This window comes from Bufo gargarizans, chromosome 3 (assembly GCF_014858855.1).
Source record: "Bufo gargarizans isolate SCDJY-AF-19 chromosome 3, ASM1485885v1, whole genome shotgun sequence".
Taxonomy (NCBI): Eukaryota; Metazoa; Chordata; class Amphibia; order Anura; family Bufonidae; genus Bufo; species Bufo gargarizans.
In genome coordinates, this window is record NC_058082.1 from 554,914,933 (window position 1) to 556,068,365 (window position 1,153,433).

At 44.1% G+C, this 1,153,433-nt stretch overlaps 2 protein-coding genes across 3 annotated transcripts; one reads left to right on the forward strand and one right to left on the reverse strand.

Annotated features, from left to right (window-relative positions):
- The first annotated feature begins 88,556 nt into the window (after positions 1–88,556).
- On the forward strand, positions 88,557–144,406 carry GAP43 (growth associated protein 43). The gene is made up of 3 exons (XM_044287402.1): positions 88,557–88,818; positions 119,784–120,318; positions 143,505–144,406. Exons 1-3 carry the CDS (start codon positions 88,789–88,791, stop codon positions 143,591–143,593), a joined length of 654 nt encoding a protein of 217 aa, XP_044143337.1. The 5' UTR covers positions 88,557–88,788; the 3' UTR covers positions 143,594–144,406.
- Positions 144,407–238,156: 93,750 nt separating this feature from the next.
- LOC122930659 (limbic system associated membrane protein) lies at positions 238,157–920,134 on the reverse strand. Of its 2 annotated transcripts, XM_044284185.1 has the most exons (8): positions 919,551–920,134; positions 581,134–581,366; positions 459,639–459,764; positions 291,876–292,010; positions 286,681–286,801; positions 285,945–286,093; positions 247,292–247,324; positions 238,157–238,283 (listed from the first exon to the last, which is right to left on the reverse strand). In XM_044284185.1, the coding sequence occupies exons 1-8, from the start codon at positions 919,703–919,705 to the stop codon at positions 238,186–238,188; spliced, it is 1,050 nt and encodes a 349-aa protein (XP_044140120.1). In that variant the 5' UTR covers positions 919,706–920,134; the 3' UTR covers positions 238,157–238,185. The 2 variants fall into 2 exon arrangements, with proteins under 2 accessions (XP_044140120.1, XP_044140121.1); XM_044284186.1 differs by lacking the exon at positions 247,292–247,324.
- Positions 920,135–1,153,433: the final 233,299 nt, after the last annotated feature.

Genomic DNA, 1,153,433 nt, shown 5'->3' on the forward strand with positions numbered 1-1,153,433 from the left:
CCGTCACGGGTGCCACAGACTGTGAAGAGGTGGAGGCCCTGGACTCCAACTCCATGACCCTGTGCTGGATGTCCGCTACCGAGGCAGCCAGGCTCCCCATAGTGGCATTCAGCTGAGCCAGTGATGACTGAATGGAAGGTCCTGCCAGCTGCTCGCTGGCTGGAACTGGGCTAGACATCAGCAGCCTATAAAGTTCGGCTTTCCTGGCCGAAGCCGGGTGGCTGATGCCCCTCCTATTCAATTCGGCCACCAGTTTAGGAATTGTCCAGCTCCTCAGGGATCCATGCCCAGCCAGCCCGGAAACCACGGACCCGGAGGACGAGGCATCGTCGATGTCTGAGGCCTGGGACATGTTGACCGCGCTGTAATCACTCTACGCCCTGGACCACACCTGAGGACAAAACCTTTGTTACTTGTGCGGACACCAGGCGGGCCTTGGACATCCCGAAGGCCCCTCCCTCCCCCTGGATTATAGCCGGCCTGCCGAACCTAAATTGATACTAACCTGGATATGGATTTTGATGAACAATGGTAACGATACCGTATTGGAGGCCCGTACTACCGACCGAGGTGGAGGCCCTGTTTATGGGGACCGAAGGTACTGAGACCCGAAACGTGCTGCCGTATAAACAAGAAAAAGTAAGAAAAATCAACATGTACTGGAAAGATAACCAGCGTGGGCGTCAGGCCGTAGGTAACAATGGTGGGAACAGAACGGCCAACAACCCAGGATGACATGCCCTCCCTGGGCGTGCAGCTAGGTCAGGCATGCTGTTATGGGTGGACGTGTGCCAAGACTGGCGAACAGACCCCTTGGATGTGTACGACAGGAGACCATGCCGTCGGGGCGGCTGACGCAACATTGTCTGAACGCTTCAGACAGACGTGCAACAAGACGAGTCGACAACACGGATGTGCAGGTACAACCACGTGCCACCGGAGTGGCGGACGCAACATTAGCCTGAACGTTTCAAGCCGACGTGCAACAGGAGACGAAAGACAACCTGGACGTTCCAGGTAGGACCACGTGCCACCGGCGTGGCAGACGAACATTTCCTGAACGTTTCAAGCAGACGTACAACAGAAGACAAGTATGGGAACCTGGACGTTCCAGGTAGGGCCGCCTGTCACCGGAGTGACCAACCTAACCATGCTTGAACGTTTCAAGCGGGCGTACCACGTGAGATGCAAGGCACCCTGGAGGTCCAGACAGGACACTGTGCCATGGAGTGGTGGACGTAACATATGCCTGAACGCTTTCAAGCAGGCGAACCATAATAACCAAGAGAACGACCTGGAGTTACAGGCAGGACTACATGCCACCGGCGTGGCGGACGCATTGATGCCTGAACGCTTCAAGCAGACGAACCACAATTAACAAAGCGACAACCTGGAGTTCCAGGCAGGACTACATGCCACCGGCATGGCGGACGCATTGATGCCTGAACGCTTCAAGCAGACGTACCACAAATAGACAAGTGACGACCTGAACGTTTCAGGCAGAATCATGTGACACCGGGGTGGCCGGCAGGATGGCACCAGAATGCTTCCAGCAGACGAGCAACGAGGGAGAGAAATGAGCGTGGCCACCTGGGCGTGCCAAGGGGGACCCCAAGCCACTGGTGCGGCGGACATGACATGGGACGTGCAAACGTGCCTGCGGCCAAACCCCCGTGACAGATACCATACCCGTGAAAAAATCAGGACGTACCACCTACTGTAAGCAAGGAATCGTTTGAATGGCGAGGAGCGTCAGATAACCGATCAGAAGCAGACACTGCAAGATGATGCATGATGACAATGTAAATGTATTTTTTTATTTTTTTTTTTTAAGAGCCCCCATAACACCGTTTGAGAGCAGAGAGAGTAGGGATCTCCGACAGTATGAAGGAATGCACAAAACCCCACACAGACAGACCGCTGGTAGAATGGACCGTGGACGCCCATACATGATCAGACTGAGAAGGCCTATAATGGATGCCTGTCTGGGTTCCCTGAATGGACTGAATGTATGTCCCGTTGACTATGTCTCCACTGCCCACCCTACCTGGGAACCTATGCAGCTCTATGTGACATGGATACTGGGCGACAGTGTACCAGAGCCCAGACCAGCTATTGCCATGGTATGTGCCCCTGTGTGTGACTAATGCTCGTAGAGTGATGTGCCCGTAAGTGCACTAACGCCACAGGGTGACGCTCCCCTGAACCAGTCACGTGCAGCAAGTGCACGTGCTGGTGTGCCTGCGCCTCAGTCCTGCACCCAGGCCCCCGGCCGAGTCATTTAACATAGAGCGAGCGTGACCAGGGGCGGAGCCACCGAGCGCGCCTAGCAACCGGCACACGCGGCCGCCCCTGGACCACCCGCTTGACCGTGATCTGCCAGCGCCGTCCGGCCTACCCGAAGGTGAGGTGAGTAGTGGAGTGCCGGCCCCAACCCCCCCGTATCGGCGAGGATGTGAGCGGTGAGGACGTGCGCCTGCCTCCGTACCGCCTGCTGGCATCAGATGCACGCAGCTTACCTGACCTGGACGAGGGAAGCCGATCCAACTACTTACCCGGATCAAGGCTTACGGGACCAGACGTGACCGGAAGTAACAGGTACCTGGCTGCACGTCCCGTCCCTCTGCACTCCTCAGCATAAGTAGCCAGGGGGCGGGGCCTATGCCCCTCCCACAAATACAGGCTGCACGGCAGCCTTAACTACTTATATGTTTATGATATATTCTGTTTGGGTATTGCATTTGTGTTCCCTTAGCAAGTATTTTGTAGGTTTTTACTTTAAGACTGCCCTATAATATTCTGTCTGTCTGTCTATCTATCATCAGGACATGTCATGGCTATAATAAGATAATGAAGTTATACAGCAATCATCCAGGAGACTGGCTGCGGAATAATAACGATCTTTGTAATGGTTGTGGTTTTCTAACTGGCCGGGACGTTAGTGACTGTTGTCACCTTAGCTGGAGGCTGTGAAGGTGAGTCTTTTGGGCTTTAGGGAGATGTAAATGAGATGCTCAGTCAGAGCCATCCTTCTGATCATGCGGATAAGACGGTGTAGTTTCTAGTAGGCGAGGCTGGCACGGTGCCCACGTCTAATGGAATGTGGGAATTAGGTCATCTGTAATTCAGTTAAGAGACATTTATGAGCCAAGATCCTACACAAAGGGAAATTTGCTTGAGCATGTTCATGTCTCTGGATGATGGTGTGACTTGGGGTGAGCTCCTCACCAGATGCTTGGGTGGTAAGAATGGACAGTGGACATTGAGAGCCATAATGTAAATTTTTACCATTTTTGTTTTAGATTCTATTTATTTTTGCATATATTAGTTTATGTTCTTTCATTTACTCATATACATTGTGTAGGGAAGTTCCTAGAACAACATGTGTAGCTCCACCACCTGGCTCATCTGTTCATCCTACTACATCACATTTTTTATAAATCTTTGAGGGGTGCAGCTTGTTCAGTTTTTTTACGTTTTTCAGGTTCTTTGACATCGCGATAATGATTTTTTTTAACTCCAGCCCATCATGGCCAACTTTGCTCAAGGTGGTCACAGAATGCTCCACGTGGGTGAAGGCAAGACTGGAAAATGAACAGTGTCTCCCGGGTCACTCTACTTACAGACAAAAATAAAACATTTTCCTGACCCCACAAGGGCTATGGGAAAAGGTCCCTGACCAGACTAGTAATGTGTCTGCCTCTCAATGCCAATAGTCATCAGATAAAGGCCTAGAAGTTTATTTTATTTTTTATTCAGACCAAATTTGCCAACTGTTACTGTAAAGAATCCTTTTTTAGGCCTCCTGCACACGGACGTATTCATTCCATTCCGTGCATTGGGGACCGATTTGCGGTCCCCAATGCACAGGCAGCCTCCGCTTGGCCGCCGGGACGGATCCAGACCCATTCAACTTGAATGGGTTGGCACCCGTCCATTCCGCAAAAAGATAGAGCAAGTTCTTTTGCGGGACGGAAATACAGAACGGAATCCCACAGAAGAATTCCGTAGTGCTTCTGTAGTGTTCTGTTCCGTGCTTCCATTCCGTAACGTTCCGCATCTCCGGATTTGCGGACCCATTCAAGTCAATGGGTCCGCATCCGTGATGTGTGTGGGAAGCCTTATAGAGAAGATTCCTCCAGTAGTAATTAATCTAATGATGCCCCAGAGACCAGGGTGATTGAATGCAGGGATAGAGCAGGCTTAAAGGGGTTGTCTCATCACAGACAATGGGGGCATATCGCTAGGATATGTGCGGAAACAGAGTCCCGCAAGGTGGTGGCTGGAAGACTCTGGTGCGGCTCTCCCCATAGAAGTGAATGGGAGTGCACCGCGTATGACTGGCCACCACTCCCATTCACTTCTATGGGCCCGATGGAAATACCCAGCACTTGGCTATTTTCGGCGGGCCCCATAACGCAGGGCACCCTCCAACACTTTCAAGGTTCCGTTCTCAATATATTTGCGGGACCCACACCTATAAGACAATGGTGGCATATCCTAGCAATATGCCCCCATTATCTGTGATGAGACAACCCCTTTAACCACCTCCGGACCGCCTAACGCAGATCTGCGGTCCGGAGGTGGCAGCTCTGCGCAGAGTCACGCATATATGCGTCATCTCACGAGAGCCGTGATTTCCTGTGAACGCGCGCACACAGGCGCGCGTGCTCACAGGAACGGAAGGTAAGCGAGTGGATCTCCAGCCTGCCAGCGGCGATCGCTCGCTGGCAGGCTGGAGATGTGATTTTTTTAACCCCTAACAGGTATATTAGACGCTGTTTTGTTAACAGCGTCTAATATACCTGCTACCTGGTCCTCTGGTGGTCCCTTTTGTTTGGATCGACCACCAGAGGACACAGGTAGCTGTGTAAAGTAGCACCAAACACCATACTACACCCCCCCTGTCACTTTTTAACCCCTTATGAACCCATGATCACCCCATATAGACTCCCTGATCACCCCCCTGTCATTGATCACCCCCCTGTAAGGCTCCATTCAGACGTCCGTATGATTTTTACGGATCCACGGATACATGGATCGGATCCGCAAAACACATACGGACATCTGAATGGAGCCTTACAGGGGGGTGATCAATGACAGGGGGGTATCACGCATATAGACTTCCTGATCACCCCCTGTCATTGATCACCCCCCTGTAAGGCTCCATTCAGACGTCCGTATGCGTTTTGCGGATCCGATCCATGTATCCGTGGATCCGTAAAAAATCATACGGACGTCTGAATGGAGCCTTACAGGGGGGTGATCAATGACAGGGGGGTGATCAATGACAGGGGGGTGATCACCCATATAGACTCCCTGATCACCCCCCTGTCATTGATCACCCCCCTGTAAGGCTCCATTCAGACATTTTTTTTTGGCCCAAGTTAGCGGAAATTTATTTATTATTTTTTTTCTTACAAAGTCTCATATTCCACTAACTTGTGTCAAAAAATAAAATCTCACATGAACTCACCATACCCCTCACGGAATCCAAATGCGTAAAATTTTTTAGACATTTATATTCCAGACTTCTTCTCACGCTTTAGGGCCCCTAAAATGCCAGGGCAGTATAAATACCCCACATGTGACCCCATTTCGGAAAGAAGACACCCCAAGGTATTCCGTGAGGGGCATATTGAGTCCATGAAAGATTGAAATTTTTGTCCCAAGTTAGCGGAAAGGGAGACTTTGTGAGAAAATACAAAAAAAAACAATTTCCGCTAACTTGTGTAAAAAAAAAAAAATCTCTAGGAACTCGCCATGCCCCTCACGGAATACCTTGGGGTGTCTTCTTTCCAAAATGGGGTCACATGTGGGGTATTTATACTGCCCTGGCATGTTAGGGGCCCGAAAGCGTGAGAAGAAGTCTGGGATCCAAATGTCTAAAAATGCCCTCCTAAAAGGAATTTGGGCCGCTTTGCGCATCTAGGCTGCCAAAAAGTGTCACACATGTGGTATCGCCGTACTCAGGAGAAGTTGGGGAATGTGTTTTGGGGTGTCATTTTACATATACCCATGCTGGGTGAGATAAATATCTTGGTCAAATGCCAACTTTGTATAAAAAAAATGGGAAAAGTTGTCTTTTGCCAAGATATTTCTCTCACCCAGCATGGGTATATGTAAAATGACACCCCAAAACACATTCCCCAACTTCTCCTGAGTACGGCGATACCAGATGTGTGACACTTTATTGCAGCTTAGGTGGGAAAAGGGGCACATATTCCAAAGTGCACCTTTCGGATTTCGCAGGCCATTTTTTACAGATTTTGATTGCAAACTACTTCTCACACATTAGGGCCCCTAAATTGCCAGGGCAGTATAACTACCCCACAAGTGACCCCATTTTGGAAAGAAGACACCCCAAGGTATTTCATGATGGGCATAGTGGGTTCCTAGAATTTTTTATTTTTTGTCGCAAGTTAGTGGAATATGAGACTTTGTAAGAAAAAAAAAAAAAAAAAAAAAATCATAATTTTCCGCTAACTTGTGACAACAAATAAAAAGTTCTATGAACTCACTATGCCCATCAGCGAATACCTTAGGGTGTATACTTTCCGAAATGGGGTAATTTGTGGGGGTTTTCTACTGTCTGGGCATTGTAGAACCTCAGGAAACATGACAGGTGCTCAGAAAGTCGGAGCTGCTTCAAAAAGCGGAAATTCACATTTTTGTACCATAGTTTGTAAATGCTATAACTTTTACCCAAACCATTTTTTTTTACCCAAACATGTTTTTTTTTATCAAAGACATGTAGAACAATAAATTTAGTGAAAAATGTATATATGGATGTCCTATAATGTAATGTGTACTCATCTACTATACAGTCCTATACCGTGTAGCCATCTACTGTCCTGTCCTATACTGTGTACTAAAGTTAAGCAAATATTCGGTTCGATTCCAATTTGCCACATTTAAAAAAAAAATCAATTTGGGCAAAACAAATTTAGCTCCAATTGACCTAAAAATTGGTGTATAACCCCTCGAGCCTCCTAGGACTTTTAGGAAAACTTGTTATATCTTTTCGTTTATTTTTTATGATTTTTTTTCCCTCCCCCTAAGGCCTCTCTCAGATGGGCATTGCGGGAAAATGTGCGGGTGCGTTGCGGGAACACCTTTTCCTGCACGAGTGCAAAACATTGTAATGCGTTTTGCACTTGCATGAGAAAACCGTGCATGTTTGGTACCCAAACGTTTGGGATCAGTGTTCTGTAGATTGTATTAGTTTCCCTTATAACATGGTTATAAAGGAAAATAATAGCATTCTGAATACAGAATGCATAGTAAAATAGCGCTGGAGGGGTTAAAAAAATAAAATAATATTTAACTCACCTTAGTCCACTTGATCGTGTAGCCGGCTTCTCTTCTGTCTTCTTTGCTGAACAGGACATTTTTCACTTTCCTGACTATTTTTGCAAATCTGACATGCCACTTTATGTGGTGATAACTTTGGAATGCTTTAACTCATCCAAGCAATTCTGAGATATTTTTTCTTGACACATTGTTCTTTATGGTAACGGTATATTTGAGATGATCTTTTACCTTTATTTATAGCAAAAAAATGCCTAAATTTACAGAAAAGTTTGACAAATTTGCTATTTTCTAAATTTGAATTTCTCTGCTTTTAAGACAGACAGTGATACCTCATAAAATACTTATTAATTTACATTCCCCTTACGTCTACTTTATTTTGGCATCATTTTGTAAATGTTATTTTATTTTATTAGAATGTTAAAAGGCTTAGAATTTTAGAAGCAATTTTTTAAAATTTTAAGAACATTTCAGAAATCTACTTTTTTAAGGATCAGTTCAGTTATAAAGTCACTTTGTGGGGCGTACATAGCAGAAACCCCCTGTAAATTACCCTATTTTAGACACTACACCCCTCAAGTTATTATAAACTGGTTTTACAAATTTTGCTAAACTTTTTCATGTTTCACAAGAATTGAAGGAAAATGGAGGCAAAATTTTCAAATTTCCCTTTTTTCAGGTTTTACATTTTATTCAATTTTTTCCTGTAAGGCAGCAAGGGTTAACAGCAAAACAAACCTTAATATGTATTACTCTGATTCTGCAGTTTAAATAAACAGATAGATAGATATAAGGATACATAGATAGATAGAGATATGAGATAGATAGAAGGATAGATAGATATGAGATAGATAGATAGATAGAATGATAAATAGATAGATATATACAGGGAGTGCATATTTATTAGGCAAGTTGTATTTTTGAGGATTCATTTTATTATTGAACAACAACCATGTTCTCAATGAACCCAAAAAACTCATTAATATCAAAGCTGAATATTTTTGGAAGTAGTTTTTAGTTTGTTTTAGTTTTAGCTATTTTAGGGGGATATCTGTGTGTGCAGGTGACTATTACTGTGCATAATTATTAGGCAACTTAACAAAAAACAAATATATACCCATTTCAATTATTTATTTTTACCAGTGAAACCAATATAACATCTCAACATTCACAAATATACATTTCTGACATTCAAAAACAAAACAAAAACAAATCAGTGACCAATATAGCCACCTTTCTTTGCAAGGACACTCAGAAGCCGCCATCCATGGATTCTGTCAGTGTTTTGATCTGTTCACCATCAACATTGCGTGCAGCAGCAACCACAGCCTCCCAGACACTGTTCAGAGAGGTGGACTGTTTTCCCTCCTTGTAAATCTCACATTTGATGATGGACCACAGGTTCTCAATGGGGTTCAGATCAGGTGAACAAGGAGGCCATGTCATTAGATTTTCTTCTTTTATACCCTTTCTTGCCAGCCACGCTGTGGAGTACTTGGACGCGTGTGATGGAGCATTGTCCTGCATGAAAATCATGTTTTTCTTGAAGGATGCAGACTTCTTCCTGTACCACTGCTTGAAGAAGGTGTCTTCCAGAAACTGGCAGTAGGACTGGGAGTTGAGCTTGACTCCATCCTCAACCCGAAAAGGCCCCACAAGCTCATCTTTGATGATACCAGCCCAAACCAGTACTCCACCTCCACCTTGCTGGCGTCTGAGTCGGACTGGAGCTCTCTGCCCTTTACCAATCCAGCCACGGGCCCATCCATCTGGCCCATCAAGACTCACTCTCATTTCATCAGTCCATAAAACCTTAGAAAAATCAGTCTTGAGATATTTCTTGGCCCAGTCTTGACGTTTCAGCTTGTGTGTCTTGTTCAGTGGTGGTCGTCTTTCAGCCTTTCTTACCTTGGCCATGTCTCTGAGTATTGCACACCTTGTGCTTTTGGGCACTCCAGTGATGTTGCAGCTCTGAAATATGGCCAAACTGGTGGCAAGTGGCATCTTGGCAGCTGCACGCTTGACTTTTCTCAGTTCATGGGCAGTTATTTTGCGCCTTGGTTTTTCCACACGCTTCTTGCGACCCTGTTGACTATTTTGAATGAAACGCTTGATTGTTCGATGATCGCGCTTCAGAAGCTTTGCAATTTTAAGAGTGCTGCATCCCTCTGCAAGATATCTCACTATTTTTGACTTTTCTGAGCCTGTCTAGTCCTTCTTTTGACCCATTTTGCCAAAGGAAAGGAAGTTGCCTAATAATTATGCACACCTGATATAGGGTGTTGATGTCATTAGACCACACCCCTTCTCATTACAGAGATGCACATCACCTAATATGCTTAATTGGTAGTAGGCTTTCGAGCCTATACAGCTTGGAGTAAGACAACATGCATAAAGAGGATGATGTGGTCAAAATACTCATTTGCCTAATAATTCTGCACTCCCTGTAGATAGGAGATAGATAGATAGATAGATAGATAGAAGATAGATATGAGATTGATAGATAGATAGATAGATAGAAGGATAGATAGATATGAGATATACATAGCTCCACCAGAGTCTCCATACTTCAATCCCGACAGCTTTGAGATCCTACAGAGAGAAGCCGCCCATTTTCAGGCCCTGGGCAATGTTCTCATCTTTGGAGACCTCAATGCAAGAACAGTAAGGGAGAGAGACTACCTAACAACTGACGGAAATATCTATATATTCGGAGCAGACACTGACTGTGACATCTCAGTACACACCGAGAGGAACAGCTATGACAGCACAGTAAACAAAAGTGGCAGAACATTGCTGAACTTATGTCGAAGCCTCGGACTTTATATTCTCAATGGCCGCACCGAGTGAGACTCTCTTGGTAGATATACCTTAAACTCTCATGTAGGCAATAGTGTGGTAGACTATGCCATCACAGATATGGACCCCAAAAATGTTAGTGGCTTCATAGTCACCCCAGAGACACACCTGTCAGACCACAACCAACTGCTCCTATACATAAAATCCACAAGTAAACTACCGGCACAAACATCTCAGCAGACCGGCCTCTTTAACCTACCTCCATCTTTTAAATGGTCCAAGCCCCAAAGTATATGGAGACAATAAACAGCGCAGAGATCCAGGAGATGCTCTATAACTTCCATAGGAAAGTGTATGAGCTGAATCCAGAAGGAGTAAATCTCGCGGTAAGGGACTTTAATAATATACTTTGCACCATGGCAGAAATGTCTGACCTCAAAAGATGCAACAGAAGGCCAAAAAAGCAACAACCCAACCGCTGGTTTGACCGGGAGTGTAAAGATATAAGGAAGGTGCTAAGAACGGCCTCAAATAGGAAACACCAAGATCCGAACAACCCCAGTCTGAGGGAAGCCTACAACAACATACAAAGGCAATACAAAAATACCCTCTGAAAGAAAAAGCAAGGCAACATCTCAACCAAGCTTCTCCAACTAGAAGACACTCTCCAGGACAGCTCCTTCTGGGAACTATGGAAGCAGATGGACAAAACCAGCAAGAACACCAACCTCCACATCCAAAATGGCAACATCTGGCTCCAGTACTTCAAGGATCTTTACAAAGCCATTTCGAGGGAGGACCAAAGCCCAGAACAAAAAGAAATCACGAAAAAGCTGAAGGATATGGAGGAAAAAATCAAAGATTTCCAAAACCCTCTAGACACACCGATCACGCTGCTGGAGATAACAGAGAGGATCTCAATGATAAAGAGTAAAAAAAGCCAGCGGCCCAGATGGGATTCTTCCCGAAATGATCAAATACAGGCCGCATTAGTAAAACTCTACAATGTTGTGCTGAGTGCTGACTACTTCCCCCAGAGCTGGAACCAGGGCATCATCACCCCCATACACAAGGGCGGAGACGGGTATGACCCAGCCAACTATAGAGGGATATGTGTCAGCAGCTACCTGGGAAAACTCCTCAGCAGTATCCTGAATAAGAGGATCCTTAGCAGAAGCCAAGCAGGCTTCATACCAAACCACCGCACCACGGACCACATCTACACCCTGCAGAGCCTCATCAAGAGCCATGTCCACAATACAAAGCATGGAAAGATCTATGCCTGCTTTGTGGACTTTAAGAAGGCCATTGACTCAGTGTGGCATCCGGGCCTATTTCTGAAACTTCTTGAAAGCGGAATAGGAGGAAAAACATGATGTCATCAGAAGCTCCTACACTGAGAACAGATGCAGCGTGAAGGCAAATGGGAGGAGAACGGCTTATTTCCAGCAGAGCCGAGGAGTCAGACAGGGCTGCAGCCTCAGTCCAACTCTGTTTAACATCTACATCAATGAGCTGGCGGCGGCTCTGGAGTCCTCCTCAGCACCTGGTCTCACCCTCCATGACACGGAGGTGAAATTTCTCCTTTATGCAGATGATCTTCTGCTACTATCGCCAACTGAGAAAGGTCTCCATGATAACCTGAAAATCCTGGAGAAGTTCAGTAACACATGGGCACTGCCCATCAATCCAAAGAAAACCAGCATCATGGTGTTCCAGAAAAGAAACCGGAAAGCAGCCGGGCGTCCTCCCTTCCTGCTAAACAACTGTCCAATTTCAGAAACAGACAGCTACACCTACCTGGGCCTAGAAATCAGCCTAATCAGGGAAGTTTTAAGAAAGCCATGGAAACACTGAAAGACAAGGTGAGCATAACCTTCTATGCCATCAGAAGGCGTCTGTATCACCTTAAAGCACCAGTGACCATCTGGCTTAAAATCCTTGACACCATCATCGCCCCAATCCTCCTGTATGGCAGCGAAGTCTGGGGCCCAGACATATACCCAGACTGGGCAAAGGTGGACTCTGGGCCAACAGAACTATTCCACCTAGAACTCTGCAAACACTTTCTCCAGGTCCACAGGGACACCTCAAACAGCGCCTGTCGAGCAGAACTGGGCAGATTCCCCACTCTACTTTGCTGTACAGAAGAGGGCGCTATCATTCAGAGCCCATCTTCATAGCAGCAGTCCCAGCTCCTACCATCACAAAGCCTTGCTACACCAAGAAGCCCCAGAAAAACAAAGCAACAAGTCACCCAAACCCAACCTGCCCAAGCCACCAACCAATATAGCCTGACAAAGGGCGAAATCCAGAGGACGATACACAAGTACAAAGAGGAGTATATTAGCATCTGGAGGAACGACATAAGAGCATCCCAGAAGCTGACAGTATACCAGAGCCTGCAGAGGGAGTACAAACTGGCCTCATATCTGGAGAAACTCCCCAATCCAAAAGACCGACAGATCCTGAGCCGGTACAGAATGAGAGCCCACAGCCTGCTCATCGAATCCGGGCGTCATCGAATAGAGGTACATGCCCAGGAGAGCAGACTGTGCCAGCAGTGCGAGGCCATGGAGGATGAGGCTCATTTCCTGCTGCGGTGCCCCAAATACTCAGCAGTGAGGGAGACTGACTTCAGGAGACTGTCTGATCTCTGCCCAGACTTCACCTCCATGGAGGAGGAAGAGAGACTCTCCATACTGCTGGGGGAAGAGGAGAACACAACGGCCACAGCAGCACAATATATTACTGCCTGCCATGGACTGAGAGGAGCCGGATATACCATGGACTCCTATACCCCCACCCTGGATGTGTCCCCATCCCCCAACCCTACCTAATTATTTCCCACTTGCTTTGGCAATGCTAAAATGTATTTAGTCCTGACAATAAAGCTGATTTGATTTGATTTGATAGATAGATATGAGATAGATAATAGATAGATGATAGATAGAAGGATAGATGGATAACATCCACTGCCTGAGATACAATTAATGGGCTGAAGGTCTCAGGCAGCCTTTGGTTTGGTGAAGGATTCTTCTGGGGTGAAGGCATTTTGACTTTCTTGTATTCTCTCCCATTACAAGCTGTAACTACATTCCTGGACATCCTGAATGATGATGGGTTGTGTAGTCTCTCCAGCCCCTCTCCCAGCACAAACCTGACCTGAAACCAAAAGCCCCTTCCCTTCCGGCCTCAGTGGATGAAGTAGGTAACATTTGTCTCCTGCTCTGCCATTTGGTAGCTGAGATGATACAATTAAAGGGGCAGTAGCAGGACGCCCTGGGTGACCCTTGTCCCAGCATCTGCCATTATTTGGGATGTAATCGAATTCCAGCGGTGTGTAACAATGTATCCATGTAGCGACTGCATGAGACAAGATCAGGACTGCTAATTGCATTCATATATTTATAATACATGAGAGAGAGAATGTCATTAAACATTTCCAGAATGCCGTCTAATTAGCGGTGGCCGCGTGTAATCCCAGATAATCCACAGTATCCAGGAGACCCGTGACCCGAGATGGTAATATCCCTTTAATGACATTCATCCATTGTCCATGTGATTGTTCTAAAGAGCTGATGTATCGCGGTATCCATAAAAAACACAATATGGAAGCTTCTCGATCATAATCCTCAGTCGTGAAGACTTTCCTGGGTTTTATCATTTCCTCACAGAATAATAATAATAACTGCTGCCTCGACCTCTGCGTTCACAACGTGCCAAACACTTATAATAATATTTCAAGATAATTATTAGCTGTTATCCCAGATCCTGCACTTTGTAAAAGGCATCATTATAGTAAAAAAATAAATAAATCAGTAATTATTGTAAAATGTAATTTATCTGTAAGAAATGATAAGAAGTGTAAAGAAGACAATAAAACAAAGAGCTGCATTGTACATAGGAGCAGTATTATAGTAGTTATATTCTTGTACATAGGAGCACTATTATAGTAGTTATATTTTTGTACATAGGAGCAGTATTATAGTAGTTATATCCTTGTACATAGGAGGTAGTATTATAGTAGTTATATTCTTGTACATAGGGCAGTATTATAGTAGTTATATTCTTGTACATAGGAGCAGTATTATAGTAGTTATATTCTTGTATATAGGAGGCAGTATTATAGTAGTTATATTCTTGTACATAGGAGCAGTATTAGAGTAGTTATATTCTGGTACATAGAAGCAGTATTATAGTAGTTATATTCTTGTACATAGGAGGCAGTATTATAGTAGTTATATTCTTGTACATAGGAGCAGTATTATAGTAGTTATATTCTTGTACATAGGAGCAGTATTATAGTAGTTATATTCTTGTACATAGGAGCAGTATTATAGTAGTTATATTCTTGTACATAGGAGCAGTATTATAGCAGTTATATTCCTGTACATAGGAGCAGTATTATAGTAGTTATATTCTTGTACATAGGAGCAGTATTATAGTAGTTATATTCTTGTACATAGGAAGCAGTATTATAGTAGTTATATTCTTGTACATAGGAGCAGTATTATAGTAGTTATATTCTTGTACATAGGAGCAGTATTATAGTAGTTATATTCTTGTACATAGGAGCAGTATTATAGTAGTTATATTCTTGTACATAGGAGGCAGTATTATAGTAGTTATATTCTTGTACATAGGAGCAGTATTATAGTAGTTATATTCTTGTACATAGGAGCAGTATTATAGTAGTTATATTCTTGTACATAGGAGCAGTATTATAGTAGTTATATTCTTGTACATAGGAGCAGTATTATAGTAGTTATATTCTTGTACATAGGAGCAGTATTATAGTAGTTATATTCCTGTACATAGGAGGCAGTATTATAGTAGTTATATTCCTGTACATAGGAGGCAGTATTATAGTAGTTATATTGTTGTACATAGGAGCAGTATTATAGTAGTTATATTCTTGTACATAGGGGCAGTATTATAGTAGTTATATTATTGTACATAGGAGCAGTATTATAGTAGTTATATTCTTGAATATAGGAGGCAGTATTATAGTAGTTATATTCTTGTACATAGGAGGCAGTATTATAGTAGTTATATTCTTGTACATAGGAGCAGCATTATAGTAGTTATATTCTTGTACATAGGAGCAGTATTATAGTAGTTATATTCTTGTACATAGGAGCAGTATTATAGTAGTTATATTCTTGTACATAGGAGGCAGTATTATAGTAGTTATATTCTTGTACATAGGAGCAGCATTATAGTAGTTATATTCTTGTACATAGGAGCAGTATTATACTAGTTATATTCTTGTACATAGGAGTAGTATTATAGTAGTTATATTCTTGTACATAGGAGGCAGTATTATAGTAGTTATATTCTTGTACATAGGAGGCAGTATTATAGTAGTTATATTCTTGTACATAGGAGCAGTATTATAGTAGTTATATTCTTGTACATAGGAGGCAGTATTATAGTAGTTATATTCTTGTACATAGGAGGCAGTATTATAGTAGTTATATTCTTGTACATAGGAGGCAGTATTATAGTAGTTATATTCTTGTACATAGGAGGCAGTATTATAGTAGTTATATTCTTGTACATAGGAGCAGTATTATAGTAGTTATATTCTTGTACATAGGAGGCAGTATTATAGTAGTTATATTCTTGTACATAGGAGGCAGTATTATAGTAGTTATATTCTTGTACATAGGAGGCAGTATTATAGTAGTTATATTCTTGTACATAGGAGCAGTATTATAGTAGTTATATTCTTGTACATAGGAGCAGTATTATAGTAGTTATATTCTTGTACATAGGAGCAGCATTATAGTAGTTATATTCTTGTACATAGGAGCAGTATTATAGTAGTTATATTCTTGTACATAGGAGCAGTATTATAGTAGTTATAATCTTGTACATAGGGGGCAGTATTATAGTAGTTATATTCTTGTCTATAGGAGCAGTATTATAGTAGTTATATTCTTGTACATAGGAGCAGTATTATAGTACTTATATCCTTGTACATAGGAGCAGTATTATAGTAGTTATATTCTTGTACATAGGAGGCAGTATTATAGTAGTTATATTCTTGTACATAGGAGCAGTATTATAGTAGTTATATTCTTGTACATAGGAGGCAGTATTATATTACTTATAATCTATTACATTGTAGCAATTATAATAATAATATTCTTGCATATAGGATGCTATATAGTTTTATACATTACTTTTTATGTGAGTCTTTAGCATATGGGAATATTACCTGGAGAAATCCCAAAATATTGCTGTAGTTTGTTCTTAGACACCTTGGTTAGTGTTTAAGAGAGATATGAAGCCCTTATTCACTTTCACATTTGTTTTAGGGATGGTAATAGTATTATAGTGTGAGGTGACCGCTCTTTCCTGCTCTTCTGCACAGGGAGCCCTTTTAGAGGTTACAGAAAATTGCAGGGTATCAGCGTAGTGAAAACCTGAAGACACCCACTCTCTACTGAGGCATGGGACATGTATTCCACTAAGGGTACAGTCATATATGTTGGATGCGCTGCAGGTTTTCTACCATGCAATTTGTGCTGCAGAATACACTGCGGATTTCACTCTTTAATAAGGGGAAGGTGAATTTCACAGTAAAGATGCAATTTACAAATAGATCTGAATGAGATTTTATCTGTCTTTTTTTAATATGTAATTGCAAATAAAAAAAAAATTGCCATTCATTTATTTCACTTTTGTCTTCATGTACTTTTTCAGTAAAGATTAGATTGGGCATTATATTTCTGCACTAGAAAGAACTGGATGAGCATTGCTCTTGCAATACAATGGTGAAATATTAACCCCTTAGTGACCACACACATTTTGTTCTTCAAAATTTCATTCCAAGAGCTATAACTTTTTAGTTTTTTCATCAATACACCTTCATAAGGCCTTAGTTTTTGCAGGACAAGTTATAGTTTTTAATGCACCATTTTGGGTACATGTAATCATTGAGTAACACCAGCTATCTGTCCTAAACTCCCTTTGTTCACGTCAGTAAAAAGGGCGTATTGGTGGTCACTAAAGGGTTAATAATAGACTATAAACCTTTGAAACAAGAATATCATCAATACGTGATGCGGTATCTGTGTGTGCACTTTATGGGGGCACCCGGGACAGCTTCTTATTGGAAACAACCCCACCCCCCACCCCCGGGGCCCCAGAGCTTTAATTACTTTACTTTGCAAATGTGTTGAAGTTCACTAAAGTCTAATTGTCTCCATTGCATGTCTCGGGGCCTAAAACCCAAACTATACATTAAGTTCTTCTGTGATCCATTAGACGGCCCTCTCATGTGGCTTTTAGCTTTCATTATAAGAATGTAATGTAAATGGTTAGGACTAAAAGCCGGAATATTCTATGTATAGAAGTCCCGCGTTCTCTCCATAATGACATTTCTAGAGGTTTCAGCTTTAGTCTAGGGAAATGCTTTATGGATAATGCTAGATTTTGTATGAAAGCAAGTAAGACCCAAAACTGCTCCGGTTCTGGAGATGTTCTTGTTGGAGAACTTCAGGTGAAAAGAAGTTTGTCAAAAAAAATGAAAATGGAAATTAGAGGAAATCACCAAAATAGTTGAATATAGTAACAGCTACATCTCCTGACATCTCTGAGCACATACATGCTTTGTTCTGCGGTTTATGTGTTTCTTAGGCCTCCGTTTTTTGGGTTCCGTATACGGACTGTATATGGAACCATTCATTTCAATGGATCCAAACAAAAAAATGAAGGTACTCCGTATGCTTTCCGTTTCCGTATTTCTGTTCAAAGATAGAACATGTCCTATTATATTCCGCATAACGGACAAGGATAGTGCTGTTCTATCAGGGGCCAGATGTTCCGTTTCTCAAAAAACAGAATGCACACGGATGGGATCCGTACTTTTTTCTGATCCATTTTTTGCAGACCACAAAATACTGAAAAAGCCATACGGTCGTGTGAAAGAGGCCTTATGGAGAGAGAGAAGTCCGCTGCCAGACTCCTCTGACTGCTCCAGACTCCTCTGACTGCTCCAGACTCCTCTGACTGCTTCAGACTCATCTGACTGCTCCAGACTCCTCTGACTGCTCCAGACTCATCTGACTGCTCCAGACTCCTCTGACTGCTCCAGACTCATCTGACTGCTCCAGACTCCTCTGACTGCTCCAGACTCATCTGACTGCTCCAGACTCCTCTGACTGCTCCAGACTCCTCTGACTGCTCCAGACTCATCTGACTGCTCCAGACAACTCTGACCTTCCACCAGAATCATCTGTCCTCTCCATACCCCAATTTCCTTTCCAGACTGTTCTTTCCACTTCAGAAACCTATGTCATCACCAGACTTTATCAATTCTAGACTCCTCTGCCCCTCCATACTCATCTGTCCTCCTTCAGACACCTCTCTCTGTAGGCTTCTCTATGTGGGGGCTTTAAAGGGGTTGGCTCATCTGAGGCAATTGGGCATATCGCTAGGATATGTCCCCATTGTCTAATAGGTGCAGGTTCCACCACTGGGATCCACACCTATCTCCTAAACAGAGCCCACTGCGCAGCCGTCCTCCATTCATTTATATGGGGCTGCCGAAAATAGTGAAGCACTGGCTTGGCTATTTTTATTGGGCCCATAGAAGTGAATTAGTGCGGTGGACGGTTATGCGCGGTGCGCTCCTATTCACTTCTGTGGGAGAGCGCTTGGTGGTGGCCGGGCCGGAGTCCTCCACCCACCACTTTGCCCGCTCCATTCTCAATATAGGTGCGGGTCCCAGCGGTGTGACCCGCACCTATCAGACAATGGGGGCAGATCCTAGAGATATGTCCCATTATCTGAGATGAGACAAACCCTTTAAGATACATTTTCTATATGAAATATAATATTACAGTGCAATCTCTTTGCCACAACTGGTGTGACATTGACTTGCCAAATGTTAGTTTCTTTCTTTCTTTGTTTCTTTCTTTCTTTTAGCAAAAAAACGTGTGCCTTCCGCAATTTGTGGAACGGAACAGGAGGCCTATTATAGAGATGCCTATTCTTGTCCTCAAAACGGACAAGAATAGAACATGGCTCATAATTTTTTTTCTTAGTTTCTTTTTTTTTTTACTTTCTTTCTTCTAAAAAATGCAAAAAGGCAGCACTCTCCAATTATGAAAAAAAGAAACAGACGTTTTCTCCCCATGTGGATGCAACGTTTCGGCCCAACCATAGAACCTTTTCCAAGCAAATGTGAACATGAACAGACTATATATATACAGTGGAGGAAATAATTATTTGACCCCTCACTGATTTTGTAAGTTTGTACAATGACAAAGAAATGAAAAGTCTCAGAACAGTATCATTTCAATGGTAGGTTTATTGTAACAGTGGCAGATAGCACATCAAAAGGAAAATCGAAAAAATAACTTTAAATAAAAGATAGCAACTGATTTGCATTTCATTGAGTGAAATAAGTATTTGAACCCTCTAACAAAAAAAGACTTAATACTTGGTGGAAAAACCCTTGTTTGCAAGCACAGAGGTCAAACGTTTCTTGTAATTGATGACCAAGTTTGCGCACATTTTAGGAGGAATGTTGGTCCACTCCTCTTTGCAGATCATCTCTAAATCCCTAAGGTTTCGAGGCTGTCTCTGTGCAACTCTGAGCTTGAGCTCCCTCCATAGGTTTTCGATTGGATTAAGGTCCGGAGACTGACTAGGCCACTCCATGACCTTAATGTGCTTCTTCTTGAGCCACTCCTTTGTTGCCTTTGCTGTATGTTTTGGGTCATTGTCGTGCTGGAACACCCATCCACGACCCATTTTCAGTTTCCTGGCAGAGGGAAGGAGGTTGTCGCTCAGGATTTCACGATACATGGCTCCGTCCATTTTCCCGTTTATGCGAATAAGTTGTCCTGTGCCCTTAGCAGAAAAACACCCCCAAAGCAAAATGTTTCCACCCCCATGCTTGACGGTGGGGACGGTGTTTTGGGGGTCATAGGCAGCATTTTTCTTCCTCCAAACACAGCGAGTTGAGTTAATGCCAAAGAGCTCTATTTTGGTCTCATCAGACCACAGCACCTTCTCCCAGTCACTCTCTGAATCATTCAGGTGTTCATTGGCAAACTTCAGACGGGCCTGCACATGTGCCTTCCTGAGCAGGGGGACCTTGCGAGCCCTGCAGGATTTTAATCCATTGCGGTGTAATGTGTTTCCAATGGTTTTCTTGGTGACTGTGGTCCCTGCTAATTTGAGGTCATTAACTAACTCCTCCCGTGTAGTTCTAGGATGCTTTTTCACCTTTCTCAGAACCATTGACACCCCACGAGGTGAGATCTTGCGTGGAGCCCCAGAGCGAGGTCGATTGATGGTCATTTTGTGCTCCTTCCATTTTCGAACAATCGCACCAACAGTTGTCACCTTCTCTCCCAGCTTCTTGCTAATGGTTTTGTAGCCCATTCCAGCCTTGTGCAGGTCTACAATTTTGTCTCTGACATCCTTGGACAGCTCTTTGGTCTTTCCCATGTTGGAGAGTTTGGAGTCTGCTTGATTGATTGATTCTGTGGACAGGTGTCTTTTATACAGGTGACTAGTTAAGACAGGTGTCCTTAATGAGGGTGACTAATTGAGTAGAAGTGTCTAACCACTCTGTGGGAGCCAGAACTCTTAATGGTTGGTAGGGGTTCAAATACTTATTTCACTCAATGAAATGCAAATCAGTTGCTATCTTTTATTTAAAGTTATTTTTTCGATTTTCCTTTTGATGTGCTATCTGCCACTGTTACAATAAACCTACCATTGAAATGATACTGTTCTGAGACTTTTCATTTCTTTGTCATTGGACAAACTTACAAAATCAGTGAGGGGTCAAATAATTATTTCCGCCACTGTATACAAGTTTTTATCTATCTATCTAGACAAAAAACTGAAAAATACTGGCAGAACAGCAATAAATAAGTATACAGGAGTGCCAGCGGCTGTAGGGGTGATCCACCAAATTTTTGTATTCACTATTTTATGTTGATTGCTCTTAACAGTCAATTGCCATGTGGGCATATATTTATAGTTGTAGTCAGCATCGTTATATTGTCATCACTGCTTGAGAAAGGCCCCATTGAGAGGATTGAAACGTTGCTGTCATTTGGTGAATAAACGTACACAATTTTTGGAAGTGCCGTGGAGTTCACTTTTTATCTATCTATCTATTGTATGCACTTATATAGTGCTGACATATTAATCTAATCTACTAATCTATCTACAGACATTAGCATCACGCTGTCCCCAGGAGCTCACAATCTAAGGCAGTGTTTCCCAACCAGTGTGCCTCCAGCTGTTGCAAAACTACAACTCCCAGCATGCCCGGACAGCATTTGGCTGTGCGGGCATGATGGGAGTTGTAGTTTTGTAACAGCTGGAGGCACACTGGTTGGGAAACACTGATCTAAGGTCCCTACCAGGATGTCTTTGGAGCGTGGGAGGAAACCCACACAAGCACGGGGAGAACAAACTCCATGCAGATGTTGTCCTTGGTCGTATTCAAACCTAGGACCCCAGCACTGCAGTACTAACCACTGAGCCACCACTAACCACTGAGCCACCACTTACCACTGAGCCACCACTGAGCCACCACTAACCATTGAGCCACCACTAACCACTGAGCCACCACTAACCACTGAGCCACCACTAACCACTGAGCCACCACTAACCACTGAGCCACCGTGCTGCCTGTATCCATCTATCTATCAATCATATACATCTGTATGACTCTGGACAGGTTTGTGTTTAAATGAATGTCAGACAGGATTGTAGTGAATCCAGAGAGATCATTACGGGACTAGGAGCAGATGGGACAGCGGAGCGGCTCCGGAAATAGCGCCAATCCCATTACTTACCTTCTATCAAGTATCAATTTGTTTCTGTGTAAATATATTCCACTTTGTTCCCTGTAAATGAACATTACAATAATAGACGGTGTGACAGTCGGCGGACTGTGGATGAGATTTACATACATTACCTCTCTCCGCTCATTTACCAGGCAGTGAAGGTCACAGACCACCAAGCACAGCTTTCTGTTCTTTGCCTATAAGACCCTGTCTGATTGCTGGGGAACTGTGCAAATACACTGACGTACTTGCCTTTTACTGACTTTGAAGTATAGCTCCATAGGCAGCCGGAGATGCAGAGCAGTTTAAAGTCTTGGGTGAAATTTGCAGATTTTGGCCCATTTGCCTTCCCTCTGCTGGTTATTGTAGTGTGCCGACTGTTCCTATAGTGATGAGATTTCTGCTCCCTGCTGCTCTCTCCTCCCCTCCCACAGCATACAGTCTCAGGAAGCTACACTGCAGCTGCATCCCCCTCCTCTGTATTTTCTGTATTACTCTAGGTGGATTTTTGGTGGGTCCTATAGGCTGACTACGGGGGAGCAGATGTGATTGACATCCATGTAAAGTCATATGATTCAATAGCGTAAGAAAGAAATTGGGAGCATCTATGTAGCAGACACTCTAGGGGGCACCTGTGGCTGTGACTCTATATTGGGCACCCCTGGCTGGTTGTCTGGGGATCATCTGCAGAGGGCACTCGGGGTGACTCTATGCCAGCCACTAAGGAAAGCATCTCAGGCTGAGGCCCTATATTGGGGCATCAATCACACACCTGAGGGCATTTCGTGGCAGACACTCTATAGACATTTGTGGTAATACTGTATATAGGGACAGCTTTGGCTTGAGGGCACTCTAGGAGACGCTACACACTGAGGGAGGCATCTACGGCAGAGGGACTGTGTTAGGGAATCACTGGCTGGCACTCTAGGGGGCATCTCTGTGGCAGAATCTTTGTGGCCATCTGTGACAATGTATCGGAGAGCTTTGGCTGGCACTCTGGGATCATCTGCAGAAGGCACTTTGGGGGTCATCTCTACAGCAGGTACTAAGAGGAGCAACTGTATTGGGGCACTGCTGGCTGGCACACTTGGGAACATTTGTAGAAATCTATGGCAATACTGTATATAGTGACGGCTGGGGGGATCTCTATGGCAGGCATCTAGGGCAGAGTCATCTATTGTAGCATTTGTGGCTGGCATTTTAGGGGCCATCTCTCAGACAATCTGGGGGCATTTTTGGCTGGCATTCTTGGGATCATTTACAGAAAGTACTTTGGGGGTTATCTCTGTGCCAAGTGGGGGCATTTGAGGGCAATGCCCTATAACAATGCATCTGTGGCTGGCATTTTGGGGGCCATCTTTGTGTCAAACAATCTTTGGGCATAAGTAGCAATGTAGTGGGAGTCTGGGACATCTGTGGCTGGCACTCTGGGGGTCAGCTATGTGTTGGGCACTCTGGGGGCATCTGAGGATAAGGCCCTTTATGGGAGAATCTATGGCTGGCAATCTGGGGGCCATGTTCATGTCAGACAATCAGGGGGCATATGTTGGGATGTATTGGGACATCTTTGGCTGACATTCTGGGGATCATCTGTGGAAAGCACTTTTGGGGGGCTAGGGCTATATGTAGCAATATATTGGGGCATCTTTGGGTGACATTCTGGGGATCATTTGCAGAAGGCTCTCCAGGGGTCATCTCTGTGGTAAGCACTTTGGGGACATCTGAGGGTGAGATCCTATATATGGGAGCATTTGTGGCTGGTATTTTGTGCATCATGTCCATGTCAGACAATCTGGGGGCCTCTGAGAAGATATATTGGGGCATCTTTGGGTGACATTCTCGGGATCATCTGCAGAAGGATCTCTGGGGGAATCTGGGGAGATATATTGGGGCATCTTTGGGTGACATTCTGGGGATCATCTGCAGAAGGATCTCTGGGGGAATCTGTGGAGATATATTGGGGCATCTTTGGGTGACATTCTGGGGATCATCTGCAGAAGGATCTCTGGGGGAATCTGTGGAGATGTATTGAGGCATCTTTGGGTGACATTCTGGGGATCATCTGCAGAAGGATCTCTGGGGAATCTGTGGAGATACGGTATATTGGGGCATCTTTGGGTGACATTCTGGGGATCATCTGCAGAAGGATCTCTGGGGGAATCTGTGGAGATATATTGGGGCATCTTTGGGTGACATTCTGGGCATCATCTGCAAAAGGATCTCTGGGGGAATCTGTGAAGATGTATTGAGGCATCTTTGGGTGACATTCTGGGGATCATCTGCATAAGGATCTCTGGGGGAATCTGTGGAGATATATTGGGGCATCTTTGGGTGACATTCTGGGGATCATCTGCAGAAGACTCTCGGTGGGTCATCTCTGTGGTGGGCACTTTAGGGGCATCTGAGGGTAATATAACCCTATATGGGAGCATTTGTGACTGGTATTTTGTGCGTCATGTCCATGTCAGACAATCTAGGGTCCTCTGTGAAGATGTATTGGGGCATCTTTGGGTGACATTCTGGGGATCATCTGCAGAAGGATCTCTGGGGGAATCTGTGAAGATGTATTGGGGAATATTTGGGTGACATTCTCGGGATCATCTGCAGAAGGATCTCTGGGGGAATCTGTGGCGATGTATTGGGGCATCTTTGGGTGACATTCTGGGGATCATCTGCAGAAGGATCTCTGGGGGAATCTGTGTAGATGTATTGGGGCATCTTTGGGTGACATTCTGGGGATCATCTGCAGAAGGATCTCCAGGGGTCATCTCTGTGGTAGGCACTTTGGGGGCATCTGACAGTAATATAACCCTATATGGGAGCATTTGTGACTGGTATTTTGTGCGTCATGTCCATGTCAGATAATCTGGGGGCATCTGTGAAGATATAGTGGGGCATTTTTGGGTGCAATTCTGGGGATCATCTGCAGAAGGATCTCCGGGGGCATCTTCGTAGCAGGTGCTAATCTGAAGCACGATGAGACATTGTATGGTGCATCTGTGGAATGCATTCTTCCCGCACCACAGGGGCGCCTTTGGTTAGTGCTATGGGTGGCATTGACATATTACATCTACTATACATGGGCGCAACCCCCGCTCATTACTGATCCAGCAGATCTGCACAGCCGGAAATGTACATCTGAATATAAATGAGCTTTAATCCTTTCCAAAGAGTTTGCATTCTTACGTACTGCGCTCGCTGTGACTGATTTATCTCCATCCATTAGGAAAAATGTCAAATCCCTTTTTAAAATATGTCCGGCTGAAGTCAGGCTGCGAGGAATGATTGCGCCTCCTTCGGCTCTCCTGTTCTTCTCGTCACCTTCACGCTCACCTTCTTATATCCGTCTTCAATGCTGAACCCGCCATAGATGGGAGACGTGATGTCAGCAGCTTTATAGATGTCCAATTAAAGTCATGCACAGCGTGCCCTGAACCTGCTGACTGGGGGGACTGTCATATATGGAGCCTGAAAGAGAAAAGAAAATCACCTTGAGAGGTTCTGTTCACTGCACAATATTTAGAAAAGCAGTTTTAGAATAAAATCTGTTCCTGGGACAGCTGGGTGACCAGTATGGCTTCCATAGTGGGCGATCACACTGGCCCAGGTCCTGAATGTTAAGGGTAATGCATGCTATAAAGCTGAGAGCACCGACAGAAGACTAAGAGGCCATATTGTACCGGCAAATTCAGGTTCCATCAGATGACATATTGCAGAGGTATAGGGTATAGGTCAGCATTGCTTATATTGGAGAATAGCTCTATAATATAGCACCTCAATGTTCTGTGACTCCAGAATGATACATTGTAGCTAATGATCATAACACAGAGGATTGTCTAGAGTGGATACAATTGTAACAGACCCTCTGGATGTATACAAGAATGTTGCCATTCCCTGACAGCAAGCAGACATGACAAATTGTTAAAGGGATTATCCAACCGTTTTAATGCCCCCTAAAATCCCTGAGCAGGGGAGGGGGGTAAGTATAACCTGAATGAGGGGCCCGGGCATTTTGGGGGGTAATATCGGGGTTGGATAGCCCCTTTAAGTATTAAACCACAAAGTATTCTAAAAACTGAAAACCAGATAAATACTGTAAATTTTCGGGGTGGAAATCTGCAGCATGACAACCCAGCAATAGTGAGAACGCAGGTGTCAGAGCTGCAGATTTCACCATAAACCGCTCTGCAGAAATAACTTGCTGGAAATAGAAAAAAATAAAAAAAGTGGTAAAAAAAAAATAAACCCGGGAAACGGGCGATGTCTGTAAATCTGGACCTGCTGGTGCCGATCCCACGGTGCGTTTATTTACACAAAGGGTTAACTTGCCCTTTAAGAAATTGTACAACTTTTTATGTGACTCTATTTCTGATGTTTCCTGCATTCTTGCGTGATCACAGGGGCACATATGGCGCCTCGCGCCTCCGTCTCTGCTCTGAGGTGTTATACTCCCGCTCTTATGGCAGGAAGATTTCAGCAGGTGAAAAGTTCTGTGAATCTACAGGGAGCTGCCAAGGTCTTCAGCATCGGCATCAGGGACCGGAGAAGACGCTCACTGCGCGACATGAGCAGATTGTAAAACCGTCCACATGTTAGTAAAAGATGAGGCGTCTGTAACATGTAATATATCACTGATACTGTCTATCTAATATATATTATCTCCACCAGCAGAATAGTGAGTGCAGCTCTGGAGTATAATACAGGATGTAACTCAGGATCAGTACAGGATAAGTAATGTATGTACACAGTGACTGCACCAGCAGAATAGTGAGTGCAGCTCTGGAGTATAATACAGGATGTAACTCAGGATCAGTCCAGGATAAGTAATGTATGTACACAGTGACTGCACCAGCAGAATAGTGAGTGCAGCTCTGGAGTATAATACAGGATGTAACTCAGGATCAGTACAGGATAAGTAATGTATGTACACTGTGCCTCCACCAGCAGAATAGTGAGTGCAGCTCTGGAGTATAATACAGGATGTAACTCAGGATCAGTACAGGATAAGTAATGTATGTACACAGTGACTGCACCAGCAGAATAGTGAGTGCAGCTCTGGAGTATAATACATGATGTAACTCAGGATCAGTACAGGATAAGTAATGTATGTACACAGTGACTGTACCAGCAGAATAGTGAGTGCAGCTCTGGAGTATAATACAGGATGTAACTCAGGATCAGTACAGGATAAGTAATGTATGTACACAGTGACTGCACCAGCAGAATAGTGAGTGCAGCTCTGGAGTATAATACAGGATGTAACTCAGGATCAGTACAGGATAAGTAATGTGTGTACACAGTGACTGCACCAGCAGAATAGTGAGTGCAGCTCTGGAGTATAATATAGGATGTAACTCAGGATCAGTGCAGGATAAGTAATGTATGTACACAGTGACTGCACCAGCAGAATAGTGAGTGCAGCTCTGGAGTATAATACAGGCTGTAACTGAGGATCAGTACAGGATAAGTAATGTATGTACACAGTGACTGCACCAGCAGAATAGTGAGTGCAGCTCTGGAGTATAATACAGGATGTAACTCAGGATCAGTACAGGATGAGTAATGTATGTACACAGTGACTGCACCAGCAGAATAGTGAGTGCAGCTCTGGAGTATAATACAGGATGTAACTCAGGATCAGTACAGGATAAGTAATGTATGTACACAGTGACTGCACTAGCAGAATAGTGAGTGCAGCTCTGGAGTATAATACAGGATGTAACTCAGGATCAGTACAGGATGAGTAATGTATGTACACAGTGACTGCACCAGCAGAATAGTGAGTGCAGCTCTGGAGTATAATACAGGATGTAACTCAGGATCAGTACAGGATGAGTAATGTATGTACACAGTGACTGCACCAGCAGAATAGTGAGTGCAGCTCTGGAGTATAATACAGGATGTAACTCAGGATCAGTACAGGATGAGTAATGTATGTACACAGTACGCTTATATCTATATAAACTGCAAAAAATTTAAGTATCTTTCCATCCTGATGGCCCGGATATCGCCCCTTCTCGCTAGCAGTATGCCGGCAGGGCATAGGTTTCTGCTATAATATAATGGGCCGCAGTGCTTATTTTTCTTCCACCACTTGCTTTCAATTATAGAAGTGACTTTGTAGATTTCGTCTTCTCTATGAGATGTCAGGTCAAATTACTCTAATCCTTGCTCTGCGCACAAATGTGTCAGACTTGATGCTGTAGGACCAGGGGCGGCCATGTTCAGGAAGTGCTGAGAAGATGCCTGGGAGGACAGAATGAGCTTGTGACCTGAATGTAGAAATCTCTCCATATAAATAACATTTATCAATGAAATCATTCGGACCTGCAGCAATTAACGCTTAACTCCCTCCACAAAGTATTAATATTATTTTATGAGCTATACAGTATATTTCGTGTTGTAGTTGTATTTTTCTGACTTGGTACATGATGTAATTTTAGTTTTCTGCAGTCACCACTAGGGGGAGCTCACTGAATATGGATTGATACAACCAAGTATTAAGGGGGCTGCATAATATGCATTCTGCTCCTTCTAATGGCAGTAACCAGTAACATGCATGGTGTATTCCAGGACAATGGAACCTGCATGTGGAGTCACCCCCTAGATCAGTAAGGTCACAGAAATCCAGAGAATAAGCCGGGAAGCTATTGGTGACATATGTCTGCAGAGAGGTTAGGCAAAAAGCAGGAGGCACTTGGTCAGCCAGTAGTGACTGACTAAGACAGCTGAATAAGAGCCCGGAGAGAGGAAAGTAAGTACATAGACAGGAGTGCACCTATCCACCTACTCCCACAGCCCTGCCACTGCCCCCACGTGTCTCTAGATCTTGCCGCCTCCCCTGGCCTCATTGGTGGTGCACCCTGTACATAGAATCGTTTTTTTTTTCCATTTGATCTGGGATTAAGTTAGAATTAAGTCGGGTTTAGTTTATGGTCGGATATTAATATTGGCAGTCTGGAATCTAAATATATATTTTAGGAGTCTGCTCTGGGGGCCTAATACAGTCCTGATCAAAAGTTTAAGACCACTTGAAAAATGGCAAAAAATCCTATTTAGCATGGCTGGATCTTAACAAGGTTCCAAGTAGAGCTTCAACATGCAACAAGAAGAAATGGGAGTGAGACAGAACATTTTTTGAGCATTCAATTTAATGAAAACAACGAATAAACTGAAACAGGCTGTTTTTCAGCTAATCAAAAGTTTAGGACCACACCTCCAAAAAAGACCTAAGCCCCCCAAAACAGAAATCCAACTTCCAAACATGAACTCAGTAATGAGTAGCTCCGCTGTTATTGTTTCGGCATGCTTGATGCAAGCGTTTCCATGAGGTGAGTGAGAACATTTCTCCAAGTGGTGAAGACGGCCGCACGAAGGCCATCTACTGTCTGGAACTGTTGTCCATTTTTGTAAACTTCCCTTGCCATCCACCCCCAAAGGTTCTCATTTGGATTTAGATCAGGGGAACACGCAGGATGGGCCAAAAGAGTGATGTTATTCTCCTGGAAGAAGTCCCTTGTCCTGCGGGCATTGAGTACTGTAGCGTTGTCCTGTTACCACACAGACGAGGGCCCTCAGCCATGAGGAATGCTCTCTGCAACATCTGGACATAGCCAGCGGCCGTTTGACGCCCCTGCACTTCCTGAAGCTCCATTGTTCCACTGAAGGAAAAAGCCCCCCAGACCATTATGGCGCCCCCTCCACTGTGGCGCGTAGAAAACATCTCAGGTGGGATCTGCTGGTCATGCCAGTAACATTGGAAACCATCAGGACCATCAAGGTTACATTTTTTCTCATCACCTTTGAATGTCCCATGTTTGGTGCTCTCTTGCAAAGTCCAAACGAGCAGTTCTGTGGCGTTCAAGGAGACGAGGTCTTTGAAGACGTTTTTTGTTTTTGAAGCCCTTCAGTCTCAGATGGCGTCTGATGGTTATGGGGCTGCAGTCAACACCAGTAAGGGCCTTCATTTGGGTCGAGGATCGTCCAGTGTCTTGACGGACAGCCAATTGGATCCTCCGGTTCAGTGCTAATTAAATTTTTTGGGTCTTGCATTTGACTTTTTTGTTCCATAACCCTCAGGATCATTTAAGAAATTCCAAATGACTGTCTTTCTGCGTCCCACCTCAGCAGCGATGGCGTGCTGTCAGAGACCCTGCTTATGCAGTTCAACAACCCGACCACGTTCAAAAAGAGAGAGTTTTTTTGCCTTTGCCATCACAACGTGTGACTACCTGACAGAAGATGACAATGAATCCACATCTCTGCACAGATTTGGCCTTTTAAAGGCATGTGGTCCTAAACTTTTGATCAGCGGAAAAACTGCCGGTTTTAGTTTGTACCGTTTCAGCAGACAAGGGGTTAAGATCCGTTTAGGCGATATGCCCCTTTCTGAGAGACAGGCACAGCTACTGCAGAACACCAAACTCCCGAACTGGATACAAAATAGCACTCCAAACTGGAACCTCGCGAATAGCTGCTGGCAGACGAACAGGAAAAGCGTACAGTCAGCTTACACTCCTGTCAATCAGTCTCCAACAGCATACAGGGAATCCCCCCAATAACGAGACAAGGCTCCGTCTTGAGGGTCAGCAGTGGTCTGATGTGCTGGCACACCCAGCCTGGTTTTTATTACAGTTTTGCAAATACAGAACAGATACAACACATCCCCACAATGCATCATGGTTTCCTCCTCTCTGCATGGGAGACAACCGAGGGCAATCCAATTATCTCTCAGGACAAAGGGGAGATCGCCAATACACACGTGGAGACAACAGGACAGACATCACCATTTAAACACACAATAGCACACCCCCACAGCAAACACAGACATTTAACATATCCCCAGATAGCTCAAGTCTGAGTGCATATCATTAGGTGAATGGCACTCAGAATACACGAATACAATAATATTAGCTATCTGGGTGCCCTCACATAACATACAATTTAACCAAACGCATAATAACATAAAATACAATTCTACAGACAGATTTAAGCTGTGCGGCCGGTCTGTTTTCTCCTTTAAAGTTACTATGGGCCATAATCCTGAGGCAAAAGGCTTTTAAACAGCCCTCTCCAAAACCCAGTGGCGAGGTTGGTTTCGCCACACATCTCACCCCCCCAGGGAAGACTAACCAGATACCTGACCTCACGCCGGTCGGTACCTGAGTTAGTCTGGCAGCCCACCCACAACCCAATACTGGACCTGTTGAATTTTGGGGCCTGGCTTTGTTCTGTAGGTCCCCAGCTGTTGAGTGTGCATCTGCTACTCCTTGCTTTGTGGTTCTCCAGCTTGGAGCTGTAGGTACTTGGTGGGCAGAGGCCGACTGCGCTCTGCCCAGATGCCAGCTCTTCCGCTGGGGTGAGGGTGGTACAAGCCAGTCCTGTAACAAGGGGGTTGGTGGAGCAGAGGCTAGCGGCTCTCTGCCCTGATGCCAGCTCTTCCGCTGGGAAGGGATCAGTGGGTATTGCAGGCTCATCCCCTGCCCCCAGAACTCGGTTGGGAAGTAGCTGGGAAGGGGAGGGCTCGCTTACCTCCTCCTCCTGGTATCCCTGCTGAGATGGCTGGAGATCTGGTTGTTTGAGGGGGAGACCGACTGTCTCCTCTTTGGCTAAACAGCCCTGTTGCTGGGGGACAGGACCGACTGTCCCTACCCCCTGTGCTGTGAGTGCAGAGACCACTTTCCCATCTGCACAGTTGTGGGGCTTACTGTCTCCCCCTGGTGCATTAAGCTGCCGCTGGGGAATGGAGACTAGGCTCCCAGTTCCCAACAAATCCTGCTGCTGCTGGGGGACAGGACCGACTGTCTCTGCCCCCTGTAACTCCGCCTGCCGCTGGGGAATGGAGACTCGGCTCCCAATTCCCTGTACATCACACGGCCGCTTTGGAATGGAGACTAGGCTCCCAATTCCCAAAAAATCATGCTGCTGCTGGGGGGCAGGAACAACTACCTCTGCCCCCTGTAACTCAGCCTGCCGCGGGGGAGGGAGGCCGCTGCTCTCCCCTCCCTGCCCTTCACACTGCCGCTGGGGAATGGAGACTAGGCTCCCAATTCCCAAAAAATCATGCTGCTGCTGGGGGGCAGGAACAACTACCTCTGCCCCCTGTAACTCAGCCTGCCGCTGGGGAGGGAGGCCGCTGCTCTCCCCTCCCTGCACTTCACACTGCCGCTGGGGAATGGAGACTGGGCTCCCACTGTCCCGCAACTGTAACTTCCGATGGAGGTCCACCCAACGTGGCAGCTGACCGTCACCTTCTGCCCGGTATAGTAGGGTCTTGAACACTAGACTCCTCACAAACTTCACGCATTTCTCAGCTGGATTGGGTCCGAAGAAGTTCAGCCGCAACCACATCATACGGTCAAATTCCTCCACAGAATATCTGTACTCCACTGCTGGTTCCATCCTGGTGCTTTTAGGGTCGCTGTACTGAGACATGCGTTGCCCTTAAGTTGTTAAATCCAAAGAAATGGTGTCTCCTGTAGCTGTCCTTCTGGCTGTAGGAACGATCCCACTGCTGCCACCAATGTAATGGACCGTTTCAGCAGACAAGGGGTTAAGATCCGTTTAGGCAATATGCCCCTTTCTGAGAGACAGGCACAGCTACTGCAGAACACCAACCTCCCGAACTGGATACAAAATAGCACTCCAAACTGGAACCTCGCAAATAGCTGCCGGCAGACGAACAGGAAAAGCGTACAGTCAGCTTACACTCCTGGCAATCAGTCTCCAACAGCATACAGGGAATCCCCCCAATAACGAGACAAGGCTCCGTCTTGAGGGTCAGCAGTGGTCTGATGTGCTGGCACACCCAGCCTGGTTTTTATTACAGTTTTGCAAATACAGAACAGATACAACACATCCCCACACTGCATCATGGTTTCCTCCTCTCTGCCTGGGAGACAACCGAGGGCAATCCAATTATCTCTCAGGACAAAGGGGAGATCACCAATACACACGTGGAGACAACAGGACAGACATCACCATTTAAACACACAATGGCACACCCCCACAGCAAACACAGACATTTAACATATTCCCAGATAGCTCAAGTCTGAGTGCATATCATTAGGTGAATGGCACTCAGAATACACGAATACAATAATATTAGCTATCTGGGTGCCCTCACATAACATACAATTTAACCAAACGCATAATAACATAAAATACAATTCTACAGACAGATTTAAGCTGTGCGGCCGGTCTGTCTTCTCCTTTAAAGTTACTATGGGCCATAATCCTGAGGCAAGAGGCTTTTAAACAGCCCTCTCCAAAACCCAGTGGCGAGGTTGGTTTCGCCACACAGTTTATTTGTTGTTTTCATTAAATTGAATGCTCAAAAAATGTTTTGTCTCACTCCCATTTCTTCTTGTTACATGTTGAAGCTCTACTTGGAACCTTGTTAAGATCCAACAATGTAAAATATGATTTTTTGCCATTTTTCAAGTGGTCTTAAACTTTTTTCAGGACTGTATTAAAGTAAGGGTTTCATCTGGGAGCTGATATCGGGGTCTGGGTCTGAGGACAGATATACATTTAGTCACACTCCCATTCCCCCTTTCCCCTTCCCATGACCATCTGTTCGAGGGTCTCCATACATAAACCCCACAGTCGTAGGTTACATTTCCTGAATATGTTACGGGCCCCCCAAGTATCATGGTGTTTTCTTGTGGCAAAGATTCCACATGTCCCGGGGCCAGCAGCAGCCTATACACCCCGTTATCCTGGTCCTGGGGACCCCTGCAAACAGCTCATTGTGGAGTCATTAAAGTGAACCGCCCCTTTAAGAAGACACATGAGGAGGAGGCCAGTAACAGTTCACGTCCCCATTACAGCTCATTAGATGGATATTATTTTGCAATGATTTGATCATTTTACATATTTTCCCGATATTTGGCTTAACTCGCCTTGCGTTCTCTGTAACGTGTCAGCAGCGGCATCGATCGGCGAGATTTACATCAATATAATGGTCGGATAAGTCAGCCCCCTCCCCTCCCATCTGATTTCAGGATTACATGAATCACTTACATCTCCTTGGGATTAAATCTTCTCTGACCACCCAGTCAGCACCAGAGAGCCTTCCATATAGTCCTATCTGATGACGAGCCGGACCCCATAAGGGTGCGGTCACACAATCCGGTTTCTGCACGCAGGAATTGGGAGCCGAAATCAGCAGTGAATTAAAAAAAGACAAGTCGTCTCCGTCTTTTAGGGTCCGTTCACACGTCCGTATGTGTTTTGCGGATCCGCAAAACACAGACACCGGCAATGTGCGTTCCGCATTTTGCAGACCACACATTGCCGGCACTCTCATAAAAAATGCCTTTTCTTGTCCGCAATTGCGGACACAGATAGGACACGTTCTATTTTGTTGCAGAACAGAAGTGCAGATCCGGAAGTGCGGATGCGGACAGCACATTCCGGCCCCATTGAAAATGAATGGGTCCGCACCTGTTGCGGAACGGATGCGGACCTATTTTGCGGACGTGTGAATGGACCCTTATACTTTCTTTCCATTTATGATCCAATCCTGATTTTAGCTTCCAAAACTGCAGAAACCTGACCGTGTGGCCGTAACACCCCTCAGATACCCGCTATGTGGGGTGCACTGGAGCCCTGGGGGGTCACAAAGGATTGTTACTGGAAATGCGAGAAAAATAAGCCTTAAATGACCCCTGTAACTAAATGGAAGGAAGATTGCAAGCCTTATTACTAGAAGTATTTTAGTACTAGTACCCCATTAGTCATATCTGTCACAGCATGTATTTCCAGCAGGGGATAAAGATAGTCTCTTGAAGGTGCATAGTTCAACTACAACTTTGTGAGACTGCACTAAATCAATACACTCAGCTCCTTAAATACTCTGTGCAGCTCCCCCACCATCACTTGTATCCATTCTCCTCCTCACGTTGTGACACTGCCCAGCACATGCTGCCCTGTCCTTACTAACATCCGTATGTGAAGTGACAGACAATTACATCTCACAAGATCAGCAAATTCCTCTCCTGAAATACTCTGTGCTGCTGGGGGCCCTGCTCCTTCCAGTATGTAACTCTCAGTCTGTGACCTCCACAAGATCAGCACACTCCTCCCCTGAAATACTCTGTGCTGCTGGGACCCTGCTCCTTCCACTATGTAACTCTCAGCCTGTGACCTCCATAGGATCAGCACACTCCTCTCCTGAAATCCTCTGTGCTGCTGTCGAGGACCCTGCTCCTTCCACTATGTAACTCTCAGCCACTGACCTCCACAAGATCAGCACACTCCTCTCCTGAAATCCTCTGTGCTGCTGTCGAGGACCCTGCTCCTTTAACTATGTAACTCTCAGACTGTGACCTCCACAAGATCAGCACACTCCTCTCCTGAAATCCTCTGTGCTGCTGTCGAGGACCCTGCTCCTTTAACTATGTAACTCTCAGACTGTGACCCCCACAAGACCAGCACACTCCTCTCCTGAAATCCTCTGTGCTGCTGGGAGGACCCTGCTCCTTCCACTATGTAACTCTCATCCTGTTATCTCCACAGGATCAGCACACTCCTCTCCCTTGACTTTTCTTTCCTCCATGTCAGTGGGACCTAGGGAGTCTCTGTCTCTGTGGTAGCTCTCCGCTTCCGTACAGGCGCCACTGGTTCCACCTCTCCCTCCAGAGACATCCAACCTGATTCTTTTCCTCCAGTGGGACAAACCTAGGATGCAAGACCTTCTGAACCTTCAGCTTCTAGTTCTGATTACGGGGAAACCACTGACTTTCTTCATTCCTCTTCCTCCCAGTCCCCGAGTTCTGCCCAGTTCCCCAACTCCATGTCCCATGGCCTCTTGAGAATGGCTGCCCAGGAGAAACCTTTAGAGCACGGGTGTCAAACACAAGGCCCACGGGCCGAATCCGGCCCGCCAGACCTCGTCATGTGGCCCGCGTAGCCGCCGCTGGCCGCCAGCCTTCACCTTTTATTATCACTTCCTGCAGGCGGCCCCTGCAGGAAGTGATAATAAATCGCATAAGGAGCGCTGTGTATTACCGGTACTTACAACTACAAGCGCTCGCCGAGAGGAGGCAGGCTGGGAGGATGGGCGCCGGCAGTGTGAGTCATACGTCACGCGCCTGCGCCGCCCACTTTATGAATGAAGCAGGCGGCGTGGGCGCATGACGTATGACTCTCGCTGCCGGCGCCTGTCCTCCCGGCCTGCCTCCTCTCGGCGAGCGCTTGAAGTTGGAAGTACCGGTAATACACAGCGCTCCTTATGCGATTATATACATACGGTAACCATTAACTATTAGAGATACGATTATACAGTGAGCGGGGCCCGTGTAGTAGAAGAGTCACTGCACGAGCCCCGCTGTCATTATAAAAGCAGATGCCGGCCCCTAGCCCGTGTATTGAGGGTCATTCACTACAGGGACACTTATGGAGGGGATCTGTGGATGACACATAGCATAAGATGCTATATATGTGTCATCCACAGATCCCCCCCATAACTGTCATACACAGACCCCCCATAAGAGCCACCCACAGATCCCCCATAAGAGCCACCCACAGATCCCCCATAAGAGCCACCCACAGATCCCCCATAAGTGTCACCCACAGATCCCCCATAAGAGCCACCCACAGATCCCCCATAAGTGTCACCCACAGATCCCCCATAAGTGTCACCCACAGATCCCCCATAAGTGTCTCCCACAGATCCCCCATAAGAGCCACCCACAGATCCCCCATAAGTGTCACCCACAGATCCCCCATAAGTGTCACCCACAGATCCCCCATAAGTGTCACCCACAGATCCCCCATAAGTGTCACCCACAGATCCCCCATAAGTGTCACCCACAGATCCCCCATAAGTGTCACCCACAGATCCCCCATAAGTGTCACCCACAGATCCCCCATAAGTGTCACCCACAGATCCCCCATAAGTCCGATACAACCGACCCTTTGAGGGTGACCAAACTCCTGATGCGGCCCCCGATGAATTTGAGTTTGACACCCCTGCTTTAGAGCCTACTACCAGAGGGAACTTCATCTGCTCTCCATCTGCAAATTTTGGAAATCCTCTAGCAGACTCGGCCTCTTCACCACTCATGAAAAGATCCTCACCAGTGTCCTACTCTTTAATGAATCTAAAGCCCTGCTGCCATTGCCCCATTTACTCTAGGTCTCCATATTTGAGGACACAGGTCCAGGGTTCATGCCACTTTGGCTGGTCAACTGACAGCATTGTCTACCGCCGCCATTCATGAATTGTCCCACCAACTGCCCCAGGCAGGTGGCCTCTGCTCCACAGTTCCTTGAGGGACATCCCAGCCCTTCTTCTGTATCTTCTGCAGTGCCACCTCACTGCCCTCACCTATTGCCACCATATTCAGCTATGCACCCCACAGCCATCTTTGACCTCTACTGTCTTTTTATGACATCCTGCCGGTTACGCCACTTTGTGTATCGTCAGCACACGTTGCAGGTTCCTCAGTCAGACTTCCATACGGGCCACACATGCCATGTATCTACTACGGTGATCCAGATCAGCGGCACGCTCTTCCCCACTTAACTCCTCCCAGCACATTTCTCTTCTGAAACACTCTGTGCTGCTCATTCTTTTATTCTTTTATCATCTAGCATCTTTCTTGCTTGACTGCAAAATGTTATCATACTCTCTGCTTCACCCGTCTTACAGGGATGTAGTACAGACTGGCCATGTGAGAGAGCCTGGAGCTTGACCCATGGGGCCACAACTGACTCAAGATTGGTCATGAGGCGTGGTCGCCCTCCATTATTGTCTATAGGAGATATGTAAACAGCCAAGTGGGTTATGCCTCTATGGAAGCCACAAAGGGGGGGATATACTAGCTGTCCACAAACATTTGGACTCTCTTGACCTGTCTTCACCATGGAAACACATCATCACCCTGATGGGTTCTGTCTGTCCTGTATGTAGCACGTCCTCTTCCCATAGCCAACCAAACCCAAGATGCAGTTCTCTACCAACACTCAGCTAGTTTATGGATTCTCCCACCCAGATAACTACATAGACACTCCCCCATCTCTGCCCCGCCCATGGACATGACATCACAGGAAATAAAGAGTTGCATGGACGCGGTCATGTGACCCAGCCCAGAATGGAAGATGGGAGCGATAAAGGTAAAAGAAACAGATTACAAAATGACAGCGACCGTCATAAAGGATGATTTTAGAGGATTTTGATGCAAACGGTAAAACCCCTTTAAGAAATGGAATTAGGTGGATTGGTTTGCAGGTGTAATGTGATGATGGGATTAGCTCACCGCTCGCTGAGATCTCCGTCACCGCTCTCATTAGTGCAGTGCGCCATAAATATGATTCATTGGACTCACGCAGCCCGCTTTTTGCATACTAAGAGTATGTATACACTTCACAACGATGCCCTGGATTCTTCCCGTCAACTCCCTCCCCCCCACCCCCCTCGTCAGAGTTTTTTTTTTTTTTAAGTGGTGACTCATTTCTCTCAATGACGTCCATGACCCCATATTCGAGGCCGACCCATCATTTTATGTACACCCCCCCCCCCCCATAGCCACGGCCTTCAAAGGGGTTAAACCGTAAACCATCGGCATTCACGGAAACTTGCATTGCACAACTAGGATAGTCTTCATGGGTATCATTAATATTTTTGTGGCATCCATTTGTTTCCATGGCAACCGTTTAATGATGCAAGCGTCACCGGGGTACCATGCCGGCCTGTCTCCGTGGAGACGCTATCATCAGGGCCTTAGAAGCTGCTGGTATTTAGGATGGATGTGCCGGGCAGTAATTCCTGGGATTTACGTTCTATTAGCTTTACTGTTTGCGGTTTGTGGAGGAGGATAACTCTCAACATCTGTCTGATTTATGACGCCTATAAAAAAAAAAAAATCTTCCGTCCGTGGAAGGAATATAATAAGAATGAAGCTTAAATGAGCCCTATGCGGACTGTAAAATTACCGTAAATATTGTAGTACTGGCTCCCGTCAGCTCCTCAGTAGTCAGATGCCCCAGCATGCTTCTCTCGCAGGGGGTAAATGTGATGCACGTCCTATCCACTCCTCCTCTAATTGCTCAAGGAGACCAATGCACACCTCAGATCACACCCTGGATCGGGACATGTCTTCTGCATAAATCTGGGTAGCAAGGCTCATGTCATGTGTATCACAAAAGTCTCCAAGATGTCAGAGCCTTGAAAGCAGGACTAATGGGTGAGGGGCAGTTAGTTAAGAGTATAACATGTAACATTTAAATCGTCTTTTTTTTTTTCTGGAAACAGCGCCACCATTGCCCATAGGATCTGCCTGGTACTGCAGTTCAAGAGGTTGGAATTTAGCTGCCTTAGAAAAGGGTGGCGCTGTTACTGGAAACACAGGAACCCCCCCCCCCCCCATACAAAATTGGGGTGATGCTTACTGAGATGATTTAATAGAGCACTTATCAGCAGGATCAACCCTATTCAATCAGATGTTCTGCCTGGTAGGGTGGATCCTGCTGATTAAAATGATACTGTCTTGCGAAACTCAGTTTGCGTTATTCCCAAGGGCCTCATTTCCTGAGTAGAGCGGTTACAGAGACCGTCTTTAGCTCTGGAGGGTCTGTCCTGTCCTCTGTTACACAGACAACGCACTGGACGCTGTGTAATACTTAATTTCCCCTGTGGTGGCACCACAGAGAAGGTGAACACCTATTGCCAGGTCACATCTGATTATAGGAGGTGACAAAAGGGAGATCTTCAAGCAAATAGGAATTCTCCAGTATCTCATAGTCGTCCTCTCTACAATCCCTTTTTGTTAGACAGGTCCCCGAATGGTCCTAGGATGTCCCCTACTGAGCACAAAACGTGCAGTGACCTGTCACTTTAGCTAAGTCCAGGAGCAGGTCTGCAGTCCAGTCCTGGGCTTTGTCAGTATATGTCATTAAGAGTGGCAGTGACATGGTGATTCTGCAAGTAGTGGCAGACTGCTTCCAGTGTGTGCTCTGCTTTTAATTGCACTGCTGAGTTGCTTGTGGTCCCCTAGAGAAGCGTAACCATTAAGATGTGGCCCACCAGTGAAGTGTAACCATTAAGATGTAGTCCATTAGAGAAGTCTAACCATTAAGATGTGGCCCATTAGAGAAGTGTAACCATTAAGATGTGGTCCCCTAGAGAAGTGTAACCATTAACATATGGTTCACCAGAGAAGTGTAACTATTAAGATGTGGCCCACCAGAGAAGTGTAACCATTAAGATGTGGCCCACCAGTGAAGTGTAACCATTAAGATGTAGTCCATTAGAGAAGTGTAACCATTAAGATGTGGCCCATTAGAGAAGTGTAACCATTAAGATGTGGTCCCCTAGAGAAGTGTAACCATTAACATATGGTTCACCAGAAAAGTGTAACTATTAAGATGTGGCCCACCAGAGAAGTGTAACCATTAAGATGTGGTCCACCAGAGAAGTGTAACCATTAAGATGTAGCCCACCAGAGAAGTGTAACCATTAAGATGTGGTCCACCAGAAACTGTAATCATTAAGATGGGGTTCACCAGAAAAGTGTAACTATTAAGATGTGGCCCACCAGAGAAGTGTAACCATTAAGATGTGGTCCACCAGAGAAGTGTAACCATTAAGATGTTACCCATTAGAAAAGTGTAACCATTAAGATGTGGCCCATAAGAGAAGTGTAACCATTAAGATGTAAAATAAAAATTGCGGCACTCAGATTCTGAAATATTGTGTACAAAACTTTTTATTTTTTCATATTTTTTCAAGCATTAGCAGTGGTTCATCCAAACAGCCCAATTTAGATCCTTGGTGCAAACAGTGTGTTTAAGACCAGACGTTTCGGTCGTAACAGACCTTCATCAGTGGTCACATATTTTATCTGTTCTGGTAGGGTCCGGACATCTGGGCTTGGATGCATGGCCCATATCCCGAATTTGCACTTAGTTGGAATCAAACCTCCATATACCGTATCGCTGCCTGTAAAGAACTCCATCACACGTGGGACGCCACCAGTGATACAACAAAAGCCGGCATCACTTTGTCCACAACTGTGAGTAAAACAGCTCCGGCTTATTCTTAATAACAGGCAACAACATTGTAGCGATAATACATGTGTTACGACTATTAAGTCGCACAGATACAAGTGACTATTCAAAAACTGTATCCAAATATCAAGTTCACCTTCATCTTCACTATTGCGACCTTACCTATTGGGGTATTGATCGGGTTAAATAACCCGTTTGGAAAGACACTTTTGTACCATACAACAAAGTACAGCATTGATACTATTGTATTTAACATTTTTATTAATTTTAGTTTGTGTATTTTAAGTATGTTTATTTAATAGTGTATTTTACTAATAAATATTGTTTATATTAATTATCCGTGTGGAACCGAATAGTGGTGTGCCCTACTATTTTTCTCCTTGTTTTCCAATATTTTTAGAGGATTGGGTGAATCCTCCCTGTAGGAGCACCCATACCATTTTTTAATATACAGGTGAGCCCTCTCTAAATATTTGTATTTTAATTTTGAAACAAACCTAGAATGTGATGATTTGGAGATTTGCACATGTGATTATAGCACCGTTATTATAGTGAACTGTGGTCCCTAGTGGACTACGGGCTCCACTGCCTGAGGTCTGTATAGGGTGTTTTACAATATCTAATAGTTATTTGTGAATCCTCCCATAAGAAATGGAACCTGAGAAACAATGATCCAACAACCCCTCCAAATGAGGGCATCTTCTGCTAGAACTTTGAACCTACCATGTGAAAGCCTGAGCCTCTGGTGGATCCTCTGATGCTCTTGTGGGTCAGTGTGCCCCCCCCCCCCTCCGAAGACAGATTACGTCTCCACCATGTCTTCTCCATGTGTGTCTCTAGTAATTAATCTTCCGAAATAGGTTAATTAACTCTCATGTACAGTGCAGGGATCTACCCTCCTACACCTACCTTCTTCCAGATGGTCTAGCTCGATGGCAAATCTCACTGTATAGTTAACATATGTCTCCAGGATAACCCACACAAGACAATTTCCAAGAATTATTTGCACTTGGATCTACCAGGAACTGGAGAAGCAGAACTTTTTTATCCATAATTTTTTGGTATTACTGGTAATATATAAATCCTACAACTTCCACACCCCTGCACCCATCTTTTTCAACCACCTGAGACGCAATAGACAATGGACAGACGGAGTGGCCTTATGGTGGACGGTGCACTGTGTGGTACCACCTCCCCTTTAGTGTATTGTCATACAGTGCACAAGTAGCTATGCTGTACAGTACCTAATTATCAGCTTCATACACGGTGGTGGCCAAATAACTCTTCTATTCACTTGTCTAAATTGCAAAGCTATACAGTGCCGCCACCATATACTGCAGAAGTAATGTGCTATACAGTGCCTAAGTAGCAGTACTATACAATGTCTAAGTAAATCCCACCATACAATACTCAAATAATACATCCACATAGTAATACCAATAAATAATGCCACCATACAGTGGTCAACAAATACCATCAGTGTGCAAATAATACCACCATACAATGATCAAATAATACCAAACTGCGCAAATTATAATAATACCACTATACAGTGCTAAAAAAAACACCATATACTGCTGAAATAATACCACCATACAATGATCAAATAATACCAAACTGCGCAAATAATAATAATACCACTATACAGTGCTAAAAAAAACACCATATACTGCTGAAATAATACCACCATACAATGCTCAAATAATGCCATTAAAAAAAATGCACAAGTATTTCTACCATTAATCGGTCAAATAATACCACCAAACAATGCTCACATAACACCAATACTCAGTGATCATATAGTACCCCATATAGTGCATCACTAATACTGTACCACCGTATAATGCTCAAATAATTTCACCATACAGTGCAGAAATAACACCACCATACAATGTTCAAATAACACTACCATGTAGTGCTTAGATAATACCAACACACAGTGTGCAAATAATACCATCGTACACTTGACTTATACCACCAATCAGTACACAAAAACACCAACATGCAAAACCTAAATAATACCAGCATACAACTCTCAAATAATAACATCAAACAGTGCACAAGCAATTCCCCCATGCAGTGCTCAATTAATACCAACAAACGATGGTCTAATAATACTAACATACAGTGCTCATATACAGTAGTACCCATATAGTGCTCCAATAATACTGTGCCACCATAAAATACTCAAATAATACCACAAGCAGTGCTCAAATAATACCACAAGCAGTGCTCAGATAATACCACCAGCAGTGCTCAGATAATACCACAAGCAGTGCTCAGATAATACCACCAGCAGTGCTCAGATAATACCACCAGCAGTGCTCAAATCATATCACCACTACTCTTTGAATAACAACAATTTCCAGACTGCACTTTGACTTCCTTGTGTGAGAAAAGGGCACTGGAAATGTTGGTTGCTGACGTTGTTGGTCACAATGGGCAATGAATGCCTTCATATAGTCCTGAAATAATACCACCATACAGATCTTCACATACGAAGAAGAATTTCCAAGTTCATTTGTTGAGAAGAGCACTTCAAATAATTTCCCCATGCAACGACCACATAATATTTTTGCTACTGTCTTCTTCTTGGTAGACAGGCCTTTGGGGCCCTTCAGGCATCAGGGCCCAGGATTAAGAAAATGAGCACTTACTGAAAAAGTGAAATGGAACGGCAGGGGCACATTTGCTGTAACTGCAGTGCAGAAGCAAACATGATGCAGCAGCAGCAGCAGCTGTGGGCGCTTGCAAACATGTAATATTTGTATTATTTGATTGCATTACTGCTTTTTCCATCATGCTTTATAATTTGTAAGCTTGGGTGCAACTGATTCTTTTGGCACCCCTATAGCTATGCATCTGCCTGAGCCTGGCCATAATATACTTAGAGGAGAAGGAAATCAGGGGGCTCAGACATTGGGAGAGTTGGACATCTGGGGGCTCTGACATGGGGAGAGGGATATCAAAGTGCTCTGACATGGGGAGCAGGACATCATGAGGCTCTGACATGAGGAGTGGGATATTTTGGGGGCTCTGACATGGGGAGCAGGACATCATGAGGCTCTGACATGAGGAGTGGGATATTTTGGGGGCTCTGACATGGGAAGCAGAACATCCGGGGGGCTCTGACATGAGGTGCAGGACATCATGAAGGGCTCTGACATGGGGAGCGGGACATCAGGGGGCTCAGACATGAGAAGCAGGACATCTGGAGGCTCTGACATGTGGAGCAGGACATCAGTGGGCTCAGACATGAGAAGCAGGACATCAGGGGGCTCAGACATGAGAAGCAGGACATCAGGGGGCTCAGACATGAGAAGCAGGAGATCTGGAGGCTTTGACATGTGGAGCAGGACATTAGGGGGCTCAGACATGAGAAGCAGGACATCAGGGGGCTCTGACATGAGAAGCAGGACATCAGGGGGCTCTGACATGAGAAGCAGGACATCAGGGGGCTCAGACATGAGAAGCAGGACATCAGGGGGCTCAGACATGAGAAGCAGGACATCAGGGGGCTCTGACATGATCAGAACATAAGGGGGGCTCTGACATGGGGAAAGGGACATCTGGAGGATCTGACATGATCAGGACATCTGGGGGCTCTGACATGATCGGGACATCTGGAGAATCTGACTTGGGGAGCAGGACATCTGGGCACTATGACTTGGGAAGTAAGACATCAGGAGTAGAGTTGAGCGGACACCTGGATGTTCGGGTTCGAGAAGTTCGGCCGAACTTCCCGGAAATGTTCGGGTTCGGAATCCGAACCCGATCCGAACTTCGTCCCGAACCCCATTGAAGTCAATGGGGACCCGAACTTTTCGGTACTAAAAAGGCTGTAAAACAGCCCAGGAAAGGGCTAGAGGGCTGCAAAAGGCAGCAACATGTAGGTAAATCCCATGCAAACAAATGTGGATAGGGAAATGAATAAAAATAAAAATAAAATAAATAAAAATTAACCAATATCAATTCGAGAGAGGTCCCATAGCAGAGAATCTGGCTTCCCGTCACCCACCACTGCAACAGTCCATTGTCAGATATTTAGGCCCAGCACCCAGGCAGAGGAGAGAGGTCCCATAACAGAGAATCTGGCTTCATGTCAGCAGAGAATCAGTCTGCATGTCATAGCAGAGAATCAGGCTTCACGTCACCCACCATTGTAACAGTCCATTGTCATATATTTAGGCCCAGCACCCAGGCAGAGGAGAGAGGTCCCGTAACAGAGAATCTGTCTTCATGTCAGCAGAGAATTAGTCTGCATGTCATAGCAGAGAATCAGGCTTCACGTCACCCAACATTGGAACAGTTCATTGGCATATATTTAGGCCCAGCACCCAGGCAGAGGAGAGAGGTCCTGTAACAGAGAATCTGTCTTCATGTCAGCAGAGAATTAGTCTGCATGTCATAGCAGTGAATCAGGCTTCACGTCACCCAACATTGGAACAGTCCATTGGCATATATTTAGGCCCAGCACCCAGGCAGAGGAGAGAGGTCCCATAACAGAGGATCTGGCTTCATGTCAGCAGAGAATCAGTCTTCATGTCTGTGACGGTAGTAGAAAATATCCCCGTCAAGCATTCCCTTCTTCCCATGAAAGAAAGTCACCCAATATTCCACGAGTAGGAATATCCCTGGAATCGCCGAGTAATCCACACATGAGTCAACTTAATGCTGGAAACACGAGACTAACTTTACTGGCGCACAGAACTCACAATTTATGCAGCATAAAACTCCTCCTCTGGGCCCGGCTAGATAATTGAGTTTTAACAATACACACGGCTCAATTGTCTGCTGGCCAGAACATTTACAACTTTTAACACTTTCAGAATACACACAGCTCAATTGTCTGCTGGCCAGAACATTTACAACTTTTAACACTTTCAGAAAAGTACTTTCCATCCCACATACAAACATAATTTCAGCCTCCCTGTTCGGTACACGAATGCATTCATTCTTGACATTTGGAACCGAACAATATAGACCTTAAAATAGCAGGGAGAGAATTAAACTGAAGCATATAGGCAATTGCATCAAAGTCCTTCACAATGGCCCCCCTTTTTCTCCCTGCTCCGGCAACTCGGTTGGACCTTTCCTGGTCCAGTAGGGTTGACGGGTTCAGAGCTTTTAGTCCGAGGTTAAATCCGTTTGGCGTGACAATCCATCGGCATTCCCGTTTTGCTTGCCTGGGCGATAATGAATCGTAAAGTCATAGGGCTGTAAGGCCAAGCTCCAGCGTAGCAAACGGGCGTTGTCCCCTGAAACCCGGTTAAGCCACACCAAGGGGTTGTGATCGGTGATGAGAGTGAACGCCCGGCCATAAAGGTAAGGTGTGAGCTTTTTGAGTGCCCACACCAAGGCCAAACACTCTTTTTCAATGGTGGCATAGCTGACTTCCCTTGGCAACAGCTTCCGACTCAGGTATGCCACCGGGTGCTCACCTCCATCCTCCCCGATCTGGCTCAGTACTGCCCCCAGTCCAAACATTGAAGCGTCTGTGTGGACAATAAATCTTTTGTTAGGATCTGGGGTAACCAACACCGGAGCATTAACCAGAGCAGTCTTTAGTGCTTGGAAAGCCACCTCGCATTCCGGGGACCACAGGACTTGTCGGGGTAGCTTCTTTTTGGTCAAGTCGGTCAGGGGTTTGGCCAGGGCGCTATAGTCGGGTACAAAGCGTCTGTAATAGCCGGCTGTGCCTAAGAAAGCCATGACTTGTGTCTTGGTGTGGGGAGTGGGCCAATTGGCAACAGCCTCGATCTTAGCCGGCTCCGGCCGTTGCTTACCACATCCTACTCGGTGGCCCAAATATTGTACCTCCGCCATACCCAAGTGACATTTGTCGGGTTTCAGGGTCAGCCCGGCCCCCCTGATCCTATCTAATACTACCCCTATGTGCTCTAGGTGCGCCTCCCAAGTATCGCTATGGATGGCGATGTCATCCAGGTAAGCGCATGCAAAGCTCTGGAGACCCCCAAGTAACTGATCCACCATCCGTTGGAAGGTGGCCGGGGCGTTCTTCATCCCGAACGGCATAACCCGGAATTGGTATAGGCCGAACGGGGTGATGAAGGCCGACTTGGGTATGGCATCTTCTGCTAGGGGAATCTGCCAATATCCCTTGCATAGGTCTATTGTGGTCAGATACTTCCCTGCAGAGATACGGTCAAGCAGCTCGTCCATCCGTGGCATCAGATAGGCGTCCGTAACTGTCTTGTCGTTGAGGCGCCGGTAATCTACACAGAAGCGGGTTGTCCCATCCTTCTTTGGCACTAAGACTACCGGCGAGGCCCAAGGACTTTCTGAGGGCTCAATTACGCCTAGCCGAAGCATCTCATCTATTTCCTTCCGCATCCCTTCCCGGACTGCTTCGGGGATACGGTAAGGGGGCTGTCTCAGGGGTGCCTGTCCTGGAGTCTCTACCTTGTGTATGGCTAGGAGTGTGTATCCAGGCTCCTGAGAGAATGTGGCCTGTTTTGTTTCTAGTAAGCGGACAGCTTGAGCCCGCTCTTGCGGCTCCAGCTGTTCACCTAGCTGGACTTTCTTTATCTGGGTCATCCCGTCGTTACTGCCCAATAGGTCGGGAAGGGGTAGGGTCTCTGTGTCTTCTCCTGCTGGTGCACAGATAGCGGCTACCTCCTCTGCCCGTTCCTGATAGGCCTTGAGCATGTTGATGTGAAAGGTTCGTTTCACATCTTCATCCTCGCAGCTGGCTATCGTGTAGGTCGTGTCGCATATCTGTCCTATAACTTTATAGGGGCCCTGCCAGGCGGCCTGGAGCTTGTCTGTTCGGACCGGTCTTAATACCATGACCTTTTGGCCTATCTGAAAGCTCCGCTGCCTAGCCCGTCGGTCATACCATACCTTCTGGCGCTGCTGGGCCGCCCGGAGGTTCTCTCGCACTGTCTGGGCTAATTCCTCCATGCGGTCCCTCAGCTCCAGGACATAAGGTACAACCGGGGTCCCCTCAATCTCTGTCTGCCCCTCCCAGTGATCCTTGATGAGATCTAAGGGCCCCCTCACCCGCCTCCCATAGAGAAGTTCGAAGGGTGAGAATCCGGTCGATTCCTGCGGCACCTCTCGGTAGGCAAAGAGAAGGTGTGGCAGGAATCGCTCCCAATCCTTGTATGCCCCCGTGAACGACTTCAACATTTGCTTTAGCGTTCCGTTGAAGCGCTCGCACAGGCCGTTAGTCTGGGGATGGTATGGGGAGCTAGTCAGGGATTTAACTCCACAGGTTTTCCATATCTGCTGGGTTACCTCGGCCGTGAATTGGGTACCTTGGTCGGACAGAACCTCCTTGGGAAAGCCTACTCGGGAAAATACTTTAACTAGGGCCTCTGCTACGGTCTCAGCCTGTATGTTAGAGAGAGCTACCGCTTCGGGGTAACGGGTGGCGTAGTCTACTATGGTGAGTATATACCGCTTGCCGGAACGGCTAGGTTGGGCCAGGGGCCCTATAATGTCCACGGCTACCCTTGTGAACGGTTCTTCAATAATGGGCATGGAAACTAGTTTAGCCTTTGGGTGGTCTCCCTTTTTACCTATACGTTGGCATACCTCGCACGTTTGACAATACGCCCTGACGTCGTCAGATACCCCAGGCCAGAAAAAGTTCTGAGTTACCCGATACCCTGTCTTGCGTATTCCCAAATGGCCTGCCAAGGGTACGTCGTGCCCAATCCTCAATAACTCCTGCCGGTATTTCCGGGGAACTACCAGCTGGCGTTTTTGCTTAGGCCCTGGTGCATTACCCCGGGTCTCGGTGAGCCTGTACAAGCGGCCGTTCTCCCAGATAAATTGCTCCTTCTCTAATCCCCCTTGGCCCCTCCTGGCTTTCTCTCGATACTTTCTGAGGGAAGGGTCTCCGGTCACCTCCCGCCCAAAGTCCTCTGGGGTGTCCCAGGGTAGGGGTTCTACAGTCAAGGGTAGGTTGGGTTGGCTTACCTGGGTCTCAGTAGGAAGTGGATGGCTCTCGGCAGCGCGACTTTGTGCTCTGGTGGTTACTGCGTGGGCCTCCTGAGCGGGGGTAGAGGCGAACGCCGAAGTCAGGGGGCCAATGTCGTTGCCCAAGATGACTTCAGAAGGTAAGTCTTTCATGACGCCCACATGAACAATGCCAGCTCCCGCCCCCCAGTCTAGGTGTACCTGTGCAGTAGGGATACGGTATACTGCCCCCCCTGCCACTCTGACAGCAATTGATTTCCCCGGTTTCTCTGATGCCTTAATAAGGTGTCTTTGTACCAACGTGATGGTTGCCCCACTGTCTCTTAATCCCCGGGCGGTTTTTCCATTAACCATGACCAGCTGACAATGGTGTTTCCTGTTGTCCGTAATAACAGATTGTACCATGAGGGCTTCGTAAAGGGTGCCCAGTGGTTCTTCCTGACCCAGTTCCTGGGGATCCCAAGCCGAGTCTACACAATGGGCTGCTGCTGGGGGGCGGTACCCAGGTCGAGACCAATTTGACCTGGTGTTGTTGTCCATGGGGCAATTCTGCTTGTAGTGACCCAGCTGTTTGCACCGGAAGCAGCGTTGTTCATTGCCCTCCTGGCGTGGATAGCGAGGGCTAGATGTCACCGGTCTGTTAGGAGGTTGGTATCTAGCGGCGGGTGGGTATGAGGGCACCGTTGGTCGTGGAGGTTGTACCCGTGGTGTGACCGGGTTCGTCTTGCGAGTATCCGCATATTCATCCGCCAACTTAGCGGCCTCTGGTAGAGTCATGGGCCGGCGATCTCTCACCCAGTCTTTGACATCCGTCTGGATGTGCTCGTAAAATTGTTCCAGGAGCATTAGTTGCAAAATGTCCTCTGCGGTGGTGGCCTGGCTGCTGTTGACCCAGTTAGAGGCCGACAGGGATAACTGGCATGCCCATTCCACGTAAGAGTCTTTCGTGGTTTTGCGTGAGTCCCTGAACTTTTGTCGGTAGGACTCCGGGGTTACTGCATAACGAGCCAGGAGCACTTCTTTAACCCTGGCGTAGCTATGGATCTCCTGCTCTGGCACGGTCCGGAAAGCATCAGAAGCTTTGCCTGACAGTTTGCCTGACAATATTGAGACCCACTCTCCTCTATCTATTCGGTGCAGGTTACATTGTCGCTCAAAATCTGCCAGGTAATTATCAATTTCACTGTCTTTTTCATCAAAAGCTTTAAAAGCGCTAAACGGAATCTTCCTTGTGTCTGCTGTACTGTACTCACTGTTTGGAGAATGTGCGGCTGCTTGTTGGACTGCTGCCAGTTTTAACTGTAGCTCTGCGTCTCTTATTTGTTTAGCCTCCTCCGCTAACAGGTTCATCACTTTCAGCACCACATCCGCCGTTGGGTTCGGACCGAACCATGCTAGCTTCTCTCTCATTGCCTTGTTGGCTGGTGATTCCTCCTCCTGAATCACTGGTGTCCCCATCTCTTGTACTGCTGGCGTTGCTGCAACCAAGTTCTCCTGGTCTAGCTCCATTAATTCTGCTATAATGACCCGCTTGGTTTTGTTGCTAGCAATCCTTCCACGGACTTCCAGTAGTTCTTTCAGTGTATTTCTTTTAAGCAGGGTGTACCAGCCTTCCATTCACTGTTCCCAGTGTCTGCTTGGAATCCTGGTGTAAAGGAAAGTAGAAGGGAAAATCCCGCTGCTGCCAACCAGTTGTGACGGTAGTAGAAAATATCCCCAGTCAAGCATTCCCTTCTTCCCATGAAAGAAAGTCACCCAATATTCCACGAGTAGGAATATCCCTGGAATCGCCGAGTAATCCACACATGAGTCAACTTAATGCTGGAAACACGAGACTAACTTTACTGGCGCACAGAACTCACAATTTATGCAGCATAAAACTCCTCCTCTGGGCCCGGCTAGATAATTGAGTTTTAACAATACACACGGCTCAATTGTCTGCTGGCCAGAACATTTACAACTTTTAACACTTTCAGAATACACACAGCTCAATTGTCTGCTGGCCAGAACATTTACAACTTTTAACACTTTCAGAAAAGTACTTTCCATCCCACATACAAACATAATTTCAGCCTCCCTGTTCGGTACACGAATGCATTCATTCTTGACATTTGGAACCGAACAATATAGACCTTAAAATAGCAGGGAGAGAATTAAACTGAAGCATATAGGCAATTGCATCAAAGTCCTTCACAATGTCATAGCAGAGAATCAGGCTTCACGTCACCCACCACTGCAACAGTCCATTGGCATATATTTAGGCCCCGGCACCCAGGCAGAGGAGAGAGGTCCCGTAACAGAGAATCTGGCTTCATGTCAGCAGAGAATTAGTCTGCATGTCATAGCAGAGAATCAGGCTTCACGTCACCCAACATTGGAACAGTCCATTGGCATATATTTAGGCCCCGGCACCCAGACAGAGGAGAGGTTCATTCAACTTTGGGTAGCCTCGCAATATAATGGTAAAATGAAAATAAAAATAGGATTGAATGAGGAAGTGCCCTGGAGTCCAATAATATATGGTTATGGGGAGGTAGTTAATGTCTAATCTGGACAAGGGACGGACAGATCCTGTGGGATCCATGCCTGGTTCATTTTTATGAACGTCAGCTTGTCCACATTGGCTGTAGACAGGCGGCTGCGTTTGTCTGTAATGACGCCCCCTGCCGTGCTGAATACACGTTCAGACAAAACGCTGGCCGCCGGGCAGGCCAGCACCTCCAAGGCATAAAAGGCTAGCTCTGGCCACGTGGACAATTTAGAGACCCAGTAGTTGAATGGGGCCGAACCATCAGTCAGTATGTGGAGGGGTGTGCACACGTACTGTTCCACCATGTTAGTGAAATGTTGCCTCCTGCTAACACGTTGCGTATCAGGTGGTGGTGCAGTTAGCTGTGGCGTGTTGACAAAAGTTTTCCACATCTCTGCCATGCTAACCCTGCCCTCAGAGGAGCTGGCCGTGACACAGCTGCCTTGGCGACCTCTTGCTCCTCCTCTGCCTTGGCCTTGGGCTTCCACTTGTTCCCCTGTGACATTTGGGAATGCTCTCAGTAGCGCGTCTACCAACGTGCGCTTGTACTCGCGCATCTTCCTATCACGCTCCAGTGCAGGAAGTAAGGTGGGCACATTGTCTTTGTAGTGTGGATCCAGCAGGGTGGCAACCCAGTAGTCCGCACACGTTAAAATGTGGGCAACTCTGCTGTCGTTGCGCAGGCACCGCAGCATGTAGTCGCTCATGTGTGCCAGGCTGCCCAGGGGTAAGGACAAGCTGTCCTCTGTGGGAGGCGTATCGTCATCGTCCTGCCTTTCCCCCCAGCCACGCACCAGTGATGGACCCGAGCTGCGTTGGGTGCCACCCCGCTGTGACCATGCTTCATCCTCATCCTCCTCCACCTCCTCCTCATCCTCGTCCTCCTCGTCCTCCAGTAGTGGGCCCTGGCTGGCCACATTTGTACCTGGCCTCTGCTGTTGCAAAAAACCTCCCTCTGAGTCACTTCAAAGAGACTGGCCTGAAAGTGCTAAAAATGACCCCTCTTCCTCCTCCTCCTCCTCCTCCTGGGCCACCTCACCTTCCATCATCGCCCTAAGTGTTTTCTCAAGGAGACATAGAAGTGGTATTGTAACGCTGATAACGGCGTCATCGCCACTGGCCATGATGGTGGAGTACTCGAAACAGCGCAACAGGGCACACAGGTCTCGCATGGAGGCCCAGTCATTGGTGGTGAAGTGGTGCTGTTCTGTAGTGCGACTGACCCGTGCGTGCTGCAGCTGAAACTCCACTATGGCCTGCTGCTGCTCGCACAGTCTGTCCAGCATGTGCAAGGTGGAGTTCCACCTGGTGGGCACGTTGCATATGAGGCGGTGAGCGGGAAGGCCGAAGTTACGCTGTAGCGCAGACAGGCGAGCAGCAGCAGGATGTGAACGCCGGAAGCGCGAACAGACGGCCCGCACTTTATGCAGCAGCTCTGACATGTCGGGGTAGTTGTGAATGAACTTCTGCACCACCAAATTCAGCACATGCGCCAGGCAAGGGATGTGCATCAAATTGGCTAGTCCCAGAGCTGCAACGAGATTTCGCCCATTATCACACACCACCAGGCCGGGCTTGAGGCTCACCGGCAGCAACCACTCGTCGGTCTGTTGTTCTATACCCCGCCACAACTCCTGTGCGGTGTGGGGCCTGTCCCCCAAACATATGAGTTTCAGAATGGCCTGCTGACGTTTACCCCGGGCTGTGCAGAAGTTTGTGGTGAAGGTGTGTGGCTGACTGGATGAGCAGGTGGAAGAAGAGGAGGAGGAAGCCGAGTAGGAGGAGGAGGCAACAGGAGGCAAAGAATGTTGCCCTGCGATCCTTGGCGGCGGAAGGACGTGCGCCAAACAGCTCTCCGCCTGGGACCCAGCTGCCACTACATTTACCCAGTGTGCAGTTAGGGAGATATAGCGTCCCTGGCCGTGCTTACTGGTCCACGTATCTGTGGTTAGGTGGACCTTGCCACAGATGGCGTTGCGCAGTGCACACTTGATTTTATCGGATACTTGGTTGTGCAGGGAAGGCACAGCTCTCTTGGAGAAGTAGTGGCGGCTGGGAACAACATACTGTGGGACAGCAAGCGACATGAGCTGTTTGAAGCTGTCTGTGTCCACCAGCCTAAATGACAGCATTTCATAGGCCAGTAGTTTAGAAATGCTGGCATTCAGGGCCAGGGATCGAGGGTGGCTAGGTGGGAATTTACGCTTTCTATCAAATGTTTGTGAGATGGAGAGCTGAACGCTGGCGTGTGACATGGTTGAGACGCTTGGTGACGGAGGTGGTGGTGGTGGTGTTGGTGGTACATCCCCTGTTTGCTGGGCGGCAGGTGCCAACGTTCCTCCAGAGGCGGAGGAAGAGGCCGAGGCGGCAGCAGCAGAATAGGCCGAGGCGGCAGCAGCAGAAGAGGTAGCAGGGGGAGCCTGAGTGACTTCCTTGGTTTTAAGGTGTTTACTCCACTGCAGTTCATGCTTTGCATGCAGGTGCCTGGTCATGCAGGTTGTGCTCAGGTTCAGAACGTTAATGCCTCGCTTCAGGCTCTGATGGCACAGCGTGCAAACCACTCGGGTCTTGTCGTCAGCACATTGTTTGAAGAAGTGCCATGCCAGGGAACTCCTTGAAGCTGCCTTTGGGGTGCTCGGTCCCAGATGGCGGCGGTCAGTAGCAGGCGGAGTCTCTTGGCGGCGGGTGTTCTGCTTTTGCCCACTGCTCCCTCTTTTGCTACGCTGTTGGCTCGGTCTCACCACTGCCTCTTCCTCCGAACTGTGAAAGTCAGTGGCACGACCTTCATTCCATGTGGGGTCTAGGACCTCATCGTCCCCTGCATCGTCTTCCACCCAGTCTTGATCCCTGACCTCCTGTTCAGTCTGCACACTGCAGAAAGACGCAGCAGTTGGCACCTGTGTTTCGTCATCATCAGAGACATGCTGAGGTGGTATTCCCATGTCCTCATCATCAGGAAACATAAGTGGTTGTGCGTCAGTGCATTCTATGTCTTTCACCGCTGGGGAAGGGCTAGGTGGATGCCCTTGGGAAACCCTGCCAGCGGAGTCTTCAAACAGCATAAGAGACTGCTGCATAACTTGAGGCTGAGACAGTTTCCCTGGTATGCATGGGGGTGATGTGACAGACTGATGGGGTTGGTTTTCAGGCGCCATCTGTGCGCTTTCTGCAGAAGACTGGGTGGGAGATAATGTGAACGTGCTGGATCCACTGTCGGCCACCCAATTGACTAATGCCTGTACCTGCTCAGGCCTTACCATCCTTAGAACGGCATTGGGCCCCACCATATATCGCTGTAAATTATGGCGGCTACTGGGACCTGAGGTAGTTGGTACACTAGGACGTGTGGCTGTGGCAGAACGGCCACGTCCTCTCCCAGCACCAGAGGGTCCACTAACACCACCACGACCATGTCCACGTCCGCGTCCCTTACTAGATGTTTTCCTCATTGTTATGGTTCACCACAACAACAAAAATATTATTTGGCCCAATGTATTGAATTCAAATTCAGGCCTTTTTTTACAGACACCTAACACTATCTGGCTATCTATTTAGGTACCGTATTACACTAATACAGTCACAGCAGTAACCACCGATTTAGCTGACTATGAATTTGAGGCCTAGTATTTAAGCGCTGGGTGACAGGTATAGGTTTACTGACAGAATTAGACTTGGATATGCACAGTAGCGTGTGTGTGAAGTTATTCAGAATGACCCTATGTGCACCTTGAATCTAATATACCCTTTTAGGGATAAATTTAAAGTAGGCCTGATACAGCAGAAACCACTAAATTAGGAAATTGCTAAATTGGGAATTGTATTTCAACCCAGAACAAAAAATGTGCTTTGACGGACACTAAATAACTTGACCAGCTACAGCAGTAACGACAGATTTAGCAGGATATAAATTTGAGGCCTAGTATTTAGGCGCTGGGTGACAGGTATACGTTTACTGACAGAATTAGACTGGGATATGGCCAAAAACAACCACACTATTGATGGTTAAATGCACTTGGTGTGACAGCTTGACCAACCACACTACTGAGGGTTAAATGCACTTGGTGATGGGCGCAGCTTGCCCCTGATGTAGTATATGGCCAAATAATAAACAGACTATTGCTGGTTAAATGCACTTGGTGTGACAGCTTGACCCTGATGTAGGCTTTAGCCAAAAAACAACCACACCATTGAGGGTTAAATGCACTTGGTGGCAGCTTGTGCTGGCGCACCACAAGACACAAAATGGCCGCTGATCACCCCAGAAAAAAGTGACGGAAAAACGCTCTGGGCAGCCTAAAAACAGTGAGCAATTCAATAGCAGCAGTTCAATCATCCACAGCTGCAGATCGATCACTGGATGGAGTCTTTTGGAGGAGTTAATCTGCCTAATCTCACCCTAACAGTCGCAGCTGCAACCTCTCCTTATGCTGATCAGAGCAGAGTGACGTGCGGCGCTATGTGACTCCAGCTTAAATAGAGGCTGGGTCACATGGTGCTCTGGCCAATCACAGCCATGCCAATAGTAGTCATGGCTGTGACGGCCTCTTGGGACAAGTAGTATGACGCTTGTTGATTGGCTGCTTTGCAGCCTTTCAAAAAGCGCCAAGAAAGCGACGAACACCGAACCCGAACCCGGACTTTTACGAAAATGTTCGGGTTCGGGTCCGTGTCACGGACACCCCAAAATTCGGTACGAACCCGAACTATACAGTTCGGGTTCGCTCATCCCTAATCAGGAGGCTCTGTCATGGGGAGCAGGACATCATGGGGTTCTGACATGCATCATAAGTGAAGACATTTTTTTATCATTTTACCATCTTTATATTGTAACTCCACTTTAGCTGCTCGTCTTCTCATTTCCAGGGCAGCAGTTATCAGGTGAGATGGAAGCGCTTACACCCAGAGTTTTAGAAATGCTTGTGTGGCAGCTTAGCTTGAAGCTAAATTGATGTATTTGTGATCGGGACCTACTCCACTCATTTCTGTGCTCATCTCAAGACTTTCCTGGGATTTTTTGATCCTGTAGATAACACCTGACTGGTAGGATTCCAGCCAATGTGCCAGAGAATTATTCTGGGCAGCGATTACGGCTGAGTCCTTCACTCTCTTGTCATATGTGTCTCCTTCTGTGAGTAAGAAAGCAATTAAAGTACATGGGAATTTCCCAGAACTTTCCTATCTCTGCTCCTATACCCATCAGTAGGACCACAATCAGGATTCCAGATCTTAATGTCGATGTTCCAGCTCAAGAAGAGTTCTCATATCTGCAGTTTTGTAGTCAGAGTCTTCAGACAACTTTATGCTCTAGAAGGCTATAAAATATGCTCCAAAAAAGTCAACAAGACTAAAAACAATCAAAAATGCCCCCTAAATTATAAATTTAGTCTTATAGTGACTCAAAAAAATGAGGATTACCTTGATGATCTCATGACAACAGTGCCTGTCCAGAGTGGGATATATTAGGCAGCTAGGGAAAGGTCAGTTATTGATTTGGAAGTAGGAAACGTAATGATCTAAGTAACTTTGACGAGGGCCAACTTGTGATGGCTAGACAAACTGGGTCTGAGTATCTCCAAAATGACTGTTCTTGTAGGGTGTTCCTGGTATGCAGTGGTTAGCACCTACTAAAGATGGTCCAAGCAAGGTCAACCAGTCAACTGCCAACCACTGCCATAACTTAATGATGCCTGAGGGGAACTAAAGCTAGTTGGCTAGTCCATTCCACAGAGGAACCAATATTAATGCCTGCAGTGGGCTCATGGGCATCAGAACTGGAGCAACAGATGAAGGTGCCTGATCTTGGTTCTTGGTTGTGTCTGGACATTATGTGCAGTGGAGCCATCAACGTCCTGGTGCTAGTTAGTGTAATGGCCCTGTGTGCTGTTGTAACCCAAAGAGGTTCGGGAAGCCAGGAGCTGAAAATAAATCAAGGGGTATAGTCTGGGGTCTAGATTCAGTCTGGTTTGGGGTCTGAATTAATGCTGGTGTCTGGTCAGGGGGTTGAATATATTTTAGGGTCTATATTAATTTTGGTATTTGATGATGAGGTCTGAATACATTTTCGCATCCAGTTTTTGATCTGGATTTATTAGTGGGTCTGGTCTGGGGTCAGAATTTATTTTGCAGTCTTGTCTGATTTTGAAGTTTTGTCGTCACTGTATATTGGACTCCAATGGCAACACAGTGTATCTCTTGGGGCCCATTATATCTGATAAAGATCAACTATCAGACCATCCTGGAAGTAAATTTTTTAAATGCAACTTTAGCATGCCCCCCCCCCCTCCTTCACCGTTCACATGGAGCTGGAAAAAAGCCTGGGTGGACAATCAAAAATTTCTATGGAGTCCATCTATTTCCAGCTTTTCCAGGAGAAGAACCACCTACTCCATTCCCAAACTAATACCTGATCTACGAGACCCAACGTGGTCTTCTTGCAGCCCACTACCTTGCTTAGGTCCTGGACGTTGGTTGTCACAGCCCATCCATCCATTGTTGCACGCCATCGTACAGAGTTATTTCCTGTGCAGGTGGCAACCATATTTGAACATGCCATTGCGATAGTTCTCACACCCCTAACTATTTCCATCCTCCATTAGTTCGGTGGTATCATCAGTTCTGTGTCACATGGAGGAGAATTAATTAACAATTGTTCTAGCAACATTTCACATAATCGGCACAGAATGATTATTATTACGAGAGAATAGCTGTAGAACTCGCCCAAAATAAATGGAGTTGTTACCATGGCAACACATTGTGTCTGCAGTTCATTATTCGTCATCTCATTCATGCCATACTGCAGATGAAGCTCAATGAGGCCATGGCTGATCCCATGATAGAGTGCCCTCAGGCAAATAAAGAGTTAATGTCACATGAAAATCCCTCAATATATACATCCAGAATGAAATGCAGCTACAGAGAGTGCTCTTCTTCTGGAAGATCCAGCATGCCCATACATCACAGAGACAGTCCGTTGATTTCAGTGGACACTGTGCAATACTTCATTCTACCTGTGGTGGTGCTGTAGGGAAACTGAACACTTGCTGCTAAGTAATCCCACTGATTATAGCTGGATGAAAGGGGGTCAAAAAGAAGGGATGACCATCAAAATAAATAAATCATGAAGTGGGAAGACTGCATGAGTCACCCATACAAGTGGATTGAAACAGAGCAAAAATCTTCAAGTTCCATTAGCAAACCCATTTGACTAGGGAATTCTGAGTTAATAAGGGAAAAAGGACCCCACTCAGGATTTTCAGCTATTAGCTGGAGTGGAGAACAGCTACAAAAGACGTCTCTTGCTCTGGAGGACCTGACATGTCCATAGATCATACAGACAGTTCATGGATTTCGATAGAGATTGTGTAATACTTAATTTCCCCTGTGGTGGTGCTGCAGGAAAACAGAGCATCTGCTGCTGAGTAATCCCACTGATCACTGCTGATCAATGGGGATCAATAAGTGCATCTTATAAAGGAAATACTAGTGAGCGCTTCCATAATGGAAGCAAAGCGCTCACTGGTATGCAAGAGGAGGAGGCGGGGGTAAAGCGCTGTGAGCGCTGTACTTACCCCTGCTCCTGCTTACTCTCCTCAGGTCCCGCGCTGCTGTGTCCTGGCTGCCTGCAGCGTCAGGACGTACAGAGTGCACTCTGACCTGACGCTGCAGGAGGTCAGGTGGCTGTGCAGCGCGGGCCCTGAGAAGAGAGACAGGACAGGGAGAGTGGCAGCAGAAGACGTAAGTTTTTTTAAATTATTTTACAGTCTGATCTGAGGTCTGATATAGAGGTCTTATTGGGGCTCTGGAGAGGTTTAATGGGGAGTCTGGAGGTCTTACTGGGGGTCTGAATTGGTCTTACTGGGGGTCTGAATTGGTCTCACAGGGGGTCTGGAGAGGTCTCACTGGGGGGTCTAGAGTGGTCTGACTGGGGGATCTGGAGGTCTAATGGGGGTCTAAAGGTCTGACTAGGGGTCTGGAGGGTCTAATGGGGTCTGGAGGTCTGACTGGGGGTTTGGAGAGGTCTAATTGGGGGTCTGGAGAGGTCTAATGGGGGTTCTGGAGGTCTGACTGGGGGTCTGTGGGTCTGACTGGGGGTCTGGAGAGGTCTAATGGGGTATATACATCTGATTGGGGGTCTGAAGAGGTCTAATGGGGGTCTAGAGGTCTGACTGGGGGTCTGGTGAGGTCTAATGGGGGTAAAGACATCTTATTGGGGGTCTGGAGAGGTCTAATGGGGGGTCTGGACATCTGACTTGGGGTCTAGAAAATCTGAGGTCTGATATTGGGTCGGAGTCTTACATGGAGGTCTAATGGGGGGTCTGATCTGAGGTCTAAAACTGGGTCTGACATAGAGGTCTAAAGGGGGTTTGTTTGGTCTGAGATGGGGGATCTCATTTAGGGGTATTTTTTGTACTGGCACACAATATGAAGGGTGATCTGTGTGGTACCAGTATTTTCAGGGGGACTGTTTCTGCAGGATAACATTGGGGAGCACAGCGGGCACAGTATTGGGGGGGGCAGTATGGGGTGTTGAGAAGGTTAGGAGGATGATGGAAAAGTAGGAAAGTAAGATGTCTGCAGAGACGAGGCGCGGCTGAAAGAAGTCACCATGGCGGTCTGGTCTGAGAGGAGAAGAAGAGGAAAGAGAATATCTACATTAGAGAAGACGTCACTGGATGGAAGAGGTACATATGTGGTGCTGTATTACCCTGTATGTTCTGTAACACTGTATGTAATGTTTTCCAAGTATGTCTTTAAAGGGGTTGTCCGCTTTTTTTTCCGTACGAGCGCTGCCTTCTCTGCTCTGTTTACCTGCTCATCACTGCAAATGCTGCAGCGAGCAGGTGAACAGAGCAGAGAAAGCAGCCCTCATATGAGCGCTGCCCTCTCTTAAAACAACTGATCGGTGGGGGTGCTGGGGGACCCTGCCGGTCTGATATTGATGACCTATCCTAAGGCTAGGTCATCAGTAGTAAAAAGAGGACAATCCCTTTAACAGTAGGACTGAAGGGAAGGGGTTTAGTTGAGAATTTGGCATGGGGGGGGCGTTTAAATTTTTGCCTCGGGCAGCAGAAAAGCGCTGAGTGAAGAAGGAGGGGTCCCAAGCTGAACTCTTGCACCAGGGCCCTTGAGCCTTTAGCTACGCCCCTGGACAACCCCTTTACATCAAAGCCCTTGAGTGATTAAAAATGTATTTTCTAAAAATCCATCTGTTCAGATAGTTAGAGATCAAACTCTGTTAATAGAGGAAATTATCACCCCTCTTCTATCACCCCTCTTCTAGACTTCTTAAAGGGCATCTGTCAGCAGTTCTATACCTATGATGCTGGTTGACCTGTTACATGTGCGCTCGGCAGCTGAGGACATCTGTGTTAGTCCCATGTTCATATGTGCTTGCATTGCTGAAAAAAATTATGTTTTAATATATGCAAATGAGCCTCTAGGAGGCCTCTAAATGCTCAGCTCTCTCTGCAACTGCCGCACACTCTGCACTTTGATTGACCGTGCCAGGCACTAAAAACATTATAACGCCTGGTTCTGTCAATCAAAGTGCAGAGGGCACGGCAGTTGCAGAAAGAGCGGAGCCTCTAGGTGTAACGGTTACACCCCCATTGCTCCAAGATGCTCATTTTTCTCAGCAATGCAGGCACATATGACCATGGGACCAACACAGATGCCTTCAGCTGCCGGTAGCACATATAACAGGTCGGCCAGTGTCATAGGGACAAAACACTGGTGCTAGTGGTAGAAAATCCACGGTAGGTAAATTCAAACTCTGTGCTAGGTCTGCGGGGGTGGAGCATGGCTAAGGATTCAAAGAGCACCAATGGGAGAATTCATGTGTTCTGCTCCGCCCCACAGGATCTGCACTAGGTATAAGTGTTTCCTAAATTAGTGGGGTACTGCTTTTAATATTAAATCATTTCTTAGGATAATAATAATAATTAATACAATAATTACTATTATATCTAAAAATATTTTTATAGCATTATAATTCGTGTTGAATTCGATCCTAAGTTTAGGAAAAATTTGATTCCCGCAAAGTCGAATTTCCTTGTGCTTCGTGGTAACGAGTGAATTTTTCATAAAATGGTGGCTGAAAATAAAAAATATCATATTCACCTCATCCACTTGATAGTGGAGAGGCCGTCCACTCCGTCTTGATTGAAGAAAACCCGCCAAAGGACCTGTGTGGCGTCACTGATGATGTCACCACGTGCGGCGAGCGTGATTATGTGGTGATGTCATCACGCTCGCTGCAGGTCCTTTGGCGGGTTTTCTTCAATCAAGATGGGAGTGGACGGGCTCTCCACGATCAAGTGGATGAGGTGAGTATCATTTTTTTTACCACACTGAGAACCAGAACGTGAGTCTCAGATGCCGTGATCGCACGTATCTGAACGTGATCGCTGGTTTCCTGTTATTGCGCCCGCTCCATACAATGGAAAGCAATTTGTGACAAAGTAATTGTCACGGACAGTGTACAGGAAACAAGGCAAAGCAACATGTATAAATGACTCGCTGGATCCAAAAGCTAAGGAACCAAGGGAGACCCCTGCAGAAGACCTGGCACTTTCCCTGGCTGCTCAGCCTATGCAAAGATCCTAATGGTGGAGGTATGCATATCCTGGAACCTTGACTATAAAGCCCTGAGCACCCTACAATAGTGAGGGGACACGACCACCGGCTCCCTACACAAGATACGGAGGGAGTCAGGGTCATCTGGGATCCAGCAAACAGAAAATAACAGATAAAGGTACAACACTTAGCTTTGTAGCAAACAGGAGAACAAAGTCAGCATGCACACACACTCCAGGAAGAAGTATAAGCCGCCCAGAAAAGCATTTTGGGGAGGAATTTAAAGGGAAGCAATTAGTCCAACACATGACAGCTGAGAGAGGCTAACGAGAGGAGGAGCTGAATACCACAACACAGAAACTCAAGGAGGAGGTTCTGAAAGGCCTCTGTCAGAGCTTCTCAGCTGTCTGGTTGTGACAGTAATTTCTTGCAAAGTTCGGCCAAGCTGTAAAATCGCATTTTTTAAAACTATCCAATACCTATCCTGCCCTATGACAGCTATTCATGTCCTATGAGAAATAAAATAAACTTCTTAAAGTAACACACACAATGTTTAATGTAAAGGGGGTGGATAGGAGTCTCCCTCCCCCCTACGAGTAATAAAAGTTTACTATACTTAAACTGTGGATGCTAATTAGACCCTGAAATACGGAGAACAAGTTCCTGTCATTCTCTACAGATGAGAAAAGGTTAAACCAATTCAAGCCTCACTAACCATTAAAAACACTTTTGCGTCTCTTTCCTCATTGGCAGATCTGTTACCGGCTCCACATTGCACTAAAAAAGCAGCGAAACTCTAATTAAAATCCCTAATTAGAGAAATGCAAGTGTGTGTAGGGGGGGGGGGGGGGGGGGGGTAGAGAGTGGAGATATTTGTGTCTTCGCCAGTTTGGTCCCTTGCCAGGAACCCGGCTGCTGGGCTCCGCTCCCACTGCTGAGCTCACATGGCTGCTAATGCAAAGCAGGCAAAGTCTTATTTTAGAAGGATTTAGTCCCGTGTTGTTCCTGCTTTTATTTAATGATATCTGCAGCCATCGTACGGGCAATAGAAGTGACATGCTCATCGACAAAGCAAGGCGTCGACGGTGCAAAAAAAACGCCAAGAAGGGCAGAATCCGATTTGATATCAAACATTTCAGAGACTTGAAATCAAAGATGAGAAGGGTGAAAACATGAACCCTGCAGGCAAATTACTAAATCATCCTAAAAATATAGAAATCTGCACGTGTAGTAAATGTTGGTGCTAAATGCAGAGCTGCAGAAGCTTTAACTGGACCTTTTCATTGGATTTTGTTACATTAAGTGTCAATTAAAAGTTTTCTGCAACTATGTATTTATAGCGTTACATGTCAAGGTAATGTTTGCTACATCCGTTTTTTTGTGTAATAATGATAATGGCCTTAAAGGGGTTATGCCAAGATTAATGTAAAAGATGAAAATCAGATAGTAAATGGAAATCTCTTTCCAACAAAGCTAGAACCAGCCCAGTACCTCACATGGATCCATTCCACCCATTCATTGCTCCAATTGCTCTCTTAGATGCTCTTCAAGCTGCAAATTGAGCGGGTGTCCTTTCTGTCGCAGCTCTCTCCCTGTCACTCCTCAGAGGGCGTGTCCTGTCTGCTGAAGCTTTGTCCCTATCATAGACACAGCTCAGGAGGTGTGTCCTTCCTGCTGCAGCTCTCTCCCTATCAAAGTTGGGGGAGTGTCCTTTATGATACAGATATCTCCTTATCACAGCTCAGGATGTGTGTCCTTTCTGCTGAAGCTGTCTCCCTATCACAGCTCAGTGGGTATGTCCTTTCAGCTGCAGCTCTCTCCCTATCACAGCTCATGGGGTGTATTCATTCTGCTACAGCTCTCTCCCTATCGCAGCTTAGAGGGTTGTCCTCTCACAGCTCACAGGTTGTGTCTGTAGTGCCCTAGAGCAGAGGTACTTTGGACTCTGTACATTTTGCCCCTATTGCTATTATGCAAAGCCATGGATTACGTACCTTATTGCACATGAAGGGTTAACTTGTACTGTGATTTATACTGTTGTGTGCACTTATTGTCACCACCAGACATCTGAGAAGCTCTGACAGGTGCCTTTCAGAACCTCCTCCTTGAGCTTCCTTGTGTTTTGCTTTCATTTTCTCATCTCGTTAGCCTCTCTCAGCTGTCATGTAGTTGCACTGATTGCATCCCTTTAAATCCCTTCCCAGACTGCTTCACTTTGCGGTTTAAATTCCTTCCTGGAGTGTGTGCATGCTGATCCTACTTCTGACTCTTCTACAGATAAGTTTTGTTCATTCATTTGTGTTTTTCTGTTTGCTGGATCCCAGGTGACCCTGACTCCCTCCGTATCTAGTGTAGGGAGGCGGTGGTCGTGTCCCCTCACTATTATAGGGTGTTCAGGTGTTATACAGTCGAGGTACGATGATATGCGATCATCTACCATTGGGATTTTCGCATAGGCTGAGCAGTCAGGGAGAGAGCCAGGTCTGATGCAGGGCTCTCCCTTTTGTTCCTTAGTTTTGGATCCAGTCAGTCGGATATTCATTTTGTGTCTTCTAGTTTCCTGTACACCTTCCGTGACACTTATACTGTTTCATATTGCTGAACTGCATTTATATGTTTATGGTTATATATCCTGTTCAATTCCACTATTATTACACTATAGCTGCAATGAAATGTGGAAGGGGTTAATGCACAGCCAGTCAACTACTTTCTACTTATGCAAAGTTTTGGAGAGAAAAACAAATACAGGAAGCGTCTGACTATCTGGTTTGTCTGAAGACTTATTTATGTCTGAAAAACCTGCTTAGTCATTCCCATATATTTGCATTGAAACTCTATACAAGCCTATGACAGACTAAAATTGTAACAATGCTTCTGTTTAGGCTGTGCTTCTTCACTCCACCCCTCCCACTAGAAGGTTCTAGTTAAACTAGAAACTATATATAAGAAGAGCAGTCAGATCCTTAGTTGTCTGCAGATAGGGACCAGTGTTTAGTAGGAGAGACTCTTCCAGACTAAGATGCTGAGAACGAGATTCTGAGCCACCGACCCAGGAGACTGCAGAAGCCAGCTTAGTGCACTGCCTCTATTGTTTTGCACTTGAGCTTCTCCAATAAAGATGCACACTGGTTACCTGCAGACCCTGAGTCTCTGGACTTATTTTCCATTAGGGTGCACCATGTCTTACCATCCCTCAATAGTGTCTGGGGGACCCAGTGTAGAGTTGAGACCACCCCAAACCTGACCACTGTATGCCCTTCCTGCTGCAGCTCAAGGGGTGTGTTCTTTGATCCAAGTTTCCCTAGAAATCATCTGATCGTCAGAGGTCCAACTGGGATAACATCAGGGGAAGGTGACCCCTTGAGGACAAATGGAGTATTACTGTCATGCCCGTATGTGGGAGGGAGACACCACACCAGACGAAGAAGGAGAGGGAACAAGGAACAAGGCCTGAAAGCAAGGGAAGAAAGAAGGAAACCTCCTAGTCACAGTCCTGACTGACTATCAGTATGAACAGACCAGAAAGGTAGGTGAGTTTATACGCAGGAGTACCTAGAGTCCTCACTTACACTATAATATCTTGGCGATAGTGACAGGACTGAGACTACGTGTTCCTCCAGAAAGGAAGGACGACCAGGAGTCTCCCTCAGGCCTACAACAAAAGGCAGGGGAAAAACAACACACAGATAAACCAAAACAAAATGCAAAAAGGGAAAGGAAACACTTAACTTTCCAGTAGCTATGGCAGCAACAGGAACTCAGCCGAGAACCAAACACCAGCAGCCCACAGAAGCTATAAACCGCACAGCATTGTGGGAGAAGCAACTATAAATAAGGAAAATTAAATGACCACATAAGCAACACCTGGAGGTTAGAGGTGGGGCCAGTATCAGATACAAGATAGACACCTATCGATCCACGAGGAAACCTGTCAGATCAAGGCACGTGTTGCCAGTCTCACAGATCTTCTGTCACCCACGGTCACAGGGACGTCCGTATGTCTCGGTACATCCGTGACAATTACACAGTCAGGACCAGATTGAGACCTAGAGGGCCTCCACTGCCCACCTTCCCTGCTGATCTTATGGTTATCCTATTCAGCCACAAAAAGGTGGCCAACTGGGGCTCTCACCGGCTTGACTGTCTCCATGACCCATAGAATTCAGTGGAGAGGACCATGTCCATGTGTGTCTTTCCACCTTTTGTATACAGTATGTGGCTGCAATACTCAGGTTAGGTCTGGGTCCCAGAGGTGGCATGGGCACCTGCAGCACCCATACAAATGAATAGAGAACCATGTTGACACGGCCATGCCAAGTCCACCTAAGTGGGTAGTAGTCTTTGCAGTGGCTGATTGAGGTAGGTTCCCTGGTTGGGGGAAAATCCCCTCTATGACATCTATAAGCTCTAGTAGGCAAAATGTACAAGGACCATCCTCATGTCTCCACCTTTTTAACTTGAGTTAAAGGTGTTTTCCCACAAAGGTGTGTGATGGTATCACTTGCTGATCGCTGGGGGTCCAACTGCTGGGACCCCCACCAATCCACTTAAATGACCACTGTTCAGTAGAAAAACAAAATCAGCCTCTGTCCTTTCATTCCTTTGGCTGGTGGGGGTCTCAAAAATCAGACCCCCACTCTCAGTGATGTCATGTCCACCCTCAGTGATGTCATACTTAACCCTTGCACCCGCTCCTCATGTACAGTATGATATCACGTTACTGGCACGGGTGACTCAGATTGTATTAAGTATATGACTGCATTAGGCCATTATAGATGTGAGCGCAGATCTGTAACTCTCCCTCCCCCCCAAAAAAGAAAAATCGACATACAGCAGTGTTTCTTGTCTCTCGTCCATACAGAAGACACCATCCTGCATAATAGATAGAACCCTGCTGGCTTCTTGCCATCCCGAGTGTTGATGACATCACACGCCTTTAGATGAAAATCAATACCTTGTGCTTTCTAAGAAGACTGGATGCCTCACTGTATGGCGATGTGTCATTTCCCCGAAAGATGTCCGCCGTCATCGTATATTGGAGAACAGCTCCGAGGAAAATTATATTACATTACATTATACTGTGTTATATAGTAATGTAAAATCTGATACTATATTATGTTATACTATATTTTGTTATGCAATAATATTGTTACATTATATTATACTTTATTATATTACACTACATTATATTATACTATATCAGTTATGTTATACTGCGCTATTTATATTCTGCAACATTTTATTGTATTAAACTATTTTATGTTACACTGTATAATATTTTATACTACATTATATTCTGCTATATTATTTTATACTATCTCATATTGTGCAACATTTTATTAGGTTATATTATACTATACTACTTTATATTACACTTTATAATATATTATACTACATTGTATTCTACTATATTATGCTATATTATTTTATACTATGGTATTATAATTGACTGTAATATATTATGTAATATTTTATTATACTATATTGTATTATGCTATATTATACTATGTTAATCTGTGTTATATTACATTATATCACACTATATTATACACTGTTTTATATTATAAGGTACTAAATTATATTACACTGGTATGGGATATAATACTATACTACATTGTACGTGCATTGTGCTGATATCCACTTGACTATTAAGACTTCCATAACATCTCTAGATGTGTACTCCAGCTTTTAGACATAGATGACCCGTCCTCAGGATTGTCAAGGCGCCTGCCGATCTGATATGGGTGACCTATCCGGAAAAAAGATCATCAATATTAGAAAGCTAGAATTCCCCCTTTACATGTTCTCGAGTCTTTGTTTCTTCAGCTGTTACAAAACTACAACTCCCAGCATAATCTGATGACTGTATGCCGTTATAAACCCTAGATTGCATACTCAGTGATGGGAGTAGATGAATTCTGGGCATACCTAATTGACAGAAAGCAGAGATACTGAAATTGGTGAGGGATTGAAACATAAATGGGGGGATTTAATAATTTTGGGGGCTCATTGTCTGGGAACACAGATCAGGGCGGTTATGTGAGGCTGGGCCGCCCCTGAGGAGACCACAAAGGATTCGGCCATTCACAATCAGGATCCCGGTACCTTCCAATACATGAGGGTTGTCCTCCCGTCTGGCCAGCCGTATTCTTTCATTATTGTTGTGCTGAACCGTTAAACTACCGGCACAGCGGCCACAGCTTTATGGAGCGTGAAAAGCAGAAGTGGGATAAAACCGTTACTGCAGAGCGGAAATGTGGTTGGATGTAAAGGTAAAGATCCAAGTGGGACAAAAGGTGATGGAGCCAGATGCTCCACACAGAGCCTTCAGGGCCATCTTTAACGCTGGGCAAAAGGGTCAGCTGCCTCTTGAGCCCTGCTGGCCAGTGGTGCATCGTGGGGGGAGGGCGTTGCCCCGGTCGCAAAATTCCAGGGGGCGCTAGCAGGGCCGCACCGCCAATTAGGCAAAGCGAGGCGATGGGAGGCATCTATGGGGGCACTTGTTACTGGCACATGATTGGGGGGCATCTATGGGGGGACTTCTTACTGGCACATTATTGGTGGCACTTTTTACTGGCACATTATTGGGGGCATCTACTGAGGCCACAAATAAGGGGGTATTTTATATAGGTGGCTCTGTATAGGGGTATTTTATACTGGGGCACATTAAGGTGGGTACTATGGGGAAGGGGAGAGAGGAGTACTATGGACTCATCTATGGGGGGACATATTTGCAAAATATGAGGACACTGAGGGCATCTACTGGGGCACTATATATGGGGCATTTTATACTGGTACATTATGGGGGCACTAGGAAGAAGGGGGGAGAGGAGCATCATGGGTCATTTACTGGGGGCACTATATAGCGGTATCTTATAGAGGGACATTATGGGCACTATGGGAGCATTATTACTTCTGGGGCACAGTGGGGACATGTTGGGGGCACTGTAGGAGCACTATTACTACCATGTGTGCTCTAGCAGAGAATTATTACTATTGGTGGGACTTTTTGGAGCACTATTACTGTGGGGGCACCTTGGCACAGTATCAGCTTACCACAATTATTTTTGGGGGACGTTATGTTTACACTATTAGTGTCAGGGGCACTATTTGCTGGGCGCAGTTATTTAAGGGCACTGTGTGCTGATAATTATTGAAGGGCACTATCAGCATGGTACTACTGTTATCAGGGGGTTTATCTGTTTCTGCAGTATAGTATTGGGGAGCACAGCAGGCAGAGTATTGGGGGTGGTAGGATGATTTGTCCAGAAGATGGGAGGATGATGGAAAAGTAGTAAACTAAGATTTTGTTTGTCAAACTGCAGAGACGAGAAATGGCTGAAAAATGGTGTCTGGTCTGAAAGGAGAAGATGAGGAAAGAGAACATCTACATCAAAGAGACGTCACTGGATGTAAGAGGTATGTGCACTGTATTACCCTGGATGTAAGAGGTATGAGGCGCTGTATTACCCTGGATGTAAGAGGTATGAGGCGCTGTATTACCCTGTATGTAAGAGGTATGAGGTGCTGTATTACCCTGTATGTAAGAGGTATGAGGCGCTGTATTACCCTGGATGTAAGAGGTATGAGGCGCTGTATTACCCTGTATGTAAGAGGTATGAGGTGCTGTATTACCCTGTATGTAAGAGGTATGAGGCGCTGTATTACCCTGGATGTAAGAGGTATGAGGCGCTGTATTACCCTGTATGTAAGAGGTATGGGGCGCTGTATTACCCTGGATGTAAGAGGTACGAGGCGCTGTATTACCCTGGATGTAAGAGGTATGTGGTGCTGTATTACCCTGTATGTAAGAGGTATGTGCGCTGTATTACCCTGCATGTAAGAGGTATGAGGCGCTGTATTACCCTGTATGTAAGAGGTATGGGGCGCTGTATTACCCTGGATGTAAGAGGTATGAGGCGCTGTATTACCCTGGATGTAAGAGGTATGTGCGCTGTATTACCCTGGATGTAAGAGGTATGAGGCGCTGTATTACCCTGGATGTAAGAGGTATGTGGCGCTGTATTACCCTGGATGTAAGAGGTATGAGGCGCTGTATTACCCTGGATGTAGGGGTGGATGGAGGGGTTAGTAGAACAGTAATATCTGCACATTGTAAAAAAAAAAGTAATCTGCAAAATACTATATATTTGTGTCAGAAGTTGTGCTTTTCTAATTTTTAGAATAATGATACAGCCATTTTATTTGATACTTTTGTGCTGATTCTTTCTCTCTCTATATTAAGGGACACTATAGTCACCAGAACCACAACAGCTAAACGTAGTAGTTCCGGTGTCTGTAGCGCGTCTCTGCAAGCTTCTTAATGTAAACACTGCCTTTTCAGAAAAAAAGTCAGTATTTACATTACTGCCGAGGAACCTCTAGTGGTCGCTCATCATTATTAAAGTTTACTACTCTACGAGGTGTGTGGATTTTGTGTGTGTTGTGGTGGAGGCCGTGATTGCATGCTGGGGTGTGGGAAGGCAGGATCCAGGGGGCCCAAGTAAATTCTAGCCCAGATCCAATCAATATTAAAGACGGCCCTGAGAGCCATACTATGTAGTGTGCACCACTACATAGTATGTGTGGTGCACATATCTACCTGTCTGTCTAAGTCTATAAGTAGCAGCACACTGCTTTATGCACATAGACACATGCACACACTGGAAACATGAATAAATGTACATTGCATTAATGCTATACTTACTATATGAACATTAGTAGCTCTTTGCACACATTTTTGTCTGGCCCGTCTACCAGTGACAAGATGGCTTCTAACAGATGGGACCCACATTATAAGACTCGTCTCTCCTGGGCTATTGGCTTACAGGGTAATGTAGAAACCAGCTATATGATACTCTGATCAGAAACCTTGGGCTGGGATTGCCCTGTCTAAAAGGGGGTAGCCATTCCCCAAAATGTACAATGCAAAAAACAAAGTTGAATGCCACCTTGTTGCTGGTAGATGGGCCTAACGAAATTTTGATAAAAAATGTGCACAAAGAACTTCTAATTTTCATATAGTAAGCATAGCAGCAATGTAATCTATCTATCTATCTCATATCTATCTATCTATGTCTAAGTGTCGCACTGGACTGCCTAGGTCCCACCAGTAAAATTTATTTTGGGGGACCACCATATGGATACATCCAAATAGTCCCTGTTCACACAGCAGCAGAGAACACCAAAACGTTAGAAGAGGATTGATTATGGGGGTCCCTGCAGCAACTTTGAGAGGGCAGGTCCCTGGGAAAGGAGGACACTGGCTATCCTGCCTCTGTACCTAGAAGTCATCTCAGCCACATGAACGTGTCTATAATAATAAACTGGGGAGTTTCTTAAATATTCCACCCGTTTTTTTTATATGACCTTAGGCTGGTTGAGGTGCTGTACGCTGTCTATGTATATGTAGTGCAGCAAGTCTACTGTGTTATGTGCTACCATGTAGGGGGTGGGAGACTAGGGGCCCACCTTGTTCAGGGGCCCACTGGGGGATTCACTGTACCCGTGTGGGCCAGTTCAAGCCTGTATCTATCTATCCATGTATCTGGTCTGTGTCATGGATGGAATAGCTGCTGTACATTACCTGCAGTCAGGTAGACCGGTCATACACATACGATATTTGTATGTGTTCCTCTCTGGGACATAGAGTAAGCTGCTGGATAATCTCCCAAGAACAATACGATCAGACATGCTGAAACACATCTGCCTAATCCTTATCTCTTCCAACACAGGTCACAGGGCAGAGTCAGAGTTCCTCATACTGTCGGCCAGTTCTGAGGAAATCAGCAGGTTCGCCCCACATACGTGTAGTGTACGTGTCCAGCTTTACACACGCAGAGCCTTTAATCTGTATAGCCTTCAGGAAATGGCAACCTCGGCTGCTGAGGATTATTTATTTTTGGGGGACAATGACTTTTTTATTGTTCTGTGGCAGTAATTATTCCGGTGCCCGACTTCTGCTCCCTCCTCTTTGGTTTCCTCCTCCCTGTTAATCCCTCGATACAATGTGTCTGCCGCTCGATGTGTTTCCAGCCGCCCCCTGTGGAACACATTGATGTCTGCGCAGAGAGACGCCGCTCAATATTCAGGGATGTAATAAACAGTTTCCTACACGAGAATCGCGGTGTGTCCCCGTGTCTACCAGGTGGTATGTGCAGCAGAGAGACGCTGATCTGCGCCCTTTATCTTGTGTTCACCCAGAAAACACATTTCCGTGGATTTATTTGTGCAGCAGAATGACCCTAAGGCGACTCTCACACTAGCGTTTACGTTTTCTGGTATTGAGATCCGTCATAGGGGCCCAATACCGGGGGAAAAAAAACGCTTCAGTTTTGTCCCCATTCATGTCAAGGGGGACAAAACTGAACTGAACGGCTCCAAAATGTATTCCGTTACGTTCTCATACCAGAGAGAAAACCGCAACATGTTGTCTTTTGCTTTCCATCTTGTGGCAGAGAAAACGGATCATGCCGGATCCGTTTTCTCTGCCCCAATAGAAAACAGATTCGACCCCCATTGACTTTCAGTGGAGTTCATGACGGATCCGTCTTGGCAATGTTACAGATAATACAACCAGATCCGTTCATAACGGATGCAGATGGTTGTATTATCAGTAACGGATCCAGTAAAAACGCAAGTGTGAAAGTAGCATAATCTAGAAATACAATTCATTATTTTTGGAGACTGTAGCTTTCCATACACAGATTATCATTTGTAACAGTGGATCAGTGTAGGGAAGATTCCTCAAAAACTTCTTTATGCTACTGATAATTTACCCTTATGATTGGCAGTTACCAATGTGTTGTCCTCTTTGTCATTGGCCATGGTTTAGTTGTTTGACTCCAGTCGTGATGAGCGGCACATGCAATATTTGAACTTGCGATATTTTGCTAATTTTTTGTTGAATATCCACCATAGATTCACGATTGTAAAAATCAGCTCTGTAATATGCACGTATTGCGCGCGCAATTTAATTACCTTTTAGAACAATGACACAAAGCTATATGAGAAAAGCCAGGTATGTGCAAGCCAACAACCTATCTATGAGTTAGGTACAGCCAGCATACCTTACAATGCCAGCCTTCTGCACTAGGAGACATACAAGACCAGCTCTCTATCCAAAAAGAGAAAGCTAGCAACCCTCAAAGTGGCTTGATTTGAGTTGGATGGCTTGGGGGACCTGCGCCCCTAGATCATTATCATTAGGGTGACAAAAATAGATAATAATATTTTTTTTGGGGATGCCAGCTAACTCTTCTCTCACTGCTTAGGAGGGCTGCATAAAAACTTTCAGTTTTCTAATTGTCCTAACATTATATTCAATAATAACCTTTCTATACTGTTTTGTAATGTAGACTCATTTGCATAAACTTGGGCATATGGGAAAGACATGCAAATTAGCAGAATCTGCCTTGTTTTTCAGCTGTAACACTATTTCACAGAGTCCCTCCAACTATAACAGGATACCTCCAACTATCACAGAGCACTTCCAACTTCACAGGACTCCATCAGCTATCACAGATATCTTCCTATTATCACAGGACTCCTCTAACTATACCAGGACTCCTCCAACTATCACAGGACTCCTTCAGCTGTCACAGAGATCTTCCTACTATCACAAGGCTCCTATATCACAGGACTCATCCAACTATCACAGGAATCCTCCAACTATCCCTTGGCTCTTCCAGTTATCACCAATCTCATCGAACTATCAGAGGTCTTCTCCAACTATTCCATGGTCCCTCCAACTTTTGAAGAGCAACTCCAACTATCATATTGTCCCTCCAACTATCACAGCTCCCTAACTATAACAGGGTCCTTTTAACTATTGCAGAACTCCTAGAACGATTATCGCAGGGTTCCTACTCGTATGTGTCCTTATGGCTCCAGAACCAACTGTCGTAACCTCGTCCTCTGTGCCCCATCCTGTTCAGAAAAGCGTGACAGCTCCGCCATTGCCCCGAGGATGCTGGAAGAGTGTATTGACATCAGTCTGTATTTCAGTAATAGGTATACACCAGGGAACTACTCTTGATGTAAGTCCGGAGAAGTGTGTGTAGGTTGACTATAGGTGAACCCGAGCGTTAACAAGCCGCAGTGTAACCTGAGTCATGGCGGGATCTGAGACGTGACCGTCATCTGAAGAGATTTGTTTTCCTTCCGTAATTGTAACGATTGACAGATCAATACCATTGAGCGTCCACAACCTCAGGGCTTCCTACAGGCACCATGTCCGCTCCTCTTAACTATGCCGAGGAACTGCTGCTCATGAACTGGTTTTCTTTTGAGAAGTACAAATCCCCTCTTAACTCCAGCTGCTGAAGCTAAAAGGGGTGCTGTGAGATTAGAACAACATGGCTGCTTCCTTCCAGAGACAGCGCCACTCGTGTCCTATGTCAGTACTGCAGCTCAGCCCCATGCATTCTAATAATGTAGTGCAGACAGACACATCCCATGGATAAAGCACTTTGTTTTGCAATATTTTACTTGGGAAAAAAACTCTTTATTTGAAAACCATCAATAAGTAGGTCACCGCCTGTTGACTGATCTTTTAATTAGTTTATTTAATATACAAACATCCATCTACTTATACAGTTGCATTAAAAAGTATGTGAACCCTTTGGAATTATATGGATTTCTGCACAAATTGGTCATAAAATGTGATCTGATCTTTATCTAAGTCACAACAATAGACAATCACAGTCTGCTTAACCAATAACACACAAAGAGTTAAATGTTACCATGTTTTTATTGAACACACCATGTAAACATTCACAGTGCAGGTGGAAAAAGTATGTGAACCCTTGGATTTAATAACTGGTTGAACCTCCTTTGGCAGCAATAACTTCCACCAAACGTTTCCTGTAGTTGCAGATCAGACGTGCACAACGGTCAGGAGTAATTCTTGACCATTCCTCTTTACAGAACTGTTTCAGTTCAGCGATATTCTTGGGATGTCTGGTGTGAATCACTTTCTTGAGGTCCTGCCACAGCATCTCAATCGGGTTGAGGTCAGGACTCTGACTGGGCCGCTCCAGAAGGCGTATTTTCTTCTGTTTAAGCCATTCTGTTGTTGATTTACTTCTATGCTTTGGGTCGTTGTCCTGTTGCAACACCCATCTTCTGTTGAGCTTCAGCTGGTGGACAGATGGTCTTAAGTTCTCCTGCAAAATGTCTTGATAAACTTGGGAATTCATTTTTCCTTCGATGATAGCAATCCGTCCAGGCCCTGACGCAGCAAAGCAGCCCCAAACCATGATGCCCCCACCACCATACTTCACAAGTGGGATGAGGTTTTGATGTTGCTGTGCTGTGCCTCTTTTTCTCCACACATAGTGTTGTGTGTTTCTTCCAAACAACTCCACTTTGGTTTCATCTGTCCACAGAATATTTTGCCAGTGCTGCTGTGGAACATCCAGGTGCTCTTGTGCAAACTGTAAACGTGCAGCAATGTTTTTTTGGACAGCAGTGGCTTCCTCTGTGGTATCCTCCCATGAAATCCATTCTTGTTTAGTATTTTACGTATCGTAGATTCGCTAACAGGGATGTTAGCATATGCCAGAGACTTTTGTAAGTCTTTAGCTGACACTCTAGGATTCTTCTTCACCTCATTGAGCAGTCTGCGCTGTGCTCTTGTAGTCATCTTTACAGGACGGCCACTCCTAGGGAGAGTAGCAGCAGTGCTGAACTTTCTCCATTTATAGACAATTTGTCTTACCGTGGACTGATGAACAGCAAGGCTTTTGGAGATACTTTTATAACCCTTTCCAGCTTTATGCAAGTCAACAATTCTTAATCGTAGGTCTTCTGAGAGCTCTTCTGTGCGAGGCATCATTCACATCAGGCAATGCTTCTTGTGAAAAGCAAACCCAGAACTGGTGTGTGTTTTTTATAGGGCCGCTGTAAACAACACCTCCAATCTCATCTCATTGATTGGACTCCAGTTGGCTGACACCTCACTCCAATTAGCTCTTGGAGATGTCATTAGTCTAGGGGTTCACATACTTTTCCCACCTGCACTGTGAATGTTTACATGGTGTGTTCAATAGAAATATGGTAACATTTAATTCTTTGTGTGTTATTAGGTTAAGCAGACTGTGTTTGTCTATTGTTGTGACTTAGATGAAGATCAGATCACATTTTATGACCAATTTGTGCAGAAATCCAGATCATTCCAAAGGGTTCACATACTTTTTCTTGCAACTGTATATGCTTTCATGAGATGCCCTGTAGAAAGTTTTTATGAATTAATCACTTTCAGGACACAATTATGCACTCAAAATGCTTAATTCAAAAAATCAGGTCAGTCAGTAGCAACTTGTTGACTGTTTCCAGGAAGCAAGTATTCAAAATGTAGCCAATGTAAATTGAAAGAAGAGCTGCACTTGATAACAAGTCAAGCAACATAGCTATGGCCAAAGAGTGGTCAGTGGCAGAGATTCTTTAGATTGTAAGCTCTTGTGATTTCTTGGGCGTCCATTGTCTTCATTACTCCTAGCTCTTATAAGGAATGGGATTTGTAGGCTCCGTAGTAATACAGTTCACTCTCAACTTTGCCATAAAGCACAATGAATTTTCGTTACTCCCCTGAGCTGAGGATATAAGTTTGGAAGGAATTTTCTTAAAGAGGTACTCCATCTTAAAGGGATATTTCCATGTGGACATTTATGGTACGTCGATAGTATAGAGCAGGCATCCTCAAACTGCGGCCCTCCAGCTGTTGCAAAACTACAACTCCCAGCATGCCCGAACAGCCTACAGGTATCAGCCTAGAGCAGGGCATTGTGGGAGTTGTAGTTCTACAACAGCTAGAGGGCCGCAGTTGGAGGATGCCTGGTATAGACCATTGAAGCCCGATAGGTGCAGGTCCCAATACTGGGATCTGCTTCTATATCAAGAACGAAGAGCAAGATACACATCTCCATTCACTGCCATGGGACTTCCAAAAATAGCTGATCAGGGGTTAAAAAAAATGTCTGTTATTTTATTTTTTTAACTGCACCACCCCTGTGCACAGGTCGTGTGCGGTACTGCAGCTCAGCCTCATAGTTCGCCTTCGTCACTCAGTCCCCAGCGTTATCCCCTGATTTCTTCCTTTGCTGTCTGTCGGGAAGGCAGGCTGTCACTGATGGATGCATCTGTTGCTGCTCTACCAGCGAAAAGGCCTGCGCCATAAAGATAATTCAGAAATAATATTTCTAAGGCGAGCTCCGAATGAGGGGTCACGTCTAATCAATTATCTTCTCGTTAGGCTGAGTCTACTGAGGCTTCGTGCGGAGCTGCCAGGCCGGTACAGTCGCTCTGTCACTACAAGCCGCAGCTGCTCGTCACCTGCACAATGTCCCCACAATGAATGGGCTTGTAATTCCTCCCCCGATGCTTCATAAATTGATATAATGGCAACACGGGGGGACACATGCTCCTCATCAGTATGATTGGTGGCAGCCTTTACAACCCCTTCCTGGCCCTGAGAACCCGTGGCTGTAGTCTCGAATCTCGATGAATACACCCTAAATTAGTAAATGTGGTTCTCATCATGTTACCAATAACTCCCCATTATCCCCAGTATTGGGGGGATTTAACCTTATTAACCATGACATACTGCCTGGTAGGGTTGATCCTGCTGATTAAAATGACACCTGTCTTGTGAAAATCAGTTGTGGCGTTCCCGAGAAAAAAGACTTCTAATGAGGGCTTCAGGGAACTGAGGGGCGGGGCCTGACTCCTCAGTGCACCTTAGCTTTCTATTGCTGGACACGCCCCTCAGTAGACTGAAGCCATTATTGCCATATGGAATAAAAGTCTGTTTTCTCATGAATGCCACATCTGATTTTCACAAGACAGGTATCATTTTAATCAGCAGGATCAAGCCTAACAGATAGTATACTTGGTTTAATGGGATTGATCATGCTGATAGATGCTCTTTAACACAATATGATGTAGATACATATCCTTGGATTGCATGTCCCTATGTGCTCAACAGTTGGCGCCCTGATAAACTTCTAATTCCGTCCCTTTAACCATCATTGGCACCCCACAATGCAAGTGCAATCTGCTGATAGCTTTTCATTAAAGGTCTCCAGGGCTGCTCAAGGCATGTGTCTATTATAGTTCTTATAATGCGATAGTGAAAAAAAAAATGCTTGGACCATGTAATATTTTTCTAATCATAATTTTTTTAAATTTCATTTTTTTCCATACATGATTGTGGTGGCCATGTTTCCTGAGATACTTTACAGCAGTCGCATGGACAATATGCCACAATGGACAGGAGATGTTCAAGAGAATGTTGGGGGCATGCTCTGTGACCTATACAGAGGTGATAGTGCAGGGAGGGGGAGTAGATGAGCTGTGACATCACCTACTGTGAATGTTTGATCCTGTGTTATCTATATAGAGGTGTTGCCTGTCACTGCAATCCTGTCTGTGATGATAATGAGATGACTGATGAGAAATAATCTCTACAGAACAGGAGGTGTCAGCCTATTATGAAGCTTAGTTTAGCAGTGTGCAGGGAGGTAGAGTCAGTAAGATGTGACATAACCAATTGTGAATAGTGGATGCTATGTTATCTATATAGAGGTGCTACCTTTATTGTAATCCTGCCTGGGAGGGTAATAAGATGATGATCGTCACAGAATAGGAAGTGTCAGTTTAGGAGGCTCAGTGGTCATTTTGCAGTGAGGAGGAGGAATTTTAGTTGTGATTGTAATCCTGTCTGAGATGATAACGATATGACTGCTGATAACTAATCGCTACAGAATAGGAGTAGTAAGCCTGTCATTGTAATCCTGCCTGTAGTGATAATGAGATGACTGCTAAGAACTGATCTCTACAGAAACAGAAACTGTCAGCTTTTTCTAAGATTCAGTGTGAAAACGACATTTCAAGATTTTAAAAATATATATAGATAATGACAAAGCCAATTCCAATTTTGGCTACATTGTTTATTCGACACAGTGTTTATTGATAAAGGGGGTCCTTGTGCAGGTTACATTATAAGGTTGCTATGATCAATATATAGGATGTCCTGTCTCCTGGGGGATACTTATAAGTGGCCCTTGAAATATATGCTATTGAATTACATTTTTATGTACATTACATTTTCCTCTTTGGTAGTGCCCCCTCCTGTTTCTCCTGTGGCAGAAATTGTAGTCCACCTTCTCCTGCATTCAGTGGTGGACACACATGCTCAGTGCTAACGTAGTGGTCTCATACTGAGGTGAAGCGGCCCAGACACCTTTCACTCATTTGTCCCTAGCTCTAATTTTGTAGAAATGTATAGCTATATCTCCCTCTAGAGGGTGGAGAAGGAAATTCAGTGGGGGGGCATTGCATACCATAGTGCTATGGGAGTATTGTCTATGCAGGAGAGGAACGGTTTAACAAGAGCTGAGAGCAGCGCACTCCTGGAGATACAGCTTGGGATGAGCTGCTACCTGCCCACAGGAAAGTGAAGAGACCAGAGCTGCAGAGAGTTGAGTAAAGAAGCTAAAAAGGGTAAAAATGACATTGGAGAGCAGGGATTTTTTGCATTGATACTGTTATAATCATGGGGTGCATTAGTCCAGGTATTTTTTCGTGGGGACTGTATGATCTGTTATTCTCTGTAGTATGATCTCATTTTCTCCACTTGACATTAGAGATTACACCAGTGGTGAGATCTTCTCCGGCTCAGAACACAGAGTCACAATTTACTGACGGGAAATGTTAGTAAATTAAAATCATAACAAGTTTCTGAACATTATAACCAGACTCATCCCGACCCCGGCTTTACGAGACACCATTGTATCGGTACAAACTGATGCCGGCCATTAGAACATGTCAGAGCCAATTAAGTGATCACCCCCCTGACCTTCCATCTGCAAGCAAGCCATTATATTGTGTAACTGTACGGTATTCTAATGATCCGCTGCTTGTGCCGCAAACTGCTTGAGGAAGAGAACCCGTAGTTCAGGAGTCCCACAACTCTGTTTCTCCTGTGTCAACAAAAGTATGATTACATCACACAGTCATCATCAAACAGTATTTATCATAAAATGCTCATCATGCAGTAATCACCATATGGATATAATCATACAGCTATTTCCGTATAGTCGTCACACTGTCATCATCATACAGTCATCATCGCACGGCCATTATCATACAGTCATCATTGCATGGCCTCTATCATAGTCACAATACAGCAATCAGTATAATTATCATCATACAGCTGTCAACATAAAATAATCTCATATAGTTATCGTGCTGTTACCACCAGGCATCATCATATGGCCACCATCAGTCATCACCATACAATATTCACTATATGGCCATCATCATACAGCCATCAACGTAAAGTCATCTCCTACAATTATCACACAGTTGCCACCATATGGTCTTCATCATACAGTCAACACTCTATAGTCATCATCACTATACAGCCATCTCCATACAATTATCACAAAGTCACCACAATATGGTCATCATCATACAGTCATCACCATCTAATCATTATCGCGTAATGCTCATCGTCACAGTCTTCATCGTGCTTTCATGATCATACAGTCATCACCAGATCAGGAAAACCTGACAGACTGAAGCTCAGAGAGATTCCTGGAATCCCGTTCTTTCTGGCTCCATACTGTACTGTGAAGAACCTCTGACCCGCGGCCAGGCTGCTCCCTGAAGCCGGTGACTACACTACAGGACAGTCCTACATCCTAGTCATAGTCCCACCACAAAAAGTCTTCCTGCCATCATTATTCCTATGGGTATAAAGTGTTAATGTCTTAATATGGCCGCCGGCCTGTCAATCACGACTGACTACAATGAGAGAGCTGAATCGTTTTCCTTGGAGTCTTGATGTCATCCTGTAATGAGAATGTCATTGAGACTCAAGCAGGGACTAAGGGACTATTTCTACTTTTGCAAATATACTGGAAAAGGAGCAACGTCTTTCCTCATCCATCTTCTGCTGCAGTCACTCAGATAACCTTCATGCACTACAGATTGAGAAATAGCTTAACATATGTAATCTTTATTGAATATGTTCTACTGAACCTGCATTACATTCTATAGTACACTCCAGAGCTGTGCTCACTAGAATGTACATAAATTGCATTACCTATCCTGTACTTATCCTGAGTTACATCCTGTATTATACTCCAGAGCTGCACTCACTATTCTGCTGGTGCAGTCACTGTGTACATACATTACTTATCCTGTACTGATCCTGAGTTACATCCTGTATTATACTCCAGAGCTGCACTCACTATTCTGCTGGTACAGTCACTGTGTACATACATTACTTGTCCTGTACTAATCCTGAGTTACATCCTGTGCTATACTCCACAGCTGCACTCACTATTCTGCTGGTGCAGTCACTGTGTACATACATTACTTATCCTGTACTGATCCAGAGTTACATCCTGTATTTATTATACTCCAGAGCTGCACTCACTATTCTGCTGGTGCAGTCACTGTGTACATACATTACATTACTTATCCTGTACTGATCCTGAGTTACATACTGTATTATACTCCAGAGCTGCACTCACTATTCTGCTGGTGCAGTCACTGTGTACATATATTACTTATCCTGTACTGATCCTGAGTTACATCCTGTATTATACTCCAGAGCTGCACTCACTATTCTGCTGGTGCAGTCACTGTGTACATACATTACTTATCCTGTACTGATCCTGAGTTACATCCTGTATTATACCCCAGAGCTGCACTCACTATTCTGCTGGTGCAGTCACTGTGTACATACATTACTTATCCTGTACTGATCCTGAGTTACATACTGTATTATTCTCCAGAGCTGCACTCACTATTCTGCTGGTGCAGTCACTGTGTACATACATTACTTATCCTGTACTGATCCCGAGTTACATCCTGTATTATACTCCAGAGCTGCACTCACTATTCTGCTGGTGCAGTCACCGTGTACATACATTACATGACTTATCCTTTACTGATCCTGAGTTACATCCTGTATTATACTCCAGAGCTGAACTCACTATTCTGCTGGTGCAGTTACTGTTTACATACCAGGGGCATTGCTAGGTTAAAACATTCGGGTCCTTGGTCCCTAATGTTTTGTCCCAGGCCCCGAATGTACTGCCTGCCAGATAGCTCCAACTGTATTGCCATCCTCAGAACGGCAATACAATTGAATCTAATGCCCTGCAAGAGCTGAAGGACCTGTGATAACCTCACAGGTCATGTGATCAGTTCTAAATGCAGTAGCTGAAAAGGACCTGCGATGATGTCACCATCATGTGATCAGTGCAGGAGAGGAGGGCTCAGCAGTGAAGAGAATTCCTGGGAAGAAGCTTTGGTGATGTCTGCTACATGAGGAGAGGTAAGTGAAGGGAGAGGCAGAGCAATGCTGGGAGTTGTAGTTATTTAACTGGGACTGTATGTTAGGGCTGAAGGGAGGGAAGTTATTTACATGGGACAGTGGGGTGGAGTGATGTTATTTACATGGGACTGAAAGTTGAGGGGGTGATGTTATTTACATGGGAATGCATATTGGAGGTGGCTGGGGCAGGGTGATGTTATTTACATGGGACCATATGTTGGAGGCAGCTGTGGGAGGGAGTGATATTATTTACATGGGACTGAATGTTGAGGGTAATTGTTATTTACATGGGACTGCATGTTGGTGGTGACTGGGGAGGAGGTGATTTTATTTACATGGGACTGTATGTTGAAGGTGTCTGGCAGAGTGATGTTATTTACATGGAATAGAATATTAAGGGGGTGATGGGAATGTATGTTGACGGTGGCTGGGGAGGGGGTGATGTTCTTTACACTGGACTGTATGTTGAAGGAGGCCGGGGAGGAGGTGATGTTATTTACATGGGACTGTATATTGGAGGGGGCTGGAGAGATGGTGTGATGATATTTACATGGGACTCTATAGCGGAGGGAAATAATGTTATTTACATGGGACCGTATGGTGGAGGGGCGGAGGAATTATAATTTCTGAGGACACTAAACTGAGAAATATAAATACTGGAGGCACTTCAGGGCAAGCATTATAACATTAGGGGGCAATATAAATACTAGGGGCATTTTAGGGGCATTATAACAGTAGGGCACAAAATAAATACTTGGGACACTGTAGGGGCATTATAACAATAGGGGACAATATAAATACTATGGGCACTGTAGGGGCATTATAACAGTAGGGGACAATATAAATGCTTGGGACACTGTAGGGGCATTATAACAGTAGGGGACAATATAAATACTAGGGGCACTGTAGGGGCATTATAACATTAGGGGACAATATAAATGCTTGGGACACTGTAGGGGCATTATAACATTAGGGGACAATATAAATGCTTGGGACACTGTAGGGGCATTATAACATTAGGGGACAATATAAATACTAGGAGCACTGTAGGGGCATTATAACATTAGGGGACAATATAAATACTAGGGGCACTGTAGGGGCATTATAACAAATAGGGGACAATATAAATACTAGGGGCACTGTAGGGGCATTATAACAGTGGGGGACAATATAAATGCTTGGGACACTGTAGGGGCATTATAACAGTAGGGGCGATAAAAAAACAAGGGGGCACTTTGGGGTGAGCTTTATAACAGTAGGGGGGATATAAATACTGGGGCACTCCATGGTGAGCATTATAACAGTAGGGGGCAGTAGAAATACTGGGTGCCCTGGGGGACATTATAAATCCAGGAGACATTAGGCGTTCTTATTACTACTGGGGGCTCTATAGGAGGGACTTATAGATCTGCATTATTTCTACTAAGAGCACTATGGGGGCCTTATTACTACTAAGGGGTCTGTAGGGAGCTTTATTACCACTGGGGGAACAATAGGAGGCCTTATTTCTACTAGGGGCTCTGTAAGGACATTATTAATACTGGAGGGCTCTTCTACTACTCTTCTACTAATGGAGGCACGCTTGGGGAGCACTATCACACTATCACTGTTGGGGGCACTGTAGGGGGCAGTATTACTAATGAGGGTATTCTAGAAGGACAGTATTTGGGGGTACAGAAAAGTGAAGAAGCTAAGATGTCTGTGTGTTACACTCTGCAGAGACGAGGCGGCTGAGAGAAGTCCGGACTGAATAGAGAAGATGATAACAGAGAAGATCTACATCTGAGGAGACGTCACCTGGGAGGCTCTAGATGTAAGAGGTATAGCAAGTACAGTAAAATGTCTTCAGTGCTAGTGTTTGCGGGGGGGGGGGGGGGGGGGGGGTATTGGTCTGGGCCCCAGATCTTTTGAGACCCTAGCAATGCCCCTGTTACATACATTACATTACTTATACTGTATTGACCAGGGGTGTAACTAAAGGCTCATGAGGCCTGATACAAGAATTTAGCTTAGGGCTCCATCAGTGCAGCCTTTCTGCAGTTTAAGGTCAAAATTGAAATAGTAACACCCCCCCATGCCTTCCCTCCCGCCCTACTATTAAAGACATACTTGGAAAACATTACATACAGCACTACAAAAAATACAAGGTAATACGGTGCCAAATACCTCTTACATCCAGTGACGTAGACATTCTCGTTCCTCATCTTCATTCAGACCAGACCACCATGATGATTTCTTTCAGCCATCTCTTGTCTCTATAGAGTTATGACAAATAGACATCTTAGTTTCCTACTTTCCCATCATCCTCACACCTTCTCGACACCCCAATACTGAGGCCTATGTGCTCCCCAATACTATACTGCAGAAACAGATAATCCCCCTGAGAATACTAGTACCACACAAATAGTGCCCCCTTTAATATTGGCACACATTGCTCTAAAAAATAACTGTGCCCACCAAACTTCCAGGTTTCACCAGGGTGCGGACACACCTTAGGATCCAAGCTTTGAGTCTACAAGCTATTCCCCCAAAAAGAATTGTGCTAAGCTTATACTGTACCAGGGTAGCCCCTACAGTAGTAGTGCTCCCCAAAGTCCCACCAATGAAAATGATTATTTGCCACAGTGCACTTAATGTTAACAGTGCCCCCATTGTGCCCATACTAGTAATAATGTTCCCCGTAGTCCCCCAGTAGTATAAATTCCCCTTATATTCTGTGCCAGTACAAATCAGTGCCAGTACAATAAAAACCCTTATAATGTGTGCCAGTAAAAAAAAATACCTTACCTTTTAGATCAGACCCCATATCAGATCTTCAGATGAGACTCCATATCAGATCCTCAGATCAGACCCCCATATCAGATCCTCAAATCAAACCGCCATATCAGATCCTTAAATCAGACTCCCATATCAGATCCTCAGACCCCCATATCAGACCTCCGATTAGACCCCCTGTACACCTCCATGTCAGACCTCCATATCAAATCCTCAGATCAGGCCCCTATATCAGATCTCACATCAGACCCACATATTAAACCTCAGATGAGACCTCCATATCCGATCCTCAGACCCCCATATCAGATCCTCGGAACCCCATATCAGACTTGAGATCAAACCCTCTTTAGACCTCCATGTCAGAGCCCCATATCAGATCCTCTGCTCAGACCCCCATATCAGATCTCAGATCAGACCCCCATATCAGATCCTCAGCTCAGACCCCCATATCAGATCTCAGATCAGACCCCCATATCATATCCTCAGATCAAACCCCCATATCATATCCTCGGACCCCCATATATGATCCTCGGAATCCCATATCAGACCACAGATCAAACTCTTTAGACCAGGGGTGCACAACCTGCGGTCCAAGAGCTGCATGCGGCCCTCGATACCATTCTGTGCGGCCCCCAACCATCTGGTAACAGACATGTTATGTCTATGTTTTGTGGCTGCTCACATGTATCTTTCATGTATTCTCCCATTAGATGGGAGTCCTGGAATTGTAACTAGACATTTATGGTATGTACTGTATGTTCAATATGCCATAAGTACAATATTTCAGTTGTTAATACCACTTTAAGTTTTATTTTTGGCCCTTGGAATTTGTTCAGTGTGACAATGTGGCCCAAAACCAGAAAAGGTTGTGCACCCCTGCTTTAGACCTTCATGTCAGACTCCCATATCAAATCTCAGATCAAACCCCCATATTAGACCTCAGATCAAACCTCCATTTCAGATCCTCGGACCCCCATATCAGATCCTCGGAACCCCATATCAGACCGGAGATCAAACCCTCTTTAGACCTCCATGTCAAAACCCCATATCAATTCCTCAGATAAGACCTCAGATCAGACCCCCATATCAGATCTTCAGACCCCCTTATCAGATCCTCAGAACCCCATATAAGACCTCAGATCAGACGCCCATATCACACCTCAGATCAGACCCCTATGTCAGATCTTTAGACCCCCATATCACTTCCTCAGGCCCCCATATCAGACCTCAGATTAGATCCCCATATTAGATCCTCAGACCCCCATATCAGATCCTCAGATCCCCATCAGACTCAAAATAATGTGTACATACATTACTTATCCTGTACTGACCCTGAGTTACATCCTGTATTATGCTCCAGAGCTGCACTCACTATTCTGCTGGTGCAGTCACTGTGTACATACATTACTTATCTTGTACTGATCCTGAGTTACATCCTGTTATATACTCCAGAGCTGCACTCACTATTCTGCAGGTGCAGTCACCGTGTACATACATTACTTATCCTGTACTGATCCTGAGCTACATCCTGTCTTATACTCCAGAGCTGCACTCACTATTCTGCTGGTGCAGTCACTGTGTACATACATTACTTATACTGTACTGATCCTGAGTTACATCCTGTATTATACTCCAGAGCTGCACTCACTATTCTGCTGGTGCAGTCACTGTGTACATACATTACTTATCCTGTACTGATCCTGAGTTACATCCTGTATTATACTCCAGAGCTGCACTCACTATTCTGCTGGTGCAGTCACTGTGTACATACATTACTTATACTGTACTGATCCTGAGTTACATCCTGTATTATACTCCAGAGCTGCACTCACTATTCTGCTGGTGCAGTCACTGTGTACATACATTACTTATCTTGTACTGATCCTGAGTTACATCCTGTTATATACTCCAGAGCTGCACTCACTATTCTGCTGGTGCAGTCACCGTGTACATACATTACTTATCCTGTACTGATCCTGAGTTACATCCTGTTTTATACTCCAGAGCTGCACTCACTATTCTGCTGGTGCAGTCACTGTGTACATACATTACTTATACTGTACTGATCCTGAGTTACATCCTGTATTATACTCCAGAGCTGCACTCACTATTCTGCTGGTGCAGTCACTGTGTACATACATTACTTATACTGTACTGATCCTGAGTTACATCCTGTATTATACTCCAGAGCTGCACTCACTATTCTGTTGGTGCAGTCACTGTGTACATACATTACTTATCCTGTACTGATCCTGAGTTACATCCTGTATTATACTCCAGAGCTGCACTCACTATTCTGCTGGTGCAGTCACTGTGTACATACATTACTTATCCTGTTCTGATCCTGAGTTACATCCTGTATTATACTCCAGAGCTGCACTCACTATTCTGCTGGTGCAGTCACTGTGTACATACATTACTTATCCTGTACTGATCCTGAGTTACATCCTGTATTACACTCCAGAGCTGCACTCGCTATTCTGCTGGTGCAGTCACTGTGTACATACATTACTTATCCTGTACTGATCCTGAGTTACATCCTGTATTATACTCCAGAGCTGCACTCACTATTCTGCTAGTGCAGTCACTGTGTACATACATTACTTATCATTGATGTGCACATTATCTAGACTAGAGATACATTTTACCTTTAGTATCTCTATATTTATCTATTGATGAATTATATGTCTGTCTATCCCCCTATCTATCTATCTATCTATCTATCTATTATCTATCTATCTATCTATCTATCTAAATATCTATCTATCTATCTAAATATCTATCTATCTATTATCTATCTATCTATTATCTATCTATCTATTATCTATCTATCTATCTATCTATTATCTATCTCATATCTATCTATCTATATATCTCATATCTATCTAAATATCTATCTATCTATCTATCTCATATCTATCTATCTATCTATCTATCTATCTATCTATCTATCTTCTACCATCTTTTATCTATCAGTCTCTCCACCTGTGAGTCATACAGTAATATAACCAGTTGATTGTGATGTGGGCAGATAGGACACATGCCCTGCATCCCCTTGGGGTGAGATACAGACATCTCTTGCCTCCTGTGATGTCATACTGGATGATCTCACCACTGGTCCTCATCACCTGAACAATGGATGCTGTGGTCTGGGGTCTGTGCAGAACACACCCTGCTCCTCTCCCCTCTGCCTGGAGATGCATAGTACTGAGGGTGGGGGGCACTAGATGACATAAGCACATAAAGAGATGGAAGGGTGGAGGTACAAAATGCCCCCTCTGCTTCTCCTGCACAGGGAAAGTCGTGGGTAATTGGGTACAGATTGTAGGTGTTTAAATATTCATGACCAGGGATTGGGAGGAGGCGGCTGACAAGGATGAGGAGGGGTGGGAAAAGGAGAGACGGAGGAGGCGAGCAGTCATTGAGAGCCAGTGAACAAGTCTGCTGAAGATACAGGGAGACTGGGCGTGCATGCATGTGATGAGAGCAAGGGAGCAGACCCTCCAGTCTCCGTGAACCCCCCTACTGCTGCATGTGTGAGAGTGTGTGCCTGTCTATGTGTGTGTGAGAGAGGGGGAGACCGAAGAGCGAGAGCAAGAGAGGAAGGAAAGAAGGAGACAGAAAGGAAAGAGGAAAGTAGACCAACAAATTCAACCATGCTGTGCTGTATGAGAAGAACAAAACAGGTAAATCCCTTAATCATTGCATCCAGAGGAGAAGAGTGGGTGGCAGAGGTGGTGGGATAGTCATGGACCCCCAGCCTCATATCACAATAGAAAATTATTGCCTCAGGTGTAGGTAGCACCTTGGCGTGGGCAGCTGGCCATGGTGGGGTCTTCTCTAAGTAGAGCATCCATCCACACCTGGCTGTTCTGTCAATGGGGGCTTTCTTGTCTGTGATACATTGTAACATTTTACATTGTGTCCACTAGCCAGATAGAGGAACGGTTGTGCTGGGGTATTAGAGGCGTGTGGCAGAGGATTAAACCTGTTGTTTTACGATCGGGAACACTGAGGTTGATGCTTAAACAATTAACTGCGGGGATTGATCAAGAAATAAATAGGATTTCAATGGTTTTACCCTCTAAATCCCAATCCTAGCCTCTGGAAGAGCTGGGAGATGTAGAGGACCCCGCCCCTAGCACATTCCGGGAGACTTGTTAACAGCCAGGGTGGGGGACATGTACAGGTGACCATAAATGTCCAAAAAATTCATGGGAAGCATCAAATGTTCTAATGTTGCCTATGATTTAGAATTTAATGTATGCTTGGTTTGATGTGTAACAAGTGTGGTATCTATCTATGTGACTTGGGCTACACCCCTGAAATGAAGCCTTCATTCCATTCCAGGGATTGTAGAGAAGGATGTCAGGATGATATCTCCACTAATGAGGTAGATTGTGGTGATAGATTTTATACCTCGGGGTCACCACTGCTTATACAATGTATCAATGTAAGATATATGCAGATACATAGTATTGATTTTGAGTGACGGGTCTGAAGCCTGAGCTGCACTGCTATATCGCCATGGCTAATTACATGCACATGTGGGATTTAATTCCCCGATTGCTCCACAGGGTTATTTTCAACATTTTCCATGGCTGTCATCCATCCCCGGTGGCTACAGAGGGGTTAAAGGTGTGGCTGACAACGTGTATCACTTGTAGAATAGGGAGTGAAGAAGACCATGATAGGGTGGGGTTAGCGAGCGCTGGGGGGATGTGAGAAGGAGAGGATGAAAATCTGAGCCGGCTTTTATGGTGTACTGCATGTTGGGATGCTCCTGTCATTTAATGAGCTACGCTCTGTAATTACAGGGATGGTGGAGGTGCTCATTGTGTCTACAGCTTTCTATAGGTATCTTAGATAAGACAGATAGGTAATTTGCCAGCTCGTGAGGCATAAGCGCTACAATATACTTATATGTGCGCTTATATATGGGGCTGGAGTCTTCATCTTCTCAGTTTTGGAGCTATCAGTCATAGGATTGAGTAGACCGCCGTCATAGATGATCTTCGCGGCTCTGATCATAATTGCTTCTTGTGATCTCGGAAATTAAAATTCAGCATGCCTCGATATCCCACTGGGAATGAAGGAGACAGTCACTGGCTCCTATGATAGGCACCTGTCCTTGGGTCAATCCCTCTCTAGCCTTCATTGACCATGCAAATGAATTGTCCATAGTCAACGGCCGATTAAAGTCAATATATTCTTCGTAGTCCTCCACCGTGATTGGTCGGTAGAGGATCTCCAAGGTGTAAGGTGGGCTGCAGGCTACTATAGGATGATGCCACACCTATTTCTGCAGCCACAATGGGGTTCTTAGTCTTCTTAGCCATGCTGCATTTGTAGGAGGTGCCGGCACAGTGACACTTTATTTGTTCCATTCGTGTCGTGTCAATCAACATGTTGCAATGTAAAGCTTCTTACGCGGAGCATCATCCCGACTAAGCTTTAAGCCATTTACAAGTGCAAGGTATTATAGTGACCTGAACGATTAAGAGAGATTTACTCTACAAATGGATGGAGGCCAACTAAGCGGCTCGAAGGATGTGGAGGAACCATTGATTGGGTCAAGAACTGAATGGATCGATGGGACATTTCATGCTGGGATGAATGGAATATTCCAAAATTAACATGGAAATGAAGGTTTTAGTTGACCCAGAGCTTCTCCGTGACGACAAATCTTCCGATATCTGGACATAGCTGGACGGAAGGGAAGATGATAGATGGAAGTAGTTAAATGTGGAAAAATCTTCCTACTCATTTGGGATTCAGTGAGAACTTCATTACTGTCTCCATGCTCCAGCTGAATTCTCCATTACTGGCAAAGATGTACAGCAGAGAAGGATTAAAGGCTTCAAGGCATGGCAAGGCACGTGGATGATGCTCTACACAGTGCAATTTGCTGATTGAGGTTTTTGGAGCAGGACGTTCATTTTATTTAAATTTTTTACCTCAGTCACAAACCCTTAACTCAACGTCAGATGAAATGGGACTCTGTCAACTGGTGGTGGTGGCACGTGATGAATGAAGATGCCTTTCAGCTTCTAATATATTCCTACCTCATGTTCCTGTCTGGGTGAGCTGCCAGGAGACCAGAAGATTCAATGTGACAGTGGGATTTCCGGATTATTCTCTTGGATCTTGGATACTTGAAGGTTCTGCAGTCAATCGTGAAATTTTAATGGAAAGGTCAACGATAAGGAGATGATTGACGGAGTTTATGCTCATCATGTGGACCTTAACATTACCACTAGGCGGTCTGCAGAGAACATTGAACATACAGGAAAAGACTGAGATCATGAAATAATTAAGATGCAGGTGCTTATCGATAAAAAGACATGAGGCATAGCAGAGGAGAGGTGCTCATCACCATGATTGCTGGTAGCCTGCTGCCTCATCCTTACTACAAGGCACTAAACAAAAGAACAGTGACAGACTTAACTCTGCTACATCCAAATGTATCACACGTTTAGGAACTTAGGGGAACAATATCAATGCAAGTCAAGAGTGTAGATGATGAGAGAATAGGTCTTTCAGATTCACCTAATTAGCTGATTCTATCCACAGTGGGTATACTGGTGGCAGAGGACTCTTTTTGAGATGCCAAGTTGATTCATCTATTGTGTGTCAAGGGTCAATGATAATAGCATCATGGGTCAAACCACCACCATAGTAGACATTGTGGGTGCTATGGGGCCCACCAGCTGGCAGGGCCACCTATAGTGCTAAAGAGTATTCAGAGTACAGTATGGAGGAGAGAAGCTAAGTGCTAAGACTTTGGAAGTGAGGACAGAGGGTGGAATAAAGACCATAGTCATAATTATCCTTTGTCCTCAACGTAACCACTGCTCATGGTGGCATAGTATGGCATTCCAAGTTTTCTTATAGGTCATCATAGTTGTTATTTTTGCCCCGGGACAGTTCAACTAGAAGAGTTAAGAAATTCAGAGGTATAGCTTGAAGTTCGTGGGCCCCAATGCTAAATCTGTAACAGTGTCCCATCTATTACATGGCCCATAATACTGGTTTCTTCAAATGTGGCAGAGGAACTTTGGATGCTATTAGGTACCAGGACCCTGGTGCAACTGCCACATCTGCAACTCCTACAGCTAGTCCCTGACACAGGTAACAATCACAACCAGGTCCCAAACTTTGGGATCATTGATACATAAAGAACAGTGGCACCATAAGTAGCCAAGACTGTGGTGCGATGACAGCTGCCTACTGTGCCATGCTCATGAAAGAATCTGACCATAGAAATGGAAGCCTAAAGGGGTTGTATCACCATAACAATTTATCACCTATCCACAAAACAGGTGATAAATATACGATAGGCAGTTGTCTAAGTACTTGGACCCCCACCGATCACAAGAATGTGGTCGCCTGAGTTAATGGATCAATGTTTATGCATGTGTTCTGCTGCTCCACTCATCTTGATGGGACTGTCAGAGATAATGGAGAGCTGTACTTGTACTTCTTTACTGTCCCACAGGGTTGAATGGAGTGGCAGGACTCAGGGTGGGGGTCTTAAGCCTTTAGACCTTTACTGATCAGATACCTGGTCACAGGTGGTTAGATGGTGTTTCCACTTGTGGTCAAGAAGCCTCCTTTACCTGTCTGTCTCTCTAGTCAGCTAATGCAGACAAGGTTTTCAGAAAACTTCAACCAAGCATGGATTCCTTGTCATTAGTTCCCATACGCACCAAGCTCATTATCTTCATTGGCCAATGGCCATAACAAAGCTTGGTCGATCCATCAGTGATCAGCCAACTGTATGCCCACTTGGCCTAAATTGGTCATGGCTGGGGTAACTTTTTAGTTGAAAGTCCTATTCTTCCATTTGTTTTGCCATTAGATTTCCATGTCCTAATTTGCACCTCCTTCTGTAGGATGAGATCTCAGCACCCAACCATTGCACAGTCACTTTGGTCATTAGCTGGGATGTGGTTATAGGAATTCAGGGGTAGCCCTGGAGCCTAAAGAAAACCTTTGGACATTCTACCCCATATAATATTGCATGCTTTTCAAAGCCAGTAGATGTTAGATATGCAAATTTACATATATTTTTTCCGGAAACCAAGAGGACCATTGCCTAGCCTACAATAGTCATCACATATATTAATTGGTCTCTATAATAGAAATAATACCCACCCAGAGTTCCACCAAAGGCCTCTCAACTACATAAGATGTTTTTTTTAATCTGCTTTATTCTAATAAAGGGCTTTTGTCCTGAAAGAACTAGTTGCAGATGTGAGGCTGGCTTAGCTAGGTTTCTATTTTTGCTATATAGGGTTGTTTACAAAGCTGAGCAATGACTTGAAGGATATGATGTAGTTGTAATTGATCCTAATAATCTCACCCATATCTCCGTTCCTAGATGTCATATTTAACTCTGCTACATCTGTAGATTATTTGGTAACTTATTTGGTTAAGGCCTCGTTCACATCACCATTTCTCCTTTCCGGTCTCTGGCTCCGTTGAGGAGCAGGAGAACGGAAAGGACGGCTTCTGTATGTTCTGAGCGGACACCGAATGGACCCCATTATAGTCTATGGGGTCTTTAGGCTCTGTTACGCTCAGTTAGGTCTCAGTTATCTGCAGAATCCGTCCTTTCCGTTCTCCTGCTCCTCAACGGAGCCGCAGAACGGAAAGGAGAAACGGTGATGTGAACGAGGCCTTAGAGAAACACCAGTTCACAGACATATTCATACACTAGGTATCAATGACTATTTTTTGGGTTGTTGGTTTCCCAACCGATGACCTTCCTTCTCCTGCTGTCCTAGAGAATTCCTGATGATTTGGCCAGCAGCCGATCCTCTGTTATGGTGGCCATAAATATTAGCAGATCCCATGACTAGATGTCTATGGGATTGATGTGTACTTGAATGGCATTTCACTTGTGAAGGTGTTATCCACGAGAGATGGAGGCTGAGGAGTAGAAGTACTTCTGTCATCATAGAAGATCTGATGGCTCTAAGTAGAAGGAGGTAAGTTAGACTTAAAGGGGTTGAACTGGATTAGAAAAACAGGGCAGCCTTTTTACTACTGCCACACCTGTTCTTGGGTAGTGTATGGTATTGAAGCTTAGCCACCTCAAATGAATAGGGATAGCTGCAGTACCACCAACAACCTGTGAAGAGGTGTGGCACTGTTTCTGGAAGACTGTAGCCATGTCTTTCTAGTGCTGGACACTCCCTTTAAACAAGGTAAGTACATCTCACTTCATTTGGATCTAATTGGATTTTCAGATAGATGGAAAGCAATCACAAAAGGAACACTTGGGGCCCAACCCCCATATCATCAATAACGTCTAATAGGATATGATTCAATTTGATTAGACCCTAGTGGCAATTTATTGTCTCCAAAGGCAGCTCCAAATGTTTTTTTCTTCTCTGAAACTTTGGGGCCCACTATGGTATCAGAGCCTGCCCAGTCCGACACTTCTTAAAGGGGTTGTCCAGATTAGAAAACCCATTGTCATACACCCTAAAAGGAAATACTGGGTTAATAGAGGGGGAGGGGCCCTCTGTTCAAGATCCTCATATCATGGCCATAGTGGTGAGTGGTTAGAGGGTTTGTGGCTCTGGAGGACCTGGCCTGTTCTGTATCACACAGAGAACAAATTGGTACTAATGGACACTGTGTAATACCTTATTTCTCCAGCGGGGGTGCTGCAGGGAAAGTGAACACAAGATTCCTTACAGATCACAGCTGATTGCAGATTGTCCCAGCAGGAGGACACGATATAATCAGCTTATTGTGAAAGGATCCTTCCAACAAGTAAGGATTGTGAAAAGCAGAGAACCCCTTTAACAACAAAAAAAATAACAATAAAAGTCTAATCCTAACTTTCCATCAGATCTCAAAGTTGAATATTTTTGAAAATCCAAGCAAAAAATGTTTTTAAAAGTGTCACAGATTTATGTGTCCACCGGCTAAGAACACCACGTTCCTGTAGAAAGAGGCTGCCTTTGCAATCATTTACCTTGCCCTTTAAATATTTCCTAGTAAGCAAATTGTAGGATCTACAGAAATTCCATCATCAAAATCATCTATTATTTAAGTAAATTTGTCTAAAATGGTTGGATTTTTCAGCAGTGCCACTAACACATCTAACACTGAACATGAGATGTCTGTAGACAGAATGGTTTCGGGGGGGTTTGGTACTGGTTGGCTGCCAAATACTGATGAAGGGCAAGAACCCTGAAACAGGGCTGTCTACAGATAAGTTTCTGGTTTGGCTGATTTGAGCTAATTTGCATGATCATGTGCAACATCCCGGCCCCCAGGGCCAATCGTGTCCCAGGTTTTTTAGGAATGTCGAGTGGTGATGCTGCAGCCTTACAAGTTCTGTGTGTGTCACGGTGCTCCTACCTGGATACCGTTGGCCCCCAGGGTTAGGCTCTGAAGCAATAAAGGGGAGAGTTGTAGGAGGTGGAGAGTAAGTTGAGTCCAGACTTTATAAAGTTCAACAGCTTTTCTTGAATAAACTTGCATTCAGACAACACTTGATCTTTTCTCTTGGTTCGAGCAGGTTTTGGGGTAAACTGGCTGGCAAACTTGGATACCTTGCTCTATCCTTCTCTGCTGTGCTAAACTCAGGCTTCAGTGTGGTAGCTGGACTTTATGACAGTTCTGTTACCTCTGAGTGGGGTGCCTTTGGCTGTTGACCCCCTCGTAATACTCTGTCTGTATCTGTAAGGTGTCAGTGTGCTCTATGAGCTGCTTCCCTTGGGAGACTCCTGCTGCAGAAGGGGGGACCATTCCCCTCACTGCACCATCTTGACTCGTCTGCTTCCAACTCGAGACCCGACTAGACTAAACTACAATTATCCTTTTAACCCCTCCCTTGGTAGGAAACAGTGTCTTCCAGGCACATTACATGAACATAAGAGTTTCATAGCAATAAGAGACAGTAGCAGGGCGAAGGTATAGTAGTGCCTGCTCTGGGGTACTACACATGGTGATTTTTTTTTGTTGCAACTGTGGGTAAGTGGGAAGCCGTAGATGATAATACAGAGAGCAGACACTGGCAGGATCTATCCAAAGGAAAAATCCGCCTGAGCATTGCAACCAATTAGATTCTAGCATCCATTTTTATATCCCTTATACGTTTGGTTAATATAGGCAATTTGCACTAGTGTTACTGTATGTCATGTTTTAATCTCTCCAGTCACATCCAGAGCTGCATTCACAATTCAGCTGTTTGCCACGAATGCCTATAACTCCCGTGATTAAATCCTATAATTCATGATTGGAGTATAAGGCAAGATATAGCATTGCCATATGTATAAGTAAAGCAAAGTATCCTAAAATAAGCCTTTGCAGAGTCCCTTTTTGTTAGAAGGGTCTCCATACTATAAATCGATCACAGGTTGTCCTGATTCTGAGATCCCCAGTGATCAGCTGTGATCAGTAGGAAAACCTAATAGTAAGTGTTCACTTTCCCTACAGCGCCACCACAGGGGAAATGAAGTATTACACAGTGTCCTTTGAAGTCAATGGCATGTCCATGCATTGCATTGATGTCGGTCTCCTCCAAATATGCTTTACAGCTCCTTTTCCAGTTGGCTAATGGATGAGGGTCCTGAGGACCACCCAGTATGAACTCTCTGATAGACATGGGCCTTCCAAACCACCAGTTCCAGTGCTATACTGTATGTACAGAAGGTTGAACCTGTTGAGGGGGCTCTACAGTACATGGTCTTGTGGGGCATTAGATTAATCCATGATGGTTGGTTCATAGAGGAAGCTATGGAAACTGAACCCTACGTGAACCTAGCAGTCACCCTTAGGTCCTTTTGTGTAACATGGAGCTGATCTGACACATGTTCTGTCACTGGAATCTGCTGGGGCTGGGGGTCAGATGTCATCTTACACAGGGAAGGCTTTTAAATCTCCTATTGAGCCGACATCGCTGCTAATTGCAGTTGTTAATTGCTGCGCTTTACAGAATCAATAAATCCAACCCTGTGCTGTGTCACCCACATTCCTATCCTGCACCAGACACTGATGTAGCAGAGCTGAATTGGTTATTTAAATCTTCAGGGTCTTAATTTTTAGGAAGTGGTGACAGAAGTTGCTGAGGTGGCGACCACAGAAGGTCCTGAACACCTTGGGGCCCCATAGTCCACCCAGCCATATAAAAGGATGCCAGTGTAGTGCATGTTGGGGCAGCGTGACAGTCAAAGGTCATAGGGGGTCATTTACTATCATAAATATATTAGGCGTATTTCTGGCGCAATCTGCGACTTTTTCCCGCTCACGCCAGGTCTAAGAAAGTGGACGTGGCATGGACGGGGACGGGCCTAGGCGTAGAAAATAGTCTAAATTTATGCCGGCAAGGGAGAGGTTCTACATTTAGACAGTCAGTGGATACCTCGAAGTTATGTAGAGGCCGGCGCCAGCTAAAGGGGCTTATTAGGACCGGAGTCAATTTGCTCCGTTGCTACTGTGATACTCTGCAGATTTTCTGCCCATGAATCCGGAGGGATGATCTTCAGCATTTATGCTATATGTGGACGTAACCTTAAAGGGGTTATCCAACTCCTATAATGCCCCCCAAAATGCCCAGGCCACTCATACTAGTCATACTTACCCCGCTCCCCGGCACCCGCATAGCTTCTAATGACCACGCGGCCGCTGCTGCATCGCCCCGTCGCCTGGATCAAAACATCCGGAGAGGGGGCTGAGAATTCAGCCAATTGCAGGCCGCGATGGGAACGATCCTCCCTAGTGTCACCATGATGCTAGAGAGGCTCGTTCCCGTTGCGGCCTGCTATTGGCTGCCCCCGTTGCTGGATGTTTTGATCTGTGCGATGGGTAGATGGAGCAGCGGCCATGCGGGCATCAGGAGCGATGTGGGTGCCGGGGAGTGTGGTAAGTATGCCCAGTATGAGGGGCCCGGGCATTTTGGGGGGCATTATAGGAGTTGGATAATCCCTTTAATGGGTGTAAGACTGTATGATGTTAGTGATATGGTGTCTTAGAGCAAGGGTAGCTAATAGAGGGGTCACGGTTCTGGTGTTCCCAAGAAAAAAGGTTTTATACTTTAGGGCCCCGAGGGGGCGGGGTCAGCACTGGAAAGCTAGGGAGTGGATATGCTTAGGCCCCACCCCCTTGGTGCACTGAAGCCTTTACTTGTATTAAGAGTAAAACTTTCTTCTCGGGAACACCACAACCAATTTTCACAAGACTGGTATCATTTTAATCAGCAGGATCAACCTTATGAGGCATCATGCCTGGCTTCATAGGGTTGATCATGCTGGCATATGATCTTTAAGATATGACCACCATTTTGTAGCATTTAAATTTATATGTCAGTGAAACTACCAGTGACAGCTGGATGCTTTGGAAATATCTGTCACCTTTTTTCCATAGAGACGTTCAGTAAATTTCTCTAGGGACTTCTTTAGAGACTGTGGTGGAGATTAAAGGAACATTAGAGCGCAGGACGAGAGCAGCGCGTTTCCTTTTCTCCTTTTTGTCTGTAATGAATAAATATGAGCGTGGGACATCGTCTTTGATGCTTCCTTCCACTCCTGGCATTAACATTTCAGTAGTCAGCAGAAAATCTGGAGCAGGTTTGCATATAACACATAATCCCCAAAAGCTGATGTGAGACGGTTTATCCACAGTCCATGTCAATGCTGAGATCTGGGCCCTGGATCTTGTACATTAAGTCCGATCAGCCTCCGTCAGTCTGGGAGGAAAAGTGTCATGAAGGAGAAATAACTGCAGTCTGGAGCGCCCCCTATAACAGCAGTCTTAATGTGTAGTCTGGTGCGCCCCCTATAACAGCAGTCTGGATGTGTAGTCTGGAGCGCCCCCTATAACAGCAGTGTGGATGTGTAGTCTGGAGCGCCCCCTATAACAGCAGTCTGGATGTGTAGTCTGGAGCGCCCCGTATAATAGCAGTCTGGATGTGTAGTCTGGAGCGCCCCCTATAACAGCAGTCTTAATGTGTAGTCTGGAGCACTCCCTATAATAGCAGTCTGAATGTGTAGTCTGGAGCTCCCCCTATAACAGCAGTCTGGATGTGTAGTCCGGAGCTCCCCTATAACAGCAGTCTCGATGTGTAGTCTGGAGTGCCCCCTATAACAGCAATCTGAATGTGTAGTCTGGAGCTCCCCCTATAACAGCAGTCTGGATGTGTAGTCTGGAGCACCCCCTATAACAGCAGTCTGGATGTGTGGTCTGGAGCGCCCCCTATAACAGCAGTCTGGAGGTGCGGTCTGGAGCGCCCCCTATAACAGCAGTCTGGAGGTGCAGTCTGGAGCTCCCCCTAAAACAGCAGTCTGGAGGTGCAGTCTGGAGCTCCCCCTAAAACAGCAGTCTGGATGTGTAGTCTGGAGCTCCCCCTATAACAGCAGTCTGGATGTGTAGTCTGGAGCACCCCCTATAACAGCAGTCTGGATGTGTGGTCTGGAGCGCCCCCTATAACAGCAGTCTGGAGGTGCGGTCTGGAGCGCCCCCTATAACAGCAGTCTGGAGGTGCAGTCTGGAGCTCCCCCTAAAACAGCAGTCTGGATGTGTAGTCTGGAGCTCCCCCTATAACAGCAGTCTGAATGTGTAGTCTGGAGCTCCCCCTATAAGAGCAGTCTGGATGTGTAGCCTGGAGCTCCCCCTATAACAGCAGTCTGGAGGTGCAGTCTGGAGCCCCCCCTATAACAGCAGTCTGGAGGTGTAGTCTGGAGCTCCCCCTATAACAGCAGTCTGGATGTGTAGTCTGCAGTGCCCCCTATAACAGCAATCTGAATGTGTAGTCTGGAGCACCCCCTATAACAGCAGTCTGGATGTGTAGTCTGGAGCGCCCCCTATAACAGCAGTCTGGATGTGTAGTCTGGAGTGCCCCCTATAACAGCAATCTGAATGTGTAGTCTGGAGCTCCCCCTATAACAGCAGTCTGGATGTGTAGTCTGGAGCACCCCCTATAACAGCAGTCTGGATGTGTGGTCTGGAGCGCCCCCTATAACAGCAGTCTGGAGGTGCGGTCTGGAGCGCCCCCTATAACAGCAGTCTGGAGGTGCAGTCTGGAGCGCCCCCTATAACAGCAGTCTGGATGTGTAGTCTGGAGCACCCCATATAACAGCAGTCTGGATGTGTAGTCTGGAGCGCCCCCTATAACAGCGGCCTGGATGTGTAGTCTGAGCACCCCCTATAACAGCAGTCTGGAATTGTAGTCTGGAGCTCCCCATATAACAGCAGTCTGGATGTGTAGTCTGGAGCGCCCCCTATAACAGCAATCTGAATGTGTAGTCTGGAGCTCCCCCTATAACAGCAGTCTGGAGGTGCAGTCTGGAGCACCCCCTATAACAGCAGTCTGGATGTGTAGTCTGGAGCTCCCCCTATAACAGCAGTCTGGATGTGTAGTCTGGAGTGCCCCCTATAACAGCAATCTGAATGTGTAGTCTGGAGCTCCCCCTATAACAGCAGTCTGGATGTGTAGTCTGGAGCACCCCCTATAACAGCAGTCTGGATGTGTGGTCTGGAGCGCCCCCTATAACAGCAGTCTGGAGGTGCGGTCTGGAGCGCCCCCTATAACAGCAGTCTGGAGGTGCAGTCTGGAGCGCCCCCTATAACAGCAGTCTGGATGTGTATTCTGGAGCACCCCCTATAACAGCAGTCTGGATGTGTAGTCTGGAGCGCCCCCTATAACAGCGGCCTGGATGTGTAGTCTGAGCACCCCCTATAACAGCAGTCTGGAATTGTAGTCTGGAGCTCCCCATATAACAGCAGTCTGGATGTGTAGTCTGGAGCGCCCCCTATAACAGCAGTCTGGAATTGTAGTCTGGAGCACCCCTTATAACAGCAGTCTGGATGTGTGGTCTTGAGCGCCCCCTATAACAGCAGTCTGGAGGTGTAGACTGGAGCGCCCCCTATAACAGCAGTCTGGAGGTGTAGTCTGGAGCGCCCCCTATAACAGTAGTCTGGATGTGTAGTCTGGAGCGCCCCTTATAACAGCAGTCTGGATGTGTAGTCTGGAGCACCCCCTTTAACAGCAGTCTGGAGGTGTAGTCTGGAGCGCCCACTATAACAGCAGTCTGGAGGTGTAGTCTGGAGCGCCCCCTATAACAGCAGTCTGGATGTGTAGTTTGGAGCACCCCTATAACAGCAGTCTGGATGTGTAGTCTGGAGCGCCCCCTATAACAGCAGTCTAGATGTGCATTCTGGAGCACCCCCTGTAACAGCAGTCTGGATGTGTAGTCTGGAGCGCCCCCTATAACAGCAGTCTGGAGCACCCCCTTTAACAGTAGTCTGGAGCGCCCCCTATAACAGCAGTCTGGATGTGTAGTCTGGAGCGCCCCCTATAACAGCAGTCTGGATGTGTAGTCTGGAGCGCCCCCTATAACAGCAGTCTGGATGTGTAGTCTGGAGCGCCCCCTATAACAGCAGTCTGGAATTGTAGTCTGGAGCACCCCCTATAACAGCAGTCTGGATGTGTGGTCTGGAGCGCCCCCTATAACAGCAGTCTGGAGGTGTAGTCTGGAGCGCCCCCTATAACAGCAGTCTGGAGGTGTAGTCTGGAGCGCCCCCTATAACAGCAGTCTGGAGGTGTAGTCTGGAGGGCCCCCTATAACAGCTGTCTGAATGTGTGGTCTGGAGCGCCCCCTATAACAGTAGTCTGGATGTGTAGTCTGGAGCGCCCCCTATAATAGCAGTCTGGAATTGTAGTCTGGAGCACCCCCTATAACAGATGTCTGGATGTGTGGTCTGGAGCGCCCCCTATAACAGCAGTCTGGAGGTGTAGTCTGGAGCGCCCCCTATAACAGTAGTCTGGATGTATAGTCTGGAGCGCCTCCTATAACAGCAGTCTGGATGTGTAGTCTGGAGCGCCCCCTATAACAGTAGTCTGGATGTGTAGTCTGGAGCGCCCCCTATAACAGCAGTCTGGATGTGTAGTCTGGAGCGCCCCCTTTAACAGCAGTCTGGAGGTGTAGTCTGGAGCACCCCCTATAACAGCAGTCTGAATGTGTAGTTTGGAGCACCCCCTATAACAGCAGTCTGGATGTGTAGTCTGGAGCGCCCCCTATAACAGCAGTCTAGATGTGTATTCTGGAGCGCCCCCTATAACAGCAGTCTGGATGTGTAGTCTGGAGCGCCCCCTATAACAGCAGTCTGGAGCACCCCCTTTAACAGTAGTCTGGAGCGCCCCCTATAACAGCAGTCTGGATGTGTGGCCTGGAGCGCCCCCTATAACAGCAGTCTGGGTGTGTAGTCTGGAGCGCCCCCTATAACAGCAGTCTGGATTTGTGGCCTGGAGCGCCCCCTATAACAGCAGTCTGGATGTGTAGTCTGGAGCGCCCCCTATAACAGCAGTCTGGATGTGTAGTCTGGAGCGCCCCCTATAACAGCAGTCTGGATGTGTGGTCTGGAGAGCCCCCTATAACAGCAGTCTGGATGTGTAGTCTGGAGCGCCCCCTATAACAGCAGTCTGGATGTGTGGTCTGGAGAGCCCCCTATAACAGCAGTCTGGATGTGTAGTCTGGAGTGCCCCCTATAACAGCAGTCTGGATGTGTAGTCTGGAGCGCCCCCTATAACAGCAGTCTGGATGTGTAGTCTGGAGCGCCCCCTACCATGAGTATTACAGGATGAATGATAAATTGCATGTGAAATATGCCCCAGAATTAATGCTCCCATGAGTAATGATCTATATTTTCGGGTGTCCATTGTCTGACCTGATTAGCCCTATTATGGCTGATGGCTTTAGAACCTGATGGGTCCTTCTTCTGGATCCTACCCGATGTGGTCTCCCTTTTGTCCATGTGTACCTTTTGAACTTTACATTCAATCCATTAACAGGAAAGAGGACTTCTATCGTTTTGTTTCTGCAGCTCTTATGAAGAAATATGTTGTCATGGTTATTGACTAAAAACAGGCCCCTCAGTCTCATCCTTCAGAACTGTCCACCTCTTCTGGTCTTTCTTGGTCAGAAGGAATGACCACACAGACTACACATATGATCTGTAATGATGGCGACCTATAGGTCTGCATAGGAGCTGTGTACACCAATCAATGCTAGCTACAAAGTTGCCTTATTTTAGATGTCTTGGAGCAACAGAAAGGTTGTTTGCGTAAATGTACACGCCCTTTCATGGCAGCGATCTCCTGTGATCTCTAATGAGCCATCAGTCAGATTCACGTCCGTGTTGTCTAATTTACTAGGATGAAATTCCCGTATTTAAACAAAGCTGCGCCTTCTGCTGCCGCTATGATAGTGCCGATGCTGAATAGCAAGCCCAGGAGAGAGTCCAGCAAATTACCTAGTGCAGTAATCGTCGCCTCCACCCCCCGCCCGTCCCAGGTGACCAGGGACAATAGAGCCATTGATTTCTCCACTTTATCTGCTGATGGCAGCTGGTTAAGAAGTGGAGCTGGATCTATATTCCACTGTCCAGGGAGGACTAAAGAAACCTTAAAAGCAATCTGGGCTCTAAATGAAACGTCTTCCAGCAGGAAAAGAGGGAACAAAAGATAAAAAGGAAAGAAAAATAGAAGCAAGCCATCTGGCTGAATGTCCACCTTGTGTTCAGGGCGGCCAAATCTTAACTCCTTCTCAACCATCTAGTTGGGTCTTTAAACATGGCGTCCACTCGCGAACATAGCAGTGCCATAGCCGGTGGGTTTTAAACTGCAGACACCCAGGGCTAATGCCTGCGCAGGCATTTAACCCCTCAGTTGCCATGGTCAGTTGTGACCATGGCATCTGAGGTGACTTTCCCCAGGAGCTCTGCAGCTCCGCGGTCCTACCAGCTTCCCTGCGCGGAGATCAGGGAAGCCGTTCATGCTCTGTAATAGTCTAGAACTTCCCTTTGGGCGCCTTCACACATGGCGGTTTTGTGGCAGAAAATTCTGCAACTGAAACTCAGTTCCATTCATTTGAATGGGGCGGCAAGTACATTGATTTTCTGCAAGCCCCATTCAGGTGATTGGAACTGATTTTCAATCTGAAGATCGCTTATTTAAGTCCCCTAGTGGGACTTAAAAAAGCTTAAAGAGAATAAAAAAATAATAATAATTAAAATTATTTGTACAGTATTAAAACACAAGAGAAACTAGGCAAATGTGGTATTGTAATCATACTGACCTGGAGAATGAAGGGAACAGGCCGGTTTTACCATATAGTGAAAGGCGTAAAAATGAAAGTCATAAAACTATGGTGGAATTGCAATTTTTTTCCCGGATTCCACCCCATTTGGATTTTTTTCAGAATAAGAAATCCCTTGAGTAGTTTTCTCCTGTCAAGCACGACGCTTGCTCTGGGGTTGCTAGAGTTGCAGAAGCAAAAAAACTCTTCTGTGCATGAACTTCCTGTCACGTGACTTCCAATTTTATAAAAGTCCTTGCTGCCTAGTCGGTCGGCGCTACCATGGCAACCCCAGAGCAAGCGGCATAGTTACTCTAGCCATTAGGAAATGGGGAGAGAAAAGAGAATGAAGTGTATATTAGGAATATCCCTTATAATGGGTCGTCTTTTTGTAGACACCCCCTTTTGTGTAGGAGTCATCTGAGCAACGGAAACTCCCCTCTATGATGACCACACTCCATTCACGTGACATTTCAAGCTGCTCCGCCAATCCACTGGCGAACGTTCACAAAGACCTGCCAGAAATCCACACTTTGGGGGTCATTAGCATAAGCCCTAGCCCTGTTTTCTGGGACATGACAATAGGGGGGTATAATACTACTCTTAGGGCTCATGCACACGACCGTTGTTGTTTTGCGGTCTGTTTTTTACGGATCCGTTATTCCCTGAGTTTCCTCTGATTTAAGTCCTCTCCCGTTCTGTTATTCCAAAAAACATATCAGTTTTTTGCGGATCGGAAACAGAAACTTATTAATCACCAAACACATGAGCACTACGGGCTGGGCATAGCATTTCTACAGTACGGATCCGCAAAATACGTATGTGTTCCGTGTGCGTTTCGTATTTTTTGCTGACAATAATACACATGCACTACTCTTTTGCGGAACACAAATACGGAAACGGAATGCACACAGAGTTTTTGTGGACCCATTGAAGTGAACGGTCCGCAAAAAAACAACGAAAGGAAGCGGAAAGAAAATATGTTCATGTGCATGAGCCCTTATTTGGAAGAAGCCAAGCTTTCCCCACCCAAGGCAAATATTCCCCTTTAAGTACCCTGACCAAGGCACAATGCTTGTGTATTGATCCCCCCCCCCCCCCCCCCTGGAATTTAACACCTGGGGCAGAGACCCCGGAAGCCCCATCCCCTGCCCTCATAGTTCTATGACACAACCCTTAACTGCAGAGCCACCCAATATCTATGGCTGCTCATATGATATGGGCTGTATATTGTATGACCCCGGACGGGCCGATCCACCTACAGATTATTGCCCTGGGATCTGAGCCTGCCAAGTCCGCAGATGTGAGGAGCAGGCAGGGGGAAGGTGATTTACAGCCTGGCTTCCGCTGGGACGCTCGTTCACAACCGAAAATCTTGTATCTAATATCCCACATAAAATGTAACATGAAGAAGAAGCCTGGACGTCCCGGATCACCCCCGTCCAAAGCGACCGGTCTAACGATAGAACCAGAAGGAGATTGTGTCCCCACAGACGTCCCACTCATGAAACCTGCAACAGGGCCAAACAAAACCTGTAGTTAAAGGGCCCGTCCGGCTCTATTTCCCTTCCATGTCATTTCCAGTATTATTGTCAGTTAATGGAAACATTGTTGTTTACATAGTTCAAATTGAGATTGTTACAATGTATCAGTGTGGGACAGAGCTCCCACCCTGGAGTCCATGGCAGGTGAGAGGCTTGTGCTGCTTGCAGAAAATTGTCTAGACCCTGGGGCTCCTTGGAGCCTGGTCAGGGGGTTGACTCCAAAAGCCAGCGGCAAGGGGGGTCCTTTATATGGTAAGGATGAAAAACCGTTTTGGGGCTGCTCAGAGATGCTTGGCGTGGTGGCAGGGAAGCTTCCATGGATTATCTCTTCTGCGCATGCACCCTTAGGAACATGGAAGTCATGAAGCAGGATATCTTTGCAGATTTAGTATGTTAATGTTACCATAGCAACCCCAGAGCAAGCAGAATATTTACATACTGTAAAACTCAATGTCTATCGGATATTTTACAGTATACTGGCTCGTCATAGGCAACAAGAAGTTCTCTGATGGCTGCTTTCTTCTACAAACAGCGCCATCCCTGCACACTGGTTGTGTCTGGTATTGCAGCTCTGCTCCATTAAGCCTCATTCTCACAAGTCAGTGTTCGATCAGTGATTTCCATCAGTGATTTTAAGCCAAAACCAGGTGTGACTCTAAACACAGAACAGGTGCAGATCTTTCCCTTATACCTTATGTCTGCGGAGGCTTCACGCCTGGTTTTGGCTCAGCTGGACTAGGTCAGGAGGGCTTCTTAAACGCAAAGGTTCCCATTTGCTCACAGCAAGCAGAGATCTTCACACACAAAGTATGTTAGAAAGTTGCAGAACTTTTTCATCATACTTTATTTACATAAAACTGGACTGGCCCTTTAAGAAGAAGCATGCATGTTGCAGGTGTTGATTTTTTTGGTTCATTTTCACCCACAGCTGTAACTGTAAATGCACAAAAACGTTTGCCGTTTTGGTGCAGTGTTTAATCCATTAAAAAAAACTATATTTTTAAAAAAAGCTGGAAAAAAGCAATAAGAAGGAAACAAAAGCTTGGTAATGCGTGTAGCACATGGCTAATATTCATACCCGACATTCATACAGCCACTGATTTATGGAGACAACCCGGCGGCAGCGTCTGCACAGTAGCTGACAGGCGACATCTCCAGCACCGGCTGCCAGGTTACGATGAGACAGGAATTCCAGGCTACAGATGGCTCCATGTCACCTAGGATGGGTTCCGCCAGCTTTTATAATTAGCAGTGCCAGGATCTAAAGCCAGGGGAATAACAGGATGAAGGGTGGGTGCCCAGATGGGGGACATGGGGCAAGAGTCGTGCAAGTGACAACTGGCCAGGCTGGCCACAATACAAAATCGACAATGGCCCCCCCCAGTGCATTGTGCCATGTGCCAGCACCGGTGCCGTGGCAGAGCGCCCTTGACCTGTGCTGATCACTACATCCAAGTTGCCATATTACTGTCAGCTGATTTCAATGACAAATGTTCCCATTCACTGACAGCAAACAGCCTGAAAATGTATAGTTTATCGAAAATAGATTTTTTGCACCAGCCTTTATAGTCCCTACACTGCCGGGGGATGCGCCTACATTATGACGAGGTGTACGCCTGGAGTAGACAACTTTAACACCTGGAAAGCGACAAACTATTGGGGGTCATGCAGCGTTTTTTTACACCAAATACTGGCACAGCGATATTAGTAATCGACCCCTAGCGTTTATTAGAAAGTGGAGAAACTTTTCATTCTATGAGGATGAAGCTTTACTTACAGAAGACAGGACGACTCCATGGACCCTCCATGCACCAGAATTAAAGGGGAAATGAATGTTTAAATAATCTTCTTTAGGCAATCTGGTCTGAGGCCTGATTAAATTAGGGGGTCTGATCTGAGGTCTGTATCTCTTTATGAGGTGTATTCTAGGGTCTCTATTAGTTTAGGGGTCTGGTCTGGGGTGTGCATTAGTTTAGTGGGTCTGATCTGGGGTGTGCATTAGTTTAGGGGGTCTGGTCTGGGGTGTGCATTAGTTTAGGGGGTCTGATCTAGGGTCTGTATTAGTTTAGGGGGTCTGGTTTGGGTTTGGATTAGCTCAGCAGTCTGGTCTGGCACCTGATTAATTTAGGGAGACTGGTCTGGGGTCTGTATGAGCTTATGGGGTCTGTTTTGGTGGTCTGAATTTATTTATAGAGTATGGTCTGGGGCCTGTTTCGTTCAGAGGGTCTGGTCTGGATTAGTTTAGGGGGCCTGGTTTGGGATTTGTATCAGTTCAGCAGTCTGGCCTGAAGCCTGATTAGTTTAGGGGTCTGTATTAGTTTAGGGATCTGATCTGGGGGTCTGTATTTATTTATTGTTTTCTGTTCTGGGCCTGATAAGCTTATGGTATCTGGTCTGGAGTCTGTATTAGTTGAGGGGGTCTGGTCTGGAGTCTGTATTAGTTGATGGGGTCTGGTCTGGGGCCTGTATTCGTTTAGGGGGTCTGGTCTTGGGTCTGTTAGTTGAGGTGGTCTGGTCTGGGTTTTTTAATAGTTACAGGGGTCTGGTCTGAAGTCTGTATTAGTTTAGGGGGTCTGATATGGGGTCTGTGTTAGTTTAGGGGGTCTTGCCTGGTGTCTGGTCTGGGGTCCATATTAGTTTAGGAGGTCAGGTTTGTAGTCAGTATTAGTTTAGGGGATCTGGTCTGAGTCTGAATTGATTTAGGAAGTCTGGCTGGGGTCTCTATTAGTTTAGGGTGTCTGGTTTGGGGTCTGTATTAGTTTAGGGGGTTTGGTCTGGGGTCTGTATTTATTTATTGGTTTTGGTCTCAGCCTGATTAGGGGGGCTGGTCCGGGTCCTGATTAGCTTAGGGCTTCTGGTCTGGGGGCTGTATTAGTTGATGGGGTTTTTTTTTTTTATTATTAGCTTAGGGAGTCTGATCTGGGTTCTGTGTTAGTTTAGGGGGGTCTTACCTGGTGTCTGTATCTAGGGGGTCTGGGTTCCATATTAGTTTAGGAGGTCAGGTCTGTAGTCAGAATTAGTTTAGGGGATCTGGTCTGGGGTCTGAATTTATTTAGGAGGTCTTGCTGGGGTCTCTATTAGTTTAGGGGGTCTGGTTTGGGGTCTGTAGTAGTTTAGGAGGTTTGGTCTAGGGTCTGTATTTATTGGTTTTGTTCTCAGCCTGATTAGGGGGTCTGGTCTGGGACCTGATTGGCTTAGGACTTCTGGTCTGGGATCTGTATTAGTTGAGAGGACTTGTTTGAGGTCTGTATCAGTTTAGGGGGTCTGGTCTGGGTCTGTTTTAGTTGAGGAGGTCTGGTCTGCGTTATGTATTAGTTACAGGGGTCAGGTCTCGGGTCGTTATTAGTTTAGAGGTGTCTGATCTGGGGTCTGTGTTAGTTTTGGTGGTTTGGTCTTTGGTTTCGATTACTTTAGGGGGTTTGGTCTGGGGTCCATATTAGTTTAGGAGGTCAGGTCTGTAGTCAGTATTAGTTTAGGGGGTCCGGTCTAGGGTCTGAATTTATTTATGAGGTCTGGCTGGGGTCTCTATTAGTTTAGGGCAGAGTTTCCCAAGTCCGGTCCTCGGGACCCACCTACCGGTCAGGATTTGAGAATATCCCACAGAATGAATACCTGTGGTAAATCCTGATGCATGGACACTAATTATATCACCTGCTCAATACTAAGCAAATCCTGAAAACATGACTGGTAGGTGGGCCCCGAGGACCGGAGTTGAGAAACCCTGGTTTGTGGTCTGTATTAGTTTAGGAGGTCTGGTCTGTGGTTTCTATTAGTTAGGGCAGTGATGGCTAACCTCTGGCACTCCAGCTGTGGTAAAACTACGACTCCCAGCATGCTCCATTCATTTCTATGGAAGTTCTGAGAACAGCCAAGCAAGTGTGCATTTTGGGAGCCAGCACAGGGTTAGGGGGGTCTTGCCAGGGTCCTGTATTAGTTTAGGGGGTTTTGTCTGGGGTCTGGTCATGTGCTGCTTATCGGAATATCCCTGATGTCACTTCTCAAACATTGGTGGCTATGCAGCCATTTTCTTCTCGGCGTCTATTATCTCTGGCTCGTCTATTATTAGCCGCCTGCACTTTCTGCGCCTGATTGCAATTAACACAAAGACTGAGGGCTCGTCACTGTGAATCATTCTCACGCCTCGGTTCGGTTTGGTTTTATTTTTCACTTTCAGACTTAAGAATAATTTCTACAAGAGCTGGGGATACAATGCGCTGGGAGGAGGGAGGAAGCGGCCTCAAGACGCCTCAGGAGCTTGCAGACGCAGAGTATCTGTCGCCTTAGACTCCGCCCATCACGCCGGCCACACCTTAGGCTGGATTCATAAGGCTCAGATATGTGGCACGGGGCACTTTTTCGGAGCTGCCTATAGGCACAAGCCTACTGTGCCTCTAGGTGCAAGTCTGACAACTGCAGAGGTTTTTATTTAACCCTTTCACTGGAGCACTTTCTGCTCTCCCTTGACATGATTGTAAATATCTGTAGTTTTTGTATCACATCATATAATTTTTTTTTGGGGAGAACAGAACTGAATTTTTTTCTGTTTTTACAAAAAAAGAGACCTAATTATGGTCCCCAACCACAGTAGGAGGTGAAACACATATCCTAATGCAGTGTTTCCCAACCAGCGTGCCTCCAGCTGTTGCAAAACTACAACTCCCAGCATGCCTTTAGCTGTCGGGCATGCTGGGAGGTGTAGTTTTGCAACAGCTGGAGGCACGCTGGTTGGGAAACACTGTCCTAATGATCATACAGACCAAAGGCAAGGTCTAATTGCCTGATACTCCGACAGGCAATAATATCATTATTTGGGCTCATTCACATGACCGCGGTTTGGTTCCACATCTGAGCCATTCACTTCAATGGGGCCGCAAAAGATGCTGATAGCACTCCGTGTGCTGTCCGCATCCGTTGCTCCGTTCCGTGGCCCTGCAAAAATTGCAGATCATGTCCTATTCTTGTCCATTTATATAACGGGCGGCATCTGTGTTTTGCGGATCCACAATTTGCGGACTGCAAAACACGGCACGTTTGTGTGAACAAGCCCTTATATAGAGAGACTGCTGCAAAAAAAAAAATCTAATTTTTCTAATCTAAAAATAATTTTGTGTAAAACACTGTAAACAATAAAACCATATAAAATACACATGATTGTGCCATGGAATTGGGCCACAAAGCTACAACTAATCCCATCTTGAACAGTTGGCATGTATATCATGGGTTTCTTTTCATTTGAATGTTTTATATTTTATTTTTTTCAGGAATTATGGTTCGGCTACACTGCGATTTTGGGCGTGACACCCATCGCATGCCCAAATATCACAGTTTAGCAGAGCGATTTACGTCTCTGCCGCAGCTGCAACTCCAGAATTTCAAAAAAATCCAGCATTGCTCACTAAAATTATTCATGTGAAATATTCCCTTTACAATATATATGGTCTACCACTAGGTGGAGCTGTAGTCGGGAGATCTCTGAAGTTATTACTGGAAGTCTCAATGATTTCGTAAATGCCAGTGATCGGGACGATCTCAACATGACGAGCAATATGTAAAGGGGGTGTAAAAGGTTATAAAAAATGGCTGCTTTATACCCGGAAAAAGCATCTCCCCCGTCCACAGGTTGAGTGTGATATTTCAACTCAGGACCTTTAAAGTACATTGGTGCCGAGCTGTACTACTACACCCAACCTGTGGCCTGAAGTGGCCCTCTCTTTGGAAAAATTCTGCACAACCCCATATAACACCTTGCCTGCCATTTTATCAAAGCAATTCCTATTCACTGACAGCAAGTAGAGATAGTAAACCCTCTTTAAATAGACCCATCACGTTACAGCTTCAGAAATCCGATTAACTTGCATAAAACAAATAGATTTCTGTGTTGAAGGAAATGCATCACTATCTTAACGAAAATGAATCAGATCGGCGTCACCATGACAGCAGGTAGGTGCGGCAGAAGCCGGCGATCCACCGCGGTCGGACCATGGGGGGTGCATTGATTACATTGAGCAATGTTGGCTGCTTTTGTTGGGTTTCTCGTCTCCGGCGCAGCAGGTACAATACAATTTCTTCGGCGTCGCAGTCGTGAATGGTCCCATATTGTTACGTGTTTGGCGCTTCCTTTCACTGAGTGTCTTTTGGAGTTTCATTGTCATGATTAAGGGTGAAATATTACAAGACGTCGACATTACATAAGCCAATAAACGTGCAGGTAAGTACTGCCCTCATTGTAATGCTGTAGCCATGTTGGTTACTGGCATTACAGTGATTGGTTGGCCGGAACGCATCATCAGCACCCGATGACCCATGTTCGGCTCATTCGTTGTCAGGGAGAGCTGAGCATAGGAAGGGACAGACAGTGTACGGATTGTTATTGAATATTTTTTGGGGACAAAAACGTTTCAGAGACCCAAAAGTGGCAGGTACCAGGAGATCAGAGAGGCTGGCAACTCGTGAGTTAAATTGACAAGTTTACTGTGGATCTTATTGTGTTTTGGTGAATGCCACACCCGTTGCTTCAGGTGTTGCTTGTTGGTAATTTACCTTTCCCATAAGTAGCTGCTTCTCACTCTTGGAGGTGCAGTTTATAGATTTTCTTCCTGTCTTCTTACTAGCTGGTCGGTTGTACTCTGTGCTGCTTCTGGAGTTGGCAGTTTTCTACTTTCAGATAAGTCTTGTCTTTTCTTATTGTTTGGTGTTTGTTTTATTCCCTGTTGTTTGTATCTGGCCTGAGACAGAGACTTCCATTCGTCCATCTGGGGTGGAATGGGTTGTCTCTGATCCTAACCTCATTCCAGGGCCTTATAGGGATATTAGGGCCTAGGTATACAGCATATGAATATTTTTACCTTCAAGATCTATTCATATTGATAGGTAGTTAGGGCCGGGATTAGGGTTGTTTAGGAGGTGACCTGTTCCTTCCCTAGTTTCCAGGCCCAGTTACTGTTCCCCTTACCTCCTGTGTTCAGTGTGGAGTTTTCCCCCCACACTGATCGTGACAGGTACCTGTCCTGTATAACGTTTCCTAATCACAAATGCCTTTGTAAATTTGTTTGCGCATACACTTCCAAATCCTACGCTACTGTACATGTGACAGACCTTTAAGCATATATCACATTTAAAATGAAGAAGACGAGCAGTAAGGGACATGGCAGTGGCCGTGCTGCTGATGGTGCACGCAGAGGCCGTGGCCCTGGGCGCGGAGAAACTGTGCCTGCTGCCAGAGCACAAGAAAAACAATCATCCGCGATACCTAGCTTCATTTCCCAGTTTGCAGGGCGGCGCAGGACACCACTCTTGAAGTCAGCCCAGTGCGACCAGGTGGTCGGTTGGATTGCAGCAGATGATGCTTCCAGTCGGTTAAGCAGCATCCTGTCTTCCACCAAGTCCAGTGTCAGTAGCCAAGAGTCTGGTCAACAGAATCCTCAGCCTGATCCTCCTTCCTCCCACCATTCCTTAATTTGTCCCTCCCGCCAAGCACGCTTGAAGAGGGACATGAAATCTTGTGCCCTGATTCCCAACCTCTTGAGCATCCACAGTCACAAGAACATGATGGTGGGGAATGCCAATTAGTGTTTAATGAGGTGGATGATGACGATGAGACACAGTTGCTAATAAGTCAACCGCAATTACTGTCTCAAGAGGTTGATGAAGAGGATGAGACACAGTTGTAAATCACTGAGGTTGTGGTTAGGTCAACAAGTTAGGAGGTGAGGAAGTGGAAGAGGAGGTGGTGGACGATGAGGTCACTGACCCAACCTGGGAAGGTGGAAAGCCGAGCGAGGACAGCAGTACAGAGGGGGAGGGATCCTCAGCACCGCAACAGACTGGAAGAGGCAGTGGGGTGGCAAAAGGGAGAAGTGGGCCACACCAAACAGGCCCGCAACTGTTCCACGGAGGATCACCTTGTGGAAATCCTCCTTGCCAAGGGGTAGATGTTCCACAGTATGGCGCTTTTTTGAGGAAAGTGCGGACGACAAAAGAATAGTAGTTTGCAACCTGTGCCATACGAAAATGAGCTGTGGCAGGAACACTAGCAACCTCACCACCACCAGCATGATACCTCACATTGCATCAAAGTACCGTAATAGGTGGACCGAACGCCTGGGGCCACAATGTGTGTCTGTGGGTCACACCACTGCCTCCTCTTCCCCTATGTTACATGTTGGCCAATCCCCTGTCAAAGACGCAGGCCCGGATGCCTCCCGCCTTGCACCTGGACCTTCGCAAGCACCATCAGCGACCATATCCACTTCTGTGTCCCAGCGCAGAGTCGAAATGTCCTTACCCCAGGCCTTTGAAAGCAAGCGAAAATACACAGCCACCCACCCACAGGCCATAGCACTAAATGCGCAGCTTTCCAAATTACTGGCCCTGGAAATGCTACCATTTAGGCTTGTGGACATTAAGGCCTTCCGCAGCCTGATGTTGGCAGCCATCCCGCGTTATGCAATCCCCAGCCGCCACTAGTTTTCAAGGTGTGCCGTGCCGGTCTTACACCAACATGTGTCCCATAACATCACACGTGCCCTGACCAACGCAGTTACTAGGAAGGTCCACTTAACCACGGACACATGGTCAAGTGCATTCAGCCAGGGATGCTACATTTCCCTGCCGGCACACTGGGTGAATGTTGTGGAGGCCGGAAGCAAGTCGTACGCCAAGGATTGTGGGCCCTATGTTGATCAGGGTTTCTGCCAGCACCTACGTTAGTGGCTCCAAACCCCACTTCTCCTCCGCCTCCTCCTCCATTTCCACCTCCGATTTATCCGCGTGCAGCACCAGTCAGTCATCAGTCGTTAGCTGGAAGCAGTGTAGCACTGCAGTGGGGAAGCGGCAGCAGGCCGTGCTTAAGCTGATATGCTTAGGGGACAAACAGCACACCGCCGCAGAGCTGTGACAGGGTATAAGGACCAGACTGAGCTGTGGCTCTCGCCACTCAACCTACAACCAGGCATGGTTGTGTCGGATAATGGCCGTAACTTGGTGGCGGCTTTGGAGCTCTGCAAGCTCACACACATCCCATGCCTAGCACACGTGTTCAACCTTGTGGTTCAGCGGTTTCTAAAAACATACCCCAATTTGCCTGAGCTACTAGTGAAGGTGCGCCGTGTGTGTGCCCATTTCTGCAAGTCATCGACAGCTTCAGACGGTCTGTCAATGCTGCAGCAGCGCTTGAAATTGCCAGCTCACTGGCTGTTGTGCGACATGAGCACGAGCTGGAACTTGACTTTCCACATGTTGGCCAGGCTTTGTGAGCAGCAGAGGGCAGTAGTGGAATACAACATGGTCGTCGCCTTTCCAGTCAGCTTCCGCTATTCACAAGCGAGGAGTGGGCATGGATGTCTGACCTCTGTGAGATTTTAAGAAACTTTGAGGAATCAACACAGATGGTGAGCGGCGATAACACTATTATCAGCATCACCATCCTACTTCTGTGTCTACTCAAACGCTCGCTGCTCACGATTAAGGAGGACGCTTTGCATGTGGAAGAGGTGGAAATGGGGCAAGACATTACACATGGTGATAGCCAGACCACCCTCAGTTCATCTTCTCAGTGCGAATTGGAGGGTGAAGAGGAGGAGGAGAAGCAGGAGACGGGTAGTACCCATGGAAGTTTAATTCCATCTGTTCAGCGTGGGTGGGCAGAAGAGGAGGAAGAGGATAAGGAGATTGAGAATAATCCTGCTAATGAGGACAGCGAAGTCTCGCCTGTTGGTACTCTGGCACACATGGCTGACTTCATGTTAGGCTGCCTTTCCCGCGACCCGCACGTTATACGCATTTTAGACAACACAGATTACTGGGTGTTCAGCCTTCTCGACCCCCACTACAAAGAGAACTTCTCATCTCTCATTCCTCTGGTGGAGAGGACGAGCAAAATGGTGCAATACCAGAAGGTCCTTGTGGAAAAATTGCTCTAAAGATTTGACAACGCTGGCGGCAGAGTCCGCAGTTCCTTTGCCAACCAAGAAGGAGAGACCAGGGGAACACACAGCAGTTCCACCAAAGGCAGGGCAACACTCTCCAAAGCCTGGGACAGTTTTATGACACCCCGCCAGCACCCTCACCCTGATGCGCGTCCGAGTGTCACAAGGGGGGAAAATTTTTGGAAGATTATAAAGGAATACATAGCAGACTGTGTCAGTGTACTCAATGATCCCTCAGTGCCTTACAACTACTGGGTGTCCAAGCTGGACAAGTGGCACGAACAGGCGCTCTACGCCTTGGAGGTGCTGGCCTGCCCTGCCGCCAGCGTTTTGTCTGAGCGGGTATTTAGTGCTGCTGGGGGCATTATAACAGATAAACGTATCCGCCTGTCAACTGAAAATGCTGACAGGTTGACTCTTATAAAAATAAACAAGGCCTGGATTGCCCCTGACTTCTCGACTCCACCAGAGGAAAGCGGCTGAACATAAAGGCTGAATATACTGTATTCCCATGCACCCCTTCCACCACAAACAAGGGTACATGGTTGAATCTTCCTTTTCTCCTCCTCCTCCTCCCCCTTGCATATATGCCCTTCGCATATAATCTTTTACAGGGTCAGCTCAGCTGCTGGCCCTCGTATATAATGTTTTAGAGAACCAGCTCACCTGCAGGCCCTCACCTACAATGTTTTAGAAAGTCAGCTCACCAGCAGGCCCTTGCATATAAATTTGTAGAGGGTCAGCTCACCAGCAGACCCTCGTATATAATGTTTTACAGAGTCAGCTCACCAGCAGGCCTTCACCTACAATGTTTTACAGAGTCAGCTCAACTGAAGGCCTATACAAATAATTTTTTTGAGGGTCAGATCACCAGCAGGCCCTCGCATATAATTTTTTAGAGGCTCAGCTCACCAGCAAGCCCTCACCTACAAATCCAGTCTCACTATCCAACTAAGAACGTCCATACACCACCACCCACAGAATCGATAAAGAGCTATCAATCTGTCAATCATTTCCGTTTCCGGGCCAGGTGAGGTTTCTCGTGTTGAGTTAAATTAAGCCGCAGGCTCCAATCCAGGTGGTGCCCTTACGTCAATTCCTTTAAGTTTCAGCTTTGCAACCATACTCCCCCCGGAACCCAAAGACTTTGGGTTCCCAGAAGCTGCTCGGCGGGTGATGGGAATAACGCCTCCGGGTCACCGGCCATCATCGTTTATGGTTGGAACTACGACTGTATCCGATCGGTATCTGATCGTCTTAGAACCTTCGATGTTTTTGATTAATGAAAACATTGTTCGCAAATGCTTTTGCTTTGGTTCATCTTGCGTCAGTCCAAGAATTTCACCTCTAGCGGCGCAATATGGATGCCCCCGGCCGTCCCTCTTAATCATGGCCCTAGTTCCAAAAACCAACAAAATAGAACCAGAGTTTTATTCTATTATTCCTATTTGAAGTATTCAGGCAACCCAGCCTGCTTTGAACACTGTAAGGCACTCTCCCATCATTTTTTAAATGGTCAGCTCAGCAGCAGGCCCTTGCATATAATTTTTTCGATGGTCAGATCACCTACAGGCTCTCGCATATAATGTTTTAGAGGGTCAGCTCACCTGCAGGCCCTCACCTACAATCTTTTAGAGGGTCAGCTCACCTGCAGGCCCTCACCTAATTATACCTAATAGGTAATTTGCTTGCATGCTGTCTTGCTTGGATGTGGTTGCCGTAGCCGTTTATCAGGCTCCGGAATCGAACACTGATTTCCCCTTACCCGTGGTCACCGTGGTTGGCGCTGAAAATAACATAGAAAGTTGATAGGGCAGACATCCGAATGGATCGTCGCTGTCACGGGGACATGCGATCGGTCCCAGGTTATCTAGAGTCACCAAAGCGGCAGCAGGCCCTCGCCCATAATGTTTTAGATGGGCAGATTAGCAGGCCCTTGCTCCAAATGTTTTTGAGGGTCACCAGCAGGCCATCAATCATAGTTTTTCGAGGGTGTGTATGATGCCCTACTTTATGTGTAACAAAGGGTGTATTGGAGTGCCGGTCCTTGTAATTTTTGGCAGCCGTTTCACTTAGTGCATAGGATTTATGAGTGTAGGAGTCCCACTACCTGAACTATTGTACCACAATGTGAATGAGGCCCTCCTTTATGTGATATACAGGTTGTATCGGAGTGCCTCTTCCTTGTAAATTTTGGCAGCACTTGCACTTTATATACAAGTAAATATACAGGAAAGAATGTTTCTTCTAAAATCGATTTTATCTTCGGTTTTGTGCGTATTATTGTCAGTCTGTAAAAGTGGCGTACTACTAGGACAACATTGTTCCCAGCAGCGACCTGGGAGTCCAAGATGCATCCAGACATCCTCCCCATGCTGTTCCCGAAGCCGTGTTTCCATCTATTTCTGACCTTTTCCTATGAACCAGGCACCCTCCCCTCTGCAATGCAGGGGGTGCCTGGTTTAATGCTCAGGTTCTCCCATTGAATTCCATTGTGCTCAGGTGCTTGGTAGAGAACAGAAGCATCCCGATGTGTTCAGCCCGAGCACCCGAGCACTATGGTGCTTGATCGACACCCAAAAGTAGTCCTTAAAGTTCTCCAAAGGTCTTAAAGTGGTTAAAAAACATGGCTGCTTGCTGCCTACAGTGCCAACGCTACCCACAGGTTGTGCCTGGTATTGCAGATCAGCCCCATTTGCTTTATTGTAGCTGATCAGCAATACCAGACATGGACAGGTGTGGCGCTGTTTCTGGAAGAAAGCAGCCATGTTCCTCCAATCCTGTAGAACTCTATAATTCAGTAATGAGATCCCCCAAACAGAAACATTGTGACAATCCTGCACCATTGTAATCCAACTGCATAAACTGGTACCACTTAGCGGCATATCTTATTAAGTGGCGCCATCTTCACCCTAAAGCCGTCTGCAGCTCCTCTTCCCTTGCCTGCAGGGATTGTAACACATTAACTGAAGACCAAGGGATGGAGCAGTAAGGAGGAGGATGATGAGGAGGAGGGGGAGGAGGGGGATGCAGCTGCAATTACCTTGCCTTAGTCTTTGTGTAAGGCTTACGCTGTGAGAGGGGAGAAGCAGAGTAAAGCTTCTCCGGGAAGTGTTCACTGACTCTGCAGAATTGCTTTTCAAATGAAATAATGAAACTCTTGAAATACTTTTAACCCATATGCAAATGAGCAATTAAGTACACCAGGGGCGGGCACAAGTCACTCAGGCTACAAAGCTTTCTTCGGCCAGCCCCTGCCTCTCCTTCTTGGATGAGGACGACGTGAGATGACTATGCAGGAACATGTGCCAAATTCTGCTTGATCGCCCTCTAGTAGCGTTGGCCATAGTGACATGTCATGTGACCGCAGCAGCCAATCGCTGCCCTCTGTGGACACATTGGGGCAGATTTACTAATAGAGTTGTACTTTGCACTGCCATCATGTGATGTGTCCTCATTATGATGAACACGGCATCAAGAAGAAGTATGAAGTCAACCATACGCCCTCACTTTATAACTAGTAATACCCCTTTAACTGTAATAGAGACCATATTGGTCATCTCCTAATGGCTGGAATCTTGATAGAAGGAGGATCTTGAAGCTTTTGGCTTTACCGGTACTATTTATAATACTGGGGTCTTCTAATGCAGCAGAGGGTCCATTGGCTTCTCCAGGCACCAGTGCCTGGGTGTGACCTCTATCTCCGCGCCCCCTAGAGCTACACCCCTGCTTACTGTATATATTAGGCATCTTTACTAAGCTCGGAATCCCCTCTGTGATATTTTTGCGTCTTTTTCGCCAGTACATGACAAGTATATGAATGGTTTGTAGTCAGTACATCATTACTCCTGTGTCGTTTAGTAAACCGCTCGAGAGCGCTGGGATGTGGCGCTCTGGGAGCTCATGAATGATTCATTCCACTTTGTACAGAATTGTCATTTATTTTAATTTAATAGTTGAAAAAAATCCCTGAGGTTCAAAAATATTAAAATTCTTGAATGATTTTTTTATTTATTTTTTGTGACTTGAGCCTGATATGTTTTCTGTGAGGCAGGCTGATTGAATTCTCCTCTGTCTTCTCTCAAAGGTGGAAAAAAATGAGGAGGGCGACCAAAAAATTGACCAAGATGCAAACAAGCCAGAGGACAAAGCTCATAAAGCAGCGACCAAAATCCAGGCCAGCTTTCGCGGACACATAATCCGGAAAAAACTGAAGGGCGACAAGAAAGGAGATGAGAATAGTGGAGAACCTGTGGAGAACCACAAAGAAGATGCTAAGGAGAACGCCGAAAAGACAGAAAACGAGGCTCCAAAAACAGAGGAACCCACCAGTGATGGACCTTTGTCTGAAGATGATAAGAAGAAGGCAGATGGTTCTTCAGTAGATAAAAAGCAGGAGGCGGGTTCAGAGGAAGAGGCCAAAAACACAGAAAAAAAACCTTCAGAGGAGAAGCAAACAGAGTCTGAAGCTACAGAAAAGTCCTCGGGTCAAGGCGCCAACCAAGCAAAGGATGAGTCCAAACAAGCCGATGTGCCTGCCGCTAGTCCAGAAGCCGCCCCTGCAAAAGAGCAACCCAAACAAGACACAGCAGACAGCAGTCAAGATGAGGACAAGAAAGGAGGTAAGGGACAGTGGTTGCTAGGCAACTAGCACATTATTTGTAACAATTTGCAGTTATTGTATCAAAGGTCACTTATTAGTTCTGTGGATTCACATGAGGCCTTTCAGCCAGTCAGTAAGGCTACATGCAGACGACAGTGAAAAACGGACAGGTGATGGACGTATTTTTAAAGGCCATCACACGTCCGTTTTAAGACCAGTGGTCGTCTACGGGGTTAATAACAGACGTAAAAAAATAGAACATTTTCTATCTTGTCTGTTTTTTACTGACCGACTGCCCCCATATAATTGAATGGCTCAGTTTTTAACGTCTGTTTCTTAGAAAGATATTAGTAAAAAATATGTAAAAAATAAATATATAGATGACATACAGGTTAGACCAATAAAGACAGTAGCAGGGTGAAGGAGTGGTAACACCACTCTGGGGTGTTACATATACAGACAATGTCCCTTGGATATGCAATCCCCTAGTGGGACCCCTATATCTTTGGACTACCGTGAAGTTCTGTTTGCAGCCTGGGGTGTGTGCAGAGCATGGTTCTGTGTGTCCCAGGAGGACTAGAAGTCCCACGAGGCAGCCAACAAGGGGCAAACAGCCCAAGATGCGTCTTTCAGGAAAGGTATGGGGGCAACTACCCTGTGAATGGGAATTCAGGGGTATAGTTGGGTTTCTCCTGCCAAGGTCGGCAGGGAAACCATTGGAGAATTGCTAGTTTAGCAATTCCCTAATATATTTTAAGGCAGCTCCAATAGAGGAGGGGTGGTGAACCCTTTTTCGGATGAAATTTTAAATTTAAAGGGGTTGTGTCACTTCTGCAAATTACATTTATCATGTAGAGAAAGTTAATACAAGGCACTTAATAATGTATTGTGATTGTCCATATTGCTTCCTTTGCTGGCTGGATTCATTTTTCCATCACATTATACACTTCTCGTTTCCATGGTTACAACCACCCTGCAATCCATCAGCGGTGGCCACGCGCTTCCACATTATAGGAAAGAGTGCCGGCCTCTCTGGTGACTGGCATGCATAGGCTGGTGCTTTTTTCTATAGTGTGCACGACCATCGCTCCTGGATTGTACGGTGGTCGTAACCGTGGGAACAAGTAGTCTATTGAAAAACGAATCCAGCCAGCAAAGCAAGCAATATGGAGAATCACAATACATTAGTAAGTGCCTTGTATTACCTGTCTCTACGTCATAAATGCCATTTGCTGAAGTGACACAACCCCTGAAGGACATATTGAAGGATGTAGATATTTATGCAGGAGGAGTTTGTTTTATTGCAGCATTTTCGCTCCGAGCGTTTCCTGCCCCTCGCTGTTCCCGCGCACGCCGTAGACGCAGATCATTTATGGAACTTTCTGTTTCTTCCCGCTATTTATTGTTAATCCACGGAGGTGTGACGCATATTCGCCGCTCCTCCTCTATCTCATGGTGGTTTCTTAAGGGAAGGCTGGCGCCGGCGTAGCGAGTGCTGGGCCCCCCCGCCGGCACGTCTATATCATAGACAATGGAGCGCCTGTAAAATGTATCGAGCTGGGACCATTGTGAGACAGAAGTGATACATTCTTGCTGTCTCCATGCTACGTGGGATTCTTTTTGCGCAGTTTCATTAAGTTATAATTAATAAACCTCAATTGATTATTAATTCGCTGCCCGGGACCGAGAGGTAAATTTTAGTTAATTAAAAACAGTAAATGAAATGCTGCCAAGGAGAGCCGCCCGGTCGGCTGGATTCACACAGGCGGGTTCTGGAGACAGCGCTGGATAAAGGCAAGTCTTATACGTCTCCTACTTCTGGATTTGGCCCAAGAAAACTCCATCAAAACCTGCACGTGGGTTCTCTCCAGTCTTATGGAAATCACCTTTAACCCATTCAGGACCAAGCCAACTTTGGCTACTATGTATTTATTTTTTCAACATTTTTTATTTTTCCGTTGACACAGAGGCTTGTTTTTGAGGACGAGTTGTATTTTGTAATGGCACCATCTCATGCCCCATATAATGTATTGAGGAGCTTCTAAAACAAATATGTGTAAGGGGGATAAAATAAATAAATCTATGTGACAGTAGTTGTATGACAGCTTAGCTCCGGAGCCCCCCCATGCACCCCCATCTGCATTATGGTGTGTACGTACATCAGGTGATGGAAAGGGGCTAAACATTCTCAGACCTGAGACATCATTCAAAGTATCTCAGGTCATTACAGACACAGTGATAGCAATTATGGGCACTTTATATTTTCTATATTTTTGACATAATAAAGTACTTTTTAATGGACTTGTTTTTTGTCATTTTAACTTTTTGTTTACATTTTCAGGCAATATTTTCCCCCTTCCTACTCCTCCCCACTGACAGAATGTCCCCCACTTTTTACCCCTCCTGACAGCAGAATTGTCCCCCGTTCTAACCCTCCACTGACAACAGAATTGTCCCCCCTCTCTACCCCTCCTCACTGACTACAAAATTGTTCCTCGTCCCACCCCACTGACAGTAGCATTGTCCTCTTTACCATAACTCCTCCACTGGCAGCATCATTATTCCTGGCACAAGCATAGCACCCCTTCCTACCAATTCCCCAACTGGCAGCAGCATTGTCCCCTTTATAACCCTTCTCCATTGGAAGCATCATTGCCTTCCTATCCCTCCTTCACTGTCAACAGCATTGTCCCTCTTACTTCTTCCACCACTGACAGTAGAATTGTTTCTATTTTCACCACTCCCCCACTAGCAGCAACATTGTCCTTGGCAGCAGCATTATTCCCCTTCTATCCCTCCCCACTGGCAGCAGCATTGTACACCTTTTTAACAGTCCCCACTGATAGCATAATTGTCACTGACAGCAGCATTGTCCCCTTTATATCCCTCTTCTACTGGCAGCAGCATTGCCCCCTTTCCGTTCACTCTTCTACTGGTAGAAGCATTGTCCTCCTTCTCATCCCTTCCGCACTAGCAGCAGTATTATACCCCAAACCAACCCTTTGCTCACCAGCAGTAATGTCCCTATCAGGACAGACTATTTTATTTTATTTTTTAAGGAGGTTTCTGATAAAATAGGAGTACACCAGCTATTAGTTCCATGGTTGAAGGGACAGTTTGCCTAGCAGCACAAAGTATATTAGATACCTGCAGCTTTGGATTATGAAATTTCCAATAAGTTCCCTGTAGTGTCTTGAGGTTTGCCGAACTCTCTAATTTCATTCCATCCTAGGAAGAAATAAGCTTATAAGCTGAGTTTAGGATGTTGCAGACGTCAGATTCTTATGAGGACGCTCCGTGCAGATCTCTGTGATCCTATGTGTTCTCTCATGTAAAATGAATGCCATTGATTTTTAATAGCTGAAAATAATTTTGGTCTAAACACAGCATTTACAGCCATTCCTCCGAGTCGCTTCACTATTATTGTCAATGGTAAATGTCGTCAGGCTGAGCTGATAATGGAGCAAGGAGCCATTAATCAGTGACAGCATGAGTAATTAGAGTTATTTTTACAGGAGGAACGTTCATGCGCTCTCAGCGGCGCAGTCAATGCTGGCGGGTGTATTGTTTAATATGAACTTTGTACTTTACAGAGGAGAAGAAGCAGAAGGAAGTCAGTGTACATAAAAATCCAGGATAACGATGATGGATTTCACTTTTGTGATTCAGCAGTACCACACACCAGGCCATAGAGGGCACTCCAGAGCTAGATTTTATTACTTTATAACCCACTGTTGAGCCAGGTAATTTGTATTTGGGGGAGGTGCGTTGTGACGACATCCACTACTCCTTCAGCGTTCATGCGACACCTCTTGTCTCAACCAATCATCAAGATTAATTAGCAAAAATAAGTATTTTCAACAAGTGCCTGAATCAGTTATTGCTCCTGCGGGGCTGCTTGCTATAGGCCAATGACCTCCAACTTGTGAAACTACAACTCTCAAAATGCCAGCTGAAAGTAGTAGTTTCACAGCATCTGGTGAGCTGTAGGTTGGAGACCACCAGTGATTTCCAAACTGTGGCTCTCTGGGTGCAGCAAAACTACTACTCCCAGCATGCCCTGACAATCTAATTAGACCCCTAAGGTATATAACGTGTTACTATGGAAGTATAATACACATGACCTGAAGCCAAGGAGATTGGGGGTAAAATGACTGCAGGATCAGACTACACCGGGATTATTTGTAGTCTGTTACTATGGAAATACATATGTCTGCATAGGAGCTGTAGACACAAAACGCTAGGAGATTTATAAATAAGACTATCTTGCAGAATTGCTCCATTTTTCACTTTAGATGCACCAGAGAACTGCCGTGCCCACACATTCTGCAGCAGGAGCTCTTCATATACATCACAAGTTACTAAGTTTCTTAACATATGGTGATTTTATGATGGTGATCCATCATGACTACCTACTAGACTTAAAGGGAACCTGTCACTGGGATTTTGGGTATAGAGCTGAGGACATGGGTTGCTAGATGGCCGCTAGCACATCCTCAATACCCAGTCCCCATAGCTCTGTGTGCTTTTATTGTGTAAAAAAACTGATTTGATACATATGCAAATTAATCTGAGATGAGTCCTGTCCCTGACTCATCTCACACACAGGACTCATCTCAGGTTAGATTGCATATGTATCAAATCTGTTTTTTGACACAATAAAAGCACACAGAGCTATGGGGACTGGGTATTGAGGATGTGCTAGCGGCCATCTAGCAACCCATGTCCTCAGCTCTATACACAAAATCCCGGTGACAGGTTCCCTTTAAAGGAAAACTCTATACCTAGGTCAGGTCCTCAGGTACTCAAGTCCTGCATTAGGCATAACCCAATGCAATAGTTCTGTGCAGAGTGTTCCTTTAAGAGTTGGTAATGTATTCAATGGAAGATAAGCACAGAAGTGATACGATCGCCCGGATAGATTGCTGAGCGCGTTCTCGTGTCCAGTCCATTATCCGCTATCTGCGATGAACACATCCTGGCTATCGACAACATTTCATCAATACTCCGAAGTGCGAGTCGTTAACTCTTCTGCCACTAATCACATCAGGTCGTTATTGGGATGTTAATTACCAGAATGTTCCAGTAAATCATCCACAAAGTCTAGATCACTGTTGACTACTTTGTATATACTCCTACCAAGCATCCAGTATCTAGTAATCACCTGTATGTCAGTGTGAGAGGGAATTTCCAGTTTATATTTATGGTATAATGAAAAGTTTTACAATTTTCTAAAATATTTGGTTTCCTCACAATTTTTAAGATCTCTGTTTGCTGTCAGTGAATAAGAACACTCTTGCTTACATTCAGAGACAGTAATCTGTACCTTGCTAGTCCTGCTGTCAATTGTATCCAGTCTGGACAATGCTCTGTGATATAAACAGCCTAGACTCCAGACTGATACATTGTAGTCAAGAGATCTGCCATTCTGCTCATGTATTTAGCTTTCTCTAGAATGATGCAATTGTATCCACTTTTTAGCTAACAGCAGGACTAGCTGTGTGCAGGTTTACAGCCTCATTCACTGACAACAAACAAATATCTAATTTATTAATAAGAATAGGGTCAAGATTTTGCACTGGTTATCTTCTTAATATACCTGTATTGGCATAGTGACACATGATAAAATTCTGTCTGACTATAGTCACCACTAGATGGAGTTCAACACATACAGATTATACAGCTACCACTAGAGGGAGCTCAGGAGATTGCTACATACAGATATATACAGCCACCACTAGAGGGAGCTCAGAAGATTGCTGCATACAGATATATACAGCCACCACTAGAGGGAGCTCAGGAGATTACTACATACAGATATATACAGCCACCACTAGAGGGAGCTCAGGAGATTACTGCATACAGATATATACAGCCACCACTAGAGGAAGCGCAGGAGATTACTGCATACAGATATATACAGTCACCACTAGAGGGAGCTCAGGAGATTACTACATACAGATATATACAGCCACCACTAGAGGGAGCCCAGGAGATTACTACATACAGATATATACAGCCACCACTAGAGGGAGCTCAGGAGATTACTACATACAGATATATACAGCCACCACTAGAGGGAGCTCAGGAGATTACTACATACAGATATATACAGCCACCACTAGAGGGAGCACAGGAGATTACTACATACAGATATATACAGCCACCACTAGAGGGAGCTCAGGGGATTACTGCATACAGATATATACAGCCACCTCTAGAGGGAGCACAGGAGATTACTACATACAGATATATACAGCCACCACTAGAGGGAGCTCAGGAGATTACTGCATACAGATATATACAGCCACCACTAGAGGGAGCTCAGGAGATTACTACATACAGATATATACAGCCTACCACTAGAGGGAGCTCAGGAGAATACTACATACAGATATATACAGCCACCACTAGAGGGAGCTCAGGAGATTACTGCATACAGATTATACAGTCACCACTAGAGGGAGCTCAGGAGATTACTGCATACAGATATATACAGCCACCACTAGAGGGAGCACAGGAGATTACTACATACAGATATATACAGCCACCACTAGAGGGAGCTCAGGAGATTACTGCATACAGATTATACAGTCACCACTAGAGGGAGCTCAGCAGATTACTGCATACAGATATACACTCACCTAAAGAATTATTAGGAACACCTGTTCTATTTCTCACTAATGCGATTACATAGTCAACCAATCACATGGCAGTTGCTTCAATGCATGTAGGGTTGTGGTCCTGGTCAAGACAATCTCCTGAACTCCAAACTGAATGTCAGAATGGGAAAGAAAGGTGATTTAAGCAATTTTGAGCGTGGCATGGTTGTTGGTGCCAGACGGGCCGGTCTGAGTATTTCACAATCTGCTCAGTTACTGGGATTTTCACGCACAACCATTTCTAGGGTTTACAAAGAATGGTGTGAAAAGGGAAAAATCTCCAGTATGCGGCCGTCCTGTGGGCGAGAATGCCTTGTTGATGCTGGAGGTCGGAGGAGAATGGGCGACTGATTCAAGCTGATAGAAGAGCAACGTTGACTGAAGTAACCACTCGTTACAACCGAGGTCTGCAGCAAAGCATTTGTGAAGCCACAACACGCACAACCTTGAGGCGGATGGGCTACAACAGCAGAAGACCCCACCGGGTACCACTCATCTCCACTACAAGTAGGAAAAAGAGGCTACAATTTGCACGAGCTCACCAAAATTGGACTGTTGAAGACTAGAAAAATGTTGCCTGGTCTGATGAGTCTCGATTTCTGTTGAGACATTCAAATGGTAGAGTCCAAATTTGGCGTAAACAGAATGAGAACATGTATCCATCATGCCTTGTTACCACTGTGGTGGTGGTGGTGTAATGGTGTGGGGGATGTTTTCTGGGCACACTTTAGGCCTCTTAGTGCCAATTGGCCATCGTTTAAATGCCACGGGCTACCTGAGCATTGTTTCTGACCATGTCCATCCCTTCATGACCACCATGTACCCATCCTCTGATGGCTACTTCCAGCAGGATAATGCACCATGTCACAAAGCTCGAATCATTTCAAATTGGTTTCTTGAACATGACAATGAGTTCACTGTACTAAAATGGCCCCACAGTCACCAGATCTTAACCCAATAGAGCATCTTTGGGATATGGTGGAACGGGAGCTTCGTGCCCTGGATGTGAATCCCTCAAATCTCCATCAACTGCAAGATGCTATCCTATCAATATGGGCCAACATTTCTAAAGAATGCTATCAGCACCTTGTTGAATCAATGCCACGCAGAATTAAGGCAGTTCTGAAGGCAAAAGGGGGTCCAACACCGTATTAGTATGGTGTTCCTAATAATTTTTTAGCTGAGTGTATACATATACATCCACCACTAGAGGGAGCTCAGGAGATTACTACACACAGATATATACAGCCACCACTAGAGGGAGCTCAGGAGATTACTACATACATATATATACAGCCACCACTAGAGGGAGCTCAAGAGATTACTGCATACAGATATATACAGCCACCACTAGAGGGAACTCAGGAGATTACTACATATAGATATATACAGCCACCACTAGAGGGAGCTCAGGAGATTACTACATACAGATATGAACAGCCACCACTAGAGGGAGCTCAGGAGATTACTACATACAGATATATACAGCCCCCCACTAGAGGGAGCTCAGGAGATTACTACATACAGATATATACAGCAAGGAGTGCACCACCAATGAGGCCAGGCTATGCGATCGCCTCAGGCAGCACCAAGTAGGGACAAGAGGAAGGCAGCGGAAGGGCCATGGACAATGAGCGCTTTCATTGTGAAAAAAAGGGTTAGGTTAAGAAATTGGCATGGGGGGGCGCTGTTTCAGTTTTCGCCTCAGGCAGAAGAAAGGCTGGGTGCACCCCTGTATACAGCCAACACTAGAGGGAGCTCAGAAGGTTACTGCATATAGATATATACAGCCACCAGTAAAGGGAGCTCAGGCAGGAGATTACTCCATACAGATATATACAACCACCACTAGAGGGAGCTCAGGAGATTACTACATACAGATATATGCAGCCACCACTAGAGGGAGATCAGGAGATTACGGTATATAGATATATACAGCCACCACTAGAGGGCGCTCAGGAGGTTACTACATACAGATATATACAGCCACCACTAGAGGGAGCTCAGGAGATTACTACATACAGATATATACAGCCACCATTAGAGGGAGCTCAGGAGATTACTACATACAGATATATACAATCACCACTAGAGGGAGCTCAGAAGATAACTACATACAGATATATACAGCCACCACTAGAGGGAGCTCAGCAGATTACTACATACAGATATATACAACCACACTAGAGGGAGCTCATGAGATTACTGCATATAGATATATACAGTCATCACTAGAGGAAGCTCAGGAGATTACTGCATACAGATATATACAGCCACCATTAGGGGGAGCTCAGGCGATTACTACATACAGATTATACAGCCACCACTAGAGGGAGCTCAGGAGAATACTACATACAGATATATACAGCCACCACTAGAGGGAGCTCATGAGATTATTGCATACAGATATATACAGCCCCCACTAGAGGGAGCTCAGGAGATTACTGCATACAGATATTTACAGCCACCACTAGAGGGAGCGCAGGAGATTCCTACATACATATATATACAGCCACCACTAGAGGGAGCTCAGGAGATTAATACATACAGATATATACAGCCCCCACTAGAGGGAGCTCAGGATATTACTACATACAGATATATACAGCCACCACTAGAGGGAGCTCAGGAGATTACTACATACAGATATATACAACCACCACTAGAGGGAGCTCAGGAGATTACTACATACAGATATATACAGCCCCCACTAGAGGGAGCTCAGGAGATTACTACATACAGATATATACAGCCACCACTAGAGGGAGCTCAGGAGATTACTACATACAGATATATACAGCCACCACTAGAGGGAGCTCAGGAGATTAATACATACAGATATATACAGCCCCCACTAGAGGGAGCTCAGGATATTACTACATACAGATATATACAGCCACCACTAGAGGGAGCTCAGGAGATTACTACATACATATATATACAACCACCACTAGAGGGCGCTCAGGAGATTACTACATACAGATATATACAGCCACCACTAGAGGGAGCTCAGGAGATTACTACATGCAGATATATACAGCCACCACTAGAGGGAGCTCAGGAGATTATTGCATACAGATATATACATCTAATTCTAGAGGGAGCAACACAGTTTTGTTGGCCTTTCAAACGTTTTACTTTATTTTTTTTGGTCTCATTATGTGAACCACTATTATAATGCACTGCAATATGTTGGCATTGGCGCTCTGCGATCGTCTTATGGGGTGTTAGTGGGGATGACAACACCTCTTTCAAACCCCTTAGATGCCATAGCTGCCTTTTACCTTGGCATCTAGGGGGTTAAAGAGGAATTGTCTCTGATCACCGCTTTTGCAGCAAGATGTCATTATTCTATCTGACAGCCTCTGCTCATGGTGTGGCTACATCTCATGACCCTGCGTAGTCACAGTGGCATAATAATACAGTATGGCAGTCCGCATTCAGGTCCGTCCTCCGTTCATGATGTAATAATAGGTCATTTTTCCCAGAATCAAAAGGATAGGGTGCAAGTAATTGCTGGGGCATCAGCTATCATACTCAGTCCCATAGACTTTGGATTGGCAGGGAGCGTGCTCGACCACTGCTCTATTCAAGTAGAGGACATGGGATTAGTGATTAGGGAAGGGGGATGGGGGGTCCCCAGACATCAGACATGTATCCTGTGGGTAGGGGATTGGCATTTACACAACAGGACTTCATTGTCCTAATGGTTTGTAGCACTCGGCTCAGGAATTAGAATTTCCGATTCTGCTTATACCTGCTCTTTGAATAACACGATACATTAAACCTTTGATTATTAAAAGTTTCCAAGCTGCAGAATTCTGGTTGGGACTGAAATATAGGTCGTGATATAACTTTAGGGGGAAGGACCAGTTTTTATTGTTCCAATTCATCTAAAATAACAAAAGGAAGCAACTTTGTAATTAGTCCTCATTCCAAATATTTTCGAGCAGACCTATTTGTCTCCATGGTAACAGACTACAAACAGACGCTGCATAGTCAGATACTTCTGTTATATTGCCATCCATCTGTCATCTCATTTTTACTTGCTTAGAGAGAGAGAGGAAGGAAAGGAATAAATCAGACTACACAGGATTGAGGTCTGTTACTAGGGCGACGCACTGCTCTGCATAGGAGCTGTATACACTAGGCAGTAGGTTATTTTTTTATTAAGACTATTTGCAAAGTTCTTAAAGAAAAAATAGGGTAATCCAGCACCCATTGAATAAAACGTAACTTTTCATTTAACATGTTAAAACTCCATGGCGTTCCCCGGCTGACATGTTTCGCTCATTGCAAAGATTACATTTTTTTTCATTGTAGATGAATTTGAACAATACAATCACTGGTAGCAAGGCTAGACTTTCCCTTTAAGATAATGTTAAGTCTATACAAGTTGCTTAAAGGGGTTTTCTGGGATTTTAATATTGATATCATAAGTATCAGATTGGCGGAGGTCTGACACCCGGCACGCCCGCCGATCAAGTCCATGTGATATTGATGAGCTAGCCGGAGTAGAGGTCAGCAATAGTAAAATACTGGAAAACTCCTTTAAAAGTGTTCTTCACAATCACTTTTTGAAGGGCCCCCCAACACTGAGCTGATGACAATGTATCTTACTACTGGCATCTCCTGTAATGAGCTGTAATTTGTGGCAGAAGTCACCAGCAGGCTTCCATTTTTACTGCAGCACCCCCACAGGAGAAAAGAAGTATTGCACAATTCTTATTGAAATCAATAATGTATGAATGCGCCAGGTCCTCCAGAATGAGCAATTAACTTTGTAGCGACTTTTGCAAATAGATGAATGTCCTGTACATGAGAACCTTGTCATTGAAAGAACTTTCCGTTTCCTCTGTTGCCTTCAAGACCCCCCCTCCCCCCCCCCGAATCCTGCGTCTTTTCATCCTGTAAAGCTTACGTTTTGCACATCTGATAAAATTGACTGTTTCACAATGCTTGAAACCTTTAATTTACTCTCACTTTGTCAGTGCTGCTGATAAATTGTTGTTACGGGCGGGAAATATTTCTAGACAAACTTGTCAACAGATCCTACCCGGCTGTCAACCAGAAGAATACGGACAACTACAACAGCGAAGAACGGCGAGGAAACAAAGAAGTGATCTGCCCTTAACAGACCGTAAAAAAAACGAACTGTACAGTAGCAAAGATCTCTCTGCCTGCAGCCACCACTGGGGGGAGCTCTATGTAGGCAGATTAATTGTTGCACTCAGCAGAGCTGTGTACATACGTGTGCTGTGGGATCACGCTAATGGTGGAAGAGCGCAGACAGCAGGGATTTACTTATCTCTATGGCACCATTTTGTATCATGTTGGGGAAGTATAGAGCTTTGAGGGCACCATGTGGCATGGTATTGTACTGGCAGCAGGTGAAGACAAGATGTATGTGCTATGCTATGTGGGTAATGATCGCTATTAACTGGGTGCTGGCGGGACACTGTATGCATCCTCTGTCTGGTCACAACCAAACTTCCCAATATGTAGTCACTACCAGAAAACAAGGGGCCTTTTATATACTGTATATCCAATCTGCTTTGTATATACAAGGTTACACTATATATATGGAAAAAAAATATAACTGGCAGCACCATCCAAACCAATGAGACAGGATAGAAAGGGTGCAATGCCTGAGTATGGTAACTGGTGCTTACCCACTAATACGGAATAAAAAATCTCAAGCTTGAGAAAGGCTCATGTATGAGCCGAAACGTCGCTTGTTCCACTGTATGGGTGAATAAACTTATACTTCACTGAAGATTCATCTGGAGTGCAGTCCGATTTTTTATTTCGTATATATATATACAGTACAGACCAAAGGTTTGCACACACCTTCTCATTCAAAGAGTTTTCTTTATTTTCATGACTATGAAAATTGTAGATTCACACTGAAGGCATCAAAACTATGAATTATCACATGTGGAATTATATACATAACAAAAAAGTGTGAAACAACTGAAAATATGTCATATTCTAGGTTCTTCAAAGTAGCCACCTTTTGCTTTGATTACTGCTTTGCACACTCTTGGCATTCTCTTGATGAGCTTCAAGAGGTAGTCACCTGAAATGGTCTTCCAACAGTCTTGAAGGAGTTCCCAGAGATGCTTAGCACTTGTTGGCCCTTATGCCTTCACTCTGCGTTCCAGCTCACCCCAAACCATCTCGATTGGGTTCAGGTCCGGTGACTGTGGAGGCCAGGTCATCTGGCGCAGCACCCCATCACTCTTCTTCATGGTCAAAGCCTGGAGGTGTGTTTGGGGTCATTGTCCTGTTGAAAAATAAATGATGGTTTAACTAAACGCAAACCGGATGGAATAGCATGCCGCTGCAAGATGCTGTGGTAGCCATGCTGGTTCAGTATGTCTTCAATTTTGAATAAATCCCCAACAGCAAAGCACCCCCACACCATCACATCTCCTCCTCCATGCTTCACGGTGGGAACCAGGCATGAAGAGTCCATCCGGTCACCTTTTCTGCGTCGCACAAAGACACGGTGGTTGGAACCAAAGATCTCAAATTTGGACTCATCAGACCAAAGCACAGATTTCCACTGGTCTAATGTCCATTCCTTGTGTTCTTTAGCCCAAACAAGTCTCTTCTGCTTGTTGCCTGTCCTTAGCAGTGGTCTCCTAGCAGATCTTCTACCATGAAGGCCTGATTCACACAGTCTCCTCTTAACAGTTGTTCTAGAGATGTGTCTGCTGCTAGAGCTCTGTGTGGCATTGACCTGGTCTCTAATCTGAGCTGCTGTTAACCTGCGATTTCTGAGGCTGGTGACTCGGATGAACTTATCCTCCGCAGCAGAGGTGACTCCTGGTCTTCCTTTCCTGGGGCGGTCCGCATGTGAGCCAGTTTCTTTGTAGCGCTTGATGGTTTTTGTGACTGCACTTGGGGACACTTTCAAAGTTTTCCCAATTTTTTGGACTGACTGACCTTCATTTCTTAAAGTAATGATGGCCACTCGTTTTTCTTTACTTAGCTGCTTTTTTCTTGCCATAATACAAATTCTAACAGTCTATTCAGTAGGGCTATCAGCTGTGTATCCACCTGACTTCTCCACAACGCAACTGATGGTCCCAACCCCATATATAAGGCACGAAATCCCACTTATTAAACCTGACAGGGCACACCTGTGAAGTGAAGACCATTTCAGGTGACTACCTCTTGAAGCTCATCAAGAGAATGCCAAGAGTGTGCAAAGCAGTAATCAAAGCAAAAGGTGGCTACTTTGAAGAACCTAGAATATGACATATTTTCAGTTGTTTCACACTTTTTTGTTACGTATATAATTCCACATGTGTTAATTCATAGTTTTGATGCCTTCAGTGTGAATCTACAATTTTCATAGTCATGAAAATAAAGAAAACTCTTTGAATGAGAAGGTGTTTCAAAACTTTTGGTCTGTACTGTATATATGTGTCATTTTGCTATCTCCCAGGTGTAGAGAGGTCTTGTGTCTGGCCAAGGTACTGGGTTGTGTACAGGTAAATTTCTCTTAATAGTGCCCCCTCCTGGATTGGGGGAGGGGGTGACATATATAAAGGGCAAAATCCTGGGAACCATTTCCACCAGGGAAAACTGAGTATTTTTTCACGGTCCGCAAAACAGGGTTCCGTTGTTCCGTGATCCGTTTCCGTTTTTGTTTCCGTGTGTCTTCCTTGACACACGGACACGGATCACGGACGCGGATGACAATCTTGTGTGCTTTTTTTTTTTTTTTTGAAGGATCCATTGACTTGAATGGGTCCACGAACCGTTGTCCGTGAAAAAAATAGGACAGTTCCTATTTTTTTGTCACGGACTGGAAACACGGATCATGGACGCGGATGATAAACAGTGCATTTTCCGATTTTTCCACGGACCCATTGAAAGTCAATAGGTCCGCAGAAAATCACGGAAAACGGAACAACGGACACGGAACACAACAACGGTCGTGTGCATGAAGCCTAAGAAAAAGGGGCAAAACACATATCTCATAGGGTCCCATAGCAAAACTTAGCATAGGCCCCCCTTACCCCACCCAGTTTTCCAGTATGAATGCATCAAACACCCTCAGGCAATGTAGAATGCCCCCGATTTCTGATGATTTTACAACTTGGCTCATTAAGGGGAAGAAATTTTAATAAAAAAAAAATTGTGAAAAAAAAGTCGCCCTATGCATCACCCACTTTATTGTCAGAAATAGTAAAACAGATACTTCAGAAATACTTCTGTACACCCTATTTCTGTCGTGACTGTAGGTAGGGACTGTCCTGTCCTCACTGTCCTGTGAGTCCCTGAACTAGAACCCAGCGCACTTTCCCTACCTACATGCAGAGTAAGCCCTAAATGGCAGAACCGCAACTGGGCGACAGTCCCTACACTAGTATAGGTGCAGGACAAACAAGATACACAATACAGAGAACAAAATGCAGAGTACAAAATGGGTCAGAACCAAACGGGCTGCACAGTACCAAAATGTGAGACAAAGGGTGGTCAGAAGACAAGCCATGGTCAGGAACACTGGGAATAAATAGCAATACAGGAACCAGCTAGAGCCAACAAAGACTGTCACCAGTACCTGATTGGTCCAGTGGCCTGGCACTCCAATAGTTGTGCAGCTGGACAGATGGACTCTTTCAGCACACATGCACTGTGGGGAGAAACAGAGCATTGCGCTGTTGCTAAGCCATGCCGAATCTAAGGATCGCGCCGCTGGAGCCTGGAAGGTGCATTCCTTACAATTTCTCACTGTATTTACACCAGACAAATGGCAAAAATACACTGACAAATCTCCTGCTTCCCTTCACACAGTATATAAAAAAAAAATACTACGACTAGGAGGAGCTCAGAGCATAAAAATGTATACAATTACCATTGACTGCAATGGAAGCTGCAATAATCTCTTTGTACTGAGCTCCCTCTTCTGGCAGCTGCCTGAACATGCAGTGTTTTATATGTTGGGAACAGAAGAAGGAGTTCAGTGCCGCCCCCTCCTCCCGGACCCAATAACAGTCATGTGGTCCGCCTCCATGGAAGGTATACCACTGCACACTGCCATGTCACCTGCCACCATCATAGTTTTATCCAGATGTCCATACACTCAGCATTTATGCTCTTTATGAGCCTTTGTATCTCAGGTATTATTAACCGTGTCAGATGACAAACGGTTATCAGGCAGGAAAGCTTTACGGAAAGGCAGTAAACTCAGGACTCTGATGTATCGTCCTTCACTTCTCAGTGATACATTGTATCTGATTATATTCTGCTGCAAGTAACGTCCATGAGAGATGTTGCGCTTGTCAGGATTTGGTGAGGTGTGATGCAAGTCAAGTCTTTTGCAATTAAAGAGCACCAGCCTTCAGGACCAAGCCCCATGAGACCAAGCCTACTATATGTTAGGGTTGTTCCTGCTGATTAAAATGACACCTGTCTTGTGAAAATCGGTTTTGACTTTCCCGAGAAAAAATACTTTTATTCTTTATGAAAACGAGGGCCTCAGTGATAGAGACCAGCCCCTCAGTCTACCTCAGCTTTCCAGTGCTGACCCTGCGGCTGGGTGCTCTGAAGCCCTCACTTGCATAAAGAATAAAAGTCTTTTTTCTTGGGAATTTTTACCAAGCAGGTATCATTTTACTCAGCAGGATCAATCCTACCATGTATAATAGGCTTGATTATTCTGATAGGTGCTGTCTAAGCTGGGGGTCTTAATAACTGGTCTTTGTCTCATACGAGCGGCACCATTCCTCCCTTACCAGTGCTGACCGCCATTCAGTAGACAGAACCAATAATGAGGTTCTAAGAAACATTTGCTGCAGTGGTAGCTGTCAAACTCGTGGCCCTCCAGCTGTTGCAGAACTACAACTCCCATCATGCTTGGACATGCTTAAGCTATCAGGGCATGCTGGGAGTTGTAGTTTTGTAACAGCTGGAGGGCCATGAGTTTGTAATCTGTAATATAGACTGTGGACCACAAGTATTTAATTGCCGATGAGACCCCTTAATAAGGGGATGTAGCATAATTGTTAAAAAGGTGTTTTTACAAGACCCACCCTCATTGAGCAGAAGTCATTTACATACAGTATATCCTGAAGCTGTAAAGAGTCTCTCTCTCTCTGGAGGACCCATCCTGTCCTTGTCACGGATGTAGTAGGGGAGAACACCAAAAGACAACAATAAGAAAGGGGAAAGACATTAGGCCTCACCGCTAGGGAAGGAAAAGGGTCACCACCTATAAAACCCTGCTCCTGACCCTAACTCCTATCCGTATGGGCATATCTCGATGGTAGAGATGCCCATACACAGGAACCTAGAAAACCCTGGTGATCTTCGGATGCCCTAAAGGTAATGATAGGGCAGAGACAACCTGTTCCTTCCCTGGTGAAATAACCAGCGTCTCGCTGAGGCCTAGTAAACAACCGGGGGGAGGGGGGGGACAAAACACAACAAGCAGAACACCTAACTTCTGAGGATGATGGATAAACAGGACTTCAATAAGAACCACACTCCAGCTTTTCCAAAATGAAATGAAGCTATCCAGAGCAAGGATTGAAGGGTAAAAACAGACTAAATAGAGAGAGGTAAAGGTAACATGATCCACACCTGAACAGGAGGTGTGGACATACCAGTAACACACAGACAAAGTGAAACCAATAGAGGCTGTCAGATCACTCATGTGCAGCCAGTCTTTCAGACCTTCTAACAACTGTCACAGGTGTGACAGTCCTGCATTGCACAGACATCCCATTGATGTGAAAGAACATTGTGTAATACTTCATTTCCCCTGTGGGGGTGCTGCAGGGAAATTGAATACTTACTGAACACTTAGTGAGCATCTTCTTGTCAAGGGAACTTTATAACAAGAAGGAATTGTCTACAGTGGAGATCCCCTCTAAAAACTGCAGCTACACAAGAGGTATTACATGCAGCCATATAAATCAGTGGGTGACCGTGTAATACGTGGAGGAGTCGGGTACCAGGCAACAATTCTCGCCACCGCTCCACTTTGGCTAGTATGAGGGGTCCCAAGTGAGGAACTCCACCTACTGAGCCCCTACACTCACCTAAAGACTTATTAGGAACACCATACTAATACGGTGTTGGACCCTCTTTTGCCTTCAGAGCTGCCTTAATTCTACGTGGCATTGATTCCACAAGGTGCTGATAGCATTCTTTAGAAATGTTGGCCCATATTGATAGGATAGCATCTTGCAGTTGATGGAGATTTGAGGGATGCACATCCAGGGCACGAAGCTCCCGTTCCACCACATCCCAAAGATGCTCTATTGGATTGAGATCTGGTGACTGTGGGGCCATTTTAGTACAGTGAACTCATTGTCATGTTCAAGAAACCAATTTGAAATGATTCGAGCTTTGTGACATGGTGCATTATCCTGCTGGAAGTAACCATCAGAGGATCGGTACCTGGTGGTTATGAAGGCATGGACATGGTCAGAAACAATGCTCAGGTAGCCCGTGGCATTTAAACGATGGCCAATTGGCACTAAGGGGCCTAAAGTGTGCCCAGAAAACACCCCCCACACCATTACACCACCACCACCAGCCTGCACAGTGGTAACAAGGCATGATGGATACATGTTCTCATTCTGTTTACGCCAAATTCGGACTCTACCATATGAATGTCTCAACAGAAATCGAGACTCATCAGACCAGGCAACATTTTTCCAGTCTTCAACAGTCCAATTTTGGTGAGCTCGTGCAAATTGTAGCCTCTTTTTCCTATTTGTAGTGGAGATGAGTGGTACCCGGTGGGGTCTTCTGCTGTTGTAGCCCACCTTTCTTTCCCATTCTGACATTCAGTTTGGAGTTCAGGAGATTGTCTTGACCAGGACCACAACCCTACATGCATTGAAGCAACTGCCATGTGATTGGTTGACTAGATAATCGCATTAATGAGAAATAGAACAGGTGTTCCTAATAATTTTTTTAGGTGAGTGTATATGGGCTATGGAAAGTCATCCTACAAATGGCTTCCAATTTACACACCACTGCGGTGCACTTTGTCTAGGCCCTTTAAAAAATTGATGGGGTGTTCCCATCTGATAAAGTAATGGCATAGAGCTGGGATCCACCATCACCATAAGAGCTCATGCACACGAGCGTAGTGGCTCAGTGCCCATATTGTGAACCGTAAAAGGCCGGTCCCCAATATACAGGCACTAGCCGCGTGCACTCCGTGGTGCGGATACGGAAACATTAACTTGGGTCCATGATCATCAAGATATGACTGAAGATAGGACTTCACCTATCTTTTGCGGAGCGGAGGCATGAATTGGAAGCCCACGGCAGCACTACAAAGTGCTTCAGTGGACTTTCAGGTCCATACCGCAATAAGATTCAAGTCAATGGGTCCGCATCCGCACCATGGAGTACACACGGCCATTGCCTGTATATTGGGGATTGGCCATTTACGGTCCGCAATATGGGCGCTGAGTCAGCTCGTGTGCATGAGCCCTAACCTTTGCACCTAGCTTTTTATATAAGGTTTTAGTTTAAACAAAAATACATGAATTAAATAGCAAATACTTATATTTGTAGAAAACAAATTTTATTTTTGCATTTTTATTGCAAAATTAATTTTTTTTTTATTGAAGATTTGCATTTTTGGTGCAGATTTGTATCTTTGTTGTAGATTTGTATTTGTTACAGATTTGGATTTGTTTTGCAAATTTGTATTTTTTGCAGATTTTAATTTTTGTTGCAAATTTGTATCTTTGTTGTAGATTTCTATATTATTGCAGATTTTCATTTTTGTTGTAGATTTATGTTTTATTGCAGATTTGTATTTTTATTGTAGATTTGTATCGCTTTTGAGCTCAGATCCAGCACCCAAATGGCCAAGAAGGAACAGATCTTGTTTTTTTTCCTTCCTGGTGCTCCTAGGAAATTGTTTAATCGGGTCCACCAGCTAAAAGATGGTAGTTTCCACAGCAACCATGCAGCTGTTGTCTAGACACTGCGCTTTGTGGGTCCCTGTTGGCGTCATGCCCTTTATATCCTCAGCCCAGGGTCCTGCACACACACCACACTCTTCTGCGTGTCCCAGGGTGATCGCCTCTGACAAACGAGGGGAATGAGAGTATTTTTAACTTGTCAAGTGGAAAAATAGAGAACAATTAGGTTAGGCACAAATGTCTGTCTAATTGCATTATGTTATCTTACATAAGCTTCACTTCCACTACAGAAAATCTACAGCCACCCCCGCCCGCCGGAGGAAGCCTGGCCTTACTCTGATTACTGTATTGATAAAATATTAATAATATTTTTCTATATAATGTGAATTTCACTGATCAGTGGACCAAGAATGTTTCTAAAATTTGTTGGAAAATTGTAACCTTCTTTGTGGCTCCACCGAGCTGAACTGTGCAAATAAATAATGATAGATACAACTGACAGTTTAAAGGTTTCCTTAGCTTTAGGAGGCACTTTAGAAACCTCTACAAATACCAGGTTTGCTGTGCCCAGCATTACACATCGGTGGGTGCTGACAGGTGGCGCTGTATTCTGGTAACACACTGCCATCTAGTAATACAAGAATGGCCATCGTATTCCTGGGAAGCCACCTACTTCTAGTATCCGAGAAATTCCCTGGGGAAGAGGAAAAGTGTTCAAAAGCGTCTCTAGAAAACTCCACAGAGCAGTAGACTCAATGCGAGCGGACACCCCATTATGACGAGGTCTTTGGCTCTATAGACACTAATACATATGACACCATATATATATATATATATATAGTACAGACCAAAAGTTTGGACACACCTTCTCATTCAAAGAGTTTTCTTTATTTTCATGACTATGAAAATTGTAGATTCATACTGAAGGCATCAAAACTATGAATTAACACATGTGGAATTATATACATAACAAACAAGTGTGAAACAACTGAAAATATGTCATATTCTAGGTTCTTCAAAGTAGCCACCTTTTGCTTTGATTACTGCTTTGCACACTCTTGGCATTCTCTTGATGAGCTTCAAGAGGTAGTCACCTGAAATGGTCTTCACTTCACAGGTGTGCCCTGTCAGGTTTAATAAGTAGGATTTCTTGCCTTATAGATGGGGTTGGGACCATGAGTTGCGTTGTGGAGAAGTCAGGTGGATACACAGCTGATAGTCCTACTGAATAGACTGTTAGAATTTGTATTATGGCAAGAAAAAAACAGTTAAGTAAAGAAAAACGAGTGGCCATCATTACTTTAAGAAATGAAGGTCAGTCAGTCCAAAAAATTGGGAAAACTTTGAAAGTAAGGGCTATTTGACCATGAAGGAGAGTGATGGGGTGCTGCGCCAGATGACCTGGCCTCCACAGTCACCGACCTGAACCCAATCGAGATGGTTTGGGGTGAGCTGGACCGCAGAGTGAAGGCAAAAGGGCCAACAAGTGCTAAGCATCTCTGGGAACTCCTTCAAGACTGTTGGAAGACCATTTCAGGTGACTACCTCTTGAAGCTCATCAAGAGAATGCCAAGAGTGTGCAAAGCAGTAATCAAAGCAAAAGGTGGCTACTTTGAAGAAGGTGTGTCCAAAATTTTGGTCTGTACTGTATATAAAGTTTTTTTCTGATGTGTCTGCGCTCGTACCAGGGGCCAGACCTGTGCAGGAATCTCTGCTTACTCCACACTCCCAAACAGTATTAATTAATTCTACATGACCACACAATGATAAAAATATAATAAAGTGTGCCCCAATGATAATGGTATACCAGGCAGACAGAATGGTATACCTCAGACAGGTTTTATTCTTTGGTCAGAGGTTTATTTTTTGTGTATTCTGTATGTTGCTCTGGATGGCAGTATACATGTATGTTCCGTGTCTATAACATACCTGGCGATCTACTGAAATATCCATATTACCAGAAGGAAAATCCTAATCTGCTCTGCTGATTGCATTCATTTTCCCTGCGTAGTGTTGTCCACATTACAGCAGATTACACGGGATTAATGTAATCCTTTCTCCCAGAGAAGCTGTAATCTTATTTGTGGATTTTCAAGGCGGGAAGGGCGGTTGTTAGGATGCAAGTGCCAATCATTTCCCTGCTTCACACCCTTCAGCTTGGCATTACTTGGGTATGTGAAGGCATGTTATCTGAATCCACTGGAGCCATGGTATTGGTTGCATCTCTACTGTGCTGATACATTGTTTCACGCATGGTCCGAATTAGGTGAGATATGTGCCTCCAGGTCTGTAGGAAGTGTAATTTACACATGGAAATGAGTCAAATGTATGAGTGAACGGATAGGCTACATTCTCAGTGATGTCACCACTCTCTGATAAATAGATAGGCTACATTCCCATATGGAAATGAGTCAAGTGTATGAGTGAATGGATAGGCTTCATTCTCAGTGATGTCATCGCTGATCTCTAGTGAATGGATAGGCTGCACTCTCGTAATGTCAGGGCTGATCTGTAGTGAATAGATAGGCTGCACTCTCGTGATGTGAGCCCTGATCTCTAGTGAATGGATAGGCTGCATTCTCAGTGATCTCACCACTGATCTCTAGTGAATGGATAGGCTGCACTCTCGTGATGTCAGCGCTGATCTCTAGTGAATGGATAGGCTGCACTCTCGTGATGTCAGCGCTGATCTCTAGTGAATGGATAGGCTGCATTCTCAGTGATCTCACCACTGATCTCTAGTGAATGGTTAGGCTGCACTCTCGTGATGTGAGCACTGATCTCTAGTGAATGGATAGACTGCATTCAAAGGAATGTCACTGCTGATCTCTAGTGAATGGATAGGCTGCATTCTCGTGATGTCAGCGCTGATCTCTAGTGAATGGATAGGCTGCATTCTCAGTAATCTCACCACTGATCTCTAGTGAATGGATAGGCTGCACTCTCGTGATGTCAGCGCTGATCTCTAGTGAATGGATAGGCTGCACTCTTGTGATGTCAGCGCTGATCTCTAGTGAATGGATAGGCTGCACTCTCGTGATGTCAGCGCTGATCTCTAAGGAATAGATAGACTGCATTCTAAGGAATGTCACTGCTGATCTCTAGTGAATGGATAGGCTGCATTCTCGTGATATCAGCGCTGATCTCTAGTGAATGGATAGGCTGCATTCTCAGAGATCTCACCACTGATCTCTAGTGAATGGATAGGTGACATTCTCAGTAATCTCACCACTGATCTCTAGTGAATGGATAGGCTGCACTCTCGTGATGTGAGCACTGATCTCTAGTGAATGGATAGGCTGCATTCTCAGAGATCTCACCACTGATCTCTAGTGAATGGATAGGCTGCATTCTTAGTGATGTCACCAGTCTCTGACAGCCTCTCCAATATTCTTACCCTTAACAGTAGGACAGGGGAGAGGAGAAGGGCAATCTGAAAGCAGGGAAAATCATCCACAGGCGGTCGATGCTAATGACCCTGATCCGTGGTGCTGAGTGATTAAATTGTCTGTACACACTGACAAATCTGCTCGGACAGTAATTATTATATATTTTTTTTATGAAATCCAAAATGTTAGGAAAAACATCCCGAGAGTTGACCACTCACAACTTTTCTCTTATTTATTTTCCAGATGACGTAGAAGCAACCAAACCTAGTGAAAGTGCCCAACAAGAAGAGGCTACCAGTGAAGAGCCCAAGGCGGACCAAGAAAATGCCTGAACACATTGAAATCCCCCCTGTTACTCTCCTCTTGGACTCCATCGTTTTACCCTTCCGGCTCCTCCTTGACCTTTCGACTCTCTTCCTCACGTGGGTTCCTCCACCTCACTCCCTCTTCTTCTTTCTCTGTGTGGCAGAACATGTAAAAAAAAAAAAAAAAAAAAAAAAAAAAGCAGGAAAGTTTCAGTCAAACAGTGTGGCTTAAACATTTTAAGTGTCTCTTGGTGTTGTTATGGCAAGTTTTCCAGTATGGTCCAATCCGATTCATTTTGGACAATTCTTTCGCACTGTATCCGAGTTTACTTCCAGCTCCCTCGCTCTTCTCTCTTTCCCTCTGTTACACTGTGTGCAATGTTCCGTTACTCTATGGGTTACAAATCAATCCAGTGAATTTCAAAAAGCGTCTCTTAAGTTTGTCTTTTGTTTTTGAGTTAGTTTTTTTAAATTTTCTTTGTTTTCTCTTTTTTATACATTTATTGATATTATTATTTTATTACATTCTTGTTCCTCTTCAATGTGATGGAATGAACTTCTCAAAACTAATTAGCCCTCCCTACGGTTTGTTTTCCAAAATAAAGCGATGTGCCAATTAGCGTCTATATCCGGCAGTCACCCGTGTATTTTTCTTGTCCAGCTCGCTGTCTTGACTCTGACGCCTCAGGAGATCTGAGATGTCTGCCTATGTTTTCTATCGTATTTCAGATGTTAGTCCTATATGTTGTGAATGAGGAACACAGTCACTCGCAAGGCATTGAGAATGTATGGTCTGGTTTTTGGCAAACACAGAGGTAATAAATAGTTTGATCTCCAGTTTTTGGCCGTGTCCTGTGCAGTATGTTCCAATAAATTTAATGTTAAACTGATACCAAGTTTTTAGCAGAGATGCTTGAATGGATCTAGAAAATTGGTGAATTGGAGTCCTCTACTAGACCAACCAGCCAACCACTTTTGGGATGCATTAGGTGAACCATTATAGGATTAATTTCCTGTCCAATTTGGCAAATTTTTTATTCAGATTAAATCAAAGTTGCTCCAATTGCCCTGGAAATTGCCATATACCACTCTCTAATCTCTTAGGACTCACTTTTTTAAATGAAAATATGTTAATTATTTTTGTTAAATTTTTTTAAATGTTATTTTGCTCTTTTTCCCTCTTTTTTTAGTTCATGAACACAATGAAAGCAATGGTAATCATGTCAAATTGACGCTGACATACATATGGGTAAATGCACATTTGACGGTGTTAATGAACAGTGTGTTTAAAAACACACCGTGCCGGCACATGTGTTAAGCTTTTTCATATTCTAAAGCTTCCAAAAATTGGCCAGATGGTGTTTAAAGACATATGGTGTTATGGAAAAAAAAAACTGTGACTTGTTCAGACCAAGTGTCCAAAAATGATGCCTCAACAGAGGCAAATGCTTTTCCCTGTTTATACACACACATGTTAATGTCAGAAGAAACAGCGGCTTGTTCTGCACAAGTGTCCAAAAATGATGTAATAACGGGGTCAGTATATATGCCCATAAAACGCACACAATTGTTAACTGTCAGACGAAGGAGTGGATCATTCTGGACAAACCTAGAAAAATTCTCCCTCTAATTGTGAGAGACAGCAGTGCAGTGTAGATGTGGAAAGGGTAGGGTAATAGTGGCATGTGGCTGCAATAGTAGTGCCAGCACAGCATGGAACAAACAAGGCAGTAAATGTGGGTGTGGCTGTGAAGGGGTAGTAGTAGTAGTAGCGGCAACTGTGTAGGAGTAATGGTAGTAGCAGTAGTGGATTAGCGGCAGGGAGTAGCAGCTGTGGCAGTAGCGGCTGCATAAGCAGCAGCCATATGGTATGAAACATGATGGTAAGCCGGCAGACAGCGGCATTGGCATGATAGCAGCAGCCATATGGTGCAGAACATGATGGAAGGGAAGCAAACAGAGACAGTGGCATGATTGTGCAATGTCAGCAAGGGCAGACCTTTTTTTGGTTTAAGCTGGAGGTGTGTAAAAATCCTCTCTGTTCTTTGCCTCGTTAATTTGGCAAAAGCACTGTTTTAAACACCAGTGGAGGACAACTTTCTCTGTTTAGGTGTCACAACAATCCCTGCCATACTGAAAACCATCTCTAAAATGACACTGGTGGCTGGGCAAGAGAGAAGAGATAAGGCATACTGGACCAGTTTAGGCCACCGTTCTAGTCTGCCTTACCAGAAGTCCATGGGGTTCGACAACAAGGCATGCGCTAGAGCAGGGGTAGGCAACCTCAGGCACTCCAGCTGTTGTAAAACTACAACTCCCAGCATGCATACTTGCCCTGCTCTTCTCAGAACTCTCACAGAAATGAATGGAGTTGTAGTTTCCCAACAGCTGGAGTGCCAAAGGTTGCCGAACCCTGCGCTAGAGACAGAGTAGAGTCCAGGTAGGACTGAATCTGGGCATTGAGGAGGTAGTTCTCCATCATTGAAAAATGTCTCCATCATGTTGCAGAAACTGAACTTTATCTTCCAGCGAGGCTAAGAGCACACCATCAGTACCCTAAAGGCAGCAAACTCTACTAAATGGTATGGAAGCAACTGCACCGCCAGCAACTTGACAAGGTGGGAGTTAAACCTGGGCATTAGCAGATAAAACACCCATCAAAGTTGTTTCCTGGCCAAACATTTAATTATTGATGTCTGATGACGCAGCGAAGTAGTGTCACGCCGGACGGGATCTCAGACATACAGATAAACCAGCAAACCAGGCTCTAGGCGAGAAGCAGGGGAAGGGTCACCTCCTAGCAAATCCCTGACTTCTCTCCCTGCTCTGCTCAGCCCACATTTAAACCTTGATGGTAGGAATGAAGTGTCCTCGTGCCTGGGCTAAAACACCCTAGATTCCCTGAGATGGTGAAAAAGGGAATAGGAGCAGCCTGCTCGCATAGAACCTAGATGGGAGAGATGACACCAACACAACCAAGATAGCAAACAACAAAAACTGAAACCACACTTATCTTTTCTGAGCTGGAACAGACAACCTTCCTTCCTTGCTTCCAAGGCCAGAATGATTTCTTTAACCCGCTCAGAGCACTGGGATAGAGTGCTATTTAAACTAATGACCCCACCCAGTGCACCTGATGGGAGGCGGATCCAGCATGGCTCCAAAACAAAACACTAAACACGTGCTGCTATTCTGGCTGACCTCCGCACATAGTCAGAGCAGGGCATGACAGTACCCCCCCCCCCCTTCTACAGGTGACCTCCGGACACCCCGGACCAACCTTATCCGGATGGGATCTATGAAAAGCCCTCACCAATCGGCTGGCGTTGACATCCAGCGCCAGAACCCACATCCTCTCCTCAGAGCCGTATCCCCTCCAGTGTACCAGGTACTGAAGGGAACCCCGAAGAATTCTAGAGTCGAGAATCCTGGAGATCTTGAACTCCAAGTTTCCATCGACCAAAACAGGAGGAGGAGGCAATGGCGATGGTTCCACCGGTTTCACGTATTTTTTCAGTAAAGACCTGTGGAACACATCATGGATCTTCCAAGTCTGCGAAAGATCCAGCCGAAACGCTACAGGATTGATCACCGCAGATATTTTGTACAGACCAATAAATCTTGGACTCAGTTTTCAAGATGGCACTCTCAATTTGATATTTTTTGTGGACAATCACACCAGATCACCCACACAGGTTCGGACCAGTCACACGTCTCTTGTCAGCCATTCGCTTATACCTCTCACCCATCTTCTCCAAATTCCCTTGGATCCTCCACCAGATGGAGGATAAGGCAGAAGAAAATCTCTCCTCCTCTGGCATCCCAGAGGAACCAGTCCCAGAAAAGGTACCAAACTGGGGATGAAAACCGTATGCGCAAAAAAATGGCGACTTACCCGTGGACTCCTGCCTACGGTTATTCAACGCAAACTCTGCTAGGGACAAGAATGAGGATAATTCCTCCTGATTCTCAGCCACAAAGCACCTCAAGTAGGTCTCCAGGTTTTGATTAGTACGCTCCGTCTGACCATTCGACTGCGGATGAAAAGCCGAAGAGAATGAAAGTTGAATGCCAAGCTGAGAGCAGAACGCCCTCCAAAACCTGGAGACAAACTGAGTGCCCCTATCAGAGACCACATCCGAAGGAATACCATGCAATTTCACAATATTATCCACAAAAATCTGCGCAAGAGTCTTGGCGTTAGGCAGACTAGTTAATGATATAAAGTGAGCCATTTTACTGAAACGGTCAACTACCACCAAAATCATTGTTCTCCCGGAGGAACTCAGCAGATCCGTAATAAAGTCCATAGACAAGTGCGTCCAAGGACTAGACGGAATAGACAATGGAAGAAGTGAACCAGCCGGTCGAGTATGAGCAACTTTTGACCGAGCACAGGTTTCACAAGCTGTCACGTAATCCTCAATGCTCTTGCGTAACACCGGCCACCAGAACCTCCGGGACACCAGATCACAGGTGGACTTACCACCAGGATGTCCAGCAAGGACAGTATCGTGATGTTCCTTGAACACCTTGTATCGCAGGCCCTCAGGAACAAACAACCTCCCTGGGCAAGAACCAGGAGCTCCCTCCTGGGCTCCCAACACCTCCATCTCCAATTCAGGGTACAGAGTGAAGACCACCACCCCATCCGCTAAATTCGGCGCAGGATCCTCTGAATCACCTCCCCCAGGAAAGCTGCGAGACAAGGCATCTGCCTTGACATTCTTAACCCCTGGGCGAAAGGTAACCACAAAATTGAACCTGGTAAAAAACAGTGACCATCTGGCCTGTCTAGGGTTCAGACGCTTGGCAGATTGCAGGTAAGCCAAATTCTTATGGTCTGTATATACCGTAACGGGGTGAGACGCCCCCTCCAACCAGTGACACCATTCCTCAAAGGCCAACTTGATAGCCAGCAACTCTCTATCTCCAACATCATAATTCCTCTCGGCGACCGAGAGCTTCTTGGAGAAAAAGGCACACGGGACCCACTTGCCAGGGGATGAACCCTGTGACAGCACCGCTCCAACCCCCACTTCTGATGCATCAACCTCCACTACGAATAGCTGAGACACATCCGGCTGCACCAGAATGGGAGCAGACGCAAAACACTCCTTAATAGCCAAAAAGGCCTGCAATGCCTCATCCAACAGAGATGTCGGCGCCCTTCTTAGTCATATCAGTGAGAGGTTTTACTATGGTAGAACAGTTCAAAATAAATTTTCTATAATAATTAGTAAACCCCAAGAACCGCATCAAAGCTATCTGATTCTCTGGTCGGTCCCATTCCAGAACCGCCCGGACCTTTTCGGGGTCCATACGAAAACCAGAATCAGAAAGCAGATTTCCCAAGAACGGAAGCTCTTGCACCGCAAACAAACATTTCTCCAATTTGGCATAAAAATTATAATTTATTCTCCCGAAGGATCGTCAAAACCTGTCTCACATCATCCTGATGGGTCTTCAGGTCAGGAGAGTAAATTAAAATGTCATCCAAGTAAACTACTACGAACCTCCTCACCAAATGATGAAAAATGTCATTGACGAATCGCTGAAATACTGCTGGCGTGTTCGTCAACCCAAAAGGCATAACCAGGTTCTCAAAATGACCCTCATGCGTATTGAAGGCCGTTTTCCACTCATCCCCCTCCTTGATTCTGATCAGATTGTAGGCCCCTCTCAAATCCAACTTGGAGAACACCTTGGCTCCAACAATCTGATCAAAAAGGTCAGAGATCAAAGGCAGGGGATATGGATCCTGGACCGTAATACGGTTTAATTCCCGGAAATCCAAACACGGTCTCAGCGATCCATCCTTTTTTTTTACAAAGAACCAACCTACTGCCACCGGAGACTTCGATGGCCTAATATGACCTTTTGCCAAACTCTCGGCAATATACTTTCGCATGACCTCTCTTTCGGGTTGAGAGAGGTTCTAAAGCCGAGACTTTGGCAACTTAGCCCTTTGAATGAGATTAATTGGACAATCATAGTCACGATAAGGGGGCAATTCCTGAGCCCCACCCTCCGAAAAGACATCCGAAAAATCTGAGAGGTACTGAGGTAAAGCCGTAGTGGACACACCAGAGATAGATGTGCCAAGACAATTATCCGAACAAAACTCACTCCAACCAATGATCTGTCTCGCTTGCCAATATATAATTGGGTTATGTTTAGTCAACCATGGTAACCCCAAAACTATAGGAGCTGGCAAATCCTTCATGACAAAACAAGACATAATCTCAACATGTGAATCACCCACCCTTAAGTGAATACCATGAGCAATGTGAGTGAGACTCCTTTGAGAAAGAGGGGAAGAATCAATTGCAAAAACTCAAATCTCTTTCTCTAGTGCAAGTACTTAGACCCAAATTTTGAAGAAAAAGGAAGTCAATTAAGTTTACCCCAGCACCACAGTCAAGGAATACTTCAACAAAAATTTCTCTTGACTCTAGCGCCACCCTAGCTGGAAGGAGAAAACGGGAATTGCAGGGAGCTTGCATACCTGCCTGCTCTACCACACCATTCACACCACGAAGAGTCAGGAAAGTTTTTTTTTTTCTTTTTCTCTTCCACCTGCAGTTTAACAAAAGGACAAGCCAAAACAAAATGACCACTTTTCCCACAGTAGTAACACAGTTTGTGCAATCTCCTAAAGTTTCTACTGTCAGAACGGCAAGAAACCTGACCCAGCTGCATGGGTTCCTCCACTACCCCAGAGTTACCTGTAACATCACCCGGGGAGGCCGTCGAGACAAAACCACTCACAGAAGGGATCCCTTGCGCGGAGGGAGCCCTACTCCTTTCTCTGATAAGTCTATCTAACCGTACTGCTAAAGACATAGCATTCTCCAAAGAATCTGGGTACTCATGAAAAGCAAGGGCATCTTTCAATCTCTCAGATAAACCCTGACAAAACTGACTACGTAACGTGGGATCATTCCACTTTGATTCGGTCGCCCATCTCCTAAACTCAACACAGTAAGCCTCTGCAGTATGTTCACCCTGAAATAAATTACGTAATCTCGATTCCGCCATGGAGACCCAGTCTGGGTCATCGTAGATCAATCCCAGGACCCTCCACCGATCAGAGTGCCCGAGAACCGGGCGGCAGAGAAAAGGCCCAGGATTGCGCGTCCCCCTTAAGCAGAGAAATGACTATACCTATCCTCTGACTTTCATCACCAGAAGACGATGGACGCAGCCGAAAATATAATTTGCAAGACTCTCTAAAACGGATAAAATCATCTGTATCCCCTGCAAATCGATCAGGAAGAGCAACCTTAGGCTCCACATAAATTTGACCTCCTCCTGATGCCAGAGCATTCTCACACTGTGTGACCGAACCACGTAGCTCCGCAACCTCTAGGGATAGCCCCTGCATGCGGTTAACTAACGTATCAATTGACGCCATCACAAAAACCGCTGAGCAATGACAGTCAACGTATGGCGGGTTATAATGTCACGCCTGACAGGATCTCAGACATACAGATAAACCAGCAAACCAGGCTCTAGGCGAGAAGCAGGGGAAGGATCGCCTCCTAGCAAATCCCTGACTTCTCTCCCTGCTCTGCTCAGCCCACATTCAAACCTTGATGGTAGGAATGATGTGTCCTCGTGCCTAGGCTAAAACACCCTAGATTCCCTGAGATGGTGAAAAGGAGAATAGGAGCAGCCTGCTCGCATAGAACCTGGATGGGAGAGATGACACCAACACAACCAAGATAGCAAACAACAAAAACTGAAACCACACTTATCTTTTCTGAGCTGGAACAGACAACCTTCCTTCCTTGCTTCCAAGGCCAGAATGATTTCTATAACCCGCTCAGAGCACTGGGATAGAGTGCTAATTACACTAATGACCCCACCCAGTGCACCTGATGGGAGGCGGATCCAGCACGGCTCCAAAACAAAACACTAAACACGTGCTGCTATTCTGGCCGACCTCCGCACATAGTCAGAGCAGGGCATGACAAGTAGGAGGAGGAGTCTGAGTGGGACAAGCAGTAAGTGATGATGAAGGGATTACAAGGACACTGTACTGCATGTGGATGCAGCCTGGCTACCACAAAGGAGACTGGTAGAAGGAGGACACTCTTGTTGAACTAGATCTAGATGTTGGCCACTTCTATTTTACCCACAGTAACTGATGCTGCTATGGAACTATGGTGTCCACAGCTTATTTTCAGCCTGCAGATCTTGCACACGGCAATGCTTTCATCTTCTGTTAATGTGGAGGAAAACTGCCTGATGGGATATTCTCGCACACTCTGCACAGACCAAGCAGCAGCCAAGTTTGGATTAGCTCTGGCACTTTTTGGGCGTGCACCAACAGTATCATCGGCATCACCAGTTCCCAAAGCAGATCTGGCCCTAACAGTTGTTTGGGAGGTTTGGGGATTGTACACCGCCTCTGCTCTTTATTGCTGTTGCCACCAACCTCCTACCTTTTTTTCATTACCCCTATTCTGCTCCCAGGTCCTGTCCAACACACAATCATCATCAGAGTCCTCACCCTCTCCAAAACTTTTCTCAGACTGTTATATCTCATGGTGGGCTTCTTGGCCAACCTCCCAATTCCATGTTCTGTATATGCCCTGAGTACTACTGTTGCTGCCACTGTCCTACAGCCACCACCTTGGCTATGGCAGCCACTAGTACCACCACTAAGATAGCAATGCATGGGCTCACTTTCCTTCCCCTGAACCTCCTCCTCATGCCAGTCCTAACGCTGTATGCTCTCACAAAAGTCATCAACAAGGAGACCCTCTCGACTGTGTGGTAGGGCATGGTGGGGTATTGTTACCTCTTAGGAAAAAGGAAGGTGCCCCACTAGCAGGGGCAGTAAAGACAGACAGGATGCCACAAAAAGGCCTCTCTGGGGCTTCAAGGAGGAGAAGCAGGAGGAATGCTGTGCCCCCTGGCTCCAAAGCATGGTGTTAGACTCAGAAGTGACCTCATTATCCTACTGTGACTGACAGGAGGAGCAAGCCATTCAGTCCACAATCTCATCCTTTTTTGTACTCAATAATAATGTTGCACATTTTGGGAGTCAGGGAGAACTGTGGCCTACTACTACCACCACCACCAGTAATGCTACTACTGGATGCATGGCTACACACGTTCTGATTGTGGGTGGATGAGGCCTGTGAAAAGACAAAGGTTTTCAGATTATTAAATGCGCATTCACTAAAACGTTCAGTGATGATGCAGGACAGGTTTTTTTCATTTAGACGCTATGATGCAGTATGCCTTCACTAACACATTTGTGAAATAAAAAATTTCTAATGAATCTAGTTGCCAGAAGATGATAGTAGTCCAATACAGAAAATACACCTCTTGATAGTGACCAGTTCTCACTCCCTCCCCCTTAATATACCCCAAATTCCCTATAATCTTCCTATACTGTCCCTCCCGATTACCTATTCTCTGCCTATAATCTTCCTATACTGTCCCTATCACTAATTGTCTTCCTATAATCTTCTTTTATTGTCCCTCCCTACCACATATTCTCTTCCTATAATCTTCTAACACTGTCCCTGTCACCTATTTTCTCCCATCCAGTTCACAATCTCACTTTTTTTTGCCCTCAATAATAATGTTGCACATTTTGGGAGCCAGGAAGAACTGTGGCCTACTACTACCACTAATGCTACTACTGGATGCATGGCTGGTGCACGCATTCTGATTGTGAGTGGACGAGGCCTGGGTCTTTTGTTTTACATTCTTCCATTTTCCAGACATTTTATTATAAGGTTTATGAAAAGGTTTTCAGATTATTAATCCCTTCAGTACCAAGTCATTTTTCATCTTAAAGACCAAGTGTTACTTTATGTGGTAATAACTTTGTAACTCTTTTACTTATTCAAGCCATTCTGAGACAGTTTTCTTGTGACACATTGTACTTCATGATAGTGGTAAATTTGAGTCAATATAAATCACCTTTATTTAAAAAAACAAAAAAAAAATAATGAAAATGTCCATTATGGATGTGAAATGCGGTGGAATTATTGAACTTTTTTTCACAGAACAATGCACATTCACTTAAACTCGTAAAATATTTTCTCACTATCATATATTCTCTTTCTATACTGTCTTTATCACCTATTTTATCCTTATAACCGTCTTATACTGCCCCTATAACTCATTCTCTCCCTATAACTTTCTTATAATGTCCCTCCCTATCTCCTATTCTCTCCCTATAACTTTCTTATACTGTCCCTCCCTATCTCCTATTCTCTCCCTATCATCTTCTTATACTGTCCCTATCACCTATTCTTTCCATATAATCTTCTTATACTGTCCCTATGAATTATTTTCTCCCTATAACTTTCTTATACTGTCCCTCCCTATCTCCTATTATCTCCCTATAATCTTCTTATACTGTCCCTCCCTATCACCTATCCTCTCCCTATAATCTTCTTGTACTGTCCCAATCACCTATTCTTTCCATATAATCTTCTTATAATGTCCCTATGACTTATTTTCTCTGTATAACTTTCTTATACCGTCCCTCCCTATTTCCTATTCTCTCCCTATAATTTTCTTATACTGTCACTCCCTATTTCCTATTCTCTCCCTATAATTTTCTTATACTGTCACTCCCTATTTCCTATTATCTCCCTATAATCTTCTTATACTGTCCCTATCACCTATCCTCTCCCTATAATCTTCTTTTATACTGTCCCTATGACTTATTTTCTCCCTATAACTTTCTTATACTGTCCCTCCCTATCTCCTATTTTCTCCCTATAACTTTCTTATACCGTCCCTCCCTATCTCCTATTTTCTCCCTATAACTTTCTTATACTGTCCCTATCACTTATTCTTTCCATATAATCTTCTTATACTGTCCCTATGACTTATTTTCTCCCTATAATCTTCTTATACTGTCCCTCCCTATGTCCTATTTTCTCCCTATAACTTTCTTATACCGTCCCTCCCTATCTCCTATTTTCTCCCTATAATTTTTTTATACTGTCCCTCCCTATCTCCTATTTTCTCCCTATAACTTTCTTATACTGTCCCTCCCTATCTCCTATTTTCTCCCTATAACTTTCTTATACCGTCCCTCCCTATCTCCTATTTTCTCCCTATAACTTTCTTATACTGTCCCTATCACTTATTCTTTCCATATAATCTTCTTATACTGTCCCTATGACTTATTTTCTCCCTATAATCTTCTTATACTGTCCCTCCCTATGTCCTATTTTCTCCCTATAACTTTCTTATACCGTCCCTCCCTATCTCCTATTTTCTCCCTATAATTTTTTTATACTCTCCCTCCCTATCTCCTATTTTCTCCCTATAATTTTCTTATACTGTCACTCTCTATTTCCTATTATCTCCCTATAATCTTCTTATACTGTCCCTATCACCTATCCTCTCCCTATAATCTTCTTATACTGTCCCTATCACCTATTATTTCCATATAATCTTCTTATACTGTCCCTATGACTTATTTTCTCCCTATAACTTTCTTATACTGTCCCTCCCTATCTCCTATTTTCTCCCTATAACTTTCTTATACTGTCCCTTACCATCAATTATTCTCTCCTTATAATCTTCCTAAACTGTTCCTCCATATCACTTATTTTCTCCCCATAGTCTTGTTATACTGTCCCTCCCTCTTTATAATCTTCGTATATGGTCCCTATCACCTATTCTCTCCATATAATCTTGTACTGTCCCTAGCTAGGAGTTTCAGTCTCCAGAGGCAGAACCACAGCACAGCTTCCTGCCAGGTCACAAGTACACAGCAGAATGATGTTCTGCCTGGGCACCACCCTGCCCGCTGTCCCCCTGATTGGCTGATGAGGCTGCCAGCCTGTGAGACCATCAGGCCAAGCCCTCCCTCCACTTCCTCCCAGTGTCATCTGAACATCCTTCTTCTCTTGTGGTATTTTCATGACAATTCTCACAGTAAAATGGAGCTGTACACTTTTTATGCAATTTGTCAGAAAAAAATGTATTTGGGGGATACATTTTGGGGAAATTTGTAAAGAATCTGGTTCGATACAAATAAAGATTCACTCATTCTTAGTTTGATAACAAGAAAACAATTAAACATCACCCCCTAACTTTATAATTTATAGGAAGAGACAAAACTGAAGGGAATTAGACTCCCTTAAGATACCATAAATCTCTGTATATAAGACATGGGGCACCACTGCATGCAGCCAGATAAAATGGAGATAGCCATGCCGAACAACCTGCTGCCAAACTACAACTCCTATCTTCTGCTGAGTTTGACTACTACAGGATGGAGTACCTAACACAATAGAGCAGGAATGGGCGACCTCCATCCACTCCAGCTTTTCTGAAACTACAACTCCCACAATTCTCCGTTCCATTCTATGGGAGATGCAAGAGCAGCCAAGTAAGTGTGCCTGCTGCTGGGAGTTGTAGTTTCACAGAGGCTGGGGTGTCGAAGGCTGCTGATGCCTGTAACAGAGGCTGCTGACAAACTTCATCACTTGTCTCTGGCATCTGGCCTCTTTCTACCTGGTTAAGACCTCAGTGATCATTATCTGAAGCTGCTGGGAAGATGTTTAGCACAAATCCCATCAGAATCTGACAACGTGAAGACTTGTGTGATAAAAAAATGTCCAGGTGTCAGCAGGAGTCGAGTAGGTGTGAGGATTCCAGCTGACATTGTCATTTCAAGCTCCGGAAACACAAACTGTTACATTCAGTTCTCTTATTGATACAAATGTGACAAACTTGACCTTGACTTTTTAATGCCCTGATATTGCACACAGGTAATATCATCAGTAACGTCTCACAGATTGTTAATCATCTCTTAGACACTAGAGGTAAGTGATCCCTCCAAAGTCACCTCCAAGTGGGGTCGTCTTCTGGTGGACCTATCATTATGTCAGAGCCCGGGGCCACAGGAGGATCCTCCGTTAGTGTGAACAGTCCAACCCATAATGACAATTAAAAGAAGACAGTGGAGCTATTTTGCATCTTTCCATCTTCTCACGGTGGATGTGTAGAGTAGAAAGTGTGGATTAGTGCCAAGGTCAGTCCTAAATGGTCGCAGCGCTGCCGTTAGTCACACGACTTCCAGCAAAATCCCTAAATGTGTTCATAGAGCAAATAACATTCTCCATCCCTGCAGCCAGCGCTCCGACGTGGAATACTTCACAGCCTGCAATTAATGTGTGTGGACCCGGGCTTAGCATAGAGATCGGGATAATAGTGGCTCTATTCTCAGAGAAGATGTAAATGGATGAACTGTGAAGGGAATACTGGAAATACTGCTCACGTATATATATATATATACATACTCCCCCAGAGAAGCCCTATACACAACCCTGAAAATACAGAGCTGAAAAAAAGAAACTATTCCAAAAATATCTATGACTAATACATTCATCTATATGGCGACAGTAGAAATATTTTTGTTCATGCAGAAGGAGCAGTATTATGGTAGTTCTATTCTTGTACATAGGAGCAGTATTATAGTAGTTATATTGTACATACTGTATGAGCAGTATTATAGTAGTTATATTCTTGTACATAGGAGCAGTATTATAGTAGTTATATTCTTGTACATAGGAGCAGTATTATAGTAGTTATATTCCTGTACATAGGAGCAGTATTATAGTAGTTCTATTCTTGTACATAGGAGCAGTATTATAGTAGTTATATTCTTGTACATAGGAGCAGTATTATAGTAGTTATATTCCTGTACATAGGAGCAGTATTATAGTAGTTATATTCTTGTACATAGGAGCAGTATTATAGTAGTTATATTCTTGTACATAGGAGGCAGTAATATAGCAGTTATATTCTTGTACATAGGAGCAGTATTATGGTAGTTCTATTCTTGTACATAGGAGCAGTATTATAGTAGTTATATTCTTGTACATAGGAGGCAGTATTATAGTAGTTATATTCTTGTACATAGGAGCAGTATTTTAGTAGTTATATTCTTGTACATAGGAGAAGTATTATAGTAGTTATATTCTTGTACATAGGAGCAGTATTATAATAGTTATATTCTTGTACATAGGAGCAGTATTATAGTAGTTATATTCTTGTACATAGGAGGCAGTATTATAGTAGTTATATTCTTTTACATAGGAGGCAGTATTATAGTAGTTATATTCTTGTACATAGGAGCAGTATTATGGTTGTTATATTCTTGTACATAGGAGCAGTATTATAGTAGTTATATTCCTGTACATAGGAGCAGTATTTTAGTAGTTATATTCTTGTACATAGGAGGCAGTATTATAGCAGTTATATTCTTGTACATAGGAGCAGTATTATGGTAGTTATATTCTTGTACATAGGAGCAGTATTATAGTAGTTATATTCTTGTACATAGGAGCAGTATTATAGTAGTTATATTCTTGTACATAGCAGGCAGTATTATAGTAGTTATATTCTTATACACAGGATCAGTATTATAGTAGTTATATTCTTGTACATAGGATGCAGTATTATAGTAGTTATATTCTTGTACATAGGAGCAGTATTATAGTAGTTATATTCTTGTACATAGGAGCAGTATTATAGTAGTTATATTCTTGTACATAGGAGCTGCATTATAGTAGTTATATTCTTGTGCATAGGAACAGTATTATAGTAGTTATATTCCTGTACATAGGAGCAGTATTATAGTAGTTTTATTCTTGTACATAGCAGGCAGTATTATAGTAGTTATATTCTTATACACAGGATCAGTATTATAGTAGTTATATTCTTGTACATAGGATGCAGTATTATAGTAGTTATATTCTTGTACATAGGAGCAGTATTATAGTAGTTATATTCTTATACACAGGATCAGTATTATAGTAGTTATATTCTTGTACACAGGAGATAGTATTATAGTAGGTATTATTTTTGTACATACTGTAGGAGCAGTATTATAGTAGTTATATTCCTGTACATAGGAGCAGTATTTTAGTAGTTATATTCTTGTACATAGGAGCCAGTATTATAGCAGTTATATTCTTGTACATAGGAGCAGTATTATAGTAGTTATATTCTTGTACATAGGAACAGTATTATAGTAGTTATATTCCTGTACATAGGAGCAGTATTATAGTAGTTATATTCTTATACACAGGAGCAGTATTATAGTAGTTATATTCCTGTACATAGGAGTCAGTATTATAGTAGTTATGTTCTTGTACATAGGAGGCAGTATTATAGTAGTTATATTCTTGTACATAGGATGCAGTATTATAGTAGTTATATTCTTGTACACAGGAGGTAGTATTATAGTAGTTATTATTTTTGTACATACTGTAGGAGCAGTATTATAGTAGTTATATTCTTTGAAAATTTTCTTTTTATTGAGAAAATGGCAAAAAAGGCATACTACATCAACATGCAGTGACATATACAAAATGATGATCACTAGCGTACAGCGTACATATCAGACTGTGAACATAGGCTTGACAGAGTTCCATGCGAAGCTAACAGGACAGCAAAGCTACCCATTGTGCAGATACAGACAATATAACCACATCACATAGTGCTAATACAATATGGCAGTTATGAGCCCTTACAATGTACACCCATCTTGTAGCATGCCTAGTGAACATAATATCACAAAGAGTAGAGGAACAGGAGGGAGGAAATCAGGGAGGGTAAGGATTGGGTGAGGGGGGGAAGGAGAAAAGGGAAAAATGAAAACAACAATCTGTCCATGACACTTGTACATATCTAACACAGCAGTTAAGTAAAGTGCAAAATGAAGTTTAATCATATAAGCAGGTACTATGCTACAATGGCTCTGACATGTTCTAGACTACCTGACAATAATGCGTGAGTACCGCACCTCTTAGTGGGCTTCCGAATTATCACTTCTATGAGACCCAGATGCCTCGTCTCTAAATAAGAGCCATGGTGTCCACAGCTTGACATATTTATTGTGGTTCCTGTCCTCCCAACTCGCCAGCTCCTCCATACGGCAGATATGGTCTACTTTATTCAGCCATGCCTCCACAGAGGGGGGTTCCGTACACAGCCATTGCTGCGGGATAAGCAGTCTCGCGGCCTGGAGTAATTGGGTGGTCAAGCACCTTTTAGAGGGAGAGAAAGAGGGAGTTGGGAGCCACAGGAGCACAAGGGTAGGAGGCACGTCTATAGTGACTTTTGTTATCTTCTGAATAGAGGATAAGACCCCCTCCCAATATGGCCGTATTTTAGGGCAGTACCAGAAGATGTGGGATAGAGTCCCTGCATCCTCCAAGCATCGCCAACACTTGTCGTCCTGTCTCATGCCCCTAATAAACATTTGCTTCGGAGTTAAATACCACTGGGTAAGGACTTTATATGTGTGCTCTTGCACTCTGGTGCACCTTGAAAAGCCGTGGGAGTGTGCATGTATTCTCATTATATCAGTTTCATTCAGTTCAATTCCCAGTTCAGTAGCCCAGTGCCTCAGGTATTGCGGCATTCCAGGGGAGCGGGGGTTAACCAAAGCCAGATAACACAGAGAGATCAGCTTACGCGGAAAGGACTCACATGTTAAGATTTTCTCAAACCATGACTGGGTAGGCCTATGTCTGTTACCTTCAATTAGGGGTTTGGAGACCGAGTTAAGCTCGATTAGTTCTAGGAAGTTGCACGATTTAATAAGGTTGTGCAATGGATGATGAGCCGATATGTCACCCACGGTCGCCCCCAAGAAATCCTCAGTTGTGAACTTGCGCAATTTCTGCCATGTCGTAGCTATCTGTTTAGAGTTTGGCCTTATAGCAAAGGGAAGGAGATCAGCTGGCATAGAGGGAGAGGGGTTGTTTAAGAGGTTAAGTTTGCCAGATAACTGTTGAATTACTGAAGCAGTGCCTCTAAGCAGGACCTGTGATCTGAGATTAGAAGAAGTGAGACCCCAGAGGCTCGCCCTCTGGACAGAGGAGAGTTGGGCCATCTCCAAGTCGCCACCCCAAGTGTGGAGTTTAGTAGCGTGCAACTGAATCCATCTTTTCAGATGAATCGCCTGATAATATAAATGTGCGTCTGGTAACCCAAACCCCCCCGTGCTCTTACGTTGTATCAGCCTGCTATGAGCCAATCTGGCTGACTTCCCCCCCCATAGGAACGTTCTAAATAATCTCCTAACCTGGCAGAAGAAAGACATGGGAAGAAAAACGGGCAACATCTGCATTACATAGAGGAGCTTGGGCATAATGAAGGCCTTCAAAAGGTTCTTCCTACCCATCCAAGAAACATATGGGATTTTAAGTGAGTGTAGTTGTTTCTGTATCTCGCTCAAGAGGGGTTGATAGTTTAAGCTAAAAATTTGGTCTAGATCCGCCGGTAACTTAATTCCTAAATAGGAAAGATGAGAATCCTGCCAGATAAACGGGGTTGTGCCCTTCAGAGAGGAAACCACTTTGCTTGGCGCGGAAACGTTCATTGCCTCTGACTTCGTATAGTTAACTTTAAAATTAGAGATCCTCCCATACAATTCAAAAAGGGATAGAAGATGCGGAAAGGCCTCAACAGGGTTGGAGAGCATAACCAGGAGATCATCCGCATAGGCGGCATTTATGTATTCAGCAGAGCTACCTCTGACCTTTAGGCCCTTTATACCAGGGTGTTCCCTTATAGCTTGCAATAATGTCTCCATTACCATGACATACAATGTGGGTGACAGAGGACAACCTTGACGGGTCCCGTTTGTAATCGGAAATGGTTGAGATAGTGTACCATTCACCCTTATACGGGCACTAGGGTCATGGTAGAGAGACATAACAGCATTTTGGAATTGCTCCGGAATGCCGAATTTATGTAAAGTTTTCCGCATATAACACCAGCTCACCCTGTCAAAGGCCTTTTCCGCATCCACACCCAGAAGGACTAACGAGGCCTTTTCCACTTTAGCCAACTGCATTGCTGATAGAACCCTGCACGAGTTCTGGTTTCCCTCTCTTCCAGGCACAAACCCGGCTTGGTCCGGATGAATCAGCTTAGTCAAAAGGGGAGCAAGGCGGGAAGCTAGTAACTTTGCCCATATTTTGACGTCTACATTGAGAAGCGATATCGGCCTATAGCTGCCGCATTGGTTAGGGTCTTTACCAGCCTTTGGCAGGATCGTGACTGTCGCTTCTAGGGACTGCTTATGGAGGGTAGAGCCATTTAAGAGGGAGTCGCACCAAGTGGCTAGGCGTGGGGACAAAACTGAGGAAATTTTTTTATAATACCCCACAGAATACCCATCAGGTCCCGGACATTTCCCCATTGGCATAGAGCTCAAGATTTTTGCTACTTCCTCTAATGAGACTGGGGCAGTGAGTTGTTCCCTATCTTTAGTCTCCAATGTGGGCAAATGGAGATCCCGCAAAAATTTGTCAGCCGTCTCCTCAATATCAGCCTCTGTGTCACCTTCCGAGCATTTGAGACCATAGAGCTTACTATAGAACTTGTGGAATTCTCTAGCAATATCTGAGGTTTTATGTAATAGCTTGCCATCCTTATCTTTAATTCCAGCTATATATGAAGCATCTTTTCTCTGCTTAAGGAGCGCCGCCATAAGCTTCGTCCCCTTGTCCCCATGAGCATAGAAACGAAACTGGGCATACTGGTAGGACTTGGCCTGATGATAGTTAAGGTGATCTTTTAATTTTTTCCTAGTTAGTGCCAGCTCCTGCTGGGCCTCAATAGTTTTGGACTTCTTGTGCAGGGATTCCAGAACCGTAATCCTTTCTAACAGTGTGTTAAATGTTTTTTGTCTTTCTTTCTTTTTCCTACTGCCTAAGGCAATCAGCTCCCCCCTTATGACCGCTTTATGCGTTTCCCAGACAGTGGTGACGGAGACGTCATTCGTGGTGTTCTCTTTAAAAAACTGCTGGACTTTTGCTTCTATATCTCTCACTACCTCCACATCATCAAGCAGGGTTTCATTCAGTCTCCATTGCCGAGAAGGCTGAGGCAGTTCAGAGAACACCACGGAGGTCGTGACAGGAGCGTGGTCCGACACCGTCATAGGATCAATGGTGGAATTACTCACCATTCCAGCGTGAACATCAGTAATGAAGATATAATCTATCCTGGAATAAACCTTGTGTGAAGCTGAAAAGAATGTGTAGTCTAAGTCTGTAGGGTGGGTCAGTCGCCAGGTGTCCAGTAAACGGGCCCCTGCCAAGTGCTTGTTAATCCTACCAATAGCTGCTTGAGTCAATTGAGAGGAGTGATCAGAAGCATCCATTAGTGGGTTTAAGGCCACGTTAAGATCCCCCCCCACCAAACAAATGCCCTCTGCAAAAGTAGTTAATTTAGATAGTGTGGACCTCAACCAAACCCCTTGACCCCGATTAGGGCTATACAGACTCGCCAATGTTACAAGTGTAGTCCCTATCTTACCCTTTATGAACACAAAGCGTCCCTCTGAGTCGATCAAGGATGAAGTAAGGGAGAAGGGAACCCTTTTGGAGATGGCAATCCCCGCGCCCCTGGAAGCTTTGGCATGAGAACTGATGAACCACTGACTAAAGTAGGACTGGGAGAGTTTGGGCACATGACCCAGCTTAAGGTGTAGTTCTTGGAAAAAACAGATATCAGTGCGCCTCTTCTTTAACACTCTGATTACCTGCGAACGTTTCTGAGGGGTATTAAACCCCCGCACATTGAATGAAGTGCAGTTAACTGCGGCCATCATGGTAGTGATATATGCAAGTACTTGCGTATGATGGAGTGTGTGTACATGGACAGTAAAACAGGGGAAACAAACAGATGAACGCCTTGCCTTGAGCAAGTTCCTTTGTACCTTTGAGCCAGAAGGTCGCTAAAAATAGCAACAACAGGGGAACTTCTTCTAGCCCAACATAGTCAAAGGGGAAGATGGAACTCCATGTAGGAGCATAGGAACCACCGGTGACATGGTGGGAGCAGGCTGACATGTTCAGTGTCAGGCAGTACTACTCCTAGTCACAAATCAGGGTTCCCACCCCACAAAGTGTGCCACAAAATTATCACATTTGTGTGGACAAAGCCACTATCTTGACTGCCGGAAAGAATCTGGCTATACATAACCGGGAGTCACAAAATATTATATGCACCCTCTTAGTGCCGACGTGAAGGAATGCACTGCAAACATAACTTCTATGGGAATCACCCATATCAACAATGAGCGAATGCAACCTTTCAACATGTGCCTTACGGCACTGATTGGTCTCATTTAAAATGCGCTCCAACCACATACTAAGCATTAACTGAGGAGCCTGCATTAACAAAGACCCATATACGACCTGTTGAGAATGTTCAGGTAATTCTTTGTTTTGCTCTTGGGCCTTTTCTTGATGGCACCTTTGACCACCTGGAGCTTTCAGGGAGTTCTGGAAGCGGGACGCCAGTGTCCGCCGAGGGCAGCCATGATGGTATGTCCTGTGGCGCGGTGTTAAGCAGCTCCCATGCCGCCGGCAGATCACTGGGGGTACGGATCGTGCACCTCTTGCCATCCCTGGAGAAGGTAAGCCCAAAGGGAAAGAGCCACTTAAAGGGAATCTTGCTGTGGCGAAGGATCTCGGTGACAGGCCGCAGGATTCTTCTTTTATTCAGGGTCGAAGGCGCGAGATCTTGGAAAAGCAGGATCTTGTTGCCATCATATTTTAGATCTCCCTTCTCTCTGGCCGCTTTAAAAATTGCCGCAGTGTCGACATAACGCAAGAGCCCGCAGACTACATCACGAGGGGGTTCTCCCTCCCTGGGTTTGGGTCGCAGAGAGCGGTGGATGCGCTCAATCGTGACTGCAGACGCACCTTCAGGGCCCAGCAGGGATGTGAATATGGCGGACGCCGCTGCAGGAAGGTCTTCATGTGGCACCGCTTCTGGCAATCCTCTGAAGCGAACATTTTTTCGCCTGCTTCTATTTTCCTGATCTTCGATCAGGGCATAGGCATGATCCAGGGAAGACAGGTAAGCAGAGCTGTTGTCTCCTAGCACGCGGGCGTGTTCCAGGATGGCCCCCTGTGTAGTTTCCAGCTTCTCAACTCTATGGCCGATGTGTTTAATGTCCTCCTTTATTTCAGTGAGCTCCTGCATCACCGGCTGTATCACAGACATAAGCGCCTGTTGCAGGAAGCGCTTTGAGATGGGTTCAGCTGCTTCAGCTTGCGATCCCTGAGAGCCCTCAGTAAGAGGGCTGTCCTCTCTCTCAGCTTCCTCCATGCCGTCCTCAGGGTCCGGCGGCGCCATCTTAGGCCGCTCAGCTACCGGAGCAGCAGATCGCTTATTAAAGAATTTCTCCATTTCGGAGGGTCCCCGGTCTTGCTTGAGGGGTTCAGGACGGTCTCCTGGTATATATCTGCCGATTTTCCCCATGTTTCTGCAGTCAGAATGCGAAATAAACCACTTTGTGAGGCTATGAAGAGGAGAGCTCTCTTCACATGCGGCCGGTCAGGACGCCGGTCAAGCTCCGCCTCTATAGTAGTTATATTCTTGTACATAGGAGCAGTATTATAGTAGTTATATTCCTGTACATAGGAGCAGTATTATAGTAGTTATATTCTTGTCCATAGGAGCAGTATTTTAGTAGTTATATTCTTGTCCATAGGAGCAGTATTTTAGTAGTTATATTCTTGTACATAGGAGCAGTATTATAGTAGTTATATTCTTGTCCATAGGAGCAGTATTTTAGTAGTTATATTCTTGTACATAGGATCAGTATTATAGTAGTTATATTCTTGTACATAGGAGGCAGTATTATAGTAGTTATATTCTTGTACATAGGAGCAGTATTATAGTAGTTATATTCTTGTACATAGGAGCAGTATTATAGTAGTTATATTCTTGTACATAGGGGCAGTATTATAGTAGTTATTTTCTTGTACATAGGAGGCAGTATTATAGTAGTTATATTCTTGTACATAGGAACAGTATTATAGTAGTTATATTCTTGTACATAGGAACAGTATTATAGTAGTTATATTCTTGTACATAGGAGCAGTATTATAGTAGTTATATTCCTGTACATAGGAGCAGCATTATAGTAGTTATATTCTTGTACATAGGAGCAGTATTATAGTAGTTATATTCTTGTACATAGGAGCAGTATTATAGTAGTTATATTCTTGTACATAGGAACAGTATTATAGTAGTTATATTCTTGTACATAGGAACAGTATTATAGTAGTTATATTCTTGTACATAGGAGCAGTATTATAGTAGTTATATTCCTGTACATAGGAGCAGCATTATAGTAGTTATATTCTTGTACATAGGAGCAGTATTATAGTAGTTATATTCTTGTACATAGGAGCAGTATTATAGTAGTTATATTCCTGTACATAGGAGCAGTATTATAGTAGTTATATTCTTGTACATAGGAGCAGTATTATAGTAGTTATATTCTTGTACATAGGAACAGTATTATAGTAGTTATATTCTTGTACATAGGAGCAGTATTATAGTAGTTATATTCCTGTACATAGGAGCAGCATTATAGTAGTTATATTCTTGTACATAGGAGCAGTATTATAGTAGTTATATTCTTGTACATAGGAGCAGTATTATAGTAGTTATATTCTTGTACATAGGAGCAGTATTATAGTAGTTATATTCTTGTACATAGGAGAAGTATTATAGTAGTTATATTCTTGTACATAGGAGCAGTATTATAGTAGTTATATTCTTGTACATAGGAGCAGTATTATAGTAGTTATATTCTTGTACATAGGAGGCAGTATTATAGTAGTTATATTCTTGTACATATGAACAGTATTATAGTAGTTATAATCTTGTACATAGGAGCAGTAATATAGTAGTTATATTCTTGTACATAGGAGCAGTATTATAGTATTTATATTCTTGTACATAGGAGCAGTATTATAGTAGTTATATTCTTGTACATAGGAGAAGTATTATAGTAGTTATATTCTTGTACATAGGAGCAGTATTATAGTAGTTATATTCTTGTACATAGGAGCAGTATTATAGTAGTTATATTCTTGTACATAGGAGGCAGTATTATAGTAGTTATATTCTTGTACATAGGAGCAGTATTATAGTAGTTATATTCTTGTACAGAGGAGCAGTATTATAGTAGTTATATTCTTGTACATAGGAGCAGTATTATAGTAGTTATATTCTTGTACATAGGAGCAGTATTATAGTAGTTATTTTCTTGTACATAGGAGCAGTATTATAGTAGTTATATTCTTGTACATAGGAGGCAGTATTATAGTAGTTATATTCTTATACATAGGAGGGCAGTATTATAGTAGTTATAGTCTTATACATAGGAGGGCAGTATTATAGTAGTTATAGTCTTGTACATAGGAGGCAGTATTATAGTAGTTATATTCTTGTATATAGGAGCAGTATTATTGTAGTTATATTCTTGTACATAGGAGCAGTATTATAGTAGTTATATTCTTGTACATAGGAGCAGTATTATAGTAGTTATTTTCTTGTACATAGGAGCAGTATTATAGTAGTTATTTTCTTGTACATAGGAGCAGTATTATAGTAGGTATATTCTTGTACATAGGAGCAGTATTATAGTAGGTATATTCTTGTACATAGGAGCAGTATTATAGTAGTTATATTCTTGTACATAGGAGCAGTATTATAGTAGTTATATTCTTGTACATAGGAGGCAGTATTATAGTAGTTATATTCTTGTACATAGGAGCAGTATTATAGTAGTTATATTCTTGTACATAGGAGCAGTATTATAGTAGTTATATTCTTGTACATCGGAGCAGTATTATAGTAGGTATATTCTTGTACATAGGAGCAGTATTATAGTAGTTTTATTCTTGTACATAGGAGCAGTATTATAGGGCAGAATCATAGTAGGAAGAAGGAACATCTATAGTAGGAATATCTAGCCGTGAAGCAGTGACATTACTGAGTGTGGGCTGCAGTTGTATCCTGGTTCTTTACTGTTTACTGTACAGGTCAGGATGGCACAGACTACTTATATTAACCTGCTGCAGCCATATTCTGCAGCTAAATAGACTCTCCTCCTAATGAACCCAGGAGGATAGGCGTTATAAAGTATTCATCCATGATAACACCAGCTGCATGAAACATTTATCACTGACGTCATCATATTAGAGGGGGAACACAGAAATGTGACGGGGACTGGCCAGGCTGGTATTTCTCTCTCCAGAAAGCTTCATGGGAGTTATCAGAGGACACAGAAGCACATGGGCATCCGGGTGCCACAATCTGCTGCTGGGTGTTGCTTGCCTTTTAACGCCAGGAGCTGTGTTGAAAAGCAAAAATGTAGCAGAGCCTTTTTTTCTACTTCCATATCTGCCAGACCATATGACTGCTGTCTCAACAAATGGCCAAGAACGCCATATGGAGTTTACTCCGAGAGTTGCAGCATAGCTCCGGGGGAGGCGGATTTAAAGAATTTCTTTACTGGCGATGGATGGCTGTGCTTTCTCAGGGACTAGAATCTACAGTATCGAGGCCCCCAGAGGTTCCACAACGCATGTAGCCATGGAAAAAATAAGGAATACGGTGCAGATGTAGCAGACCTGAGTGTGTCAGGCTTAGCAGAGGTCATTTTTAATTTACATATGTAGGTTTATGCATTATTAATCAGCTAAACATGGCATTAGTAGGAAGAGTCAGTGCAGAGGTGGCAGTTGCACCCACTCGGGGGCCCTAAATTCGTAGTATTATAAATAGCACTATTGCATGTTTTAGTTTGGGCTCCAGAAGTCTTGGTGGGCCCACCGGAGGATGCTCTGGTACCCAGGTGGGCCAGTCCGACCCTTTCCAGAAGCTTTAGGTTACTCCTTATTTGGTCTTTCCTTTAGTTTCTTACTAAGTAGTCAACAAATCCTTACTTAGGGTACTTTCACACTAGCATTGTTAGAATCTGGCAAGCCGTGTACAAACAGATAGCTTTTTTTTCCGGATCCGTTAGACGGATCTGGTAAAATACCGGTACCGTATCATCCGAAATAACAAATCCGGTATTGAAATTTTTTCAAAGCTCAAAAGCCTGGCGCATGCGCAGACCGGAAAACCGGATCCGGCATTAATACATCTCTATGGAAATGAATGCCAGATTCGGCAAGTGCGGTGTTGTTCCGGGATTTGGGATTTCGGAATGGAAGAAATCCTGATGCATACCAAACAGATTGCTTTCCATTCAGAATGCATAAGGACAAAACTGATGCGTTTTTTTCCATTTTTCTAGATTTCAATACCGGAAAAGAATAACGCTAGTGTGAAAGTACCCTTAACTGTTAGTTTGAATAGCGTGAACTGTGACGAGAACCACACTCAGAGGACATGTAAGGTATGTCCATACGAGGTGTAAATGCTGCAGATTTTATACAGTGATATTGCATGCAACAAATGCGCAGCGGGCCCGCCGTCGTGTCCAGACCCATAAAGTGCAGAGAATAAGCTGATAATAAGCCATTGTTGATGCTTCGTCTGTGGCACTCTTGTTATGTCCACTTTTCGTCAGGTCCAACACAGAACCAGTTAGGCGAAATTTGGCGAACAATTAGCAATGAACTGTGCCATGGCGAATGGATGGTCTGTTAGGGTGCTGAGCATTGAAACCCGCTCCCCAGAGATCAGCCCAATCTCTGTCCTCTCCTCACGTGTGAATCTCACAGCCATATCTGTCTGTAACAAAGAGAAAATATGTCAGGAATAAAGGTACATCACAGATTAGGATTCCTTATCAAATTCTCTATACGTATGTCACATGCACCTCTTCCAAAATAGCGGCTTCCAAAATGGCCACCATTTTCCATTTATTTAGGTGTCTCCATACTTTTGGACCACTCTTTTGGCGGGGACCACAGCAGTGGTGGCACTGGTGAAGAGTCACTTTACCCCTCCTGCAGCATGTGTCTTTTCATCCTCTATTCTATACTGGGGTCAGTGGTCTGGAATATTTGTTTGGGCCGATGTCTGAGGTCGGAATTATTTAATATCTGCACATTGATGAATAATCATGGGGTCTATTATAGGATTAGGTTTTTGGAGTGTATTGCCTAAAATGATATGGTTCGTGTCTTTAAAACTGAGTTCTTGCTCAATGCTAGGGTCCATTCACACGTCCGCAAAATGGGTCCGCATCCGTTTTTTTCCGCAATTTTGAGGAACGGGTGTGGTGCCGCAAAAAACACGCACAAGAAAAGGCATTTCCATTATAGTGCCGGCCATGTGCTGTCCGCAAAATGCAGAACGCACATGGCCGTTGTCCGTGTTTTGCGGATCCGCAATTTGCGGACCACAAAACACTTGCGGACGTGTGAATGGACCCTGAATGTGATGAGCAAAGTATTGGAAAATTCGATTTGGCTGCTACGACGAATTTTACAAAAAAATTCTCTTTGTGACGAATTACTTCATCAGGAAGTGCATTTCTTTATAAGTATTGGGTGCAATGACAGAGAGCAGACCCCCCCCCCCGTCATTGTACCCCTCATAGCTGATCATGGCATCTGACATTAATATTACAGTGTAAAAATGTAATAAAATCATACTTACCCTCATCCATTTGATCGGGAAGATCCAGTCCGAAATCTCGCGCAGATCGTGATGACGTCATCACGTCGGCTGACACTGGATTTCGCGCTGAATCTTTAATCAAGATGGTGGCGGACGGCTTTTTGGGCTAAAATGGATGAAGTGAGTATGTTTTTTTTTTTTTTATGGCGATTCAGGGGAAATCGATTTGTTACCACGAAATTTGGCTTTGCAGTGAATAAAATGTTGCCTGAAATTCAGATCGAGTTCCACTTTGTCAGGTTCGATTCGCTCAACACTAGTGATGTCCATAATGAAGACAAGTCACCTGACTGCGATGACATCACCTGCATTAGTGAGATCACCATATAGTAGATCACTTGCCTTCTGGTTCTGCGATGCGGTCTCTATCTTCTTTGCACTTGGGATCCACTGGGTTACCCCTATAGAAAAATGAACTCCGACTGCAACAGATATCATGGAACTAATGAAAACCTAAACTGCAATAATATTATCTTCACTTATTGTTAATCCAGAATACCTACCTAACGTCTGCAGGATTTGATTCATCAGTATTCCCTGTAATTCTAACCCAAGGGACCTAAAGGAAAAATTTGCTCCAAAAATGCTCAATTGTGTAGCAACGTAGAGCTTCAGTTAAGACTTGTGCACAGATGGAGCAGATTGTTATCCTGCACTTCGGGCTTCGGAATATTTTATTATTCATTTATTAGAAGAACACACATCCGACAAACGACCCTGCGCTGGGAAGATACAAATTGGACACGATCAGAGCCGAGCTGCCGGATCTGTCAGAGGTTCTTTTCTTTACTCATTTTCCATGTCAAGTCTTTCAGTGTTATATTTTTTTTCTATGTCCGTTCAGCTCCATTACAGCTGCAGATTCTGTCTCTGGGCCAAGACTACAAAGCATCATTGCGGAGGAGCCAGGCATAGAAAGCTTCCAAGTGCTCCCCTCTGGGGGTAAAGGAACACAGGCGTGTCTGTGCATCATTAAAATCTTCTTGTATCCTGCCTCATACAGAGGGGCTGAAATCTAGATTAGTTTTATTGTTTATTTATTTATTTTTTAAGTTTATAAAAAGTAAAAGAGGAAAAGTTACAAACATTCATTTTAGATACAAAAATAAAGATAATGGAAAGGGAATGTGTGAAGTGCAGCATTTCATTTAAATATTGTTTTATAAACATTTTCGATATTTTTGTTCACCTGGTGGGTTGGATCTACTTGGTCTCTTATCCCGGGTAGCAGGTCGTCAGCAGAGCTGTTGCAGCAGAATGGAGACAGATGTAGCAGGGCCGGAGAAATGCTGTAGCAGAATAAGACCTGGTGGAGCGGCAGGTGTAGCTAGGTGGATGCTGCGATGAGGTAAATTTGATGCTGCAGTGTTGCAGAGTTGATACTGTGATGATGCAGAATTGATGCTGAGATGTTGCAGAGTTTAGCTTTCGATGTAGCAAGGTTGAGGCTGCAATGTAACAGAGTTAGAATTTTGGCAGAACTGATGTAGGACTGTTGTAATGGAGCTGGCATAGCGGCAGGACCGACGTAGTGAAGCTGGCACAGTGGCAAGGCTGATGTAGCAGGGGTGGCACAGTGACATAAAGAATAGAAGAAACAAAGGAAAAAAAGTGGTGGGTATCAGCAGCAAACTTCCTGATTAGTCAGGTTGCATCCCGCCACTGTGCTAGATTTAAATTACCCGATGCGATACTACTCTTTTCTGGACCATAACACTAGCAGTCTATCAAATAAAACAATCTCTAATCCAGGAATTGATCCACTGTTGGAATCTTGGATTGATCCAGGAGGTGTCTTGACTTTTATGAAGAATTTATTGAGAACCAAAGGACGAAGAAGAAAAATAAAGTGTCAGGAATCCTGAGAGTAGAAGGCAGCTTCAAATGGAAGGTGGTGATGTTAATTTGCTTAAGCACTTTGGAGAGATCAATGAATCTTGCTTTGTCACCTGGAGAGATGTTGGGAGTGGGACGTCTATGTTTATCAGCATTTTTTTTTTAGCCCTGGTTGTGGCTATTGACAGATTTGCTTGAACCTCAGTCTAGCTGTCTCAGATGTACAAACAAACTTTCTCTATGTCTGGAAGCTGACATTGAAAGGACGCAGATGAGTCTCTCATCCACAGACGGTTTAGAAGGAAGAAGAGAGAGTGTTATGGAGCAAATAGTGCACAGAAGTGGGTCAGATCAATTGTCTTGGTAGGCATTTAAAGAAAACTTGGAGATATTTCTCTATGAATTTTTTCATTCTCTGAGTATGACTGTTGCCTTCTGAGAGATATGTCGAAGAAATGACTAGGGATATTTTCAGCACTTTACACAGAACTCTCTAGAACTTAAAGACACATTGAACTCATTGGTCCAAAACAATGTGGGAAGAAAAACCATAAAAATAAATAAAATATCCAAAACTGCCTAGATAGTGTTGAATCCTTTGGCTGTGGTTAATTCCTTAACAAAGTCCATAGAAGCTCTGACTAGGGTTCTTAACGAATGAGAAGAGGCTGTAGAGGTCCAAGAGGTGCCTGCAAGAAGTCTTGACCAGAAAGGACTGGGTCAACAAGGCAACAAACTTCTTCACATACTATCTCCACATAGGCCTCTCCTCGGCTCATACTCTACGCCCCCAGCAGCGCCATTGTCCCCCCCCCATATCACTAACAGCAAATAACTCCGCCATCCCTTGCCTTCAGTGTCACTGGCAAATCTTGCCACAATCTTCCAGCTGAGGAGGAAACTGTCACTGGGCTCCGCGCATGCCCAGTGACTGTTTCATCCTCTGCTGGAAGAGAAGAAGTGCAGCGAGATTTGTCAGCGGTGCTAAAAGCAAGGGTGGGCAGGGTTCTCTGCTGTTAGTGATATGGGGGGGGACAACGGCGCTGCTGGGGGCATATAGTATGAGCCGAGGAGAGGCGTGCTTGCGCTCAATTGGGGCGTTCCTGGGCGCCTTTAAACAAAAATAACGCCCCTCTGGGCACCTTACTAGCTCTTTTGCATAAGGAATATAGTTTATTTTTTCAAGATAGAAACCAAGCAGCAAGGAAAGAAAAGCACATCTGGAAAGGAAGTAGTAAGTGCTACAAGACAATAGTTTTAGTTTAATGGTGATGATTCTGGTGACAAATTCCCTTTAATGAATACAGAGTGACTTTTGGGACTTTCTGGTAATTTTCCATAGCTGCCATAGAGTTTAAAGATTATGTTTTGGAGGGAAAAGCCAGACTTGTTTACCACCAAACCTAGACAGTCTGACCTTTTAAATGTCTGGTTTTAGCTCTGTTTTTATGTCTGGAAACTTGTTTTTGTCTGGAAAAACTTGTATGTTGTATGTAATTGCCATTGAGTATTACTGAAGTTCTAATGTAAGCTTATGACAGACGGAAGTGGTGACTTTGTAATTGTTTGTGCTGAGTTTCTCCACTCCACCCATCGCACTAGAAGGTTCCAGTCTAGCTAGAAATGGTATAAGGAAAATAGTCAGAGCCCCTAGTGTTCTGCAGTTAGTGACCAGTCCTTGGAGAGGGAGACTCTGCCAGAGTACTGAATGACCAGAAGAAGACACTGAGATGGGGATATTCTGCCACAGACCCTGGATCACCAGCCTTTGACCAGAGTACAAGACTTCTGAAGAGAGAGAGAGAGAGAGAGAGACAGCTAGCTCAGGCCTTTCCTCAGCATCAAACCCTTCTTCTGCTAGGGAGTAGACTGGAGAAGCCAGCCCAATGCTTCGCCTGTATTGTTTAACACCTGAATTCCTCCAGTAAAGAAGCACACTGGTTTACTGCAGACCCTGGCTCTCTGGAATTATTTCACATTAGGATGCACCACACCTTACCATCCCTTCTGGAGAGCAGCAACACATGGTGACACCTCGACAGTGTCCGTGGACCCAGCATAGCATTGACATGAAATTATTTCCCAGTCTCCAAGCATCATCGATCCCCCTTACCTCCCACACCTCCCCTGGTTTACTCTCCACATTTTACCAAGTCACAGAAGATGTATCCAGGCTCCTCTCTTCCTCTTGTCCTACCCATCTAGCATACTTGGTCTATTCTCACCTCATTAAACTATCTCTCCAGTCAACTCTCTATTTGTTCCATTACAATCTGGTCTCGACACTCTACACTGTAGAGAAACTGCCCTCACCAAAGTAACAAATAAACTCCTGACAGCTAAATGCAATGGTGACCACTCTCTACTCATTCTTCTGGACCTCTTTGCAGCATTTGGCACGAAAGACAACCATCTAATACCCTCAAGCTCCAATATATTGGTCTTAAGGACACTGCTCTCTCCTGGTACTCTTCCTATCTCTGTGGACACTCTTTCACTGTGTGATTTACTGGCTCTACTTCTCCTCTTCCTCTTGCTGTTGAAGTTCCTGAGGGATCAGTCCTAGGTTTTCTCCTCTTTTCTCTTTACACAACCCCTACATTTCCTCCTCATCTCTGTCTACCATCCTACCCTTGCTTTACACAGTGCTGCATCACCTTACTTCTACTTCCTCGTCTACCATCTACCCATGCCCTATGCTCTGCAAATGATTAAGACTAATAGTCACCATAATCTGAACATCACACTTCTGTCTTCAAGTTTCTCCGGAGCTGTGTCAGTTCTCTGGAATGCCTTTATTCAAGCAAATTGTTTAATTCACAACATACAGTGTCCTAGGGTGGCCTATCACATCCCCTCATCTAACAGTTTCTCTATTCACTCCCCTTCAACATCAGTCTTCTGCACCTGATCCAACAGTGTCCACCACCCCATCCTCTCAGACGCACCACTGGTGACGGTTCATGTAGCTTTATATCTACTCACCTATTGTGTTAAGATGTTTGGACCATTGTACAAAACAAGTACTTTTCATCTTTTGTGTCAACTCTTTCACCAATGCTCTGGATAGGAAATCAGTATCTGATCGGTGAGGGTCCTCCACCCAGGTCCCCTGCCCATCAGCTGTTTGAGAAGACATAAGGGTTCCTATGAGCACCGCAGTCTTCTCACAGTGCACCATGCATAGGGTTCTACATTGTATATCGGCTGTACTTGGTATTGTGCTCAGCACCATTCAGAGGACAGGTCATCAGTGTAAAAGTTTTGGAAAACACCTTTAACTGTTGATTTGTTGTTGCTATATAATGTATCATTTTGTTTGTAGGTAAACCCTCTGATTGTAAAGCACTGCAGAATATGTTGGTGCTATATAAATAGAGATTATTATTACTATTATCTCCTCTTATTTGCCCCAGACCTCATGGCATTTTTTTCCACTTAAGTCTTGTCTTCGAGTTTGCCACTCTTAGATTACTCACTTTCTATCTTCCTCCCCATCTTTTCAACTCCAAGATCCCATACTGGTGCTCAATCCATGTCATCGTACTGCCATTCCCAGTACTGTGCTCATTGTGCTCTCCAATACCCCTAAATATAATGCTAGTGAAAACATAGTGCCATATAAATACCCCCCCCCAAAAAATAATAATAATAATAATTTATAAATACATACTAGCGCCAAACAAATATAATTTTGCCAAAGAGAGTGTCCTCAACAGGTATAGTGCCCCAGTAGTAATAATTCCACTCTATAGTGGTCCCAGTAAAATGCTCCCCCAAAGTGGCTCCGGTAATAAAAATAATGTCTCTTATAGTGCTCTTAGAAATATTAAATGCCCCCTTAGTGCCTTCAGCAATAAAAGTGTTCTACAGTAGAGATTGCCTTGCAGTTCACCCAGCGGTCGTTTCGCTGCGAACTTTGCGCGTTCACTGAACATGCGAACATATGGCGATATTCGCATGCGCCATATTCTTTTACATTGTGAAGAACTTTGACCCATGACACATCCATCAGGTGGTACAGGACGGCCAATTGAGATTGATTGATGCAGGGGTGCAATACACCTTCTTCCACAAATACTGCTCTTCTATAGGGACTTCGGTCACAGGGTCATTTTGAAAATGACAGGCAGAGGAAGAGGCAGGCCATTCCGCAGGGGTGATAGGAGTCGGGCAGGAGCACCAGGCCGGAGCCTAAGTGGGAAGTTGCAGAAGACTTGGTTGAGTGGCTCACTCAGCCTTCTGCTTCTGCACCCTCCTCATCCTCTCTATCTGCACCCTCTTCACTCTCTGTTGTGTGCACCCCCAAAGACACCACCACTACCACCATACCCTCTCCGATCGTTTCAGAGGAATTATTTTCCCATCCATTCCCAGACCTTACTGATCAGCAGCCATTCTTGGAATCGGATCAGGAAGAGGAGGTATCAACGGCCGCCACCCAGCGGTCTGACGACAGTACCCAGATCAGCCCAAGGAGGGTGGTCTCCGCTGTTGCTGCCTACTACGAGATCTCTAATGTCAGTGGTGGTGAAGGTGACGATGATGACGTGTCGATGGACGTCACGTGGGTGCCCACAAGAGAGGAAGAGGAGGGGAGTTCAGCGGGAGAGAAGGAGCAGCAGATAGGGAGGAGAAGGAGGAGAAGCAGGCAGAACTCGCAGTGCACAGGAGGCAAAAAGCAGACTGCTAATATATCTGGAGCGAGCCATCCACCATGCACGGTCACATCTTGTGCTTCCAGGACGCCGGCACATGGCTCCGCAGTGTAGGCTTTTTTTAACGTGTCTGCTGCTGTCAACGCATAAGTCACGGTAAGCGCAACACTCACCTAGGGATGACCGCCTTAGGAAGGCACCTGGCCTCCCATCACCGAGCCCAGTGGGAGCAACACCATCAGAACCCACAAAGCCACACTCCCGACGCTCCACGTCCTGCCTCTTCTCCTTTTCCTCTCTCCTCCCAGTCATTCTCTACTCCACCTTCCACCGTGCCGTCATCACGTTCATCTGGCAAAAGGCAGGCTTCCTTGCCCCAAATGTTTGAGCGAAAAAGATGATGACACCGGATAACGCTCTTGCCCAACCGCTGACCGCTGGATTTTCAGAACTGCTAGCTCGCCAACTACTGCCATATAAACTGGTGGACTCGGAGGCCTTTAGAAAATTTGTGGCAATTGGCACAATGCAATGGAAGGTCCCTGGAAGGAAATATTTCTCCCAGAAGGGCATCCCAGAGCTATATGGTCATGTTCAGCAGCAAGTGAATGTATCTCTGGCACAAGTGTCGGTGCCAAGATACATCTGACCACAGACACGTGGTCTAGCAAACACGGGCAGGGAAGGTACATACTTTTTACTGCCCACTGGGTGAACCTTCTGAAGACTGTCAAGCATGCAACCCGTGGCTCCCGTGTGGATTTGGTGTTATCGCCACCGATTGCATGCAGGCCTGCCCCTTCTTCTCCTCCTCCTACTCCATCCTCTGTCTTCTCCTCGGCTGACTCCTCCTTTTCCACTGCTACCGCCTCTTCCGCTGCACCCCCCAAGCTCCCCAGAACCTATTCGACGTGCCAGGTGAGACGTTGCCATGCTGTGCTGCGGCTGCTGTGCCTGGAAGCCAAGAGCCACACCGGTCCTGCACTGCTTTCAGCTCTGCGGTCACAGGCCGATCAGTGGCTAACCCCACTCAATTTGACAGTTGGTAAAGTGTTGTGCGACAACAGTGCCAATCTGTTGAGCGCGCTGAAACAGGGCAAAATGACACACATGACGTGAATGGCACATGTCCTAAACTTAGTAGTGCAGCAATTCGTTGCCAAATGCTCCGGGTCCAGGACGTCTTAGGGCAGGCCAGGAAAATCTCTGGCCATTATAAAAGAACTTACATGGCCATGGCTCTCCTTGCTGACGTTCAGCGGCGACACCACTTGCCCGTCAGACGTCTGATTTGTGACTGCCCAACACGCTGGAACTCCACCTTGTATATGCTTGATAGGCTGCTCCAGCAAAAACGTGCAGTTAATGACTACCTGTACGAACTCTGCGGCAGGACAGGTTCTGAGGAGCTTGTTTTTTTTTCACTGCACCAGTAGCTGCTCATGCGCGATGCATGCAGACTTCTGTGGCCATTTGATGAGATCACCAAACTGGTCAGTCACAGCCAGGGCGCCATCAGTGACATCGTACCTTACGCCATCTTTCTGGGGCGTGCATTGTGTTGTGTCATTGATCAAGCCATTAAGGGGCAGGAGCAGGAAGATGAGGAAGTCGCAATGCTGAATGAATTCCCAGGGGGGGCAACTCCATCTGAGACTAGTCAACAACAGGAGTTTGAAGAGGAGTCAGAGGAGAATGGTGCCGGGGCGGAGGAGGAGCAAGAAGAGCATGCTTGAAACTTTTCTGGGATCTATGGTGTTGTCCGTGGATGGGGGAAGGAGAACGAGGCGACATTATCCTGGATGATGAGCAGGAGCCAGGGCGCTCCACTGCTTCCAGTTTAGTGCAAATGGGGGCCTTCATGCTCCAGTGTTTGAAGAGGGACGCCCATATAAAAAGCATAAAGGGCAAGGACCTGTACTGGGTGGAAACGTACTTAGACCCCCGGTACAAACACACAATGGCAGACGTTACCACCATCACATAGGGCTGTCAGAATGCAGCATTTCCAAGCCTTGCTGCGAGAGATGCTGCATTCTGCTTTTGCGGGCACTGGCAGAGGAATTTCCACTCACAGAGAAACAGATGCGGGTACCAATCCTACAGCTCCTGCAAAAAGAGGGCAGTTTGAAGATGTGTTGGTCACTTCGGATATGAGATCATTCTTGCAGCCAACCCATCGACAGCCGCCCTCCAGATCCAGCCTCAGGGAACGCCTAGACCGACAGGTGTCTACATCGGGTTAACGGCCGATGTGGACGCTCTGAGAAGCGATGAACCCCTGGACTACTGGGTGTGCAGGCTTGACCTGTGGTCAGAGATGGCACAATTTGCCATGGAACTCTTGGCTTGCCCCTCGTCCAGTGTCCTGTCCGAAAGGACGTTCAGCGCAGCAGGGGGGATCGTGACCGATAAGCGCACTCGCCTAGCTCACGGCAGTGTGGACTACCTCACATTTCTAAAAATGAATAAGGTATGGATCTTGGAGGAATTCAACACCTGTGACAACCACGTGTAATTGAATTTCCTCATGAGAGCCCACAAATATCCGCCACCACCCAGAACAAATCATGGTCCCTTCTCTTAGGTAAATACAGCGGCATAAAAGGCATTTTATGTCCGTTGAATGCCTCATTGTTGTGGCCTGTAATTGCTGACAGTGACATATATATCCTGTGACCGCCTAATGTCCCTCCAGTCACAGAATCCAAAGTTCTTTGCTGTCAGGTGAACGCCTATTGGCTAATTTTTTGGGCCTGTACTGGAGTGGCAAGTTCTCACAACAAAACTGCACCAATCACTAATACAGTCCTAATCAAAAGTTTAAGACCAAGTAGAGCTTCAACATGCAACAAGAAGAAATAGGAGTGAGACAAAACATTTTTTGAGCATTCAATTTAATGAAAAGAAAGAATAAACTGAAACCGGCTGTTTTTCAGCTGATCAAAAGTTTAGGACCACATGCCTTTAAAAAGCCAAATCTGTGCAAAGATGTGGATTCATTGTCATTTTCTGTCAGGTAGTCACACGTTGTGATGGCAAAGGCAAAAAAACTCTCCCTTTTTGAACATGGTCGGGTTGTTGAACTGCATAAGCAGGGTCTCTCACAGCTGAGGTGGGACGCAGTAAGACAGTCATTTGGAATTTCTTAAATTCTTAAATGATCCTGAGGGTTATGGAACAAAAAAGTCAAGTGGAAGACCCCAAAAATGTCATCAGCACTGAGCCGGAGGATCCATTTGGCTGTCCGTCAAGACACTGGACGATCCTCGACCCAAATTAAGGCCCTTACTGGTGCTGACTGCAGCCCAGTAACCATCAGAAGGCATCTGAGACTGAAGGGCTTCAAAAACAAAAAACGTTTTCAAAGATCTCGTCTCCTTGAACGCCACAGAACTGCTCGTTTGGACTTTGCAAGAGAGAAACATGGGACATTCAAAGGTGGAAGAAAGTTTTATTCTCTGATGAGAAAAAAATGTAACCTTGATGGTCCTGATGGTTTCCAACGTTACTGGCATGACAAGCAGATCCCACCTGAGATGTTTTCTACGCGCCACAGTGGAGGGGGGCGCCATAATGGTCTGGGGGGCTTTTTCCTTCAGTGGAACAATGGAGCTTCAGGAAGTGTAGGGGCGTCAAACATCCGCTGGCGATGTCCAGATGTTGCAGAGAGCAATCCTCATGGCTGAGGGCCCTGGTCTGTGTGGTAACGACTGGGTTTTTGAACAGGACAACGCTACAGTACACAATGCCCGCAGGACAAGGGACTTCTTCCAGGAGAATAACATCACTCTTTTGGCCCATCCTGCGTGTTCCCCTGATCTAAATCCAATTGAGAACCTTTGGGGGTGGATGGCAAGGGAAGTTTACAAAAATAGACAACAGTTCCAGACAGTAGATGGCCTTCGTGCGGCCGTCTTCACCACTTGGAGAAATGTTCCCACTCACCTCATGGAAAAGCTTGCATCAAGCATGCCGAAACAATAACGGTGGAGCTACTCATTACTGAGTTCCTGTTTGGAAGTTGGATTTCTGTCTTGGGGGGTTTAGGTCTTTTTTGGAGGTGTGGTCCTAAACTTTTGATTAGCTGAAAAACAGCCTGTTTCAGTTTATTCGTTGTTTTTAGGGATGTGCGAACTCGAACTGTATAGTTCGGGTTCGTACCGAATTTTGGGGTGTCCGTGACACGGACCCGAACCCGGACATTTTCGTAAAAGTCCGGGTTCGGGTTCGGTGTTCGTCGCTTTCTTGGCGCTTTTGTGACGCTTTCTTGGCGCTTTTTGAAAGGCTGCAAAGCAGCCAATCAACAAGCGTCATACTACTTGCCCCAAGAGGCCGTCACAGCCATGCCTACTATTGGCATGGCTGTGATTGGCCAGAGCACCATGTGACCCAGCCTCTATTTAAGCTGGAGTCACATAGCGCCGCCCGTCACTCTGCTCTGATTAGCGTAGGAAGAGGTTGAGGCTGCGACAGTAGGGCGAGATTAGGCAGATTAACTCCTCCAAAGGACTTGATTATTGATCGATCTGCAGCTGTGGGTCATTGAGCTGCTGATACTCAATTGCTCACTGTTTTTAGGCTGCCCAGACCGTTTGTCAGTCACATTTTTCTGGGGTGATCGGCGGCCATTTTGTGTCTTGTGGTGCGCCAGCACAAGCTGCGACCAAGTGCATTTAACCCTCAATGGTGTGGTTGTTTTTTGGCTAAAGCCTACATCAGGGTGAAGCTGTCACACCAAGTGCATTTAACCAGCAATAGTCTGTTTATTTTTTGGCCATATACTAAATCAGGGGCAAGCTGCGCCCGTCACCAAGTGCATTTAACCCTCAATGGTGTGGTTGTTTTTTGGCTAAAGCCTACATCAGGGTGAAGCTATCACACCAAGTGCATTTAACCAGCAATAGTCTGTTCATTTTTTGGCCATATACTAAATCAGGGGCAAGCTGCGCCCGTCACCAAGTGCATTTAACCAGCAATAGTGTGATTATTTTTTGGCCATATCCCAGTCTAATTCTGTCAGTAAATCCATACCGGTCACCCAGCGCCTAAATACTAGGCCTAAAATTTTTATCCCGCTAAATCTCTCGTTACCGCTGTCCTGTTGTGGCTGGGCAAGTTATTTAGTGTCCGTCAAAGCACATTTTTTGTTCTGGGTTGAAATACAATTCCCAATTTAGCAATTTCATAATTTTGTGGTTCCTGCTATATCAGAGCTATTTGAAATCTATCCCTAAAAGGGTATATAATATTCAAGGTGCACATAGGGTCATTCAGAATAACTTCACACACCCGCTACTGTGCATTTCCAAGTCTAATTCTGTCACTAAACCCATACCGGTCACCCAGCGCCTAAATACTAGGCCTCAAATTTATATCCCGCTGAATTTGAATACAATACATTGGGCCAAATAATATTTTTGTTGTTGTGGTGAACCATAACAATGAGGAAAACATCTAGTAAGGGACGCGGACGTGGACATGGTCGTGGTGGTGTTAGTGGACCCTCTGGTGCTGGGAGAGGACGTGGCCGTTCTGCCACATCCACACGTCCTAGTGTACCAACTACCTCAGGTCCCAGTAGCCGCCAGAATTTACAGCGATATATGGTGGGGCCTAATGCCGTTCTAAGGATGGTAAGGCCTGAGCAGGTACAGGCATTAGTCAATTGGGTGGCCGACAGTGGATCCAGCACGTTCACATTATCTCCCACCCAGTCTTCTGCAGAAAGCGCACAGATGGCGCCTGAAAACCAACCCCATCAGTCTGTCACATCACCCCCATGCATACCAGGGAAACTGTCTCAGCCTCAAGTTATGCAGCAGTCTCTTATGCTGTTTGAAGACTCCGCTGGCAGGGTTTCCCAAGGGCATCCACCCAGCCCTTCCCCAGCGGTGAAAGACATAGAATGCACTGACGCACAACCACTTATGTTTCCTGATGATGAGGACATGGGAATACCACCTCAGCACGTCTCTGATGATGACGAAACACAGGTGCCAACTGCTGCGTCTTTCTGCAGTGTGCAGACTGAACAGGAGGTCAGCGATCAAGACTGGGTGGAAGACGATGCAGGGGACGATGAGGTCCTAGACCCCACATGGAATGAAGGTCGTGCCACTGACTTTCACAGTTCGGAGGAAGAGGCAGTGGTGAGACCGAGCCAACAGTGTAGCAAAAGAGGGAGCAGTGGGCAAAAGCAGAACACCCGCCGCCAAGAGACTCCGCCTGCTACTGACCGCCGCCATCTGGGACCGAGCACCCCAAAGGCAGCTTCAAGGAGTTCCCTGGCATGGCACTTCTTCAAACAATGTGCTGACGACAAGACCCGAGTGGTTTGCACGCTGTGCCATCAGAGCCTGAAGCGAGGCATTATCGTTCTGAACCTGAGCACAACCTGCATGACCAGGCACCTGCATGCAAAGCATGAACTGCAGTGGAGTAAACACCTTAAAACCAAGGAAGTCACTCAGGCTCCCCCTGCTACCTCTTCTGCTGCTGCCGCCTCGGCCTATTCTGCTGCTGCCGCCTCGGCCTCTTCCTCCGCCTCTGGAGGAACGTTGGCACCTGCCGCCCAGCAAACAGGGGATGTACCACCAACACCACCACCACCACCTCCGTCACCAAGCGTCTCAACCATGTCACACGCCAGCGTTCAGCTCTCCATCTCACAAACATTTGATAGAAAGCGTAAATTCCCACCTAGCCACCCTCGATCCCTGGCCCTGAATGCCAGCATTTCTAAACTACTGGCCTATGAAATGCTGTCATTTAGGCTGGTGGACACAGACAGCTTCAAACAGCTCATGTCGCTTGCTGTCCCACAGTATGTTGTTCCCAGCCGCCACTACTTCTCCAAGAGAGCCGTGCCTTCCCTGCACAACCAAGTATCCGATAAAATCAAGTGTGCACTGCGCAACGCAATCTGTAGCAAGGTCCACCTAACCACAGATACGTGGACCAGTAAGCACGGCCAGGGACGCTATATCTCCTTAACTGCACACTGGGTAAATGTAGTGGCAGCTGGGCCCCAGGCGGAGAGCTGTTTGGCGCACGTCCTTCCGCCGCCAAGGATCGCAGGGCAACATTCTTTGCCTCCTGTTGCCACCTCCTCCTTCTCGGCTTCCTCCTCCTCTTCTTCCACCTGCTCATCCAGTCAGCCACACACCTTCACCACCAACTTCAGCACAGCCCGGGGTAAACGTCAGCAGGCCATTCTGAAACTCATATGTTTGGGGGACAGGCCCCACACCGCACAGGAGTTGTGGCGGGGTATAGAACAACAGACCGACGAGTGGTTGCTGCCGGTGAGCCTCAAGCCCGGCCTGGTGGTGTGTGATAATGGGCGAAATCTCGTTGCAGCTCTGGGACTAGCCAATTTGACGCACATCCCTCGCTTGGCGCATGTGCTGAATTTGGTGGTGCAGAAGTTCATACACAACTACCCCGACATGTCAGAGCTGCTGCATAAAGTGCGGGCCGTCTGTTCGCGCTTCCGGCGTTCACATCCTGCCGCTGCTCACCTGTCTGCGCTACAGCATAACTTCGGCCTTCCCGCTCACCGCCTCATATGCGACGTGCCCACCAGGTGGAACTCCACCTTGCACATGCTGGACAGACTGTGCGAGCAGCAGCAGGCCATAGTGGAGTTTCAGCTGCAGCACGCACGGGTCAGTCGCACTACGGAACAGCACCACTTCACCACCAATGACTGGGCCTCCATGCGAGACCTGTGTGCCCTGTTGCGCTGTTTCGAGTACTCCACCAACATGGCCTGTGGCGATGACGCCGTTATCAGCGTTACAATACCACTTCTATGTCTCCTTGAGAAAACACTTAGGGCGATGATGCAAGAGGAGGTGGCCCAGGAGGAGGAGGAGGAGGAGGAAGAGGGGTCATTTTTAGCACTTTCAGGACAGTCTCTTCGAAGTGACTCAGAGGGAGGTTTTTGGCAACAGCAGAGGCCAGGTACAAATGTGGCCAGCCAGGGCCCACTACTGGAGGACGAGGAGGACGAGGATGAGGAGGAGGTGGAGGAGGATGAGGATGAAGCATGGTCACAGCGGGGTGGCACCCAACGCAGCTCGGGTCCATCACTGGTGCGTGGCTGGGGGGAAAGGCAGGACGATGACGATACGCCTCCCACAGAGGACAGCTTGTCCTTACCCCTGGGCAGCCTGGCACACATGAGCGACTACATGCTGCAGTGCCTGCGCAACGACAGCAGAGTTGCCCACATTTTAACCTGTGCGGACTACTGGGTTGCCACCCTGCTGGATCCACGCTACAAAGACAATGTGCCCACCTTACTTCCTGCACTGGAGCGTGATAGGAAGATGCGCGAGTACAAGCGCACGTTGGTAGACGCGCTACTGAGAGCATTCCCAAATGTCACAGGGGAACAAGTGGAAGCCCAAGGCCACGGCAGAGGAGGAGCAAGAGGTCGCCAAGGCAGCTGTGTCAATGCCAGCTCCTTTGAGGGCAGGGTTAGCATGGCAGAGATGTGGAAAACTTTTGTCAACACGCCACAGCTAACTGCACCACCACCTGATACGCAACGTGTTAGCAGGAGGCAACATTTCACTAACATGGTGGAACAGTACGTGTGCACACCCCTCCACGTACTGACTGATGGTTCGGCCCCATTCAACTTCTGGGTCTCTAAATTGTCCACGTGGCCAGAGCTAGCCTTTTATGCCTTGGAGGTGCTGGCCTGCCCGGCGGCCAGCGTTTTGTCTGAACGTGTATTCAGCACGGCAGGGGGCGTCATTACAGACAAACGCAGCCGCCTGTCTACAGCCAATGTGGACAAGCTGACGTTCATAGAAAATGAACCAGGCATGGATCCCACAGGACCTGTCCGTCCCTTGTCCAGATTAGACATTAACTACCTCCCCTTAACCATATATTATTGGACTCCAGGGCACTTCCTCATTCAATCCTATTTTTATTTTCATTTTACCATTATATTGCGAGGCTACCCAAAGTTGAATGAACCTCTCCTCTGTCTGGGTGCCGGGGCCTAAATATATGCCAATGGACTGTTCCAATGTTGGGTGACGTGAAGCCTCATTCTCTGCTATGACATGAAGACTGATTCTCTGCTGACATGAAGCCAGATTGTCTGTTACGGGACCTCTCTCCTCTGCCTGGGTGCTGGGCCTAAATATATGCCAATGGACTCTTACAGTGGTGGCTGACGTGAAGCCTCATTCTCTGCTATGACATGCAGACTAATTCTCTGCTGACATGAAGCCAGATCCTCTGTTACGGGACCTCTCTCCTCTGCCTGGGTGCTGGGCCTAAACTTATGAAAATGGACTGTTATAGTGGTGGGTGACGTGAAGCCTCATTCTCTGCTATGACATGCAGACTAATTCTCTGCTGACATGAAGCCAGATTGTCTGTTACGGGACCTCTCTCCTCTGCCTGGGTGCTGGGCCTAAATTTATGACAATGGACTGTTGCAGTGGTGGCTGACGTGAAGCCTGATTCTCTGCTATGACATGCAGACTGATTCTCTGCTGACATGAAGCCAGATTGTCTGTTACGGGACCTCTCTCCTCTGCCTGTGTGCTGGGCCTAAATATATGCCAATGGACTGTTGCAGTGGTGGCTGACGTGAAGCCTGATTCTCTGCTATGACATGAAGACTGATTCTCTGCTGACATGAAGCCAGATTCTCTGTTACGGGACCTCTCTCCTCTGCCTGTGTGTGTGCTGGGCCTAAATATATGACAATGGACTGTTACAGTGGGGGCTGACGTGAAGCCTGATTCTCTGCTATGACATGAAGCCAGATTCTCTGTTACGGGACCTCTCTCCTCTGCCTGGGTGCTGGGCCTAAATATATGACAATGGACTGTTCCAATGTTGGGTGACGTGAAGCCTCATTCTCTGCTATGATATGAAGACTGATTCTCTGCTGACATGAAGCCAGATTCTCTGTTACGGGACCTCTCTCCTCTGCCTGTGTGCTGGGCCTAAATATATGCCAATGGACTGTTGCAGTGGTGGGTGACGTGAAGCCTGATTCTCTGCTATGACATGCAGACTGATTCTCTGCTGACATGAAGCCAGATTCTCTGTTACGGGACCTCTCTCCTCTGCCTGGGTGCTGGGCCTAAATATATGACAATGGACTGTTCCAATGTTGGGTGACGTGAAGCCTCATTCTCTGCTATGACATGCAGACTAATTCTCTGCTGACATGAAGCCAGATTCTCTGTTACGGGACCTCTCTCCTCTGCCTGGGTTCCGGGGCCTAAATATCTGAGAATGGACTGTTCCAGTGGTGGGTGACGGGAAGCCAGATTCTCTGCTATGGAACCTCTCTCCAATTGATTTTGGTTAATTTTTATTTATTTAATTTTTATTTAAATTCATTTCCCTATCCACATTTGTTTGCAGGGGATTTACCTACATGTTGCTGCCTTTTGCAGCCCTCTAGCCCTTTCCTGGGCTGTTTTACAGCCTTTTTAGTGCCGAAAAGTTCGGGTCCCCATTGACTTCAATTGGGTTCGGGTTCGGGACGAAGTTCGGATCGGGTTCGGATCCCGAACCCGAACATTTTCGGGAAGTTCGGCCGAACTTCTCGAACCCGAACATCCAGGTGTTCGCTCAACTCTAGTTGTTTTCATTAAATTGAATGCTCGAAAAATGTTGTCTCACTTCCATTTCTTCTTGTTGCATGTTGAAGCTCCACTTGGAACCTTTTTAAGATCCAGCCGTGCTAAATAGGATTTTTTGCCATTTTTCAAGTGGTCTTAAACTTTTGATCAGGACTGTATCTAATGAGACCTTATAAAATGTGAAGTTGTGTGTACTGCGAAAAAAAATAATTGCATCATTAGAGATTTTTGCAATGGCGATATTTATTTTAAACACTCGATCTGCATATACAGCGATTGTTATAACATGCATGTAAAATGTTATCAAATACACTGCTTTAATGTCAAATTACCTACAGTGAGAAGTTCTTCCTCAACGCCGCAAGAAATTGTTGCCAACCATCTTTTCTGATCGCATCCAACTTCGGTCTGGTGGAAACCAGTTGCTGTAGTAGGCTGTGCCTATTTTGCGCATGCGCATGTGCGAAACTTACATTGCCGATATTTTGCATTGAAAAAATAATGAATGGAGATCTCAAATTCGAATAATACATCTGGTATGTCAGTGTCCATGTTGTGGGACTATTGGTGCACTTATAGTAATTATTTGGTGGCTGAAAATATGAGCTGAAGGTATTTCAGGTTCATGTGCCATTAAAGTGAATGGGGCCCGCCACAAACTCGCGGTTCGCAAACATTTGACCGCGTTCGCGAACCGCCCTGGCCGATGTTCGTCCATCACTATTCTACAGTGACTCCAGTATTAATAAATACCTATAGCTTTCCCAGTAGTCATAAACCCCCCCATAGTGTCTACGGAAATAATGATGCCCTCTATAATGCCCCCAATTAAAATCAATGCCCCTTATAATGACACCTAGTAATAATAATGACCCCTATAATTGTCCTTCCTACAGAGCCCCCACTAAAAATAATACTCCGTATAGTGTTCAATGTAGTTATATTCCTATACCTAAAAGAAAGTTAAAAAGAAAAGGTCCCTACACTGCCACCAGTGTTAATAATGCACCCTATACTGGCCCCAGTAGAGTCCAATTATTGCCCCTAAAATGGCCTCAGTATTGCCTTGTATTGTGCTCAAAGTACTGCAGTATCTACAGTATCTGTCTTTGCCTCTCTGCAGTAGAGAAAAGTTTCTTCAAAGACATACAAAGAAACAAGCCGCCGCCTCCGACCAGAGAATTAGAAACTTTTTTTTTGTCTCTGGTTAATCCCCTGAGTGCCGCTCGCTGATTCATACAGTATTATTTCCTCCCCCGTGTGCTGGATAAAGCTTCTCTAGGAAAATCACTAAACCCTTCCTCGTATACTCTATTACTAAATACATATTACTATATTGATTATAATAACCAAAATCTACCCAGAAGTCTTGTACATAGGAGCACTATTATAGTAGTTATATTCTTGTACATAGGAGGCAGTATTATAGTAGTTATATTCTTGTAAATAGGAGCAGTATTATAGTAGTTATATTCTTGTACATAGGAGCACTATTATAGTAGTTATATTATTGTACATAGAGCAGTATTATTTTAGTTATATTCTTGTAAATAGGAGCAGTATTATAGTAGTTATATTCTTGTACATAGGAGCAGTATTATAGTAGTTATATTCTTGTACATAGGAGGCAGTATTATAGTAGTTATATTCTTGTACATAGGAGCAGTATTATAGTAGTTATATTCTTGTACATAGGAGCAGTATTATAATGGTTATATTCTTGTATATAGGAGGCAGTATTATAGTAGTTATATTTTTGTACATAGGAGCAGTATTATAGTAGTTATATTCTTGTACATAGGAGCAGTATTATAGTAGTTATATTCTTGTACATAGGAGGCGGTATTATAGTAGTTATATTCTTGTACATAGGAGCAGTATTATAGTAGTTATATTCTTGTACATAGGAGGCAGTATTATAGTAGTTATATTTCTATACATAGGAGCAGTATTATAGTAGTTATATTCTTAACCATATTTCTTTTTATTGAAAAAGAGCAAAAGATCAGGGTCGAGGCCCATACATGACATTTCAGTGGTGATGACAAATCTCCATATGCTCATCTAGCATATACATCATGCATAGGCAATACAATCAATCTTGTCATAGTTAATAAGAAATATCAAATAAAAAATGTAAAAGGGGGAAGAAGGGAAAGGAACAATCAGGAGGGGGGGAAACGAGGAGGGGGGGAAACGAGGAGGGGGGGGGAAACGAGGAAGTGAGATAACTTCTGCTCTATCATGTAAAATTTCTATGAACTTTCCATGGGGACCACAGTTTTAAGAAGCGGGCACGTGAGTTAGTCTCCCAATGCGCAAGCTCCTCGAAACGGTAGATCTGGTCCACCTTGTCAGTCCACATATGGAGAGACGGTGGGGAGTCACTCTTCCACAAAAAGGGAATAAGTAACTTAGCTGCTATAAGCAGCATCGTGGGGAGGTCATGTTTAGAGGGAGACAGAGAGCTGTTAGGGCACCATAAAAGCACCAGTTTAGCATCTATCGATACCTTAGTTTTGCAAATTTGGTTGACCACTGACTCAATTGACTTCCAAAACGGTTGAATCTTGTGACAAAACCACCAAATATGCGACAAAGACCCAATACCTGTACCACATCTCCAACACGATTCAGGGACCTCAGGGTTTAATTTATGCCAGAACTCGGGTGTTTTGTACCATCTACTGAGAAGCTTAAATGAATTCTCTTGAATCCTCACACAGCGACTGAAGACGTGTGAGTGGGACAAGATGGACGCCTTCTCCGGCTCCGTAAGAGACATGGAGAGCTCCCGCTCCCAGGAGACCACATAATGTAGCTCTGGGGGTAATGAAGAAAGTATTTCTTTATACATCTGGGATAACGGTCTAAGGGGAGGTTTAGTAGCCAAGACCTTCTTTTCAAGCCAGGAGGGGGAGCTATGACCTGTAAAAGGCCCAATACACTTTTTAGTGTCACGTTTAAAATCTGCTAAGTGGAAAAAAGGCGCAGTTTTAACCTCAGGGAGGTCCACCACTGAATCCCAGTTCAAACTGCCGTCCGGGAGAAGGACATCCCGCAGAGGAATGTCAGCGAGCTTAGACCAAATCCCGGAGGGGTTTAGTACAGAGGGGTGGATGTGGCTTTGTAACAAGTTAAGTGGCATACTAGAGTTAGGAAAATTAAAAGTGCGAGACTGAACCATTTTGGACCATTCAACCAGCATACCCTTCCAAACCGGAGAGGAGAAGTAGTGATTGGCCGAAAGAGGCCTAATGCCCCACAAAGTAAGTAGTTCTTGGTTCGTGAACAGTACCTTTTCAAGGCGGGAGCAAAGAGAACTAGAGTGACGAGTCATGAAAGCCACACATCTACAGAGCTGTACTGCATTATAATACAATTTCACATCTGGCATCCCAAAACCACCAAACCTTCTGTCCCTCGTGAGAACCGAATAAGCTATACGCGGAGATTTCCCATTCCACAGGAAGCGTGTGAATATTCTCCGTATTTCCGTAAAATATGAGTTTGGCAACCAAATAGGAAGCACTTGCAGCAAATACAAAAATTTGGGAAGAATAAAGGTCTTAATGTAGTTCTTTCTCCCTACCCAGGAAACAAATGGAAGCTTCAAATTTTGTAAATGCGTACGCACAGTTTTTAGAAGCGGTATATAGTTAAGGGAAGCCAGATCCTGTACATTGGCCGATATGTGAGTCCCCAAATACGCAATGTCTCTGGAGGCCCAAGTGAATGGAGTGGCACGCTTGATAGCCTTAATCACCGCTTGTGGGCAGGAGATGTTAAGAGCCTTGGATTTCCCATAATTAATTTTAAAATTGGATATAAATCCAAAGTCCTCAAATATAGTCAGTAATTTGGGTAAAGCCTCCTTAGGATTAGAGATCATGACCAGTAAGTCATCCGCAAATGCTGCAGCAACATGTGTAGAAGCGCCGATCTGAAGACCTTTAATATCTGGATCCCCTCTTATTTTACACAGAAGGGTCTCCATTACTAAGACGAATAGTGCAGGAGAGAGGGGGCAACCCTGCCTCGTCCCGTTAGTGATGCGAAATGGGGGCGACAATGCACCGTTGACTTTGACCCTGGCAGAGGGGGACGAATACATGGCTGCAATGAATTGGTCTGGAAGACCAAACCTCGACAGGGTCCGCGACATATAGTGCCAGCTGACCCTGTCGAAGGCCTTTTCTGCATCGGTGCTAACCAACACCAAAGGCTTAGAGGATCTTTTGGCCCAATTTACAAGATGAAGAAGCCATACCGTATTATCGGACCCCTGTCTGCCATGGACAAAGCCAACTTGATCTTCATGAATGATGTCAGGGAAAACATCCTGAAGCCTTGTAGCCAAAATCTTCGCCCACCACTTCACATCACAGTTAAGCAAAGAGATCGGCCTGTAGTTGCTGCAGCAAGTTGGATCCTTATTCTCCTTATGCAGGACAGTGATGTGCGCCAATAAAGAGTGAGGAGCCAGGGAACCTCCTGAGAGGAGATAATTGCACAAATCCCTGAAGCGGGGGATTAAAACGTCCTTAAAGGACTTATAATATGTGATGGAGAAACCGTCTGGGCCCGGGCTTTTGCCCGAAGGAATGGACGCGAGCACCTTCTGAATCTCAGAATCAGTAATGGGCCTAGTAAGCTGGGACGCCTTGGTTGAGGATATAGAGGGAAGGTCTAGTGTCTGTAAAAACTTATCTGTTGCCTCTGAAAGATCACTAGTAGTGGACCCCTCAGGGGTGGGTAAGTTATATAAGGCTTCATAAAAGGCGCAAAATGCCTTGGCGATATCAGGAGTAGACTTATGTGTCTTGCCTTTGGAGTCCTTAATAGAGGAAACAAAGGAGTCAGAGAACTGCTTCTTGGCAATCGCCGACATCAGTCTGTTTCCTCTATCTCCGTGTGCGTACGCCTTAAAACGGGAGCGCAGGACCAGCTTAGCAGAGGTGACATTTAATAGATTTCTTAAGCGTACTCTAGCCTCAGTAAGATCCTTCAAACAGCGCTTGGCCTGTGACTCCTTGTGAGAGGATTCAAGGCGAGCAATGTCTGCTAGTACGGAATCTAAGGCCTGCGTCCTCTGTTTCTTCACATGAGCTCCTAACGCGATAAGTTCCCCCCTAATTACTACCTTATGGGATTCCCATAATATGGAAGGAGAAGGAGGGGAGTCAGGTGTATCATTAAGTTTGAAAAACTCAGAAATCGACTTCTTGATTTTGCAAGCGTGGGTGGGATCCAAAATCAAGGTGTCGTTGAGACGCCATAAACGTTCTTTTCTGAGTGGTCCAGACAGGGAGAAATTAATAATAACAGGCGCGTGGTCGGATAGCGTGATACTACCAATCCGGGCTCCAGAGACATTGCGTATGTGCGAGTCAGACAAGAACAGGTAATCCAACCTATGGAAGGACGACTTTGCATGTGAATAATATGTATAATCCCTGCCACTGGGATTCAAAGTACGCCACACATCCCTGACCTTCAATTTTCGTAGGGAAGATTTAAGCCTTTTCAAAAGCCTGTAGGACACAGACGGTCTGCCCACGGAGGTATCCACCGCCGGTTCCAGGGCAACATTGAAGTCGCCCCCAAAAACTAACAGTCCCTCAGAAAAGGATGCCAGTAGGTCAAGGGTCTGAACGAGCCATGGTACTTGGCCCCTATTAGGCGCATATAGATTGGCGAATGTAACCGGAGAGTCGCTTAAAACACCCTTTACAAAAATGTACCGTCCCTCAGGGTCCGCCGAGGTAGCGGAGTGCTTGAATGGTAGATTTTTGTGCATAGCCACACTAACTCCTCTACTGGCTGAATCATTCGTGCTATGGAACCACTGAACAAATTTCTTAGGGGGGAGGTTGGGGATTCTACCTGTCCTAAAGTGAGTCTCCTGTAGGAAAGCAACTGAGACTTTATCCCTCAGGAGAAGAGAAATAATTTGAGACCGTTTGCATGGCTCGTTCAGCCCATGAACATTTAGGGAGGCGACTACAATGGACGACATATCAACATACGTTCATGAGAGAAATAGTACCAGATACCCAGGAAAGTATTAAATAGCGCATAGAATATGCGAGCAGAGCAAGGAATATGAGGGAAAGGGGGGGGAAGGTAAAAAGGAATAAAAAAAAAAAAAAACATAACAACCAACATGTGAAACTGGCAATGAGCCAGCGCAGACAGAATATCCATCTGAAAAAGAGTGAGTGCTTCACCCATCACCATCCAAGACAGGGTTGGATTGGCGAGGGGGCAGGTAAAGCACCCTATGGTCTGTAATAAAAAGAGACCAACAACAAAAAACATATCCAGCACCGGTAACGCTCCGGTCATTACCCTGCATGTGGGGATCAAAGTTCTCAGTTCAGAGATAACGTTCAGCATATAATAAAGAGGTATTGCAGTTCCTCATAACATCATATTCCCATCCGCCAATATGGAAGAAAACAGCTCTGGCCCCAAAACCAGAAAAATAGGTCAGGATCTCCCCTGGACACGTGGAAACTGAGGAATGCAGGGCAAAGGATGCAAAACAGATATCCCCATAACCATAGGGGAAAAATGAAACCTCAGGCCCATAAACTTATTCTGAAAGAAAAAAGGTTAGCAGAAATCAGGTGGGGGCCCTGTCCGCCTTGCCACGATTCGGGCGCTCCGGTCGGCCCGACGAGGCCTTCTGCCAGGCCGAGATCCGCGGCGGGACTGGTAAGGGGCCATCTTGGTCGGCCGGCAGCCAGGAGGGGATCTCCACAGGGGGGACATCCAGAGAGTTCCAGACTGAAGCAAGATCGGCAGGGGATCGTATGGTAAGTACTTTACCATTTCTGGATACAGCAAGCCCAAAGGGGTATAGCCACCGAAATGGCGTTGACGATTTCCTCAGGACATCCAGAAGGGGCTTTAGCAGGCGTCGCTTCGCCAGAGTCGATGGCGCCAAATCTTGATACATCTGGAATGGCGTACCTTCCTATTCGAGTGTCTCCATTTCTCTTTGCCTCTTCAAGAGGGCCGCAGTGTCCACGTAGCTCAATAAGCCACAGATGATATCTCGTGGGGGCTCTTGCGGCTTAGGCCTGGGCCGCAGCGCCCGGTGTATCCGCTCCACCACAATACCCTCCGCTCTATCCGGGCCTAGCAGCATGGAGAAAATTTCGCGCGCCATTGTCGGCAGGGCCTCCGCCGCTGTCGATTCAGGTAAACCGCGGAATCGAATATTGCGCCTACGGCTGCGGTTCTCCTGGTCCTCAAGCTTTAAAAAAGCATCATTCAGTAAGGCCCTATGGGCCGCCAGCGCCTCCGAGGCTTTGCCTTCATACGCCATGATGGATTCCTGCGCTGTTTCTAGCGCAACCACCCTCTGGCCTAAGTGCCTTAGGTCATCTTTTATGTCGGATAGGTCTTGCTTGATGGGCGAGAGGGCTGATTCCAGGACCCGTCGGAGAGTCCGCTCTGAAATCGGTGGGTCTCTGGGTCTCCTGTCGGAGATGTCGGATCCGCTGCACGCATCTGAGAGGTCTCCGGCATCGGAGTCATGAGCAGCAGACTCCGCCATATTGGGGCCTTTCTGTGCCACAAGCCGCTGCGTTTTCCGGAGAAACTTCTCCATTTCTGGCTGTTTGGAGTGCCTCGGAGTCGTCTCTGTGCTTCCTCTGACCTTGTCCTTGCCAGGTTTCCCCATAATAAGGCGAAATTATATGCTTAATTAGGGCAAATGAGCCGGGCTGCTGGAGGAGCTCAAGCTCGTGCGGCCATTCAGCAGCGTGGCTAGCAGTAGTTATATTCTTGTACATAGGAGCAGCATTATAGTAGTTATATTATTGTACATAGGAGGCAGTATTATAGTAGTTATATTCCTATACATAGGAGCAGTATTATAGTAGTTATATTCTTGTGCATAGGAGACAGTAAGGATACTTTCACATTAGCGTTTTTCTTTTCCGGCATAGAGTTCCGTCACAGGGGCTCTATACCGGAAAAGAACTGATCAGTTTCATCCCCATGCATTCTGAATGGAGAGTAATCCGTTCAGGATGCATCAGGATGTCTTCACTTCAGTCATTTTGACTGATCAGGCAAAAGATAAAAACGTAGCATGCTACTGTTTTTTCTCTGGCGAAAAAACTGAAGACTTGCCTGAATGCCGGATCCGGCATTTTTCCCCATAGGAATGTATTAGTGCCGGATCCAGCATTCAAAATCGCATGCGCAGACCTTTAAAAAAAGGAAAAAAATAAATACCGGATATGTTTTGCCTGATGACACTAGAAAAACGGATCCGGTATTGCAATGCATTTTTCTGATCATTTAGAAAAAATATGACATGTGTTTGCAACGGAACTGCTTGCCGGAATCAAACAACGCAAGTGTGAAAGTACCCTAGTATAGTAGTTATATTCCAGTACATAGGAGGCAGTATTATAGTAGTTATATTCTTGTACATAGAAGCAGTATTATAGTAGTTATATTCTTGTACATAGGAGGCAGTATTCTAGTAGTTATATTATTGTACATAGGAGGCAGTATTATAGTAGTTATATTATTGTACATAGGAGGGAGTATTATAGTAGTTATATTCTTGTACATAGGAGCAGTATTATAGCAGTTATATTCTTGTACATAGGAGCAGTATTGTAGTAGTTATATTCTTGTACATAGGAGCAGTATTATAGTAGTTATATTCTTGTACATAGGAGCTGTATTATAGTAGTTATATTCTTGTACATAGGAGCAGTATTATAGTAGATATATTCTTGTACATAGGAGCAGTATTATAGTAGTTATATTCTTGTATATATGAGCAGTATTATAGTAGTTATATTCTTGTACATAGGAGTAGTATTATAGTAGTTATATTCTTGTACATAGGAGCAGTATTATAGTAGTTATATTCTTGTACATAGAAGCAGTATTATAGTAGTTATATTCTTGTACATAGGAGCAGTATTATAGTAGTTATATTCTTTTTTTTTTTTTTTTTTAATCCTTTTATTGAAGAATGTGCTGACATTAAATTCTGAAGTAAATAACACATTACAGAAAAGTTACTTTCTTCACATATACAATGCAGGTATGACAATACAATGCTGGTATGACAATATCATCATTGATCTATAGCAATACTTTTATTATGTTCAGTGCTTGACATTCCCATAAGGATTGAGCTAGTAAGAGAAATAAGAAAAATGTCTCAAATCTGTTTCCTAATTGCCGCTTTTTGTAATAGACTTAAGGCGTTTACAAAATTAGAAATTTCTAAATGTTGACCAGAGTGACCAGGTGTTTTTGAAATCTTTATTTCTATCGTTTTCCCATGATGCTAGTTCCTCAAATCTATATATTTGGTCAATCTTGGCTATCCATTGGGTTAAGGAGGGAGTGTCTTCCCTTAGCCAAAATTTAGGAATTAGTAGACGTGCTGCATCCAGGAAATGATTAAATAAAGGGGGAAGTCTTTCCTTAGTATTAGAAGTGTATGTGCCTAACAGGGCCAGGTGTGGCGTTATGGGAATTTTAGAGTGGCATATTCTGTTACTTTCCTCAAATATTTTGACCACCATTCTTTGATTGGAGGGCAAGTCCACCAAATGTGGAAAAAAGAGCCTTTATCTTCACAACACCTCCAGCATATATCACAGTTGTCTGTCCTATATCTTTTGGTCACATCTGGGGTTTTATACCATCTTGTGAGTATTTTGTAAGCGTTTTCCTGTATCCGTATGCATCTTGACGCTTTATGGGGCCTTATTAAAATTTTGGATATTGTTTCTTGAGGGAAGGCGGAGTCTAAATCTTTTTCCCATTGTCTAATGAATGCAGGTTTAGGCATAATGGTAGGGGTAGAAAGTTTTTTATAAATCAATGAGATCAATTTTGGCCGCGCGTTCGAGCTTGTTAATAAGTCTTCCAACCAGTTTAGCGGTCTAGTTAAAGAACTCCATGTAATATTCTTAGATATAAATGAACGTAAGAAAGATAATAAGGGAGGCGAAAATTTACATTCCGGGAAGACTTTAGATAAAAGTTTAGGTTCCTTTAGGGTCCCACTATCATCGAATAGAGATACAATTGGGCACGTTGAATTCTTCACCGACGGTGGGAGGCTGTTGGTAAGCGCTTTGGGAGCGAATGTAAGGATATCCCTAGTTTGAAGCAATGGGGATGGTAGGGGTAAGGCATGTTCCGTGGTTTGGAACCATTCCCAAGCTTTAAGTGTGGATTTAATTATTGGGTTAGGGTTTTTGTTCGCGTATTTAAGCATAACGTTTCCTACCAAAAGGCCCCTAAACATAAGCTCAATTTGCGATTGTTCTAGATTGACCCAAAGCTCCTTTGTTGGTTCTTTAAACCATCCTACCACTCTAGCAAGTAGAACTGCTTTATTATATAGTTCAGGATTGGGCATTCCTATTCCACCATAGGCTTTGGGCTTATTAAGAGTCTGTAGAGCTATCCTGGCTTTTTTTCCGGCCCAGATAAATGATCTGATCATTTAATTCAGCTTGTTATAAAACGTGTTAGGTACCAAGATTGGTAATACCTGTTGGAGATATGTTAATTTGGGAATTATTAGGGAAGTTACCATATTTTTTCTGCCAAACCAGGATAAAATATGTTTGTCAAGGGAGGCCATCTGTTCTTTCAATGAGTTCAGTAATGGGGTGTAGTTTAGATTAAATAATGCACTTGGGTCTGAGCTTATTCTGACACCTAAGTAAGTGATGTGTGGAGTGTCCCAGTTAAAGGGGGATTTGAGCTTTAGTTCCTGGACAAGTGAGTTAGGGAAACCTACATTTAATATATGGGACTTACTCATATTAATTTTGAAGTTTGAAAATAGGCCAAATTGTTCTATTATGCGGTATATATGTGGTAGAGCTGTTTTAGGGTTGGTGACCATAATGAGTAGGTCATCGGCGAAAGCCGCAGTTTTGTGTTCGAACTCACCCAGTCGTACACCATTGATCCCCCTCTCTTTCCTAATAGCCTGCAACAAAGTTTCCATAACTAAGACGAATAGTAGGGGGGAGAGGGGGCATCCTTGCCTCGTCCCATTACTGATTACAAGGGGGCTGGAGATAGAGTTATTCACAATAACAGATGCTGATGCGTTGGAATAAAGGGAGAACACTGCCTTAATGAACGGGTCTGGGATTCCAAAGGTGTTTAGCACCTTCTTCATATAATCCCAATTGACTCTGTCAAATGCCTTCTCAGCATCTGTGCTGAGAAGGATCATTGGACGGTTATTCTTTTTTGCAAAGTATATGCAGTTGAGGACTCTAGATGTGTTTTGTTTACCCTCCCTGCCCCTCACAAAGCCCACCTGATCTTTTTGGATCAATGTAGGAAGCAATCCTGAGAGACGTGTCGCCATCATCTTTGCAAGAATTTTAAGGTCTAAGTTTAGCAGGGAGATTGGGCGATAATTAGCACAGTTTGAGCTGTCTTTTCCCTCTTTAGGGATCAAAGATATATGATCTGTAGTCATGTCTACAGACATTGGGGTACCCAGTAGTGAGATGTTGCAGACATTTAGTAGGTGGGGGCCTAGTATATTTCACAATGATCTATAATATGGGGCTGAGAAACCATCTGGGCCTGGGCATTTGCCCCTAGGGAGTTGTTTAATGGTATCTTCTAGCTCTTTCAGGGTAAAGGTTTTTTTTTAAGTTTAAGGCTTGTTCCTCAGAAAGTGTAGGAAGAGATTGTGTATTTAAGAAAGCAGAAATATTATCAAGTGAAGGAATTCCCACTTGTGTGGTGGGCTCAGATTTTTTCAAGTTATATAATGCGTGGTAGAACTCTCTGAATTTTGTAGCTATAGATGAAGTGGAAAAGGCTATATTTCCATCCGCTGATTTAATTCTATTAATATAGTTATGTGATTGTCTTTTTTTGATACGTTGCATCATGAACTTTGAAGCTCTAGCACCATGAGCATAGTATCTAAATTGGGCTTGTAGATAGTATTTAGCTGAGGCCAAGTTTAATAAAATTTTTAGGGCTTCACGTGCATCAGTTAGATCTTTATAATGGGTCTTTGACAGGGATTGTTTGTGTAGGGATTCTAAGTGTTGAATCTTTGATAGTAAGTTATCTATCTGAGTTTTCCTAGCTTTTTTAATCCTAGCACCCATGGCAATAAAGTGACCTCTCATGTATGCTTTATGAGCATCCCAGAGCACTTGCTGAGAGGATACTGAGCCTCTGTTCAGAAAAAAGAATTCTTCCAATGCTTTTTGAGTAAGTGATAAATGATCACCGGGTGAGACCAGTTGTTTATTTAGTCGCCATCTAAAGTGTCGAGGTTCAGAGGTGGGTAGGTCAAGAGTAAAAAAAACAAGGGCATGGTCTGACAGATGCATCACGCCAATACTAGCCAGGTTGCAAAATTGAAGGTGTTCTTTTGATAAGAATAAATAGTCTATTCTGTAGTAAGATCCATGTACTGGTGAATAGAAGGAGTAGTCCCTGACTTTGGGATTCAAGAGTCTCCAGACATCACAAACGGACCAGCTATGAAGGTATTTCTTGAGATGTCTGCGAGCCTTGTTTGAAATAGCTGATCTTTCAGAGGTAGAGTCTATTTCTGGCTCAAGCGCCATATTGAAATCTCCTCCCAGGATCACTATCCCCTCTTTATGTGACTCTAACCTAGCAAGGGATTCTGTAATCCAAGCAACCTGGCCAGTATTGGGGGCATATAGGTTAACAAAGGTATAAACCTGATTTGCAATGGACCCTTTAAGCATAATATATCTTCCGTCAGTGTCCTGGATATGGTTTATGTAAGTGAAGGGAAGATCTTTCCTTATACCTATGCTTACGCCCTTGGAGGCCGAGGATCCTGCTCCGCAATGATACCAGTTAGAAAATAGAGAGTGTGTAAGATTAGGGTACTTATTGAATTTAAAATGGGTTTCTTGGAGAAAGATGATCGAACATTTTTCCTTTCTCAAATAAGAAAAGATCTGGCTACGTTTAGATGGGGAGTTAAAACCCTTCACATTGAAGGATGCCATGCGAATGCTAGACATACCTCAATGCAAGGGGTAAGGTTAGATAGTATAGTGTTGATGGAAAGCAGAATAAAATATTGTAACGAAGTACCGTAAAGCACTCGGCCTCCCCGGGCAAAGCATCAGGGCGTCCCTTAGGTCCATAATTGAGCTGCAGATCATGACTATATGTCAAAGTACCTGAGAGTATGACATAAATGAGTGAAGAAAGTGAGAACATTAAACCAAACACAACAGAAATAAGAACAAAGTGCTCTTTAGTGAGGTAGAGCATAAAGGCTCTACAATTTAGTTAGGGGGGAAAATCTAAAATTCCTAGACCTATCCCTTTAGGGTCTATCTTATACCAGACATTAATTTGGTCCCGAACCATTGTTAGCTGTTCCCATAACTCCACGACCAAATCTGATATGCGCACTTCTAGAGTTACGCGCATAAGTGGTTTTAGTTATAATAAAGATATGAGAACAAACAGTATAAATCATGTAGCATATTCTTAGCTAAATATTCTGAGGTATGACGGTCCCCCAGACCCGACATCTCCAAAAGATCGCATTCGGAAGTGCGAGTTAGCTTATATTATTTTACAGTCGCATGACTGTGCGGACACGGCTTGAAGATCTCCCGCATAAACATTGCGAACCTAATATATTGCATAGCAGATAAGTAGTCCCTCCCTCTTTGCGAAGGGCCCGGGGTTGAATATTGTATTATTATCAATCACTTCGTTTGCGAAAGGGGAAACAGCCGCAAGTCTTGCGAGTCTTACATTCCACAGAGATCTTATGCGCTAATAATAAAGGAATCGTAATTCCTTCCGCTAATTTAAAAGATATGTATCCTTAGCCAGCTTTCCCCCTCGCAAACAGAAATGTGCCCCGGACCTTGCGATTATGCATTATATCTATTCCGATAGACAGCAGCAGGAAAGGGTGGAAAACCAATCTTAAGTTAGGCTTCTATATATCGGGAAAAAGCATAATTTGTAAGAGATAAAGTCAGATATGAGAAAACATATTTATCTGCCATGTCGATGTTCCAGCTGGTCAATCTTCTGCAAGTGGAAGTCTTCTTGGGGTAGAGATGTTACCTCTCCTTGCTCTTTGCAGCTTCGGGGTACGAGGGATCTCCCAGGGTAATATATTCGGAAGTTCAGGGAGGGCTGTCATCCCTTGAAGTGCGTCCCAATTTTCAATCGGTAGTGGTTGGATATCCAGTTGTTGGTAAATCTTCTCCAGATCTTTGAATGAGGAAACTAATAGGCGACGTCCCTCATGGGAGAAAGAAAGGCCGAACGGAAACAACCATCTATACAAGGTCTTGTGAGCTCGCAGCCAGTCGGTAAGCGGTTTTAGAGCTTTGCGTTTTTTCAGTGTCGATTGCGCTAAGTCCTGAAAGACGGTGATATCATTGCCTTCCCAATTTAGGGACGGATTGTTCCTGGCACTTAAGAGGATAGCTTCCTTAACAGGGAAATGTAGAAACTTGCAGATGATGTCACGAGGAGGTTCATTAGGTTGCGGTTTAGGCCGGAGGGCTCTATGTGCCCTTTCGATGGTAACCTCGTGAGTTGTATCCGGGCCCAGGAGTTGTAGACAAATCTGCATCACCATCTCTGGTATATCGCTTGGGGCAACAGATTCGGGTATTCCTCTGAATCGGAGGTTATTTCTTCGCCCCCTGTTCTCTTGATCTTCTATGGCCGTGTGCAGCATATTTATATGCACCTGAAAATCTGCCATATTTGAAGACATTTCCTTTTGATGAGTAGTAAGCTTCGATTGATTTTCTTCAAGCGATTCTACTCTTGCGCCTATGTGTCGTATGTAGAGTTGAGCGAACACCTGGATGTTCGGGTTCGAGAAGTTCGGCCGAACTTCCCGGAAATGTTCGGGTTCGGGATCCGAACCCGATCCGAACTTCGTCCCGAACCCGAACCCCATTGAAGTCAATGGGGACCCGAACTTTTCGGCACTAAAAAGGCTGTAAAAAAGCCCAGGAAAGAGCTAGAGGGCTGCAAAGGGCAGCAACATGTAGGTAAATCCCCTGCAAACAAATGTGGATAGGGAAATAAATAAAAATAAAAATAAAATAAATAAAAATTAACCAATATCAATTGGAGAGAGGTCCCATAGCAGAGAATCTGGCTTCACGTCACCCACCACTGTAACAGTCCATTGTCAGATATTTAGTCCCAGGCACCCAGGCAGAGGAGAGAGGTCCCTTAACAGAGAATCTGGCTTCATGTCAGCAGAGAATCAGTCTTCATGTCATAGCAGAGAATCTGGCTTCACGTCACCCACCACTGTAACAGTCCATTGTCAGATATTTAGTCCCAGGCACCCAGGCAGAGGAGAGAGGTCCCTTAACAGAGAATCTGGCTTCATGTCAGCAGAGAATCAGTCTTCATGTCATAGCAGAGAATCAGGCTTCACGTCAGCCACCAATGCAACAGTCCATTGTCAGATATTTAGGCCCAGCACCCAGGCAGAGGAGAGAGGTCCCGTAACAGACAATCTGGCTTCATGTCAGCAGAGAATCAGTCTGCATGTCATAGCAGAGAATGAGGCTTCACGTCAGCCACCACTGCAACAGTCCATTGGCATATATTTAGGCCCAGCACCCAGGCAGAGGAGAGAGGTCCAGTAACAGAGAATCTGGCTTCATGTCAGCAGAGAATCAGTCTGCATGTCATAGCAGAGAATCAGGCTTCACGTCAGCCACCACTGCAACAGTCCATTGGCATATATTTGAGCCCAGGCACCCAGGCAGAGGAGAGAGGTCCCGTAACAGAGAATCTGTCTTCATGTCAGCAGAGAATCAGTCTGCATGTCATAGCAGAGAATCAGGCTTCACGTCACCCAACATTGGAACAGTCCATTGGCATATATTTAGGCCCCGGCACCCAGACAGAGGAGAGGTTCATTCAACTTTGGGTAGCCTCGCAATATAATGGTAAAATGAAAATAAAAATAGGATTGAATGAGGAAGTGCCCTGGAGTCCAATAATATATGGTTAAGGGGAGGTAGTTAATGTCTAATCTGCACAAGGGATGGACAGGTCCTGTGGGATCCATGCCTGGTTCATTTTTATGAACGTCAGCTTGTCCACATTGGCTGTAGACAGGCGGCTGCGTTTGTCTGTAATGACGCCTCCTGCCGTGCTGAATACACGTTCAGACAAAACGCTGGCCGCCGGGCAGGCCAGCACCTCCAAGGCATAAAAGGCTAGCTCTGGCCACGTGGACAATTTAGAGACCCAGAAGTTGAATGGGGCCGAACCATCAGTCAGTACGTGGAGGGGTGTGCACACGTACTGTTCCACCATGTTAGTGAAATGTTGCCTCCTGCTAACACGTTGCGTATCAGGTGGTGGTTCAGTTAGCTGTGGCGTGTTGACAAAACTTTTCCACATCTCTGCCATGCTAACCCTGCCCTCAGAGTAGCTGGCCGTGACACAGCTGCCTTGGTGACCTCTTGCTCCTCCTCTGCCTTGGCCTTGGGCTTCCACTTGTTCCCCTGTGACATTTGGGAATGCTCTCAGTAGCGCGTCTACCAACGTGCGCTTGTACTCGCGCATCTTCCTATCACGCTCCAGTGCAGGAAGTAAGGTGGGCACATTGTCTTTGTACCGTGGATCCAGCAGGGTGGCAACCCAGTAGTCCGCACACGTTAAAATGTGGGCAACTCTGCTGTCGTTGCGCAGGCACTGCAGCATGTAGTCGCTCATGTGTGCCAGGCTGCCCAGGGGTAAGGACAAGCTGTCCTCTGTGGGAGGCGTATCGTCATCGTCCTGCCTTTCCCCCCAGCCACGCACCAGTGATGGGCCCGAGCTGCGTTGGGTGCCACCCCGCTGTGACCATGCTTCATCCTCATCCTCCTCCACCTCCTCCTCGTCCTCCTCGTCCTCCTCGTCCTCCAGTAGTGGCCCTGGCTGGCCACATTTGTACCTGGCCTCTTCTGTTGCAAAAAACCTCCCTGGGGAAGGGCTAGGTGGATGCCCTTGGGAAACCCTGCCAGCGGAGTCTTCAAACAGCATAAGAGACTGCTGCATAACTTGAGGCTGAGACAGTTTCCCTGGTATGCATGGGGGTGATGTGACAGACTGATGGGCTTGGTTTTCAGGCGCCATCTGTGCGCTTTCTGCAGAAGACTGGGTGGGAGATAATGTGAACGTGCTGGATCCACTGTCGGCCACCCAAATGACTAATGCCTGTACCTGCTCAGGCCTTACCATCCTTAGAACGGCATTGGGCCCCACCATATATCGCTGTAAATTATGGCGGCTACTGGGACCTGAGGTAGTTGGTACACTAGGACGTGTGGATGTGGCAGAACGGCCACGTCCTCTCCCAGCACCAGAGGGTCCACTAACACCACCACGACCATGTCCACGTCCGCGTCCTTTACTAGATGTTTTCCTCATTGTTATCGTTCACCACAACAACAAAAATATTATTTGGCCCAATGTATTGAATTCAAATTCAGGCCTTTTTTTTACAGACACCTAACACTATCTGGCTATCTATTTAGGTACCGTATTACACTAATACAGGCACAGCAGTAACCACAGATTTAGCTGACTATGAATTTGAGGCCAAGTATTTAGGCGCTGGGTGACAGGTATAGGTTAACTGACAGAATTAGACTGGGATATGCACAGTAGCGTGTGTGTGAAGTTATTGAGAATGACCCTATCAGCACCTTGATTCTGATATACCCTTTTAGGGATGTATTTAAAGTAGGCCTGATACAGCAGAAACCACTAAATTAGGAAATTGCTAAATTGGGAATTGTATTTCAACCCAGAACAAAAACTGTGCTTTGACGGACCCTAAATAACTTGCCCAGCCACAACAGTACAGCAGTAACGACAGATTTAGCAGGATATAAATTTGAGGCCTAGTATTTAGGCGCTGGGTGACAGGTATAAGTTTACTGACAGAATTAGACTTGGAAATGCACAGTAGCGTGTGTGGGAAGTTATTCAGAATGACCCTATGTGCACCTTGAATATTATATACCCTTTTAGGGATAGATTTCAAATAGCTCTGATACAGCAGAAACCACTAAATTAGGAAATTGCTAAATTGGGAATTGGATTTCAACCCAGAACAAAAACTGTGCTTTGACGGACTCTTAATAACTTGCCCAGCCACAACAGTACAGCAGTAACGACAGATTTAGCAGGATATAAATTTGAGGCTTAGTATTTAGGCGCTGGGTGACAGGTATAGGTTTACTGACAGAATTAGACTTGGAAATGCACAGTAGCGTGTGTGTGAAGTTATTCAGAATGACACTATCAGCACCTTGAATATTATATACCCTTTTAGGGATAAATTTAAAGTAGGCCTGATACAGCAGAAACCACTAAATTAGGAAATTGCTAAATTGGGAATTGTATTTCAACCCAGAACAAAAACTGTGCTTTGACGGACACAAAATAACTTGCCCAGCCACAACAGTACAGCAGTAACGACAGATTTAGCAGGATATAAATTTGAGGCCTAGTATTTAGGTGCTGGGTGACAGGTATACGTTTTACGGACAGAATTAGACTGGGATATGCACAGTAGCGTGTGTGTGAAGTTATTCAGAATGACCCTATCAGCACCTTGAATATTATATACCCTTTTAGGGATGTATTTAAAGTAGACCTGATACAGCAGAAACCACTAAATTAGGAAATTGCTAAATTGGGAATTGTATTTCAACCCAGAACAAAAACTGTGCTTGGACGGACACTAAATAACTTGCCCAGCCACAGCAATAACCACAGATGTAGCTGGATATAAATTTGAGGCCTAGTATTTAGGCGCTGGGTGACAGGTATAGGTTTACTGAATTAGACTTGGAAATGCACAGTAGCGTGTGTGTGAAGTTATTCTGAATGACCCTATGTGCACCTTGAATATTATATACCCTTTTAGGGATAGATTTAAAATAGCTCTGATACAGCAGAAACCACTAAATTATGAAATTGCTAAATTGGGAATTGTATATCAACCCTGAACAAAAAATGTGCTTTGACGGACACTAAATAACTTGACCAGCCACAACAGTACAGCAGTAACAACAGATTTAGCTGGATATAAATTTGAGGCCTAGTATTTAGGCGCTGGGTGACAGGTATAGGTTTACTGACAGAATTAGACAGGGATATGGCCAAAAAATAAACAGACTATTGCTGGTTAAATGCACTTGGTGTGACAGCTTCACCCTGATGTAGGATTTAGCCAAAAAACAACCACACCATTGAGGGTTAAATGCACTTGGTGACGGGCGCAGCTTGCCCCTGATGTAGTATATGGCCAAAAAATAAACAGGCTATTGCTGGTTAAATGCACTTGGTGTGACAGCTTCACCCTGATGTAGGATTTAGCCAAAAAACAACCACACCATTGAGGGTTAAATGCACTTGGTGACAGGCGCAGCTTGCCCCTGATGTAGTATATGGCCAAAAAATAACCAGACTATTGTTGGTTAAATGCACTTAGTGTGACAGCTTCACCCTGATGTAGGCTTTAGCCTAAAAACAACCACACCATTGAGGGTTAAATGCACTTGGTCGCAGCTTGTGCTGGCGCACCACAAGACACAAAATGGCCGCCGATCACCCCAGAAAAAAGTGACTGACAAACGGTCTGGGCAGCCTAAAAACAGTGAGCAATTGAGTATCAGCAGCTCAATGATGCACAGCTGCAGATCGATCAATTAATCAAGTCCTTTGGAGGAGTTAATCTGCCTAATCTCGCCCTACTGTCGCAGCCGCAACCTCTCCCTACGCTAATCAGAGCAGAGTGACGGGCGGCGCTACGTGACTCCAGCTTAAATAGAGGCTGGGTCACATGGTGCTCTGGCCAATCACAGCCATGCCAATAGTAGGCATGGCTGTGATGGCCTCTTGGGGCAAGTAGTATGACGCTTGTTGATTGGCTGCTTTGCAGCCTTTCAAAAAGCGCCAAGAAAGCGACGAACACCGAACCCGAACCCGGACTTTTACGAAAATGTCCGGGTTCGGGTCCGTGTCACGGACACCACAAAATTCGGTACGAACCAGAACTATACAGTTCGGGTTCACTCATCCCTAGTGTCTACCACCTGAGAAATATGGGGGGAGGATAAAAACAAGTAGTCCAACCTATGGAAGGATTTTTTAGCGTTTGAATAAACCGTATAATCCCTACCAGAGGGATGCATAGTGCGCCACACATCAATAACCCGCAACTTCTTCAGCGCAGTCTCCAGACATCGCAGAAGTTTGTGGGACAACTCAGACCTCTGGGAGGACGAGTCGAGGCCTGGCTCCATAGTCACATTAAAGTCACCTCCTAATATAAGCATGCCCTCACTAAAAGCCTGTAATTGCTCAAGAGTCCGAACGAGCCAGGGGATCTGACCCCTATTAGGGGCATATATGTTAGCCAAGGTAACAGGCGCGTCAGCGATGTGCCCCTTAACAAATAAGCGACCATCAGTGTCCGCAAAGTGTTTGAAGGGTAGGCGCTTGTGGACGGCCACGCTGACACTCCTGCTAGCCGAGGCAAAAGAGCTATGAAACCATTGTGGGAATGCGAAACTTTTGGGACAATTTCGGGATCTTCCCTGATTTAAAATGAGTTTCTTGGAGGAATACAACGGAGGCCTCATCTTTCAGTAACAAAGAGAGCACCTGAGCATGGCTCGTTCAGACCCTTGGCATTCAGTGAGGCAACTACAACAGAGGCCATAGTGAAGACAGAGGAGGCCTGTCGGCCCAGAGCAAGAGGACATCCAGTCTAGAAAGCAACGGACGGAGTAAGCAGAAGGAGGGTACAAGGAAAGTCAAAATAAAAATAAAAGACATAACAAATGAGACAGTAACACAACCCAAATAACAGAGAATGTCTCCCCATGGACAGGGATCACGTGACCCCACCCAGCATCTGACACAATGGAGATCCTTTTTCATAGCGGCAAACAGCCGGGATCTGTCAGAGGGGGGCTCCTGTGGGGCCACCGGGGGTGGAAAGGAAGGGGGTGAGGGAAAGGACATAATCAGTAACATAACTGACAATAATGCAGACATATAACCCCCGCATAACTAACAGTGCAATCAGTGCTCTAATACACAGCTCGTAACCTGCATCACATGCAGGCAAGGTAGTAAAGCATAGGGTCCGGCCCAAAACCCATGAGAACGGGGCAGTGGGCCAAGACCTAAAATAAGTCCAAAACCAATGGACAAACTATGAAACTTCAGCTCAGACTGAACCAGACAGAGTTCCTACGTCTTGAGACCCAGCAAAGGCACAGAACATTGAACTCAGTGAAGAGTTCCTTGTTTCCCAGATCTGGATGGCGAAACTTGCTGCCACGAATCCACACCCGGAGGGGTAGGCAGGGGGTCCCCTTGATCAGCCGGCATCCACGAGGGAACTGTGATGGGTTCAATCCCAAGAGGGCCCCAAATAGCTTTCAGGTCACCCGGGGTCCGCACCGTATACTGCCTCCCGTTTTTCAAGATGGCCAGACCGAAGGGATAGAGCCATCGGAATGGCGTAGCTGTGGCTTTAAGGGCCTCTAGGAGAGGCTTCACGATGCGCCTCTTGGCTAAGGTGGAGGGGGCCAGGTCCTGGAAGAAAAGGACTGGGGTCTCACCGTACATGATGCGATCGGCCTCCCTTTCCGCCTTGAGCAGTGCAGCAGTGTCCACATAGCTTAGGATGCCGCATACTACATCCCGCGGCGGCTCACCAGGTTTCGGCTTGGGCCTTAAGGCCCTGTGGATGCACTCGATCACAATCGGAGCTCCTCTCTCAGCTCCCAGCAGGGAGGAGAAAATTTTGCATGCGACTGAATGAAGCGCGTCAATCGCAATATTTTCGGGTAGGCCGCAGATGCGAATATTTCGCCGCCGCCTCCTGCTTTGGAGAGTGAGGAGCTCTTTCGCAGTGGTCTGCAATCAGAAACATCAGAAGTGCTTCCTGCCTCAGAGCCTTCCTCTGCTTCAGAGAGCTGCCGCGCCCTCAGGGATGCTTCAGCAGCAGGAGTCCTGGACTATTTCTTAAGGAATTTATCCATCTCCGGTTGCCTGGAACGGGCCCCTGTCGGCTCTGGTGTCTCCAGATCTGGTGACGATCCTTGCCTGGTTTCCCCATTGGCACCGAATAAATAGCTAATAAAAGGGGCTATAATAGCTGCCAGGGAGAGGAGCTCAGTAACACGCAGCCATTCAGCTCCAAGGTCAAGCTCCGCCCCCCCATGGTAGTTATATTCTTGTACATAGGAGCAATATTATAGTAGTTATATTCTTGTATATAGGAGCAGTATTATAGTAGTTATATTCTTGTACATAGGAGCAGTATTATAGTAGTTATATTCTTGTACATAGGAGCAGTATTATAGTAGTTATATTCTTGTACATAGGAGCAGTATTATAGTAGTTATATTCTTGTACATAGGAGGCAGCATTATAGTAGTTATATTCTTGTACATAGGAGGCAGTATTATAGTAGTTATATTCTTGTACATAGGAGGCAGCATTATAGTAGTTATATTCTTATACATAGGAGGCAGTATTATAGTAGTTATATTCGTGTGCATAGGAGGCAGTATAATAGTAGTTATATTCTTGTACATAGGAGCAGTATTATAGTAGGTATATTCTTGTACATAGGAGCAGTATTATAGTAGTTATATTCTTGTACATAGGAGGCAGTATTATAGTAGTTATATTATTGTACATAGGAGCAGTATTATAGTAGTTATATTCTTGTACATAGGAGCAGTATTATAGTAGTTATATTCCTGTACATAGGAGCAGTATTATAGTAGTTATATTCTTGTACATAGGAGCAGTATTATAGTAGTTATATTCCTGTACATAGGAGCAGTATTATAGTAGTTATATTCTTGTACATAGGAGCAGTATTATAGTAGTTATATTCCTGTACATAGGAGCAGTATTATAGCAGTTATATTCTTGTACATAGGAGCAGTATTATAGTAGGTATATTCTTGTACATAGGAGCAGTATTATAGTAGTTATATTCTTGTACATAGGAGGCAGTATTATAGTAGTTATATTATTGTACATAGGAGCAGTATTATAGTAGTTATATTCTTGTACATAGGAGCAGTATTATAGTAGTTATATTCCTGTACATAGGAGCAGTATTATAGTAGTTATATTCTTGTACATAGGAGCAGTATTATAGTAGTTATATTCCTGTACATAGGAGCAGTATTATAGTAGTTATATTCTTGTACATAGGAGCAGTATTATAGTAGTTATATTCCTGTACATAGGAGCAGTATTATAGTAGTTATATTCTTGTACATAGGAGCAGTATTATAGTAGTTATATTCTTGTACATAGAAGACAGTATTATAGTAGTTATATTCCTGTACATAGGAGGCAGTATTATAGCAGTTATATTCTTGTACATAGGAGAAGTATTATAGTAGTTATATTCTTGATCATAGGAACAGTATTTTAGTAGTTATATTCCTGTACATAGGAGCAGTATTATAGTAGTTATATTCCTGTACATAGGAGGCAGTATCATAGTAGTTATATTCCTGTACATAGGAGCAGTATTATAGTAGTTATATTCCTGTACATAGGAGCAGTATTATAGTAGTTATATTCTTGTACATAGGAGCAGTATTATAGTAGTTATATTCCTGTACATAGGAGCAGTATTATAGTAGTTATATTCTTGTACATAGGAGCAGTATTATAGTAGTTATATTCTTGTACATAGAAGACAGTATTATAGTAGTTATATTCCTGTACATAGGAGGCAGTATTATAGCAGTTATATTCTTGTACATAGGAGAAGTATTATAGTAGTTATATTCTTGATCATAGGAACAGTATTTTAGTAGTTATATTCCTGTACATAGGAGCAGTATTATAGTAGTTATATTCCTGTACATAGGAGGCAGTATCATAGTAGTTATATTCTTGTACATAGGAGCAGTATTATAGTAGTTATATTCTTGTACATAGGAGCAGTATTATAGTAGTTATATTCTTGATCATAGGAGGCAGTATTTTAGTACTGATATTTTGGTACATAGGAGCGGTATTATACTAGTTATATTATTGAACATACTAGATAAATGAATAGCAGAATAATTCCTATTGATGCTGATACAATACATTAATATCGTCTTCTTCAGTCAATGTTAGTGCTTTGATGAATATTTATGCTGGTAATGAAATTCTTTGAGTGGAGACTCTTTTAATAATAGACTGTTGGACTGTTCCTTGACCTCAAATTGTTGTAATTTGATTGTCAAAATGTCACTAGTATTTATAGGGAGGCCTGCTGACAAGATTTCTTTATTTCTTCTCTTTGAAGATGTGTCAGGACAACGCAGCAGGTAGTCTGTGGCTTAGCTGAAGTCTTAGCAGACGTTTGCTGGCTCTTTGGATTATCTGCTGTACATTTTTGAAGCTCTGCACGAAAGGTTTAAATAACTATGTAAATGGAAGATTAAACTGTGCCTTGTGGATAGTTGTGATCTAGTTTTGCAGGACTCCAGACAGCTCTGCAGTGGCTGAAAAAGTCCTCCAACTAACACTGTATGTCCCAAGCATTCCAGGGCAGTTTGAACCGGAGGTTAAGCTGTTGTCTTGCAACAGACCCCCTGGCAGATGCACCACTTTCAACTGTTTGTGTTTCCTCAGGACGTGTGAATCTGTGGAATAGTTACCCCAGGGGCTGGTCCTTTACCGTAAAAGCTGGAAATCTGTGAAATAGTAATTTCAGAAGCAGGTTCTTTACTGTAAGAGCTGTGAACCTGTGGAAGTCACCTCAGAGGCTGGTTCTTTACTGTAAGAGCTGTGAACCTGTGGAAGTCACCCCAGGAGCTGGTTATTTACTGTAAGAGCTGTGCACCTGTGGAAATCACATCAGAGGCTGGTTCTTTACTGTAAGAGCTGTGAACCTGTGGAAGTCACCTCAGATGCTGGTTGTTTACTGTAAGACTTGTGAACCTGTGGAAGTCACCTCAGATGCTGGTTCTTTACTGTAAGAGCTGTGAACCTGTGGAATAGTCACCTCAGATGATGGTTGTTTACTGTAAGACTTGTGAACCTGTGGAAGTCACCTCAGAGGCTGGTTATTTACTGTAAGAGCTGTGAACCTGTGGAATAGTCACCTCAGATGATGGTTGTTTACTGTAAGACTTGTGAACCTGTGGAAGTCACCTCAGAGGCTGGTTATTTACTGTAAGAGCTGTGAACCTGTGGAAGTCACCTCAGATGCTGGTTGTTTACTGTAAGAGCTGTGAACCTGTGGAAGTCACCTCAGAGGCTGGTTCTTTACTGTAAGAGCTGTGAACCTGTGGAATAGTCACGTCAGAGGCTGGTTCTTTACTGTAAGAGCTGTGAACCTGTGGAATAGTCACGTCAGAGGCTGGTTCTTTACTGTAAGAGCTGTGAACCTGTGGAATAGTCACGTCAGAGGCTGGTTCTTTACTGTAAGAGCTGTGAACCTGTGGAAGTCACCTCAGGAGCTGGTTGTTTACCAAAAGAGCTGGGAGTCTTTACCATGAGACCTGTGAATCTGTAATCACCTTAGGAGCTGGTTCTTTACAGTAAGAGAGGGGAATCTGTGGAATAGTCCCCTCAGAAGCAGGTTCTTTACTGTAAGAGCTGTGAATCTATGGAGTAGTCGGAATTTATATGTGAACTGGGTATCTTAAAACATAGCTTTTACTAAATCATTTAAAACAGGTATAGCACCACTTGGTGCGAGACAACAATTATACGTACAACTCCACTAGTTTTAAATCACAAAAAGGTGAAATAAATGGGTGGATCTTACCACGTCTTGTGGGAGAATCCACATCCAGTGGAGATAGGTCCTTGTGATGGATTACAGAAGGACACTGGTCACCACGGTGCTTGTGTCTGGCAGCATAGATTGAACTCCTAGTAATCCCTGGTAATAATCTCCCTACCTATGATAGGGCTAGGGGTGATCTTGACACCTGCCTATCAGACACAGAGCACCCACCCCGACAGGGGCGACCCCATACAGAACCTTTCCCTCTGTACGGGCCTGGTACTGCACTTCACCCTGTTTACAAAGCCCTACATGCCATGTTTCATTCTTGTTTGTCAGAAATCATCAGGGGACTTCACAGAATATTCAGGGTTAACTGAAAAGGAAATTACAGAAATACACAAAGTGTTGGTCACCTATAGTCCTGAGTGTCAGATGTTAAATAGCTGAAAACTCAGATTGGTTACTTATTAGAATCGAAGGTGGTTTACCGCCGAATTCTTTAAATGGATAGTAGGTAGGTCGTATCCATGCTGCGTTAAGGGAAGTGTCCCGTATCAGCCTGTGTCTCACCTCTAGTAGTGGTAATTTGGGAGAGCAACTAGTACTAGCAGCTCCCCCTCTATATACCCCAGGACCGGTTGGTTACACCCCCTAATCACCTGCCTCACCTGTCCATGGGGGCGCGAGTGCCTTTCTCTGCCTGTGGAACGCACGCTGCCCGCGTGTGTTCCACCAGACCGGAAGTAGGGATCATGTGGTACGGGCTTACCGGAAGTGAGGTAGGGACCTGCGTCTAATCGTCGTCCGCTGCTTAGGAGAACACTTGGGGGATATAAAAAATGGGAGAGACACGTCTGTCTCACGACATGCTAGAGCTGAACATGGAGGGAGGGTAGAGTGTCTTTCGTTCATGGGCATTGAGAGGATCAAGCTGGGGGTGAGACGGGGGGACTATGATAGGAGGATCCTCCAGTGTGAGGCTAAATGGATTTTTTATCTCAAGACCGTCCACCCCACAGGATTAAATGAGCAACAGAACTATAGTTGCTTTATATAAATAGGGGCAGTGACAGCCATCCTGTTCTATAAGGCCCGCTCTTGAGATCGAACAAGCAGCTGTGGGTTAGCCACAATGAAGCGGCGACTTTTTCATCTATGACGCCCCCTCCCTATAGTGACTTCGATGATATGCCCCCTTGTATGCATTGAATGATAAGCCTCTTTGCATCTTCTTCTGTAATTGCTAACTGACCGGTGTTTCTAAATGTATTTACCTATCCTGTCAAATGAAATCCACTTAAGCGACTCAGCATTTATCTAACAGCTGGCAAGACATCATTTGCAGCACTACAGGTCCTGTGTGCATGTGCCACGGCGTTGCTAAGCAGCGGGCGAGGCTTAGACGCAGGTCCCTACCTCACTTCCGGTAAGCCCGTACCACATGATCCCTACTTCCTGTCTGGTGGAACACACGTGGGCGGCGGCGTGCGTGGGGTCGCCCCTTTCGGGCCGGGTGCTCTGTGTCTGATAGGCAGGTGTAGAGATCAGCCCCTAGCCCTCCTACAGGTAGGGATCCTACTACCAGGGATTACTAGGAGCTCAATCTATGCTGCCAGACACAAGCACCGTGGTCACCAGTGTCCTTCTGTAACCAATCACAAGGACCTATCTCCACTGGACGTGGATTCTCCCACAAGACGTGGTAAGATCCACTCATTTATTTCACCTTTTATGTGATTTATAGCCAGTGGAGTTGTACGTATAATGGTTGTCTCTCACCAAGTGGTGTTATACCTATTTTAAACGATTTAGTAAAAGCTATGTTTTAAGATACCCAGTTCACATATAATTTCTGCTTTAATTTGGGTGTGACCGTATACTGCCATACATACAATATCGTGTGGCGGTATAATCAATATTTTGTCAATGGAGTAGTCACCTCAGGAGCTGGTTCTTTACTGTAAGAGCTGTGAATCTATGGAATAATAACCTTAGGAGCTGGTTTCTTCACTGTAAGAGGTGTATGTGGAATAGTCACCTCAGAAGTTGGTTCTTTCTTGTCTGAACTGTGAATCTGTGGAGCAGTCACCTCGGAAACTGGTTATTAACTGGTTCTTCGCAAAAAGGCAAAACTGTGACTTATGAATATTAACCTCAGGAGCTGTTTCTTTACTATAAGAACTGAGAATCTGTGGAATTATAGTCACCTTAGAAGCTGGTTTTTGACTATAAGAATAGTGAATCTGTGAAAAGTCCCCTCCGGAGCTGATTCTCTACTGTACGAGCTGTGAATCTATGGAGTAATCTCTTCAAGTATCAACCTTAAATTAGCCTTCAAGGTGAGAGTTTTGAGGAGGAGATGACGGGGAGAGGTGATGGATTTTTGAATGTGAAACACTGAAAGGGATGGTCTTGCTCAGAGAAGCACAGCCCAAATGTGCTGTTAAAGCTAATGAATGGCATTAAGGTCAATCCCCTGCCTAAGACCACCTCTAAGAAAAGCAGCTCCACTTTGGACTAACCCAAGTCCATCTATTGATTTGAAGGGTCCAGATGTAAAAGCTTTCCCTTCTGGTAGCAGGTGATAAGGAGGAGGGTTCTGAAGCTGGATCCACAGAAGTTATCTAAGGGTTAGTGGGTGTCCCATACCTTTCATGAAATGGGGACTATGTATATCTCTGTGTGTAGCCCCAACCTCAAAGTGCACCCATTAGGAGACAGATTACCATTAACCATCTGCAAAATGCTAGTAACAGATTCATCTGATGGGTTCATATCACCGAATGTGCATTCGTCTCAACTGGAGTTTACTAGAAACTTGAACATGATCCTGACTGGTTGAGAACCGCTGAGGAACGTGGATCCATCAATAAGGACCTGACATACTTCATTTCTCGTCATTTCAGCAACTATTTATTTTAACCTAATGGTCATTTCACCCTTTCTTTGCCTAGAACTGTAATTTCAAAGCGTATTGGAAATATATTATTGCAGGATATTCTCCTTAGAAATAGCTTGTCCTGTCTGGCTTCTTCTCTAGTGCACTCCAGTCAGTACAGACAGTATAAAAAAGCCAAACTATCGATTAAGAGCCTTAAGGAGATGGGGGTTGGAACATACGTTATTCAGTATACAGTATCCAGTATTAGAAACCAGACATAAAAAGAATAATCCACACTCAGCAACCTTATTATCAAGCTTGGGGTAACTATTCCACAGATTCACAGCTCTTACACCACCTTCAGAGGTCACTATTTTCAAGCTTCAGGGCATCTTTTCTATGAACCGATGCTGAGAACTAAATAGCATAGTCCAAATGCATCCATGTCCATTTCTTGCCTCACAAAAAACTTAATATAGAGCAATTAAAAATCATATGTACCCCAAAATAGTACCAATAAAACTGGCACCTCATCCCCTAGTTTCCAAAATAGCGTCACTTTTTGGGAGTTTCTACTATAAGGGTGCATCACGGGGGCTTTAAATGAGAGATGACATCTAAAACCAGTTTAGCAAAATCTGCCTTCCAAAAACCATACGGCGTTCCTTTTCTTCTGCGCCCTGCCGTGCGCCCTTACATCAGTTTACAACCACATGTGGGGTGTTTCTGTAAACCGCGGAATCAGGGTAATAAATATTGAGTTACTTTACTGTTTACTCTTAACCCTCAATGTGTTAAAGAAAAAAATGGTATAAAATGGAAAATCTGCCAAAAAAGTAAAATTTTGAAATTTCATCTCCATTTTTCTTTAATTCTTGTGGAACACCTAAAGGGTTAACAAAGTTTGTAAAATCAGTTTTGAGTAACTTGAGGGGTGTAGTTTCTACAATGGGGTCATTTATGGGGGGTTTCCACTGTGTAAGCCCCACAAAGTGACTTCAGACCTGAACTGGTTTTGAAAATTTGCTTTAAAATTTTAAGAATTGCTTCTAAACTTCTAAGCCTTCTAACGTCCTAAAAATTTTTTTATGACATTTCCAAAATGATGCCAACATAAAGTAGACATATGGGAAATGTTAAGTAATAAATATTTTATTAGGTATGACTTTCTGTTTTAGAAGTAGAGAAATTGAAATGTTGAAAACTGAGAATTTTTCATATTTTTTTATAAATTTGGGATTTTTTCATAAATAAAGGTGAAATATATTGACTTAAATTTATGACTATCATGAAGTACAATATGTCACGAGAAAACAATCTCAGAATGGCTTGGATAAATAAAAGTGTTCCAAAGCTATTACCACATAAAGTGACGCATGTCAGATTTGTAAATTTTGACCTGGACACTGGGGCATCAATGACCCTTGGTCATGAAAGGGTTAATGGCTAACAATAGTGTCATCTCTGTATTTATTCCAGGTCCTTTTACACTGTGCATTCCTAATATTGCTATGTAACCTATTATGTCCATGTAATGTGCCTGGTTCACTAGCAGGATATGGCAGAGAGATCTTTAGATAGAATGGAACATACCATTACATTCTCCCCCTTTTGGGCAGAAGTGGGTTAGTCCTGCTTCCTACCAAGGGTGGGGCTGCACAAAGTGTTTAGTCCTTCTTAGTTCTAGTCTAGTGTTGGAAGCAGATGAGTCAAGATGTAGCAGTGAGGGGAAGGCCCCCCCCCCCCCCCCTGCGGTTGTAGTTCCTCCAGGGAAGCGGCTCAGAAAGCACCCTGACTCCTTACAGATTAAAAGACATTAGGAGTATTGCGAGGGGGTCAACAGGCACCCTACTCCAGAGTTACCAGAACAGTTAGCAAGTGCAGTAATCAGACTGAAGCCTGAGTTTAGCACAGCAGAGAGATAAAGCAGAATATTCAATTTTGCCTGCCAGATTATCCCCAAAGCCTGCTGGAACCAAGAGAAAGACTGAATATTGTCTGGATGCAAGTTTATTCAAGTAAGGCTGTTGAACTTTCACCAAGTCTTATTCTCCACCTCCTACAACTCACCCTTTATTGCTCCGGAGCCTAACCCTGGGGATCGATGCTATCCAGTTCAGAGCACGGTGACACAAAGAGAAACTATTAAGGCCGCACCACACCACTCGGCATCCCTATAAACCTGGGACATGATCGGCCCTGGGGGGCGGCACTTTGCACTGCCACTATTACTCTTCACTTGGGCTCAGTACTACCTTTGTGTTTGAAGGTAGTTTGCAAGCCACACAAGCTGAGCACCTGTGCACTACAATACCATGTACCACAAACATTAACTTAAAAAAAAAAATCTAAGTAAATATATATTGTGAGGCAGGGACATGCCTCATGGTTGTTAGGGGAGATATATGGCAGGATTTGCTGTGTCTTCCCCCAGAATCGCCAGGTCTGAAGAAAGACCAGGTGCAGAAGTCACCTGTGGATAAAGGAATCCTCAGAGTGAGAGGGGGGGGGACTTGCACACAGAAGGCTGGAGTGGCTCTGTGTGGTCTGAGCCGGGAGGGCTGAGAGACCACTATCCCCCAAGAGACACTGGTGTGGGAGCAGCCTGGAGGCTGCTGGAGGTTGGGCTGGGAAAGCCGCATCTCATCACGGGTGTGAACTGTGGTACGCTTTAGGTGAGTCAGGGAAACCTATGTGTTTAGATAGGGCCCAGACGGGCAAGGTATTTTATTTTGGCTTTGTGTGTTTTTGCTTTATGCCGTGTGCCACAATAAAGCACAGTTTGGCCCCTAAATCCTGGTGTCTGTGAAGAAGTGTGTGTTTGCAACCCCTGGAAAAGAGCTAATCCCCTACATTTGGTGGAGGATGCGGGCACATGTCCGTGCTGAAAAGTAAAAAAAAACAACATGGTTGCTAGGGGCAACAACATCACTTTTTTCCTGTGGTGCAAACAGTGCAGGACTTAAAGGGCCAGTAGCCGAGTAAAAGAGACTGACTTGTGGCATTTTTGGTCAAAATGGCTGCAGCTTGGTATCATCCATGGGAGAAGGACTGTGAGCTAGTGATTGGGGGAATCCCGCTGGGGGTCACTCTAGATGCCCGCCAGCAGGTGTCTCGCGTCAGGCCTGAAGTGCTGGACTTTCTGGAGAGAGGGCCAGAGACAGATGTCACCGTGTCTCTGACCTTTATAGCAGACTATGGCCCTGTGCAATGGGAGCTCTTAAAATGTGAGACCCTGGAAGTGGAGTTTGTACTGGGCAAGGACTTTCCATTGTTTGGGCAGTTGTGGAGCGGAGTTCCTGATAAAAAGCAAAGATGTGCCGTTGCCAAGGGCAACCGTCGGGAAGAAAAGGAGGTGGAGAGCGGTGCGGTTCTCGGGAGTGCATATCTTCCCTGCGACTGTGTCCGGAGTCCTAGAGAGGAGGTGCGGAGGTGCAGTAAAGCTGTTGCTAGGAGCAACCACAACCTTGATGAGTCCGCGGGAGAGAATGTCACTGCTTTACCAGAATGGTTGATTACAAAGGGTAAGACTGTTCCTGTTATTAACTATGTGGCAGAGCCAGTGACAGTGAGCCGGCGGCAGGGGATATCTGCTGGGCCGGTAGGTAATAAGTCACACAGAGAAAAGACTGTGTCTGAACAGGCGGATAAGCCGGCTGTGATCGCTCCCTCGCAGAAACCCGCAGGGGAGAAGGTTTCTGTGTCACCTCAGTTGCCCATGACCAAAGCTAGTTTTGGGATGACAAGGATCCAGGATCCCATGCTAGCCCGGGTGAGAGGTAGCACAATATTGAAACCTGAGACTGGTAAAATAATAAAGGTGCTGGACAGTCGTGCTGAGAAGGACTATCCGCTGATTTTCACTGAGCGTGAGACTGCAATGAGAACAGGGACTTTTGAACTGGATGTTACACATACGCTCATGCATGAGGGAGTGTTGGGGTGTAATTTTCCCTTATGCTGGGAGTGGTGGAGTAATGGAGACCCTTCTGCAGAGAGTGCAAAAACTCCTGCAGAACTTGTACCTGTCCCTTTAAGTGAACGTGTAAGGGAAAGGACCATTGAAAACAGTGAAGTAGTTGAATTAAAAAATGAAAATGTGAGGTCGTGTGAAGTATATGATGATGATGACATGCCTTTTCCCTTTCAGGATGTGATCAGGAGAGAAGCGCCCACAGGTGGTAAAAATGTAAATGATGATGAATCTTTATTTTCTTCATCTGCTATTTTTCATGAAGAACTTTATGACTTGATCAGGAGGTTTGAAGAATTGCATATAAGTAATGTGAACCAGGCACCTGAAAGAGAGCCTGAGCAAGTGCAGGTGGTTCTCACTGAGGGGGAGTCTCCAGTAAGAACCGGGTCTTATGGACCTGATGTTACAAATATGTTCTTATATGATGTGATGTTGGGTTGTGATAACGTTTCGTTGTTATGGGGCAAGGTAGACACTTCTGCAGATAGTGACGAAACTCCTGCAGAACCTGTACTTGCCTGTGTAAATGAAGGTCTAAGGGAGCTGCACATTGACTGCCATAAGGAAAGAATATTGCCTATTGAAAAAAATGATGCAGAAGTGCAGATAAATGTTGTGAGCACTGAGTGGAGCAATCCTACTCTGGTGAATGTGCAAGAAAGGGTAGCAGTCCTAGAGGGAGTATCACAAGTACCAGAGGTGGACATGCAGTCTCCACAGTGTTTTATGGACCATAAAGTAATGTCCCAGGTAGGGATTAACCCGGCAGTGCCCCTAGAGGTCACAGTTAATAATGACACCAGTGACATAGGCGATATATGCGCTGTGACCATTAGCAACTCTGAGAAGGAAGCTCCCAAGTCAAGGTATTGCAAAAATCAGGTGGTCACTAGTAGAGACCAGACGACAGTTATACCTGACGTGACGAGAGCTGAGTGGGGAGATGGCAGCCTAGTGTCAGAGACCCATACCCAGGCAGGGGTAGATGACCTGACGCGTCAGTACAGCTGCAATCCTGAAGATTTTTCTCTCTCCACACGGTCCCTAGATATGATAGAGAAGGGACTAGATGTCTTCACAGAGTCACCGAAGAAGATTGCAGTAGATACAAACAAAGTGCTTAAAGAGACCCTGCGTGGAACCCCCACAGGGTGGCCAAAAGAGAATGGTGATACTCCTACATCGGCTGCAGCAGAGCCAAGTGAAGAGCATCTGGAACAGGAGACACTCTCCTTGGCTCGATCCCTTGAAGAAGCGCTTGAGGAGCGAGATAAATGTGAGAGGCTGAACAGATAACTCAGAGCAGGGATGGAAGGTCTCATGAGCTCAAAGCATGATGTCAGGAAGAACGTCTATGAGTTGAAGAAGTCTAAGCCAGAGCCTGTTAAGAATGGGTCTGGAGATGGTGGCGTCGTGGTGCCGACCGAGGTGGAGAAGATGGAAGATCTTTCTGCTCACCCAACTGATGGTGCTGATGTGAATGCAGAGGCCAAGAGACTCGTGGCAATAAGTAGCCAGGACCTGGTCATGAAAGATGTTCCCTCTGCCGTCAGTGCCTTACAGAAAGCCAGCGGTCTGCTGGAGAAGAAATACCAGGAAACAGACGATTAGCATACAGATGGTGTCTACTACTGTGATATGGCTCTACTAGAGCTTAAGCAATTGGGGAACAATATCCTGAGTGAACCTCTAGAGGCTTTGCCAGAGGGCAACAAGTCTGGTGAAGATCCTGATGTCCCCAGTGCCTCCAACCTTGATGAGAAGGAGGAGGCGTTAAGAAGGCAAGGATATGAGGCCAAGTCCATGAAGGATGAAAAGGATAATAAAGTAAATGGAGACTCCAAAGAAGCTAAGGCAGAGGTCTTAAAATGGGAGAAAACCTTGGATGCCCCAGAGACCAAGGTTAGGGCGAAAAGAGCAACTGCTGAAGTGGGAAAAGCCACTGAAGACGCAGAAGACTCTGAAGTTGGCTCCAAACCTGAAGAAACCGCTACTGAGAATAATGGTAAAGGGGTCCAGATGTGTGGAAAAGGAGCAAGACATAAGAAACCTGCTCTGCTAAAGGAGCCCTGCAAGGCAAAAGAGAAAGGGTTGGGACACGACCATGACTGGGACCAGTTCAGTCAAGAGTTGCCGCAGTCTAAGAAAGGACGTGAGGGGCCCGTGCAGAAGCCAGGAAATATAAAAAGACAGTACCTGCTCATGAGATGGGCAAGAAAATCCCAGAGGCCTTGTCAGCTCTGTAATAAACTCATGAGGGTGACAAACCAAGCGCTGTTGTCCTGGGTCTGGCAGAACAAAGGGAAGGTACGTGTCACCGAGGTTCCTGGCCTCGGTGAAATAAGAACCGGTAATTTTCTGTGTCAGTGGCAGCTAGTGCTCGCTGACACTGGGTTACTTAGTGTGGCTGCTCGCTGACACTGGGTTACTTAGTGTGGCTGTAAAGCCAATCTGGGCCGGTTCTTATTGGGAGAAGCCAAAGAGCAGGGTGGGTGGCTGTTCCCCACGTCCAGGCCAGGTTGATGCCTTCTCACCAGCCTCCCCTAGTTATGCAGGTGTTCACCCTCACGGGCTTGAAAAAAGGGGGGGGGGGGGATATGTGAGGAAGTGACAGGCCTCATGGTTGTTAGGGGAGATATATGGCAGGATTTGCTGTGTCTTCCCCAGAATCACCAGGTCTGAAGAAAGACCAGGTGCAGTAATCACCTGGGGATAAAGGAATCCTCAGAGTGAGAGGGGGTGGGGACTTGCACACAGAAGGCTGGAGTGGCTCTGTGTGGTCTGAGCCGGGAGGGCTGAGAGACCACTATCCCCCAGGAGACACTGGTGTGGGAGCAGCCTGGAGGCTGCTGAAGGTTGGGCTGGGAAAGCCGCATCTCATTACGGGTGTGAACTGTGGTACGCTTTAGGTGAGTCAGGGAAACCTATGTGTTTAGATAGGGCCCTGACGGGCAAGGTATTTTATTTTGGCTTTGTGTGTTTTTGCTTTATGCCGTGTGCCACAATAAAGCACAGTTTGGCCCCTAAATCCTGGTGTCTGTGAAGAAGTGTGTGTTTGCAACCCCTGGAAAAGAGCTAATCCCCTACAATATATATATACTAAAGTTAGCACTTTTTCATATGGTCTCCATAAAAATACCTACCGCTTTTTTTCTATAGAGTCTATGCAAATTCTTCACCTAATGGATGTGCATCTACTTCTGATGTAATAGCACCCTGCGTTAGGCTTCTGTTTGCTTTATCTGCTCTGTCCCTCTCTCTGCTCTCAGAGTTGCCTAGTTTTAGAGAGAGCGACAGAGGAAGTAGTACATAGCAGATCAGAGTGTGGAGACAGAAGAATGCAGCAGGGAGAACAGATCAAGGTGTAGACAAAGAGAAGAAAAGTGGAAGGCAGTCTGCAGAAGGAGGGAGAGATTGCTTAGATTGTGTATAAGGAAGAGCACCCATGGCAGACTCTGCAGGGGAGGAGCTATAGAAAGGAAAATCAGTCTAGGAATGAAGCTGTACTGATACATGAGAGCTAGTTCAGGCAGCAGCATCCTGGACATACAGACCTCACATCCAACATTTATTACCTGGTGGTGCACATCCTCATGAGAAAAGTCTGAAACTAGGAGCAGGTTGTAAACAAGAATGAAGGAATGAAGGCTACAGACTAAAACACAGTGCAACTCTTTTAGCTGAAGGAAACCACTTAACATATATAAAAGCCTTTCTCAGTGAAGTCCAAAGCCTTTAAGTTCACAAAATAATCCAGGCATGACACAATCACTCGTCGATTTTTGTACAGACAGCCACAGTAGTCATTGTTGGGGGTAGAGTAGTGGAAGTTTTTATTATTTTTACATTAAATGATTTTTTATTTTTCTCAGTTAACAAAACACACTGATTAATCTGGTGCCCGGGGTCATTTTCTGAAGCTCTCTTAATTTTTTATTTTTTTTTTCGCTTTTGTATTTTTTTTACAGGTGGATAAAGATACTAAAGAGAAGAAGCAGAGAGAGGTGCAGAATGAGATAACTTATACTTATCACCAAACAGTCAAATACCAGAATCATTCCGAAATGGTACGCTGACCAACAGGAATTTCCTTAGACATTTGTTTTCTAGACGTAACAATATTTTCCATATTTTCTAGACCAGTGCAAAAATGCAAATCCTATCAATGCTGAGCAATTACAACTTTTTCAAATGTGCAACATGCGATCACAGGTGGAAGCAGTGTTATATATTTGCATGAAGAGAACAATAAAAAAAATGACATAAAGAAATTACACAAGACTAACCTTTAATGAATATTTAGCACCATAAATGTGTCAAGCCATTTCTGATAATTCTATTTGATCGGTGGTTATTTATGTAGAATGAGAGCTGCCTTTATCATCCAACTACATGTGAGTACACTTACCAAATTTACCAGCCATGATAATGGCAAAATTATAATACATTTTTCAAAGCTGTGTCCAAAATAAAACTTGAGGCAACAGTTAGCCCTTCCCATTGTATCTCAGTTTACGACCACATGTGGGGTGTTTCTGTAAACCGCGGAATCAGGGTAATAAATATTGAGTTACTTTACTGTTTACTGTTAACCCTCAATGTGTTAAAGAAAAAAATGGTATAAAATGGAAAATCTGCCAAAAAAGTAAAATGTAGAAATTTCATCTCCATTTTCCTTTAATTCTTGTGGAACACCTAAAGGGTTAACAAAGTTTGTAAAATCAGTTTTGAGTAACTTGAGGGGTGTAGTTTCTACAATAGGGTCATTTATGGGGGGGTTTCCACTATGTAAGCCCCACAAAGTGACTTCAGACCTGAACTGGTCCTTAAAAAGTGGGTTTTGGAAATTTGCTTTAAAATTTTAAGAATTGCTTCTAAACTTCTAAGCCTTCTAACGTCCTAAAAAAATGTAATGACATTTCCAAAATAATGCCAACATAAAGTAGACATATGGAAAATGTTAAGTAATAAATATTTAGCCCTTCTCATTGTATCTCATCACTGAATACTGTGTAAGTGTTTTTCAATTTGGTACACAGGGTCACAACTTTTTAGAAATGTTCCCAATAGATAAATTATCCCAGTTGGCACAAAATTTGGCACGTTTGTCAAAAGATTGGAGGAAACAATAGAAACTTGGGGAAACTATTGACCAGATCCTGATTTTATCTTTTGGAATTGAAAATACCATGAGTATAATACTAGTTTTTTTATATAGTTGGCACCATTTTTTTTAAAATAATTATACCACTTTTTGAAAATGTGCCCAATAAAATTTACATGAAAAGTGTCTGTGAATATGAATTTTTCACTACGGTAAGTGACTTCAGCCTCTCGGAGTTTCCTTGTGCCTCCATAAGGAAAGTAAACCTATATTATTTTATTTCTTGGCATCTTTATTGTAATTATCCATTTATTGTAGTATTTTTGATGGCTAATATACTACAGCTTCAGTCATCATTTTTTTTTCTTTGCAAAAACAGATTTAGTTACCATTTCTCACTTGCAATATTTCACTTGGGGAACAAAAACATCCTACGAAGAAGAGACGGTAGAATTTTTTATTTTGGCTAATGTTGTCGGATTTAACTATTTACATTTAATTTTTCCCATCGATAATAACAAAAAAAAAAGCAAAAACACAATTTTTTTTATTGAAAATCCACTAATACCTCATTGGACCTTTGGGGTGATTTGGAGACACCTGACAATATGTTAGTATGTATGAGTGTATATATTGTAGAGATCAGCAAATTTCCTAAAATCGATTTAGGTCAATTTGTCAGAATAAAAAAAAAATTGGATTTGGGTACGAATTGATTCTACCCGCATATAACGTACTTTGAATGTCTTTCTCTTTCATCTCCAGAATCAAATTTTTCCAGAAGAAATTCAGATTCTGATGAGTTTTTAGAAAAATTTGGGTTAAATTTTCTCTTTTCGGGTTAAATTTCTGTATGTTGTGCCTACTATGAAAGGCAACTCTGTTCATCCCTTTTAAGATTGTTCATATGTTTCGTGTTTTTTTGGCCTAACAGACTATCTTTACTTACATTATCCAAAAACGTCATGAACCTTCCCAACCTAGAGGTACGATGGAAAGGATAAAGGGTTGCTTGGGTTTTAAAACGTAGGAAATTCTGAGTTCAAGGGGGGACGAGGTTCAAGACCAGCGCCTGATGGGAATTATAATTTTACCACACTTTTATTATTTATAATACATCTTCATATGGATAAAATTGAGAAAGTAATCCTAAACTACCTCGGGAAGCAATATAGATTCAGAAGCTTCAACATCAAAGTCTGAAGGAGAACGGAGACCAAGCGGCTCATCCTCATATTGCGGCAAACAATTATAAAGTTGTTTCAATAAAAGATAATGTTTCACAACCTCCATGAAATCCAATTACTCCTCTGCAGCCGCAGTTCTGGCTGTTGCCGTCCTACTTGTTATATTACCATTGATTAATTCAATTCATAAAGTGTGATACTCGCAGACTCATTGGAAAAATAAATTACAGCCGGGATGGGTTGGGAACAAATGATTTTCTATTTGCAGCGGACTATTTAGTAAGCAAAATTGGTTATTTTATGTCATGAAGTATTTAGAGCGAAAAATCTGCTGGTTGGTTTATTCCTATTCCAAGGCAATAAATCACTGGCATCAGAATATTATTAACTCTACTGTATATGGGGCACAGAGGTAGCACTGGTGCCTTAAGCAAAATCCCCTGTGCCTCACCAGTATTATAAGAGGCAAATTATAATTGGGGATCCAGGTATCCTCTTAAGTGGCACAGAAATCAGTGGATCTGTTTAATAACCAAGATCCAGGTGCAAATACTACTTCTGTAACTACTATTCCAACCCCGCCCCCCCCCCCCCCAGTTCCCAAATTTAAGGGTGTTGTATGAGCTTGTCCAGTTATGTTATTGCATTTCAGTCCCAAACAATTCTACTGAACAGAGTTGCAAATGGTATATCCAAGAGGTATCACTCTAACATTGCAACATGTATCCAGCGAAACCTTTGACTCTTCTTGCATATAAGACAAAGTTGTGACACTAGGCAAAAACCAGCAGACCCTTTGGGCTGATTGTAACCCATTTAACCTAGTCAGAGTGCAACATTTGTTTTCTCTTATTTACCAGAATACCAGACACGGCTCCAGACGTTTGGCAGTGGTTGTGCCTGTGCAATGTAAGGACAAGCCATTACCAAAATAACAGAGCTGTGTTAACAATGAAGGAGACATGAAACCCACTGAAGCACCACGGCCATCTCAAGTCAGCTAAATGGAAGAGGTTCTGGGAGTCTGACCCCTACTGATCTGATATCGGTAACTTATCTAAGGTCATCAGTTATTCCCAGATCAACCCATTAACTCTAGAAAAGCGACCATTACCAGTCATTTTCTCTCTGTTTTAAAAAAAAAATTCCCCTATAAAAAGCACAACTCTTGCCCATAGTCTGTGTCTAGTATTCAAGTGAATGCAATACCATTCACAGCCTATAGATAAGAGTGGCATTGTTTCTATGGGGGGGGGGGGGGGAAAGCAAAACCTTTTTCTAATCCTAGACAACCATTTTAAATCTACAATATTGAATATAACTCATAAAGCGGTGAGGGGGATAAGTTAATTCTAGGTGCAAACCTTTTATTTATTGTTTATGTCATTAATAGTTTGAATTTTAGTTATTTTGTTCTATATTTTTTAAAATTTAAAAATCTTTTATGACATTATTTACTTATTAGTTTTCTTTCCTAAAGTCATTAAAGTTTTGAGGGAATTTATGAATTTCAGAACGCGAATTTTAATCAACGTGGTATCTTTTTAATACTAATCTGAGGCTTTAATAATAAAAAAGTTATATTTGAAGCCTAATATTTCTTTGAGAATAGAAAGTTTAACCATGTATCATAAGACAATACAAAAATGAAGGTAAAAATTAAGTCATTTATTTGATGTTCAATCGGTGGTTTCTGATTCTCAGTAGGAATGACCATTGTGGCGTTAATTGGCTTGTAAAATGAGGTCAGAGTTGTGGTCTAGATAGACCTTAAAATACTGTAGCTCTGAATCAGACTTTGTCCATATTTCAGCATCTGCTTTAGTCCTGGAGTATAATGTATTGCTTTCCTGTCTCTGCAGGATGCACAGGTCCAGCATTATATATTTTCTTTAATCAATGCTTTATGCACCTTGACCAGATCCGGCTTTAAATTACTGAGAGAGTCTAAGAACCGTGATTAATGTTTGACAATTAATCTTTGAAGGTAACAGATGTTAAAAGTCTGGTTATGCCAATCTAAATGGCAGATGGAACCATCAATAATGGACTTTTAAAGGTCTATGAGAACACTCCTTTTGACTTTTTAGAGTGTGAGTTAACGGTAGGCCAACTATACCTAAATGACCTTTTACCCTGTTTGAGCACTTGAAGCTCCTTTAACATTCTGGGCAAAATTGTTATATAATGCTATTCCTAGTGCAAGGCGGAGCATGACTCGGATAGTCAAAGGTCAACAAAGCATTTCCAGGTCATGCTCCTCCCCCGCAAGCACTTTGCAAGGCATAACACTACATATCAGTTGTGACCCAAGTGCTTCTTTAAAGAGGTTTTCCAGAATTTTTATATGACTTATCCTCAGGAAAGGTCATCAATATCAGAGCGGTGAGGGTCCAACTCCCAGCAGTCTCACCAATCAGCTGTTTGAAGGAGTTGTGGTGCTTTAATTAGTGCTGCAGCATCCTCTTCACCTGTGACACCATGACCATCAGTCGCATGGCCCTTCTGCAGCTGAGTCCTGTTCAAGTGAATGTGATTGAGCTACAATACTAAGCGCATCCACTATATAATGTGCGGCGCTGAGCTTGGTATACAGTGAAGAGGCTGCAGTGCTTGTCAGAGACTCATGACCCCTGAAAACAGCTGAGCAGCAGGGATGCTGAGAGTTGGACCCTGCTGATCTCATATTGATGACTTTTACTGACCATACAAAGCCTTTGGACCCAGTCAGACCGGTGGTGACTGCCTCCTCTGCACCCCCTATAGCTACATCACTGTGATAACACATAAGGGCTAATAAATAATGTAATACAATCTAAATGAAACCAACTGTATCCCTATTCTATAAACTAAGTCAGATATTGGTTGGTTTTAACATCTACATTCGACGGAGTAACATTTAAGGTCATTGAATTGTTAAAGTGTTGTGCAATTGTATCTACAAAATTTCACCTACTCAGTGAAAATTACAGCCTAGGATTGCTCCGATTTTTATAACTTTGGCCCGCCCCCTATAGACCAAAGCTGTTATTATCCATTCGGTTTAGCACTTTGATTATAATGGTCTCAGGAAACAATGCTTCCGATTTTACTGTGCAAGTTTCTATTCTTTATTCTCCTCTGTAATTGTAAATGTATCTTTGATAAAAATGAAATATTCCTCTCTTTTTAAGTCTAACTACTATAACTAGCAAAGAATCCTCGACAAAGAGTCAAAAGACTTTTATGTATAATATTTTTTAAAGCAATTCTAAATCTGAATCTAGCGTTCTCTTGGTTTATTCTGCAACATAAACGAGAACAGATTAGGCTATTGTGTTTGAAAGTAAGATTCTGTGATGTACCGTTTTTTTCTCGCTATAAGACGCACTTTCCCCCCAAAAAAAGTGGGGGGGAAATAGCAGTGCGTCTTATGGGGCGAATGCTGCATTTTTCAGAATTTTCAATGATACGCTGCGATGCCGCGCGGCGGGTGCATCAGCTGAGGGGGAGGAGGGGCTGGGGGCCGGCATCTGCTTTTATAATGACAGCGGGGCCAGTGCAGTGACTGTATTCTACTACACGGGCCCTGCTCACTGTATATAATCTTATCTATATTTGTAGGCATTGTTAATATAAATCAGGGTAATCAGCGCCTGTATACTTACAAGCGCTCGTAGCAGAGAGGAGGGAGGAGGCAGGCCGGGAGGACGGGCGCTGGCAGCATGAGTCACTACGTCGGGCGCCTGCGCCGCCCACTTTATGAATGAAGCAGGCGGTGTGGGCGCATGACGTAGTGACTTATCCCTCCTCTCTGCTACCGAGCGCTTGTAAGTACGGTATACAGGAGCTGATTACCCTGAACTTTTATATATATACTTTTATATATATTTTATATATTAACAATGCCTACAATTATAGATAAGATTATATACAGTGAGCGGGGCCCGTGTAGTAGAATACAGTCACTGCACGGGCCCCGCTGTCATTATAAAACCAGATGCGACCCCCACCCCCTGTATTGGGGGTCATTCACACCGCAGGGACACTATTATGGGGGGATCTGTGGATGACACATAGCATAAGATGCTATATATGTGTCATCCACAGATCCCCCCATAACAGTGTCATCCACAGATCCCCATAACAGTGCCACCCAGAGACCCCAATAAGAGCCATCCATGGATCCCCCATAACAGTGTCACCCACAGATCCCCCATAACAGTGTCACCCACAGATCTCCCATAACAGTGTCATCCACAGATCCCCCATAACAGTGTCACCCACAGATCTCCCATAACAGTGTCACCCACAGATCTCCCATAACAGTGTCACCCACAGATCCCCCATAATACTGTCATCCACAGATCCCCTATTAGTTCAAAACCCACCAAAAGCACACCTTTTGGTTCAAAATATTTTTTTTCTTATTTTCCTCCTAAAAAACCTAGGAGCGGTGCGTCTTATAGGGCAAAAAATACGGTATATGCTGCATAAACATTGGTAGATGTTCCCATGTATGTCAAGATGAACACCTTAAATACAGCCTATGCAGTGCTGTCCTTGCTACCCCCTTCTACCTGCTTGTTAGCAAATTGTTATCTATTCTAAGTAGTATTTTGGGCACAAAATTTTTGATTGAGCTCCTTTTTGACTGCTTAGGGTAGTTTAGAAATAGGGAGCTTTTTGTAGGGTTAGCTTTTGAGCTATAGTTACAAATCAATTGAACTTTTTAACAGTTTCCAGGTCAATATGACACCCACTTGCCCGATAGTCAGGTGGTAGCTAATGGGGGGTGCCGAGTACCTAGTCATTCTAAGGCTCAAAAGTCGAATGGTGGCCATACACATTATATAGAAGTTTTTTTTTTACAGCAGTTGGACAAATAAACATCAGGTGAATGATCTGTTCACAGACACAGCCATACCCACTTCAGTCCATATTGACCATCATGTTGGTCTAACTGCCCATACACGTTCAATGAATCTGGGCAATGGAAGGAAAATTGATAATCCTGGGAATGTTTTTTCAAAGAAAGATTTTTTGTTCATGAATGATCTTTCTTTGAATCAAAGATCTTTCATCAACATTAAACATGGCTGACTTCTTTTGAAACGATACCAGACTGTCATTGGTCAGCTAAAACGATAGTTCATTGTTTAATTTCAATCGAAGAATGTTTGTTTCGGTTGAAATTGTCTATTTTGATCAACTTTAGACTGTGTATGGCTACCTTAAGAAGGGGCTGAAGTCCCTCTGCTCTATATGAGGAGACCAGTACTAGAAATGCTGTATGATACTTGGGGTGCTCTGATTTAAATTGGGGCCCAGGGACTATAAGGTCATCTATGTTAATAGGTAAACTTGGGCAAATCAATTTGCTGAGCATGTGGTTTGCGCGATGAACTACCCAAGTTATTCTGTTGACTGAAAGATTGGATGAACCAGTAGTCAAAAAGAACAAGTAGAGTTTGATGATCTCTTGACCTAACTCATTTATCTGCAAACATTTTCAGGTAGACTTACTCTTTAAGACCCAAGCTTCACATAAATATCTTTCAATCACTTGACCAACAAGAATGTAAAACTGACCAGACCTGACCCATAGGAAACTCGACTAATATGTAAGGTTCAGGACCTTAAGTCAGTACACATTTACTTTTTTGTAGGCATGTTGGCTACTCTGTTCTTAGCTTCTAGCAAAAGTAACCAAACCACAACACCAAAATCTCCAATCATTGCATGTTCCTTCCACCACTTTTTAGGTTTCATCCATAAATCAAAACCCAAAGCTAAAAACGCTGGACATTTCGACATATTATATTCTTCTGAACATCACTTTCTATTTGACTTCAAATAATGTGTTTACCTACAAAAAAGTAGGACCTAAAGGGGTTTCCAGGACCCAGGGGGGCCCTGCAAATCCACCTTAGGGGAACATTTGTAACACAATTACCATTCAGATGTTACGAGGATTGGTTGCTCAGGAACCCGGTTACATAGTGCACCTCTTCTGAAAATCTAGCTTCCATCAGCATCACGTTCTTTACCAAATTCCTAGCCTGGGTAATGGATGGGACAATAACTATTGCTCTCACTGGCGCATGCACAGACATCTGAATTCAGTTCATCTTCGCATGCGACAGGTAGAGCAATGGACTCTGGTCACGGCGCCATATCCCAGGCTGAGAAACCTGATAAACAAAGTGACATGGGCAGAGGCTGGATTTTCAGAAGCATGATGTGACCGGGTTGCCAGGAGGATGATCCAGGCAACTTTGGAATGCTAAGTATTTTACAAATTTTCTCATAGCGTTGTGCACTGTGTAACTAAGGTGGTTTTGTCGGACATAGCCACTGGTGGTGTAGCCATAGGATGAGCATCTATCCTCTGAAGACCAGCACAATGAGGGGCTGTGGCATTCCTATGAGCATGCTGGACCCTTCATTGTTTACACAGACACAGTGGCCTGATTGTGCCTGGTGCCAGGGCTCAGCCTTTTAATCCCATTCAAGTGAATGAGATGAGCTCCAGCAGAAGGCACAGCTGCCCGTATGGTGTCTATGTTCCTATGTAAACAATAGGTGGCCCTTTCAGTAGCATGGAGGTAACGTTATTCTACTTAGGATACATGCAGACGATTGTGCCATGTTTTGCGGTTTGCAAATTGCAGATCCGCAAAACACGGATGCCTCCCATGAGCATTCCGCAATTTGTAGAACGGAACAGGCCGCCTATTATAGAAATGCCTATTCTTGTCTGTAAAATTGACAAGAATAGGACATATTAAATTTTTTATTTGGGTCCATGGAACTGAGCAACGGATGTGGACAGAATACGGGGTGCCGTCCACATCATTTGCAGCCCCTTTCAAGTGAATGGGTCTGCATAGAATCCGCATTTTATGCGGACCAAAACAACGGTCGTGTGTACAAGGCCTTATCTTGACCTTCAAGGATCTAGGATTGATGAGTTAAAGTCCCGGAGAACTCCTTTCAAAAGGTCTAACCAAAATCTGACTGAGAAAACATTCCTGTACAGCTCTTCCTTACTGAAATCCTACTTTGTGAACATTTGGTCCAATATTTATTGGGATGTACAAAAATTTCAAATCTCTCCTCTTGAGGGGCCAGTTTTCAGAAGAATACATTTTCCTATATTTGCATATTTTCTAAAATTTGTAAAACATCCTACATCTTGAACTTGGATGAGTTCACAGAAGGGGATGTTGACTCCAGATGGATGCCCCAAAAATAAATGTTTAAATGATTGGTCTGATTACTGTATGTGTGAGCATGGCCTGCATTTCTCTTTAAAGTTTAATTACCCTCAAGATTTGTCCATTTACAAATAACGATTGTTGATTAAAAGTTGGAAAATTATCACAAATTGCTATTTTGTGTGTTAGAACTGAAACAATTAAATTTATTAAGCAAATTATGATATTTTAAGTCTTCCTTTCCTCCTGAATATTCAGTATTTTATGGTTAGTATGATGTTTTGGATCTTCCTTTTTGGCTTTATGGCTTTTAAGCATATTTTTTGTTTTGTCTGGACCTAAAATGATCAGAAATAAAATAATAAACCCCCTGTCTTTCTTATCATTGTGCAATTTTTGTTTGTAATGTAATACGGGCGTAGTCGGGAGATTATGATGACTGAATGGGTATAATCAATTACATCACTCGTTACTCTTTGATTAAAACAATACAATTTACTGGAGATTATGGCAGCATAAGTATTACTCATCATGAATCAGATTATATAGAAAGAATATTCAGATTACATTATCGGGAATACTAGATAACATGTCTCTCAATGCGTCAATGAGTGATTTCATTCGCAAACAATACAGTTAATGGTATCCGGAGAATGTGCAAAAACAGAATTTTCCCCAAGTAGATCTCTATCTGTTTCACCAATCAAATCACTAGTGAAAGGAAGGGGGAGGGGAGTGTCCTATGGAAACAGTGTATAATTCACAATTGTTCTGTGAGTTGTATGACTAGTAACCATTTGCCATAGAGAGCTAAGGGTATAATGGAATGTATAATTGGGTTGGGTTCAAGGGCCATAATGCAGACACATCTTAGCTTCCATATTACGGTATTGCACCTGCCCATAGAGATTTTGCTAAGCTAAGGGTGACCATTGAGAAAACTTCACCGAACATGCCGAATCGGGTGATGATCTTACATGGGGGCTTCCTGACCCTCCACAGTGGCAGATGTCCAGGCAAAGAAGGCCCAGACATGTTGAATTTCAGAAGATATGCCTCTGCAAGAAAGTGGAATCATGGCAGAGTTGGGAGACATAGTTGACATCCGAATAAGCCTTTGAGTGTCAATTACTAATAGATGACAACCTTAATGGGGTATCCACTAAATGCTTGATCTGTTGGGGTCCAACCATTGAGAGCTCCATCGATTGTCTCATATCTCTCCAGCCATAGAAACATATCAAAGAACAATCTGAATGGAGCGCTGGTTGGGCATGCACTCTGCCACTCCATTCAAAGCCTGTGGAACAGAAACAACCAAATGGGCCATGGTCTAAGAGTGGTGAGGTCCTGTCAGTTGGGCCCATCCTGTGGATAGGTGACAAATTCTTCTGCCTGGAAAGTTTTTCTTTCGGTGTAGAACCAGGGGGGGGGGGGGTGTTGAGGTGTTGAGATCGTAATACAGAAGCTAAGGTGCAGTCGTGTTATGAGCATCTGAAAAACTGTCCCTACAAATATTGGGCATTAGTTGAAATTTTGGATGGAGAATGGTGCAAGACATAAATTTACCAAGAAATGTCTTAGACAAAGCACACAGTCATGGCGTCTACCTTATAAGACTCAACCCCAAGAGGACCATATGTACAATCATTTAAGTAATGCTTCATTATAATGTCACTTCAAAGGCACTACATACTGAATACAGAGCAAAACCATTTCCCATGGTCCTCAAAACTAGTGGATAATAGAGATGACATAAACTTTATTCAATGACAGTTCTACAGCGCAGGAAATATGACGACTCTCGAAAGTAACCCCCTCTACAAATACATTTGTTCGTTCATGCACTGCAAAGAATAACACACGTTTCACAATAGTTACATATATTTAATGTGCATCTAATGTGTGATGTGAACAATTCAGACCTGGCAAGTAGATGCCAAAATGGGAATGGGGGAAGTTCATGGAGGAACAATTGCTGATTCTTATGGACTTGGCCGGCTCAATTCCTCTCTTGCCAAATGTGAAAATACCCACCACTGGGATAAGTTGGACAAATCCATTTGATGGTGAATAGAAGAAAACTTGCAAAGCGTCTCCTACATTGTGGCCAACACACGAGTCAGAAGGGCAAAACTTAGAGCTGTGCTGGAAAGTCAAGGTGGAAACACCAATATAATAGCCATAACTGTAAATTCTGATCCAACTTGTAGCAGATACTGCCAAAAAATGATCTCTGCACCTTAGCTGATAGACGTGACCATGAGTAAAATAGTCCTTTTCAGGTAAAGTTGATATTGTCAATTACAGAATTTTTCTTCGAAGTAGATTTGGGACTATAACTAGCATTTTCCGTGCTCTGACCACTCATCAAGTAGAGCAGTGACTCAACGGGCCACCAGCTATATCCTACCTCCTCAAGTTACTTCTACTATAAGAAGGAGCCACATTGAATGTATCATAAAACTCTAACTCTATTTCCTATAGGAAGTATAGGGCACAGTCAATATAATAGATACTCTCTTAATCTTTATAAGTGTTAAAACTGCTTCAAGAACAAATTGAGCATGGGAGATGATGGCTGTGAAATTAAGACCTAAATCTGGGAACAAACTATTATTACAAGTCAATTTGGGATGTATAGTACTTTGACCATCCAATGAGTAGAGCTTCGACTCCATGAGCCACCAGCTAGGAAGATGTGTCCACCCTTACCCTTACACAAAACTGATTAACAACCTCGATTTCTCACAATACAAATTCAGAGCAATATTGCAGCATATTAGTCAAAACCTCGACAGGCTTTAGTACGCATCACAACCACTGGGTGTTCACATATAGCATAAAAACTCCCAACAGAGTGTCTTGAAATCATGTTTTTCCCCCCCCCCCATGTTAGTCATCTGGGTTACACATCTGAAGATATGTTGATCCAAGAGGCAAGGTAAGGAAGGACACATCTGTACCCCATGTTGTCTAAAACGCCTTACTTTTTCCGATGGTTTGTCTAGGGTTCAATAGGAAATAGGATTTATGATTTATTCGAATAATAAGTTAATTCAACCAACATCTGCCATGAATATTTACCTGATGGACATCAAAAGTTCAGTGTGGATTCATCATTAACCACCACGCTCCATGTAAAGAGCTGACTCAAGGGGCCAATGATTTACCATTAAAAAAAATATATATTTTTTCCATCTTACTATATAAAGACAACATAGTTCAAAAACTCTTCCCTAAGCTTCAGGAATATCATCCATTGATCACTATATGATTGTTCAACTGCTTCCAGGAAGATTTGCCCTCCACCTCTAACTTATATAAGAAGACTCCATCGTACTCTGATAGATATGCGTAAATCACGTCACCACCTCAATACCACACGTCAATGCTACTTACGAGACTACCAGTCTGAGGTATGAAAATGATTTTGTTTTTTAAGAAAAACCCTGTAAAACCAATTTGTTCTCAGCACCCCTTTAATCTGTGTGCCCGAGTCTGCGGCTGAAATAATGCTTGTCTAATGGCCAGGTCATTCCTTTCCCTAAATCTTGTGGTACATGAGTTAAGATGCTAGTTGGAAAAGCCATTGGTGATCTGCAAGGTTCTACGGAGATGGTTGACCGATAAAGCACTCCAGTTGGGTCAAGAGCAATCATTATACAAATTATACCCTATGGCTATTGGTTGGATGCTCTCCTGGTGCCTATAGGCTCCTTACCCTATCATGCAAAAAAAAGTATTTAATAGTGTGGCAACCGGCTCTCTATGAACAAAACCCTGTTTGTTTTTGATATGTGTTAGTGTCCCTACGGCAAGCTTTGCACACACTCACGCACACACACGAGAAGCAGGCAAGAAAAGCAGTCCCTGTAAGATTTGAGCCCAGAAGGGGTTTTAAACCCTTTGCCCCTTTAGTATTTTTTTGTTCAATTCTGGGTGTGCGCTGGTGTGTCTGGTGTACCATCCCGGTTGTCTCTAAAATAGAGAAAAGGAGACGGATTAAACTGTTGAGCATAGAACCCAACATGAGTCAACAGGACAGATATAAGAGTGTTGTGCCTTTTGTGGTGGACCTAGAGGCAAAGGGATTAAACATGGACGCTCAACTTGTGGAGAATGTAGATGTCACGTGGAGGACACCAAGTTCATTGCAGTCAAGTGGTGAAAGACCTCAGAAGGATCAAATTTTACAAAACTAATCTCTCTATCATCATATATATTATCATAGTCATGTGTCCTTAGTAGGGTCAGGCGTTGCCGCCCTAAGTCTCTACGAAAAACCAAGCTCAATGTGATAGCACGTCCTATAGGTAGTGAGGTCATCAAGGTAAAATGCGTGTCCTCCTAGCGTGCCATCTACTGACCACGCAGTCCAGGCGATGCTAGAACCTCTTTGTGGTAGGAGAACCTTGAAAAAGTTTCCTACTTCAAAAAGGCTGAGGGACACCAGAAAATCAGGGTAAATCTTATCGTTAATAAGAGTCCATCGGGAATGAGCGAGAGAGAGAGGCTGGAACACCAGAGATAGACAATTACATGAAAAGAATCTCAAATCGAGAAAAGAAAAAGACAGGAAAAAAATTAAAAACTAAATTTTTACAACATTTCAATGTTCTCAGCGGTAATTGGTTCTTGACACGGATTTCAGTCCCTTCGTCTTGCAGGTTGTTGGTTTTTTGTAGAATTTTCTGGTCTTTGTATTTTTTTTTTTAGATTTTTTCCCCCAATGTATGTTTTTTTCCATTGCTTCTCAGCACACTTTGTGAAAGAAACAGTCCCGTCTCTCTCTCCTCCTCTCCCGTATTACTTTTTTTCTGTATTTTCTTTTTTTTTTCTTGTATATATGTATTTTATTAACATTTGCAAATTAGGCAGAAGAGGGAAATAGCCATTAGCCAGATGGAAGCAGCCAGGCTGGTGGATCCATTGTCTGCTATCACCGTTCCAGGTCCTAGTAGAACATCAGAAAAAAGAGAGAAGGTCATTGGCAATATCTAGATAAAATGTATCAAATATCAACAATGCAAAACTTATTTGAGGCCTAATGGTTTATTCCTTAAAAAAAGCTCAGCTAAAAAGGCTTTCCCAATGTAGGAAGTGATGCCAGATGGCCAACTAGTAGGATCTCCAGTAATCTTAGGAATGAAGCTCTGGTTAAAGAGGTTGTCCCAGAATCACAACTTGTGACCTATCCACAACTGTCTGATCCTTGGCGGTCTGAACGCCGGGCGTCTCACGTCATTTGTTTGACTTGGGTGGAGGTCTTGCATGTGTGCTGCCACTTCGTTTTAAAGTCTATGGGACTGACCGATGTTCGGCCACGTCCATCATTCCCATAGTAGGACACATGACCGATGCTTCATTCAAAGGGGACCCATTAAGACCTTCACCAATCGAACTGTAGATGGGGTTAGCTGTGATTCGGGGCGACCTCTTCAAGTGGGTTTCTTCCCATCTATGAAAATGCAATAGCATTCCACTAGGATATACCCCAATGTTATGAAGAGCGGGGGGTCTAACCTCTGTGATCTGCGGTGATCACGAGCGCAAAGGGGCCAAGATGGAGGTTTACAGGGGCTGTCTAATTTCTTTCACAATGGGCTGATCACAAAGAGTCCTTCTACTGGGAACTCCAGAGATCTGCACCACCTCAAGGGAAATGAAGTATTACACAGTGTCCATTCACATCCAGATTATCTGTGCAATACCGGACAGGACAAACAGAGAGAGAGAGAGAGATGCTGAGAGAGAGAGAGTGCGAGAGAGGGCGATGCTGCAAGAGAGATGCTGAGAGTGCGAGAGATGCCGAGAGAGAGAGATGCTGAGAGAGAGCGATGCTGGCTGAGAGAGAGAGATGCTGAGAGAGAGAGTGCGAGAGAGGGCGATGCTGCAAGAGAGATGCTGAGAGTGCGAGAGATGCCGAGAGAGAGAGATGCTGAGAGTGCGAGAGATGCCGAGAGAGAGAGATGCTGAGAGAGAGAGAGTGCGAGAGAGGGCGATGCTGCAAGAGAGATGCTGAGAGTGCGAGAGATGCCGAGAGAGAGAGATGCTGAGAGTGCGAGAGATGCCGAGAGAGAGAGATGCTGAGAGAGAGAGAGTGCGAGAGAGGGCGATGCTGAAAGAGAGATGCTGAGAGTGCGAGAGATGCTGAGAGAGAGCGATGCTGAGAGCGATGCTGGCTGAGAGAGAGAAATGCTGAGAGTGCGAGAGATGCTGAGAGAGAGCGATGCTGAGAGAGATGCTGAGAGAGAGAGTGCGAGAGAGGGCGATGCTGAAAGAGAGATGCCTAGAGAGAGCGATGCTGAGAGAGAGAGATGCTGAGAGAGAGCGATGCTGAGAGAGAGCGATGCTGAGAGAGAGAGATGCTGAGAGAGAGCAATGCTGAGAGAGAGAGATGCTGAGAGAGAGCGATGTTGGCTGAGAGAGAGAGCGATGCTGAGAGAGAGAGCGTGCGAGAGAGGGCGATGCTGAAAGAGAGATGCTGAGAGTGCGAGAGATGCCGAGAGAGAGAGATGCTGGCTGAGAGAGAGCGATGCTGAGAGAGAGAGATGCTGAGAGAGAGAGAGTGCGAGAGAGGACGATGCTGAGAGAGAGATGCTGAGAGAGAGCAATGCTGAGAGAGAGATGCAGAAAGAGAGATGCCAAGAGAGAGACACATGCAGAGAGAGAGATCTATCATCTTTTCTGCTTGGTGATCTCTCCGCTCAGGTCAATCCTCATTCAGACTGATGATCTGCAGATGTTCTCCAGGGTCCTATGTATCAGCCTCATCCAATCGATGAGACCACTGACTGGAGATGTGATTACACGGATGCTGGATCGGGGGACGGATCTCCACCAGAGACTGTAATACATGTAATACAGCAGATTATAGCGCGGTCAGGACGTGGGGCTGATGTGCCTCTCGGCAGTCCTGTGATCGGCACATGGACAGATCAGTCTCACAAAGTGTCACCAATGGAGAATGAAGCCACAGAGACAATTATTATTGGTCCAGGGTTTGTTGTGAGAAAGAGGAAAACAAAGAGGCGCCTCACAGTGTAAACGCAGTTCAAATAAAATAACAGCAGATGCAACGCGTTTCAGAGGTGGCCTGCCTCCATATACCAGTGCCTCCCTCTTCATATGCCAGTGCCTCCCTCTCCATATACCAGTGCCTCCCTCTTCATATACCAGTGCCTCCCTCTCCATATACCAGTGCCTCCCTCTTCATATACCAGTGCCTCCCTCTCCATATACCAGTGCCTCCCTCTTCATATACCAGTGCCTCCCTCTTCATATACCAGTGCCTCCCTCTTCATATACCAGTGCCTCCCTCTTCAGATGCCAGTGCCTCCCTCTTCATATACCAGTGCCTCCCTCTTCATATACCAGTGCCTCCCTCTTCAGATACCAGTGCCTCCCTCTTCAGATACCAGTGCCTCCCTCTTCATATACCAGTGCCTCCCTCTTCAGATACCAGTGCCTCCCTCTTCATATACCAGTGCCTCCCTCTTCATATACCAGTGCCTCCCTCTTCAGATACCAGTGCCTCCCTCTTCATATACCAGTGCCTCCCTCTTCATATACCAGTGCCTCCCTCTTCATATGCCAGTGCCTCCCTCTTCATATGCCAGTGCCTCCCTCTTCATATGCCAGTGCCTCCCTCTTCATATACCAGTGCCTCCCTCTTCATATACCAGTGCCTCCCTCTTCATATGTCAGTGCCTCCCTCTTCATATGCCAGTGCCTCCCTCTTCATATGCCAGTGCCTCCCTCTTCATATACCAGTGCCTCCCTCTCCATATACCAGTGCCTCCCTCTTCATATACCAGTGCCTCCCTCTTCATATACCAGTGCCTCCCTCTTCATATGCCAGTGCCTCCCTCTTCATATACCAGTGCCTCCCTCTTCATATACCAGTGCCTCCCTCTTTATATGCCAGTGCCTCCCTCTTCATATGCCAGTGCCTCCCTCTTCATATGCCAGTGCCTCCCTCTTCATATGCCAGTGCCTCCATCTTCATATACCAGTGCCTCCCTCTTCATATGCCAGTGCCTCCCTCTTCATATACCAGTGCTTCCCTCTTCATATACCAGTGCCTCCCTCTTCATATGCCAGTGCCTCCCTCTTCATATGCCAGTGCCTCCCTCTTCATATGCCAGTGCCTCCCTCTTCATAAACCAGTGCCTCCCTCTTCATATACCAGTGCCTCCCTCTTCATATACCAGTGCCTCATTCTTCAGACACCAGTGCCTCCCTCTTCATATGCCAGTGCCTCCCTCTTCATATACCAGTGCCTCCCTCTTCATATACCAGTGCCTCTTTCTTCATATACCAGTGCCTCTCTCTTCATATACCAGTGCCTCCCTCTTCAGTTACCAGGGCCTCCCTCTTCCAATACCACTGCCTACTTCTTCATATACCAGTGCCTCCCTCTTCAGTTACCAGTGCCTCCCTCTTCAGTTACCAGGGCCTCCCTCTTCCAATACCACTGCCTACTTCTTCATATACCAGTGCCTCCCTCTTCAGTTACCAGTGCCTCCCTCTTCCAATACCACTGCCTACTTCTTCATATACCAGTGCCTCCCTCTTCAGTTACCAGTGCCTCCCTCTTCCAATACCAGTGTTTACTTCTTCATATACCAGTGCCTCCTTCTTCAGATACCAGTGCCTCCCTCTTCATATACCAGTGCCTCCCTCTTCAGTTACCAGTGCCTCCATCTTCCAATACCAGCGCCTCTTTCTTCACATACCAGGAGGAAGCAGGGCGCCTCTGAAACGTGTCCTGCCTGCTGCTATTTTAGTTATTTGTACTTTAAGGTAATATAAGTTACTTTTCCCATGGTGGACTTCGCCCTTGTGACCCATTTTCACATCTCGGTCTCCACAGGTGGCGGTACAGCAGCTCAGACCCTTTCACTTTAATAGAGCTGCAATACCTCAGCCAACCTCTGCACAGGTGTGGCGCTATCTCTGGGAGAAAGTACTCGTTATGGGGCCCGTTTATGTACTGATAGACGCCACTTTTGAGGCTTATATTAATAGCAGATTTTGCGACAAAATCTGTGACTTTTTCTGACAGGTCTACAAAAGGGGACGTGGTGCGCGCAGGAAAGAGAGCGCGCGCCGGCCGCTCAGTCTCATTCAACGCTTTCTAGAAAATGGCTCAAGTATACAACAGCAAAGGAGCCGACATAGATTGTGGATTGTCGCACGGCCTTGTGTGGTATGTAGTGTGTGTGTCCTATGTGTATGTATGTATGTGTGTGTGTGTCATGTGTCCTATGTGTATGTATGTATGTATGTGTGTGTGTGTCATGTGTCCTATGTGTATGTATGTGTGTGTGTCATGTGTCCTATGTGTATGTATGTGTGTGTGTGTCATGTGTCCTATGTGTATGTATGTGTGTGTGTGTGTGTCATGTGTCCTATGTGTACATGTGTCCGTGTGTCCTATGTGTATGTATGTGTATGTGTGTGTGTGTGTGTCATGTGTCCGTGTGTCCTATGTGTATGTATGTATGTATGTGTGTGTGTGTTATGTGTCACATGTGTCCGTGTGTCCTATGTGTACATGTGTCCGTGTGTCCTATGTGTATGTATGGGTACGTGTTCTATGTGTGGGCTTCATGTGCCCCCATATACAGTCAGTGTGTCCTGACGAGTGTGTGTGAGTCACTTGTCTCATGTAAATGTGTGTGTTTCATGCTTCTAATATGTATGCCATGGTGTGTGTCGTGTGTTCCATGTCTATATATCCTATATATAAGTATGCGTATGTTTTATGTCCTATATTTATGTATGTGTCCGTGTGTCCTATGTGTATGTATGTATGTGTGTGTCATGTGTCCTACGTGTACATGTGTCCGTGTGTCCTATGTGTATGTATGTGTGTGTGTGTGTGTCATGTGTCCTACGTGTACGTGTCCTATGTGTATGTATGTGTGTGTGTGTGTCATGTGTCCTACGTGTACATGTGTCCGCGTGTCCTATGTGTATGTATGGGTATGTGTGTGTCATGTGTCCTACGTGTACATGTGTCCGTGTGTCCTATGTGTATGTATGTGTATGTGTGTGTGTGTCATGTGTCCTACGTGTACGTGTCCTATGTGTATGTATGTGTGTGTGTGTGTCATGTGTCCTACGTGTACGTGTCCGCGTGTCCTATGTGTATGTATGTGTGTGTGTGTGTCATGTGTCCTACGTGTACGTGTCCGCGTGTCCTATGTGTATGTATGTGTGTGTGTGTCATGTGTCCTACGTGTACGTGTCCGCGTGTCCTATGTGTATGTATGTGTGTGTGTGTCATGTGTCCTACGTGTACGTGTCCGCGTGTCCTATGTGTATGTATGTGTGTGTGTGTCATGTGTCCTACGTGTACGTGTCCGCGTGTCCTATGTGTATGTATGTGTGTGTGTCATGTGTCCTACGTGTACGTGTCCGCGTGTCCTATGTGTATGTATGTGTGTGTGTGTCATGTGTCCTACGTGTACGTGTCCGCGTGTCCTATGTGTATGTATGTGTGTGTGTGTCATGTGTCCTACGTGTACGTGTCCGCGTGTCCTATGTGTATGTATGTGTATGTATGTGTGTGTGTGTGTGTCATGTGTCCTACGTGTACACGTGTCCGTGCGTCCTGCTGAGCGCTGTATTGTACGAGTCTCACATATTATGTAACTTTATGTCCTCGCCCGGGGGCGGCTCTGGAGCCTGGACTTAGGGTCCCCCCTCCAATAGGGGTAAGAGCTGCTCCGGACTCCTGCAGTCTCCTATATATATATAATCCCCCCCCCCCTCCCCCTCGTCTCCGGTGCGGCGGTTTCCGGCGCGTCCTCGGATCTTGTCAGCAGGGAGAAGCTCAGAAAACCCGGGGCCCCATCATCCTGACACATGAGAGCGGCTCAGTGTGCGGCGCCCCCCGGGGCCGGAGACGGGCACCACCCAGGGACGGAGCTGCCTCATTGCCTCCCTTTGCTGCTCAAGTCTCTGCATTTCTCATCCCGATTATCCGGCGAGCAGCGACCAGACGCCCGTGACAGAGAACGCACACTCCCTACAATCTCCCCCTCCTCGTTCCTCCGCCGGAGCCCCTGACAGACCGCCATACGCTGCGGAATCAATAGCGGACAGCCCTGCGCTCCACAGAGCATCTGTATGATGTGAGGCATGAGGCACCACATACCTCGCACTCATTACTCCCTGGTAAAGCTACATTATGCAACAGAACATTGCTCGTAAGTTTCTTAGTAACTAATGAGTTTTTGAGGCATGAGGCGCCTCGTGCCTCCATAACTTAATCCAAAGAGGAACACTATGGGGGTAAATATGTGGAAAGATGGGCTTGTATTGGGCCTTGGGCTATTCAGGGGGCTGCAAGACATCTGTGCTTAAGGGGCGCTTCTCAAAATCTGCCCGAAAAATACAAAAACTAAAAATCTGATAAAACAAAAGTGAACCCTGATTGCTGATTTGGAGGCTTAATCAGGTCCTGCTGGAAGTGGCGACTTAATCTCCAGATCATCTCGAGGGTTCGTAGGTTACGGGCGGATTTATACCATTTAATAAGGCTCGGCCCCTCATTATACAGGAGCAGAGTATTCACAGGGATCTGCTGCCACCCGCTGGACAGAGTGTGGAATTACACTGCTGCTGTAACCAGCTCTATAGTCTGCAGCGGGGCATTACTGTATGGTGGGGGGACGTAGAGCACTGGCTCCAGGATAACCCTGCAGTACAGAGGAACCATACACTGCCACGTATGATACAGCAGACACTGCCACGTGCATAAGAACCCCACAGGTTTCATCGCTCCATTATAAGACAACTTGTACCGTAGAATAATACCACACGTCAGTGATTGACGCTTTCTGAACCATTTCTGGACTACAGATCAGATGGAGCTGCATATATGAGATGTATTAACAGGAAGAGCTGGTGATCTCCCATAAAAGCAGCTCATGCCACTCCTGAAACATTCTGTGCTGCTGTGAGGATTCAGCCCCTTCTACCATGTATAGTCTGCGACCTTACAAAAGATCAGCACACTCCTCTCCTGAAATCCTTTGTGCTGCTTGGGGCCCTGCTCCTTCCACTATGTAACTCTCAGTCTGTGACCTCCACAAGATCAGCACACTCCTCTCCTGAAATCCTCTGTGCTGCTGGGAGGACCCTGCTCCTTCCACTATGTGACTCTCAGCCTGTGACCTCCACAAGATCAGCACACTCCTCTCCTAAAATCCTCTGTGCTGCTGGGGGGATCCCGCTCCTTCCACTATGTGACTCTTAGACTGTGATCTCCACAAGATCAGCACACTCCTCTCCTGAAATCCTTTGTGCTGCTGGAGACCCTGCCCCTTCCACTATGTAACTCTCAGTCTGTGACCTTCCACAAGATCAGCACACTCCTCTCCTGAAATCCTCTGTGCTGCTGGGAGGACCCTGCTCCTTTCACTATGTAAGGCTGAGTTCACACGGCGAGTATTCCGCGTGGGTGCAATGCGTGAGGTGAACGCATTGCCCCCGCACTGAAACAGGACCCATTCATTTCTATGGGGCTGTGCACAAGAGCGGTGATTTTCACGCATCACTTGTGCGTTGCGTGAAAATCTCAGCATGCTCTGTTGTGCGTTTTCCACGCAACGCAGGCCCCATAGATGTGAATGGGGCTGCGTGAAAACCGCAAGCATCCGCAAGCAAGTGCGAATGCGGTGCGATTTTCACGCACGGTTGCTAGGAGACGATCGGGATGGAGACCGGATCATTATTATTTTCCCTTATAACATGGTTATAAGGGAAAATAATAGTATTCTGAATACAGAATGCATAGTACAATAGCGCTGGAGGGGTTAAAAAAATAAAATAAAAATTTAACTCACTTTAATCCACTTGATCGCGCAGCCGGCATCTCTTCTGTCTTCATCTTTGCTTTGTGCAGGAAAAGGACCTGTGGTGACGTCACTCCGGTCATCATATGATCTTTTACCATGGTGATGGATCATGTGATGGACCATGTGATGACTGGAGTGATGTCACCACAGGTCCTTTTCCTGCACACAGCAAAGATGAAGACAGAAGAGATGCCGGCTGCGCGATCAAGTGGACTAAGGTGAGTTACATTTTTATTTTTTATTTTTAACCCCTCCAGCGCTATTGTACTATGCATTCTGTATTCAGAATACTATTATTTTCCCTTATAACCATGTTATAAGGGAAAATAATAATGATCCGGTCTCCATCCCGATCGTCTCCTAGCAACCGTGCGTGAAAATCGCACCGCATCCGCACTTGCTTGTGATTTTCACGCAGCCCCATTCACTTCTATGGGGCTTGGATTGCGTGGAAAACGCACAAGTGATGCGTGAAAATCACCGCTCATGTGAACAGCCCCATAGAAATGAATGGGTCCTGATTCAGTGCGGGTGCAGTGCATTCACCTCACGCATCGCACCCACACGGAATACTCGCCCGTGTGAAAGGGGCCTAACTCTCCATGTGACCTCCCATGAGATCAGCACACTCCTCTTCTGAAATCCTCTGTGCTACTGGGAGGACCCTGCTCCTTCCACTATGTCACTCTCCATGTGACCTCCCATAAGATCAGCACACTCCTCTCCTGAAATCCTCTGTGCTACTGGGAGGACCCTGCTCCTTCCACTATGTGACTCTCAGACTGTGACCTCCCATAAGATCAGCACACTCCTCTCCTGAAATCCTCTGTGCTACTGGGAGGACCCTGCTCCTTCCACTATGTCACTCTCCATGTGACCTCCCATAAGATCAGCACACTCCTCTCCTGAAATCCTCTGTGCTTCTGGGGACTTTGTTCCTATGTAACTCTCAGCCTGTCATCTCCCATAGAGACAGACAGTTCTGAATTAACCCCTCGCTCCCCTTGCTAGGATGGTCACTTTGCCTCTTAAAGGCACCAGAAGGACAGGCATAGAGGAGCAGACAGGGGGCGCTCTCATTGTACAATACCTTTCTGCTTGAAGCGGCTGCTGCTGTCTCTTTCTAGAAGGGAAACAGGCATCAGATCGTTATTTTACGTCAGTACTGCAGCGATGGGTTAATGGGTTAGTGATGGTTAGCCGTTACATGAAATGGTTAATTACTAAGCACCCAGATGTGGATGGAGGAGCCGGTCCTGGAGAAGCTTCTCACTATAAATGGTGGGGGGTCTCAGGTTTGTACCTATATTAATGTACAGGGGGTGACAATAGGATGAGGCTCCAACCATCTCCTGGGGGCCCAGGGACCTGGATGATGCAGAGTCCAGCAGGTGGCGCTGCCTTACTGCACCCTATGGCCACCGAGCAACTGGAAGCCATTAAATAACCTCCAAATCTTTCTCCCTCTCTCTGTGTATAGTAACACCCACATATAGCGGTATATAATATGTACGCCACGTGCAGTACATACCGCCACGTGCCACTGCCACAGTCACCGGCTTATCAAAGGGTCGGCTCTGTATAGTGAAAAGTACTAGTCACCATTTTCAAGATCTCTGCTTGCTGCCAGTGAATATGAACATTCTTAGAGTCAAAGCTAATTCTACTGTCAGCCGAGAGACTGTTACAATTGTATCCCTTCCGCGCACTAACATCCCTTCTCCTGGGACATTGTTACAATGTATCAGCCTGGAGCTGGAATACAAGCGTAACAACCCCTCAGCTGGGAGAAATAGAAGGTCTATGAGCCTCTGAATGTAAACAAAAATGTTCCCGTTCACTGACAGCAAGCATCTTTAGAAATGAAAAGACAAAAAGCTGCAGAATCTTGCATTATGGGATGATCACAGATGTAGGGTAATCCCTGCAGTATGCAGCCTGGGTGCCAGTCTTGTGTGCAGATGCTGCCATCTAGTGGCCATTTCTGGGTATTACAGACACCTAAGAAAAACTCAGGTACAGTAGCATATAAAAATGAAGACTGACATCGAATCTAATGCAAGGCTTTCTTTTACCAGGAACAAATACTCAGTTTGCTGCATATGAACTGCGACTGAATACCCCAACGAAAGTGGAGTGGCGTGTTGGCGCCCCACTGGCACTCCTATTTTCTTAAGTTCAGCCATGAACATTAAAAGCGACTGTAAAGTCCTCTGTTTGGATAGTTAAGGCCTCATGCACACCACCGTATGTGTTTTGCAGTCTGCAAAAACGGATTCGCACAAAATAAGGATGACGCTCGTGTGCATTCAGTATTTTGCAGAACGGAACAGCTGGCCCCTAATAGAAGTGTCCTATCCTTGTCTGTAATGCAGACAATAATAGGACATGTTCTATTTTTTGTGGAACGGATACACAAACATACACAAATAAAATGCACACGGAGTAACTTCCGTTTTTTTTTTTTGCAGACCCATTGAAATGAATAGTTCCGCATACGGTCTGCAAAAAAAAAAAAAACCCGGAACAAACACGGGTGTATTGATTTATGCAAAACACATTTAGATAAATGGGAAAATCTCTGAAATGTCTGGAAAAAATCTGCCGCATGTGAATTCGCCCCAAGGTTTTTTCCTGCTACATCATTGAATTCTACAGTAAGTTCCATAGAGCTCTGTGCGCCATGATATCATTACCGCCCCACCCGCCCCTCCCCCAGTATAGATGGTACAGCAAATGGTAAATTATAATGAAAGTCTATTTATCAGCCCCCGGCCGGCACATAGAAGAGACAGACGACAAGAGCGCCGGGAGCCTCAGCTCTGTCTAATGGGGCAGCGATAATGTAATTGGGATCTGTCGGTACTACACATCATTAAATGTCTTCAGGGGACGTGCGGTCGGTGGTCCTCCACCAGACAACGTCTCCTACTGATCCTCGAGATGCTAACGATAAGGGAAAACGTGGTCCCCGTCATCCCCGGGCGGCGGAGGAGCTGGAGCATGATGGTGCGGTGGCTGCAGGGACGAGGACTCCTCATATCTCCACCACGGTGGTCACAGAGCGAGACCGACCTCCGCTGGAAGGATGGTAGTAATCTGTGGCTCCTCCAAGCACTTCTAGTTCCTTGAGGGATTTGAATTTTTGAGACAACTTCCAGTTCCGAGAACTTAAAGGCTATGGACACCTTTGGAGTTAATTTTTTTTTATTATTGAATTGTACTAATTTTGAGCTGAAATAATTTTTTTCAATTGGTTCTTTAAAAAAATATGGAATCCTTTTTTCTGTACAGAGCTGAGATGCTCTACTAGCTACCTGTGGATTTTTTGTCTTTTCCGTCATCTGAGGAGCAGACGGGCTCCTTATCTCTGACATTATCAACACTTATTATAGCTCAGTCCTTATCCTACTGATAAGAATGTGGCCTAAATAAGTGTTCATGAGCTCTCCGTAGTTTAGAGATAAGGGTAGTTAGATGACCAGCACAAAGTGAAAGTACTAGTCACACAGCTAGAAAAACAGTTAGCCCTTTGTGACAGAACAGCTCAATATTTTTAATAAGGGACAATTGAAAATATGATTTTTAGCCAAAAATAAGTTAAATGCAATCATAAAAAATTGATTCCAAAGCCTTTAAATGGGTTTTCCCATTTGGACATTCTAATTGATCGGGGTCTGGTTGCCAGGACCCCCATAATCCCCAGAGTGAAGGGCCTGCGGTGTGAGTTTAGCACTGTGCCTCCTTCACTTGCAAGAGGGGTGAAACAAAGTAAAAGTTTGCATAAAGCACGGGTGCTATGGATTATCATTGACAAGGCTGAACTGTTGCTATACTGTGTGCCAGGGGCGTTGCTAGGTTAAAACATTCAGGGCCTGGGCCCCTGATGTTCTGTCCCAGGGCCTGAATGTCCTGCCTGCCAGCTAGATACAACTGTAAGTCCTCAGGATCACAATACAATTGAATTTAATGCACTGTAAGATCTGAAGGACCTGTGGTGACATCACATGTCATATGACCAGTAAAACAGACAGTGGTTGAGAAGGACCTGCGATAATGTCACCATCATGTCACCAGTGCAGGAGAGGACGGCAGTGAAGAGGAGAAGAAGCTGTGGTGATGTCTGCTACCTGAGGAGAGGTAAGTGAAGGGAGAGGCAGAGCAATGCTGGGAGTTGTGGTTATTTAATTGGGACTGTATGTTAGGGCTGAAGGGAGGGAGGTTATTTACATGGAACTGAAAGTTGGTAGGGTGATGTTATTTACATGGGACTGTATGTTGAAAGCAGCTGGGGAGGGGGTGATGTTCTTTACATGGAACTGTATGTTGGAGGTGGCTGGGGAGCGGGTCATGTGGATTACATGGGACTGTATGTTGGAGGGGACAGGGGGCGGGAGTGATGTTATTTACATTGGACTGTATGTTCGAGGCAGCTGTGGGAGGGAGTGATGTTATTTACATGGGACAGTATGTTGGAGGCGGCTGTGGGAGGGAGTGATGTTATTTATATGGGCCTGTTTGTTGGAGGCTGCTGTGGGAGGGAGTCGTGTTATTTACATGGGACTGTATGTTGGAGGCGGCTGTGGGAGGGAGTGATGTTATTTACATGGGACTGTATGTTGAAGGCGGCTGTGGGAGGGAGTGATGTTATTTACATGGGACTGTATGTTGGAGGTGGCTGTGGGAGGGAGTGATGTTATTTACATGGGACTGTATGTTGGAGGCGGGGCTGTGGGAGAGAGTGATGGTATTTACATGGGACTGTATGTTGGAGGCGGCTATGGGAGGGAGTGACGTTAGTTACATGGGACTGTATGTTGGAGGCGGCTGTGGGAGGGAGTGATGTTATTTACATAGGAATGTATTTTGGAGGGGGCAGGAGAGATAGTGTGATGTTATTTACATAGGACTGTATGGTGGAGAGAGGAATATACTGTAACTACAGGGGGCACTTCAGGGCGAGCATTATAACAGTAGGGGGCATTATAAATCCAGGGGACATTAGGCGTTCTTTCTACTACTGGGGGCTCTATAGGAAGGACTTATAGATATGCTTTATTTCTACTAAGAGCACTATGGGGGTCTTATTACTACTGAGGGGTCTGTAGAGAGCTTTATTACCACTGGGGGAACAATAGGGGGCCTTACTTCTACTGGGGGCTCTGTGAGGGTATTAATAATACTGGAGGGCTCTTCTACTAATGGGGGCATTCTCGGGGAGCATTATCACTGTAGGGGGCAGTATTACTAATGAGGGCATTCTAGAAAGGAATTACTATTGGTGGGACTATGAGGAGCACTATTACTATGGGGGGCACTCATGTTTCTTCAGGATAGTATTTTGGGGTATTGGGGGTAACAGCGAGCAGCAGGATAACACTGTGGGGACTCCAGGTTGGGGGATGATGATAGAAAAGTGAGGAAGCTAAGATGTCTGTGTGTCACACTCTGCAGAGACGAGGCGGCTGAGAGAAGAGTCCGGACTGAACGGAGAAGATGATGAGAGAGAAGGAGGCCCTGGATGTGTCAGGTATGTGCTGCCGTATAGCAAGTACAGTCCAATGCAGTGTGCGGGCCTAGCAGTGCCTCTGCTGTGTGCCTTTACATGCTGTATTATATCTCCCAGCACTTAAAGAGCACTTCTCAGCAGGATCAACCCTATTTAAACAGGTACACTGTCTGGTAGTGTTAATCACACTGATTAAATAATAGCAGTCTTGTATACATTGGTTGTGGCTTTCCCAAGAGAAATAAGAAAGACTTTTATTCTTTATACAAATGCAGCGCACTGTGGGGGTGTGGTCAGCACTGGGAAGCTGTGTGGCTAGGCCCCGCCCCCTCGGTGCACTGAAGCCCTCGTCCCTCATTTGCACAATGAATAATATTATTATTTTTTTCAGGAAAGCTGCAACCGATTGTCAAAAGTCAGGTAACATTGTAAATCAGCAGAGTGTAATAGGGTTGATCCTGCTAATAGGTGCACTTTAAGTGCGCCATGTACTTGCATCAGTGTTGATGCACCATGTTTTATGTGTAATGTGATATGTTATGCGCGGTGTGCAGTCCCAGACAGGGGTTCCTTGGGCCCATCAGAGTAAATTATTTTTGGGATCCAACCACCATATCATGAGTGAAGTCGAATAGGCTTTGATTCAATTAAATAGATGCCAGTGGCAAGTACTTGGCTCCAGAGGCAGCTCCAATAACTTATTTTATGTTGGGCCCACTATAGTATTAGAGCCTGGGCCCACAGAAGGCCTGTGGTACTCTGGTGGTCCAGGATCCTGTGGTATTCTGATGGTCCAGGATCCTGTGGTACTCTGGTGGACCAGGATCCCGTGGTACTCTGGTGGACCAGGATCCCGTGGTACTCTGGTGGACCAGGATCCTGTGGTACTCTGGTGGACCAGGATCCCGTGGTACTCTGGTAGACCAGGATCCCGTGGTACTCTGGTGGACCAGGATCCCGTGGTACTCTGGTGGACCAGGATCCCGTGGTACTATGGTGGACCAGGATCCCGTGGTACTCTGGTGGTCCAGGATCTCGTGGTACTCTGGTGGTCCAGGATCCCGTGGTACTCTGGTGGTCCAGGATCCCGTGGTACTCTGGTGGTCCAGAATCCCGTGGTACCCTGCTGGTCAAGAATCCCGTGGCACTCTGGTGTTCCAGAATCCCGTGGTACTCTGGTGGTCCAGAATACCGTGGTACTCTGGTGGTCCAGAATCCTGTGGTACTCTGGTGGTCCAGAATCCTGTGGTACTCTGGTGGTCCAGAATCCTGTGGTACTCTGGTGGTCCAGAATCCTGTGGTACTCTGGTGGTCCAGAATCCTGTGGTACTCTGGTGGTCCAGAATCGTGTGGTACTCTGGTGGGCCAGGATCCTGTGATAATCCGGTGGGCCAGGATCCTGTAGTTTTCCGGTGGACCAGGATCCTATGGTACTCCGGTGGACCTGGATCCTATGGTACTCCGGTGGACCAGGATCCTGTAGTACTCCGGTGGACCAGGATCCTATGGTACTCTGGTGGCCCTGAATCCTGTGGTACTCCGGTGGACCAGGATCCTATGGTACTCCCAGGCCAGCTCCAGGTTCATGTGGGCTCCTTTGCGGCATTTTTCACATTTCCATGTCCCCCTGTGGCTCCAACAATGACCCCCAGTCCCCACCGGAAAATATAGTGACCCCCAGTGGCCCCCATACAGTATAATGACCCCCCCAGTGGCCCCCTTCCACAGTATTATAACTCGGGCCCCTCACAGTATAATGACCCCCCAGTGGCCCCCCTCACATACCTATCATTGCTGGAGCGCAGGGAGCCGGCGGTCCTTTCATTCCCCTCCCACAGCTCATCTCCCTGCGCTCCTTCTCTCCTCCGCCCAGCGCAGCAGTGATCCACACATAATGACGTCACCGCTGGGCCGGGCCCGGAGGAGAGAAGGCCCGGGCCCCACCCCCCTTTCCTTGGCACTAGGGTTGTCACAATACCCAAATTTTAATTAGATTTCGATACCATAAAAAAGTATTGTGATACTCAATACCAAACACCAAAAAAGCAGCGAGCATTCCGCATTTTATGGAATGTCCGGCCCATAATAGAACAGTCCGATCCTATTTTTTGGGGGGACAACTTCACAAAAAAATTGCGAATTGCGTTTGTTTTTTGTTTTTTTCTGTTACGGCTTTCAACACATAGGAGATATTTTTTTAATAGGCGACCATAAGTAATATGTTTATTTTTTGTAAAATTGGGAAAGGGGGTGATTTATACTTAATATTTTGGTGTTTTCTTAAACTTTTTTTTTTCTTTTTTTTCTTTTGATTTAATAACTATTAGCCCCCCCTTAGGGGTTGTAACCCTTGTCCTATTCACCTGAGGGGTTCGGTGGATCACCCTTCCCTGTCATTGAGGTCGGGTTACGGGTATGTGATATGGTCGGCACCCGCCGCCTACATTTGTATTTAGGGATAAATTATATTCATTGGTGGCGCAGTGCACCTCCCCCCCCAGTATTATATTCATTTGTGGCGCAGTGCGCCTCACCCCCCCCCCCCCCAGTATTATATTCATTGGTGGCAGTGGCGGCCGCATCACAGTGGGGAGGGAGGGACAGCGCTGTGATATGCTGCTCATGTATATACTGTATGATATGCTGTAAATATGGGTGATGGAAGCAATGCAGATACAGTATTATGCTACCACCTACTGGCCAATAGTATAACTGCTGGATAATACAGTAGGTGGAGTTGCACAGGAACTCTGGAACTTAAAGGTGATGTCTGAATAAAATAAATTCCACATAGATGTCTACAGAACCTGTTCTATTAAACGCTTATACAAGTAGAGCCCCCGACAGAGTGGAGAGGGGGTCAGCAGTAAGTGTGTGTTGATGTCACTGATTATTTGGCCCTTCCTCTGATCCGTCACAACAATAACCCCCAAAATTTGGATCCTGTCTGTAGAGCATCCGCCTTCACTCGGTCAGCATTTGGTCAGTAATCCATCAGTATTGCTAAAGCCCCCCAAAAAACAGGAGTGGATCCAAAACAGAGATGACACGTGAATGGAATATTTGAATGTCTTCTGTGTTTTGTACCCACTCCTGCTTTTGGCTACTAAATCACAAGCCAATTCTGATGGGACCATACAGGCCTTACAACCTCTACACAGACAGGATCCGTTGTACGTCTCATTTTTCCTTCCTTCTGACAGATCAGAAGAAGGGTCAAATAAATGATAATGTCAGCCAGGCCAAAAGGCAAGATAGTGGCCCAGTCATGGAGTGGGGAGGGTGGGAACAGCATGAGAAGTCCACTGAGTGGACCAATGACATAGTGTAGAGGTGGCAGCAGCATGAGGAGACCACAGAGTGGCCCAGTGACATAGTGTAGAGGTGGTAGCAGCATGAGGAGACCACAGAGTGGCCCTATGAGATAGTGTAGAGGTGGAAGCAGCATAAGGAGACCACAGAGTAGCAAGTAGTGATGAGCGGCAGGGGCTATATTCGAATTTGCAATATTTCCCGAATATTTTGACATAGTGTGGAGATGGAAGCAGCATGAGAAGTCCACAGAGTGGACCTATGATATAGTGGTGAGGTGGAAGCAGCATGAGGAGACCACAGAGTGGCCCGGTGACATAGTGTAGAGGTGGCAGCAGCATGAGGAGACCACAGAGTGGCCCTATGAGATAGTGTAGAGGTGGAAGCAGCATAAGGAGACCACAGAGTAGCAAGTAGTGATGAGCGGCAGGGGCTATATTCGAATTTGCAATATTTCCCGAATATTTTGTCGAATATTCGTTATATATTCGCAAATTTCAAGAATTCAAGATTATTTTATTGAAAGCAATAGATCGGCAATGTAAAAATTGCATAATGCAAATTCGTAATGCGAAATACAGGTGTGGGTCACTGTTGCTAAATTTTTCAAGCTGCTAGAAGTTTCCTGAGACTGGAGAAAAAAGGGTTTTTACAATAGCTTTATATGCAGATAGAGTCAAGTTCTCCAATATATTCGCGATTGCGCTAATCGTCAGTGATTAGAATATTTTTTCGCATTACGTGCAACTTCACATTTTAGCAGGTCTGACTACAGATTACTGATTGGTGCAGTATTGTTGTGAACTTGACATTGCTTCCTTCTCATTGGCCCACAAGCAAGAAGCAGAGAGGAATCATGTGTTCAGATGGAAAAAAATTCTGAATATTCGATATAACGAATATATAACACTATATTCTAAATATTCACGAATTCTTGAAGTGGTGATATTCGCAATAACAATTCACTATTCGAATATTCGTGCTCAACACTAGTGGCAAGGTGACATAGTCTGGAGATGGCAGCAGCAGCAGCTGCATCAGGAGACCTGAAATTGACCCGGTGACAGAGCAGGGAGGTGGGTGGCAATACCAGTACCGGCTGACCAAGGTGGGTGAAATAAGGAGCTCTTGGCATCAGATGTGTGGCATCAGGTGGTTTGCAGCATCAAAGTAATAGCTGAGGCAGGTACGCAGAAGAAACCGGTCTCTTTTATCAAAGTGTTGGTGTGGCACCATGGATGATCTAGTCTGATGCATCAGGAATTTGTGGGAGGAAATCCTGGCTGATCCATGCCTGATTCATCTTCACAAAGGTCAGTCTCTCCACATTTTGGGTGGACAGGCGAGTTCTCCTTGGGTTAACTATGGCCCCCCGCCGCACTAAACACCCGCTCTGATGCCACACTACTGGCCGGGCAGGATAGCTTTTCCAGGGCAAACTCTGCTAGTTGCGGCCACAAATCCAGTTTGGCTGCCCAGTAGTCCAGTGGATCTCTAATGTTGGGTGGCAGGGTGCTGTTCAACTATGCCACCACCTGCTGGGTTCAGGTCCTGCTCCAGGTCTAGCTGCTGTTGCTGGTGAGTAGTATTATTCACTATGCGGGTGAAGAAAGCTACTCATCAGTGACTGTAGACTCAGGCTGATTCTGATAGAGCTGGAACTGCTCCTGCCATCCCACCCCTCCCCAGCAGCCATGGCAGTGAAACGCGAGTGCAGAGGGCCCCTCCGGTCAGACCTGCAAGAGCATGGATGATGGGGCCGATAGGCAGTGGCCAACTGACTACATAAGATGTCTCTGTAGTAGTTCAGTTTGTCCTCAATCTCGGTGGGCTCTGGATCGGTAGTGAGGGTCCAACAAGGTGGAGATCGAGAAGTCATCCCTCTGCCGAATGGTGACAATTCGGCTGTCACTACGCAAGCAAGTGAGCATGCATCGGGCCATTTGTGCAAGTGACTCGGAGAGGCTCCCTGCCTCCATCTCCACTGAATACTGCCCCGATGTGTCCGGGTCCTCTGCCCCGTCTTCCTCATCGCCCTGTAGCTCCTCTGGCTGCTCCTCCTCTCCTGTCACCTGTGTAGAAAAACCACCCATTTTGCTACACATTGCTTGTGCTCCAATGTCCTCCTCCTCCAGTTCAGCCCCCACAGGGCTCATGTGGTCGTGAGATGTAGGCACCATGTCTCCAGTCCCCTGACCAGCCATTGTTACCACCATCTGTTCCAGGACATGAAGCAGTGAAAGGACATTGTTCATCCCGTAGTCCTGGCGACTGACAATAAAACGTGGCCTCCTCAAAGGTCCGGAGCAAACGGCAGGTGTCACGCATGACATTGAAGTTACACAGAGGAGTACCTCTGTCCGCCTGTATCATCACTAAATCATTTATGGCTTTTCTCTGTTCGTACAGTTGGTCTAACATATGGAGGGTGGAATTCCAACAGGTGGAAACGTCGCATATCAGCCTATGTTGGGGGGTGACGTTCTGCCGCTGCAGCTCAAGGAGGGTGTGCTTTGCGGTGTACGAGGATGTCTTACAGATGGGTGGAAGACTTCAGGAACCGCTGGACAACCAGATGGAACACGTGTGCCATAAATGGCGCATTGCTCAGCCCTCCTTGATGCAGTGCTGACACCATGTTCTTCCCGTTGTCGGTCACCATGGTTCTGATTTTGGGTTGTCGCGGAGAAAGCCAGGATTCTTTTTCTTGATGCATCACATGGAGCAGTTCCTCCCCTGTGTGACTCCATTTGCCAAGGCAAAACAGGTGCAGAACAGTGTGACACCGCCAAGCCCTGTACATGTGGTATGCTGGAGGGGCATTATGAATTGTCTCTGCAGTGGAAGCTGAGGACATGGTGGAGGATGAGGAGGCAGAGGTGGACATTGTCGCAGTACCAACAACGTGACAACGTGGCGGCGGGAGCGGCATCGCCTGGCCAAGTTGCTGTGCAGGAACCACATTCACCCAGTGGGCCGTAAAGGACATGTATTGTCCCTGACCGTAGACACCGACAGGCTGAAGGACTGGCCCACCTTCTGTTCTACATATGTGTCTGCAGGGCTGGTACTGCCTTTTTGGCAAAGAAATTACGGCTTGGGACTCTCCACCTCAGCTCGGCACAAGCCATCAGTTCTCTGAAAGTTGAAGAGCCCACCATTTGGAAAGGGAGGGACTTCAGCACCAGCAACTTGGCCAGGAGCACGTTCAGCTTCTGAGCCGTTGGATGAGTGCACGCATACTGTTGTCTCTTGGCAATCGCTTCGGTGATCGATTGCTGATGGAATGACTGACGAGGAGGAGGAGGAGGAAGAGAATCAGGACCAGCAGATGATGAGAAGGACAGACAGCATCGTTCGGCTGAGGTGGTGGAGCCTTGACTGCCGGGAAACTGGGTGCGTGCCACTGGGTGATGTAGCGGTTGCTGCGGCAGGCTGGACCACCACATCAGAGCCACGGTTCTCCCAGGCCACTGTATGGCCATGCTTCACCTTCTGCCCACAGATGCAACATATGGCCATGTTCATCTACTCTGGCACTTTGAAAAAATATGCCACACCACAGAGTAGATGATTTCCCCCCAACAGTCCGCACAGACTGATTGCTACCGCCGCTGCCTCCGTTAACCCATGCACCACTACTTTCCGGACAGGTAGGCTGCTGCGAAGCAGGTGGTCTACCCCGGGCACGTTTGGCTACCGACTTTCCACTGCTGCCAGCCTGCTGACTCCCAGCCATGCTACCACCTTGCTGGCTCCGCCGCTGCCTCACGGGCAAGCTGCCACCCTCTTCTCTCAATGATGATGAAGCCCCTAATTCACCCGGCTCCCAAGTGCGATCAGCTACATCCCCATCATAGAATACTGTCTGCACGTCACTGATGTTCTCCTCAACCATCTCTGGGTAAGGAGCCTGACCGCTCGCAACACCACCTCCCACGCCACTCTCCTCATCACGCTTGCCCGTTTAGCAGAGGAACGGCGGATGTCTCCTCCACATCTTGGCTGTTCAGTAGCTGCTGACTGTCCTCTAATAGCTCGTCCTCGCTGCATAGTGGAACAGAGCCCACAGCATACAGTACTTCTCTGGCTGAGGGAATAGAAAAGGACAGAGGCAGGTTGAGGACAGGTGAGGGCACAGGGCCTGCTCCTGGGCCATGCCAACTAAGGGGGTGTCTGATGTCACTTGGGAGGAAGTGGATAACCGAATCAAGAACCGCTGGGTTGCTGGTCAAGACACAACCGCTAGATGACACCGGGAGCTCAGGCCTCTCGCTGCAACTCCTGCTGCCACGCCCCCTTACTCTGCTGCCACCTGTGCCTGCGCCAGAAACATTCATGCCTCTGCCACTACTCTGTGCAGGGCCTGGCACTTTTCTGTCTGACATACTTGTAGCTGAACTGCACAAATGAAATGGAAATTAAAACACCCCTTAAAGCAACGAATATATATTTCTTGTATTGTACTGAAATAGGCCACTAAACGATTTCAGAGTAAATAACAGAAAAAGTGAACTGCGAATATTTATCTTTTAAAAAAAGAAAAATTATGGCAATAAACGCTTTTAGCACAAATAACACCAAATGTGAACTGCGTCTATTTTTCTCGTATTGTAGTGAAAAACGACAAGAAACGCTTTTAGCGCAAATAACAGCAAATATGAACTTAGTCTATTTTTCTCTTTTTCTCGAGAAATATGTCAAGAAACGCTTTTAGAGCAAATAACAAAAATGACCTGCGTTAATATTTCTCGTATTGTACTAAAATAGGCCACTAAATGCTTCCCAGCATAGCACTTGCACCCCAATAACTAATTGCTGGACTGACAAAGCTGTATTAGGAGATTATCCCAATAACTGATTGCTGGACTGACAGAGCTGTATTAGGAGATTATCCCAATAACTGAATGCTGGACTGACAGAGCTGTATTGTGAGACTATCCCAATAACTGATTGCTGGACTGACAGAGCTGTATTGTGAGACTATCCCAATAACTGATTGCTGGACTGACAGAGCTGTATTAGGAGATTATCCCAATAACTGAATGCTGGACTGACAGAGCTGTATTGTGAGACTATCCCAATAACTGATTGCTGGACTGACAGAGCTGTATTGTGAGACTATCCCAATAACTGATTGCTGGACTGACAGAGCTGTATTAGGAGACTATCCCAATAACTAATTGCTGGACTGACAGAGCTGTATTAGGAGACTATCCCAATAACTGATTGCTGGACTGACAGAGCTGTATTGTGAGACTATCCTAATAACTGATTGCTAGACTGACAGAGCTGTATTAGGAGACTATCCCAATAACTAATTGCTGGACTGACAGAGCTGTATTAGGAGACTATCCCAATAACTGATTGCTGGACTGACAGAGCTGTATTAGGAGACTATCCCAATAACTAATTGCTGGACTGACAGAGCTGTATTAGGAGACTATCCCAATAACTGATTGCTGGACTGACAGAGCTGTATTGTGAGACTATCCTAATAACTGATTGCTAGACTGACAGAGCTGTATTAGGAGACTATCCCAATAACTAATTGCTGGACTGACAGAGCTGTATTAGGAGATTATCCCCATAACTGATTGCTGGACTGACAGAGCTGTATTAGGAGATTATTCCAATAACTGATTGCTAGACTGACAGAGCTGTATTAGGAGACTATCCCAATAACTAATTGCTGGACTGACAGAGCTGTATTGTGAGACTATCCTAATAACTGATTGCTGGACTGACAGAGCTGTATTAGGAGACTATCCCAATAACTGATTGCTAGACTGACAGAGCTGTATTGTGAGACTATCCCAATAACTAATTGCTGGACTGACAGAACCGTATTATGAGACTATCTGGATCCCCAAGTAATGTTTCCCTGCACTTGTAAATCGCTTTTTTCCACAATGAGGATTTTCCGATGACTCTCCCTAGCATCTTCTCACGTCTCTCCCCAATGCAAAATGATTCCTCTCACTATCCTTTCCCTGCACGAGTAAATTGCTTCTTTCCTTTTTTAAACAGTTTTTCTTTTCACTCTCCCTAGCGCCTGCATACACGTCTGTCCCTGAGCAATGTACGATGATGAATGGCAGACTCTAAGATGGCCGCTGTATTTATAGTGCTGTGACATCACAGGGCTGGCTGCTGATTGGCTGCATGCATGGAATTTTGGGTCATCCCACCTTCCCAGAGTTTCTTGTCCCATGTCCCCACATGTGTAGCTGTCATTTTAGCCGCCATTGTAGCCGGCTAGCCGCCATGTTAGGAAATTTGCATTTGTTCAGAATCAAATTTTTTCCTGAAATTCGGAATGAATTCGACTTCGTCAGCTTCGATTCGCTCATCTCTACTTTTTAGCATTGGAGTCTATGGGGATTACACTGCCATAGCCAGCTCTCCATAGGAACTAATGTGCAGCAGCCTCGTATCACTCAGGAGTACAGAGGCTGCTGCACACTAAATCCAGCTCTCTTTAACCTCCCAAATGTGACCACGGCATCTGAGGGGTTAAATGTATGCAATCAACGTTATCGTCTATTACATACATTCGTTCCAGGTGCCTGCACCCTGCGACTGTGGCGCCCCCTCCACTCGTAAGCAGACGCCATTTTTAAATGCCCGACTGCCAACGTAAATTTCCATGTGGTGGTCGGGAAGGGATCAAAAGGGAAAAACTAAAATCTTGTATTGACAGAAGTCATCAGCCTCTTTACTCAGGACATGTCTTGAAACCCTTTACTCAGGACATAAGTCTTCAGCCCCTTTACTTGGGACATAAGTCTTCAGCCCCTTTACTTTGGACATAAGTTTCCAACCCCTTTACTCAGGACATAAGTCTCCAGCCCCTTTACTTGGGATATAAGTCTTCAGTTCCTTTACACAGGGCATAAGTATTCAGCCCCTTTACACAGGACATACAGTAAGTTTTCAGCCCCCTTACACAGGGCATAAGTATTCACACCTTTTGCCTAGGACTTAGTTGAAGCCCCTCTGGCAGTGATTCCAGCCTCTAGTCTTCTTGGAGATGATGCCACAAGGTTTTCTAACCTGGATTTGGGGATTTTTGGCCAATCTTCTCTGCAGATTCTCTCCAGCTCTGTCAGGCTGGATGGGAGCTGTTGGTGGACAACCATTTTCAGGTCCATCCAGAAATGTTCCATTAGGTTCAGGGCTCTGGCTGGGCCACTCAAGGACATTCACAGAGTTGTCCCTCAGCCTCTCTTGTGGTATCCTGGCCGTGTGCTTAGGGTCATTATCTTGTTGGAAGGTGAACCTTCAACACAGTCTGAGGTCCAGAGCTCTAGATCAGGTTCTCATTAAAAATATCTCTGTACCTTGCTCCATTCAGCTTTTCCCCCACCCTGACCAGTCTCCCTGTCCCCCGAGCTTGATGCTGCCACCACCATGCTTCACTGTAGGGATGGTATTGAGCAGGGCCTGGTTTCCTCCAGACATGACACTTAGAATTGAGGCCAAAATGTTCCATCTTGGTTCCATCAGAGCAGAGAGTCTTGTTTCTCACAGTCCGGTAGTCCTTTATGCAATTTTTTTATAATCTCCAGGCAGCTTTCATGTGTCTTTTACTGAGGAGAGGCTTCTCAGCCGCTCTGCCATAAAGCCCAGAAAGGTGGAGGTTGCAGTGATGGTTGGCCTTCTAGAGCAGTGTTTCCCAACCAGCGTGCCTCCAGCTGTTGCAAAACTACAACTCCCAGCATGCCCGCACAGCAAAAGGCTGTCCAGGCATGCTGGGAGTTGTAGTTTTGCAACAGCTGGAGGCACACTAGTTGGGAAACGCTGTTCTAGAGGTTTCTTCCATCTGTACAAAGGATTTTTGGAGCTCAGCCAGAGTGATCATGGGGTTCTTGTTCACCTCTCTTACCAAGGGCCTTCCCCTGCAATTACTGAGTTTGGTGGGGCGGCCAAACTGGTTGGTCCAAATGTCTTCCAGTGAAGAATTATGGAGCCTTCTGTTTTCTTGGGAACTTTCAGTGCAGCGGACATTTTTTGTCCCCTTGTTATGTTCTAGCGAGGGTCCTACCGACCACTAGAATATCTCAGGCAAAGAAACACAAGGCAAGCAATCAGACAAGGCAAAGACCAACACAAATTCTTTAATTACAGAGAATCTAGATTTCGCAGGAAACTGGATCAGCAGGTAAGGGTAAAATGACAGGTAATACTACTGGAACAAGTGCACTGGTTTGACTTGGGGTCAAACCCAGAGGTCAGAGACTCAGTGATCCCCGTTCTTCACAAAGCCCCTGATGGTGGTGATGAACTTAGCTGAGGGCTCACTGGTCCCACCTCCAGGATGGTCCCTGGGCACTTGGGCACGTACCTGCAGAGACTGACAGTTCAAGCACCAGCAGTCCACACTAACATAAGGACTTGAACCTAGGCACTGGAACTGAAACCCAAACAACTGCACAGGACACAGTATAGACAAGACAAACGGGAACCAGAACACAAGCAGATGCCTGGACCCCATGCGGAGCGGATGTATGGCGGTCACAGGCAGAGCAACCCAAACAGGGAGACAGGCAGATGCCTGGACCCCATGCGGAACGACACATGGCGGTCACAGGCAGAGCTGACCAAACAGGCAGACAAGCAGATGTCTGGACCCCATGCGGAACGACACATGGTGGTCACAGGCAGAGCAGCCCAAACAGGCAGACAAGCAGATGTCTGGACCCCATTAGGAACGACACATGGTGGTCACAGGTAGATCTGCACACATAGACTAGATGTCCTCCCTCCGGAGAACCCAGGAGCCCTCTAACAGAAGGCATAGACTCGGACTAGCAGATGCCTGTTCCCCATGTGGAGTTAGTCCATGGAGCGAACAGACAGCTGCATACAAGACACAGAACCAAAGTGACCTTGATGTCAGACTTGGCGACCACATAGTCAGGGCAGATGGAATATTCCTAGGTCTGGTGCATAGCTGCTGCACCCAGCAAAGTTGGAGACAGACTGACCCCCAAACCCACAGCTCACAGGTATATAAAGGGCAGGATAATAAGGTCATCTGACATCTATCAGACACACCCAGACCAGACCTTAAGCCCACTAGAACCCAGACAACAAGAAGGAGAGCATACACAGGGAGCAGTTCACACACAGACTGCCATTACTACACATGCCCCCTGGCAACCAACCTACACGGAATCCACCGTAGCCAGTACATCAGAGCACAAATGTCAGCAACACGGTTACCCGTGTCGCAGTGAATCACACTGTGACACCCCTTCTCCAGATCTGTGCCTCCACACAATCCTGTCTCTGAGCTCTACAGGCAGTTCTTTGCTCCCAACGACTTGGTTTCTGCTCTGATATGCATTGTCAGCTGTGAGATCTTATATAGACAGGGCTGTGTCTTTCCAAAACTTGTCCAGTCAACTGAATTTATAACAGGTGACTCCAATCAGGGTGTAGAACATCTCAGAGATGATCAAGAGAAATAGTAGGCCCCAGAGGGAAATGTGATGTGTCATAGCAAAGTGGCTGAATATTTTAGTTTTTCCTTTTTAACACCTTTGCAAAAATATCTAAAAAGTTTTCGCTTTCTCATTATGGGAAATGGAGGGCAGAATGATGAGGAAACAGCAACATAACAAAGTTATAAAAAAAAGTGGAAGTGTCTGAAGACTTTCCGAATGCATTGTCGATGTGAAGTATGTAGTGCTTCATTTCTCCTGTGGGGGCGCTGCAGGGGAATGGAACACATGCACCCAGCTTGCCCCAGCTTTTTTTCTCCCTGCCTTCCAAGAACCATAACTTTTTATTTCTTCCATTAACACAGTTATAAGAGGAGATATTGTTTGCGGGGCAAGTTATTTTTAATTTTTTATTGCCACCATTTTGGGAAAATAGAAAAAACTGTTCTATTGGGGCCAGTTCATCTGTGCCGCAAAATACGGAATGCACATAGACATCATGTGTATTTTTTGCAGATCCGTTTTTTGCGGACCGCAAAATACATACGGTCATGTGGAAGAGGCCTAACTATGCACAAATTTACAGCTTAAAAAAAAAAAAAATATCTAAAATGTATAAAAATTTATTTTTTATGCATTGCCATATTCTGACAGCTTTAACATTTATATATTTTCTTTTATGGCTTGTTTGGCGCGTCAGGGCTTATTTTTGTGGAATGATCTGTAGTTTTTATTGGTACCATTTTAGTAAGACTTTTTGAGCATTTTTTGCTCAATTTTTTTTTTTGTTGGGGGGGGGGGGGGGGTTTTGACTAAAAAACAGCAAAGTGGCTGTTTTTATTTTATTTTTTTCCTCCATTACGTTCACTGCTCATGACAAATGTTTTATTAGTTTGGACATTTTCGGAAGTGCTGATATCAATGATGTTTACTTTTTACTGTTTATTTATTTTTATGTGTAAAATTGATAAAGAGGATGATTTGAATTTTTTTATGTTTTTGTGGGTTTTTTATGATTTTTTTTTTAGCCCCTTTTTTAGCCCCTTTTTTAGCCCCCTAGGGAACTTGAACATGCGATCTTCTGATTGCCTGTTCCATAGACTGCAAAAAAATATTATTATAATCTATGGGATACTGACAGCTTCATAACGCCCCAGGCTTCCATAACAGCCGATCGGTGACGTATAATTCCAACACGGGGGCTCTGATCCATAACAGCCGATCGGTAACCACACAGATGCTGTGGTTGCTATTGACAGTGGCATCTGAGGAGTTAAATGACCATGATCAGAGTCATCTCAGATCTTGGTCACTGCTGGCAGATCCAGCATCCGCCACATATGGAGAGCGTCAACCCGCTCCATACAACAGCTTAATGTATATAATGTACAGATATGTTATAAGAATATTTAAAGTGACGCCGTCACTAATTCCTAGCCTCCCATTGTGGTGATGGGCGACACAGGGGCATCTCCTGCAGCAGCTAGAAATGTGTGTCAGTGTCACTTTAAGAACCTGACACTTTGTAATTGATACAGTGGATACAATGTATGTCCTTCCATTCCGCATGTTGATATTTCTATATTCCTGAAGTTTTTTAATCCCACCCCTCCCCCCGCCGCGGTGCTTAGCGCTCGCACTTATGGAAACGGCTGCAATTTACTCCTCATTTGTAAATAAATAAATCTGAATGGAAACAAGCGAGCGGAGGGACGCGGGGAGGCCGAGCGCCAAAGAGTGGCGTTCTCAGCGCTTTTCGTTTTTTTCTTTTTCCGTGATGTTTCTTTAATAGTCGGCTCGCCCCAGTCAGTGTAAAGCTGACGATTACTGTCAGGAGGAAATTGAACGCCGTAATATCTTTCTCCGGCTGCTTTTTTCATGTCACAATTGTGAAGTCTTCAGAAGAGAGGAGACGCACTCGAGACCCTCGGCAGCCATTACGCTAATGATAGAGGTCTGAGGATGGCGGCTGGCATCGGATTAGCTTCCATTACAGCGTAAATGGCATTAGTTTACATTAATGTGAAGATCGAATTCCACTGATAGGACCTCATATCTCTGCATTAGCCCTCCCCCGTCCTCTAATCACCTCCACTTCTACGCGGTTATTGAGTCGGGATGGACTGCACATCCTCCAGATTTCTTAAGTTACAGCAATTTCTGTTATTGCCCCCGTCTATCAGACGCAAGTCTTTTACGGACGCGCGTTGTATCTTGGACGCTGTTTGTCTGCAGGGAATTGATGCCGAAGACAACAAAACAAAGATTTTCACTTTAGATTGCTTTAACACTGAAATCCCATCGGGTGAACACTACAACCCCCACAGTGCACTACAGCAGAGCTTGCTCTATACCCCTGTTAGGCCAGCAGAGGGCGGCGTGTAAGTATGTTATTAAGTAACTATGCCAAAGCATTGCCCTATCGAGGTTTACAGCATTGTGTTTAATGCTCCAGTCACATCCAAAGCTGCATTCAAAAATTCTGCTTGCTTTCACTTGTAATTCAATTACCTGGTAATTGCAGTATAAGACAATGTGTGTGAGCACTATGCCTCCGACAACGTGCACCCAAATAAACCACACCCCCTTGCTTAAGCCCCGCCCCAACCAAAATAGCAGGGCTATGTTCAAACTACCGTTGGAGACTTAGTCAGTGCTATTGAAATGGCACAAACCCCTATACAAAACTGTGTACTGATGTAGCAGGGCTGACTGTGCTAATATCATGCATCATGCTCTAGTCACATCCAAAGCAGCATTGTGCATGCACGATTTTGTAAAGACTTTACATGATCTGCCTGCTGTCCCACTCTGGTTCTGTGTACAGAGATGTAGCAGAACTCAGTGTGTCCGATGTAGCAGAGATCAGGTTGTCCTCTACCGTACAATGGATCCCGCACAGGGTTTTGGTGCCTTTTATGGCAAACCATGATGCACGTGTGAACAGATCCTAAACTCGTTTCTGTAGGACCCTCCATTCCCCAGTGGAAGCTCAGGCCATAGAGACAACAGGGGGTCCAGACTAATGAAGGCACCTATGGCCAGAGATGGTCCATACTGATGGTATGGGGTAATGTAGGGGGACAGATGCATAAACCTGGGTATCTTCTGGGTTGGGCCTTCAATACCGTTTCCTCTAAGGAACCAGCATTGACCCCCACAGTCCACACCTCAGGAGCTCAGGACCATGGACAGTGGTGGTCGCCCTCCATGAGAGGTTTCTTCTCTAATGAGATGAGAATGGTGAGGTGGGTAATTAGATGGTTTGTGAGTCATCCCATGTTAGTAAGATTGTCCACTGGATCTCCTTCTACAGAGAGGATCTACTACAGAGGGGATCTAGTGCAGATAGAATCTACTGCAGAGATAATCTACAGATAGGAACTACTGTAGAGAGGATCTACTGCAGAGGGGATCTACTACATAGAGGATCTACTACATAGGGGATCTACTACAGAGATAATCTACTGTAGAGAGGATCTACTACATCGAGGATCTACTACAGAGATAATTTATTGCAGAGAGGATCTACTAAAGAGAATCTACTGCACAGAGTATCTACTACATAGAAGATCTACTGTAGAGAGGATCTACTACAGACATGATCTACTGCAGAGAAGATCTACTGTAGAGAGGATCTACTACCAATAGTATCTACTGGAAAGAAGGACAAGCCTGGGTCACACTCCGAATCCATGTAGCAAATATCAAGTATTATTCTCCAGTCACATCCAAAACTGCACTTAACCTTCTGCTATCGTCTGGTGCAAGACTTCACATGCCCCATTCTGGTTCTGTGTATACAGATGCAGCAGAGATGAGTGTGTGTAAGATGTAGCAGAGACCAAATTGTCCTCTAGTACAATTCATGGCGATATCAGTTAAATACTGATGACCTTCCTGAGGCTCAGTCACCGATATGACGGTGGTGGGGGTCTGCCGATCTGCTGTTGGAAGTGGCCTGTGACATCGTGTCCATTGGTCATGTAGACTTTCTGCAGCTCAGTCCCGTTCAACTGAATGGGATCAAGCTGCGTTACCGAACGCGACCACTATTCAATGTACGGCGCTGTGCTGGGTATACTATCAACAGCAACCATTCACACAGCAGATCGGGGGCGGGGGTGCTGGGAGTCTGACCCCCACTGACAGATCGGGGGCGGGGGTGCTGGGAGTCGGACCCCACTGATCAGATACTGATGACCTATTAGGATAGGTCATCACTGTTTAACTCCCAGAAAGCTCCTGCAAATTACAAATTCAGCTCTGCTACATCGGTATATATGGGTGTAGGTACCTATTCCTTCTTAGTAAGGTCTGAAAAACACAAAGGCAACTTAAAGCTCCGCGGATTCCGATGCAAAAATTGCAACAGGGCCCCCGCCTAATGTACTGGTGCCTTCCTACATGGCAGTGGTGTATTTCGGCCCCGTTAGTCACTGGGGCCTGGTTTAATCTGTAGAACTGCATTGACTCCCAAAGAGATGCATGAGCAATACCTCTGGGTCATTGAAGTGAATGGAAGCTAGCTGTAAATAACCCTGCTTGCTGTCTGAGCATTCTCTCTGCTTCCTGTACCCTGCCTTAGGGATTCATCTAATGTGACTAATGTCCCCGTCTGATGACCAGGAACAATATTGGCTTTGTCACCAGCCGACTAATTAACCATTGTAATTAATGATCTGACAGCCCCCCCCCCCCCTTTAATTGCAGTGGTTGCAGGTCAGGGCACTTACCCGCTGCACGTCATTAGTCTCTCAGTGACGCTGCTGAATTATTCACGATCTGTTCCTGTTATTCGCACATTTGCTCTGGATGACAGAGAAGCCTGATAAATGACTGCGGCGGCTCCACGTGGGCGCTGGTACTAGCGGCACGGACTACCTTCATGGCTTCTATCTATGTGCGTCCCCCCTACGCTGAGGCTTGGGGGCATCTCATGATTTTAAAATGTATGTCCATCACTGAATGCTATCCCAATAAATCCAGAATTCCCAACTGATTTATTGTATCCTTTATTTCTATCAAGGTAAAGGTTTCCTTTTCCTGATACAGTGCTCCAAATCCCCTGCATGGACACAGATTTACATAAAATTCAGCCACCACTAGAGGGAGCTCACTACATATAGATTATACAGCCACCACTAGAGGGAGATTACTACATACAGATTATACAACCACCACTAGAGGGAGCTCACTACATACAGATTATACAGCCACCACTAGAGGTATAATATACAGATTATACAGTGACCACTAGAGGTATAATATACAGATTATACAGTGACCACTAGAGGGAGCTCACTACATACAGATTATACAGCCACCACTAGAGGGAGCTCACTAGATACAGATTATACAGCCACCACTAGAGGGAGCTCACTACATACAGATTATACATCCACCACTAGAGGGAGCTCACTACATACAGATTATACAGCCACCACAAGAGGGAGCTCACTGTATACAGATTATACAGCCACTTCTAGAGGGAGCTCACTACATACAGATTATACAGCCACCACTAGAGGAATCTCACTACATACAGATTATACAGTCACCACTAGAGGGAGCTCACTACATACAGATTATACAGCCACCACTAGAGGGAGCTCACTACATACAGATTATACAGCCACCACTAGAGGAATCTCACTACATACAGATTATACAGCCAGCACTAGAGGGAGCTCACTACATACAGATTATACAGCCAGCACTAGGGGAGCTCACTACATACAGATTACACAGTCATCACTAGAGGGAGCTCACTGTATACAGATTATACAGTCATCACTAGAGGGAGCTCACTGTATACAGATTATACAGTCATCACTAGGGGGAGCTCTCTACATACAGATTATACATCCAACCCCTAGAGGGAGCTCACTGCATACAGATTATACAGTCATCACTAGAGGGAGCTCACTGTATACAGATTATACAGTCATCACTAGGGGGAGCTCACTACATACAGATTATACAGCCACCACTAGAGGGAGATCACTACATACAGATTATACAGCCACCACTAGAGGGCGCTCACTACATACAGATTATACAGTGACCACTAGAGGGAGCTCACTACATACAGATTATACAGCCACCACTAGAGGGAGCTCACTATATACAGATTATACAGCCACCGCTAGAGGGAGCTCACTACATACATATTATACAGCCACCACTAGAGGGAGCTCACTACATACAGATTATACAGCCACCACTAGAGGGAGCTCACTACATACAGATTTTACAGCCACCACTAGAGGGAGCTCACTACATACAGATTATACAGTCACCACTAGAGGGAGCTCACTACATACAGATTATACAGCCACCACTAGAGGGAGCTCACTACATACAGATTATACATCCACCACTAGAGGGAGCTCACTACATACAGATTATACAGTCACCACTAGAGGGAGCTCACTACATACAGATTATACATCCACCACTAGAGGGAGCTCACTACATACAGATTATACATCCACCACTAGAGGGAGCTCACTACATACAGATTATACAGCCACCACTAGAGGGAGCTCACTACATACAGATTATACATCCACCACTAGAGGGAGCTCACTAGATACAGATTATACAGCCACCAATACAGGGAGCTCACTACATACAGATTATACAGTCACCACTAGAGGGAGTTTACTACATACAGATTATACAGTCACCACTAGAGGGAGCTCACTACATACAGATTATACAGTCACCACTAGAGGGAGCTCACTACATACAGATTATACAGCCACCAATACAGGGAGCTCACTACATACAGATTATACAGTCACCACTAGAGGGACTTTACTACATACAAATTATACACCACCCGCTCTATATGAATCCATATCCAAGGAGCTCCCCCTAGTGGTGATTAGAGGCAGAAATAATACTTTATTCTCTTTCATAAGTACCATATGCAGGAGGTTTGGAGCACTGTATCGGAAAATCCCAAGTCTACCATCTATAGAGATATGAAATGAATCCGCACAACATTTTGTGCCCGTTCCCTGCACGTTGTAGGGGCACTGCGCTGCCTGTCACACTAGAGTTTCTATAATGTAGCAGCTAGTTCTTGCCCTGTCCCTGACACCTATTTTCCCACGCCAGCAGGTGTCAGGTCTCCCGTGCCCTGGAGTGTGACCCAGGCGCTGTCTCCCGTCTGCACACGACATACTGACCTGCGGCACGGATAGGTTTTGTGGGGATGACACGTTCTGGAGAAAAAAAGAAATAATAAAGGCATAAAAAATAAAGACGAGGGGTCGGAATAAAGGAGCCAGCAGACCTCGGCGGCAGGAGACGTTACTTACCACGAGGGGTGGGAGCCGCCAGAGTAACCTTGGCAGGTAATATCCCATAGTTCTGCCCCATGATAACACTTCCTGCTCCTGTGCTCACTCAGCATTGTCATAGGGCCACTGGGCTTCAAAGCAACCAATCAGATCTCTAGTTTACTGTCTGTGCTATAAAAAGGCTGCAGAGACTCCGAAAAGAAGTGTTATCATGGGGACACTGACAAGGTCTTTTCACGGGGAACATGTTACTTTCGTCTAATATTTGTATATTTCTTTTTTACACAAGATCTCTGCTTGCTGTCAGTAAATGGAGACTTTTTTGTTTACATCAAGCTGTGGATTTGTTACAGTGATGTAAATAATCCTCTTGTGGACTGCAGACTGATACATTGTAACAAACGATCAGAACTATTAAGAGATTTGTGCTTCTGATAGGTGGAGGATTGTCTAGACTGATACATTGTAACAGACCTCCAGCTTGGCGAAGACTGTTTTAGATGTGTATGTGATTGTTCCTATTCGCTGAGAGCAAGCAGAGATCTGCAGTTTATCCATAAACTACAGAAGCAGGGTGCAGAACCAAACAAGAAAATCCCTAAAAAGGTCCCTTTAAGGCTACATGCACATGAACGTTGTTTGTTTCCATGTCCGTTCCTTTTTTTGTGCGGATAGGATGCGGACCAATTCATTTCAAAAATGCTTGTGCTGTCCGCATCAGTAAGTCCATTCCGTAGCCCCGCAAAAAATAATATAACATGTCATATTCTTGTCCATTTTAGGCATTGTTACAATGGATCCGCAAAAAAAACGGATGGCATCCGTTTTTTTGGGGCGGATCCGCAGTTTGCGGACCTCAAAAAGCATACGGTAGTGTGCATGTAGCCTAAGAAGGACATCCTCAATGATAACCGAGAGGCGGTCACCGAGCACCGTGACATCACCACCGTCTCGTTATAGCTGCCGCCAACAGGAAGTATAACTCTCACCATTTACCTGCCCCATACAGAATACTTAGCCTCAAAGAGCAGAAACATCCACAAACTGCACAGTGTTTGACTTGGCACAGCAGCAGTCAGTGCTCCAGAGCTGCCAAAGTATAGCGCCAAAGGCGAAGGCTCCATCGTGTCTTTTTGCCCTCCTTTAGCTTTACGCGCAGCCTCTGGACATTGGGAATAACAGCTCTTTAGTTTCTCTGCGTAGCCCCCTATACAGGTCACTGGTTACAGCCCATGGTCTCTATGCCAGGACATGCAGGGAAGGCACAGATTGTGTACAGCCATCTCCGCTGCAGGGACCACACCAGTAATCGGTAGGGCAGGTAGGAAGGGGTTAACTACACTATGGCACAGCTCCGCGCTCGGCGCTCGGCGTCAGTAACCCACAGGATAGAATTACAGCTCCTAATAGTTCAAAGATTTACGAGATTAAAATCCATCTTCAGTGACTGGAGATTATAACATCAGCGCCGTCCATAATAGGCGGCGATATTATAGCCCTGGATATTATAATAATGTACAGCCCAGGTGGCACAGCTCACCCCCCCCCCCACTCCACATAGCAGTATAATGGTATTTGCATTAGACCTAAGAGCTAGCACTCACTATAATCTGCTCTAATACAGTTGCATGGCATTATATGGATTTCATTTTAAAATGTTTTGAGATCAGGGGAACATAAAGCTGCAGTTTGAAAACTGACCACTAGATGTCGATGCAGTCCAACATGAGTTTCAGAAGTATAAACTGGGTAGTGTAGGTGTATGTGTGGTGTGTGGTGTGTGGTGTATGGTGTGTGAGTGCAATGTGTATGTGCGGCGTATGTATGTGTGTACGGTGTGTATGTCTGTGTGTGTGTATTTTTGTGCGGTGTATGGTGTGTGTGTGTGCAGGGTGTATATATATATATATATATATGTGTGTGTATGTGCGGTGTATGTGTGTGCGGTGTGTATGTATGTGTGTATGTGCGGTGTATGTGTGTGCGGTGTATGTGTGTGCAGTGTGTAAGTATGTGTGTATGTGCGGTGTGTATGTATGTGTGTGCAGTGTGTATGTGTATATGCGGTGTACGTGTGTGCGGTTTGTGTGTGCGGTGTATGTGTGTGCAGAGTGTATATGCGGTGTATGTGTGTGTGCAGAGTGTATATGCGGTGTATGTGTGTGCAGAGTGTATATGCGGTGTATGTGTGTGTGCAGAGAGTATATGCGGTGTATGTGTGTGCAGAGAGTATATGCGGTGTATGTGTGTGCAGAGTGTATATGCGGTGTATGTGTGTGCAGAGAGTATATGCGGTGTATGTGTGTGCAGAGAGTATATGCGGTGTATGTGTGTGCAGTGTGTATGTGTGTGTGCGGTGTATGTGTGTGCAGAGAGTATATGCGGTGTATGTGTGTGCAGAGAGTATATGCGGTGTATGTGTGTGCAGTGTGTATGTGTGTGTGCGGTGTATGTGTGTGCAGAGAGTATATGCGGTGTATGTGTGTGCAGTGTGTATGTGTGTGTGCGGTGTATGTGTGTGCAGAGTGTATATGCGGTGTATGTGTGTGCAGTGTGTATGTGTGTGTGCGGTGTATGTGTGTGCAGAGTGTATATGCGGTGTATGTGTGTGCAGAGAGTATATGCGGTGTATGTGTGTGCAGAGAGTATATGCGGTGTATGTGTGTGCAGAGAGTATATGCGGTGTATGTGTGTGCAGAGAGTATATGCAGTGTATGTGTGTGTGCGGTGTATGTGTGTGCAGAGAGTATATGCGGTGTATGTGTGTGCAGAGAGTATATGCGGTGTATGTGTGTGCAGAGTGTATATGCGGTGTATGTGTGTGCAGAGTGTTAGGCGCGTCCCTGTTTTCCCACCCTTCATCTATACACACCGGGGGGCACTTACTTCTATAGCAATATAAGTCTTTCCCGAGTCATAATGATCGGTAAAGGGTTTATCTGCTGTCAGACATTTCCAGTGAAAGCTGCTCCGTGGACCCCCCCCCCCCCCCTATGATGCAGTAGAATGTGCTGTGGAAAGGTTTGCTGGTACATGTAGTGCCACATCCAATTGTAAACGTCTACTGGCAGCGGTGTAGGATGCAGACGTGTAACATGAGGCCAGCTGTGCTTGTATATTTTATATATCATACCATGAAGGCTCTCTGTAAGACAGTGTACGGTAGTACTACCTATGTGGGCACTATATGGCACTGATACAGTCTGTCGGCAGGGTATGGCAGTATGATGTGGGCATTGTGTGGCACTGTCATATGTGTTCTCTGTGGCATGGTATTGTTCTGTAGGCACTGCATTACCAGTCAAGTAGATACTGCACGGTACTGTATGATGCTCTTCCGTTTCCACTGTATGAGAGTATAGTGTGTTCACTATATGGCAGTATTATGTTTTCATTATGTTTTCGCTGTATGACACTATTCTGTTTTCATTGTACATATCCCTCTTCTCTGCACTATATGAGAGTACAACGTGCTCACTATATGGCAGTGTCATGCTTTTACTGTATGGCAGTATTATATTTTCACTGCATGACAGTATTGGAGCTCTTCTGCTTTCACTATATGGGAGCACTATGTGTTCAATATACTGCACTGTCATGCTTTTATTGTATGGCAGTGTTATTATTTTCATACCATGGCAGCATGGCAGTATTATATGTTTTATGTACTGTATGACACTATGATGTTTCCACATGTCTTCGCTGTATACCACGCTTCTCTTCTGTGTTCACTAGCAGGCCAGTATTATGTGGCCACTGATTTATACATTCCTGGCTGCTGTACAGTACTTTTATTTGAGCAGCATTATGGCGGTATTATTCTGCATATGACATTGGGAGTCTCCTTATATGATGTGTTCGGGACCTCCACAGATCAAAGGGGCCCATTATATGATGTATAGGGGCTTGGGGTATTTGAGTCATATATGTTGGGAGTATTGAGATGAGGGGTTCATACCCCCGCCCAATAGTTAGGGCAGGATTCCTCTACACTTGACACATAAGAGGCTTCTAATAGTCGGTGATGATTCCCGGGGCCCGTCCGCCTCTTTAACCTAATGACACCCTGCACTTATTACACGCCGCCGAGCACTCAGCGCATTAAACCAAATTGCACTTTTACTCATCGGACAAGTTTAAAAGCCTCTCAAACATTTAGGGCTTTCCAAAAATCCCATGTCAGGGAACGTCGGTGCAGCCGGCCGCGCCATGCATATTTAATGACCCCGCAGGATACATTATTCATGACCTCAGCAACAACTGTATCTTTAAACCTCCGGAGGACGGGACCCATTGTATTCATCGCAATCGGCGCAACTTATTGTTCTACGGAAATTTCTTTCACCCAATGTATCGACCGAATGTGATTGATTTATAGGGAAAATGGTTTGTATTGTGTAACATAGTATCATCCGGCATCCAGTCATCCAGAAAGTCTGATAATCCGGAACCTGCCTCCAGCAGAGCGAAGCAAGGAGGAAATGCCTCCGAAATAGAGGGTTCCACATGTGGAATATGAAAAGCCAATAATGGAGGAGAAGTCATGGTGAGGGCGTGTTATATCAGTATAGAGGTGTAGGCTTGTGTGTGTATATGTATTATATCACTATAGAGGTATAGGCTGGTGTGTGTGTGTATGTATGTATGATATCACTATAGAGGTATAGGCTGGTGTGTGTGTGTGTATGTATTATATCACTATAGAGGTATAGGCTGGTGTGCATATGTGTATGTATTATATCAGTATAGAGGTATAGGCTGGTGTGTGTATATGTATGTATTATATCACTATAGAGGTATAGGCTGGTGTGTGTGTGTGTGTGTATGTATTATATCACTATAGAGGTATAGGCTGGTGTGTGTGTGTGTATGTATTATATCACTATAGAGGTATAGGCTGGTGTGTGGGTGTGTATGTATAATATCAGTATAGAGGTATAGGCCGGTGTGTGTATATGTATGTATTATATCACTATAGAGGTATAGGCTGGTGTGTGTATATGTATGTATTATATCAGTATGGAGGTATAGGCTGGTGTGTGTATATGTATGTATTATATCAGTATGGAGGTATAGGCTGGTGTGTGTATATGTATGTATTATATCACTATAGAGGTATAGGCTGGTGTGTGTATATGTATGTATTATATCACTATAGAGGTATAGGCTGGTGTGTGGGTGTGTATGTATAATATCAGTATAGAGGTATAGGCTGGTGTGTGTATATGTATGTATTATATCACTATAGAGGTATAGGCTGGTGTGTGTATATGTATGTATTATATCACTATAGAGGTATAGGCTGGTGTGTGTGTGTATGTATAATATCAGTATAGAGGTGTAGGCTTGTGTGTGTGTATATGTATGTATTATATCAGTATAGAGGTATAGGCTGGTGTGTGTATATGTATTATATCACTATAGAGGTATAGGCTGGTGTGTGTGTGTATGTATGAAATCACTATAGAGGTATAGGCTGGTGTGTGTGTGTGTGTGTGTGTGTATGTATTATATCACTATAGAGGTATAGGCTGGTGTGTGTGTGTGTATGTATTATATCACTATAGAGGTATAGGCTGGTGTGTGGGTGTGTATGTATAATATCAGTATAGAGGTATAGGCTGGTGCGTGTATATGTATGTATTATATCACTATAGAGGTATAGGCTGGTGTGTGTATATGTATGTATTATATCAGTATGGAGGTATAGGCTGGTGTGTGTATATGTATGTATTATATCAGTATGGAGGTATAGGCTGGTGTGTGTATATGTATGTATTATATCACTATAGAGGTATAGGCTGGTGTGTGTATATGTATGTATTATATCACTATAGAGGTATAGGCTGGTGTGTGGGTGTGTATGTATAATATCAGTATAGAGGTATAGGCTGGTGTGTGTATATGTATGTATTATATCACTATAGAGGTATAGGCTGGTGTGTGTGTGTGTGTATGTATAATATCAGTATAGAGGTGTAGGCTTGTGTGTGTGTATATGTATGTATTATATCAGTATAGAGGTATAGGCTGGTGTGTGTATGTGTATGTATTATACCAGTATAGAGGTATAGGCTGGTGTGTGTATGTATTATATCAGTATACAGGTATAGGCTGGTGTGTGTATATGTATGTATTATATTACTATAGAGGTATAGGCTGGTGTGTGTATGTATTATATCAGTATAGAGGTGTAGGCTTGTGTGTGTATGTATTATATCAGTATAGAGGTGTAGGCTTGTGTGTGTATATGTATGTATTATATCAGTATAGAGGTATAGGCTGGTGTGTGTGTGTATGTATTATATCACTATAGCGGTATAGGCTGGTGTGTGTGTATATGTATGTATTATATCAGTATAGAGGTATAGGCTGGTGTGTGTATGTATTATATCAGTATAGAGGTGTAGGCTTGTGTGTGTATATGTATGTATTATATCAGTATAGAGGTATAGGCTTGTGTGTGTATATGTATGTATTATATCACTATAGAGGTATAGGCTGGTGTGTGTATATGCATGTATTATATCAGTATAGAAGTATAGGCTTGTGTGTGTATACGTATGTATTATATCACTATAGAGGTATAGGCTGGTGTGTGTATATGCATGTATTATATCAGTATAGAGGTATAGGCTTGTATGTGTATATGTATGTATTATATCACTATAGAGGTATAGGCCGGTGTGTATATGTTGTATACTCACTATAGAGGTATAGGCTGGTGTGTATATGTTGTATACTCACTATAGAGGTATAGGCCGGTGTGTATATGTTGTATACTCACTATAGAGGTATAGGCCGGTGTGTATATGTTGTATACTCACTATAGAGGTATAGGCCGGTGTGTATATGTTGTATACTCACTATAGAGGTATAAGCTGGTGTGTATATGTTGTATACTCACTATAGAGGTATAGGCTGGTGTGTATATGTTTTATACTCACTATAGAGGTATAGGCCGGTGTGTATATGTTGTATACTCACTATAGAGGTATAGGCCGGTGTGTATATGTTGTATACTCACTATAGAGGTATAGGCCGGTGTGTATATGTTTTATACTCACTATAGAGGTATAGGCTGGTGTGTATATGTTGTATACTCACTATAGAGGTATAGGCCGGTGTGTATATGTTGTATACTCACTATAGAGGTATAGGCTGGTGTGTATATGTTGTATACTCACTATAGAGGTATAGGCTGGTGTGTATATGTTGTATACTCCCTATAGAGGTATAGGCTGGTGTGTATATGTTGTATACTCACTATAGAGGTATAGGCTGGTGTGTATATGTTGTATACTCACTATAGAGGTATAGGCTGGTGTGTATATGGTGTATACTCACTATAGAAGTATAGGCCGGTGTGTATATGTTGTATACTCACTATAGAGGTATAGGCTGGTGTGTATATGTTGTATACTCACTATAGAGGTATAGGCCGGTGTGTATATGTTGTACACTCACTATAGAGGTATAGGCTGGTGTGTATATGTTGTATACTCACTATAGAGGTATAGGCTGGTGTGTATATGTTGTATACTCGCTATAGAGGTATAGGCTGGTGTGTATATGTTGTATACTCACTATAGAGGTATAGGCTGGTGTGTATATGTTGTATACTCACTATAGAGGTATAGGCTGGTGTGTATATGTTGTATACTCACTATAGAGGTATAGGCTGGTGTGTATATGTTGTATACTCACTATAGAGGTATAGGCTGGTGTGTATATGTTGTATACTCACTATAGAGGTATAGGCTGGTGTGTATATCCACTTCAGCCCCGCTAGGTGAAACCCCCTTCATGACCAGAGCACTTTTTACACTTCGGCACTACACTCCTTTCACCGTTTATCGCTCGGTCATGCAACTTACCACCCAAATGAATTTTACCTCCTTTTCTTCTCACTAATGGAGCTTTCATTTGGTGGTATTTTATTGCTGCTGACATTTTTACTTTTTTTGTTATTAATCAAAATGTAACGATTTTTTTGCAAAAAAATGAAATTTTTCACTTTCAGCTGTAAAATTTTGCAAAAAAAACGACATCCATATATAAATTTTTCGCCAAATCTATTGTTCTACATGTCTTTGATAAAAAAAAAATGTTTGGGCAAAAAAAAAATGGTTTGGGTAAAAGTTATAGCATTTACAAACTATGGTACAAAAATGTGAATTTCCGCTTTTTGAAACAGCTCTGACTTTCTGAGCACCTGTCATGATTCCTGAGGTTCTACAATGCCCAAACAGTAGAAAACCCCCACAAATGACCCCATTTCGGAAAGTAGACACCCTAAGGTATTCGCTGATGGGCATAGTGAGTTCATAGAACTTTTTATTTTTTGTCACAAGTTAGCGGAAAATGATGATGATTTTATTTTTTTTATTTTTTCTTACAAAGTCTCATATTCCACTAACTTGCGACAAAAAATAAAAAATTCTAGGAACTCGCCATGCCCCTCACAGAATACCTTGGGGTGTCTTATTTCCAAAATGGGGTCACTTGTGGCGTAGTTATACTGCCCTGGCAATTTAGGGGCCCATATGCGTGAGAAGAACTTTGCAATCAAAATGTGTAAAAAATGACCGGTGAAATCCGAAAGGTGCACTTTGGAATATGCGCCCCTTTGCCCACCTTGGCAGCAAAAAAGTGTCACACATCTGGTATCGCCGTACTCAGGAGAAGTTGGGGAATGTGTTTTGGGGTGTCATTTTACATATACCCATGCTGGGTGAGAAAAATATCTTGGTCAAATGCCAACTTTGTATAAAAAAAATGGGAAAAGTTGTCTTTTGCCAAGATATTTCTCTCATCCAGCATGGGTATATGTAAAATGACACCCCAAAACACATTGCCCAACTTCTCCTGAGTACGGCGATACCAGATGTGTCACACTTTTTTGCTGCCAAGGTGGGCAAAGGGGCACATATTCCAAAGTGCACCTTTCGGATTTCGCAGGGCATTTTTTATACATTTTGATTGCAAAGTTCGTCTCACACATTTGGGCCCCTAAATTGCCAGGGCAGTATAACTACCCCACAAGTGACCCCATTTTGGAAAGAAGACACCCCAAGGTATTCCGTGAGGGGCATGGCGAGTTCCTAGAATTTTTTATTTTTTGTCGCAAGTTAGTGGAATATGAGACTTTGTAAGGAAAAAAGAAAAAAAAAGAAAAATCATCATTTTCCGCTAACTTGTGACAAAAAATAAAAAATTCTAGGAACTCGCCGTGCCCCTCACGGAATACCTTGGGGTGTCTTCTTTCCAAAATGGGGTCACTTGTGGCGTAGTTATACTGCCCTGGCAATTTAGGGGCCCAAATGTGTGAGAAGTACCTTGCAATCAAAATGTGTAAAAAATGACCGGTGAAATCCGAAAGGTGCACTTTGGAATATGTGCCCCTTTGCCCACCTTGGCATCAAAAAAGTGTCACACATCTGGTATCGCCGTACTCAGGAGAAGTTGGGGAATGTGTTTTGGGGTGTCATTTTACATATACCCATGCTGGGTGAGAGAAATATCTTGGCAAAAGACAACTTTTCCCATTTTTTTATACAAAGTTGGCATTTGACCAAGATATTTTTCTCACCCAGCATGGGTATATGTAAAATGACACCCCAAAACACATTCCCCAACTTCTCCTGAGTACGGCGATACCAGATGTGTCACACTTTTTTGCTGCCAAGGTGGGCAAAGGGGCACATATTCCAAAGTGCACCTTTCGGATTTCGCAGGCCATTTTTTATACATTTTGATTGCAAAGTTCGTCTCACACATTTGGGCCCCTAAATTGCCAGGGCAGTATAACTGCGCCACAAGTGACCCCATTTTGGAAAGAAGACACCCCAAGGTATTCCGTGAGGGGCATGGCGAGTTCCTAGAATTTTTTATTTTTTGTCGCAAGTTAGTGGAATATGAGACTTTGTAAGGAAAAAAGAAAAAAAAAGAAAAATCATCATTTTCCGCTAACTTGTGACAAAAAATAAAAAATTCTAGGAACTCGCCGTGCCCCTCACGGAATACCTTGGGGTGTCTTCTTTCCAAAATGGGGTCACTTGTGGCGTAGTTATACTGCCCTGGCAATTTAGGGGCCCAAATGTGTGAGAAGTACCTTGCAATCAAAATGTGTAAAAAATGGCCTGCGAAATCCGAAAGGTGCACTTTGGAATATGTGCCCCTTTGCCCACCTAGGCTGCAAAAAAGTGTCACACATGTGGTATCGCCGTACTCAGGAGAAGTTGGGCAATGTGTTTTGGGGGGTCATTTTACATATACCCATGCTGGGTGAGAGAAATATCTTGGCAAAAGACAACTTTTCCCATTTTTTTTATACAAAGTTGGCATTTGACCAAGATATTTATCTCACCCAGCATGGGTATATGTAAAATGACACCCCAAAACACATTGCCCAACTTCTCCTGAGTACGGTGATACCACATGTGTGACACTTTTTTGCAGCCTAGATGCGCAAAGGGGCCCAAATTCCTTTTAGGAGGGCATTTTTAGACATTTGGATCCCAGACTTCTTCTCACGCTTTCGGGCCCCTAAAAAGCCAGGGCAGTATAAATACCCCACATGTGACCCCACTTTGGAAAGAAGACACCCCAAGGTATTCAATGAGGGGCATGGCGAGTTCCTAGAATTTTTTTTTTTTTTTGCATAAGTTAGCGGATATTGATTTTTTTTTGTTTTTTTCTCACAAAGTCTCACTTTCCGCTAACTTAGGACAAAAATTTCAATCTTTCATGGACTCAATATGCCCCTAACGGAATACCTTGGGGTGTCTTCTTTCCGAAATGGGGTCACATGTGGGGTATTTATACTGCCCTGGCTTTTTAGGGGCCCTAAAGCGTGAGAAGAAGTCTGGAATATAAATGTCTAAAAATGTTTACGCATTTGGATTCCGTGAGGGGTATGGCGAGTTCATGGGAGATTTTATTTTTTGACACAAGTTAGTGGAATATGAGACTTTGTAAGAAAAAACAAAAACAAAAACAAACAAAAAATTTCCGCTAACTTGTGCCAAAAAAAATGTCTGAATGGAGCCTTACCAGGGGGGGGGGTGATCAATGACAGGGGGGTGATCACCCATATAGACTCCCTGATCACCCCCCTGTCATTGATCACCCCCCTGTCATTGATCACCCCCCCCCTGGTAAGGCTCCATTCAGACATCCGCATGATTTTTACGGATCCATGGATACATGGATCGGATCCACAAAACACATGCGGACGTCTGAATGGAGCCTTACAGGGGGGTTATCAATGACAGGGGGTGATCAGGGTGATCAGGGTGATCACCCCCCTGTCACTGATCACCCCCCCTGTAAGGCTCCATTCAGACATCCGCATGATTTTTACGGATCCATGGATACATGGATCGGATCCACAAAAAACATGCGGATGTCTGAATAGAGCCTTACAGGGGGGTTATCAATGACAGGGGGTGATCAGGGTGATCAGGGTGATCACCCCCCTGTCACTGATCACCCCCCCTGTAAGGCTCCATTCAGACATCCGCATGATTTTTTACGGATCAATGGATACATGGATCGGATCCACAAAACACATGTGGACGTCTGAATGGAGCCTTACAGGGGGGTTATCAATGACAGGGGGTGATCAGGGTGATCACCCCCCTGTCACTGATCACCCCCCCTGTAAGGCTCCATTCAGACATCCGCATGATTTTTACGGATCCATGGATAGGATCCACAAAACACATGCGGACGTCTGAATGGAGCCTTACAGGGGGGTGATCAATGACAGGGGGGTGATCAGGGAGTGTATATGGGTGATCACCCGCCTGTCATTGATCACCCCCTGTAAGGCTCCATTCAGACGTCCGCATGTGTTTTGCGGATCCGATCCATGTATCCATGGATCCGTAAAAATCATGCGGACGTCTGAATGGAGCCTTACAGGGGGGTGATCAATGACAGGGGGTGATCAGGGAGTGTATATGGGTGATCATCCGCCTGTCATTGATCACCCCCCTGTAAGGCTCCATTCAGACGTCCGCATGATTTTTACGGATCCATGGATACATGGATCGGATCCACAAAACACATGCGGACGTTTGAATGGAGCCTTACAGGGGGGTTATCAATGACAGGGGGGTGATCAGGGAGTATATATGGGTGATCACCCGCCTGTCATTGATCACCCCCTGTAAAGCTCCATTCAGACGTCCGCATGTGTTTTGCGGATCCGATCCATGTATCCATGGATCCGTAAAAATCATGCGGACGTCTGAATGGAGCCTTACAGGGGGTGATCAATGACAGAGGGGTGATCAATGACAGGGGGTGATCAGGGAGTGTATATGGGTGATCACCCGCCTGTCATTGATCACCCCCCTGTAAGGCTCCATTCAGACGTCCGTATGCTTTTTGCGGATCCGATCCATGTATCCGTGGATCCGTAAAAATCATACGGACGTCTGAACGGAGCCTGACAGGGGGGTGATCAATGACCGGGCGGTGATCAATGACAGGGGGGTGATCAGGGAGTTTATATGGGGTGATCATGGGTGATCAGGGGTTTATAAGGGGTTAATAAGTGACGGGGGGGGTGTAGTGTAGTGTGGTGTTTGGTGCGACTGTACTGAGCTACCTGAGTCCTCTGGTGGTCGATCCTAACAAAAGGGACCACCAGAGGACCAGGTAGGAGGTATATTAGACGCTGTTATGAAAACAGCGTCTAATATACCTGTTAGGGGTTAAAAAATTCGGATCTCCAGCCTGCCAGCGAGTGATCGCCGCTGGCAGGCTGGAGATTCACTCGCTTACCTTCCGTTCCTGTGAGCGCGCGCGCCTGTGTGCGCGCGTTCACAGGAAATCCCGGCCCTCGCGAGATGACGCGTATATGCGTCGTCGTGCGCAGGGCTGCCACCTCCAGACCGCACATCTGCGTTAGGCGGTCCGGAGGTGGATATGTTGTATACTCACTATAGAGGTATAGGCTGGTGTGTATATGGTGTATACTCACTATAGAGGTATAGGCTGGTGTGTATATGTTGTATACTCACTATAGAGGTATAGGCTGGTGTGTATATGGTGTATACTCACTATAGAGGTATAGGCTGGTGTGTATATGGTGTATACTCACTATAGAGGTATAGGCCGGTGTGTATATGTTGTATACTCACTATAGAGGTATAGGCCGGTGTGTATATGTTGTATATTCACTATAGAGGTATTGGCCGGTGTGTATATGTTGTATACTCACTATAAAGGTATAGGCTGGTGTGTATATGGTGTATACTCACTATAGAGGTATAGGCCGGTGTGTATATGTTGTATACTCACTATAGAGGTATAGGCCGGTGTGTATATGTTGTATACTCACTATAGAGGTATAGGCCGGTGTGTATATGTTGTATACTCACTATAGAGGTATAGGCCGGTGTGTATATGTTGTATACTCACTATAGAGGTATAGGCTGGTGTGTATATGTTGTATACTCACTATAGAGGTATAGGCTGGTGTGTATATGGTGTATACTCACTATAGAGGTATAGGCCGGTGTGTATATGTTGTATACTCACTATAGAGGTATAGGCCGGTGTGTATATGTTGTATACTCACTATAGAGGTATAGGCTGGTGTGTATATGTTGTATACTCACTATAGAGGTATAGGCCGGTGTGTATATGTTGTATACTCACTATAGAGGTATAGGCCGATGTGTATATGTTGTATACTCACTATAGAGGTATAGGCTGGTGTGTATATGTTGTATACTCACTATAGAGGTATAGGCCGGTGTGTATATGTATATGTTGTATACTTACTATAGAGGTATAGGCCGATGTGTATATGTTGTATACTCACTATAGAGGTATAGGCTGGTGTGTATATGTTGTATACTCACTATAGAGGTATAGGCCGGTGTGTATATGTTGTATACTCACTATAGAGGTATAGGCTGGTGTGTATATGTTGTATACTCACTATAGAGGTATAGGCTGGTGTGTATATGTTGTATACTCACTATAGAGGTATAGGCCGGTGTGTATATGGTGTATACTCACTATAGAGGTATAGGCCGGTGTGTATATGTTGTATACTCACTATAGAGGTATAGGCTGGTGTGTATATGGTGTATACTCACTATAGAGGTATAGGCTGGTGTGTATATGTTGTATACTCACTATAGAGGTATAGGCTGGTGTTGGTGACACCCAGCTTGTTAGCGGCTACGCAGGTGTAGTTTCCATAGTGCTCCTCAGTGACATTTGCAACCATCAGAGTGGATCGGTTCCCCATACTCTTGATCTCCAGACCCTGTGCGCTGTTTATCCTGCAAAAGAGATTACTTAAAGTGACACAGTCCTCGGGTCAGTAAGTAAAGGTCACACATCTTGTCTCCTGTCTACCATGTTCCTTCCTGGAGATAGCATTGATTTCATTTGATAGACTGAAGTCTTCCGCTTCTCTGGAGTACCTACAACACTTTGCCTTGGAATAGTTCAGTTCTATGATGTCAGGGGTTTGTGGCCCGTAGCTGACAGGGTTACAGTGTATCCAGATTATTATATCATGAGGGGAGCTGATATTATAGCATCATCCAACTTGAAGATATGCAGAGCTGTAATATGGATCTGCAGAGGGGATAGGATGGGGGACAAGGCTGAATTTTCATACCAGGCACCATGTGCCTTTAGCTACACCCTTCCTGCACTGAGCAGATGAAAGAGAAGGGGCAAGGAGGGTTGACTGCAGTAAAACTGCCACTTTATATCTCTTTCTGCCTTATTAATCAGATTTTTCAGTGACAATGGTTTGTGCTGTTATTTCACACGTTTTATATTATTCTAATTTGTATACAGTGTAACATTTACACCCTGTATCCTCCGATCCATGAGTGATACAAAACCGAAGCCTTACCTCGTGTCATCCTTATACCACTCAAAGTCCGGCTTGGGCTCAGCTGAGGCCTCACAGCGGAGGTACGCCTGCTTGCCTGTGATGGCCTCGATGCTCTTGGACTCGGTTATCATAGGGGGGTCTAAGGAGAAAACAAACAGTCTGAGCATAAGATAAACAGATGAATACATATAGAGTATTGATATGTATCCTGAGTGACATCCTGTATCATACTTCAGAGCTGCACTCACTATTCTGCTGGTGCAGTCACTGTGTACATACATTACTTATCCTGTACTGATCCTGAATTACATCCTGTATTATACTCCAGAGCTGCACTCACTATTCTGCTGGTGCTGTCACTGTGTACATACATTACTTATCCTGTACTGATCCTGAGTTACATCCTGTATTATACTTCAGAGCTGCACTCACTATTCTGCTGGTGCAGTCACTGTGTACATACATTACTTATCCTGTACTGATCCTGAGTTACATCCTGTATTATACTCCAGAGCTGTACTCACTATTCTGCTGGTGGAGTCACTGTGTACATACATTACTTATCCTGTACTGATCCCGAGTTACATCCTGTATTACACTCCAGAGCTGCACTCACTATTCTGCTGGTGCAGTCACTGTGTACATACATTACTTATCCTGTATTGATCCTGAGTTACATCCTGTATTATACTCCAGAGCTGCACTCACTATTCTGCTGGTGCAGTCACTGTGTACATACATTACTTATCCTGTACTGATCCTGAGTTACATCCTGTATTATACCCCAGAGCTGCACTCACTATTCTGCTGGTGGAGTCACTGTGTACATATAGTGCTTATCCTGTACTGATCCTGAGTTACATCCTGTATTATACTCCAGAGCTGCACTCACTATTCTGCTGGTGCAGTCACTGTGTACATACATTACATATCCTGTACTGATCCTGAGTTACATCCTGTATTATAGTCCAGAGCTGCACTCACTATTCTGCTGGTGGAGTCACTGTGTACATATATTGCCTTACTTATCCTATATTGTTCCTGAGTTACATCTTATATTATACCCTAGAGCTGCACTCACTATTCTGCTGGTGCAGTCACTGTGTACATACATTATATATCCTGTACTGATCCTGAGTTACATCCTGTATTATACTCCAGAGCTGCACTCGCTATTCTGCTGGTGCAGTCACTGTGTACATACATTACTTATCCTGTACTGATCCTGAGTTATATCCTGTATTATACCCCAGAGCTGCACTCACTATTCTGCTGGTGCAGTCACTGTGTACATACATAACTTATCCTGTACTGATCCTGAGTTACATCCTGTATTATACTCCAGAGCTGCACTCACTATTCTGCTGGTGCAGTCACTGTGTACATACATTACTTATCCTGTATTGATCCTGAGTTACATCCTGTATTATACCCCAGAGCTGCACTCACTATTCTGCTGGTGGAGTCACTGTGTACATACATTACTTATCCTGTACTGACCCCGAGTTACATCCTGTATTATACCCCAGAGCTGCACTCACTATTCTTCTAGTGGAGTCACTGTGTACATATATTACCTTACTTATCCTATATTGTTCCTGAGTTACTTCATATATTATACCCTAGAGCTGCACTCACCATTCTGCTAGTGGAGTCACTGTGTACATACTACTTATCCCCTACTGATGCAGAGATACAGCTTGTATTATACTGCAGAGCTGCACTCACTATTCTACTGGTTGTTCTTGGAAACAGACCTTTTGTTTGCAGACCCTTTCCAGAAAGTATAGCTGAGCTCTGTTTGGCAGGCAGACAATTAGTTTTCATTCCTCAGGGTTGTATACAGCATTTGGTGTAACGATGACATTTTCCAGAATGTAAATCAACAGAATGGGCTCTTCAAAGATACTGAACAAGCAGGGAAACTATTGTGGCTGTCACTTCTAAGCCATGGTAAAGCCAATACGTTTTCATTTGAGCTGACATCTCATTATGGTGTATTCCAAGACCATAATTATGTACACGTACTTTAATCTCTAACCTGTGCCTCTCCAGTTGACAGGGCATGCTGGGAGTTGTAGTTGCGCCACAGTTGGAGACTACTGCTGTAATGTATACAGTGTTTTATTTAGGGTTTGAGGACATAAAAAAGCAGAGCTATTTCTGCCTGCTATTAATTTCTGCATCTTCATGTAGACGATGTGCTGAGTCTTTAAATGCTGCAGATAGATATAATCAAATTTATCTTCCCCAGAGAAACGTTGTCGCTGTCTTCTGGAGGCAATTAGGTATCTTGGCTCAGAGATTGTGCTACATAGTAGCTCAGAAAATAGAAACCTTCAGTGACCTCCACAAATAGGAGGCCTGTAGAGCAGCTCTCTGACCTCAGGTGCTGAATTGATTAGTAATGATCTTCCGTTTATTTAGTGTTGTCAAAGAAATATTCCTGATGAGCAGTAGTCGCGGAGCTGAGGACTCGCCTCAAATACCAGCGTCCACTAATAAGGAAGAGGCTCCTTACGGATAATTCTTCATTTAAAGTGTAACTGTGATTCTTTTTTTTATTTTTGTAATATGTAGGGGCAGTGATACTGACCATTTTTGTAATATAGTTTAATTACTGAAAATGAACATTTCCATTAGAAAAATAGCTCTAAAATGACCCATTTTGAGCCTTAGCAACGCTCCTCTGTCTTCTGTTTACACAACACAGTCAGTGTTGAGCAAGTCTACCCTGTTATGTAAACAGAAGACAGAGGAGTGTTGCTAAGGCTCAAAATGGCCCATTTTAGAGCTTTTTTTCTAAATGAAATGTTCGTCTTCAGTAATTAAACTATATTACAAGAATGGTCAGTATCACTGCCCCTATACATTGCAAAGATAAAAAAATGAATGACAGTTACACTTTAAAACTATGCATTTCTATTAGTAGGGTCTCCAGACATTTAGAGTGTCCTGTTCCTGTTCTCATTGTCCTGTCTCTACTTTTTAATGGTCCTGCCTTCATTTCTGGTCTCACCTCTGTTCTCTGTTGGTTCTGACTTTGTTCTCTCCTGGTACTGCCTTTGTTCTTAACTGGCTCTGCCTCGGTTCTTTTAAGGTCCTTCCTAAGTTTTTTCTTCGTCCTGCCTCTGAACTTTACCGGTCCTGTCTCTGTCCTCTCTTGGGCTTGCCTCTGTTCTTTACTGGTCCTGTCTCTGTTCTCTCCTGGTATTACCTCTGTTGTCTTCTGGTCCAGCTGCTGTTCTCTACTGGTCCTGCCTATTTTCTCCTGGTCATGTTTCTGGTCTCTCCTGGCCTTGCCTCTGTTCTCTCCTGGAACTGCTTCTGGTCTCTTCCAGTCCTGCCTCTGTTCCTTCTTCATCCTGCCTCTGACCGCTCTTGGGTCTGCCTTTCTTCTTTCCAGGCCCTGCCTCTGTTCTCTGCACCTCTTTTCCCTCATTCTGCCCCTGTTTTCTCTCTTGTCCCTATTTCTGTTTTCTCCTAGTCCTGCCACTGTTCTATCTTGTTCCTAACTCTGTTCTATCTTGGTCCTGCCTATGTTCTTTCCTCATCCTGAATCTCACGGCGGACGAGCACTCAGACACACAGATAAACCAACAACCAGGCTCTAGGCGAGCAGCAGGGGAAGGGTCACCTCCTAGCTAATCCCTGACCTCTCTCCCTGCACTGCTCAGCCCACATTCAGACCTTGGTGGTAGGAATGATGTGTCCCCGTGCCTGGGCTAAAACACCCTAGATTCCCTGAGATGGTGAAAAGGGGAAATAGGAGCAGCCTGCTCGCACAGAACCTGGATGGGAGAGATGACACAAACACAGCCTAGACAGCAAACAACAAAAACTGAAACCACACTTATCTTTTTCTGAGCTGGAACAGACTACCTTCCTTCCTTGCTTCCAAGGCCAGACTGATTTCTATAACCCGCTCAGAGCACTGGAATTGAGAGCCATTTAAACTAATGACCCGACCCAGTGCACCTGATGGGAGCCGGATCCGGCACGACTCCAAAACAAAACACTAAACATGTGCTGCTATTCTGGCCGACCTCCGCACATAGTCAGAGCAGGGCATGACACTGACTCAGTTATCTCTTGTTCCTACTGTTTTTTTTTCTCTCCTGGCCCTGCCTCTTTTCTGATTTTACCTCTGTTCATTCCTGGTCTCACCTATGTTCTCTCCTGGTCCTGCCTCTCTTCTGATTTTACCTCTGTTCATTCCTGGTCTCAACGATGTTCTCTCTGTTCTGTCCTGGTCCTGCCTCTGTTCTCTCTTCTTCCTATCTCTATTCTCTCTTCTGTCTATGTTCTCTCCTGGTCCTGCCTTTCTTCTGATTCTACCTCTGTTCATTCCTGTTTTTACCTATTTGCTCTCTATACGCCCTGCCTCTGTTCTCTCCTGGTCCTGCCTCTGTTCTCTCCTGGTCCTGCCTCTGTTCTCTCTTGGTCTTGCCTCTGTTCTCTCTAGGTTCTTTCTATGTTGTCTCTGGGTCCTACATGTACCTCTGCTTTTTCTTGGTGCTGGCTTGTCTTGGTCCTACCTCTGTTCTCTCCTGGTCCTGCCTCTTTTCTGATTCTACCTCTGTTCATTCCTGGTTTCACCTATGTTCTCTCCTGGTCCTGCCTCTGCTCTCTCTTGGTTCTGCCTCTTTTCTCTCCTGGTCCCGCCTCTCTTCTGATGCTACCTCTGTTCATTCCTGGTTTCACCTATGTTCTCTCCTGGTCCTGCCTCTGCTCTTTCTTGGTTCTGCCTCTGTTCTCTCCTTGTCCCGCCTCTTTTCTGATGCTACCTCTGTTCATTCCTGGTTTCACCTATGTTCTCTCTAGGCCCTGCCTCTGCTCTCTCTTGGTTCTGCCTCTGTTCTCTTCTGGTCCTGCCTCTCTTCTGATGCTACCTCTGTTCATTCCTGATTTCACCTATATTCTCTCTAGGCCCTGCCTCTGCTCTCTCCTGGTCGAGCCTAACATTTACTACATTGTGTTATATATTCGTAAGAGTTTTGTTTGTTTAGAACACATCCCAGCCACATATTTACCATATCTACACCATAGTTCAATATATAGAAATTGCATCCTCTGTTCGGTCACAATATAATAACATTAACCTACATTAATCTGAGTAAGGTCCCAATAATCCCCAGTGATTGTCTATGAAGTAACTGTTCTGATATTAACTACAAAGCCGCTCTACTCTCCAAATCCTTCACAATACTCACAGTTCACAGTGACCCGGACTTGTTTTACATCAGGTGAAGCTACTTCGTTGGCCGCCTTGCACTCATATTTTCCAGACTGCTCTCTAGTGATGCCTTGGATATCCAGATATTCCTCTTCTCCTTCAAAGTCTCTGGCTGCAACCAAGAAACAAACATCTGGATGTTAGCAATGCATTAGCTTCAATGTGAAGTGTATGATGTTATTCCAAGACACTGAATACATTATACTGAAAAAGAGCAAAAACTTTTGCAACATTTTTCACGTTGGCTGTATTTTTTACACTCTTGGGTCATTAAGAGCATTTCCGGGACTGAACAGGTCCTGCAATTCCACCTTAAAGTGGTTTTCTGAGATTTTTCAACTGAAGACCTATCCTATGATCCCAGCCAGTCAGCTGTTGGTGAAGGCACTCAGTAGCGCCACGGCCTTCTCTCAGCTCAGCAAGCACATTGCCATACATCGGAAGGTGCTTGGTATTGCAACTCAGCCCCATTCACTTCAATGGGGCTGAGCTGCACCCTGGCCACGTGACCAATGAATGTGACATTACATGACAAAGCTGCGAGAAGGATGTAGCAATACTGTGAATGCCAATGCCTTCTCAAACAGCTCATAGCTGGGGGTCCTGGGTGTTGGACCACCACAGATCAGACAGTGGCAGAGTTGCCAACCCAAATTTTTATTTTTTATTTTTACTAATTGGAAAAATATAATGAATTATAAAGATTATAAGTAATAAATGTCTGTAGATCGGATACTAATACTGAACACATCTAAATGCTGAGAATTATAATCAAAGTGACCGGCTCAAGTACCACCAACCTCCCAAAAAATTACGGACACATTTAATTTTTTTCTCCTATTTGTACGGACTGTCCAGAAATTCAACCCTGGACAGTGGTAACCTATGGATAGGTCATTACCAGAAAAATCTCAGAAAACCCTTTTTATTACATATAATTCACCTATAGAATACAGTTTCTAATATATTTACTGTTCCTAAGTTGCGTAGATTGGCCTCTCTGGAACTTCGTCACGTTAAGCACCTTTTCTGATAATTCAACTTCCTCCAATGTCACTTCCTTTACCAGATTTCAGGTCTGGGCTGTGGTTGGGACATTACTTCCCCTGTGGATGGGACCAGAACTATTCCTCTGCCTGGAGCATGCTCAAACTGAATCCACCTCATCATGCTCAAACTGAATCCACCTCATCATGCTCAAACTGAATCCACCTCATCATGCTCAAACTGAATCCACCTCATCATGCTCAAACTGAATCCACCTCATCATGCTCAAACTGAATCCACCTCATCATGCTCAAACTGAATCCACCTCATCATGCTCAAACTGAATCCACCTCATCATGCTCAAACTGAATCCACCTCATCATGCTCAAACTGAATCCACCTCATCATGCTCAAACTGAATCCACCTCATCATGCTCAAACTGAATCCACCTCATCATGCTCAAACTGAATCCACCTCATCATGCTCAAACTGAATCCACCTCATCATGCTCAAACTGAATCCACCTCATCATGCTCAAACTGAATCCACCCTCATCATGCTCAAACTGAATCCACCTCATCATGCTCAAACTGAATCCACCTCATCATGCTCAAACTGAATCCACCTCATCATGCTCAAACTGAATCCACCTCATCATACTCAAACTGAATCCACCTCATCATGATCAAACTGAATCCACCTCATCATGATCAAACTGAATCCACCTCACCATGATCAAACTGAATCCACCTCATCTGCACATGCGCCAGTAGAGGAATAGTTCTGGGACCATTCAAACCCCTTTAATTAGGCAATATGGCTTTGCCATCCACTCCACCAAATGAAAGTTTGTTAGCATATGGACCCTAGGTTGCATTTTTCTGGTGAACCCAAAAATCGTCATGCTAGCCAGTAGCATGAAGCTGGTATGATGATGGCGGCGATCGGTGCAGGGATCGTCGCTGCAGCCTTATTTTCTAGGATTTATTTTATACTTATTTATTACAAGTAATGTGACAAGAAGAACAATGACAAAGTGATCAGACATTCAGAGCGGCGGCTCCGGTACAGTCAGCGGCCTCCATCTTATTTACAATGCGTCTCATCCCACCGCAGGAAACCAGATTATCTGGAAAAATATAATAATCTTTTCTAGTATTTTCGCAGAATAAGGAGAGAAAACTAAAATCTATAATTCCCATTTGTATGCTAATGCGGCGAGACACTTGTCACACCGCAGGCTCGAGAGGGAGCTCTTCCCAAACACACGAGAGTTTTTATCCTCCTTGAGAAGGACTCCTATGTGGAAGTGATAATGAATGAAGAGAAAATATCGCCAAGACAGAAGAATCCAGGAGCGATCACTGCGCACAATCAATACTACAACACTGCCGCCGTCTGTGGGGAAGATCGTCCACGTGCTTCTCTTAAGCATGACTAAAGAAGATTCATACTAACGTATTCTATGACAATAAATGACAAAATAGCCATTTCTCATCTCATTTTAGTACATTAGAAAATGTTACTTGCAGTACCGCACCTTACCACATGGTGTGCTGTTAGGAAATACCATATTTTAGAGACACAATACTCTTGAGCTCCCTCTAGTGGTAAAATTACGTATTTCAGCAATTTTCTGAGAGCAAAGGATCACAAATACAAGAAATAAATGCTAACAAATTTCAGGTATGCCTTATTGGCACCTAGGCCTAAATATAACCACCTACTGCTAGTTCTTGTTGCCGGCATTTATGGATTTCTATGATATATGCAACCTGGTCCAACGGATCCGTTACCTACCCAAGACCAGAGTGCCGACTGCAGCTGTCTGTCGACCGAGCGCCTCCGGCAAACAGGATATCAATAAACTGGACGCATGATCGGGGGTGCAAAGCACAATTGGAAAACAGCCTGATTTGTCTACTCTGCTATTTAGTCCTCATGCGCCCAGACAGGTTGTCAGGCTAAGTGACGGCTTCACAAAATGCTCCATTTTCTATAAGTACCGCCGTAGAAGCAAGACACTGCCGCAGATGGAGGAGATAAATATTATATCCGTTTCCTGATTTTAATTCCTAGCATGAATTTCAGTGTTTTTTCTCTCCTTTTACTTAACCCTTTCCCTGTATTTACACCGAGAACGTCAGCGACATGAATTTAATTTTCCCCATCTTGTCCTTGACATTGCGGTAACAGATTACAAGTGACTGGAGCCAGTCTGGTAGTCACAGCTGAGAGGGTGTCTTACTCCGGACATGTCCATCCATACGTCATATGAACAGCACCGTCATACAGGCTCCATGCACTGCCATACAAGCTCCATGCACTGCCTTACAGACTCCATGCACCATCATACAGGCTCCATGCACTGCCATACAAGCTCCATGCACCGTCATACAGGCTCCATGCACTGCCATACAAGCTCCATGCACCGTCATACAGGCTCCATGCACCGTCATACAGGCTCCATGCACCGTCATACAGGCTCCATGCACTGTCATACTGGCTCCATGCACTGCCATACAAGCTCCATGCACCATCATACATGCTCCATGTACTGTCATACAAGCTCCATGCACCATCATACAGGCTCCATGTCATACAGGCTCCATACACTATCTTACAGGTTCCATGCACTGTCATACAGGCTCCATGTCATACAGGCTCCATACACTATCTTACAGGTTCCATGCACTGTCATACAGGCTCCATACACTGTCATACAGGCTCCATGCACTGTCATACAGGCTCCATGCACTGTCATACAGGCTCCATGCACCGTCCTACAAGCTCCATACACTGTCATACAAGCTCCATGCACCGTCATACAGGCTCCATACACTGTCATACAGGCTCCATACACTGTCATACAGGATCCATACACTGTCATACAGGCTCCATGCACTGCCTTACAGACTCCATGCACCGTCATACAGGCTCCATACACTATCTTACAGGCTCCATACACTATCTTACAGGCTCCATGCACTGTCATACAGGCTCCATACACTGTCATACAGGCTCCATGCACTGTCATACAAGCTCCATGCACCGTCATACAGGATCCATACACTGTCATACAGGCTCCATACACTGTCATACAGGCTCCATGCACTGCCTTACAGACTCCATGCACCGTCATACAGGCTCCATGCACCGTCCTACAAGCTCCATACACTGTCATACAGGCTCCATGCACCGTCATACAGGCCCCATGCACCGTCCTACAAGCTCCATGCACCGTCATACAGGCTCCATGCACTGTCATACAGGCTCTATGCACTACAATACCGACTCCATGCACCATCATACAGGCTCTATGCACCGTCCTACAAGCTCCATACACTGTCATACAAGCTCCATGCACCGTCATACAGGCTCCATACACTGTCAGTCATACAGGCTCCATACACTGTCAGTCATACAGGCTCCATACACTGTCATACAAGCTCCATGCACCGTCATACAGACTCCATACACCGTCCTACAAGCTCCATGCACCGTCATACAGGCTCCATGCACCGTCATACAAGCTCCATGCACCGTCATACAGGCTCCATACACTGTCATACAGGCTCCATACACTGTCATACAGGCTCCATACACTGTCAAATAGGCTCTATACACTGTCTTACAGGCTCCATGTACCGTCATACAGGCTCCATACACCATCATACAGGCTCCATACACTGTCATACAGGCTCCATGCACCATCATACAGGCTCCATGCACCGTCATACAGGCTCCATGCACCGTCATACAGGCTCCATACACCGTCATACAGGCTCCATGCACCATCATACAGGCTCCATGCACCGTCATACAGGCTCCATGCACCGTCATATAGGCTCCATGCACCATCATACAGGCTCCATGTCATACAGGCTCTAGTACTGAACTCATGTGCACATGCCATAAAGTGGAATGGACTTAACCCTTTCAGGCCTGGGCCACTTTCCATTTATTTTATTTGTTTTTTACGCCCAGGCTTCTCGGAGCCATAACTTTTTTTTTACTTTTCCATTCACATAACCTTATGAGGGCTTGTTTTTTGCAGGACAAGTTGTACTTTCTGACGCCATTATTTACAGTTGCATACGATGTACTGGAAAGCTGGAAACAAAAAAAATTAAAATGGGGTGGAATTATAAAAAAAAATCCCAATTCTGCCACAGTTTTATGGGTTTTGTTTTTCCGCTCCCTTCTTTTCTCTGGGTCAGTACGATTACGATAATACCACATTTATATCATTTTTCTTGCATTTTAATACTGAAAACAAATTTGGAAAAACAATGTTTTTCTTTGCATCACCATGCCTCATAACCTTTTTTTGTTTTTTTTTATATCTATAGGCTAATTTTTTGTAGGACGAGCTCCGATAGCATTGAAGTCTATGAGAATTTCACTCTGTACCTTTGTAGCCCGGCCACAGGCAGCGTCTTCAGAGTCTGCCGCACACACCATACCACTCCCATGATCCCAGCTAGGGGGAGCCGTTGCACGCCCACGAGGGCACACTCCCGGGTTTTTTGAGCTCTCAGATACCATGGTCACATTTGACCATGGCATCGGAGGGGTTAAACGTGTCCATGAATACATCACACCTTATGGCTATGGCGCCCGCTGCTATGATAAAATACCCGACTCCCAACATAATTTACACGGGGCAGTCAGAAAGGGGTTAAAGAACATGAACAGCATGGAAATGAATAGAATTCTAGATGGATCATATTTCCCATATAGCCATTGGGTTTTCTCTTTTTTCCTATTTCTGCACTGTGACGGCGCCGCACTACCAGATGGCACCGCGTTACATTAACACAGCGCCTCCTGCTGGGCTTCAGATGACGGGCAACTGTATACGTTGCGATGGAGTTTACATGACGAGCAATCACCTTCAGGCTAATGTATAGCACAGCGGGTATTACCATATTCCAGCGCATTAACCCTTGCTGGTATAGAAGTTGATCAAAAACCAGTCTAATTCACAATTAACGGGAGGTCAATGCTGTGGATGGTGAACTACGAAAACTGAGGGTCAGAGATGTGGCAGATGTTAACTTGACACTTAAATACATTGTTGCGATAAACTTCGAATTGATACTAAAAAGCCATGAAAAGTCAAGGTAACATTTACTGCAACGGAGTATTTCATGGGATTACGCGTCGCGTTAATGTTTACTGCGCCTGCATCCGGCTGTACGTCCGTGTGACGCGAGCTGCTAATGTGTTGCCATCTGCATATTCATAAGCATTCTGGGATGGGGGGACATATACTGATTAATAGCCAGATCCTCCATCCTCCGGCAGAGGATTTCACCTTCACTCTCGTCTTTCTTCCGGCGCTCGTTATAAGGCAATGATTTCCAGCAAAGTGATTAATATGCAGGAAATTAAGTGACGTTTGTTGTTTAATGGCATATCTGCAGGAGGTGAGTGACAGTGAGTGATGGCGCGTGCACACATGTGCAATTTACCTGCCAGTGACTATGGGATGAGCCTTATTACTTCTGTCAGGTCGCACACCACTAATTAAGGAGGCATCATGGGAAAGGGTTATTATGGATTAAAAAGCAGATATCAGCATGTCATATAACATCATCGCAGCAGAGAAGGTCATATGTTCTATAGCACAGAGGGAGAGAAGTCCTTTAAAGCAGCGGTCCCCAACCGCCGGGCCGCGGCCCAGGACCAGGCCCTGGAATATTGTTTGCGATCAGGGCCGTCTCTAACGCGGTACTAATGAAGCGCTTCTATTATGGAATCGCTTCATTAGTGCCGGAGGACTGGGAAGCGGTGAAGGATCTGTACTCACCGCTTCCTGGTCCTCGGCTATCGGCTGTGCACAGCGTGAGGGCGCTCTGTGATGGTGACCAGGAGCAGGAGAGGTAAGTGTTTTGTTTTCTTATTTTATTTGCGCTGGGGGCTGACATAAGGGCTGATGGCTGACCTGGGGGCTGACATGGGGGGCTTATGGCTGACATGGGGGGCTTATGGCTGACATGGGGGGCTGGGGGCTGACATAAGGGGCTGATGGCTGACATAAGGGCTGGGGCTGACATGTGGGCTGATGGCTGACATGGGGGGCTTATGGCTGACATAACGGCTGGGGGCTGACATAAGGGGCTGATGGCTGACATAAGGGGCTGATGGCTGACATAAGGGGCTGATGGCTGACATGGGGGCTGATGGCTGACATAAGGGCTGGGGCTGACATGTGGGCTGATGGCTGACATGGGGGGCTTATGGCTGACATAACGGCTGGGGGCTGACATAAAGGGCTGATGGCTGACATAAGGGGCTGATGGCTGACATAAGGGGCTGATGGCTGACATAAGGGGCTGATGGCTGACATGGGGGCTGATGGCTGACATAAGGGGCTGATGGCTGACATAAGGGGCTGATGGCTGACATAAGGGGCTGATGGCTGACATGGGGGGCTTATGGCTGACATGGGGGGCTTATGGCTGACATGGGGGGCTTATGGCTGACATAGGGGGCTGATGGCTGACATAAGGGGCTGATGGCTGACATGGGGGGCTTATGGCTGACATAGGGGGCTGATGGTTGACATGGGGGGCTTATGGCTGACATGGGGGCTGGGGGCTGACATGGGGGCTGGGGGCTGACATGGGGGCTGATAGATGGCTAAAGGTTGGGGGGCTGATCTGAGGTCTGATCAGTTTATATAGTCGTTATATAGTGGTATATATTTTAATATGCACCTTGTGTTTTGTTATGCGCGTGAATCAGTCAGCGCCGAAAAAGCACCCCATAAGCCTCGCCCACCCTCTAAGCCCCGCCCCAGAACCCCCGCCCGGTCCCTGGGAAAATTGTCTTGCATGAAACTGGTCCTTGGTGCAAAAAAAGTTGGGGACGACTTCTTTAAAGGGGCTTTCCGAATACAATTACCTCTGGAATTCGCTGTCCCCTTCCTGTTTTCGTCATCTGGTGCAGTGATGAGCGGCAGGGGCAATATTTGAATTTGCGATATTTTGTGAATATTTGGGCAAATATTCGTTATCTATTCACGAATTCGAGAACTCATGATCTCCAGTCATTATTTTCTTGATTTGCGAAAATCGACAATAGGAAGATTCGCGATCACCACTACTCCTAAAGTCAAAGATATTGCAGCCTTCTCATTGGCCCACAAGCAAGAAGCAGTGAGGGATCATGGGTACTGATGAAATAAAAATCTAGAATATTCGCGATTACGAAGATATATATTCTATGATCTATATTCTAAATATTCGGGAATTCTTGAAGTGCTAGTATTCGCGATAACAATTTGCAATACAAATATTCGCGCTCAACACTAACTCTGTTGGCTGACCATTGCCGACCCACAAGTGATCACTACAATTGGCACGACACCAGTATGAGCAGTGATTGGCTGCTGCAGTCACATGGTCCTGGACAGTGTCACATTGAGCCATACTTACAATAGGAGGGACCCGGTATCAGAGCACTGTATGGCACTGTTATCAGAGGACTGTATGGCACTGTTATCAGAGGACTGTATGGCACTGTTATCAGAGCACTGTATGGTACTGTAATCAGAGCACTGTATGGCACTGTTATCAGAGCACTGTATGGCACTGTTATCAGAGGACTGTGTGGCACTGTTATCAGAGCACTGTATGGTACTGTTATCAGAGGACTGTGTGGCACTGTTATCAGAGGTCTGTGTGGCACTGTTATCAGAGCACTGTATGGCACTGTAATCAGAGCACTGTATGGCACTGTTATCAGAGCACTGTATGGCACTGTTATCAGAGGACTGTGTGGCACTGTTATCAGAGCACTGTATGGTACTGTTATCAGAGGACTGTGTGGCACTGTTATCAGAGCACTGTATGGTACTGTTATCAGAGCACTGTATGGCACTGTTATCAGAGCACTGTATGGCACTGTTATCAGAGCACTGTGTGGCACTGTTATCAGAGCACTGTATGGCACTGTTATCAGAGCACTGTATGGCACTGTTATCAGAGGACTGTATGGCACTGTTATCAGAGGACTGTATGGCACTGTTATCAGAGGACTGTATGGCACTGTTATCAGAGCACTGTATGGCACTGTTATCAGAGCACTGTATGGCACTGTTATCAGAGGACTGTATGGCACTGTTTTTAGAGCACTGCATGGTACTGTTATCAGAGCAGTGTATGGCACTGTTATCAGAGCACTGTATGGTACTGTTATCAGAGGACTGTATGGCACTGTTATCAGAGCACTGTATGGTACTGTTATCAGAGCAGTGTATGGCACTGTTATCAGAGCACTGTATGGTACTGTTATCAGAGGACTGTATGGCACTGTTATCAGAGCACTGTATGGTACTGTTATCAGAGCACTATATGGTACTGTTATCAGAGCACTGTATGGCACTGTTATCAGAGCACTGTATGGCACTGTTATCAGAGCACTGTATGGCACTGTTATCAGAGCACTGTATGGCACTGTTATCAGAGCACTGTATGGCACTGTTATCAGAGCACTGTATGGCACTGTTATCAGAGCACTGTATGGCACTGTTATCAGAGGACTGTATGGCACTGTTATCAGAGCACTGCATGACACTTATCAGAGCACTGTATGGCACTGTTATCAGAGCACTGTATGGCACTGTTATCAGAGCACTGTATGGCACTGTTATCAGAGCACTGTATGGCACTGTTATCAGAGCACTGTATGGCACTGTTATCAGAGCACTGTATGGCACTGTTATCAGAGCACTGTATGGTACTGTTATCAGAGCACTGTATGGCACTGTTATCAGAGCACTGTATGGCACTGTTATCAGAGCACTGTATGGCACTGTTATCAGAGCACTGTATGGCACTGTTATCAGAGCACTGTATGGCACTGCTATCTGAGCACTGTATGGCACTGTTATCAGAGCACTGTATGGCACTGTTATCAGAGCACTGTATGGCACTGTTATCAGAGCACTGTATGGCACTGTTATCAGAGGACTGTATGGCACTGTTATCAGAGCACTGTATGGCACTGTTATCAGAGCACTGTATGGCACTGTTATCAGAGCACTGTATGGCACTGTTATCAGAGGACTGTATGGTACTGTTATCAGAGCACTGTATGACACTTATCAGAGCACTGTATGGCACTGTTATCAGAGCACTGTATGGCACTGTTATCAGAGCACTGTATGGCACTGTTATCAGAGCACTGTATGGCACTGTTATCTGAGCACTGTATGGTACTGTTATCAGAGCACTGTATGGCACTGTTATCAGAGCACTGTATGGCACTGTTATCAGAGCACTGTATGGCACTGTTATCAGAGCACTGTATGGCACTGTTATCAGAGCACTGTATGCACTGCTATCTGAGCACTGTATGGCACTGTTATCAGAGCACTGTATGGCACTGTTATCAGAGCACTGTATGGCACTGTTATCAGAGCACTGTATGGCACTGTTATCTGAGCACTGTATGGCACTGCTATCAGAGCACTGTATGGCACTGTTATCAGAGCACTGTATGGCACTGTTATCAGAGCACTGTATGGCACTGTTATCAGAGGACTGTGTGGCACTGCTATCAGAGCACTGTATGGCACTGTTATCAGAGGACTGTGTGGCACTGCTATCTGAGCACTGTATGGCACTGTTATCAGAGCACTGTATGGCACTGTTATCAGAGCACTGTATGGCACTGTTATCAGAGCACTGTATGGCACTGTTATCTGAGCACTGTATGGCACTGCTATCAGAGGACTGTGTGGCACTGTTATCAGAGGACTGTATGGCACTGTTATCAAAGCACTGTATGGCACTGTTATCAGAGCACTGTATGGTACTGTTATCAGAGCACTGTATGGCACTGTTATCAGAGCACTGTATGGCACTGTTATCAGAGCACTGTATGGCACTGTTATCTGAGCACTGTATGGCACTGCTATCAGAGGACTGTGTGGCACTGTTATCAGAGGACTGTATGGCACTGTTATCAGAGCACTGTATGGCACTGTTATCAGAGCACTGTATGGTACTGTTATCAGAGCACTGTATGGCACTGTTATCAGAGCACTGTATGGCACTGTTATCAGAGCACTGTATGGCACTGTTATCAGAGCACTGTATGGCACTGTTATCAGAGGACTGTATGGCACTGTTATCAGAGCACTGTATGGCACTGTTATCAGAGGACTGTGTGGCACTGCTATCAGAGGACTGTGTGGCACTGTTATCAGAGGACTGTATGGCACTGTTATCAGAGCACTGTGTGGCACTGTTATCAGAGGACTGTATGGCACTGTTATCAGAGGACTGTGTGGCACTGTTATCAGAGGACTGTGTGGCACTGTTATCAGAGGACTGTATGGCACTGTTATCAGAGGACTGTGTGGCACTGTTATCAGAGGACTGTGTGGCACTGTTATCAGAGGACTGTATGGCACTGCTATCAGAGCGCTGTATGGCACTGTTATCAGAGCACTGTATGGCACTGTTATCAGAGCACTGTATGGCACTGTTATCAGAGCACTGTATGGCACTGTTATCAGAGCACTCTATGGTACTGTTATCAGAGCACTGTATGGCACTGTTATCTGAGCACTGTGTGGTACTGTTATCAGAGCACTGTATGGCACTGTTATCAGAGAACTGTATGGCACTGTTATCAGAGGACTGTATGGCACTGTTATCAGAGGACTGTGTGGCACTGTTATCAGAGCACTGTATGGCACTGTTATCAGAGCACTGTATGGCACTGTTATCAGAGCACTGTGTGGCACTGTTATCAGAGGACTGTATGGTACTGTTATCAGAGGACTGTGTGGCAATGTTATCAGAGCACTGTATGGCACTGTTATCAGAGCACTGTATGGCACTGTTATCAGAGGACTGTATGGCACTGTTATCAGAGCACTGTATGGCACTGTTATCAGAGCACTGTGTGGCACTGTTATCAGAGGACTGTGTGGCACTGTTATCAGAGCACTGTATGGCACTGTTATCAGAGGACTGTATGGCACTGTTATCAGAGGACTGTATGGCACTGTTATCAGAGGACTGTATGGCACTGCTATCTGAGCACTGTATGGCACTGTTATCAGAGCACTGTATGGCACTGTTATCAGAGCACTGTATGGCACTGTTATCAGAGCACTGTATGGCACTGTTATCTGAGCACTGTATGGCACTGTTATCAGAGCACTGTATGGCACTGTTATCAGAGCACTGTGTGGCACTGTTATCAGAGGACTGTGTGGCACTGTTATCAGAGCACTGTATGGCACTGTTATCAGAGGACTGTATGGCACTGTTATCAGAGGACTGTATGGCACTGTTATCAGAGGACTGTATGGCACTGCTATCTGAGCACTGTATGGCACTGTTATCAGAGCACTGTATGGCACTGTTATCAGAGCACTGTATGGCACTGTTATCAGAGCACTGTATGGCACTGTTATCAGAGGACTGTGTGGCACTGCTATCAGAGCACTGTGTAGTAGTGATATTTGGTTACTGTATGGTACTATAATCTGATCACTGTGTTGTGGTATTATCCGGGCATTGTATATTCTTTGAGTTCTGTATATATGATATATATTTACTTATATAGCGCTGACATGTTCCACAGCGCTGTATAACTATTATTGTCTAGTTGTTTATATAAGTGGCAGAGAAGTCACGCGTGGTCTATGGCTCTCCATCAACCGTCATCCGGTCCTGAAAATATAAACCTGATAAACCCGGGTGAAGAGGCCCACAGATCAGTAGACTCCATGGGTCGGTAGACGAGCACGTACTGCCACTTTCCTTCCCTGTGGTGCACAGACCTGTCAGCTTTTATGGCTGGCTACACCTCCATCTTTTATCGCAGTGGTCTACAAACTATCAGCCCTAACAGATCATGCTGGGAGTTGTAGTCTCTGATCATCTGAGGATCCCTGGGTTCGAAACCAAGGTTTTATGTCTTTTTCAGATGTGATATAAAAATAATAAGGACAAAGAAACAATGTAACATTTCACACTTGTGGAGCAATGACAATACATGGACTTGTGTATTGAGCCCTGCTCCAAGCATTCAGCACCCGGGGCAGTACATGAGGCGTCGGTGTCCTCCAGGACTGGAAGATGAGTGATGGGGGAGTAGTCCCTTCGGAGGGGACGTGGGCTCCCAAAACACCAGGTTGATAAAGGTTAGCCTGACGTGGACCAAGTCGTCCTCCTTAGCATCATTTGCACCTTGGTTCTCCTTGCTAATTGTTTCTGGCTGGTGAACAAGGCCTTGACAGCAGAGCATTGTTCAGTTGTCAAGAGGTGGAAGGACGCCAGCCGCTGATGCAGCAAGGAGCAACGTCTTGGTGTCCCACTACATGGCTTCTTCAGCCAAGCACCTTGAACACAGGCAAATCTGTCTTCCATGTCAGAGCCTGCTTCCAGGAATTAGAATAGCGGTGGTTGCGACTCATTTCTTTCTGAGATCCGGGAATGTCCTTTTATTTTAACACCTGCTCCTCTGTATCCATGGGCCCCTGTTTATCTACCTGAGGTCAAACCTGTCCTTTTGCTCTATGTCAGACTGGCACTCTTCGGTATACCCTTTACTGCTGCACAGAATAGTGCTATTGCATACAGGAGCATCCCGTATAGACGTAGAGTGTTGGGCGCGAATATTCGAATAGCGAATATCGGCACTTCGAGAATTCGTGAATATTTAGAATATAGTGATATATATTCATGTTTTTGAATATTCTAGATTTTTTTTATCTGAACTCATGATCCCTCCCTCATGGGCCAATGAGAAGGCTGCAATGTCTTTGTCTGAGCTTAGCAACATCCCTAGCAACCAATAGGAAAGTTGCCTGCCCCCGTACAAGTGTTAGGTAGTGTGATAGGGATTAGTGTTTCTCTGCTGTCCATACATACATGCTACAGACACAGTGCTGTGATGTCACAACAATACTTAGTGCACCAATCAGTAATATCTACTCAGACCTGATAAAATGTAAAGTTTCACGTATTGCGCCAAAATACGCGCATCATTAATTGCCGATTAGCGCATTTGCAAATATATTGGAGCACTCTATCTGCATATAAAGCCATTTTCAATGTTCTGCCGTGCAAACCGGTTTCGCCAGTCTCAGGAAACTTCTAGCAGCTTGGAAAATGTAGCAAAAGTGACCCATGCCTGTATTGTGCGCGCTTTACGCAAATTTATTACATTGCCGATTTTCGCAATCAAGAAAATAATAACGAATTCTCGAATTTGCGAATATATGACGAATATTCTACTAAATATTCGGGAAATATTGCGAATTCGAATATTGCCCCCGCCGCTCATCACTATAAAAGTATACAGCTTTATACAGTGTCATATGTCAGAGGCATCTATTGGAGGTATACATCGGAAGATCCTCCTGAATTCAATGCGAGCGACTTTTTCAAATTTTGTTGAGGGAACGTTCAGGACAAAACTGATAAACTGTGTTATGCCTAGTGCAAAGCCTGAACAGAGGGGCCTTCCTGTGTCATGTACCACGTTCCCCCCATGCTTTAGGTATAACACACCACACGCCATTTATTCGTGGTGGTCATGGACTCCATCATGTGATGCAAGCTCAAGAGTTAACATAAGAAGAGTTTCAACCATCTTAATCCAATTGGTCATCCTACTGAAGCTATACCACTAATTAACCTGAACAGGGGACCAATTATTGGCCAAACAATGGACACTATCCATTGCAACTCTACTTCAGGACTCATCTCCTCCTCTCATGAAAACCGTTCTTCTTTGGCTGCTCCTTCTTTCCATCCAAGCCCAAGAAAGTTGAACCTTGTAGGACACCCTAAATGAGTTATTCACGTTGTTCTAAGGTCAAGGAAGTCAAGCAATCTAAGAGTCCCCTGAGAAATAGAAGAACCTGGATGATATGTGGGAAATTAGTATAACTACCAGGGTAGCAGGCTGAGCATCAGCTCTGGGTCTCTGAGAGTCCATCTCCAATACATTTTGAGGTTTTGTCAATGACCCTTATAGATGATGGAAGGAGAGGACAAAATTGATGGCCTATCACTGGGAAATCAAGGACAAGACACAGAATGCGGAATGGAGACCAAGTTAATCCTCAGTTGTTTATGTTTTGGATTGGCTTTCTATTGAATGTCATGTTGGAGAAGAAGTCCTATTTCAAGTTTTGTTATGGGTAGAGTTGAGCGAACACCTGGATGTTCGGGTTCGAGAAGTTCGGCCGAACATCCCGGAAATGTTCGGGTTCGGGATCCGAACCCGATCCGAACTTCGTCCCGAACCCGAACCCCATTGAAGTCAATGGGGACCCGAACTTTTCGGCACTAAAAAGGCTGTAAAACAGCCCAGGAAAGAGCTAGAGGGCTGCAAAAGGCAGCAACATGTAGGTAAATCCCCTGCAAACAAATGTGGATAGGGAAATGAATTAAAATAAAAATTAAATAAATAAAAATTAACCAAAATCAATTGGAGAGAGGTTCCATAGCAGAGAATCTGGCTTCCCGTCACCCACCACTGGAACAGTCCATTCTCAGATATTTAGGCCCCGGCACCCAGGCAGAGGAGAGAGGTCCCGTAACAGAGAATCTGTCTTCATGTCAGCAGAGAATTAGTCTGCATGTCATAGCAGAGAATGAGGCTTCACGTCAGCCACCACTGCAACAGTCCATTGGCATATATTTAGGCCCAGCACCCAGGCAGAGGAGGGAGGTCCCGTAACAGAGAATCTGTCTTCATGTCAGCAGAGAATTAGTCTGCATGTCATAGCAGAGAATGAGGCTTCACGTCAGCCACCACTGCAACAGTCCATTGGCATATATTTAGGCCCAGCACACACACAGGCAGAGGAGAGAGGTCCCGTAACAGAGAATCTGGCTTCATGTCAGCAGAGAATCAGTCTGCATGTCATAGCAGAGAATGAGGCTTCACGTCAGCCACCACTGCAACAGTCCATTGTCATAAATTTAGGCCCAGCACCCAGGCAGAGGAGAGAGGTCCCGTAACAGAGGATCTGGCTTCATGTCAGCAGAGAATCAGTCTGCATGTCATAGCAGAGAATGAGGCTTCACGTCACCCACCACTGCAACAGTCCATTGGCATATATTTAGGCCTAGCACACAGGCAGAGCAGAGAGGTCCCGTAACAGACAATCTGGCTTCATGACAGCAGAGAATCAGTCTGCATGTCATAGCAGAGAATGAGGCTTCACGTCACCCACCACTGCAACAGTCCATTGGCATATATTTAGGCCTAGCACACAGGCAGAGCAGAGAGGTCCCGTAGCAGACAATCTGGCTTCATGACAGCAGAGAATCAGTCTGCATGTCATAGCAGAGAATGAGGCTTCACGTCACCCACCACTGCAACAGTCCATTGGCATATATTTAGGCCTAGCACACAGGCAGAGCAGAGAGGTCCCGTAACAGACGATCTGGCTTCATGTCAGCGGAGAATCAGTCTGCATGTCATAGCAGAGAATGAGGCTTCACGTCAGCCACCACTGCAACAGTCCATTGGCATATATTTAGGCCTAGCACACAGGCAGAGGAGAGAGGTCCCGTAACAGAGAATCTGGCTTCATGTCAGCAGAGAATCAGTCTGCATGTCATAGCAGAGAATGAGGCTTCACGTCACCCACCACTGCAACAGTCCATTGGCATATATTTAGGCCTAGCACACAGGCAGAGCAGAGAGGTCCCGTAACAGACAATCTGGCTTCATGACAGCAGAGAATCAGTCTGCATGTCATAGCAGAGAATGAGGCTTCACGTCACCCACCACTGCAACAGTCCATTGGCATATATTTAGGCCTAGCACACAGGCAGAGCAGAGAGGTCCCGTAACAGACAATCTGGCTTCATGACAGCAGAGAATCAGTCTGCATGTCATAGCAGAGAATGAGGCTTCACGTCACCCACCACTGCAACAGTCCATTGGCATATATTTAGGCCTAGCACACAGGCAGAGCAGAGAGGTCCCGTAACAGACAATCTGGCTTCATGTCAGCAGAGAATCAGTCTTCATATCATAGCAGAGAATCAGGCTTCACGTCACCCACCACTGCAACAGTCAATTGTCATAAATTTAGGCCCAGCACCCAGGCAGAGGAGAGAGGTCCCGTAACAGACAATCTGGCTTCATGTCAGCAGAGAATTAGTCTGCATGTCATAGCAGAGAATCAGGCTTCATGTCAGCCACCACTGCAACAGTCCATTGGCATATATTTAGGCCTAGCACACAGGCAGAGGAGAGGTTCATTCAACTTTGGGTAGCCTCGCAATATAATGGTAAAATGAAAATAAAAATAGGATTGAATGAGGAAGTGCCCTGGAGTCCAATAATATATGGTTATGGGGAGGTAGTTAATGTCTAATCTGGACAAGGGACGGACAGGTCCTGTGGGATCCATGCCTGGTTCATTTTTATGAACGTCAGCTTGTCCACATTGGCTGTAGACAGGCGGCTGCGTTTGTCTGTAATGACGCCCCCTGCCGTGCTGAATACACGTTCAGACAAAACGCTGGCTGCCGGGCAGGCCAGCACCTCCAAGGCATAAAAGGCTAGCTCTGGCCACGTGGACAATTTAGAGACCCAGAAGTTGAATGGGGCCGAACCATCAGTCAGTACGTGGAGGGGTGTGCACACGTACTGTTCCACCATGTTAGTGAAATGTTGCCTCCTGCTAACACGTTGCGTATCAGGTGGTGGTGCAGTTAGCTGTGGCGTGTTGACAAAAGTTTTCCACATCTCTGCCATGCTAACCCTGCCCTCAGAGGAGCTGGCCGTGACACAGCTGCCTTGGCGACCTCTTGCTCCTCCTCTGCCTTGGCCTTGGGCTTCCACTTGTTCCCCTGTGACATTTGGGAATGCTCTCAGTAGCGCGTCTACCAACGTGCGCTTGTACTCGCGCATCTTCCTATCACGCTCCAGTGCAGGAAGTAAGGTGGGCACATTGTCTTTGTAGCGTGGATCCAGCAGGGTGGCAACCCAGTAGTCCGCACAGGTTAAAATGTGGGCAACTCTGCTGTCGTTGCGCAGGCAATGCAGCATGTAGTCGCTCATGTGTGCCAGGCTGCCCAGGGTTAAGGACAAGCTGTCCTCTGTGGGAGGCGTATCGTCATCGTCCTGCCTTTCCCCCCAGCCACGCACCAGTGATGGACCCGAGCTGCGATGGGTGCCACCCCGCTGTGACCATGCTTCATCCTCATCCTCCTCCACCTCCTCCTCATCCTCGTCCTCCTCGTCCTCCAGTAGTGGGCCCTGGCTGGCCACATTTGTACCTGGCCTCTGCTGTTGCCAAAAACCTCCCTCTGAGTCACTTCGAAGAGACTGGCCTGAAAGTGCTAAAAATGACCCCTCTTCCTCCTCCTCCTCCTCCTCCTGGGCCACCTCCTGTTCCATCATCGCCCTAAGTGTTTTCTCAAGGAGACATAGAAGTGGTATTGTAACGCTGATAACGGTGTCATCGCCACTGGCCATGTTGGTGGAGTACTCGAAACAGCGCAACAGGGCACACAGGTCTCGCATGGAGGCCCAGTCATTGGTGGTGAAGTGGTGCTGTTCTGTAGTGCGACTGACCTGTGCGTGCTGCAGCTGAAACTCCACTATGGCCTGCTGCTGCTCGCACAGTCTGTCCAGCATGTGCAAGGTGGAGTTCCACCTGGTGGGCACGTCGCATATGAGGCGGTGAGCGGGAAGGCCGAAGTTACGCTGTAGCGCAGACAGGCGAGCAGCAGCAGGATGTGAACGCCGGAAGCGCGAACAGACGGCCCGCACTTTATGCAGCAGCTCTGACATGTCGGGGTAGTTGTGAATGAACTTCTGCACCACCAAATTCAGCACATGCGCCAAGCAAGGGATGTGCGTCAAATTGGCTAGTCCCAGAGCTGCAACGAGATTTCGCCCATTATCACACACCACCAGGCCGGGCTTGAGGCTCACCGGCAGCAACCACTCGTCGGTCTGTTGTTCAATACCCCGCCACAACTCCTGTGCGGTGTGGGGCCTGTCCCCCAAACATATGAGTTTCAGAATGGCCTGCTGACGTTTACCCCGGGCTGTGCTGAAGTTGGTGGTGAAGGTGTGTGGCTGACTGGATGAGCAGGTGGAAGAAGAGGAGGAGGAAGCCGAGAAGGAGGAGGTGGCAACAGGAGGCAAAGAATGTTGCCCTGCGATCCTTGGCGGCGGAAGGACGTGCGCCAAACAGCTCTCCGCCTGGGGCCCAGCTGCCACTACATTTACCCAGTGTGCAGTTAGGGAGATATAGCGTCCCTGGCCGTGCTTACTGGTCCACGTATCTGTGGTTAGGTGGACCTTGCCACAGATGGCGTTGCGCAGTGCACACTTGATTTTATCGGATACTTGGTTGTGCAGGGAAGGCACGGCTCTCTTGGAGAAGTAGTGCCGGCTGGGAACAACATACTGTGGGACAGCAAGCGACATGAGCTGTTTGAAGCTGTCTGTGTCCACCAGCCTAAATGACAGCATTTCATAGGCCAGTAGTTTAGAAATGCTGGCATTCAGGGCCAGGGATCGAGGGTGGCTAGGTGGGAATTTACGCTTTCTATCAAATGTTTGTGAGATGGAGAGCTGAACGCTGGCGTGTGACATGGTTGAGACGCTTGGTGACGGAGGTGGTGGTGGTGGTGTTGGTGGTACATCCCCTGTTTGCTGGGCGGCAGGTGCCAACGTTCCTCCAGAGGCGGAGGAAGAGGCCGAGGCGGCAGCAGCAGAATAGGCCGAGGCGGCAGCAGCAGAAGAGGCCGAGGCGGCAGCAGCAGAATAGGCCGAGGCGGCAGCAGCAGAAGAGGTAGCAGGGGGAGCCTGAGTGACTTCCTTGGTTTTAAGGTGTTTACTCCACTGCAGTTCATGCTTTGCATGCAGGTGCCTGGTCATGCAGGTTGTGCTCAGGTTCAGAACGTTAATGCCTCGCTTCAGGCTCTGATGGCACAGCGTGCAAACCACTCGGGTCTTGTCGTCAGCACATTGTTTGAAGAAGTGCCATGCCAGGGAACTCCTTGAAGCTGCCTTTGGGGTGCTCGGTCCCAGATGGCGGCGGTCAGTAGCAGGCGGAGTCTCTTGGCGGCGGGTGTTCTGCTTTTGCCCACTGCTCCCTCTTTTGCTACGCTGTTGGCTCGGTCTCACCACTGCCTCTTCCTCCGAACTGTGAAAGTCAGTGGCACGACCTTCATTCCATGTGGGGTCTAGGACCTCATCGTCCCCTGCATCGTCTTCCACCCAGTCTTGATCCCTGACCTCCTGTTCAGTCTGCACACTGCAGAAAGACGCAGCAGTTGGCACCTGTGTTTCGTCATCATCAGAGACATACTGAGGTGGTATTCCCATGTCCTCATCATCAGGAAACATAAGTGGTTGTGCGTCAGTGCATTCTATGTCTTTCACCGCTGGGGAAGGGCTAGGTGGATGCCCTTGGGAAACCCTGCCAGCGGAGTCTTCAAACAGCATAAGAGACTGCTGCATAACTTGAGGCTGAGACAGTTTCCCTGGTATGCATGGGGGTGATGTGACAGACTGATGGGGTTGGTTTTCAGGCGCCATCTGTGCGCTTTCTGCAGAAGACTGGGTGGGAGATAATGTGAACGTGCTGGATCCACTGTCGGCCACCCAATTGACTAATGCCTGTACCTGCTCAGGCCTTACCATCCTTAGAACGGCATTGGGCCCCACCATATATCGCTGTAAATTCTGGCGGCTACTGGGACCTGAGGTAGTTGGTACACTAGGACGTGTGGATGTGGCAGAACGGCCACGTCCTCTCCCAGCACCAGAGGGTCCACTAACACCACCACGACCATGTCCACGTCCGCGTCCCTTACTAGATGTTTTTCTCATTGTTATGGTTCACCACAACAACAAATATATTATTTGGCCCAATGTATTGTATTCAAATTCAGCGGGATATAAATTTGAGGCCTAGTATTTAGGCGCTGGGTCACCGGTATGGATTTAGTGACAGAATTAGACTTGGAAATGCACAGAAGCGTGTGTGTGAAGTTATTCTGAATGACCCTATGTGCACCTTCAATATTATATACCCTTTTAGGGATAGATTTCAAATAGCTCTGATATAGCAGGAACCACTAAATTATGAAATTGCTAAATTGGGAATTGTATTTCAACCCAGAACAAAAAATGTGCTTTGACGGACACTAAATATCTTGCCCAGCAACAACAGTACAGCGGTGGGTAACGAGAGATTTAGAGGGATTTAAATTTGAGGCCTAGTATTTAGGCGCTGGGTGACAGGTATGGGTTTAGTGACAGAATTAGACTTGGAAATACACAGTAGCGGGTGTGTGTGAAGTTATTCTGAATGACCCAATGTGCACCTTCAATATTATATACCCTTTTTGGGATAGATTTCAAATAGCTCTGATATAGCAGGAACCACTAAATTATGAAATTGCTAAATTGGGAATTGTATTTCAACCCAGAACAAGAAATGTGCTTGAACGGACACTAAATAACTCGCCCAGCTACAGCACTAGGGACAGATTTAGCTGGATATAAATTTGAGGCCTAGTATTTAGGCGCTGGGTGACCGGTATGGATTTAGTGACAGAATTAGACTGGGATATGGCCAAAAAATAAACAGACTATTGCTGGTTAAATGCACTTGGTGTGACAGCTTCACCCTGATGTAGGCTTTAGCCAAAAAACAACCACACCATTGAGGGTTAAATGCACTTGGTGACAGGCGCAGCTTGCCCCTGATTTTGTATATGGCCAAAAAATGAACAGACTATTGCTGGTTAAATGCACTTGGTGTGACAGCTTCACCCTGATGTAGGCTTTAGCCAAAAAACAACCACACCATTGAGGGTTAAATGCACTTGGTGACAGGCGCAGCTTGCCCCTGATTTTGTATATGGCCAAAAAATGAACAGACTATTGCTGGTTAAATGCACTTGGTGTCACAGCTTCACCCTGATGTAGGCTTTAGCCAAAAAACAACCACACCATTGAGGGTTAAATGCACTTGGTGACAGGCGCAGCTTGCCCCTGATTTTGTATATGGCCAAAAAATGAACAGACTATTGCTGGTTAAATGCACTTGGTGTGACAGCTTCACCCTGATGTAGGCTTTAGCCAAAAAACAACCACACCATTGAGGGTTAAATGCACTTGGTCGCAGCTTGTGCTGGCGCACCACAAGACACAAAATGGCCGCCGATCACCCCAGAAAAATGTGACTGACAAACGGTCTGTGCAGCCTAAAAACAGTGAGCAATTGAGGATCAGCAGCTCAATGATCCACAGCTGCAGATCGATCAGTTAATCAAGTCCTTTGGAGGAGTTAATCTGCCTAATCTCGCCCTACTGTCGCAGCCGCAACCTCTCCCTACGCTAATCAGAGCAGAGTGACGGGCGGCGCTATGTGACTCCAGCTTAAATAGAGGCTGGGTCACATGGTGCTCTGGCCAATCACAGCCATGCCAATAGTAGGCATGGCTGTGACGGCCTCTTGGGGCAAGTAGTATGACGCTTGTTGATTGGCTGCTTTGCAGCCTTTCAAAAAGCGCCAAGAAAGCGTCACAAAAGCGCCAAGAAAGCGACGAACACCGAACCCGAACCCGGACTTTTACGAAAATGTCCGGGTTCGGGTCCGTGTCACGGACACCCCAAAATTCGGTACGAACCCGAACTATACAGTTCGAGTTCGCTCATCCCTAGTTATGGGGCCTCATTGTTACTGGTTACATCCCTAGGGAGATGATGGAACACAGAACCAAGGGTGAAAGGAAGAGTCTCAGGAGACATAGTGAAGACTATAGTAATCGCATTCCAAGATATGATATGGCACATTATAGTTGCATGGCAAATCTACTGTATCTGGAGAATTTACCTTCTAAGTTCATGATACCGAATGGATGGACTTCTGTTACCCCCAAAATGCAGGTTACCCCGATGCATGCAACAAGAAGGATGTGGATAAACAGTAATGTATTATACTTCCGTTATAATTTCAGGATCGGGTGGTGGAAGCCTAATGCATTCTGTAAAGTTAGAGCAGCGAAAAATTTCTGACTGCTGGAAAGCCTTGGAAATTTGCAAGCCAGTATTTTCTGGCACAGGTTCAGCGTTCTTTCATGTGCGCTCTTCAAACATTTCTTCTGAGAGAACGGGAAACACAAAAGGTGCCTTCTGACTATTTATTTTCTGCTTAATTATGTATGGAGCTAAGAATTGGGTCTTAAGCACCTAGTTATTAGAATTCATCGCTTCCCCGTGCCAACACAAATGTCTCCCCCGACTTTCACTGCACATTCATGATGCTTGTGTTGAGCAGTTTTTGTCCAAGCCTAAGCAAATAAGCGGTTCGAACGGAAATAGGGTGTTTTTCTAAGACATTTTCCAGTGTATAAAAGGGAGATTTAGGTGGCCATGCCGGCCGGGGTACTGCATGTCATATTGTTTGTATCCAGGGCCCAAAGACAAATAAAATGGGTGCTCTACAGGGAGAGCTACAGATGTGTGCACCCTTTACTTTCTTCGAATTTGGTAAAGGACTCCAAATTCTCACAATACTGTACATACAATTCCATACAATATTGCAACATGCTAGCAAAACCCTTCCGAAGCTGCAATTCACATCACAACCACTGGATGGCCACATATAGACACATATACCATAAACCTCTCCAAACAGAGTATCTTGAAATCATGATCTTCTGTCAAAACTGGTCAACTTATCTGGGGATACGTTGAGCCAAGAGAAAAGGTAAAGAAGGAAACATTTGCGAGGCTTGAGACTCTTGTTCCCAAATAGACATGAAGAGGAGCCCTTGTCCTAGATTGAGCATGCATTCAAAAACAAAAGGTTTTGGCCCTGGTAGCAGCGCTCCTTTCCCCTGTTCTCCTAACATCCCCCTTGGAAGGACTTGAATGCACCATGATGATCTAGCATTAGTGAAATTCAAAGAGTAGTGTGAAGAAGAACATGGTCATATATCTTCATAATAGGTGAGCTGAGACTTCTAAAAAAAAAAAGGGGGGCTGATGTAAGACCCCTGAGGGGAAAAAACACACTGGATATGCTATAGCCCATCATGTCTCCGCATTGACAATATACACCCTACTGAAACAGCTAAATTGTCACTTAAACTAAGTGCATTTTGGACTTTGCTCTTCATCAGCACCACTTGCTTACATGACTACTATCTTAGGCTGGAGGTGGAGCAGGTCTTCTGAAGGACAGGAGGCTTCTCATGGTTTGGAAGGTGTGGACACATTGTAAAAGGCTCCTAGTGGGAGGGACAATTACATTTTGCTTTTGCCCCTCTTCCTCTAGAATCTACACCCCTGTAACTTGGGGCTCGGTCATGAGTTTACTATTGGGAAGCCATCCCCTTCTGTAGGGGGCTGAGTCCATTTCCCATTCCTCTTCATAATAGTTCCAATTATAACCAGTCAGATGGTTACATTTTCTCATTTTCTCTTCTCCCCTGGGCACTGTCCACCAGTCCTATGAGGGTGCTGCACACTGGCACCAGGACCGTAGGGACACCTTCATGCTGGAGCTGACTTATCCTAACCAGGATTCTTGGCTTTCTCACTGGAGGACTTACTGACACCCTACAGATGACTCAAACATAAAAATCAAGCAGATTTTTTTTTCTCCAATGTTCATGGTACATTTCAAACATTTTTCATGTTTATTGCAGACATTTCATTCTCTTCCAATTTAACAGTTTGTGAAAAATAGATAAAGACAAGGAAAAATTGAAAGAAGAGATAAAACTGGGGAGGAACGTCTCAGAATGACAGGGAGGTCATATAAGTGCGCCGCGCGTCTGGCCACAAACTGAAGCTCCGCTCAGAAATGCTTCTCCTGATAAATCATAGAATTAGACCTTTTAGGATTTGGTTGAGAAACTAACAAAATATTTGAGTTAACAACAAATGTGACCCCTTGTAAAGAAATGCAAAGTTTTCCATGTTTTCAGAAGTCCTACAAATACAGAATCCTGACATCTGTCCAACAGAGCTGCATCTACTATACTGCTGGCTATGATTTGGGTCCCACCAGCACTGACCGTAGCACTGCACTATGCAACTGCTTCCAAAGTAAAATGTCAGACGGAAAATGTAACATTCTACTTGGACGCTGACATTAGAGTTGTATCACTTTCTAAATACATCACATCACTTATACTGAGATGCATACTGTACAATTTTCTAGAGCTGCACTCACTATTCTGCTGGTGGAGTCACTGTGTACATATATTACTTATCCTGTACTGATCCTGAGTTACATCCTGTATTATATCCCAGAGCTGCACTCACTATTCTGCTGGTGGAGTCACTGTGTACATACATTACATTACTTATCCTGTACTGATCCTGAGTTACATCCTGTATTATACTCCAGAGCTGCACTCACTATTCTGCTGGTGCAGTCACTATGTACATACATTACTTATCCTGTACTGATCCTGAGATACATCCTGTATTATACTCCAGAGCTGCACTCACTATTCTGCTGGTGCAGTCACTATGTACATACATTACTTATCCTGTACTGATCCTGAGATACATCCTGTATTATACTCCAGAGCTGCACTCACTATTCCGCTGGTGCAGTCACTGTGCACATATATTACTTATCCTGTACTGATCCTGAGTTACATCCTGTATTATACTCCAGAGCTGCACTCACTATTCTGCTGGTGCAGTCACTGTGTACATACATTACTTATCCTGTACTGATCCTGAGTTACATCCTGTATTATACTCCAGATCTGCACTCACTATTCTGCTGGTGCAGTCACTGTGTACATACATTACATTACTTTTCCTGTACTGATCCTGAGTTACCTCCTGTATTATACTCCAGAGCTGCACTCACTATTCTGCTGGTGCAGTCACTGTGTACATACATTTCTTATCCTGTACTGATCATGAGTTACATCCTGTATTATACCCCAGAGCTGCACTCACTATTCTGCTGGTGCAGTCACTGTGTACATACATTACATTACTTATCCTGTACTGATCCTGAGTTACATCCTGTATTATACTCCAGAGCTGCACTCACTATTCTGCTGGTGCAGTCACTGTGTACATACATTACTTATCCTGTGCTGATCCTGAGTTACATCCTGTATTATACTCCAGAGCTGCACTCACTATTCTGCTGGTGCAGTCACTGTGTACATACATTACTTATCCTGTACTGATCCTGAGTTACATCCTGTATTATACTCCAGAGCTGCACTCACTATTCTGCTGGTGCAGTCACTGTGTACATACATTACTTATCCTGTACTGATCCTGAGTTACACCCTGTATTATGCTCCAGAGCTGCACTCACTGTTCTGCTGGTGGAGTCACTGTGTACATACATTGCATTACTTATCCTGTACTGATCCTGAGTTACACCTTGTATTATGCTCCAGAGCTGCATTCGCTGTTCTGCTGGTTTTGATTTGAAATAGTCAGCAAGCTTGTTCTCGGACAAACCTGTAACAATTCCCTTCAGTTGAGCTAATTAAATGGCGGACAGAGGTAATTACAGAAGTGTCCTCCCTCTTCAGCCAAATAGAAAGGTAAAGAAAGACACATCCACAGTTTTCCTTAATCAAATGCCTGATGTAACGAGAGAACTTTCCAGAATACAAATTGTGCATTTTCTGCGCAGTCACTCAACAAGCAAGATGGGAGATTTTAGCTCTGATTTCTGAAGAATTCTAAATGCAGCTCTGGAGTTTAATACGGAAAGTATTTTCCAACTTAATAAACACAGATAGACTTATACAAAACCGGAACTAAGTTAAGAAATGGCATAGGGTGGGGGGTGCCAAGCCGCTTCTGCCCCTGGGGGCTCATAATCTTCTGTGTGAACCCCTGGGAGCCCCGGCTACATCTCTGCAACTGGCTGGTTTGGAGAAAGCAGTATGACAGCACAAATATGAGACGTGTCGGGCTTTGTGGGAAATATGTGTCGAATGTCTAAACCGTCTGATACCGTGCACACAGTAAGAAGAGAGGAGGCGCCCCCCGAGAACGCACAGAGATGCATCCGCCGTGTTCAACTAGTATCTCTCGCTAAAAGCATAACATGCCCGAGGCTCTTTCTTTTAGGACAAGAAACCTGATTAACTCCAGAGCTTCATGCGAGACAAACGGCTGCCGTGGATTCATTAGAGGACGACACATCGTGGCCATATCTCACAGCAAAGGAACATTCCAAACTCAGACTGCCCTCAGTAAAGAAGCAAAAACCAGTCCAGAAGACCTGCCCAAAACAGAAAGCAACCTAATCTACGGGCAGGGCCGGCTCCGGGTACACGTGGGCCCTGGGGCGATAAAGTCTCAGTGGGCCCCTTGTGGCATTTTGCACGGCGCTTACAGCAATGAAACTGCATGTATTATAGATGAAATACCGTACACAGAGCGGATATCTGTCAATCAGTCCTTATGTGCCTGCTTTTATTTTCTACCCAGTGTTTCAGTCCCTCAGGTCTACTCACAGATAGGTGCCCCCTCACAGTAGATATGCCAAGATATGTGCCCTTCACAGTAGTTATGCCCACAGGAAGTGAAAAAAGCAAAACAAATCCTCCTGGCCTCAGTCCCCTGGCTCCTCCCATGATCCGCGCTCCCCATCAGCAGGATACTTTGACACATGGCGCTGCTCTGTAGGCGGAGCAGAGGCCGATTCCCAGCCTGCCCCGCTCCTCCTCCTACACAGATCAGCAGGATACTGTGACACATGGCGCTGCTGTGTAGGAGGAGCAGAGGCCAATCCCCAGCCTGCCCCGCTCCTCCTCCTACACAGATCAGCAGGATACTGTGACACGTGGCGCTGCTCTGTAGGCGGAGCAGAGGCCGATCCCCAGCCTGCCCCGCTCCTCCTCCTACACAGATCAGCAGGATACTGTGACACGTGGCGCTGCTCTGTAGGCGGAGCAGAGGCCGATCCCCAGCCTGCCCCGCTCCTCCTCCTACACAGATCAGCAGGATACTTTGACACATGGCGCTGCTCTGTAGGCGGAGCAGAGGCCGATCCCCAGCCTGCCCCTCTCCTCCTCCTACACAGATCAGCAGGATACTGTGACACGTGGCGCTGCTCTGTAGGCGGAGCAGAGGCCGATCCCCAGCCTGCCCCGCTCCTCCTCCTACACAGATCAGCAGGATACTGTGACACGTGGCGCTGCTCTGTAGGCGGAGCAGAGGCCGATCCCCAGCCTGCCCCGCTCCTCCTCCTACACAGATCAGCAGGATACTGTGACACGTGGCGCTGCTTTGTAGGAGGAGCAGAGGCCGATCCCCAGCCTGCCCCGCTCCTCCTCCTACACAGATCAGCAGGATACTGTGACACGTGGCGCTGCTCTGTAGGCGGAGCAGAGGCCGATCCCCAGCCTGCCCCGCTCCTCCTCCTACACAGATCAGCAGGATACTGTGACACGTGGCGCTGCTCTGTAGGCGGAGCAGAGGCCGATCCCCAGCCTGCCCCGCTCCTCCTCCTACACAGATCAGCAGGATACTGTGACACAAGGCGCTGCTCTGTAGGGGGAGCAGAGGCCGATCCCCAGCCTGCCCCGCTCCTCCTCCTACACAGATCAGCAGGATACTGTGACACATGGCGCTGCTGTGTAGGAGGAGCAGAGTCCGATCCCCAGCCTGCCCCTCTCCTCCTCCTACACAGATCAGCAGGATACTGTGACACGTGGCACTGCTCTGTAGGAGGAGCAGAGGCCAATTCCCAGCCTGCCCCGCTCCTCCTCCTACACAGATCAGCAGGATACTGTGACACGTGGCGCTGCTTTGTAGGAGGAGCAGAGGCCGATCCCCAGCCTGCCCCGCTCCTCCTCCTACACAGATCAGCAGGATACTGTGACACGTGGCGCTGCTCTGTAGGAGGAGCAGAGGCCGATCCCCAGCCTGCCCCGCTCCTCCTCCTACACAGATCAGCAGGATACTGTGACACGTGGCGCTGCTTTGTAGGAGGAGCAGAGGCCGATCCCCAGCCTGCCCCGCTCCTCCTCCTACACAGATCAGCAGGATACTGTGACACAAGGCGCTGCTCTGTAGGGGGAGCAGAGGCCGATCCCCAGCCTGCCCCGCTCCTCCTCCTACACAGATCAGCAGGATACTGTGACACATGGCGCTGCTGTGTAGGAGGAGCAGAGTCCGATCCCCAGCCTGCCCCTCTCCTCCTCCTACACAGATCAGCAGGATACTGTGACACGTGGCACTGCTCTGTAGGAGGAGCAGAGGCCAATTCCCAGCCTGCCACGCTCCTCCTCCTACACAGATCAGCAGGATACTGTGACACATGGCGCTGCTGTGTAGGAGGAGCAGAGTCCGATTCCCAGCCTGCCCCGCTCCTCCTCCTACACAGATCAGCAGGATACTGTGACACGTGGTGCTGCTGTGTAGGAGGAGCAGAGGCCGATCCCCAGCCTGCCCCGCTCCTCCTCCTACACAGATCAGCAGGATACTGTGACACATGGCGCTGCTGTGTAGGAGGAGCAGAGGCCGATCCCCAGCCTGCCCCACTCCTCCTCCTACACAGATCAGCAGGATACTGTGACACATGGCGCTGCTCTGTAGGAGGAGCAGAGGCCGATCCCCAGCCTGCCCTGCTCCTCCTCCTACACAGATCAGCAGGATACTGTAACATGTGGCGCTGCTCTGTAGGAGGAGCAGAGGCCGATTCCAAGCCTGCCCCGCTCCTCCTCTTACACAGATCAGCAGGATACTGTGACACATGGCGCTGCTCTGTAGGAGGAGCAGAGGCTGATTCCCAGTCTGCCCCACTCCTTCTCCTACACAGATCAGCAGGATACTGTGACACGTGGCGCTGCTGTGTAGGAGGAGCAGAGGCCGATCCCCAGCCTGCCCCACTCCTCCTCCTACACAGATCAGCAGGATACTGTGACACATGGCTCTGCTGTGTAGGAAGAGCAGAGGCCGATCCCCAGCCTGCCCCGTTCCTCCTCCTAACAGATCAGCAGGATACTGTGACACGTGACACTGCTCTGTAGGAGGAGCAGAGGCCGATTCCCAGCCTGCCCCGTTCCTCCACCTAACAGATCAGCAGGATACTGTGACACATGGCTCTGCTGTGTAGGAGGAGCAGAGTCCGATTCCCAGCTTGCCCTGCTCCTTCTCCTAAACAGATCAGCAGGATACTGTGACACGTGGCACTGCTCTGTAGGAGGAGTAGAGGCCGATTCCCAGCCTGCCCCTCTCCTCCTCCTACACAGATCAGCAGGATACTGTGACACATGGCTCTGCTGTGTAGGAGGAGCAGAGGCCGATTCCCAGCCTGCCCCGCTCCTCCTCCTACACAGATCAGCAGGATACTGTGACACGTGGCGCTGCTGTGTAGGAAGAGCAGAGGCCGATTCCCAGCCTGCCCCGTTCCTCCTCCTAACAGATCAGCAGGATACTGTGACACGTGACGCTGCTCTGTAGGAGGAGCAGAGGCCGATTCCCAGCCTGCCCCGTTCCTCCACCTAACAGATCAGCAGGATACTGTGACACATGGCTCTGCTGTGTAGGAGGAGCAGAGTCCGATTCCCAGCTTGCCCTGCTCCTTCTCCTAAACAGATCAGCAGGATACTGTGACACGTGGCACTGCTCTGTAGGAGGAGCAGAGGCCGATTCCCAGCCTGCCCCTCTCCTCCTCCTACACAGATCAGCAGGATACTGTGACACATGGCTCTGCTGTGTAGGAGGAGCAGAGGCCGATTCCCAGCCTGCCCCGCTCCTCCTCCTACACAGATCAGCAGGATACTGTGACACATGGCGCTGCTCTGTAGGTGGAGCAGAGGCCGATTCCCAGCCTGCTCCGTTCCTCCTCCTACACAGATCAGCAGGATACTGTGACACATGGCGCTGCTCTGTAGGTGGAGCAGAGGCCGATTCCCAGCCTGCTCCGTTCCTCCTCCTACACAGAACAGCAGGATACTGTGAGACGTGGCGCTGCTCTGTAGGAGGAGCAGAGGCTGATCCCCAGCCTGCCCTGCTCCTCCTCCTACACAGATCAGCAGGATACTGTGACACGTGGCGCTGCTCTGTAGGAGGAGCAGAGGCCGATCCCCAGCCTGCCCCGTTCCTCCTCCTACACAGATCAGCAGGATACTGTGACACGTGACGCTGCTCTGTAGGAGGAGCAGAGGCCGATTCCCAGCCTGCCCCGTTCCTCCTCCTAACAGATCAGCAGGATACTGTGACACATGGCTCTGCTGTGTAGGAGGAGCAGAGTCCGATTCCCAGCTTGCCCCGCTCCTCCTCCTAAACAGATCAGCAGGATACTGTGACACGTGGCACTGCTCTGTAGGTGGAGCAGAGGCCGATCCCCAGCCTGCCCCTCTCCTCCTCCTACACAGATCAGCAGGATACTGTGACACGTGGTGCTGCTCTGTAGGAGGAGCAGAGGCCGATTCCCAGCCTGCCCCGCTCCTCCTCCTACACAGATCAGCAGGATACTGTGACACGTGGTGCTGCTCTGTAGGAGGAGCAGAGGCCGATTCCCAGCTTGCCCCGTTCCTCCTCCTAACAGATCAGCAGGATACTGTGACACATGGCGCTGCTGTGTAGGAGGAGCAGAGGCTGATTTCCAGCCTGCCCCGCTCCTCCTCCTACACAGAACAGCAGGATACTGTGACACATGGCGCTGCTGTGTAGGAGGAGCAGAGGCTGATTCCCAGCCTGCCCCGCTCCTCCTCCTACACAGATCAGCAGGATACTGTGACACGTGGCGCTGCTCTGTAGGAGGAGCAGAGGCCGATTCCCAGCCTGCCCCGCTCCTCCTCCTAAACAGATCAGCAGGATACTTTGACACGTGGCGCTGCTCTGTAGGTGGAGCAGAGGCCGATTCCCAGCCTGCTCCGTTCCTCCTCCTACACAGATCAGCAGGATACTGTGAGACGTGGCGCTGCTCTGTAGGAGGAGCAGAGGCCAATCCCCAGCCTGCCCCGTTCCTCCTCCTACACAGATCAGCAGGATACTGTGAAACAAGGCGCTGCTGTGTAGGAGGAGCAGAGGCCGATTCCCAGCCTGCCCCGCTCCTCCTCCTACACAGATCAGCAGGATACTGTGACACATGGCGCTGCTCTGTAGGGGGAGCAGAGGCCGATCCCCAGCCTGCCCCGCTCCTCCTCCTACACAGATCAGCAGGATACTGTGACACATGGCGCTGCTCTGTAGGAGGAGCAGAGACTGATTCCCAGCCTGCCCCGCTCCTCCTCCTACACAGATCAGCAGGATACTGTGACACATGGCGCTGCTCTGTAGGAGGAGCAGAGGCCGATCCCCAGCCTGCCCCGTTCCTCCTCCTACACAGATCAGCAGGATACTGTGACACTTGGCGCTGCTCTGTAGGAGGAGCAGAGACTGATTCCCAGCCTGCCCCGCTCCTCCTCCTACACAGATCAGCAGGATACTGTGACACATGGCGCTGCTCTGTAGGAGGAGCAGAGGCTGATCCCCAGCCTGCCCCGCTCCTCCTCCTACACAGATCAGCAGGATACTGTGAGACAAGGCGCTGCTGTGTAGGAGGAGCAGAGGCCGATTCCCAGCCTGCCCCGCTCCTCCTCCTACACAGATCAGCAGGATACTGTGACACATGGCGCTGCTCTGTAGGAGAAGCAGAGGCCGATCCCCAGCCTGCCCCGCTCCTCCTCCTACACAGATCAGCAGGATACTGTGACACGTGGTGCTGCTGTGTATGAGGAGCAGAGGCTGATTCCCAGCCTGCCCCGCTCCTCCTCCTACACAGATCAGCAGGAAACTGTGACACATGGCGCTCCGGTGTAGGAGGAGCAGAGGCTGATTCCCAGCCTGCCCCTCTCCTCCTCCTACACAGATCAGCAGGATACTGTGACACATGGCGCTGCTGTGTAGGAGGAGCAGAGGCCGATCCCCAGCCTGCCCTGCTCCTCCTCCTACACAGATGAGCAGGATACTGTGACACATGGTGCTGCTCTGTAGGAGGAGCAGAGGCCGATTCCCAGCCTGCCCCGCTCCTCCTCCTACACAGATCAGCAGGATACTGTGACACATGGCGCTGCTGTGTAGGAGGAGCAGAGGCCGATCCCCAGCATACCCTGCTCCTCCTTCTACACAGATCAGCAGGATACTGTGACACGTGGCGATGCTGTGTAGGAAGAGCAGAGGCTGATTCCCAGCCTGCCCCGCTCCTCCTCCTACACAGATCAGCAGGATACTGTGACACAAGGCACTGCTCTGTAGGAGGAGCAGAGGCCGATTCCCAGCCTGCCCCTCTCCTCCTCCTAACAGATCAGCAGGATACTGTGACACGTGGCGCTGCTCTGTAGGAGGACCAGAGGCCGATCTCCAGCCTGCCCCGCTCCTCCTCCTACACAGATCAGCCGTGTATCCTGGGTATGCCGGGTGCTGATGCCGGCCTTGTCTACAGGTACACCGCTCCTCACCTAATACATAGCAACCTAATCAGAAGGCTGTAGTCATACAAAGGGGCAGTAATATAGTAGTTATGGGTATATTCTTGTACATAGGAGCAGTATTATAGTAGTTATATTCCTGTACATAGGAGCAGTATTATAGTAGTAATATTCCTGTACATAGGAGCAGTATTATAGTAGTTATATTCTTGTACATAGGAGCAGTATTATAGTAGTTATATTCATGTACATAGGAGCAGTATTATAGTAGTAATATTCTTGTATAAGGAGGCAGTATTATAGTAGTTATATTCTTGTACACAGGAGCAGTATTATAGCAGTTATATTCTTGTACATATGAGCAGTATTATAGAAGTTATATTCTTGTACATAGAATGCAGTATTATAGTAGTTATATTCTTGTACATAGGAGCAGTATTATAGTAGTTATATTCTTGTACATAGGAGCAGTATTATAGTAGTTATATTCTTGTACATAGGAGGCAGTATTATAGTAGATATATTCTTGTACGTAGGAGGCAGTATTATAGTAGGTATATTCTTGTACATAGGAGCAGTATTATAGTAGTAATATTCTTGTACGTAGGAGGCAGTTTTATAGTAGTTATATTCTTGTACATAGTAGGCAGTATTATAGTAGATATATTCTTGTACATAGGAGCAGTATTATAGTAGTTATATTCTTGTACATAGGAGCAGTATTATAGTAGTTATATTCTTGTACATAGGAGCAGTATTATAGTAGTTATATTCTTGTACATAGGAGCAGTGTTATAGTAGTTATATTCCTGTACACAGGAGCAGTATTATAGTAGTTATATTCTTGTACATAGGAGCAGTATTATAGTAGTTATATTCTTGTACATAGGGGCAGTATTATAGTAGTTATATTTTTGTACATAGGAGCAGTATTATAGTAGTTATATTCTTGTACATAGGAGCAGTATTATAGTAGTTATATTCTTGTACATAGGAGGCAGTATTATAGTAGTTATATTCTTGTACATAGGAGGCAGTATTATAGTAGTTATATTCTTGTACACAGGAGGCAGTATTATAGTAGTTATATTCCTGTACATAGGAGCAGTATTATAGTAGTTATATTCTTGTACATAGGAGCAGTATTATAGTAGTTATATTCCTGTACACAGGAGCAGTATTATAGTAGTTATATTCTTGTACATAGGAGCAGTATTATAGTAGTTATATTCCTGTACATAGGGGGCAGTATTATAGTAGTTATAGTCTTGCACATACGAGGCAGTATTATAGTAGTTATGTTCTTGTACATGAGTCAATACCACCTTTTGCTGCAATTACAGCTGTGAGTCTTTTGGGGCATGTTTCTACCAGCTTTGCACATGCGAAGGCTGAAATTTGTGCTCATTCTTCTTTGCAGAAGCACTCGTGCTGAGATTGGATGGAGATCGTCTGTGAACAGCAGTTTTCAAGTCTTGCCACAGATTGTCAATGGGATTTAGGTCTGGACTGAGACTGGGCGATTCTAACACATGAATGGACTTTGATTGAAACCCATTGTAGCTCTGACTGAATGTTTAGGGTAGTTGTCCTCCTGGAAGGTGAACCTCCGCCCCGGTCTCAAGTGTTTTGCAGCCTCCACCAGGTTTTCCACCAGGATTGCCCTGTATTTAGCTCCATCCATCTCCCCATCACCTCTGACCAGCTTCCCTGTTCCTGCTGTAGATAAAACTCCCCATGGCATGATGCTGCCACCGCCATGTCTCACGGTGGGGATGCTGTGTTCAGGGTGATGGGCAGTGTCCGTTTTTTGCCACACATAGCATTTTGCATTTAGGCCAAAAAGTTACACTTTGCTCTCATCTGACCAGAGCATCTTCTTCCACATGGCTTGTGGCAAACTGCAACCTGCAAATTGGACTTCTTATGGCTTGCTTTCAAAAGGGCTTTCTTCTTGCCATTCTTCGATAAAGGACGGATTTGTGAAGTACACAAACACGACTACTAGTTGCCCTGTGGACAGATTCTCCCACCTGAGCTGGGGACCTCTGCAGCTCCTCCAGAGCGACCATGGGCTTCTTGGCTGTTTCTCTATTTAGTGCTCTCCTTGCCTGGGCTGTCAGTTTAGGTGGACGGCAATGTCTTGGTAGTTTTGCAATTGTGCCATGTTCCTTCTATTTTCGGATGATGGATTAAACAGTGTCCCCTGAGTTTTTCAGAGCTTGGGATATTTTTTATAACCTAACCCTGCTTTACACTTCTCCACAACTTTATCCCTGACCTGTCTGGTGTGTTCCTTGGTTATTATGATGCTGTTTGATCACTAATGTTCTCTAACAAATTCCTGGGTCCTTCACAGAACAGCTGTAGTTATACTGAGAAGAAATTTCATAGATGTGGGCTCCGTTTAACATTTAGGTGACTTCTGAAGGCAACTGGATTTTTATTTAGGGGTATAAGAGTACAGGGGGCTGAATACAAATGAATGCCACACTATCCAGATTTTTATTTATAAAAATTTTGAAAACCATTTCTCATTTTCTTTTTACTTCACACATACTCTTTACTTTGTGTTCCTCTGTCACATAAGATCCCAGTAAAATACATTTGAGTTTGTGGGTGTAACGGGAAAAAGGGGGTATGAATACTTTTTCACGGCACTGTAAGCGGCAGAATTATAGCAGTTTATTTTTGAACTGTACATAAGGTGCAGTACTAAAATAGGAGGCCGCATTAAAATCACAAATGTATTGCCAGCTCTCCTTGCCATCGGGTGCACAGCTTAGTCCTGTCTGGATTTTAATACGTTCCAATAAAGTCTACATCTGATTTTAGGATATGGAGCTGGACATTCACCTTTCTTTTTACTATGCAGCATTAAAATAGTTCTAGTCTTTTTTTGGGGCAGTATTATTGTTCACCATAGGTGGTGGTATTCTTAATAAAGGATATTTGTGATTCAGAAACGAGTCGAGTGGTCGTAACGTTCCTATAGATTGCTCAGCAGAGGGCGACACTGAGCACATGAGGAATCTTTTTTGAGAGTGAAGAGGACATAAAGGTTTCGCTCCTGCTATTGGGAATGACAGAAAATAAGAAGGTATCCCACTAAAGCCATAGTAACACTGTCCTCACCACACGGCTCAGGGCCCGGTCCATATTGTTCTCATATAACAGAACGGTGACCAGGACAGAGAAGCGCCGCTGGTCTGACATTCACCGTGATTTGGATGACAGCATTTTAATTACCTCATTATATAATAATTCATCTCATAGAGAAGGTCATATGACCATTCCTGACATTCTAGTGTCATGTGTAAAGGACACGTCACAGTCTGCGCCCCGCGAGCTGACGATTTTATATGGGATAATAATTTTTAAGAATAGACACGAAAAATGAACTTAAAGTGATCCCGTCACATTGAAAATGCAGCGTTACGTGCAGGCAGCAAGTTATAGAGCCGGAGGGGACGAGCAGATTGCGAAATCATTTATTGGGGGAAAAAATAGGATAACTAATTTTTTGGTCATTTAAATATTCTGAGCTGAAGAGTCCGGGGGGCGGTCATGGCAGCGACTGACGGCTTCTCGTTCAAGACAAGCCTATAGAGATAGCTGTTAATCACGTAGAGGGCGGGCCACTGGAAAAAGTACCAAAAATACACATTTTACTAAATATTTTTTAGAGTACTATATATAATATGCTGCCCGCAGATTTCACTGCATTAACAATGTGACAAGATAAGTCTAAGCTTTTCCAATAAGGCTTGAAAAGGTGACTGATTATATAGGTAGATAGATAGATAGATATGAGATAGATATGAGATAGAAAGAAAGATAGATAGATAGATAAATATGAGATAGATAGATAGATAGGAGATAGATAGATAGATAGATAGATAGATAGATAGATAGATATGAGATAGATAGATGGATAGATAGATATGAGATAGATAAATAGATAGATAGATAGATAGATAGATAATAGATTTATGATATATAGATAGATAGATAGATAGATAGATATGGGATAGATAGGTAATAGTTTGATGATAGATAGATAGACAGACAGCCTGGCCGTTGAATCCGGGCGGCATCGACAGCACTGGAGGCGGTGGAGGATGAGGCTCATTTCCTGCTGCGGTGCCCCAAATACTCAGCAGTGAGAGAGACTGACTTCAGGAGACTGTCTGATCTCTGCCCAGACTTCACCTCCATGGAGGAGGAAGAGAGACTCTCCATACTGCTGGGGGAAGAGGAGAATACAGCGGCCACAGCAGCACAATATATTACTGCCTGCCACAGACTGAGAGGAGCCTGATACACCATGGACTCCTATACCCTGACCTGGAGTGTGTCCTCACCCCTCCCCCCCCCTGTCATGATACACCATGGACTCCTATACACCGACCCCGGGTGTGTCCCCATTTCTCTACCCCCTATTTCCCACATGCTTTGGCAATACTAATGTATAAATAAGACCTGCCAATAAAGCTTTTTTGATTGATAGATAGATAGATAGATAAATAATAGCTATTATTAGATAGATAGACAGAAAGACTACTCATTGAATCCGGGCGTCACCGACAGAGGTACATGCCCAGGGAGAGCAGACTGTGCCAGCAGTGCGACCAGGAGACCGTGGAGGATGAGGCTCATTTCCTGCTGCGGTGCCCCAAATACTCAGCAGTGAGGGAGACTGACTTCAGGAGACTGTCTGATCTCTGCCCAGACTTCACCTCCATGGAGGAGGAAGAGAGACTCTCCATACTGCTGGGGGAAGAGGAGAACACAGCGGCCACAGCAGCACAATATATTACTGCGTGCCATAGACTGAGAGGAGCCGGATATACCATGGACTCCTATACCCCCACCCTGGACGTGTCCCCATCCCCCAACCCTACCCAATTATTTCCCACTTGCTTTGCGATGCTAATGTGTGTTTAGTCCTGCCAATAACGCTGATTTGAATTTGATAGACAGACAGACTGATAGACGGACGGCCTGTTTATGGTGGCCACCTCATCAGTACACAGACCTTCTCTATAGTGCGGTGGATGTGACCCGCTGACATTTCTTCAGCAGGTGAGAACAGTTTACACGAGGCGAGAACATCGCAGCGGGGAGAAGAGGTTTCGTGGCTGAACACTGACCTCGGACTCTTCCATTCCAAGGCCAGCGCTTAGCAACAGTTATCACGAAGACGTGCCTTCCGTGAGAAATCCTGCGCGGCCCCATTACCGGGTGACCCGAGTTCACGGACAACACGCGTCGGGCTCAACACGCTGTAAGGTTTCCTGCGGCTGCGTGGGCTCAGCCATTATCAGTCAGGGCAGCTCGATGACCCCACAATACATGCAGCCCGGCGTCAGGGTGTAATGGAAGTCAGCGACGGAAGAAAAGCGCATCTGCGGACCTGACTCCGGGCCAGAAAGAGGAGTCGGGCCATGGATCTGCAGAGGAGACTATAGAGCGGCCATTAATTGTCTGCGTGGTGTTTTCTATGGAGCGGTATATCTCGGCTCAGCACATTGCACATGTGGAGAGGTTACAGCGCCATTCATTCCCTCGGCAGATGATTCCACTGCGGTCTGCCAGCGCCTGGCACAGGAAGAAGCCCGGAAGTCTGATCTCTTCAAGGCTTGGACTGAATGAACAGCCCATTTCCATAGCTCGGATTTTCCGCCTTGTATTATGTCCTGCACCCGGCTGGGGGAAGGGGGGACCAACACCTACCCATCGGCGGTGTGCATGGGTCTCTGCAGTGGACATCAAACTACAACTCTCAACATGCAAGGAGTTGTAGTCTCAACAAAGCTGGAGAGTCGCAACTTAAATGAAGTAAAAATGCGAGCTTATCCGAAATGAAATGTAGCAGAGCTGCAATACCAGACACCACCACGGGCAGGGGTGGCGCTGTTTTTGGAAGACAGCAGTAATGTTTTTCTGATTTAGTCTTGCACAATCCCTTTAAAGGAAAAAGTACGATAGCTCTAGACCAAGCATGCTCAACCTGCGGCCCTCCAGCTGTTGCAAAACTACAACTCCCAGCATGCCCGAATAGCCTACAGCAGCTGGAGGGCCGCAGGTTGAGCATGCCTCCTCTAGACTGAGACAAAGAGCCACCTCCCCACCTCCATATTGACTGTTACCAGTGTTGATCTGGTGCTATAGGCAAAGGCAAGTGTAATGGAAAACAGGGGCCACACTGGATTTTTTGTGCAGGGGCCCTCTCCTGCTGGTGTGCACCTTTCATGGGGAAACCTTTACCTGAGACCCTCTCTGCTCTACCCCCTGCGACAGAGCAATGCAATATATATAGAAGGCAGGGAGGAGGGGGATGCAGCTGCAGGACATGTCTTTATCTGCTTCTGTGAGAGGGAGGGGGGAGCAGAAGTGGGAAACATCACAAGGAAGTCCCACTGAGCAGCCGAATATGAAAAAGACCCCAAAAACACAGGCTAGATGCACAATATCACTATGCCCAAAGGCTTATGTAGTCCTATGACAGCTCTGCTGTGCTAAGTGGTTGCTACATAGAACCTGTAGATGGCAGTGGAGAGATCCTGAAATCTGAGTTCTAGCAGAAGTATGAATGCAGCTCTGGATATCATTGGAGGATTAGACATATAGCCACGTAATGTGTGTCTTGGAAAACCCCTTCAAAGTGGAGGAAATAACCGTGGATGCTAGGGTTGGACTGGCCATTGGGGAATTAGGGCAGTGCCCGAGGGCCCATGGCAAAGAGGAGCCCATGGCAAAGAGGAGCCCATTGTTCCTAAATCAGATGCATTAAACGGGAATTCAGATTTTTTTTACATTGGGGGCATATCGATAGGATAGGTGCGGGTCCCACCTTTGTACATGCGCAGCATCTCCATTGGGACCCGGAAATAGAGGAGAGCGCTGCTTGGCTATTTTCGGCGCTCCTATAGAAATGAATAGAGGGCGGACGCACAAGTGCGGTGCGCCAACTGGCACTTTGCGGGCTCCATTCTAAGGATAGGTGCGCGCCCCAGAGGTGGGACCTGCACCTATCAGACATTGGGGGGCATATCCTAGCAATATGACCCCAATGTCCTAGATTGGAATAACCCTTTAAATTCCAAAGACTGCAGAGAACAAGAGCTATATGAGATGAATGCTGCACAGAGGCAATGTCCAGAGTGGTTGGTCAGGGGCCCACAACCATTATTACCCCAGGGGCCAACAACAATCACAGTCCCCTGATGGATACAGAAGGCAGGGAAACTCCTAGAGCCTGGAACTTGCCTTTTGTTTCAGTAGGAAAGGGGTTAACAATACAAAGTATCAGTTTGACTATAAAAACTACAAAGTAACTCAATAAGAAACTGAAAACTAGTTCTTGGTGGGAGATGAACGTCTGGAGATGGAGGTCGTCCTGCGATATACAAGGTGACAATGTGGGAGGCTCCTCGCAGAATTATCAGAGCTGTCTGTCCAATATCTATCTTATATCTATCCATCTATCTATCTATCTATCTATCTATCCATCCATCTATCTCATATCTATCTATCTATCATCAATCTAATATCTATCTATCTATCTATCTATCTATCTATCTCATATCCATCTATCTATCTATAATCTATCTATCTATTTATCTATCTATCTATTATCAATCTAATATCTATCTATCTATCTATTATCTATCTCATATCTATCTATCTATCTATAATCTATTTATCTATTTATCTATCTATCTATTTATCTATCTATCTATTATCTATCTATCTATCTCATATCTATTATCTTTCTATCTATCTTTCTTTCTATCTATTATCTATCTCATATCTATCTATCTATCATCATCTATCTCATATCTATTATCTATCTATCTATCTATCTATCTCATATCTATCTATCTATTATCTATCTCATATCTATCTATCTATCTATAATCTATTTATCTATTTATCTATCTATCTATTTATCTATCTATCTATTATCTATCTATCTATCTCATATCTATTATCTTTCTATCTATCTTTCTTTCTATCTATTATCTATCTCATATCTATCTATCTATCATCATCTATCTCATATCTATTATCTATCTATCTATCTATCTCATATCTATCTATCTATTATCTATCTCATATCTATCTATCTATTATCTATCTATCTATCTATCTATCTATCTCATATCTGTCTATCTATCTATCTATCTATCTATCTATCTATCTATCTATCTTTCTATCTATCTATCTCTCTTTTTCAGCTCTTGGATGATTTCGGATAGATGTGGCCCTCATCTCCTGGATCCGCTATAATCCAGGATTACCTCGCAGACACATCTGAGGGTCTTGCCATCACCTTGAGACGAGTATATAAGTCAGTGTCCCTTCTGCAGCCTCTTCTGGATGCCGTCCAGGTGTAGAGCAGGCGGCTGCGGGGCGGGGGGGAGGTTAGGCTCACACAGGCCTATTACAGGGATAAGTAGCATATTGCTCATTAAACATTAAAAAAACAACAGTTGCCGCTGCTTCTGCCAATATTCGGAGACTGTCAGTTTTCCCGCTCGGCTCCTGTCTGTAGCATGCGATGCTTTATTCATGATGTGAGATGCAGCGCACCGGGCTCCACGCTGCGCCAGAACAGACAGGCCGACTCCTTCTCTTCCTCCTCTCACCAAACATGTTTGTTTTCTCCAGCTAATTAAAGCTGCAAAAACTGCACATTTTTCTGCTCGGCGTCAGACGATGCAGATCTTTGCGGAGGGAAAGCGTCTCGCCGCATTTCAACAAATGCATAAAAAGGTGTTGTTTGACTTGATCTACTCTAGTCACATCTAGAGCTGCATACCACAAGAATTTAGAATACAGCTTCGGATGTAAATGGAGAAAAAGTAGACAAGTAAAACAGAGAAAAAGATACAATGTATTTGCATAATGTATAGATTAACCCATGATGCAGCCGCACTGTGGCCCTGCAGATAAAGAGGCCCTGGGCTTTCAAGGAATAACCACAGGGGCCCCTGCAGTCTGTTACATTATGTGTAGGGGCAGGGCTTATCATGGCCCCATTTACAAATCTCATCCCAGAAACCAGCTTTACCCCCCCCCCCCAACTCATATAAAGTCCCCAGACCGGTCAGTTCCTATATACAGACCACAGGCTAGACCTCTCCGTCTCCGTGTATACAGACCCCAGACCATCCACTTACAGACCTCAGACCATAGCCTCTCTGTATACAGAGACCAGCCCAAACCCCTCTCCCCCCTTGTATAAAGGCCCCAGACCGTCCCATCCACTTACAGCCTTCAGATGATATCCTTCCTGTATACAGACACCAGCCCCGCTATCCTCCCAGACCAGCCCCCTGAATCTATACCTCTCCATGTATACGGACACCAGCCCCGCTATCCTCCCCCTTATATACAGTATCTGAATCTATACCTCTCCATGTATACGGACACCAGCCCCGCTATCCTCCCCCTTATATACAGTATCTGAATCTATACCTCTCCATGTATACGGACACCAGCCCATCCACATACAGACCTCAGACCATAGCCTCTCTGTATACAGAGACCAGCCCAAAGCCCTCTCCCCCCTTGTATAAAGGCCCCAGACCGTCCCATCCTCTTACAGCCTTCAGATGATCTCCTTCCTGTATACAGACACCAGCCCCGCTATCCTCCCAGACCAGCCCCCCTGAATCTATACCTCTCCATGTATACAGACACCAGACTTGACCCCATATACAGGTCCCATCCCATGTCCTTCCTGAAACCAGCACTGCCCCCTCCATATAAAGACCCCAGACCAGTCTACCATATCTCTTTATGCAGACCCCAGCCTACAGCTGGATACAGACTCTAAGCTAGACCTCCACCTGTATACATAGACCCTTATTTACAGACCTCAGAACAGACCATTCCCAAATCCAGGCATCAGCCCAGTACCCCCCCCCCCCTTAAGTATACAGACCCCAGACCAGCCACCCTTTTATATAGAAGCCAGGACAGAACCCCTCTGTATACAAACTCCAGGCTAGACCTTCTCCTGTAGACAGATCCCAAGCTAGACCCCCATTTAAAGACCTCAGACCAGACCTTTCCTGAATCCAGACCCGGTCCAGAACCCCCCTATATACAGACCCCAGACCAGCCCATCCATTTACAGACCCCAATCCCCTATTATACAGGACCCAGACCAGACCATTATATAGACACCCCTTGTATACACATCCCAGACCCCCTCCCCTCTTAACAGACCCCAAAGCAGGCTTGACTTGTTTGACCCCAAACCAAAGACCAGACCATGGAGGGTCAGTAGTAACTTTAGGACTTTCCACAACTTTCGCCGCACATCTTCTGTCCAAGGTACTGGCCAATGTCAAGTCACGTGATTCGAGAGGTGTAAGAAAAATAACAAAATTAAAAAACATATTGTTCCTTTTGTTTTATTTATTTTCTGTTTTACTTATTTGGTTTGTATTTATTTATGGTTTTAGTTTCTTTATTTACTTATTTAGATTATTTTACTATATCAGCAGATCTCCGAAGTGTCGCTCCTTTGAAGGGACAGTCCCAACTTTTGACCCAAGTCCCTCTGCCCTTCTTTTTGATCTGAAGTATTGATCCAGAAAGTGTTTGTCTGGTCCTATCTGTATATTAGAGGCCGCCTTTTATATTATTGTAATATTTGATGCAATTTTGATTTTAGAAATTTCAGATAATTTTTGCGCTATTGTGTAACAGAAAACTGTTGACATGTACAGATATGCAGGAAAAAAGAACCATCGGTGTCAATCTTTGACCGTCCAGAAAGTTGGGAGGTATGTATCAGATGAATCAGGAGAAGCACGTCTGTGTGGATTTCTCCTCGTCTTCCCCTTGATATCCTTTATGGCGATGATTGTCCTTTTGTGATCAATGCTTCTATCTGTCATCGATCTCACTGCTTTCTGTGAGAAGGAAAATCTCACTGTGTCCAAGATCTATTCTACAAATGGTTATTGATTCTTTTACGTAACCGCATCTCGTTACCGCGCTCCCTGCAATATTCAGATAAACTCCGATGAGGAATATTAGACTCCAGGGGCTGCTAAATGGTGTCTGTTATAAACAGTCTTACATCTGAGGTGCAATGTGAATTAAAGGGCCAAAAAACTAAACACTGGTGGAACATAGGGCCGATATCAGACTACTGAACAGTGACTGGTGCAAACACTACATCTCCAGAAAAAACCCGCCAAACCCTATATAGATATTGGGCTTATACAGGCATACTGGATTGGTGCCTACGTCCTGAGAGCTAGATAAAATTCAGCATAATGATGAGTGCAGACCAAAGGAATCAAGTAAAAAGTTTGATCAATATAAAATAAAAAAATGCAACTGGAAAATGTTCCAAGGGGGTCTTTACAACACATCTTAAAAATCCAACAACAGTATTGATAGAAAAGATTGTTGTTTCTCAATCCATGAACTCCATGGAAATGTTGCAAGCAAAATGGCCACATGCAATACCATATATTCCCTGTAGTGGCCGCTGCAGGTTAAAAAAGCAGCCAATAGCAAAATACACCTTTTAAAATCATACACAATGTGCAATATCAATCACTGCCTCCAGAGGGCGAAGTACTTGACTGGATACTAAGAGATGAATGGCGTATTTGCTCAAATTTCCCTATCTTTCCATGTTGTTCTGACACGGTTTCTGTATTCTCAAACAATCCCAAAAACTGCTCCATTAGTTCCCTTTTTTTTCTGCAATTTCAAATGCAGGAAATCTTTGAAAAATTACTTAATAAAAGCTTCCGTTTCCAAATCAATAACAACAAATCGATAAGTTTAATGGAAAGAAAAGCTTGTGAAATATGAAGAAAAAAAAACATTAAAAACTCTAGAGATCCACAGAAGATCAGAACGGCTGCTTAAAAGTGGTGCCAACACCGGATCTTCTGCCGTTTGAGATGATTGAAGGGAGAAGGTCTCCGAATAGGGAAATGTGTTTTCCACAGATACAATTTTTATCAGTCGGCGCTGCGGAGCTGCATGCGGCTGAGATGGAGAACGTGTGCGGTGGCATTGCTTTTATAAATGACTGTGTTTTCCTTTTGCAAGCTGTTTTACATTAATGATTTATTTGGCAGAGGGGCTGCTGGTGGTTGAGAGCGTCTGTCTCCGCAGCTCACAGTGTTTGGGTTGGAGATATGCTTCTCGACTGCAAACATTTAAAAACATTTCTGTTAACACAAAAAATAAAGCAAATGACTGCCAAGAAACCAGAATCATTCAAGGGCAGATTGAAAGATACACCCCAATAAGATTTATCCAAAGAAACAGATCACTTGCTAACATGGGAATCTTATTCAAAAAAATTATTTACTATGACTCATCTTGTCATTTAGATAATCATTAATACTGCCACCAAAGTGCAAGAATATAACTACTATAACACTGCCTCCTATGTACAAGAATATAACTACTATAATACTGCTTCTATGTACAAGAATATAACTACTATAATACTGCTCCTATGTACAAGAATATAACTACTATAACACTGCCTCCTATGTACAAGAATATAACTACTATAATACTGCTCCTATGTACAAGAATATAACTACTATAATACTGCTCCTATGTATGGGGAATATAACTACTATAATACTGCTCCTATGTACAAGATTATAACTACTATAATACTGGTCCTATGTACAAGAATATTACTACTATAATACTGCCTCTGATGTACAAGAATATAACCACTATAATACTGCCTCTGATGTACAAGAATATAACTACTATAATACTGTCTCCTATGTACAAGAATATAACCACTATAATACTGCTCCTATGTACAAGAATATAACTACTATAATACTGCTCCTATGTACAAGAATATAACTACTATAATACTGCTCCTATGTACAAGAATATAACTACTATAATACTGCTCCTATGTACAAGAATATAACTACTATAATACTGCTCCCATGTACAAAAATATAACTACTATAATACTGCCTCCTATGTGCAAGAATATTACTACTATAATACTGCTCCTATGTACAAGAATATAACTACTATAATACTGCTCCTATGTACAAGAATATAACTACTATAATACTGCTCCTATGTTCAAGAATATACTATAATACTGCCTCCTATGTACAAGGATATAACTACTATAATACTGCCTCCTATGTACAAGAATATAACTACTATAATACTGCCCCTATTTACAAGAATATAACTACTATAATACTGCTCCTATGTACAAGAATATAACTACTATAATACTGCTCCTATGTACAAGAATATAACTACTATAATACTGCTTCTATGTACAAGAATATAACTGCTATAATACTGCTCCTATGTACAAGAATATAACTACTATAATACTACCTCCTATGTACAAGAATATAACTACTATAATACTGCTCCTATGTACAAGAATATAACTACTATATTACTGCTCCTATGTACAGGAATATAACTGCTATAATACTGCTCCTATGTGCAAGAATATAACTACTATAATACTGCTTCTATATACAAGAATATAACTACTATAATACTGCTTCTATATACAAGAATATAACTACTATAATACTGCTTCTATATACAAGAATATAACTACTATAATACTGCTCCTATGTACAAGTATATAACTACTATAATACTGCTCCTATGTATAGAATATAACTACTATAATACTGCTCCTATGTACAAGAATATAACTACTATAATACTGCCCCTATGTACAAGAATATAACTACTATAATACTGCTCCTATGTACAAGAATATAACTACTATAATACTGCTCCTATGTACAAGAATATAACTACTATAATACTGCCTCCTATGTACAAGAATATAACTACTATAATACTGCTCCGATGTACAAGAATATAACTACTATAATACTGCCCCTATGTACAAGAATATAACTACTATAATACTGCTCCTATGTACAAGAATATAACTACTATAATACTGATCCTATGTACAAGAATAACTACTATAATACTGCTCCTATGTACAAGAATATAACTACTATAATACTGATCCTATGTACAAGAATATAACTACTATAATACTGCTCCTATGTACAAGAATATAACTACTATAATACTGCTCCTATGTACAAGAATATAACTACTATAATACTGCCTCCTATGTACAAGAATATAGCTACTATAATACTGCTCCTATGTACAAGAATATAACTACTATAATACTGCTCCTATGTACAAGTATATAACTACTATAATACTGCTCCTATGTACAAGAATATAACTACTATAATACTGATCCTATGTACAAGAATATAACTACTTTACACATCAATACAATTGATGGACTTTTCAAGTTTCTCGTATTTATATGTCTTTACTAAGTTTGATTATTTCCTTTTTATCTATTTTTCTAACTTATATGTTGTTTTACAGGAGAACTATTAACATCTTCTCGAACATCACATTCTCTAACGTCCTTCATTGTCCATTGTCTTCCTCCTGAAGAGACTTTGTTTACTCTTATGTCTTCTCTCTCCTAGTTCCATCAGGCTACTTTCACACTAGACTTTTTACTGGATCCGTCAGGGCTCAGCAAAAACGCTTCCGTTACTGATAATACAACCATCTGCCTCCGTTATGAACGGATCCTGTTGTATTATCTTTAACATAGCCAAGACGGATCCGGCATGACCCCCTAATGCAAGTCAAAGGGGACGGATCAGTTTTGCTCCACATCCCAGGACGGAAAGCAAACTACAACATGTTGCGGTTTACTCTCCGGTCTGGGAACGCAACTAAACGGAACGGAATACATTTTGAAGCTCTACGTTCTGTTCTGTTCAGTTTTGTCCCCATTGACAATGAATAGGGATAAAACTGAAGCGTTTTTCCCCAGTATGGAGCCCCTATGACAGAACTCAATACCGGAAAACTTAAACGCTAGTGTGAAAGTTCCCCAAGTCTTAATACGTTCCAGTAGGTAGAAGACGTTCTTCTTGGTGAGCGATAATTTGTTACAATCAGTGGTTTCCTTGTGACTCCTTTGGTCCAGAGCTTCTATGGGTTGAGATACTGGACGGTAGATGTAATTACACATCTGGGGGACAGTAATGGTTTTTGCTTTCACATCAGTTTTATTTTGCAGCCCTGTCAAGGCAGAAGAATACAATTCAATCTCTATCTCATTGATGTGTGGGGGAGGGGAGATCCAAAACGAAACCTGATTAAAATGCTGATAGCCATTTGTTGAAGGTGAAACATCTTCTACAGTGATGAGAAATTACATTTAATCTGCAGATGGAGAGATTAATTTGCTCATAATGTGAGTGAGTGACAGGAGCGGCTTAAGCCGCCGTCTTGTGTTGCCAGATCGCCTTGCGCTGGATCCTATCTCTTCCACGATGATCATGATAATGAGTAAAATTCTTATCAGATCATCGGTCTCATGCTTTGTCGGGAAAAATGGCCCATTTTTTGAATGATCAATGTTTTCACCTGAAGATTTCATAAAAAAAACCTCAAAAATAAAAACACCATTTAAATGTCAGAAACAATAATTTTGTGCCTTGATATTTGGGCAGATTCAAGTGGTTTTAGATTCTTTAAATACAATTACTAAGCCTAAAGTTTTTTTTTTTTTATTCAGTTTTTGAAGTCAAAACTAAGAGGAGTGTATTGAAAAAAGTGAAGTTGTATCTACCCTTAATACTTTCTCTCCTCTTAAGATTCTGGCTTCAAAAAGTGCATATAAAATCCTGAACTTGTGTCAGCACCCTAAGGAATTCGCTCATAGGTGGAGGTGATAATATTATAGATTTTAGAAAAAAATATATAATGAATGTTAATGCTCCCTAAAAAACACTGTAACCCAAAGGAAAAAAACATACTTAGGTGTTGATGAAAGGAGTCAATGTTAGATTATAAATCCCAAATTATTCTTTGGTACAGATTAGATCCACAGCCAGGTTTACTGTTTGTCTCATATTATTTTGAATATGGACGGCCCATGAGGTTCTGGCCACACCCATGAGGACACTGTATACATTGATTGACTGTAGACTGCCCCTGGATTGGGTGGGAGTGTAACTCAATGCAAAATTTCATAAAAAAAATAAAAATAAAATGTAAATGCAAAGGCCCTTTCCAAGTACAAGGGTGTACCTACTATAGAGGCAGAACTGCTTAGGAGCCATTGGTTAGAGGGTGGACCAATACAAGTTGGTGCTATCTTATTTGCTACAAATTAGCAAGGACCTGTGCAGGAACTCCTTTGAAAATACAATATTAGCCATGTGTGTATGTCTGGCTTAGGAAACCTAAAAGTCATGCAAAGGGTAATGGGGGCTGAAACCCCCCACTAATATATTCTCTCTGGAAAACCTAGCAAAACAATAAGGGGCCCATTTTGATCTTTGAGTCCCTTCTCTTCCAAGTACAGATCAAGGGGCTATTATGAAGTAACACAGCAGTTGTAAACCCAGTGTGCAACTGAACAAATTTAGCTTGGGGTTACTCCATAGGATTTTGTCAAAGTGTCCCCTGGTATTAATCCTTTCACTCCAATAAAGGGATCTGGACTTAGTAGAAGGGGTTACTCACCAGGCCACTAACTCTTGAAGCCATCTCCATTTGGAGGCTTCTGACCAGGGTAAGTCACAAGATACCGATGTGTAGCACCAAAGGGACAGGCATAAGCATGGTCAGAGGGCAGACCAAGGTCAGGACAGGCAGAGTACAGTGATTCAGCTATGTATATATATCACATGGTCTTAGACATGAGCTGGAGACCCTCAATCATCAGATAGATTACAAAGTCTTTTTCCTAACTCTACACAAATGCCAACACCCCTGTAGCTTCTCCTTTAGAAGGTTTCCTCAGTCATTTACAAATGTACGTTTTATATTATGTCAACTATTGATCAAATGATTCAACAGGAAGACCGTTTTTACCACAGAACCTCCACTCTTGGTCTAGTGGATGAAACAACTTGACTAATATATAAAGGAAAACCTAATACTTCACAGCCAAGGTTGTTGTCACAGGTAATGGGGAAGGGATAACACCAGATAACACACAGAAGGAATGGACCGGAGTCTAAGCCTCAAAGCTAAAGGAGAGGGATGGTGACCTCCAAGGAATCCCTAGACCTCTCCCTGACTCCTGCCAGTATGAGTAGACCCTGAATGTGGAAATACTCATACACCAAAACCTAAGCCCTGGAGACCCTGGAAGACCCTAGGAGTGGTGTCAGGGAATGAGACTACTGGTTCCTCCCCAAATGAAGGTACCAGCATCTCCCTGAGGCCTAGACAACAACACACACAAGCGAACAACAAAATGAAAAAAAAAATGCACTTAGCTTAAAGAAGAATGGAGGAGTAGAAGATCCAAAGGAACAACACACCAGCTCAACCAACTCCAGCAGGAAATATCAACCGCATGGTGAGCTGTGTGAGTCAGAACTAAATAGAACCTCAGTAATGACCACAAGCTGCACCTGACAAGAGGTGTGGTCATTACAAAACAACAACACTGAAAGGAGAAAACAGAGAGACTGTCAGATACCCTCATGTGCCGCCAGTCTCTCAGATCTTCTCACCTCTGTCATGGGAGGGACCGTGACAGTTCTCTATGCAAGGCTTGTGAAGCCACCACCTGCAAGCCTCATTGACAGGTCTTGCTAGATTTATTCTACCCTCACTCTCCACCATGAGACTTTTTCTTCCACTCGTTCGTAAAAAAACTAAAGATAATTGCCAAAAGTAGCAATATGCAGAAGAATAGACATATCTCCATGAATGTGGATGTATGGATGGACTTCTAATGACAGTATTTCTTTATCTCCCATCTTCATTACTGATTCCGATCTTGTAACCCGTCTTTTTGTTGTTGATTTCATTGTGTAACGGATCCAATATTGATGACAGTTTTACCCTATTGATCAAAGTGTAGAGACGCCAAGAAGAAGGAATGTGAGTCTACTAAAAAAAATGAACCTGTACAGGTGGAGCTATGAAGAAGAATTGTTTTTTACTTTTATCCTGACAGATCGCTATTTGATTTTTGGAGGAAATAATCACAGTTTTCTTATTATGGGGAAATAAACAGCAGCGGCATCGATGGGTGGGGGAGGGGGAGAAATATTGTTTGTAAAATGTCCAATTTCGGCTCAATTATTCATGTGTAATCTTGGAGAGAGGGACACTTTATTAAGAGCGCTCTGACAGTTGCTGCTTTATTCTTCATACTTCTAAAGGCATTAATGTAATCGTTAGTAGTGCTGAACTTCTGTGACAACTCGCTGCTTGGAAAAGGAACTTTTCTTTTTAAAGTCACGGTTCAGAAAACATTGTAAGATTACTAACTTTCCTCCAGTGACTGTGGTTCAGTGCATGTCCCAGAATCCTTCAGTCTTCCAGAATTTTTGACTTATGATTTCCAGAAAGGTTTATACTGTAAATCCTGTGTGTCTGGGCGGAGTCTTAGGACTGGGTAGGGTACTAGGGGCCAATCATTGATGGAGCTGATTGAGGACCTCTCCTTAGTGAATTCACCACCATTAATAGCACTGCCCTGCCGAGAAACTAAAGAGTAATGACATGCAAGGATTGGGTCTTGGGAGTGGGCAGATTCCAGTTCTTGGTTGAGCTGAAGGAGAACCACCTCTTTGTGGATCCCCATTCCTTAACTGTATGTCCTGCACAGACCCTAAAAATTAATTACATGTGAGGTGGGGTCTAAGGAGTGGGTAGGAGCCTATCATTGGTGGAACTTATGGAGGACTTCCTCATTTTGGTATCTTCCCCCCAGAGAATTATTACATGTGAGGAGGCCCAACCCCAATATCATCACTAATGTCAACATTTTAGAATCAACAAAATAGACCCTAGTGATTATCTCCAAAGGAGTCCCAAATGGGTATTTCCCCTGGACCTTTGGAGCACACTATTGCATCAAAACCTGGTACCATCGGAGGATCCTCTCGCACCCTGGATGCCTCTCATTGATGAAGTTCATGGAGGACCTCCTCATTTTATTACCCCCTCCCGTAGAGGGTGGGGTTTTAGAAGTGGCTAAGTGTCGATCATTGGTGGAGCTGATGCAGAACCTTCTCTTTATGGTTCCCCTTATTGTAATTGTACACCTCTGCGCAGAACCTATAGAGAAATAACATACTGTATATAGGAGTATATAGAACAGAAGGGACTCCAGAACGGGAAGATCTTTATGGTTGATGGTTCACACCAAAGTTACACAGGGCTAGTCAAAAAAGTCACTGTGTCCGAAAGCAATTGTGAGAATACTTATGTATGTAAGTACTCTCTTGACTCTCCTCAGAGACATCTACTTCTCAATCATCTTCACCAATGACTGTCATCCAAACATCCTTAAAGCCTCAACTCTACCTTGGGTAATCCTTCATGTAGTCCTTAGTAATACTGATCTTCTTTGACAAGTCTTTACTAGGAAAATGAACTTTTCTCGATTAGTACCCTCACTCCTGTACTTGTCTACATCCCAGAATTCTTTCATTTTGTGGAATTCTTAATGAACCAAATTGAAGTCATTGTGCAAGGGTGGGGCCATTTTTGTTTTGTCCCCCTTAAGTGAACGTTCCTACACAAAATCTATGGGCCAATTACATATGTCGGAGCTCCCACAAATTGAGACTAATAAAGTCACAGCTGCAGCACCCCACACAGCGAACGCCACCTGCCCTCATAGGTGCAAATACAGTGCCAGCTGCATGAAACTCATATAGAGTACCAGCCACATAGGCCCATCAGGTGCAGCTGAACGCCCCCCAAATGTTCCCCGTGCAGAGTGTGGTCACATATGCTCCCCGTGGGCAGCCATATTCTCTAATATACAGTCCAGTAGAGTGTACGGTAGGTAGGCACCTATGGACTGCATGATGAATACTAGCCACCAGTTATTTTATACCGTGGCATCAACTAAGTGGTTAGGACACCAAAGTACCAACGTTCTCCATCAGCCCGCTCAAATGGACCCCATGTTGGTTTTGTGATCCAGTCATTATACAGGATTTTACAATGGAAAATTTGCCTTTTGGCCACCCAGATCATGAATCACAATGCAATGCAACCAGGGGTGTAGCCAAAGGCTCATGGACCCTTGTGCAAGAGTTCGCCTTGACCACCTTTCCCTCAGTGCCTTGTGGCAAGTGGCAGGGGAGCACATAGACTTCCTTCTGGCTGAGGCAAAGATTTAAACGGCGGCCCTCCCCATGCCAAATACTTGACCTAACACCTTGCCTCCAGCCAGAGGTGTAAGTGTCCATTCACACGTCCGTAGAATGGGTCGGCATCCGTTCAGCAAATTGCGGAATGGATGCGGACCCATTCATTCTCTATGGGCCAGGAATGGATGCGGACAGCACACAGTGTGCTGTCCGCATCTGCATTTTCGGAGCGCGCCCCCGATCTTCCGGTCCGCGGCTCCAGAAAAAAATAGAACATGTCCTATTCTTGTCTGGACAAGAATAGGCAGTTCTATCGGCGGTACTGGCCGGGTGAATTGCAGATCCGCAATACACTACGGACGTGTGAATGGACCCTAACTTGCAGATTCCGGACCCCAGTGGGAAATCTATAACCGAGCACTCCCAGCATGCACTTTCTATAATACCGGTGTCTTCGTGTGGCACAAATGTAACATCCCAGAGTTATGTTACTACACTCTTTTACCCCGCTACAACATGTTAAGTGTATGTATATTGTCATCCTGTGTAATCTAACCTTGCATCTTTCATTATATGCATTTTCTAAGCTTGTTATATACATTTGCTGTAGTTTTCCATGTACACCAGCAGGTGGCAGCAATGTGTGACCAGGAACTTAGACAGTTTAGTTTATCTAAACTGGAATAGTACATTCCAGTTTAGCTCCCCCTCTATGAGCAGAAGTGGGCTGTCCCATGTCCTGTCTCATGGGGAGGAGAGGAAGTTATAGTTAGTGTACCAGCCACCCCTGCTTGGGGAAGGTTGTGTTGGTAGGAGCTCCCAGTTCTAGGGATCCCAACTCAGGATCGTGCCTCGGCTGAGGCCAAAGATCTCCATTCCCAGCCTGAGCCTCAGCGGGTTGACAAGCAAGCAGCCACCTCCAGTCCTCCAGGAAGAAGCATTCCCTGTGAGCATAGCTGTGAGTACTTATCCAGAGACCAGGAGAAGCCAAATTCCTCCTCAGCTAGTCAGGCCCACACCAAGCAGAAGACAGACGGAGCAGAAGATAGATTCCTGCCATATTCTCCAGGCATATGATAAGAAGCAGAAGAGATATTGATCCCTGCCATACATTGCCAAATACCTGCTGGGACCCAAAAGACTATTGCTGTAACTCGTATGGATTTATGCCGCATCCAGTAAAGACAAGTTGAATTATATTTGAAGTCTGGATCTCATTCATTGCTACCACCCTCAATTACTCCTACTAACAACACTCAATTTATTGCAAGTGAGCCAGGATCCAGGAGTCCAGCCGTACCCAGGTAGGAGACACCGTTGACACTAGCACTACTGCTACACAGAGACATTATCCCCCTCTGCCATTCCTCACCTGGTACGTGAGTTGCAACACCTTAAAGGGCCCTGAGAATGTACCCTGCGCACGCTGCAACTGGCGTCACAAACAAAAACTCTTACCTATCATTTACACCTGACCCATCAGTGCATATTATTGTGCCAGTGTGCATTAGTCCAATCCGGCTTACTGCACAAGGATCTGCACCCCTTATAGCTACGCCCCTGAATGCAACAGTCTGCAACCTCCATGGGGCATGCGGCCCTGAAATATCTATAAATCAAGAAAGAAATGGAGGCTATAGTGGCAAGTGCTGGGAGGTGAGAAGGTGGCACTGACTCTCCAGCTGGGGTGCACCAGGGGCCAATACTCTCTTCAGCTCACATGGAAAAACCTGTCATTTGTGCTGTTTGTCTAGGTTGATACAAGGGATGAGCGAATCGACTTCGGATGAAACATCTGAAATTGATTCGCATAAAACTTTGCAGGAGCTGCGTACAGTATTAGAATGTATTGGCTCCGATGAGCCGATTTCGCTCAATAACTTCATAAATTAATTTGTACTGTAAAAAGCAATTTCCCGAACTCGGGTTCGGTTCCAAGCAATAACTCATCGGAGCCAATACATTCTAATACTGTACGGAGCTCCTACAGAGTTTTATGCTTTCATCCGAAGTCGATTCGCTCATCTCTAGTTGATACGTATAGATACAAACCTGGGGATTTGTGTGATTGTCGGCGAAACGCTGAGGGAAGGGGAAAGGGTTCCCCTCCTCTGCACCTCCATTCAGAATGGATGTGAACTGAGCAGGACCCCGAGCTGTGTGAACGCCGCTCTCCTGGAAGTGCAGGCCCCGCTCTGTGATATCATATAAATTCATAATGCCTACGTACGAGCCGCATTCTGATTCATGATGAAAGCCCCAGATGCTAAAATGTCGTCCTCCTTTGAGTCGCCATTAATTATTAATGCAACTCTTTTCAAATCCTAAGATAAAGGGAACCGTCTGAACCGCGGCCGCCGTGGCCTTAATTAAGCCTGACTTCTTTCATAAGCCGGCACATGTAGGTTACCATGAACTGGACATGGGGGACAGGAAATCCGGCCGCCCTGAATCCCAAAAAGCTCATCCAAAACGCCATGTTAATGAGACTCCTCTCAAGAGTTAAATAAGCTATTCCAGGCTGCTGTCATGGACGAGGATCACTATCAGTTCTTACATTTTTTAACATGAATGCACGGAATAAATAGGTATTGTTCTGGAATACAATTCTAAACCTAAAGTAAAGACTGACACAGGCAAAGTAGTTACCATTCTAAGACTTCCCTCTATGCTTCTAGTACTCAGAGGCTTGGTGGCTTCCTCCCCGGGGTTAATCATTTGTAATCACTGTACAATAAAAAGTTCTACAACTTTCAAATATATTTTTAGTTTCAGGATCTATGCTTGTTGTCAGTGAATGAGAACATTCTGGCTTACATTTACACAGCTAGCAGTGCTCTCAGCTCAGATAGAAATGTATCAGTCTGGACAATGCTCTGTGATATGAACACATTGCTGCAATGTATCAGTCTGGACAATGCTCTGTGATAGGAACACATTACTACAATGTATCAGGCTGGACAATGCTCCGTGATATGAACACATTGCTGCAATGTATCAGTCTGGACAATGCTCTGTGATATGAACACATTACTACAATGTATCAGGCTGGACAATGCTCTGTGATATGAACACATTGCTACAATGTATCAGTCTGGACAATGCTCTGTGATATGAACACATTGCTACAATGTATCAGTCTGGGCAATGCTCTGTGATATGAACACATTGCTACAATGTACCAGGATGGACAATGCTCTGTGATATGAACACATTGCTACAATGTATCAGGATGGACAATGCTCTGTGATATGAACACATTGCTACAATGTATCAGTCTGGACAATGCTCTGTGATATGAACACATTGCTACAATGTATCAGGATGGACAATGCTCTGTGATATGAACACCTTGCTACAATGTATCAGGCTGGACAATGCTCTGTGATATGAACACATTGCTACAATGTATCAGGATGGACAATGCTCTGTGATATGGACACATTACTACAATGTATCAGGCTGGACAATGCTCTGTGATATGAACACATTGCTACAATGTATCAGGCTGGACAATGCTCTGTGATATGAACACATTGCTACAATGTACCAGGATGGACAATGCTCTGTGATATGAACACATTGCTACAATGTATCAGGATGGACAATGCTCTGTGATATGAACACATTGCTACAATGTATCAGTCTGGACAATGCTCTGTGATATGAACACATTGCTACAATGTATCAGGCTGGACAATGCTCTGTGATATGAACACATTGCTACAATGTATCAGTCTGGACAATGCTCTGTGATATGGACACATTGCTACAATGTATCAGTCTGGGCAATGCTCTGTGATATGAACACATTGCTACAATGTATCAGTCTGGACAATGCTCTGTGATATGAACACATTGCTACAATGTATCAGGCTGGACAATGCTCTGTGATATGGACACATTGCTACAATGTATCAGTCTGGGCAATGCTCTGTGATATGAACACATTACTACAATGTATCAGTCTGGACAATGCTCTGTGATATGGACACATTGCTACAATGTATCAGTCTGGACAATGCTCTGTGATATGGACACATTGCTACAATGTATCAGTCTGGGCAATGCTCTGTGATATGAACACATTGCTACAATGTATCAGTCTGGACAATGCTCTGTGATATGAACACATTACTACAATGTATCAGTCTGGACAATGCTCTGTGATATGAACACATTGCTACAATGTATCAGTCTGGAGTCCAGGTTGTTTGGCTGACATTGGTCTGTGGCTAACCCCAGGGTGGTGAACTCTTGTCCCCCCCAGCAAAAAAATAAAAATAAAAAATAAGCTTAGACCTTTTAGCAGCTTGCGGTAGAAGGCGACGCTGGGGATATTGAAGGACTGATCAGTAGGGGGTAAGTGTTACTGGTGCAGACTATAAGTGGTGCTCTCTCAATCCTCTCTGGCACAGCGCTGTGTCAGGGTTCTTAGTTCCGCTGTGCAGATTGACACCATCGCTTTCTGCTTGTGTCTGCAGCGTCAGCAAGAAGCCGCACAGCAAACAACAATGGGGGCTCTGGTCACTTGTCTATTCGTCCAGCAAAGAAATCATCAACTGAAGATAAAAGGCAGCTCTCCACACTGGGAAGGTGATAAAAAACAGATAATGGCGGTAATGATGAGGATGATGGTGATGAAGATGAAAGGATGATAGTGGGGGTGGTAAGAGTATAAATGATGGTTGGGACATAAACCAGACTGGCGATGATGATGATGATGGATATAATGGTGGTGGCTGTGAGAATGGTAATGAAAATGATGTGATGATTGTGGTGGTAATGATGATGAAGATAATGAAAATAAGGGCAGAGGTGATGGTGGTGATGGTGGTCTCAGGGGGAGTTTTTGGTAGAAATTATGGGATATGGTCAATGATCAGTGAAGACTGGCAGTATAGCCCCAGGGAGGCTGGTGGTAGAAATGAGGAGGCGATGGGTAATGATGAGTAAAGGATAACAGTATAGCCCCAGGGAGGCTGGTGGTAGAAATGAGGAGGCGATGGGTAATGATGAGTAAAGGATAACAGTATAGTCCTAGAGAGGCTGGTGGTAGAAGTGAGAACATGACAATAATTATTGCAGACTGGTACTATAAAACTATGAAGGAGGCTGATAGCAAGGAGTAGGTGATGGACAATGATGAGTGAAGGTTAGCAGTATAGTCCCAGGGAGGCTGGTGGTAGAATTGGCCAGGTGATAGGTAATGAAGACTGGACACTGGCAGTATAGTCCCGGGGAGGCTGGTGGTAGCTATGACTAGGCTATGGACAATGATGAGTGGAGACTGTTGTATAGTCCCAGGGAGGCTGGTGGTAGAATTGGCCAGGTGGTAGGTAATGAAGACTGGACACTGGCAGTATAGTCCCAGGGAGGCTGGTGGTAGAATTGGCCAGGTGATAGGTAATGCAGACTGGACACTGGCAGTATAGTCCCGGGGAGGCTGGTGGTAGAATTGGCCAGGTGATAGGTAATGCAGACTGGACACTGGCAGTATAGCCCCAGGGAGGCTGGTGGTAGAATTGGCCAGGTGATAGGTAATGCAGACTGGACACTGGCAGTATAGTCCCAGGGAGGCTGGTGGTAGAATTGGCCAGGTGATAGGTAATGCAGGCTGGACACTGACAGTATAGTCCCGGGGAGGCTGGTGGTAGAATTGGCCAGGTGATAGGTAATGCAGACTGGACACTGGCAGTATAGCCCCAGGGAGGCTGGTGGTAGAATTGGCCAGGTGGTAGGTAATGAAGACTGGACACTGGCAGTATAGTCCCAGGGAGGCTGGTGGTAGAATTGGCCAGGTGATAGGTAATGCAGGCTGGACACTGACAGTATAGTCCCGGGGAGGCTGGTGGTAGAATTGGCCAGGTGATAGGTAATGCAGGCTGGACACTGGCAGTATAGTCCCAGGGAGGCTGGTGGTAGAATTGGCCAGGTGATAGGTAATGAAGACTGGACACTGGCAGTATAGCCCCGGGGAGGCTGGTGGTAGAATTGGCCAGGTGATAGGTAATGAAGACTGGACACTGGCAGTATAGTCCCAGGGAGGCTGGTGGTAGAATTGGCCAGGTGATAGGTAATGAAGACTGGACACTGGCAGTATAGTCCTGGGGAGGCTGGTGGTAGAATTGGCCAGGTGATAGGTAATGCAGACTGGACACTGGCAGTATAGCCCCAGGGAGGCTGGTGGTAGAATTGGCCAGGTGATAGGTAATGAAGACTGGGCACTGGCAGTATAGTCCCAGGGAAGCTGGTGGTAGAATTGGCCAGGTGATAGGTAATGAAGACTGGGCACTGGCAGTATAGCCCCAGGGAGGCTGGTGGTAGAATTGGCCAGGTGATAGGTAATGAAGACTGGACACTGGCAGTATAGCCCCGGGGAGGCTGGTGGTAGAATTGGCCAGGTGATAGGTAATGAAGACTGGACACTGGCAGTATAGTCCCAGGGAGGCTGGTGGTAGAATTGGCCAGGTGATAGGTAATGAAGACTGGACACTGGCAGTATAGTCCTGGGGAGGCTGGTGGTAGAATTGGCCAGGTGATAGGTAATGCAGGCTGGACACTGGCAGTATAGTCCCAGGGAGGCTGGTGGTAGAATTGGCCAGGTGATAGGTAATGCAGACTGGACACTGGCAGTATAGTCCCAGGGAGGCTGGTGGTAGCTATGGACAATGATGAGTGGAGACTGTCGTATAGTAACGTATGAGGCTGCCAGCTTACATATTCATAGTCATTTGATGACATATTGGCACGGAGAAGGTGCCAGACTCTGGTGGTGAATGGTAAGCTGTGGCTGGCAGGGAGGAGGTAGCCTGGGTGCTGAATTGGGCACTGCCATTGTTAATATGGAAATGATGTTTCTCCCTCCGCAGGCAACGAGAGGCAATCACTCGCTGAAGAGGGGAACAGGCTGCTGTCTTCAGGTTATATAATCGTGTGCCGGAGGGGAATCCATTTTCCTCTGCATGGGAATTAGGAAAAGTTGAAGGTAATTGCTGAGACCCAAGAGAAGCGAAGAATGTAAAATTCAGCTCAACCAGAAGCCGTTCTCAGCACCGGGGGTCCTGCAGCTCCAGGATGAAGACCAAGGAAGGCAGCAGCGACCACGTCTCCCAGAGGCAGCTCTTCCCTGCACTGACACATTGTAACGCTCTGCTCTGGGAAGCAGGGCTAGGTCTGGATGAACACATTGTCCCCATTCACTGCAAGCAGGGATCTTGAAAATGGCATGGAATTCAAATGCAAAGTATATTAAAAAGTTACAAAACTTTGAATTACACAATAATGATCCTTTATTGAGGTGCAGTTGACAAGAGGAAAAGCGTCACTGGCAAAGGGTCAGATTCATGGAGCAGGTGTGCAGCAGCCGCCATATGCTAGGACTAAACATTGATGGACCATCCTTTGGACCCCCAGGACCTCCACAGAACAGCCATCTGCATCTACCAGATTCAGCCTTACTAAATACAAAAAAACTTTGCTACATTTCACAAACTCAGTGCTGCTATACCTGACAAACACAGCTTTGTTAAATCTGTTTGTTGAAGTCAGACAAGACCAGCTGTGTGAAACCTGACAAACACAGCTCTGCTGCAGTTAAAGTGGCTAAAAAAAAACTGAACTTTTTGCTCTGCTACATATTATCTGCGTACATCTGGCGCTCAGCTCTGCTACATTTAGTAAACTTACTCCTGCTACATCTGAGTACATCTGGCGCTCAGCTCTGCTACATTTAGTAAACTTACTCCTGCTACATCTGAGTACATCTGGCGCTCAGCTCTGCTACATTTAGTAAACTTACTCCTGCTACATCTGCGTACATCTGGCGCTCAGCTCTGCTACATTTAGTAAACTTACTCCTGCTACATCTGCGTACATCTGGCGCTCAGCTCTGCTACATTTAGTAAACTTACTCCTGCTACATCTGAGTACATCTGGCGCTCAGCTCTGCTACATTTAGTAAACTTACTCCTGCTACATCTGAGTACATCTGGCGCTCAGCTCTGCTACATTTAGTAAACTTACTCCTGCTTTATCTGGCACTCAAAGATCTGATACAAATGACCCCCAGCTCTACGACATCTACAAAATCTAATCCTAAATGCATCTGAACAACTCATCTCTGCTACAGGAGGCTCATTGTAAGGGCTCGTTCACACGAACGTGTGCTGCCCGTTGCCCTATTGCGGACCGCAGAACACGGGCACCGTTCCCTGTGCATTCCACATCACAAATGAGGACTGTTCCGGTAGCACGGAAAGGAACACTACGGAGTGCTTTCTGGGGTTCCGTTCTGTGCCTCCGCACCGCAAAAAACATGCTCTATCTTCTTGCGGAACGGAGGGATCGCGGACCCATTCAAGTGAATGGGTCTGCAATCCCCATGCTGCTGGGCCACGGTCGGTGCCCGTGCATTGCAGACCACAATTTGCGTTCCACAGCACGGACACGGGCTTCACCCGGTCGTGAACGAGCCCTAACCCGGCAGCCCCTCTTCCTCTTCACAGACAATAGCAGCGAATGTATGACGCGGGGTCAGGCTGAAGATACGGGTGCTCAGCTGGACTGACATTGTATCTAGGGGACGAGCAGATTGCAGTCAGATGTTAAGCTGGCAGACAGCGCCCCCTCCGGTGTCAGCACCACATTACACTTTGCTGCACAGCGGAGGCCGAGTCGCTGCTGCTCTTTCATTTCTTGAGCTAAATAATAACCTGCTCCATGTTCACAGAGAAGCGGGACCCCTATCATTGCACAGACTACTCCCCCTATCTGATGCAGCCCTCTCTTCTGAAGACCCCCTTGTGCAGGAGCAGCGCAGCCTCCCCTCTGCTGTCTGCATGTCCTCTGCATCCATCCTTTCTCCAGTGAAGCCCCTACTTCCAGCCCTGATCAGAAGCCTCCATATTCCCCTTTCCCGAGCTCTGTCCTCATCAGTGGCGTGCCTAGGGTATTTGGCGGGCGGGTCCTTTCTCTGCCCCCCCCCCCCCCATACTTTGAATTTTTTTTTACCCCCTTACAGTAGTAAACATTGTATAACCTGCACAGTAGTTTTGTCCAGATACTGTATACAGCATTTATGCCCTCATTGAACAACTTTTACAGTAGTAATGCCCACATTGTGCCCCCTTAAAGTACTTATACCTTTATTGTGCCCCATTCACAGTAGTTTTGCCCACATTGTGCACCCATCACAGCAGTTCTGCCCTCTCTGTGCCCTTTTCACAGTTGTAATGCCCTCTCTGTGCCCTGATCAGAGTAGTTATGCCCTCTCTGTGCCCTGATCAGAGTAGTTATGCCCTCACTGTGCCCCCATAACAGTAATAATGCCCTCTGTGCTCCTTCACAGTAATAATGCTCACTCAGTGCCCCATAACAGTTATGCCCACCCCCTTCACAGGAGTAATGCTCTCTGTGCCCCCTTCATAGTAGTAATGCCCATTGTGCCACTTCATAGCAATGCCCATTGTGCCACCTCCACAGTAGTAATGCCCATTGTGCCCCCTTCATAGTAGTAATGCCCTCTGTGCCCCATTGTAGTAGTATTGCTCTCTGTGCCCCCTTTGTAGTAGTAATCCCTCTGTGCCCCCTTTGTAGTAGTAAGCCCTATGTGCCCCTTATGTAGTAGTATTGCCCTCTGTGCCCCCTTTGCAGTAGTATTGCCCTCTGTGGTCCTTTTTAGTAGTAATGGTCTGTGTCCCTTCCATGGTAGAAATGCCCTCTGTGCCCCCTCCATTGTAGAAATGCCCTCTGTTCCTCCTTCATGGTAGAAATGCCCTCTGTACCCCTTTGTAGTAGTAAAGCCCTCTGTACCCCCTTTGTAGTAGTATTGCCCTCTGTGCGCCCTTTGTAGTAGTAAAGCCCTCTGTGCCCCTTTGTAGTGATAAGGCCCTCTGTGCCCCTTTGTAGTAGTAATGTCCTGTGTCCCTTCCATCGTAGAAATGCCCTCTTTTCCCCCTCCATTGTAGAGATGCCCTCTGTGCCCCCTCTGTTAAAAAAACAAACAAAAAAAACCTGTAACTACTCACCTTGCTGATCCCCGGTTCTAAGACTGAAGACACTCATGGTTGGCCGGACAGTCATGTGGCTGACATCTACCTTTCCTGATTCCCAGATAAGCATGCCCCATGAAGAGCAGGGGGCACTTATCTCAGGGCAGGTACAGCCAATTTGCCTAAGATTTTAGGAACCGGTTGGATATTTCCATAGATGGCTGCAAAGGTGTGGACGTATTGGCTACCTACCTGTGTTGTCGGATCTGTCCAGCCCTGTTTTTGGGGATATAGTAGGTTCATATGTGGTAAAATCTGACCTGTCTTCTCTTGAGGGACTATCCAAATTGGCATCAGATGGAAGTCAGCTGAATCATCTGATTTCTGACCCAACGAGTAACCTGACCCTCCCCATGTGTCAAAGGAGAGAAATTTCCCAGTGGGGACCTACCGAGCCCAACTCACAGCTCCTGGCCGGGTACATAATGGTCTGATGCTCTCAGGATGGAGATCCAGCTAAATAGTGTGGCGAGGGCCGTGTGCAGTGCATTGTGGTATTTGGTTCTGCTGGGGCGGTGCTTGGTGCTGCCCTGTGGTATTGCAGGCCCTGCCTACTTCTTTTATCCCTGCCTACTTTTGTCAGTTTAGACCCACCTACAACATGGGGTCACTTTTAGTTTTCTTTTTTTTCCAGGGCGACTTTAAGTTCCCAGTCCACCCCTGTACACTTAACCTGTTATTCTAGGACCATCTGATTATCCAGAATGTGAGTGTTGGTGAGTTATATCAGGACGAATGGACTTGAAATGGCTCCTCTTCCTCAACCTTTTGACCACATATTACATTGCTCCACAGGGCATGGCAGCGAACAAGCGAAACCCTGCCCAAGAGTAAACAGAATACGAAACATGTTCTCTGCTGTATCAACATTCTACGTTTTCCCTTTAAGTGCAGGGTTAAGGTGTGTTGGACTAACAACTAACTTTTAACTAATGTCCTTTGGGACTTTATTAACCTATTTTTCCCTACACCTACCAATAGTCATAAGACTTAACTTTTAATTTCTCTCAAATAAAAATAAAAGTGATTTGGTAATATACCGACATAACAATGGTGTATTAAAATTTTCAGTGTCACTGGCCTTTATTTGTCACTTCAATAACTAGATACTCAAGTTGCCACAGCAGGCTACGCGTTTGCCTAACTTTATTATCGGCACTATATCTAGGATTCCTACGTTTACTGAGGCACTAGTGACTACTGTTTAAAATTGGAGCCTCACGCTGCCCCCCGACATGTTTCGCCGAATACCGGCGTCCTCAGGGGTTCGGGCAGTGTTTGTGAGCGTGTTCACCTCGTCTCAGGCTTTTAAGACCTAGGTTATGACGTATTTCCTGATCATTAGCATTGGAGGTGTGGTAGCCGTGCTTGTTAGATTGCTGATTGGATAGTACAGAGGCTCGGCTCAATGACGACTTGGCCACTCCCCCTGACGTAGGTTGTATGTGGTTACGCTTCTCTCTATTGGTGCTTATAATCATTGGGCGCCGCAATTCTTGATGACGTGGGCGCTCTCTGTTTTGATGCGTGTAATCATCCGGCGCCGCGATTGTTGGTGACGTGAGCGCACTCTGTATTGGTGCGTATACTCATTCAGGCGCCGCTTTTGTTGATGACGTGGGTGCTCACCAACGACATCACCACACGCCCATGCCTCCGATGGTTGCCATGGTAACCTATCAACTCTACTTTCTAGTAATGTGCTCCCCACTCTTATTCGTGAGCACCCGATGTTATCTACAGGTCGATTAATCCTAAACTCATCTCCATCTCACCCTCTACAGGCCGCATTTATCCTCCAACATTGCCAAATTGATCCGCCATCTCTTCAATTGGCTTTCAAGTTGGATATATTCTGCTGTGAGGCAGAATTTCTAACCTGAATAGAAGATACTTGGCCAAACCGATCCCTAGGATTGACTTGTGCACCGATCGGCGATAACATCTAGTGCGCAGGGAACTCTCCTCGAAAGGTGAAACTTTTACTCAACCCAACTTTTCCAGATAGACGTAAAACTTTTTAAAAAGTAAAAATTCCCTTTGAAGGTTGGAATCAAAGTCTCAAAAACAGGAAGGACCCTATGATGGAAGATGCAGTGGAAATGTTGGGGGTTGGAGTCTTGAAAGGAGATGGAATTTACCAGAATAGCGATTTACTGGAAAATAGGAAGACGTCAGGAGGAATTGTCAGCGCTCCCCGCTGGAATAATCGTGTCTGAGGATGGGGCAGGGACAACCTGGGTGATAATTCCGGCAGAGGATTGATATTATCTCAGGAGTGAGGGAGAGAAGCGGCGAGGACTGAATTATTATTTGGGGAGCTGAGGAACGTTTGCTGTGTACCTTCCACTCCAACTGCATCCTGATTTATGGCGGCACTTGCCTGCTTTTAGTGTATATTATTAAACCGTCTGAGAAAGCAATCTCTCTGGCAGAAGGCAAGGAGAAGAAGCCATTAGGTTCACAAGGGCTCTCTCACTGCTAATCATTATCCTTACCTGGCCCGGGGCTGCCGGCCGAGTGCACAGCTATGATTGCATCTGGGCTACACAATGTCTTACACCGCCGTTTACTTTCTTCTGTTCTCCTTCCATTTCACAAGAATAAAATAAATTGTCGTCTTAGAACAATTGTACGGAGAGATATTTTACCCAACCTTATTTAACCCCGACTTATGGGGGTGAGGGTAAAAGTTCACTCCTTCCAAAGATTTGTGGGGCTCTTCTGGAGTCTAAGTGTGATTTTTTTTGTCTGTGCATGTTCCATACTGGTTAATAAGGTCCTCCTTCACTGTACTGGTTCACACCCCAACATAATTTCTCTATCTCAAAAAAAGACGCAGTACTTTTACTCCCACCCAAAGATATAAAAGGTTAGTACATACACAATATAGGATGTGAAGGTCCAGTACTTGTGTCAGATCCGCATCCTAGGACATGAAGGTCCATTATTTGTCTCATATACCCATCCTAGGACGTGAAGGTCCAGTACTTGTGTCATATCCCTATTTTAGGACATGAAGGTCCAGTACTTGTGTCATATCCGCATCCTAAGACATGAAGGTCTAGTATTTGTCTCATATACCCATCCTAGGACGTGAAGGTCCAGTACTTGTGTCATATCCCATCCTAGGACGTGAAGGTCCAGTACTTGTGTCATATCCGCATCCTTGGACATGAAGGTCCAGTACTTGTGTCATATCCCCATCCTAGGACGTGAAGGTCCAGTACTTGTGTCAAATCCCCATCCTAAGATGTGAAGGTCCAGTACTTGTGTCATATCCCCATCCTAGGACATGAAGGTCCAGTACTTGTGTCATATCCCCATCCTAGGACATGAAGGTCCAGTACTTGTGTCATATCCCCATCCTAGGACGTGAAGGTCCAGTACTTGTGTCATATCCCCATCCTAAGATGTGAAGGTCCAGTACTTGTGTCATATCCCCATCCTAGGACATGAAGGTCCAGTACTTGTGTCATATCCCCATCCTAGGACATAAAGGTCCAGTACTTGTGTCATATCCGCATCCTAGGAAATGAAGGTCCAGTATTTGTCTCATATCTACATCCTAGGACAGTCATGGGGAACCTTTTAGAGACCAAGTGCCCAAACTGCAACCCAAAACCCACTTATTTATTGCAAAGTGCCAACATTGCAATTTACCCTGAATACTACAGTCCAGTATCGTATATCTTCCATGTACTTTATCATTTATCTATAATAACCTGCCTACATTCAATGCGCTGCTTGTGCCGTCCATAGTGCGCCATGCGTTGATGAATGGCAGGAAAGGTCTAAGGCATATTGGTACACCATAGACATTTTCCAGGGTGCGGGTGCCTACAGAGAGGGCTCTGAGTGCCATACGTTCGCCACCATTGTCCTAGGACATGAAGGTCCAGTACTTGTCTCTACTCACCATTCCAGTAAATTAAGATCCAGCACTTGTCCCCATTCTAGAACATGAAGTCCTAGTACTTGTTCGAACTTTCCATCCAAAGACATCAAAGGTCATTGCTTGGCTTAACTACTAATCCCAGGACATAAAGACTTAGGGGGTCATTTATCAAACGAGATACATCATGTTTTTGGTCTAAATACGTTGCACGATGTGCTAATTGTGAATTTGTTTGCAACATTTCTGTAACATTTTGGAGCCATCCACTTCTCAATGTGGTCTATGTTTAAAGGGGTTGTGTAAAACATTTTGGAGCCACCCACTTCTCAATGTGGTCTATGTTTAAAGGGGTTGTGTAAAACATTTTGGAGCCACCCACTTCTCAATGTGGTCTATGTTTAAAGGGGTTGTGTAAAAGAAAAATAATAAATATAGCATTGTAAATCTGATGGTCAGCAATATATACCTTATACCTAAGCTAAGCAAGTTATAGGCAAAAAACTCTAGTTCTGTTCTGGCCCCTTTGTTGACATGCAGTTGCAGAACTGGAGGGGGGGGGGCTTATAACAAGAATTTCTGAGGTTTTCCTCATGAATATTTGTAGGTGTCAATGAAGACTGCATTTCCCCTCCCCCTGCTCTGCAAATGGAGTGAAAAAATTGCTGCCCTGTCTGCTGTCTAACTGCTGGAAGACTCATGTGGTATGTGTGGGACTACAAGTCCCAGCTGAACAGTACAATGACATTGCTGATACACATCTTCCCCTTACCTGTTCTTGTGCAATGCTCTGCAAACACTTTCTCACAGCCAGCAGAAGAGGACAGAGGAGATAACTCCTCCAGCCTTTGTCAGCTCTGCGTCTGCAGGGTGAGGAGAGAGGATCCTGGAGAAGAGGACACCCTGTAGCTGCTCAGTACCTGAGGCCGAGCCTCCAACCTGCTTCTGTGCTGCTGATGATAGAAGGGGTTTAACTGTGCTAAAGAATCCAGTGGGAAGGAGACACAGAGCAGACAGCTCAACCAGCAGAACGGGCAGTGCAGGGGGGCGTGGCCAGTAGACTGTGCAGTGCAGTGGGTGTGACGAGTAGACTGGGCAGTGCAGTGGGTGTGGCCAGTAGACTGGGCAGTGCAGGGGCGTGTAGCCAGTAGATTGGGCAGTGCAGGGGCGTAGCCAGTAGATTGGACAGTGCAGTAACCATGGCCAGTAAACTGGGCAGTGCACGGGCGTAGCCAGTAGATTGGGCAGTACAGGGGGGGGGGGTGGCCAGTAGATTGGGCAGTACAGGGGGGTGTGGCCAGTAGATTGGGCAGTACAGGGGTGTAGCCAGTAGATTGGGCAGTACAGGGGCATAGCCAGTAGATTGGGCAGTGCAGTGGCATAGCCAGTAGATTGGGCAGTGCAGGGGCGTAGCCAGTAGATTGGGCAGAACAGGGACCATGGCCAGTAGATTGGGCAGAACAGGGACCATGGCCAGAAGATTGGGCAGTGCAGAGGCGTAGCCAGTAGATTGGGCAGAACAGGGACCATGGCCAGTAGATTGGGCAGTGCAGGGGCGTAGCCAGTAGATTGGGCAGTGCAGGAAGTGTAGTCAGTAGATTGGGCACTGCAGGAAGGCACGGCCAGTAGATTGGGCAGTACAGGGGCGTAGCCAGAAGATTGGGCAGTACAGGGGGCGTGGCCAGTAGATTGGGCAGTACAGGGGTGTAGCCAGTAGATTGGGCAGTACAGGGGGCGTGGCCAGTAGACTGGGCAGTGCAGGGGCGTAGCCAGTAGATTGGGCAGTACAGGGGCGTAGCCAGACGATCAGGCAGTACAAGGGTGTGTGGTTTGTTGCTCCAACCAGCACAACCTTCACAGTGACGTTCCGTGCACAGAGGTCGACTTGTATCTCCTAGTCCCTCAGGTTTGTGCACCGAACATCATCAGAGCAGGTAAAGAAGCTGACATCACACAACATGAGACCTAACTAGGAGAACATGACCGTTGTAGATGAAGAAAGTGAATTGAAAACTCCCTATATTTGCTTAGTTAGGCCTCATGCACACGGCCCCTGCCATATTGAGGCTGCAAACAACAGGTCCGCAATGTACAGGCACCGGCCTGGGTGTAGATATGGTCCTACACCCAGAAAGTATTGGCTTAGCAAAGTGAGCCCAACACCAGTAAGGAGATAAAGGGGGCATCTAATGGCGCCCCCTATAGTCCACCATTACCAAGGCATCTAACAGATTTTTTAGTGGATTTAATGTCAAGGTTCTCTTTAAATAATTATATAGAAGATAAATGTTGTATTCCTGAGATTTGGGGTCCACAGAACCCCCATGTTAGACTCAGATGAAGTATCGGTAACATCCCGGCGTCTTCGTCCTGTTTGTACACAACTCTCTTGTTTTCCATGCTCGGCAACAATCCCCCCCAAAAAAGCCAATTATTAAGAATGTAAAAAAAATGCAAATGCTATTCCTTTCATACTTGTTGAAGCAGCAGAATTAGTTCATTAGCATATTTGCAAGGTTAATGTAGTATATTTAATATGATAAATACGGCTTGTTGTGCTAAGTCACCAAGACACATCCTGCTCGCTCTGCGTTCACGTCGCGCCCCTCGCCCGGATACTTTTAATATTAGAAAATAAGATGCTGAGATGTTGGGATTACTGGGTTATAAGAGGAGCTCTAATGAATGTTCCGAGTCTTCCGATACTCGGGGCGCCTGATCAGGGTTGTGGTGACATTATGAGCCGCTGCAGATGAATTCTGCGTTGATAAAATGAATTACAGAATGTTCTGCTGGTATTAAAAAATATAGAAGAAATGTGAATATTTCTGATTAGGAGATGCCAAGCTCCTGCAGTCACATACTAATTAAATGGTTGTCATTTACCAGCCAGATGTAGCAGTGCTGAACCAAACATTTAAAGGGGGTATCATCCGGAATAACGGATCGAGTATTTAATCTTTTGAAAGCTAGAAAGAACTGCTCATGCGCAGACCAGAAAACTGGATACGGCAATTTCCGGAACACTTGGTACCGGTTCCGGCATTAATACATTTCAATTGAAATGCGGTAGTGTTCCGGTATTTTGTCTGGAAAAAATACCGCAGCATGCTGCGGTATTTTGTCCGGTCAAATACCGTACAAGGGACGGAATGGAAGACATCCTGATGCATACTGAACGGATTGCTCTCCATTCAGAATGCATTGGGACAAAACTGATGCATTTTTTTCTGGTATTGAGACGCTTTACCGGATTTCAATACCGGAAAATAATAACGCTAGTGTGAAAGTTCCCTTTCTAATTTCAATTCTTCAACATTTACAAGAACTCTGCCGGCTGTTAGTGAATGGTGACATCCAGAGACTGAAAACCTGGACTACTTCTCGGAATACAATTGTTTCCAGGCCTTTCTCCTGGGATAGCAGATTGTTACAATGTATCAGCCTGGAGTCCAGTCTGTTTACCTCACAGATACAATTGTAACAAACCTCCGCTATAAACACCTCTAGGGCTGTAGGGGATTTAGCCTCTTAAAGTAAACAGGGAAACCCTTTAATCATTTTAGAGGCACTTTCACACTAGCGTTTTTCTTTTTCAGCGCTGAGTTCCGTTCTAGGGGATCAATACCGGAAAAGAACTGATCAGCTTTATCCCCGTGCATTCTGAATGGAGAGCGATCCGATCAGGATGCATCAGGACGTCTTCAGTTCAGTCACTGAACGGCGCTTTTGACGGAGGAAATACCACAGCAAGCTGCAGCCTTATCTCCGCCCAAAATTACGGATCAGTTGCCGGAATAAGCATTAATTTACATTGAAATGTATTAGTGCCAGATCCGGCATTAAAAATACAGCGATGCCGGATCCGTGAAAAAAATATATAACGGATCCGTTTCTCAGTTCACAGTTGCAGAGATACAGTAATTTTAAATCGAGTCTTATCTTATTTTCAAAAACCCTTTTTACTTAAAAAAATATCACCTTGAGGGAAACGGGCGACTCAAGGAGTTATAGGCATTTGGGCCGACGGCTGAGCGCTCCCCCATCAGTGCCCTTGACTACAGATGAGTAAATTTCCTTAAAATTCAATATGGCTGCTCCGCCATAGCAAATGGAGGCGGTAAGTTTGAATTGGTTTGTTTTTTATACTATTTCAAGATAAATCGATTCGCTGACACGAAGCACAAGAAAACTCGGCTTCTAGGCAAATCGAATTTATCCTGAAATTCGGATGGAATTCCACTTTTCGCTCATCTCTACCCCTGACTATAGCCCCTGTACAACCGACTCCCTTCTCCGCTGATTAAACATTCTGTTACATTGTTTCTTTGCAGAGAAACTTTGCTCCGAGTTGATTTGTAGAGAAGTTGACAGAGTAAATTGAATTCTCCGTTCCTCCCAGGAATGATAAATGGAGGCGTCGAGAAGTTTACACAGGACTACGTGTTACACTGTATCCGCGCCGAGGGCGTCCCACACGCTCAGAGAAAAAGGTAACACTAATTATTAAAGGGCTCCGCACATCTTATATCAATAAGCTTTTAAGATAATTTTTTAATAGATTTTTAATTTCTCACCGTTTTCAAGATCTCTGCTTTCTGTCGTGTTAGTCCTGCTGAGAGTTTGCTACAATGTATCAGCGCGCACACACCTTCAGAGCCGCACTCACTTCCTGCTACCCCCACACCATGCCCATGGCACAACCATCTGCCGAAGTTAAAGGGGTTTTCTGAGGGTTTAATATGAATGACCAGCATGTGATCTGTGGCACCCGCTTGACGAGGCTGTAGCGCTTCGGTCAGTGCCGCAGCCTCTCCGCAGTTTACTAAGCACAGAGCTAAGCTATGTGACCGATGAACGTGACCACCGCGCTCACCGCAATCTCTGATCAGTGGGGGTACCAGGGTCAGACCCCACCGACCAGATATTGATGACCTCTCCTGAGGATGTTAAACCCCTTTAAGCTCTGGCTGGGTCCACACCGACGCTAGGATCCTACTTCTCCCCACTGGGGGCCCGGTAAGTCTTTGGTGCAGCCATACAACCACGAAACAAGAAAAGGGGAACATATCAGTTTTCAGCTTGGCGTGTAGGGTAGAGGAGCTCAGAGCCAGATGTCCAAGCCCCCGGTCACCATGAAAGATCCCCCTATACTACATAGTATTTAGGTCCTCCAATGTCTGGGTCTGGGGGCGGCTGCACTTCCTACAGCTGCACCACTGTGGTCCATGTCAGTGGTCCTACCCTCTCGGTGACCCAGGCTGGACAGTATCTTGTAGGGGATTTTAAAACATTTTGGGATGGCATTGATTTAATTATTCATAGGTTAACTCTTTGTAGGCTTCTGGAGCGAGTTAATGTAGGTTTCCAAGATTGGAAAAAATGTCACTATTTGGCTTATTCTGAAACCAGCGCCACCCCCCTCCCCTGGTTGTATCTGGTATTACAGCTCAGGTCAATCGTGGCAATGCCACACACAACCTGCGGACGGGTGCAGTGCTGTTTTTGGAATAAAGCAGCCACATTTTGCAAAACCTGACAAACCCCTTTAATTGAGAACCAGATTTTGTCTTTTTTTAGACTCCCCCCCCCCCCTTTTTTTTAGAAGTCGCATTCATCAGGGGGTTGATTTACCCCTTTCGTGGCCCCCAATAAATCTCTGTGCGCAAACCCTTTGGCTTGTCACCGCCGTGTCTGTGCGGCTCCTTGTCCTGACATCAGCACATCCACCCTGTGTCTAATTGCTCCTCGCAGTGATTTGCTTCGTTGGCAGAGCCGCGCTGAGATTTGTTTGCAGTTGACATGTTTTTTTGTTGATTTTCAGCAGATTATGCTGCACATAAATCTGAATAAATAATGCACCGAGCGCTCGCCGCTCGTCCTGCACTGGTTCCCATGCAGATTGTGCTGATCACACAGATGAAGTAGATGGTGCAGTAGAGGGCCACAGCTCAGGGATGGCAGAGTATGGGGCCAATGGGGTCCAAGAGGTCCAGGCCAGGGGTTGCCCCAGGTAGATTAAACCTTCAAGATCCACAATCAGTAGTAGAGGTGGTTGGGGAGGGGGTAGTGACTGGAGACACAACCTTCCCTTGTCACCCAGGCAATAAGTTGGGCAGCTGCCGAGGGTTCACTCTTTTCACCTGCCTGGTAGGGGCACATACATTACATTACCCCCATGATATGGAAGGGACCATCAGATACCAAGGTCACGTTGGGCTTTTTGGTGCCTTCACAATGTGGTTTGGTATTTAGAGGTTTTGCAAAACTCATTTTCCAGCAGCAACTTTTCCCACATTAGTTTTTACTTTGTACGAGGCTACAATGTAACAAAAGTAGGAAAAGTTGGATTTTGCTTCTGGAAAATGAGTTTTGCAAATTGTTGAGACTCCGATGAACCTGAAGAGGAACCATGAAAATAGGATAAAGGTTGTAGACCCTGGAAGCAGAGGAACTCAACAGCCCCTCCGATAAAAATACTACAAATGCTCCTCAAGTACAAAGTTATTGCACTTTGACTAAACACATAATAGAAAGCCTCAGAACGCCCTCCTGGCATTAACAGCACTGGGTCCCCACATCTTGTGCCCGATCTATTAGCCTGCATACCCAAAACTATGGTGACAGCCCTCAGTGTATGTCAAAACCAGTCATCAGACCAGCAACCAGTAACTAAGGATCCAGAGAAGAGGAGAGTGCGGGATGTAGCAGTGGCACGGTGTCCGAGGCTGAGGATCCAGAGAAGAGGAGAGTGAGGGATGTAGCAGTGACACGGTGCCCGAGGCTGAGGATCCAGAGAAGAGGACAGTGCGGGATGTAGCAGTGGCACCGTGCCCGAGGCTAAGGATCCAGAGAAGAGGACAGTGCGGGATGTAGCATTGACACTGTGCCCGAGGCTGAGGATCCAGAGAAGAGGAGAGTGAGAGATGTAGCAGTGGCACGGTGCCCGAAGCTAAGGATCCAGAGAAGAGGACAGTGCGGGATGTAGCAGTGGCACGGTGCCCGAGACTGAGGATCCAGAGAAGAGGACAGTGCGGGATGTAGCATTGACACTGTGCCCGAGGCTGAGGATCCAGAGAAGGGGAGCATGAGAGATGTAGCAGTGGCATGGAGCGCAATGCTAAGGATCCAGAGAAGGGGAGAGTGAGAGATGTAGCAGTTGCACGGTGCCCGAGGCTGAGGATCCAGAGAAGAGGACAGTGCGGGATATAGCAGTGGCACGGTGCCCGAGGCTGAGGATCCAGAGAAGAGGAGAGTGAGAGATGTAGCAGTGGCACGGTGCCCGAAGCTAAGGATCCAGAGAAGAGGACAGTGCGGGATATAGCAGTGGCACTGTGCCCGAGGCTGAGGATCCAGAGAAGAGGACAGTGCGGGATATAGCAGTGGCACTGTGCCCGAGGCTGAGGATCCAGAGAAGAGGACAGTGCGGGATATAGCAGTGGCACGGTGCCCGAGGCTGAGGATCCAGAGAAGAGGAGAGTGAGAGATGTAGCAGTGCCACGGTGCCCGAGGCTAAGGATCTAGAGAAGAGGACAGTGCGGGATGTAGCAGTGGCACGGTGCCCGAGGCTGAGGATCCAGAGAAGAGGAGAGTGAGAGATGTAGCAGTGGCACGGTGCCCGAAGCTAAGGATCCAGAGAAGAGGACAGTGCGGGATGTAGCAGTGGCACGGTGCCCGAGGCTAAGGATCTACAGAAGAGGACAGTGCGGGATGTAGCAGTGGCACGGTGCCCGAGGCTGAGGATCCAGAGAAGAGGACAGTGCGGGATATAGCAGTGGCACTGTGCCCGAGGCTGAGGATCCAGAGAAGAGGACAGTGCGGGATATAGCAGTGGCACGGTGCCCGAGGCTGAGGATCCAGAGAAGAGGAGAGTGAGAGATGTAGCAGTGCCACGGTGCCCGAGGCTAAGGATCTAGAGAAGAGGACAGTGCGGGATGTAGCAGTGGCACGGTGCCCGAGGCTGAGGATCCAGAGAAGAGGAGAGTGAGAGATGTAGCAGTGGCACGGTGCCCGAAGCTAAGGATCCAGAGAAGAGGACAGTGCGGGATGTAGCAGTGGCACGGTGCCCGAGGCTAAGGATCTAGAGAAGAGGACAGTGCGGGATGTAGCAGTGGCACGGTGCCCAAGGCTGAGGATCCAGAGAAGAGGAGAGTGCGGGATGTAGCAGTGGCACGGTGCCCGAGGCTAAGGATCCAGAGAAGAGGAGAGTGAGAGATGTAGCAGTGCCACGGTGCCCGAGGCTAAGGATCTAGAGAAGAGGACAGTGCGGGATCTAGCAGTGGCACTGTGCCCGAGGCTAAGGATCCAGAGAAGAGGACAGTGCGGGATGTAGCAGTGCCACGGTGCCCGAGGCTGAGGATCCAGAGAAGAGGAGAGTGAGAGATGTAGCAGTGCCACGGTGCCCGAGGCTAAGGATCCAGAGAAGAGGAGAGTGAGAGATGTAGCAGTGCCACGGTGCCCGAAGCTAAGGATCCAGAGAAGAGGAGAGTGAGAGATGTAGCAGTGGCACGGTGCCCGAAGCTAAGGATCCAGAGAAGAGGAGAGTGAGAGATGTAGCAGTGGCACGGTGCCCGAAGCTAAGGATCCAGAGAAGAGGAGAGTGAGGGATGTAGCAGTGGCACGGTGCCCGAGGCTAAGGATCCAGAGAAGAGGACAGTGCGGGATGTAGCAGTGGCACGGTGCCCGAGGCTAAGGATCCAGAGAAGAGGAGAGTGAGAGATGTAGCAGTGGCACGGTGCCCGAAGCTAAGGATCCAGAGAAGAGGACAGTGAGAGATGTAGCAGTGGCACGGTGCCCGAGGCTGAGGATCCAGAGAAGAGGACAGTGCGAGATGTAGCAGTGGCACGGTGCCCGAGGCTAAGGATCTAGAGAAGAGGATACTGCGGGATGTAGCAGTGGCACGGTGCCCGAGGCTGAGGATCCAGAGAAGAGGACAGTGCGGGATGTAGCAGTGGCACGGTGCCCGAGGCTAAGGATCTAGAGAAGAGGACAGTGCGGGATGTAGCAGTGGCACGGTGCCCAAGGCTGAGGATCCAGAGAAGAGGAGAGTGCAGGATGTAGCAGTGGCACGGTGCCCGAGGCTAAGGATCCAGAGAAGAGGAGAGTGAGAGATGTAGCAGTGCCACGGTGCCCGAGGCTAAGGATCTAGAGAAGAGGACAGTGCGGGATATAGCAGTGGCACTGTGCCCGAGGCTAAGGATCCAGAGAAGAGGACAGTGCGGGATGTAGCAGTGCCACGGTGCCCGAGGCTGAGGATCCAGAGAAGAGGAGAGTGAGAGATGTAGCAGTGCCACGGTGCCCGAGGCTAAGGATCCAGAGAAGAGGAGAGTGAGAGATGTAGCAGTGCCACGGTGCCCGAAGCTAAGGATCCAGAGAAGAGGAGAGTGAGAGATGTAGCAGTGGCACGGTGCCCGAAGCTAAGGATCCAGAGAAGAGGAGAGTGAGAGATGTAGCAGTGGCACGGTGCCCGAAGCTAAGGATCCAGAGAAGAGGAGAGTGAGGGATGTAGCAGTGGCACGGTGCCCGAGGCTAAGGATCCAGAGAAGAGGACAGTGCGGGATGTAGCAGTGGCACGGTGCCCGAGGCTAAGGATCCAGAGAAGAGGAGAGTGAGAGATGTAGCAGTGGCACGGTGCCCGAAGCTAAGGATCCAGAGAAGAGGACAGTGAGAGATGTAGCAGTGGCACGGTGCCCGAGGCTAAGGATCCAGAGAAGAGGACAGTGCGAGATGTAGCAGTGGCACGGTGCCCGAGGCTAAGGATCTAGAGAAGAGGATACTGCGGGATGTAGCAGTGGCACGGTGCCCGAGACTGAGGATCCAGAGAAGAGGACAGTGCGGGATATAGCAGTGGCACAGTGCCCGAGGCTGAGGATCCAGAGAAGAGGACAGTGCGGGATGTAGCATTGACACTGTGCCCGAGGCTGAGGATCCAGAGAAGAGGAGCATGAGAGATGTAGCAGTGGCACGGTGCCCGAGGCTGAGGATCCAGAGAAGAGGAGAGTGCGGGATGTAGCAGTGGCACGGTGCCCGAGGCTGAGGATCCAGAGAAGAGTAGAATGCGGGATGTAGCAGTGGCACGGTGCCCGAGGCTGAGGATCCAGAGAAGAGGAGAGTGCGGGATGTAGCAGTGGCACGGTGCCCGAGGCTAAGGATCCAGAGAAGAGGATACTGCGGGATGCAGCAGTGGCACGGTGCCCGAGGCTGAGGATCCAGAGAAGAGGAGAGTGCGGGATATAGCAGTGGCACGGTGCCCGAGGCTAAGGATCCAGAGAAGAGGATACTGCGGGATGTAGCAGTGGCACTGACAGGTAAGTCGAGGTAGGTTATATCTTTAGAATATTTCTTTAATGACCCTTGTATTACAGGTGGCGCGTTTCAGGGACCGGTAAAACAAACTTCAATAAAGACATATTCAAAAGATATAACCTTTCTCGACTTACCTGGCTGCGCCGCTGCTACCTCCCGCACCCTCTTCTCTGGATCCTCAGCCTCGCGCACCGCGCCTGGAGGGAGAAGCCGGGCAGCACCAGCATCCACCTATATTCTACAGACCAGCTGAGGGTGTTTCGCTCCCGGTGAGGCGCTTACAGATGAGGTGGAGCTAAACTGGGTGGTTAACGCTTTAAGTAAAGAATAGCAAGAAAAAGTGAGCTAACTTCTCAATGGATTTTGCTACAAGATAACCGAGACAGCAAACTAAGCTGCAGAAACCAGTGTCAGGCAGCTGCTGCCAAGGCCAATAAGATAATGGGTTGCATCAGAAGGGGCATAGATGCCGGTGATGAGAACATAGTCCTACCACTTTACACATCACTAGTCAGACAACACATGGAGTACTGTGTACAGGTCTGAGCTCCTGTGAACAAGGCAGACATAGCAGAGCTGGAGAGGGTCCAGAGGAGGGCAACTAAAGTAATACCTGGAATGGGGCAACTACAGTACCCTGAAAGATTATCAAAATTAGGGTTATTCACTTTAGAAAAAAGAGGACTGAGGGGAGATCTAATAACTATGTATAAATATATCAGGGGTCAGTACAGAGATCACTCCCATCATCTATTTATCCCCAGGACGGTGACTGTGACGAGGGGACATCCTCTGCGTCTGGAGGAGAGAAGGTTTGTACACAAACATAGACGAGGACTCTTTACGGTAAGAGCAGTGAGACTTGCAGGGTGACAGGCCGAACTGGATGGACGGAGGGATTTTCAGCCTTATATACTATGTTACTATAACACTGCGCCATGTGTTATCGGAGGCAAGTTTAGCTCTGCTACATCTGTAGCTTCTGATGAAACTCCGCTCTGCTCTTCTTAACTAGTAACTAAAGGCAGGATGGCAAGAGGACAGCCGGAGAAAGTGTTTGGATTGCATAAGTATTGGCACCCCCCCTGCATTCCAAATAACGGAATGCTATCAGTTTTACAGACTTAAACCAGCAGGATAAGCATCTTCATCTGCCTTGTAAATCGCCGATATCGGCCCCAGCGTGAGTCATAGCACCGGTTAACATCAGCGGCCGGGCGCACCGGGATTGTGAAATATAGAACGGAGATTGATCCAGACAGTAAGAAATGAATGATCTTATCCCCGGGGAGAGGGAAGTGGAGTTCTGCCGGCGCAGATCAGATTGCCTGGTTACAATAACACTTGGTTTTTATCTCTCCGGTTATTTTTTCCCATACATTAGGGATAATGGATCGCGGGAGATCAGATAAATCCCGCTCTCACTTTCAGTTTATCCACCGATCCGCCTGTAACATGGTGAGGTGCTATCTGACCGCCATAGGACTAAGACTTATGGGAATTGATAGGAGGCGGACTATCAGATAGTCTGGGTTATGGAATGGCCGAAAAGGAGAAAATATTCCCCCAGGATCTGCCAGAGGAGTCTTACATTTAGGTGAGACTCCAGATTGCATCACAAATGCCGAAGTCCTAGATTAAAGGGATTTCACTGCCATAAGGCAACAGATTCTGCAACATAGTGGTTAAAAAAATGGCTGCTTTCTTTCAAGAATGGCGCCATCGCTATCCGCAGGTTGTATGTGGTATTACCGCTCATCCCTGGACACCATTGACCATACACTGTAACAAAAATGTAACCATTGACCATGCGGAAAGAGGTCAGGTTGTTGCTTAGCAACAAACTGTAGAAGCTGCAGGTGACACCTTGTATCTTCATGCTTCAGTATCGATATGGAAGTGTCCCTCACACTGACTTGTAGGGGCCACCAGGGAATGTTATATGAATCGGTTCAACCTGGCGATTACGGCATCCAGGGGCGGACCACCTAATGTGTATTGGGGGCCAAATGACTTTCCCCTGATTGTGGATATCAGGGAAGATGAGGATCGGGCGTTGGATTTCAACATGCCCCATCTTATAATTCTAAGGGAGATAATTGACCAATAGAGAAGACCGGGAAGGGCAGAGGGGTCCTGAATGGCGGTATTTGGCACTGAATGGCGGTATTATTTAAGTATTATAGCAGTTCCATCCTTAAAGGGGTTATCCCATCTTAGACAATGGGGGCATATCGCATGGATATTTCCCCATTGTCTCAGAGGTGGGACGCGCACCTACAAGGAGAACGGAGCCGGGGGAGAGTTGTGGCTGGAGGACACCAGAATTCCCGGGGTTCAACCACCACCAGGCGCAGCTCCCCGCCTCTCCCATTGAAATGAATGGGAGTTCACCGCGCATGCGCAACCAACGCTCCCATTCATTTCTAAGGGACCAACGGAAATAGCCGAGCCAGCGCTCGCTTATTTTTGGCGGCTACAACAAAATGAATCGAAGGCGGCTGCGCATGCGCAGTGCGCCCTCCTCAACTTTCTCCGTTCCGTTCTCCTTGTAGGTGCGGGTCCCAGAGGTGGGAACCGCAACTATCAGACAATGGGGGCATATCCTAGCAATATGCCCCCATTGTCTAAGATGGGATAACCCCTTTACCAAATATGGATGGCGCCCTCACACAAAATGTGCTCGGGAACCTCTGCACTCTGCAAAAAACAAAAAAAAGAGACATCTAATTTTTAGGGTGGAGCAGAAGGTGGGCAGGTTGGAGGTGATGTTACATTATAGTAACTGTGTGAGACAGGTCTCGTTCCCATTACAATGTACAGAGAGCCTATGGAGGATGACATGATGGGAGCATGGTGGCCCCTGGGGCCCCTGAGATGTTGTAGTGCTCCGGTTCTCAGTTCCTGATAGATCTCATCTAACAAAGATCCCAGTATTCCCACTAACTGTCCGTGTTCCGGCACTGTGATCCAGATAATTCCTATGTCGGCATTTGCAGGAATCGTCCGCGTTACCTCTGACAATTCTCCGCAGAGAAGAACTTCAGCATCTTAGTGTTTGGTGCCTGAAAATGCAAATCTCTCATCTGTAATTGCTTATTTCCTTGTATCCTCATGCACTACATCCGGCAAATATCTCATTTCATCTCCTGTTTACGAAGAGGATGCGTTATCTACGTCTGATAATTCTGCCACTCACTGCTCGAAGGGGGCGTCAGAGAGATGGCGAATATCAGTCACCGGGGAAATCCTGAGAATTAGGAAAAAAGATGGAAGACAGGATAAAAGACCAAAGCGAAAACCAAACAAGGGCTGTGTCTGCAGAAGATAAAAAACACCGCGAGCAAGGATGGAGAGCAGTAGTATCTGCTACATAGGAGGCAGTATTATAGTAGTTATATTCTTGTACATAGGAGCAGTATTATAGTAGTTATATTCTTGTACATAGGAGGCAGTATTATAGTAGTTATATTCTTGTAGATAGGAGGCAGTATTATAGCAGTTATATTCTTGTACATAGGAGCAGTATTATAGTAGTTATATTCTTGTACATAGGAGCAGTATTATAGTAGTTATATTCTTGTACATAGGAGCAGTATTATAGCAGTTATATTCTTGTACATAGGAGCAGTATTATAGTAGTTATATTCTTGTACATAGGAGCAGTATTATAGTAGTTATATTCTTGTACATAGGAGCAGTATTATAGCAGTTATATTCTTGTACATAGGCGGCAGTATTATAGTAGTTATATTCTTGTACATAAGAGCAGTATTATAGTAGTTATATTCATGTACATAGGAGGCAGTATTATAGTAGTTATATTCTTGCACATAGGAGGCAGTATTATAGTAGTTATATTCTTGTACATAGGAGCAGTATTATAGCAGTTATATTCTTGTACATAGGAGCAGTATTATAGTAGTTATATTCTTGTACATAGGAGCAGTATTATAGTAGTTATATTCTTGCACATAGGCGGCAGTATTATAGTAGTTATATTCTTGTACATAAGAGCAGTATTATAGCAGTTATATTCTTGTACATAGGAGCAGTATTATAGTAGTTATATTCTTGTACATAGGGGCAGTATTATGGTAGTTCTATTCTTGTACAGAGGAGCAGTATTATAGTAGTTATATTCTTGCACATAGGAGCAGTATTATAGTAGTTATATTCTTGTACATAGGAGGCAGTATTATAGTAGTTATATTCTTGTAGATAGGAGGCAGTATTATAGTAGTTATATTCTTGTACATAGAAGGCAGTATTATAGCAGTTATATTCTTGTACATAGGAGCAGTATTATAGTAGTTATATTCTTGTACATAGGAGCAGTATTATAGTAGTTATATTCTTGTACATAGGAGCAGTATTATAGCAGTTATATTCTTGTACATAGGCGGCAGTATTATAGTAGTTATATTCTTGTACATAAGAGCAGTATTATAGTAGTTATATTCATGTACATAGGAGGCAGTATTATAGTAGTTATATTCTTGCACATAGGAGGCATTATTATAGTAGTTATATTCTTGTACATAGGAGCAGTATTATAGCAGTTATATTCTTGTACATAGGAGCAGTATTATAGTAGTTATATTCTTGTACATAGGAGCAGTACTATAGTAGTTATATTCTTGCACATAGGCGGCAGTATTATAGTAGTTATATTCTTGTACATAAGAGCAGTATTATAGCAGTTATATTCTTGTACATAGGAGCAGTATTATAGTAGTTATATTCTTGTACGTAGCAGCAGTATTATAGTAGTTATATTCTTGTACATAGGAGCAGTATTATAGTAGTTATATTCTTGTACATAGGAGCAGTATTATAGTAGTTATATTCTTATACATAGGGGCAGTATTATAGTAGTTATATTCTTGTACATAGGAGGCAGTATTATAGTAGTTATATTCTTGTACATAGGAGGCAGTATTATAGTAGTTATATTCTTGTACATAGGAGCAGTATTACAGTAGTTATATTCTTGTACATAGGAGGCAATATTATAGTAGTTATATTCTTGTACATAGAAGCAGTATTATAGCAGTTATATTCTTGTACATAGAAGCAGTATTATAGTAGTTATATTGTTGAACATAAAAGGCAGTATTATAGTAGTTATATTTTTACAACTTTGTGGGCAATATTATAGTAGTTGCAATGCAGCAGAGTTTTATTCATTGTATTATAGTTATTCAATAATAGAAGTAAATACAAAGACACTGAGAATTTGACAATTTCATGGTGAAGAGAATGGAAGCTGCGATTTAGCAAAGCATGTCTGTCAGAGAATTTTTAAGGTTTCTCTCCTGGTCAAAGCCCAATATGATGCTACATTTGAGTGTAGAGTAAGATAATGGTGCGGTCAAGGAGCCCTGTAATGTAGTCGGAGACGCCCTTTAACAGGGCAGGTGCATTTGATAAGACAGCTGTGCCTTCAAGGGATTATTAAACCACACCAGGTGTGTAGAGAAATGCTAACAAAATCACTGGAAAATGTCTTCCATTATGGTGCTGTCTACACCCCCAGGCTCGGAGCACCCTGGAGAAAGGCTAAGCATTGTGGAGATGGCAGCTCTTTGATATAAACAAACTTTCAGTCATGTCCATCCTTCTGTCACCCAGCATGTTGTGTTCAGAGCCCGGAGCCACCGAAAACAGCTGCTGGCCTTTAAGAAACCACTGTGCCATCTAATATGCCGGCATGAACAGATGGACCCTTATTAGGGGACGTTTGGATTTCTCTACGTGGCTGGGGCGAAGATTAAAATCGCTGACACATTTGCTGGTGTTGGGAAGAAACGCTCATTACGGAAATACAGATATTTCTGGCACTTTAATCTGTTCAGTATTTTCTGCAATGTCCTCAAATAATCTGTGAGCTGGAAGAGAAGACTCCGGAGGGAGAGCAGGGATTCTGGGCTGGAGAGCCACCAGGAGAGCCGTCCATTGTCCCTCACCCAGGAAGGAAGAGGAGCTAAACCAGATTTATTGATATTAATGCAAATTTAGTCCACATAATACTGCCATATAGTGTCAAGAGAACTTTAGAATTTTCAGCTCATATAATACCGCTCTATACTGTCAAGATAACGTTAGAATGTTCAGCTCACATAATACCGCCATATAGTGCCAATATAACCTTAGAATTTTAAGTTCACATAATACTGCCCAATAGTGCCAAGATAGCCTTAGAATTTTCAGCTCATATAATACCGCCCTATATTGTCAAGATAACCTTAGATTTTTCAGCTCACATAATACCGCCATATAGTGCCAAGATTACCTTAGATTTTTCAGCTCACATAAGACCGCCATGTAGTGTGACAAGACAACCTTAGAATTTTTAGCTCACATAAGACCGCCATATAGTTGCAAGATTCAAAACAGAATCCAAAGTACACTCCCTGGTGACTCCAGCCCCCCTTACTTCCCTATATTCTGCCGTTATCACTGAGGAAGACATCTTAGTGGATGGTCTTGTTTTGGATGAAGCCATCTGCACAATGTCCAGACAAGAATAATAGACTGGGTGTAATGGTTCCTCCTAAAAATTTTGTGAAGTACTAAGTCAGTGGTCTAGAAGAAATAAGACACAATCACTGGATAGGCCACACACCCCGGACTCTTCCTGTTGCTAAGGAGTCATAAAAGCAAAGGATTATGTACATAGCCAATCTACGGAGACATTATTATTGGCCTTCCTGTATAGGAGAAGGTCCGGTGTCTATAAGAGGGAAACACGACTGATCAACTCCTTACACAAATCTCCTCCGGCTCAGACCCCATTATATTCCGACCAGATGCCTCATTCTTCAGTGTTCCAGGAGGAATCGGAGCTTCAAGGACTTTTTCAAATTAGTCTTTGTTATGAATTTTCTGCTCAACACCTTCTGCGCTCAGCGATTGTAGAATGAAAATGTCACAAAGACGTCAGAAACACAACAAAAACCATGTACAACTAAACCTGACCAGAGAAGGATAGTAGTAATAATGTTCAACCTAGAGGACAGTATTATAGTAGTTATATTCTTGTACATAGGAGCAGTATTATAGTAGTTATATTCTTGTACATAGGAGCAGTATTATAGTAGTTATATTCTTGTACATAGCAGCAGTATTATAGTAGTTATATTCTTGTACATAGGAGCAGTATTATAGTAGTTATATTCTTGTACATAGGAGCAGTATTATAGTAGTTATATTCTTGTACATAGGAGCAGTATTATAGTAGTTATATTCTTGTACATAGGAGCAGTATTATAGTAGTTATATTCTTGTACATAGGAGCAGTATTATAGTAGTTATATTCTTGTACATAGGAGCAGTATTATAGTAGTTATATTCTTGTACATAGGAGCAGTATTATAGTAGTTATGTTCTTGTACATAGGAGCAGTATTATAGTAGTTATATTCTTGTACATAGGAGCAGTATTATAGTAGTTATATTCTTGTACATAGGAGCAGTATTATAGTAGTTATATTCTTGTACATAGGAGCAGTATTATAGTAGTTATATTCTTGTACATAGGAGCAGTATTATAGTAGTTATATTCTTGTACATAGGAGCAGTATTATAGTAGTTATATTCGTGTACATAGGAGCAGTATTATAGTAGTTATATTCTTGTACATAGGAGCAGTATTATAGTAGTTATATTCTTGTACATAGGAGCAGTATTATAGTAGTTATATTCTTGTACATAGGAGCAGTATTATAGCAGTTATATTCTTGTACATAGGAGCAGTATTATAGTAGTTATATTCTTGTACATAGGAGCAGTATTATAGTAGTTATATTCTTGTACATAGGAGTCAGTTTTATAGTAGTTATATTCTTGTACATAGAAGACATTATTATAGAAGTAATATTCTTGTACAAAGGAGCAGTATTATAGTATAGTATAGTATTATAGTAGTTATATTTTTGTACATCGGAGCAGTATTATAGTAGTTATAGTCTTGTACATAGGAGCAGTATTATAGTAGTTATATTCTTGTACATAGGAGCAGTATTATAGTAGTTATATTCTTGTACATAGAAGCAGTATTATAGTAGTTATATTCTTGTACATAGGAGCAGTATTATAGTAGTTATATTCTTGTACATAGGAGGCAGTATTATAGTAGTTATATTATTGTATATAGGAGCAGTATTATAGCAGTTATATTCTTGTACATATGGCAGTATTATAGTAGTTATATTCTTGTACATAGGGCAGTATTATAGTAGTTATATTCTTGTACATAGGAGGCAGTATTATAGTAGTTATATTCTTGTACATAGGAGCAGTATTATAGTAGTTATATTCTTGTACATAGGAGCAGTATTATAGTAGTTATATTCTTGTACATAGGGCAGTATTATAGTAGTTATATTCTAGTACATAGGAGGCAGTATTATAGTAGTTATATTCCTGTACATAGGGGCAGTATTATAGTAGTTATATTCTTGTACATAGGAGCAGTATTAGAGTAGTAATATTCTCGTACATAGGATCAGTATTATAGTAGTTATATTCTTGTACATAGGAGCAGTATTATAGTAGTTATATTCTTGTATATAGGAGGCAGTATTATAGTAGTTATATTCTTGTACATAGGAGCAGTATTATAGTAGTTATATTCTTGTACATAGGAGCAGTATTATAGTAGTTATATTCTTGTACATAGGGCAGTATTATAGTAGTTATATTCTTGTACATAGGGCAGTATTATAGTAGTTATATTCTTGTACATAGGAGCAGTATTATAGTAGTTATATTCTTGTACACATGGGGTAGTAATATTGCAGCTTTATTATTGCATATTGGAGCATTACTGTTCCCGTTACATTTTGGATGCCATTTATTTAGGACTTGCACATTCTCATGTGGACAGCATTTCTACAGTAGTAGCCAAGTAATAACGTTAGGCGCACATACAAATTATTAACAAGCTCAGCGATCTGGTAAATTAGACTTCATTTAAGTCTCTCGTCCCGTACATCACTAGAGGGTTTCAAGGGAGGAAAGAAATCATAAAGCAATACATCCCGCATAGAAACACAAGTGTTAAAGGGCCCAAGAGCAACACAGAGGATGAATGAAATATTAATTCTGTCTATTCACAGAAGGTTCCTGGAGGGCCGCGTGACCTCTCCTGAACCTGTCCAACCTCCGTGTCCTTGTGAGCATGCAGCAAAGTGACATCCATGTGTCAAAATGTATCTGTATCCAGAGACAATGTGATTATATTGTGGTTGTGTTCAGGTGCTAAAAACCTTTTACAGTTGATACAACTTTTCGGTACGAACAACCAGGGCAGATCCTATAATATAGTCTTGACTATGGGGAGCAGCCGCCATTTCCTGCAGGGTTGCCCTAGGCGAGGGCCTAATGGGAAATCTGAGCTCGGAAACATATGATAATTGATTAGTTGCTGTGCAGAATTGAGCATTAAGTGTTTGTAGGAGGCTTATAGGAGTCTATATCATGAAAATGGATAGAATGAGGGTTTAGAAGGAGAAGGGAGGGGAGGCTATGGGAAATGGAGGGCAGGATATACAGGCATGGTGGATGGGATATGGATGGTCAAACTGGAATATGAAATACAATATGGGCAGAGGGTGGGACGAGATATCTACATATGGAGCAAGGGAACAGAGGGGGAGAATGATATATGCGGATAGGGGGCTGAAAGGAAATAAGAAGAAAGGATAGGATATGGAGTCAGGGAATCGGGAGAGTATGCTATATGGGAGAAGGAGAAGGATTGGTTAAAACTAGATTTATTACAATAATTCACTTTAATAATGGACCTTATGACCCCATGATAGTTCTTACTGCTCAGACAAATGACCGTAGAAGGACCATATAGACCAGGAACGCTCAACCTGCCGCCTTCCACCTGTTGTAAAAATACAACTCCCACCATGCCCTGCTGCAGGCTGATAGCAGTAGGCTGTCCAGGAATGATGGGAGTTGTAGATTTGCAACAGCTGGAGGGCCGCAGGTTGGGCATCCCTGGTATAGACCAACACAGGAACAGATTGTAGACATACTGAGAAAAGTCCCAGAGCTTAGACCAGGACCTGTCATGGTGCTCCCCTTTTAGGAATATTTGAAGGGTATATTCCAGTGCACACCAGTCACTGTCCGTTCCAGTTATATTACTACTTCATGTACACAGTGACATCCCCCAGCCAGTGGCAGACATAGAGAAGTGAGGGCCCCATAGCAAGGATCAAACCAGGCCCCCCAAACAGGACAGAAGGGGTTCTGCCTAAACCTTTTTCAATAACCCCTGGGGCATTTTCCCACTGCCTCATTTGCTAAAAGTAGTTCCTTTAGAAGGTGGAGTCCTGACCACGTTTTCACCTCCAGTAGAAGAGGAGACGATCCAAACTGGGCCCCATAGCAGTTGCACGGTCTGCCACTATGGTAGTTATGCCACTGCCCCCAGCAAAATAGTGAGTGCAGCTCTGGAGTATAATACAGGATGTAACTCAGGATCAGTACAGGATAAGTAATGTATGTACACAGTGACTCCACTAGCAGAATAGTGAGTGCAGCTCTGGAGTATAATACAGGATGTAACCCAGGATCAGTACAGGATAAGTAATGTATGTACACAGTGACTGCACCAGCAGAATAGTGAGTGCAGCTCTGGAGTATAATACAGGATGTAACTCAGGATCAGTACATGATAAGTAATGTATGTACACAGTGACTGCACCAGCAGAATAGTGAGTGCAGCTCTGGAGTATAATACAGGATGTTACTCAGAATCAGTAAAGGATAAGTAATGTATGTACACAGTGACTCCACCAGCAGAATAGTGAGTGCAGCTCTGGAGTATAATACAGGATGTAACTCCGGATCAGTACAGGATAAGTAATGTATGTACACAGTGACTGCACCAGCAGAATAGTGAGTGCAGCTCTGGAGTATAATACAGGATGTAACTCCGGATCAGTACAGGATAAGTAATGCATGTACATAGTGACTGCACCAGCAGAATAGTGAGTGCAGCTCTGGGGTATTATACAGGATGTAACTCAGGATCAGTACAGGATAAGTAATGTATGTACACAGTGACTGCACCAGCAGAATAGTGAGTGCAGCTCTAGAGTATAATACAGGATGTAACACAGGATCAGTACAGGATAAGTAATGTATGTACACAGTGACGGCACCAGCAGAATAGTGAGTGCAGCTCTGGAGTATAATACAGGATATAACTCAGGATCAGTACAGGATAAGTAATGTATGTACACAGTGACTCCACCAGCAGAATAGTGAGTGCAGCTCTGGAGTATAATACAGGATGTAACTCAGGATCAGTACAGGATAAGTAATGTATGTACACAGTGACTGCACCAGCAGAATAGTGAGTGCAGCTCTGGAGTATAATACAGGATGTAACTCAGGACAAACATAAGTAATGTAATATTAAGTTGGGGGGCACCAGGTGGAGCCATATATCAGTGCAATGTTATTGTACATCTATGAATCAGTGTTATACTTTTTGATGTGCTGTTATATTCTGGTGGAATTCATTAGTAAAGATAGATTCCCTTTTTCACTTTTTTTCTTTTTAAAGTTACAGTTTTTGTAAAAAAAAAAAAACATGGCCCTTCTGCCACATAAGAAAACGCATCAATTGCACATGACTGGTGTAAGTGAAGGGGGGGGTTACAGATTTTTGAATTGGGTCCCTGGCGCTTTATTATGTATATACTCATTTCATAGATTCACAATTCTTGGAGTATGATTCGATGCTTACTACATCCGCTCGCCTGATTCCCTGTGTGATGTGCCCCTCTACATCCAGGACCACCTCCCAGCACAGTCCATAGACCTTGCTTCAGTAAACAGACCCCTCAGTGTCCCCCCCGGGCATTGGAGGTGAAGCAGCTGTCAATGTCAATGCACTTTCCTGTTGGCTGCTCTCGTGTAGCAGGACGACCCCAGGGGCTGTCGGTCATTGCCGCCCCTTCGGCACTGGAGAGGCTCGCTTGGCTTCCCACTGTGTCGCTGAGAGCGCCCGTCGCTCCTGAAGCCATCAGGCACCAGATATTCTTAGCCCATCCCTACGGGAAGAGCCACCTATAAATATCTGTCGTCCCATTATCTCTTAAATTGTCTCATCGCTACTTTAAAAGTAACCCTACGTTTTCGACAAGTCGGAAAATATATCAGCAAGCGCCTCTCTCTCCTCGATCAGCGCAGCACATCATAAAGCGCAGCCATGTCACCAGGACGGATGTGCATATTTTATTTAATACCAGGAATAGGCATTGATCTTTTATAGGCGGTAATAAAAAAAAAAATGTCACCTGTCGTAGGCACCGGCGCCGAGTGCCCGTATGCATAATGGATGGCAGTCAGTCAAGTAACTTTTTCTTAGGAAAAAGAGTTTTAATATTGAGGAGGCAGGAAATAAAATGTGTCGCAGACTTTACGGTGATTCTAACTACACCTGACATTTGACTACACATCTGGAGATTTAAAGTGTAACTCCGAGGCAGGAGCTGCAGACACACAGTATAACTAGTGAGATGTGACTGCGCAGAGTCCGTGATTTATATTTTTTTGCTGCCCCATACGGAGCTCTGAAGTCTGTTTTAGCTCCAGTGGCCTGATAGACTGGGTGACTACCGTGTGGCTCCGGGCACCGAGGAGGTGACAGTGGTCGCGGAGCACTAGACGGCCTCTACAGAGACTTGTGCTCAGCCCCTCCCACAGCCGTGGCGTCTCTGTCCGTGTAAAGGATGGACTCGGTATAAGTCAGGGGGGTCCATCGGGATTCAGCAAAGCAATGCGGTCACAGTGCGAACAGACAAAGATTCCAAAGCCCACTCACCTGGGGGCCCAATGGCGATATGCGTATAAATGTGCCATGTGTGTTGTAAAAAGATATCAACAGTATTTCCCATAACAGTCACCTCTACAGTACCCGCCCTTTTAACAGTGACCTCCACAGTGCCCGCCCCTTTAACAGTGACCTCCACAGTGCCCTCCCCTTTAACAGTAAACCTCCACAGTGCCCTCCCCTTTAACAGTGACCTCCACAGTGCCCTCCCCTTTAACAGTGACCTCCACAGTGCCCTCCCCTTTAACAGTGACCTCCACAGTGCCCTCCCCTTTAACAGTGACCTCCACAGTGCCCTCCCCTTTAACAGTGATCTCCACAGTGCCCGCCCCTTTTACAGTGATCTCCACAATGCCTGCCCCTTTAACAGTGACCTCCACAGTGCCCGCTTCTTTAACAGTGACTTCCACATTGCCTGTCCCTTTAATAGTGCCTGCCCCTTTAACAGTGACCGCCACAGTGCCCGCCCCTTTAATAGTGACCTCCACATGGCCCTCCCCTTTAACAGTGACCTCCACAGTGCCTGACCATTTAACAGTTACCTTCACAGTACCTGCCCCTTTAACAGTGACCTCCACTGTGCCCGCCCCTTTAACATTGACCACCGCTTTAACAGTGACCTCCACATTGCCCGTCCCTTTAACATTGATCACCCCTTTAACAGTGACCTTTATAGTGGCCGCCCCTTTAACAGTTACCTTAACAGTGCCCGCCTCTTTAACAGTGACCTCCACAATGCCCACCCCTTTAACAGTGACCTCTGCAGTGCCTGCCCCTTTAACAGTGACCTCCGCAGTGCCTGCCCCTTTAACAGTGACCTCCACAGTGCCTGCCCCTTTAACAGTGATCTCCACAGTGCCCGCCTCTTAAATAGTGAGCTCCAGTGTCCGCCCCTTTAACAGTGACCTCCACATGGCCCTCCCCTTTAACAGTGACCTCAACAGTGCCTGCCCCTTTAACAGTGACCTCCACAGTGCCCGCCCCTTTAACATTGACCACCCTGTTAACAGTGAACTTCATAGTGGCCTCCCCTTTAACAGTGACCTCCGCAGTGCCTGCCCCTTTAACAGTGACCTCCACAGTGCCCGCCCCTTTAACAGTAATCTCCACAGTGCCCGCCTCTTAAATAGTGAGCTCCAGTGTCCGCCCCTTTAACAGTGACCTCCACATGGCCCTCCCCTTTAACAGTGACCTCAACAGTGCCCGCCCCTTTTACAGTGACCTCCACAGTACCTGCCCCTTTAACAGTGACCTCCACAGTGCCCGCCCCTTTAACATTGACCACCCTGTTAACAGTGAACTTCATAGTGGCCTCCCCTTTAACAGGGAGCTCCACAGTGGCCGCCCCTTTAACAGTTACCTCCGCAGTGCCTTCCGCTTTAACAGTGACCTCTACAGTGCCTGCCCCTTTAACAGTGACCTCCGCAGTGCCCTCCCCTTTAACAATGACTTCCACAGTGCCCGCCCCTTTAACATTGACCACCCCTTTAACAGTGACCTTCATAGTGGCCGTCCCTTTTTAATAGTGACCTTCACAGTGGCCGCCCCTTTAACAGTGACCTCCACAGTGCCCGCTTCTTTGACAGTAACCTCCACAGTGCCCACCTTTTTTATAGGGACCTCCACAGTGTTTGCCCCTTTAACAGTGATCTCCACAATGCCTGCCCCTTTAACAGTGACCACCCCTTTAACAGTGACCTCCACATTGCCTGTGCCTTTAATAGTGCATGCCCCTTTAACAGTGACCTCCACAGTACCCGCCCCTTTAATAGTGACCTCCACATGGCCCTCCCCTTTAACAGTGACCTCCACATTGCCCGTCCCTTTAACATTGATTACCCCTTTAACAGTGACCTTTATAGTGGCCGCCCCTTTAACAGTTACCTTCACAGTGCTCGCACCTTGAACAGTGACCTCCACAGTGCCCGCCTCTTTAACAGTGACTTCCACAGTGCCCACCCCTTTAACAGTGACCTCCGCAGTGCCTGCCCCTTTACCTGTGACCTCCGCAGTGCCTGCCCCTTTAACAGTGACCTCCACAGTGCCCGCCCCTTTAACAGTGGCCCCTCCCCCATGCATGTAGCAGTGTAGTTGTGCCGTCATACGTCATATGACTGAATATTTAAGGACCTGCGAACTGCTAAAACCTGTGATCAGTTGTTATGGCAACCTGGAGTAGGAACTGCGAGCTTCTATTGGCTAATATGGGACATGTGATCGTGTAAGTTTGGGTTTAAGTGAAAGGCTTGCTGGCTTCTATTGGCTAATGCAGGTCATATTTTGGGACTATCTCAGGAATGGCAAGCCCTAGAGAGCTAAAACCCGGTCTAAAACCTTCCCGGACACCTGATGTACCTGTGTGCCAAATTTGGTAAAGATCAGTCTAGTCGTTTGGTCGTGCATAAAGAACGTCCAGACAGGCAGACGTCTAGACAGACAGAAACTAATTTTTATATATATAAGAGACAAGTGTTCATAGAAATGCTCATTCCTGATAACTTTCTCGTATAACTGAGTAGCCAATCAAACGCGCAATCATTGGCTGATGGGCATCTTTCATTAGAATGAATGAGTCCTCCTCACTTGTGGAGTCTCTGGCTGGAAACTGTAATCTGGCAGGTATGACTGTAGTGTCCACTGCCAGATGGAGATTATTAGAGGCACAGCTGGCCAGGACGTGATTAAGTGATAGGTGTCTTAAATGTAGTCCCTCACAAGCAGCAAAGTTGGTTAGCTGTAATCGTGGGTTACCTTGCTGACTCCTATGATTAACCAAGTAGATTTTGAATTTTTGTCTTGTCTTCTGGCAGAAGCACAAGCAGTAACGTTCACAGAGATTAGAACTCAGCCCTGAACCTCACATGGATCCACAGATCTCCTCATTCACTGCAGGTCAGGGGGCGTGCATGTTCTAAGGGGACGTATCCTGTCTGCTCCAGCTGGTGGCAGTTGAAGGATGGACTGAGCATGTGCTTCCATCTCAGTGAGCAGGACAGAGAAATCAGAAAAAGTGTAAACAGCAGGTGGCGCTATACAGAGTCTAGTGAATAACTCGTCTATATTCAATTTTTTATTAGAGTACATGCAGGTACACAATATTCTGACCCAGGAGCTGGTTTGAAAAATGTAGAATATTTTTCGTGGGACAACCCCTTAAAAGAGACATTGTACCAAGTTATCCTATTGCTTGTAACTAATCTGGTGCCCTCACTGAGAAACTGCCACCACTAAGCCTGTTGCCTGTCCGACTGTTATACCCATAGCAAAGTCCACCTTGTGTCCACCTAGAGTGGGGGCCACACATACCGCTCAGGGCCAACAGATGGTTTCTGTAAATTCTGACCCCTTTCGAGGTGGTCAATGGTCCACACACTGTATTAGGACATACAAAAACTTTGTTAACATGCCAACAAAGAAACACAAGAGTTCTACGTAAAATCAGCTCTGCTACATCTGAGGCGTAGTGGGCCTGAAAATTGAGGCCTGTGACGTTTAAACCAATCATTTCTGCACATTCGTCTTTGTACACGGAGTCCGATGACAAGATACTGAATCACGCAGTGACCGAAGCGCCAGCGAGCCGGACGTCATCTGTTCCCATGGTCTCTGTATGAGTAGAAGATACGACCCCGTGAACCGCGTTTCCAAGGGGACAGACATGGACGGAGAATTAGATACCAAGCCACGCATATCACACCTTCAGGAATGTAACATTCTCTCTCTGTTATTTTCCAGGCTACAAAGATACAACAAATATCTCCACCATGATGGATTCTGCCTCTGGAGAGGGGCCCGGGCCACAGACTACTGACCAGACAATGAACCCAACTACTCAGTGTCACAGCCCTGTACATAGGAGGCAGTATTATAGTAGTTATATTCTTATACATAGGAGCAGTATTATAGTAGTTATATTCTTGTACATAGGAGAAGTATTATAGTAGTTATATTCTTGTACGTAGGAGCGGTATTATAGTAGTTATATTCTTATACATAGGAGCAGTATTATAGTAGTTATATTCTTGTACATAGGAGGCAGTATTATAGTAGTTATATTCTTGTACATAGGAGGCAGTATTATAGCAGTTATATTCTTGTACATAGGAGGCAGTATTATAGTAGTTATATTCTTGTATATAGGAGCAGTATTATAGTAGTTATATTCTTGTCCATAGAAGGCAGTATTATAGTAGTTATATTCTTGTACATAGGAGGCAGTATTATAGTAGTTATATTCTTGTACATAGGAGCAGTATTATAGTAGTTATATTCTTGTACATAGGAGCAGTATTATAGTAGTTATAGTCTTGTACATAGGAGCAGTATTATAGTAGTTATATTCTTGTACATAGGAGCAGTATTATAGTAGTTATATTCTTGTACATAGGAGGCAGTATTATAGTAGTTATATTCTTGTACATTGGAGCAGTATTATAGTAGTTATATTCTTGTACATAGGAGCGGTATTATAGTAGTTATATTCTTGTACATTGGAGCAGTATTATAGTAGTTATATTCTTGTACATAGGAGCGGTATTATAGTAGTTATATTCTTGTACATAGGAGCGGTATTATAGTAGTTATATTCTTGTACATAGGAGCAGTATTATAGTAGTTATATTCATGTACATAGGAGGCAGTATTATAGTTGTTATATTCTTGTACATAGGAGCAGTATAATAGTAGTTATATTCCTGTACATAGGAGACAGTATTATAGTAGTTATATTCCTGTACATAAGTGGCAGTATTATAGTAGCTATATTCTTGTACATAGGAGCAGTACTATAGTAGTTATATTATTGTACATAGGAGCAGTATTATAGTAGTTATATTCTTGTACATAGGAGCAGTATTATAGTAGTTATATTCTTGTACATAGGAGCAGTATTATAGTAGTTATATTCTTGTACATAGGAGCAATATTATAGTAGTTATATTCTTGTACATAGGAGGCAGTATTATAGTAGTTATATTCTTGTACATAGGAGGCAGTATTATAGCAGTTATATTCTTGTACATAGGAGGCAGTATTATAGTAGTTATATTCTTGTACATAGGAGGCAGTATTATAGTAGTTATATTCTTATACATAGGAGCAGTATTATAGTAGTTATATTCTTGTACATAGGAGCAGTATTATAGTAGTTATATTCTTATACATAGGAGGCAGTATTATAGTAGTTATATTCTTGGACATAGGAGGCAGTATTATAGTAGTTATATTCTTGTACATAGGAACAGTATTATAGTAGTTATATTCTTGGACATAGGAGGCAGTATTATAGTAGTTATATTCTTGGACATAGGAGGCAGTATTATAGTAGTTATATTCTTGTACATAGGAGCAGTATTATAGTAGTTATATTCTTGGACATAGGAGCAGTATTATAGTAGTTATATTCTTATACATAGGAGGCAGTATTATAGTAGTTATATTCTTGGACATAGGAGGCAGTATTATAGTAGTTATATTCTTGTACATAGGAACAGTATTATAGTAGTTATATTCTTGGACATAGGAGCAGTATTATAGTAGTTATATTCTTATACATAGGAGGCAGTATTATAGTAGTTATATTCTTGGACATAGGAGGCAGTATTATAGTAGTTATATTCTTGTACATAGGAACAGTATTATAGTAGTTATATTCTTGGACATAGGAGGCAGTATTATAGTAGTTATATTCTTGGACATAGGAGGCAGTATTATAGTAGTTATATTCTTGTACATAGGAGCAGTATTATACTAGTTATATTCTTGTATATAGGAGCAGTATTATAGTAGTTATATTCTTGTACATAGGAGGCAGTATTATAGTAGTTATATTCTTGTACATAGGAGCAGTATTATAGTAGTTATATTCTTGTACATAGGAGGCAGTATTATAGTAGTTATATTCCTGTACATAGGAGCAGTATTATAGTAGTTATATTCTTGTACATAGGAGCAGTATTATAGTAGTTATATTCTTGTACATAGGAGCAATGTTATAGTAGTTATATTCTTGTACATAGGAGGCAGTATTATAGTAGTTATATTCTTGTACATAGGAGCAGTATTATAGTAGTTATATTCTTGTACATAGGAGGCAGTATTATAGCAGTTATATTCTTGTACATAGGAGGCAGTATTATAGTAGTTATATTCTTGTATATAGGAGCAGTATTATAGTAGTTATATTCTTGTCCATAGAAGGCAGTATTATAGTAGTTATATTCTTGTACATAGGAGCAGTATTATAGTAGTTATATTCTTGTACATAGGAGCAGTATTATAGTAGTTATATTCTTATACATAGGAGCAGTATTATAGTAGTTATATTCTTGTACATAGGAGACAGTATTATAGTAGTTATTTTTTTGAACACAGGGTGTAATATTTTAGTAACTATAGTATTTTACACTGTGATTTATTTCATTAGAGTTAATGGATACATAATGTAAAAGCACATCAGTTTTATTGCCTACGTAGTGACTTCTTCATCGCAATGAAATATTTAACGCCTTTTTGTGAAGTGATTAATTCTATCATCCACTGCTCTTTAATTAAGGTGTTTTGATGTAAACCTCCTCTGACCAGTCAATATTAAGAAAACAGTTTCTCTGAAAAAAGAAGAAATAAGAGATTCTCTGCCTCATTTAGTTACATGAGGAGTGATAAATTCTACTCTGAAATTACCAATTAAAACGGTTTCTGTGGAAGTCACTTTCTGCCTTCATTTCTCAGATTGAGGAATCGTTTAATTACCTGCAAAATGAAAGGGACAAAAGATTCCCAATTTTGGTGTTTGCAGACGGAGAACATGAAAGTCGGATCTGTCTCCCCCACTGGTTTGTGCCTTCACCTCAGCCCGGACTGATGCCCTTTGAACCTATTCTGATGGTCTATTAACATCTTTAGGTGAATAATGTGCAGAACCTTTTACCTTTGTTTTCATGTTTCCCTTTTGATACAATGTTTCTTTTTTGTTTTTTTTTCTCTTCTTTTTAGCATCTCCAGAGAGTGGGATTGTCTTTATATATATATATTTTTTTAAATGTGTATTATAATGCTTTTCATACATCTGGTTGAGATAGACCAACAATGCATGACCGGGGAGGCCATGGCTGGATTTGGCGCATTTTGCAAAAGTGACGCGTGATTTTTCAAATCTATGTGGAGAGTTCAGAGCAGGTTGCAGTTTAAATAGCACAAGAGCAGACGGCAGGAAGAGATGGATGGAAAGGGAACTTCATTTCCGAGCTGTGCACAATAAAACACCGCAGCAGATAAAACCTCTGATGCAAAAGATGAAACAGATACTTCTAGGACACAGAGCATCCCCCGCCTGGTCCTGATCTCGTCAGGATCACACAGATTGTGACTAGATGGAACAGGGAGGGGGAGGAGGTGGTAATGACCTCTGTACTTCATTAAAGCTGCACTCAGGTCCACTGTCCTGCGCAGGGTGAAAACTTGTAGTCGCTTAGACAGTCACTTTGCAGGGAACCTGCTGTTTCACCTGTCCTGGCCTAATACATTGCATAGGTAAGGCTACTTACACACCAGAGCTTTTGCTGGATCAGTCATGGATCAGCAAAAAAAACGCTTCCGTTACTGATAATACAACCATCTTCATCCGTTCTGAATGGATCCGGTTGGATTATCTCTAAAATAGACAGGTCAATGGGGGACGGATCCGTTTTCTATTGTGTCGGAGAAAACTGATCCGTCCCCATTGACTTGCATTGTGGGGACAGATCCGCACCACATCGCGGACAGGAAAATGCTGCCCGCTGCGTTATTCTGTCTGCGATGGGGGCGCAACCAAACGGAACGGAATGCATTCTCGTGCCCTCCGTTTCGTTCCGTTCAGTTTTGTCCCCATTGACAATGAACGGGGACAAAACGGAAGCGGTTTCAAGATCCTATGACGGGTCTCAATAGCGGAAAGGGAAAGCGCAAGTGTGAAAGTAGAAGTGGATACAGTTGTATCCAGTGTAGACAATACTCTGTGAGACAAAGCGCTTACACTGATACATTGTAACAACGTATCAGGACAGGATGGACAGGTCTGCTGGTTCTAGTTAGGAGAATTGTCTAAGCTGGATACAGACTGTACTTGTATAACAATGGTGAGATTGACCCAGTCGGGGTCCAACCGTAGGAGAGAGAAATCCACCATGGATTTCGCTGTAGATGTGATGAGAATCTGCAGCAGATCTCACCCTGCTACAATGAAATCCGCATCAGAAACGTACTTTCTGCGGGTCAGTTGTAGGGATGGATGTGATCCTGCGGCAGAATTTCCGTGCGGAAACCTTCATGGAAAATCTGCAGCATTTCGACCCTATGTGGACGGACCCTATCAGTTCCAGAATGACCCCATGAATAGTGACGGCCAAGGTTCACCTTTAAATAGTGACAATTCTTTCACAGATAATGTCAAACAAGGTGCCTCCATAACAGTGCCAGCAAGAGTGCCCTTATGAACTGTGCCAGTGTGCCCCTGTGAACGGTGCCAAACAATGGGCCCCTATTTCATGAATAGTGCCAATCACGGTGCCCCTGCCCTCTATGGATGGTGTCAGGGTATTCTCGTGAACAGTGTGCCAGAGTGCCCCTACGAACAGTGCCAGAGTACCCTTGTGAACTAAACAGTGACTGAATTCCCTCATGAATGGTGCCAAGCAAAGTGACCTCATGAATGGTACCATGCATGGAGATCCTTTGATCAAAATTCCCCCATGACTAGTACTAAGCACAATGCCCCGATGAACTGCGCCAGCATGCCCTCACAAATTGTGCCTTGCAGGGCGCTCCTGCAGATGGTGACTAAATGCCCCCATGAATGATGCCAAGCAAGATGTTCTCCTAAACGGTACCATGCAAGGAGATCCTTAGAACAGAACGTCCCTATGAACAGTGCCAGGATGCACAAATGATTATTGCCATGCGGGGAGCTCCTCTGGATAGTGACTGAATGCTCTTCTGAATGGTGCCAAGCAAAGTGACCTCATGAATGGTACCATGCAAGGAGATGCTCAGTGCCAAGTACAGTGCCCCTATGAACAGTGCCAGAATGCCCTGACAAATAGTGCCATGCAAGGAGCTCCTCTGGATAGTGAATGAATGTTCTCATGAATGATACCAAGCAAGGTGCCCTCATGAATAGTGTCCTCCTGCTGGCAGGAGACTCCAGTAACATTTGGGTGGTTAAGAAGCTTTCTTTAGTGTTACCACCACGTCTGTACCAGCGATGCCAGCCTCTCATTGTCCTCCACATCACTGCAGCCCAGCTCCCTATTGTCACCTATAAGTGAATGCACGGCCTCCAGCTTCCCAGGCAGCCTTGTGGGTTTTCTGACCCTGAACGCACCCAGATTACTGCATTTCGCTCATTGTGTCCTCCACAAGTAGAACAGAAAAGATGCGCAAAATCACACAAGGTCATGAAACCCAGAACAGACAAAGAAAACGCAAAACTCAACAAAAAAAAAAAACCTTACACTGCCCATAGACTTGCATTATGACGGAAGCCTTTAAAAGGCATTTGGTCTTATTAGAAAGTCTACGAGAATCATAACGGATCCGTCCCGTTTCCGTTATGCAGAACGGAGAAAAAAAAAGTCCTGTCGACAGGACTTTGTTTTCCGTCTTGCATAACGGGAACCAGACGGATCCGTTAAGATTCCCATAGACTTTCTATGAAGACGGATCAAAACGGAATGGCTCTTCAAGGCTTCTGTTTTGACTTCCGTCTTATGGATTCCGTTACTTAGCCATAACGGACTCCAGAACGCAGATGTGAACCCGCCCTAATAGAGAAGCCGCAGAGGTGAAATAATACAAATCTCAAGCAAATAGATGCGGAGAGTAAAAGGTTTTCATTTTCTCCGCAGCCTCATTCTTTACCCTAAAATAAGCGTTTCATCTTTTTCGCGATGAGCCGGTACAATGGGCGGGAGGCAGCAGAGGGTTAAAATGCAATTTCTCCGGCCAGCAAAGAAAAATGAAATAGATTTTTATTTTGCAGCCTGCGAGTCACTCTCTATCTATCGCTTTCTCAAGGTCTAATAGTTTGGTGGTAATTCTTCTGTGACCCCGCTGGAGCGCCGCTGACTGTATCGTCGCACATTATTACACTATTACAGCCGCTCGGCACACAGCATCACGGGAACAGCGGGAGCCTCGCGCCGTAATAATGTTGCAATGCGTGTTCCATTCAGCTTGACACAATGTATCCAAGTGGGATTCATCCACGGGTCTTTATTCTTTAATATCGTATTTTGCCGTAACAGTGTGGACATGGGCTTGGACACGGTTTGCATAACTGAGGCTCCGTGTTTGGTGCCGGTGACGTTGTACAGAAGAACCTGGCTTCATGAGGCTCATGTCTCAGTCTGACTTTCACGGGATAGTGAAAATTGACCGATTTTGAAGCTATTTAAAGGCCCTATTTTTGGCTGGGTTCGTGGCCAGACAGACCCCTCTGAAATAAATTGGACCGTTTTTACCAGCTGTTTAGACCGGAGTGCACCTATCTAACGGCTGTTAGAAACAGGTGCACCAAAAGCCATTCAGGGGTTAAAATAAAAAAATACTCACCTCATCCGCTTGCAGATGCAGGGGCCCCTCGCTCCTCACTGCAGGCTTTAGGACCTGACACTCCAAGTGTGGTGATGTCATCATGCTGGGAGCGCAGGTCCTACTCCCTCCAGCGAGGAGCATGTGTCCTTGCGTGTGAAAGTGGATGAGATATATATATATATATATATATATATTTTTTTTATAATGGATCTGTCAACACTACTCTTTACTGTAAGAGCAGTGAGACTATGGAATCCTTACTGTAAGAGCAGTGAGACTATGGACTCTTTACTGTAAGAGCAGTGAGACTATGGACTCCTTACTGTAAGAGCAGTGAGACTATGGACTCTTTACTGTAAGAGCAGTGAGACTATGGTCTCTTTACTGTAAGAGCAGTGAGACTATGGACTCTTTACTGTAAGAGCAGTGAGACTATGGACTCTATACTGTAAGAGCGGTGAGACTATGGACTCTTTACTGTAAGAGCAGCGATACTATGGACTCTTTACGGTAAGAGCAGTGAGACTATGGAGCTCTTTACTGTAAGAGCAGTGAGACTATGGAATCCTTACTGTAAGAGCAGTGAGACTATGGACTCTTTACTGTAAGAGCAGTGAGACTATGGACTCCTTACTGTAAGAGCAGTGAGACTATGGACTCTTTACTGTAAGAGCAGTGAGACTATGGTCTCTTTACTGTAAGAGCAGTGAGACTATGGACTCTTTACTGTAAGAGCAGTGAGACTATGGACTCTTTACTGTAAGAGCAGTGAGACTATGGACTCTTTACTGTAAGAGCAGTGAGACTATGGAATCCTTACTGTAAGAGCAGTGAGACTATGGACTCTTTACTGTAAGAGCAGTGAGACTATGGACTCTATACTGTAAGAGCAGTGAGACTATGGACTCTATACTGTAAGAGCAGTGAGACTATGGACTCTTTACTGTAAGAGCAGTGAGACTATGGAATCCTTACTGTAAGAGCAGTGAGACTATGGACTCTTTACTGTAAGAGCAGTGAGACTATGGACTCTATACTGTAAGAGCAGTGAGACTATGGACTCCTTACTGTAAGAGCAGTGAGACTATGGACTCTGTACTGTAAGAGCAGTGAGACTATGGACTCTATACTGTAAGAGCAGTGAGACTATGGACTCTTTACTGTAAGAGCAGTGAGACTATGGACTCCTTACTGTAAGAGCAGTGAGACTATGGACTCTATACTGTAAGAGCAGTGAGACTATGGACTCTATACTGTAAGAGCAGTGAGACTATGGACTCTATACTGTAAGAGCAGTGAGACTATGGACTCTATACTGTAAGAGCAGTGAGACTATGGACTCTATACTGTAAGAGCAGTGAGACTATGGACTCCTTACTGTAAGAGCAGTGAGACTATGGACTCTGTACTGTAAGAGCAGTGAGACTATGGACTCTATACTGTAAGAGCAGTGAGACTATGGACTCTATACTGTAAGAGCAGTGAGACTATGGACTCTTTACTGTAAGAGCAGTGAGACTATGGACTCTATACTGTAAGAGCAGTGAGACTATGGACTCTATACTGTAAGAGCAGTGAGACTATGGACTCTATACTGTAAGAGCAGTGAGACTATGGACTCTATACTGTAAGAGCAGTGAGACTATGGACTCTTTACTGTAAGAGCAGTGAGACTATGGACTCTGTACTGTAAGAGCAGTGAGACTATGGACTCTTTACTGTAAGAACAGTGAGACTATGGACTCTTTACTGTAAGAGCAGTGAGACTATGGACTCTATACTGTAAGAGCAGTGAGACTATGGACTCTATACTGTAAGAGCAGTGAGACTATGGACTCTATACTGTAAGAGCAGTGAGACTATGGACTCTTTACTATAAGAGCAGTGAGACTATGGACTCTATACTGTAAGAAAAGTGAGACTATGGACTCTTTACTGTAAGAACAGTGAGACTATGGACTCTTTACTGTAAGAGCAGTGAGACTATGGACTCTTTACTGTAATAACAGTGAGACTATGGACTCTATACTGTAAGAGCAGTGAGACTATGGACTCTATACTGTAAGAAGCAGTGAGACTATGGACTCTTTACTGTAAGAAGCAGTGAGACTATGGACTCTTTACTGTAAGAGCAGTGAGACTATGGACTCTTTACTGTAAGAGCAGTAAGACTATGGACTCTTTACTGTAAGAGCAGTGAGACTATGGACTCTTTACTGTAGAGCAGTGAGACTATGGACTCTTTACTGTAAGAGCAGTGAGACTATGGACTCTTTACTGTAAGAGCAGTGAGACTATGGACTCTATACTGTAAGAGCAGTGAGACTATGGACTCTTTACTGTAAGAGCAGTGAGACTATGGACTCTTTACTGTATGAGCAGTGAGACTATGGACTCTTTACTGTATGAGCAGTGACACTAAGGACTCTTTACTGTATGAGCAGTGAGACTATGGACTCTTTACTGTAAGAGCAGTGAGACTATGGACTCTTTACTGTAAGAGCAGTGAGACTATGGACTCTTTACTGTAAGAGCAGTGAGACTATGGACTCTTTACTGTAGAGCAGTGAGACTATAGGATTCTTTACTGTAGAGCAGTGAGACTATGGACTCTTTACTGTAAGAGCAGTGAGACTATGGACTCTTTACTGTAAGAGCAGTGAGACTATGGACTCTTTACTGTAAGAGCAGTGAGACTATGGACTCTTTACTGTAAGAGCAGTGAGACTATGGACTCTTTACTGTAAGAGCAGTGAGACTATGGACTCTTTACTGTAAGAGCAGTGAGACTATGGACTCTGTACTGTAAGAGCAGTGAGACTATGGACTCTATACTGTAAGAGCAGTGAGACTATGGACTCTTACTGTAAGAGCAGTGAGACTATGGACTCTTTACTGTAAGAGCAGTGAGACTATGGACTCTTTACTGTAAGAGCAGTGAGACTATGGACTCTTTACTGTAAGAGCAGTGAGACTATGGACTCTTTACTGTAAGAGCAGTGAGACTATGGACTCTTTACTGTAAGAGCAGTGAGACTATGGACTCTATACTGTAAGAGAAGTGAGACTATGGACTCTTTACTGTAAGAGCAGTGAGACTATGGACTCTATACTGTAAGAGCAGTGAGACTATGGACTCTTTACTGTAAGAGCAGTGAGACTATGGACTCTTTACTATAAGAGTAGTGAGACTATGGACTCTTTACTGTAAGAGCGGTGAGACTATGTACTCTTTACTATAAGAGCAGTGAGACTATGGACTCTTTACTGTAGGAGCAGTGAGACTATGGACTCTTTACTGTAAGAGCAGTGAGACTATGGACTCTATACTGTAAGAGCAGTGAGACTATGGACTCTATACTGTAAGAGCAGTGAGACTATGGAATCTATACTGTAAGAGCGGTGAGACTATGGACTGTTTACTGTAAGAGCAGTGAGACTATGGACTCTTTCCTGTAAGAGCAGTGAGACTATGGACTCTTTACTGTAAGAGCAGTGAGACTATGGACTCTTTACAGTAAGAGCAGCGAGACTATGGACTCTATACTGTAAGAGCAGTGAGACTATGGACTCTATACTGTAAGAGCAGTGAGACTATGGACTCTATACTGTAAGAGCAGTGAGACTATGGACTCTATACTGTAAGAGCAGTGAGACTATGGACTCTTTACTGTAAGAGCAGTGAGACTATGGACTCTTTACTGTAAGAGCAGAGAGACTATGGATTCTTTACTGTAAGAGCGGTGAGACTATGGACTCTATACTGTAAGAGCGGTGAGACTATGGACTCTATACTGTAAGAGCAGTGAGACTATGGACTCTTTACTGTAAGAGCAGTGAGACTATGGACTCTATACTGTAAGAGCAGTGAGACTATGGACTCTTTACTGTAAGAGCAGTGAGACTATAGACTCTATACTGTAAGAGCAGTGAGACTATGGACTCTTTACTGTAAGAGCAGTGAGACTAAGGACTCTTTACTGTAAGAGCAGTAAGACTATGGACTCTATACTGTAAGAGCAGTGAGACTATGGACTCTTTAGATCGCATATATATCTCAGATCGCATAGATAGCGAGATGCTTGTGTTGATGTATGAAGTTAATTGGGAAATGGACAGTTGTAAAGGTCAGTGGTTCATTAACCCCAAGAAGAAGGATCAATAACATTAGTCAAATCAGTAATCAATAGGTTATCAGTTGTACTACAATTAGTTCTGCCTATAGAGGTGTACTGCTAGGAGGGGGCTTATTAGGCGGTGGCTCAATTGGAGGGGGGGGGGAGGGGGAGAAAAAACAGGGATGCCAAAGGTTGGACAAGTCTGTTTCGGTTTTTCAGAATCAGAATAACCTTGGTGCGTTAGTGAGAATAGTGAGAATATGTGATGCTCTTCATATCCATATACAGTTGCAAGAAAAAGTATGTGAACCCTTTGGAATGATATGGATTTCTGCACAAATTGGTCATAAAATGTGATCTGATCTTCATCTAAGTCACAACAATAGACAATCACAGTCTGCTTAACTAATAACACACAAAGAGTTAAATGTTACCATGTTTTTATTGAACACACCATGTAAACATTCACAGTGCAGGTGGAAAAAGTATGTGAATCCTTGGATTTAATAACTGGTTGAACCTCCTTTGGCAGCAATAACGTCAACCAAGCGTTTACTGTAGTTGCAGATCAGACGTGCACAACGGTCAGGAGTAATTCTTGACCATTCCTCTTTACAGAACTGTTTCAGTTCAGCGATATTCTTGGGATGTCTGGTGTGAATCGCTTTCTTGAGGTCCTGCCACAGCATCTCCATCGGGTTAAGGTCAGGACTGACTGGGCCGCTCCAGAAGGAGCATTTTCTTCTGTTTAAGCCATTCTGTTGTTGATTAACTTCTATGCTTTGGGTCGTTGTCCTGTTACAACACCCATCTTCTGTTGAGCTTCAGCTGGTGGACAGATGGCCTTAAGGTCTCCTGCAAAATGTCTTGAAAAACTTGGGAATTCATTTTTCCTTCGATGATAGCAATCCGTCCAGGCCCTGACGCAACAATGCAGCCCCAAACCATGATGCCCCCACCACCATACTTCACAGTTGGGATGAGGTTTTGATGTTGGTGTGCTGTGCCTCTTTTTCTCCACACATAGTGTTGTGTGTTTCTTCCAAACAACTCCACTTTGGTTTCATCTGTCCACAGAATATTTTGCCAGTACTGCTGTGGAACATCCAGGTGCTTGTGTGCAGACTGTAAACGTGCAGCAATGTTTTTTGGACAGCAATGGCTTCTTCTGTGGTATCCTCCCATGAAATCCATTCTTGTTTATTGTTTTACGTATCGTAGATTCGCTAACAGGGATGTCAGCATATGCCAGAGACGTTTGTAAGTCTTTAGCTGACACTCTTAGGATTCTTCTTCACCTCATTGGGCAGTCTGCGCTGTGCTCTTGCAGTCATCTTTACAGGACAGCCACTCCTAGGGAGAGTAGCCACAGTGCTGAACTTTCTCCATTTATAGACAATTTGTCTTACCGTGGACTGATGAACAGCAAGGCTTTTGGAGATACTTTTTTAACCCTTTCCAGCTTTATGCAAGTCAACAATTCTAAATCGTAGGTCTTCTGAGAGCTCTTTTGTGCGAGGCATCATTCACATCAGGCAATGCTTCTTGTGAAAAGCAAACCCAGAACTGGTGTGTGTTTTTTATAGGGCAAAGCAGCTGTAACCAACACCTCCAATCTCATCTCATTGATTGGACTCCAGTTGGCTGACACCTCACTTCAATTAACTCTTGGAGATGTCATTAGTCTAGGGGTTCACATACTTTTTCCACCTGCACTGTGAATGTTTACATGGTGTGTTCAATAAAAACATGGTAACATTTCATTCTTTGTGTTATTAGTTAAGCAGACTGTGATTGTCTATTGTTGTGACTTAGATGAAGATCAGATCACATGTTATGACCAATTTGTGCAGAAATCCATATCATTCCAAAGGGTTCACATACTTTTTCTTGCAACTGTAATATGAGTGGCTTCTTGTATGGAGAAACAAAGACCAGATGCGAGTCTTCTAAACCAACAAAGCTGAATCTTAGGTGGTTAACACTGTGACCTGATGTTTTGGAGAGTGGCTCCATGGCATTCAATCTAACCTGGTTACCACGTACTTGAAGTGTATTTCAATTTGGTTTTCTTTGGTAAAACTGGGCAAACTCCATTGCTACAGACATAGAGGAGACCCAATGGCATGATCAAAATGGGACCTCCAATTGGTGCTGGAGAGTTGATTCTTCATCAACATCTTTCCTATCCCATGTGAAACGGAAGATCCACATGACCCTTGGTTGCTTTCCCTGACCATTCGTTTTGTAATATTACAAAGGTGATGTGCTTTGTCTTAACTCAATTAGTACAAACATAGAGGCCTAATGGTAGAGAAGGTCCTCTTTACCTCTTGTTGCTTTTCCCACATTAGGTCTGGTAATGAAATGCAGTTTCTTGCTGGTGCTGGTTCATGCTTCATCATCATCCTTCTTAACCCATGTGAAACAGAAGATCCTCATGACCCTTGGTTTGTTTCCCTAGCCATTAGTTTTGTAATATTACAAAGCTGATGTGGTTTGTCTCAACTCCATAAGTACAGACATAGAGAAGAGGAGAACCTTCTGGCATGATTAAAATGGGACCTCCAACTGGTGGTAGCTCTTGCCATTGCAGTAAAATCTTCCTTACTCCACATGGGAGAGTAGGTCCTCCTGACCTTTAGTTGCTTTCCATACTTTAGGTCTGGTAATATAATGGGACCTTTTGTTGTTGCTGGTACTTGCCAGGAGAGCTCATGCTTAATCAATATCCTTCCAATCCCATGTGAAGGTCCTCACGACCCTTGATTGCTTTCCCTGACCATTGATTTTGTAATATTACAAAGCCAATATTGACCCACTGTGTCACTTGAACAGATTTGACTTGGGGCTAAGGGTGTTATCTACGTGACCCTCCTGGTCTTCAGTCTTCAACCTCTGTAGGGACTTGGACTCTGCTGCAGGAGAACCATCAGATCACTACCCTTTGAAGTAGTCTCTGAGTGCTGACTCTTGGGTGTCAAGGGAACCAAGGGATCAGGCAAAGCTGTAGTCTGAGAAAAGCCGACATTAGGAACAGTTTGTGCAATCCAATAATTATTTGGAGGGAGGGCAGCTCAGGGGGGTCAGTATAGGTTTCAGATGGAGGTCAACTCAGGCAGTGAAGGGTCAAATCCTAATTTAGGTACACGGGAGAGCAAAACCAGATAATAGTTCACCTGTGTAGGACATTAGAGAACTAGAACCTATCTGATCATAGGGGATCATAGGCCATCCTGAACCATTAAGAGGGCACACATGCATGCCCTATGGGCAGTGAGATGCAGAGCCGGCAAAAGCAGTCCTCAGCCTGTGAATGAAGGGCATGCATTGCTACCTCAGTAGTCCTGCCTGCCAAGAAGGAGCAGAGGAATGCCGGTGAACACGGGCCAGCAGGGAGCTAGGTTAGTGCTCCAGCGGTCATGCCCAAGACAGAAATGACACCGGACATCGGCCGCAAGCTCCACATATAACTAAATTATACCTCCTTTTAGTGCTGGTTTATGCCCCCCTTCAATAACATAAGGACCAAAGAGGAGGAAGAGAAGGTCCTTGTGACCCTTGGTTGCTTTCGTCCACCCCTGGTTTGGTCATACTGTGGGTCTTGAATTCTTTTGAAGGCTGACAGTACCCATGAGAAGAAACGAGCTGGACTGATCCTCCACAAGGCACATGATGGCCACATATAACTGTTTCCGTAGGTATGTAATGCCCCTGGGTAAATAACTATACAAAGTAGAAAGCAATGACTCAGTCTGCCCACGATCTGTTCAACAGTAGACACATAGGGCGATTTGTTTCACCAAATAATGAGCTAATTAATTCACCCCTGGTATTCTATGGGCTGGTACACTGACACATTAGGCCAACTGCTTATCTGTAATGAGAGCTATAATAATACTCTTCGATATTGTGCAGTAAAATAAAGAAAAACAACCATGTATTGTTGACCCAGAGGTTAGTGGAGCCTTTCAAAGCCCTGACCTCATGTGCTCCTACAGAAGCAACAGCAATTTATGAGATGGTTGCTAAATTCTCGTTACCAATCCTATTATATTTTGCTATTTACTGTAATCTGATATAATGATATCAATTGCAAAACCATAAAAAAAAAAAAAAAAAGTTGTTATGTTCTGGAAAAGCAAGTACAAATACAAATATTCATAGTCCCTTAGGTAAGGTATGCACCATAATCAGCACTTGATGATCAGAAAAGTAATTTAAAAGTCCATGGTGGTGTAGGGTAGTGAAAGGGTAAACGGTGGAGTACCTGGTGGTCTAGGGTATTGAAAGGGTAAATTGTAAATTCCTAGTTGGTTTTACAGTAATGAAAGGGTAAACTGTAAATTCTTTAGTGTTCTAGGGTAGTGAAAGGATAAATTGTAAATTCCCTGATGGTGGCCTAGGGTAGTGAAAGGGTAAATACATTCTCTGGTGATTTAGGCTTCTAAAGGGTAATTTATAAATTCTTTGGTCATCCAAGGTATTAATAAAAATACACTGTAAATCCCCTGGTGGTCTAGGGCAGTTAAAGGCAAATAGTAAAGAGAAAGGATACATTGTAAATTCCCTGGTGGTCTAGCATAGTGAAAGGGTAAATTGCAAAGTCCCTGGTGGTCTAGGGTAATGAAAGGGAAAACTCTAGTGGGCTACGTTAGTAAAGGGCAAATGGCATATTCACTAGTGGTCTAGGGTACTAAAAGAGTTCATTTTACAGTCCCTAATTATATAGAGGGGTGAGTAGACTTCAATGGTAAATTTGGGCTGGTCCCCCTAAAACCTGTCCTGAAGTGTCCAAAAATCTCACAAAGTTCTCTACATTTTGGGGCATTTTTTAAATTTTCTGGTAGCCTTCATTATTATTATACATATTTAAAGCTGCATCACGGCATCCACATGCCTGGAAGTCCTGGGTATATGGACAGCGGTCTGTCTCATCCCAGGACCACCTTAAGAGAAAGCTACTTGGAGACAAGGCTCGTGGTGTCATCTCTCATCATCCTTTACCCATCATGATCCTACTGAGAGGGGGGGGTCTGTCTGCTGTCGGCAGGCTAACAGATGTTCTCCAAATTGCTTAGCAAGGGAATCTGATAGCAAATAACGTATTGGTGTCAGAGCCTGGGTCTTAGTTACCGGTTCGTCAGGTACAAGTACAGCCCTCATTACCGCTGCCTGATAAAAATGCATTAACACCTCAAGGTTCATTTACATTTCTGCAACTTGCTCCAAACTATTTTTGCAAGGTCTCGACTTCCTCTGTAATAACAGGGATTATAGAGTAAAGTATCAGGCAAATGTTATTATTAATGCGCTTGTGACTTCCCTGTCCGATGATTTATGCGCCATCATTTTTCTTCTATTTTGCTGCCTATTTATAAAATGTGTTAATCTGCATCTTTACAACGGGGACTGTTTAAAGGAACGCATTGTAGAACATGCAAAAAATGTAACGTGTTCCTCCTTTAACGCCTCCTCAACTTTCATCCTCTTTGGGCTCAAATTGTAATGAAAACTGGAAGAAATATAGGAAGAACTTTTTAGGGATATCAGCCAACCTGCGTCTTATTTTATTCTGTAAAGGGGTTAGCCGGTGTCAAGGTGGAGCAGCTAAAAGCAGCTCGTCCCCGTCGCCACCTGCTATTGGCTGCCCAATAGCATTAGATATAAACAGTACTTATCTGTAAGGCAACCGGCTGCAGCAGTAGCTCTCCCCCATTGGTCTGCCTACAGTAGAAGAGGATCACTAAACCCCAACCTGACCTTGTGAAACTTCAGGCCAATTATAGTCTTTTCCTGAGCTCACCTCCACAAGGGGGGTAGACTACCGGCTGTGATGTTCTCCCACACTCAAAAGCACTGCACCCTCAGCCTGAAATTCAGAGTCTGGTTCCTCTGCCTTGTGATCACTCTGAGCTCTTCTGATCTACTCAAAGAAGCTCTAGTGTGGGAAACAATGAAGCTTTGTAGAGGCGATTATCCAAAACTGCATTGAAAAATGGTCTTCTAGAGGGGTGGTCATGTCAAAGAAATTGGCAGTGTAACAAGAATCCGTTCAATGAAAGGACTAGGCGTGTGCGCACCCTCATCCTACCTCCGCTCCTCCAGTTCCTCGCATAGTCTCCCTGCTCTGTTTGAGATCCTTCCACTTTTTTCAGTGGGGGCAGAGATTCTGAGCATTTAAAGAATGTCATATTGATGCTCCCTGCCATCACACAATCCAGGGCGGGCACGGGGGCCACATCACTGACCTAGCTTATACCCGGGGCCAGCCGCCAGACTCCCATGTCCCACTCTGTAGTTCCCTAGGTTTCTCTAACTTGCTAGTCACTGCAAATGAGCTATAATCCATTTGGCTGCCCATGTACTGACTTCTGCCTTATTCCTGGATCCTGTCTCTCTGCTTCCTGACCTGACCTGTGTCTGTTCACTGTACTGACCCTTTGCTTCCTGCGCTGACCTCTAGACTGTTTAATGGATTCACACATACTCTGTCTTCCCTGACCTCTGCCTGTTTCCTGACTATGTGTATTGCTTTACCGCTCGATGCTTCACACCGGAATCTCTAACCACCACAGCAGTGCTATTCCAAGAGATAGTAGCCTGGTGGCTCCTCTGTAGGGGTTAAAGGGCTAAACCAGGGGACTGCCAGGATAACACGCTCCTGACTAGCCCAAAGTCAAACCGGTTGGTTGGCACAGTGGTTCCACACTCAATGCCGTAACACAGAAAATAGTCCGTTATAGAGGGAAGAACCTTCTGATCGTGTACACGGCGAGGCATGGAGCCTTTACTATTAAATAGCAATTAAGGCATAATGACAAGCACGGGTTTCCAGCAGGGTCGCCCTTGTTTCCTGATACATTGTTATTTTTGCAGTTATATTAGAAGTAACATTAGTTATATTCCCAGAAGTGCAAAAAAAGGTGGAAGATAAATGAATCCTTCAATATCTCCAGTCTGGACGCTTAGTTCTGAGTTTCCAGGAATTCCTATCACGTATGGGAGTAACTAAAACACTAAAAAAACACAGGCTTAGATACTGCAGCTCATCAGACTGTATCACACATCACAGGCTTAGATACTCCGCCTCATCAGACTGTATCACACACCACAGGCTTAGATACTCCACCTCATCAGACTGTATCACACACCACAGGCTTAGATACTGCATCTCATCAGACTGTATCACACACCACAGGCTTAGATACTCCGCCTCATCAGACTGTATCACACACCACAGGCTTAGATACTTCGCCTCATCAGACTGTATCACACACCACAGGCTTAGATACTCCGCCTCATCAGACTGTTTCACACACCATAGGCTTAGATACTGCATCTCATCAGACTGTATCACACACCACAGGCTTAGATACTCCGCCTCATCAGACTGTATCACACACCACAGGCTTAGATACTCCACCTCATCAGACTGTATCACACACCACAGGCTTAGATACTGCATCTCATCAGACTGTATCACACACCACAGGCTTAGATACTTCGCCTCATCAGACTGTATCACACACCACAGGCTTAGATACTCCGCCTCATCAGACTGTATCACACACCACAGGCTTAGATACTTCGCCTCATAAGACTGTATCACACACCACAGGCTTAGATACTGCAGCTCATCAGACTGTTTCACACACCATAGGCTTAGATACTGCATCTCATCAGACTGTATCACACACCACAGGCTTAGATACTCCGCCTCATCAGACTGTATGCTTTGGTTGATTTGTGTTTTAGGTTCAGGAGGCTGAAGTTGATGAATTCTGAGTTTTCCACCAGTTTCCCGGAGACGATCAGAAGAGTGATTTGACTTTCTTCGGCTGGCAGGTGCAGACATTGAAGTTGTCGGTTGTCACATCTCTCTTGTTCACCTCGCGGGCTGTATCGCGCACTCTCATTGGTCGCTCCCTGACACTTTTTAAGCAATCCGTTCTCCATCTCTGTAAATGCAGATTGCATTCAACCCGCAGTCACCCATCTGTCAGAAGCGCCTGAATCCTGTGCTGTTCCCCCAGTGTCTGGGGACTCGTCCGGCATCTTCTCATAGATATTCAATTACTCCTCAACTTCTGCTCTGACACCAAGAAAATAAAAGTAAATGGGGACGGAGGCTGGTGGACACATCAAACCCCCTCCATGATCTGTAACGCCTGAAGAGACAGCACAAGTTTTACTAAGAAAAGTCTCCACCGACACAGTGAGAGGCAAAACTACCCCGGCACAAAGCGCGTCAGCGCCAATGGCTAGGAATGTAGAAAGCTACACAATCAACTGCTGGTCATCTGTAGCTGGCACCAGGGGCGTCTGTAGCTGGCACCAGGGGCGTCTGTAGCTGGCACCAGGGGCGTCTGTAGGCTCATGGGCCCTGGTGCGAGAGTTCATCCTGGGCCCCCCGTCCCTCAGCGCTTTGCGGCCAGGGGCAGGGAAGCACATAGCCTTCGTTCTGCCTGATGCAAAAATTTTAATGGCACCCCCCCCCCATCCATGCTAAATTCCTGACCTAACCCCTTCCCTCCAGCCAGCATGCACCTTCTATAATACTGGTGTCTTCTTGTGCGGCACAAGGGTCTTTGGGCCCCTCAGCCTCCTGGGCCCGGTAGCCACTGCTAACTCAGCATCCCCTATAGCTACGCCCCTGGCGGCTGGCACTATGGGGTCATCTGTTACTGGCACTATGGGGAGTATGTGTAGCTGGCACTTTGAGGACATCTGTAGCTGGCACCCTGGGGGTATCTGTAGCCGACACTCTGGTTTCATCTTTGCCTGGCACTCGGGAGTAGCTATAGCTAGTATTCTGGTTTAATATTGGCTTTCACTGGGGGCATGTGTAGCTGGCACTGTGGTGGGCATCTATAACTAGTACTCTGGTTTAGTCTCTGGCTGGCACTCAAGCTCTATGACTGGCACTTTAGTGGCATCTCCTGTTGACACCCTGGTTTCATCTTTGGCTGGTATTCTAGGGCATCTATAACTAGCACTCTGGCTAACTATGGGGACATCTGTAGCTGGCACTCTGTCAAGCACCTGTGGCTGTCACTCTCGGGGGCATGTGTGACTGATGCTTTGTTGGCACTCTAATTTCATGTTTGGCTGGCACTCTAGGGACATGTGTATCTAGTACTTTTGCTTCCTTTTTGGCTGACACTCTGGGGGACATCTGTGGCTCACACTCTGGTGGCATTTATTGTTGGCACTCTGGGGTATCTGCAGCTTGCACCGACTGTAACTATGGCTGCAATTCTGGAAGTTATTGGCACTCCAGGTCGCACTTGTGGCTTGGCGTCAGATGGGCACCTGCGACTTGCATTATGTGGACCAACTTTTGCTCATCCTCTGCAGACACCAAAAGCGGGCACTCTGAGGGGCATAGATGGCTGGCATTTCAGCTAGCTCTACAATAATAATAACAACTATTGCTTTGAGGATCCCCAATAGTGCAAGCTACAGATGCCCCCCAGAGTGCATGCAGCGGAAGCCCCCATAGTACCAGTCTCTGGCCAATACTTTGCAGGCACTCTGAGTGGCACCTGGTACTTATAGGAGCGTCTGTGTCTCCAGAGAGATACATTGTATCTGCACTGATACAGTGTAACAAACTTCTCCAGGAGAGGAGAACAATTGGTGCTGTTGCTGTGTTTAGCTCACAGAGGATGGTCTTGTTTGGCTACAATTGTAGCAAAGCCTCAGTTGGGAGAATTATTAGGTCTATACAGACGTTTAGCCACTGGATGTTACCAGAAATGTTTCCATTTGCTGACAGCAAGCAGGTGTATGTTAGAAAATTGTGAAAGGTGTCCTGGACAAGAAACATCCCTTTAAATAGATGAACACCAGGATTTTCTCACTGAGATACCGTATAGAGATGAGCGAATCGAATCCAACGAAGTGGAATTCGATCCGAATGTCAGGATAAATTTGATTCGCCGCGAAGCCGAATTTCCTCATGCTTCGTGGTAGCGAATTGATTTAATCTGGAATAGTGTAAAAAAACTAAACTATTTGCTCACAATGGGCCAGGCGCCATCATCTTGATTGAACATCTCAGCTGAAATCCCGTGACAACGTCATCTCAGGTCGCACAAGATCTTCAACCAAGATGGCAGCGGCCGGCCCGTCGCGAACAAATAGCGGCAGTAAATATGATGAATTTTTTTTTTACACTGTTTTTACTCTCAGATGCCGCAATCATGTATGAACACGACATCTGTGGAGGCGGCACTATCACAGCTCCCTGTCATTGTACCCGCTACTTGCGATACGTGGCAAAGTAATTTGTGACGAAGCAAATTTTTTGGTAAAATTCGTTGAAGAAGCCGAATCAAACTTTGCTCATCACTAATACCATATATTGAGGACATCATCATGAGAATATTTGGAGTCCGATATGTTCTGGGGATGGGGGGATCATTGTAATATGTCCTCTACAGTAAACAAATGTAACCTTGCTTTCAGCCCGGGGCGAGGGCGGCCGCCCGTGAGGTCACATTATCATCCATCACTTTCCTGCAGGTGATTAGGTGATAACATTAAGGTTACTTGGTTAATTGGCCTCGTCCCCAGGTGACATTTCTGCTTTCCTCCTCCAATAAACACGCAGCCTTCACTAATTTACTTCAATGGTTTCTATGGGAGCCGATATTATAGCGAAAATGATTCACTGCAGCAAGAAAGAATGAGACGACCGAGGAACAACACTGCATCAACCACGAAGCCGGATCTGTATATACTCTGTATGGCTCGACGACTAAAATGACTGATTATCTATTACAGCACAGGTCCAGGAAAATCATATAAAGTCTCACTGTAGTCAATCTTTATCCTTCCTCCTCCTCTCAGGGCGAACTCCAGTCCAGGAAGCTGAGATTTGGCTGCTGTATAGTTTTATTGTGCCATTCAGTTCAGGCTGCTGATACCAGAAGATGGGGGCAGAGCCACCACATGCAGCTACAGAACAAGATAGACAGTTGTAGCTGGATGTAGCAGAGCTGAGTCCACTGTGGATAACAAGTAATCTAGTTTTTATCAATATTGACTAAACTGCAACATTTTGTTTATTGTCTCCTAGAATGAGTTCCTTCTTGTAGAGTGGGTGGGCGGGGGGGCTTTTTCTATAAGTAGGTGATGGAAGCAGGACTTACAGGCTTTCTCTATGGGTAGGCAGGGGAAGCAGGACTTACCGGCTTTCTCTTTGGGTAGACAGGGGAAGCAGGACTTACCGGCTTTCTCTTTGGGTAGGCAGGGGAAGCAGGACTTACCGGCTTTCTCTTTGGATAGGCAGGGGAAGCAGGACTCACAGGCTTTCTTCAGGAGTGAGAAGGGAAAGTAGGACTCACAAACTTTCTCTATGTGTTGGCAGGGGAGGCAAGACTCACACAATTTATCTGTGGGTAGGGGAAGAAGGACTCAGAGACTCTCTGGGTAGGCAGGGGAGGAGGACTCATAGGCTTTCTTTAGGAGTGAGTAGGGAAAGTAGGACTCATAAGATTTCTCTATGTGTAGACAGGGGAGGCAAGACACACTATCTGTGGGCAGGGGAAGAAGGTCTCAACAGGCTTTCTTTAGGACTGGGTAAGGGAAGCAGGACTCACAGGCTTTCTTCAGGAGTGGGCAGGGAAAGTAGGACTCACAAGCTTTCTCGATGTGTAGGCAGGGGAGGCAGGACTCACACTATTTATCTGTGGGTAGGGGTAGAAGGAGTCAGATACTCTCTGGGTAGGGAGGGGAGGAGGACTCATAGGCTTTATTTAGGAGTGGGTAGGGGAAGTAGGACTCACAGGCTTTTTTTTTTTTAGGAATGAGCAGGGAAAGTAGGACTCATAAGATTTCTCTGTGTAGGCAGGGGAGGCAAGACTCACACTATCTGTGGGCAGGGGAAGAAGGACTCAGAGACTCTCTCTGGGTAGGCAGAGGAGGAGGACTCATAGGCTTTATTTAGGAGTAGGCAGGGGAAGTAGGACTCATAGGCTTTCTTTAGGAGTGGGCAGGGGAAGCAGGACTCACAGGCTTTCTTTAAGAGAGGGCAGGGGAAGCAGGACTCACAGGCTTTCTTTAGGAGTGAGCAGGGGAAGCAGGACTCACAGGCTTTCTTTAGGAGAGAGCAGGGGAAGCAGGACTTACAGGCTTTCTTTAGGAGAGAGCAGGGGAAGCAGGACTCACAGGCTTTCTTTAGGAGTGAGCAGGGGAAGCAGGACTCACAGGCTTTCTTTAGGAGAGAGCAGGGGAAGCTGGACTCACAGGCTTTCTTTAGGAGAGAGCAGGGGAAGCAGGACTTACAGGCTTTCTTTAGGAGAGAGCAGGGGAAGCAGGACTTACAGGCTTTCTTTAGGAGAGAGCAGGGGAAGCAGGACTCACGGGCTTTCTTTAGGAGTGAGCAGGGGAAGCAGGACTCACAGGCTTTCTTTAGGAGAGGGCAGGGGAAGCTGGACTCACAGGCTTTCTTTAGGAGTGGGCAGGGGAAGCAGGACTCACAGGCTTTCTTTAGGAGTGGGCAGGGGAAGCAGGACTCACAGGCTTTCTTAAGGAGTGGGCAGGGGAAGCAGGACTCACAGGCTTTCTTTAGGAGGGGGCAGGGGAAGCTGGACTCACAGGCTTTCTTTAGGAGAGGGCAGGGGAAGCAGGACTCACAGGCTTTCTTTAGGAGAGGGCAGGGGAAGCAGGACTCACAGGCTTTCTTTAGGAGTGGGCAGGGGAAGCAGGACTCACAGGCTTACTTAAGGAGTGGGCGGAGGAAAATTATTTGTCTATAGTAAGTGTGTGTCCTTACATATTGAAGCATAGGAGGCCTCACAGAACAGCACACTAGTACTTGTAGTATCCTTATTATCAGAAAAGCCACACTTTATCTACCTCTAACCAAACACCTCATACGTCCACATTCTAAATCACTAGCCCCATAAATCCGGATGCGATTATGGTCTCGCACTTACAGTCAGGCTTTGTGGGCTCTGGCAGATGGATGAACGCTGATTTATGTTTATTTTTGTATAAATATATTGATATAAGCAGAACAAAGTACAATTTACTGCCGCTCCGGTAGCATCTATATAAATGTCAGCGCAGAGGGAGTGACGGATACGTTCCATCCCGGATAACATATGGCGAGCCGGGTGCACTGCTCGCTGCGCATTGTACCTTCCGCATCCTAACTGGTCACAGTTCTGGCTGAGCAGCTTTATGCCGTTATAAATCTCTTATTTACTTGGACGAGCTGTTAGTATTTGGGAGCCTGGCCGGTTATTTATGACGCATTCTGCGCCCATAGATCCTAGATCTGGACTGGAAGCAGAGATACTGCTGGTGGGTCCCGGAGATGGGGGCACATTTTAGGGTTTTCTCACAGATCTACGACTGCAATATGCATAATATATAATAACCATAAGAATTATTGGGGGAGGGGCATAGTGAGTGAGAAGAGACACAGTGATTTACCCGATACACGTTTGGACAATGTGGGTGTCTAATAAATTCTTCAATTCTCTAGGGGGTGCAGTTGTACTCATTTAAAGGGCACAGAATTTATGACTGGAGGCTACAGTGCCCGGAGAAATGGATGCTAATCTGAGCACCCCTCATGCAGATTGGACAAATGGGATCACATAGTACGCTGCGCACCATCTTTACGGATCTTACCCACCAAAATCGATGGAGAAGACTAATATCCTAATGTGCTGCACTCACTGTTCTCCAGGCTTCAAAGTTAAAACCTCCCAGCATTTCCTGCTTGTTCAGGGTCTGTACAAAGCTTGGTCTGGGATTTAGCATTTTGGAAAGGTTGATTTCTAAACTGTGCTCTGTGCAGACTGTATTATACTGGTATTACAGAGCTGCACTCACCACTCTGCAAACATCACAGCTTAAATCTCCAAGTATTCCCTGCTAGTTCAGTTTCTGCACAGAACCTATGATGGTGATTTGCATTTTGGGCAGGTTCGTTTATAAAGCCTGTATTATACTATTATGCCACAGCCACACTCACTATTTTGCAGAACTTTGGTCTTCTGAGCATTACCTGCTTGTTCAGTGTCTGTGCAGAGCTTGGTCTGGTAATTTCACTTCTGGAAAGATCAGTTTTAACCACTTTCTGTCTAGCCTGCATTATACTACAGTATTATATCAGGCTGCACTCAATATTATGCAAGCTTGAGAACTAAAAATCTCCCAGCATTTCCTGCTTGTTCAGCATCTGTTCAGATCTTGTTTTCATGCCATGGCATTTTGGAAAGATTAGTTTTTAAACTATACACTGTATGGTTATATGATGTAAGAAAAAAAATAATTGTTCATCCTCCATTAAAGAAGCTAAGCCCAATGACCTATGACAAGCTTGCTGACTGTTTCCATTTCCACAAACAGTAGAACTGCAACAGGGACTTTACAGAAGCTGTACCAGATAAGCAATGCAATAAATCTGCAGGTAGATAATCAGCATTTCTGACCATTAGAAGCATTTAATATTTCTCTGCCTTTGTGTCAGTCTTCACTATCTTTCTGGCATTCTACTCAGAAGCCCAGGATAAAGAAAGTAAACAACAAATTCAGTCTGTTCCATCTACATACACAGAACTTATCTTTCTATAGATCAGGTTCTCTACGTCACCTTTTTAGAATATCGGATATTACTCCGGGTCCTGTTTTATTCCATCCACATATTTATAGCATCTTTTAATTGCAAGAAGCTAAATGTAGAATTCCTATTAGAGCCCGCGGCACGGTGTAAGCTACAGGGGACTGTCTGCTCCTTCAAGACACTGCAGCTCGCAGAGAATTCACAAGTCTAAAAAGAGATAATTATAAAGCCCCTTGTACAACAGAAGCCGGAGAAGAATATGAAGTCCGAGACATGCTGCGGTTTAAAGGGGTCGTACATGTCCGCTGCGCCTGTCCGATTGTAAAGAATAGAGCTGAGCTTCAATACCACTCACAACCTGCGTACTGACGTGGCGCTGTTCATACAGCAAAGCCATGTTTCTGAGCATCAGGTAGGGAAAAATATTGGGTAAATAATAAGCATTATTATACTCCTATCAGCAACCTCAGGAACGCCAGCTGTTCTGAAACTACAACTCCCACAATCCTCTTTTCACTTCTATGGGAGGTACATAAACAGTGGAGTAAGTGTGCATGCTGGGAGTTGTAGTTTCACAGCAGCTGGAGCTGCTAATCCCTGTGATGGCTGATAGTGTAAGGGAGGGTGTGGATGCCCCTTAAGACACCGGTTTCTCTGGAGGTGCTGGTTCTCCTTGAAGAGAGCACCAGACCTGAGGTAGGATGTTCTCTAGTCCTGGGAATAAGGAGGTGCAGTTTGGCTACCGGATATTGGTCAATGTGCAACATAATAACTGTATCTGTATCTGATTGACTGGCAGGTATCCTTCCTGACCATAGTTTGGGCATTAGGTTTTAATGATTACTAATAAATACTGTTATTTTAAGGGTCTTTTTCTCTTGGGGAATTAATAAATGTCATTAGCCTAACCCAGGGATCAGCTGCTCTGAAACAACAACTCCCATCATGCACATTTTCTTGGTTGTTCTTGTGACACCCATAGAAATGAAAGGAGCATTCTGGGAGTTGTAGTTTTACAACACCTAGAGCAGGCATCCTCAAACTGCGGCCCTCCAACTGTTGCAAAACTACAACTCCCAGCATGCCCGAACAGCCTACAGGTATCAGCCTACGGCAGGGCATTCTGGGAGTTGTAGTTTTACAACACCTAGAGCAGGCATCCTCAAACTGCGGCCCTCTAGCTGTTGCAAAACTGCAACTCCCAGCATGCCCGAACAGCCTACAGCAGGGCATTGTGGGAGTTGTAGTTTTACAACACCTAGAGATTGCTGATCCCTGGACCGACCAGCAGCTTGCCCCTTCTCAGTACAGAGAAGAATGCTTAGTTTGCCAAGTGAGAGGCCTCAGGGCTATTGATACTAATGTGGAGGGGACAAAAACAGGCAAAGAGAGTCTTTAGGGCCAGGTAACGCTCCATGGGAGAAATAAGGACATGCAGATTGACAGAAGAGAGCTGGTACACTGCCCACTGGTGGGGCTAGCTATCCTGACGTCAACCAGCTGAAAGATTACAAAAATATATCTCCATAGTGATGATTGGACGCTGTGGAAAACGCTCTGAGACTACTTAGCTCTTTCCACCACTCCCAATCAGAAAGTCCAAACCCCTTCTAGTTCCTGGCTAAGTCCTATCGGTGTTTGTTGGTGGCGTTAGAACATATCCGATCCAATCTAATGTATCCTAAGATAAGGTGCATCAGATCTGTAGGAGGAACATGCTTGTTTCTGGAGGACCCACTAATCATAGCCCAACCGTTATGGACAGGAGGAAGTTGCAGAGAACAAAGTGTCCTTTTCATCACCTCCTTCTGTTTCCATGCACAATGGCATTGATTGCACAAAGATACTAGAAATCTCTAAAGATATACCATTCAATACCCCCAAAAAGGCCAATGAACCCCACCCCAAATGCTCCACAGAATGTTCTCCCCTTCAGGATCTGAGATGCTTATCTGAATCCAGAAGAAGCTCTGGGGACACAAACATCTGCGGTCTTTAGAACAGCCTCTTCTCGGCTGCAAGGATATGCTGATCAGATGCAAATATATCTCATAAATAGGAGGAATCAAACACAATGAAGTCCTACGAGAGCTCGACGCGTTTCTTGAGTTACTCAGGGTGGACAAGATCCTGCAAATGGAATTCAGTCACAAGATGCGACTGATTCGAAAAAAGAATAAACCCCAGTGGAGATGTCTGCAGGATGGTTTCTGGGGAGCAGAAGACTCCTGCGGAGCGTGCGCTGAACGTGCCAGAATAGAGCACACAGTAATACAATGTAACCGAGTAATGAAAGTGCAGAAATGCGTCACCACGACGGAAAATACATTTCTCAAAGATTCTGATTTCCTGCAAATTTCTAGTCTAACTGCGTCCGAACAATGATACTGATGAAACCTAAATTGTGAATCCTCAAAGCTGAGACGCTTCCCAGAACTCACTAATAGAACATACCTAATAATACCCAGGTTATATCTGACAACATCTCGTAAGCGTCATCTACTAGAAGTGTAGTTTAGATGAGGAAGAAAACATGTATATGTGCAGCTGGTATAACCTGGGCATCTCCTGTATATAATTATATATGTACAGCTGGTATAACCTGGGCATCTCCTGTATATAATTATATATGTACAGCTGGTATACCCTGGGTATCTCCTGTATATAATTATATATGTACAGCTGGTATAACCTGGGTATCTCCTGTATATAATTATATATGTACAGCTGGTATAAGTTATACATCTTCTTGTATATAGTGATATGGACCATGCTGGTATAACCTGGGCATCTCCTGTATATAATTATATATGTACAGCTGGTATAAGTTACACATCTTCTTGTATACAGTGATATGGACCATGCTGGAATAACCTGGGCATCGCCTGTATATAATTATATTTGTGGTAGGAGCTTATCGAGGAACAGAGTAGGCATGCCTATGTACTGCCCTGAACCAACTGGCTGGAGTGTGCCCGGTGCCAGTGACGAGGTAAGGCCTAGATAAGTGGGCAAAGAGAACCGGCCCGGAGTAGGGTGCAATGTATTTATTGGAGCATCATGAAACCCATAAAGCCCAAAGAACGAAAGGCTCGGGATTGGGAATGTACCTTGCGTAGCAGGACGACCGCTAACGACCCACCTTGCGGATGACATGTGCTGGTACCTGATGGCTGGATGCTGCGGAAGCGGCCCCTACGCCAGAGGAGTGCCCGGATACCGTGCTAGGGTTGAACCCCAACCCTGCCGCCAGGGTGCGGATATTGGAGACAAACTGGGCCGAAGAAGGGGGGGCCTACCGTTAATCGGGAGCAACGGGTCGTCTAACGCGGGAGACTGGAGTGAGGCCAGGAGCTCTTGGAGCGCCTTGACGGGACACCAACAGTTGGCCGTAGGGAAGAACTCTACCTCGGTGGGAGGACCAGCCTGATTGGACTTGGTGGCTGGGATGGACAGTATGAAATGGACCGAATGCCTGGCGAGATGTCGCCTGAGCAGGGTCGCTCGGTTGACCGTGCCGCAGGTGAACTCCCCGGGTCTAAGAACCCATAGAACCCTAGGTACATGGCTGCTTTGGTGATGATGCTTGCTGAGTGCCCAAAAGGGAGACCGTCTAGGGCTACGGACAATCTGCGGAAAAGCTCTCCTGACACTGGTTGCCTACGCACCTGGACCGCCGCGCTAACCCTGAGGGTGGCTTTGATGGCCTGATACAAAAAATGGATTTGGCAGAGGGGTCGCCGAGCATCCGATGGTGTTGAATGCCGGCCAAATACAGCTTGATGGTGTTAAATGACAGGTGGCGGTGCGTGTGGCAATGGGCTATACAGCCATGAAAAACGTGACCTCGTCCACCTCCCCCCGAGGATGGTTGTTTTTTTTTATTTTTATTTTTTATTTTTTTGGAGACTGAGGAGCCGGGAAGTGAAAGACCGGCCCTGGGCATGATCGTAAATGCACAGTTGAGGAACCCTAACAGGGACTGGAGCTCCCACTTGGACAGGACCCTGGAAGAAGCCGCGGATAAAACGGCGGCCTGGATCTTAGCCAGCTTGGCGGCCGCCATGGGGGCCTCAAGCCTGGCGAAAAGCTGGAGCAACTAGCCCAGCCCGAGGGGACGCCCTGAGGTCCCTTGATGATCAGGAATCAGGGTGCAGACTGCCCAGGTGAGATTGAGCAAAACCATGACGTAGCAATGAACAGGAGAATGCCGCTTGAGTGGGAGCAGAGTACAATACCTGATGTAACAACAATTGTCGAGATAATGGATGACCATGTCCAAACCCCCGTGATGAACCCGAATCCAATACAATCAGGGATTCAAACATGCGGAACCCGAACCGGGTAAACAGGAACCACTGGATACTGCATGAAAACCCCGAGCGTTTCAGGCAAATATATCGGATCCTGAGTGATTCAGGCAAATGTGTACCACCAGTGGGAAAAGACCTGAGCGATACAGGCAACTGCGTACAACCTGTGGGACAAAAGACCTGAGCGATTCAGGCAAATGCGAACAACCTGTGGGAAAAAGAGCTGAGTGATTTAGGCAAATGCGAACACCTGTGGGAAAAAAGACCTGAGCGATTCAGGGAATACGTAACCTGAATGAATCAAGAAAATACACACAACCTGGAAATACCGCCAACCTGAAAGAGACAGGAAAATACAAAACCTTAGTGATTCAGGGAAATACGTAACCTGGGTGAATCAGGAAAAACATACCGCCTGGAAATACCGGCAACCTGAAGACAGGAAATACAAAACCTGATCGATTCAGGGAAATACCTGACCTGAGCGATTCAGGGAAATACGTAAAACCTGAGTGACTTGGGCACATACATAAACCTGAGCGATCCAGAAACACGAACCCGGGCGATTCTGGAAACATAAACCCGATTGATTCGGGTGAACACATGAACCCGAGCGATTCAGGGAAATGTATGAACCCGAGCGATCCAGGAAACACGTAAAACCTGCACGACTCCGGGGAATTAGACCTGGGTGAATGGGTAAATACGTGAATTTTGGGCTAATCCGGGAAATACATGAAACCTGAGAATCAGAAGGAAACAGGAACGAACATGGTATCCCCGAGCGTTACAGGCTGATGCATGGAACCCGCGTAATTCGGGCGATACACTGAATCCTGAGCGGTTCAGGCAACATGGAATCCTAAGCAAAGCAGGCATTATTATTATAATTATATATATACAGCTGGTATAAGTTATACATCTTCTTGTATATACTGATATGGAGCATGCTGGTATAACCTGGGCATCTCCTGTATATAATTATATATGTACAGCTGGTATAAGTTATACATCTTCTATATAGTGATATGGAGCATGCTGGTATAACCTGGGCATCTCCTGTATATAATTATATATGTACATCTGGTAGAAGTTATACATCTTCTTGTATATAGTGATATGGACCATGCTGGTATAACCTGGGCATCTCCTGTATATAATTATATATGTACAGCTGGTATAAGTTATACATCTTCTTGTATATAGTGATATGGACCATGCTGATATAACCTGGGCATCTCCTGTATATAATTATATGTGTACAGCTGGTATAAGTTATACATCTTCTTGTATATAGTGATATGGACCATGCTGGTATTACCTGGGCATCTCCTGTATATAATTATATTTGTGGTCGAGGCTAAATACGAGACTAGGGCAGAGTGCCTGCCTGGAACCTAAACCGGCTGGGGTGTGCCTGGAGCCGGGTATGAGAGTAGCCTAAAAGGGGGCTACCCCAAGGAAGACCCTTGAAATGAAGGGAATGGGTGGGTGGGACAAAGAACCGGAACGCCCACTGTGATGAGGTAAGTTGGGGTTTAAGAAGGCTCAAGCCCCTCCCACAAATGCAGGCTGAACTTCAGCCTTACCAACTTGTGGTCGAGGCTAAATACGAGACTAGGGCAGAGTGCCTGCCTGGAACCTAAACCGGCTGGGTGTGTGCCTGGAGCCGGGTATGAGAGTAGCCTAAAAGGGGGCAAAAATGACAACAATAGTTAAGGTGTAAGACTTTATTACCTTATAACACCAAAGACCGAAAAGCCAGCGAAATCTCCACCTGCGGGTTAGGTATGTACCTGGCGAAGCAAGACGAACGCCATCTCCCCATTTTCCGGATGACATGGGCGGGGACCCCCCGCCGGGAAGCCGCGGAGGCGGCACCAATGCGGAAGGAATGACCGGATATCGCTCCTGAGTCCAATCCCAAGCCAGCCGCCACCGTGCGGATGTGGCCGATGAATTGCGCCGTGGTGAGAGCTCCCTTCAGATGGGGTAGCAGAGGGCTGTGAGGTGGCTCCTCCAGGAGGGCGAGGATGAGCCGGTCAAATACCTGTATCGGACACCATTCATTGCTAGTGGGAAAGAACTGGACCTCCACCGGGGGGCCAGTTTGACTGGTTTTGGTGGTAATTATCTTCAGCGCGTAATGGTCAATCCCCCTCACCAGCTGCTCTCTGTGCAGGCTGCACCGTCCCGCCGAACCGCACGTGAACTCGCCTGGCCTAAGGAAGCCATAAAATGCTAAGTACATGGCAGCTTTGATGACCAAGCTGGGAAAGGGCCCAAAAGGAGCACCATCCAGGGCTGAAGATAATTTCCGGAACATTTCCCCCGTGATGCCCTGTCTGCGGGACGAGGCATTGGGCCCACCCTTCTGGACCCCTCGCAAGGTGGCCTTGACCGCATGTGCAGAAAGAATGGACCCGCCCCCTGGATTGCGGAGCATGGTGTGGTGTTGCACGCCCGCTAGGTACAACTTAATGGTGTTGTAGGAGAGGTGTAACTGGTGGTGACAATGGGCGATGAAGGCCATGATGTAGGGAATGTCTTCCAGGCCAGCCTGCGGGTGCAGGCGTGAGAACTCCTGGAAGGTTCTTAGGCCTGAAAGGTAGTTCCTGGCCGTGTTGGGGGCAAGGGACTGCTGCGCCAGGTCCCTTGCTGACGCGATGAGTATGCTTAGTCCATTGTCAGGGAACTGAAGGGCGGGGTGGGAAATCTGCGTGGCTCGGCCTCCGGCATTACCTGGAAGAAAAGTTCGAAATTAAATCTGGACAGCGCGTCGGCTGCTATATTCTTCTCCCCCGGGATGTGGCTACAATGCACGTGGAAGTTATGTGACAGGGCCAGCCAAACCAGCTGGCGCAACAGCGCCATGATTTTGGGGGACTTGGCCCTGCCCTTGGCCAATATGTCGACCAAGGCCTGGTTATCTGTCACAAACATCACTGGCAAGTTGGCCCAGAGGTGGCCCCAAGCCTGAGCTGCTGCCACAATGGGGTATAACTCCAACAAAGAGGAGGTGCGGATGGATTCAGCCTCCTCTAAGATGGCGCTGGGCCAACGGTCTGCTAGCCACTGGGAACCCCAAATGGCAGCGTAGCCGCAAGATGCCTCTGCGTCTGAAAAAATAGTCGGGCAGGAGGAAGACCAAGGTGACACGAAAAAGGAGACACCGTTCCACCGGGACAGGAACAACTCCCACATAGCCAGGTCCGCCATGGCCTGGCCGTCCAAACGGATGACGCTGTCCTGTTCGGGTGCCGAGGGAAGAAGCTGGAGTAGCCTTGACACGAAGGTTCTCCCTTGGGGCATAATCCTGGAGGCAAAGTTGAGCCGCCCCAGAAGAGACTGCAACTCGACTCTAGTGAGGCATCCCGTGGCTGCCGCATGGGAAATGACCTCCCGACACTGAGCGAGTTTCTCCTCTGGTAGGCTGGCTTGCAACAGAACCGAATCCAGGATGATGCCCAAGAATGATACCCTCGTGGCCGGACCCTCAGTCTTAGCCTCCGCGACTGGAACAGCCAGACTGGCAAACAATTCGAGGAGGACGGAAAGTATGCCGGACCCGCCCTGTGGATCCTCGACAACAAGAAAATCGTCAAGGTAGTGAATGACCGACCGGAGGCCCCCGTGATGTATCAGGATCCAATGTAGCGCCTTGGCCAGCTGGTCGAATAACCACGGGCTACTCTTGGATCCAAACGTGAGCCTGTTGGCGAAAAAATACTGGCCGGCCCACTCAATACCGTAGAACTGCCATAACTGCGGCAGGATGGGAAGGAGTTTAAATGCATCTGCAATGTCAACTTTTGCCAGCCAAGCGCCCCTACCATGCGACAGGATGGCCTGGATGGCGTCGTCCACCGAGGAATACCGCATGGAAAATTCTTCTGAGGGGATCAGAGAATTGAGGCTTGGAACACCGGACACATGAGGGGCGGACAGATCATAAATTAATCTTTTTTTATTGGTGTTTTTCTTTGCTACCAGGCCGATGGGGTTAATGCGCCATGAGGAAAATGGAATGCGTGGGAATGGGCCTATGAGGAATCCCTTGGATACCTCGGACTGGAGCAATTCGCTAGTTGCCGGTGGGTCCAGGGTGGCGGACAGCAGATTCTTGCCCCCCCAGGGCACCTGTGGCAGAGCGATGAGCCCTGTGTGGAACCCCTTGCGGAAGCCTGCCAACAAGAACGCCACGAAGTTCTGATCGTGGTGGTCGCGAAGGAGTGCCGCCAAGAGGTCCACGTTGATGTCCGCTAGTCAGGAACCCTTGGAAGACTTCTTTGGGCAGGCGGACCGTGGGTGGGCCCTGAAGCACAGGGAGCAGACATGGAGCGATCGGCAGCTGGCATAAGAGCACCCCCCTGAATTAAAGTTATTGCAGACCTGGCTCTTCCCCAGGTAGACAATGGGTCTGCCGAGCTTGTCTGTGGAGGGGTTGGAAGGAAATGATCCAGAGGTCCCCGGGATGGGCCGGTCCTGAGACGGGTGCGCGGTATTGGGGCACCATTCAGAGGAGTGGAAAATCGACTGACATGTCGCACAGTTGAGAGCCCTGAGGCCAGCGAAGTGACGGCAGAAAAGCTCGGTGTCAATCAAGGACCAGCTGGTGACATACTGGAACTGGGCCACGGCTGCCGCCGCCTTAGCTGCAAAGGAACGGTGGTAGTCATAGAAGGCCGACCCACCGTATTTGTGCCCCAAGTCAGTGACTAGGTACAAATAGCTGTCCAGCGCCTCTCTTCTCTCTGGCTGTGCGGTGCAAACGATGTCCCTGAAGAGGCTGAAGGCCAGGACAAATTCCGGGATGGACAACTTGCGGTTGAGCCGTGAATCCTTGGCCCGAAGGACCACCGATACATCACCACAGTTGATGACCCGGTTCTCGGGCACATCTTGAGCGGCAATGAGGATTGATGCCAAATTGACATCTTTCCCCGCCAGGATGTCTCTTTTAAGGTTGTCAGGGATGAAGTGAGAGGGGGACACCTGTGGAACGGGTCTTGGCGTACCTGTAGCCAGCCAGCCTGATGTAGATGGGGTCATCAGTGGAACGGGAGCCGGGGGTACCACGGGTGGCCGGGCTTCAAGCTCCGAAACTCTAGCCCGAACGTCCGCTACCGAGTCCACCAGGGAATTCAGGGTTGCCTGCAGCTGCACCAGGGACAACTGGATGGCCGACGCCTCCGGTTGCACGGCCGTGGTGCTAGGGCTGGTCATAAGCAGTTTATATAACTCTGCCTTTCTAGCGGTGGCCGGGTGTGGAATGCCCCTCCGGTTTAACTCGGCCAATAGCTTTGGGATGGTCCAGCTCCGAAGGGACGAGGGACCCGCTTGGCTTGATGCGATCGAGCCGGAGATGGAAAGGCCGTCCTCCATATCCGAGGCTCGAGACATGGCAGAGCAGCTAAAAAATATAAGGTATGAAAAATAAAGGGAGAAAGGGAAGGGAGAGAGAGGAAAAAAAACAAAAAACGAAGGTGATGACGTACTTGGAGGTTAAATTGGTGCACGACCGAGAGACACGTACCGGTAACGGAATTCGGAAGATGGTTCCGACGAACCTGGCCTATCCGAACAGACGAAGGTAATTAACGCATGGCTATGACTGGATTGGGACCGAGGTGGTGCCAGCACGAACTTACCTGCACAGGACCGAAAAAGGAACGGAGAACTGGGAACAAAACTCCTGTAAATAGAGCAACAGGCGAAACATTTGAAAGTGCAGAGGCCATGGGTGTCCCCCAACCTGTGAAACCAGGCGAACTGGCCAGGCTGGGGCCCACCCTAAGGCCAGGTGACCATCCGAGCGCATCGGATCGGACACCTGACCGAAGAGAGCCGTCTGGGCGAACCAGGCGGTTTGACAGGAGAGAAGGCGCGTAGCCCTGAAAATGAAGGCTGCGCGAAGCAGCGGCCCGCGAAGGGCAGTGGTAAGCCATGAACTTCGGATTTACGGACAGCAAGGAAGCCCAGGGGAGAAGCCGAAGATGGCCATCTAAGGAGACCTTGAGCCGAAGGACAGGTGCGTGAACCCGTGTGTGAGACAAGACACGTGAAGACCTGGGCGTACCAGGAGTGAGCCGAGCCCTGAGCGTACCAGGGGAGGCGGGGGCGCCACCAACCGTGAGCGGCCACCTGACTGTAACCGGCATACAATGACTTGGTGACCTGACAAAACATGATAGCCTGGGCGAACCAGGGAAACCAGACCCCTCAGATGTGACCAGCTGGCCGAAGTGGGAAGGAGCCAGACTGGTCCCAGGAGGACCCCTGAATTAAAAAATTATTAAAATTTTTTTTTTTTTTTTTTACTATATGGCGGGTTTCTAGTACCTAATTTCCCCTTTTTTTTTTTCTTTATATGGCGGGTTTGTCTGTGAACCATCTTCTTCCCCTTTTTTTTTTTGCAGGCAGGTCTATAAAATTTTTCTTTTTCTTTTTTTTTTTACCATATGGCGGGTTTCCAGTACCTAATTTCCCCTTTTTTTTTTTTTTGGCAGTTGATTAGCTATTGAATTCTATGGTGGTTTAATTTCTACCTATTTATTCCTATGGCGGTTCGTATCATTACAGTTTATATATATATCGGGCTTGGTTAAAAAACGTTTGTTTTATATTTTATTTATTGTTTATATTTTTTCCCTGTACTGATAGCAGGTTTAGAACAATCAAAGGCCGATCTGCCCAGGGCCCTGCCCTGTGGGCCAGGACCATACAGACCCCAGGAGAACTGTCCCTCTCTCCCCCCCCCCCCCCGGCCGGCCCGGCCGCCCCGGCCGCCCACGAGCCCGCGCTCCACGAGGAACGCAAGCCGACCCTGCAGCCAGGGAGACCAGCCGGGAGGGGGGGGGGGTGACGTAACCAGTGGCCCGGAAGTAGTGTCGGGGAGACGCCGGGGAGTGCAGACTCATCCCCGGTCCGCCCGCCGTCGGAAGCCCGTGGAGCAGCCGGGTACCGGCATACTGGAAGGCCCGCCTCCGTGGGAAGAGGCGAGCCTGCCAGGCAAACGAGCACCACCCCGGCAGGGAAGTCACCGGGTGCGCTCCCCCTCACCACGCCGCCAGGCAAACATGGAGATAGGCGGTGGAGGGGAGCCGGAAGCGCGTGCGTTCCACGCTGGAACGCACGCCTCCGTGCGCAGTGTCGGGGAAGAGGTGAGCCGGCCAGACAAGCGAGCACCCCCCGGCATGGAAGAGCCGAGCCAGCCACCGGGTGCGCTCCCTATCACCACGCTGCCAGGCAAACAGGGAGATGGGCGGTGGAGGGGAGCCGGAAGCGCGTGCGTTCCACGCTGGAACGCACCCGTAGAATGAGGCGGCGGGAAGGAGCCGGCGGGAAGGACCCTGCGCAAGAGACCCCCTACTTACCACCAGAAGAGACGAAACTCTGCACGAGGCGACCGTAGGTACCAGGAGACACACAACAATAGCAAGTGAATCACAAAGAACCGGAACGCCCACTGTGATGAGGTAAGTGGGGGTTTAAGAAGGCTCAAGCCCCTCCCACAAATGCAGGCTGAACTTCAGCCTTACCAACATGTACAGCTGGTATAAGTTATACATCTTCTTGTATATAGTGATATGGACCATGCTGGTATAACCTGGGCATCTCCTGTATATAATTATATATGTACATCTGGTAGAAGTTATACATCTTCTATATAGTGATATGGAGCATGCTGGTATAACCTGGGCATCTCCTGTATATAATTATATATGTACAGCTGGTATAAGTTATACATCTTCTTGTATATAGTGATATGGAGCATGCTGGTATAACCTGGGTATCTCCTGTATATAATTCCATATGTACAGCTGGTATAAGTTATACATCTTCTTGTATATAGTGATATGGACCATGCTGGTATAACCTGGGCATCTCCTGTATATAATTATATATGTACAGCTGGTATAACCTGGGCATCTCCTGTATATAATTATATATGTACAGCTGGTATAAGTTATACATCTTCTTGTATATAGTGATATGGACCGTGCTGGTATAACCTGGGCATCTCCTGTATATAATTATATATGTACAGCTGGTATAAGTTATACCTCTTCTTGTATATAGTGATATGGACCATGCTGGTATAACCTGGGCATCTCCTGTATATAATTATATATGTACAGCTGGTATAAGTTATACATCTTCTTGTATATAGTGATATGGACCATGCTGGTATAACCTGGGCATCTCCTGTATATAATTATATATGTACAGCTGGTATAAGTTATACATCTTCTTGTATACAGTGATATGGACCATGCTGGTATAAACTGGGTATCTCCTGTATATAATTATATATGTACAGCTGGTATAAGTTATACATCTTCTTGTATATAGTGATATGGACCATGCTGGTATAACCTGGGCATCTCCTGTATATAATTATATATGTACAGCTGGTATAAGTTATACATCTTCTTGTATATAGTGATATGGACCGTGCTGGTATAACCTGGGCATCTCCTGTATATAATTATATATGTACAGCTGGTATAAGTTATACCTCTTCTTGTATATAGTGATATGGACCATGCTGGTATAACCTGGGCATCTCCTGTATATAATTATATATGTACAGCTGGTATAAGTTATACATCTTCTTGTATATAGTGATATGGACCATGCTGGTATAACCTGGGCATCTCCTGTATATAATTATATATGTACAGCTGGTATAAGTTATACATCTTCTTGTATACAGTGATATGGACCATGCTGGTATAAACTGGGTATCTCCTGTATATAATTATATATGTACAGCTGGTATAAGTTATACATCTTCTTGTATATAGTGATATGGAGCATGCTGGTATAACCTGGGCATCTCCTGTATATAATTATATATGTACAGCTGGTATAAGTTATACATCTTCTTGTATATAGTGATAGGGACCATGCTGGTATAACCTGGGCATCTCCTGTATATAATTATATATGTACAGCTGGTATAAGTTATACATCTTCTTGTATATAGTGATATGGAGCATGCTGGTATAACCTGGGTATCTCCTGGATATAATTATATATGTACAGCTGGTATAACCTGGGTATCTCCTGTATATAATTATATATGTACAGCAGGTATAAGTTATACATCTTCCTGTATATAGTGATATGGACCATGCTGGTATAACCTGGGTATCTCCTGTATATAATTATATATGTACAGCAGGTATAAGTTATACATCTTCCTGTATACAGTGATATGGACCATGCTGGTATAACCTGGGCATCTCCTGTATATAATTATATATGTACAGCTGGTATAACCTGGGTATCTCCTGTATATAATTATATATGTACAGCAGGTATAAGTTATACATCTTCCTGTATATAGTGATATGGACCATGCTGGTATAACCTGGGCATCTCCTGTATATAATTATATATGTACAGCTGGTATAAGTTATACATCTCCTTGTATACAGTGATATGGACCATGCTGGTATAACCTGGGCATCTCCTGTATATAATTATATATGTACAGCTGGTATAACCTGGGCATCTCCTGTATATAATTATATAGGTACAGCTGGTATAAGTTATACATCTTCTTTATATAGTGATATGGACCATGCTGGTATAACCTGGGCATCTCCTGTATATAATTATATATGTACAGCTGGTATAAGTTATACATCTCCTTGTATACAGTGATATGGACCATGCTGGTATAACCTGGGCATCTCCTGTATATAATTATATATGTACAGCTGGTATAACCTGGGCATCTCCTGTATATAATTATATAGGTACAGCTGGTATAAGTTATACATCTTCTTTATATAGTGATATGGACCATGCTGGTATAACCTGGGCATCTCCTGTACATAATTATATATGTACAGCTGGTATAACCTGGGCATCTCCTGTATATAATTATATAGGTACAGCTGGTATAAGTTATACATCTTCTTTATATAGTGATATGGATGATGCTGGTATAACCTGGGAATCTTTAGGTATAAGATAAGCTCTTGTAAGTGTACAATTACTTATGATTCTTGTCTGCCATACATCATACGACTGGTTTGGATTAAGAGTCTTCGATTCATTGTCCATGATTTAGAGACGGCCAAGGATTTTCTCATTTATTTTCTGGTGTGGTCATTGCTATTTGGCATCTGTAGCTGATAAGTTACAAGTAATGATCCATACAGACACCTGTTCACACTATGCAGACATCATGTAACTTCTCTGATTTGTCTTCCATTGATGACGCTGAAAACTCTGACTGTTCTCCACAGTTTACGGTCTAATTCTGAACTTGTGATACAAGAAATAAAACTACCCTTGAGAGATTTCCAGGCGCTCGGCTTCACGTAGAGCAATCCATCTTCCTAACCTACATTCACATTAGAAGAAATTTCTTAAAATTAATCGAGCTGCAATTTTTACCAATGACAATTAATCTTCAGATTATAGAGTAGTGATTATATGTAGTCTGCAAATGCCAATATGAATCCAGAGACTCAGGAAGCAGAGGAGCGCGGTGTATTCAGTGTGCTGTGAAATCTGAAGAGTCATGAAATATTAATAATAATATTCATACGGCAAACACAAGGAAGGAAAGATCAAATGCCCAAATATCTAGTACTAGATGTTCTATGTACTGGATACTCAGGTCCATGAATATCTCTATAGGAGGGAAGAGCAATAATAGAAATACTCTTTCATCTAAAATCAGTATTATAGTAGTTATATGCTTGTACATAGGAGGCAGTATTATAGTAGTTATATTCTTGTACATAGGAGCAGTATTATAGTAGTTATATTCTTGTACATAGGAGGCAGTATTATAGTAGTTATATTCTTGTACATAGGAGCAGTATTATAGTAGTTATATTCTTGTACATAGGAGCAGTATTATAGTAGTTATATTCTTGTACATAGGAGGCAGTATTATAGTAGTTATATTCTTGTACATAGGAGGCAGTATTATAGTAGTTATATTCTTGTACATAGGAGCAGTATTATAGTAGTTATATTCTTGTACATAGGAGCAGTATTATAGTAGTTATATTCTTGTACATAGGAGGCAGTATTATAGTAGTTATATTCTTGTACATAGGAGCAGTATTATAGTAGTTATATTCTTGCACATAGGAGGCAGTATTATAGTAGTTATATTCTTGTACATAGGAGCAGTATTATAGTAGTTATATTCTTGTACATAGGAGCAGTATTATAGTAGTTATATTCTTGTACATAGGAGGCAGTATTATAGTAGTTATATTCTTGTACATAGAGGCAGTATTATAGTAGTTATATTCTTGTACATAGGAGCAGTATTATAGTAGTTATATTCTTGTACATAGGAGCAGTATTATAGTAGTTATATTCTTGTACATAGGAGGCAGTATTATAGTAGTTATATTCTTGTACATAGGAGCAGTATTATAGTAGTTATATTCTTGTACATAGGAGCAGTATTATAGTAGTTATATTCTTGTACATAGGAGCAGTATTATAGTAGTTATATTCTTGTACATAGGAGCAGTATTATAGTAGTTATATTCTTGTACATAGGAGCAGTATTATAGTAGTTATATTCTTGTACATAGGAGCAGTATTATAGTAGTTATATTCTTGTACATAGGAGCAGTATTATAGTAGTTATATTCTTGTACATAGGAGCAGTATTATAGTAGTTATATTCTTGTACATAGGAGCAGTATTATAGTAGTTATATTCTTGTACATAGGAGCAGTATTATAGTAGTTATATTCTTGTACATAGGAGCAGTATTATAGTAGTTATATTCTTGTACATAGGAGCAGTATTATAGTAGTTATATTCTTGTACATAGGAGCAGTATTATAGTAGTTATATTCTTGTACATAGGAGCAGTATTATAGTAGTTATATTCTTGTACATAGGAGCAGTATTATAGTAGTTATATTCTTGTACATAGGAGCAGTATTATAGTAGTTATATTCTTGTACATAGGAGCAGTATTATAGTAGTTATATTCTTGTACATAGGAGCAGTATTATAGTAGTTATATTCTTGTACATAGGAGGCAGTATTATAGTAGTTATATTCTTGTACATAGGAGCAGTATTATAGTAGTTATATTCTTGTACATAGGAGGCAGTATTATAGTAGTTATATTCTTGTACATAGGAGCAGTATTATAGTAGTTATATTCTTGTACATAGGAGCAGTATTATAGTAGTTATATTCTTGTACATAGGAGCAGTATTATAGTAGTTATATTCTTGTACATAGGAGCAGTATTATAGTAGTTATATTCTTGTACATAGGAGGCAGTATTATAGTAGTTATATTCTTGTACATAGGAGCAGTATTATAGTAGTTATATTCTTGTACATAGGAGCAGTATTATAGTAGTTATATTCTTGTACATAGGAGCAGTATTATAGTAGTTATATTCTTGTACATAGGAGCAGTATTATAGTAGTTATATTCTTGTACATAGGAGCAGTATTATAGTAGTTATATTCTTGTACATAGGAGCAGTATTATAGTAGTTATATTCTTGTACATAGGAGCAGTATTATAGTAGTTATATTCTTGTACATAGGAGCAGTATTATAGTAGTTATATTCTTGTACATAGGAGCAGTATTATAGTAGTTATATTCTTGTACATAGGAGGCAGTATTATAGTAGTTATATTCTTGTACATAGGAGCAGTATTATAGTAGTTATATTCTTGTACATAGGAGCAGTATTATAGTAGTTATATTCTTGTACATAGGAGGCAGTATTATAGTAGTTATATTCTTGTACATAGGAGCAGTATTATAGTAGTTATATTCTTGTACATAGGAGGCAGTATTATAGTAGTTATATTCTTGTACATAGGAGCAGTATTATAGTAGTTATATTCTTGTACATAGGAGGCAGTATTATAGTAGTTATATTCTTGTACATAGGAGCAGTATTATAGTAGTTATATTCTTGTACATAGGAGCAGTATTATAGTAGTTATATTCTTGTACATAGGAGCAGTATTATAGTAGTTATATTCTTGTACATAGGAGCAGTATTATAGTAGTTATATTCTTGTACATAGGAGCAGTATTATAGTAGTTATATTCTTGTACATAGGAGCAGTATTATAGTAGTTATATTCTTGTACATAGGAGCAGTATTATAGTAGTTATATTCTTGTACATAGGAGCAGTATTATAGTAGTTATATTCTTGTACATAGGAGCAGTATTATAGTAGTTATATTCTTGTACATAGGAGGCAGTATTATAGTAGTTATATTCTTGTACATAGGAGCAGTATTATAGTAGTTATATTCTTGTACATAGGAGCAGTATTATAGTAGTTATATTCTTGTACATAGGAGCAGTATTATAGTAGTTATATTCTTGTACATAGGAGCAGTATTATAGTAGTTATATTCTTGTACATAGGAGGCAGTATTATAGTAGTTATATTCTTGTACATAGGAGCAGTATTATAGTAGTTATATTCTTGTACATAGGAGCAGTATTATAGTAGTTATATTCTTGTACATAGGAGCAGTATTATAGTAGTTATATTCTTGTACATAGGAGCAGTATTATAGTAGTTATATTCTTGTACATAGGAGCAGTATTATAGTAGTTATATTCTTGTACATAGGAGCAGTATTATAGTAGTTATATTCTTGTACATAGGAGCAGTATTATAGTAGTTATATTCTTGTACATAGGAGCAGTATTATAGTAGTTATATTCTTGTACATAGGAGCAGTATTATAGTAGTTATATTCTTGTACATAGGAGCAGTATTATAGTAGTTATATTCTTGTACATAGGAGGCAGTATTATAGTAGTTATATTCTTGTACATAGGAGCAGTATTATAGTAGTTATATTCTTGTACATAGGAGCAGTATTATAGTAGTTATATTCTTGTACATAGGAGCAGTATTATAGTAGTTATATTCTTGTACATAGGAGCAGTATTATAGTAGTTATATTCTTGTACATAGGAGCAGTATTATAGTAGTTATATTCTTGTACATAGGAGCAGTATTATAGTAGTTATATTCTTGTACATAGGAGCAGTATTATAGTAGTTATATTCTTGTACATAGGAGCAGTATTATAGTAGTTATATTCTTGTACATAGGAGCAGTATTATAGTAGTTATATTCTTGTACATAGGAGCAGTATTATAGTAGTTATATTCTTGTACATAGGAGCAGTATTATAGTAGTTATATTCTTGTACATAGGAGCAGTATTATAGTAGTTATATTCTTGTACATAGGAGCAGTATTATAGTAGTTATATTCTTGTACATAGGAGCAGTATTATAGTAGTTATATTCTTGTACATAGGAGCAGTATTATAGTAGTTATATTCTTGTACATAGGAGCAGTATTATAGTAGTTATATTCTTGTACATAGGAGCAGTATTATAGTAGTTATATTCTTGTACATAGGAGGCAGTATTATAGTAGTTATATTCTTGTACATAGGAGGCAGTATTATAGTAGTTATATTCTTGTACATAGGAGCAGTATTATAGTAGTTATATTCTTGTACATAGGAGCAGTATTATAGTAGTTATATTCTTGTACATAGGAGCAGTATTATAGTAGTTATATTCTTGTACATAGGAGCAGTATTATAGTAGTTATATTCTTGTACATAGGAGCAGTATTATAGTAGTTATATTCTTGTACATAGGAGCAGTATTATAGTAGTTATATTCTTGTACATAGGAGCAGTATTATAGTAGTTATATTCTTGTACATAGGAGCAGTATTATAGTAGTTATATTCTTGTACATAGGAGCAGTATTATAGTAGTTATATTCTTGTACATAGGAGCAGTATTATAGTAGTTATATTCTTGTACATAGGAGCAGTATTATAGTAGTTATATTCTTGTACATAGGAGCAGTATTATAGTAGTTATATTCTTGTACATAGGAGCAGTATTATAGTAGTTATATTCTTGTACATAGGAGCAGTATTATAGTAGTTATATTCTTGTACATAGGAGCAGTATTATAGTAGTTATATTCTTGTACATAGGAGCAGTATTATAGTAGTTATATTCTTGTACATAGGAGCAGTATTATAGTAGTTATATTCTTGTACATAGGAGCAGTATTATAGTAGTTATATTCTTGTACATAGGAGCAGTATTATAGTAGTTATATTCTTGTACATAGGAGCAGTATTATAGTAGTTATATTCTTGTACATAGGAGCAGTATTATAGTAGTTATATTCTTGTACATAGGAGCAGTATTATAGTAGTTATATTCTTGTACATAGGAGCAGTATTATAGTAGTTATATTCTTGTACATAGGAGCAGTATAATAGTTATATTCTTGTACATAGGAGGCAGTATTATAGTAGTTATATTCTTGTACATAGGAGGCAGTATTATAGTAGTTATATTCTTGTACATAGGAGCAGTATTATAGTAGTTATATTCTTGTACATAGGAGCAGTATTATAGTAGTTATATTCTTGTACATAGGAGCAGTATTATAGTAGTTATATTCTTGTACATAGGAGCAGTATTATAGTAGTTATATTCTTGTACATAGGAGCAGTATTATAGTAGTTATATTCTTGTACATAGGAGCAGTATTATAGTAGTTATATTCTTGTACATAGGAGCAGTATTATAGTAGTTATATTCTTGTACATAGGAGCAGTATTATAGTAGTTATATTCTTGTACATAGGAGGCAGTATTATAGTAGTTATATTCTTGTACATAGGAGCAGTATTATAGTAGTTATATTCTTGTACATAGGAGCAGTATTATAGTAGTTATATTCTTGTACATAGGAGCAGTATTATAGTAGTTATATTCTTGTACATAGGAGGCAGTATTATAGTAGTTATATTCTTGTACATAGGAGCAGTATTATAGTAGTTATATTCTTGTACATAGGAGCAGTATTATAGTAGTTATATTCTTGTACATAGGAGCAGTATTATAGTAGTTATATTCTTGTACATAGGAGCAGTATTATAGTAGTTATATTCTTGTACATAGGAGCAGTATTATAGTAGTTATATTCTTGTACATAGGAGCAGTATTATAGTAGTTATATTCCTTGTACATAGGAGCAGTATTATAGTAGTTATATTCTTGTACATAGGAGCAGTATTATAGTATATTCTTGTACATAGGAGCAGTATTCTAGTAGTTAGATTCTTGTACATAGGAGCAGTATTATAGTAGTTATATTCTTGTACATAGGAGCAGTATTATAGTAGTATATTCCTTGCACATAGGAGCAGTATTATAGTAGTTATATTCTTGTACATAGAAGCAGTATTATAGCAGTTATATTCTTGTACATAGGAGCAGTATTATAGTAGTTATATTCTTGTACATAGGAGCAGTATTATAGTAGTTATATTCTTATACATAGGAGCAGTATTATAGTGTATATTCTTGTACATAGGAGCAGTATTATAGTGGTTATATTCTTGTACATAGGAACAGTATTATAGTAGTTATATTCTTGTACATAGGGGCAGTATTATAGTAAATATATTCTTGTACATAGAAGCAGTATTATAGTAGTTATATTCTTGTACATAGGAGGCAGTATTATAGTAGTTATATTCTTGTACATAGGAGCAGTATTATAGTAGTTATATTCTTGTACATAGGAGCAGTATTATAGTAGTTATATTCTTGTACATAGGAGCAGTATTATAGTAGTTATATTCTTGTACATAGGAGCAGTATTATAGTAGTTATATTCTTGTACATAGGAGGCAGTATTATAGTAGTTATATTCTTGTACATAGGAGCAGTATTATAGTAGTTATATTCTTGTACATAGGAGGCAGTATTATAGTAGTTATATTCCTGTACATAGGAGGCAGTATTATAGTAGTTATATTCTTATACATAATAGCAGTATTATAGTAGTTATATTCTAGTACATAGGAGCAGTGTTATAGTAGTTATATTCTTGAACATAGGGGCAGTATTATAGTATTTATATTCTTGTACATATTAGCAGTATTATAGTAGTTATATTCTTGTACATAGGAGCAGTATTATAGTAGTTATATTCTTTTACATAGGAGCAGTATTATAGTAGTTATATTCTTGAATATAGGAGGCAGTATTATAGTAGTTATATTATTGTGCATAGGACAGTATTATAGTAGTTATATTCTTGTACATAGGAGCAGTATTATAGTAGTTATATTCTTGTACATAGGAGCAGTATTATAGTAGTTATATTCCTGTACATAGGAGCAGTATTATAGTAGTTATATTCCTGTACATAGGAGCAGTATTATAGTATTTATATTCTTGTACATAGGAGCAGTATTATAGTAGTTAGATTCTTGTACATAGGAGCAGTATTATAGTAGTTATATTCTTGTACATAGGAGCAGTATTATAGTAGTTATATTCTTGTACATAGGAGCAGTATTATAGTAGTTATATTCTTGTACATAGAAGCAGTATTATAGTAGTTATATTCTTGTACATAGGAGCAGTATTAGTGTAGTAACATTGTTGTATATCGGGGCAGTATTATAATTGACATTATCTAGTAGATAGTGAATGGTGTCATATTTGTCCTAATAGAAACTTGATAAATTGTACTGCTATTTTTTTTCATCCAGTGTTTCTTCGTTTCAGTCCTCACTGTCTCTAATATATTGCTTCTTCCTTCGGGCACAGTCTTTTTTTGCTATCGGCTTTCTTGGACCCTTGTTCCCCTTAAGTCTATAATGAGAATATTTTTGGACATTTAAAGTAAAGCAGCTGTATTGTTTAAGTTTTTATAATTCTCTGTCTTTGCCGAGGCGAGTGTTAATAAACCATGTTAATAAAACATAGTGACAGCACATAAAGATGCCAGTCATGCCACCATCATATAACTGATGTCTCTGCGTCCTCACTCCGCTAATTAGTAGGACTTATTTATGCCACTTTCATCAACTTAATACAGCTGTTCTGTTATCTGCCAGGAGAAGGGGCTCCAAGCGAGATTCATCTCAAAACTGTAAAACCAAATGACCGGAGAACCTTTTATTACACCCAGTCCCATTGTTACATGTTTCAGCAAAACTCTTAGAAAAGTTTTATTCAAGTCCATTTATTTTCAGTGACTTTGTAATAGGCTCTCTGTCTACCAGTAGTATCACCTCTGCTTATTGTCAGGAATAGAAACACTCCTTTACATCCACAGGCCTTGTAGTTCTCACAGCTGATGGTTTGTTACAACTGTTTCCAGTCCAATCAAGGTAATCGACAACAAAGGTGTATATACTATTATTAGGGTCATACTATTATTTAGTAAAAACTATGGGTTTGTCCTGTATGTATGCCACTGATCAGTGCATTATTCTCTTCACTGCTGACTGTTGGCCCATTTGCTACAATGTATCAATGTATATAAAATGTATCAGTCTAGAGTTGTCTGTTTATATTGCACATATTTTAACAAAACCCTATGAGATGTATTAGGCCAGGGATGCCGAACCTGTGGCCCTCCGGATGTTGCAAAAATACAACTCCTAGCATGCTTGGACAGCCTACAGCTACCAGCCTACACAGGGCATGGTGGGAGTTGTAGTTTTACAACAGCTGGAGGGCCGCAGGTTGAGCATCACTGTATTAGGCCATACATGCTCATCACATCAACTAGGATGCTCAATTCATTGACAGCAAACCTGATAATGAATAAACTCATAGAGGAAAGTTTACCATGAAGGGATTTTTTTTGCATCTTAACACACAGTAACACTCTCGCCTTGAGATGTTACACCAGTATTATACACCACCCCCTCCAGCAGTGAGATTGCACTTTTTTTTTTACTTTTTAAAAAGTCGCCATTGCCAAATCTGGACTGCAGCTAATTAACGTAGCTGACCGCTCTAATTATTCCATCCACTATTCCAAGGTGTTAAAAGCCATGTTATATCGCAAAGGGTCACAAATTTTGGTGCAAAAAGGATGCGTGACAAAATTAGCATTTATTTTTTTTCTAGCAGAATTCTAGTACAAAGGGAGCGATAAATTGTGCCAAAAATATATTAGAAATTGAATTTTTTCGCAAATGGGCATTAACAGAGTTAGCAGAGGTCACTGTCATAAATGAGCCCAAGTGGTCCCAAAGAACCCTGTAACTACCATCAATCAACAGAATGAAGGGTCCGTTCTCTGCCCCATCTTGTATTTGACTCTACTATATGTGTAGTGCGTATGGCTGCTCAAGAGTAATAATGGGCACATTGGCATGCATCCATAAGGGCTCATGCCCATGAACGTAAGGGCTCCATGCAAATAGTGGTGCCCAATTCATAGGCATAGGCAGTGTGCACTCCGTGCTGCGGATGCGGACCCATTGACTTAAGTGGGTCCACAATCAGCAAGATACGGTCAAAGATGGCATGTGTCTTATGTGTTATGATGTGGAGGCATGGACCAGACCCAAATCCGATCTGTGCCTCCACGTTCAGTGGCGTACATAGAGAAGTAAGGGCCCCATAGCAAGGACCAAACCAGCCCCACACACACACAGGACAGAAGGGTTTCTGCCTAAACCCTTTTCAATGACAATTGGACCATTTTTTTCACTGCTTCATTTGCTATATGTTGTTCCTTTAGAGGGTAGAGTCTTGACCAAGTTTTCACCTCCAGTAGAAGTGGAGATGATCCCAACTAAGACTGCCCTGGGCCCCATAGCACTTGCATAGCCTTCCACTACGGTAGTTGCGCCGCTGGACATGTTCTATCTCTGGCCGTACCTTGCGGATCTCACATGGCCGGGCATGAAGCCCTGACGTTCATGGGCACGAGCGCTTACTCCGGTCATCTTGCTGAATATTATGTATTGTCCCTCTTCTCACAGAATACTGAGGTCCTGAAGATGATTTTCTGGGTAGAAGATCAGTAGGGGTGCACTGGCCGCTCTTCTATCATCCATGTGGACCCTTTCCCATATGAGCTTGGTGTCCTATTGATTTTTAATTCAGGACCAGTATGGATTTCCTACAGGTTATGGTGCATTCACATCACTGTGATGGACTGAACCGTCACTGGGGTTGCTGGAGAAGCCTGAGGGCCAGCCTCCTTCCTAGCGACTACGGACCTAGGGTTTTGGAGATCCCCTTTGTTTGGTTAAACCAGGTGTCTGGGGCACATGGACGGCTGTTGCAGTGGAGCCTGTCCCTACAGCCGTACACTTTCACAATCTAATACCGGCCTAGGAAACACAATGCAAATGCCGATGGACAATCTCGCCAAACAGATCTGGAAGGGTGACCAACATGGACATCCCCAAGTGGACCGGTAGAGGGTCTCACCGGGTCTGCCATCCTTGAACTTGGGGGAGCTATGTGACAACATGGTCATCAGTTTGAGTTAAATGTGTATTGGTGTTGGATATGTGTAATTATGTTATACTGTGTAACTTGTCGTCACCTCCCATTGTACTTTGAAAGAGCTCAGGACAATGACATTTTGGCCAGGCTCCTGCTAGGACTGTCTGGAGCTATTTTAGCAGGTGGACCCCTGTGGTGTGGTGCAGACAGAATGTCTGGGGAGGGGAAGGGGGATGTGATGGGATTACAGTTTCATCTGATCACTTTCTGTATATAATTTAGTGCAGTTGCTCAATAAAGCAGACTTTATTTCACCTTCACCGAGTCTCGGCCAGTGACTGGGAAAACTGGGAGCTAAAGACCAGTGGTTTGCAATATCTCGTGAGTAAGGAAGAATACAGAGGCGGACATACTCTTCCTGAGTACTGGGGGTCCGACACAATCACCTTGGGAGCCGCATACAGTTGCCCGCGGTTTGGGTTGTTGTTTCAACAGCTGGAGGCATAATGTTGTTTGCCTCAAGTGCGGTTGCCGCGGACAACAGGAGTGTGTGCGGTTGCCTTGGAGTTGTGTGCGTGTATGTATGCACTTTTGTATGTCTGTGTGCACTCTGTTTTATGTGTGGTGTGCACTGACATCTTCCCTTTACTGTGGCTGTCCGTGGCAACATTTGGTCGTTGTGTACATGTGGTGGCAGTGTCCTGGCCTTCGGGCTGATTCCCAGGACATGGTTGCCACCCATGTTGTTGCCTGCGGCAACAGCCACAGTGTGTTCTTGGTTTGGACACTTCCCCTTTAAGTTGTGTTTTCCCTTCTTTGGTTTTGGAAGGGTTAACTCCCTTTCTGTGTGTGTGAGTCATGGGGTGTGTCTGACTGTTGGGTGTGGCTTCTTGGCCCTATAAAGCCTCAGTTGAAGGCAGTAGTCAGAGGGGGTGCTTCAGCCATGCTTGCTGGAGACATCCTCCTGGTTATTTACCAACTGCCAGTGGGGGCCACCCTTCTGGTCATAAAAAATAATGTTGTTTGGTGTTTAGAAGATGTGTTTGTCTTTATGCTTATTTATTGCAGTTTATGGATCTGGGTTCCTGTGCATGGATGTGTGAGTGCTGGGTTCATCTCAGGTTGTGTGGACATCAGCTTGCCAGCACAGGAATCCAGTCAGCAAGGCTGTGGCAGGTAGGTGGAACTAGTACAGTTCACCTGCCATATCCATAAGACTGTTAGTGTTCCCCTTTTCCCTGCAGCTTGGCCAGTGAGACTCCTGTTCCTCTATGTCCAGAAGGAACAGGCCATCTTACCCTGACTCTTAGTCCAGGGACCGGTCGGAGGGTGAGTTAGGGGTCCGAGGTTCCTGAGCATGGGTCCTCCTACCTTAAAGGTCGGCCATGCAGCTAGGAGTTAGGGTCAGGTTAGGGACACTTTAGGAGGTGACCTGTTTCCTAATCCTGTCGTTCTGGTCAAGCAGCGACCATCTTCCATCATCGCACGGCTGAGGGTTTTCCCCATCCTCAGCCGTGACATGTGTGGACTGGGATTTAAAATACGTGACCAATGGTTCTATGTACTCCAAAATATGTGTGTCACAGGAAGGAAAGGGTTAAATAATGCCACCCCTTATCATGTGCATTGTAAAGTATTTCTGTCCAGTGCACTTAACACAGAGTAGCCGCTCGTCAATCTCCCCAGCAGATGTCTATTAACAGCATCGAACGTGTCTGATTGTAATAGGGCTTCATGGTCGTCCTACTAAGTGAGAGAAATCATTCATGATAAAGGGGATCTGTCCGGCCCCGCGACTGCTCTGCAAATCCACAATTATCCCCAGAGAGGCGCCAGTAATGGAAGGCATGTGTGATCAATGCTCCGGACATTTCCAGGCTGCTCTTATCTACAAGAAAACATGTGTTTGTTTCCAATGGATATTGGAGAAAGTCGATTGGGCCACGCTGTCTGGCCTCCGATGAATGGTCATCCCGCTAAGAGATAGGAAGCGGCTCTAACATAGGGAACAATGCAGATCAGAGAGGAGGCGACTCGTGTGGACCGGGAACAGCAGAATCTGAATTCTACTCACCGCTAATGTCATGTAGTACTGGTATAATGTGACAGAAAATCCGTAACTTATGTAGAGGACCGAGATGAGTGTGATACCTGCTCAGGTCACATTAGAGGCAGTATTATAGTAGTTATATTCTTGTACATAGGAGCAGTATTATAGTAGTTATATTCTTGTACATAGGAGCAGTATTATAGTAGTTATATTCTTGTACATAGGAGCAGTATTATAGTAGTTATATTCTTGAACATAGGAGGCAGTATTATAGTAGTTATATCCTTGTACATAGGAGCAGTATTATAGTAGTTATATTCCTGTACATAGGAGCAGTATTATAGTAGTTATAGTCTTGTACATATGAGCAGTATTATAGTAGTTATATTCTTGTATATAGGAAGCACTATTATAGTAGTTATATTCTTGTACATAGGAGCAGTATTATAGTAGTTATATTCTTGTACATAGGAGCAGTATTATAGTAGTTATATTCTTGTATATAGGAGCAGTATTATAGTAGTTATATTCTTGTACATAGGAGCAGTATTATAGCAGTTATATTCTTGTACATAGGAGGCAGTATTATAGCAGTTATATTCTTGTACATAGGAGCAGTATTATAGTAGTTATATTCTTGTACATAGGAGTAGTATTATAGTAGTAGTATTCTTGTACATAGGAGCAGTATTATAGTAGTAATATTCTTGTACATAGGATCAGTATTAAAGCAGTTATATTCTTGTACATAGGAGTAGTATTATAGTAGTTTTATTCTTGTGCATAGAGACAGTATTATAGTAGTTATATTCTTGTACATAGGAGTAGTATTATAGTAGTTTTATTCTTGTGCATAGAGACAGTATTATAGTAGTTATATTCTTGTACATAGGAGTAGTATTATAGTAGTTTTATTCTTGTGCATAGAGACAGTATTATAGTAGTTATATTCTTGTACATAAGAGCAGTGTTATAGTAGTTATATTCTTGTACATAGGAGCAGTATTATAGTAGTTATATTCTTGTACATAGGAGCAGTATTATAGTAGTTATATTCTTGTACATAGGAGCAGTATTATAGTAGTTATATTCTTGTACATAGGAGCAGTATTATAGTAGTTATAATATTGTACATAGGAGCAGTATTATAGTAATAATAGTATAGTTGTATTAATGGAGACAATATCATACTTGTTATGATCTTATCCTCACAGCAGTTATCATTACACTTGGTTGGGTAAGCAGAATACATCAGGAGTCATTCATAAGCAAACGGAGAAAGTTGTGATAGAGGATTTGAGCTCTAAGGCCTAGGGGTTAAACCTATTATCAGATATGGCTGTATGTGTCACTTTGCCTGATTGCATTATAATTTCAGACCTGATACTTTGCTTTATTATCTTCAAATTGTCTTAAATGTACACTGATTCTGACATTGATGTGATATTTACAGAGTTAAATCAGGAACATGTAGACAACGCTGCATAGTGTGTGCTGTGTCAGACTGGATTCATACACATCCCCTACGGTTCCTTTATCCTGTTATTACACCATTACCTGCCTGCACCTCCCTTGTTATGGGCACCACGCAGCAGTCGTAATGAGATTAAAACAAATGATCGGTATAAAGCAGCGGGGCAGCAGTGGAATGTAATTTGGACCATATGATAACAAGTGAAGCTCCTACAGTGAAGGTAATTACACAGATAGGATACTTTATATATCGGCTTGATATTCTTGAGCTTTAATAAACCAGTTTTCCTTATTCTGCTGCATGAAGTGACGCCTTCTTGTATGATAAGAGAGGGCAGCACCAGAGATACATCCGCATGCTACATCCTCCCTGGTGCTCGCCTCATGTCTACCTCATGGTCCCCGTTATCTTCTGCCTACAACCTGCCATTGCTGACCCCAAATGGAAGTGTCTAAGAGCTTAAAAACCCGTCCTGCCCCGTAGTACTATATAATCTGATACAGGGATGTACCCTCATCTACTAGACCAGGGATCAGTAGCCACCAGCTGTTCAGAAACTACAACTCCCAGAATGCTTCATTTACTTCTGTGGGAGTTAGAAAAGCAGCCAAGCATGTTTGCATGCTGGGAGTTGTAGTTTTACAGCAGTTGTAGTGCTGAAAGGTTGCTGACTGATCCCTATACTAGATAGATAGATAGATAGATAGATAGATGATAGATAGATAGATAGATAGATAGATGATAGATAGATAGATTGATAGATAGATATGAGATAGATAGATGATAGATAGATAGATAGATAGATAGATGAAAGATATGAGATAGATAGATAGATAGATGAAAGATATGAGATAGATAGATAGATAGATATGAGGTAGATCATAGATGATAGACGGATAGACAGATAGATAGATAGATAGATATGAGATAGATATGAGATAGATAGAGAGATAGATAGATATGAGATAGATAGATAGATAGATAGATATGAGATGGATAGATAGATATGAGATAGATAGATAGATAGATAGAGAGATAGATAGATATGAGATAGATAGATATGAGATAGATAGATAGATAGAGAGATAGATAGATAGATAGAGAGATAGATAGATAGATAGATAGAGAGATAGATAGATATGAGATAGATAGATAGATAGATAGATAGATAGATATGAGATAGATAGATAGATAGATAGATAGATATGAGATAGATAGAGAGATAGATAGATATGAGATAGATAGATAGATAGATAGATAAAATAGCGAAAAGGCATCACTCAAAAATAAAATAACAATGAAAAAATATTTATTCACCCATGTGGATATAGGTGAATAAATATATTTTTCATTTTTATTGATTTTGGAGTGCTGCCCTTTTGCTATACTGTATACTGGGCGATCGTCTAGTCCCCTCAGGTATGCACTCATTAGGCTAAATTTATTTTCGACCTAGTGCTGCCAGATTTTTGCTTTTTAAAGATAGATAGATCTTACAAAACCTACCGTATTCCCTATACCACCAAAAATTCAGATTCCGTAGAATCCGAATTTTTCAAAAACAGTTGTCAAATTTTGATTCTATGGAATGTCGTTTTTCGTCTCTAATAGATACATGGAATAGGAGGAATACTTACATCATTCCACAAGTGTTTACATTTCTTTACATCCAGCCCGATTTAAACGGTGTCAGTATTTCCCTCTGGTCATGGTGATTGGTTATGTTCTCGTTGTGTGACCTTTCTGCTATCTGTGTATTATTGTATCTATTATTATATCTAATATAATATCTATTATTTGTATTATTGTATCAGTTATTATTTTTATTAGGCTGCTTTCACACTAGCGTTCGGGTGTCCGCTCGTGAGCTCCGTTTGAAGGGGCTCACGAGCGGACCCTAACGCAGCCGTCCAGCCCTGATGCAGTCTGAATGGATGCGGATCCGCTCAGACTGCATCAGTCTGGCGGCGTTCAGCCTCCGCTCGGCTCGCCTCCGCACGGACAGGCGGACAGCTGAACGCTGCTTGCAGCGTTCGGGTGTCCGCCTGGCCGTGCGGAGGCGTGCGGATCCGTGCGGATCCGTCCAGACTTACAATGTAAGTCAATGGGGACGGATCCGTTTGAAGATGCCACAATATGGCTCAATCTTCAGGCGGATCCGTCCCCCATTGACTTTACATTGAAAGTCTGGACGGATCCGTACGAGGCTATTTTCACACTTAGCTGTTAATATGCTAAAATAATGCAGACGGATCCGTCCTGAACGGAGCCTCCGTCTGCATTATTATGATCGGATCCGATCGAACGCTAGTGTGAAAGTAGCCTTATATCTATTATTTTATTTATTATTTTATCAATTATTATATCTATTTTTGTATCTATTTATTGTATTTATTATTGTATCTGTTATTTTATCCATTTGCTCTACTCCACTTTGTATCCAAGAATAACAAACACAAATTATTTTCTGTTCTGGAAGGAAAACAGGGAAAAGCCGCTGAATATGATGAATACGCAGCACAGGATTTATTGCAGGCGATATAATCACTTCCCTCCAGGCCTCCTGTGGAAATTAACACTTTGTCCAATCCTATTAGGCATAAATCACATTGAGGAGGAACAATTACAGGGGAACTCCATCTTGAGGTAACATTTTACATGTCACTTAAAATAACCAGTGCATCTTCTTGTTGTTTTAATAAATTTTAGGTGGTTTTTTTGCTTGTTTACATTGAAAAACATAAGATGCTGTTGACAGATCTGATTTTTAACTAGGTAGTTCTGTTAACTGGTTTCAGTGTCTAATGAGGCCTGTATTTTTTTTTTTATAACCCCTGACTTTTTTTTTTTTTTACTTATTAACTCATTAACCCCCTGTCAGTCCAGATCATTAGTGCTTAGATGCACGATGAGAGTATTAGTTATAGGTCAACTGTGCTTTTTAGATATTCTTGCATTAACGAACTTCAGGAATTCATGTGTAAATGAATCAAATTTTCGAAGGTGTTGACACAAATGACAGCGCCTCTAGAATGAACATGTAACCCTAATTAGATCCATCAGGACTAGATAACCTGCTTCTTGATGGTTTCCATGCAATTTCAACTTTTGTTTTTCACATTTAAAATGTAAAAAAGAAAAACACAAATGAAAACAAAGAATCAGTTACAAAAGGGTTAAGATTATGCAGAGATTAAAGAACTATTAAAGTTACAGTAATGCTCATCCTGAGCTTGCTGGTTCATAAATATAACGCCAGAACTGCAAAATTGTCACCCAGTTAGAAGGAAAGGAAAGGGGAAGCTCCGGCTGGGAGCGTTATAACTTTATGCACATGTAATATGTCAACCAGGCTCTGCAGAAAATGGAGCCACAGGTTGTACTTTAGGGGCCACCGGTGGTGGTTGATGAATAAAATGCCGGAGCAGTAGACCAACATAAATGCGTGACTGCAGGGTCTGCAGAAAGAGGAGTCAAACTCTATAGCGCAATATAAAAAGGTGCGAATACAATTCCAGAACTATGAAAAGACTGACACAAAGGCAAAGTGACTGGAGTAAAGTTGCAGTAACAGAGTATGAATATGTATGTCTGCTATTTAGGGTCTGCAGAAATCCGAGTGACAACCTCTGCTGTACGGTATTGGACTGACATTAGTGGTTGTCACCCAACAAAGAAAGAAGAAAATTGGGGGTCATTTATCTTTGGGGTTGTTCCTGTATGTAGAGCCGGCACATTGTCTGATGGAGACGGTAACAAAGCATCCAAGAACTGCAGAGCGCCATTATCTATGGGCAGCCGCGGATTCCGAGTTCACACTATACACTGTCCCCTGCTGCTCCAGTGTATCCGCCTCACGCAGATCTCAGCTCCGGGGAACAACCCTTATTCTCCAGTCATAGAAAATGTTTCCCAAGAGAAAAGTTAATAATTGGAGACATTAATTATTCTGCAGATTCTTCTTAACTTGATATATTTCATATCTATCTCCTATCTACCATATTTAATATCTATCTAATATCTCTCTCATATCTATCTCATATCTATCTATCTCATCCATCTACCTGTGTATATATGTACTAACACTAGAGCTGGAGTCTATGTATATGGCGGCTCGCTCTCTCTTACTGTACGGCACTTGCAGAGTCTTGTACCCAGTACGGATACTTCTTTGTGCTCCCTCTGCAGCAGTGACTGGCAGGACGGGCCCTTATAGTCACTTCATGCCGCTGCACGATCTGTGCTTGTAATGAGTGATATTCACGATACTTGAGAGCAATGAATGATGAGTTATCTGGTGGCTCTTGAAGCATCCGGCAGCAGAACATTTCTGAGTAAATGGAAGACACTTCCTCATATAATGCAGGGACTTGTTAATGAATCACCGTGTCAGTGGAACAGCGCACTGCATTACTCAGTAAAGACAAATGGAATCATCCTGGAATGTAGATTTCATACTGCGCCATTAGTGCAGATAGTTCACTATGTATCAGCCTTCAGGTCACATAACTGTACAATGCTGAGATGTAGGCTGTATATATCTGTATGCAGTAATCTCCTGAGCTCCCTCTAGTGGTGGCTGTATATATCTGTATGTAGTAATCTCCTGAGCTCCCTCTAGTGGTGGCTGTATATATCTGTATGTAGTAATCTCCTGAGCTCCCTCTAGTGGTGGCTGTATATACCTGTATGCAGTAATCTCCTGAGCTCCCTCTAGTGGTGGCTGTATATATCTGTATGCAGTAATCTCCTGAGCTCCCTCTAGTGGTGGCTGTATATATCTGTATGTAGTAATCTCCTGAGCTCCCTCTAGTGGTGGCTGTATATATCTGTATGCAGTAATCTCCTGAGCTCCCTCTAGTGGTGACTGTATATATCTGTATGTAGTAATCTCCTGAGCTCCCTCTAGTGGTGGCTGTATATATCTGTATGTAGTAATCTCCTGAGCTCCCCCTAGTGGTGGCTGTATATATCTGTATGCAGTAATCTCCTGAGCTCCCTCTAGTGGTGACTGTATATATCTGTATGTAGTAATCTCCTGAGCTCCCTCTAGTGGTGGCTGTATATATCTGTATGCAGTAATCTCCTGAGCTCCCTCTAGTGGTGACTGTATATATCTGTATGTAGTAATCTCCTGAGCTCCCTCTAGTGGTGGCTGTATATATCTGTATGTAGTAATCTCCTGAGCTCCCTCTAGTGGTGGCTGTATATATCTGTATGCAGTAATCTCCTGAGCTCCCTCTAGTGGTGACTGTATATATCTGTATGTAGTAATCTCCTGAGCTCCCTCTAGTGGTGGCTGTATATATCTGTATGTAGTAATCTCCTGAGCTCCCCCTAGTGGTGGCTGTATATATCTGTATGCAGTAATCTCCTGAGCTCCCTCTAGTGGTGGCTGTATATATCTGTATGTAGTAATCTCCTGAGCTCCCTCTAGTGGTGGCTGTATATATCTGTATGTAGTAATCTCCTGAGCTCCCTCTAGTGGTGGCTGTATATATCTGTATATAGTAATTTCCTGAGCTCCCTCTAGTGGTGGCTGTATATATCTGTATGTAGTAATCTCCTGAGCTCCCTCTAGTGGTGGCTGTATATATCTGTATGTAGTAATCTCCTGAGCTCCCTCTAGTGGTGGCTGTATATATCTGTATACAGTAATCTCCTGAGCTCCCTCTAGTGGTGGCTAGATATATCTGTATGTAGTAATCTCCTGAGCTCCCTCTAGTGGTGGTTGTATATATCTGTATGTAGTAATTTTCTGAGCTCCCTCTAGTGGTGGCTGTATATATATGTAGTAATCTCCTGAGCTCCCTCTAGTGGTGGCTGTATATATCTGTGTGTAGTAATCTCCTGAGCTCCCTCTAGAGGTGGTTGTATATATATCTGTATGTAGTAATTTCCTGAGCTCCCTCTAGTGGAGATTATATATATATATATATATATATATATATATATCTATATATATCAGCATCTAGTTATCTGCTGAGCTCCCTCTGCTGGTGGCTGTATATATTTGCAGTAAGCTCCTGATCTAGTGGTGTTTGAAGGAAGACAAATTTTTTGTTATGTAACTTTAGCTATGCAGGGTAAATGTAAAAAAAATAAAGAAATCAGTAATAAAATTAAAGGCTAATATGTAGTTGAAGTATACACATTCTCGGGGGTATGGTTTCCTTTCTTATCATGCTTACATAAAGGATAATGATTCCTAGGAGTGGAAGGGTTAACTGCCTGCTTTTCGAGGGAGCTGTAGCTTTAGTTTTAATGCATGTAAATTATTTACATAATGAATGAACTATTAATTTCTCAGCCTATTATTGAGCCGCCATGTACAATGCAATGTCACATCCGCTCACAGCCCGCTTCACTGCACACACGTGTGGAGCGTGCCCACCCTGCCCGCATCATGTCCCCTGTGCCCCTCTGTCAGAGCTGCCAGCTCTATGAGAGCACAGGCAAAAAAAAACACTGGCTGTGCACTGATCATAGCTGGTTTCTAATGGATCAAGGCTGCAGTATAAAGCAAGGATAGAATAGCAGCTTGAGCTTTGGATAAGAAAGAAGTGGAATATTGTTACATAAATAGCAGCTAAAATACAATCTCTGGAACATGCCCGCACCATTTTCAAGATATCTGCTTACTGTCAGTGAATGAGAACATTCAGAGGCAGGCCAACTGTCCACAGCTCGTCCTGCTCTCCGTTTAGAAGTGGATACAATTGTATCAGTGCAGACAATGAGCCTGAACTCCAGACTGATACATTGTAGCAGGTGCTGCTGATGGGTTCAGCTCATAGAGAATTGTCTGGACAGGATACAATTGTTTCCACTGAGAACAGGACCTGCTACGCCTTTGCTACTGCTTCTGAATAGAAACAGACATGTTCCAATTCACTGAAAGTAAGCAGATATCTTGAAAATGGGAAAGAAATGAAAAATACAGTCTAGAAAGTAGTAGAACCTTGTACATCAATTGACTTTCTGGAGTCTTCGGCCTCCTGGGGGGGTAATACGGAAAATGTGGATGGAGATTTTCAAAGGGAACGCTGGCAAATGCGAATGAGTGGAGAAGACAGATAGTTTCGCTAATCTGGGGCCAGTACTGTACGCCATGGCACGGCGCCACCCTATCAGCGAGCAGCACTTGGTACAAAATAGCTACTTACTAACACATGATCACATTCCAAAAACAAACACAAAAATAGACACCCCCTCCCCGAGCCCCCTGTGCCTACCACCACCTCCGTCACAAACAAATCAAATGCCTTTCATTGGTGTCCAGAAGACTTGCAGCCGGCGGGCACTTGAAATGACACAAATCTGCCAGATACATATTTCCCAAGGATGGCAGAAAAATGGCCTTTTCAATAACGCGCGAGTGCCGGTCCAGGAGCGGGTGCCAGCAAAACACAGCGCCTTCATCAAAAGCCCTCGAAATCAATTATAGCGGAAAGCAACGCTGATTGTTCTTGTCAAAAGGCCCCTCAGGACGGAGCGATAACCTCACAACGAGAGCTGCATCCACACCAAGTACAATGATGCTGCAGAGAGGGTGCAGCTGCTCCGCAGAGCGCACAGGAGACGCCTCGCTGCAGCTTTGTGCGCTTCTAGTGACCATTTCTTCCGTCTGACTGAGGCCTATAGAAAAGTAATGGCAGCTTTGGGATAATTCTATGTGATTCTATAGATAATATGTCAGCTGGTCGCAGTTTGCAGCAATGGAGGTGAATGGAGTATGAAAGAAGGACTGTAGAACATGCAGCATGATGGGCATTATGGGGTCGGGTATTGTTGGGGTGTTTGTTAGCACTGTGTTGAGGAATTACATAGGCATGCCAGGGAAATTGAAAATGCAGCTCTGGATGCGACTGGAGTATGATAAAAAATATGTATGAAAAGAAAAGTGCGGAGCATGGGTCAGCTAGAAGAATTGCAAATGCAGCTCTGGATGTGACTGGAGAATGAGAAAAATATGTATGAAAAAGAAAAGTGGAGCATGGGTCAGGAAGAAGAATTGTAAATGCAGCTCTGGATGTGACTGGAGTGTAAGAAAAATATGTATGAAAAAGAAAAGCGTGGCAAATGGGTCAGGTAGAAGAATTGTGAATGCAGCTCTGGATCTGACTAGAGTTTGAGTAAAATATGTATGAAAAAGAAAAGCGTGGCGAATGGGTCAGCTAGAAGAATTGTAAATGCAGCTCAGGATGTGAATGTAGTAAAAGAATTATAGGGATGAAATCCAAGGCTACGTTTGTCTCAGCAATGTGCTAATGGATTAACTTATAAGTGGAAGCCAGGAGATTTGTAAGTGCAGCTCTGGATGTGACTGGGGTATAAAAACAAAAATTTTGATACAGTTTTGATGGTTTCACACATAGCAGCTTTAGGCCTCATGCACACGGCCGTTGTTTTGGTCCGCATCTGAGCCGCAGTTTTGGCGGCTTGGATGTGGACCCATTCACTTCAATAGGGCCGTAAAAGATGAGGACACCACCCTTGTTTTGCGTATCCACGATTTGCGGACCGCAAAACACACAACGGTCATATGCATGTAGCCTTAGGACTCTTTCACACGACCCCATGTCTTTTTTTGCGGGCCTTTTTTCCTGGATTCGTTTTTCCGTTTTTTGTTTTCGTTGTGTTTCCGTTTCCTTTTTCCGTATGGCATTTACAGTATACAGTAATTACACTGAAAAAATTGGGCTGGGCATAACATTTTCAATGGATGGTTCCACAAAAACGGAACGGATACGGAAGACATACGGAGTACATTCCGTATGTGTTCTGTTTTTTGTGTGGACCTATTGACTTGAATGGAGCCACGGAATGTGATTTGTGGGCAATAATAGGACATGTTCTATGTTTCAACGGAACGGAAAAACAGAAATACGGAAACTGAATGCATACGGAGTACATACATGTTACAAATGTATGAATAAAAATCCAAAACTGTAAAATCTACTATTCCTAACTCCAAATCTATCCGGCATAGGTCTCACTTTCTGGTGCCGCTGTGGCGCATCTTACTCCAACATATGAAATGTCATAGTAAATATCTAAGGGCTCTTTCACACCTGCGTTCTTGTCTTCCGGCATAGAGTTCCGTCGTCGGGGCTCTATGCCGGAAGAATCCTGATCAGTTTTATCCTAATGCATTCTGAATGGAGTGAAATCCGTTCAGGATGCATCAGGATGTCTTCAGTTCCGGACCGGAATGTTTTTTGGCCGGAGAAAATACCGCAGCATGCTGCGCTTTTTGCTCCGGCCAAAAATCCTGAAGACTTGCCGCAAGGCCGGATCCGGAATTAATGCCCATTGAAAGGCATTGATCCGGATCCGGCCTTACCATGGCTGCCGGGACGCTAAAGCCCTGGCAGCCATGGTAAAGTGTAGCGGGGAGCGGGGGAGCGGCATACTTACCATCCGTGCGGCTCCCGGGGCGCTCCAGAGTGACGTCAGGGCGCCCCAAGCGCATGGATCACGTGATCGCATGGCACGTCATCCATGCGCATGGGGCGCTCTGACGTCATTCTGGAGCGCCCCGGGAGCCGCGCGGACTGTAAGTATGCCGCTCCCCCGCTCCCCACTACTACTATGGCAACCAGGACTTTAATAGCGTCCTGGGTGCCATAGTAACACTGAACGCATTTTGAAGACGGATCCGTCTTCAAATGCTTTCAGTACACTTGCGTTTTTCCGGATCCGGCGTGTAATTCCGGCAAGTGGAGTACACACCGGATCCGGACAACGCAAGTGTGAAAGAGGCCTAACTTTGTGTTTCAATTCCTCACCATTTTCAAGATCTCTGTTTGCTGTCAGTGAATAACAACAGGTTGATTTTCATTCAGAGGCAGTGATCCCGTACACAGCTGGTGGATACAATTGTATCAGCCTAGAAAATACTCTGTGATATAAACATCCTGGACTCCAGACTGATACATTGTAGCAAACTGGTAGAGAGATGAGTGCAGCTGCTGCTGATAGGTTTGGTTCACAGAGCATTGTAAAGACCGGATACAGCTGTAACAAACCCTCAGCTGCGAGCAGGACTGTGTATAAGTTTGCAGCTTGTGAGTCTAAATAATGGTTCAAGGACAGCAAGCAGAGATCTTGGCCACTGACACAGCTCAGTATTCCTGGTGGATTGTGAGAGTGACACATGTTAGGCCCCCATAACTGGAGACCAAGAGGCCTGTGAACTACTCTTACAACAGGGATTTCTTCTGTCCGCTTCCATCTTGCATCAAATAGCAAGTCCAAGGGATAAAAAAAAAAAAAAAATCCCAAAAGTTTGTTTTTTCCTAAAAATGTTTTGAAAATGTGTCATATTATGTCTTCTTTTGTGAGACAAATGATACAATGCCCTCAGCTATGACAGAGAGCTCTACATGATGGACCTGTGTACACTGCCATAGTAGAGAGCGCTATGTGATGGGCCTTGTGTACACTGCCATAGTAGAGAGCGCTATGTGATGGGCCTTGTGTACACTGCCATGGTAGAGAGCTCTACATGATGGGCCTTGTGTACACTGCCATAGTAGAGAGCGCTATATGACGGGCCTTGTGTACACTGTCATGGTAGAGAGCGCTATATGATGGGCCTTGTGTACACTGCCATGGTAGAGAGCTCTACATGATGGGCCTTGTGTACACTGCCATGGTAGAGAGCGCTATGTGATGGACCTTGTGTACACTGCCATAGTAGAGAGCTCTATGTGATGGACCTTGTGTACACTGCCATGGTAGAGAGCTCTATGTGATGGGCCTTGTGTACACTGCCATGGTAGAGAGCGCTATGTGATGGGCCTTGTGTACACTGCCATGGTAGAGAGCGCTATGTGATGGGCCTTGTGTACACTGCCATGGTAGAGAAGAAAAGAAGTTGAGAAAATCCAGCTCCACTTAAAAAGGAATAGGCGTTTATTCAGCTTGCGGTTAAAAACTCATCCGAGGATACAAAATAACAGTCTTGTCTAAGCTTTTCGGGCTACTAGAAACAATTCCAGCCCTTCTTCATGAAGAAGGGCTGGAATTGTTTCTAGTAGCCCGAAAAGCTTAGACAAGACTGTTATTTTGTATCCTCGGATGAGTTTTTAACCGCAAGCTGAATAAACGCCTATTCCTTTTTAAGTGGAGCTGGATTTTCTCAACTTCTTTTCTTCATTGCCGCCCGCACCTGACACGGGCTGTCCGCGCTCACAACTAAAGGAAGGGCAGGTGAGAGCTGCTACACTCCTCTTTTTCTATACTGCCATGGTAGAGAACGCTATGTGATGGACCTTGTGTACACTGCCATGGTAGAGAGCGCTATGTGATGGGCCTTGTGTACACTGCCATGGTAGAGAGCTCTACATGATGGGTCTTGTGTACACTGCCATGGTAGAGAGCGCTATGTGATGAGACTTGTGTACACTGCCATGGTAGAGAGCGCTATATGATGGACCTTTTGTATACTGCCATAGTAGAGAGCGCTATGTGATGAGACTTGTGTACACTGCCATGGTAGAGAGCGCCATATGGCACGTGTATATTAAGCATCTAGCAAAGGGCCTGACATTTCTGTGATAAATCGACGTCGCTTTTCCAGCCTTGCTGCACACCAAGCTGGAGGACAGAATGAGGTCCCCCCCTCTGTGGTTACCCAATCAGATTGGCCCCGCTAAGGTGCGAGGTGTCCTACTTTCAAAGTTCAGCGCCTCAGTCAGGGGCACGATAATTACGACTGACTCGGATGAGCAGCATCTGCCGCGAGACGCCCATAAATTATTCACGTCGGCCTCATAGATTTCTCACTTGTGATAACAGTCGTGGCCGCCACGATTTATACTGTTTTGCTCTATTTCACAGCTAGAAAAAAATAAAGTAAAAAAACAATATGTTTTTGTAGAACGTAAAGATGATTTTGGAGCTTGGTCAAAAAAAGAAGTGATTCTTCTCGCCCCAGGAAGCCTCCATTGCTAAGGAAACGCGATGTTCTCCTAATATCCAGCCATTTTCAGAAGTCTCAAAACTGTCAATCAATTATTGGGGAAAGAAAACATATTGATTTTTATTTATTTTTTTATTTTCTTGTTTCTATTTTCTATTTTCTTTTTTCTTGCCAGTTGTTTCAGTTTGTCTGTGGAGAAGGAGGAAGAATCTCGAGAAAGTATGGAAAATCAATGGACAACACCTCCTTCCGGGCATACGGTCCTGATCAGGTTCCTGGGGTTTGATGTGGATTTTGGCGCAGATTCTGCATTAAGTCCATTGACGTGAATGGAGGAGTATCTGCCACCCTGTTCACACCTTATGGAGAATCTCCACATGGGTTTTTTAGTTGGCATGGAAATAAGTTGCATGATTCACATATTGTGCGCAAAAAAGATTAGGATTAGGCCCAGCGCTTGTGGAGCTGCTTCAAGCTGCACATCTGCGGCCAAAATGAGTCACAGTGTCCATGCAGAAAATGGGGGAAAAACTGTATTTTCAGGTAACTGACAGTAAGCAGAACTTGGTGCAAAGAGATTTTCACAGCTTCCATTGCAGTTAACGGTAACTATAAATTCCTATACACTGAGCTCCCCCTAGTGGTGGCTTCAGGGAGACTGCTATATTATATACTGTGTGAGGGCCCATTCAGACAGCCGTATGAACGGGTCCGCATTTTGCAGAACGGGTGCGGACCCACTAATTTCAATGGGAACGCAAAAGATGCGGATTCATGCGTATTTCTTCGCAGACTTAATAAATAAATAAATAAAAAATGAAAATCTTTTTCTGCCTTTTTACAGCACTCAGTCCAGCTTTGAAAAGGGGTCATGGTCTCCAGAGAAGTGTCAGACCTAAGAATCATGCGTCATTTCATTCATTTGGCACAAATTACGGCCGCCCAGGCTCCTGCAAAACAGACTTTGAAAATCCCCCTCATGATGAATCTCCCCTACTGAGAAAGAAGATATAAACTGAATAGATGCTCATATTGTTACTATGTTCAGCAGGTTGCCTAGCAACGACTTGTCTTCTTGTCTGAGTGCACAACATGCGATACAAATGTAGCTACATGTATAGAAAGAGTCACACGAAAGCCTGTCGGCAATACAATAGGCTGGCCCTTCGATACAATAGACTGGCCCTTCAATACAATAGACTGGCCCCTCAATACAATAGACTGGCCCTTCGATACAATAGGCTGGCCCTTCGATACAATAGACTGGCCCCTCAATACAATAGACTGGCCCCTCGATACAATAGACTGGCCCCTCGATACAATAGACTGGCCCTTCGATACAATAGACTGGCCCTTCGATACAATAGACTGGCCCTTCGATACAATAGACTGGCCCCTCGATACAATAGACTGGCCCCTCGATACAATAGACTGGCCCCTCGATACAATAGACTGGCCCCTCGATACAATAGACTGGCCCCTCGATACAATAGACTGGTCCCTCGATACAATAGACTGGCCCCTCGATACAATAGACTGGCCCCTCGATACAATAGACTGGCCCCTCGATACAATAGACTGGCCCCTCGATACAATAGACTGGCCCCTCAATACAATAGACTGGCCATTCGATACAATAGACTGGCCCCTCAATACAATAGACTGGCCCTTCGATACAATAGACTGGCCCTTCACCCTTCAGGTCTCTTCTGCTCGGGCAACAAGAAATAGGTGTGAATTGTATCAAGAAGCCCAAGTTAATGCTCCTGGGCCCCCATGCAAATTCTGCAACAGGGCCCCCAATTACCTTGTGTAGATTAGAATACTGGTGATGGTGACGTGATATGTGCCAAAGGGGGCTTTGGACTCCTCTGGCTGTGCCCCTTTAGTTGGGGTGAAGAAGACCCAATGCTCTTCCCCAACTACTTGATGGTGGTTCTTGGCTCTTTTTGGCAATCTCATTACTGGCTGCTGTCACATTCTCCATTTGGTTGGGCATAGAAGAGGGGGAACATGAAGACGGCCCACACTCCCCTCCTATTCTGGTCCCATCCCCCTGCTTATGGTGATACAAGGAAGGAAGAGCAAGAACAAGGGGCACACTCCCCTCCTCTTCTGGTGCCAGCTACCATAATGCAAGGAGGTTTGGAAGGTGGACTGATGGTCAAGCTCCAGTCCTCACCAGATGAAATTATTCTCTGCGACCAATCATTATATCATATAAAGTCTAATAAGTTTTGAATCAAAGAAATAGACCCTAGAGACAAGTGATTAGCTCCAAATGTCTCATGGACCTATTGGTCCCACTACAGGGTCAGAGTCTGGGCCCAACAGTCTGACCATGATGGGGATGGTGGTGGCATCAGCTGGGAAGAAGAGGGGTGCAGATCGCTAAGGGCACCTCTCTCCTCTATGTACGCCCCTCCATCATCTGCGGATTATGTCCCTTATGGATACATATGACATATACACCACATGGTGACCTGCTTATGTATCAGCAGGGACAATACATAAAGCACGGCGAGTGTACTCTGGAGACGAGCGGCGCCCTGCCACTAATGACGCTGTCCATTTACAGCTGTCACTCATCCTGCTCTGTAAAAAGCCGCCACATAATGACTCTATTCTCAGGTAATAAGAGGGAGGGATAGCGGAGGAAAGAGCACCTGCAGAATAGCAATTACACCCCAGTCACATTACATCCAGATGTAGCAGAGCTCAAATCGCTGTTTCATCTGTTCATTTTGTGCCAAGTGTTAACCGACTGAATACAGACAATTACCGGAGTCCAAGGAAGAAGCTACATGAGCTGTGAAAATGACAAAGTCTCACCCGCGACATCTGAAGAGGAGTCGAAAATCGCCCTGTCTGTAAAATTATCTATCTATTATCTATCTATCTATCTATCTATCTATCTATCTATCTATCTATCTATCTATCTCTTCTATCTATCTATCCTTCTATCTATCTATTATCTATCTATCTATCTATCTATCTATCTATCTCCTATCTATCTCTTCTATCTATCTATTATCTATCTATCTATCTATCTATCTATCTATCTCTTCTATCTATCTATCCTTCTATCTATCTATTATCTATCTATCTATCTATCTATCTATCTCCTATCTATCTCTTCTATCTATCTATTATCTATCTATCTATCTATCTATCTATCTCATATCTATCTATCTCATATCTATCTATCTATCTATCTATCTATCTATCTATCTATCTTCTATCTATCTATTATCTATCTATCTATTATCTATCTATCTATTATCTATCTATCTATCTATCTATCTATCTCCTATCTATCTCTTCTATCTATCTATCCTTCTATCTATCTATTATCTATCTATCTATCTATCTATCTATCTATCTCATATCTATCTATCTCATATCTATCTATCTATCTATCTATCTATCTTCTATCTATCTGTCTCATATCTATCTATTATCTATCTATCTATTATCTATCTATCTATCTATCTATCCATCTCATATCTATCTTCTATCTATCTATCTATCTATCTATCTATCTATCTATCTATCTATCTATCTATCTCATATCTATCTATCTATCTATCTATCTCCTATCTATTTCCTATCTATCTATCTCATACAGTATCTATCTATCTATTATCTATCTATTATCTATCTATCTATCTATCTATCTATCTATCTATTATCTATCTATCTCTCTACCTCTTCTCATCCATCACTGCAGGGATCTCTCGCGGTCTCATGGTACAGACGTTCCCCCCGCTCCTCTATAATATTCCGCTCATAGCCGGCTGTCAGTTTATGATTCATTGCAGAACTACGGCTTCCATTAGTGTAATTCCCCCTCTGTTTACTGGGACATGTTGAGGACAAACACCTTGAACCATAAATTCCTCACTTCCATCCCACGAATTGATAACTATATAATACCCTCATTTCTATGACGGATAATAAATCAGGCTGATTCCTCGTCGTGGGCAGGGATTTACAAATTAAGAAATATTATATCCCAATTATCCAGAGATGTTTTATATTTGCCAGTATAGAACGCCTGATGCAGCGACTTTGTCCGTGCAGTCGGTGACGCATCCTTCTGTAGACTCGGTGGATATTTCTACCCCCCCCCCAACGTATCCTGTATGGAGGATAATTAGTTGTTGTCTACGTTTCCTGGAGAGATCACAGGAAGGTATAAGGTGCCATACAATAGACTGCCTCTCCATGACGCACAGACTTGTTTCACATCTGTCCCAATCAGATGACAGGAAGAGGTCGGACACTTTCAGGATGCAGAAATAAATGGGACGTCTCGGTGTAATTAGAGGGCGGCACCAGGACATGTTTGACAGTGCAGGATCAACATTTACGAGTCAGAAGAAATGGAACAAACTGACCGGAATGGTGACCATGCTGCAGTTTTTGGGGGGTAATGGCAGACATGTCACCTCCATGATAAGGGGAGACAATGTTTTGCACAAAAAAATTCTGTGAGCCCACAGGTTTCTTATTATGCCAAATCTGAGATTCTGTGCTGATAAATATTACATTATCCATGTAACATATACAGTGGTCTATATCTCCTGCACAGATATAGTTCTTCCTGATAAAATCTTTCCTACTTACAGCCACCATTAGGGGGAGCCCAGGAGCCTATACATTCAACTATGCAGTAAGCTCCGGAGCTCCCCCTCCTAGTGGTGGCTTAATAAATCTGTATCAGTAATTTCCTGAGCTTCCTATATCGGTGGCTGTATTTATATGTATATATTAAGCTCCTGCACTCCTCTAGTGGTGAATATATATATATATCTGTAAGTAGTAACTTGAGTTCCCTCTAGTGGTGGCTGTATACATCTGTATGTAGTAATCTCCTGAGCTCCCTCTAGTGGTGGCTGTATATATCTCTATGTAGTAATCTCCTGAGCTCCCTCTAATGGTGGCTGTATATATCTGTATGTAGTAATCTCCTGAGCTCCCTCTAGTGGTGGCTGTATATATCTGTATGCAGTAATCTCCTGAGCTCCCTCTAGTGGTGGTTATATATAACTGTATGTAGTAACCTCCAGAGTTCTTTCTAGTGATGGCTGTATATATCTGTATGTAGTAATATCCTGAGCTCCCTCTAGTGGTGGCTGTATATATCTGTATGCAGTAATCTCCTGAGCTGCCTCTAGTGGTGGCTGTATATATCTGTATGTAGTAATCTCCTGAGCTCCGCTCCTCCTAGTGGTAGCTGTATATATCTGTATGCAGTAATCTCCTGAGCTCCCTCTAGTGGTGGCTGTATATATCTGTATGCAGTAATCTCCTGAGTTCCCTCTAGTGGTGACTGTATATATCTGTATGTAGTAATATCCTGAGCTCCCTCTAGTGGTGGCTGTATATATATCTGTATGCAGTAATCTCCTGAGCTCCCTCTAGTGGTGGCTGTATATACCTGTATGCAGTAATCTCCTGAGCTCCGCTCCTCCTAGTGGTGGCTGTATATATCTGTATGTAGTAATCTCCTGAGCTCCCTCTAGTGGTGGCTGTATATAACTGTATGTAGTAATCTCCTGAGCTTCCTCTAGTGGTGGCTGTATATATCTGTATGTAGTAATCTCCTGAGCTCCCTCTAGTGGTGACTGTATATATCTGTATGTAGTAATATCCTGAGCTCCCTCTAGTGGTGGCTGTATATATCTGTATGCAGTAATCTCCTGAGCTCCCTCTAGTGGTGGCTGTATATACCTGTATGCAGTAATCTCCTGAGCTCCGCTCCTCCTAGTGGTGGCTGTATATATCTGTATGTAGTAATCTCCTGAGCTCCTCCTAGTAGTGGCTGTATATATCTGTATGTAGTAATCTCCTGAGCTCCCTCTAGTGGCGGCTGTATATATCTGTATGTAGTAATCTCCTGAGCTCCTCTAGTAATGGCTGTATATATCTGTATGCAGTAATCTCCTGAGCTCCCTCTAGTGGTGGCTGTATATATCTTTATGTAGTAATCTCCTGAGCTCCTCTAGTGGTGGCTGTATATATCTGTATGCAGTAATCTCCTGAGCTCCTCTAGTGGTGGCTGTATATATCTGTATGCAGTAATCTCCTGAGCTCCCTCTAGTGGTGACTGTATATATCTGTATGTAGTAATATTCAGAGCTCCCTCTAGTGGTGGCTGTATATATCTGTATGTAGTAATCTCCTGAGCTCCCTCTAGTGGTGGCTGTATATATCTGTATGCAGTAATCTCCTGAGCTCCCTCTAGTGGTGGTTGTATATATCTGTTTGTAGTAATCTCCTGAGCTCCTTCTAGTGGTGGCTGCAGATAACCAAAATGTTATATATTGTCTATGCAGAGTATTTGGAACAATGTACCTGAAGACCAAAACTCTAACCCCTGTTAAAAGATATCATGCCATGAATCCACACAGATTTATTAATACTTTTAGAGTAAACATTTCTTTCAGTCATATAATAATTCAAATGAGCTGTAAAGCTGACCATTGATATTTGTCCACCAGAAACGTGTTCAGAGCTGATATTTTACAAGCGAGGACCAAAAAAACAAATGCTGATAATATCATGAAGTGCATTAGTGCTCATCACCGGTTTATGTCATTATCAATGGTAGAAATGATGTGCAGGAATAATAATGGTGAGGATCCCATGAAGTGCACTTGTCACTTACTGGGAGATTCACTTCAGTCATTTTCTTTGACGCTTTTAAGAATCTGCTTCAGAAACAGCGAGAGGTTCTTAATGGAACTCTTCAGGAAAAGTGAATACACTGAGGGGTGCCTTGTGGGGACAGAGCAAGACACAAGAACACCAAAGACAGAATTCTTGTGTCATGCCCGCCCCCTCAGGTCCAGGAAAAACCAGGTCAATTCTGATCTTTATACTGGACACAACTATTACTACAGAGCTTTTCCATGTCATGTGCAAGGGCAACCATGCAATACCAACATTTTGCAAAGTGATTCAGTTAAGTCATGCAATAGGTAACTCTTCCATGAAGAGTCCTTGAAGGGGTAGATAAACCTTGAATGAAAGGTTGTGGAATGAAAGGACATGCAACATCCATGCATATTGCTCACCATTTTCAAGATCTCTGCTTGATTTTAGTGGACAGAAATATTCTTGTTTATATGCTGAAAATCCTTTGAGACCTGATGCTTCTCGAAGAGAGTTTGTCACAATTGCATCCATTGTGGACAATCCTCTGTGATGTGAGTGGCCCAGGCTACACTGATACATTGTAACAAATGAGAGATATTTATACTGCTGATGTTTATATCTCAAAGAGGATTGTTAGGACCATAGTTTTTCAACCTTAGTCTCGTGTACCCCATGCCATGTCTCCAGGGGTATGTATGGTCACAAGCTTGAGGGTATATAATCTGTTTTGAGTAGGGGGTATATGGCTTAAAAAAATTTAGAAACTTAGGTCTACACTGCATACTACCGTGCATCTACAGGTTTCATCCTTTGCAAATAAACATAGATGTTTCCATTCACTGACAGCCTACAGAGCTCTTGGAAATGGTGATGAATTGCAACATTGGAAAGTTGCAGGACATTTCCCTCTACATTGATTAAGCTTTATTTACCCCTACTCCTTGGCCTCTCCATGTTGGAGAGAAGTTTATACCCCCTTTCCCCAGTATATCAGAATGTGTCTACCTGTTGGGTTCAGATGCCTCCAGGTGATGATTGGATCTGGGCGTCCATTAGCGATGCACACCAGAGTCACGTTGCTTCCTTCGTTCACAGTGATGTCCGCGGAGATGTTGGAGATCTTTGGTGGAACTGGCAAAGAAAAGAACAATAGAAATATTTCAGTAAATCATACACATCACATTTGATACATTGTTTCAGACTTTACACTAGTCTATAAAAGGGTGGAGGGAATCCTCCTGCTCATGCTTTGTATGGAGTCATAATGCAACACCCATAGAAGTATAAGAGCAGTCATTGAATATCCATATGCCTCCATATAATTCCATATAACTTCTGTTGGACTCGCAAAACCGTTGGCATTGCATGTTCATTGCTTCTAGTGGAGAACAATGCAGTTCGGTCTGGAAGCACCTGCAGAAGCTTCTGGAGCCTCTACGCTACCACAGTATGGAGCAGTTGGAACGTCGTGTGCTTGGTGCTCAACTCTCTGCCACATGAATGGAGTCTTACACTCTGTTCACACATCATTGGTTTAGGATGCACTTATCTTCAAAAACAAGAGTGAAGCCAGTAATCTGGAAAAGTGCCATCAAAATTAAACTCTTTGAGGTTTTGGATAAAGAAAAATGCTAAAATGCAACTTGTGATGGAGACAATGACTTTAATTAGCTGGCGTCCTCTCCATTAACTGCCATGGGACTTCTGAAATCGGCTATTTTTGGAATTCCCATAACAGTGAATAGAAAGGACACCACATAAGCAAGGCCACTCACACTTCCATTCACCACTATGGGCCCTCAAAGCATAGCTGAGCCAGGGCATGGCTTGTTTCAGAAAGCCAATAGCATGAATGGAGAAAATGATGTGCAGCTTGACCTCTGTTCACACTGGGGCTCCATTCTTGGGACAGGAGCAGGTCCAAAAGGTCGAAATGCCCCATCAGACATTTATGTCATATCCTAACAATTTACTATAAATATCCAGATGGGGATACCCCTGTTAATCCTCTCACTGAGGTTTCCCAAATGTATGCCTGTCTGTATATTATAAAGGTCAGGAGAAGTAGTCAAGATGATGCCACCTTCTCTGACATCACTTCCTGCTCTGCAGCTACTGTCTGACAGACTTCCTGTTCTGCCCGCCCCCTGTCTGCAGTTTGGTCATACTGAGAGGTCTTCTGCTTCATGCTGTATCTGCACCAGAAGGCAGAGTAAATCACCCAGTACTAGTGGTATTATGTATGTTATATACAAGGAAGAGGGCAGGCAGAGCAGGAGGTCAGTGAGAAGCAGTCTTAGCCAACAGCTGCAGAGCAGGAGGTCAGTGAGGAGCAGTCTCAGCCAATAGCTGCAGAGCAGGAGGTCAGTGAGAAGCAGTCTCAGCCAACAGCTGCAGAGCAGGAGGTCAGTGAGGAGCAGTCTCAGCCAACAGCTGCAGAGCAGGAGGTCAGTGAGGAGCAGTCTCAGCCAATAGCTGCAGAGCAGGAGGTCAGTGAGGAGCAGTCTCAGCCAATAGCTGCAGAGCAGGAGGTCTGTGAGGAGCAGTCTCAGCCAATAGCTGCAGAGCAGGAGGTCTGTGAGGAGCAGTCTCAGCCAATAGCTGCAGAGCAGGAGGTCAGTGAGAAGCAGTCTCAGCCAATAGCTGCAGAGCAGGAGGTCAGTGAGGAGCATTCTCAGCCAATAGCTGCAGAGCAGGAGGTCTGTGAGGAGCAGTCTCAGCCAATAGCTGCAGAGCAGGAGGTCAGTGAGGAGCAGTCTCAGCCAATAGCTGCAGAGCAGGAGGTCAGTGAGGAGCCTCTCAGCCAATAACTGCAGAGCAGGAGGTCTGTGAGGAGCAGTCTCAGCCAATAGCTGCAGAGCAGAAGGTCTGTCAGGAGCAGTCTCAGCCAATAGCTGCAGAGCAGGAGGTCTGTGAGGAGCAGTCTCAGCCAATAGCTGCAGAGCAGGAGGTCTGTGAGGAGCAGTCTTAGCCAATAGCTGCAGAGCAGGAGGTCTGTGAGGAGCAGTCTCAGCCAATACCTGCAGAGCAGGAGGTCAGTGAGGAGCAGTCTCAGCCAATAGCTGCAGAGCAGGAGGTCAGTGAGGAGCAGTCTCAGCCAATAGCTGCAGAGCAGGAGGTCTGTGAGGAGCAGTCTCAGCCAATAGCTGCAGAGCAGGAGGTCTGTGAGGAGCAGTCTCAGCCAATAGCTGCAGAGCAGGAGGTCAGTGAGGAGCAGTCTCAGCCAATAGCTGCAGAGCAGGAGGTCAGTGAGGAGCCTCTCAGCCAATAGCTGCAGAGCAGGAGGTCTGTCAGGAGCAGTCTCAGCCAATAGCTGCAGAGCAGAAGGTCTGTCAGGAGCAGTCTCAGCCAATAGCTGCAGAGCAGGAGGTCTGTGAGGAGCAGTCTCAGCCAATAGCTGCAGAGCAGGAGGTCTGTGAGGAGCAGTCTTAGCCAATATCTGCAGAGCAGGAGGTCTGTGAGGAGCAGTCTCAGCCAATAGCTGCAGAGCAGGAGGTCTGTGAGGAGCAGTCTCAGCCAATAGCTGCAGAGCAGGAGGTCTGTCAGGAGCAGTCTCAGCCAATAGCTGCAGAGCAGGAGGTCTGTCAAAGAGCAGTCTCAGCCAATAGCTGCAGAGCAGGAGGTCTGTGAGGAGCAGTCTTAGCCAATAGCTGCAGAGCAGGAGGTCTGTGAGGAGCAGTCTCAGCCAATAGCTGCAGAGCAGGAGGTCTGTCAAGGAGCAGTCTCAGCCAATAGCTGAAAAGCAGGAGGTCTGTGAGGAGGAGTCTCAACCAATAGCTGCAGAGCAGGAGGTCCATGAGGATCACCCTCAGCCAATAGCTCCAGAGCAGGAGGTCCATGAGGAGCAGCCTGAGCCAATAACTGCAGAGCAAGAAGTCTTTGAGGAGCAGACTCAGCCAATAGCTGCAGAGTAGGAGGTCTGTGAGGAGCAGTCTCAGCCAATAGCTGCAGAGCAGGATCTCTGTGAGGAATAACCTCAGGCAATAGCTACAAAGCAAGGAATTTTGATGAGCCGCCTCAGCCAATAGCTAAAGAGCAGAAAGTCTATGAAGAACATCCTCAGCCAATAGCTGCAGAGCAATAAGTCTTTGAGGAGCAGCTTTAGACAATACATTCCTACCAAAGGGGGATTGGGGAGATTACAAAGAATAGAAAGTGCAGTGCTCCAAGACTTATGCCACACTCATTTATAAAGGACACTTCCCAAACCTACATCATTTAAATTAAAAGTACTAAATATTACCCCCTTCTGCAGACCCTAGACCAGGCCCCTTGTATACAGACCCCAGACAAGACTTTTTCAAAGATCTGAATATGCACCACACCACTCCCGCTTCTGCAGTCTTTAATACGGGACGTTACCGCAGTCAACTACCTAACTGAGGTCAATCTCGGGATGTTGTCTGTGGCATCACCCCGGAGGGGAAAGAAGTGCAGGAAAGGGGTGAGGAGAGAGTTATTTGGAGATTATGGGTCTTTTAGAAGTCCCCCTTTTCTGGAAGTCTCCGGGAAAGGTGGCAAATAAGAGTCAATATCTGCAGAGCAGGAGCTAATGTCAGAGAAGGGGGTGCAATTTTTCTAATTCCTTCTCCCACAAATGGGGATTCATATGTCGGAAAGTATGCCTCCTCAACTGCGCCACCCTAGAGTCCTGTTATGGTAATGCGCCTTAATTCTATTTATTGCTAGCCTATACACACCTAAGTCATTAAGATCCCGGCGGCAAATTCCTCACAGCCGGCAGGTAAGCAGGCACAAGGATGAATACGAGTGATTGAGCAGCTCTGACAAGGTTATGTATTATATATGCTGGATATTAAAAGAAAACAGAAAAGATGTCGGCCAATAAATCACAGCTGGCAGGCTGCAGCACTCGCTTTCCAGGCATTAAGGAGGCAGCGTCTTCTGCTGCAAATGCAGGATATCAAGATTTGCAGGCAGGTGCAGACCTTTAAGCCACTGATAATATTTCACATAGACTTTATAGGCGACTGGAGAGATTTTCGTTCCCGTCTGCTCCAGATTCTAGACATTTCAGTGCAGGAAAGTTCATCTTTTAACATTTTACAGTGTAAATCTGCATATAATGTTCAGAAATAGACAACAGGAAAGTATTATTTATCATTTACCAATCTGGAGTGAAATCCTGCAGAGCTGGAATCATAATACTGCTGGTTTCCTGTTACCAGAGCGCTGTGCGTTGTGGGATCTGAGTGTAGGTAATGTATGAGGATATATATATATATTTTTTTAAGTGACTGGAGTATATATCATAGTTTACAAGGTTTTCAATAATTCTTGTTAAAGGGAAGCTAAAGTACTCTACAAATACTGTAATCAGTTGAGAAAATCCCCTGTGTACAGTGTAGAGTATACAGCTCCTATGCAGATCTATGTCTCTCTGTGTGCAGTCTGATCCTCAGTAGTGCTGGAACATTCCACTCTACTAGAGATGCTGGGGTCGCTGTCACTACTAGGGGTATTGGAAGCCCCATCATTATTAGGGGTATTGGAAGCCCCATCATTATTAGGGGTATTGGAAGCCCCATCATTATTAGGGGTATTGGAAGCCCCATCATTATTAGGGGTATTGGAAGCCCCATCATTATTAGGGGTATTGGAAGCCCCTTCAGTATTAGGGGTATTGGAAACGCCATCATTATTAGGGGTATTGGAAACTCCATAATTATTAGGGGTATTGGAAGCCCCATCATTATTAGGGGTATTGGAAGCCTCATCATTATTAGGGGTATTGGAAGCCCCATCATTATTAGGGGTATTGGAAGCCCCATCATTATTAGGGGTATTGGAAGCCCCTTCAGTATTAGGGGTATTGGAAACGCCATCATTATTAGGGGTATTGGAAACTCCATCATTATTAGGGGTATTGGAAACTCCATAATTATTAGGGGTATTGGAAGCCCCATCATTATTAGGGGTATTGGAAGCCTCATCATTATTAGGGGTATTAGAAGCCCTGTAACTTCTAGGGGTATTGTAAACACCATCATTATTAGGGGTATTATAATCCCCATCATAATTAAGGGTATTGAAAGCCCCATTATTATTAGGGGTATTTTAAACCCCATCAATATTAGGGGTATTAGAAGTCCCATCATTTTTAGGGGTATTGCAAGCCCCTTCATTATTAGGGGTATAGCAAGCCCCTTCATTATAAGTGGTATTGTAAACCCTATCATTATTAGGGGTTTTCGAAGCCCCATTATTATTAGCCCCAACATTATTAGGGGTATTGTAAACTCCATCATTATTAGGGGTATTGAAAGCCCCATCATTATTAGGGGTATTGGAAGCCCTGTCACTTCTAGGGGTATTGAAAGCTACATAACTACTAGGGAGGTTGGAGAACCATGACTATCAGGTTTATTAGGAGCACCATAACTACTAGGGGTATTGAAAGCACTATCAATACAACGAGTATTGGAGCTCAATGGCTACTAAGGTATTGGAGTAGGGTTGGGCGATATCAAAAATATTCACACAATAACGATATTAAGAAATTGATTGCGATAAATGCCCATTTAGAATATTAAAAAAAGCTGCGTGCATTCTGCATTTTATGGAAGGTCCGGCCCATAATAGAACCGTCCTATCCTATTTTTGAGGGGACAAGGTGAAAAAAAAAAAAATGGCAAACTGTGTGTTTTTTTTAAACATTTTTGTTTTGTTACGGCGTTCCCTAATAGAAGATATTTTTCAATACTTTAATAGTTTGTACTTTTTTGGACATGGCAATACATAATATGTTTTTTTTTATTGTTTACATATTTTTTTATGTAAAATTGGGAAAGGGGAAGACTTAAAATTGTAATACTTTATTTTTAGGGTGAATAGGACTTTACACTCTCCCTACTCCCTGGGCTCTGTGCACACGGCAGCAGGGAGATTACCATGGAAGGTTTCATTAGCTTCCTGGCTGCCATGGTAATGGATCGGAGACCGAGGATTACACTGCTGGGGCTCTGTTTAGAACTGCCACTGCCACCAATGAGGAGGAGGGGAGGGGACCCTGTCGCCACTGCCACCAATGAGGAGGAGGGGAGGGGACCCTGTCGCCACTGCCACCAATGAGGAGGGGGGGAGGGGACCCTGTCGCCACTGCCAACAATGAATATAACAATTAGGCGGGGGGGGGGGCACTGCGTCACCAATGATTCTAATACTGGGGGGTTGGGGGGCGCACTGCGCCACCAATGAATTTAATTAACCCCTTATAACAAATCTAGACTGCGGGTGCCGGCCGTATCACATACCCAGCACCCGGTCTCAATGACAGGACGCTTCCTGTTATGGAGACCGGGTGCTGGGTATGTGATATGGCCGGCACCAGCAGTGTATAATTGTATTGAGTCTCATTGGTGGTGCAGCGGCCACAGACCTTCCACCTCCTTCTCACTATTATCTTCTCATTGGTGGCGCAGCGGTAGCCGGATCACAGTGGGGAGGGACTCTCTTCTTCTCCACTGTGCCGGCTGCAATGTGCCCCAAACGTTTTAGAGGCAATCAGCACTGTGACGTGTGACTGCCCCTATGATGTCACTAAAATACCACGGTAATTAAGAAACATCGATATCGCCGTTTTTTAATCCCGTGGTATATCGAGAACACCGGTTTATCGCCCAACCCTATATTGGAGCACAATCACAACTAGGGGTATTGGAAGCCCCGTCATTACCTTAGGGGTAAAGGGAGCACTATTATTACAAGCAGTATTGGAGCACCAGGACTACTGAGGTATTGAAAGCACAATCACTACTAGGGGTATTGGGAGCACTATTGCTACTATGGGTATTGGGAGCACTGTCTACATGAAGACTGCTAGGAGCACTATCACTTCTAGGAATATTGAAGGACCTTGACTGCTAGGTTATTTGGAGCACAATCACAACTGAGGTATTGGTGGCTCTGTCATTACTAGGGTTATTGGGAGTTCTGTCACTACTAAGCTACTTATTACTACTAGGAATATTAGGAGCACCATTACTACTTGTGTTATTGGGAACACCATTGCTATTAAGAGTATTGGGAGTACTGTCTGTGTTAGGGATGCTGGAGAGAGCTGTCACTACTAGGGGTATTGGGTGCACCATCACTACTAAGGGCATTGGGAGCACCATCACTACGACGGGTATTAAGAGCCCCATCACTACTAGGGTTATTGGAAGCACCATCACTACTAGGGGTTTTAAGAGCACCATAACTAGTGTTGATCACGAATATTCGAATTGTTAATTTTTATCGCGAATATTGGCACTTTGAGAATTTTGCGAATATCTACAATATAGTGCTAGATCTTCGTAATCGCAAATATTCTAGATTTTTTTTTCAGCAGTACCAATGATCCCTCACTGCTTCTTGCTTGTGGCCCAATGAGAAGGATGTAGTATCTTTGACTTTAGGGTATCGCAAAATTTTCCGATTGTTGATTTTCGCAATCAAGAAAATAATGACTGGAGATCACGAATTCTCGAATTCGTGAATATATGATGAATATTCGCCCAAATATTCGCAAAATATTGCAAATTTGAATATTGCCCCTGCCGCTCATCACTGACCATCACTACTAGGGGTATTGGAAGCACTATCACTACTTTGGTGAGGTATTGGGAGCACCATCACTATTAGGGGTATTGAGAGCACCATCACTACTAGGGGTATTGGATGCACCATCACTACTAGGAGTATTGAGAACACCATCACTACTAGGGGTATTGGGTGCACCATCACTACTAGGGGCATTAAGAGCACCATAACTACTAGGGGTATTAAGAGCACCATCACTACTAGGGGTATTATAAGCACCATCACTACTTGGGTGGGGTATTAGGAACACCATCACTACTAAGGGTATTGGGTGCACCATCACTACTAGGGGTATTAAGAGCACCATAACTACTAGGGGTATTAAGAGCACCATCACTACTAGGGGTATTGTAAGCACCATCACTACTTGGGTGGGGTATTAGGAACACCATCACTACTAAGGGTATTGGGTGCACCATAACTACTAGGGGTATTAAGAGCACCATCACTACTAGGGGTATTGTAAGCACCATCACTACTTGGGTGGGGTATTAGGAACACCATCACTACTAAGGGTATTGGGTGCATCATCAATACTAGGGGTGTTGGGTGCACCATCACTACTAGGGGTATTAAGAGCACCATCACTATCATGGGTATTGGGAGCACCATCACTATTAGGGGTACAGTGATCCCTCAAGATACAATGGCCTCAGGATACAATAATGTCAACATACAATGGTCTTTTCTGACCCATCGTAAGTTAAAACCAGACTCAACATACAATGTCTCAGACTCAGATCCAACCAAGATAGGCTACTTCTCTGGTAAGATAGCTGGATTAGTTACTAGTTAGCAGCTCTTTCTGACTGTTACATGTAAGGACTTGTTTTATCTGTCTTAGTTATCTGCTTATTTTTCTTAAATCTTCATTTTCTCTTATCTTGGATGACATTTTGGGGCTTTGGAACTGATTACTCAACTTACAATGGTTTCAAAATACAACGGTCGTCCTGGACCCAAATAATATTGTAACTTGAGGGACCACTGTATTGTAAGAGCTGTCACTACTAGGGGTATTGGAAGCACCATCACTACTAAGGTCATTGTGAGCACAGTTCCTACTAGAAATGAAGAGAAAGCAGTCACTACCAAGATCACCGTTCCTACTAAGTGATGCTTAGGATATCACCATCACTACAGAGAATATTGGGAGCGCTATCGCCATCTCTAATATCAATCCAACTCAAGCTTTTAACACCCATAAGCACGGTCATGTCCCTGTTCTTCTCATCATCTCTTTTCTAGATGGTTTGTCTTTGTACAGTCGTGGCTCGGTCTCCTCTCCTGGGTCTCAGACGAAATAATTTCTTTCATTTTGTGTCTCTCATTTTCAGTTTCTCGGTTCAGGATTCGTGTGTAGTCAGGAATGAAACAAAATCATTTTCTGCTTTACTTGCTGCAGAGTAAACAGAGAAGCTGCTACCTGCCTGGTGCTTTTTAATGACTCCGGTATGTTTTTTAAGAAGCTCCGCAGTATACATAAAATTATGGTAAAGACCCAGACTCAAAATATTCTTATATCACATCCAGGGAGAATTCGACAAAAACGGTGGAAGCAAAGAATTGAGGTTTATAGTCCTTAACAAGAACAGTAGTTAACATGCTAATTCAAGTCAATTTCTGGACTGGTGACAGACTTAAAGGATTGGTTGAAGGTCACTGGTACCATTGGGAAAAGGATGGAGTTATGTAGTTGTTGTGTGGCCATGTGTTGCCCGTTCATGGGCTCATGGTGCCTCCAGTTCACATGGACCACATCTCCATTCTCAATGGATAAGGTGACCCTGCTTAGTGCTCCTGGTCTACAAAGAGGGTAGTATAGAACAAGTCTGAATGTAGAAGCTCCAGGGGTGTTCCCCAATATGATTATTGATATTGTCCTCAATTTTTATATGTAGACATCCCGCTTGGCTACTCCATATACAAGAAATATCTAGTTGTGAGAGCACTTCAATGAAATCCAGACTGCCAAGATATATCAAGTCAAGTAGCCAATGGATGGCACATCACTAATGGATCTCCACATTACTACTCTTCAGTCATACTTCCAATTTTTTAGTTCTACCACAAGTTCCAGAACTGGTGAGAGGGAGATGCCAACTGAACTCCATGGTCTTCACAGGTGGTATTTTCTACCCTTACATGGCACAAGTCAGTGCCATAATACCGACTGGAATCCAAATCCCAACAATTGGTGCATTGATACATGTTAGCTTGGCGTACAACCACAACAATATCTACAAGGAACATCTATTCTGACACATTGTTGACTGGAGTAGAAAACTGAGGCACAGCTCTGAGTGTTGACCTTGAGAAGAACGTGCAGACATAAACAGTCACTCCACATGTAGACTGGGCTTCCAGTTAATCAATATGCCCAATTAGATTCCTGCCACTGGGTTCCAGGGTTGAGTAGATAGTGAGTGAGACCTCGAAAAGAAGGGCGCCAATCCTGGAAGAACTTGAGGTCATCTACTGGCTCCCGTATCTATGCACCTCTACAGAACAGAGTGGTTTATTTTCAATACAAGAGACATCTAACATCATAGGCTGCTGAGTTTTCAACGTGACCCTGAATGTGTCTCATCTCACAAGGATCCCAACACCACCCAAAAAATGACACCCAATAAATCTGCCTATAGAAAGATAAACTTTGCCAAACTCAGCACAGAAAAAAAAGGAGCCTTACATTTCCATTATGCGCTCTGCAATGCCCTGCTGAGTTCTGCAATATAAAGGACACTTTTTCCCTTTCCCTAAGGAATTTCAATTATATACAGATACCAAGCATAATTACATTGTTCTCTATGCTCACCGCCCGGGGGTAAAACTGGTATAAAATGTTCTGAATTATTCAAAATATTAACATTACTTTATATTTCCATCTCACATCATTTTCTTATGTGCCTATTCCCACTTTCATAGCCATATTCGATTAGCAATTTTTTTTGTTCATGGCATGAAGCTAACAGGAATAATTACTGACAAGTCTAAAGGAAGCTGTGACTCAGCTCAGACAGAAGACCCGGTGGGGCGATGTGGGTCAGCCTAGGCTATGCACACGATGGAAATGCTGAATGATCTTTCATCTACCCAACATGGACATGGACAAATATCGCATTGCATTTCCAATAATATGTCTCCTGAATATCAGAGTGGTGGGAATCGTACTGGGGTTAGACCATTCCCGTGGCTTGGCAAGTCTAGGGTTCTACCTAAACCCTGATGTCTACTATATATTCTCCCTTTCTACTTCCCTTGTTGCTAGATTTTGACCTTCTTTCCAGATCTTCTATTCTGACCTGTGGTGAGTTGCTGTGATGCTGTTGGATCTCCGGTTCACTTCTGTTGTTGTCTCCTTTGGGGATTGTTTGTGTTGTTTGTCCTTTCCCTGTTGTTCCCCTAGGTGTCAATGGTGAGGACTACTGCTCCCATCTCCCTACTCACTTCAGCTCAGACAGAAGACCCGGTGGGGCGATGTGAGTCCGCCTAGGCTATGCACATGATGGAAATGCTGAATGATCTTTCATCTACCCAACATGGACGTAGACAAATATCGTATTGCATTTCCAATAAAATGTCTCCTGAATATCAGAGTGGTGGGAACCGTACTGGGGTTAGACCATTCCCCTGGCTTGGGTTCTATCTAAACCTTAATGTCCTAGGAAAGAAAAACAGCACATTGACGTGTTGGACAGCACGTTTCCGCTAACTGGGTTTCCTGAAAACGAGTTAAAATTTAGAGAACACAAAATCGGGGGCAGCAGTATTACTCAATGTCACCTCCACAGACAACCAATTCAAATCCAAAGTAGACCACGTCCAATCATGAAATCAAAACATTCAGATCCGAAGGAAAATTATATTTATGACTTGAAGACAAAGTGTTTTATGGTGACTCATGTTTTGGTAGGGTAATGGCTCTACTTAAAGAAACTGTCCCTGTATGGAGATTTACCGGAAGTGCTCCATGGTATGGAGATTTATTGGGCATGCCCTATGGGAAAATAATTAACAAAGCAGTATCTCGTTTCTTGGAAGATACCTTTTTGCATATGGTGACATATGGAAAAAAATTCAGGCCATGCATAAGACCCATGGCATAATTAGTGACCATGGGAACCATAGCAAAGGTTGGAAGAGGGCCACACCATACATTACTGTGGGGTTTTTCTCTTTACTGGGCTTTCAGTGCCCTGTTTCAATCTATACTACCTTCTCACTTACTTATAAGACTCATGCCCTACCTCAGCTATTGTCCCTGCTAATGTTATAGTTATACTCATGCCTTCAACTTCACATGTACTACAAAGACGACATACGGTAGGTAGTATAGCATCTGGTGTCTGTCAGCTCACCAGAATGTAGCAATGGCCCATACATGGTGGTGCTTAGACTGAATATGATATGCTTGACTTAGTCAAATATTTATTATAAACGTGACCATAAATCCGGATCCGGTAATTTTACAATATTTGTCAAAATTGAAATGTACTGAATTTTGAGTAAATTAGTATTTTTCCTTTACTGATCTAAGGCCACATTTCTTCTGATGGCTCCATTCTACACAAGTTTGTTTTAAGCTGGCCATACATATTCTAGAACTGTTGACTGGATGATCATTTGACGAAAATGTCTTCTGGCCAATATATACCTATGCATTTGGTTCAGCTGAAGGTGTAATCTATGGGGAGAGAGAGGAGACAATTTCTGCCCAACACTTTTGGTGGCGGTTTACTTCTTGGGAGAACAAAAAGATTGGGCAAAAGAATTCTGTTCACCTGATCTTTCTCTTCCCAGACATCATCTGTTGGGCGAGAGTCAGGAGCTCCACATACACATTAGATTTTTGGCCGAACCCACCATTCCTGGTGGGTTGGGTTGACAATACAATAATCAGTATGGTGGCCTTAAAGGGAACCTGTCATCTGGATTTTGTGTACAGAGCTGAGGACACGGGTTGCTAGATGGCCGCTAGAACATCCGCAATACCCTGTCCCCATAGCTCTGTGTGCTTTTATTGTGTAAAAAAAACGATTTGATACATATGCAAATTAACCTGAGATGAGTCCTGTCCCTGACTCATCTCAGGTTAATTTGCATATGTATCAAATAGGTTTTTTTTACACAATAAAAGCACACAGAGCTATGGGGACTGGATTTTGCGGATGTGCTAGCGGCCATCTAGCAACCCATGTCCTTAGCTCTATACACAAAATCCAGGTGACAGGTTCCCTTTAAAGCTCACCTGGTCTATACAAAAGAAAGCAAGAATGCTGAAGAAACCTGCAGTTACAGGACAAAAATATGCAAGACAAAAGGTAGGAACAGAGCAAGTCTCGTCTTTTTACATTGTGTAACAAAGAGCCATTAGATTATATTTAAGCATTCAATTAGAATTCAGCACATTCTTTAAAAAGAATGCAAGGTGTGTATCATGAGGGTGTCACGACCTATCGCTGACCCTGTTGTCCCTGGGGTCAGAAGGTCCCAGCGGGTGGCTACTCTCTTGGTTTCAAGGGATTGCTCCATGTCCTAGTGGTGGGAATGGATTCCGGTCCAGATTTTCCTGCTTTGGTTTGCAATCCTTTTTGTCCCATTTAGAAATCTGTAGCTTTTCCTTTCAGCTGTTCTCTGTCAGTCGTTCCCAGCTATTATATATTCTCCCTTTCTGCTTCCCTTGTTGCTAGATTTAGACCTTCTTTCCAGATCTTCTATTCTGACCACTGGTGGAGTTGTAGTTGCTGTGATGCTTTTGGATCTCCGGTTCACTTCTGTTCTTGTCTCCCTTTGGGGGTTGTTTTTGGTGTTTGTGTTGTTTGTCCTTTCCCTGTTGTTCCCCTAGGTGTCAATGGTGAGGACTACTCCCATCGCCCTACTCACTACCTAGGGCTTCTTTCAGGGTTAGCCGGGACAAGGCACCGGCATACGGGTGAGCAGCCCATCTAGGGATGTCAGGGCAGCCAGGTGCCAGTGCTAGGTGAGTTGGGGTCACCACTCCTCCCTCTCCCTAGTGAAAGGGTACTTTCCTTCCCTCTCCTCTGTTACCTGTCATATCAGACTTGATAGTGTGGGGGTTGGGGAGGGGGTTGTTCAAGATCATTAATGAAATAGAGCAAAAAGTGGCTGCAAAGGACAATTCTGCCTCTGGAGGACATCTATGAATCCATTGATTTTCATAGTGTTATTTCTTATTTCTCCTGTGGAGGCACTGCAGGGGGAATAAGCAGATCCCACCCTCACCTAAACATGTGATTAAGTTAATTCTGTAGACCCTTTTAATAGAAAGGGAATGTAAAACGTAGACAACCCCTTTGAAGGAGTTGTATGAGGTTATAAAAAGGTAGATTTTTTATTTATTTTTTATTTAGAAACTTGCAATTTTTGGCCATTTGCTTATGGAGTTCAAGACATCTATTAAATATCAAAGTGAATCTCTGGAGGACCCAGCACGTCCATGCATGGACATCCCACAGATATCAAAGGGAGCAATGCAATGCTTTTTCTCCCCTGTGGCGGCGCTGCAGGGAATTTGAACACTTGCTACCAGTGCTCACCGCATATTGCAGCTCTGGGGATTCTAGAAATGGGTCAACTTCTGATCAGCTTAGTTTGGGGGACCCTCCTAAACCAAAAGTATTTGTAAAAAGCAGACACTGAAGAAAGCATCATGAAAAGTCAATGAAACGCGTCAGTATTCAAGCTCCACTGAAAAAGCTTTTTGGAATAGTCCTTCCCTAAACTCTCTAAATGTGCTGATTTTTGCCAGACTTTGCAGCCGAAGTGAAGTGTGAATTGACGTCAGCGTCTCCATTAACACTTTACTCTCTATGGGAAAATCAAACTTGGTGGAAACTCGCATACTGCTGAGCGATACGCACCGGCTGACCACATCAATGGAGGAACATCTGGGGCTTCTCTTCTGATGAAATCCCAGCCGGTGGATCAAATCTGCTTAGTTTCTTAGCAGATCTAGAAAGGAAAATGTGTTCTAATCTTCGAAGGCCACCTGAGAAAACGTTGCTTTCGTTCTCATTTTTAATGTTTTTTTTTTTTTTAGTTATATTTCTTATATGGATTTTTTTATGGTAGGAGAACATTTTCCTTAACCCCTTGAGGACATCCGACATATATGTCTGGAGCAGAACGTTCAGCATGGCCTCCGGGTGCCTGTGTCACACACCAGACACTCAGGGCTAATATTTGCAATAATGCCAATCGCAGACATTTAACCCCTTAGATGCCGTGGTCAAATGGCAGAACGCCATAGAAAAAGACTGAATTCCTCATAATCTATTGTGTAAAATCACAGCGGAATATGAGAAATTCAATCTAAAAATTGCACGTTCAAAATGTTTGGGGGGGGGGGGTTAAATAAAAAAAAAACATTTTTAAGAAGTTCTCAAAAATATAAAAAAAATGCAAATTCTAATCATCCCTCTTTTCCCAAAATAAGAAAATATATAAACTATAAAAAAAAAAACATAATAGACATCACTGCATCCTAAAACACAGATACTATTAAATTATAAAAATATTTATCCAATGCGGTGAACGGGGAAAATCAAGATGGCGGATTCACCCTTTTCTCATTGCTTCACCGACCCCCAAAAAATTGATAACAAAGTCATACACACCCCAATAAGGTACAGATTGCCTCACAAAAAAAAATGCGCCCTCACACAGCTTAGTAAACGTAAAAATAAGTTATCAGGGTCAGAAAATGGCAGTTTTCATTGCATTAAGTATTAAAAACACAAGAAAAACTGTATAAATGTGGTATCATCGTAATTGTACTGAAATGTTTTTTTTTTTTCACACTCAACTTGGATTTTTTTTTACAGCTTTCTACTACATTGTATGCAACAGTAAACAGCGCCATCAGAAAAAAACAAGCCCCCAACAGCTATGTGAATGGAAAAATAAAAAAGTTATGGCGCAGGAAGGCCAGGAGGGAAAAATGAAAAGGCAAGAAAAGAATTCCCCCTTGTCCTCAAAGGGTTAAAGGGGCTTCTCCATGGACAATTTCTTTACATATTCTGAGGGAACCTCTATTGCCCCTTACCAGAACCGAAAATCCAAAGTCATCTGAGGCACCGGCAGCAAGGAGAGGTCTATTGATCAAATTCAGCCTGCCCGGACCGTGAGAAAATTTCAGAAAATGTAAGGCTACTTTCACATTAGCGGCAGCCTTTTCTGGCAGGCTGTCCCGGTGGGTGAATAGCCTGCCGGACCCGTGCGGCCGCTAGTGCACGTGTGCTGCCGGAAGTCCGCTCTGGCCCCATTCACTATAATGGGGGCGGGCCGGAGGCTACATGTCGTAGTTTTACTCCGGCCGCCTCTCGGCATGTTTGCTGTACTGCGGCTGGGCCTTCCATTACAGTGAATGGGGCCGGAGCAGACTTCCACGTGCACTAGCGGCAGCACGGATCCAGCAAGCTGTTCACCCACCGGAACCGTGGCATTCACATCACCGTATAGCTTTGCGTTCTTCTGATCTGTCAGAAGAGAGAGAGAGCAACAAAAAAACAGGATCCAGTAAAAAAACGGATCATGTTGCATCAGTTGTCATCCGTTTGAGCCATTTCCGTCTGAGATCCGTTTTTGGAAACAAAAGTACTGCATGCAGGAGGCGTTTTAGACACGCAGGCGGCAAGCGTCTGCTCACCATAAGCTGCAGCAAGCTGCGTACACAGTGTTTCCTGGCAGTAACGTAATTTGTCCTCCCTTTCTGCCAGAGGAAAACATTCCCCCATTTTGCCTTGGCAGCGAGGGTCTAAAAGCATCGCTATCCAGTATCAACCGACTGCTTGAGGTCAATGATACGACTGCCGGTGCACTGAAGACCTCAATGCATAAAGAATAAAAGTCATTTTCTCAGAAACGCCACAACTGATTTTAACAAGACAGGTATCATTTTAATCAGCAGGACCAACCCCACCAAGCAGAATGCATGGTGCAATAGGGTTGATCCTTCTGACAAATGCTCTTTAAGGAAAGAATGATTGTTTATGCTTCCTTGTGTGTTCTAGATCACGTAGTGCAGTGCAACCCAATCTATTACCAAATGTTATAATATCATGTGACCTGTTTCTGTTCTAGATTATAAGAGAACAAGGGGGCATCCTATATGTCTAGAGGAAAACAGGTTTCACCATTAGGTAAGGAACCTGGCTCTGTTATTCAAGAAGGAGAGGTTGGGGCTGGAAGAGGAACAAGGAGGAGCGAGGATGCACAGAGCGGCTTAGAACCTGCCCTTGGGGCACCTAACATTTTCTCCAGAATGATGGATTACTCAATGAAAGGTATCATTACATTCAGTTGAGCTAGAACTAAATGACATGGTGCCTGGCTGGGGTAACAGTCATTAGTTTTTTGTTTTGTTTTTATATAGGGGAACTGGTATCTTCCTCATAGTTTTTTTTTTTTTTTGCTGTCTTCTGGATCAACACAGTAGGATCATAGGTTGGACTTGATGGACCTTGATGGACCTCCGATCTTTTTTTACCTTTACCAACTATGTAACTGTATCTAGCAATCAGAGAGCTAGAAGTCCTGGAATATGTTACATTGTAGAACATTATCACAAGGCTGTCATTATACCGCTCTAGAGCAACATCTGTGATGTGGCGGAACGTATCATTTACTGTTCTAGAAGAAGTCATCCAGAGTTGCCAGCGAGTGGTATTGTACAGAATAAGTCCTGGCCATAGTCATTGTTAGAATGGGCATTGCAGGAATGAAATGTGTGCATGCTATATTTCTGTAATATATGTACATGCAGCACCTTGCAAAAGTATTCAATCCCCTAGAAAGTAAATAAATACACACGCCTTATCCCAATTATTGCAGCCAGTATTCAGGCAAATCGTTTGGCTTATGGAGGAGGGGGGACATTTGCAGGCACTGCATATAAAATGTATATCAGTTATTCATTATTCTAAGTCTAAATTGACCCCTATAACAGAGCAGCGGATATTAAGAGCCCTCTCTGCCTTGGAGTCTACGGGGCACATTTACCTCCTTTGCCTGCCAAGTACAATGCGGGCGGCTTGTAGTAAATAATTCAATTATAAGGCAAAACGCACTTTAATTTCGCATTGCCAGAATTTACTATCACGGAGGAGCTTTGTCAGCTTTAATTAAATAATCTCCCCTCCGCTCTGCCTGCGAACAATCCTATTTCCCGGCCTCTTTTCATCTCGCTGGCTCGGGAGGTACCTGGTGTTTTTGTGAGTATTTCACCCTCTGGGACTGCGATGTTAATGTGGTGCTGCACCCACAGCGCTGGAGATCAGGAGCTTAGCATGTGGCACAAAGGGGACACTTCCCAGGAATGCTAATTAATACAATATTGGCCACATGGGTCGGGGATTAATGCCAGGAAATTAATTCCTCTTATGTCATTTTACACTTGAAATGTTCTGCATTTAGACAGATACAGTAGGTCAAGCGGTAAGTGGCCTCATCCTCATCTATGTGACCACATTGAACTGGAATTTGGCTTAATTTCTCAATATAACAACATGCAAGCAAAATCTGTGGCTGCAGTTCAAATCACAACCATTGGGTGGCAGCACAGACACATATAGGATAGACATCTCATGACAGAGCATCGCAAAATTATGTTTTTTTTTTTTTTTAAAGCTGCTCATCTCAGGATATGTTGAGCCAAGAGGTTAGGTAAAGAAGGGACATACTTTTCAAAAAACATGTAGGAGGGGGGTGCTCATCCACTGCTATCTAGACTCATCCACTGCTATCTAGACTTAAGAACCAGATTCAGTTCATTACCCAATAGAAAAGTGAACAAAACATGATCAACCATGTTGATGGGATGTAGTACTGGTTACAGGAGTAAATGAGATTGATCTCAGTCCATAGAGCTCTACGCGGTTCTCAACTAGACCACAGTAGATGTCATCTATTCAAAAAACTTGTAGGAGAACTCCAAAAAAAGGCTCCCATTCACTGGCATCTAGACCAATAGACCAGTGAAAAGAGCTTGTCAACCATGTCCAAAAATCTTTTGATGGAATGTAGTACTGGATACAGAAGTAAATGAGATTGTTCTCCGTCCATGAAGTTCTACATCTCCTTAAAGTTCACAACCAGACCATGGTAGATGTCATCTATTCAGAAAACATGTAGGAGAACCCCAATGGGGCTGACCATCTACTTGTATCTAGACCCAAGAACCAGATACAGTCCAATATCCAACAGACCAGTGAATACAGCTTGGTCAACCATGCCCAGAAACCTATTGATGGGACGCAGAACTAGATACAGGAGTAAATGAGATTGATCTCAGCCCATGAAGCTCTACATGTCCCCAAAGTTCTCAACTAGACCACAGTATATGTCATGACCAGCATGTGAATGGCGGAGTACAATGGAGTGGTTTCAAGCAGCTTTTTCTAATTCTTGGCTGGAGATACACTTTTAGAGGAAGGATATCTGAGAAACAAGGCATCTGACGTTGACAATGACGTTTTAGAAAGGGTCATATTAAAGGGGCTCTCCACTTTGGGCAATCCCTACTTCTTAGAACAATAAGACAATAAGCTGATCACAAAATATCCTTCTGCTGGGACCTTCATCGATCAGCTGTAATCTGTGAGGAAAAATTTGCACTAAGGGTTCAATTTCCCTGCAGCACAAATAATGAAATAGTGACCATTTACATAAAAAGAACTGGAGTCCACAAGCCAAATGTTGGTCTACACATCCTGAAATATAGGTGCACAGAACCCTTTTCATATATATCATCCCTTTATGAAGACCGTTCTCTTATCTAGAGGAGATGCTCTTGGTTCCATGATATTCTATGGCCATCTTCTCTGAAAGAACATCCCCTGATTTTTGTGCTAACTCACTTTAAGGGGGTGTCTAATGAAGACTGCTACCTTCTTGTATATACCTTTTAGGACACTTGGATGTCATATAGCAGTATCAGTCTGCTCCGGACTCTTCCTCCTCCTTGAGCCAGAGCCTATATCCAAATTTTAGGATGCTGAAATATGAGGTGTTGGGTCTGTGTTGAGCTGGTGAAACAATTGACACCAATCATAATATACTGCAAGACTTGTAAGCGAAAATGTCTGAAGTGGGGATGTTAGGAAGCAAAACAGAGGATGATAAATGTCCCTCTAGATGTCTGCTCCTGAAGCAAGCAGTCTTGTAGAAATCTCACAGAGAATACAGTTATTAATTGCATTGAGGTTTAAAGGGATTGACCACCTTTTAGAGAGGTTTTGGCAAACCCCTCCTTCCTAACCAAATCTGCAAAAGGGAAGCATACTTACCTGCTTCCCACCTCTGGGTCTGGCTTTATTGCTCCCCATCCTTGTCTGCCTTGCTCGGGTTCCCCGCTGTCAATACCTGCTTTTACACCATTGCGGCCAATCACTGGACGTAGTGGTGACCTGCCCGCCTTAGGTCACATGACAAATAGACTTAATGCAAAGGGAGCAGGTCAACGCTGCAGCCAGAAATTGGTTGTAGTGTTGACAGCAAGGGACTAGAGTGCGGCATCTGAGGACTAGGGGTGAAGAAGCCAAGACCTAGCTGCAGGAAGTAGGTAAGTATGCTTTGCTTTTGCAGGTAGGGGGTTTGCCAAAACCCTGTCCAAGAGGTGGCCAACCCCTTTAACCCATTGCTGTTTTCTTTTGTAGACAAAGCAGTGGGGAAGGGCTTCCTATGAAAGTGCCTTTCAGCCAGACACATTCCTTCTGTATTGAGGAACATGAACATAACTGATCTCTTGGGGTACATTTTTGATATTTTGCACAATTTACATAGAAAATTGAGACTCAGTGGGGCAAAGATGGTGAGAAGGAATTCTGGATTTTTTTGTACTTTTTATGTATTTGCTACATTTAGCATTGCTACAGTATAAGTCAAACAAGTACCTAGTACCTGACGGCCCCCCAACAATCATTTTTCCCTGTAAGCACCACATCACATGACCCATTAATTGGGTATAATTCACAATTTCTTCCACTATCCGATGGGCATTTGTCTCGGTGGTTGTGGGTAGCGGAACGATGGATTATAATAGCAGACTGTTCATGTAATTGACAATATCCAACAATTGCTTTTGCAACCGAGGATTTGTCTTGCTAATGTTTCCTTCTCAAGACTTCTATAGAAGGAAGATATCACTATTATGTTTCTCAGGAGACTTGCTGACTAGAACAATCACAGTTTGGTCCCTGGAGAAGTTCAGGACCATGGATAGCGACACCTGTACTGCCACATCTGAACAAAGCAAGCAGAGTGAGAGCTGGAATCTCTCACATCTGGTATATTACTTGCAGTCTCTCTGGAGATTACAATAAAAAGAAATTTCCCGTCACTTTGCACTTGAGTCTGGGACTTGCCAGATCTGTATCTCTCTACTTTGGAGATGTTTGTGATGATGTGACAAGACGGACCCAGCCAAGCTTCCTTTGCTCTCAACGATCGTAGTTGGATAGGAGTAGATAGAGTGCCTTTGCTTGGATGTGACTGCTGCTAATGGCAAAGTTTAGCAAAGACCTAAAAGAGCGGTGAAGTGTAAAGAGAAGGAGGCTGATGCTCCAGGACTACAGCTCATAATGATATAAGCTTACTCTTTCTCCTTGTAAAGTTCTAGCTTGATCGGTCTGCAATGATCGGTCAAGAAAGAAGCCAATTGGGTTCTCTTTATTTTTTCCAGGATATTCGGAAGACAAAAGACTGTATAACCCTTAAGGGTCAATCAAAGCAAGGTTTGCATATCCCAAAGGCTTCCATAGCTCCAGAAGGGAAGTCCTACAGGTAAAGATACTCAAGGTTAACATAAAGTCTTCCACACGAGAAGATGCCTGAAGCTGTCAAGGAATGCCTACTAAGGTGCTGTCCAAGATTACAAAAATGTGTCTGCTTCCTTCCAGAAACAGCACCACCTCTGTCCACAGGTTGTATTGTGGCGCCTTTTGACTTCAACGGAGCTGAGCAGCAATAGTGGACACCACCTGTGGCCAGGTGTCTTTCTGCTGCTGAAAGAACACAGACGTTTTGCTAATTCTGGAAGACCCATTTTATATAGGAAGTGCCATATATGTTATACAGAGTGGATACAAAGATGTCCACTGAGCCTGTGACTGAGGACACTTTATCAACTGACTGGAACAAGTCACATTTAGGACCCCCCCTTTTAGCAAAGCTGTGATTTGGGTTGATGTACTCAGTTGGCCCCAGGATTTTGGTGTGCTAAGCTTGTCTAGTGTCTGATTCCTTGTATAATGGACGCAGAACCAGAGTAAATGGCAATGGCCTGAAGACACATAAATGTCAGGAGACACCAGTGAAAGTAGAATGATGAGTGGGGGATATCAGTGGGTAGTCAAACAGGTCAAAGTTATAGTGGAGGTCAAGGAGAACCATGCTGAGGTTCTGCAGAACAGATATAAGTATAGCTAAATAAGTCAAGGGTCAGGTAAAGGAGGTGAAACGAGACTAGAAGGTGGTACAGGTCAAAACCATGTTGGATCAATAGTATCAAACTATTCAGAGTAGTAAAAATAGTAGTAAGAATTCAGAGTAGTAATATATAGAATTCTTGGAAATTGTGTTTAGTAACCCCCTACTACCTTTCTTTACAGTAGATCATGCAGTGTGCAGACACTGAACCAGCAGGGAGCCACAGAAAGATGTGATTCTTTCTTGTACGTTTGCACAAGACTTATTGTAAGAGTGATTTGTCAAATGAATGTTCCCAACTTGGATAACGTGTAGCAGAAATGTTTCTCAGTCAACTGCAACAACACCCTACTTCAAAATGAAAATGCCATTAAAGTAAGGAAGAGGAACTTGAAGTGAAAGGGAAATAAGTAGAACTGCAAGAAGAATGAGAATGTGAAGAACATGGGGCAAAGAGTAGAGGAATAATAGGGGATAATATAATGATTAGAGATGAGCGAATTTCTAAAAAATTTGATTCGGCTGGTTCGACGAATTTTTCAAAAACAATTCGGTTCGATCCAAATTTATTTCCAGTGAATCGCATTCAAAAACAGCTATTTCCTGGCAGCAGAAAGCCTGTATAGCGGTGTAGAACACTGTGCCTGTATAGCGGTGTAGAACACTGTGCCTGTATAGCGGTGTAGAACACTGTGCCTGTATAGCGGTGTAGAACACTGTGCCTGTATAGCAGTGTAAAACACTGTGCCTGTACAGTGGTGTAGAACACTGTGCCTGTACAGTGGTGTAGAACACTGTGCCTGTACAGTGGTGTAGAACACTGTGCCTGTATAGCGGTGTAGAACACTGTGCCTGTATAGCGGTGTAGAACACTGTGCCTGTATAGCGGTGTAGAACACTGTGCCTGTATAGCGGTGTAGAACACTGTGCCTGTATAGCGGTGTAGAACGCTGTGCCTGTACAGCGGTGTAGAACACTGTGCCTGTACAGCGGTGTAGAACACTGTGCCTGTACAGCGGTGTAGAACACTGTGCCTGTATAGCGGTGTAGAACACTGTGCCTGTATAGCGGTGTAGAACACTGTGCCTATATAGTGGTGTAGAACACTGTGCCTGTATAGTGGTGTAGAACACTGTGCCTGTATAGCGGTGTAGAACACTGTGCCTGTATAACGGTGTAGAACACTGTGCCTGTATAGCGGTGTAGAACACTGTGCCTGTATAGCGGTGTAGAACACTGTGCCTGTATAGCGGTGTAGAACACTGTGCCTGTATAGCGGTGTAGAACACTGTGCACTCTCCTTTTACCCCATTGTCAGCTGATTCCACATAGATGTCTACAGAAACTGTTCTATTAAACACTCATACAAGTAGAGCCCCCGACAGAGTGGAGAGGGTGTCAGAAGTGAGTTTGTGTTGACGTCACTGATTATTTTGCCCTTCCTCTGATCCGTCAGAACAATAACCCCTGGGTCCTGTCTGTGGAGCATCCGCCTTCACTCGGTCAGCATATGGTCAGTAATCCATCAGTATTGCTAATGCAAAAAAAAAAAACAGGAGTGGATGTAAAACAGAGCTGACACGTGGATGAATATTCTGAAAATAAGTCTTCTGTATTTTGTACCCACTCCTGCTTTTGTGGGATCTGTTGTGCATTAAATTTTTCCTTCCTTTTGACAGATCAGAAGAAGGGTCAAATAAATGATGATGTCAGCCAGGCCGAAAGGCAAAATAGTGGCCCAGTCATGAAGTGGGTAGGGTGGGAACAGCATGAGAAGTCCACAGAGTGGCCCTATGACATAGTGGTGAGGTGGAAGCAGCATCAGAAGTTCACAGAGTGGCACAATGACAGTGTGGAGGTGGTGGCAGCATCAGAAGGCCACAGAGTGGCACAATGACAGTGTGGAGGTAGCAGCATCAGGAGGCTGCAGAGTGGCACAATGACAGTGTGGAGGTGGCAACAGCAGCATCAGGAGGCCACAGAGTGGCAATGTGACATAGTGTGGAGGTGGAAGCAGCATCAGGAGACCACAGAGTGACCCAGTGACAGAGTGGGGAGGTGGGTGGCAATACGAATACCAGCTGAAGATGGTGGGTGAAAGAAGGAGCACTTGGTATCAGATGTGTGGCATCAGGCGGGTGGCAGTATCAGAAAAGTAACTGAGGCAGGTAGCCAGAAGAAACCGGTCTCACTTTTGTCAAAGTGTTGGTGTGGCACCATGGATGATCTAGTCAGGCATTGGTGGGTGGAAATCCTGGCTGATCCATGCCTAATTCATCTTGACAAAGGTCAGTCTCTCCACATTTTGGGTGGACAGGCGAGTTCCTCTTGGGGTAACTATGGCCCCCGCTGCACTAAACACCCACTCTGATGCCATCTTACTGGCCGGGCAGGACAGCTTTTCCAGGGCAAACTCTGCTAGCTGCAGCAACAAATCAAGTTTGGCTGCCCAGTAGTCCAGCGGATCTTCAATGTGGGGTGGCAAGGTGCTGTCCAAGTACGCCATCAACTGCTGGTTCTGGTCCTGCTACAGGTCTAGCAGCTGCTGCTGGTGAGTAGTTTCTTCACTATGCGGGTAAAGAAAGCTGCTCATCAGCGACTGTAGACTCAAGTTGCTGCTGATGGAGCTCAAAACTGCTCCTATCCCCCCCCCACCCTGCCACAGCATCCATGGAAGAGGAACCTGAGCACAGAGGGCCCCACTGGTCAGACCTGTAAGAGGATGGACAATGGTGCAGATAGACAGCGGCCAACTGACTACATAAGATGTCTCTATAGTAGTTCAGTTTGTCCTCCCTCTGAGCGGGTGTAAAAAAGGCCCCCATTTTGGACTGGTAGCGAGTGTCCAACAAGGTGGAAAGTCAGCATGCATCGGGCCATTTGTGCAAGTGACTCGGAGGGACTCCCTGCCTCATCTGCACTGCATACTGCCACGGTGTGACTTGGTCATCTGCCTCGTCTTCCTCATCTCCCTCTTGCTCCTAAGGATGCTCCTGCGCCTCCTCTCCTGTCACCTGTGTAGAAAAAACACCCATTTCGCTACACATTGCTTGTGCTCTAATGTCCTTCTCCTCCAGTTCAGCCCCCACAGGGCTCATGTGGCCGTGAGATGTAGGCGCCACGTCTCCTGCCCCCCGATTTACCAGCATCTGTTCCAAGACATGAAGCAGTGGAGTGACGTTGTTCATCCCGTAGTCCTGGCGACTGACAAATAACGTGGCCTCCTCAAAGGGCCTTAGCAAATGGCAGGTGTCACGCATGAGCTGCCACTGGCTGACATAGAAGTTACACAGGGGAGTACTCCTGTCCGCTTGGATCATCAAGAAATCATTGTTCGTATAGTCGTTCCAACATATGGAGGGTGGAATTCCAACGGGTGGAAATGTCTCATATCAGCCTATGCTGGGAGATGCCATTCTGCCGCTGCAGCTCAAGGAGGGTGTGCTTGGCGGTGTACGAGTGGTTGAAGTGGATGCAAAGTTTCCTGGCCATTTTTAGAATGTCTTGCAGATGGGTGGAAGACTTCAGTAACCGCTTGACATCCAGATTGAACATGTGTGCCATGCAGGGTGCATGACTCAGCCCTCCTTGACGCAGCATTGACACCACATTCTTCCCGTTGTCGGTCACCATGGTTCCGATTTTGAGTTGTCGCAGAGAAAACCAGGGTTCGATTCTTGCTGAAGGACACGGAGCAGTTCCTCCCCTGTCTGACTTCGTTCGCCCAGGCAAACGATGTGCAGAACAGCGTAACACCGTCATGCCCTACACATGTGATACACTGGAGGGGCGCTGTAAATTGTCCCTGCAGTGGAGGTTGAGGACACGGTGGAGTATAAGGATGAAGAAGCGGACATTGTCGCAGGACCAATGACGTGAGAATGTTGAGGCCGAAGCGGCGTCACCTGGCCAAGTTGCTGGTGTGGCTGTGCAGGAACCACATTCACCCAGTGGCCCGTAAAGGATATATATTGTCCTTGATAGTTACAGCTACCGACCAATTTTCCCAAAAAAGGGTGTATCACAAACAAATTACACCACTGAATGGCTAATCGACGTAATTCGGTTCATACAGAAGAAAGTCTACAGTCACCCATCAATTTTCCCGTATTCTTTTTCCTATTAATACACCCCCAAAAAATAAATATAACAATCACAATTCACTGCAGAATGGCTAATAAGACGTACGTATCTATCCTATTATTACACCCTGTACAGGCGTAGTACAATGGAACTTCTCCGGTGAACGGCAAATATATTTTTTTGCCACTAATACACACCAAAAAGGGCTGTAATTTTCTCACTTCAACACACAACAGCTAATAAGGCCTTTTTTCTACTAATACAAGCCAAAACAATGCTTTAGAACATATAACTGCACAGCACAAGGGCAAATAAGACATATAAATATTTCCTGTAATAAACCCTGCTAATGGCGGTATCACACAGCATTTGCATCCCAATAACAAGAACGGTTTGCTGGAATTACAGAGCTGTATAATGCAGTCAGTGCAGCAAGGTGTAATAGGATTGTTCCACCCAGGCTGTAACCTCCCCGACTAAACCCTGTTCTACAGAAATGCTGTGGAATTATTCCTCCCTATCCTTTCCCTACACTTGTAAATATTTTTTTTAGCACAATGAAGTCTTTCCTCGCACTGTCCCTAGCGCCTGCTGACGTCTCTCCCTGCACTAAGTACACAGGAAAATGGCTGAATCCAAGAAGGCTGAGGCTATTTATAGGGCTGTGACATCACAGGGCTGGCTGCTAATTGGCTGCATGCATGGCATTATGGGTGATCCCGCGTTCCCAGAGTTCATTGCTCCATGTCCTTACACGTGCAGCAGCCATTTTAGGGAAAAATGCGATTCGTTACCATGAAGTGTGAGGAAATTTGGATCGAATTCTACTTCGTCAACTTCGATTCGCTCATCTCTAATAATGATGTAATGAAGAGGAAACTAAATGACTAGAGTTGAGCGAACACCTGGATGTTCGGGTTCGAGAAGTTCGGCCGAACATCCCGGAAATGTTCGGGTTCGGGATCCGAACCCGATCCGAACTTCGTCCCGAACCCGAACCCCATTGAAGTCAATGGGGACCCGAACTTTTCGGCACTAAAAAGGCTGTAAAACAGCCCAGGAAAGAGCTAGAGGGCTGCAAAAGGCAGCAACATGTAGGTAAATCCCCTGCAAACAAATGTGGATAGGGAAATGAATTAAAATAAAAATTAAATAAATAAAAATTAACCAAAATCAATTGGAGAGAGGTTCCATAGCAGAGAATCTGGCTTCCCGTCACCCACCACTGGAACAGTCCATTCTCAGATATTTAGGCCCCGGCACCCAGGCAGAGGAGAGAGGTCCCGTAACAGACAATCTGGCTTCATGTCAGCAGAGAATTAGTCTGCATGTCATAGCAGAGAATGAGGCTTCACGTCAGCCACCACTGCAACAGTCCATTGGCATATATTTAGGCCCAGCACACACACAGGCAGAGGAGAGAGGTCCCGTAACAGACAATCTGGCTTCATGTCAGCAGAGAATCAGTCTGCATGTCATAGCAGAGAATCAGGCTTCACGTCACCCACCACTGCAACAGTCCATTGGCATATATTTAGGCCCAGCACCCAGGCAGAGGAGGGAGGTCCCGTAACAGACAATCTGGCTTCATGTCAGCAGAGAATCAGTCTGCATGTCATAGCAGAGAATGAGGCTTCACGTCACCCACCACTGCAACAGTCCATTGGCATATATTTAGGCCTAGCACACAGGCAGAGGAGAGAGGTCCCGTAACAGAGAATCTGGCTTCATGTCAGCAGAGAATCAGTCTGCATGTCATAGCAGAGAATGAGGCTTCACGTCAGCCACCACTGCAACAGTCCATTGGCATATATTTAGGCCCAGCACCCAGGCAGAGGAGGGAGGTCCCGTAACAGAGAATCTGTCTTCATGTCAGCAGAGAATTAGTCTGCATGTCATAGCAGAGAATGAGGCTTCACGTCAGCCACCACTGCAACAGTCCATTGGCATATATTTAGGCCCAGCACCCAGGCAGAGGAGGGAGGTCCCGTAACAGAGAATCTGGCTTCATGTCAGCAGAGAATCAGTCTTCATATCATAGCAGAGAATCAGGCTTCACGTCACCCACCACTGTAAGAGTCAATTTTCATAAATTTAGGCCCAGAACCCAGGCAGAGGAGAAAGGTCCCGTAACAGACAATCTGGCTTCATGTCAGCAGAGAATCAGTCTTCATATCATAGCAGAGAATCAGGCTTCACGTCACCCACCACTGCAACAGTCCATTGGCATATATTTAGGCCTAGCACACAGGCAGAGCAGAGAGGTCCCGTAACAGACAATCTGGCTTCATGACAGCAGAGAATCAGTCTGCATGTCATAGCAGAGAATGAGGCTTCACGTCAGCCACCACTGCAACAGTCCATTGGCATATATTTAGGCCCAGCACCCAGGCAGAGGAGGGAGGTCCCGTAACAGAGAATCTGTCTTCATGTCAGCAGAGAATTAGTCTGCATGTCATAGCAGAGAATGAGGCTTCACGTCAGCCACCACTGCAACAGTCCATTGGCATATATTTAGGCCCAGCACCCAGGCAGAGGAGGGAGGTCCCGTAACAGAGAATCTGTCTTCATGTCAGCAGAGAATTAGTCTGCATGTCATAGCAGAGAATGAGGCTTCACGTCAGCCACCACTGCAACAGTCCATTGGCATATATTTAGGCCCAGCACCCAGGCAGAGGAGGGAGGTCCCGTAACAGAGAATCTGGCTTCATGTCAGCAGAGAATCAGTCTTCATATCATAGCAGAGAATCAGGCTTCACGTCACCCACCACTGTAAGAGTCAATTTTCATAAATTTAGGCCCAGAACCCAGGCAGAGGAGAAAGGTCCCGTAACAGACAATCTGGCTTCATGTCAGCAGAGAATCAGTCTTCATATCATAGCAGAGAATCAGGCTTCACGTCACCCACCACTGTAAGAGTCAATTTTCAAAAATTTAGGCCCAGAACCCAGGCAGAGGAGAAAGGTCCCGTAACAGACAATCTGGCTTCATGTCAGCAGAGAATCAGTCTTCATATCATAGCAGAGAATCAGGCTTCACGTCACCCACCACTGTAAGAGTCAATTTTCATAAATTTAGGCCCAGAACCCAGGCAGAGGAGAAAGGTCCCGTAACAGACAATCTGGCTTCATGTCAGCAGAGAATCAGTCTTCATATCATAGCAGAGAATGAGGCTTCACGTCAGCCACCACTGCAACAGTCCATTGGCATATATTTAGGCCCAGCACCCAGGCAGAGGAGGGAGGTCCCGTAACAGAGAATCTGTCTTCATGTCAGCAGAGAATTAGTCTGCATGTCATAGCAGAGAATGAGGCTTCACGTCAGCCACCACTGCAACAGTCCATTGGCATATATTTAGGCCCAGCACCCAGGCAGAGGAGGGAGGTCCCGTAACAGACAATCTGGCTTCATGTCAGCAGAGAATCAGTCTTCATATCATAGCAGAGAATCAGGCTTCACGTCACCCACCACTGCAACAGTCCATTGGCATATATTTAGGCCTAGCACACAGGCAGAGCAGAGAGGTCCCGTAACAGACAATCTGGCTTCATGACAGCAGAGAATCAGTCTTCATATCATAGCAGAGAATCAGGCTTCACGTCACCCACCACTGCAACAGTCCATTGGCATATATTTAGGCCCAGCACACACACAGGCAGAGCAGAGAGGTCCCGTAACAGACGATCTGGCTTCATGTCAGCAGAGAATCAGTCTGCATGTCATAGCAGAGAATCAGGCTTCACGTCACCCACCACTGTAAGAGTCAATTTTCATAAATTTAGGCCCAGAACCCAGGCAGAGGAGAAAGGTCCCGTAACAGACAATCTGGCTTCATGTCAGCAGAGAATTAGTCTGCATGTCATAGCAGAGAATCAGGCTTCATGTCAGCCACCACTGCAACAGTCCATTGGCATATATTTAGGCCTAGCACACAGGCAGAGGAGAGGTTCATTCAACTTTGGGTAGCATCGCAATATAATGGTAAAATGAAAATAAAAATAGGATTGAATGAGGAAGTGCCCTGGAGTCCAATAATATATGGTTATGGGGAGGTAGTTAATGTCTAATCTGGACAAGGGACGGACAGGTCCTGTGGGATCCATGCCTGGTTCATTTTTATGAACGTCAGCTTGTCCACATTGGCTGTAGACAGGCGGCTGCGTTTGTCTGTAATGACGCCCCCTGCCGTGCTGAATACACGTTCAGACAAAACGCTGGCCGCCGGGCAGGCCAGCACCTCCAAGGCATAAAAGGCTAGCTCTGGCCACGTGGACAATTTAGAGACCCAGAAGTTGAATGGGGCCGAACCATCAGTCAGTACGTGGAGGGGTGTGCACACGTACTGTTCCACCATGTTAGTGAAATGTTGCCTCCTGCTAACACGTTGCGTATCAGGTGGTGGTGCAGTTAGCTGTGGCGTGTTGACAAAAGTTTTCCACATCTCTGCCATGCTAACCCTGCCCTCAGAGGAGCTGGCTGTGACACAGCTGCCTTGGCGACCTCTTGCTCCTCCTCTGCCTTGGCCTTGGGCTTCCACTTGTTCCCCTGTGACATTTGGGAATGCTCTCAGTAGCGCGTCTACCAACGTGCGCTTGTACTCGCGCATCTTCCTATCACGCTCCAGTGCAGGAAGTAAGGTGGGCACATTGTCTTTGTAGCGTGGATCCAGCAGGGTGGCAACCCAGTAGTCCGCACAGGTTAAAATGTGGGCAACTCTGCTGTCGTTGCGCAGGCACTGCAGCATGTAGTCGCTCATGTGTGCCAGGCTGCCCAGGGATAAGGACAAGCTGTCCTCTGTGGGAGGCGTATCGTCATCGTCCTGCCTTTCCCCCCAGCCACGCACCAGTGATGGACCCGAGCTGCGTTGGGTGCCACCCCGCTGTGACCATGCTTCATCCTCATCCTCCTCCACCTCCTCCTCATCCTCCTCGTCCTCCAGTAGTGGGCCCTGGCTGGCCACATTTGTACCTGGCCTCTGCTGTTGCAAAAAACCTCCCTCTGAGTCACTTCGAAGAGACTGGCCTGAAAGTGCTAAAAATGACCCCTCTTCCTCATCCTCCTCCTCCTCCTCCTGGGCCACCTCCTGTTCCATCATCGCCCTAAGTGTTTTCTCAAGGAGACATAGAAGTGGTATTGTAACGCTGATAACGGTGTCATCGCCACTGGCCATGTTGGTGGAGTACTCGAAACAGCGCAACAGGGCACACATGTCTCGCATGGAGGCCCAGTCATTGGTGGTGAAGTGGTGCTGTTCTGTAGTGCGACTGACCCGTGCGTGCTGCAGCTGAAACTCCACTATGGCCTGCTGCTGCTCGCACAGTCTGTCCAGCATGTGCAAGGTGGAGTTCCACCTGGTGGGCACGTCGCATATGAGGCGGTGAGCGGGAAGGCCGAAGTTACGCTGTAGCGCAGACAGGCGAGCAGCGGCAGGATGTGAACGCCGGAAGCGCGAACAGACGGCCCGCACTTTATGCAGCAGCTCTGACATGTCGGGGTAGTTGTGAATGAACTTCTGCACCACCAAATTCAGCACATGCGCCAAGCAAGGGATGTGCGTCAAACCGGCTAGTCCCAGAGCTGCAACGAGATTTCGCCCATTATCACACACCACCAGGCCGGGCTTGAGGCTCACCGGCAGCAACCACTCGTCGGTCTGTTGTTCAATACCCCGCCACAACTCCTGTGCGGTGTGGGGCCTGTCCCCCAAACATATGAGTTTCAGAATGGCCTGCTGACGTTTACCCCGGGCTGTGCTGAAGTTGGTGGTGAAGGTGTGTGGCTGACTGGATGAGCAGGTGGAAGAAGAGGAGGAGGAAGCCGAGAAGGAGGAGGTGGCAACAGGAGGCAAAGAATGTTGCCCTGCGATCCTTGGCGGCGGCAGGACGTGCGCCAAACAGCTCTCCGCCTGGGGCCCAGCTGCCACTACATTTACCCAGTGTGCAGTTAGGGAGATATAGCGTCCCTGGCCGTGCTTACTGGTCCACGTATCTGTGGTTAGGTGGACCTTGCTACAGATGGCGTTGCGCAGTGCACACTTGATTTTATGGGATACTTGGTTGTGCAGGGAAGGCACGGCTCTCTTGGAGAAGTAGTGGCGGCTGGGAACAACATACTGTGGGACAGCAAGCGACATGAGCTGTTTGAAGCTGTCTGTGTCCACCAGCCTAAATGACAGCATTTCATAGGCCAGTAGTTTAGAAATGCTGGCATTCAGGGCCAGGGATCGAGGGTGGCTAGGTGGGAATTTACGCTTTCTATCAAATGTTTGTGAGATGGAGAGCTGAACGCTGGCGTGTGACATGGTTGAGACGCTTGGTGACGGAGGTGGTGGTGGTGGTGTTGGTGGTACATCCCCTGTTTGCTGGGCGGCAGGTGCCAACGTTCCTCCGGAGGCGGAGGAAGAGGCCGAGGCGGCAGCAGCAGAATAGGCCGAGGCGGCAGCAGCAGAAGAGGTAGCAGGGGGAGCCTGAGTGACTTCCTTGGTTTTAAGGTGTTTCCTCCACTGCAGTTCATGCTTTGCATGCAGGTGCCTGGTCATGCAGGTTGTGCTCAGGTTCAGAACGTTAATGCCTCGCTTCAGGCTCTGATGGCACAGCGTGCAAACCACTCGGGTCTTGTCGTCAGCACATTGTTTGAAGAAGTGCCATGCCAGGGAACTCCTTGAAGCTGCCTTTGGGGTGCTCGGTCCCAGATGGCGGCGGTCAGTAGCAGGCGGAGTCTCTTGGCGGCGGGTGTTCTGCTTTTGCCCACTGCTCCCTCTTTTGCTACGCTGTTGGCTCGGTCTCACCACTGCCTCTTCCTCCGAACTGTGAAAGTCAGTGGCACGACCTTCATTCCATGTGGGGTCTAGGACCTCATCGTCCCCTGCATCGTCTTCCACCCAGTCTTGATCCCTGACCTCCTGTTCAGTCTGCACACTGCAGAAAGACGCAGCAGTTGGCACCTGTGTTTCGTCATCATCAGAGACATGCTGAGGTGGTATTCCCATGTCCTCATCATCAGGAAACATAAGTGGTTGTGCGTCAGTGCATTCTATGTCTTTCACCGCTGGGGAAGGGCTAGGTGGATGCCCTTGGGAAACCCTGCCAGCGGAGTCTTCAAACAGCATAAGAGACTGCTGCATAACTTGAGGCTGAGACAGTTTCCCTGGTATGCATGGGGGTGATGTGACAGACTGATGGGGTTGGTTTTCAGGCGCCATCTGTGCGCTTTCTGCAGAAGACTGGGTGGGAGATAATGTGAACGTGCTGGATCCACTGTCGGCCACCCAATTGACTAATGCCTGTACCTGCTCAGGCCTTACCATCCTTAGAACGGCATTGGGCCCCACCATATATCGCTGTAAATTCTGGCGGCTACTGGGACCTGAGGTAGTTGGTACACTAGGACGTGTGGATGTGGCAGAACGGCCACGTCCTCTCCCAGCACCAGAGGGTCCACTAACACCACCACGACCATGTCCACGTCCGCGTCCCTTACTAGATGTTTTTCTCATTGTTATGGTTCACCACAACAACAAATATATTATTTGGCACAATGTATTGTATTCAAATTCAGCGGGATATAAATTTGAGGCCTAGTATTTAGGCGCTGGGTGACCGGTATGGATTTAGTGACAGAATTAGACTTGGAAATGCACAGAAGCGTGTGTGTGAAGTTATTCTGAATGACCCAATGTGCACCTTGAATATTATATACCCTTTTTGGGATAGATTTCAAATAGCTCTGATATAGCAGGAACCACTAAATTATGAAATTGCTAAATTGGGAATTGTACTTCAACCCAGAACAAAAAATGTGCTTTGACGGGCACTAAATAACTTTCCCAGCTACAACAGGACAACGGTAACGAGAGATTTAGAGGGATTTAAATTTGAGGCCTAGTATTTAGGCGCTGGGTGACAGGTATGGGTTTAGTGACAGAATTAGACTTGGAAATACACAGTAGCGGGTGTGTGTGAAGTTATTCTGAATGACCCTATGTGCACCTTCAATATTATATACCCTTTTAGGGATAGATTTCAAATAGCTCTGATATAGCAGAAACCACTAAATTATGAAATTGCTAAATTGGGAATTGTACTTCAACCCAGAACAAAAAATGTGCTTTGACGGGCACTAAATAACTTTCCCAGCTACAACAGGACAACGGTAACGAGAGATTTAGAGGGATTTAAATTTGAGGCCTAGTATTTAGGCGCTGGGTGACAGGTATGGGTTTAGTGACAGAATTAGACTTGGAAATACACAGTAGCGGGTGTGTGTGAAGTTATTCTGAATGACCCTATGTGCACCTTCAATATTATATACCCTTTTTGGGATAGATTTCAAATAGCTCTGATATAGCAGGAACCACTAAATTATGAAATTGCTAAATTGGGAATTGTACTTCAACCCAGAACAAAAAATGTGCTTTGACGGGCACTAAATAACTTTCCCAGCTACAACAGGACAACGGTAACGAGAGATTTAGAGGGATTTAAATTTGAGGCCTAGTATTTAGGCGCTGGGTGACAGGTATGGGTTTAGTGACAGAATTAGACTTGGAAATACACAGTAGCGGGTGTGTGTGAAGTTATTCTGAATGACCCTATGTGCACCTTCAATATTATATACCCTTTTATGGATAGATTTCAAATAGCTCTGATATAGCAGAAACCACTAAATTATGAAATTGCTAAATTGGGAATTGTACTTCAACCCAGAACAAAAAATGTGCTTTGACGGACACTAAATATCTTGCCCAGCAACAACAGTACAGCGGTGGGTAACGAGAGATTTAGAGGGAATTAAATTTGAGGCCTAGTATTTAGGCGCTGGGTCACCGGTATGGATTTAGTGACAGAATTAGACTTGGAAATACACAGTAGCGGGTGTGTGTGAAGTTATTCTGAATGACCCTATGTGCACCTTCAATATTATATACCCTTTTTGGGATAGATTTCAAATAGCTCTGATATAGCAGGAACCACTAAATTATGAAATTGCTAAATTGGGAATTGTACTTCAACCCAGAACAAAAAATGTGCTTTGACGGGCACTAAATAACTTTCCCAGCTACAACAGGACAACGGTAACGAGAGATTTAGAGGGATTTAAATTTGAGGCCTAGTATTTAGGCGCTGGGTGACAGGTATGGGTTTAGTGACAGAATTAGACTTGGAAATACACAGTAGCGGGTGTGTGTGAAGTTATTCTGAATGACCCTATGTGCACCTTCAATATTATATACCCTTTTAGGGATAGATTTCAAATAGCTCTGATATAGCAGGAACCACTAAATTATGAAATTGCTAAATTGGGAATTGTACTTCAACCCAGAACAAAAAATGTGCTTTGACGGGCACTAAATAACTTTCCCAGCTACAACAGGACAACGGTAACGAGAGATTTAGAGGGATTTAAATTTGAGGCCTAGTATTTAGGCGCTGGGTGACAGGTATGGGTTTAGTGACAGAATTAGACTTGGAAATACACAGTAGCGGGTGTGTGTGAAGTTATTCTGAATGACCCTATGTGCACCTTCAATATTATATACCCTTTTTGGGATAGATTTCAAATAGCTCTGATATAGCAGGAACCACTAAATTATGAAATTGCTAAATTGGGAATTGTATTTCAACCCAGAACAAGAAATGTGCTTGAACGGACACTAAATAACTCGCCCAGCTACAGCACTAGGGACAGATTTAGCTGGATATAAATTTGAGGCCTAGTATTTAGGCGCTGGGTGACCGGTATGGATTTAGTGACAGAATTAGACTGGGATATGGCCAAAAAATGAACAGACTATTGCTGGTTAAATGCACTTGGTGTGACAGCTTCACCCTGATGTAGGCTTTAGCCAAAAAACAACCACACCATTGAGGGTTAAATGCACTTGGTGACAGGCGCAGCTTGCCCCTGATTTTGTATATGGCCAAAAAATGAACAGACTATTGCTGGTTAAATGCACTTGGTGTGACAGCTTCACCCTGATGTAGGCTTTAGCCAAAAAACAACCACACCATTGAGGGTTAAATGCACTTGGTGACAGGCGCAGCTTGCCCCTGATTTTGTATATGGCCAAAAAATGAACAGACTATTGCTGGTTAAATGCACTTGGTGTGACAGCTTCACCCTGATGTAGGCTTTAGCCAAAAAACAACCACACCATTGAGGGTTAAATGCACTTGGTCGCAGCTTGTGCTGGCGCACCACAAGACACAAAATGGCCGCCGATCACCCCAGAAAAATGAGACTGACAAACGGTCTGTGCAGCCTAAAAACAGTGAGCAATTGAGTATCAGCAGCTCAATGGTCCACAGCTGCAGATCGATCAGTTAATCAAGTCCTTTGGAGGAGTTAATCTGCCTAATCTCGCCCTACTGTCGCAGCCGCAACCTCTCCCTACGCTAATCAGAGCAGAGTGACGGGCGGCGCTATGTGACTCCAGCTTAAATAGAGGCTGGGTCACATGGTGCTCTGGCCAATCACAGCCATGCCAATAGTAGGCATGGCTGTGATGGCCTCTTGGGGCAAGTAGTATGACGCTTGTTGATTGGCTGCTTTGCAGCCTTTCAAAAAGCGCCAAGAAAGCGTCACAAAAGCGCGAAGAAAGCGACGAACACCGAACCCGAACCCGGACTTTTACGAAAATGTCCGGGTTCGGGTCCGTGTCACGGACACCCCAAAATTCGGTACGAACCCGAACTATACAGTTCGAGTTCGCTCATCCCTATAAATGACGAGAAGATGAAGATCAATGAGGATGAAAAGGAAGTGGTAGAACGTAAATAAGTAGAAGAATGAGAATGGAAAGAAGATGGAGGAAAAGATGCAGTAGAAGAAAAGATGAGAGGAAAAAGAATGATGAGAAGATGAAAAGAAAGAAAAACATCCAGAATGTAAATAAGTAAAAAAAAAGGAGAAAGAAAATGAGGAAAAGATGCAAAAGAATAGATAAGAGGAAAAAGATAAGAATATGAAGCTCAAGGAGAATGAAAAGAGAAATATGAAGTAGAACATAAATAATTAGAAGAATGAGAAAGGAAAGAAGATAGAAAAAAAGATACAGAAGAAGAACAGATAGAATGAAGAGGAATGATGAGAAGAAGAAGGACAACGAGAATGAAAATGAAGAAAAACATCTAGATTGTAAATAAGTAAAAGAATAAGAAAGGAAACAAGATGGGAGAAAAGATGCAGAAGAAGTATTGATAATCAGAAGGATAATGATGAGTAGTAGAAGAAGAATGACTGGGGGTTCAGAAAGTGCTGAAGTGGAACAGGAAGTGAAAGGAAGTAATAAGAAGAAGAAGCAGAAACAAGAAGTGGAAGAAGAAGCTGAACTTGAAGGAGAAGAATACATTGTAAGAAATAAATCTAAGAATAAAAAGAAGAGGGTCAAAAGTGGAAGGCAAACAAGTAAGGATAATGAGAAGGAGAAAAAGGAGAAAAGCAAAACAGAGGAACGGGAGGCGGAAGGCAAATAACACGAGTAAGGAAGGAAAGAAACAAAAAGACTACAAGAAGGAGAAAGAAGTAGAAGGAAAAGGAGAAGAAAAAATAGGAAGATGAACAATGATAGGAAAGTTTCAAATAAATAATAAGAAAAAGGTGGACGAGAAGAAAGAGGATTGTAATAAGTATAGAAAAGATAAAACATGACTGTAGGAAAAGAAAAAAAAGAGGAAAGAAATGATACAAAGTAAAATAACTATAGGCAAGAAAAAGGAAGAACGAATGGGAAGATAGGAATAGGAAGAAAAACAGGAAGAAGGAGGAGGAAGAGTAGAAGGAAGAAGTGTGATAATGAGAAAAAAGGAGAGGAGGCAGAAGAAGAAAAGAATAATGATGACAGAGAAGAAGAGCATAATAAGAAAGGAGTTGGACACTGGTTTCCCAGGTGGACTCTTTTCACAGGTGTCAGGACTACGTTTCTTATCTTGCTTCTCTTTTCTTGCTGCTTCCAGCTCTGAATGTATTTCTCTTATTCCAGTGATTGCTGGAGAAAGAGTTAAGATACACTGAAAGTTGTGTTTCGTGAAGCATGAAGGAGAGACAGTGTGGGTGAGACTATTAAGAGAGTAGACACATGCTTTTTTTATGTCTGTTGTGAAAATTGAAGTGTGGTTAAGAGAAGGATGAAGACAATAACACACTGTGGTCCATTGTGTCTTCAAGTGCTTCATAAATCTGCAGTCCGCTCACCAGCATACCCTCCACCACAAACTGCTCTCTCTTCGCTTCTTAAAATCCCACCTGGAACAAATGCAAATTCTGAAGCCGTTCCCTCTGTATGGTCAGTTAGTCTTCTGTAATTTTACCTCAAGACACGGAGGCTCATATTGCTTAACTCTTTCTTTACTTTAAAATAGCAGCAAAGAAGATAATCAGAAAAAAACATTTCTCCAATGAGAATATAAGTCCCTCCCCCTTATCTCCACATAAAGGGACCTCCTCCACATCTTCACTTCCTCTTTCTTTGCTGCTGCTGATAAGATAAGTACCCCACCACAGTCCTCTGGGCTGTGGATTGGTATATATATATTTTTTTGTCTATCTATATATGGTTTTGGCAAGGGTTTTCTTCATTTCTTAGTCCTTATATCTGTGGGTCGTTGTTTTATTCCCTTTTGTTGCTTTGGGAGGTTTTTTCCCCTATTTCTTTCATATATATCTTTGTTCTATCCTTTCCCTATTTTCTCTGGTCTTCCGGATTTTTCTCTTGCCTATTGCAATATTCGCCTGTGTCGCCAGTGCCTGCGTCAGTTCCATCCGCTCCGGGTATCTTACCGTCCTCTGGGTGGCCTTGTGGTTCGGCGGTCTCGTCCCGGTTGCCATTTTCGTCTTCCCATCTTAGTCTTCGGCGCTCCGTGACATCGCGAGGTTTCGGCGGCCATCTTGGTTGCGCCCGAGATCTCGCGATCCGCGAGATTTCGGGCGCGCGCGCGCCTTTTTTTTCTTCTGCAGCTTCCTGCTTCCTTCGCGAGATCTCGCGAGTTTTCAGACGCAGTGCCGATTCCAAACGGTCACCTCGTTTCTGCCGCGCTCCTGTCGGGTCTCTCCGCTTAGGTTGTTAAGTTCTAGGTTGTTCCAGGTACTTATTGGGCTACGTTCTAGATTGTTCCAGCCATGTCTGCCCCAACCCCCTCTTCTCTGCTAGGTAGCAGCCCCACACCTGATGTCAGCCAGGCTGTTCCCCAGAGGGTGCTCCCTCCTGTCGCCCCGTCTGCGGCAGATGCCCATGCTAGGGCTTTACAGCAGTCCATTTCGGACGCCATTGTGTCCGCTATGGGCTCTGTTTCTTCGGCCCTCACCAGCTCCCTGTCTCAGGTCCTCTGTGCCCAGACAGTTACTATGACCCATGATACCACGGTATCGTTACCTAATGCCTCCAGAAACCCCTTGACAGATGGCATTGTTCCATCATCTGACAGCGCGCCCCGGTCGCGCAAAAGAGCCTGTCCGCGCCAGGCAGAGCGTGCACGGAACTGGAAAACGGCTAGATCCCAGCCGCAACCAGAATCTGACTCGCAGGAGTCTGAGGAGGAGGTTGAGTTACTTTCCCCAGCTAACTCTGAGGGGGATGAGATCGATTTAGATGAGGGGCATCCTGACTCGGTTCCCCGCCGGACCGCGACCAAGTCGTCGGCGACGACCGAGGCGCAAACACCCCTTTTGGACCCATCGGGTACTCCATTATTTGACCCGGACTCGCTACATCACCCCAGGTCATCCGAATGGCTACCGGCTCCCCATGTCGCTAGTTATATTGAAACCATGGCTCGCAAGCCGCTTAGCAAGGAAGCCAGGAACAAAATGCGGGCCGAGTGTCCCCGTCCGGCTATATCAAACAAGGTGTGTGAAACCCCCACAGTCGACCCGAAGGTCGTACAATTTTTGTCCAAATCCGGGTTTAGCCCCCGCAGAGGCCTGGACTCTGCCCTTCGGGCGTGCCAGGACAAATTGTTAGACATTATGGGTCCGCTGGCCAAAATCTTTGATTTGGCGGAATCAGCAATATCTGAGGGCCGGCCTGTGGATTCTGAGGAGCTTAGGGGCTGGGTCCAGCGAGCCATATGTCTGGCGGGCAACGCCAACACGTCTATTGCCATTGAGCGTAGGAAGGCCATCTTGATTAAGATGGAGCCTAAATTGGCCAACATGGCCCTCACCGAGTCGGGCAAAGACGCCCAGGGGCTCCTATTTGGTGACCCCTTTATCAAGGAGCTGGGGAAGTTTGTGGGCACGTTTACGGCCCTAGACAAGGCGCAGACCTCCATGCGTAAAGTGTTCAGCAACCGGGTTTCCTCCAGGGCCGGCAGTTCGAGAGGCCGTCTGGCCGGCCGTTCTTCCTATCAGTCCCGTGGCTCGGGACGAGGCCTCTCAACACCATCGTTCCGGTCCTCCGGTTCCGACCCAAGACAACCCCCATCCTTCTTCCCGTCGCGAGGCTTCCAGGGACGTGGCAGACCATACCGGGGACAGCCTAACCTTCGACGCCCTTTCGGTAAGTCATCTATTCCTTCCCCATTTTTCGGATCAGTATGTGGGGGGCAGACTCCATTTCTTTTCAGATGTGTGGGCCACGATCACCTCAGACCCGTGGGTTTTGTCCACGGTACTAGGGTTCCACATAGAACTGGTGTCGGAGCCGAATGTCTTAGGATCCCCTCCACACTTTCATACTGCCCTGTCCGCCCAATCCCTCATCGACGAGGAACTGGCCCAATTACTCCAAAAAAGGGCCATAGAGCCGACTCCCCAGACCCCTCGGGGAGTGGTCAGCAATATGTTCCTCGTACAGAAGAAAGGGGGTCAATTCTGACCAGTTATCAACCTGAAGGCCTTAAATTCCTTTGTGAGATACCGTCATTTCAAGATGGAGGGCATCCACCTCCTTCGGGATATGCTCCTCCCTCACGACTGGTTGGTGAAACTAGACCTAAAAGATGCGTACCTTACGGTACCGGTTGCTCTGTCCTCAAGGAACCTGTTGCAGTTCCGTTGGCAGAACGCCCTGTGGCGTTTCACGTGCCTTCCCTTTGGCCTGTCATCCGCCCCGTGGTGCTTCACGAAGTTGCTTTGTCCGGTCATGGCCTGGCTCCGCAGTCGGGGTGTGAGGCTCATAGTCTATCTGGACGACATTTTGATCATGGCCAGGGATTATGCCACCATCCGGGATCACCTACATTTAGCAATGTCTCTTCTCACCGGTTTGGGCTTCATTATCAATCGGGAAAAATCCTGTTTAACCCCGTCCAGGACTTTGGAGTTCCTGGGTTTCATGGTAGACTCAGAGGCGTTGACTCTCAGTCTTCCCCCAGCGAAGGTGCGTGCGATTTGCAGGGAATTGCGCCGCACGTTGTCTTTGTCCCAGGTGTCCCTTCGTCAGCTAGCCAGGGTGATAGGTCTCTTATCGTCTTCCATCCAGGCGATTTTTCCGGCCCCGCTGCATTATCGGGCCTTACAACGCTTGAAGATTGCCCACTTGCAGGCGGGGGCGACTTATGCGGACCTCGTCCTCTTGGACTCGGATACTCGGGACGAGTTAGCTTGGTGGATCGCCAACCTGTCAGCCTGGAATGGGAGGGCCATTTTTGGCCCTCGTCCGGACCTGATAGTGGAGTCCGACGCCAGCCTCCTAGGTTGGGGTGCTCATTGCGAGGGTGTCTCCACCGGCGGCCCTTGGGCGCTGTCGGAGACGGCGCTACATATCAATGCCCTGGAACTCCTGGCGGGATCTTTTGCGATCCGCAGCTTTATCAACGGGAAGGCCACGGCGTGTGTGCGTCTGCGGATGGACAACGTCTCGGCAGTCAGGTATATCAACTCCATGGGAGGTACCCGATCCAGGATGCTAACCCACCTGGCCAAGGAGTTTTGGGAGTTCTGTCTGTCCAACAATGTGTCGGTGGTAGCGGAGTATTTACCAGGGCTCCACAATACTCGGGCCGATTGGAGCTCTCGTTTCATGTCCGATTCCAGCGACTGGAAATTGGACGAGGAAACGTTCGGCTCCGTTTTATCCCGCTGGGGTCCTTTGTCGATCGACCTCTTTGCGTCTCGGTGGAACGCCCAACTCCCCAGATATTTCAGTTGGAGGCCGGATCCCTCCGCGGAGGCGGTGGATGCTTTCTTGCAGCCATGGTCGGCGGTCCTGACGTATGCATTTCCACCTTTCTCCCTGATTCCGCGGGTTCTCGCCATGGTTCGTTACCAGGCGGCGGACATGGTTTTGGTGGTTCCATTTTGGACCGCTCAGTCTTGGTTCCCGCAACTCATGGAGTTGTTGGTGGACTATCCCCTGTTATTGCCGCAATCGGCGACGCTGTTGCGGGGTCCGGTGGGTCAACCGCACCCTCTGATAGTTTCGGACTCTTTGCGCCTGATGGCTTGCAGGATTTCGGGGGCCCCGATTTATCCGCAGATGTTTCGGAGACGGCTAGGTTCCTACTGGAGAGCGCATGGGCTCCCGGGACCAGGAGAGCTTACAGGTCTGCTTGGCAGTCATGGTCTTCTTGGTGCCTGCTCAGGAACCTGGATCCCGTTTCAGCCTCAGTGAATGATATTGTCCTTTTCCTTTCTTCTTTGTACAAGGATGGTAAGGCCTATCGCACCATTAATGTGTTTAGGTCGGCTATTTCCTCCGGCCATAGGGGGTTCGAGGGCTGTCCGGCGGGACGTCATCCCCTTATTTGTCGTTTACTCAGAGGCTCGCGCCTGACCCGCCCACCTCGCCCTCAGTTCTCGAGTTCGTGGGACGTTTCTATTGTCCTATCTTTTCTGTCGTCTTGGCCGGTCAATTCGGAGCTCTCTTTACGCCAGCTCTCGGCCAAGCTAGTTACCTTGTTCTGTCTCGTCTCCTGCAAAAGGGTGTCGGACGTGCGGGCGTTGGACTTCGACGCTCGCTCGTTCACCCCGGAAGGCGTGACTTTTAATATTTCACGTCATACTAAAACCAATATTAGGTCAGTGGATTATCCGGCTTTTCCGGAGTCCCTGGTCCTTTGTCCGGTGGCATGCTTTAGGGAGTACGAAACTCGAACTTCGCCCCTGCGGACTACCTCTCATTCACAACTGTTTATTTCCTTTCGTCGTCCTCATCTCCCGGTCACAAGTGTCACCTTGTCTCGCTGGGTGAAGTGGATCTTATCCCTGGCGGGGATTGACACCTCTATTTTCACGGCACATTCAGTTCGAGGTGCCTCAGCTACGTCTTTAGCCCTCTCTGGGGCCAAATTGGAGGATGTCATGAGACTGGCGGACTCGTCTCGGGTTTCTACTTTCAGGGAGTTCTATTTCAGACCAGGTCCGCATGTGTTTTCGTCCATTGTCAATCGGCTTTGAACTAGCAATATGAGCCTCCGTGTCTTGAGGTAAAATTGTAGGATTTTACTAGTTTATGACGTAAAGTCATGATTTTATGAAAGACACGGAGGCGAGTATTGTCCCACCCATATTGTATCCCTCCCTCTGTGTTTTATATTGGAGGCTATTCAGGTATGCTGTACTTGTTTATATGTATATATGTTTGATTGATTTTTACTGCGTTCTTTTTCTTTTACTGCATCAATAGGATTATTTGGAGTTGTCTTCGGCTCCTTGCTATTTATCTCTATGTTTCATTCCAGGTTGATTCCAAGGCCTTGCGGTGCTGTGGTTGAATTGCCCCAGTGTTGGCGCATCCTGTCAGGTGGCCGTTTGGGGATGGTTCCGTGTTTTGGGATCGTTTGAAGTCTCGCCGGTTGTTCTCGGTGGTTTCCAGTTTCCGGTTTTTCAGATACGTTACCAAAGAAAGAGGAAGTGAAGATGTGGAGGAGGTCCCTTTATGTGGAGATAAGGGGGAGGGACTTATATTCTCATTGGAGAAATGTTTTTTTCTGATTATCTTCTTTGCTGCTATTTTAAAGTAAAGAAAGAGTTAAGCAATACTCGCCTCAGTGTCTTTCATAAAATCATGACTTTACGTCATAAACTAGTAAAATCCTACAATTATACTTCTCAAAGATGAAACAGGAGGCCCCGTCCTCTTCCGCCTCCGGCCCATGACTGGCAGATTTATTTCCTATGTGTAACATTAGGCATAGAGATGGCCTTGCGATTCGCTGAATATGTGAACATATGGCGATGTTCGTATGCGCCATATTCTTTTACATTGGGCTGAACTTTGACCCATGACACATCCATCAGGTGGGACAGGACAGCCAATTGAGACGTTTCGGCACATGGACACCCCCCCCCCCCACCCTATAAATAAACCTGATCTGGCCTCCAGTTTACATTCTGTCTTTTGCCAGTGTAGGGAGAGGCTGCTTTGTGGAGCAGGGACAGGCTGTTAGGGACACCAAACGCGAGCTAATTGGGCCACAAAAGTCCTTTTAAGGACCGGTATAGGTGTGCTATCGATAGGTGTGCAGTACAGAGGGGTGCGATATACTTATAATATACTTTCTAACATACAAAGTATATTATAGCGCATTTGTATTGTGCGGCAGTTGTGTGCGGTTCTGCTGAGATACCGCAGGTATATAGAGGGAGAAGCGTTATTGGAACAACTAATTGCAACGGGTGTGATAAACCAGTTGACCCCCAAAAAAACTGATTGAGGGGTGTGATATACCTTCTTCCACAAAATACTCATTAATTAAGGGGTTCTATATACCTGCTTCCACAAAATACTGATTGAGGGGTGTGATATAACTGCTTCCACCAAATATTGATTGAGGCCTGCGATATACCTGCTTCCACAAAATACTGATTGCTGCATTCCTGGGTGGCAAAAATCCACTACCCTGTTTCACAGAAAAGGAAGTTTCATTCCATATGCAATATAGAGCATAACGGCAACAATGGATGGGGCCTGGCCCACAGTTCACCTCACTTCCTCTGCATTTACTGTACCTTCTATCTGCCCCACAATGCGCCTCAACACAGTCATGATGGCATGTTGCCATGACAACCATGATAAACAAAGATAAACAGAACATTCCATTTGTAGCTCCTTAAACAGGATCCAAGTGAATTCCTGTTTTTTCATCGTTTCTGAAAAAAGTAACAATATTTCAATGAGTTCCCTATGACATCTATAGAAACGACTCAATTCAAAGTCTAGGTTCAGATCTATAGGATCCAGGGTCTGGAGAATAAGGATCCAGAAAGCCTCTTGCTTATTTAACAGTAAAATCTATTCCACTACTTGGCTGAGGAACATGTTTTCGAGCTAGAGCCGAAAGACGTCACATGTTTGATCAAGTTACGGCCAATTAAAGTGAGTGCCGCTCTCCTCTTGCTGTTGCCGTCCCTACACGCGAGCACCAAGTGCCGACTGAATTGTTACACTTTTGGTGGATTATAGTGGAATTAAGGGATAGAAGTGTAAAAAAATAGCATTTTAATTTTTTCCACGATGCATTCTGTTGTCAAAATGTCCCCACAGTGTGGCCAGAGATAGGGAGAAAATATTATGGGGAGGGGCCACAAGCTGTTACAATGTATCAGCAAACTGTAACATTGACAATGCCTCGACGATCACACCGGCTCCTCAGAGCTTCTCATGGGCTGCTAATGATTTACTCCAAATATATGTTTTATGATTAATCTCCTTGGCAGGCGTCAGCGTGCGGCAGGGCTGCCAGCGTATTCAGGACGCCTCCTGTCCCTATTTTGCTGTGACAACAAATGTATAAATGTGGAACCATCGACAATCTGTGCCAGTGACGACTGGATGGCCGTCAGGACTGTGTGCCTAGCTGTGCTTGGCTCCGGCTGTAACACATTGCCTACTGATCCAGAGAACAGTTTGCTTTTGTTCCCTGGCACTGACACGTGGTCGCCGCTGCGCCTCCCGCTGAAACCATTCCACGTCTATCCTCCGCTCTCTCGCTACTGGAGACGGGGTAAAAAATAAAATCACTTTTATAAAGTTTTAGTAATTCTCCACAATTTGGATCTCGACTGTCCATGCAGAAAAAACACAAAGTGCACGGAACCTCCAGACATACTGTATGTAGTGCCAGGAGGGTAAAGATACTAGACTTAATCTAGTGATATGGAGCATGCTGGTATAACCTGGGCATCTCCTGTATATAATTATATATGTACAGCTGGTATAAGTTATACATCTTCTTGTATATAGTGATATGGACCATGCTGGTATAACCTGGGTATCTCCTGTATATAATTATATATGTACAGCTGGTATAACCTGGGTATCTCCTGTATATAATTATATATGTACAGCTGGTATAAGTTATACATCTTCTTATATATAGTGACATGGAGCATGCTGGTATAACCTGGGCATCTCCTGTATATAATTATATATGTACAGCTGGTATAAGTTATACATCTTCTTATATATAGTGACATGGAGCATGCTGGTATAACCTGGGCATCTCCTGTATATAATTATATATGTACAGCTGGTATAACCTGGGTATCTCCTGTATATAATTATATATGTACAGCTGGTATAAGTTATACATCTTCTTGTATATAGTGATATGGACTATGCTGGTATAACCTGGGCATCTCCTGTATATAATTATATATGTACATCTGGTATAAGTTATACATCGTCTTGTATATAGTGATATGGACCATGCTGCTATAACCTGGGTATCTCCTGTATATAATTATATATGTACAGTTGGTATAAGTTATACACCTTCTTGTATATAGTGATATGGACAGTGCTGGTATAACCTGGGCATCTCCAGCATGTAATTATATATGTACAGTTGGTATAAGTTATACACCTTCTTGTATATAGTGATATGGACAGTGCTGGTATAACCTGGGCATCTCCAGCATGTAATTATATATGTACAGCTGGTATAACCTGGGCATCTCCAGCATATAATTATATATGTACAGCTGGTATAAGTTATACATCTTCTTGTATATAGTGATATGGAGCATGCGGGTATAACCTGGGCATCTCCTGTATATAATTATATATGTACAGCTGGTATAAGTTATACATCTTCTTGTATATAGTGATATGGACCGTGCTGGTATAACCTGGGCATCTCCTGTATATAATTATATATGTACAGCTGGTATAAGTTATACACCTTCTTGTATATAGTGATATGGACAGTGCTGGTATAACCTGGGCATCTCCAGCATATAATTATATATGTACAGCTGGTATAAGTTTTACACCTTCTTGTATATAGTGATATGGACCATGCTGCTATAACCTGGGCATCTCCTGTATATAATTATATATGTACAGCTGGTATAAGTTATACATCTTCTTGTATATAGTGATATGGAGCATGCTGGTATAACCTGGGCATCTCCTGTATATAATTATATATGTACAGCTGGTATAAGTTATACATCTTCTTGTATACAGTGATATGGAGCATGCTGGTATAACCTGGGCATCTCCTGTATATAATTATATATGTACAGCTGGTATAAGTTATACATCTTCTTGTATATAGTGATATGGACCATGCTGGTATAACCTGGGTATCATCTGGTGTATAATCACTGTATAATACCAGGTCTGGATATTATCTACAACATAGTCTCGTTACTCTATTTTATTTCTGACTTTTTGCATTTATTCATAATTACTTTCATCGCTCTCTATAATACATCTTAAATATGATCTTCTCCGTCTTCTTCCTTTTTTAACAGCAGGTATTTGTCTTTCTTTCTTTCATGGCACAGGTAGTCTTCTCTTGGAGAAGTCATTATCCTGTGATGAAAGAGCTGTGAAGATGTCAGATCTGCCGTCACGGGCAGATTTGTGCCACTATCCGGTAATTGGCCTGCCACACCAATTTAACAGCTTGGACAATATATGAGCCGGGGAAGGAAACATGGTCCAGAGCAGAGAAGAGTGATTTCCCTTTAGAGCATTTTCCTCGCCATCAGACGCTATAATGTTTTGACTCTGAATATCTTGTCATGCAGACAGGCCGCGAGTATCGGCATCAGTAAACGCACCTTATTTGTGAGTCATGTAGCAATTACTGGGAACACAGAACAATACGTCTTTTCTACAAAGCTACTCTATCTTTTTGTGGAAATGTTCATTCAATGGTACAAACTTCGTGATCATGGACATTGCCATAATGAATGTTACATTCAACAAAGGCACAGGAACCTTATTAATGATAACTTTGTGTGTTTTGAGAGTCTAAATGTGGATGTTCACCTATTATGTACCTTTTATTTCTCGATGGTAGTAGTCACTGTGGCGGACTGAACCGTCACTGGGGCTGCTGGAGAAGCCTGAGGGCCAGCCTCCTTCCTACAGACTATGGACCGAGAACTATGGAGGCCCCCTCAGACCTTTTGGGGTTACAAGGAACTATGAACCCTGATTTATGTGTGTAATTTATATGCCACATATTTCCTATTGCCCATTAAAAAGGCATGGTGTGGATTCAGCTCACAAAAAGGGTTAACTCTGCACTGAGACTCCCACTGATTGTGTTAGTGATGGGATTAGGATAGTTGATTATAATAGCAGCCGACTCCTATGATACACTCAGGAGATAAACCCATCACGTGTGTCTCCTCTTCGCATTCATTAATTATGGAGGGGGTGAAGATATCTGTTTGCATGTTCATTGTTGATTGCGTCACAGACAATGCCAGTGTGTTTTGTTAATTGCGTCACAGACAATGCCATTGTGTTTGTTGAATAGGGTTAGTTTTGTGTTTAAACTGTACAGGATTGGCTGCTATGTCATGTCCTCAGTATGTCATGTGTATATAAGTCAAGGCTGTGTGTTCAATAAAGAGTTCCTGTTTTACATTCAACATAGAGCCTCGTCTCATGTGTATGGGGATTTCTATAAGCTGTATACTCCCCTGGCTATAACTACTAGCTGTTGTAAGAGCTGTTCCTGCTCTCTGGATTTAGGAGAGGTTCACCCATTGGAGCCTGGAGCCTTGTCGTAGGTCCAGGGTGGGTAGGAGACGGTGAGACCTCAACCAAGCTTCGGCGGTTCGTGGGGTCTGCAGCGCTTACGGTGTCAAGTGGAGTGCTTGGAGTCCTCGGGAAGAACTAGGAGCATCCATCAACGGAGGTACCCGGTCGGGGTGCCAGGAGATCTGTTACAGTCACTACAGTCAAATGTATAAAAATTAGATATGAAAAAAGCCAATGCAATCAGAGATGGCTGCAAGAGCACTAACTACTACCATACTGCTCCTATGTACAAGAATATAACAACTATAATACTTCTCCTATGTACAAGAATATAATTACTATAATACTGCTCTTATGTACAAGAATATAACTACTATAATACTGCCTCCTATGTACAAGGATATTACTACTATAATACTACTCCTATGTACAAGAATATAACTACTATAATACTGCTCCTATGTACAAGAGTATAACTACTATAATACTGCTCCTATGTACAAGAGTATAACTACTATAATACTGCTCCTATGTACAAGAATATAACTACTATAATACTGCTCCTATGTACAAGAATATAACTACTATAATACTGCTCCTATGTACAAGAGTATAACTACTATAATACTGCTCCTATGTACAAGAGTATAACTACTATAATACTGCTCCTATGTACAAGAATATAACTACTATAATACTGCTCCTATGTACAAGAATATAACTACTATAATACTGCTCCTATGTACAAGACTATAACTACTATAATCCTGCTCCTATGTACAAGAATATAACTGCTATAATACTGCATCCAATGTACAAGAATATAACTACTATAATACTGCTCCTATGTACAAGAATATAACTACTATAATACTGCTCCTATGTACAGGAATATGAGCACTATAATACTGATCCTATGTAGAAGAATATGACTACTATAATACTGCTCCTATGTACATGAATATAATTACTATAATACTGCTCTTATGTACAAGAATATAACTACTATAATACTGCCTCCTATGTACAAGAATATAACTACTATAATCCTGCTCCTATGTACAAGAATACACCTACTATAATACTGCTCCTATGTACAAGAATTTAACTACTATAATACTGCTCCTATTTACAAGAATTCACCTACTATAATACTGCTCCTAAGTACAAGAATATAACTACTGTAATACTGCCCCTATGTACAAGAATATAACTACTATAATACTGCTCCTATGTACAAGAATATAACTACTATAATACTGCTCCTATGTACAAGAATATAACTACTATAATACTGCTCCTATGTACAAGAATATAACTACTATAATACTGCTCCTATGTACAAGAATTTAACTACTATAATACTGCTCCTATGTACAAGAATATAACTACTATAATGCTGCCTCCTATGTACAAGAATATAACTGCTATAATACTGCTCCTATGTACAAGAATATAACTACTATAATACTGCTCCTATGTACAAGAATATAACTACTATAATACTGCCTCCTATGTACAAGAATTTAACTACTATAATACTGCTCCTATGTACAAGAATATAACTACTATAATACTGCTACTATGTACAAGAATATAACTACTATAATACTCAGGGGCGTAGCTAAAGGTTCATGGGCCCTGGTGCAAGAGTTAGGCTTGGGCCCCCCTTCCCTCAGTGCTTTGTGTATCTTCTTATGCAGCACAAGGGTCTTTGGGCCCCCTCAGGCTCCTGGGCCCGGTAGCGACTGCTACCTCTGCACCCCCTATAGCTACGCCCCTGATAATACTGCTCCTATATACAATATTATAACTACTATAATACTGCCTCCTATGTACAAGAATATAACTGCTATAATACTGCTCCTATGTACAAGAATATAACTGCTATAATACTACCCTTGTAGATGTCATAACTTTCATATGATGATTACTTGCAGGATTGCTTTCATCTTGTGCTGAGCTCATTGTTGTTTACAGCAATTTTCTTTTGTATTTGGGTGACAATGCACCAACATTCTGGGAAAAATAGATAATTTATCTAAAAACTGTACAATTTTGACACATTTATAGATCTCAGGACAAGAACAATTTGTAAATATCTGAACTTGTAGACAAAGGACTCCTGAGTGATGGGTCTTAGACAAAGAAGGATTCCATCTTCTGTGTAGGGATCTTCAAGGCTAATGCTGGAGCGTACAGGTCTGAATAGTCTCCACTTTAAACCAACGTTCAGTTATTGTATCTGATTTACGGTGAGTTATGAGAGCGTGGGATTCTGAGAATGAGTAATGTTCCCTAACGCGCTAAACATGTTTAAGTAGAAGCAGAAAATCCTGACTCAGGGTGTTATATAGGCTGAAATAAAATTAATAGCCAATTTTCTGCTAAGCCACCACTGTGCTTCTCTAAAGCGTAAATATCAATTTATCCCCTCGAAAAGATGAAATGAGCCAGAATAATGCAGAAAATTAGCATCTGATCTGACCACATGCTTGGAGTCATAGTCTCTTGATATAGATGTAGAATGACCAGGTCTGTGGTCCTCACATACCACCATCTTATGACAGGAGGACCCACCAGTCGTTGACTTCTCTCCCCTACTTCTCACCTTTGTGGAAGAGAGTGATAACATAATCCTTCACCCCTTTATCATGTAGTAGGATACAGGCAAAAGCTGTAGCGAATTAGACCGCAGGTAGCACATTGAGTGATCACTTCTATGTACTTTTTTTCTTGCGTTCATATCATAAGCTACCATCTTCAATAGTATGGAATTGCGTCACTCAGATTGTTCATTTGCACTTATTGGCACGTTTTGGCCCTCGCGGACCTTCTTCAGCGGTCAATTTGTCTGTCTTGGTGGTGAGGATTATAGAAGGACTGGATCCTGTTCAGGAGTTATAGTGCTGTTCAGGAGACTGGTTTGCAAGTGATAAATGTTTAGTATAGATCACTCCCGGTACGTCCGAACGGTTAGGCTGGGAGGCAGTCCACTCTGCCGAAATAAGAAGTTGTACTGTGTTGTAGCTCCTGCTATTTCACGGCTTTTAGTACATTGCCATTAGTAGATTTCAGAGCTTAGTGCTCCTTCTTCAGTGGCTAGCAGTGACTAGTTTGATGCGGCTTCTTAAAGGGTTTTTCATTACTAGGGGGAGGTGTCATTCCAAAATCCAAGTGGCAAAAAAAGATGGACTGGACTTGTTTCTTATATTAATGGGCATCATCATAGTAATGCTCTTACGCATATTATATATGCAGTTACACCTATTCCCCACATTTACAACTTATATACCACAATATTCGGATATTCGGATAAAGAAAGCATATAATTACTCAAAAAACGCAGAAGCTGTGTTTTTGAGGCATTAAAGAAAATAATAAAACTACCAATGAGGACTAAATCCCAATTTTTAAAATATATATTATAAATGTGGTTTGCGAACAATTGATAGAAGGGGACATACATAAATCGCATCCTAAGTTTGCTTTGTTTCTGTTATCTTATATCTATTGGATATTTATTACTCTTTTCTTCCTTCCTTCCAAAAAATAAATAAATCTATATAAATACAAATGTTATAATAGGAGATATATGTCGTAATAAAGAGACAATATATTATAATAAATTAAGAAAGAGAGGCACCACCTGTGTTTGTGGTGCGTTTCTGTTGCGCTTTTTACTTAAAGTTCTAATTCTGACTTTATACCCAATGTATGGATAAAAATGCATAACTGCATGCATGTAATATATGTGTTTCCTGTTTCTTTTGTTCTTTTTGTTCTTTATTTAAAAAAAAAAAAAAAATTAATTGATTTTTACTTTTTTGTTTATCCATTTTTATTTTATTGTTGTTCTTTTTGTATTTCTCTATTCCTTTTTTATTTTCTTTTTCAGGTTGGAATTACATAATGTGTAAAGAAAGAAAGACGAGTGAAAAAAGGGGCTGGGGGCCTACCCAGGAGGAGAGATCGTGGTGCTGGTAAACAGCCGGACCTCGATGTCCCGTCCCGAATTGGCACCCAACCCATATCTAGAGGAAACCGAACAGTTCCATTTCTGCATCGAGGCCTGCCGGGATTAAGGTATTTAATTCAAAAATCCTTTTTGATTCTCCTCTGGACATGTGGGCTATATGATTGCCACCTCTCCATGACACATATACATATTAATCTCATCACATGCCACCATCCTCGAACAGGAGGACCCAACACTTTGACTTCTCTTACCTTTTCCGCATCCTTTGAAAAGGACAAAAAATAACATAACCCTGTACCCTTTTACCATTTAGGAGGACACAGGCCAGAGCTGTATCAAATTAGACCATAGGTAGGACGTTCAGTGACCACTGACCAGCTCTTTGTACATGTGTGTTTCTACCTTCATATGCCACCATCTTGGAGCTGGAGGTTTCACCCGTTTTGGACTTCTCCTACCTGTTTCCCAATTCCCATCCTTTGCACAAGAGATTTATCTGCTGCCCATTTACCACCCAGTGGGGCACAGGCCAGAGTTGGCTTCATGTAGACCACAGCTAGAATGTTGAGTGAACAGTTGTACATACATACCATACTATCACATGCCACCATCTTGGAGCAGGAGCTCTCACCAATTTTTTACCTTTTTTACCTCTTTCACATCCCTTGCAGGAAAGAATAAGTACATTGTCTATTGTGCATTTTCTACACATTTGGAGACAGGTTGGAGATGGACCGAATGAGGACACAGGTAGAGTGACCAGGTTTAGGTACATGCATTTTCCTGCCGTTACATGCCACCATCCTTGGGCAGGAAGACTCAACACTTGTTGACCTCTCCAACAAGATTCTCAAACTTTGCATGAGAAAATAATGCATAGTCTTCTGCCTATTTTCTATCCACTTGGACACACGCCTGGGCTGGGTCAAGCAGGTCATAGGTAGGAGGATAAGTTAACAGGTACTGTATGTGCAGTACATGCAGGTCCATTCCATCACATGCTTCCATCCTGGGGCAGCAAGGCTCACCACATTTTGACCTCTCCAATCCCTTGCCTGAAAGAATGAGTGTATTGTCAGCTACCCATTTACTACCCACTGAGACAAAGGCCAGAGAAGGATCAAGTTAGGCCATAGGTAGGACAATGAGTGACCAGGTTCATGTGCATGTTGGTTCATGCCATCATGTGCCACCATTCCGAAACACTCATCTCTTTTTGACCTCTTTCATCTCTCTTCTATTGCTTGCAAAAGAAAACAAGTCCATTTATGACCCATTGGGACACTGGCTAGGAAAAATTCTGAACAGGTAGTAGGAACTGTAGGGACAACTTAGAGGATCCATATGCATCGCTCTTCTTTACCCACTTCACCTCTGCTACATCTACACTTTGCATTGGAGCAATACTGAAGTGATGTAAGGGTTTTCGCTCGCAATGCTGTCTTTCGCCTCAGACTCTCCTCCTTAAGCTTCCAGGTAAACAGCATAAGAGTGAAGAATGGTGGCATTGAAAAGTGACAACGTGTCTGAAGAGCAGCGGATCGATATACACAAAGCAGCAGTCTTCTTACACCTTCCCTTTCGAGTGCAGTGAAGCAGCAAGTCTGGCTCTGCATTAAGTCACCGTCGGACCCACACACACCCCTACAACTCAGCAGCAGAAAATTACATATTCTGCACAATTTCCAGATTTGTTTTTCCTTGTGATTTGCTTTAATGCATTATCACCAAGTAACACATAAGGAGAGAAATGCCTTGTCAAGCCTTCCTGTTACTCCTGCTGGCAGCGTTAGAAATAATTTCCGGCAGCTGCATTTAATGACACTTCCTTCTGTGTATCTGCTCATCCATAAGTGTTCACTAATACAGAAGGGCACTGTACATACAGCAATGCACTAATGTTGCCCTATTATAGGATATGTAGCCCTTACTGGTGGAGATATTCACATAATGCAGATGCAGGGGCCCCTGGCTGCTCAGAATCCCTACCAGTTGCCAGAAACTCTATACAAATCTAAATCTGTTTGTGGCAGTCTGCAGTCTATGAATGGAGCTTTGTCCACCTAGGAGCTTTGTCCTAAAATGGCCTCTGTCATGAATCTTCTGGAACTGAAGTGGTTGAAGAAAATAGCTTGTACCAGCGCTTCCTCTTCAAACATTTTCTATTCTGCCTCTGCAGCAGAGGACGGGGACGCATTTGCTCCTTGATTCCCAAGACTCCTCAGAAGGCTGTGCACAAGCCATTTTCTTCAACCACTCCTGTGAGATTATCCACCTCTAGACAGAACTTCCTGACCATTCGGACATGGCAGACTCAGCCCAGCTAGCAAGCCTCTCTGTCTATGCTGTTATCAGCAATAAGCCTACAGCTACCTAATGTGAGCACAACCCTAATCCAAAGCCGCTCTTTTGCCTACCAGGTGTTACCCTCTGATTTTGCGCTCCTTATTCTTATTCTTGGGTCAGGGCACAAAGCCTACACCTAGAAATATCTAATTTCATGTGCTGCTGATGGTTACATTGCATCACGCTGGCAAAATGAAACTGTAATTCACTTCAAAGCCTCTGGGTGGCCGCACGTAGACACTTACAGCATAAACGACTCCTGACAGAGTATCGCACGGTCATCATCGTTTCAAAGCTGGTCATCTTGCACCACACATTTCAAGATATGTCAAGGCAAGAGGATAGGTAAGCCTAATGGTCAGTGAAAGGGGAACCATTGTGTCATCTGGTTTTACTTTGGGCAAAGCCTAAGGAAATTATCCTGGCATTCCCTTGCTATTCATCCTTTAACCCTTATACAGGGATCTGGACTTTACTGCAGGGGGGCCACCAGGCCACTACCTCTTGGAATAGTTCCAGTGCAGTTGATTGCTGACCCATAGGGGTCAGAGACACCAATGCAAAGCACCAAGGGATCAGGCAATACAAAATCAGTAACAGGCTGAGGTCAGAGCAGGCAGAATTTGTGCAAATCCATGGGAAGGGGAACAGTAACTGGGCCTGGAAACTAGGGAAGAAACAGGTCACCTCCTAGACAAACCTAATCCAGGCCCTGACTACCTATCAATATAAATAGACCTTGAAGGTAGGAATATTCATAAGCAGGAAACCTAGGCCCTGATTTTCCTATAATGCCCTGGAATAAGTATAGGACCAGAGACAACCCATTCCTCTCCAGATGGACGAATGGAAGTCTCTGTCTCAGGCCCAGATACAACAACAGGGAATATAACAAATACAAACAAACGCGACACTTAACTTCTGTAGAGATAGAAGAACAGGAACACCAGAGACGACCTCACACCAGCTCAACCAAACCCAAATGAAGCTATCAATCGCATAGTCAGAAGGGTGGGGTGAGACTATAAAGGGTAGAAGTGATGACCACTGAGCAACAGCCGAGAATAGGGAAGTGGTCATTACCCTATCAACACTGAATCAAGAGAAATCAAGGAGGCTGTTAGATTCCTCCACGCTCAGCCAATCTCCTTGATTTCCTTACATCAGTCACCTGAGGGACCGTGACATCATGTCATCTAATGGTATTCAGAAGCTCTGAGGTCTTTCAAGTCTTAAGAAACTAAATTTTGTGCTCCTTGGATAGGAAGATGTGATAGAAGCAAATCAAGATAAGCGTCACGTATAAATTTACAGTATATTTTATAACCAGAATATCTTGTTATTGGCTTAATCAGAATTTTTTTATTTAGCCTTCTTTACCTTATGAAGTCCCCAAGAACTTGATCATCTTCTCCCCTAGTAAACCAATTATTGCTCTCCACCATAGAACCCGATACCTACAGCAATTCCCACAGTCATTTCAGAAATATAATCATGGAGGTGAGTGTGTCCTTGACTTGTGCTATTACTAGGACAGGAGATGCAGATGTAGACCTGCTCCCGTCTTCTTCTGATTACTACTATAACTCATAGAGACCCAGGAGGGCGATATAAAAAGAAAAGGAAATATAAGACGAGACGAGGCCGGGAGGCAACATTTGTTGCAATAGCAAACATATGACCTGGAAGACAAATCACTGGTGGCATTTTGACCCACTTTGTGCTACCAGCAGATGATGACTGTCCGATAACTGGTAGAGAAGGATTAAACGACCCATGGTGTTCCAGGTGTTATCGAATGAAAAATGACCGCTAAGATCCAATGAAAATACTGCATGGAGTTTTTAGGTTAATAAGAGTCTACAATTCGATGGGTCACTTGTGGTTGCCCCTGCTGTCCTGCCCTGCTGCTGTATTGTACCCCCCTGGCCATGTCACAGCTCTGAGTCTCTTAAACGGCCAAACACTGCATTTTACACCTGACTTTCCAATTCCCAAGTGTCCTAGGCTTCTCAAAGGGCTTGTCCAGCACTTTACTATTGATGGCCTATCCTGATTGGTGGAGGTCTAGCAGGGGTGCATGGCTTCCCCTATCTCTAATGTGAAAGCTGGTAGCTCTAAAACTACAAACTTCTGTCCATTGTGTAGTGGTGGACGTAAATAGGTCACTGCAGCATTCACTTCAACAGGAGCATCACTGCAGTAACGGCTACACAATAGACTTTACTGTGAAGTTCTGGTGTCGGAACCCTGACGATCAGATATTGATGGCCTTTCCTGAGGGTAGCCCATGCAATAGTAACATCCTGGAATACCCCTTTAAGAACTGTTCACCCCATTTCTTCTTGCCTGAGCCATTACCTTAACATTGATTGTCCTGTGGGGTGTGGAAGCAGAGGAGAAGTGGTCTCGGTGCTGGAACCAGAGCGCAGGTGACAGGTGAGTCTTTTCATTTTTTTTCCAATCCCTGCACCTTGCACGGTCATATAAAAAGGGATTTCCTGTCTCAGGGAAAAGTTTGGTTCAAAATATTGGTCTAAAGTAAGGGAAAAGTGTCTAAATTGTCTGACAAGATGTGCCAAAATTAATACAGTGTGCACCACCGTGAAGAATTTGGCACATCTGCAATAACAAATCTCACCCATTGGGTTTAGGATCCTTTAAATTTCTAATGGCGAGTAACAGACATCGTCGTAAACGCTCTCAAGCTTCCTCCATGTGCATGAATTTAATAAAAAGGAAAATGAAGTTCGCCTGGCTTCCCCTATCTCTAATGTGAAAGCTGCAATTTTTACAGCAAATCTCATTTGAGTTCATGATATTAAGCCGTCCAGAATGTGCCGGCGCGGCTGTCTGTAGCACGCGCGTCAGCAGCTGTTTCATTACCCGGGTACATCAGCCGCACAGGAGGAACTTATTGAGCTTGATAAATCCTTAATTACATATAATTTGCTTCTTATAAGCCACTGACCCCTGGTCCTAACCACTTTTCCTCTTAAGCTGATCTAAAAGGTTTAGGAAAAACAGTGCATGGAGCATCGTGCATTTACTACATCCATGAATGCTGCTCGGGATTGCTATGTGACAACGGTGTGGCGTCCACCTATGCCTCTTCATCGTATCTTATCCACAAGACCTAAAAGCCTTCTCTCCAGACCAATGTGGGGCTAATATAAAACGACCATACCTAATTCAGATCCACCCATGCAGAGCCAGGAGCTCACCCAACCAAGAAAAGTAGGTGAAGTAGGCACATGCCTAGGGCGGCATTTGGAAAGAAGTTGAAATTATGGATTTAGAGAAAAGAAAAAAACTCTTAGAAAGCACAGTCAGTTGGACCTGCTGACAGATGCCCTTAAAACTGAGAATGTTGGGAATTAACCTGTTTGGTCTGGGGTAGAACATTCCAGAGAACTGGTGCAGCTTGATGGAAGTATTGGAGATGAGGGTGGGAGGTTCGGATTATGAAGGACGGTAGTCTTAAATCATTGGCAGAATGGAAAGTGCGAATGGTAAACGGAGATAGAGGGTAAGATATAGGGGATGCAGCACAGGGGACAGCTTTGTGTGTGAGAGTGATAAGTGTAATTCTATAGTGGATGGGAAACCAGTGCAGTGACTGGTATGAGTGGAGGCATCAATGCAGTGACTGGCACAGAGTAGATGCATAAGTGCAGTGACTGGCACAGGGTGGAGGCATCAGTGCAGTGAGTGGCACAGAGTAGACGCATCAGTGCAGTGACTGGCACAGGGTGGAGGCATCAGTGCAGTGAGTGGCACAGGGTGAAGGCATCAGTGCAGTGATTGGCACAGGGTGAAGGCATCAATGCAGTGAGTGGCACAGGGTGAAGGCATCAGTGCAGTGACTGGCACAGGGTGAAGGCATTGCTGCAGTGAGTGGCTCAGGGTGGAGGCATCAGTGCAGTGACTGGCACAGGGTGGAGGCATCTGTGCAGTGAGTGGCACAGGGTGAAGGCATCAGTGCAGTGACTGGCACAGGGTAAAGGCATCAGTGCAGTGAGTGGCTCAGGGTGGAGGCATCAGTGGAGTGACTGGCACAGGGTGGAAGCATCAGTGCAGTGACTGGCACAGGGTAAAGGCATCAGTGCAGTGAGTGGCTCAGGGTGGAGGCATCAGTGCAGTGACTGGCACAGGGTGGAGGCATCAGTGCAGTGAGTGGCACAGGGTGAAGGCATCAGTGCAGTGAGTGGCACAGGGTGAAGGCATCAGTGCAGTGATTGGCACAGGGTGAAGGCATCAGTGCAGTGAGTGGCACAGGGTGAAGGCATCAGTGCAGTGATTGGCACAGGGTGAAGGCATCAGTGCAGTGATTGGCACAGGGTGAAGGCATCAATGCAGTGAGTGACTCAGGGTGGAGGCATTGATGCAGTAACTGGCACAGGGTGAAGGCATCAGTTAAGTCACTGGAACAGGGTGGAGGTATCAGAAAAATCAGATCCATCCATGCAGCACCACCAAGACCACTCCTAGGGACACACCAAGGTTATACTGCAATATATAAGTGAATGTGAGGAGCTGAAGGAGACAGTGCATGGTAGAAGGCAGAGCATGGAGGCAGGAGACTGATTATTTAGCGCATTTTTTTTAACTAGACTCCTTCATAGGTCTAATTTACCAGCTGTGTCCCCCTTTACCTTTCCTCTGCGCATAAGATGAGTGGCAGGAAGCAATAGATAAATAAATAAATAAAATAATGTGATTTTCTGATACTGTGTTGGGAGATGTTTATGCTATTTGTGTTCATATGTGGCCGCCCGGTGGTCACTATGTGAACTGCAGTTTATTGATGTTTTTTTCCAGCATGTAGTAATTATGCATTGCATTTTTAATCTCCAAAAATTTGAGTCCTTAGCCAAACTCATAGGAAGCAAAAGGTGGACACATCTGTATCACACCTGAATCATATGCTAAATATGAGATACGTAACCAGTACCCATTGCAAGACCTGTACCCAGAAAAAAATCAGTAAGCCGATCTAGAGTCTTTATATAGAGCTTGTAGAAAAACATTTATATGTGATGACCATGCAAATCATTCAACAATGGGGATTGAATACTTTTTCAAACAGAACCCTTCCTCTGCCCTCAAAGACTTTTTTCTAGCACAACTTATAGAAATAGAAAGAAATACCTTTGCATTTGTAGCAGAAATCTTCCCGGTTTTGTTATTCATTGAAAGGATAAATGAATACTTTTGCAATGCACACTTTTTTTTCTTTTTGGTTAAGGATGAGGGTTCCTTACTGGCTTACTGCCACAGTTTACTGTGACGGCTCTATAGATTTCTGTTTCCTTCATGTTATTATTTTTGACAGTGAGAAGTTTCTATTTTCCATCGCCTTTTGTGATGGGAAGTGTGACAACCAGTACAGAGACATCACGGCAGAGCAGTCCGAGCCTCCTGTCATCTGTCACCAGCGCTGATAGGGAGTCCAGCTCACTAACAAACCTGGAGGACGCCATTGATGTCTTGGCTGTCTTTCAAGTCTTCTTCTAAGATGCTCAGACTTTCCTTACTTCAGAGCCGCATTCCGTGGATGCGGGGGGTGGGGACGCGTGACTTCATATTCGGGTAGATTTTCTATTTAGAGCCCTAAAGAATATTTGTATGCCGCCACAGCAGATGTATTGCTTGTCACCCAGCATTTCTGCTGTCCTCAATAGCACATCTCTGTACTAGTGTTGATCGAGCATGCTCGGCACATGGCGGTGTTCGGTGATGCTCGAGTCTCCTCCCCGCATGTTTGTTGGCCAATCAAAACATGCAGGTAAGTACTGCCATTCACTGTAATGCCATGTTGGTTACTGGCATTACAGTGATTGGCTGGCCGGAACATTGGAGGGGAAGGGAAAACTGGGTCTATTTCTCCTAGTAAACTGTCCTCACCTACCAAATAGGAGATGGAGAAGGTGCCCACCTCACTGGCTCACCCAACGCCTGTAAACAACCAACCTAAATATATATAAAAGTACGGAGGGCACTCAATATTATCTTTAATTAATAATATAAATATAGATATGCATAAATAGTACATAATAAAATACAAATATACTAAAAAACACCAAGCTCAAATATAATCAATGTGCTACAATACTGTCACAACCAGACATCTGAGAAGCTCTGACAGATGCCTTTCAGAACCTCCTCCTTGAGCTTTCTTTGTTTTGGTTTTCAGTTCCTCATCTTGTTAGCCTCTCTCAGCTGTCATGTAGTTGGACTGATTGCATCCCTTTAAATTCCTCCCCATAATGCATTAGTGTGCAGTTTATACAACTTCCTGGAGTGTGTGCGCATGCTGATCCTATTTCCCAGTCTTCTACAAGTTAAGTGTTGTACATTAATTTGTGATTCTCTGTTTGCTGGATCCAAGGTGACCCTGACTCCCTCCGTGTCTAGTGTAGGGAGCCGGTGGTCGTGTCCCCTCACTATTGTAGGGTGTTCAGGTGTTATACAGTCGAGGTACGAGGATATGCGATTATCTACCATTGGGATGTTCGCATAGGCTGAGCAGTCAGGGAGAGTGCCAGGTCTTATGCAGGGGTCTCCCTTTTTGTTCCTTAGTTTTGGATCCAGTGAGTAATATATTCATTTTGTATTGTCTTGTTTCCTGTACACCTTCCGTGACAAATACCGCATACGCGAACAGCTATATTCCTATCTCAATAGTTCAATGCTTATGTCCATCGATGGTAGTGGGCCATTTTTTTATAGGTACAATGTTTATCCCGATAATCTTGCATTATTCCACTTCATTAGAGTCCTCCTCCTTTAGTTTCCAAACTGTGTTCACAATCTCAAATTAATGCCGTGTCGGATCATGATCATGATCCCGCCGTCTCCTCGTGGCGTCCGACGTGACGGAGGCAGGTAGCAGAGCATATCCTCTAGGTCCTAGCTTTTCGTCACAATAGTAAATACAATCAGTGTGCTGAACTTCCTAATTTCCAAATTCCAACAAGCTACCCCTATATTGGGGCCACACTAGTGGGGTACAGGTTCTTTACTGTCTTTTACTAAACGCATTTTGGGGCTACAACATGCCCCTTCCTCAGTGGTGCTCCACATGGGGATCAACAAGCTGACCCTAAACAGGGCGATCCTACTGAGTGTCTGCTACCTCTCTAGGTGTCCCTACGCCGCGCCATTTGACTGCCCAGCCTCGTTGAGGAAAGGGAGCAAGCGAGGGAACTAACACCTGGCACAATAAAGGATACACTGAGAAAAGCTACATAAAGCAATTAAACAGGTATATATAGTCCTGCCCAAGCACAAACATAGATATGCACACGATAGCAAGCAGTATATAGCTATATCTTAGTACCACTCTGCCCAACACGTTTCATTGGCATGAGGCCAACTCATTAGAGAACTTGAAATTATAAAATACAGCAATGAAATAACAAAAAATAATAAACAAACAATAGATAAAGTGCAAAAAACAAGTGAAACTTAGCTTAGCAACAACGGCAGAGGCTCCATCTGGTCAATCTAATGGAGTACTTTGTCCTCATGGCACAGCCCTCTACATTCTCTGAAGTCATCCAGCCGGGCTTGTGGCGGCAGCGTATGGCGGCACCACCCTGTCTTCCACAAAGTCCAGTCTCAGTAGCCAAGAGTCTGGTCAACAGAATCCTCACCCTGATCCTCCTTCCTCCCACCATGGAAAGTCTTGCCAAACAAGTGATCCCACACTCGGATATTCCAAAGAGCTCTTTTCATCACCATTCCTTGATTTGGGCATCTAGCCAAGCCCGCTTGGAGGGGAGATGAGGGGAACACACAGCAGTTCCAACAGAGGCAGGGCAACACTCTCCAGAGCCTGGGACAGTTTCATGACACCCCGCCAGCACCCTCACCCTGATGCGCGGCCTAGTGTCACAAGGAGAGAAAAGTTTTGGAAGATGGTGAAGGAGTACATAGCAGACCGTGTCAGCGTCCTCAATGATCCCTCTGTGCCTTACAACTACTAGGTGTCCAAGCTGGACATGTGGCATGAACTGCCGCTCTACGCCTTGGAGGTGCTGGCCTGCCCTACACCAGCGTTTTGTCAGAGCGGGTATTTAGTGCCGCTAGGGGCATAATAACTGCTAAGCGCTTCCGACTGTGAACTGAAAATGCTGTATTTCCATGCACCCCTTCCACCACAAACAAGGGTATATGGTTTAATCTTCCTTTTCTCGTCCTCCTCCTCCATCATATCAACATGATTATTAGGCTGCCCTCACTCCTAATGTTTTAGAGGGTTAGCTCAGCAGCAGGCCATCAACCATATTATTTTCGATGGTCAGATCAGCAGGCCCTCGCCCATAATGTTTTTGAGGGTCACCAGCAGGCCATCAATCATAATTTTTCAAGGGTGTGTATGATGCCCTCCTTTTATTGGAGTGCCGCTTCCTTGTAATTTTTGGCAGCCCTCTCACTTAGTGCATAGGCTTTATGAGTGTAGGAGTCCCACTACCTGAACTATTGTACCACAATGTGAATGAGGCCCTCCATTATGTGATATACAGGTTGTATCAGGGTACCTCTTCCTTGTAATTTTTGGCAGCACTTGCACTTTATATACAAGTAAATATACAGGAAAGAATGTTTCCTAACAATTTTTCCTCTAAAATCTTCGGTTTTATGCGTATTATTGTCAGTCTGTAAAATTGGCGTACTACTCGGACAACATCGTTCCCAGCAGCGACCTGGGCGTCCAAGATGCATCCAGACATCCTCTCCATGCTGTTCCCGAACCATTTCAGTGGTGTTTCTATCAATTTCTGACCTTTTCATGTGAACCAGACACCGTCCCCTCTTCAGAGCAGGGGGTGCGTGGTTTAATACTCGGGTTCTCACATTGACTTCCATTGTGCTCGGTAGAGCACCCGTGCATCCCGAGGTGTTCGACCCGAGCACCCGAACACTTTGGTATTCGATGAACACTACTCTGTACCCCACATATAAACAAAGTATCTGACAACCCATTGCCTCTACCAAAACACCATTGAGAGGTTTCTCCCTCCTACAGATTGCTATGGTAGCGATGGACCTAACCATGGAACTCAGGTCTGCCATCCAAGTACTCCTATTAGGGTAGCGTGCGCCAGTGTTGTGCTGAAAAGCATGATACACAGTAACTATGTGCATCAGTAATGTATATACTCAGAAATAAAATAAAAAACAAACCATAATTGGTATTGCAGCATCCATAACGGCATCTACTATAAAATGATCACCTGATGTAATTAACTGGTGAATAATGTAAAAATAAGTATAAATAACAATACCAGAAGTGTTGATATTATGTATACTGCCTTCCTTGCAGAATACAAAGTGATTAAAAAGTATAAATTCCAATGAAAATATAAATGGGTAAAAATCTGTATGTAGTAATCTCCTGAGCTCCCTCTAGTGGTGGCTGTATATATCTGTATGTAGTAATCTCCTGAGCTCCCTCTAGTGGTGGCTGTATATATCTGTATGTAATAATCTCCTGAGCTCCCTCTAGTGGTGGCTGTATATATCTGTATGCAGTAATCTCCTGAGCTCCTCTAGTGGTGGCTGTATATATCTGTATGTAGTAATCTCCTGAGCTCCCTCTAGTGGTGGCTGTATATATCTGTATGCAGTCATATCCTGATCTTCCTCTAGTGGTGGCTGTATATATCTGTATGTAGTGATCTCCTGAGCTCCCTCTAGTGGTGGCTGTATATATCTGTATGTAGTAATCTCCTGAGCTCCCTCTAGTGGTGGCTGTATATATCTGTTGTATCTAGTAATCTCCTGAGCTCCCTCTAGTGGTGGCTGTATATATCTGTATGTAGTAATCTCCTGAGCTCCCTCTAGTGGTGGCTGTATATATCTGTATGTAGTAATCTCCTAAGCTCCCTCTAGTGGTGGCTGTATATATCTGTATGTAGTAATCTCCTGAGCTCCCTCTAGTGGTGGCTGTATATATCTGTATGTAGTAATCTCCCTCTAGTGGTGGCTGTATATATCTGTATATAATAATCTCCTGTGCTCTCTCTAGTGGTGGCTGTATATATCTGTATGTAGTGATCTCCTGAGCTCCCTCTAGTGGTGGCTGTATATATCTGTATGTAGTGATCTCCTGAGCTCCCTCTAGTGGTGGCTGTATATATGTGTATGTAGTAATCTCCTGAGCTCCCTCTAGTGGTGGCTGTATATATCCGTATGCAGTAATCTCCTGAGCTCCCTCTAGTGGTGGCTGTATATATCTGTATGCAGTAATCTCCTGAGCTCCATCTAGTGGTGGCTGTATATATCTGTATGTAGTAATCTCCTGAGCTCCCTCTAGTGATGGCTGTATATATCTGTATGTAGTAATCTCCTGTGCTCTCTCTAGTGATGGCTGCATCTATCTATAAGGAGTTAGCAGTAAGAATTGTTTTCATTTACCTCTATGCCTATGCAGAGAATTTGGAACTCTGTATCATAAAAGTAAACCTCTGACAACTATAAAACTATTTGAAGAAATAAATAAGCATAGAATACTGGACCTATAAATGACTTGGAAATAAAAGTGGAGATGCACTTTAAGACGCTATTGCTGAAGCAGTCCCGATCACTGGGATTTCTTCTTAGGGCAGAATAAGAGGAAAAAAATGTAAGAAAAACTGCAGAAGACGTATAAAGCAAGACAAATCTCTTTCACATCTGTTAGCTTGCCAGGGTAATTGTGATAAATGGTGGCATGAAGTCAGTGTGACAGATGTGGGAAGGGGTGCGGAGGAATAAGTGGTAAGTGCAGGAGACTAAACAAAGGGCAGTCAGGACTAACATGACAATCCAGGCTGGAAGCTCTGCTGCTCCTGATCATGGACAGTTCATTTACAGAACAGTTAGATTCTAGTTAAAATAAGGCAATTATTGTCAAGAATTGCACTAAAATATTTGCATTTTTTAAGCTTTTTTGTCTGATTTCAGTACTGAGTCTCAATGTACCCACCTACATGACATGTCTGTCCTATACAGTGCTCATTTCCTTTACTGGAGCAATACCATACATCTGTACACATATCCCTCGTGGGTATTTAAGGTGTGATAGGCTGCGACAGATGACAATACTGGGTAGGCAACCAGTAGGCAGTTTACCTCTTTTCTACCAAAATAGGAAAAATAGCAAAATGACAAGAAGGCAATAAAATATATTTACATTTTAAGATTTATATTACAAAAGTTCATATGATTTTACTACTAACATGGTGGAAATAGTATTGCCCTGAAGGGTCCAAACTTAAGGAGCAGTATTATAGTAGTTATATTCTTGTACATAGGAGCAGTATTATAGTAGTTATATTCTTGTATATAGGAGGCAGTAATATAGTAGTTATATTCTTGTACATAGGAGTAGTATTATAGTAGTTATATTCTTGTATATAGGAGGCAGTAATATAGTAGTTATATTCTTGTACATAGGAGGCAGTATTATAGTAGTTATATTCTTGTACATAGGAGCAGTATTATAGTAGTTATATTCTTGTATATAGGAGGCAGTATTATAGTAGTTATATTCTTGTACATAGGAGCAGTATTATAGTAGTTATATTCTTGTACATAGGAGCAGTATTATAGTAGTTATATTCTTGTATATAGGAGGCAGTATTATAGTAGTTATATTCTTATACATAGGAGCAGTATTATAGTAGTTATATTCTTGTACATAGGAGCAGTATTATAGTAGTTATATTCTTGTATATAGGAGGCCGTATTATAGTAGTTATATTCTTGTATATAGGAGGCAGTATTATAGTAGTTATATTCTTGTACATAGGAGCAGTATTATAGTAGCTATATTCTTGTATATAGGAGGCAGTATTATAGTAGTTATATTCTTGTACATAAGAGGCAGTATTATAGTAGTTATATTCTTGTACATAAGAGGCAGTATTATAGTAGTTATATTCTTGTACATAGGAGGCTGTATTATAGTAGTTATATTCTTGTACATAGGAGCAGTATTATAGTAGCTATATTCTTGTACATAGGAGCAGTATTATAGTAGTTATATTCTTGTACATAGGAGCAGTATTATAGTAGTTATATTCTTGTACATAGGAGCAGTATTATAGTAGTTATAGTCTTATACATAGGAGGCAGTATTATAGTAGTTATATTCTTGTATATAGGGCAGTATTATAGCAGTTATATTCTTGTACATAGGAGCAGTATTATAGTAGTTATATTCTTGTACATAGGAGCAGTATTATAGTAGTTATATTCTTGTACATAGGAGCAGTATTATAGTAGTTATATTCTTGTACATAGGAGGCAGTATTATAGTAGTTATATTCTTGTATATAGGAGGCAGTATTATAGTACAGATAGTTATATTATTGTACATATGAGGCAGTATTATAGTACTGTAGTTATACTCTTGTACATAAAAGGCAGTATTAGGCCTCATGCACATGACCGTTGTGTGCACCCGTGGCCGTTGTTCCGTTTTCCGTGATTTTCTGCGGTTCTATTGACTTTCAATGGGTCCGTTGAAAACTCGGAAAATGCAACGTTTGTCATCCGCCTACATGATCTGTGTATGCTGTCCGTCAAAAAAATATGACCTGTCCTATTTTTTTGACGGACAATGGTTCGTGAAAACTCAGATCCGACAGTATATTCTAACACAGAGGCGTTCCCATAGTGATGGGGACGCTTCTAGTTAGAATATACTACGAACTGTGTACATGACTGCCTCCTGCTGCCTGGCAGCACCCGATCTCTTACAGGGGGCTGTGATCCGCACAATTAACCCCTCAGGTGCCGCGCCTGAAGGGGTTAATTGTGCGTATCATATCCCTCTGTAAGAGATCAGGGGCTGCCAGGCAGCAGGGGGCAGACCCACCTCACTCCCCAGTTTGAATATAATTGGTGGCCAGTGCGGCCCCCCCTCCCTCCCTCTATTGTATTTATATCATTGGTGGCACAGTGTGCGGCCCCCCTCCCCCGATCATTGGTGGCAGCGGAGAGTTCCGATCGGAGTCCCAGTTTAATCGCTGGGGCTCCGATCGGTAACCATGGCAACCAGGACGCTACTGCAGTTCTGGCTGCCATGGTTACTTAGCAATATTAGGCTACTTTCACACTAGCGTTCGATCGGATCCGTTCTGAACGGATCCGATCATATTAATGCAGACGGAGGCTCCGTTCAGAACGGATCCGTCTGCATTATATTGGCAAAAAAAAGCTAAGTGTGAAATTAGCCTGAGCAGATCCGTCCAGACTTTTACATTGAAAGTCAATGGGGGACGGATCCGCTTGAAGATTGAGCCATATTGTGGCATCTTCAAACGGATCCGTCCCCATTGACTTACATTGTAAGTCTGGACGGATCCGCACGCCTCCGCACGGCCAGGCGGACACCCGAACGCTGCAAGCAGCGTTCAGGTGTCCGCCTGCTGAGCGGAGCGGTGGCTGAAAGCCGCCAGACTGCATCAGGGCTGGACAGAAGCGTTCGGGTCCGCTCGTGAGCCCCTTCAAACGGAGCTCACGAGTGGACAGCCGAACGCTAGTGTGAAACTAGCCTTAGAAGCATCATACTTACCTGCTGCGCTGTCTGTGACCGGCCGGGATCTCCTCCTACTGGTAAGTGGCAGATCATTAGCAATGCGCCGCACAGACCTGTCACTTACCAGTAGGAGGAGGGCCCGGCCGGTCTTAGACAGCGCAGCAGGTAAGTATGATGCTTCTAATATTGCTAAGTAACCATGGCAGCCAGAACTGCAGTAGCGTCCTGGTTGCCATGGTTACCGATCGGAGCCCCAGCGATTAAACTGGGACTCCGATCGGAACTCTCCGCTGCCACCAATGATCGGGGGAGGGGGGCCGCACACTGTGCCACCAATGATATAAATACAATAGAGGGAGGGAGGGGGGGCCGCACTGGCCACCAATTATATTCAAACTGGGGAGTGAGGTGGGTCTGCCCCCTGCTGCCTGGCAGCCCCTGATCTCTTACAGAGGGATATGATACGCACAATTAACCCCTTCAGGTGCGGCACCTGAGGGGTTATTTGCGCGGATCACAGCCCCCTGTAAGAGATCGGATGCTGCCAGGCAGCAGGGGGCAGTCATGTACACAGTTCGTAGTATATTCTAACTAGAATCGTCCCTATCACCATGGGAACGCCTCTGTGTTAGAGTATACTGTTGGATATGAGTATAGTCTAACATAATAACACGCTTCAAGTTAAAATATACCATCGGATTGGAGAAAACTCCAATCCGATGGTATAATAGGGACTCCTGACTTTACATTGAAAGTCAATGGGGGACGGATCAGTTTGCAATTGCACCATATTGTGTCACTGTCAAACTGATCCGTCCCCATTGACTTGCATTGTAATTCAGGACGGATGCATGAGGCCTTATACTGTAGTAGTTAGAATATACGAGCGATCACTCTGTATATATGAACTACTGAAATAAATGAACTTTTCAATCATTTTCTAATTTATTGAGATGCATCTTTAGGTTTATATAATTTTCTTCTTGCGCCCCAGTCCTTGTGATAGACATTGTTCAGCTCCAGTAACATCTTAAAGCAGAATTTCTTGCTCAGCATCTTTCATTTGAAAATGTCTTGTCCCAAAGTTTCTCCTTTCTCACTGCAGCTGACAATTGTAAGAAGAACATCACTCATCGAGGCGTTACATGTAATTTGCTTTCCATGGATAAAGAGTACTATCTTTAATTTCTGCACCTGTATCCATTATCCCAATGTCTCCTCCACCGAAGACCAACAACAGAGCAAGCCGTTTGGATTCCTGATCCATCGAGCACCGGTCCTTTCTTTTTCCTACTTAAAGGCAATACAATTTACGTGATTTCAATTCTTGTGCTCGGCAGGACTCCAGCGCAAGGGGATGGAGGAGAATGAGTCTCAGAGAAGCTCTTCTACACTCAGCATTTTCTTAAATTTGCTCCTGAGTTTCTTTCTCATCAATTCGTTGGAACTGTATTGTTGTTTCTGATGTCTCATTGCTGGGAACAGGAGGGTTCGGCCTCGGTGGGTGGGAGATTGGTCTCTTTTCTTGATTTACTATTCTGGATACAATAGGCATAAGCTGTTTTTTACATATTTTTTCTTCCTCTGAATCAAGATTCTTTCATGTGGTCAATTAGCACCTACGACCCCTTCAGAAGTGAATACAGATCCCCTCCTGGGCTCTCCACTCCCTCCGCTCTAAGATTATGCTGGTGCTGAGATTGCTTTTGTCTTAAAGGGAACCTGTCACCGGGATTTTGTGTACAGAGCTGAGGACATGGGTTGCTAGATGGCCGTTAGCACATCCGCAATACCCAGTCCCCATAGCTCTGTGTGCTTTAATTGTGTAAATAAACCGATTTGATACATATGCAAATTAACCTGAGATGAGTCCTGTCCCTGAGATGAGTCAGTGTATCAAATCGTTTTTTTTACACAATGAAAGCACACAGAGCTATGGGGACTGAGTATTGCGGATGTGCTAGCGGCCATCTAGCAGCCCATGTCCTCAGCCCTGTACCCAAAATCCCGGTGACAGGTTCCCTTTAAGATTAAAAATTGCTGTCTTAAAGTAACATTTTATTTCGTATTGTGCCTACAACTGTAACTTTCCATCCCACTTTTAACTAAAACTTTAGATCATGTGTAGTATGAAAATCGATACAAAATCTGGAAGTAAAAGTTGCATTATCATTTTTGATTTGTCTTCCGTAAGATCCATTGGTTAGTTAAATGGCCTATGGCCTAGAGCAGTGTTTCCCAACCAGTGTGCCTCCAGCTGTTGCAAAACTACAACTCCCAGCATGCCTGGACAGCCTTTGTCTGTGCGGGCATGCTGGGAGTTATAGTTTTGCAACAGCTGGAGGCACACTGGGTGGGAAACACTGGCCTAGAGTTTTCAGCTAGCAGATGGGGGGCACTTTAGATTTCAATGGTGTAGTGCCCTGGAGCAGGGGTATTGTGAAGTCTGGACATTTACCCCTGTTTCCCCTATGCAAAGTTATAAACTTCTTACTTTATTTCACTTGAAAAGGTTAACTTAAAGGGGTATTCCCATCACATACAATAGGGGCATATAGTTAGGATTTGCCCCCATTATCTGATAGATCCGGGTCCCACCTCTGGGACCCGCACCTACAAGGAGGATGGAGCAGGAAGAGCTGTGGCTGGAGGACCCCAGGTTTCCCAGGGTCCGTCCACCACCAAGCGCTGCTCCCCGCGGCTCCCATACAAGTGAATGGGAGCGCACAGCACATGCGCGGCCCCTGCTCCCATTCATTTCTATGGGGCAGACGGAAATAGCTGAGCCAGTGATCTACTATTTTCGGCAGCCCCATTGAAATTAATGGAGGGCGACTGTGCATGCACAATGCGCCCTCCAGTCATTTCCCCGCTCCATTCTCATTGTAGTTGCGGGTCCCAGGGGTGGGACACGCACCTTTCAGACAATGGGGGCATATCCTAGCGATATGCCCCCATTGTATGTGATGGTAAAACCCCTTTAAATTGACTTACACTGTTTAATACTGTGTAACTGCATTTTATATGTATGTTTTGATATGTATCCTGTTCATTTACACTGTATTTGCAAGGCCCTGTGAAAAGGGTTAATGAATACTGAAAGACTTTTGGGACTTTGAATTAGAAGCTGATAATTTTCCACAGCTACAATAAGGTTTACAGAAGAGCATGTTTTGGAGGGAAAAAGCCAGACTTGTTTATCACCAAACCCAAACAGACTGACCTTTTGAATGTCTGGTTTAGCTCTGTTGTTATGTCTGAAAATGTGTTTGTGTCTGGAACAACTGCTGTGTCATTGCCTTTGAGTCTAACAAACAATTTTGTAATTTTTTTGTGCTGAGCTTCTCCACTCCACCCCTCCCACTAGAAGGTTGCAGTCTATCTAGAAATGGTATAGAAGGAGAGCAGTCAGAGATCCTAGTGTTCTGCAGTTAGGGACCACTGCTTGGAAGAGGAGACTCTGCCAGACTACTGATTGACCAGAAGAAGATGCTGAGATGGGGACGCTGAGCCACAGACCATTAGGTCACCAGCCCTGTGACCAAAGAGCCACCTGGACTACTGAGCTACAGACCGTGGGCCCTGGACCAGGGTACCAGCCTTCTGAGAGAGAGGGACAGCTAGCTCAGGCATTTCCTCAGCCTCAAACCCTTCTTCTGTCAGAGAGGAGACTGGAGAACCCAGCCCTATGCCTCGCCTGTATTCATAATACTGCCATACAGTGTCTAAGTAATACCTTCATATACAAAGCCAACACAATGCAACCACTCAGCATCCAATTAATACTGTCATACAATAATTAAATAATGCGTATCCAAATAAAACCTCTATGTAATGTCAACACAATATAATTCTTCAGTGGCAAAATAATACTTCTATATAATGCCTAAATAATACCTATATAATGCCTAAATAATACCACAATACAACCATTTCAAAACCAAATAATACTGCAATATAATGCCTAAATAGTAAATGAGTTAATGGTAGGGTCCCTGGATTGTGTAGTTTTACGTGTTCCCCTCTCAGGTTGAACTGGGGGAATCCAGTCTACCCCTCCAGGAAATGGGGCCCTAGACAACAGCCCAGTTTGCCATCCCATATGACTGACCCTTCTTTCTAGTAGAGACAGTGCTAGGCCTCATGAACAGAACTGTATGTATTTTTCAGTTCACAAATCGCAAATCTGCAAAATACGGATACCGTCTATGTTGCATCAGCATTTTTTTGCAGACCCCCTGACTTCAATACGTCTGTGGTCCACATTTTGTGGCCAAGTATGGGACATATTCTATATTTTTGCAGAACGGACATATGGGTGTGAAAAGCACACGGATCATCGGATCATCTGTGTGCTTTCTGTATCTGTATGTCCGTTCCACAAAAAGAATATGTCTGCAAATTCAGACCACGGGCCATTGAAGTCAATGGGTCTGCAAAAAAAAGGGACTGCGTATGGACCACATCCATATTTTGCGGGTTAGCGGACTTTAAAATGGATATGGTCGTGTGCATGAAGCCTTAAGGCTAGGGCTGCAGGGCCTTATATTGAACCCCTCAGCAGCGACCTTGAAATCACCGCCACCTAATAGAACCCCGTCCGCTGTCTCGGTTCTAGGATCTATAGATGTCATACTATATTGACATTGCAGTTGAATTGAATGACAGTGACCAGCACTAGAAGTGAAGGCTGTGATTAGGCGTTTATCACAGGGACTATCCTCAAGGTCAAATGACGCCACCAGGTGTTGATAAAAAATAGGTCAGTATGTTGAGCTAGTTGCAACTGGGAAAGACAGAGACTCCCAGCTGTGTAATGAGCATCGGCCCATCGAGTACAGTGGATGATGAGCGGATGTTCTCCATACCTGGACAGGCCTGAGAAATAAGCCAGGCAGTCAATCATTCCCCCTATAAATATAAGGCTACAGATGCCCAGAGGACAGCGCGCAGCCGGCTCTGCAACCGCTCTCAGAGCAACTTTGTTTTAATTGATTTGGACATTACAGCTAATTTCCCTGAGACATCTGTTACAATACATCAACATATGTCATTAGCCGCTCGCTGTCCACTGCTCCGGATCCACAGCTTGAGGTTTCGCTGCTTGCTTATTCAGAACAAGACTAACAAGAGTTAAATCTGTAACGACAGCAGAATGCTGGGGAAATTCAAAGGAAAAATTCCCATTCAAGTGTTACAATACAGTCTCTACATTGTAGCAATTGTGGCTCTTCTCTTACTGATGCACAAAACTGCGCCCCCTTGTGTCATTACCTAAAGAGTTAGCGCTCATGTCACCTGGTAATGGGACAACCAAGGCTAGTTTCCCGCCGGCGTTTACAGATCCAACAGGTTGACCCGGATGCTTCACTGCAGGACGCTGCCGGAACGCCGTCCAGCCTCGTTACGTTAATTACAATGGGTCCAGCCAATATCCACCATTCTATGCCAGAAGGCTATGCCGGCAGTGTGAAACCAGCATTAGATCCACTTTGTATGACAAGGACTTGGAGACTGGAGATTTTTGGGACATAACAAGCAAAAAAACAAGGATTTTTACTTTTCATGTCTGTTTCATTGAATGCTTTTATTTCTTTTCTGGAGGATCATTTCTAAGAATAAGGTGCTGTGCCGTTCCTTTGTTATTCCTTCAGGAAACGCATGAAGGCATTGGCAACTGGGTGTTACCATTGCCCTGTCAAGTAGATGTGTCCCTATGTACTCTGACACCATCAAATGAGTGTTCGTGCACCCCCCTTGGAGGTCCGACCGCTGCAAACTCCAAAGATTGCTAAAATAAAGTGCTGTGCCCCGTAGTTTTCTCTTGGCTTTGGTCAGCTGCATGGTGGCCCATCATATTCAATGGCTGGCCAAGCTGACACCTGGAAAAAGGAAAAAAAGAGAAACCCACTGGCTAATAACTGCTGGTGGGGTAGTGGGGGCCAAATTAAATGATGCACACCAAATTAGATATCCCCTGAGGAAGCTGTGTAGCGAAGCATACGCCGGGGTGGAGGCATACTGGTCTGTATTCACAATCATGTTGGGCTAGGCTTTGTGTTTGTAACATGTGATTCCACCATTGATATTTATATATTGTTGCTCTCTTTTTCTACCGTCTTGGGACATATATACCGTTTGTATTAGCCATTTGGCGTAGCACTATGCACTGATATTTATTTCTGTGTATCCATGAGATTTAGGCTACGTTCACACAATTTTAACACTAATACATTTCAATAGAAATTAATGCCGGCATTCCGGCAAGTGTTCAGGATTGTTGGCCGGAGAGAAAAATACAGCATGCTGCGGTATTTTCTCCGGACAAAAAACATAAGAGGGACTGAACTGATGCATCCTGAACTGATTGCTCTCCATTCAGAATGCATGGGGATAAAACGGATCAGTTTGTTTCCGCTATTGAGCCCCAAGGACGGAACTCTAAGCCGGAAAAGAAAAACGCTAATGTGAAAGGACCTTTAATGATGGATTTGATTAGGATGAATTAAGCCCGCTTTACTTATTATAGGACTGCTGTATCCTCCTTTCTATATGTGTATGCCGCTGTTGTGATGGATTTTATATGTTCACATTTTGATGTAAATGAATAAAGTTATTATTATTCAATACCTGATAGTGATTTATTAGGGGGGGGGGGGGAGGGGTACTTTGTTCTGATTTGATGTGCTGGAAAAAGCCAAGAAGAACTCATAAATGTTCATATGGGACAGTCCTCTCCATTACCATAGTTGGGGTCATAGTTGGCAGACCTCCATCGATCAGACATTGCTGGGTTATTATAGTCGTATGCCACTAATGACTACCTTGAAAGAGTCTCTTTAAGGAGAAATGTTGTGAGCAAATCTTTATAAATGAGCAATAGCTGGCACTGATGAACTATCTACACAACCCAACTCTTTGGGTAGGACCTCACGGTGTGGCTGAATGCATGCAGTCAAGCTCAACCCACCCACCATGGCCAATAGCTGTGCAATATCACCTCCATTGGGTTCCATGACACGGCTTGGTTTCACCCCTTCCATGGCCATCATGAGCAGCTGAGATGGAGTTGTTTCTCCTCTACTTACGAGTTAGAAACGTTGTTCTAATCTCCTGGGGATGGGTAAAGAAACGTCTGTGAGATGAGTTCTCTGTTGATTGTGTCGCTCCTTCTCTATTTCCTCTTCAATATATTTTTTCGTGCCCCTTGTGCCAATTCTCTATTCCTTTGTTTAGCATCCTACCAGACACCAATTATGTACTGGGCCTCTTTCTCCCAGAACCCCATGGGCCTGTCTCTTCAAGAACCCTAAGGAATCATGTACTGAGCCTGTCTGTCCTAGAACCTTACAAAACATGTACTGGGCCTGTCTTTCCAAGAACCCCATGGATGCATCTACTGGGCCTATCCCATGAAGGACCTCATGAAACCATGTACTGGGTTGGTTTGTCTCTCCAAGGACCTCATGGAACCAAATCAATTACAGATCATCTAAACAGGGCTGACTATTCCACTGGTGCAGTCACTGTGTACATACATTACTTACCCTGTACTGCTCCTGAGTTACATCCTGTATTATACTCCAGAGCTGCACTCACTATTCCACTGGTGCAGTCACTGTGTACATACATTACTTACCCTGTACTGCTCCTGAGTTACATCCTGTATTATACCCCAGAGCTGCACTCACTATTCTGCTGGTGCAGTCGCTGTGTACATACATTACTTATCCTGTACTGATCCTGAGTTACATCCTGTATTATACTCCAGAGCTGCACTCACTATTCTGCTGGTGCAGTCGCTGTGTACATACATTACTTATCCTGTACTGATCCTGAGTTACATCCTGTATTATACTCCAGAGCTGCACTCACTATTCTGCTGGTGCAGTCACTGTGTACATACATTACTTACCCTGTACTGATCCTGAGTTACATCCTGTATTATACTCCAGAGCTGCACTCACTATTCTGCTGGTGCAGTCACTGTGTACATACATTACTTATCCTGTACTGACCCTGAGTTACATCCTGTATTATACTCCAGAGCTGCACTCACTATTCTGCTGGTGCAGTCACTGTGTACATACATTACTTACCCTGTACTGATCCTGAGTTACATCCTGTATTATACTCCAGAGCTGCACTCACTATTCTGCTGGTGCAGTCACTGTGTACATACATTACTTATCCTGTACTGCTCCTGAGTTACATCCTGTATTATACTCCAGAGCTGCACTCACTATTCTGCTGGTGCAGTCACTGTGTACATACATTACTTATCCTGTACTGATCCTGAGTTACATCCTGTATTATACTCCAGAGCTGCACCCACTATTCTGCTGGTGCAGTCACTGTGTACATACATTACTTATCCTGTACTGATCCTGAGTTACATCCTGTATTATACTCCAGAGCTGCACTCAGTATTCTGCTGGTGCAATCACTGTGTACATACAATACATTACTTATCCTGTACTGATCCTGAGTTACATCCTGTATTATACTCCAGAGCTGCACTCACTATTCTGCTGGTGCAGTCACTGTGTACATACATAACTTATCCTGTACTGATCCTGAGTTACATCCTGTATTATACCCCAGAGCTGCACTCGCTATTCTGGAGCCTGTTTTATAAACTATCCTCGTGCCTGTCATCAGTCTCCCCATTAACAGCTCCTGTATAGTGCTAATGTAGGCAACATGAATTTGGTGCAGGCACTGTTCAAGCAGAGATGCAGGGAGATTTCAGCTCTGAAGCTTGCTGAATTATGGAGCATAATACAAGCTGTAATTTAGAATCAGTCTGCTAGAATGTGTCGGTTTGGATTCCATGAACTGATTTGTACGCACTGTGAATGGACATTCGGGGGGTCACACAGCAATTTCTGCCAATTTACAAAAAGCGTCTGACTGCAGACAGTGACCTTTAACTTTATCTCTTGGGTCATAAAACCCCGGTCCTAATGCTGCATAATGTGTAATAAACACAATGTCCGTGTTCTGCAACCGCCCGCTATCCTCTTAATATTCATAATCGCGCTCCGCGCCTAATGCATTTCGCTGCTTATTATAATTAATCTAAATATAATGAAAGGGGAGAAAATGAAGTAAAAATTAATTTCAGATATGCTTTTAGAGAATTAAACACAAATTTTTCATTTTTAAACGTGTAACGACGCTATAAATCACGCCTTGTTTAGCGGTATTATCGCAGTAAACACGAGGAGCCTGGCAAATATTTAGGGCTGTACTTAAACTGTTGCTAAGTGCTTTTCAGCTCAAAGAAAAATGTGCGGTAATTGCTGTTATTAAAGGGTATTTTTGAAAATATTCCTTTAAAGGGGTCTTATGAGATTAGAGAAAAACATGACTGCTTTCTTCAAGGTACGGCGCCTCTCTTGCCCGTGAGACATGTTTTCCTATCTCCTCCAGCCCCTTAAAAGTGACAGCAAATCTACCAAAAGAAAAAAATCACTACTGGATCCTATAGGCAGTACTGGATCCTATAGGCAGGAGGTCAATCTTATGATCTGGGGCCTGTACAGATTAAAGGAATCTAGTCTTAGGCCTGTATTTATTTTGATCTGGTATGATGTTTCTATTTATTTCTGCATCTGATCTGAGGGGGTCTGTATTTATTTGGAAATTTTGGTCTGAAATTTGTTATTATTTAGGGGGTCCGGTCTGGGGTCTGTATTAGTTTAGGAGGTCTGGTCTGGAGTCTGTATTAGTTGAGGCGGTCTGATCTAGGGCCTGTATTCGTTTAGGGGTTCCGGTCGGGGGTCTGTATTAGTTAAGATGGTCTTTTCCAGGGTTCTGTACTAATATAGGAGATCTGGTCTGATGTCTGTATTACTTTATGTGGTCTGGTCTGGGGTTCGTATTAGTTTAGGGGGTCTGTAGTCTTTATTAGTGTAGAGGGTCTGGTCTGGGGTCTGTATTAGTGTAGGAGGTCTGGTGTCTATATTAGTTGATGGGGTCTGGTCTGGGTCCTGTATTAGTTTAGGGGGTCTGGCCTGGAAAATGCGTTAGCTGAGGAGGTCTGGTCTGAGGCCTGGATTAGTACATGGGGTCTGGCCTGGGATCAACATTAGTTTAGGAGGTCTGGTCTGAGGTCTGTATTAGTTTAGGAGGTTTGGTGTCTATATTAGTTGAGGAGGTCTGGTCTTAGGTCTGTTTCAGATTTGGGGGTCTGGCTTGGAGTATGCGTTAGCTGAGGAGGTTTGGTCTGGGGCCTGGATGGGGTTTGGCCTGATGTCAACATTAGTTTAGGAGGTCTGGTCTAAGATCTGTATTAGTTTAGATGGTCTGGGGTCTGTATTTGTTTTGGAGTTCTAGCCTATATTAGTTTAGGGGGTCTGTTGTGGAGTCTGCATTAGTTGAGGGGGTCTGGTGTTTGGTATTATATTAGCAGTTTAGTTTGGGGAATGTATCTATTCAGGGAGTTTTGTCTGGGGTCTCTTTTTATTTAGATAGGTAAATCTATGGTTTGTTATATTGTAAGAGTCTTGTCTGGGGTCAGTTTTTTTTTAGTGGGAGCTCTCTATTTATTTATGGGTTTGATTTGGAATTTACATTTAGGGGGTCTGGTTTAGGGTCTGTCTTTATTTAGGGGATATGATCAGGTCTTAGGCGTGTATTTATTTTGTTCTGATCTGTGCTCTCTATTAATGGGAATGATCTGGGGGTTTTACTTATGGGGTCTGGTCTGTTTTTTTTTTTAAAGGATCTGGTCTGGGGTTTGTTTTTATTTTGGGGTCTGGTCTGGGGTTTCATATTTAGGGGATTTGGTCTAGGGTCTGCATTGATTTAGGGATCTGGTCTGGGGTCTGTATTTATTTATACGATTTTGTCCTGAGGTCTCTATTTATTTAGTGGCTGGGCTTCTGTATATATTTAGGGGGTTGTTCTGTGAATTAGGGTCCATTCACACGTCTGTAGAATGGGTCCGCCATCCGTTCCGCAATTCTGTGGAATGGGTGTGGACCCATTAATTCTCAATGGGGATGGAAAGGACGCATTTCCCGTCTGCGACTCCATACTTCCGGTCCGCGGCTCCCGAAAAAAATAGAACATGTCCTATTCTTGTCCGCAATAGCGGACAAGAAGAGGCATTTCTATAGGAGTGCCAGCCCGGTGTATTGCAGATCCACAATTTGCGGACGTGTTGATGGACCCTTATTTAGAGGTTCTGGTCCACGGACTTAGAAGTGATGAGTAAAGTGAAGAAAAAAGATTTTCTCTAGGTCATCAAAAACCTTCCCATAGAATCAGCAGCCGGTAAGAAGTGAAGAACTAACAGTGGAACGATCTCATCACAGCGAGACGGGAGAGGGGGCTGTGATGCTGTGTTTAACCTCCGCTATTCTGGAATTGCTTTCTTCTTGAGTGCTGAGTGACTCAATTACACCAAGGGCCTTCACGGCAAAGGATGTGGCGCTATATTACTACAGTCAACAAGTCAATGGAATCGGGCAGATTAGACACAGAGGAACCTATTTCACATCTCATTGGTTATCTGAATAAGATGTAATAGGATGTGGGCTTTTATTCATGGGCGGCGGTCTATAGGATGCTGGCACCAGACGCACTCCGGCTCCAGGAGCTCTTTAGAGGAGCAGTCGCCGAGATGGTGGTGGTGGCATCCATTGACCGTGTCATTACTTCGATTGAGTGTGATTATCTAGTCCATGACCAGTCAATGACAGCGTCATTTCATCCTCTTGTCCCATGCCCTCCAGCCTGTGGCTTTCTGAGAGTTAAGCACTAAAATGTATTGCCTCATGTAGAAACTTATGAGCTGAAACATTGGAAGGGAGTGTCAATGTCAACTCTGGTGGGGAGGGCGAGTAGTCTGGTGGCCTCAGACTGGTTAGAAGAAAGACTAGGGGGCACATTTATTAATAAAGCCCTAAGCTGGTCAGGGCCGTCTTTAATATTGATTGGACGCTGGGCAAGAATTTACTCCAGCCTTCCCACACCATAGCATGCAATCACGCCCTCCACCACAACACATCCACACACCTCGTAGAGTAGTAAACTTTAATAATGATGAGCGGCCACTAGAGGTTCTTTGGCAGTAATGTAAAGGCAGTGTTTACATTAAGAAGCTTGCAGAGACGCGCTATAGACTCCAGAACTACTACGTTTAGCTGTTGTGGTTCTGGTGACTATAGTGTCCCTTAATATAGAGGAAAAAAAAGAATCAGCACAAAAATATCTAATAAAATGGATGTATCATTACTCATTATTTGAAAAACCTAACTTCTGACACAAATATATAGTATTTTGCAGATTACTTTTTTTATTTCCCAATGTGCAGATAGTACTGTACTACTAACCCCTTCATCCACCCCTACATACAGGGTAATACAGCGCCACATACCTCTTACATCCAGGGTAATACAGCGCCACATACCTCTTACATCCAGGGTAATACAGCGCCACATACCTCTTACATCCGGGGTAATACAGCTCCTCATACCTCTTACATCCAGGGTAATACAACGCACATACCTCTTACATCCAGGGTAATACAGCGCCTCATACCTCTTACATACAGGGTAATACAGCGCCACATACCTCTTACATCCAGGGTAATACAGCGCCACATACCTCTTACATCCAGGGTAATACAGCGCCACATACCTCTTACATCCAGGGTAATACAGCGCCTCTTACATCCAGGGTAATACAGCGCCTCATACCTCTTACATCCAGTGACGTCTCTTTGATGTAGATGTTCTCTTTCCTCATCTTTTTGAGCCATTTCTCGTCTCTGCAGTTTGACAAACAAAATCTTAGTTTACTACTTTTCCATCCTCCTCCCATCTTCTGGACAAATCATCCTACCACCCCCAATACTCTGCCTGCTGTGCTCCCCAATACTATACTGCAGAAACAGATAAACCCCCTGATAACAGTAGTACAATGCAGATAGTGCCCTTCAATAATTATTGGCACACAGTGCCCTAAATTAACTGTGCCCAGCAAATAGTGCCCCTGACACTAATAGTGTAAACATAACGTCCCCCAAAAATAATTGTGGTACTGTGCCAAGGTGCCCCCACAGTAATAGTGCTCGCAAATGTCCCACCAATAGGAATAATTCTCTGCTAGAGCACACATGGTAGTAATAGTGCTCCTACAGGGCCCCCAACATGTCCCCACTGTGCCCCAGAAGTAATATTGCTCCCATAGTGCCCATACTAGTAATCATGTTCCCCATAGACCCCCAGTAGTAATACAGCCCACCATAATGCCCCCAGTAGTAATAATTCTCCTTATAATGTGCCAGTGCAAAAAATACCCTCTTTTAAAGCCCCCAGTTGAGCTAATGTCCCTATAGTGCCTCCATAATGTGCCAGTATAAAATACCACTATATAGTGCCCCCAGTAAATGCCTCCATAGTGCTCCTCTCCCCCTTCTTCCTAGTGCCCCTCATAATGTATCAGTATAAAATGCCCCATATATAGTGCCCCAGTAGATGCCCTCAGTGTCCCCCATATTTTGCAAGTATAAAATACCCCTTCTTGGTGCCCCCCATAGATGAGCTCATAGTACTCCTCTCTCCCCTTCCCCATAGTACCCACCCTAATGTGCCCCTTTACAGAGCCCCCCATATAAAATACCCCTTCTTTGTGGCCTCAGTAGATGCCCCCATAGTTCCCCCAATAATGTGCCAGTAAGAAGTGCCCCCATAGATGCCCTCATAGTGCCACCCAATAATGTGCCAGTAAAAAGAGCCCCCATAGATGCCCCCACAGTGCCCCAATAATGTGCCAGTACAATGTGCCCCCATATGTGCCCCCCAATCATGTGCCAGTAACAAGTGCCCCATAGATGCCCCCAATCATGTGCCAGTAACAAGTGCCCCCATAGATGCCCCCAATCATGTGCCAGTAACAAGTGCCCCCATAGATGCCCCGATCATGTGCCAGTAACAAGTGCCCCATAGATCCCCCCCCAATCATGTGACAGTAACAAGTGCCCCCATAGATGCCCCCGATCATGTGCAAGTAACAGGTGCCCTCATAGATGCCCCCACAGTTCCCCCCAATAATGTGCCAGTCCAATATGCCCCCATAGATGCCCCCCAATCATGTGCCAGTAACAAGTGGCCCCATAGATGCCTCACAATCATGTGCCAGTAACAGGTGCCCCCATAGATGCCCAACAATCATGTGCCAGTAACAAGTGCCCCCATAGATGCCCCCCAATCATGTGCCAGTATGTACCCGCATAGATGCCCCACAATCATGTGCCAGTAGTAGTACCACATAAAAGAAATAAACACTTATACTTACCTCCATCAGGCTGGCAGCAATGCGATGCAGGCCTCTTCCGGTCTGTGTCCTGCGCTGTATGGCTCAGTCGGTATGATGACGTCATCGCACCACCTGCAACGGCCTCTGATAGGCTGCAGGCATAGTGCCTGCAGCCTATCAGAGGAACAAGGAAGGGAGACGCCTCTCCCTCCCCTGCCCCTCCGCAGCACATCTATCTGTATCGCTAAAACAGGCGTATAAAATGGTAAATGAGACAGGTCTACTGGCCCTTCCCCTTCCTCGCCCACAATTTTAGACCTGGCGTGAGCGGTGAAAAGTCGCAGATAGCAGCGCAACGGTTAGTGGGCGTATTTAAGTATAATAAATGACCCCCTAAGTTCATTGCCACAGCCCTGAATTCCAAATATCCTAAAAAATTCAGAATGGCTTCTTAATGCACGCCCCCCCCCCCCCCCATGGCACCTTGAACTCCACATGCCGTGCTAGCCCCCACAGATACACTCAACTTGGATGCAATCCTTCCAGCAGTATGGCCAAATCAGAATTCTCCTCCTCCCCTTTCAGAGCATGCAGACTCATAGAGACAGAGAGAAAAACTGCAGCTGCATCCCCCTCCCTCCCCTCTCTGCTGAAGCGGAGTAAGAAATTACAACTGTATCTCCTCAGCTTCAGACTCCAACAGGTAATGCATCTAAGCTGTGTCTTAATCAAGCAGATCTAAAAAGCAGCACTGAAAAGCTGGAAAAAGTAGGCAAAGCACAAGTATGGGTTTTCTTTAATTTTATTATTCTAAGTATTGTGTTAACCCCATCAAGTCAGTCAAGACCTGGGAGACTGAAACTAAGTGATTCCTCATCCCTGTCCCCAAACCTGTTTCCATTCGCCCCAGTTATCTGCACGGATGGTTTTAGCCTGATAATTTGACAGATATAGCTGAATCCCCTTATGGAATTACATCTATAATTTGGACTTGCCTATCCCGCCATCCAATAAATCTGTGGTGGCGGCTCAAGACTCAAGATTTAATTAACAAACAGGCTTCTTCTGCCCAGGACGAGTTGATCATATCCACAGAACGGAGCCTTGGGACCCTCTCGACCTGGCATCAAATCCCTTTCACATTCTCAATTCTTGTAATGGGCAACAGACAAAATCAATTTAGAAGGTGTTTAACGGAGGGAATGAGAAGATGACGTGAGAATCTCCATAGCAGCAGGCATCTCCTGAGAGTTGGACTCGGCCAGTAAAACTTTCTAGTGTTTTCTTTTTTTGTACCCGTTGGAAAAAAAAAAAGTCAAAAATTGAATGATTAGTGTAATTTTAGGAAATGTTGGGGCCAGTGCGAAGGAAAGGGGGACAACTCAACCAACTCAAACACACTGAAAGAAAGATGGGTCTGAACTCCAATGCTTTCCCTCTCCCCAAACAATTCTCATACATTGTGGCTGAGAAGGACTCCATTACTCTTCCACATGGCATGGGAAGCAGATGCAACCGTTGGGGGTGTGATAAAAAAAGATCTACCAGCAATTGCAATGTGTCTCATTGTGATTTTTTGCTGTGGTTCTATAATATTAATAAATGGATACATATGTAGGATAGGGCTGGTTTCCCTCCCCATTATATGGACCACATAGAATATTAAATATTTCCATATTTGTAGGGGGGATATCATCAGCTGCCCAACAAAGTAAGGTGGCAGATCACGTTCAGTTAATAATGTTATGCATTGATTTATGCCTCTTTCCATTTTACTGTAGGAGGGACTTGTCGAGGTTCTGGAGGGATCTGGAGTAGTGTCACCTTGGAAGAGAGGTGTGGGATACTGGAGATCATACCTGTTAGCATGCTGCATAGGGTCCGGAGAACCAGACTTGTTGAGTAATGCAAGGAAATGACTTGAGTCCTGCAATCTTGTTTTTGGGTGGGTACCCCAACCAGAAGAGGATCTCGGGCATCTTGCAGCTGGACCTCATAATGATCTGTTATTTGCAAAGGATATTTATGCCCATTGTGGGTGAAGGTTCTCTTCTCCAGTGCTAAAATCCAGAAGAAATGTGCCTTCAGCAAGGGAAAATAGAGGTAGTCCTCTCAACCCTGGTTCTATTCCAATTATATATTACCTAAAATTTAGCAAATTAGCTCTCCTCCAGAAGGAAGAAAATGGTCTCTCTAGTGTAATCTGGTCAATATCCAGTAAATCCAAAAAAGAGGGGGGTCTACCACCCTGACGGTGCCAACCCCACATGGTCCCAAAGAATGGACGGAAGAACAAATAGACTTAATGATAAAAAAAATGTCAATGGAAAAATTAAAATAAAAAAATTAGAAAGAAGATAAGAGAAGCAAGATCTTCTTGCTATATTAGATAAAAGTGATAAAATCAACCCTGGTCGATTAAAAGAGACTTACTTCACCAAGGAGGAGGTCAATGGGATGAAGCTCAAGACACTCAATGACCAAAACCTCCTCCGCCAGGATCGCTTGTAGTTTTGTCGGAAATATACACGGCCGTGTTGCAAACTTCGGGTGTTTTTTTCCTTTTTATTCTTTCTTCAATAGATCACAGGACGGCTCAACACGTTTCGGGGGAATACAACCCCCTTCATCAGGAGCATAAAAGCAGCTATAAGCAGGGATACCGGATAAAAAGGAAAAACCACCAGAAGTGTGCAGCACGGACGTGTATATTTCCGACATAACTACAAGCGATCCTGGCGGGGGAGGTTTTGGTCATTGGGTGTCTTGAGCTTCATCCCATTGACTTCCTCCTTGGGGAAGTAAGTCTCTTTTATTCGACCAGGGTTGATTTTATCACTTTTATCTAATATAGCAAGAAGATCTTGCTTGTCTTATCTTCTTTCAAATTTTTGGGTTTTAATATTTCCATTGAATTTTTTTTATCATTTAGTCTATTTGTTCTTCCGTTTCCTTCTTTGGGACCACATGGGGTTGGCGCCATCAGGGTGGTAGACCCCCCTCTTTTTTGGATATAATATTTGATGAAGTAGCTCTCTACGCACCCAACCACCCCTGGCAGCTCCCACGTCTACTTCTTATTGTACCAACACTCTCTTTTTTTATATTTATTCTTATTGTTTTCCAATATCCAGTAAGTCAATGGTTTAGTTGATGTGCCAAGTCATTTTTCAAGGTCGTTAATGGCTTGGCCATTGACTTGAGTGGCAGCTACCCATAGGTTCCACTAGATAGACAATTTTGTTCCTTATTGGTTTTTTTTCCCCCCAAGAGCACTGAAGGTCAACACCAGATAGATCTCAATTAAGAAAACCGGTACCTCCTGAGATTAACTTACAAAAAAAAAAGCATAACAGAAGGGAACTCCAATATCATCAAGTGGTTGGTCAGTAATGTAGCATCCAGCTTCATCAACTCATCTGTCTATGAGGAACGTCGTATGTAAGCTCATCCATATCCAAGAAATAAACAAAGGAACACTTTCATATGATGGACCAACCCGAGGCAAGGTCATAGCGATAATGAGTGCAGAAGTATCACGTGCAATTGGGTCCTGGAGTTCAACTGGTCCAAATGGCCCCTCTGTCATATAGCAAGACACCAATATTATAAGTGGCACATGGTCGCTGAGTTGACCTATTGGAGATGTAGCACTGGGGACCAAGAGTAGATTATTTTCAATGGCTCCCATTATAGTTCATGAGCAGGTTCTATGAACTTTTGGGTAACTTTCACACTTGCGTTAAACTTTTCCGGTATTGAGTTCCGTCCTCGGGGCTCAATACCGGAAAAAAACTGATCAGTTTTATGCTAATGCAATCTGAATAGAGAGAAATCTGTTCAGTATGCATCAGGATGTCTTCACTTCAGTCACTGTACGGTTTTTAGATTGAGAAAATACCCCATGCTGCGGTATTTTCTCCATCCAAAATTCTAAAACACTTGCTGGAATGCCGGATCTGGCATTATTTTCCATTGAAATGCATTAATGCTGGATCCGACCCCAAATGTATTGCATACAGATTGCCGGATCCAGCAGCCAGTTCAGGTGACGGAACTGCCTGCCGGAATTCAACAATGCAAGTGTGAAAGTAGCCTAAGACTGATCGCTGTCCAAATCTCATCACGTATAAAATACATGTGAAAATGTCAGATGCATCTGGCTCGGAGCAATGTAACTTGACGGATTGGTCCTGAAGTGATGTAACACACGTGGACCAGCGTCATTTACTAACTAAAAATTCTTATTAGAAAACTGCCAAAAGGAAAAAAAAAAAAAGCTCTTAGATTACAGCTGACTGCCATCTACAATGTTGTAGTTAAAGAGTGCATCTTAAAACAAGAAGTCAAACTGTGAAATCTCATTAGCTCCTTAAACTTTAAACACCACCTGCGATTATAACGGCAAGACTGTAAAAAGATGCAATGCTTTCTGGGCAGCTGTGTCGATTATGTGACACTTTCTAGCTACAGGACAAGGTTCTCAAACCGAGCACTGGTATGCAAATTTGTGATAATCGGTAGACAATATTAAATTAAGAAGGCAAGTCTAAACATAAGCCAAAGGCATGGACAATTGATTTTATACAAAAACACCCAGCATGCTTTTTACTTACCAAACAGAATGATGTATAAAGAATAAAATAATTATAATGCTGCCCAAGCACCCATGCATACAAGAATACACCTACTATAATACTGCCTCCTATGTACAAGAATATAACTACTATAATACTGCTCCTATGTACAAGATTATATCTACTATAATACTGCCCCTATGTACAAGAATATAACTACTATAATACTGCTCCTATGTACAAGGATATAACTACTATAATACTGCCTCCTATGTACAAGAATATAACTACTATAATACTACCTCCTATGTACAAGAATATAACTACTATAATACTGCCCCCTATGTACAAGAATATAACTACTATAATACTGCTGCTATGTACAAGAATATAACTACTATAACACTGCTCCTATGTACAAGACTATAACTACTATAATACTGCCTCCTATGTACAAGAATATATCTACTATAATACTGCTCCTATGTACAAGGATATAACTACTATAATACTGCCTCCTATGTACAAGAATATAACTACTATAATACTGCCTCCTATGTACAAGAATATATCTACTATAATACTGCTCCTATGTACAAGGATATAACTACTATAATACTGCCTCCTATGTACAAGAATATAACTACTATAATACTGCCTCCTATGTACAGGAATATAACTACTATAATACTGCTCCTATGTACAAGATTATATCTACTATAATACTGCCCCTATGTACAAGAATATAACTACTATAATACTGCTCCTATGTACAAGGATATAACTACTATAATACTGCCTCCTATGTACAAGAATATAACTACTATAATACTGCCTCCTATGTACAAGAATATAACTACTATAATACTGCCCCCTATGTACAAGAATATAACTACTATAATACTGCTGCTATGTACAAGAATATAACTACTATAACACTGCTCCTATGTACAAGACTATAACTACTATAATACTGCCTCCTATGTACAAGAATATATCTACTATAATACTGCTCCTATGTACAAGGATATAACTACTATAATACTGCCTCCTATGTACAAGAATATAACTACTATAATACTGCCTCCTATGTACAGGAATATAACTACTATAATACTGCCTCCTATGTACAAGAATATAACTACTATAATACTGCTCATATGTACAAGAATATAACTACTATAATACTGCCTCTTATGCACAAGAATATAACTACTAAAATAATGCTACTATGTACAAGAATAGAACTACTATAACACTGCTCCTATGTACAAGAATAGAACTACTATAATACTGCCTTCTATGTACAAGAATATAACTACTATAATACTGCTCATATGTACAAGAATATAACTACTATAATACTGCCTCTTATGTACAAGAATATACCTACTATAATACTGCTCCTATGTACAAGAATATATCTACTAAAATACTGCAACTATTTACAAGAATATAACTACTATAATAATGCTACTATGTACAAGAATATAACTACTATAATACTGCCTCCTATGTACAAGAATATAACTGCTATAATACTGCCTCCTATGTACAAGAATATAACTACTATAATACTGCTCCTATGTACAAGAACATAACTACTATAATACTGATCCTATGTACAAGAATATAACTACTATAATACTGTTCCTATGTACAAGAATATAACTACTATAATACTGCTTCTATGTACAAGAATGTAATTATTATAATACTGCTACTATGTACAAGAATATAACTACTATGATTTGAGGAACTCGCCCATTGGGATACCCGCTCACGTACCCAGATATGGAAACCATGGGCGTGCTTCCGTAAATTTACACGAAGTGGAAGAGACACCTTCCCCCCCCCCCAAACCCACCCTCCCTCTAACTCTCCACCCCTGTATGTTCATTTTGTTTCTATTGTTTAAATCTGTTCATATGCTTTATCAGACATATGTTATTGTGGTCACAGGACTATTGTTTCTGCATATTCATTGGCGGCCATCTGCGGATGGCTCTTTACCATGCTTTGCTATCCTGTGACTATATGCACTTTGAATAAAAAGAGATTTGGTTAATAATATAACTACTATAATACTGCTCCTATGTACAAGAACATAACTACTATAATACCGCTCCTATGTATACGAATATAACTACTTTAATACTGCTCCTATGTACAAAAATATAACTACTATAATACTGCCTGCTCCTATGTACAAGAATATAACTACTATAATACTGCTTTTATGTACAAGAATATAACTACTATAATACCGCTCCTATGTACAAGAATATAACTACTATAATACTGCTCCTATGTACAAGAATATAACTACTATAATACTGCTTTTATGTACAAGAATATAACTACTATAATACCGCTCCTATGTACAAGAATATAACTACTATAATACTGCACCTATGTACAAGAATATAACTACTATAATACTGCCTCCTATGTACAATAATATAACTACTATAATACTGCTCCTATGTACAAGATTATATCTACTATAATACTGCCCCTATGTACAAGAATATAACTACTATAATACTGCTCCTATGTACAAGGATATAACTACTATAATACTGCCTCCTATGTACAAGAATATAACTACTATAATACTGCCTCCTATGTACAAGAATATAACTACTATAATACTGCCCCCTATGTACAAGAATATAACTACTATAATACTGCTGCTATGTACAAGACTATAACTACTATAATACTGCTCCTATGTACAATAAAAACTACTATAATACTGCTCCTATATACAAGAATATAACTACTATAATACTGCTCCTATGTACAAGAATATAACTATAATACTGCTACTATGTACAAGAATATAACTACTATATACTGCTCCTATATACAAGAATATAACTACTATAATACTGCTCCTATGTACAAGAATATAACTACTATAATACTGCCTCCTATGTACAAGAATATATCTACTATAATACTGCTCCTATGTACAAGGATATAACTACTATAATACTGCTCCTATGTACAAGAATATAACTACTATAATACTGCCTCCTATGTACAAGAATATAACTACTATAATACTGCCTCCTATGTACAAGAATATATCTACTATAATACTGCTCCTATGTACAAGGATATAACTACTATAATACTGCCTCCTATGTACAAGGATATAACTACTATAATACTGCCTCCTAGCTGTGAGGACGTGTGTGAGTAGCTCTCCTGAGCCTGTGGATGTCTGTCCAGAGCCCAGGGTGTGGCCAGCCCGGGCGGGGAACTTCCCTCAGCAAGGCCCAGGCTTCCAGGCCTACACTGGGAGAAAACTCCCAAACCATTTCTAAAGTGGATACTAATCCCAAAGTTTCCAGTCAGCAGCAGAATGAAGGAAATATTGTTGTTCTGAAGGAAGAAGAAGAGAGGAAAGTGAGTGCAGTGAAGATGCAAGCGGATCCCAAGTCCAGCCAGCAAGGTGCAGGGGTGATGAGCACAGGCCGTGCAGCAGGTGAGCAGCTCCCCTCTCCTGCACACAGACAGAGACGGACATCACTGGAGAAACAAACACTGCAAGAAAACCTGAAACAGCAAGTTGTGGCTTCCAGCATGGCCTGTCAGGGCCGCACCAGATCTGCAGCAATGCCTCTACAGGTAACCAGGAATGCCATGTCTACAAACACTGCAAAGTGTGAACAGGCCTCAGCAGATGCAACCGCAAGTACTAGCAGTAAAGCTGGGAAGGCAAAGCTGCAGGAGACCGGTGAATCCAAACAGCCTGGACCCCTGCCCCGACCAGGACAGCAGGTGAAGGAGACCACGAGAGCACCTGAGCTGCAGATGGCGGAGGAGATCCCGGCACTGGTAAGGAGAATGGGGGAGTTAAAGCATCACAAACAACTGCTACAGATGCAGATAGACTGTGTATATAACCTGAAAACTGCACACCCCGATAGTAACACCTTGTATGATACCAAGCTGCACTCACTGGGCATAGAGCTGGCACAGGTGGTGAAGGAGATGGACTGTGTCCTGGAGAGGATGGGGCCCCTGGCCGAGTCCTACGGGAACCAGGAACGCTTCTCACAGCAGAGACAGAACAGTGACTCTGGAGCACAATCAGGGTCCGTGTCCCCAGATGAGCCCCGGCGAGTGACACAACCAATACTGAAGCCTGCAAGTTTCTCTTTCCAGAAGGGAGGTGGGCAAGTGCAGCAGCAAGAACCTTCAGCTGTCCCTGAGCAACATCCTGGATATGTGGCACCACAAGTCCCAGCAGAGCCAGCCCAACAGCAGGACAGTGGACATGTATCCATGGGTCAGGGTGATGCGGTGACGCAGGAGAGCTCTGTTACTGGGGCACAGACCGGGGACATTGATATTGTACCTGAGGGGTTGGGGGCTGGGGATACTGTACAGTCTGTGTGGGATATAGAGGTGGATGGTGGTCAGGAGGGTGTACGGAATGATGTCTGTAATTTCCCCCCCTTAACACAACCCACGTCGGATGAGACTGTCCCCTCTAGTGCAGACGCGCGGCCCAATACTCAAGGTAGTGAGCCCCGTCAGGATCCTCCCAGAAATGCCTGGAGCCGCGGCGCTCCATCCTTCACCTCCAGTGCAGGCTATACAGGCCAGGCGTTTAAGAGGAGGAACGTGGTAAGGTTTAAGCACCGAGGCACCAAAGAAAACCTCCCCGATAGGAGGTTTGTGGTGAGGGAACTCCTGTGCCACCAGATGGGGTTTGCTCCAGAGGACATCCTGGCGGTGATAAATCTACCAGACAGGCAGGGCTATGATGTCAGCTTTAAGCTTATGTCTAGTCTGGATAGGTTCTGGGCAAACTTTGCCAGGGTTAGAGACACCGAGGGCTGGAATAAGTTCATTTTCATTCCCATTTCCAAGCCAGACACTGTTATTGTGAATGTCATCTTCTGGAATGAATCTGTTCCTCCCCAGGACATTGTGGTGTGGCTCCGGAGGCACTGTGACCTCGTGTCTGATCTCACTAAGAACAGGGACGATGATGGTGTCTGGACTGGAGGGTGGAAGGTGCTGGTGAAGCTGCGCCAGCACAATAACATCACCTTACATCTCCCTAACTCCTTCTTTATCGGTAGAGAGAAGGGCGTCTGTTTTTATCCTGGGCAACCTAGAAAGTGCTTCAAGTGTGGCAAAGTCGGTCATGTGGCAAATGTGTGCACAGTGGTCAAGTGCAACCTGTGCGGTGAGCTCGGCCATCTGAGTGCCACATGTAAGAACGTTAGGTGCAATCTCTGCGGGCAGATTGGCCACTCACATAAGGATTGCCCAGATGCCTGGCATAACGTATGCAGGGAGCTTCCAGATGAGGAGTTAGCGGAGGCCGCAGACGCTATAGAGGAGGAGGCTTTGATGTCAGGGACCATACTGACGAGGCACGAGGTACAACAGGGGTCAGGTGAGACAACACCCGAACCTCAGCCTTCAGAGAGCACACAGGGCACCATGGAGGTGGTCACTCAGGACCAGTCTCAGGCAGCCGCCTCTGTATCACCGTCTGTATATGAAGAGGCCAAGAGGAACAAAAGGAGGAAAAAAGATAAGTCTTCCCGTAAGTCTGAGGAGGAACATAACCTGGGCCAAAACACCAGGAAAAAAGTCAGTACCGGTGCAGGCGTCATGGTCCTATCAAACAGATATGAGGCGTTATCAGAGTCTGATGGGGATTATGAGGAAGAGCAACAGAGAATAGATAATGAGTGTGAGGCAGACACAGGGGACCCCCCAACAAAGAAGAAGCCCCCTCCTGTAGAAGCCCTTGTAGAGTCAGATATGGAGACCGGTGGTAGGCAGGAAGCCTCTGATCCTGACCTATGTTGATGGGAGTCACTTATCTGCTCTTTCTATGTTGTCTTGTGATGGCTGGGTTTTTTCTAAAAGTTGCTTCGAGCAATGTGAACAGCATCAAAGTAAGAAGGACCAGACACGCGGTATACGATCACCTCAGATACCTGGATGCAGATGTCATCTTTCTGCAGGAGACACGTTTGAACACCTTGGGGCATCTACGTGAGGCTGAGAGTGAATGGCGGTCTGGTCCTTCTTGCTGGTCGCTGGCTGTGGAGCCTTATGCCGGGGTGGCCATATTGTTTAACACAAATGACGTGACTGTGCACAGGTTAACGGAGGTAGCTATGGGAAGGTGCCTGGTGCTGGAAGTGACCATCCATGGTAGACGGCTCCGCTTTATTAACATCTACGGCCCACAGACAGTGGCTGAGAGAATCCAGCTGTTTAATGATGTGAAGCAGTATCTTTTCACCTCTATACCTGTAGTAATGGCGGGGGACTTTAATGTCACTTTGTCATCAGGTGACCGGTCCTCGGGCAGGGCGGTGGTCAGAGACTCCAGAGTCTTAAGTAATATAATATCGCAGGCTGGCCTAAGTGATGTCTTCACATGGGGTGGCAGGAAGCCAAACTTCACATATTCTTGTGCTGACAGAAGCAGTAGAATTGACATGGCGTTTGTGAACCCCACAGAGACTGTTAGCGGGATAAGTGAGAAGGTCGTCCCCTACTCTGACCACCTGGCTTTGTTTTTTTGCTTGGGAGCCACTAGACGCTCTGATATTGGTAGAGGGCTATGGAGGCTTAATTCTAGCCTCCTGGATGATGTCTATGTCCAGGATTGTGTCCACTCTCTTTTCCAGGTTCAGCTTCAGAGAGTGGACTTTTATAACAACGTGGCCGACTGGTGGGAGGATGTCAAGGTGGAGATCAGATCCCTCTTACAGGGACTGTCAATTAAAAGAGGGAAGAGTAAGTATAGCCAGTATCTCAGGCTGCGGAAAGAATTGGAGTCACTGTATTCGGCGGGTGGGGATGAAAAACAAAAGATCGACCAACTGAAATCTGAGATAAGTCAGTATCAGTACAGCAGGTACACCTCCCTGGTTCTGGAACGGGATTATGGGACCTTAGGGGCTCCTGATCCCTTTGAGAATTGCAGGGAACGTGTGGCTAATAGATCGGTGGCAGGTCTCACTGACTCCCAGGGTGTTTTGCAGGAATCTCGGGAGGGTATCCTGGGGGTGGTGAGATCTTACTATGCTGGCTTATTTCAGAAGAAGGTTTTGGATAAAGAGAAGATGACTCAATTCTTGGAGGCAACTCCAGGTCCTGATACTAATGATGTGGACTTTTCTCCTTTGACAGCAGAATTAACGGTGGAGGAAGTTAAAGTGGCCATTGATCAGTTACATCTGAAGAAGGCACCAGGTCCAGATGGTATAACAGCAGAATTCTATAAGAAGTTCGTAGACCACTTGGCCCCAATCCTCGTGGACGTGTACAAAAATTGTCTAGAAAATCACCTGATGCCTCCGTCCATGAGGGTGTCCTCGCTAATTCTGCTGTCTAAAGGTAAGGAGCCTAGTGACATCAAGAACTGGAGGCCGATTGCCCTCTTGAATGTTGACAGGAAGATTCTGGCAAAAATCATGTTCTCTAGGTTAGTCTGTTTGTCCCGGGCACTGTTGGCAGGCTGTCAGTTTGGCACAGTAAAAGGGCGGAACATCTCTGGAGCAGTCATCTCGATAAGGGAGATGTTTGAGAGATGTAAAGCTCTGAGGTGTGGGAGATATGTTGTAGGTCTGGACCAGGCTAAAGCTTTTGACAGAGTGGATCACGAGTATCTATGGGCCACTTTGTCAAAGTACGGTATTCCAGGACAATTTGTAGATTGGCTGAAAACTTTATATTGTGAGGCGAAGAGCTTTCCTCTAATCAATGGTTGGCAAGGGGACACTTTTGAAGTAGAGGCAGGGGTGAGACAGGGTTGCCCTTTGAGTCCACTGCTGTATGTGTTTGCCTTGGACCCGTTCCTGAGGTCACTGCAGGAGTGCGATTTTCAGGGGGTGCCGGTCCCCCACTGCTTGCCTTTGAAAGTAGTTGCCTATGCGGATGATGTGACTGTGGTGATATCTGAGCCTCGTGAGGTGCAGATGTTGTCTGCAGCCATCAGAAGCTACTCGGAGGCCTCGGGGTCTCTAGTCAACCTTGAGAAGAGTCAAGCTCTCTGGACTTTAAGTACTGATCCAGACTTTGATCTGTCACAATTTGCAAAGGCCTCCACCTATATTAAAATCCTTGGGGTCAAATTTGGGAGGGAAGATAATGCCAAACTAAATTGGGAAGAAAAGTTGGATTCCGGAAATGCAAAGGTTCAGCGATGGAAAAACTGGAGGCTGACCTATAGAGAAAGGGTTACTATGTTGAAGACTTACCTGGTCCCCGTCTTCTTGTACGTCTCTGTTGTCTTTCCTTTGCCAGAACCTTTCTCGGCTAGGCTCTTTAGCCTGTTCTTCCAACTTTTGTGGGGGAACAGGTTGAACCCAATAAAAAGAGGGATCACCTACCTACAGAGGAGAGAGGGTGGGCTGGATATGTTAAATCCAAGGGTGTTCTTTGACTCCATGTTTCTGAAAGTTAATTTTGGTTGCCTGGACTCAAACAGCAGCTCCCTGTGGGCGAACAGTGTCAGGGACTGGATATTGCCTTTTGCAGAGTCTTGGGTGCGAGGCGGCAGTCTCAAGAGGGGTCGGTTTACTCGTGGCTTCCTCCCCCAGTACCTGGAATATGGTCTAAAGTGTGTGAAGAAATGGGGAATAGACAAGGTGTATCTGGAGACTAAGACCAGGAAGGATCTCTATATAAAGATCTGTAGGGCCTTCTATAACTTGCAGCCAGCACTGAGAGACTGTACAACGGCCACCTTGCAGGAAAGTCTTAGGTTCCTCAACGGACCAAGGCTTCCTGCAAAGTTGTTTGACATTGCCTGGCTGTCATTCCATGGGAAGCTTTTTGTCAGAGGCAATTTAAAGTTCCTGAGTGTTCTAGATCGCATGTGTCCCTTGGGCTGTCAGCAGGAGGAGACTATGGAACATTTTATAACCGAGTGCTGGGGAGGGCGACAGATATGGCAGGAGATAGCCAGCAAGCTAAAAATCCCAAGGCTGCAGTCTCTGACCTACCCAGACATTGTATATGGTGTGACATCACAGGTAGCTGACATTGACCGGGGGACCTTGCATTTGATTATAACCATTGTTAAATACTATCACTGGCAGACAAGAACAAGAGTGTCCATCCACAGTGAGCCCTTCAATCATGAGAAAGCCGTAAACCTCATCCTGTCGGAGCTAAGGTGGGTCAGATCTATAGAAGTTAGGAGAAAGGGCGAGAATGAAAAATTATGGAAGAATGTATATTTGGAGTAATTTCTGGTTCATGTATCCTGGAATTATGTTTATTTATTCATCTTTTCTCCCATTTATTTGCAATGGACTCTTAAGTTAAAGTTATTATAAACCTATTATTTTGATGATATGTATGATTTCAGTTCAATAATTGTTTGTTCATTCTCATTTCGGAATGTACTATTGTATTTTTGCTTGTTTTATACTAATAAAAATTGCCTCCTATGTACAAGAATATAACTACTATAATACTGCCTCCTATGTACAGGAATATAACTACTATAATACTGCCTCCTATGTACAAGAATATAACTACTATAATACTGCACCTATGTACAAGAATATAACTACTATAATACTGCTCCTATGTACAATAATATAACTACTATAATACTGCTCCTATGTACAATAAAAACTACTATAATACTGCTCCTATATACAAGAATATAACTACTATAATACTGCTTTCATGTACAAGAATATAACTACTATAATACTGCTCCTATATACAAGAATATAACTACTATAATACTGCTCCTATGTACAAGAGTATAACTACTATAATACTGCCTCCTATGTACAAGAATATAACTACTATAATTCTGCTCCTATGTACAAGAATATAACTACTATAATACTGCTCCTATGTACAAGAATATAACTACTATAATACTGCTTTCATGTACAAGAATATAACTACTATAATACTGTTTTAATGTTCAAGAATATAACTACTATAATACTGCCTTCTATGTACAAGAATATAACTACTATAATACTGCCTCCTATGTACAAGAATATAACTACTATAATACTGCCTCCTGTGTACAAGAATATAACTACTATAATACTGCTCCTATGTACAAGGATATAACTACTATAATACTGCTTCTATGTACAAGAATATAACTATTATAATACTGCTCCTATGTACAAGAATATAACTACTATAATACTGCCTCCTATGTACAAGAATATAACTACTATAATACTGCCTCCTATGTACAGGAATATAACTACTATAATACTGCTCCTATGTACAAGAATATAACTACTATAATACTGACTCCTATGTACAGGAATATAACTACTATAATACTGACTCCTATGTACAAGACTATAACTACTATAATACTGCTCCTATGTACAGGAATATAACTACTATAATACTGCTTCTATGTACAAGAATATAACTACTATAATACTGCCTCCTATGTACAAGAATATAACTACTATAATACTGCTCCTATGTACAAGAATATAACTACTATAATACTGCTCCTATGTACAAGAATATAACTACTATAATACTGCCTCCTATGTACAAGAATATAACTACTATAATACTGCCTCCTACGTACAAGAATATAACTACTATAATACTGCTTTTATGTACAAGAATATAACTACTATAATACCGCTCCTATGTACAAGAATATAACTACTATAATACTGCCTCCTATGTACAAGAATATACCTACTATAATACTGCCTCCTATGTACAAGAATATAACTACTATAATACTGCTCCTATGTACAAGAATATAACTACTATAATACCGCTCCTATGTACAAGAATATAACTACTATAATACTGCTCCTATGTACAAGAATATAACTACTATAATACTGCTCTTATAGTATGTTCTCTGGTTGGGCTGTACTCTGCTGACTGGTGTGTGTAGCCCTTAGTTTGTTACATCCTCTTTCCATGTTACAGTCTCTAGAGATTCACCAACTATTTTTGTGTTTGCCTAAAACTTCTTGTTTACAGCTCTAGATCAATGAAAGATACTAATTTCACCAACCTGTCATTATCCAGCGAAGTATTGTCTCCTCGCATGACAGCATATAGCGGGGCTTCCAGTCACCAAGATCAGACACCAGGGCTCTACATTGAGAAGTGTCCTCTCTCTTCCCTAGTCTGTGAGGGGGACTGACACAGCTGTTTTGTCTCCAACTGCATACAAATAACCAATTTATCTATAGGATTTCCTGATTTATGTCTTTTCCCCGTACTTAATGATGGCCGCAGGCTGGGGACATTCTGCCAGGATCAGAACTTCATGGGGGAATTTGGAACAGGGACAAAGAGATCTGTCTGGTTGTAGCTTCTTGCCAAACACTGAGAATATTCCCATAGATGAGGAGCTGCCCACCTCGGCATCTGCCAGCTCGCTCTCGGAGGAGATTTGCATGAACAAAACCCAATGTTAATAATAAAATGATTCTGTTCCTATTCCGAATAATATAGCCTAAAAAAACCTTTATCTCTTACTTTTATGGAGCTAGGATTTTAGATGTAGAGTGCATGGAAGAGCACAATGTTTGGCTGGTTTTAAGAGAAAGCAGAAGTCAACATGGTGTCTCCCATAATGTCCCATTTGAGGAGACCAGTAGTAGAAATATTAAATGTCATTTGGGGGACCCTGATGCACATTTAAAATTAGGATATGGGGTCTTCAAGGACCATAAGGAAAGCAAATTAGAACAACACTCTTAAATGTAACCTAAAATGTGGAAAGAGGGACATCTTACTGGACTCACCATAAGTCCTCCTGGCTAGATAAAGGCCCTACTGGCTAGATAAAGGCCCTACTGGCCCTACACATCATGTAGAACATACATGATGTGTCAAACGTCAAGAACCACCCAAATATGGCACAAAGAAGACATTGGTCAGGTCTTAATTGTATTCATCTGGTCCTGCTGCAGACCCTGGATATTTGTTGGCATAGCCTGTATTGGTAGGTTTTGCCAATATCAATGGCTTACTCTTGACATAAGGTGTTCATCAGATCCAGAAATTGGGTTGATCTGCCATATTATTATCCAATGTCCATGCCCATCTTTAGAACAGAAATCCACCATCTTCAATGCAACCTAAAAACCTGAAACTGAGCTTTTCTTCATGGTCTCACCATGTATATGAATTGACCAGTTAGTTTCCTGTTCTGTATCTAGCCACAGAGCATACAGGGTGAGTTGAAGGGGTTTTCCGTTGATGACCTACAATATCCTCAAAGTCATCAATATTAGATGAGATGAGGATCTGACACCCAGTACCTCCACTCAAAAGTTCTTGGGAGATGAGCTGCAGTTCCTCGGCACAGCCACTACACAGCTGGATGAAGCTATATGCCTTCGACTGTCCACTGTATAGCTTCTGGTTCCATTGGTTGCCTGATCGGTTGGTGTACTGGGTATTGGACCCTCTGAGATCTGACATTGATAACTTATCCCTGTGACAGATTATTAATATCTCAATTCCAGAAAACCCCTTTAAAATTTGATAACCTGAAATGTTTATTAGACATTTGTTCTTAGATTAATTTTAACATGAAGCATAAATCTTAAGTCAATCTGTCAATTTCTAAGGTCTATCACTAACATTAGTATGCTGTCAGATCCTATCAGAACTGGTATGGATTGGTCACATAATACTCAAAGTTCATGCTCTCATGATACAAATCCAATACAATAACACATCATGCTAGAAGAACCCTCGTCAGGCTTCAATTCACAGCACACCCACTAGGTGGCTGGAAATAGACCCCCTACAGCATAACCAACCCCTGACAGAATATTGCAAAATCATGGGTTTTTGTAGAAAGCTGGTGATCTTGCTCTACACATCTCAGAATATGTCAAGCCAAGAGGAAAGTTAAGGATGAAAAGACCTGTTTGGTATTCCCATGCTTAGTTATCTTAATAGCCACCATCTTAAATCAATTTCCATGGGGGTCATCTTCATGGACGCACCATGAATCTATCTATGACCACTAGTGTTGCTGCTCTCCATCTGGGATGATGGAACAGTCTGGAACAATTCATAGCTGTCATGCAGTGCTTTGATTCAAGGTAACACAGACACAGCCTACGAGTCAGTCATTGATGGTTGACAGTTCTTTTTGGCTTGTGCCTAGATTAATTTTATGTTCTGGAGGCCATATTGCTGCTTTTGATAACACGCAAATTTCCCTATTTTAAGAGAAGAGAAGAGGGACGCATGGAGTTTACAGAAACTCATTACTGTGCTGCCGAAGAAAAGTCGATATATTCGCAGCCGGATCCGTTATCTCTCCCGGGATCTGTGTGTGAGCTCTTTGAGGAAAGGCCCAGATTTCTCATCTACCAAATGAACACTGTCAAAAACTTTATTTACTGTCTGTCCTCTGACCTGCAGCGGAGTCTGGGCTTTCACCTGTCACCAGATAACAGAACCGGAATGACAGCGTCTGCTGAAAGGCAATTTCTGCATAATTACAAAACTACCCGTGTGATGTACTGATATTGGCCTGACCGAGCTGTTCTTCGCTGATGCTGGAGACCAAAAACAAGACTAGAAGTGGCCTAGACATAGATATTTGAGCTGGCCATAAAGGGGACAAACCACTGTATGTTTTCAATTGATGAGATGACCAAATGCTAGCACAGTCCTTAGCACTCCTATAGAGCTGGATTTGAAGATCCATTTTTTAACCCGGTCAAAATGTTTTTATGAACAGGAGATTCCTATGTCGAAGAGTCTTCATAATCAGTCATACAATATATATATATATATATATATGTATATATATATTCATGCCATGGGAGGTGGAAGTATCATATATGTAAAGGGAAGTTGATTTAGGTCTGCATTGCTAATAAAGAAAAAGAACCACCATATGGATTGGATTGGTCCTTAACTTGTTCCACAGATAACATCATCAGTCAATCTTGGGTTAAGAGGACTTCAAAAGTGAAAAACCAACTGGTTTATACTGTTTTATTTTGGTATATCAAGAAGTTAACAGGAGTATGCATTACCAATGAAGAAAATCAAAGCTATCACGGAATGGTCATTGATTGACGGCATCATCAGTCAATGTTGAGTTTATCGGCAATGGGTTAAAGGAGTGTTTCAAGGTGTGGAAGCAACTGGCCAATTATACAATTTTATCATGGTATGTTGAGAATTTTAGTGAGTTACTCATTACCAAAGAAGCAAACTAACTGGTCATTGACTTCCTTCACAGATGAAATCATCAGTCAATGTTCAGAAGATCAGCAATGAGTTGAGAAGACTTTGTTTGGGTCAAGCCAACTAGTCAATTATACCATTCAAAAACTAATTTGGTCTAACATTTTTGAACAATATTAAATGTGTAGTTTCATCAAGACAACCTTTCTACATGGCTGTCATAGAGTGAGGTCCTCCACTTAAGACCCCCTTATATTAACCAGTGCAAAGAGCTACTTGCGTTACACAAAAGTATCAAGAGGAGCGCAAAAAACGAATAGGTTAAAGCAGACCAAACTTATAATAAGACCCCTACTGGGACTGCTTATGTAGTTAAGGCCCCTAATTGCACTATGCAGTATGTGGTGAGCCAATTAGGGCTGATTAGAATCAGGAATGCTCAAACTAATTGAAAAACTCCCAATCCCAATCCCAGTGTGGGGTGGATGTACTGGCACAATCACCAAGTACAATGCACTAGAATGAAAAGTCAGCTGGACCATGCTCCATAGCAAACTGAAGCCCTGTTGGTGTAGACCTTATGATGGCGCATGCGCAGAATTTCATGGAGTGCATTCAGGAAGTGTAGGCGTCACTTGACTCGATAGAGGCGTGGTTGCCTCCAAATGTCTTGAATACACCGAACTCTTCCTATGCCTGGAATGCCCAATGGACTCCTAGATAGCACAGAAACTTTATTGCAATTATCCAAGATGGGGCACACCTTTGTAATACTGCAAAAGAGGAAGAACAATGCTTTCTATAATTTATATGGCAGCTGGTGCTCGGTGACAAAATGGATGTGACAGTTTCCCTTTAAGACCCTTCCGTTTACCGATATGATAATGTATCAAACTTTTCTTCCAGCATTTTGACCAGTGGGTTTGCGCTGTGATATTTCCAGTCCGCCATGCATAAAATCCCTTTTCTGAAACATTTTTCTGAGATGTTCCCGGCTTTAATGACAGCCCTATTAAGGATAAACTACTCCCTGTCCGCTGCACCCAGGGCAGATCAAAGGAACCGACTTTTTAACTACTGAAATAAACATTTCAGACAAGAGCTTTATAACTTTTATGTGGGTAGAAGGAGACGGCCCATAATTTGTCAGCCTCTTCCTGCGTTGTTGAGGTCAGAATTTTGTAAATCAAGTCTGCGTTGTCAGTTAACGTTACCGAGGAGTCCTGAGGACTGTCTTATTTTTGGGCTACAGCTGAAGAGCAGTCATAGCCAGTCATATAATATACATCATAGAATTGAAGGATGTGGAGAACATGCATATAAACAGAAGTCTGCAATACCAATGGAGAAAAAAGCCACCATATTGGATTAGTCATTAACTTAGTCCACAGATGACATCATCAGTCAGTGTTGAGTATACAGTGCATTTGGAAAGTCTTCAGAGCCTTTCATTTTTTTCACATTTTGTTATGTTACTCCTTGTGCTAAAAGCTAATTAAAACCTAATTTGACTCCTGAACATAGGTCTTCAGGCCCTGTGCTGTGACACTTGACATTTTACTCTGGGATCTCCCACTTTTCTTGATCATCTTTGAGATGTTTTTCTACCTTGATTGGAGTAACCTGTGGTCCATTCAGTTGATTGGACATGATTTGGAAAGGCCCAGCCGTGTCTATATAAGATCTCACAGCTGTCAATGCATATAAGAGCAAAAACTAAGCCATGAGGAGGAGAGAACTGCCTGTAGAGCTCATAAACAGGATTTGTGGAGAAAATGATCTGGAGAAGGGGATAAAAACATTTCTGCTTCACTGAACATTCCCAAGAGCACAGTGGCCTCCAAGATTCTTAAATTTAAGACACTGAGAATAACACAGGCTTTTCTTAGATCTCGCTGCCCTATCAAACTAGGTAATCAGGGAGAAGAGCCTTGGTAAGATAGGTGACCAAAAACCCAGTGGTCACTCAGGCTGAGCCCCAAAGAGCTTGTGTGCAGATAGGTGAAACTTCCAGAAGGTCAGCCAGCACTGTAACACTTCACCAATCTGGGCTTCAGAGTGTCCAGAAAGAAGATTCTCCTTAGTGAAAGACGTATGAAAGTTTGCAAAAATAGCACCTAAAGGAGACTCATCTGATAAAACAAGGATTGAACCTTTTGGCTTCAATTCTAAGCATCATGTCTGGAGGAAACCAGGCCCTGCCCATCACCTGCCCAATACCATACCTACAGTGAAGCATGCTAGTGGCAGCATCATGCTGGGGGACAGGTAGACAGGTCAGGGTGATGGGAAAGCTGAATGGAGCAAAGTACAGAGATATTCTTAATGAAAACCTGAACCAGAGCTCTGGGCCTCAGACTAGGCCAAAGGTTCACCTTCCAAAATGACAATGACCCTAAGCACATAGCCAAGACAACACAGGAGTGTCTTGGGGACAACTCTGTGAATGTCCTTGAGTGGCCCAACCAGAGCCCGGAGCCCAATGGAACATTTCTGGATGGACCTGGACATGGCTGTCCACCGATGGCCCCCATCCAACCTGACAGAGCTGGAGAGGATCTTCAGAGAAGAATGGCAGAGAATCATCAAATCCAGGGGTGTAAACCATGGTGGAATCATCTCCAAAAATACTGGAGGCTGGAATCACTGCCAAAGGGGCTTCAACTAAGTCCTGTGCAAAGGGACTGGAAACCTATGTCCTTAGAAAAGGGGCTGAATACTTACGTCCTGAATAAAGGGGCTGAATACTTATGTCCTTAGTAAAGGGGCTGAAGACTTATGTCCCGAGTAAAGGGGCTGAAGACTTATATCCCGAATAAAGGGGCTGAAGACTTATGTCCTGAGTAATGGGGCTGAAGACTTATGTCCTGACTGAGTAAAGGGGCTGAAGACTTATGTCCTGAGTGAGGGGGCTGAATAGTCAATGTGAGATTTTTGTTATTCCTTTTCAATAAATTAGTAAAGATTTCAAAAATTCTGTTTCCACTTTCTCATTATGGGGTATTGACTGCAGAATGATGGGGAAAATGTTGAACTCTTTTTATTTTAGCATAACAAAAAGAAAAAGTGAAAGGGTCTGAAGACTTTCCAAATGCACTGTATATTCGTGGTGTGAAACCAATAGGCCAATTATAGCTTTCAATAGAAATTCTGTCTAAAATGCTTGAGCCATAATAAAGATGCTTCTTCATTATGGTATGTGGATATACTCTCATGATTCCACTCCTTTAGCCATAGCACTGCACGGGTGAAATCAGGCTGGCCACGGACAGTATGATATGGTCATCCATCCACTTGAATACATAGTGTGTAATACTTCATCTCTCCAGCAGTGGTCACTATAAGAAAAACGTAATCTATATTAACCTATAACCAGCAATTCCAGAAGTTGGGCTCAATCAGATGATTAATGTTGGTTCAGGAGCAACTTTGTCAGGGACTCATACTACTCACATTGTTAATATTGTTCATAGTGAGCAATCTATAAGCATACAGGTATATAGCTATGAACTAGTGCTATAACCATGGCAAGCGGATTGGCTGAGCTGAAATTACCTGGCACCTCCACACTCCTATGGATGTCACTCTACAATGAAGGGGACAACACAATCTAATGCATGCCTGACTCCATGTGAGGGATTTCGGGGTTGGACCCACCACTGATCATACATTGATTCCCAATCCTAAGGATAGTCCACAACAAAAAATCCTAGAAAGCCCCTTTAATGCACTGAACTCTGGTCTCCTTCTCAGTATATCCCTGGTATAGAAACCACCTTTGGTCTCAATTCATCAATGAAGCAGCCATACCAAATATCTACAGGGTCACCAGGAGAAAAATGGTTAAAACAGACTAAACCTATAATAAGATCTTGCTGCCAGTAGATACGGTAGATGCATACTAAAACTTTCATTTTCTCATGTACAGTTTTATACCCTGTAGAGTTGAGATCTTACAAGCATTTCCCCACTGTGGCTGATCGTGTAGTAAAATCCAGAAGGCACAAGTGCATGGACAATATATTTATCTTAATTGCCCTGTGGAGATCAATGGAAGACATTGAACATCTGCTTCGAGTCCCACGGGAAGCTGAACTAGTCGATTTCACAAAAGTTCTCACTTTAAGAAAATACTGAAGCCTACAGAATCTAAGGCAACACAAAAGTTGACTTCAGAGAAGATCGTGGAGTTTTCTATATACCAGAGAGATTGCCAACACCATGATGGTCATCAGATCCATTCTGCCCGTTATGCTACCCTTTTAGGGCTTTGAGTATTGGGTCTACTATTTGGGACCTTGCTGCTCTAGCCATTGCAGAGGACTTATTCAGAGAGCATCTATTGCTCTTGTTCTTAACCTAGAGGATTATACCCCAGATGGTACATGCCATAAGAAGAGGGTACTTATACTGTCCGTGTGCTCTCCTTTCGGTTGGCAGCATAATATATGATCTGGGTCTTGGAAGTACTTTGATGTTATTTGTAGGGGCATGTTGCTTGGAACCTTGAATGTCCATACTTTAAACTGCAGGCAATGAATCACTGGGGCACCAGGTGCGACCCCGATTTGTTTTCTATGATAGCTATTCCATGAACACTTGCAACTTATGATCAAGGACTTGTGATCGAGAACATCATTCTGCTGAAATGGGGTTGAGAAGGAGAAGTCATTAACTCCATTGGTTTCATAGCACAACTATGCAGGGCCTACAGTTGTTGACCAAGATGAAAGGCATATTGTGAGACTATTATGGAGCACAGAAATGGAAATTTCATCAGATTAATACAATATACCACTTGGAAGAACCATCATTACCACATATTATAAACAGATATAGAGTACCTTGAGAGCTCTCTGAGGGATAGAAAGACATAGGCTCTCAGCTTCATTGCTAAATATCACACATAACTCATGAAGGAACCATGAGTGTAGATGAAAGGCATATATACCACCATTAGGTGTATACACAACAGGGACTCTACTGTTTTAATATGGTGCCACCAACCAGAAGCTATGAAGATGTCTAGAAAGATGGACTTTCTGGTCAGATACTAATCCTTCTCTACAGACCAGTGGACTCCTCACTGTGACTCCCCAGCCTTTGCAAAACTACAGCTCCGAGTTGCATCTGCTGGAGTGCCATAGGTTAGAGACCAATGCTAAAGACAGAGAACCTGAGCAGAACTATCCCTCTCTGAAGGTCTCCACAAGGTTAGCAACTAATGGAACCAAGTCAAGTCATTATTCTCTCTACTAAGAGTAAGGGTCCTGGGTCTTCCTGTACTGGGATTTGGAATCTGAACTAAGACAGTTCAGCTCAGACACCATCCCTTACCTACAGACCAGTGGTCTCCTACCTGTGGCTTTCCAGCTTCTGCAAAACTACAACTTCCAGTTACAACAGCTGGAGAGCCATAGGCTGGAGACCAATGCTATAGACCAGGGATGTCAAATTTGTAGCCCTACAGCTGTTGAAAAACTACAACTTCTTTCATGTCTGGATGGCCTACAGCTATGAGAGCATGCTAGGAGATGTAGTTTTAAAACAGTTGGAGGTCTGCAAGTTTGACATCACTGCTATAGACAGAGAATCTGAGCAGAACTATCCGACTCTGAAGGTGACTAAAAAGTTAGCAACTAATGTCCAAGTCAAGTAATTCTTCTTTCTAGTAAGGTTAAGGGACCTACGTCTTCATGCTCTGGGATTTGAAGTTGGATGGTTGGAATATGTGCTATGATTCATGTTATGGAGCCTCCTCTCCTTGTGACATGTGTTTATATGAGAAGTTCTATGATACATAAATATAACATACCAGGGATGGACAATCCACTTAGCCTTTGCTATGACTTCAAAACTCTATTCTCCCACTGTCGAAAATACATTTGAGAAGGTCAATGCTTATTAGATTACGTAGGCCACCCTTAATATAAAGACTTCAGACCCTCCAGCACCCAGACCTCATTATTACATTACCAGGTAAGCATTTCATTCCAGGAAACTTCCTTTGGGTCACCCGGGAGAAGAAGATTTTGTTTTCTCTTATATGTTATCTATTTGTTGGGGAACATTTCATTCTTGAAGGCTTTTATGGAATCTTTGGAGGAATTCATCTTGCATCCATTGAACATGTATTTATTCCGTGGAGAAGTGACGGCTTTATTGCTCGTTGCAATGTATGAAATAAGGAGATCAATCTTCTATTTCCAATATCTTAATTTAAAGCATTAGGAGGTGAGTGTTGTGCGTCTCCGTGATAGACGGGACGAGGTCTTCACTTCTTGTAATATATCATTACCTTTCGATTAGCCCTTCAATATGAGATGCCCATCAGATATAAACGTACAATTGTGGGGAAATCTATTTATTCGGTGTGATTCTAAATTATGGAGTCTGCCCCGGCATAATCACTTATAGTCGGTGCGTTGCTGCGACGGCACCAGCTCCAATACTAATGGCTGTTTTGCATGTGCTTAACGGGTTGGCAGAGAGGTTATTGATGGGTGTAGCATTCGTCGCAGTTCATTAAGGCGACTTAATTCTCTGGTCTGTAAACAGCTTCTTCGCTGTGAAAATTATAGTCGCGCTGTAAACCCCTCACAGCCGGACATCACGGCTGACACATTCCTCAGCGCCGGGAACTGAGTAAATGGAGGGAAGAAATCAAAATATACCCAATAAAAATGAGCAAATTGATTCTGAACTAATCAGATTAGTTACGAATTAAACTAAAGTACTGATGCTAAATGATTCTGAGGTTTTTGCGAATCACTTCGGATGAATCACACGAAACGGTGCCTATGTCAGCAGGAAATAGGGCAGGGAGGATGAAGATGTTGATCACATGACTGATTAGCTCAGAGGCGCGATTTTGGGAGATCCTTAAATCTCAGGACTTGCTCGGACACCATCTTGAGCTCAGCTTGCGATGTGAGAGGATGTGTTGGATGTGTCTGGCAGCAATTACAGACACAAGCCAGCAATCTTGCCAGTATAAGGATATACTGCAATAGCCAAAATCCAGAAGTGTCTGCAGAATTTTTTTTTCAGCAGCCAGCCTTTTAAAAAACAAAAAACAAACTGAAGCTTCCACAGTTCATTAGTGTTTTACATGCATATTCACAGGCAATCTCAGCACTGCAGCATACATTTTACTGGCTACGCTGCACACTTTCACCTTTTTCTTTCTACAAACCAGCTGCAATTATGCTACCATTTAAGTTCAATGCATCATATTGCTGTGTTAACATACCAGTTAAATTGAACGAATTACAATGTTGCATTTATACATACAGTACAGACCAAAAGTTTAGACACACCTTCTCATTCAAAGAGTTTTCTTTATTTTCATGACTATGAAGGCATCAAAACTATGAATTAACACATGTGGAATTATATACATAATAAACAAGTGTGAAACAACTGAAAATATGTCATATTCTAGGTTCTTCAAAGTAGCCACCTTTTGCTTTGATTACTGCTTTGCACACTCTTGGCATTCTCTTGATGAGCTTCAAGAGGTAGTCACCTGAAATGGTCTTACAACAGTCTTGAAGGAGTTCCCAGAGATGCTTAGCACTTGTTGGCCCTTTTGCCTTCACTCTGCGGTCCAGCTCACCCTAAACTATCTCGATTGGGTTCAGGTCCGGTGACTGTGGAGCCCAGGTCATCTGGCGCAGCACCCCATCACTCTCCTTCATGGTCAAATAGTCCTTACTTTCAAAGTTTTCCCAATTTTTCGGCTGGCTGACTGACCTTCACTTCTTAAAGTAATGATGGCCACTTGTTTTTCTTTACTTAGCTGCTTTTTTCTTGCCATAATACAAATTCTAACAGTCTATTCAGTAGGACTATCAGCTGTGTATCCACCTGACTTCTCCACAACGCAACTGATGGTCCCAACCCCATTTATAAGGCATGAAATCCCACTTATTAAACCTGACAGGGCACACCTGTGAAGTGAAGACCATTTCAGGTGACTACCTCTTGAAGCTCAACAAGAGAATGCCAAGAGTGTGCAAAGCAGTAATCAAAGCAAAAGGTGGCTACTTTGAAGAACCTAGAATATGACATATTTTTAGTTGTTTCACACTTTTTTGTTATGTATATAATTCCACATGTGTTAATTCATAGTTTTGATGCCTTCAGTGTGAATCTACAATTTTCATAGTCATGAAAAAATAAAGAAAACTCTTTGAATAAGAAGGTGTGTCCAAACTTTTGGTCTGTACTGTATATCAATTAAATTCAACTCACTGGACTGCGTCAGTATATAATTGTAAATTGGCAATACCAGTGTGCAGTGTGTTTTTAGAAGAGGAGTTTATTTGTGTCTCTGTCTGTCAGTTATGGGAAAAAATCATTTACAGTTCTGCTACTGTTTAATAGTCAGTGTACCAAACCTGAGACATTGTTGAAATAATAAAATGTCTATTAAATGGAAAATGAAAGACCCATGCCTTGTCATCTATCAGGTATCTATCTATCTATCGATCTATGTATGTATCTATCTACTTATCTATCAATCTATCTTTCTATCTACAGTATGTCATCCCATCAATGACTGGGAATCATCATCAATCTGAAATATGTTTTACTAATTGCTTTATTTCTGACTGGTTTCCTTTTAGATTCATTATCTGGTTGATTTAGTTGTAGGTCTCTGTGCCCTCACCTTGGGGTCACCTTACTCACAGAGGGTTAGGTGTGTGTGTGTATATATATATACTCTGCTCGAGTGTATAACAATGATCTCAGCTTCTAGTTCACCTTATGTGGCCGATGTCGGGGAAAGAGGCCAGTAAAGGATTTTCCTGTGCACTTTTATAATTCCTATAAATGTTAAACTGAAGATCCAATAAAATATGACTTTTATCACAATGTCGTAAACTAGAGGAGACTGCATGGTCTGGATGCCTTGCACATGTCGGCTCCACTGTCTTCTGATTCCCGGTAAATTCTATTTACACCCTAAATTCTGGGTCAAGTGACTGCTTGTGTACGTGTGACGTAGATTACATGGTCCCATCTGCATGGAGTAAAACTTTCTGTGCCCCATGGCGTTCATGGTTTATTAAAATTCATTATGGTCAAAGCAACATGGGTTAATGGGTTTTATGGGTTTTGTTTTTACGGCGTTCCCTATACGGTAAAAATGACTTGTTACTTTCGTTCTCCGGGTCTGTAAAATTATGGCAATACCACATATGTATAGTTTTTCTTTATTTTATTTTTTTTGTCGGCATATTCTGACCCCTATAATTTTTTTTTAGTTATGTGTATGGAGCTCTGTGAGGGCTCATTTATTTGCAGGGCAATCTGTACTTTTCATTTACACCATATTGGGGTGTGTATAACTTTTTGATCACTTTTTATAAAAATTTTTATGGGATGTGATGCAACCAAAGAGCAGTAAATCGTCCATTTGGACTTTTTTCCCGTTTCGCCGTTTGCCATATGGGATAAATATTTCTAGATTTTAATAGCATGCGTGTTTTCACATGCGGCAATGCCCATGATGTTCATTGTTTATTGTTTCTCTATTTTTATTTTGGGGAAAGGGGGATGATTTGAATTTCTATATTTTTTTTAAACATTTTTAATATTTTTAAAAACATCATTTTTTTGGGTTTACACTTTTTTATAGTTCTTATAGGTAACTATAACAAGCAATTATGAGATTGCTTCACTCATAGACTCCAATGCATTAGCATTGGAGTTTATTAGGATTACACTGGGTGCCTATGGAGCCCTGCCACAAGCAGGCTCTCCATAGAAATTAATCCGATCCTCATTAGGGGGAGGAGGTACACACCTGGAAGTGATTCTGGGTTTTTGTGCTTTCAGATGATGTGGTCACATTTTACCACGACTGAGGGGTTAAATCCCCGCCAACGGCATTACCACCGATCGTTGACATTAGTCTTAGGTGTCTACTGTGTGAAACAGCAGGCACCTGGTCTTTAATGATGCGGGAACCATCTTTAAGGACCCAACATGTGATGTAATAGTACACCACATGTTGGGAAGGGGTTAATATATTTATAAATGATCTTTTAGAGCAATTACACAGTTAAATATCAACTTTGAAGACCAAAGGCCAATAAGATAATGGGTTGCATCAAAAGGGGCATAGATGTCGGTGATGAGAACATAGTCCTACCACTTTTCACATCGCTAGTCAGACCACACATGGAGGACTGTGAACAATTCTGGGCTCCTGTGAACAAGGCAGACATAGCAGAGCTGGAGAGGGTCCAGAGGAGCGCAACTAAAGTAATAACTGGAATGGGAGGACTACAGGACCCAGAAAGAATATCAAAATTAGGGTTATTCACTTTAGAAAAAAGACGACTGAGGGGAGGTCTAATTAATATGTATAAATATATCAGGGGTCAGTACAGAGATCTCTCCCATCATCTATTTATCCCCAGGACTGTGACGAGGGGACATCCTCTGCGTCTGGAGGAAAGAAGGTTTGTACACAAACATAGAAGAGGATTCTTTACAGTAAAAACAGTGAGACTATGGAGCTCTCTGCCTGAGGAGGTGGTGATGGTGAGTACAATAAAGGAGTTCAGGAGGGGCCTGGATGTATTTCTGGAATGTATTAATATTACTGATTATAGTTACTAGATTTCTGGAGAAGGATTGTTAATCCAGGAAGTTCTTCTGCCAGATGTGGGGTCAAGAACCAACTCATCATAGTCAATGTCGAGCAGAACGAGGTTGTCTCACGGCCAGGCTCCTTCTTATAGAAGCCCTCACTGCAAGTATCTGATCACTGTAGTTCCAGCTCTCGACGCTACCCTAATTTTGCAAACCCCTTAAGAAGCCCCTATAAGTTCAACCTACTTCAGTAGATTTCAGGAACATGAAGTTTTGGAGGTATTGACTAAGGAAATATCCAGAAATTCCAATTACTCATGGGTTGGCCCGCCAACACCTAATGTCTATACACTTTTGAGAACCCCCTAAAATACAAATTTATGTCCCCAATGCATGATGTGGAGAGGTAATGAGGGAAAAATGTACGACCCGTTATGGCCAGCATTGTCACATTTACATGGCTGAATGCGGACAGAAGCAAAGAGAAATATATTAAACAAAACCATTAATTCAGCTGAGCCTCGTCAGCTTCAATGAATCAGGCTGCTGCCCGCTCCTCTGCCCGACTTACAGATCATCAAAAATATTTCCAGTTTCTGATCTCCTCATCCTTACAAACATGAAACGGAAGCAATGTAGGGTGTAATGTGAGTGAGCGTGTTCGGGAACATAAAGCGGACCGTACACCAGACAGGTCGGGAGTTTAATTAGGCCAGCGGGTTCTACTTTTTTGTGAGAACTAATGAAAATGGGCTGATCTGAAGATTTCTGGGGAAAATAATTACCAGTCTTTTTATTATTATTATTTCATGGGAGCTTAAGTAAAGTTCTCATATCTAGAATAATTTTTTTCTCAGTGTTAAATTAATTAAATGGCAGCAGATTTAATAATACAAGACATGTCTGATCTTCTGCTGAGGGAATGAATCACACTGGTGGATAAATGACTGAAAATTCGGATTCTGTGTATGAATCCACTTCTCTCCTTCAGCTTGCTATCCAGTTAACGTAGGCTATGAAGAATGACACATACAGGTCTGGTGTTAGCACCCTGGCAAGGTATGGTAGATCTTGGGTATACTACATATTGTGGGACCCATTGCCCCTCTTGGAAAAGCAGTGTGTAGCAGTGTTGACTTAACATAATCTTCTGCACCTGCCCCTTGACTACACCAAATAGTGTACCAAGTGTGCCACATTTCCCTGGCACTGTTTATGGTTCAGCATATGGACCAAAGGCAATAATGAACACAGGGGGTCCACAGCAACTCCCATGGCCCGAAACTAAGTCAATAAACAAGATGTGGTGCCCAAAGTGACTCCCATGGCCCCAAACTAAGTCAATAAAGAAGACGTGGTGCCCAAAGTGACTCCCATGGTGCCAAACTAAGTCAATAAAGAAGACGTGGTGCCCAATGGCTCTCATGGTCCTGAACTAAGTTAGAGCTGACACTCGAGACATTCATGTCTTGGTGCCTACAGTGACTTTCATGGGCCTGAACTAAGTCAGAGTTGAGTCTCGAAACAGTCACGTCTTAGACACCAATCTTCACTCACTCCATCTTCTGTACATACCTTGTGTACATGTCATCCTTCGCCTTCCCATCCTCCTTCAATTGCTAGAACATGGGAACCAATGTATGTGAAACGTAGAGGATTTTTCTACAGCAGGAACCTACTGTACTTTCACTGCTCTCTCTGTAACGGAGGCCAAGCCGGCTCTACCATATGCCCTATAGCAAGTATTTATCTCTTTAGGTCACCCCAGTTGAAGATGGAGACCATCAGGATTATATAGACAAAGGTCAGGTAAGGGCTTACTGTCCTTTATTCCAGCTTGGATCACTGACCTAACCACACTGATCACAAGAAGATCACTGACATTAACATGCTGGCCACAAGTAGACCATTGACATCTCCATATGGCCACAAGTAGACAACTAACAACTCCATATGGCAACAAGTAAACCACTAACATCACCACACTGACTACAAGTAGACCACTAGCATCACCACTTTGGCCACAAGTAGACCTACGTCATTATAATACTGGCACAAGTAAACTACTGATATCTCCACTTGGCCAGAGGTAGCCTCTGACATTCCCATATGGCCAAAAGAAGAGCACTAGCATCACCACTCTGGACACAGGTAGGCCATTGGCATCACCACTCTGGACATTGGTAGACCACTGATATTTCCATGCTGGCCCCAAGTAGACCACTGACACCACTAGACTAGTAGCAGACCACTGCATCACCATTCTGGGAATCAGTTGTCTACTGTATCACCACCTGGACACATGTAGACCTCTCAATGGATTGCTTTCTGCACCACCATTGTCATAATGGGGTTCACTGCTAAATCACCTTGAACAGGGTCAAATGGGGCTGATGGCCTTTTCTAGGTGTACTTCAGCCCTATGAATTGGTTCAAATCCCTTCTTAAACCTGACTATGGCTGAATTTATCAAAATGTCCATGTCACATTCACCTTCTCTCCCTTCTCCATGAATGACTTTTCAATATACATTGTTCTTTCGTAATCACACGCGAGACTCAGTCATGGCTCTTATGAATCCATCTCAGGCCATGAAATATGACTGAGCGCCACTGAGTTACCTTGAAATAATAATGATAATAATTCATTCTCTTACAGAGGTGCCAGTGAACTCAATTCTGTGCTGGGGAACTTCAAGGCCCCGGTGAGAAGAAGTTCTCAGCCAAATTGTTCTATTCTTTAAAAAAAAAAAAAAGTACTGCTTGTTTTTTTTTTCTGTTGGTAAAATTGCAGTGAGACTGATGAAATTTGTGCTGAAATAATGAGAGAGGCAAACATGGAAGCTACAATCACGACAATGTTATTATTCCAGGCTATAGAATTATTGGTGTAGTACAGAAGTGTTCAGAAAATAACAGTCCAACATCATTAAGCTGATAAATCAGTTTTTGGAAGAAGTTATATTTCTACATAGTAAATAATTTACTGGTAATGCACTTACCGTAGGGCAGTAGGCGAAAAAAAAAAAAAAAACAGCCCCAACAATCAGGAATGCATGCTGCTTATTCTGAGTAATTGAGTCATTAATAAAATGGGGCTCAAAATAATAGTAGCAAGGAGTTAAATTAAAGTCATTCATTCTGTGGAATAACAGCTGTCAGGGGTGGCTTTTATTTAAGATGTGTGTGTGGGGGGAGGGGGGACAAATGTTGCACATGTTAGTTATGGTGCATTTCCTTCTGAAATACTTTGGGAAAATGGGTCGTTTCAGACACTTTAATTAAAAAGTTGATCAGACAAGGAAAAACATATAAAGAGGTCCAGAAAATTGCAGGCTTCTCAGACATAATTATCTCAAATGTCTTGAAATGCCAACCAAAACCTGAAAGACGTGGAAGAAAGCGAGGAACTACTGTTCAAATTAATGGAAAAATTGCTAAAATGGTAAAGGCTCAGCCAATGATCACCTCCAGAAAGATCAAAGCAGATTTGATGTTACCACAATAAGAAGACTATGAATTGAAGCCAATGATCACTTCCAGAAAGATAAAAGAACTGAAGTCACTGGTAAGTCCTGCTACAATCAGAAGATGATAAAGTAAAGCCAAGTCCCCAAAAAAAGACATGTCCTGAATAGCTTAAAATTTGCCAAGGAACATATTGACTGGCCCAAAGAGAAATGGTGCAACATTGTGTGGACTGATGACAGCAAAATTGTTCTTTTGGGGTCTAGTAGCTGCAGACAGTATGTCAGAGGAGCCCCGTGCACGGAATTCAGGCCACAGTACCCTGAGAAGACAGTAAAGCATGGTGATATGGGGATGTTTCATACCATCATTTTGGGCCCATTTATCAAATAGGATGCATCGTGGATCAGTTTTAATAGATCAAAGTACTTGAGATCATGTTGCACTATGCTGAAGAAGAAATACCCTTTGAAAATGAGGCTTCAACGTGACAATGACCCAAAAGTAATCAAATAACATCCTGGTACCAGACAAACAGGATTGAGTTAATGGAGTGGCCGATCAATCCCCAGACCTCAATCCCGCAGAGAGACTTGTGGGGTGACATAAAAAATGTGGTTAATGAAGAAAATCCCAGAACTGCACAATGTCGTCCAATCATCCTGGACTGGGACACCTTTTCAGACCGGCCAGAAGTTGGACAATTCCATGCAACACCGATGTCAAGCAGTTCTCAAAAACAATGGTCATGCCACCAAATATTAGTTCTGCCATTCAACGTTAAGTGAAATATCAAACATTTTTTTCATTTTTACAGAAAAATGCTAGAGCTGCTATTTTTCAAACAGACTGATATTCCTTTTTGTTTACTTTCTGTAAAGAATGAACAGAAACTGGATACGTTGTGTCATTGTTGTGATTTGGAGTTGAATGTGTAGAATTTCCAGTGCATTTATTGAAAAAAAGTTATTAGAAGAATTTTGCACTTTATTTGCTCTTTTTTTTTACTACTGTAACTGTATAAATCAGAGGGTCATTGCATGTTAGATGTAGCAGAGCCCCAAATAAGATTTAGACTATAAAATATGTTTTTGGCAACTTTATTTCATATATACATATATTATTACATTTTCATTGGTACTATTAGTTATCTATGAGCTCTAAGGGAACAATAGAAGGTTAAAGTCATGTCAAGATAATGGACTGAAGGGCTCATACTGGCCCATTAGCTTCACCTGAAAAGTCTTCCATCAAGTCAGGTCCAATTAAAAATCCAACCCAATGTTGATGGCAGAGTGTTGCTGACACTGGCTGCTAATTTAAGGATTTATGTCACATCTGTGGGAGTTACATATTTCTTCCTTCATTCAGCTACTAATTGAATGGTACAATCCTGTATGTTATATATTACAGACGTATGGATGTATCTATAGATAGCATTAACTTACTATTTGCGGTGGAACTTCACATCAGTATTTTTTAGACATATGCTGTGGATTTTTGTCTGCGAAACACATTGAATTTGGATACAAATAAAGAAATTGTTAATGGTTTCACCCAGACTTTACACTTAAGGATATACATTTTGCTCCTGTGCCAGCCTTTATAGATTGGTTACATTCAAAGGCTATCTACACCTTTGGAGGCAATGATTTTAATGATTCCCTGATGAAGGACAACGCATTGTCCGAAACACTTTGGAAGTTCGGCACTCGTAACGATCCGTAGCTCGTATAGTGATGTCACTAGATCACTCCACGTGAGCGCGGGCTTTCAATTCACTAGTACAGAGCAACGCCACCGGCCGGGGCGCGCTCGAGTACAAAGATACCAAACCAGCTAAACCCTGAAATCAAGCCTGCAATAGAGGAAAATCAGAGACCACGGAGGAAGGTTCAATAGCAAGGTAATCGTGGTTTACATATTGGCACGCACCCTTGGTCCTTTTCAAGCAGGGGAACCAGGGAGGATAGCGGAGAAGGTAGCGCACAGTACCCTGAATAGAGTTGTTTTAAAGGGGGGGGGGGGCATTTTAAGCAGCATGGTACTGTTGTGGTACTACAACACAAAATATAGAGAGTATCAGTGCCAGTGGACTATTGAAATTTTGAAATTACAACTGAGTTATCTCTAAATTACTAAAAGGTCGTAAACACTTATTTAAGCTACATTCTTATCAGTAAGATAATTGAGCTATAATGAGTGTTTATAAGATCAGTGATCAGAGATAAGGAGTCCTTCAGCTGAGCTGCCTGATGGAACAGAGTGAAAATTCAGAGCCTGCTACTAGAGAAACTCAAGGCTACACAAAGACAGTGGTTCCAAATTTGTAATAAAAACAAACTGAAAAAATAAATCTAAATCAGGGGCGTAACTAGAACTGACTGGGCCCCACAGCAAATTTTATACGATCGCCCCCTTCGCAAACCCCTACTTCAGTCTCTATACTATATGCTTATCCTGTTACTATAGCATGCAGTACATGGCAGCCTCCCCCCTCTGCTCGCTATTCCGCCATGCCTTAGTGCTTATTATGGCACACATGTGCACGCAATCGATGCCAGCCCAGGAACATCCTGGCATCACATGTGTACATATATAAGAGTGCCATAATAAGAACTACTACACGGCAGAACAGCGGGCAGAGAGGGAAGGCTGCCATGTACTGCATGCTATAGCACAGGAGGCTGGCAGAGAAAGGAGTGGACAGAGGTTGGGATGGCTGCCTGGCAACTGCATGCTGAAGCCTTCAGCATGCAGCTGCCTGTTAGTTATCCCAACCTCTGTCCACTCCTTCCTCTGCCAGCCTCCTGCCAGTATACAAAGTCTTTAAGACCAGTTAAAGGGGTTATTTGGTTTTATAAGGGGTAAGGACATTTATGCCCAGTACCCGAAACAATGCATATTCTTGCCCCATATACCTCTTATTCATGCCAGCACTTTATTTCCACTGCTCTCAGCCTCACTGCATCCTAGCAGGATGTTTACATGCAGAACTTCCTGTCTTCATCAGCTTCCTGTTGGGTCTTCTAACCAGTCCCACCATGAGCTATTATGAATGTTTGACAGCACATTCTTCACCTGCCACACTGTTCTCTCTGTGGTAGTCACACCCCTATATTTCTCCTCTCCATGTTTGCAAGGCAGAGCAAGCCCTGAGAAACATTACAGAGGGAAGCATGCTGGAATTGGATAGAAAACTCAACAGGAAGCTGATGAGAACAGGAAGTTCTGCCTGTAAACATCCTAGCAGGGTAAGGAAACTGCTAAAACATAAAAAAAAACTGGTATGTGGGATGAAAATAAGTAGTATTTGGGATACTCTGGGCAGATAAAAAACTATTTTTGAACCCCTTTAAAAAAAATATGCTCTCTATATTTCTAATTAACTTTCTAACAGCGCACCATGTGGTCAGGAGTGGTATTGCAAGCAAAATCATCAATTTTATAGGGCTTGTCTAATGCCAAACCTTTTCATAAACCGTTATAACAGATGACAAGAGTAAATTATATTGAGATCCGATCTTTGTGGCCCAGGAACAAGGGGTCCTAAATCCACATATACAGCTGGAGAGCTGGATGAGCATAGGCCTTTACTCTCCAAAGAGATGAATGGCAGTGTACACTCACATGGCCATTTCAGTCACTCACCGCACATTTGACCATGAGCGTGTTTTTGACACATGCTCGTCCTGCTTTTTAGCAAAGACGGGGTCACAGAGGTCAGACCACCGCCCAATCTACTTCCATGATCTTTCTGATTGATGGGTCATAAAAGTAAATGATAAGAGAGATTGTCACCCATCAAGCCCGTTAATGCAAAACTTTGGGATTTTGTGCTAAGACCTAACAACAGCGGTCCAGCCGGAAAATTTGACATTTAGATCTTTCTCCTGAGATACAATAAATGAGATTGTGGTATTCAGAGAGCTACATTCCATTAAGGTACAATTTAGAGTAAAACAGAATTTTTCTCTATGTGGTTAAACAATTATTCTAGACGTAACGATAGGACCGGGGCCGGCCAGAAACTTTCCACAGAAAGTCATTTTGTTCATCTCTTGCCCATTAATTATTAATCCAGAATCAGCAGATTACATTTTATATTAGATTAAGTTTCATTTCAATTTGATCTATGCCGGAGAAAGAATCACTGGGGATTTATTACAAAACCTGAAGGCGAAGAAAAAAAATCTAAAAAGTTAATGTTACAATTTATATTATCCAAACAAAGGACCTGCGGATAAATCTAGATGGAAATGTGACACTTTAAACCAAGGATACGCTCTGATGGGTTCCTAAAGGACAAATGTCCATGGAATGTCTCTTCAAAACTGTCCATTTCCCTCTTTCAAAATCATCATATTATAAATGTTTGTGTCTAAACTTAACAGGAACTAATATTTTTGCTAGAAGACCATCTTAAAGGGGTTGTCTCACCATGGATAATGGGGGCATATTGCTAGGATATGCCTTCATTGCCTTATAGGTGGAGGTCTCACCACTGGGACCAGCACCTATATCGAGAATGGAGCCCCACAAGGTGGTGGCTGGAGGACTCCGGTCCGGCCACCACCCCCGCTCCCATTCCTTTCTATGGGGCTGACGGAAATAGCTGGGCTATTTTTGCTGGCCCCATAGAGAATGAATGGAGGGTGGCTGCGCATGCGCAGTGCACCCTCCTTCACTTGCGGGGCTCAGTTCTCTATAAAGGTGCGGGTCCAAGCAGTGGGACCCGCACCTATAAGAAAATGGGGGCAGATCCGAGAGATATGCCCCTATTGCCCATTATGAGACAACCCCTTTAATTTGACCAAGATGACAGGCATGGGAATGGGAGAATAAAGAGTAATAATTGCCGGTAGGGCTTCATCACAATCTGTGGAGGTTCTTGGCCAGTTCCAGGTGCATGTAGACTCTTGGACTCCCAGACTATACAGTTGCATTTATCCATGTCATCATGGTTTGGGTGGTGCTCAACCTAGCCCTGCAATTGGGCAAAAAATATTTGAACGTCCCACCAATTTCTTTAGGAAAAATGAAAGTGGGGATGAATAGTGCCATAGAACCTAGCAAATAACAGTATGATACAAAGTCACAAAAAATAGTACATAATATTATATAGTGTCCATGTAATACCTCAACCAGGGCTATGCTGGACATGCGGTCATAGAGCAACTGCATACTAGGGTGGTGGGCAGCTCTAAATAGCAGATGCCCCTGGGGCACTTGCATTTCTTGTCCAACCCTTATGGCCAGCAACAACTTTCAACTGAGATTGATTGTCCCCTGATGGCAGATATTGGGGAAAAGAAGCTTTGGACATATTGGATTCCAATATGCCGACGTTTTTTACATAAAGTCTTGGAGGTGTCTGGTAGCTTCTCTCTTTTCAGAACATAGGCTGAGGTTGGGAGGTACCCAAAGCGTATGGCCTGCTTTATATATCCTCATCACATACAAGATATTATCGGAAAAGTAAAGAAGAAGAATTCCATAGGTCCTTACCTTGGACAATCAGATAGACCTGGGCTGTCTTGGTGTGATGCTGTGTCTGCACTGAACAAATATAAGGTCCCTCGTCATAGACGTCCACTTTCTGGATGCGGAGGCTGTACTCAAGAATGCTTCTCTTGTCCAGGTCTACCCGGGGATCAAGAGACCATTTGTCCTGTCCAGCAAAAATAATGGCTGAGCGGTTCAACCATGCCACCTTGGAGCTCTTGTCTTCTATGAAACATCTGGAGGAAACATAGAAACAGAATATATTAAAGGTGACCTCAAAAGTCAAATACTAAATTAGCAAAAACAAGTGTATCTAATCTATGATGTAGGTGACTACAGTGGTACAGGAACGCCATTTCTGGCTCCTACGTTTATGAGAAGAATAAGTTATATATTTAGTGGTAGATCATAATGTTTATTAGTTAGGATACAGATAGATAGATAGATAGATAGATAGATAGATAGATAATATATATCAGATAGAATATTGTGCACAAGTTCTTTTATGTCAGTAATGAAACTTAAAATTTGAATATTATGAAAACGTTCAATATTCTCTGCTCAAAGTGTCGCACTCTAGTCAGCTCATTAATCCATACCCCCTGAGCAAAGGGGACCTCAAAATTGTGACTTTGGGGTTTCATAAGATGTAAGCCATAATCATACAAATTATACCAAATAAAGGCTTGAAATATCTCACTTTGCCTGTAACGAGTCTCATATATTAGTTTCACCTTTTAAGTTGCATTACTGAAATAAATGAACTTTGCACGATATTCACATTTTTTGAGTTTCACCTGTAGATAGTCAAACAGATAGAAATATAGATAATATATAGATGGACACATAGAAGTGAGATAAATAGATAGATATTTAGATAGATAGATAGATAGATAATAAATAGATTATATATATATATATATATATATATATATATATATATATATATATATACAGACGTGGACAAAATTGTTGGTACCCTTTGGTCAATGAAAGAAAAAGTCACAATGGTCACAGAAATAACTTTAATCTGACAAAAGTAATAATAAATTAAAATTCTATAAATGTTAACCAATGAAAGTCAGACATTGTTTTTCAACCATGCTTCAACAGAATTATGTAAAAAAATAAACTCATGAAACAGGCATGGACAAAAATGATGGTACCCCTAGAAAACACAGAACATAATGTGACCAAAGGGACATGTTAATTCAAGGTGTGTCCACTAATTAGCATCACAGGTGTCTACAACCTTGTAATCAGCCATTGGGCCTATATATATGGCTCCAGGTAATCACTGTGTTGTTTGGTGATATGGTGTGTACCACACTCGACATGGACCAGAGGAAGCAAAGGAAAGAGCTGTCTCAAGAGATCAGAAAGAAAATTATAGACAAGCATGTTAAAGGTAAAGGCTATAAGACCATCTCCAAGCAACTAGATGTTCCTGTGAGTACAGTTGCACATATTATTCATAAGTTTAAGATCCATGGGACTGTAGCCAACCTCCCTGGACGTGGCCGCAGGAGGAAAATTGATGACAAATCTAAGAGACGGATAATCCGAATGGTAACAAAAGAGCCTAGAAAGACTTCTAAAGAGATTCAAGGTGAACTTCATGCTCAAGGAACATCAGTGTCAGATCGCACCATCCGTCGTTGTTTGAGCCAAAGTGGACTACATGGGAGACGACCAAGGAGGACACCATTGTTGAAAACGAATCATAAAAAAGCAAGACTGGAATATGCCAAACTACATGTTGACAAGCCACAAAGCTTCTGGGAGAATGTCCTGTGGACAGATGAGACAAAAATCGAAGTTTTTGCCAAGGCACATCAGCTGTATGTTCACAGACGAAAAAATGAAGCATATCAAGAAAAGAACACTGTCCCTACTGTGAAACATGGAGGAGGCTCTGTTATGTTCTGGGGCTGCTTTGCTGCGTCTGGCACAGGGTGTCTTGAATCTGTGCAGGGTACAATGAAATCTCAAGACTATCAAGGAATTCTAGAGAGAAATGTACTAGCCAGTGTCAGAAAGCTTGGTCTCAGTCGCAGGTCATGGGTCTTGCAACAGGACAATGACCCAAAACACACCGCTAAAAACACCCAAGAATGGCTAAGAGGAAAAAATTGGACTATTCTAAAGTGGCCTTCTATGAGCCCTGACCTCAATCCTATTGAGCATCTTTGGAAGGAGCTGAAACATGCAGTCTGGAAAAGGCACCCTTCAAACCGGACACAACTGGAGCAGTTTGCTCATGAGGAGTGGGCCAAAATACCTGCTGAGAGGTGCAGATGTCTCATTGACAGTTACAGGAAGCGTTTGATTGCAGTGATTGCCTCAAAAGGTTGCGCAACAAAATATTAAGTTAGGGGTACCATCATTTTTGTCCATGCCTGTTTCATGAGTTTATTTTTTTACATAATTCTGTTGAAGCATGGTTGAAAAACAATGTCTGACTTTCATTGGTTAACATTTATAGAATTTTAATTTATTATTACTTTTGTCAGATTAAAGTTATTTCTGTGACCATTGTGACTTTTTCTTTCATTGACCAAAGGGTACCAACAATTTTGTCCACGTCTGTATATACACAGTACAGACCAAAAGTTTGGACACACCTTCTCATTCAAAGAGTTTTCTTTATTTTCATGACTATGAAAATTGTAGATTCACACTGAAGGCATCAAAACTATGAATTAACACATGTGGAATTATATACATAACAAAAAAGTGTGAAACAACTGAAAATATGTCATATTCTAGGTTCTTCAAAGTAGCCACCTTTTGCTTTGATTACTGCTTTGCACACTCTTGGCATTCTCTTGATGAGCTTCAAGAGGTAGTCACCTGAAATGGTCTTCACTTCACAGGTGTGCCCTGTCAGGTTTAATAAGTGGGATTTCTTGCCTTATAAATGGGGTTGGGACCATCAGTTGTGTTGTGGAGAAGTCAGGTGGATACACAGCTGATAGTCCTACTGAATAGACTGTTAGAATTTGTATTATGGCAAGAAAAAAGCAGCTAAGTAAAGAAAAACGAGTGGCCATCATTACTTTAAGAAATGAAGGTCAGTCAGTCCGAAAAATTGGGAAAACTTGGAAAGTGTCCCCAAGTGCAGTCACAAAAACCATCAAGCGCTACAAAGAAACTGGCTCACATGCGGACCGCCCCAGGAAAGGAAGACCAAGAGTCACCTCTGCTGCGAAGGATAAGTTCATCCGAGTCACCAGCCTCAGAAATCGCAGGTTAACAGCAGCTCAGATTAGAGACCAGGTCAATGCCACACAGAGTTCTAGCAGCAGACACATCTCTAGAACAACTGTTAAGAGGAGACTGTGTGAATCAGGCCTTCATGGTAGAATATCTGCTAGGAAACCACTGCTAAGGACAGGCAACAAGCAGAAGAGACTTGTTTGGGCTAAAGAACACAAGGAATGGACATTAGACCAGTGGAAATCTGTGCTTTGGTCTGATGAGTCCAAATTTGAGATCTTTGGTTCCAACCACCGTGTCTTTGTGCGACGCAGAAAAGGTGAACGGATGGACTCTACATGCCTGGTTCCCACCGTGAAGCATGGAGGAGGAGGTGTGATGGTGTGGGGGTGCTTTGCTGGTGACACTGTTGGGGATTTATTCAAAATTGAAGGCATACTGAACCAGCATGGCTACCACAGCATCTTGCAGCGGCATGCTATTCCATCCGGTTTGCGTTTAGTTGGACCATCATTTATTTTTCAACAGGACAATGACCCCAAACACACCTCCAGGCTGTGTAAGGGCTATTTGACCATGAAGGAGAGTGATGGGGTGCTGCGCCAGATGACCTGGCCTCCACAGTCACCGGACCTGAACCCAATCGAGATGGTTTGGGGTGAGCTGGACCGCAGAGTGAAGGCAAAAGGGCCAACAAGTGCTAAGCATCTCTGGGAACTCCTTCAAGACTGTTGGAAGACCATTTCAGGTGACTACCTCTTGAAGCTCATCAAGAGAATGCCAAGAGTGTGCAAAGCAGTAATCAAAGCAAAGGGTGGCTACTTTGAAGAACCTAGAATATGACATATTTTCAGTTGTTTCACACTTTTTTGTTATGTATATAATTCCACATGTGATAATTCATAGTTTTGATGCCTTCAGTGTGAATCTACAGTTTTCATAGTCATGAAAATAAAGAAAACTCTTTGAATGAGAAGGTGTGTCCAAACCTTTGGTCTGTACTGTATATATATATATATATATATATATATATATGTATATATATATATATATATATATATACAAAGTGCATGTGCAATGAATCATGAATCAATATACATAATTAAACATAAAAAACAAAAGTAAGGTGCTAAAAGTGCCACAATAAGTGCATGGTGCCGTAGTACATCATAATGTAGTCACACAATTATGCACATAATTATCATATCCCTATACATAATACCGTGATTAATATGTATTATAGAGCATGATTACACCTGTATACTTCACATGCAAATCATTATTAAATGAATAGATCAAAAGATTAGGCTCACAAGGGGACAAACAACATGTGTGCACGCCGATAACGGCGTTCACCTGGCGCCAATGCGCATGTCGAGGAAAAATAGAGGAGTTAGAGGAAAGCCAAAGTGTATTGAGCATGTCTGACATGCACTCTGACACTCTGGACTGTGCGGCAGCCATCTTGGAGAAGGGAAAACAAGGTAGGCAAACGTCATAAATGGAATCGTGATCTTGTCGAGTATAAAAATGGCGGCACTATTTATAATCGGCAATCTGAGGATAAACAAATACCTATTTCTCGTGACAACAAGAAAAAAAACGTAGGTCCCCACAGGACTCTATTAATAAAATTACTTCACAAGATTCTTTTTTAGGAGACAATTTTCCTTTCCAATTGACAAACGGAAGCACACCAGACGGGGTGGACGCAAGCACCATAGAAGGTGGAAAACTACGCGTCTCACATACAAAGCAGCACCGACTAAGGAGAAGTGACGGTTGTTAATATTTCATCTGAATCTCTCTCTCCAGCTCAGGTGAGCGTATTGAGCAAAGGTCTCTCATTTTGTCCAAACAGCAAAATCAATTGGTTTGATCTGGAAATTGACTTATTTTTCGTTCTATCAAGCTCAAGATTGGATCAAGGACCATAGTCGGATTGGTCTGCCCAAGGGGTCTGAAATGACACTTCAATCTGAGTAACAAAAGTTGCTTTACGCCTGTTCTTAATGCTCCTGCCCTTGATGACCTTAGAAAGTCGATTGATGACAGGGCCTTTACATATCCTAATTTGACTCGTGAGGAAATTGATGCCATTAATGAACTTAAGGTTGACCATAGCTTAACGATAAAGCCTGCCGTTGTTATGGACACCGCTAAATACATTTCGCGAATACAAAGACAACTTGATGATTCTACTGCATACAGACGGGTCTCAGGTGACCCCAAGTTTGATATTGGCAGAAAAATCAGGACTGTGGTTACAGATGCATCAGGGGCTGGTATTATAGACTCAGATCTTGAAAAAATGTTGATTGTTGGACATCCTATCACTCCGGTAATTTATATATTACCAAAGATACATAATACTCTAATAGACCCTCCTGGGCGACCGACTGTCTCTGGTACGGGTTCTATTTTCTCGCACATAACCATCTTTTTAGAGACGATATTACGTTCTTTTGCCACTGATGCACTGTCTATATCCATGATACTACAGAATGTAGACTTGTCCGGTCAGAGGAAGGTCATTTTGGCTTCCTTTGACGTCACACACCTTTACACTTCAATTGATCATGACAGGGGCCCGCAGGTTGTACAGAATATGTTACGCCTTGCTATGTTTTTGGATGATGCTCAATATTTTATTCTGTTACTTCTGGATATTGTGTTATGATGCAATTATTTTTTATTTCAAAAGGATTTCTATATTCAGCAGAAGGACATGGCCATGGGGTCTAATGTGGCCCGACAATGCTAATATGTACATGAGACATCTGGAGGAGGACGCTATCTATATTTCCCACCATTTCTCCCATGTTTTGATATGGTGACGTTACATTGACGACGTCTTCCTCATTTGGGTAGGATCTCTTGAATCCTTACTTTCTTTCCATACTTTTCTTAATGATATCGATCCTGTGGTTAAGTTTACTGTTGTATATTCTTTCAGCCATATTGAATTTCTCGACACGACTGTAAATATACTGAATGGCAGATTACAAACTGAATTATTTACCAAACCCACTGATAAGAATTCTATGCTTAGATGTAACAGTTGTCACCCTAGAAACATGATTCGACATCTATCATAAAGTAAATTCTTACGTGTGAAACAAATTGTTTCTGTTGACACGACCTTTTATAATATGGTTCACAAATTTCGGAATAGGGGTTATCCCAATTCAATATTACAACCACAGAAAACCAAGGTACTCGCTCTTGATAGACAAGGCATTCCGTTATTCATTCCGTCAGAATAGAAGTCTATGGCCTGCATAACTGATCCGTCCCGTTTCTGTTATACAGGAGGACTCAGGATCAGGAGAGGACTCCCCTGCAAAACGGAAAAGGGACGGATCTGTTTTGCAGCCCATAGACTTCTATTATGACAGAATGCCTCTAAAGGCATTCCGTTATGCATTCCGTTATAGAATTGCGTTATGGTCCGTGGTAATGGAATCCATAACACAATTCTGCTTTTACCAGTAAACGAATTGCAAACAAATTTCATAAGTGGAAGATAGATGGATAGATAGATATGAGATAGATAGATATGAGATAGATAAATATGAGATAGATAGATACATAGGGGATAGATAGATATGAGATAGATAGATATGAGATAGATAGATAGATAGATAGATGGATAGATATGAGATAGATAGATAGATATGAGATAGATAGATAAATAGATAGATAGATAGGAGATATATAGATAGATATGAGAGATAGATAGATATGAGATAGATAGATAGATAGATATGAGATAGATAAATATGAGATAGATAGATAGATATGAGATAGATAGATAGATAGATAGATATGAGAGATAGAGATAGATATATGAGATAGATAGATATGATAGATAGATAGATAGATATGATAGATAGATAGATAGATATGAGAGATAGATAGATAGATAGATAGATATGAGAGATAGATAGATAATAGAGGGGCTAATGGCTCCAGCACTCTGGTCTATGTGATGTACTAAGTGATATAACAGTAACGATGTCACTTGTTTTGTTGATAATCGGAGTGCCATGGTATAATTAGAGGTGACACTTTATATTAGCGCTTTGTCTCTCTCTCGCTCTCTCTCTCTCTCACTCTCCGCTGTGATAAACACTTTAGTTGCTGGAGATTCACATACAAAGGACACAAAGCACTTGATTCTGTCCCCGTATAACACAGTGTAAATGATAGCCGACCACCAGTCGCATCTCCCAGACATTCTCCGCAGGACGCACTTATCCCGGTGAAGTGCAGACGCGCTCCCCGCATCCCTCCCATTACCCACCAGTAATGAACAGCACATAATTATACGCTGGCTGCACTGAGTGGACTGCACAGGATCCCACAACCATTGTGGTGGAGGCAGTCTAGCCCAGCAGTGCTGATATACAGAAGAGCAGGGAGGGGTTTGTCAGTCAGTTATCCCCTTCACGTACAATGACCTCTCGCTGGGTTTAGCTAAATGGGTTCCTTTGTTGTTTCTGTCAGATAATTATCAGCAACATCATAAATAGTCTACAGCCAAGTAAGATGTGATGACATCACGATTATCCCTCAGGTGACATCACGATTATCCCTCAGGTGACATCACAGATAGGTGTCAGTCCAATGAGCAGCTCTGACATCACAAGGGACTTTTACTGACGTACATGGCAGAGATACGTGTAGTTATGTGGGTGGGAAGTCAGTGGCGGCCATATAGGCGCTCGATCCCAAACCTCAATTTCGTAGGAGGTTAACTTGCCTATTTGTATGTTTTTGGCGTGTGAGCAAAAACTGGAGTATGCGAGAGAAACCTACACAAGCAAAAAAGAACATACAAACTCCATGCAGATGTTGTCCCTGGTCAGATTCAAACTCGGCACCAGTGCTAACCACTGAGCCACCATGTTGCCCTCAGTAGCATTTGCTCTTTGATACATTGTATCCTGTCCTTTAAGAGGGTCCCAAGTCTTTTCTGTAATTTTATTCTGCTCAAAAAAGGCTAAAAACAAGAACAAGTCTACTTTACAAGATAATTGGGCATCATTAGGATCTCAAGGACACAGACAAGGTCACGTTCTTCTCACCCCTCCCCCACAAAAGTGTTGCACTTTGCACCTCGCAATGGAAAATAAATGAGTTAGAAGGCGACTTGTTCCTTGATATAAGAGAAGGATCCGGAGAAGCTTGTTACTTTAATTACTATGGTGGATTGTGAATGTCTGCCCTGGAACAGACAAGACACTGACAGATCGCCCATGAGGAAACCATAAATCACCGTCTCCCCACATCACAGGCGCGGGATTTATTATTATTTTTTTTGCTTCGCTGCTTGACTTGTTCCCTTTTTCTTCTGTTGTTCTTGTTGGATGGGGCCATTGTCTGGATTAATTTCTGGCTGTTTTGTGCTTGTAATATTTTATGTAGAGTCTATCTGATGTTCTCGCTCCCTTTCCATCACTTGCGCCCGTCTTGTTAATTCTGAAGAAAGTGGAGCCAGAGCTGAGCGCTTTCTATAGATAATATCCGCATCAATATTTCTGCTACTCAAGCAGAGCCGCGCACCGCCAGAAAAATAATTGTTATCTTTTCAGTAAGCTCAGCGGCGGAAAATGCAGACAAAAAGAAGAAAAAAAGCACAAAAAAAGAAAATGTGAAGTATTATAAAGTGAGGGGGGGGGGGGCAGGTTAACTCCAGAGAATGGGAAATTGATGAATTACACGAGAATTGCCTCTGGGGTTGGCGGAGACCCCGGAAACAAATCTGTTAGGGACCGCCATCGCATCTCGGAGGATATGTGACCCTCTATTGTAGCCTTATGGAGCCGCCATTTCCATGGTGCCATCTAGTGAGTTCAATGGAGATCTCTTCTTGACTGAATGGGACCAGATGGGACCCCCAACCCCAAGAGAGGTCGGTTCTCCAGGGCGATTTTCTCATATAATATCAATTTCATTAGTAACTACCAGGAGAATGAGTGGAAAGGCTATCCCTATATACGTGAGTATCTATGCTATCAATGGGGCATGGCATCAAGAGTATTGGGGAATCCCCTACTTCAGACCCCCTACTCACTGTATACATATATACTGCAGCTCTATGGACAGGCTGAGCTCCCTACTCACGGTATACATATATACTGCAGCTCTATGGACAGGCTGATCTCTCTACTCACTGTATACATATACACTCACCTAAAGAATTATTAGGAACACCATACTAATACGGTGTTGGACCCCCTTTTGCCTTCAGAACTGCTCAGGTAGCCCATGGCATTTAAACGATGGCCAATTGGCACTAAGGGGCCTAAAGTGTGCCCAGAAAACATCCCCCACACCATTACACCACCACCACCAGCCTGCACAGTGGTAACAAGGCATGATGGATACATGTTCTCATTCTGTTTACGCCCAATTCAGACTCTACCATTTGAATGTCTCAACAGAAATCGAGACTCATCAGACCAGGCAATATTTTTCCAGTCTTCAACAGTCCAATTTTGGTGAGCTCGTGCAAATTGTAGCCTCTTTTTCCTGTTTGTAGTGGAGATGAGTGGTACCCGGTGGGGTCTTCTGCTGTTGTAGCCCATCCGCCTCAAGGTTGTGCGTGTTGTGGCTTCACATGCTTTGCTGCAGACCTCGGTTGTAACGAGTGGTTATTTCAGTCAACGTTGCTCTTCTATCAGCTTGAATTAGTCGGCCCATTCTCCTCGGCCCGTCTGGCGCCAACAACCAGGCCACGCTCAAAATTGCTTAAATCACCTTTCTTTCCCATTCTGACATTCAGTTTGGAGTTCAGGAGATTGTCTTGACCAGGACCACAACCCTACATGCATTGAAGCAACTGCCATGTGATTGGTTGACTAGATAATCGCATTAATGAGAAATAGGACAGGTGTTCCTAATAATTCTTTAGGTGAGTGTATACTGCAGCTCTATGGACAGGCCAAACTCTCTACTCACTGTATACATATATACTGCAGCTCTATGGACAGGCCAAACTCTCTACTCACTGTATACATATATACTGCAGTTCTGTGGATAGGCTGAGCTCCCTACTCACTGTATACATATATACTGCAGCTCTATGGACAGGCTGAGCTCTGTACTCACTGTATACATATATACTGCAGCTCTGTGGAGGGGCCGAGCTCTCACCTTCCCGTGTATACATATATACTGCAGCTCTATGGACAGTCCGAGCTCTCTACTCACTGTATACATATATACTGCAGCTCTATGGACAGACTGAGCTCTCTACTCACTGTATACATATATACTGCAGCTCTATGGACAGGCGAGCTCTCTACTCACTGAATACATATATACTGCAGCTCTATGGACAGGCCGAGCTCTCTACTCACTGTATACATATATACTGCAGCTCTGTGGATGGGCCGAGCTCTCTACTCACTGAATACATATATACTGCAGCACTATGGACAGGCCGAGCTCTCTACTCACTGTATACATATATACTGCAGCTCTATGGACAGGCCGAGCTCTCTACTCACTGTATACATATATACTGCAGCTCTATGGACAGGCCGAGCTCTCTACTCACTGTATACATATATACTGCAGCTCTGTGGATGGGCCGAGCTCTCTACTTCCCGTGTATACATATATACTGCAGCTCTATGGACAGGCCGAGCTCTCTACTCACTGTATATATATATACTGCAGCTCTATGGACAGGCTGAGCTCTCTACTCACTGTATACATATATACTGCAGTTCTATGGACAGGCCGAGCTCTCTACTCACTGTATACATATATACTGCAGCTCATGGACAGGCTGAGCTCTCTACTCACTGTATACATATATACTGCAGCTCTATGGACAGGCTGAGCTCTCTACTCACTGTATACATATATACTGCAGCTCTATGGACAGTCTGAGCTCTCTACTCACTGTATACATATATACTGCAGCTCAATGGACAGGCCGAGCTCTCTACTCACTGTATACATATATACTGCAGCACTATGGACAGGCCGAGCTCCCTACTCACTGTATACATATATACTGCAGCACTATGGACAGGCCGAGCTCTCTACTCACTGTATACATATATACTGAAGCTCTATGGACAGGCCGAGCTCTCTACTCACTGTATACATATATACTGCAGCTCATGGACAGGCTGAGCTCTCTACTCACTGTATACATATATACTTCAGCTCTATGGACAGGCTGAGCTCTGTACTCACTGTATACATATATACTGCAGCTCTATGGACAGGCCGAGCTCTCTACTCACTGTATACATATATACTGCAGCTCTATGGACAGGCTGAGCTCTGTACTCACTGTATACATATATACTGCAGCTCTATGGACAGTCTGAGCTCTATACTCACTGTATACATATATACTGCAGCTCTATGGACAGGCCGAGCTCTCTACTCACTGTATACATATATACTGCAGTTCTGTGGACAGGCCGAGCTCTCTACTTCCCGTGTATACATATATACTGCAGCTCTATGGACAGGCCGAGCTCTCTACTCTCTGTATACATATATACTGCAGCTCTATGGACAGGTCAAGCTCTCTACTCGCTGTATACATATATACTGCAGCTCTATGGACAGGCCGAGCTCTCTACTCACTGTATACATATATACTGCAGCTCTATGGACAGGCCGAGCTCCCTACTCACTGTATACATATATACTGCAGCTCTATGGACAGGCCGAGCTCCCTACTCACTATATACATATATACTGCAGCACTATGGACAGGCCGAGCTCTCTACTCACTGTATAGATATATACTGCAGCTCTATGTACAGGTTGAGCTCTGTACTCACTGTATACATATATACTGCAGCTCTATCGACAGTCTGAGCTCTCTACTTACTATGTGCGTACTGTATATTTGTCATTATTTGTTATTTTGTTATTTTGTACTTTTTATGTTCAGTCTTTATTCAGGGGACGTGGGCATCTCTACCGAGTCACCAAAATAAGGAAGTTTGGAGCCAATGGGGCGTACAGTTCTCAGAGTCTGCAGTTAGGATAAATTCAACAACCAGACCAGCCAAATTTATGCTTCCTAATAGTTGCCATGGAAACTGGATCATAAAACGTTTTGAAACTTTGTAACATTGTGGATGAAGGGGCCCCCCATGCCCAGAGCGAGGCGCCCCTTCGACACAATGATTGTTATAACGTTACCATTTCAGATGCCACCCGCCGAGCACATGGAAGGAGAGGAGTAAAGCGAGTGGAGGAATATTTCAGGTTCTCGGTGGACCCTACCTGAGCTTTCTACAAAGCACAAAGCAGCACGTCCTCTTTAAGTGGGCAACCCTGGTCACCCCTGAGTATTTATACAGCGAAATTATATTCCTGGTCTGCTACTGTGAAATGGTGGAATGGTTTAATGGTGAAGGATGAATATGGGACGAGAGAAATCTGTAATTATAGCCAGACAGACGGAGAAAGTCTGACAAAGGACCACCGCACACAACGCTCTACAGAGTCATCTACTAATCAACTGCAGAATCATCCAACATTAAGAAGGGAGGAGAAGAAATTATAATTAATGTACGAATAAGAAGTATGGCATAGGACGATTCATATAGATACATTATATACAGGTCTCATATAGAAAACATAAATACTGAGCAAAAATACTATGTTATAGTAGTTATATTCTTGTACATAGGAGGCAGTATTATAGTAGTTATATTCTTATACATAGGAGCAGTATTATAGTAGTTATATTCTTGTACGTAGGAGGCAGTATTATAGTAGTTATATTCTTGTACGTAGGTTCAGTATTATAGTAGTTATATTCTTGTACATAGGAGCAGTATTATAGTAGTTATATTCTTGTACATAGGAGCAGTATTATAGTAGTTATATTCTTGTACATAGGAGAGGTATTATAGTAGTTATATTCTTGTACATAGGAGTCAGTATTATAGTAGTTATATTCTTGTACATAGGAGGCAGTATTATAGTAGTTATATAATTATACATAGGAGCAGTATTATAGTAGTTATATTCTTCTACATAGGAGGCAGTATTATAGTAGTTATATTCTTGTACATAGGAGGCAGTATTATAGTAGTTATATTCTTGTACATAGGAGGCAGTATTATAGTAGTTATATTCTTGTACATAGGAGGCAGTATTATAGTAGTTATATTCTTGTACATAGGAACAGTATTATAGTAGTTATATACTAGTACATAGGAGCAGTATTATAGTAGCTATATTCTTGAACATAGGAGCAGTATTATAGTGGTAACATTCTTGTGCATAGGAGCAGCATTATAGCAGTTATATTCTTGTGCATAGGAACAGTATTATAGTAGTTATATTCTTGTACATAGGAGGCAGTATTATAGTAGTTATATTATTGTACATAGGAGGCAGTATTATAGTAGTTATATTATTGTACATAGGAGCAGTATTATAGTAGTTATATTCTTCCACATAGGAGGCAGTATTATAGTAGTTATATTCTTGTACATAGGAGCAGTATTATAGTAGATATATTCTTGTACATATGAGGCAGTATTATAGTAGTTATATTCTTGTACATAGGAGCAGTATTATAGTAGTTATATTCTTGTAAATAGGAGGCAGTATTATAGTAGTTATATTCTTGGACATAGGAGCACTATTATAGTAGTTATATTCTTGTACATAGGAGGCAGTATTATAGTATTTATACTCTTGTACATAGGAGAAGTATTATAGTAGTTATATTCTTGTACATAGGAGCAGTTTTATAGTAGTTATATTCTTGTACATAGGAGGCAGTATTATAGTAGTTATATTCTTGTACATAGGAGGCAGTATTATAGTAGTTATATTCTTGTACATAGGAGCAGTATTTTAGTAGTTATATTCTTGTACATAGGAGGCAGTATTATAGTAGTTATATTCTTGTAAATAGGAGCAGTATTATAGTAGTTATATTCTTGTATATAGGAGCAGTATTATAGTAGTTATATTCTTGTACATAGGAGCAGTATTATAGTAGTTATATTCTTGTACATTGGAGGCAGTATTATAGTAGTTATATTCTTGTAAATAGGAGCAGTATTATAGTAGTTATATTCTTGTCTATAGGAGCAGTATTATAGTAGTTATATTCTTGTACATAGGAGCAGTATTATAGTAGTTATATTCTTGTACATATGAGGCAGTATTATAGTAGTTATATTCTTGTACATAGGAGGCAGTATTATAGTAGGTATATTCTTGTACATGGGAGGCAGTATTATAGTAGTTATAGTCTTGTACATAGGAGCAGTTTTATAGTAGTTATACTCTTGTACATGGGAGCAGTATTATAGTAGATATATTCTTGTACATAGGAGCAGTATTATAGTAGTTATATTCTTGTACATAGGAGCAGTATTATAGTAGTTATATTCTTGTACATAGGAGGCAGTATTATAGTAGTTATATTCTTGTACATAGGAGCAGTATTTTAGTAGTTATATTCTTGTACATAGGAGGCAGTATTATAGTAGTTATATTCTTGTACATAGGAGGCAGTATTATAGTAGTTATATTCTTGTACATAGGAGCAGTATTTTAGTAGTTATATTCTTGTACATAGGAGGCAGTATTATAGTAGTTATATTCTTGTAAATAGGAGCAGTATTATAGTAGTTATATTCTTGTATATAGGAGCAGTATTATAGTAGTTATATTCTTGTACATAGGAGCAGTATTATAGTAGTTATATTCTTGTACATTGGAGGCAGTATTATAGTAGTTATATTCTTGTAAATAGGAGCAGTATTATAGTAGTTATATTCTTGTCTATAGGAGCAGTATTATAGTAGTTATATTCTTGTACATAGGAGCAGTATTATAGTAGTTATATTCTTGTACATATAAGGCAGTATTATAGTAGTTATATTCTTGTACATAGGAGGCAGTATTATAGTAGGTATATTCTTGTACATGGGAGGCAGTATTATAGTAGTTATAGTCTTGTACATAGGAGCAGTTTTATAGTAGTTATACTCTTGTACATGGGAGCAGTATTATAGTAGATATATTCTTGTACATAGGAGCAGTATTATAGTAGTTATATTCTGGTACATAGGAGACAGTATTATAGTAGTTATATTCTTGTACATAGGAGACAGTATTATAGTAGTTATATTCTTGTACATAGGAGCAGTATTATAGTAGTTATATTCCTGTACATAGGAGGCAGTATTATAGTAGTTATATTCTTGTACATAGGGGCAGTATTATAGTAGTTATATTCTTGTACATAGGAGCAGTATTATAGTAGTTATATTCTTGTACATAGGAGCAGTATTATAGTAGTTATATTCTTGTACATAGGAGCAGTATTTTAGTAGTTATATTCTTGTACATAGGAGGCAGTATTATAGTAGTTATATTCTTGTAAATAGGAGCAGTATTATAGTAGTTATATTCTTGTATATAGGAGCAGTATTATAGTAGTTATATTCTTGTACATAGGAGTAGTATTATAGTAGTTATATTCTTGTACATTGGAGGCAGTATTATAGTAGTTATATTCTTGTAAATAGGAGCAGTATTATAGTAGTTATATTCTTGTCTATAGGAGCAGTATTATAGTAGTTATATTCTTGTACATAGGAGCAGTATTATAGTAGTTATATTCTTGTACATATGAGGCAGTATTATAGTAGTTATATTCTTGTACATAGGAGGCAGTATTATAGTAGGTATATTCTTGTACATGGGAGGCAGTATTATAGTAGTTATATTCTTGTACATAGGAGCAGTATTATAGTAGTTATACTCTTGTACATAGGAGCAGTATTATAGTAGTTATATTCTTGTACTTAGGAGGTAATTTTTATTAGTATAAACATAACAATTCATTCAATCTGAATAAACAGAAACAATGGTCATTTACCAGAAATCATACATATCCAACAGTATAAATAATAATGATAATAACTCTAACTTAACAATAGTCCATTGCTGTTAAAGGGAAAGAAAGTAAATAAATCAATAACAAACACAATTCCATTATGAGGATAAGTCCACATCCACCATATGTACAATCCTCCATAACATCCTGTTTCTCTCCTTTTTCCTACATTCTAAGTTCTTTATCCACCTCAGCTCTGACAGGATCAGGGTCACCGCTTGCCTGTGATGGAACGGCTCGCTATGTATGGACACTTTTGTTCTGGTATGGCAATGGCAATATTTAATGATTGTTATAATCAGGTACATGGTCCTCCTGTCAATGTGAGGTATACTGGCTGGTACCCCATAGATGATATCAGGGTATGTAAGACGTTGCAGTCTAGGGATCTTTAACCTGGAGGATATTTCCTGCCATATTTTCTGCCCCTCCTCGCACTCAGATAAAAAATGTGCCATAGTCTCCTCCTGTTGACATCCTAAGGGACACTTACGCTCTGAGACACTCAGATGTTTTAGATTCCTCTTAACATAAAGCTTCCCATGCAAGGACAGTCAGGCTATATCAAAAAAATTTGCGGGGAACCTGACTCCATTAAGAAACCTCAGACTTTCTTACCGTTGTACAGTCATTTAATGCGGGCTGTATATAAAAGAAAGTCCTACATATGGTCAGGTACAGTTCTTTCCTGGTCTCACTCACAATAAACACTTTATCAATCCTCCAATTTCTCAAGCACCTAAGACCATATTCCAGGTACTGGGTGAGGTAGTCACGAGTCAATAGACCCCACTTGAGACTGCCGCCTCGCACTCAAGACTCTGCAAAAGGCAATATCCAGTCCCTGACACTGTTCACCCACAGGGAGCTGTTCTCCGAGTCCAGGCAACCAAAATTAACTTTTAGGAACAAGGATTCAATGAACACCCTTGGATTTAACATATCCTGCTCACCCTCTCTCCTCTGTAGATAGGTGATCCCGCTTTTTACTGGGTACGACCTGTTCCCCCCAAAGAAGCTGGAAGAACAGGCTAAAGAGCCTAGCTGAGAAAGATTCTGGCAAAGGAAAAATGACAAAGACATACAAGAAGACAGGGACCAGGTAAGTCTTCAGCATTTTAACCCTTTCTCTATAGGTCAGCCTCCAGTTCTTTCAACGCTGAACCTTTGCATTTCCGGCTTCCAACTTCTCCTCCCAATTTATCCTGGCGTTATCGTCACTCCCAAATTTAACCCCTAAGATCTTAATATAGGTGGAGGCTTTTGTGAATTGTGGCAGATCAAAGTCTGGATCAGAATTCAGTGTCCAAAAAGCTTGACTCTTCTCAAGGTTGACCAGAGATCCTGAGGCTCAGATTAGCTTCTGATGGCTGCCGACAACATCTGCACCTCACGAGGCTCAGATATCACCACAGTCACATCATCCGCGTAGGCAACAACACTCAGAGGCAAGCAGTGGGGGAGAAAGTCTCTGCCTCTATATAGAAAGTTTTTTTAAATTGTCCCGGAACCGTACTTTGACAAAATGGCCCATAGATACCCGTGGTCTACTCTGTCGAAGGCTTTAGCCTGGTCAAGACCAACAACATATCTCCCACACCTCAGAGCTTTACATCTCTCAAACATCTCCCTTATCGAGATGACTGCTCCAGAGATGTTCCGCCCTTTTACTGTGCCAAACTGACAGCCAGGCAACAGTGCCCAGGACAAACAGACTAACCTAGAGAACAGAATCTTTGCCAGAATCTTCCTGTCGACATTCAAGCAAGCAATTGGCCTCCAGTTCTTGATGTCTCTAGTTTTCTTACCTTTAGACAGCAGAAGTAACGAGGACACCCTCATGGACGGAGGCATCAGGTGATTTTCTGGACAATTTTTGTACACGTCCACGAGGATTGGAGCTAAGTGGTCTCTGAACTTCTTATAAAATTCTGCTGTTATACCGTCTGGACCTGGTGCCTTCTTCAGATGTAATTTATCAATGGCCACTTTAACCTCCTCCACCGTCAATTCTGCTGTTCAAGGACAAAAGTCTAAATCGTTGGTATCAGGGCCTGGAGTTGCCTCTAAAAACGGAGTCATCTTCTCTCTACCCAAAAACTTCCTCTGAAATAAGTCAGCATAGTAAGATCTCACCACCCCCAGGATACCCTCCCAAGATTCCTGCAAAACACCCTGGGTGTCAATGAGACCGGTGACAGATTTATTTGCCACCCACTCCCGGCAGTTCTCAAAGGGATCAGGTGACCCTAAGGACCCATAATCCCGTTTCAGAACCAGGGAGGTGTACCTGCTGTACTGATACTGCCTTATCTCAGATTTCAGTCGGTTTATCTTTTCTTGGTCCCCCCCCCCATCTGCCGAATACATTCTTTCTGCAGCTTAAGATACTGGCTGTACTTACTCTTCCCTTTCTTAAATGACAGTTTCCTCAAGAGGGATCTAATCTCCTCCTTGACGTCCTCCCACCAGTCAGCCATGTTGTCATAAAAGTCCACTCTCTCTAGTTGTTGTTGAAAAAGAGAGTGGGCACAATTCTGGACATAAGGATCCTCCAGGAGACTGGAGTTAAGTCTCCATAGCCCTCTACCAATATCAGGACACCTAGTGCCTCCTAAGCTGAAAGGCCAAGTGATCAGAGAAAGGGACGATTTTCTCACACATCCTACTAACCACTTCTGTAGGGTCCACAAAAGCCATATTAATGCGACTACTTCTGTCAGCACACGAGTATGTAAATTTTGGCTTTCTCCCATCCTCACATCGCTGAGGCCTGCTTGCTGGATTATGCTATTTAGGACCTTGGAGTCCCTGGTCACTGCTCATCCAGAGGATCTGTCACCCGATGTCCTATTGACATTGACATCTCCAGCCAACACCACTGGGACAGAGGTAAAAAGATACTGCTTAACCTCATCAAATAACTGGGCCCTTTCCGCCACTGACTGTGGGCCATAGATATTAATGAGCCTGAGTCGTCTACCATGGATTCTGACTTCCAGGACCAGACACCGACCCATAATAACTTCTGTCAGTCTATGTACAGTCACATCACTGGTGGTGAACAATATAGCAACCCCGGCATAAGGCTCCACAGCCAGTGACTAAAAAGAAGGACCCGACCTCCATTCCCTCTCAGCCTCACGTAGAAGTCCTGATGTGGTCAGACGTGTCTCCTGTAAGAAGATGACATCTGCATCTAGAGATCTCAGGTGGTCATACACTATGTGCCTTGTCTTTCTTACTTTAATACTGTTAACATTGCTGGAAAGCAATTTTAAAGAGAACCGGGCCATCATCACACAACACAAAAGGAAGAGCAGCGAGGTAATACCCATCATCATAGATCGGAGTTCCCCTGCTTACCACCTGTCTCCATGTCTTATTCTGACTCTATAGCACAAGGTCATGAGCAAGCTGCTCTAGCAAATCCTCAATAATAGAAAAGGCTGCTCTCGCACGTGCAGCAGCAGAAGTAAGGTCTTCCTTTGCCTCACAAGAGATGCAACTAAAGCTAAAGCAAGCAGATCAAGAAACAGAAAGAGCATGCGTGCAAGCATCAATGGAAAAAGAGAGAGCGTTACTGGAAGAAGAGAGAGTACGCTGTCAAGTGTTAATGGAAGAAGAGAGAGTACGCCGTTAAGCGTCAATAGAAAAGGAGAGAGTAAACCTGCAAGAGTCACTGGAAAAACTCGCCGCAGAGAAAGAAGCGGAAGCCGCAGTAGCCAAATCAGACTTCCTAGAAGCCTTGGTGTTCCCTGAATCCAAGAAACACAACCAAGTACTTGGGCCAGAGCTAGATCAACAAGATGCAGCACAGCGCGTCTCAGAATATGTCCATCAGTATCCCAAGACAGATGACAACTATGATCCAGTATATCAACCAGCTTATACAGAGTGCCAAAGATCTTACTTTGAACCACAGTATCTCCAGAAGGACAGTATGCGACAATACCATGCTGACCACAACTACCGCCCTACAGAACAGAAGCTACAACCTTTGTGCCGACTTAAAGGGACACCCTTTGCGCCAGAGCGGTATTATACAGACTTACCTAAACCAGAATCCCCTAAAAGGTATGGTGATACACCACACACGCAGTATAACAACAACACACCGGGTAGTATTCACCCTAACCAGGCGGCCATGGACTTCACTAAGTTCTTTGCTAAACAAGAGCTGGTTACCAAAGGACTTATAAAGTTCACCGATCGCCCCGAGAACTACAGGGACTTATATCTTTCCTGTAGTGAGGAGTTAGATCTCTTGGTAAAGTGGCTTGGAAGCGAGTCTGCTGAACACGCCAAAAGAATCAGAGACATTAACATAAACTATCCGAGCAAAGGCCTAAAGATGGTGTGGGAAAGACTTCATGAGTGTTATGGGTCAATAGAAGCTATAGAAAATGCTTTGTTTAAGAGAATTTATAATTTTCCCAGAATAGTGGGTAGGGGTTACCAGAAGCTCAGGAAACTCAGCGATTTGTTATTAGAGGGACAGGTTGCTCAGGCAGAAGAAGATCTGTCAGGGCTAGCATTCCTGGACACTGCCAGAGGTGTCAACCCGATTGTCCAAAAACTCTCTTATAACCTACAGGAGAAGTGGATTGCGCATGGTTTTCATTATAAGCAGGTTCATAATGTACCAGTTCCCCCCTTTGTGGTGTTTGTAGACTGTTACTCAACAGGCGAGGATTAGAAGTGATCCCAGTTTTGACTTTAGATTGTCATGTCCCACTACCCCTGGTGTCAAACCTCATAAAACACCAGTGGCAGGCAGTCCACAAGACTAATGTTGCCTCCACAGGTTCTCCTTACAGGCCGTTTAAGTCTTCTCAAGAAGAGAACATACCCAAAGATCTTAAAAAAGAATGCCCCCTGCACAAGAAACCACATCCTCTACTAAAGTGCAGAGCCTTCAGGGAGAAGTCTTTAGAGAACTGCAAAGAATTCCTCAAAGAAAACAGCATCTGCTTCAGGTGCTACGCTACAACATCGCACTTTGCCAGGAACTGTAAGGTCAGTGTGACATGCACAGAATGCGGTAGCACAGAACACAACACTGCTTTACACCCTGGACCACCCTCTCAGGTACCACTTCTAGCAGAAGAGCATGACGGGAAGCAGAAAGACACTGAAATAGACACCGTAGTAGTCACTTCTCACTGTACAGAGATCTGTAAAGGACTCGTAGGAGGGAAGTCCTGCTAAAAAATCTGCCTTGTCAGAGTTTATCCGGTCGGCCACCGAGATAAGGCAATCAAGGTATTTACAATCTTAGATGATCAAAGCAACAGGTCCACCTTCTTCGACACCTTCAACATCACAGGGCCCGGTTCTCCCTACTCCTTAAGGACATGTGCAGGTACCGTTGAGACGGCGGGGAGGAAATCAATTGGGTACAAGGTAGAGTCCATAGATGGTCTGACCTGCTTGTCCCTGCCAACCATACTGGAGTGCAATCACATTCCTGACACCGGTCTGAGATACCTACACCAGAGGTAGCAGCATACCACCCCCACCTGAGGCGTATAGCTCACATGATACCGGAACTGGATACAGAAGCCCTGATAGTCTTACTCCTTGGAAGAGACATACTACAAGTTCACAAAGTTAGAGGACAGATTAACGGTTCCCAAAATGCTCCATACGCCCAAAGACTTGACCTAGGATGGGTCATCAGAGGAGACGTCTGTCTAAGAGGAGCACACAAGCTGACCTCAGTCAAAAGTATGCCCACCACTTGATATTGGACGTCCTTCCTTATTCCAGCCATGTCAAAGCAGTTTTCTGATCAAAGAATTGTCACACAGCGCTCCCGTGCCTTGTCCTTTCGTGGATCCCTCCTGTGAAGACCACGCCTGCGATGGTGAGCAAGATCACTTAGGGTGCACAGTTTTCCACAGGACAAGAGAAGACAACAGGGTCGCAATGTCCATAGAAGACAGGCTATTCTTGGATATCATGGATCAAGGAATAGTAAAAGAGAAGTCAAAAAGCTGGGTCGCACCATTACAATTTAAACCCTGGAGACAGCGCTTGCCTAACAACAAAGAACTTGTCCACAGCCGATTTACTAGAGACATGAGAACATTTCTTTACCTTCATGGAAAGAATATTCCAGAACAACCATACAGAAATTGCACCTACGCTCCAAGACTCAGGAGTGTTGGTACTTACCCCTATTCGGTGTATATCATCCTAAAAAACCAGGGCAGATATGAGTAGTATTCGACTCGAGCGCCAGGTAGGAAGGCCTCTCACTAAACTATGTCTTACTGTCTGGTCCAGACCTCAACAACAGACTTTTAGAGGTACTTCTCTGTTTCTGCAGAGATTCCATAGCATTTATGGCCGACATACAACAGATGTTCCACTGATTCATCAAGGAAGAACACAGAAACGACTTCAGGTTCTTCTGGTACCACAACAAACCCAATGAAGACATTGTAGAGTACCAAATAAGAGTGCACATCTTTGGAAACAGTCCTTCCCCTGCAGTCGCTATCTACAGTCTCATACATTCAGCCCGAGAGGGGGAAGCAAAGTATGGGTCAGATGTCAGATCCATTGTGGAAAAAGATTTCTACTTGAACGACTGGAAATGCACAGCCACGAACGAGACCGCATTCAATCTTTTGAAAAGGACTCAAGAAATGCTAGCTCTATCTAATTTGAGGTTGCACAAAATCACCTCCAACAGCCATTAGTTAATGGAAGCCTTCTCAACCCAAAACCATTCAAGTGATCTGAAGGACTTGGATCTTAGCACCGACTCCCTTCCCAGGCAGCAGAGCCTTGGTTTGCTCTGGGATTTAAAGGCAGACACATTCAACTTCCAAGTCAGCAAGGAAGAAAAGCCCTTCACACGTAGAGGAGTTCTATCCACCATAAACAGCTTATATGATCCTCTGGGATTCGTAGCGCCTGTTACCATCCAAGGAAAAATGATGCTAAGGGACTTCACCACAGAGACGTCTGATTGGGATGATCCACTTCCCATGGAGAAAAAGGACCTGTGGACAGGTTGGAAAAGTCTCTTGAAGCTTTGACCAGCCTTCATGTGGCACGACCATATGCTTCCGTGCCATCTACTGAAGTCAAGATGCAAAGGCTATATATCTTCTGCAATGCTTCAGTCAAGGCAATTGCTGCCGTAGCATAACTAAAGACCATTGACGTCAAAGAACAATGCCATATAGGATTTGTCATGAGCCGTACCAAACTGGCGCAACTCCGCAAACACACGATACCCAGACTGGAACTCTGAGCTGCTGTGCATGCAGTGGAGTTTGCTGAACTTAGAACTTCAGGAATGAACCTAGAAATCGAAGAAGTCGAGTTTTATATGGACAGCAAGGTAGTCCTAGGATATATCTGCAACAAAACTAGACGCTTTTACGTCTAGGTCTGCAATCGGGTGCTAAGGATCAGGAGAGCCACTTATCCTAAACAGTGGCACTACATGACCACACAGCATAATCCTGCAGACCATGTGACTAGATCCGTCGCACCAAGCCACCTTAAGGACACAACATGGTTTATGGGTCCTGCATTCCTGTACCGTTCAACGTCTTGCAACATCGGATCCGACACATTCGAATTGGCAGACCCAGATGCTGATGAAGAAATCCGACCTGAAGTATCTGCTCTACGCACAGTGACTTTGAACCACCAACGCAAATCCCATAATTTCAACAGGTTCTCCACCTGGATGTTGCTCTTATGTGCTATAGCCTGTGTAGCCCATACAGCTCAGATATTGCCTGTGAGCCAGAAGCCCTGCAAAGGTTGGCCTCACTGCAAAAATGCCTTTACTGCTCCCAATCTGGAAAGGTCCAAGAACATAATAATTCGCACTATACAACCTGAATGTTATCCTAAGGAAATAGACTACCTAAGCAAAAGTCAGTCTCCAAGCGCTCCAAAGCTTGATTCCAATATTGACCTGAATGGGTCGCTAAGAGAGAAGGACCCAGTGGTGGCGTCTGTTGACGCCAGACGGGGAGTGTTCTGCTAGCAAGTCTTGAATTTAATTACATTTTAAGTCAGCAAGGTTTTACGATTGCTGTAGTTATTAGTTTGGTAATAGCACCATCTAGCAGTTTAAAAAATGTACTACATTTAGTTTTTCTGTTAATAAATATTATTGTATTGTGGGAGTGTAATGCATTCTGGGAAGGAGAAGCGCAGTCTCCAGTCTCCATGTTATCAGGACACAGTGCAGAGCTGTCCTCCTACATATCTCCTTCTTAAACTCCACCATCCTGGCAAAATCATATCTGGTGAGACATCTACCTTTGTTTCAGGGACATTCTGTTATGCAGAGCTGTTTAGTTAGTTGTAACTGTGTTACTCAGGGAAGCAGTTTTTTCTGCTAGTTAAACATGTAGTCTTATGACAGGCAGCCATTTTACCATGTGCTTCAGTGTTATGCAAATGTTACTGTACATGCCATTCTATATGTTTAACTTATACAAGCTATATGTATTCTTATAGTTTTACCAATCAAATACTCCTGTTTTACCAAGCAATCAAATAATCCTGTTCTGCCAATCAAACAACCTGTTGACCAATAAACAAGTTAGATTACAAAGAACAGTCCTCTTATTTGGAAGACAGGAATGGTTTATGCTGAATTTCAGACTGCACACTGTGTGGACGTGTATGAAGACAGAACACAGTCAATCTCCATTTGCAGAATCTGTTTGTGTCCCTTCAGCTCCTCCATTTTCCTCACCAGGGCAGGGATCTCCTCTGCTAGCTGCAGCTCATGTGCACAGGTCTCTCTCATTTGTAGTGTTGATCACGAATATTCGAATTTCGAATTTTTATCGCGAATATAGGTATTTTGAATATAGTGATATATATTCGTAATTTCACATTTTTTTTTTTTTTTTTATCAGTACACATGATCCCTCCCTGCTTCTAGCTTGTGGGCCAATGAGAAGGCTGCAGTATATTTGACTTTAGGAGTAGTGTTGTTTGCAAATTTTCGTAATTGCGAATTTTCGTAATACGAATATTTTATTGCAAATTTTTCAACTTACAACTATTAGACAAAGAAGATTATAGCACTATATTAGCTAAACTGCTCTATATTCATCTGAAGTTCAGATTGGAAAAAAATGACAACTTTAAAAAAAAAGATTATATCACTATTGTTAGCTAAATTTCTCTATATTCGTTTTTTTCGAATATTCACTATATTGCTATATATTCTTGTTTTAGAATATTACGAATATTTGAAAAAACAAAGTTATAGCAATATAGCGAATATTCAAAAAAATATATAATATAGAGAAATTTAGCTAATATAGTGCTATAATCTTTTTTTTATAGTTGTCATTTTTTTCCAATCTGAACTTCAGATGAGAAAAAAATGACAACTATTCGACAAATAAGATTATAGCACTATATTAGCTAATTTGCTTTATATTCAATTTTTTTTGAATATTCGCTATATTGCTATAACTTTGTTTTTTCAAATATTCGTAATATTCTAAAACAAGAATATATATTTTTCGAATATTCGCTATATTGCTATATATTCTTGTTTTAGAATATTACGAATATTTGAAATAAAAAGTTATAGCAATATAGCGAATATTCGAAAAAAACCGAATATAGAGCAATTTAGCTAATATAGTGTTATAAAATCTTCTTTGTCTAATAGTTGTAAGTTGAAAAATTTGCAATAAAAAATTTGTATTACGAAAATTCGAATTACGAAAATTTGCATATTACACATTCATTACCTTGCCGATTTTTCAAGCAAAAAAAATCGTAGAATATAACGAATATTCGAATTTGCGAATATTCACCAAATATTCTACAAAATATTCGCGAAATATCGCAAATTCGAATATGACCCCTGCCGCTCATCACTACTCATTTGGTGTCCAGTCTCGGGCAGCTTCTCAGGCTGTTTGGACTCGGCAGACTTGGAGACTCCTTGAGATTTCTCTGCAGATCTCTCTTGCACCATAGCCACAGATTTTTGGTGCTGCCATACAGTGTCAGACTGGAGTGCCTAGGGCCCACCAGTAAAATATATTCTGGGGGCCCACTGTATATCTATACATGCAAATATTATCAGCTCATATTGGGTCAGACAGCAGCAAGACACTACAAGATGATTATGGGGGTCCCGGCAGTGACTTTGAGAGGGCAGGTCCCTGATGAAAGTATTTTCCTCATGGTACAGAAGGGGTTAATTGTACACTATAATGATGGAGTAGTTACTAATATTTTATAGCTGTGGTTCTTTTTAATCCTTACTTCTCATGCTCTTTATCTTTCCCCATAAGATTTTGGAGGTATTCAAAGCTCTTACACATATTCTGTTTCCTGCTTCTTTGTCCGCCATCCTGTCCTATATAGCAGCCAGCAGAATTACGCTTTTGTCCAGCAGAACAAACATAACCTGACACCGATTTGGTACAGACAGCTGAATTTAGCATAATTTGCATATTCATGAGCTCATTAGGGGCATGTGTACTTTATGATAGAAGAGCAGAGTTGTGATGCATAATGACACTTGTCCAGCCAGCCCAGCATTAACTAATGGGAGCTGACTGAGCGCCATCACAGTGTAATGGGGCAGCATTAGATCCTTTAAAAAGCAAACATCATGATTGAATGAGTCACTTTGGGTTCGATGTTTACAGAAACAAACATGAAATGAAAATGTTCCAAATTGAGAAGCTTCACAGATCTCAAAAAGCTGGCAAAAATGAGAGCCAACCATCATCTCTGAGGAGGAGCAAGTAAAAGATGGAGAACTTAATGGTCTAAGAAGAAATGCTTCCAAATTCCCTCCGATCTTGACAAAGTCCTTCTCCAACTGGATTGTTACAACTAAACACATTAGCCCAGAAATGTATCCCCATTTCTGTAATCTAGGCTGGTAGCTCCTATCTACACTGACACATGGTCACAAATTGCAACTGTGTGAGCAGAACTAGTCTCACATTGAGTCACATTTCCTGCATGGAGCCAGGAGATTGACCAATGGAAATCTCGACTTCTGTAATTAAGGATTATGGAGTCCCAAAGAAACTGTGTATGTTTGCAGAATGTATAACATAGTGTGATGTTTAGAGATGGTCTGGACATTTTCTATAGTTTTGGTTCATGAGAAGAACCAGAAGGATCATATTTATGGTTAACCAGGGGTGTCCTACCTGGTCGACACAATTTGTCGATCTTGGTGGACATCCTTGGTTCCTTAATTACAGATCTAAAAGCTACATTTTCTCCATTGATATCTTCAAAATTTCGATACATTTTTGCCATCCCATCAATTCCTAGGAGACAGTACATTCTACGGTTTCAAATACAAGGCGGTCAGTAAAATGGATATCACAAGTTGACTCTACTGTATCTCCCAATTTAAAAGGGGATAGCACCATTATCAGGCTGCTGGCAGCATGTCTAGAAGAAGGTTAAAAGACTCAAAGAAGGAGATGAGAAGATGAGATGGTAGGAGTTATAAGTGCTCTATCATTATACCTGTGCCGTATCTGACCCAAATCTGTATACAGGACAACCTTGTAGCTACAGCAGGTGGTTCCAACCTGCAGACGTCAGGAACTGATTTTTAATCTGGTGCTTGCTGAGCTGACATTAGTGTAAGCCAGAAGCTTCAGCAGAAAATAAGACGAATTATGGACATAAATGTCTTGAAGTGTATGACCATCTTTAACTTAATATAGTTTCATTTTGCTGATACAGAAAACCAATTCCCCAGTACAGATTTATAATAATGTTCTGCTACCTACATTCACCACTAGAGGGAGCTCACTACATACAGATCATACAGCCACCACTAGAGGGAGCTCACTACATACAGATTATACAGCCACCACTAGAGGGAGCTCACTACATACAGATTATACAGTCACCACTAGAGGGAGCTCACTACATACAGATTATACAGCCACCACTAGAGGGAGCTCACTACATACAGATTATACAGCCACCACTAGAGGGAGTTCACTACATATAGATTATACAGCCACCACTAGAGGTAGCTCACTACATATAGATTAAACAGCCACCACTAGAGGGAGCTCACTACATACATATTATACAGCCACCACTAGAGGGAGTTCACTACATATAGATTATACAGCCACCACTAGAGGGAGCTCACTACATATAGATTAAACAGCCACCACTAGAGGGAGCTCACTACATACATATTATGCAGCCACCACTAGAGGGAGTTCACTACATACAGATTATACAGCCACCACTAGAGGGAGCTCACTACATACAGATTATACAGCCACCACTAGAGGGAGCTCACTACATATAGATTATACAGCCACCACTAGAGGAAGCTCACTACATACAGATTATACAGCCACGACTAGAGGAAGCTCACTACATATAGATTATACAGCCACCACTAGAGGGAGCTCACTGCATACAGATTATACAGCCACCACTAGAGGGAGCTCACTACATACAAATTATACAGCCACCACTAGAGGGAGCTCAATACATATAGATTAAACAGTCACCACTAGAGAGAGCTCACTACATACAGATTATACAGCCACCACTAGAGGGAGCTCACTACATACAGATTATACAGCCACCACTAGAGGGAGCCTATCTTTTCACTGTAGGACTGCTCAGAATTTGGAACTCTGTATCTGGCAAATTAAAGGCCAACCATTCAAAAGATGTGTTAAAATGAATCTGCATTTAAGTTTGGACATTTTTATGTTTAACTAAATAATACCATTCATAAATTCACGAACAGGTAACCCTGGACCTCACTTATGGACCATCTCTTCCTAAAATAAACTCATGATATCAATTCCTGTGTTTTTTTTTATATTCTTTACAGTCGTTCAGAAATGATATCTCCCAGCTGTCCCGGGTCCAGCAATACAGTCCCGGATTTTAGCGGCTGTCCCGTGGTGCAGGGAAGGTTGTGACATGTGCTGACCTGTCTGTATTGGTGTTCTCTGGTGAAGCGGCCATCAGCTCCCTGCTCCACTTTTCCCTGGTATTTGCACTAAACTCGGATGCGTTCTACTGTGTGGGGCAATAAGGGGGCATACTACTGTATGGGGTAAGAAATGGGCTTGATGAAGCCTCCTGGAAATGCAAATCAAGGAAAGACTATAATCTGTCGCAAGAATCCATACAATAATCTACTATTACAATCCCGTCTGTTCAGCGCACAGCACTGCATCCCACACTGGGAGGCAACTTGTATCCAGCTGCTAATAGATCAACCAGAATAGCAGCTGCCTAGACATCGCCACCTAGTGGTAGCAATAGACAACTGAGATTTTGACACGTTTCTCATTGTTGGTTCTTCTGGCTTGTGAAAAGTGAATCCTAACAGTAGGTGAACATTAAGCATATTTTCATTCTACTCCTCCCGGCTTATGAATATAATTCTAGAGCTTTAGTGGAGACTGACACTTGGACAGAGCATTAAGAACACACTCTTACGAGTTATTTATGGTCTATGGAAGTTGGGTGAGCACCTCTATGAACATTGTAGTGTTGACAGACTGGAGAAAGCCACGATGCAGGAATTACGCTCGCATTACCTGGGCCTTCGTACTTTCCAATGAATGTAGCACAGACAGATGGTTAAAGGCAGGAACAAGACACGAGCGTGAGATCAGTGACGAGACGCCGCGCACATCAAATGCCCAAAACATAAAGCGACAGATTAGAAATGCAAAGAGAAAATCTAAAAGCGACACTGAGAGTGACACGCGCACATGCTAACGGGAACTTCAAAGATGTCCTCCTTGATGCTACAAACGCAGGAGATCAATGGTGGGGAGGGACGCGCACAGGCTGCACAAAAAAGTAACACGATCACAGGAGAATGGGAGGAGTAGTCTGGACCTGAATCTGTTTACTGCAGCCAGGCTTAAAAGGAATGGAATGAACTAACCACAGGCTATCACCTAACACACACATCAGGATTTATATATGCCTTTTTGAGTAAATCAAAGAATACACAAAGAAGAAATATTCAGAAGCAGAAAAATTCTAAGGTCATTCTAAGGTCCAACACTCTGAGATATTTTTCTAATAAAAGCTGCAAATTCCCTGAAAAAAACAAAACAAACAAACATGGTTACAAAACAACTATGGCTACATACTGTCACCACTAGAGGGAGCTAGGAAGAAAACTGTTTACAGAAAGCTCCCTCTAGTGGTGGCTGCAGACTTTACTTCTATCTCAATATTGGAAGGACTAAGTCTACTTCCTTTAGGCAACATTTTGAGATATATATGTATATAGTCTTTGCATACCAGAAATTTATGGTCACCTCAGGAACTCTCACAATTTATGACAACAAAGATAGCCCATTCCAAAAGTAATAGATATGGGGAGAGATTGGGGCCACTGATGAAGTTACCACGATATTCATAAAATATTCAGGTTCAAAGAGCAGATTACAGTTTATATACAAAACCAACGCTCTAAGAAAAAAATGTAAACAAAGCACCAGGAGAATCCCAGGAGCCTGAATGGATGGATCATAAGGTATCTCACAAAGAGAGGGAATTTATGGTCTATTAAAGTCTGTGGCTGCCACATGCTGTGTAGTTTAACCATAAAATGTTTGTCAATCTATTTGCAATACTGTAGCTGCTGCTTGGGATATGGTGCCAGGAGGAAAAAGGAATGAAGGTGTCAATTGAAAAAATCTTGAAAAAAGAAGAAAAAGAAAATCAGTTTATAAATAACCACATTATGTACAAAAAGTAAAGACTATTATACTGTCTCCTATACACATATACTGGTAACTACAATATTGTCTCCTATGTACAAGAATATAACTATTATAATACTGCTCCTATGTACAAGAAAATAACTACTATAATACTGCCTCCTATGTACAAGAATATAACTACTATAACACTGCTCCTATGTACAAGAATATTACTATTATAATACTGCTCCTATGTACAAGAAAATAAGTACTATAATACTGCTCCTATGTACAAGAAAATAACTACTATAATACTGCTCCTATGTACAAGAATATAACTACTATAATACTGCTCCTATGTACAAGAATATAACTACTATAATACTGCTCCTATGTACAAGAATATAACTACTACAATACTGCTCCTATGTACAAAAATATAACTGCTATAATACTGCTCCTATGTACTAGAATATAACTACTATAATACTGCTCCTATGTACAAGAATATAACTACTATAATACTGCCTCCTATGTACAAAAATATAACTGCTATAATACTGCTCCTATGTACAAGAATATAACTACTATAATACTGCTCCTATGTACAAGAGTATAACTACTATAATACTGCTCCTGTGTACAAGAATATAACTACTATAATACTGCTCCTGTGTACAAGAATATAACTACTATAATACTGCTCCTATGTACAAGAATATAACTGCTATAATACTGCTCTTATGTACTAGAATATAACTACTATAATACTGCTCCTATTTACAAGAATTTAACTACTATAATACTGCTCCTATGTACAAGAATATAACTACTATAATACTACCTCTTATGTACAAGAATATAACTGCTATAATACTGCCTCCTATGTACAAGAATATAACTACTGTAATACTGCTCCTATGTACAAGACTATAACTACTATAATACTGCTCCTATGTACAAGAATATAACTACTATAATACTGCTCCTATGTATAAGAATATAACTGCTATAATACTGCTCCTATGTACAAGAATATAACTACTTGTCAGGATTCAAACCCATGACCGGCCATGTCCCAGGCGGTAGCTCTAGCCACTAGACTACCAACCCTTCTGGACTTTTCCTTCTACTGAACTCTTTGATCTACCTTGTTCCAGCCTTGCTTTGTTAATCTCTGTGATTCCTTGCACCTGCTACTTCCTCTTTATAAGCCCAGCCTCTTGCACCAGATCCCCGCAGGTTATTGTTCTTCTGGACTTGATCCTGCTGCATCTACCGCTGTTCCTCTGTTGCTACTGCTACCAACTCGACTGCTGCCGACCTCGGAATTGTCCCCGACTACTCTTCTGCTTGTCCCTACCAACTGAACTGCTACCACCGTTCCCGATCCGGATTGTCTGACCAGGCTCACTGCCGCCTGCCCTGACCCACCGCCTGCCAACCGATTACGCCTCTGCCTGACTTCCTGCAACTACAACCTGCCTGCGGTCCTTGCCACTGGGCTCCCACCTCCAGCCAGCTGTCCTCTGACTCAGGTGAGCCTGTAGGATTGTAACACTACTATAATACTGCTCCTATGTACAAGAATATAACTGCTATAATACTGCCTCCTATGTACAAGAATATAACTACTATAATACTGCTCCTATGTACAAGAATATAACTATTATAATACTGCCTCCTATGTACAAGAATATAACTACTATAATACTGCTCCTATGTACAAGAATATAACTATTATAATACTGCCTCCTATGTACAAGAATATAACTACTATAATACTGCTCCTATGTACAAGAATATAACTACTATAATACTGCCTCCTATGTACAAGAATATAACTACTATAATACTGCCTCCTATGTACAAGAATATAACTACTATAATACTGCTCCTATGTACAAGAATATAACTACTATAATACTGCTCCTATGTACAAGAATATAACTACTATAATACTGCCTCCTATGTACAAGAATATAACTACTATAATACTTCTCCTATGTACAGGAATATAACTATTATAATACTGCTCCTATGTACAAGAATATAACTACTATAATACTGCTCCTATGTACAAGAATATAACTATTATAATACTGCCTCCTATGTACAAGAATATAACTACTATAATACTGCTCCTATGTACAAGAATATAACTACTATAATACTGCCTCCTATGTACAAGAATATAACTACTATAATACTGCTCCTATGTACAAGAATATAACTACTATAATACTGCTCCTATGTACAAGAATATAACTACTATAATACTGCCTCCTATGTACAAGAATATAACTACTATAATACTGTTTCAATTTACAAGAATATAACTAGTATAATACTGCTCCTATGTCAAAAAAAATAACTTTGCGGTATTATAGGCAGGACTGACCCCTGGAGCACATGATGGAAGTAATAGAGTTGATCTTGTTGATTGGAGATAGACAGCCGATCCACCATAGGTCTGATTAACTTGTTCTCTGTGGCAGTTCTTTCCCGCCGAGACTCCTTATATTAAAAGTGAGCATGAAATTGCTGATCAATCAGGGAGGGCGGCAGTGATAATGGGACTGGGTTCAGTGACAAGACGAGGACATCCGCTACGCTACGCTAGTTCTGAATTTGCAGGCTTTGCCTCTCTAATAACCTGAACTCTCTGTGGGAATCTTTTTAAGAAAAGTCAACAGGAGTCAAATATTGTATTACTGTGCCCCTTGTTTCCAGAGCCTGCACCGAGGACCTGTTGCGTTAATCAAATAATCCATAGATTTGAATGCTGGAAATCACCTCAGCTGTATGCCATTATCTTCTTGATGAGGTGGTATTGATCTGGGTAGCAGCGGGGAGACCTTTATTTCCCAACTTTATAGCAAAAAAATTATCGATGCTTTTTGTTGCCACTAGGTGGCGATCTGTAGGATTTCTTATTTAGGTCAATGGGAGAGATATATAGCTGTAAACAGATCACCCTCTAGTGGTGGCTTCTGTCTCTGTCTCTTGTTATGAGTTCCAGAACAAGATACCCTGTAACAGCGGCTGCTGTACCCCGCTGTTCCCCTGCTTGTCGCTGCAGTCCCGGGCGCAGCGCTCAGCGGCCAGTGCTTCCCATTTCACTGCTGCGGTCCTGAGCTCTGTTTCTGTAGATGTTATTGCTTTTGAAGATTCCGCTCCACAGCTTGACACATCATGAGCGCATCACTCCCTGGGCTGTGGGGGTTAGGTCAGGTGACCTTGCTGACCAACTCTGGCTCTCCTGCAGGTATTTAAGTGGCTCAGCCCTCTTCCCAGATGCCTCAGTGTCAAGGTCCTTGAGTTTGCTGGTTCCTGATACTCTCGTGTGCTCCTGATCTATACGTCGTTCCTGGACTCTGCTTTTCGTCTAATCCCCGCCTGCTGGCTTTGTCTCTCCTGTTGCCGACCCGGATTGCCTGACCTGTACCTGTGCCACCTGCCCTGACCTATTGCTTGTCTGACCACGTCTCTGCCTTATCCTTCGGTCCTGCACCCTTGCTCCTGGTAATGTCTCTGACCGCCTGGCTACCCTTGTACTTCTGGTACCTCCTGGACCAGTTGCCACTGACTCGGGGATTGCTCTGGAGTAGCCCCTGGCAACTACCCTAACAGCTCAAGTCTATCCTCACCATCTGAGGCTCTAGTGAAAACCAGGTAGTTGCTTAGACAAGCTGTCAGTGACACCCGCTGATCCATGACACACCCCAGCCATAATAACCTTATCCCATATGAGGACAGGTCTGGGCCTGATTTTCAAAAAGTTGTACCTATGTTTTCTTAATCTTTATCCTAGTCCCTGGACCATAATCATTTTCACTGAGTCAAGAAACTCAAGCATCTTGTGTAGGGGCCAGATATCCTATTAAGGCATAGAGGGCTTTTTTTCATAGGTGGGGAAGTGACAGCCCCCTGGGGGCCAAATTATGACCTTCATAGTCACTGTTACAAGTTTAATGCCTGTGGTCTACATTATGCTGTAAACTGGTGTCCTATGGATAACTGACAGAAAGGTTGCACCATGTGACAAACCCAGCTCTGCTACAAGGAGAAACATCTTTTTTAGTCATTTAGACACAGTGTATATCATTAGAGTCTCTGTACTGTCAGACTATGGGACATGCTTTAAAGCAAGGATTGAAAGGCTGTAATGTGGTTACATTGTAATATTTATATCACGGCCTCAACACCCGGACCCCCCATTGTTCAACTGAGCCAAGCTTGGATTACCGTGTCTACCGTGATGGGAAGGGGTGTCAGAAACATAAAATAAAGGCTTAAAACCATGATGTGACTTTTCTCGAGCAGAAGGCTCAGTGTGCACACTGTCTGATATTACACCATAGACACAAGGTCGGAATATTTGAAAGGCAAAATTTTAATTCTACATTTGCTTTGAAGTTCTGCTTTCCGAAAAATAAGAATAATTCAAGACCCCTGTGGTAGATCAGGAATTTAAGAATGCAAAAAAAAACTATATAAATGTAAATGAAATAAGTAGAATTAGAAATAATAATAATACTAATTGTTACAATTAATACTAATTATTATTTATTATTTTATTAATACCCATTGACACATTGACTGCCTTGGGCCAACTCCAGAAATCTGGGGTAAATTTCACCTATACATTTCAGGGCGGGTCAACTAAACATATTCTTTGGCGCCGATCTCGTTCATAGAGAGGGTTCCGCACAGGAGACTTCTTTAAAAAAAAAAAAAAGATCTCTAGGTAATAGGGTATGGGGAAAGTGGTTCTCTTCATGAAATAATAATTGTAATGATATTTAATAATTTACCTTAAAAAAATAGATAAAAAGATAGTAAAAAAATGTTTTATTCAAAATAGATCATACTAAAAAATTAAATAGCATAAAATAAAAAATACTAGCAAATAAAGAAAATAATCATAATGAATGATAAATATAATGAAATGCTAAAATATAATAAAAGTATTTTAAAAAAGCTATTTAAACTGCAACATTGTAGTAAAAGTAAAATATCAAGTAGAACAATGAAAACAAAAATAAAAAATGTGTAAAATGTTGTAATGCATCCAATAAAAACTATTCCAAACAGATAGTAAATGCAACTAAATATATAAAACAATAAGTTTATAAAATAAATGAGAAAAAAATAAGAAAAAAGATACATACAGTGGATATAAAAAGTCTACACAACCCTGTTAAAATGTCAGGTTTCTGTGATGTAAAAAAATGAGACAAAGATAAATCATTTCAGAACTTTTTCCACCTTTAATGTGACCTATAAACTGTACAACTCAACTGAAAAACAAACTGAAATTTTTTAGGTGGAGGGAAGAAAAAATATAAAAATAAAATAATATGGTTGCATAAGTGTGCACACCCGCAAACTAATACTTTGTTGAAGCACCTTTTGATTTTTATTACAGCACTCAGTCTTTTTGGGTATGAGTCTATCAGCATGGCACATTTTGACTTGGCAAGATTTGCCCACTCTTCTTGTCAAAAATACTCCAAATCTGTCAGATTGTGAGGGCATCTCCTGGGCACAGCCCTCTTCAGATCACCCCACAGATTCTCAATCGGATTCAGGTCTGGGCTCTGGCTGGGCCATTCCAAAACTTTCATCTTCTTCTGGTGAAGCCATTCCTTGGTTGATTTGGATGTATGCTTTGGGTTGTTGTCATGCTGAAAGATGAAGTTCCTCTTCATGTTCAGCTTTCTAGCAGAAGTCTGAGGGTTTTGGCCCAATATTGACCGGTATTTGGAACTGTTCAGAATTCCCTCTAGCTTAACTAAGGCCCCAGTTCCAGCTGAAAAAGAGCAGCCCCTTGGCATGATGCTGCCCCCACCATGCTTCACTGTGGGGATGGGGTTCTTTTGGTGATGGGCAGTGTTGTTTTTGCATCAAACATATCTTTTGGAATTATGGCCAAAAAGTCCAACCTTGGTTTCATCAGACCATAACACCTTTTTGCACATGCTTTTGGGAGACTTCAGACGTGTTTTTGCAAAATGTAGCCTGGCTTGGATGTTTTTCTTGGTAAGAAAAGGCTTTCGTCTTGCCACTCTACCCCATAACCCAGACATATGAAGAATACGGGAGGTTGTTGTCACATGGATCACACAGCCAGGACTTGCCAGATGTTCCTGCAGCTCCTTTAATGTTGCTGTAGGCCTCTTGGTCACCTCCCAGACCAGTTTTCTTCTCGTCTTCATTAATTTTGGAGGGACGTCCAGTTCTTGGTGATGTCACTGTTGTGCCATATCTTCTGCACTTGATGATGACGGTCTCCACTGTGTTCCATGGTAGATCTAATGCCTTGGAAATTCTTTTGTCCCCTTCTCCTGACTGATACCTTCTAACAACGAGATCCCTCTGATGCTTTGGAAGCTCTCTGTGGACCATGGCTTCTGCTGTGAGATGCGACTAAGAACATTTCAGGAAAGACCAACTAGAGCAGCTGAACTTTATTTGGGGTTAATCAGAGGCACTTTACATGATGGCCGGTGTATGCTGACTGCTATCTAACAGGGTTGCTTCATTCTGAACACAGCTACATCCCCAGTTATAAGAGGGTGTGCACACTTATGCAACCACATTATTTTAGTTTTTTTGTTTTGTTTTCTTCCCTCCACCTAAAAGACTTCAGTTTGTTTTTCAATTGAGTTGTACAGTTTATAGGTCACATTAAAGCTGGAAAAAGTTCTGAAATGATTTATCTTTGTCTCATTTTATCTCAGGGGTGTGTAGACTTTTTATATCCACGGCATATTGAAATTTCTGATAATTTCTGTCTGGCATTTGCTGATGCCGACTGTTAAGCACCGTGCGTGGATTTTTCCATTATTCCCACAGTGATATCTTATATTAGAGAAATCCGCCTGCATCCATGACACTTTTCTGCTGATCCTGGTGATCATATAGGCTGAGTTCATATCCTTATAATTACACCAGGAGTCTAATTGCTGCCTACTGTCGTGAAACGGTTAACGTCACATTTAGTGTCCATGGACGCTGATGTTTTTGACTCTAATGGTCTTTTAATTAGTGGATCCATCTAAGCTAATGATTCACGGAGTCTGAACATATGATTTGGTAGGTGAGAGTCAGGGCGATGTACAGAAGACATCATACAAAGGCCAGAAATATTTTCGGCACTTTTCAAGATTTTCCCCCCAATTTTTTTTATCAATATGATGTAACTATTGCCATTAATTTCTATTCTCCGCACGTGGTCACCCTCCATTTACCAAAATCCCTTTGTGACCTCAGTTTCATTCATTTAAGTGGAAGGTTGAGGAGAACAGGACCCTCTTGTTCTGGAAATTGGTGGGGGTCATATTGTCAGACTCCTCATATTATACAGTTTACTTCCCTCCATATGGCATGACGTAAGACTCTATGTCAATGAAGTGTGGTGTGATGACCTTCTCTAATGTCAGGGGTCACGGCTAGGACGATGGGCATGAATATCAGCTCTCCTTTTATAGCAATATGAAATATTTTGCTGGATGAGCGAGTGGTCAGTCCGTAAGCCCTACTTTTCCGTCATCTTGCCTTGCACAAAGGATTGATTAGGAGTTGTAGTACCTTCATCAGGTGTCGAGGTTCATAGGATAAGAACTGTCAGGCAAGACATTTTCCTTCTAGGCCTCCTGCACACGACCATATCTGTTTTGCGGTCCGCAAATCACGGATTTGCAACATACGGTTGCAGTCCGTGCGCATCCAGCAATTTCCGCAGGACCCACTGTCAAAACCGCCTATTCTGGTCTGCAAAACGGACAGGAATAGGACAGGTTCTATCATTTGCAGCGTGCAGACAGCACACAAATGATATAAGGACTTGCAGAGCCATAGACATTAATGGGTCCATGTGCAATCTGCAAAAAATACGGTTGTGCGCATGAGGCCTTAGAGTTGACTAATTTGTAGGAAGACTTGACAAGAAATGTGCAAATTTAAAGGGGCTCTCAAATACCGTGTGATGATATAAGTGGTACCAGTTTTTCAAAACACAAAGTGGAAGACTCAGCTCACCGAGGAACTACAAAGACTGCCCATTGCTTTCAATGACAACTGTGTAATGCTGCACGTCCCCTGTGGGTGGCGCTGCAGGGAAAGGAAACACTTACTGCAGGTGTCCCCCCCACAGGTTACAGCTGATTGCTGCAGATCAAGGTGTCATAATTTAAGTTGAATTCTAAGAAAAAACATTGTCTAAAGTCAAAACTTTCCAGTTTCTTCTGGCTCCCTAAAAATTAAGCAAGGATCATTTGCAACCAAAAAGAATGCACTGGAACTAAATAATAAAACCAAAATGTTTCGAAAATACTATGCATCATTGATATGACTACCTAAGTTATACCTTCTCGCCAGTTTTTGACAGCATAGTCTACACTGCAAGTAGTGCAAAGGTTCAACCTCAGGGTGCAATGGTCTTAAAATTAGGATCCAAAGCCCATTAAAATCTTGACATAGGTGCTGTACCAGAGATGCTAATGAGCAGAGAACAGAATGAAGCCCACTCAAGACCTGATGAGTTGACCCATGGTTCTAGATTAGCAATTAGGAAAGTTACATTTTCCTTTTTTTTCAGATTCCCACCCCCCGCACACATGGCACACATATGAGCACACAAACATAACCAGACTTCTGACCTGTGCAATGAGAGGACTGGTCTAAAAAATAAAAAAGTCCTGATACCTGGCAACACTGTGTCGGCCGCATAACTTCAGGAAATTGCAGCATAGCTCGAAGGAGCAGAACTGTACTTCCTGCCTAAAAGGGACTATTATGGCTCTAATCACAGACATAATTACATGTTATTATCATGCTCTCGCTATATTTTGTTCCCTGCCTTTTACGTGACACCTCCAAGGTCATGGGCTGGTGACGTCAGCCTCTCTGCTTCTAAACTCTAATTTAGTTTTTTTAATTTTGAAGCCAAGATTGTTGAATATGTTGTAATGTGGAGGCGGAAATGTCTTTGATGATGGAGAAAGGTCAACGAGTCTGTGTTCTAGATTCCTCATTGAAAGCAGGGGAACCATCTAATTTTTTAAAGTCAGATTACATGGGTGTCTCATACTGTAGGAAAGATGGCAAAAATGGCCTCTGTTATAAGATTCTGGGTTGTGTCATCTAAAGAAAAGAGTCTAGAGTTTAGTTTACTTTCTTCTTCTTTATAAGACCCTTTGGCAAACTTTCACTTCTATTCTATGACCTTTTGGTTAACCTTCAACTCCATTCTATGACCCTTTGGCCAACATTCGTCCCAATTCTATGACCCTTGGACCAACTTTTACATCCTTTATATGATCCTTGGGATAACCTTCATCCTGTTTCTATGTCCCTTGGGCTAACCGGCACTGTCATTCTATTACACTTTGGCCAACATTAACCGTCTTTCCATGATCCTTGGGCCAACCTTCACCTCCATTCTATGACCCTTTACTCAACCTTCACCTCCATTCTATGACCCTTTACTCAATCTTCATCCCCATTGTATGAACCTTTGACCAACCTTCATCTCCATTCTATGACCCTTTACTCAATCTTTATCCCCATTATATGAACCTTTGGTCAACCTTCATCCCCATTGTATGACCCTTTGGACAACCTTCATCCCCATTCTATGACCCTTGAAGCAACCAGGCAACCTTCACCCTGTTTCTATGACTCATGGCCCAAACTGCAACTCCATCCTATGACTCTTTGGTCAACATTAACTCTCTTTCTATGATCTTTGGGCCACCTTTCAACTCAATTCTATGACCATTTGGCCAACACTCGCCCCCTTTCTATGACCCTTTAGCCTGCTTCCACCCTCTTTTTGGATTTAATGTAATTCATCTGAAAAATGGGATGGGGCCAACCATGGCTTAGACCCTTTTCACCGAGGGCTCCACAGCCCAAGTGGTCTGACTGTATAAAATGTATGCCCTTGCTTGCTGTGTTGTGGCATTTATTGTACTGTATCTGGAGGAGAAGAATGGAAAGGAACAGACAAAAATGAATGTCCCAAAAAATGGATAAGGGCCTCTAGCTTTTGTGGCTATTATACTGTACATTGGTCGTAATTTTTCCCTTCTAAAATAAATTATATCAGCAGGGGTGGCCTAGGGAACCTAGCAGGGAAGAAGTATTGGGTGCGTAGGTGCTGATCTATCTCCTCTGGCTGTGGAAATAGATGGGGATGAATGTTGTATATTAAATTGACTTTATTATTCTTTCTGGTCATTTTGTATCAGTATATACATTGCATCTGGGATAGTGCACAACCTGTGCATGCGCTGTGGGGCCCCATCTCAATGTGCTCTGTTTGGCCAGTCCCCATGGTTACGGCGCGTTGTGCGGGGCCTGAGCGCTGCAGCGTTGGGTCCGGCTGCATCCTCACAGGTATGCGCCAGTGATAGTCTCAGGTGCAGTGGGTTTAGAAGCCTATACGTTACCCCAATTGTTCCACATCTATTGCCTCCAGACAAGGCCAATCTCGTTGCGAAACACTCGTCGAGGTACAGGGTAGACTGGATGAATACTTTTACTATTTCTCATGTTTTTGTCTTTCGGACCCTTTTGTTTGCTCTTGTAGCTTCTCTGCATTTCTTGTGAGTAGTATTTTTAGGAAAGGCTGACATTTCAGCCTAGTTTATTTGCTATCTATACAATTTGCATTCGTGTTGTGGATAATGGTTATTGATCCCCAACCTGCCCGAACTGTGTGTATATTTGGTAATATAATTATATAGATCATAGTTTTTAGCAGTGGTATTCTGTTCAATATTTATTACGTTTATGGACTCTTTGGGGCCAACTATTTATCACATATAATTGCCAGCTGCTTGAGTAACAATTGGCCCATTACTTCATTACTTGATCTTTTTTAGTTTGGGATATTGACTGATATATTTGACAAGGTATATTTATTTAAACATTTTGTCCTGGCTCGTGTGCCTTGTATGGGCTCTGAATCTGTAGCAGTTTTATGGGGCTTTGTTCCAACTGGTCTCAGTCATTGTGATGTGTTGTTAAGGATATGTATTATTTAATAAATTATATACTTTTATATATTGAGTATTTCCTATTTTATGGGGCTATTCGCATTGTTGCTAAGTTGACATTCCGGTAAGGTGAGACTCCTCTATGCAGAGTGTAATTCTGAGGGGTTATCGGTGATCTAATAGATGGGGTTCGGGCTGCTTTGCTGCTGTATTGTTTATATGGTATCTTTGCTCATCTCTGTGTTTATTACTTGATACATTTGTTTCTGTTTCCATTGATTCCTAGTTACTTAGTAGCTATCTGTGACGTCAGCACTCTCTAAATGTATTAGCTGTTATTTGATGTATACTTTTCATCTACTTCCTCTGCAGACTCTGATTACAGTAAGGATTGATAAGTCATTATCATCTTTCATAGAATGAAGGAATTTTGGAAACAACCTGTTCTTTCTCCTTCTAGACTTCCTAGAGACATTCAGCCTGTGTGTCCGCCTGCAGTGTATGGACTGTGCACGTCCCTATGGAAATCGCCTGAAGATGCTGCAAGGAAGAGTTGACTTTCCAGATGAGTTCAGCCTTCTGCAATCCTCCAGCTCCTGATCTGTCAGGTTTGAAGGAAGCCCACTTGATTTTTCTGACAGTCTTATCCAGTAGAGTAAGTGCACCAGGGGGTACAATAGCACATTTCAGCATCCAGGCACGTCCCGCTGACTGCAAGGCATCTGTCGGGAAATGGCTGCCTTGTTATGTTGGTCCAAAAGTAAATACAAAAATCACAAATAAGAAAGTCTATAGTATAAAGGGATACAGTATAGCCAAATATCAGAGTATAAAGGGTCGTCTATCTGGCTATCTATCCACTTATCTATCCAGTATTCACCTATCTTTTTTATTAATTCAATTCAAATTAAGTTCAATTCAAATCAGCTTTATTGGCAGGAATATATACATCTATGCCAAAGCAAGTGTGAATTGGGTAGGGTTGGGGGATGGGGACATGTCCAGGGTGGGGGTATAGGAGTCCATGGTATATCAGGCTCCTCTCAGTCCATGGCAGGCAGTAATATATTGTGCTGCTGTGGCCGCTGTGTTCTCCTCTTCCCCAGCAGTATGGAGAGTCTCTCTTCCTCCTCCATGGAGGTGAAGTCTGGGCAGAGATCAGACAGTCTCCTGAAGTCAGTCTCCCTCACTGCTAAGTATTTGGGGCACCGCAGCAGGAAATGGGTCTCGGCACAGTCTGCCCTCCCTGGGCTTGTACCTCTATCAGTGCTGCCCGGATTCGATGAGCAGGCTGTGGGCGCTCAGTCTGTGTCTGTATCTTTATCTCATCTATCTATCTCATATCTATCTATCTCATATCTATCTATCTATCTATTATCTATCTATCTATCTATCATATATCTATCTATTATCTATCTATCTATCAGAGGTGCCATTTTTTCTTTCATATATATATATATATATATACAGTGAGGAACAGAAGTATTTGAACACCCTGTGATTTTGCAAGTTCTCCCACTTAGAAATCATGGAAGGGTCTGAAATTCACATTGTAGGTGCATTCCCACTCTGAGAGACAGAATATATTTTATTTTTTTCAGGAAATCACATTGTATGATTTTTAAAGAATTTATTTGTCTTGCACTGCTGAACATAAGTATTTGAACACCTGAGAAACAGCAAGAATTCTGGCTCTCAAAGACCTGTTACTGTGCCTTTAAAAAGTCCACCTCTACTCTTCTCATTAATCTAACTTAGAAATTGTCTGAGCTCTTTAAAGACCCCTGTCCACCCCACAGTCAGTCAGACTTGAACTACTGCCATGGGAAAGACCAAAGAGCTGTCAAAAGACACCAGAGACAAAATTGTGGACCTCCACAAGGCTGGAAAGGGCAATTGCCAAGCAGCTTGGTGAAAATAGATGAACTGTTGGAACAATTTTTAGAAAATGGAAGAGGCTAAAGACGACTGTCAGTCTCCCTCGGACTGGGGCTCCATGCAAGATCTCACCTCGTGGGGTATCACTGATGATAAGAAAGGTGAGAAATCAGCCCAGAACTACAAGGGAGGAGCTGGTAAATAACATGAAGAGAGCTGGGACCACAGTTTCAAAGGTCACTGTCGGTAGAACACTACGCCGTCATGGTTTAAAATCATGCATTGCACGGAAGGTTCCCCTGTTCAAGTCATCACTTATCCAGGCCCGTCTGAAGTTTGCCAATGACCATCTGGGTGATCCAGAGGAGGCATGGGAGAAAGTCATGAGGTCAGAAGAGACCAAAGTAGAACTTTTTGGTCTAAACTTCACTCGTTGTGTTTGGAGGAAAAAGAAGGATAAGTTGCATCCCAAGAACACCATCCCTACTGTGAAGCATGGGGGTGGTAACATCATGCTTTGGAGGTGCTTTTCTGTGAAGGGGACAGGACGACTTCACTGTATTAAGGAGAGGATGAATGGGGCCATTTATTGTGAGATTTTGAGCAACAACCTCCTTCCCTCAGTCAGAGCATTGAAGATGAGCCGTGGCTGGGTCTTACAACATGACAACGACCCGAAGCACACAGCCAGGATAACCACGGAGTGGCTCCGTAAGAAGCATATCAAGGTTCTGGAGTGGCCTAGCCAGTCTCCAAACCTAAATCCAATAGAACACCTTTGAAGGGAGCTGAAACTCTGTGCTGCTCAGCAACAGTCCCGAAACCTGACATATTTTGAGGAGATGTGTGTGGAGGAGTGGGCCAAAATCCCTGTTGCAGTGTCTGCAAACCTGGTCAAGAACTACAGGAAACGTTTGACCTCTGCAATTGCAAACAAAGGCTTCTGGACCAAATATTAACACTGTATTTCTCAGGTGTTCAAATTCTTATGTTCAGCAGTGCAAGACAAATACATTCTTTAAAAATCATACAATGTGATTTCCTGAATTATTTTTTAAAATTCTGTCTCTCAGAGTGGGAATGCACCTACAATGTGAATTTCAGAGCCCTCCATGATTTCGAAGCGAGAGAACTTGCAAAATCGCATGGTGTTCAAATACTTCTGTTCCTCACTGTATATATATATATATATATATATATATATATATATATATGTATATAATCTAATCTATGTATCTAACTCATATCTATCTATCTATCTACGGTATCTATCTACAGTATTATCTATCTATCTCTTCTCGGTACCTCATACAGGGGTCGAGTGGAGGGGGAACGCGTGGGAACGGCGTTCCTGCACTTTTTTCATGGCAGGAACGCCGTTCCCTTTCAAGCCTCAAGCCAGGAGAACGCGGCTGAAATCAGGGGGTGAAGCGCACTGTGCAGGGCAGGCTAAGCGGCTTCACAGCTGTCTGTGCGGTGCTGCTGCTGTCTGTGACTCCTCTCATGGCGCCCCGCCCCCTACTGACCTCATCTCCTTCACTTCTTCTGTCGGCCTAATACGCTGCGAGTATGTTCAGTCACTTCGCAGCTGACACATAGGAGATCATTTAGAAGTTCATCATTAAGAAAAGTTTGTCCCTGGGATTCGAACTCACGACCGCTACACATCAGAGGCAAGGCATTTACCCTCACAGCCATGAATGCTGTCTAGGTAGTTGCTTTAAAAAAAAAAAAAAAAAAAATATAAGACTTCTACTTATATCTAGTGTACTGATACCTAGTGTACAACCATACACATGACAGCTGCCCACTGTGTATGGATGTAGCAGAGCTGGGTGTGTTGGGGCAGCTGTCATGTGTATGGTTGTACACTAGGTATCAGTACACTAGGTATAAGTAGAAGTCTTATTTTTTTTTTTTAAGTAACTACCTAGACAGCTTTCATGGCTGTGGGGGTAAATGCCTTGCCTCTGATGTGTAGAGGTCATGAGTTCGAATCCCAGGACAAACTTTTCTAAAAGTGTTTTTTTTTTTTAAGACTCCTACTGATACCTAGTGTACTGATACCTAGTGTACAACCATACACATGACAGCTGCCCCAACACACCCAGCTCTGCTACATCCACACACAGTGGGCAAAGTTACCTACAGTAGAAGTCTTATATATTTTTTTTTAAGCAACTACCTAGACAGCATTCATGGCTGTGAGGGTAAATGCCTTGCCTCTGATGTGTAGGGGTCATGAGTTCGAATCCCATGACAAACTTTTCTAAAAGTGTTTTTTTTTTTTTTTTAAATACCGGACTGTTACTTTACTGCCACGGGGGAGGCGGGCTATTGGCGCCATGATACTGGCACATGAAGGGGGTAGGAGAGAGGAACTTGATACTGGCACATTAGGGGACAGGGGGAGAGGATGGCACTGTGATATTGTGTTTTGATCACAATGTGTACATTTGGCTCAGTCCGCAGCTACACAAATTACAGCGTGCTAGATTTTCTGTGCTTTTTTTTTTTTTTTTTGGAGGGGGGGGGGGGGGGGGGGGGGGGGTGTTGCAGTGGATCTTGGGTGAGTTCCCACACTTTTTTCCCCTGGACTTGACCCCTGACCTCATACCTATGTGATGCACTGAAGATTGTCGTACACATTCATTCAAACAGACAATTACAATACAACCAAAATATTGATCATTGGGTGAAATTTAAGAACGCGTGATCAGCTTCTCCAATGGACAACACATTATCATCATATATCTAGAAGTCGGCCATGTTAAAAAAAAATATTTGATAGTCACTAATCCACCAGAGATCTTTCTGTAAGAGAACCTTCTAGAAAGTTGACTTGTCCTTGGTGTCATAGAACGTGTTTGACGGCGATAGCCGATATGTATGGCCGGGACGGTTGGGTGGCTCATTCCCAGACCATCCAGTCTTTGACCGTCCACCTACCTCTCTGCCTCACTTTAAGGATCTCTTATCTCCCATTCTATGTGACCTATCATTAGCCATGGATGTCCTGATTGTCGGGAACCTGTGGACCTGCACCGGCCGCTTTCTTAATCACCTACCTTCATTTCCCTCCCGTCTTGGCAGCGATGTTGAGCTGACCTCGTAGAATGATGGATGACGTATGAAATGTAATGTACCAGGCAGATGCTGCGCCAGTTCTCATTATGTTAAGCGCCGCCACAGTTCATAACCATGATTTAGAGCCTACCTGTCCTCTGAAGCTCCAGAGCTGCGGCCTGGACAGAGATAAGAAAGCAGAATCCCTGCCCTGTCATGGACGGCCTCTGGATATAGGAGCATGCTGAGAGTAGTAGTTTAACATGAGCTGAAGTGGCTCAGGGTGCAATTTAATAAACCATTCACCCTGCTAATTTGCAGATGACCACTAGGGGCGCAGTTTCATTGGCCTCTATATCTCTCTGCTTCTTTTATTCTAGGGGCCACTAACTCTTGTTAATTAATGTGAGTACAGTGAGCGCAGTGCGACTTACCTGCACTCGACTCAGTAAACATCTATGGCTTATCAAACTGATAATACGCCATGTATGACACATTGTGATGACTCTGCTGATGGCACTCTCTAATGATAATGAGATAACTCTACTGATCTCAGCCAGTAATGATAATGAAATGACTGTACTGACCCCACCCTCTAATAATAATGAGATAACTCTACGGACCATACCTTTTAATGATAATCAGTTGACTCTGATGACCTCGTCATCTAATAATAATGAGATGACTGTATTGACCCCCACCGACTAATAATAATAATGAGATAATCTACTGACTCCACCCTCTAATAATAATGGGGTGACTCTACTCACTGTGGCCAGTAATGATAATGAGATGACTGTTGACACTGTCCTTTAATGATAATGACCCTGCCCTGTGATCATAATGAGATTACTGTTCTATAACCCTCCCAATTTGCATTACTCTGCTGACCCTTGCCTCTTTTGATAGTGAGATGACTCTGCTTATCATGTCCTCTAAGGAAGAGATGACTCTGCTGACCCTTTCCTCAAATGATTATGAGATGACTCTGTCGACCTCACCCTCTAATAAGAATATGACTCAACTAGCCTCACCCTCTAATGATATTGAGATGACTGTTCTGACCCTATAACGATACTGAGATGACTCTGCTGACCATGTCCTCTATTATTAATGAAATGACTCTGCTGATCCTGTCCTCTATTGATAATGAGATGACTGCTGACCCTCTCCTCTATTGATAATGAGATTACTCTGCTAATCCTGTCCTCTGATAACAAAATTACTTTTCTGACCTTGTCTTGTAATGATAATGGGATGACTCTTCTGACCCTGCCCTGTAATAATAATGAAATGACTCTACTGATCTCACCTTCTAATGATAATGAGATGACTCTGCTGACTCTGCCCTCTAATGATAATAAAATGACTCTGCTGACCTCACCTTCTAATGATAATGAGATGACTCTACTGACCTCACCTTCTAATGATAATGAGATGACTCTGCTGAACCTCACCCTCTAATGATATTGAGTTGACTCTGCTGACCTTACCTTCTAATGATAATGAGATGACTCAACTGACCTCACCTTCTAATGATAATGAGATGACTCTGCTGACTCTGCCCTCTAATGATAATGAGATGACTCTGCTGATCCTGTCCTGTAATGATAATGAGATGACTCTGCTGACTCTGCCCTCTAATGATAATGAGATGACTCTGCTGATCCTGTCCTGTAATGATAATGAGATGACTCTGCTGACTCTGCCCTTTTATGATAATGAGATGACTCTGCTGACCTCACCTTCTAATGATAATGAGATGACTCTGCTGACTCTGCCCTCTTATGATAATGAGATGACTCTGCTGACCTCACCTTCTAATGATAATGAGATGACTCTGCTGACTCTGCCCTCTAATGATAATGAGATGACTCTGCTGACTCTGCCCTCTAATGATAATGAGATGACTCTACTGACCTCACCTTCTAATGCTAATGAGATGACTCTGCTGACTCTGCCCTCTTATGATAATGAGATGACTCTGCTGACCTCACCTTCTAATGATAATGAGATGACTCTGCTGACTCTGCCCTCTAATGATAATGAGATGACTCTGCTGACTCTGCCCTCTAATGATAATGAGATGACTCTGCTGACCTCACCTTCTAATAATAATGAGATGACTCTGCTGACCTCACCTTCTAATGATAATGAGATGACTCTACTGACCTCACCTTCTAATGATAATGAGATGACTCTGCTGACCTCACCCTCTTATGATAATGAGATGACTCTGCTGACCTCACCTTCTAATGATAATGAGATGACTCTGCTGACTCTGCCCTCTAATGATAATGAGATGACTCTGCTGACTCTGCCCTCTAATGATAATGAGATGACTCTGCTGACTCTGCCCTCTAATGATAATGAGATGACTCTACTGACCTCACCTTCTAATGCTAATGAGATGAATCTGCTGACTCTGCCCTCTTATGATAATGAGATGACTCTGCTGAACCTCACCTTCTAATGATATTGAGTTGACTTTTCTGACCTTGCCTTGTAACAATAATCAGACGCTTCTTCTGTCTCTGCCCTGTAATGAGATGACTCTGCTGACCTTGTCCATTAGTGATAAGAGAAGTAGATTATTTTAGTTTTCTTACCGTTTGGCTAATCAATCACATAAATGAGTGTCACATAGAACCTATTATAGCGTGTCATTATCTGATATTTTCCCTTCAAAGTCACATAATTCTGCACCATTAAACATTGGACCCCGCTGCGGCGCGCGCATCCTGAGTGATCAGTGGTATTTTCATCAATTAAAAGCTTCCCTTACAGTTTACAGAATCCAGATCCTATGACAACCCGGTCTGTCTCTGGAGCCGACTTCACAGCTTTTCTACAACAAAGATCTTCCTGCTCATCAAAAGGGTCTTTATGTGTCACATTTTGCAAAAGAAATATTGTTCTTCATAGAGAACATTTAGTAATTTTTTTTGTTATCTTCATTCACTCAGCGCTTATGAGGAAGATACAGTTTTTTTTTTTTAAACTGATTATCTCCTGAAATACTCTGCTGGTTGTCTAATCTGCTCTTTTATCTGTATGTCCGTTTCTATTTCCCTTATCACTCTGAAATACTCTGTTCTGCAGTGGACACTTGTCCTTCCACTATATCACTCTACTCTCAGGTTGTAGAATCACACAAGATTGCCACTTTCATTTCTGAAATACTCTGTGCTGCTGGCTGACCATTTCCATTTGTGTGCATTAACCTCCTCCCATTGTGGCACTGACCCTGCCATATACAGCCCGATCCTCACTAGCATCACTGTGTCCCCACAAGATCAGCACACGTCTTTCCTGAAATCCTCTGTGCTGACGGGAGATCCTGCTCCTTCTACTATGTACGTAAGACTCGGCCTATGACCTCCCACAAGATCAGCAAACTTCTGTCCTTAAATCCTCTGTGCTGCTGTGGACTCTGCTCCTTCCACTATGTAACTCTCAACCTGTGACCTCCCACAAGATCAGCACACTCCTGTGTTAAAATCCTCTGTGCTGCTTTGGATCCTGCTCCTTCCACTATATAACTCTCAATCTGTCACCTCCATAAGATCAGAACACTCCTGTCCTGAAATCATCTGTGCTGCTTTGGATCCTGCTCCTTCCACTATATAACTCTAAACCTGTGACCTCCACAAGATCAGCAAACTCCTGTTGTGAAATCCTCTGTGCTGCTTTGGATCCTGCTCCTTCCACTATATAACTCTCAACCTGTGACCTCCCACAAAATGAGCACACTCCTGTCCTGAAATCCACTGTGCTGCTTTGGGACCCTGCTCCTTCCACTATGTAACTCTCAGCCTGTGACCTCCGCAAGATCAGCACGCTCCTGTTCTGAAATACTCCGTGCTGCTTTGGATCCTGCTCCTTCCACTATGTAACTCTAAGGCCTCTTTCACACTACAGTTTTTTGCGTTCCGTATACGGTCCGTTTTTTGCGTTCCGTATACGGTCCGTATACGGAACCATTCATTTCAATGGTTCCGCAAAAAAACGGAATGTGTTCCGTATGCATTCCGTTTCCGTATTTCCGTTTTTCCGTTCCGTTGAAAAGATAGAACATGTCCTATATTTGGCCGAGAATCACAGTCCGTGGCTCCATTCAAGTCAATGGGGCCGCAAAAAAAACGGAACACATACGGAAATGCATCCGTATGTCTTCCGTATCCGTTCCGTTTTTTGCGGAACCAACAATTGAAAATGTTATGCCCAGCCCAATTTTTTATATGAAATTACTGTATACTGTATTTGCCATACGGAAAAACGGAACGGAACAACGGAACGGAAACGGAACCACAACGGAAGCAAAAAACGGAACAACGGATCCGTGAAAAACGGAACGCAAAACACTGAATGCAACATACTGTAGTGTGAAAGAGGCCTTAACCTGTGACCTCCACAAGATCAGTACACACCTGTCCTGAAATCATCTGTGCTGCTTTGGATCCTGCTCCTTCCACTACGTAACTCTCAGTCTGTGACCTCCACAAGATCAGCACAATCCTCTCCTGAAATCCTCTGTGCTGCTGGGAGATCCTGCTCCTTCCACTGTGTACGTAAGTGTCAGTCTATGACCTCCTAGAGTATTTGCACCCTCCCCTCCTGAAATACTTTGTGCTGCTGGGAGACACTTTACACCTGACTCTACGAGCTCCCCATGTGTTTAGTATCTAGCTTCATGCACACCACAGAATATTCTGACATCTCCACTCCAGGTTCCTTCCCGTCACGATCCTCACGGGGCCCGAGTTGTCAACATTTCTCACTCCGTCGCTATTAAAGCCTCCTAAGTAGCGTGACGGGTACATGACCTTTCATTAAAATGACGCCTTTCAACCGTGTTCATCGCTGCCACCTGTAACTTAAAATGCATCAGCGCCTTCCGAGAGCCATTTCGTCGGCTACATAATGACATCCTTCAGGTGCAGAACCCTGGAAAAGCCACCAGCGAGCGGCTCCTGTACAGGATTAGTGATAATGCCGCAGATTATCTTCATGCAAGTCGTGATTAGTACAGTGTCACTAATTAGGACGAATCCAGAGAAGTGACGGGGGAGGGGACAATCCATGCCGGAGTCTGACGTACAATTTCCTTGGAAACACCCAAGAAACACCAAACTGGATCCCAGAATTAAACTTCCACCCAAAAAAAAATAATAATCACCATATTTTTGATTTGTTGGGCGATGATGGACAATTTGACCAACATTCTGAAATGTAAATGATACATAAATACTAAGTTACGTTCCACATTTGGTCGGCAATTATTGGCTCCTTGTGAACGATAACATAACCAGAAAAATGACCAGTGGCCTCTTAGTAAATTACGGACGTGGTCTTCAAGGACCGCTCAACGGCGACACCACAGAAGCGCACCCAATTCTTCTCCGTGATTACGGATCCCTCACACACATTATAGTCGATGGGTCCGTGAAAGCCACAGACACAACATCCATGTTTGGTCCATGCTTTTCACTGGCATTCAATGGTCAGAGATGCGCTGGAAACTAATCTTCAGCCTAACGGTGTCCATGGAATACGGATGACACGCGAAGGGCAAAAAACGGACCAAACATGGATCCTTCGCAATCATCTTTATGGATGAACCACGGATATTATCAAGGACATGTGAAAGGCTTACATGTTACAAAGAAACAAGTTATGGTTAAAGAGGTTCTCTGGGAATTTAGAAAATAAGGTTACTAAAATACTTAAATATTACTTTAGTATAAATCTATTCCCAAATACCATTTATTAGCTATTATGGCTTATTTTGTCTGGGGAGCAATCAATAGGAGAAATAAAATGGCCACTGTCCTATTAGTGCACACAGAACCTGTCCTAATCACACAGCAGGACGGGTTACCTCAGAGCACTGAGCTAAAAAGCTGCCTCATCCTCCTCTCTGCTCTGCTTGTCAGGGATTATGAGATGATAAGATCTTCAGCTGAATCTCTGTAGGAATGGAGTCCATAAGGAGACATGAAGTACAGAGAGGAGGTGGTGATGTGGCTGATGAGCAGCAGCACTTGTATGCAGTCTCCATTAACCACAGTCTGTCCTGTCTGTACTTCATGTCTCCTCATGAACTCCATTCCTACAGAGATTCAGCTGAAGATCTTATCATCTCATAATCCCTGACAAGCAGAGCAGAGAGGAGGATGAGGCAGCTCTTTAGCTCAGTGCTCTGAGGTAACCATTCCTGCTGTGTGCTTAGGACAGGATTTATGCCATTTTATTTCTCCTAATGATTTCTCCCCAGACAAAACAAGCCGTTATAACTAATGAAAGATGTTTGGAAATATATTTATAATAAAGTAAAATTTAAGTTTATTTTTATTCCTTTAATGTAAAATGGTTACAAAATATAAGAATGTACATAAGTTATGAGGTGAGAATCCCCCCCCCACTCTATTGGTAAATATATATTAAAAAAATCAAACATTTCATTTCTAAAGTATTACATTGTTTCCATTCTATTTAACATTTATTATTGGATACATTAGGATTAGAGAAGACAGATCAACCAAACTGAGATCTCACAAATTATGAATCAGGACATCCTCCACCCCCCACCATTAGCCTCCAGAACGGAGCCACCAGACTTGTCTTATCAGCCGCTTTCGTGTCTCATTGGCCGGCAAATGAACCGCGCCACACATTACAGATAATGCTTGTCTATGGAAGCCAACTCAACCATTCGTAAAGATAACGAGATGTAGAAATACTTTTTAAAGACATCAACTAGTTTAATGACCTCCACTGGTTCCAAGAAGGAAAGAGCCATGGTTACAGCCATGGAATTCGTCACACCAAACTTTGACCTGCTGTATGTAGCATGAAAATCTTAGGCCATCTAGAAGAAGATCAAGCTCCCAAGTACCTTCTCAGAAGGTGGTCATTATTTTCAGAGAGTGGACCATCCTCTTTTTTTCAAAACTGGTGGGTTCCTCAGCTTCTGGCGTTTGGTTCACATCTAGGCCAGGCCAGCAAATAGGTAGCGGTGGAATTTCCCTTTAAAGACTCTTTCTGGGGTTCTCTCCTTCAGTACTATCAGTACTTTGCAGTTATCTGCTCATCAGGGGAGTAATTGTTATCATGTTCCTTCATCCTTACATTATACACATCTCCCATAGCATTCAATATCTGCTATTTTGGCAATCATATAGTTAAGGCCTTGATGATAAATCACATTGTCTCGCTTCCATTCCTTGGCTCCTGGAGAAGACGCTCTTATGATGGACACAATCTTACCCCATAAATCACAGGAAAATCTCAGCCCTGATCAGAGGACGTCATTGAGAAGTCTGTGGAGTCTGGAAAACATGTCCTCCTAGAAAATAAAGCTCTGAGGCATCAAGGGGAGTCAATATGGGTACCCCAAGTGTCAGTGACTGATTATCCTGTACCCCAAGTGTCAGTGACTGATTATCCTGTACCCCAAGTGTCAGCGTCATTATCCTGTACCCCAAGTGTCAGTGTCATTATCCTGTACCCCAAGTGTCAGCGTCATTATCCTGTACCCCAAGTGTCAGCGTCATTATCCTGTACCCCAAGTGTCAGTGTCATTATCCTGTACCCCAAGTGTCAGCGTCATTATCCTGGACCCCGAGTGTCAGTGTCATTATCCTGTACCCCGAGTGTCAGTGTCATTATCCTGTACCCCAAGTGTCAGTGTCATTATCCTGTACCCCAAGTGTCAGTGTCATTATCCTGTACCCCAAGTGTCAGCGTCACTATCCTGTACCCCAAGTGTCAGTGTCATTATCCTGTACCCCGAGTGTCAGTGTCATCATCCTGTACCCCGAGTGTCAGTGTCATTATCCTGTACCCCAAGTGTCAGTGTCATTATCCTGTACCCCCAGTGTCAGCGTCATTATCCTGTACCCCAAGTGTCAGTGTCATTATCCTGTACCCCAAGTGTCAGCGTCATTATCCTGTACCCCAAGTGTCAGTGTCATTATCCTGTACCCCAAGTGTCAGTGTCATTATCCTGTACCCCAAGTGTCATTATCCTGTACCCCAAGTGTCAGCGTCATTATCCTGTACCCCAAGTGTCAGTGTCATTATCCTGTACCCCAAGTGTCATTATCCTGTACCCCAAGTGTCAGCGTCATTATCCTGTACCTCAAATATCAGTGTCATTATCCTGTACCCCAAGTGTCAGCGTCATTATCCTATACCCCGACTGTAAGTGTAATTATCCTGTACCCCAAGTGTCAGTGTCATTATCCTGTACCCCAAGTGTAAGCGTCATTATCCTGTACCCCAAGTGTCAGTGTCATTATCCTGTACCCCAAGTGTCAGTGTCATTATCCTGTACCCCAAGTGTCATTATCCTGCGCCCCAAGTGTCAGTGTCATTATCCTGTACCCCAAGTGTCAGTGTCATTATCCTGTACCCCGAGTGTCAGCGTCATTATCCTGTACCCCAAGTGTCAGTGTCATTATCCTGTACCCCGAGTGTCAGTGTCATTATCCTGTACCCCAAGTGTCAGTGTCATTATCCTGTACCCCAAGTGTCAGTGTCATTATCCTGTACTCCGAGTGTCAGTGTCATTATCCTGTACCCCAAGTGTCAGTGTCATTATCCTGTACCCCAAGTGTCAGTGTCATTATCCTGTACCCCAAGTGTCAGTGTCATTATCCTGTACCCCAAGTGTCAGTGTCATTATCCTGTACCCCAAGTGTCAGTGTCATTATCCTGTACCCCAAGTGTCAGCGTCATTATCCTGTACCCCAAGTGTAAGTGTCATTATCCTGTACCCCGAGTGTCAGTGTCATTATCCCTGCAGGAGAACAAGCTGAGCTGGATGGACGGATGTCTTTTTTACTCTGTACATACATAAGGTGGTCCCTGCAGACTGTCGCACCCTGCACTGTATATTGCTTCTATATACCAGTAATTAGCGCTCGGCATACAGTATATGAGCGGGTACACGGAGCCGGCGCCCGGTGTCTGTCATGTATGGTTTGGGATGCAGCGGGTAGACTTGCCAGTACGAGTTTGGCACGCGCTGGTAATTGGTTAATCAGCTTGTCCACCTTCATTAGCGTTATCCACAGTGTGGAGCGCCGGGAGGTGAGAGAAAGTAAAAGCGTTAGCCGGGAGAATGGAAAGGCAGGAGCTGGGGGATCCCAGTAAGGTGCTCTTACTGAGAGCGCGCGCCTCAGGCTCATGCACACGACCGCATGTATTTTGCGATCGACGACATCCGTGTGCATTCCGTATTTTGCGGAACAGAACAGCTGGCCCTTCATAGAACAGCGCTATCCTTGTCTGTGATGTGGACAATATTAGGACATGTTCTATTTTTTGGCGAAACGGAAATACGGACATATGGAAACGGAATGCACACGAAGTAACCTTTTTTTTTTGCAGACTTATTGAAGTGAATAGTTCCGCATACGGTTCGCAAAAAAACAAAACTGAACTCTCTCTTTTAATTGCAGTCCCATATAAGACCATGAATAACAAGCCAGGACTTCACGCAGACTCAGCACTGCTACATCTATAAAAACAAAACACATTGTGCGCTTAGATCCCACTGCTACATCTGTAGACAGAGCTGTAATATTACTATGTGTGCGGATGTCACCACCATGGGGTCCTGAACACAAGACAAGGGGGGGGGGGGGTACTGATGGCTGCGTCACCCCCCCCCCACCGCCACTCCTTCTCCACATCATGTCCGTCCCATCTTTTTCCGTATATCTGGATGACGGACGGACCCGGCGTACGACCCTGCTGCGACTGTTTTACATTCACAGCATGGATCAGTGAGGACAAATATTTGGCTTCCTTTGTCTTACAAGTCTCCCTGATCCATAGTAAACCTCGGCCGCCGCCGCTTGTTCCGCCGAGGTTTCCAGCTGTCTGCTCAAAGAAACCGGAAAAACACAGAGCGGCCGTGAACCCCGAGTCTTCACGTGTGAGCAATCAGCTGATCAGAGTACTCACAGCAGCACAGAGTGTTTGCAGGACATACATCTGTTAGGCCACCTGCACACGACCGTATGGTTTTGCGGTCCTTTTTAAATGGATCTGTTTTTCAGTTTTCTTGTCTCAGTAGTGTTTCCGTTCCGTTTTTCCTTTTGGGATCTGTTTTTTGCGGATCGCAAACGGAAACGGAAGCATACAATAATGTTTAAACAGTAAGTATATCTAAAAATTGGTCTGGGCATTAGATTTTCAATAGATGGGTCCGTAAAAACGGAACGGATACAGAAGACATAAGGATGCATTCCGTTTTTTTTGCGGAACCATTGACTTGAATGGAGCCACGGAACGTGATTTGTGGGCAATAATAGGACATGTTCTATCTTTGAACGGAACAGAAATACGGAAATGGAATGCACATGGAGTACCTTCAGTTTTTTGGGCGGATCCATTGAAATAAATGATTCCGTATACAAAACGCAAATAAAATGAAAGTAAACAGAAAAAAAAAACGTTTGTGTGCAGAGAGAGAGAAAACAAAGAAAAAAAAAAACGGATCATATGCATAAGGCCCCATGCACACGGCCGTGTTTCACAGCCGTGTGCGGGCCGTGGAACCGCGGCCTGGATCCCTCCTGAGAGCAGGAGCGCACGGCGTCACTGGTTGCTATGACGCTGTGCGCTCCCTGCTGCCGCCGCAATACAGTAATACACTGGTATGATCTATACCAGTGTATTACTGTACTGTGCCGGCAGCAGGGAGCGCACGGCGTCATAGCAACCAGTGACGCCGTGCGCTCCTGCTCTCAGGAGGGATCCAGGCCGCGGTTCCACGGCCCGCACACGGCTGTGAAACACGGCCGTGTGCATGGGGCCTTAGGCCTCTTTCACACTACAGTATGTCCATTTCAGTGTTTTGCGGTCCGTTTTTCACGGATCCGTTGTTCAGTTTTTTTGCTTCCGTTGTGGTTCCGTTTCCGTTCCGTTGTTCCGTTCCGTTTTTCCGTATGGCATATACAGTATACAGTAATTACATAGAAAAAATTGGGCTGGGCATAACATTTTCAATAGATGGTTCAGAAAAAACGGAACGGAAGACATACGGATGCATTTCCGTATGTGTTCCGTTTTTTTTGCGGACCCATAGACTTGAATGGAGCCACGGACCGTGATTTGCGGGCAATAATAGGACATGTTCTATCTTTCAACGGAACGGAAAAACGGAAATACGGAAACGGAATGCATACGGAACACACATTCAGTTTTTTTTGCGGAACCATTGAAATGAATGGTACCGTATACGGACCGTATACGGAACGCAAAAAACGGACCGCAAAACGGAAAAAAAAAACGGTAGTGTGAAAGAGGCCTAAGAGCTTGTTCACACGAACGTATGTGTTCCGTTAATGTGGATCTGCAATACACGGACACCGTTCCGTGTGCATTCTCTTCAATGGGTCCGCAAATCCAGAGATGCGTAACGGAGGCACGGAACGGAATGCTACAAAAGCACTACGGAGTGCTTCCATGGGGTTCCGTTCCGTACATCTATTCTGCAAAAAGATAGAACTTGCTCGATCTTTTTGCGGAACGGAAGGATGCCGACCCATTCAAGTTGAATGGGTCTGGATCCGTCCCATATCCTGCACAAACGTTCTCCGTGCATTGCGGTGCCCAATGCACAGAATGGAACACATACGTTCGTGTGAACAAGCCCTAACTAATGCGACAGGATCCGTTCTTTTTTTCTCCTTCTGCCGCATCAGATGCAAAAACGGAAAGCTGAACAGTGATGTGAACTCGGCCTTAGGACTCTCGCACATGAACAGATTTTCTTTCCGTTTCTGTATGTCCGTTCTGCAAAAAATTAAAAGGATGCACCCGCAGCACAGAGTACTTCAGCTGCAGATGGGAATTGGAGATTTTTATAGTGGAGGGACCAGTGTTTCCAGCAGCACAGAGTACTTCAGATGGAACTTGTGCCGATATTTTTGGACAACACAGCCTTAAAGGTACACAGTGGATGGGGAGCAGCGTTCTCCAGCAGTGCAGAGTATTTCAGGAGAGTAGTATGCTGATCCTATTGAAGTCATAGACTCCATAAAAGTAGAGATAGGCTTCCCCAGCACTCCAGCAGCACTGAGTATTTCAGCTGATATTATGGTATGATTTCCCCAGCCATTAAAAGTCACCCACCCCCTTGAGGACCACTAGAACTAAATAGCGGAGACCACTTCCACTCCTTGAAGACCACACCCACTTTCTTTGTAAATTTGGTAATTTTGTGCAAATCTGGTGCATTTTTATGCCATAAACTAGCCATGCGGTCCAAGAGGGGTGCAGAACCGCCATTGTCCACTAGGTGGAGATATTAGGAGATATGGTGTGGACCAGGCATGCTCAACCTGCGGCCCTCCAGCTGTTGCAAAACTACAACTCCCAGCATGCCCGGACAGACTACAGCTATCAGCCTACAGCAGGGCATTGTGGGAGTTGTAGTTTTACAACAGCTGGAGAACCGCAGGATGAGCATGCCTGGTGTGGACTGAGGGCCCCGCTGGCCCTAATGCTTGATGGATCAGTCCCTCACCATCCCCTGTGAATGCAGTGTGCACAGATCTGTCATCACAAGTAACCAAATATCAGGCTTCATATTAAATACCCTCGCCGTCAGCGCGAGAACAGCAAATCAATACCCTCTGCGCGCCGCAGCAGAGTCAACTCCCCACATAATATTTCATTGACTCAGCAGCATTAGCGGCGGTCTGCGGGGCGGCTCTAAGGTTAAGCATCCGCCAAACACTAGATCATTTATGGATGTGAAAAATCAAGGGAGCGCAGTCATTTACATCCCCCGCAGCCTCAGCTCCATCATAATATGAGGAAACGCTCGACAATCCCATCAATAACGCAATGGATGCAAATCTGCAGCAAGGTGAACCTGCCGGAGAGAAGTCCCCCTCGTGTATTGGGGACTTAAAGGGGAGCTCCACTTTGGACATTCCCTATTTGTCGGAAAGCTTCCCCAGTCCTGCTGCTGGGTCCCTCAGAAATCAGCCGTAATCTGGAAAACAACCTGGCGGAAAGTGTTTCATCCCCCTACAGCGCCTCCGCAGGAGCAACGAAGTATTAGGCCCCTTTCACATGAGCGTGACGGATGCGTTCAGTGAAACTCGCACCATTTTGCGACCTGTGATTGCGTTAAGTTGTTCAGCTTTTTCCACGCCGGTGCAATGCGTTTTGATGTGTTTTTCACGCGCATGATAAAAAAAACCTAAAGGTTTACAAACAACATCTCCTAGCAACTATCAGTGAAAAACGCACTTGCTTCCGGATGCGATGCGTTTTTCACTGACGACCCATTCACTTCTATGGGGTCAGGGCTGCGTGAAAAACGCAGAATATAGAACATGCTGCATTTTAAACGGGTGCATTCACGTCACACATTGCACCCGCGCGGAAAACTCGCTCATGTGAAAGTACCCTAAGGCCCCTTTCACACGGATGAGATTTCCGCGCGGGTGCGATGCGTGAGGTGAACGCATTGCACCCGCACTGAATCCGGACCCATTCATTTCTATGGGGCTGTTCACATGAGCGGTGATTTTCACGCATCACTTGTTGCTAGGTGACAATCGAGATGGAGACCCGATCATTATTATTTTCCCTTATAACATGGTTATAAGGGAAAATAATAGCATTCTGAATGCAGAATGCATAGTACAATAGCGCTGGAAGGGTTAAAAAAATAATAATAATAATTGAACTCACCTTAATCCACTTGTTCGCGCAGCCGGCATCTCTTCTGTCTTCATCTGTGAGGAAAAGGACCTTTGATGACGTCACTGCACTCATCACATGGTCAGTCACATGATCTTTTACCGTGTTGATGGATCATGTGACGGACCATGTGATGAGCGTAGTGACATCATCAAAGGTCCTATTCCTCACAAAAGAAGACAGAAGAGAAGCCGGCTGTGCGAACAAGTGGATTAAGGTGAGTTAAATTATTTTATTTATTTTTTTAACCCCTCCAGCGCTATTGTACTATGCATTAATGTGTATTCAGAATGAGAATGTTTACCGCAGCTTTATGAAAAATGGCTGTAACTTCATGGTAAAGGACAAACTCAGCTCTGCTATATCAATATACAGAATAATAGGTTTGTCACACTTAAAAGCTTTGCATGCGCTACTGCTCAACTGTTCTCTGAACGCCCATAGAAATGAATGAAGCATGCTGGGAATTGTAGTTTCATAACAGCTGGAGTGCCAAAGGTTGCTGATCCCTGCCCCACAGATATAGCAGAGCTCAGCTCGTCAGTATAGACGGGCTGAGTATGTCCTGCTACATCTGTACTTCCAGTATGATAAGAATGATGGTATTTTTTTGCATTTGCACCAGAAGTAACTTATTGAGTAGATATATAAGTGATGGATATGAGTAAGAAGAAGCAGACGCCCTCTCTCCGTTTTTGATATTTAATGCAACCCCATGGGAGTCAGAGTGATTATGGCGAGTTATTACAGCGTCGCGTCCAGGTTTGGCGTCTCTTCGAATATTTTCTTCTTCCATAAATAGGCCGAAATTGAGTTTGTAATGAAAATGTCATTTTCTTCAGCAGAATATTGCGCGTTTGTTACTGTAACTGAGCGAAATGTCACACTTTCAGAGGTTGCTGTAACCTAATTAAAACATGTTGCAAGCTAAGCCTTCCGCGCTCGCCACATGAGGAGTCGCAGCTGCTGGATCAGTGCTGGCAGCCGGCGACCGAATTAACGTCAGCTCAGCAAACACCAGGAGTCACAGACTGGCAGAAAAGTTCTGACGCCCCTGATGGCTGCAACAGAAGTCACCAGGACGTCAGAAACATGATATCGTGTAGACAGAGGTGCAAAACCTGTACCCGGGCCCCCACCTACCATAAAATCTGTACCCGGGCCCCCACCTACCATCCAACCTATACCCGGGCCTCCACCTACCATCAAATCTGTACCCGGGCCCCCACCTACCATCAAATCTGCACCCGGGCCCCCACCTACCATCAGATCTGCACCCGGGCCCCCACCTACTATCAAATCTGTACCCGGGCCCCCACCTACCATCAAATCTGTACCCGGGCCCCCACCTACCATCAAATCTGCACCCGGGCCCCCACCTACCATCAAACCTGTACCCGGGCCCCCACCTACCATCAAATCTGTACCCGGACCCCCACCTAGCATCAAATCTGTACCCGGACCCCCACCTACTATCCAATCTGTACCCGGACCCCCACCTACCATCAAATCTGTACCCGGACCCCCACCTACTATCCAATCTGTACCCGGGCCCCCACCTACCATCAAATCTGTACCCGGACCCCCACCTACCATCAAATCTGTACCCGGACCCCCACCTACCATCAAATCTGTACCCGGGCCCCCACCTACCATTAAATCTGTACCCGGACCCCCACCTACCATCAAATCTCCACCTGGGCCCCCACCTACCATCGAACCTGTACCCGGGCCCCCACCTACCATCAAATCTGTACCCGAATCCCCACCTACCATCAAATCTGTACCCGGGCCCCCACCTACCATCGAACCTGTACCCGGGCCCCCACCTACCATCAAATCTGTACCCGAATCCCCACCTACCATCAAATCTGTACCCGGGCTCCCACCTACCATCGAACCTGTACCCGGGCCCCCACCTACCATCAAATCTGTATCCGGGCCCCCACCTATCATCAAATCTGTGCCCAGGCCCCCACCTACCATCAAATCTGTACCTGGGCCCCCACCTATCATCAAATCTGTGCCCGGGCCCCCACCTATCATCAAATCTGTACCCGGGCACCCACCACCATGTGATATTTTCATTATTGGTGGCTTCTTATGTGGCAGAGGTTCATTTGGGCCTCATCAGTCACCAAGGCCCAGGGGTAACTGCTATTTCCGCACCTTCTACAACTACAATATGGTCTTGGGTCTACATATCATAGAGGAGGTCTATATGCAGCTAGTTTTGGCTCAGCTTTTCCCTGACTCCTTTCTTATGAGGGGTATAAACCATGAGGCTAGCTCCTACAAAAGGCAGAGCCAGGTGGACGGTGCCATCCTAATGGGCAAGCCCCATAGACTCTATAGGAATGGGATAGGGTTGAGTTGAGAATTTCCAGTCTCTGCTTTCAAGATGTGATGGTGCTGGTGGTAGGATCCAGTATGGCCTCATTGCACACATTAGCTACGAGCTCCATCTTTTCTATGTACACCTCAACGTAGGAGTGTTCCATAATACTACAGAATCCTCAGGTGGGCCCATAATAATAAAGCCACCATTGGGTTCAGAAGATAATGTCATAAAATGACCCTTTAGTCCTTGATTATGTATGTCACCATGGGGGATATGAAGCAATGAAACTTTCTGCTTGCAAAAACCTACTTAATAATATACCTAATAAATTCCTCACCATTTGCAAGATCTCTACTGGCTTCCAACCCAGAGGCTGATCCAGACCTACAAATTCTCACAGCTAAGGGTTTGTTACAATTGTATCCAGTCTAGAGAATCCTCCTTGTGGTCTCCAGCCTCCTGCATTTTACCTTCAATTATATTTTGATACATTTTGCATCAACTGATACATTTTGATAATTTGTATACAATTTCCATCCACTGATACATATTATCTTCATAGATACATTTTGATACTTTTGGATACAGTTTATATCTACAGATCCATTTTTGATACTTTTTGCAACATTTTACCTCCATTGATACACTGTACAATTGTAGACTACTATTAGCACAAGAGAGATTTGCTCTCATGATGTGTTTAACTAACAGAATTGCATAGTCTGGATACTTTGTAATAAACCCTCAGCTCTGAAAGCATATCTAGATTAAAGGAAACCTGTCACCATGATTTTGCGCATAGAGCTGGGGACATGGGCTGCTAGATGGCCGCTAGCACATCCGCAATACCCAGGTTCCATAGCTCTCTGCGCTTTTATTGTGTTAAAAAACCGTTTTGAGTGATATGCAAATTACCTGATATGAGTCCTGTAGCCGGAGATGAGTCAAGCGGAAAGGAGCCCAGCACCGCCCCGCGTCCTCCGAATCTCCTCCTTGCCGGCTGACGTCACAGAGCTGGAGCGCCGAAATCTCGCGATGCACGAGCTAGCGCATGCATAGTTCGTTCCCTGTGCTAATGCCAGTACAGGGAATGAACATGATGCCGACACTGCGCATGCGCTAGCTCGCGCATCGCAAGATTTCGGCGCTCCAGCTCTGTGACGTCAGCCAGCAAGGAGGAGATTCGGAGGACGCGGGGCGGTGCTGGGCTCCTTTCCGCTTGACTCATCTCCGGCTACAGGACTCATATCAGGTAATTTGCATATCACTCAAAACGTTTTTTTTTAACACAATAAAAGCGCAGAGAGCTATGGGACCTGGGTACTGCAGATGTGCTAGCGGCCATCTAGCAGCCCATGTCCCCAGCTCTATGCGCAAAATACCGGTGACAGGTTTCCTTTAAATGCAAGGACTAAATGCATCCCAGGACTCTTGGCAGATTGCTGCGACCCCTGAGTAAGAAGCCAATCCTTCCAATGACACAGTACAAGGTGGAAACGCCCTGAGAAGCCACTAATCATTTTCACTGTCCTATGAATGTATAATGGTATTGACATAAAATATCAATTATATAAATAATGCATTCATTAGACTGTAATGAATCTGCATAGTCAAAATGTGACATAAATAATGCATCCCCCGCTCTGCACCAATTGCGGCACAACCAAGTCCGGGCAAGAAAGTGCACAGTCAGAAGTATACTACAAGTCTATGGGTTACACGGAGGGGGGCTTAAGAGGCCTCCCCAACAGCCAAATATCCTGACAATAGGGGTTCTTCAGTGATTGTTCCGGTCACCTATGCATTACTATAATCCACCGAAAAGCAGAGATTTGGAAGATATGATAGTAACTGAGCATGCTCACCAGGTTATTTTGAGATGACCAGACACAGACAACTCTATGGGTGGAAGAGTACATTCTATTCCCAATGTTGCAAAAATGGTCCATATGGGCCCATCAGGGGTGCACCACCAATGAGGCCAGGTGAGGCGATTGCCTCAGGCGGCATCAGGGTAGGGGCAAGAGGGGGGGCAACGGAAGAGCCTTGGGCAATGAGTGCTTTCATTGTGGTGAACGCGTTAGGTTAGGAAATTGGCATGGTAGGGGGGGCATTTCAGTTTTGCCTCAGGCAGCAGAAAGGCTAGTTGCACCCCTGTGGCCCATCTAATAGTTTTAGATCTTCTCTTCTATGGATGAGATAGAGTAGAAACTGAGCTCCAGAGGTGGCCCGGTACCCTGCAACAAATGGAGGAACTAGTATGTTAGACTTCTCAGAAATGGCCTGTTTTTTTTGGCAAGATTTGGGTTGTACATGAGGTGGATCACTTCCAATGATTAGATCAGACTCATATTAAACACATGTTTTCCCTTTATGTTCCCTTATGGACTCTATATGTTCATTTGGCAGACTGGAGAATATGGCAGACATTTCCCCATGATTGGCTTTATTGGTCAAGAAATTAGCGCTTAGGGTAAAGTTGGCTTCAGGCATGCACATAGAGCTACCTCGTGGTAGAATGACCATTATAAGACTTTGCAGACCAATGGAAATGGGTGCTGGCTCCATCTATATATGAGTGATATCTGTGGTCATTGGCGGCAACCCCGGAAACAGTCAAGTCAACAATGAAGAACAATTGTCTGATCCACCCTTGATGATGAAGATATTTGGTGGCTATCACACTTTACCAAACCGTGTAAAACTATCACTTTGTATACCATAAATAGTATGAGAACATCTGAAATGTTGACCCAAGACTTTACTGTATTAGTAATTTACTGTATCTATGGACCAGACTAAAGGGGAACAACATCAGAGCCTCTAATTCGGTGGTCTACAACCTGAGGGTCTTCAGCTGGAGAACCAAAGTTTGGAGACTACTGCTACAAAGAATGCATTTTAATAGTGAAGAACTTTATGACTACCAACTTCCACTCTATAGAGGGGAGAGAAAGCAGACAAGACCATTGAGGTCACTGTGGTCACCGTTAATGGTTGATAAGCAGATGCTCACTCACCAGAAATGTGGCCATTTTTTCTTCATATTTTTTCTTCTCATTAAAGAAATTCAATACAAACTTGGAAACTGCTCACAAAATCCCTGACAAACTGCAATTCACAACACAACCACTGGGGGAACACATACTCTAGACACGTATACCAAAGACGTCTTGTGACAGAGTATCACAAAATCATGTTGTTATATTTTTAAAGCTGGTCCTCTCTCGATACACATGGGTTGAGCGGAGAGTAAACTTAAGGGATGACACGTCTATTTAAAGTAGATGCTGATGGTGGAGCATTTTTAACCCCATGACCTTGCTGGGGATAGTGGGGATTGGTCTGCAGTGCTAGAGTGAAGAACATATGGACTGTAATAAGATTTGAGTTTTTGGATGAGGAAGGTAATTATTACTTGGACTTCAGATGTCTCCCTGGTTCCTCCTACATACAGACGTGGACAAAATTGTTGGTACCCTTTGGTCAATGAAAGAAAAAGTCACAATGGTCACAGAAATAACTTTAATCTGACAAAAGTAATAATAAATTAAAATTCTATAAATGTTAACCAATGAAAGTCAGACATTGTTTTTCAACCATGCTTCAACAGAATTATGTAAAAAAATAAACTCATGAAACAGGCATGGACAAAAATGATGGTACCCCTAACTTAATATTTTGTTGCGCAACCTTTTGAGGCAATCACTGCAATAAAACGCTTCCTGTAACTGTCAATGAGACATCTGCACCTCTCAGCAGGTATTTTGGCCCACTCCTCATGAGCAAACTGCTCCAGTTGTGTCCGGTTTGAAGGGTGCCTTTTCCAGACTGCATGTTTCAGCTCCTTCCAAAGATGCTCAATAGGATTGAGGTCAGGGCTCATAGAAGGCCACTTTAGAATAGTCCAATTTTTTCCTCTTAGCCATTCTTGGGTGTTTTTAGCGGTGTGTTTTGGGTCATTGTCCTGTTGCAAGACCCATGACCTGCGACTGAGACCAAGCTTTCTGACACTGGCTAGTACATTTCTCTCTAGAATTCCTTGATAGTCTTGAGATTTCATTGTACCCTGCACAGATTCAAGACACCCTGTGCCAGACGCAGCAAAGCAGCCCCAGAACATAACAGAGCCTCCTCCATGTTTCACAGTAGGGACAGTGTTCTTTTCTTGATATGCTTCATTTTTTCGTCTGTGAACATACAGCTGATGTGCCTTGGCAAAAACTTCGATTTTTGTCTCATCTGTCCACAGGACATTCTCCCAGAAGCTTTGTGGCTTGTCAACATGTAGTTTGGCATATTCCAGTCTTGCTTTTTTATGATTCGTTTTCAACAATGGTGTCCTCCTTGGTCGTCTCCCATGTAGTCCACTTTGGCTCAAACAACGACGGATGGTGCGATCTGACACTGATGTTCCTTGAGCATGAAGTTCACCTTGAATCTCTTTAGAAGTCTTTCTAGGCTCTTTTGTTACCATTCGGATTATCCGTCTCTTAGATTTGTCATCAATTTTCCTCCTGCGGCCACGTCCAGGGAGGTTGGCTACAGTCCCATGGATCTTAAACTTATGAATAATATGTGCAACTGTACTCACAGGAACATCTAGTTGCTTGGAGATGGTCTTATAGCCTTTACCTTTAACATGCTTGTCTATAATTTTCTTTCTGATCTCTTGAGACAGCTCTTTCCTTTGCTTCCTCTGGTCCATGTCGAGTGTGGTACACACCATATCACCAAACAACACAGTGATTACCTGGAGCCATATATATAGGCCCAATGGCTGATTACAAGGTTGTAGACACCTGTGATGCTAATTAGTGGACACACCTTGAATTAACATGTCCCTTTGGTCACATTATGTTCTGTGTTTTCTAGGGGTACCATCATTTTTGTCCATGCCTGTTTCATGAGTTTATTTTTTTACATAATTCTGTTGAAGCATGGTTGAAAAACAATGTCTGACTTTCATTGGTTAACATTTATAGAATTTTAATTTATTATTACTTTTGTCAGATTAAAGTTATTTCTGTGACCATTGTGACTTTTTCTTTCATTGACCAAAGGGTACCAACAATTTTGTCCACGTCTGTATAATCACCCATACATCACTGGTCCATATTTCATGTCTTTCTATAAAAAATACTTAATATTTCCAAAAATATTCAAAAAAAAGTTTTCCTCCTGGTTGCTCTATACACATGATCTTAGCACCCATAAGACACCAGGCACGTGACATTGCAACAAGGATCGGTCTCACGTCTTGACATTGTGCCTCCAATCAACAACTATTCACTTTTTCCACCTTCTCCTCCAAAACCTAAACAAACAATGTTTGGTTCTGCAGAAAGTGATACATTGTATCAGCCTGACGACAGGGGGGCGTTCAGTGCGCTGCGTCAGCAGTGAGAGTTCAAGCATATGCATATTTCTATTATAATAATCCCTGCAGTCAGCGCGACTACCTCTTGTCACGGTTAAATAGGCAAAACCAACCCCCAACCTTTTGTAGATGTTACTGAAAGACGAGTAATTATTCTGCATCTCAGATATTAAAGAGAAGGATATTATTCAGGAATCACATCCGCCCTCATTGTTCTCATATGTGTCAAAAAATGTACTAGAATTTCCTGAATTGTGCCTCATTTTCAGAGGTGTACTTAACCCTTAAGGCATGGCTGGCGACTGCCTGGGACCTGGGGTGGCATAGAAGTGTTTCCCCCAGAGGCAGACCACCGAATACATATTTACATATCTACCATTAAAGGGTTAACATAGATCTAGGGCACATATGTGCTCAGAACAGTCAATGATATTAAAATTCCTGAGGTCATTCTCATTTCTAGAATCAGTGTGGGAATGACCTGGGATTACAGAAGAACATTCTCACAAATTGACATTTGGCTCAGACTCGGAGAAAGAGAAGACGGATATTACACAGTGTGGATTATTAATATATTGTAAGAATATGTATAATGCCGTGACCCCTGTCCCTAAACTGTTTTGCGCACGTGAAATGACAAGCAGCAGTGATTAAGGCTAAAATGTCATACAAAAGTATGAAAATCCCCTTCCTGAAGAATCATAATCTGGCAGAACATGATAATTAAAATTACCGTTGGAAGCCCTCAGGTCATACTGATATTTAGAAAACCCAATGAACATAAAGGACAGTATTATTGTAGTTATATTCTTGTACATAGGAGCAGTAATATAGTAGTTATATTCTTGTACCTAGGAGCAGTATTATAGTAGTTATATTCTTGTACATAGGAGCAGTATTATAGTAGTTATATTCTTGTACATAGGAGCAGTATTATAGTAGTTATATTCTTGTACATAGGAGCAGTATTATAGTAGTTATATTCTTGTACATAGGAGCAGTATTATAGTAGTTATATTCTTGTACATAGGAGCGGTATTATTGTAGTTATATTCTTGTACATAGGAGCAGTAATATAGTAGTTATATTCTTGTACATTTCTAGCAGTATTATAGTAGTTATATTCTTGTACATAGGAGCAGTATTATAGTAGTTATATTCCTGTACATAGGAGCAGTATTATAGTAGTTATATTCTTGTACATAGGAGCAGTATTATAGTAGTTATATTCTTGTACATATGAGGCAGTATTATAGTAGTTATATTCTTGTACATAGGAGGCAGTATTATAGTGGTTATATACTTGTACATAAGGGCAGTATTACAGTAGTTATATACTTTTACATAGCTACATAGCAGCAGTATTATAGTAGTTATATTCTTGTACATAGGAGCAGTATTACAGTAGTTATATTATTGTACATAGGAGAAGTATTATAGTAGGTATATTCTTGTACATAGGAGCAGTATTATAGTAGTTATATTCTTGTACATAGGAGGCAGTATTATAGTAGTTATATTCTTGTACATAGGAGGCAGTATTATAGTAGTTATATTCTTCTACACAGGAGGCAGTATTATAGTAGTTATATTCTTGTACATAGTAGATGTGTAGGTGGTACTTATGGTATATGTAACTAGTAAATGATGTAAACATAAAGTAGAGGCTGGTGCAGTAATTAGCGAGGCTCTGATCCTTTTATGCAGCAGAAACCGTAGCAGGTACAGAAGTAATAATGTTTGAGCTAAGATTTGGTATTTAATGAGCCTAAATGTAGTTAATTGCTATGTATTCCACACACTGAACAAGATTATCCTTTAATTAAATGTAATTTTTAGTTAGCAGCATTGCAGAGTGTTATTCTGCCTCTTCCGTATGCTTTTCGCTCTCCTCCGACACTATCCTTTAAATGTTGTCCTCCTAACAATGTTTCTCTCCACCGCTGTTTTAAGCAAATGAAATCCTGCGTGATCTACAGGCAATTAATGTGATATTTAATTAAACATTTCTGCTTTCTTCATAAACTGTAGGTTTTATGCCTTCAGAAACTTATTAAATGCAGCTCAGAGACAATTTCTGATTGGGAAGAGGCCCCTGCGACTGCACAGAGCTGAGGAAGAAAAAAGCAGAACAGATGCGGGGAGCACGGACATCTCAGGGCTTAATATGCAAGGTTCTCAAAAATACTAGGCTTTGAGCTGCTTGGTCAGTGTATCTAAGCCAATTAAGGGCTCATGCACAGGACTGTGGTTTTGTTCGCATCCGATCCACATTTTATTTCGGATCAGATGCGGACCCATTCATTTCAATGGGACCGCAAAGTATGTGGACAGCACACGGATGTCTGTTTGGTAGCCCCACAAAAAATAAAAATTTGCCCTATTATCGTTGTTTTGCGGACAAGGATAGGACCGTTCTAAAGATGGAAACGCACATGGCCGGCATCCGTGTTTTGCAGATCCCCAAATTGCAGACCGCAGAAACAGCCGTTGATCGTGTCCATGAGTCCTAAGTGTGATACAGACTGATGAGTCTCTATGGCAGGTATCAGCAACCTCCGACTCTCCAGCTGTTCTGAAAATGCAACCTCCACAATCTTTTTTTAATTTCTGTAACATTTACAAGAACAGCTGAGTGAGTGTGCATGCTGGGAGTTGTAGTTTCACAGCAGCCAGACACTGGAGTACTGAAGGTTCCTGATTCCTGCTCAATAGCAAAGCTTAATGTAAGTTAAACTGTCTGCTGAGCGGTGTATCTAATCCTATCCTGTGTGATACTGTCTGCTGAGATGTGTATCTAATCCTATCCTGTGTGATACTGTCTGCTGAGCGGTGTATCTAATCCTATCCTGTGTGATACTGTCTGCTGAGCCGTGTATCTAATCCTATCCTGTGTGACACTGTCTGCTGAGCTGTGTATCTAATCCTATCCTGTGTGATACTGTCTGCTGAGCTGTGTATCTAATCCTATCCTGTGTGATACTGTCTGCTGTGCTGTGTATCTAATCCTATCCTGTGTGATACTGTCTGCTGAGCTGTGTATCTAATCCTATCCTGTGTGATACAGTCTGCTGAGGTGTGTATCTAATCCTATCCTGTGTGATACTGTCTGCTGAGCTGTGTATCTAATCCTATCCTGTGTGATACTGTCTGCTGAGCTGTGTATCTAATCCTATCCTGTGTGATACTGTCTGCTGAGCTGTGTATCTAATTCTATCCTGTGTGATACTGTCTGCTGAGCGGTGTATCTAATCCTATCCTGTGTGATACTGTCTGCTGAGCTGTGTATCTAATCCTATCCTGTGTGATACTGTCTGCTGAGCTGTGTATCTAATCCTATCCTGTGTGATACTGTCTGCTGAGCTGTGTATCTAATCCTATCCTGTGTGATACTGTCTGCTGAGCTGTGTATCTAATCCTATCCTGTGTGATACTGCCTGCTGAGCTGTGTATCTAATCCTATCCTGTGTGATACTGTCTGCTGAGCTGTGTATCTAATCCTATCCTGTGTGATACTGTCTGCTGAGCCGTGTATCTAATCCTATCATTTTTGATACTGTCTGCTGAGCTGTGTATCTAATCCTATCCTGTGTGATACTGTCTGCTGAGCTGTGTATCTAATCCTATCCTGTGTGATACTGTCTGCTGAGCTGTGTATCTAATCCTGTCCTGTGTGATACTGTCTGCTGAGCTGTGTATCTAATCCTATCATGTGTGATACTGTCTGCTGAGCTGTGTATCTAACCCTATCATGTGTGATACTGTCTGCTGAGCTGTGTATCTAATCCCATCCTGTGTGATACTGTCTGCTGAGCTGTGTATCTAATCCTATCCTGTGTGATACTGTCTGCTGAGCTGTGTATCTAATCCTATCCTGTGTGATACTGTCTGCTGAGCTGTGTATCTAATCCTATCCTGTGTGATACTGCCTGCTGAGCTGTGTATCTAATCCTATCCTGTGTGATACTGTCTGCTGAGCTGTGTATCTAATCCTATCCAGTGTGATACTGTCTGCTGAGCTGTGTATCTAATCCTATCCTGTGTGATACTGTCTGCTGAGCTGTGTATCTAAAGCTATCATGTGTGATACTGCCTGTTGAGCTGTGTATCTAAGCCTATCATGTGTGATACTGCCTTTTGAGCTATGTATCTAATCGTATCCTGTGTGATACTGTCTGCTGAGCTGTGTATCTAATCCCATCCTGTGTGATACTGTCTGCTGAGCTGTATCTAATACTATCATGTGTGATACTGCCTGCTGAGCAGTGTATCTAATCCTATCATGTGTGATACTGTCTGCTGAGCTGTGTATCTAACCCTATCATGTGTGATACTGTCTGCTGAGCTGTGTATCTAAGACTATCATGTGTGATACTGCCTTTTGAGCTATGTATCTAATCGTATCCTATGTGATATTGTCTGCTGAGCTGTGTATCTAATCCTTTTATATGTGATACTGTCTGCTGAGCTGTGTATCTAATCCTATCCTGTGTGATACTGTCTGCTGAGCTGTGTATCTAATCCTATCCTGTGTGATACTGTCGTCTGAGCTGTGTATCTAATCCTATGCTGTGTGATAATCAGGGATGCAACTAGCCTTTCTGCTGCCTGAGGCGAAAACTGAAATGGTGCCCCCCCCCCATGGCAATTTCTTAACCTAACCCCTTTGCCACAATGAAAGCGCTCATTCCCCATGGCTCTTCTGCTGCCCCCCTCTTGCCCCTACCTGGTGCTGCCTGAGGCGATCGTCTCACCTGGCCTCATTGGCGGTGCACCCCTGGTGATACTGTCTGCTGAGCTGTGTATCTAACCCTATCCTGTGTGATACAGTTTGCTGATCTGAATCTAATTCTGTCATGTGTGATACAGTCTGCTGTGCTGTGTATCTAATCTTATCATATGTGATACTGTCTGTTGAGCTGCTGTATCTAATCCTATCATGTGTGATACCGTCTGCTGAGCATGTATCTAAAAGCAAATAACTACAAGTAGAAGCACACTGCTTTATGGACAAAGACACATGCTGACACTGGAAACATGAAAAAAGCTAGATTCCATTACTGCTTTACTTACTATGTGAAAATTATAAGTTCCTTGAATTGATCAAAATTGTGTTGGACCCATCTACCAGCTACAAGGTGGCTTTCAACCAATCGGACCTACATCATCAGACGTGGCTCTCCAGGGACTAAGCCTAAAAAATTCAGGGCAACGTAGAATTCAGCTACACTATACTCTGATTAGAAGCAATGAGCAGATAGCTGGATACTACATTGCCCTGAATTTTGTAGACTTAGGCCCAGGAGAGGTAAGTCTTTTAGTGTAGGTCCTGTCTGTTGAAAGCTACCTTGTTGCTGGTAGATGGGTCCAACACAATTTTGTTCATAAATATGCACAAATAGCTTCTAATTTTCATATAGTAAGTATAGCAGTAATGCAATTGTCTTAGTCTTCTTTGGAATGTTACATTTCCTCTGATACAATCTGATACATTTATATCATCAGTTACATGTGGGACAAGTCACAGAAAACAGCCTGACTTAACTCTGCTTCTCCGATCCACGGCGACGCTCGCCCCAACAAATTACACAACGAGAATTCAACAAGTAGAAGGGGAAAGCGAGAAAGCGAGGCGGCGGGATTTATTGTATCAGGCTATGTACATGTCTCCTTGATGGGATTTGTCCGCTCGTAGAAAATAATGGAGTCGGGGCCGAGGTGAGCGCTGTCTTGTCGAGCACTTGAAGAAACGCTGTCAACATAATTACTTCTCGAACATTAGCATAATAGGCCCGGCTCTGACAGCCATAAACCAAGGTTGCACAAGAAAGATTAACACGTGGCGGCGGGTCTGTGGCAGGCCTGACAGCCATAGGGGCAGCCACTGGATCATCCTCGGCTTAATCTCATTCGAGAGGCTTAGCCTGAGTGAAGCTGGGGTCCAGCAATTAAAGCAATGAGTCCATAATATACTGTGATCACAGGGGTTAGCCTAATCAATGCTGCATTACTGTGCCTGGTGGGGGCCCTGGAGTATTGCATATCTAAGTTATGGGATGGATCACAACAATGTTATCACCATTACAAGTGTTTTAATTAATTAATTAAGTAAGTATGTTAACCATTTGTTTTTGTTTTATTTGTTTATTTACTATGTATTTTATTACATTGTTTATGAATGTATTATTTATTTGTATCTTTGTCTTTATTTACTTTTGTGTCTTCCTACCATATTCCATTTATAGTGCTGCTTATCCTCAGCCTCCTGTTTCATGAATAGAATCCCAAAACTACAGTAAAGTACAGTACAGTAAACTGACAAATTACTCCAGTCACATCCCAAGCTGCATTTTGCTGGCGGTTCACAGATTGAGGTAACCTATAAGGAACCAGCCATATAGAGCCCATTAGTAGATTCCAGTAGCAACCAGCAGTATTTTCAATGCAGCTCTGGATGTGATTAGAGTGTGCTCCTGTTGAGAAACTACAACCTCCATCATGCTCTGACATCCTCTGGATAGCAAAATATCAGACTGTGAAGTTCTTCAGACTATTTATTGTGCGTGAAAAACAAATTTACAGGTGAGCAAGCTTTGTGAAATGTGAAATGGGGCATTTATTTTTTCCGCCTTCAGATCCTGTAAATTCAGATCTGGCCGTGTTTGTGGTAATGGCGCTCGGCAGACATTGTGCTCCGTAAACTCCTCTCATTATGATTATCTCGCCGTACCACACTCCGCACTGCGCCGGGCGCTGGAGACAGGAGGTGCAATAATTACGATAAACGATCATCCGGACGTGTCGATGAGACGATTAATAATAACGGCTCCATTCAGAACCCGGCTGAAATGAAACTGACGACAAACATCCCGACCGATCAGATTCACTTAGTGTGAGAATTACCCATTAAACATCCCATTAGTTTCATGTCCTGTTCTCTGTGATGCAGGTCTGACACCAGTAACACAGGAGAAGAGTTACAGTCGGAAATATCCAGATATGGCTCTGGAAAGGTTACCGGTAGTGTTGATCAAGCACCATAGTGCTCGGGTGCTCTGGGCGAACACCTCGGGATGCTCGGGTACTCTACCGAGCACAATGGAAGTCAATGGGAGAACCCGAGCATTAAACCAGGCGCCCCCTGCTCTGAAGAGGGGAGGGTGTCTGGTTCATAGGAAAAGGTCAGAAATTGATGGAAACACAACCGAAATGGTTCGGGAACAGCACGTGGAGGATGTCTGGATGCATCTCGGACTCCCAGGTCGCTGCTGGGAACGGTGTAGTCCGAGTAGTACGCCACTTTTACAGACTGACAACAATACGCACAAAACCGAAGATAAAATCGATTTTAGATGAAAAGTTGTTAGGAAACATCCTTTCCTGTATATTTACTTGTATATAAAGTGCAAGTGCTGCCAAAAATTACAAGGAAGAGGCACTCCGATACAACCTGTATATCACATAAAGGAGGACCTCATTCACATTGGTCAGGTAGTGGGACTCCTACACTCATAAAGCCTATGCACTAAGGGAAAGGGCTGCCAAAAATTACAAGGAATCGGCACTCCAATACACCCTTTATTACACATAAAGGAGGGCCTCATACACAGCCTTGAAAAATTATGATTGATGGCCTGCTGGTGACCCTCAAAAACATTTAGAGCAAGGGCCTGCTGATCTGACCATCTAAAATATTATGGACGAGGGCCTGCTGCCGCTTTGGTGACTCTAGATAACCAGGGGCCGATCGCGCGACTATTCGTTCGGATATCTGCCCTATCAACTTTCGATGTTATTTTCAGCGCCAACCATGGGTAAGGGGGAATCAGTGTTTGATTCCGGAGAGGGAGTCTGAGAAACGGCTACGGCTACGGCTATCACGTCCAAGCAAGGCAGCATGCACGCAAATTACCTATTAGGTATAATTAGGTGAGGGCCTGCAGGTGAGCTGACCCTATAAAAGATTTTAGGTGCGGGCCTGCAGGTGAGCTGACCCTGTAAAAGATTTTAGGTGTGGGCCTGCAGGGGAGCTGACCTGGTAAAATACTTTAGGTGCGGGCCTGCAGGTGATATGACCCAGTAAAATATTTTAGGTGCGGGCCTGCAGGTGAGCAGACCCTGTAAAAGATTTTAGGTGCGGGCCTGCAGGTGAGCTGACCCTGTAAAAGATTTTAGGTGTGGGCCTGCAGGGGAGCTGACCTGGTAAAATACTTTAGGTGCGGGCCTGCAGGTGATATGACCCTGTAAAAGATTTTAGGTGCGGGCCTGCAGGTGAGCTGACCCTGTAAAAGATTTTAGGTGTGGGCCTGCAGGGGAGCTGACCTGGTAAAATACTTTAGGTGTGGGCCTGCAGGTGATATGACCCTGTAAAAGATTTTAGGTGCGGGCCTGCAGGTGAGCTGACCCTGTAAAAGATTTTAGGTGCGGGCCTGCAGGTGAGCTGACCCTGTAAAAGATTTTAGGTGCGGGCCTGCAGGTGAGCTGACACTGTAAAATATTTCCACTACTGCCCTCTGCTGCTCACAAAGCCAGGCCAACATGTGGAATGTCGAGTTCCAGCGTGTGCTCACGTCGCACAACAGCCAGTGAGCTGGCAATTTCAAGCCAAGCGCTGCTGCAGCATTGACAGATCGGCTAAAGCTTGCGGAAATGTGCACACACATGGTACACCTTCACCAGTAGCTCAGGCAAAAAGGTGGTAGGTTTTGAGAAACCGCTGAACCACTAAGTTTAAGACGTGGGCTAAGCATGCTATTTGTGTGAGCTTGCCGAACTCCAAAGCCACCACCAAGTTACCTCCATTATCAGACATAACCATGCCTGGTTCTAGGTTGAGTGGAGAGAGTCACAGGTCAGTCTGGTCTCTAATCCCCTGACACAGCTCTGCGGCGGTGTGCTGTTTGTCCCCTAAGCATATCAGCTTAAGCACGGCCTGTTGCCACTTACCCACTGCAGTGCTACACTGCTTCCAGCTACCGACTGATGACTGACTGATGCTGCACGCAGATAATTCGGAGGTGGAAGCGCTAATTTAGTGCTATGGCCTGAGGGTGGGTGGCTGGGTATTTGCGCTTGCGTTCAAAGGCCTGTGGTAAGGACATTTGGACGCTGCGCTGGGATACGAAAGTGGATCGCTGATGGTGCTTGCGAAGGTCCAGGGGCAGGGTGAGAGGTATTCGGGCCTGCGCCTTCGACAGGGGATTGACCAGCACATAACATAGGGGAAGAGGAGACAGTGGTGTGACCCGCAGACACAGATTGTGAACCCAGGCGTTTGGCCCACCTATTACGTTGCTTTGATGCCATGTGGCAGATCATGCTGCTGGTGGTGAGGTTGCTAGTGTTCACGCCCCTGCTCATTTTTGTATGGCACAGGTTGCAAATTACAATTCTTGAGGGAATCCATTAGTTTCCAGTCTTATGTGAGGTTAGGTAGTTTGTACTAAATGTCTAAGTCTAGTGGTAATGAGTTTAATAGTGTTTTTTGTTATGTTACAGGGTGTTCCTCGGCATTAGTGTGGATCCTCGGGTACTCATTCGTCTTTTGGGGGCGCCAGACTGTGGAACACCTACCCCTTGGCAAGAGATATTTCCGCTAGGGTGTGCTCCGGGGAACAGTTGCGGGTCTATTTGGTGTGGCCCGCCTTCTCCCTTTTGCCACCTCACTGCCTCTTTCAGCCTGTTGCGGTGCTGCGGATCCCTCCCCCTCTGTACTGCTGTCCTCGCTCGGCTTTCCACCTGGCCAGGTTGGGTCAGTGATTTCATTGTCCACCACCTCCTCTTCCACTTCCTCACTCTGCTCATCCTCCTGACTTGTTGACCTAACCACTACCTCAGCGATTGACAACTGTGTCTCATCTTCATCATCAACCTCTTGAGACAGTAATTTCCTTAGAGTTATTGGCAACTGTGTCTCATCATCATTCACCTCATTAAACAGTAATTGCCGTTCCCCACCGTCATCTTCTTGTGATTGTGGATGCTCAAGAGTTGCACAAGATCTGTCCCTCTTCAAGCATGCTTGGCGAGAGGGCCAAATCAAAGAATGGCACTGAAAATAGCTTCTCGGAATATCCGAGTGTGGGATCACTTGTTTGGCCAGACTCTCCATGGTGGGTGGAAGGAGGATCAGGTTGAGGATTGGGTTGAGCAGACTCTTGGCTACTGAGACTGGACTTTGTGGAAGACAGGATGGTGCTTAACCGACTGGAAGCATTATCTGCTGCAATCCAACCGACCACCTGGTTGCACTGGTCTGATTTCAGGAGTGGTGTCCTGCCCCACCCTGCAAACTGGGACATGAAGCTAGGTATCGTGGATGAGTGTGTTTCTTGTGCTCTGGCAACCTGCCCCATTTTTTTTATAAATCTACAATGCATTCGGGAAAGTTTTCAGACCCTTAAATTTTTTAACATTTTGTTATGTTTCTCTTTGTGCTAAAATAAGTTTCCCCCATCAATCTGCCCTCAATTCCCTATAATGAGAATGTGAAAACAGAATTTTCAACATTATTGTAAATTTATGAAAAGGAAAAACTAAAATATCTCCTGGATATAAGTATTCAGACTCTTTGCTATGACTCTTGACATTTTGTCTGGGACCTCTCACTTCTCTGGATCATCTCTGAGACGTTCTACACCCTGATTGGAGTCACCTGTGGTGAATTCAGTGGATTGGACATGATTTGGAAAGACAGAGCGCTGTCTATATAAGATCTCACAGCTGACAATACATATCAGATCAACAACCAAGCCATGAGGAGGAAAGAACGGCCTGTAGAGCTCAGAGACAGGATTGTGTGGAGGCTCAGATCTAGAGAAGGGGAGAAAAAACGTGTCTGCTGCACTGAAAGTTCCCAAGACCACAGAGGCCTCCATTATTCTTACATGGAAGAAGTTTGGAACAACAAGGGCTTTTCCTAAAGTTGGCTGCCCCTCCAAACTAAGTAATCAAGGAGAAGGGTGTTGGTAAAAGAGTTGACCAAGAACCCAATGGTCACTCTGGCTGAACTCCAAAGATCCTGTGTGCAGATGGGAGAAACTTCCAGAAGGTCAACCATCACTGCAACCTCCATCAATCTGGGCTTTATGGCACAGGGGCCAGAAAGAAGGCGCTCCTCAGTAACAGACACAAAAAAGACCCTAAAGGACCTCAGACTTGAGAAACAAGACTCTCTGCTCTGATGGGATAAAGATGGAATGTTTTGGCCTCTATGTGTCATGTCTGGAGGAAACCAGGCCCTACCCATCAACTGCCCAATACCATCCCTACACTTAAGCATGGTGCTGGCAGCATCATGCTGGGGGGGGGGGGGGGGGGGGGCAGGAAGACTGGTCAGGGCTAAGGGAAAGCTGAATGGAGCAAAGTAAAGAAATATTCTTAATGAGAACCTGATCCAGAGTTCTGGGCCTCAGACTGGGCCGAAGGTTTAACTTCCAACAAGACAATGACCCAGCCACAGCACACAGCCAAGACAACACAGGAGCATCCTATTGAAATGTACATCCATGATTTATGGATTCGAGCCATGCTGAAGCTTGCAGTGTCTTGTATCACCTCTTCCAGACATTCTAGATTTGCCAACTACCACTTTCAGTGGATCACACAACCCATCAGACCTAATACTACTCACACAGCCTTTTCTTCATTAGTGTCCAGTCCAGACCATCCTCTGTGAGAACTTCAGCAGCACATACCTCTGTCCTGATAATTTGTTACAATGTATCAGTGCAGGAAAGTGTATCTTTATCTCAGCCTCCAGAGGGGATATACATGAAGAAAACCCTCATCTGTAGGAAGTACCAGCCCCATAGGGCTTATCAATCTTTGAAGAGATACAGCAAGCAGATATATTGAACATGGCAAGATATTGAAACGGAAAAAACTGTTACAATGTTGTAGAACTTTTTCAGCACTGAAGGGTAAAGCTCTGTCCACATAACGCCCCTTTAAGAGATGCAACTTCCATGTTTAGCACATCTGTTGGAATGTTCTGCAGATCTTTACTGACACAGAAGCAATCCTCTGCAGAGCCCTAGAGATTTTCCTGCAATGTTCTGCAAATTCCTCCAGAAGTACCTGTGAAGTTTATCAGATCCTACAACTTCTCTGTAAACTTGCCAGACTGGTAAACACTATACAGATCCCCGGAGATGTTCCTGTAAATGTTCCGGACATCTAGATGAGCATCAACATGTCAGATTCTTTTCCGTTCCTTCCAGGTGTGCTGCACCTTCGGCATGAGCTATCCCTCTGGGAAGGTAGCAGTCATGTTCAGACGATCTTCAGCACAGAACAGAAGATGCAAATGACTGGCGGATCTCTGGGGATGGACCAAGTTCTTCAGATTATTCTCTAAACATAGATGAATGTCTACTCGGGATCTCCAGCTACATCTGCACGGCCGGGTTCACACGTGGCTGAACAGCTGCGGATTTGCTGTTGCAGGTTTTTGTGAAGGATATCCACATTGTTTTAACTAATGATCTATCCTCTGGATAGATCATCAGCATCTGATCGGTGGGGGTCCGACAGCCGGGACCCCCGCCGATCAGCTGTTAGAGAAGGCAGCGCCGCTCCAGCAGCAGTGCTCCAGCAGCGCCGCCGCCTTCTCACTGTTTACCGCTGGCCCAGTGACGTCACGACTAGTATCAACTGGCCTGGGCACGACTAATCTCCATTTAAGTGAACTGAGCTTAGCTGCGCCCAAGCAAGTTGATACAAGTCGTGACGTCACTGGGCCAGCGGTAAACAGTGAGAAGGCGGCGGCGCTGCGGGAGCGCTGCTGCTGGAGTGCTGCTGCTGGAGCGCCGCTGCTGCCTTCTTAAACAGCTGATCGGCGGGGATCCCGGGTGTCAGACCCCCGCCGATCAGATGCTGATGATCTATCAGAGGATAGATCCAGTGGATAGATCATCAGTTAAAACAAACTGCAGAACACCTTTAAGTCCATTTGAAGAAATCTCATCCACACGCTGCGTCCAAAAACCGCAGCATAAATTGTCCTACAGTGCGGATTATATCTCCATACCACATCCCTTTATGTAGCAGATCTCCACCGCGGATTTCACCCATACCGTATGTAATACAACGCAGCAGTGTCTTCAGTCACGTGTGGACGTATCCTTAACCAGTGTATGCAGCGAATTTCAGCCTCTGCGATACAACAAATCCACATCAGAATGCACAGGATTTTACTGCTGTTTATTGCAGGAGCTGCCATATGGTGCCTTAGTAATAATTCATATAGTGAACATGAAACAGTACTTTGCACTGATCACATAAAACTACTCTATACCGCCTTGTCCTGGCTGCATACAGATAACAAGTAACACAACATAATACTGAAATCCTGTCTTATTAATACTGCTCTATAGTGACCATGTAACAGTACCACATAAGACTTTCTTATAATGCACTTTTCATAGTAAATTACAGTCAGCATGTAACAAATTACCATATAGTGCCATATAAATAATGACATACTGTATAGTGACTACACAATACTGCAGTAGCTATAATGCCATATTACCAGCATGTAACAATACCATACAGTATATTAATATATAGTACCGTAGAAATAATGACGTTACTTTATATTGACCAGTTAGGACTATAATATAATACCGCAGCTGTAATGCCATATTGTCAGCATGTAACTGTGCTGCGCAGTATGTCACCGTATACCGTAGTCTCATTATTGCAGCTGGCGCCATTATATTTTCCAGTTACATTATTATTATGAGATTTCTATGTTTCTTTTCTTTCCGAAATCTCCACCCAAAAATGTTGCATAAAAAAGAATTTTTCAATTTTCCGGAGCAGACATCAGAACGCTTTCTGCGGCCACAATAATTACAAACTTTGGAGCCAGGCAGGAATATATTTCATAGAAATGAGGACAATGGAGTGACGGGTTATTTATGCCGCGCTGTAGAGGAAAATAAATCATGGTTAAGCGGAGCAGATCCGCCAGAAATAAATAAAAATACTGTAATCAGCTCTATAAAGAACGAGGGGAGCGCAGGATGAGACAATGGGGCGACCACGTGATGAAGCTGATTGTTTCTTAGATTGAGGCCAGACGTGGGGCTCCGTGGAAGCTCTGGGGTCGTGGGATCGGGCAGATTATATTATTTTTTAGTTTCTTGTGATAGTGATTATACATAAGTCAGAAACCAGTGTTTATTTTGTATTTTACTAGTGTTGTTTTTCATGTATTTATTTTAATTTGTCTCTAATTTAATTGTATTTTTTTTCAGGTCTCTAGTATTAATTAGCCTGCAGTAGTTTTACACGACATGGGGAGACATTGCTGTATAATACCGCTTGTGGCTTACAACCTGTGCATCCACACAGGTCACATCAGCGCAGGGGGGCACCACAGGAGGCCTGGCACCTGAGACTGGTGAACCTATTATTTGTATAGCAGCATTATTTAGACACAGCATAGCATTGTTACATGATCAGTTTATAAAGTATATGCAATTGGTTATTTGGTTTATTAAATCCTGTATTTTGATGTTATATGAGTAGAGTTGAGCGAACACCTGGATGTTCGGGTTCGGAAATGTTCGGGTTCGGGATCCGAACCCGATCCGAACTTCGTCCCGAACCCGAACCCCATTGAAGTCAATGGGGACCCGAACTTTTCGGCACTAAAAAGGCTGTAAAACAGCCCAGGAAAGAGCTAGAGGGCTGCAAAAGGCAGCAACATGTAGGTAAATCCCCTGCAAACAAATGTGGATAGGGAAATGAATTAAAATAAAAATTAAATAAATAAAAATTAACCAAAATCAATTGGAGAGAGGTTCCATAGCAGAGAATCTGGCTTCCCGTCACCCACCACTGGAACAGTCCATTCTCAGATATTTAGGCCCCGGCACCCAGGCAGAGGAGAGAGGTCCCGTAACAGAGAATCTGTCTTCATGTCAGCAGAGAATTAGTCTGCATGTCATAGCAGAGAATGAGGCTTCACGTCAGCCACCACTGCAACAGTCCATTGGCATATATTTAGGCCCAGCACCCAGGCAGAGGAGGGAGGTCCCGTAACAGAGAATCTGTCTTCATGTCAGCAGAGAATTAGTCTGCATGTCATAGCAGAGAATGAGGCTTCACGTCAGCCACCACTGCAACAGTCCATTGGCATATATTTAGGCCCAGCACACACACAGGCAGAGGAGAGAGGTCCCGTAACAGAGAATCTGGCTTCATGTCAGCAGAGAATCAGTCTGCATGTCATAGCAGAGAATGAGGCTTCACGTCAGCCACCACTGCAACAGTCCATTGGCATATATTTAGGCCCAGCACACACACAGGCAGAGGAGAGAGGTCCCGTAACAGAGAATCTGGCTTCATGTCAGCAGAGAATCAGTCTGCATGTCATAGCAGAGAATGAGGCTTCACGTCAGCCACCACTGCAACAGTCCATTGGCATATATTTAGGCCCAGCACCCAGGCAGAGGAGGGAGGTCCCGTAACAGAGAATCTGTCTTCATGTCAGCAGAGAATTAGTCTGCATGTCATAGCAGAGAATGAGGCTTCACGTCAGCCACCACTGCAACAGTCCATTGGCATATATTTAGGCCCAGCACACACACAGGCAGAGGAGAGAGGTCCCGTAACAGAGAATCTGGCTTCATGTCAGCAGAGAATCAGTCTGCATGTCATAGCAGAGAATGAGGCTTCACGTCACCCACCACTGCAACAGTCCATTGGCATATATTTAGGCCTAGCACACAGGCAGAGCAGAGAGGTCCCGTAACAGACAATCTGGCTTCATGTCAGCAGAGAATCAGTCTGCATGTCATAGCAGAGAATGAGGCTTCACGTCACCCACCACTGCAACAGTCCATTGGCATATATTTAGGCCTAGCACACAGGCAGAGCAGAGAGGTCCCGTAACAGACAATCTGGCTTCATGACAGCAGAGAATTAGTCTGCATGTCATAGCAGAGAATGAGGCTTCACGTCAGCCACCACTGCAACAGTCCATTGGCATATATTTAGGCCTAGCACACAGGCAGAGCAGAGAGGTCCCGTAACAGACAATCTGGCTTCATGACAGCAGAGAATCAGTCTGCATGTCATAGCAGAGAATCAGGCTTCACGTCAGCCACCACTGCAACAGTCCATTGTCATAAATTTAGGCCCAGCACCCAGGCAGAGGAGAGAGGTCCCGTAACAGAGAATCTGGCTTCATGTCAGCAGAGAATCAGTCTTCATATCATAGCAGAGAATCAGGCTTCACGTCACCCACCACTGTAAGAGTCAATTTTCATAAATTTAGGCCCAGAACCCAGGCAGAGGAGAAAGGTCCCGTAATAGACAATCTGGCTTCATGTCAGCAGAGAATCAGTCTTCATATCATAGCCTAGAATCAGGCTTCACGTCACCCACCACTGTAAGAGTCAATTTTCATAAATTTAGGCCCAGAACCCAGGCAGAGGAGAAAGGTCCCGTAACAGACAATCTGGCTTCATGTCAGCAGAGAATCAGTCTTCATATCATAGCAGAGAATCAGGCTTCACGTCACCCACCACTGCAACAGTCAATTGTCATAAATTTAGGCCCAGCACCCAGGCAGAGGAGAGAGCTCCCGTAACAGAGGATCTGGCTTCATGTCAGCAGAGAATCAGTCTGCATGTCATAGCAGAGAATGAGGCTTCACGTCACCCACCACTGCAACAGTCCATTGGCATATATTTAGGCCTAGCACACAGGCAGAGCAGAGAGGTCCCGTAACAGACAATCTGGCTTCATGTCAGCAGAGAATCAGTCTGCATGTCATAGCAGAGAATGAGGCTTCACGTCACCCACCACTGCAACAGTCCATTGGCATATATTTAGGCCTAGCACACAGGCAGAGCAGAGAGGTCCCGTAACAGACAATCTGGCTTCATGACAGCAGAGAATCAGTCTGCATGTCATAGCAGAGAATGAGGCTTCACGTCACCCACCACTGCAACAGTCCATTGGCATATATTTAGGCCTAGCACACAGGCAGAGCAGAGAGGTCCCGTAACAGACAATCTGGCTTCATGTCAGCAGAGAATCAGTCTGCATGTCATAGCAGAGAATGAGGCTTCACGTCACCCACCACTGCAACAGTCCATTGGCATATATTTAGGCCTAGCACACAGGCAGAGCAGAGAGGTCCCGTAACAGACAATCTGGCTTCATGACAGCAGAGAATCAGTCTGCATGTCATAGCAGAGAATGAGGCTTCACGTCACCCACCACTGCAACAGTCCATTGGCATATATTTAGGCCTAGCACACAGGCAGAGCAGAGAGGTCCCGTAACAGACAATCTGGCTTCATGTCAGCAGAGAATCAGTCTGCATGTCATAGCAGAGAATGAGGCTTCACGTCACCCACCACTGCAACAGTCCATTGGCATATATTTAGGCCTAGCACACAGGCAGAGCAGAGAGGTCCCGTAACAGACAATCTGGCTTCATGACAGCAGAGAATCAGTCTGCATGTCATAGCAGAGAATGAGGCTTCACGTCACCCACCACTGCAACAGTCCATTGGCATATATTTAGGCCTAGCACACAGGCAGAGCAGAGAGGTCCCGTAACAGACAATCTGGCTTCATGTCAGCAGAGAATCAGTCTGCATGTCATAGCAGAGAATGAGGCTTCACGTCACCCACCACTGCAACAGTCCATTGGCATATATTTAGGCCTAGCACACAGGCAGAGCAGAGAGGTCCCGTAACAGACGATCTGGCTTCATGTCAGCAGAGAATCAGTCTGCATGTCATAGCAGAGAATCAGGCTTCACGTCAGCCACCACTGCAACAGTCCATGGTCATAAATTTAGGCCCAGCACCCAGGCAGAGGAGAGAGGTCCCGTAACAGACAATCTGGCTTCATGTCAGCAGAGAATTAGTCTGCATGTCATAGCAGAGAATCAGGCTTCATGTCAGCCACCACTGCAACAGTCCATTGGCATATATTTAGGCCTAGCACACAGGCAGAGGAGAGGTTCATTCAACTTTGGGTAGCATCGCAATATAATGGTAAAATGAAAATAAAAATAGGATTGAATGAGGAAGTGCCCTGGAGTCCAATAATATATGGTTATGGGGAGGTAGTTAATGTCTAATCTGGACAAGGGACGGACAGGTCCTGTGGGATCCATGCCTGGTTCATTTTTATGAACGTCAGCTTGTCCACATTGGCTGTAGACAGGCGGCTGCGTTTGTCTGTAATGACGCCCCCTGCCGTGCTGAATACACGTTCAGACAAAACGCTGGCTGCCGGGCAGGCCAGCACCTCCAAGGCATAAAAGGCTAGCTCTGGCCACGTGGACAATTTAGAGACCCAGAAGTTGAATGGGGCCGAACCATCAGTCAGTACGTGGAGGGGTGTGCACACGTACTGTTCCACCATGTTAGTGAAATGTTGCCTCCTGCTAACACGTTGCGTATCAGGTGGTGGTGCAGTTAGCTGTGGCGTGTTGACAAAAGTTTTCCACATCTCTGCCATGCTAACCCTGCCCTCAGAGGAGCTGGCCGTGACACAGCTGCCTTGGCGACCTCTTGCTCCTCCTCTGCCTTGGCCTTGGGCTTCCACTTGTTCCCCTGTGACATTTGGGAATGCTCTCAGTAGCGCGTCTACCAACGTGCGCTTGTACTCGCGCATCTTCCTATCACGCTCCAGTGCAGGAAGTAAGGTGGGCACATTGTCTTTGTAGCGTGGATCCAGCAGGGTGGCAACCCAGTAGTCCGCACAGGTTAAAATGTGGGCAACTCTGCTGTCGTTGCGCAGGCACTGCAGCATGTAGTCGCTCATGTGTGCCAGGCTGCCCAGGGGTAAGGACAAGCTGTCCTCTGTGGGAGGCGTATCGTCATCGTCCTGCCTTTCCCCCCAGCCACGCACCAGTGATGGACCCGAGCTGCGTTGGGTGCCACCCCGCTGTGACCATGCTTCATCCTCATCCTCCTCCACCTCCTCCTCATCCTCGTCCTCCTCGTCCTCCAGTAGTGGGCCCTGGCTGGCCACATTTGTACCTGGCCTCTGCTGTTGCAAAAAACCTCCCTCTGAGTCACTTCGAAGAGACTGGCCTGAAAGTGCTAAAAATGACCCCTCTTCCTCATCCTCCTCCTCCTCCTCCTGGGCCACCTCCTGTTCCATCATCGCCCTAAGTGTTTTCTCAAGGAGACATAGAAGTGGTATTGTAACGCTGATAACGGTGTCATCGCCACTGGCCATGTTGGTGGAGTACTCGAAACAGCGCAACAGGGCACACAGGTCTCGCATGGAGGCCCAGTCATTGGTGGTGAAGTGGTGCTGTTCTGTAGTGCGACTGACCCGTGCGTGCTGCAGCTGAAACTCCACTATGGCCTGCTGCTGCTCGCACAGTCTGTCCAGCATGTGCAAGGTGGAGTTCCACCTGGTGGGCACGTCGCATATGAGGCGGTGAGCGGGAAGGCCGAAGTTACGCTGTAGCGCAGACAGGCGAGCAGCGGCAGGATGTGAACGCCGGAAGCGCGAACAGACGGCCCGCACTTTATGCAGCAGCTCTGACATGTCGGGGTAGTTGTGAATGAACTTCTGCACCACCAAATTCAGCACATGCGCCAAGCAAGGGATGTGCGTCAAATTGGCTAGTCCCAGAGCTGCAACGAGATTTCGCCCATTATCACACACCACCAGGCCGGGCTTGAGGCTCACCGGCAGCAACCACTCGTCGGTCTGTTGTTCAATACCCCGCCACAACTCCTGTGCGGTGTGGGGCCTGTCCCCCAAACATATGAGTTTCAGAATGGCCTGCTGACGTTTACCCCGGGCTGTGCTGAAGTTGGTGGTGAAGGTGTGTGGCTGACTGGATGAGCAGGTGGAAGAAGAGGAGGAGGAAGCCGAGAAGGAGGAGGTGGCAACAGGAGGCAAAGAATGTTGCCCTGCGATCCTTGGCGGCGGCAGGACGTGCGCCAAACAGCTCTCCGCCTGGGGCCCAGCTGCCACTACATTTACCCAGTGTGCAGTTAGGGAGATATAGCGTCCCTGGCCGTGCTTACTGGTCCACGTATCTGTGGTTAGGTGGACCTTGCTACAGATGGCGTTGCGCAGTGCACACTTGATTTTATCGGATACTTGGTTGTGCAGGGAAGGCACGGCTCTCTTGGAGAAGTAGTGCCGGCTGGGAACAACATACTGTGGGACAGCAAGCGACATGAGCTGTTTGAAGCTGTCTGTGTCCACCAGCCTAAATGACAGCATTTCATAGGCCAGTAGTTTAGAAATGCTGGCATTCAGGGCCAGGGATCGAGGGTGGCTAGGTGGGAATTTACGCTTTCTATCAAATGTTTGTGAGATGGAGAGCTGAACGCTGGCGTGTGACATGGTTGAGACGCTTGGTGACGGAGGTGGTGGTGGTGGTGTTGGTGGTACATCCCCTGTTTGCTGGGCGGCAGGTGCCAACGTTCCTCCAGAGGCGGAGGAAGAGGCCGAGGCGGCAGCAGCAGAATAGGCCGAGGCGGCAGCAGCAGAAGAGGTAGCAGGGGGAGCCTGAGTGACTTCCTTGGTTTTAAGGTGTTTACTCCACTGCAGTTCATGCTTTGCATGCAGGTGCCTGGTCATGCAGGTTGTGCTCAGGTTCAGAACGTTAATGCCTCGCTTCAGGCTCTGATGGCACAGCGTGCAAACCACTCGGGTCTTGTCGTCAGCACATTGTTTGAAGAAGTGCCATGCCAGGGAACTCCTTGAAGCTGCCTTTGGGGTGCTCGGTCCCAGATGGCGGCGGTCAGTAGCAGGCGGAGTCTCTTGGCGGCGGGTGTTCTGCTTTTGCCCACTGCTCCCTCTTTTGCTACGCTGTTGGCTCGGTCTCACCACTGCCTCTTCCTCCGAACTGTGAAAGTCAGTGGCACGACCTTCATTCCATGTGGGGTCTAGGACCTCATCGTCCCCTGCATCGTCTTCCACCCAGTCTTGATCCCTGACCTCCTGTTCAGTCTGCACACTGCAGAAAGACGCAGCAGTTGGCACCTGTGTTTCGTCATCATCAGAGACATGCTGAGGTGGTATTCCCATGTCCTCATCATCAGGAAACATAAGTGGTTGTGCGTCAGTGCATTCTATGTCTTTCACCGCTGGGGAAGGGCTAGGTGGATGCCCTTGGGAAACCCTGCCAGCGGAGTCTTCAAACAGCATAAGAGACTGCTGCATAACTTGAGGCTGAGACAGTTTCCCTGGTATGCATGGGGGTGATGTGACAGACTGATGGGGTTGGTTTTCAGGCGCCATCTGTGCGCTTTCTGCAGAAGACTGGGTGGGAGATAATGTGAACGTGCTGGATCCACTGTCGGCCACCCAATTGACTAATGCCTGTACCTGCTCAGGCCTTACCATCCTTAGAACGGCATTGGGCCCCACCATATATCGCTGTAAATTCTGGCGGCTACTGGGACCTGAGGTAGTTGGTACACTAGGACGTGTGGATGTGGCAGAACGGCCACGTCCTCTCCCAGCACCAGAGGGTCCACTAACACCACCACGACCATGTCCACGTCCGCGTCCCTTACTAGATGTTTTTCTCATTGTTATGGTTCACCACAACAACAAATATATTATTTGGCCCAATGTATTGTATTCAAATTCAGCGGGATATAAATTTGAGGCCTAGTATTTAGGCGCTGGGTGACCGGTATGGATTTAGTGACAGAATTAGACTTGGAAATGCACAGAAGCGTGTGTGTGAAGTTATTCTGAATGACCCTATGTGCACCTTCAATATTATATACCCTTTTAGGGATAGATTTCAAATAGCTCTGATATAGCAGAAACCACTAAATTATGAAATTGCTAAATTGGGAATTGTACTTCAACCCAGAACAAAAAATGTGCTTTGACGGACACTAAATATCTTGCCCAGCAACAACAGTACAGCGGTGGGTAACGAGAGATTTAGAGGGATTTAAATTTGAGGCCTAGTATTTAGGCGCTGGGTGACAGGTATGGGTTTAGTGACAGAATTAGACTTGAAAATACACAGTAGCGGGTGTGTGTGAAGTTATTCTGAATGACCCTATGTGCACCTTCAATATTATATACCCTTTTTGGGATAGATTTCAAATAGCTCTGATATAGCAGGAACCACTAAATTATGAAATTGCTAAATTGGGAATTGTACTTCAACCCAGAACAAAAAATGTGCTTTGACGGACACTAAATATCTTGCCCAGCAACAACAGTACAGCGGTGGGTAACGAGAGATTTAGAGGGATTTAAATTTGAGGCCTAGTATTTAGGCGCTGGGTCACCGGTATGGATTTAGTGACAGAATTAGACTTGGAAATGCACAGAAGCGTGTGTGTGAAGTTATTCTGAATGACCCTATGTGCACCTTCAATATTATATACCCTTTTAGGGATAGATTTCAAATAGCTCTGATATAGCAGAAACCACTAAATTATGAAATTGCTAAATTGGGAATTGTACTTCAACCCAGAACAAAAAATGTGCTTTGACGGACACTAAATATCTTGCCCAGCAACAACAGTACACCGGTGGGTAACGAGAGATTTAGAGGGAATTAAATTTGAGGCCTAGTATTTAGGCGCTGGGTCACCGGTATGGATTTAGTGACAGAATTAGACTTGGAAATACACAGTAGCGGGTGTGTGTGAAGTTATTCTGAATGACCCTATGTGCACCTTCAATATTATATACCCTTTTAGGGATAGATTTCAAATAGCTCTGATATAGCAGAAACCACTAAATTATGAAATTGCTAAATTGGGAATTGTACTTCAACCCAGAACAAAAAATGTGCTTTGACGGACACTAAATAACTTGCCCAGCAACAACAGTACAGCGGTGGGTAACGAGAGATTTAGAGGGAATTAAATTTGAGGCCTAGTATTTAGGCGCTGGGTCACCGGTATGGATTTAGTGACAGAATTAGACTTGGAAATACACAGTAGCGGGTGTGTGTGAAGTTATTCTGAATGACCCTATGTGCACCTTCAATATTATATACCCTTTTTGGGATAGATTTCAAATAGCTCTGATATAGCAGGAACCACTAAATTATGAAATTGCTAAATTGGGAATTGTACTTCAACCCAGAACAAAAAATGTGCTTTGACGGGCACTAAATAACTTTCCCAGCTACAACAGGACAACGGTAACGAGAGATTTAGAGGGATTTAAATTTGAGGCCTAGTATTTAGGCGCTGGGTGACAGGTATGGGTTTAGTGACAGAATTAGACTTGGAAATACACAGTAGCGGGTGTGTGTGAAGTTATTCTGAATGACCCTATGTGCACCTTCAATATTATATACCCTTTTAGGGATAGATTTCAAATAGCTCTGATATAGCAGAAACCACTAAATTATGAAATTGCTAAATTGGGAATTGTACTTCAACCCAGAACAAAAAATGTGCTTTGACGGACACTAAATATCTTGCCCAGCAACAACAGTACAGTGGTGGGTAACGAGAGATTTAGAGGGATTTAAATTTGAGGCCTAGTATTTAGGCGCTGGGTCACCGGTATGGATTTAGTGACAGAATTAGACTTGGAAATGCACAGAAGCGTGTGTGTGAAGTTATTCTGAATGACCCTATGTGCACCTTCAATATTATATACCCTTTTAGGGATAGATTTCAAATAGCTCTGATATAGCAGAAACCACTAAATTATGAAATTGCTAAATTGGGAATTGTACTTCAACCCAGAACAAAAAATGTGCTTTGACGGACACTAAATATCTTGCCCAGCAACAACAGTACACCGGTGGGTAACGAGAGATTTAGAGGGAATTAAATTTGAGGCCTAGTATTTAGGCGCTGGGTCACCGGTATGGATTTAGTGACAGAATTAGACTTGGAAATACACAGTAGCGGGTGTGTGTGAAGTTATTCTGAATGACCCTATGTGCACCTTCAATATTATATACCCTTTTAGGGATAGATTTCAAATAGCTCTGATATAGCAGAAACCACTAAATTATGAAATTGCTAAATTGGGAATTGTACTTCAACCCAGAACAAAAAATGTGCTTTGACGGACACTAAATATCTTGCCCAGCAACAACAGTACAGCGGTGGGTAACGAGAGATTTAGAGGGAATTAAATTTGAGGCCTAGTATTTAGGCGCTGGGTCACCGGTATGGATTTAGTGACAGAATTAGACTTGGAAATGCACAGAAGCGTGTGTGTGAAGTTATTCTGAATGACCCTATGTGCACCTTCAATATTATATACCCTTTTAGGGATAGATTTCAAATAGCTCTGATATAGCAGAAACCACTAAATTATGAAATTGCTAAATTGGGAATTGTACTTCAACCCAGAACAAAAAATGTGCTTTGACGGACACTAAATATCTTGCCCAGCAACAACAGTACAGCGGTGGGTAACGAGAGATTTAGAGGGAATTAAATTTGAGGCCTAGTATTTAGGCGCTGGGTCACCGGTATGGATTTAGTGACAGAATTAGACTTGGAAATACACAGTAGCGGGTGTGTGTGAAGTTATTCTGAATGACCCTATGTGCACCTTCAATATTATATACCCTTTTTGGGATAGATTTCAAATAGCTCTGATATAGCAGGAACCACTAAATTATGAAATTGCTAAATTGGGAATTGTACTTCAACCCAGAACAAAAAATGTGCTTTGACGGGCACTAAATAACTTTCCCAGCTACAACAGGACAACGGTAACGAGAGATTTAGAGGGATTTAAATTTGAGGCCTAGTATTTAGGCGCTGGGTGACAGGTATGGGTTTAGTGACAGAATTAGACTTGGAAATACACAGTAGCGGGTGTGTGTGAAGTTATTCTGAATGACCCTATGTGCACCTTCAATATTATATACCCTTTTTGGGATAGATTTCAAATAGCTCTGATATAGCAGAAACCACTAAATTATGAAATTGCTAAATTGGGAATTGTACTTCAACCCAGAACAAAAAATGTGCTTTGACGGACACTAAATATCTTGCCCAGCAACAACAGTACAGCGGTGGGTAACGAGAGATTTAGAGGGAATTAAATTTGAGGCCTAGTATTTAGGCGCTGGGTCACCGGTATGGATTTAGTGACAGAATTAGACTTGGAAATACACAGTAGCGGGTGTGTGTGAAGTTACTCTGAATGACCCTATGTGCACCTTCAATATTATATACCCTTTTTGGGATAGATTTCAAAGAGCTCTGATATAGCAGGAACCACTAAATTATGAAATTGCTAAATTGGGAATTGTATTTCAACCCAGAACAAGAAATGTGCTTGAACGGACACTAAATAACTCGCCCAGCTACAGCACTAGGGACAGATTTAGCTGGATATAAATTTGAGGCCTAGTATTTAGGCGCTGGGTGACCGGTATGGATTTAGTGACAGAATTAGACTGGGATATGGCCAAAAAATGAACAGACTATTGCTGGTTAAATGCACTTGGTGTGACAGCTTCACCCTGATGTAGGCTTTAGCCAAAAAACAACCACACCATTGAGGGTTAAATGCACTTGGTGACAGGCGCAGCTTGCCCCTGATTTTGTATATGGCCAAAAAATGAACAGACTATTGCTGGTTAAATGCACTTGGTGTGACAGCTTCACCCTGATGTAGGCTTTAGCCAAAAAACAACCACACCATTGAGGGTTAAATGCACTTGGTGACAGGCGCAGCTTGCCCCTGATTTTGTATATGGCCAAAAAATGAACAGACTATTGCTGGTTAAATGCACTTGGTGTGACAGCTTCACCCTGATGTAGGCTTTAGCCAAAAAACAACCACACCATTGAGGGTTAAATGCACTTGGTGACAGGCGCAGCTTGCCCCTGATTTTGTATATGGCCAAAAAATGAACAGACTATTGCTGGTTAAATGCACTTGGTGTGACAGCTTCACCCTGATGTAGGCTTTAGCCAAAAAACAACCACACCATTGAGGGTTAAATGCACTTGGTCGCAGCTTGTGCTGGCGCACCACAAGACACAAAATGGCCGCCGATCACCCCAGAAAAATGAGACTGACAAACGGTCTGTGCAGCCTAAAAACAGTGAGCAATTGAGGATCAGCAGCTCAATGATCCACAGCTGCAGATCGATCAGTTAATCAAGTCCTTTGGAGGAGTTAATCTGCCTAATCTCGCCCTACTGTCGCAGCCGCAACCTCTCCCTACGCTAATCAGAGCAGAGTGACGGGCGGCGCTATGTGACTCCAGCTTAAATAGAGGCTGGGTCACATGGTGCTCTGGCCAATCACAGCCATGCCAATAGTAGGCATGGCTGTGATGGCCTCTTGGGGCAAGTAGTATGACGCTTGTTGATTGGCTGCTTTGCAGCCTTTCAAAAAGCGCCAAGAAAGCGTCACAAAAGCGCGAAGAAAGCGACGAACACCGAACCCGAACCCGGACTTTTACGAAAATGTCCGGGTTCGGGTCCGTGTCACGGACACCCCAAAATTCGGTACGAACCCGAACTATACAGTTCGAGTTCGCTCATCCCTATATATGAGCATTGTATGGCAGTATTATTTTACCTATATGCTCTTATTATTTGAGCACTGTATTGTGATATTATTTGAGCACTGTGTAGTATTATTATTATTGTTGCTAGAGCACTGCATGTTGGTATTATTTGAGCACTGTACACGGTCTTATGTCAGCACTGTATGTTAGTATTTTGTGAGCACTGTTTGGTGGTATTATTTGAACACTATATGGTGATATTGTTTCAGTACTGTATATTGGTACTATTCAGGTACTGTATGGTGGTATTAGTATTAGGTCTTCATAGCCAGGGCGACTGTTTAGAGGTAAGGTTGTCTTCATCGGGTGAAAACCTTTAAGAAATGGCAGCAGTCAATGATGCGCCATGGGATTTTTGCTGCGGACCTTCTCGCCTACAATGTATCATTATGTGACGTCCGGAACGTGGAACAGACTCTTGTTTCATTCCGTTCTCGGAGCTTTCATCTGCTATTTCAATGCATCACGTTCGTTCTCCGTAACCTTATGCTAAACACATTCATTTTTATAACAATTAGATTTTTTTCCCCCCCTTAAGCAGTGGAATGGAAAATAACATATTTTAATTACATTTATTAACATTTCACTATCAATTTGCATATTTATCTTTCTAATTTAAAATGAAAGGAGCATGGGATGTTGATCAATGTTCCCCAACTGCTATGTGACCTAATTTCAAAAAATCAGGAATTTGAGTTTTATTAAATCCAATGAAAAGGATGAGAAAAGGGGAGCGGGGGTTTCTTTTTTGGGGGGACTACAAGTCTTAGTCGGCTCCGAGGATTTAGATGGGTAAGGACGCTGACGGACAATGGCTGATGGTCATGATTAACTGGAACACAGCAATGTCAGGCTATACCCTCTCCCTGGCTTCCTTTCTCCAGCTGCTCTGCATGTGTGTCAGTCTTCACTGTAGTTTTGGAATTCTATACATGGTCCAACTCCAAGAGTTTCATGATGAGCAGAATTATAGGCGTTGGCGAGACTGGAGGAATGTGAAGCTTTGCTGCCGTCAGGGGCGGCTCAAGAGTGGTCGAGGCTACTAGAAAAAAAAAGCTGTAGTGCAGAGGTTATTGTCCGGCCAAATCCCGGTATATTGTCCAGGTAGCGGCAGGATCTCCACTGGATCCCAGTATAGTCAATGGGGCTGGTGGGATCGTGTCAACATCCGACAATGCTCCAGCTGGCTGTTCTCTGCCGGAGCTCATAACATTAGCGTGAAAGCGGCCATAGGCTAGGGCTAATTGTGGCAGTAATGTTGCATGACATTTTTTTCAATGATCTATGGCGTCACAAAGTGACATGCGACAAGTTGGATTTTTGTGCAACTGTCGTGTTGCAGTTGCAGCATGTCACGTCATAGTGCGACACTATAGACCAGCTGTTGCAAAACTACTACAATTCCCAGCATGCCAAGACAGCCTACAGCTATTAGGGCATGCCGGCTACGCGAGCAAGTGGATTAAGGTGAGTTAAATTTTTTTTATTTTTTTTTAACCCTTCCAGCGCAATTTTACTATGCAGTCTGTATTCAGAATGCTATTATTTTCCCTTATAACCATGTTATAAGGGAAAATAATACAATCTACAGAACACCGATCCCAAGCCCGAACTTCTGTGAAAAAGTTCGGGTTTGGGTACCAAACACGCGCAATTTTTCTCACGCAAGTGCAAAACGCAATAGAATGTTTTGCACTCGCGCGGAAAAATCGCGGGTGTTCCCACAACGCACCCGCACATTTTCCCGCAACGCCCGTGTGAAAGGGGCCTAATAGATGGTTTAAAGGAAACTCATACAGACATGGTTCCTTTAAGAAACCCTGCACTACACTGATGAGGAGCTTTCTCCCAGGTGAGGAAATAAGTAAAGAAATCATGATTATGCCCCCTGCAATGAGCAGCTGGGTCCCCGCAGAAGGAGTGTGATCCTGAGGGGTGTGGGATTGAGGTGCAGGGAACAGTGACACTTTGTTACCATCAGCTCTTCACAAGCTGATTTGCATGTTCACACTGAGAGTCCTCAGCTCCTACTGTGCTCCTCACAATCCGGGTAACAAAGAATACCTTTCTTATATTTATCTCAGCCCTATATCCCAGTGAGCATTCATCTGCACTTGGAGCTTGAATGACAATTAGAGAATGATAGAAGGAGGCTCAGCTCGCCAAAATCTCCGCTCCTTCACTCTGTCACATTGTATGATTTATTATCAGGGCTTCTCCATTCTCCGGCAGAAGATTCTGTGCCGTCTCCGCCATGATTATAAATGATATTGTTAACTTTTATGCATACATTTATACATGTTCTCTAGTTATGAAGCCCGCTACATCATAATAACTGCACATTCGCGGAGGCTTCATTGGCTCTTTAGATGCCACAGGGGTCATTTATCAAACGCGGGAACGTGACGGCCAGGGACAAATGTTATTTTCTCCTCTTGCTTTGTGACATTTAGTAACTATCATTACATAGTTGTCTCTACTTTTACAAAGAGAAGTTATAAACTGTGAAAAAGGAGGTCTTCCAAGGAGGGAGCTGGAAGACACAGCGACAAAACTGATCATGGATCACAGGATGGAAATGAAATATACAGCGACCTTGTGTTGTCAGAAAGAATGCAACGTACAAGAATAAAACTACTATAATACTGCCTCATATGTACAAGAATATAACTACTATAATACTGCTCCTATGTACAAGAATATAACTACTATAATACTGCTCCTATGTACAAGAATATAACTACTATAATACTGCTCCTATGTACAAGAATATAACTACTATAATACTGCTCCTATGTACAAGAATATAACTACTATAATACTGCTCCTATGTACAAGAATATAACTACTATAATACTGCTCCTATGTACAAGAATATATCTACTATAATACTGCTCCTATGTACAAGAATATAAATACTATAATGCTGCCTTCTATGTACATGAATATAACTACTATAATACTGCCTCCTATGTACAAGAATATAACTACTATAATACTGCTCCTATGTATAGGAATACAACTACTATAATACTGCTCCTATGTACAAGAATATAACTACTATAATACTGCTCCTATGTACAAGAATATACCTACTATAATACTGCCTCCTATGTACAAGAATATAACTACTATAATACTGCCTCCTATGTACAAGAATATAACTACTATAATACTGCCTCCTATGTACAAGTATATAACTACTATAATACTGCCTCCTATGTACAAGAATATAACTACTATAATACTGCCTCCTATGTACAAGAATATAACTACTATAATACTGCTCCTATGTACAAGAATATACCTACTATAATACTGCCTCCTATGTAAGAGAATATAACTACTATAATACTGCCTCCTATGTACAAGAATATAACTACTATAATACTGCCTCCTATGTACAGGAATATAACTACTATAATACTGCTCCTATGTACAAGAATATAACTACTATAATACTGCTCCTATGTACAAGAATATAACTACTATAATACTGCCTCCTATGTACCAGAATATAACTACTATAATACTGCTCCTATGTACAAGAATATAACTACTATAATACTGCTCCTATGTACAAGAATATAACTACTATAATACTGCTCCTATGTACAAGAATATAACTACTATAATACTGCTCCTATGTACAAGCAGATAACTACTATAATACTGCCTCCTATGTATAAGAATATAACTACTATAATACTGCCTCCTATGTACAAGAATATAACTACTATAATACTGCTCCTATGTACAAGAATATAACTACTATAATACTGTTCCTATGTACAAGAATATAACTACTATAATACTGCTCCTATGTACAAGAATATAACTACTATAATACTGCCTCCTATGTACAAGAATATAGCTACTATAATACTGCCCCTATGTACAAGAATATAACTACTATAATACTGCCTCCTATGTACAATAATATAACTACTATAATACTGCTCCTATGTACAATATGATATACTAGCTGAAGGAGCCGGCTTCGCTCGGGTATATTTAATCTATTTCATTTGATGTTTGTGTGTGTCATTAAAAGATATCAACACTCTGGATTTTCAGAGGATAAAAACATCTATTGCTGGAACAAAGGCATATCTGGAAATAAGGTACTAAGTGCTATTAGGCCATGGCTTTACTTCAATAGCGATTATCCTGGTTCCTTTAAAGCTCTCCTACAGCAGTAAAGATAAATGGCTGGGTTGTTATGGAAACCTAGAGTAAAATTGTATGTGGGAGGCTGAAGGACCTGCAAGCTTCCATTGGCTGATGAGGGTCATGTGACCAAGCTTCCATTGGCTGATGAGGGTCATGTGACCAAGCTTCTATTGGCTAATGCATTTTTTGGAATATCTCAGGAACGGTACGTCCTAGAGAGCTGAGACCTGGTCTAAAACCTTCCCGGACACCTGATGTACCTGTGTGCCAAATTTTGTGATTGTCAAATGTGACGGTGCGGATTCCTTTAGTGGACATACATACACACACACTCAGCTTTATTATAATATAATATGTATGAGAATATAAAGTGTATAATAGACAGGCATTTACTGTACTACTGCCCCCTAGGTACAATACTACTGTTTCATCATCAGATCCAGGGTCAGGACTGTCCCATCAGTGTTCTAGAGGATCCTCTGTTGGGACATCTAGAGCCCATCTGAGAATACTTTGACTTTGGAACCAGTAACCACAAAACAAATGACTTAACGTGACCACTGAACAGTGTCCCGTACTCAGAGGGCGGCCCAAGGAAATCCAGTCTGACGCTGATGATATCAGTATTTTTTCAGCACATTGAGCTAGGATATGGCAGAATAATAGAAGAATTGTATATTCCGTGAGGATCTGGGCCTCTGGACCATTTATAATCCAGATATCAATTCTTGCTAAGTATAGAAAAATAATCAGTGTTGAAGAAATTATCGGTCAACAAAGCCCTTAGACCGCGCCAAACAAATCACTCCTCCGCACTCTCTCCTCACTGCTTTACCAGGACCAATAACCATAAAGAGACCTCCGATAAATCCTGCTTCTATTAAAGTCCTGCCAACTGGAAATGTCCACGAGTCAAAATAATGTTATTCTGCTTTCCTCTGGGATGGGAAGACGGGATCAAATGATCCTTCACCTGTTCTCTTACTTCTAGAAGTCTTTCCACAGCTTTTTCCAGTCTCCAGTGAGCTGGGTTCATGTCAAGAACTGGCTTTATAGATACATATAAGGACCACACACATGGTGTGGTGTATTCATACCCTCTCCGGTCCATATAGGACCATATAGGCACAAAGCACATCACCATATAATCTCTTTGTAAGTGGGAGCAAATCTTTGAGATCCCCCCCCCCAAAAAAAAAAATTGTGAGTCAAATGTATTGTCCCAGTTATTGTCCTATGTATGGTCCCAGGTATCATCCCATGGATTGTCCCAGGTGGACACTAAGCCTTATTCATAGGGACATTTCAAAAAATGCAGGGGTTTACTATATGTAGCCACCAAGTCATGGCTGACAGTGATGAGCGGCATGGCCAGTATTCGAATTCGCTATATTTTCGCGAATATTTGGGCGAAAATTCATAATATATTGCGAAATTCGAGAATTTGTGATCTTCAGTCATTATTTGTTGAATTGTGAAAATCGGCAATCGGAAAATTCTCAATAAAAATACTCAATTTGCAATACCAAAATTCGCGATCAACACTAGTTCTAAAGTCAAAGATATTGCAGCCTTCTCATTGGCCCACAAGCAAGAAGCAGTGAGGAATCATGGGTACTGATGGAAAAAAAATCTAGAATATTTGCGATTATGAAGATATACCACTATATTCTGAATATTCGTGAATTCTCGACGTGCCAGTATTCACGATAAAAATTTCCAATACAAATATTCGCGCTCAACACTAAATTGGCTGATACATAGAAATGATCGCACCCACGGCTAAGTTCACACTTGGGATTAGGGATATGTGACTTGTAGGGATGAACAGGGCTGATCAGCTGAAGGGAGCCCGAAAGATTTCTGGAACCAAAGACTTAAGATCCCCACCAATGCTGATATACATGTAGAGCAGTGTTATTTATTATTATATACGTGCTGTTAATAGGTTACTCTCAGTACGGAGCTGTTATCTGGTCACTGGATGGTGATATTTGGGCTGTGCATGGTGGTATTTCTTGAGCACTTTAAAGTGGTATTATTTGGGTATCGTAGAGTAGCATTATTAGGGCTCTGGATGGAGGTGGAATTTTAGCATAGCATGGCGGCATTATTTTGGCGTTATATGGTGGTATTATTTCAGCACTGTATAGTGGTATTATTTGAGTGTGGTATAGTAGTATTAGTTGGGTATTGTACAGTGGCATTGTTTGGGCTCTTTATGGAGCTAGTTGAACCCTTCATGTTGTATTATTTGAGACCTTGTGTTGGTATTTTTGTCACTGAATGGTGGTATCATTTGAATACTGCATTTTGAGCTCTGTATATTGTTTGAGCACTTTATAGCGGTATTATTTGAACTTTGTATGATAGTATATTATGAGCACTGTATGGCAGTATGACTTGAGCATTAATGGTCATACTATTTGAGAACTGTACGGTAGTATTGGTAGAACACTGTATGGCGGTATCAGTTTAGCTTTTTGATTATTTAGGCAATAAATGGCAACATTATTCACCCCTATCTTCTACCTGCATCCTGACCCTGCTGATTGCATCCATGGCTTCTATAGTATATAAGGCAGTGACCTGACTGGTTCTCGTTACCGTCTTGCACCTACAAGAAATACGGCCCCGCACACGGTGAGTAGATCATCACTGAGTAGCAGATATGAGTGCCCGGAGATCTGTAAATCTCATACATTTTCTCTTATGTGACATTTACAGTCTTCATTTCTCCAGATCCCGACTAAAGCTCGAACAAGGATTAGTGTGAGCATAAATTCTGATGCTTCTCCGCATCTTAATGGCCGGAAATCAGGATCGAAAAAGGAAAACTGCAAGTAATTGTTTCATTTAAAGGGTACGCATTCCTGCCCAAGGAAAAACGACAGCTAGGTGACTTTAGAGCTGGAAGTGTCCACCCTGCCTTTCTTTCAATACAGCTGCCATATGGTTCTCCTCCACCTCCTCCCCTCTCACAGCATGCAGTCTCACACCCACACTGCAAGCTGCATCCCCCTCCTCCATATCGCCTGATTGTTTCTTAGTTTCATTCCAAATGGACTTTTTGGAAATGGAGGGATGTTGAGAGGGATAAGAAATTTGCATTAATGTGCAATTTGCAAAATTTGGGAGAAAATGGAGATGGACAAAAAATAGTCAGCACTTGTAGTCTTAGCCTTAGTTCTCAGAGTGATGGGCTGGTCCTGCCTCCTGGTTAGCTGAGCAAAGCTAGAGGTAAGATTTGCAGATGTGAGCTCCTGCCTGGTGGACCCAAAGTGAAGCCTTGCCCAGGAAACACCATTCCTGAAACAACTTAAGTGAAAGCCTACCCCTGAGTGGAAGAGATCAGACATCTATAGAAGTTTTAGAACCCTCACGGTCATGCTGGAGTCAGACAGTTAGGTGCCGCACATTTATGGCAATAAGACTTTACTGCTATGGAAAGGGTACATTGCTTCGGCACCTACCACACTTTGAGACTAACCGGATCTAAGATCTGCACCCTGCAGACTGGGAATTGCAGAAAGGGTTAATGAGAACGGCATTACCCGCCTGTGGTTATTTGGGAAGACTGCAAAAAAACAACCTTAGCGTGAGACTCAGGGAGGACTACAACACCAATCATTGCTACCACCTTCTATTAGGAGAATTAATTTCAGAACCAACCATTTTGCTGCTGTATGAACTACTACACCCATTATCTATTAAGTAAAAAGAGAGACCTTATTTATTGCAACCAAACTTGCCCGGTCATTGACTTCGTCATCATCCGTCAGTCCCGCCATCACCCTGCTTTCCTGTCTCGCACTCATCATAATTAACATCAAGGACACTCCACCAGAAAACCATGGTGTGCCCCGAGAGAAGAAAGGGTGTACCCTCCATTCACGGCATGGCCCCAGGAAGCGCTAGAGTGACATCAGCTACTGTGAACCACTACCCTTCCTATCTGTACCACAACTACCACTATCTTCCTCTCCACCTCCAACATGGGGTCATCCTGACGAAGGGCTGTCTTCATAACTTATCAGTGAAGCAGAAGGTTACCGCTTCAACTGACTGGGGCAGAATGGAGGCGCTAAGGGGCCCCTCATTTCTGGGACCCTCAGATAGGGCAGCATTGCCTGACAGCTCAGTTCCTTCGCTGTGTCCAGTGTTTTGAATGCTGTCCCAGTTTTTACCGTTTTTTTGCTTGCTTTCTTCTCCCTTGGTCCTTTGTCTCCATTCCTCATATTCTTTCTCTCTATTCAGTTTTACTGAAGGCAATTCATCTGGTTTTAATGAATTCTTCCGGCTCCCACCAGTCTTAAAAGTATTATTTTTAATTACCAAGCTAAAGGCATTAATTACCGGCACAGTCGAGGAGACATGGCAAAACTTTTCAATGCAATGTCTTTATAACTTGGTATTTTGACAGAAGTTCTACTGTCTGGTCTACAATGCAACCCAAGCTCCTTGAAGGGGGTGTCTACTGTGGACAATCCTTTTTTCTTGGACCGGCTCCGAGATAATTACACTGATCATAAAGATTTCCATCATGTTCAGCTCTGATCAATTAGAAAGCCCATCAAGAAGTGGTAAATTCCACTGCAGCGCCCCCGCAGGTGAAAGAAGGAGGTACGGATTGCCTATTGGAATAAGTTGAGCAGGTTCTTCACTGATGCTCTTTGTAGATACCCTTTTCTCTCGCTCATAGGGACTAATCAGGGTCCTGGGCTGGGACTTACCTCTCTATTAGCTCAGAATTCCCTGCCACGTTCTAATTGGATACTGGATAGGGGATGAGTGTTTTATTGGTCAGGGTGCTACCACCGGGGCCCCATGCGTAATAGCAGGTCAAGCATGGCCACTGCACTCTGTTCATTCAGCTTTGTCTGGTAGTCCCACAGAGAAGGAATGGAGCAGCACCAGATATGCACCAGATGTGGTTCCATTCATATGGAGGTATGGGACTCCATTCTCATGATTGATGGGGATCCCTGTGGTCAGACCTCCATCGATCAGGTCAGGGCCGGTACAAAGATTTTTGCCGACACAAGCAAAGCTACATCTTGGCGCCCCCCAGAACTCCCCCTAACACCAGCATCCCTCGGATATATATACAGGGGGCAAAATGGAATATATACAGAGGGGGCAAAATGGAATATATACAGAGGGGGCAAATGGATATATATACAGGGGGCAAAATGGATATATACAGGGGCAAAATGGATATATACAGAGGGGGCAAAATGGAATATATACAGAGGGGGCAAAATGGAATATATACAGAGGGGGCAAAATGGAATATATACAGAGGGGGCAAAATGGAATATATACAGAGGGGGCAAAATGGAATATATATACAGGGGCCCTGTATATATCCATTTTGCCCCTCTAAATATATTCCATAATCATTAGTTCCCTGTGTATATATTCAATTTTTTTTGTTTTTTGCTTATTGCCAGTGCCATATATTTTTACCCTCAGGGCCGGGCCCCTGTGAAGGATTTGCTGGTGCCTGCCATATAGTGCCATGCCATGTGCGGTGCCCCCCTTTTGTGTGAGTTATGAAGCCAGGCAGCGGTGTGCACATTAAAAAATAAATAAATACTTACCTCGCTCTGAGAGTGAGACTGCTCCGTTCCCACCGCCTTGCTCTCACTCGCAGCCTCCCACAATCCCATCTTCCGGTGTGCGTCGCGGGAAACCTGCGAGACACGGTGCAAGATCACAGCAAGAAAGCAGCGCCGGGCCCGGATGGGTGGAGGTGGGGCGGCGTAACTGCTCACAGAGGTCTGGCAGTCAGCGGCACAAGTGATTTATAAAAAAAAAGTTTTATTTTTCCGCCCTTTGTCTCTGCGCCCTGAGGCAGCCGCATGGTCTGTCTTATTATAGCGCCGGGCCTGGATCCGGTACGTATCCCTTTTCCCGATATGTGCAGTATGAGTCCAATCTAAATTAGATTCACATTCTCCTTCTCCTACCAGTTGTAGAAGTTCCATTAATAATTTATTGGTTTGAAAAATATCTTGTGATCATCTGTGATCGCCAGGGACGCTGTGGCTGGCCACACATCGCCCCCGCAGGGCAAATGTAGAATTGCAAGCCATCTGTTCCATGCAATACATGGCTTGGATCTCCAAACTATGGACTGATCTAAAACTGACCACCTGACCATAAACACACACACACACCCCTCAGTGGTTAGCACTGGTGTCTTGCAGTGCTGGGGTACTAGGTTCGAATCCAACCAAGGACAACATCTGCCTGGAGTTTATATGTTCTCCTCGTGTTTTTTCATGGATCTTATGTGTGGCCAGTTTAAAAGGGTCATTCTATCATCCAATTCTCCAAAGAGAATCCAACCACTGGGACCCCCAGCAATCCTGACCATGGGGGGTTCCTAATTCCTGTCTCTGAATAGAGAGGTTACTGATGTAGACAGCTCTCTGTCAGCCTCCAGTGATGAGCAGCATAGGCAATATTCACGAATCGCGATATATCCCAATCTTCGCGAATTCTCGAAGTGCCGATATTCGCGATAAAAATTTGCAATTAGAATTTTCGCGATCAACACTACTGGGGAGTTTCCTATATAGTAAGGGGTAGGCAGCTTTCCTATTGGTTGCTAGTGATGCTGCTAAGCTCATTGCAGCCTTCTCATTGGCCCACAAGCAAGAAGCAGTGAGAATATTCACGATTATGAAGATATAGCACTATATTCTAGATATTTGCTAATTCTTGAAGTGCCAATATTTGCAATAAAAATTCACGATTTGAATATTCAGCGATCAACACTACCAGCCTCACAGAAGTGGATGGAGCGGAGAACCATGTGTACTACGGCTCAAATCAGAGAGGGGACTCAGGAACAGGGGATTCCCAGTGATTGTGAGCAGGGGATACGTCACTGTCATGGGATAACCCCTTTAACTTGGCAGCTGATAGAGGGGGGGTTCTGGAGTGGGGTGCCCCTTTATCCTAATAGAGCATATGGACAGGGGCTGGATTGTGGTATGGGATCAACAAGTGCACAATATATAAGAGGAACCTCGATAGAAAGAGGAGAATGAACCGCAGTGATGAGCGGACACGTGAGGGAAACGGGCCTTTAATTAATAATATCACCGATGATCACAATCGCCAACCATTAACCATACGATGCTGTACAGATTACACGCAGCGGCCGGTGATGCAGCAATGAGATTCATCTGCTGTAATCTGCAATCCTGAAATAAAGAGGCTTCTCCATATCAGAAATGAGGATGGCGATGAGAAAAACGCCATTTGGACATAACGGGATATTAGAGATGAGCAATAACGAAGGTTCAGCTCATTTCACTTGTTACATTGTAGACAATGAATGTAACGATCTGAAAGAGAGACCGGGAGTTTCTCTCTGTGTAGGACGTGTCGCACCTAGCGCTGGGCGAGTGGAATTCCATCTGAATTTCAGGAAAAATTTGATTCGCGGCAAAGCCGAATTTCCTCGTGCTTCGTGGTAGAGAACCGATTTTCCCGGAAATGGTGTAAGAAACTGAAAAAAATATATATACTTACCTCATCCATTTGCTTGTGACGGGCCGGCCGCCGCCATCGTGATTAAAGATTTTGCACGAAATCCCGTGCGTGGTGCTGTATGACGTTACCATGCCGGCTTCCGTGATGGCGTCATCGAGATTTTGCGCTAGTTCTTCAATCAAGATGGCGGCGGCCTGCTCTTCGCGAGTAAATGGATGAAGTAAGTTTTACCACCAAACGGAGTGTGAACGAATTTCTAAAATATGAAAATCGCTCATCTCTAACACCATACTGCAAAAGTAATATACTGTACAGTACCTGATAGCGGTACTTATAGCGGTGCCTGATAGCGGTACCTGATAACGGTACTGATAGCGGTACTGATAGTGGTACTGATAGTGGTACTGATAGCGGTACTGATAGCGGTACTGATAGTGGTACCTGATAGCGGTACTGATAGTGGTACCTGATAGCGGTACTGATAGTGGTACTGATAACGGTACCTGATAGCGGTACTGATAGTGGTACCTGATAGCGGTACTGATAGCGGTACCTGATAGCGGTACTTATAGCGGTGCCTGATAGCGGTACCTGATAACGGTACTGATAGTGGTGCCTGATAGCGGTACTGATAGTGGTACCTGATAACGGTACTGATAACGGTACCTGATAGCGGTACTGATAGCGGTACCTGATAGCGGTACTGATAACGGTACTGATAGCGGTACTGATAGTGGTACCTGATAGCGGTACTGATAGCGGTACCTGATAGTGGTACTGATAACGGTACTGATAGCGGTGCCTGATAGCGGTACTGATAGCGGTACCTGATAGCGGTACTGATAGCGGTACCTGATAGCGGTACTGATAACGGTACTGATAGCGGTGCCTGATAGCGGTACTGATAGTGGTACCTGATAACGGTACTGATAACGGTACCTGATAGCGGTACTGATAGCGGTACCTGATAGCGGTACTGATAACGGTACTGATAGCGGTACTGATAGTGGTACCTGATAGCGGTACTGATAGCGGTACCTGATAGTGGTACTGATAACGGTACTGATAGCGGTGCCTGATAGCGGTACTGATAGCGGTACCTGATAGCGGTACTGATAGCGGTGCCTGATAGCGGTACCTGATAGCGGTAAAGTGGCGTCCCATCAGGATGACCACACAGATCACGTATCCTGTAACTAATCATCAGCGTATACGGCACTTTCTTGATACATTTTATACCATTGATGTAGAATTTCAATATTTTGTATGTTTCTTTTTGTAGCAAAGAGACAATTTTTTGATACAAACAGGAAGCGAAGACGAAGTTTGTCCTGTTTGAAATCAGGACCAGAGGAAAGGTAATAGGAACATCAAGGCGCAGAGCCCAGGAGAGCCCAGCGCGGTCCACGCCGACTCTGTACCCCACTTTCAAAAAACTAAATCAAAACTTTGAAAAAAATCCCATGGAGCCCACTTCTCTTGGAGCGCCAACAATCACTTTTCCTTCGGCAGAAGAAAAAAAAAAAAAAGCGTTTTCCCCTGGAGTTAATTAAGTCAGATTGCGGAATAGCTGCTTTATTTTAATCAGCACTCATCAGCTCCGACCAACTTTGTTTCCTTGCCTTGATCACATTGTAATTGTAGTCATGTCCTACTGGATTTCTTCGAGTTTTTCGCCGTTGCAAGAGGAGAGAACGGGAATTTCATTACAGGACGGTTCTGATGTGAATGAATAATGTGCATTACCCTTTGTGAGGTCAGTGGCTGCAGCCGTCCGTCTCCTCCGCTCCAAGCTTCCTACTCACGGACTAAAGGAACCTTACTTATTTTCTGTGCATTTTGTTATTTTTATATATATATTTTTTTGTTATCGCTGTGACAATTCCACCACATACCACAGAAAACAAATAGCATGGACCAGACTGGTGGAGGAAGCATCTGTACTAAACTTAATACTCAATATGGTCATGTTTTTGGCAATGTATAGCAGAATAAAAATAAATAAATAATAGATAATTATTATTATTATTATTGAATCGTCATCATATTTAGTAGCTAAAATTATTATTATGAATCAGTGAACACAAGTCCTCGAGTCGTCCTCTTCTGTCCAGATGTAAAACAGTTTAAGGGCATCTGTCAGCAGTTTTGTACCTATGATACCGGCTGACCAGTTACATGTGCACTCGGCAGCTGATGGCATCTGTGTTGGTCCCGTGTTCATATGTGCCCGGATTCTTGAAAAACGATGTTTTATTATATGCAAATGAACTTCTAGGAGCAACGGGGGCGTTGAAGATGTGTCACATACTGTAGCCGAGCCCACGTGGAGGATGGTCCCTTTGAGAGGCAGAAGAGTTGCCATTTTGGTTGCCAAGTTATATAGAGTCCCATATTGCCGCAGACAACTAAATGGCAAAGTCAGCTCTGCTACATCTCGACCTTCAGGAGATCCCTCTGAACCCTATTTATCATTATTACAGCCTCATGCATATCCTAATTAGTGCCCCTTGCTATTAAAGGGCCAGCACACGTATCTGCCGCAGGTATACCAGCTTCCTGACCTTCTGTAGAACAACTTGACTCATTTTCCTGCCCGTGTTTTCTCTGTCTTTGGGCTACAGGCGAGTCTCCCTGACATTTTGATAGGGAGGGTTCAGTGAGCACAGAGTTGCAGCAATCTATTTGATAGTTGTAATCAGCGGCCCTGACCTTTTTAATATTCCGACACTATTTAAATAAGCCCTGAAGTAACGAACAGAGTAACAACACATCCATCCCAAGGACATAGCGCTGCCAGCTCATGGAACTGGGTCATAAAAAACATTTCCAGGAGTACAGGGGCGCCCTCGCATGTGGCGGAAAATTCCACAACATAAAGACTTTCCCCGCGTTATCCTATTGGGCCGAAAAGTGTCAGTCCCTGGGGAGCGATAATTCTGTAGCGTCAAGAATGATTTGCTGCTGTTTTTCTGAAGCTGAGTCCAATGGGTCCAATAGGTCGAGAAATCCGCAGAGAAATCTGCATCAAAATTCACAAATAAATCTGCATCCTTTTCCGTGCGTTAAAATCCGCACCTTTGTAACAATACGCCCTTGTGGATTTTTCTAGAGGAATTTTCTGCCACAAGTGGGTGCACCTAGGACTATGGAGAGTGACATACCCCGGGCCGGGCGTAAGGCATCCGGTGCGCTGTGCAGTGATTTTGATCGATACTTCCCCCTTTTGGTATATCGTCATACAGTGTCCAGGTAATAAAGTCATACAGGGCCCAGGAAATGCTATCAGTGTCCAAGTCATACAACCACATAGTGCACAATAAGCCAAGCAAACAGTGTCTGAGTAATACAACCACAGAGTGCCCAAATAATGCAGTCATACAGTGTCCAAGTAACACAACTAGAGATGAGCGAATCAAAGTCAACAAATTCACTTTGATCTGAAGTTCAGGAAAAATTTGATTCACCTCAAAGCCGAATTTCCTCGCGCTTCGTGGTAGCAAATCTATTTTTCCTGAAATGGCGGTAAAAAAAAACAACAACATATTCATCTCATCCATTTGCTCGTGGAGAGACTGTTTTGGCCATCCTTAATGAAGAAACCATGCAAAATGTTGAGCACGGTGAAGTGTGACATCATCACGTCACCGCACCTGGCCAGCGTGATGACGTGATGATGTCATCATGTCAGTGCGAGAGATTTTGCACGGTTTCTTCAATCAAGATGGCCACAACGGCTTCTCAGCGAGCAAATGGATGAGGTGAGTATGTTTCTTTGTTTTTTTACCCTGATAAGTCCCTGAAAGGCCTCAATTTTAATGTCAGATGCTGCGATCAGTGATGAATGCGGCATCTGAGGGGTTCAATGATGGGGGGGGGTTGCGTGATCGCCGTTCCGCAACATTGCGCCTGCTACATACAATGGAATGCGATTCGTAATGAAGTAATTTGTAACTAATCAAATTTATGTGAAATTTGGCGACATTCTGTGAAATTCGGCTGCTAATATCACCAAATTCTAAAGATCCCAAATAATTATATGGTAGAATACATATATATTGTCCGGACCGGCTCTTGTAGGTGGGGACAAGATTCAGCAGTTTAATTTTCCGTTACTGTTTATTTTCCATCCATGTTATATAGTCACTTGAGTGAATCCACCAAGTTAGAACATAAAGAACAAACAGAAGTCCTTGTCCGTCTGTGCGCGAAACACAACCGTCACCTCACCTAGACACTTGGTCAGCACACGAGCATAGTCTCCTCAGCCCCAAGCTGTGACACTGAATGAGGGTCTCAGCCCTGTATTTATTCACCCAATAATGGTCCCAGTAGCTACACCTGGGATTGCCTCAGGTTAGGGGAAAGTGTGGCACTGGAATGGGGAGGGAATGGCAGATCCCACTACCAACCTACCCATCATTCCATAAAAATCCAGGCCTATAAAACACTTCAAAGAAAAGTGCCTGAGCAAACTACACTTTGCTGAAAACACCCAGCTTTCCTGGATTATTATACCTAACACATCTGAGCATTCTGTGTGAGATATAAACGCCCTCCGGACACTGTTTATATATATATATATTCCCTAAGGCCAGCCTTGGACAGACGCAACCGGCATTATGCCCCCGTCTGTGGCCGACATGAGACTGGTGGGGCACATCCATGATGTCAGAGCACAGGACAGGAAGTGTTGTCACAAGGACACAGGTGCAATGAGTGAAGTGACCTTCGGTCCACCTGACTATGATCAAACACTGCACGTTCTTGTACTGAAAGCCTCATGTGACTTCTTCTCTCATTTTGGGGCACAGTTGTCCTTACACACGACAGGCGGCTTCTGAGCCGTCACTGTTCTTATTCCTTTCCTTCCCACTGTTCCCTGAGCTTCTTTCTATGACATGAAGAAGACAAGACAATAACAGGGCTCCGCTCACATCTTCTGCTACACTGGATCCCAGCAAATCCGCTTAATTTACCAAAAAAGTGAAAAACTGAGTTTTTATCTGACGGGTAATTACATGTTTTTAAACTGTGAGGACTAAGTATAGAGTCACATATCAACTGCAGGTCAGTAAATCATCTGAGCCTCATGGCCTGAAAGAATGTGATAAAGTGGTGAAATAGAGGGTGTAGATAGATATAAGATAGATAGATAGATAGATTGATAGATAGATAGGAGATAGATAGATAGATAGATAGATAGATAGATAGATATGAGATAGATATATATAGATAGATATATAGATCAATAGACAGATAGATATGAGATAGATAGATATGAGATAGATATTATATAGATAGATATAAAATAGATAAATAATAGATAGATAAATGGATAGATAAATAGATATTAGATAGATAGATAAATAGATAGATAAATACTAGGTATCCAGGTTGTTGGTTTATTGATACATTTTGTGGGTTTTATCTTCATTATATCATCCCAAGTTTTTTTTTAATCCAAAATTAATTCCTCTAAGAAAACAGAAATTACATTTCCAAAAGAAAATTGAGAATCAACTCCCTGCCCTTGGGTTATGTGTCCATGACCATTATCCGGGGTCTGGTGATAGATTATTTAATATTCTGGATTATCAAGCAGTAAATAGAAAGTACTCCCTTAAAGGCGTTGTCCGAGTTACTTTTTTGTTCTTTGTATGTTTCTAACTATGCAAATGTAAGGACTTTACAATTCACTTACTGTTGCTGCTTTCTCAGATTTCACTGAGGGTCATATGCTGCTTTCTCAGATTTCACTGAGGGTCACATGACCTGTGATGTCAGCCTCTCTCCCTGCTCTGATGATGTTTTGTGCACAAGCCTGAGAGAGCAGATATGTGTCTGTACACGAGAGGTCACTGTGCTGGCCATGCCCCCTGCCCCGCGATCACTGTTCTGGCCACGCCCCCTGCACTGTTATCACTGCGCTGGTCACACCCCCTGCACTGCTTTCTGCTGCTGTCTGCTCTCTCCCTGGATTCTTGATGAAAACTATTAACCCCTTCAGCTGCACAGACTCAGGGCTGAAGGCTTTACTGAGTAGCTGCAGGCAGTGAGGAGACAAATGCTGGGCACAGGAGCTGAGAGTGGAGTTCTGCAGAGCATTGCACAAAAACAGGTTGGGGAAGATCCTGTGTGTATCAGCAGTGTCACTGTACCGCTGGGACTTGTAGTTCTACACATACAACATGCTGCTGAGTCTCCCAGCAGGCAGACATGTCACTCGGGGGGGCACAAATATTCAAGAGGAAAACCTCAGAGATTGTTATTATTGCACGGTAAACAAAGGCCAGAACAGAACTAGGGAAATGAGAAAGTAGATATATTTTTGCCTAAAACTTGCTTAGCTTAGTTATATATTGCCGCCCATCAGATTTACAGTGCTACCGTATACTTTATTTTCAACTCGGACAAGGGAAACTTCTGTCTCGTAGATCTGTGTATCCTTAGAACTTGTGGACTACCAGATGGCGGATTACAGGATTTGTCTTTTTTGTGCCTTTAGACAATTTTTCAATTATTTCTACATAATCATTAAACTTCTCTTCTTTTATATTTCTTTTAATAAACTTTTCAACGTCTGATGTTAAATTTAGTTCCAGATCCGCAGAAAGAGACAGAAGACGCATTAAACTAGATTTTTTTTTTTTTTGAGGGAGAGAATCCTTAATTGAGTTTCTGTAAAGAAAGTTTGTGTCACACAGACGCACATGAAAGGCGTCGCGGGCAGAAGAAATCTCACACCTTTATTTATGTGGTGGGAGAAAAGACGCTCTGTGATCTCCATAAAGACTCCAGCAAAGATCTGGGAATGAAAAGCAAGAGAACTGAGGAAGGAGGCGGCCGAGCACAGATGAATGATTTTAATTAGAGCAGACTGAACGGGACGGAGATTATGCTAATGAGCTTCTGCATTTAAGGCGCTTATTAAAAAAAATATATATTATAAAAGTCCAATTTTTTTTAATTATTTGAAAGGAATTAGGAGGAACATTAAGAACTTAATAAGACAGGCCCGGCCACTGGCGTAAGAAGGTGACAGTGGTCACTGGGATTAGAGGATGACGGATCCGGGAGACGAGGAATTATTCCGAAGCAGCATTTGGCTGGAAATTGCGCACAGTATTTGTTAAATACTAATAATTTATGCACTTTTGATTTATATTTTAAACAATTTTTATTAATGTATTTCATATTTTTCCAGATACTTTCATGTCATTTAAAAAATTAGAATTTGACATATTTGTTACTTTGTACGTTTTTATGTTGTTGTTACTTTTTTAACAATAAACATATATATTTTCAGGACAGAAGATTCTCTGATCGCACGTGGCATATTTTGCAGTCCAGTTTCATGTGGATTTTGCTGCCACTGATTTTACCTTGCAAAGGGCATCATGCAAGCGGGGCAGCGAGAGGACCCACAGCATAAACAGATATGCTGCGAATAAAAAATTTGCAGCGGGTCAATCGGGTTGGCGGATTCGTTGCTGACATTTTCTGCTGCAGAAATGTGTTGTCGCTCAGGTATGGCCGTAACTTTAAGCACTGGAGATAGCAGGTCTGTCACCCCATTCAGTAGAGTAGGCTGATAGGAACAGTCCCTTAGGGCTCATGCACACTGACCATCGGATGTTTTGTGGTTTTGCAGAACGGAACATCCGGCCCATAATAGAACTGTCCTATTCTCGTACATAATGCGGACATGTTTTTTTTTTTTTTGGCGGAACGACCATGCAGACATATGGACACGAAATGCCCACAGAGCCATTTCCATTTTTTTGGGGCGCCATTAAAGTGAATGTTTCCGCATACGGACCGCAAAAGACCCTGGTGGCCGCGGTCTCACTCTCACCAGTACATTGCATTGTCCTGACTAAGTCCGGATGGGTAACTGTCACCGGATAGCTGAAAACCTTCAGTTGGCGCTATGGATTTTTTTTTAACACTTTCATCTTTTGTGTTTTGCTTGCTGTCGGCGGCAGCCATGCTCTGTCAGGTTTTGAGCTTAAAACAAGGAAAAGAAAATGAGCCTGAAATTGCAGCACAGAATCCCAAATGAACGCAGGCAGGAGGCCTCTGCGCCAGCCGCCTCGATACACGTCGATTGTCTACAACCCTCCAGCTTTTGTTCTCTCCATTCACTGCATGTGTCACATCCGCGGGCCAAGCAAATACAATGCGCTCATTGGCAGTCGTTTAACCCATTAATTGCCTGGCCAGGCTTTGTAAATAGATTATGGTGCCAAAGAATGGTGACCACACAAAAAAAAACAAGACTGCCAAGGACTTTCACAGTGGAGCCGTCTACATGGCTCTCCCTGAATGTTCAAAAGACCTTCAGATAAAGGGAAGGTCTTCCATTACTCCTAAATGAGGAGGTTAAATCTCCTGGGTGCTGAATACAGGACACTGACCTCTTCCTTTTCCTGCTCGTCTTTAAACTCTGTAGCATCAGGACATTGTTTGTGACATGCCCAGGAGATAGGAGTGCAGGAACGGGGAGAGGAGTGTGCACATCTGGTCTGGAATCCAGAAATCCAGGAGTCTAGTGTATGCTCTGTACTAATGGGGAATCAGGTCTAGGGTTTGTACTAAGGGGGAGTCTGGTCTGGAATCTGTACTGAGGGGGAGTCTGGTCTAGGGACTATACTTAGGGGGAGTCTGGTCTATGGTCTGTACTAAGGGGAGTCTGGTCTATGGTCTGTAGTAAGGGGGAGTCTGGTCTAGGGTCTTTACTAAGGGGAAGTCTGGTCTAGGGTCTGTACTGAGGAGGAGTCTGGTCTAGGGTCTGTACTAAGGGGAAGTCTGATCTAGGGTCTGTACTGATGAGGAGTCTGGTCTAGGGTCTAAAATGAGGGCGAGTCTGGTCTAGGGTCTGTACTAAGGGAGAATCTGGTCTGGGATCTATACTGAGGGGGAGTCTGGTCTAGGGTCTGTACTAAGGGGAAGTCTGATCTAGGGTCTGTACTGATGAGGAGTCTGGTCTAGGGTCTATAATGAGGGGGAGTCTGGTCTAGGGTCTGTACTAAGGGATAATCTGGTCTGGGATCTATACTGAGGGGGAGTCTGGTCTAGGGTCTGTACTAAGGGAGAATCTGGTCTGGGATCTGTACTGAGGGGGAGTCTGGTCTAGGGTCTATACTGAGGGGGAGTCTGGTCTATGGTCTGTACTGAAGTGGAGTCTGGTCTAGGGTCTGTACTAAGGGAGAGTGGTCTAGGGTCTGTACTAAGGGGAAGTCTGATCTAGGGTCTGTACTGATAAGGAGTTTGGTCTAGGGTCTATAATGAGGGGGAGTCTGGGTTAGGGTCTGTACTAAGGGAGAATCTGGTCTGGGATCTATACTGAGGGGGAGTCTGGTCTAGGGTCTGTACAAAGGGGGAGTCTGGTCTAGGGTCTGTACAAAGGGGGAGTCTGATGCAGGCTCTGTATTAAGGTGGTGTCTGGTCTGGGATCTGTATTCATGGGGGGGGGGGTTGGTCTATGCTCTGTGTAGTCTGGTGTAAAGAATGTAGTAAAGGGGAGTTTGATGTAGGGCCTGTAGTAAGGAGGAGCCTGGTCTGGGGTTTGTACTAAGGAGGAGTGTGGTCTATGGTCTGTACTAAGGGGAAGCCTGGTGTAGGGTCTGTATTAAGGGGGCTGGTATCTGTATTTCGCATCAGTCTGGTGTAGGTTTTGTCTGTATTTAGGGGGAATCTGATTTAGGGTCTATACTAAGGGAGAGCTTGGTTTGGAGTCTGTATTCAGGGGAGGTTGGTTTATAATCTGTATTTCAGAACAGTCTCGTCTGGGGTCTTTATTTCAGGAGAATTTAAATATTAAAAATTGTCAACTATGGAACAAGGCTGAGAATGAGTTCCTCATATTCAAGTCATCTGAGAATGTGAGATACAAAAGAACAGTATGGTGTGGTGCACTGATACCTGTTTACCTGTTTCTTTACCATGCCCTGACAGTATCCAGCCAGCAATATCTGTTATCTACATACTGTACACTGTGCCCACCACACAATACAAACATAATGACAAAAAGTTCTAAATACTGTGCCCACATAGAGCTGAATAGTGCCATACTGTGGCCCCATACCACTAAATAGTGTCATACTACATCACTATATAACTGGATAATGCTATACTATGCACGTATAGAGCTGAACAGTGCCATACTACATCACCATATAACTGGATAATGCTATACTATGCCCGTATAGAGATGAATAGCGCCATACTACATCACCATATAACTGGATAATGCTATACTATGCCCGTATAGAACTGAATGGTGCCGTACTGTGGCCCCATACAGCTAAATAGTGCCATACTATGTCCCCATATAACGGTATAGTGCTACAATGTGCCCCCATAGAGCCAAAAAGTGACAAAGCAGACACAAGGCAACAAGTCCTAAAGTTCATTGTAAATTTTGAGATCTTCTGGACACATAGAAATGGCAGAGTAGACCTCCAGAATAGGGTTATCACACCCAAAATTCAGGACAGTCTCCGAGACACATGACACCATACCAGTCCTACAGCTACATTTACACATAGTAATAGACAGTCCAGCTCACCTGCTATATTATCCTTAATTTCTTACTCCTGAGTGCATGGATAACAAAGGTAAGACCTCCATAAATGTAGCAAAGAAAAGATGGATCCAGCACCAAGAATATGTTAGTGAGTTATTTGTTACTTTATTCAGCGATAAAATTCATGCAGCGTCTACATCATTATCTTGTAATTAACCAGATCTACGATTTTCGAACAAAACAGTTTTTACTCATGACCATGACATTTACACATTCTCGCTCCACGAAGCTATACCGATTCCTCCCGACACAAAGTCATATATAAAGGTTCAATCAATGACCATGGGCTGATTAGAAATAGAGGAAAAAGTTAAAGACTTGAACAATATTAGAAAAATGTCTAATATCCAAAAATAGCCAAAATGTTGCGTGTAGCAGTGGAGTTCAGCCACTTCAATTGTTGGAATACCAGACCGCACCGATAGACAAGTGTGGCGCTCTTCTTGGAAGAAAGCAGCCATGCTTTTCTAATCCCGTACAACCAAGATAGTGGCCACTCTTCTCGAGTGGCTGGATGGTGACAATTATGTCATCCCCAAGACCTGATGTATAGCAACATTTATAGGTCTCTAAACTAAAAACTAAAGATTGGCCGAGCCGATCACTGCAGATTGGCTCCTGTCCCCCGGTAAGCAGCGCTAACAACAAGATTGTGCTCAGAGTTAATTTTGTAGCCATTTCTGATCCCCCACCTGTGAGTCATCTTATTATCCATCCATACCTCGTATTATCTCATCTTTCCCTCCGCTCTTAGCCATGGGGGTTCTAGAGCAATTTTCACCACATCAGTCTACCGAGACAATTTATATCTCTAAGTGGAGAGAGCTTCTAGTCCTCGCTGGATATAGAGCTTACATAGAGCTAAAATACTAAACGACTTTATAGCTGAGATATTTACACCTTCTGCAGGAGACCGGGACGTTAGACACAATCTCTCCCACAATATGAGAAGATTGCAGCGAAAAAAAAGTAGAAAATGAGAAAAATCTGCCGTATTCTGCATTTCTCTCCATATCGCTTAGCAGAAGGCGTCTTCCTAGGAGCTCTGCCAGCTTATGCCATGAAGAGAACTGAGTTTTTATGGCCACATTGAGAGATTAAAGGTTTCTATCCGCAATACCTGCCCTGCTTTAAAATCAGGATAATATGTTTTTTTTTATGTTGTTGCTTCAGATGAAAATCCTTCGCAAATCTCCAGGAAGCTAAGCTGAAAAGAGTTATGAAGTGGTTGGAAAAATACCTTCAGAGTTTACAAAGTTAGTTCTGTAGGTTACGCAGAGTTTGCAAGACAACAACAAACCACTTAAGGGACGTGCTCAGTACCCCTGACCAAAAGCTGATGAAGCCATGTCCAGCATGGCCAAGGCACTAAATGGTGGCCATTCAGATCAATGACCATCCAAACAATACAAAAATACTTGTCTCCTCCACAAGGGGAGTTGTTCATAGAGAGCATCTATCCATTTTGGCTCATATAGTGAGGTCCCAAGCGAGAGACAGTCCCCATCCACAATATTCATAGGCCCTATTAGGGGTTGACTTAATGACACAACTTATTTAAGAAGATGACTAAAGTTGACATTAGACATAAGACTTTGGTTGGAGCACTTGGCCTAAAGCATGGAATTTGTGTGTAAAAGGTAGACATCATTGGCTAAACTATAGTGTAACGGGGAGCCAGCGACACGCTTCCTACTTCCTGCGCCACCGGCATCCAGCCTCTGTGCAGGAGTGAGGACGTGGCCGCCGTCTTCGTCTCCATGGAAACCAGGGGGCGGGGTAGACCCGGCCGCACAAGCCTCCTCAGTGGGGCCAGCGTCCTCCTAGCTGATGTGTGAACTGAGCACCCAGTGCCATATCTGTAACCGTTCCCATATCTACCATGTCCCATTTATAATAACAGTGTTGTATTATGTGGCAGAAGGGTTTGGTTGTTTGACTTGAAAATAATTCTGAGGGCCCATACACCATCTAACAAGGTCATTTGCACATCTACTTTTTGTTGCATCTTGTAATCCTTGCACTTAAGGATCAAACTTCCATTATGGTGGTGGATTTTTTCACCTAGAAGGTCTGCTTTTTTTTATAGCAACTGGGCCAATTCCCCAACATTTGTTCTTTAGTAGAGGGGAGGCTTGCATAAGTACCTGCTGCCCATTAGAAAATAAGATGGTACCTTCTAGGGTTGAGTTCCCCTTCTCCAAAGGTCCCAAAGCCACATGGCTTGGCCTAGGCATTAGCTCCAAAGGCATATCCAAATGAGTTTGTCCTCTGCTGGACCTTTGGGATCCATTATCAATGTCATAGCCTGGTCTCCTCTGCTACTTCGGTGGTCCCATCCAACCATGGCCAGGCTTATATTTGGTTCCTCATATTCCACGAATAGGAAGTATGAGAAAGTTGCACAAAAAAATCACCCAATGGAAGAATAAGAAAACAAGACCTTGGTGAAAAGTGCCAGAACAAATATTATGTTTATGTGTGGGGGAAGAGATGGGCTTTAAATAAGGAAATTATGAAAACATCTAATTCCTTCATTATTAGCTTTTTTTTGTGGCTGCTGATATTTGTTCAGCTCCAGCCAAGAAAGTGGATCATCGGCTTGAAGAATTTCTCACTTAAGTAAACCAGCGACACAGACTCTGCACATCTTGCTTCAAGCAACACCTAGAAAATGGTGATCAGCAAGCGTGGCCAATCAGCTTTCTACTCGGCTGGCTGTCCTTCCATGATCAGGAAGCCTAAAGCTAGAAAGGAAAAGATAATTCCCCAGAACACAAATTCATTTCCACTCCTATAACATGTTCTGTTACTGCAGAATATCTTATGTTATAGTAATTATGCTTTTAAGTAAAAACAGTCCTTGGGTTCTAGGAGTTGTACATAGAAGTGTTGACCATGGTGAATATGTAGCTTTGGTTTGAAGAGGCATCCTATATGCTGCCCTATCTTAAGGCATCTCATGGGTAGTTATAACGAGATTACAGAAAACTGAGCCCTGATCACCTTATATATTATCAATTGACACTTGTTCAGGGCCAAAATTTCCCCGTATAACATGAAGCTCAGCATCCCCACTTAGATTTGGATTGACAACTTTGTTCCCTCCAGTGGGTAAAGTAAGCCGGTTTTCCTCTGCAGAATAGACCATTATTATCTGATCTGTGGGGGTCTAACACCTTGCACCTCAGGCTATCAGCTGTTCTACAGTAGATCCAGAAGTAGTCACCAGAGCTACACAGCTCCATCCATTATGTAGTGGATGGACCGGGCTACTAAAGTATTCAATTTCATGGAAGCTACCAGCTTTGATTGAACCTGTGTAGTTTCGCTACTGACTTCTGACGCTGAGGCTACTAAATAGCTGATCAGTGAGGGCGTAGGCTGATGGACCTAAGCTGATCAGATAGTAATGGTCTATTCTAGGGATGGGCAAACTCGGCCCTCCAGCTGTTTTAAAACTACAAATCCCATCATGCCCCGCTGTAGGCTGATAACTGTAGGCAGACTGGGAATGATGGGATTTGTAGTTTTACAAAAGCTGGAGGGCCGAGTTTGCCCATCCCTGGTCTATCCTGAGGATAGGCCTTCAATATAAAAATCCTGGAAAACAACATTAAATCGGACACCTGACAATTTAAACTTGAGAGCTTTGCACTATATTTCTACTAAACAGTCAAACATTAGATTTCCAAAAAATTAAGTAAAAAGAACCACAAAATAATATGGCTTATGAGTAAACATAGAGGAAAGGGAGACATCATCATGGTGCGAGCCATCATCATGCTAGTATCAACCATACTGAGCACCTGTAATTCGCTCACTGGCTCCTGGTATTGCCCATACGGCCCAGGTAGGTTTAGCGTTAGGTTCCCGAGCTACTTGAGAAACCTTGGCGCGGTGCTCGGGCTCAGACATGTCCTCCAAGCAGGATATGTTGGCTAATTCTCAATTTTACACCAGTATGAGGGTTAGTAAGACCGCAGAGTGCACCTGTCTTTGTTTTTGTTATGTTATTTCAACCATACTGAGACAAGGGTGGTCTGGGTTCCCATTGAACCCTCTAAAACTAGTTGATCCCCTAGCATCATTTACTTTAAGGCCAATTTCACACAAGTATATTCAGTTAAAGGTAACACGCTCTGTGTGGGAGCAGTATCTCCCAGACTGAAACCTGTTCCTCTGAAGTGAACTCACAAAAGTATAAATCATCATGATGCTCAAGTTCACTTCAGTGGAGCATTTTTAAGTCCAGGAAATACTGCTCCCACATGAAGTGTGTTTCCCAGACAGAATACACTCATGTGAAATTGGCCTAGATTGTCTAAAAAGAACAAAGGCTTCATACTGTGACTCAGAGATAAAGCGAGAAGACAACTCAAGAGAAGATAAATTTAACTTCTTCAGTTTTTGTTGGTTTTTGATGGATCAAATAAGAAAGAATTTGACAATTCTCAAATTCAATTAAATTTCTGGGACTTTATTTCACCATAAGTGAGGGAATCAATTCCAAAGTAATGAACTTTGACCCAAATTTTATATAAATTCGAGCTGCATCCAATTAGAATTTTTGGGGTTTTAGATAATTATTTTTTGGTGGGTGGGACGCATATTTTCAAGCTAATTGGAGCACTTCAGATTTGTGTAGAATCAGTTCAGACCCAAATCATATCCATTTACCGATTTGGCAGAATCAAACTCGAATAAAATTTTAAGCATTCAAAAAACATTTTAATTTATTTATTTTTTTAATGTTTAGTTCCTGTGCCTACTAGGACAGGTCCAGAAATCAGTGGAATTGGTGACTAGCAATGACATGAATATAACATTTTCAGCATTCCTACACAATTTGAGTGCTTAGGGCATGGTGCCAGTCCAAAATTTGGTGTGAAACCAAACTAATGCCTCCAGTTCAAAAAATTTCAGAAGATGATAAATTTTCTTGTTTGCTTGCATCTGAAATGTAAAAACAACAGCTTGTCAAAGGGTAACATCCTCTGATACAGTCACAAGTGAGTCACGAGGGACTATTATTAGAGTCTTCAGAAGAGCATATGGCTCAGCTCATGGGAATCTTGACGTATCTCATGCTTAGCTAATATCTGACCTTCTGGTTTTAGCAGTTAATTTATTTCTTCGGCTCACTGAAAATACCTTGACGATGATAATGTGATGATGATTAATATGGTGAAGCCACATTAAAGAATGTTCTAAACAATATATTTACCTTTATAAATTTATATATGGCTTTTAAAAGAAAGCACAAAAAGGCCTTATAAAAATCTGCCCCCTATTAAGGTCCAACTAAATTTTTGACTTTAACCGTTTTATTGGGTTCACTGATCAAGATTTTGCATTCATCTGTAAGCCAATAGTCAATTTCTAGCAGAAAAATTAGATGTGTCATCTAAATTCTCAAAAACTGAAATTTTGCTGATGATTTTGTGTTGGTTGTGGGAGTACTAGAAGAACAGACCATCGGCTTTCTAATTAGTGAAGTTTCAATATAATAACTAAAAACACCTTGTGTAGGGTTAATCAGAACATTGACCCAAGGATCTGTTTAATTGCCATTAGAAGTCACAATACAATTTTTTCAATTTTATGTCAAATTGGTCTATGTTACTCAAGCGTGGTTTTTGCCTTCCTCTGGATCTCCTGGAGTTCGTGAGTAGAAAATACCTTCTTGGACATACAGTAAGTCTTTTTCTAATCTAATAAAAGTGGTATAATGTAACCAAGGATTTGGTATCTGCACTATACAGACAATAAGTGGTTGACTTATTTTGTTGACCCCAACAATTGATGTCCATGGACTTGTGGTCCAACATTTTCTCATAAATTATTATTACCATTGAGAGGAACCATAGTTCTGGGGGCTACGCATTGGTCATGTAGCTAATAGATTCTGAAGCTTTTGGACAATCAACATCAATGCTGGCCAAACGTGTCTATTAGGTACTGCGCAACGTGCTCCCTTTATACTTCCCCTACCTGTCGGTACTCAAGGGCCCACAGTGTACAGTGATACAGAAACCCACAAATTATTAAATACCTGATCCTGGGTGTTCATCTGTTTTGGCTGTTTTTCCTGCTTTTTTTCTTGGTTTTCTTTTTCTTTGGTCCCGTCCGGGATAAAGGGAAGTACAGGAGGCTGGACCCTATTGTTTATGGTTAAATATGGAGCTTGCCCCGGCCGGTGGCACAGCTAGATTTTTTGAAAAGGCAAAGCTACGGTAGGCTAGGAGGACCAAAATTGCTCCAACGCGTTTCGAATAGTACGCTATTCTTCGTCAGGGATACTTCTTCTGGCTCCTGGTGCTGCTTTTAAAGGTCCGTATCCCCTCCCTTATTTAACCCCTTCATCCCTCGTGCATTGGTTTTGTCATTCAAAGGCAAATAATTCAATCTCTGAATTTAACCCTGAAGGTACCAAATTGTTTAAATTAAATATCCAGCGACTTTCTGCTCTGGACATTATTTTTTTATAAAATCACCTCCCCTTTTGTCTTTTTTGACCATCTCTATTCCATAAAATGTGGTACCACTGTTATTTCCCCCATGTTTATCTTTATTGTGTCTGGAAAGAGAGGATGACCCTCATATTTTCTTCCTATTTTGTAAATTCTTTTACTTATAGTTCTTTTTGTACGTCCTATGTATGTTTTTTTTACATGGACATGTTATGGCGTATATTACACCCTGGCTCCTACAGGTCATGTGGTCCTTTATTTTGTATGTTGCTGTGTCCCCTGTCCATTCATTTTTAATTTGCATATTTGTGTGCTGTTTTCTGTTTGTTTTTAATTTTCTGCAGACCCCATCACTAAATTGGTCAAGTAGCTAATAGATTCAGAAGTTTTTGGACAATCAACATCAATGCTGGCCAAACGAATGATTCTATTCTTCAACACTCAGCCAAGCATGCACATGTTCTCAATGGGGAGAAGGGACTAAGCCTCTGGTGGTGGCTTATCTCACACGAGAACAAAAAGAATAATGCAAGTTAAAATCCAACATGCTGATGTTTATTTGCCTGACATCTGACATTTAGTAAGAGCTGGTAGATCCCCATACACATTAGAACCAATGCCTCTGATATTGCAGATTTGGCCAACATTCATCTAACATGCATAGTTCCTCTCTGGACAGATGTACGTCACAGTCAAAAGGGTTTTGATGGAGAAGTCTAATGTTCTGGGCTGCTGCTTTAAGGAGGCAAGGATGTAAAACATCATCTTAATGACTTTACATTAGCATACCTTCATAGCCTCTAATTACTTGGTGTATTTCAACTTGCCCCAAGCACAAGATATTCTTCTGTTTATAAGTCAGTATTCACCTGAACAAAACCTGCATTTCAAGCCATCTTTGTAGGCTCGTCTTATCAGCCACTTTTGTCATTGTTCCAAGTCTAGAATGTTTCCATAATCCATATGTAGGCTCTTCTCAACTCTGTCCAGCTCCCATGTTTATCCTATCTAATGCCATAAAATGCGTAATTAATTTCTAAACGGTTTTTGTTGAGCCATGCAATTTGTCAAGTCGAGTTGTTAATAGAATTAAGCTTTTTATCAGTGATTAGCAAAAGGAGGTATAAAAAAATTAATTATGCAATTGTATGCCTTCTTGGTTCAAAGCCAGGTTTCGGATTCAACATTTGATAAAGGTTTCCTCTCTCCAATACATATTAAACTGTTTAGGTGTTTACTGTTCCCTTATTAACTGCTTCCTGCAAATTACAAAGCACCAAATCTTGACAGGTTTCGAGCCATTAATATACTGAGTGATGTAGTAGGACGTTTTGGCATCATGGTTGACCTTGTGGAATGACCTTCTAGCTAGTTAACCTCTTTGACTGAGGTTCATGGACTTGTGACATGGCATCTAGCCATTCTTTCTTACTACGTAACAACACATTGATTTTGAGGGTGACCATATGTTGTGTTCTTGCTAATGTCCTATTATCAATTTGACTTCTTCATGTGTTGATGTTTGACTTATTAATAATTTCCATTATTGTCTCCATCCATCTTCTCATCGTTTTTTCTTTCTCCTTTTTTGCATGATATGGCAATTTGTTAAGAAAGAGATAAAGTCTCAACATGCTCTTCTGTACTTCAAGTAGAATAACCTGCTTCACTTGATCTACTTGTTGGCTATCATTGCCACCCAAAGTATTCATCAACCAACACCAAAGTTTGAAGATGTCAATACTTTGCCTAAAGTTGGGGCATAATATTGAAAGACCTAGTGATGGACATAATGACGAGTGATACATAGAAATCTATAGATGACATTGGATGAACTATGTGGTACAGGACTGTTAAGGCTGAGAATATCCTGGAAGAGTATTTTCTCGATCATACACTGAAGGACTGTGGTGAATGAATAATGATCGAACATGCATATGATCTACAGTAGAACAATACCCTATTGAACAACAGAAAGTCATCTCTATGTGCAGGTAGAAGTCACTCATTGGGCCATATGATGTGGAATATAGTATGCATATTTTCATCGAAGGATGGACACAGCAAGAACAGTATGATTTCCATAGATGATCATGTTCCACCCATATATGTATGTCTAATTGTGAGCTATGAAATACTTAAGTTCCCAGGAACCTAATTTAAGGTTGGCCTTGGTCTCCATACCTACTGGGTGCCTATGGCATGTTCACCCATTTTCATGGCAAAACGTAAGTCTTCTCCTGTTACTTCTTCAATGCTACTGTGAGGTAGTAGTATTGAACTCCAATGAGCAATATACCCCTGTATTTTTAATAGAATACAAAGGAAAGTAGCAGGGGAAGGCTGACTTCTGTAGCAAAATCCACTGAAGGCACAATCTAGGGTGGCGCTCTGGAGTAGAGATAATCCACATTGCCCACAATGTGCAGTGAAAACTAGTCCGTAAACAAAAAGAATAAAGAGTAATTGTTTTTAAGGACAATCACTGGACAATCCTCTGCCTACATTTTTTAGAGGGAGTATTTTTTAGACAAGAAAGGCATTCCCATTTTAGTGATTGGTTAAGATACTGGCCGGCAAGAAAAGGAAACATGTAGATAAAGCAGAACCTTCAACTGTAGCTCAAATGACTAAACGCTGAAGTACTGGACATATTCAGTTCATTGGAGAAGACCCTTAGGTTCAGATGGATTAGAATATGATCAACCACTACAATCAAAGGAATCATGACCTCTGGATTGAGAAGTCTAGAGAGGTTTCTTCTACTTTATAATCTGCTTAAGTTGGTACTAACCAAAGGAGCACAATCATCAAGCATTTTTGTACAATTTAGGTTGGAAGTCAAGTCTTGAAGTCAAAGGGGAATAGTATCTACCAGTGTTTGGAAGGTTTGTATATAGTGGAAGAACTATTGGAGGTCTCCACTGAATAAAGTTATTAGAGAACATGAATACAAGGGGATCCTTGTGCAGGAAGAGTATGAGGGCCCTTGAGATGTTCAGCAGACTTCTCAAGAAAGAAGTCATCATCCTCTGTCAAATCTGGTGTACTATTGTGCAGTTCATTATATGCAAGCTAGTAGATAATGGAGTACGACCCATGACTTTTGCAAAACTACATCTTCCAGCTTGCCTTGGCAATCACAGCTTCTTAGGTTCTTATAGTATATTGGGAGTTGTAGTTTCACAACATCTGGTCAGCCACAGACAGTAGGATGAATGTAATTTTTTGGTATGCTATGTTGGACCCATTATTTATTGGGGGCCTTTGTATGTCCACCATTGTTTAGTAGAATGTTCAAAGGCCCGGGGTAGACCTGGTTGACATATAAACATATCAGCCGCTCCCCAGAGAAAAATAAAATGGTGAACAATTCTTCGGATTCCCACATCTTTTGCATTCTGAGCGCATTTCGTTCTTACGTGATGAAAGTTGTTGATAGAAAGTGATAATTTATTCCAGAATTTCTGACCTCATTTAATCCCGTTGGTTTCTCGGAGACAAAAGCACAGAGCGCTCCCCAGTTATTACTGTGGTAATGAGAAATACAAAAACACATACAACCCCCCCTTCCTTCACTTAATGTGGTGGGTGTCAGCATGTTAATAAGTGAATCGTTTGGCCTTTTAACATCTAAGAAACTTAAGACTTTCTAATCTTTGGAAGTCATCGGCTGCAAAATGTAATTAATTTAGATTTTTGCTAGCAATGAATCTTTAATGCTCCTGGGAAGCCACCTGCAGACACCATTCATTACCAGACTTTTTTAACTCTCTTCTCTTGGTATATATCTCCCCTCCCCCATCTGAGACGTGTTTTGTTCAGTTAAGTAACAAATTATTATAGCTTGTCTCTAACCACTTTACTTATAGGATAAGTGAACATGGATAACAAGACGGATACAAGAACTTGGCCAATTAATGTGTTTACCAGGAGGCAGCAAAAGCGTATGACAAATTGACTTTGGATACGACTCATGAATAAAGCCATATTACAGCTCCATACCAGCTCTGGGTGACCTGATACTGCATCCATAGAGGTTAATGGGCTGTTACCTCCATAGTCCGCTAAGGTTCTTTATTTATTTTAACTTTTTATTTTTTTTACTTAGGCATTGTAGATTTTTCTGCCAGATCTTAGGCAGTGATCCTCAACCCATGGTTTGTGGCGTGCTACATCCTCCTACAGTAGCAGTGGGACAGGCTCCATGCCTTTAACTCTCATAGGCCTCAGGCCAAAAAGCCTTGGAATATCAAACAGTAGGGTGGCACAGGCAGTTGCGATGATGACACTTTACAGGGGCATTATACCTACTGAGGGCACTATAGGGGGAATATACCTATAGATGGCACTTCATAAAAGCACATTATGCTAACTGGGGGTACTTCAGGGGGCATTATACCTACTAGGGCACTTAAGAGGGAATTCTTCCTACTGATGGCACTACAGGGCCTTATACCAGTTGAAGGCACTACAGGGAGCATTAAAACTACTGAGAGCACTACAGAGGGCATTGCACCTACTTAGGGCTCTACAGAGGGCAATATACCTACATGGGGCCATTATAACTACTGGGGGCACTACGGGGGGAATATTTCTGCCATGAAATATTATAGTCCAAATATAGAACCCACTTTCTTTACAGATGCCCACCTGGCCGATGGCATGCATATCACTGTTACTAACTATAATCAAGACTTTTAAAGATTAGTAGAAAACATGCAGTGAACATATTAATTATTATTTGGAACTGTTTTCAGTTGGTTTTATGGCTTCTGCAATCTCTTTGTGTCAAGTGTGGCTTGCGACCATCTCTCAGCACTGAATGTGGCTCTCAAGGTAAGAAAAGTTGGGGAACCACTGCCATAGGCCATACTCAGAAACTTCCTTTGGGATGATACCCAGGAGGGCTACCTGAGCTGCCAACTTCCTCCGCACAGCTTCTAGGCAGGTATATACTGGCCTGCTTCTCCCAGCATTAAAGGGGTTATCCCATCTTAGACAATAGGGGCATATCGCTAGGATATGCCCCCATTGTCTGATATGTGGCTCTGCTGAGGTGGTATATTGTGCTGCACTCTTATATGTGGCTCTGCTGGGGTGGTATATTGTGCCGCACTGTGATATTTGGCTCTGCTGGGGTGGTATATTGTGCCGCACTGTGATATTTGGCTCTGCTGGGGTGGTATATTGTGCTGCACTGTTATATTTAGTGGAGTTGATCTTGTCACAGTGTATCACAAAACAAATAAAAAGTTCACAGCCTTCTCTGTTAATGAGCCCTTCAGCAGGATTAGGTCAGGAGGAAAGTTACCTTCTGAATGTAAAGAAGAGACTGGCATTGTATAACAGCAAACAGAAATATATAAAAAAAATAATAATAAAAATGCAACATATTTGATTTCTATCACGTGGGGCAAAGATACACTTTGCTGCCCTAACCCTTTACCCAGACGTACTTGCGACATCAGAGTGGCTTCCTGGCTCACCCCGTGGCACATAGCACATAAGCTCCTTCAATTATACCCCTGTAATGTCACTTCATCAATGCAGGGAAAAAATGCATTCAGCTTCCGGCAATGACTAGCATTGTATGTTGGGCATTGAACCGGGGTCTTATTGATCTCAATGGAAATTTTATGTAAACTCTAATCATATGATTTATATCGTACATTAATTTCCCTCAAGAGGACACAGGTATTTTATAATATCGCATTATGAATACTTGTATCCATGACAGGGTGATTAATAGCGCTCCAGTATCAGAACTGAACTGAGCTGCGGACGCTTTACGCTCTTTCACCGGCGGTTGTATTTTCTTACCTCTATGTCCTGCCGGTTCTGTCCTTGACCTGTCATCCTCTTATAGCTCCGTCCAGGAGATAACTAAGTGACAATGACCATTTTCGTTAGCTGTGGACCTATTAGTCACTTGGTGTTGCACTTTTTGTGATGTAAGGTGACAAAAAAATTGTTGTTTCAGCACAGTTTTTATTTTATTTTTTCCATGGTATGGAGGTGAGGGGGTGGATCATGTGATATTTTCATAGAGCCAGTCGTTACGGACGCGTCAATACCCAATATGTCTGCTTTTCTTTTCTTATTTTTTTTTTTACAATTTAATCTGTTTTATTTTGGGAAAGGGGCTTTTTTTTAACTTGAACTTTTTTTATATTTATTTTTGTCCCACTCTGAGGTCTTTTCCTCTCTGCTTAAGCGCTGGATCTCACAGGCTTTGGTAGAAGGCAAGCCCCGATACTTATGGAAGGCCTTCTCTGCCATCGGGTCCCCGCCACTGCAGCGCGGAAACCTTATGGAGATGCAAAGGGCACCCGTACCCTCCTCAAACCTTCTGCATGCCACGGTTAGCTTTGACCGTGGCATACAAGGGGTTAATACGCCGGCATCGGTTCCGGCATCGGTTTTTTCACCAATGCCGGTGTATGCAGCAGTGGCCCAGCTGTCAGTGTTGCTAATTGGGCGGGAACAGCTACTGCATCCACCCAATCAGCCTGCCGTACATGTACGGCGCTGGTCCTTAAGTCACGTCCACCAGTGCTGTACATGTACGGCGAGGGTCCACTACGGGTTAAATAAATCTCAATCTGAAAAGTCAGAAAATGTTTCACCTATTCCTTTAAATTCATAAAATCAGTGAATGTTTTGCCAAATCTTGTAACTCCAAAAAAAAGGAAGAAAGGTTTCCCTTCTTCCTTTTAATCCGAATGTTAAGGAATGTTTCCACTCACAATTATGCCATGATATGATCCTCTGCTTAATCCAAAGAAATCAGAACATGTTTCCCCATTTGTTTGTGCTGTGATCCTTTCCTTTTCTTGACCAAAAAGTTAGGAAATGTTTCCCTTCTCCTTTTAAATCCAAAAAGTCTGAGAATATTTCCACGTGTTTAAATTCAAAATGTCAGAGACTGTTTCCCCTCTCCCTTTAACTTCAAAAAGTCAGAGACTGTATCCCCTCTCCCTTTAAATCCAAAAAGTCAGAGAATGTTTTCCCTATGCCTTTAAATCCAAAAAGTTATGGAATGTTTCTCTTCTCCTTTTAATCCAAAAAAGAAGGAATTTTGGGGCACATTTATTAAGATCAGCATTTTAGATGCCGGTCTCAATAAAGCCCTAAACTGTTGGTGGATCCGCCAGAGTTATGAAGAGGGGCCGGCCTCTCCATAACTTCGGCGCATCCAGTGCCAGTTTTAAATGTAAGACCGCTTCCTAGAGACCTTGTGTGCGCGGAACGAAGTCTGTTTCTAAAATACGCCTAATTTAGGCATATTTAAGCATAGTAAATGACCCCCTTTATCCCTTTCTGCCATGATCATTCTTTTCAGTCAAATTTTTTTAAAATATTTCGCCCTTTCCTCTAAATACAAAAAGTTAAGGAATGTTTCCCTCCTCCTTGGGCCTCAATGAGATCTGCCTTTTGATTGAGAAGTTAGGGAATGTTTTCCAGCTTATTTCTGCTGCGATCCTAACCTTCTCTTTGTCCAAAATGCTAGGGAATGTTTTCCCCTCTTCCCTTTGATCTAAAAAGCTATGGAATATTTTCTGTCCCCTTTGGATCTAAAAAGTTATGAAAAGTTTTACCTCTCCCTTTTGATCTAAAAAAATTTACAAATGTTTTTCTTCCCTTTAAATCCCCAAAACTATGAAATATTTTCTCTCCCTTTTGATCCAAAAAGTTAAAGAATGTTTTCCTTCTCCCTTTTGATCCAAAAATGTACGGAATGATTCCCTCTACTGCCTTAATATGATCATCTTTTTGATTCAGAAATTTAGAAATGTTTCCCCCTTCCCTGTGCTGTGATAGAATCCTCCTTCTATTCATCTATAAATACAGACAGAGGTCTTCTCAAAGCTAAAATTGAGATTTTTTGTCTTTCTCCATGGAAATTAAGGACTAAATTCCCTCTTATTCCGAGTACTTTACCAGGATCTGAGCTGAGTCCTCACACATTAAGTATTTGATCTTTGTGTCAATCTGTTAACGGTTCTTTAGGAAACTTGGTATAAAATGTATTCAGCTCTAAAAATTAAAATTCCGCGGACTCTTTTTACGCGTTATGAGCTTGAGTGTTTTTCCATTCCTGATGAGAAGTGCTAAGTTTGACATTTTGCTAAGTGCAATTTTTAAGAAGAGGAAATGCATAAAAGATCTTCAGTGTTACAATGCCGAATGTTCACAAAGGCAATGTGATGGCCGAGAAAGATTTATAAACTGACCCCCCCAAAAGAACATTGGCGCAGTGTCAATTGGGTCACATTTTTTTTTTTTTTTTTTTTTTTTTTAATTTTTTGTTATTCTTTTTATACTTTGAATATTACTTCAGGGGATTTCATTTGTGTTTTGAGTCATCTTTTGTCTATTGATATCTTACATCTATGCTAGGAGGGATACCTTTTTAGAGACACATAATGTTTTTCAGTATTTAGCTTGCAGTTTTTTTGCAAGCATGCAGCAGCTGGAAAATGCAAAATAAAATATTGTCTACATGCACATCATTTTGTATGTTTTTGTTGTTGCATTTTTGCAGTGTTTTTAGGGTCAGTGTTGTTTTTATCACAATGCAGTGTTATGTAGATACGGTATGTTTTTTTTTTCATGGGCTTCCCAATAGAATTTTTTATAAAAAGCTTGCATGAAATGACAATAAATATTTCACCAGAAATACTTGTAGAAGCATAGTTATTTGTTTTTATGTAGTTCAGAAATAATCAAATAATTCAGAAATTATGCATTGTGAGTAGTGATGAGCGGCATAGGCAATATTCGAATTCTCAATATTTTGTGAATTTTTGGCCGATTTTTTCGACATAAATTTGCAAATTTGAGAATTCGTGATCTCCAGTCATTATTTACTTGATTGCGAAAATCGGCAATGTAATAAAAATTTGCGATTATAATATTGGCGATCAACACTAGGGGGTAGTCAACTTTCCTATTGGTTGCTAGGGATGTTGCTAAATGCCGATATTCGCAATAAATTCACGATAAAAATATATTCACGATAAATGCACAATAAAAATATATTTGCGATCCCGAAGTGGCGATATTTGCAATTAAAATATTCCCGATCAACTCTATTTGTGAGGAAGGCCTTGAGTTAAAGGGATTCCCTAGTCTCCAGATATTGATGACCTATCCTAAGGATAGGTCATCAATGTCAGATTAATGGGGGTCCAACACCCAGTGCCCCCACCGATCTGTCGTTTCGGGCTGCCGTAGTGTTGTAGTCTGTTCTGTGCATGGAGCTAGAGGCAGACAGCTCCATACACCGTGTAGTGGCCATGCTGGAGTACTGCAGTTCCACTGCATTCGAAAGAGCTGCAGTACACCGGTGCCATCTCACTCTGGAGGACCCAGGACATGTACACATTACAGAGACAGTCTATCAATTTCTAGGAATGCTGTGCAATTCTTCACTCCACCTGTGGTGGTGCTGTAGGACAATTGATCCCATCCGCCAAGTAATGGTACATAATGATTATTCCCTAGGCTAGACTACAAATAGTGCTGCAGAAAACACAGAGCCCCGCCTAGTGGCTAGAAGTAGTAATGCAGCAAATTTATGACCATATTACAATGAATGCTTTTTTTGTCAAAGACATAGAGCTTTAAATTAAAAAAATGTAGTTTCCTCGAAAATCTGTCTATTTATACAGTTGCAAAATTTAGGCTATAAAGAATTGGCTGTTATTGCTAAAACTTTAATTTTCCTTTGCACTTGTTTTGTACACGTCTCCAGTCATGAGTCATCCCATTGTTACTGGACCCCATGGGGTCTTCCATCAGTCTAATCACTTCTATTCGCATGTAGGTATTGACTGGAGCGTGTCGAAGACGCCGCGGTAGCAAGAAGTCATTAAAAATGAGCCAGACACCAGTAACGCCCCTGAAAATCAACGCCGCTCATGCGTTGAGTAATTGTGATGAGCCTGCTAGTCCCTACAAGACTCAATCATGGACACCACAAGCCGCCACTTCCAATGGCCGGATCGATCCATTACCAAACCGGGCTGTTTATAAGACTAGACTATGAGTCCTGCTCTCATCACGGATGCAGACGCATAAGTATCTCCTGGTTATCTAGTACTTCTTCAGCCTCCTGACACATGGGGCCTTCTATGGGGAGGCGGAGGTCAATCAATGTTTCATGATCCTATTATAAAGCTATTTTTGCCGGGATTAAAGGATTTTACCGGAAAGCACAAACACATCCTGACTGAAGTATATCATACTGACTATAGCCTATTCCTAGAAGAACGATTACAAGGGATTAACCACCACTGTCCAGGTCTAAAATGTATTCACTGGATTAGGGAATATTATGAAAATCCACAGTTGAAGTTTTGTCCTCTAGAGGACAACCAAGGAGGTTTGCATTGGCAGTAGATACGGCTGTAGTTGAACAGGTCGTTACAGAGTTTGCTCTGTACAATGAATTAAAAAAATCGATTAATTTACAAAAAATTCCGTTCACCAGTTTCTTAATCTTTCATATTCTCATATTTCATATTCATAGTTTCCCCAAGAATGTAAAATCTGATGAAAATGTTACGTTTGGTGGTCGTATTGTTTGCCATCCAACTTTCGGAAATAAGAAAAATCTTAAAATCATTTGCAACTTGACAGTAGAAGGAATTTGTATTTACATACTGTAGGTACTCTTTCCCTATAGGACATAACAGTTGCTTTTTTAGCTTATCTTTTAGACTAGGAGCTGCAGGTTCAAAGCTCAGTAAGTATTCCCTGCTTGTGGACCTGTAGATTCAGAGCTCAGCAGGTGTTAACAGCTTGCATACCTGAAGATTCAGAGCTTAGTAGATTTTCCTTTCTTGCAGATTTGGAGCTCAGTGAGTGTCCCCTGCTTGTGGAACTGTAGGTTCAGAGCTCAGTGGATGTTTACTGCTTATGGAGCTGCATGTTCAGAGCTCAGTGGGTGTTCACTGTTTATGGAGGTGCATGTTCAGAGCTCAGTGGGTGTTCACTGCTTGCACAGCTGCAGGTTTGGAGCTCAGTGTGTGCCCCCTGCTGGCAGAACTGCATGTTCAGAGCTCAGTGGGTGTTCCCTGCTTATGGAGCTGCATGTTCACAGCTCAGTGGATGTTCACTGCTTGCGGAGCTGCAGGTTTGGAGCAAAGTGGGTGTTCCCTGCTTATGGAGCTGCATGTTCAGAGCTCAGTGGGTGTTCATTGTTTATAGAGCTGCATGTTCAGCGGTCAGTGGGTGTTTACTGCTTGCAGAGCTGCAGGTTTGGAGCTCAGTGGGTGCCCCCTGCTTGTGGAACTGCATGTTCAAAGCTCAGTGGGTGTTCTCTTCTTATGAATCTGCATGTTCAGAGCTCAGTGGATGTTCACTGCTTGTGGATCTGCAGGTTTGGAGCTCAGTGGGTATTCCCTGCTTATGGAGCGGCATGTTCATAGCTCAGTGGGTGTTCCCTGCTTATGGAGCTGCATGTTCAGAGCTCAGTGAGTGTTCCCTGCTTATGGAGCTACGTGTTTAGAGTTCAGTGGGTGTTCCTGCTTATGGATCTGCATGTCTAAAGCTCAGTGGGTGTTCCCTACTTATGGAGCTGCATGTCCAGAGCTCAGTGGGTGTTACCTGCTTATGGAGCTGCAAGTTTAGAGTTCAGTGGGTGTTCCCTGCTTATGAAGCTGCATGTTCAGAGGTCAGTAGGTGTCCCCTGCTTTTGGAGCTGCATGTTTAGAGCTCAGTGGGTGTTACCTGTGAATCTACTTTTTTTTTGCCTACTTTCATATCTCAGTAGTCTAGCTCAGTGTTCTCAAATCCCTGGCTTTCAATCTGTTGCAAAGCTACAACTTGTGATGTACCTTGACAACCCATGGTTTTAAGGGCATGATGAATGTGGTGGTCTTACAACAGTTGGAAAGTCTTGCAATATGGCTTTTATATTTTAGATGCATTGGAGCATGAAAAAAAGAAAGTTGTAAAACATTATCCTATATGGTTGATATGATGACAGACGTGTAATACAAACTATCAATTCAATTTTGTTTTACATGTTGTCAACTTGTCAAGGAAGAAAATTACTCTGTGATGACAGAAAATCATTGCGATCTGCTATAAATGTATCACTCCGGGGCATTTACAGATCAGGTATACAGGTGAGATCAGAGTTTCATGTATCGCTCAGATGTATCAGCAAGGGAGCAGATCAAGGAGTTTATAAAATATTAAATGAAAGAAAGGAAAAAAAAAAAAACGTTAAGTAAATGTAATGAATCCAGTTCTGACATTTAGGAAATGCATTACTATCAGGTCAGCTGCATGACATATGACAGGGGGCATCCCGCATCCGTTTTTCACTCCAACTCTGTATCAAACACCTTGACAACAATTTATTTTATATTATATTTCTCTTTATATATCAGATAACACTAAACTTAAATAAGATAATAATTGATTATTTTTCTTTAATATTTTTAATTGATGCATAAATAATTAGTTCAAGTGAAACTGCAAAGGTTCAGAAACCTCCTTGGTCACAAAAATTCCATCTAATATAAAACCACGGATACGAGGCTTGGAGGAGAGGAGGGAGATGCAGCTGCAGTTTCTTTCTCACATTGTGTCAGTGAGACTGCATTCTGTAAAGGGGATTAGACATATAACTGGCTCAGAGTGCACAGTACAGGATAGGTTCAGAAAACTGTTTTTGTTTGAAAGTTAAGAATTTTTTTAAATCACTGCCAGTAGAGATGCTGTAAGTATTGAGGAATTGATACAAAGTGTTGCAGAGCTTTTAATTACAAAATAAATCCATTATATTCAGATCAGACTGAACAAGCCCTTTACTTGATACTATAACCCTATATTTTTGACACAAACTTTCCCCCCTAGTAATTACTGAAGTCTCCTGTAAATCCTAACACGGCTTTGGACCTCTATGCAGAACATCCACATCTAATGAAAAAAATATATATTCCCATGAACTTACTGAGGATGAAGTGGTGGGTGAATCTCCTATAAGAATCAGTTAATTATAACAACATATCTCTAATTAGCAGTTTGGATTCTGCACATAATGCGCTAATGAGTCTAGATAACAGGCAAGCAATTACACAGCCCCAGCGCCACTGGAGGAGAGAAGAATCTGCGGGATGGATTTATCAAGATGTTAGAAACCCTGAAAAGTGCGCAACATGGAAGAGATCTGTCTAAATCACTCTTCACTAGGGATGAGCGAACTCGAACTGTATAGTTCGGGTTCGTACCGAATTTTGGGGTGTCCGTGACACGGACCCGAACCCGGACATTTTCGTAAAAGTCCGGGTTCGGGTTCGGTGTTCGTCGCTTTCTTGGCGCTTTTGTGACGCTTTCTTGGCGCTTTTTGAAAGGCTGCAAAGCAGCCAATCAACAAGCGTCATACTACTTGCCCCAAGAGGCCATCACAGCCATGCCTACTATTGGCATGGCTGTGATTGGCCAGAGCACCATGTGACCCAGCCTCTATTTAAGCTGGAGTCACATAGCGCCGCCCGTCACTCTGCTCTGATTAGCGTAGGGAGAGGTTGCGGCTGCGACAGTAGGGCGAGATTAGGCAGATTAACTCCTCCAAAGGACTTGATTAACTGATCGATCTGCAGCTGTGGATCATTGAGCTGCTGATCCTCAATTGCTCACTGTTTTTAGGCTGCACAGACCGTTTGTCAGTCTCATTTTTCTGGGGTGATCGGCGGCCATTTTGTGTCTTGTGGTGCGCCAGCACAAGCTGCGACCAAGTGCATTTAACCCTCAATGGTGTGGTTGTTTTTTGGCTAAAGCCTACATCAGGGTGAAGCTGTCACACCAAGTGCATTTAACCAGCAATAGTCTGTTCATTTTTTGGCCATATACAAAATCAGGGGCAAGCTGCGCCTGTCACCAAGTGCATTTAACCCTCAATGGTGTGGTTGTTTTTTGGCTAAAGCCTACATCAGGGTGAAGCTGTCACACCAAGTGCATTTAACCAGCAATAGTCTGTTCATTTTTTGGCCATATACAAAATCAGGGGCAAGCTGCGCCTGTCACCAAGTGCATTTAACCCTCAATGGTGTGGTTGTTATTTGGCTAAAGCCTACATCAGGGTGAAGCTGTCACACCAAGTGCATTTAACCAGCAATAGTCTGTTCATTTTTTGGCCATATACAAAATCAGGGGCAAGCTGCGCCTGTCACCAAGTGCATTTAACCCTCAATGGTGTGGTTGTTATTTGGCTAAAGCCTACATCAGGGTGAAGATGTCACACCAAGTGCATTTAACCAGCAATAGTCTGTTCATTTTTTGGCCATATCCCAGTCTAATTCTGTCACTAAATCCATACCGGTCACCCAGCGCCTAAATACTAGGCCTCAAATTTATATCCAGCTAAATCTGTCCCTAGTGCTGTAGCTGGGCGAGTTATTTAGTGTCCGTTCAAGCACATTTCTTGTTCTGGGTTGAAATACAATTCCCAATTTAGCAATTTCATAATTTAGTGGTTCCTGCTATATCAGAGCTCTTTGAAATCTATCCCAAAAAGGGTATATAATATTGAAGGTGCACATAGGGTCATTCAGAGTAACTTCACACACACCCGCTACTGTGTATTTCCAAGTCTAATTCTGTCACTAAATCCATACCGGTGACCCAGCGCCTAAATACTAGGCCTCAAATTTAATTCCCTCTAAATCTCTCGTTACCCACCGCTGTACTGTTGTTGCTGGGCAAGATATTTAGTGTCCGTCAAAGCACATTTTTTGTTCTGGGTTGAAGTACAATTCCCAATTTAGCAATTTCATAATTTAGTGGTTTCTGCTATATCAGAGCTATTTGAAATCTATCCCAAAAAGGGTATATAATATTGAAGGTGCACATAGGGTCATTCAGAATAACTTCACACACACCCGCTACTGTGTATTTCCAAGTCTAATTCTGTCACTAAACCCATACCTGTCACCCAGCGCCTAAATACTAGGCCTCAAATTTAAATCCCTCTAAATCTCTCGTTACCGTTGTCCTGTTGTAGCTGGGAAAGTTATTTAGTGCCCGTCAAAGCACATTTTTTGTTCTGGGTTGAAGTACAATTCCCAATTTAGCAATTTCATAATTTAGTGGTTCCTGCTATATCAGAGCTATTTGAAATCTATCCCAAAAAGGGTATATAATATTGAAGGTGCACATAGGGTCATTCAGAATAACTTCACACACACCCGCTACTGTGTATTTCCAAGTCTAATTCTGTCACTAAATCCATACCGGTGACCCAGCGCCTAAATACTAGGCCTCAAATTTAATTCCCTCTAAATCTCTCGTTACCCACCGCTGTACTGTTGTTGCTGGGCAAGATATTTAGTGTCCGTCAAAGCACATTTTTTGTTCTGGGTTGAAGTACAATTCCCAATTTAGCAATTTCATAATTTAGTGGTTTCTGCTATATCAGAGCTATTTGAAATCTATCCCTAAAAGGGTATATAATATTGAAGGTGCACATAGGGTCATTCAGAATAACTTCACACACACCCGCTACTGTGTATTTCCAAGTCTAATTCTGTCACTAAATCCATACCGGTGACCCAGCGCCTAAATACTAGGCCTCAAATTTAATTCCCTCTAAATCTCTCGTTACCCACCGTGTACTGTTGTTGCTGGGCAAGATATTTAGTGTCCGTCAAAGCACATTTTTTGTTCTGGGTTGAAGTACAATTCCCAATTTAGCAATTTCATAATTTAGTGGTTTCTGCTATATCAGAGCTATTTGAAATCTATCCCTAAAAGGGTATATAATATTGAAGGTGCACATAGGGTCATTCAGAATAACTTCACACACACGCTTCTGTGCATTTCCAAGTCTAATTCTGTCACTAAATCCATACCGGTGACCCAGCGCCTAAATACTAGGCCTCAAATTTAAATCCCTCTAAATCTCTCGTTACCCACCGCTGTACTGTTGTTGCTGGGCAAGATATTTAGTGTCCGTCAAAGCACATTTTTTGTTCTGGGTTGAAGTACAATTCCCAATTTAGCAATTTCATAATTTAGTGGTTTCTGCTATATCAGAGCTATTTGAAATCTATCCCTAAAAGGGTATATAATATTGAAGGTGCACATAGGGTCATTCAGAATAACTTCACACACACGCTTCTGTGCATTTCCAAGTCTAATTCTGTCACTAAATCCATACCTGTCACCCAGCGCCTAAATACTAGGCCTCAAATTTAATTCCCTCTAAATCTCTCGTTACCCACCGCTGTACTGTTGTTGCTGGGCAAGATATTTAGTGTCCGTCAAAGCACATTTTTTGTTCTGGGTTGAAGTACAATTCCCAATTTAGCAATTTCATAATTTAGTGGTTTCTGCTATATCAGAGCTATTTGAAATCTATCCCTAAAAGGGTATATAATATTGAAGGTGCACATAGGGTCATTCAGAATAACTTCACACACACGCTTCTGTGCATTTCCAAGTCTAATTCTGTCACTAAATCCATACCGGTGACCCAGCGCCTAAATACTAGGCCTCAAATTTAAATCCCTCTAAATCTCTCGTTACCCACCGCTGTACTGTTGTTGCTGGGCAAGATATTTAGTGTCCGTCAAAGCACATTTTTTGTTCTGGGTTGAAGTACAATTCCCAATTTAGCAATTTCATAATTTAGTGGTTTCTGCTATATCAGAGCTATTTGAAATCTATCCCTAAAAGGGTATATAATATTGAAGGTGCACATAGGGTCATTCAGAATAACTTCACACACACGCTTCTGTGCATTTCCAAGTCTAATTCTGTCACTAAATCCATACCGGTCACCCAGCGCCTAAATACTAGGCCTCAAATTTATATCCCGCTGATTTTGAATACAATACATTGGGCCAAATAATATATTTGTTGTTGTGGTGAACCATAACAATGAGAAAAACATCTAGTAAGGGACGCGGACGTGGACATGGTCGTGGTGGTGTTAGTGGACCCTCTGGTGCTGGGAGAGGACGTGGCCGTTCTGCCACATCCACACGTCCTAGTGTACCAACTACCTCAGGTCCCAGTAGCCGCCAGAATTTACAGCGATATATGGTGGGGCCCAATGCCGTTCTAAGGATGGTAAGGCCTGAGCAGGTACAGGCATTAGTCAATTGGGTGGCCGACAGTGGATCCAGCACGTTCACATTATCTCCCACCCAGTCTTCTGCAGAAAGCGCACAGATGGCGCCTGAAAACCAACCCCATCAGTCTGTCACATCACCCCCATGCATACCAGGGAAACTGTCTCAGCCTCAAGTTATGCAGCAGTCTCTTATGCTGTTTGAAGACTCCGCTGGCAGGGTTTCCCAAGGGCATCCACCTAGCCCTTCCCCAGCGGTGAAAGACATAGAATGCACTGACGCACAACCACTTATGTTTCCTGATGATGAGGACATGGGAATACCACCTCAGCATGTCTCTGATGATGACGAAACACAGGTGCCAACTGCTGCGTCTTTCTGCAGTGTGCAGACTGAACAGGAGGTCAGGGATCAAGACTGGGTGGAAGACGATGCAGGGGACGATGAGGTCCTAGACCCCACATGGAATGAAGGTCGTGCCACTGACTTTCACAGTTCGGAGGAAGAGGCAGTGGTGAGACCGAGCCAACAGCGTAGCAAAAGAGGGAGCAGTGGGCAAAAGCAGAACACCCGCCGCCAAGAGACTCCGCCTGCTACTGACCGCCGCCATCTGGGACCGAGCACCCCAAAGGCAGCTTCAAGGAGTTCCCTGGCATGGCACTTCTTCAAACAATGTGCTGACGACAAGACCCGAGTGGTTTGCACGCTGTGCCATCAGAGCCTGAAGCGAGGCATTAACGTTCTGAACCTGAGCACAACCTGCATGACCAGGCACCTGCATGCAAAGCATGAACTGCAGTGGAGTAAACACCTTAAAACCAAGGAAGTCACTCAGGCTCCCCCTGCTACCTCTTCTGCTGCTGCCGCCTCGGCCTATTCTGCTGCTGCCGCCTCGGCCTCTTCCTCCGCCTCTGGAGGAACGTTGGCACCTGCCGCCCAGCAAACAGGGGATGTACCACCAACACCACCACCACCACCTCCGTCACCAAGCGTCTCAACCATGTCACACGCCAGCGTTCAGCTCTCCATCTCACAAACATTTGATAGAAAGCGTAAATTCCCACCTAGCCACCCTCGATCCCTGGCCCTGAATGCCAGCATTTCTAAACTACTGGCCTATGAAATGCTGTCATTTAGGCTGGTGGACACAGACAGCTTCAAACAGCTCATGTCGCTTGCTGTCCCACAGTATGTTGTTCCCAGCCGGCACTACTTCTCCAAGAGAGCCGTGCCTTCCCTGCACAACCAAGTATCCGATAAAATCAAGTGTGCACTGCGCAACGCCATCTGTAGCAAGGTCCACCTAACCACAGATACGTGGACCAGTAAGCACGGCCAGGGACGCTATATCTCCCTAACTGCACACTGGGTAAATGTAGTGGCAGCTGGGCCCCAGGCGGAGAGCTGTTTGGCGCACGTCCTGCCGCCGCCAAGGATCGCAGGGCAACATTCTTTGCCTCCTGTTGCCACCTCCTCCTTCTCGGCTTCCTCCTCCTCTTCTTCCACCTGCTCATCCAGTCAGCCACACACCTTCACCACCAACTTCAGCACAGCCCGGGGTAAACGTCAGCAGGCCATTCTGAAACTCATATGTTTGGGGGACAGGCCCCACACCGCACAGGAGTTGTGGCGGGGTATTGAACAACAGACCGACGAGTGGTTGCTGCCGGTGAGCCTCAAGCCCGGCCTGGTGGTGTGTGATAATGGGCGAAATCTCGTTGCAGCTCTGGGACTAGCCAATTTGACGCACATCCCTTGCTTGGCGCATGTGCTGAATTTGGTGGTGCAGAAGTTCATTCACAACTACCCCGACATGTCAGAGCTGCTGCATAAAGTGCGGGCCGTCTGTTCGCGCTTCCGGCGTTCACATCCTGCCGCTGCTCGCCTGTCTGCGCTACAGCGTAACTTCGGCCTTCCCGCTCACCGCCTCATATGCGACGTGCCCACCAGGTGGAACTCCACCTTGCACATGCTGGACAGACTGTGCGAGCAGCAGCAGGCCATAGTGGAGTTTCAGCTGCAGCACGCACGGGTCAGTCGCACTACAGAACAGCACCACTTCACCACCAATGACTGGGCCTCCATGCGAGACCTGTGTGCCCTGTTGCGCTGTTTCGAGTACTCCACCAACATGGCCAGTGGCGATGACACCGTTATCAGCGTTACAATACCACTTCTATGTCTCCTTGAGAAAACACTTAGGGCGATGATGGAACAGGAGGTGGCCCAGGAGGAGGAGGAGGAGGATGAGGAAGAGGGGTCATTTTTAGCACTTTCAGGCCAGTCTCTTCGAAGTGACTCAGAGGGAGGTTTTTTGCAACAGCAGAGGCCAGGTACAAATGTGGCCAGCCAGGGCCCACTACTGGAGGACGAGGAGGACGAGGATGAGGAGGAGGTGGAGGAGGATGAGGATGAAGCATGGTCACAGCGGGGTGGCACCCAACGCAGCTCGGGTCCATCACTGGTGCGTGGCTGGGGGGAAAGGCAGGACGATGACGATACGCCTCCCACAGAGGACAGCTTGTCCTTACCCCTGGGCAGCCTGGCACACATGAGCGACTACATGCTGCAGTGCCTGCGCAACGACAGCAGAGTTGCCCACATTTTAACCTGTGCGGACTACTGGGTTGCCACCCTGCTGGATCCACGCTACAAAGACAATGTGCCCACCTTACTTCCTGCACTGGAGCGTGATAGGAAGATGCGCGAGTACAAGCGCACGTTGGTAGACGCGCTACTGAGAGCATTCCCAAATGTCACAGGGGAACAAGTGGAAGCCCAAGGCCAAGGCAGAGGAGGAGCAAGAGGTCGCCAAGGCAGCTGTGTCACGGCCAGCTCCTCTGAGGGCAGGGTTAGCATGGCAGAGATGTGGAAAACTTTTGTCAACACGCCACAGCTAACTGCACCACCACCTGATACGCAACGTGTTAGCAGGAGGCAACATTTCACTAACATGGTGGAACAGTACGTGTGCACACCCCTCCACGTACTGACTGATGGTTCGGCCCCATTCAACTTCTGGGTCTCTAAATTGTCCACGTGGCCAGAGCTAGCCTTTTATGCCTTGGAGGTGCTGGCCTGCCCGGCAGCCAGCGTTTTGTCTGAACGTGTATTCAGCACGGCAGGGGGCGTCATTACAGACAAACGCAGCCGCCTGTCTACAGCCAATGTGGACAAGCTGACGTTCATAAAAATGAACCAGGCATGGATCCCACAGGACCTGTCCGTCCCTTGTCCAGATTAGACATTAACTACCTCCCCATAACCATATATTATTGGACTCCAGGGCACTTCCTCATTCAATCCTATTTTTATTTTCATTTTACCATTATATTGCGATGCTACCCAAAGTTGAATGAACCTCTCCTCTGCCTGTGTGCTAGGCCTAAATATATGCCAATGGACTGTTGCAGTGGTGGCTGACATGAAGCCTGATTCTCTGCTATGACATGCAGACTAATTCTCTGCTGACATGAAGCCAGATTGTCTGTTACGGGACCTCTCTCCTCTGCCTGGGTGCTGGGCCTAAATTTATGACCATGGACTGTTGCAGTGGTGGCTGACGTGAAGCCTGATTCTCTGCTATGACATGCAGACTGATTCTCTGCTGACATGAAGCCAGATCGTCTGTTACGGGACCTCTCTGCTCTGCCTGTGTGCTAGGCCTAAATATATGCCAATGGACTGTTGCAGTGGTGGGTGACGTGAAGCCTCATTCTCTGCTATGACATGCAGACTGATTCTCTGCTGACATGAAGCCAGATTGTCTGTTACGGGACCTCTCTGCTCTGCCTGTGTGCTAGGCCTAAATATATGCCAATGGACTGTTGCAGTGGTGGGTGACGTGAAGCCTCATTCTCTGCTATGACATGCAGACTGATTCTCTGCTGTCATGAAGCCAGATTGTCTGTTACGGGACCTCTCTGCTCTGCCTGTGTGCTAGGCCTAAATATATGCCAATGGACTGTTGCAGTGGTGGGTGACGTGAAGCCTCATTCTCTGCTATGACATGCAGACTGATTCTCTGCTGTCATGAAGCCAGATTGTCTGTTACGGGACCTCTCTGCTCTGCCTGTGTGCTAGGCCTAAATATATGCCAATGGACTGTTGCAGTGGTGGGTGACGTGAAGCCTCATTCTCTGCTATGACATGCAGACTGATTCTCTGCTGACATGAAGCCAGATTGTCTGTTACGGGACCTCTCTGCTCTGCCTGTGTGCTAGGCCTAAATATATGCCAATGGACTGTTGCAGTGGTGGCTGACGTGAAGCCTGATTCTCTGCTATGACATGCAGACTGATTCTCTGCTGACATGAAGCCAGATTGTCTGTTACGGGACCTCTCTCCTCTGCCTGGGTGCTGGGCCTAAATATATGCCAATGGACTGTTGCAGTGGTGGGTGACGTGAAGCCTCATTCTCTGCTATGACATGCAGACTGATTCTCTGCTGTCATGAAGCCAGATTGTCTGTTACGGGACCTCTCTGCTCTGCCTGTGTGCTAGGCCTAAATATATGCCAATGGACTGTTGCAGTGGTGGGTGACGTGAAGCCTCATTCTCTGCTATGACATGCAGACTGATTCTCTGCTGACATGAAGCCAGATTGTCTGTTACGGGACCTCTCTGCTCTGCCTGTGTGCTAGGCCTAAATATATGCCAATGGACTGTTGCAGTGGTGGGTGACGTGAAGCCTCATTCTCTGCTATGACATGCAGACTGATTCTCTGCTGTCATGAAGCCAGATTGTCTGTTACGGGACCTCTCTGCTCTGCCTGTGTGCTAGGCCTAAATATATGCCAATGGACTGTTGCAGTGGTGGGTGACGTGAAGCCTCATTCTCTGCTATGACATGCAGACTGATTCTCTGCTGACATGAAGCCAGATTGTCTGTTACGGGACCTCTCTGCTCTGCCTGTGTGCTAGGCCTAAATATATGCCAATGGACTGTTGCAGTGGTGGGTGACGTGAAGCCTCATTCTCTGCTATGACATGCAGACTGATTCTCTGCTGACATGAAGCCAGATCCTCTGTTACGGGAGCTCTCTCCTCTGCCTGGGTGCTGGGCCTAAATTTATGACAATTGACTGTTGCAGTGGTGGGTGACGTGAAGCCTGATTCTCTGCTATGATATGAAGACTGATTCTCTGCTGACATGAAGCCAGATTGTCTGTTACGGGACCTTTCTCCTCTGCCTGGGTTCTGGGCCTAAATTTATGAAAATTGACTCTTACAGTGGTGGGTGACGTGAAGCCTGATTCTAGGCTATGATATGAAGACTGATTCTCTGCTGACATGAAGCCAGATTGTCTGTTACGGGACCTTTCTCCTCTGCCTGGGTTCTGGGCCTAAATTTATGAAAATTGACTCTTACAGTGGTGGGTGACGTGAAGCCTGATTCTCTGCTATGATATGAAGACTGATTCTCTGCTGACATGAAGCCAGATTCTCTGTTACGGGACCTCTCTCCTCTGCCTGGGTGCTGGGCCTAAATTTATGACAATGGACTGTTGCAGTGGTGGCTGACGTGAAGCCTGATTCTCTGCTATGACATGCAGACTGATTCTCTGCTGTCATGAAGCCAGATTGTCTGTTACGGGACCTCTCTGCTCTGCCTGTGTGCTAGGCCTAAATATATGCCAATGGACTGTTGCAGTGGTGGCTGACGTGAAGCCTCATTCTCTGCTATGACATGCAGACTAATTCTCTGCTGACATGAAGCCAGATTGTCTGTTACGGGACCTCTCTCCTCTGCCTGGGTGCTGGGCCTAAATTTATGACAATGGACTGTTGCAGTGGTGGCTGACGTGAAGCCTGATTCTCTGCTATGACATGCAGACTAATTCTCTGCTGACATGAAGCCAGATTGTCTGTTACGGGACCTCTCTCCTCTGCCTGGGTGCTGGGCCTAAATATATGCCAATGGACTGTTGCAGTGGTGGCTGACGTGAAGCCTCATTCTCTGCTATGACATGCAGACTGATTCTCTGCTGACATGAAGCCAGATTCTCTGTTACGGGACCTCTCTCCTCTGCCTGTGTGTGTGCTGGGCCTAAATATATGCCAATGGACTGTTGCAGTGGTGGCTGACGTGAAGCCTCATTCTCTGCTATGACATGCAGACTGATTCTCTGCTGACATGAAGCCAGATTCTCTGTTACGGGACCTCTCTCCTCTGCCTGTGTGTGTGCTGGGCCTAAATATATGCCAATGGACTGTTGCAGTGGTGGCTGACGTGAAGCCTCATTCTCTGCTATGACATGCAGACTAATTCTCTGCTGACATGAAGACAGATTCTCTGTTACGGGACCTCCCTCCTCTGCCTGGGTGCTGGGCCTAAATATATGCCAATGGACTGTTGCAGTGGTGGCTGACGTGAAGCCTCATTCTCTGCTATGACATGCAGACTAATTCTCTGCTGACATGAAGACAGATTCTCTGTTACGGGACCTCTCTCCTCTGCCTGGGTGCCGGGGCCTAAATATCTGAGAATGGACTGTTCCAGTGGTGGGTGACGGGAAGCCAGATTCTCTGCTATGGAACCTCTCTCCAATTGATTTTGGTTAATTTTTATTTATTTAATTTTTATTTTAATTAATTTCCCTATCCACATTTGTTTGCAGGGGATTTACCTACATGTTGCTGCCTTTTGCAGCCCTCTAGCTCTTTCCTGGGCTGTTTTACAGCCTTTTTAGTGCCGAAAAGTTCGGGTCCCCATTGACTTCAATGGGGTTCGGGTTCGGGACGAAGTTCGGATCGGGTTCGGATCCCGAACCCGAACATTTCCGGGATGTTCGGCCGAACTTCTCGAACCCGAACATCCAGGTGTTCGCTCAACTCTACTCTTCACGCATCTACTACTGTACCAGACATCTACAGCAATGAGGCCATGGTGACTCCCCGATACATGTCATCACCTATATACTCGGAGAAGAACAATATAGTCATTATAGTCTTATACATAGGAGCAGTATTATAGTAGTTATATTCCTGTACATAGGAGCAGTATTATAGTAGTTATATTCTTGTACATAGGAGGCAGTATTATAGTAGTTATATTCTTGTACATAGGGGGCAGTATTATAGTAGTTATATTCCTGTACATAGAAGGCAGTATTATAGTAGTTATATTCTTGTACATAGGAGGCAGTATTATAGTAGTTATATTCTTGTACATAGGGGGCAGTATTATAGTAGTTATATTCCTGTACATAGAAGGCAGTATTATAGTAGTTATATTCTTGTACATAGGAGGCAGTATTATAGTAGTTATATTCTTGTACATAGGAGGCAGTATTATAGTAGTTATATTCTTGTACATAGGAGCAGTATTATAGTAGTTATATTCTTGTACATAGGAGCAGTATTATAGTAGTTATATTCTTGTACATAGGAGGCAGTATTATAGTAGTTATATTCCTGTACATAGGAGCAGTATTATAGTAGTTATATTCCTGTACATAGGAGGCAGTATTATAGTAGTTATATTCTTGTACATAGGAGGCAGTATTATAGTAGTTATATTCTTGTACATAGGAGCAGTATTATAGTAGTTATATTCTTGTACATAGGAGGCAGTATTATAGTAGTTATATTCTTGTACATAGGAGCAGTATTATAGTAGTTATATTCTTGTACATAGGAGCAGTATTATAGTAGTTATATTCTTGTACATAGGAGCAGTATTATAGTAGTTATATTCTTGTACATAGGAGCAGTATTATAGTAGTTATATTCTTGTACATAGGAGGCAGTATTATAGTAGTTATATTCTTGTACATAGGAGCAGTATTATAGTAGTTATATTCTTGTACATAGGAGCAGTATTATAGTAGTTATATTCTTGTACATAGGAGCAGTATTATAGTAGTTATATTCTTGTACATAGGAGCAGTATTATAGTAGTTATATTCTTGTACATAGGAGCAGTATTATGGTAGTTATATTCTTGTACATAGGAGGCAGTATTATAGTAGTTATATTCTTGTACATAGGAGCAGTATTATAGTAGTTATATTCTTGTACATAGGAGCTGTATTATAGTAGTTATATTCTTGTACATAGGAGCAGTATTATAGTAGTTATATTCTTGTACATAGGAGGCAGTATTATAGTAGTTATATTCTTGTACATAGGAGCAGTATTATAGTAGTTATACTCTTGTACATAGGAGGCAGTATTATAGTAGTTATATTCTTGTACATAGGAGCAGTATTATAGTAGTTATACTCTTGTACATAGGAGGCAGTATTATAGTAGTTATATTCTTGTACATAGGAGGCAGTATTATAGTAGTTATATTCTTGTACATACAGTAGGGGCAGTATATAGCAGTATATACTATATAATAATTAATAATAGACACCTCACCTGTATGTGACATCACTGATTTCTATGTGTTCATTAATACCTTTTGGGCTTAGGACTTTGAATTGCTGCATTGTCTATAATCCAGAGAACATACAGAGACTTTCAGATGTGCATAGTATTATATCGGGGATGTTTGTTTGTGGTGTTCGGTCATGCGATGCCGGGGGGATTTCATGGTTAGTATACTGGTGACAGCTAATTAGACTCAAGTCTCTTTTCCAAACAAACATAGACGTCTTCTGAGGTGTCTTTTTACGCCACCTTTTTTTATAAATGCTCAGATTTATGTTTTCTTTCCCTCTTTACTTAATTAACTTGGTTAATTGCATCTATCATATCATGAGGCTGGTGAACATGCAGACGGCACACACTGAGAGTCTTCGAGAATGAAGGTCTTCCATTTATAATGGGTTGTGGTAGTGGAATCAATGGCCCAGAACAAACCCATAAATAATTTCTCCTTGAGAAATCAAATATGGGGGCATCTGATTGTTAGTCACATAATCTTTACATTGGATGTAATATTTTAGACTTGATGTCTTTACCAGATTTCTTAGCCCAGACATAACTGGTTTCACTTCACTCCATTAGGAGGAAGGGAGGGAATAATACTTCAAGAAAAATGTAAAAAAAAATAAAAAATGTAAGGATGCAAAAAATAACAAAAATAAAAAAACAACAAAAAAACTACTTAAGGCTACTTTCACACCTGCGTTCAGGTGTCCGCTCGTGAGCTCCGTTTGAAGGGGCTCACGAGCGGCCCTGAACGCAGCCGTCTGGCCCTAATGCATTCTCAGTGGAGGCGGATCCACTGAGAATGCATCCGTCTGCCAGCGCTCAGCCTCCGCTCCGCTCAGTGAGCGGACACCTGAACGCTGCAAGCAGCGTTCGGGTGTCCGCCTGGCCGTGCGGAGGCGAGCGGATCCGTTCCGACTTACAATGTAAGTCAATGGGGACGGATCCGCTTGAAGATGACACCATATGGCTCAATCTTCAAGCGGATCCGTCCCCCATTGACTTTCAATGTAAGGTCTGAACGGATCCGCTCAGGCTACTTTCACACTAGCGTTCGATCGGATCCGTTTCACACTTAGAAAATTTTTCTAAGTTCTAATGCAGACGGATCCGTTCTGAACGGAGCCACCGTCTGCATTAGAACTTAGAAAAATTTTCTAAGTGTGAAACGGATCCGATCGAACGCTAGTGTGAAAGTAGCCTAAAAATGTTTAAATTGTTTTTCATGATTGGGCCAATTGGTAGTGCTGCATTATGCTCATGCATATTGTAGACTATATGCAAATTTAAAGGGGTTCTACATTAACCACCTCCGGACCGCCTAACGCACATGTGCGTTCCGGAGGTGGCAGGCTGGCGCACAGTCACGCATATACGCGTCATCTCGCGATACGCGAGATTTCCTGTGAACGCGCGCACACAGGCGCGCGCGCTCACAGGAACGGAAGGTAAGCGAGTGGATCTCCAGCATGCCAGCGGCGATCGTTCGCTGGCAGGCTGGAGATCCGAATTTTTTAACCCCTAACAGGTATATTAGACGCTGTTTTCATAACAGCGTCTAATATACCTCCTACCTGGTCCTCTGGTGGTCCCTTTTGTTAGGATCGACCACCAGAGGACTCAGGTAGGTCAGTACAGTCGCACCAAACACCACACTACACTACACCCCCCCCCCGTCACTTATTAACCCCTTATAAACCCCTGATCACCCATGATCACCCCATATAAACTCCCTGATCACCCCCCTGTCATTGATCACCGCCCTGTCATTGATCACCCCCCTGTCAGGCTCCGTTCAGACGTCCGTATGATTTTTACGGATCCACGGATACATGGATCGGATCCGCAAAACGCATACGGACGTCTAAATGGAGCCTTACAGGGGGGTGATCAATGACAGGCGGGTGATCACCCATATACACTCCCTGATCACCCCCTGTCATTGATCACCCCCCTGTCACTGATCACCCCCCTGTAAGGCTCCATTCAGACGTCCGCATGATTTTTACGGATCCATGGATACATGGATCGGATCCGCAAAACACATGCAGACGTCTGAATGGAGCCTTACAGGGGGGTGATCACCCATATACACTCCCTGATCACCCCCTGTCATTGATCACCCCCCTGTAAGGCTCCATTCAGACGTCCGCATGTTTTTTGTGGATCCGATCAATGTATCCATGGATCCGTAAAAAATCATGCGGATGTCTGAATGGAGCCTTACAGGGGGGGTGATCAGTGACAGGGGGGTGATCACCCTGATCACCCCCTGTCATTGATAACCCCCCTGTAAGGCTCCATTCAGACGTCCGCATGTTTTTTGTGGATCCGATCCATGTATCCATGGATCCGTAAAAAATCATGCGGATGTCTGAATGGAGCCTTACAGGGGGGGGTGATCCGTGACAGGGGGGTGATCACCCTGATCACCCCCTGTCATTGATAACCCCCCTGTAAGGCTCCATTCAGACGTCCGCATGTTTTTTGTGGATCCGATCCATGTATCCATGGATCCGTAAAAAATCATGCGGATGTCTGAATGGAGCCTTACAGGGGGGGTGATCCGTGACAGGGGGGTGATCACCCTGATTACCCTGATCACCCCCTGTCATTGATAACCCCCCTGTAAGGCTCCATTCAGACGTCCGCATGTTTTTTGTGGATCCGATCCATGTATCCATGGATCCGTAAAAAATCATGCGGATGTCTGAATGGAGCCTTACAGGGGGGGTGATCCGTGACAGGGGGGTGATCACCCTGATCACCCCCTGTCATTGATAACCCCCCTGTAAGGCTCCATTCAGACGTCCGCATGTTTTTTGTGGATCCGATCCATGTATCCATGGATCCGTAAAAAATCATGCGGATGTCTGAATGGAGCCTTACAGGGGGGGTGATCCGTGACAGGGGGGTGATCACCCTGATCACCCCCTGTCATTGATAACCCCCCTGTAAGGCTCCATTCAGACGTCCGCATGTTTTTTGTGGATCCGATCCATGTATCCATGGATCCGTAAAAAATCATGCGGATGTCTGAATGGAGCCTTACAGGGGGGGTGATCAGTGACAGGGGGGTGATTACCCTGATCACCCCCTGTCATTGATAACCCCCCTGTAAGGCTCCATTCAGACGTCCGCATGTGTTTTGCGGATCCGATCCATGGATCCGTAAAAATTATACGGACGTCTGAATGGAGCCTTACCAGGGGGGTGATCAATGACAGGGGGGTGATCCGGGAGTCTATATGGGTGATTACCCCCCTGTCATTGATCACCCCCCTGTCATTGATCACCCCCCCTGTCATTGATCACCCCCCCCTGTAAGGCTCCATTCAGACATTTTTTTTGGCACAAGTTAGCGGAATTTTTTTTTTGTTTTTGTTTTTTCTTACTAAGTCTCATATTCCACTAACTTGTGTCAAAAAATAAAATCTCACATGGACGCACCATACCCCTCACGGAATCCAAATGCGTAAACATTTTTAGACATTTATATTCCAGTCACGCTTTAGGGCCCCTAAAAAGCCAGGGCAGTATAAATACCCCACATGTGACCCCATTTCGGAAAGAAGACACCCCAAGGTATTCGCTGAGGGGCATATTGAGTCCATGAAAGATTGAAATTTTTGTCCTAAGTTAGCGGAAAGTGAGACTTTGTGAGAAAAAAAAACAAAAAAATCAATTTCCGCTAACATATGCAAAAAATAAAAAATTTCTAGGAACTCGCCAGGCCCCTCATTGAATACCTTGGGGTGTCTTCTTTCCAAAGTGGGGTCACATGTGGGGTATTTATACTGCCCAGGCTTTTTAGGGGCCCGAAAGTGTGAGAAGAAGTCTGGGATCCAAATGTCTAAAAATGCCCTCCTAAAAGGAATATGCGCCCCTTTGCGCATCTAGGCTGCAAAAAAGTGTCACACATCTGGTATCGCCGTACTCAGGAGAAGTTGGGGAATGTGTTTTGGGGTGTCATTTTACATATACCCATGCTGGGTGAGAGAAATATCTTGGTCAAATGCCAACTTTGTATAAAAAAATAGGAAAAGTTGTCTTTTGCCAAGATATTTCTATCACCCAGCATGGGTATATGTAAAATGACACCCCAAAACACATTCCCCAACTTCTCCTGAGTACGGCGATACCAGATGTGTGACACTTTTTTGCAGCCAAGGTGGGCAAAGGGGCACACATTCCAAAGTGCACCTTTCGGATTTCACAGGCCATTTTTTACAGATTTTGATTGCAAGGTACTTCTCACACATTCGGGCCCCTAAATTGCCAGGGCAGTATAACTACGCCACAAGTGACCCCATTTTGGAAAGAAGACACCCCAAGGTATTCCGTGAGGGGCATGGCGAGTTCCTAGAATTTTTTATTTTTTGTCACAAGTTAGCGGAAAATGATGATTTTTCTTTTTTTTTCTTTTTTCCTTACAAAGTCTCATATTCCACTAACTTGCGACAAAAAAAAAAAAATTCTAGGAACTCGCCATGCCCCTCACGGAATACCTTGGGGTGTCTTCTTTCCAAAATGGGGTCACTTGTGGCGTAGTTATACTGCCCTGGCAATTTAGGGGCCCAAATGTGTGAGAAGTACCTTGCAATCAAAATGTGTAAAAAATGGCCTGCAAAATCTGAAAGGTGCACTTTGGAATATGTGCCCCTTTGCCCACCTTGGCAGCAAAAAAGTGTGACACATCTGGTATCGCCGTACTCAGGAGAAGTTGGGGAATGTGTTTTGGGGTGTCATTTTACATATACCCATGCTGGATGAGAGAAATATCTTGGCAAAAGACAACTTTTCCCATTTTTTTATACAAAGTTGGCATTTGACCAAGATATTTCTCTCACCCAGCATGGGTATATGTAAAATGACACCCCAAAACACATTCCCCAACTTCTCCTGAGTACGGCGATACCAGATGTGTCACACTTTTTTGCTGCCAAGGTGGGCAAAGGGGCACATATTCCAAAGTGCACCTTTTGGATTTCACCGGTCATTTTTTACACATTTTGATTGCAAAGTTCTTCTCACACATTTGGGCCCCTAAATTGCCAGGGCAGTATAACTACGCCACAAGTGACCCCATTTTGGAAAGAAGACACCCCAAGGTATTCCGTGAGGGGCATGGCGAGTTCCTAGAATTTTTTATTTTTTGTCGCAAGTTAGTGGAATATGAGACTTTGTAAGAAAAATAAAAAAAATAAAAATCATCATCATTTTCCGCTAACTTGTGACAAAAAATAAAAAGTTCTATGAACTCACTATGCCCATCAGCGAATACCTTAGGGTGTCTACTTTCCGAAATGGGGTCATTTGTGGGGGTTTTCTACTGTTTGGGCATTGTAGAACCTCAGGAATCATGACAGGTGCTCAGAAAGTCAGAGCTGCTTCAAAAAGCGGAAATTCACATTTTTGTACCATAGTTTGTAAATGCTATAACTTTTACCCAAACCATTTTTTTTTTGCCCAAACATTTTTTTTTTATCAAAGACATGTAGAACAATAAATTTGGCGAAAAATTTATATATGGATGTCGTTTTTTTTGCAAAATTTTACAGCTGAAAGTGAAAAATGTCATTTTTTTGCAAAAAAATCGTTACATTTTGATTAATAACAAAAAAAGTAAAAATGTCAGCAGCAATAAAATACCACCAAATGAAAGCTCTATTAGTGAGAAGAAAAGGAGGTAAAATTCATTTGGGTGGTAAGTTGCATGACCGAGCGATAAACGGTGAAAGGAGTGTAGTGCCGAAGTGTAAAAAGTGCTCTGGTCATGAAGGGGGTTTCACCTAGCGGGGCTGAAGTGGTTAAAGGGGTTGTCCGAGTTATGAAAAAAAAAATATAGCACTGAAAATCTGATATATACTGAGCTAAGCAAGTTTTATGCAAAAATAAATAAATATATATTTCCTCATTTCCCTGGTTCTTTTCTGGTCCTTTTTTTACATGCAATAAAAACAATATCTGCCCCTCCCCCCACTCTGCTAAGGGAGTGGATACAAGAGCTGCCCTGAGTGACATATCTGCTGGGAAACTCTGCAGCATGTTGTATGTGTAGGACTACAAGTCCCATCTGTATAATCACACTGCTAATACACACAGGATCTTCCCCCTACCTTCTTGTGCAATGCTCTCTCTAGTCTGTCAGCTCCAGTGCCCAGCATTATCTCCTCACTGCCTGCAGAGCTGTGCAGCTCAAGGGGTTAAGAATCCCAGCAGAGAGTAGACGGCAGTGAAGGGGGCGTGGCCAGCACAGTGACGTCTCTTTACAGGCTTGTAAACGACCTTTATCAGAGCAGGGAGAGAAGCTGACATCACAGGTCATGTGACCCTCAGTGAAATCTGAGAAACCAGCTGCTGGAGATAAAGTGAGTTACTTGGAAAGGTGTTACATTTGCTTAGTTAGGAACATGGAAGGAACAAAAAAATAACTCAGATAACCCCTTTAATTCTAGTTGATCTGATTAACTGATATCTGCTATTAACAGTAACTTCTTGTGGTCTAAACTGGTTAGGCGGAGTAGGCAGCTGCCTAGGGCGTCATTGAGGGTGGGAGTAGGTGGCTCATTTTATGTATATGAATTACTCTGCCTTCAAATTTCTATCTACAGCCAATCAGACACAGATGCTGTATGACAGCCATACGTCCATTCTGTATACGGATGCTACATGTGACGTACATATTGAGCTTTTCTACAGTGATGTGGAAAGGGGGTGCACTGTTTTAGTCATAGAAAAAGGTCTACATGTAAGACAGCAAGGAAGCTAGGAAGCGGTCTTACATTTAGATTTGGAGGAGGCCGGCGCCTTATCATAACTTTGGCAGAACCACCGCCAGCACGGGGGCTTTATTAAGACCTGCGTCTAAAACGCCAGTGTACATTACTGTGCCCCTGTCTTGTTTGCATTTAAGTTTAAAAATAAATTCTTGCACATACCCCCAGCCTGTCTGCCTCATGTTTCCTCATCAATACTCCGCTCAGAAGTTTTTCTTGTAACTGCATAAATGGCAGATTTACACGTCCTGATAGTCGGGCAGATGATCAGGAACAAACGTTTCTGCGAACGCTTGTTCCCAATAGTCTGCCTGTTTAAAGGCGCAGCCGATCACCTGATGAACAAGCGAAACACTCGTTCATCAGGCAAGTAACTTAGTAGACATTCACTTTAATAACAGCAAGTTTTTTTTAGACATCAGTAATCACAAGGCCACATAATTCATGGACTATGAGGCAATTTGTCGCACAGACGTCTCCACCGTTATCTTTACTTGAATTAGAAACAAATTTAATGCAACATTGCAACATAGTAGCAAAGCCTTTGGCTGCAATTCACAACATAACCACCGGGTGGCCACACGTAGACTATTTTCAAAATGACATCTTGTAACAGAGTATCATGAATTCATGGTTAGTTTTTTGTTTATTTATTTTTTTAAAGGGGGTCTTCACCCCACACATCTTATGTATTTCTGTGCAGGGTGGGCAGAACCTTATGAATATATAGTTTGGACTCACATTGACCCAATTTTTCTGTCTATGATTGCTTCCTGACCATATATATATATATATATATATATATATATATATATATATATGTAAAACAGAGACATTTCCAAGAAGATCCTATAAGATCAGTCCATAGATGTCTTCTCTTATATATCCTTTACTCTTATAAGATTGTCTCCCAGGGGATCCTTCCACTGGACCACAGTATAATCTGACCCCGTGACTACTCATGGCTGGAGAGCTCATACGCACAGCATGTCCGCAGGCTGCTCATCCATGTATTTCACCTTCAGTGCTAATAATGAGCATAATACCCCATGGTAATGTATGATTGCGCTACAGCGCCCCCAGCAGTGCTGTCATTGAAATGTACTATAGGGTCACACAAGAGTGACATTAGCAGAAATATAATTTATTTAGTCCCTCATTGCCTCCTGGCCTCGTTCCCATAAAATCACATTGAATAGTTAAACAGCTTTATGATCTATTCCTCTACAGCCTCAGGTAACAACTTCATGTATGATTCCATTTCCAGCTTCTAAAGAAATATGGCTGACCTCTGGCCCATGTCTGAAAGAAGAGCTCCGCCATCTCCCTGTATGGCCAATTAAGTGACGCTAGCAGTCTATTCAGTAATTGCTTAATTGTTAGACCCTGTCAGATGTGGCTGTACCTTAGATAGAGCGATGCTTGCTATGGAAGGAATGCATTTATTAATGAGAGAATAAAAGATACAATGTACAGTAATTATCGGAGTGAATTCTCAAAGATGATCAATTCCAACAGAAATAACAAGAGAACAATCAGCCCCTTGTGTAATGGGTCTTGTTAGCCTCAGTCCTGGGCGTCTTATCTCATACGCTACTTAAAGTGGACACATCACCTTTCCTAACACGTATGTTTAAAGAAAAAAAAAAAGCTTGCATTTCCCATGAAATAACAATTCTGGGTCTTGTTGGGCTGTTCCTCTGTTACGCCTCAGAGAGAAAATTATGCGTACATTGACGACTTGAAACCTGTGAAGGAATACTATCGTTACCATCTAGAACCCCAGCCAGCAAACTCAGATACTGCGACCAGTCTTCCTTAAACTCCAAGGCTACCCCTAGGTTCTTCCCCAAAAGGCCAGATGGACTTGGCTGCTAGAGACCCAGGTTATATGTGTGGAGTAAGGCAGCGGAAAACTGATGCGAGCTCTCTAGAAGCAGATCTACCAAAGTGACTGGTTTTGCAAAAAGTAGTAAGGGTCAAAACTGGGAAAGATAGAAAATGTCTAAAACAGTGGATGAGTGGTTAATCCAGAAACAAGACACAGTCAGAAAACCAGGAGACTTAGTAGGAGACAAATCAGCAGACAAAGGGTTCCAGAAAACAAACCAGCCACATTACCAGCAGTACAAATGCAATAATAGTGAGTGTCAGAAAACACAAGAGCCAGGATACAACAAAATCACAGGCAAATGGCAATCACTGAGTTCTAGTCAGAGATTCCCTGTTCCTGAGCCAGGAACCCGATTGGCTTGGCTTTCAGCCTTACTGATAGGTCGACCAGCTGGGGCTTGACCAGTGGACATAGCAACCCTCCCGACAGAGCCACAACAGAGCATGCTCTACAGCAGACACTGAACCAGCAGGGGGCAGCAGTGAGATATAAGGTTGTACAGCTTGAGAGAAACCAGTAGCATCAAAAGAAAACAATGTGACTGAAGTACATGATGCAACTGAGCAGCAGTACTAGCACGTTATAATAACATTTCTCAGAAGATAAAATCCTAGTTATGCCTAAAAGGGTATTTTTACCCTGACACTGTCATCCTAAAGTGGATGACTACACGTGATTCGAACACATTTTTTCAACCAGGTGCAAATTTCACTCTTACTACCTTGCATAGACATGGATTTAAAAGTTACCAGGCTGATTGCAGCCCAGGAGCTTACCAGCAGAAGACGTCACTAAGGGGGAACTTAGGAGCTAACTGCTTCCAGCCACCATTATAGGAGCCCAGGGGGTAACCCACTAAAGACACCACTATACAGAGCCTAGGCGCTAACTGCCAGAAGCCACTACTAGGGGGCGTCTGGTGTCTGATGACACCGCTAGGGGGAACCTAGGAGTCAAATGCCTGACAACATCACTAAGAGGAAACTAGGAACGAACTGCCAGAAGACACTACTAGGGGGAGTCTGGTTTCTGATGACACCGCTAGGGGAAACCTAGGAGTCAAATGCCTGACAACATCACTAAGAGGAAACTAGGAACGAACTGCCAGAAGCCATTACTAGGGGGATTCGAGGAACTAACTTCCTGAAGACCTCACTATAGGAATTCTAGGAACTAACTTACTGAAGACCCCACTAAGGGGAGCCTAGGGGCTATCTGCATGAAGTCACCACTAGGAGGAGCCTAGCATCTAAATGAAGACACCACTAAGGAAACCTAGGAGCCAATTGCCTAAAGTCACCATTAGTGGGAGTCTGCAACTAACTGAAGACAGCACTAAGTGGAGCTTAGGAGCTAGTTCCATGAATAATCAGTATGCAGTAGGCTCCTGAGCTCCCCCTAAAGGTGGATTCAGGCAGTCAGCTTCTTAACTTTTACATATGTAAAACAGATGGCTATAGAGATATATCATAAACATAACTAGCATGAGACAGACCTAAACACAGGATGGTCTTAGAGGGTGGCTGTCTATCCCATTACATAAACAGCTATAACCATAGTCTACCTCACCGCAAGATCTGGTCTTAATATCTATATTTCTATTCTGACGGGGGCCCAGTAACACTCTTCAGGATGGCAAATATCAGCATTCACTTTGACAACCAGCAATAATCTGAGTCATAAAAACTTCTAGTTATATTTGCAGGTATAATACTCGGCTTCGTAATAACATGCATATGTATACAGGTTTTATTTGTCTGGCATTCTGCGGATTCGGCGCTACGTTTCTGAAGTCATCATCATAAGTAACTTAAATTGTAAAGAGAATTTAGAGCATCTGTCAGAGCTTTTCACAGCCATGTAAAGCCACCATGTAACATTTGCTGGAAATTAGCCTTTTCTTCCACGCCAGGAAATGTTGATGTTCTCAGCAGTTCTGGGGCTTAGCGTACAGACGGAGCATATAATGCATTCAGGGAAATCTCCAACCTCTTCTCATTGCTGTCAGGCTGTCAGCGCACCTCCAGCCACTGTCATGCAAAATCCCCCCCCCCCCTACATGTTTAATACAGGGGTACTTTTATGTATTGATTATCTATGGAGGTGGAAGATATGATGAGCATTAATCAGAATCTGCCCATGAGCTGCTAGCCATAGACATGTATTACATGTTGAGCATTAGTAAGAATTGAGGGAAAAGAATAGAATATGCAAAATTATATAACATAAATTGGTACATTATATATAATAATATAATACAAAAATAATAAATACACTGTATGTAATAATATGATACGTAATAACAGTAATAGATACATTGTATATAGCCATATAATACACAATAATAAAACAGTAATAGATAAATTGTATATAATAATAGAAAGCTATTCATTTTTAAAGGGCTTTTAAAATTCCTCTCCAAACTGGATCTGAAAAAGTATACTTACCTATTGCTTAGTTCCCACTCGGTGGTCCCAGGCTGTCTTCACTACATTTCCGTTCCCCATCTGTCCTGCATGGACAGAGCATTGTGGGCCACAGTCGCCAATGACAGGGCTGGTCACGGCAGTGACATGTCCCCAAGCGGCACATAACCCAGCAGTAAAAACGCGTCGCCGCGGAGGTCAGCAGGTTTACATGCGTGGACTGAAAGTGCGGTCAAGACAGCCTAGGACCCACAGAGCTGGAATTAAGTGGCACGGAGCCGATTTGCCCACACATGACCAGATCATCAGTAATGTCAAATAAGTTATTGTATGTGAATTATCCTATAAAAAACAGACCCTTACGGCAAATTAGTGCACCAAAGTCAACTCCAAATGTGGTTTCTGGACCTCTATAGACCATTGAGTCCAATTATGTTCTGCATGGTCCCCAGACCATTATTATTTTTTTTAGAGTCTGGGCTTACCCAGAGGATCCTCTGGTACTCCTAAAAGTTAAACCGTGGAGATAAGCAGCAACAGACATTAGTTCCATTCTCTACATCTTCAGAAACCTCCCAAGTCACGAAAAAAGTCCTCATAATGGGGAGGTAATGGACAGGTAGGAGGGAGGAGGAGGGAGATGTAGCTGCAGTTTTTAACTTGCACTGCAAGGGTAAGAGGAAGCATCAGGAGAAGACATTTGATTAGTCCAGAGCATGCAGCACAGCTCTGACATCAATCCGGGAAGAACTCGCCCACTGAAGAAACATAAAGAGAGAAACAGCAGGCTGAAACCTACAGTCTGGAGGCAACACTTTTCTGGCTCCTCTTCATCGAACAAGATCTACAGCTGCCTGAGTTGGTTCTCCTTAGTTCTCCGGAAATGCTGGTTCTGGTTGCGGAGATTCAGCTGGTGTAGGGAGTTTTTCGAGCAGTTAATTTTCCTTTCAGAACAAAACTAATTTGCTGATTGGTTTTGCAACGATAGCCTCTTAAGCTGAAGGACTCTCATTTCCTTTCTTCTTGGGATTAGAGGCGCTGGGCCCAAGAGGTTGAGCCCCCACCAATTCTAATCTTATGGACTTTCTTAATGATATATCACAATATAATCCGATAGAAATATCCCTTTAAGCGAAGAGATGGTTAATCTCCAACATATGTCAAGATGTGTTGAGTTAAGAGAGCGGTGGGCTCAGAGCCAGCTGCATACTTGGCCTTCCAGCAACCGACAAGAACTAATTAAGAATTGAAATATTAGTTAAGTCGTTCTCAATTAAGGAGGAGATAACATTTCTCTGGCAGTCCCAGGTGCTCCAACCACTTGTCCCAAGATCACGGTGATCACATTAAAATGGAAAAAGTGCCTAAATACTTGACATATGGAAGAGGATTACAGTAAGTAAGTTTTCAAATATGACATCTACGTGAACATTCTTCGTCCTCTCATTACCGCTCCTTTCAGACGAAATATAGCAAAAAGTCCAGCATGTCCAGGTCTGGAGATAACAGGATGTCTTAAATGATATATTGCTTAAAGAGGAAAACCCATCAAGATGTTGAGGATCACATTATTAGAGTCCTTAACTATAAGTCCCAAACCCACAAGACCCTTTAATGGTTTATTTAATGTTTCTATCCCTTTAATTATTACCTTGCAATGTAGTAACCATATACAAAAACCCTATTGTTATATACCACAAGGCCGCATTCTTAAATGGGTTCTCCGGGAATTAAGAAAATCAAAATACTTAAATATTACTTTATTATAAATATATTCTCAAATACCTTTCATTATTTATGATGACTCGTTTTGTCTGGGGAGTAATCATCAGGGAAAACAAAATGGCCGCTGTCCCATCAGTTCACACAAAACCTGTCCTGATCACACATGAGGACAAGTTACTTTACAACACTGAGGTAAAGAGCTGCCTCCTCCTGCTCTCTGCTTGTCAGGGATTATGATCCTGAATACAGATGACAAGAACTTTAGCTGAATCTCTGGGGAATTTAGTTCATGAGGAGACATGAAGTACAGAGAGGACGGACAGGACAGACTGTGGTAATGTGTTGCTGTGATAATGGAGACTGTAAACAAGTGCTGCTGCACATTATCCACACCTCGCCCTTCTTTCTTGTCTCCTCCACTGGACTAGGTATAAACAATAGCTACATTTAAGAAGAGTTTGAGCTCCAGAAGAAGACATTTGTGTGAGAACTACCATGTGTAATCTCTTGTATTCCAACATTTATGGGCAATGGATGGCAGCAGAAGCTTGTCTACAATTGTAGTTTAAGTGATTGTTTCTTTACTTATATCGCTGTTTATTCACTTAGTCCTTGTTTAGCCCTATTTATTCCCGTACCTTAGAATTCACCTGTATAACAACCCTGAAATCGAGAACAATATACTTAATGAAGGGTCATCAGTGTATCAATGCATTGATTTCCTGCAAAGCTTGTGCTTCTACATAGCAGCCAATCTGAACAAGTCGAGCTGCACCATAAAGCAAGATGAAAGGAGAACTTTACTGATGAGATTTCAGACTACCATTAACCCTAACTATACCCATGAACATCTGCCCCTTGGCCAATGGAGGTAAAACTTTATGTTCCATGTTCCCAGGCCTGTTCTTATTTATATAAAAGTGCAGATTGAGAGAACATACAGTCTGTATATACACAAATGTCTCAATACACTTACAAGTAAACTTCTCAACGTTGCTGGAAATGGTGGAAATTATGTTGCAGTGCTCTCATAACCAAAAAAACACTAAGACACCCCATGATGTTGCTTTACCCTGTGGTTCTGAACATATTGGGTATGATGACTGTAGCTAGCACTTGTGGGCTGCATGAGGCCCCTGGACCATAGGTTGGGCAACATTGCATTATGCAATACACAGTGTGCACACGTAGAAGTCACTGAAAGGTACCAGTATTCTAAATGACACATATTATAGTGGGAACCTATAATAGGTTAGTTTTGCGTGAGACTTTCGACCTGCACTTGGCATCCTCTCAAAGAAGGCACTGCGATTGAGGCTGACACAGCAAACTATCCAGATCAAAATATCAGAACTTTACTTCTCTTGGGGAAACAGCTTGGTGGTTATAGTCACAATCAAGTACACAGCTTGGTGGTTACATTGACAATCGGGCACAGAGCTTGGTGGATATGGGTATGAGGGCAACAGCTTGGTCCCTACAGACACTATTGGGCACATAGCTATGTGGTGGCAGTCTCTGATGGGCACACAGCTTGGCAGCTATAGTATTACTTGACACACAGCTTGGTAGTTACAATCTCTATTGGATACATAGCTTGGCAGTGTCTATTGGGCAAATAGCTTTGTGATTAGTCTATACTGGGCACACTGGACTTTGATTGTTACAGTCTCTATTAGACATTCTCTATTGGGCACAAAGTTTTGTGGTTACGGTATCTACTGAGTGTACAGCTTGGTGGTTGCAGTCTCTTTTGGGCACACAACTTTGTGGTTGCAGTGTGTATTGGACACACAGCTTTGTAGTTACAATCTCTATTGGGCAAACAACTTGTGAGATGCAAGCTCTAAAGGACACACAGTTTGATGGTTACAAGTAAATGGCATAGAGCGAGTCGTCACAGTCTCTATTAGGACAATACAGTCTCTGTTACACTCACAGAGAAACCCACTGGTACAAGTCCACATGACCCATACCTATAAAGGAACATACTGGAAGTTTATAATAACCAAATGCACAATATACAAGGCCTTCTTTACTGGTTTCAAAAAGCTTTTTTTGGTAGCATTCCAGTAGGATCAAAGTACTGGAAGAGGTCCACAGCCATTTAGTAGGATACTCTAAGGGCTCTGCTTTTGCAAAGAAAAATGCTAGCAGGGTTTAGCTTCTCCACGGAGCTGCTCCATTTTACAGCTGCCATGTCAGTGCCCTGCACGCCTGACCGGCTCTGTACAACACTCTACACATACTAGTGACTCACTACACAGGACCATGATGCCAGCCAGACCTCCTATATACTCTGGCTCCACCTGGTCACAAAGATCATGCAAACAAGCTGCTATCCGGCATCTGCACATATGACCAGAAACCATTGACCCCCCCCCACACACACACACGTTTCCCGACCACCACCCCAGTGGCCACCATTACAATGAAAAATGTGAGAGTTTAAAGGCAAAGTGCCTGTGAAATGAGGGCTGCTCTGGCTGCATTTTTCTTTTTTCTTTTTTAGTCTTGGTATCAAAGGTGACAAAAGAATAAAACAGGGGACCTTAACATAGATCAAATTCTTCTGGCCACAGCAGAGCGAAAGATAAAGGACGGAGACGGTTTGGTTGGGTTACAGATCCTGCAAGCTTGATAAGGTCAGGATATCAGCACAATCTGTTCTCTGCCTGGCTGCCTCCAAAGCACAAAGCCAAGCGCAACAGGTCAAGATCTGAAGGCAATTTGTAATGTTTGATGTAGTTTCTGAGCAGGTGATGTTCAACACGGAAGAAAGAAAGAAGAAGTCAGGCGATGGGAACAGCGACAAGACACCAAAACATCCCACGTCACTCACCTTAGGACATAAAGAGGTCGGAGAAGAAGAAACGGACTGAGCAAAACAAAATCAAATGATAAATAAGTTTGAAAAAAAATAACATAATGAATGAAAATGTTCCGCTGGTGGCTTCTGTCTGAGATTTGTGGGTACATTTTTGGGAACTAACCAAGATCATGTGAACCGATAAGGTTAAGATTTCTCAGTGCAAATTAAATTGCTGTAGAACAATAGCAAAAATTCAAAAATAAAAATAAATTATGAGCGATGTTCTACCCTGTTGTAGAATAAAAATAACATGAAGCAGATGTCAGAGGATTGCCATAGGAGTGACATCCACAAAATAGTGACAGCATGAGGACCCCTCCGATACAGTGCCAGACATGAGAACCCCTATAACAGTGACAGCATGAGGACCCCTCCGATACAGTGCCAGACATGAGGACCCCTCCGATACAGTGCCAGACATGAGAACCTCCATAACAGTGACAGCATAAGGACCCCTCCGATACAGTGCCAGACATAAGAACCACTATAACAGTGACAGCATGAGGATACCTCCGATACAGTGCCAGACATGAGGACCCCTCCGATACAGTGCCAGACATGAGAACCTCCATAACAGTGACAGCATGAGGACCCCTCCGATACAGTGCCAGACATGAGAACCCCTATAACAGTGACAGCATGAGGACCCCTCCGATACAGTGCCAGACATGAGGACCCCTCCGATACAGTGCCAGACATGAGGACCCCTCCGATACAGTGCCAGACATAAGGAGGACCCCTCCGATACAGTGCCAGACATGAGGACCCCTCCGATACAGTGCCAGACATGAGGACCCCTCCGATACAGTGCCAGGCATGAGGACCCCTCCGATACAGTGCCAGACATGAGGACCCCTCCGATACAGTGCCAGACATGAGAACCTCCATAACAGTGACAGCATGAGGACCCCTCCGATACAGTGCCAGACATGAGAACCCCTATAACAGTGACAGCATGAGGACCCCTCCGATACAGTGCCAGACATAAGGACCCCTCCGATACAGTGACAGACATGAGAACCTCCATAACAGTGACAGCATGAGGACCCCTCCGATACAGTGCCAGACATGAGAACCCCTATAACAGTGACAGCATGAGGACCTCCATAACAGTGACAGCATTTGGACCACCATAACAGTGACAGCATGAGGACCTCCATAACAGTGACAGCATGAGGACCCCTCCGATACAGTGCCAGACATGAGAACCCATATAACAGTGACAGCATGAGGACCTCCATAACAGTGACAGCATGAGGACCACCATAACAGTGACAGCATGAGGACCTCCATAACAGTGACAGCATGAGGACCCCTCCGATACAGTGCCAAACATGAGGACCCCTCCGATACAGTGACAGCATGAGGACCCCTCCGATACAGTGCCAGACATGATAACCTCCATAACAGTGACAGCATGAGGATACCTCCGATACAGTGACAGCATGAGGACCCCTCCGATACAGTGCCAGACATGAGGACCCCTCCGATACAGTGACAGCATGAGGACCTCTCCGATACAGTGCCAGACATGATAACCTCCATAACAGTGACAGCATGAGGATACCTCCAATACAGTGACAGCATGAGGACCCCTCCAATACAGTGCCAGACATGAGAACCTCCATAACAGTGACAGCATGAGGACCCCTCCGATACAGTGCCAGACATAATAACCGCCGTAACAGTGACAGCATGAGGACCCCTCCGATACAGTACCAGACATGAGAACCTCCATAACAGTGACAGCATGAGGACCCCTCAGATACAGTGCCAGACATGAGAACCTCCATAACAGCGACAGCAGGAGGACCCCTTCGATACAGTGTCAGACATGAGAACTTCCATAACAATGACAGCATGAGGACCCCTCAGATACAGTACCAGACATGATAACCTCCATAACAGTGACAGCAGGAGGACCCCTCAGATACAGTACCAGACATGAGGACCTCCATAACAGTGACAGCATGAGAACCCTTTAAACACAATGCCAAACATGGGACTCCCATAACAGTGACAGCAAGAGGACCCTCAAACACAATGCCAGACATGAGACCACAATAACGTTAACTGAAAGTAGACCCCTTTGATGCATTGGCAGTCATGGGACCCTTATAAAAGTGACAATAAGAGGAGGCCAAATGACAGTGCCATAAATAGGACCCTGATAAGAGAGACAGGACCCCTGTAACAATTACAGCAAGAGAACCCCTCAGCTATAGCGCCATACACAGTACTGTAATAAGTGACAGGCACAAGACTACCCTAAGAGTAAAACCCACAGGGTCCCCATAGCAGTAAAATAAAGAGTGCGCAACCAATGTTATTATCATGTATAATGTCCTACATATAACAAATATTATGCATATAGGGTAATCTTTTGGGCCATTTTCCGTAGCCTCTTGATTCTTGCAAAAATCTAAATCCAACTCAGGGGCCACAGAAAGATGCAAAAATAACAAGACTGTGAGTCTCTCAACCAGTTCTTCCACCTTGTGCTGGTTTTAATAAATCTCCCCCTGATACTTTGTTTACTACTGTTTATACATCCACTTCATAAATAACTACCTCCCCATCATCCTCCACATATCTGACCCAGTCTTGTTCAGCACAAATACCCGAGGGGTCAATGACCTTGAAATGATCTACACTTGCAGATGTAAGCAAATAGTCATTACATTTTCGGTTTCATTAAAGAGGCAAAAAACCGAAGAGAAGTAAAAAACAAAAAACAGCAAAGGAACCGTGAGCTGTTCAACTGTTCCTATTTCCAATTATTATGAAAATGTATGTATTTATGGCAATATCAGAAAAAAAGCTCCAAAAATTCTGAAAGATCCAGAATAGAAGAGGAATCAACATGAAAGAAAATTATGTAAAAATCAATTCCAATAACCTGTAATATTTTCCTCAGGAGGCAGTATTATAGCAGTTATATTCTTGTATATAGGAGCAGTATTATAGTAGTTATATTCTTGTACATAGGAGCAGTATTATAGTAGTTATATTCTTGTACATAGGAGGCAGTATTATAGTAGTTATATTCCTGTACATAGGAGGCAGTATTATAGTAGTTATATTCGTGTACATAGGAGCAGTATTATAGCAGTTATATTCTTATACATAGGAGGCAGTATTATAGTAGTTATATTCTTGTACATAGCAGCAGTATTATAGTAGTTATATTCTTGTACATAGGAGCAGTATTATAGCAGTTATATTCTTATACATAGGAGCAGTATTATAGTAGTTATATTCTTGTACATAGCAGCAGTATTATAGTAGTTATATTCTTGTACATAGGAGGCAGTATTATAATAGTTATATTCTTGTACATAAGAGCAGTATTATAGTAGTTATATTATTGTACATAGGAGCAGTGTTATAGTAGTTATATTCTAGTACATAGGAGCAGTATTATAGTAGTTATATTCTTGTACATAGGAGCAGTATTATAGTAGTCATATTCTTGTACATAGGAGCAGTATTATAGTAGTTATATTCTTGTACATAGGAGCAGTATTATAGTAGTTATATTCCTGTACATAGGAGCAGTATTATAGTAGTTATATTCCTGTACATAGGAGCAGTATTATAGTAGTTATATTCTTGTACATAGGAGCAGTATTATAGTAGTTATATTCTTGTACATAGGAGCAGTATTATAGTAGTTATATTCTTGTACATAGGAGCAGTATTATAGTAGTTATATTCTTGTACATAGGAGCAGTATTATAGTAGTTATATTCCTGTACATAGGAGCAGTATTATAGTAGTTATATTCTTGTACATAGGAGCGGTATTATAGTAGTTATATTCTTGTACATAGGAGCAGTATTATAGCAGTTATATTCTTGTACATAGGAGCGGTATTATAGTAGTTATATTCTTGTACATAGGAGCAGTATTATAGTAGTTATATTCTTGTACATAGGAGTAGTATTATAGTAGTTATATTCCTGTACATAGGAGCAGTATTATAGTAGATATATTCTTGTACATAGGAGCAGTATTATAGTAGTTATATTCTTGTACATAGGAGCAGTATTATAGTAGTTATATTCCTGTACATAGGAGCAGTATTATAGTAGTTATATTCTTGTACATTGGAGAAGTATTATAGTAGTTATATTCTTGTACATAGGAGCAGTATTATAGTAGTTATATTCTTGTTCATAGTAGGTAGTATTATAGTAGTTATATTCTTGTACATAAGAGGCAGTATTATAGTAGTTATATTATTGTACATAGGAGGCAGTATTATAGCAGTTATATTCTTGTACATAGGAGCAGTATTATAGTAGTTATATTCTTGTACATAGGAGCAGTATTATAGTAGTTATATTCTTGTACATAGGAGCAGTATTATAGTAGTTATATTCCTGTACATAGGAGCAGTATTATAGTAGTTATATTCTTGTACATAGGAGCAGTATTATAGTAGTTATATTCTTGTACATAGGAGCAGTATTATAGTAGTTATATTCCTGTACATAGGAGCAGTATTATAGTAGTTATATTCTTGTACATTGGAGAAGTATTATAGTAGTTATATTCTTGTACATAGGAGCAGTATTATAGTAGTTATATTCTTGTTCATAGGAGGTAGTATTATAGTAGTTATATTCTTGTACATAAGAGGCAGTATTATAGTAGTTATATTATTGTACATAGGAGGCAGTATTATAGCAGTTATATTCTTGTACATAGGAGCAGTATTATAGTAGTTATATTCTTGTACATAGGAGCAGTATTATAGCAGTTATATTCTTGTACATAGGAGCAGTATTATAGTAGTTATATTCTTGTACATAGGAGCAGTATTATAGCAGTTATATTCTTGTACATAGGAGTCAGTATTATAGAAGTTATATTCTTGTACATAGGGGCAGTATTACAGTAGTTATAGTATGTTCAGCTTTTGACTGTAGTTAGCCTATATCTTACATACCAATTCTGTCTCTTTCAATTGTATTTTCTCTTGTTAAAATAATTTTTGTGAATTTTGAAATATGAAGAAACGAAGTGAGTATTAATTGTGTTTTGAAATGAAGTATAAAAGAAAGGCAAAATTACCAAATACTGTATTTCTACTGTTAGGAGATGATTATCTTAACATCCTCATGTTTAAAACACTGAAAGCTGCTAAAATTAATATCATATTTTTTCATAGTTAATAAAGAAGTGCGAAATCTAAGTGGGAGATTGAAAGAGAACAGGGTAAAAATTGGAAATGTCACATGTGTCAGTATATATATATATATATATATAGACACGAATCCAGAAATGTGTCCTACAAATATTCTTGTCGATCCTTCCTGTCTTTACCACTCATCTTGATTCATGGTTGTTACATTGTTGCACCAGTTCCTTATTATTTACACAGTTTTTTATAATTATTTTTCTTCCTGGTTTTACAATCTCAGGTTTTGGATCTAAGTAGTTTGAACAATGTCTTTACATGTCTATATATATTTCTAGTAATGTTATATATGTTCTGTACAACGTTAAATGATATGTTAGATTCTAATAGAAATTTACAACATTCAGGGGCATTTTAGATACTGGTCTTAATAATCCACTGTGCTGGCTGGTGGATCCGCCGGAGTTATGTAGAGGCATAGGGGCCGCTCACATCACCACCTCCTCAGGCAGAGAGCTCCATAGTCTCACTGCTCTTACCGTAAAGAATCCTCTTCTATGTCTGTGTACAAACCTTCTTTCCTCCAGACGCAGAGGATGTCCCCTCCTCACAGTCCTGGGGATAAATAGATGATGGGAGTGATCTCTGTACTGACCCCTGATATATTTATACATAGTTATTAGATCTCCCTTTAGTCTTTTTTTTTCTAAACTGAAAAACCCTAATGGGTTAGTGGAGGTCACAGACTAAGAGTTACATAGTAGAAGGAGCAGGGTCCCCAGCAGCACAGAGTATTTAAGGAAAGGAGTGTGCTGTTTAGAGATGACCAAATTTTAGAAAAGTTTGATTCGGCAGATTCGCTGAATTTTACCCAAAAATTTGCTTTGTGACGAATTACTATTTTTGTAAGTAGCGGGTTTTAATGACTGGGAGCTACAATAGCGCCGCCCCCCGTCATTGTACCCCTAGTTGCCGCATTCATAGTTGATCGTGGCATCTGAGAGTAAAAACTGTGTTAAATTAACATTAAAAAAAAAATTCTATCAAACTTACCACCTCCATTTGCTTGCGTCGGGCCTGCCGCCGCCATCTTGCTTGAAGATCTGGCGCGAAATCTCGGACGGCTCGAGATTACGCCATCACGCCGGCAGGGGATTTTGCCCGAGATCTTTAATTAAGATGGCGGCTGGTGGCCCGTCGCTAGCAAATGGGGGAGGTAAGTATGATTTTTTTTTTACACTTTTTCAGGTTAAATCAATTCGCTAACACAAAGCACGAGAAAATTCAGCCTCGAGGCGAATTAAATATATCCTGAAATTCGGATCGAATTCCACTTCGTGGGATGCGATTCGCTCATCTCTGGTGCAGATCTTGTGGAGGTCACAGCCTGAGAGTTACATAGTGGAAGGAGCAGGGTCCCCAGCAGCACAGAGTATTTCAGGACAAAGTGTGCTGATCATGTAGGAGGTTGCAGACTATGAGTTACTGTACATAGTGTAAGTCTATTGATATTTTAGAGTTTATCATATGTCAACCCATGTAAATGTGTCTCGGAGTGATATCTGTGGTGCATACGGGATGGTAACAGATAAAATAAGGAAACCTAACAGCAAATTTGTTTGTATTGTGCACTACTTTCTTCTAGACCGCTCTTGTATAAAATCCCGTAAGTCTTGCGCTTGTCCGATAGACCGAGTGCAAGAGCAATTCAAAGAGTCACATTATTCCCAGGGACGTCTGGTGGTCTAGTCCACGGCCTCTGGTGTGTAGATCTGCCTACAGTAATACTGAAATAATCATTGCTAGGTGCATTAGATATGGCAAACACAAATAGGAAGGAAAGGATTTCAAAGCGCACATGAAAGATGAGCAGAGCGCGGTGTCGGGCATCGGTATGTCTAGCATGATACAATTAAAGATCCTTTATTCTTTAAACCTCAAGGAAACAGACAGCAGTCTTATAGAAAGTGATCACTGCTTGATGAGCCATGTATCTCCATCCAGGGCTGCTTACTGAAGGTGTCTTTGCAGCAGCAACATTACATCACTAATGGGTCAAGGCATAAAATTAAAGAACCCCGTATTCCATATCCTAATAGAGCACTTCCTTCTTAAAAAGGTTTTCCCAAGATTTAAATACTGATGACCTATCCTCTGAATAGGAGATCAGTATCTGATCGTGGGGGTCTGATCCCCGGGATGTTTGAGACGGCACTGGCGCTCCTGTGAGCACCGCGGTCTTCTCTATGTCTTCTCAAACAGCTAATTGGCGGGGGTCCCAGGTGTTGGAACCACACTGATCAGATACTGGTCATCTATCCAGAGGACAGATCATTAGAATTTAAGTCTTGGAACTCATAACATAGAAACATTCAGATGTGGTTGGCATTGACTGGGTTGCATCTTGATCTAGTCTTGGTTGTATCTTGATCTAGTCTTGGTTGCATCTAGATTTAGTCTTAGTTGTGTTTTGACCTGTTGTAAGTTTTGATATAGCCTTGGTCTATCTAGTCTTCCACTGCATCTTGGTCTAGTCTTAGACGAAGATGTCATCAAGACTAGTTCGAGGTACAACTAAGACTAGACCAAGATGCAGTGAAAGACTAGATAGACCAAGGCTATATTAAAACTTACAACAGGTCAAAACACAACTAAGATTAAATCTAGATGCAAGCAAGACTGGATCAAGAGGCAATCAAAACTCAATGAAAATGCAAGCAAACTTAGAAAAAGATGCCATCAAGACTAGTTTGAGATACGACTAAGTTTGCTTGTATTCTCATCGAGTTTTGGTTGCATCTCGATCTATTTTTGTTGCATCTTGATCTGCTCTTAGTTGTAGCTTGATCTCAACTTGAGTATATCTTGATCTAGTCTTAGTTGTGTCTTCATCTAGGTGGTTGCTTCTTCAGCTAGCCTTAGCTCTGTCTTGATTTAGTCTTAGTTGCACCCTGATTTACATGTAGTTGCATCTTGATCTAGTATCATAACCACAATCTGAGTGGTTCTGGCTACACCAGATGTGGAGTCAAAGGGGTTTCCTGGTGTTACCCTTTAATCCCTAAACAGGTATCTACATTTTCTTGCAGGGACTCCTCGTTGCACAATGCCTGGAGTAGTTTCAGATTAGCAAATGTGCCCCTGAGACAGTAGTAATTTCAAGAGCTGGGCAAGTGGTATTAGACAAAGAGATAGCATGGTGGCTCAGTGGTTAGCACTGCTGCCTTGCAGTGCTGGGGTCCTAGGTTTGAATCCAGGTTATCATCTGCATGGAGTTTGTATGTTTTTTCCGTGTCGAGGTCAGAAAAAGGGCCGAGACCAAGAGACAATATCAGTACAGCATAATGCAGCAGCAAATGGACAGGAGCCAGGAAAGGGTTGTACCAACAGGCAATAAGTATTAGGCCTAAGTGGGTTTAGATAGCAAGCTCTGATGACACCATAGATAGGACCAGCCAAGGGAAAATCACTAAAACAGAATGGCAAGCTCTCATAAGGCAGAAGGGTTTGATCAAGCAAGAAAGAGAGAGAGAGGAACCTGGAGAGGAACATAAGAACATCCTGGCCAAGAGATCCACGCAATGTGAAGACTTGTTGGCTGACGAGCTGCCAACCATCAAGTACAGCGCCTTGGAAAACGAATGGGAAGGTTCCATTGTAGTCTAATGGATGGTATTTAAGTGAACTGCTATGTTGGTGGCCTGATTTGCTCTTCACGAAGCTACTGTTTCCCACCCGAGCTGAGCGACTCCTCTCATTACATATTCTGCTAGGGAGTTTAATACACCTTGATGGGTTATAGCTAGCAATGTCTGACTTTCAGGCCCAATAATTCTGCTGGAGATGTCACTTGTAGCAGCTCATCATAGAGACAGATGTTGCCCCCGTTGCTTTCACATGAAGGATTTGCCCCTCCGTACTCCTTCATTGCTAAGAAGATGACAAAGACGCCTCTAATAATTTAAAATGAAAGGTTAGTAGGTTCTCGAATGGCATCTGTTCTGTCATCCAGCGCGGAGATTTCCCATTAGAGATAATGTGATTTGCCGAGGCTCCAATTTCACCGGCTTCCTTTACATGAACATAAAAATCACAAGTAAAAACAAAGACGAAAATGTCTAATCAAGATCCTTCCACAATTATCACCACGGGGGGATTGTCGCCGACTCCGTGTTCTCCAGCACAAGATGATTTCCCTCTTTCAGCGCCGCTACTTCTGACAAATCCCATTTATTTTATCTGTGTAAGTAGGACCACGGGCCATCATTTCAGGAAATGTAAGGAGGTTTTATGCTCTGGGAGAGAGGTAAATTTGTGGCCATGTCAATAATCCAGACAAATGAGAAGCAAACAATAAAAAATCTGTCTGCCGCCAAAACGGCGCAGAGGAAGTTCATGGTGTCCTCAAATAAAGACAGCATTTCTTGAGTCGTATTCAGATTTCAATGGTTATTGAGCAGATACCTGTTAGGATTCCATCAGTTATCTGCTGCAAATATAACAAAGAACTGATGATGATCTGGACACAAAGTTAAACAGTAAAATTCTGACTGACTGCAGCCACCACTAGTGGGAGCTGTCTGCATATCATTTTATAGTGCTAGTATTCAATGCAGAGAGGGCTGTGAAAATCTGTATGCAGTAAGCACCCTCTAGTGGTAGTTATATGTATGATCTATGAATACTGTGAGCTCCCTCTAGTGGTAGCTGTATGCATGATCTATGCATGCAGTAAGCACCCTCTAGTGGAGGTTATATGTATGATCTATGAATACTGTGAGCTCCCTCTAGTGGTAGCCGTATGCATGATCTATGCATGTAGGGAGCTCCCTCTAGTGGTAGCCGTATGCATGATTTATGCATGTAGTGAGCTCCCTTTAGTGGTCGTTATATGCATGATCTATGCATGTAGCAAGCTCCACCTAGTGGTGGTTGTATGCACGATCTGGGCACACAGTAAGCTCCCCCTAGTGGTGGTTATATAAATGATCTTTGCATGTAGTAAGCTCCCCCTAGTGGTGGTTATATAAATGATCTTTGCATGCAGTAAGCTCCATCTAGTGGCATTTTTATGCATGATCTGTGCCTCTATAGTAGGTGTGCTGTTGGCAGGAGGTCTCCAATTGCGAGAGGATAAAGAAGGGTTTGTAATCTACCTCCCATGAAATCAAATAGGGATGACAGTAGTTTGACTATTGTGGGGTGTAGAAGTCCGATTAGTAAATAAACTGACTAATTGGATCTGATTGGCGTTTTTGCTAAACATGATAAGTAATGTATGTACACAGTGACTTCACCAGCAGAATAGTGAGTGCAGCTCTGGAGTATAATACAGGATGTAACTCAGGATCAGTACAGGATAAGTAATGTATGTACACAGTGACTGCACCAGCAGAATAGTGAGTGCAGCTCTGGAGTATAATACAGGATGTAACTCAGGATCAGTGCAGGATAAGTAATGCATGTACACAGTGACTGCACCAGCAGAATAGTGAGTGCAGCTCTGGAGTATAATGCAGGATGTAACTCAGGATCAGAACTGGATAAGTAATGTATGTACACAGTGACTGCACCAGCAGAATAGTGAGTGCAGCTCTGGAGTATAATACAGGATGTAACTCAGGATCAGTGCAGGATAAGTAATGTATGTACACAGTGACTGCACCAGCAGAATAGTGAGTGCAGCTCTGGAGTATAATGCAGGATGTAACTCAGGATCAGTACATGGATAAGTAATGTATGTACACAGTGACTGCACCAGCAGAATAGTGAGTGCAGCTTCTGGAGTAGTAATACAGGATGTAACTCAGGATCAGTACAGGATAAGTAATGTATGTACACAGTGACTGCACCAGCAGAATAGTGAGTGCAGCTCTGGAGTATAATACAGGATGTAACTCAGGATCAGTACAGGATAAGTAATGTATGTACACAGTGACTGCACCAGCAGAATAGTGAGTGCAGCTCTGGAGTATAATACAGGATGTAACTCAGGATCAGTACAGGATAAGTAATGTATGTACACAGGTGACTGCACCAGCAGAATAGTGAGTGCAGCTCTGGAGTATAATACAGGATGTAACTCAGGATCAGTACAGGATAAGTAATGTATGTACACGTGACTGCACCAGCAGAATAGTGAGTGCAGCTCTGGAGTATAATACAGGATGTAACTCAGGATCAGTACAGGATAAGTAATGTATGTACACAGTGACTGCACCAGCAGAATAGTGAGTGCAGCTCTGGAGTATAATACAGGATGTAACTCAGGATCAGTACAGGATAAGTAATGTATGTACACAGTGACTGCACCAGCAGAATAGTGAGTGCAGCTCTGGAGTATAATACAGGATGTAACTCAGGATCAGTACAGGATAAGTAATGTATGTACACAGTGACTGCACCAGCAGAATAGTGAGTGCAGCTCTGGAGTATAATACAGGATGTAACTCAGGATCAGTACAGGATAAGTAATGTATGTACACAGTGACTGCACCAGCAGAATAGTGAGTGCAGCTCTGGAGTATAATACAGGATGTAACTCAGGATCAGTACAGGATAAGTAATGTATGTACACAGTGACTGCACCAGCAGAATAGTGAGTGCAGCTCTGGAGTATAATACAGGATGTAACTCAGGATCAGTACAGGATAAGTAATGTATGTACACAGTGACTGCACCAGCAGAATAGTGAGTGCAGCTCTGGAGTATAATACAGGATGTAACTCAGGGTCAGTACAGGATAAGTAATGTATGTACACAGTGACTGCACCAGCAGAATAGTGAGTGCAGCTCTGGGGTATTATACAGGATGTAACTCAGGATCAGTACAGGATAAGTAATGTATGTACACAGTGACTGCACCAGCAGAATAGTGAGTGCAGCTCTGGAGTATAATACAGGATGTAACAGGATCAGTACAGGATAAGTAATGTATGTACACAGTGACTGCACCAGCAGAATAGTGAGTGCAGCTCTGGAGTATAATACAGGATGTAACTCAGGATCAGTACAGGATAAGTAATGTATGTACACAGTGACTCCACCAGCAGAATAGTGAGTGCAGCTCTGGAGTATAATACAGGATGTAACTCAGGATCAGTACAGGATAAGTAATGTATGTACACAGTGACTCCACCATCATCTCCCTAAGAGATTTCAATCAAACTTTTGATTACAATATTCAAGCAGCGTCCCTCATGCAGCATTAATGTAGCTTATTCTACCTTCATCCATCAGTCAACGCTCCGGACGTATGTCAATCCCATCACTTTGGCGACAGCAGAATTCCCTCCTCTATGAAACCTCAGATGATTTACAAGAACTCGGTAAAAACAATTCTTCCAAATATTCAGATTTTAAACTATGAGCTCAATTTACTAAGCTGTGAATAGATTCTGACTATATATTTATTCCTCCCGCATCCCGGTACGTTTAGGGCAATCAATGTCTTGTATGTCACGAAATTGCATACAAATTAAATTACACAATCCCGGCGCTCAGATAGGTGCATAGGATGCGGCAGGCAAAGTCATCCAGCTTCAGATTTGGTGATTTCATGCACAATTACCATCTATTCAATGTCTAATAGATGAGAGCAGTGATTCCACCTTTGCATAGTGAGCCTGGGGCTCGGTGTTAAATTTGAGCATCTGTAAAGGTTAAACTAAGTCCCCCCAATGATGAGAAAGACGCCAATTAGCAAATTGGAAAATGTGGTCGATGAAGGATTATTTGTCAATGTCTTCTAGGCTCATGATCTACAGCTCTGACCAAACCTTTGTCCTATGAGGCTAAAGATGATCAATTTTACAAGAAAATTGGACTTTCAATACTTCCCGAAGGGCCAAACATTGTGCCAGAGAAGATGTCACTAGTATCAATGGTCTATGTCCGTGATGGCTAACTTCCAACACTCGAGGTGTGGTGAAACTATGACTCCCAGCATGTTCCATTCATTTCTATGGAGTTCAGAAAACAGCCAAGCAAGTGTGCATCTTGGGAGTTGTAGTTTTACCACAGCTGAAGTGCTGGACATGAGCCATCACAGGTTTATGTGATGGCTTGCAGTCAAGCTTGGTGAACCTCCAGTAAAATAGGTCTAGTTGGGGAAAGTGTCCTCATTCGGATGTGTAGCCTTCAAAGAGTATTCTCCTGATGTCCTTACTTATAAGGGCCCCAAACATCTGCCTATGGAGTCCTTTCTACTCAATGTGGGTACTAGACCCTTTGATAGGTCTCTAGCAATGTACTTCATGGGATGTGCAGCTTGGTGCACTTGGAGGTTCATTGACTTTGACATGAGATATCTGTCTTCCAATTCCCACAACTACTTGGCTCAGGTGGGCATGCATGTGTTCTTAATGGGGAGAACGGAGAAAGATGGCTAGCCAGTCTCACTAATATCACCAGTTTTGACCAAAGTTTAGCTAATGTGTGCAACCAGCGTTAGATCTTTTGACCCATTACATCCATGTCTGGGACCTTTCCCATTGGGTCCCTGGTTAACTGTTTTTAAAGTGTTTGTCCAGGATTGGAAAAACATGGCTGCTTCCAAAAACAGCACCACATCTGCCCATGGATTGTGTCTGCTATTGCAAGTCAACTCCATTTAAGTACATTTGTGTCAAGCTGCAATAAGACACACAACCTGTGGACAGGGATGGCAGTCTTTTTGGAAGCAACCATGCTTTACTATTTCTGGACATCCCCTTCAAAAGTGAGCACGATAAATGGAGCTGTCTCCCACATCTGGTGACCATCACCAGATCTTTGGAGATGTCTTGCCAGAGTATCGTTAATGAGGGGAAACCCTGTGCAGGTTCTCACCACCCAAGCGGAAAGTTGATGTCCCCACCACAGCCAGTCCTCTTTTTCAAGACCCCATAGGGATTGTTACTTGCTATTTCCATGCTTGTAAAGTTACCCATGATCCCTTTTCATTCGTAGCATCGTGTAGCGCTAGAAGGACTGACATCAATCGTGCATCGCTGACATCTTCACCAAGGCCAATTAAATGGTTTTACTGGAGTAATGTGCGCTGGGACCATTATAAACCAGTCACTTTTACGAGGCTGTTAATGGTCTGAGCGAGGAAGATGGAAGATTGCCGAGACCTTACATAATCAAATCCTTCACATAAATGTCACGTCCGCACACTGGCAGCAACCAGCATCTTCTTGGATAGTACACAAGCTCGCTGAGGGTTAAACGTGTACGTCCTGGTCAATATGGGAGACCTCAACAGGATACGTTCATTATATTACTATTACTAGGGCCCTTCCATGTGCATTTGGGTTTACTGTAGTCTAAAGCATGATGCACACAGTAGAGCGTGGTGCATCAAAAATGTGTAGAAGCATGAGAAGTTTATGTATGATCAGATGTATAACTTAAAGAGATTGTGTCCTGAGAAATAACCTCTTAAAAAATGTAGCTCCTGGCAGCCCCTGAAAAGATTTTGGCAGGAGAAGCCTTGGCCATCCAGGCACCTCTCCTGCAGTGAAAATTTAGCATCACATGGCGTTCTACCAGATACATGGTCATCCATTTAATACAACGATGTCTTAGGTCTTTCAGAACAGGAGCCTCTCAAACCAAGCAATGGTCCCACCTTATTATGTTCACATGCCCTGATAGGCCATATGGACAAGGGTTGACTACATGAAGCAGTAAATCCCAGACACCCACCTTAATTACACATAATACGGCTGTAGAAGGAAGTTTGTAATATATTTAGTCTCAAATTTGCATGGATCGTCCGCTCGGGATCCCAATCACGTGACGCTCCTCTGAAAATCCGTTTTTCCGGGTGACAACCAGAGAGATGGATCCGGTATTCCAATACATTTGTGAGACGGATCTGCATCCGGATCCATCTACAAATGGTAGCCGTTTGCATACAGATTGCCGGATCCGGCAGGCAGTTCTGGCGACGGAACTGCCTGCTGGATTCCAGCGACTCTAGTGTGAAAGTACCCTACGCTAACTAACTATCTAATGTAATTGGATAAGGAGTAGGATCCAGATGAAAGCACAGAGCACAGCAATGACACTGCTCTCTCTCAGAAAATGTTCTTATATAGTAAGGGGTAGGCGACTTTCCTATCGGTTCCTAGGGATGTTGCTAAGCTCTGACAAAGACATTGCAGCCTTCTCATTGACCCAGAAGCAAAAAGGGAGGTTACTGATGAAAAAAAATAAAATAGGATATTCGTGATTACGAATATATAGCAATATAGTCTAGATTTTCGCGAATTCTTGAAGTGCCGATATTCGTGATAAAAATTTCGCGATTAGAATATTCGCGCTCAACACTATCACTGAAGACTGCATGCTAGACCAAATAGGTATTGGCATAAATGGTAAAAAAAAAGGCAACATATTGTTTGTCAAGCGATGAGATAAGTGGGAAAGGCATCCAAGGAGACTGTCGTGGAGGTTCCCGTGACGGGTGGTAGGAGATCGGTGAGACTGGCAACACGTGGTTTAATCTGACAGGTTTTCCTTGTGGATCAATAGGCGTCTGTGTTGTTTCTGATAATGTCCGCACCACTTGCCTCAGGTGTTGCTAATGTGGTCATTTAACCTTCCTTATTTATAGTTGCTTCTCCCACTAGGCTGTGCGGTTTATAGCTTCAGTTTCAGTTGTGGATAGCTGGTGAGTTCCTGGTGCTTCCATAGCCCCTTTCAAGTTAAGTGTTTCCTTTCCCTTTTTGTATTTTGTTTGGGTTCTGTGTGTTGCATTTCCCTATTGTTTGTATTAGGTCTGAAGGAGACTCCCGTTCGTCCTTCCATTTGGAGGAACAGGGTAGTCTCGTCTCTGCCATTAGTACCAGGGGTCCTATAGGGCTAGATAGGACTCTATGTATTCCTGCATATGAACTCATCTACCTCTGGGGTCTGTTCATACTGGTAGTTCGTCAGGATTTTGGTTAGGGTTTTACTAGGAGGTATATCAAATTGAGAAAAACAGAACTGGATCGCACATCCACAAGCTATAGAAACTTTCTTCTTTATTCCTGGTATCAGCATCCCTCCCATTCGGCACAGGTGATTTTAATTAGCAGGAGTATATGAGTTTGAATGGACCTGCCAGCTCTCAGTTGGAGTTCCTGATAGCTTAGGACATGTTGTGTTAGACAACTGTTCACATGGTGCAGTACTGCGTGGTGGCCTTTTTTCACATGGTACGGTGCTGCATGGTTGCCATTGTTACTGTAGTGCTGTGCTGGTGGGTAGGCAGGGTGCAGTGCCAGGGTGGCATTGCCAGGCAGCAGTGGTGCTGTTTGGCTTCTGGGTCCCGCCGTCTGCTGGTGCGGTGCTGTGGTGCTGGTGGTCAATGCGCGGTGCCGCGCCGGATTTGGAGGTCGCTGCACAGTGCTGCGCCAAGTTTAGAGTAGGTCCCACTCAAAGAGGCAACCTTGACGCAGTGAGTGGACTTATGCCTTTTGATAAAAATGTACACTAATGCCCCTTGTGCAGCATGCAGTATGGGGGGCAGTACACTGAATATTGCGCTGAGAAGCGAGGTTAATTACATCAAAGCATAGCTTGTGGATGTGCGATCAGTTCTGTTTTTCTCCATTTGATATATTTTACTAGGAGGTGTCCATCTTCCTTCCCTAGTTCTCAGGCCTGATTCCCTGTTCCCCCTTCCCTCTTATGCTCGGTGTGGTGTTTCCTTCCCACACCGAAGTGTGACAGACGTTGTTGTCACTTCTTTTAAGAAGAAATCCTGTAAATGGTGCAAACTTTGGTGCAACTCTACATCTGTCTGTAGCACTGATTGATTTTCAGACTGATAGAAAGTTGCCAATGTATCCAAATTAGGCGCGACCTTTACTCAATCTACTGTGACTACGAATAATCGAATTGAACCGATACATGAAGGCACAATATGGACCCATAGGTTTAAGGGGTTCCATGAGGATTTAATGTCACAGTTACAAAGTATCTGTTGCTTCTGTTATTTATCAGCCTCTGACCTCACTCAGTTTTTCTCATTTTTGGCTTCAGACAATGGTCCCAGTTGTCTGTGACCTCAGATGCTTTCTGTACGCATGACCCTGAAATATTCCTCATTGCTAAAGGTTGGAGTCACGTCCCCTTTGAATTCTTTCTTCCAGAAGAATGTAAGGGAAGATTTTGTACATTTCATGTGTGAGATTTCCAAAACTCTCTGGACTATTCACACGAGATCAGAGACCTGGGGATCTCTAGCTGTAATGAAACTACAACTCCCAGCATGTTCTGAGAGCTGCTGGTTATCAGGGTATGGTGGGAGACCCCCTTCATACAGTAAGTCTTATAGGTTTACTAGTTAACACTTTCATGACCAGGCCAGTTTTCGTTTTTACCTCCCCAGTAGAGTCGGTCGAGCACCAAAGTGCTCTACCGAGCACCCGAGCCTAATGGAAGTCAATGGGAGAACCCGAGCATTAAACCAGGCACTTCCTGCTCTGAAGAAGGGAGGGTGTTGGGACTCTAGTTCGGCTCAGGAGTCCCTGCTCTGACTCCATATATAGCTATGTCCATATATGGAGTCAGTGCTTGGCAACACCCAGTGTATTTAAATCTAATTTAGCCTCTATTTCTGAAACGTTTGTGGCAGGATTTGAACTCACAACCTTCTACATTACAGCCCAGAATGTTAACCACTACACTATAGAACTGCATGGCCAATAGAGATAGATATATATATATATAACAAATATGAGACTTCTGCAACCCTAACCCTATACAGGAGAAGTTTCTTTTTTTTTTTTTTAACTGGCCATGCAACTCTATAGTGCAGTGGTTAACATTCTGGGCTGTAATGTAGAAGGTTGTGAGTTTGAATACTTTCAGAAATAGAGGATAAATTAAAATTTAAACATATATATATTGCCTCCTACGTATTTTCCTTGGAGCATTGCCACTAAGTCTCCATACAAGGCTGGTCTATTTTCGGAGAGCCTCCTTCTGTAGGAGCAATACTTTGCCTACTTTTACCAAGTGGCTGATGCCTTTAAGACCCCCTACAGTAGTGGGAGCATCACAAGAAGAAATACAGTGGTCCCTCAAGATACAATATTAACTGGTTCCAGGATGAACATTGTACGTTGAAACCATTGTAACTTGAGTAATTGGTTCCAAAGCCCCAAAATGTCATCCAATATAGGTGAAAATGAAGATTTAAGAAAAATAAGCAGATAACTAAGACCGATAAAACAAGTCCTTACATGTAAGAGTCAGGAATAGCTGCTAACTAGTAACTAATCCAGCTTTCTTACCAGAGAAGTGACCTTTATTGGTTGGATCTGAGTCTGAGGCATTGTATGTTGAGTCTAGTTTCAACTTACGATGAGTCAGAAAAGAACAGTGTATGTTGAAAAAATTGTATCTTGAGGCGATTAAATCTTGAGGGAACACTTTACTACCATTTGAGGGAACACTTTACTACCATAAAATTTGCACAAAGGCATCCCACCCAAACAACCAGTATGCAAATCTGTTCTGACAAAGTGCAACAACCCAAAAACAGCTATAACTAAATGAGAGGTTCGGCTGATATCCTCAGTCATATTTAAAGGCTCAATGCTACAATATTTATCCTTCAACTACAGAAGTCATGCTTCAGGACTCTGCAATGGGTCAGCCCTTGATTTACAGGGTGGATACCTATAGGTGCAGTCGCACTAGATAAACAGGTGTCTTCTTTCTTCCTCCCCCTGGATGATAGATCATTTACCCAAGGGCACTGCCAGTAAGACCATCACACCAACCATTATATAAAGAAGAGCTAGTAACCTCTCAGACCTTCCTTCTGTAAAATTCCCTACACCAGCTGGATCATACAAAGTAGAACCAGTAATTCCAAGAGCTCCCATCTAGAGGAAACACAATTCACGTACTGTTTCCCAGGGAACATTGCCTGACTTCATGCACCAGTTGGATCACCATGAGGAGAACCATCATCTTCTAACAGTTTCCATAAGGAAGAGAGCTAATTTCCATACTTTTTCCATGTACCATTGCGTATATGACTCCCTATACCAGCTGGATCACGATGAGGAGAATCAGTAGCCTCTAAGAGGTTCCTTTGAGAGGAGAGCCAATTTGCATACTTTTCCAAGGAACATTGCCTGTAAGACTGTCTATACCAGCTGCATCACCAAAAGAGAACCAGTAAATCCAAGAGTTATCCCAACTACAAAGCCTCTGGAGATGCAATAAGATAATTGCAGTCATGTTGGAGAGCCGGAGCATCAGCCAACGCTTTGGAATTGTTGCATTGGATCCTCTCTTCCTGTGCTAGGGCGTTGGAAGATTTCTTGGTCAACCATGATTCTTGACAACAGTCTCCTGGGTAGAAGAACTTCTACTATATGAAGACTATTGGGTGTTATCTACTGTGGCGTCTTGACATATTATTTATAAAGTTAAATCAATACTTCTGTATTGTAAGGTTTTATCTTACCCCCGTTAATCACAGCAGAGTAGGGGCCCACCTGGATTATCCATGCACATAGACTGAGCGCTACCACTAAACAGGCAATAAGTCTGGCGCTAACATTTCAGATTAATAGTTACTGAATGATGAAAGCAATGCTGAGGGACACATAATAAAGTCTCCAGGGTATTGTGAAAGCATCATAGCCATGCACACTTGGCCCCAGGGAACAAAGATTTAGAGAATAGGATACAGAGATTCAATCTCCTCCAGCAGCTGTCAAGGGTTCTTCTCGAATCTCAGATGAAAGGTATTATAATAACTTTCTTCTTGTAAGATGTTGGCCTTGGAATCTTCGCTTCATGAGCATGAGAACAAAGAATGGACGATGTATTTTGGCATTGTTGTCCGGGCTTTGTATCGAGATATATAAAGCCAGTGGATTGTGGGAAGCCTTTGCAATAGTGGGACAATTGAGATAGCTTCTATTTAGAAAACAATGGCTTCTTGTACTTGAGGTTTGGAGATCATCATATTTAGATTGAAAACGTAGTAACCTCAAAGTCTTTGGTGACAAAATGCAGGATGGCAATACAAGCAGCCCACCATCGCCATCTAGTATGGATCTCACTTGGTATTGCTATTTGACTGTGTAGGCTGGGAACTAACACATCTTAGCAATGACACTTCTCAAGATTGCACCTTGGAGTCCAGGGCTTATGAAACCTGTACATTCATAGCCCATCAGAAAGTGACCACTTACGCGTTTTGGGTACCATCTTATAGAGACAGACATAGACAGCCTAGAGTGCCCCCTTTAAGTCTTTCAAACAGTCCACCATTTGCTGTGAGGCATGAACTGTAGTCTAATAGACAGTAGAAAGCTGATTTTAAGGTCACCGTGCCTCCCCTTAATTATGGGCACAGGTTGTTCATATGGGCTCCTGTCAACCGAAATGTATTCGAAGCAAATTTTAAAGGGCATCTGTCATCACTTACTGATTGATCAAAACAGTTGGCCGCTGTAGATCAATGGTTGTCTTCAGAGTCTGATGATATTTATGGTATCTTCATATGTGCCAACAATTTGTACAAACAAGGCTTTATATAATATGCAAATGACCCTCTAGGGGCAACAAGGGGGACGACGTTGCACCTCGTTGCATCCAGCCGCTCCACTCCCTGTTTGCTATGCACCTTTGATAGACAGGCCAGGCAGTGAAAACATATTCACACCTGGCCCTGAAGTCTTGCGGGAGCACATTCGGCACATGCTAAAGTGAAGTATGGAGATTGTCCATCTGCCCTGTGGTCTCCATCCCTTTACTGAGCATGTGACAAATGCGCTCCCGCAAGACTTCAGGGACAGGTGTGAATATGTTTTCACTGTCTGGCCTGTCTGGCACAATAGCATAGCAGACAAGGAGCGCAATGAAGTGCAACAGTGCCACCCTCATTGCACCTCATTGCATATTATATATTTACCACAGATTTATGACACATATGGAGATACCAGAGGTGCCACCAGACTCTGCAGAGATGCTCTTCAAGTAATTGATTGTATAATTACTAGTATCTACCTTATCTGTCCAGATAACCTACCTATGATCACCTACACAATGTCACAACATCACACAGCCAATATATCTAGCGGAGATCCCCAGAAGCTTAGGTTTAACCATTAGGTTTTTTTTTGTTCTTACTTCGAGACATTTAAACAAACATCTCACTGCTTTATGCATACAGCTCTTATACGGTCCTATGTGTCTCCAAGGTTACAAAACTACAACCAAACCCTGTGTGTTGTGACCCCGCGGTCATGTGGTACACTCGCCCATCTACTGTCTGAGGGTTAGAAGGCTGAGGGAGTGGAGTAAGACAAGACTGCAAGATCTGACTACATTGAGGGTTTGTAGTCTGTAACCATAGAGACACATAGGTTTGCCTACGAGCTGTATACACAAAATGGTAGGAGATTAGAAATCAAGACTTTTGAAGGCAGAGTTGTACAAGGATGTATTTACTCCTCTTAATGACAAAAAAAATAAATGTTCTTGGTTCAAGAACGTTTCCAATTTTTCCTGATTTCCTACCTTAGAACCGTATTTCTGCTATATAACCTACATACAGTTTCTCAAGGATTGTCTTCTTATCGGGAAATAGTTCAAAGCAATTTAATATAACAGGGAAAGGGAAGGACTGGTCACAAGTAGACTAAGCAGTACTCAATGTCAAGCAGCAGCTGCAAAAGCAGGCAGAATTTTAGATTGTATGATAAGATATAATATTGCTTCTCTATATAATACTTGTTTGGCTTCATCGTGGGGTTGAGTTTTGGGCTCCAAATCCCAAACCCTGGTACCTTCCTTTTCTTTGAGAAAATGGATGCCATCTAAGCTCCCTCATAACCCTTACTTCAATGGTAAAAGGAGATGGTAGAGCGAGAGAAGTGGGTGAGGTCTCTGTTACGGTGCAAGGGGATAGCTTAGGATCCATGATGAGGCGCATTTCAGGCCAATGTGCTGAGAATTTTTCCCTCCTCTAGCACAAAGTGTGAAGGAACCTCTGTAATCTTTTATCAATTGTAAATCCATTAGCATAATGAGCATGTGGACCACATAGGATGCCTTACTGAAGTATAATTAGCGAAACCTATAATGATGGGATAATTTCCCTCTACATGTGGAGTCAACGCTTCTCTTTGCTTGTAATATCTCATTCTGCATTGAAGGATGGAAGGATCAGCATTTCTTATAAAAATAATTTTTACTAATGTTCTGGGGACAGATCCAGATACATTATAACTGCAGATTCCCCCAAAACAGCGTCACCCTGTTTCACAGATTGCGTGTGGTACTACAGCTCAGCCCACCCACTTCTAGAGAGCTGAACGTCAGTACCACCACACGTCCCATAGACAGTGGTGGCACTGCCATGTTTTTCTAATTTTGAACAACCCCTTTAAGCCTATGTCCATTAATAGCCCAAATCTCTGATTCCTTTGCCAGGTTTGTTTCAGTCAATATCTTGAATCTGGACAATTTCTTGAGACATTTTCTCATGATTCCTGGTGCATTGAGAGGCAGTCTACCGGACAACAGCTACAACTTCTGAGACCACTCCAGTGCCCATGGCTACATGTACTCATGTGGTCACTCAGACAGGAAGTCATGTGGTTGCCAGGCATCCTGATCATCAATCTCTGGAATAAACAAATGGTATTGTACAAGAGATAAGAATAAATTACTCAGTGGTACAGCAGGGACTTCCTTCACCTGGTGCAAAAATTCTGTTTGGTCCCCTATATACCCTGACCAAGGAGGGTGGCCTTTGGTGCTCTCCCTGGTACCTAGCTATGACAATTCTAGTATATCCATTGATTTTATGTTTATAGGGGGGAAATGTCCAAATGGAGAGGTAGAACCTTCCCTGACTGCAAGTGGGAAGCATTTTGGCAGATGGTCATATCTGCAAAAATGCCACCCACTTGCACTTAGGAAACTGAGATGTCTTCTCTAGGAACCCTAAGACATATCCCAAAAACATTAGTTGTAATCTCCTGCCACAAGGAACATTCTTCTCTGATCTCTGAAGGACCAGAAGAGGAAGCTATTTCTGCAATCTGATCTCACACGTAACTTCTTGTCTGCAAGTGGCATGAGAAACCGTTACCATAAAGGGGGTGCTACTATTAGTCTAAAATTGCGAAAAGTGCTATGAGGCTTTGCTATTGGGTTCTGTTAGGAGGACAGATTTATTGGTATTGCTATGGAGTGGCCTCTGGTTTTAGTGTAGCACTGTGGGAGGCTATTTCTTACTGAGGAGATCCAGTTGATGTCTTGCAAGCAATACAACGCAAACTGGCTCTTGTGCAGAAGGAAGAAGACTAGGGTGGCACTGGAACGTTTTATTCCTTCTAAAGGAGAGCTAATTTGTACAATTGCAATAACTGCAAGGATAGCCTAATAAGAATTACAATTATGGTCAGTAGAAATCTGGCCGTATGGGTACCACTATGCAGTATATGAGCATCATCTTGAGGATGTGACCAGAAGTTAGTGTGAAAATCTTGAAATTACACTTTCTGCAAATTGTTGAGGAGGGTTTTCAGGAGGTTAGACTCCCCTCTGCTTTTCAGTCTTTGGATTTGGATGTTTTCTTGCAACAGGAATGATTTGAGGAGTTGAATTTACCCTTCCTCTTCGCTGGTCAAGGCCACTGATAAACATCAAATTACCTCTTCATTAATCTTGACCACTAGGGATTTTGGAATTATGATGCCCTTCTCTGCGTGAAGTCATTTAGTTCAAGGTACGTAGGACGGCTAGTTAGAATATCTGTACGTGTTTTATTAGACTACTTGGCGTGAACACTCAAGAGTTAGGAAGAGTTCGATCATTAGTGGCTCTTCTACTATTCATCCTACTCCAACCCTTATACAATGCCCAGCCTATTCCCTTGGGAGCCAAATAGACAAACCTTTAAAAATCACCAATTTGTGGCCAGATCACAAAGGATCCCAGTCACTCCTCTCCATCTGTATTTATCTGATTTCTTGTCAGACCCAGCCGCTCTTCTTAAGAGAAAGAAGCTGCTTGTCCTTGACCAGCTTCTTGAAGAAAACCACTGCAAAGCGAGGCATCTCACAGGTAGTCCCAACCTATTACAGAGACTGATTACTCTGGGAGGCCCAGGAGATTATTTTTTGGCAGGTTGGTTGTAAGTCTCTGGCCCTCCTCCCTTTGCTGTCAAGGACATGAAGCCTATACTCCCCCATGCCAAATCCTATGCTCATAAGTGTCACGCTGCCTCAGCCACAGGGGAGGTGGCAAGGAAGAAGATTGTGTCTCATGCAGCCCAAATAGCTACGAGGACCATTGAATCCCTAATAATATAATAAAAAAATGCCAAAACCTAATCCAAAATACAAGGTGCTATGATCCTGTAGATGTATCACTTAGGCCAACTGAGCTATGAGCATTGGGTGAATCTTGCATCCTCAGTTCAGCCTCAACCTCCGTTGAATTTTTAAATATTTTTTTTAAGAAAAGCCTTGTCATGGACTAGTGATGTCATCAGAGTGGTGACATCACAAGCTGGCAAGATGATTAGCCATCTATCAAATTATATTAGAGGGGCAAAAAATAAGTCAGTCTATTGACAGCCCCAGGGATGGGGTCAGGTCGGCAGATGGCACTTGGTGGGACTTTGGGACTCTTAAGTTGCTGTGGTCCTTCAGGCATTACAACAGGTTTTTTCACTGGAAAAATCTAACATGGAATTGGTGGAACAAACCCAAGGCAGACCTGATTTGGCGTTTTGAATGTGGTAAACTCTGCCTTTGACTTTAGCGCCATTCATCGGGGATAATCTGCAAGCTGACTCCTACCGCAGATTCCGACAGTATCTGCGTAAAAACTGCATCAAGAAATGACATGGCGTATAGAATGAACCAGCAGCGGTATGGACAGCAGTGTAGACTCCCATTGACAACAGTGGTTTTCCACGCACAAAATCCGAGTTTGCTATAGGATTTCTACAAGATTACCCCAAGATCTGTGACAAAAATTCCAAGGCTTCTGTGTCGATCTGCGCGTGGCTTAGACCCGATTAGTGTTGAGCAACACTGAGTGGACTTTGGTCAGAATTTCTGGAAATTTTTTATTAGTTATAAAGCTGAATTTCGTTGTGCTTCGTGGTAACAAATCAATTTTTCCTAAAATGGTGGCTGAAAATAAAGAAAATTATACTCACCTCATCCACATGATCTCGGAGAAGTCGTCCGCACCCATCTTGATTGATGAAAACCGGCCTGCACCGAGCGTGAAGACGTCACTACGTGATCACACACATCGCGCGGGGTGACGTCATCAGTGAAGATGTCACAGCAAGTGGACAGTGTGATCATGTGGTGATGTCATCACGCTTGCGGCAGATACTTTGGCAGGCTTTTCTTCAATCAAGACGGGAGCGGACAGACTGTCCGTGATCAAGTAGATGAGGTGAGTATAATTCTTTATTTTTAAACATCGGATTCATCTCTGATGAGATAAATGTGAGTCTCAGATTCCGCAATCAGCATTGAACGTGGCATCTGAGGGGTTAAATGACGGGGGCGCCGTGATCTCTGTTCCCCGTCTATAAAATACGAAGTAATTCGTAATTAATCAAATTTCCTGACGAAGTTTGGCGAAGCTGCTGAATCGAATTGTTAAAAACTTTGCTCATCTCTAGCCCCGATCCATGTAGGACTATTCTGCTGGCTTTCGTTGTGGAAGAAAGTAGCGGGCTGCCATGTACTCATTCTCACAGTTTTTCACTGCACACCAGACACAAATTTGCAGAAAAATACCACCTTCACATGCACTGAATGCGGAATGTCATCGAATTTGAATGTGCATTGAAATCCTGAATGTGCAGATGGATCCTTAGGATGAATACATACACAGAATGCATTTTTGCAAAAAATTATTCTGCAATTGTCTTATATTTTAATCAGATTTGCTTCTGCTGCAGAATCAACACAGTCAAAATGAAGTTTCTGCAACAGATCTGCCACGTGTGAATTTATCCTTACAGTCTCTGGAGAGCAGCCACGTAGTGTACTGAAGCTCAAAGGGATAGGACTTTATGGTCGGCGTCTTGTCTGCAGCTGTATAGGCACCGGGTGCAGTTAATACATTGCCCGCAGCTCTATTTTCCACGTTCCATACCTGTCTGATTGATGTATGAATCAGGTTATATGTTCTGCAATGGACTTGCTGACACCCGGGTCATGAGATGTTGCCTCAATTTTCCCTGTGAGAGCCAGAGAGCATTAAACAAGGAGCTACAGTCACTGGCCACCGGCCAACACGTCCTCCACACCCTCCTCCAATGCAATAATATAAACTCCTCCTGGACTCCGCAACCTAAATAATGGGCCCTGCTTCCTCCGAGGAGCTGGGCAATATTTACTGAGCCAGACGGCTTCATTATCCCCCTATACCTCCCGCACTAATGGCTGGCTGCAGGGAATTCAGTTCAGAGACACAGAACGTGAGCAATGGCTTAGTAGGACCCATGCGACAGGGGAAATGAATGGTCTTATTAAAGGCAGTTTCCAAAGGCCTAAACACCAGCCCTTTTTTTTCAGAGTCTGCAAGAAGTGGGTCATTTAACTGTGTGTCAGGAACAGCGGTGGTGGCGGCTCCTGGCTGATCTGCTGGCTGCTGGGATGACTTGTGTACTGGAAGTAAAACAGAGAGATCTACAAAGATCACAAGTCTCCGTAATCACCAGCATCCATTATGATGGCACGTAGCTTCCTCTCATGATCATGATATTTCCATCAACTATAATCTTAAAGTAAGGACACCTACCTCCGACCTATGGCTCAAACCACAAATACAGATACTGACGACCATTAACAACCTTCAATCAAAAACTTAGATTAAGTCTAGTAGGACACTGGAGATTCATCATTTCTCAATGAACTATTTGATGAATGAATATGAGGTTGAACAATTTTTGGTAATTTTTTTGCTCCTCTTTTGTCATCTTGGGTTGGAATGTTATAATGTCTCAATGTTGAATACTAAGATAGGATTGTGATCTTAAGCCATAAAATGTAGCCAGTTACATCATGCCGAGAAGTAAAAAAAAACTCCATAGACCTCAATAGCAAACAAGACAAAAAGTTAGGAGAATTGACCATGTAATGGTCATGAACCAACTGTGTGCACAATTGCACCTACAGCAACCCCCCTTTCTCCCACTTTGGTTATGGATGAGGTACTCATCTGTCCCCAGGTTCTACCTGTCTACTTCTTTGTTTTGTCCAGTCCTTTTATTAAACATAAAAAAGATGGACCATTCCTTCCCCAATCTCAATGACTGAAAGGGTACATAATTCAAAAATGAGAGGTTCTGATCAGTGGGGTCTAGGTTCTGAGACTCCTGCCAACTGTTAAAACAAAGCAAACCCTTTGTTTCTTGTTGGCTCTGGTACCTTTGGAGATTCATGGTTGGCTTTGCTCTCCTTGGAGATTTATGCCGCTCTCTCTCTTCTTTCGAAGAGAACTGAGCAGAGCAGATCAGAAGTGACAAGGCATAGAGCTATAATATGTCAAAGGTTTTTGAAAATGATAGGTACCCTTTAAGTGACTGTAAATAATAAGCAGCCAAAAGTTCATGATGTTTTTCAAACTTTAAGCTTCAAGATGAGACATTTTCAACCTTCAAACATAGTTGAGATGCCACTGGCTAAATAACCCTGTATGAAACCTCGAGCAGTTAAGGTGTTCACAAGTGGATATGAAAGAAAGGCAACATGAGCCTGAACAGCCTGGATAATTCAGGCACTTGGGAGTCCTTATGGTCACTTTATTTATATGTGTGCCACTATACAGGTCCTTCTCAAAAAATTAGCATATTGTGATAAAGTTCATTATTTTCTGTAATGTACTGATAAACATTAGACTTTCATATATTTTAGATTCATTACACACCAACTGAAGTAGTTCAAGCCTTTTATTGTTTTAATATTGATGATTTTGGCCACAGCTCATGAAAACACAAATTTCCTATCTCAAAAAATTAGCATATTTCATCCGACCAATAGAAGAAAAGTGTTTTTAATACAAAAAAAGTCAACCTTCAAATAATTATGTTCAGTTATGCACTCAGTACTTGGTCGGGAATCCTTTTGCAGAAATGACTGCTTCAATGCGGCGTGGCATGGAGGCAATCAGCCTGTGGCACTGCTGAGGTGTTATGGAGGCCCAGGATGCTTCGATAGCGGCCTTAAGCTCATCCAGAGTGTTGGGTCTTGCGTCTCTCAACTTTCTCTTCCCAATATCCCACAGATTCTCTATGGAGTTCAGGTCAGGAGAGTTGGCAGGCCAATTGAGCACAGTAAGACCATGGTCAGTAAACCATTTACCAGTGGTTTTGGCGCTGTGAGCAGGTGCCAGGTCGTGCTGAAAAATGAAATCTTCATCTCCATAAAGCTTTTCAGCAGATGGAAGCATGAAGTGCTCCACAATCTCCTGATAGCGGCTGCATTGACCCTGCCCTTGATAAAACACAGTGGACCAACACCAGCAGCTGACATGGCACCCCAGACCATCACTGACTGTGGGTACTTGACACTGGACTTCAGGCATTTTGGCATTTCCCTCTCCCCAGTCTTCCTCCAGACTCTGGCACCTTGATTTCCGAATGACATGCAACAGTCCAGTACTGCTTCTCTGTAGCCCAGGTCAGGCGCTTCTGCCGCTGTTTCTGGTTCAAAAGTGGCTTGACCTGGGGAATGCGGCACCTGTAGCCTATTTCCTGCACACGCCTGTACACGGTGGCTCTGGATGTTTCTACTCCAGACTCAGTCCACTGCTTCCGCAGGTCCCCCAAGGTCTGGAATCGGTCCTTCTCCACAATCTTCCTCAGGGTCCGGTCACCTCTTCTCGTTGTGCAGCGTTTTCTTCCACACTTTTTCCTTCCCACAGACTTCCCACTGAGGTGCCTTGATACAGCACTCTGGGAACAGCCTATTCATTCAGACATGTCTTTCTGTGTCTTACCCTCTTGCTTGAGGTGTCAGTGATGGCCTTCTGGACAGCAGTCAGGTCGGCAGTCTTACCCATGATTGCAGTTTTGAGTAATGAACCAGGCTGGGAGTTTTTAAAAGCCTCAGGAATCTTTTGCAGGTGTTTAGAGTTAATTAGTTGATTCAAATGATTAGGTTAATAGCTCGTTTAGAGAACCTTTTTATGATATGCTAATTTTTTGAGATAGGAATTTTGGGTTTTCATGAGCTGTAGCCAAAATCATCAATATTAAAACAATAAAAGGCTTGAACTACTTCAGTTGGTGTGTAATGAATCTAAAATATATGAAAATCTAATGTTTATCAGTACATTACAGAAAATAATGAACTTTATCACAATATGCTAATTTTCTGAGAAGGACCTGTATAGTGCCTCCACAAAATTTTCTTTTAAAAGCAGAGGCTTGGGTCATAATACAGTATTATGTGCACAGGACCCTTGGAACCTTTTGGGTGCCGGGGCTCATTTATGACCACAACATCTGCAACCTGACTTGCTGCGCTTTTGCCTAATACTTCTATGGGAAGAAAATTTTGTAAAATTGAATGCCAAAAAATGTTTCCATAAAACTTTGAAGATACAGAACGGGCCCATCCACCTTTCAGATGCTGGATGTGGGTTTTGAGAATTACATTGAAATCGCAATTCGATTATTTCAAGTTATAATAATCGAATTGCGATTTCAACTTAACACTGCTATATTCCATATTCGTTAATTCTAGCCTAATATGGAATATAGCAGGGCCAAGTTGAAATCGCAATTCGATTATTATAACTTGAAATAATCGAATTGCGATTTCAACGTAATTCTCAAATCCGACAGTACATTCTAGTATATGGAGACGTTCCCATGGTGATGGGGACGCTCCATGAGCATGGAATATAGCATTACTAAGTTGAAATCGCCATGCGATTACTTCGAGTTATATTAATCGCATTGCGATTTCAACTTGGACCTGGTTTACTATGGTTGGCTTCAATGGCTTGGTAGAATTAACGAATATGACGAATGTATTTGTCATATTCCACAAAACTTAGATATTCTCCATCTTCGTTTTAGTTACCTATTCAAATCATCAACTTCGCGAATTCTAGCAATCATATAGGAAAGTTGACTATAGAGACAGCTAAGTTTAATTCGCTATGCAATTATATTACTTAGCTTTTTTTTTATAATATATATTATAATAATTATCAGGTATTATAATTATTCTATTTATTTTTTAAAAAAAGCTAAGTAATATAATCGCATAGCAAATTAAACTTAGCTCTCTCTATACTTTCCTATATGATTGCTAGAATTCGCGAAGTTGATGAATATGTAGCTAAAACTGTGATGTTGTGATAGATCACTGTGACCTTTACCCTTTTTCTCCTGATGCATGATGGGGGAGGAGGAGCTGTACCAGGAAGTCAGACAGTGTGTGTGAGGGGAACTGGAAGCAGACACATGAGGCTGAGAAGGGATTACATCTGATAAGGACAGAAGCTGTTGGAATAAGACTCCTCCATGTAAGAATGCCATAATGTTCTGAGTAATAAACCTTGCTCTGGTTAAGTAGTACATCGGCCTGTGTGCGTAACTTGCTGAGCAGATACTGGCAGCATTGCCAGCAGCACCTGAGAGACACAGAGTGTCCAGGGGACATAACAGTGGCGACGAGGATTGTGGATTTTAGCACACATGGCCTTCATAGGGTTTATTCAACCATTTGATCCTGCAGCTGAGTCATGGACCTCCTGGGTGGAGAGGCTGGAACAGTATATGGAAGCGAATAATGTGACTGTTGAAAAGAGAAGTGCAGTTTTTCTCACTGCATTGGGTCAAGCTGCATGTGGAACCCTCAGAGACCTTGTTTCTCCAGACAAGCCAGCCTCTAAGTCCCTGCCTGAGTTAATTCAGACGCTACATACACACTACAACCCGAAGCCGTTGGAAATCGCGGAGCGGTTTAAATTCTACGGTAGAAGGCAGCAGGCCGGGGAGGATATAAAGACATATATCATTGCTTTACGTAAACTGGCTGCCACTTGTCAGTTTGGAGACTACCTACAGACGGCTCTCCGTGACATGTTCGTCATGGGACTCTGCGACCCAGCCATACAGAAACGTTTACTCACAGAACCCGACTTGACTCTGACTAAAGCCACTGACCTTGCTACGGTCATGGAGTTGGCAACACGGGACGCCACCCTACTGAAGGCACCACCTACAACTCCTGCAAGCCAGGGTGAGGAAATATTCCACACTGCTATCACTCAACGCTCGAGACGCCCGTCCCCTGCCACTCAGCTTAAACCTCGCCACCCTAATTCTTCTGTCTCTGGGACCCCGACTTGCTACCGTTGTGGTAACACTACTCACAGGGCGCCTGCTTGCAAGTTCAAGGATGTCGTTTGTTTTCGCTGTGGGAAGACTGGTCATATTGGGCGCGTTTGCCGCAGCTCTCGCTCCCCGAACACTACCACTAAAGATAGACGTAAACAGACATTCCGTGTGGATATGGACAATAACGGTTTTAGCTCTGATGAGGAGACATGTGTCCAGCATGTTGGACTGTTTCGAGTAGCTGGGAGTACTCCGGCGATTAAAGTGGATGTCACACTCAATGGCTGTCCTGTCTCCATGGATGTTGATACAGGGGCAGCTGTGTCTGTCATTTCATGGACTGATTTAAAGGCATCGGGTCTGTCCCTGCCGCTAAAACCTACAAAGCTCACGCTACAAACCTACAGCAAGGAACTACTACAGCCCTTGGGTTATGTAAAGCCCCTTGTTACATTAGGCAACCACAGTCAAAGTCTACGCCTTTATGTTGTAAGGAATGGAGGTCCTCCGCTGTATGGAAGGGACTGGATCAAAGCCCTGGGCATGCCTCCTTTTACCATTGGCCAATGTACATTGCTTTCTAAAGTAGACCATTGGGTGGAATCCCTGAAGTCACGTTTTAAAGAGGTTTTTGAGGACTCTTTGGGCACCGTAAAAGGAAAGATGGCCCACCTCCTCTTGAAGCCTGGTGCTACACCTCGTTTTTGTAAGGCAAGATCAGTACCTTTTGCCTTGCGAAAAAAAGTGGAAGCAGAGCTGGACCACCTATTGGCTGAAAAGATCATAACGAAAGTGGATAGAAGTGAATGGGCATCACCAATTGTGCCTGTCAAGAAAAAGAATGGAGACATTAGAATTTGTGGTGATTTCAGGGTAGCTCTGGACAACCAACTTCTTGTGGATCAATACCCATTGCCTCGACTTGAAGATTTATTTGGCTCACTGGCTGGGGGGCAAAAGTTTACAAAAATAGACTTAAAGCAAGCTTACCTGCAACTGCAAGTACACCCAGATTCACGCCATCTGTTGACCATTAACACTCATAAAGGATTATTCCAGTATAACCGCATGGTTTTTGGCATAGCCCCAGCTCCAGCCATCTGGCAGCGGATCATGGATGAGGTACTGGCAGGAATACCTTTCACCCAATGTCTACTGGATGACATGCTCATCACTGGTCCCACTGATGAAGAACACAGAAAGAATGTTGAAACTGTGCTAGGGAGACTCCAAAAGTATGGTTTATGTGTCAATCTGTCAAAATGCGAATTTCTCAAGTCTCAACTGGAGTTTTGTGCCCACACGGTGGACCGTCATGGGTTACACACTACTGAAGAAAAGGTTAAAGCCCTTACCCATGCGCCTACCCCCCGGAATGTCACCCAGCTCAGGTCCTACCTTGGCCTCCTAAATTACTACCACCGTTTCTTGCCGAACCTAGCGCACCAGCTCTATCCATTACATCGCTTACTGGATGCAAGAGCTAAATGGATATGGACAGACAAATGTGAAGAAGCTTTTCGGCTTTCTAAAGAACTCATTCTGTCTTCTCGAGTTCTGGTCCACTATGATTTAAAGAAACCCGTCATCCTGGCTTGTGATGCCTCGCCTTATGGACTGGGTGCAGTGCTTTCCCATGTCATGCCGGATGGCACGGAGCGCCCCATTTCTTTTGCCTCCAGGTCTTTAACCTCAGCAGAACAAAACTACTCCCAGATTGACAAGGAAGCTTTGGCCATTGTATGGGCCACAAAGAAATTTCACGCGTACGTCTATGGTCGGGAGTTCACACTTATCACTGACCACAAACCTCTGTTGTCAATACTGAACCCTCAGAAAGGAATTTCTACAACAACCGCATCTCGCTTACAAAGGTACGCTTTATTTTTAGGAGCTTATGCTTATTCGATCAGATACCGCTCCCATGATACCCATGGCAATGCAGATGCATTTTCCAGATTGCCACTAAGAGATGACCACCCACTAAGAGAGGTACGTGTAGTGGAAGTACACAGGCCACAATCTTGCATGTCCACCTCTCTGATTGCCAGACATACAGCCACAGATCCTTTCCTGTCTCAGATATTCTCTTATGTTCAGACTGGATGGCCAGGGAGTGTTTCAGGTGACTTTCGTCCGTACTTTGCCAGAAAATGTGAGCTTGTGACTAATGCTGGTTGCCTACAATGGGGCAATAGGGTGATTGTACCCCAGTACTTGCAATCAACCATGCTAAGGATACTGCATGAAGGCCATCCTGGTGTGGTGCGCATGAAGCAGCGGGCCCGGAGCTATGTTTGGTGGCCACAAATGGATACAGCAATTGAAGATTATGTTGCTCAATGTCCTGGGTGCTGTCAAGCCCAGCGACCCCAAAAGAGAGGAACCCTGCAACCTTGGCCATGGCCAACAGAACCGTGGTCCAGACTCCATCTTGATTTTGCTGGCCCCATCCAGGGTAAAATGTATTTGATCGTGGTAGATGCACATTCAAAATGGCCGGAGGTTTTTCAAATGCCTTCTATTACCTCAGCTGCTACCATTCTAGTCTTAAGGAAGCTCTTTGCTCAATTTGGCTTGCCTACAGCCATAGTCTCCGACAATGGAACTCAATTTACATCGCATGAGTTTCAATCCTTCCTTAGTGGTTTGGGTGTCCAACACTACAAAACAGCTCCTTATCATCCAGCTTCAAATGGGCTGGCAGAACGATTTGTGCAGTCATTTAAGAAGCACTTACTGTCCACTCTGGACCAGGTTGGACTGTCAGAAGAGAAGCTGCTGGAATTCTTGATCATGTACCGTAACACGAAACACGCTACTACTGGGCTGTCACCGGCTTTTCTTATGTTTGGCAGGCATCTCCGCACCAAACTTGATTTAGTTCGTCCGCAGGAGCAGTCACCAACACCTCCTCCGCCGGGCCGTCTGGGATTCCGTGCCGGTGATCTTGTATGGTCTCAGAATTACAGAGCTTTGCCTCCTTGGCTTCCTGGCGTTATTGATGGAACTCTTGGCAGAAGAATGTACCTTGTCCGCCTGGAGGAAGGCATTTGTGTTCGGCGACACCTTTCACAATTGAGGAAACGCATTTGCCGGCCACTAGTGACAAAACCGACCCTTCTTTCTGACCACCCACCAGAGTCTACTCTGAACTCTGCTGGTGACATATGGCATGGTGTCTGGCATGATCCCACAAGTTTACACCCAAACCCTGAACCGGTTGGTGACCATATTCCTGAGGAGCCCGGACATGTGCCTGAAGTTACAGAGACTGATTTGTCTGTGGGACGCCCACTGACATCTCCAGTACCTTTGACTGACTTTATTCCTCCCGGTGCTGTACCTCTGCGTAGGTCTACCCGTCAAAGACGTCAAACGCCTCGCTGGCAAAGTGCTGAAATCTTACGGGACACATTGGAGGTCAGGGAACAGAGACAAAGGGCTCATGAAGTGCTGCGGAAATCACAGAACTGAATTGGAGATACTACTTGCTGAACTGATCTCGCTTGCCTTGTTATGTTATGTGTTCAACATTTTGTTCTCTTGTTATGTTTTTTTTTTTTTTTTTTGGGGAGGAAAGGAGGTGTGATGTTGTGATAGATCACTGTGACCTTTACCCTTTTTCTCCTGATGCATGATGGGGGAGGAGGAGCTGTACCAGGAAGTCAGACAGTGTGTGTGAGGGGAACTGGAAGCAGACACATGAGGCTGAGAAGGGATTACATCTGAGAAGGACAGAAGCTGTTGGAATAAGACTCCTCCATGTAAGAATGCCATAATGTTCTGAGTAATAAACCTTGCTCTGGTTAAGTAGTACATCGGCCTGTGTGCGTAACTTGTTGAGCAGATACTGGCAGCATTGCCAGCAGCACCTGAGAGACACAGAGTGTCCAGGGGACATAACAAAAACGAAGATGGAGAATATCTAAGTTTTGTGGAATATGACGAATACATTCGTCATATTCGCTAATTCTACCAAGCCATTGAAGCCAACCATAGTAAACCAGGTCCAAGTTGAAATCGCAATGCGATTAATATAACTCAAAGTAATCGCATTGCGATTGTAACTTAGCACTGCCATATTCCATAGTAGGCTAGAATTAACGAATATGGAATATAGCAGTGCTTAAGTTGAAATCGCAATTCGATTATTATAACTTGAATTAATCGAATTGCGATTTCAACTTAGCACTGCTATATTCCATATTAGGCTAGAATTAACGAATATGGAATATAGCAGCAACCATAGTAAACCAGGTCCAAGTTGAAATCGCAATTCGATTAATTCAAGTTATAATAATCGAATTGCGATTTCAACTTTTTACATATATTCTTAAAATTGCTATAACTTCGTCTTTTAGAATATTCGGAATATTGCTCTAACTTCGTCTTTTAGAATATGACGAATATTCTAAAAGACGAAGTTAGAGCAATATTACGAAATTTCGTAAAATACACATAGATTGTAATTTAGCTAATATACTGCTATAGTAATTTTTTTAACAGTGTACATATTTTACAAAACTTAAGTTCAGAAGAGGCAAAAAAAATTAGAGAAAAAAAAAATGATTATATCACTATATTAGCTAAATTACAATCTATATGTGTATTTTACGAAATTTCGTAATATTGCTCTTACTTTGTCTTTTAGAATATTCGTCATATTCTAAAAGACGAAGTTAGAGCAATATTATGAATATTCTAAAAGACGAAGTTAGAGCAATATTACGAATATTCTAAAAGACAAAGTTAGAGCAATATTACGAAATTTCGTAAAATACCGTTGCCTTATACTATTAAAAGAAAAAAAATCGCAATACGCGATTAATTAAATCGCATATTATTCTCGATAATTGTAAAAATTACGAATATTCGATTTTGACGAATATAACACGAATATTCAATCGAATATTCGCGAAATATTGCGAAATCGAATATGGCACCTCCCGCTCATCACTACTACAACAATGGCCAAAACTATGAAACCAATGTGACATTTAAAAAATATATTTTCATATCTTAGCCAATGTATTGTAAAAAATAAAACCAACGCAGGGTAAACCTGACTGAAAACATTCGGAAATTCTTAGCATGTGTCCACCTTGTGTAACGAGAACATGGGATTACTAATTGAAGGTTGCTGGATGATATTAGGACGCTTAACTAATGACCATTGACATTTCCACCCCAATAGTATCCACACGTAAAGAAAAGTCTGACAAATTGCATAGACATAATGCAGCAGGAACTACAGGGCCATTGAGGAAAGCTTATCTGTCCTCTCCAGAGAAGAGTGCTGCTAACTGCTCTGAAGATTGTGCTGGAGCAGATGTGACCTGGAAATTATGCAATGGAAAAGTCCTCCATTCACAAAGTGACTTTGATCAGCAGAGATTCACAGTGCCTGGAAGTCTATGTGACTTTCATGCCTTCCTTTCTTTCCATAGAGATCTGATATGGGTCTCATTCTCCCCCTTCCCTGCTATAATTCTAGAACTAGTGGGGAGGGGTGTTACCAACGGCTGCCAATGCCTCTGTTTGCATCTTGTGATTTGCACAGCTATAGGGAATATTTACCTTACACAAGATCTGGGAGGGAAAACGTTCCTGGTGATTTCCTGCCACAAGGGTTTTCAGAGCCCAGGATAAGCCTTAATTTTTTCCCCTCTAAAATCAGAGATAAGGTGTGAGAAATAAAGAAATACTTGCATACACTGACTATGTGAAACATCTCATGGTGTCTGAAAGTGTTGCTGGGAATGTTGTGAGAATGACCTGAGGTTCTTTCTTACCCTGTTCCCTCAACCTAGTGAGCAAATACCCTAATGTTATTTTTTACATCTGATAATATGAGAATGGCCCAAGTCTTTATGAGAGGAATCAGCAATGTGGGAATTACCTAATTTTATATGAGAGGTATCCAACAATGTGAGAATGACCTAATGTTATCTTAAAGCTATCTAAAAATGTGAGAATGGCATGATGCTACATGAGAGCTAACCAACAAATTAAGAATGATCTAATGTTATATGAAATGTTTCCAATAATGTGAGAATGATCTGGTGTTATATGTGAAATATCCAACAATGTGAGAATGACAATGGCAGAATTACCATATATTGTATGAGAGGTACCAACAATTTCAGAATGAGCTCATGTTATATGAGAGATACTCAATGTAACGGCACCGTTTTTAGCAGACAAGGGGTTAAAATCCGTTTAGGCGATATGCCCCTTTCTGAGAGACAAGCACAGCTACTGCAGAACACCAACCTCCCGAACTGGATACAAAATAGCACTCCAAACTGGAACCTCGCGAATAGCTGCTAGCAGACGAACAGGAAAAGCGTATCAGTCAGCTTACACTCCTGGCAATCAGTCTCCAACAGCATACAGGGAATCCCCCCAATAACGAGACAAGGCTCCGTGTTGAGGGTCAAGCAGTGCTCTGACGTGCTGGCACACCCAGCCTGGTTTTTATTACAGTTGTTGCAAATACAGGTCCGCCCACAGGGTTTTGAAATACAACCAATCAGTAATTTACAACACATACAATGTAAATACAGCAACCAATCGTTCACGCCCCCAGAGGACCAGAAGAAAGACTGCGACACAGGACAGATACAACATATCCCCACAATGCATCATGGTTTCCTCCTCTCTGTCCCAGAGACAACCGAAGGCAATCCAATTATCTCTCAGGACAAAGGGACATCACCAATACACATGTGGAGACAACAGGACAGACATCACCACCCAAACACACAATGTCACACCCTCACAGCAAACACAGACATTTAACATATCCCCAGATAGCTCAAGTCTGAGTGCATATCATTAGGTGAATGGCACTCAGAATACACGAATACAATAATATTAGCTATCTGGGTACCCTCACATAACATACAATTTAACCGAACGCATAATAACATTAAATACAATTCCACAGACAGATTTAAGCTGTGCGGCCGGTCTGTCTTCTCCTTTAAAGTTACTATGGGCCATAATCCTGAGGCAAGAGGCTTTTAAACAGCCCTCTCCAAAACCCAGTGGCGATGTTGGTTTCGCCACACTCAACAATGATAAGAATGATCCAATATTTTATGACAGGTATCCAACAATGTGAGAATGACCTGATATTATATGAGACAACAAATAATGTAATAATGACCCAATGTTTTTGAGAGATATAAAACAGAGTGAGAATTACCTGATATCATACAAGAGGAACCAAATAATGTGGGAATGACTCAGTGCTGTGTGTGAGGGATACTATAATGGAAGAATCACCTGATGTTATACTAGAGGTATCCAACACTGTGAGAGTGACCCAATAAATTATGAAAGTTATCCGGCTATGTGATAATGACCCAATGCTATATTGAGAGGTATCCAACAATGAGAGAATGATGAGCGGTATCCAACAATTTTAGAATTACTTGATGTTACATGAGAGGTATCCAACAATGTAAGAATGTTCTGATATTTTATGGAGGTATGCAACATTGTGAGAATGGCCTGATCTTACATATGAGGTATCCAATAATGTGAGAATGACCTGATATTGTTTTAGAGGTACCAACAATGTGAGTGACCTAAAATTATATGAGAGATATTTAATAATGTGAGAATGACCTGATTTTATATGAGAGGGATCCAACAATGTGAGAATGACCTGATATTGTATTAGAGGTACCAACAATGTGAGTGACCTAAAATTATATGAGAGATATTTAATAATGTGAGAATGACCTGATTTTATATGAGAGGGATCCAACAATGTGAGAATGACCTGATATTGTATTAGAGGTACCAACAATGTGAGTGACCTAAAACTATATGAGAGGTATTTAATAATGTGAGAATGACCTGATTTTATATGAGAAGTATCCGACAAAGTGAGGCTGATATCATGATATATATGAGGTATCCAACAATGTGGGAACGACTTGTTGTTCTATGACAGGTATCTAACAAGTGAGAATGACCTGATATTATATGAGAGGTTTCTAACAATACGAGCCTTCATATGAATGACCTTTGAATCTTCCTGATCATCACTACCAGTTGGTGGCTTAGTTAGGCCTGGGGGTATATTGCGTCTATCAGAAGCCTTATGCCAGTGTCCTTTTCAAAGTGCCAATTAACTTCTGGTAAGGCTTTAGATGCACTACAGACCCTAACACCAGAGCACACTGCGTCATTTCTAGTATAATCCTTTATAAAATACATCTGTTCCAGTGTTCATATTACATGACCATAAACTATTCTACTTTACCTCTGTTTTTGTTATTCCATCTTGTTAAAATTTTTAGAGGCAAAAACATCTGTTGTTGCCTTTCATTAACAGGTTCTGTTGGGTCTGCACTGATTTTCAGGCTCACTAGACCTGCTGGAAGGAGTGTAAATTATTGATCAGGTGGAAGGTGTTAATACCCTGCATGCAATTACCTTCCCACCTCTGCGATCACAATGTATCTCACCAGCAGCTGGAATGCCTGGAATGCAATATGTGAAGGAACTTGAGAAGCTTGAGAGGAAATGTTTCTTGTTGACTTAGTATGCAATAAGAAATAAAGATGTGACTATGAAAGATAAGGAAATTGCGCAAAAAAATCCAAAAATAGCAACAAACCTGTCCACAGGGTATCCTCCTAAAGGCAGTGTGTCACCCTATACCAGGCACCAGCTCAGCTGAATGCAATGATACATTTCACTTATCTATATGTAGCTTCATTCTGGAGAAACGACAATTTTTAGTCCATTTTCAAATGAGCAGTTCAGTGCACCTAGTGTCGGACCAAACCATTCTTTGTGCCTTGCTCCTCCCCTTCCTGTGCCAGACACTCCCTCTCCTTTTTGATTTACATGATTCAGCAAGATGACTATGCAAGAACCTGGCCTAGTCAGTCAAGAGGGAGATGGAAGGGCTAGTAGAGGAAGCAGGAGGAGCAAGGGTGCACAGAATGGCTTGGACCTACCTCGGTACAGTTAACTGCTCATTTACAAATGGATCAAAAATACATTTTTTTTTCCAGAATGGAGCAATGGATAGAAAAGATATAAGACATTATGCCTGACGTACCAGTGAATTAGTTACAACCTGGAGGAGGAGCCTGACAACAAGTATTCAACTTCCCTACAGCACCACTACAGGTGGCATGGAGTATTACATGGCACCCATTGAAATACAGTATATGCACAATGTGTCAGGTCCTCCAGAGTGAGAGAGGCTCTTACTAGTACCATGTGGGAAAACACCAAACTGGATGATGATGATTATTCTTGAAGAATGCTATGCCCTGCTAGAAGACACCTACTAGAACTGAATCCTAGGACAAGACAACTTCTCTCATGGGTTGTACTCATCACGATCACCATTATATACTGCAGCCTGCAGACTACCAAAGGCTTTCAGAAATGCTTAAAAATCAACATGTTTGACGCATGGAGTTCACAAAAATATTTTTGGAAAACTTTTTTTTTTTAAGCAGAAATATCAAATCAAGAATAAAAGTCACATCTAGCAACCTATGTAACATTTCGAGTAGGATCTCAAGTAGGTGACCCATTTGCATGAAGTCCAGATAACCAACCTGCAGCTAGAAACCCTTTAACTCCTAGTCTAGAATCCTATTCTTCAAGAAGACAATAGCAGTCTATGGAAATGTTCTTCCCGAGGACGACAAGGATACATTGGTGCAGATGAAAGAATGTTCTGCATTGTTTTAAATTGTTCAGTGCTCTGCGAAAAGCTTTAGGGTTCAAAGGCTAAGAATCCCAAGCCATTAGTGCAATGGTAGACCTCGGTGTTGACATGCATAGCTTCTGTTGCGTGTCACCAGCTAAACCAAGCCTGAGGCTGGAAGAAGAAGATAATGAGAGCAGGAATACTGTGAAAACGCAGCTCAGAGAGACAAACCTCATTTCATTATACATACCATAATAATGCAGTATGCAGCCGTGTCCCACAGGGCCCATTAGAGAGAACCGGCATGTCAGAAAGCTTCTTGGGGCGGTGACTGAATATATCTCTTATAGGATGTGACACATATCAGAGATAGATAGAAATGTACATTATCTGCATCCTAAATATCACTGTACGGTATAAATTCCTCTAGAAAAGAGGTTTTCTCAAAACCAAAAAAACAACAACAACAACAACAACAACAAGGTATCAGATATACAGAGAGAACTGAGCCTTGACTTGACTCTTTCAGTCCCATAGTCATTGAATACAGAGGCAGTGCCCATCCTCAATCACATCTCCATTTACAGCGGGAGACGAGACCCTCACTCTAATGATCAATGACTGAGATCAGACACAAATCATTTACCCTGTACATAAAGTACGTGATCTGTCTTCATTCTGGGGGAAAAAACTCTTCAAATAACGTAATATAGGAATTATCTATTACTAGTTAAAATACATGGTTTTCGATATAGGGAGCAGTATTATAGTAGTTATATTCTTGTACATAGGAGCAGTATTATAGTAGTTATATTCTTGTACATAGGAGGCAGTATTATAGTAGTTATATTCTTGTACATAGGAGCAGTATTATAGTAGTTATATTCTTGTACATAGGAGGCAGTATTATAGTAGTTACATTCTTGTACATAGGAGCAGTATTATAGTAGTTATATTCTTGTACATAGGAGGCAGTATTATATTAGTTATGTTCTTGTACATAGGAGGCAGTATTATAGTAGTTATATTCTTGTACATAGGAGGCAGTATTATAGTAGTTACATTCTTGTACATAGGAGCAGTATTATAGTAGTTATATTCTTGTACATAGGAACAGTATTATAGTAGTTATATTCTTGTACATAGGAGGCAGTATTATATTAGTTATGTTCTTGTACATAGGAGCAGTATTATAGTAGTTATATTCTTGTACATAGGAGCAGTATTATAGTAGTTATATTCCTGTACATAGGAGGCAGTATTATAGTATTTATATCCTTGTACATAGAAGCAGTATTATAGTAGTTATATTCTTGTACATAGGAGGCAGTATTATAGTAGTTATATTCTTGTACATAGGAGGCAGTATTATAGTAGTTACATTCTTGTACATAGGAGCAGTATTATAGTAGTTATATTCTTGTACATAGGAACAGTATTATAGTAGTTATATTCTTGTACATAGGGGGCAGTATTATAGTAGTTATATTGTTGTACATAGGAGCAGTATTATAGTAGTTATATTGTTGTACATTAGGAGCAGTATTATAGTAGTTATATTCTTGTACATAGGAGCAGTATTATAGTAGTTATATTCTTGTACATAGGAGCAGTATTATTGTAGTTGTATTCTTGTACATAGGAGCAGTATTATACTAGTTATATTCTTGTACATAGGAGCAGTATTATAGTAGTTGTATCCTTGTACATTGGAGCAGCATTATAGTAGTTATATTCTTGTGCATAGGATGCAGTATTATAGTAGTTATATTCTTGTGCATAGGATGCAGTATTATAGTAGTTATATTCTTGTACATAGGAGGCAGTATTATAGTAGGTACACTCTTGCACATAGGAGGCAGTATTATAGTAGTAATATTCTTGTACATAGCAGCAGTGTTATAGTAGTTATATTCTTGTACATAGGAGCAGTATTATAGTACTTATATTCTAGTACATAGGAGCAGTATTATAGTAGTTATATTCTTGTACATAGGAGCAGTATTATAGTAGTTATATTCTTATACATAGGAGCAGTATTATAGTAGTTATATTCTTGTACATAAGAGGCAGTATTATAGTAGTTATATTATTGTACATAGGAGCAGTATTATAGTAGTTATATTCTTGTACTTAGGAGCAGTATTATAGTAGTTATATTCTTGTACATAGGAGGCAGTATTATATTAGTTATGTTCCTGTACATAGGCGGCAGTATTATAGTAGTTATATATTTTTGTACATAGGAGGCAGTATTATAGTAGTTATATACTTGTTCATAGGAGCAGTATTATAGTAGTTATATTCTTGTACATAGGAGCAGTATTATAGTAGTTATATTCTTGTACATAGGAGCAGTATTATAGTAGTTATATTCTTGTACATAGGAGCAGTATTATAGTAGTTATATTCTTGTACATAGGAGCAGTATTATAGTAGTTATATTCTTGTACATAGGAGCAGTATTATAGTAGTTATATTCTTGTACATAGGAGCAGTATTATAATAGTTATATTCTTGTACATAGGAGGCAGTATTATATTAGTTATGTTCCTGTACATAGGCGGCAGTATTATAGTAGTTATATTCTTGTACATAGGAGGCAGTATTATATTAGTTATATACTTGTTCATAGGAGCAGTATTATAGTAGTTATATTCTTGTACATAGGAGCAGTATTATAGTAGTTATATTCTTGTACATAGGAGCAGAATTATAGTAGTTATATTCTTGTACATAGGAGGCAGTATTATAGCAGTTATATTCTTGTACATAGGAGGCAGTATTATAGTAGGTATATTCTTGTACATAGGAGCAGTATTATAGTAGAGTATTTGTGGGGGTGTTTTCCACTAATCTTTAAGCAAAGTGGTGAAGTTCCCATTACGCATATGCTTGATGCCTGATAAAAAAAATTGTGTATACAGTACATTTATTAGGCAAAAAATCTTACAATAGTTCCATGTTTCTTATTGTACTTTACATGAAATCATCAGGTAGAGGACAATCCATGTTTGCAGCTATAATGTGAACTTACTAGAATTGGTTTTATTCTATGCCACAAATGTCAGTTATTGAATGGAAATACTTATGGATATATTTATATTTCAGATAAAATGTAATATCCTTTGAAGTACAATAAGTATTGAGTGTTCTATGTACAGCAATGTTTCTCGTATAATCTATAGCCAATAAAAAGTGTTATTGATCATCTTTGATCCCATGGAAGTCAATAGACAGAGCATTAAGACATCACTTTAAGCTGGAGCTAGTCATTAATGTTATTAAAGTATCTATGTTCATATATCAAGTGACATAACTCTAACCTTTACTGTATCCATCCAGGATATGATGTGTCCATTTCTATGCATGAGTTATGATTGTCTTTTTATGTTCAGGAAAATTGCAAACCTTGTTAGGCGTATGGGATTACAGTTACATCCCCAGCGTGATCAAGGACTCTAGAACATAAACTTTAATGTTCTTATTCCTCTATGGTGCAAAGCCTTGTCCATTTTCTCTCAACCACCTGCTAAGAAACACGAAAGTGTTCTCCTCTCTTATCAACGTGTTAAAGACTTTCTGTTTACATACAGTAAGTCCTTGTCTATTGGACATCTTTAGAAGGAATTTACATACACTCACCTAAATAATTATTAGGAACACCTGTTCTATTTCTCATTAATGCGATTATCTAGTCAACCAATCACATGGCAGTTGCTTCAATGCATGTAGGGTTGTGGTCCTGGTCAAGACAATCTCCTGAACTCCAAACTGAATGTCAGAATCAGAAAGAAAGGTGGGCTACAACAGCAGAAGACCCCACCGGGTACCACTAATCTCCACTACAAATAGGAAAAAGAGGCTACAATTTGCACGAGCTCACCAAAATTGGACTGTTGAAGACTGGAAAAATGTTGCCTGGTCTGATGAGTCTCGATTTCTGTTGAGACATTCAAATGGTAGAGTCCGAATTTGGCGTAAACAGAATGAGAACCTGTATCCATCATGCCTTGTTACCACTGTGCAGGCTGGTGGTGGTGGTGTAATGGGGTGGGGGATGTTTTCTGTGCAGACTTTAGGCCCCTTAGTGGCAATTGGCCATCGTTTAAATGCCACGGGCTACCTGAGCATTGTTTCTGACCATGTCCATCCCTTCATGACCACCATGTACCCATCCTCTGATGGCTACTTCCAGCAGGATAATGCACCATGTCACAAAGCTCCAATCATTTCAAATTGGTTTCTTGAACATGACAATGAGTTCACTGTACTAAAATGGCCCCCACAGTGACCAGATCTCAACCCAATAGAGCATCTTTGGGATGTGGTGGAACAGGAGCTTCGTGCCCTGGATGTGCATCCCTCAAATCTCCATCAACTGCAAGATGCTATCCTATCAATATGGGCCAACATTTCTAAAGAATGCTATCAGCACCTTGTTGAATCAATGCCACGTAGAATTAAGGCAGTTCTGAAGGCAAAAGGGGGTCCCACACCGTATTAGTATGGTGTTCCTAATAATTCTTTAGGTGAGTGTATATGGACTATGGAACAATGTCTAGAGGGAAGACATAATGAGAGACGATGAATTCCATTCAAAAAGTTTATAGAATATTTTCTTCTTTATATTTACAACATACCCCTTTCCCCCCAAAAAAACTAAAACATACAAAGCCTAATTGGTCCACAATGATGCTTCTTGGATGGAAAAAAAATATATTTTCCAAGAATGGAGAACTCCTTACTGTCTAAAACAAATGCGATCAAGTGCAGATATGTAAATTGCCAAGGAGTAAACCCCATAGCAGTTTCAAGGACAACTCTTACTACCCATGTGCATTGCTACTAGGGTAATAAACAAATACAGTAGCAGCTAAGGGAGTCCTTCACTAAGAGCTGAGTTGTAGTCATCGATTATTGTAGACTAGACATTAAGCCTGTTACAATAACGGGCGCTAGAACACTGTTATGGAGGTGTACCTGTGGATGACACTGTTATGGGGGGTACCTGTGGATGACACTGTTATGGAGGGGTACCTGTGGATGACACTGTTATGGGGGAATACCTGTGGATGACACTGTTATGGGGGAATACCTGTGGATGACACTGTTATGGGGGGGTACCTGTGGATGACACTGTTATGGGGGGAATACCTGTGGATGACACTGTTATGGAGGGGTACCTGTGGATGACACTGTTATTGGGGGTACCTGTGGATGACACTGTTATGGAGGGGTACCTGTGGATGACACTGTTATGGAGGGGTACCTATGGATGACACTGTTATGGAGGGGTACCTGTGGATGACACTGTTATGGGGGGTACCTGTGGATGATGCTGTTATGGGGGGTACCTGTGGATGACACTGTTATGGAGGGGTACCTGTGGATGACACTGTTATGGGTGGTACCGTGGTACCTGTGGATGACACTGTTATGGGGGGTACCTGTGGATGACACTGTTATGGGGGGGTACCTGTGGATGACACTGTTATGGGGTGCATACACCTGCACACCGGGCAGAGAGTGGCCCGTACCTGTTGCAGCATTGCATACTGGAGTTCATAGAACTCCCAAAGAGCCTGGGAGGACAAAGCTGGGAGCAATGGGGATGGGGACCTCCTATTCTGGACCCTGGGTATCTGTCAGCACCGTGGGCACATGTTAGTCTCCGCAGCGGCCGCATCCTACTCGCTCCTATCTCACCCTAACCCCGTCCACCAAAGTCAGGAAATGGCCGCACAGTAGCAAGTGAGGGAAGCTATCACAGGCAGAGAGCCGCGCATGCGCACTTAACAAATCGGCACACACGCACGGACACCACGTACACAGGGCTTTTATTAGTATAGATGAGGATGGAAATGCAGCTAAATGGAGGTCATTGGAAGGAGGAGAAGGCACGTTGGATAAAGTGAAAATCAAAGTAACCTTAAAGGGGTTGGAAATCCCCCTACCACCCATTTGGATGGACCTTACTTGGGTTGAGCTCTCTTGATGTCAACATCCAGTTTGACATAGCTGAAGCCAATCACTGGCCGTGGTGGTGACCGGTTCTCCTTATGTCTCGACAAATGGACTGATGATGCAAGGGGTTCCGGCCTCCACCTTTATCCAAATTTTGCAAGACTTGCCCAAATTGAAATTCCTCTATTACAATCAACAGGAATTCTCTACAGTTTTGTCTTCTCCAGTCTATTAGTATACACCTGTCTCGCAGCTAATCTTTCATCTGCTCCATTACCTGACTCTCATCACCATCATCCACCTGCTCCATTACCTGACTCTCATCACCATCATCCACATGCTGAATTACCTGACTCTCATCACCATCATCCACCTGCTGAATTACCTGACTCTCATCATAGAGAGAGAAAAGTCCAGCTCACCAATAATCCACAGTGCACGGACAAGCCAAGGCTGGCTCAATATCGACACTTGGAACAGAAGAAACGTCCAGCACGTAGTAGGTTAAAACGCTGCATCATCTTTATTCCATCGTAGATAAAATCCGTATACGAAGCAGTAGTCGTCACCTCTCATCACCTTTTGTCAGACCGACATGTTTCGAATTAAAAAGGTTTATAGTTCATGATTAAGAACCTTTATGGTTCGAAACATGTCGGTCTGACAGGAGTTGATGGGAGGTGACGACTACTGCTTTGTATACGGATTTTATCTACGATGGAATAAAGATGATGCAGCATTTAACATACTACGTGCTGGACGTTTCTTCTGTTCCAACTGACTCTCATCACTATCATCCACCTGCTGCATTACCTGATGCTCATCATCACCATCTTCCACCTTCTGCATTACCTGACTCTCATCACCATCATCCTTCTGCTCCATTACCTGACTCTCATCACCATCATCCACCTGCTGCATTACCTGACGCTCATCACTATCATCCACCTGCTCCATTACCTGACTCTCATCACCATCATCCACATGCTCCCTTACCTGACTCTTATCGCCATCCTCCACCTGATCCATTACCTGACTCTCATCACCATCATCCACCTGCTGCATTACCTGACTCTCATCACCATCATCCACCTGCTGCATTACTTGACTCTCATCACCATCATCCACCTGCTGCATTACCTGACTCTCATCACCATCATCCACCTGCTGCATTACCTGACTCTCATCACCATCAGCCACCTGCTCCATTTCCTGACTCTCATTATTTGAACCTCTTGAATAGTGGTAACCTCCTCAAATTCAAAAAGCACAGTGTTGGCTTGGCTTTCTTTCATCCAAGACAAAAATTCTATGTACTGCCTTATAACGGTATCTAAATACCCAAGTGGAGCAAAAGTACATAACCTGATTGCATCTCTTCCTAAGGACCCTTTACACTGGCCAAGAATTGCAAAGATATTCGTTAACAAGCGTTCATAGGAACCTTTGCTAGCAATTATTTGGCGGTGTAAATGTACCGCCCATTACTCGATGAACGAGTGAAACGCCTGTTCATCAGGTAATTCAATTGTTGGTGCTCACACAAAAATCGTCATTTGCCGCCGGCAGATTGTGCTGTGTAAACACGATCTGCTGCCAACTAACAACGACTCAGTATAGGGAAGAGCGATCACTGCTCCCCATACTGGAGCAAGCTCCTCCACCAGCAAGCAGGCGAACACTTCTTTCCTGACAATCTGCTGCTCCGTCGCCCCATGTTAAGGAATCTTTACATTCCTAGAAGAGACAAGGTTCAATATGTTCTAACTTAGTTTTCAGAGGACCTCGGATGAGATAGGGCTACAGAAGACATAAGTCACATAGCAACAAATCATTGGCAATTATTAGCGTCTCCCTTGACTGTAGCTCTCACATGGGGCTTCCAAACACTAATTGCGATTACTGTACAGAAAGACAGACACTGAATTGTTGTCAACCAAGTAAGCCACCTCAAGACTCCTATTATGTCCAGTCCCAGACCTTGTATTACTTCTATGTCTGAAGTGGCAGCAGCTTCACCTCTGAAGCTTGTACTGCTATGGGCTCTTGGACAAAGTCCAATTGTAGAACCACTCAATGATAAATGTATGTAATGAGATACCATATGTTTTATAATGTTTCTCGGGGTAACAGGCCAGTTCTCTTAGCATCTGTATATACAATGTTCTCATCTTTCCTCTGGAGACTTCAGGAGGTGCATCCAAGGCTTGATGGTACAGATACAGAACGTTAACCTCCGTGGCCCACTTTATGAAGATATTGTTTTGTTTTATTTCTAAGGAGTCTAATTAGAGTCTCTTGGGTAATTTATACATGTATTAATCTCAAACTATTACTTTGGTAACATATGGATTGTTCTCCTCCTGGCTAATTAAAAAAAAATACAAAAACAAAGGCGTCTCGGAGCTTCAAGGAAGACACCCACATCTTATCTCGAACACAAACACAGCTGTGACAGTAGTTTTGGTGCCAGGACTGTAGGAAGACGCGGCACTGAAACCATTAACTCTGAACTCGTAGTTGTCACTCTGCTGAAAGGATCATGTGTGTTCCACAAAGTAGGAGTATTGTGTCACCAACTGAGATGCCGCCCAGTATGAAAGCAGCCCGACGTGTCAGAAAACTGGTGACATCATAAGATTAGGTAAGGAAAATCTGCTCATTCATTCTTTCACAGAGATGAGAACTTTGCTGACGGAAGAGCAGTGGAAAGTGTTGTCGGGCAGAGAAACAAGGTGGCAAATACTTAGCAGCAATCTTGTGTGTAATGAAGGCAATGGCGGGGTGACCCGGTGCCCATTCCAAATGACAAAGACAGAAGTCGTGATATAGAAGCCGCATCCCAATTCTGCCTCTTGCAGAACCCAACTCCATATGGCCTTGTGGTCACTGCTGGTTTTATAAATTTGAGAACCCAATGGTGACAATAAGAGGTTTGCTGCTCTGTAATACCTAATGGTTATTATTCAACTTTTTTGTTTTATTTTTTTTGTTTAAATTCTGAAAACAACAAGAGTTATTGCATTAGGATCATTTCAAAAAGATTCACAATCTCTCCATAGGCAGCAGTAGGCATGTATTAGATGTAGTTCAGCAGAGTCATTTCAGACCAGCCTGTATATTGTAGCTCTATTCTGTCCCTATGCCGGCTCCTATAAACGGATTACATCTGCTCACGTTTTCTGAGAGGTCTTGCTCGTCCCCTTAATTTGGTATAATTCCTCACTGCCTGCATTAGCTATAGGGCAGAACAGAGTCATCTGAGCCTGTAAAAACCCTCCTTACTCATTTTCCCCTCCCACAGCATGCTGTTTTACAGAAACAGAAAAGCTGCAGCTTCATACCCCTCCTCCCTCTCTTCTATTTTGATTTGTTGAAGATTTTTAGAAGACTGTAGAGGTTTGGGCACATTTTTATTATTCATTTTTACAATATTATAATGGTCCAATATCTAACCCAGCATGGGAGTATTCTGGGATTTCCTGAGGATAGGCCATCAGTATGAGATTGGTGGGGGTCTGATTCAAGGGGCGCCCACCAATTAGCTTTATGAAGAGGCAGCAGTGCTCCGTGAGGACTTAGGCCTCTTCCTAGGTGATCTGCGCTGTCGATATGCCAAACCAGAAACCCAAAGCAGTTGGGAAGTTCCTCCTCTCCACACGAGCACACAGACAATCACTGCAACCTGCCAGCATTGCTTTTCTCTCTCTCCTGGTTTCCTCCTCCTGTAATTCCTCTCGGAGACAAACAGAGAAGATCCAAGATAGTGAAGAGCACTGCAACACTGGGTTCAGCCAAAGATACTTATTACACTCACAGAATATTATATAAAACACGCATGTAATAAAACCAGATGTCTTGGCAAGCCCGATCCAGGATTGGCCATGCTTTTTCAGGGGTCTTGAAAATGCGTGGCGAAACTTGGTTGGGGATATTGGCAGCGCGGATCTTAATATCTAAACTTGTTTGCGGTGAAGATCTATAGATCCTGCAGCATGAAAAACTGTGGACTCTGGACAATAAGGTATTTTTATTCTTTGCTCTTCCTGGGCGATGGCCTAGGCACATCTCAGTCTTATCCAAGTGATACAAAGCACCGCCGCTCTGAAATGGATGGTGCTGTGCTTGGTAAGTTGTGAGCTTTAAGAATAGGTCATCAATATGAGATCGGCGGGGGCCCGACACTTGGCACCCCCACCGAGGAAGCTGCGGTGCTCAACGATACTCCAGGGAGCGCCGCATTTTTCTGAGCAGAATCCATGAGCAGTTTCTGCGCAGAATCCATGCCAAAATATGCATAAAATCCAGAAAGTATGAACGAACAGTCCATCATCAGTCAGCAGTCCCCTCCTGCTGGTTCCTACACATCCAGGTTATTTGCAGACTACCGAGCGCCAGACAGTTGCAATTCCCATGTAGAAAATCATTAACGTTCCTAATAATGCGATACATTGAAATTCTCTTGTAGATCTGTCTGAAAGTTTTGCAATGTGACTTTGGAGCAGGGCAGGTATTTTACAAGTTTCCTCGGCTCAGCGTCTTCCAGTAAAGGTTGAAAGTGATTTACATTCCTTGCACTTTCACCTCCCCAAAAAAGACAGACATTTAAAATGCATTTCTATAACATACATTGTCTCATTCCTTATTAAACATGAATATTAAAGCGCCGCGCTATTTAAGAGGAATATTAAATATTAAGGTTTTTTCTAATGAATATTAAAATATTTAAAGGTGTAAAATTAAACAGTGAAGTTAACTTTGGGTGAAAACTGAAAGCAGCGTACGAGGATCAGGAAGCCCTTGGCGTCGCTTTGTCCAGGCCCTGCTTAAAGGAGAACTCTACTTTTTAACATTTTGAATTACTGTAAATTGTTGGGAAATGTAGCAAATAGTGTTGATCGAGCACCAAAGTGCTCGGGTGCTCTGGCCGAACACATCGGGATGCTCGGGTGCTCTGGCCGAACACATCGGGATGCTCGGGTGCTCTGGCCGAACACATCGGGATGCTCGGGTGCTCGAGTAGAACACCCCGGGATGCTTGGATGCTCTACCGAGCACTCGAGCACAATGGAAGTCAATGGGAGAACCCGAGAATTAAACCAGACACCCCCTGCTCTGAAGAGGGGAGGGTGTCTGGTTCATAGAAAAAGGTCAGAAATTGATGGAAACAAAACTGAAATGGTTCGGGAACAGCATGGGGAGGATGTCTGGATGCATCTTTGACTCCCAGGTCACTGCTGGGAACGATGTTGTCAGAGTAGTACGTCACTTTTACAATAATACGCACAAAACCAAAGATAAAATCGATTTTAGAGGAAAAGTTGTTAGGAAACATTCTTTCCTGTATATTTACTTGTATATAAAGTGCAAGTGCTCCCAAAAATTACAAGGAAGAGGCACTCCGATACAACCTGTATATCACATAAAGGAGGGCCTCATTCACATTGTGGTACAATTGTTCAGGTAATGGGACTCCTACACTCATAAAGCCTATGCACTAAGTGAAAGGGGTGCCAAAAATTACAAGGAACCGGCACTCCAATACACCCTTTATTACACATAAAGAGGGGCATCATACACCCTTGAAAAATTATGATTGATGGCCTGCAGGTGAGCTGACCCTGTAAATGATTGTAGGTGACGGCCTGCAGGTGAGTTGGCCCTGTAAAAGATTGTAGGTGAGGGCCTGCAGGTGAGCTGACCCTCTAAAAAATTATATGCGAGGGCCTGCAAGTGAGCTGACCCTGTAAAAGATTTTAGGTGAGGGCTGGCTGGTGAGCTGACCTTCTAAAAAAAAATTATATGCGAGGGCATTATATGCGACGAATAAGCATGTTGATATGATGGAAGAGGAGGATGAGAAAAGGAAGATTCAACCATATACCCTTGTTTGTGTTGGAAGGGGTGCATGGGAATACAGTGTATTCAGTACATTATAAACAACACATTTAAAGTGCCTTTATGTTCAGCCGCTTTCTTCTGGTGGAGTCGAGAAGTCATGGTCAATCCAGGCCTTGTTCATTTTTCAAAGAGTCAACCTGTCAGCATTTTCAGTTGACAAGCGGATACACTTATCAGTTATAACACCACCAGAAGCACTAAATACCCGATCAGACAAAACACTGGCGGCAGGGCAGGCCAGCACCTCCAAGGGGTATAGCGCCAGTTCGTGCCACGTGTCCAGCTTGGACACCAAGTAGTTCTAAGGCACTGAGGGATCATTGAGGACGCTGACGCTGTCTGCTATGTACAACTTCACTATCTTCCAAAATGTTTCCCTCCTTGTGACACTAGGCCGCGCATCAGGGTAAGGGGGCTGGCGGGATGTCATGATACTGTCCCAGGCTTTGAAGGGTGTTGCCCTGCCTTTGTTGAAATTGCTATGTGTTTCCTCGTCTCTCCTCATCGGTTGGCCAAGGAACTACGTACTCTGCCGCCAACGTTGTCAGCTGGAAATCTTTGGAGCAATTTTTCAACAAGGATCTTCTGGTATTGCACCGTTTTGCTTGTCCTCTCCACCAGAGGAATGAGAGATGAGAAGTTCTCTTTGTAGCGGGGGTCGAGAAGGTTTAACATTCAGTAATCTGTGTTGGCCAAAATGTGTATAACGCGAGGGTCGCTGTAAAGGCAGCATAACATAAAGTCAGCCATGTGTGCCAGAGTATCAACAGGTAAGACTTCATTGTCATCACCAGGAGAATCACTCTCAATCTCCTCATCCTCTTCCTCCTCTTCCGCCCACCCACCCACCCACGCAGAACAGATGGAATAAACCTGCTGTGGGTACTACCCTCTGTAGCGAAGGCAACCGTCTCCTGCTCCTCCTCCTCCACTTCTTCGTCCAATTCGCGCTGAGAAGACGAACTGAGGGTGGTCTGGCTATCACCCTGTGTAATGTCTTCCCCCATTTCCACCTCTTCCACATGCAAAGCGTCGTCCTTAATTGTGAACAGCGAGCGTTTGAGTAGACACAGAAGTGGGATGGTTACGCTGATAATAGCGTTATCGCCGCTCACCAACTGTGTTGATTTCTCAAAGTTGCAGAAAACCTCACAGAGGTCAGACATCAATGCCCACATCTCGCTTGTGAAAAGCGGAAGCAGACTGGAAAGGCGACAACCATATTGCAGCTGATATTCCACTACTGCCCTCTGCTGCTCACAAAGCCTGGCCAACATGTGGAACGTGGAGTTTTAGCGCATGCTCACGTCGCACAACAGCCGGTGAGCTGGCAATTTGCAGCATTGACATGACTTACGGAAATGTGCACACACGCGGCGCACCTTTACCAGTAGCTCAGGCAAATTTGGGTAGGTTTTGAGAAACCACTGAACGACTAAGTTTAAGATGTGGGCTAGGCATGGGATGTGTCTGAGCTTGCCGAGCTCCAAAGCCGACACCAAGTTACGGCCATTATCAGACACAACCATACCTGGTTCTAGGTTGAGTGTCGAGAGCCACAGCTCAGTCTGGTCTCTGTGCTGTGCTGTTTGTCGCTTAAGCATATCAACTTCAGACCGGCCTGTTGCCGCTTCCCCACTGCAGTGCTACACTGCTTCCAGCTGATGGCTGACTGGCGCTGCACGCAAATAATTCGGAGGTGGAAGTGGAGAAGGAGGCAAAGGAGGAGAATTGGGGGTTGGAGCCACTAACGTAGGTGCTGGCGGAAACCCTGATAGACGTAGGGCCCGCAATCCTTGGCGTCGGTAGCACCTGTGCCATCCCAGGATATGACTCGCTCCCGGCCTCCACAACGTTCACCCAGTGTGCCGTCAGAGAAATGTAGCGTCCCTGGCCGAATGTACTTGTCCATGTGTCCGTGGTTAAGTGGACCTTCCCAGTAACTGCGTTGGTCAGGGCACGTGTGATGTTACGGGACACATGTTGGTGTAAGGCAGGCACAGCACACCTTGAAAAATAGTGGCGGCTGGGGACTGCATAACGCGGGACGGACGCTGACATCAGGCTGCGGAAGGCTTCAGTGTCCATAAACCTAAATGGCAACATTTCCAGGGCCAGTAATTTGGAAAGTGGCACATTTAGTACTATGGCCTGTGGGTGGATGGCTGGGTATTTGCGCTTGCAAATGCCTGGGGTAAGGACATTTGTACGCTGTGCTGGGACATGGAAGTGGATGTGGTCGCTGACAGTGCTTGTGAAGGTCCAGGTGCTGTGCCTTCGGCAGGGGATTGTCCATCACGTAAAACAGGGGAAGAGGAGGCAGTGGTGTGACCCGCAGACACAGATTGTGGACCCAGGCGTTCGTCCCACTTATTACTGTGCTTGGATGCCATGTGGCGGATAATGCTGGTGGTGGTGAGGTTGCTAGTGTTCACGCCCCTGCTTATTTTTGTATGGCACAGGTTGCAAACTACTATTCTTTTGTCGTCCGCACTTTCCTCCAAAAAGCGCCAGACTGCGGAACACCTACCCCTTGGCAAGGGAGATTGCTGCAAGGGGGTGCTCCGTGGAACAGTTGCGGGCCTGTTTGGTGTGGCCCACTTCTCCCTTTTGCCACCCCACTGCCTCTTCCAGCCTGTTGCGGTGCTGTGGATCCATCCCCCTCAGTACTACTGTCCTCGCTCGGCTTTCCACCTTTCCAGGTTGGATCAGTGACCTCATTGTCCACCACCTCCTCTTCTACTTCCTCACTCTGCTCATCCTCCTGACTTGTTTACCTAACCACAACCTCAGTGATTGACAACTGTGTCTCATCCTCTTCATCAACCTCTTAAGACAGTAATTGCGGTTGACTTATTAGCAACTGTGTCTCATCATCATCCACCTCATTAAACACTAATTGCCGAAGATGACTGTGGATGCTCAAGAGTTTGGGAATCAGGGCACAAGATCTCATGCCCCTCTTCAAGCGTGCTTGACAATAGGGCCAAATCAAGAAATGGAGATGAAAAGAGGTCCTCGGAATATCCGAGTGTGGGATCACTTGTTTGCCCAGACTCTCCATGGTGGGAGGAAGGAGGATCAGGCTGAGGATTCTGTTGACCAGACTCTTGGCTACTGAGACTGGACTCGGTGGAAGACAGGATGGTGCTTAACCGACTGGAAGCATCATCTGCTGCAATCGAACCGACCCCCTGGTCGCACTGGTCTGACTTCAAGAGTGGTGTCCTGCGCCGCCCTGCAAACTGGGACATGAAGCTCGGTATCGTGGATGATTGTTTTTCTTGTGCTCTGGCAGCAGACACGGTTTCTCCGTGCCCATCAGCATCACGGCCACTTCCCTGTCCCTTACTGCTCGCCTTCTGCATATTAAATGTAATATATGCTTAATATATGAAAGTCTGTCACACGTACAGTAGCGCAGGATTTAGAAGTGTATGTGCAAATAAATTTTAAAAGGTATTTGGGATGTGGAAACGTCACACAGGAGATATCCCGCAGATAATGTCACTGATGTCTATAGCAGCTAATAAAAAATTACAGGGAATGTCTCAGGTGTTTGGGATGAGGAAACGTTATACAGGAGAGGTACCACCGGTAATGTCACTGTTCGTAGCGTCTACACAAAGAAGTACACTGTATGTCACAGATAAAAAATTTCAGCGCACAAGTTACACTGCAGATGTGGGGCTGGTAATGTCACTGTCCGCAGTGGACACCGTCTATGGAAAAAGTACATTGTATGTCACAGATATTTTTGGGATGTGCACACGTTACACAGGAGATGTAGCGCAGATAATGTCGCTGTCTGCAGCGGCGTAACTACTGCACGCTATTTAGTGCAGGATGTGCTAAAAACTGATATTGCTGCCACACACAATAGTCCTTAAAAGGACTTTTGGGTCTGTAAAGTTTTAGTAATTTAGCGCAGGTTGCGCTAAAAATATATATTGCTGCTGCCACACACAACAATAGTCCTTAAAAGGACTTTTGGGTCTCTGAAAAGTTTTTTCTACTAAAAATATTAGTATTTCACTCCCTACACGCTCTGTCCCTTCTTCAGCACAGCTCTCCCTGACTAAGACTGAGCCGAACAACGTGTCATCGGGAGCTATATAGCACCCGATGACGCGTTCCGGCCAGCCAATCACTGTTGTGCCAGTAACCAACATGGCTACAGCATTACATTGAGGGCAGTACTCACCTACACGTTTATTGGCTGTGTAGCAGCCAAGAAACGTGCGGGGAGGAGACTCGATCACTGCGCTCAAGCACATGCGGTATTCGGCCGAATACCGCCATGTGCCGACCGTGCTCGATCAACACTAGTAGCAAACAGTCTGTGTTACTTATTTTGCAGTGATCATTAGTAACATCTTATTTTCTTCTCTAATCACATGCAAAGCTAAGATTCTACTGTTTATCTACTAGTATAAGCTGAGTTCTAATAGTATGCCCATCATCTGAGCTCCCACAATGCACTGCAATCCGGTAAAAGGAAACTAGAATTCTGCCATTAGCTTAATAAGTGAACAGAGAAGAAAACCAGGAGCAGCGCAGGGAGCGGGGATCCAGGTAGGTATATTCCCTGTGAGGGGCCCGGTTGTATGGGGGGGGGGGGGCAGTTATTGATATTGGATAACCCCTTTAAATTGCATTAGGTTACATACCATTTTTTAAGGTGGATCTTTTACTTAAGGTGGACCTGAGCATGTGATTTATATACCGTATGTTATACATACCCTTGAAAATGCTGGATGACTGAGTAACAATGTGTGTGATGGCATGGCGTGTAGGTCTCGGTAAGGTCCATGTCCTGAATATTTGTGTTTTAGAGTAAACATCTGGGCTCCATACAATATTAATGACTCTGGTGCTTTGGACAGACCGCCAGTTGCTCATTATCTAGTACCTAGTGCGCGGTATGCATTGTCTTTAGTGAGTTTAATTTATGATACAAGAAAATATGACACAATACCCAAGAGAAAACAGGACCCTGAGACCCACTAGTTACCATTCCCCCTGATTGACCCACCATTGAGGAGCAGCTTTCAGGTTCAGGAGGATTTATGAAGCAATGAATCAGCACATCACAGACCAGGAGCAGATCAAAGTCATTTTTTTTCAATTCCTGGCAAGAAAAGCTCTGTGTAGTTCAGCAGACAAATAACCTACTGAACCAACAAGATGTCTGCAAATCTAGGACAATAAAATATTACTATAATTTACTGGTAAAACAAAACAATTATATAAAAAGTGACATCACTGAGAATACAGCCTTTCCATCAAACTAAAGAGCAATGGCATAATGTACTGCAAGAAAACAATTATAATATTGCCCTCTATATATAATTTAACTACTATAATACTGCCTCCTATGTACAAGAATATAACTACTATAATACTGCCTCCTATGTACAAGAATATAACTGCTATAATACTGCTCCTATGTACAAGACTATAACTACTATAATACTGCCTCCTATGTACAAGAATATAACTACTATAATACTGCCTTCTATGTATAAGAACATAGCTACTATAATACTGCTTCTATGTAAAAGAATATAACTACTATAATACTGCCTCCTATGTACAAGAATATAACTACTATAATACTGCTCCTATGTACAAGAATATAACTACTATAATACTGCTTCTATGTACAAGAATATAACTACTATACTACTGCTCCTATGTACAAGAATATACTACTATAATACTGCTCCTATGTACAGGAATATAACTACTATAATACTGCTTCTATGTACAAGAATATAACTACTATAATACTGCTCCTATATACAAGAATATAACTACTATAATACTGCTCCTATGTACAAGAATATAACTACTATAATACTGCCTCCTATGTACAAGAATATAACTACTATAATACTGCCTCCTATGTACAGGAATATAACTACTATAATACTACCTCCTGTGTACAAGAATATAACTACTATAATACTGCTCCTATGTACAAGAATATAACTACTATAATACTGCTCCTATGTACAAGAATATAACCACTATAATACTGCTCCATGTACAAGAATATAACTACTATAATACTGCTCCTATGTACAAGAATATAACTACTATAATACTGCCTCCTATGTACAAGAATATAACTACTATAATACTGCTTCTATGTACAGGAATATAACTACTATAATACTGCTTCTATGTACAAGAATATAACTACTATAATACTGCTCCTATGTACAAGAATATAACGACTATAATACTGCTCCTATGTACAAGAAAATAACTACTATAATACTGCCTCCTATGTACAAGAATATAACTACTATAATACTGTCTCCTATGTACAAGAATATAACTACTATAATACTGCTCCTATGTACAAGAATATAACTACTATAATACTGCTCCTATGTACAAGAATATAACTACTATAATACTGCCTCCTATGTACAAGAATATAACTACTATAATACTGCCCCTATCTACAAGAATATAACTACTATAATACTGCCTCCTATGTACAAGAATATGACTTCCATAATACTGCCCCCTATATATACCCTACCCATTATGGATAACTGTCCTGCACTTTGTTTCTTCTCTGGGTAAGTTTATATATTACTTCCCTAATTTCCCCAACCCTCCTAATAACCTTTCCCCCCATCATCATCTGCACTAACATTTTATGGGTCTTTATTTTATACCGTCATGTGTAAACTCTAAATCGCCCCTAACGCCTGTAAAGCCTTTAATAATTTATTCTAAACTACAGCCCTTCCGAAAACTTGACAGCAACATTAAATGTGACTAATTGGATGCAAAAATCTGCCAGAGACAACAGATGGAGGAGAGAAGTAGCGTTTGAGAGGGAATTGTGGAATGAACAGGGAAGCTTTTTTTACTTTCTTTTTCGTTTTCTCTTTATTTTGCACAGAGGGTCTTGAGTGGATAATGGTGATTATGTTCCAGAAGATGATAGCAGAACTCGGCAGGGAAGTGCAGAAGTGTGGTATTATTTCTTCGCAGAAGTGGCAAGCTATCTTGTGAAGAAGAGAGTAAAGACCACACACCTACGGTTTAAACCTCCCACTGCCGAGCGCTACCTCTGTCAATTAAGCAAGTCTGGCAAGGCATGCGGTTCACATAATGATTGTTTTTAATTGTTTTTCTCAGTCACCTGTTGCTACAGGCAGAACCTTGAATCTACTGCAGGTCTAATCTTACTGTACGACATGGCGTCTCAGGATCATAGATAATTCCCATAAATCCATCTTTAGTATAAACGAAGGTCTTAGGACAATCCCTACCTGTTTGTAAAATCCCTCCACCAGAAGCTAATCAGGTGATCGCTGATCCTCACCTGTAATCTGTGTGCTCAATTTCTCTACAGCACCACCGCAGGAGAAACTAGGTACTACATGGTGTTCATTTATATTAGTGGGTTGTCTGTGTAATGCAGGACAGGTCCTCCAGAGCCAGAGATGAGCTTTGTAACTGCTCTCCACTCTAGACAAGAGGTTTGGACCCCCTCAATGTTGATTTCAGAATTATTAATATGTTCTATTAAAAAAGGGAAAAACCTCGTTAAGCACGAATTGAATATTATAAAAATGTCATAAACTTGGTCCAAAGGAAGAGGCATCAACAAACTGCACAAGATTAGCAAATTCCAACTATTTCCATGTCCAGAAAGCAGTTTGTATCTCCTGGTAGTGCTTATGGCCCTATGTTGACCTCAACATTGCTAATCTTAGATTGAAGGACGTTCTTTATACCAAAATGGCCAACTCAAGCCTAGATTTTGTACTGGAAATCAATAGTTGAGAAGAGTCTTTGAAAAATTGTGGTCCAGTTCCAGACTTTCTCACCATAATGTGAACCCCATGATTATGCTATGGTGTATCCCTATTCCACAATCCCAACTACCCGGTCTGCTCTCAAAACCCAAGAAATGCCAAATCAGTCAATCATAGGCCACAGGAGTGCCCTGCCTAATACCATAGGAATAGGGAATGGGCAGCAGTAGATCAGTGAGTGAGCTTACTGCCCCCAAATTTTTTCTCTCTCACTGGAAAAGCACTTTAACATCAGTGGGTATGAGCTGTAGTACCATACACAGCCCATAGTCAAGGGTGGTGCCATTTCTTCGAAAATTAAGATCCTTTTTCAATCTCAACCCGTTCAATGGCCACCTGGTCCAACCCGTTCAAGGTCCACCTGGACCTATTATGGATTGTCTTGTCACCATAGGTGGTCACTGCATCGTGGTCACTCCATGTCTAGAGATGCCATGTAGACCTCAACTTGAATTGCTCACTTGACTACCAGCAATTCTAAGATGTTGACATGTCAAATCTGAGTAGACCTTGTGGCATCACATTTGAGTTCACCTTCAAGGGAACCTGTCGTGTGGAAAATTCAGTCCAAACTGCTCAGCTCCTCCTGCTCTATACCATTGGACTGCACGCTGAATGTGACAGGATCAATCTAATATAATGTATTGGATGAAGGAAAAGAAATAATAGCTTTGTATTCTTGAAGGTTAAGAACCCAGACAAAGACCCAAGAAGAAGAAAAGACAATCTAGAGAACCTTTTTCCCTTGGTTGTCACAGGGTTGTCAGCAGTCAAAGCTCCATGTTATGATTTGTATTTTATGTTGTCATTTTGTACATTATTTGCTCATATTGTTGTCTTCCTATACACTGACTCGATGCTATTAGGTGTCAGGTGCATTTCTGAAGCTAGGACACGCCACACCACACCTGACGGCACAGAAGGGATGAACACGCCAATGAACACGCTAGACATGTACAGCGGGAGAGGGAAGCAAACTTGATTTTCACTTCTTTTTCCTCCATGATAAGCTGGCAACCTGGCAACCAAACCTCATCTGTGCTCATCATAATCCAAGAGAATATCTAGGTCAGTGATCCATCTGTCTTCTGCTCACCAGTGGAGTAGACCCGGTTTGTGCCTAGAAAACCTACCGGCAAGGACTTGACAAGGAGCTCACTCTATCGTGGCGGCCAATGAGGAGTGGAAGGAGCTGATCATGAAGGATACATTGTATCTCCTCAGTTACCTGGGACTTCAATATTCTTCTGCTGGTCAGGAGGGAACGGAGATACTATGGGGGTCATGTGGCCCTGGATGTCTTTGACAATATGGTGGTCCTCTAGCCATGCTTTCACATCTATCTGGCATTGGGTGGTTGGGAAATACATTGGTAAAAATGTTTCACATTTCCATAGCTATGCAGGAGAAAAAAGCAAACCTAATCCTGTAAGGAGAAGCCTAGGATTATCCGGTGGAGACAGGAAGGGGTTAATCCTCTCTGCGCCCCCACCCCCGCTGCCTTCACTCTCTGTTGGGTCTTCAAAAGTGATGACATTGCTGAGCAAATATTAATCCTGCCTCCCGTAACCTTGCAGCACATATGTCTGAGGAATGAAGCTATGACACGGTGGCATGTGCTGGATACACGAGGGATCAGCGGCAGCCTGGAGACCAAGGACAGCTCATAATCAGCATTATAATAAGTTCCTTAACCCTCTCCGGACCAAGCCATTTTTCACCTTTCTGCCCAGGCCATTTTTAGCAAATTTGACCAGTGTCACTTTATGTGGTAATAACTTTAAAATGCTTTTACTTATCCAGGCCATTCTGAGATTGTTTTCTCGTCACATATTGTACTTCATGACACTGGTAAAACTGAGTAAAAAAAATTTATATATATAAAAAAATACTAAATTTACCAAAAATTTAGAAAAAATAGCAAATTTTAAAATTTCAATTTCTCTACTTTTATAATAGATAGTAATAACTCCAAAAAGAGTTACTACTTTACATTCCCCTTATGTTTTCTCCATGTTTGTATCATTTTGTGAATGCCATTTAATTTTTTGGGGACCTTAGAAGTTTAGATTCAAATCTTGAAATGTTTCTGAAAATTTCCAAAACCCACTTTTTGAGGAACAGTTTATGTCTGAAGTGACCCCATTTTAGAAACTACACCCCTCAAGGTATTCAAAACTGATTTTACAAACGTTGTTAACCCTTTAGGTGTTCCACAAGCATTATTGGAAAATGGAGATGAAATTTCAGAATTTTACTTTTTTGGCAGATTTTCTATCTTAATCAATTTTTTTTCCACTAACAAAGCAAGGGTTGACAGCAAAACAAAACTCAATATTTATTATCCTGATTCTGTACTTTAAAGAAACATCCCACATGTGGTCGTAAAGTGCTGTACGGGCACACGGCAGGGCGCAGAAGGAAAAGAACGCCATATGGTTTTTGGAGGGCAGATTTCACTGGGATAATTTTAAGCTGCCATGTCACATTTGAAGACCCCCTGATGCCCCCCTAGAGTAGAAACTCCATACAAATTACCCAATTTTGGAAACTAAGAGATTAGGTGGAAGTTGCGGGATGAGAATACAGTTTGATTGGTACTATTTTGGGGTGCATATGAATTTTTGATCGCTTGGTATTACACTTTCTGTGATGTAAGGTGACAAAAAATGACACTGTTTGTTTTTTTTGTTTTTTTTTACTGTGTTCACCGGAGGGGTTAGGTCAAGTGGTATTTTTATAGAACAGGTTGTTACGAACGCGGCGATACCTAATATGTCTACTTTTTTTTTTTTTTAACATTTAACACAATAAAAGCATTTTTGAAACAAAAAAAAATCATGTTTTAGTGTCTCCATAGTCTGAGAGCCATAGTTTTTTTATTTTTTGGGAGATTGTCTTAGGTAGGGGCTCATTTTTTGCGGGGTGAGGTGACAGTTAGATTGGTACTATTTTGGAGGGCATATGCCTTTTTTATCGCTTGGTGTTGCACTTTTAGTGATGTAAGGTGCCAAAAAATAATGTTTTTTTTATTAAAGTTTTTCACTTAATTTTTTTTGTCCCACTCTGGGACTTCAACTTTTGGGGGTCAGATCCCCTTTACAATGAATTACAATACTTCTGTATTGTAATGCATTGGCTGTAAGTGTATTACCAGTTTAATAGAGGGGGCTGGATCTCACAGGCTCTCCCGGAAGGCAGCCACGATGCCTAAGGAAGGCATCGGGCTGCCTTCCCTGCCATTGGGTCCTGGTCACAGTAGCACGTGGACCCGATGGCTGCTTCCTCCCTGCATGCAAGAAGAAGAATTTATGTGTAAAATTTGGTCTATAATGTTGGTGACCTTCAGAGCTTTTAAATACACATAGATGGCGCCTAATCCCCACAAACATATAACTATGTATAAAGCGCAATGGGATATAGCGATACCCCTAAAAGACGAGTACTCAGCGATAGCTGTAAATATAACTTACTTTGGTGGGGGGCTGTCAACCGGTATAAAGGCACCTGTGGCAGTGGCCCCCCAAATAGGAGAAACACAAATGTATAACAGTGTTTGATATTTTGAAGTGAACTAAGGTACTCACTTCACTGGGGGGGCTGTCACATAGGTCAGGTGTCACAACTACCTAGGACAGTAAACCCCCCTCGCCTGGGTTGCTGTAATTCACTTGAGAAAACAGGTAGATAAAAAAGGGCAGTTTTTACTCACTTCACTGGGGGGCTGCCAAACAGGTGTAATGCAAGTTACCTGAGACAGTACCCCCCGGCCGAGTCTGCTTCTCACGGTCCTCAATTGGAAAATTAGAGTCCTCAATCTTTAGAATGGGTATCTTCAAGTACTTTAATAAGGCTCAACGCGTTTCGGGGTTATGCAAAACCCCTTCCTCAGGAGCAAGGTATTGAGTAATACATAAAATCAAATCAACTTACATGTTAAATAGATTCCCTTCACCAGTGTATCAAATTCCCGCGCTCAGGGGACGAAAAAGAGCGGGAAATCCCGTTCAAGCACCGCCTCCGGTCGGTGGAACGCATCCAGAATCCGGAAGTCGCGTATCTGCCGCGACTTCCGGTTTCGTGGAACGCATGCCGGCTGCGTGTGGAACGCACGCCGGCTCAGAAGAACGTCACTTCCCATCGCTGTGCGCTCCAACTAATGGAACGCACCGGCATGGGGAGAAAAGACAGAGGGAGGGACGTCTTGTATTGTCGGCGTCCAGCTCTCTCTGCCAATCGCCTGCTCATGGGATCTGGGGGGAGAGGAGGAAAATATATATATATGTCTACCTTCTACCAGATTAATTAGAATTTTATATAGGGACCCCTAATAAAAATTATTTCAGAGTTTGGGAATATGTACTATATAATTAAAATGTAATAAGGAAAGATTTTAACAAAAAATACATATAAATATGACAAGGGTAGTGGATGGATTATATAATGGATATATATGTATCTATAAGGCCCCCTGATAGGGGTAATATCGTAATTTGGGGAGTTCTATAGTATAGGAGATTTCATAAATCTATAAAATTATATAAAAATAAGGGAAGATATAATAATAATTTAAAAATAATAAATTCATGAGTTTAACACAGATATAGATATGACAAGGGCAATGGATGTATGGATAAAAACATATAAATAACTATGAAGCCTAAAAAATCTTCAAAAAATCTTTAAAAAAAAAAAAAAAAAAAAGGGCACGGGTGGTTGATACATTGGTGTAGAGGAGCACAGAAGGGAGGAAATTATATACCTATCATGACTAAACAATATATAAACAATTCATAGAAAATTTAAATAAAAATATATATATAGATAATCAATAACATTAAATATAGTCTTTTCCAAAGTATATAAAATATAAAATATAAAAACAAATACTTATAAATAATCGATCGTATATATAATTGTTTCCAAAATGTATGGAATATAAAATATCAAGTAAAAATATCAAGTAAATATCCAGTAAAAATATCAAGTATCAAGTATGAAGTGGTGTATAGACAACTCGTACAAAATCTTCTCAGGTAGATGTTAACCTTCTTGTTCTTGAAGTTAGTAATTAGCATATTCTAAGGCCTCATTTAGACCAAATGGTGAAAGTGTGTTCAATTTATATATCCAAAACATCTCCTTTCTTGATAGTGTCTGATAAGATTGGGGAACCCATTCTAGCGGAGTCACTTTTAGGCCCTTGGAGTCACCCTCATGGTACAGTGAAAAATGTTTAGATACACTATGTGTGATCACCTTCCGTTTTATGTTCGAGCGATGTTCATTCATGCGCTCCCTCAGAGCCTGTATAGTACGACCCACGTATAAAAGCTTGCAGGGACACTCTAGTAAATAAATAACATAGGAAGTATTACAATTCATGACTTGTTTTAAGGGAATCGGTTCTCTTGGTGGCGAGAGGATCAGTGTTTTTCCACAATATATCATTGGACAACACTTACACTTTCTTGAACCACATTTAGATGATCCTACCTCGCTCATCGGACCTTTATAGTCTGTTTGTTTGTTTTTCTGAGGTAATTTGGGACATGAGGGTGCTAATATATTTTTTAGAGTTTTTGCTCTGCGAAACGTTAAAATAGGAGCTGATGGGATTGTTTTTTCCATAATTGGATCTTTCCATAGGATTTTCCAGTGCTTATTGATTATCTTCCTAATATCTGCGTGGCGATTATTGAAATTAGTAGTTAGGCTTACATTCGTATATTTTTGTTGGATTTCTTTTTTTGTAATTTTTGTAAGGCTCTCTTTTTGGCTTTCTTTCAATATTCTAGCTTCAGATTCCGATATTAGTTTATTAGGATAACCTTTCTCCCTAAATCTTTCTTTCAGAATGTCTAACTGTTCCTTCATAGTAGCATCGTTACTGCAATTTCTACAGATCCTTTTCATTTGGCCGTAGGGAATATTAGTTTTCCATCTCTGATGGTGACAGCTTTTGAAGTTAAGATAACTGTTCGTGTCGACTTTTTTAAAATGGGTTTTTGTGGTTATGGTTTTGTTGATGATCTCTATGTGTAGATCTAAAAATATGGCCTCCATATTGTGGTGGTCTACAGTAAATTTAAGGTTCCATTCATTGGTATTTATTTTATCTACATAAGAAATCAATTCCTTTTCTCCCCCATCCCAAATTAAAATAATGTCGTCGATAAAACGCTTGTAAAACCGAATGTTTGGATGTGTCAAAAGTCCAAAGTCTCTCTCAAATCCCCCCATAAATAAATTCGCGTAAGCTGGCGCGAATTTAGTCCCCATTGCCGTACCTTTTTTCTGTTGGTATATTGTGTTCTGGAAAGAAAAATAATTGTGTTTGAGGATAAAGTCTATGGATTTTAGTATGAATAATTTTTGTGTAATTGGCATCAGGGGATCTAAGTTAAGAATTTTTTCTATTTCTCTAACCCCTAAAGTATGTGGAATATTGCTGTATAATGAGCATACATCTAGTGTGGCCCACAAAAAATGATTTTCCCATTTTAGGGTTTCCAAAAATGCCAGAAGGTGTGAAGTGTCTCGTAGATAGGACGGTAGATTTAGAACATATTTTTGCAGGATTCCATCTACATATTCTGAAAGATTGGTGGTTAATGATCCTATGCCCGAGATGATGGGCCTCCCTGGGGGTTCTGTAAGGGACTTGTGTATTTTGGGCAGAAAATAAAATCTTGCGGTAGAGGGATAATTGGTTTTGAGAAAGTTTTTTTCCTTCTTATTTAGAATACCTGCATGGAAACCCTCATCTATCAGTGTTCCCAGTATCTTTTTGTATTCTGGAGTGGGGTCGTATGGTAAGATATCATAATACTCTTTATCTGCAAGGATACGTAGGGCTTCTTTTTCGTAATAGCTGGAATTCATAATAACAATGCCCCCTCCTTTGTCAGCATTTTTTATCACAATATCTCTATTATTAGTGAGGGTTTTAAGTGCTCTGGTTTCCCTTTCATTTAGATTTTTACCACCCATGTCTGGTGGAGCTTTTGAGAAATTTTCTTTGAAATCAGACATTACTAAATTATAAAAAGTTTCAATGTGTGGACCTTTGCTATCAAGTGGATAGAAATTTGACTTGATTCTAATATTGGGTATAATTGGGGCAGTGGGTGTTTGGTCTAGATTAGGTTCTTGGGATTTTAGAGTCGGATCTCTCGGTTGTGTATCTACCTGTAGGAACTTTTTTATGGTGAAGTGTCTATGTAAGGTTAATTTACGAACAAACTGATTCAAGTCAACAAAAAGTTCAAATAAGTCCGGTTGATTTGTTGGACAGAAGGATAGTCCTTTCGCTAGGAGATCTATTTCGTTCTCTTTTAGGGTATAATCAGATAAATTAAAAATGCAGATTTTCTTCTCCTGATTCTTAGTGTCAATTAATGTTTTGGTTTTAGTTTTTTGGTGAGTGGTGCGCTTTCTTCTCCCACCTCTACATCCTCTGTGTCGTCGTTTGGTCTTTTCTTTTTTTTTCAGAGAAGAGACAGGGGTGTAGAAATGGGTTATCTTTAGAGATCGTGGTGCTATTGGGGTATTCGTTTGGGGGGGTTCGTTTAATTGAATGACCGGGCTTAGGGCTAAAAAACTTGTAAGTATCTGTCTGGCCGGTGGCACCGGTGGACCCTTGTTGGGGGTGGACAAGACCTGGTCTAAAAAAGAGTTCCCTGATAGATTTGTTGGGAGTGCAAGAAATTTATTTTCTGGGCTTGGAGGAGACGTTGAGTAAGTGGATAAATTAATAATATCGAGTGGGCTTGACAAGACGTTATGATTGTTTTGGTCTGTTACTACTCCATCTTCCATAGAAGCTCTCAATTCCTTACTGCTATTACCAGAATTAGGGGTTAGATCACTCGTATTAATGATTGGAGGTACCTCAAGTTTATCAGAGAAGATGGAGGTTGGGTTACATGATGAGGATGTAGTTGGAGTTGCTAGACTGATCTGGGGATTTATAGGGAAATGCCCTTTTTTGGTTTCCATTCTTTTTCCTTGTTCACACGAAATTGTTGTGATTTTATTGGTCTTTCTTCCTTTATGTTCCTGACATCTCGTTTTAGTCGATAATTCATGATTCATGCGGTTCACGTTTTGTCTAGCAGGATTATTACTGTTATATATGATTCTAGTGATGTTCTTCTGTACTTGATTATTACTCTGTGTTCTATGTGTTTCCAGCGAGAATTCTTTCCTATGTGTGGGTCCTTCATTACTTGGGTAGTGAGATCTTTTGCGTTCCCACACCCTTATTTTCCCTGTTTGGTAATCAGTAATATCTCTCATCAATTTCTCACATTTTTTGCGTACCTCATTGTATTCTAGAGTCCTAAGGTTGATTCTTCTACTTTTAATTGATTGTGGTTCACGTTGTTTGTAAGAAGGATGTTTTTTGAGTGTTTTAACTAAATTCGTACATATGGATTTTCGTTTAGTGATGAGTGCTTTCATAAAATTTAGAGAGCACTGATCACTATATTCCAGCCACTTTTTACGAAAAACATTATCGTCTGAAAAAGTTGGTTTCAACGATAGTCGTAAACCTCTTGGTATAATGTTCAATGCCAGATAGACTGATAAGAAATATCCGTCTATCTCATTGTGAATAAAGTTTTTTAGTGTCTGTGTAAAGTCCACTCCATTGAGTGTATTACCCTCATTTCCTAGAGGCATTTTCGTGTCCATCCAAGTCCCATTGGGTGTTGTCTTTAATTTTTCCACAAATTCCATAGGTATAGTTCTCATTATTTCGCCTTTTACCCGTTTGATTAGGTGATTCAGATCCATCGTTATATAGGCCCATCCCGAGTCAGCCTCAGCTCCATTTTCCGGCTCAAACGTTTCCGTTGGCCGATCCATTGGCAGAAAGGTATAGAAAAAATGTCCCTGCATGGACATTTTATGTGCCGTGGTCAGCACTGACCCCGGCCAGCGCATACAGCAGGGGTCCGGCTATCTGTGACTGCTGGACCCCTGCTGCGGATTGGGCGGGCGCAGCTCCTGCACCCGCCCGATCAGCGCGCCGTACATGGGCAATAAGTCACGTCCAGTTGCGCCGTACATGTACGGCGCTGGGCGTTAAGGGGTAAAGGGGAACTTCATGATATAGTTGCTATTAAGGGAAGGAGACTCACCAGTGACCACAATGCTTCCTCCATATAGGGACAGCTAAAGCAGCCCTGTGAGGACTCCACAAAACAGCCCCTCATACCGCAGCTTCCTGGAAACCTGTCAGGGGTTTGGGCTAACTACTAGACATTTATGGCGCTTTGTGCTCTCTGTGTGGAATTAGTATGAAGACACTATATGGCGGTGTTGTGTAGGCACTATGTGAACCCATCAAATTGAGACAAACCTCCAGAGCTGAGCTGAAGAATGCCCACCATCTCATACAAGCAAGCTGTCCTCAAATTCAAGTCTGCACTCGCCTTTTCGAAACAGGACTGCTTCTCTACACTCATCATCTTTCTTCCACAACCCCAAACAACTGTTTAATACCTTTAACTCTTGACACCATCCCCCTATGCCCTCTCCCCCACTGCTAATCCCAGCTGAAGACTTTGCCTCATATTTCATAGATAAAATCAACAAAATTTGTGAAAGCTTCAAACACCCCCTACTACACCCCTACACATTTGCCCAGTGCTCTTCCCACATAACCCAGTTGACCACCATCACAGAAGAAAAGCTTTCCACCTTAGTCTCCAAGACACATCTCACCACCTGTGCCCTTCACCCAATCCCATCCCACCTTATCCCCAACCTGACCACTAGTTATCCCTGCCCTAACCCACTTCTTCAACCTATCACTAACTACTGGCATCTTCCCTTCAGCTTTTAAACATGCAACAGTTACACCCATACTCAAGAAGCCCTCCCTGGACCCATCCCCCTTATCCAGCTATTGTCCCATTTCACGTCTCCCATTTGCATCCAAACTCCTAGAACAACATGCTCATCTCGAATTGTCCTCTCACCTCACTTACTTTTTGATCAGCTGCAATCCAACTTCTTACCCAATCATTGCACTGAAACTGCCCTAACCAAAATCGCCATGATCTGCTTACATAGCTAAACATCACTACTCTGTACTCCTCTTCCTTGACTTGCCCTCTGCCTTCTACATTACTCTGTGCTCCTCCTCCTTGACCTGTGCCCTGCCTTCTACATTACTCTGTTCTCATCCTTGACCTGTCCTCTGCCTTCTACATTACTCTGTTCTCCTCCTCCTTGACCCGTCCTCTGCCTTCTACATTAGTCTGTGCTCCTCCTCCTTGACCTGTCCTCTGCCTTCTACATTACTCTGTGCTCCTCCTCCTTGACCTTTCCTCTGCCTTCTACATTACTCTGTGCTCCTCCTCCTTGACCTGTCCTCTACCATGTACATTAGTCTGTGCTTCCCCTAATAGACCTGTCCTCTGCCTTCTACATTACTCTGTGCTCCTCCATGACCTGTCCTCTGCCTTTTGCAGAGTGTGGACCGCTCTCCCCTGTTACAAAACCCTCTCTTCCCTCGACATTAAAGACCTGGCCCTCTCATGGACCTCCTTGTACCTCAACAGCAGAACCTTCAGCATTTCCCATTCATACACTACCTCTTGGACATGTCTATGTTGGTGTCCTTCAAGGTTCTGTCCTCGATCTCCTAGTTTTCTCCATTTATACATTTGCCTGGCTCCCAATGGCCCATGGCTTCCAATACCACCTCTATGCTGATGAAACTCAAATCTATATCTCCGTCCCAGATATCACTTCCCTGCTATCCAGAATTCCATCATGTCTGTCGGCAATATCTTCATCCTTCTCCTCCTGCTTCCTAAAACACAACATGGAGAAAACTGTCTTGTCTTTCCCCCATGTCACTCAGCCCCTCTACCTGACCTGTCCAGATAATAGCACAACACTCTCTCCAGTGTCGCACACCCGCTGCCTGGGGGTACCATTGGATTTAGTGTTGATTGCGAATATTCTAATCGCAAATTTTTATCGTGAATATTGGCACTTCGCGAATATCTAGAATATAGTGCTATATCTTCGTAATTCGCAAATATTCTAGATTTTTTTTCATCATTAGTCATTACCCATGATCCCTCACTGCTTCTTGCTTGTGGGCCAATGAGAAGGCTGCAATATCTTTGACTTTAGGAGTAGTGTTGATCGCAAATTTTCGTATCACACATTTTTATCATGAATTTTCCGATTGCCGATTTTCGCAATCAAGAAAATAATGACTGTAGATCACGAATTCTCGAATATATGATGAATATTCACGAAATATCGCAAATTCGAATATTGCCCCTGACGCTCATCACTGATTGGATTCTGCCCTGTTCTTTAACCCCTTAGTGACCACCCATACATGTTTTTACTGACGTAAACAAAGGGGGTTTTAGCTAAACGGCTGGCTTTAATCAATCATTACATGTACTTAAAATAGTACATTAAAAACGAACTTGTCCTGCAAAAAAGAAAAGACCTCATACAAGTACATTTTTGAAAAAACAAAAAAGTTCTAGCTCTTGGAATGCAATTTTTTAAAAATGTGCTTGGTCACTAAGGGGTTAAGTCACACATCCAAACCCTCACCTCCACCTGCTGTGTTCAACTTAAGAACATCTCTCGTATTCGCGCTTTCCTCACCCCTGAGTCAACTAGAATACTAGAGCATGCTCTTGTCATCTCCCACCTGGGCTACTGCAACATCCTCCTGGGTGGCCTCCCATCCAGCACTCTTGCTCCCCTCCAATCTATACTCAACTCTGCTGTCCGGTTAATCCACCTTTCCCCTCGTTTCTCCTCTGCCCCCCCCCCCCCTCACATGCCACTTATGCATATGTCACATACACCACTGATACATAGAACATATATAGCACACACCAATCACACATAGGAAACACGCAATGCTCACACCAAGACATTTATGCCTTAAATGGGTTAAAGGGGTCCTCTCACTTCAGCAATTGCCATTTATCATGAAGAGAAAGTTAATACAAGGCACTTACTAATGTATTGTGATTCTCCATATTGACTCTTTTCCATCACATTATACACAGCACGTATCCGTGGTTATTACCACTGTGTAATCCAGCAGCGGTGGCCGTGCTTACACACTATAGGTGAAGGTGTTGGCCTATGCGCACTTCCAGCCTTTCCCTATAGTGTGTGAGCACGGCCACCGCTGCTGGATTACAGAGTGGTCAAAACCATGGATACGTGCTGTGTATAATGTGATGGAAAGGAGGCAATATGGAGAATCACAATACATTAGTAAGTGCCTTGTATTAACTGCATGATAAATGCCATTTACTGAAGTGAGACAAACCCTTTAACCCCTTTAAGTATAAATGTCTGGCATGAAATTTACCAAATCGTAACCTCCTCATATCGCACATTATCTACATTATAATTAGAAGAGTTGTCCTACCATAACGACCTCTCGCCTATCTACAGGATCGGTGATAAATATCAGATTGCTGGGGTCTGACTGCTGGAACACCCACTGATCATGAAAAAAGGGGTCCTGAGACATTACATTACCGCCAATCTATGTACACAAAGTTCTTAAGACCACGTCCCCTTGATCATGGGGGTCCCAGCAGTCAGACCCCCACCAGTCAGACACTTATCACCTGTCGTGTCATCGCTGTTGGACCTTTTCACATTCCCTATCCTTAAAGGTTTTCTTTGGGTGTAAAAAAATTTAAATTAAATAAAAATTAAAAATCTGGCCCAAAATATGTTTCAAACTAAAATAGAAGTGCTCGCCAGTTAAAGGGCCGGTGTCCACTTTTCTAGTTATCCTCTATCCACAGGATCAGGGATAATGAAGTGATCTGTGGGGATCTGAACGCTGGAGCCCCCACTGATCCCCCTTCTTGACTCAGTGGTAGGTGGAGCATGTGCCCTGCCTCTCCATCCATTCTCTATGGGGTCGCTGGAGATAGCGGAGTACAGCGCTGGCTATTTCCAGTGGTCCCGAAGAGAATGAATGGAGCAGCAGGGCGGATGTGTGGCCTGTCCGACCATAAAAAGGGGGAACAGGACCCGTTCCTGGGAATCAGTGGGGGGTCGCAGAATCGGACCCCACTAATCATATAGTTATGCCCTATGGTGTGGAGAGGATAACTTGAAAACCTGGACAACCCCTTTAAATCCTCCTCCACAGTATCTGCTTACATGGCAGCAGTGATGCCTGTAAAAACAGAATATCATCACTGCCGCCATGTAAACCGTACGTGTCAATACTGGAGAATGGGACGCACTGGGCAGAAATTTTCAGGCATAAATCCAACCCCCTCTGCAGGTCATAACCTTTAACAAAGCCCAAGCAAAGGCGCTAGAGGAGCAACGTGAGCAAAGGGCACAAACGGAGGGTCACAACTGAAGCAGAGACATTAGGGTCACCTAAGGCAGGGTAATAGTGGGGATGCTGGACCAGGGGTAACTGGAGAAGAGGCAATATTAGGGGTGAATTTACAGTGGGGGCATCTGGAGCTGCGGCATCTATGGGGGTGCACCTAAAGCAGAGGTATTAGGGGGGACCTAGGGCAGAGTCTCCCCAATGCCACTCTGAACTCTGCAGAGAGAAGCAGATACACAGATCTGTGTCTGCTATAAACAAATCCCCCTTACAGTCTACTACAGCTCACTACTGTCACACACCTGAGAAATCAGCCCAGCACCACAGAGGAGTCCTTCTCTTCAGCAGCCACAGTTTTCTGACAGCAGGGAGGGAAGGAGGATGGCCAGACATGTTCTCTCCTCCTTCACTGCCAGCAGCCTAGGAAGTTTAGAAGACACTGCGGGGCCTCCTGTACAATGTACACCAGTAGGAGGCTGCATCACGGTGCGGTACTGCCACCTAGTGGCTACAATAATTATCTCTCATGAGAAACAAGAGAAATAATTACTCCTCCATCTTATCTCCGGGCGCAGGAGACTGGGGGCCCACCGAGGAATCCCCTGCCTCCCCGGTGGGCCAGTCTGAGCCTGCATTGAATTAATGGCGCTTTCAAAATAAACAATAATTATAATACTACGGTATATAGCAGTATTGGTGGGGCACTATATTACACTGCTATGTGTACCTTGTATGGGTATAATGGTACTATATGGCATTGGTTGGCATTCTATTATACTGTTTTACTGTGAGTAACTCGTATTAAAATGAAGGCATTATATGGCAGTATTGTGTGGGCACTTTATTACTCTGTTATGTGCACCTTCTATGAGTACAATGGTACTATATGGCAGTATTGTTGGGCGCTTTATTACACTGTTATACTGTAAGTAATTTGTATTAATATATAAAGGGTATTATATGGCAGTATTGTGTGGGGACATTATTACTGTGTAATAAACACCTTGCTTTAGTATAAAATTTGACACTGATGTTCCTTGTATAGGACTAGTATGAAGGAACTATATAGCAGTATTTTGTGGGTATTATATGACACTGGTATGTGTTCCTTGTATGGCACCAGTATAAAGGAAAAATAGCAGCAAATACACTAAAGTGTAATGTGTTTCTTGTAGGAAAAGGCATTATATGGCAGTATTGTGTGAGCAATAAATTACACAGTTATATGTTCCTCATATGGCAGTAGAATAAGGCAGTATATGGCAGTTGTTTGTGTTATTATCCTGTTATTACTCTGTTTTTGTATTGTATGAAAATAAAGGCATTAATGTGTGAGTGAGGAATTACACGGTTATATGTTCCTTATACGGCACTAGTATAGGCAGGATATAGCAGTTGTTTGGATTGTTACTCTGTTATGTGTTAATTGTATAGTATGAATATAAAGGCACTATATGGCAGTGTTATGTGGGTATTGCACAGAATGATACATTGTACTGATACATAATACATTATATGGATACATTGAATTTTCTCTTATTGAAATGATTTAAAAGGTATCTGCTGCTCTCTATAAAATTCAATTTTAGTGACTTCTCTTTGCTGTTGCTTCCCCCACATCACAGGAGGCCCGACATTCTCAGATTATCGCCCCCTAGCACTCTATCGCCCCATTGTTCCTGAAAATAAGAAAATCACAAGGTACTTTTTCATAACAATGTGAATTTTCAAACAGGGAAAACTCTGAGATCTCCTCCATGAACAACTCTTCGAAGGAGAATTTACAGCAGGAACCATGAAAAAGCGTAGAGAGAGCTGGAGGCAAAGTCCGACCGAAGAGGAAAAGCAAACATAAAACGAGAAATTATACAAAAATGAGTCTAGGAGTTCAGGGGAGGAAACAGAAAAATGTATTAGCAAATTTATTAAGTTTTAAGACTTTGACATTTTATTATATTATTGTATATTATCTCTATTAATGAAAACTTTGTCAAACCAAGTAGAAATGGCAGTATTATAGTAGCTATATTCTTGTACATAGGAGGGCAGTATTATAGTAGTTATATTCTTGTACATAGGAGGGCAGTATTATACTAGTTATATTCTTGTACATAGGAGGCAGTATTATAGCAATTATATTCTTGTACATAGGGGTAGTATTATAGTAGTTATATCCTTGTACATAGGAGCAGTATTATAGTAGCTATATTCTTGTACATAGGGGTAGTATTATAGTAGTTATATTCTTGTACATAGGATCAGTATTATAGTAGTTATATTCTTGTACATAGAAGGCAGTATTATAGTAGTTATATTCTTGTACATAGGAGCAGTATTATAGTAGGTATATTCTTGTACATAGGAGCAGTATTATAGTAGTTATATTCTTGTACATAGGAGCAGTATTATAGTAGTTATATTCTTGTACATAGGAGGCAGTATTATAGTAGTTATATTCTTGTACATAGGAGGCAGTATTATAGTAGTTATATTCTTGTACATAGGAGGCAGTATTATAGTAGTTATATTCTTGTACATAGGAGGCAGTATTATAGTAGTTATATTCTTGTACATAGGAGCAGTATTATAGTAGTTATATTCTTGTACATAGGAGCAGTATTATAGTAGTTATATTCTTGTACATAGGAGGCAGTATTATAGTAGTTATATTCTTGTACATAGGAGCAGTATTATAGTAGTTATATTCTTGTACATAGGAGCAGTATTATAGTAGTTATATTCTTGTACATAGGAGCAGTATTATAGTAGTTATATTCTTGTACATAGGAGCAGTATTATAGTAGTTATATTCTTGTACATAGGAGCAGTATTATAGTAGTTATATTCTTGTACATAGGAGCAGTATTATAGTAGTTATATTCTTGTACATAGGAGCAGTATTATAGTAGTTATATTCTTGTACATAGGAGCAGTATTATAGTAGTTATATTCTTGTACATAGGAGCAGTATTATAGTAGTTATATTCTTGTACATAGGAGCAGTATTATAGTAGTTATATTCTTGTACATAGGAGCAGTATTATAGTAGTTATATTCTTGTACATAGGAGCAGTATTATAGTAGTTATATTCTTGTACATAGGAGCAGTATTATAGTAGTTATATTCTTGTACATAGGAGCAGTATTATAGTAGTTATATTCTTGTACATAGGAGCAGTATTATAGTAGTTATATTCTTGTACATAGGAGCAGTATTATAGTAGTTATATTCTTGTACATAGGAGCAGTATTATAGTAGTTATATTCTTGTACATAGGAGCAGTATTATAGTAGTTATATTCTTGTACATAGGAGCAGTATTATAGTAGTTATATTCTTGTACATAGGAGCAGTATTATAGTAGTTATATTCTTGTACATAGGAGCAGTATTATAGTAGTTATATTCTTGTACATAGGAGCAGTATTATAGTAGTTATATTCTTGTACATAGGAGCAGTATTATAGTAGTTATATTCTTGTACATAGGAGCAGTATTATAGTAGTTATATTCTTGTACATAGGAGCAGTATTATAGTAGTTATATTCTTGTACATAGGAGCAGTATTATAGTAGTTATATTCTTGTACATAGGAGCAGTATTATAGTAGTTATATTCTTGTACATAGGAGCAGTATTATAGTAGTTATATTCTTGTACATAGGAGCAGTATTATAGTAGTTATATTCTTGTACATAGGAGCAGTATTATAGTAGTTATATTCTTGTACATAGGAGCAGTATTATAGTAGTTATATTCTTGTACATAGGAGCAGTATTATAGTAGTTATATTCTTGTACATAGGAGCAGTATTATAGTAGTTATATTCTTGTACATAGGAGCAGTATTATAGTAGTTATATTCTTGTACATAGGAGCAGTATTATAGTAGTTATATTCTTGTACATAGGAGCAGTATTATAGTAGTTATATTCTTGTACATAGGAGCAGTATTATAGTAGTTATATTCTTGTACATAGGAGCAGTATTATAGTAGTTATATTCTTGTACATAGGAGGCAGTATTATAGTAGTTATATTCTTGTACATAGGAGCAGTATTATAGTAGTTATATTCTTGTACATAGGAGCAGTATTATAGTAGTTATATTCTTGTACATAGGAGCAGTATTATAGTAGTTATATCTTGTACATAGGAGCAGTATTATAGTAGTTATATTCTTGTACATAGGAGCAGTATTATAGTAGTTATATTCTGTACATAGGAGCAGTATTATAGTAGTTATATTCTTGTACATAGGAGCAGTATTATAGTAGTTATATTCTTGTACATAGGAGGCAGTATTATAGTAGTTATATTCTTGTACATAGGAGCAGTATTATAGTAGTTATATTCTTGTACATAGGAGCAGTATTATAGTAGTTATATTCTTGTACATAGGAGCAGTATTATAGTAGTTATATTCTTGTACATAGGAGCAGTATTATAGTAGTTATATTCTTGTACATAGGAGCAGTATTATAGTAGTTATATTCTTGTACATAGGAGCAGTATTATAGTAGTTATATTCTTGTACATAGGAGCAGTATTATAGTAGTTATATTCTTGTACATAGGAGCAGTATTATAGTAGTTATATTCTTGTACATAGGAGCAGTATTATAGTAGTTATATTCTTGTACATAGGAGCAGTATTATAGTAGTTATATTCTTGTACATAGGAGGCAATTTTTATTAGTATAAAACAAGCAAAAATACAATAGTACATTCCGAAATGAGAATGAACAAACAATTATTAAACTGAAATCATACATATCATCAAAATAATAAGTTTATAATAACTTTAACTTAAGAGTCCATTGCAAATAAATGGGAGAAAAGATGAATAAATAAACATAATTCCAGGATACATGAACCAGAAATTACTCCAAATATACATTCTTCCATAATTTTTCATTCTCGCCCTTTCTCCTAACTTCTATAGATCTGACCCACCTTAGCTCCGACAGGATGAGGTTTACGGCTTTCTCATGGATTGAAGGGCTCACTGTGGATGGACACTCTTGTTCTTGTCTGCCAGTGATAGTATTTAACGATGGTTATAATCAAATGCAAGGTCCCCCGGTCAATGTCAGCTACCTGTGATGTCACACCATATACAATGTCTGGGTAGGTCAGAGACTGCAGCCTTGGGATTTTTAGCTTGCTGGCTATCTCCTGCCATATCTGTCGCCCTCCCCAGCACTCGGTTATAAAATGTTCCATAGTCTCCTCCTGCTGACAGCCCAAGGGACACATGCGATCTAGAACACTCAGGAACTTTAAATTGCCTCTGACAAAAAGCTTCCCATGGAATGACAGCCAGGCAATGTCAAACAACTTTGCAGGAAGCCTTGGTCCGTTGAGGAACCTAAGACTTTCCTGCAAGGTGGCCGTTGTACAGTCTCTCAGTGCTGGCTGCAAGTTATAGAAGGCCCTACAGATCTTTATATAGAGATCCTTCCTGGTCTTAGTCTCCAGATACACCTTGTCTATTCCCCATTTCTTCACACACTTTAGACCATATTCCAGGTACTGGGGGAGGAAGCCACGAGTAAACCGACCCCTCTTGAGACTGCCGCCTCGCACCCAAGACTCTGCAAAAGGCAATATCCAGTCCCTGACACTGTTCGCCCACAGGGAGCTGCTGTTTGAGTCCAGGCAACCAAAATTAACTTTCAGAAACATGGAGTCAAAGAACACCCTTGGATTTAACATATCCAGCCCACCCTCTCTCCTCTGTAGGTAGGTGATCCCTCTTTTTATTGGGTTCAACCTGTTCCCCCACAAAAGTTGGAAGAACAGGCTAAAGAGCCTAGCCGAGAAAGGTTCTGGCAAAGGAAAGACAACAGAGACGTACAAGAAGACGGGGACCAGGTAAGTCTTCAACATAGTAACCCTTTCTCTATAGGTCAGCCTCCAGTTCTTCCATCGCTGAACCTTTGCATTTCCGGAATCCAACTTTTCTTCCCAATTTAGTTTGGCATTATCTTCCCTCCCAAATTTGACCCCAAGGATTTTAATATAGGTGGAGGCCTTTGCAAATTGTGGCAGATCAAAGTCTGGATCAGTACTTAAAGTCCAGAGAGCTTGACTCTTCTCAAGGTTGACTAGAGACCCCGAGGCCTCCGAGTAGCTTCTGATGGCTGCAGACAACATCTGCACCTCACGAGGCTCAGATATCACCACAGTCACATCATCCGCATAGGCAACTACTTTCAAAGGCAAGCAGTGGGGGACCGGCACCCCCTGAAAATCGCACTCCTGCAGTGACCTCAGGAACGGGTCCAAGGCAAACACATACAGCAGTGGACTCAAAGGGCAACCCTGTCTCACCCCTGCCTCTACTTCAAAAGTGTCCCCTTGCCAACCATTGATTAGAGGAAAGCTCTTCGCCTCACAATATAAAGTTTTCAGCCAATCTACAAATTGTCCTGGAATACCGTACTTTGACAAAGTGGCCCATAGATACTCGTGATCCACTCTGTCAAAAGCTTTAGCCTGGTCCAGACCTACAACATATCTCCCACACCTCAGAGCTTTACATCTCTCAAACATCTCCCTTATCGAGATGACTGCTCCAGAGATGTTCCGCCCTTTTACTGTGCCAAACTGACAGCCTGCCAACAGTGCCCGGGACAAACAGACTAACCTAGAGAACATGATTTTTGCCAGAATCTTCCTGTCAACATTCAAGAGGGCAATCGGCCTCCAGTTCTTGATGTCACTAGGCTCCTTACCTTTAGACAGCAGAATTAGCGAGGACACCCTCATGGACGGAGGCATCAGGTGATTTTCTAGACAATTTTTGTACACGTCCACGAGGATTGGGGCCAAGTGGTCTACGAACTTCTTATAGAATTCTGCTGTTATACCATCTGGACCTGGTGCCTTCTTCAGATGTAACTGATCAATGGCCACTTTAACTTCCTCCACCGTTAATTCTGCTGTCAAAGGAGAAAAGTCCACATCATTAGTATCAGGACCTGGAGTTGCCTCCAAGAATTGAGTCATCTTCTCTTTATCCAAAACCTTCTTCTGAAATAAGCCAGCATAGTAAGATCTCACCACCCCCAGGATACCCTCCCGAGATTCCTGCAAAACACCCTGGGAGTCAGTGAGACCTGCCACCGATCTATTAGCCACACGTTCCCTGCAATTCTCAAAGGGATCAGGAGCCCCTAAGGTCCCATAATCCCGTTCCAGAACCAGGGAGGTGTACCTGCTGTACTGATACTGACTTATCTCAGATTTCAGTTGGTCGATCTTTTGTTTTTCATCCCCACCCGCCGAATACAGTGACTCCAATTCTTTCCGCAGCCTGAGATACTGGCTATACTTACTCTTCCCTCTTTTAATTGACAGTCCCTGTAAGAGGGATCTGATCTCCACCTTGACATCCTCCCACCAGTCGGCCACGTTGTTATAAAAGTCCACTCTCTGAAGCTGAACCTGGAAAAGAGAGTGGACACAATCCTGGACATAGACATCATCCAGGAGGCTAGAATTAAGCCTCCATAGCCCTCTACCAATATCAGAGCGTCTAGTGGCTCCCAAGCAAAAAAACAAAGCCAGGTGGTCAGAGTAGGGGACGACCTTCTCACTTATCCCGCTAACAGTCTCTGTGGGGTTCACAAACGCCATGTCAATTCTACTGCTTCTGTCAGCACAAGAATATGTGAAGTTTGGCTTCCTGCCACCCCATGTGAAGACATCACTTAGGCCAGCCTGCGATATTATATTACTTAAGACTCTGGAGTCTCTGACCACCGCCCTGCCCGAGGACCGGTCACCTGATGACAAAGTGACATTAAAGTCCCCCGCCATTACTACAGGTATAGAGGTGAAAAGATACTGCTTCACATCATTAAACAGCTGGATTCTCTCAGCCACTGTCTGTGGGCCGTAGATGTTAATAAAGCGGAGCCGTCTACCATGGATGGTCACTTCCAGCACCAGGCACCTTCCCATAGCTACCTCCGTTAACCTGTGCACAGTCACGTCATTTGTGTTAAACAATATGGCCACCCCGGCATAAGGCTCCACAGCCAGCGACCAGCAAGAAGGACCAGACCGCCATTCACTCTCAGCCTCACGTAGATGCCCCAAGGTGTTCAAACGTGTCTCCTGCAGAAAGATGACATCTGCATCCAGGTATCTGAGGTGATCGTATACCGCGTGTCTGGTCCTTCTTACTTTGATGCTGTTCACATTGCTCGAAGCAACTTTTAGAAAAAACCCAGCCATCACAAGACAACATAGAAAGAGCAGATAAGTGACTCCCATCAACATAGGTCAGGATCAGAGGCTTCCTGCCTACCACCGGTCTCCATATCTGACTCTACAAGGGCTTCTACAGGAGGGGGCTTCTTCTTTGTTGGGGGGTCCCCTGTGTCTGCCTCACACTCATTATCTATTCTCTGTTGCTCTTCCTCATAATCCCCATCAGACTCTGATAACGCCTCATATCTGTTTGATAGGACCATGACGCCTGCACCGGTACTGACTTTTTTCCTGGTGTTTTGGCCCAGGTTATGTTCCTCCTCAGACTTACGGGAAGACTTATCTTTTTTCCTCCTTTTGTTCCTCTTGGCCTCTTCATATACAGACGGTGATACAGAGGCGGCTGCCTGAGACTGGTCCTGAGTGACCACCTCCATGGTGCCCTGTGTGCTCTCTGAAGGCTGAGGTTCGGGTGTTGTCTCACCTGACCCCTGTTGTACCTCGTGCCTCGTCAGTATGGTCCCTGACATCAAAGCCTCCTCCTCTATAGCGTCTGCGGCCTCCGCTAACTCCTCATCTGGAAGCTCCCTGCATACGTTATGCCAGGCATCTGGGCAATCCTTATGTGAGTGGCCAATCTGCCCGCAGAGATTGCACCTAACGTTCTTACATGTGGCACTCAGATGGCCGAGCTCACCGCACAGGTTGCACTTGACCACTGTGCACACATTTGCCACATGACCGACTTTGCCACACTTGAAGCACTTTCTAGGTTGCCCAGGATAAAAACAGACGCCCTTCTCTCTACCGATAAAGAAGGAGTTAGGGAGATGTAAGGTGATGTTATTGTGCTGGCGCAGCTTCACCAGCACCTTCCACCCTCCAGTCCAGACACCATCATCGTCCCTGTTCTTAGTGAGATCGGACACGAGGTCACAGTGCCTCCGGAGCCACACCACAATGTCCTGGGGAGGAACAGATTCATTCCAGAAGATGACATTCACAATAACAGTGTCTGGCTTGGAAATGGGAATGAAAATGAACTTATTCCAGCCCTCGGTGTCTCTAACCCTGGCAAAGTTTGCCCAGAACCTATCCAGACTAGACATAAGCTTAAAGCTGACATCATAGCCCTGCCTGTCTGGTAGATTTATCACCGCCAGGATGTCCTCTGGAGCAAACCCCATCTGGTGGCACAGGAGTTCCCTCACCACAAACCTCCTATCGGGGAGGTCTTCTTTGGTGCCTCGGTGCTTAAACCTTACCACGTTCCTCCTCTTAAACGCCTGGCCTGTATAGCCTGCACTGGAGGTGAAGGATGGAGCGCCGCGGCTCCAGGCATTTCTGGGAGGATCCTGACGGGGCTCACTACCTTGAGTATTGGGCCGCGCGTCTGCACTAGAGAGGGACAGTCTCATCCGACGTGGGTTGTGTTAAGGGGGGGAAATTACAGACATCATTCCGTACACCCTCCTGACCACCATCCACCTCTATATCCCACACAGACTGTACAGTATCCCCAGCCCCCAACCCCTCAGGTACAATATCAATGTCCCCGGTCTGTGCCCCAGTAACAGAGCTCTCCTGCGTCACCGCATCACCCTGACCCATGGATACATGTCCACTGTCCTGCTGTTGGGCTGGCTCTGCTGGGACTTGTGGTGCCACATATCCAGGATGTTGCTCAGGGACAGCTGAAGGTTCTTGCTGCTGCTCTTGCCCACCTCCCTTCTGGAAAGAGAAACTTGCAGGCTTCAGTATTGGTTGTGTCACTCGCCGGGGCTCATCTGGGGACACGGACCCTGATTGTGCTCTAGAGGAGCGGGATCCAGAGTCACTGTTCTGTCTCTGCTGTGAGAAGCGTTCCTGGTTCCCGTAGGACTCGGCCAGGGGCCCCATCCTCTCCAGGACACAGTCCATCTCCTTCACCACCTGTGCCAGCTCTATGCTCAGTGAGTGCAGCTTGGTATCATACAAGGTGTTACTATCGGGGTGTGCAGTTTTCAGGTTATATACACAGTCTATCTGCATCTGTAGCAGTTGTTTGTGATGCTTTAACTCCCCCATTCTCCTTACCAGTGCCGGGATCTCCTCCGCCATCTGCAGCTCAGGTGCTCTCGTGGTCTCCTTCACCTGCTGTCCTGGTCGGGGCAGGGGTCCAGGCTGTTTGGATTCACCGGTCTCCTGCAGCTTTGCCTTCCCAGCTTTACTGCTAGTACTTGCGGTTGCATCTGCTGAGGCCTGTTCACACTTTGCAGTGTTTGTAGACATGGCATTCCTGGTTACCTGTAGAGGCATTGCTGCAGATCTGGTGCGGCCCTGACAGGCCATGCTGGAAGCCACAACTTGCTGTTTCAGGTTTTCTTGCAGTGTTTGTTTCTCCAGTGATGTCCGTCTCTGTCTGTGTGCAGGAGAGGGGAGCTGCTCACCTGCTGCACGGCCTGTGCTCATCACCCCTGCACCTTGCTGGCCGGACTTGGGATCCGCTTGCATCTTCACTGCACTCACTTTCCTCTCTTCTTCTTTCTTCAGAACAACAATATTTCCTTCATTCTGCTGCTGACTGGAAACTTTGGGATTAGTATCCACTTTAGAAATGGTTTGGGAGTTTTCTCCCAGTGTAGGCCTGGAAGCCTGGGCCTTGCTGAGGGAAGTTCCCCGCCCGGGCTGGCCACACCCTGGGCTCTGGACAGACATCCACAGGCTCAGGAGAGCTACTCACACACGTCCTCACAGCTAGGAGGCAGTATTATAGTAGTTATATTCTTGTACATAGGAGCAGTATTATAGTAGTTATATTCTTGTACATAGGAGGCAGTATTATAGTAGTTATATTCTTGTACATAGGAGGCAGTATTATAGTAGTTATATTCTTGTACATAGGAGCAGTATTATAGTAGTTATATTATTATTATTATTATTTATTATTTAAGCGCCATTCATTCCATAGCGCTGTACATATAATAAGCGGTGCACATACATAACAGACAATTGTACTAATCATAAACAAGATGAGTTACAAACTGGTACAGAAGGAGAGAGGGCCCTGCCCGTGAGGACTTACAATCTACATGGTATGGGAGAAGGACACAGTAGGTGCACAGTCTTGTACATAGGAGCAGTAGTATAGTAGTTATATTCTTGTACATAGGAGCAGTATTATAGTAGTTATATTCTTGTACATAGGAGCAGTATTATAGTAGTTATACTCTTGTACATAGGAGCAGTAGTATAGTAGTTATATTCTTGTACATAGGAGCAGTATTATAGTAGTTATATTCCTGTACATAGGAGCAGTATTATAGTAGTTATATTCTTGTACATAGGAGGCAGTATTATAGTAGTTATATTCTTGTACATAGGAGCAGTATTATAGTAGTTATATTCTTGTACATAGGAGGAAGCAGTATTATAGTAGTTATATTCTTGTACATAGGAGGCAGTATTATAGTAGTTATATTCTTGTACATAGGAGGCAGTATTATAGTAGTTATATTCTTGTACATAGGAGGCAGTATTATAGTAGTTATATTCTTGTACATAGGAGCAGTATTATAGTAGTTATATTCTTGTACATAGGAGCAGTATTATAGTAGTTATATTCTTGTACATAGGAGCGTAGTATTGTAAGGAGCAGTATTATAGTAGTTATATTCTTGTACATAGGAGCAGTATTATAGTAATTATATTCTTGTACATAAGAGCAGTATTATAGTAGTTATATTCTTGTACATAGGAGCAGTATTATAGTAGTTATATTCTTGTACATAGGAGCAGTATTATAGTAGTTATATTCTTGTACATAGGAGCAGTATTATAGTAGTTATATTCTTGTACATAGGAGGCAGTATTATAGTAGTTATATTCTTAACCATATTTCTTTTTATTGAGGTAAAAATCAAGGCCATACGCCTACACATGACATCAGTATAGTGACATTAAGGCACAAGAATAAATATCCATCATACAAGTCACGTGTAGACACAACAAGCGATTATAGCCATCAGTCAGAGATATACAGCAAGAGGGGGGAGGGGGAACATGGGAAGGAACATTTAGGGAGGAGAGGGGGTAGGGAGAACAGGGAAGGGAAGAAACCTGCTCTGTCATGTAAAATTCCTATACGCTCTCCACGGGGACCACAATTTTAAGAAGCGGGGACGTGTGTTGGTTTCCCAATGCGCCAGCTCCTCAAAGCGGTATATCTGGTCCACCTTATCGGTCCACATAGGGAGAGTCGGAGGGGTCATCTTTCCATAGAAAGGGTATAAGTAACTTAGCTGCTGTGATCAGCATCGTCGGGAGATTGTTCTTGGCGGGAGTGAGGGTACTATTAGGGCACCATAACAGGACGAGCTTAGCGTCCAGGACAATCCTGGTTTTGCAGATATGATTTATCAGTGACTCTACCAGTTTCCAATACGATTGGATCTTATGGCATTGCCACCAGATGTGTGACAAGGAGCCAGTTTCTATGCCACACCTCCAGCACTGTTCAGGAACTTCTGGGTTCAACTTATGCAAGAATTCAGGCGTTTTGTACCACCTGCTGAGGAGCTTAAAGGAATTCTCCTGAATCCTCACACAACGGTTGAAGCCGTGTGAGTGGGCTAAGACAAAGGCTCTCTCCGGTTCTGTAAGAGTCAGAGATAGCTCCCGCTCCCAGGAGGTCACATATCGGAGCTCCGGGGGTAAGGAGGAGAGCATTTCCTTATACATCTGGGACAGTGGTCTAAGGGGGGGTTTAATAGTTAAGACTTTCCTCTCGAGCCAGGAAGGGGAACTACTACCAGCAAAGGACCCAGTACATAACGCAGTATCCCTTTTGAAATTTGCCAAATGGAAAAATGGTGCAGCTTTAACCTCAGGGCGGTCCATTATGTAACCCCAGTGTAAACTACCGTCTGGGAGAAGGACATCCCGCAGGGACAAGTCAGCGAGCCTAGACCAGATCCCAGAGGGGTTTGACACAGAAGGGTGAATGTAGCTTTGCAATAATTTAAGAGGCATACAGGGATTCGGGAAGCTAAATAGATGAGATTGAACCATTTTGGACCACTCTACCAGCATTCCCTTCCAGACCGGAGAAGATGCGTAGTGATTGGCTGAGAAAGGCCTAACACCCCATAAAGTAAGCTGGTCTTGGTTGGTGAGCAGTACAGACTCAAGACGTGAGCAAAGGGAGCTAGATTGGCGGGATAGAGTAGCCACACATCTACACAGCTGAACAGCAGTATAATATGACTTTACATCTGGCATCCCAAAGCCTCCAAACCTCCTATCCCTTGTGAGGACAGAATAGGCAATACGGGGCGATTTGCCATTCCAGAGGAAGCGTGTGAACACTCGGCGGACTTCTGTGAAATATGAGTTAGGAAGCCAAATAGGGAGGGATTGCAACAAATATAAAAATTTGGGGAGGATAAAGGTTTTAAGGTAATTTTTCCTTCCGACCCAGGAAACAAATGGAAGTTTCAGATTTTGCAGATGGTTGCGGACAGTTTGCAGGAGCGGCACATAGTTGAGGGAGGCTAGATCCTGGACAGTAGCCGAGATATGTGTCCCCAAAAACGTAATGTCTCTGGAGGCCCAGGTAAACGGGGTGCTGCGCTTAAGATTGTTGACCACAGTTTGGGGACAGGAAATGTTGAGCGCCATGGATTTCCCATAATTTATTTTAAAATTAGATACGAATCCAAAATCCTCAAATATATTCAGCAATTTGGGCAAGGCCTCTCTAGGATTGGAGGTCATGACTAAAAGGTCATCCGCAAATGCTGCAGTAACATGGGTATAGGGGCCCACCTGAAGGCCTTTGATACCCGGGTCCGCTCTAATTGTACATAAAAGGGTCTCCATCACTAATACGAATAATGCAGGAGAGAGGGGACATCCTTGCCTCGTTCCATTGGTGATGCGAAATGGTGGGGATAGTGCTCCATTGACTTTGACCATGGCAGAGGGGGCCGAATATAAAGTGAAAATGGCGTTAACAAACTGATCTGGGAGGCCAAACTTCGACAGGGTCCGCGACATAAAGTGCCAACTGACCCTGTCGAAGGCCTTTTCCGCATCCGTACTCACCAAGACTAAGGGCTTAGAGGATCGTTTGGCCCAGTTAATAAGATGGAGAAGCCGCACCGTGTTTTCAGACCCCTGTCTGCCATGGACAAAACCTACTTGCTCCTCATGGACAATATCAGGCAGAACGTCTTGGAGCCTGGAAGCCAAAATCTTCGCCCACCACTTCACATCATTATTAAGCAAGGAGATCGGCCTATAGTTACTGCAGCAAGTCGGGTCCTTGTTTTCCTTGTGGAGGACAGTAATGTGCGCCAACAAGGAGTGAGGTGCAAGGGAGCCCCCAGTAAGAAGGTAATTGCACAAATTCCTGAAACGAGGGATTAAAACATCCTGAAAGGATTTATAGTAGGCTATGGAAAATCCATCGGGCCCAGGGCTTTTACCCGAAGGGATAGACATGAGAACCGTACGAATCTCCGAATCAGAGATGGGCCTAGTCAGAAGGGAAGCCTTGGATGAGGATATGGAAGGGAGGTTCAGGGTCTGCAAAAATTTGTCTGTGGCCTCGGAGAGATCATTAGGGGTAGCCCCAGTTGGAGGGGGTAAATTATATAATGCCTCATAGAAGGCGCAAAATGCTTTGGCGACATCTGGGGTGGACTTATGTACCGTTCCCTTGGAATCTTTAATAGAGGAAACAAAGGAGTCCGAGAACTGCTTCTTGGCAATTGCCGACATCAGTCTGTTTCCTCTATTTCCATGGGCATAAGCCTTGAAGCGTGATCGTAACACCAGCTTCGCAGAGGTGACATTTAATAAATTTTTTAAGCGCGTTCTGGCTTCAGTCAGTTCTGCCAACGTGCTTAAGGCTCGTGATTCCTTGTGGGAGGACTCAAGGCGAGCGATGGACGCCAGTAAGGCATCTAAAGCCTGCATCCTTTGTTTTTTTACATAAGCCCCAAGGGCAATGAGTTCCCCCCTGATAACTACCTTGTGAGATTCCCATAATATGGAAGGAGAAGGAGGGGAGTCTGGAGTATCATTTAGCGCAAAAAATTCTGAAATCAAGGCCTTAATTTTGCCAGCGTGTGTAGGATCTAAAACCAAAGTGTCATTGAGACGCCATAAGCGCTCTTTCCTCTGAGGACCGGACAGGGAGAGGTTAATAATAACAGGGGCATGGTCGGACAGTGTGATGTTACCTATCCGGGCTCCAGAGACATTACGTATATGCGAATCGGATAGGAACAGATAATCCAATCTGTGGAAAGACATCTTGGCATGCGAGTAAAATGTGTAATCTCGGCCATTGGGGTTTAGAGTACGCCAGACGTCCAAGACCTTCAGCCTTCTCAGAGAAACTTTTAGCCTTTTCAAGAGCCTATAGGACACAGAGGGTCTGCCCACCGAGGTGTCCACCGCTGGCTCTAGAGCAACATTGAAGTCGCCCCCTAAAACCAATAACCCCTCTGAAAAGGAGGATAATAAAGCAAGGGACTGAACGAGCCATGGTACTTGGCCTTTATTAGGGGCATACAAATTGGCAAACGTCACTGGGGAATCACCCAGTACACCCTTTACAAAGATGTACCTGCCCTCTGGGTCTGCAGAGGTAGCGGTATGCTTGAAGGGAAGGCACTTATGCACAGCTATACTAACTCCCCTACTAGCAGAATCATGGGTACTGTGAAACCATTGGACAAATTTCTTAGGGGGAAAGTTAGGGATTTTGCCTGTTCTGAAGTGGGTCTCCTGCAGAAAAGCCACTGAAACTTTATCCCTCAGAAGGAGAGATAGTGTTTGAGACCTTTTGCATGGCTCGTTCAGCCCATGTGCATTTAGCGAGGCGACTACAATAGAAGACATTTCGGCATACAATCAGGTGGGTAAAAGCCCACGACACCCATGGGAGCACTTAATAGCACACAGTTGATATGAGCAGAGGAAAGGAAAGGGGGGAGAGGAGAACATAGAAAATAAAATAGGGGAGATAACCATAAACATATTAAACTGGCAAATGACCAGCTCGGACAAGTACCCATCCGAGGTGGAGTGAATGCTTTACTTATCACCAGCCAAAACAGGATTGGACTGGCGAGGGGGCAAGTAAAGCACCGTATGGTCCGAAACATATAGACCAGAACACAAATACGTCCAGCACCGGTATCTATCCGGTCTTCACCCTTCAGGTGGGGAATAGAGCTCGCAGTCCCAGAGGTAGCGACCAGTGGAAACAGAGAAGCGTCACAAATCTGTTATGACATCATATATAAAACATAGACCCGAAATATAATGTAGGCCGTAAAATGGAAACCAGGGGAGAGGCCAAGTTCGCCTATAATAAACATTAAAACAGGAGGTTGAGAGACAGTCATCTCCAGGCCTGGAGAAATGAGATATCAACGATACATGCTTACGAACATGGCCGGAGCGGCGGGCTCAGGTGAGGGCCCTGTCCATCTTGCCGCGTCCCAAACGATCCGATCTGCCTGCGGAGGCCTTCTGCCAGGCCGAGACACGAGGTGGAGTAGGTAGGGGGCCATCTTGGTCGGCCGGTAACCATGAAGGGATTTCCACAGGGGGAACATCCAGGGACCTCCAAACAGAATCAAGATCCGCTGGTGAGCGTACGGTAAGTAGTTTACCATTCCTGGAGACCGCCAGCCCAAAAGGATATAGCCATCGGAACGGAGTCGACGTCTTCCGCAGGACATCCAGGAGAGGCTTGAACAGGCGCCGCTTGGCCAAGGTGGATGGCGCGAGATCCTGGAACATCTGGATCGGGGTATTTTCGTACTCAAGTACCTCCATCTCGCGTTGCCGTTTCAGGAGGGCTGCGGTGTCGACGTAGCTCAACAGGCCACAAATCACGTCACGTGGTGGCTCTTGCGGTTTAGGCCTGGGGCGCAGCGCCCTATGTATGCGCTCCACCACGATTCCTGCCGCTCTATCCGGATCAAGCATCATGGAAAATATTTCGCGCGCAACTGTTGGTAAGGCCTCCGCCGCAATCGACTCAGGTAGGCCGCGAATGCGAATGTTGCGCCGGCGACTACGATTTTCCTGATCCTCCAGCTTCAGGAAGGCATCGTTCAGTAAGGCCTTGTGAGACGTCAGCACGTCCGAAGCTTTACCCTCATAAGTCATGATAGCTTCTTGTGCTGTTTCTAACGAGACAACCCTCTGACCCAGGTGCTTTATATCATCCTTAATGTCTGACAAGTCTTGCTTAAGAGGCGAGAGGGCAGCTTCAAGGACACGTCGGAGAGTCCGTTCTGAGAGGGGCTCATCTCTGGGTCTCCCGTCTGAGATATCGGAGCCGCTGCCTGCGTCTGAGATGTCTCCTGCATCGGAGTCATGAGTAATAGATGCCGCCATATTGGGGCCCTTCTGAGCAGTAAGCCTCGGTGTTTTCCGAAGAAACTTCTCCATCTCTGGTAATTTGGAGCGCAGTGGGGTCGACTCTGAGCTTCCTCTGTTCTTATCTTTGCCAGGTTTCCCCATAATCAATCAAATTAGAAGCTTAAATAGGGCAAATGAGCCGGAATGCTGGAGGAGCTCAAGCGTGTGCAGCCATTCAGCAGCGTGGCTCTATAGTAGTTATATTCTTGTATATAGGAGCAGTATTATAGTAGTTATATTCTTGTACATAGGAGCAGTATTATAGTAGTTATATTCTTGTACATAGGAGGCAGTATTATAGTAGTTATATTCTTGTACATAGGAGGCAGTATTATAGTAGTTATATTCTTGTACATAGGAGCAGTATTATAGTAGTTATATTCTTTTACACAGGAGCAGTATTATAGTAGTTATATTCTTGTACATAGGAGCAGTATTATAGTAGTTATATTCTTGTACATAGGAGCAGTATTATAGTAGTTATATTCTTGTACATAGGAGCAGTATTATAGCAGTTATATTCTTGTACATAGGAGCAGTATTATAGTAGTTATATTCTTGTACTTAGGAGGCAGTATTATAGTAGTTATATTCTTGTACATAGGAGCAGTATTACTCACTCATTGGAGCTGTTTTCCGTTGCCTGATGAGTTAACCTGTCCTGTTAGTTAGTTGTAGACTAAGGCTCATTTCACACTAGCGTTTTTGCTGGATCCGGCAGGGTTCAGCAAAGTTGCTTCCGTAAGAGAACCATCTGCATCCGTTATCCGGTTGTATTATCTTTAACATCGCCAAGACGGATCCGTCATGACCCACAATTCAAGTCAACGGAGGACGGATCCGTTTTCTATTGTGTTAGATTGTGGCAGAGAAAATGGATCCCTCCCCATTGACTTGCATTGTGGGTCATGACAGATCCGTCTTGCTCCACATCCCAGGACGGAAAGCAAACCGCAGCACGCTGCTCTCCGGTATGAGAACGGAACGGAATGCATTTTGGAGTGTTCCATTCTGTTCAGTTACGTTTTGTCCCCATTGACATGGGGACAAAATGGAAGTCTTTTTTTCTGGTATTGAGACCCTAAGACGGACCTCAACACCGGAAAATATAAACGCTAGTGTGTCAGTAGCCTAACCTGCCGATCTATATTTGACTACTCTGGATATAGCAGTTATTTGTGTCATTCATTTGCGCTGACAACCAGGTGGCATCCGCTCCTTACCTCTAACTCTAACACCAGGAACCTAGAAGAACAATGACCTCATTATTTCTTCGCTACTTGTCACATCAATTTGCGTTTCTGAGGAAAAATAAAGATGTTATTTTATCACTATGAAGACTAACAATGACTTCCCGAGGACATATAAGGAGCTCAGCCCTAGTTATCACAGTGGAGCCACCTGCAATGGATGGAAGGAGCCCTTTTAGAGCCTTCCTTGCAGAGCTTCATGCAGACTCTGCTACATTATGGCAATTTAGGAAGATGTCTTTCTGCACCATTGGTTGCTGCATTGCTCCGGGCTCCTCATATGTGGTCGGGTAAGTGGTGGACCACCCTAGAAGATACAAGCTACCTCAACCATACAGTACAATGAAGGATGGGTTTAGAAACAAAAAAATACGAAAATGCGAGACAAAGTACCAGGGGGGAGACGGATGACAATACGCATTTCGCATTCAACAACGTTGGCGACATCTTCACCGGAAGTGTGCCAAATTTCCATGATGGTAATTAGCTGCAGTGCTCTGACAGATCATTATGAGAACATTAACAGGCATTAGTGAGAATTACCCATTCTTCACACATTGATTACGTGCCATCTTGTACTCGTTAGTGTATCGGCATCTAAAAGCACCACTTAGCCTCCCTCTCGCTGCCCGCATCAATTCACTGCAACCTGCGGAGGGGCGACGCCACCTGAGCAGCGAACTGCTCATACACGGCGTCAGGTACGGGAATAAAACCAATAATTATGACGGTGGGAGAGAAACGATAATTAAATGAAGATTTCACGCCATTTAGACTCATTATGCTATGTATTAACCCTTCACTCTCCAGAGAGGAGAGACGTCGGGCGCAGCAACGAGCCCTGGACGCCATTTGTTTGCTTGAGAAAATGTCTGTGGAGTCTTCTAGGAAAAATGTCATTGCTGTGGGGTATGTACCGTAAATTTCGGAGAAACCATTATCTGAAGTGACACTTAGGGCTCATGCCCACGGCCGTGTGCTGGCCGGGCCCATGCTTTACACTGCACCTTGATTGCTTGCATTGTCTATTAGAGTCTCATGTAGTCTGAAATGTACCTCTTATTTCTTTGCACTCTCAGGCTACCACCCTGTCTTTTTCCCATGCTTTACACTGCAGTCCGGCTCCATTATGGCACTGCTCTTACATGTGACTGTTGCTTTTCTGCACTGTCTATTGGAGTCTGCAGTAGTCTAAAGTCTCATTTGCTTACAGTCTCAGGCTATTGCTCTTTCCCTTGGCCATGCTTTACACTACAGTTCAGCTCCTTTAGGGAACTGTTCTGACCTGTAAATCCTACTTAGCAGCATTTTCTATTGGGGTTTGAATCTACCCAGGGGCGGACTGGGAACTTAAAGTGGCCCTGAAAGAAATACTAAAAGTGGTCCAGGTTTGTAGTTGGGTCCCAACTGATTGAAGGCCGGGCCAGCAATACCATATTGTGGCACATGATACCACCCCAACAGAGCCAGATACCACAGTCCATCACAAAATACTGCCAGCAGCACAAAATATGTCGCCAAAAACTTCCACTGGCCGGCTGTGAGGAGGGCCCAGGCGGCCCCCTGGGCATCGGCCCCCCGGGAGATTTCCCTGTAAGGTCTATGGTCAATCCACCCCTGAATCTACCTTCTATTTCTGTGGAGTCTCAAGCTACTGCTCTGTCCCATCTATGGGACCCGCACCTACACCGAGAACAGAGCCCTGAAAGCGGAGCAGGGTGCACTGCGCATGTGCAGCCGCCCTCCATTCATTTTTATGGTCCGCCCATTGAAAAGAATGGCAGCAGTGGCCGCGCAAGTGCGTTGCGCTCCTATTTACTTCTATGAGGAGAGCACTTGGGGGTGGCCGTGGTCCTCCAGCCACCACCTTCTCCTCTCCGTTCTCGATATAGGTGCGGGTTCCAGTGGTGAAACCCGGACCTATTAGACGATGGGGGCATATCCTAGCAATGTGCCCCCATAGTCTCCGACAACCCCTAGGGGTTCAATATTTTAATGCTTTTAGTTGCTACAAACCGGTTTAGTGGAATTCATCCATTTTAGGCCTTCAGAACAATCTCTTGTTGTCTTCAGCTCGATATTGTCTTGGTTATTGGTGGAGACCCTGGCTGGTCTGGATTTGTGTGATCCATGAGCTCAGCCTGATGGAGGCAGCTTCCCCGTCTCAGTGATAATGTACTGACCTCAGGAATTGTATCTCGCCTCTTACTCATCAGACCTCTCACCGTTAGAAATATCGCCATTTCCTTCACCTTCGTGTGGAGCTCTATAAAACAAGGGATGCAGCCAGCAGGCCGTGTTCTGCGCCTTCTGACAGCTCCCTCTGACCACTGCTGATGGATGAGCTGTTTGTCGAGGTAACACAGGAAAGGCCATTTCTCTAAAGTGAAATTTTCATCAGATCAGACTTTCTCCTTCCCACCTGTCCGCAGATTGTTTTTCCTGTTAAATTGTTGACTCCTTCATAGACAGATCCAACAGCCTGGGCTTTTCAAAGGTTCTTTACAGCTATTCAATTGCTATCACTGGGGGAAGGCTTCATGGGAATCTATCTCCAATTATATCTGCATTATATGGCATAAACCTTTTTATGTTAATAGGTCCATATCTTTTAAAATATATATTATATTATATATAGTGGTCAGAGTTTAATTTTCCTGACAAAGAAATCCAAATAAACTGCATAAAGGTAGATTTCAAAAATAATATTCCACCTGCAGCCATCAGTAGGGAAGCTCAGACACTTACTGTATACAGATATATACAGCCACCACTAGAGGGAGCTGAGATTACTACATACAGATATATACAGCCACCACTAGAGGGAGCTCAGGAGATTACTACATACAGATATATACAGCCACCACTAGAGGGAGCTCAGGAGATTACTACATACAGATATATACAGCCACCACTGGAGGGAGCTCAGGAGATTACTACATACAGATATATACAGCCACCACTAGAGGGAGCTCAGGAGATTACTACATACAGATATATACAGCCACCACTAGAGGGAGCTCAGGAGATTACTGCATACAAATATATACAGCCACCACTAGAGGGAGCTGAGATTACTACATACAGATATATACAGCCACCACTAGAGGGAGCTGAGATTACTACATACAGATATATACAGCCACCACTAGAGGGAGCTCAAGAGATTACTGCATACAGATATATACAGCCACCACTAGAGGGAGCTCGGGAGATTACTACATACAGATATATACAGCCACCACTAGAGGGAGCTGAGATTACTACATACAGATATATACAGCCACCACTAGAGGGAGCTCAGGAGATTACTACATACAGATATATACAGCCACAACTAGAGGGAGCTCAGGAGATTACTACATACAGATATATACAGCCATCACGAGAGGGAGCTCAGGAGATTACTACATACATATATATACAGCCACCACTAGAGGGAGCTCAGGAGATTACTGCATACAGATATATACAGCCACCACTAGGGGGAGCTCAGGAGATTACTACATACAGATATATACAGCCACCACTAGAAGGAGCTCAGGAGATTACTACATACAGATATATACAGCCACCACTAGAGGGAGCTCAGGAGTTTACTACATACAGATATATACAGCCACCAATAGAGGGAGCTCATGAGATTACTACATACAGATATATACAGCCACCACTAGAGGGAGCTCAGGAGATTACTAAACACAGATATATACAGCCACCATTTGAGAATGCTCAGGAGATTACTACATACAGATATATACAGCCACCACTAGAGGGAGCTCAGGAGATTACTACATACAGATATATACAGCCACCACTAGTTGGAGCACTGAAGATTACTTCATACAGCTATATACAGCCACCACTAGAGGGAGCTCAGGAGATTACTACATACAGATATATACAGCCACCACTAGAGGGAGCTCAGGAGATAACTACATACAGATATATACAGCCACCACTAGAGGGAGCTCAGGAGATTACTAGATACAGATATATACAGCCACCACTAGAGGGAGCTCAGGAAATTACTACATACAGATGTATACAGCCAGCACCAAAGGGAGCTCAGGAGATTACTACATACAGATATATACAGCCACCACTAGAGGGAGCTCAGGAGATTACTACATACAGATATATACAGCCACCACTAGAGAGAGCTCAGGAGATTTCTGCATACAGATATATACAGTCACCACTAGAGGAAGCTCAGGAGATTATTACATACAGATATATACAGCCACCACTAGAGGGAGCTCAGGAGATTACTACATACAGATATATACAGCTACCACTAGGGGGAGCTCAGGAGATTACTACATACAGATATATACAGTCACCACTAGAGAGAGCTCAGGAGATTTCTGCATACAGATATATACAGTCACCACTAGAGGGAGCTCAGGAGATTAGTGCATACAGATATATACAGCTACCACTAGGGGGAGCTCAGGAGATTACTACATACAGATATATACAGCTACCACTAGAGGGAGCTCAGGAGATTACTGCATACAGATATATACAGCCACCACTAGAGGGAGCTCAGGAGACTGATCCTTATTGTGCTGCTTTACGAATGTACTGAGTAAAATAAGCTTCTAACCCTCCTAAAATCTAAAGAAACCTAAACAACATCCATGGTCTGGCCCTGGCCTGGGCACAAATATCACAAGTTGTATTTCAAAACCTCCAAGACAGTGAAGGAGTTAATTTAACCAAATATTTAAGATATTTGTCTACAGAATCTTCAGGGGGTTGAAGACTATGAAAATAATTTCATTCAGAATTAATCTTCTTCCCCCAAGACGTGGTAACATAATATAAGTGTGGGCATCGCAGGAGCAAAGCAATAACTGAGAATTTATAAAGTTACGCAGAGCGGCCATTGTGTCCGTGTCATGTGACCCGCGAGAAAACATTATTTTCTTTTCCTACAGCTACAAAAATGTCACCACATTCTGTTATACGTGATTGTAAATGGAATAGATAGATAGAAGATAGAAGATAGATATATGAGAGATAGATAGATAAATAGATAGATATGAGATAGATAGATAGATAGATAGATATGAGATGGATATGAGATGGATAGATAGATAGATAAATAGATGATAGATAGATAGATATGAGGTAGAAAAATAATAGATATGAGATAGATAATAGATAGATAGATAGATAGATAGATAGATAGATAGATAGGAGAGAGAGAGAAGTCGATTCGCATAAAACTTTGTTCTAATACTAGACGGAGCAGGAGCAGGAGCTCCGTACAGTATTAGAATGTATTGGCTCTGATGAGCCGAAGTTATTGCTTCGCGTAATAACTTATTAAATTAATTTGTACTGTAAAAAACTATTCCCCGGACTGGAGTTTGGTTCAGAGGTACCATTTTGGCAATAATTCCGCTCATCGGAGCCAATACATTCTAATACTGTACGGAGCTCCTGCTCCTGCTCCGTCTAGTATTAGGACAAAGTTTTATGCGAATCGACTTCGGATGCTTCATTCGATTCGCTCATCCCTATTCACAAGTCGTGTTCTTTAATCACCAATGCGACGTTTCAGTCCTGAATTCCCAGTAAGAGGCCTGAAACGTTGCATTAGTGATTAAAGAACCTGACCGCGGAATTTTTTTTCTTCTACTGATTTGTATTCTGGATCGCCTCCATGGACGCTGGCACACCGCTATACGTTATTTTGCTGTGCCGCCCATATTTTTTACTTTCCAGATAGTATGAAGCTGTAGTAGAGGACACATGAATGACAATGTAAACTGAATATATCCGGATGAGACAAATCTGGTACAGACACTTCCCCAGGAGTAACAGGTAAGTCTAATCAGGTGGCGCCCCCTGGTGTCCGGAGGTTATGATGTGCGCAGTACACGTGTTATTAGCCTCCATTTAATGGATTACGTGTAATTTTTCGCTTCTGTAATCAGCCCTAAGCCCTGACACTCAGTCTGAGGCCTGAAATCCGCCATCACCGCCTGCGTTACATAAGACCGGGATGTGCTGTGCTCCAGACTTTCTGCTTCCTGGGGATAATTCCCTTTTGTTAGCGGCTCGCCACGGAGAGACCGGTCCGCGGTACTGCTCTCAGTAATTACTGGATGATGACTCAGATCTGTTTTCAAATCCGCAAAGGAAATTTTGGACGTCGTGGGGCGAAGAAAAGTCTGCGGTTTAGGAGTTACAGCACTTTGTAGCATCAGTCTTATTATCCATGATTATTATCATTACTGTTGCATGTCCCTTATTATTTAAAGACGTAGCAGAGCTGAATTGGCCAAGTCTAGAGAAGTAAGACAATGAAGTCGTTTTTACAGCAGTCCCATGTAAAACTACAGACCACACGCCATGAGGAGCTGAGCAATATGACAAAATCAGCTATGCAGAAATCGAAACACATATAATAACCCTTAAAAATACATAGGGGTGCAGCAAGGCTGAGTTTGCTACTTGTAAATACACATTGTGTTTGTAGCTTTCCATATCGGTTCATATAACCTACTTCATAATCTTATAACTTGGCAGAATGAAATAAATGACAAACTCAGGTCTACTACAGCAATTTCTTCTTTACCTTTTGAGCACAGATAACACTGTATCCTACAGATCTATAGAAAATCTCAATTGATACATTGTTTCAAGTGACAAATTCAGCCTTCCACATCTCTATCTATCGTGGCTGTGGCACCAAATGGCATTTGAAGGAGCAAGTAAAGATCTTTGACAAAAATGTGGACAAGAGAGAAGCAGGGCCCGTGACCTTTAGTGTTGGCATAGACTTGACAAATTTGTAGAAGTAGGTCCTTGACCAAATCAAGCTGGACCTTCTCCTTGATGCTCAATAAACAAGATTGAAGCTTCATCTTATTCTTTCCTTGTCGTAGATCCAGGCCTCTTGGGAAGACAATTATGAGGCAAAGAATCAAAGCAGAAGAGTAGCAATAAGATGGATAAAGACATGAAGATGACAATGTGAACCTTGAAGACCCGAGAACACAAGACAAGGTATTCTAGAGAAACATTAATCCTATGGAAGCCATGAGAAACATAAATATATATATATATTGAATCAAAAGCTGGACATTAAAGATTCAGGACAAGAAATGTATTGATGCCAAAGATCTCTGGTGACTTGACAAACTCATGGAGTGCTCCAAAAAAAAACTTCAGGAAGATCCCTGACCAATCAACTGGACCTTCTCTTTGAAGCACCAATGACCAGACCGAAGCTTCTTCATTTTGAGAAGATCCTGCTCAGTGGAGAAGTCAATATTAGAAGGGAATCACAGATAAAGAGTAGTTAACTAGATGGATGGAGACAATTACAGGTATCACAAAGATGACATTAGAAAGCATGAAAGTCCAAACACAAGGACAGAACATCTTGAAGAAACATTTACCCTATATGGGAGTCACGACAAGCAAAGAAATGAGTCTGGGCAAGAACAGCACTGACGTGTGTGAACTCTGGTGTTGGCCTATATGACAACATTATCACAAGACACAATTATTCAAGGGTGTCTTTGACCAGATCATATTGAGCAGTACCACTGCATAACATTCAAAGACCAAGATGAGGGATAGAAACAAGAGGGACAGCCACAAGATTCATGAAGACAAGAGACCTGAAGACCAAAATTAAAGAGAGGACCAGGTCAAACTGAACCTTACACATGAAGTTCAAATAATCAAAATATGGCTTTATCTTCTGCTTGACATACAGTGCAATTTAAGATCATTGGAGAAGATAGTCATGGAGTAATCAAACATGATGAAGAGTAGTAACAAGATTGATGGGAGCAATTACAGGAATCATGACGACGAGACCTGAAAAGCCAAAGCCAAGATAGGACCAGGTGAAGCTTGATCTTTAACTTAAAGTTCAAGTAATCAGAATGTAGATCCATCTTCTACTTGAAATACAGTGCAATGTAAGCTTATTGGAGAAGATGATTATGGAGTAATCAAACAAAATGAAGAGTACAATAGCAACAAGATGGCTGGAGACAACCTCAGGAATCACGAAGACAAAGTTGGAAGCCCTCAACCCCAAACAGTATTATATCGATCTGGTCCTTCCACTCAAGCTCAAGTAGCCAGACCACAAGCTCAGTCATATTCTTGACATATCATTAAAGATTACCAATTATGGAGAAGGGAAACAAGATGAGCAATAGTAACGACATGGATAAAGACAATGGCAGAAATCATGAAGCCTGAAGAAGATCCCAACATAAAACAAGATTTTAAACCAAAAGAAGCTTAAGAAACGTATTGACATACTGTAGTTGATGTTGGCCTAGACCTGAAACATTTGTGGAACGCAAGGAAAACCCTTCAAGTAGACCCTTGACCAGATTAAGTTGGAGAAGGGAAACTAAAGGATGATGAGCAAAGAAGATGGATGGAGACAAAATAAGAATTAGAGACGAGTGAATAATTGAAAAGTTCGATCCGGCTGATTCGGCAAATTTTACCCAATAATTTGCTTTGTGACGAATTACTTTGTCACAAAGTGCATTTTTTTTTTGTAAGTAGCGGGTGCAATGATAGGGAGCTGCGATATCGCCGTCCCCCGTCATTGTACCCCTCAGCATCTGAGTTTAAAACTGTGTAAAATTCACAATAAAAAAAAGAAATTAAATCAAACTTACCGCCTCCATTTTCTTACGAAGGGTTGGCCGCCGCCATCTTGCTTGAAGATCTGGAGCGAAATCTCGCACGGCATGAGATTACGTCATCATGCCTGCTGGGATTTCGGCCGAGATCTTCAATCAAGATGGTGGCGGACAATTTGTTTGTTTTTTACATTATTTCAGGTTAAATCGACTCGCTGACACGAAGCACAAGGAAATTCGTCTTCGAGGCGAATTGAATTTAGCCTGAAATTGAGATCGAATTCCAGTTCGTGGGATTTGATTAGCTCATCTCTAATAAGAATCGTAAAGACATGAAGCTTGAAGACCTTAGTATAAGTCATGACCAATTCAAACTGAATCTTCTCCTTGAAGCCCGAGAAACTAGATTAGAATTAGTTGAGGAGTAGCAACAAGATAAATAGAAACAACCCTAGGAACCACAAATATGATGGAATAATTCTAGGATATGCCATTGCTTTATGATCGGAGGAAGTCCATCCTCAAGGGGACTCCTACCAATGCTGAGATGCTGAGAATAAAGGTGGGCTTCTGACCTACTGGCTGAATCAGTGCTGCAGCCCTGGCTTTCATTCTTAAGATTGATGGAGATCCCAGAGATTGGGACCTCAGAAATCTCGATCTCCTAGCAACATGCCATTAACATGCCGGTTGAGAATCCTGAAGACCCCCAACACCAGATAGGAAATTCTGGAGAAAAACTGGTTCTATGACAAAACTGGTCTACTCTACACCTCGTCTACTTGAAGAGATGATGTCCTGATGGGTGTTGTAGTTAGTGGTCTTCCACCAGTGCTATGGCTACCTGCAGTTTCAGAATGGCTCCTCCGCAGCAGTCATGGGGTTACGGTTGGATCCCTCTCGAAAGCAATCAAGGATGGTTTTAATAATTGATAGGCAATCTACGGCCGGTCGGCTTCCTGGACGCCATTAGCGCAGGGTCCTTACTTAAAGGAATTACGCGAGCTCCCAACGAGACGCAGCACAAGGCAGAGCAGCCACATGCAAGTAATTGGAAGAAAGGTTTTCGGGATGTAAATGGCCTGAAGACTTTGCATTTTTTATGCGGCAAATGAGTTTCGAGGGAGGCGAGATATGGCTGAACTCCCGAGTACTCCGCAAATCATGCCCAGCACCATATGCGAGCAAGGGATAAGAAGGCGGACGCTTCCCTCAAAGCGCGCTGGCACAAAACATATCTATAGACTGCAATCTGTAAGGAAAAGCATATATACACTGAGCCCATGTAGAGGAGCTGTGTTTGTCATAGGTCAGGCAGGCTCAACTGCGGTTCTCCAGCTGTTGTAAAACTACAACTCCCACAATGCCCTGCTGTAGGCTGATAGCTGTAGGCTGTTCAGGCATGCTGGGAGTTGTAGTTTTGCAACAGCTGGAGGGCCACAGGTTGAGCATGCCTGTCATAGGTGCTTGCACAGGCAAGCACACTTCATTGCCTTCACCACAAAGCATAACACATTCAGCTCTGCTAGATATTTTACTGCAACTACGTCTTCAGCACCATGTCCTGTATGGACAGCTCCTACACTGTATAATAATAGTAAGTACACAAAATTAACCAGCAGGGGGCGTTAGAGAGGTCTGAGGTCATGCAGACTGAGACCTAACCATACATTAGCAGAACTGTGAATGCAGCTCTGGTTGTTACTGGAGACTATATAACTAACACAAACTAAAGGTTTGCAAAGCCATTATGTATTAAGTTTCTTCCAGAGCGATGCTGAAAACAGATCCACTCACATACACAGATATAGCAGTGCTGAATTTGTTATTTCCATATACATCTACTGGCTTAGTTCAGAAAACACAAACTAAAAGAACCTCCTCAGCTCTGCTACATCGGCTGCTTTATAAATCTGCCAAAAGGGACAGCTTTAAAAAAAAAACACAGCCATACATTGATTAGGCACAGATGTAGCAGAGCTGAAATGTGACTTCTGTGTGTCATGTTAGCCATGGTCAGACAATGTAGTAAGTAACTGATTGTGGTCTTAAGGCCTCGTGCACACGGCCGTTGTTTTGGTCTGTTTTTGCGGCTCGGATGCGGACCCATTGACTTCAATGTGTGCTGTCCGCATCCGTTGCTCCGTGGTCCGCAAAAAAAAATTATAACCTGTCCTATTCTTGTCCGTTTTGCGGACAAGAATAGGCAGTTATATAAATGGATGATCCGCAAAACACACAACGGTCGTGTGCATGAGGCCTAAGGAGAACCACGGATGAATCGTCCTTCATGACAAAGCCGTCTAACAGACTGAGCTCTGCTGCATCCATAAAACGCCTCATTTCACATACTATATTATGCCAGTCTATAAAGGCCATAAATAATGCAGCTATTGACAGCTCCGACTATTTACACGGATGATTGAAACATCGTATTCCCCCAAAGTGATAAAATATTAACTCATTCCAGCTGAAATATTAACCCTTACAGAGAATTATATTATATTTTATTGATAACTTTACATAAATGACGGACAAACATCAATCACTACGGTAGGAATACCACCGACTAAGACTAGCCCCTGATAGAAGGGGAGGGGGGAAGGGGGAAGGGCTAAATCTAAACTCACACCCTAATCTACACCTTAGCCCAGGGACGGCCCCTGATGGTGGGGACCCCCTGTCCTCGAACCTCGGCTAGAAGCTCCTACCTAACCCTCAATTAATGATGACGGTTAGGGTACTAGCCTGATGGTAGACTACCGAACAGACAGACATACAAAACAAAGGGATGAACCTTATATACGACCCTAATGATACAGGTACTGATCAGAAGGTACAAAGTGCATAGAGAGATCCTAAAAAGACACCCTATTACGAAAGTGTGATGCATACACTAATCATAGCAAGAAAAAATATTAAGATGCAGTAAAGCGCGCGGAGGGCGGGTCACACGGGGGGGGGGGGGCGCCGGCGGTTATCACTTGGGTACAGATGAGATAACGACGCATTTAACACCTGGTCACCTGAGATGCGACGTGACAACCTCTTGGTCAGTGTGTCATGTGATCGATGGTTGGTTACATGGTTGCAGGCAGGGAAGGGATACAATGTAGCAAGCTGCAGTAATGTAACAGGATGTGCAGAACCTTAAAGGGGAACAAACCCTGAAATAAGTACTACAGGGGGTCATTTACCAACCGATATAAACCACTTTTATGATCATCATCTCAGCTAACACTCGGGTTGTCACCCAGATTGTAGGTTTCTAGATACACCCAGCCCTTCTATATTGGTGCTTAAAGGAATTGTACCATCAGGACAACCCCTGTCCATGAACCCATATGCATAGATTAGGGGGGTCCCATGCTTATGAACCCCTCTATTTGCTGGAGAAGACTAGTAACTGAGGTGAGGACAACCTGTGAACTAAGTGAATGTTTTCTACTTTACAGAGCTCATATTAGCTAAAAGGGGGCGGAGCTGTGACAACCCCCATATTGTGGGCTTGCATTGGAAAGTTATTGCGAGGAGACAGTGGATGTCTACAATTTCGCCATAAAGGGGTTGGTCCATCTCAGACATTAATGGCCTATTGATAGGATATGCCAACGATGCCAGCGTCTGGGATCCGCTCCTATCCCCAAAACGTAGCCCATGAAGTAAAGGGGCCCCTCTCTGGAGATAAGAGCGGGTCCCAGAGCTAGGACCTGCACCTATCTGACATTCATGGAATATCCTAGCAATATCAATATCCTAGAATGACCTTCCCCTTTAAGAGGATCGGTCACTTCTCCTGACACGTAAAGATGTCAATCACGTAAAGTGATTGTTCCTCTCTTATTCCTCCTTGAAATGTATAAACCAAGGCGTTACCATTCCATCCCATCATAGCAGTGTGTGCCTACACAGTCCGGCAGGGTCAGCTATGACTGTATAGTGACAGGCTGCTTAGGGACACCCCCCCCCCTCCCCCATTTGGAAACGTCCAGTTATTATTTTTTTATACATTTCCAGGAGGAACAGCAGAGGAACAGTTGCAACTCAGTTGTAAGAAAAGATTCTCATAGTTGTTATTGTGCCTACTAGTACAGACATGTTGGGCGAGGCAGCGGGTCCCCTTTAAATGATGCACAAAAACAGAGACTTGTAAAAATGGATAAATGAAATACAAAATAAAAGGAAAAAAAATAAAACCAAACAAACATAAAATAATTCCATTGTGTAAAATGGTCCGCACTGGGGGCCGACGTCAGGGAGCAGTGGGCTCTGATATCTGCAGCACCTGTGCTCGATTCTGTGAGAGTCTGATGTAGAAGAACATGAGCCTCGTCCCCCATGGAGTCCGGATCCAGGCGCTCAGATCCCCCCCGCTGCTGCCAAAGGTAAAGATGAGGTAGGTCGTGTTTCATTACACAGTACTTGCATTATTTCCATGTTGGGCCCTTAACCCTTGCATTACCCACCCCTAAGCACTAAGTGGGCCCTTACAAACAATACAAAGTGTAGCCTTGTCTCCCTGTCATAACGATGCTCCGGCTGCAGCGGTCACTGAGAAAAAACACACAAAGCTGAACTAAAGGAGCATAAAACTCCAAAATATCAATGTTCAAAAGGTCTCAATCCTGGGAGAGAGAACCCCCATATTCCTGGTCATTATCACAGCGAGGTGACAACTGCTCTGAGCACAGAAAACGCTGCCACGTTTTCATCTATTTCTCCGGTGCCTCTGAATGGCAGCATACAGTATTCACGGAAAAGCCACAAAAGCACAAAAGAATATTCAGCTGTTCTGCTATTAGCAACACTGAAAAAGTCTGGCAATATTCATGAGCAAGTGTCTACTCCATGGTCATATCCTGTATTATACTCCAGAGCTGCACTCACTATTCTGCTGGTACAGTCACTGTGTACATACATTACTTATCCTGTACTGATCCTGAGTTACATCCTGTATTATACTCCAGAGCTGCACTCACTATTCTGCTGGTGCAGTCACTGTGTACGTACATTACTTATCCTGTACTGATCCTGAGTTACATCCTGTATTATACTCCAGAGCTGCACTCACTATTCTGCTGGTGCAGTCACTGTGTACATATATTACTTATCCTGTACTGATCCTGAGTTACATCCTGTATTATACTCCAGAGCTGCACTCACTATTCTGCTGGTGCAGTCACTGTGTACATACATTACTTATCCTGTACTGATCCTGAGTTACATCCTGTATTATACTCCAGAGCTGCACTCACTATTCTGCTGGTGCAGTCACTGTGTACATACATTACTTATCCTGTACTGACCCTGAGTTACATCCTGTATTATACTCCAGAGCTGCACTCACTATTCTGCTGGTGCAGTCACTGTGCACATACATTACTTATCCTGTACTGATCCTGAGTTACATCCTGTATTATACTCCAGAGCTGCACTCACTATTCTGCTGGTGCAGTCACTGTGTACATACATTACTTATCCTGTACTGATCCTGAGTTACATCCTGTATTATACTCCAGAGCTGCACTCACTATTCTGCTGGTGCAGTCACTGTGCACATACATTACTTATCCTGTACTGATCCTGAGTTACATCCTGTATTATACTCCAGAGCTGCACTCACTATTCTGCTGGTGCAGTCACTGTGCACATACATTACTTATCCTGTACTGATCCTGACTTACATCCTGTATTATACTCCAGAGCTGCACTCACTATTCTGCTGGTGCAGTCACTGTGTACATACATTACTTATCCTGTACTGATCCTGAGTTACATCCTGTATTATACTCCAGAGCTGCACTCACTGTTCTGCTGGTGCAGTCACTGTGTACATACATTACTTATCCTGTACTGATCCTGAGTTACATCCTGTATTATACTCCAGAGCTGCACTCACTATTCTGCTGGTGCAGTCACTGTGTACATACATTACATATCCTGTACTGATCCTGAGTTACATCCTATATTATACTCCAGAGCTGCGCTCTCTGTGTACATACATTACATTACTTATCCAGTATAATTCTACAGTTCTCTGCCCTAGGGTATGGCTAGTTGCAGGGATCTGGCTGGCAGCTTTTGTGAAGGGAATTGTTCTCTGAAAGGGTTAACAAGGCAGCAAAATTGACAAAATCTTTCTGTTGACAAAATGGATCATCTCCAGATTGACAGAATGTTTCCAGGGATAGAACGCATCGTTGCCTTTTACAATCAGGACGATGCCAAGCTGCCCCAGGTAGAGTCACAGTGGGGGGCAATACCGAGTGGGACTTATGCCAAGTCATCCGATCCATCATCCTGCCAGCTGAGGCGCGCGTGCCGCCCCTCAGACTCCTGCAGGTGAAGTGTTTATGTGGAGCCCATAAATGTTATCACATCCTCATCCTCTCCGTGGGCACCGGAGTGCAGCTCGTAATAGATTATAATGTCCAGGCTGGCAGGCATCACGGCGGGGCGTCCGCCAGCGTCATACGGTTTAGGGACTGTCAGGAGATCACAAATGTTCTCCACTGCTTCCCGATTACTCCCTGTAAGTGACATGCCGGTTGAAGCGGGCACAAAGGACATTGCCATGCCACGGGTCTGCACTGCAGTTAGTCCAAAGTCACTAGATCGGTGGCAGAAGGAAATTTACCGAGAATATTCCAAACAGTACAGACAGACGACTTAAAGGAAGACACCAAAACTTCACCACTACAACAAACGGTGAAGCTCATGTGCCCCAATACAAAACCTGTATTTGGACCCCCAACCCTTTACACTCGTGGCAGAGGAGGAGCCGTTATCACCTCCTATAGTTGCACCCTTCCCACTACTATCCCAGGGTGGTTCAGAGCAGGGTAGTGTCAGGCAGCTGCTGAAAGGGGCAGAATTTTTATTGTTGCTTTGGATCACCAGATTGGAGGAGCAGAATAAGCAGGTTTGACCATGACTACTTAACTCCGTGCCCCACCCTTGCCATAAGCCACCCTACACCAGGAATCTGATTGCCTTCCTCAAATCTGCTGCCCTAGGCCTTAAATATAGTCAACTCTGTGGCTTCCTCCAGGGAATGCCATGATTATAGAGACATGAAGATCTAGACATGAACGGGGTCATTTACGAACAGATATAACCCACTTTTATGGCGTATATCCGGCGCAGATTCTGTCGCATTCCATGTTGCGGCAGAATCTGCAACTTCTTCCTCACTCATGCAAGGTCTATTAATGGGACGGAGAGTGGCCAGCAGGCCTGTCTCGTTCATCAATTTCTACGCTTGGTTTAGGCATAGAAAATGGTCTAAATGTAAGACAGCAAGGAAGCTGTCGCTGGATACGGCAAAGGTACGGGCCGGTGCCTCTTCAGAACTTCGGAGGATCCACCACCAGCGCAAGGGCTATATTAATACCGGTGTCTAAAACACTGGTCCCAAAAAAATGTGCCCCAAAGACCCAAAAATTTAGATCTATATATGAAGACCTAGATATCTAGATCTAGACATGAAATCTTAGATATTAAGACCTAGACATGAAGACTTAGGGGCACTATTATTAAGACCGGCGTTTTAGACGCCGGTCTTAATAACTCCTATATCTGGCGGGGGATCCACTGAAGTGATGACAAGGCACCGGCCTCTCCATAACTTTTGCGCATCCAGCGCCAGTTCTAAATGTAGGAAAACTTCCTTGCTGTCTTATATTTAGAACTTTTAGTACGCCTAAAACAGGCATCGTAACTGATGAATGAGACGAGCCTGCCAGTCCCTACCATCCCCCGCCCATGCCGACATTGCGCCGCCATCTGCACCTGAAATATGCCTAATTTAGGCATATTTCAGAATAGTAAATGACCCCCTTAGATATCTACTGTAGATCTAGATCTAAATACTGAGATATTTAAATGTAGACATAAAGACCTTCATATTAAGATCTAGGCATGAATACTTAGATATCTACTGTAGATCTAGACATGAAGACCTTTATATCTAGATATATATACACGAAGACCTAGATATCTAATTCCAGAGATGAAGACATAGATATCTAGATTTAGACTTGAAGACCAAGATATCCAAATCTAGACATGAAGACCTGGATATTAAGATCTAGACACAAAGCTATCTACTGTAGATCTAGACATGAAGACCTACATATCTAGATACCATATATACACTCACCTAAATAATTATTAGGAACACCATACTAATATGGTGTTGGACCCCTTTTGCCTTCAGAACTGCCTTAATTCTATGTGGCATTGATTCAACAAGGTGCTGATAGTATTCTTTAGAAATGTTGGCCCATATTGATAGGATAGCACCTTGCAGTTGATGGAGATTTGAGGGATGCACATCCAGGGCACGAAGCTCCCGTTCCACCACATCCCAGAGATGCTCTATTGGGTTGAGATCTGGTGACTGTGGGGACCATTTTAGTCCAGTGAACTCATTGTCATGTTCAAAAAACCAATTTGAAATGATTTGAGCTTTGTGACATGGTGCATTATCCTGCTGGAAGTAGCCATCAGAGGATGGGTACATGGTGGTCATGAAGGGATGGACATGGTCAGAAACAATGCTCAGGTAGCCCGTGGCATTTAAACGATGGTCAATTGGCACTAAGGGGCCTAAAGTGTGCCCAGAAAACATCCCCCACACCATTACACCACCATCACCAGCCTGCACTGTGGTAACAAGGCATGATGGATACATGTTCTCATTCTGTTTACGCCAAATTCGGACTCTACCATTTGAATGTCTCAACAGAAATCGAGACTCATCAGAACAGGCAACATTTTTCCAGTCTTCAACAGTCCAATTTTGGTGAGCTCGTACAAATTGTAGCCTCTTTTTCCTATTTGTAGTGGAGATGAGTGGTACCCGGTGGGGTCTTCTGCTGTTCTAGCCCATCCGCCTCAAGGTTGTGCGTGTTGTGGCTTCACAAATGCTTTGCTGCAGACCTCGGTTGTAATGAGTGGTTATTTCAGTCAACGTTGCTCTTCTATCAGCTTGAATCAGTCGGCCCATTCTCCTCTGACCTCTAGCATCAACAAGGCATTTTCGCCCACAGGACTGCCGCATACTGGATGTTTTTCCCTTTTCACACCATTCTTTGTAAACCCTAGAAATGGTTGTGCGTGAAAATCCCAGTAACTGAGCAGATTGTGAAATACTCAGACCGGCCCGTCTGGCACCAACAACCATGCCACGCTCAAAATTGCTTAAATCACCTTTCTTTCCCATTCTGACATTCAGTTTGGTGTTCAGGAGATTGTCTTGACCAGGACCACAACCCTACATGCATTGAAGCAACTGCCATGTGATTGGTTGACTAGATAATCGCATTAATGAGAAATAGAACAGGTGTTCCTAATAATTCTTTAGGTGAGTGTACATGAAGACCTAGATATTAAGATCTACAGTAGACACAAAGACTTAGATACCTACTGTAGATCTAGACATTAAGACCTAGATAGCTAAACCCAGAGATAAAGTAGACCCTAACCTAGATATCTACATTCAAACATGAAGATAGATACTCTAATCACTGCAGCCAGCCAGTAGCACAGGGGCAACACGTGAGGTGCATGGTGGGCCGATGAGGGGCCAAATAATAACACAGAGTTCATCAGTTTACTCACGGTTAGCAGATGAGGTGGACAGCACAAAATCCTCTGGGGCACGCTCTGTGGTAGGGAAGCATCAGCCAAGATGGTGGTTGAGGTGGCCTTGATGTTAGGGGTGCTTAGGTGCAGCTGAGTCCCTTGATGGTTTTTTTCGTGACGCCAGTACCGTTAATGGTGGTACAACCAATAGTAGTAATAATGAGATAGCCAGTGGTCAGATACAATCACAACTTTTACTGAACTTGGCTCCAGTTGCAGTAGGTACATCAATCAAAATGCAGTTTTTGGTTAGCAGTAGAGTTAATCTGTGAATCCACTGTTTTTAGGATTTCTTAGGCTGGATTTGAGCTGTGGTTATGGAGTACCTTATTCCAGTTGGTATGCTCAGTCCTATACCTTGTACTTTCCGTCCAAGCTGAATATTGGGACAGGTAGCTAATCTGTTTCCCAGAATTATGGTGTGGCTGCCAGAAGCCCTAAAGTCCTCCACCATGCGCAAAGGTGTCTGTGGCCCTAAATAACGGCTATTATCACCGATGAATCTTTCTGCTGCTTGGGTCTGTTCCAGGGAGGTAAACTCTCTCCTACTGGTCAGGGATGCAAGTATATAGTCCGGCCACAGAAGGAAAACGCTCTTCTGCGCCTCACACCTTGGTACTACCACATAGCGAAGTTGGCTCCACTCACTAATCTATGGTGTGGAGTCTTCACTCTGCATTCTCTCCCACCACTCTAATCTCCTCTAATCTAATCTCACTAGACCTGACCTAGGTATTTATACGACCCAAGTGTTATCCCCATCTAGTGGTGGGATGTATAAATTACACCTAATCTGCCTGGTAACAGGGATTTTGCAGATAAGTTAGTACAAAATTGCATAACATAGCATAATGCAAATTTTAGGGGGAAAAAAGCTTTTAAGCAGTGCCCACACACATGTACACACTTCCAGAGCTGTATTCAAAATTCTGCTGTTACGTGTGACTTAACTACCCACTACACCACTCATCACAAATCTGGAAGCTGGAAGTAATGACTACTTGAAGGTCCTACATGGTGGGAAATATTTCCGACACTGCATCCCCTTTGCCTCCTGCAAACACTACATATCTAGTAATGCAATGCTCAGTAAGACACAGGCTCAGCACTGACTTCCCATTAATTTTATTGGTCATAGCAGCCAGTCTCCCACACAGTTGATTGCCTAGGGGTCCAGAAAGTGGTACTGATCCCTTTTTTTTATCTACCTCCATAATCATTATATGGGAAAGTAGACATTGAAAAGAGGGGTTTTCCAAGTGATGCACTGCTTTAAATTTCTAAGTGCAGCTTTGGATGTGACTAGAGCATAAGACGTATCAGTGAAATTTGGCATTAGGATTAATAACGTATCATCTGAAAAGTAGAAAATGTCATTTCCGATGGATAAAGAAGCCCCTTTCAAGCTCTTTTCCTCCTCACAATCCGCGTGGCCCACCAGACAGGCGGCGTAACCTTCCGTGGCTTTGCCCCCCTCACCCTCAGTAATCAGCAGCAGAGGCTCTTTTGCACATTGCAGAATAATATCTGGCGCCCTGCGCTGCTGCGGCGCTGATAAAGTGATATTCTTCGCTCAGTCTGATTTTTTATTCCTGACCCGGTAATCCAATCTTAACCTCTTAATCTCTTTTCCTTTGCTTCGCTCTGAGCCGATGTCCATTCAGTGACATGAAGAATGACAGGTGAAGAAGAGAGAAAAAGATTTTATTTCAATCTCCCTCCGATGCCCGTCTCGAGCTGTCGAGAGATGAGCGCTGAAGTCATCATTGTATCCCGGTGTCCGCCTGCACCGCGGGGGGTTAAAACCAGATGATTATCATACAGATTAAAGGACCCCCCACCCCTGTCGAATGGAGGGAGGGAGACATTCAGGCTCATGTCTTTTGTGACTTGTGACGAGAGAGAAGTGATTGAAATAAGCCCAAGAAGAGACCGTGATCGGCATTTCAGGTATTAAAGCCGGACGTTCTTAAAGGGACGGTGACCTAAGTTTATATTCATCGCCTAATGGGGACTGTAAAAAAAATCTTTCCCGAAAATGTCATTTAAAGAAAAAATATGACTGCTTTCTTTTACTAACAGCGCCCCTCTTGCTCGTAGGATGCATCAGGTATTGCGGCTCTTGTATAGTTTTTGGACTGTTGTGGGGATTCGCTCTAGGTAGGCAGGTTAGCGGACGCAGCATAGAGGCAAAGGACCAGGTTGTAAATCACGCTCCAGTGTTTATTCACACTTATAACATAACACAACAGTCACTTTTCAGGCTCGGTGCATGTTCACACACAGAAAAACTAAATAAAGTTCACCTGGTATCCTGGGTGTCAGTTCACACCCGGCTGAATGCTCAGCCTCAGAAAGTCCACTTGTAGGCTTTAAGGCGGCCTGCTCGCCTGACACACGGTCTTCAGACCTCAGAACAGAGATCTCCAGAGCTCCACTGTCATATGGAGGTAATCCACCCCACCTGACAGTGCTGGCTGTTTTTATAAGCCTGCCAAGACCCGGCCTGGAACTTGGGGAGTAGTCACCCACCCAGCACTTTGACTACTCCCAGTAAGAGCCGTCCCAGATCAGCTATAGAGTTATACTAAATAGCTAGGTGTCAAACAGCAACTGCTGCTGACCCATGAAAACTGGCTCTTACTCCACCGAGGTTCCTGACACATACCTTCCGTCAACGACTTCCTACACTGTGTACCTACTGTAGTCATGAGCCATGGGCATTTCCCAAATGATCGAAAAATCAGTCCACACCCTTTTTGGGTAACATTGCCCACAGTCCCGACATTTAAACCTGTATCAAAAGGTAAATGCTAGTACCTGCCCATTTACCATCCATGATGGACAACTACAACTTCCTTAGACTAACATCTCTCCAATTTTCTCAGCTACCTATCCCATAACACAAGTCTTAACTGTAACCTACAAAACCCAATCTGATTATGCCCCTTCGCAAATACCACCCCATATGCAACCTCTGCTCTGCCCTCCTTTCTGTATACAAAACTTCTAATTGCAGCTTTGGATGTGACCGTAGAATAACATGGAGGATTTTCCCCCAGTAATACATGCTAGATCTGTGTGTCCAGAATGTTGCTGTCTTCCCCTCCGTCTTGTGTGTGTAGTTTTCCCTATCTACCTTCCTTAGATCCTCAGCTCCCTCTCCACACTATGATCTGCCGTGAAGGACATGACGCCCCCACGCTGCTGCCTTCTAACACTGAGAGAATAGAGAGGTAGAGCATAGAGAGCCGTTAGAAACGGGAGCAGAGCGCTGACAGATTTACGTCAAATTCAGCAGCCCCATCAAATAGGTGAAGGACTTACACACACTGGAATTCAGCAGCACTCCAGCCACTTCCAGTCGTCCATGTAGTTGATAGCCTGGGGTCCTGAAAGGGGTACCGATCCCTTCCATCGCCCCCCATAATCATTATAGGGCAAACTGATTATACATTTTTTTTTTTTAAGTGAATTACAGATTTAGATTTGTAAGTGTATACATGCTAGATCTATGAGTCCAGAATGTTGCTGTTTTCCCCTTGATCTCCTTCCTATCGACACTCTGGTCGTCTTTCTTGGACCCTCTCCACCCTCTGATCTGCCATGAATTACAACCCCCCCCCCCCCTCCTTCAATCATGCTGCCATCTCTAAAACTGAGTGAAGAGAGCAAGAAGAGCCATCAGAAACAGGAGCAGAACTTATATATTTGTTTCAGGTTCAGCAGCGCCAACAGCTAGATGAAGGATGACACACACTCTACAAAATGGTGAGAAAGGTTTTCTATTTAGAAAATTGCTTAAAATTGCTTAATTCTATTGTCCATTTGTGGAAGCAAATGGACAATAGAAAAATTGAGTCTAGAAACGTCTATTCATAAACGTAAAAAAAAAAAAAATCCAAGGAACATCTTAGGTGATGACTAAGATGCAGCAGAAAGTATTAAATTCAGAAATAAAACCGTCCCTTAAATGTAAAAGCATTAGCAGTTTCCGTCCTGCAAAACTGTGATTAAAACGGCTGAAGAGAGAGCCGAATTCTGTTCAGCCGTTATTTGTTTAAAATTGTATTTCTCCCCCTTTTTTTTTATCGAGTTTAATTAATCTATCTGCTCCACGCTGCCAGACGCCATCAAAGCGCGTAGAAAACGATCTCATTAAAAAGCTCGCAGCGTCCGGGGACTTCTCAATAATCAAACATTTTCAGCTTTTTTTTTACCCTGAATCTAACGCTCGTGAATTACGGCAGTCCGGACTCCTGTCCCGACTCCAGATCCCTGTGTGATTTCCAAATTGATATTTCCATAGATTTTAATAAACAAGAATCTTCTTTGTAATTTTTCCGCTCCGTATTATGCGCCTGTCAATCTTCTTCAGCCCACAAGAAGTAATTTTGAGTTTCCTGTCTAAATCCCTTCTAACGCAGGGTCCAACTGTTAATTAAGACTCGGCCGAGCTATCTACTGTATCACCTCCTCGCAGATCAAGGCTAAATGGCTTGCCACTGAAATCCTCTGTGATTAATTATTAACTCCGTAGCACTTGCCTTCCTCTGACCCTGGTGGAGCTCCCGCATTTAGTCTTTGCCTTTAAGTAATTACTTTGTACTGCTGGATGCTAATCCCCTGCATGGAGCTGGAGCATGGCGTCCCCCCCCCCCCTCCGTTATCTCTTATGAACTGGACCCCACCATTTTTGGGGCTCCTAATGAAAATGAGATGATAGGCCAAGAGTGGCAACATCAGACTCCTCTATTAAAAGGATTGTCCCATAAAGAGGACCTCTATCTATGTCCTATAAGGGCATAAAGGGGGAATCAGAACAGAGAGGAAATATTGCAGTTTCTGGATGCAGCACTGGGCATGATCAAATTGGTATGGTTATTGCTCTTCCAAATGATCAGACCACCAATGATCAACACTATCCTACATCAAATTTGGTAATTGACGCCAATATCTTACAAAACAAAATCAATACAATGTTGCATTTAACATCACAACCACTAGGTGGCCACATAGAGAGACACAGAGCATAGGCATCTCCTAACAAAGTATCCTGAAAACCATTGTGTTTCTTTTCTAAACTGATCATCTCATAGGAAAATCATCTCACAAAAGGAAATTTAAAGGCTATGTACACCTTGATGATGATTTTTATTATTATTATTCATATTACTACATTGTACTAATTTTGAGCTAAAAAAATTTTTTTCATTGGTCTTTATTATAAATGTGGAACCCTTTTCTCTGTGAAGCCTTGAGATTCTCTAAATTTTTACTTTGTTCTGTCAAGCAGCTCAGCTGACGGCTCCTTATCTCTGATTTCTGACCTCCTAAACACTCATTATAGCTCAATTCTTGTGGCTTAAATAAGTGTTTAAGACCTTTTAGTAATTTAATGGTAAGGGTTATTAGATGACCGGCACAAAGTAAAAGTAACCATTCTCAAAGCTAGACAAACAGATAACCTTTTCTGATAGTAAGGCTAAGTTATTTTTTTATAAAGACTAATTAAAGAAATTAATTTTAGCCCAACATGAATAAAATGTAATCATTTAAAAAAAACATTGCCCCCAAGGCGTGCATAGCCTTTAAGGAAGGACACATCTGTAAATTTGTGGCCTATACTAAATTTAACCAATTCCTGTCTATAGATTCGATTTCCTTACATCCAATGGTCAATTTGTTGAGGATCTTTTTTGCAGGGAAAAACCTTTGTCATACCACAAACGAAGACAGATGCCACAAACACCTATGAAAATAAAATTATACAGCATGGGCCAATAAATTTGCACAGGTGCCATATTATTACTCTGTAAAACTGGTATCTAATAAACAGCAGTAATATGGTTGGCGCACATGGCGGAAGGTGTAAAGTATTTTAGGGAGGCGAGTGGAGGATTAAGAAGTGTGCAATTTCATAAAAACAGGATAATAAAGTTTATAAGCAACACAAAGGTAAAACGATTAGAGGCCAAACTGGATATAAAGTTCTGTGTGATCGATGGAGAAAGAGGGGTTTATTTAGGATTTCTGTACACTTTATTTTCATCCTAACCTAGTGCTACTTGACTTATCATGACGATGAGATCAGTAAACCTCTCCGTTATTCTGGAACTTCACATGACAAACACACGTTTCATGACAACCTTTCCAACTGCCTGTCTGTTCTGTACAAACAGAAAAACATCTAAAATACTGCTCCTATGTACAAGAATATAACTACTATAATACTGATCCTATGTACAAGAATATAACTACTATAATACTGCTCCTATGTACAAGAATATAACTACTATAATACTGATCCTATGTACAAGAATACAACTACTATAATACTGCTCCTATGTACAAGAATATAACTACTATAATACTGATCCTATGTACAAGAATACAACTACTATTATACTGCTTCCTATGTACAAGAATATAACTACTATAATACTGCTCCTATGTACAAGAATATAACTACTATAATACTGCTTCTATGTACAAGAATATAACTACTATAATACTGCCTCCTATGTACAAGAATATAACTACTATAATACTGCCTCCTATGTACAGGAATATAACTACTATAATACTGCTCCTATGCACAAGAATATAACTACTATAATACTGCTCCTATGTACATGAATATAACTACTATAATACTGCCTCCTATGTACAGGAATATAACTACTATAATACTGCTCCTATGTACAAGAATATAACTACTATAATACTGCTCCTATGTACAAGAATATAACTACTATAATACTGCTCCTATGTACAAGAATATAGCTACTATAATACTGCCTCCTATGTACAGGAATATAACTACTATAATACTGCCTCCTATGTACAAGAATATAACTGCTATAATACTGCTCCTATGTACAAGAATATAACTACTATAATACTCCCTTCTATGTACAAGAATATAACTACTATAATACTGCTCCTATGTACAAGAATATAATTATTATAATATTGCTCCTATGTACAGTAATATAACTACTATAATACTGCCTCCTATGTACAAAAAAATAACTACTATAATACTGCCTCCTAACCTAAAATCTGACAATAACAGATCTAAAATATTCAATGCTGTTCCCGATATGTTTTGCTCTCAAATTGTGGTTTTGTGCTTGATTCTTGTGTTTTATGCAGCAATTGGAAGAGCTAAAAAAAAATGATCGATGAAGAAGTAATTCTGTGCCAATGACGCAATATCTCAGGAGGCGTTCACGGACGATAGATCTATATATAGTCGGCCTAGTGATTCCCGGGCCCCTGAAAAAGTGTAATTGAAAATTCAAGTCAGTAACATCTCATCTTTACTTCATCAATCATCATGTCAGCTGGAGAAGTGTACGTTAGGGAGATGTGTCCCACTACATCTGAGGTGCTCTGTGTCTCTGGATGACAACAGTTTGAGGCTTATTAACTACCAGCCTGACATTGTCGGAGAATCCTCTTGGAGAGTTTTCTCCAGCAATGAACAGGTCAAGCTGTAGACAGTCAACAGAAGCATCTGCCAGGAGACACAAGACACTCTCATGATATATCATAATTAGGAGTGATGGGGTGGACAGGGAACTTCTTAACTCAATTGTCTCGAACTGAGGACAAAGAGCTCTGTCACTAGCAGTCCTGACATCCTAACGAGGCAACTGTCTTCAGCCTGAGCGTTGTCTCCTACTTTCCAGCCTTTCAAGATTCAGCCATTGCTATCCATCTTATTTTTCTTCCTTCTCAAATCTCAGGATGAAGGCTGTCTCTTGCTTTTTGGTTCTTGACATCTACACTAGTTTCGAGGTCCGCCCAGTTTAACAGATTTATGCGTGGACTGAGATTTTTTCATGAAGAGCCATAGTTGGATTTTCCTTACCTGGAGCAAAGCATCAATGTTCTGCCCTAGCCATGTATCTACTTACCCTGGCCAAGGAAAAGTGGCTTGTTGCACCCACCAGCAGAGGCAAAGTCCTTTGCCAACTCTCCCACCAGAGCAGATGATGGGGTAGAGAAGGTTTAGATATGTTGGGTTTGACCATGATTGATTTGCTTGCTCTTGGGAAGATAAGCTGCCACCAAAGTTGTCTTGAGAGAACAGAGGCGTATGTTACATATGTGTATTGGCCGATGGTTATCTCATGTTTATGGTCCTCTTTTTGATCTAACTATACACCATATTATCCTAGAAGATTTGGCCATCTCAAAAGATGAATTCCATCCTGATGGTGGGACCAGGAATAAGTCAGAAGCCTCAAGCTAGATCTACGTAGTAAAGCTTGCATCAGACACTGTGTCCTACAAGGTTTGTAAAAATAGTTATCTAAAATTGGTTCCCAGACAGATCTAACAGCTTCGAAACAATGAGAAGCAGATCAATACAGAAAATGAAAGTCAACAGGATCTCTCCTGTACGTAAAAATAAACCCTCCATGACATCTCCACGTGTCCACATTTACACAAAGACTGTGTTCTCCATGTGTTCCCTGCCTTGACTGTAGGTAGAAGCAAGCAGACGTGAGGATAAAGTGGGGCCTGGGGTTTGAGGGGACTCTGCCTCATCAGGAGACAGCTGTAAAAGGCATTTGGTGGGGGTAGGGCTGTTAAAGATTTTGGATTTGGTGCTTCACATTCAACCAAGCAAGAAATGTTCCATCTCCAGAAGGTGGAAAACAAAAATTCAAAAAGACAACTTGGCCAAGAATGGGAAGTTTAAATTGTTGTAGGGAGCACCTGGGACTTACTGATTAAGCAAATCAGAAGTGTCCTCTTTCTTCATGTCATGAGGACAACTATAGAATGTGTTGGGAGATTTTTACTCGGTTCCTTCAAGATGTGTGTTCCTCAAGGATCATGTTTCAAGGCCCTTGAATGGGTCAGACATGGACTTACAGGGAAGTGACCTGCAGATGGCACTAGAGAGTTAGTCTTGTCTTCAGGGGGAGCTCATTTGCATAATTTTTCCCAGCATGCATTGCATGTAAAACTCCTCACATCAAATAGATCTCTGCAAGGAGAACATTTAGGGGGACAGGACTACCAAGGAGTAGGAAACTATAATGGACTCTGCTGCATCATTACTTACACAGTCCAGGAAAATATTTGCATAAACCACGCCCTTGTAGGACCGTTTTTGCTTCACAATGCCAAGGAAAATGCGATAGTTGGGTGGCATGAGATAGGACAACCTCTTAAAATTAGACAAGTCCCAAATGAGGGTCATCCACAAGGCACATTTCCATCAACTCAAGGGTCATATAGGTGGGAATGGCTGCCATCACTCTACGGCGTGGTGAAGGGGGGTTGGTCAGCATTATAAAAAAAAGCATGTGAAGTTTTTATTTTATTTTTATTTTTTTAATTTTTTTTTGGGGGGGGGGGGGGCACTGGTGTAGATTGTGCATTGAGAAACAAGAGCTTTAAGTTATGCCTGATATCCACGAGAATCGAGGTGAGCTGCAATACCAGACATCGCCACTACCCAAAAGTGACGCTGTAACAATGTAACATGTAACAAAGTAACATTTTTGCTACTTTTGTAAGACAGATCCTCCTTAAGCATCTAAAAAATAAATCAGCAGAATTGCGCTAAAGATGCTCGAGTCTCCATAAAAGGCGGCAAAATCAGATTACGGAAAATACTATGATGAGCGGGATTTATAACAAAGCAATAAATCTAATTACAAGTATGTTTTTTTCCCTCCTATTGAAAAGTTAATTATAATTAATTTTACAAAGCATATTAAAACTGTAATGACTGCACCTTATAAAATGTGTGAGGAATGCAGAGAGCGGCCTCCTGCAATACGCCGATCCCGCATAATTATTCCGGAGAATTCTCTGCAGAGCAGCTCCGCAGCGTCCTCCCAGACAGCTCATTTTCTTCTGTTCCCAAATTAAAAGGATGCATTAAATAATATATTATGTTACATCCCATCCAAGGAGATTAAAACCGAGTGAGCGATGCGCCGCCATTTAACCGCCGTACCTGCTGCTGCTTAAAGGGCCGGTGCACCCAATACAAAGATTGCAAAAGAAAAGTCATCTGCAATGAACTTGACGTTTAAAGGGACGGGCTGATGACAACTCAACATTTCTCGGTTCTTTCCTGGGATTTTCTTGCAAAGATAAGCGGCGCCAGAGACCTGTGGCTGCAGCAGATAATGTTTGAACCCTGTCGGACGCTGTCCATGGATGGGATACAGGGGTGCACCACCAATGAGGCCAGGTGAGGTGATTGCAACAGGTAGGGGCAAGAGAGGGGCAGCCAAAGTAAAGGGGTTAGGTTAAGAAATTGCCATTGGGAGGAAGGGGCAGCAAAGGCTAGGTGCACCCTTGATGGGAGAGGTCAGATGTACATAAGCAGGGGTGGGACCTGTGACATTGATAGATGGAGAAAATGTCATGTCCTTAATCACTGTCCTCCTGCCGTCTATTTCATCATGGAAAAAATACTGATGTAGCAGAGCTGGGTTTGCGCGATGTGCTGGAATCTCTCTGTGCTTGTGATAGGAGAACTGCAGGTCGAGTGTGAACAATCGGCTATAAAGGAAGTGTTGGCTGCGCATTGTAAAGCTTTATGCTCCCCGCGTACAGTACGGTTTCTACCATCACTAGGCCCCATAGAAAATATTTGGACGTCCATGTAACCGCAGCAGCCACCCACCGCATATGACGCGGGATCACCTTGTGACCGGACCCGCAGTGGAGATCGTATGCTGCCGGTCCTGCAGGTCCCGGGTCTCTCCGCATCAACATCCATCCTCACGGTTGCAGCCAATGACTGGGGACTACAACTCCCAGCCTGTCCAGACTGTTATTTTAGTGTGGCAGTAGACATTATAGGGAGAAGGGTATAATAGGACAGAACTACAACTCCCAGCATGACCAGATTGTTATAATAGGGCATCAGTACACAGCTTTGGTGGTAACTAGAGCATGAAAGAGTCATAATATAAGGACATTTAACAAGAAACAGGCAGAACTGGATGGACAGATGTCCCTTTTTCAGCCTTATAAACTGTGTTACACAGTATAGGGAGAGGGGCATATGAGAACAACAACCCCCACCGTGTCCAGGCTATCAGAGGACATTACAGGGAGTCAGGATAAGGAAAGAACTACAACTCCTAGCATTTGACAACGTATATAGGAGTAGAAGCCGCTAACCTCTTCTTCACACCCTGCACATGAGCTACACCCCCCACATAGTGACATCACTCAGGTCCTGCACTACTTCCCTTCTGCACCGCTGCTGAGCTCTGTCTCTCCCTGCACTGATCACAGGATGATGACATCACACAGGTCCTTCACTACTTCCCTTCTGCACCGCTGCTGAGCTCTGTCTCTCCCTGCACTGATCACATGATGATGACATCACACAGGTCCTGCACTACTTCCCTTCTGCACCGCTGCTGAGCTCTGTCTCTCCCTGCACTGATCACATGATGATGACATCACACAGGTCCTGCACTACTTCCCTTCTGCACCGCTGCTGAGCTCTGTCTCTTCCTGCACTGATCACAGGATGATGACATCACACAGGTCCTTCACTACTTCCCTTCTGCACCGCTGCTGAGCTCTGTCTCTCCCTGCACTGATCACACGATGATGACATCACTCAGGTCCTGCACTACTTCCCTTCTGCACCGCTGCTGAGCTCTGTCTCTTCCTGCACTGATCACAGGATGATGACATCACACAGGTCCTTCACTACTTCCCTTCTGCACCGCTGCTGAGCTCTGTCTCTCCCTGCACTGATCACACGATGATGACATCACTCAGGTCCTGCACTACTTCCCTTCTGCACCGCTGCTGAGCTCTGTCTCTTCCTGCACTGATCACAGGATGATGACATCACACAGGTCCTTCACTACTTCCCTTCTGCACCGCTGCTGAGCTCTGTCTCTCCCTGCACTGATCACACGATAATGACATCACACAGGTCCTGCACTACTTCCCTTCTGCACCGCTGCTGAGCTCTGTCTCTCCCTGCACTGATCACATGATGATGACATCACACAGGTCCTGCACTACTTCCCTTCTGCACCGCTGCTGAGCTCTGTCTCTTCCTGCACTGATCACATGATGATGACATCACACAGGTCCTGCACTACTTCCCTTCTGCACCTCTGCTGAGCTCTGTCTCTCCCTGCACTGATCACATGATGATGACATCACACAGGTCCTCCACTACTTCCCTTCTGCACCGCTGCTGAGCTCTGTCTCTTCCTGCACTGATCACATGATGATGACATCACACAGGTCCTGCACTACTTCCCTTCTGCACCGCTGCTGAGCTCTGTCTCTTCCTGCACTGATCACATGATGATGACATCACACAGGTCCTGCACTACTTCCCTTCTGCACCGCTGCTGAGCTCTGTCTCTTCCTGCACTGATCACATGATGATGACATCACACAGGTCCTGCACTACTTCCCTTCTGCACCGCTGCTGAGCTCTGTCTCTTCCTGCACTGATCACAGGATGATGACATCACACAGGTCCTTCACTACTTCCCTTCTGCACCGCTGCTGAGCGCTGTCTCTCCCTGCACTGATCACACGATGATGACATCACACAGGTCCTTCTTCACAACCAATCTCTCGCCAGTGCTGAGCTATGTTGGGCACCATCCCCCCTCCCTGTAGGCGGTACTGGAAACAGGGCAAAGAATGTCGCTAGTGCCACTGTAGGGTACATATGCCAGCCCCCTGCTGTCACAGGTGGTGGGCCCTGAAAGTAAATCATTTGCTGTTACAGAAGTAGTTACTCCCCTGGTTTCTACACTGCAGTACATAGATAGATAGATATGGGATAGACAGACAGATTGTTCTATCCATCTATCTCATATCTATATATCCCATATCTATCTATCTATCCATCTATCTATCTCTATATCTATTATCTATCTCATATCTATCTATCTATCTATCTATCTATCTATCTATCTATCTATCTATCCATCTATCTATCTCTATATCTATTATCTATCTCTCTATATCTATCTATCCATCTATCTATCCCTCTATATCTACACTTCTTCCTCTGCTCCGCCCCGTCTTAGCTCATCCGACATAATTTGTAAGGATTCTACTGAAAAACACAATTTCTGGAAAGTCTGAGCACAAAACCGAGAGAAACTATAAACAACAAGCTCTTGGCTCCTTCTTCTTGGCCCATTAAGCGCCTTCTTAGTCTTGGCGATGCCGGGGATAACTGGCATCAGATCCGCCGCAGATTAGATCCCCTCTTGTTTGCAGAACATTTTCTGGCTTTCTCAGAAATGTTTTCCTTTTCTCCAGTGAGAGGAGAATCGGCAATGATCCAAGCGGAGGGTCCCCGGGATGAGGACATGGGGGGGGGGGGGACCAGTGATCAGGGTGGGAGATTCTGACCATCAGATCCCCCAGGACAGAACCTATAGGGGCAGCAGCCACCTCTGGATCAGGTTATTATAGGGGGTGACATAACTAGCACATGGGGGGGGGGGGGCGATCTGTTACAGCCTCATGTGATGCCTTTTCCTATAGAAATGACTCCAGTCCCTGATTGTAACTGGGCGGCTGTTAATGGGGGCAGCGTCCCCCTCTGTGCTGGATCTGTCCCTGGATCTTACAGAACGGAATCTATAAAGTAGACAGAGGAAATCTATAGCTGCCTGTCTCTGGGAGGCACATGTGCATTCAATGTCACGCAGCCCCCTCCCCCCCTTTAATAATCACAAAGCCCCCTATTGTCCTCATTCTGTACCATGGCGCATCTTGTCCTTCGAGGGGTTGATTAGATACATTGTCCAACGGCTTCCTTCAGATGCAAACTGCTTGACATCGTCTATTACCCGACTGAGACTAATAAAATGGTCGCACTTTAAGAATGTTTCCCATTAAAAAATACTGAAATATATGTTGTGCTTGTCATACCCGGACTGGCCACATGGTGTGCTGCTGCTGAGGATTACGGGAGACCAATCACTTTCTTACAAGGGTGTGTAATATGAAACCGAAGAGCGCCATCTAGTGCTGAAAAATACACTTTACTTTCTACGTTTTGTGCTCTTTCATTACAACAGAGCGCAGAAAATTCTAGATGCAAATATGTTTAGAAGGTGCTGAGAAGATGTAAACCTGGAGCACTAGACATACCGCACATTATTTTTGCAGTCCCACCGCCGATGGTAGTGTGTGAAAAGTGAGCGATACAGAAAGGGTTACACTCGATGCCTCAAAGTGATCACCCAGAACCATCCCATAACTAGAGTTCTCCACCGCCCCTCCCCACTTCTCTATGCAGATGAGGGATGCGGTATTCGGCACTGTTACTTGTGTACAGTCTGACAGTATAGAAAGTAATTTTGGTGCTAAAAGACGGTATCATATAGTCAGGCACCAACTGGGAGTATTATGTATGCCTACTCTTTACACTGAATGACAGTATTATTACAGCAGCTCCTTTGGCACTAAATTGGGCTATTTAGGCATACCTTACCCACTGAATGGTTCCATTATTAGAGTATCTATTTTTGCACTGTATTGCAGTATTATTTAGGGTTTCCTTTTTGGCAGCAAATGACACGATTATTTAGGTTACCAAATTGTGGTAATATTTAGGTTTTACTTTAGGTTTTAAAGTATAACTTAGACCCTTCTTTTGGCACTGAATGGCGGTATTATTTAGGCACAACTTTTGGCACTGAATAACATTATAACTTAGACCCTTCTTTTGGCACTGAATGGCAGTATTATTTAGCCATATTTTTTGGCACTGAATGGCGGTATTATTTAGGCATATCTTTTGGCACTGAATGGCAGTATTATTTAGGCACAACGTTTGGCACTGAATGGCGGTATTATTTAGGCACAACGTTTGGCACTAAATGGCGGTATTATTTAGCCATATCTTTTAGCACTGAATGGCAGTATTATTTAGGCATATCTTTTGGCACTGAATGGCAGTATTATTTAGGCACAGCGTTTGGCACTGAATGGCGGTATTATTTAGGCACAACTTTTGGCACTGAATAACATTATTACTTAGACCCTTCTTTTGGCACTGAATGGCAGTATTATTTAGCCATATCTTTTGGCACTGAATGGCGGTATTATTTAGGCATATCTTTTGGCACTGAATGGCAGTATTATTTAGGCACAACGTTTGGCACTGAATGGCGGTATTATTTAGGCACAACGTTTGGCACTAAATGGCGGTATTATTTAGCCATATCTTTTAGCACTGAATGGCAGTATTATTTAGGCATATCTTTTGGCACTGAATGGCAGTATTATTTAGGCACAGCGTTTGGCACTGAATGGCGGTATTATTTAGGCATATCTTTTGCCAATGAGTGGCAGTATTTTTTAGACACTCCTCTTGGCACTGAAGGGCAGTATTATTTAGGCATATATTTTGGCACTGAATGGCGGTATTATTTAGGCACAACGTTTGGCACTGAATGGCGGTATTATTTAGGCATATCTTTTGGCACTGAAGGGCAGTATTATTTGGGCATATCTTTTGCCAATGAATGGCAGTATTATTTAGGCACTCCTCTCGGCACTGTATGGCGGTATTATTTAGTAATTGTAAAACACATAATTACTTAGGTATTATTATAACAGTACAACTGAACTCATCATTTTCCAGGATACTTTTCATCATCTCCGCAGCCGCCCTCCATCTCGGTGGTCCCCCCCCCCCCCCTCCCCGGTCGCCTATGAGAACGCGGCTGCGGCGGACAGGGAGAGCATTTGAATTTCCCAAAGTCTCAGTGAAGTTCAAGGAGAGTTGGCAGGCGACACTCGATGGCTGCCAATTCCCTCTGCTGGTGGCGAGCTTAACATCCCTGCGCTTTGTGCGCCTGTGTGGAGAAAGGAAGATAATGAGGCAGAATATTACACAGACGCTCGCCTCAAGTGCAGGCGGCAGATAACGGCGGAGAGGAGCTCAATAGTCTGACAGATGTCGCCCCACATTGATTAATCTGCTTATGCTGCAGGGGAACGCGGCCCAGCGTTGCAGAACCGGCCATCCAAGCGGAGGACAGGAGAGCTGGCCGCGTATCCACACGCAGGAGATTGCATGGGCTGCATCAAAATAGATTTTGTGCTGGGTTTTCGTTACAATGGGTCGGTGTTGTATTGCTGTTGGTAATCTCCATCTGCAGCTGGACCCGGCGTTCTGCAGTCGATTCTTGGCTTTAAATAGATATTAAATAGGCTCTATACAAGTCTACTGTTTATGTATCTGGAAATAATATTTAAAAAAAATGTTCATCAGCTTCCTCCTGATTAAAGAATAGAATGCTATGACTACAGTGAGGACTGACACCAACACAGACAGCGTGGAATGAGAGTAAGCAGGTGGAACATAGCTCTGCGTGATAATGGCCTAGGTCTGGACTGGGTGACGAGTGTAAAGCCGGTTGGGTTTATTTTAGGGGGCGTTCTCCCTTTAAGGTCCTCATTAGTTTTCCGCATGTAGGACATGGACTTGGACAGGACTGAGGCGTCCTCTGTGTCCGGGGGGAGGGGGGGGCGTAATAAATGAGGTGTTCTAGTAAACATTTCATTCAGCGGCTCGTGAAGATGTAGGGGGGGGGGGTCTGCCGAAACGGCTCACATCTCATTCTGCACATGTCGGGGGCCCCCAGGGGGGCTGCGGAAAGCCGAACATGATGGTTGGTCAGTTCTGTACAGAAAGGTCGGGACTTTGGGGACCCGTTACTGGAGGAAAATAAAATTCATTAAGTATCTCGTAAAATGGCTCCATATCCATTAACAGCAATCACATCGTATAGAAGATGAAGCCACAGATCACCCCTGACACCGCGGCTCACATCACAGCGTCCGTAGGACCTCCCCGGACAAACGGACATTCAGGAAGCTACAGATTCCCAAGTCACTGGGATCTTAAGACACCAATGAAGCACGAGGCCCATTATGCCTCATACCTCAATATTGTCCAAGTATCTAAGTACAGAACCGCGGTGATGTGTTCTCACAACAGACTGGGAACCGTGCTGCAATAAAACCTACAACACAAATAACACAATCCAAGGATTTCTAAGGAAAACGGCATTAAGCTTTTAAAGGGATCCTGTCACCGGGATTTTGGGTATAGAGCTGAGGACATGGGTTGCTAGATGGCCGCTAGCACATCCTCAATACCCAGTCCCCATAGCTCTGTGTGCTTTTATTGTGTAAATAAAACTATTTGATCCACTCACTATTCTGCTGGTGCAGTCACTGTGTACATACATTACTTATCCTGCACTGATCCTGAGTTACATCCTGTATTATACTCCAGAGCTGCACTCACTATTCTGCTGGTGCAGTCACTGTGTACATACATTACTTATCATGTACTGATCCTGAGTTACATCCTGTATTATACTCCAGAGCTGCACTCACTATTCTGCTGGTGCAGTCACTGTGTACATACATTACTTATCATGTACTGATCCTGAGTTACATCCTGTATTATACTCCAGAGCTGCACTCACTATTCTGCTGGTGCAGTCACTGTGTACATACATTACTTAGCCTGTACTGATCCTGAGTTACATCCTGTATTATACTCCAGAGCTGCACTCACTATTCTGCTGGTGCAGTCACTGTGCACATACATTACTTATCCTGTACTGATCCTGAGTTACATCCTGTATTATACTCCAGAGCTGCACTCACTATTCTGCTGGTGCAGTCACTGTGTACATACATTACTTATCCTGTACTGATCCTGAGTTTTACATCAAGACACGGAGGCTCGTATTGCTTTCTCCTTCTTTACTTTCCACCAATAGCAGCAAAGAAGAAATTTACATAATCATAACAATGAAGGACCCTCCCCTCTCAGATCCTATAATAAGCAGTGTCCTCTTAGTAACTTCCCTCTTTCTTTGCTGCTCCACCAAAGATAAGTTGTTTCTGTATTTTGTGGTCTGTGTTATCGCATGTTTTATGAATCCCATTAATTTTATTACCCTGGGTTTTAGTAGGGCTTGTCTATACTCATAGCCTTCTGCCCTCCTGCAGGGTGTTTTTTCCTTTTTCCCCTCATTGTGGGTATTTTCTTATTTGCGGTTTAATTGCCCCTACGCCTATTGCGCTTATCGTTTGGGGGTCTTTCACCTCCCCCCCGTTCTCCCCCTGCCCTCCGTTCTTCGTCCCCTGCGTTTGTTCCCATTGTATGTCGCCGCCTTTTCCCTTGGGGTGCGCTCTGCGTCTCCCCTCTTTCCTCCCCTTGCGTTACCTTCGCTCACTGCTCCGTTCCTCTCTGCTTGTTCTCGGCGGTTCAGGTGTCCGCGGCAGGTCCCGCTTCGCTTCCCGCGGCTCCGAGATCTCGCGAGATCTCGGCGGCCATCTTGGGGAGCTCCCGCCTGTCCTCTCGCGGGATTTCAGAGGATACTGCCGTGCACCTCAGTTCGTTTCGGCTCCGGATCGGCTCCTACCCTGCGGCCTTTGGGGTGATTAACCCCTCGTTAGGTTAGCTTCCCGCCCAGCTATATTACCCTTATTTAATAGGCATCCCTATTAGGTTCTCTGCCCTAGAGTTTATATATATATATATATATTATTAGTACTCTTGGATCATGTCTTCTGACCGCTCCCCCTCTGGGCCTAATCCCCCCCCATCCACTGGGGACCCCAGTTCACTAGCCATTAATGCGCAGGCCCTGGAGCTACAACGCTCGGTCTCTAGCGCCATTATTGAGGCAATGGGATCCATGTCCTCCATGATCTCCCAAACCATCTCTCAGGCCATAGCTGCCCATGCCCCTGGCCCCTCTACTCAGTCGCCTGTAGTTAATAGACCGCAGCCTGCCATTGAACCTCCTGCACCCCAGGAGACTATGATTGGTGTGATTCAAGCCACCCAGGATAGCGCGCTGAGATCGCGCAAAAGAGCCTTGCCGCGCCAGGCAGAAAGGGCGCGAACGTGGAAATGTGCTAGAGCACAAAATAGCGATGTGGATTCGGAAATAGAATCCGATATGGAGGCTTGTGCGGAGGCGAGCGGCCACTCTGAGGGAGAGATAGAGATGGAGATGGAATCTGGTCTTCCGGGTACCTCTGGCCCTAGGCCTTCCACCTCTGGGTCCGTGGGCGCATCCGCCACTGCCCCTACCACGGCTTCTACCTTGGTGGACCCCTCAGGTAACCCGTTATTTGACCCTGACGCCCTCCACCACCCCTGGTCGGCGGAGTGGCTGCCGGTGGCTCATGTGAGCGATTACCTTGAGCATTGGGTGCGCCGTCCTCTAAGCAAAGAGGCGCGCAGCAAGCTCCGATCTGAATGCCCCAGACCATTGATCCCCCAACAAGGTCTGTAAAACGCCATCTGTGGATCCCAAGATGACACAGTTTTGGCTAACACCGGCCGGAACCCCCGTTAGGGGTGGGATTCCGCACTTAAGAGTTGTCAGGATAAACTCCTTGACATTTTTGGCCCTCTCGCCAAGATCTTTGAAATGGCCGAATCGGCCAGAGCGGACGGCTCTCCAATAGATCCGGAGGAGCTTACGGGCTGGATTCAGAGAGCCATTTGCATTGCTGGCAGTACCAACTCCTCCCTGGCCATTGAACGGCGTAAGTGGGAGCATTTACTGCCCTGCACAAGGCCCAGTCCTCCATGCGTAGGGTCTTTCAAGGACGGGTCTCCACTCCCAGAGACCACCCTTCCAGGACCAAAGGGAATCCTCCTCCGTTCTTCCCGACCAGAGGCGGTCAATGGCGGTCGAGATCCGTTCGAGGAAATCCCAATTTCCGAAAGTCCTTCGGTAAGTCCTTCCCCAGTGGGGACTTCTTTGGTTCCTTGTGTAGGGGGCAGACTCCGTCTTTGTGTCCACGTTTGGTCCAGCATTACATCAGACCCATGGGTGCTGACCACTGTGCAGGGATTCCACATAGAGCTCACGGAATCGCCAAATCGCATCCCGTCTCACCCGACACTGCCCCTAGCCCTGCCAGACAGGGAGCTTGTGGACTTAGAGCTATATTCCCTTTTTCAAAAAAGGGCGATAGAAAGGGCCCCTCCCACTCCGGGGGGCGTGCTCAGCAACATCTTTCTGGTTCAGAAGAAAGGTGGACAAATGCGTCCGGTTATAACTCTCCGGGCCCTGAACTCCGTGGTGCGCTATCGCCACTTCAAGATGGAGGGTATTCACCTCCTTCGGGACTTACTGATCCCAGGGGACTGGATGGTGAAACTGGACCTCAAGGATGCCTATCTGACGGTCCCGATTGCCTGCTCGTCCAGGGATCTCTTGCGTTTCCTGTGGAGGGGCGAAGTGTGGCGCTTCACTTGCCTCCCGTTCGGCGCCATGGTGCTTTACCAAGCTCCTGCGCCCGGTCGTGGCCTGGCTGCGGAGTCGGGGTGTACGTCTAGTCATCTATTTAGACGACATCCTCATTATGCATCAATGTCGGACGACGCTGCTTCAGCTCCTCCAGTGGGCCTCGACCCTCCTTTCAGCTCTTGTTTTTCTGCTGAACCCCGAGAAGTCCTGCCTCATGCCGTCTCGACGGATGGAGTTCCTGGGCTTCGCGGTGGACTCTGTGGCGGAATCTCTCAGTCTCCCATCGGAGAAGTTGCGGGCGCTCCGCAAGGAATTGAGACATGCCCTCTCGGCTACATCCCTATCCCTACGCCACCTGGCTCGCATCTTTGGCCTGCTGGCCTCCTCTATCCAGGCGGTGTTTTCCCGCCCCTCTCCATTATCGAACTCTACAGCGCCTGAAGATTGCCCATCTTCTTGCTGGGGTCTCATTCGCGGACACGGTGGTTCTGGATCAAGAGGCTCGGGAGGAACTTCGTTGTTGGATAGACAACTTGGAAGCCTGGAACGGCAGAGCGATCTTCGGATTTCAACCAGAATTCACGATAGAGTCGGACGCGAGTCTCCAGGGCTGGGGTGCCCACTGCGAAGGTGTCTCCACAGGGGGTCGATTGGTCGGAGGCAGAGAGCCATCCTTACATCAACGCTCTGGTACTCCTGGCGGGCTCGTTTGCCATCCGCAGTTTCTCCAATGGCATGGCGCATGCATGCATCCGACTACGCATGGACAATGTGTCGGCGGTCCGCTAGGTCTATCACCTGGGCGGCACCCAATCGGCTACCTTGGCTCGACTGGCAAAAGAGTTCTGGTCTTGCTGTCTTTCCAGGGACATCATGGTGCAGGCGGAGTACCTTCCGGGCCTACACAACGTCCGGGCGGATCGGAGTTCCCGATGCTTCGCGGACGGCGGCGACTGGAGGCTAGCACCGGAAATGTTCTCCACGATCTCGGACACCTGGGGTCCTTGCGCCATAGACCTCTTCGCGTCGCGGCTCAATACTCACCTTCCCAGGTTCTTCAGCTGGCGCCCGGATCCGGAGGCGGAGGCGGTGGATGCGTTTCTTCAGGACTGGTCGTCGGCTCTACACTACGCATTTCCAACTTTTGCCATGATTCCGAGGATGCTGCTGCAGGCTCGTCGTCAAGTTGCGGAATTGGTGGTGGTGATCCCCTTCTGGGGGACTCAAGCATGGTACCCGATCCTCCTGGAACTCCTGGCGGACGTGCCTCTCCTCCTTCCGGGTCAGACGGATCTCCTCCAGGGCCCTCTGGGTGTTCCTCACCCCCTGCTGCTCGACGGCTCCCTTCAACTTCTAGCGTGCCGGATCTCCGGACTCCCGGAGAGGTCGAGGGCATTTCGGAGGCAACTAGACGCCTCCTGTACAACGCTTGGGCTCCCGGCACCCGAAAATCTTACCGGGCAGCTTGGGGATCTTGGGTTAGCTGGTGCGTGGACCGCAACCTGGATCCCGTTTCGGCGCCTGTGACCCACTTACTGCGGTTCCTTACATCCCTTTTTGAGGCGGGAAAGGCTTATCGGACCATTACTTTGTTCCGTTCGGCGATTTCTTCAACTCATCAAGGTTTTGATGGCGTTCCGGCGGGTCAACACCCTTCGGTGTCACGCCTGCTATGTGGATCGCGCTTGGCTCGGCCTCCTCGGCCACGCTTCACCACTACGTAGGACGTTTCCCTGGTCCTCTCTTTTCTCTCTGCGTGGCCTGAGAACACGGCTCTTTCTCTCCGACAACTGTCTACCAAGTTGTTGGCCCTCTTTTGTCTCATTTCTTGTAAGAGGGTTTCTGACGTCAGGGCTTTTGATCATGACGCTAGGTCCTTTTCTCCCTAGGGCGTCACATTTAACATTACGCGGCGCACTAAGACTAATATTCGGTCTGTCTCTTATCCCTGTTTCTCGTCTTCCCCGGCGCTCTGTCCGGTGGCCTGTTTGCGGGAGTATGAGTCGCGTACTCGGACTCACCGCTCTGCGGACGTTCCACAACTGTTCCTCTCCATTCGCCATCCTTTTGGCCCGGTGTCTAGTCCCACATTGGCGCGTTGGATGAAGTGGGTCATGTCCCTGTCTGGGATTGATACGGCGGTCTTTACCGCTCATTCGGCCAGGGGCGCGGCTGCCACTGCCCTGGCCGTTTCAGGGGGCTCGTTTGGAGGCCATTTTGCGTTTGGCTGACTGGTCTAGGGCCACAACGTTCAGAGAATTTTATTTTCGTCCGCCCCCTCATGTGTTTTCATCGATTATTGCTCAGCTTTGAACTTGCAATATGAGCCTCCGTGTCTTGATGTAAAACTAAATGATTTTCCTATTTCATGACGTAAAGTCATAGTTTTATTAAAGACACGGAGGCGAGTATTGCCCGCCCTGGGTTGTTCCTGCCCGCCCTTTTGTGGTTTTAATTTATTGGACTGTTTACATTGTCGTTTATGGTTATTTATTACGTATACTTGCATAGTTGCATTACTGACTGTTTATGGTTCTGTTTTCAGCGACCTTTTAATGTACGACCGTTTTCCTGGGTCGGTTTTGTTCAATTTCTGCCTGACTCTTACACTGGCTATATTATTTGCTTTGTTTCAGGTTGAAGGTTCCACGACGTATGGACTTCTGCGTTGTCCCGGGTTTCCGGAGGTGTTGGCCATGTTGGCTTGAATTCTACAGTGTGATGGACCAGTTTGTTTATCGTTCTCGGGTCCAGTTCCAGTTTCCGGTTTCGGTTCCAGTTCCGGTTATGCAGTTGGTGTTTCGGTTCCAAAGAAAGAGGAAGTTGCTAAGAGGACACTGCTTATTATAGGATCTGAGAGGGGAGGGTCCTTCATTGTTATGATTATGTAAATTTCTTCTTTGCTGCTATTGGTGGAAAGTAAAGAAGGAGATAGCAATACTCGCCTCCGTGTCTTTAATAAAACTATGACTTTACGTCATGAAATAGGAAAATCATTTAGTTACATCCTGTATTATACTCCAGAGCTGCACTCACTATTCTGCTGGTGCAGTCACTGTGTACATACATTACTTATCCTGTACTGATCCTGAGTTACATCCTGTATTATACTCCAGAGCTGCACTCACTATTCTGCTGGTGCAGTCACTGTGTACATACATTACTTATCCTGTACTGATCCTGAGTTACATCCTGTATTATACTCCAGAGCTGCACTCACTATTCTGCTGGTGCAGTCACTGTGTACATACATTACTTATCCTGTACTGATCCTGAGTTACATCCTGTATTATACTCCAGAGCTGCACTCACTATTCTGCTGGTGCAGTCACTGTGTACATACATTACTTATCCTGTACTGATCCTGAGTTACATCCTGTATTATACTCCAGAGCTGCACTCACTATTCTGCTGGTGCAGTCACTGTGTACATACATTACTTATCCTGTACTGATCCTGAGTTACATCCTGTATTATACCCCAGAGCTGCACTCACTATTCTGCTGGTGCAGTCACTGTGTACAGACATTACTTATCCTGTACTGATCCTGAGTTACATCCTGTATTATACTCCAGAGCTGCACTCACTATTCTGCTGGTGCAGTCACTGTGTACATACATTTCTTATCCTGTACTGATCCTGAGTTACATCCTGTATTATACTCCAGAGCTGCACTCACTATTCTGCTGGTGCAGTCACTGTGTACATACATTACTTATCCTGTACTGATCCTGAGTTACATCCTGTATTATACCCCAGAGCTGCACTCACTATTCTGCTGGTGGAGTCACTGTGTACATACATTACTTATCCTGTACTGATCCTGAGTTATATCCTGTATTATACTCCAGAGCTGCACTCACTATTTTGCTGATGAAGTCACTGCATACAAGCATTACTTATCCTGTATTATCCTGAGTTACATCCTGTATTATACTCCAGAGCTGCACTCACTATTCTGCTGATGAAGTCACTGCATACAAGCATTACTTATCCTGTACTTATCCTGAGTTACATCCTGTATTATACTCCAGAGCTGCACTCACTATTCTGCTGGTGCAGTCACTGTGTACATACATTACTTATCCTGTACTGATCCTGAGTTACATCCTGTATTATACTCCAGAGCTGCACTCACTATTCTGCTGGTGCAGTCACTGTGTACATACATTACTTATCCTGTACTGATCCTGAGTTACATCCTGTATTATACTCCAGAGCTGCACTCACTATTCTGCTGGTGCAGTCACTGTGTACATACATTACTTATCCTGTACTGATCCTGAGTTACATCCTGTATTATACTCCAGAGCTGCACTCACTATTCTGCTGGTGCAGTCACTGTGTACATACATTACTTATCCTGTACTGATCCTTGAGTTACATCCTGTATTATACTCCAGAGCTGCACTCACTATTCTGCTGGTGCACTCACTGTGTACATACATTACTTATCCTGTACTGATCCTGAGTTACATCCTGTATTATACTCCAGAGCTGCACTCACTATTCTGCTGGTGCAGTCACTGTGTATTCACATTACTGATCCTGAGTTACATTCTTTTTATACTTCACCAAATCACAAAGAAGGGGAAACAGTCCGCAGGGGAGGAGAGATGATAAGAAGCATAAATACCAGGGGCCCTATCTCACTAAACCCCACCTGTATACAAACTACAAACATTCTGCTTCTCCGGGGCCCTTTTATTTTGACCTCGAATGAATGAAAGCCAGTGAGGAAGAAAATATTTACTTCTGGTGATGCACTCTTTTTTAACCGTGTGTGTGCTGTGGCCCCAGGAAGCAATGCATCTTATGCTGAGAATATTGGTTGGCCCCCAACTGAGACCTCTATGCAGGAGATGCCCGGGGGCTGCTGATCCTTCAGCTCCACTTCGTCCTCCTACTTTGGCTTCTCCTCTCATTTCTAGTCTTCTCAAAGGCGTCTTGTATGAGGAACACAATGGAGGGCGCTGGGAAGACAAAGCTGGGATTGAGGCCGCAGAGCGCCCTGTGATGTGGCAGCTGAAAGGCGGCTTCTGTTAGTATTCCTCCGCGATCCGCACACACACACACACACACTTTCTGGCTGCAAAATCCTCCTGCAAGGCCTATGGATTGGACTCAACCCCTTGTATTATAACAGGGCAACCATATCTCTCAGCTAGCCATTTGTCATATCTGCTTCTGGGAAAGCTGAGTGAGAAGCAATATGGCTGCCCTTTCCGGTTCCACTGCTCTTGCCCTCCATGTTTTGGGTTTCTTCAATGCTAATCTGCCTAGTTATGAACTGATATGGGAGCAGGGTCTGGTTCACTATAAAGTCAGGTGTGCACCACCAATGAGGCCAGGTGAGGTGGTCAGCTCAGGCAGCACCAGGTAGGGGCAGTGTAAGGGCCACGGGCAATGAGCTGGGTGAACACCCCCTGGGAGGGCAAGGAATGGAGCCATTGAGTGATGGAGGTCACCACTATTACAACCAAAAATTTAAATCATGAGTTAGAATTAGTAGATGACTCCATCTCTTCTTCGAAGTCATTAAATACTTTATTCAATGGATGTACGTGCTACTGGGAAAGCTGAGTAGTAAGCAATATGGCCGCCATCACACCTCCTACGCATCACATTTATCCACAAGTTTACCCTAGTCTGCATAGTTATGTATTCATATGGTCAGTTGGAGATATACCAAATATATCATTATGGGGGGGGGGGGGCAGGGAGGGGTTACCCAGCTTTTCCAAACTTCTGAATGTCTACAGGAACATTCACTTGGGAAGTAGAAGCACAGGTGGATTTGGGTGAAAAACCCCTATCAGAGGAATAGATTAGATAAGGTGATATAGAGTTGATTTCTGACGCTGCTGACCTGCCTAATCCCCAATCACAACCCCATTAATAGTCAAATATTTACTAACAGATCAATCAGATACATTGTAACAAAGTACAGAATAAAAATCAGTTTCCACCGAAGTTGAACACTACACACATGTAGCAGATTTCGGCTGACGTGGAAAGGAGGAGTGACCCACAGAGGAAACTGCAATGATTAATGTGCCTCACAGAGTAATTGAAATGATGCTTATCTCTCCCTTGAAATCATGCCCCCTAATTAACGCTCTTATCTCTGGCACTGCCCCTGATAAGCCGTCCAGCATCCTGACGATACTGAATAACTATTCTCAGGAAACTGATGTTCACGGACATTAAAATGTAAAGGAAAATCATTATATTTTATTCACATTTCTGATTTCTCATATGAACACTTATATCACGAGTTCAAGTAAACCTATGGCTCATTCATGAAGAAAATGCAAGAACTACAGTGAAGTCTGACATAAGAAGAATAATACAAGCTGAGAAGAGCTGATATAAAAAACGAATATCCAGTGTCGGTCATGGAGCCAACCACAGAGCCAACCTCCTATGTACAATATGACTATGATAATACTGTCTCCTATGTACAAGTATATAACTACTATAATACAGTTTCTATGTACAAGAATATAACTACTATAATACTACCCCTATGTGCAAGAATATAACTACTATAATACTGCTTTTATGTACAAAAATATAACTACTATAATATTGCTCCTATGTACAAGAATATAACTACTATAATACTGCTCCTATGCACAAGAATATAACTACTATAATACTGCTCCTATGTACAAGAATATAACTGCTATATATTGCTTCTATGTACAAGAATATAACTACTATAATACTGCCTCCTAAGTACAAGAATATAACTACTATAATACTGTCTCCTATGTGCAAGAAATATAACTACTATAATACTGCTCCTATGTACAAAAATATAACTACTATAATATTGCTCCTATGTTCAAGAATATAACTACTATAATACTGCCCCATGCACAAGAATATAACTACTATAATACTGCTCCTATGTACAGGAATATAACTACTATAATACTGTCTCCCATGTACAAGAATATAACTACTATAATACTGCTCCTATGTACAAGAATATAACTACTATAATACTGCCTCCTATGTACAAGAATATATCTACTATAATACTGCTCCTATGTACAAGAATATAACTGCTATAATACTGATCCTATGTACAAGAATATAACTACTATAATACTGCCTCCTATGTACAAGAATATAACTACTATAATACTGCTCCTATGTACAAGAATATAACTACTATAATACTGCTCCTATGTACAAGAATATAACTACTATAATACTGCTCCTATGTACAAGAATATAACTACTATAATACTGCCTCCTATGTACATGAATATAACTACTATAATACTGCTCCTATGTAAAAGAATATAACTACTATAATACTGCTCCTTTGTACAAGAATATAACTACTATAATACTGCTCCTATGTACAAGAATATAACTTCTATAATACTGCTCCTATGTACAAGAATATAACTACTATAATACTGCTCCTATGTACAAGAATATAACTACTATAATACTGCTCCTATGTACAAGAATATAACTACTATAATACTGCTCCTATGTACAAGAATATAACTACTATAATACTGCCTCCTATGTACAAGAATATAACTACTATAATACTGCCTCCTATGTACATGAATATAACTACTATAATACTGCTCCTATGTACAAGAATATAAATACAATAATACTGCTCCTACGTACAAGAATATAACTACTATAATGCTGCCCCTTGTGGAGAGGATTGTAGATGTGAGTTCTTGTACTGGATCGGCTATCACTGTGCGCTTGGTGTGTTTTTTCTTGCAGTTGATATTCACCGCTCCCGTCGTCTTCGGATTTTCTGGTTTCTCGCTCTCGTCACCTGCTTTTCTATTTAGAAATTAATCTTAACTTTTTAGCAGCTCCTGAAAAGTAATCGCTTGAGCAGATCTAATAGACGGCCACTCTTCTTCTACAAAGGACAGGCAAAATGTGAATATAATTCAGAGAGGGAGACATCCATTATGATGAGGGAGCGCTATCTCACAAGACGGCGCGGCTGGAGAGAGCCAATGGCGGCCGGGCTTTTATCATTGGTCGTCTGAAGCTTGCATCACTCACCTCAACCTTGAAAGCCGCTCACGACAGTTTAGTGGAATCTGGCTCAGCCTCCGCTTTTCCAGCATCCACCGAGGATGCAGACCTGCAATTTAACCATATGGTCCTCCCTTACAGATTGCAAAGGATGATTCCTAGTGGTGGGGGCAGGGTTCAGTGAACTTAAAGGGGAATTCTAGCTAAACTCCATAAGCAACAAGGGTCTGTTACTGGTGTTTCACTTTGCATGTGCATAACTCTTCCTCGTTTGCCAATACATTCTAGCGCTTTAAATGTATTTCCCACTGACAACTGGTTGTCAAAGCCCCGCCTCTCAGATACTTAAAGCCATAGTAGGATATAATCTATAGTTGAGTAACTTTGCACATATTTAGTTTGCTCAAGTTATTAGCATCCATAAGTGTCTGACTTCTCATTTCTACTCAGCCCCTGCTGAAGCAGTGTCTGCCGGTCCACATTCTGTAACAATGTATTGCAATCTAATATCCAAAAATAAAAATGAGAAACAAAATCTCCCCCAGTGACCCACGCTGATACATTGTTGCAAATCACCCGAAATGTATCAGAATGAGATTTTTATGTAAACAATGGACTATTCTGTTTCATAACAGCAAGCAGACCTTTCTAATTCATTCAAAGTTTTTTATGCCTAAAACTTTTAAATCTTGTGTTAATTTTTTTTTTTTTTAAGACGAACTACTACACCTATCATTCTTGCGTTTTATGATCGGGAGCGGTATTGTGAGATAATTTTTGCAGTGGGGTGACCTTGTTGAAATGGAGTTCACTTTATTTCTTCCTAAACATTTTTCAAGGCCTGTTTTATAATTCAGAAGTTCTTGCAGATCTAGAAGGGAATTGTTAGCGCAGAGAAAAAAACACGTGAAAATCTGGATGAATTAATAATGGATCTCCAGCTTTGTTAGCAGCTAGCTAGGGGCCATCGTCTGCCGCAGAAATCCACAGCGCAGCGCATTGCAGCTTCTAATCATCTGGATTTATAATGCTCTACTTTCCAGTGGAAATCTGCAAGTCAGAGGCAGAGCAGACACAGCAAAGTGGTCTTCTGACATGAAGAGTATGACTTTAAAGGGGTTCTCCGCTTTAAACAATTAGAGGAAGGTTTATCTTAATATTATGTTGATTGGAAGGTATCCTAGGACCTCCAACAATCAGCAAGCTACAGCACTCCAACTACAACTCTTAGAATCCTCCTTTCACTTGTATGGGAGTTACAAGAACTGCCGAGTAAGTGTGCATGCTGGGAGTTGTAGTTTCACAGCAGCTTGAGTGCCGAAGGCTGCTGATCCCTGACTGAGCTCACTTTCCCTGCAGCACCACCACAGGAGAATAAACGTATTACGTCATCCTTTTTAACTCAATGCACAGTCCATGGAATGTATGGACGTCTCGGGTCCTCCAGAGTGAGAGACACTCTTGCTAGCTACTCTTTGCTCTAGCTAAAAGATCAAGAATCAGAATGGGAAACTCTAATGGGTTGGGTAACTTCTTTATGATAAGGTACATAGAAGCACAGGGCCCTTAGCAGGCTGTTTATTAGGGCCCAGGATCTGTAAACTATACTCAGGGGCTCTCTTCTAGCGTCTTGATACCCAATAATGTTTCATTCTCTCACAGGTTGGAGTCGCTGGTAACAATTGCTGATCCTGCTCTCGGTCTTCCAGCGAAAAGGTAACTTTGATGGCCACATACTTTCCCTGCAGTGACCACTGCTGGAGAAATGTAGTATTACACGGTGATCAGGTGAGTCCACCACAGCCGGAGCCTCTGGTAGGAGTTCCCCCTTTAAATAGGGAAGCTGTTATAAACAGCCTGATACATTAGTAAATGTATAAATGTATATACACATTGGATGCAGAAGTGTCAGAAGCGAACGATGCAGAAAGTTACGTGGCACCAGGTGTTGCTATAGTAACCGAAAATTATTATACTCTTTAAATAATTAAGATAAAGCAAAACGTAATAGGTAAAAAAAAAGTATTTGGTGCAGCGCTAATTAGCGGATTATCAGATTACTCTGGCATTTCAGGATTTACACGTTAAATTTAGACACAAAGTTCTAAAACCTTCTCTGAGTCATATAACGGTAATTAGCAAGAAAACTCGTTCTTCACTTAAAACATTTTATGTCATTTATATAACCAGCCATACAATGTTTCAATTTGGGGAGTTTCCTACTTACCTGGTCACCCCCCCACTGGGAACGTTGCGAAAGCCAAGAGCCAAATTATCTATATTTTATTTTTTATTTTATTTTTTCCAGCAGCCATCACTAGGGGGAGCTCACTGTATATAGATGTAGACAGTAAATATACAGTTGAACTGTATGCGGTGAGCTCCCCCTAGTGGAGGCAGCTAGAATGTCATCATTGAAATATCATATGGCTGGGAGAAAGGAAGAATTTGTAGCTTCAACCATTATAATAAAATAATTTTAGGAAAATAACCAGCACAAAATTCACTAATGTAAAATTAAATTGTGTTTATACTGAAATATTTTACAGATGATACCCCTTTTATCCTAACCAACCCTAAACCCAGGATTTGGTATTAACCTATTTTTAACACCCTTAGACCATCATGAACCCCTAAACTACCCTATGTAAACACACCTGATGAGGTACATATAGAAGTTAAAAAAATTAGTACAAAAGGGGCTGCATTGAACCAGTTTTTCAACCCATACTCATTCCTGATGATTCTTAGTGCAGTTTCTAAAGACTTATTTACATGTAGCAATTATTGTTAAGAATGATACCAAATGCCTGTAAAACAATGGATTCCGGTGTGTTCTTTACTGCCCCCTATTGACAAGATAAGATGTGAGCGTTCCCTTCTCAGTGGTCCCCTGCCCGTGCCACCATACACATAAGAGATAAGATTCCACCCCGCTCAGTTAGCAGCCGGTGAGCTGGAATCAGACAGGGGGCCCATCAGCTCCATGACTCACAAATCACCAGCAGCTGGCCTTGCCTCTCCCAGACTAAACCACAATTTATTGCACAGTTTGTCTCATTCTTAAGAGAAAATCAATCCCTAACCGAAATATACATGGGATCATTTAACCAGAGGTAGAGACAGCAAAACCCAGCCCCGAAACCAAGGTCTGCATTTAAAGGACCGCATTGTCATCGCGTGGAATTGACATATTTTCAAACAGCAAGTAGAGAAAATACTGAAAGTAATGATAGAAAGCTCTGGAAATCTAAGGTTTGGGCAACACACATAGAGCAGGGCCTGAAGGGGAGGAGCATGACACAAGGATTCCAAAAACAGAATAATTGTACCGTGCTCCGCCCAATCAGGCTCCAGCACTAAGCAGGATACATTGTATCAGTTTTGTTTCAAATGTTCATTTTAAAGGATCTATAATGTCCCCAAATTCTTTACGGGATGAACGTCTTGTCTTGATCGATTCAGGATCAGACAATGCCAGAATAAATTCACCAATTTCCGAATCTCCAGTATTAAAACTTCTAGTGTATTTATTCAGCAAATACCAGAACCGAATTCAAACTTCAAAACGTGAAGCTTGCTCCTCGCTATCCATGATGTTGTCCTCTCATAGACTCTCTGCAGCCGCTGTTACAGGTGGGTTTCTACAATGTAGCAATTCCTGACGGTGATTTCCTTGATTCATCCAAAGTTGCAAAGATGTAACTAACTCCACCTCTTTATACAATTTTCAATGTCAGTTGGTAGATGCGCCCAATCAGGAGGCTACTAAGCTTCAACCAAGATGGAAAAAATTTCTAAAATGGCAAAAATACCCCATCCTCGTCTTTCTCATTTTATTGGATCTGATAAAATGTTGCTTTAGTTTCGGATTCTTTGTCATATATACATTTGGTCTTAATTCTGTCTTGTTTCCTGGGATGACCTATCCTCTGGGGGGAGGTGGGGGGTTGCCCCAGGCACAAAATTCCAGGGGACGCTTGCAGGGCCACACTGCCAAGTAGGCAAAGTGAGGCAATCGCCCCAGGCAGCGACAGGGCACAGGGTGACAAGTGGGGGCAGCGGCAGGGCACAGGGAAATGACAGCTTCCATTGTGGAAGCGCTCATCTCCATAGTCATCTGTATCGCCGTCCTCAGGACAGCGATACAGATAGATGTGCTGCGGCGAGGCAAGGGAGGGAGAGGCGTGTCCCTTACCCATTCCTCTGATAGGCTGCAGGCACCGCCTACACCGTACAGTGCGTGATACAGGCCGGAAGAGACCTGCATCGCTGCCAGCCCGATGGAGGTAAGTATAAGTGTTTATTTTTTTATATGGTACTACTTACTGGCACATGATTAAAGGACATCTATGGGGGCACTTGTTACTGGCACATGATTGGGGGCATCTATGGGGGCACTTGTTACTGGCACATGATTGGGGGCATCAATGGGGGCACTTGTTACTGGCACATGATTGGGGGCATCTATGGGGGCACTTGTTACTGGCACATGATTGGGGGCATCTATGGGGGCACTTCTTACTGGCACATAATTGGGGGGCATCTATGGGGGCACTTGTTACTGGCACACGATTGGGGGCATCTATGGGTGCATTTGTTACTGGCACATTATTGGTGGGCATCTAAGGGGGCACTTGTTACTGGCACATGATTTGGGGGCACTTGTTACTGGCACATTATTGGGTGGGATCTATGGGGGCACATCTTACTGGCACATTATTGGGGCACTGTGGGGGCATCTACTGAGACCACAAAGAAGGGGTATTTTATATGGGGGGCTCTGTATAGGGGCATTTTATACTGGGGCACATTATGGTGGGTACTATGGGGAAGGGGGGAGAGGAATACTATGGGGTCATATATAGGGGGCATTCAGAAGGGGTATTTTATACTTGCAAATTATAGGGGACACTGAGGGCATCTACTGGGGCACTATATATGGGGAATTTTATACTGGTACATTATGGGGGCACTAGAAGAAAGGAGGGAAGCGCTATGGGGGTATTTTATACTGGCACATTATAGGGGCACTATGGGAACATTAGTTCAACTGGGGGGCATTCAAAGGGGGTATTTTTTGTACTGTCACATTATAAGTAGAATTATTACTACTGGGGGCATTATGATTGGCTTTATTACTACTGGGGGTCTATGGGGAACATGATTACTAGTATGGGCACTATGGGAGCATTATTACTTCTGGGGCACATGTTGGGGGCCCTGTAGGAGCAATATTACTACCATGTGTGCTACAGCAGAGAATTATTACTATTGGTGGGACTTTTGGGAGCACTATCACTGTGGGGCACCTTGGCACAGTATCAGCTTACCACAATTATTTTTGGGGGACATTATGTTTACACTATTAGTGTCAGGGGCACTATTTGCTGGGCGCAGTTATTTTAGGGCTGTGTGCCAATAATTATTAAAGGGCATTATCTGCATGGTACTACTATTATCAGGGGGGTCATCTGTTTCTGCAGTATAGTATTGGGGAGCAAAGCGGCACAGTATTGGGGGTGGTAGGATGATTTGTCCAGAAGATGGGAGGATGATGGAAAAGTAGTAAACTAAGATTTTGTTTGTCAAACTGCAGAGACGAGAAATGGCAGAAAAATGGTGTCTGGTCTGAAAGGAGAAGATGAGGAAAGAGAACATCTACATCAAAGAGACATCACTGGATGTAAGAGGTATGAGGCGCTGTATTACCCTGGATGTAAGAGGTATGAGGCGCTGTATTACCCTGGATGTAAGAGGTATGAGGCGCTGTATTACCCTGGATGTAAGAGGTATGGGGCGCTGTATTACCCTGGAAGTAAGAGGTATGAGGAGCTGTATTACCCTGGATGTAAGAGGTATGTGCGCTGTATTACCCTGGATGTAAGAGGTATGAGGCGCTGTATTACCCTGGATGTAAGAGGTATGAGGCGCTGTATTACCCTGGATGTAAGAGGTATGAGGCGCTGTATTACCCTGGATGTAAGAGGTATGAGGCGCTGTATTACCCTGGATGTAAGAGGTATGAGGCGCTGTATTACCCTGGATGTAAGAGGTATGAGGCGCTGTATTACCCTGGATGTAAGAGGTATGAGGCGCTGTATTACCCTGGATGTAAGAGGTATGTGCGCTGTATTATCCTGTATGTAAGAGGTATGAGGTGCTGTATTATCCTGTATGTAAGAGGTATGTAGCGCTGTATTACCCTGGATGTAAGAGGTATGAAGCGCTGTATTACCCTGGATGTAAGGCCTCTTTCACACGGGCGTCAGTTTTTTTGCCCGGATAAGAGGCGGGTGCGTTGCGGGAAAATGCGCGATTTTTCCGCGCGAGTGCAAAACATTGTCATGCGTTTTGCACTCGCGTGAGAAAAATCGCGCATGTTTGGTACCCAAACCCGAACTTCTTCACAGAAGTTCGGGTTCGGGATTGATGTTCTGAAGATTGCATTATTTTCCCTTATAACATGGTTATAAGGGAAAATAATAGCATTCTGAATACAGAATGCATAGTAAAACAGTGCTAGAGGGGTTAAAAAAAATAAAAAATAATTTAACTCACCTTAGTTCACTTGATCGCGAAGCCGGCATCTCCTTGTGTCTCCTCTGCTGAACAGGACCTGGGGTGAGCTGCTGCATTAAATAGAGGTTAAGGACCTTTGATGACGTCACTCCGGTCATCACATGGTACGTCACATGGTACGTCACATGATCTTTTACCATGGTGATTCACCATGGTAAAAGACCATGTGATGACCGGAGTGACGTCATCAAAGGTCCTTAACTGGTATTTAATGCAGCAGCTCACCCCAGGTCCTGTTCAGCGCAGAGGAGACACAAGGAGATGCCGGGCTTCGCGATCAAGTGGACTAAGGTGAGTTAAATTATTTTTTATTTAATTTTTTAACCCCTCTAGCGCTGTTTTACTATGCATTCTGTATTCAGAATGCTATTATTTTCCCCTATAACCATGTTATAAGGGAAAATAATAATGATCGGGTCTCCATCCCGATCGTCTCCTAGCAACCGTGCGTGAAAATCGCACCACATCCGCACTTGCTTGCGGATGCTATGCGATTTTCACGCTTCCCATTCACTTCTATGGGCCTGCGTCGCATGAAAATCGGACAATATAGAGCATGCTGCGATTTTCACTCAACGCACAAGTGATGCGTGAAAATCACCGCTCATGTGCACGGCACCATAGAAATGAATGGGTCAGGATTCAGTGCGGGTGCAATACGTTCACCGCACGCATCGCACCCGCACGGAAAACTCGCCCATGTGAAAGGGGCCTAAGAGGTATGAGGCGCTGCATTACCCTGGATGTAAGAGGTATGAGGCGCTGTATTACCCTGGATGTAAGAGGTATGTGGTGCTGTATTACCCTGGATGTAAGAAGTATGAGGCGCTGTATTACCCTGGATGTAAGAGGTATGTGCACTGTATTACCCTGGATGTAAGAGGTATGGGGCGCTGTATTACCCTGGATGTAAGAGGTATAGGGCGCTGTATTACCCTGGATGTAAAAGGTATGAGGCGCTGTATTACCCTGGATGTAAGAGGAATGAGGCGCTGTATTACCCTGGATGTAAGAGGTATGAGGCGCTGTATTTCCCTGGATGTAAGAGGTGCTGTATTACCCTGGATGTAAGAGGTATCAGGTGCTGTATTACCCTGGATGTAAGAGGTATCAGGTTCTGTATTACCCTCGATGTAAGAGGTATGGGGCGATGTATTACCCTGGATGTAAGAGGTATGGGGCGCTGTATTACCCTGGATGTAAGAGGTATGAGGCGCTGTATTACCCTGGATGTAAGAGGTATGAGGCGCTGTATTACCCTGGATGTAAGAGGTATGAGGCGCTGTATTACCCTGGATGTAAGAGGTATGAGGCGCTGTATTACCCTGGATGTAAGAGGTATGGGGCGCTGTATTACCTTGGATGTAAGAGGTATGGGGCGCTGTATTACCTTGGATGTAAGAGGTATGAGGCGCTGTATTACCCTGGATGTAAGAGGTATGAGGCGCTGTATTACCCTGGATGTAAGAGGTATGGAGGGCTGTATTACCCTGGATGTAAGAGGTATGAGGCGCTGTATTACCCTGGATGTAAGAGGTATGGAGCGCTGTATTACCCTGGATGTAAGAGGTATGAGGCGCTATATTACCCTGGATGTAAGAGGTATGAGGCGCTGTATTACCCTGGATGTAAGAGGTATGAGGCGCTGTATTACCCTGGATGTAAGAGGTATGAGGCGCTGTATTACCCTGGATGTAAGAGGTATGGGGCGCTGTATTACCTTGGATGTAAGAGGTATGGGGCGCTGTATTACCTTGGATGTAAGAGGTATGAGGCGCTGTATTACCCTGGATGTAAGAGGTATGAGGCGCTGTATTACCCTGGATGTAAGAGGTATGGAGGGCTGTATTACCCTGGATGTAAGAGGTATGAGGCGCTGTATTACCCTGGAAGTAAGAGGTATGAGGCGCTATATTACCCTGGATGTAAGAGGTATGAGGCGCTGTATTACCCTGGATGTAAGAGGTATGAGGCGCTGTATTACCCTGGATGTAAGAGGTATGAGGCGCTGTATTACCCTTGATGTAAGAGGTATGGGGCGCTGTATTACCTTGGATGTAAGAGGTATGGGGCGCTGTATTACCTTGGATGTAAGAGGTATGAGGCGCTGTATTACCCTGGATGTAAGAGGTATGAGGCGCTGTATTACCCTGGATGTAAGAGGTATGGAGGGCTGTATTACCCTGGATGTAAGAGGTATGAGGCGCTGTATTACCCTGGATGTAAGAGGTATGGAGCGCTGTATTACCCTGGATGTAAGAGGTATGAGGCGCTATATTACCCTGGATGTAAGAGGTATGAGGCGCTGTATTACCCTGGATGTAAGAGGTATGGGGCGCTGTATTACCATATATGTTCTGTAGTGATTGGAGGGGGGATATAGGATTTGGCCCTCCCTGCCTCAGCCTGGCCCCAGACTTCAGGTCACACTGTGCGTGTTCTGAATTCTAGGGACCTCACACCCAGGGCCGGCTCCAGGTTCATGTGGGCCCTTGGGCGATAAAGCCTCAGTGGGCCCCCCTGTGCTAAGGCCCCTTGCAGACAAGCGTTCCTCCCGCAGCGAGTCCGCATCGCAGCACCCGGCCTGACCTCCCAGCACTGATGGGATTCACATAGCATTATATTGATTTATGATGCTATGTAACCTTTATAGTCCTGGAATGTATTAGATGACACTAACAGCATTATGCCAGTTATCCAATACATTCCAGAACTTTAAGGGTTAGATCAATCAATATAATGCTATGTGACCTCCGGCAGCGCTGGGAGGTTGGGCCGGGTGCTGCGATGTGGACTTGCTGCGGGAGGAACGCTAGTCTGCAAGGGGCATAAGGCCTCTTTCATACGAGCGGATGCCGTGCGGGTAATCCGCTGCGTGAAAGAGTGCCAAGCCCCGTCCAGGACAGCAGAGACACGGAGCAGTAACATGATTGATAATGCTCTTTGCCTCTCTGTGATAATTTTACTACAAAATCACAGTGACAACTGTATCTCACTGTCATTTTGTAGTAAAAATGTCAGAGAGAGGCAAAGAGCATTATCAGTCATGTTACTGCTCCATGTCTCTGCTGTCCTGGACGGGGCTTGGCACTCTTTCACGCAGCGGATTACCCGCACGGCATCCGCTCGTATGAAAGAGCCCTTAGGCCTCATGCACACGGCCGTTGTGCATCCGTTGCGGTCCCCAATGCACGGGCAACGTCCATGCAGTGGCCGGGACGAATCCGGACCCATTCAACTTGAATGGGTCCGTTAACCGTCCGCCCCCCGCAAAAATATTGAATAAGTTCTATTTTATTGGGGTGCGGAGGCACGGCCAGAAATACCACGGAAGCACTCCATAGTGCTTCCATGGGGTTCCAATCCATGCGTTCGTTCTGCATCTCTGTGATTGCGGACCCATTCAAGTGAATGGGTCCGCATCTGTGATGCGGAGTGCACATGGGCCGGTGCCCGTGTATTGCGTTGCGGACCTGCCGTATGCGGGCCGCAATACAGCCATGGGCACACGACGGCCGTGTGAATGAGGCTTAAAACAAACTCCTATAAGAAAATGATAATCAATAATACACTTTATTGTCAAAAATTCATAAGAGGAAAATTTCCTCTTATGAAGTTTTGCCAATAAACTTTATAATTGATTTCATGTGTTCTGGTATTTTCTTATAGGAGTTTATATTGTGTTTTAGGCCGAATGCACACGTCCGCGTTCCACGGCTGTGAGCGGTCCGTGGTATCCCGGCCTGGCATCCTGCTGAGAGCAGGAGCGCACGGCGTCATTGGTTTCTGCTATGACGCCGTGCGCTTCATGCCGCCGCTGCACTACAGTAATACACTCGTATGATCTATACGAGTGTATTACTGTAGTGCAGCGGCGGCATGAAGCGCACTGCGTCATAGCAGAAACCAATGACGCCGTGCGCTCCTGCTCTCAGCAGGATGCCAGGCCGGGATACCACGGACCGCTCACAGCCGTGGAACGCGGACGTGTGCATTCGGCCTAAAACACAATATAAACTCCTATAAGAAAATACCAGAACACATGAAATCAATTATAAAGTTTATTGGCAAAAATTCATGAACTGGTCTTGGTATGTGACTGTTACTAGTTCACCTTAATTCTAAATTTAAAACGAGTCCAGCAGCAGCATTCAGCTCCTCCAGGTTTCCTCTGGGCTGGGCGCCAGGTTTCCTCTGGGCTCGGCTATCAGGCCTGCTGCTGGCTGGGGGCGGGCTTACAGTGAGTCAGACTCAAATGAGGATCATCGCTGGATTCGTTGATCTGTGCGGCGTGCGGTGCCTGGACTCGGAGTCAGAAGAGAAGAGGATCACGTGAGAGAGGGGGCGGGCGCTGCGCTGCGCAACATGAATAATTATGGCTCGGGCGGCGAGCAGGCGCTGCGCTGCGCAAATATTTCTGGCAAACATTTTAAAGGGGCCGCCGCGGAGACGAGTGGGCCCCCTAACTTACAGTGGGCCCCGGCACTTGCCCGGGTTTGCCGGGTTCTGACGCCGGCCCTGCTCACACCCATCTACTACATTATCTGTACACAGAGAGTTATTACCGTGTTATCTGTGGTGTTACATAGGACTGCAGGAAAACCCCTTTAAGGGGGCTGTTTTATGCAAACAACTGGAGTCCATATGCCCTATTAGGGACCACTCTCTATGTACATGAACAATAAGTTGGTCCCCCTTACCGGGAGACTCCAGCTGTCCTTGTAGCTGGCAGACCTACCACTAGAGGATCTTCTTGTTTCCTCCTGTTCCCTGGTGGGCCAGTTCGACCCATCTTGTGGTGGGGTAATTTGGTGATTGATCCCTCCATTTCCTCTATCCTGGCCCCCAAAAACTTCATTTTTGAGATAAGGAGTACCAGCACTGCCATGAGAGGATCCAGACTGGATTTCACCTGGTGCCTCCTGCTTTGTGCCTCCTGCTTTATGCCTCCTGCTGTGTGCCTCCTGCTTTGTGCCTCCTGCTTTGTGCCTCCTGCTTTGTGCCTCCTGCTTTGTGCCTCCTGCTTTGTGCCTCCTGCTTTTTGCCTCCTGCTTTGTGCCTCCTGCTTTGTGCCTCCTGCTTTATGCCTCCTGCTTTGTGCCTCCTGCTTTGTGCCTCCTGCTTTGTGCCTCCTGCTTTATGCCTCCTGCTTTATGCCTCCTGCTTTATGCCTCCTGCTTTATGCCTCCTGCTTTATGCCTCCTGCTGCAAATCTTTGCATGGGTCTGGATTGTCCAAAACTAAGCTCATAAAACTACACATTGCACAATGGGAAATGAGACACCTGGATACGGATCCCGGCTGCAACCCTGAGAAGCACTAACATTATCAGTAACAAGTTTGGATTTATTCTCCCGCATTGCCGCTCTAATTCAATCGCCGTCACATCATTTCCATATAAATGTATGTTTGTTATGAGTTGGAATGTGAAATGAGCACGAGAGACGGAAATGAGGAAATTGAACTCTCAGCGCAGACAGATGTAGGTTAGGAATCTCGCAGGCTCAGCATTATTAATGGGAGCACCCCCTGTGCCGGAGAGTGCGGCGCACAGAGAGCAGAAAGAGGGCAGCATGCTACATGGGGTGATGTACGGCTATATGCATATGTTATATACAGAATATGTACCACATTATGTACTGCATAGAGGTTAATGCTTTCCGTAAACGGTGGCGGTTTTCTATCAGTATTCATCTTGCCCTTTCTAATATGTTCAATTATACGGCAGTGTAACTGGCAGCGCTGATCTGACCTCTCGCCATGCTGCTTAATGCTAGGGATGGCAGAGGCCCATCAGATATCTGCACAGAACCAGACTGCAGAGGGGCCAGGTATCACAACATACAGTATAGCATCTACTATATATATATATATATATACTGTATAATACAGAGATGTACATAATGACCTAGCATATACAATACAGGAACATATAGATGGGTCTGGAACATATAGCATATGATATGGAGAGGTGCATAAAGGCCTAGCATTTACAGTACAGGCAAAGAACACAGGAACTTATAGATGGGTCTAGAACATATAGCACATAATATAGAGAAGTGTATAATGTCCTAGCATTTACATTACAGGCAAAGAACACAGGAACTTATAGAGGGGTCTAGAACATATAGCACATAACACAGAGATGTACATAGTGACCTAGCATATACAATACAGGTGGATAATACAGGAACTTATAGATGGGTCTAGAACATATAGCACATAATATAGAGAAGTGTATAATGTCCTAGCATTTACATTACAGGCAAAGAACACAGGAACTTATAGAGGGGTCTAGAACATATAGCACATAACACAGAGATGTACATAGTGACCTAGCATATACAATACAGGTGGATAATACAGGAACTTATAGATGGGTCTAGAACATATAGCACATAATATAGAGATGTACATAATGACCTAGCATATGCAATAAAGGTGGAGAATACAGATACCTATAGATGGGTCTAGAACATATAGCTCATAACATAAAGAAGTGTATAATGTCCTAGCATATACATTATAAGCGGAAAATACAGGAACTTATAGATGGGTCTAGAACATATAGCACATAACACAGAGATGTATATAATGACCTAGCATATACAATACAGGTGGATAATACAGGAACTTATAGAGGGGTCCAGAACATATAGCATATAATATAGAGATGTTTATAATGACCTAGCATATACATTACAGGTGGATAATACAGGAACTTATAGATGGGTCTAGAACATATAGCATATAATATAGAGATGTTTATAATGACCTAGCATATACATTACAGGCTGAGAATACTTGACCACAGAACCCAGATCTAGACCAATCTAGAGCATATGGCAATAGATGAAGAGTATGGAACAGATTTGTTATACATGATATAGTTTATAATATATATAGTTCTACTATATAGGACTTAACTATTAGGCACCCAGGTTCCTGGCACAGAGTCAGCCAAGAATATGCCTCAAACTCTCACTTCAGATCTAGAATATGGAAAGTTACAGACGGGATTATGGTGTACAAGACAAATCTAGAACCTAGAGCGCAGCCTAAATACAGATAGATCTAAATGCAGATCTGCAATACATCCCCTCCTCCACAGTCTAGTCTAGAGTGCGCAAAATGGAGTTGTCTGAGGTAGCGACGATGGGTTTGTCATTGGGTTATAGATTCCACCCTGCAGAAATAATTTCTATATATTGTATCTGGAACACAAATCTGCTCATAGAAATTCTGTGCACAATATAGGAGTAGAATAGAGAGCGGGGCACAATACCTAATCAGCCGGCTATTATACAGGGGGTAAACCGCCGTTCACACGCAGACAATAGATACTAATCAGATACAATGTAACAAAATCACACCTAGTGATACACAATCCACAACTCCCAGCACCGTCACAAAACGCAGCACCCCAAGTCAATGTGCAGGGCGGCGGGTGACACACCCCACGGTGCGGAGGAAGGGCTCTGCTGTGCAGTATATACACCCAATGTATACAGGGGTAGCAGAGGCAGATTTCCAGCTGAACTATGTAGAAAAAGCCACAGATAACATATCAGGATGCAGCAGAGCTGACTCTGTCATCAATCCCAGTGAGAGAACTAAGGGTGCTGCACGTACAGCATGTTCATCACAAAGGAAAGAGACAATGACAAATTCACCTCTGCTACATCTAACTCAAAATGCAAAATGAGCTGGGGATTTGACATATACAGGTGGTCATATTTCAGCATATATCTCTCTGTGACTGCAGCGGATGGCATAGGATTTGTTTAGTCACTTACATATATTAACAAAGGTCTAGGATGTAGTAGAGCTGAGTTTGTCACTAGGCCGGATTGGTGCTAAACCACATTTTCCATCGCGTATAAATAATTTTCATGTTGGGTCTGGATTATTAAAGATTAAAAAAGAGAGTCCTTAAGCATCAGATGAGGAATGGACAGACAGACGATAACTTTCCTTTAGACATCCAAAGCAACAGGAAGTAGAGCGCCCCCTACTGACAGGTTTTAACAGTGGTTGAGAGAGCCATGCATGTCTGACTGCCAAAATCCTGGGCACGTGCCTCAAATTACCACAAAATCTCTGATGGCTGATTGAACTGCATTATATTCCCTAGTGAGCCTTACTGAGCCAAATGACAAATTCGGCTCTGCTGTACAACTATTAAGTTATATTATTGTAGAAAGATGCAGAATCATTTGATTTCAGAAAAAAACTCCGTAAAGTTTACCGCACCTTCCACTTCCATAGAAACCACATGGAAAGTTCTCCCCACAGGGGGTGCACAATATATTTACCCCCCCCCCCCAACCCTCGGGCAACAGGAGGATTCTGAACATGCTGCGCACAACTTGGCTGATCCAGGAGAACGGTCCTTGGGGCGTTTTTAGAAAACTGCTGCTCGGAAATGCTAGGATTGTTAAGCAAATCTGTTCCCATAATTCAGAGCTTTCAAGTGACAGAAGAATATCTCTATACTCAGGAGCTGGAACATATGCTGTGCGCCGGTCGGGTGGCTGGAAATAAGTCATTTAGATGCTTATTAGTAAATTAGGGAGGCAAGCCTTCCAAATCCACCGGGAGAGAAACAACATTCCTTCCTATGATGGGTAAAGAGTTCTTAAAGGGGTACTCCGGTTATAAAAAATGATCCCCTATCCACCGCTCTGCACCCTGCTGTGTCCAGGACTCCCATAGAAATGAATTCAGTGGGTGCACAGAAGACTAACAGGACGCTCTGTTCAAATCCAAGGGTTCCACAGGGTAAAAGGCTCCGGTTCCAGTGATCGGTAGTGGACCCAGAGGTAGGTAACAGAGCACACCCTTAAAGGAGGCCTTAGGTCGTAGTTTGTGGTTCTATATTACTCAGGGGAAGGTCCTTCACTTTCTGATGCTTAGGACTCATTCACACGGACGTTGCCCAGCCGTTCCGTGCATTGGGGACAGCAATAACGTTCATTATTTTCTGTAATGTACTGATAAACATTAGACTTTCATATATTTTAGATTCATTACACACCAACTGAAGTAGTTCAAGCCTTTTATTGTTTTAATATTGATGATTTTGGCCACAGCTCATGAAAACCCAAATTTCCTATCTCAAAAAATTAGCATATCATGAAAAGGTTCTCTAAACGAGCTATTAACCTAATCATCTGAATTAACTAATTAACTCTAAACACCTGCAAAAGATTCCTGAGGCTTTTAAAAACTCCCAGCCTGGTTCATTACTCAAAACCGGCAATCATGGGTAAGACTGCCGACCTGACTGCTGTCCAGAAGGCCATCATTGACAGCCTCAAGCAAGAGGGTAAGACACAGAAAGACATGTCTGAAGGAATAGGCTGTTCCCAGAGTGCTGTATCAAGGCACCTCAGTGGGAAGTCTGTGGGAAGGAAAAAGTGTGGCAGAAAACGCTGCACAACGAGAAGAGGTGACCGGACCCTGAGGAAGATTGTGGAGAAGGACCGATTCCAGACCTTGGGGGACCTGCGGAAGCAGTAGGACTGAGTCTGGAGTAGAAACATCCAGAGCCCCCGTGTACAGGCGTGTGCAGGAAATGGGCTACAGGTGCCGCATTCCCCAGAAACAGCGGCAGAAGCGCCTGACCTGGGCTACAGAGAAGCAGCACTGGACTGTTGCATGTCATTCGGAAATCAAGGTGCCAGAGTCTGGAGGAAGACTGGGGAGAGGGAAATGCCAAAATGCCTGAAGTCCAGTGTCCAGTCCCCACAGTCAGTGATGGTCTGGGGTGCCATGTCAGCTGCTGGTGTTGGTCCACTGTGTTTTATCAAGGGCAGGGGCAATGCAGCCGCTATCAGGAGATTGTGGAGCACTTCATGCTTCCATCTGCTGAAAAGCTTTATGGAGATGAAGATGTCATTTTTCAGCACGACCTGGCACCTGCTCACAGCGCCAACACCACTGGTAACTGGTTTACTGACCATGGTATTACTGGGCTCAATTGGCCTGCCAACCCTCCTGACCTGAACCCCATAGAGAATCTGTGGGATATTGGGAAGAGACAGTTGAGAGACGCAAGACCCAACACTCTGGATGAGCTTAAGGCCGCTATCGAAGCATCCTGGGCCTCCATAACACCTCAGCAGTGCCACAGGCTGATTGCCTCCATGCCACGCCGCATTGAAGCATCCTGGGACTCCATAACACCTCAGCAGTGCCACAGGCTGATTGCCTCCATGCCACGCCGCATTGCAGCATCCTGGGCCTCCATAACTCCTCAGCAGTGCCACAGGCTGATTGCCTCCATGCCACGCCGCATTGAAGCCTCCTGGGCCTCCATAACACCTCAGCAGTGCCACAGGCTGATTGCCTCCATGCCACGCCGCAGTGAAGCATCCTGGGCCTCCATAACACCTCAGCAGTGCCACAGGCTGATTGCCTCCATGCCACGCCGCAGTGAAGCCTCCTGGGCCTCCATAACACCTCAGCAGTGCCACAGGCTGATTGCCTCCATGCCACGCCGCATTGCAGCATCCTGGGCCTCCATAACACCTCAGCAGTGCCACAGGCTGATGGCCTCCATGCCACGCCGCATTGCAGCATCCTGGGCCTCCATAACACCTCAGCAGTGCCTCAGGCTGATTGCCTCCATGCGACGCCGCATTGAAGCAGTCATTTCTGCAAAAGGATTCCCGACCAAGTATTGAGGGCAGAACTGAACATAATTATTTGAAGGTTGACTTTTTTTCTATTAAAAACACTTTTCTTTTATTGGTCGGATGAAATATGCTAATTTTTTTAGATAGGAATTTTTGGTTTTCATGAGCTGTATGCCAAAATCATCAATATTAAAACAATAAAAGGCTTGAACTACTTCAGTTGTGTGTAATGAATCTAAAATATATGAAAGTCTAATGTTTATCAGTACATTACAGAAAATAATGAACTTTATCACAATATGCAATTTTTTTTAGAAGGACCCGTATACTATGTTTAAACTAAAACCATTATACCTACCATTTTCGCACAGGCCACTAGGCCAAATAAAAGTCACCACTTCTTTGTCTGCACAGATCCCTTTTCCTGCAGTTATCTGCTAATATGTCATTCTAATCCTGCCTGTAATGGTACCACCTCTGTGTATGGATAAGGCAGGATCCACCAGTCTCTATAGGTGACTGTCAGAGCTTATCTATTCTTTCCTTGTATGAGTGACCTCTGCACAGGTCACAGATCGTGCCTAGAAGACTTTCCCATAGGAGTCAATGAGGTCCCCTCCTGTCCATTGTGTTTATGGCCCATGTAGCTGCCTTAAATGCTGTTAAGAACAGCTCAGGCAAGATGGCCGCCCCCATGTTCAGAAAGAGAATAAAGAAATCTGCAATCAGAAAATAATAACAGATTAGAAAAAAGGAGATGAGTTACTATCTGGTTGTAACTGGCAGATAACATTTTTGGTGACACATTCCCTTTATATCTGAGGACACCAGCACTGACTTATTTTGTAATATTAGGGTCTGAATATGATCCAGATAAATCATATACAACCCAAAATAGAACACAGATAAGAAGCAGGAGTCGGTGTCCTAAGATTATCGTGTGTCGGTTTTCAGGGTCGGTAACATTTCCTCCTCGCTGGTGACAAATAACTTCTGATTCTGCTTCTTAAATGGATTTTCCTGTTTACTTAAACGTACATCAGACATTCCCAAAACAAACTCGTTATGATGAATATTTGATGAGTCCCTCTCTGCCGCTCTCTAAATGCTTCTGTAACAATGTGTCAGGGTCGATTGTTGAATTATAAGCATCAGAATAAAAGATTCCTACGTACAAGATGAAAGCGAAACACACATTGGTACAGAATGACTACACACATCAAGAGTAATCAATTTACATGGTTAACATAGTTTTTCTTTCTTAATGTCCCTTTAATAACCCCTCAAGATGAAGCACAAAACTCATATTCCAATTACACTTGGGGAACATTTCTTCTGGGCTCAGTCACCAATTTCTGAGTAGAAGTGGGATGAGGAAAGTGACAACTATCTCTGATAGCACCTCGGATAGTAAAAGTTTTCAACTCATTTCAGTTTATGAATATAACTGCTGTAATACTGCCTCCTATGTACAAGAATATAACTACTATAATACTGCCTCCTATGTACAAGAATATAACTACTATAATACTGCTCCTGTGTACAAGAATATAACTACTATAATACTGCTCCTATGTACAAGAATATAACTACTATAATACTGCTCCTATGTACAAGAATATAACTACTATAATACTGCCTCCTATGTACAAGAATATAACTACTATAATACTGCTCCTGTGTACAAGAATATAACTACTATAATACTGCTCCTATGTACAAGAATATAACTACTATAATACTGCTCCTATGTACAAGAATATAACTACTATAATACTGCTCCTATGTACAAGAATATAACTACTATAATACTGCCTCCTATGTACAAGAATATAACTACTATAATACTGCTCCTGTGTACAAGAATATAACTACTATAATACTGCTCCTATGTACAAGAATATAACTACTATAATACTGCTCCTATGTACAAGAATATAACTACTATAATACTGCTCCTATGTACAAGAATATTACTAGTATAATACTGCTCCTATGTACAAGAATATAACTGCTATAATTCTGCCTCCTATGTACAAGAATAGAACTACTATAATACTGCCTCCTATGTACAAGAATATAACTACTATAATACTGCTCCTATGTACAAGAATATAACTACTATAATACTGCCTCCTATGTACAAGAATATAACTACTATAATACTGCTTCTATGTACAAGAATATAACTACTATAATACTGCTCCTATGTACAAGAATATAACTACTATAATACTGCTTCTATGTACAAGAATATAACTACTATAATACTGCTCCTATGTACAAGAATATAACTACTATAATACTGCTCCTATGTACAAGAATATAACTACTATAATACTGCCTCCTATGTACAAGAATATAACTACTATAATACTGCTCCTATGTACAAGAATATAGCTACTATAATACTGTTCCTATGTACAAGAATATAACTACTATAATACTGCTCCTATGTATAAGAATATAACTACTATAATACTGCTCCTATGTACAAGAATCTAACTACTATAATACTGCCTCATATGTACAAGAATATAAGTACTATAATACTGCTCCTATGTACAAGGATATAACTACTATAATACTGCTCCTATGTACAAGAATATAACTACTATAATACTGCCCTATGTACAAGAATATAACTACTATAATACTGCTCCTATGTACAGGAATATAACTACTATAATACTGCTCCTATGTACAAGAATATAACTACTATAATACTGCTCCTATGTACAAGAATATAACTACTATAATACTGCTCCTATGTACAAGAATATAACTACTATAATACTGCCCCTATGTACAAGAATATAACTACTATAATACTGCTCCTATCTACAAGAATATAACTACTATAATACTGCCCCTATGTACAAGAATATAACTACTATAATACTGCCCTATGTACAAGCATGTACTGTAAAAACATAGCATTTATTTTACAGTGTATGGATTTTTCTTCTATACTCTTCCATACTATGCGGTACATTTATTATGATCGCTGATTTTAGACACAGGACTTAAGAAGCGCCTGCGCTGTCGGTTGATCCCCGAAGATTCTAAATGTCTTAGGCCTCTTGCACACAAATGTTTTTTTTTTTCCGTTTACGTTCCGATTTTTGCGTTCCGTATACGGACCGTATACGGAACCATTCATTTCAACGGAAGGTACTCATATTTCCGTTTTTCCGTTCCGTTCAAAGATAGAACATGTCCTATTATTGTCCGCATAACGGACAAGGATAGTACTGTTCTATAAGGGGCTAGCTGTTCCGTTCCACAAAAAAACGCAATGCACGCAGACGTCATCCGTATTTTTTGCGGACCGCAAAATACTGAAAAAGCCATACGGTCGTGTGCAAGGGGCCTTACCTTTAGACGGTTTTCTACGCCTACACCAAGCATTTCAAATGATGAATGAGACGAGCCTGTCGTGCCGTCCCCTTCCCTGCCCACCCACGCCACTTGTTTTAGACTTGGCGTGACCAGGGATAAAGTCGCAGATTCTGCCGCAACATGGCATGTGGCAGAATCTGTGCCAGATATACTCCACAAAAGTGGCGTAAATCTGTTCGTAAATGATCCGCTATATAGTGAAGAGAACATGGTCTACTACATTCTTTTTAGTAGAAAAACTTTCATTTTCTTGGGGATTTGAGGATGGCTAAAAGTGTTTTTAAAAAATTAGCAATTTTTTGTACCTTTCTTGGGTTTCGCTCTTTCGCCTGATGGTCATAAGAACTTTGGTAAATGGATTGTCATATTGTATTCTATGGAGAATTGGTGGAATAGGAAATGTTGTTGCTGGTGAACCGTTCGCCTACTTGTGACTAAGTGAAGGTATCTGGGATGAGAAGACGTCTTGTCACCTCTCTGTCTTCAGAGAAAAATGGTACCACTTTAATAATGAACCCCCCCATTGTTTTAATGAATATACAGAACATATGCACTTGTCATTAGTCGCCTCTTGCTCGCTTTATGTATTATGTAGATTGCTAATTTCCCCGTAGACCAGACAGATTCCACGCTGCGTCTGGTAAGTTATTCAAGATGCCAGGAAGGAAAGATGATTGAGCTGCAGCTTGAGGCTCCAACTCCATTCAACACATGTGAGTAGGATGAAAATCTCCTATGATACATTATATACAGTAGATCGGCTGTAGGCTGCCAAAATATCATGTGATGTATGTGGTGAGCAGTCATGTCACTCGGGACACATGACTCAGTGTACAAGAATTCTGTGCTGTAATCCATACCGTTTCCTTGGAACTGTCGCTGAAATCTCCATAGAAGTAAACAGCTCACAAGAGACCATATGTCCACCCTTCTACATGTAAACGCGTCCAAATTGCTTTCATAACTTATTTTTGTATAAGCTAGAGCATTCTTTAGCTGATACAGAGCTCCAAATCCTCTGCACGCATAGAGTTTAATGATAAAGTTCTGTCTCCCTGCAGCCACCACTAGGGGGAGCTGATTGCATGCAATTTATACACTGTAAATTATGTAATAAGTGCCCTCTAGTGGTGGCTGCATGCAGACAAAATCTTAGCAATAAAGGGGTAGTGTCACGGATGGTGTTGCAGAAAACTAGAAGACAACAAATGAAGATCCGACTGACTTGATCCCAAACTAAGGAACATAAGGGTGAGCCCTGTAAAAGCCCTCGCGCTCTCCCTGACTTCTCAACCTATGCAAAGATCTCTATGATAGATAATTGCATGCCCTCGTGCCTCGACTGTATGACACCTGAACACCCTATAATAGTGAGGGGACACGACCACCGGCTCCCTACACTTAATACGGAGGGAGTCAGGGTCACCTAGGTTCAAGCCAACAGGAAAACACAAATAAAGGAACAGACTTATCTGTAGAAGCATCTATTGCAGCATCCAGCATGCACACAATCCAGGAAGTTGTATAAACCGCAAAGTGATGCAGTATGGGAGGGGATTTAAAGGGATGCAATCAGTGCCACTAGATGACAGCTGAGAGAGGGAAACAAGATGACCAAACGAAAGCAAAACAAAAGAACCTCAAGCAGGAGGTTCTGAAGAACGTCTGTCAGAGCTTCTCAGATATCTGGCGGTGACAGGTATTCAATATTGATGACCTATCCTCAGGTTAGGTCAGTGGGGGTCCGACTCTGGGCACCCAATCCAGTCAGCTATTTGAAGAGTCTGGGCACCAATGCATCTTTCTAGACCTGTAATTCAGCAGTAACATAACCTACGTGGAACTTAATCTCATTCAGATGAATAGACCTGGGCTGCAATACCAAGCACAGCCACTATACGTTGTACGGCGCTGTGCTTGGTATGCTGTGAGGAGGCTGCAGTGCAATGTCCCCTTCAAATTACTTATTGGTGGGGGACCAATGAGTCAAAGTTCACCCAATATGCCTCATAATAGGCTAAACCCTCCTTTTATATAGAAATCATTGCTCAGCAGTTGTCTTATTATCATCAAAGGCAAGATTACAATGACACATACCACCTATATTTACCATTCACAGTAGATGATGAGCAAAGCTTATTTATTCCCCCTCACTGTACAATGACAACTGAGCCTTATAATCGGCTTAAAACTCCTGTTATACGGGTCTCATTATCATCAAAGGTAATATTACAATGACAGATATCACCTATATATACCATTCACAGTAGGTGATGAGCAAAGCTTATCTATTCCTCCTCCCTGCACAATGACAACTGAGCCTCACAATAGGCTGGCACATCCTATTATATAGAGATCACTTCTCAGCAGTTGTCACATTATCATCAAAGGTAATATTACAATGACACATATCACCTATATATACCATTCACTGTAGATTATGAGCAAAGCTTATCTATTCCTCCTCCCTGCACAATGACATCTGAGCCTCATAATAGGCTGGCACATCCTATTATATAGAGATCACTTCTCAGCAGTTGCCACATTATCGTCACAGGAAGGATTACAATGACAGATATCACCTATATATAAACAACACAGGATCCACCATTCCTAATAGATGACGATCAAAGCTTATCTACTCCCCGTCCCTGCACAATGACCAGTGAGCCTCATAACTGGTTGACACATCCTGTTTTGTAGAGATCGCTTCTCAGAAGTCTTCTGGATTACAATGACAGATAATACAGGACTCACCATTCACAATACATGATGGACACTGCTCACCTCCTCCTCCTCCCTGCACAAGGACCACTGCACCATCATGAGCATGCTCACAGCACTAATCCATAGAAAGTCAATGAGTTATCTAAAAACTGCAATGATTAGCATTCAACTATAGGTCCATAGGTGTGACAATGTCAGGGGAGACCTTGGTCCAATGGTATAACAACAATGATAATTTTGATCTGTCATCAAAAGTATCCCAAGATAATGTGTCAAGGGAATGAGCCATTATTATTATTATCTGCTCAGCCGCTGGTTCTTTATGGCAGCTGCCTGACACTGTGCTGAATGCAATTCTTCCCTCCACAGACACTAAATCCACTAGGTGCCTATTGCAGGCCTGTTTGGTCCTGTACCCGGGAATGACGGATTGTCTCTACCTGTTGCATGACCTATTTTATGAGCTAAGCAAAACGACTTATTGTCAGTGGGAGCGTTATCTGCCGCAGCGCGCGGAGAGGATAAATTCACGGGATTATATTGCATTTGTTATTACTCGTATTATTTATTTACAATGCGCTCATATATTCTGCCGTGTGCTGCAATATGTACAAATTTACATTATTTAGTGCCCTGCGCCTCCGGTCCCCCAGGGAAACATGCAAAAAAACGCTGAAAATAATTAAGAATAATTAAATAACAAAAGTCACGCGACCCAACGTGAATTCAGATTGTCACATCCGAGCCTCGAACTTCTGTGTATAGAGGGAAATGTTCTCTACGTAGATGACGGGTCTGTGTGGGAAACCATGAGGACAGATTCATTCTAGAATAAATATCCATGGACTATGTGCTGCTGTATCTAATCCTATCCTGTGTGATACTGTCTGCTGAGCTGTGTATCTAAGCCTATCATGTTTGATACTTTCTGCTAAACTGCTTTATCTAAGCCTATCATGTGTGATACTGTCTGCTGAGCCGTGTATCTAATCCTATCCTGTGTGATACTGTCTGCTGAGCTGTGTATCTAATCCTATCCTGTGTGATACTGTCTGCCGAGCTGTGTATCTAATCCTATCCTGTGTGATACTGTCTGCTGAGCTGTGTATCTAAGCCTATCATGTTTGATACTTTCTGCTAAACTGCTTTATCTAAGACTATCATGTGTGATACTGTCTGCTGAGCTGTGTATCTAATCCTATCCTGTGTGATACTGTCTGCTGAGATGCTGTATCAAATCTTATAATATGTGATACTGTCTAATGAGCTGTGTATCTAAGCATATCATGTGTGATGCTGCATATTGAGCCCTTGTATATAATCCTAATATGTGGGATACTGTCTGCTGAGCTGCTGAATATAACCTTGTAACGTGTGATACTGTTTACAGAGTCCATGTGTCTAATCCTAACATGTGTGATACTGTATACTGAGCTGTGTATCTAAGCATATCATGTGTGATACTGTATACTATGCCCTTGTATGTAATCGTAATATGTGTGATACTGTCTGCCGAGTTGTATCTAACCTTATAATGTGTGATACTGTATACAGAGCGCATGTATCTAATCCCATCATTTGTGATACTGTAGACCAGTAATTGTACAGGTTGCCTCTGATCGGCGGGTGAGTGACAGCCGCGGGGTTTCAGCAATAAGTCTTCGCTGTTAATCACAGGTCTTCGAAACATGACAAATCCTTCCAGGAACTGCCAAGGAATCATCTCTACATCCTGACAGACACAAGTTCACCGCAATGTCAATAATCCAGTCAAAGCCAAGAGAAGTTCACAAGTACCAGGTATCAGCACAGCGCCGCCCAGGAGCTGACATACCGCTACCTCCACTGCTGTCTCCAGAACATGCTTCTGCTCGCAGGCAGGCCAACCACAAGCGCTGGGGGTAGAGAGCAAGCAGCATAGGAGGCACTTCATCCTTACTGAAGGGGCTCTCCTGAAAAATATCAGACTTGTGTGGACCTGAGGGAGAAAGGAAGGTGGTTGGAAGTATGAAAGGAAGGAAGGAAGGGGGTTGGAAGTATGGAATGAAGGAAGGAAGGGGGTTGGAAGTATGTAAGGAAGGGAGGGAGGGAGGAAGGAAGGGGGTTGAAAGTATGGAAGGAAGGAAGGAAGGGAGAAAGGAAGGTGGTTGGAAGTATAAAAGAAAGGAAGGGAGGAAGGAAGGGGGTTGGAAGTATGAAAGGAAGGGAGGAAGGAAGGGGGTTGGAAGTATTAAAAGAACGTAGGAAGGAAGGGGGTTGGAAGTATGAAAGGAAGGGAGGAAGGAAGGGGTTGGACGTATGGAAGGAAGGGAGGGAGGGAGGAAGGGGGTTGGAAGTATGGAAGGGAGGAAGGGGGTTGAAAGTATGGAAGCGAGGAAGGAAGGAAGCAAGGGAGGGAGGAAGGAAGAAGGTTGGAAGTATGAAAGGGAGGAAGGGAGGGAGGGAGGAAGGAAAGGGTTGGAAGGAAGGAAGAGGGTTGGAAGTATGAAAGGAAGGAAGGGGGTTGGAAGTATGAAAGGAAGGGAGGGAGGAAGGAAGTATGAAAGGAAGGGAGGAAGGAAGGAAGGAAGGAAGGAAGGAAAGAAGAGGGTTGGAAGTATGAAATGAAGGAAGAGAGTTGAAACTATGAAATGAAGGAAGGAAGGAAGAGTATTGGAAGTGTGGAAGGAAGAGAATTCAGAATATGAAAGGAAGGAAAAAAGAGAGTTGGACGTATGACAGCAAGGAAGGAAGGAAGATGAATGGAAGTATGAAAGGAAGGAAGGAAAAGAGTTGGAAATACATAAGGAAAGAACAAAAGTAGGAGAAAAGTTAGTAGTGTTAAAGGAATGAGTGGTCAAAAGAAGGAAGAATAGGCGACCTTGATGAGGTGGTACATATAGCTGTGCCGCTCCTCCTCTCATTGGTTGCGGATGCACACAGAGGTGACTAGGAGCAGCACACTATATGTGCAGGGTCTCTAGGACCTGCCTGCCTGAGACCACCGTGGCGCTGGTAGGTGGGCACAGAAGTGTTTTGATCAAAATATATTGGCTAAGTCTCAGATTTTGATCAAAATATATTGGCTAAGTCTCCGATTTTATCCTTAGCGTGAGGGCTTAGTCCATATGTTATGTTTGCATCTATTGTTTTAGTACATGATTTTCCGCGTATGAAAAGAAGGAAGGAAATATTCCTGTATGTTTTTTAAATTATAGTCATATAACTCTAGTGCAATGATGACCTCATTGTCTCTATTTTCCGAATTTTTCACATCTGTTATTGATAACAACAGTGATAGAGAAGGAACATTCAAATGAGCCGAGTGCGTGTGCAAACTGTGTATGGGAAGGTCAAGGGGAATGGTTCTGACAACAACTATCTAAAGTCTAAGGAGGGGCTTTAGTAGCAAAAAACTACTCAACCGTGTTACACAACCAGTTTTGAACTTAATTTGACTTTTTATTTTCGATAATATAAAAGTTGCAAAACCAACAATAAACCTTAAGTCTAATGGGCAAAACTGAGCAGAAATCACACAAGGAGGCACAATCTGACAGGAGTTTTCTGTATATTTGTGAAATAAACTCGTCTGCTCTCTTGGTATGAAGCCGCTGAATCCCTTCACTAAGCCGGGATTAGGATCAGGCAGGGTGTTTGCATTCATCAAGTGTCTGATGCTCTTCACAGTTTCACTTCTAGAAATTTTTTACACTTGTTCAACTACTTTTTGGAAAAAAAATATAATCAGAATTGGATGTAGAGTAGGATCTGTTCTGGAGGATCTGTTCTGGAAGATCTTTTCTGGAAGATCCTTTGCCAAGAGATGGTGAACACCGGGCAAAGCTTGCGTGTTGGGTAGAGATACTCTTTAGAAGTACACTTGTTGCTATAGCACATAAAATTTTAAACATCAATGTTATATTAGTAACAACGGACTGTGACAACTTCTCTTTGTAAGAGGTTGTCACTAGAGATGAGCGAATTTCATATTTAGAATTTCGTTCACGCTTTGTTTACTGGAAAAAGGTGAATTGCGTAATGGACTCCGTTACCACGGACCATAACGCAATTCTATGACAGAATGCCTTTAGGTGCATTCCGTTATTTATTCCGTCATAATAGAAGTCTATGGGATGCAAATCGGATCTGCCCCGTTTCCGTTATGCAGGGGAGGACTCAACGGAAATGGGACGGATCCGTTTTGGAGCCCATAGACTTCTATTATGACGAAATGAACAACGTTATGCGTTATGGTCCGTGATAACCTTTTACCAGTAAACAAAGCGTGAATGAATTTCATTTGCTCATCTCTAGTTGTCACCAATCATTGTGGATTTGGCCAGTTGTGTGGGCCACCCATCAGGACTCATAGGTTTCTAGGTGGCTGGTATAAATTGACATCCTAGCTCCTTTTTTAACATGACAAATGAAGGCATTTCAGTTTTACATGTTTCTTAGTCCCCCCCCCCCCCCCCCAAGATTTATTATTTCCCGAGTCCAAACTATTTTGAGAAATCTACTAGAGATCTCCTGTCCATGTTGTTATCAACTTTGGTCAGTCCCTACTTGTTAGAAGGTCCCTTGACAAAAAGCTGGGACCCCCAGTGATCAGCTGTCATCTGTGAAGAAACCTCATAATACTGTAAGTGATCTATTTCCCTGCAGCACCACCGCAGGGGAAATGGAGTATTACAGTGTCCACTCAAATCAATGGGTAATACAGGACAGGACAGGTCCTCCAGCACGAGTGTTGATATATGTAACCCCCTCTCTCAGAATTGCATAATAACGTGCTTGGAAATGGAATTTCTTAAACAGACATTCTCACTAAAGCCACCCCTTCCCCACCAAAGTTATACAACATCCATCTGATTTTCTCAGCACTGGTTCAATGCCCTTAGCAACCATCCTAAAAAAAAACAAAAAACATGGAACTTTGGTAAACCTAAGCTCCAGAATTGAGTTTATTACTATTTTATGATCTATGATAGACCATGAGAGTTTCTCAAACATCTGCTGAGAAGTCAGGACATTCAATCTTTCTGTCAATGAATTATGTAGAAAATTCCAAAATGAGTCACTAACTCATCCCAAGCAATGGCTCAACCTCAACCTTCCTTCCACTCATTCGTAGAACATAAAAAGTTAGATAAAAAGTTTTATGTATGTAAAGTAATGGCCAATATACAAGAAGTTGTTGGCTTAACAATAAAACCATGAAGAGTCCTCAGTTCCAGGAGGGGCCCTGATTTATCTAAACTTCTGAATCCTCATGGCGATGTTACCTTCGATGAAGAATCCATCATAAATCTATCACTTTGGTCCCTTATACTCTCAGATGTTTTCTTCCAGACATAACCAGCTATTATAAAAAATGAGGCCACAAATCCAGATGCGCTCTCCATCATGCTAGCAGCGATGCAACTTTTTTGAGTCTACCTGAAGATGGATAGTCCCTGAAAATACCTGGCTACGAGATACAATGTTGCTTCTTGTAGCAGCTGGGTAAATGTTACATTGTATCCAAAGTTTACATTTTGGTAGAGATGAGCAGACAGTTGCCATGACATCAATTGTATTAAATATTTCACCTTTGTTATCTCTATGGATAAAGAATTCCCATATCCCTGAGAAGATCCTAAACCAATTCATTTATCCACCTCACGGTTCAGCTCCCGAATGGTGGAATGGATTCACAGTATATCAGCCAGGCACTAAATATACAGCCGCTATCGATCTGTCATTTCTTTTTTCATGAAAGTGCTAAATTATCCATAAATTGAGATGGCGGGTCGGGAGGTTATATTACCAGGCAATAATGCATCTTGGATGGGGAAATCAAAAATACAGCACCTAAAATAAGCCTTCAGCCGGTGAATGTGTGATTGTCCTAAGAGGAAAAATAAATCATTCAAAAGCTGGAGGTAAAACTTTGGTAATAGGACAATGGGGAGATGGAGAGGAATGCAGATGGATAGAGACCAGAGATAGATGCATTGTCAAGAAGGGGAAGGTTTGTAGTGCTATAGTGTTTAACCCTGAAATGTGAACCCACTGAGGAGCCCTGGATCAGACAGGTCCATCAGATGATCTTCCAATGGGATCAGGACCTGCCACAACAATGATCACCAAAGCTCCCAGCAGAAGATTTAGAAACAGAGATAGAGATGGAGATACAGAGAGACCAGAGAGCAATGCATTATCAAGAAGGGGAAGTTTTTCTGCTATGGTGGTTTACCTTCAAACCTGAACCCCTTGAGAGCCTTGGGTCCTATTGGCCCACCAGTTCTTCTTTCAGTGGGATCAGTATCTGACACAAGAATGGCCTCGGCCTCCAAAAGGTCCAGCAGAAGACAACCCCATTTGGAGATAGAGATGGAGAGAGACCAGAGAGCAATGCATTATCAAGAAGGGGAAGTTTTTCTGCCATGGTGGTTTACCTTCAAACCTGAACCCCTGGAGAGCCTTGGGTCCTATTGGCCCACCAGATCTTCTTTCAGTGGGATCAGTATCTGACACAAGAATGGCCTCGGCCTCCAAAAGGTCCAGCAGAAGACAGCCCCATTTGGAGATAGAGATGGAGAGAGACCACAGAGCAATGCATTTTCAAGTAGGGGAAGCTTTTGCTCAAATTTGAACCGCTTTGGGGAGCCCTCGGTCAGACTGGCCCACCAAATGCTTTTACAGTAGGACCAGGATCTCATACAAGAACGGCCTCTAAAAGTCAACCCAACCCAATTTGGAGGTGGCTTTTTAGTTAAAAACTATTAATCTAATTAAAAATACTCCCTGAGTGTAAGGAAGCTTATAATGAAAGTAAGAATGGGAATGCATAGGTTCTGTATAGATGATGCATGACCTAGAGATTACCTCCTGGTATGGCCCCAAGTGTCCATGGAATATTAAAAAAATACCTGCAATTCCACTTGGCACACTGCGGTTTTTGTCCAGCAGCCTCTCGGCATGTTTGCCGTGCTATGGCCACATCTCCTGCCCGTCCCCATTATAGTGATTGGGGCCGGGATGGACATCCGGCAGCACACGTGTGCAAGCATTAGTAGGCTGCTCCCCTGCCGAAAAAATCCTGCCGGACAAGCCTAATGTTAGTGTGAAAGAAGCCTAAACCGTAGAAAGTAATTTGTGGACTACACTGGGTTGGAATCCTACATACTGTCCACAGAAATCCATATGGTCCTCCTGAAAACATCAATTAGTTCTTTAAGGAACACGACCAGGATCTCAGTGGACAGTATATGGGATTCCTACCTGCTAGGACTGGTGCACATTTCTTCAAAAGTCTACAATTTTATAATTAAGATTTGGAGATAAGGATGTGAGTCTACAACCATAATCCTTTGGAAGCAGAAGACAAGGGGTTATACCGGATAATTTATAAGTGCAGTATCTACAGTAATCAAATTTGGTTGCTTTCCTTTTTTTTCTTTTTTTTTTTTTTTTACTTTTTCAATGAAACATGAAAATTACTTCTTTCTTTCTATTTTTTTTAATTTTATTATTTTACTACAGAAAATATTCCAGGATTTATAATTTTAGAGCAACAACACTAAACCTTAATTAAGAATATTCACTTTCATCCTTTGAAGTAATCCGTGAGATAAAAGTTTGTTTCTCTGTATATAATTGAGAATATCCTTGGTGAAGACTCGTTAGTGAGCCGAGAACCTCCGCTCTCGACTTTCAAGATTTCATACAGTTTGATCAAGCAGGTTTCTCTTTGAACGTTAGTGAAGAAATTGAGATTCATAGACTTTGGAAAACTTAAAGCATCACTTTCATTGTCCACGTGGCCTGAGATTATTCATATTTCAAGATAACTTCCATAAATATCATTGACTGTAAGTTACTTTACCTACAGGATAAGGTGGCCACAATACTAAGGTATGTTGTTAAAGCGAACCTGTGGTGAAAAATGGAAAATGGAGCTTCTGATCAGTCACATAGAGCTCAACATCTGTCAAGAAGTTCTCCCACTGTCCAATATTGACCACAACTGAAGATGGCCTTGGCCGCTTGACCAGTACAGCTGGGAGTTGTAGCATTAGGGTAGCATTTCCTATGATATTGGCCATGTGGGTCATGCTAGGGATGTTTGCCAAAAGCCTGTAGCAATAATCAAAATTGGGATTTCCCTCTCGATATCAATGGATGTCACCACACCCCTTCACCCAGTGCTTACTTCAGCCCATCATTCCTTCCCTCCTGTTGGACAGAAGAGCAGTGTTGGGCCCCTCAACCCATTCTTGATAACATTTAGAGGGCAATGGAGAGGAGAAGCCCAGGTCCACAATGTCCATGGGGAGGGAGGTGGATGACCTGAGCTGGGTTCTTCTTCACACTTGACCCCATAGCATATGGCATAGCATACCCCCTTCGGAATACTCGACCAAGTATCCTAATTTTTAGACTTCTATCAGCCAAAAAAATGCTGAACCATTGAAGCATTTTAGGACCGCTAGGGTACTGGGTTGGGTTAGCCAAATTGCAGATAAAAACAAGAAAGGTCCTTGAACATTTTGGTATCATTCATACCTGCATTGATCTAGAAAACGATGGGGGTTCAGAGGAGGGAACCTCATTGATCCTCTTCATAATCTAGTGGTCTCCACCCAGTGGCTCTCCAGCTCTTGCAAAATTATGTATAACTCCCATCATGCCCTAAAATCCATGGGTCACTACAGTACAGGGTTGGGTTGGCCAGAAGTAAAAAACAGAAGGTCCAAAAGGTTCTTGGAAATTTAGGAATGACATCATATCTGCATTGATTAAGAAAACAATGTAGGTCCAGAGGAAGTCCATGATGGTCTAATGGTTTCCAATGTCTCTCTATCCATTACAGAACCATTGCCTGACAATGCATGCTGGGAGTTGGAGTTTTGCAACAGCTGGAGAGCCACAGGTTGGTGAACACTCAATCACCTCAAAATATATTCATATAAGTTAAAGACCCGGAGCAACCCATGAAAATCAAATGGTTCCTGATGACAACTTGTGTAGTCCAATGGAATGACACCATGATCATCTGATGATCTCAAATGGATCCAGCAGCATAGCAAAACACTTGTATGTTTTGCAATGCTCAATAAGTTCATCCTTCATATTAATTTTACAAAGGTTTCAGTAAAAAATAAATAAATAGACAATTTCTTTAAGACCTGAGGTGAGAGCTTCCAGCAGAAGTTCAGCAAATGCAATGAATTTAATGCGTTGACTATTACACATGACCTGTTGAGGGAACGTGACTGCTAGAATGCTAGACGGATATGGCTCAGAGCACAGCATTACCCTCCCAATGTCGTACAGTATAGCATCCCATGTCCTGCATATTACACCAGCATCAGATCTTTGGGTTCAAGTAGATGAGAAACATCAGGCCATCAATGATATCCATCAGGCATGACCAATATACAATAAAATACTATACATTGGAGTGTAGGTGGATGTGAAACCATAGAGAGCACTTCACAGAACATGATTCATGAGATCAGCCATAGATGGCACTTCGATGGTGTCTTCAGTCATCCCATAGACACCAAGGTTGGCTCAGTAGACCCTGGCAACAATCACATGCAAGTTTTATACTGGTTAATATCCCATTTTACTTCTGTGACATCTTGGTATTTGCACCTTCTCATCAGGTTGTCATGCTCCACTTCCCTCACATCTACGTGTTAATAATGTGTGAGGTTGGAAAGCACAGAAGACCTCAAGCTCCACCAACAACGTGGCCCTTGAAGAGTTAACTCATGTTCCACTATCCCAGTCCCCCCTGACCATTAACGGATCCTGGATTTACACGCAGAACTTAACATCGAGAACTGATTAACCCATCTGTCTTAACATTATGCACTTAACAGCCTCTGAGGACCAGAACTAAGGACTGTGGTCAACCAGAAGAAGATGCTTACAGGCAGCAGCTATGGAGTTAATAAATTTGGCTCACCGTGTACCTAGATGAGAAATGCTGCAGTGCTCCCTAGCATCGTCCAGTGTGTACAGTGGTGTCACTGCAGCCACCACAACATGAGCTCTCGTAGACAGGCAAGTCCATTATATATGGTCCTGCAGATAGTGCTGTGGAACGTTCCTTAGGGTGAAGAACTGTCTATAGGCTCCTGAACAGCAGATTCTAGCATCCCTATAGGATAATGCGTCTCTGCTCACTTAACCTCCTCCAGGCCATGCAATGTGGCACTAGATATATAGATACCGTGCCAGCTCCTCTGACCAAGCCAGTCCATGTCTACTGAACATCTCAACGACATGGACCTACAAGAAGTCCTCCACACTTCTAGCTTAACCCTTGTGACAAGGGATGAACGTAGGCTCCAAAGAACTCGTGATGAACCCTTGATCATCCTCACATGATGAGATGAGTCAACTGAGATTCATTAAAGGCAAGGTAGAATTTGCAAAATTCTGATACCAGGAGTGGAGGGGGGTGATGTGAGGAGAGCACAAGGATTGCAGGTCCTGAGGAGCCTGGAGACCCTTGGTGGTGGACTCCTCTATCTACCCCTCATCCATTCTCATGTTATCCAGCATCTTATAAGACACAAGTAGCATCCAGCATGTCAAAATAAAGAGAAAAAAGAAACAGGCAGAGCGCCCCCTACCTGATCACAGCTGTATCCCCTTGCCGGACAGTGATGTTATCTGTGCTTCGGTTAAAATCCACGCTGCGGACAGGCAGTCCTGTAGGGAGAAGGAAGAGGAGTCTTAGAAGCAGGCGAGGCAACTGGTACCTATCTGCTTGCAACCTCCAAACCATGGTCACCACTTCACAATGCAAAAAAAAATAAAAAATAAAACCCAAAGCTTATAGAAACACTTCCAAGAGATGAAGAACTTGCTCCCAAAAAATTCTAGCCAAAAAGGCGGACAAAAATAAAACCATTAAAAAACAAAAATCTGTCTCTTTCTTTTTTCTTATTTTTTAATCCCACAATTCCAAGGAGGCGAAGAGATCAAGATCTTCATGCAGTTTCCCAAAGTAAGAATCTCATGAGTACGAGGAGGTGGAGAGGGGGGCCGTTTAGATGCTGCAGTTTTTGCTATTTTTGGAAATTTCTTTTTATTTTTTGCCTCGGCCAATGTCAAGGAGGATCCAGAGGAGGAATCCCAGAGCAAGAATCCCAGAGTTAGGAGGAGCAGAGCGCAGGGATGTGCGGCTGCTGCTAGGACTGAGATGTGTACACAAGGTTCCTTCACTAACCCACTTTCCCAAGCTGAGAGATGGATGGAGAGTGGAGGGAGGGAGGAGGCGGATCTCCATGAGAAGAGCAGAACCTGCCTGTATTGTAAGGAGAGCGCGCGGATCCCCCCTCCTGCCACCAATTCATCAGGAAACACTTGCAGCCACCAATAGGAGACACTTGTGCCTCGCACGTTTTCTAGGGTGTTGTTATGGTTGAGGTAGCAGAGCTGAGGTGTGTGCATTGGAAGAACTCCCTGGGTTAAGATAATGCAGTAGCTTTACCTGCAGTCCTATGTAAAAAGCATAAATAACGTATCGCGACATGAAGGAGAATTGTACCAAATGACAAACTTAGCTCTGCTGCATTGTATGCCATTCAGTGCATTAGGATAACTCCCTGGGTTAATATCATGCAGTAGGTTCACCTGCAGTCCTATGTAAACACATAAATAACATATCATGATATAGAGGAGCATTGTGCCACATGACATACCCAGCTCCACGGCAATACAAATGCATTATGTCAACTCCTTGGGTTGAGGCAAGGCAGTGGGTCCGCCTGCAGTCCCATGTAAACACATAAATAAAGTTGTATGAGATGGAGGAACATTGTGCCTAATGACAAACTCAGCTCTACTGCAATACAAATGCATTATGTTAACTCCCTGGGTTAAGATAATGCAGTGGGTTCACCTGCAGTCCTATGTAAACACATAAATAACATATCATGATATAGAGGAGCATTGTGCCACATGACATACCCAGCTCCACGGCAATACAAGTGCATTATGGTAACTCCTTGGGTTGAGGTAAGGCAGTGGGTCCGTCTGCAGTCCCATGTAAACACATAAATAAAGTAGTATGAGATGGAGGACCACTGTGCCTAATGACAAACTCTGCTGCACTGTATGTGCATTAGGCCTCTTGCACACAAACATTATTTTTTTCCGTTTACGTTCCGTTTTTTGCATTCCATATACGGAACCATTCATTTAGATGGACATACTCAGCTCTACTGCAATACAAATGCATTATGTTAACTCCCTGGGTTAAGATAATGCAGTGGGTTTACCTCCAGTCCTAATAAAACACATAAATATTGTATGATGATATGGAGCAGCATTATGCCACATGACAAACTCAGCTCTACTGCAGTACAGACGCATTATGTTAGCTCCTTGGTTTGAACTAATGTAGTAGGTTTACCTGCAGTCCCATGTAAACACATACATAAAGTAATATGATATGGAGGAGCATTGTACCAAATGACAAACTCAGCTTTGCTGCACTGTATGTGCATTAAGATGACCTGCAGTTTACCTGCAGTCCCATGTAACAAAATAAATGGCATAATATGATATGGAAAAGCAATATGCCAGATGACATTCATCTCTGTTGCATTGCATGTGCATTAGAATAGGTCCCGGTTTAGGATAAGGCAGTAGGCTCACCTGCAGTCCCATACAAACACATAAATAATATGTAATGACATGCAATAGCGTTGTGCCAAATGACAAATTCAGCCCTGCCACATTGTAGGTGCATTATGATAATTCCCGGGGGTTAAAATAATGCAGTCCTATATTAAAACATACATGACAAATTACAAACTCAACTCTACTGCATCATCTGTTGTTTGTGATAAAAGTAATAGGTCCTACAACATAAACATATCATGATAACAAGGAACATTATGCCAAATGACAAACTCAGCTTTGCTGTGTCATCTATGGACTGTTAAAGGCAGTAGATTCCATGGCAGTCCTATGTATAAAATGCTGTATATGAAGAATATTCTTTATGAAATGACAGATTCAAATCTGCTGCGTTGAGTGTGCATTATGAGAATTTTCCAAGTTAAATCACTACTCTACATTCACCTGCAGTCCTATGTAAAAAATATTTCAAGTATAAAATAAAGTATGATTTTGAGGAGCATTGGTCCTAGTGACATACTCAGTACTGCTTTACTATACTGTGTACATTGTGATGCCTGAGATGAAATAAGACAGTTCGTCCTCCTGCAGAAACATAGATAACAACACATTGTGCCAAATGTCAAACTCATCTCTTCTGCACTGCATGTGTAATGTGATAACTCTCTAATAACTTCACACGCAGTCCTATGTAACTACATAAAATAATATTTGACCTAATAACAATAAATATTGTAAAACATTGTGCCAAAGAACAAACCCAGTGTTACTGCACTGATAATCTACATTAGATTTCAAAGGAAAACTTCACACATATTTTAATGCAGCAAACTAGCTCAGCTCTGCTACGACACACTTTGATTGGATAAATTACAATTTTGTAATGCTTCTTTGAATGTAGCATGAATAAAAAATAAAAGTTATGACATGTTTCCCTCAAACTGAGTCCTGCTACATCTGTAATTTCTGTATAATCTGTATTTAGTGATCTCCATCTAGTGGTGACTGTATAATCTGTATGTAGTGAGCTCCCTCTAGTGGTGGCTGTATAATCTGTATGTAGAGAGCTCCCTCTAGTGGTGGATGTATAATCTGTATGTAGTGAGCTCCCTCTAGTGGTGGATGTATAATCTGTATGTAGTGAGCTCCCTCTAGTGGTGGCTGTATAATCTGTATGTAGTGAGCTCCCCCTTGTGGTGGATGTATAATCTGTATGTAGTGAGCTCCCCCTAGTGGTGGATGTATAATCTGTATGTAGTGAGCTCCCTCTAGTAGTGGCTGTATAATCTGTATGTAGTGAGCTCCCTCTAGTGGTGGCTGTATAATCTGTATGTAGTGAGCTCCCCCTAGTAGTGGCTGTATAATCTGTATGTAGTGAGCTCCCTCTAGTGGTGGCTGTATAATCTGTATGTAGTCAGCTCCCTCTAGTGTTGGCTGTATAATATGTATACAGTGAGCTCCCTCTAGTGGTGGCTGTATAATCTGTATGTAGTGAGCTCCCTCTAGTGGTGGCTGTATAATCTGTATGTAGTGAGCTCCCTCTAGTGGTGGCTGTATAATCTGTATGTAGTGAGCTCCCTCTAGTGGTGGCTGTATAATCTGTATGTAGTTAGCTCCCTCTAGTGGTGACTGTATAATCTGTATGTAGTGAGCTCCCTCTAGTGGTGGCTGTATAATCTGTATACAGTGAGCTCCCTCTAGTGGTGGCTGTATAATCTGTATGTAGCAAGCTCCCTCTAGCAGTGGCTGTATAATCTGTATACAGTGAGCTCCCTCTCGTGGCGGCTGTATAATCTGTATGTAGTGAGCTCCCTCTAGTGGTGGCTGTATAATCTGTATGTAGTGAGCTCCCTCTAGTGGTGGGTGTATAATATATATGTAGTGAGCTCCCTCTAGTGGTGGCTGTATAATCTGTATGTAGTGAGCTCCCTCTAGTGTTAGCTGTATAATCTATATGTAGTGAGCTCCCTCTAGTGGTGGCTGTATAATCTGTATGTAGCGAGCTCCCTCTAGTGGTGGATGTATAATATATATGTAGTGAGCTCACTCTCGTGGCGGCTGTATAATCTGTATGTAGTGAGCTCCCTCTCGTGGCGGCTGTATAATCTGTATGTAGTGAGCTCCCTCTAGTGGTGGCTGTATAATCTGTATGTAGTGAGCTCCCTCTAGTGGTGGCTGTATAATCTGTATGTAGCAAGCTCCCTCTAGCAGTGGCTGTATAATCTGTATACAGTGAGCTCCCTCTCGTGGCGGCTGTATAATCTGTATGTAGTGAGCTCCCTCTAGTGGTGGCTGTATAATCTGTATGTAGTGAGCTCCCTCTAGTGGTGGGTGTATAATATATATGTAGTGAGCTCCCTCTAGTGGTGGCTGTATAATCTGTATGTAGTGAGCTCCCTCTAGTGTTAGCTGTATAATCTATATGTAGTGAGCTCCCTCTAGTGGTGACTGTATAATCTGTATGTAGCGAGCTCCCTCTAGCAGTGGCTGTATAATCTGTATGTAGTGAGCTCCCTCTCGTGGCGGCTGTATAATCTGTATGTAGTGAGCTCCCTCTAGTGGTGGCTGTATAATCTGTATGTAGTGAGCTCCCTCTAGTGGTGGGTGTATAATATATATGTAGTGAGCTCCCTCTAGTGGTGGCTGTATAATCTGTATGTAGTGAGCTCCCTCTAGTGTTAGCTGTATAATCTATATGTAGTGAGCTCCCTCTAGTGGTGGCTGTATAATCTGTATGTAGCGAGCTCCCTCTAGCAGTGGCTGTATAATCTGTATGTAGTGAGCTCCCTCTCGTGGCGGCTGTATAATCTGTATGTAGTGAGCTCCCTCTAGTGGTGGCTGTATAATGTGTATGTAGTGAGCTCCCTCTAGTGGTGGGTGTATAATCTGTATGTAGTGAGCTCCCTCTAGTGGTGGGTGTATAATATAGATGTAGTGAGCTCCCTCTAGTGGTGGGTGTATAATATAGATGTAGTGAGCTCCCTCTAGTGGTGGGTGTATAATATATATGTAGTGAGCTCCCTCTAGTGGTGGGTGTATAATCTGTATGTAGTGAGCTCCCTCTAGTGGTGGCTGTGTAATCTGTATGTAGTGAGCTCCCTCTAGTGGTGGGTGTATAATATATATGTAGTGAGCTCCCTCTAGTGGTGGGTGTATAATCTGTATGTAGTGAGCTCCCTCTAGTGGTGGCTGTGTAATCTGTATGTAGTGAGCTCCCTCTAGTGGTGGGTGTATGATCTGTATGTAGTGAGCTCCCTCTAGTGGTGGGTGTATAATATATATGTAGTGAGCTCCCTCTAGTGGTGGGTGTATAATCTGTATGTAGTGAGCTCCCTCTAGTGGTGGGTGTATAATATACATATAGTGAGCTCCCTCTAGTGGTGGCTGTATAATCTGTATGTAGTGAGCTCCCTCTAGTGGTGGGTGTATAATATATATATAGTGAGCTCCCTCTAGTGGTGACTGTATAATCTGTATGTAGTGAGTTCCCTCTAGTGGTGGCTGTATAATCTGTATGTAGTGAGCTCCCTCTAGTGGTGACTGTATAATCTGTATGTAGTGAGCTCAATCTTGCAGCAGGTGGGTGCTTGTTCACCTGCAGGGACAGCCTCTCATAAATAAAGAAGTGCTATTGATGAGACAATTTGATTTGCTCTTCTCTAGTCTGTATGTTGTGAGCTCCTCCTAATGGTGGCTTTGTATTCCTATGCAGTATAAATCCCTATGCGCTGAGCTGCTGCAGGCAGAAAGAACATTATGCTATGTCTCTGTGGCTTTGTGAAGGAAGAAGATTTGGAGCTCTGTCACAGAAAATCAGAACTTAGACTTTTGGAAATTTTAGACAGCTCTGCTGTGCGGTATAATTCTACATCCGAGTCACTATGGGATACGCTGCTGCTAGTCATGGAGATCAATGAAGAAACTGTGTCTGCCTGCAGCTACCACTAGAGGGGGCTCAGGAGCTTGTTGATGAATGTATCATTGATCTCTATGGAACTCCAGTCACATCCAGAGCTGCATTCTTTATACTGTAAATCTCTGAGCATTCTCTGCTGCCTCAGTTTCTACACCGAGATTGATCTGGCGACATTCAATAAGGACAGGTGATCTTTACATCAGGAATTGCACTTTGATCTTCCTGTTCCCATAAACTTCCTATAATGCAGAGCAGTAACGGTAAATGGTAAAAGCGGACAGTCCACAGCAACCACAAGGGGGCGCTCTGTGACGGATTTATTATTGATTTCTATGTGGGTCATAGACATATACCTGTAGTGATCGCCCTCTAGTGGTAGGTGTAAGAAATATGAATCTTATACTCCAGAGCAGCATTTCTAATTCTGCAGTTTGGGTGCTGCTCCATATTTTTTCCATCTAAAATGCCCCATAATGCACTGCGGCAGACAGCAAGCAGCTCTACTAAGCTGTTTGGGAGTTTCGACACAATGTTGATTCATTTTAGTAGCAGCCAGAATATCATTTTGAATGCAGCTTTGGATGTGACTGGAGGACAAGACATGATGTAATTTAGAAGGGAATACAAAGGAGAAAAGTTTTCAATAGCAGGGGAGACGGATGACATTTACATATTTGGGGTCAAACAACCTGACCTCTCGACCTCTGCCGTGACAAATGGATGAACCCACTGACAACCGAACAATCCTTTTACCCTCCTTATATGTCACCCTGGCTGGAAGGATGGGTGTCCTTTAAGTTGCCATGGTAACAGCTTCTTCTACATACCCCCCCTCCCCCACATTCCCCCCAAAGGTAACAGTTGCCGGGTTATTAATGTGCAAGAATGCAATAGAACAGCAGTGTAGTAACTGGCTGTGAAGATGTAGCAGAGCTGAGTTGGTTCTTTGGGCCAGATAATGATACCCAAGAATTTAGGAACGAATTTGGCTCTGCTAAATAATATTAGTGTAGAATCAAAATATTTTTATACCACACTATAGCTAGTTATTCATTCAGAGGAGTATTAGTTTATTCATTCAAGATCTCTGCTTGCAGTCAATGAAAGGGAGCAATGTTTACTATCCAAAGATAATCTGCCCTGGTTATGTGATCACACAGGCGTACTGTACTGTAGCTCCCAACATCTGATTCCCAAAATCCCAACCCCACCCTAATCCTCCATGAAGCCCCCCCAAATCCGTGAAGAAGCGCCATTTTTACACAAATCTATTTTCAGATCCCTTATGTGACGCACAGCTCCTCGGCATCAGCGTCAGAGCTCAGACTGCACCTGCGGGCGCATCCAAGGACTAGGACCGGTTTTCATCAAGTAAAGAAGGACGGTTGCCATTCGCTGCCAGCAAGCAGAGATATTAACATTCATTAACATAGATAATATATTAGAAAATTGCTGAACTTTCTTCCATAGAATCATTTTCGTTGCTGAGCTCTGAATACTCTTTGAAGTGAGTGTTACATAGGGGGCGCTATGTTACAGAAGCAGATGGATGAATGTAATGATGCCGCTGCGCCCCCTAATGGTGAGACCGGGGTACTGCCCATTGCTGAAGGTAACCCTCTCCTTGCTGGGCCTGGATGTATTTCTGGAGCATAATAATATTACAGGCTATAGCTACTAGAGAGGGGTCGTGGATCCAGGGAGCCATCTGATTGCCTAAATTGAGTTTTTTTCCCCCTTAAGTGGGGAAAATTGGCTTCTACCTCACAGTTGTTTTTTTTTTTGCCTTCCTCTGGATCCACTTGCAGGATGACAGGCCGAACCGGACGGACAGATCTCTTTTTTCAGCCCTATATACTATGTTACAATGTTACTAACATCAGGCTTTGCAGTATGTATGACCCTATGGGTCAGCGCCATCTGCTGGTCCAGCCTCACACCGCACCCGGTCTGCTGGAATGCTGTGTAAACAGACACGGATATGGAGGGAATTTACGTAGATTGTGCCTAGACCTGGCTGTAAAATTCGCCGAAATTTGTTGCATTTCTGGTACGTAATATCACATTAAGCGAATATGTCAAATGAATAATCCACAGCGCCTAGCGCCTCTAATAAGCATTTCTATTATGGGCAGCCCGTTCCGTTCTGCAAATTGCGGAACACACACGGGCAGCAGCCGTCTTTTGAAGATCCGCAATTTGCGGTCGCGTGCATGAGCCCTTAGACTGGTCTGTCTATATGCATATTAAACAGGGTATTTAAACCTGCGCCATTATACCAGAGGCGTGCAAGTCATAGCTCTTCAATAAGTGAAATCAACAGCTCTCAGTATGCCCTATAACATGCTGGGAGTAGTAGTTTTGCAACAGCTAAAGAGTTGGAAGACTGCATTATGGATATCAGTCGAAATGGTTTCAGGCTTAACATTACTGCTGTGTTAAAGGGTTAAATGAACACCCATCCAGTCCTATGTAAATAGAACTTTCACCATCTTCTAGTTCTCTGCTTGCTGTCAGTGGATAGAAATGTTCACATTCAGGGAACAGAACCTGCAGAGATCTAACGGTATGGCCACACGGAGCAGCCATGTTTCAGTCGGGTTGCGGGCGTGCTTCGTTCATTAACTGCGCAGGCAATTAGCCCGCAGCTTCCTTTCATTTAACTAATGAAGATCGCACTACAGTATGGTCTTCATTAGTTAAGTGAAAGGAAGCTGCGGGCTAATCGGCCGCACGGTTCCTGACCGCAGTACGGCCGCAACCCGACTCTGCGAGGCCGTACCCTAATGCGCCTCACAGGTGAGACCACATCCAGTGTAGACCGTCCTCGGTGAGGCAAGATCAGCAGAACAGTCAGATTTGATACAATGTATCAGTGCGGGTGGAATGTATCAGTCTGGTTGTCTGCACAGGACACAATTGTATCAAGCACTCAGCAAATAGAAAATGGCGAGGAACTGAAGAGCAAAGTCTTAGGGCTCATGCACATGACCGTGCCGCAAAAAACTGATGCCACTTGTGTGCCTTCCGCAATTTGTGGAACGGAACAGGAGGTCCATTACAGAAATGCCTATTCTTCTCTTCAAAACGGACAAGAATAGGACCGGACCGGATTTTTGCGGGGCCACGGAACGGAGCAACGGATGGGGACAGCACACAGAGTGCTGCCCGCATCTTTTAGGGACCTATTGAAATAAATGGTTCCGTATACGGAATCAAAATATGGTCCGTATAAGGAACGCAAAAAAACGTTCGCGTGCATGAGCCCTTAGAATGTCCAGAGCTTTACATGGCAGCTCACAGAGACACAATCCACTACGTATCCCCCAGCAGCTTCTACCATGGCTTTTCTTTTTGCATGGTGCAGACCCGCTCTGACCAGGCTCCCGCTGCAGCTTTGCGAGGCGTCCAGGCGGTAACTGCACCAAGAAATGACCTATAGATTCTTGGCTCTGTTGGGAAACTCAAGCGGCAAAAATCTTCGGATGCATAAACTGCAGCAAGGCCTCCCATTGAAACCAATAGGCACTAAATCAACTCTGAAAGTCACATCTACAGTTGCAAGATAAAGTATGTGAACCCTTTGGAATGATATGGATTTCTGCACAAATTGGTCATAAAATGTGATCTGATCTTCATCTAAGTCACAACAATAGACAATCACAGTCTGCTTAACTAATAACACACAAAGAGTTAAATGTTACCATGTTTTTATTGAACACACCATGTAAACATTCACAGTGCAGGTGGAAAAAGTATGTGAACCCCTAGACTAATGACATCTCCAAGAGCTAATTGGAGTGAGGTGTCAGCCAACTGGAGTCCAATCAATGAGATGAGATTGGAGGTGTTGGTTACAGCTGCCCTGCCCTATAAAAAACACACACCAGTTCTGGGTTTGCTTTTCACAAGAAGCATTGCCTGATGTGAATGATGCCTCGCACAAAAGAGCTCTCAGAAGACCTACGATTAAGAATAGTTGACTTGCATAAAGCTGGAAAGGGTTATAAAAGTATCTCCAAAAGCCTTGCTGTTCATCAGTCCACGGTAAGACAAATTGTCTATAAATGGAGAAAGTTCAGCACTGCTGCTTCTCTCCCTAGGAGTGGCCATCCTGTAAAGATGACTGCAAGAGCACAGCGCAGACTGCTCAATGAGGTGAAGAAGAATCCTAGAGTGTCAGCTAAAGACTTACAGAAGTCTCTGGCATATGCTAACATTCCTGTTAGAGAATCTACGATACGTAAAACACTAAACAAGAATGGATTTCATGGGAGGATACCACAGAGGAAGCCACTGCTGTCCAAAAAACATTGCTGCACGTTTACAGTTTACACAAGAGCACCTGGATGTTCCACAGCAGTACTGGCAAAATATTCTGTGGACAGAGGAAACCAAAGTGGAGTTGTTTGGAAGAAACACACAACACTATGTGTGGAGAAAAAGAGGCACAGCACACCAACATCAAAACCTCATCCCAACTGTGAGGTATGGTGGTGGGGGCATCATGGTTTGGGGCTGCTTTGCTGCGTCAGGGCCTGGACGGATTGCTATCATCAAAGGAAAAATGAATTCCCAAGTTTATCAAGACATCTTGCAGGAGAACTTAAGGCCATCTGTCCACCAGCTGAAGCTCAACAGAAGATGGGTGCTGCAACGGGACAACGACCCAAAGCATAGAAGTAAATCAACAACGGAATGGCTTAAACAGAAGAAAATCCACCTTCGGGAGTGGCCCAGTCAGAGTCCTGACCTCAACCCGATGGAGATGCTGTGGCAGGACCTCAAGAAAGCGATTCACACCAGACATCCCAAGAATATTGCTGAACTGAAGCCGTTCTGTAAAGAGGAATGGTGAAGAATTACTCCTGACCGTTGTGCCCGTCTGATCTGCAACTACAGGGAACGTTTGGGTGAAGTTATTGCTGCCAAAGGAGGTTCAACCAGTTATTAAATCCAAGGGTTCACATACTTTTCCCACCTGCACTGTGAATGTTTACATGGCGTGTTCAATACAAACATGGTAACATTTAACTCTTTGTGTGTTATTAGTTTAAGCAGACGGTGATTGTCTATTGTTGTGACTTAGATGAAGATCAGATCACATTTGATGACCAATTTGTGCAGAAATCCATATCATTCCAAAGGGTTCACATACTTTTTCTTGAAACTGTATAAACTTAGGGCTCATGCACAGGGCGGTATATATTTTGTGGTCTGCAAAACACGGATCCACAAAAAATACGGATGATGTCAGTGCGCATTGCATATTTTGCAGAACGGAACAGCTAACCCCTAATAGAAGTGTCCTATCCTTGTCCGTAATGCAGACAATAATAGGACATGTTCTACTCTTTGGCGGAAAAGGACATACGGAAATGGAATACACAGTTTTTTTACGGACCCATTGAAATGAATGGTTCCGCATATGGTTTGCAAAAAAACAAAAATTACCATATATATTCCCACATTTAATGTCAAGATCCCCAAGAAAATCTGATGTATATGTCCAATTTAAAGGGGTGCTCCATTATAAGAAAAACATGCCTGCTTTCTTCCCAAAACAGTACCACACCTGTCCACAGGTTGTGTCTGGTATTGCAGCTTAAGCACATTCACTTTAATGGGGCTGATTGTCAGCATTAGGCCTCATGCACACGGCTGTGTACCGCGGCCGAGCACGGTCCGTGGTAACACGCCCTGGATCCCTGTTGAGAGCAGGAGCGCACGGCGTCATTGGTTGCTATAACAAGTGTATTACTGTAGTGCGGCGGCGGCATGATGCGCATGGCGTCATAGCAACCAATAACGCCGTGCACTCCTGCTCTCAACAGGGATCCAGGCCGTGTTACCACGGACCGCTTTCGGCCGCGGAACACAGCCGTGTGCATGAGGCCTTAGTCACATTGGATCATGTGCCTGTTTAGAGACACACCCCAAATAGTAACAGCCAGTTGTTAATTTATTCATGAATTTCTTAGAGGAATAACAAAGGCATGACACCGCTCCAGAATTATTATTTCATGGGGAATATAAACCTTTTTTTTCTTTTTAATTGACATGACAAAAAATCCTACAGCTCCTCCTCACACTCCCAACCGGCTTCTGGGAGTTATTACAATTTATTGCTTTTAGAGTTTTCTTCTCACACAGAGGTCCAAATCTCCAGCACAGACACAGTTACATGATGAATCTCTGGTTGTCTGTAGTCAACACTAGGTGGAGCTTATCATATATTGGGCTACAATTAGGGAGAGAGCTCAAGAGCTTACAGCATACAGATATATACAGCCACCACTAGAGGGAGCTCAGGAGATTACTGCATACAGATATATACAGCCACCACTAGAGGGAGCTCAGGAGATTACTACATACAGATATATACAGCCACCACTAGAGGGAGCTCAGGAGATTACTGCATACAGATATATACAGCCTCCACTATAGGGAGCTCAGGAGATTACTACATAAAGATATATACAGCCACCACTAGAGGGAGCTCAGGAGATTACTGCATACAGATAAATACAGCCACCACTAGAGGAAGATCAGGATATGACTGCATACAGATATATACAGCCATCACTAGAGGGAGCCCAGGAGATTACTGCATACAGATATATACAGCCACCACTAGAGGGAGATCAGGAGATTACTGCATACAGATATATACAGCCACCACTAGAGGGAGCTCAGGAGATTACTGCATACAGATATATACAGCCACCACTAGAGGAAGCTCAGGGGATTACTGCATATAGATATATACAGTTACAACTAGAGGAAGCTCAGGAGATTACTACATACAGACAGTGTCGGACTGGGGTACCTAGGGCCCACCAGTAAAATATATTTTGGAGGCCCACCGTACAGATACATTCAAATATAATAAATAATCTAACAAGTTTTTTATATGAACATAGGCTGGTTGAGGTGCTGTACATAGAATATATATGTAGTGCAGTAAGTCTTCTGTGTTATGTGCCACTTGTGCAGGGGGTGGGAGACTAGGGGCCCACTTTGCTCAGGGGCCCACCGGGGGATTCCCCTGTACCCCTGTGGGCCAGTCCGAGCCTACATACAGATATATACAGCCATCACTAGAGGGAGATCAGGAGATCACTACATGCAGATATATACAGGCACCACTAGGGGGAGCTCAGGAGATTACTACATGCAGATAAATACAGCCACCACTAGGGGGAGCTTAGGAGATTACAAAAAAATATATATATTGTAGGAAGGTGCAAGGGTCCGTCATTGACGGAAGGTACGTGTCACCGAGGTTCCTGGCCTCGGTGAGATAAGAACCGGTTATTTTATGTGTCAGCAGCAGCTAGTGCTCGCTGACACTGTTTATTCTTAGTGTGGCTGAAAAGCCGATCCGGGCCGGTTCTTATTGGGAGCAGCCAAAGAGCAGGGTGGGTGGCTGTTCCCCGCGTCCAGGCCAGGTTTTGGGCTGGGGTTTAAAAACCCAGCCAGCAGCTCAGCTGGGTGTGGTATGTTACCTCCAGGTAAAAGTGGTGCTGTGAAGGCTCTGTGTTTTTGGGGAGCTGCATGAGAGCCACCAGCCGGAAGCCAGGCACCCTAAAAGCCGGCTGTGGACATTCAGGTGACGTGTTCGTCTTGAGTTCTGTGGACTTTGGCCATGTGAAGTAACATGGGGATTTTCTGTGGTGTGCATTAACACCAGGACTCTGCCAAGTGTTTATGTTATTTTTTCCTTGTTGTGTGAATAAACACTGACTTTTCCGTTACTACCGTGTTCTTGCCTCTGTACTGCGTTCGCTTACCCTGCCTACCAGAGCGAATCCCCACAATTGGTGGAGGATGCGGGCAAGCGCAGTGAGGCTGGCGTGGAAGCCGAATTTTTTTTTCTCTCTCCACGGTTGTATGTCATTTATCAAGCCGGCTAGATTTAAACCGGTGTCAAGAGACAAAATGGAGGCTGTTATGAAGGCCCTCGTGGAAGCTAACCTGCAGCAACGCGAGGCTAATAAGCAGCAGCAGGAGACCAACCAGTTGCTGCTACAACATGTAATGGCATTACAGTCAGCAGGAGCAACCCCAAGCGTACATGATGTCCGGAAAGCAGTACGTGCAGCGATCCCTAAAATGACCCCTGCAGACGACGTCGAGACCTACCTGGCGATGTATGAAAAAGTGGCCACCAGGGAAAAGCTGCCCCAAGACCAGTGGGCTGAGGTCGTCGCTCCGTTTCTGACGTCAGAGTCCCAGCGGGTGTTTTTTGACTTGCCTGACGATCAAGCAGCCGACTACCCAAAGGTAAAGGGGGAGATCTTGGCAAGACTGGGGGTGAATGTACTGGTCCGGGCCCAGCGGGTGCATCAGTGGGGGTTCAACCCGGCGGAGCCCGTGAGACCCCAGTATTATGACTTGCTTAACCTGTTACAAAAGTGGCTACAACCTGACGTGTTGAGCCCCACTGCTATGTTGGACCGGTTATTAGCAGACAGGTTCTGGAGGGCTCTGCCACCCCCTCTCCAGCAATGGATTGGCCAGGTCTCCCCAGGGAATGCGCTGGAGATGGTCGACCTGGTGGAGCGCTATGAGGCTACCCGAAACTTACAGGGGGGTTCTGTTGGGAGGGGGGCAGTCAGATCCCGTAACTCTCCACCCCGGACCCAACAACCGGTGCCCATCAAACCTGCCCGAGATAGTAACCCCTGTGGACCCCGCTCCAATAATCTGCTGGCGGTGTCGGGAGCCAGGTCATGTTCGAGCGGACTGTCCACGTCAGGGGGAACCCATGGACACAAACTGTGGCTTCCGTCAATCGTTATATGCCAGGAAACTGTGTGCAGTGGGTGCTTCGGAGCCTCTGAACCACCTGTGCCAGGTTGAGGTGGGAGACACTCCAGCGGAGGCTCTGTTGGACTCAGGAAGTCTGGTGACCCTGGTAAGGGCTTCCCTGGTACGCTCCGCTGAGTACACCGGCCGTAAGGTTGGAGTCATGTGCATCCATGGGGACTTAAAAGACTATCCTACTGCTATGGTGTCTCTGTCTACGGTTTCCGGCCGGTGGATCCACGAGGTGGCTGTTGCAACCCACCTCCACTATGAACTTATAGTAGGGAGAGACTTCCCGGGTTTCACGGCACTGTGGCCGGTTCCGAGAGTGACTGATATGCATGATACAGGGGTAACCCTAGCAGAATGGCCTGGCTCAGGGGGGAGACCAGAACCCTGGGAACCTGAGTCTAAAGGTCCCGCGGTAGGGGTGACCGCCACTTCGGTGGAAGAGGAGGAGACATCCCCTCTGAGTGTAATGGTGGGAGACCTGGAGGACTTGCCGCCGGGGCCTGAGCTGGCAGACCTCAATGTCTCTGGGGGTAATTTTGGTACCGCGCAACACCGGGATCCAACCTTATCCCGGGCCTGGGAAAATGTGCTAATAATAGATGGTGAACCACAACAACCAGGGGCAGAGTCGATGTTCCCCCGTTTTGTGGTCCATCAGGATATGTTGTATCGGGTAAACCAGCTGCGAGGTGAATCCATTGAACAGTTAGTGGTGCCTCAGGCTTATCGCAAACTCGTGTTAGAGTTAGCACACCAGCATGTTCTCGGGGGTCATCTGGGAGTGCAGAAAACCCAGGACCGGATATTACAACGGTTTTACTGGCCCAGTGTGTTTAAAGAGGTGGATGAGTTCTGTAAGTCTTGCCCGACCTGCCAGGCAACTAGCCCCCAGCACCTTTTTCGCAGTCCCTTGGTACCCCTCCCGATCATTGAGGTACCGTTTGAGCGAATCGCTATGGACCTGGTAGGTCCTGTACCAAAGTCCGCCCGGGGACACCAGCACATCTTGGTTGTCCTGGATTACGCTACTCGGTACCCGGAGGCAGTGCCACTGCGACATACTTCTGCGAAACTTATAGCTAAAGAGCTAATGGAGATGTTCTCCCGAGTGGGGCTACCTAAAGAGGTCCTGACTGACCAGGGGACCCCTTTTATGTCCAAGGTCATGAGGGAACTCTGCAAGTTGCTGCGTATAAAACAGTTACGGACGTCCGTGTACCATCCACAAACGGATGGACTGGTGGAAAGGTTTAATAAAACTCTAAAAACCATGTTAAAAAGGGTGGTGACCAAAGATGGGAAGGATTGGGACCTTCTTCTGCCCTATCTCATGTTCGCAGTGCGAGAGGTGCCCCAGGCCTCTACTGGGTTCTCGCCCTTCGAATTGCTATATGGCAGACATCCTCGTGGCTTGTTGGACGTAGCCAAGGAGGCATGGGAACAACAACCCACTCCACATAAAAGCGTCCTGGAATATGTTACCAAGATGCAACAGCGGATAGAGACCGTTTTGCCTCTTGTCAGGGAACATATGGAGGCCGCTCAGCGAGCCCAGAGTCGGATCTATAATCGGCAGGCTCGGGTCCGGAACTTTAACCCGGGTGATCGGGTTTTGGTTCTCGTGCCGACAGTGGACAGTAAGTTCCTAGCCAGGTGGCAGGGGCCCTACGAGGTGCGTGAAAAAATAGGAGAGGTAAATTACAAGGTACACCAGCCGGGGAGGCGAAAGCCGGAGCAGGTTTACCATGTTAATTTGCTAAAACCTTGGAAGGATAGGGAAACCTGTACGGAAGACAGCCCGCGACCGGGTTTTCTTGGACAAGAGGTTCCGGCTCCTAAGTCTGATGCAAGGGAAGCGGTTGCCACAGTAAAAATTGCTGACAGCCTCTCCTCTAAACAGGCTCAGGAAACCAGGGAGTTTGTTAGTCGGAACACGGATGTGTTCTCAGACCTCCCTGGACGTACTTCCGTAATCCAACATGACATTGTCACCGAGCCTCAGGCAAAAGTCCGGTTAAAAGCATATCGAGTACCCGAGGCTCGGCGAAAAGCCATCTCGGAGGAAGTGCAACTTATGTTGCGGCTGGATGTCATTGAGGAGTCTAAAAGTGAGTGGGCCAGTCCGATAGTGTTAATACCCAAGCCAGATGGGACACTGAGGTTCTGTAATGACTTCCGCAAGCTTAATGAGGTATCCAAATTTGACGCGTATCCCATGCCCCGAGTGGATGAGCTTATTGAAAGGTTGGGCCAAGCCCGGTATTTTTCTGTGTTAGACCTCACCAAAGGGTACTGGCAGGTACCCTTGACAGAGGCTGCCAAAGAAAAAACGGCTTTTGTCACGCCAGAGGGGCTTTATCAGTACAAGGTACTACCCTTTGGTCTACATGGCGCTCCCGCCACGTTTCAAAGGCTAATGGATATTATACTCCGTCCACATCGTCGATACGCTTCGGCGTACCTGGACGATATCGTTATCCACAGCACCGACTGGGAAAGTCACCTACCTAAAGTACAGGCGGTAGTGGACTCCCTTAGGAAGGCGGGACTAACAGCTAACCCAAAGAAATGTGCAATAGGGTTAGAGGAGACTAAATACCTTGGGTATGTCATTGGACGTGGAGTCATTAAACCTCAAGTGAGCAAAATGGAGGCGATACGGAATTGGCCCCGACCTGCTACCTCTAGACAAGTCAGGTCATTCCTGGGAATGGTGGGCTATTACATGAGGTTCGTTCCCCATTTTGCCACTTTAGCGGCTCCATTGACAGGGCTTTTAAAGGGACGGAAGTCCGTGATAGTCCGCTGGAATGACCAGGCGGAAGAGGCTTTCTCCGCTTTGAAGTCGGCCCTGTGTGGGTCCCCGGTTTTGGTGACGCCCGACTTCAAGAGGGAATTTGTGGTCCAGACTGATGCCTCCGAAGTAGGCCTCGGTGCTGTACTGTCTCAGGAAGTCAACGGGGAGGAGCATCCCGTTGTCTTCCTCAGCCGTAAGCTCACTCCAGCGGAGACCCGGTACAGTATAGTGGAGAGAGAGTGCCTGGCCATCAAGTGGGCACTCGAGTCTCTCCGCTATTATCTGTTGGGGAGGAAATTCCGTCTGGTGACCGATCACTCCCCTCTCAAGTGGATGAGCCAGGCCAAAGAGAGGAATGCTCGGGTCACCAGGTGGTTCTTATCGCTGCAAAACTTTAAATTTACAGTAGAACACAGGGCAGGCCGGTTACAGGGAAACGCGGATGCCCTGTCCCGAGTACACTGTCTGGCGTGTGTTCACCCCCTCAGGGTTGAACAAAGGGGGGAGGTATGTAGGAAGGTGCAAGGGTCCGTCATTGACGGAAGGTACGTGTCACCGAGGTTCCTGGCCTCGGTGAGATAAGAACCGGTTATTTTATGTGTCAGCAGCAGCTAGTGCTCGCTGACACTGTTTATTCTTAGTGTGGCTGAAAAGCCGATCCGGGCCGGTTCTTATTGGGAGCAGCCAAAGAGCAGGGTGGGTGGCTGTTCCCCGCGTCCAGGCCAGGTTTTGGGCTGGGGTTTAAAAACCCAGCCAGCAGCTCAGCTGGGTGTGGTATGTACCTCCAGGTAAAAGTGGTGCTGTGAAGGCTCTGTGTTTTTGGGGAGCTGCATGAGAGCCACCAGCCGGAAGCCAGGCACCCTAAAAGCCGGCTGTGGACATTCAGGTGACGTGTTCGTCTTGAGTTCTGTGGACTTTGGCCATGTGAAGTAACATGGGGATTTTCTGTGGTGTGCATTAACACCAGGACTCTGCCAAGTGTTTATGTTATTTTTTCCTTGTTGTGTGAATAAACACTGACTTTTCCGTTACTACCGTGTTCTTGCCTCTGTACTGCGTTCGCTTACCCTGCCTACCAGAGCAAATCCCCACAATATATAGAGCCACCACTAGAGGGAGCTCAGGGGCTTACTGCTTACAGATATATACAGCCACCACTAGAGGGAGCTCAGGAAATTACTGCATACAGATATATACAACCACCACTAGGGGAGCTCAGGAGATTACTATAAACCGATATCTAGAGCCACCACTAGAGGGATCTCAGGGGATTACTGCTTACAGATATATATAGCCACCACTATAAGGAGCTCAGGAGATTACCGCATACAGATATATACAGCCACTACTAGAAGGAGTTTAGGAGATTACTACATGCAGATATATACAGCCACCACTAGGGGGAGTTTAGGAGATTAATGCTTACAGATATATACAACCACCACTAGAGGGAGCTCAGGAGATTACTGCATACAGATTTATACAACCACCACTAGAGGGAGCTCAGGAGATTACTACATACAGATATATACAACCACCACTAGAGGGAGTTCAGGAGATTACTACATACAGATATATACAACCACCACTAGAGGGAGCTCAGGAGATGACTACATACAGATATATATATAGCCACCAGTAGAAGAGCTCAGGAGATTCCATCAAGGAGATATATACAGTTATAACTAGAGGAGTTCAGGAGCTTACTGCATACAGATATATACAGCCACCACTAGAGGGAGTTCAAGAGATTACTACATACAGACATATACAGCCACCACTAGGGGGAGGTCAGGAGATCACTACTTACAGATATATAGAGCCACCACTAGAGGGAGCTCAGGGGATTACTACATACAGATATATACAGCCACCACTAGGGGAAGATTAGGAGATTATTATATACAGATATATACAGCCACCACTAGAGGGAGCTCAGGAGATTACTACATACAGATATATACAGCCACCACTAGGGGAAGATTAGGAGATTATTATATACAGATATATACAGCCACCACTAGAGGGAGCTCAGGAGATTACTGCATACAGATATATACAACCACCACTAGAGGAAGCTCAGGAGATTAGTACATACAGGTATATACAGCCACCACTAGAGTGAGCTCTGGAGATTACTACATACAGATATATACAGCCACCACTAGAGGAAGCTCAGGAGATTAGTACATACAGATATATACAGCCACCACTAGAGGGAGCTCTGGAGATTAGTACATACAGATATATACAGCCACCACTAGAGTGAGCTCTGGAGATTACTACATACAGATATATACAGCCACCACTAGAGTGAGCTCTGGAAATTACTGCATACAGATATATACAGCCACCACTAGAGAAAGCTCAGGAGATTAGTACATACAGATATATACAGCTACCACTAGAGGGAGCTCAGGAGATTACTACATACAGATATATACAGCCACCACTAGAGGGAGCTCAGGAGATTACTACATACAGATATATACAGCTACCACTAGAGGGAGCTCAGGAGATTAGTACATACAGATATATACAGCTACCACTAGAGGGAGCTCTGGAGATTACTGCATACAGATATATACAGCCACCACAAGAGGGAGCTCAGGATATTACTATATACAGATATATACAGCCACCACTAGAGGGAGCTCAGGAGATTACTGTATACAGATATATACAGCCATCACTAGAGGGAGCTCAGGAGATTACAACATACAAATATATACAGCCACCACTAGGAAAGCTCAGGAGATTACTACAAACAGATATATATATATATATATATATATATATATATATATATATAGCCACCAATTGGTGTTTATATTGAATTCAATGTACTGTATTAATTGTATGCAGTTGGCTCCTCTGCTCCCCCTAGTGGTGACTGCACATTATTATTTACTCCTATGTCTCTATGCATAGAGTTACCTGAATGCTGAACCTTGGTGTTATAGTCACAAGGTTTAAGAGGGGAGTACTTTCTATTATCCGTAGTTGAGAAGTGCCCAAGGTTTATATTTTTCAATTTTTTCCACTTTTCTTTTGGATAGATATTATACAGAGGATATCGCTGCAGAGGATCATGGGAAATGTCTCCTCTTCCTAGAATCATTAGGGCATGTATGCAGCCGTCCTGTCGCTTCCTTCTTCTCCCTTTGTTTTTACAAGGTGCAATCAATAAAGCAATAAACACTTTAGCTAATGGCCCTTGTATGGATAGCCCGGCTAATCGCAAGTGAGATAATTGCGCTAATTACTATTCACGCTGCCATGTTAACCTTCATGGTATCAAATCTGCAAAATATCAGCCACAACTGAGGCAGAAAGCAAGACTCTGCTCATGATGACCCTTCAGAAACAAGGTCCACCTTGTCTTCTGCTGCATTCTAGACAAGAAACTTTTCTGGGTCAGTACGAATCATAAAACTGCAATAAAACTGCTACATGGTATCCCAGACCTTTGATTCTGATTGTGGTTAGAAGTTAGCTACTTCCTCCCCCATTTGTGTCATTACTACACTACATTCCGGATTCCGTTTGGCCACACCGTAACAGATTTTTTTTTAAATTTGTGCCATAAACGTATAGTATGGCATGGGAGGGGTTAACCCCACTGCATGTGAGATTAGTGCAGGTACCTATCACTATAATAAATATCCAGAATTTGTGGCAGAGAGTAACATTCCGCTCCTTCAGCCAGGAGTCCGCTTTCCGCACCCCTCCTCCCCTCTGCGCCTCTGAACCTGATGTTGTTTGGGTTCTTTTGCAGAAACATTATCCCGGGGTCGTTCTCGAGAAAACTGCCAAAGAAAATGTTACCGATAGGTGAAGTTGTTTCTGAATCTGCTCAGAGCTATTTTATGTCATTTACAAGACTGCGCTACGAGGAAGGACCATGTGACCTTCACTTACAAGTCAATGGGAAGCTGACAGACAAGGAACGGCTTCACAGTGAGCTGGAAATTTCTAGAATGTTCTCTGGGCACTGGGAGAAAGTCAAGGGACTTCTGCAAAACAGCTGAAAGCAGGACAAATACCATTTACTGTGGCCCCAGACAAAACATGACCCACTGGAAATATTTCCATAAACCTCTTCTCTACCCTAGACTGATGTGGATCAACATATAAACCCCTTTACTTTCCCAGACCACCAGGAATGGAAATATTAACCCCTCATTTGCTTTAGACCAGGGGTGCAAAACCCTGCACGCGGCCCTTGATATCATTCTGTGCGGCCCTTGGGATTCCTTCAGTCTGACAATGTGGCCCCCAACCAGAAAAGGTTGTGCTCCCCTGCTCTAGACCATCATGGATAATGACATTAACGTCTTCACTTGCCTAAAAGACAAGGAATATTTTCAGAAACCCCTTCACTGCCCTAGACCACCCGGTATATTGACATATATGCTATACAAATACATATGTTAACACTGTATAAAACTACTTATCCAGATACCATATGACATAACTCTCTGCCCTAGATGACCTGGGGTTCTGCTGACGTTACCCACTTTTCTGCCCTAGATCACTAAAGATATGGATATTAACCACTACACTGCCATAATAATACAGTTCAGTTCTGGGCACCAGTCCATAGAAAGGATGCACTGCAGCTGGAAAAAGTACAAAGGAGAGCGACTAAACTGATAAGGGGCCTCGAGGGTCTTAGTTATGAAGAAAGATTAAAATAATTACATTTATTAAGTCTTGAGAAGAGACGTCTAAGGGGGGACATGATTAACCTGTAAAAATATATTAATGGGCCATACAAAAAATAAGGTGAAAAACTGTTCCATGTAAAATGCCCTCAAAAGACAAGGAGGCGCTGCCTCCGACTGAAGAAGAAAAAGTTCAGTCTCCAGAATGCTATATAAAACTATTTACCTGGATTCTATATGGCATCATTCTCTGACCTAGACCACCAGGGGCGCTGATGAGCGGCAGGGGCAATATTCGAATTTGCAATATTTTGCTAATATTTTGTAGAATATTCGTCATATATTCGCGAATTCGAGATTATATTCTTGATTGCGAAAATCGGCAATTTAATATTTGCGTATTGCGTGCGAAATACAAGCGCGGGTCACTTATGCTACATTTTGTCAAGCTGGTTTTCTGAGACTGGAGAAAATGGTCGGCACGGCAGAACATTACAATAGCTTTATACGCAGATAGAGTCAAGTGCTCCAATATATTTGCGCTTGGGAATTTTCGGCAATAGTAAGGGATAGGCAACTTTTCTATTGGTTGCTAGGGATGTTGCTAAGCTGTGACAAAGCCTTCTCATTGGCCCACAAGATAGAAGAAGGGAGGGATGATTACCTAATGTGTACTGTGTTAAAAAAAAAATAAAAAAAAATTAATTTTACGAATATATAGCGCTATATTCTGAATATTCACAAATTCTCGAAGTGCCGATATTTGCGATTAAAATTTGAATATTCACGCTCAACACTAGTGCTGACATTAACCAAATTACTGTCCTAGATTACCACGGATACTGACATTAATCGCAACTCTGCCTTAGATCACGAGGGGTTCTGAAATTAATCACCTTACTGTCCTAGATCACTTGGGACACTGATATCAGCCACCTTACTGTCCTAGATCACTTGGGACACTGATATCAGCCACCTTACTGTCCTTTATTACTTGGGACACTGATATCAGCCACCTTACTGTCCTAGATCACTTGGGACACTGATATCAGCCACCTTACTGTCCTTTATTACTTGGGACACTGATATCAGCCACCTTACTGTCTTTGATCAATTGGGACACTGATATCAGCCACCTTACTGTCCTAGATCACTTGGGACACTGATATCAGCCACCTTACTGTCCTAGATCACTTGGGACACTGATATCAGCCACCTTACTGTCCTAGATCACTTGGGACACTGATATCAGCCACCTTACTGTCCTTTATTACTTGGGACACTGATATCAGCCACCTTACTGTCCTTTATCACTTGGGACACTGATATCAGCCACCTTACTGTCCTAGATCACTTGGAACACTGATATCAGACACCTTACTGTCCTTTATCACTTGGGACACTGATATCAGCCACCTTACTGTCCTAGATCACTTGGGACACTGATATCAGCCACCTTACTGTCCTAGATCACTTGGGACACTGATATCAGCCACCTTACTGTCCTAGATCACTTGGGACACTGATATCAGCCACCTTACTGTCCTAGATCACTTGGGACACTGATATCAGCCACCTTACTGTCCTAGATCACTTGGGACACTGATATCAGCCACCTTACTGTCCTTTATCACTTGGGACACTGATATCAGCCACCTTACTGTCTTAGATCACTTGGGACACTGATATCAGCCACTTTACTGTCCTAGATCACTTGGGACACTGATATCAGCCACCTTACTGTCCTTTATTTTGGGACACTGATATCAGCCACCTTACTGTCCTAGATCACTTGGGACACTGATATCAGCCACCTTACTGTCCTAGATCACTTGGGACACTGATATCAGCCACCTAACTGTCCTTTATCACTTGGGACACTGATATCAGCCACCTTACTGTCCTTTATCACTTGCAACACTGATATCAGCCACCTTACTGTCCTAGATCACTTGAGACACTGATATCAGCCACCTTACTGTCCTATATCACTTGGGACACTGATATCAGCCACCTTACTGTCCTAGATCACTTGGGACACTGATATCAGCCACCTTACTGTCCTAGATCACTTGGGACACTGATATCAGCCACCTTACTGTCCTAGATCACTTGGGACACTGATATCAGCCACCTTACTGTCCTAGATCACTTGGGACACTGATATCAGCCACCTTACTGTCCTAGATCACTTGGGACACTGATATCAGCCACCTTACTGTCCTAGATCACTTGGGACACTGATATCAGCCACCTTAATGTCCTAGATCACCAGAGGTACTGCCATTAACTACATTACTGTACTAGATCACAATTAGTACCGGTAATCACTATTTTACTGCCCTAGATCCTACTATCCTAGAATTCCATTTACTGCACTGCTTGTGTATGCAGTTTTTGCATTCTGTTCGTTAACCAGGAGGATCAGAAGCAGACCCCATCTACGTTTGCAGTCTACAGCCCCCTGCCCTTTCAGCAACCTGCTCTAAATATTTCCACCGCCTCTCCACCATAACCTAGAAACCTCTGTGCCACCTCCTATAAATCACAGCTTTTGCAGACATTGCAATTTTCCCTAAAAATCCTTAATTCAGCTGAAAATAATGAGACAGAGAGCAGGTCCTGCAGCGAGGAACCGCCGGCCAAACTCTTCATCTGGCCAGTAAAATTTCCGATGATTATGCTACAATGGACGCAGGAAACATTCTGACGCCGGAGCGGTCTGACACGGCTCTTTAAGATGCCAGCGCTGGGACCTTTTACTTTTGCTCCCTTTTGAAGTTGAATTTCTTATTTAACATGTCTGTGCCCGGCGGATGCGTCGTCTGTACTTACGGAGAAATCCGCGGCAAAGTCTTGTCCAATGCTCAGCAGCTGCGCCTCCCTCTAGAGCCAATTATCCGGATGTTTTGTGCTTCTCCTCACCTGCTCAGTGACCCTCACACTCAGGTAGTTCACTGAATACATCCTGCAGGGTGCATGGACTGGCTAGGTCCTGTAATGCTAAGCTTAATGGTACTGTACGTGCAGCGGCAACCGGTCGGATTGTCGTCATTTTTTATGTATGAGATTTATTTTTTGCTTCTGGATTCATCGTTACTGAACATATACAACATTGTGTGCTGATTCAGTTCTTTTTTGACACACAGCTCAAAACCCCCCGCGTAGACATAGGGTAGGTGCACATACTGTACCTCAGTGGCGTTCAGCCAGCTTTCCCTAATGCAATGCCAGACGCAAGTGATATGGGTCCGTAGACAGATACCGCCAAATGTCTGTCGCTTTATGATATCCGTAAGCGCTGGATGTATATGAACAATCCCATTGGAAACTGTGGAATCAGTTCTGCCATCAGCTTCCCTCTGCAGTGGTGGAGCAAACTGAGCCGCGTCACTGGACATTCTGTGAAGGGAGCCTTACTTTTGCTGCCTGAAGCCGCCACTGGGAGGGGGGTCATTGCATATAGACTTATTCAAGATAGGTCAAGATACTTCAGGATTCCTGTCTGTCTATCTCATATCTATCTATCCATCTATCCAGGGACGCACCGCCAATGAGGTAAGGTGAGGCAATTGCCTCAGGCGGCAAAACCTAGAGACAAAAAAGGAGGGGGGGGGGGGCGGTGGCAGGGCCATGGGAAATGATCGCTGCTATTGTGGAAGAGCTCATCTCTCTATATTCAACTGCATCACCATTCTCAGTGCCTGTGGCCTATTAGAGGCCAGGGAAGATGGCGCAATGATGTCATCATTAGACTGAACGAGGCAACATACATGTCGGGACACAGGCCGGAAGAGGACTCCACCACGTGACTGACAGCCATATCGAGCTGTTGGGGGGAAGCACTATAGAGGCATTGTTTCTGGGGGGAGGATGGAAAAGTAGGAAACTAAGATGTACGTTTTTCCAATTCTTCCGAGACAAGAGATGGCTGAAAGAAATCATCATGGCGGTCTGGTCCGAATGGAGAAGATGAGGAACTAGAACATCTGAGGAGACATTACAAATCATATCTATCCATCTATCTATCACATACAGCCACCATCACATGTGCAGATGCCCTTGGGCTCTGTAGTTGGGGGGCTCACTGCTCCCACTGTTATCAAGATTACACTGAATTACTGATCCCAGTTACTTCATCTGGATTACTAGATGCTGGATTACAGGACTTCTATGTCCACATAAGGGCTCATGCACACGGCCGTTGCCTGGCCGTGGCCATATTGCGGCCCACATACGGTGGGTCCACAATACACAGGCACCGGCTGTGTGCATCCCGCACTCCAGGAGATGCAGAACGGAGGCACTGATCGGAAGCCCGTGGAAGTACTACGGAGTGCTTCCGTGGGTTTACTGTACGTGCCTCCGCAGAAAAGTAGTGCATGCACTACTATTTTTTTGCGGTGCAGACTGTCGGATGCGGAACCCATTCAAGTGAATGGGTCTGCGACCCGCATGCAGCTGCCCCACGGTCGGTGCCCGTGCATTTCGGACAGCAATTTACTGCCCGCAGCACGGGCTCGGCCAGCATACGGTCGTGTGCATGAGCCCTAAGACTGCAAAGAACGTGTTTCCTTCTGTATGGGATGAGATTTGATTTAGCACGATGTAAATCCTCGCTTCATCTGGTGTCCTTGTCCGTGTATTATTTTCCCGAGCTCCGGCTATTCTTTCCATGTTGGCGGCAGCGTCATTTTTGTCCTCGCCATTAGTGAATGGCATAAGGCCACCGTCGTTCCCGGCGAGCTCATTACCTGAAGCACCGACAGAAATAAATAACAACGTTGAAGCGTTCGGATTAAAATAAATCTATATAGGTCAAGTAATGAGTGCGCAGAGCCGGCCGCGCGCCACCCGCATGGGGCTCCGTTATTAATGAATGTAGCAAAATAACAGAGGACATCATGTTTATTTATAACGGATTGCTGAAGAAACATGACACATTGTAACGAGTCGACCTTTCTTGACATTCTGTCTCGGAATGGATTCTTTCTATTGGACAATAAGTTTCCACATTATTTTTTTTAATTATTTTTTTTTTTGGGGGGGGGGCGGTTTCTTTTTTTAAGCTCATTATGTTTTTACAATATCCACGGCTACATCTCTTCCAAGACTGAGGCACACACAGTCCAGAATGCGTCTCTTGGACCCATGTAAGTAATATGGTTGTCCACTTTGGTCAATCCTTTTTTGTTAGTAGAACCTCCTGATGATCAGATCTAATCTGTAAGTTTTTCTACAGCACCCCCAGAGGTGAAGTGAAGGATTACACAATCCCTATTGAAATCATCTTCTTGTCTGTCTGTCTATCTATCTATCTGTCTATCTATCTGTCTCCAGTATCTAACTATCTACAGTATCTATCTCAGGGGCGGACACAGGCAGCAGAGGGCCCCTGTGCAAAGAATGTGCCTGCACCCCCCCCCCCCCCCAACTGCACATATAGAAATAAACATAGGCCATAGGTAAAGATTAATACAATGAGGTGTGGCAGCAGAAGGGACCCCAATTTGTCATCTTCCCCCAATCCTACAGGGAGAGGAAGAGGTGATCAGGGGCATCAAAGATAGTGGAGACCCTTTAGATACTGTGGTGCGTATAGGATTCTGTCATCAGGTTTCACCCCTGTCAGCTAAACATATGCTGATGTTCAGGACCTCATCAGGATTCCTAATGTGGGCTTCTAAATGTGATCCGTAGCCTTATTTTGTTAAAAAACAGGTTTTTACTAACCTGTCACTCAAAGAAATAAGGTGCCCAAGGGGATGTCAAGGGATGCAAGGTGCCGGCCGCACCCGCCGCCGTTCGTGCCCAGCGCCGCCTTTCCAGACTTCTGCGCCGCCTCCTATTCCTCTGTGCCGCCTCTCGCTCTCCCTCCCCCTCCTCCTGCTGTAAGATCTCGTGCATGCGCACAGGGCTCTGCCTGATGCGCCCGTGCAGACTTCTCGATTTGGCTTCTTAAAGCGAAGTGCGCATGCGCCGGCACTTCGCTCAACCCAGGTATGACTTGCACTCTGGCGCCAGCCTCTCAGAGCCCTGTGCGCACGCGAAAGATCTTACAGCAGGAGGAGGGGGGGGGGGACAGCGAGAGGCGGCACAGAGGATTAGGAGGCGGTGCAGAAGTCTGGAAAGGCGGCGCTGGGCACGAACGGCGGTGGGTGCGGCTGGCACCTTGCATCCCTTGACATCCCCTTGGGCACCTTATTTCTTTGAGTGACAGGTTAGTAAAACCTGTTTTTTTAGCAAAATAAGGCTACAGATCACATTTACCGTAGAAGCCCACATTTGGAATCCTGATGAGGCCCTGAACATCAGCATATGTTTAGCTGACAGGGGTGAAACCTGGTGACAGAATCCCTTTAATGCTACTACATAGTAATTTTTGCTCCTTTGTGCCAGCACACAGTAGTAATATCCACTTTGTGCCCCCTTCACAGTAGCTATGGACAGATATGTACCCCCTTACAGTAATTATGCCCAAATATGTGCCCCTTCACAGTAGTTATGCCCAGATACGTGCCCACCACAGTAGTTATGCCAGATTATTTGCCCCTCCCATTAGTTATGGCCAGATATATGCCCCCCTCACAGTAGTTATGGCCAGATATATGCCCCCCTCACAGTAGTTATGGCCAGATATGTGCCCCCTCACAGTAGGTATGGCCAGATATATGCCCCCTCACAGTAGTTATACCCAGATATGTGCCCCCTCACAGTAGTTATGCCCAGATATGTGCCCCTCACAGTAGTTATGCCCAGATATGTGCCCCTCACAGTAGTTATATCAGATATGTGCCCCTCACATTAGCTATGGCTAGACATTTGCCCCCTCACATAGACCTATTGAAATGACCGGCTCAGGATTCAGTCTGGATGATCTGCATCTACACTGGCGCTGGATGCACTGACGTTATGGAGAGGCCGACACCTCTTCATAACTTCAGCAGAACCACCTCCAGTTTAGGGGTTATTAAGACCGGTGTCTACAACGCCGGTCTTAATAAATGACCCCCTGAGTGTCTGGGCGACACTTTTAACCCATTTACACGACACGGACCTGTGAGGGATAGGAGATCTTTTTCATTTTTAAATGTCATGGCAGTTTTATCTGTTTGCACCTGGTTGTCGTTTCCACTTATAATTTCCTGAGAAATTAGGTTCCTAACTTGTGGTTAAGCCGATTTATGCAATTGTGGTTGTGTAATATTTTCTGCTGTGTAAGCAAATATGATCAGGACTTTCATGAGATGTGTGGGGGTGGCTCCCCCCCCCCACCCTTTGCCAAGACAGTATAATACTATCTGCATTTTGTGGAACGGAATTGCGGACCCATTCATTTCTATGGCGGATCCGCACTTCCGGGTCCACAATTCCATTGCCGAAAAAAATAGAACATGTCCTATTCTTGTCCGCAATTGCGGACAAGAAAAGCTATTTTCTTTTAAGTGCCGGCGATGTGTGGTCCGCAACCACACACCGCCTATGTCCGTGTTTTATGGATCCGCGGATCCGCAAAACACACATGGACGTGTGAATGGACCCTAAGGTGGGCCCCTTCTACATGCTGGATCGTGTGATGATGAATGGTGAAGCGGGGGGAGTGCGGCTCTCTGCTTCACCATTACAATCAGCTGTCTGTGCGTCGACCTGTAGATGCATAGACAGCTTAATTGGAGGGCCCCCTCCCACGCTGGGCCCCTGTGCAGCTGAACCGGCTGTACAGGCGGCATGTCCGCCCCTGATCTATCTATCTATCTATCTATCTATATATTATCTATCTATCTATCTCATATCTATCTATTATCTATCTATCTATCTATCTGTCTATCTATCTATCTATCTATCTATTATCTATCTATCTATCTATCTATCTATCTCATATCTATCTCATATCTATCTATCTCATATCTATCTATCTATCTATCTATCTATCTATTATCTATCTATCTATCTATCTCATATCTATCTATCTCATATCTATCTATCTATCTATCTATCTATTATCTATCTATCTTTTATGGATATTGTCCAAAATAAGCTCATTCTCACTTGCAGGTGAAGGACCTGCTGGTAATCAGATATAATCTCTGGTTTCCCTGCAGCACCCCCAGAGGTGAAGTGAAGGATTACACAATCACTGGCTGTGTCCACTGTCCTCTCTGTCTTAGGCTTCAAGCACACGACCGTATGTGTTTTGCGGTCCGCAAATTGCGGATCCGCAAAAAAAACGGATGAAGTTCCGTATGGCATCAGTTTTTTTGCGGTCCATTGTAATAATGCCTATCCTTGTCCGCAAACTAGAAAAAAATAGGACATGCACAATTTTTTCGGCGGAGCAACGGAACGGACATACTGATGCGGACAGCACATTGAAATGAATGGGTCCGCATCCTATCCGCAAAAAAAACGGAACGGACACGGAAACAAAATACGGTCGTGTGCATGAGGCCTTACAGATCAGTTTTGAAAATGATTAATGTAAAACAGACATTTCCTTTAAGTGGAACCTGCAGAAGCCCCATCTGTAATCCCATGTAGGAGCCGTTCCTACCCCTCCATCCAAATACCTTGGCTCCTCCCCCCAATAGTCATTGTTACAGTATTGTATCCATAATGTAACCATTTCTGGTTGTATCTCCACCGCGCCCAGTCGCTGTCATACTCCACCCCCTATGTTAATCAGTTTGCAGGGATGCAGTCATCTATGCTCCGCCCAGTTGGAAATGGGGGATCATGGGAGGCAACAGACATGGGGTCCAATGCAAAACCGGTAACAGCCCCCACCTACCATGTGCCATATACAAAAGTGAAGACCAAGGTCTGGCTGCACTTCACCCCTAACTACCCCTATAGTTACCCACTGGCAGCTATCTACATGCTCTGATACGACTGTGAGGGGGTCTTCTGAAAGCTTGGACAGCTTGGGTAGAAGCCTAATTCCACCGTGACCATGGTCTTCAATCTTCTTGATTTCGTCCATGTTTTAAGGAGAACTCTGAGGCTCCCTATGATTTTGATACTTGCCGCTCACATCTACTTAGGGACCTCGTTTTCTTTGCACCCAATGTACCTCAGACAGAGATAAGCTGCCCCCTGGTGGTGTGCCAAGCACAGGGCATGGAGACTGCCCCCCCCCCTCCACCATACAGAACCCGGTACATATGCCGAATATCAGGAGGAAGCCTGAAAAGAGGCAGCCATTCTTTATCACAGCGCTTGCCAATCACTTCCCATGAAAACAGATTGGATTATGCTCCGCACCCCGAGCCTCCGCTCCCCCGCATTTGCGCCGTTGTCAATGCATTCCACTTTATCGCTGAATTAAAAGCTCCTTTTGTGGGATAAGGGGATGTAAGATTAGTCCCGTCCTATCGGGGGCTTCCGACTGCACTCGCTAAAACTTGCAGACTTGCAAAATGCCCGTGACTTCGGAATAATACACACAGGATTATAAAAAAAAAGCAGCAAACAATCTCACATTCACAAAAAGTTCAAATAAATCCTCGCCTTTTGTATTCCACCCGAATGTTTTATCGCTACGCCGCGGCCGGTAAAATAGCGCATTCTCCACTAAGCATTATTTCCTGAAAGCTGAAATAAACGGCGTTTCTCTGGCGCGGCCTTACGTCTGCGCGCGCTCCCCGAATGCCTCTTATTGAAGAGTTTATGTAAAGAGCGCGCGGGATTACGGACGGACAACGCTTGTTTATGCAGCGGACTGAACTTTGCAGATTTTTCCGTCGGGAGCCATGACAGTAGGACGGCTCCTGCTGATGGGGGGGAGGGGGTGGCCGTGAGAGTACATTGTCAAACCTAAAATTTTATAGCAGCAAAGAAAAGAGTCAGAGAGAGACGGATGTTAGAATTTTCCTCGCTGACCGCAGGCGCATTGGTTATATCTTACACAGCATGTTCCGTCTCCGAGCGGCAGAACTTGTCCGAGAGAACAGAGCGACCCTGAAGGATACAGGATTTATAGAAACGGGGATGACAGGTCTGGAGAGCGGAGCCCTGTCCACTGTATATGATATACAACATATGGCATATTTAAAGGGGGTTCCAGCAGAGAAAAAAAATGGTGGCAGCGGGGTCAGAGTGGCTTAGAAACCACGACCCCCCAATGCTGCCCAGATCCCCCCTTCCCTGCTCACTTCTTCTGGCTCCTGCATCCAGGAAATGCCTCGAAGTTCCCTCTCAGCCAATCACTGACCACAAAGCTGACCCACCTCCAGCTGTGATTGGCTGAGCAGCATTTCCAGGCATTTCTCACTTGAGCAGAGACCTGGGCAGTGGCGGGGGATCGGCAGAGGTGTGTATTACTATTTATTATGTTTTTAGGCCCCTCTGACCTCTCTGCCACTGATTATTAACAAAATAGGACTCTAACTGGGTCATTTATACGTCGGTCTTAATACCCCTGCGCTGGCGGCGGATGCTCCTAAGTTACGTAGAGGCGCAGCTCCCTTGCTGGTGTAGTTTAAGACCATTTTTCACTCCATAAAGGGTTATTGAAAATAGTAAATGAAAAGGTCCGGCCAGCCCACCCTCTTCCCTGCCCACGCCTCTTTTTTCCGCAACCACAGAAAAGTGTCGTGATCGGGAAAATGGCACAGATGACAAAATCTGTGACTAAAATGTGCCAAAAAGTGGTGTTTTTACCACATAGATTAGAATAGGACTTAAGTAGCCGATAGTAGGGTCTCCCCTGTCTAGGACCCCCTTCTATTAACAGGGTCTCTCCTATCCACCACCCCCTCCCATTATTAAAGCCTCCCCCACCCAGGACCCAAGATATTGGTGGGCTCATCCCTACCCAGGATCCCCTTCCATTTGTGGGTTCTCCCCTTCCCAGGACCCCCTTCCATTTGTGGGTTCTCTCCTACCCAGGACCCCCTTCTATTTGTGGGTTCTCCCCTACTCAGGACTAGAGTTGAGCGAACACCTGGATGTTCGGGTTCGAGAAGTTCGGCCGAACATCCCGGAAATGTTCGGGTTCGGGATCCGAACCCGATCCGAACTTCGTCCCGAACCCGAACCCCATTGAAGTCAATGGGGACCCGAACTTTTCGGCACTAAAAAGGCTGTAAAACAGCCCAGGAAAGAGCTAGAGGGCTGCAAAAGGCAGCAACATGTAGGTAAATCCCCTGCAAACAAATGTGGATAGGGAAATGAATTAAAATAAAAATTAAATAAATAAAAATTAACCAAAATCAATTGGAGAGAGGTTCCATAGCAGAGAATCTGGCTTCCCGTCACCCACCACTGGAACAGTCCATTCTCAGATATTTAGGCCCCGGCACCCAGGCAGAGGAGAGAGGTCCCGTAACAGAGAATCTGTCTTCATGTCAGCAGAGAATTAGTCTGCATGTCATAGCAGAGAATGAGGCTTCACGTCAGCCACCACTGCAACAGTCCATTGGCATATATTTAGGCCCAGCACCCAGGCAGAGGAGGGAGGTCCCGTAACAGAGAATCTGTCTTCATGTCAGCAGAGAATTAGTCTGCATGTCATAGCAGAGAATGAGGCTTCACGTCAGCCACCACTGCAACAGTCCATTGGCATATATTTAGGCCCAGCACACACACAGGCAGAGGAGAGAGCTCCCGTAACAGAGAATCTGGCTTCATGTCAGCAGAGAATCAGTCTGCATGTCATAGCAGAGAATGAGGCTTCACGTCAGCCACCACTGCAACAGTCCATTGGCATATATTTAGGCCCAGCACCCAGGCAGAGGAGGGAGGTCCCGTAACAGAGAATCTGGCTTCATGTCAGCAGAGAATCAGTCTGCATGTCATAGCAGAGAATCAGGCTTCACGTCACCCAACACTGCAACAGTCCATTGTCATAAATTTAGGCCCAGCACTAGTGTTGAGCGGCATGTCCCATATTCGAATTCGCGAAATTTTGTGAATATTCGAAAGAATATTCGTAAAATATTCGCGATTATTCAAATTCGTTATTATTTCGCATATGCGATAATTCGAATTTTCGCATCGCATAATACATATGCTATGCAAAATTCACATGTGCGCTAATGAAATCGCCTTACGAAGATTCGCAACTCAATTCAATCACTAATGTATGAATGCAATGCCCTTTGCCTCTGTTCTGGGACAAGTGTAGATATTCGCATGTGCGCTAATAAAATCGCCTTACGAAGATTCGCACCTCAATCACTTTCTAGGGAATGTGAGACTTTTGGGAATCAATCGAGATACAGTGGGGGGTGATGACAGTAGTTGACAGAGTACAGATCAATGTAATCTGTAAGGTGGAAAGTAAAATAAAAAATACGAATATTCGTAAATCGAATTTTACGAAGTTCTACGTATTCGCGAATATGGTGCTATACTATATGAATGCACAGGCCTTTGCCTCTCTGTTCTGGGGACAAGTGTAGATATTTGCATTTGCGTTAATAAAATCGCCTTACGAAGATTCGCAGCTCAATTCAATCACTAATGTATGAATGCAAAGCCCTTTGCCTCTGTTCTGGGACAAGTGTAGATATTCGCATGTGCGCTAATAAAATCGCCTTACGAAGATTCGCAACTCAATCACTTTCTAGGCAATGTGAGTAAGATCTGAGCTGTTGGACCTTTGGGAAACAATCAATTATATGTGTACTGTAATTTTGTGGGGGGGGGGGGAAAAAAACAAAAAACGAATATTCGTTTTTACGAATATATAGCACTATATTCGAAATATTCGCGAAATCGCGAAGTTGCGATATTCGCGAAAAAAATTTGCTTTTCGAATATTCGCGCTCAACACTACCCAGCACCCAGGCAGAGGAGAGAGGTCCCGTAACAGAGAATCTGTCTTCATGTCAGCAGAGAATTAGTCTGCATGTCATAGCAGAGAATGAGGCTTCACGTCAGCCACCACTGCAACAGTCCATTGGCATATATTTAGGCCCAGCACACACACAGGCAGAGGAGAGAGGTCCCGTAACAGAGAATCTGGCTTCATGTCAGCAGAGAATTAGTCTGCATGTCATAGCAGAGAATGAGGCTTCACGTCAGCCACCACTGCAACAGTCCATTGGCATATATTTAGGCCCAGCACACACACAGGCAGAGGAGAGAGGTCCCGTAACAGAGAATCTGGCTTCATGTCAGCAGAGAATCAGTCTGCATGTCATAGCAGAGAATGAGGCTTCACGTCAGCCACCACTGCAACAGTCCATTGGCATATATTTAGGCCCAGCACCCAGGCAGAGGAGGGAGGTCCCGTAACAGAGAATCTGTCTTCATGTCAGCAGAGAATTAGTCTGCATGTCATAGCAGAGAATGAGGCTTCACGTCAGCCACCACTGCAACAGTCCATTGGCATATATTTAGGCCCAGCACCCAGGCAGAGGAGGGAGGTCCCGTAACAGAGAATCTGTCTTCATGTCAGCAGAGAATTAGTCTGCATGTCATAGCAGAGAATGAGGCATCACGTCAGCCACCACTGCAACAGTCCATTGGCATATATTTAGGCCCAGCACACACACAGGCAGAGGAGAGAGGTCCCGTAACAGAGAATCTGGCTTCATGTCAGCAGAGAATCAGTCTGCATGTCATAGCAGAGAATGAGGCTTCACGTCAGCCACCACTGCAACAGTCCATTGGCATATATTTAGGCCCAGCACCCAGGCAGAGGAGGGAGGTCCCGTAACAGAGAATCTGTCTTCATGTCAGCAGAGAATTAGTCTGCATGTCATAGCAGAGAATGAGGCTTCACGTCAGCCACCACTGCAACAGTCCATTGGCATATATTTAGGCCCAGCACACACACAGGCAGAGGAGAGAGGTCCCGTAACAGAGGATCTGGCTTCATGTCAGCAGAGAATCAGTCTGCATGTCATAGCAGAGAATCAGGCTTCACGTCAGCCACCACTGCAACAGTCCATTGGCATATATTTAGGCCTAGCACACAGGCAGAGCAGAGAGGTCCCGTAACAGAGAATCTGTCTTCATGTCAGCAGAGAATCAGTCTTCATATCATAGCAGAGAATCAGGCTTCACGTCACCCACCACTGTAAGAGTCAATTTTCATAAATTTAGGCCCAGAACCCAGGCAGAGGAGAAAGGTCCCGTAACAGACAATCTGGCTTCATGTCAGCAGAGAATCAGTCTTCATATCATAGCAGAGAATCAGGCTTCACGTCACCCACCACTGCAACAGTCCATTGGCATATATTTAGGCCTAGCACACAGGCAGAGCAGAGAGGTCCCGTAACAGACAATCTGGCTTCATGACAGCAGAGAATCAGTCTGCATGTCATAGCAGAGAATCAGGCTTCACGTCAGCCACCACTGCAACAGTCCATTGTCATAAATTTAGGCCCAGCACCCAGGCAGAGGAGAGAGGTCCCGTAAAAGAGGATCTGGCTTCATGTCAGCAGAGAATCAGTCTGCATGTCATAGCAGAGAATGAGGCTTCACGTCACCCACCACTGCAACAGTCCATTGGCATATATTTAGGCCTAGCACACAGGCAGAGCAGAGAGGTCCCGTAACAGACAATCTGGCTTCATGTCAGCAGAGAATCAGTCTGCATGTCATAGCAGAGAATGAGGCTTCACGTCACCCACCACTGCAACAGTCCATTGGCATATATTTAGGCCTAGCACACAGGCAGAGCAGAGAGGTCCCGTAACAGACAATCTGGCTTCATGACAGCAGAGAATCAGTCTGCATGTCATAGCAGAGAATGAGGCTTCACGTCAGCCACCACTGCAACAGTCCATTGGCATAAATTTAGGCCCAGCACACACACAGGCAGAGGAGAGAGGTCCCGTAACAGAGGATCTGGCTTCATGTCAGCAGAGAATCAGTCTGCATGTCATAGCAGAGAATCAGGCTTCATGTCAGCCACCACTGCAACAGTCCATTGGCATATATTTAGGCCTAGCACACAGGCAGAGGAGAGGTTCATTCAACTTTGGGTAGCATCGCAATATAATGGTAAAATGAAAATAAAAATAGGATTGAATGAGGAAGTGCCCTGGAGTCCAATAATATATGGTTATGGGGAGGTAGTTAATGTCTAATCTGGACAAGGGACGGACAGGTCCTGTGGGATCCATGCCTGGTTCATTTTTATGAACGTCAGCTTGTCCACATTGGCTGTAGACAGGCGGCTGCGTTTGTCTGTAATGACGCCCCCTGCCGTGCTGAATACACGTTCAGACAAAACGCTGGCTGCCGGGCAGGCCAGCACCTCCAAGGCATAAAAGGCTAGCTCTGGCCACGTGGACAATTTAGAGACCCAGAAGTTGAATGGGGCCGAACCATCAGTCAGTACGTGGAGGGGTGTGCACACGTACTGTTCCACCATGTTAGTGAAATGTTGCCTCCTGCTAACACGTTGCGTATCAGGTGGTGGTGCAGTTAGCTGTGGCGTGTTGACAAAAGTTTTCCACATCTCTGCCATGCTAACCCTGCCCTCAGAGGAGCTGGCCGTGACACAGCTGCCTTGGCGACCTCTTGCTCCTCCTCTGCCTTGGCCTTGGGCTTCCACTTGTTCCCCTGTGACATTTGGGAATGCTCTCAGTAGCGCGTCTACCAACGTGCGCTTGTACTCGCGCATCTTCCTATCACGCTCCAGTGCAGGAAGTAAGGTGGGCACATTGTCTTTGTAGCGTGGATCCAGCAGGGTGGCAACCCAGTAGTCCGCACAGGTTAAAATGTGGGCAACTCTGCTGTCGTTGCGCAGGCACTGCAGCATGTAGTCGCTCATGTGTGCCAGGCTGCCCAGGGGTAAGGACAAGCTATCCTCTGTGGGAGGCGTATCGTCATCGTCCTGCCTTTCCCCCCAGCCACGCACCAGTGATGGACCCGAGCTGCGTTGGGTGCCACCCCGCTGTGACCATGCTTCATCCTCATCCTCCTCCACCTCCTCCTCATCCTCGTCCTCCTCGTCCTCCAGTAGTGGGCCCTGGCTGGCCACATTTGTACCTGGCCTCTGCTGTTGCCAAAAACCTCCCTCTGAGTCACTTCGAAGAGACTGGCCAGAAAGTGCTAAAAATGACCCCTCTTCCTCCTCCTCCTCCTCCTCCTCCTGGGCCACCTCCTCTTCCATCATCGCCCTAAGTGTTTTCTCAAGGAGACATAGAAGTGGTATTGTAACGCTGATAACGGTGTCATCGCCACTGGCCATGTTGGTGGAGTACTCGAAACAGCGCAACAGGGCACACAGGTCTCGCATGGAGGCCCAGTCATTGGTGGTGAAGTGGTGCTGTTCTGTAGTGCGACTGACCCGTGCGTGCTGCAGCTGAAACTCCACTATGGCCTGCTGCTGCTCGCACAGTCTGTCCAGCATGTGCAAGGTGGAGTTCCACCTGGTGGGCACGTCGCATATGAGGCGGTGAGCGGGAAGGCCGAAGTTACGCTGTAGCGCAGACAGGCGAGCAGCAGCAGGATGTGAACGCCGGAAGCGCGAACAGACGGCCCGCACTTTATGCAGCAGCTCTGACATGTCGGGGTAGTTGTGAATGAACTTCTGCACCACCAAATTCAGCACATGCGCCAAGCAAGGGATGTGCGTCAAATTGGCTAGTCCCAGAGCTGCAACGAGATTTCGCCCATTATCACACACCACCAGGCCGGGCTTGAGGCTCACCGGCAGCAACCACTCGTCGGTCTGTTGTTCAATACCCCGCCACAACTCCTGTGCGGTGTGGGGCCTGTCCCCCAAACATATGAGTTTCAGAATGGCCTGCTGACGTTTACCCCGGGCTGTGCTGAAGTTGGTGGTGAAGGTGTGTGGCTGACTGGATGAGCAGGTGGAAGAAGAGGAGGAGGAAGCCGAGAAGGAGGAGGTGGCAACAGGAGGCAAAGAATGTTGCCCTGCGATCCTTGGCGGCGGAAGGACGTGCGCCAAACAGCTCTCCGCCTGGGGCCCAGCTGCCACTACATTTACCCAGTGTGCAGTTAGGGAGATATAGCGTCCCTGGCCGTGCTTACTGGTCCACGTATCTGTGGTTAGGTGGACCTTGCCACAGATGGCGTTGCGCAGTGCACACTTGATTTTATCGGATACTTGGTTGTGCAGGGAAGGCACGGCTCTCTTGGAGAAGTAGTGGCGGCTGGGAACAACATACTGTGGGACAGCAAGCGACATGAGCTGTTTGAAGCTGTCTGTGTCCACCAGCCTAAATGACAGCATTTCATAGGCCAGTAGTTTAGAAATGCTGGCATTCAGGGCCAGGGATCGAGGGTGGCTAGGTGGGAATTTACGCTTTCTATCAAATGTTTGTGAGATGGAGAGCTGAACGCTGGCGTGTGACATGGTTGAGACGCTTGGTGACGGAGGTGGTGGTGGTGGTGTTGGTGGTACATCCCCTGTTTGCTGGGCGGCAGGTGCCAACGTTCCTCCAGAGGCGGAGGAAGAGGCCGAGGCGGCAGCAGCAGAATAGGCCGAGGCGGCAGCAGCAGAAGAGGTAGCAGGGGGAGCCTGAGTGACTTCCTTGGTTTTAAGGTGTTTACTCCACTGCAGTTCATGCTTTGCATGCAGGTGCCTGGTCATGCAGGTTGTGCTCAGGTTCAGAACGTTAATGCCTCGCTTCAGGCTCTGATGGCACAGCGTGCAAACCACTCGGGTCTTGTCGTCAGCACATTGTTTGAAGAAGTGCCATGCCAGGGAACTCCTTGAAGCTGCCTTTGGGGTGCTCGGTCCCAGATGGCGGCGGTCAGTAGCAGGCGGAGTCTCTTGGCGGCGGGTGTTCTGCTTTTGCCCACTGCTCCCTCTTTTGCTACGCTGTTGGCTCGGTCTCACCACTGCCTCTTCCTCCGAACTGTGAAAGTCAGTGGCACGACCTTCATTCCATGTGGGGTCTAGGACCTCATCGTCCCCTGCATCGTCTTCCACCCAGTCTTGATCCCTGACCTCCTGTTCAGTCTGCACACTGCAGAAAGACGCAGCAGTTGGCACCTGTGTTTCGTCATCATCAGAGACATGCTGAGGTGGTATTCCCATGTCCTCATCATCAGGAAACATAAGTGGTTGTGCGTCAGTGCATTCTATGTCTTTCACCGCTGGGGAAGGGCTAGGTGGATGCCCTTGGGAAACCCTGCCAGCGGAGTCTTCAAACAGCATAAGAGACTGCTGCATAACTTGAGGCTGAGACAGTTTCCCTGGTATGCATGGGGGTGATGTGAGAGACTGATGGGGTTGGTTTTCAGGCGCCATCTGTGCGCTTTCTGCAGAAGACTGGGTGGGAGATAATGTGAACGTGCTGGATCCACTGTCGGCCACCCAATTGACTAATGCCTGTACCTGCTCAGGCCTTACCATCCTTAGAACGGCATTGGGCCCCACCATATATCGCTGTAAATTCTGGCGGCTACTGGGACCTGAGGTAGTTGGTACACTAGGACGTGTGGATGTGGCAGAACGGCCACGTCCTCTCCCAGCACCAGAGGGTCCACTAACACCACCACGACCATGTCCACGTCCGCGTCCCTTACTAGATGTTTTTCTCATTGTTATGGTTCACCACAACAACAAATATATTATTTGGCCCAATGTATTGTATTCAAATTCAGCGGGATATAAATTTGAGGCCTAGTATTTAGGCGCTGGGTCACCGGTATGGATTTAGTGACAGAATTAGACTTGGAAATGCACAGAAGCGTGTGTGTGAAGTTATTCTGAATGACCCAATGTGCACCTTGAATATTATATACCCTTTTAGGGATAGATTTCAAATAGCTCTGATATAGCAGGAACCACTAAATTATGAAATTGCTAAATTGGGAATTGTACTTCAACCCAGAACAAAAAATGTGCTTTGACGGACACTAAATATCTTGCCCAGCAACAACAGTACAGCGGTGGGTAACGAGAGATTTAGAGGGATTTAAATTTGAGGCCTAGTATTTAGGCGCTGGGTCACCGGTATGGATTTAGTGACAGAATTAGACTTGGAAATGCACAGAAGCGTGTGTGTGAAGTTATTCTGAATGACCCAATGTGCACCTTCAATATTATATACCCTTTTAGGGATAGATTTCAAATAGCTCTGATATAGCAGAAACCACTAAATTATGAAATTGCTAAATTGGGAATTGTACTTCAACCCAGAACAAAAAATGTGCTTTGACGGACACTAAATATCTTGCCCAGCAACAACAGTACAGCGGTGGGTAACGAGAGATTTAGAGGGATTTAAATTTGAGGCCTAGTATTTAGGCGCTGGGTCACCGGTATGGATTTAGTGACAGAATTAGACTTGGAAATGCACAGAAGCGTGTGTGTGAAGTTATTCTGAATGACCCTATGTGCACCTTCAATATTATATACCCTTTTAGGGATAGATTTCAAATAGCTCTGATATAGCAGAAACCACTAAATTATGAAATTGCTAAATTGGGAATTGTACTTCAACCCAGAACAAAAAATGTGCTTTGACGGACACTAAATATCTTGCCCAGCAACAACAGTACAGCGGTGGGTAACGAGAGATTTAGAGGGATTTAAATTTGAGGCCTAGTATTTAGGCGCTGGGTCACCGGTATGGATTTAGTGACAGAATTAGACTTGGAAATGCACAGAAGCGTGTGTGTGAAGTTATTCTGAATGACCCAATGTGCACCTTCAATATTATATACCCTTTTAGGGATAGATTTCAAATAGCTCTGATATAGCAGAAACCACTAAATTATGAAATTGCTAAATTGGGAATTGTACTTCAACCCAGAACAAAAAATGTGCTTTGACGGACACTAAATATCTTGCCCAGCAACAACAGTACAGCGGTAACGAGAGATTTAGAGGGATTTAAATTTGAGGCCTAGTATTTAGGCGCTGGGTGACAGGTATGGGTTTAGTGACAGAATTAGACTTGGAAATACACAGTAGCGGGTGTGTGTGAAGTTATTCTGAATGACCCAATGTGCACCTTCAATATTATATACCCTTTTTGGGATAGATTTCAAATAGCTCTGATATAGCAGGAACCACTAAATTATGAAATTGCTAAATTGGGAATTGTATTTCAACCCAGAACAAGAAATGTGCTTGAACGGACACTAAATAACTCGCCCAGCTACAGCACTAGGGACAGATTTAGCTGGATATAAATTTGAGGCCTAGTATTTAGGCGCTGGGTGACCGGTATGGATTTAGTGACAGAATTAGACTGGGATATGGCCAAAAAATAAACAGACTATTGCTGGTTAAATGCACTTGGTGTGACAGCTTCACCCTGATGTAGGCTTTAGCCAAAAAACAACCACACCATTGAGGGTTAAATGCACTTGGTGACAGGCGCAGCTTGCCCCTGATTTTGTATATGGCCAAAAAATGAACAGACTATTGCTGGTTAAATGCACTTGGTGTGACAGCTTCACCCTGATGTAGGCTTTAGCCAAAAAACAACCACACCATTGAGGGTTAAATGCACTTGGTGACAGGCGCAGCTTGCCCCTGATGTAGTATATGGCCAAAAAATGAACAGACTATTGCTGGTTAAATGCACTTGGTGTCACAGCTTCACCCTGATGTAGGCTTTAGCCAAAAAACAACCACACCATTGAGGGTTAAATGCACTTGGTGACAGGCGCAGCTTGCCCCTGATTTTGTATATGGCCAAAAAATGAACAGACTATTGCTGGTTAAATGCACTTGGTGTGACAGCTTCACCCTGATGTAGGCTTTAGCCAAAAAACAACCACACCATTGAGGGTTAAATGCACTTGGTCGCAGCTTGTGCTGGCGCACCACAAGACACAAAATGGCCGCCGATCACCCCAGAAAAATGAGACTGACAAACGGTCTGTGCAGCCTAAAAACAGTGAGCAATTGAGGATCAGCAGCTCAATGATCCACAGCTGCAGATCGATCAGTTAATCAAGTCCTTTGGAGGAGTTAATCTGCCTAATCTCGCCCTACTGTCGCAGCCGCAACCTCTCCCTACGCTAATCAGAGCAGAGTGACGGGCGGCGCTATGTGACTCCAGCTTAAATAGAGGCTGGGTCACATGGTGCTCTGGCCAATCACAGCCATGCCAATAGTAGGCATGGCTGTGATGGCCTCTTGGGGCAAGTAGTATGACGCTTGTTGATTGGCTGCTTTGCAGCCTTTCAAAAAGCGCCAAGAAAGCGTCACAAAAGCGCCAAGAAAGCGACGAACACCGAACCCGAACCCGGACTTTTACGAAAATGTCCGGGTTCGGGTCCGTGTCACGGACACCCCAAAATTCGGTACGAACCCGAACTATACAGTTCGAGTTCGCTCATCCCTACTCAGGACCACCTTCTATTTGTGGGTTCTCCCCTCCCAGGACCCCCTTCTATTTGTGGGTTCTCCACTACTCAGGACCACCTTCTATTTGTGGGTTCTCCCCTCCCAGGACCCCCTTCTATTTGTGGGTTCTCCCCTACTCAGGACCACCTTCTATTTGTGGGTTCTCCCCTCCCAGGACCCCCTTCTATTTGTTGGTTCCTCTCCCAGGACCTCCTTCTATTTGTGGGTTCTCCCCTTCCTAGGACCCCCTTCTATTTGTGGGTTCTCTCCTACCCAGGACCCCCTTCTATTTGTGTGTTCTCCCACCGAGGACGCCCTTCTATTAGTAGGCTAATCCCTACCCATGGCCCCCTTCTATTTGTGGGTTCTCCTCTACCCAGGGCCCCCTTCTATTTGTGTTTTCTCCCCACCGAGGACCCAAGCTATTAGTGGGCTCATCCCTACCCAGAACCCCCTTCTATTTGTGATTTCTCCCTCCCAGGACCTTCTTCAATTTGTGGGTTCTCCCTCCCAGGACCCCCTTCTATTTATGGGTTCTCCCCTTCCCAGGACCCCCTTCTATTTGTGCGTTCTCTCTCCCAGGACCCCCTTCTATCAGGAGTGGTCTCAATTCCAGGGGGCCCTTCTATTAGTGAGGTTTCTGCAATCCAGAAGCCCCTTCTATTAATGGAGTCTTCCCTACCCAGGACCCCCTTCTAATCCACTGCACAATAGATTTATCACTAGGGGATAAACCCTTTAATGTATGACAGGGTTTAACATTGGCATCGGATCACAGCATTATATCGGCCAATCTGATAACAGCATTAAATCAGCCAATCAAATCCCAGCATTACACTGGCCAATCAGATCACAGCATCATCACCCTATGACATCACAGCAATGCATCAGCTTGCTGAAAATAAGACATCTCCTTTAAGGGTAGAATTTTCACATGGTATGAATGCCTTCCTAGTATCCATTATGCCTTCCATGTTTTACTTTGTCAGACCTTGCTGTGTGGGTTTGGCTCTTGGTTTTTCCAACTGAGGGCAGTCACAAAAAAAGGAACCTCCATTTAAATTAAAATGGCAATTGAATACATAGACATCACCTTTAAAAGCAGAATTGTCACATTGTATTACTGCACTGCCATCCTTCCTTTACAATGGCAGACCATGGCCTACTTCAAAGGTTTTTGCCAACAGATGGGGGTGAAAAGGAAAATAATTAAATGGGCACATGCACTTGGTCTTGCTTGAAAGTAGACATCTGTATCGAAGTTCTCAGTGTTTGCATTAACCTCTGTTGATTTCCCATCTCGACGCTTGATGACATCAGCCTTGTATTTCACTTACAAAGAAGTTCAGCAAGACCCTGCTCGCCTGCCCGGGGATCACCGTGCCCCACAATGCATCTGTCTTCACAGATTCAGAAAACCCAACGACCATATCTCAAAGGAACCACTTGCTTCAATCTGCCCTGCTTGCGACTCACATGCATACAAACAGGAAATGTTCATCGGCGATTGATGTATTTTCCTGTGTGGGATTTTTATTTTTGATATTTAGAAATCTTAAAAAAGCCCAAACTCTAACATTTCAAAGACCAACGTGCAAAGGACATTGGAGGAGACGGAAATAAAAAGGAATAATTTGCATTCCCGTTGCCACATGGTCTGGGCCAATGTGTCATCACCGATCCATTGGAGAAATGAACCCAGCAGCAAAAACATAAAGCCATCTGCAGAAGTCGATAAAATAAAAATATCAGATCCAATAGGAGGAATGAAAGTGACAGGGTGTTTATACTAATGCAACGCCGTCAGGTGTTTACCAATCAACACCTGCATTGTTCAGATACAGGGTCTGCAGATTTACCAGTGAGTTATTCAGCCAAGAGCTGCATTCTGAATTCAGCTTTTTCTAAACTCTAACTTCCCACCTCCATGGAGCTCTTGCTGGTTCAGTGTCTTATGCAGAACTGTTTTCTATATGATCGGATATATAGAATTTCTCTGACAACGGCTTTGTTTACTGGAGCTTAAGGTGGTCTGAAGTCCACCTCCTGACTCCTAAGAAAGTGTTGCTTTGTCCCTCCCCTTACATTACATTGCATGTCTGCTCCATTAGGCAACCACTAAGGCTAGTGACTGCAGCTTAGCTGCATTGTCTACTGGAGCTTAAGGTGGTCTGAAGTCCACCTCCTGACTCCTAAGAAAGTGTTGCTTTGTCCCTCCCCTTACATTACATTGCATGTCTGCTCCATTAGGCAACCACTAAGGCTAGTGACTGCAGCTTAACTGCATTGTCTAAGGGAGCTTAAGGTGGTCTGAAGTCCATCTCCTGACTCCTAAGAAAGTGTTGCTTTGTCCCTCCCCTAACGTTATATTGCATTTCTGCTTCATTAGGCAACCACTAAGGCTAGTGACTGCAGCTTAGCTGCATTGTCTATTAGAGTCTAAAGCAGTCAGAAAAATGTATCCTGTGTCATCAGAGACTTAGGCTGATGCTGTGTACATCCCCATACTTTACACTGCAGTTCTGTTTCTTTAGGTGTAACAAACCAAGTATAATTTGTAAGCTTTCATTGAGAAGAAAAAAATCAAAACACATTTCTCTAACTACTTGTTCTCTGTTGAAACAAGCTATATAAACCCAACTTTCCAAATATAAACTACCCCCTCCCCCTTACTAATACAAATATACCCCTTCTCAATACAAAATAATCCCTATTCCCAATTAAAAAAATAACCCCTTCTCAGTACCAAATCCCCCACATCTGTTAAAAAATGTAGGCCTGAAATGCCCCGCCCCTGCTTAAACATGCAGGCCTGGAACACCCCACCTCTGCTTAAATATGCAGACCTAAATGCCCCGCCTCTGCTTAAATATGCAGGTATGAAATGCCCCGCCTTTTAAAGATGCAAATATAGGACTGAAGCTGCTTTGCTAAACCTTATATAGGAGCAGTAATGGCAGCTATATTAGTTGTCACTAAGGGACAAAAATAAACAGGACAATGGAGATTTATTGATAATTGACTGAATTACTGGGGTATGTCCCATAAATGGTTTGAGCCTATCCAAGTGGAAGTAGGAGTCATGTGACTCAATTAATGGGACAGTAACCTTATATGGCTTTGACCATGTGACGAAGAGTACATGTAAAAGTCACATGACCAGGGCCTGAGGGATAGGCAGAGTAGGCAGCTGCCAAGGGCTCTATTTGGGTTGAGGACACATCTATACATTCACATACTGCATTTGGGTCAAACACCAAGTGGGTGGGGGGGGGGATTGTATTCTGACACCATAAGATCTTGTCCCGCCCATGAGCAAAGCAAAATCTTTTATGCCAGTCACATTATGTGGCGAATATTGCTACAATCTAACGTTTTCAGTCATAATTGTGCAGCAGAGTACAGGAAGAGATGGGGCCCCTTTGCAACGAGGGGGCCCCAAATTATATCACTGGGTTTTAATACCCCTGGGGTTTCTTCTGCTCTTCTTGCCCCTTTCTATGACCCTAGGGCCAAATTTCCACCCCTTTGTTTGATAACAAAGGTGGTAAAAAAAAGGGGCCTTGTCCACCTATGGCTGGGCCCCCTCTCTAGAAGGGCCCCACAGCTGCATCTCTGCTATATACGACCTTGGCTATGATCCATCCCAGCCTATATCCATGCAGAGGATCTTCTCCGTGGTCTCCTCCCCTGATGTACTGCGGAGTCTCACACAGGAAGAGTTAATCTCCCTATTCCCATCGGAAGAATTGGAGAATACTAATGTTCCCTCACACACAGTACCACTGCCCTGTTTGATATATTGCCCTCAGTGATGCCCTCCAGTTTCTGCAGGAAGTGATGGATCAACAGACGAGATCTCTGCACAGATGTCCACATGATGCATTGCTCTATTTTAGACTTGCGATTGTATCAAATGTGCAGGATACAAGTTCCCTGAATATGATACAAATGGATAGTCTGAAATATTGATGGCCGCTCCCATCAGGCAGCTGCAGGGGGAGGACGAGACTGGGCATCGGGGCAGGGGGCGAGGGGCGATGTGCACATTATTGTAGTCATCAGACATATTGTTCTCACAATTATTATTGGATTTTTAATTATTTCATTTTTATTACAATTTTTATTGCTGTATGAGATATCTGACTGATGTGACACCATGATGATAGAGCAGAGTGATGCCATGATGATAGAGCAGAGTGATGCCATAATGATAGAGCAGTGTGACACCGTGATGATAGAGCAATGTGACACCATGATGATAGAGCAGTGTGACACCATGATGATAGAGCAGTGTGACACCATGATGATAGAGCAGAGTGATGCCGTGATGATAGAGCAGGGTGATGCCATGATGATGGAGCAGAGTGATGTCATGACGATAGAGCAGAGTGATGACATGATGATGGAGCAGGGTGATGCCATGATAATAGAGCAGAGTGATGCCGTGATGATAGAGCAGTGTGACGCCATGATGATAGAGCAATGTGACACCATGATGATAGAGCAGTGTGACACCATGATGATAGAGCAGTGTGACACCATGATGATAGAGCAGAGTGATGCCGTGATGATAGAGCAGGGTGATGCCATGATGATGGAGCAGAGTGATGTCATGACGATAGAGCAGAGTGATGACATGATGATGGAGCAGGGTGATGCCATGATAATAGAGCAGAGTGATGTCATGATAATAGAGCAGAGTGATGTCATGACGATAGAGCAGAGTGATGACATGATGATGGAGCAGGGTGATGCCATGATGATGGAGCAGAGTGATGCCATGATAATAGAGCAGAGTGATTCCATGATGATAGAGCAGAGTGATGCCATGATGATAGAGCAGAGTGATACCATGATGATGGAGCAGAGTGATGCCATGATGATAGAGCAGAGTGATTCCATGATGATAGAGCAGAGTGATGCCATGATGATAGAGCAGAGTGATGACATGATGATGGAGCAGGGTGATGCCATGATGATGGAGCAGAGTGATGCCATGATAATAGAGCAGAGTGATTCCATGATGATAGAGCAGAGTGATGCCATGATGATAGAGCAGAGTGATGTCATGACGATAGAGCAGAGTGATGACATGATGATGGAGCAGGGTGATGCCATGATGATGGAGCAGAGTGATGCCATGATAATAGAGCAGAGTGATTCCATGATGATAGAGCAGAGTGATGCCATGATGATGGAGCAGAGTGATGCCATGATGATGGAGCAGAGTGATGCCATGATGATGGAGCAGAGTGATGCCATGATGATGGAGCAGAGTGATGCCATGATGATGGAGCAGAGTGATGCCATGATGATGGAGCAGAGTGATGCCATGATGATGGAGCAGAGTGATGCCATTATGATGGAGCAGAGTGATGCCATGATGATGGAGCAGCGAGTGATGCCATGATGATAGAGCAGAGGAATACCATGATAGGGTGACAGCATTGTGAAACCATCATGACACAGCAAAATGACACGTAATGAGTAGAGATGGCCTTGCGGTTCGCACTGCGGTAGTTTCGCGGCGAACTTTGCGTGTGCGATTTGCCGAACATGCAAACATATGGAGAAATTCGCGCCCGCCATATTCTTTTACATTGTGAAGAATTTTGACCCATGACACATCCATCAGGTGGTACAGGACAGCCAATTGAGACGTTTCAGCACATGGACCCCCTACCTTATAAATAAACCCGATCTGGCCGCTATCTTATTTTCAGTGTTTTACCAGTGTAGGGAGAGGTTGCTGTGTGGAGCAGGGACAGGCTGTTAGGGACACCAAACGCTGGCTAATAGGGCCACAAAAGTCCTTTTAAGGACCGGTATAGGTGTGATATCAATAGGTGTGATACACAGAGGGGTGCGATATACCTATAATATACTTTTATAATGATCTATATATTGATCACCTGGAAGTCAGGGGCCTAGGGGCTAGGGGCTTATTAGGGCCATTTTTATATAGGGTAAGGTTCCGGACGGGGTCGCTCTTATCAGGGCGGGTGGTCTGTGGTTAGGCTATCAGGGCCAGAATAGCACCCCCTGTAGGGCAATGTCAGGGACAGTTCTTTGCCCACCCTGTCCTTCAATACCATATCATCATCAGGCCCAGGGATGGATGTTTTTTGCTTTCCCTCCGGGATTCATGGATGTGCACTGGAACCCCCCGGATTGTGGTAGGACATATGGTTTCTGATTTAGTGCCGCCGAGCACCTGATTTAGTGCCGCCGAGCACTTGTTATTGCCGACCACATCTATGCTTTCTGCTTAACTTTAATAATTTTATTTATTTTCATTTTGAGGGATATCTTTTCCATTCACACGTCCGCAAAAATGGGTCCGCATCCGTTCCGCAATTTTGCGAAACGGGTGCAGACCCATTCATATTTAATGGGGCCGGAATGTGCTGTCCGCATCCGCGGATCCGCACTTCCGCATCTGTGCTTCCGTTTCTGAAAAAAAATAGAACATGTCCTATTCTTGTCCGCAGTTGCAGACAAGATTATATTGCCGGCGATGTGCGGTCCGCAAATTGTGGAATGCACATTGCCGGTGTCCGTGTTATGCGGATCCGCAAAACACTTACGGGCGTGTGAATGGACCCTCATAGTAAAATTATTAAAGGTTACGTTTTATCTTCATGTATATCCTAATGGATCGCCTTCCGTGTACAATGTTATAATATCCTTTCGATGTTAGACAGTATATTATAGTGCATTTGTATTGTGCGGCAGTCGTGTGCGGTTCTGCTGCGATACTGCAGGTATATAGAGGGACAAGCGTTACTGGAACAAATCATTTCTACTGGTGTGATTTACCAGTCATCCCCCAAAAAACTCATTGAAGCGGGGTGTTATTTACCAATATACTTTCTTTATAGTGCATTTGCGCATGCGCGTACGCGAAAATCATATTGCCGATATTTCGCATTAAAAACAAAAATGAATGGAGATCGCTAATTCGAATAATCCATCTGGTGTCACTGTCCATGTTTTGGGACTATTTGTGCACTTCTAGTAATTATTTCTTGGCTGCAAATATGAGCTGTAGGTTTTTCAGGTTCACCTGCCATTAAAATGAATGGGACCCGCCGTGAACTTACTGTTCGCGAACATTTGATCGCGTTCGCGAACCGCCCCTGCAGATGTTCGTCCATCACTAGTAATGAGCACTTCAGATTACATGATGCACTTAAAGGGAACCTGTCCTCAACGTTATTCTGCCCATACTAACGGCAGCATAAAGTAGAGACAGGTGAGATGATTTCAACATTTAAAAGTTTACAGAAAGTGTTTGCTGAAAACCAACATCACAATCATTGCAGACTGGGCCTGGAAAAGAGTCACAACCATCTGAGAAGAGTCCTGGTTATTAATAAATTCCTGCCCACCTGCTGATGACTGACAGTCTTCTACCTAGTCTTCTCTCTTTCTCTCTAGGAGAGAACTGCCAATCATCAGCAGATGGTCGGGGAGAGCAGTACTCCATGTGCTGTCCACATTTACAAGTACATTCCGTGGCCCTGCAAAAACATAGAACACGTCCTATTATTGTCCATTTTGAAGACAATTATATTTCTACAGGAATAAAAAAGAATTGTCGGCATGCACTTGGTAGGGATCCGTGTTCTGCTGATCAGTGATCTGCGGACCTCAAAACGCTCCTTACAGCCCTTGTGCTGAACTCTGAGACAGAGCTAGGTAGATAATAGATAGATAGATACAGGGGCGTAATGATGAGACACAGTTGCCAATAGGTAAACAGCAATTAGTGTTTAATGAGGTGGGTGATGATGAGACACAGTTGCCAATGAGTCAACGGCAATTAGCGTCTCAAGAGGTTGATGATGAGGATGAGACACAGTTGTCAATAAGTGAGGTTGTTGTTAGGTCAACAAGTCAGGAGGATGAGCAGAGCGAGGAACTTGAAGAGGAGGTGGTGGACGATGAAGTCACTGACCCAACCTGGGAAGGTGGCAAGACGAGTGAGGGCAGCAGTACAGAGGGGGAGGGATATGATACACCCCAACAGGCTGGAAGAGACAGTGGGGTGGCAAAAGGGAGAAGGCGGGTCACACCACACACAGGCCTGCAACTGTTCCACGGAGAACCCCCTTGTGACAATCTCCCTTGACAAGGGGTAGGTGTTCCGCAGTCTGGTGCTTTTTTGAGGAAAGTGCGGACGATAAGAGAATTGTCATTTTCAAGCTGTACCGTACCAAAATGAGCAGGGGAGTGAACACTAGCAACCTCACCACCACCATCATGATCCGCCACATCAAAGCACCGTAATAAGTGGGACGAACGCCTGGGTCCGCAATCTGTGTCTGCGAGTCACACCACTGCCTCCTCTTCCCCTGTGTTACGTGCTGGTCAATCCCCTGTCCAAGACACAGGCCCGGATGCCTCCCGCCATTCACCTGGACCTTTGCAAGCACCACCGGCTAGCACATCCACTTCTGTGTCCCAGCACAGTATACAGATGTTTATACCCCAGGTCTTTGAACGCAAGCGCAAATACCCAGCCACCCACCCACAGGTCATAGCATAGCCTTTCCAAATTGCTGGCCCTGGAAATGTTGCCATTTACGCTTGAGGACACCGCGTTACTCTGTTCACAGCCGCCAATATTTTTCACTGTGTGCCGTCCCAGCCTTACACCAGCATGTGTCCCGTAACATCACCTGTGCCCTGACCAGCACAGTTATTGGGAAGGTCCACTTAACGATAGACACATAGACAAGTGCATTCGGTCAGGGACGCTACATTTCCCTGACAGCACACTGGGTGAATATTGTGGAGGCTGGGAGCGAGTTGTACCCTGGGATGGCACAGGTGCTACCGACGCCAAGGATTGCGGGCCCTACTTCCATCAGGGTTCATCTTGCAGCACCAGTCAGCCATCAGTCGTTAGCTGGAAGCAGTGTAGCACTGCAGTGGGGAAGCGGCAACAGGCCAAGCTGAAGCTTATATGCTTAGGTGACAAACAGCACACCTCCGCAGAGCCGTGGCAGGGTATAAGGGACTAGACTGAGCTGTGGCTCTCGCCACTCAACCTAGAACCAGGCATGGTTGTGTCTGATAATGGCCGTAACTTGGTGGTGGCTTTGGAGCTCGGCAAGCTCACACACATCCCATGCCTAGCCCATGTGTTCAACCTATTTGTTCAGCGGTTTTTCAAAACCTACCCTAATTTACCTGAGCTACTGCTGAAGGTGCACCGCGTGTGTGCCCATTTTCGCAAGTCATCGACAGCTTCAGCCGGTCTGTCAACACTGCAGCAGCGCTTTAACTTGCCAGCTCACCGACTGTTGTGCGACGTGAGCATGCACTGGAACTCCATGTTCCACATGTTGGCCAGGCTTTGTGAGCAGCAGAGGGCAGTAGTGGAATACCAGCTGCAACATGGTCGGCGCCTTTCCAGTTAGCTTCCGCTCTTCACAAGCGATGAGTGGGCATGGATGTCTGACCTCTGGACGGTTTTACACAACTTTGAGGATTCAACACAGATGGTGAGCGGCAATAACACTATTATCAGCGTCACCATCCCACTTCTATGTCTACTGAAACGCTCGCTGCTCACAATTAAGGACGGCGCTTTGCATGTGGAAGAGGTGGAAATGATGGAAGACAATGCACAGGGTGATAGCCCGACCACCCTCAGTTCGTCTTCTTGGGCGACAAAGAGGAGGAGGAGCAGGAGACGGTTGCCTCCGCTACAGAGGGTAGTATCCATGGAAGTTTAATTCCATCTGTTCAGCGTGGGTGGGCAGAAGAGGAGGAAGAGGATGATCAGATTGAGAGTCATCCTTCTGATGACGACAGCGAAGTCTTGCCTGTTGGGACTCTGGCACACATGGCAGACTTTTTGTTAGGCTGCCTTTCCCGTGACCCTCGCTTTGTATGCATTTTGGCCAACACCGATTACTGATTGTTCACCCTTCTCGATCCTCGCTACAAAGAGAACTTCTCATCTCTCAATCCTGTCATGGAGAGGACGAGCAAAATGATGCAGTACCAGAAAGTCCTTGTGGAAAGATTGCTCCAGACAACGCTGACGGCAGAGTCCGTAGTTCCTTGGCCAACCGAGTTGGGGAGACGAGGGGAACACACAGCAGTTCCAACAGGGGCCGGGCAACACTCTCCAAAGCCTGGGACAGTTTCATGACACCCCGCCAGCACTACCAACCTGATGCGTGGCCTAGTGTCACAAGGAGGGAAAAGTTTTGGAAGATGGTGAAGGAGTACATAGCAGACCGTGTCAGCGTCCTCAGTGATCCCTCTGTGCCTTACAACTATTGTGTGTCTGATTAACATGAAGGCACTTTACATGTGTTGTTTAAAATGTACTGAATACACTGTATTCCCTGCACCCCTTCCACTACAAACAAGGGTATATGGTTAAATCTTCCTTTTCTCGTCCTCCTCCTCCATCATATCAACATGATTATTAGGCTGCCCTCACCCATAATGTTTTTGAGGGTCACCAGCAGGCTATCAATCATAATTTTTCAAGGCTGTGTATTATTCCCTCCTTTATGTGCAATACAGGGTGTATTGGAGCGCCGGTTCCTTGTAATTTTTGGCAGCCCTCTCACTTAGTGCATAGGCTTTATGAGTGTAGGAGTCCCACTACCTGAACAATTGTACCACAATGTGAATGAGGCCTCCATTATGTGATGTTGTATCGGAGTGCCTCCTCCTTGTAATTTTTGGCAGCACTTGCACTTTATATACAAGTAAATATACAGGAAAGAATGTTTCCTAACAATGTTTCCTCTAAAATCTTTGGTTTTGTGCGTATTATTGTCAGTCTGTAAAAGTGGCGTACTACTCGGACAACATCGTTCCCAGCAGCGACCTGGGAGTCCAAGATGCATCCAGACATCCTCCCCATGCTGTTCCCGAACCATTTTGGGGTTTTTTCCATCAATTTCTGACCTTTTCCTATGAACCAGACACCCTCCCCTCTTCAGAGCAGGGGGTGCCTGGTTTAATGCTCGGGTTCTCCCATTGACTTCCATTATACCCGGGGGCTCGGTAGAGCAGCCAAGGATCTGGATGTGTTTGGCCTGAGCACCCGAGCACTTTGGTGCTCGATCAACACTAACTACTACAATTATGACTGATATTTCTACTACTACTACTAACACTATTATAATAGGATATGTTCTGCACCTCATAAGTGATGAGGATCTAATGCTGGGACCCCCAACAATAAGGACAATGGGGTCCTGCATCCCTGCGGTACTCAGGGTATATGGGGCATCGCTCGGCTGTCTCCGGCAGTCTCAGACGGTGGATTTGTTCTCATGATTGAGGGGCTCCTGGCGTTCAGCCCTCAGCAGTCAGACCCCGATCACTTATAGACAGGGGGTCAGTCGTCCCTCTCACACGATCCCCGGTGATACAGTAAATGGCGCTCTACCTGAATGTTGTAGTGCACCGCGGCTGTCAGCGTTGCACTTGCTACACCTGTAAGAGTTTAGTCATTTCTCTCATTTGTCACAATGGAATCAGTTACTACTTTGCTAATGAAGAGTTGGCGGTGTGAGCATCGCTGCGTCCGCACAAGGGCGAGAAAGGACAAAACCCCCAAATCCAATCCCCCTTTTAGGAACCGGAGTAATCGGAGTCCCTCGTATCTGCTCTGTAAACTTCCACTGGCACAAAATGGGCAGAAAAAAATCCTTTCAACTTTCATGTGCAAATACTTTCTTTCAACTTGCAGCTTTCTGCCGATCTCCAGTGAAATGCAGAGGCCAATTCTATCGAACAAGCTTTCCGGCTTGGCAGAGGAAAAATGCGTGGAGATCATGGATTTTCTCTCCTCTGCTGTTACTTTGAGTTTTTTGTGTTGAGCTGATGGACTTGTGAGCAGTAAATTGCATTCAATTAAAATCTCGGTTGATGCTACATGAGGATAACTAACAACAGGCAATTATGCCATTTAACAGCTGTTAAGTGTTGCTAATTGGATGCTACAGAATGGCGCAGCGGAGAGGAGATTGTGAACTCAAATGAACAAACCGAAGCAAACAAATACTAACAAATAGGAATTAGAAGCCATGTAATAAGGATTAGGAGGAGAGGGGCCCACCCTCTGCGCTCAACGACCACCAGGTAATGGCGGGGGAGAGGGGCCGCTATTATGTGCCGCACACCGGTCTCCAACCCTAAGAACCACAATCTCTCATGAAACCAATTTAATGTACAGTGCTGCCCATAATTATTCATATCCCGGCAAATTTTGACTTAAAGTTACTTTTATTCAACCAGCAAGTAATTTTTTTTACGGGAAATGACATCGGCGTCTCCCAAAAGATAATAGGACGATGTACAAGAGGCATTATTGTGGGAAAAAAACATTTCTCAGCTTTTATTTACATTTGAGCAAAAAGTGTCCAGTCCAAAATTATTCATACCCTTCTCAATAATCAATAGAAAAGCCTTTCTTGGCTATTACAGCAATCAGACGCTTCCTATAATTGCAGAGCAGCTTTTTGCAGGTCTCCATGGGTATTTTTGCCCATTCATCTTTAGCAATGAGCTTCAGATCTTTCAGGTTGGAGGGTCTTCTTGCCATCACCCTGATCTTTAGCTCCCTCCACAGATTCTCCATTGGATTCCAGTCTGGACTCTGGCTGGTCCGCTCCGAAACGTTAATGTTGTTGTCTGCTAACCGTTTCTTCACCACTTTTGCTGTGTGTTTTGGGTCATTGTCCTGCTGAAATGTCCACCGGTGCCCAAGGCCAAGTTTCTCTGCAGACTGCCTGACGTCGTTGAGAATCCTCATGTATTGCTCTTTTTTCATGGTGCCGTTTACTGTGATTAGGTTCCCTGGTCCATTGGCTGAAAAACACCCCCAAAGCATTAGGTTCCCACCACCATGTTTGACAGTGGGGATGGTGTTCTTTGGGTTGAAGGCTTCTACTTTTTTACGCCAAATGAAGGAAATTTGTGACCAAACAATAAAATTTTTGTTTCATCTGACCATAACACAGAAGACCAGAAGTCTTCTTCTTTGTCTAGATGAGCTTTTGTAAAGGCCAAGCGAGCTTTTGTGTGCCTTATCTGGAGAAGTGGCGTCCTCCTTGGTCTGCAGTGCGCAGTGTCCTCTGGATTGTCTGCCTTGAGACATTGCCACCAGCAGAGCCCAGATTCACCAGGGTGGCCTTGGGGGTGATCCTTGGATTCTTTGTCACCTCTCTAACTATCCTCCTGGCAGCACAGGTGTCACCTTTGGCTTCCGACCACGTCCTCTGATATTTTCCACATTGCACAACATCTTGTATTTTTTGCTCAAATGTAAATAAAAGCTGAGAATTTTTTTTTTGACACAATAATGCCTCTTGTACATCGTTTTAGTATCTTTTGGGAGACACCGATGTCATTTCCCGTCAAAAAATTACTTGCTGGTTGAATAAAAGTAACTTTAAGTCAAAATTAGCCAGGGGTATGAATAATTATGGGCAGCACTGTAATATTGCAACATAAGAGCAAAACCCTTGTCTGAAATCCACATCACAACCACCAGGGGCCGCACATAGACACGGATAGACATCTCATGGCGGAGTATCACGGACATCATCTCACATCCCGGGGTATGCTGAGCCGAGAGGAAAGGAACCGACGGACACATCTGTATATAGTACAGGGAAGGAATTACAACTCCCAGTATACTAGATATCCCATGGGAATAATAGTGCTGCAGAGGAACACAAGGGACAAGGAATATAGCCTCTTTCTTTCTTTATCTCATTATCTATCTATCACATATCCATCTATCTATCTATCTATCACATATCCATCTATCTATCTATCTATCTATCTATACATCTATCTATATTTATCTATCATCTCATTATGGAGCAGGTGAATTCCCCGATGGGCCCTGAGCCAGGGTGTGTGGCTAGTCCCCCATCACGCTGCAGGGGACCCTATCATCATCATCTTGCCTGGTTTTGCTGCGGAGATGTACTTTAGGCAGTGGGTACCTACTGTAAATAACTGTTTGGTGCAGTCTTAGGGATGTGTAAATGCGGGTTCGGTAACATTGGCATGCAGCTGTACAGTGGGCCCCCAGAGTGGATTTTACTGGTGGGCCCTAGGCACCGATGCAGTTTTCTCGCCACGTGGGGTCGTAATATCTCCAGATACTAAGATGATGTTCAAGATGTTTGTTTATTTATTAATTGTTTCTTTATTTTTACAAGAAATTGTTAGAATTCATTATTTATCGATGTTTATTGTTGTCATAAATGTATCAGAATGTATTTATTCCACATTTCTCTAGTTGTTCTATGGAAATTGGTAAAAAAAAGGTAAAAATTAAACACAAAACCAGCTTAAGGCGTTCTCTCAGATAAAATAAAACTCTGACTTAACCTGGCGACACGGGGTTCCCATTAGCGTTCTGCTCTTTCCTTTAAATACATGACTTTGTATTTTACATCCCTTTATAATTTTTGGGCCTGGGGTATGAGTACAGTAATACGCAGGCCTTTTATGTATTCCTGGGGCCACACGCAGGGCTGTGAATGCGGCTCGGTATGGGCTTTCTTTTCCTTGGTTCCATTGTCTGAGGATCTAAGGGTCTCGGCTGTAATTTCTTGTTGGGTATTTGATAAAAGGGCAGAGACGTGTGAGTGCAGAACCGCTGCGAATATCTGGCATAGGGGATTATTTGCATCTTATATCAACCAGAATATTTAGATGATTGAAACACATTATGGATACTATTTTACCAAAATGCTTAACCTCACTGTTCTTAAAGGGCTTGTGCCAAGTTTCAACCTTATCCCCTATCGACTCTGATCATTGGGGGGGTCCGATCACTGGGTCACAAGAACCTTTGTCTCCCTATATAAATGGAGTGGTGGGCTAGCATGTGTGCTGTTTTTCTCTTCATGCCTATGGGACCGCTGAAGAGAAGCTGAATATTACACTCTGCAAAGTCCTATAGAGATTAATGGAGTGGTGGACACAGGACCTCTCCTCTTCACGAGACAGTGGTCAAAACCCCACCAATTTGGACATAAAGCCTTATCCAAAAACCCAATATAGTCAAAATAAAAGGGTCAAACCCAAGCATAGAAAGCAACATATGTAATGCAAAGGAGTCTCACCATTTCGCACTGATAATACAGTTTAAGGTGGCATTTACCTTTAAATTGTGAGTGACAAAACAAAGCATAATCTCTATACTAAAAAGCAAGGACATAGACAGTGATCCAGACCATCAAAGCAAATCCAACTTCTGGGACCCCGCCAATCAAAACCATGATGGTGGCTATGGTACTGGCTCATTCAAGTCATTGACGGTCATGGTGGCTTCATTAGCAGGGGTTCCAGAGGTGGGATCCCCACTGATTAAACATTAATGATATGTCCTTGACCCACCAACAATGTTTAACTCTGCCTCGGAGAACGAGTTGTCCCATAAAAAATATTCTTCGTTCTTTAAAACCAGCACCTGAATCTGAATACTTTTGTAATTGGATGTGATACAAAGTTTAGTATAGCCACTATTATTCAATACAATGTATCTGTACAGCGCCACCTGCTCTGCCCAGAGCTGCAATATCAGGCTCAGCCACAACCCAAAGTATGGCGCTGTGCCTGGTAAACAATGAAGAGGAGTCAGGTTCACTGGAGAGTGACAGTCCCTTCAATGTGCTGGTCAGTGGGGGTGCTGGGAGTCGGACCCATATGGGCCTATCTGAGACCAGCTTAGTACATGGTCATGGTGAAGGATGGGTGCGGGTGCAAAAAGTGAAATGATTCCCTCTGGTTGGTATTGTAAACTGGATCGGATTATAACAAGTTGACCCATGAACAGAAAACCCTAATGTGGTTCCTTTGATTTGATCCATTTAGAATCCCACAACATACAGTATCCCTACATGATGGAGGGTCCTCAGTTACATCACCTTTTATGGCTAAAAAAACAAAAAAAAATAAACTGAATGGGTTAAACAAAAATGGAATTGACTTAAAATAAGTAACAAAAGAACAAAACCTTGTTTACAAATAGAACCCTGTTAGTGGGTGGATGGATACAATGTTTCAAGGCTTGCGACACACAGAGATTGTCTGAGGTCGCCGCATGTTGTGAATCATGAAGCCGCTCGGAAAAAGGGAACTTTGCTGTTGGCGGATTGTCCTTGACCATAATCTGCAGATATCTGTGGCGCCGGCACTATGCAGAGACACCTACCGCTAGAATCAGCATGTTTAAATACCTTGAAGGTCATGCAGGGAACTGTGAGTTGTAAGAAGGTAGAAGCAAAATGCAAAAAGAGATAAATTCATTGCATGGCTGATGCTTTTAGTCTTTAACCCTTAGGATACCGGAGGTTTTTTCGTTTTTGCTTTTTCATTTTTATTTCATATATTCCTTGAGCCATAACTTTTTTATATTTCCGGTCACATAGCTGTATGAGGGCTTATTTTTTTGCGGGACAAGTTTTACTTTCTAATGCCACCATTAATTATGGCATAAAATGTAGTGGGAAGCGGTAAAATAATTCCAAATGAGGTGGAAATGGAAAAAAAACGCAATTCCTCCTCTGTTTTTACAGGTTTTGTTCCCATGGCGTTTCGTTTGTGGCCCGTACCCTGCATTCTCTTGGTCAGTACGATTACAACGATACCCCATATGTTTAGTTTTTTTATGTCTAAATAGTGTAAAAATAAATGTAAACTTTGATTAAAAAAAATATATTATATAACCCTATTCTGACCCCCATAACTTTTTTATACTTATATCTAATGAGTTGTTTAAGGGCTCGTTTTTTGTGGGACAATCTGTATTTTTTTTATACCATTTTGGAGTGTGAGTGACTTTTTGATCACATTTTATTACATTTTTTTGGGGAAGAGAAGCAATGAAAAAATGGCAAATCGGCCATTTTGACCCTTTTTTCCGTTACGCTATTCACCGTACTGGATTTTTTTTTATATTTTAAAAGTATGGGCATTTTTGGTCACGATGATACCCATGATGTTTATATTTATTGTTAGTTTATTTTTTTATTATACGGAAAGGCGGGTGATTGAAACTTTTTATATATTTTTTTAATATATTTTTTTACATTTTTTTAAACATTTTTTGTAATGATTTTGAAGCTCATATATGAGCCTATAAATAATGTTTTTTAATTTTTTATTTTGTTCTATCAGTGATTTTTAAAATGAGATTTACACTAGAAATTACTCATTTCTTATCCTGGCATGGCTTGGTTTGAAACAGCAGAGATCTGCCGGCCATGGTGCCCACTGCACGTGCGAACGGGCGCCATGTTTACACATTGCTCCAGTGCTGGCGCTGGTAGAGAACGGGTTAAAGGCTCAAAATGCTTACTGAAAGCCCCCACTTCGAGATCATTATTTAAAGATCATCACTCCCATCATCCTATCCGCTTAGAGATTTGCATTTCTATCAAGGTATACCATTATAATTTTTTTTGGGCTGTGTCATTCATTGAGATGAATGGAAAGTCTAAAAGGAGGCATATGCATAGTCAGCTTCTTGGATGAATGTAGGCTGTCATGAGTATGTTATAACCATTGCTTGGTTGGAAGCTCAGGTGACCGGTGTTATATAACACACAGAAGCTCCTTCTCCCCCCTCTCTCAGCATTAGGCCTCATGCACACAGCCATTGCTCGGCCGTTCCATGCATTGGGGACTGCAATTTGTGGTCCCCGATGCACGGGCAACATCCGTGTGGATTCCGCAAATGGTTCCAGACCCATTCAACTTGAATGGGTCCATCCACACCACAAAAAAATAGAAAATGTTTTTTTGTGCTGTGGGGAGGCACGGAGAGAAACCCCACAAAAGCACTCAGTAGTGCTACCGTGTGGTCTCGTGCCTCCCTTCCGCACCGCTCCTCCTGATAAGGTGTGCACAAGTTGGGCCACAATACAGGCACCCTGATCCACCCTCCCTGTTTCTCTGTATGACTTTCTATGCATAGTATTGCTGAACATATGATTTAGGCCCTATTCTTGGAGACCAGGAGTGCACAGATATAATAGATGAGTCTCTACAGCTGCAGAGTTATAAAATTCTCCTGACTCACATAAAATGTCTGTAGTATATTTGTATGCTGTGTGCAAATGTATTGCTATGAGGTCCCCCGACTCACACTAATTGTCTAGTATCTGGTTATGTTACATGATTATCCTATGAGGTACAGCTTCACACTGCTGTCCCCAACTAGCACTATCTGCCTATACTAGCAGGTTGTGCTATGTGCAGAACCTTCAATGTATTCTAGTAGATACAGCTTCATTTTTCTCTCAGCCAACTAACAATCATTGCTTATACTATCTAGTTGTGCTGTGTGCAGAATCTTCAGTGTATCCTAGTAGATACAGATTTATACTGCGCTATCCAACTAGCACTACTTGTCTATATTATCAGGTTGTGCTATGTGCATACTCTCGAGTATATCCTATGAAATACAGCTTTAAACTGCTCACCCCCGACTAGCACTAATTGCCTATACTATATAGTGCTGCTGTGTGCACACACTTGGGGGTATCCTATGAGGTCCAGCTATACACTCTACTATGTATCTTTCTTGCAATAGCTGACCTGTCAAAAGCAGGAGGCATTAGAAACAGGCTTAAGCTGGATGATATAGGGATACACTGGAGATTTTGCACACAGCACTGCTGCATATCATAGGAAAACACTAATGGGGTTATTTATTAGGACGCCATTTTAGACTCCACTCTTAATACCCCTTGAAGTAGTGCATGATGCGTCAGCCTCAACTTAACTTAGGTGCATCTACTGCCATCCAAAATTTATACCAGCTCCCTTGCTGGCGTAGAATTAGATAATTTTCTATGCCTAAAACAGTCATAGGAAATGAAAAATGAGACAGGCCGGCCCGCCCCACCCTCACCCCTTTTTTTTTAGACCTGGCGTGAGCAGAGAAAAGTCGCAGATTCGTTCACAAAGGGGATTTTCAGCTGAATTTGCAAAAAATTGGCGTATATGTAATAATAAATGACCCTCTAAAACTTTGTAGTGTCAGTTAGGGGAAACCAGCGCTGTGTTACTGATCTATTGCTTCCTGTATATTGTGTGATGAGATTCCATCCCCGCTGTCTCCATAAAGCCAGGGCTATATCGGGAAATGTAGGATGCATTAGGGTAACCATATGTCAAGGTAAGAAGGAATCAAAATAAAAGGAAACTCATAAATGTCACCATCAACTAAACCAGGTATACACAATAGCCTTTATTAGAGATGATCGAATCAGTTACAAATATATTGTATTCATTATGAATTTCCTAAAAATCCTTCCAAATGAAGCCAACGTTTTGGCAATATTGATGAATCATGCAAATCCATGCCCACCATTTTACATACTCGATATCAGACTGAGTACATATCAAATTGAGGGTAACAAGTTACAGAAGATGAAAATGGAGGGACATATAACTCTGAGCAGATCCTGGACAATGATACTTTGCAGTCAGCCTCACAACCAATCAGGAGAGAGGATATTGACTTGTCTATTAGGCACTATGTAAAGTCCCAAGCAGGGACTCCATTCTGAGCTTAGCCACTGATGTGACGGGACATGTCTGTCACAGACACAGAGAATACTTTTTATGTGCAGGAGCTAGACATTTTTTTCCCCCAAAAACCTGTTGCAAACTACAGTTAAATAATGTGAAAATAAGTGTATTTTCCATCATTCACCGGCAGCGTATATTTTACCACAAACATTGCGCAATCGTGTCTTTTTATCCAAAAACCTCTTGCAAATTTTGTACAGTTAATGGGGGGAATTTATCATGAGGATAATATTTAAAGTCTGTTTTCCTTGAGTCTAACACTTTTACCTAGAAATGCTGCACCAGTTTTCGGCACCACCCTCTACTGAAGTGACTTTAGAACTTTTTAGTGATTTAAAAAAAAAAGAAAAACATATAAAAAGTCATATATCTGTAGTAAAAATAATTAACATAGCTAATCAGGCCCCCGATCCACCCACTTTTTAAAATTGGAGTGGGTGGTGAAAAAATGCAAAAAGTTGCAACAATTCTGTGCAAGTGACCTCAAAAAGTTGCAGATGCCCTATTTTGTGACTTTTTGAAGACAGAATTCTGGAGTACAGGACTTGATAAATTAATCCTAATAGGTGTCTAAATAATCGTACTTTGTGGTGTCTCCAGCGGGGTATATTTTGCTACAGACATTGTGCAATTGTGCCTTTTTCATCTAAAAACCTGTTGCAAATTTTTCATAAGTGTACAAACAAGCATATTTTCCTGTTGCAAAGCATCTACAGTCGGTAAGTCTACAATAAGTGCATTTTACTGAGAGAAAAAGAGAGAAGAAAATAAAAACTAAATTAAAAAAGGGAGAGAAAGACAAGAGTCCTCGGAGATCTTAGATTGTCACATACCAATTTTCAGGCCAATTGGAGCACTTCCGATTTGGGTTGAATGTATTCATACCCAAATTTGAGTCTACATAGTCTTTTTTACAGCAGTGCTTCTTTACATACTTTTCTTGCATTCTTATGACTATGTTTAGCTACAGTTTTTAAATGCTTAAAGGGAGTCTGTCACCGTTTTAGACCGCTCAGATCAGGTTATAGACTCTTTGACCCTCATTACAATGGTAACTTTCTTTTCTGTGTCCCTCGTCGAGATCATGAAAAAGACACTTTTTTAACTTATGCAAATGAGCTTCGGCAAGTGCCAAGGGGCAGCGTTACTGCCGCAAGTGCCCAGGCCCCTCGGCGATGTGCCCAGAAAACCACACCTCTTTCAGCCCTCTGAACGTCCTGTCTTATAAAAGAATACCTAATAAATTATAGCCGGGGTTTGTGCGTTGCAAATATTTTCAAGATAACCCATTTACTTGCTTGTTGGGTGTCTCTACAATACTTAGAGAATAGTGGAAAGTAAATGGGAGGTTTGTGCACGTCCCCTTCTGGGTGGTATCGACAGTAAGAGTAGTCATGGTCAAACTTAGTCATAGACAGAACGTGTTTTGCTTGTACGAATCTGACCGGCAGTAGGAAAATGATATTTGCTTGATGCGCTTCGAAGGTTTTCTCAATCTCTGATCTTGCTTAGAGCATGCAAGTGGAGATGAGAGGTTAACTCTGCCTGAGACCACACAGACGTTACAAATGCATGACACAGTAAACACTGGAGACAAGTACACAAGCTCCATGGTCATTGTTCTCCGTCTATAGGCACTGGGCTTTGTGAGGAGAACAGACAAGTGAAGGTCAGAGGCTGCACACATACTGTATTGTTTGCTCGTTTACGAACTGTAATGGCCAATGAACCATCATTGATGCTCCTAAAACAAAGAGAACTATGTGAAATACGCAAAAGAACATGCCGTCCATTGTCCTCCTGGCCCCACATTTAACTGTGACCCTACTATAGGAAACTTCTTAAAGGAAGACCTATGTAAGGCTAGATCATCGATATAAACATCCTGGAGAGCCCCTTTAAGGTCCTTGTATCTTCTCATTACTTATATTTTTCTTTCCATCGAGAGCCCTCCATAACTATTCATCTTTAAACATGTGCATCTTGCTTCGCTGACGTGTGATGGTAGGGTCGCCACTCTCGTTCAGGACTCCCTGTAGAGATAAAGACAAGCTCCCCAATGTTACTTTCTCGTTTTTTCTATCTTCTCTCTACATCTTCTTCTTTGACCCTTCCCGTCCTTGCCTTTGAACATTACCTTACTGAGCCTTAAAAAAAAACTCCAAGGATTATATATAATACATCCCCTTCACGATACTGGATTTAACATTTTCTCAAATCCCCTGTTTAAGAGCTTTTTATCCTAGGCTGACATCTGCGCCCCCCCCCCCCCCCCCAACTTGCGTCAAGCACACATTATTTCAAGCTTATCATCACCTCCTCCATGCCAAGAATGGCTGAAGTGTATTCTGTACTACATTTATAAAATACACCAGACCCCCAACTGCTGGAAAGGAGGAGGGGAATGAAATGTTGCATCTTGCGGCCTTCATGAAATGTGGTGGAGCCTAATGTTTCCTCTTTTTTAATGCAAGGTGTTGTCTTGAATTTGCAAGACGGATATATCTAATTTCTGTTGGCAGGTTGCAATGCTAGACACAATGTCATGCCACTGGGCAGTGATTTCCTTAAAAGGCATTTCCATCTAGAGATATTTTTCATCTTTCCAAGTAGACATGTCTAGAAACTACTTATGGAAATCCAGGATCTGAGAATCATACCAGTGGCCTCAGTGAAGGATGCCTGATGCCACGACTTAATCAATGAGCATTCAGCTCTCAATTGCACATCTAAATGGTCATGCATGAAGGTTCACTGTAAACCAATGGCCACCAATGCACTCTGCAGAACCTTATGATGAATTGATCACATACAGTACAGTGAAAGCACTTTAAGGCTACCACCCAAAATACCATTGAATGGTGGTCTTCAGAAAAAAAATGATAAATTTGCATAATATATGATGAAACTAATCTGTAACAGGAAATCTGGTCTGGATAAGATGGTGGTCTTCTCAAAGAGGCAGTCTTTTTGAGATGCTTCATTGTATCAAGTTTAGGAAACCCTTGTATATACCATTGATTGTGGTCCCAGCCGATGAATTCCCACCAAATGAATGCACATTTGTGTCACTGAGACATGGAAGGAGCTGCTAATAGTGAAGTCTGTGATCTAAGACATCCATCTGTAGGTAAAGTGATGGGCCATGTATCTATGGGGGTTTGGGCCAGCTTCCATCAGCTTCTGCAATAGGACTCCATGAAGAAATGATGCAAACTTGACATGTTAAATTGCAATTGAAGGACCCGACTGGATGTAGAATCAAATGATCACCTAGGACTCATGGCAACTGGTGTTGGTGGATAGAGTTCGATATCTCAAAGAAATCTTCAATTTTTCCCCCTATAAAACTAGAACTCTGCACCATTTTCAACCAAAGAGGGAGTACACCACGATGTGAAGTCAAGGGATCAGTGGCGACCAACGTTGGTGGACAGAGGATGAGCTCCATAGCAATGTTCCTGTGTTCTCCAAAAGCATTAGACCTCCATACCATTTCATTCATGACATGGTTGGTTGCCACTGGAGGACACAATGACGTGAGGTCACACAGATGAAGCATTACAGAAGTCAAAAAGAGCATTTGCGAGTGATGGAAATCTCCTTGTTGGACAGGAGGTCTATTAGAGAAAAAAAATCTTCGGATGTTATCCAAAAGGACTAGACCTCTTTGTGCCATTTTCATGCTTAGGAATGTGATGTCTAATGGATGAAGCATCACACAATCTGAAGGGTTCATGAATTCAATAGAGACACATGGTAATTTTTTATATTTTTTATTTCCAACTGGATAGTCTCTGAAAAGATGTGAATAAGCAGACATGCCCTAGTAAGTTATTTTTATCAAACTATAAAAAATTTGATTGGGACCCCCAAAAGAGTAAACCTCGTAGAACCCTACTGGACAATACCTATTGTTTCCTTTAGTCTTGAATAGACTCTGATACAAAAGTTTAGTCACCAGAAGTTAATATAATATTAGAATCCCCTGAAAATCCCTGCTGGAAATTAAAAAAAAAAAAAAAAAAAGGAAAAAGAAAAATCCCCTGCACTTTGCAGACTCAACACAATATAGGAAATTGCAATATGCTTGTGCCAATACCTGGTGCTTCTGAAAAATGACATTTTGACTTTAGTTATTAATGTTACAACAAAACTTCTTGTTTTTCAATTATTTTCTTCGTTACATAGTTTCCATGAACAGGATCAACACCTCCTCTCCTCCTACACTACCCATGCCCCACTGAAAAGGAGAGCATACATAATATGGTGCTACGGGCATTGTCTGGGTCGCAGTTAACCAGTGTAGGCAGAGGGCATCCGTGACTCGGTTCTTGTAAGACTTAGGCTACTTTCAATTCCGCTATTGAGCGTTTTCAATTCCGCTATTGAGATCCGTCATAGGATCACTGACAGATACAGATAACTTCTAGATGTCCTATAAGGGCACATGGATGTCATAAAGGGAGTTCCCCACTTAGGTGTCCTCTATGAACTTAAGCTGCTAAATTGCTAATGTATATTGCATAGTTGAGCATTTGGACCATGGTGGAGAATTTATGGCTTCCCCTATAATATCAGCTACATGGTATAACAGCTGATTGTTGGGTTTCTGAAGTCGGACCCACCACAATCCACTGATATATTCATGACACAGTCCTTGTGCATTCCTAAACCTTGGCTTGAATACAATGCATTTGGAAAGTCTTATGACACTTTTTTTTCACATCTTGTTATTTTGTAGCCTTGTACTTAAAAAAATAAATAAAAATAAATCTCAGTCCCCCCACAATGAGAAAGTGAAAACAGAATGTTTGAAATATTTATGAATCTGTTAAAAAGGGAAAACTAAATTACTGCATTGACATGAGTATTCAGCCCTGTTACTTAGGACGTAATTGAAGCCCCTTTGTAGCGATTACAGCCTCCAGTCTTCTTGGGGATGATATATCACTGATCATGACCATACCTTTTAAAAATAAATAACAAATCACTGATCTCTAAAAGAAAAGTAAACTGCATCTAGATCTTGATGTAATCAGTGATTTGTTTTCTTCTTAGAGATGATGCCACAGGGTTTGCAAACTTAGATTTGTGGATTTTCTGCCATTCTTCTCCGCAGATCCTCTCCAGCTCTGTCAGGTTGGATGGGGAGGTCGGTGGACAGCCATTTTCAGGTCTCTCCAGAGATGTCAAATTGGGTTCAGGGCTCTGGCTGGGCCACTCAAGGACATTCACAGAGTTGTCCCTAAGCCGTTCATGTGTTGTCTTGGGTTTCTGCCTAGGATCATGGTCTTTCGGGAAGGTGAACCTTCGACCCAGTCTAAGGTCCAGAGCTCTGGACCAGGTCTTTATTAAGAATATCTCTGTACTTTGCTCCATTCAGCTTTCCCTCAGCCCTGACCAGTCCACCTTTCCCCCCATGCTTCATGGTAGGAATGGCATTGCGCCAGTGATGAGCGGTGCCTGGTTTCCTCCAGACATTATACTTACAATTAAGGCCAATAAGCCCAATTTTGGTTTAATCAGAGCAGAGAATCTTGTTTCTCACAGTCTGAGAGTCATTAGGTGCTTTTCTAAAAACTCCAAGTGGCTTCATGTGTCTTTTACTGAGGAGAGGCTTCCATAAACCCAGATTGGTTGAAGCTACAGTGATGGTTGACCTTCTGGAAGTTTCTCCCATCTGCACAGGATCTTTAGAGCTTAACTAGAGTGACTATTGGGTTCTTGGTCACCTCTCTTACCAAGGCCTTCCCCCCATCCCCCCGATTACTTAGTTTGGTGGGGCGGCCAGCTCTAGGAGGAGTCTTGGTTGTTCCAAATTTCGTTCATGTAATTTCATTAATGTAAGAATTATGGAGGCCACTTTACTCTTGGGAACTTTCAGTGCTGCAGAAATGTTTTGTCTCTTTCTGCTGATCTGCGCCTCCTCACAATCCCGTCTCTGAGCTCTACAGGCAGTTCTTTCCTCCTCATGGCTTGTTTTTTGCTGTGATCTGCATTGTAAGCTATGAGATCTTATATAGACAGGGCTGTGTCTTTCCAAAAAATGTCAAATCTACAGAATTTACAATCAAGGTGTACAATAATGATCTATAGAAATGGGAGGCCCGAAAGCTAAATGTCAAGTGTCATATCAAAGGGTATGAATACTTATGTGCAGGAGAAATTTTTGTTTTTACATTTGCAAAAATCTCTAAAATTCAGTTTTCACTTTCTGGGGAAATTAGTTCAGAAAGATGGAGGGAAAACTTAAAAATTATAGGAATAATAATTCAAAAATTATAAAAAACAAGGAAAATATAAAAATTAAGCAGTTTTTCTGCTTTCTTACTGACCCAACAAAACAAGCCTTAATCTTAATTAAATCTTGTGATACATGAGACCATGAGACTCTACATGAAATTAATAAGGATTTATCGATTGGTGTATGACTATAGTTCAGGAGCTGAGCGCTGGTTAATGCGGCGGCGGCGGCGGCAGGACGCTGATTACAACCAGATAAATATTTATTAAAATGTGGCTGTGATTTATGAAGTATTATTGGCCTGAACTCATGTCATTGGGATCCGGGGGGGGGGGGGGGATCATCTTCTATGGAGTGAGCGTTCAGTAATTCTGAATCCGTCCTATCATTATTTATCGTATGTTTTTGGCACCGGTTAATCTGTTCCGAATAAGCATTTGATCCTTAGCCTTCCTCAGCTTTAAGGCTTGAGCTGAAATAAATCTTCATCCGTGAACCAAATGAGAATAAATATATCTGGAGAATTTAAGGAGTAAGATGAGGGATGATGGTGTTAAGTCATGAACTTTACATCTCAGGCAGAAATTCATCATTAAAGGTGCTCTTCGGTAATGCAGCTTCCGGTTGTGCTACCACTGGGAAATACTCTATCTAGAAGCATTTGTACGCTCTCCAGGGCCCTATTCACAGTGGCATACTGGGACCAGAACTATAACCCGGGGCGTGTGGCCAGGCAGAGCAAGTATTCTGTATGTCAGGTCCACAGGGGCTTTGCTGCAGGGAAGGCGGGCTACCGGCCATGGACCCTATGGTGCTGGATACCAGTTCAGCTATCACCTTTGACTTAAGTCAACCAAGAGCGTAACTACCACAGTGGCAGACCATGCCACTGCTATGGGGCCCAAGGCAAGAGGGGGCCCAGTTGGGATTGTCTTTGCTTCTGCTAGGGGAGAAAACTTGCTCAGGACTCTACCTTCTAAAGTAACAACTTTTAGCAAATAAAGCAGTGAAAAAATGGTCCAAGGGTCATTAAAAGGGGTGTGGGGCCTGGTTAGATCCTTGATATGGGGCCCTTATTTCTCTATGTACGCTACTGAGGTTATTGAAGTATTATTCACAGTATATCATCACCAGTGCTTCTTTACGTTACATTATATTATAACAATTTTCCATAAAGTAGACCACCAGTATATCATAAAAGCATCTCTATCCCAGTCCAGATCCTGCTTGTCTGAATCCTTGTCCAAATAATCCTCATCTGAACCCTGACCTATGCTCTGAACTTCAGCCTATACACCTGTAACCTAAACCCGTTTTTTTCATTGATGGCTATACAGATGTGTCCTCCTTTATCTGAGCTGGAATTTGGTTCAGGACTAAAATTCAATACAATATTGCAACAATTACAATATAAAATTCAATACAATATTGCAATAGGCTAGCAAAACCCTTAACTGGCTGCACTTCCTATCACAACCACTGGGTTGCAGCACATAGACACATACAGGATAGACATCTAGTGACAGAATATCCCCAAATCATAATATTTTTTATCCTGATCCTTTGTTCTCACAGTAGATAAGCCACCAACCAGAAAGCTATCTGGCAATTGCTAACTCTTCTCTCCCTATTAGGAGCATAAGCATGCTCAGTTGAACATGTATGTGTATGAGGGGAGGTCAGGAGGAATAGCTTTCAGCAGAATGGGCCTTTGGTTGAAAGCTATATAAAATGTATGGCCAGCTATGCCCTATTGACCTTACTCCACTAATCCCTGGTTCATACCCTGCTCATCTGAACTCTGGCCTAAACAATGCCTGTCTGAACTACTCCTTATTCTTGCACCTTGGCCACCATTCAACTGGTCTGGACTAATCGTAATCCTGGCCATGAGAAATCAGGAAGAAGTGTGTTCTTCCTTACATTTCCTTTTACTCATCCTGAGATGTGTTGCTTCAGATAAATATTTTTGGGAAAAAACAAGCAAACATGATTTTTTAATATTCTATCAGGTGATGTTTATGCTATGTGTGTCTATGTGCAGCCACCCAGTGGTTGTGATAGGGATTGCAGCCTGTTAAGGGTTTTGCTACCATGTTACAATATTGTATCAAATTTGTTTTATGGAATCTTTAAGTGGATCCTGTCAGCACCAAAATGCCGCCTAAACCATACGCAGTACCTTACGGCTGAAATTCTAATTGATCCGATGGGAAAGATCACGTGAAAACAACTTGGATTCCGCCGCTGGTTTTATGCAAATGAGAAGCTTGAAGTCAAACTTGCCCCCTTCCTGCCCGTACACATTAAATCAATGGACTTCTTTTCTTTCTTCATGCACCATTCACCAGGAGATCTTGCGCTTGTGCTGTGGATCTCATTTACTGCACCTGCGCTGTGAGCCCCGGTGTAGTGTGCTTCTGCGGCTCATTGTATAGGCGCCGACTCACAGGCGCGAGCATGGCAGGCAAATTTTCCACGCGTCAGTCACTGGAGCAGGACCCCGTGAGCTGACCCCAAGCATCCACATCGGCAGCCTACAGACTTGCCAGGTTCAACCAAAAATGAGATCCTACCGCAACTGCGAAAGGTCTCCTGGGGAATCATGCATGAAGGAAAAAAAAAACATTGATCAAACAGGGATGGGTGAGAAGGGGGCATGGCAATCCTGACCAAGCATCAAGACCTGACTTCAACCTCTTTAGTTGCCTACAGCCAATGACAATAAAAGTTATTTTACTGTGATCTTGCCCATTAGACGAATTAGCCAAGGACATCATTAGAAACCAGATGACTTCGGTTAGGGGCATCTTGGTTCTTACAGGTTCCTTTTATCCAAAGTTAAGAAACATTAAGGGTGGACACTTCTGTAGCTGGACGTCAGCAGAGAGCCACCAGTGTGACCAGTAGTATGTGCTGAGTCCATGCCGCATCAGATACTAGAAGTAGAGCGCTGGGTGACGTCAGAGCGTGGAGTTCCTATTCCAAAGCCTAGTAACGGGACAGAGCAGCTCGGAAACAGTGAAACAGACCCAGGTAGGTTACAGGACCCTGGTAGACAGTCGGCATTAGGTGCAGGTAAAATACAACTTTGACTCCGAAGTGTATTTCAGATTGCAATGTATTATACAGTCTCTTCTGTATTTATTCCATTTGAAAAATAAATTAAAAAATGTTTACGTCTCGCAAAAAAAAAAAGTTTAAAATAAAAGAAAAAATAGACAACCGGTCCCATTTTCTGCTACCCATACATTGGCCAAACTTGATTGCCTTTGACCAGAAATGGAGCCGGAGCTCTCAATGGTCCATCAGATGCACATGGAGCCCATTGTCTCCTTCAGGTCTCATGCACACGTCCGTATGTATTTTTGCGGTCCGCAAAAAAACGGATCCGCAAAAAATACAGATGACGTCCGTGTGCATTCCGTATTTTGCGGAACGGAACGGCTGGCCCCTAATAGAACAGTCCTATCCTTGTCCGTAACGTGGACAATAATAGGACATGTTCTATTTTTTTGTGGAATGGAAATACGGACATACAGAAACGGAATGCACATGGAGTAACTTCTGTTTTTTTTGCGGACACATTGAAATGAATGGTTCTGTATACGGTCCGCAAAAAAAACTAAAACGGAATGGACACGGAAAGAAAATAGGTTTGTGTGCATGAGGCCTTACAAGACCTGGAACTAGTGGAATATTTCTATCCATTTTTTTAACAAAGCAAATGAGCCTGGATGTAACTGGACGTGGGCTGAACACGGCGACGTGTATCCGGGACCTCCGAGAATGTTCTCCGGTTAACGAGCTGCAAAGATTCCGATTTTTTCTCAGACACAGAATTAAGTGTGAGGATTGGTTTCTGTGGTTTGTGTGGAAGTTGCTTCATCTACCCTGTAACTATGGGGAATATGGACGGCGTCGTGAACGTCTCTGGAGGGGAAGACGCTTGGTGGAACCACAAACCCATCCACTAGCCAATTAAAGAATTCATAGATAATTAGCGCTTACCAATAATCCGTTCTATGACGACCCTTTGACACCATAATATCTCATGGCTAACACTGTACAGGGTTGTGGTCACTCACAGCATTCCCTGTCCCCCAGAGCTCACAATCTAATCTCATGCTATTCAATGACTGCAAGTACAGAGAGTACATTGGATAATTGTGTAGCTTTTCATGATATAAAGGACTATCTGAAGGAGCCGGCTTCGCTCGGGTATATTTAATTTATTTCATTTCATGTTTGTGTGTCGTTAAAAGATATCAACACTATCCACTATAACAGTGACATCTACAGCACCCTGCCCCCAAAACAGTGACCTCCACAGCCCCCCACCCCTTAACACTGACCCCCCCTCCCACAGTGCCCAGTCTCCTTAAAATGGGACCTCCACAGCAGCCGATCCCCTTAACTTTGCAGCCTGCCCCTTTAACAATGAGCTCCACAGCACTCCACCCCCTTAACAGTGACCTCTACAGCACCTGCCCCTTAACACTGACCAGAAGTTACACTCCCCTTAACAGTGACCTCCACAGGGATCCGCCCCTTTAACAGCGACCTCTACAGCACCCGCCCCTTAACACTGACCATAGGTTACAGTCCCCTTAACTGATCTCCACCATTCCCGGCCCCCTTAAAAGAGACCTCCACAGCGACTGCCCCCTTAACAGTAACATCCACAGCGCCCCCCTTTTAACAGTGACCTCCAAAGCGGCTGCCCCTTTATTAGTGACCTCTACAGTATCGTGTCTCGTTAACATTGATTTCCACAATAACCCGCCCCTTTAACAGTGACCTCCACAGAGCTCCATTCCCTTAAAATGTGACTTCCACAACACCCCACCCCCTTAACAGTGGCCTCTACAGCACCCTTCCCCTTAAAACTGACCTCCATAGAGGACCGTCCCCTTAACTGTGACCTCCACAGCAGCCTGCCCCTATGGTAGCCAGAAGTCCGGTTTTAGGACGGACAGTCCGGCTTTCAGACTCCCTGTCCTCCGTCCGGCGCAGGACCTGGACGGACACAGGGATGTCCTTTTGAACAGCACACTCTCAGACAGCAGCACTGTGATGTCTGAGTGTGAGCTGCAGGGAGAAAGTCACCGTCCCTCCCACTCCTGCAGCTGACAGAAGTGGATTTTTACTTTCATTTTTTCAATCCCTGTCGACTGAGAAGTGTGAGGGGATTGGTCTAAAATGATTGGGGGCGTGGCTTAGTTGGGCCTGGGGACGAGGTTTTTAAGTCCGTCTTTTGAGGGTGGCCTGAATGGCCACCCTACCTGCCCCCTGAACTGTGACCTCCACAACACTCCGCTCCCTTAACAGTGTCATCCACAGCGCCTTGCCCCTTTAACCACCTCCGGACCGCCTAACGCACATGTGCGTTCCGGAGGTGGCAGGCTGGCGCACAGTCACGCATATACGCGTCATCTCGCGATACGCGAGATTTCCTGTGAACGCGCGCACACAGGCGCGCGCGCTCACAGGAACGGAAGGTAAGCGAGTGGATCTCCAGCATGCCAGCGGCGATCGTTCGCTGGCAGGCTGGAGATCCGAATTTTTTAACCCCTAACAGGTATATTAGACGCTGTTTTCATAACAGCGTCTAATATACCTCCTACCTGGTCCTCTGGTGGTCCCTTTTGTTAGGATCGACCACCAGAGGACTCAGGTAGGTCAGTACAGTCGCACCAAACACCACACTACACTACACCCCCCCCCCGTCACTTATTAACCCCTTATAAACCCATGATCACCCATGATCACCCCATATAAACTCCCTGATCACCCCCCTGTCATTGATCACCGCCCTGTCATTGATCACCCCCCTGTCAGGCTCCGTTCAGACGTCCGTATGATTTTTACGGATCCACGGATACATGGATCGGATCCGCAAAACGCATACGGACGTCTAAATGGAGCCTTACAGGGGGGTGATCAATGACAGGCGGGTGATCACCCATATACACTCCCTGATCACCCCCTGTCATTGATCACCCCCCTGTCATTGATCACCCCCCTGTAAGGCTCCATTCAGACGTCCGCATGATTTTTACGGATCCATGGATACATGGATCGGATCCGCAAAACACATGCGGACGTCTGAATGGAGCCTTACAGGGGGGTGATCAGCCATATACACTCCCTGATCACCCCCTGTCATTGATCACCCCCCTGTAAGGCTCCATTCAGACGTCCGCATGTTTTTTGTGGATCCGATCCATGTATCCATGGATCCGTACAAAAATCATGCGGATGTCTGAATGGAGCCTTACAGGGGGGTGATCAATGACAGGCGGGTGATCACCCATATACACTCCCTGATCACCCCCTGTCATTGATCACCCCCCTGTCATTGATCACCCCCCTGTAAGGCTCCATTCAGACGTCCGCATGATTTTTACGGATCCATGGATACATGGATCGGATCCGCAAAACACATGCGGACGTCTGAATGGAGCCTTACAGGGGGGTGATCACCCATATACACTCCCTGATCACCCCCTGTCATTGATAACCCCCCTGTAAGGCTCCATTCAGACGTCCGCATGTTTTTTGTGGATCCGATCCATGTATCCATGGATCCGTAAAAAATCATGCGGACGTCTGAATGGAGCCTGACAGGGGGGTGATCACCCTGATCACCCTGATCACCCCCTGTCATTGATAACCCCCCTGTAAGGCTCCATTCAGACGTCCGCATGTTTTTTGTGGATCCGATCCATGTATCCATGGATCCGTAAAAAATCATGCGGATGTCTGAATGGAGCCTTACAGGGGGGGTGATCAGTGACAGGGGGGTGATCACCCTGATCACCCCCTGTCATTGATAACCCCCCTGTAAGGCTCCATTCAGACGTCCGCATGTTTTTTGTGGATCCGATCCATGTATCCATGGATCCGTAAAAAATCATGCGGATGTCTGAATGGAGCCTTACAGGGGGGGTGATCAGTGACAGGGGGGTGATCACCCTGATCACCCTGATCACCCCCTGTCATTGATAACCCCCCTGTAAGGCTCCATTCAGACGTCCGCATGTTTTTTGTGGATCCGATCCATGTATCCATGGATCCGTAAAAAATCATGCGGATGTCTGAATGGAGCCTTACAGGGGGGGTGATCAGTGACAGGGGGGTGATCACCCTGATCACCCCCTGTCATTGATAACCCCCCTGTAAGGCTCCATTCAGACGTCCGCATGTGTTTTGCGGATCCGATCCATGGATCCGTAAAAATTATACGGACGTCTGAATGGAGCCTTACCAGGGGGGTGATCAATGACAGGGGGGTGATCCGGGAGTCTATATGGGTGATTACCCCCCTGTCATTGATCACCCCCCTGTCATTGATCACCCCCCCCTGTAAGGCTCCATTCAGACATTTTTTTTGGCACAAGTTAGCGGAATTTTTTTTTTTGTTTTTGTTTTTTCTTACAAAGTCTCATATTCTACTAACTTGTGTCAAAAAATAAAATCTCACATGGACGCACCATACCCCTCACGGAATCCAAATGCGTAAACATTTTTAGACATTTATATTCCAGACTTCTTCTCACGCTTTAGGGCCCCTAAAAAGCCAGGGCAGTATAAATACCCCACATGTGACCCCATTTCGGAAAGAAGACACCCCAAGGTATTCGCTGAGGGGCATATTGAGTCCATGAAAGATTGAAATTTTTGTCCTAAGTTAGCGGAAAGTGAGACTTTGTGAGAAAAAAACCAAAAAAATCAATTTCCGCTAACTTATGCAAAAAATAAAAAATTTCTAGGAACTCGCCAGGCCCCTCATTGAATACCTTGGGGTGTCTTCTTTCCAAAGTGGGGTCACATGTGGGGTATTTATACTGCCCTGGCTTTTTAGGGGCCCGAAAGTGTGAGAAGAAGTCTGGGATCCAAATGTCTAAAAATGCCCTCCTAAAAGGAATTTGGGCCCCTTTGCGCATCTAGGCTGCAAAAAAGTGTCACACATCTGGTATCGCCGTACTCAGGAGAAGTTGGGGAATGTGTTTTGGGGTGTCATTTTACATATACCCATGCTGGGTGAGAAAAATATCTTGGTCAAATGCCAACTTTGTATAAAAAAATAGGAAAAGTTGTCTTTTGCCAAGATATTTCTCTCACCCAGCATGGTTATATGTAAAATGGCACCCCAAAACACATTCCCCAACTTCTCCTGAGTACGGCGATACCAGATGTGTGACACTTTTTTGCAGCCAAGGTGGGCAAAGGGGCACATATTCCAAAGTGCACCTTTCGGATTTCACAGGCCATTTTTTACACATTTTGATTGCAAGGTACTTCTTACACATTTGGGCCCCTAAATTGCCAGGGCAGTATAACTACGCCACAAGTGACCCCATTTTGGAAAGAAGACACCCCAAGGTATTCCGTGAGGGGCATGGCGAGTTCCTAGAATTTTTTATTTTTTGTCACAAGTTAGCGGAAAATGATGATTTTTCTTTTTTTTTCTTTTTTCCTTACAAAGTCTCATATTCCACTAACTTGCGACAAAAAAAAAAATAATTCTAGGAACTCGCCATGCCCCTCACGGAATACCTTGGGGTGTCTTCTTTCCAAAATGGGGTCACTTGTGGCGTAGTTATACTGCCCTGGCAATTTAGGGGCCCAAATGTGTGAGAAGAACTTTGCAATCAAAATGTGTAAAAAGTGGCCTGCGAAATCCGAAAGGTGCACTTTGGAATATGTGCCCCTTTGCCCACCTTGGCAGCAAAAAAGTGTCACACATCTGGTATCGCCGTACTCAGGAGAAGTTGGGGAATGTGTTTTGGGGTGTCATTTTACATATACCCATGCTGGGTGAGAAAAATATCTTGGTCAAATGCCAACTTTGTATAAAAAAATGGGAAAAGTTGTCTTTTGCCAAGATATTTCTCTCACCCAGCATGGGTATATGTAAAATGACACCCCAAAACACATTCCCCAACTTCTTCTGAGTACGGCGATACCAGATGTGTCACACTTTTTTGCTGCCAAGGTGGGCAAAGGGACCCACATTCCAAAGTGCACCTTTCAGATTTCGCAGGCCATTTTTTACACATTTTGATTGCAAAGTTCTTCTTACACATTTGGGCCCCTAAATTGCCAGGGCAGTATAACTACGCCACAAGTGACCCCATTTTGGAAAGAAGACACCCCAAGGTATTCCGTGAGGGGCATGGCGAGTTCCTAGAATTTTTTATTTTATGTCGCAAGTTAGTGAAATATGAGACTTTGTAAGGAAAAAAGAGAAAAAAAAAAAATCATCATTTTCCGCTAACTTGTGACAAAAAATAAAAAATTCTAGGAACTCGCCATGCCCCTCACGGAATACCTTGGGGTGTCTTCTTTCCAAAATGGGGTCACTTGTGGCGTAGTTATACTGCCCTGGCAATTTAGGGGCCCAAATGTGTGAGAAGTAGTTTGCAATCAAAATCTGTAAAAAATGGCCTGCGAAATCCGAAAGGTGCACTTTGGAATATGTGCCCCTTTGCCCACCTTGGCAGCAAAAAAGTGTCACACATCTGGTATCGCCGTACTCAGGAGAAGTTGGGGAATGTGTTTTGGGGTGTCATTTTACATATACCCATGCTGGGTGAGAGAAATATCTTGGCAAAAGACAACTTTTCCCATTTTTTTATACAAAGTTGGCATTTGACCAAGATATTTTTCTCACCCAGCATGGGTATATGTAAAATGACACCCCAAAACACATTCCCCAACTTCTCCTGAGTACGGCGATACCAGATGTGTGACACTTTTTTGCAGCCAAGGTGGGCAAAGGGGCACATATTCCAAAGTGCACCTTTCGGATTTCGCAGGCCATTTTTTACAGATTTTGATTGCAAACTACTTCTCACACATTTGGGCCCCTAAATTGCCAGGGCAGTATAACTACGCCACAAGTGACCCCATTTTGGAAAGAAGACACCCCAAGGTATTCCGTGAGGGGCATGGCGAGTTCCTAGAATTTTTTATTTTTTGTCGCAAGTTAGTGGAATATGAGACTTTGTAAGAAAAATAAAAAAAATAAAAATCATCATCATTTTCCGCTAACTTGTGACAAAAAATAAAAAGTTCTATGAACTCACTATGCCCATCAGCGAATACCTTAGGGTGTCTACTTTCCGAAATGGGGTCATTTGTGGGGGTTTTCTACTGTTTGGGCATTGTAGAACCTCAGGAATCATGACAGGTGCTCAGAAAGTCAGAGCTGCTTCAAAAAGCGGAAATTCACATTTTTGTACCATAGTTTGTAAATGCTATAACTTTTACCCAAACCATTTTTTTTTTTGCCCAAACATTTTTTTTTATCAAAGACATGTAGAACAATAAATTTGGCGAAAAATTTATATATGGATGTCGTTTTTTTTGCAAAATTTTACAGCTGAAAGTGAAAAATGTCATTTTTTTGCAAAAAAATCGTTACATTTTGATTAATAACAAAAAAAGTAAAAATGTCAGCAGCAATAAAATACCACCAAATGAAAGCTCCATTAGTGAGAAGAAAAGGAGGTAAAATTCATTTGGGTGGTAAGTTGCATGACCGAGCGATAAACGGTGAAAGGAGTGTAGTGCCGAAGTGTAAAAAGTGCTCTGGTCATGAAGGGGGTTTCACCTAGCGGGGCTGAAGTGGTTAAATCTCACCTGCAGCAGTGAAGAAAAATGACTGGGTTGTTATGGAAACCTGGAGTAAAACTGTGTGTATGTGGAGACTAAGGGATTTCAAGCTTCTATTGGCTGATAAGGGTCATGTGATGTGCCATATTTGCATTTTTTGGGGGAATATCTCAGGAACAGTACGTCCTAGAGAGCTGAGACCTGGTCTAAAACCTTCCCGGACACCTGTTGTACCTGTGTGACAGATTTCGTGATTGTATATGCGACGGTGCGGATTCCTTTAGCGAACATACACACACTTAGCTTTATATATTAGATAAACTTTATTTGCTGAACCAGAGTAACCCTTTAAGCATCAAAGTCTCTACATGGGACATTATGTAGGCAGATAAACCCCTTCTAAGCTGGAAGCAGCATGCTCCTCATCTGTCTTCGCAGGCACAGCAACATTATGAGGAGCCTCTGCTGTTCATGCAGTATTGAAAGCTGCTGAGCTCGCCTAGATCTGACATAGTGATGAATGTGTTCAGTCTAGGCAGTGGCAAACTGCCATCATTAAAGGGTTAAAATAATAATAATACTAATAATAATACTACTACTACTAATAATAATAATAATTTGATCTAAAAGGAATAGTTATGAAATTTCGTAATATACTTTTTTACAGTATAGCAATGACTTGTGGCAATTGAGATTGTTTGAAAGGAAACCATTATTTACTAATGGTCATGTGATGAACACACAAGGTAACAGCTCAACACACATATAACCAGGAAAGATTTTCATCCTCTGGATGTTAAAAGGGTTCCCTAGTGTTATATTTAAATCTATTTTTTTTCTGCCCAGAGTACCCCAACAACTACATATTTAACTACATATATTAGTTTTTCATGTCAGCACTTTCTTTCCCCTGTTCTCAGCATCACTGCATCCTGACAGGATGGTTACATGCAGAACTTCCTGTCTTCATCAGCTTCCTGTTGGGTTTTCTAACCAATCTGTCACGAGGGTATCGCCTGACTCCGTTATACCCAGGGTCAGGAAGTCGCAGCGGTTGGCTGCACGCTCTATTTAAGATAGGGCTGTTTTCCTTATGGTAGCTTTCTGGGTTTGCTTTGCAAACCCTTTTGGCTCACTCAGGGATCCGTAGTCCTTCTCCTCAGCTGTTCCTTGTCCAGCACTCCCAAACCTCCTTATATTCCTCTCTCACACTTCTCTGGTTGCCAGAGATAGAGCTTCCTGCCTGGACATCTACTCTGACCCACTGGAGCTGTGTTGCTGCATTCTCATATGGTTGTTTCAGAACGCTACCCTCCGGATCCCTGTTGGACCTTTGTGGACTGCTGTGGTCGCCAACCTGGGTGTTTGTGTTTGTTTGTATTTGTCTGTCCTCTCCCTGGTGTTTCCCTCTTAGTGCAGTGGTGCGGACTAGTGATCCCACCGGCCCGTTCACTATCCAGGGCTCATTTCAGGGAAAGCCAGGGTTTAGGCACGTGATCGCCGCACGGGTGAGGAACCCGTCTAGGGACGTCAGGGCAGTCAGGTGCCAGACGCAAGGTGAGTTAGGGGTCACCACCTTTCCCTCTCCCTTGGGCAGGGCTTTCCCTGTTTTCCTCCCTGTGTGTGACGCCGGTCATTACACAATCCCAGCGTGCATTGCTCTGTATTGTTTGGCAGGGCATGCTCCACTTAGCTATAGGTGTAGACTACTTAAAGCCCTGTGAAACATTACAGATCAAAGCATGCTGGGATTGGTTAGAAAACCCAGCAGGAAGTTGATTAAAACAGGAAGTTCTGCCTGTAAACATCCTGCCAGGATGAAGTGATGCCGAGAACAGGAGAAGGGAAGTGCTGACATGAACAAAATATGCATATGGGGCAACATTATGCCGTTTTTATTATGGGATCAAGGAACCACTTTAACAGGGAAGGTTCTTATTTAATGACATTAAGGGGATATCCTGGTAAATACAAGTGGATTCATATCTATAACTACTCACTATAGAATGAATAGAATTGTTTTTACCCCTTTACCTATACACAGAACTATTGCACCCAAAGTCACTAAATGAAGTCTCGTCCCAAATATGAAGCAATTCTGAACCCAGGGAAACTGAACAACTTAAAGGGGTTGTCCAGGATTTAGATTTACTTTGTAGTATTTTATTTTACTCAGAATAGGTCATCAATTTCTGATTGATGGGGGCCTGAAATCTGGCCCCGCCCTGATGATCAGCAGTTCTGGGCAGCCTTGGGAGACCCCTCACTCAGATGGGACCTGAGCTGCAGTATCCCGGCATGGTCACTACATAATGTACAGAGCTTTAAACTATCTACTACGTACACTGTAAAGTTACTTATGATGGCAACTGCCCGAAACAGCCGATTATTGTGGGTGTACCCATCAATCTGATCTTGATGACCTATCCTAGGTGATCAATATCAAAATCCCGGCAAACCCCTTTAAGACCCCATGCACATAACATGTACATGACAGGCAGCACTGGGGTTCTCTAGGTATAGGAGGAGCGCCATATTTATGAAGCACCCATTCCACTTTTTCCACCATGGAAGTTGCATAATAGATTCCCTTCATAATATAAGAACATCCAGAGGAACGTGAATCCATGTGCTTGAAGCCTAAAGAATAGTCAAAGAGTCTTCAAACTCTACAGAATCTTTATCTATTTGTAGTGCTGAGTTTTAAGGACACTTTGAATTACTTAAGTCCCCACGAAAAGTATTCTACATTTTTTAAACCACCATCTGGATCTGAATATTTTTGTAATTGCATGTAATTAAAAATTTAGTGCAGTGACTGTATAGCGCCACCTGCTGTTTATTCTATTTCTTATTTTTCAGTCCACCTCAGTAACATTGCTGTGGTGGTCACACATGCTTAGATCCATTCTCCAACTGTCCCCAGCCAATTCTACTATGAGCTGTGAGAGTTACAGGGAGAGAACTGCAGAAGAAAAGACATGCCCCCCCCCCCCCCCCTGAGCTGTGATAGGGAGAAAGCTGCAGCAGAAGGGGCACATCCCCTGAGCTGTCAAAGGGAGAGAGCTGCATCAGATAGAACACATCCCCATAGCTGTCAAAGGGAGAGAGCTGCAGCAGCAAGGACATCCCCTTTTGGCTGTGATAGGGAAATTACAAACCGCCTGAGCTGTGATAGGGAGAGAGCTGCAGCAGAAAGGACATCCCCTTTCAGTTGTGGTAGGGAAAGAGCTGTCATGTACTATATGATTTCTGATTTTATTTTTCTTCCCCATCAATCATGGGATAACCCCTTTAAAGACGACTTCATGGAGGTTAATCTTGTCATATGACTAGAACTGTAACAGAAATGTAATTAATAAATCGATGCATCATCCGCTAATGCTCCTCCATGTTATTGTATTGATCGGGGATCATTTCTAATGCACTAAGTGATTTTTTAAATATATTTGGATAATAAGGTACTCGGGCCCCGCAGCCGTCCGTCTTCCGCCAATAAGAAAAATGCTAAGGATAAGATTTGTAGCAGCAGAGACATCATCCTCAACCTCATCCAGCGCTACAAGGAACTTCTCTCTCCGGAGCACCCGCCACATCCATGCCGCTGCCCACACAGAAATCACTGGATTCAAAAGGAAATGTGTAATGTTTCATTTCCCCTGGGGTGGCGCTGCAGGCAATGGGAAAACGTGTTACATTTTTCTACCACTGAATTCTGGGGCAACGATAAACTCTATAGCTACGCGCGCGTGTGTGCGTGTGTGCGTGCGTGTGTGCGCGCGTGTGTGTGGGGGGTTCTCTCTATATAAAAATGGCCAAAGCAGACAATTCCTTTAAATTTAGACATGTCCACCCTTACCTTGGCTTGAATTTGGTTAAAGGAGTTATCTGGTAAATGATAATGATGACCTATCATCAGGATATCACTCTGAGGGGGGTCCAAGTCCCGGCTCCACCGCTGATCAGCTGTTTCAGGGGGCCGCTGCGCTAACCAGAACTCAGGTGAACAATGCAGGCTCCCGGCAGCTATCCTAGGACAGCGCCATACATTGTATAGTGGCAATGCTTGGTATTGCAACTCAGCCCCTTTGACTTGAATTGGGGTTGGTCTACAACTAGGCCACGTGACCTTGTACAGTAACGTCACTGGCCTAGAAAGAGGCTGCGGCGTTTAAGGCCTCTTCTAACAGCTGATCAATGGGGTCTCGGGTGTCACAGCCTTGCAAGGCCTGATAGTGATGACCTTACCTGAGGATAAGTCGCAAATATATTTTCCTCTAAGGAATTAACTCAATACAATGTTGCAATATTTTAGCTAAATCTTTGAAAGGCTGCAATTCACATTTTTTCCACCCGGTGGCCAAATATAAATTCCTACAGGATAGACATCTCCTGACAGAGTATTGTTAATTTTTATTTATTATTATAATTTTTTTAATCTGCTCATTTAACCCCGGCACATCTCAAGATATACTGAACCAAGAGGAAGGTAAGGAAGGACATGTCTGTAGGTGTTGGTGTTAATAAGCAGATCCATCCATTATCATGCTGAATACCGTGGATACTGCTGCTGCTACCACTTGCTCCATTAGCATGGAGGAGGCATGAGATGCTTGGCAGGACTCTGTTCTATAATGAAAGTCTTTCCATTTGAGGGGTAACTCATGCAGCACTATTATCGAGCCCATGTCAGGCTTTCCGATGAGTGATGACCTGTTACAGTAGCAGAAATCAAGCTTTCCATCTCATTCCCATGACATGCCCATTATTCACGCTCACCTTCAGTGAGGAGACGTTACCTTCTTTAGTTCTTTCACCGACAGCCATCAGAAAGTTAGACATTTTCAGTGTTTACGGTATCTTACATGGAAACTCCATAAGATATTTCTATTCCACATGCATTGGGATACCCCCTGATCGGGACCCACGTCTATTAGTCGGAGGAGGCAACTGGTAACCAGAAGCCATTCTTGCTTTGCCAAACCTGAACTCTTTAATGCATGCATTACATGAATGGTCTGAGGTTTCCCCCCCAATGATGTCACCAGATCTCCAGCCCAGTATGGTATAGACCTTCTATAAAGAGTATTGCTTTATACCCTCTCCATCTCTATGAAGTATAGAGTCTGTATACTACAGTGTATGTACTATAGAAGATGACCATCCTACTGGAGACGGCACAAATGCAGATGTGTCATCTCTTACCTTAGCTCAAATTTTGTTAAAGGTGTTCTCCAGGAATGATTTCAAATGACCACCAGCAACATGTCCTAAAATATGAGCAGGACTGGTTGTCAACACTTGCAGAACATATGGGGGTGAAGGGAAGGGCATCACTACACATGAGACTCAGGCACTTGCATTTGCTACATATTGGTGAGTTTTCCTGTCAGGCTGCTCAGCCATGATGGCATATCGTAGGCAGGATCACGTCATTACCACCTATTGTAGAGTAGTGTAGTGAGGCCCTTACTCCTCACCCCCTCGGAAGCTCTGCAAGTGGTGGCAACCAGTCCTGCTCACATTCTAGGACACGTTGCTGGTAATTTTAAATTATTCCCAGTGGACCCCTTAGAGGACTCAAATTTATCATGAAAACAGATTGCAATCCTCCTGATATGTCATCAGTATCTGATGAGTGGGGGTCTGATACCCGGGACCCCCGCCTATCAGCTGTTTGAGAAGGCACCAGTGCCCCTGTGAGCGCCGTGGCCTTCTCTGTGCGTACCAAGCACAGCGCCGTACATTGTATAGTGGCCATGCTTAGTATTGCAGCTTAGTCCCATTCACTTCTATGGGGCTGACCTGCGCTTAGGCGTCATGACCAATGAACATGACATGACTGGCCTAGGGGAAGCTGATAGAAGACAGTGGCGCTACTGCGAGCACCGATGCCTTCTCAATACATCATCTTGTGCCACACGTCTTGAGATTTGTTGAGCTCAGAGCCAAGGTAAGGAAGGACACGTCCCTACCGTACCCAGGAGAGGACCATATGATTCACAGATCCTTAGAAGAGTCCGACCTCTCTATCCATTCTATTCATAATAAGCACAATGTGATTTCATGGGAACTATGGTATGTCCATCAGGCCAGGCTAGTAAGGTAAGAGGGTCAGGGATTTGCATGCTTGCTAGGTCCATAGAATGGTAGCATGTGACACTATATGGCAGTCTAATTATAGAGATACAATGAGCCATTAGTCAAATGAAGGTGTAATGAACCTGAACCCCCTTCCCATTGTTTTTGCTGATGAGTTGTTGTCACCATTAGTGAACATTTATGTAGATGTTCTCCAGAAAGTGAATGATGTTCTAATGGAGGACGCGTATGAAGCATTCATCACTGCCTCATCTCATGTGGAGACGATATAGAACTTAGTGACGTCTTCTTAAAGGAACCTCTTCATGACAATTAGGGATCTATCCACAAACGTGCATCTCTCCAAGACTTCCTATGTCTTCTTTCCGTCAATCACATCTTCTTCAATCTCTCTTCTTCTTGGCTGATTGGAAAGCGTGCTGTATACAGAACCGGCATCTAAACTGTAAGGAATGCCTAATGACTGACAAGGTTGGCTGCCTGCAATCGCTTCTGTCTTCCCAGCAATATGTTTCTCTAAATGCTGAAGACTGAGTGAAGATGATGACGATGCGCTTGGCACAGAGACTCTTATCTCTGAAATAGCTGCAATCATTAAGTGACATCAAACGTTAGAAGCTCCTCTTGCATTAGCTTCTACGATAAGATCCACACCGCAGTCTACATGTCCATCCTGAAGTTGGCCAACTGTTCCCATTAGGACTGATGGTCGTTGACCTCCAGCGCTGCAGCTGTTCTCGGATTATTTCTTCTATATTTCTGCCATTATTATTTTTTTTACTCTATAATCCACTGAATACACTTTTTCATTACCTTTCCATCTGGGGAACTGTGAGATTCTTGAGGTCAGCCTGAGCAAATATATTGCAGCTTCCCGGGTTATTGCTTCAGGATCAGGAAGCTTTCTTTGGTAAACAGAGTCTTGTTTCTTCTTTACATTCAGAAGAAACCTTCTCCTATGTGACATTTGTAGAAACGTGTCATAGGCTCCTGGATTAGGTCACGCTAATCTCTATGGAGACCTGGTCTATTGTAAACCCCAGTCCTGCCAGGTCCCTGGGACCACAGTACACCGCCCTTCTGTACTGAGCGCAGCTCTTGTGTTCAGCACCTTGGACACTGATGCTGAAGTAACACTAGTATAATGTGTGTCTGCTGAGTTCAGCACCAGATAAGCAGCAGGGGCAATATTCAAATTTGCGAATATTTCGCGAAAATTTGGGCGAATATTCGGCATATATTTGCAAATTTGAGAATTCGTGATCTCCAGTCATTATTTTCTTGGAAAATTCGCAATAAAAAATTCTCTAATACGAAAATTCACGATCAACATCTACTCCTAAAGTCAAAGATATTGCAGCCTTCTCATTGGCCAACAAGCTAGAAGCAGGGAGGGATCATGGGTACTAATTAAAAAAAAATCTAGAATATTCACGATTCCGAAGATATAGCACTATATTCTAGATATTCGCGAATTTTCAAAGTGCCGATATTCACGATAAAAATTTGAGATTAGAATATTCGCGATCAACACTAATAAATACCTCCACCTTACTAGCACACCATGCGCACAACCGTAGATTGGATCCGGACTCGTTCATTTCATTGGCCCCAAAAAGTCTGCATTTGGAGTTCCATTCCTTGGCCCCACAAAATAAATGGAACCTGTCCTATTCTTGTCCGTGTTGTGGACGATATTAGGCCGAGGGCAGGACGTACCGATACGCAAAATGCGGAAGGCACACGGGCGGTATCCGTGTTTTACAGATCTATGTTTTACGGACCGCAAAGAGGGACATGGTCCTGTGAAGTCGGCCTAAAAGAAATGACACCACCAGTATAAAATGAGTGTCGTCCCAGTTCAGGCCCACGGACAGCACTGACATAGGAGGCTCTCTTGGGTTTACCTGGTTTCCATCCCCAGAGACAGCACTGCTAGATCACAAAGATTAGACAGCACTGCTAGATCACCAGATTAGACAGCACTGCTAGATCACCAGGATTAGACAGCACTGCTAGATCACCAGGATTAGACAGCACTGCTAGATCACCAGAATTAGACAGCACTGCTAGATCACTAGGATTAGACAGCACTGCTAGATCACCAGGATTAGACAGCACTGCTAGATCACCAGGATTAGACAGCACTGCTAGATCACCAGGATTAGACAGCACTGCTAGATCACTAGGATTAGACAGCACTGCTAGATCACCAGGATTAGACAGCACTGCTAGATCACCAGATTAGACAGCACTGCTAGATCACCAGGATTAGACAGCACTGCTAGATCACCAGGATTAGACAGCACTGCTAGATCACCAGAATTAGACAGCACTGCTAGATCACTAGGATTAGACAGCACTGCTAGATCACCAGGATTAGACAGCACTGCTAGATCACCAGGATTAGACAGCACTGCTAGATCACCAGGATTAGACAGCACTGCTAGATCACCAGATTAGACAGCACTGCTAGATCACCAGGATTAGACAGCACTGCTAGATCACCAGAATTAGACAGCACTGCTAGATCACTAGGATTAGACAGCACTGCTAGATCACCAGGATTAGACAGCACTGCTAGATCACCAGGATTAGACAGCACTGCTAGATCACCAGGATTAGAGAGCACTGCTAGATCACCAGGATTAGACCGCACTGCTAGATCACCAGGATTTGAGAGCACTGCTAGATCACAAGGATTAGACAGCACTGCTAGATCACAAGGATTAGACAGCACTGCTAGATTACCAGGATTAGACAGCACTGCTAGATCACTAGGATTAGATAGCACTGCTAGATCACCAGGATTAGACAGCACTGCTAGATCACCAGGATTAGACAGCACTGCTAAATAACCAGGATTAGACAGCACTGCTAAATGTCCAGGATTAGACAGCACTGCTAAATGACCAGGATTAGACAGCACTGCTAAATGACCAGATTAGACAGCACTGCTAAATGACCAGATTAGACAACACTGCTAAATGACCAGGATTAGACAGCACTGCTAAATGACCAGGATTAGACAGCACTGCTAAATGACCAGGATTAGACAGCACTGCTAGATGACCAGATTAGACAGCACTGCTAGTTCCCAGGGATTACAGGAGACTACTGTCAGTATAATGGGAATGACACAAACTTTAGCACCAGGTAAAGCAAAATTAGATCCCTGGGAGTAAAGAATGCTATCTCTAGTATCATGGGCCTGACTTCAGAACCATGGACAGGGCCACTAGGTACCTGGGATTGTACATCGGTATAAAGCCAGTCTAATGCGAATCACTTCAGCACCACGGACAGTACTGCTATAGCCTTGATGTTTGCAACCAGTATAATGGCACTGACCTCAGCACCATATAAAGCACTGATATATGCTTGATGTTTTCCAGCAGTACAATACCAATACAATGGACCTGACTTCAGCAGCATGGCTAGCACTGCTATATGCTTGATATTATCTATCTATCTATTGTGGGGATTCACTCTGGTAGTTAGGACTAGCGGATGCAGTATAGAGGCAAAGTGCACAGTTCTTGAATCAAACAGCGGTGTTTATTCACACATTGGTGTATCACAAAACGCAGGTGGCTTGGTGTTTGTTCACACACAAGGAAAGTCCATAAACAATAAAAGTCACCTTTTCTCCTGGGTGTTAATTCACACCCTGTTAGCAGTTCAGCCTCATCAAGTCCATAGGCGGCCTGTTCGCCTTTAGAGGGGCCTGAGTCCTCCAGCCCGGCTCAGACCTCAAATCCCAGCACAGCCCTCAGTTCACAGCACACAGACTCCTGAGCTCCACTGTCAGAGGGTAAATCCACCACACCTGGTAGTGCTGGCTGGTTTTCATGCCTGGCAAAACCCGGCCTGGAACATGGGGAGTAGTCACCCACCCAGCACTTTGACTACTCCCAGTAATAGCCATCCCAGATCAACTATGACAGTCATGCTAAATCTCATGGTGTCAATTTATCTATATCATATAAATCTATCTATCTAATATCTATATAGCTCATATTTATCTATCTTTCTAACTTCTGCACTGTACCAACCACTCTCCGTGTTGCTTTCCAATATTATGAATACACAATATGACATACAGCTGGAGGAAAAAAGATGCTATTTCAGTGCTGAAACCTCTCAGTTATCCCTGTGCATTGGTGCAATAGCCAGAGGCGTACGCAGTAGAGAGGCTGAATCTAAACTGTACAAAATTATGATAATGGATGCTGTCCGGGCCAAGAGTATATCTGTCAATCAGCCCTCCTTCCAAAATCCCCAACACAGAAAAGACAAGATCATTAAAATCATGCTCTGCTTCACTCCATTATTAGAAATAAAATATTCATACAGATTGTAGGCCTAACCTACCAAAAGAATGACAATGATAAGCATTCAGGAAAAATGTAGTGACTGCAATTATAGACAGCAACAATGACCTGAGCCGAACATCATATACTGTGCAGTGATCTCTGAGGTTACTGTGCGGTAATATAAAGGGAGCATAAAGAGACCAGCAATGATGTATGGCTAATAGAAGATAATGATTGTTTTAACTAATGTACCACAAAAAATACAGAATACTGCTCTTACGTACACTACAAGGATATAAATATTATAATACTGCCTCCTATGTACAAGACTATAACTACTATAATACTGCCTCCTATGTACAAGATTATAACTACTATAATACTGCCTCCTCTGTACAAGAATATAACTACTATAATACTGCTCCTATGTACAAGAATATAACTACTATAATACTGCTCCTATGTACAAGAATATAACTACTATAATACTGCTCCTATGTACAAGAATATAACTACTATAATACTGCTCCTATGTACAAGAATATAACTACTATAATACTGCTCCTATGTACAAGAATATAACTACTATAATACTGCCTCCTACGTACAAGAATATAACTACTATAATACTGCCTCCTATGTACAAGATTATAACTACTATAATACTGCTCCTATGTACAGGAATATAACTACTATAATACTGCTCCTACGTACAAGAATATAACTACTATAATACTGCTCCTACGTACAAGAATATAACTACTATAATACTGCTCCTATGTACAAGAATATAACTACTATAATACTGCTCCTATGTACAAGAATATAACTACTATAATACTGCTCCTATGTACAAGAATATAACTACTATAATACTGCTCCTATGTACAGGAATATAACTACTATAATACTGCTCCTACGTACAAGAATATAACTACTATAATACTGCTCCTACGTACAAGAATATAACTACTATAATACTGCTCCTATGTACAAGAATATAACTACTATAATACTGCCTCCTATGTACAAGATTATAACTACTATAATACTGCTCCTATGTACAAGAATATAACTACTATAATACTGCTCCTATGTACAAGAATATAACTACTATAATACTGCTCCTATGTACAAGAATATAACTACTATAATACTGCTTCTATGTACAAGAATATAACTACTATAATACTGCTCCTATGTACTAGAATATAACTACTATAATACTGCCTCCTATGTACAAGAATATAACTACTATAATACTGATCCTATGTACAGGAATATAACTACTATAATACTGCTCCTATGTACAAGAATATAACTACTATAATGCTGCTCCTATGTACAAGAATATAACTACTATAATACTGCTCCTATGTACAAGAATATAACTACTATAATACTGCTCCTATGTACAAGAATATAACTACTATAATGCTGCTCCTATGTACAAGAATATAACTACTATAATACTGCTCCTATGTACAATAATATAACTACTATAATACTGCTCCTATGTACAAGAATATAACTACTATAATACTGCTCCTATGTACAGGAATATAACTACTATAATACTGCTCCTATGTACAAGAATATAACTACTATAATACTGCTCCTATGTACAAGAATATACCTGCTATAATACTGCTCCTATGTACAGGAATATAGCTACTATAATACTGCTCCTATGTACAAGAATATAACTGCTATAATATGATACTAGTTTGTGTATATTCTTCAGTGTTGCTGACAGTTCAGTCTATTTCTCTCCCTTCTCATTCTGTAGGATTGCTCCTGAACATTGCCGCTATGCTATTGTGATATGCTGCATTGTTTTAATTGCTGGATCGGTGTTTGTGGAGCAATTAAATCAGTCTCCTATTTCTGGCTGCTGTATCACGGGGCCGGACGTCCTTGTTTTATGCAGTTATTTTAGAGAAGATTTTGCTTCCAGCAAGGAATAGGGCAAAAGCTGCAATTTTGTCTTCAGGGAACCTGATTCCCAGGATACTGCGATTTCTCTGATAGATACAAGACGCGACAATCATCATCGTAATGATAACGGCTTTAATGGGAGGTGAGTCGACGAGGCTGAGAATAGGGTTCCACCTGGAGTGCTTACTCCCAGCTGTAAAGGACGTCATTACTGACAATGCGTGATCCATGTATATTTATCAGTCCCATCAGTTCCCAGATACATATTCTACTGGATACGGAACAACAGGAGCTCATTTCATCACTGTCTTTGTATCCAATGGAAATCAAATTGATACTTTGCTGTGGTAACTGAAAGAAATGACAGGAGAAGAATGAAGTACATGAATTTTACATGTCGACTATAAGAAATCTGGAGCTAAACAATGAGGAGTCTATGTAATAGAGGTCTGGTGCCACGTTCTGGTCAAACATTGTCCTATTTGATGTTCCTGGAGGATTATATTGCTGTGATACAGTAGATCTGCCCTAATATAATATCTCCTATGATATAAGTACTCAATTACCACCTCTCTACCCATTGACACGATCAGTTTATGGGCAGCCTGTCATACTTGCCAGGTACCGCTACTGGAACCAGTTAGAGGAGGAACAAATTTGGATCTCAAAGGCCAAATTTCTGATCTTAGGTTGGAGGGGGAAGGGTGGAGAGATCAAAGTTGGGATGGAACCAGGAAGGAGATGGCAATCACGCTATGGGGTGTGCTGAAGAAAGGAGTCCACTTTTAGGATATGGAGGATGCAGTCTTCAGGCAGTGACAAGAAAATTCACGAGGAAGGGAACCCAAAAGGCCTTAAATGTCTGCAGTTTAGGGAGGTTACTGTTGGGCGGAAGTCCACATGAGATGTTGGCTACTAGCACAGCTGGCATGGTGGAAGAATTATCTTTCCTCTCTGCAGGAATTGTATCAAGGGTCAGTGGTGGGCAAAAGATACCTGGCAATGATGGTTACATAGTGACATCATCTGTGAAGATAAAAAGATATGTCCATCTAGTTCAACCTATAATCCTCAAAAAATTTCCTAACGCACTCCAAACTCATCAACCTGAGCAACCCCTGGGATCATTGACCCTTCTCCAGGAATCTAGTCACTATAAGCTGCAATATTATCTCACTCCAGAAATCCAGAGTCCAGACCTTATCTGTTTTAGTGAGTTCTCCGTCATCACCTCCCTTGGTGGACATGTCCGTAGGTTCACTGCTCTTACAGTAAAGAATCCTCTTCTATGTTGGAGTGAAGGAATTTCTGGCAGGGTGTAAGAAGCACCACAGTGAGAATTGCAGCTTATGACCCGGCAGGGGCGTTGCTAGAACTTTCTATCCGGGGCCAGGGCCCAGAAACCAAATACCTCTACCCCAAACCTCTACTGACTGCACTGCTATTAAGAAGGTTGGCTGGGCTTACTTTATTCACAGATAACAACATACATACATCACACTGCCAGCACCAGCACAATAGTGCTGAGCTGGGCAGTGTGATGAGTGCAGTGCGTCCTCTAAGTTCTAACCTGATTGGCTGGCCTGGCTCCTCCTTGCTTGTTCTCCTGTGGGTACACAGCAAGTCAGGCTGGCTCGGCTGCTCCTCTCATCAGTACTGGCAGCAGGTACAGGAAGTGAGGCTCAGGCAGCAATAGCCTGAGTACAGATAGGATGGGACCCACAGAAAGGGCAGCAGTGGCAGTGCAGCAGTAATATAGTGATGGTGGCATCAGTAACACAGCAGGCTGCTGAACAGGCAGTGTGACTAACTCCCAACAGCCCTCAGTCATACAAGGGAAGTGCCCCAGTGCCTCAGTGTGTCAGGAACCAACAGGCAGAAAGAAGTTGCCTGGGCTTAGTTGGTAGGTTATTTTTTTATTATGTTCTGGATCCTTTCCCCTTAACTATTTAACAATCTAACTGTTCTGCCCCAGCTGGGATCCGTCAGAAAGTGGAGAGCGGAGGGCTGCTTTAGATGCTGCTATCTCCTGAATACTAGAAGCTGGAAACATGCAACTGGTCTTGTTTGAAATCTGACATTCCAGGCTTTCTTACAAGACCAGAATGACAGCGAAAAGAACAGAGGAGAAATCACTGTTAGATATCGAATCGGGAATAATCGCCGGTAAATCTGCTTTTACTTTCAGCTGCATTCACTTCATCCCGGTTTCTATCAGTGATATCTTCTCTTGTACTGAACAGATTGCTATGATTCTGGTTTTGTCTGAAAGCTTGTCAGCTTTCGAACAATATAAATACATATCTCTAGCTGGTACTAAACCAGAGATATGAGCGGCTAAAGCAGTCTCCCCTACCCGTGTCAGTTTGGAGGAGGACGGAGAGCAGTTACAGAGCTGACAGGAGGAGAGAAAAAATTCAAAAAATATATAGAAATGTGACATTATCATCACTGTGCAACCCACATAATAAAATTATATTATTGTTACCACACAGTGACAAAAATTCCACAAAATAATGTAAAAAATGCAGTTTTATTTATCTTTCTCCTAAAAATTTAATAATAAAAGTTAATCACTACACTATATATGGTTCCTAAAAAAATCTACAACTAATCCCACAAAATAAAAAAGAAAGAAGAAAAAATTAAAAAGTTATGACTGCTCAAAGGGGGAAAATATTATTCCTTAAGGTTAAAATGAATGATCTCACTAAGGGGTTAAAAATCCAATTGTGACCCCTGGGTTGTGCGCCAAAAAGATTTACTGCAGACATACATTAAAAATCTACAATAAAAAAAATTTATTTCTTTTTTTTTTTTCCAATTTTAATGGGCCTGTTTGGAGGTTAAATAGATGTTCTGGTTAGAGAAAGGGGAATTAGTGGGGGGACCAGGGCATTCTAGAAGAGCATTAATATTGGTGGGAGCACTATTACTATGGGGGGCACTGTTATTTCTTCAGGATAGTATTTGGGGGTATTGGGGGTACAGCGAGCAGCAAGATAACACTGTGGGGATTCCATGTTGGGGGATGATGATAGAAAAGTGAGGACGCTAAGATGTCCGTGTGTCACACTCTGCAGAGATGAGGCGGCTGAGAGAAGATGTCCGGACTGAACGGAGAAGATGATGAGAGAGAAGATCTACATCAGAAGAGACGTCACCTGGAGGCCCTGGATGTGAGAATCATGTGCACCTGTATAGCAAATACAGAACAATGCGGTGTGTGGGGGAGGGTTGACATAGAGAATTGTCCCATATTCATTGGGGCTTGGGCCCCGGATCTTTTGAGACCCTAGCAACAACGCCCCTGTGTCCCGGCTCGGAATAATGTTTGTGCAGCGTGCGTCCTATAGATATGACTTGTGTACTGCGTGTGAGTGGCTTTTGTGTGGCATATGTCCAGTGTGTAAGCTAATATATAGATTTTGCATTTGCATGTATCATTACTAAATGTGAAACCATCCTATCAGGGGAAAGTGTTACCGTCCACCCCTTCTGGTAATTTTTCATTCTCAGTTTCCTGCAATCTTTCTCTATCAGCGTTCAGAAGCTTCATCGGTCACCAGCAAATCCATCTAGATCAATACAATATTTAACTTGCAGGGAGGAGGGGGATGCAGCTGCAGTTTCTCTCTCTCTCTCTCTCTCTCTCTCTGTGATTTGTGCTGTGAGAGGGGAAAGGGTGAGATCTGATTGACTCAGGGCATTGGCATCATCTCAGGAAGAGCCCATCCACTCTGCAATCATGGAGAGAGCCGGTATTACATCTAATATATAATTTCTCTACCTAAGGAGACCTCGGGAGAAGGCAGACAGCCAAAAGATGTGTCTTTAATTGTTACTCTGACATTAAATAGGGTTGTCATGTAGAAGGAGGGGCTGTTTGGAGATGTCTTTTTGGTGCAAACTATAGTTATACCCAATGCTTCCTGCAGCCCTTTAATCTAAAAACAAACTCAGGTTCTGTTTCTCCGGAAGATGCTGAGATGGTGACAGTGGCATTGACAGGATGGAAGTGTACCCTGCAGGTGGTCTTTTAGCTGGACCCCCTTGAGTGAGCAGAGCTGATAGCTTCTTCGTAGACACGGCACAAAAAGCTTTTCTGTCTCAGTCTTGGGAGCAGTAGAGGTGCAAAATCTGCAGTTTTAAGACAAAATATAGGAATCTCGATAAGATATGCGTCTGCTTACTGTGTGACCGGTAAAGAAGGCTGACGAGGATTTGAGCCTGCCAAGTGCGCAACAAGGATACTCGTGAGGTGTAGCTATCATTTTTGATTTTGCACTTAGACAGAGAGCTCACTTCCTCTTCATATTCATTGACGATACAGGTAAAAGAGTTCTGCACCACGGACAGGGGACAATGGATGGGATTCATCTCCATCAGATAACGTCCATTTTCTGGTTTTGTTTCCATTTTATGGTCATTAGGATAGGATAGGATAAAATAAAATAGGCAAGCTCTGGCCATGAGTTTTGGTGGCATTCCTAGTGGTAAAATTAAGATTTACTTTGAGTCCACAAACTGGACTTTGATCTCAATTTCAGGATAAATTCGATGTGAAGCCGAATTTCCTCGTGCCTCGTGGTAGCAAACCAATATAACAATATAATAACATTTGCAAAGACAGGTGCACTCTGCGGTCGTACTAAACCCTCATACTGATGTTAAAATTGAGAGATTAGCCAACTACTGTGGAGGACATGGCTCAGACATGTCCTCCACAGTAGGATATGTTGGCTAATCTCTCAATTTTAACATCAGTATGAGGGTTAAGTAAGACTGCAGAGTGCACCTGTCTTTGCAAATGTTATTATATAGCAAATCGTTTTTACCTGAAATAGTGCAAAAAATAAAAAATCATACTTATGTGATCTATTTGCTTGCGATGGGCTGGCTGCCACCATCATGCTTGAAGATCTCGCACAACATTCCGCGTGGTGATGTATGACATAAAAAATAACTGGCCAGCGTGATGGCGTCATCTCGGCTATCTATAGCAGAACGTGGGGTACAATGACGGGGGACAGCGCAATTGTCGCTCCCTGTCATCGCACCCACTACTTACAAAGAAATGCGCTTCGTGACAAAGTAATTAGTCATGATACCAAATTTTGGGGTAAAAATAGGCGAAGCAGCTGAATCGATTTATCCAATATTTCACTCATCTCTAGTTAAAATCCATGCCAATTGATATTTATGGTGGTGTTGGGGAGGGCAGGGGTTGTGTAACTGATCATGTGATCGTTTGGAATCTGGGACAAAGAGGCAGCTAAGGGATCTAGATAGAAATCCAGACCCTAACACTGACCAAAAAATATTATTTAATTAATAGACAAAAAAAATCTACCTCACCACCAAAATTTTCCATACTATTAGTAGGAGCCTACACCTTCGATAACTGTCAGTCGATAGCTGTTCCTCCTGACTTCTCTATACACGTGCATGCTCAGCCTGGCTGATTGTGTGCGAATAGTCTAATAGGAGATTGCAGTAAACTGTCGTCAGGCACTTCTGGTGCCAAGTTGTCTTCCCAGAGAACAAAAGAATTGGCCATTGAAATTGAACATGTTGAGCAAAAAGTTTTTTTTTACTGTAATACTACAGTCATGTGAAAAAATTAGGACACCCTTTGAAAGCATGTGGTTTTTTGTAACATTTTTAATAAAAGGTTATTTCATCTCCGTTTCAACAATACAGAGAGATTAAAGTAATCCAACTAAACAAAGAAAACTGAAGAAAAGTCTTTTCAAGATCTTCTGTAAATGTCATTCTACAAAAATGCCTATTCTAACTGAGGAAAAAGATAGGACACCCTCACATGTATTCCCTCTTAAATTGGCTCAGATCTCACACAGGTATATCACACCAGGTGCACATAATTAGTAGATCGTTACTCTGCATGTTGAATGAGGCTTGCCCTATTTAAACCTCAGACATTTAGTTTGGTGTGCTCCTGACTGTTGAAGTGAGAGTGAGCACCATGGTGAGAGCAAAAGAGCTGTCAGAGGACTTCAGAAAAAAGATTGTAGCAGCCTATGAGTCTGGGAAGGGATTTAAAAAGATCTCAAAAGATTTTGAAATCAGCCATTCCACTGTCCGGAAGATAGTCTACAAGTGGAGGGCTTTCAAAACAACTGCCAACATGCCCAGGACTGGTCGCCCCAGCAAGTTCACCCCAAGAGCAGACCGCAAGATGCTAAAAGAGGTCTCCAAAAACCCTAAAGTGTCATCTCGAGAACTACAGCAGGCTCTGGCTACTGTTGATGTAGAAGTACATGCCTCTACAATCAGAAAGAGACTGTACAAGTTTAACTTGCATGGGAGGTGTGCAAGGAGGAAACCTTTGCTTTCCAAGAGAAACATCGAGGCAAAACTGATATTTGCCAGAGATAAAGTTGACAAAGACCAGGACTTCTGGAATAATGTTCTTTGGACAGATGAGTCCAAAATTGAATTATTTGGACACAACAGCAGAGGACATGTTTGGCGTAAACCAAACACAGCATTCCAAGAAAAGAACCTCATACCAACTGTGAAGCATGGAGGTGGAAGTGTCATGGTTTGGGGCTGCTTTGCTGCAGCAGGACCTGGTCAGCTCACCATCATAGAATCCACGATGAATTCTACTGTGTATCAGAAGGTGCTTGAAGAACATGTGAGACCATCAGTTAGAAAATTAAAGCTGAAGCGGAACTGGACCATGCAACATGACAATGACCCAAAACATACTAGTAAATCAACCAAAGATTGGCTGAAAAAGAAGAAATGGAGAGTCCTGGAATGGCCAAGTCAAAGTCCAGATTTGAATCCCATTGAGATGCTGTGGGGTGACTTGAAAAGGGCTGTACGTGCAAGAAACCCCTCAAACATCTCACAGCTGAAAAAGTTCTGCATTGAGGAGTGGGGTAAAATTTCCTCAGACCGATGTCGAAGACTGGTAGATGGCTACAAGAACCGTCTCACTGCAGTTATTTCAGCCAAAGGAGGTAACACTCGCTATTAGGGGCAAGGGTGTCCTATCTTTTTCCTCAGTTAGAATAGGCATTTTTGTAGAATGACATTTACAGAAGATCTTGAAAAGACTTTTCTTCAGTTTTCTTTGTTTAGTCGGATTACTTTAATCTCTCTGTATTGTTGAAACGGAGATGAAATAACCTTTTATTAAAAATGTTACAAAAAACCACATGCTTTCAAAGGGTGTCCTAATTTTTTCACATGACTGTATGTGATTACCACTGCAACAAATGGGATTTTTTTTTACAAAAAGCATTTTTTCAACTATTTTTAAAACTTAAACCTAATAGTTAGAAAGAAGAATAAATGATGCATTCAAAAAACACTGCATTGTCCAAAAAAGAAATGACAAAAATCAAGACAGCGCCCAAAAAGTTATGATTGTAAAGCTAACATGTTTTTAATAATGTCTAAACTATTTAGTCCTGAATGGTCCAAATACCCTGGAACTAAACCACTAAACCACCTGGAGTTGAAGGGACAAGTATATAAATAGTCAAGTCGAGGAGGAACCTAAAATTTTTTATGTATTGTATATTATACGCCCCCTCTCGCCGGGGCTCTTTAAGGAGGATCAATGAGTTATGGTAGACTTTGTTCACAACAACAGGACCTAAGGTCTTTTTGAAGAAAATGAATTTAGGGAAAAAGACTCTAATCTCCTATCAATGTGGATTGAAGATGACTATACATGGTCAGGGGAGAGACTAGAAAGGATTTCTAGAAGGCTTGCTAACTAGAATGGGCAGTATTTCCAAAGCTATTCAAAGTACAATTAGCATAAAAGACAAAGAAATCTTCTAAGTTACATTAATACTTCAAACACTGCATATTTTACCCCATATATTAGTTTTTCATGTTAGCACTTTCTTTCCCCTGATCTCAGCATCACTGCGTCCTGGCAGGATGTTTACTTGCAGAACTTCCTGTTTTCATCAGCTTCTTGTCGGCTTTTCTAGCCCACCCCAGCATGCTTTGATCTCTAATGTTTCCCAGGGCTTGCTCCACTTAAATAACATAGAAAGGGGAGGTGTTGGAACGTGACTACTGCAGAGGGAACAGTATGGCAGAAGGAGCAATCCCTGTGAAACATTACAGAGTGAAGCATGCTGGGATTGGTTAGAAAACCTAACAGGAAACAGATAAAAACAGGAAGTTCTGCATGTAAACATCCTGCCAGGATGTAATGATGTTGAGAAAAGGGGAAGGAAAGTGCTGACATGAAAATAGGTATATGGGGCAAGAATATGCAGTGTTTGAGGGCAGATAAAAAATTATTCCTATGGGACCAGAGTCCAGAGATTATCATAGCTATCGTAACTCTGAGAAAAAGAATGAATGGTGCCAAGGAGAGACTACACGCGATACATTAAAGTCTTTGAGTTGGATCTTCATGCTTCAACAAACAAATGAAAAATAGTCTGAAACATTCTGGAGAAAAATACCAGAAAGTACATTTTTGTAATTTGCTAAATTCTGAAAATCTATAATTATACATTTCTTATTTCGAGTGTAGTCCTGCATTATCAGAGCTGACAGGCAGATTATAACACACCGGGGGATTATTACAGGACTGTCATGTAAAGGGCAGGGAAATCTTTACATCAACCTCCTCATCATCTTTTTGTTTGTTTTCTCAGACGTTACATTTGTTAGTTTCTTAAGTCAACTTCCCTGGGTATGAAGAGCTCTAGACGTGTTCAGTGTCCACCTTCTATTCCTGTCTTCTGCTATGTATCCATGGATGTGTCCAGTGTCCACCCTCTATTCCTGTCTTCTGCTATGTTTCCATGGATGTGTCCAGTGTCCACCCTCTATTCCTGTCGTCTGCTATGTATCCATGGATGTGTCCAGTGTCCACCCTCTATTTCTGTCTTCTGCTATGCATCCATGGATGTGTCCAGTGTCCACCCTCTATTCCTGTCTTCTGCTATGCATCCATGATTGTGTCCAGTGTCCATCCTCTATCCCCGTTTTCTGCTATGCATCCATGATTGTGTCCAGTGTCCATCCTCTATCCCCATCTTCGTCTATGCAGCCATGGACATGTCCGGTGTCCATTCTGTATCCCCGTCTTCCGCTATGCATCCATGGATATGTCCAGTGTTGATTCTCTATCACCATCTTCTGCTATGCAGCGATAGACATGTCTGGTGTCCATCCTCTGTCCTTTTCTTCTACTAATCATCCATGGATGTGCCTGGTGTCCATCCTGTATCTTCCTGTTCTGCTATGCAGCCGTGGATGTGTCTGGTGTCCATCCTCTATCCCTGTCTTCTGCTATGCAGCCATGGCCATGTCCAGTGTCCATCCTCTGTCCCTATCTTCTGCTAAGTAGTCATGCATATTTACCACCTATTACTTAAAGGGGTTCTCACAAGCTTTCCATTAATCATCTATTCATGGGATAAGTTCACAGGGTGGTGTCCATCCTCTCTCCCTGTCTTCAAGTGGGCATTCACCTGAATGGGACTGACCTACTACTAGGCCATATGAGTGATGAACTTGAAGAGGCCTCAATGCACATTGGAGTACCGCAGTCTCTTTAAACAGCTATTAATGACGTAGTGGAGAACATGGGACCACCACTCTTGCAACACTTTTCACCTATTCTGTGAACAGAGGATACGTTTCAACCTTGGGACAACCCATCTAACCAATTACAATACAGTGCATATATCCAGGTCCATATTGAAGGTCCATACATGGATCACCAAATATGATGTCTGTTCTGATCAATGTCTTGAGCAGAGCTCCCCAACCTGTGCCTCTCCAGCTGTTGCAGAACTACAACCCCCATTTCTCTCCCCTGACATCTGCCATGATGCAAAGTTGGGAGGTCCCCATACACATTAGATGGTCAGTAAGTTTGGAAGATGTCCTTCTAATGTGTATGGCCACCTCTGGCTTCCAAGTGCCCAACAATTACTGTTCATAATCTCCTGTCAGAGCTTGCTCCTTTAAGCACTAAGCTCCCCCACCCCTCTTGACTTGAGAACATTGACTATGAAAATGTTGTGTAAGATTATGACATTCTACAGTCAAAAAGAATATGGCAAATGAAAAAAGAAGCAAAGACGGGGGAAAGTTCCCGTAAAGTCGACAGCCATCTGATCCGAGGCTCTGGGTGTTGAATAATGCATCTTCATAAATCTAGCTGTCTCCTTGCCGTACATTTAAGAGCACGAGACAAAGAAATAGCAACTGTCCAAACTTATCACCAGTAACAAATAGCAGGGCACAGCCAGGTGGCAGCCATTCATGGAAATTTCACCCTCCCCCTAACAGAATGAATAGAGATTTTGACTTTCTCAAGGGTCATCTGAACTTTTTCTAAGCCCTAATCGAAGACATTACTGTGAATCCAAGTGTCCACTACATATGTGTCCTCCTGTTATGTCTCACCTGGAGGGGTGTATCCACTAACCCAAAGAACCAGATGAGCAGATCTTGAGTGGCACAGACAGATGGTGTTTGTGCAGTAGGGCAGAAGTTCAGATCCAGCAGAGGTGTAGTGGTGGTACTGATGCTGAGCTATGGATGTGCAGCGATGAAGCAGAATTGAAGAACATCTGGTGCAGCATAGCCATAGCAGGGGTAAATGAAGGCTGAGCCGTGGACGTGCAGCAATAAAGCTAAGTATAAAACATTGGTGTTGTAGAGTTAAAGGGGTTGCCCGGGTTCACCTCTGATATACCTCCATTTTCAGCCTCCTGACTTGAGCATAGGAGCAGTTCATGCTCCGATGCTCTCGTTTGCCCTGCGCTAAATTGCGCAGGACAAAGGCATTTTCAGGAGTTTCGGTGACGAACCGGGCTCTCTATGGGACTGCCAGGCACCCCGGTGATGTCAAAAGCACTGATGGGCGGGCTTTAGCGCTGTACTAGCCAGTAAAATGGATAGGGCAGCACTAAAGCATGTCCATCAGAGACGGTGACGTCACCGAACACAGTGACGGGCGGAAGCCTCTGCCCAGCAGTGTGTTATTGTAAACAAAAGAGCCCTTGCCCTGCGCGATCTAGCTAAATTATGGGTATGTCCGGGTTCAGCTCTGCACCCGGACAACCCCTTTAAATAAAGAAGAGCTGAGGTAATGGCAAGGCCAATATAGCAGGGCTGGATGCAGCAGAGCGGATGTAGTGGAAGACTAGTATACTATAGCAGAGCTAGTAGAGTGGCAGAGTCAATGTGGCAGAACTGGAAGCAGCAGAACTGATGAAGTAGCAGAGCCAAAGTAGCAGATTCAGATACACAAAGCTGATGTAGTGGTGGGCCAATTTAGCATAGGTGATGGAGGGGCAGGCCCAATGTAGCAGTGCTGGATGCAGCAGAGCAGACTTAGTGGAAGGCTAATTTACTAGAGCTGAGCTAGTAGAGTGGCAGAGCCAATGTAGCAGAGCAGGAAGCAGCAGAATTGATGAAGTGGCAGAGCCAAAGTAGCAGATTGAGATATAACAGAACTAATGTAGTCTTGGGCAAATATAGGAGAAGGGTTGACAAGGCTAATGTAGCAGAGTTAGATGCAGCAGGGCTGAGGTATAGGTTGGATAAATAAGGTAACAGGTAGACAGTGGTACAACAAGCTTTCTGAATTCTCAGGCTGTGTCCTGCTACCAGAGCCAGCAGCAGGTTGCCGTAGGGTCCTGATGCGTAGGCGAGAGGACAGGGCTAGCTGAAGGAGTGAGATGCTGTAGTACTCAGCATTTGATACACGACAGCTGAGTAATACCTTCTTTGCCTTTCCACTTGACTCAAAATATCCCAAGATGTGTGACATGATTTTGCGATACTCTGTTATGAGATGTCTCTTCTATAGGTCTACCTGCTGCCACCCAGTGGTTGTAATGTGCATTACAGCCCATCAAGGATTTTGCTAGCATACTGCCATATGGTAATGAATTTCTTTCCTAAGAAACTGGATTCCTTGACCAAAGAAGAGGAAGGGTATTGGTGTACACATCGGCAAAACAGCACATGGCTGAAGCTGGACTCCATTCCAAAGCTGTAGACCCCCACCAGAGACAGTCAGTCACAGCCAGTATAAGGCTGGTGCAAGCTCTCATAGGCAATGTCCTATGCCAGGGATGCTCGACCTGCGGCCTTACAGCTGTTGAAAAACTACAACTCCCAGCATGCCTGGACAGCTTACAGCTATCAGCCTACAGTAGGGCCGCAGGTTGAGCATCCCTGTCCTAGGCTATCGCTCATAGACACATGAGTTTCCACCTGAAGCAAGCAAGAGAACTAGGGTCATAAAAGAAGTCTACGTGGCTTACATGGGGCTCCTGGATGGAAAAGGATCCATTCTAGGTCGGTGAAAAGTGAATGGTCTCTACAGGTGGCGTAATTAGCATGGAGGCACCATGTGCTAGAGTCAAGCAGCTCCTGAAAGGGCCCGCATTTTTATCATTGCTCTCATGCTCTATGTACATCCCCGGCTGTAAGAGTTAATATCCCGTACTCCCTTGCATGCTCGTCTCTATACTTATCTTCAGACCTCTAAGTCCTTGAGTGCAAGTATGAAAAGATGACAGCGGTGCGTTACTTCTCCTGACCCAATTCTCTAAGTGCTGATTTATTCCGGGGCATACAGCATCTTAAAATTACCTTTAGCATTGCTCTCTGTTTCAAGAGAATGATTCTAAATAATTGCCGGTTTCTTTGCATTGATTCCCATAGGAACTGAGCAGAGGGTGTCGGCTCAACCATGTCTAAAACGTGCGTGTGCCCCCGCGCCCCGTGTAGCCTAGTGTGGGCACTCAGCCCACCAAGGTCGCCTGATGCATTTTAAGATGAGAGGCCTACCAATGGCATGAGCTTAAACGTTTATCTTGAAGCATCAGAATAATCAATATCTTAATATAGATGTAGTAGAGCCGGGTTTGTCATCTGTAGTTTCTATAAAATGGCCCAGTGTTAGTGAGTCAACACAATGCACAAATGGTGCAAACCCCTGAAGCATGACATAGTCAGCTCTGCTATCTCTATAAATAATCCGCACATGAATATTTCATAAGGATCAGAGCTACTTATGTAGAATATAAGGTATCACCGATTCTGCTTGTTTTCTGCTGAAATGCAGAGGGTGGAGATGCAATGGATTTCAGCACCATATATACGGAACAGCTCCCACTCTTCATTGTTACTGATGGTGCGAGACAATGGATCCCCTGGGAGTCACTGCACAGTAATCGAATCCGACGGAATTGAAGACAAAAATCCATAGTTTGAAAAATAAAAAAAACTTGCCTTTTAAAGAAAACACTCATGGAGGCACAGCCCACGAAGGACAGGATCAGGGCTCGGTGATGATTCCCATTGTACTGATCCAGTCATCTGCTGTGAACAACCCTGGAAAACTGCCGGATTTACATTGTATCTGATTGTAGGAATTCTTTTCAGAAATACAATTAGGATATTTTAGTAACATAGTAACATAGTAACATAAGGCTGAAATAAAACATCCGTCCATGCAGTTTGGCCTGTTATCCGGAGGAAGGCAAAAAACCCTGTGAGGTAGAAGCCAATTTTCCTCACTTAAAGGGTTTCTACCACTTGGATTTCACATAATTAGGTGTCAGACACTAGCGCTCCGCTAGTGTCTGCTCTGCCAAACTATCCTGCTATAATAGCTTTTGGGGCAGCCGTTTACCTAAAAAAAGAACTTTTATTAATATGCTAATGACCCTCTAGGGGCTATGGGGGCGTCATTAGCACCTAGAGGATCGGTCTACCTTCTCAAGTTGCCGCCGCTCAGCGCCTCCCTCCAGCCCGCCCATCTGCTTCGGAATGCATCAAACGGACGACTTCACGCGCATGCGCCGTGCGCGGCTGTATTCGGCGCATGCGCAGTGAATGTCCAACCGCTTCCCTTCTCAGACATCTCCACTGCGCCTGCGCCGATGACGACTTCCCGACTCCAATCAGGCATCAGAATAACTCCCTGGATCAGCGATCTCTCTCTAGTAGCTATAGCCTGTAATATTATTACGCTCCAGAAATACATCCAGGCCCCTCCTGAATTCCTTTATTGTACTCACCATCACCACCTCCTCAGGCAGAGAGCTCCATAGTCTCACTGCTCTTACCGTAAAGAATCCTCTTCTATGTTTGAGTGCAAGGATGGAAAGTATTTCAAGGGCATCTGTCAGCAGTTTTGTCCCTATGACACTGGCTGACCTGTTACACGTGCACTTGGCAGCTGAAGACATCCGTGCTGATCCCATGTTCATATGTGCCCTAATTGCTGATAAAAATGATGTTTTAATATATGCAAATGAGCCTCTAAGAGCAATGGGGGCGTTGCCGTTACACCTAGAGGCTCTGCTCTCTCTGCAACTGCCGCGCCCTCTGCACTTTGATTGACAGGGCCAGGTGTGATGACATTTACACTGACTGATCCTGTCAATGAATGTGCAGAAGGTGGGGGCAGTTACAGAGAAAGCAGAACCTCTAGGTGTAACAGCGACGCCCCCATTGCTCTTAGAGGCTCATTTGCATATATTAAAACATCATTTTTCTCAGCAATGCGGGCACATATGACCGTGAGACCAACACAGATGTCTTCAGCTGCCAGGAACACATGTGACAGGTCGGCCAGTGTCATAGGTACAAAACTGCTGACAGATGCACTTTAAAATCAAAGTGCAACATGTGTATGAGATGTACATTTCCTAACGTAATGAAAATGACTAGATAGATAGATATGAGATAGATATAGACAGGACGCTGGCATGTACAGACGCACACTGTACAGCCTGAGGACAGGCTCATCCAGGAGATCAGCACACAGCCCCCGATGTCACCCTCTTATGTCTCCTGAGATCTGAGCTTCTCTTTAGATTAAATTAACAAATAAATGTATCGCCTGCTCCTCCCTTCGAGTGACTGCAGTGTAAATGCCCTAATCTCGTGTGGCGCTCGGCACTAAGTATCTGGTGACACCTCCCGCTGTACGGGCGGCTTCTGCTTTTACAGAGAATATTTGCACATTAAAGTCGTCTAAGTGCTTTGAAGTGACAGGCTGGGGAGCAGGGGGCAGAAGACATGTCTCTGGGGACAAGTACCCCGCCACTTCTTCATCTTCCCGCTACTGTATATTCATCTTAAATATCTATAAACAGGAATGATTCAGTTACTTTGGAGACATATAGCATCTTCTCAGCACAAATGAGGAAGAGTGAAATAAACAAGGTTCTGTTATATCCTCTGAATAACACTTTGCAATTACACTAAATTCCTTATCAGGGAACATCGTGCAATATACTCCAGAGCTGCACTCACTATTCTGCTGGTGCAGTCACTGTGTACACACATTACTTATCCTGTACTGATCCTGAGTTACATCCTGTATTATACTCCAGAGCTGCACTCACTATTCTGCTGGTGCAGTCACTGTATACATACATTACTTATCCTGTACTGCTGTACTGATCCTGAGTTACATCCTGTATTATACTCCAGAGCTGCACTCACTATTCTGCTGGTGCAGTCACTGTGTACATACATTACTTATCCTGTACTGATCCTGAGTTACATCATGTATCATACTCCAGAGCTGCACTCACTATTCTGGTAGTGCAGTCACTGTGTACATACATTACTTATCCTGTACTGATCCTGAGTTTAATCCTGTATTATACTCCAGAGCTGCACTCACTATTCTGCTGGTGCAGTCACTGTGTACATACATTACTTATCCTGTACTGATCCTGAGTTACATCCTGTATTATACTCCAGAGCTGCACTCACTATTCTGCTGGTGCAGTCACTGTGTACATACATTACTTATCCTGTACTGATCCTGAGTTACATCCTGTATTATACTCCAGAGCTGCACTCACTATTCTGCTGGTGCAGTCACTGTATACATACATTACTTATCCTGTACTGATCCTGAGTTACATCCTGTATTATACTCCAGAGCTGCACTCACTATTCTGCTGGTGCAGTCACTGTGTACATACATTACTTATCCTGTACTGATCCTGAGTTACATCCTGTATTATACTCCAGAGCTGCACTCACTATTCTGCTGGTGGAGTCACTGTGTACATACATTACTTATCCTGTACTGATCCTGAGTTACATCCTGTATTATACTCCAGAGCTGCACTCACTATTCTGCTGGTGCAGTCACTGTGTACATACATTACTTATCCTGTACTGATCCTGAGTTACATCCTGTATTATACTCCAGAGCTGCACTCACTATTCTGCTGGTGCAGTCACTGTGTACATACATTACTTATCCTGTACTGATCCTGAGTTACATCCTGTATTATACTCCAGAGCTGCACTCACTATTCTGCTGGTGCAGTCACTGTGTACATACATTACTTATCCTGTACTGATCCTGAGTTACATCCTGTATTATACTCCAGAGCTGCACTCACTATTCTGCTGGTGCAGTCACTGTGTACATACATTACTTATCCTGTACTGATCCTGAGTTACATCCTGTATTATACTCCAGAGCTGCACTCACTATTCTGCTGGTGCAGTCACTGTGTACATACATTACTTATCCTGTACTGATCCTGAGTTACATCCTGTATTATACTCCAGAGCTGCACTCACTATTCTGCTGGTGCAGTCACTGTGTACATACATTACTATCCTGTACTGATCCTGAGTTACATCCTGTATTATACTCCAGAGCTGCACTCACTATTCTGCTGGTGCAGTCACTGTGTACATACATTACTTATCCTGTACTGATCCTGAGTACATCCTGTATTATACTCCAGAGCTGCACTCACTATTCTGCTGGTGCAGTCACTGTGTACATACATTACTTATCCTGTACTGATCCTGAGTTACATCCTGTATTATACTCCAGAGCTGCACTCACTATTCTGCTGGTGCAGTCACTGTGTACATACATTACTTATCCTGTACTGATCCTGAGTTACATCCTGTATTATACTCCAGAGCTGCACTCACTATTCTGCTGGTGCAGTCACTGTGTACATACATTACTTATCCTGTACTGATCCTGAGTTACATCCTGTATTATACTCCAGAGCTGCACTCACTATTCTGCTGGTGCAGTCACTGTGTACATACATTACTTATCCTGTACTGATCCTGAGTTACATCCTGTATTATACTCCAGAGCTGCACTCACTATTCTGCTGGTGCAGTCACTGTGTACATACATTACTTATCCTGTACTGATCCTGAGTTACATCCTGTATTATACTCCAGAGCTGCACTCACTATTCTGCTGGTGCAGTCACTGTGTACATACATTACTTATCCTGTACTGATCCTGAGTTACATCCTGTATTATACTCCAGAGCTGCACTCACTATTCTGCTGGTGCAGTCACTGTGTACATACATTACTTATCCTGTACTGATCCTGAGTTACATCCTGTATTATACTCCAGAGCTGCACTCACTATTCTGCTGGTGCAGTCACTGTGTACATACATTACTTATCCTGTACTGATCTGAGTTACATCCTGTATTATACTCCAGAGCTGCACTCACTATTCTGCTGCTGCAGTCACTGTGTACATACATTACTTATCCTGTACTGATCCTGAGTTACATCCTGTATTATACTCCAGAGCTGCACTCACTATTCTGCTGGTGCAGTCACTGTGTACATACATTACTTATCCTGTACTGATCCTGAGTTACATCCTGTATTATACTCCAGAGCTGCACTCACTATTCTGCTGGTGCAGTCACTGTGTACATACATTACTTATCCTGTACTGATCCTGAGTTACATCCTGTATTATACTCCAGAGCTGCACTCACTATTCTGCTGGTGCAGTCACTGTGTACATACATTACTTATCCTGTACTGATCCTGAGTTACATCCTGTATTATATATATTGCTGATCCTGTGTTAGATCTTTTGTTATAATTAAGAGCTATAGTCACACTTTTGTAGACTTCAGAGCTGGAATCTCTCAGGTTTTCCAGAGTGTTTCACATTTGATCTCATACTGTATGGTGCTGCTCTTTTATCACAGTTTTCGATACCAACCAGCAGATGTTTGGATCTGAACTGCAACTCTGTCTGATGAGCTCACCCTTGTGCACTCGCGGTGCTAAACAGAGTTGCAACAATCGACAACGAGAATGAAAGCAGCCGTAGCAGCTAGCCTTAATAATAACAGTTTCCAGATTAATATAATAGATTTATTTTTTCCCTAATTATTAGCTAACAGCCGCCTTTTCTAGAAAAACACACGAATAGTTCAAGAATGATTGAGTGAAGGGACGGGATGGTTTGTTTTTCAGCGTTTTTGCAGCACAACGTGATATGTGAACTTGGAAGCCGCCATTGGGTTACATACACCGCGAGAGGAATTAGGAGCCGCAATATGGTATGGATTTCAGTAATTAAACATCTCATGCTGTTTACTGTTCTAGCGATAAAGATTTTTGGCTTAATCTCAAACAGCAATTAGAGATAGCTCAACCAGATGAATGCTGTGCCCAACCGAATGCAATCCACCACACCAAATACACAGCATTTAATAAATCAAACAAATATTTTTATTTAATGCATATTAGAATACACGTAGATAAAAAGTAGCAGAAAAGAAAAAAGACCCATAATATAAGTCACGTATCATTATCGTACAACAGATAAGAGAAACTCCAAGTGGAGGTCAAGTGATTAGTAGATGTGAGTATCACGTGCACATTGTAAACCAGTCTAAAGTGCGGTTAAAATGAGAAATACCGACCAGGATGGTTCAAAACCCAGATGCGCGTTTTGCGTGCAGCTTCCTATAAAAATATTACATGACCTATCCCCTCAGGTGAATGCCATAAAAATATAAAATAATAATAATAATTTTTGGGGACCCTTGCCCCAAAAAAGTGTAATACTGAACGATCAAAAAAATCATATGCAGCCAAAAAAATGCAACAATAAATGTCAACTCTTCCTGCAAAAATGAAGCCCCTACACAAGGTGGCAGAAAAAAAAATATATATGGCTTTCAGTAATGGAAACATGATTTAAAAAAATTATTTATTATGTAAAAAAACTAAAATAATTTGACATATTGTCGCAGTGTAGTTCACTGTGACACAGGTTAACGCTGTTGCTGGCTTGAGTAGCTCTTGGGCGTATTGGCTGCGGTGGATGCCGAGTAGGCTGATTACCTGATGAACGAACGAAACGCTCATACCGTAATTCAATCGTTTGTGCGCACTTAAACATGATCATTTACTGGAAGTAGATTGTGCTGTGTGATCACGATCTGCTGCCGGCAAACAGCTAGTCAGTATGGAGAGGAACAATGACAGCAGTGATCACTGCTCCCCGTACAATGGAGATCACTGCATGGAAATGCAGCGTTAAAGAGCAGGTCAATTGTCGCGCAGGGACGCTTCCTTCCTAACAGTCTCCTGCTCTGGTGCCCTGTGTAAGGGGACCTTAACAGATTAGGTTATCAACCACAATGAGCTGCCTAATGAGAAACAATCTGATATAGAGCAGTGCACAATACCGTTCTGTTCTGCACACTGCAAATATTCATGTGCCCGAAGGATGAAAAAGTAATATTTCTTTTTGGTAGCTGTAGGTTGGGCCCCTGGAATGATTTCCACTGGTGGGCCGACGACACTGACCAAGTATACATTGTGTTTCCATTTTGTTGCAGTCTTCTATCACAGAATGATACTTTCTGATACAATGTAACGAGGTAAATGTGGATATTTGTTTTAGGCTTTGTTCACATCACCGTTCAGCCTTTCCGTTCTCCTGCTCCGTTTAGGAGTAGGAGAACGGAAAGGACGGAGAAGGCACATAACTGAACCTAAGGACCCCATAGACTATAATGGGGTCCGTTATGTTTCCGCTCAGAAGATGATTTTGAAGCGGAGACAAAAGTCCTGCATGCACAACTTTGTCTCCACTCCAAAATCATCTTCTGAGCGGAAAGATAAGGGACCCCATTATAGTCTATGGGGTCCTTAGGCTCCGTTTGGCGTCAGTTATGTGCCTTCTCCGTCCTTTCCGTTCTCTACTCCTAAACGGAGCAGGAGAACGGAAAGGCTGAACCGTGATGGGAACGAAGCCTTAATCTGTTTATACATTTCTTTCTACTAATAGTTTGCATTGAGATTCATTAGTATGAAAGGATTTTTCCACTTTCTCTCCAGCCTCTTCCCCGCCGATCCGGCATCCAGTCACATGACCATATCCGCTGCGCTTTCTGCTACTTCCTGTGAGGTCAGCTCCATTGTCTTGCATGATACCTTCTAGGTTTGACCTGGGGCTAGAGCATGAGCACCATCTAAATAAGCAGATTCTCGGAGAATCTCTCTAAATTAGGGCTTGTTCACACGCCCCCTCCGTGCCCGTGCTCTGGACCGCAAATTGCGGTCCGCAATGCACGGGCACCGGCCGTTGGGCTGCCGCATGCAGACTTGAATGGGGTCCGCGATACGTCCGTTCCGCAAAAAGATAGAGCAAGTTCTATCTTTTTGCAGTGCAGAGGCACGGAACGGAACCCACGGAAGCACTCCGTACTGCTTTCGTAGGGTTCCATGGCTCCGTTCCATTTCGTACCGCATCTCCGGATTTGCGGACCCATTCAAGTGAATGGGTCCGCATCCGTGATATGTATTGCGGACCCGCCATATGCGGTCGTGTGAACAAGCCCTTAGACGGACATTCACCAGATCAAGACTCGATAGGAAGTGGAAAATCCCTTTAAATTCAGGCCTGAAAAAAAATCATTTTTCGACACTGAAAAATGTCTTAAAATTCTGCCTAAGAAACCAGAGTGCACTCCTTTGACAGTGCTGATCATCTCGACCTCCTTACATTTTTCCCCGAATCTTCCAGGAAATATCAGATTGCCTTCATTTTAGACACAAGATTTCAGTCTCCATTGAGTTTATTGTAATTGCCATCCCTGGGAGAAGGAAGGCAAGGGAACGATTGGCTCATTATGTCCTTGTGTTTACATAGCCTAAGGGACTGCTGCCTGCCTTAGGTCAGCAGAAAGTCAGATGGCGCCAGCGCCAGTGACCAGAGAACACCATTCTAATGCAGTCTGGATGCGGCTGTAGGTAATTTACCAGATAACCCTTCATTATTAGTGACATTATAGGATAAGTACAGTGACATTTTTTAAGCATGGAGGGTCCGGAGCCCCTCAGCAATGTGCATACATATTGCCACTAATAAGCTTCTCTTAGTCCATTCAGCCTTTAGGAAAGCTCTCTCCTGGCACCGGGTAATAGCAGAGACGTTTCCATCTCTTGATAATAGCTGACACGCAGTTAGCAATGCTCCGGCTAATTACAGCATTCGGGGAAGGAGAGGCAAGGCCGGCAATTAAATCTAAAAAAAATGGGAAAACATCTCCGATGGTTATTTGCTTTGGATATCAAAAAAATAAAGTGTTCATCGGACGCCCGCTATGTACATAAATGGCTGCTGGAAATATTAGCAACAGCCCTGGGGTCACTGGATTTAACTCTTCCAATCTCCATTCTAGAGGGAAGGACAATCGATGGTCGTCAAAGTGGTGAACAAGAGATGAATGGATGCAGGCAGGGGCAGATTGGCCATAGACCCTACAGGGAAATTTCCCGGTGGGCCGATGCTTAGGAGGACCACCTCATGTCCGCCAGCCGGGTTCAAAATGATCTGATTCTCTCTTACACAGATGGCCTCCTGAACTCAACTGTATCAACGTCCTCAGGACAGCAATAGAGTTGAATATCGTGGTCATGCATTATTTTATGCTGCGCTGTGGTATTTGGTTCAGCTGGGGCGGTATATTGCTCTGCACTATGGAATTGCCGGTCCTACCTACTTCTGTTTTCCCTGCCTAATTGTGTTGCCCCACATTCTGTTAATTTGGACCCACCTGCAACATAGGACCACTTTTACCTATTTTTTTCCAGGGCCACAGTTGACCCCTGGATGCAAGTATATGACACAAAGCCCCTGGTCCCTAATGCAAAATCTATAACAGGTTCCCCACCTACCATGTGCATTTATATTACTGGTGACCTAGGGGACCCTTAGGCATAATGGTGAATGCTAGAAATGACTGGGCCCCACAGCAAATTTTGGAAAGCCCTGCCCCAGCAACTTCTTTGCAACCCCATCTTCTGTGGCTAGTCAAGATCGCACTCTCAGGCGAGGTCCACCCGTTTCCTACAGTGTCTCTGTATATAGTGTTATTTTATAATACTGTTCAGGGCCCCAACAATAAAATCTTTTAGTCTTACTTCTAGGTGGGACTCTTCCAAGTTTGGGCCCCAAATCAGCTGTTTCCGGTATAGCTACGCCGCTGCTTAGGCACCAGGACTTGGTACTTCGGCATCATCCCAGTCAGCCAATCACATAGCCTGAACAATTGTCTGAGCTACACTGTGATTGGGCGATGATTCAGTATGTGTGAGAAGTCTAAAATCCACCAGCGGTGTTAACATTAATCCCTTTACTGAACTAGACCACCAGGGATGCTATCATTAACTCCTTCACTGCCCTAGCCAACCAAGGATTTTATTATTAAACTCTTAACATTCCTAGTCCATAGTGGTATAGGACGGTATTATTGCCTAATTGAGTTCCCTAGACCACCAAATATGTTATCTCTGATCCCTTTGCTGACCTAGACCACTCGGGATGTTATCATTGACTCTTTCAATGCCATTGCCAATCAGGGATTTTAGCATTAGACTCTTTGCTTCCCTAGTCCAAAAGGGATGGTATCACTGCCTTGGACTACCAGGGATATTATAACTGGCTTCTTCACTGCCCTAGACCTCCAGAGATGTTTTCATTAAACTCTTCACATCCTGAGATCACAAGCAATGGTATAGTCTCCCTGTTTACTGCCCTAGACCAACAGGGATGATATAATTGACTTCTTAATTACGCTAGAAAACCAGACATGTCACAATTGACTTCTTCATTGAGCTAGAGTATGAGGGATGTTATCATTGACTCCTTCACAAAGCCCTAGACCAACAGGGATTTTATTATTAAAGTCTTCACTACCCTAGATCACAGGGGATGGTAATGTTTCCCCCTTCACTACCCTAAAACACCAGGAAATGTATCATTAAACTCTTCACTTCCCTAGTCTCTAATCCCCAACAGGTGATATTATTATCCCCTTCACTGCCCTAGACCACCAGGCATATTATCATTGATTCCATAACTGAACTAGACCACCAGGAATTTAATCATAAATTTTTCACTTCCCTAGTCTACAAGGCATGTTGGTTCTTCCACATCTAGATTCCCAGGAATTTTTCCAAATTCTGCAGATAATATAACGATTCATCTGAGATAATACAGTCATCACAGTAAATATTTGAAAGGGTCTACAAACTGGAGCTCTTCAGGAACTGCCAGTGCATTCCAGAAGTTGTAGCTTTGGAAAATATGGAAAGCCACAAAACCATTGTCCTAAAGTTTTCCTATACTTTTTTGTAGTGCATTAAGGAACAGTGGAGAAGAAAATAAACAGCATCGACCTGGGGAGGGGGCTTCCTGCAGATTGACATCATAGCCCCCCGCTAATGTCTGTGTTCTCCTTAACCTAACGTTTAATATCTGAAAAGATGGCAATCTCCTTTCATTTGGGAAATTTGTCCCCCCGGGCCACGCTCCTGCCAGTGCGCACATTCATTATGTATGCAGATTCCACTTTCATCTTCGCTGGCTGCATCTAATAAACATTGACAATAATAATAACTTCCAACGCTAAAATCTCAGCATCGCTGGTGGCGGATGAAAAGCCTTGCATGCTCCCCCATTGCTCCGGACCAGCTGGATCGCTGGCAGAAGCCCAAAGTATGGCACAGCTTGGAGGAGAGATCCAGGAACATGGGGAGAGAGGCATCTCTTACTTCTAGTAAACACAGAACCATCTGTGGAGATGACAACAGCCAGGAATGGCGCACAGTCTCCCGGGCAGTCACCCCTACTGTGACCGAGCTGTAGAACTCCAATGGGTCACCCACCACATCTATCTATCTCATATCTATCTATCTATCTATCTATCATCTCTCCCTGGGCATGTACCTCTGTCTGAGCAGGCTGTGGGCGCTCAGTCTGTAGCGGCTCAGGATCTGTCTGTCTCTGGGGTTGGGGAGTTTCTCCAGATATGGGGCCAGTTTGTACTCCCTCTGCGGGCTCTGGTATACTGTCAGCTTCTGGGATGTTCTTATGTCGTTCCTCCAGACGCTAATATACTCCTCTTTGTACTTGTGTATCGTCCTCTGGATTCCGCTCTTTGTCAGGCTATATTGGTTGGTGGCTTGGGCAGGCTGGGTTTGGGTGACTTGTTGCAGGCTGCTTTGTTTTTATGGGGATTCTTGGTGTAGCAAGGCTTTGTGATGGTAGGAGTTGGGACTGCTGCTATGAAGATGGGCTCTGGATGATAGCGCCCGCTTCTGAACAGCAAAATAAAGTGGGAACCTGCCCAACAGGAGCTGTTTGAGGTGCTCCTGTGGACCTGGAGAACGTGTTTGCAGAGTTCTAGGTGGAATAGTTCTGTTGGCCCAGAGTCCCACTTTTCCCGGTCTGGGTATATGTCTGGACCCCAGACTTCGCTGCCATACAGGAGGATTGTGGCGATGATGGTGTCAAGGATTTAAGCCAGATGGTCACTGGTGCTTTAAGGTGATACAGACGTCTTCTGATGGCATAGAAGGTTTTGCTCGCCTTGTATTTCAGTGTTTCCATGGCTTTCTTAAAACTCCCTGATTGGCTGATTTCTAGGCCCAGGTAGGTTTAGCTGTTGGTTTCTGAAAGTGGACAGTTGTTTAGCAGGAAGGGAGGACACCCGGCTGCTTTCCGGTTTCTTTTCTGGAATACCATGATGTTGGTTTTCTTTGGATTGATGGGCAGTGCCCACGTGTTACTGAACTTCTCCAGGATTTTCAGGTTATCTTGGAGACCGTTCTCAGTTGGCGATAGGAGAAACTTCACCTCTGTGTCATGGAAGGAGAAATTTCACCTCAGTGTCATGGAGGGTGAGGCCAGGTGCTGTGGAGGACTCCAGAGCCGTCGCCAGCTCAGTGATGTAGATGTTAAACAGGGTTGGACTGAGGCTGCAGCCCTGTCTGACTTTTTGGCTCTGCCGTAAATAAGCCGTTCTCCTCCCATTTACCTTCACGCTGCATCTGTTCTCAGTGTAGGAACTTACTTATGACATTACATGTTTTTCCTCCTATTCCGATTTCAAGAAGTTTCAGGAATAGGTCCGGGTGCCACACTGAGTCAAAGGCCTTCTTAAAGTCCACAAAGCAGGCATAGATCTTTTCATGCTTTGTATTGTGGACATGGCTCTTGATGAGGCTCTGCAGGGTGTAGATGTGGTCCATGGTGTGGTGGTTTGGCATGAAGCCTGCTTGGCTTCTGCTGAGGATCCATACTGCTGAGGAGTTTCCCCAGGTTGCTGCTGACACATATCCCTCTATAGTTGTCTGGGTCGTACCTTTCTCTTTCCTTGTTTATGGGGGTGATGATGCCCTGGTTCCAGCTCTGGGGGAAGTAGCCGGCACTCAGCACAACATTAAAGAGTTTTACTAATGCGACCTGGATACCTGGCGGGCTGTATTTGATTATTTCTGGAAGAAACCCATCTGGGCCGCTGGCTTTTTTACTCTTTATCACTGAGATCCTCTCTGTTATTTCCTGCAGTGTGATCGGTGTGTCTAGAGGGTTTTGGAAATCTTAGATTTTTTCCTCCATATCCTTGAGCTTTTTTGTGATTTGTTTTTGTTCTGGGCTTTGGTCCTCCCTCGAGATGTCTTTGTAAAGATCCTTGACGTATTGGAGCCTGATGTTGCTGTTTTGGATGTGGAGGTTGGTGTTCTTGCTGATTTTGTCCATCTGCTTCCATAGTTCCCAGAAGGAGTTGTCCTGGAGAGCGTCTTATTAGTTGGAGGAGCTTTGTTGAGATGTTGCCTTGCTTTTTCTTTCTGAGTGTGTTTTTGTATGGCCTTTGTATGTTGTTGTAGGCTTCCCTCAGACTGGGGTTGTTCGGATCTTGGTGTTTCCTATTTGAGGCCATTCTTAGCGCCTTCCTTATATCTTTACACTACCAGTTAAACCAATTTTTTGGTTGTTGCTTTTTTGGCCTTTTGTTGCATCTTTTGAGGTCAGACATCTCCGCCATGGTGTAAAGTCCCTTACTGCGATATTTAATCCTTTTGGGTTAAGCTCATACACTTTACAATGGAAGTTAAGGAGCATCTCCTGGATCTCTGCGCTGTTTATGGTCTCCATATACTTTGGGGCTGACATCTTGTACCATTTAAAAGATGGAGGTATGCTAAAGAGGCCGGTCTGCTGTGATGTTTGTGCAGGTGGTTTACTTGTGGATTTAATGTATAGGAGCAGTTGGTTGTGGTCTGACAGGTGTATCTGTGGGGTGACTATGAAGCCACCAACATTTTTGGGGTCCATATCTGTGATGGCATAGTCTACCACACTGTTGCCTACATGAGAGTTTAAGGTATATCTACCAAGAGAGTCTCACTTGGTGCAGCCATTGAGAATATGAAGTCCGAGGCTTCGACATAAGTTCAGTAATGTTCTGCCCCTTTTGTTTACTGTGCTGTCATAGCTGTTCCTCTCGGTGTGTACTGAGCTGTCACAGTCAGTGTCTGCTCCGAATATATAGAAATTTCCGTCAGTTGTCAGGTAGTCTCTCTCCCTCCCTGTTCTTGCATTGAGGTCTCCAAAGATGAGAACATTGCCCAGGGCCTGGAAATGGGCGGCTTCCCTCTGTAGGATCTCAAAGCTGTCGGGATTGAAGTATGGAGACTCTGGTGGAGCTATGTATGCTGCACAGAGGTAGACGTCAGCCAGAGAGGTGAGGATAGAGCGGGCTATCCTTACTCAGATGTGGCTGTCTCCTCTCTTCACTGGTCTGATCTGCTCATGGAGCTCCTCTTTATACCAGACTAATATTCCTCCTGAGCTCCGGCCCAGCTTGACTCTTTTGTTTTTCAGAGTAGGGACAGAGATCTCCCTGTATCCGGTGGGCACCAAGGATTTATTCTCTGTGTTAGTCCACTGTTTCTAGGAGGATCTGTATGTCAATGTTTTTTAGTCTTTGGGTAAAGTCTGGATCGTGTGTCTTACATCCGAAGGCTGAAGCGTTCAGGCCCTGAATGTTCCAGCTGCTGACAATAAGAGATGTCATTTTCTGTCCATATACCTTGTAATGATCTGCCATGCGTAGAACGAGCTGGATTCTTGACTGGTGGCCATATTCTAGCAGTTTGGTCCAGTCAGTGTTCTGCACAGAGTGCTGAGCAGGATCTTTATCTCCTCAATGTCTCTGCTCTGCATTACTCTATGTGAGGCAGGTGGATTCATCCATGGTTTGTGCATCTGAGGGCCATATTTTGGGTAAAGGTCACCATTTGTATGAGTTTTTTTTCAGGTCTATTTGTTGTTGTTGACTTTTCCATAGGTTTTTGTCTTGTGTGGGGTCTGGACTGGGGGTCTCTCTTGAGCACTATGTCTTTGAATTCTTTGGCTAGAAGACTGACTCCTTGTATATTGACGTGTTTATTGTCATATAGACGATGATGGTTTATGGAGGGGTGTTGTGCCAGGGTGATGTCTGGCATGGCGCTGATTTTAGCTGCCAGCTCTGTGTTGATGCTCTGGATGATGTGTTCAGGGATGTCCTTTCTTGGGAGCAGAGATGACAGGATGATATTACAGCTGGGGAGCTTCTGCTGTGCCGTCCCTGCTAGCTGGCTCAGTTGTCCTGCTATCTGCTGGTGCTGGTCCTGGAGGTTATTGGTGCCCGTGTGTATGATAATGTGGTTGGGTTTGATGGAAATATGGATTATTGATGATGGCTGCTGCTTATTCGATAGTATAGCAGCAAATTTTACTGACTCTTTTTCCTGGAAAAAGTCGCTTTTTGTTCAAGTATTTACCATTGGAGTCTATAATCAGAACAGTATCAGGGCACTGTGGCTTACTGCTCATGTCCGTGTCCGGCCTGCTGCTCGGGCTTCTTGTAGGAAGCTGCTGTGTTAGGATTTTGGTAATGGTCGGCTCTGTTGTTCGGGTCTGTTGTGGTTGTGTACTTGGGGTTGTCAGCTCGGACCCCCCTTTTATTACTCTGCTTTGTCTATCTCCTATGTATCAATCTATCTATCTCATATCTCTATCTATATATCTATCTCATATCTATCCATCTATATGTATCTATTGCAGCGTTGCACTAGTGTACATGGGCACCAATAAAGCTTATTGTGTCATATGTTATATCATGCAGTATTTCATCCTTATATGAAATTCCTGTTACCAGGCTGTCAGGTGCACTACATACATTCCACCACTAGATGGGGGTAGCACTAGGATATATATACCTCAGTTCAGGCCTAGTTAGTCAGTAGAGGAGGAGTAGGAGTTGAAGGAGTGAGAGTGCAGCTGCTTGCGGTGTTTAGCGGAAGACAGTTCAAGTGAGAAAGAGTGGATAAAGACACAAAGGACAACAGCCATTTTACCAGGCTTTAAGGACCTTTGGATTCAAGGTGAAGGATCTATTATCTTCCGGCAGCCTCACCATTAATAAGCTGGAGAAACAGAAGCAGATTAAAGAGCTGAATACCAGTGGGTACATAACTAACTACCCTAGCCTGAGACATACCATGTACAGCACAGCTTGTTACTGGGATTTATCACATCCTACTTGCATGTGTATCAGATACTGCTTTATTACTGGATGTAATTTGTTATCAAGAACCTGGTTATAGTAAAGTTCTCAGTTGGATTCAAACCTGCCTCAATCTTCTAACTCCATACCACTACCACTCTCAACATTTTGCACCATCAAGGTGCTGGCATCACGACATTAATCAATTCAGGGGCCCAGCTGCACAAGCACTCAGAAACCCAATCACCATCAAGGGCACCTCGATCACCACCTGGCCGGTGCCCCCGTCATAGAGTGTGCCTTGGAGAATCCGGTGCTGTTCTCCCCTTCACTGCACTGCCGGCCCAGGGAGACGATTGCTAAACCGTGAGTAACCGATGAACTGTATGTACATTCCGGCCCACCGTGAACCTCACTTGTTCTACCCCTGTGGACTGGCACGTTTCACTATCCCATATCTATCTATCTATCTCATCACTTCACAGCAGGCACGACCAATATGAGCGTCCATTTTGGATATTCTCTGACCTACTGTTCTAACCATCACAACCTGGCTCTTGCCCAGATCATTCAGATCCTTACACTTCTCCATTTTTGCTGCTTCCAAATCAAGAACTGACCTTTCGCTACCTGCCTAATATATCCCACTCTTGGACAGGTCCCATTGTCACCAGATCAACGGGGTGATTCAGTTCATCTGTCAGTGATTTAACACTTTCCTGACATGGCAATTTTTTTGTTTTCATTTTCTCCTCCATGCTTTCCTGGAGCCATAACTTTTTTATTTTTCCATTCATGTAAGAGCTTGCGTTACGATGTTTTTTTTTTTTTGTGGTACAAGTTGGACTTTATATTGGAACAATTTATTATTGCATACGATGTAGTGGGAAGCTGGAAAAAAAATCCAAATGGGGTGGAATTAGAAAAAAACAAAAACAACACAGTTTTATGGGTCTTGTTTTTACAGTGTTCCCTTTGCTGTTAAAACTAATCTGCAGTATGCTCTTCATTCTCCTGGTCAGTACGATTACACTGATACCACATTTATATAGTTTCTATTGTGTTTTAAATGCAAAAAATAAATAATAAACTTTGGAAAATGTATTATTTTTTCTTTTCATTGCTATATTCTGACCCACATATCTTTTTTACAGTTACAAACTGCAAAGCTGTGTGTGGGCTCATTTTTTGAGGGACAATCTTTTGCTTTTAGTTATACTATTTTGGGGAGGGGTTTGTAATAATGGACAGGGTCTAAACTTTTGCGCGCTTTTTTTTCTACTCAGATCCTCCCTAGACAAAATTTCTGGGTGCTCCACTGGGTGTGTATGCCTTTTTGATCACTTTTTATTATTTTTGGGGAGGGAATACAATGAAAATCTGCCATTTTAAATGTTTTTTTTTCCATTACACCATTCGCCATATTGGATAAAGATTTTTATATTTTAATATTATGAGCATTTTCAGATGCGACAATAACTATGATTTTTATTTTATTTTTTTGTCTATTTTTATATGAATGACATCTTTTTAAAAGTGTTTTTTTTTTTAAACTCTTTCCCCCCGAAAGTAGCTGAGCAAGTACGCTTGGATATGTTTGTAATTTTGTAAGCGGTGGGACCTTCACCAATTGGACATTAGGGATACATGCTATCGAAATCCTAGATATGTCCACATGGAAATACCCCTTTAAGCTGCAACCATGTTGGAATAAGTCCAGAGACTGCAAACCTCCCTGACTTACTGTATTTAGGAAGCAACAGAAACATAAGACTGAACCTAATGAGCCTCCGAGATGATGAAGTTCTACCATTAAAGAGCAGAAGTGTGATTAGCTCACAACGTGTCGCTCCGGTGAATTGTGATGCTAAATGCATCTAATAAACCCCATTAGTAATGATTAATCGCTTCCTACTCTCATTTATTAAGATCGATAGTCGCCTCCATTTTGGCACAGTATTGTCAATATATATCAGGAACCCATTTTGTTAATAATTAAAGTTCACCTATACAAAAGCTACATAACCTTCCACTGAAAGCATTCCGAGGCGCCATGACTTATGGGTTGCTTCATCTGTTGTCCAAATCAATTTGTAGCCTTTCCAAATGAAAATATCAGCAAAATCCTACATAAGGCAGCAGTGATCCAGAGCAAGGTACTAGAGGCAGAGCCATCAATCCCAATAAGACAAGAGCCCAATGACAGGTTAACAAGCAATTGACCATTGGCATAAAGTCAGTAGAAGCCAAGGTTTGAATTTTGAAGGAATCCAAACAAACTCAAAAATCATTCAGGGCATCCAAGTCAAAGAGAATAGTAACCCTGGTGTCTCACCTGAGTGACTTGTAGGTTTATGCATCGTTCACTGATTACAGGAGAAGTGTGGCCATACATGAGAGACCATCTGTCTGGTGACTGTAAGAACCATGTCTTCAGGACATGCTGAGGATTACGGAGACCTGCCATAATGTATTCTTCTAAAACTTCTGACTGTTACAGTATGCCATCACCGGAATTCCCAAGTCATACCAATAGCATCATCCTATCCAGAAGAGCTGTGCACCTTCTTACCTCTGATCACCTTCACCCTCCCCAATCTCAGGTTCAAGTCATAGCTCTGGATCCTAAATACCCAATCTTATGATATCTAAGGAAGGAGCCTGTTGGTCTCTGAAACGTGTTATCTTACATTTGAATAAAGAAATCCCTTTGAATTCTCACTGACTACACGTACCTTCCATATAGACGAGCAGAACTCTGAACCTTTTTCTCCTCTTATTCATCTCAGACACTCAAGAATGTGTCCTCTGGACATAGATGATTGATGCATTGCCATTTGAACACCATTCATATGGTCCTTTCTAAAACCACAGTTGAATTTGTCATCATTTCCAATTTTCCTTTTCTATCTCCTTATGACATTTCAGATTAGCATGTTATGATTTTATTGTCTCCTGGGTTATACCCAACTTATAAAGTGACGGTATATCAATAGTATGTGCCATCACTTTATGATATCTGTACGGAGCTGACCTCTGGGGCTACCAAAATTCAGTGAATGAAGGGAACCAAAAAATTCCTGTTTTGTGCCACCTGTCTTGCATTCAAGTAAATGGGGTTGTAATGCCATTTTTTGCACTACTGGGGCATCTGCTGATGAAACTTAGAGGACACATAGTTCTCCAGCATCTTCAGTCTCAAGATCATCATGGGGTCCTGGACATCAGAGCTTTCATTGACGGAAAAGTAATGGAATATCCTAGAGAAGGTCATGCATTAGACTTTATTGGTGGGAAGTTGCTCCTTCCACTACAGGCCTCTCTGTGACCTTCATATTGCTTCCATTCCTTTTCTTACATTCTGAAACGTTCCTCTAGAAGGTCTCTCGTGTAGAGACATAACAAGAAGCTCAGGCCTCAATGCATCTCTAAAGAACAACCAACTACCACATACCATTTATAGTACTGCCCGCCATATGTTATCCTTATGCTCCTGCTTGAATGTTTAGTGCAACCACTATATGATGATATCTGGAGTAGAGGTGAGCAAATCGTTTCATAAGAATAAAAATGCAACCCACATTTTTTTTAAAAAGATTCTGATTCGGTAGGATCAATATTTTCTCAGATATATTGGGATAGAAATTAGAGAGAGAAAAATCCACATACTAATCCGTGTGTAAAATCCACAAAAAAAAAAATACTTTTGTAAAAATCCACACCTGTGCACTTTCTTTTCCATTTAGACGGAAAACTAATTTGCATATCTTTTTCCCCAGAAACCCAAAGTAGCATTGTCTGGCCTAAAAGACTCCTTATTTTTTCCAAAAAGAGAAATATTACCACCTGGATCCTGACCAAGGCCTCTCATCTAGCTTGCACACCAGTTATACTACAAGGCCTGTTTAAAATGTATTTTCCCTTTGAAAAGAAGCTTAATTTGCATTTCCTTTTTCCTAGAGGAGCATTTCCTGACTTATCAGACTGATCATACCTGGAGAAATTAGAAAATCGATCTCTGACCTTAAAAGGAGTCTCGATTTGGGTAGAATCAATTTGTACCTCAATCTAATTTGGAGATTGGACGTATTAGAAAAAAACAAATTTTAAAAAATGTGCTCACCCTTCATCTAGAGTTAACAAACTTCCTCCTTTACAACGAGGCTTTGACCCATATGAGGTATACCTTAAAAATACCTGGGACTAAATATCTCTCCAGTACTAACAATCTAACTTTGAGTCAAGTTTCTAGACCCTTATTGGATCCTTCAACCAAATGACAATTGTTCATCATGTCCTAATTATTGTACTCTTCCTCCAGCTGTAGTTAAGGTGGACATCTTCTGACAGGAGCACACTAAGATCTGCATGAAAACCTGAAGTATCATTTGAGGATTTGGTATGACCATTGGCCTCTCTCTTTACATTTTGATTTTTTTCCATTCCTTATCTTATGTTTGAGTAACATCTACAGTGATTCAAGGTAATTATCCTTCTCCACAGTTTTATCTGTGGAAAGGTCTGGAATGGCTGGTGGAGATTTATGACCTCGATGATCTTAACATCTTCAGACTTATCTGTTCATTGACTTGACTCAGTAGATAATATGTCAAGGACATGTATGACTGTCAAAGCTTAGGTGACCACATGAGTTGCAAAAGTATGAACTCAGCAGAACCCCAGGTGACGGCTCTTTGACATCGTGCTCTTTCCTTCCACTCCTGTAGTTTCCTCTTTGCAATTCTAGAGAACCTAGACATAGATAACAAATAAGTAAATTTCCTTCTCCCCAAAAAAAATAATCCCAGCTTCTCTACCTTAGCTGTCAGATTCATCTTTTTGCTTTTTTTGGCCTTCACAGATTTTGACAGTTTAAAATAAAATAAAAAGAAATTCCCATCTGTTGTATAGTAGCAAGAATGAAAAAGCACAAAAGCCCTGGAGGAAAATTCTGCATTACTTAGAAGCAATGTTATCATTTGCATTGATATAGACGTCTATGCTCAATGTGTTACTGTGCATGTTTGGGATGAAGCGTAACAATGTAACTTTACTTTTAAAGGGTAAACATATTGAGAAAACTTCGGAAACAACAACTAAAAGTCAGTAGCAGCACAAAAACCTTCACATTTTAGTCCATACATTGGAAATGAGATATAATAGAATAAAACACAAAATGTATCTGTAGATATCAGTATCATGATTAGAGATGAGCACATTTCTAAAAAATTTGATTCGGCCGGTTTGCAGAATTTTCTGAAAAGATTCAATTTGATCCGAATTTATTTGTGGCAAATTTTGTTAAAAAACAGCTATTTCCTGGCTGCAGAGCGCCTGTATATTGGTGTAGAACACTGTGCCTTGCAGTAACATGCATAGGGAGTCTGCTGTGGTAGTGACATAATACTGTGAGTCAGTATGACATGCAGATGACAGGCGTCACTCTTAGAATCACTGCACACTTCACTTATTTGGGCAGTCACGGGGCCAAAACGGACCAAATAACTCAAGTGGGAACTCAGCCTTACAGGTCGATGTTAGCGCCATGTATAAAGAACCGTGCAGAGGCCAAGATCCTCCTATAGTGGGAAAGAGCCTTTTACACCGTGGTCAGCTGATTCCACATAGATGTCTACAGAACCTGTTCTATTAAATACTCATACAAGTAGAGCCCCCCGACAGAGTGGAGAGGGGGTCAGCAGTAAGGTTGTGTTGACGTCACTGATTATTTTGCCCTTCCTCTGATCCGTCAGAACAATAACCCCCAAAAAACGGATCCTGTCTGTGGAGCATCCGCCTTCACTCGGTCAGCATTTGGACAGTAATCCATCAGTATTGCTAATGCCAAAAAAAACAGGAGTGGATCCAAAACAGAGATGACACATGAATGGAATATTTGCATGTCTTCTTGGCTGGCCAGTAGCTGCTGACTGTCCTCTAGTAGCTCGTCCTCGCTGTATAGTGGAGCTGAGCCTACAGCATATAATACTTCTCTGGCTGAGGGAACAGAAAACGACAGAGGCAGGTTGAGGACAGGTGAGGGCACAGGGCCTGCTCCCGGGCCATGCCAACTAAGGACTATGTCTGACGAACCCACCGACTCTTGGCTGGGGGTGTCTGATGTCACTTGCGACGAAGTGGATGATCGGGTCAACCATTCAAGCACTGCTGGGTTGCTGGTCAAGACACGAGCACTAGATGACACCGGGAGCTCAGGCCTCTCGCTGCGACTTCTGCTGCCACCCCACCTTCTTATGCTGCATGCGACAGAAACATTTTGGCCACTGCCCATTCCATTTGAAGGGCCTGTCACCAGTCTGTCTCACATACTGTAAATTGAATGAATCAAATTAAAATAATACCCCCCAAAATAGGCTCTAGCACAATGTTACTTCTCCGCTGAACAGCAATTAAGACATATATTTTTTTCTGATTAATAAATTCCCCCCACCAAAAAATTATAATCACAATTCACCACAGAATGGCAATTAAGACGTATTCTTTTTCCTATTTCTACACCCCCAAAAAAGAAATATAACAATCACTATTCACCGCAGAACGGCTAATGAGACATACTCATATTTCCTTTTTATACACCACGTATATGGCTGTAGTACAATGTAACTTCACCGCCGAACGGCACTTATGACATATAGTTTTTAAAAAACTATGTAAAATCAACGCAGAACGACTAATAGGATGTACATATCTTTCCAATTAATATACCCCGTAAATGGCTGTATCGCAGAACTTGCACCGCAATCACAAGCAACGTTTGCTGGAATTACTGATGTATAATATAAGGCAAACCACCTAAAAGCAGCAGCATAACTGCAATTTGGATCCCCAATTAGTACAGCAAGGTGTAATAGAATCGCTCCTATTGCCAAGGCGGTAACCTTACCTATTGGTCGCTGTTCTCCTTTTATACTGTAGATGATGCCTCCCTATCCTTTCCCTACACCTGGAATAATCTTTCCCTGCATTTGTAAATAGTTTTTTCAGCACAATGAAGTCTTTCCTAGCACTGTCCCTAGCGCCTGCTGACGTCTCTCCCTGCACTAAGTACACTGGAAAATGCTGAATCAAAGATGGCTGAGGCTATTTATAGGGCTGTGACATCACAGGGCTGACTGGCTGCTGATTGGCTGCATGCATGGCATTAGGAGTGATCCCGCCTTCCCAGAGTTCTTTGCTCCATGTCCTTATACATACAGCAGCCATTTTAAGAAAAAAATGCGATTCGTTACCACGAAGTGTGAGGAAATTCCGATTCAGTGCAAATTGAATTTTTCCTGAAATTCCACCTCGTCAACTTCGATTTGCTCATCTCTAATCATGATGTATAAAACATTGGTAAATTTAATGAACTGTAACATAGTGACATGGCCTTCTTTAAATTAATACAAGCAGGGCTAAAAACAAAAACAAAGAAACCCCATAAAGAACATGACATTGCAGCAGAAAAAATACAAAACAAAATATTAATGGCTATAAAACTGCAAACTACATACAAAAATATGACTACTAAAATACTGCCTCCTATGTACAAGAATATAACTACTATAATACTGTTCCTATGTACAAGAATATAACTACTATAATACTGCTCCTATGTACAAGAATATAACTACTATAATACTGTCTCCTATATACAAGAATATAACTACTATAATACTGCCTCCTATGTATAAGAATATAACTACTATAATACTACCTCCTATGTACAAGAATATAACTACTATAATACTGCTCCTATGTACAAGAATATAACTACTATAATACTGCCTCCTATGTACAAGAATATAACTACTATAATACTGCTCCTATGTACAGGAATATAACTACTATAATTCTGCTCCTATGTATAAGAATACAACTACTATAATACTGCTCCTATGTACAAGAATATAACGACTATAATACTTCTCCTATGTACAAGAATATAACTACTATAATACTGCCTCCTATGTACAAGAATATAACTACTATAATACTGCCTCCTATGTACAAGAATATAACTACTATAATACTGCCTCCTATGTACAAGAATATAACTACTATAATACTGCTCTTATGTACAAGAATATAACTACTATAATACTGCCTCCTATGTACAAGAATATAACTACTATAATACTGCCTCCTATGTACAAGAAGATAACTACTATAATACTGCCTCCTATGTACAAGAATATAACTACTATAATACTGCTCCTATGTACAAGAATATAACTACTATAATACTGCTCCTATGCACAAGAATATAACTACTATAATACTGCTTCTATGTACAAGAATATAACTACTATAATACTGCTCCAATGTACAAGAATAAAACTACTATAATACTGCTAATATGTACAAGACTATAACTACTGTAATACTGCTTCTTTGTACAAGAATATAACTACTATAATTCTGCTCCTTTGTACAAGAGTATAACTACTATAATTCTTCTCCTATGTACAAGAATATAACTACTATAATACTGCTCCTTTGTACAAGAATATAGCTACTATAATACTGCTCCTATGTACAAGAATGTAACTACTATAATACTGCTCCTATATACAAGAATATAACTACTATAATACTGCCCCTATGTACAAGAATATAACTACTATAATACTGCCTCCTATGTACAAGAATATAACTACTATAATACTGCCTCCTATGTACAAGAAGATAACTACTATAATACTGCCTCCTATGTACAAGAATTTAACTACTATAATACTGCTCCTATGTACAAGAATATAACTACTATAATACTGCTCCTATGCACAAGAATATAACTACTATAATACTGCTTCTATGTACAAGAATATAACTACTATAATACTGCTCCTATGTACAAGAATAAAACTACTATAATACTGCTAATATGTACAAGAATATAACTACTATAATACTGCTCCTATGTACAAGAATATAACTACTATAATACTGCCTCTTATGTACAAGAATATAACTACTGTAATACTGCTTCTATGTACAAAATTATAACTACTATAATACTGCTCCTATGTACAAGAATATAACTACTATAATACTGACTCCTATGTACAAGAATATAACTACTATATTACTGCTCCTATGTACAAGAATATAACTACTATAATACTGCTCCTCTGTACAAGACTATAACTACTATAATACTGCTCCTATGTACAAGAATATAACTACTATAATACTGACTCCTATGTACAAGAATATAACTACTATAATACTGCTCCTATGTGCAAGAATATAACTACTATAAGACTGCCTCCTATGTACAAGAATATAACTACCATAATACTGACTCCTATGTATAAGAATATAACTACTATAATACTGACTCCTATGTACAAGAATATAACTACTATAATACTGCTCCTATGTGCAAGAATATAACTACTATAAGACTGCCTCCTATGTACAAGAATTTTACCTACTATAATACTGCTCCTATGTACAAGAATCGAACTACTATAATACTGCTCCTATGTACAAGAATATAACTACTATAATACTGCCTCCTATGTACAAGGATATAACTACTATAATACTGCTCCTATGTACAAGAATATAACTGCTATAATACTGCCTCCTATGTACAAGAATATAACTACTATAATACTGCTCCTATGTGCAAGAATATAACTACTATAAGACTGCCTCCTATGTACAAGAATATAACTACCATAATACTGACTCCTATGTACAAGAATATAACTACTATAATACTGCCCCTATGTACAAGAATATAACTACTATAATACTGCTCCTATGTGCAAGAATATAACTACTATAAGACTGCCTCCTATGTACAAGAATTTTACCTACTATAATACTGCTCCTATGTGCAAGAATATAACTACTATAAGACTGCCTCCTATGTACAAGAATATAACTACTATAATACTGCCTCCTATGTATAAGAAAATAACTACTATAATACTGCTCCTATGTATAAGAATATAACTACTATAATACTGCTCCTATGTGCAAGAATATAACCACTATATTCAATTTGGCGGATTTCAAAAGGGATATTAAGTTGTGTGCTGGACCCTTCGCTGGTAGTAGCGCCCCCTCTTGGCTTGAGAAGAAGGTCCTGGCCCCTAAGCCCCCCCTTAGACCATTATCCCAGATGTATCGGGAAATGCTTTCCTCCTTACCACCGGAGCTCGGTTATGTGACTTCATGGGAACGAGAGCTTTCTCTGACCCTGTCAGAACCGGAGAGGGCCTTTGTCCTGGCCCACTAACATGGCTTCAGTCGTTGTGTGAGAGTTCAGGAGAATTATTTTAAGCTATTAAGTAGATGGTATAAAACTCCTGAATTCTTACACAAACTTAACCCTGAGGTCACTGTAACATGCTGGCGGTGTGGCGTAGAAACTGGTTCATTTTCACATATCTGGTGGCTCTGCCATAAGATCCAGCCGTTTTGGAAGCTGAGAGAATCCATGATCAATAGTATATGCAAAACCAAGATCGTCTTGGATGCCAAACTTATCCTATTGTGGTGCCCTAATAGCACTCTAACTCCCGCAAAGAATAACCTCCCAACGATGTTGATTACAGCAGCTAAATTACTGGTCCCCTTTTTATGGAAAGCTGATTCCCCTCCCTCTCTCAATATGTGGACGGATAAGGTTGATCAACTCTACCGCTTTGAGGAACTGGCGCACTGGGAGACAATTTCACGCCACTGCTTCCTAAAGCTGTGGTCCCCGTGGAAGTTACACTGGAATTTTGCATGATAGAGCAGGAATCCTCCCTTTCCCGGTTTTCTACCCCCGTCTCCCTGATTGTCCTCCCCCCCCCTTTTTTACCCTTTCTTTCCCTTCTGATGTGTATCTCTGATGATGATGACAATCGATTGTATTGTTCACACATGATATGTGCACTGGATGACTATGTGGACTCTCAATGTTATTGTACTGTTGTCATGTGTGGGCATGTGGCCTTGATTTCTATCTCAATAAAAAGAAATATGGTTAAGAATATAACTACTATAATACTGCTTCTACGTACAAGAATATAACTGCTATAATACTGCTCCTATGTACAAGAATATAACTACTATAATACTGCCTCCTATGTACAAGAATATAACTACTATAATACTGCTCCTATGTACAAGAATATAACTATATTAATACTGCTCCTATGTACAAGAAAATAACTACTATAATACTGCTCCTGTGTACAAGAATATAACTACTATAATACTGCTCCTATGTACAAGAATATAACTACTATAATACTGCTTCTATGTACAAGAATATAACTACTATAATACTGCCTCCTATGTACAAGAATATAACTACTATAATACTGCTCCTATGTACAAGAATATAACTACTATAATACTGCTCCTATGTACAAGAATATAACTACTATAATACTGCTCCTATGTACAAGAATATAACTACTATAATACTGCTCCTATGTACAAGAATATAACTACTATAATACTGCCTTCTATGTACAAGAATATAACTACTATAATACTGCCTCCTATGTACAAGAATATAACTACTATAATACTGCTCCTATGTACAAGAATATAACTACTATAATGCTGCCTCCTATGTACAAGAATATAACTACTATAATACTGCCTCCTATGTACAAGAATATAACTACTATAATACTGCTCCTATGTACAAGAATATAACTACTATAATACTGCCTCCTATGTACAAGAATATAACTATTATAATACTGCCTCCTATGTACAAGAATATAACTACTATAATACTGCTCCTATGTACAATAATATAACTACTATAATACTGCTCATTTCTCTTCTTCTTTATAATAGTAGAAGAAAGGCCGCCATACACTGTCGCTGACCCTGTCATACATCAGAATGATGCAGTTTCCTGTGACACGTGACAGCATTGTTCCTCGTCCTGTATAAACCAGCTTTTATCATCTCTTTAGTGGTCGTCTGTCAGAAGCTGCTACATTTAGGGCAAACACATAAGAGCGTTTACACTTTGTGTCGTCTGGCCTGATGGAGGACGACAGATGCGAGTGATACATTCTGATAAATTGGCTTCAGACGGCAGCATGACAGACTGTGTGTGGCAGATGTCAAGGCAGCTAATGAAACATTAGTTTGTGCCGTTACAGTGGCCACATGTGATGCTCCTTTCTTGTACGAAGACCTGATGGGACCACAACGAATGACTCAATCTATTCTAGTTCTGACTCCTAAATAATAATAGGAGCCTCTCACTGGTTTATTAAAGGCATAATTAGGTTTGGGCTCTTCTTCAGAACACAACCATATAGGATATATTATAAGCCATCAAGATCAGAAGTGACTTCCTAAAATGCCCCCATTCTTTATAATATGGCTTAATGTATGACAAGTTGTTAGACTCAGCTCTAGCATCCATTGCTGTCCCCCCCACCACGTATGAGAAGCAAAACCCAGATTTGGTTTGATACATTACTTAGAACAACATGAAATTTCATTTGTCTTCATAATACATTGCTTCATTTTTATTTATGGCCCGGCTCGGGAGATTATAAATTACTTTGTCATTTATGGATATTTTCAAAGACTTTTTGCATTAAATTTTCTTTGCTACAATAGTTTATGGGGAAGAACTTGTGAAGTTTAGAATAAATGAATCAATCCAAAATGGACACTCTGGCGGTTACCTAGAATCAACCCAGTGCCTACAGTAATTGGGGTTTACTTGGCATTGTTACGGATGGAGAAAAATTCCTAGACTTTGGCATTCTATGGAGTAGAAGTCTTACAAATCTTGGAAGAACCTTTCCAATGATAGATCGGTTGCACATATTGAGTGATGACAATGTAACGTTGTTTTTGACAGCATCATCAGATTTTGGGGTATCTTTGTCCCCAGTATTTTTATTGGCTGCTCTTTAGAATGGCCATAGTGTGATATAACAACTATACTAATGCTGGCACCATCAGTAGCATTACTGGCACTGGCAGAATGGCATAAGAGCCTTCTTCACCATTGAAGAAAGTGGTACCAATAATCCAAGCATCACCAGAGACATGGCAAATGGTTTGCAAGCCTTGAAAATCCAGCACCTCCACAGTCTCAGCATGCCAGGCATTGGGGTTTTTACTATATTCATGTCCTCCAGTATTTGAAAACAAAAAACAGGCAGATTTTTGTGAAAATTCTTGAACAATAAGAGCTTCAACCAAAGGTCCACTCCCTGTTATCTTCTGCAGGGTACCTACATAAATGCCTCACAGGTCCAGCCCCATGTGGTCCTTTAATGCCTACCATGTAAGTCTGTTACGGTGCCATGGGTACCCTTTTTAGTGCCTAACCTTTGGTACCTTTGCTGCACTCCTACATGCCTTCCACAAACTAAGCTGTTTCTGCCAAGCTTTGCAGGTGATGGGACAACCAATGTTCCTTCTGGTTATGGTTTTGGTCAGAAAGCAGAGCTCATCCATCCTACAGTAGGTGGACATAATCTATTGTGTACAGTCAGGACACTTATACCTTGTATGTTGAGGCCCATCTTCATGGCTACTCCCTTTTTCCGTTCTCCTGACTTAGGTGAATCCATGATCTACTCACCATTTAGAAGCATATCAGGGTCAAATGTTAATGACGTGGTGAATAGCCTAGTCATGCTTTGATAGGACCAGCTAAGAAGTGAGAGTTGTGGTGCTGTGAACTGCCACCAAAAATGAGGCCAAATTGTGATTTTCTCTTTGGATCCAAGTCAACTTTTTGTAGGTCATTGTTGGCAGGAATTGGCTTGGCTTTGTAACCAACAGGTTTTTTTTATGGATGGGGCCTCATCAAGGCTCATTATTGGTTAGTAGATGGGGAAACCATACATAAAAATGGCCATGGTTTCCAACCTCCACCCCAATCAAACAACTTTAGACTAAATTCCCAACTGCTACAACCTCCACCACTTAGTTTTTTGTTACTATATAGAACCCTACTTCCTAGCAGTATAATCTTTATTCGCTTGGCAATGTATCTGAGCGTCAATCTCAGCTGACCATATCATTTGTAATTGGTATAAAATCATAGGAAACCCTTTGAGACCTCAATAAAATGCTCCTTGAATATAATTGGTATCTGCACAAAGCAGAGATTTTTGGTGATTTTTATCCAGGTTGGAGAAAAAGAAATCTATTTATTGAATTGTTGCATTTTTTTAAACCAAAAGCTTGAAAAGTGGCGGCACTACGATACACAAAAGAGACTAGAGCACTCGTCTGGCGGCACACAATACCCGTTATTTGACCTAAAGGGCTCTGATCTCAGCTTAGGTTTCTTTTCTCATAGAAAACAAAGTTCTGTGTGTTGATAGAAAACAGAAAACCAAACAGTAAAACACAAAAGAAAACTAATGTAATGATACCTAGAAATACAAAACCACAGAAGCTACTGAGATGAACATAGTCATAGAAATGGCTGAAAAATGAAAGGAGAAGGTAAAAGAGAAAAAAATATTTATACCTGTTCTATGCAATCTTTCTATCTATCTATCTATCTATCTATCTATCTATTATCTATCTATCTCATATCTATGTTATCTATCTACCTATCTATCTATCTCATATCTATCTATCTGACCAACCTGTAATTTTTACTGATTATCTGGTAAAACTTTTAATTTAACCATTACTCCAATTTCCAACTATTTCCTTCCCTTTTCCTTTCTCTCCCTACCCATTCACTTCCCTCCTTTATTCACTATGCCTTCCTTTCTTCTTTTTATATTTTTATTTGTTTCCTTTCTTTATTCTTCTGTCCTCCTCCCTTCCTCTTACATTTGTTCCTTCCATTTCCTCTAAACTTTTCATACTTTTCATGGTACTCCTTCAACCCTTTGTCTTTATAGCACAGATGAATTTATTCTTTCTCCAACCCTCTGCTCCCCTCCCACTTACTTCCAATCCTCATTCCCTTCTTTTTTCTTCCTCTTTCTCTCAACCTTCATTTCCTTCATGATACTATACATTCTCACCGCTTTGCCATTATATCACACATGCAAATATTCCTCATCTTGCCCCTCTCCTTCCTTCCTTCCTTCCTTCCTTTTGCTTTCCACCTTCTTTTCCCTTCCTACTTTATTTCTCTTTTTTCTTTTCATTTTACCTTCCTTCCTACTTCCATTCCTTTCTTTTCCCCTAAACTTTTCACACTTTCCTCCCATTGTCCTTATACTACACATGCAATTTTTCTTCCTCTCACCCTCCTTATTTCCCCCGTTCAGTCTCCCTTCCTTTCTTCCCCCATTTCTTTGGCAACCCCCCTTTCCTTTCCTTCATTCCTTCTCTCTTACTTACTTGCTCTTTTTATTTTTTCCTTCCTCTGTTTCTTATTTCTAAATCTCTTCCTTCCTCCCTCCTAACCCTCTTCCTTGTTTTCTTCCCTCTTTTCCTTCCTGTGTTCTTTACATTCTCTTATTTCCCCCCTTCCTTCCTCTCTTTGTCTCTCTCCCTCTCCCTTTCTTTCTTCCTCATTCCTTCCTTCCTCCCTCCCTCTCTCGCTTCCTTCCTCTCTTTGTCTCTCTCCCTCTCCCTTTCTTTCTTCCTCATTCCTTCCTTCCTCCCTCCCTCTCTCGCTTCCTTCCTCTCTTCTTTACTTATAACCCTCTTTCTTACTTTCTTCCTTCCTCCTTCTCTCTCTCTTCCTTCCTCCCTTCCTACCCTCTTCTTCCTCAATGTACTTACTCCCCCCTCAGTCTTTACATACATAATTATTCTTAATGTACAGTATTAGTGTCGTGCCCCTCTGCCCTTACACTTATGATTTTGGAGTTCTTCCAGCCTTTGAAGAGTAAACTCATTTCACTTCAAAGAGAATCTTAAACTTATTACAAGCTGAGTTAATTAATGTGAGGATGTAGGAGCCGCTCTACATGTGCTCTCTGGAAGGACTTCCACTGCTAGAATGATACAGGGAAAACAATAGGCAGAAATAGACACAATTTATTCAAGTCAGTAACTTGTCTAAATGTCCAGGTTTTAGGCTTTGTTCACCCTCCCATTATGGAACAAGCCCTCCCACTATAAGCCTTGTGATCCCCCGATTGTCCATGTTTCCCCACCGTACATTATCTCACTGCCTTTGTCTCCTTCAGCGTTTTCTTTACTAACTTAACCAGATGAGTTGATCTAAATCAACACACATCTTTCCTGAAATACTCTGTACTGCTGCATGCTCCTTCCACTATGCAACTATCTGTCCTTGATTGGCACATAAAAAAAGAAAGACTCCCCCATTAAATAACATTTTTCATAATGCTTCACCTTTAATGTGGGTATTAAGACGAGGAGAGGAGAGCGGAGGCCGGGTGTGAATACATTACATGGCTGCATATTCATACTCGTAATCTGTCCCTACACAGAACAAGGAGATAGCACATTGTTATTTTGCCTGTAAAGGAGAGGATTAGGCGGAAGCCGGACTGAATCTGAAATCCCTTCCTGCGAGTTTGTGCAGCTCTAATTAATAGCTTCGCTCACCTCATCCCCTAGCTTTCCCATGAAAAGTCAAAAGCTTGCATTTAATTGTGTGAGTTTTCTAAGCTTCGACTCTGGAGACAACAGCAAATTTGCTTAGTTTGGGGAAAACCAGGAGATAAATATGTTTCTGGAATTGAATCTCAATCAGACGACAGATGATGGGGGGGGGGGGGGGGAGAGAATCCAAGAGTCTAAAAAATATATCTCAACCTGTAGACAGGAAACGGCTAAAAATAAGGGAGCAGTTAAACAGTCACGTTCCTTGTCCTGTCAGGATAAAATACGGATGGCTACTCGGCTCAGATTTATGCCGCCATGATCTCCAAGTGTAGCACAGATCGAGCCTGCTAAATAGAAGAACCGTCCTGCGACTTGCAGTTACTCAGCCACTGCTACGATGCCCCCCCCCCCATATCTTCTCAGATGTGGAAAGGATCCTAAAAGGGCAGCTCCAATCAAAGTCGCAGTTGGACCCACATGGACCCATCCTTGAGGGCCAACTACTTGAATAAAGAGAGGCGGTGCACTGTTCTGAAACTCTTCATAATACTTCAAACCCCCTTGCAGATAGCATGGTTGGAGTGGCATGAAATGGAAGGCTAAAGTAGAAAGTGGTCTTGTTGGGACTAAGGCCAGCCATACATATTAGCCTTTGGTTGAACGCTTAATAGGTAAACAGCTTTCTCTCTTAACCCTCTCTACACATGGAAGCTTGACAAGTGTGCATATGTTCTCAATGGGGTGGGGGGAGTAAAATAAGTTGGTGTTGGACATCTCTGGTGGTGGCTGAGAACAGAACCATTGGATATGTTGAAGTCCAACATCTCTCTTTGCCCCAATATTTGTAATTACTGGTAAGATGGGAGTACGCATATTCATTACATGGTCCCACCAAAATTGGGGAAGGTAAGGGAATATTCTCCCGTTTTCTTCCATTTGCTGTAGAGTAATGGCGTGGCTAGCCTCTCTAATAGGCATGCCAGTTACATGGTAAGCTATGGATGAAGTTCTCCAATACGATCTTAAATACATACACCAAACATCCTCCTACTCTTACCCCTGAGGCGCCATATTTACAAGGTTCTTGAGAGGATAAAGATCAACCTCAGCCTTGGAAAAAGTTGCTAAAGTGGGGAGGTGATATTAGAATGAATCTACACAGACACTTGAGTGTCATGGTAGGACTTGGTTTACTCTATGGAGAAGGCAGGGCAACCTCTGTGAAAAGTTGTGGATCCAATTATTCTAATGGAATACAATGCAAACATTGCATGATCCGTATAATCAAAATGTTAATGATTGCATAAGGTTGAAGCATTAGGTTCCATTGGCTCGATTATGACCAAGGTAATGTCTGTTTAGAGGTGGACTAGCCCATCACTGTACCAGAGAATCCTCCAGTGGATCCAGGTTCTAACACAATAATGATGCCCAATAGTCCAGCAAACTCAACCCCATATGTAGAGTTGACTCCTTATAGTAATGACCCACAAATTACCTACGGTATTAGATCTTATTGGTGATACAGATGTTTCCCCCCTTACCTTTCCACAAATTTCATTAAAGGGCTTGTGAACTAACTTCCAGACTGGCAGAACCCATGCTTGCGATGATATTTACCCGATCCTAGGCACTAGGTCCCATCTCGTTCGCTCCCAGCCTCTTCTGCTTGTCTTGGGTCCCTCCATGTAAACTTCTGGTTTGACGCCACTGCAGCCAATCACTGGACATAGTTGTGACATAGCGGTGATCTACTTACCTTGCATCATGTTACTATTTGACATGATGCAAAGGAAGCAGTGGCCAGTGACTGGCTGAATCTTCGTTAAACAGAAAGTTTACATGGAGGTACCTGAAGACAAGCAGTGGAGGCTGGGGTGTGAACGTGACAGGACCCAGCACCGGGGAACAGGTCACCAACGTAGGTCAGGCCAGTCTGATAGATCTGGAAATTAGTGCACAACCCCTTGAAAGACTCTAATTTCTCATGATACAAATTCAATACAAAATTGCAACATGCTAGCAAAGTCCCGGACATGTTGCAATTGACATCTCAATCACTGGGTGGCCGCATATAGAAAGCTGGTCATTTCACGCCACACATCTTGGGATATGTGGAGCCAAGAGGCAAGGTTATGCTACTTTAACACTAGCGTTTTTGCTGGATCCATCAGGGTTCAGCAAAAACGCTTTCGTAGCTGATAATGCAACCATCTGCTTCCATTATGAACGTATCCGTTTGTATTATCTTTAACATAGCCAAGACGGATCCGTGATGAACTTCATTGAAAGTCAATGGGGGACAGATCCGCTTTCTATTGTGGCAGAGAAAACGTATCCGTCCCCATTGACTTGCATTGGGGGTCATGCCGGATCTGTCTTTCTCCGCATCCCAGGAGGGAAAGTAAACTACAACATGCTGCGGTTTGCTCTCCGGTCTGGGAACACAACCAAACGGAACGGAATGCATTTTGGAGCTCTCCGTTCTGTTCAGTTCAGTTTTGTCCCCATTGACAATAAATGGGGACAAAACTGAAGCGTTTTTTTCCGGTATTGAGACTCTATGTTGGAACTCAATACCGGAAAACTAAAACTGTAGTGTGAAAGTAGCCTTAGGAAGAACACATCTGTGGGTCCTGTGTCTGCAATCAGTTTATGAATTATGATCTAGGGAGGCCCTCAGATTCATATATTCCAGTGGGTTTGATGTTGGAGTTGGCATACTTCTACCATATTGCTACCATGTAAGGTTATTTAGTTTCCTTGGAAATTTACTGAAGACCATTAAAGCAATCATGACCCCATTAGGGACAAAGACCCCAGTAAACATATACTTTGCATTGCAATATAAGAAGTCTTGTAAAGTTAGTACATTTGTGTATAATGTTTGCTGAGTTTTATCTTACTATGAGAACTGTGATGTTCTGAGCTAATTATTCAGGAAACGAGGTCATATCCCTGTTGGGGCCGAGGTTGAGACTTTGGACGTTGTGGTCAGCTTGACCTCCACCCTGATTAGCTGAGATGCTGACTGCCAGTCTTCAGAGACCAAATACATTTTGAAAAAGGAAACAAAGGGAGAGATGAATATGAGACTAATGGGAAAGATCAGTAGAAAAAAAAAAAAGCTCGAAAATGGAAGGCAACAATCAGCCGAGCACTCGAGAAAGTTCTGTCATGAAGCTGTTTCCTTTCTCAGGGGAATGTCATTCTCTTCCCTATAGTTGAGCAGTGAAAGAGAGTGGATGAGGATAATTGGGATGGCTGTCTCACCTAAGATATGTCAAAGAAGTATAGAGAACATGGAGCTTATATTCGGCCAAAGAAAAGAAACCAAAAATGGTTCATACAAATCCACTTCTTATTATCTGCATCCAATGCATCTAAGCAGGGCATTATACCCTATCATCTATAGCGAGAATGTGCAGGTTCCTTCTTCAGATCCACCAAGACATCTACGGCACATCATCAAAAATACCATCACTAGACCCTTGACTAAATCCAACTCTTCCCCTATAGACTATTTCAAAAGGAGGCTTCTGAACCCCAAAAAACTTTCTAAGTTAGGGGACTTTCACACTTGCGTTATTCTTTTCCGGCATAGAGTTCCGTCCTAGGGGCTCAATACCAGAAATGAACTGATAAGTTTTATCCTAATGCATTCTGAATGGAGAGCAATCCGTTCAGGATGCATCAGGACGTCTTCAGTTCAGTCTTTTTGCCTTTTCCGGACGGAGATAATACCGCAGCATGCCGCGGTTTTATCTCCGTCCAAAATACCGGAACACTTGGCATTTTTTCCCATTGAAATGCATTAATGCCCCATTAAAACGGATCCGGCATTGCAGTCTGCGTATGCTCAGAACGCAAAAAATGTTAAAAAAATAAATGCCGGATACGTTTTTCCGGATGACACCAGAGAGATAGATCCGGCATTTCAATGCATTTGTCATACAGATCAGGATACTGATCCGTCTGATAAATGCCATCAGTTTGCATAAGTCTTGACAGATCCGGCAAGCAGTTCTGGCAACGGAACTACTTGCCGGAATCCTCTGCCGCAAGTGTGAAAGTACCCTAAGGGGTATCTTCCATCATGTTTGTAGTTGCAAATAGAGATGAACGAATTTCTAAAAAATTCGATTCGGCCAGTTCGCCGAATTTTCCGAAAAGATTAGATCCAAATTTACCCCAGGTGAATCGCGTAAAAAAAAACCTGCTATTTCCGGGCTGCAGAGAGCTGTATAGCGGTGTAGAACACTGTGCCTGTATAGCGGTGTAGAACACTGTGCCTGTATAGTGGTGTAGAACACTGTGCCTTGCAATAACACACATAGGGAGTCTGCTGTGGTAGTGAAATAATACTGTGAGTCCGTATGACATGCAGATGGCAGGCGTTGCTCTTAGAATCACTGCGCACTTCACTTATTTGGGCAATTAAAGGGCCCAAAAGAGCGCACTCCTTTTACACCGTCGTCAGCTGATTCCACATAGATGTCTACAGAACCTGTTCTATTAAACGCTTATACAAGTAGAGCCCCCGACAGAGTGGAGAGGGTGTCAGCAGTAAGTTTGTGTTGACGTCACTGATTATTTTTCACTTTCTCTGATCCATCAGAACAATAACCCACAAAAAACGGATCCTTTCTGTGGAGCATCCACCTTCACTCGGTCAGCATTTAGTCAGTAATCCATCAGTATTGCTAAAGCCAAAAAAATGCGAATGGATCCAAAACAGAGATGACACATGAATGGAATATTTGCATGTCTTCTGTGTTTTGTACCCACTCCTGCTTTTGGCTACCAAATCATAAGCCAATTATGATGGGACCATACAGGCCTTACAACCGCTACACAGACTGGATCTGTTGTGTGTCTAATTTTTCATTTCTTCTGACAGATCAGAAGAAGATTCAAATAAATGATGATGTCAACCAGGCCAAAAAGGCAAAATAGTGGCCCAGTCATGGAGTAGGGAGGGTAAGATAACAGCTTGAGAAGTCCACAGAGTGGCCCAATGACATAGTGTTGAGGTGGCAGCAGCATGAGGAAGCCACAGAGTGGCCCTATGACGTAGTGTTCAGTTAGCAGCAGAATGAGGAGGCCACAGACTGGCAAGATGACATAATGTGGAGGTGGCAGTAGCAGCATGAGGAGGCCACAGAGTGGCAAGGTGACATATTGTGGAGGTTGTAGCAGCAGCATGAGGAGGCCACAGAGTGGCCCAGTGACATAGTGTTGATTTAGCAGCAGCATGAGGAGGCCCCAGTGGCAAGGTGACATAGTGCGGAGGTGCCAGCAGCAGCATGAGGCCACAGAATGGCAAGTTGACATAGTGTGGAGGTGGCAGCAGCAGCAACATGTGGAGGTCACAGAGTGGCAAGGTGACATATTGTGGAGGTGGCAGCAGCAGCATGAGGAGGCCACAGAGTGGCACAATGACAGAGTGTAGAGGTGGCAGCAGCATGAGGAGACCACAGAGTGGAAAGGTGGCATAGTGCGGAGGTGGCAGCAGCAAGAGGATGCCACAAAGTGATCCAGTGACATAGTGTTTATTTTGCAGCAGAATGAGAAGATCAAAGAGTGGCAAGGTGACATAGTGTGGAGGTGGCAGCAGCAGCATGAGGAGGTCACAGAGTGGCCCAGATACATAGTTTTGATTTAGCAGCAGCATGAGGAGATCACAGAGTGGCATGATGACAGAGTGTGGAGGTGGCAGCAGCAGCATGAGGAGACCTGAGTGGTGAGGTGGCAGCAGCATCAGGAGACCACAGAGTAAACCCGGTGACAGAGTGGGAAGGTGGGTGGCACTAACAGTTCCCGCTGACGATGGTGGGTGTAAGAAGGAGCACTTGACATCAGATGTGTGTCATCAGGTGGGTGGCAGCATCAGAATAGTAGCTGAGGCGGGTAGCCATCAGAAACTGGTCTCCTTTGTCAAGGTTTGGGTGAGGCAGTATGGATGATTTAATCTAATGAATCAGAAATTGGTGGGTGGAAATCCTGACTGATCCACACCTGATTCATCTTGACAAAGGTCAGTCTCTCCACATATTGGGTGGACAGGTGAGTTCTCATTGGGGTAACTATGGCCCCACCCAGTGTTAGACTGGGGGACCTAGGGCCTACCAGTAAAATTTATAATGGGGGCCCACCGTACGGATACATTCAAATATAATAAATAATCTAACATGTTTTTTATATGCTAAAAAATGTTTTTTTATATGAACAAAGGCTTGTTGAGGTGCTGTAGATTGAATATATGTTTGTAGTGCAGAAAGTCTACAGTGTTATCTGCCACTTGTGCAGGGGGTGGGAGACTAGGGGCCACCTTTCTCAGTGGCCCACCGGGGGATTACCCTGTATCCCTGTGGGCCAGCCTGAGCCTGCCCCTGCTGCACTAAACACCCGCTCTGATGCCACACTACTGGCCGGGAAAGACAGCTTTTCCAGGGCAAACTCGGCCAATTACGGCTACAAATCCAATTTGGCTGCCCAGTAGTTCAGCGGATCTTTAATGTGGGGTGGCAGGGTGCTGTCCAAGTACACCACCACCTGCTGGTTCAGGTTCTGCTCCTGGTATAGCTGCTGCTACTGGTGAGTAGTTTATTCACTGTGCGGATTAGGAGAGCTGCTCATCATCGACTCTAGACTCAGGCTGCTGCTGATGGAGCTGGTACTGCTCCTACCCCCCCACCCCACTACAGCAGCCATGGCAGTGGAACGAGAGGGCAGAGGGCCCCCCCAGTCAGACCTGCGAGAGGATGGATGATGGTGCAGATAGGCAGCGGCCAACTGACTACATAGGATGTCTCTATAGTAGTTCAGTTTGTCCTCCCTCTCAGCGGCTGTAAAAAAGGCCCCCATTTTGGACCGGTAGCGAGGGTCCAACAAGGTGGAGAGCCGGAAGTTATCCCTCTGCTGAATGGTGACAATGCTCAAGTGACTCAGAGGGACTCCCTGTCTGCATATCCACTGCATACTGCCACGGTGTGCCTGGGTCATCTGCCTTGTCTACCTCATCTCCCTCTTGCTCCTCTGGCTGCTCCTCCTTTCCGGTCACCTGTGTAGAAAAACCGCCCATTTTGCTACACATTGCTTGTGCTCCAATGTCCTCCTCCTCCAGTTCAGCCCCACCAGGGCTCATGTGGCCTTGAGATGTTGGCGTCACGACTCCAGTCCGCTGACCAGCCTGATGTACCAGCATCTGTTCCAGGATATGAAGCAGTGGAATGACGTTATTCATCCCGTAGTCCTGGCGATTGACAAATAACGTGGCCTCCTCAAAGGGCCTGAGCAAACGGCAGGTGTCACACACGAGTTGCCAATGGCTGACATCAAAGTTACACAGGGAAATACTCTTGTCCGCTTGGATCATCAAGAAATTGTTGATGGCCTTTCTCTGTTCGTATAGTCGGTCCAACATATGGAGAGTGGAATTCCAACGGGTGGAAAAGTCGCATATCAGCCTATGTTGGGGGATACCGTTTTACCGCTGCAGCTGAAGGACGATGTGGTTTGCTGTGTACGAGTGGCTGAAGTACATGCAAAGTTTCCTGGCCATTTTTAGGATGTCTTGCAGATGGGTTGAAGACTTCAGGAACCGCTTGACAACCAGATTGAACACGTGTGCCATGCAGGGAGCATAGCTCACCCCTCCTTGACGCAGCGCCAACACCATGTTCTTGCCGTTTTTGGTCACCATGGTTTTTATTTTGAGTTGTCATGGAGAAAGACAGGATTTGATTTCTTGATGAAGGGCATTTCCTCCCCTGTGTGACTCCATTTGCCCAGGCAAATGAGGTGTAGTACAGCATGATACTAGGCCTTGCACATGTGGTATGCTGGAGAGGTACTGTGAACTCTCCCTGCAGTAGAGACTGAGGACACGGTGGAGGATGAGGAGGCAGAGGAGGAAATCGTCGCAGGACCAACGGCGTGAGAATGTGGAAGTGGAAGCGGCGTCACCTGGCCAAGTTTTTGGTTTGGTTGGGCAGGAACCACATTCACCCAGTGGGCTATAAATGACATATATTGTCCGTGACCGTAGTTACAGCTGCATATGTCGACACTGCTGTGCACTTTGGCAGACACTGACAGGCTCAAGGACTGGCCCACCTTCTGTTCTACATATTTGTGCAGGGCTGGTACTGCCTTTTAGCAAAGAAATGACAGCTTGGGACTCTCCACCTCGGCTCGGCACAAGCCGTCAGTTCTCCGAAAGGTGCAGAGTCCATTACTTGGAAAAGGAGAGACTGCAGCACCAGCAACTTGGCCAGGAGCACATTCAGCTTCTGCGTCGTTGGATGAGTGCACGCATACTGTTTTCTCTTGGCAATCGCTTTGGTGATCGATTGCTGACGGAATGACTGATGAGGAGGAGGAGGAGCAGGCGCATCAGGACCAGCAGATGATGGGAAGGACAGACAGCTCTCTTCGGCTGAGGTGGTGGAGCCTTGACTGCCTGAAATCGGGTGCCACTGGGTGATGCAGTGGTTGCTGCTGCAGGCTGGACCACCATATTGGAGCCACGGTTCTCCCAGGCCACTTTATGGCGACACTATATATGTTGACGAAGGGCTGTGGTGCCAACATTGGCACCCTGGCCACGCTTCACCTTCTGCCCATGGATTCGACAAATGGCCATGTTCACCTCCTTCGGCGGCTTAACAAAAAAATGCCACACTGCCGAGTAGGTGATTTTACTCCCAACACTTTGCACTGACTGACTGCTACCGCCGCTGCCTCCGTGGACCCCTACACCACTACTTTCTGAGCCAGTAGGCTCCTGTGAATCGGGTGGTCTACCTCGGGCACGTTTGGCTCCCGACCTCCCACTGCTGCCACCCTGCTGACTCTCGGCCACGCTACTGACTTTCTGGCTCCGCCACTGCCTCACGTGCAAGCTGCCACCCTCTTTTCCTGATGATGATGGAGCCCCTTCGTCACCCGGCTCCCAATTGCGATCGGCTACATCATTATCATCGAGTACTCTCTGCATGTCACTGATGTCCTCCTCAACTGTCTCTGAGCCAGGAGCCTGACCGCTCGAAAAACCAGCTCCCACACCACTCTCCTCATCACTACTTGCCCGCCTACCGAAGGAAGCGGCGGATGTCTCCTCCACATCTTGGCTGGCCAGTAACTGCTGACTGTCCTCACTGTATAGTGGAGCTGAGCCCACAGCATATAATACTTCTCTGGCTGAGGGAACAGAAAAGGACAGAGGCAGGTTGAGGACAGGTGAGGGCACAGAGCCTGCTCCCAGGCCATGCCAACTAAGGGTTGTGTCTGACAACCCATAGGTGTCTGATGTCACTTGGGACAAAGTGGATGATCGAGTCAACCATTAAAGAACAGCTGGGTTGCTGGTCAAGACACAACCACTAGCTGACACTGGGAGCTCAGGCCTCTCACTGCAACCTCTGATGCCACGCCCCCTTACTCTGCTGCGACCTCTGCCTGCGCCAGAAACATTTAGGGCTCTGCCACTCCTCTGTGCAGGGCCGGGCACTTCTCTGTCTGACATACTGTTAGATCAAATAAGTAAATAAAAAGGAAATTAATACACCCCAAAAAAGGCTATATTTTCTCACTTTACCACACAACGGCTAATAATACTTTTTTATCGCCACTAATACACCCCAAAAAAGTATTTCCTAGCAATGTTCTAAGTACACTGGAAAATGGCTGAATCCAAGATGGCTGAGGATATTTATAGGGCTGTGACATCACAGGGCTGGCTGCTGATTGGCTGGATGCATGGCATTGTGGGTGATCCCTCGTTCCCAGAGTTCTTTGCTCTATGTGCTAACATGTGCAGCAGCTATTTTAGGAAAAAATGTGATTCGTTACCACAAAGCGTGAGGGAATTCGGATTCTGTGCGAATCATATTTTTCCTGAAATTCGAATCGAATTCCACTTCGTCAACTTTGATTTGCTCATCTCTAGTTGCAAACACTTCTGAAACATGAAGTGGAAAGCAGAAGATATCACATTACCCCATCTGACCCTGCATCTGTCACTATCAACAGCACGTTTCGGAGAGTGATACACCTTCAGATTGAAGGCGGATGGAAGTTTAAGTGAAGGTTTGATCATCATAATGGCAGTCTACCCATGCATGACTAAGCGTTAAGAACTTGACATAAGACCTGTGCCACAAGCTTTTAGATTCATAGAATACTCTATTTGACTCACCAAAAGCCCACTATCATTTAGGAAGCAATCATTATTATATTCACTAAGTCATGGTACTCTCAAAACCAACTATTTTGTAACAATGATGTCCATGAATTTAAGGACTTTGTAGTCACACCAATATCCTTACAGTATTGTGTTCATGAGCAAGACCCAACCCATACCCAAATGGTGGAACTAGTATCTGGTTTCAGAAGCATGTAACTGGAAATTGATATATTACTAAACGTGTGCACTGGCCTATCATGGTCAAGATGCTTCATGAAAGATCAACTTTTTTTGTTCTCATCTTTTTTCCCCTAAATTGTAAAAATAAAAAGTGAAAAAACAAAACAAAAAAAATGACGTTTTCCATCCCCATCAAATTTTTATAATAACTGTTGTAGATGAAGCTCTTAATGCCATTTCAAAAAGATTTAGAAGACTTGATACAGCAATACACATTAGACAAGCGTTGTCCATACCCATCAACTGGCTAACCATCAAGACTGGCCAACCCAACAACTGAACAACCATCTAATGTGTATGGTAGCCTCTCCAACAACTGCAGATGTTGGGGGGATGAAGATTGGGCAAAGGGATCATGTAGATCTCAGGGAGATAAGCCACCAGAAGTGTCTGCCAGCGGCTTACTCCCCTCTCCTTGTCGACAGCACATGCATGTTCAGCTAAGCCCAGTGTCCATGTAACTCGGAAGTCAGCAGGAAAATGTATGAGCAGCTTTAGAAGAATTCTTGGATGTCCTAAGAGACATACAACTCTTCTGAATGACTGTAGGTCTGCCCAATCCCCATTCCAAGCTTGATCACCATCCTACAGATAGATGTCCTACCTCAGCCCCATATTAAACTCTATCCACTATTCTAGCTTTGCCCATTACCCCAAAGTTGGATCCAAACATTGCCCTGATGGTAAGTGCATTGGGTTTCACTAATGCCCAAGCAGAAGTTGAGCTGTCATTCCATTAAGGGTCACTATTCCTTTATTATTCCATATAGCAGAATTCTTTGGACTACTGGAGAAGGGAAAGTTAGCAGATTTCTCTGCCGGATCTCCCCATTTGTGAAAGAAGTAAATACTATTACTTGATGGAATGTTGACTTGTCTGTTCAGAGACCAATTACAAGCTGGCTTTACATTTCCACATGGGAAACTAAAAGGATGAAGGTGAGTTAAGCCTTTAATTAGAGCTTAGTCTGGTTTGGGAAGTTGCCAGGAATCAGCCGTGTGCAGAGATTTGCAAAGTCAGAACACAGACAGTTATTAACAAAGTGACAGTATCCGGCACGTAATATTTCAAGGGCAGGAAGAGTGTAGATCACCTCGGGAGAGCAAGATTACCCCTTCCGGAGGTGCCCTATATAATGCCTCATAGAAATGGACAAATTCTAATTTGACAATATAATTAGGAGAACAACAAAGTAAACCATGTACTATCGAGATCATTGGAACTTTTTGGAAATATTTTTAGGGCAAATGGTCAACCCATTAATGGTAAATTTGGTAAACTCATTAATGTTTCATAGAGGGCTATGGGCATTTTGGAAGTTTGACCTATATTTTCCCACGGCCAATGTAGAGTTGGCTGTACAGAGGTGAGTCTGTGATTTGGACCAACTCAACAGAACATCCATTGGTACTTAATAGACCTATTCAAGTTATTTTAAGGGGACTGCCACTATTGTTACTGTCATGGCAATCACTGATGTAACACTATGGACAACTTTGTGTTATGCCCAGTGCAAAGGCTGAAAGGATGGTGCATGGTAAAATAATTCTCTCTTTGGTCTCTTTAAATCCCTGTGTCATGCTCCACCCCTCACTGTGTCATGCTCCACCCATCACTGTGTCATGCTCCACCCCTCACTGTGTTATGCTCCACCCCCTCAGGCCCTGCACTTGGCATAACCATATAATAGGGCTGAATTTTCCACTATTGCTCAATTCGTTGTGATATCACAGTGAATATTCTGTGCATTGCCTAAGGATGCCAAGGAGGATCTACAAAAGCAAATAAGATGTTAAGATGCATAAAAAAAGAGGTGAAAACTTGTCAATGTAATGTACATACCAAAATTGCAGCTCGAAAAATCTGGACATGTAATATTGCCCACCCTCCCCAGAATACCCCAAACCGGACAGGTCCTCCTATTTATGGACAGCTTTCATAAGCCCAACACAGCTTGAATTTACTGAGACTGTCTCTGAAAATTGAAGATTTAGTTTTAGGATACATATGGAGAACCCCTTTAAATGTGTTTCTTGTCAACTGAACTACGTATTGATGATCTGTTCTCAGGATAGGCCATCAACTTCAGCTCTACTATATCAATGGATGAAAGATAGGAACATAATTACCAGATTGATCCAAGGGTGTAGCAAGGTGGGACTATCAAGTAATTTGGGCTTGTTTCTCTAGTCTAAATATCCAGTGGCTGGAGCAAAGTGGCTTTTTGGCACCCAGCACCATGGCCAGATAGTCTCACCTAGGTATACGTCTGGGTCAGTCTGGTAATTATTTTCCTAGAATTTATCCTTTAATGCCGTAGAGCTAAGGCTAACTTATGATGGGACTTTCCATCGGAGAGCAATAGAGCCAATGAGACATCTATGGGGTCCATTGGGTACCATTTGAAGCCAACACACAGCAGGTCTGACACAAAGCCTAATTCTCTGAGATAACAAAGTATTACGGTAAAGTATATAGTGTGAAAAGTCACAGTTAAGTGATAAGTCAAACTCTGCTACATCTACACTTATTGGAAAATTACACTTTGCTCTACAGAATAACACAGTCAACCAAGAAGGGGGACAGTAAACCTGCATGGTGGCAGGTCGGGCCGGTCCACCTTGAGAAGACATAGCTGAGCAGAAGAGTTGAGTTTGTTGCAATCATTTACATTTTAACTGTCTCAAAATCACAGGACCTTCAAACACCAGAGCGGAATCAACTGCTTTTGTTTAAACATTCAGGCTTGGCGCCGTGACCGCTTAATAAGTGGCGGCTCTGGCGTTCCCCCGCGAACCTTAGCATCGCACTCCTATCATAAGAATCTCTATTTACAATCCCATTTCACTCCTGACAGAATCCTGTTAACACTTTAACCTCTCCGAGCGACAAAAATGATGCATCTCTCCCAGAATATTACCGCATCGAGAGAGAAAAAGCTGCAAATACACTGTTCAAAGCAATTGAGAAGCCGGGGACCGTGATACGAAGGAGTCCCGTGATTTCATGGGCTTTACACAGTCAATCAGTGAAGAAGTGTAGCGTTACAGTAAGTAGATAGGAAGAGACCTCCACCTTCAGACAACTTTGATGCAATCAGTGCAAGGATCTCCCAGGACAATGAACAGAAACCAGCCTGTCTGCGAGAGACACGTTGAGTTGAATGGAGTTAAAGGCGATGGACGCCTTCGAGGGTATTTTTTTATGATTTCATTTTACTAATTTTGGGCTAAAAATCTAATTTTCCATTGGTCTTTATTAAAAATGTTCAGCTAGGATCCAAGGATTAAAAATCAGGCTGTTTTCAAGCTCTCCCAATCGATTTTCTTTGAATCCTGTCATCTGACGGCTCGTGTAGCTTTATCTCTGATCTCCTGACCTCATAAACACTTATGTAAACCTTACGGTGGATTCACATCACCATTTAGCTTTCCGTTCTTCTGATCCGTCAGAAGAAGAGAGAAAGAGAAAAAAAAATAACAGGATCCTGTAAAAACGGATCCTGTTGCATCAATTATGCATAGGATTGCATAGGATCCTTTTTTTTTACGGAATCCAGTGAAAAAAACTAAAACAAATCCTGTTGCATCAGTTGTCATCCGTTTGAGTCATTTCTGTCTGAGATCCGTTTTTTAGATGGAAATAAAAGTACTGCATGCAGGACTTTTTTTCCCTCGTCTACAAAAACGGATCTCAGACAGAAATGGCTCAAACGGATGACAACTGATGCAACAGGATCCGTTTTTTTTTTTTACAGGATCCTGTTTTTTTCCTCCTCACTTCTTCTGACGGATCAGAAGAACGGAAAGCTAAACGGTGATGTGAACTCAGCTTTACTCTTATCAGCTTGATAAGAATTGAGCTATAATGAGTATTTATGAGGTCAGAAAATAAGACCTACACATGAGCCGTCAGATAACGGGATTCAAAGAAAGCAGACTGTGACAGCTTGCAAACAGACTGATTTTTAACCCTTGGACCTCAGAAACGGCTGAACATTTTTTAATAAAGACCAACTGAAATATTGATTTGTAGCCCAAAATGAGTAAAATGTAGTCATATCCTGAACCTACACTCACCTCACTGATCTCCTCAAAGCTCCTTTGCTATCTACTTTCTGCTCCCGTTTCAGCACTCAGGAAATGCACGCTCAACCAATCACTGGCAGAGGCGGGTCACTGTTGGTGCCTGTGATTGGCTGAGAGGGCATTTCCAGTATGTCAAGTGGAAAGCAGGGGAGACCAGTGTCAAAAAGGAAGCATTGGGGGAATCAGTGAAGTGAGTTTGGGTTCTTTTCTGTTTTTAAGCCACTCTGAACCTGCTGACATCATTTGTTCACACTGGGAAGACCCCAATAGGGTGCAGCAAAAAGGAACTGGTCAAAGCTAGACAATCCTTTTAAATGATTTCCTTTTATTCAATAATTAATGCACATTAGGAGGTAAAACATCTATGATACCATACACAGTAGTCAATCTGTTGATGATTATAGGCCAGCTGCTGACCGTGGTGAAATAGCAGACCTCTCTATTAGAGTTGAGCGAACACCTGGATGTTCGGGTTCGAGAAGTTCGGCCGAACATCCCGGAAATGTTCGGGTTCGGGATCCGAACCCGATCCGAACTTCGTCCCGAACCCGAACCCCATTGAAGTCAATGGGGACCCGAACTTTTCGGCACTAAAAATGCTGTAAAACAGCCCAGGAAAGAGCTAGAGGGCTGCAAAAGGCAGCAACATGTAGGTAAATCCCCTGCAAACAAATGTGGATAGGGAAATGAATTAAAATAAAAATTAAATAAATAAAAATTAACCAAAATCAATTGGAGAGAGGTCCCATAGCAGAGAATCTGGCTTCACGTCACCCACCACTGGAACAGTCCATTCTCAGATATTTAGGCCCCGGCACCCAGGCAGAGGAGAGAGGTCCCGTAACAGACAATCTGGCTTCATGTCAGCAGAGAATTAGTCTGCATATCATAGCAGAGAATGAGGCTTCACGTCAGCCACCACTGCAACAGTCCATTGGCATATATTTAGGCCCAGCACCCAGGCAGAGGAGAGAGGTCCCGTAACAGACAATCTGGCTTCATGACAGCAGAGAATCAGTCTGCATGTCATAGCAGAGAATGAGGCTTCACGTCAGCCACCACTGCAACAGTCCATTGGCATATATTTAGGCATAGCACACAGGCAGAGCAGAGAGGTCCCGTAACAGACAATCTGGCTTCATGTCAGCAGAGAATTAGTCTGCATGTCATAGCAGAGAATCAGGCTTCACGTCACCCAACATTGGAACAGTCCATTGGCATATATTTAGGCCCAGCACCCAGGCAGAGGAGAGAGGTCCCGTAACAGACAATCTGGCTTCATGTCAGCAGAGAATTAGTCTGCATGTCATAGCAGAGAATCAGGCTTCACGTCACCCAACATTGGAACAGTCCATTGGCATATATTTAGGCCCAGCACCCAGACAGAGGAGAGAGGTCCCGTAACAGACAATCTGGCTTCATGTCAGCAGAGAATCAGTCTGCATGTCATAGCAGAGAATCAGGCTTCATGTCAGCCACCACTGCAACAGTCCATTGGCATATATTTAGGCCCCGGCACCCAGACACAGGAGAGGTTCATTTAACTTTGGGTAGCCTCGCAATATAATGGTAAAATGAAAATAAAAATAGGATTGAATGAGGAAGTGCCCTGGAGTACAATAATATATGGTTAAGGGGAGGTAGTTAATGTCTAATCTGGACAAGGGACGGACAGGTCCTGTGGGATCCATGCCTGGTTCATTTTTATGAACGTCAGCTTGTCCACATTGGCTGTAGACAGGCGGCTGCGTTTGTCTGTAATGACACCCCCTGCCGTGCTGAATACACGTTCAGACAAAACGCTGGCTGCCGGGCAGGCCAGCACCTCCAAGGCATAAAAGGCTAGCTCTGGCCACGTGGACAATTTAGAGACCCAGAAGTTGAATGGGGCCGAACCATCAGTCAGTACGTGGAGGGGTGTGCACACGTACTGTTCCACCATGTTAGTGAAATGTTGCCTCCTGCTAACACGTTGCGTATCAGGTGGTGGTGCAGTTAGCTGTGGCGTGTTGACAAAAGTTTTCCACATCTCTGCCATGCTAACCCTGCCCTCAGAGGAGCTGGCATTGACACAGCTGCCTTGGCGACCTCTTGCTCCTCCTCTGCCTTGGCCTTGGGCTTCCACTTGTTCCCCTGTGACATTTGGGAATGCTCTCAGTAGCGCGTCTACCAACGTGCGCTTGTACTCGCGCATCTTCCTATCACGCTCCAGTGCAGGAAGTAAGGTGGGCACATTGTCTTTGTGGCGTGGATCCAGCAGGGTGGCAACCCAGTAGTCCGAACACGTTAAAATGTGGGCAACTCTGCTGTCGTTGCGCAGGCACTGCAGCATGTAGTCGCTCATGTGTGCCAGGCTGCCCAGGGGTAAGAACAAGCTGTCCTCTGTGGGAGGCGTATCGTCATCGTCCTGCCTTTCCCCCCAGCCACGCACCAGTGATGGACCCGAGCTGCGTTGGGTGCCACCCCGCTGTGACCATGCTTCATCCTCATCCTCCTCCACCTCCTCCTCGTCCTCCTCGTCCTCCAGTAGTGGGCCCTGTCTGGCCACATTTGTACCTGGCCTCTGCTGTTGCCAAAAACCTCCCTCTGAGTCACTTCGAAGAGACTGGCCTGAAAGTGCTAAAAATGACCCCTCTTCCTCCTTCTCCTCCTCCTCCTCCTGGGCCACCTCCTCTTCCATCATCGCCCTAAGTGTTTTCTCAAGGAGACATAGAAGTGGTATTGTAACGCTGATAACGGTGTCATCGCCACTGGCCATGTTGGTGGAGTACTCGAAACAGCGCAACAGGGCACACAGGTCTCGCATGGAGGCCCAGTCATTGGTGGTGAAGTGGTGCTGTTCTGTAGTGCGACTGACCCGTGCGTGCTGCAGCTGAAACTCCACTATGGCCTGCTGCTGCTCGCACAGTCTGTCCAGCATGTGCAAGGTGGAGTTCCACCTGGTGGGCACGTCGCATATGAGGCGGTGAGCGGGAAGGCCGAAGTTACGCTGTAGCGCAGACAGGCGAGCAGCGGCAGGATGTGAACGCCGGAAGCGCGAACAGACGGCCCGCACTTTATGCAGCAGCTCTGACATGTCGGGGTAGTTGTGAATGAACTTCTGCACCACCAAATTCAGCACATGCGCCAAGCAAGGGATGTGCGTCAAATTGGCTAGTCCCAGAGCTGCAACGAGATTTCGCCCATTATCGCACACCACCAGGCCGGGCTTGAGGCTCACCGGCAGCAACCACTCGTCGGTCTGTTGTTCTATACCCCGCCACAACTCCTGTGTGGTGTGGGGCCTGTCCCCCAAACATATGAGTTTCAGAATGGCCTGCTGACGTTTACCCCGGGCTGTGCTGAAGTTGGTGGTGAAGGTGTGTGGCTGACTGGATGAGCAGGTGGAAGAAGAGGAGGAGGAAGCCGAGAAGGAGGACGTGGCAACAGGAGGCAAAGAATGTTGCCCTGCGATCCTTGGCAGCGGAAGGACGTGCGCCAAACAGCTCTCCGCCTGGGGCCCAGCTGCCACTACATTTACCCAGTGTGCAGTTAGGGAGATATAGCGTCCCTGGCCGTGCTTACTGGTCCACGTATCTGTGGTTAGGTGGACCTTGCTACAGATGGCGTTGCGCAGTGCACACTTGATTTTATCGGATACTTGGTTGTGCAGGGAAGGCACGGCTCTCTTGGAGAAGTAGTGGCGGCTGGGAACAACATACTGTGGGACAGCAAGCGACATGAGCTGTTTGAAGCTGTCTGTGTCCACCAGCCTAAATGACAGCATTTCATAGGCCAGTAGTTTAGAAATGCTGGCATTCAGGGCCAGGGATCGAGGGTGGCTAGGTGGGAATTTACGCTTTCTCTCAAATGTTTGTGAGATGGAGAGCTGAACGCTGGCGTGTGACATGGTTGAGACGCTTGGTGACGGAGGTGGTGGTGTTGGTGGTACATCCCCTGTTTGCTGGGCGGCAGGTGCCAACGTTCCTCCAGAGGCGGAGGAAGAGGCCGAGGCGGCAGCAGCAGAATAGGCCGAGGCGGCAGCAGCAGAAGAGGTAGCAGGGGGAGCCTGAGTGACTTCCTTGGTTTTAAGGTGTTTACTCCACTGCAGTTCATGCTTTGCATGCAGGTGCCTGGTCATGCAGGTTGTGCTCAGGTTCAGAACGTTAATGCCTCGCTTCAGGCTCTGATGGCACAGCGTGCAAACCACTCGGGTCTTGTCGTCAGCACATTGTTTGAAGAAGTGCCATGCCAGGGAACTCCTTGAAGCTGCCTTTGGGGTGCTCGGTCCCAGATGGCGGCGGGCAGTAGCAGGCGGAGTCTCTTGGCGGCGGGTGTTCTGCTTTTGCCCACTGCTCCCTCTTTTGCTACGCTGTTGGCTCGGTCTCACCACTGCCTCTTCCTCCGAACTGTGAAAGTCAGTGGCACGACCTTCATTCCATGTGGGGTCTAGGACCTCATCGTCCCCTGCATCGTCTTCCACCCAGTCTTGATCCCTGACCTCCTGTTCAGTCTGCACACTGCAGAAAGACGCAGCAGTTGGCACCTGTGTTTCGTCATCATCAGAGACATGCTGAGGTGGTATTCCCATGTCCTCATCATCAGGAAACATAAGTGGTTGTGCGTCAGTGCATTCTATGTCTTTCACCGCTGGGGAAGGGCTAGGTGGATGCCCTTGGGAAACCCTGCCAGCGGAGTCTTCAAACAGCATAAGAGACTGCTGCATAACTTGAGGCTGAGACAGTTTCCCTGGTATGCATGGGGGTGATGTGACAGACTGATGGGGTTGGTTTTCAGGCGCCATCTGTGCGCTTTCTGCAGAAGACTGGGTGGGAGATAATGTGAACGTGCTGGATCCACTGTCGGCCACCCAATTGACTAATGCCTGTACCTGCTCAGGCCTTACCATCCTTAGAACGGCATTGGGCCCCACCATATATCGCTGTAAATTCTGGCGGCTACTGGGACCTGAGGTAGTTGGTACACTAGGACGTGTGGATGTGGCAGAACGGCCACGTCCTCTCCCAGCACCAGAGGGTCCACTAACACCACCACGACCATGTCCGCGTCCACGTCCTTTACTAGATGTTTTCCTCATTGTTATCGTTCACCACAACAACAAAAATATTATTTGGCCCAATGTATTGTATTCAAATTCAGCTGGATATAAATTTGAGGCCTAGTATTTAGGCGCTGGGTGACAGGTATGGGTTTAGTGACAGAATTAGACTTGGAAATGCACAGTAGCGTGTGTGTGAAGTTATTCTGAATGACCCTATGTGCACCTTGAATATTATATACCCTTTTAGAGATAGATTTCAAATAGCTCTGATATAGCAGAAACCACTAAATTATGAAATTGCTAAATTGGGAATTGTATTTCAACCCAGAATAAAAAATGTGCTTTGACGGACACTAAATAACTTGCCCAGCCACAACAGGACAGCGGTAACGAGAGATTTAGCGGGATATAAATTTGAGGCCTAGTATTTAGGCGCTGGGTGACCGGTATGGATTTAGTGACAGAATTAGACTGGGATATGGCCAAAAAATAACCACACTATTGCTGGTTAAATGCACTTGGTGACGGGCGCAGCTTGCCCCTGATGTAGTATATGGCCAAAAAATGAACAGACTATTGCTGGTTAAATGCACTTGGTGTCACAGCTTGACCAACCACACTACTGAGGGTTAAATGCACTTGGTGACGGGCGCAGCTTGCCCCTGATGTAGTATATGGCCAAAAAATGAACAGACTATTGCTGGTTAAATGCACTTGGTGTGATAGCTTGACCAACCACACTACTGAGGGTTAAATGCACTTGGTGACGGGCGCAGCTTGCCCCTGATGTAGTATATGGCCAAAAAATGAACAGACTATTGCTGGTTAAATGCACTTGGTGACGGGCGCAGCTTGCCCCTGATTTAGTATATGGCCAAAAAATGAACAGACTATTGCTGGTTAAATGCACTTGGTGTGACAGCTTCACCCTGATGTAGGCTTTAGCCAAAAAACAACCACACCATTGAGGGTTAAATGCACTTGGTCGCAGCTTGTGCTGGCGCACCACAAGACACAAAATGGCCGCCGATCACCCCAGAAAAATGTGACTGACAAACGGTCTGGGCAGCCTAAAAACAGTGAGCAATTGAGGATCAGCAGCTCAATGATCCACAGCTGCAGATCGATCAGTTAATCAAGTCCTTTGGAGGAGTTAATCTGCCTAATCTCGCCCTACTGTCGCAGCCGCAACCTCTCCCTACGCTGATCAGAGCAGAGTGACGGGCGGCGCTATGTGACTCCAGCTTAAATAGAGGCTGGGTCACATGGTGCTCTGGCCAATCACAGCCATGCCAATAGTAGGCATGGCTGTGATGGCCTTTTGGGGCAAGTAGTATGACGCTTGTTGATTGGCTGCTTTGCAGCCTTTCAAAAAGCGCCAAGAAAGCGTCACAAAAGCGCCAAGAAAGCGACGAACACCGAACCCGAACCCGGACTTTTACGAAAATGTCCGGGTTCGGGTCCGTGTCACGGACACCCCAAAATTCGGTACGAACCCGAACTATACAGTTCGAGTTCGCTCATCCCTACTCTCTATGTATATGGCTGTTGCTCGGTGAATAATTGTGGGTACATTTTCTAATCTTGGACTTCCTTCAATTCTTCAAATTTTATTCCTAATTAACCTACATGTGGAATTGAACCCCTCTAAAGGATCCTTTATGTTTTACAAAGAAACAGCAACACAAGAATCTGCCAAGATTTTTAGCCCAGACACCATATCTCAAAGTGGTTGCTTCATTAAAAGGGGTTTTCTGGGACTTTTATTTTTGATGACCTAGCCGTAGGTAGGTCATCAGTATCAGATGGGCAGGGATTCAACTCCCAGCAGCCCTTCCAATCAGATGACTAGAGAGCATGCAGAGCACCAGAACCAGGCGCAGCGCCGCCCACTGTATAGAGGCCATGCCTGGGTACTGCAGCTCTGTCTCCATTCGTTTATAAGGGACTGGGCTGTAGTAACTAGACACAGCCACCACACAGAGGACGGAGCTGTGCCTGGTACCAGTATGCAATCGGCTGCTGGGTGATGGTGTAGAGAGTTGGACCCCCTTCTGATCTAATAGTGATGACCTATCCTAAGGACAACCTCTCTCAATATGAAAGGAATGTAGGACCCCGTCAATAATGGCTGCCAGGTATCACCAAATTTTTCACTCATTGTCCAATTCTGGGAAAACATATATGCAGCTCCTTGGATATTTGCCAATCAGTGGGTCACCTTCAACCTAAGAAGGGATTGGTGTGATGAGATGACCCCTTTGATAACTAACTTCTTACATCGATCCTTGTTTCTCATTGAAGAGACACAATAGTGTATGGAAATTTTATTTTTCAGGCAATGCACCATGGGAAAAACATCGGGAAGGACCCCGACACGGTGTAATCAATAGACCATAGTTTGGCTGGTATGGGTTATTTTGCATATAAAAGTCCTCCAAAGCCTTGGTCTTTTGCTTCATAGCTCTGTAAATATTGTCTACGGGGGCAAGAACCTCCATCGTACGAGGCGGGCAGGGCGTAGGTCATTTTCAAGAACGCCACAGGTGATCTCAATATAAAGTGATTTTTTTTGCATTCACAGTTGATTGTCCTTACCTCTCCTGTATTATTCAGTGTCTGGCTATAAGTCCAGGTCAGTTCTTATCTCCAGGTAACGTCCTTGTCCCGCTTTTCTTCCGGCAGATCTATCACTAAATTATGGCTGTCTTTTATCCGTAATATGCTGCTAGCTGCTAATAACCATACTTTATTCCAGGCAAGAAATACATTTCTGCAAGCAGAGTTTATCATCCCCTTATAGCTCACTTAAAGAAATAGCTGTGAACATTTGACTTTTTGTAATCTCGAGTTGGGCAGCACATTGCCGGCATTACAAGTCATTGTCACATGTTAACAGTAATTAAATGGCTCAAAGCTGTTGTATCTGTTCTTGTAATTAAAGGCTCAGCTTTGTGCCCTACATACGGTATTGTACGTGCTTCATCTTTAACCCACAGTGTCAATCGCAATGGAAAGTCTGAAGCTCAGTTTCTACACCCAAAATGTCAAACACATCGCAACCACCGCAGTGCTCCGTGTTCCAAGACCAGGGTAGAATCTGGTATAGTCACCATGTTCCTAACCTTAGTCTATCACTGAGAAGAACCAACCACCATGTCCGCCCATGAGACCAGGTTGTGTCAAAATGCTCCTCCTCAATGCTGGTTTTAGAATGAGGAGGTATGGTTTGTCTTCTACTCCTCTTGGTTATGGACAGTCATTGCTCATGCTTCATTGGCTGTGCCCAAGATACTTGACCTTCTATGCAAGGTGGTTAAATTTATAGTGTTATCTCTGAGGCTCTCTAGATCATTTCCCATTGGCTCGTGTCTACTATTTGTGTAGATATCGGGCCAAAGTTAAAGTCTTCCTTTAAACTAACCACCTTCTTCCCTAAATCAACCACCCTGCTGATCAGTGGTTTATCTTCCCCTTATCTAAAAGTAACCACCCTGATGATCAGTGGACAATCTTCTTCCCTAAAATGAATTACCCTAGTGAACAGTGGACCATTTTCTTCTTCCCTATAACCAAGAACCCTGGTTATCAGTTGCTTGGCTTTCCCTTCCTTAACCGTCTTCTTCCCTGAAACCAACTACGTTGGTAACCAGAGGTCCAGCTTTCCTAAAATTAACCATTGGTGATTAGTTGCTCAGTTTCCCCTTCCTTAATATCAACCACCCTTGTGATCAAAGGACCAGCTTCTTCTTACTTAAAACCAACCACCCAGGCAGTGTTGGACTGGGGTGCCTAGGGCCCAACAGTAAAATTTAGGGCCCACCGTACGGATACATTCAAATATAACCTGCTCACACAGCAGCAAAATGCTACCAGATGATTGAATATGGGGGCCCCTAAAGCAACTTTGAGAAGGTAGGTCCTGGGGAGAAGAGGACACTGGCTAGCGTTCCTCTATACCTAGAAGTCATCTGATCGTGTCTATAATAATAAACTGGGGAGTTTCTTTAATAATCTATCAAGGCTGGTTGAGGTGCTGTACATTAAATATTTGTATGTAGACCAGTAATTCTACTGTGTTATGTGTCACTTGTGCAGGGAGTGGGAGACTAGGGGCCCACCTTGCTCAGGTGCCCACCGTGGGATTCACCTGTACCCCTGTGGGCCAGTCTGAGCCTGCACCCAGGTGATCAGTAGACAAGCCTCTTCTTCCCTAAAACCAATCCACCTGATGATCAAAGGACCAACTTCTTCTTCCCTAGAACCAATCTGGAGATCAGAGGTACGGTTTAATTACATTAGCCACCTGTAGATCAGTTGTTTAGCATCCCCTTCCATTACATCAGTCTCATTGAGGATCAGAGGAGAAGCTTTTTCCCTAAAATCAACCACCCTGATGATCAGTAATTTGGCTTCCTCTTATCTAAAATTAACCACTCTGGAGATCAGTGGACTAGCTATTTCGTCCTTAAAAGTCACCCCCTGATGTTCAACGGTCCAGCTTCCTAAAATGAACTACCATGGTGATTAGTGGTCTGGCTTCCCTAAAATCAATAACCCTGATCAGTGGTCCATGTTTGTACAGCGGAAGTGTAATTTGGCCTTAGATTTCCCTTGCAGAGCCCACTTTAGGGTAAGGGGTTTGAAAAGAAGACATCTTGACAATGTCCATATGCTCTAATAAGGCACTTGGATGAATTGTTCTTAACCTCTTAAGGACTCAGCCCTATTTCACCTTAAGGACTCGGGAAACATGCCGTACCGGTACGTCATGTGTCCTTAAGGGGTTAAAGGGGTTGTTCACTCTCCAGCAAATGAAAAATAAATGTTCCAATCATGTTTTATTTTTGATGTTCATGATATTGATACTACATTTCCCATGGTGCAACAGTGCAGTGGATGTCAGGTCTGTAAACTCCTCCCCTGAGGAGCTCTGTCCCTCCACTCCTGCCATTCCACATCTTCTGCTATAGTACATCCAGTGGCTTACATAGAGAAGGGCCCTATAATATGTATGAAACCAGGCCCCCACACTCGACAGAAGGGTTTCTGCCTAAACCATTTTCAATGACCCTTGGGCCATTTTTCCATTGCCTAAAAAGTTGTTCTTTAGAGAGTAGAGTCCTGATCAAGTTTTCACCTCCAGTAGAAGAGGAGATAATCCCAACTAAGACTGGGCCCCATCTTGCCCTGGGCCCCATAGCAGTCACATGGTCTGCCGCTATGGAAGTTACGCCCCTGGCATACCCACTCTTCATGTTTCTATGTGTCAATTTAAAGTTTTCTGCAACATTGTATTCCATGTGTTAAACATAAAGTTACAGATTGCTACATCTGTAGGGTGCAGAATGTTGTACTACATGACCGTCTCCATCAACTCAACACTTTTCTACCAGTAAGTGCAAAGGATAAATCAGACAACCCTTTTAATGAGACATTTTCCCTTTAATGAGACATTTTCCCTTTTAATGTTCTGGATCTGTGGAAATATCAGGCAGCTTCTCCTTCTCATGTTCTCATTGTGCCCTTTACTTATGATGTGGTTATTAGTCAGATAAACATAATTAGCGGATAACGAGGAAACCTTCATTAGTCACCAGTAAGCGACGGTGTTAATTTATGGAGTTTTGAAATTCTTGGTGGAAAAACAAGAAACCTAAAAGTGCTTCATGATGTGTAGAACAGGAGGAAGTAATTGGTAATGGAAATAATGGTGCATAAGGGGTCAGAATAAGATAAACGGGGCTGCTTTTGTTAAAAAAACAGCGCCACACAGGTCCACAGGTTGTGCATGGTACTGCAACTTATTTATTTCAGTGGAGCTAAACTGCTTTATCAAACAGAATCCAAGGCTAGGTGAGGCACTGTTTCTGGAAGAAAGTCATGTTTTTGATAACCTTTATACGTTACAGTACATTGGTTATACTTTGCAGGTGGATTATTAGCATTTCTTAAAGAAGGGGAAGGGGTAATGCCAACGCTGTGCTCTAAGCCAGTCTAATCGTTCCTCATTTGTGCTCCCCTTTCCTTCTAACAGCATATGATGAAGATGGTAGCAGCACCCCAAATCCATGTCGGCCCGGTGCACATCTCCTGGTAGGCTCAGTCCAATTGGACCCCACACTCAATGCAAAACTCCCTAATAGAGCAAAGACTGCACTCGACTAAAGGGAACACCCCACAAGACCGTCCCTTTACCCATCACAATTTGGCCCTTGTCAGACTCACTCAGGTCCTCAGGTTTGCCTAATTTTCTTGCTTCTATCACATCAAGTCCAAGTTGCCTGTTCACCTGCGGCCTCATATCTTCCACCCCTGCTTTGTTCTGGACCCTCCTGCATTAGCCAGAGAGGACAGCTGCTGCCAAAAAGGGCTTTAGCAGCAATACCAGTGGCAATCAAATCAACTTAACTGGGACAGCTGTTTTTTGGAAAAGAGGTCACGTGAGGAGGACAACCCCTTTAGGGTCAATTCGCGTGTGGAGCAATTTGGTGCAATGGACAAATCTGCTGCAGAAACTGCATGACTTAGGTGACATTCAAACGACCATGAGCGTTTGGTTGTCCGCAAATTGCAAAATGCGAAAAGCACAGGGCCAGCCCTATATAGAAATGCCGATTCTTGTCCGCAATGGCAGGCAAGAATAGGACATGCTCTATCATTTTTACAGGCCCGCGGAACGGAACTACAGATGCGGACTTTTTCGGCCCCTTTAAAAAGAATGGATCGGATGCGGACCCAGAAATATGGGTCGCCTGAATGCACGCTTACATGCATATTTCGTGGTGGCTTTGTAGGCATTGCTGTGGATTTCTTCCTCTGCACAAGAGTGAAATCCACAACGATTTTGCGTCAAATCAGGATCTAAATCTGCAAAAATAACTTGACATTCAAGACGTGCAGATGTTACAGCAGATTTGTTTGTGGTGTTAAATGATGTCATATGAAGAATACACCCTTAAATACTCTCTGTCAGCGGGGTCACCACTATTAAACACAATGTACTGCCTGGTAGGGTGGATTCTGCTGAGTAAAATGACACCATTCTTGTTAAAATCGGCTGTGTCATTCCCGAGAAAAAAGACTTTTATTCTTTATACACATGAGGGCTTCAGGTCATCAAGGGGTGGGGCCTGGCTGCATAGCTTTCTAGTGCTGGCCACACCCCTTGGTACACTGAAGCCTCAGTGCAGGCCACACCCATTGGTACACTGAAGCTTCAGTGCAGGCCACACCCATTGGTACACTGAAGTCTCAGTGTAGGACACACCCATTGGTACACTGAAGCTTCAGTGCAGGCCACACCCATTGGTACACTGAAGCCTCAGTGCAGGCCACACCCATTGGTACACTGAAGCCTCAGTGCAGGCCACACCCATTGGTACACTGAAGCCTCAGTGCAGGCCACACCCATTGGTACACTGAAGCCTCAGTGCAGGCCACACCCATTGGTACACTGAAGCCTCAGTGTAGGATACACCCATTGGTACACTGAATCCTCAGTGTAGGCCACACCCATTGGTACACTGAAGCCTCAGTGTAGGCCACACCCCTTGGTACACTGAAGCCTCAGTGTAGGACACACCCATTGGTACACTGAAGCCTCCGTGCAGGCCACACCCATTGGTACACTGAAGCCTCAGTGTAGGCCACACCCATTGGTACACTGAATCCTCAGTGTAGGCCACACCCCTTGGTACACTGAAGCCTCAGTGTAGGACACACCCATTGGTACACTGAAGCCTCAGTGTAGGCCACACCCCTTGGTACATTGAAGCCTCAGCGTAGGTCACACCCATTGGTACACTGAAGCCTCATTGTAGGCCACACCCATTGATACATTGAAGCCTCAGCGTAGGTCACACCACTGAAACCCTCTTTAGCAGTCTCTTTTTTTGGGAACACAGCAACCGATTTTCACAAGTAAGATATCATTTTAATTAGCAGGATTAACCCTACCAGGCAGTATACCAGGTTTAATAGGGTTGATTCTAATGATGATACTCTTTAAAGGCACTGGCATGTAAATAGTAGACTTACGGTATTTGCCAATGGTGTGAAAGCCCTGTTCAACTGTCTACTATCCATAGGGTTGAGGCACGAGGTCACATGAGCTAGTAGATCCCTTTTCCATAGGGACAGGTACTGCCCCTGTGTACAAAGTCCATTGGGTTTAGGGTACCTCTGTTCCTACTATGACCCATAACCATGAGAACCAGCGAGAGCTAAGATTTTATAATCACATGGATTGTGGCCTAAACTCTAGAAGACTCTTTAAAAATACTCATCAAACGCTGGCAGCCACCAAAAGAAGAATTCACTTCAAAGGTTGAGCCTTTTTTTTGCTTTAAGTTTAGATTTCTGATATGAATTCTGTTTGATTTAAGAAGAAAGAGCCTCGCTCCTCTCACAGGGGAAAGGTCGCCCTAGATTCCCCGAGAGCCACTGATGTGCCAACCTCCTCTCAGCTCTCCTTCCATTGTCTGTCCGACACAATTAGTAACCGCGTGGCGCGGCGCGCGTGTCGTTTCCATCACAGAGCAGCAGGCACGGTCTCTGGGAAGCCTTCTGGATGAGAAGAACGTCCAGTAATTAGGACAATGGATTTCCTGCTCATTGAAGAACATATGAGATGCAAATGGAAGGGATTTATAATGTTTTGTATCCATTGGCGGATAAAGTAGTTCAAGACATGGCAGGTCTGTAGGGGAGATGCCACTTCTAGGATGAAGGAGCCAAAGCAACGATTCAGTTATGTGACCCATTCAAAGTGCGCCCCAACTATGCAGGAGAAGTGTAGTTCCCTGAATTTTCAGGTGTCCAGGAGCAATGCTCTGCAAGGAATACCAGTGAAAGGGTTGCAACCCTAAATTTACCCCTTCATACATAATTCAATTTCTCGACAACCTTTCTAATGAACTTAGAACCAGACATGTACTTCACATGGATCCAGAGATCTCGCAATTCATTACTCCAATGGTTCTGCTAGACTTATTTCAGGCGGCATCTCAGGGAGCGTGTACTTTCTGCAACACCTCTCTCCCTATCCCAGCTCATGCAGTGTATCTTTTTTGCTGCAGCTCTCTCCCTATCCCAGCTCATGCAGTGTATCTTTTTTTGCTGCAGCTCTCTTCCTATCCCAGCTCATGCAGTGTATCTTTTTTTGCTGCACCTCTCTTCCTATCCCAGCTCATGCAGTGTATCTTTTTTTGCTGCACCTCTCTTCCTATCCCAGCTGATGTAGTGTATCTTTTGTGTTGCAGCTCTCTCCCTATCCCAGCTCATGCAGTGTATCTTTTTTTGCTGCAGCTCTTTCCCTATCCCAGCTCATGCAGTGTATCTTTTGTGTTGCAGCTCTCTCCCTATCCCAGTTCATGCAGTGTATCTTTTTTTGCTGCAGCTCTCTCCCTATCCTAGCTCATGCAGTGTATCTTTTTGCTGCAGCTCTCTCCTTATCCCAGCTCATGCGGTGTATCTTTTTGCTGCAGCTCTCTCCTTATCCCAGCTCATGCGGTGTATCTTTTTCCTGCAGCTCTCTCCCTATCTCAGATCATGCAGTGTATCTTTTTTGCTGCAGCTCTCTAACTATCCCAGCTCATGCAGTGTATCTTTTTGCTGCAGCTTTCTCCCTATCCCAACTCATGCAGTGTATCTTTTTTGCTGCAGCTCTCTCCCTATCCCAGCTCATGCAGTGTATCTTTTTTGCTGCAGGCCTCTCCCTATCCCAGCTCATTCAGTGTATCTTTTTTGCTGCAGCTCTCTAACTTTCCCAGTTCATGCAGTGTATATTTTTTTTTGCTGCAGCTCTCTCACTATCCAAGCTCATGCAGTGTATCTTTTGTGTTGCAGCTCTCTCCCTATGCCAGTTCATGCAGTGTATCTTTTTTTGCTGCAGCTCTTTCCCTATCCCAGCTCATGCAGTGTATCTTTTTTGCTGCAGCTCTCTAACTATCCCAGCACATGCAGTGTATATTTTTTTTGCTGCAGCTCTCTCACTATCCCAGCTCATGCAGTGTATCTTTTGTGTTGCAGCTCTCTCCCTATCCCAGTTCATGCAGTGTATCTTTTTTTGCTGCAGCTCTTTCCCTATCCCAGCTCATGCAGTGTATCTTTTGTGTTGCAGCTCTCTCCCTATCCCAGTTCATGCAGTGTATCTTTTTTTGCTGCAGCTCTTTCCCTATCCCAGCTCATGCAGTGTTTCTTTTTGCTGCAGCTCTCTCCCTATCCGAGGTCATGCAGTGTATCTTTTTTGCTGCAGCTCTCTCCCTATCCGAGGTCATGCAGTGTATCTTTTTTGCTGCAGCTCTCTCCTTATCCCAGCTCATGCGGTGTATCTTTTTCCTGCAGCTCTCTCCCTATCTCAGATCATGCAGTGTATCTTTTTTGCTGCAGCTCTCTAACTATCCCAGCTCATGCAGTGTATCTTTTTGCTGCAGCTTTCTCCCTATCCCAACTCATGCAGTGTATCTTTTTTGCTGCAGCTCTCTCCCTATCCCAGCTCATGCAGTGTATCTTTTTTGCTGCAGGCCTCTCCCTATCCCAGCTCATGCAGTGTATCTTTTTTGCTGCAGCTCTCTAACTATCCCAGCACATGCAGTGTATATTTTTTTGCTGCAGCTCTCTCACTATCCCAGCTCATGCAGTGTATCTTTTGTGTTGCAGCTCTCTCCCTATCCCAGTTCATGCAGTGTATCTTTTTTTGCTGCAGCTCTTTCCCTATCCCAGCTCATGCAGTGTTTCTTTTTGCTGCAGCTCTCTCCCTATCCGAGGTCATGCAGTGTATCTTTTTTGCTGCAGCTTTCCCCTATCTCAGCTCATGCAGTATATCTTTTTTTCTGCAGGCCTCTCCCTATCCCAGCACATGCAGTGTATCTTTTTTGCTGCAGCTCTCTCCCTATCCCAGCTCATGCAGTGTATAATTTTTGCTGCAGCTCTCTCCCAGCTCATGCAGTGTATATTTTTTTGCTGCAGCTCTCTCCCTATCCCAGCTCATGCAGTGTATCTTTTGTGTTGCTGCTCTCTCCCTATCCCAGTTCATTCAGTGTATCTTTTTTTTTTGCTGCAGCTCTCTCCCTATCCCAGCTCATGCAGTGTATCTTTTTGCTGCAGCTCTCTACCTATCCGAGGTCATGCAGTGTATCTTTTTTTGCTGCAGCTTTCTTCCTATCCCAGCTCATGCAGTGTATCTTTTTTGCTGCAGCTTTCTCCCTATCTCAGCTCATGCAGTGTATCTTTTTTGCTGCAGCTCTCTCCCTATCCCAGCTCATGTAGTGTATCTTTTTTGCTGCAGCCCTCTCCCTATGACAGCTCAGGGAGCGTGTCTTTTCCGCTGCAGCTCTCTCCCTATGACAGCTCAGGGAGCGTGTCCTTTCTGCTGCATTCCTCTCCCTATTGCAACTCAGAGAGTGTGTCCTTTCTGCTGCAGGTCTCTCCCTATCACAGCCCAGGGACGTAAAGCAGCAAGAAGCATAGCAACATGCGTATATAAATCTATGTCTATGCATAATGACTTAAATTAGATATACGATGCCAAGTAATTGCTTAAAGGGAACCTGTCACCTCAAAAATGCTTCTACACCCGCCAGCAGTACCTCATAGTAGTTTCATCCTGTTGTCCGATGCTGCATCAGTTAAACAAAATGCGGTTTTATTCTCAATCAGTGCTATAGTGCCAGCCAAGGGGCAGCGCCCTCCGTGCTTCAAGTCAAGGTAACCATGCCCCCTAACCGTCCCCTCTTTCCTGAGAGTGACAGCCTGCAGTGCGGCAGCGATTCCCCAAGTCTCCGACTAACTGAAACCCGACTAACAGCGGCAGCAGGAGATGGGATAGCACCGTGCATGCTCGAGACTTGGGAAATCGCGGCCGTACTGCAGGCTGTCCCTCTTAGGCACGAGTGTGACTTCAGTTCTGCAACGTGACAGCACTCTAATGCCCGGTCGTAATGTGGTTTTGAAAACCAGCTGCTCGGGGCCGGAGAGACAACCCTGGTCCACAATGTTCAATACTTAATGGCTGCTTTATAAGCCTTCATTACCTTCCCTAGTAAATAATTTCTGCACCTCCCGGATCCATCCACCGAGCGCCATTTCTAAAAGTCAGAACAGCAGGGAAAGGTTAGAAGTGTTTGCAGTCTGACCTCACAGAAAGAAAAATACAGCTTACGTTTTTTTTCTGCATTTATTACCTGGCTTAATGCTATGGGCTAGCGCAGCAATTATTTCAGTACTGTCTGCCTGTGTATTTATGGGGCTTAAAGGTAAGGGACCATTGGGCTAGCTGTAGGATTTATTTTTGGCTATATTTTTACAGCAGTCTGTAATCATTTTTTCTTATAAAAAGCTCCAAAACTTCTGCACAGGTATAGACTTAAATGAAATAAAAAAATAAATATAAAATCTAATTCTGCAGCCACCACTAGGGGGAGCCCAGGAGCTGATTGCTGCATTATTATTAAACAGGTTTTCTGGCTTAATTAAAAACGTATGACTGGTAGCCGTGTGTTGAATTTTTTTTCTTTTAAAGGCTTGATTCACCTTTTGTTCGCATGAGCAGATGGGAAGAGACAGTGACCCATTCTTGATTATGAGACTGCAAACAATCAATGGCATCAATTAAGGTCACACATGCAAGAATGGCATGTGACAGCTCACGACTTTAGAGGGGGTTGACCACTAGCCTAGAAAACCCCAAATCTCCTCAAGACCTACCTGAGCACTGTGGTTCATGGATCTTGTCTGTAATCAGAGGATGCTTGTGGCTGCTGCATTCATGGCAGTCATATGATTTACTCATGCGCACCAAGTTCTGTGCTCGGGTATGCGCAAAATGTTCTGTCTCCGAAATTGTGCTGCAGAGAGTAGTGAACACTAGGGTAAATCATGTGACCGCCACCAACTGATCTGCCACAAATGCTGTTGCCACCAATGTCCACTATTTACAGACCAGATCAATGGACTGAACCAAGTGCTCAGGTAAGACATGAGGGGGTTTAGGGTTTCCCAGGCCAGTGGACGGAATATAAGAGGACTACAGCGATTCTTACTACGAAGAAGCCAACCGCTTCAAGTTATAGGTATAAAAAGCACTTAGAAATCTCATCAGCCTCCCCTACTGGTGACTGCAATAAGAAATAATCTATACTTTATATCTGTGTAGGCAGAGAATGCAGAACTATGTTTCAGTAAAAATATATTTAGGCCGCACAAAGCAAACCATGTACAGCAAAAAATAACTCAAAGGCAGATGGCTTATCAATATCTGGTTGGCAAAGGTCTGACTCCTGACAACCTTGCTGACTAACTACTATCAATACTTTCCTTAAACGGGATAGAGATGCAATACCAGACACAGCAGCTACCAAAAGCACAACGTTATGCCTGATCATTGGGGGGTTATGTCTGATCGTTGGGGAGTTATGCCTGATCATTGGGGAGTTATGTCTGATCATTGGGAAGTTATGCCTGATCATTGGGGAGTTATGCCTGATCATTGGGGAGTTATGCCTGATCATTGGGGAGTTATGCCTGATCAGTGGGGAGTTATGCCTGATCATTGGGGAGGTATGCCTGATCATTGGGGAGTTATGTCTGATCATTGGGGAGTTATGTCTGATCATTGGGGAGTTATGTCTGATCATTGGGGAGTTATGCCTGATCATTGGGGAGTTATATCTGATCATTGGGGAGTTATGTCTGATCATTGGGGAGTTATGTCTGATCATTGGGGAGTTATGCCTGATCATTGGGGAGTTATGCCTGATCATTGGGGAGTTATGTCTGATCATTGGGGAGTTATGTCTGATCATTGGGGAGTTATGTCTGATCAGTGGGGAGTTATGTCTGATCAGTGGGGAGTTATGTCTGATCATTGGGGAGTTATGTCTGATCATTGGGGAGTTATGTCTGATCATTGGGGAGTTATGTCTGATCATTGGGGAGTTATGTCTGATCAGTGGGGAGTTATGTCTGATCAGTGGGGAGTTATGTCTGATCATTGGGGAGTTATGCCTGATCAGTGGGGAGTTATGTCTGATCATTGGGGAGTTATGTCTGATCAGTGGGGGGTTATGCCTGATCAGTGGGGAGTTATGCCTGATCATTGGGGAGTTATGTCTGATCAGTGGGGAGTTATGTCTGATCAGTGGGGGGTTATGCCTGATCATTGGGGAGGTATGACTGATCAGTGGGGAGTTATGCCTGATCATTGGGGAGGTGTGCCTGATCATTGGGGAGTTGTGCCTGATCATTGGGGAGTTGTGTCTGATCATTGGGGAGTTGTGTCTGATCATTGGAGAGTTATGCCTGATCAGTGGGGAGTTATGTCTGATCAGTGGGGAGTTATGTCTGATCATTGGGGAGTTATGCCTGATCATTGGGGAGTTATGTCTGATCATTGGGGAGTTATGCCTGATCATTGGGGAGTTATGTCTGATCAGTGGGGGGTTATGCCTGATCAGTGGGGAGTTATGCCTGATCATTGGGGAGTTATGTCTGATCAGTGGGGAGTTATGTCTGATCATTGGGGAGTTATGCCTGATCATTGGGGAGGTATGCCTGATCATTGGGGAGTTATGCCTGATCATTGGGGAGTTATGCCTGATCATTGGGGAGTTATGCCTGATCATTGGAGAGTTATGCCTGATCATTGGGGAGTTATGTCTGATCATTGGGGAGTTATGCCTGATCATTGGGGAGTTATGCCTGATCATTGGGGAGGTATGCCTGATCATTGGGGAGTTGTGCCTGATCATTGGGGAGTTGTGTCTGATCATTGGGGAGTTGTGTCTGATCATTGGGGAGTTGTGTCTGATCATTGGAGAGTTATGCCTGATCAGTGGGGAGTTATGTCTGATCAGTGGGGAGTTATGTCTGATCATTGGGGAGTTATGCCTGATCATTGGGGAGTTATGTCTGATCATTGGGCAGTTATGTCTGATCATTGGGGACTTATGTCTGATCATTGGGGAGTTATGTCTGATCATTAGGGAGTTATGTCTGATCATTGGGGAGTTATGTCTGATCATTAGGGAGTTATGCCTGATCAGTGGGGAGTTATGTCTGATCAGTGGGGGGTTATGCCTGATCAGTGGGGAGTTATGCCTGATCATTGGGGAGTTATGCCTGATCATTGGGGAGTTATGCCTGATCAGTGGGGAGTTATGTCTGATCAGTGGGGGGTTATGCCTGATCATTGGGGAGGTATGACTGATCAGTGGGGAGTTATGTCTGATCATTGGGGAGTTATGCCTGATCAGTGGGGGGTTATGTCTGATCAGTGGGGGGTTATGCCTGATCATTGGGGAGGTATGACTGATCAGTGGGGAGTTATGTCTGATCATTGGGGAGTTATGCCTGATCAGTGGGGAGTTATGTCTGATCAGTGGGGGGTTATGCCTGATCAGTGGGGGGTTATGTCTGATCAGTGGGGGGTTATGCCTGATCATTGGGGAGGTATGACTGATCAGTGGGGAGTTATGTCTGATCATTGGGGAGTTATGCCTGATCAGTGGGGAGTTATGTCTGATCAGTGGGGGGTTATGCCTGATCAGTGGGGAGTTATGCCTGATCATTGGGGAGTTATGCCTGATCATTGGGGAGTTATGCCTGATCAGTGGGGAGTTATGTCTGATCAGTGGGGGGTTATGCCTGATCAGTGGGGGGTTATGTCTGATCAGTGGGGGGTTATGCCTGATCATTGGGGAGGTATGACTGATCAGTGGGGAGTTATGTCTGATCATTGGGGAGTTATGCCTGATCATTGGGGAGTTGTGTCTGATCATTGGGGAGTTGTGTCTGATCATTGGAGAGTTATGCCTGATCAGTGGGGAGTTATGTCTGATCAGTGGGGAGTTATTTCTGATCATTGGGGAGTTATGCCTGATCATTGGGGAGTTATGTCTGATCATTGGGAAGTTATGTCTGATCATTGGGGAGTTATGTCTGATCAGTGGGGAGTTATGTCTGATCATTGGGGAGTTATGTCTGATCAGTGGGGAGTTATGTCTGATCATTGGGGAGTTATGTCTGATCATTGGGGAGTTATGTCTGCTCAGTGGGGAGTTATGTCTGATCATTGGGGAGTTATGTCTGATCAGTGGGGAGTAATGTCTGATCAGTGGGGGGTTATGCCTGATCAGTGGGGAGTTATGCCTGATCATTGGGGAGTTATGCCTGATCATTGGGGAGTTATGCCTGATCAGTGGGGAGTTATGTCTGATCAGTGGGGGGTTATGCCTGATCAGTGGGGAGTTATGCCTGATCATTGGGGAGTTATGCCTGATCATTGGGGAGTTATGCCTGATCAGTGGGGAGTTATGTCTGATCAGTGGGGGGTTATGCCTGATCAGTGGGGGGTTATGTCTGATCAGTGAGGGGTTATGCCTGATCATTGAGGAGGTATGCCTGATCATTGGGGAGTTATGTCTGATCATTGGGGAGTTATGTCTGATCATTGGGGAGTTATGTCTGATCATTGGGGAGTTATGTCTGATCATTGGGGAGTTATTTCTGATCATTGGGGAGTTATGCCTGATCATTGGGGAGTTATGTCTGATCATTGGGAAGTTATGTCTGATCATTGGGGAGTTATGCCTGATCATTGGGGAGTTATGTCTGATCAGTGGGGAGTTATGTCTGATCATTGGGGAGTTATGCCTGATCATTGGGGAGGTATGCCTGATCATTGGGGAGGTATGTCTGATCATTGGGGAGTTATGTCTGATCATTGGGGAGTTATGCCTGATCATTGGGGAGTTATGCCTGATCATTGGGGAGTTATGTCTGATCATTGGGGAGTTATGTCTGATCATTGGGGGGTTATGTCTGATCATTGGGGAGTTATGTCTGATCAGTGGGGAGTTATGCCTGATCATTGGGGAGTTATGTCTGATCATCGGGGAGTTATGCCTGATCATTGGGGAGTTGTGTCTGATCATTGGGGAGTTATGTCTGATCATTGGGGAGTTATGTCTGATCATTGGGGAGTTATGCCTGATCGTTGGGGAGTTATGTCTGATCAGTGGGGAGTTATGTCTGATCAGTGGGGAGTAATGTTCAATTATTGGGGAGTTATACCTGATCATTGGGGAGTTATGTCTGATCATTGGGGAGTTATGCCTGATCATTGGAGAGTTATGTCTGCTCAGTGGGGAGTTATGTCTGATCATTGGGGAGTTATGTCTGATCATTGGGCAGTTATGCCTGATCGGTCGGACCCCACTGATCCAATTTTAATGGTATTTCACAAACAGAGGGCTCCATTGATTTGCCTGTGTTTGCTAGGACCTGGGTCAGGGGGTATAATAAAGAGTTAACGGTGATAACTTCCTGATGCTCCAGTTTATTGTGCATGTAGTACAGCCTTCCCTCACACATAGCCTGGGGTCAGCTGTGTTTTTTCTGCCACTGTACCATTCCCATTTGCCCTGTCCTATTATAAAGCAATGCAGAAGTCCAGCAAAGCCCATAAATGTAGTCATCAAGCCATTGTTACAGGACTCGATTACAAATTTCAGAACTCAAATTAGTCATTTCACAATGTGCCGGGAAAGAAGAGGCTAATGTGCGCGCTTATGAATATCATGATTTGTAGAATGGAAACACTCAGCCAAGGAGGAGGAATGCTCATCCAGAACAAACACTGAATAAATCTTTTCTTTTTTTATTCTACTCCTTCTAGAATTGTTCAGAATTAAATGTATAGAAACGGTAACAGAATTCTTACCTGGAATGTGTGACAATAATCATCCGATAGGTATCAAATAGGAAATCATAAGGTCAGAGACTAGATACAGTATTTCTACAAACAAACCTGAAAACCAACCAATAAGCACAGGACATTTTCATCAAATAATGCCTGCTCTCTAAAGGAATATAAATACTATATGTACAAGAATATAACTACTATAATACTGCTCCTATGTACAAGAATATAACTACTATAATACTGCTCCTATATACAAAAATATAACTACTATAATACTGCTCCTATATACAAAAATATAAATACTTAAATACTGCTCCTATGTACAAGAATATAACTACTATAATACAGCTCCTATGTACAAGAATATAACTACTATAATACTCCCTCCTATGTACAAGAATATAACTACTATAATACTGCTCCTATGTACAAGAATATAACTACTATAATACTCCCTCCTATGTACAAGAATATAACTACTATAATACTGCTCCTATGTACAAGAATATAACTACTATAATACTGCTCCTATGTACAGGAATATAACTACTATAATACTGCTCCTTATAGCTTCCTATGCTACACGAATATAACTACTATAATACTGCTCCTATGTACAAGAATATAACTACTATAATACTGCTCCTATGTAAGAATAACTACTATAATACTGCTCCTATGTACAAGAATATAACTACTATAATACTGCTCCTATGTACAAGAATATAACTACTATAATACTGCTCCTATGTACAAGAATATAACTACTATAATACTGCTCCTATGTACAAGAATATAACTACTATAATACTGCTCCTATGTACAAGAATATAACTACTATAATACTGCTCCTATGTACAAGAATATAACTACTATAATACTGCTCCTATGTACAAGAATATAACTACTATAATACTGCTCCTATGTACAAGAATATAACTACTATAATACTGCTCCTATGTACAAGAATATAACTACTATAATACTGCTCCTATGTACAAGAATATAACTACTATAATACTGCTCCTATGTACAAGAATATAACTACTATAATACTGCCTCCTATGTACAAGTATATAACTATAATACTGCTCCTATGTACAAGAATATAACTACTATAATACTGCTCCTATGTACAAGAATATACTATAATACTGCTCCTATGTACAAGAATATCTACTATAATACTGCTCCTATGTACAAGAATATAACTACTATAATACTGCTCCTATGTACAAGAATAAACTACTATAATACTGCTCCTATGTACAAGAATATAACTACTATAATACTGCTCCTATGTACAAGAATATAACTACTATAACTGCTCCTATGTACAAGAATATAACTACTATAATACTGCTCCTATGTACAAGAATATAACTAATAATACTGCTCCTATGTACAAGAATATAACTACTATAATACTGCTCCTATGTACAAGAATATAACTACTATAATACTGCTCCTATGTACAAGAATATAACTACTATAATACTGCTCCTATGTACAAGAATATAACTACTATAATACTGCTCCTATGTACAAGAATAAACTATAATACTGCTCCTATGTACAAGAATATAACTACTATAATACTGCTCCTATGTACAAGAATATAACTACTATAATACTGCCTCCTAGTACAATGAATATAACTACTATAATACTGCTCCTATACCCTACAAGAATCATAACTACTATAATATTCCGCTCCTATGCTACGAAGAATATAACTACTATAATACTGATCCTATGCTACAAGAATTATACCTACTATAATACTGCCCCTCCTATGCTACCCAGGAATTTATAACTACTATAATACTGCCTCCTAGCTACAGAGAATATAACTACTATAATACTGCCTTCCTATGCTACTAAGAATATAACTACTATAATACTCCGCTCCTATGTACAAGAATATAACTACTATAATACTGCCTCCCTCTGTACAAGAATTATAACTACTATAATACTAGCCCTCCCTCCACTATGTACAAGAATATAACTACTGATACATACTGCCTCCTATGCTACAAGAACTATAACTACTATAATACTGCCTCCTATGTACAAGAATATAACTACTATAATACTGCTCCTATGTACAAGGAATCATAAACTACTATAATACTGCCTCCTATGTACAAGAATATAACTACTATAATTACTGCCTCCTATGTACAAGAATATAACTACTATAATACTGCTCCTATGTACAAGAATATAACTACTATAATACTGCTCCTATGTACAAGAATATAACTACTATAATACTGCTCCTATGTACAAGAATATAACTACTATAATACTGCTCCTATGTACAAGAATATAACTACTATAATACTGCTCCTATGTACAAGAATATAACTACTATAATACTGCTCCTATGTACAAGAATATAACTACTATAATACTGCTCCTATGTACAAGAATATAACTACTATAATACTGCTCCTATGTACAAGAATATAACTACTATAATACTGCTCCTATGTACAAGAATATAACTACTATAATACTGCTCCTATGTACAAGAATATAACTACTATAATACTGCTCCTATGTACAAGAATATAACTACTATAATACTGCTCCTATGTACAAGAATATAACTACTATAATACTGCTCCTATGTACAAGAATATAACTACTAATACTGCCTCCTATGTACAAGAATATAACTACTATAATCTGCTCCTATGTACAGGAATATAACTACTATAATACTGCTCCTATGTACAGAATATAACTACTATAATACTGCTCCTATGTACAAGAATATAACTACTATAATACTGCTCCTATGTACAAGAATATAACTACTATAATACTGCTCCTATGTACAAGAATATAACTACTATAATACTGCCTCCTATGTACAAGAATATAACTACTATAATACTGCCTCCTATGTACAAGAATATAACTACTATAATACTGCCTCCTATGTACAAGAATATAACTACTATAATACTGCCTCCTATGTACAAGAATATAACTACTATAATACTGCCTCCTATGTACAAGAATATAACTACTATAATACTGCCTCCTATGTACAAGAATATAACTACTATAATACTGCCTCCTATGTACAAGAATATAACTACTATAATACTGCCTCCTATGTACAAGAATATAACTACTACTAATACTGCCTCCTATGTACAAGAATATAACTACTATAATACTGCTCCTATGTACAAGAATATAACTACTATAATACTGCTCCTATGTACAAGAATATAACTACTATAATACTGCTCCTATGTACAAGAATATAACTACTATAATACTGCTCCTACAGCATGTACAAGAATATAACTACTATAATACTGCCTCCTATGTACAAGAATATAACTACTATAATACTGCTCCTATGTACAAGAATATAACTACTATAATACTGCTCCTATGTACAAGAATATAACTACTATAATACTGCTCCTATGTACAAGAATATAACTACTATAATACTGCTCCTATGTACAAGAATATAACTACTATAATACTGCTCCTATGTACAGAATATAACTACTATAATACTGCTCCTATGTACAAGAATATAACTACTATAATACTGCTCCTAGGTACAAGAATATAACTACTATAATACTGCTCCTATGTACAAGAATATAACTACTATAATACTGCCTCCTATGTACAAGAATATAACTACTATAATACTGCTCCTATGTACAAGAATATAACTACTATAATACTGCCTCCTATGTACAAGGAATATAACTACTATAATACTGCTCCTATGTACAAGAATATAACTACTATAATACTGCCTCCTATGTACAAGAATATAACTACTATAATACTGCTCCTATGTACAAGAATATAACTACTATAATACTGCTCCTATGTACAAGAATATAACTACTATAATACTGCTCCTATGTACAAGAATATAACTACTATAATACTGCCTCCTATGTACAAGAATATAACTACTATAATACTGCTCCTATGTACAAGAATATAACTACTATAATACTGCTCCTATGTACAAGAATATAACTACTATAATACTGCTCCTATGTACAAGAATATAACTACTATAATACTGCCTCCTATGTACAAGAATATAACTACTATAATACTGCTCCTATGTACAAGAATATAACTACTATAATACTGCTCCTATGTACAAGAATATAACTACTATAATACTGCTCCTATGTACAAGAATATAACTACTATAATACTGCTCCTATGTACAAGAATATAACTACTATAATACTGCTCCTATGTACAAGAATATAACTACTATAATACTGCTCCTATGTACAAGAATATAACTACTATAATACTGCCTCCTATGTACAAGAATATAACTACTATAATACTGCTCCTATGTACAAGAATATAACTACTATAATACTGCCTCCTATGTACAAGAATATAACTACTATAATACTGCTCCTATGTACAAGAATATAACTACTATAATACTGCTCCTATGTACAAGAATATAACTACTATAATACTGCCTCCTATGTACAAGAATATAACTACTATAATACTGCTCCTATGTACAAGAATATAACTACTATAATACTGCTCCTATGTACAAGAATATAACTACTATAATACTGCTCCTATGTACAAGAATATAACTACTATAATACTGCTCCTATGTACAAGAATATAACTACTATAATACTGCTCCTATGTACAAGAATATAACTACTATAATACTGCTCCTATGTACAAGAATATAACTACTATAATACTGCCTCCTATGTACAAGAATATAACTACTATAATACTGCCTCCTATGTACAAGAATATAACTACTATAATACTGCTCCTATGTACAAGAATATAACTACTATAATACTGCTCCTATGTACAGAATATAACTACTATAATACTGCCTCCTATGTACAAGAATATAACTACTATAATACTGCCTCTATGTACAAGAATACAAGAATATACTACTATAATACTGCCTCCTATGAACCAGAATATAAATACTATAATACTGCTCCTATGTCCAAGACTTATAACTACTATAATACTGGCTCCTATGTATCAAGAATATAACTACTATAGTACTGCTCCTACGTACAATAATATAACTACTATAATACTGCTCCTATGTACAAGAATATACTACTATAATACTGCCTCCTATGTAAAAGAATCTAACTACTATAATACTGCCTCCTATGTACAAAAAATCTAACTACTATAATACTGCTCCTAGGTACAAGATATATAACTACTATAATACTGCTCCTATGTACAAGAATATAACTACTATAATACTGCTCCTATGTAAAGCATATAAACTACTATAATTCTGCTTCTATGTACAAGAATATAACTACTATACTACTGCTCCTATGCACAAGAATATAACTACTATAATACTGCTCCTATTATACAAGAATATAACTACTATAATACTGCTCCTATGTACAAGAATATAGACTACTATAATACTGCTCCTATGTACTAGAATATAACTACTATAATACTGCTCCTATGTACATGAACACACCTACTGCAATACTAATCCTTTGTATAGAAATGTAACTACAGAAATACTACCCCCTACAGTGAAATATATATTCACTATAATATCTAATAATCTGGAACACATAGAAAGTGATGTCATGATATAATAATATTTGCAGCTGGTTACCAGTAATCGGTTAAAAAAAAAAATAAAAAATATTGAGAACTCATCTTCTTACATCCAGAAGAATATTGGAAATATATAAGTCATTGAGGTAATGGCAGCTTCAAATACCATCTTCTGCATATTTCCATTCTGCCAAGAGGAAAAAGGTCACTGTGTCCTTAGAAAGTCAGTTATGATGGTGACAAGACGTGTTTGATCTGCTGCAATCCATACAGGTACAGGTTATAATAGAGGTGGGTGTTGCTGCGTGTCCTTACTAACAATACAGCCGCTTGTGTTACTATCTACAGCTCGGTGTTACTGAGAGACAAGAAAGCAAGTACATGCAAAAAGAAAAAAATAATGAGACACATGGGGCACGAAGGAAGCAGCAGAAAACAAGAATGACACCTGATATTTAGTGCAATACTGGCTGTGAAAGACAAAAGTGCAACAATTCTCGATAACTGTTTGTAAAATATGAACACCTTAAAGATAATTACAATGCCAAGCCAATTACTATCAAGTCCTGCATATTCAAGCTGTATATTATTTTCTACTGCCATCTATAGAAATAAAATATTAACTTCTATAACAATTCCATGTACCTGTAAAAGAATATAACTTTTATAATATTGTCTTGATGAATAAAAATATACGTACAAGAATATAATACTGCCTCCCATGTACAAGAATATAACTACTATAATACTGCCTCCTATGTACAAGAATATAACTACTATAATACTGCTCCTATGTACAAGAATATAGCTGCTATAATACTGCTCCTATGTACAAGAATATAACTACTATAATACTGCTCCTATGTACAAGAATATAACTACTATAATACTGCTCCTATGTACAAGAATATAACTGCTATAATACTGCTCCTATGTACAAGAATATAACTACTATAATACTGCCTTCTATGTACAAGAATATAACTACTATAATACTGACTCCTATGTACAAGAATATAACTACTATAATACCGCTCCTACGTACAAGAATATAACTACTATAATACCGCTCCTATGTACAAGAATATAACTACTATAATACTGCTCATATGTACAAAAATATAACTACTATAATACCGCTCCTACGTACAAGAATATAACTACTATAATACTGCTCCTATGTACAACAATATAACAACTATAATACTGCATCCTATGTACAAGAATATAACTACTATAACACTGCTCCTATATACAAGAATATAACTACTATAATACTGCTTCTATGTACAGGAATATAACTACTATAATACTGCTCCTATGTACAAGAATAAAACTACTATAATACTGCCTCCTATGTACAGGAATATAACTACTATAATACTGCTCCTATGTACAAGAATATAACTACTATAATACTGCTTCTATGTAAAGGAATATAACTACTATATTACTACTCCTATGTCCAAGAAAATAACTGCTATAATACTGTCTCTATAGTTTGTAAAAGAATATAACTACTATATTATTGCCTCCTATATACTAGAATATAACTACTATAATACTGCTCCTATGTACAAGAATATAACTACTATAATACTGCCTCCTATGTCCAAGAAAATAACTGCTATAATACTGTCTCTATAGTTTGTACAAGAATATAACTGATATAATGATGCTCTTATGTAAAAGAATATAACTACTATAATACTGCTCCTATGTACAAGGATATAACTGATATATTACTGCCTTTTACATTAAGGAGTTGAACTGAAAAGAATAATCATCATATTTTCATGCAGTTACAATATTTATGATATAGTAGGTGGTGATGAGTCGTGTTCATCGGTCCTCATACATTTTGTGCTCTCTCCTGAGGCATGATGGGAAGTGCTGTCACAATAATAAGAAGGTGTGCTCAGCATGTGCTGTCACATGGTAGCGATGATAATATGGAGTGTGGTTGGCACTGCTGCTCGGTAACCTGTCTCCCGCTGTAAGCTGCAACCATTGTGATTTGTATCGATGCTGAGTGCAGAAATCCTCGCGGCTCTTTAGTAAATCTTGCTGCTGATAGAAGGTAATTGTAGAAATGGACTCTGCAGTCAGGTCAGAAATGGGTTGAGTTGTTTAATTACAAGGACAAGGAATGAGCCTGGACAGCCAGACATCGACATCCATGTGAGCACATGATGGTTTGTAGAGTCGTGCTGCACCTGACATACACATCACCACTATTCCACCTTGACATCTCCTTATGTATTCGCATCCTTAGTTATGTCTGTGAGGGAATAATCCTGCTGCTGGCTACTTTGCCATCTGATAAATGGCGGCAGTAATGGACCCATGAAGGCACTTCATACGGTACCTCCACATTGTCTATGGATAAGCAGAGCTCTGTTGCTTATTTGGAACTGTTTCCACATTTTTGTAGTGTTTGGGGGCTCAGTGGTTGGACTCCATTTAACAAATCAAAATGGACTATCCCCTTTAAGTTTTACCTACATAATCCCCTTAAATTTTTTTAGCTCAAACAGTTCAATGATACATTCAGCACTGCTACATCTTGTACTAGTTGCTTGTAAGCTGGCTGAGGGTTTCCTTTCAAAGAAACAGTCACAGACCATACTGGTTTCAATGAAAGATATTACTTTTTCTTTTTTCACATGACAATGGCTCAAAAACACTTGATGGTTATAATATTATCTCACATAAGGCACAGAAACTTAGTGTTTTTAGTCCATTCTAGGTGGAACGATGACACATGATGGTTGGTAGTCCCTCCTAAAGGAGAAAAGCACTTGAACTTTGTAGAATATAAATTGAAGACTCTTTAGGACTTGGGACTACACCGTCCTATGGAACAATGTTGACTTCCCACAGACCTCTACAATAGTTCTGACCTTCCACAGACCTCTACAATACTGCTGACCTTCCACAGACCTCTACAATAGTGCTGACCTTCCACAGACCTCTACAATACTGCTGACCTTCCACAGACCTCTACAATAGTGCTGACCTTCCACAGACCTCTACAATAGTGCTGACCTTCCACAGACCTCTACAATAGTGCTGACCTTCCACAGACCTCTACAATAGTGCTGACTTCCCACAGACCTCTACAATAGTGCTGACTTCCTACAGACCTCTACAATAGTGCTGACCATCCACAGACCTCTACAATAGTGCTGACTTCACACAGACCTCTACAATAGTGCTGACTTCCTACAAACCTCTACAATAGTGCTGACTTCCCACAGACCTCTACAATAGTGCTGGCTTCACACAGACCTCTACAATAGTGCTGGCTTCACACAGACCTCTACAATAGTGCTGGCTTGACACAGACCTCTACAATAGTGCTGGCTTCCCACAGACCTTTACAATAGTGCTGGCTTCCCACAGACCTCTACAATAGTGCTGACTTCACACAGACCTCTACAATAGTGCTGGCTTCCCACAGACCTTTACAATAGTGCTGGCTTCCCACAGACCTTTACAATAGTGCTGACTTCCCACAGACCTCTACAATAGTGCTGACAATCCACAGACCTCTACAATAGTGCTGGCTTCCCACAGACCTCTACTATAATGCTGACTTCCCACAGACCTCTACAATAGTTCTGACTTCCCATAGACCTCTACAATAGTGCTGACTTCACACAGATCTCCACAATAGTGCTGAATCCACAAAGAGCTCCATAATAGTGCTGACATCACACAGACCTCCATAGTAGTGCTGAGTTTACACAGACCTCCACAATAGTGCTGACTTTTCATAGACCTCCACAATAGTGCTGACTTTCCACAATAGTGATGAATCCACACAGAGCTCCACAATAGTGCTGACTTCACACAGACCTCTAAAATAGTGCTGACTTCACATAGATCTCCATAGTAGTGCTGAGTTTACACAGACCTCTATAATAGTGCTGACTTCACACAGACATCTACAATAGTGCTGACTTCACACAGACCTCCACAATAGTGCTGACTTCACACAGACCTCCACAATAGTGACGACTTTCCACAGGCCTCCACAATAGTGCTGACTACCCACAGACCTCCACAATAGTGCTGACCCTTTTGAGTTAAAAATAAATTATATTTCGCATCGCTATATACTAAAGTCCATAACATTTTTATTTTTTCACTAATGTAGCTGTATTGGGGCTTTTTTTTTGCGGGCGAGCTGTAGTTTCTATTGGTATAATTTTTGGGTACATATATCTTTTTGATCACTTGGTATTTTTATTTTTTGGGGCGGTGAGGTGACAAAAACAGCAATTCTGTCATTGTTTTTTGCAGTAATTTTTTACGGCATTCACCACATGGGATTAGTAACATGATACTTTCATAGATCAGGTCGTTACGGATGCAGCGATACCAATCTTGTGTATTATTTTTTTCATTTTTTAATGACTTATAAATGAAGGGATGTAAGAAAGTGAAGTGTGCAGTGATTCTAAGAGCGACGCCTGTAACCTGCATGTCATACGGACTCACAGTATTATTTTACTACCACAGCAGACTCCCTATGTGTGTTACTGCAAGGTACAGTGTTCTACACCCCTATACAGGCACAGTGTTCTACACCACTATACAGGCACAGTGTTCTACACCGCTATACAGGCACAGTGTTCTACACCCCTATACAGGCACAGTGTTCTACACCGCTATACAGGCACAGTGTTCTACACCGCTATACAGGCACAGTGTTCTACACCGCTAAACAGGCACAGTGTTCTACACCACTATACAGGCACAGTGTTCTACACCGCTATACAGGCACAGTGTTCTACACCTCTGTACAGGCACAGTGTTCTACACCACTATACAGGCACAGTGTTCTACACCGCTATACAGGCACAGTGTTCTACACCGCTATACAGGCACAGTGTTCTACACCGCTATACAGGCACAGTGTTCTACACCGCTATACAGGCACAGTGTTCTACACCTCTATACAGGCACAGTGTTCTACACCACTATACAGGCACAGTGTTCTACACCGCTATACAGGCACAGTGTTCTACACCACTATACAGGCACAGTGTTCTACACCACTATACAGGCACAGTGTTCTACACCGCTATACAGGCACAGTGTTCTACACCGCTATACAGGCACAGTGTTCTACACTGCTATACAGGCACAGTATTCTACACCGCTATACAGGCACAGTGTTCTACACCGCTATACAGGCACAGTGTTCTACACCGCTATACAGGCACAGTGTTCTACACCGCTATACAGGCACAGTGTTCTACACCGCTATACAGGCACAGTGTACTACACCGCTATACAGGCACAGTGTTCTACACCATTATACAGGCACAGTGTTCTACACCACTATTCAGGCACAGTGTACTACACCGCTATACAGGCACAGTGTTCTACACCGCTATACAGGCACAGTGTTCTACACCGCTATACAGGCACAGTGCTCTACACCGCTATACAGGCACAGTGCTCTACACCACTATACAGGCACAGTGTACTACACCGCTATACAGGCACAGTGTTCTACACCACTATACAGGCACAGTGTTCTACACCACTATACAGGCACAGTGTTCTACACCACTATACAGGCACAGTGTTCTACACCGCTATACAGGCACAGTGTTCTACACCGCTATACAGGCACAGTGTTCTACACCTCTATACAAATAAATTTGTATTGAATCAAATTTTTTCGAAAAATTTGGCGTATCGGCCAAATCAAATTTTTGGGAAATTCGCTCATCTCTAATGACAGAGTCCAACAGCACCACCGAGTACCATGGCCCATTATCCAGAACAACCCAGGACCTAGAAGTGCACAGCCTAAATCTGTATGGTTTGCAAGCCATCATGTCACTACCCTATTATTTATTCCAGCCTCGCAGCTCTGAGAATGGCAAATGTCATTTAGCGGAAGACTTGGTCATGAAAAACACCGGCTATTGTAGGGGATGCTCCAGGACAACCTGGCCATCCATATAATTATAAGAGCCTGCCCCTCAGGGATGCAATATACACAGCTGGTTATTTAGGGTAAGCAAAAGCAAATCTTGTAATGGACAGTAGATCTTTCTGGATACACCTCCCGTGACAGTCTTATTAAAACCATCATTTCTGCCTGACAGCAGCAGTGCATTTCTGATATTACTGTGGGATTAACTTTGTGTTGCCAGGAAGGCTCCTTATATGAGGAGATCAGAAGAACGTGAAGCAGGTGAGACATTGGCGGTCAATGCTATGTGTTTGACCTGGAGAATGTGAGGTTCCTCTGACTACAGTGACTGAGATACTATATGGATAATCTATCTTCAGTTGTCAGATTATCATAAACTCTGGACTTATCCACGAATCATACAAATCCCTAATAATATATGCTGTTATGGTGGGCAGCGGTAGATCCTGGCGGTGGAAGGCGAGAGGTTTTATCTTTCTGTTTCCTGCCTTATCTCTCCTCTTGGCTCAACATATCCCAAGATGTGAGATGACCAGCTTTGAAAAATAAAAATAAAAAAATGGTTTTGAGATATTTTGTCACAAGATGCCTATCCTATATTTTTGTATATATTGCCACCTAGTGGTTGAGATGGAAATTGTGGTCTGTCTAGGGTTTTACTAGCATGCTGTGATATTGTAAAGCACTTGGAGTTGAAGCTATGGTATAGGGTTTAACTACCAGATCAGTGGGGGGGTCCTACAGCTAGGACTTCCATCGATCACGAGAACCGTAGTCCGTACTCTGAAGAGCCCCCATGGAAATGGACGGAGCACTGGAGATAGCAGAAAGCTAAACTAGGCTATATCCGTTGCTGACATACAAATGAATAGAGTAGCGGCGCGTTTTTCTGACCAGCTGCTCCGTCCATTTCAGGGGGGCTCCACAGGGTAAGGGGCACCTATTCTCATGATCAGTGGGGGTCTCAGCGGTTGAACCCCCACTGATCTGATAGTTATCACCTATGCTGTGGATAGGGACAACTTGTTATAATCGGAATACTCCTTTAAGGATGGAAACATCTGTGTATGCCTGATTATAACGGGTCCATTGGCCTGTACCAAAAACAATGGTCCCTGAGAGTGACAGAGGACAATGACTGTTTATTTTAGACCCATGGTAGAATACCAAATTTCGGGACCATTAGGTGCAGGATTAAAATTGTTAGATTGTTGTATAATGGAGGTTCTGCTAATTTCTCATAGACTTGTTTCAATTCCTCCCCATTTCTAAGATCTCTGCTTGCTGTCAGTGATCAGGAACATTTACACAGGCCTAAATCTCCCCTCTGAGGGTTGTTACAATTGTATCCAGTCTGGAAAGTCCTCTGTGAGTTTAACAGCAGGTCGATACATTGTAACAATCGGAGCGGGGAAATGAATTGTGCTGCTGTGTTTGACTCTCAGAGGATTGTCCAGAGTCGATACAATTGTAACAAACCCTTCTCTTGGGTGACAACCTTCCTGGGCATTGCAATGGCTGCCATTCATGGTTGTCAACCAGCATCACACGTCAGGGATGGGTTAACGGTCTTCCGCAATAATCTCCCCTTTAAGAAATCTGGAATTAAGGCCTCTTGCACACGGACGCTGTTCATCCGTTCCGTTAATTGGGGACCGCAATTTGCAATCCCCAATACACGGGCAACGTCCGTCCTGCGGTTGGGAAAAATCGAGGCCCATTTAACTTGAATGGGTCCGTGATTTTTCCGCACCGCAAAAAAATATAACAAGTTCTATTCATTTCGCGGTGCGGAGGTACGGACAGAAACGCCACGGCAGCACTCCGTAGTGCTTCCGCGGGGTTCCGATCCGTGCTTCCGTTCCGCATTCAAGTGAATGGGTCCGCATCTGTGAATGGGCCAGTGCCCGTGTATTGCGGACCCGCAGTATGCCAGCCGCAATACGGTCACGGGCACACAACGTTCGTGTGCAAGAGGCCAAAATCTTGAGTCAGCAGCGGTGCGACTTTTATACTTAGTTGCCTCAAGACTGTGAACACTTATATACACACAAACGTATTTTTTTTCTGTGTCCGTTACGTTTTTTTTGTTTCGTTTTGCTTTGCAGCCCGTATGTGGAACTATTCACTTCAATGTCTTCATTACAGACAAGGATAGGACTGTTTTATTAGGGGTAGGCTGTTCTGCAACATACGGAATGCACATGGCCGGTACCCGTGTTTTGCGGATCCGCAATTTGCAGACTGCAGAGCATCCAATGGTGCAGCGAGCACAGAGCCATGCTCTCCGAGGCCGGCTCCACATTAGCGCTCAGTAAGCAGCGGAGGCGATTCCTCCTGGTCACCTCCAGGTCAATTAATCTCAGCCTTCAAGACACCTACCTATGAAGTGCGTAACCGCAGCGCTCGACCCGCTCTGCCGTCATCAGTCACTTTGTCAAGTCGGATATATTGAACTAGTTAAAAAGCCGTCACCTCCTCTGCCATCAGCACAGCGGTGAGAGCTGTGGGGGGCTCAGTGATGGGGGGGCCGCCAGCCTCTGTGGGTCTGCTCCACCTAAACGATCTGTGTGATTGCCAGCGGACCAATAAGGCGAGTGAAGACTGGTAACGTATATGGAGCGTTACAGGATCGGGGTAGACCCCATTTTATTAAATATGGATTAAAAGCATCCCCCCCCCCCCAAATCTGCTGAATTAGCGGAATAAAGACTTGCTGCTCGCAGACGGACCGCGCCGCTTTCCAATTGCATTTGCTTCATTAAGCATGTGACGTAATTAAGATGCACGCAGACTGTGCGGTAAGGAGGCGAGCGGAGCCTCAGTCCTGGCGGCATTATGTGCGTCAATGTATGACACAGAACCAGAAAGGCTCAGCACAGGAAGGGTTAACATAATGGCAGATACCGTAAGTCGCCCTTAAAGGCTGTGATCAAATGGCCCCTGCTCGACCACTGTCACTGGTGTTTATCTTGATTCCCAAATTTTGTGTGATCCTCTCTCTATATGGGCTCGTTCACCCGAACATTTTTAGTGTTCCGTATACGGGCCGTATTTTGATTCGGTATACGGAACTATTCATTTCAATGGGTCCGCAAAAGATGCGGGCAGCGCTCCATGGGCTGTCCGCATCCGTTGCTCCGTTCCGTGGCCCCGCAAAAATTATGAGGCATGTCCTATTCTTGTCTGCTTTGTGGACAAAAATAGGCATTTCTATAATGGGCCTCCTGTTCCGTTCCGCAAATTGCGGAAGGCACACAGGCGGCATCCGTTTTTTCTTTGCGGCATCCGCAATTTGCGGACCGCAAAGAACGCCACGTGATCTAATTGCTTCTAATATATCGTATGTATTGGAGACATATGTTGCATGTTGGAAACCATCAAGAAGTAGGTTTGTAGCTGCTAACATGTCTTGCATGCCGCTAACAATTTATTGTGTCTTTAAATCAACAACAATTGAATTCATGGCTTTGAACATTTCTTATGTATGAAAAAAAATATCTTTTGCATCATGGAAACTGTAAAAAAGTTGGTAAACTGCTGTTGGCATATTTACGTGTAGCAAAATGTATGTTGCATGCTACAAACTGTCAACAAGTAGGATAGCCTCAGGGGACAAACTGTCACATCCGGAAACTGTCAACAAGTAGGATAGCTGCAGGGGACAAACTGTCACATCCGGAAACTGTCAACAAGTAGGATAGCTGCAGGGGACAAACTATGTCACATCCTGAAACTGTCAACAAGTAGGATAGCTGCAGGGGACAAACTATGTCACATCCTGAAACTGTCAACAAGTAGGATAGCTGCAGGGGACAAACTATGTCACATCCTGAAACTGTCAACAAGTAGGATAGCTGCAGGGGACAAACTATGTCACATCCTGAAACTGTCAACAAGTAGGATAGCTGCAGGGGACAAACTATGTCACATCCTGAAACTGTCAACAAGTAGGATAGCTGCAGGGGACAAACTATGTCACATCCGGAAACTGTCACAATAGGATAGCTGCAGGGGACAACTATGCCTAGCTGCAGGGGACAAACTATGTCACATCCTGAAACTGTCAACAAGTAGGATAGCTGCGGGGGACAAACTATGTCACATCCTGAAACTGTCAACAAGTAGGATAGCTGCAGGGGACAAACTATGTCACATCCTGAAACTGTCAAAAAGTAGGATAGCTGCGGGGGACAAACTATGTCACATCCTGAAACTGTCAACAAGTAGGATAGCTGCAGGGGACAAACTATGTCACATCCTGAAACTGTCAACAAGTAGGATAGCTGCAGGGGACAAACTATGTCACATCCTGAAACTGTCAACAAGTAGGATAGCTGCGGGGGACAAACTATGTCACATGCTGAAACTGTCAACAAGTAGGATAGCTGCGGGGGACAAACTATGTCACATCCTGAAACTGTCAACAAGTAGGATAGCTGCGGGGGACAAACTGTCACATCCTGAAACTGTCAACAAGTAGGATAGCTGCGGGGGACAAACTATGTCACATCCTGAAACTGTCAACAAGTAGGATAGCTGCAGGGGACAAACTATGTCACATCCTGAAACTGTCAACAAGTAGGATAGCTGCGGGGGACAAACTATGTCACATGCTGAAACTGTCAACAAGTAGGATAGCTGCGGGGGACAAACTATGTCACATCCTGAAACTGTCAGCAAGAGTTTAACAATTGTTGATACACCCTATAAATAGCTAAAAATTCTGGTGCATGATAGAAACCACCAGCAAGTATGTTAACGTAGCTAGAAACTGTTACAAAATCAGGAGCAGAAGTGAAAGGGTAACATGTGGGTTTACCTCGGGGCCAATCCACATGCAGCCACCTGCTTATGGTTTCCGTCCATTTTTATTTGAAAGAGGTTACATCACATGTTCACTCTGTTCATCCCATGTCATAGATTTCAAATCCATTTGTGGGAAATGCAAGCTATAGGAACTATGGTGCGGGTTGTCAATGAGAAAGAGATTATTATTTTTTTTCCGTTTATGTTCCGTTTTTTGCGTTCCGTATACGGAGCCATTCATTTTAATGGATCCGCGAAAAACACGGAAGGTACTCCGTATGCCTTCCATTTCCGTATTTTGGTTTTTCCGTTCTGTTCAAAGATAGAACATGTCCTATTAGGCCCCTTGCACACGACAGTATGGCTTTTTTAGTATTTTGCGGTACGCAAAAAATACAGATGACGTCCTTGTGCATTCCATTTTTTGCAGAACGGAACAGTTGGCCCCTAATAGAACAGAACTTTCCTTGTACGTTATGCGGACAATAATAGGACATGTTCTATCTTTGAACGGAAATATGGAAACTAAAGGCATACAAAGTACCTTCGTTTTTTTTTTCTTTTTTTCTGTGGATCCATTGAAATGAATGGTTCCGTATACGGACCTTTGAGTGTGCAGGATCTATAGGCCCAGCCATAACACCTGTGGGAAATGTGCTGCAGCTACCAGGAACCTGTATGCCTCCATGGCCAATCTATCTCATCATGTATCCAGGCTAGAGCACACGTGTAGAGGCTGTATCTCATCATGTATCCAGGCTAAAGGCTGTATCTCATCTTGTATACAGGCTAGATGCCGTATCTCATCTTGTATCCAGGCTAGAGCACAAGTGTAGAGGCTGTATCTCATCATGTATCCAGGCTAAAGGCTGTATCTCATCTTGTATACAGGCTAGATGCCGTATCTCACCTTGTATCCAGTATACAGGCTGTATCTCATCTAGTATCCAGGCTAGAGGCCATATCTCATCTTGTATACAGGCTAGAGGCCGTATCTCATCTTGTATCCAGTGTACAGGCTGTATCTCATCATGTATCCAGGCTAGAGCACAAGTGTAGAGGCTGTATCTCATCATGTATCCAGGCTAAAGGCTGTATCTCATCTTGTATACAGGCTAGATGCCGTATCTCACCTTGTATCCAGTATACAGGCTGTATCTCATCTTGTATCCAGGCTAGAGGCCATATCTCATCTTGTATACAGGCTAGAGGCCGTATCTCATCTTGTATCCAGTATACAGGCTGTATCTCATTTTGTATCCAGGCTGGAGGCCGTATCTCATCTTGTATCCAGTGTACAGGCTGTATCTCATTTTGTATCCAGGCTGGAGGCCGTATCTCATCTTGTATCCAGGATAGAAGCTGTATGTTATCTTGTATCTAGGCTAGAGGCCATATCTCATCTTGTATACAGGCTAGAGGCCGTATCTCATCTTGTATCCAGGCTAGAGGCCATATCTCATCTTGTATACAGGCTAGAGGCCGTATCTCATCTTGTATCCAGGCTAGAAGCTGTATGTTATCTTGTATCTAGGCTAGAGGCCATATCTCATCTTGTATACAGGCTAGAAGCCGTATCTCATCTTGTATCCAGTGTACAGGCTGTATCTCATTTTGTATCCAGGCTGGAGGCCGTATCTCATCTTGTATCCAGGCTAGAAGCTGTATCTTATCGTGTATCCAGGCTAGAGGCCAAATCTCATCTTGTGTCCAGGCTAGGGGCCGTATCTCATCTTGTATCCAGGCTAGAGGCCGTATCTCATCCTGTATTCAGGCTAGAGGCCGTATCTCATCTTGTATCCAGGCTAGAAGCTGTATCTTATCGTGTATCCAGGCTAGAGGCCAAATCTCATCTTGTGTCCAGGCTAGGGGCCGTATCTCATCTTGTATCCAGGCTAGAGGCCGTATCTCATCCTGTATCCAGGCTAGAGGCCGTATCTCATCTTGTATCCAGGCTAGAGGCCGTATCTCATCTTGTGTCCAGGCTAGACGCCGTATCTCACCTTGTATCCAGACTAGAAGTCGTATCTCATCTTGTATCCAGGCTAGAGGCTGTATCTCATCTTGTATCCAGGCTAGAGGCTGTATCTCATCTTGTATCCAGACTAGAGGCCGTATCTCATCTTGTATGAAAGCTAGAGGCCTTTTCTCACCTTGTATCCATACTAGAGGCCGTATCTCATCTTGTATCCAGGCTAAAAGCTTTATCTCATCTTGTATCCGGCTAGAGGCCGTATCTCACCTTGTATCCAGGCTAGAGGCTGTATCTCATCTTGTATCCAAGCTAAAGGTCGTATCTCATCTTGTATCCAGGATAGAGGCTGTATCTCATCTTGTATCCAGGCTAAAGGCATCCAACAGGCTTCTAGGACCTCCTTTCACTTGTACAGTGTCCCTATAATCTTCTCCTTTCCTCTAATATTATAATAACTTCCATTTCTCATCATTACAGTCACAAAGAGAAAGCTTCATCCCAACATCTCCTTTTTGGTGGGATTTTATGTCAGTGAGTGTAATGTATAACGGGCCACGTATCTGACTGATAAGATCTTATTGACCTTCATTCAATGATTCTTCTCTAAACACATTTAGCACAATGAGTTCCAAGAACACTTTGCATCAGGACCGTGTCCCTATAATTATACAAGAAGCCATTTATTTTAATGATAAAACATTTCTTTTTTTTAACTCAAATTAGCATTTTTTAAATTAGCATTTTTTTTCTGGCAGAAGTAGCACAACTCGCCACATCTGCATCTAAGGCCGAGACGCGGTCTGAAGATGGTCCAGCATTGTGCCTGGAGACATTGCCCACTCTTCCTGAAACACCTGTTACTCGGCCTGGAATAATTGATCATAAGATGTCATCTCCAATTTAGTAGTGGAACAGATGGCAGCACCTCGCCACCAGCCAGAGCCCATTACAGAGTTCACCTGCCTGCCCCACACTCTCCCCAGGTAGTCGGACCTGGATGGCCATGTTAATCATGATACATGTTGATTTGCTTTTTGGTATTTGTCCCAAAACCCTTATCTGACTAAAAATTATTCTGCCATGTGCAGGTTAAGAGATGCAATGAAACCTCTGTAAATCTCAACCTCTTTGATAGACCTCACTGATCTCAACCACATTTCTCAAGGACCTTATAACATATATATATATATATATATATATGTTATATGTATATATACATACTATCTTCTGTTTGAAGACCACCCCTGTAGAAGACCATTTTTGGGTGTTCCTCTCGCTAAATGTATCACCTACCATTCTCTTGGGGGTATACTGGTTCTCCAAGTGGAGATCCAGCTGGTGTAGGAGGTCTCACAGGCAATAGTCCCTGGAGAAAAGTATGCAAATTAGCTCTCCTCCATAAGTTACAAGGAACAGTAGCTGGCACTGAAATTTATTTGCATTTGTTTTGCTGATGTTTTGTGATTAGAAAGGGCAAACACTTCCCCAGGAAGGATTCTTTTTGCATGTTGGCACTGAAAGAGAAAGACTGAGGGCACTGGTAGAGACTGTATAGCTGGATTGCTAGGGGAGCATTTTGGCTGGCAATGTCCATGGCACTTTAAGGGGTGTTATCTAAGAGTATGATATAGACAAGGAACCTACTGTGACATTGGTGGCCAAGGCTTGACAAGAACCCTGGAGTTGACCCTACACACATCAAAATTGGATATCGCCATAGGCTATTTCATGGTAAATCAAGGATGGTCGTAAGCAGAACATTGTATAACGATGACTTCTAAAATTCGCAACATCTATAAAGAACACTAATTATAGCCCCTTTGCATGCCTACTGGTTAGAGTCAACCTTTTAGGTTATGATGAGCTAGGACTCTTCCTCAGTTGGACATTCTAGAAGGAGATCATGCCCATTTTGAGACTAGACTTTCACATTTTGGCTTCTTATTCGACCAGTACTAATAACCGCCTTAAATTTTTCATTGACCTTGACTTGCACCCCATTTAGGTTGTGCTCTCAGGTGTCCACCATATCAGGCTCAGGTACTTTTTATCGTGGGCTCCATGTCTCACACTTGGTTCGTTTCAGTGCATTTTGTGCTCCTGGGCTGATGAAAAACTAATTTTTCCCTCGCCTTTGCAGTCTTTCCATCTGAGGCTGAAAATCTCCCAGGTTAATGAATGGAAATGAAACCCACACACTGGCCTGCCAAGTCAATGTCACTTTAATCAACTTTTTAGATGGAGTAAAAAAAAAATCTAACTTGTCCATTTCTTCCTGCTGCATTTCAGGCACTTAAATGATTTGATGAACTCGTAACGTCAAGGTTAGACTTGGCTTACAATCTGCTTTGCTTCCCCGGTTTGAGAGCAGAAGTTACATTTTAGGGATGGAGCCAACAGCGCACATAGATTTAATAAAACAGAGATTAGACAAGGTCTGTCGAGGAGCGAGTTACTTTTACTCCATCACCAGTACAAAAAGGCAGACTATTCAATCCATTATAGAACGCTTTGAGCCTGGGGTGCAGGGGATATTAAATGGTCAAGGAAAACTAATGCAAAATTGAATTAGATACAGCTTCTAATAGCATGGAAATGTTCAAAAGAAGGCCAATGGGGAACAAAATGTCGTGAAAAAGTGAAGGATATCCCATGTGACAACTTAACACGGCAGAGAGAAAGGAGTCAAGTTCACCAATTTTTTGTAAAAGTGATTGGTTTACATGTATAGTAGCCTCAAGGTCAGTTAAGGTAGGTAAATGTGTCCAGGTCACTAAGTGATTTGATCAATATTTATGAGACCACATTGATACATTGTACCGTCGGGGGAGTTCCTGCATCTTGTGACAATATTAATAAATCTCCCTCCTTGACTACATCACTTGTCATGGTCATGGTTGCCATGTCTCACTTGTAACCACCTAACTTTCGAAGTCCGATTACTGAAACCCTGTAACAAGCAATGGTGTAGACCCACTCTACCAACTAACCTGTTTGACCTTCGGCTAGTCGTAAGGGCGTTATCTTAGCGTTCCCCTGGTTTTCACTCTTTAACCCCTGTACCGGGATCTGGCCTTCACTTCAGGGAACCCACCAGGCCAGAATAGCCCTGGTGTAGTTGCCAGCTGACCCACAGGGTCAAAGACACTGGTGAAAGGCACCAAGGGGTCAGGCATAGGCAATACTCATAGTCAGTAAACATGCAGAGGTCAAGGCAGGCAGAGTTCATGCAATTCCAGGAAACAATCCAAGGTCAGGTAGCAAAGGGTCAGTGCAACATATTTAGCAGAAATTGATTAACAATTAGAAGCAGACGTGCAACTGCACACAGAGCAAGGAGAGGAAGGGAGTGTTGGTGATTGCAAAAAATGGGAATATCAGTAGTTCAAAGATAATAGTTCCTAACAGAAGTAGCAGAGGCAGTGACATACAAGGGCCACCGATGTGAAACCCACCATACATTTTACACCTACTCATCGCCCTGACTGATGGGAAGTTTTCAAGCAAAGGTTATACTCTTTGATGTCGATAGGATCTCGTAAAGCTCTCAAGGTGAGAGACTTTATTAAATGGAGAGCCCCTTTAAAGCGGCATGGTGCCATGGTTACATTGTTACTCCTATTGTTCCCTTTAGGGTGGTTTCATGTTATATTTGGAAAAATGTAACAGTTTTTGTTGCAGTTTTTTAGCTATAGCCAGGAAAGGATCTGAAAGGAATGGGAAATATAAAGGAAAGACATCTTCTTCTCCGTCCTACTGTTTCACTTCTGACTTAGGCTCAAAAGATTGCATCAAAAATTGCAGTAACATTTTTTCAAAGAATACAGTGTGAAGCCATCATTAGGTTGAAAATTTGCATGCCGACTACTGATGAGACATTTCCTTAAGATTGGTAGAGTAAACTAAGCCACAACACATGGGAGTGTGAAGAGTTACAGCTTTTACTAAGGCTGTGTTCACACTTCAGTAATCTGATCAGTTTTTGTGAGCCAAAACCAGTAGTGAAGCCTCCACAGAGATCAGGTATAATGGAAAGATCTGGCTTGTTCTGTGTTTTTGACTCACAGCTACGTAGTTTTGGTTCACAATAACTGATGGAAATAACTGAAGTGTGAACACAGCCAAAAACAGATGTAGCAATCATTATCTCCACAATATCAGCCAACTTTAAGCATCAAAGTTAAGTTTCCTGCAAATGAGTTATGTGTCAAGTTAATGTTTGCTATATCCATATTTATTACTGGGGGTTGGAGAGCCAATGCCCCATCTGTCTGAATGCAGTGGTCAAGCAGCCATCATTATTACCATGGGGAAAATGGAAAAAAATGAAAAATGCCTCTGACTTCCAGTAGCCATCACTGACTTTGACCTGGACTTGGTAACAGACTTTCTGATACACCAGCACCAGATTGTATGGGGATACATGTACAGTATGGCACAATCTATTTCCTGATGGAGGAGACATCAACGTAGGACCTCACACCCAACCATCATTCTTGACTAAATAACCAGAAATGAATGACTTGAGGGTTCACATCCTCTTTCTAATGAGTGTTCAATTTTAGCTTAAGATCATACTAGTTTTTCTGGAAATTAGATGTGGTGGGGGTGTTGGGAGGTCAGGTGGTTTTAAATTGGTGAGGTTCATGCAGATACTGAGCAGACTTTTGGTCATGGTATGCCTTATACTGTATGTATACTCCATATAGGCATGATGTGGAATCAAATAATCCACCAGCCAAGCCAACTGGACTTGACCAATGATGCATAAAACATAAGCCCTATAACGGGTTGTCCTGTATAGATTTGAGACATTCCTCACTCTTCTTGTAAGCTATAAGAAGCAGATCTGGACCTCCTGTTCCCCAGACCCTACATGGACCACTTCCCCATAGTTGCCCAATCAAACACGGCGGTATGGGTGTTGGAAAGCGGTCAATATGGTGGTTTGGAATTGGTGAGGTCCATGCAGATTAGTGTAATCTTACTGAGCAGGCTTTTGGGCACTGTCTACAATATACTGTATGTATACTTCATGAAGCCATGCTCAATAGGTAACAAAATAATCCGCCAGCCAAGGAAACTGGACTCAACCGATGATGTGTAAAACACGAGCCATAGGACGATTTGTCCGTTCTAGATTTGGGTCTTTCTCCATTGTCCTGGCAGATATGGACTTCCTTGTTCCCAAACTCTACATGGGCTACTCCTGCATGGTTGCCCAATTGGATCCAGTGGAGGAGGTCTTGGAAAGTGGTTGATACGAGGGTTTGAAATTGGTGAGATCCATACACATAAGTATAAGGTTACTAAGCAGACCTTTGGGTATTGTATACTATACACAGTATGTATATAGATGCAGCAGAGATGACAGTCATGACACGTTAACTGGATGTGATAACTCACCAAGTGTGTGTCAACTCTGCTACATCCATACTTCATGTAGCCATGCTCAATAAGAAAATGATCCACCAGCCAAGCAAACTGGCCTCGACCCATGATGTGTAAAACAGGAGCCCTAACAAGGGTCCAGTCTAGATTTGAGCTCTTTCCTATTCTTGACCTCCTGTTCTCCAGATCCTACATGAGATAGGTCCCCTTAGTTGCCCAATTGCTAATGAATACTTCTAGAAGAAACATTCCCCAAAATTCTGCCCCATCTATTGTTATACCCACAAACCAATGGGTAACGGCTCTGGAACTGACAACTCCATAGCCAAGAGACCAGCAGTATACATCTGGTTTATCTGCAATTTCTATTTGGAGACTCTTTCTGGTTTGGAAGGAGAGCGACTCTTCTAGATATACAGCGGCAATAGAAACCAAGCAGAACAGAGAAAGATCCGTCTTTATCTGCTGCTCAGAACACCCAGTTTCTGAAAAAGCCCATTAAAAAGTGCTGAACAAGGGGTCTCCTGCGGGGGGAGGGGGGGTCGGTGGCTCTTACAAACGTGCCCAATTTCTGAAACGTGTATCTCCTTCTTATTTGTCTTTTATCATCAGAGACAAGTTGCAGAAATGTGCAGACCTAGGTGGTTTTTGCTCTGAGACTTAACGTCTGTTCCTATGCCGGGCTTTTATAATCAAAGCAGATAATAGATGGAGAAGAAACACGGGCCGATCCACAGTAAACGTGCCCCAGGCATCCAGAGACGATATTTTCTGTTGAACCAGCGTTTTATTCCACAGCTGTCGGCGTATTAGTGATACTGTCACCTAATTATTACAATCCCGTCAGCTATCTCTCAGAAAAAAGTACAAGCCGCCAAGTATCATGGCCCCTTGGGTGTCTGGGAAAAGCTACCTGTGATAAAATATTTTTGTAATTTTTTTTTCTTTTTAATATTTCTCATCTGTTAGTTTAGCTTGTTTAAAGTCGCGAACGCTTGTAAGGAATGTCAGCTACATATTATAACAAGAGATACATGAGGTTATGAGGCTCAGATACTGCAGCCCGGCTTCAAAGAACTCTGGGTAGTTTCTGCTCTGTCACTCATCGCCCTGAGAACGAAGCAAGAGATTGAGGATTTTTTTGCTAGTTAGGGCTGGCGGCACAGTACCGCCCATTGTCAGGGATGACTGCGGATATACAACATTGCTGGAAGCAGAAAGTAACGGGACTTTCGCCACATGGTATATGATACAATTGCCGTAGGTGACTCTGTTAGTTTTTGGGGTGACAGATGTATCCACCCTCCCTCTAGCTGGAATCTGGTTACGGACTCCAATCACCAGAAAAATCCAATACAATAACGTTATAGGTTTGTAAAACCTGAGCTGCAATTAACATCACAACCACTGGGTGGACACACACAGAGACATCTCATGACAGAGTATCATAAAGTTATATTTTTGGATATCTGGAGATATGTTGAGCCAAGAGAAAAAGGAAAAAAGGACAATTCAGTAAGTGTGTTCCATTTATTTATGCATATACTGTATTAGAATTGTGGAAGTCCTCTCTAGGACCCTTCGAGGGACCTTCTGCACAGTAAAATAACAGCTTATTAGTTTTTTTTGGACAATGTGACAATCAGAAGCCATTCATACCAAGACTATGGAGCAGAGGTACTGTAGTAGCAAGGGTTGACCCAGAAGATTGCAGGACCTGTGGTATAAGTACAAATCAGGTATTATCGTAGACTTGATTGGAAAGTTCTAGTACAGCGCTCGGCTGTCTACAAGAATTGCCACAGAAATCAATAGGAGCAGCCCGAATGGTCGAAGTATGCCTGAATGATCAGCGGGGGACCCAGCACTAGGACCTCCACCGATCTAATAGTTATCCCCTATCCTGTATAAAGTGGATAACTTCAAACAAACAGAATATGCCTTTAAGGAGCAAAGGGATCCAATTACGAAAACTATCCCGATACAAAAGTAACTGCCCCTTCAAACATAATAACAGGATTGTATCACCTCACATTTCTAAAGCTTATTATATTTTGCACCTTTCCAGGGGAATATAATGGCCACCTCAACATTTCTACAAAGAACTTTATGTCAAGATCAAAAGAAATTCTACAAAGGATTAATAAAAAATTGGAACAATCATAAATCGTGAATACAAGTGCACAGAGTCTGTACGGCTCATCAGTGTTAATTGGTGCAACCTCCACAAGCTGCCGTATCTTCTCCATCGAACCCAGTATGTACAAAGATATTCCCACCTAGAAGCAATGCTTCCTTACATCTCTGCAAGCCATGATTTTTCTTCTTCTAGGGCCCTACAAAACCCAAGATAAAAAAAAAAACCTCTATATACTTCCGTATGAGATCAGAGGAATACTGAGGTACTGTTCTGTCTTCATACACCTTCACACAGTAGTGCAGTCTGACATTCAGCATAAACCATTCCTGTCTTCCAAATAAGAGGACTGTTCTTTATAGTCTAACTTGTTTATTGGTCAACAGGTCGTAGATATGTGATTGATTGATTATATACGATTGATTGATTGATTGATTGGTAAAACAGGATTATTTGGTAAAACTACAAGAATACAAATAACATGTATAAGTATTAAGCATGGATAGGATGTACTATAACATCTACAATGACGGTAAAAGCACATGGTAAAATGGCTGCCTATAGATAGGATTGCACGGCTAGCTAACAGTAATAACAACTCCCTGAGTAAGAATTACAACTGACTGAACAGCTCTGTATCACACAATGTCCCGGAAACAAAGGTAGATCTCTCACCAGATATGCTCTTACAAGGATGGTGGAGTTTGAGAAGGAGACATGCATAGGACAGCTCTGTACTGTGTCCTGGAGACTTCTTTTTCCCAGAATGCTTTGCACTCCCTCAATGCAGTGCACCACCCACAATGCAGTAGTATTGTAACAGGAAAAACGAAGTGTAATACAACTTAACACCACTCAATGGTGCTACAACCACACAGAAATACCAAGACTGAGGCAGACGTGAACTGTAATGATTCTCTAACCCTGCTGGTACAGTAGAAGCCCCTTGGACCTCCATGGAAGTCCTCAGTAGAAGAAAAAGAGTCATTAACAGGCCGTGTGCATGAGAGGAAGATCACTGGTGCATCTTCTGTGAAGTGGTTGACTGCCAGGTGTGCAACAGCAACTCACCTAGGAAGTCAGAAAACTGCACAGAAGAACATCTTGAGAACATCAAGCCACAGATAAGGTCAGAAATCACACTTAGTACTTAATAAAAATAAATAAAAAAAAGGGATTGTGCAAGCCTGATGACCAATGAGGACACTACTGGAAGGCAAACCATGATGATCCCAAGACATTTGGTATAATGCTCCATGGACACCGCAGCTCCTACGATACCTAATATGCGATGTCAACCATTGTATTGTACAGTAAGAACATCACAGAGATAGACATGGTGGTAGAGTCATGAGGAAAGGTGATTTGAGGTAGACCACAAAGGGAGTAAGGAAATGGGTGGGATTTGTGAAAATGTATCCCAAAATTATAACCTTCCTTGGCCTTCCAACTGCCATAGGGACAGGGATTAAATATATTCCACAATTTGTTTGCAATTGTGCCACTAATATTACAATTTTCTCTTGCATTTCCAGGAGGAATAAAAGAGGAACAGCGCAACACAGAACTGTGAGAAAACATGCTCCTGAATTGCTATGTGTTTAATAAAAGAGATACGCCTCTCAGCACACCAACTTTATGAAATCGCCCAGTAAGAGCTACTCCGAGGTACTCGAGACATCCATATACTTCATGGTCAACCATTCATTCTGTCAGAAGACAACCCCTCTCGGCAGAAGATCTGGACGAATCCTGGACCAGTCACTCACATTGGGAACAAGTAGCAGGTCCTCACAGGGACTTTCCTTGCATTACAGGTGAAGAGGTCTCCAGACCACATCCCTATTCAATGCAGGAATCCCCTTTGCAGACAGTACAAGATCAGAGTGTAATTGCTAGGAAGATGGGGGTGATAGTCATCAGGCAGTGAAATTACTTCTATCTAATGACATGCATTCTACCAAGTGGAAACAGCATCAATGAGTCAGAGATATTTCCACCACTAGAATAATCACAAAACCCAGTGACAGACCCGTGTGAAGGAGAAGCATCGCACCTATCGTTATTTCACTCTCAGCCCCTGAGGCTTTCTACACGACCTTGATATTTAAGGAGGTCGTATCATTCAGAAAACTCTCATACACCCTTTTAGGACATTTGACCCATCTCATATATTGACAGCATACCCTTGGATATACCATCAATGTCAGATAGGTGCGGGACCTGCTCCTATCTCCAGAACAGTGAAGGATGCACCGGAGAAGTTTGGCCACCAACCATTCACCACCATGAGAGTTCTGTACATAGCAGAGTGCTGGCTGGACCAGCAGTCCCATAGCAGTGAATGAAGTGGTGGCCATGCGTGCACAGCTATGGGAGTTCTGTAAATAGCCAAGTGGGCATGCTTTCCAGGAATTCCATAGCGGCGAATAGAGAGCGTGCCAAGCATGCACGGCCACCACTCCATTCACCGCTATGTCAAGCATGCTCATTCGGCTCTTTACAGAACTCCCAAAGTGGTGAATAGAGGGTGTGCCCTCCTTCACTTTGGGGGGCCCATTCTGGAGATAGGAATGGGTCCCAACCTAGTTGATATTGACAGCATATCCTAGCGGTAGGCTATCCATGTCTGAGATAGAAATACCCCTTTTACATTGGGGTAGAGGGAACTGTCTGTTCAGAATCCTCATCTCAGAAGGTTTACATCAAGCATTTCTTGCTCTGCAGGACCTGTCCTGTCCTGTCCTGTCTTACACACTGCAGCCCATGAGCTGAAATGGACATGGTGTAATACTTAATTTCCCCTGCGGTGGCGCAGTATGGAAATTGAACACCTACCGCCGGGTTCCTCCACAGATTAGAGCTGATTGCTGGAGGTACCAGATTGTCAACACGCCTTGTAAGGAGAACCCCAAAGACCCAACCCTTAAAGCTCGGGTGAGTCTGATTTTATGACACACTGAGATACTTCCTGTTACATTTTTTAAGTGATACATTCATCCTTTTTTAGTTTTATTGGAGGAAAACTGTAAAAAGTACAATATCTCCAAGCACAATATACAGTAGGATAGTCAAGAGGCAGTCGTGGCCATCTTGATTGAAGACACAGCGTGCACAAGATTTCACACGGGATCTGCAATCAAGATGGCCGCAGCGGCCTCTTCGCGCTCAAATGGATTGTTATTTTTTAACCGCCATTTAAGGGAAAATTGATTCATTACCACGAAGTGCGAGGAAATTTGGCTTCGCTCAACACTAACAACTGACTCAGAATCCCTCCTAGATTCTTATCCCGTGGCCATTGGCTGATCTAATGGCCCTTTACACCGCCATCACGCTGGACTAATGACATACTTGTGCCATCCACCGCCTGGACCCGTGCAGCACATACATAATGCATGCATCTCCACATGCAGGACACATGCTGCAGGAGCACAATTCACACGTCACTCACATGCCCCCCCCCCCCAAGTAATTTTATACATGCACAACATTTATGCATCATTCACACATCGCTCACATGTTGGACACACACCTCACATGCACCAGTCTGAGACTTCACAATCAATGCACCTTCACAGTTCATGCAGCACTGACACACAGGACACCTACCACACAGAGGCCACCTACCACACAGAGGACACCTACCAGACAGAGGATACCTACCACACACCGAACACTTACCACAAAGAGGACACCTACCACACACAGAGGACATCTACCACACACAGGACACCTACCACACACAGGACACCTACCACACACACAGGACACCAACCACACACAGGACACCTACCCCACAGAGGACACCTACCACACACACAGGAAAGCTACCACACACACAGGACACTTACCACAAAGAGGACACCTACAACACAAAGGACACCTACCACACACAGAGGACACCAACCACACACAGGACACTTACAACAAAAAGGACACCTACTACACACAGAGGACACCTACCAAACACAGGACACCTACCACACAGAGGACACCTACAACACAAAGGACACCTACCACACAGAGGACACCTACCACATACAGGACACCCACCACACAGAGGACACTTATCACACACAGGACACCTACCACACAATACACACCTCCCACATACAGGACACCCACCACACACACAGGACACCTACCACATACAGGACACCCACCACACAGAGGACACTTATAAAACACAGGACACCTACCACACAATGCACACCTACCACATACAGGACACCCACCACACACACAGGACACCTACCACACAATGCACACCTACCACATACAGGACACCCACCACACACACAGGACACCTACCACACAATGCACACCTACCACATACAGGACACCCACCACACAGAGGACACTTATCATACACAGGACACCTACCACACAATGCACACCTACCACATACAGGACACCCACCACACACACAGGACTCCTTTCACACACAGAGGACACCTACAACACAAAAGGACACCTACCACACACAGAGGACACCTACCACACACAGGACACCTACCACACACAGAGGACACCTACAACACAAAGGACACCTACCACACAGAGAGGACACCTACCACACACAGAGGACACCTACAACACAGAGGACACCTACCACACACAGAGGACACCTACCACACACAGAGGACATCTACAACACAAAGGACATCTACCACACACAGAGGACACCTACAACACAAAGGAGACCTACCACACACAGAGGACACCTACTACACACAGGACACCCACCACACACACAGGACACCTACCACACAATGCACACCTACCACATACAGGACACCCACCACACAGAGGACACTTATCATACACAGGACACCTACCACACAATGCACACCTACCACATACAGGACACCCACCACACACACAGGACTCCTTTCACACACAGAGGACACCTACAACACAAAAGGACACCTACCACACACAGAGGACACCTACCACACACAGGACACCTACCACACACAGAGGACACCTACAACACAAAGGACACCTACCACACAGAGAGGACACCTACCACACACAGAGGACACCTACAACACAGAGGACACCTACCACACACAGAGGACACCTACCACACACAGAGGACATCTACAACACAAAGGACACCTACCACACACAGAGGACACCTACAACACAAAGGAGACCTACCACACACAGAGGACACCTACTACACACAGGACACCTACAACACACAGGGGACACCTACCACACACAGAGGACACCTGCAACACAAAGGACGCCTAGCACACACAGAGGACACCTACAACACAAAGGACACCTACAACACAAAGGACACCTACCACACACAAAGGAAACCTACCACACACAAAGGAAACCTACCACACACAAAGGAAACCTACCACACACAGGACACCTACAATACAAAGGACACCTAAAACACAAAGGACACCTACCACACACAGGACACCTACCACACAGAGGACACCTACAACACACAGGACACCTAGCACACAAAGAAGGATATCTACCACACAGAGGACAACTACTACACAAACAAGACACCTACCACACACAGAGGACACCTACCACATACAGGAAACCCACCACACACACAGGACACCTACCACAAACACAGGACACCTATCACACACACAGGACACCTACCACATACAGGACACCCACCACACAGAGGACACTTATCACACACAGGACACCTACCACAGAATACACACCTCCCACATACAGGACACCCACCACACACACAGGACACCTACCACATACAGGACACCCACCACACAGAGGACACTTATCACACACAGGACACCTACCACACAATACACACCTCCTACATACAGGACACCCACCACACACACAGGACACCTACCACATACAGGACACCCACCACAAAGAGGACACTTATCACACACAGGAAATCTACCACACAATGCACACCTACCACATACAAGACACCCACCACACACACAGGACACCTACCACACAATGCACATCTACCACATACAGGACACCCACCACACACACAGGACATCTACCACACAATGCACATCTACCACATACAGGACACCCACCACACACACAGGACATCTACCACATACAGGACACCTACCACACACACAGGACACCTACCACACACACAGGACTAGGGATGAGCGAACTCGAACTGTATAGTTCGGGTTCGTACCGAATTTTGGGGTGTCCGTGACACGGACCCGAACCCGGACATTTTCGTAAAAGTCCGGGTTCGGGTTCGGTGTTCGTCGCTTTCTTCGCGCTTTTGTGACGCTTTCTTGGCGCTTTTTGAAAGGCTGCAAAGCAGCCAATCAACAAGCGTCATACTACTTGCCCCAAGAGGCCATCACAGCCATGCCTACTATTGGCATGGCTGTGATTGGCCAGAGCACCATGTGACCCAGCCTCTATTTAAGCTGGAGTCACATAGCGCCGCCCGTCACTCTGCTCTGATTAGCGTAGGGAGAGGTTGCGGCTGCGACAGTAGGGCGAGATTAGGCAGATTAACTCCTCCAAAGGACTTGATTAACTGATCGATCTGCAGCTGTGGATCATTGAGCTGCTGATCCTCAATTGCTCACTGTTTTTAGGCTGCACAGACCGTTTGTCAGTCTCATTTTTCTGGGGTGATCGGCGGCCATTTTGTGTCTTGTGGTGCGCCAGCACAAGCTGCGACCAAGTGCATTTAACCCTCAATGGTGTGGTTGTTTTTTGGCTAAAGCCTACATCAGGGTGAAGCTGTCACACCAAGTGCATTTAACCAGCAATAGTCTGTTCATTTTTTGGCCATATACAAAATCAGGGGCAAGCTGCGCCTGTCACCAAGTGCATTTAACCCTCAATGGTGTGGTTGTTTTTTGGCTAAAGCCTACATCAGGGTGAAGCTGTCACACCAAGTGCATTTAACCAGCAATAGTCTGTTCATTTTTTGGCCATATACAAAATCAGGGGCAAGCTGCGCCTGTCACCAAGTGCATTTAACCCTCAATGGTGTGGTTGTTTTTTGGCTAAAGCCTACATCAGGGTGAAGCTGTCACACCAAGTGCATTTAACCAGCAATAGTCTGTTCATTTTTTGGCCATATACAAAATCAGGGGCAAGCTGCGCCTGTCACCAAGTGCATTTAACCCTCAATGGTGTGGTTGTTTTTTGGCTAAAGCCTACATCAGGGTGAAGCTGTCACACCAAGTGCATTTAACCAGCAATAGTCTGTTCATTTTTTGGCCATATCCCAGTCTAATTCTGTCACTAAATCCATACCGGTCACCCAGCGCCTAAATACTAGGCCTCAAATTTATATCCAGCTAAATCTGTCCCTAGTGCTGTAGCTGGGCGAGTTATTTAGTGTCCGTTCAAGCACATTTCTTGTTCTGGGTTGAAATACAATTCTCAATTTAGCAATTTCATAATTTAGTGGTTCCTGCTATATCAGAGCTCTTTGAAATCTATCCCAAAAAGGGTATATAATATTGAAGGTGCACATAGGGTCATTCAGAGTAACTTCACACACACCCGCTACTGTGTATTTCCAAGTCTAATTCTGTCACTAAATCCATACCGGTGACCCAGCGCCTAAATACTAGGCCTCAAATTTAATTCCCTCTAAATCTCTCGTTACCCACCGCTGTACTGTTGTTGCTGGGCAAGATATTTAGTGTCCGTCAAAGCACATTTTTTGTTCTGGGTTGAAGTACAATTCCCAATTTAGCAATTTCATAATTTAGTGGTTTCTGCTATATCAGAGCTATTTGAAATCTATCCCAAAAAGGGTATATAATATTGAAGGTGCACATAGGGTCATTCAGAATAACTTCACACACACCCGCTACTGTGTATTTCCAAGTCTAATTCTGTCACTAAACCCATACCTGTCACCCAGCGCCTAAATACTAGGCCTCAAATTTAAATCCCTCTAAATCTCTCGTTACCCGTTGTCCTGTTGTAGCTGGGAAAGATTATTTAGTGTCCCGTCAAAGCACATTTTTTGTTCTGGGTTGAAGTACAATTCCCAATTTAGCAATTTCATAATTTAGTGGTTCCTGCTATATCAGAGCTATTTGAAATCTATCCCTAAAAGGGTATATAATATTGAAGGTGCACATAGGGTCATTCAGAATAACTTCACACACACCCGCTACTGTGTATTTCCAAGTCTAATTCTGTCACTAAATCCATACCGGTGACCCAGCGCCTAAATACTAGGCCTCAAATTTAATTCCCTCTAAATCTCTCGTTACCCACCGCTGTACTGTTGTTGCTGGGCAAGATATTTAGTGTCCGTCAAAGCACATTTTTTGTTCTGGGTTGAAGTACAATTCCCAATTTAGCAATTTCATAATTTAGTGGTTTCTGCTATATCAGAGCTATTTGAAATCTATCCCTAAAAGGGTATATAATATTGAAGGTGCACATAGGGTCATTCAGAATAACTTCACACACACCCGCTACTGTGTATTTCCAAGTCTAATTCTGTCACTAAACCCATACCTGTCACCCAGCGCCTAAATACTAGGCCTCAAATTTAAATCCCTCTAAATCTCTCGTTACCCACCACTGTACTGTTGTTGCTGGGCAAGTTATTTAGTGTCCCGTCAAAGCACATTTTTTGTTCTGGGTTGAAGTACAATTCCCAATTTAGCAATTTCATAATTTAGTGGTTCCTGCTATATCAGAGCTATTTGAAATCTATCCCAAAAAGGGTATATAATATTGAAGGTGCACATAGGGTCATTCAGAATAACTTCACACACACGCTTCTGTGCATTTCCAAGTCTAATTCTGTCACTAAATCCATACCGGTGACCCAGCGCCTAAATACTAGGCCTCAAATTTAATTCCCTCTAAATCTCTCGTTACCCACCGCTGTACTGTTGTTGCTGGGCAAGATATTTAGTGTCCGTCAAAGCACATTTTTTGTTCTGGGTTGAAGTACAATTCCCAATTTAGCAATTTCATAATTTAGTGGTTTCTGCTATATCAGAGCTATTTGAAATCTATCCCTAAAAGGGTATATAATATTGAAGGTGCACATAGGGTCATTCAGAATAACTTCACACACACGCTTCTGTGCATTTCCAAGTCTAATTCTGTCACTAAATCCATACCGGTGACCCAGCGCCTAAATACTAGGCCTCAAATTTAATTCCCTCTAAATCTCTCGTTACCCACCGCTGTACTGTTGTTGCTGGGCAAGATATTTAGTGTCCGTCAAAGCACATTTTTTGTTCTGGGTTGAAGTACAATTCCCAATTTAGCAATTTCATAATTTAGTGGTTTCTGCTATATCAGAGCTATTTGAAATCTATCCCTAAAAGGGTATATAATATTGAAGGTGCACATAGGGTCATTCAGAATAACTTCACACACACGCTTCTGTGCATTTCCAAGTCTAATTCTGTCACTAAATCCATACCGGTCACCCAGCGCCTAAATACTAGGCCTCAAATTTATATCCCGCTGAATTTGAATACAATACATTGGGCCAAATAATATATTTGTTGTTGTGGTGAACCATAACAATGAGAAAAACATCTAGTAAGGGACGCGGACGTGGACATGGTCGTGGTGGTGTTAGTGGACCCTCTGGTGCTGGGAGAGGACGTGGCCGTTCTGCCACATCCACACGTCCTAGTGTACCAACTACCTCAGGTCCCAGTAGCCGCCAGAATTTACAGCGATATATGGTGGGGCCCAATGCCGTTCTAAGGATGGTAAGGCCTGAGCAGGTACAGGCATTAGTCAATTGGGTGGCCGACAGTGGATCCAGCACGTTCACATTATCTCCCACCCAGTCTTCTGCAGAAAGCGCACAGATGGCGCCTGAAAACCAACCCCATCAGTCTGTCACATCACCCCCATGCATACCAGGGAAACTGTCTCAGCCTCAAGTTATGCAGCAGTCTCTTATGCTGTTTGAAGACTCCGCTGGCAGGGTTTCCCAAGGGCATCCACCTAGCCCTTCCCCAGCGGTGAAAGACATAGAATGCACTGACGCACAACCACTTATGTTTCCTGATGATGAGGACATGGGAATACCACCTCAGCATGTCTCTGATGATGACGAAACACAGGTGCCAACTGCTGCGTCTTTCTGCAGTGTGCAGACTGAACAGGAGGTCAGGGATCAAGACTGGGTGGAAGACGATGCAGGGGACGATGAGGTCCTAGACCCCACATGGAATGAAGGTCGTGCCACTGACTTTCACAGTTCGGAGGAAGAGGCAGTGGTGAGACCGAGCCAACAGCGTAGCAAAAGAGGGAGCAGTGGGCAAAAGCAGAACACCCGCCGCCAAGAGACTCCGCCTGCTACTGACCGCCGCCATCTGGGACCGAGCACCCCAAAGGCAGCTTCAAGGAGTTCCCTGGCATGGCACTTCTTCAAACAATGTGCTGACGACAAGACCCGAGTGGTTTGCACGCTGTGCCATCAGAGCCTGAAGCGAGGCATTAACGTTCTGAACCTGAGCACAACCTGCATGACCAGGCACCTGCATGCAAAGCATGAACTGCAGTGGAGTAAACACCTTAAAACCAAGGAAGTCACTCAGGCTCCCCCTGCTACCTCTTCTGCTGCTGCCGCCTCGGCCTATTCTGCTGCTGCCGCCTCGGCCTCTTCCTCCGCCTCTGGAGGAACGTTGGCACCTGCCGCCCAGCAAACAGGGGATGTACCACCAACACCACCACCACCACCTCCGTCACCAAGCGTCTCAACCATGTCACACGCCAGCGTTCAGCTCTCCATCTCACAAACATTTGATAGAAAGCGTAAATTCCCACCTAGCCACCCTCGATCCCTGGCCCTGAATGCCAGCATTTCTAAACTACTGGCCTATGAAATGCTGTCATTTAGGCTGGTGGACACAGACAGCTTCAAACAGCTCATGTCGCTTGCTGTCCCACAGTATGTTGTTCCCAGCCGGCACTACTTCTCCAAGAGAGCCGTGCCTTCCCTGCACAACCAAGTATCCGATAAAATCAAGTGTGCACTGCGCAACGCCATCTGTAGCAAGGTCCACCTAACCACAGATACGTGGACCAGTAAGCACGGCCAGGGACGCTATATCTCCCTAACTGCACACTGGGTAAATGTAGTGGCAGCTGGGCCCCAGGCGGAGAGCTGTTTGGCGCACGTCCTGCCGCCGCCAAGGATCGCAGGGCAACATTCTTTGCCTCCTGTTGCCACCTCCTCCTTCTCGGCTTCCTCCTCCTCTTCTTCCACCTGCTCATCCAGTCAGCCACACACCTTCACCACCAACTTCAGCACAGCCCGGGGTAAACGTCAGCAGGCCATTCTGAAACTCATATGTTTGGGGGACAGGCCCCACACCGCACAGGAGTTGTGGCGGGGTATTGAACAACAGACCGACGAGTGGTTGCTGCCGGTGAGCCTCAAGCCCGGCCTGGTGGTGTGTGATAATGGGCGAAATCTCGTTGCAGCTCTGGGACTAGCCAATTTGACGCACATCCCTTGCTTGGCGCATGTGCTGAATTTGGTGGTGCAGAAGTTCATTCACAACTACCCCGACATGTCAGAGCTGCTGCATAAAGTGCGGGCCGTCTGTTCGCGCTTCCGGCGTTCACATCCTGCCGCTGCTCGCCTGTCTGCGCTACAGCGTAACTTCGGCCTTCCCGCTCACCGCCTCATATGCGACGTGCCCACCAGGTGGAACTCCACCTTGCACATGCTGGACAGACTGTGCGAGCAGCAGCAGGCCATAGTGGAGTTTCAGCTGCAGCACGCACGGGTCAGTCGCACTACAGAACAGCACCACTTCACCACCAATGACTGGGCCTCCATGCGAGACCTGTGTGCCCTGTTGCGCTGTTTCGAGTACTCCACCAACATGGCCAGTGGCGATGACACCGTTATCAGCGTTACAATACCACTTCTATGTCTCCTTGAGAAAACACTTAGGGCGATGATGGAACAGGAGGTGGCCCAGGAGGAGGAGGAGGAGGATGAGGAAGAGGGGTCATTTTTAGCACTTTCAGGCCAGTCTCTTCGAAGTGACTCAGAGGGAGGTTTTTTGCAACAGCAGAGGCCAGGTACAAATGTGGCCAGCCAGGGCCCACTACTGGAGGACGAGGAGGACGAGGATGAGGAGGAGGTGGAGGAGGATGAGGATGAAGCATGGTCACAGCGGGGTGGCACCCAACGCAGCTCGGGTCCATCACTGGTGCGTGGCTGGGGGGAAAGGCAGGACGATGACGATACGCCTCCCACAGAGGACAGCTTGTCCTTACCCCTGGGCAGCCTGGCACACATGAGCGACTACATGCTGCAGTGCCTGCGCAACGACAGCAGAGTTGCCCACATTTTAACCTGTGCGGACTACTGGGTTGCCACCCTGCTGGATCCACGCTACAAAGACAATGTGCCCACCTTACTTCCTGCACTGGAGCGTGATAGGAAGATGCGCGAGTACAAGCGCACGTTGGTAGACGCGCTACTGAGAGCATTCCCAAATGTCACAGGGGAACAAGTGGAAGCCCAAGGCCAAGGCAGAGGAGGAGCAAGAGGTCGCCAAGGCAGCTGTGTCACGGCCAGCTCCTCTGAGGGCAGGGTTAGCATGGCAGAGATGTGGAAAACTTTTGTCAACACGCCACAGCTAACTGCACCACCACCTGATACGCAACGTGTTAGCAGGAGGCAACATTTCACTAACATGGTGGAACAGTACGTGTGCACACCCCTCCACGTACTGACTGATGGTTCGGCCCCATTCAACTTCTGGGTCTCTAAATTGTCCACGTGGCCAGAGCTAGCCTTTTATGCCTTGGAGGTGCTGGCCTGCCCGGCAGCCAGCGTTTTGTCTGAACGTGTATTCAGCACGGCAGGGGGCGTCATTACAGACAAACGCAGCCGCCTGTCTACAGCCAATGTGGACAAGCTGACGTTCATAAAAATGAACCAGGCATGGATCCCACAGGACCTGTCCGTCCCTTGTCCAGATTAGACATTAACTACCTCCCCATAACCATATATTATTGGACTCCAGGGCACTTCCTCATTCAATCCTATTTTTATTTTCATTTTACCATTATATTGCGATGCTACCCAAAGTTGAATGAACCTCTCCTCTGCCTGTGTGCTAGGCCTAAATATATGCCAATGGACTGTTGCAGTGGTGGCTGACATGAAGCCTGATTCTCTGCTATGACATGCAGACTAATTCTCTGCTGACATGAAGCCAGATTGTCTGTTACGGGACCTCTCTCCTCTGCCTGGGTGCTGGGCCTAAATTTATGACCATGGACTGTTGCAGTGGTGGCTGACGTGAAGCCTGATTCTCTGCTATGACATGCAGACTGATTCTCTGCTGACATGAAGCCAGATCGTCTGTTACGGGACCTCTCTGCTCTGCCTGTGTGCTAGGCCTAAATATATGCCAATGGACTGTTGCAGTGGTGGGTGACGTGAAGCCTCATTCTCTGCTATGACATGCAGACTGATTCTCTGCTGACATGAAGCCAGATTGTCTGTTACGGGACCTCTCTGCTCTGCCTGTGTGCTAGGCCTAAATATATGCCAATGGACTGTTGCAGTGGTGGGTGACGTGAAGCCTCATTCTCTGCTATGACATGCAGACTGATTCTCTGCTGACATGAAGCCAGATCCTCTGTTACGGGAGCTCTCTCCTCTGCCTGGGTGCTGGGCCTAAATTTATGACAATTGACTGTTGCAGTGGTGGGTGACGTGAAGCCTGATTCTCTGCTATGATATGAAGACTGATTCTCTGCTGACATGAAGCCAGATTGTCTGTTACGGGACCTTTCTCCTCTGCCTGGGTTCTGGGCCTAAATTTATGAAAATTGACTCTTACAGTGGTGGGTGACGTGAAGCCTGATTCTAGGCTATGATATGAAGACTAATTCTCTGCTGACATGAAGCCAGATTGTCTGTTACGGGACCTCTCTCCTCTGCCTGGGTGCTGGGCCTAAATATATGCCAATGGACTGTTGCAGTGGTGGCTGACGTGAAGCCTCATTCTCTGCTATGACATGCAGACTAATTCTCTGCTGTCATGAAGCCAGATTGTCTGTTACGGGACCTCTCTGCTCTGCCTGTGTGCTAGGCCTAAATATATGCCAATGGACTGTTGCAGTGGTGGGTGACGTGAAGCCTCATTCTCTGCTATGACATGCAGACTGATTCTCTGCTGACATGAAGCCAGATTGTCTGTTACGGGACCTCTCTGCTCTGCCTGTGTGCTAGGCCTAAATATATGCCAATGGACTGTTGCAGTGGTGGGTGACGTGAAGCCTCATTCTCTGCTATGACATGCAGACTGATTCTCTGCTGACATGAAGCCAGATCCTCTGTTACGGGAGCTCTCTCCTCTGCCTGGGTGCTGGGCCTAAATTTATGACAATTGACTGTTGCAGTGGTGGGTGACGTGAAGCCTGATTCTCTGCTATGATATGAAGACTGATTCTCTGCTGACATGAAGCCAGATTGTCTGTTACGGGACCTTTCTCCTCTGCCTGGGTTCTGGGCCTAAATTTATGAAAATTGACTCTTACAGTGGTGGGTGACGTGAAGCCTGATTCTAGGCTATGATATGAAGACTGATTCTCTGCTGACATGAAGCCAGATTGTCTGTTACGGGACCTTTCTCCTCTGCCTGGGTTCTGGGCCTAAATTTATGAAAATTGACTCTTACAGTGGTGGGTGACGTGAAGCCTGATTCTCTGCTATGATATGAAGACTGATTCTCTGCTGACATGAAGCCAGATTCTCTGTTACGGGACCTCTCTCCTCTGCCTGTGTGTGTGCTGGGCCTAAATATATGCCAATGGACTGTTGCAGTGGTGGCTGACGTGAAGCCTCATTCTCTGCTATGACATGCAGACTAATTCTCTGCTGACATGAAGACAGATTGTCTGTTACGGGACCTCCCTCCTCTGCCTGGGTGCTGGGCCTAAATATATGCCAATGGACTGTTGCAGTGGTGGCTGACGTGAAGCCTCATTCTCTGCTATGACATGCAGACTAATTCTCTGCTGACATGAAGACAGATTCTCTGTTACGGGACCTCTCTCCTCTGCCTGGGTGCCGGGGCCTAAATATCTGAGAATGGACTGTTCCAGTGGTGGGTGACGGGAAGCCAGATTCTCTGCTATGGAACCTCTCTCCAATTGATTTTGGTTAATTTTTATTTATTTAATTTTTATTTTAATTCATTTCCCTATCCACATTTGTTTGCAGGGGATTTACCTACATGTTGCTGCCTTTTGCAGCCCTCTAGCTCTTTCCTGGGCTGTTTTACAGCCTTTTTAGTGCCGAAAAGTTCGGGTCCCCATTGACTTCAATGGGGTTCGGGTTCGGGACGAAGTTCGGATCGGGTTCGGATCCCGAACCCGAACATTTCCGGGATGTTCGGCCGAACTTCTCGAACCCGAACATCCAGGTGTTCGCTCAACTCTACACAGGACACCTACGACATACAGGACACCTACCACACAGAGGACACTTATCACACACCTATCAATCACACTTGCCAGATCTTATTTTTTCAAATGCTGTACCCTGATATAATCCCTGCAAGATGAAACTCCGGCCTCATAACTGCAAAAGCACGCCCACTTCGACTTTAAGCCACACCCATTTGGACATACAGGCAGTCCTCTAGATAATCCTGTCCTGACTCCAGGCTCTTGCAACCTACATTTGTAGAGAGGATCCGAACATCTCAAAAGTGGACGTACAGCACAACTACTACACATGTACTCCCGTATCGTTTTCTAGAAACTTCCATTCGACCTCATCCATGTCCCAACACAGAGGAGATACAAATGTCGGGATATTGAAGAGATAAGAAGGAAGCAGCCGATTCCCTTCCTAGTGCTAAAAGTGAATGGTTGATTTAGAATTTTCACCTATGAAAAACTGGATGATTTCCTCTGGACTTTCTCAGCATTTTTAGAGATAAGCAAAAGCCGAGTGGCCATGAAAAATTCAGGTCCTGTTATTCCTCAATGACTTATTTGTGAGAAACTTTTTTTTGTTCAGGTTTTCGCTGCTGTTTTCAAGAGAAAGACATTTGTCTCTTGTGTATTGGATCAACCTCAAGATACACAGGAAAAAAGAGAACATTGATCAGATACTTGTCCAAGCAGCAGGATCGGCTGAGGACACAGCAGAAGCCGAGGCAAAAAGACATTGGGGGAAAAAGTTTACAACCAATAATTAAAACTGGACTGGAAAAAAAAGTATCAAGTCCAAGGATAACAAGAAAAAAAAATCAACCTCAGTACTCAGAATAATAGTAGTATCAATAGCCAAAATAATGGCACATGTATGTGTAATATAACTGTTATATTCTTATACATAGGAGCAGTATTATAGTAGTTATATTCTTGTACATAGGAGCAGTATTATAGTAGTTATATTCTTGTACATAGGAGCAGTATTATAGTAGTTATATTCTTGTACATAGGAGGCAGTATTATAGTAGTTATATTCTTGTACATAGGAGCAGTATTATAGTAGTTATATTGTTGTACATAGGAGCAGTATTATAGTAGTTATATTCTTGTACATAGGAGCAGTATTATAGTAGTTATATTCTTGTACATAGGAGCAGTATTATAGTAGTTATATTCTTGTACATAGGAGGCAGTATTATAGTAGTTATATTCTTATACATAGGAGCAGTATTATAGTAGTTATATTCTTGTACATAGGAGCAGTATTATAGTAGTTATATTCTTGTACATAGGAGCAGTATTATAGTAGTTATATTCTTTTACATAGGAGGCAGTATTATAGTAGCTATATTCTTGTATATAGAAGCAGTATTATAGTAGTTATATTCTTGTACATAGGAGCAGTATGATAGTAATTATATTCTTGTATGTAGGAGCAGTATTATAGTAGTTATATTCTTGTACATAGGAGCAGTATGATAGTAATTATATTCTTGTACGTAGGAGCAGTATTATAGTAGTTATATTCTTGTACATAGGAGCAGTATTATAGTAGTGATATACTTGTACATAGGAGCAGTATTATAGTAGTTATATTCTTGTACATAGGAGGCAGTATTATAGTAGGTATTTTCTTGTACATAGGAGGCAGTATTATAGTAGTTATATTCCTGTACATAGGAGCAGTATTATAGTAGTTAGATTCTTCTACATAGGAGCAGTATTATAGTACTTATATTCTTGTACATAAGAGCAGTATTATAGTAGTTATATTCTTGTACATAGGAGCAGTATTATAGTATTTGTATTCTTGTACATAGGAGCAGTATTATAGTAGTTTTATTTCTGTATATAGGAGCAGTATTATAGTAGTATTGTTTTTGTACATAGGAGCAGTATTATAGTAGTTATATTCTTGTACATAGGAGCAGTATTATAGTAGTTATATTCTAGTACATAGGAGCAGTATTATAGTAGTTATATTCTTGTACATAGGAGCAGTATTATAGTATTTGTATTCTTGTATATAGGAGCAGTATTATAGTAGTATTGTTTTTGTACATAGGAGCAGTATTATAGTAGTTATATTCTTGAACATAGGAGCAGTATTATAGTAGTTATATTCTAGTACATAGGAGCAGTATTATAGTAGTTATATTCTTGTACATAGGAGCAGTATTATAGTAGTTATATTCTTGTACATAGGAGCAGTATTATAGTAGTTATATTCTTGTACATATGAGCAGTATTATAGTATTTGTATTCTTGTACATAGGAGCAGTATTATAGTCTTGCAGTCTTGTAAGGTTAGAAATGGTTATATTTTTCCTTTAAATTCGGTTAATGAGATGCAATTGACCCCTTTTTTGTTCATTATTTGTAGTGTGTAGATGTATATGAGGATTCTCATTCTCCCTCATGAACAGGAATATTCATTTCCATTTCTGTATACTCTCCAGCACCTCCGGTCTCTAGAGCTCTTTGGGGTCTTTCTAAAGATCTCATCCATCAATTGTCTGATGATTTCCTTATCAGATTATCACAATTATTTTTACATCATGTGTGAACCTTTGAGGTTTGTTTGGTGCTTTGAAGTTCTTGCATTAAATTTAACTAACCACACAGGAATACTATTGCTACAAATTCACCCAAGATTAGAGAAGTAGGAGACAATGCACTTTTTCCTTGCAGTTTTTTTTTTTATTAGAAAATGTAGGTTTTGGAAAGTGTTTCTGTTCTGTATAAATTGCTTATTTTTGACATGTCCCCTGACTATCGACTGCTTACAGAATGTATCTCGGTGATCAGTTGTACTCTGTGGAGGAAGCTGTTTGTAGTATGTAAGTTCCCTGCAGCGCCACCACAGGGGAAATAAAGTGTTACACAGCTTACATTCAAATCAATGGGCTTTCCATGTAATGGACAGATGTGCCAGGTCCTCCAGAGGAAAGCATTCTGCAACAGAGAACACTTGGCTAGGGACACTTCTTTCCTATATTAATTTAGGATGACCTAACATGATGTTTGAAGATGGATTTCTAGTTCAGACAATCCCTTTAAGGGAGATAGTTTAATACATGACCAAAACTGAAAATTTTTTGTTTTTCTAATATCTTTTATTTTTGTCACACATATTCGGTTCATATATTGCTCTTGTTACTTTGGAAGAAAAATCAGTTTTTTTGCAATGACCATTCAATTGAGAATGAGATGCCGGTGGGTATCACGGTGCTCCTCACCCAATGAGACCAACAACCAACTTCTATTATTTTTAGGACAGCTGTCCATGGCCGCCACTGCTATTTTATGGGCACAGATACTGCATTTTTCCCCATGCTGCTGCCTCCATACTTCAGCCCCTGACCCCTTAAGGTGCGCGCGCTGACCTTCGGTCTCTTAAAGGCTATGTATACCTATGGGGAAAAAAATGTTATTATTAAATTTTACTTATTTTGGGCCACAAATCATTTTTTTATTGTTTTTTATAAAAAAAAATACTGAGCCGTTCTATCACAAAGGGTTAGCTAGTTGTGTTAATCATATGTTTTACTTTGTGCTGACATATAATAACCATTATCTCTAGATTTCTAAAAGGCCATAAACATTTATTTAAGCCACATTCGTATCAGTAAGATGAGAACCCAGCTATAACTGGAATATGTGGAAGTGTTCTGGCCTTAAAAAGTTATATATTACAATGTATAGAAAATAATTGGTCTTTATTAAAAAATATTGATCCCCTGTCTCTGTACAGTCTTTAGATTCTCTAGCATCAGGATCTGAATTCTCACACTGTTACATCAGGCAGCTCAGCTGATGGGAACCTTATCAGAGATGATGCTAGAGAATCTAAAGGCTGTACAGAGACAGGGGATCAATATTTTTAATAAAGACCAATTATTTTCTATACATTGTAATATATAATTTTTTAAGGCCAGTACACTTCCAAATATTCCTCCAGCCATTAATTAGGGGTCCCTCGATAATTAAGATGCCCTCTCTAAGCAGAAGGTGCCTGAGCTTTAGGTTCTGTGTAGACTAACAAAGATGTTTGCTAGTGTAGGGCTATTGTGCTTCACCTGCGTTTTTCCTGTGTGATTTCCTGCCTGTATTCATGCCTTACTCCAAAATATGTTTCCATCCTGCCTTTCTGCTTCAGCATTTTCCAGTCCAAGTTAGTCTGCCTTCTCTGTCTGTGGTCCTGTAAAGTTGCTAGACTAGGTTCATTACCACCTAATCTCCCGGTTTGTCCTGTATCTTCATTCATCTACACTACCACTGTGCAGTCCAGATTTAGTAACCTGCATCTAATCTTTAGTGACTGTTCAAACTACTTCTGTGGTTTTCCTGCAGTTTTGGTGCGTTTTATGTATATTGAGCTCCCAGTGCCCGCACCAGAGTCCCTGAACCCAGTGGGTCAGCTGCACTCTACACGGGGACTATCTCAGAATGTAGCGGTCCAGTTGCTTCCCGGCAGTGAAGGCCAGATCTCTGCACAGGGGGCTGATGGGTAAATACCTGGGAGGTGCTGGAATAAAGCCATTATGGTCAGCCCTATTCCAAATCGGTTAGTTGCCAAAGTGGGTGCACACTAACTGATCCGTAACAAGCGAAATGCCAAAATCTATAGGTCTGTCAACAGCAGCAGCTTATAATATCATAACGTATCTTAAAGGGGTTATCTTGGAATTTGATGTTGATGGCCTATCCTTCGGACAGATCATTAGGGGGCTATCCAATACTGTAAACTGCCCCACCATATGCCAGGCTCAAAACAGGCGGGAACAAGCCTCCCTTGCGTCACCCGTGATACTATGGAGGCTCGTCCCCATTCCCCACCTGCCATTGGCTGCTCCCCACCCCAACACTGGATGTTTTCATCCGCATACGGTGAGAAGCAGCAGCGGCAGTGCGAGGACTAGGAGCGGTGCAGGGAGCGGGGTATGTATATTCCCTGTGATGGGCCCGGCATATGGGGGGCAGTTTATAGTATTGGACAACCCCTTTAATATCACATCGGTGGGGGTCTGAATAAGTGCACCTCCGCCGATCAGCTGTTTGAAGAGGAGGTGTGGCGCTTCATGAGCTCTTAGGCCACCTCCAAAGCCAGTGACATCACCATTCGTAGGTCATGTGACCTACTACTTGGGGTTGAGCTGCAACACCAAGCACAGCCTCTATGCAATAGACGGCGCTCTTCTTAGTAATCCGTGAATAGACTGCAGCGTTCACCGGAGCTCCCGAGATCTCCGCCATTTTGATGCTGATGACCTATCCTGAGGATAGGCCATAAATATCAAATTCATGTAAAGCCCCTTTAACTTTCCATGATGGGAACTTTTGTTTAAAAATATATTAAGAAATTAATCAGCGCAGAATTTTGGACATTGAAATAAAACAAAGTGTTGGATGAGCCAAATCTGAGCCTCTCTGACCCCGGAGAGGTCTACCCCTTCTACCTGGAAGACACTGATTAATTTTGACTAATATTGATTTATTTTGAATTCAAATTCCATTTCGGCTTCTTCTTAGTTGGTTAAGTCATTTTTATTTCCGCCATTTTTCGTTTTCGTGTTCATTATTCCATTGCATGTAGCAGTCAGAGCTGATTGAGTGCGATCTTTCAAGTGCACATTATTAACTGCTGCGTCTTTGATCAACCCCAGATCCTGTTAACACCAAACAACCGTTCGCCGTCGTTCCCTTTGCTTGTCTTGGAAGTGACAAATGACACAAAAAAAGTCCCTAAAAAATAAACATGATCAGCGGCAAAAGACAATCATTAGCGGCAGAAGATGACCCGCCATGAGACTAATGAGGTATTTTCTACAGACGATTTGAGGGCTAATTGTAATATTTCTGGAAATCAAAACCTAGAGGCTCATTAATGCAACATGTGGCCCTCGCTCACATCGCACACAGACACAACTTTGAAGTCTGTTCAGCTTTGAAGTAGAGGGGGGAACATATGCTGTCTGCGCTGTGGTGATAATATTTCTGCGACTTGTATATTTGAAGCTTCAGTTTACTGTTGATTGCTGCATGTAATCAAATCTTACTCCTGACAAGAGCTGCAATCCGACTGCAAGGAATTATGGGAAAACAGCTGGCTGGCGGGATCTGCCTGAGCCTTATATGAGTCATTCTAGAGCTGGTAGCAAATGGCACATTGACAGTCAGCCATTACTTTCATTACAGAGCTATTTAAATCACTGATCATGTTCATAGTAAGGAAAAGGGCATTTGTAAAGATACTATTTCTAAATATTTGTTGTTAAATTCTAAATATTTCTCACATAACACCTGTGAATGGAACGGAAAACAAAACTACTATAATACTGCCTCCTATGTACAGGAATATAACTACTATAATACTGCTCCTATGTACAAGAATATAACTGCTATAATACTGCTCCTATGTACAAGAATATAACTGCTATAATACTGCCTCCTATGTACAAGAATATAACTGCTATAATACTGCTCCTATGTACAGGAATATAACTACTATAATACTGCTACTATGTACAAGAATATAACTACTATAATACTGCCTCCTATGTACAAGAATATAACTACTATAATACTGCTCCTATGTACAGGAATATAACTACTATAATACTGTTCCTATGTACAAGAATATAACTACTATAATACTGCTACTATGTACAAGAATATAACTACTATAATACTGCCTCCTATGTACAAGAATATAACTACTATAATACTGCTCCTATGTACAGGAATATAACTACTATAATACTGCTCCTATGTACAAGAATATAACTACTATAATACTGCTCCTATGTACAAGAATATAACTACTATAATACTGCTCCTATGTACAGGAATATAACTACTATAATACTGCTTCTATGTACAATAATATAACTACTATAATACTGCTCCTATGTACAAGAATATAACTACTATAATACTGCCTCCTATGTACAAGAATATAACTACTATAATACTGCTACTATGTACAAGAATATAACTACTATAATACTGCTCCTATGTACAAGAATATAACTATTATAATACTGCTTCTATGTACAAGAATATAACTACTATAATACTGCTCCTATGTACAAGAATATAACTACTATAATACTACCTCCTATGTACAAGAATATAAGTACTATAATACTGTTCCTATGTACAAGAATATAACTACTATAATACTCCTCCTATGTACAAGAATATAACTACTATAATACTGCTCCTATGTACAAGAATATAACTACTATAATACTGCTTCTATGTACAAGAATATAACTACTATAATACTGCCTCCTATGTACAAGAATATAACTACTATAATACTGCTCCTATGTACAATTATATAACTACTATAATACTGCTCCTATGTACAAGAATATAACTACTATAATACTGCTCCTATGTACAAGAATATAACTACTATAATACTGCTCTTATGTACAAGAATATAACTACTATAATACTGCTCCTATGTACAAGAATATAACTACTATAATACTGCTCTTATGTACAAGAATATAACTACTATAATACTGCCTCCTATGTACAAGAATATAACTACTATAATACTGCTCCTATGTACAAGAATATAACTACTATAATACTGCTCCTATGTACAAGAATATAACTACTATAATACTGCTCCTATGTACAAGACTATAACTACTATAATACTGCTCCTATGTACAAGAATATAACTACTATAATACTGCTCCTATGTACAAGAATGTAACTACTATAATAGTGCTCCTATGTACAAGAATATAACTACTATAATACTGCCTCCTATGTACAAGAATATAACTACTATAATACTGCCTCCTATGTGCAAGAATATAACTACTATAATACTGCTCCTATGTACAAGAATATAACTACTATAATGCTGCTCCTATGTACAGGAATATAACTACTATAATACTGCCTCCTATGTACAAGAATATAACTACTATAATACTGCTCCTATGTACAAGAATATAACTACTATAATACTGCTCCTATGTACAAGTATATAACTACTATAATACTTCTCCTATATAGAACAATATAAATATTCTAACATTGCCCTTATGTCCATGATTATTTTTAAAGGATTGGAGAGGCTGATGATATCGTCTTCACATACTATTGATATTGATATAAATATTTTCCTTAAGGGCTCATTCGCATGACCTTATGTGTTGTGCGGATCCGCAAAGCATGGATACCAGCAACTTTTATTCCATATTTTGCAGATCGCACATGGCCAACCCTAGGATAGAAATTCCTATTCTTGTACGCAATTTTAGGCAAGAATTGGATATTCTCCATCTTTTTGCGGGGCCACTAAATGGAAGTACAGTGTGCTGTCCGCATTTTTTGCGGCCGCATTGAAACTATTGGGTCCACGTCCGTTCTACAAAATTGCTGAACGGATGCGGACACGTAAATACGGTTGTGTGAATGAGCCCTGAAGGTGATTGTAATGTCTGGAATAAAATGCCATTGAGCAGCATAAGTCACGGAATCCCTTCCATTCGGTTGTTCTTTGCTCTATTGCTCTGAGTCGCGGTAGAACTGTTAAAGAGTTGTGCGGTGCAGGTGTATTGATGACGTATTCTTACAACGGGTCATTATTATCATATTGGCGGGGGGTCCGTCTCCGTGCAGCACCGCCTTTCAGCTGTTTGAAGAGTTGTCGGTGCTTGTGCTGATTATGCTTCAAAGTTACCTGCGCGTTCTCTCGCTTGTACACGCGGTGCAGTATTGTACACACATGGTGCGGTAATATTACAACTGGGACGAGCAGTCGTAATTACATTGCGCCACCGCTACAAAGTGCACGGGTACTGTAATTCTGAAGCAGCGCTCGCACATGTGCAGTTACCTCTTCAAACAGGTGATCAGTGGGAGTGCCAGGGGTCGGACCCCCGCCAATCACCTGCATTGGGGTCATGAATATCTTTGTGCTGCACAAACACTTTTATGGTCATTTATTAAGACTGTATACGCCGATCTTAATACCCCTGCTCTGGTGGTGAATGCGCCAAAGTTATGTAGACGTGCAGGCCCCTACATGACTTTGGCGCTTGGTGCCGCCAGTCTGGCATCATTTAAGACAATTTTCCATGCCGTAAACTGGCGTCGTAAATGGTAACTTTACTGCCACCATTTTTCTACCACCTCGGAAAAGTGGCGTGCGTGGTGAAAAGTCCCAGATTCAGCTGCAAATCCCCTTGCGACCAAATCTGCAACAAAAGTACGCCAAAAAGTGGTGTCCTTCACATAATAAATGACCCCCTTTATGTTTGTTAAGTATGAGAATTACTAAGGCCTCTTTCACACGGGCGAGATTTCCACGCGGGTGCAATGCGTGAGGTCAGCACATTGCACCCGCACTGAATCCGGACCCGTTCATTTCTATGGGGCTGCGCACATGAGCGGTGATTTTCACGCATCACTTGTGCGTTGCGTGAAAATCGCAGCATGCTTTATATTGTGCGTTTTTCACGCAACGCAGGCCCCATAGAAGTGAATGGGGCTGCGTGAAAATCTCAAGCATCCGCAAGAAAGTGCGGCTGCAGCGCGATTTTCACGCATGGTTGCTAGGTGACGATCGAGATGGGGACCCGATCTTTAATATTTTCTCTTATAATATGGTTATGAGGGAAAGTAATAGCATTCTTACTACAGAATTAGGGATGGAGGGGTTAAAAAAAATATAATTTTTTTAACTCACCTCATCCACTTGTTCGCGCTGCCCGGCTCGTCTTCATTCTTCTTCTTTGAGGACCTGGGAGGAAAAGGACCTTTAGTGACGTCACTGCACTCATCACATGGTCCATCACATAGTCCATTACCATGGTGATGGACCATGTGATGAGCACAGTGACGTCACCAATGGTCCTTTTCCTCCCAGGTCCTCAAAGAAGAAGAATGAAGACGAGCCGTGGATGAGGTGAGTTCAATTTTTTATTTTTTAACCCCTCCATCCCTAATTTACTATGCATTCTGTACTAAGAATGCTATTATTTTCCCTTATAACCATGTTATAAGGGAAAATAATAAAATGTACACAACACCTAACCCAAACCTGAACTTCTGTGAAGAAGTCCGGGTTCGGGTCTGGGCACCAAACATGCCGATTTTTCTCATGCGCGTGCAAAACGCTTTAAAATTCTTTGCACTCGTGCGGAAAAATCGTGCATTTTCCCATGACGCACCCGCATCCCATCCAGCCCTCACACGCGACGCCCGTGTGAAAGAGGCCTAAGAGTTGTTACATGTGTTACTATTTGCGAATAGTCGCATACACTGTAGCAGGATGTCTGGGTTTTGTCCGGGACGCTGTAGAGCATGCTCTAAATAGGATGAATTGTATGTGCCCACATTTTTCACGGAGAGTTCCCCGAGCACTCAGCTTTGGGTTTCCGCTCCTGCCGGCTTTCACAATACTTGATCCATCTTCTCTGAGACAAGTAGACAAAGGTAAGTGCCCACACATCACCCACGTACCCCTCTCAAGTAAATGTCGGTCAGAAGGCAATTCTCATCCAAGTCTCTCCGCATTACTTTTGTTACTCGCCATAAATAAACAGCATCTTAAAGGCATGAAATATGAAAGATGCTGATAGTTAAGAACCTCGGTCCTCGCCTCGCGCAGATGACGGTGGCTGGTTTATTATTCATAATTCAATATGCTCCAAACAATCCCAGAATTGTAGCTGAGCCTTTAGGAAAATGAGACCGAGCAGCCTCTTCCCGCGGGAGGGGAACTTGCGCACGTTGCGGGCGAACATCAATATTTAAAAATAAATATATAAATTGGAATATTGAGGGCAGAAAAGCAAATCTATCGACTCGCGCTGATGAAAGAAGTCTGAATCATCTGTGAGGATCGACCATTGAACGTCAACCGATTTGCAAAGCAACGCAGGATAATGGCGGCGCAGATTGAATTCCCAGAAAAATTATAGGGAAAAGGGCTGAAAATACTCGCTGAACATTCCGGAGGCAATGTGCACTTGTCTAAAGAAGAAATGTGCGATCTGTGGTCATTTTTGCAGCATTTCTAGCTCAGCCCGAGAGAGATGCCGATGCATCCTGTGACATTATTTTTATAGCTTCCATAGGCACCGTGTAAATTCCTAGGACCTGAGCTGCCCCAAGTGGTGGCTGCAGGCAGACAGCTTTGTAATAGGTGAAGTGAAGCTGGAGAATTTATCAATGTACCATATTTTTCAAACTATAAGACACACTTTTTTCTCCCAAAAGTGAAGGGAAAGTGGCAGTGCGTCTTATAGTCCGAATGCTAATGGCCATTCCATTATGAAAGTGGCCATCAGCAAGTGGGAGACATGGGGAGTGGTGAGGGAAGTGCTGCGCTGGCTTTACTCACCCGCTCGGCACTGCGTACAGCGTAAGGACATAGTGCAGCGCGGGTCAGAAGACCAGGGAGGATGAGTGGATCTGAGGCAGAGCCTTCCAGAGCAGGAGATCTAAGTTTATTTTTTTTAAATACTGATCTGAGGTCTGATGGGGGTCCAATCTGAGGTGGATGGGGGCTGATCTGAGGCTGATGGGAGTCTTATCTGAGGCTGATCGGTATCTGAACTGAGGCTGATGGGGGTCTGGACTGAGGCTAATGGGGGTCTGAGCTGAGGCTAATGAGGCTGATGGAGTCTGATCTGAGTCTGATGGAAGTCTAAGCTGAGGCTCATGGGGGTCTGAACTGAGGCTAATTGGGATCTGAGCTGATGCTGAAGGGTGCCTGAGCTGATGCTAATGGGGGTCTGATCTGAGGATGATGGGTATCTGAACTGAGGCTGATGAGGGTCTGGGCTGAGGCTGATGGGGTCTGAACTGAGGCTGATGGGTATCTGAACTGAGGCTGATGGGGGTCTGGGCTGATGCTGAAGGGTGTCTGAGCTGATGCTAATGGGGGTCTGATCTGAGGATGATGGGTATCTGAACTGAGGCTGATGGGGGTCTGGGCTGATGCTGAAGGGTGTCTGAGCTGAGGATAATGGGGGTCTGATCTGAGGATGATGGGTATCTGAACTGAGGCTGATGAGGGTCTGGGCTGTGGCTGATGGGGTCTGAACTGAGGCTGATGGGTATCTGAACTGAGGCTGATGGGGGTCTGGGCTGATGCTGAAGGGTGTCTGAGCTGATGCTAATGGGGGTCTGATCTGAGGATGATGGGTATCTGAACTGAGGCTGATGAGGGTCTGGGCTGATGCTGAAGGGTGTCTGAGCTGATGCTAATGGGGGTCTGATCTGAGGATGATGAGTATCTGAACTGAGGCTGATGGGGGTCTGGGCTGATGCTGAAGAGTGTCTGAGCTGATGCTAATGGGGGTCTGATCTGAGGATGATGGGTATCTGAACTGAGGCTGATGAGGGTCTGGGCTGATGCTGAAGGGTGTCTGAGCTGATGCTAATGGGGGTCTGATCTGAGGATGATGGGTATCTGAACTGAGGCTGATGGGGGTCTGGGCTGATGCTGAAGGGTGTCTGAGCTGATGCTAATGGGGGTCTAATCTGAGGATGATGGGTATCTGAACTGAGGCTGATGAGGGTCTGGGCTGAGGCTGATGGGGTTCTGAACTTAGGCTAATGCGGGTCTGAGCTGAGGCTAATGAGCCTGAAGGGTGACTGAGCTGATGCTAATGAGGGTCTGAGCTGAGGATAATGGGGTCTAATCTGAGGCTGATGGATGCTGGGAGGGGTTTGATGGAAGTCTGATTTAAGGCTGATGGAGCTTGGGGGTCTGATTTGGGGGTCTGATCTATATGAAAAATATATATATTTTTATTTTGCTGCTCTTAATCCTGGATGCATCTTATAGTCCGAAAAATACTGTATGTCAGTTGTCTGGTGTAAATACATTGCTGTGTTTGCTTTTCGACTTTTTCTGACACATAAGTAGTGTTGAGCGAACTTGTGATTTAAGTTCAGCGTCTAAAGTTCGGGTTCGGGTTATCGAAGAATCGCGTTATGGATTCCGCTACCACAGACCAAGTTTATGGTCCGTGATAGCGGAATCCATAACACGATTCTTCGATAACCCGAACCCGAACTTTAGACGCTGAACTTAAATCACAAGTTCGCTCAACACTACACATAAGCTAAGAAAAGTGGGTGAGGCCGAGGGCAACATGTTTTTTATTACAGTTTTGGAATATAAATTCATCATAAATCTGAGGCATTGTGCTTTGCATTACGAATTGCTTGGGTGTTTTTGATGCACGCATACTGAGAAATTGGTGATGTAAGGGGGGGTGGGCAATGCTAAAAAGTTTGCTATGGGGCTCTATGAGATTTGTGTATGCCCCTTTTCTAATGCCAATATTTTATATTGCACATGATGTAATGTAAAGCTGCAACAAAAAAAATCAGAATACGGTTAAATTGGGAAAAAGATCTATTCTGCCACAGTTTTATAAAACTGACCTGTTATTTTTATGCTGTTGTCAGTACAATTACAGCAATACCACATTTATATATATTTTTTTTAATACTTAATAAAAAATAAAAAAACTTTGGAAATTTTTTTTTTTTTCTGAGCATTGCCATATTCTGACCAACATAACTTTTTTATATTTACATCTTTGGGGCTGTGTGAGGGCTCATTTTTCATGGGTCGATTTATACAGTAGTTTTAACTGATACCATTTTGCTGTGTGTATGACTTTTTTGATCACTTTTTATTTAGTGAAGTGAAGTGACCAAAAAGTGAATTGGCCATTTTGTTTTTTTTGTGTTCCTCCGTTCATGGTTCTATATAAATACTTTTATATTTTAATAGTATGAGTATTTTTATGATGCGGTCATATTTTTATTGTTTATTTTAAAAACGGGGAAAGGGGGATTTGAATTTTTATATTTATTTTTTTCAATTTAAAAAAAAATATGTAATTCTTTTTTCCACTTATTTTAACAGACAATCAGCTGATCATTTCTCCCTTAGACTGTGAAGATTTAACATTGCAGTCCATGGGAGATTCGCTGTGTTCCTATGGAGCCCTGCCACAGGCACGGTCTGATAGGAACTTTGCTACGGCAGGCCTCAGAGCCTTCAGAAGGCCCGAGGCTGTCAAAGCAACCTAACGGCTCCCTTTATCTCTTAGGCTGGGTTCACACCTGAGCGTTTTACAGCGCGTTCCTACGCGCTGTAAAACGCACAACAGGCAAGAACCAATGATTCCCTATGGGAATGGTTCTCACCTGGGCGTTTTACAGCGCGTACGATCGCGCTGTAAAACGCCCGACGCTCAAACAAGTGCTTGAGCTTTTTTTTGGGCGTTTGTCGTGCGTTCCCGCACATAGATATTCGGTGAACGCGCGACAATGTGTGCACGCCTGTCCCTGTATGCGCGATTGTAAACGCCCGTACAATCGCGCATACAGAGCGCTCGTTTCAGAACGCTCAGGTCCGAACCCAGCCTGAATAAGAAGTGTTGTACTCCCAGGGACTGAATGGCTCCCCTGCGCAGAGACTGAGGGAGCCAAATGGGTGTATGCTGTGAAAAAAACAGCAGGCATCCCGTGGATATGGTGCCCGCTCAGCTCCTGACAGGATGCCTTCTTCAAAGTCCCGACTTGTGCAGTACATGTATGATTGAAGTCGAAAAGGGGTTAATGTGAGGTAAGGACAATGTCTAAGCCTTTTGTGGTTTTTTTGGGGGGTGTGACACAGTGAGGGGTTGTGTCTGGGAAGGCAGGTATTTTCCTCCCAGCATGTGCGGCTGGGCTGGTTTCCAGCCAGTTGAGGTCAAATACCGGACTGGAGTTTAAGTGCCAGTCCGGGTTTTGGCAGCACCTGGCTGTCCATAAATAGGCAGCTGGGCTCAGCAGAGATGTCTCTGTTTTTGGGATCTGAGGCTTTGTGCCATGCTGGAGGGTTGAGATCCACACGCTGGGGAAACAGGCCCCCTAAAGTCTGCTGTGGACTACTGGAGGCAGAACTGCCAGCAAGATGACTTGTGTTATATGAACTTTCCATTGTGTGTGAATTAACACCAAGACTGCAAAGTTACTGCTGTTTTGTGCAATTGCCTCAAGTGTGAATAAACACTGACGTTTTGAGTTAGGAACTTGTATTTTGCCTCTGTACTGTGCCTGCTTACCCTATCTACCAGAGCGAAACCCCACAGGGTTTATACGTTTCTAATGCAACGCCACCTGGTAACCAAATTTGTTAGAATAACTAAAATAATTCATAACTATTGACTATTAAATGATTTAAGAAGCAGAAAGGAGTCCTCATGGTTAGAGTTGAGCGAACACCTGGATGTTCGGGTTCGAGAAGTTCGGCCGAACATCTCGGAAATGTTCGGGTTCGGGATCCGAACCCGATCCGAACTTCGTCCCGAACCCGAACCCCATTGAAGTCAATGGGGACCCGAACTTTTCGGCACTAAAAAGGCTGTAAAACAGCCCAGGAAAGAGCTAGAGGTCTGCAAAAGGCAGCAACATGTAGGTAAATCCCCTGCAAACAAATGTGGATAGGGAAATGAATTAAAATAAAAATTAAATAAATAAAAATTAACCAAAATCAATTGGAGAGAGGTCCCATAGCAGAGAATCTGGCTTCACGTCACCCACCACTGGAACAGTCCATTCTCAGATATTTAGGCCCCGGCACCCAGGCAGAGGAGAGAGGTCCCGTAACAGAGAATCTGTCTTCATGTCAGCAGAGAATTAGTCTGCATGTCATAGCAGAGAATGAGGCTTCACGTCAGCCACCACTGCAACAGTCCATTGGCATATATTTAGGCCCAGCACACACACAGGCAGAGGAGAGAGGTCCCGTAACAGAGAATCTGGCTTCATGTCAGCAGAGAATTAGTCTGCATGTCATAGCAGAGAATCAGGCTTCACGTCACCCACCACTGCAACAGTCCATTGGCATATATTTAGGCCCAGCACCCAGGCAGAGGAGAGAGGTCCCGTAACAGAGAATCTGTCTTCATGTCAGCAGAGAATCAGTCTGCATGTCATAGCAGAGAATGAGGCTTCACGTCAGCCACCACTGCAACAGTCCATTGGCATATATTTAGGCCCAGCACACACACAGGCAGAGGAGAGAGGTCCCGTAACAGACAATCTGGCTTCATGTCAGCAGAGAATCAGTCTGCATGTCATAGCAGAGAATGAGGCTTCACGTCACCCACCACTGCAACAGTCCATTGGCATATATTTAGGCCTAGCACACAGGCAGAGCAGAGAGGTCCCGTAACAGACAATCTGGCTTCATGACAGCAGAGAATCAGTCTGCATGTCATAGCAGAGAATGAGGCTTCACGTCACCCACCACTGCAACAGTCCATTGGCATATATTTAGGCCTAGCACACAGGCAGAGCAGAGAGGTCCCGTAACAGACAATCTGGCTTCATGACAGCAGAGAATCAGTCTGCATGTCATAGCAGAGAATGAGGCTTCACGTCAGCCACCACTGCAACAGTCCATTGGCATATATTTAGGCCCAGCACCCAGGCAGAGGAGAGAGGTCCCGTAACAGAGAATCTGTCTTCATGTCAGCAGAGAATCAGTCTGCATGTCATAGCAGAGAATGAGGCTTCACGTCACCCACCACTGCAACAGTCCATTGGCATATATTTAGGCCCAGCACCCAGGCAGAGGAGGGAGGTCCCGTAACAGAGAATCTGTCTTCATGTCAGCAGAGAATTAGTCTGCATGTCATAGCAGAGAATGAGGCTTCACGTCAGCCACCACTGCAACAGTCCATTGGCATAAATTTAGGCCCAGCACCCAGGCAGAGGAGGGAGGTCCCGTAACAGAGAATCTGTCTTCATGTCAGCAGAGAATTAGTCTTCATATCATAGCAGAGAATCAGGCTTCACGTCAGCCACCACTGCAACAGTCCATTGGCATATATTTAGGCCTAGCACACAGGCAGAGGAGAGGTTCATTCAACTTTGGGTAGCATCGCAATATAATGGTAAAATGAAAATAAAAATAGGATTGAATGAGGAAGTGCCCTGGAGTCCAATAATATATGGTTATGGGGAGGTAGTTAATGTCTAATCTGGACAAGGGACGGACAGGTCCTGTGGGATCCATGCCTGGTTCATTTTTATGAACGTCAGCTTGTCCACATTGGCTGTAGACAGGCGGCTGCGTTTGTCTGTAATGACGCCCCCTGCCGTGCTGAATACACGTTCAGACAAAACGCTGGCTGCCGGGCAGGCCAGCACCTCCAAGGCATAAAAGGCTAGCTCTGGCCACGTGGAGAATTTAGAGACCCAGAAGTTGAATGGGGCCGAACCATCAGTCAGTACGTGGAGGGGTGTGCACACGTACTGTTCCACCATGTTAGTGAAATGTTGCCTCCTGCTAACACGTTGCGTATCAGGTGGTGGTGCAGTTAGCTGTGGCGTGTTGACAAAAGTTTTCCACATCTCTGCCATGCTAACCCTGCCCTCAGAGGAGCTGGCCGTGACACAGCTGCCTTGGCGACCTCTTGCTCCTCCTCTGCCTTGGCCTTGGGCTTCCACTTGTTCCCCTGTGACATTTGGGAATGCTCTCAGTAGCGCGTCTACCAACGTGCGCTTGTACTCGCGCATCTTCCTATCACGCTCCAGTGCAGGAAGTAAGGTGGGCACATTGTCTTTGTAGCGTGGATCCAGCAGGGTGGCAACCCAGTAGTCCGCACAGGTTAAAATGTGGGCAACTCTGCTGTCGTTGCGCAGGCACTGCAGCATGTAGTCGCTCATGTGTGCCAGGCTGCCCAGGGATAAGGACAAGCTGTCCTCTGTGGGAGGCGTATCGTCATCGTCCTGCCTTTCCCCCCAGCCACGCACCAGTGATGGACCCGAGCTGCGTTGGGTGCCACCCCGC

Coding starts and splice junctions, on each gene's coding strand:
- GAP43 (XM_044287402.1), top strand. CDS start 88,789: ATGCTGTGCTGTATGAGAAGAACAAAACAG. Junction 88,819..119,783: donor GTATGAGAAGAACAAAACAG/GTAAATCCCTTA, acceptor CTTCTCTCAAAG/GTGGAAAAAAATGAGGAGGG. Junction 120,319..143,504: donor AGATGAGGACAAGAAAGGAG/GTAAGGGACAGT, acceptor TTTATTTTCCAG/ATGACGTAGAAGCAACCAAA.
- LOC122930659 (XM_044284185.1), bottom strand. CDS start 919,705: ATGGTTTGGAGGTTGCAAGCAGATAGGTACCAGTTGCCTCGCCTGCTT. Junction 286,802..291,875: donor AGTCCGGGTCACTGTGAACT/GTGAGTATTGTG, acceptor TTTTCTCCTTAG/ACCCCCCTATGATAACCGAG. Junction 238,284..247,291: donor CAGCCGCTTCAAGCAGAAAG/GTATTGTACAAT, acceptor ATGTTCTACTAG/GACCTGGAACGGTGATAGCA.